Here is a 1153433-nt window from a genome sequence, read left to right as displayed (position 1 = left end):
GTGTGTTCTGACTGCTCCACTTCCTAGCCCTTTCCCCCATCTTTCTCTTTTTTCTCAGGCCTCCCTATTCCATGAGATGCAATATTGAAATTAGACCAACTAATAACCCATCATTGCCTCTAAGTGCTCAAGTGATAGGAAAAGTCACATCTCTCACTTTCAATCAAAAGCTAGAAATGATTAAGTTTATTGAGGAAGCCATGCCAAAAGCCAAGATAGGCCAAAATCTAGGCCTCTCGTGGCAAACAGATATCCAAGTTGTGAATGCAAAGGAAACGTTCTTGAAGGAAATTAAAAATGCTGCAAGAGTGATTATGCAAATGATGAGAAAGGGAAGCAGACTTGTTGCTGATACAGAGGAAGTTTTTGGTGGTCTAGAGAGAAGATCAAACCAGCCACAACATTATCTTAAACAAAAGCCTAATCCGGAACAAAGCCCTAACTCTCTTGAATTCTATGGAGGCTGAGACATGTGGGGAGCCTTCAGAAAAAAATACTGAAGTTAGGAGAGGTCGGTCCACAAGGGTTTAGGAAGGAAGCCATCTCTATAACATAAATGTGAAAGGGGAAGCAGCAAGCGGTGCTGTAGAAGCTGCAGCAATTTTTCCAGGAGATCTAGCTCAGATCATTAACAAAGGTAGCCAGTCTAAACAAGAGATTTTCAATGTAGACCAACAGACTTTTATGTAAAAAAAATTAAAAAAGAAAAAAAGATGCCATCCAGGACCGTCACAGCTAGAGAAGAGAAGTCATTGTCTGACTTCAAACTGTGAAGAGCAGGCCAACTCTCTTGTTAGGGTCCAATGCAGCTGGTGACTTGAAGTTGAAACCAATATTCAGTGACCATTCGGAAAATCCTAGGACTCTGAAGAATTGTGCTACTCTACTCTCGCTGTACTCTATAAATGGAACAACAAAGCCTGGATGACAGCACATCTGTTTAGAACATGGTTTACTAAATATTTAAAGCCCACTGCTGAGATCTACTGTTCAGGAAAAAAAGACTCCATTGAAACGTGACTGCTCATTGGCAATGCACCATGTCAATCAAGAGCTCTGATGGAGATGGACAATGGGAACTATGGTGTTTTCATGCCTGCTAATGCACTATCTACTCTGCAACCCATGGATCAAGAGTCATTTTGACTTTCAAGTTTTATTATTTAATAAATACATTTTTGTAAGACTATGGTTGCTATAGAAGCTGATCTGGGCAAAGTAAATTGAAAACCTTCTGGAATGAGTTACCATTCTAGATGCCATTGAGAACATTTGTGATTCAGGAGAAAAGGTAAAAATATCAACAATAACAAGAGCTTAGAAGTTTTCCCAACTCTTGGGGCACCTAAGTGGCTCAGTCGATTAAACGTCTGACTCTTGATCTTGGCTCAGGTCATGATCTCACAGTCCGTGAGTTCAATCCCATGTTGGGCTCTGTGCTGGCAGTGCAGCACCTGTTTGGAATTCTTTCTCCCTCTCTGCCCCTACCCCACTCATACTCCCTCTCGCTCTCTCAAAATAAATAAATAAAAACCTAAAAAAAAAAAGTTTTCCAACCCTCATGATTGACTTTGAGGGGTTCAAAGCTTCAGTAGAGGACAAAACTGCAGACGTGATGGAAACAGCAAGAGAATTAGAAATGGAGTCTGAAGACATCAACTGAATTGCTGTAAATGCATGATGAAAGTTGAAGAGATGAGAAGTTGCTCCTTAGGGATGAGCAAATAAAGCAGTTTCTTTGCTTGATGGAATCTACTCCTGGTGAAGATGTTTGTGAAGATCATGGAATCTGACAATAAAGGATTAAGAATATGACATAGACTTAGTTGATAAAGCAGCAGCAGAATTTGAAAGGACTGACTTCAATTTTGAAAGAAGTTCTACTGTGGGTAAAATGCTATCAAACAATATGGCATGCTACACAGAAATTGTGAGAGTAAGAGTCAACAGATGAGTCTGTCTTATTTTATGAAATTGCCACAGCCACCCCACCCTTTAGCAACCACACCCTGTTCAGTCAGCCATCAATGTGAGACCTTCCACAGTCCAAAAAAAAAAAAGACTCAAAGAAAGCTCAGATGATTAGCATTTTTAACAATATTTTTAAGATATGCACTTTTTTTTTTTTTTACAAATAATGCTATTGCACACTTAATAGATTACAGTAGAGTGTGAACATAACTTTTATACATATTGGGAAGCCAAAAAATTCATTTGATATACTTTATTGAAATATTCACTTTATTGCAGCAGTCTGGAACCAAATCTGCAGTATCTCAGAGGTGTACTTATATTTGTGATGAGGTGATAAACTTAGCTATTAGACAAATGTATCTGTCTGACCAAACAAATACATGAGTTAATGGTATCCTATTTTCCATCAAAGACCGATTTCACCTAGGAAATTTATAAGGTTTAATAATTTTCAAGCATCCTCAACTTTGTGTAAAAACTGGCTAACTTATGAAATAACTTCACTGGTTTTCATTTATATTTTAGCCTTCAGTAGCACTTTGGATAATGACAGTATTGTTTGCTACCTGCTGTAGTCTTATTTAGCTAATAACTACTTATTTCATTGTGAGCTTTTAGTTCTAGTATTCTGCACTGTGTTCATTAATTTGAAAATGATTTTTATGACTTTAAATGGAAAATATAACCTCCAAATATAAATTATTTTATATGTGGGATTTTACTACTTGTAGTCTATTTTCCTATTAATGTTTAAAATATAGATAAGAAAACATAGTTTGCAGTGAAGCATCACTACTGACACTTTGACATCCAGACATTAACTCTTTTCATTCCTGTTTCTAAGGAGTACACATGATAAAAAATCAAAAACTTAAAAAAAAAATCTCCTCCTAGTATCTAAATAGAAGTGTTTCATTATTTTTGGCAAAAGAACATGTCAAAAAGACGTTTTGAAATCCTAGATAATTAAATTTACAATAGAATTTTAGTTTCAGGTACACAACATATACAACAGCTCTATACATTATGTTATGCTCACCACAAATATTGTGTGATATATATACTTAATGTACTCAAATAAGAAAATTAAGAATTAAAAATAAGGGGCACCTGGGTGGCTCAGTCAGTCAAGTGTCCTACTTCAGCTCAGGTCATGATCTCAAGGCTCAAGGGTTCAAGCCCCGCCTCGGGCTCTGTGCTGACAGCTCAGAGCCTGGAGCCTGCTTCAGATTCTGTGTCTCCCTCTCTCTCTGCCCCTCCCTGTTCTCTCTCTCTTGCTCTCTCTCAAAATAAATAAAAACATTATATACATTAATTTTTTTAATAAAAGAATTAAAAATAATCAAAGAAGTATCACCAAAACCAAACCAAAAAATGCTTTATTTTTTTTTAAAGGTATGTCTAGGAAATGGTACATGATCTCCAAGAAAAGCCTATGCTAATGGTAAAGGCCAGAAGTTCATTCAGAAGACCTCTGTCCTTGATCTTAATGTCACCTGTTTTAACTAGGTATATGAACTTGAATAAAGCTACTCAGTCTTTTTTTTCCTTTTTTTTTTTTTTTTTTTTTTTTTTTTTTGAGAGAGAGAGAGAGAGACTACTCACACATGTGAGTGAGGGAGGGGCAGAGAGAGAGGGAGAGAAAGAACCTTAAGCAGACTCCATGCCCAGCATGGAGCTCCATGCGGGACTCAATCCCATGTCCCTGAGATCATGACCTGAGCCAAAATCAAGAGTCAGAAGCTTAACCAACTGAACCACTCAGACATCCCAAACCTACTCTTTAAAAATAAATAAAATAAAATACAATTTTAGTAAGGTTTATTTTTGCTTATAGAATTCAAGTTGTTTTTCAAAATGTAGAAAGATCTGTGATCCACTGTTTTTTATATCTTCTACTGGCTTGGGCACTAGAAAATCAAATTTCAACAACTGTGTTTGCAGATTGTCTTCTAGATGTCAGTCACATTGGCAGGCTTTTTGTACTCTAACACTGCAGTCTTTGCTCCAACAGGTAATTCATTTTGGCTAACAATTTCACAATTTCACCCTTCAGTTCTTTTAAAACTCTTAGGGAAATTCCATCTGATTCTGGGGATTTATATACATCCAGTTTCCAGACTTTTTTGTGATTGTATTACTTTTTAACTGTTTTTCCTGTTATATTTTCTTTAATACCTATTTATTGGGCAGCAATACTGAAAAACAGACAATAATGGCATCAAAATAATATTCAAAACCAATTTATTACAGCAGCAGGAAACATTCCCAATTTAAAGTATATTACTAGTATGTTTTCAAATTTTTGTATTTTTCAAATGGAAATGGAAAAATACATATATATTTTGGGAGGAAAAAGAAATTTTTCCCCTACATATAGACATGAGCACAGATAAATATACACAAATTCAAATCAGTTTTCTATAGAAAATGAATAGTATAGATAGCATATTTGAGAAAGATTAGCAAAAGATACTTGAGTATAACTCTTCAATTTTAAGTAATTTTTTATATATTCTATACTTCTAAACAAAGTGCACATAAAAATTCGCTTATGTATTAAATCTAGAAAATCATTTTTAAAATGAAAATTTTTTACCCTATAATTATTTCAAATATGGCAGTTAGGTAAGATTCTAAAGTAATAATCTTATACTTTATATAAAAAGGTATGAATTAAGTACTTAATGGTATTAACACTTTGATAATGTAATTTTCAAAACATTGACTTAGCATTTGTGTTAGACCATTTTATAAATGTTCTGATTAGATTATTTTCATTTTAATATCATTAAATTTAAGGTATGCGTTTAACTTTGACAACCCACTAATTCTGAGAGTTGTTGAATGTTAGTTCCATTTTACACATGAGGAAACTAAAGTTCATACATGATAATCATCGTACAGCCACAAAGATCCAGAGTGTAGATATGAACCCAGATGTGTCTGATTCCATACTCTCTCCATCATGATGCACTGCTTCCCTCAATTAACGTCACACTTCCTTTACAGCCATTCACTCCATTAGAGTCCCCTCACGTCCAGGTATACATGGAACATATGGATCAAGGGGCACCAAGAAAATTAAGAATTAGTTAAGATGGAACTTTTTTTTCCCATAAGTAGAGTTGGAAAAATCAAATTGCTTTTATATTGGGTGGGTGTGAATATGGTTTAGGGTGAACAGTGTAAGTACACCTGGAAGAAACACTGAAAGACCTCTATTACAGTGTGATTCTTTAGAAAGGGAGACAAATTGGTAACTAGGAAACACATCCAATCTTGTCATCCTTTTCACTTTTCAATATATTTCAAAATTTTTATTTCATGCATCATTTTCAATCCTGTGTTTCTGGTTCTCAGATTCCCTCCTCAGATTAGAGCCAAGCAAAAATGAAAGATTGACGGCTTGTGTCTAGAAAATTTATTTTAGTTATAGGATCCCCTTGAAATGTTAAACAAGAGGCTGTCATACAGAACCTGGTTAGATTATTCAACTCATCAGCTGTGAAATTAGTGTATTTAGTTTCCACCACTCAATTCTCCTAAGAGGCTCTCTCCTTCATTCATGGAGATTTCTATAAAGCAATGCATTACAAGTCCCTTACAGATATAAATTGATTGGCTCTATTGGATCTGTGTAATAAATATCAGAACAACATTTCAGAAAAAAATATAAGGCATCAAACTGGGAGTACTGGTTTGTTAGTAATTAAGGAAAATGTTCTGTTTTTGAGTCATTGCTTTTCCTCCTCTTGTATTTTCCATCTCCGTGAATCACAAAATCATTCAGCCCACAAAAAGAAAAATTATATTTATCTGATCTCATTTTGCCTATGGCTTGTCTTCCCACATTTAACCAGCAAATCCAGTCATTTAAATCTCAATATTCCTCAAATCTCTACCATTTCCCATGTTGTTTCCACTACTACTGACTTAATCTATTTCTTGCTTGGCTTTCTGCCGTGGTACACTGAGTATTTTGTCTTCCCTTAGAATCTAAACTATCTTTGACAGTCTGGCCAGCTAACCTTTAAATAATGTTACTGATAACATCGAATTTAAAATATGTTCATTGTTATACTCAAAAAAAACCAATATGTGCGTTTGTGTGTGTGTGTGTGTCTTTAGTACTTCTTAAGAGTTTTTGGATAAATTACAAAGTTCTAAACATTTCTTGTAAAGTATGACATGATCTGGTGCCATTATCTGGTGCATAGCCCCATAACTCAGAACTCTTTACTTTCCCTTCCACTTCCCTTCAACCTCTACCCCACTTCCCTTTAGACATACAGAACTTGCTGTTTCATGTATCTGTGACATGACAAGTCTTCCTGTTAATTAGTGATAGAAGATTATGAAACAAAACACTACCTTTTCAATTTAGAAGCCTCTCTAATGTACAACCCTGTTGCTGATTTTATCTGTACTTCCCGTGTCATTAATTTTTATTGGGATATCACATTTTATTTTTTATGTAAGATGCCCAGGAAAACAGCATGTATACTTTCTAAAATTAACTCTTATTCAAGTTTAATACACTTAAAGTATAAAATTCATAAGCATGTGGCTTAAATTATCACAAAATGTATACCACTGTGTTACTACCATATCAAGATATAGAAAATTATCAGCATATCAGTAGCTCCTTTCAAATCACTTCCTGTATTACCCCTAATCTGTTTCCAAAGGAAAACACTCTGCTAAATTGTAACACTACAGATTAGTTGTGACCTGATTTTGAACTATATTTAAATGGAATAATAATATATTTTCTTTACAAAAGAAAACACAAAACCTTCATATAATCTGCATTATGATGGTGAGGCTAATCCATGCTACTGCAAGTAGCTTTATTTACTGATTTTAGCTGATATATAATATCCCATTTTATATACCTAACACAATTTATTTTTTCATTCTACTATTAAAAGACATTTGAACTGTTTAAAGTTTGAGGCTGCTGTGACTAGTACTACTATGAATAACTTGACTATCTTCACCATGTTTTTGGAGAACATTGATACATGGATATAAATAGCACATTCATTTCCTTTTGTCTTTTATTGTTTACTGAGAAGGCCAAAGTCAGTTTTAGTGTTTCTCTTGAACATGTGCATACATATATATAGTACTAAACAGTTATGCAACCAAGAATAAATAATCCCAGATAATCCCAGATAGAAACACAAATATGAAGGATGAAATAAAAAACAGTAAATATGATAAAGATAATTATTTATGACACACTACAGGTATAATAATTATTTTTATGTATAAAATGAAGAAAGAGTTACTACATGCTAAAACCACATAAAAAGTGGGAGAACACGAATGAATCTTTTTTGAGAGATATCCCATTATATTTATATATAATATAAACATAATATATATATTATATATATAACATACTATATAATATATAATATATAGACATATAAATATATATGTGCATGTGTATATATATATGTGTGTATATATATATATTCATATATATACATATATGTATAAACCCAGTAAACACAAAACAACATTCAGAGGAAAACAGCATGTGTATTTTAAACATATACATAAATATGTAATTACATATATATATGAAATTTTCTCTAAGGTGTTAACACAGTTGTGTTAACCTTGTGATAATTAAACTATATGTTTCTGATTTTTATACTGTTCTGTATTTATAGCAAATTTGAATATATATAAATAAATAAACAAACAGTTCCACAACTATTACAACATATATTACTGATTTCTTAAAGTATAGTGAAAATTTTACTTTACCAATCCCAGTCAATATAAAGACTTTAAAATGTTTTAATTCATTCATATTCTCCCAATTTTTATGCAATTTTACCATGTAGTAATCTTCTATTTTTACAAAAAAATACTTTACCATACCCTCAACATGTCATAAATAATTATCCTTTATTTATCACATTTACCCTTTTCATTCCTTTCTTCATATTCTTGCGTCCATCTGGGATTATTTTCCTTTTGATGGCAGAAGAGTTTAGTATTTTCTTATTACTTATATGTTGCTGATTATCTCATTTTTATATCAAAATTTCCTAGTTTAAAACTAATTTTTATAGCAGAATTTTGCTGGAAATAGAATTCTAGATCTGTGGTTATTTTGTTTCACATCTTTGAAGATGGCCATATCATTCTTTCAGTTTTTTATTGTCCATTGAAAAGGCTGAGTCAGTTTTAGAGTTTCTCTGAACTTGTTTTTTCCTCTGTCTGCCTTTAAGGTTTTTATTGCTTTTGCTTTTCACAAGTTATATTTTCATTTGCTTGATGAAGTTTTGTTTTTTTTTATTTTAGTTTATTCTGGAGCTAGGGCTTAATATAATTTAGAAAATTTTTTATCAGTTATCTCTTCAGATATTACTTCCATCAAATTGTCTCTCTTCGCATTTCCACCATATATGTACAGATATATGCTAGGAACTTTCTTATACTCTATCTGTACTTTTCATTCTTTTTTCTCTCAGTATTATAGTTGGGATTTTCTTCTGTTTCATGTCCTAGCTAACTTCTTTTTCTTTAGATTTTTCTACCCTGTTACAAAATAAAGTTTCAATTCTTAATTTCATTCATGGTCATGGTATGGTTCAAGTCCTAGAATTGCCACTGGATACTTTTTTATATTTTCCAACTGCAATTGTCCCTGTTGTTATCTAAGTTCTTGAACTTATTACTCTCGTGTGTAAATTGTTGTTTGATAAATTCAAACCTATATATCCTGCATGTCTCTTTTATTATCTATTTTTATTATGGCTTATGTCATGACAACTTATCTCGTGACAGTTCTGCAAATTTTGGCTGATTGTCATACATTTTGAATGAAAAGTTATAGAGACAATTTGTGCCTCTGTTTGGTATTACATTCCTCCAAAGAAGATTTACTTTTGTTCACAAAACAAAAACACAAACAAAAATAAGCAAGCAAAACTTAATTTACTCAAAGAATGGGAAATTATCTCTGTTCCAGTCCTTTTTAGAAGATTGTTTATTTTCTCTTCATCTTATTTCTAGGATGTAGGCCTACACCTTTGTTGGAGGTCCCTAATAAAACCCTGGGGTATTATCACACAGATCCTCTCTTTCGTAGATCCCAAGGATTCTGTATTATTGCCTCCTGATCCTGTAAAATTGCCAGCAGATCTATTTTGTTTTAGCCCCCAATTCTTCTCATCCTCTCCTTGCAATTTTTAAGCCAACAAATATCTCAAAGAGGGGAAAGCTCTATATTTAGCTCATATCTCTTGAGAGAAGCATTTACTTTCCTTCTCTAAAAGACCATGGCCTTATAACATCTCATTGCCTTAGAAATTCTCTGATGTCTTAAAACTATTTCTTTGGTTGAGATTTTCATGAAGGCCTTTATAGGAAGGATTTTCTGCACAAAGTTTGCCTGTCACTACTAAAAGAAGTAGGAAAAAATATTTATGTATAAAACTATAATTTTCAATAGAAGTTATATTAATTTTGATTGTAATGACATGTATTTGTAATAAGTCAAAAAGGTATTTAGTTATTTATTATAAATACACTCATATAAATATAAATCTTCAACATTAGAATCTTTCTTGAATGTCTGTCCTCCTGCTCCTAAGTTGGTATTCGTAACTAGAGAAAAGATAGCTTTCAGTCCCCACAATTATGTTAGTGCAGAGATGATTTCTAAAAAGTAAATATATACTACTTACATAAGACAAATGCTACTTTAATCCAAGTTCTAACCATTCTTATTCCTATTTTTAACATCAACTATAGGACAAAAAGAACAACTAAATAATTTTTCTCAGGTCTGGAAGGCAGCCAATATTTCATTTCCTTCCTGATTATTCCTTGAAATAAACAATGAATACCTGACAAGGGCCATTTTGGGAGATATATTTCTGAGTCTGATTCAAAAAAGAAAGGCTAGAAAGTCCGTGGTCAAGGGTTACAGATCTGCATAGTAATTCACTAACCGAACACCAGCTTCTCCATTCCATTTCCTTCCTGAACTCAAGAGCCAGGATATAGAATCTTTGATGTTAGAGAAGCTATGAAGAGAGGTGTTTGAGACTCTTTGAAGTCTATAGAAATAGAGGTTTTGTTTCTTTTTTGTCAAACATAGCATTCCTTTTTCAACAAATGTCTTACTGGATTTGCAAACGATTGGAATTATTTTTGGTTCATACTGGCATATTGAAAAAAAAATAGCTCACATGGTCAAGTGGTGAGTAAGGGAGTATAAATCTAATATAAAGCCTGGGGTGTAATTCCCAAAATTTCAGCAAGAATTAGAAGACAGCATCCTTCTTTGTTTATAGAGTGCAGACTCTTCTAGAGGTGGTAATTAAATATAACAGATCATAATGGGTCAGCAGTTCCAGAGTGTAGAAGGTAGTCTCCTGATAGCACATGGAAGAGTTCGGTGCTCTTCACAAACTCTGTTTAGTGTGATAGAAAGTGACAGGTGCAAGACTATAGTATACAGCGATAGAATTAGTAGGAGTAATGTAATGGAAATAGTAGCCTCAGCTGCAGCTGCAGCAACTCCTGATGCTATTTATTGGATGACTGCTATGTGTATATATGTATAAATATACAAACACACACAAATATATGTGTATCTCAAACATTTTTCTCTAAGCGTATATAGCTGACACTATAAAGATGAGGAAACTGTCAGAGGTTAACTAGTTTCCCTAGGCCAATAGCCACCCATTAAACAGCTAAATATCAAAAGTGCCAAGATTTAAACCCATATTTTACTGCCCCAAGTCACTACTACTTCTATATTTAATATTTTACCTAGCATTTTACTTCTTACAATATTCACAAAAAATTGCTCTTTCCTACATATTATTTTTTTCTCATTCTAGCTTTTCCTGAATTATTAATTCCTCCAGACTTTTTCTGGAATCAGTTCAACCTTTTTCACTGTTGGCTTTATTTTAGGCATTGTTGAGCTCTGATGGCCAGGGTGATCCTCATGCAAGCAGAAAGCTGCCATTTCTCATTAGCCCCTGCTGTTTATCACAAAACTAGCTTCAAGGTTAAGCTGTGTATGCAGTGATCGCTAAGGTTTGTCCTTGCTTTTTGCATTTGATGGAACATCTATGAATATAGACCAAAGCTAGGCATTCACTATTATCTTACCATTCTAAACCAGAGAAGGAGGATAATTTAATGAAATCAATAAACTAATATATTGCAGGTATCTATACCATGATAATCACAATCATAGTTCACCAGTTGCTTCTAATTAGGAAATAAAGGACGCTCCAGCATCTTTACAAAGAAAATCAGATTTGTTAATGCATTTGTAACCCTGGTATATTGAACATGTTGCAGTTAAGCAGCCAGTTTAACCAAGTGTGACAAAATATGATAAGCCTCGGGAAATTAATATGATTGCCCCATAGGAAGGATGTTGATAATGAAAAATAGGAAAGAGCAATAAAGCTGGGATTTCCATTTTAAATGCATACAGAGACCAAGTGGCTATCGATCATAAAAAACCAAAGCCAGGTGGTTTAGGTCCACAACAGAGAGAAGTAGAGACTGTGGTGAACTGAGGAGCTCATGCCCTCCTTAGTGTGACAGTCACAGCTCATGATAAAATATTGCTAGTATTGGGGTGCCTGGGTGGCTCAGTCAGTTAAGCATCTGACTTCAGCTCAGGTCATGATTTCAGGGTTCATGAGTTCAAGCGCTGCATCGGGTTCTGTGCTGATAGCTCAGAGCCTGGACCATGCTTCAGATTCTATGTCTCCCTCTCTCACTGCCCCTCCCCCACTTGCACTCTGTCTCTCAAAAATAAATAAACATTAAAAATTTTTTTTAAAAATATTGCTAGTATTGTAAAAACTCTTAATTCTGCGGGAAAATCCAGAAATCCATACTTCTGTTAAGTCTTCTAATTTTTGAATGTTGTAAATAGATTTAATTTCTCTTAGAAAAATGGAGACAAGTCTGGCATTTGTGATCTTTGTACCACTGAAGTGTTTTGAAGGCAGCTAAAAAGTATAAATTATCGCCAGCTTCCTTTAAAAAATCCACAAATATCTACAGACACATTAGCAAGGCTTGTATATCATACAGAAGCTTGAAGTAAATTATAATGCAGAGAGTTACCTCTGATTTTCCTCACTGTAAAAGTTTGGGCAACAGGAGTTATAAACTGAAGTATTAATTATATACATAGTAGACATAATGGAATATATTTTTAATAGAGAAAATATTAGACATTTTTAAAGAGAATTTAAACATCCCACAATTAGAATTAAAATTAAATTAGATTAAAAGCAACTACAGCAACATGACCAAAAGAAAACCCAGAACAAAGGCAAAGATAAAAGATTCCCAGTATAAGAAACTTAGTCATCTGTATAAAACATGAAACTTCTATATTAATGAACTAGTGTCTTTAAAGTAATATTTTTGCAATACATGAAAATTAATCTGAAATTATATACACCAATCATTCAGAATTCACACATGTAGTGTTTGGTCTATGCATGTAATTATTTTTCTTATCTGTATTTATTATTTTTCCTAGCCTCATTTCTAAGATTCTTAAACTCTTAAGTTGCTTAGTTTTTTCCATTTTTATTCTGATTGTATATGTTTTAAAAGAGAGAGAAAAAGTTCTGAAATGATATTAAGTGCTTCCAAACTCTGAAACCAAACACTTAGAGACAAAAAGCAAACTTTCAGGAACTTGGGAGTTTTTTATTTTAAATAGAGTGAATTATATAAACTAAATGTTATGTCATATCACAAAAGACATCTCATAAATACTAAGGCAGAACTTAACATTCAGCATAACTGAATTAGAGTCATTCATATAAGGGCACCTGGGTGGCTCAATCGATTAAGCCTCTGACTTCAGCTCAGGTTATTATCTCATGCCTTGTGAGTTCAAGCCCAGTGTCAGGTCAGGTCTCTGAGCTGACAGCCCAGAACCTGGAGTCTGCTTCAGATTCTCCCTCTCTCTCTCTCTCTCTCTCTCTCTCTCTCTCTCTCTCTCTCTCTCTCTTCTCTGCACCTCCCCTGCTCACTCTCTCTCTCAAAAAATAAACATTTAAAAAAAATTTAATTCATGTATTTATAAAACAATGTATCAGAGCTTTCTCTCAGGGTACCAGAGATCACAGTAATCACAGAGAGTAATCACAGAGATCACAGAGATCATGTTCATAGCATGCTCAAAATCCACGGCCTTTTTATATTGGACGGATTTCAAAGCAAAGAGCTACCCAAAAGTACATTGGCTGGTAGATGATGTCAAAACACTGTAACCACTCAAGTAAACTATCTATGCTGAGTTTATCATGAATCTACAGAAAAGATCTTGAAATAACTAGCAGATTTTTTATGCAATCCAGGGACATCTTTCTTCCTTCCTTCCTTCCTTCCTTCCTTCCTTCCTTCCTTCCTTCCTTCCTTCCTGTTTGCTTGCATTTGAGGTTTATTGCAGAGTCCTAGACATAGAGCTGCAGGAAATTAGATGTGATGGGGTAAATAGGCCTTTAAATTTTCCATCCCTGGGGTGCCTGGGGGGCTCAGTTGGTTGAGTGTCCGACTTCGGCTCAGGTAATGATCTCACGGTTCATGGGTTCAAGCCCCAAGCTGGGGTCTGTGCTGACAGCTCAAAGCCTGGAGCCTGCTTCAGATTCTGTGTCTCCCTCTCTCTCTGCCCCTCTCCCACTCATGCTCTCTCTCTCTCTCTCTCTCAAAAATGAATAAACGTTAAAAAAAATTTTTTTAATGAAATTTTCCATCTCTCGGGGCACCTGGGTGGCTTAGTAGGTTCAGCATCTTACTCATGATTTTGGCTCAGGTCATGATCTCATGGTTGGTGAGATGAAGCCCTGCATAGGGCTCTGCACTGACAGCACAGGATTCTCTAAAATTCTCTCTCTCCTTCTGTCTCTGCCCCTCCCCTCTTTCTCTCTCAAAATAAAGAAACATTAAGATAAATTAAATTAATTAAATTAAATTGACCATCTTTAAACCTGTAGCTCCTAAATCTCTGCTGACAAGATTTATGTAAATTTTAATAAGAAATACCATTAAGTTCAAAAGTATTTATAGTAAAAAATAAATACAGTAAAATAAAATACTAACAAAAACAAAATCGATGGACAAAAACTAAAAGCTAAAAGTGAAAAGTTAAAAAAAAATACAGTGGTACCCAAAATAGGAAGAATTCACTTTTTTTTTTAATGTTTTTAATGTTTATTTTTAAGAGAGAGTGCAAGGAGGGAGGTGGGCGGTAGGCAGAGAAATAGGGAGACATAGAATCTGAAGCAGGCTCCAGGCTCTGAGCTGTCAGCACAGAGCCCAACACTGGGCCGAACCCATCAACCATGAGATCATGACTTGAGCTGAAGTTGGATGCTCAACCAACTTAGCCACCCAGGCACCCCAGGAAGAATTAAGTTTTAATACAAAATCATAAGAATTTTTAAAGGAAATGAGAAAAATTAAATGTTAATGTTATAGAAGAAATAGAAGAAAAAGTAAAGAAACTTGACTAAAATATTAAGAATTAAAACTAAAAAATTAAAACTAGAAATATTGGTTAAATAATTTTTGAAATGAATGAAGAATAAGGAAAAGTATAATAGCTTATAAACTTTGGACAAGTGCTAGGAAAAAATATTGCAAACTGAAAATCATGTGACCTTATAAACTAATGAGAAAGAATTTTTTTAAGTACCATAATATAAATAGTATGAGCTAACATTAATTGTTTGCTCATTTAGTGTCAGATGTATTTTATAGCTCCTGGCTAACAAAATCTAATGATATTAGAACTTTTACCTATATATTTTACATTTACCAGTAGACTCCTAGACTGTTACCTAAGGTCAAAAGTAAATACTCTTAGGTAGAGTTTAATCTCTCTTCCTCTAGAACATGGACTATTTCCACACAAGCATAATAAAGATAATAAAGAAAAATGAGGGAGGGCTTGGCTATAAAGGAAATACTGATAATTCATATCAAGCACTGTATGTACATTAGGATGGCATTGGTGATTAGCTATTTAAATGGGCTTAAGTTTATTAAAAAGTTTCATGTAAATCAACTTTCTTTAATTTGTAGTATTTTAAATTTCACTGTATGAACAAAGACATTATCATTGCAGACACTGTCTTAATGCCCTACTTTCTTCATGAGATTCTTTTTTTTTTTAATTTTTTTTTTTTTCAACGTTTTTTATTTATTTTTGGGACAGAGAGAGACAGAGCATGAACGGGGGAGGGGCAGAGAGAGAGGGAGACACAGAATCGGAAACAGGCTCCAGGCTCCGAGCCATCAGCCCAGAGCCTGACGCGTGGCTCGAACTCACGGACCGCGAGATCGTGACCTGGCTGAAGTCGGACGCTTAACCGACTGCGCCACCCAGGCGCCCCCTTCATGAGATTCTTAATTGGCCCTCTGGATTCTTAGTCCATTCTTACTTAACACACCTCATTTCAATTGCAAACTCTTAACGTTTTTAACAATTTTGCTTTATTCATATTTCTTACTCATCTGACAGTGAACTTGAGGCTTATTTCACCCTGTTAGCTGACTCCAAGTTTCATATTTTCTTCACATGTGTGTCTACGTGTATATGAGGGCCCCTATTCAGATTTATGCATGTGCATAAGGCAGCCATTGAATCCATCTGCGCCCATATTTCTAAAACTGTTTCAAATTAATTGGTGAGGAGAAAGAACTCTTCCTGTTCTGAGGAAGAAAAACGTAGCATCAGAGAGCACTACTCTTACACATGGCTTTACAATAAGAAATATTTAGGAAATATTTATTAGATAAGTTTTAAAGAGAGTTGTTATATTAATTACAGTGGTGGCAATATATTTGAAATATGACATGGCACTTTTCACCATGGATGGATTTGTTTTGGATCCCAAGTGAAGGAGTTTTTCCAATTATCCCACAGTAGAAATATCAGATATATGATCATTTTTTTCTTTTTTTTTTTAATTTTTTAATGTTTTTATTTATTTTTGAGACAAAGAGAGACAGAGCATGAGCAGGGGAAGGGCAGAGAGAGAGGGAGACACAGAATTCGAAGCAGGCTCCAGGCCCCGGCTGTCAGCCCAGAGCCCGACGCGGGGCTCGAACCCACAGACTATGAGATCATGACCTGAGCTGAGGTCGGACACTTAACCTACTGAGCCACCCAGGAGCCCCCAGATATATGATTATTTATTAACAGTTCTGTAGATCTGTTTGTATCCAAGTAAACCACAAGAAAATTTTGTGAAAGACCATATTCAACAATCCAGCAATCTTAACATCTCATGGCTCCTAGAAGAAAAGAAATCCAGTGAATCAGAGGAGACATCCTCACATGAGAAGAGTAAAACTAATACAGAGTCCAGAGATGAAAAAATGAAAATGTGTAGTTTCTGAATGCCATTGGGTCTCTGTATTGACCTTCTCTGCTTATCATGGAACAACAATATTGGCTTTCACATTAATGGCCACACATGTTCATGAACCATTTATTTTCACTTTTTTAAAACCAAAACTATTGTGTAGATTGTTTTTTTTTTTAATTTTTGACATACATTTATTATATCAGTGTTCAAACCCAAAGGTTACATTGCTGGCCTCTTTGATATTAGGATTATTCAATTATATTTTATTTTCTCTTATTATTTCAGTTTTATAAGAGAAGGAGGCAAGGTATTGGGACAATACCCTTTTTACAGGACTACCCTTTTTTACATTCAGCAGAAACTTTTTTCTATTTATTCCTCTAGCCTCTTTGCTGCACACAAACATCTTTTCTTTCCTTCTGAAGCACAAATCTCTTCGCGCTTCTGTTCATTAATTCATTATCCATTGAATTACACTGTGGGGAGCAATGTGTTGCTCCCCACGGTGCTTTTCAATAAATAATGAAAGCAACCAGATAACTGGGCCTCACCACCACCCCAGAGGAGTGAGGAGCTGAGAATTTGTGGAAGCCACGGGATTATTTTTTGAAAGGGATTTTTTTTTAATTTTTTCATTTGTGCAATGCTGCAGTCTCCGGTTTCCTTATTTCCCCTCCTGGGCTCTATAAGCTTTTAGCTCTAAAGTTTTATTGAGAAGCACAACTGGGGACTTCTCAGGGATCCACACTGATCTTTTCAACTGACTGGCTTATGCAATTGGTGACTGAGGAATGACAGGAAGGCTGTCAGCAGCCATGGTGTCAGCTGAAAACAAAGTGAAAAGACATGCTTGAATCATAAGAGTCATGTTCATGACTAATATAGCCTTAGACTGCTTTTTTTCTAATGTCTTACCCATAGAACTAAAGCAAGATATAGGTGTTTATGCTGACTGGGCTCCATTTGCAATTTGTTCAGCAGGATGTATGATTTGTTGGTGAGTGTTTCCGCACTGGTTGACACTCCCTAATCACATCATTCTACAATAATAAAATAAGATTGTAATTTGTACAGGCTTAATCAGAATATATTTTGTATTAAACTCAGTATATAAAATACATATTTACTGCATATTATATCTCTAAAATTTCATCAGAAATTAAATCAGAATTAATTAAATAAGTAACTTGATGGGAAATCAAAGAGGGAGCTTCTATATTTGCAAATTCCCATCACTATGCACAACACCTTCTCACCTTTTCATGTTTTATTTATCATGTTTTATTCATCAAGAGATAAAAGGAAAAACACAGCACAAAATTTTAACAATAAGGCTAAAGGAGTTGCTAATATGTACCTTTGTTTTGAAATAGGACTGCACTCAAAACTTATTGAGGTAAAAGATAGCTGCCCACTTTTGTTCTAAAAAATATGAAGCAAATTAAGGCACACCCATCATTTCATTTTGTGGCTTATCTTAGCATCTTGCAGACCTTAAAATCATGATTTGCTTCCTAAAACTAACAAGTAATCTAATGAGTTAAATAAAAGATCAACTTTTCTTGCCTTGGTTTTTGGCTGAATTAAAATAGCAACCAACACTCCATACTTAGGTTCCCATGTAAACTCCTATTATGTAAGTCCAGGTAAATCCTTCTGGGAACCTTGTCACTACTATTGCCATCACCTTCAACTCCTCACCTCTGTAACTTGCACCTTTAATTTTCCTTGAAAGAGATCTCATCAAGGATAGAAGTTACAATTCAGTATAACTTAGGGAGTTTAGAAAACCTTCTGGACATACAACGTCTTAAAATGTTGCCCTGAGAACTGTGCCCTAATTTCTGACTAAAACCCAGATACTCATGCTGGTAAAGATTTGATACATCCTAGTTTCAGAGGTCATTTTCCTAAGGTGATGTAGATGAGGAAAATATGGGAGAAAGGAAGAGAAAGGAGTGACTATTCTGTGTAACTCAGTTTTAAGGTCATCTGAGATTATGCAATGGTAAAGACATGGGCTTTTAAGAATGAGGACTTCAGTTGAAATTCAATTTTTCTGTGTCCCTTGGGTAAATTACTTAAATTCCAAGTTTAAATTCCCACAACTTAAATCAAGCTAACCCCATCATCTTGCGTGATTACTGGTGGTATTAGAAATAATCCATATCAAGTACCTAGCACGGATCTTGACATGTAGTAAATGTTCAATAAATTGTAGCTAAATTATTGTAATTCTTCATATCCCTTTAGAATTCACCTATTAACTCACCTAATTTCAGCTACCAATCTGAAACGTACGGAAGCTTTTCTTTTTAAATATGAGCTTGAAAATTCTGTATTATGTATGTAATTTTAGAAATTACTGAAACAGTGATTTCTTTATTCTTAAAACACCTGCTCCATTACTGATATTTTGCCAAATACCAACTCACAAGAACAGAAGTAAGATACTCCTGCCTTTTCTTCAAGCATTTATTACATTTGTCCTTTTCAACATTTAGCCATAAAAGTGATTTATGTGAGTTGAAAGTTAAAAGTGATAGCTTAATTTCTCAAAATTAAACAATCACTCAAATCTATGCAAATTGAAATGTCCAAATGTGATGGGAGATGTAAAATGCTAACTGCAAGTAATATTAAAAAGGCTATTATTTTAATAAATTAAAGACTGATGCTATCACATTGCTAACAAAAGGCATCTAAGAACAGATTCCTCCACACTTCATTTATCTAATGCTAGATAAGGTGTGGCAGTAAACAGCCCACCTTCAGGTCTCCCTACATTGCTTCAAATGGCAGTCACCGATATATTAAAGAGATCCTATAAGAAATAACAAACATTGCCATCATCTGTACATTATTTTTTAAATAGGATTTTTAATATACTTCCTCCAGTTCTCATCTGTTCATGTGTATAACATATTTTACACCATAGCATCATAACTACATTGTGCTAAAGACAAGTTTATCCATTTCAGTAGCTTATCCTGACACTCCTTTTAGGAAAAAAAAACAGCCATTTTGATGGCTAATGTTAAAAAAAACCCCACATATTGAATATGAACATATGAGCAGCTCAGAGCAACCTCTTTGTCATATTTGTCAGGAACTGAGAGCTGCAGTCAGAGAGCTCTTGGAGCTCAGGGCAGATGGAAATATGCAGTTTCTCAGTAAGAGAAGTCATTAATATTCAAACCTGTAATGGGTATCAGGAAACAATTCAATCCAAAATTTGAGCCATTTGTACCAGAATTAGTTTTGCTTTAGCCTTGTATCAAAGAAATGTAGAATATTTTTCTTCATAGAATCCTGAAGAAATTCATGGGGAGAGAATACTTGAAAAATAAGTTTGAATTGTATATATTTGTTTTTCCTTTTTCAAGGAAATTTTGTAGCAATTAATGATCAGACTTTTTAGAGTTGTCAATAGCCTGAGAGATAGGCACTGCGGAATGTTAGGAGAGACTTTCTATTTGAGCAGAGCTGTCACATTCTGCTTTTACAGACACTTTTCTTACAACCAGAATGTTCTAGTTTCTTGACTAACTTGAATACAATTTTCCATAGCTTGGTCTAATGCAGAAGTCAACCATGCTGGAAAATGATTTATATGACAACATACAAATACACATACAAATCTGTAGTGACTTAGGGCAATTTTTTCGGTGTGGTTTTTCTTAATTCCTATCGCCTACCTCAGTGAATGCACAGTCAAGTAGAATCTAGGAATTTTCCATTCTACGGTAAGTAATGCTTAAGACCAAAGTTTTCAAAGCTTTTCAGTGTGCATGTAGAAGAAAAACCACTGAAGTTCTTATGATATCACCAATGTGATGATAAAAGCAAACATTAGAATTCTTAATTTGTTTTAAAAAGTAACTTTTTTAAAAGGTCAAAATGATTGCAACAAAAATTAAAATAAAACTTGTGTAGGTGAAGGGCCATACAAAAAAATTCTAAATAGATAGAGGTCTTAATTTTCACAACCATCATTCTGAATTTGAACATATTTGGAAGAATGATTGCCTGAAAGACACAGGCATATGAAAGTTTTTCCAACCTACTGACAGAATACGGTAGCAGTCCCATTCATTCTCATAAAAAAACAATGCTTAGTCACAAGAAGACATGCCTCGAAGGGGCCAAAGGTATAATTTAGTACATTGCACAATGGGGTATATTTTTTAAACATGTTTTTATATTCAAGTTTTTAAATAATTAAGATCTAGTAATGAATTTCTGCTCACATTTAAGTTAACTGAAACTGCATTCCAAGTTCATATAACTATAACATAAAATGCTATATGTTATTCGAGGAAGTAATTTGGTGTGAGGGAAAAGGAAGGAAAGAAGAAAAAAGAAAAATGAACATTATCTCCTTACTAAGGACATATATGAATTAGAAAGCAAAAAGGGTATCAGGGAAAGAAAATGTTAGCTTTAGGCTTTACAAGATGATTAAAGTAAAAAAAAAAAAAAAAAAAAAGAGACCTTGAATTTTGAAAAGCTGCTCAACAAGATCTTGCCTTTATCCTTCTACTGTATGTTAAAAAAATACATGGGTACAAGAAAATAAACTTATTTTATAACATTCTTAAAAATAGATGCCTCCTCTATTATGAGTATCCTCCTCTAACCTGATTATCAATAATTAATATTAAAATCATGTATTTTAATATGAGTATCCTCCCCTAAACTGATTGTCAATAATTAATATTAAAATCATGTATTTCTTCCTATTTCCCCATAATTATCTACTGTTTCCATGAAATAAAACTAAAGATGCACACAAACCAGCTGTGCTCTCTTTGTTAATAGCCCATATATTATACAACTTGGAATTGATCCTGACAGGTTATTTATTGTTGGCTTTATTCCAAGGATGGAAAAGAGTATTACAGTGTGAAAAAATAATATACGGAGAAAAGAATAATAAAACAAAGGAAAAAATAGAAAAATAATTACAACTGTGCAATCTTTTTAAATGTGTATAGAACATGCTTTGCTAAAGTAAGTATAGCACATGTTACCAGACGTTTGTTGGAATTTATAATTTGAATTTCTTCTAAAAATTTAAAATTTGATTATAAGATAAATTATATTCTAATTGTTTGGTTTAAATCAAGAGAATATTAATATCTATATTTCAGTAAGTAGAATTATTTCTCATTGATTTAAATAAACAATTTCACATGTTTCTAGTTGAAATTTTGGGTTTTTTTTTTTAATCTTTTATTTATTTCGTGGGGGAGGGACAGAGGGAGAGTGGGGGAAAAAAGGATCCAAAGCCGGCTGTGCAGTGACAGCAGAGGGACCAATGCAGGGCTCTAGAACTCACAAACCCTGAGATCATGACCTAAGCCAAAGTCAGGCACTTAACTTACTGAGCCACCCAGGTGTCTCATCTAATTGAAATTTTAAAATAAATACCTTGCCTATTTATTTTGACCGCTCACAGTGAATGATGAATGGCGTAAATTATTTTTAATAATTCTGACCTTGCTTCTATAATCCATATTTTGTTTCTAACAGTTTAATCAAGTTGATTGTTTTCTAGAGTTTCCTGTAGCCTGATTTTTCAAACCCTCCTTAAACTTGGATTCCCATCTTCCCTATCTGTTAATGTGAAGAAAGATTGATATAATAGGAATCAAGAAGTTTATCAGATCATGCACATTCTTTTATCTTCTGCAGTTATTCTTCCCTAGTTGTACTTTTAGATGAACATAATATGAATTCTTCTGGGTCTTTTTTCTTCAAGAATTAAGTTTCAGAAATTCAGCTATACTTTAGCCTATACTTTACATTGCTTATTAATTTTTTGCGCTTTACTTTGCATTGAATGAATATATTTATTCATTGTATTTTTATTTATTTATATATTTATTGTATTAATCCATTTTACTAATGAAATATATGTGTGCTATTATCAAATCTAATTAAAAACACATAGGCAAAGAAAATTCTTCTTCATATATGCTGAGAAAAGTATATAGAAGATTTGCATTTATGCTTACGAGAAAAATTGCTAAATGACAGCGTGTCTGTGTCTTAAAATTGGTTAAATAATGCCAAACTGTTCCAAGGTGGTTAAAGCAATATGCATTCTTAGTAACTAGAATACGAAGATACTGTGTGTCTGTAACCTTGCCAATATGATCATCACATGTTTATGATTGGTGAGCAGTGGTAACATATTGTCTTTTTAATTAACTTTTTCCGTATTATCAAGCGTTGAAAACCTTTTCACGTTTTTGTCAGCCATTTGCATTTCCTCACATGTGAAGTACTTAATCGTAATACTGATTCCTTCTCTTTCTCTCATTGATGTAAGCATTCGTTATCCATTCTAGGGACTAGTTAATTCATGGTCTATTGTGTATGTAACAAATATCTTCTTCACTTGCAATCTTGCCTTTTCTTTCCGTAAAGTATCTTTTGGCATTTTGCACTTTTATTAAATTTTATTATTATTTTAATTTGTATTTGGTGTTTTTTACCCCTTGTTTCACAAGTCTCTCTTTACCATAAAATATTGGAGATTATTTTCTATAGTACATGCTAGAAATATGTACAGTTTGGGATTTCACATTCAAGTCTTTGATCTGGCTAGAAGTGACTTGTTTTGCATGAGATAGGGGTCCACTTTCACTTTTTTCTATATAGATATCACTTAGATCTGGTTTTGTTTTTTTATTGTTAAGATGCTATATTGGGTTCACTGCTTTACATTACCGCCTCATCATATTTCAATTGTCTGTGTATGTGTGGACCTATTTATGAGAAATCATATTATATCAGTCTATTTGTTCGCAAAGATATGTTGGTTTCATGACCACATATCTTTAGTGTCTGCATCTGATAATGTAAGTATTCTTTGTTCTTCTTTATGACTAACTTGGCATTTTTTGTCCATTGCATTTCCATATGAATTTTAGAATCCATTAGTCAATTCCACTGGGATTTTGAATAGTGCTGTAGTAAATCTAGAATTAAATTATGGAGAATTGGAATTTTTGAAGATTAAAAATTCATATATATATATATACATATATATATATATATGTATATATATATAATCTCTCCATTGATTTTGGTCTTCTTATGTTTCTCAATAATTTATTTTTTCTTACACATTTTCTTTCATTCCTATGTACTTTGTATATCTGATGCTATTAAAATGGTATTTCAAAAACTTAAACTAAAAGTTTATAAAATCTAAAATATCTAAAAATGGAGGTCAGATAAAAGGCAGATTTTTAACTAAGACCTTCTCTCTCTCTTTCACTCTCTCTGCATTTGAACTGATCTCCATAATAGAAAAGAAATTATTGTGTTATTCCAATTCTCTGAGTGAATTCTTTGGAATTTCTGGCTTAGTTTGAAAATTGAAGCTACAGTAATTCTGTGAGAAACTGATATCACCTAAAGGTAAAAATGGGTATTTTTTATTATAATGGGGTTGATGGGATAATTTTAATAGTTTCGGGAGCTGACAATTTACAGCAATAAATGTAGTCATCTTATATCAGTAACTTACAAACTTTCTCTTATTGTGTATTTCATTGTCTGTATAACTACATAACATAGATTTGATGCAGTTGTTTGGTTAATTCTGAGCATCTAATTGCTTAAAATCAATTTATAATCTCAGTGTGGCATTCTTTTAAACTCAATTATCTTTTATTTAATAAAAATACATTCTTTTATCGAAATAGAAATTTCAGACACACATCTAAAACAAACAAACAAAAAAAAAACTAAATATGTTAAACAATGGTTTTCAAGACATCGGGCAGCAGGCCACAAAGGACAGTAATCACTGAGACAAGGAACAAATGCGTTAACCCTAGGAATGCCCCAGCTTCCTGACCTGAAAAGTTTACAGGTCCTGACACAGAGAAGGGGAAGCAAAGTGGAGCCTTTAAGTTAAGAGGATTGAAATTAGAGTCTTTATAGACCAAGGTAGCCAGAATTATAAGACAGAGTATTAGAGATGAGAGAACTGATCAGTACATGAATGTGTAGAAATTACTTGAGGCCAAGGCACTGTCCAAAAGGATCAGTGGAAACAATACTCAGAGATCAAATAGGGACAAAATTAGTATCTATTACCCTCAGCCAGTGTAGAAAATCTAAAAATTTACAGTGTTGGGTAGAGTACTTAGAAGGGTGTTACCTCAGTGGTGGTGAATGTTTAACCTTAGACTAAATGCTCTTTTGGTACTGCCTAACAAATGTTAATAACATCACAGCTGTTTACAAATAACTAAACAAAAATATCATACTGTTTCTAAATACTAAATTGTGTCACAGAATAAAGCTCAAGAATGCTTCTGGAATACAAAAGTACCCAGCATACAACAAACAATGCAAGATTCAGAATGTATGGATCAAAGCAGATTACCAGGAATGCAAAAGAGTAGGATAATATATCCCAAAGTGAGGAGAAAGTCTACTGATGACATTGATGAGCACTGACACAAATACTAATTTATAAAACAAGGACATTTTAAAAGTTATTGGAACTAAATTCCATATGTTCAAAAAGTTAGGTAAAGCCATATACAAGACTCAAATCAAAATTTAGAGTTGAAACTACAGTGTCTGAAATAAAGAATATACTGGATGAGATTAATTACAATTAGATATTAATGAATAAAAGGTTAGTAACTTTAAAAGCACCAAAACAAACTAGCAAAAATTAAATGCCAAGAGAATTTAAAAAGTTAGATAAGCATTGGTGAATTGCGGATCAATTTTAAGCATCCTAAATCAATGAAAGGGGGAGAAAAATATTTAGAGACATTAAGGCAGAAAGGTATCCAAATTTCATGAAAACTATAAACTCAAGAAGCTAAACAAAAACCAATCATGAGACACATGAATCCTAGTGAAATTGCCCAAGCCATTTAAAACAAGAAAATCTGTAAGCAGCAAGAAACAGTCACGTTATTTACAAAGGAATAAAGATATGGATGACAGCAGATTTCTCATTTGAAAGAATGTAACTCAGAAGACACAGAACCCTATCTTTAAGTATTGCAAAGAAATTCAATTTGGGATTCCATATCCAGAGAAAATATCTTTCAAAAATTTGAGGCAAAATAGACTTTTTCAGACATACAAAAGTTGAAAGAGTTCATCACCTATAGACCAGCATTACAATAAAAGCTAGTCTTTCAGGCAGAATAAAATGAGAATAGATTGAAATATAAGAGCTGCACAATGAAATAAAAGCACAAAAAAGGACAAAGGATAACTATATGAGTAAATGTATAGGATATTCTTATTATGAATTAGGTCTTTTAAAAATATAATTGACTAAAAAATAACACCAAATGGAATTTATAACATATGTGTAAATAAAATATAAGACAACATCAATGCCAAAAATCCCTATGAAATAGGATTGTAAATACACTTTTTACCCTGCATATTTCCTGTAGTTAATAAACATGAGGAAACATTATTTCCTAAAATAATTTAGTATAAGGATATAATAAATTTATAATAAATAAATGCTAATAACAAACCAATATGAACAAATTCTTCATGAAAAATGTATCCTATGAAGTGTCTTAAATTGAAACTTAAAATGAAAACTCATTAATGAGGACTATTAAACCATGTTACTTATTCTAAATGTTTGTCAAACAAAGGTATAAATAAGTCAGAAGTTGACAGAAAAAAATGATAAACATTCATAACAATATATCTATTGTGATTTCTCTGTATGATGGGGAAGTTATTCTACTGTATTTAAATGCACATAAGCATAAGGTCCCAATGAAGATAGTAATGACAGTGTTATAAATGCAGGTGATAAAATATCTTGGTGATATAGTACAAATGTGTATCCTGTTAGCTGTTCTTTTAGAACAGCTTGAATTTATCAGTAAGATACTCGTGACCATTTATTCAACTAAAGAGGAATTGCCAGGAAAACGATGTTAACGGGCAAAAAAAAAAAAATGCTTTTTAAATTACTATTGTAGTGCTATTTTGTCCCTAAGGATCCTCTTGTTCCATCATTATCACGAGAGGCCCAACTCCAGTTTGATGACAATGGCAATAATAATGCTTCATCTTCAATATCTTTAAGCAATTGTAATAAACGCATACTGCATTAATATGTACAGGTACAATGTGGTTTGGATCCAGATATATTAAAAATTCTACTGAACATATCTCTTAAGAATAAGAGTTCTAGTATTTGAGGTTTATATTTATCCCATTATTTATCAATTTAGCAAAATATAAAATATGAATGAATATAAGACATACAATAGACTTTAATAATGTTAATAGTCATACTTTTTGCTGGGGAAATACTAATGTTTATCCATATAAACAGGTTGTTTATTAATACAATAGAGTGGTGCATAGACATTATTGAGAATATAATAAGCAAATATATACTCATTTCCGCTCGAAAAAATAAAGCGAATGGTAAAACCTAAAACATATCTGGCCTGAAAGATCTCAAATATGACACGAGGACTATAATTTCCCTCATATGGGTGAGATGGTCCATCCTCGGCTTTCACATTTTCTTCTACTCTCTGGAATAATACCTATACAAAAGAGGTTTTGTGTTCCCTAGGATTTTGGAATTCTTTATATGTAAGCATTTTGGAAGGTTCATTTTTTTACTAATGATACAATTTAATTATTGTAGATCTATAAAATTTCTTTGTTCTTCTGGAAATACTTATGGTAATTTAGAAATGCTAATAAAAATATTTATTCCATCTTTCTTGTTTTAACTTAAATACATAATGCTGTTCATAGTTTTGTCCTTTCTGCCCTTTCCCTGTCCTTCTGTGTTTCATTTCTTAGGGAAAATGCAGTCAAGTCCTTCCAATCAGACATACATTGTCTCTTCATTGTATCTTCCACATGTCTTCATCTTTCTTGAGGATATTTCATCCCTTTATCTCTGTTTTATTTTAAATAACTAATTTTCTCTTAAACAATGTTTAGGACTCTGACATTCATCTTAATGTCTATTTTCTCCAGAAATTCTGCCATTTTTCTCATTTACCTTTTACTCTTAATATACTTTCTTTTTTAATTTTTTTATATTTATTTATTTTTGTGAGACAGAGAGACAGAGCACAAGTGGGGCCAAGAGAGTGAGACACAGAATCCGAAGCAGGCTGCAGGGTCTGAGCTGTCAGCACAGAGCCCGATGCGGGGCTCCAACTCACAAACCGTGAGATCATGACCTGAGCCGAAGTCGGACACTTAACCAACTGAGCCGCCCAAGGGCCCCAATATACCTTCTTTATATAGGGAAAACCCGCAACATCCAACTGTAAAATTTACTTGCAATTCTGCCTTTATCAAGCCATATTACACTGAGTGTTGGTGTCAATCAATGTGATGGCATTTAACTAATTATCTTCTCAATAAAGGTGTTTGGTCATGGGGCATTTAGGATTTTACTTACTAGAAATAGTAAGTTTTTAGTCTTGTTGAAATCGGTTTATAGCTCTTCAAAAATGTCCACACACTTTGTACCTACAAATCTTGTTTTTCGGGACCGCTGTTTGCCAATCAGGTCCTTTTACATCTATAAAGTCATCACACAGACTACCCATATCTAAAATGTCCATCATTTTAAAATTCTTAGAAGCACATTAGATGTCATAAATTTAATCCTTCTTTCTCAGGAAAAAAAATGGCTTTAAAGCACAGAGTTACTTTGAACTTGTGAAATTGAAATTGGATTCCAAAAACATGTTATTTTTTTAATGGGTTCACTAAAGTGTCTTTTAGATTTAGGTTCTGTTATCTATATTCCTAATTATTTTGTTTGCTGTGACAGGTGACTTTTTTTTTCAGCATTTTAGTGATTTATTTCTTTTTATACATTATAATTCTCTTTTTAAGCTTATCTTCAGTATGGGATAAATATATATATTATATATTATATAATTATGTATTTAATATGTATTATATTATATAATATATATGTTATATATTATGTGTGTGTGTGTGTGTGTGTGTGTGTGTGTGTGTTAAGAAATGTACTCTTAGCTGTGAAAATCTCTTTCTTGAAAAGTTCTGCAATAGATTTTTCCAGAGTTGCACCAGACTACAAGGTCTTAGACCAGTTGTTATTTAATTTCTCAGTTGAGGGGCATCTGCGTGGTTCAGTCTGACTCTTGATTTTAGCTCAGGTCACTATCTCATGGTTGGTGAAATCAAGCCCAGTCTCGACCTCTACACTAATAGCATGGAGCCTGCTTGAGATTCTCTCTCTCTCTCTCTCTCTCTCTCTCTCTCTCTGCCCCCCCCCCACTCCTCCCTGGCTTGTGCATGTGTGTTCTCTCTCAAAATAAATAAACATTTAAGAAACTTCTCAAATTCCTATAGCACATGAACAATATAACTAGGGACTCTACACCTGCAGATGATGGGGGCTTAAGTTTTTTTGTTTTGTGTTTTTTGTTTTTTGGGGTTTTTTACAAGTGATTTTTAGTTTTCTTTCCACCCAAAGTTCAAGGAAGAAGGCAGCCTATATTATAATATACCTGAACAAGTGGGTGAGGATTTTCAACTTCTTTTCATAAATTCAATAGACTTTGAAGGTTCTTGGTTTATGTAAATTTCTAATTCTAGCCCTACTTTGAGTAGGTTCAAAGTCCTATCTTATTTTACTGTTCACCGTTAAAACTCTAGATTCCTGCTCTGGGATCTTATATACTAATCTTCTCCCTATGCCATCCTTAGCCAGCACTGTATTTATTTGTGCATAAAGCATATAAAAAAAACCCTCCCTTTTTGTGCATATAAGGATTTATTTATTTTTTCTTCTTTTGTTCACTTTGTAGCTACAGCCGCATTTCCTTCCAAAGGTTAATAGATCAGATTTCTGTGTATTGTCTATTGCTTAACTCTGAAACCATGACCCATTATGTTTCTAGGTTGTGTAAAATATTATTTAAGCATTTTGTGGTGGCCTAGAATACTGTCTTACCAAGCAGTCATATTCTTATTCTACCATACCATAAATTTTCAACTTCTGTTCTTAATGGGAAAATGTAAAGATTAAAGGGTGGGATCATAGGAATCTCCTTGAGATAGAATCATTTCTTCTCATTATTCTCTTTGTTCTATTGTATGCACAAATGATTTGGGCTGCTGTCCACTATGTAGCTACCACTGCCTACTCTAGTCCTTACAGATGTTTTTTTAAAGACTGGATACAAAATGGGACACAGGCTTTTTAACCTCATCTTTTCTCTGGTATAACTGAACACAAACGTATGAATCCTTTCATTTTAATAATTTTTGCATTAATTATTCACAGGGAAACAAACAGAAATAGCAATACAATAGATAGGAGAACTTGATAAAAGTTAATATACCCAAATGTTCTTACAATCATGGTCTCAGACCCTATTTTCTTCCAGAATTTCACTTCTATATTTATTTATGTATGTAGCACTAATAGTCTCCCAATCTTTGTGCATTCCGTGACATTCCCTCTTCTAAAGCCCCACACTTAAATTCATTTAAAATAGAAGTTTATCCCTTGTCTTTGTTGTATAATTTCTTACTTTTGGAATTTCAAAACTGGATCTAAAATTTTATCACATATTAGGAATTATTGTCTCTTGACACTGATTCAACAGTTAATAGGAAGACTGAAATATAAACCAGTTCTCAGGGACATTGCCTGTACTAGCAGAGAGACAGAGAGAGACAGAAAGAGAGAGGGAAAGAAAGAAAGAAAGAAAGAAAGAAAGAAAGAAAGAAAGAAAGAAAGAAAGAAGAAAAAGAAAAGAAAAAGAAAAAGAAAAAGAAAAAGAAAAAGAAAAAGAAAAAGAAAAAGAAAAAGAAAAGAAAAAGAAAAAGAAAAAGAAAAAGAAAAAGAAAAAGAAAAAAAAAAAAATCCTGCCAGTAAGGTGGTAGGTAAACCATTTCAAAAGGCAAGATCACTTTTTGGAGTAGGTTAAAGCCAATACCAGCATTTTTAAGAGAGATAAGTAAACCTATTATAAAACTCTTCCAAAATTCTGACCCACGATATAGTAATCTGCATAGCTCCCTATGATAACATTCCTGCCATTTCAAAAACTGTCAACAGTTAGTGATTACCTATCGCAGGCATCAAGGTTTTAGTCAATCATATCCCTAGTCAAGAGGCACTTAAGAAGTCCTGGATGTCAGTTGGGTAACTGCATTAGAATATTTCTGATCCTACTTTACCTTCATTATAACAGCTTAGTTTATTTTCTCTTTTCTTTCTTTTCTTTTCTTTTCTTTTCTTTTTTCTTTTCTTTCTCTTTTTTCACATCCCTGAGGTATACTGCATTCAGAAAAGCCTTTGTCTGGATTTTACTTTACCTTCCTTTTTCCATCAACATACCCATGTCAAACTGAGAATAACTGATACCATATCTTATTAAAGACCATGGTTTTGTCATGTTTTACTTAGTCTCAAACTTCAATCTCCATTATTGTTCACTTCTAGCTACAACCACATTTCCTGACATAGGCTGATTGATATATTGGGTTTCTGTGTATTGCTCTTGCTTGATTCTGAAACTACAGTCCCTTTATTTTAATATCTGGAAGCTGTCACCTGTCACTAGATATCACCATAATTACTTTTAAGTTTATTTATTTATTTTGAGGGGTGGAGGGGGAAGAGAGAGAGAGAATCCCAAGTAGGCTCTGTACTGTCAGTGCGGGGCCTGATGCAGGGCTCGATACCACAAACTGTGAGATCATGACCTGAGTCAAGATCAAGAGTCAGATGGTTAACTGACTGAGCCATCCAGGCACCCCATATCATCATAATTCTTATGTTGATAAAATAAAATATTATATTATTATAAAATAACTAATAACTGAATATATAATAATAACTAAAATGTACTCTGTCCATTATGTCCAGTAACCATGACAAGTACTTTGGATGCCTTATCTCATTTAACCCTCATATATATTATCCTCACTTTATATGAGGGAGCCAAATTTCAGATAACAAATAATTTAAACAAGGTCATACAGCTAATAATGTAGAAAATATTACTCAATCCCATTGTTGTGAACTCCAAATCTCAATCATATTAATCACTTTTAAACATTTTCTTGTCTGGATTTTCACCATAAGTGATTTTTATTTTTTTTTAACATTTGTTCATTTTTGAGAGACAGAGAGAGACAGAGTGTGAGTAGGGGAGTGGCAGAGAGAGGGAGACACAGAATCCGAAGCAGGCTCCAGGTTCTGAGCTGTCAACACAGAGACCATCCTGGGGCCTGAACTCACGAACCATGAAATCATGACCTGTGCTGAAGTCATCTGACTTCAACTATATTCAACTATATTAAACTAAATCAGCCACCCAACCCCCCCACCATAAGTGATTTTTAAAAAAAACCCTAGCCATTAATCCTGACTCAATATTTCATGATCTTGTTTCTGACAGGAGGTTGTGTATCAAATGTCTTATTTTTCCATTAGAGTTACCCTTGGCTTTTTTCAATTTTTATGACCAATAGCTGTCAATGAAATAGCAGGACCAGAATCATCATCTTGATTGCTTTAAAATGACTTCTCTTAGCTCAGCTAGCTACTGTTTCTGGGGAATAAATTTAGTGAACCTACGGTATAAGCTCAATTCCATTATTAAAAGTTGTGGATTCTTTGTACCAAAAACAGACCCCTGTATTTTCTGTGTGACTTGTTTTAATTTAAAATTTTTATTTTTTTTATTTAAAAATTTTTCATTTAAATTTTTCCTATGCCATTCTTAATCTGAGGTTCTCACTTGACTCCCGATCCCTGTCATTGGTCGGCATGTACATTGTCCCATTTACCCTTCTCTCTTCCTAATGCATCCGGAACTACCTCCTGCCCTCTCTGTCAAATCAAAGTATCTTTAAGAAGTTTCTTTCATCATTTATGTCAGTGGAGGCTCTACCAATCTTCATACTCCCAGATGGCTAAGAGATACTTTCATATCATTTTAATCATGTGCTTTTCATACCCCAAAGATTTTGACACTCATGAGATTATCTCTCACGCAGAGATTGGGTTAGATAAGAAACTGTTAAAATTACATTATTTCTTTCAACTGTTGTTATAACTGTGGCTGCATCAAGAGTAAAATGATTTGGCTTTCTAGAGTTTATGCATGAAACCAGGTTAGGGAAGAGAAGAGGTACAGTATTTCCCTTTGCAAAATGCTATGATAATAATATGGTCAAAATATGATCAATTCTTTGAGGCATGACTTCACTTCTATTGATTCAGTCATTAAGGCCATGGGTGAATGTGATCCATAGCATTTACCTCTCACTAAAACTCATAAACAAGGTTCCAATCTCAGATTTTATGTTCTATGATCTTAAATATGTAAATGGAATGGTTTTTGCTCACAGTTTATGTGATGAAATGACTAACTCAAGTATATAATATTACACAGAAGATCAAAAGTAAAGACACACTTAATTTCCAAATTAACCAAATTACTAAGATAATAGAGAACATCATGCTGCAACACATTTTTTTTTTTTTTTTGTAAGTTTTGGTAGTAAGAGGATAGGAGGATCAAAACACATTCAAAATAATGGATAGGATACTATTCCATAGTCTGCAACACTACTAAATAAGGTAATCAACAAAAAATTGGAAGAGAAAATTAATTTTATATACAGGTATCCTTGTTTTATTATACCTTGCTTTAACTGAAGGTTTGCAGCAAACTTGCATCAAACAAATTTATCAGTACCATCTCTCCAATAGCATTTGCTGACTTAGTGTCTCTTTGTCACTTGCAATATTTCAAACTGGTGATTCTTGCAATATTTCAAACTTTTTCATCATCATTATTACGTTTGTTGTGCTGATTAGTGATCATCGTTGTTACTATTGTAATTGTTTTGGTGTGCCACAAATCTCACCCATATGAGATGGTGCACTGAATCCAAAAATGTTATATATGTTCTGACATCTCCACTGACTGGCTACTTCCCCCCTCTTTCCCTCTCCTTGAACTTCTCTATGCCTGAGAAATAGCAGTATTGAATTGAGGCCAATTAATAATGCTACAATGGCCCCTAAGTGGTCGAGTGAAAGAGTCACATGTCTCTCATTTTAAATCCAAAGCTAGAAATGATTAAGCTCAGTGAGGAAAGGATGTTCAAAGCCAAAATAGGCTGAAATCTAGGCCCCCTGAGCCAAACACTTAGCCAAGTTGTAAATACAAAGTAAAGGTTCCCGAAGGAAATTAAAAACGCTACTCTAGTAAACACATGAATGATAAAAAAGTGAAATAGCCTTGTTACTGATATGGAGAAAGTTATAGAGGTCTGGGCAGATCAAACCAGCCACAACATTCCCTTACGCCAAAGACTTATCTCCAGAAAGGCCTTGGAAGAGCTGAGGAAGCTATAGAAGAAAAGTTCAAAGCTAGCAGAGGTTGGTTTTGGAGGCTTACGGAAGGAAGCCATCACAATAATATAAAACTGCAAGTGAGGCATTAAGTGCTGATGTGGAAGCTACAACAAATTTTTCAGAAGCTCTAGCTAAGAAAATTAATGAAGGTGGCTGCATTAAACAACAGATGTTTAATCTAGACAAACACCTCTCTATTGGAAGAAGATGCCATCTAGGACTTTCAGAGCTGAGAAGAGAAGTAAATACTTGGCTTCACAGCTTCAAAGAACAGGCTGACTCCCTTGCTAGAGGCTAATGCAACTGGTGACTTTAAGTTGAAGCCAATGCTCATTGATCATTCCATAAATCGTTCTAAAATCCTTAAAAACTATGCTAAATCTACTCTGCCTATGCTCCATCAATGGAATAACAAAGCCTGGATGACAGCACATCTGTTCACAACATGGTTTATTGAATATTTTAAGCCTAATGTTGAGACCTACTGATCTGAAAAAAACATTCTAACAAAATATTATTGCTAATTGACAATGCACCCTGTCACTCAAGAGCTCTGTTGCAGATGTACAATGTGATTAATGTTATTTTCAAGTCTATTAACACAATATTCTGCAACCCATGGGTCATGGAGTCATTTTGACTTTTAAGTCTTATTATTTAAAAAATACATTTTGTAAGGCTATAGCTGTCATAGATAGTGATTCTTCTGGAAGATCTGGGAAAAGTAAGGTAAAAAACTTCTGGAAAGGATTCACCAATGCCATTAAGAACATTTGTATTGAATAGGAAGAGGTCAACATGTCAATATTAAAGGAGTTTGGAAGAACTTGATTTCAGTCCTCCTGGATGACTTTGAGGAGTTCAAGACTTCAGTGAAAGTAGTAACCACAGATGTGGTAGAAATAGCAAGATAAGTAGAATTAGAAGCAGAGCCTGAAGATGGAACTAAATTGCTATATTCTCATGGTAAAACTTGAACAGGTGAAGACTTGATTCTTATGGATGAGTAAACAAAGTGATTTCTTGAAATGGAAACTACTCCTGTTTAAGATGCTGTGAAAATTGTAGAAATGACAACAAAGGATTTAGAATATTCCATAAACTTAGTTAACAAAGCAGTGACTGGGTTTGGCAGGAATGACTGCAATTTTGAAAGAAATTCTACTGAAGGTAAAATGCTATCAAACAGTATTGTGTGATTGCTCAGGTCATGATCTCACAGTCCTGAGATCAAGCCCTATGTCGGGCTGTGCACTGGGTGTGAAGCCTGCTTAAGATTCTCTTTCTCCCTCTCCCTCTGTCCCTCCCCCACTTGCATGCACTTTCTCTCAAAAAAAAAACCATAATAATAATTATAAAAATGTGTACACAATTTTTTACCTTAAAATTGGAGAAATATCTTCTCATGTAAAATCATATCTAGCATTTCCTGTATCAAGTTCCAATAAAATAGTTTTAAAGACACGGAAGAAATTAAGAAATTTAAAAATGTACTGAAAGTCATAGCTGGAGGAAATCATAAGAGCAAGAACGGTAGAATAGAATGAAAAAGTACAATCTAATAGCTGACATACTCTTGAATCTAAAATGCAATCTGCCAGAAAAAAAATGAAATACATTTTTCTTCCTTTCTCTGTTTGCACCTCGGTTCAGAGAACAAGTTACATAACAACCAAAAAGCTAGAAAGTAAACCTAAGAATGTAAATTTTGTATAAAAGTGATTTGTAAGGTGAGTCATCAATATTACCCTTTCTATAGACATTGTTAGACTGATATTGCTGGAAAACAACTGAACACGAAGTGTAAAGGGGTGCGGGATGACTGATGTAGAGGGCAGCTGGAGAGAAGGAGAATTACTATTACTAGCTTATTATATCTGGCATTTTTAGTTCACATAAATTAAGCACTCAATATAGGACAAAAACAGGAAGAACCTTGGCAACACTCATGCTAACAACTGTCATTTTTGTATGTCCTTCCAGTTTAGTGTCCTAGAATCAAGAATGAAGGTTAAGAAGAAAAAAAAACAAAAAACCAAAATGAAGGTTAAGGAATAGTCCACTTCAGCTCAGGTAAGCTATACCAGTGAACGCTTGCTAGGTATGAGACATCGAATGGAATGTTGAAATACCACTCTACACTCTAATTCTAGCTGTGATAAGGATTTTTATCTAAATTAAAAATGGAAAATAAGCAAGGCAAATCACCTGTCTATTGGCAAATTCCTGGTCTGGATAAATCTATTTTCAGTAGAGAATAATTGAGCAAAAGGAAAAAAAAAATAAAGATTTCATTACTGAAAACTTACTAAAGGGAATACAAAATGGAATGTTTCCTAATGTCTCAAAGGAAGATATTAACTGAGAAAAAACAATTAGCTAAAAAAAAAAAAAAAAAAAAACTTTTGAAACTCTTTGAAATTCTCAACATGGAGACAACATGAGGTTCTTGAAAGATAATCAAAATCATAGCAAAAGGTCAGCTGGGATTTAAATATGCATATATGCAGCAATTGAGTATTTCAAATTGAAAAATGTTTTAAGAAAATTAAATCCCAACTGCAAAATTCACTTTTTAGTAAAGTATGTTACTAGCACAGAAGAAAAGTTGAAAATTTTTTTTTCAAAATTCAAAATGAACAAACAGAAAAATGATTCTTTAAAAAGTAGAAGATAGATACAGGGGACATCTAACAGAAATTAAAAATTAAGCAATTCTGTCTAAAAACTAAGAAGCCAGAAATAAAAGTGATAGAAAAGCAAAAGTAAAAGCTTCTAAAACATTGGAAATTAGAGACCTGAATCTGTGTATTAAGATGATATTAGATTAGGGGCACCTGGGTGCCTCAGTTGGTTGAGTGTCTGGCTTAGGCTCAGGTCATGAACTCACAGCTTGTGGGTTCAAGTCCCGCGTTGGGCTCTGTGCTGACAGCTCAGAACTAGGAGCTAGAAGATAGGAGCTAGGATCCAGGATCCAGGGGCTAGGAGCTCAGAGGTCAGAGCCTGGAGCCTGCTTTGGATTCTGTGTCTCCCTCTCTCTGCCCCTCCCCCACTCATGTTCTGTCTCTCTCTTTCTGTCAAAAATAAGCATTAATTTTATTTGTTTGTTTTAAAAGATGATATTAAAGACTGTTAAGAAATAAAAACTAAAAACTTGTGAATTACAAAGATGGAAAAGTCTGCAAGAATCTAACTAGAAAATTCATCTTATTTTTGTGTGTAAAATTACTTTTTATAAGGCCATAGGGGAAGAAATTTGGGGCATAGGAGTTGCTAATCTAAAAACACTACCATTAAGATGTGATCAACCAATAACAACTATTTTATTTGTTTTCAAATAATAAGTGTAACATTTGCTTCCAGGTATGATGGAGTAGTTTGTGGCATACCAACGCTCCCTTTGAGAGCAAATATAATGAGAAAATATACAAATCTTGACAGGCATTGGAGATCTAATGAATCAGCCTGGAATAGAGAGGACAAAATTCCCCACAGAGAATTATGAAAGATGAACTGAGATTCTGTAGCCTTTTTCCTTGGGGTATTTTCTGGCTCTGGCCACAAGGCAACTGTTTGAGAATCTGGATTTTGCCTGGGCAAAACATTTTGCTCACTGTTGGCAAGTAGAGATGGAACAGAGTGTGGTCATTCCTAAGGCTAAAAAGTCTTGAGAGATGACAAAGCAAGGAATGAGAATTTAGTCTAATGAGAAGGAAGGAATGAGCACTGAGCCATCGCTGAGCCTATTTTCCCTTCAATATTTTGCTGGAAAGTAGAGATACATGGAGTATGAAGTTAAACAACTAAATAGCATCTGGAAAGCAAAGCAGAAAGTTTAGTAGTCTCATCAGGTTAAGATGAGGATTACAGTCTAGAATCTTCCATGTGAAAAGGCCCTGGTGAAATTAGATGGAATTCCTACCAGTTTGGGCTCATACGTGAAGACAGATCAAACAAGATGGTTGTAGGCACTATAATGAGCAGGAGGGGCAGAGTGGTATACAATAGTAAACTGGACATCAACTAACATTTTACTTAAACTGTAAATGCCAAAAAACGACAATGACAACAACAACAACCCTTTATAGGGGCATTTGTTTTATTTTGTTTTTCCAAAGTGAGGACTTAAATCACCACAAGAGGGAGTCATAGGAGGATGACTGCATTAGGAAAAGGAAAATTCCTGGACTTTTCAGAAATTACTGGACTTGGGAACTGACATTAATCCTTTGTAACCCAAAATGCCATTTTGGTTTGCCATTCCAAGGAAGAGCTAGTGGATTGAATTTATTAATAAAGTTTTGGCTTAGGTCCATCTCATGATAGGGTTAGTGAATTTCTAAGTACATCTGTGGTTATAGCCTCACTTCTGGAAGGCAGTATACATATTCAAAACTAGAAGAATCCCCTTACTGGCTCCATGATCTATGAATTAAGAGCTATTAAGATAAGATTGGCTAGGGGAAACCCACTATAATTGCTTCTCCCTGTAAAAAGTTTATAGGAACAGACAAAAGATCCTGAACAGCCAACACAATATTGAGAACAATATCAGAGAACTGACACTACCTGACTTCAAGACTTACTATAAAGCTACAGGAAGAAGTGGCAGTGAAGAAAGTGTGGTAAAAGTGAAAAAAAATCAATAAATAGATCAATGCAACAAAATAAAGAGCCTGGAAATAGACCACAATAAATAAAGACAACTGGTCATTGACAAAAAAGCAAAGACAATACAATGAGCAAAGATAGTCTCCTCAACAAATAGCGCCAGAACAATTGGATGTACATATGCAAGAAAAAAAAATTGAACATAGATTTTATATCCTTCATAAAAAGTAACCCAAAATGGATCACAGACCCATGTGTGCAAAACTATGAAAGTCACATAAGAGAAAATCTAAATGACTGGGTTTGACAATAACTTTTTAGATATAACACCAAAGGCATGATCCATGAAAGAAAGAACTGATAAGCTGGATTTCATTGAAATTAAAATTTTCTAAAAAATAAAATAGGGGTGCGTGGGTGGCTCAGTCAGTTAAGCATTTGACTTCTGTTCAGGACATGTTCTCACAGTCCATGAGTTCGAGCCCTGCGTCGGGCTCTGTGCTGACAGCTTGAAGCCTGGAGCCTGCTTTGATTCTGTGTCTCCCTTTCTATCTGCCTCTCCCTTGTTTGTGCACGCACTCTTTCTCTCTCTCTCTCTCTCTCTCTCTCTCTCTCTCTCTCTCTCTCTCTCTCATTCTCAATCTCAAAAATAAATAAACATTAAAAAATATTTTAAAAAATGAAAAATGAAATAAAAACTTCCTGCTCTGGAAAAGATTCTGTCAAGTGAATGAGACGACAAGCCCAAGACAGAGAAAAAATACTTGCAAAAGATGTACCTCATAAAGGACTCTTACCCAAAATACACAGAGAACTCTTAAAACTCAATAAGAAATCAAACAACCAGAATAAAAAATGGACCAAAAACCTTAATATACACCTCACCAAAAAAGATACACAGATGGCAAATAAGCATATGAAAAGATCCTCCACATTATATGTCATCAGGGAAATGTAATTTAAAACAATGGGATACCACCACACATCTATCTATATTAGGATTGCCAAAATCCACAACACTGACAACCGATGCTGCAAGAGATGAAGAGCAACAGCAAATCTCTTCCATTCCTGGTGGGAATCCAAACTGGTTTACCCACTCTGAAAGACAGGCTAGTGCATTTTTACAAAGTAAACATAGTTTTATCATATGATCCAGCAATCATACTCCATGGTATTTACCCAAAGGAGTTTAACATGTCCACACAAAAATTGGCATGTGGTATTTACACTAACTTTATTTATAATTACCAAAGCTTGGAAGCAACTAAGATGCCTTCAGTAGGTGGGTGAAAGGATAAATGAACTGTGGTACATCCAGACAATGGAACAGTATTCAATACTAAAAGGAAATGAGCTATCAAGCCATGAAAATACATAGAAGAATTTTAAATGTATATTACTACATGAAAGAAACCGATCTAAAAAAGCTACATACCATATGATTCCAACCATATAACATTCTGGAAATGACAAAACTATGGAGATGGAAAAGTGATCAGTGGTTGCCAGAGGTTGGGACAGGGGAGCTGTGGCAAGAGATGAATAGATGAAGTACAGACGATTTTAAAGGCAGTGAAAATACTCTGACACTATAACAGTGAATATATGGCATTATACATTTGTCCATACTCATAGAACATACAATACCAAGAGTGAATCCTAATGTAAACTATGGAGTTCAGATGATAATGATGTGTTAATGTAGGTTTATCAGTTGCAACAAATTATTACTCTGATGGAGGAGGCTAGACATGTGTGGACAGAAAGTATATGAAAAAAATCTGTACCTTCTGCTCAATATTGCTGTGTACCTAAAACTGCTGTAAAAAAGTCTTAAAATTCTTCAAAAAGCTACCACAGGTTGTGGGAAAAAATGTGCTTAGCCACAAAATAGACATCACGAGGTCAGAGCTAGTAGACATCTACATAGTCCTGCCCCCCCCCCCCCCCAATTAACATGATATGTAACTCATGGAGCAGCCTGTGAAGTCATCATGTCTAGATGAAGCCATTACATCTGTCAAAGTTTCCATGTCTGACAACCATAATCTCTTTAGAGTGGTGGCCTCCACTTAGTTCCTGCTTTCCAAATCATGAGAAACTTCCTTTTATTGGTGACTCTAACTTGGATCCATATAAGGAAGAGTATGCTCATGAATAATTCCAGTCTTTCACGTGGTGGTTATACCAAATAGGCAACAGACAATTCAGCCTAGCGCATGTCGCTGGAATCTCAACATCCATACACAGCCCTTCTAACCATATGAATCTAGGAAAAACAAAAAACAAACAACAACAAAAAAAACAGCTTCATGCTTCTGCCTAGCCTGACACAACTACCCCTTATACAATGTGCTAGAATTATGTAAACAAAAAAGAAATCCAAAATAATTTAAATAACACCTGAAATGGAAGCAGTGAAAGTAAATTTTCCTACTTTCACTCTAGGTTTCTTACTATATTTGATATTATTTCATGTCTGCTTTAGTCATCAAAATAAACCAATAAAATTTAAATAGCAACTGACCAAATGCCTTGTAAAAATTATTTTACTCTACTTGTTTATTTCTTTATAAATCTTTGTCAGCATGCTCACCTGAAAATATTTTTTGGTGTTTTTATTGTTATTTTGTTGTTTGAGTAATATGCCTTCTAAAACAAACAGATGGGATATTTTATAGTAGAAAATACAAATAAATATTTTATTGTAGGTGTTTTTCTCTGTCTTGTAGTGTAGGATCCATCACTCACACTGCACAGCCTTCTCTACATAAACATCTCCAAAGAAGAGCCATGCCTGCTTTTTACCTTGCCCAGTGCCTCATCCACAGTGGATACTCCATAATGGATAGCTGATGGGTAGATGGCTAGATGGATGAATCAAGTAATTGATAGACTGATGGATAATTTAAGATTGCTATATATTCTATTTATAATTTTCTTACCTCCTTTTGTTCCTTTAGGGCTTTACAATATCATCTCCTCCTCCTTTCAAATAACTCACAAGTGGATCAATTTCTCAATTATGAATTTATGTTAACGAATCTGCTTGCTAAAAGCGTAATGTTTATGACAATAAGACCCATAAAATTACAGATAGCATCTTTTGATGTAATATTACTATTACATTTAAGAAGAACCATTTTTAACAGTTTTTTGAAGAACAGAATATGGCTAATCCTGTTTAACTCTCTTCACTATTTTTTTTTTTTTTTGGTTACCTAATCTTTTAGTGTAATGAAAACACATTAAAAAGATAGTCACCACTATCCCATCAATCCTTCTCTCCTTACCCTGTGTTCTTGGCTCTGTGTATGTATAACTGCAATTAGAGAATATTTTTGGCAGGTATTGTGACTATTTGCTTGATACAGTTTACTTACACCATCCTACATTCTTCTACATTCTTCATTTTTCTTAATTAAAAATATGTTTATTTTTCCCTTTTTCTTTTTAGGTATCCTCCCCACCCTACATCTTGTTTTTTCTTTTTAGTAGCAGTGTTTCACTGTTTCACTTTCATGAAATAGTCTTTTATATATCTAGACTATCTTATATTTGCATTGTATACTATGTCATTTCAGTACTTACTTTTTTCTTATATATTATTGTTCTTAGATCATATATAAATATTGCACTTAAGTAACTTTTTCTCCAACCTAACCATCAATTGACTATTAATGCCTTCTGAAAAAAAATATAGTAGTTTTGGTTTTCTTTCTAAGTACCCTCACTACAGATTATTTGTAACAATTTTAAAGCTTTACAATTAAGAGTTTGGTGTCAGCTACTCTATAAAAATTAGTCTATCTTTTCATCAGAAACAACATTCTTTTCCTCTTAAACCATTTCCAAAAGTAGATGTTCTCTTTTTACCATATGTTATTACTATATTATAACAAATACAGGTCATATACTGAAATGCTATTTTCCTTTGTTGTATTTATAATTCAAAAGTATCTATATATGGTTCAATTCTCTAAATTCACACAGCCATTTACTCTTGTGTTTCTGTATTTAGCAATATACTAGGCTAAACTACTTCTCACTAGTTTAAAGGAATTAAGTATGTGAAATGGAATAACAAGTAATATATATCTAATGTCTCTATAGGATATCTAACATGAAATATGTGGATAAAAATATGACAGCATAAATTGTAAGAGGCAATGTGCTAAAGCAAACTTGGCTACTCATTGTCCTTTGCCAAGAACAAACATCTGAAACATTTCATTGGTAGAAGGCTTGGGGTGAGTAGGGTAGGAACTTCTTTTTCTTCTAATAAAAGTCCACTGAAACACCAACAAGTTCAACTAAATTGTTATTACTGGGAAAATATTTTAGTAATTAGAGCTTTCATAAACATACTCTATAATAAGATGTTACAAAACATTATAGGTGTTATTGTCTCTCTTCTTTATAAGGCGTCTTTCTTCTTTATTTTGGGCTGAGGGGTGACCTAAAAATCTGTTTCTGGGGAATCAATGCTGCTTTCCAGTTGACTTACTCTCCATTTTGACATATGGTTTTGAATTAACTCATTCAAATTCTACAAGCTCTTCTTAAGTACCTAACAGAATACACCAACAGATTTGCTTTAGTTGGAGTTACAAACTCTCATCCAAATACCTAGATGTATGTTCTCCCAAATCCTAGGTGACTTCTCAGATACCTCAAGTCTTCATTTCTTTCCCATAAATTCCAGCTTTCTGCTGCCCTCTCCTGGCCTACTATGGCATACAGACATTTATAATCCTGAGTTTTACATTAGGAGGAAATAAAACAATTATTCTAAAATTTTAATGTGTAACAAAATCTCCAGAGAGCTTGTGAATAAAATTTAAATTACAAAGCCTATATCACCCAGAGATTACAATTCTTTGTATCTGAGGTAGGGCTTATAAATGTTCACCTTTAATAATGTTATTCTGAATCATGTGAACTATAAACCATAGTAAAAAACTCTGGAATAGGCAAATTTGACCCAACATCTTGGCTACAACATTTTGATTGGAAGAACAAGACTTCATGTTATTAATTTAGCAAAGAAGTTATTTGCATGTTTTTCAATTATTTAATTTTTAATATAATAGCTAAACATAATCATCTTAGATTTATATATTTGATATTCAAAATAGAGCAAAATTTAAAGGAATATAAATACCTAGGGAAAATTAGATACAATGACTTCTAACTTTTATACATCGACTATATTTTATTCTAAAAGTTATCTCCTCTGCTCAATTTTGAATTTGGCTGGTCATTATGACCTATCAACTCTTTCTTGCTATAATCAAATAATTCTAATACATTTCACTGATCTTATCTGCACATATTGGGTCTTTAAAGATTGAATCTATCTAAAAAATTAAAAAAACATAAAAACTGTTCAAGTGAATAATAGGCACAATACCAAATTCATTTCTCACTGATGCCTATAACAACATTTTCTGCCTCAATCTCTAAATTTGTAAATCATAACCTGAGTCTCATATCAGAATTATCTGAGAGCTTTAAGAATATATCCATTTTGGGGAGGCAGTCTTGGGCACTCCCTATGCCTCACCTTCATTTACTGCCATTTCTATCTTGGAAGTACAGATAAAATGTGCGATTTCTAAACATATAGTAAAACTGACTGGAAGATATTTATAGTTTAGATATAGCTGGTTGGCTCAGGATTAAGAAAGACAAGATACCATTAAAGCAGTCTGCTATTATTTTATCATTAATCATTAGAAGTCTGATGTTTTCCAAAATATTGCTAGTCAAAGGATCCTTGAGCCCTTGTTTGTTTTTTTAATCTCCAAAGCAGTTGAGAAAATAAAAAGCATACTACAACTTTTTGTTTTCCTCTGTCCATTGCTTTTACTAATAACATATAGTTATCTTACTTTCCTACTTCTGATTCTGGAATTGAAATATACTTTTGGTTAGTCTTAACTTGGATAACATATCTGATATGCAGCCATACAGTACAAAGGATTGGAAACAAATACATCATCATATAAAAATGAAATTCTAAAATAATTATTATATAGTTAAAGTTTTGAATAAATTATCAATGGAAAGTAAAATGGCTTTATATCACAAATGAACAAAGAAGCTTTCTGAATTTGGGCTCATCAGTATGAATTTGTCTAAAATATGGATTTAATATCTTAAAATAAAATAGAAATCTAAATAGTCATCAGTTTCTAAAGCTAGAATAAGTTTACAGTTTATGAATTAAACAACTAGGTACATTTTTGGTAACTGTTGTCACTAAATAATAATAAACTGCAATGTATATTATAACGTAAAAGTAATGATTATCTAAATTTACAACTTGGAAGTATCATAAAAATGTTAAATTTCTGCCTTCATTCTTTAAATAATTTAGATTGTAAAAGAAAGAAGAAAACTCAGTCAGGTTTGCAGGTTTGTATTTAAGTCTTTATTTAATGCATATTTTTAACTGAAAGAGATAAACTTAAGTAAAAATTTGGACTGCCTTTTATATAAAGACAAAATCCTGCTGTGAGATGGCCCTAATCATAAATCCTGTGCCCAGTCCTTTCTAGAAATGAGTACACATACATGAGCTACAGAAGTCGTTATACCTAGTAGTTTGTACACCCTCTATCTTAGGGATAATAAACCCACATTTGTGGACAAAGTTCTCAAAAAGCATGCTTGTCTTGAGACCATTGGAAAAGTGGGCTTGTTACCCCCCAGAGTGTCAGGGAGTTTATGAAGAAAAAAAGGTAGTATATTTAGGCTGAATAAAGAGAGATAGTGGAAGGCCTTATTTCCAGAATACTATTACAATCACAAAGTTTTTGGTGCAAGGAATTTGTTATAGAAAATAGTGAAGTATCTGCTCATTTCCCACACGCCACTGTGGTGACAGACGACTACATAGGCATATTAACTATGTGCAATTTTCCAGAAATGACAGGGAGACCTTAAGATTCTCAAACGTTACAATCCATGTTTATCTAAATTTCTGGATCACTAAGGGGTGACAGCTTACAACTGGTTTAATAACAGATTAACATGATACTTTTAGATTTAGTAAAATTCATTTACTCATTTTATTATGCAACACCACCAATGGAAGTGTATATAGTCACTGAAAGAAATACTTCCCCATACACACATGTCCTAAAGAAGTGTATTCCTCAAATGGCCTAAACTCCCTAAAAATGGGGAGAGCCTTGAAACGAGAGGTTTGTTGAACCTTGGCATCTGCAGATGATACACCACCAAGCGCCAACGCCTCATGCTTAAACGAGTGAGCACAAAATGAAGTAGGGAACCTGAACTGGGGGATACAAGCATGTGACCATATAGAATCTCAATACAAATGAGGTGTCTGATTGTTCTTTCCATATCCACTTTATATCCACTTTCAGAAAACTCTTCCCTTCCCTTCCCAGGTATAGACTATCCTCTCTCCTCCACTTCCCATCTAATTTTCATAAAAAGTATTATCTGTACCTGGGTCCATTTCTCTCTTTTTTCTATTCTTTCCTCAACTCACCGCAATTTTTTTGTTCCCATTATACCTTTAAAATATATTTAGCAAGGTGATCAATGATTACCATGTGGCTAAATCTAATGGGATTTCTTTTAACTCATAAGTATTTTCTTTCTTTAGAATTTTCTTTTCCATCTACTTTTCTGACACAACCCTCAAGTAATTTTTTTTCTACCTCCTCTCGCTTCTTTTTTGGCTTTACCAATTCATTTTTGTTTACCTGATACAGTATTTCAACTCAGGATCCCAGTTCATGAGTCAGCAAACTATGTCTTATGAATCAAATCCAATTTACATTCTGATTTTGTAAATAAGGTGTTTGTGTGTAAATAAAGTGCTATTGGAACAAAGCCAGGTTAATTAATTTATGTATTGTCTGTGGCCAATTTTGTATAACATTGTCAAGATGTATAGTTGTGGCAGAGCTTATATAGCCTTCAAAGCCTAAAATATTTATTATATACATAGCCCTTCACAGAAAAAAACAAAAAAAACAAAACAAAACAAAACAAAAACCTTACCCCAGTCCTAGTTATTGTATTCGGGTATTTTCCTAATCATTTTTATAAGACATCACATTGACTCCCCTGCCTCAAAATCATATCTATACACAGGACGACTTTGAAATTTATATCTTCTGTCTAGACACACCTTAGAATTTCACATTTTGATATCTAGCTACATATTTGCTACTTTTAATGAAATGTCTCAGACTCAGACTCAAAACTGAATTTATAATCCCATACATACACACAAAGCTGACCTCATCAGTTCCCACTCTTAGTGAGTATCACCACCAATATTCAATTGCTTGAATCACAAAACTGCCATTTACAATAGTCCCTCTCTTTTCACCATGCCTAAGGTAACCAGTACAAAGTCTTAGCAGTTCTACTTTTTAATATCTCTCAAAGCTATCTAATTGTACCTATAAATCCATCTCCTTATAAGCACTCTAGACTCTTATAATAACCTCCTAATTCCTAGGGGTCCCTACCTCCAGTGAAATTTCTACTACTCTATCTTCTCATATTTTTTTTTCAAAATGTGAACCTGAGTGGGGTCCCTGGGTGGCTCAGTCAGTTAAGCATCCGACTTCAGCTCAGGTCATGGTCTCTAGTGGTTTGTGAGTTCGAGTCCTGCTTGGGCTCTGTGCTGACAGCTCAGAGCCTGGAGCCTGCTTTGGATTCTGTGTCTCCCTCTCTCTCTGCCCCTCCCCGCTCATGCTCTCTCTCTCTCTCTCTCGCTCTCTCTCTCTCAAAAATAAACAAAAGAAATTTTTTTAATGTGAACCTAAGTATTAACTACCCACAGCAAGATATAATTCTAGTTAACATACTTATGGTATGCCAGTTTGATGTTTTGTTTTGCTTCCACTATAGGGAGAATATATGGCTTATAGAACTCAGATATTTAGAAACTCTCTAAAATAATTGCACACTAATATTTAAACTTTTAAACTACTACCTAAATGGTCTAGTGGTATACAGCTACATATTCAATGGTAAGTTCTATATATAACTTACATAGCATTCGTGGTACAATGCTTTATTTATAAAGCCAAAGTACCACTGCAAACTCTTCTAGCAAGCATTATAAATTCCCCAAATTTAATCTTTCTGGATTATTCTTAGAAATCCTATGCTTTCCAACTTGTGTATTTCTAATAAGCTATTATATATCAAATATGAATGTAAAAGACAAAAAAAATCCCTGCCCAGCAGTAACAGGGCCACAGTAACAGGGCCAGTTTTACGCACATTAAATCTGGTACTTATCAAACCAGCCACCCCTTCATTTCCCCAGGATCCTGGCATATAACTTTATCTGTGTTAGCCCATTCCTGAATTTCCACATCATTTTCAGAAAATGGTGGGTTCTAAATTACACACTGAAATCTGGGTAAGTATCTCCAATAATGCCATGAGATAACATTCTATTCTATGTCTACAATGCAAAATAAGCAATTTGTCAATTATATAATGAGCTTAAACAGGCATTCTTGGTGACCCACTATGCAGGACCACCCAACACTATCTCCCTTTTCTCTTTGCTTCCAAATTTATCCTAGGTCTCACCAATCCCCTAGGGACAAATGCTACATGATTTAAATGGCACAAGCCTATTCCTACACCTCCAGGAATAAAGTCACCTGCTTCTCTCATTGCCTGAGTTAAAACATATGCCCAATGTTTGGGAAATTTATAGCAACTACAAAAAATGAGCTGAGACCAATTAAGCTTGCCATATCAATAGCGAATCTAAGCCTCTATATAACTTTAATTAATTACTCATTCACTCATTCAGTATGTGGAGTTCTATTATGTACCAAACTCTTCTAAATTTGAGGAATAGAACGAGAAACAGGAAATAAAGAGAGGGGGAAAATCCCTAATTTTATGGTGGAAGGAAACAGATAACATACACATGCCTAAGTCAGACATATAATATGCAAGCTGTTATAATTGTTTTGGAAAAAACATAAAACAGGAAGGAAGGGGTAAGGAGTGCTTACTCCTGAATGGTATGTGAAAAGCACAAGTGATGTTATTAAATGGGGGAAAAATGTCCTGGTCAATCAAACATTGGTGATGGGCACTTTAGTTGCTCAGAAATATCATGAAGACTAATAAGTCTAGAGCAGTTATAGCAATGGAGAGAATAATAAAAGGCATCATCAAAGGGAAATAGGATAGATTATGCAGGGCTTTGCAGGGCATTATGCAGCCATTGGCTTTTTTGGGGGGTGAGATGAGAAGTTAAGGGGATTTTAAACATAATATTTTTAATATGATATGTTTTTTTAAAGGACCACTCTAGATTCTGTGCCTATAGAAAGAAAAGGGTGGAATGAACAAAACCAGTTAAAAAGCTATGGCAAACTTCTGTTGAGAGATGATAGTGGCTTATATCATGTGCAATGGTGGAAATGAGGTAAAGTATTTAAAGTTTGGATAAATCCTGAAAGTTGGGTCAATAGGGCTTGCAACTAGAATAGATGTTAAATATAAAATGAAGAGAAATCAAAGATGTTGCTGACATGACGAATGGAAGGATGGATTTGACAATAACTGGGAATAGAAATATTGTGTGAGAGACAGATTTGGGGGGAAGGTGAAGAGTTTCATTTTGGACATGTTAATTTTGAGACGACTATTAAATCTCCACTAGATTTGTTGTATGTGCTTTTGGATATGAGAGTCTCAAATTCAGATGAGAGCATCTATATGGAGATATATATTCAAGAGTCCTTAGAGTACAGATGGTATTAGAGACCATAGACATAATGAAATTGGTGAGAGAATTAGTATAGAGTTGGAAGAGTTTGGAGGACTGAGCTCTGGGTCACTCATTCCTCGTGGTTGAGGAATGGGGAAAACCAGCAAAGGAGACTGAGAAGAGACAGCCAATGAGATATGAGGAAAACGTGGAGTCAAGAATACAAGTGAAGATCCTGTTTCAGAAAGGAAAGAGTGACCAGTTAATTCCTTCTGATAGGTCAAGTAAGATAAAGATTACCATCACCATTAGACTTAACAACATGGAAATCATTGGTGATTGTGAGAAGCATATTTTCCATAGAATGGTGAATTTTAAAAGCCTGATTTAAATCGTTTGTGAAAAAGAAAGTACCGGCAGCACTTCGGAGGAGTTTTTGCTGTAAAGTGGTAGATAATAATGAGTCAATAACTGAAGGGAAATGTGGGATGTTAAGAAGGATTTTCCCATAAAAAACTGAACCATGTTTGGTTGCAGATAAAAATGCTTTTGTAGAGAGGACACATTGATGATGTGGAGAGTAAAGAAAAAGACTATCTTTCGGTAGGTGAGATGGGGCTAGAGGCTCGTGAACTAGTAGAATGTTGCACCAGATAGGAAGACAGAAGCATCCATATTAATAGGAGGAAAATCAGAGTATAAGAATAAGCAAATGGATAATATGTGTTAATATACTTGGAGAGGGGTGTTACAAGTTCTCTTCTCAGTGAAAGAAGAAGAAAAATAATTGGGGATAACAATGGGGGATGTGTTAAAGACTCAAAGAGAAAGGATAGGATATAAAACAGTTTTCTAAAATTTTTAATGTTCATTTATATTTGAGAGAGAGAGCAGGGGAGAGGCTGAGAGAGACAGAGACAGAATCCCAAGCAGGTTCCAGGCTCTGAGTTGTCAGCACAGAGCCCAACACAGGGCTTGGGGGCTCAAATCCACAAGACCTGAGATCATCACCTGAGCCAGTCAGAAGCTTGACCAACTGAGCCGCCCAAAGGGCCCCTGAAATAGTTTTCTGAAAGGACAAGAGAATAAGGTACCAATATCAACTGGTGCCACTGAGAGCCCATTGGTAATTAGTATTTGGTTTTCTCTAAGGTGGTGATTCTGCCACATACATACAAAATGGGGGGAAAAGGGCAAGGAATTTCAATGATTGTGGAAGGAAGTGATTATAATGATGAACCATGGATGGGGATAATTTCTGCTCGGCTTTTATATCAAAGGTTAAGCTTAACAAATTTTATTTATTCAGGTGCTGTCAAGGTATTTATATGCTAGTAAGTTTCTAATAGAAGCAGGTATTAATAAAATAATCAAAGAAGAAAAAGGTAAAGTTCCTATGGTAATAAGTACTACAAAGGAAATGTGCATGTTCCTATGAAAGCATATAATAGCAGAATTTAAACATTTTGGAAGTCCAGGAAACTTTTGGAAATTAAGTTGTGGTTTGAAAAATAAGTAGAAACTGACTATAAAACAAACAAAAACAACAGAGTGGGGAGCGGAGCTCAGTGTTATGGAGTCTCAGAAATAGTAAACAGCACAGGCAAATACACTGTGGTAGGAGAGAGTATGGTATTTATCAAGGAATGAAAAAAAAATCTAGAGATATGAGAGTAAGAAGGATCAAGTTTCAGGATGAGGCTTAAGACATAGAAAGAGGTCAGATAATACAGAGCCTTATAATTAAGGTAAGCATATAATTTATTGTCTAAACCAGATACCCCTATAAATGAAAAGGCATGTGAATGAAACAATTATACTACCAGGATCACAGATAGGAATAGAACTGTGTTGGACCATGAGGCATGTAGTCAACTTACTGACATAGCATTAATAGGCCCTAATACTTTATACTAAGAGGAATAGGAAATAATTGAGCACTCTTAATGTAGAGAGGTGATATAAACACACTTGAATTTGCAAAGATCACTTTGGCCACAGTGTAGAGATTAAAATGGATAAACTGCAGATTGCTTTTTAAAAAGTACTTTAAGCAGATCACACAGGAAATAATGGAAGGGTGCTGATGGAAATGGAGAGAAAGGATCAATTCAAGATATATTTATGAGGCAAAATTGACCCAACTTTGGAAAAGTATAGCATTAGAAGGTGTTAAAACAGACTAGGACGTTTATGGCTTCAAAAATTGGATGAATTGTGGAAATATTTCCTGGAATACGGAATATTCAAGAAGAAAAAAAAAATAGGAGAAAGGTTATAAGCCCAATTTTGAAAATGTTGACTCGGGGGCATTCTTGAGACATCTAGAAATAGATATTTAGTAAACCATTGGATATATGTGTGCAGCAAATAAACTCAGATTTTATGCTATATTAATTTTATCTGCTTCTTACATCAAATTACTATCCAATTCTAAAGAGTAGAGATTTCCAAAATGCTAAGAAATTTAATCTCTAATATTTCTGCTATTTTCTTTGACTATCAGGTTTTACTGCCCTTTGCTTCACATATTCAACCACCTTTCCTCTCCACCCACACCCCCCATCATACACACACACTCTGAACTCCTGGCAACCAATGATCCCTTTTATGTCTCTACAGCTTTGCCTTTAACAGACTATCTCAGGAACAGAATTATAGAGTAGTTAGCCCTTTCAGACAGGCTTCTTATCTAAAAATATGCATTGAAATTTATCCATGTTTTTACATGGCTTAATACAGCTCATTCTTTTTATCACTAATTAGTGATATGTAATTACACTAATTACATCAGTGATAATGTAATATCACTATTACATTATGTGACATACATAATATATTGTGTGATATAGTATAGATACATCAAATGTTATTTGTTCACCTATTAAAGGGCATATTTTTTGCTTCCAATTTTTGGTTACTGTCAAAAAAGCTTCTACAAACATTAACATGTAGATTTTTGTGTAAACATACATTTTATGATCAGTTGGGTAAACTCCTAGGAGCATGATGGATGGATTGTATGATAAAACTATGTTTAATTTACCTTTGTAAGAAAATGACAAATAGTCTTCCAAAGTGGCTTACCATTTTGTATTCCTACCAGCAACGAAGGAATTTCTGTTGCTCTGTATCATCACCAATAACGAATTTGTCTGTTTAGGGGTTTTACCCTTTCTCATAGTTGGTTAGTTCTATCTCATTGTTTTAATATGCAATATCTTAATTTCAAATGATGTTGTGCATCCTTTCATATGCTTCTTTGATATATGTATATCTTCTTTGGTGAGGTGTCTGCTCAGATTTTTGTCCATTTTTAATTGGATTATTTGTTTTCTTATTATTGAATTTCAAGACATTTTTAAAAATATATTTTGGGTACATGTCCTTTATCAGTTATGTGTTTTGCAAGTATTTTTCTCTAAGTTTGTGTTTTGTCTTCTCATTCTCTTCACAGAGTCTTTCAGAACATACAGGTGTTTTGTTTTGTTTTGCTTTGTTTTAAGTCGAGTCTGATTTACCAAACTTTTCTTTTCTTTTTTCCCATGACCCATGTTTTTTGGTATTTCATCTAAAACCTCATCATCACACCCAAGGTCTCCTTCTAGAAGTTTTATTGTTTGCATTTTATACTTAGGTCTATACTCTATTTTGAGTTAAATTTTATGAAAGGTGTAAGATCTGTGTCTAGGTTCAATTTTTGCAAATGGATATTCATTTGTCCCAATACTGTTTGTTGAAAAGAATTTTATTTTTCTAACTTTGAAAGAAATTCCAATTTCCTTGAATTGAATTTATACTTTTTACAGACCAGTTGAATATATTTGTGTATGTCTGTTTCTGAGCTCTCTATTCTAGGGCATTGATGTATGCATTAATCACTTTGCCAATATCACACTGTTTTAAATACTATAACTTCAAAAGAAGTCTTGAAATCAGGTAGTGTGATTCCTCCAACTTTGTTTTTTTCAGTACTATGTTGAGTATTTCATGTCTCTTGCTTTCCATAAGAACCTGAAAATCAGCTCGTTATTATCTACAAAATAGTTTGCTAAGATTTTAATTAGAGTCCTACTGAATCTATAGATGAAATTGGAGGAAATATTAACAATAGTAATGATATTGAATCTTCTCAGTCATTGGAATTTTTTATCTGAATATTCTTTGATTTCTTTCATCAGTATTTTGTAGGTTTCCATATTTAGGTATTCAGGTCCTGCACATATTTTGTTAGATTTACACCCTAGTATTTCCCATTTATTTATTTATTTATTTATTTATTTATTTATTTAGTGCTATCATAAGTAGTATTGCTTTTTTAAATGTAATTTCAAAGTGTAATCAACCGGTGCTAGTATGCAGGAAAACAACAGACTCATCTATTATCTTCGTATCTTTCAAACTTGCTATCCTTACTAGTTCCAGGGGTTTTTTGTACATACTTTGATATTTCTAGATAGACAATGAATAAAGACAATTTTATTTCTCCCATTTCAATCTGCACATGTTTTATTTTCTTATCTTCGTGCACTAGCTGGGGCTTTCAGAGAGGTCATGCTGGCCTTATTCTTGATCTTTGGGGGAAAGCAGCCAGCCTCTCATCATTGAATATGATATTAGCTGTAGTTTTTTTTGGCATGTTCTTTTTCAATATGAGGAATTTCTCCTTTTTCTTAGTATGCTGAGAGGTTTTTTAAATCATGAATAGGTGTTAGATTTTATCAAATTATTTTTCACTGTCACTTGATATAACAATATTGTTTTCTTCTTTAGTCTATGTGTATGGTAAATTACGTTTTCAATTTAAAAATTCTAGACATCCATACATGAAATTAAACCCTTAATTACACACTTATTTGTGCTATATAATTTTTTAAAAATCATTGCTAGATTCAGTTTGGTAATATTTTGCTGAGGATTGTTGCATCTCTGGTTATGAGTGATGCTGGCCTGTAGTTTTCCTTTCTTGCAATGCCTTTATCTGGTTTTGACATCATAACACTGACCTCATAGAATGAGTTAGGAAGTGGTCCCCTAGCTTCTATTTTCTGAAAGAGATTGTGGAGAACTAGTATATTTTTCTTTAAATGTTTGGAAAGATACATAAGTAAAAGCATCCGGACCCAGAGCTTCCCTTTTTGGAAGGTTATTAATTGTTGATTCAATTTATTTAAAAATACTTGGGCAATTTATGTTATCTGTTTCTTCTGTGTCAGTTTTTATTCTTTGTTTCTGTCAAGGAATTGGTCTATTAAATCTAAGTTATCAATTTGTGGACACAGACGTGTCCATTCTATTCCTTTATTATCCCTTAATATCCATAGGATCACTAGTGATGACTTCTCTTTCATTTATGATATTGACAGTTCGTGTCACCTTTTTTATCTTAGTCTAGCTATAGGGCTATCAAGTTTATTGATCTTTTCAAACACTAACTATTGGTATTGGTTTTGTTGATGTTCTTATGTCTCTGTTGTAAATTTTAATTCTTGTTCAAATTTCTATTATTTCCTACCTCTGCTTGATATATGCTTCCATTTCTCTTCTTTTTCTAGTTTCCTAAGAAAGGTCAGTTTATTTTATATACCTCTCTAATATATTAATTTAATGTTATAAATTTCCCTCTAAACACTGCTTTGTTGCATTCCACAAGCTTTAATAAGATATATTTTTATCTTGATAGAGTCCAAAATATTTCTTTTAATTTCCTTTGAAACCCCTTCTTTGACCCACAGGCTGAATGTGTGTTATTAATTTCCACATATTTAAGGATTTTCCAGGTATCTTACTGTTACTGAATTTTAGTTTTGTAGTTAGAATATATTATGCTTTTTAAATTTTTTTTAATGTTTGTTTATTTTTGAGAGAGAGAGAGAGACAGAGCATGAGCAGGGGAGGGGCAGAGAGACAGGGAGACACAGAATCCAAAAGAGGCTCCAGGCTCTGAGCTGTCAGCACAGAGCCCGATGTGCGGCTCAAACCCACAAACCACAAGATCATGACCTGAGCCAAAGTCAGACACTCAACCAACTGAGCCACCCAGGTGCCCCAGTATGATTTTTATTATTTTAAATGTATCCTGATATTATAGCCCAGAATGTAGTCAGTCATAGTGAACCATTCAAGTGAGCTTAAAATAAAGCTTATTGTGTTCTTATTTGATGGAATATTCCATAAATGTCATTTAGATCATATTAATTGATAGTGCTGTTAATGCCATCTATATCCTTACTAATCTTCTTCCTGCCTGTTCTATCAATTACTGACAAGAATGTTGGAATCTCCAACTATAATTTGCCTATTTCTCCTTTCAGTTCTGTCAATTTTGCTTCATATATTTTGATGCATAGGTATTAAATTCATGCATATCAAGGGTTGTTATTCCTTTTTGGGGAATTGATCCCTTTATGATCATCCCTGATAATATCCCAAGTTCTTAAGTCTATATTGTTTGAAATTAATATAGCTAATCTAGCTTTCTTTCGAGTAGTGTTAGCATGCTATATCTTTTATCACCCATTTACTTTTAACTTATCTCTGTTTTATTATTTAAATTGGGTACCTTATAGACAACATATAATTGGGTCTTAGTCTAGTCTGACAATCTCTTTCAATTCATACATTTATACTATTCACATTTAAAATTATTGATGATATATATTTTTTAATTAATATATACCATATTTGTTACTGTTTTCGATTTTTTTCCATTTCAGGTTGGTTTTTTTTTTTTGCATCTTTCCCCCTCTTTTTCTGCTGTCTTTAGCTTTAAGAGTATTTAAATGATTGTATTTTATCTCCTATTTGACCTTATACTCCTTTTTGTAAATAACAGTGGCTTCCCTACAGTTTACAACATGTGCTCCTTCAAATCAATATTTTTGTATCCTTTGGATAAAAACCTAGTAGTATAATTGCTGGCTTATAGGGTAGTTCTATTTTTAACTTTTTGAGGAACCTCCATTCTGTTTTCCAGAGTGACTGCATTGGTTTGTACTCCCACCAACACTGTAAGAGGGTTCCCCTTTCTCTGAATCCTTGCCAACATCTGTTATTTCCTGTGTTGTTAATTTAGACTGTCTGACAGGTGTGAGGTGATATCTCCTCATAGCTTTGATTTCTATTTTCCTGATGATGAGTGATGTTGACCATCTTCCTTTGTGTCTGCTAGTCACCTATATGTCTTCTTTGAAAAAAATGTCTATTCATGTCTTCTGCCTATTTCTTAACTGGATTTTTATTTTAAGTTTATTTATTTATTTTGAGAGATAGTGAGTGGGGGAAAGGCAGGGAGAGAGAGGGAGAGAGAGAAAGAATCCCAAGCAGGTTGCATACTGTCAGTGCAGAGCCCAGTTCAGGGCTCGAACTCACAAACTGTGAGATCATGACCTGAGCCAAAGTCAAGAGTCAACCGCTTAACCAACAGAGCCACCCAGGCGGCCCTGGATTATTTGGTTTTGTGTGTTAAGTTAAAATGTCTTTAGTACCCAAAGCAATCTACACATTTAATGTAATTCCTATGAAAATACCACCAGCATTTTTTCACAGAGCTAGAACAAACAATCCCAAAATTTGTATGGAGTCACAAGAGACCCTGAATAACCAAAGCAATGTTGAAAAAGGAAAGGAAAGCTGGAATCATCACAATTCTGGGCTTCAACCTATATCACAAAGCTATAATCTTTAAGACAGTATGGTACTGGCACAAAAACAGACACATAGATCAATGGAACAGAATAGAAAACCCAGAAATGGACCCACAATTATATGGCAACTAATCTTTAACTAAGTAGGAAAGAATATCTAATAGAAAAATATCTGTTCAACAAACAGTGTTGGGAAAACTGGACAGCAACATTCAGAAGAATGAAATTGGACCACTTTCTTACATCATACACAAAAAATAAATTCAAAATAGATAAAAGATCTAAATGTGAGACAGGGAACCATCCAAATTCTAGAGGAGAACATAAGCAGTAACCTCTTTAAATTGACCACCACAGTTTTTTTCACTAGACATTTCTCTAGAGGGAAGGAAAACAAAAGCAAACATGCACTATTGGGACTTCATCAAGATAAAAACTTTCTGCACAGGGAAAGAAACAATCAACAAAATTAAATGGCAATGGGAGAAGATATTTGCAAATAGTATATCTGATAAAGGTTTAGTATCCAAAATCTATAAAGGACATTTCATTTTAATTATTTGTTAGAGTTACTATCTCTCTGCTCACATTACCCATTTTCTGGTACATTGTGTAGTCTTTCAATTAGAGCCCATTTGTTACATTCACAAATGTTTCTCCAGTGGTGTAGCCTTTTCATATCTGTCCATACTCTTCCCTGAATGTAGCATCCCTAATCTGTTTCTTTGAATCTCTGATATCTCTTGACTGTCTTCTCCCTGCCACCTATTAAGTGAGATAAAAAACCCACAGGAGGCAAAAGTTGGAGGAATTCCCTTCCTCCAGCTCAGATAAGGCTCTAGCAAAGCCTTTTCCACAGGTCAAAAGTTTTTTGTTAAGGAGAAGCCTCAAGGGTATTTAACAGTGATTTCTCCGTCCCTCTGTGATGGGATCTTTCTTGAATCTTCCTCATGAGTACCTGGTGAGGTTCTTTGAAAGAAAATCTGCAACAGGGCAGGGGTCACCCCAAAACTGAAGTCGACAGGAGTTTCTCACCCTCATTCTCATCAACATGCAGTCTCCAGCAAGTCATTAAAATTACCATTTAAGTGCTAACAGAAGTTTATGATACCAGTGGCTTTTGTTCCATGTAAACAGATCCTGAAGGTGATTTTCTAGATGTGCCTGTCTTTCCAGATTCTGGGATGGTAGTTTTATCAGAAAACCAAGTTCTCTTCTGCTTCAAAAAATCTATATTGCTTTTCAGTTGTCCAGCTTTCTGTTGTAAGAATGGGAATGATGACTTTCAAGCTGTTTACATGTCAGAACGGAGAACAAAATTTGTAAAATTTTATAATTAAATAATATTTATCAAAATACTAAGTAGTTCTTCAGTGGTAGACTTTATGGATTTTTATAGTTTGTTACTTACACGTTTTAATATATTTCCACTTTCTTCACTGAGCATCTAAAAGCATTACCAATAATGGGACACATATTACCAATTTGTCAAAATAATTTGATATGGAAGTATCTCTGAGAAAGTGTATTTAGAGCAAATTAACACATAAAAAATAACAGTAGGCCTTTTAAAGGCAGGATGTTTTAAACTTTTATTATCTCGTATAAAAATAATGGATTTTACACCTTAATTTCCCTCTAGTTTTTGATAAAAATGACTATTATCCATGTATCTTTAAAATAGTTTCTACCATTTAACACATCATTGCCCAATTAAAATGTTAGTCAGTTTTATGCATAGATTTTGTTTCTGTTTAATTACTTTTTTCCAGAATATAAAAAGTTATTGCATAACTGGTGTCAACGTTATTGCATATCCAATCAACACACATGGGAAAGTATAGAAGTACTGAGCAGAATGTAAAAATCTTATAAACTAATCTATATACATTTTGAAGTGTGACTGCAAAAATTTTCTTCTGATCATTCTTTTCCTTTACCATTGCCTTTGACTATATATATATCTGTAATCATAGCATTTCCATGTGAATATCTGATCCCAGACTTCACCAGCTGTTTGAGAATTCTTTACTAGATTAATGATAGTATTTACTTTCCACTGGTGATAATCTGATCATCATCACTCCCCAGTTACCAATTCTTTACAGGGGTTCTTTTGAATGAGAGTGGGAAAAAAAATATAAACAAATAATTAGTTTTTCTCACACTAAATGTCATGAGCAGAGTGAGCCTTCCAGGTGTATGTCTTGTCATGTGGCCTATAGTCCAGATTAACAAGCTGCTCAAAGGAGGGTTAGATTTAATATTGTAGAACAGATCATTTCCATGTCTCCAACACATATCCACAATTCTTAAAATAAAGCAATGACCTTAGATAAGTCCAACCAGACATTTTATTCTAAGTCTTAATAAGGCAAATGCAAGAGACTGCTGAGTCAAGCACCATTTTCTTACTCATCATTGCCTCAGCTAATCAGCGATACAAGATTTTGTGAAAGTGAAGATTGTTCAAAGATTTAAACCTTAACAGCAGTTTAACAAGGGTGTTGTTAAAGATATATACGCAACAATAGGCTTCATGGGTTTCATATTTGTCCTGATAATTGCTTTAAGGTAAAAACGTTACCACTTGTTCTTTCATTTAATAAATATTGATCCTCTAGTAAGTATCATGCAATATACATAAGGGACTTAGCACTTGTCAAAACCAATATAACCTCTTCTATCATATTTTATAGTCTTAGTTGAAAAAACATAAAAAAGAAATAAGCAATTAAAATATGGGCTAAGTGCTCTTAAATAAGAGATAAGAGCTCACCTACATATGCCTTTCATTTTATCAAATATCCCTAATGCTAAAGATTACATAGAAAATTCACACAAAACCCTAAGGAAAAATTTATTTTTCATTTTCAAAAGTGAAGACATATGTACTATATATTACACTGAAATGTAAATATATATCAGCAAGCCAATATAGATTAAAATTATGTGTTATCATTCTACTGTATCTTAATTACATAAAAATGTCTTAAAGTAGCAAGATAAAATAATTACATAAATACATAATTTAGATATATAAACAGTTTTGGGTCAGAATTTTGTTAGCTTAAGCCAAAAATAGGTTATATATTTTGTTATTAGAAAGATAAAACTTACCAATTCTACAGAAACAAAAATGCTCTTTTCTAGGGCTAAACATAATGCATAATATCTTTTTAAAGAGCCAAGTTGGTTTTTTTTTTTGCGGCAAACAATGCACTGAATTTTGTATGGTTAATGTTTGAACTCTCTTTAATGTACATTAATAAACTTTGGAAATAAACTTTAAAAATAGGAAATATTTGATATATTTTGTGCATACATAGGTAATATACGCACACACACATTTAAAAATTCGTATGTCTATATGATATAAAAATAGATTGTGATGACCTGATGGAAAGAAGTAAATATTGGCCCATAAACTGAGAATGATGGGAATATGTGGTTGCTTGAGGCTTCTCCACAGAAGTGAATTTTAAACAGAAATTTGAAGAATGAGGATAAACCTGTCACTGCGATTAAAGGACTTCCAACATTTCTGGGAACAAAAAAATGAAAGCAAATGGGAGAGTGATAGGAGATGAGGTTAGAAAAGTCCAAGAACTTCAGATCATGCACAGCAATGTAGAGTACAGCAAGCAGTTTAGAATTTATTCTGAATAATAAAGAATGGAATGGATTTAAACATAAGTATGGCATAATCGTGTTCATATACTGTAACAAATGAATGAAGAATGATGACAGTGGGGAGGTGGAGAGACTAATAGATGCAAGGAGAACAAGAATTCTTGGTAAGAGATGTTGGTTATTTAAAGGTGAATGGTGTCCATGGGGACTGAGAAATTGGTAAGAATTTTTAAATGCATGTGAGGAAACTCACTTGTTTTTTGCCTTAATAACTATATAGGAGATACTTCCATTAATCGTGTTATGGAATCTTGGAGAAAATCTAGGCTTGGAAGTGAGGAAAAAGAATATAAAGAGTTTCAGTCTGGGTATATAAGTTTATAATATATATAATATATATAAGATTAAAAGATTTATGAGAGATCAGGGTTCAAGGAGGCAAGTGTACATCAAGTCTGTAGTCTGTGGGAGACATCGAGCCTCAAGATATTAAGTTGAAGGACTTAGCATATATTTATTTAGCACTTAAATACATGGGAATGGATGGTAGTGCCTAGAAAAAGAGAGTTAAAGTAGAGAAGAGTACCCACAAGCAAGACTTGATATACTCCATTTAGAGGCTGTAGGGGATTAAAAAAGGATTAAAAAGAAGCAGTGAGCTAGAAGGAAAATTAGAATGAAGGGTGTTCCTGAAACTGAGAGAAGAAAATATTTCAAGCACAAAGAAGTGAACAAATGTGTCAAATGTTCCCTAAACATTGAATAAGATGAGACCAAAAGCAGCCATGGGATTTGATAACATGGAGACTTTGTATTCCTCAATGAAAGAAAAAAAAGAAGTTTTAATAGAGAATAGAATGTGTTGAAGTGGTCATGGAGATTGAAGTTCCTAGGAAGGCATTTGTGCATAACTAACTCTAAAATGTGTTTTGCCCTAAAGTTGACATTAGATGGAAGAGGATAAAGGACGAAGAAAATTTTAAAGTCTTGTAATAACTTTATTACAAGAGTTCTACTTCTTGTACTAACTCTTGTAATGCCTTGATTACACAAATGTCATCTTCCAATAGTATTTTTAGGGATAGATTGAGTTAAAGAAATTATAATCAAGGGGCACCTGGGTGGCTCAGTTAAGCCTCTGGGTCTTAGTTTTGGCTCCGGCCATGATCTTACAGTTCATGAGTTCAAACCCCACATGGGGCTCTGTGCTGACAGTGCAGAGACTGCATGGGATTCTCTTTCTCCCTATTTCTCTGCCTCTCTCTCTCTTTCTCTCGCTCTCTCTCTCTCAAAATAATTAAATAAACTCTTTTAAAAAAGACTATAATTGAAATTCTTACATGACAAAATTGCAAAAATGTTGAACTGCATTATCTCATAGTGGAGTATTTCCATTTCTACATGAACTTCTGTTTGTAAGAAGATTTATTCATTCACCCAACAAGTATTTATTGAACAACTAGTATGTGTGTGAGCACTGTTCTGGACAAAAGCAAATATACCACCAAAGAAACAAGCCAGATATCGTTTCTACCCTCAAAAAGTTATATGCTTTAATGTGTATATAGGCCTGAAGGGAGTGAGGTATGTGGTTATACTCAGTCTACTTTCCTAAATCACTAACACTCATAAATCCTTCAGTATTATAAAAACGATATAAATCTGCAATGATAAAGAGCTTATGAATGCTGTGCAATTGAGAAATCAAGGAGACAGAATATTTAAGCAATTAATAAAAATGATCAATAGAGCAGTATAAACATGGAATATACAATAAATAAAATACTTAAAAATAGGGCAAATGCCAAGTAGTAAACAAAGAATAATGAAAAATGAAAAAAGAGAATAATGTGTGGATGAGAAGTCCCACAGAGAAAGCTATTTGAATTGGGTGTTTAGAAAGCAATGTTTAAAACATTCTTTTTACCGACCTAATTAGAATATTACAATTTTATTTGCTATTGACCAAATTGGAATTTTACAAGTAGTTGAAAGCAAGCAATAATAATTACAACACATAACACTTACAAACATTTGTAAAAATGTTATATCTGTGCCCAATGGGAAGGGGGAACTTCCATCACTTCTCAGTAACATATGTAAAAAAGAATGAGAAGCAGAAGTTAAGCCCAAGTTTATTAGTGTTGACTTGTGATTACCCACAGAGCAAGTGCAACTGAAAGATGTTCTGATTAAGGTCCACAGAATAGATAAGAATGCCATATATAGGTTGGTGTTGGTTCTGCAACTCATAACTCAAATTTGGAAACAAGTTTTCAAAAATAATTTTTGAAAGGTCTGGGCATATTTTGTGTACTACTGCTCTCCAGTTCTCAACAGTTGTCAGCATCCTGTGTTCATAGAGTAATTGGATGTCTTGCTGGAATACACAAGGGGTTCAGTTTTTTCTACAATATGTCATAGATGTTTTAAAATCAGGACTTATAATTGCTGTTAAATGCCAATAAAGAGCTTAAAATATTTTACCTGAACAAGACAAAATGACCTAAAATAAACAACCAATGTAACAAAATTCGAATAAAATTTTTAAAAAGGCAAGCAAGGAAGCCATAAAAGTTAAAAATCCTTGAGTAATTGCGAGGCAACAGACATTGTGATGAGACAGCTTATTTAAACTATGACTTTATGTCTAATGTGCCAGGGACACTCCTGGCTTATGTGTGTTGCTAGTGCATAAGAATAATAGTACCCCCATCCACTGGCAAACTGTCACAGCTTAGATAACAAACTATATCACAATCAATATCTAATCTTTATCAGATAGGTACTACTATAATCATTTTTTTTTATTAGAAGTAACTGAGGCTTAGAGAAAACTTAAGCAATGTCCACATAAAAGGTAAAGCTAGCTTCAAACCTGTGTAGAAATAAATCTTCCCTGAGTTTCTCAATGCTTCTGTAAAAAGCCCTGGCCTACTGAGACACTGGGATGTATATGAATACAAAATGTTGGCCTACACTTCCTCTAGAAGTATTTTATTGTTTACACACTATGAGGATTAGATCTGTAGCCATTTGTTTAGTTAATTATGCTGATAAAAAATGTAGTAAAACTTCTATTATCTCCACAAGAAGGCCAAATGGTCACAGCCTAGGCTAGACCCTTAAATTAAGCTTTTAAGGGACCACAAATATGGGTCCTCCATTTCCTTACATGTTTACATTTCAAGGAAGAATGAGGTCCATGACCTTAGAAACATCACTACATCATAAAAGTCAGAGACACTGGAGCTTCTCAGGACCTTGGAAAGATGTATTTATATTCCAGAAGGTTAGGGTGGAAACCAAGGATCCTTCCCACCCTATCTCCAAAGACTTAAGGGGAGGAGGAAGCAAGGGTTTCTCTCCCCTGTACATTATATGTAAATAGAGAAAATCCATTTTTCTCCATCTTTCACCTGGAGTAACTCTCACTCATGTAGGGAATTATTCCATCTGGCTTTTATTATTTCACCCTAGTAGTAAGGATCAAAACAAGGGAAACCACCACAATTATTATTACTTATACAATTATAATATCTAATAGGTCTCTTATCCAGAATACCTCATGTGCACATTCAGGATAAAATTAATAAAAATTAATTTTAAAAACTCAACAAATCCAAGCAGTGCAATTTGAGAATCTGTCAAACCACATTTTTTTTACAAAACTCTAAAAATGTCATAAACCGACAATAAAAGAATTTGTGTAGAACTTTACAAAAAAGTAAGAGAAATTAATTGAACAAAACACATGAACAAGAAATAGATGTTGGTATAAGAGACTTTGTAAAGGAATAATCTATTTTAAATTGGCAAATGTTTTCATTAGTATCTTTGTATTAAGTAACATGTTTTAAAATATCAACTAGACATCCATATGTTAGATATTTTGTAATAGATTTATGCATTAAGCCATGGAGAAAAATTAAAGGCAACTGGATTAAATAGTCGTTAAATAGGAAGGATTAAGTTTAGGAAGGAAAAAATAAATTGTAGACCTAAAATGTTAAACTTTGTAGCAGCAAAAAAATAATATATATTAGAAAAATAAAGATATGTTAACATTTTACATTTTCCATGTAAATGTAATAGTAATATTAAATATTATCTATGCAAAATAATATAAAAAACATTTTAATAGATAAAAAATAATAAACTTTTGTTTATGGTAAATTGGAAAGTGGTAAATTGTACTAATCAAGTAATATGTGAATTAAAATAACAATGGAATAATATTATTGAGTATTGCATAGCAAAAAAAAATGATAGAATTAAATTTTTCAAAACTCACAGTAAAATTAGTACATTGATGCGGGGAATAAGTTTAAGAATTCTCTGGGCTTACACCAATGGGTTAACAAGGCATAAAGAAGTACAAAGCCATAGGATGCTCACACCCAAGTTTGGGTAAACAAGATTAGGGGAATGAGGATAGAGAAGGGGGGCTTAGGCCTCCAGAATAAAGTAGGGAGGTGCAAAGGCACCCAGAATAGGGAGGGGAAAAGGCACCCAGAATAGGGAGGGGAAAAGGCCCCAATATAGAACATAGGTATACAAAATAAACAATATTAGGTATTCAGGGTAGAAGTGCCCCCCCCCCCCCCAATTTAATGCTATAGCAGAAATCTGCTTTCACAGGAAGGAAGAACCAAGTTAGGTGAACAGGTAAATTGGGCTATGGACCACTGCTCTGTGCTGCAGGGCGAAGTTACATCTCCAGAGTGGAGACGATTAACAAAAGAAAGGTGCCTTGTTAACTCTGAGGTCACGTGTCCTACCTGTCTCATCCCCTAAGCTAGCTAAGATAAATAGAGGTGCGGCCTCATGTCTGCTGTAAACAACCTTCCTCCCAACTGCCCAGCACCTGGATTTTGTTTTGTATTAACCCAAACCCCAACCCCAAATATCTTCAAGACTCCCTTTACCTCATGTCCTCAAGTTAATGTTTGCAGATTCATTGTCTCTGTGTGAACGTCCATTGCCATGTTTGTAAGCTTTCTGATCATAATAAAAACGAGGCAAGGACCCTTATTCAGGGCTCTTGTCTTTTCCCAGATATCAGCCATCTCTCGCTTTTCATCCTGCATCCCACTCTTTTGCTGGCCAAAAGAGAACTTTAGACTTAGAATCTATGACACATTACTTGGTATATACAAAAGTATGATCAGAATATTCTTTTTAAGAACAAAAGATAATATTTAAAGCGGACTAAAATATTCATAAAATTTAAACTAGCAATTTCATTTTTGTTACTCTAACAGAACAATAGATCTAAAATATTAAAACTTGAATTCAAAATTATGTGACATATATTACTCAAGCATGCTTGGTACTTATTGATGTTAACTTTCTGATCTAACACATGGCCATTTTTTATAGCTTTTACATGTGCTTTTGAGAAAGGATGTACATTCTCTACATTTCTTCCACATATTAATTTTTTTGTCATTTTGATCTTGCAATTTCTGACATACATTAAATTTTTTTAGTATGATTCTTTTTTAAGTTCTCCTTATAGGAGAATTCCTATTCTATGTTTTTCTTCTTCTTTGGAGAATTCTTGTTCTCAATATACATTGTTATATCTATCTATCTATCTATCTATATCTATCTATCTATCTATCTATCTATATCTATCTATCTATCATCTATCTATAAGCATTTTAGATGTTCTCATCTAAACACCAAGGAGTCTTGGTGTTCTTTTTTTTTTTTTTTTTTAAGTTTATTTCTTTATCTTGAGAGAGATAGACACAGCACAAGATGGGGAGGGAGGGAGGGAGGGAGGGAGGAGGGGAGGGAGAGAGGGAGAGAGAGAGAGAGAGAGAGAGAGAGAGAGAGAGAGAGAATCCCAAGCAAACTCTGCGCCGCCAGGCAGAGCCCAATGTGAGGCTGGAACACATGAAGCCATGAGATCATGACCTGAGCCGAAACCAAGAGTTAAACACTCAACCAATTAGGCTACCCAGTTGCCCCTACTCCTTGGTATTCTGATATTTCACCCTAGAATGGATTAATTTTTAATATTACTTAATACATAGTACCATTCTTATAATTCAAGTGTGTGTCTTATTCAGTTTTAGGCACTTTCCCTCCATTATGTCCTTAAGTTTAAACCTTATCTTCATTTCCTTCTCTTTCTGTAAATTCTATTTACTAGATGTTGCCACTTCTAAAACAGCTTAGCCATCCTTAACTTTTCTTCCATGCTTTCTATTGTACTTTTCTTATTATTGAATTTTTCCTATCGGCATTACCATTGAATAATTTTTTCTTGATCTGTGCCAATTTTGTTACTGAGCTGTTACTGTTGTCGCTATTCAATTAAAGTAAATGTGAATCATGAGACAGACCTGATGAAGCCCCTGGAAGCAGTCGTGAGATCCCTATAATCCAACTCAGGAGAAAGACAATGGAGAATTCCCCAGGATAACAGCAGAAAAAATTCCCAGAATGAAAAATGTGCAATAAAGCTGAAAGAAAGTAATTCAGATAGAAAAAAAAAAAATTGAGATTTCAAATGGAAATGTTTCCAAAAGGGGAAAAGAAGATCCACTGTCATATGGGCTGAATTGCGACACCTCCCTCTCTAAAAATATTACATTAAAGTCCTAACCCCCAATACCTCAGAATATGACCTTATTTGGAAAGAGAGTTGTCTCAGTCATAATTAGTTAGGATGAGGTTATACAGATGTAGGATGGGCCCTTAATCCAATATGCCAGATGTCATTATAAGAACAGGGGTAGAAACACAGGAACACAGACACACCACAGGAGGTTGGGGAAGAAGGGCAGACGGAGGTGGGAAGGGAAAGCCATGCAAGGAAGGAGGTAGAGATTGAACCAAACTGATAAACCAAAGATTGCCAGCCAAACACCGAAAGCCAGGAAGAGGCAAGGAAGATTCTCCCCTACAGGTTTCAGAGGGGGCATGGCCCTGCTAACACCTTGATTTTGGACTTCTAGACACCGGAATTGTAAGAGAAGAAATTTGTGTCTTAAGCCATTCACTTTGTGATAAGTTGTTATGGCAGCTTTAGGAAACTAATACATCCATCAATTACATAATTGGAATAAACCAAGTAGAAGAATTATTTTAAGATGATATTGAAAGTTATTTTTTAAAAAAGTTAGTAGTGACTGCAAAGAAAATTGAATAAACTATAAAATAAGTCAATTATTAGCTAAACCAACAAGAAAGTAATAATTATATCACAGCACACTAAAATGTTTACCTATGAAAAATACTTGAATAGGCATAATAACATAAGCTTTCAACACTGATTTCACAAAAACAATATAATCACAGTATGATGAGGAGAAAATAAAAGCCAAAAGAATAACACTGCCAAAGATCTAAATACTCAACTACCATAATAGGAATTCAAGAGTATGGATGTCACTGTGTGTGTGTGTGTGTGTGTGTGTGTGTGTGTGTGTGTGTGCGTGCACGTATACATACACACACCACACCACATCTTCTCTATTCATTCATCTATGGATGGATACTGGGGTTGCTTCCATATCTTGGCTATTGTAAATAATACTGCAATGAATATTGGTGTTTTCATATTCTTTGGGTAAATACCCAGTTTTGGAATTACTAGATCACATGGTATTTCTAATTTTAATATGTTTTTATCTCACCTCTGATTTCTTCATTGACCCGTTGGTTGTTTTGGTTTATGTTGTTCAATCTCCACATATTTGTGATTTTGCCAATTTCCTTCTTGTAATTAATTTCTAGCCTCAAGCCACTGTGATTGGAAAAGATGACTGAAAAATTTCAGTTTTCTTAAATTTATTGAGACTTTTTTGTGGCCTAACATATACTCCAGCCTAGAGAATGCTCCATGTTACATTGCTGCACTTGTGACGAATGTGTATTCTGCTTCTTTGGCATAGGGATGTTTTGTATGTATCTTTTAAGTCCATCTGTTTTAATGTGTCATTTAAAGCTGACATTTCTTTATTGATTTGCCTTCCCCAGACTCTGTCCCCTGACAGTACCTCCATAGCTTCTGTATCTGGCACACCTAAAGTCTGCCCCTCAGGCTACAGCTCCAGGACAAGTGAACAGGCCTTTTTCGTAGAAGGACTGGTGGTGGATTTCAGTCTGCTTTCTGTGTAGTGCTCTGGGAATGATAGCCTGCCAAGAACTGCCTCTCCAGTTGTTCCAGTGCCGTGGGATCCAAGAACAAAATCTCCCCTGGCTACCAGCACCAGGTGAACAAGGAGCCCCCCTGTTCCCATTCACATCCCACCCTTATTGGCGTGATAGCTCTAGGCGCTGGGTCATCTATTCCTGATAGGCTCAATTTAATTGTATGAGGGGTGGCCTAAGGCCATACTTAGGTCTTTTGTCAAATTCCTGAGGGAAACCTGAGGGGGAGTAAGTGAGGTCTGTTTCATTCTTAAGAGGAACCTTATGACTGAGGGGGTTTGCTGTGGTCAGACACTCCCAGCATTGTTCCCAAATATGTGCTTTTCCCCACCCAGGGACCTCAGGTCCTCATCTTTCCTTTTTGCCTACTGAATCCTATCTTTTCCTATCTTAGTATCACATAAATGAATCACACTTAGAGCCTTATTCTTTGGAGTAAAATAATTTTTTAAAAATTTTCTTGTAATGTACATCAAAGTCATTTTTTTAATTATTCAAAGGCTGTACCAAATAACCTTAAAAATACATATAGAAAACATTATTATCTTTATAGCTAGCAATGATTAATATTTTTATATATATTAATTTCTTTGAACAAAAAGATATGTAACAAGAATCATGCTGTATTTTTGCCCTTCTGTCAAAGCTTTTTCAGTCTAATAAGTCAGATTTAAATTCAGCTCAAGTTCTTAGACTATCTGCTTGCCACCCAGGGAATGGTACCCCTAGGGATTCTGCAGACACACTGAGAGATTGATATACTGATAAAGTGTTCTGAGGATCTCAGAAAACTTTCTTACATGGAAATAAAAAGAAAAGGATAAACAAATTATACACTTTGGAAAAAAAACAACATTGAGAATGAATTTATGTCTAAGCACATAAAAATACCCAATTACCTAGCATTCTTTTGAATCACCTTTTGAAGATTTGAAAAATAACTCCAAACAATCTGAAAAGTCAGGAATCCCTTGATTTTTTTTTTTTTTTTTTTTAATAATTACCATTTCATTTACTTTAACACTTGGAAAGCTTGCTGCTCATGGTCGAAACTGGTCTTAACATTGACACAGCATTTGAGGAAAAAAAAAATGTTTCAGAAACTGAATATATTTTCAATGATTTCATTTTAAGATTATTTCTATCAGAGAAAAAACAAGAGTTTATTCAGTTTCTTAATAAATTAGCTTTCTATAGATTTATAAGTAATGATGATGAACTGGATTTACATATTTAAGAGTATTACCATGTAAATATTTTAGCTCATATTTTTAATATATTCAGGTGACACATTTGTTTCCAGGGTAAGACACACACATTCTACGCTCCTCATGATACGTTTTATCAATTATTAATACTTTTTGCTACAAAGAAAACTATACTTCCTCATTAGGCATAATAAACATGGTGGGCCACAATTAACAATGAGACCTTCTCCCAATTTAAATCGAAAAGTAGCAAATAATTTTACAAGCTACCTCTTTTAGGGAAATTCTGGCTAACACAAATCATGTTAAATCTTATATATTTTTATTTTTTTTAAATTTTTTTTTAACGTTTATTTATTTTTGAGACAGAGAGAGACAAAGCATGAACGGGGGAGGGTCAGAGAGAGGGAGACACAGAATCTGAAACAGGCTCCAGGCTCTGAGCTGTCAGCACAGAGCCTGACGCGGGGCTCGAACTCACGGACTGCGAGATCATGACCTGAGCCGAAGTCGGCCGCCTAACCAAATGAGCCACCCAGGCGCCCCACGAAATTGCAATTTAACAACAAACATTCAGCTTCCGTGTGCTTACCTCCCCCTTGTTAAAGGAACAGACCCTTGGCGGAGACTGGGGAGAAACACAGCACATGTTTCTGGGTGGCTAACTCCATCTCCAACTGAAGTGGTCTTGGAATGGAAATGTAGCCATTTAATATACATTTGGTTCTAGGCAGGGCTGTTCCTAGCTGGATCTCTGTTTCTTATACAGGGCCATGGGAGAAATGCCTTGGGAAATTGTTACCCCTAGAGAGTTAAAAAAAAAAAAAAACAAATGTTTTTTGTTTTTAATGTTTATTTATTTTTAAGAGAGAGAGAGACACAGAGAGTGAGCAGGGGAGGAGCAGAGAGAGAGGGAGACACAGAATCCGAAGCAGGCTCCAGGCTCTGAGCTGTCAGCACAGAGCCCGACGCAGGGCTGGAACTCACGGACCGCGAGATCATGACCTGAGCTGAAGTCGGCCGCTTAACAGACTGAGCCACCCAGGCGCCCCAAAATCTTATGTATTTTTAGATTAGAGGGGCCTATTACAGCTCTCTGCTACTGCCATATTTTATCTTATCATATTTTTTTAAAAGCATCACCAAAAAATCCAGATACTTACATGTGCCTCTAACTCTTGCACATTTATCTGAAAGGCAGTGCAAAGTACAAATTGACCACTTTAAATGAGCCACTTGGGAAAGCAAGAGGGACTAACTCCAAACAATGAGAGGTCAAATTCTGTCAAGGAAATGTGTCTTTCTTATGTTTTTAAAACTCTCTTTTGAGAAAAGCCTGTTAGGTTGGGGAGCAAGTTAAGTGACATGTCAGATGCAAAATGAGAGAGCTTCTGTCAGAGGCACAGTGGTGAACTGTAACTTCAACTAACTCCAGGTATAAGAGGGAACGCATTGCAACCTGTATCCTGTACCTTGACAAGATGCAACATTTTGAAAAACCTAAAAGGCCCAGTGCAGCATTTATATCGGTGAGAAATGGTGAACTTTTGGAAAACTCCATTTTCTTATTACTGTGGGAATTCCAATGAAATGTCTGTTAATTCTCAAAGTTTTTTGTTTACTATATTATTTTTTATTTAAAAAAAAAATTCAAAACTGAAACTCATGTTCACCCATATTAACTGGTTAATTAGTCTCCAGTTAGGATAATCTCATTTTCCTTTTTCAAAATAACTTATTGTCAAATTGGTTTCCATACAACATCAGGTGCTCATCCCAACAAGTGCCCTCCTCCCTGCCCTTCACTCTTTCCCCTCTCTCCCACCCCCCCATCTACCCTTAGTTTGTTCTCAGTCCTTAAGAGTCTCTTATGGTTTGCCTCCCTCCCACTCTGGAACGTTTTTTTTTTTTTTTTTTTTTTTTTTCCTTCCCCTCCCCTCCCCACCCCCTGGTCTTCTGTTAAGTTTCTCAAGATCCACATATGAGTGAAAACATTCAGTATCTGTCTTTCTCTGTCTGACTTACTTCACTTAGCGTAACACCCCCCAGTTCCATCCACATTGCTGCAGATGGTTTCAGGTGTACAACAGAGTGATGTAATTTTAAGACCGAAATCCACACTGCAGCCAGTTTTGCCCTTTTCTCCTCTTTTTGAACATTTATGTATGCAACATGCCTATGGGCTACATTTAGGATGACATTCACCGTGGATAGATTTTCAATATTATTTTGCTCTTTAGCCAGTTGTTTTATTGATATTGATATTAACCAGGTTTCATCAAAACATAAATGCCTTTAGCAAGAGACAATTGGCAAATAACTGAGCTGCGATTGTTTGTGTTTGTACTCTCAAGAACAACCCTTATTTAATAAAGGTTATCTATCGATCACACACACGAAAAATGGGAAAGTGCTGGTTGATCCTAGTTCTTTTCCTGCTATGAAATGCAGATCATGAATGGCCCAAATATTCAGGCCTCACCAACCTGTGAATAAACATAAAGTCATATTTCCATTTATAACAGCTCGTTCTGCTCTCATAATAGCGGCATTTCAAACTTCTCAGCAAAACCGGATACTCTCTCATTATTCCTGGGAGTCGACCAAGGAAAGTGTCACTTATTTTTATAGTGTAGTAAGTCCCCAGTGGCTGCAACTCACGGTCTCCCTTTGCCCAGCTCTCCCTTCCCCATTGCCCATTGGCCCTTCCATCACTCTAAGTGAATTGCCAATTTCCACCTGCCAATGGAGTTTCTTTGGACATACGTTGTGGGTCCACAGTGTAAAGGTGAACACTCTGGACTCTGAATCCAGATGTAAGTAACATCCTTGCCAGAGAGGTTTCTCGTGATACCTCAAAACTTCCCAGTCTGTGATGCAAAAGCAATGCCAGTTTCTGAGCAGAGAAAGAGAAGACGGCTCTCTCTTCAACTGGGAGCTAAAATTGTTTATATGTATTACAACCCACAATATTTCGACCCCAAATCTCAGAAATTGCTCATGAAAAGTGAGTTTTTCTGCCTCTTGTCTCGGCTTCTCATCTTCCGCAAGTAACTCTCCCAGTAAAACTCAACAATAAAAACCACTCATGAATAAAAATCAGGAACCAAAACTACCCACTCACTACAAAAATAAAGTCTCCATTCAACACACACAAAAATGCATTTCTCCTACTTTCTCACTCTACTCCACTACAAATAAAGCAAACATCCTGAGACATATAACTCCAGCACACCTACCCCTTCCTCTGGTATCCATATTAATTTCTGGTTAACTGTATCCCTAACAAGTGACTAACTCCAAAGTCTATTCAGGTAATTTGCCTTCAATGAGGACTGTGCCGTCCCAGATACAAATTGATGTATCCATCTCTAGGGACAAAAGAAAAAACAACTCTAAAATGCTTATTTTGTCTACCTGTATATCAAAAATAATAGGCTACAGCATCATCCAATGCCCCCATTGCAGGTGGAATTCAAATCATTTGGTCAATTGAAACAGTTTCATTGGATATAGCTACACCTTAACTCAAGAAGTCTGCCAAACACATGTTTACCATGATTTAATAAAACACTAGTTCAAATCATTCGTTGTAAATTATTGTATTGGAATACAATATATCTAACAACTTGATTATTTTCAGGAGGATTGTACTAAAAATATAAAATAGCATTCATCAAATATTTAAGCACATGTCAAACACTGTGCTAATGGCTTCACCATATTATGAAAAATATGTGAAAATTCTGAGCGTAATGGAAATGATAATTTGCAGAACTTGAAATTCAGAAGGTATGAGAAATTGAACCCTGTCAGCACACCAGAAGTGTGCTGACAACAGACATAGGAACAACAGACATAGGGTAGCCACAAAAACCAGCAGAAGAACAGCATGAATGTCAGCTTGTGATTACCGTTTCTAACTCAATTGTGTCATCAATGAAAATGCCAAGCCTAATATATGCTACAAAACTTTGGCGATTGTTTCCATTCAATAAAGTCCAGAGCACCTCTTTTCCTTCAAGTGCCCTCTCACAGCGCTTCACCTTGAAATACTGATTTCAGTTTGTCCCACAGCTCACTGATTTCTGTTCTTTTTTCAGTCTTGTTTCTCTGTGAGTTTCATGTTAGATTGGTTACGCTGCTGTTTCCAACTTCCCTAGCCTTTTCTTCTACAATGTCTAATTTCCCACTAATTGTATGCAGTATATATTTTATCTCACCCATAGTAGTTTTTATCTTTAAAAATTCAGTTTAATCTTCCATTTCTCTACTTAACATGTTCAATTACTCCTCAACCTTCCTGAACATATAAAATATAGTCATACTGTTTTAAAGACCTTTTCTTCTAATGCTATCATTGTTACGATTTTGGCAGATAGTTCTCCATGTGAGGATTATAATTTTTTGCTTTGTTTTTTGCATGCCTGTAACTTTTCATTGCATGATGGACACGGTAAATTTTGCTTTATTGGGCACTGGACATTTTTGTATACCTCCGAATATTTTTGAGATTTATTCTGGGATATAGTTAAGTTATTTGGAAACAATATAATCATTGGGGACCTAGTTTTTAAACTTTTTTTGGATGGGACCATGGCAGCATATATTTGAGAAATCATTTTTTCCTACTTCTAAGCACTCTATAGTAGGCCCAATGAATTATGAAATTACCCAACCTGACTTGTGAGGAAAAGCACTATTTTTGGGCACAAGTGAACTCTGAAGATCATTCTTTTTATTGATTATTGGCAATTATTCCCCAGCTTTCGGTGGTTTCCTCACATGCACACACTGATCAGTGCTCAAATACTCATGGGGTATTGGCATCTCTGAATTTCTCTGTCTGTGCGACTGTCCTTTTTGGTACTCTGTCCCGCAAACTCTAGCCATCTTGGCCTTCCCCAGATCCCAGGTCTATCTCCTATACTCAAGGAGACAAGCAACCTCCATCTTACTTACTTTTGCTGTGTCAACATCTGCTCTCTCTCTTTAAGCAGTAAACTAGAGAAAATGGCTAAAGGGCTGATCCTTACCTGTTTCCCATCTCCAAGAGATCGTGGTTTGTTGTTGCCTATGTTCAATGTCTTGAGAACCATTGTTTCATACATTTTTTTTGTTTTTTAGATTGTTTTAGACAGTTCTATAGACTGAATGTGCTGCTAAAATTCACATATTTAAGTCCTTAGTGTGGCTATATTGGGACCTGGGTCTCTAAGGAAGTAATTAAGGTTAAATGAGGCCCTGAGACTGGAGCTTTGGTCTGACAGGATTCATGTCCTTATAAGAAGAAACATCGGAGCACTCTCTCTCTCTCCCTCCTTCTGCAGAGGAGAAGGTGCACAGAAGAAAGGCAATGTGACGACACAGTGAAAAGGTGGCTGTCTACAAGTCAGAAAGAGAGCCCCCATCAGAAACCAAATCATAGACTTCTGGCATCCAGAATTATGAAAAAATAAGTTTCTGTTGCTTAAACCATGCAGATTGAGATATTTTGTTGTAGCAGCACAAGCAGACTAATACAGGCAGGTAGATAAACTTTGTCCCTGTTACCCTCTCTTGACTGAAAGAAGTCACAGTTAAGTAAATCTAATCACATACCCAAGACACAAAATACAGCAGCTATAAAGAGAACATGGAAGTGAAAGCATGGATCCTGTATCAGCAAAATTCAGTAATAGTAACACTAGTAACATTCATCAAGTATTGATTCATGTGTTCAACACAGTGATAAGTGTTTTGGCTTTCATTATATCATTTGTTTCTCCAAAAATCTATAGAGAAATCAAGAACTTCTATTCAGAATGAGACAAACTCTCCCTAGATATCAAAACTACCCTAAGCAGTAGTGAGGAGGGGGTCTTGAGACTTTTGTGTGCCCCCATCCCCTGCCAAGGTTCTTGGCATCTAAATACTGCCTTGAAACATACAAACTAGTCTCATTAAGCATCTAATTTCACCAACAAATTGCAATTAATAAAACACAGTCAAGTGAAAATGTTAGAACTAAAAATATTTTGAATTACGAACTCAGCAGATAGAACTAACAGCATTTAACTAGAGCAAAGTACAGTTGATCTTTGAATGACATAAGTTTGAACTGCATGGGTTTTCTTATATGTGGATTTCTTTTCAATAAATACAGTTTTGTATTATAGTGCATTTATACTGTAACTGATGTGTACTGTAAATCTCTTTTCTGTTCCTTACAATTTTCTTAATAGCATTTTTATTTCTTGAGCTTACCTTATTATAAGAATACAGAATATAATACACATAACATATAAAATATGCATTAATCAACTACTTATATTATCATTATGGCTTCTGGTCAATAGTGGGCTATTAGTTAAGTATTTGAGGTGTCAAAATTTACATGGGAACTTTTCAGTGCATAGAGGTCATCACCATTAGCCCACCAACATTGTTCAAGGGTCAACTGTAGTACATTTAAAAACAAGAAGTCAGAACAAGAGAATATATTGAAATAGCAGTAAAAAAAAGCAAAAAAGAATTAACAGAAAAGCTGTAAGAAATTTGTTGGCTATAATAAAAATTTTGTGTACATAGAAGTAGATCAAAATAAATTTATGAAGAAAATAAATGTTCCAGAAATCATGAAAGACATCAATCCACAGATTCAAGAAGCTCTGGAAGTCTCAAGAAGGATAAATACAAAGAAAACCATTCCAATATGCATCAGAGTATATGCTAAAACCAAAGGCAAACAGAAAATATCAAAGCACCAAGAAAAATCTATGCCCAAACACACCTTACAGATATCGCTGGCTCAGTTCCAGACCACTGCAATAAAGTGAATGTTACAATAAAGCTTGTCACGTGATGTTTTCTTTTTTAGTTTCCCAGTTAATATAAAGTTATGTTTATATTATACTGTAGTCTATTAAGTGTGCAATAACAATGTCTGAATAAGGAATGCATATAACTTAATTAAAGATACTTTATTGCTAAAAACAAAAATGCCAACCATCATCTGAGCTTTCAGTGAGCCCTAACCTTTCTGCTCATGGACAGCCGTGCCTCAGAGTTGATAGCTGCTGACTAATCAGTGGTGGTGGTTGCTGAAGGTTGGGGTGACGGTGGCAATTTCTTAAAACAAGACAATAAAGTTTGCCACATCCATTGACTTCCTTTCATAAATGATTTTTCTGTGGCATGTAATGCTGTTTGATAGCATTTCACCCACAATAGAACTTTTTCCAAAATTGGAGTCAATCTACTCAAACCCTGCTGCTGCTGCTTCATCAACTAAGTTTATGTCATATTCTAAATCCTCTGTTGTCATTTCCACAATCTTCACAGCGTCTTTACCAGTAGATTCCATCACAAGACACTAATGTCTTTGTTCATCTATATGAAGCAACACCTCATCTGTTCAACTTTTATCATGAGATTGCAGCAATTGTATCACATCTTTAGGCTCCACTTCCAATTCTAGTTCTCTCGCATTTCCACCACATCTGCAGTTACTTCCTCCACTGAAGTCTTAAACCCCTCAAAGTCATCCATGAGGCTTGGAGTTAACTGCTTCTAAACTCCTTTAATGTTCGTAATTTGACCTCTTCCAATGAATCATGAATGTTCTTGACAGCATCTAGAACGGTAAATCTTTTCCAGAAGGTTTTCAATATTCTTTGCTTAGTTTCATCAGAGGAATCATTTTATATAGAAGCTATAGACTAACATGTTTCATAAATAATCTGACTTGAAATCAAAATGATTCCTTGATCCATGGGCTACAAAATGGATGCTGTGTTAGTAGTTATGAAAACAACATTAATAATCTCATTGTGTATCTTCAGTGAGCTCTTGGGTGACCAGGTACATTGTCAATGAGCAGCATATGTTGAAAGGAATCTTTTTTCTGAGCAGTAGGTCTCAACAGTGCGCTTAAAACATTCAGCAAAATTAGACTGAAAATGTGTTTAGTGTAGCCACCTTTCTTAATTAGCTAGATCTTTTAAATAATTTGCTGCTGCTTCTACATAAACATGTGCTACTTTGCCCTGTTCTGTAATGTTATAGAGACAGCCTCTTAAACTTCATGAACCAACCTTTGCTAGATTCAAATTTGCCTTCTGCATCTTCCTCACTGCTTCAGCCTTCATAGAATTCAGGAGAGTTGGTGCCTTGGTGTACCTGAGCGGCTCAGTCAGTTGAGTGTCCTACTCTTGATTTTTGCTCAGATGATGATCCCAGGGTCATGGGATCAAGCCCCACGTTGGGCTCTGTGCTGAGCATGGAGTCTGTTTAAGATTCTCTCTTTCTCTCACTCTGTCCCTCTCCCTGTCTTTCTCTAAAATAGAGAGAGAGAGAGAGAGTTGGGGCCTTGCTCTGGATTAGGCTCTGACTTAATGTTGTGGCTAGTTTGATCTTCTATTCAGACACAATAACTTTATATCAGCAACAAGGCTATTTCACTTTTTTATCATGTGTGTGTTTACTGGAACTTTTAATTTCCCTCAAGAATTTTTCCTTTGCATTCACAGCTTGGCTAACTGTTTGGCACAAGAGGGCTAGCTGTTTACCTATCTTGGCTTTTGACATGCCTTCCTCACTAAGCTTAATCATTTCTAGCTTTTGATTGCAAGTGACAGATTTGCAAGTCTATTTCACTTAAACACTTACAGGCTATTGTAGGATTATTAATTGGCCTCATTTCAATATTGTTGTTTCTCAGGCAATAGGGAAGCCTGAGGAGACAGAGAGAGATGGAGAGAGGGCAGGTCAGTGGAGCTGTTAGAACACACACATTAATGATTAAGTTCACCATCTTAATGGTGGTATCCAAAACAATTACAATGGTAACATCAATGATCATTGATCATAGATCACCATAACAAATATAATAATAATAATGAAAGAGTTAGAATACTGTGAGAATTACCAAAACACTACAGAGACATGCAGTGAGAAAATGCTGTTGGAAAAGTGATTCTTATAGACTTGCTTAACACAGGATTGCCACAAACCTTATATGTGTAAAAAATACAATATCTGTGAAGTGGAATAAAGTGAAGCACAAAGAATGAAGAATGCCTGTATTATCGTCAAAGAAACAATAAGTTCAAATATAAAACACCTCATAGAAATTTCTTAATAGAAATATGACAGCCAAAAGATAATGGAATGGCACTTTATAATACAGAAAGAAAATAATTGCCAATCTAAAAAGTGCATGATCAGTGAAATAATCGTTAAAACTATAGGTGAATTAATACATTTATGACTAACTAAATAAAAGCAAAGATTTTTTTTTTTGCCAGAAAACTTCCACTAAAAGCTAACAAACAGACAAACAAAAACCCACTTGAGTGAATTCTGCAGGAAGGAAGAAATGGTCCAGAAGGAAAAAAAGGGAATGAAGGAAGGAATGAAAAGGATAAATAATGTTAAATGAATAGTACAAAACAAAAATCAATAGGCATGTATTGGTCATAAAATGTATATACGCAGGACCTCTCCTCCAATATGAATGCCCATGCATCAAACTTCTGTGTCAACATCTCCTTTTTTAAGTCTAATATAAATCTCAAACTTAATATGTGCACAAAAGAAATCATGGTCTTCCCTCCAAAATTATGCCTTCTTCCCTAGTTGTCAATATCTTGGTAAAAGGAAACTCCACCTTTCTAATTATTTAGGTAAAATACCTTGGAGTCAGCCATTACTCCTGTGATTTTTCTTTCACATATATATCCAAACTTTCAACAAATTCTATCGTCATACTATTGTCAGAATCAGATGACACAACTTCCACCTTTACTGTTCAGACACATTTTCTACTTATCCCAGTAGCATCCTATGTGGTATTTCTGCCTCTCCCTTTCCTCAGCACAGTCTATTCTCAAAACAACAGCTACAGACATTCTTTTCCAAACTTACATCAGACCTTGTCCCTGCTTAAAACACTCCAGTAAGTTTCCATTGCATTGAGAGAAGTAAAATTTTTTCAATGGTATAGAAAATTCTCCTAAATGTACTTATTATCCTATTACCTGTCTGTCTCTCTCTCTTGAGGCATCTCTCTTTTGCCAACTCTGCTCCATTCATAGTGTTCTCTAGCCACAATGTTTCCCTGCTTTTTCCTCAAAACTCCAAAATCTACCTTCCTCATCTCTTCCATCTCCTTCACGTGTCCTGACCACCCTTCTTTTAGGATACTAAGGTTTTGTTTTATTTTGTTTAGTTCTTAGGCATACTATTTGTCACCCTGAGAACTTCAGAAAACATGTGCATCAGAGCAAAATATGTTTTTAAATTACTGAACAATAATCTTAGTCATTATAAAGGACAATATATTCTTATTTTTGACCTGCTTATGAGTATATTATATGATTAAGTATATCCATCAATATAAAAAGGTAGACAGTAAAATGAACATTTTTTAAAATTTATTTTTAAGTAATCTCTACACCCAATATGGGACTTGAACCCAAGATCCTGAGAAGGAGAGTTGCATGCTCTTCTGACTGAGTCATCCAGGCACCCTGAACATGTTATTTTAAATAAGCCTCACACTAACAGTTATGCTATGCTTTCACAATAAATAGGCAAAAACTTAATGCTTATTAAAACTGTAAATTATTCAAAAATTAAGTAGTGACAGGCTTGTTTCTACATGTGGAATTTATGATAAATCTGTGTTTTCTTCCACTATAAAAAATCTGATTTCCCACTAATGCAGATATGAAAGTTTTTAAATGACAATTATAGAAGGAAATGGTAGTGAGTTACATATTTCCACATTTTTAGTACATATCTTACATGGTATTTTAAGAAAATGGAATATAGAGGTCCTTGGTGCCTCAATTGGTTAAACATCCAACTCTTGATTTCGGCTCAGCTCCTGATCTCATGATTCATGAGTTTGAGCCACGGGTCAGGCTCTGCACTGTGTCAGCATGGAGCCTGTTAGGAAGTCTCTCTCCCTCTCCCTCTGTCCCTACCCCATGTACTCTCTCTTTATAAATAAATAAATAAATAAATAAATAAATAAATAAATAAATAAATAAATAAATAAATAAATTTAAAAAAATAAAATAGAATATAGTGGAAATGTATATAAATACTTCCTTATTTGATAACAAGTATTTTCCATTTTGAATAGTATTTCTTATTGTTTACAAAGAATATCATATTACTAAGAAGGAATTGTTTTTTCTAGAAATAACAGGAAAGTATTACCTGAGTATATACTCAATAGTTAGATAACCAATCTATAGTACCAAATGGAATTTGACACATCTCCTCTATAGCTTATCTACACCTTTTCTTACTTTATACCATTGCCTAGCTATATTTTATTTTAAACAATGTAGAAGTATATTCCATATGATGAACAATTGATTCTTGGGTAATTCTTTCTTTCTTTTTCTTTCTTCTTTCTTTCTTTCTTTCTTTCTCTTTTACTTTCAAGGTATGTTTTTCTTTCTTTTATATCATTAATCATTAATTACTTGAACATTTAGTTTCCATTGGCATCACTTTCCAGACCATCAATAAAGCTAATGTTAAGAGTGATCCCTAGAAAGAAAGAAAGAAAGAAAGAAAGAAAGAAAGAAAGAAAGAAAGAAAAAGATTGATCCCTATATCAGTTTCCTTGAACTTGACAATCTGCTATTTTTTTACTCTTCTTTGTTTTCTGTTCTTCAGCGTATTGTCAATCTTGCTGACAATCCTCATAGGGTAGGTATTATGAATTAATTTTTCAAGCAAGATAAGATGAAAAATATGAAACTTTAAGTACCATATGATTTTTAAGTACCATATGGGTTTTCCTAAAGCAGAATTCTACCATTGCTTGTAAAAGTTGTGTATAGAATTAATCATTAATATTAGAAGGGGGTACAAATAATGATTCATGTGTTGTTAGTTTCCTCTGAAAATTTCAGGTTAGTCCTCAATCAGTATTTATTAGGCTTATCAATCATTAATATTAGAAGAGATCATAATAATTACTAACCTAACTATGCTAATGTTTTCTTCTCTAACAGACACATAATAAAAGTCAGAATATGATCCTAAATTGCATTAAGCCATTTAAACCATTTTATGAAAAATCTTTACTCTTACTCATGTACACTTATTTCTGAATACAAAGCTGGCTCCTTTTTGAGTTCGAATTATGAACCAGCACCAACTAGTTCAATATGATTGTTTAATTGATCCAAAATATTTGCCAATTTGCTAATTGTGTATTAAAAATTCTACAGTTCATTTCGTAGAAACACTCACAGATACAACACTCTAAACATAGGAGAGATCTCTCATCTCATTTAAAGAAGGGGGTATAAATAATGATTCATGCATTGTTAGTTTCCTCTGAAAATTTCAGGTTAGCCCCCAATCAGTATTTATTAGGTTTATCAATCAATTTTGTTTAATTTATGCATCTGCTAATATCTTCTTAGCCATCTGTCTTCTGAAAGATATGTGTTTTTTTAAATTATAAAAAAGTAGGTCTTTATTTTCTTCTTTTAGAGATAAGATTTGTATGAATTTCTATTTATTTTTTCCAGGTAGATGTTTCTACTTTAAATTACCAAAGAGAAGAAACACTGGTTATATTTGTTTTAACTGTATTTAAATAATGATGCATATAATCATATGATAATATTGATTTACAATTACATAATAACTGCTGAAATCCAAGTTAATGATGTTCATCCAGGTGTTGCAAAATATTTTTAAGACATAGAACACTTTTTTCAAATGAAATCATAGGAACACTCAAAATATTTAACAAATAAATGTAGAACATCTCTGTGTGAAACAGATTTAAGAGAATAGGAGTCTGGGAGTCTTTCTCTATCTGTGTCTCCAGAACTCCATGATTTACCTCACAAATCCTAAGAAATTTCCAGAGAAATTTATATGCTGAGATAATTGATTTTGTTTCTTGGGAAAATGGGCATGGAGATGTGTGGTTTAGAGATATACATTAGGAGGCAGATGACTGGCCTATGCCAAGTGTTAGTGGAATAGTGGTTAAACACACACACACATGCGCACGCACACACACACACACATGCACACACACTTATTCTGAAAGTCTGGCAATATTCTGCAGATATAGAGTTGCTCTCAAGAAAGATTATACTCTGCTATCTGTAATATGCTGAATGTACTTTTCTAATGGATCTGAAAATCTTTCATAAAGCCTATTTGTAATTAATTCCATATTGTGGTTTACACATTTGACATATGAATCATTTTTGTGCTATACTTATTTTTCAATTGAATTTAATATGCTCAACATGATAAAAGGTTTCATGTATCATTGGAATAAACTGTTATTCTAAGATACCTTTTGAACAAAATTTATTTTCCTCATTTTTCAAGCAGCTGTACAAGAAAATCTTAAACTACTACTTGAAGAGCTAATCCAGATAAAGAAATAAAGTACATAAGGAAAAGACATTTTTGAGAGAACTTATCTACTATCTCTTGAAACTAGAAACATGGAAAAGAAAATAACCTTTAATAATTTATTTTTTAAGTAATCTCTATACCCAAGTTCACAACCCTAAAATCAAGAGTTGTATGCTCTACTGACAAAGCCAGCCAGGTGCCCCAAAATAATTCTTTATCAATGTATAATTAAATCAGAAAATGTACTTATACAATGGGATTACATAAAAATATAATTCATTCTCACATATAAGTAAAATTACATGGTTAATAAATAGTGGTATATTAGGTACCTGTTTAGAAATAGGTCATCAATTTCTAGATCATGTAGCTTTGCAAACTTAGGTTGTTTGAAAAGTATATTACAATTTTCATTAAGAGTTAACTACCACATACTTGGTAAACTAAAAATGTCCTGTTACAACTTATGTCATTTTTTGTTTCCTTCCTGGATACTTGCTTATTATATTTGACACAGCTTTGAAATTAGATGTATTGTCTATGTTAATGCACATATTTAGCTAACGATTTTAATTATTCAGAATGAATGATAAAATTTTTTTCCTCTTAACTGTAGTCATAATTTGGAAGAACAAATATAATCACTAGATTGAAGGTGATTTGACAATATTGTTAAGTCTAAGGTATATTACAGTCTGGGCTTCCTTTAGGCCCAGGGAAGATGGGTGGCCAGCTGCCCTGGGGCCAGTGTTTTAGAAGGTCTGGATCTAGCTTTCCTTCATCCCTGACTCTTACCATGTCCCTCTCTATAGTATAAACAATCTTAAGTGTCAGGAGATGCTATTCCCACCTGAACCCCTGGTACCCTTCTTGACCCACGCAGGATGTCTAGAAACCTGGAATTTCCTCCCCAAGGACTGTTGCTGGGCACTCTGACTATTGCAAAGGCGTGCATACCTCTACACCTGAGGGTAGCTAGGAGGCAACTGCTGGTGGGCGGAGAGGAATTGAGCATGGGGGGTAAAGCCCTGGGACCATAACTGCCTGGTGGGGGCACAGTAGGAGGTCAGAGAAATTTGGAAGCTGTTCTTCCTTCACACTTTGGCGTAGAACTCTGAAGAGTCTAAGCAGTATAAATTCAAGTCAGCACTTCCCGGTTTTTATGAAGATATTCATCAAGTAGAAGGATAAAATATATTTTATATTACAAATTGCTGCTTTAATTTGTAACTTTCAAATATTTATAAATATAGTATGCAAACCTCTATCTGTATTCTGGCCATAGGCACCCCAATATTGGACATGGACGTGATAATGATGACAGTCTGCAAAGCAAGTAAAGGAAGGAAGACACTGAAAATAAACCATCTTGAAAACTAACTGGAATAATTTAGTTTCCAAATATTTATTTTTAGCTTGTTTCCCCCTTTTGGGTGAGCTGAATTAGCAGTCCACATGGTCAAATAAAATGATGAAAATGGGTATATAGTCCAATCTCTCATTCTATTTGAGAATTGACAAATAATACAAAATTATTTCCTATTCTTTTTAATTTTATAATAATATATAAATATATATGGATGTCAGATAATTAATATATTTGAGAAACTAGTATATTTTAGAAAGAATTTTTCATAAATTTTGTATTTTAAAATTCTGAATAAAATTATCTTGATCCAAATGGCAAATGACTGAGGAAAAATCACAATTTACATTGAAGTCTTATATACAAAAATAGAAGACATAATATGTGCCTCAGAAGATATTGAGTTACTCTTCAGAAAATAGGATTTTTAAAAATATTTTCTGAGAAATTATTCATGAGGTAACAATATTTTATTAACATAAGAATCCTGAATGATGATATAAACACTTCTAGTCTCAAAGTGTATACAATAATAGGATTTTGTTGAAACGTGAATCGTATATGATTATATCTTCATGGATATTGTCAGAGCACCAATTTCACGTATGATTGATTTTCAGAACGTGTTGAATGGAATACATTTTCAAGGTCCATTTATTCAAGATGAGGTTCAATTCACATAAAACATAATTTCTTATGAATTATAAAGACAAAGAGTCCCCTAAAACACCAGACTTCATATGGTTCCTATAGTAAAGTTCTTTTATTAAATGATACAATATTTTTAATCATTTCTTTTTACATAGGTTAATACACATTTTTGAAAAAATATACTCTATAATCTGATTATTCAACTTAGCTTTCTCAACCAGCATCCAAGAAAGGACATTTTTCCCCCCAGCTTTTCTACACTGAATGGATATGCCAAGTTCTCTCCTCTTCATTCATGCATTCATTCATTCATTCATTCATTCATGTATATATTTATTTTTGGAACAAATTGTTCATTGAGACCCATATTGTGGACACAATGCTAGCTAGTGGGATATAAACACATGTAAACACATGTATACACACATATATGCACACATGCCAGATTATTACATAAGTTAAGAATAAAGAAAGTAATTGGATTTAATATAGATTGCTAAACTTTGTAATAGAAGAAAACCTCTGTCTGCTAAAAGTAACCAAGGTAATCTCATCTTCTCTTCAACATGATCAATATGATGCCCTTTGAGTAATATTGAATTTACTTCATGGTTGTATATATCCTATACTTATATTCAGAACTTACATTCACACACCACATCCCCAAAATAAATGGATTAATTGAAATTATCCTACTCAGATTTAACATACATGTTAAAAATAAACAAAGCATATTAAAACAGTTATAATAATTATATTCTATATTTTCAGAAGTTTAGAAGAAATATGGAAGATGTTTTTAAAAACCAAGCTTATAAAGGTGAAAATTTCAATTCCTGTTTTAAAAAAAATACTAAATGGAATTAATAGATTAGACACTGCAGAGGAAAAGAAGAATTAACTTGGAGACATAGTAACCCAAAATAAAACACAGATATTAAAAAATACTGAAAAAAAAAATAAACCCAGCATTTGTGAGTTCTGGGACAAATTTAAATGGCCTAAAAATTGTGTAATTAGAGTCTCTTAGGGAGAAAGTATGAGGGAGGGGGATGTTAAAGAGAAAAATACGTGAACAATCTTTTAATGGGAAGAAAATTATAAATTTAGACATTTAAAGAATCAAGTAACCAAATTAGTCAAAACTGGTGATTTGGGGAAAATCTTAAGGCAGGAAGAAAGAAAAAATGCAAAGTACATAAAAACAAAGATAAGAATAGCAGAAGATTCTTTGTGGGAAACACAAAAGGAGATTATGAAGTAGCATTTTTAAAATACTGAAACAATTTCCATAAACCTGGAATTCTATATACAGTGAATCCTTCTAAAACAAAGCTGAGGGGTGCCTGGGTGGCTCAATCAGTTAAATGTCTCAATTTCTTAGCTCAGGTCATGATCTCAAGTTTCCTGATATTGAGCCCCAGGGAAGGCTTTGCACTGACAGCACAGAGCCTGGTTGGGAATATCTCTCTCTCCCTCTCTCTCTCTTTTTTTTTTTAATTTTTTTTTTTAACATTTATTCATTCCTGAGAGACAGAGAGAGACAGAGCATGAGCAGGGGAGGGGCAGAGAGAGAGAGGGAGACAGAATCCCAAGCAGGCTCCAGGCTCTGAGCTGTCAGCACAGAGCCCGATGCAGGGCTCAAACTCACAAACTGAGAGATCATGACCTGAGCTGAAGTCCGACGCTTAACCAACTGAGCCACCCAGGCACCCTCCACCCCTCTCACTTTCTATCTGCCCCTGCCCCACTTGTGTGCACATGCTCTCCCTCTCTCAAACACACACACACACACACACACACACACACACACACACACACACAGCTAAATTAAGGGACATTTTTGATATTCAAAAGCTAAAATAATTAATCTCTAGCAGGTCTGCACTATAAGAAATATTAAAGGAAGTTCTTTATGCAAAAAGAAAATTATACCAGATGAAAATATAGATCAAAACACAGGAATAAAGAGTATTGAAAATGGTAATGATATAAATAGAAATGGAAGGGGTTTTTTTACTAATATTTTTTAATGTTAAGATGATTAACAAAAACAGGCACCATGTATCATGGGACATAAACATATAAAAAACTAAAATGAATGACAATAAGAGCCAAAAACCCTAGGAGAGAAGGAAAAAAAGTTTCTAAGACTTCATAATATTTATAAAGTGGAATAATATAAATTGACGGTTGACTGCAATAAGTTAAAGATACATAGGGTATACCTTAAAACAACCACAAATATAACAAAACAGGAGTTATAGCTTATCATCCAACAGAGGTACATGCAATCATAAAAGGTATTCAATTGATCCAGAAAAATAAAAAAAGGAAACAAAGAATCTATAAGATGAACAGAGAACAAATAGTAAGATTATAGATTTCAGTATAATCATACTGATAGTTACTTTAAAGGGAAATAGTATCCAACCATCATATTTAAAAAGCAGATATGATCAGATCAGATAAAGTAAGAGCCATCCATATGCTGCCTGGGGGCGGGAGGGGAATGTTAAGTACACAATTGGGCAAAAAAGTAAAAGTGACATATATTGCTGGCTCCTCTGAAACTCAAATGTTTAATAAAACTTGCTCTGTTTTCTAACAGGAAAGATAGAACCTGCAGTTTGCCATTCCCAGTGGTGAATGTCAAGCACATAACTGGCAAATAGGTACTGGGCCTTTACCTTTTGTTCCAGGTGGACTTAAATGTATTGGTGCATATTCTGGGTTTGGCCCCAAATACCTAGTGACTGAAGCCAATGCTCCATACGCTATCAAGGACTGGAACCAAAAATATTGTACCAGTTGGAAGCTCTTAGGTACCTTTCAGCAGGTCCAGGCACTCACTTCACTGCCTGCTCAGTGCAACATGGGAGAAGAAAGATGAAATTCAATGGACTAAGCATATTCCTTATTGCCTTCAAAGGAATGGACTAACGGAATCAGAATAGACAAGTGAAAATCTGCTAGAAGGGTGGTGGGTGATGGTAAGGCGAGACAAAAATTAAAGAGCTGGCCTATAAACCTCTAGTGCTATTTACCATGAAAACAACTACGTGGTATAAATTATAAGATAGATGTACATTATATGATTTTGAGGCTCTTGTTGAAATCGGAGGACAGGGGATGAAAGATGATATAGGAACTTAGTAGAAATCTTCCTTACATTACCATAACTTTCTTTTTCAATGCAGAGCTAACAGTCCCTGGACCTGGCTACCATTAAGAATCCAACAGGCTAGCAATTTTTGAAAATAAGGTACTTTGTCCATTAAACTGAACTTCCAAATTTTTTTTTAATTCTACTTTTATCTTTATTGATAAAATAAGGCAATTTTTAAATTTTTTGAATCTAAGGATACACAACACAATAAAATAATTAATGCCAATTGAAGAAATAATAATCTATTCCACAAGAAGTGTGACAAAATCATACCACAAAAATTATATAGAAATAAGTCTGTGTGCATAACACAAATTAAGTATCTAATACAGTAGAAGCACATGGGCTTTGGAATGAAAAACAGCTCTGGTGGCGGTCGTAAGTCCATTGCTCAGTGGTTCTTTTCAGCATTTGTAACAATTAAAATCATGATATTTAGTCAATTTTACTTTCCAAATGTGGTTACAACAGAATCTCACAACACACGTGCTCTTTTGCAGTGTGACTTTGCCACTCCACCTTCAGGAGATTGATAGAGGTTCGTCCCCCTCCCCTTGAATATTGGCTGGCCCTAGTGACTTGCTTGTCACCAATATCATACAACAGAAGTGACACTATAAGACTCTGGAGACTGGATTAGAAAGAGGCTTATAGCTTCTGCCTGGGTCCCTTGGAATGCTGGTTCCATGCTCGCTGGAAGCCGGTCTCATGAAGAGGTCACACTCGGAATCTCCAGTAGATAGCCTCCAACTAGCCTAGACTTTGACTCACTGCAGCCCAGGAGTCACACATTTGAGTGAAGCCCCCAGGTGAGTTGCCCCAGCAGTTAAAATCACTCCTGCTATTCAACTAGAAAGGCACTGAGGCCTTAGACATCATAAAACAAAGAGAAGTCCACATCCATATCCTTCCTGAATTCTTGTTCCAGAGAACAATGGTTGTGGTTGTTTATCATTAAGTTTGGGGTGGTTTTGAGGATTGAAGAATTAAAGATAAGGTAAAAGATAGCTGACTTATTAAACAGCCCAACCATCAGCCTCACTAAGGGCTAGTTTCCTTCTTTTATTCCCCTTAGATCAAGAGCTCAGATGGCCAAATTAGAGTTGCTAATACATTAAAACTGTGAAAAGCTCAGAAAAGAAATGATGGCAAAATATACATCTTTAGATAAACCACTACACAGGTGAGCAAATAAATAAGAAAAAAAGAAAAAGAACAAAGAAAAACCTACCATTTTAATAGCAAAACCTGTTAAAGTACATAGAGTGAATGAAATAAAATTTCAATTTAATGTATACTGAATTTTCCTATGTAGCTCTGCTCCCCCCACCCCTTTTTTTTAAATAAAAGACTTTGTTTTCCTTTGAATGTTAGAACCCAGTGATAATGCTGACTTTATGAGTCACACAGTTCAGGGAGAGGGCCTTGATTCATAGGAACAGCCACAAGCTAAGTTGGGAGCCTGCAGTTTTCTCAGCATGGCTCTCTTGTAGTGAACTCTTCAGGACAACACGCTATTTCATTAAATCATTCCCCTTCTAACCAGCTTAACTACTATTTTCCCATGCAGCTTTCCCTAAAAATGCAATAATTCTGTTACTTTCTATTGTATATACTTCTCAATATACGATATTTTGAATTTTCCTAAAAAAAAAAAAAAAAAGACTAGGTGGCACCAATTCTGTTCAGGAGCAAGTACCAATTCTAAGACAAACATGAACTGTCCTTTCTGTAAAACAGGATATGACAGCCTGCACTTTCACCCACTTTTTATATTCTGGAGCCACAATTCAGTTTGTACTTCCCAGAAGAATGTTATACCAGATCTGAAATTATTGATGTTTATTGAATTTGAATATTAACATTTTTGCCTGTTGGAAAAGGCTTAATTTCCTTTACCTAATAAGTAAAAGGTAAAGGCTTAATTTCCTTTACCTAATAGGTAAAATGAAATGGTAAAAAAGATTAAAACTTGCATTGAGCAGTGCCTGGGTGGCTCAATCTGTTAAGTAGCTGACTTCTGCTCAGGTAATAAGTTCCTGGCTCAAAGGCTTGTCAGTTGGAGCCCAGGATCAGGCTCTGTGCTGACATCTCAGAGCCTAGAGTCTGGTTCAGATTCTGTGTCTCCTTCTCTCTCTGCTCCTGCCCTGCTCACACTGTCTTTCTCTCTTAAAAATAAACATTTAAAAAATTAAAAAAAGAAACTTGGATCAAAACGTGCAAAGATTGTTAATAAATATTCACCTAGGTTTCCCCAGCCCACATCGCCCGGGAATAAAAATCCCCACAATAATCATTTAAAAAGTGTATCTCAAATAATTGTAGGAACATTTAACCACTTTAAAATCCTTCCAAGTGATAGGAATGATACAAATTCTTCCTGGCTAAGATATGATATCTAAATTTTCTCTTTAATCATTTCAGCTGTTATTGTGACATTCAATGACACTTTTTTCTTGGGTCTAGATTCTTCATCAACATATTTTTCAACATATCTGAAACAGAATTTTTGTTGGGTGTACATTAAACTCCTCTGTTTGACAGTCAGAAAATTTATTTTTTCTTCAAAAATTGAAATAGATTTTTAGTTCTATTATATGCACACATAGTAGTTCATTTTAAAACAGCTTAAATTTGAATGAAATATTTTTATCAGGCTCAGGCTTACTTGGAGAATCTGAACTGATTCCTTAGAGTCTTCTGGTCCTTTCACATATCTGGTAAAGTTCACATATTTGCTTTCCCTGTGTCTGTGTAACGTCTGGAGAAAGTAAAATAATTTATGTCCAAGTTGTATTGGTTTATATTAAAAACTTTCAGGCCCTTCTAAATGGAAAAGCAGAAAGACTTCACTTGTGATAATTTATTTTGCCAGCTAAGAGGGCTAGTTGTCTGGGAGTAATAGGAATTAACTGCATTAGATGTTTCTTTTATGACTGAGGAAGGTATCCATATTTTGTTTGCTTGCTTGTTAGTTTTATTGTAGGCCCACATGACTTGAGGCCTTTGCTTCTCTGCACTTTGCAAAACTAACCCTGTTAAGAATCCCTGCATCAGTCAACTGCCTGCCACCTCACTCCCAAATACATACATAATAAATACAGTTAACTTATCCTGCAACCTCTGCCCTGTTGGAAATTGAGACTGAGTTCTTTGACCACTCACAGTGTCCCTGTTCTGAGTTTCAGGCTATTAGTGAGTTTCTGCTAGTAAGATTATACCTTCAAATGTTTATCGGATGAGAAGAAATGTCTAAAATCAAGTATCTAAACTCCCACTTGGTCTTAGTCAATTTGGGCTGCTATTCCAAACCACCAACATTTATTTCCCACAGTTCTAGAGGCTAGGAAGTCCACGATCAAGGCCCAGCAGATTCAGTTCTTGGGGAAAGCTTACTTCCTGGTTTGCCAACAGCCATCTTCTCCTTGTATCCTCACATGGTAGAGACAGCCGAGAGAGAGAAACAAGCTCTTATGTCTCTTATAAGGGTGCAAATCCCCTTCGTGGGGCTTCACTTCATGACCTAATCACTACCCCAAGACCCCACCTCATGATACCATCACAGTGTGGGAAGGGAGGCTAATATTTTAACCTATGAATTTGGCAGGGACACAAACATTCCATCCATAATACATCTTAAGCAACTATTTAACAACAGCAATACATGTAAGTGGAAATAAAAGTAATAAAGAGTGAAAATAAAAGAAATAGAAAACAAAAAGAATAGAGAAAATCCATTAAAACAAAAGCTGTTTCTTTTAAAAGACTAGTAAAATTGACAAATCACTAACAATACTAATAAAGGAAAACAGGGAAAAGACTTTAATATCAAGATTGAGAGTGGATACTGATACCTTACTATAGTTTCTACAGACATCAAGTCATAATTTCTTAGTATTATAAGCATCTTTTTGCCAATAAATCAAAATATTTGATGACTTGGACCAATTTCTTGGAAGACACAAATTAACTATGATGGTTCAAGAAAAATCCAAAAATCTGAATAGCTCTATATTAATTAAAAACTTTGGATTCATAATCAAAAACCTTCTCACAAACAAGGCATGAATGTCTGTTCACACTATTTCTATTCTGTTTTGTACTGGAGATGCCATTCAAAATAATAGAGGAAACAAAAGTCATGCAGAATAGAAAATAAATAGTTGAGTGTCTTATTCACAGATCACATGATTGACCCTCTCCCAAGGAATCTAAAAAAAAAAAAAATCCTCTACCACTAAGGCTTCAATTTGGGAAGGTCACAGTATACATGCTCACTGTGTTTTATACTAGTAGAAAACCTGAAATATGATATTTAAGGAAAAAATATATTTAGGGAAATATGATATTTAAGGAAAAAATCGCATGCACAGTAACATCAGAAAGAAACATTGGAATACTTTGCTCCTAGATTGGCAGACTCAGTCATTAATATGTAAATTCTCTGCAAATTGGTCTATAGTTTCAGTACAATCTCAATTAAAATATCAACAGGCATATCTACAGACAAACTGATTCTAAAATGTATATAGCTGTAAGAAGGATCTACAATAACCAAAATAATCTTACAAAATAAAAACGCTGAGAGATGTTTTAAAATTCAGTTAAAGCTACAATATTTAAGACAGTGTTATATTGATGTAAGGACAGATAAATAGATCAATTGAACAGAACATAGAATTCCTAAATGGACCTACACATATAAATTAAGTAGATTTTGACAGATTCCAAAGCAATGCAACAGGGAAAGAACCTCTTTTCCACAAATGTTGCTGAACCATATACATAAATGCAAGGTCATAAACTGTCCGTCACAAGTCAGCATTATAGAAATGACAAAAAAAAATTCATAGACTGAGAGAAATATTTACAATGCTAATAAATGACAAAATACATTTATTCAACATATGTAAAGAACTTCAACAAATCAATAAAAACTCCAAGTAAATTTGAGTAAAAAAATTTGAAAACTTTGTTCACAAAAAAAATTTTTACATGGAAAAGAAGTATATGAAAAAGAGTTCTATAACTTCAGTCATCAGTGAAAGGACATTAAAAGTGCAATGACATACCACTTCGCACCTACTAGAAGAGTTAAAATAGAATGTCAACACCCATATTGGCAAAAGTGTGGAGCACTTGGAGCATTCATACATTGCTGAAGCAATGCAAAATTCTAAAATCACTTTGGAAAACTGGTGTGTTTTTTTTTTTCAGTTAGGCTAAACATGTATTTACTCTATGACCCAGCAATTTCACTTGGGTTGACCTACCCCCCCCACCAAAAAACTAAGCATATATAAGTAAAATAAATGCATGTAAAATATTCTACTAGCTTTATTATTAATTGGCAAAAGAACGAATGTCAATCAACAAGAGAATGGATAAACAAATTCTGATATAAGATAATGAAATTTTAGAAAGAAATGATCTGCTGAATCATGCAGCAGGTATGAATCTCGACACTAGATTAACATTATGTTGAGTAGTAGAAGCTTAATACAAAAAAGTTCATAAAGTATGATCACACTGGCACAAATTTTGAGAATTGACAAAATTCATGTATTTTAATAGAACCAGAAGTGTAATTGCTCTACAAGTTGAGATTAATTAGGAGAGACAAAAGGGAACTTTCTGGGATGATAGAAATATTCTATATTGTAATATTTTCCAAATAGCATCAAATTATACAATTAATATGTATGAGTATGGGTTAATACTCAAAGTCATCACATAACGTTTCCCTCAAAAAGAAAACCATACAAAAAGTTCAAGTGTTGGTGAAGAAGGTAAATCACTTTACTCCCTAATGTGTTTTTGTTTGTTTGCTTTTTGTTTTTTGTTGTTTTTTTTTTTGAGAGAGCACTAGCAGGGGAGGGGCAGAGAGAGGGGGAGACACAGAATCCACCAAATCCAAAGCAGGTTCCACCCTCTGAGCTGTTAGTATAGAGCCCATCACAGGACTCAAACTCATGAGCCGTGATATCATGACCTGAGCCAAAGGTGGATGCTTAACCGACTGAGCCACCCAAGCACGCAGAATAACTTTACACCTATACATTGCTGATAGGAGTGTAAACAGGAACAACCACTTTGATGTACTCTTTGCCAGTATCTACTGAAACTGAACATACACATTCCCATACCTAATTACTTATGTAAGAAATATGAATGCATAGGTCTCCCAAAAGAGATCTAAAAAAGTCTTCAAACTACTTTATGTATAATTGACATAAACATGAAACGAGACAAATATCCACCAAAATAAGAATATTTCTCAAGAGTAGCAATATTTGCATTTTAGACCAAATAATTATATGTTGTGGAAACTATCTTGTGTCTTATAGGAAATTCAGCAGTATCCTTCCCCTTTATCCAAAAGGTGTCATTAGTAACCCCACTGTTAATGACAATCAAAAATATCTTCAGACATTGCCACACATACCCTGAGAGGGGGAAATTACCTCAGTTGAGAACCTCTAAAATAAACAAATATAGCATATTCACCCAGTGGAATATTACTCAGCAATATAAAGGAATGTTCTATTGATAAACACAACATGCATGAATATAAAACAAAGTAGTCAAAAAAATTAGTATGTTGGTAAAAGTTTAATTGCTCTCTAAGATGAGGTGAGGAGAGGTCGATATGTAGCATTTGCTAATTCTCCTGGTTTCCACTATATTGAAAGCTACCTTTTTAGTGTTATAAGACTTATGTTTTTAGGGAGAATATTTCTAATAATTAGGCTATCCCAAAATATTTGGAAAGGGGGCATACCTTCATTAGTAAGTTCACAGATACCGTGTGACAGTTTACTAAGGATATTACATAAAAACTTACGAATCCATAAACTTTGGGGTTTTTTCATTTTGAAAGTTTGTAATACTAATATTTGTCTTCAGTATCGACTACTCATTTCCTGTTTATGAAACCAAATGGACCGAAACTTTGAGTGATTTATATTTTTAAACAAGTTCTATTTATATTAATTTGTAAATTCAAAATGTATCTTTTTATCTCAGAATAAATTATGATATATTTTCAAAAAAGACATTTATTTAGATACCTATACGTGTGTAAAAGAGTCCTTTTATACTTCCAAGTAGAGGTCATAAAAGAAAAAAGGTCTCATTTAGAAGCCAAAGATAACATTGGGACCATGGTAATTTTTTCTTGAGGTTATGGTGCTGGGGTGCTGATAATAAGTATATAAAATGTGACACTGGATTCTACTACTTAAGAATACACTATTGAGATGCCTGGGTGGCTCAGTCAGTTAAGCATCTGACTTTTGCTGTCAGTTCAGGTCATGATCTCACGATTTGTGAGTTCAAGCCCCGTGTTGTGCTGACAGTGTGGAGCCTGCTTGGAATTCTCTCTCTCCTTCTCTCTCTGCCCTGCTCCCTTTCATCTCTCTCAAAATAAACAAACTTATAAAAATGCACTATCAATAGTAATAAGGATTCAAGAAAGGTAACAGCTTTTGACCCTAACATATTTGGCATCAATTTGTAGCTCAACTTGAAAGGCCAATAAGCCAACAGAAATTCTGTAATATGGATATCCAATTTAGATTTTAAGTAAATATCACATGTGAACTTTTGACATTTGAATTTCACTTTTCATATCCAGCTTACTATTTTTTTTTCTCTGCAGACTTAAGATGATTATGGATAACAAACTATGTTTTAATCACTAAAGAATTATTTAGCAGATTTGGGGATTTGAAAGGTTCCCAGATTGAGCCTTTAGTTCCTACCTCGAGAACCGTCATTGAAGCTACCAATATGAATTTGCAAACTGAGGATTATTTTGTTACACAATCCCACACCGATGTCATTCAGTAATTAGGGGGAAACTACTCTCTGTAAACGACATTCACTCCCATCACACCCGGTACAACTTCTTAGGAAACAAAGGAAAGTGAATACTGGGCTCCACCTTATTTTTCATATAAGTTGGAGAATATAAATTAAATCGATATTAGTAAAATAGACTTGTAATTGACATTTGCATATCTATGTTACATCCTTCAGCAGACTTCAAAAATATTTCATTTCAAAAGCATTTCACAAAAGTTCTTTAAATTTTCAATAACGGTTTAGGCAATGATTGTGTATCTATTTTTATAGACCTTAACCTTTAAATCCCAGCCTCTTGTGCACTAAATAACAATGCAAGATGTTTTTCTATTTTAAATTTTAAGTATATTTTTATAATTGAAAAATATTGAATACAGGAAAATATTTTTCATAATTCACCAGTAAGTCAAAACAAAATGAAAAATAAGAAAAAGTCTGATGATTCTGGTTGCACTGAAGTAAAGATAACTTCATTAGAGAGGACACTATTATCAGAATGAAAACTAGGAGAAAAAAATGCAAAGCAAAAAATTTCTCACAAATCTAATAGCAATTGGCCATAGCTGTTTCCAAATTGGCTTCCAATTCTAATTTTTCATTTTACACTCACCAATATTATGAGAATATGTGCTTAAGTCCTCACATTATTGAATATCATCAAGCTTTAAAATATTTGTCAATCCAGTAAATGTTCACACTTATTTTAAGAATGCATAAAATTAGATATCTCTTCCCTTTTTATTTGCCATCTGTCCTTTATGAACTATTTGTTCACTTTGAGGTTTTAATTTCATGATCTCTTCTGATGTACCTTTTGTTTCTAGATGAATGAAAAACTATAGTTTACAATGAAGTATACAAATGTAATTATAAACAAGATGCATAATTCAAGAAGTATATTACTGGGAAAAGTTTTATAAGTTGAATTAAGTATCTGAATTAAAAGTAAATGATGTATTTTTTACTATTCTTCAACTCATTTCTGTAACTTCGAAATGAATTTGAAATAAGTAGTTAAAAACGGAAAAGGAAAGCAACAATGCAAAATGCCTTTAAAAGGAAGGAAACTGACAGTGGTCTGGAAGGAACCCATAATATATGTGTATGTATATTCAAAGGTCTCAGTTACAGCAAAGCCAAGTTTGTTGTAAGAGCAAAGCGTCTGCCCCTTCCAAATAAGGGAACATAATTTATTATACTTGGTTATGGATGTAACAACATGCCCTTGATATGTGTTCAGAGTACCATACTATAGCTGTAGTGAGTAGATTGATTTCTTTGAAACACTTAGTGCCAGGTGGTAAGAAATCTTATTTCATGTAACTTACTATGCACTGTAAATATTAATTTGCACTTTTGCCATTGCATGCATAACACAATTATTCAGCATTTCTTAAAAGCTTGTGAAACTCACAATATTAAAATTATTTCAAAACATTCCCAAAGATATGAAATGCATTGAACTTTCTTAGAATTCAGACCTAAATGCAATTTGCTTTATTCGGGGTCTTTCTGCTTCTGTTCTTCGGAATATGGCCATAATCTCCTATAATTATGAAGTATTTCATACATTGAGCAAGTTTTACAGCCCACTAAAAAGCTAATTAATGTTGAGTTCAAATTGCTTCTCTTACACTGACATTGCTATGAGTAGTTGGCTTGGCTCAAATATAAAGCGCACTTTCCTTTTTGACCTTATCTAACTGAATGTGAGGGTAGCTCATTAAGAGAATTTTAGCACTCCTCTTGCATGGATATATTATTAATGCCTGGCTTTCAGAAGCAAAAAAGAAAGTGGGGGCAGGGATGCAAAATAATGAAAGTTCAGACAAGGTCAAATACCATATGCAGTTTAACATCTCTCTTAGTTTGCTCTTGACATTGGGCAGGAAGCATCTCTAGAAGTCAGATGTCACAAAGGGAAGTGCTTACGCTTTCTTCCCTGTACTAATCTTTCTAATTTTGGTCTCAGCAAATTCAACCTAAGGCTATTTAACCTCAGTGAGAATTTACACAAAGCAGTATTCTTGCTGTGTCTTCTAAAGAAATGTATTTAAGTATAGATATATAGATATATAGATTAGATATATAGATATATAGATATGATGCATCTTATGGCCACCTCAAATCCTCCTGGTTCCAGCCTTCCTCCAGCCTATTTCTGCTTACCATTTCTTTGTAGGCTCTGACCGGCTTTGTGAAGATATTCTGGAAAGAACCTTGCCTCATCCCATTGCCTTGTATTTCTCCTTGTATTCCTACTCTAGGAAGTATGGGTTCCCTGGAACTGTGAGCAGTTAACATTCATGAAACCACTCTACTTAATGAGGATAAATTATTCTCCTTTTCTTCCAGCTGCAGGGAGTTCTGAGCTAATTTCATAAGAGTCCTCAGGAGGTCCACCTGGATAGAGCTCACGTGGCCAGGAGCAAAAGCCCACCTAATATTGCATCCTTGGATGTTTTTCTCACTTCCCTGTTTTGTTTTGTTGTTTCCTTAACTTCCGCTCCCTGGGATAACTTGCCAAATAAACTATCTATGTGCTAAACTTTTCCTTGATCATGGCTTTCAGGAACTGTAGACAAGACATAAAGCAATGGACGTATGGAGAGATTTTATTAAATATAACTGTCTTGTGCTTTATTATGTGAGAAATATTCTGAAAGTAGTTTCTAAGTGTTTTCTTTTTCACTGAATGGTAATTTTTCAAGTAAAGGACTAATATAGCATTGTCAACATTGTTAAACAGGTATGAATACTTAAATATCTTCTTAACATCCTAGGTTCTAAAATTTTGCCCTACATGTGAATCTAAGAAATGTCATTTGCTAGAAGTATGACTTTCACAAGTTATTAATGTCTCTGAGCCTCTATTTCCTCATTTGTAAAATGGGGACAGTAATAGCATACTAGAAAGTTATACTAGTAGTCCTCCCTTAGCCACAGGGGGTATGCTCAAGACACCCAGTGGATGGCTGAAACTGCGGATCATACTGAATCCTATATATGTTTTTTTTTTCCTCTACAGCTATACCTATGATACGATTTAATTTATAAATTAGGCACAGTAAGAGATTAAGAAAACACCTAATAATAAAGTGGAACAATTATAACAATACACTTATTACAGTATAAAAACATTATAAATAATAATAATATATATAATAAAAAGTTATGTGAATATGCTCTTTCTCAGAATATCTCATTATACTGTACTCACCCTTCCTGTGATGTGAGATGATGAAATGCCCACATGATAAGACGAAGTGAGGGGAATTATATAGGCTGTGTGACGGAGCATTAGGCTACCACTGACCTTCTGATGATATAGCAGAGGGGGATCACCTGCTTCCAGACCCCTGTTGACCATAGGTAAATGAAACTGCAGAAAGCAAATCCACAATAAGGGAGAAGTGCTGTAGCAGCATAGTAAATAATGAAGTGTATTATATCACCCTTGTTGCATAACAAACCAATCCCAAACTAAGTGGCTTGAAATAGTAACCACTGAATTTACTCAGGATTCTGCAGACTGGGCTGGATTCAGCAAGGCATCGCTTCTGCTGCTGTCTCCTGGAATCATTCATGAAGTTCATTGTCATCCAGAGACTGCAAAGTTAGGTAGTTCAAGACGGCCATGCTCACAACTCCGGTGGTTTGCTGAAGTGCCTTAATCTTCTCCCTGTGCCCGGTTGCAGGAGCACTGGAGTTTCTTACATTGAGGTAAACAGAATTCCCAGTGAGAGTAGTGTGGGGAATAAGCTTAGGAATTCCCTGAGCTTGCACCAATGGGTTAACAAGGCATAAAGAATTAGAAAGCCATAGGATGTACACACCCAAGTTCGGGTAAACAAGATTAGGTTAGGCATAGGCCCCCAGTATAGGGCAAAGGTGTAGTTTAGGCCACAGTATAGGGCAAAGTTGCCCAGAGCAGAGCTAATTAGCAAAAGAAAGGCGCCTTGTTAACCCATTAGTGCAAGCTCAGGAAATTCCTAAGCTTATTCCCCACAAGTAGAATTTATAAAAGCACCCTGAGGATGAGGCTGAGAAGTAACAAAAATATTACTTCTGATGTTCCATTGGTCATAGCAAATCATGGGGATTGGAAAGAAAGAGAGTAAACTCCACATCTTAAAGAGAGAAGCAACAAATAATATGTGACCATTTTTAAGGTATGTGCACCTCAAGGGCAGTATTTATAAATAGCCAGGGGCGCCTAGGTGGCTCAGTGGTTGAGCATCTGAAGTAGGCTCAGGTCATGATCTCACAGCTCCAAGAGTTCAAGCTCCGCTTCAGACTGCTGCTGTCAGTGCAGAGCTCACTTCTGATCCTCTCTCTCTCTCTCTCTCTCTCTCTCTCCCAAAAATAAATAAACATTTAGGGGCACCTGGGTGGCTTAGTTGTTAAGCATGACTTTGGCTCAGGTCATGATTTCAGGGTTTGTGAGTTTGAGCCTCTCATCGGACTCTGCACTGTCCACGTGGAGCTTGCTTGGGATTCCCTCTCTGCCCCTCTGCCCTCTCTGCCCCTCCCCTGCACGTGAGCTCTCTCTTTCTCTCTCTCTCTCAGATAAATAAACTTTAAATAAATAAACGTTTTTTTAAAAAAAGGTTAGTTCTGCCACTTTCTATTGGTCATAGCAAATCACAGGGATTAGAAGAAAGAGTAAACTCCACCTCTTAGAGAAACAACAAATAATATGTGGCCATTTTTTAAGGCATGCACCTCAGGAGTAGTTTTTATAAATAACTAAATACAATGCCTGGCACATAGTCTGTACTAATAAAAAATTTTTAAAAAACGGCTATTTTCACTACTTAATTTTTTACTATTATTTTATAAAAGAGCAATTTATTTTTCTTAAAATATCTGAAACTCAATATCTAAAAATGAAAAATAATTCTTTACATTTAATAAATTTAGTCTAGTGAAAACTGAGCATATTTTCTTATCTTATTTCACATTTCACACAAAATATTAAGTACATATTTATAGATACATAAATACATATTATATGCCTATGCATACACACACACACACACACACACACACAACACTAAGACTAGTCCCAGCAGCAGCAGAGTTTAGTAATTATTGGTCAAATGCATCATTTTCTCTTTTAAAATCCAGTCATATAAGTCCAGTTTGCCTAGTTTTTGAACAATGGTTCTTATCGCAACATGGCCATTCCCAGGATTCCCATATAATTTTCCACCTCATCAGACCTAGAGCAGACAACTATAAGAAGAACACATCTATTCTGCTTAGGAATGGAAACAAATTACAGGGTTGGAATTGTGTGGTTTCCTGTTCCACAAATGTTCCTGAGCTTCCTGTGTGAGCTCAGGCATGAACTTAATTCTAGTAAAGAGCAGAAGACAAGTAAGCTTTTGCCTCAGAACACCCAGTCAAGTGTCAAGCTCCATTCTTGTTCTGACTTCTCGCTTTTGCCTTCAGCCTAAGAATAACATCTTCCTCGGATGGTTTTAAATAATGGATGGTAAAATTATCATGATGTGTGACGTCTTAAACACATTTCATTATATATAAAGTGAGATATAGAGAGATATAGATAGAAATGTAATTTATTTTTACTATACAATAATAATACACTCCATGCCCGGTTATTAATGGCTGAACGTTCAGACTGTGACATGAGCTTTATACTGAACAGGGGATGTTAGTTTACCTATGTTGTCCATGGGCATTTGGTTTCTGTATCACGTGGTTTACTGAATTTCGCACTCCATCCTGAGTGCCTGACCACACCTTCCCATTATGTAGAACTGATCTCTAGCTTAGATAATCTATTTTACCTGGTAGCTTCCCTTCAGTTAAGTTAAACACACCTTCCTGCCCTTTCCACTCCCACCAGATTACCTGTGTATAATTTGTGATGTATGGTGGGATGATTCGAGTGACTGTGTTACCAGGGTGGTTGCCTTCCTCTCTACTAATTATCTGTTGTATCTATTTTAGATGAATAGGATTGACTATGCAAAAGACTGTGTAAACAGCAGTAAAACTCTACCAAAAACTCTAATTCCTATCCTAACATCGTGTATATTGTGATCTTGGTAGGAATCAGTTAAAATCTTCTATAATCTAAAGAACCCACCTTTCAATTATTGACGATTCAGAATTTTTCCAGGGCACCTGGATTTGCCTTCCATAACTGATATAAAGCTGATAATGCAAAAATTCCAAATACTATGTGCCTAATCACCTGGTTCTTACAAAGAAAACTGGAAGAGTCATTTGACTACAACTCCAAATCAGCTACAATATTATGTAAGGTAGACTACACTTTTTGCTTTGAGTGCTTATTTAGCAAGACTTACTTGTCCAAAAAATTAGACTTTGTGAAAAGTGTTGAGAATTCCTACAGTTATTTAATTCTATTTATTTCATCTAGTATATATTTTCAAAATGTATAGAAAAGCATATGAATATGAATATGAAGCATATTTTTTCTTTTTAAAAATTTTTTTAATCTTTATTTTTGAGAGAGAGAGAGAGAGTCAGGGAGGGGCAGAAAGACAGGGAGACACAGAATCCGAAACAGGCTCCAGGCTCCAAGCTGGCCCTACGTAGCGCAGAGCCCCACGTGGGATTCAATTCGTGAACCATGAGATCATGACCTCAGCCAAAGTCAGATGCTCAACCAACTGAGCCACCCAAGTGCCCAGAGTCAGATTTTTCTAAGTATAATTTGTATTGATTAGGGAGGGAATTCTTTGATATATAGGGAATTTTTTATCAAACAATACCTATTTTTTGTGTCTTTGCAGAGACAACTGAGGGAAGAAAGACCTGTGGATTCAAACTTCATTTACTTTGAGAGAAAGAGAAAGAGGAAGAGAAAGAGAGAGAGAAAGAGGGAGAGAAAGAGAAAGAGAAGAAAAAGAGAGCACGCATGCATGCATTAACTCAGGAGGGACAGAGAGAGAGGGAGAGAGAGAATCCCAAGTAGACTCAATGCTCAGCACGGAGGCCATCACGTGGCTCAATTCCAGGACAGCAAGATCATGACCTGAGCTCATATCAAGAGTCAAATGCTTAGCTGAATGAGCCACCCAGGTGCCCTGAGAGACCTAGCAATTCAAATCATTCAAAAACTCAGGTTAAGAAATCTAGTGATCTACAAATTATTCTTGGTTATCACTAGTAAGGTCTTAAATGGGCTTTAGTTATTGAAAAAAATTGTTTAAAGCATTGTGTCATTTTTTTAAACATCATTACCAAGGTAAGACAAATAATTTATACCATGAATTATCACATAGTCTTATGCAAGAGAGGTGAACAGATGTAAATGCAGGTGGATAGCAGAGGATTAAAAAGAAAATTCACCATTCACCACATTGGCATTTCTGTCTAACAACCTTTCAACTACTTATGTAAATGTTCTTGGAACAGAAGGTGGTTTAAATTTGAGGAGGAAAAAAGCCACCTGAGAACAATTGCATTGTTTGTGAGAATTTGTTTTCTTCCTCGCAGGACTTACTCAGGAATAAAATGTTTCCTTCTAAATATTGAAGTTTTCAAAGGAACAGAAAAGATCCTCTACAAGATGGCTGGAAACAGAAAATAAAATACCACTACAAGAAGCAGAGTTAGTGTAGGGGCAGATGACTGCCCCTTGCAGATGTAAGAAAACCTTAGGAATGGTGGTGATAACAGGACAGTGAGATATTTGTGGAAGCAGCATTTAAGCCCTCTGAAACAAGCCGAGAGGAAAGACCACAGATAAATCAAGACAGTTCTTGAGGGACCATTACCACAGTCCCAGCAAGCAGCATTTGGAGGCCAAAATTTAACTCACCCCTGAGTACTTCTGTAATTGGATTTGGAATATTTGCCATGATAAATAGTCTACTAAAAATATTGATTGGAAGCATGGTCTGAAATGGAAAGCTCTAGGAATGTACAATATGACCCCAAACACTGTGGCTTAAATTCCCGCTCTAGCTCTTAATAACAATGTGACCCTGGGCAAATTATTTCAACTTTGTGCACCTCAATTTCCTTATCTGTGAAATGATATTTTCACTGTCTCATTCTGTTGTGAGTAAAATTATTAAGTCTAATAAATTGAAATAATTAGAGATGCACTATCTGGGCACTGCTTGGAGGAGAAATACTTACTCCTGAGGGAATATAATATTCCTTCAAATTAGTATTGTGTTGTCCATCATGGTAGATTTCATCTTCCCTCTGTTTCTTAAAATTAGGAAAGTTTAACTAAAAATGATGGAAATGACTGAATCTAATATCATTAACATCATTAGAGTATTTAAATTTGTAGAATGATTATTACAGAATTTAAAAGAGATTTTTAGTAATGCAAGGCAAAAAAACTACTAAAGTCTTTATTCCTTTTATAGTTTAGCCCATAGTACAGCAATTTGCTATTTTATTTTCTCTCTGTTTTATGCGGTATTCTTAGAAGACAAGTGAGCATAAAAATCTCCTATTAAATAGTTGCATAACTAATTTTTGAAGGTTATATCCCATTTTCTACTGTAAAACTTTTAGAATCATAGTGCCTTACAATAATTACAAAAAGACATGTTTTTCCAAATTCATAAACCAAAGGTTAACCTTATGAAGAGTTTCTTAGAGCTTCACTTTTCTTTTGAGTTATCAGTATAGGATAATCAAACAGCCCAGAGATTTTCCTCCAAGAGAAGGTACTTGCATTTTTCTTTCTCCCCACCCACTCCACAGCACTTCCAGTTAGGAAAATAAGAAACTTTAGAACAACTTCTTTACTATTTTATTCATCCATAATGAAATTTTGGTCATTCAGGAAAGGCACATGTGAAGATTATTGGGATGTGATATGATCAGCTCTATATTTAGGGACTGTAACTGTTGGCAGTCTTTGGGATAAATCATACTGGTATGAAGAAGGGTATGGCACAGTAGTCCAGGAGGGAGACTGACTAAATCATGAAATCATTCATAGCATAACCAGAATGTTACTCAGCCTTGTATACACTCACTATAATGGTTCTTGCATTAATGTCATGTAAGACTGGAGCTAATTGAGTGGTATTGCAAAGAATGTAAGAGATTTAAGAAACAGTGGAATGCTGACCAAGCAGCTTCTGAAAAAAATGGTTGGGTGTAGAGCCTCATCAAATGGGAAAGAGAGTTGACTATGAAGCTTCAGGAACATATGACTAGGAGAATCAAGTGAATTAAGAGACTGAGGTTAAAAAAAAATGGAAAAGTCAGAGCAAGTTTGGGAATGCAGAATGAACTATTTTTACAGGTTGAATATGGGACATCAGGACATTGAACAAAAGTGTCTAGAATGGAACTAGAAAAGGGTTAAGACTGCGGAAATGTCCTTACAAAGTTAATTTAACTAGAGCTAGTGACTTAAGCTGCTTTGATATTTTTCAATGCTCTTGAACAATCAAATGTCTTGGGATTAATTTCCCTGTTATCATGATTAGTTTCAGACTACTAGTTTTTAACAGAGAAGTTGAAAGGAAAATGAGAACTTATTCTCAAACAATGTAATGTGGCTGGCCCTAAACCACATAACTTTCCCATTTGTTTTCTTCTTGTACTACATACATCCAAAGGTAAACATGATGTTGTTTTCCTGTTTAGCACTTATAAATGTCTCACTCAAATATAAAATACCCAACTCTATTGTATATCCCATTAATGATTTTTAAGAACTCCAAAAGGTCCACTTTTTCCCAAGTTTCTAACACTTCTACTTCCTCAATCAATTATCCTTTATTAGTTAAAATAAATTATAGCAGCAATATCATTCTCATGACTTCCCCTGTTTCTAAGATAACTTTTCTCTGAAAGATGAGTCATTTGATTTCTGCTTTTGCTGAGTGTAAACTCCAGTAGACACCCACTATGCAACAGGGCATATTGTTTAAGACCATTGTCTCAGGAGCTAGATTGCCTGGGTTCTAACTTTGTACCTTTTATTTAGCGATTTGGTACTAGAAATTATGCAAACTTTCTGAGTCTCAGTGTTTTCATCTATACCCGAGTATAACAATAACTCCTATTCCATAAAGTATTGTGCTGTATATCTTATGTTTGCCCACTAGATTCCCCTCTTCACTTATCCCTAGCCCACTCTGTGCTTACAGAGTCCTATTCATATGAACCAAATCATTGAGCTCTCTTGCCTTCTACCTCAGACCAGAGATGGAGCTGATGGGGTGTGATATGGGGGCATTTATTCTCCTCTCTTCTTTCCAGGTTACTATAGACTGGCTGTAGCCACCTATCAAAGACCACAGCTTCTGGTTGGCAACACTCTTCATATAGTGACATGTACTAGGTCCAGTTAACTCGATTTGCCCCTTCTGGCCTGGAGCTGGTAAAGATCTCCTGCTATGCTAGTCCTGCAGTATCAATACCCTTCCATGAGGTAGATTCAACTATCCTTACATTATCTGTTTCAAATATGCCATTACATTCCTGTTGAAACCCAGGAAGTAACTGAATGGATTAAATACGTCAAGTGCCTGGCATAGAGTAAGTTCTACAAAAAGTGTTACATATTATTAGTGATCCTGGATATTTGAAGTGCTTCTGACATTTTTACAACTGTCATTTATATGGAAGGGATAAGTTCTCAATGTTTAACTAACATAAAATAAGTATTTTAAAACCATAACCCGATGCAGTGGCTTCTATTATTATGCTTTACCAACAAGGAAACTGAGGAAACAGAGATACTAAGTAACTTGCCAAAGAACATACTTCCAGTAAGTGGAAAAACCAGAATTTAACCTGTGGGCCAGGCTTCAAAATATTTTAACACTGCCTGTTTTGATACAACTATATCCTCTATGGAGCCAGTAATTCTGACAAGATCTGAGTGCTGGTTATAGCAACCTCCTTCCCCTTTCTCAGACACAATCAGATTCCTACTGGTCAAGCCCCAGAGATTCCTCAGTGATTCCTGAGGATGAGAGTGGGAAAGCTGGAAGTGTACCCTTGGCTCTCTTTTCCCACTGGCATACCTATAAGCTCAGAGACAAACTCAGCGTGGGGGAGGGGCAATGTGGTCAGGTGTGGCCACTGCTCTTACCTTTCTAATGTAGTCTCACCCCCATGTTCTAGGATTCTCTCAGTGTTGTCCATGAATAGTCGTTCCTTGTTCTCCACCTATAGGGGAGTCAATTCAAGAAAGAACTATGCCTCCCACCATCTTGATGATGTCACTGCCTTCTGAGCCAGTCATTCTGAAGTCTATTTTTCACTCAGAAGTGTCTTTAGTATCACTTTGTTCCTCTCTTCATGGAGCTCCACAAAAATGTTAATATATAATTTTTTGTTTCCATGTACTCTCATAGTTGATATTTGTGCTGATATAAAATTTCTTGACCAAAAATTACATTATCATGCCTTCTAAAAAAAAATCAGTTGACATGAATACATTCATACATGCACAGTGCACCAAAGAATAGAAGCAGAATTAAGAACTTTAAGCTCATGTTTTAGTGATGGAGCTTGAACACGAACAAAACAAAACTCGTATAACCTTAAATAATGCTAGTACAGAAAAGAAGAGATAGTTATTGGGTTAACTCAAGCATTTTAGAGAAAAATATTGAAAGAAATCTCCAAGCGGAGACCACTTCTTACTATTTCAAACTATTAAACACTATAACATAATTTTAGACATAATTCTAAAACTCAATTCTAATATCTTACTGTTTTGAAATAAGGGATATCATGTAATTTTCATTAGATTAAGTTTAAATAAGATATAATTATCAAATAATAGCATATGTTTATGGTGCATATTCAGTATGTTATTAAATCAAAATATAATTCTTTTGTTTCCTAGGTTGATTTATACTATATTTATCTTTCTTAATAATAGTGCCCTTTGTGTTTTTCTGAAGTGGAAACAACTTTACATTTTAGCTATGAAAGAATACTTGCTCTTATGAAATAACACTTTACTTAAAATGTAATTAATTATATTTATTTTAATTTAATATTTAATACACATATATATCATCATAATCTTCAATGAAATTAAATATCTATTAAAGACCTACTATGTGCCAGGTGTTTTGCTAATTAGCGTGATGAGAATTAAAAGTAAGATTCATGGGGTGCCTGGGTGGCTCAGTCGGTTAACTTGATTTTTTCTCAAGTTATGATCTAGGGTTCCTGAGTTGGAGCACTGCCTAGGGCTCTGTACTGACAATATGGAGCCTGCTTGGGATTCTCTCTCACTCTCTCTGCACTTTCCCTGCTTGTGCTCCCTCTCTTGCTCTCTCTCTTCCTCTCTCTCAAAATAAATAAACATTTAAAATTATAATAATAATAAAAATAAGATTCAAGATCAGCTCCACAAAGTAACATCTAGTAAGGGAGTTTAGATATAATAATAAAACATTTCAATAAAGGAAGAATGAAATATCCTGTGGGAAGCCCCAAAATGAGAAACTTGAGTAGTGACTGAAAATTATCCTGGGAAGTTTAAAGGAGAATTAGTTATTTGGGCTGTGTTTTAAAATTTTAAAAGATTTCAAAAGTAGAAAGCATGAGGATTAATAGTGAAGTATTATAGTAGAGAGAACAGCATAAGTACAAGGACAATGCCAGGGAAATTAAGGGCACATTCAGTGTAACCAAACTCACCCTCATCTGGGATTTATGGTGTACTAAGTAGAACAGTAGAAAGCAAGCCATGAACAACAGCATGGTGACAAACCATCTAGATTCTTGAATGCCAGCCAAGAAGTTTAGGTTTCCTTGTTGAAAAACTGAGTGTTTCAGCTTTAGAAAATGTGTAACACCATCACTGTGTGGAATAAATTGAGGGTAGGAGAAAATAATGGCAGAGAGACCAGTAAGAAAGCCATTGCAGTAGCTTGCAAAAGTCATTACAGTAAGCTCTTGAATTCTTATAATGTCTCTGTGAATTTAAAGTAGGGGAAATATGTAAGAAACATTGGTATGTCCGGTTCAAAATCACCCATAGAGACTATATGCAATAGACTAGCAAATTTCCTCTCAATAAAGAAGTTTATTATTTGACTAGATGACTTTCTACTTTTCACTTGAGAACCCTTACGAGTAAATAGTTTGTATTTACTCAGTCAAGGGTGGAGAAAACTGTGTAAGACGTAGAGAGCCACGTTTGGGGAATAAGAAACAGTTTTACGTAAAGAGGCAGGGATTACAAAGAATAACTATAATAGACTTTACCCAAGAACCAAAGAGCTCCCTGAAGTGAAGCAAAGATTATGCTATAGGAGGGCCTGTGCATTTATGAATACTAACTCACCCTCAGGCTCTAGAGCATGGCAGCTTGGATGTTGCCACTCAGACCTTCCGCATTTTTGTAGGACCAGACCCTTACGTCTTGACAACCGTTGTGACCTTGAGCTCATGTGCCCTGCATGTGCCCCCCTGGCTGGCTTCAGTACTGTATGCCTACTCTCAACAGCTATCTAGAGTTATTTTTCTGGACATCCATTATCTTCCAGCACTTAAGAAGATGAAATTCTCATGATATCAGCAGATAAGGAGGTGAATGTCTTGCTTTAAGTAAGTCTTATTAAGATACTCACAGCAGATAGGCACGTGGGTGGCTCAGTCCTTTAAGACACCGATTTCAGCTCAGGTTAGGATCTCATGATTCATCAGATGGAGTGCCATTCAGTCTCTGCACTGGCAGTGTGGAGCCTGCTTGATTCTCTCTCTCCCTCTCTTCTGCCTCTCTCTCTTTCTCTTTCTCAAAAATAAATTGATAAGCATTAAAAAAATGATACTCAAAAAAAAAAAAAAAATGATACTCAGAGCAGAGCAACCCCGCAACCCTTAAAACATTCAGAGCAGGGGCTCTTGGGTGGCTGAGTTGCTTAAGCTTCTGACACTTGATCTCAAGTCCGGATCTCAGGATCTTGAGTTCAAGCCCCGATTTGGGGCTCTGTGCTGGGCATGAAGCCTACTTAAAACAAAACAAACAAAAAACACAGAGAGCATATAAAAATAGTATTTAGTATGGTTAAAGAGCAAGTGCCTTCCTGGCATTCAGATAAGTTTTTATTTCTTAGCAAGGGAGTATGCTTTAGGAGTTTAAAGACCCACTTTAAGAAAACACCCACCAAGCTGTAATGCTATTGTTTACTTTCCTATGCAAATTTTAAAAATCACCCAGAATTTTAATGTTCATGGAATATTTGTTCTCACTTCTTTATATTCATAGTAATATGATGTATGCAGCTGTTTATTCATTAGGGACAGTTGGTTTATGATCAGTTTGGAAATAAATGTGAAAAACCATAGAGCTGCTTAACAACAGTAACAAAACAAAGAATATAACATATAAACTAAACTTATGATGAATGTATACTATGGCTTCTTTCTTAAATAACTCATTGTAATTAGTTATTCACAATGCAAGAGTATTTAACTTCCCTTTATTATGGAAATAGGTAATCAGAATATTTTCCATAATTTTGTAAATGTTTAACTTCATATTCCTTTTTCTTTCTCCAATTATTACTTTATTTTTTTATTTATTTTTAATGTATGGATTATTTTTTTACATACAATCTTTTATTAGTTTCATGTGCACAACATAGCGATTCTACAATTCTATACGTTACTTGGTGCTCACCACAAGTGTAGTCACCATCTTTCACCGTTCAATGTTATTATAATATTATTGACTATATTTCCTATACTGTACTTTTTGTCTCCATGACTTATTTATTTTATAACAGGAAGTTTGTACCTCTTAGTCCTCTTCACCTATTTTGCCCATTCCCCCCAGTCCCTTAACTTCTTATTCTTAAGGAAAATTCTGACTATTCCCAATTGAGTTATTGTTCTAATACAGTTTTGCATTCAAACACTCTAAAGGTGACTTTATTACTTAAAAATAGTTTAATAATATTTTATTATTATCACCATTATCAGAATTTAATTGCATATATTAAGACAGAGGAAAATAACATGTCTCAAAAGATCATTTGAGTCAAAAAGTAGTCCCTTATTTGAAATGAAAGATCAAAGCAAAGGTTTCTTCCCACCAAAAGGGATGTATTTGCTAACATGACAGAAATGAAAGAATAATAACTTTAACATTGAGTGTCTTTCATCATTGTCAAATTTATAGGAATTTGAGAGTAGAAAGTGGAAAACAGAAATTATATATAAACAATATAGATATCAGGGGTGCCTGGGTGGCTCAGTCTGTTGAGCATACTACTCTTGATTTCGGCTCAGGTCATGATCTCACAGTACCTGAGTTTGAGTCCCATGTCAGGCTCCACACTGACAGCATGAAGCCTGCTTGGGATTCATTCTCTCTCTCTCTCTCTCTCTCTCTCTCTCTCTCTCTCTCTGTCTCTCCCTCTCTCCTTGTCCCTCCCATGTTCTCTCTCTCTCAAGTAAATAAAATAAACTTTAAAAAAACAGTAAAAATAAAGTGATTCTTCAAGACCACTATACAAAAACATAAACATTTCATATTTTGTGTTCCTAATTCTCCAGTGATATATTTTAGGACACTGGGCTATATATAAAAAAATTTTATAAACATACATAATATAGTTACTAAAATTCTTTGAACATTTAAGGGAACCACATTATTACATAAAGGAAAGATTTTCAATATGGAATTTTCAGGTAAAAGAGTCTATTTCCCACATTCTAATATAAGCATTCTGGGAAAATCCATCTATTAATTTGATTTTTCAAAATGTCCTTGTGTGAGTTTGGCTAATGTCTGAGATTTATGTAATTTCACTTTCTAGAAATAAGCTAGAAAGGAAAGTAATATATGGCTTAATTTTTTAAGTGAAAAATTAGAAAAATAATTTATTTTGTATTTTTTAATTCTTTTTGATTTATTTTTGAGAGTGGGGAGGGGCAGAGAGAGAGGGAAACACAGAATCTGAAGCAGGCTCCAGGCTCTGAGCTGTCAGCACAGAGCCCGATGCAGGGCTTGAACCCACAAACGATGAGATCATGACCTGAGCTAAAGTCGGAGGCTTAACCAACTGAGCCACCCAGGCACCCCTAGGAAAATAATTTAATTAAGATGTTTGTAAATAGCATAATATAGTCACTAGTAGAATATCTTACAAATTATGAAAGGGTAGAGTAGAAAAGAAAGTTAATACGTATAGTCAGAGAAGAAATGCAAGAAAATAAAAAGTCAAATACTAGAAAAAAAATAACAGAAGAGCAACAACAGTCATAGCAATAAATGTAAATATGTCCTCATTTAAAAAGAAAAGCTCTCAGATTGATCTAACTACTAAATGCTACACATTATCTGAGGCAGACCCAAACAATACAGAATTATATCACTATGTAAGAAGAGAAAATGAAATATGTGATAAAAGATCTAATATGTAATAAAAAGGAACCCTTTAAATTCGTTATGATATCTCCACAAGATATACTCATTAAAATCATGTTATTGAAGAAGATGTAAGGTTATAGGAATATGCTCAAAATATGAATAAAAAAGATATTCTAATGTTATACATTTTATTATGTTATATATAGAAAGAGGTTTTAACTATAGTATAGGTCAATATATCTAGATACTACAGATAGCTCAACATGCAGATAGATATGGATATAAATATAATGTGTTTATATAACAAGGAAAATAACAAAGATACACACCAAAATATTAATGGTCATGATACCTGAATAATGTGACTGGCAGTAGTCTTCCTCAAAGTTTTGAAAGTTTCGAAATAATGCTTCCCACCCAATTTTATTTTTATAACATACCAAAGGGTGAGGAAGGTACAACTCAAGTGTGCTTTGTTACTTCTTAATAAAAAAAATAAACACCTAATCATTTAAAGAAAGAAGTATACAGTTCTCTTGGACTCAAAATTTATTGACATTACTTTGTTTTGTAGAAAAAGATTAGCTAATGCTTAAAACAATTAGAAAGATATAAATTACATGCTATTTGCTTCAAATTTTTATTTGTTAATATTCAGGAATGTTAGATTCCATAATAAAAGCTGCATTTTCTACTTGTGAGCTTAACACATCATAACAATTTTCTACCACTATTGGTCCCCATCTATACAAATAATTGCTTCTTTGTTTCAAATTTACTATTTATAACACTTAAAGTTTTTCTTGTGGAAGAACATAGTATTTAAGTCTAAACAGTTGAATTTAATTATGATATTTTGTTAAAATATATTTATTAAAGCACAATTTTGTAATGTATTATAGTTTAGATTACATTTTAGTTTGAGAATAAGTAGAGTTATTTCCATTTATAAATATAACTTTAAACAGAGTTCATCAATACTGACACTGCTGACATTTTGGACTGAATAATTGTGATCTGTTGAGTTAAGGCTAGAGTGGTAAGAAGTGGAAAGGATTTCTTAATACATAAAAGATGGTGAAAGGATTTGAGAGGCTAGTGATTCATGTCATTTACTGAACCGTGTTAAGTATTTCAAGGTCTCTAGAAATTTTACAACTATGGTAGGGTCAAATCTTGATTTAGTAAACTGAATTTGCTGTGAAGATTCCTTCTGACTCCAGACAGGGCTTCCATCTGAAAGATCACAAAGAAAGCCTAGTAATAATAGAGTATCAAATTCAAAGTGTATTTTAACATAGACCATCCCCTTCAGAATTGCCTACAAGCAAGTAACAGTCATAGGTAAACATTAATGCTTGAGGACTGTTACTTTAGATTTCCAAAGGTCTAAGCCTCTCTCTAGGCATGCCAAGGAGCTCCAATTTTATGTAACTGTCCTAAAATCATTTTAGAAGGCTTCAGAACACCTGACAGGACTGCCAAATAGATTGGAGATGAACCTCATGAAAATATATAGATCACAATAGTTCACGTATATTTATTTTACTGCCAACATCAGTCCTTTCAGTGATGTTTTGGTGTTATTTTGGAAGCTCTTCTAGGATTAAGAGCACCAATCAGTATATCAGTGATCCTGAATTTTTAACTATGCAAGTTTACCCCCAAAACAAAAAGTTCTCTATGCCTACTTACATCTACACAAGAGAACAATCGCTGTGAATGAAGACATTCTATGACACAGTATGGTAACAAGAGACTCTCCTAATAGGTCACTATCTCTCTATTCTCTGCCAAAAATAAAGTGTCTTGAGAATAGCACCATTACAAAGAGATAGGTAATATGCTATCTACTCCAGATAAGTTGGGAGGAATCACAACATATCTCTTGCATCTAAATTCCTTTTGAATCTTTATTTTTAGAGATTATGGAAAACTGATGTAGGCTTTTGGCTCCTTCCCCCAAATCAGTCCTAAATATACCATATAAATAAGAAGACATTGATAGATCAAAGAATAAAATGTTTTTCAGTGTGTGTAAAAATGGGCAGCACAGAAAAGCTGGTTATTTGTTCCAGATAAAGAATACTTGGGTGGAACTTTTAGTTGTCTTTTCCCTATATTTGCTAGGTAATTCACTGTCTTCTTTTAAAATGTGCAGGTGAGTATGATGGTTAATTTTATGTGTCAACTTGGCTAAGCTAACAGCACCCAATCATGTAATCAAACACTAATCTGTTACTTTAGAGTTTCCAAAGGTCTAAGCCTCTCTTTAGGCATGTCGAGGAGCTGTGAAGGCATTTCGTAGATGTGATTAGCATCTATAATCAGTCAACATTAGTAAAGATTATCCTCAATAACGTGAAAAAATCCTACCCAAACAGTCAAAAGCCTTAAAAGGAAAAATTGAGGTTTCCTTGAGAAGAGATATTTCCTCAATGCATAGTAGCCGCTCCTGCCTGAGTTTCCAGCCTGCTGGAATGCCCCTACATGTTGGCTTTGCCAGCCCCCACCACCTCACAACCCCACAATTATGTGAGCCAGTCCTCTCTCCCTCTGTGTTTGTTTCAGTGTCTGTGTCTGTGTCTCTGTGCATGTGTGCATTAACTCCTATTGATTCTGTATCTCTGGAGAACACTGACTGATACAGAACTTGATATTAAGAGTGGTGTTTCTAGAAGAACAGAATCTTGAGGATGAGTTTTCTTAATTGGTTGTGTGAATTCTGGAATTGGTTCTCATTCTTGTTAAATTTAAAGATACTAATGACTATATTTCCAGTGGTTACAAAAGGCATTGATTAGATAGAGGCAGAGTTACAGGGGTATATCCTATTCATTCTGTTTCTCCGGAGAACTCTGACTTGATACAGTGGCCTAATATCAAGATTGCAATCAAGATTTGTTGGGATGGAAAATGGATTAAATGGTACAGGCAGACCCAGTAGCCTTTGATATGCCCCACACAGCCTTCTCCAGACTCTACAATCTGTGACATTAAAACCCTGGGGGAAAAGTCTTACAGAGGAGTTTCAGAGAAGAGTGATGAGGAAATTACAGTAGAGACAGTGGTAACATGGAGCATCTTTCATTCAGTAAGTTATTTACTCACCACCCTAATATACTTTCCTCATTCACCATCTTCAACTCTAAACTTACACAGAGGTGTACCAACCAGAGATCAAATTTTAACTCATCTTTGCTCTTTTCCTCAAAGAAATATAATTTAACCAGAAAAACTAGTGAGATCTCTGAAGAATAAAACCTGTACAGAAGAAAGACAACAAACAGGTTAAAAATAAAAGATGAAGAAAATCAATGAACCAGTAAGAATATGAATTTAAAATAAGCAAAATAAATATCCTCAAAGAGATCAGAAAAGTTATAGTAACATGAATCAAGGTCAGATCTTTATAGAAAGGGATATATAAAATGCATAATAGCTGAAATAAAAATATCAAATATGAATTTAATAGCAGAAAAAGAAAGTTACTACATTAGAAGATCAGGTCAAGAAATTCTCCTATAAAATATCAGAAATGGATAAAGATAAATTATGTAAAAAAAAGGTTAAGGATATAAATGGTCGAAGTATAAGAAGAAAAACATAAAAGATAAAATCTTTTAAATAATAAAAAGTGATAATTTCTAAGAATTCAAGAAAGATTAAAGCTTCAAAAAGACTCATACACACTCAAATCTAGATAAATTATAGTGGAATTCAAAAATATGTAAAATAATATGACAATTCTCCAAGTTTGTAGAGAGAGTGGATGTGCCTTAAAGTAAGCATCAGATTGACATAGCAAATTATTGACACTGTAGGCAAGAAACCAGAGTTACATTATTTTCAGTTTACTGGAGACAACTCAAATAAATTAATGCTATAATTTTATACTAGGAAATTCTCATTTAAAGAAACACAAAATAAAAATGTTTTCTAATACACAAAGTCTCAAAAGCTTTAAAATGAAAGAAACTACTTGAAATTATACATGGAGGAAATAGCCATATAAGGGCAAAAGTAAATCCAAGAGGATACTAATGCATAAATAGTATGTAAGAGTGAGGAAATAACTTACTGAATTGACTACTATCTATATGCAATAAACAAAAAATATTCAAAAGAGCACATACATAAACTCAAAATATTACTGGATTACGGTGTTGGAGGTTGGGATAGAGAATGAGCAATCAGAAAATAAATTCATGGCAGGTATATAGATAAGGAAGAAAATGTTATGATGTCAAGAAAATGATAGAGAGAAAGATCCCCCCCCCCTTTTTTTTTTAAGACAGAAAGAGAGTATGAGCAGGGGAGAAGAAGGGCAAAAGGAAAATTCCAAGCAAGCTCCATGCTCAGCCCGGAACCTAATTTGGGGCTCAGTCCCATGACCCCAGGATCATGACCTGAGCTGAAATTAATAGTCTGACGCTCAACCACTGACTGAGCCCCCCAACGACCCAAGAGCAAGTTTTTAAATGACCTTGATTAATTAGACACCAAATGAAACACACAAAAAGAGGAATTTATAAATTCTGCATACCTGCAAAAGAAAATTCTATGTATTCACTTATACAAAATTAGAGGAGGGTGGTGGATTTAAAAAGCTTGATAGTAAAAGAATGTAGGAAGAAAACAAACTTAAAAAAAAAAATGGGGCACTTGGGTGGCTCAATCAGTTGAGTAGCGGACTCCTGATTTCAGCTCAGGTCAGGATCCCAGGGTCATGGGATTGCATGAGATGCAAGAGATACATTGTGATTCCTCCCAACTTATCTGGTTTGCGGGATAGAGCCCATACACAGCCTGCTTGGGATTCTTGCTCTCCCTCTCTCTCTCTGTCCCTCCCCCACTTTTGTGTGCATGCTCTCTCTCTCAAAAATAAATAAATAAACATTTTTAAAAAGGAATGGAGGAAGATATGCAAGGATAAATGAACCAAAGGAAGGCAAGTGTCAAATTTTTAACAGTAAACCATCATTAAAAACCAATAATATAAGTAATCCTTAAATATAAAGCTCTGTAAATAAACATGAGAAAAAATTCTGTGACTTTCATTTTGTAAACTGTAACAGTTTTCTTACAGGCCACAAAAATCACGAATCATTGTAGTAAAACTCCAGAGTATATAAAGAACCCTTGCAACTCACTAATAAAGAGACAAATCCAATTAAAATAAATGGGAAAAACCTTGGATGGACATTTCAAAAAGGAGTATATAAAAATAGCCAGTAAGAATTTGAAATATGCTGAACATCATTAGAAATCAGTTAAAACCGCAAGGAGATGGTACTTCAAATTCCAAAACGGCTAAAATTAAAAAGTCTGACCACACCAACTGTTGGCAAGAACTTGGAGCAACCAGACTCTTAAACCACTATACGCCATACAAACACTTCGCAAAACTCTTTGGCAGTGAAACATCTATTATTTGAACAAGCAGTTTCACTCCTAGATATTTATGCAACAGAAATGAAAGCATGTATCAGAAGAAGACCTCAAAGCTGCTGTTCACAACAGCTTGATTCATGTTGATTCAAATTGAAAATAACCCCAAATAATTGTCAACAGAAGAATGGATACACAAATTGCAGTATGTTCATTTAATAGAGCATCCTTCAGCAATAAAGGGGGCAAATTAATAACACATGCAACAATATAGATGATTCTCCAAAAATATTGCTTTGAATAAAAAGACACATGAAAGAACAAACTGTGTAAGATCTATTTGTAGACATCAGACAGGGAGGGGTTGTGTCTGCGAGCAAGAAAGGCTCTCTGGAATTTAGGCTGCAGGTACTAAGAAATATCTGAATCTACCAAAGTTACCCATTTCAATTCTTACAGTCATGCTCTTATTCAATAGACACATTAAATTTAAATAGATATTTAGGGAGGCTATGAATTCAACTTACTCTGGAATTCAGCAACCCAGAGAATTAGACTCTGTTTCTGGTTTTTGGTGTTAACACTATGACTTCAAGGATAAGATTCTATTGGGGGCGCATAGAAGATCTCTTATCTTCTGGCATTCAATGAGCAGACATTTTAAAGCTTTAAGCTTATAATTTTTTTCTGTCAGTCCTCTAAAGACGCTAAATATATCCAGCCCATCACACAGTCTTACTTAACAAGCTCTTCATTCTAGGTGATTCCAGCCAGAAATATAAGTAAATCGTTCACAGCTATGTACCTTAAACTACCATTGCATCACTCTGATCTTAAATTCTAGAATCTAGAAGGATATTCCACTATTTTAAAGCCCTGCCACATCAGTTTAGTTATTTCACCTTCGATTTTCTTGAGACTCTCTGACCCTCAACATCTCCAGGTAATATTTACTCTATCAGTCTGTATTTAGAACAAGAAGGAAGAATCCATTCTAAGCTATTTAAACAAAAAGGGATTTATTGCAGGGTGTTAAGTGGCTTAGAAAATTTTTGGAAGGGATGATGAGAACTGAGTCTGATCTGTTAGGAGTGAGCCAAAAGCCACCTCAAAGAATTAGACCTCCAACTGCTACTGTAGCCAAGATCAGGTGGCTGCCTGTCAAATTGGGAAGCTGCCGCAATGTACCCTCTGCTACAATGTGTTGTTTCCATTACACGAATTAGCTTACATATGAGTGTTAAATTAGGTAATAAGAAAAGTATGTATAAAAATTGCATTGGTTTATAAGAATTTTTCCCAGTTTGTTAGTCTTCCATAGCAAATAATATCTGAAGGCCAAGTACATGAATACAGTCTAGTGCAGCAAACACCAATAGGTGGCGCTCTGTCCCTGAACATACCATTCACCTTCACCTTCTTTCTCCTGGGCTCAGTTTGCCAGGTATTCTTGGAAGGGCTTAATGTGTAACTTTCTCCTGTCTCTGTGTAGTTGCCCTTACTTCGATAATGTAGCATAACACAAAGAATTTGAGGAACACATATGTCACCTTATATCAGAAAATCCTGTTCAGTAGCCTCTGTCGGAAGCTGTATTATTAAAATGGATGTCATTAGACCCACCATTCTATTCATTTTTTGTATGACACTTCTGATTGCTGGAACCTGAATCATATCCAGAGCATAAGAAGCAAGACAGCTGAGCCAAAGTAGTTTTAGCTAGTTTTTTTTTTTTTTAAGTCTTTGCATTCTAGAAAGCAGGGCAGTGAATTGTTGAATCAACCAACCTAAAATATCTATCAAAGAGGGGGCTGTTGGCAGCTGGAACCAAGGAAATATAAAGAAAGTCACAAGGAAACAACTCTTTAAAAAATCCACTAAGATCTTCACAATAAGAGGAGCAAGAAAATCTGCATTTGCCTCACAAAAGAATCTGATGCCACATTACTACTGCACGGGTTATTTTAAGATGTTTTCTGGCTTTTTCTCTACAACTTCTTTCAATCCTGAAAGAGCTCCCAACTCCACAGAAAGAAAGAAAAAAAGGAAGAAAGAAAGAAAGAAGAGAGCAAGTAAGAGAAAATGGACAAGAAAGAGAGAAAATGTCAAATATCAACTCTTCCTTGTATTGCAGACTTCTAAGTTAGGGTTTCCCTACGAGGGAAGGAGAAAGATTTCAATTATATAAAGGGTTAGTTTCCTGTGTTAGTATCTATTGTTGACCAAAATTAATATGGGATATATTTGATATTTCACCCAGAGCCAGGAAAAAAGGTTTCTACATTTGGAAATCATAAGACCTAAAGTGAGGGGAAAAAATCATTTGCTTGTATCCTTCTGTGTATATCTCATTCAACAGATCTCTTAACCTTACCTTAGATGATATTTATCTCAGATGACAGAGGGTTTTCAATTCTTCACTTTTCTATGATATAATTATTCAACTATGGCCATGGTATAGCTTCTTATGGGCAAAGTATACTTGCCTTTATCTTGACATTGGACTTCAGCATAAAATTCCTTTGGCCAATGGAATGTTAGTGGAAGATATATAAGTAGAGGCTTGCAATGTGGTTGTGGAGTTTGGCTTGCCTTCCTTAATCCTGGTGATGAACCATGAGAAGAAAAAGCCATTAGCAAGCCACTATATTTCAAGCTGGATCACAGAAGAAGATACATGGATTTAGCCACATGCATTGGGTACATGTTGGAGCCAGAAGATTGAGCATCATGAGCAACAGACTTGGACACAGTCTCTAGTCTGGAGTTGGGATCCTGAAGCCTAGTTTCTGGAATACAGCTTAAATCAGCCACAATGTTGTCACTCCATGACTCATTAGTATCTTTAAATTAAGTGGTTTGTTATACAGCATTATTGCAGCAAGAGCGGACTAATACACATCACTATTTCAATTAAATAATTTTGTTCCTTACCATAATACATTGTTATGACTCATCTAGTTTACAAACTTTACATAATGTCTTTGAGTAAGGAGCTGATGTTAAAACCACTATCAGAGAAATAATTAGAAAACAATAACTTTACATAATTCTGAGTAAGATTTTAGCACAACTGACAATATATTTTCTAACCCTGCACAAGTATTTCTTGCTTTTGCAGAGTGTCTCTTTTTTGTTGGTTTGAAGACTAGGTGAAAATGTCTTCACGGATAGAAAAAACTCTAAACTAATAGCAGTAAGTTTATAGGGGGATTTATGTTTGCTTGGATGAATTTTATCAAAAATAGTCTAGTCTTTAAAAAGAACTCATGCTAATTGTACCAATCATCAAAAATATTTATGAAACAAAAAGGTATGCAAATGTCACATATAAACTAGATTTCCTATATTATTTCTTTTGATCTTTCATTGCAATGCTGAGAAATTCCTATTTTAATAATCATTTCTTTCTTACAAATAGGAAGACTGAGGTTAACTTTTTTTGCATAAAATGTCAGTAAACAAAGTTTATCTGTTTACTACTTGAATATGTTCTCAGTATGTTTAATAGATATAATTGAAAATATTTTAAAGTTTTAAAACTGTTAATATTATTTTTCCCTCCCCACTTTAAAACCATCTATTTCAGCCACTTCCTAACCATCAGTACTCCACGTGTGGCACAGTGATGATGAGTAAAATGTACCCTAAAATTTCCATCAAAGAAGTTCATAGAAAAATCCTTCAGAGTAAGAATATAATGCCTATCTTTCAAAATAGAAACAACAACAAAGTAGCCTAGAAAAATTAGTTCCTTCAAAAACATGAGTGTCTACTAATGTAAAGAAAACATTTTAAGTAAATTAATACTGCTAACATCTTTACTTCTGCCAGTGCAAGCTGACTCAGGTGATCTAAAGAGGAAAAAAAAGCAAAAAACAAAAAACTTAGAAATATATGAGTAAGTTGTAAAGCCTAACAGGCAAATGTCTCCATGTACTAAGAGCAAAGTAACGGCAAATGGATACCAGAATGGCAAGTTATGTAGGACCAGTGTAACTTGTGTGTGTGTGATCTGAAAATAGTGAGGTCCTTCGCCTTTGAGACATAACGACAGCCCTGTCATGCTCTAATACTTCACAAGGCAGTAGAATGATTGGAGCCAATATTAACTTGGACAGTTCTCGGGAGTCTCTATTTAGCAACAGCTGTATGACTACACAACCTAATATTGTACAACCAGATAGTGAAACAACACATAATCTTTTGGTCGTGGGGCACTGTTACATAAATGCATCTATGTTGTTCATTTGAGTGCTGCCAGCAATGGTTTATTAGATTAAAAACAAAGGGCTCAAGTAGAAACTACACAACACGCAGTTGTAATAATCTTCCCTTCCACCCTCCACAGGTGTGTTAGTGTGGAACATCCACCCATCTGGTAAAAGCCCATTTCTATTTCCTTGTAAAGTGGTGTATCAGTGCTTAGATTAAAGATTTGGGTAATTGAAGGTGAGTGCGATCTTCAACTTAGCTATTTACTACTCATCTGACCTGAGGTAAATATCAAATTCCTCAGTTGTAAAATGAGGGAAACAATTGTAGTTTCTTCCAAGAGCGCTTCAAGCTATGTCAACTAATATATGCCAAGCCCTTAGCACAGTAACTCAGACATGGTAAGTACCAGAATATAGTTTTGCATTATCAATCATACCGTTAATCTGTTTTCATAGGCTTTTTCTCAGTACTTGACGTTTTCCCGCTCCATGTTTTAGACCACTTAATTAAAATACACATGTAGGTGATGTCCTTAGAAAAAATGTGAGATGGATGGAAATGATGACAAGAGGAGAGAGATCTAGAAGAATCGAATAAAGAATGTCAGTGGAATAGCTGTAAGGTTTTGCTGTGTTCAGAGTTGCGCTGATGTAGTAGTTTAACAAGTCTAGAAATCAATTGGTGCAATTCTCTCATTAAAACCCAATAAAACATGTCTTGTTCTTCCTGACACCCGCCAGTACACCAGTACTGTATTCATCTAGATCAGCGCTTCTAAACCATATAACAAGTATTTTCTAAAGTTCCTTTATTGCCGAAAGACATCTGTAGAAAACATAACCTAAAACCACTCATTAGAATAATTCAAAGTCACACATTATTGATGCAAAATCATGCATTAGATTGATTCAAGTGAATCAATCTAATGCCCTAACTGTAAAGGAAACATGATGTATAGTAAAATGATTGGCTACAATAAAAGACCTAACGAAGTACTTAGATTCTTGTACTTCCTTACAGTAAATTTGGACTTAAGAGAAAGAGTTTAATATAATAAGGGCAGGGAAATAGAAGAACAGGGATGTGCGTGGATACTAAAATAATAAGTGGTGTTAGGTGGACTAATAGTCGTTAATTGTTGGTAAGAAAATGAAAAATAGCAACAACTAAAACTACAGACCAGTGATGTCCAATATGGTAACCAACAGCCCTGAATGGCTATGGAGCCCTTGAAATATATGCCACTGAAGAACTGAATTTTTTTAATATATTTTTTAACATTTATTCACTTTTTGAGAGACAAAGACAGAGTGTGAGCAGGGCAGGGGCAGAGAGAGAGGGAGACACAGAATCTGAAGCAGGTTCCAGGTTCTGAGTCGTCAGCCCAGAGCCCGACATGGGGCTCGAACCCACGAATCGTGAGATTGTGACCTGATCCAAAGTTGGACACAACCGACTGAGCCACCCAGGCACCCCTGAAGAACTGAATTGTTAATGCTATTTAATTTTATTTAATTCAGGCTTATATTAACAACTAAATCAGGGTAAAATATCTCCCTAACACTTACATTGACTAATTATAGGTTGAAATAATAATTGGGAGATGTAGTGTGTTAAATATACTATATAATTAATATTAGATTCCCCTAGTTCTTTTTGCTTCTTATAATATGACTATTAAAACTTTTTAAATATATAGATAGCTCACATTTGCTGCTTGCACCATCTTTCTCTGGCATGGTGTTGTCAGAGTGGTAAACCTTTGAGGATGGTAGCAGGATAAAATTAACAATTAGGAATGTTTCTAGTTTGTTTCAGTATGTAATTTCTATAACCAAGATGTGTCATTTCAATATGTAAATGTATTTCTGCATTACAAAAATTACATATATATAATAGTAAAACTTTATTAATGAAATTCAGTGCAAATTCTGAATTTTATATATATACTATCGAAGTTCAGAGTATGTTAAAAGGAATCTCATGTCTCCTCTGCTTTGCATGCACGTTGGTGATGACACTTGCCAGAATTGCATCACCAGCCCTGATGACTGTTTCACCCAAATACGTTGTTGGAAATCTAGAGTAATTTGCTTCTTTCCAAAGAAGTGTGTAGAAGTTTTAGCCGCATCCAAAACCTTTCATAATTAGGTTGATTAAAGTGTGCTTTGGCCCCAACATTGGATTTCAGTTCAATTAAAATTTTCTGAAAATTTTGGCTAACATGTTCTTCATCTGCTTCAAAAGGATTAATTTGCCAATCCAATTTTGTAAATTAAACTAAATTTTTAAAAAATCGAATCGTCCTCTGTTTAGTAGCCATTCAAATGAAAGCAACTTATTTGCATTTATCTGACTTCTGTAAAGATAAAAGCTGTAAAAATGTTTGATGCAAAAAATAAACTTAAATAATACATGTTTGTTGGCAAATCCTATAATAATTCTGTTCACTATGAGATTCATCTTAATTTCTAGCATTTTATAAAAGATCCCATTTAACTTTGCAAATATATAAATATATCTGCAAGATATGTTATAACATTTTGAGATATTTGAATTGTGACGCTTATTTTTTTAATGAATCAGAAATTCTTTGATTATTTTAAATAATAAAAAATTAAAACTGCACACTGAAAATTCACCTTACTTCTTAATACACACTCTCTGTATTACCATTGCACAGTTCGCTCATAATTTTATTTGTAACACTGAAAACAACATTTGTTGATTTTGAAGTTATTTCTTTAACATCCCGGATGTCAGTGAAAATACGTACTGAATTACTAACACCCTACAGCTATTAATGTCAGCTATAAACGCACATCGTAGGTCCATCATAGCTGCTATTACAGCAATGAGAGTTGGAAAGCTGATGTTTTCACATGAAATATTTTTAAAGCCTTTGTTAGTTGATAAACTCCATGGATCTATTCTCAGTAGTTTTGAAAGTAACATTCTCTTCATGGTTTATTTATTTTTTTTTACTCTTTACAAACCCTACATATATATGAGCAGTAACAATTCATTTTCACATAGGATACTTTTACCCATTATGTGAAAATTTGCTTGACTGCAGTTCATTACACAGCTGATTTTCAACATTTTTCATAATCTCATCAAGGCTTCTTGACAAGATATCATTGCTTAGTGAAACACAAAAATCTTTCTCATTTGAACTTTTTTCTATAAATAAAAATAACAGCCTCTCAATCAGTTGTAAAGATTCATTTTCTTTAATATTTTTTTATTTTTCATATTGTGTAATATACTGTTCTATTCTGTAAAAAATAAGACCTTTATTTCTCTGATTAGGATTATTTAAAACAGTTTGGTTGCTGTAATACAATTTTAAAACTTTTCCTATGAATTTCAGCAGTATGATATATCCTTGTTAATTTCATCAATGTGTTTCTTTGTGAAATTTGCGTTAAATTTCACTAGTTTAAAGGATTTCTTTTAAAATGTGTTGTTAGATTAGGAATATGAGAAATTTCCACATGGAATCATTTTAAAGATCTTGATAGTTTCATAATTAGAACTGTGGGAAAATCCCATTTCTTTTTTTTTTTTTTTTTTTTGAATTCAAGTTAGTTAACATACAGTATAGTCTTGGCTTCAGGAGTAGAATCCAGTGATTCATCTTTTACATATGCCACCCAGTGCTCATCCCAAAAAGTGCCTTCCTTAATGCCCATCCTTCATTTAACTCATCCTCCCACCCACTACCCCTCCAACAGCCCTCAGTTTGTTCTCTGTGTTTAAGTCTTTTATGGTTTGCTTCTCCCTGTTTTTATCTTATTTTCCTTCCCTTCCCTTATGTTCATATGTTGAGTTTCTCAAATTCCACATATGAGTAAAATCATATGATATCTGTCTTTCTCTGACTAATTTCGCTTAGCATAATACCCTCTAGTTCCATCCATATTGTTGCAAATGGCAAGATTTCATTCTTTTACATAACCAAGTAGTATTCCATATGTATACACACACACACACACACACACACACACACATACACACCACATTTTCTTTATCATTCATCAGTCAATGGACATTTGGGCTCTTTCCATAATTTGGTTATTATTGATAGTGCTGCTATAAACATTGGGGTGCGTGTGCCCCTTTGAAACAGCATGCCTATATCCCTTGGATAAATACCTAGTAGCGCAATTGCTGGGTCATAGGGTAAATCTATTTTTAATTTTTTTGAGGAAACTCCATACTGTTTTCCAGAGAGGCTGCACCAGTCTGCATTCCAAACAACACTGCAAAGGTGTTCCCCTTTCCCACATCCTCACCAACAGCTGTTGTTTTGTGAGTTGTTTATTTTAGCTATTCTGACTAGTGCGAGGTGATATCTCACTGTGGTTTTGATTCATATTTCCCTGATGATGAGTGACATTGAGCATCTTTTCATGTGTCTGTTAGCCATCTGGATGTCTTCTTTGGAAAAGTGTCTATTCATGTCTTCTGCTCATTTCTTCACTGGAGTATTTGTTTCTTGGGTGTTGAGTTTGGCAAGTTCTTTATAGATTTTGGATACTAACCCTTCATCCGATATGTCATTTGCAAATATCTTCTCCTTTTCCATTGGTTGCCTTTTAGTTTTACTGATTGTTTCCTTAGCTGTACAGAAGCTTTGTACCTTGATGAAGTTCCAATAGTTCATTTTTGTTTTTATTTCCCTTGCCTCCAGAGACACGTCTAGTAAGAAGTTGCTGTAGCTGAGGTCAAAGAGGTTGTTGCCTGTTTTCTCATGTAGGAGTTTGATGGTTTCCTGTCTCACATTTAGGTCTTTCATCCATTTTGAACTTATTTTTGTGTGTGGTGTAAGAAAGTGGTTCAGTTTCATTCTTCTGCATGTCGCTTGTCCAGTTGGGAAAATCCCATTTCTGTAGGCTCGTCATAGCTATCAGTGTGAACTACATCTGTTTACATCTTTTTAGATTCTTGCTTTTCAGTATTTTATTCTCCTGAGATCCTGTCTATAGCCACAATTACTTTGGAATACCCATAAGTCATCTATTCCATTTGCATTAGTCTCACTGACAAGCACGTTTATGATGGGATAATTTGGAAGGCTATTTCTCATCTTCCTGTACTCACCCAGGCTTTTATCTCTCTTATACTTGTGGCCACATTTCTTCTCACCTTTACAGACACAGTTTCAGACCAACTAGGCTATTCATTAGTCCCTGTATATACTTAGGCTTTTAAGTACTTGCTTCTGTGAAGATTTATCCAACTTCTCTTGCAGTTTTACTTTGCTAATTGGTCCAGTCAGTGTTCCTTTCCACAGCTTCTTTCCCAATAACCTTCCCTTAAATTTCCCACCACAGAGTAATTTTCCAATGTTACAGAATAATAATCAAATCCTCCCTCTGATTCTGCTGTCGGTTCTCTAGTACCTAAAATACTCCACATTCTATTCTTAGGCAAAATTCTTATTCTTTAAAAAGATATGCCTAGATTTATTTTTGAAGAATCAAAAAAAACAAGATAAAATATTCTGGTGAGGGCAGGCTGGGGTAAGTTTCTGTTATCTGTCAAAATTTAAGATTGTCTTTAAGGAGAGCTTGGCTGGCTCTATTGGTGAACCATGTGACTCTCTCAACATTGTGAGTTTGAGACCCCTGTTGTGTGTAGAGATTACTTAAGAAAAAATAAAATATTAAAAAATGATTGTCTCCAAGATAACTGATTATCTTCATTATCACACTCTCTGGTTTATCATTTTCCTCCTCTCCACAAACACAACATTTCACCAGTCTCTCAAAACCATTGTGGGGGAGGAAACAAAAAAAGGTTCTTAATATTAAGAGGGGAAAGATGAGTAAATTTATCTTTTTTCCTCGTTCTTAGTATTGATATGATATGCTTTAAGATTCTATTTGTGCCTGTGAACATCATGAGGTTAGATAATTGCTTTTTGTTGGTTCTTTATATTTATAAAGTTCTTTCACTCAATGGAGAGTCCAAAATGTTTGATTTTTATTAAGAAATTAATTTGTAGAAAAAATACTAGTAAAATTTCAAAACAGCTTCTATTATATTCCGTCTTAAAAATACATACTTACAGGGGCTCCTGGGTAGTGTCCAACTTTGGTTCAGTTCATGATCCTGGGATTTGTGGGTTCGAGCCATGTGTCTGGCTCTGTGCTGATAGCTTGGAGCCTGGAGCCTGCTTCGGATTCTGTGTCTCCCTCTCTCTCTGCCTCTCTCCTGCTCACACTCTGTCTCTTTCTCTCAAAAATAAATAAACATTAAAAATTTTTTTTAAACAAATACTTACAAATTGGATGCTGTGTGTATATTTTGGTTTATGTGACACTGACTGACAAAAGAAGGAAAGTGACAGGTAGAAAGTATATGGGAAAAAGCAATACCTATGATTTTTAGAGATAAAAGGAGAAACTAATTAAGAAGGGAATTAATACAGCCTATTTTGGCCATAACACAAAGCAATTAGCTTGGCTAAAAAGGAGAAAAGAAGAAGAGGAGAATCTGATTACTGACCTTATAAACTAAGTATATTATCAAATTCTTTAATAGGATCAAAGAGTCTCATTTAAGATGTATAGTAGAAAGTAGGTATACAATTCTGAAAAATAAATGCACATTTATAATTAAAATCTAACGTAAGGAAACTAAAAGCAAGAATCAAGAAAATAACAAGTCATATACAATGTACAAGAGTAAAAAAATCCACACACACACACACACACACACAAAAAGACCTTAAATGTCAATTAACTGCAATTGCAAACAGGTACATTGGGGGTACTTGCTTTTGCATAATTAAAAATAATAACTGAAAGCAATTTTAAAACATTTTATACTGCAAAAAAAGGGGCTTTTTATAACAAGAGGACCCTAGGCAAACAAACATTCCAGAACAGATTCTTCACAAATATGCCTTTTACTAAGTCATTTCCAACCCTTGCATTCAAGTCCCCTGCAGTTTTTATTGATTGCTGTGGAACAGAGAAAACATACATCTGCCTGTTAAGGCACACCTCATTACAGTGACTTCTGGAAAGTAATGTGCTTGAACAACCAAACATATGCAATATATTCAAAATGTTTAATTTCGTTAAAAAGTAATAGCAGAAGTTTCAATATCACTAAAATAACAAGGATCTAAATGTTTAATATCCCCAATACATGCACATTAAAACAATGAGATAACCTCTTATCCTATAAAATTAACACAATTTGAGATGTAATTTATTCAGACTATTTAAATAATTTATTTTATACGTAACTCTAAATAGTGTTTGTAAAGTATTGTAGTACAACATTGCCATAAACATAAAATTTAAACTGCCTATATTGTCCAAGAAAAAAAATTTAAACTGTCTATATTATCTGAGAAAAAAAAAAAAAACTTTGTGTGAACCTACCAAATTGACCAGTAAAAATAAATAACTGAGTAACCCAGGAGACCATGCTCTCCTGATGGTCTCTGAGTGGCTGTGGAGCAGAGCCCCCTGATGATCCATTATGAACATGTATCCTCAGAGAAAATTAAATGTTGTATCCAGACACCGCAATCCTGGGGTTATTACCTATTATGACTCAGAGTCCTGAGATGAGAGTTTGAATGCATATGTGGATATGCACTACATCATGAGACTCTCCAACCAGAAGATCCTGCCTTCTCCTCTCAAACTGAAATGGCAGGGCTTTATCGAGATCATTGATATTGCCAAAGAGTCAAGTTTAGGATTAGACATAAGTTTAAGGTTTAAATTAAGTCTTAGTTTGAGATCCTCACTACTTAATAGGCCCTCAGAGAGCAACAGCCTTAGGGGTACATACTTCTCTGAGTTTGAAGATGACTTATGAGATTGAAGAAAAATATAGCTGAGTATATAGAAAAGTTTTGGAGTCAAGGAAATCTGGATTTAAACACTTGTCTCTCCATATATTGGCTGTGTGAACATAAACCAGTTATCAAACGTCTATAACCTCACTTTGCTTATCTGGAAAATAGGGATAACAAATCTGTTTCCATACAGCTGTTATTTGGATTGAGTAAAGTATAATATGTAAGTGCCTAAAACAGTATCTGGTATATAGTAAGAACTGGGAGATATCGTGTGTACTAAGTGCTCAATAAACAGGAAGTATTATTAACATACCTTGATTCCTCCACAAAAATGTTGTCCTATGGCTCATAATTTGTGTGTTGTAAAAAATCATTGTGTTATTCGGACACCTGAGTGGCTCAGTAGGTTAAGCATCTGACTGGATTTCAGCTCAGGTCATGATCTCAGTTCCTGAGATGGAGCCCTGCATTGGGTTCCCTCATACTCTCTCCTTCTCTCTCTGCCCCATGCACTCTCTCTCTCAAATATAAATAAGTAAATTAAAAAAAAATAATCATTGTGTTACTTCTGACTTTTCTATTGTCTTCTGCTTAAAAGTGTGTGAGAATATTTGTTTTTTCGTGTTTTTCTTATCAATACTTTTAAAGATTTCATACTTTTATAATAAGATTATTACATTATAGTTATTAAATATTTATTTTTAATGTTTATTTATTTATTTTGAAAGAGAGAAGATACGAGTATGAGCTGGGGAGGGGCAAAGAGAGGGAGAGAAAGAATCCCAAGCAGGATCCACACTGTTAGCACAGAGCCCAATGCAGGACTTGATCCCATGAACTGTGAGATCATGACCTGAGCCTAAATCAAGAGTTGGATGCTAACCAACTGAACCACCCAGGCACCACAGTGATTAAATATTCAAGTTGGTCAAAGGTTTTTACAAAAATTAAATATTATTTGGGTTATGAGTTTAATACAGTCCCTGGCCCATTGTAGGACACAAAAAAGGTAGCTTATCAATCAATATTTTAGTTGGCATGAAATTTTAACACATTAACTGGATAAATGGACATGAATCCTCTGGCTTTCATGATTCAGCATGAGCTCAAGATCTCAGTCAAGCAAGGTTGCCTGGGTGGCTCAGCTGGTGGAGCCTGCTTGGGATTCTCTCTCTCTCTCTCTCTCTCTCTGTCTCTCTCTCTCTCTCTGTCCCTCCCCCACTTGTTCTCTGTCTCTCTCTCTGCTTCTCTCTCTCTCAAAATAAATAAATAAACACACACAAAAAAGATCTCAGTCAAGCAAAACAATAACCCTCTGGACTTCATTCAGGTGGGTGAGAGGGTTAAGCCAAGCGGGAGTAATTTTTGAGAAATGAAAGATAGCTGAAAACATCCTAATTAGCACATCTGTAATCTTGAATCATCTTCCTGTTTTGCCCAACAGACTTGTCTCACCGCTTGTCGTTGAGCACTGAGTCCCACTCCTCTTCCGAGACATGCTTTACCATAAACTGAATGTGTCCCCGTCACTTGCGTCTTTCCCACACTCTTCCTGTTTATGACAATTTTTAATGACCTGTCACATATTCTATACTACTATACAGTATCTATGCATATGTATACATACTTTATATGTGACACACTAGCACCCTTTACCTACAAAGCTATTTAAATTCTCACATCGTTCTCAAGAGTCTTATTTGACTTCCACAAAACACTTCTCATATTTCAAATGGGGTCAACTGAGAGGAAAAAGAACACAGGTCGCAATTATTATTATTATTATTATTATTTTTACCATAAAAGTGTGTAGGTTCTAGATGACAGTGTGTTGTCTCTTGAAAATCTGCTCTGTATTGGAGGAGTTTAATGTCAAATCATTTTGTCGACAGAATCTGCCACCGCCCTGGGCTGTGTTGCATGTTTGTAGTGAAATACAGTTCCAAAACATTCCGGGGAAGCAATCACTTCTGCATTGTCTGGCCTGAGGAATCTACCCCCACTTGCTCGTCTAACTCACATCTCTCACCTGCTGGCTGTCATTTCAAGAAGGGCCTTGATTGCAAGTGGTCTTAGCTGCGGGATAGCTCTGGAGATACATATTTTTTGTCTTTAGACTATTTTTTCTATCTTCCAGTTTTTCTATCTGCTCTGGATTCCTGGGAATGACAAATTGTCATACGTATGAGATGTATGTTGTTAGGAATTTAAATTATCATATGTTTATATGATCACCAAAAAAGGTTTTACTTGGGTTTCCCCCACAATCTCATAAAAACCCATCTTTTATTTTGACTGACCCTCTTCAGCTTGAGTTATTTCACTTCTTTTTTAATGCATTTAGAAATCACAAGCTTCCCAAATCTCCCTTAATGTTTTTTTAAGACTCGTGTGTAGAAAACATACTTAACAACGTAGCATTGCAAGTAGGTCAAATAGAAATTCCCTGGAGGAAGTAGAAAATATATCTATCATTTTCATATGCTTATTACTAGGAGCCCATCTGAAATCTTATTAGCGCCGAGTATGGGGATTTTTTTTTTCTCTTTCCCTTTGGCTAATGACTTATTTACATATTGACTTGTCCCATGGGATTTGGGAGGTGGGGGGAACAATAAATGGGAATTTGTCTGGAGAATAAAACAGTATTCAAAAGTGTATTCTTCTTATGAAAATCCTTCTTTTGTTGCATTAACAACTTTGAAATGATCATTGTGTCATGAAATAATCGCTAAATGACATATGGCTCTTTAATCAGCATTGTTCACTGCTGGCAGGATCATAGAGTCATTGGACTTGCAAATAAGCAGGTTTTGACTTATGGTGGCTTAGTGTAATGTATGAAAATCGGTGATGGGGTGTTTCAAACCAAGAAAATTCAGCTCTGATTTTACATGCATGGATAGCACTGGCCTGCACAGGAAAATGAAATCCATTACCCATTTTATTGTTTTCTACTTTTGTGAAGTTTGCTTCAGATTTTTGTGTGAGATTTTACACAGAAGGAAAAATATGTGAAACTCTTTTATTAAATTCTGTGTATTTGAAGATAATCCTGCTAATGATGTAACTATCATCACCACAATGTTGATTCTACGTTCTACAGACATTCCTCATATGACTTATAGAAATGCACTCTCTCTAGGGAATACCAGCCTCCAATATTGGTCTAACGTGATCACAAATAGAAACACTGTTTTTGATTAAAGACATTATCTCCATACAATCAAATTTTTACCTAGATACAGGAAATATTAGAACATATTGAAATATTATCCGTTCCTAATAACTTGGTGCTAAATATAGGAGTGTTATAGTTTTGTTTTTAAATAGCAACTGTCTTATTGATATCAATAGCTTTTACAAATAGATATTATTTATATGAAAGACATAACAAAGATTATTTCAATAAAACAGTACTGCATATATATTTGTTACAGATGAATAGAAACTGCCAAGCGCAACACATATAAATTTTGTTTGCATTACAGATAGACAAAGCAAGACGATAACACAACCTTGAGGTAACCTCAGAGTCGCTTAAATTAAATTGCAGTCATGATACAGTTTTTTGAGATAGACTAGGCATTATGAACATATGCTTGTTTTCATGTGTTTATCTTATTTAAATTTTAGTTATAGCACCCTGAGATCGTTACTTTCTAATTTTTAGAAAAATAAACAAAGTCTCACTGAGGTTAAGTGACTTTCAGAAGTTCAAACAACTAGTCAGTGAAAGAGCAAACATTATAATCAGTCCTTCGGTCTTTTTTTCTAGCACATTTTCTGTGCATGTATTGCAAGTTGAAGAGGGTGAAATCAGTCCACAATAAAAGAATATATGAGCTATGTCTATAAAAAACAAAGCCTATATTTCCATTATAATCTCTAAGACAAATATCTTTGTGTAATGAGACAAATTTTAGCTTGCTGGCTTCCTGGATTACTTTGTTGGAAAGGATCTTAAGAATTCAGTTCATTGCCATGATTGAGAGTAAATGTCTGGATACATATTGCTGCCCCCTGGATTTGTTTCAGGGCCACAGTTTGGCAGTCTGACGTCTAGTTGGGATTGGTAACAAATCAGGAATCCCGTTATGGTAAGCTTCATTCCTAAGCTCAGGGAAGAGAACAAACTAAGAAGTCTGTGAATTGTTATTATTCTATTTATTTTTAACTAATAATCTCCCAGACACCATAGTTCAAACATATTTATCTTATGTCCTACAGTAGCAATTGTGCATACAAAGCAGGAAGAACTGATCATGTGTTACTTACAAAACGTCTCTTTTGATGTGTCTTCCTTCTCAGTTAGAATATGAGCTTTTTATTTTTTATTTTTTTAACGTTTATTTATTATTGAGAGACAGAGAGAGACAGAACATGAGTATGGGAGGGGCAGAGAGATGGGTAGACACAGAATCTGAAGCAGGCTCCAGGCTCTGAGCTGTCAGCACAGAGCCCAATACGGGGCTCAAACTCACAAGCTGTGAGATCATGACCTGAGCTGAAGTCGGACGCCCAACCAACTGAGCCACCCAGGCGCCCCATGAATGTGAGCTTTTTGATATCAGAGCAATATTTCATGCCCTTTGCCATTCATAGGACACCAAGACAAAGACTTTACATAGATTTTGATATATTTGTTGATTTAATTTTTGATTATTCGATTTATTGTATGACTTAACATTTGAAAATTTCCCAAAAATTTAGAAATATTGTTATTTTTTTCATGTATGTCCAGATAAAATTGTTTAAATCATACCGCCTATTTTTTCCAATGACAGTCCTCTCCATCTGAACTAATTTCAATAATTTTCTTTATACCTAATTTTGTTAATTTTAATAATAAAACTGTAATTTATCATTCTTCTGCTTAACTAGTACTTTATTCATGTAACAATTCTTCAACTCCTATCAGAAATGGATTCTGTTGGGGTGCCTGGGTGGCTCAGTCAGTTAAGCGTCCGACTTCGGCTCAGGCCATGATCTCACGGTCCGTGAGTTTGAGCCCCACATCGGGCTCTGTGCTGACCGCTCAGAGCCTGGAGCCTGTTTCAGATTCTGTGTCTCCCTCTCTCTCTGACCCTCCCCCATGCATGCTCTGTCTCTCTCTGTCTCAAAAACAAATAAACGTTAAAAAACAATTTAAAAAAAAAAGAAATGGATTCTGTTAATTAACCAACATTTTATACATATCTTCAGAGATTCAATTTTAAATAAACAAGTCACTGTTGACTTCTAAAATTATATTTTGGTGCATGCTTTTATATATTGTACATTTTAAAATCAGTTCTTATATTTTCTTTCACTAAATGGCTCCATGTTTATGTATAAACCATTTCCTACAACTGTATTTTAGGCACAGCTTTGAACAATTTATATCTTTTGGGATCTATTACCCTGGAAGGGCCTCTCTTCTATCTTGCTTCTATTTTATAAAACAAGGAGATATTTGATTTAAAATTTTTTTACTGTTTATTCATTTTTGAAAGACAGAAAGAAACAGAGCGCAAACAGGGGTTGGGCAGAGAGGGGGTGGGGCACAGAATCCAAAGCAGGCTCCGGGCTCTGAGATGTCAGCACAGGGACTAATGCGGGGCTGGAACCCTTGAGCCCTGAGATCATGACACGAGCCAAAGTCCGACGCTCAACCAAGTGAGCCATCCAGGTGCCCCAAGGAGATATTTGATTTAGGGCAGCAAAATATCCAGTGATGCTTTTGAGCTTCCACAAAAAAAAAAAATGTCATGAAGATATTCTTTTTTTTTTTTTTTTTTTTTTTTTTGCTCAGCAAGCTTTTATTTTTAGCTCTTATGTTAGTTATACGGTCTGTTACACAGTCTGTTATATGAATTCTATTAATTTGTGAGTGTGCAGTGAGGTAGAAGTCAAGGTTCTTTTTAAAATATATATATGGATATACAGTTGTTCTGGCACAATTTGTTGAAAAGAGTTTTTGTTTCCACAATGACTTGCTTTGGCTACTATTTTATTTGAAGAATAAGAAGTTTGTAGAAATAAGTAGTTGTAATTTGAAGAATATTTGAAGGTTTGTATAGGCTGTTTTTTTTTTTTTAATTTTTCTTCTGTTCTATTCATCTATGGTCTACTCTTTCACCAATATCAGACTATCAAGATTGGTGTAGTTTTATAGTTAATCCTGAAAGTAAGTTCTTCAATCTCTTTTTTTCTCAAAATTATTTCTCCTCTTTTCTATATAGATTTTGGAAACAGTGAGTCAATTTCTTCAAATATGCTTGCTAAGATATTGATTGAAATGATATCAAATCTACACCGTGATTTGGGGGAAATTGAAATGTTAAAATATAAAGTCCTCTCATCTTGTACGTGGTATATCTTTCCATTTTATTAAGTCATTTTTCATTTCTCTTCCACCCCTAAAATGCTCTCATTAGAATCTAAACAGTGAGTTTTCAGGGAGGAAGTCTTGCATATTTTTTCATTAAATTTGTAATTAAGTATTCCATGTTTTTAATGATACTGTAAAAAGGTACTTTTCAAATTTTTGTTTCTTAATTGATCATTACTAATATGTAGAAATTCAATTGATTTATGGATATTGATGCTGTGACCTGAATTGCTACTGATTTCATTTACTACTTCTAGTGGGTATTTTGGAGATTTCTTTCTTTTCCAATTAATTGATTGCATAAGAGAATTAACTTTTGTGTATGTGCACTGTGCCCTGAAACACTGGTAAATTCACTTTGAATTCTTGTAAGTATTTTTGCTATTGTTAGATTTCTCAGGATTTCCTACATATATAATAATAGGTTATGCAAGAAAGGCATTTACTCTTTCTCTCTGATCTCTAGGTCTCATTTCTTTTTCTTGCCTTATACTAGCTAGCATCTCCTTACAATGTAGAATTCAAAATTGAAAAAATATTCTTTGCTGTGTTTCCAATTTCAGGAGGAGAGCATTTACTGTTTCACATTAAGTATGATATTAGTTAGAGAGCTTTTAAATCACTTCATTTAAAGATATTTCCTCATATTTATAGTTTGCTGAGGTATTGTCCCATGAGCAGATACTGAATTTTGCCTTATTTTTTAAACAGTTAAAGTAACTACATGATGTTTCTCCTTTTTAAAATTAATGTGGTGGTTACATTAAATTATTTTTGAATACTGTTGTTCATTAGATAAATCTTAGATTCTTGAGATAAATCACATTTTCTAGTAATATATCTCATCATGTATAATGTATCTTATTGCATTCAATTTGCTAATTTTTCGAAGAATGTTTGCTTCTTATTCAGAAGGCCTTGTCTGTAATTTTCTCTCTTGAATATCCTTGTCTGGTTTTGGAATCAAAGATATACTTGCCTGACAATAAATTCAAAATATTCTTCCTCCTCTATTTTCTAAAATAATTTATATAATGTTACTATCATAATTTCCTTAAGTGCTAGGAATTTGCTGATGAAGCCTAATGGACCTAGAGTTACCTTTCTAGGGAGATTTCATAATTAAAAACTCAATAAATTCAGTATCTCTAATATATGTAATGCTATTGATATTTTCAGTTTTGGGTTGTAGCAATTATGTCTTTTAATAATTATTCCATTTTATACAAATTGCTGAATTTATTCACACAAAATTGTTTATTACATTCTTTTATTATCCTGTTAGTGTATGTAGAAATCTGTGTTGGTATCCATAGTTTCATTCCTTATCTTGGTAATTTATGGCTTCTTGCTCTCTGGAGAATTCCAAATTTTATTAATTTTTTTTAGAATCAGCTTTTCACTTTGATATTCCCTACTATTTATTCATTTTTAGTTTCTTTCCTTCTTTCTTTCTTCTTTTTTTTTTTTGAAAGAAAGAGAGCAGGGGAGGGGCAGAGAGAGAGAGACAGAGACAGACACAGAGACACAGAGACACAGAGAGAGAGAGAGACAGAAACCCAAGCAGGCTCCACATTGTCAGCACAGAGCCTGATACGGGGCTCGAGCCTACGATCCATGAGATCCTGACCTGAGCTGAAATCAAGTCAGACACTTAAGCAACTAAGCCACTCAGGTACCCCCATTTTTAGTTTCAATGACTTCTACTCTTAACTTTACTTTTTCCAGCTCATATGTTTTTCCCAGCTCATAAGTTTCCAACTCACAAGCACAGTTCATAAATTTTACATATTTTTAATTTTTAAACATAATGATTTAAAGTTTTAAATTACCCTGTGATGAATATTTTATCTGTGTTCCACAAATTTTAATGTTTGTGTTTTTACCATCATTCATATCTAAATATTTTCTAAGTTCTCTTGTGATTTTTTTCTTTTATATAACACATGGGTCATTTAGAGTGTTTCATCTAATTCCCAAATAGTTGAGTATTTCAAAATATCTTTCTGTTAAAGACTTCTATTTTAATTCCCATGTGGTCAGAGAACATATTATGTTATTTCTGTTCTTTAAAACTTATGCTAACGTATTTTGTTAGACTTACATCTGAGTGCCTCATTATTTGTACTTTTGTAAATGGTATTTCTTTTTCATTTCAAAATATATGATGGTATGCATTTGTCAAAACCCATAGAATATTACAGCACAAAAGTAAACTTGAATATATGTACATTTTTTTAAAAAAAATTAGCCAGAAGAACATATCAAATGCAATGAATACCCCAACAAAAGATTCTGACTACATTACAAATTTATGCATATCCTCACCAAAATGGGTAGGCAGAAAAAAGAGCTGATCTAAGTAACTTTGGAAATTGTGTCTGATTGGAAACTATAAGACTAAGATAAAAGAAGCTGTACATCAACACTGTACTCTGGTTGTTTCTCTCAGGGGCGTGGGTTAACAATTTCAAAAAAGTTGTGTCTGTATAGTAGTTTTCAACAAATAATAAACAGACGATGGATGCTGTGAGTCAGGTTTACCGTTATTAGAGAGGGAATTTACATATTAGCAAGGGGAAGGGTGATGAAAGTGAGCCATGTGGTAATGGATTGATTAGTCTGAGATTAATATGAACCCATGCTTAGCTTTATACAAATACAGAAGCATAGAGGAATAATTGTAGATATTTGTATATCCATGAGTACATATATAAATTTTCTAGTTGTCTCAGGTGAGAGGCCCTGGAAAGCAACAACACCCCAGAAAATTGAGCCTATCTGACTCCCAGGTCTTGCTTCCTAAAACCATTCTCCAAGAAAATGTATTCAGAGCTCCTCAGAGAAATGGCTTAATCTAGAGATGGGGCAGGAAATATATAAAATGAACCTGGAGCATCTTGTAGTGCTAAAATGTGAAGAAATAATCAAAAAGCCAAAAGCACTGGTACCTGCCAAAGGGACACAGATGCCAATCCGAAAGAGGTCCCAGTGGCCAAAGCTGAAATAATTTGCACAAAAAAATAATAACGTAGTACTTTAGTTACCTTTATTTTTTTTTAATTTTTTTTAATGTTTATTTATTTTTGAGACAGAGAGAGACAGAGCATGAACGGGGGAGGGGCGGAGAGAGAGACACACACAGAATCAAAAGCAGGCTCCAGGCTCTGAGCCATCAGCCCAGAGCCCGACGCGGGGCTCGAACTCAGGGACCGTGAGATCGTGACCTGAGCTGAAGTCGGACGCTTAACCGACTGAGCCACCCAGGCGCCCCGTTACCTTTCTGATTATAACACAAAATATAAAAGAAATATCCATGAGTTCATATTGATGTAAATAAGTAATTTAATGAATAAACAAATGGAGGATAAGAGACAAATCTACTCTACCTAAGAATTCCAAATAATTTATGTAAATATTCCTCTCTCAAGGAGCTGGACCTTAGCTGTCTCACACCCCTTAAATGTGGGTTGTACTAAACAATGACTTACTTTCAATAAAGCGGGGGCTTCTGGGTGATTCAGTCTATCAAGCGTCTAACTCTTGATTTCAGCTCAGGTCAGGATCTCACAATTGTGAGATTGAGCCCCATGTCAGACACTGTGCTGAACATGGAGCCTGCTTAAGATTCTCTCTCTCTGCCCCTCTCCCCCTTCATGCACTCGCTCTTTCTCTCTCTAAAATAAAATTAATTAATTAATTAATTAATTAATAAAACTTTAAAGTAGAGTGTAGAAAAGGAGGGAATACCTGTATAGAGGAAAAACCTGCCAAACACTACTTTAATGAAGGTCAATGTCATCAACAAGTCATGTTGCACTTGCCCTTGGTATGATGTGAAGTAAATGATACTTTACAATCTGAAGCTCTTTTTACCCAATTCATTTCCCTTTTATCTCTAGTTTTCCTGGTATTAAACATACATTGGCAACATGAAGGCTTTTCTTACTTATTCCTAATGACTCTCCCTTTTATTATTCACAGGTATTACCATGAGTAAATATTTTGAAGTTCTACCTCTGTCTTGGATAAATTTCCTGGAGGAACCAGATGACATTTACTTTTAATGTGATAATTGATATGTTTGTGTTTAAGTCTACTAAAATGGTATTTGTTTTCTATTTGCCTATCTGCTCTTTCTTACTCTGTTCATCTTTTCCTGCCATCTCTAGCGAATTGATATTTTTAGTATTCCAATTGATCTCCTCTGTTGACTTTTTAGTCATGTCTTTTTGTGTTATTCGTTTTGTAGTTTCTTTTATGCATTTTTAATTTTGCAAGTGTACCTTCAGATATAATCTAATACTTTATAAACAAAGCAAGAATCATACAACGGTATACTTCAAATCACCAGCCTCCTATCCTCTGTGGCTTCATCATATAAGTTACATATGTTACAGATCTCACAATCTTTTGTTATTTTACTTTCAAAAGTGGTGCTTAAAGATATTTAAAGAGATAAATATTGATATTAATATAAAGACATAGGACATAGGTGGACATAGGTGTAAATATTTAGATTATTTTTAAATATATGGTTTTTTTATATTTAATTATATATTTTCTTTTTCTAGTGTTTTCTATTACTTCATTTTCTATAGCCTGAAGGACTTCTATTAGCATTTCTTGTAGTGCAGGTTTGCAAGTGATAAATTCTTTGAGCTTTAGTTTATCTGAAAAAGTCTTCATTTTACCTTTATTTTGAGGGGATATTTTTGAATATAGAAATCCTTGTGCATGACATTAATTTTTCTGACACTGAAGGAATGCTATTCCAAAATCTGCCTCTAATCATTTCTAGTAAGAAATCAGCAATACTCTTAAATTTATTCCATTGTAATGTCTTTTTCTCTCTAGGGGTTTTCCTATTTTTTTCTTTTCCTTTGGTTTTCAGTAGTTTAAGTATTATATGCCTATGTGTAGTTTCATCATATATGTTATGCTTCACTTCTGAATTGATGTCATGTCAATTTTGCAAAAATTTTTGCCATTATTTCTTTAAATTGTTTTTTTGTTTGTTTTGTTTTGTTTTGTTTTTTTACTACATTCCTTTCTCCTGCTTGGGCTCCAAATGGAGATATTAAACCATTTTATATTGTCCCATAAACCTTGCAAGCTCTGTTCTCTTTTATTAACTCTTTTTACCTTTGGTATTTCAATTTGGACACTTTCTACTGGCCTATATTTAAGGACCTTGATTCACTGATTCTTTTCCCTGCTGTGTTCAGCTGAGTCTCTTGATCAGCTTATCAGATGAATTCTGTTTCTGTTACCATATTTTTCATTTCCAATTTTTAGTTCTTACTCTATTTGACAATATCTATCCCTCTGATAATATATCCCATTTTTTATGCTTGTCATCTGCCTTTTGCTCTAGATTCTTTAATATATTTATCACAATTACCTTAGGAGAGCTGGCCTTTTCCATGAAACCCAAACATTTTTATTATAGTTACTTTTAAATTGCTGATTGATCATCCCAACATCTCTTGACTGCTTCTTTGTTGGTTATGGGTTTTATTTTCTTTCTTGTTCACTTGTCTAATAAATATTTCTTAAATGCCAGACAATTTTTTAAAAGATATAGATGAATGATGTTTACGCCTACAGAAGAGCTCTTCACTCCTTCTGAGTCAATCTTATCTGTAGTCGAGCTTGGTCTAGAATCTGTTGTTGCTTTAGTTAGATTTAGTTGAGCGAGGTTTCAAATGATTTGAGGGTTAAGTTCAGAATCTTTCCTTTAATAGACTTGGGACTGTGGGATTGGAGTGCCTGACATTCTGTTTTCCTGTCCTCAGACTCAGCAGTCCCAATGTTCATGCACCTTGGGGAGGTTTTTATTTTTTATTTTCTAAGTTTATTTATTTATTTTTGAGAGAGAGACAGAGAGAGGCAGAGAGTGAGGGAGAGAGAGACTCCCAAGCAGGCTCCACAATGTCAGCACAGAGCCCAATGTAGGGCTCGAGCTCATGAACTGTGAAATCATGACCTACTAAACCCCCAGGCACTCCTTGCGTTTTATCTCATCTCTCTTTCCCACACTCAGCCACACAGGACTTGCCTCATGCTCATTTAAGACCCAGAGTGTCTGTAGAGATTCCCCCCATTCTTCTGCACGGTCCTCACACTTTAGAAATTTCTGTGCACCTGCACCTTAAGGTTACTCCAGCTCTCCTCCAGGCAGAGACAGACGCTGCCCTTGACTCAGTGTAAGGCATGGAGGGGCTGGAAGCTTTCCCTCAGTTACTCTTCTCCTGCCTTCACATGTTAGCTGGATCTTCATACCATTGCACAATGAGTACCCAAAGTGCTTAGGGATTTCGGGCAGTTCTATCGTCCTCCCCTAGACTTCAGCAGCATTTACACACCTGAATCTCCTGTGAAATGTGTCTCAGCTTCCCTGTGCTGCTCACAGTGTTTCTCATGAGTGCTCAGTGAAGCTTGTGCGAAAGAGTTGGCAGGTAGTTGCAGATTTTGTCTCTGCCTCCCTGGGATTCTAAATTGTCATACCAGCCATTAACAGTCTTTAACAACTTATTATAACCATTTTCCCTTTAGTCACAGGTATGATGGCTTCTTCCTCCCCCTTCTGTTTCACAAGGTGTAGAAGCAGCCATGGATCACTTCTCTTCTAGGTCAGGCTAACCACTCATATGTTTGATGAGCTTAAGAAACTATGACTTTAAGGTTCTTGTTGCTAGGGTGGAGGGACATTCTCTGGCAACTCTATGTATCCCACCTGGAAGCAGAAATCGTCATTTTTAATTTTTAATTAACTAGTTAGTTTCTACAATAATATCTTTGAAAAATGATAAATAAAAGATTTTTTAATGTTTATTTATTTTGGGGAGAGTGTGAGTGGGGGAGCAGAGAGAGGGGGGGACAGAGGATCCAAGCAGGCTCCACGGTGACAACAGAGAGCCCTACATAGGGCTCGACCTCATGAACTGTGAGATCGTCATCTGAGCTGAAGTCAAGAGCCAGATGCTTAACTGACTGAGCCACACAAGCACCCCAAAATGGTTTAAATTTTTTAAATATTTGCAATTAATGTATCTTACTCCTAAAAGTTTATTACATTTAATTTACCTAACAATATTATTTTTAATTTTTTTGAGAGAGAGTGTGCATGTGCACAAGCAGGGAAGGGGCAGAGGAAGAGGAAGAGAAAGAATCTTAAACTTTTTATAAAATAAACTTTGTTTAAACATAGCCCAAAGCAGGACTCAATCTCATGACTGTGAGATCATGACCTGAGCCAAAATCAAGAGTCTGTTGTTTAACTGACTGAGCCACCCAGACACCCCTCTAACAATATTATTGAGAGCCCACCATTATGATTTCTCAGAAAGATATACAATTTCTAGGCTTATGAAACCTCAAGTCACAAATCCAATATAGAGTAAATGAGTAGCACACATGGCTAACTGATAAGAGAATCTTCTACGAAGGGTATTTCCCTATATGCAAAACTAGAACACTATCGTTATAGAACTAAGAGAAGATTATGAATCCTGAAGTGTAAGTACAAAAGTCCAGGTGAGATTAAGGTAATTGTGGAGACATTAAAAGGCTTGTTGAATAAAAATATTTATTGTTTAAGTCTAATCCTAGGATAATAGAAAACTATTGCAGTTCGTTGAAATAATAAAGAGCCTATTTTTCAGACCTTATATGAAGCAATGTTAAAGCTTAAGGGAAGCAAAACAATATGCTTGACATAACCTGAATATAAAATATTGTCTGCATTTTCAGATACACTCACCTTGAATATGAGCTTGAAAACTTCAAGCTGATAAAAATACTAATAAATGGCTTGTCATCAAAATAAATATTAAATAAATTCCAAAATACATGTAATCATCCCAATATAATAACATTGATATTGCTGTATTTCAACACTCCATTTCTCATTTTAAAAATGCATAATTGCGGTGTCTGGGTGGCTCAGTCAGTTAGGCATCCGACTTCAGCTCAGGTCATGATCTCACGGCTTGAGGGTTCAAGCTTCATGTTGGGCTCTGTGCTGACAGCTCAGACCCTGGAACCTGTTTCGGATTCTGTGTCTCCCTCTCTCTCTGCCCCTCCCCCACTCATGCTCTCTTTCTCTCAAAATAAATAAACATAATAAATTTTTTTTCAAAAATTAAAGTGTGTAATTATCCAATTATTCAGGAAAGTTCTGAGTTACAAATTAACAACCGGGTAGTACAGAAACAAAGGGAAGAAACAAATACTTGATTAAATGTAAGTATAAATATACAATAAATGTTGACTGAAAATTACATTTGTCATTAAAAGTCCCTGATGAATTAGTCCTTCAATACAAAAGGGCTAATTATAACTGCAGTATGAGTAAAAGGGAAGTTTTAAAAAAATGCACTTTACTTAAAACCTTTACTATGTGCCTGGCACTATTACATCACATTTTGATGTACTTATCCTAATGCGCATTTTAGGAAACTTGTGGCTCAGAAGTCAGTATCCTGTTTTAAGTTAAATACAAATAGGCTTAGTTTCAAAGTCAGGTGTTACTGACTTTTAATTCCATGTTCTGAGAAAAAGAAAGTGGAAGGGATACTATCAGAAGGATACGTAGAGAAGGCCTAACTTCAGGGATTGGAAGTTTCTGTGAAACCACAGAAAGCAGACATCAGAATGAAGAGAACCATCACACAATACAATTCTCCCAGGAACCATTAAATCAATTTTGGGCCACAGAAAAAGGAATACAAATATTCTGGCAGCTCTACACACTGGTTATCCAATAGTGAAACAACTTAGGCAGGATTTAAAATATCACCAAATCACTGAGGGTTACGGCCAGAAGCATCAATCAAAGGAGGCATAAAAATGCCTCCTAGTTGAGTCTAGGGACTCTTTATAAAATAAAGTTTGGTTAAAACATAGCTAGAAATCAGCAAATAGCTTAAATATCCTCCAGCAATGCTCAAGGCAATGAAAGAGTTGACTATGTTCCTATACACAGCTCTAAGATATTTGAGTAGTAGTAAGGCTGGCAATTTAAAGACATAGAATGACCCTGAAATACAAATCAGCTGGAAAAGAAAACGACCTCTTACTTTTCTGAATCATTATCTTCCTCTTGCTACTTATTGCCACGCCCCCCAACATTCTTTATGAAACTAGGTACAAGTTAACTTTATACATATTAACTTTCTAAGCTCAGTTCACTAGCCATAATCTTTGTAATATGCAGAGACTCAAAAGGATGCTCTACATTTGGATCACAGATTTTATTTATGTCATTAAAATGTAGATGTTTGAGAAAAATTGGGGTTTTTTTATCAGGCATTAATATATGACTAAAGGCATGAATGACTGGGAATAGAATTTTGAATATTAGAATTCAAGCACGTATGGTCCTTATATGAAGCCAAGGACCAAATTGAAAGGACATTTTGCTAGGATGCTGAAAAATATGTAATATAGCTATGTAGGTTTATAACCCTCTCTGGGGCTTTCCTGTCCTGAAACTAGGCCCCATATGCACGGGCAAGGAGAGACTGAAGAAAGAGGCAGGTCACTCCACATTGGCCCCTGGCAGTTTTAATAATAACAAAGAGAACTTACACACAAGGCTTGTCCAGGGCTGTAGCAAGTTGACTAGATTTCCACACTTCTCCACACCGTAAAAGCTTATAAAAAGACCCTAACTGGGCTCAGTCACGTGTACCACGCAGGTGTTTCCAACACCACATCACCATCGGAAGGCTCTGTCCTTGGAGCAGCCTCTAGGAACAGGAAAGGCAAGCAGAACCAACATTCCAAGGATAGGAGAGCAGATGAAAAGACTCCGAGTGCCCAGGTCCAGCACATGGGTCAATCAACAGTCACGTTTTTTGTTGTTGTTGTTGTTGTTGTTGTTGTTTTGTTTTTTGTTTTTTTGTTTTTAGTCACATTCCCCAACAAGCTATGTAATTGCGAGTTTAAATACTGTCTCATAAATAGGGTTATTACCTTTAAAAGATTTGTCAATGAAAATCAGCAACATAAGTCAGTAAGTTTGTTTTCAAGTATGGTGTTATTTCAAAATGTATTCCAGTAGAATCAAACCTACTAAGTTAGGCACAGTTCTTTCTCTCACATAGAAAATTTGTCAATACAAATAACACTAATTATCAAAGTCTGTGGACATATCTGTGAAGTTTTTATTTTGAACCACGGTAAATGATTTGCCTGTAAATAACAGGCAATAAAATATTTATTTCACTTAGTGAAAAACTGTAGTTAAGTAGTTACTCTTTCCATGATGTGACTCAAAAGAATTAGAAATCTGATTTGGCATCAGTATTAATTAAGATTAGTTTGGATTTAAAGGACAGGGAACCCAAACTAAAAATGAGGGTAAAAATATGGAAGTTTACATCTATATTACATAAAAGTGCAGGTGTGCGGTCTCTGACCAGAAAAATGCTTATGGAATTGGAAATCTAGCCTCTTCCTGTTTTTTCACACCATTTTTATATGGCTTTCATTCCCAACTCACCTTATAGAAGGATTGTGTTGGCTGGAACCATATAATCTGCATTCTAGACAACAATCAAAGAAAAGAGGGAGAAAGAAAACAGTCAAAGGTTACAGATTTTTAGTCACAGCTCAATGGTGTGACAGTGACAAGCATCAAAAAAAGATGGCAAACACAGGATTTATTCCAAGTGGACATGAGCACAACTAAAATTCAGAAAGTCTGTTATAAAGAAAAGGCTGGGATAGCTGTTCCTATGACAATATTCCTGAATTTTTCATATTTTTCCCTGGGATATTAAATAATTGCTCAGCAGGTGCATATTCACAAGATTTCACTCAATGGGAGGAGGCAGGAGAGGCAAGAGCTATCTCCACATGCCTTCCCCTATTCTCTAAGAGGGGTGTTATCTATTATCCTTTCCCAGTGCTCCCTCAGCAGACCTCCAGTTGCAACCTAATTGGACAGAATGAAGTCACATGTTCACCTGTAACTGCAAGGACAGCTGGGAGAGCAAGGGTCTGTCCAGGAGAATGCAGTAGCTTTTTTGAGCAAAACCAGTGATAATCAATCCTCCTAGATTGGGAATACTGGAGTCCAAACAAAGTTAGAGGTTTGTTAGTAAGCAAGATTGGAGAACAGCTACTGAATAAGTAAACCACAGTGTTTGCCAATATAATCTGGTGTTTTGTGTGAGCTGCTAAAAATAAGGTGGAAGCTGGGGCTCCTGGGTGGCTCAGGTGGTTGAGCATGCGACTTGATTTTGGCTCATGTCATGATCTCAGGGTTGTGGGATCTGCACTGAGTGTGGAGTCTGCTAGAGAGTCTCTCTGTCTCCTGCCCCACTCCCCCACTTGTGCTCTATCTCTCTCTCTAAAAAAAATAATAATTGGAACTTGATACTAGATAAGGTGAATGTTCTCAGCTGCTATTAAAAATTCAGTGACATAATTAACCAAGAATAAAAATACTTAGGACACATTTTCAGTTTTGGAATGTTGTATTAGAAAACGGGAAGAAAAAGAAAGAAAACCGTTATTTTTTTAAGTTTCTAAATAATGCTTGGGCTAAATAGGAAATCAAACCATATTATAAACATTAGCATTAAACAAAACTGGGAATACAACACATAAAAATACTGCATGATGAAGCTGAAATTTTTCAGAAGAAAATTAAAAGTCTTAAATGTTATGAGAAAATAAGAAAAAATAAAAAATACACTAAACATTTCATTTTGGAAGTAATAATAACAATGTCTCAAGTCAATTTTTTTTTTTAAACGTTTATTTATTTTTGAGACAGAGAGAGACAGAGCATGAACGGGGGAGGGTCACAGAGAGAGGGAGACACAGAATCGGAAACAGGCTCCAGGCTCCGAGCCATCAGCCCAGAGCCGACGCGGGGCTCGAACTCACGGACCGCGAGATCGTGACCTGGCTGAAGTCGGACGCTTAACCGACTGCGCCACCCAGGCGCCCCTCAAGTCAATTTTTTAAAGAAAAGATATGCAAAGATGAAAGTGAAAATTAATTATTTAGGGGGTAAAATCGAAGAATTGTTTAGAATTAAACATCTATGAGGCTAATTTAATATATTAGTAGGTCAAAAGATAAAAATATTAAAGATATCTTTAGATGCTACCAGAGAATTTGAAACTATCAGTATGCATTCTTGAGTTTTAAAAAAACAATCCTATGACAAACTAAGAATAAAACACCTTTAACCTATGAAAAAGCATTATGAATCAATAGGATGCCCCTTAAGAGTGAACAAATAATGTCTCCAATTGTGAATTATTATTCACATTATTCTTCTAATAAATGTAGGATGAAAATTAGAGAATTTAGTCATCTAAATAATGGAAAGCTAATAAAAAATGATAATTGTTATTGTCATTAGTAATAAATAGAAAATATAGGTACATTATAGATTATAGTATCTTTGGGATGATACTTGCTTTTCTGGGTGTCTTTCTCACTATTTACAAAGGTACAAACTTTTGTACCACACACTCATGCTTCCAGAGATCTCTGGGAGTACAAGAACAGCAGAGAACATTCAGCTAGTCTGGTACTGAGTTCCACCTCAAGAACCTGAACCGTCAGTCAGTCCCGATTATAATCTTCTATGCAATCTGAATATCTCTAGGCCTCTGACTTTATTTTACACACCATTCTCAAAATTAAAATAAAATTCTAAACACTATAACAACAAAAATCGATTAGTATAGGGTAGTCAAGTTTATGAGAGAACTCAGAAAAATGCAAGACAAAATACACCATACTCTACACTATATCCTTGTTCTATACCATAGTTCTATAATATGAGAAATAACCGGTTTTTATAAAGGTAATGTGGAAGTATTTTACTCATAATACAAATAAATAAGAGTAAACCAAACTCAACACTTTTAAGCTACAACACTTTTATGAAGAAATAATAAACCTTTACTTAAAAACATAATACATGACCTTGAATAGAGACATAGCACATAATACTAGAAAAAAAGAATCAGTGTGGAAAATATTTCACTTCTTTTCAAATTTATATAAATATAGTACACTTAAGCTTTTATCACCTAATAAAACTTACATTTGTGGCTTTCCCTAAAATATAAACTTTACAGAATTCCTAAAATTTAATTTGGAAGTTCTGGGGAGATGTCAATAAAAGGCTGATTTGAAAAGCAACAAAAAAACTTTGCAAGACTGCCAATTTCAAAAATATGCATTAAAACATACATAGTTTTGATTACCACCACAACCACCCCCCAACACAGAGCACTGAAAACCACAAGTCCAAATCGTCCACATTCCATGTAATAATTTGAGATACAACTGCTGTTAGTAGTAGCTGGCTCCACGTTAAGAAGCCATGGAACTTATTTTCTTTTTTTTTTTTTTTTTTAATTTTTTTTTTTTTAACATTTTTATTTATTTTTGAGACAGGGAGAGACAGAGCATGAACAGGGGAGGGTCAGAGAGAGGGAGACACAGAATCCGAAACAGGCTCCAGGCTCTGAGCCGTCAGTACAGAGCCCGACGCGGGGCTCGAACTCACTCACCGTGAGATCATGACCTGAGCCGAAGTCGGCCGCTTAACCAACTGAGCCACCCATTCGCCCCGATGGAATTTATTTTCAAGAGTGATTGATAACTCCCCTGACACAAGCCAACTCATTAATAGTCAGTTTAACATAATGCCAATGGCAATCCCAAGGTAATTTTTTAAGTTGAAAAAATAATTCTTCAGGTAATCTGGAAGGAGTAAATATACAAATTTTGAAGAAAAATCATAATGGACTAGTTGCCCCACCTGTTAAATTTTAAAGTATTCTGTAAAGATTTGTAAATAATAAGTTCAATCACAACACCAGATAATGGAACAAGACAGCAAGTACAGAAACAAATTCATAAGGAAATATAGGATTTGATGAAGCATTGAAGGTAATGATAGTTGTTCATAAAATCATGCTGGAATAAATTTGGAATAAATAAAATCATTTATATCTGCTCCTCATACCATAACCAAACAATGTATTAAAGTACTAAACACTAAAAATTTCAGAAACACAAACAAAGAAAACATAGGTAAATTTTTAGAGAAAGCTATGCCAAATACTCTGATGGAAGTTTCTTCTAAGTATAGATGATCAGAGACAGCAAAGGGAATACAATGAAAGGATATAAATTACCATACCCTCAGCACTCTGTAAGAAAGTTCAGGATAAATCCTTACAGGAGACATCTTATATCTTTTTTATCCCTAGAGCATGGTAATTTGAAATGTTCATCAGCCATTTAAAATATATACCAAGGGGTGCCCAGGTGGCTCAGGAGGTTAAACGTCAGACTCTTGGTTTCAGCTCAGGTCATGATCTCACGTTTTTTGAGTTTGAACCCCATGTTGGGCTCTGGGCTGACAGCACAGAGCTTGCTTGGGATCCTCTCTCTCTTTCTCTCTCTGAATCCCCTGCTCACTCACTTGCTGTCTCTCTCTCAAAATAAATATAACAAACATTAAAATTTTTTGAATAAAATAAAATACTATCAATAAGCTCTTCTTTAACATTTTAAAATCATTTTTTTCACCTTGAAGTCATATTTCCATTTTACTTCTACCATTAAATTGTAAACTAATAAAATATCATTTTATGATTAAAAGCTTTTTTAACCCCCTTCTTAATTCTGTCACAAAACATGTATGTGCCCAAAATTTTACATTTTATTATAGAAACCTTTGTTAAGCTGTACTTCTTCTGGATTAGGTTGTGTTAAAATTGTTATTAGTACATAACTGATCTTAGTAAAAACATATTGCAAATTTAAAAGTAATTTTAACATGAAATTAAGTATTTTAGAATGCATATTTTAATGAGATTAATAAAGCAGTTTCTGTCAGTTACTGAACTTATCCATGGATAAGTAGGAATTATTGCTAGAATATGACAGTTTACAATCAATCCTACTGATTTTTCATTTTATTACTCAAAGTAATAAAGAAACATTTAAATGAAAAGGGTTTCAACATCACCAAATTCTCTGAACTCTTCAGAATTACATGCCAAAATAAAATAATAGTCTATGATCAAAATTATTATTAATTACAAATAATTTGGCAAGAGATTAGGTAATGCTTCTAATTTGTGGAAAGCAAAGAACATGAAACAACCTGAATTACATTTTTTTTTACCCAGTTATTAGTATCATTTGTTGTCTCAATTTGGGGAAGATATGATGGTTAATTTTAAGTATCAACTTGACTGAGTTGAGGGATGCTCAGATAGCTGATAAAACATTATTTCTGGGTGTCTGTGAAGTGTTTATAGAAGAGATTAACATTTGAGGGGCACCTGGGTGGCTCAGTTGGCTGAGCTGTGACTTCATCTCAGGTCATGATCACACAGTTAGTGAGTTCGAGCCCCATGACAGGCCCTGTGCTGACAGCTCAGAGCCTCAGCTTGCTTTGGATTCTGTCTCTGTCTCTCTCTCTGCCCCTCCCCTTCCCATATTCTGTCTCTGTCTCTGTCTCTCTCATATAAATAAACATAAAAAATTTTAATTAAAAAAAAAAGAGAAGAGCTTAGCCTTCGGTTGACAGCAGGGTACAGATTGCCCTCAACACTGCAGATGGGCAGCACCCAATTCTCTGAGGACCTGAATAGAGCAAAGAGCAGAGGAAGAGCAGGTTTGCTGTCTTTCCTTGAGCTAAAACATAACATCTCCTCCCCTCAGGTATCAGCTTTCTGGTTCTAGGGCTGTAAGACTTGAACTGGGATTTACACCACCAGCTTCCCTGGTTTTCAGGCCATTGGACTCCGACTGAATTACACCATAGGCTTCCCTGGTCCTCCAGCTTGCCAATGGCAGATCATGGGACCTCTCAGCCTTTACAATCATATAAGCCAATTTCTATGATTAATCTCCTTTTTACATATTTCTTTGTACAAATTATTGACTGTGTAACCCTGACTAATTCATCATTATAATAAACCTAGGTTTAAAATCATAAAATGATTATAATTTATGCATTTGGATAAACTCATTTGTTTGTGCACATTGGGTGAGTTAGGCAGGAGAATGACCAGTAGAAACAACATCAACAACCAGAAACAATAACACAAACAAACCTTTTCTTAAATTGGGAATGTGTATCCATTTGAAACCAACGCTCAATAGCATTTTGAACCATGAAACACTAAAGGCATTCCAGTTAAAATCTGAAACATGTCATCACTAACATTTCTCATTATAACAGAAGTTCCTGCCAATGGAATCTCACAACACAGAAGTGGAGACACATCACTACTATGAAGAAACAATCAAAATTATTATTATTAGTGAAGTATAGGATTGCTTACTTGCTGATAAAGTTGAGATAGCAAAAGAAGAAAATAAAAGATGACAAAATTAGACATAATAACTGAATTTTAGTTGGTTATTAAACAAAGTGATTAGCATTTGAATCCATAGACTGAGTAAAGAAGACTGCCTTCACCAATGCAGGTGGGCATCATCCAATCCATTGTGCACTTGAATAGAACCGAAGGTCAGAGTAAGGGTAAATTTGCTTTCTGCTCGAGCAGGGATATCTATCTTCTCCTGCCCTCATATTGGGTGCTCCTGGCTCTTAGGCCTCAGTCTTGGTCTGGGATTTATACCATTAGCTCCCCTGGTTTTCAGACTTCAAAATTTCGACTGGAAGTGCCTATCAGCTATTCTGGGCCTCCATCTTGCCAACCACAGAATCTGAGACTTCTCAGACTCCACAGTCATGTAAGCCAATTTCTCATCATAAATCTTTTTCCATCTATTTCTAAAAATACAGATTTCCTCTTGGTTGTTTCTGTGAAGAACCCTCACTAATACAGGAGGGATACCCAAAAATGCTTTATCCAGAATTTGCAAATGGCAATTTATTGTACCTGTTATTCTTTCTCTTAGATGCATCTTGCATACCTTGCTATACTAAAAAAGGCCTTCCTTATATAGGATAAGTTTCTGTGTGTCCCTCCAAATTTATTCTCTCTTTGCTCTTCTCTCTGTTCTGTTGTATCAAGTAGTCAATGGGCTTTCAGGCCTGCTAAATTCTCTCTGCTTCAGCTAATAAGAAGCTCTAGTAAATTATCTAAAAGAGAAGAGTAAAGTCCAGGGTGTTTATTCTCCAGAATCCTTCCCTTTCAAGGCTTCCCCAGACTGTCCCTAACCAAAAGTCAGTGCTCATCTCCCAGAAGCCTTGTCTACAAGATTAACTCTCCTTCCAGGTACGAATAAGCTCTCTCTTCTTTTGTCTCTTTGGCTTAGTGGTGGTGACAGCTTTACTGCTGCCTGGTCCTAGTTCCTGTTTTACTCCTGTGGTTCCTCAGTGCCACCACTCCTCTTTAATCAGTCCCTTTGTAAATAAACTATCATCATACGCTCTAATTTTTGTGTCATCTGTTGAGATCTCGAATGATACAGATTTGGAGTAATGAAGATATTTTAATTCTATTACAATGTTACTAATTTAGTATTTTAAAATGTTTTGAGCTTTAAAGATATTTTTGTCAAGACTTATTGGAGCTGCAGATTAAGCTCATTCAATCTGCGAAAAATACCCACAATACAATCCAATTAGCAAGGCCAATTCTTGTTTCCAAGCCAAATATCCAGTTCTTTGTCACATAAAGTCTGATTTCATTTATCAATTTGCATAAATGTGTTATATGTTTCAAGATATATTATTAAAACTATTAAGAAACTAATAATGGCTCACATCTTGAAACATAGATGCTGTGAAGTCAAGATTGAAATGTTATACCTCTGATAGAATGAGTTTATTCATTTCATTATAAATTATAAATGAAAATATATCAATATACTATCATATATAATATATACAATATATGTGACTTCATTTGTAATAAGACTATGCAATTTATATAGCCCAAATTAGTCATTTATGACACAAGGAACATGATTCCTTTTGATAAACTTGTATGGGTACACATATTTTTGGCTTTTATAATGACTAAATAAGAATCAAGAATAAAAAAAATAAGAGGGATGCCTGAGTGACTCAGTTGGTTAAGCATCTGATTTCAGCTCAGGTCATGATCTCATAGTTCGTGAATCTGAGTCCTGCACCAGGCTCTGTACTGACAGGTCAGAGCCTGGAGCCTGCTTCACATTCTGTGTGTGTCTCTCTCTGTCCCTCACCTGCTTGTGTTCTCTGTCTCTCTGTCTCTCTCTCAAAAATAAATAAACATTAAAAAATATTTAAAAGAATAAAAATCAGTAATAAATCCATTTAATTTCTTATAATCATGGTCAAATATTCTTATATATTTAATGAAAGAAACAATGATCTATTGCTAAAAACTAATAGATCTGATAGCCATGATACAATTTAATTATTGCAAATTATAGGTAAAAGAAATTAAATTGTTTATAAGTGTAAATAAGATAAGAGTTGACTGTGATTGGGGATATAGCTTTTGACATGATTTAATAAAATAGGTTTTATCTTTCTTATTAAATAAGCTGAAACTACAAATCAGAAATCTCTCTCTCTCTCTCTCTCTCTCTCTCTCTCTCACACACACACACACACACACACACATACACACACACACACGATTTTACACTAAGAGTTTTTACTTTGGAAAATTTTTTGTACAACATCCCAGATACATTTTAAAATATCTTTATTAGTACACTACATTGATTCTGCAGTTTGAAAGTGCTTTTATTATGAGGAAGAGTACTGATAATAACTTATAAAAATTGCTTATGTTTAAATACCAAGGGTCAGAGAGGATGGAAGATGTTGGTAGCATTCAATAATTTCTTTACGCTTTTTCTTGTGCTCACAGAACTCTCCCTTGTGTAATGCATTCCTTACTTAGAGCCAGGGATTGGAAGAGGTGATGTTATTAAAGGAAATTTATCATCATACATACCACCCCACTCTACCATATAGCAGATAGATTACATTTGTATAAGAGGTCAAGGGTTCCCTTGCAATGAGCATGTTTTCACATACTTCACTCTTAAAAGGCATATTTATGATAGAAGCAGACAGTAAGCCCTATGGGTTTGGGCTGCATTAATTAAATCATTTAAAGGAGTCACTTTTGTTTGATGTCCTGAAGATTGTCAAACAATACATTTTTGTTACGTAAATTCAAAGATCCAGAAGTTCATTTTCTGAAAATTCTCTTGCCAGATTACATTTGAAGTGTGTGTAACAAATGGTTTAACTTTAACCAAAGAGAGGTCTGGCCTCTATTAGGCCAGTAGAAGGTGATCTCCAGACCCTTAGAATATCCTCCCTGATAAAAGTATCTTCATTTACCTGGAGATCTTTACCAGCAGACTTCCAGCAATGTGAATTATGATGAGGACTTTGGGCTGTATCATATCCACTCTGACTCCAATTAGCTTGAGACTAAAGGTTAGCCATGTGGGAAGTCAAACATGGCGTTCCAGTAAAACTTTGGACACTACAGCTCAGATGAGCTTACTTGGTTGGTGACATTCTGCTTTTACTATTGCATGTTGATGCCAGGAGGGTAACATATCTTAAAGAAAATGAAAGCTCCATGTTTGGAACCCTCCCTGACTCTGCTCTGTCTCTTTCCTTGGCCGATTTTAATCTATATTGTTTCCCTGTGATAAACCATACTGTGCGTACAGCTTTCAGTAAGTTCTGTGGGTCCTCCTAGTGATTTAGCAAACCCAAGTTTGGAAATCCCAAACCTGTGATTGGTATTAGGAGTAAGGACAGTCTTGTGGACCATGCCTCTAGCTTCATAGAAAATACCTGACATATCCCTCCATTACAAGTACTCCCTTTGATGACATTGTGCTATAGGACATTAAATGCATGTAAAAATCATGCCTAAGATAGATTTTTAACATGCTGTTAAGAAAGTAGTAATGAGCTGTCTAGCTACCAGGAGATCATAGGAGGCAAAAAGATTTTCTTAGAGTATTGTTCTCAAAGGTACCAGTTACTGGAGGAAAGAGGAAACAGGGAGTCAGAGAGGATCCTGCTGGCAATTATTGCTATAACATGTGCTATTGGTATTTATTGACTGGAGTCCATTTATCCGCTGGGAGTACATCAAGCTACAGAGACATTATGGGCTGAAGGAGCTTGGTGGTGTCCATCATCCCAAGGTGTAAAACAATGAACATCTAGGGAAAAGGCTAAAGATGTTCTGCTTCACAGATGAAAACTTGACCCTCCAGAATGCCTGAGCTTGGAAGAATTGTAGAAAAATCATAGCAACTTGAGGTTGTAGCCTAACATTTAGGTTTTTAATAGAAGGTGTTGTCTACTAAAAGAGCTCTGTAGTCCTATTTTCTAATTGGATTTCCTATAAAATGAGAAATGCATTCATCTGGAAAGAATTGCCTCCTAAGAATTACAAAGTACTTAACACCTTATAATTAAGCTAAAGTTTAAAATGTGTGTGTGTGTATGTATGTGTGTGTCTGAATATATGAATGTTTTTAAATAATCTGAATATATTAGTAATAATATTTAAGTAACAATATGAGGTATAATTTACATTTGGCAGAGTGGCTTAAACGTCTAAGTAAATCAACACAAGCTTAACAAAATAAAAACAAAACTGAACTGAGTTCTCTTTGAATGACATCACTCGTGTGACAGAATGTGAACCTGTAGTCTTTGGTGGATCATCTTTAACTGTTTCTATGACTAGCTTTTTTTTTTTTTTTAATATTTATTTATTTTTGAGAGAGAGAGACAGAGCGTGAGTGGGGGAGGAGCAGAGCAAGAGGGAGACACAGAATCCAAAGCAGGGTCCAGGCTGGGAGCTGTCAGCACAGAACCTGACGCGGGGCCCGAACCCACGAACTGTGAGATCATGACCTGAGCCGAAGTTGGACACTTACCCGACTGAGGCACCCAGGCGCCCCTCTATGACTAGTTTTTATTAAGAAGCAGTTGACTTTGGGTTTTAAAGGGATCAAAATGCTGTATCAACAATGAAAGATAGGACTTTACTTCTGTAAGAGAAGTTAAGGAAATAAGGGAAGAAGCATTTAGTAAAGTCTGTGAATTTTAAATATGCAATATTAACTCATGTAATGTATATTTAATGAGTTAATTGTCTAAAAATCCCATGGCAATGTATTTCTGATTGTTTCCATATAGTCAGGTATATTTGTGCCCACTGTTCCCAACAAACAGCAAAAGTGTGGAAACATACAGATGAAAGTCATCTCTCAAGTTATGACCCAAGAATCCCCAGGACCTAAGCTGATGGTGAAAAAAGTTGGCCATTGAACACAGTATCCAAAGAACTGTCAGGAACATTCGGCAATAATTGATCACTGATTGTAAGCTGAGTGTATTCCATGTGCTTCACACACACACACACACACACACACACACACACACACACTGCTAATAATGATATTTGATCAAACTGGTAAATTATACACAGTACTATTTAGTGGCACAATCTCACTCTAGCACTCTCCAGTGGCAGGAAGAAGGATGAGGAGTTTGTATTTACAATTTGAGGAGCTTTCAGGGAAAATGATCTTTGTCTTTTTATAAAATTAAGAACTGTATAAATTCCTATGACACTAGAGATTGCAGCTATCTTTCTCTGACTTCTAGAAGTTGACATTTTAATTGCAAGGTCATAACCAGGCATAATGCATGTTTCTGAATAGGCGGAGTAGATTTTTGCAATGTTCTCATTCTTAGGGATATAATACCATGAATGACAGCAGAGTGACAAGGGTGGCTAAAGAATAGCTCACCAAAAACATTCAAGGCAATCAGCTAGTGAAGAAATGGGATCCAATATTTCCACTGGGCTCTTAAATCATTGCATTTCAGCAGGAGATCAAGGAGAGTAGGAAAGAAGGAAAGGAAAAAAAGGAGCAAAATAATGAAGCTATAGGCATTTAAAGTGACTTTAAAATAACTCCTTTTTATCAAATTTCACCTGTGTATGCAAGGCAGTGTTGTCTAACAAAACAGTTGAGAAGTAACTGTTTATTATTGATGGTTGTTCAGGCTCCTTCAGAGGAAGGCAAAGCTGAGCACTTCTCCAATGCAGCCTTATCTCGGTGAAGCAGCAGCCCTGGGAACATAGACACTCCATCTGTGTTACAGGCTCTGATCTTAGCAGCTGAAGAACAGCAGGTGATAGACTCCTAACCTCTGGGGAGCTGAAAAAAATCAGACAGCAAAGAAATAAATACTTGGCCCAAATGACTGATTGCATCATCACTGTTTACCTACCTACAGCTCCTTGGAAATTATGCATTATCGGTTTCAAATCACACACTTTACGTTGCCTGATGTTTGAAGCTGTTGTAGTGTTTGGCTGGTAGCCTGAATTTCAATGGTTGTCGATTCCAAGTGTTTTATGAGTCTTGTGCCTTTGATACTTGTTTCATTTCATTATAAGGGACAATGCTCATGTTATGTAATGCATTGCGTTTTACACAATGTGCCCCGTGTGGATAAGCATGATGTTTGGGTGAACAATCTTGTAAAAGTGAAAAGAAGAACTGAAAAAGAATTTTGGTTTTAAATTGCATATTATTATCTGTTCAGTTGTTATTGTGGCTTTAATGAGCTGTTTTGTTTTCTTCTTTGCTTTTCTCCTATTATTTTCTGTTTGATGAAAAGAGGAGCAGGTGTTTTTTTCTTCACATTTAAGTGGCCTGATAAAGCATGCAAGCTGGAACAGGGAGAGAATATAGAATCCCCCGGGATTGAGCAGTGGGTCTGTATAATTATTTTAGGTACTCATTCTACTGACATTGTGACATATATAAATATATTCAATACTTTTTAAAGGGATGCAGATTGCTATTTGTGATATAAAGGTTTTGCCTTCTCAGTCATGAAAAATAGATGAATTGAGAGAGAAGAATTGTTGACTATGAGTAAGTGTTGGTGAGTAAAGAATTTCAAAGTATGTCAGGACTGGTATGTCAAGCCTTTTCTCCAGCTGAGGATACATAAGCCTCTGGCTTCCCTCCACGTAGTAGTTCTGTGACCTTGGGAAAGTTCCATAATCTTTATGTTATCTCCCAGTTTCTTCATGTGAAAATTATGCAAAAAGAGATTAAACAGGACTTTCATGAGAAGTCAACGAGATAACCCACATTAACAGCCTAGAATCATGCCTGGGACATGGGGAGTGTTTTAAAAATGCTGGCTGTTATCTCCATCCAAATTCCCTTCCCCAAGTCACCAAGTAAGAAAGCGATTTAGCTAAATTATGAATCCAGTCATTCTAATTCCTGAGATTTAGTCACTGGAAAATGTCCATTTTCTTCACTAAAGTCTATTTGTTGTGCTGTTCATAAAATTTGCATATACTATCTAGCATTCTATGTTCCTTCTAGTTTTCAATGATAATCATTCAGGTTTCAGGGAATATAACATGACATTCAGGAGAGATAAATTTTGTATTCAAATTGAAAAACATCTGGCATGGAAAGAGAGTTTTGACGACTTTTGTAGTGTTGGCACACATTTCCTATTTCAGATTTAATTAAAACTTCAAAAATGTAGTTTTCTTAGAAGTAGTCTTCTTAATGTCCACTTCCAGATACATTATTTTTGTAAATAAAAGTCTTAGCTTTGTAGGGTAGCAGAAGATGGCACCCCAAAATATGCCACACCGACATAAGGATTATTTTGAATGGAAGGCAACTGAGAAGAAGCAGATACAAGTAAAGCTCTCTGCCTTCCCACTGTATGCCCAAAAGCAGGACATAAGTTTGCAAAGGTGTTCCCCTTCCTGTCTCCACCAGGAAAGACAGAAGCTAATTATCAGAGACAACTTTAGCATTTCTGGGGAAATCAGTTAACCAGAATTAATTTATTTCTTCCTTTCTTCCTTTCTTTCTTTCTTTCTTTCTTTCTTTCTTTCTTTCTTTCTTTCTTTCTTTCTTTCTTTCTTTCTTTCTTTCTCTTTCTTTTTTTAAAGTAATCTCTAGGCCCAAAACAGGGCTCAAACTCACAATCCGGAGATCAAGAGTTGCATGTTCTACTGACTGAGCCAGTCAGGCACCCCTATTAGAGACAACTTTAGACCTTTATCAACCTGCAGGCAGCACCAGAGGAGTCTCCATCACAAACCTTGCTAAAATTAGCCCTTATCTACCATTCATTTTCCTTTTTTATATATTTGCCTTCCTAGAATTTGCCACCCTAGACTGTAAGTCATTTTTCTTTGTCTTCTCACTTCTATAAAAATATACTATTGTTTTGCTAAAGTGCTATCAAGCCCAAGTTCTAGCCATCCCTTAGAGTTACTCATCTCTGGCTATTCTTATATGTATGCACGGTGCACATGCTAAGGGTTTTTCCCTTGTTAATCTGTCTGTGGTCAGTTCAGTTACAGGTCACTTGTTCAAAAACCTAGCTTGGCAGGAGGGAGAAGAATGTTTTCCTCCTCTACAGCCATTTGGGAAAAGTTATGTGTTTTTAGTTTGTTACATTCCCAAATTGACTTTATGTACAGTTCAAGAAGAGGTAACTGTCACAAAATGTTAAAGGGCTATAGGAAGGCTTTATTTGTTCACCCACTGGCTGATACTTCAGATTTAATATTTAGTGTTTGATTTTACTGGTAAAACATTTTTGATATTTGTAAAATAGAAACTCTTTCAGTACAGAGTATGTAAAGCCCATTCAGCTGATTTTGACCATATATACTTCAACGTGAATGAATTTATTCCACAAGTTCCTTCAATGTTTAAAGATGATAAAAGGGAAAAATATCATGAAAAAATGAACACCACTGAATAGGAAAAGGGCATAATTAGGAAGTAAAGTGATAGGAATCTGAAGTACTACAAAACATCTGTACCTAGTTCATAATTCCCTAGGGTCTGCTCTTCTGTACTTAGAAGGTTGGTGAAAGGAGACCCCAGAGGCTACTGCAGAGGAACAGTGTTAGGAGGGAATAAAGTCTCATAAACTTAGGTCACTGTGGTTTAAGAGAGGCCATGGACGTAGACCAGGGTTGGGAAAACCTAGGGACAATAAGAATATAACTCTTCATCAGTGCCATGCTGAGCCATGCCTGTGCTTGACATGCAAAGGGGAAAATGTGCTCCCCAAATGCACTTATCCAAAATATTAACAAATTCCATTTGTTGAACCAGTAAACAAAGTTAATGAAAGCTCCACAATAAAAAATTATAATTAGATACAAAGCCCTACACTGTCCAATGTGTTCCTATGTTTCTGTCAACCCTCATTAACCTACCTCACGTGATGTGACAGATCTGCAGCTCTGGTTGGAACTAGGAGCTCATTAAAAACAACTATTCTTCCCGTATAACACAGGGTCTTGAAACAAACAATAGCTTGTCTTTATAATGTGTTCACCATAGATTTTTTAAATTAAAATTATTTATAAAATAGTGCATTAATATATTTATCTAAATGCCAAAGTTTTTGGTGCTCTCTTACATTTTAGATCAAGCTGAGTGCCTCACCTGCCTCACTCTAATAATGACCCTGGCTGCTCATGCACAAGCTTCCAGATCAATAGGAGTAAGGGTAACAGAATAGGACTAAGTGATGATACAATTTGTGAGAATTATATAACAAATACACAGAGAAAATTTTATAATGTGTGATTCAAGTTTTCTTCCTCATCAAGACTTTTGTTGTTTATTTCTTTTTATTGTATTTCTGCAGTGATTAGGACTCCTATTACCATATCGATTTGAAGTAGACTTACTACATTTTTGTCATATTCATGGTATTAAAGAAATGATTCTAACACTTCACCATCAGGAATCATTATTACTATACAATATTGTTAGTTATTGTTTGTCAGGTTAAGGAAGTCTGCTCTTATTTGGCTAACAGTTTTGATCAGACATAAGCACCAAATTTTATCAATTGCTTTATATTTGGCTGCTGAGTGATATTTCTTTTTAATCTGTCCTATAATATAAATTATAATAATTGGCTTCTAATATTAAATTATCCTGTCATTGTTTTGAATTATACTGATTAAATTTCCCTTTATTTTACTTAGGATTTATCTTTCTAATCGGTTCGTTATTTTGTTTACTCATACTCTCATCTGATATTTATATCAAAGTACTGTACTCAATAGGAGCTGGTAATAATGGGGTTCGGGCCAGTTGCCCCAGAATGTGCCACTTTGGCATGCAGATCATTTCCAGCTGAAGACAATCAAGGCCCAACAGACTCAAGAAAAGGCTTTTACCTTCCCTTAATTGCCTAAAATAATTTAAATAGAAGGCCTGTACCAGAAAGAGAGCTATTAATGAAGATAACTTTTTTTTTTTTACATCAGAAAGACTTATCTCTACCATTTTTTCTTCATACCTTCCTGTGAGTTCTTTTCTTCCCCTTTGAAGTCCCAGATCACTGCCCTTACCCTTACTTAGCTCAGGGTGCCACATAAGCCTCATTTGCCTTCCTGGGGGTCTATAGGAAAGAAGGAAAAAGTTTTCCTCCCCTAGAGAAAGCATTGTTTCAGTTTCTATCCCCTGGAATTTGTATACAATTTAAATGATTTATTCCTTAACATTTTTGTAGAAATCACCATAAAACCATTGATGCTCTACAGACTGATTTTTGAAATTCTGGTTCTATTATGTAAAGTTATGTTTGTCAATGTATTTGCTCATTTTTCCCCCGTTTTCACATTTTTAGTGGAGTTCATTATGGTTCTATTTCTTATAACGTCTGTTTTGGTAAATTGTGCTCTTCAAGAAGTACATTCTTGTCAAAATTTAAAAGTTTATTGGGGCACAATTGTTCATAATTCCCTCTTATCATACTTCTAGCATTTTTTAGGCTCTATAGTGATGTCCCCTAATCATTTCCTGGTATTTTAAATTTGTTCTTTGGTATTTGTTGATCAGTCTTGCTATCACTTTGATCAATCATTTCAAAGAAAGAATTAGTTGCTTTGTTGATTCTCACTCTTGTGTGTCTGTTTTCACATTTTGATGTTGCTAGTCTTGCTCCATGGGAAGAAGACGCCAGGTGGAATTCGGCACAGAAGGTTGACTGGGTAGTGCTTGTACAATTACCAGCTGCAGGGGAAGGGAAAACATTCAAAGACAAAGAAGTCTTCACAACAAAGATTTCAGTCAATCCCACAGAGAGTTCTGGATGGCTTTTAGAGTTCTGAGTTGGTAAGACAGGGCCAGGACTTTACCTCCTGCTGTCTACAATTGTTGGATGCAGTGTGCTTCTGGGAAGGAGGAAGGACTTCCAGGGAGGCAGCCCTGCCAGGCAGCAGTGCTCCAACAGCTCACAAAGTAAATCGCTGGTTTGGGAGATGGGTGGGGAGGTACAACGTCCACCTTAGAATCTAGAATGTCCACTTTTAGGATGGATTCTGCCCTCATCCACCTCCACATGTATGTTGGAAGCAGAAGCTTTTCCACAATGCTGGTGTGCTTTTGTTTGGGTTTTTGTTTTTTTCTCTTGCAAATTCATGAGAGAAAGGAACCACAGCCACCAACTTTGTAGCAGAGCCAGAGGCTATGGACTGAATGACTGCGTCTCCCCAAAATTCATGGGTTGAAGCCCTAACCCCAATATGATAACATTTGGAGGTAGGGCCTTTGGGAGATAAATGGGTTTAGATGAGGTCATGACAGTAGGGCGCCCTTCATGGGGTTAGTTCTTTTTAAGAGGAGGAAAAGAGACCAGAGTTCACTGGCATTCTCTCTCTGCCTCCCTCTCTCCCTCTCTCCCTCTCTCTCTTTTTATATTTTGCTCATGCTCTCTTTCTTCCCCCATCATCTGAGAACATAGGAAGGCAGTTATCTGCAAACCAGGAAGAGGACCCTTACCAGGAACCAAATCAGCCAGAACCTTGACCTTGAACTACCCTTCTCCAGAACTGTGAGAAACAAATATCTGTTGTTTAAGCCACCCAAACTAGGGTATTTTGTGACAGCAGCCTGAACTGACAAAGATACTCAACTACCCATTTGCATTCCATTTAGTCTAAAATAGCAACTCTGTTGGTATAGATGGCCTAACTTTGGATGACTGGGACCTTCATCCATAAGCGTTCTGTACCACTGGTCACTGTGTCTTCTCAGGCCACAGCTGCTGTATTATTACATTACTCTCCTCTTGTACAGCAGTTCTATCTTTTCCTGAAATTCAGATCAATTAACCTTGCCAGTAAGGGAATTCTCATCTGCCCCTCAGGGGGAAAATGCCTAAGAAGAAGCCATAGCTTAAGTTCAATGGCATTCTTATAGGGTTGGTCAGTGCATTTTATCTTTGTCCATCAGATCTTCTACACCCTGTTTGACCTCTAGTGCTGTTCACCTTACAGCTCTCAACTTACTGAGTTTTTCCCATGCAAGTGCAACTTAGTGTTTAGCAACATACTCAAGAGGATGCTGTGTATGTTTCTGAAGCTCCTTCTTTAGACATGTTCCTTCCCTTTGGCTATCTGTCTTACACATTCCTCATTCCAGTATCTCAGCATTCCCTTACTCTGATCTCCATCTCTGCAACTCAGTGAGATCATGCTAAGGATTTTCCTCCTGCACCATGATTTGGAAAATGCTTCCAGGCAGATCATAGCATTCACCTTGTCTGTTTCCTTTTCCCTTGGACTACACTTCTATGTTTGCCTATTGCCTTGTTTCTGAAAGCACTTGACTAATACATTTTCCATGTTTCTAGATATTTATAATATTAGGAAAATTGTTATGTATCACAGCCAGAGCAGAATTCTGTATCTTCTTATTATCAATAGTTTGTGTAGTTTACTGATTTTGTGATTTCACCCATTGTTTGTGTAAACATTTTATATACAGTTATTTGATGTTCTGTTTGTGGTCATTCCAACATCTGAAACGCTTAGGAATCTAAATTAGGTGTTTGTTGTTTCTGCTTTTTCACTCACTTTGACTTGGCTTATTTAATCTCAATCTTTGAGTATTCTAGAATCAACTTTTTCTCTAGGAGTTTTTAGAAATGATTTCTTCTGGAAACCTGGGACCAGCTTACTAACATAATTTCAGGTGTTCAGGATCAGGTCCTTCAGGCTTAGACTCTGGAACACATTATTGATATCAACTTTTGTCTCAGGCTGGCTCTAATATTCCCTTTTGTGTCTTGAAGGCAGTTCACTGTTGATTCTTTCTCAGGATTCAGGTCATTTTTCGTATGTTTATTAGGTTATTTATTCAAGACATGTTTATTTTTTTTAATTTTTTTTCTAATTTAATGCTTTTTATTTATTTATTTATTTTTTAATATATGAAATTTATTGTCAAATTGGTTTCCATACAACACCCAGTGCTCATCCCAAAAGGTGTCCTCCTTAATACCCATCACCCACCCTCCCCGCCCTCCCACACCCCATCAACCTTCAGTTTGTTCTCAGTTTTTAACAGTCTCTTATGCTTTGGCTCTCTCCCACTCTAACCTCTTTTTTTTTTTTTCCTTCCCCTCCCCCATGGGTTTCTGTTAAGTTTCTCAGGATCCACATAAGAGTGAAACCATATGGTATCTGTCTTTCTCTGTATGGCTTATTTCACTTAGCATCACACTCTCCAGTTCCATCCACGTTGCTACAAAAGGCCATATTTCATTCTTTCTCATTGCCCTGTAGTACTCCATTGTGTATATAAACCACAATTTCTTTATCCATTCATCAGTTGATGGACATTAGGCTCTTTCCATACTTTGGCTATTGTTGAGAGTGCTGCTATAAACATTGGGGTACAAGTGCCCCTATGCATCAGTACTCCTGTATCCCTTGGATAAATTCCTAGCAGTGCTATTGCTGGGTCATAGGGTAGGTCTATTTTTAATTTTCTGAGGAACCTCCACACTGCTTTCCAGAGCGGCTGCACCAATTTGCATTCCCACCAACAGTGCAAGAGGGTTCCCGTTTCTCCACATCCTCGCCAGCATCTATAGTCTCCTGATTTGTTCATTTTGGCCACTCTGACTGGCATGAGGTGATATCTGAGTGTGGTTTTGATTTGTATTTCCCTGATAAGGAGCGACGTTGAACATCTTTTCATGTGCCTGTTGGCCATCCGGATGTCTTCTTTAGAGAAGTGTCTATTCATGTTTTCTGCCCATTTCTTCACTGGGTTATTTGTTTTTCGGGTGTGGAGTTTGATGAGCTCTTTATAGATTTTGGATACTAGCCCTTTGTCCGATATGTCATTTGCAAATATCTTTTCCCATTCCGTTGGTTGTCTTTTAGTTTTGTTGGTTGTTTCCTTTGCTGTGCAGAAGCTTTTTATCTTCATAAGGTCCCAGTAATTCACTTTTGCTTTTAATTCCCTTGCCTTTGGGGATGTGTCGAGTAAGAGATTGCTACGGCTGAGGTCAGAGAGGTCTTTTCCTGCTTTCTCCTCTAAGGTTTGGATGGTTTCCTGTCTCACATTCAGGTCCTTTATCCATTTTGAGTTTATTTTTGTGAATGGTGTGAGAAATTGGTCTAGTTTCAACCTTCTGCATGTTGCTGTCCAGTTCTCCCAGCACCATTTGTTAAAGAGACTGTCTTTTTTCCATTGGATGTTCTTTCCTGCTTTGTCAAAGATGAGTTGGCCATACGTTTGTGGGTCTAGTCCTGGGGTTTCTATTCTATTCCATTGGTCTATGTGTCTGTTTTTGTGCCAATACCATGCTGTCTTGATGATGACAGCTTTGTAGTAGAGGCTAAAGTCTGGGATTGTGATGCCTCCTGCTTTGGTCTTCTTCTTCAAAATTACTTTGGCTATTTGGGGCCTTTTGTGGTTCCATATGAATTTTAGGATGGCTTGTTCTAGTTTCAAGGAGAATGCTTGTGCAATTTTGATTGGGATTGCATTGAATGTGTAGATAGCTTTGGGTAGTATTGACATTTTGACAATATTTATTCTTCCAATCCATGAGCAGGGAATGTCTTTCCATTTCTTTATATCTTCTTCAATTACCTTCATAAGTTTTCTATAGTTTTCAGCATACAGATCTTTTACATCTTTGGTTAGATTTATTCCTAGGTATTTTATGCTTCTTGGTGCAATTGTGAATGGGATCAGTTTCTTTGTCTTTCTGTTGCTTCATTGTTAGTGTATAAGAATGCAACTGATTTCTGTACATTGATTTTGTATCCTGCAACTTTGCTGAATTCATGTATCAGTTCTAGCAGACTTTTGGTGGAGTCTATCGGATTTTCCATGTATAATATCATGTCATCTGCAAAAAGCGAAAGCTTGACTTCATCTTTGCCAATTTGGATACCTTTGATTTCCTTTTGTTGTCTGATTGCTGATGCTAGAACTTCCAGCACTATGTTAAACAACAGCGGTGAGAGTGGACATCCCTGTCGTGTTCCTGATCTCAGGGAAAAAGCTCTCAGTTTTTCCCCATTGAGGATAATGTTAGCTGTGGGCTTTTCATAAATGGCTTTTATGATCTTTAAGTATGTTCCTTCTATCCCGACTTTCTCAAGGGTTTTTATTAAGAAAGGGTGCTGGATTTTGTCAAAGGCCTTTTCTGCATCGATCGACAGGATCATATGGTTCTTCTCTTTTTTTTTTTTTTTTTGTTAATGTGATGTATCATGTTGATTGATTTGCGAATATTGAACCAGCCCTGCATCCCAGGAAGGAATCCCACTTGATCATGGTGAATAATTCTTTTTATATGCCGTTGAATTCGATTTGATAGTATCTTATTGAGAATTTTTGCATCCATATTCATCAGGGATATTGGCCTGTAGTTCTCTTTTTTTACTGGGTCTCTGTCTGGTTTAGGAATCAAAGTAATACTGGCTTCATAGAATGAGTCTGGAAGTTTTCCTTCCCTTTCTATTTCTTGGAATAGCTTGAGAAGGATAGGTATTATCTCTGCTTTAAACATCTGGTAGAACTCCCCTGGGAAGCCATCTGGTCCTGGACTCTTATTTGTTGGGAGATTTTTGATAACCGATTCAATTTCTTCGCTGGTTATGGGTCTGTTCAAGCTTTCTATTTCCTCCTGATTGAGTTTTGGAAGCGTGTGGGTGTTTAGGAATTTGTCCATTTCTTCCAGGTTGTCCAATTTGTTGGCATATAATTTTTCATAGTATTCCCTGATAATTGTTTGTATCTCTGAGGGATTGGTTGTAATAATTCCATTTTCATTCATGATTTGATCTATTTGGGTCATCTCCTTTTTCTTATTGAGAAGCCTGGCTAGAGGTTTGTCAATTTTGTTTATTTTTTCAAAAAACCAACTCTTGGTTTCGTTGATCTGCTCTACAGTTTTTTTAGATTCTATATTGTTTATTTCTGCTCTGATCTTTATGATTTCTCTTCTTCTGCTGGGTTTAGGCTGCCTTTGCTGTTCTGCTTCTATTTCCTTTAGGTGTGCTGTTAGATTTTGTATTTGGGATTTTTCTTGTTTCTTGAGATAGGCCTGGATTGCGATGTATTTTCCTCTCAGGACTGCCTTCGCTGCATCCCAAAGCGTTTGGATTGTTATATTTTCATTTTCATTTGTTTCCATATATTTTTTAATTTCTTCTCTAATTGCCTGGTTGACCCACTCATTCGTTAGTAGGGTGTTCTTTAACCTCCATGCTTTTGGAGGTTTTCCAGACTTTTTCCTGTGGTTGATTTCAAGCTTCATAGCATTGTGGTCTGAAAGTATGCATGGTATAATTTCAATTCTTGTAAACTTATTAAGGGCTGTTTTGTGACCCAGTATATGATCTATCTTGGAGAATGTTCCATGTGCACTCGAGGAGAAAGTATATTCTGTTGCTTTGGGATGCAGAGTTCTAAATATATCTGTCAAGTCCATCTGATCCAATGTATCATTCAGGGCCCTTGTTTCTTTACTGATCCTGTGTCTAGATGATCTATCCATTTCTGTAAGTGGGGTGTTAAAGTACCCTGCAATGACCACATTCTTATCAATAAGGTTGCTTATGTTTATGAGTAATTGTTTTATATATCTGGGGGCTCCGGTATTCGGCGCATAGACATTTATAATTGTTAGCTCTTCCTGATGGATAGACCCTGTAATTATTATATAATGCCCTTCTTCATCTCTTGTTACAGCCTTTAATTGAAAGTCTAGTTTGTCTGATATAAGTATGGCTACTCCAGCTTTCTTTTGACTTCCAGTAGCATGATAAATAGTTCTCCATCCCCTCACTCTCAATCTAAAGGTGTCCTCAGATCTAAAATGAGTCTCTTGTAGACAGCAAATAGATGGGTCTTGTTTTTTATCCATTCTGATACCCTATGTCTTTTGGTTGGCGCATTTAATCCATTTACATTCAGTGTTATTATAGAAAGATACGGGTTTAGAGTCATTGTGATGTCTGTATGTTTTATGCTTGTAGTGATGTCTCTGGTACTTTGTCTCACAGGATCCCCCTTAGGATCTCTAGTAGGGCTGGTTTAGTGGTGACAAATTCCTTCAGTTTTTGTTTGTTTGGGAAGACCTTTATCTCTCTTATTCTAAATGACAGACTTGCTGGATAAAGGATTCTTGGCTGCATATTTTTTTCTGTTTAGCACACTGAAGATATCCTGCCAATCCTTTCTGGCCTGCCAAGTTTCAAAAGAGAGATCAGTCACGAGTCTTATAGGTCTCCCTTTATATGTGAGGGCACGTTTATCCCTTGCTGCTTTCAGAATTTTCTCTTTATCCTTGTATTTTGCCAGTTTCACTATGATATGTCGTGCAGAAGATCGATTCAAGTTACGTCTGAAGGGAGTTCTCTGTGCCTCTTGGATTTCAATGCCTTTTTCCTTCCCCAGTTCAGGGAAGTTCTCAGCTATAATTTCTTCAAGTACCCCTTCAGCACCTTTCCCTCTCTCTTCCTCCTCTGGGATACCAATTATGCGTATATTTTTTCTTTTTAGTGTATCACTTAGTTGTCTAATTTTCCCCTCATACTCCTGGATTTTTTTATCTCTCTTTCTCTCAGCTTCCTCTTTTTCCATAACTTTATCTTCTAGTTCACCTATTCTCTCCTCTGCCTCTTCAATCTGAGCCGTCGTCGTTTCCATTTTGTTTTGCATTTTGTTTAAAGAGCTTTTCAGCTCCTCATGACTGTTCCTTAGTCCCTTGATCTCTGTAGCAAGAGATTCTCTGCTGTCCTGTATACTGTTTTCAAGCCCAGCGATTAATTTTATGACTATTATTCTAAATTCACTTTCTGTTATATTATTTAAATCCTTTTTGACCAGTTCATTAGCTGTTGTTATTTCCTGGAGATTCTTCTGAGGAGAATTCTTCCATTTGATCATTTTGGATATTCCCTGGAGTGGTAAGGACCTGCAGGGCACTTCCCCTGTGCTGTGGTGTATAACTGGAGTTGGTGGGCGGGGCCACAGTCCGACCTGATGTATGCCCCCAGCCCACCGCTGGGGCCACAGTCAGACTGGTGTGTGCCTTCTCTTCCCCTCTCCTAGGGGCGGGATTCACTGTGGGGTGGCGTGGCCCATCTGGGCTACTTGCACACTGCCAGGCTTGTGGTGCTGGGGATCTGGCGTAGTAGCTGGGGTGGGTAGGCAAGGTGCACGGGGGCAGGAGGGGCAGGCTTAGCTCGCTTCTCCTTAGGTGATCCACTTCAGGAGGGGCCCTGTGGCATCGGGAGGGAGTCAGATCCGCTGCCGGAGGTTTGGCTCCGCAGAAGCACAGAGTTGGGTGTTTGCTTGGAGCAAGCAAGTTCCCTGGGAGGAACTGGTTCCCTTTGGGATTTTGGCTGGGGGATGGGCTGGGGAGATGGCGCTGGCGCCTTTGTTCCCCACCAAACTGAGCTCTGTGGTCCGGGGGCTCAGCAACTCTCCCTCCCTTTGTCCTCCAGCCTTCCTGCTTTCCGAGCAGAGCTGTTAACTTATGACCTCCCAGACGCTAAGTCGCGCTTGCGGTCGGAACACAGTCTGTCCGGCCCCTCCGCTTTTGCCAGCCAGACTCGGGGGCTCTGCTTGGGGAGCGAGCCTTCCCTCCACCCCGGCTCCCTCCCACCAGTCCATGGAGCGCGCACCGCCTAGCCGCCCTTCCTACCCTCTTCCGTGGGCCTCTCATCTGCGCTTGGCTCCGGAGACTCCATTCTGCTAATCCTCTGGCGGTTTTCTGGGTTCTTTAGGCAGGTGTAGGTGGAATCTAAGTGATCAGCAGGACGCGCGGTGAGCCCAGCGTCCTCCTACGCCGCCATCTTCCCTCTCCTCCTCAAGACGTGTTTAGAGATTTGCTTATTTCCATGTAAGCACAGCAATGCGTTGAAATGTAGATTTTATGAAGAATAGCTAAATGCTGTAAAGAATCTAGCAGTTTTCCTCATGGGTTATTTATGTTGATTCTAAATATCTTCTCGATGGCTTATGTGTTCTGGTTTTTCTACAATATACCTATATGTAATTTTATTTATTTTATCTTGCTCCAGATTCAGTGTGCTTCTCAAACCTTAAGATTCATGTGACTTAATCAATCTTGAAAAAAATCAGTCTTTATGCTTTCCCCTCTTGCATTTATATTTTAATCTGTTTTTTTTTCTTGTCTTTTTTTCTCTCAGACTTGCTTTAGTCTATGCAAAATCCTCCACACTATTTGTTAATGATCTTTTATGAAGTACCTTATCTGCTTTTTAACCATTGTGTCAGAGACACAGTATTCACATTCCGATTTGTAATAATGCACTTTTTACATGAGTGATTGAACACCTTCCTTAAGACAACAACATTTCCCAGACTCCACTGCAAACACTTATGGCCAAATCAATGGGAAATAAGTAAAATTGATGTGCATAACTTCTGGATCACAGCCTTAAAACTTAAAAGGAAAGGGACAGACCTCCTATTTTTATTACCACTTAGGTGCAGTGAAGTGCAGATGTGATGGCAGGATGTGAAGCAGCCATGCTGGACACAGATATATAAGCTTAATGAGGATGTTATACAAAGAAATCTGGTTTGTTTGACATGTGGAAATTACTTATCAGCCACAGGAGCCTTGAATTGCTTACATTTATGAGAGAGGAATAAACATTGATCTTACCTGAACTACCATTTATTTGGAATTCTGTTATAGTTTCCTGTATCCTGTTCAGAGTGTATATCTAACTATTAAATCCATATATCGGAAGGCTTTTCTTTATTTAATATATCTTTCATTTTTATAACTTCTATTTGGCCTCTTTTCAAAGTATCTGCCTTTTTATGCCATCTTATCTTTTGCAGTAATTGATTTCTTCTTTCTTGCTTCATTCAATTTAAAGCTACTTATTTTATAGTCCCTGGGTCAGTTAGAGTTGGATCCGAAAAGCAGAACCACCAGATTTGGGTATAATAAGGGATTTATTATAGGGATTTGCCTTTATATATTTGTGGAGTTGTTTAAACAATCTTTGTGAAGCAATTATTTCTGTGTCTTGTGCTAAGCCTGAAGTCATCAGGACAAGCAGTGAGGAAGAAAACATGGGTATGAAATGAGGGAGCACAGACAGCCTAGTACCTGCAAGAATAAGCCAAAAATTCATCAAGACAGAACCAAGTTAGTCTTTCACTCCTTCCAAGTCTCCAGCCCCAAAGTTGGGGTGAACTGCAGGAGGCACTGATCCTAGTTAAAACACATCTCATTCTTTGGGCACCTGGGTGGCTCAGTCAGTTAAGCATCTAACTCTTGATTTCGACTCCAGTAGTGATCTCACAGTTGGTGAGTTCAAGCCCCATGTTGGGTTCCACACTGACAATCTGAAGCCTGCTCAGGAGTCTCTCTCCCTTTCCCTCTGCCCCTCTCCCCAACACACTCTCATTCTCTCTCTCAAAATAAATAAATAAACTTAAAAAGAAGTTAGAGAAGTTGAAAGGGGGAATCTGGCAGGTGTGGCACTACTGTAGGCCCAGCTACTATTCCGCTTCAACAAGGTGAGACAGCGGATAAATGACAACCTTGAGTGGCAACAGTGCCTCACTGATTTCTGAGAATAAGGGGAATATAGCTCATGCTTTACTTCATCCTTCCAAATCTCATGCCAAATATCTCTTATGGCCCTCGCTAACAGAGAACTATCCTAAAAGAGGGGTTCTGGGGAAAAGTTTGAGCTTAATTTGGCATAATACAAATATATCATAGTCTCTTTGGTAGCCAGCCCCCAGGATTTCCCCAATAATCATTGTCTTCTGGTATTCACACCCCTGTGAAATCCCTTTCTGCATTTAATAAGACTGACCTGTGTGACAAATAAGATAGGTCACTGCAGAAGTGACAGTGTGTGATTTATGAGGTTAGGTTATCAATTACATTACAGCCTCTTCCTTGGTCTCTTAGACTGATCCTTCTGGAGACAGCTAGGTACCACCTCATGAGAACAATCAAGCAGTCCTATAGAGAAGACCATATGGAGAAGAATTGAAGGTTTGTGCCAACAGGAGCACCAGTTGGCTAGCTATGTAACTTAGCCATCTTGGAAGCGGCTCCTATAGCCCCAGTCAAGTTGTTATAGTGTGAAAATCTGAGTTCTCCCAAAATTCTTATGTTAAAAACTTCATACCCAGAGTGATAACCTTAAGAGGTAGGCCCTTTGGGGAGGTGATTGGATAATGACAGTGGAATCCTCACAAATGGAAATAGTGCCTTTATAGGTGAGCCTCCCAGAGCCTCCTTGCCCCTTCTATCCAGTGAGGATATCAGGGAGAAAGTGCAGTGTAAGTAGGTCCATATCAAATACTGAATATGCCAGCACCATGGTTTTAGATGTTCAGCCCCCAGAACTGTGAAAAATAAATTCTGTTGTTTATAAGTCACTTAGTCTATGGTATTTTCTTGTAGCAGCCTGAACAGACTAACCAAGTCTTCAGGTAGTTCCAGTTTGTCAGTCCTCAAGTCTTCCAACGGATACCACAAACAACATGGAATCAGAGACAAACTATCCCCTGTTCACTGTGTTTATGACTTGTAGAAACTATGACATAAAATGATAGTGTTATTTAAGGCCACTAAGAAACAGTTAAATAATATAATTTTAGCTCTTCATATTGCTTTGAATAGATTATTTCTTCTCATGCTTCATAATTTTGTTTTTTGAACTCATTTTTGAGGGGCTTTATCTGAAACCACCCTAGGTGGCTTGGTTTAAGAGGGTTTAGCATTTGTTTCTGTCAGGTGAATGAGGAGATCCACTGATGTGAGTATAATTTGACATCAAAGTTTTAGCTTGAGGATTCCCAGATCATATGAGTTGCATAGATTTGAACCCAAAATTTACATGAAGTGAAAATCTATTGTTATTTTTGAAATTAAAAAAAATTGTTAATGTTTATTTATTTTGAGAAGTGGGGGGAGAGGGTGAGTGGAGGAGGTGCAGAGAGAGGGAGAGAGAATCCCAAGCAGGCTCCATGCTGTCAGTGCAGAGCCTGATGAAGGACTCAATCCCATGGACAATGAGATCATAACCTCAGCCAAAATCAAGAGTCAGATGCTCAACCGACTGAACCATCCAGATGTCCTGAAAATCTATTGTTTTAATATTTATTTCTCTGTAAGCATTACTTGATACAATGACTTGTGTATAGGTGTCATATTTGAGATGTGATCCCAGGAAGTCAGAATAAGGAAGTAAAAGCAGTAAGGCAGGGAAGGATGTAATACCAATAATGGACATGCTTTTGAGCTATAGTCATTCCTGGAGGCAAATTGGGCTCAGCCTTCCCAGGGATCTTCTGAAAAACAATGTGGGATGTTCCTCTGAACCTTCCTTTGGAAGGGAAGAAGTTGAGAAATGTTTTTCCTGGCTCTCATTTTCCATTGATTGAGGATTGTCCAACATGTGTTATGGGCTTCAGAGAAAAGCAGAGGGTAGGGGAACAGTAATTTGAGATGGGAAATTGGCTAAATGCATGCAAACTGGAAAACACAGCTGAAGCTGAAATTGAAGATGGGCCCAGTGCATGTGATATAGAGCCTCAATAGCATCTGCCGCATACATGATTTCAAGTTCTAGGGTGGATATTTTTTACTCTCCACCCAGAGACCAAGTCATAAATTTAAAAGTTAGGGGATTATCTTATTGTGCCAGTGGGAAGATTGTTTTTTAATTCCATCATTTCATTGAAGATTTAGCACTTTGTGTACCTCAGCTTTACCTAAGACTCAGCTGCAACTCCGCTAATACCATCCCTCCTTCATCTATTCTGTTGTGGACACTGGAACCAAGCTACTAAATAAAGTTCCTTTGTTCCTTGACAGTACAGCAGCAACATCAGCCTATAAATTTACCACTCTAATATTTCATCCCATCATCAATCTGAACCACAGAGATTTTCTTTACTGAAAGTTCAGCTCTACATGTGCGAGATTTGTTTTTCAGTACAGCATTTTTATCCAGTAGTTTAGGTGTTTCACAATAGGAAGATATTCAATACATCTAGTCCAATGCATTAGCTAAATGGAAACCCCTGGTCTCCTTGCTTGATGGTAGTATAGAAATTGTCCAAGGAAAGAGATACTAGTCTGTCTGTCATCAAATTCTAATCATCCTTCAGTCATGGGGAAGGCATTATGAATACAAAGATCCTAATACTATCCAGGAAATGAACTCTGGGTTGTTGGGGCGATGGAGGGTCATGAAGGACAAAGCTGTTTGTTTTGGCTGCAAAGTATTTCCCTAATGTTGAGCCTAAGATTGAAACCATACCATAGTTTCAAGCTATATGAAGTAGAGCATTCCAGTGATCATCTAAACAATTCATACCAAAGTAAGACATAAGTATGTTTTACATATATTATGTATTTATTGCAGAACACTATCAATTTTTAGGGAGTAATGACACCGGGAAAAATTGTCTCATCACCCTAAATTTCTACAATTATAGCCTATAGTTAAATTTTATATAGTTACAGTCTCTAGTTATATAGTTATAGTCTACATAGTCGTAGTCTATAGTCATATTTTGTTTCCTTCTATCAGGATATAAGCTAAAGAAGCCCTTAACTTTTTCTCCACTTCATTTTATACTTGCCCAGGGTTCTTAGCAAGTGTCTATCTCCCCCTGTTCCTTCTCTAGCTGAGGAAGCTTAGATCTCTTTACTATGTTTGAGAGGTTATCTTCTCTAAATTGTAAACTACAGTTGAGGCTTTCCTTTGAAGACATGCAGATCCTTGATCCTATAAGTTGATGCAAATCCACTTTTCAAGATTTTTCTAGTTCTTACTCATTGTTTCTAATGACGTCCTAAAGTTTGGAGATGACCAGTGGTCCCCAAGGCTGGCCATGCATTAAATACCAGCCCAGGAAAGCTTTTTAAAATTGAAAGATTCCCCACCCCTGAGAGGCATTAGCATTTACAAGGAAGTGGATCGAGTACTGATAATTTTAACAAACTTTTCGAGGTGATACATCTAATTTCTGTTTAGACCCAATCCTCAGATTAGCAGTGAGCATCACTGAATTAGAACAGGCAACCTATTGTCCTCAAGGATTTAGACTAAGTCAGTGAGGTATTCTAAAATTAGAGGTTTTCAATGGACTGAAAATGTCCTGGCAGAATGTATTTTTGAATGAACAAAGGAATTGTGGCTTAGAGGAAGGAATCAAAATTATTAGTGTCATAAAGGGTACAATCACTAAAGAAAATTGTGTAGAAAAAAAATGATTGTGGTCCTTTTCAGACAGAGTAGTTAATTTGCTGTTTTATTTATCTCTACAGTGATGAGACTTTAAGGGAATTCAGACTGGTTTTGTATGTGAGCACAACATATGCATTTTATGTTAAAATTTTAAAAAATTCAATTTTTCCTTCAATTTTAATTGAGGTATAAGTGATGTACAACAACTGCACATATTTATAGTTAAAATGTGATCTTTTTTAATTAAGATTTTATTTTAATTCCAGGACAGTTAACATACAGTATTGTATTAGTTTCAGGTGTAAAATTCAGTGATTCAACAATTCTATGCATTACTCAGTGCTCATCACAATAGGTGCACTCTTTAATACCCTTCACCTATTTCACCCATTGCCCCACCCACCTCCTGTCTGGTAACCATCAGTTTGCACTTTAGAGTTGTCTATTTTTTTGGTTTGTCTCTTTTTTTCTTTATTGGTTTGTTTTGTTTCTTAAATTCCACATATGAGTGCAATTATTTGATATCTGTCTCTCTCTGACTGACGTATTTTCCTTAGCATTATACTCTCTAGCTCCATCCATGCTCTTGCAAATGGCAAGATTTAATTGTCTTTTATGGCTGAATAATATTCCTGTGTGTGTGTGTGTGTGTGTGTCTAACCACTTCTTTCTCAATTCTCAATGTACACATTAGCTGCTTCCTTGGTTTGTTTGGCTGTTGTAAATAATGCTACATTAAACATAGGGATGCATGTGTCCCTTTGAATTAGTGTTTTTGTATTGGGGCGGGGGGTAAATACCCAGTAGTGAGATTACTGCATCATAGGATAGTTCTATTTGTAACTTTGTGAGGAACGTCCCTACTGTTTTCCAGAGTGGCTGCACCAGTTATTCCCACCAGCAATGCACAAAGGTTCTTTTTTCTCCACATTCTCACCAACAGCTGGTGTTTTTCTTGTTGTTGATTTTAGCCATTCTCACAGGTATGCGGTGATATCTCATTATAGTTTTGATTTGCATTTCCCTTATGATGAGTGATGTTGAGCATCTTTTCATGTGTCTTTTGGCCATCTGTATGTCTTCTTTGGAAAACTGTTTATTCATGCCTTCTGACCATTTGTAATTGGATTATTTGTTTTTGGGGTATTGATTTGTATAATTCTTCATATATATTTTGGATACTAACCCTTTATTGGATATATCATTTGTAAATATCTTCTCCCATTTAGGAGGTTGTCTTTTAGTTTGTGGATTGTTTCCTTCAGTGTGCAAAACTTTTTATTTAATGTAGTCCCAATAGTTTATTTTTTATTTTATTTCCAACACCTCAGGAGACATACCTGGAAAATTCTTGCTATGACTAATGTCAGAAAAATTACTGCCTGTACTCTCTTCTAGGCTTTCTATGGTTTTAGGTCTCACATTTAGGTCTTTCACCCATTTTGAATTTTGTATATGGTGTAAGAAAGCGGTTTGGTTTCATTCTTTTACATGTAGCCGTTTAGATTTCCCAACACCATTTGTTGAAAAGACTCTTTTTCCCATTGTATAATCTTTCCTCCATTGTTAAAGATTAATTGGCCATATAATTGTGGACTTACATCTGGGTTTTCTACTCTGTTTCATTGACCTCTGTGTCTATTTTTATACTAGTACCATACTGGTTTGATTATTATGGCTTTGTAATATAACTTGAAATCTGGAATTGTGATACCTCCAGTTTTGTTTTTCTTTTTCAAGATTAATTTGACTATTCAGGGTCTTTTGTGGCTCCATATAAATTTTAGGACTGTTTGTTCTAGTTCTATGAAAAATGCTGTTGGTATTTTGATAGGGATTGCATTAAATTTGTAGATTTCTTTGGGTAGTATAGACATTTTAAAAATATTTATTCTTCCAATCCACAAGTGTGAAATGCCTTTTCATTTCTTTGTATCATCTTCAATTTCTTCCATAAATGTTTTCACTTTGTTTTGTTTTGTTTTGTTTTAGAGTACAGGTCTTTCACCTCCTTGGTTAAGTTTACCCCTAGATATTTTATTGGTTTTGGTGCAGTTGTAAATGGAATTGTCTTCTTAATTTCACTTTTTGCTGCTTCATTATTAGTGAAATCTGTTGCATTTCTGTACATTGATTTTGTATACTACAGCTTTACTGAATAAATTTATCAGTTTTAGTAATTTTTTGGTGGAGTCTTTAGGATTTTCTATATATAGTAAAATTTGATTTTTTTAAAAATTGAGATATATGTGATGGACTTTATGTAAGTTTAAGGACATATAATTATTTATTTTATATTTATCTTGCAATATGATTCCTTAAAGAAGCTTTAGTAAATGAGGTTTAGACCACTATAAACCAGGAAATCTCACGTAAGCATGTGCCTTAAAAAATTTGAAAGGGGGACAGTAGAGAAAAGGCCAATATATTAGCACTATTAATGCCTCGGCAGTATTAATTTAATAACTGAGAAGAAATTGAGGAACATCCATGTTGGGTCAAGCTATGAGAAAATTTGGGGGAAATCAAGATAGGGAAAGGTGGAAGAGCTGACAGAAATGGATTTTAGAAGATTTAGAAAACATTTTAGAATTTTAAAGGAGTCAGTAAGATTTTCTCCTTTCCTAGTAAAGAGCTAAGAGAAAAAAAAAAAAAAAACAACAACAAAAAACCAGTGTAATTATCAGAAGTTCCTCACAGTTCGGTTGTTTAAACTATGTTATTTATAAAATTGCAGACTAGTTAAATTCCATTAGTAATTTACAAAATATTGTAACATTTCCTTACTGTATGTTTGGCATCATAAGATTATTTTGAGCTGGGAATATTCAAAATTACAAATATGGCATTAATTATAGGTTCACATAACCACTGATATTATGTTCAATCTCACTTACACACTTTAGAAAGAAAATATTAATTTCATTCAAACAAACTGAGTTGATTTGTTCATAGAAAAAAATCCATTCATCTGCTTAATTATCTGATAATCACTACAATTACTTCCTATTAAATGTTAAGAAAGCTCTATAATGTGATTGATACATTCTAACCAAACTTTCCATGTAGCAAATATTCAAACATATTTCATGCCATTAAATTTATTCTCTTTCATTTTTCTTTATATTCCTTTAAATCTTTTCAATTATATTCCTTTTCCCCAATATATTTTTCATTAAAAAATAGCCATATGGTAGTTCAAACAATATTGAAAAATATAAGGAAGAATGTTGAATACACAAATACAAGGAATAATGTTAAAACCACCCCAACTCTCACAAGACAAAAGCAAAGTTTTTAACAATGTCATTATGTGTGTATGTGTGGTCTGTGTACGTGTGTGTATATACACATACACATAAACTCTGTCCAGAGTCAAACTACTTTCAAATAACTTGGCCTTAGTACTATATCTAGCTAAAAATGTCATGTCTTCTTTCCAGTAATTTTCTCCTTAGAGCCTTTTGAATTTTCCTTCACATTTGGTAAAAATTCTAAATATCAAATACAATTTAGTATATTTAAACCTCTACTGAGATGCAAAGGAGTGTCCATTTTCCAGTCCAGAAGTCTTTTGACCTTCACAGATACAGAGACAGAAGAGGAGTGCCTCTGTACTTTCATTGGCAGGATCAAAGTCACCAACTCCACCTATATCAAAATTGTCTAAACCATGTCTGGGCAATGGCGGATCGGGGGGAGCATTGTGGGGAAGAGCAGGCAAAAGAATCAGCGCCTTCTTCTCCACTGCCCATCTCCCTCTACTCAACAGTCTCTGTGTTCTAGTATCTTGGAGCATCTTTAATGACTTTGAGAGCAAATACATTTGTAGGTTGCAAATTTGGATCTTAGAGTTAACAAGCATTTTCCTAAAAGACACCAGAATGGAACAATCTTCATTTTCTTTATCTATGAATGATAATTTTGAACATCAAAAAAATAAAATAAAAAAGGAAACTTTCTGTTTTGTTCTCTAATCATAACCTGAAGATTTGGCCAATTTTTCCCTAAGGATGTTTATTTTCTTAGGAAAATAAAATGAAGGGGTTTTTCTTTTTGGCTATACACATAAAATCTGTTTTTTAATTTATGTTGAATTTAATGAGGAATTAGCCAATGTGTTATAACACAGTCTGCGTTAATGGGGAATGGCAATTCTGTTTAATGATTATTACATAGCTTTATTGCCAAAATGCATCATTAATACACATTACTAAATTGGCATGGAATCTGAAACACAAACTGCATTAATCATTTCCTTTTCATCTTCCCCATATTTTCCCTCTGCACCATTGCAAACAAATGACACCTACAGAGAGCTCGTTGCAATGTCACTGACTTCTTTGAAGCAGAGGTCCACCACAGCTTGGTAAGCACAGTGTCACTCAGGTTCATTCACATATCATATCTCGGAAATGAATCACAGAGGACGGGAAAGGAGATTATGTGTTTTTTTTTTCCTCTCCGGAAAATTTAAGTTCAAAAAGAGAGCTCATGCCAACATCATGCATCACCCGCCCAAATGAGGGAAAGCTAATAACAAAATATAATTTAGAAGTGAGTTGATTCTGCCCTGCAGCATGACTGCTTCTAAGTTGCAGGAAACTATTTCCAAAATACGAGAATCAGGACAAAATGGAGCTGAAATACTAATTTCTTTCTTCTTTCTGTTGCATTATTGGTACTCTGTTAGAATTCTCAGTATTTTTTTCCCAGTGCTGTCATACTTCTGTAAAATGAAAGCAAATGTGATTCAATCATACTAGAATAAGCACAACCACAGAGAATAGTTAAAATGATATATCAGGGATGACATGATTTAGGGGAAAAATGACGTGATTTGAGGGGAAAAAAAACCCTTACTTGCTTTTAAGCAGTCATTGTAGAATGGATTAGCAAATAACAAGTTTCCCGTCCTTTCCATGGCTCCCATATAAACTTCATCTGAGCTCTCCAACTTTCCCAGCAGTTCTTTCCAGTTATTGTTGCTTAGTGTGTTTCTTTAATATGGGACTGAGGGTCGAAGATACACCACTGTCTATTTTTTTCAGATATAAAAATGCAATGATAAAGTTGTCTTATCACCCTTTTGAAGTAAATTATACACACACACACACACACACACACACACATACACACACGTTAAGAAACATTTTCTTTGAGGATCTGGACCTGAAGTCTCAGGTAAGACAAAAAAAAAAGCATTCTAAAATTGATCGCTAGACAATGCTAAATTATAAAATATTTCTTTCTCTCCTCTGTGTGTGTGTGTGTGTGTGTGTATGATGTATAAAATTGTTTATGACTTTGCTTTCTTTTCATTTCTATATCTCCATTAAAATGAAGTGGTATTTTCCCAGAAGACTCTATAGTTTGCTAGGAACTCATAAAATTAGAGACTAGAAGAACTAAAAAAGAAATAAGGAGAATCACATTTAGCTCCTCTTTATTGCCTATAACAGCATCACATAATGACAGTGATGAAACAGCAGTTCTCATTTTGATCTTTTGAAGTCCTGTACGTGTACCATATCTCAGCTTTAGCAATCATAGTTGTGTTTGCTAAGGATTCATTATGTGCTTTTGAGTAAATAAATACTATAATTTTACCTAAAATGTTACTTTACTTGTATTCAACACTTATTGTCTTCAGTGATATTCTATAGCCTAAATGGAAAGCAAATTTCTGGGTTTACTGATTCCCCAATGACAGTATAAAAAAATACTAGGCAGATTTGGACATGAGGTATAGCTCAGTGATTATTATTGTATTCCAGATTGCAGTACACCTTTGTGTACATGAGACAACTCATAAATGTTGGGAACATTTTTATACATAGGTAACTTGATTAATTGCCATGTGAGACCGCAGATACAGAGACACATTTCCATCTAAAAAAACTTAAACGTTGTCTCCTGAATGATAGCAACTAACTACTATAAAGTAAAGGAGAACAGTTAAAATATCCCTTAAGATTCATAAGATAGATAAATGAGTATGCGATGATAGATAGGTAGATGATAGATAGATAGTTAGATAGATATGAGTTTATAATTTAGTCTCTCAACTTGGTCACTCTACAATTGCTTTGTAACTTTCTACCCAGGGTTAAGTAATTGACCACTGTATTGAGATGAACTGCAGTCCGTGATCAGATATTTCTCACCTGCCCATGTCTATTTTGTTTCTAACTGGTACCAATAAATGAGATCTTGCCTTGGCCCCAGGAGCTACATACTGTCCTGGAAGTACAATTTCCATACTATTTTGAAAGTGCCTGCTGCAAATCTCTCTTGCCTTAACATAGGCCTTTCTGTTGTCAGGTCCTGCTCTACTTTTCTCTGTCCATTTTAGGGACATGCTTGTTGTCTACTGATTGATTTGACAAAATCTAACAGCTAAGATTTTACCTAGAGCTATGGTTCTCTTCCCTTAGAGAAAAGCTCTAGACTTCTGTGTAATATTCATATTACCTTTGCTAATTAACTGCCCTGGAGGTGGTAAAAGTTCTGTCTAGACTATTTTTTAATGACTTCTATTCCATATCTTTTACTTAGCTGCTGATTGAGCCTAAATTCTGAAGGAACGTTTGTTAGTTTAATTATGACTGTGCTTGTCATTGTAATCTTTTATCTTACAAAGATGTTTGCCGAAATAGACCAAATGATAATGAATGTTTATGTTAGCCCTTTTGTTTAAATTATAATTTATTATAGGAAAGGAGAAATTTCAGAAGTATAATCGCATTGTGGAAACCCTGTCCGTATTGTTGTATTTTGTCTCCACATTGTATTTCCCTAATTTAAATACAAGTTCCTTTAAGGAAGAGACCACAGTAGATGAACATGAAAAAGCACATGTATTTTGGATTGAGTCATATGGAAAGGCAGATTTCAGATCATATAAGAAGGCACTTTTTAATGGCTAGAGCTACTCTAAATGTAATGAGATAAGTCAAGAGCGAGTGGATGAACTTGAAGATATTAGAATACAGAGTAGCTAATCACTGAATGGTGATGCTTCTGTGAGTCTTAAAATACCAGAGCTAGAATAGTTTAGGATATGATCTCTAAGATAATTCTCAACTTGATGATTATATTATATTGTGCAACGGTAAAAATGTAACCAAGTTTACAAACCCAGCTCTTTCCACATGCCATGGTCCCTTGACTAATTTGCTAAGCTTTTACATCTTCCACTCTCTTATGTGCAAAAATAATGCTTTCTTTCAGGGCTGTGGTAAGGATGGAAGGGTTTGTAAACTTCTAGACGCTTTATTTGTAGGCAAAATTATAACTTTGTTATAATTTTTATTAAAATCATATCTGAAGGTGTTTAAGAGCCACCTAATTCAAATACTCCTTCAAGTGATTAAAGTTGCTTTATAGCATTACTGCCAGATGGTTATTTAATTCAGTGGTTGTAAAAATTTAAACCATAGATTTTTTCCCTTTTAATCTTACAAAATCTGGATGCATAAAACATATAAATTTGGAAATATTTTTATTGAGTTGGGGATGGAGGTCCCTTGTCCTAATTTGCCTCATTAGCTCTATAGTATGTTCTAAATTTAAAACTCACTATTAGTACATTTTTACAGAAGTATAACACTCACTACTTTTTAAGCTAGTTCTTTCCTTATTTGAAGAGCTACCAGCATTAAAAGATGTTTTATGTGTTGAAAAGATAATCTGCCTCTCAGGCTCTTCTTCATGGTGGTGATTCAGTAATGTGGGGCCAAACAGAACAAGTCTGCATGTTACTCCGATGAACATTCTCAAACATTTGTAAACAAAGGTTAGTTTTCCCCAAGTCTATTTTTCAAAGATAAAATTCCCCAATCTTAAGAGATATACTTCATAAACATTTGTAAATGTCTCTAAACCTATCAACTGTCTTTCACTTTGTTCAATTTATGTTATTGTTGTCATTTTAACACTCAGGTTATTCTGGGACAAAGTATACTAAGACTATGTCCTCTCTTATTCCCAATACATAATATAAATGTGTTTTATTTTTAGTAACCACACACCACTATTGAGTAATTTTGACGTTTCTGCCAACTAAAAGTCCTAAGACTTTTTTATACACTCTGGTGCTAAAATTCAGCTCTCTTATCCTGAATAGGCAAATTATTTTTTTTCCTTTGACCCAAATCTACTTGATTTTTTAAAAATCTGTATGAACATAATAAATATGACAAACTGTTAATCCTAATAATTGATTAAAAGTCTGAAGACAGATGTAAATGTAAAAGCTCATGGTGGAAACTTCTGTCCAGAGTGACAATGAATGATGTTCAATGTATAGTTTTTACACAGTATTTCAGCCATCCAGAGGTACCATGAGCATTCACCTTTTATTTATTCATCTTATGTATAAAGGACAAAAAAAAAAAACATGCTCACATGTTGATAGAAAAAAAGTTCATGTATTAAATTTATGCCTTCAACTGTTGGTGATGCCTTCAACTGTTTTGTTGGTGATGACAGAAACAAAAGGTCAGTCCAAATAAAATATACTAGCCATTTGTTAAATATTCATATCTTAGACTAGCACAGAGTCAGTATATGAGTAAAAAGTAGGGATGCTGAAGATTTGACATATACAGAATCTTCAGCAGGACAGTGGATGATGAAACAAATGCATACTTCATGTTACAGCACAACATTCAAGTTCACTCATTTATTCTTACATTAATAGTTATGATGAGAAAGGAATGTGTTTATCATATAAGGGAATAATTTTGCAGTTTGTATACCTATAATATTAAGCTTCATATGAGATAACTGACTTGTTAAAAAGGTGTTTATAAAATAATTTCAAAAATAAAAGTTTTTACCATCAATAAAGAATTAAAAATTATTGATGATGGTCAATAGGTGTACAAAACAACTTTCGAGTTAACTCTAGTACTGAGGACAAGACTGAAAATGTAGAATCTCTATTCCTTAGTAATAGAGATGTGTAATAATAGGCTGTGAGAACAACGGTCAATCATTTGACTTTAGATAAATAGACTGGTTCTGAAAATATCACAAACTTGTAGAATATTTCTACGGAACATCGTACTTCACACTTTAAGTGATAAACATTCATTTTGTTCTTCTAAGGGAAGTAAAGCAAAGCATTTTTAAGGAAAATAGTTGTCAGGTTGGAAATATAGGTGTCTGGGCTTATGCAAAAATATATGTCAAAATCCAAGAAGAAAAATTGAAGATGTCTGATACCCAAAAGGATATATGCTTTAAAATCACAAGTGAAGCCAATGGAGTTTATTTCCTCTGCATTAATGATGATCTTTATGCATAATTCATTTCAAAAGATCAAAATGTCAATCAAGCTTAGTATGTAGAAACTATTATTTCTAAATTCAGAATGATAAAACGTTACCATCTTTGAATCTGTTTTTTAAAAGAATATGTCACAGGTTCTAACATTTAAAATGGTTAGATCAACATCATTCTATAAATGTATTTATGTACAAATACATATATTTATTTTATTCTTGTTTCCTTCCCAAAAATCTTTAAATGCAGAAACAGCATATATTGAAGAAGTGAGTAATCCCTCAAAGTGCCTGATACCTTGAAAAACAGTTAGTTTTAATTATACAACCTCTGGAAAGTTTATTTTTTAAATTATTTGCATTATTTCCAAAAATTATATTAATTACTTTAAATACAATTTAGAAATAGTAAACACCATAGACAATTTTTTTGGTTGAATTAGTATGTATTTCCTCCTTTCTCTTATTATGTGCATTAATTTATATTGTCAGTAGTTTACTTGCTCTTATATTATTAGAAATTAGAAAAAGAGTTTATGCCATTTAAAAATTATGTGACTTCAATAACTGTTTATCTTCCTTTATTTAAATAATTCTTGAAATGAAATTAGCTATTTTAATGGGCTTCTGTAAAATTAGCTTTTAATAATCTATTTTTTAACTATAACTGAAAAGATTTTATTTTCCATTTTATTTTTTAATGACCCACAAAACAGACAAAAGTTTCAACCTAGTAATTATTCATGTGGCATTTCATTATATATTCCATTTTATAAGAACTGGCCATTTTATTCTGATGGGCTATTAACATTAGGGCAGATAAATTGAGTGTTATTAACAAATGTGTATATCTCCATGAAAATAGGGTGGATTAAGGAAAAAATGTTGACATGAATATTTGATATTTTTATGCAGTAGTTCCAAGAAAACTATTTTATAACCAAAGTGTTTTAAACTGCTTTACTTCATGGTCTGTATTTTTTAACCCTCTAAGTTACAGTATAATATAATGGGACATAGAAAAACATTTGAATATCAGAGTTCACTCGTCTTTAAATCATATATTATTGTGTTGTTTCTATTTAATAATCATGAAGACATATTTTTAATTCATTCAGCAAATCTTATCACTATCTGCTCTGTTTTAGCCAATGTTTTGGGATGTGGAGATACCTCAGTGAAAGAAACATTTGAAAACATTCCTGTTCTTTTTTTTTTTTAATTTTTTTTTAACGTTTTATTTATTTTTGAGACAGAGAGAGACAGAGCACAAATGGAGGAGGGGCAGAGAGAGAGGGAGACACAGAATCGGAAGCAGGCTCCAGGCTCTGAGCCATCAGCCCAGAGCCCAATGCGGGGCTCGAACTCATGGACCGCGAGATCGTGACCTGAGCTGAAGTCGGACGCTTAATCGACTGCACCACCCAGGTGCCCCAAAACGTTCCTGTTCTTAATCTTACATTCTAGTGTGAATGTTTGAATAAATAGGCAGGAAGTGGATGTTAGCTTCCTGTATACAATAAATGTTTTGATGTTGTTGATAACTTCACTTCTTGATATAGTCTCTCTTGGCTTTACTTCTACACCAAACCACATTCATGGTTCTTTTCTACCTACTTGATGTTAGTCTCCTTTGCCAGTCCTTCTTTCAGTACTCTATATATTGGTGGTTCTAAAATTATGTCCCTTGGTAACTTTGCCCCTTCATACTCTTGCCCCAAACGTTTCCATTTACTCCAAAGGCTTCATCTAACATATTTATGTCTGTGATATCCAATTCTAATCTCTGTTCTAACCCATGTTTTTTTAATCCCAGATCATTATTGTAACTGCTTCCTGATCATATTCCCTTATGTACTCCAAAGTAAAGTTCAAGGCCAAAGCATTGTGTGAGGCAATAGGGTAACTTTAACTGATAAATAGTGAATATAACCTTTGGTACCTAACAACATATGATATGTAAAATGCAAGAATTGGTAGAAATATATACATATATTAACAAACATGGCAGTAAAGATAAGCTTTAACATATCCCTCAATCTGTGAGAGGCTATATTGACAAATGATCAATACCATTTATCAAATACCAGAATGCATTAATTACTAGAAAGATACAGATTTGTCAAATATTGTAATAAAAAGAGTCGAGATTTTTTTAAAGAAATTGTAGTGCCTTGGGGAGCCTGGGTGGCTCAGTCAGTTAAGCGTCTGACTTCGGCTCAGGTCATGATCTCATGGTTCATGAGTTCCAGCCCTGTGTCGGGCTCTCTGCTGACAGCTCAGAGCCTGAAGGCTGCTTTGGATTCTGTGCCTCCCTCTCTCTCTGCCCAACTCCTGTTTGCACTCTGTCTCTCTCTGTCTCTCAAAAATGAATAAACGTTAAAAAAAAAAAAAGAACTTGCAGTGCCTTTACAAAACTTCAGTGTATGTGATGCCAAAGCGAGCACACCTTTACAAAATTTCAAATGTAGAAAGTGTGTTCAGGTAAAAATCTGTAACTACAACAACAAAAACAGCAATTATATGTGAAAATTAATAACAAGATTCTGCTATTAAGAAAGTTTGGAATATTCTCTAAAAAATATCTAAATCATGGTTAGAAAACAAAAGCCATTAATAATAGTTACAAGTTATGGGGCGCCTGGGTGGCTTGGTTGGTTAAGTGAGCGACTTCGGCTCAGGTCATGATCTCGCGGTCCGTGATTTCGAGCCCCGCGTCGGGCTCTGTGCTGACTGCTCAGAGCCTGGAGCCTGTTTCAGATTCTGTGTCTCCCTCTCTCTCTGCCCCTCCCCTGTTCATGCTCTGTCTCTCTCTGTCTCAAAAATAAATAAACGTTAAAAAAATTAAAAAAAAATATTTACAAGTTAATAACACATTTAACGCAACAATAACTTAAAATATTAAGGTAACGTTACTAATTAGTGTTCATTATTGAAGTCAAACAAATATTAATATTAATGGTCATATCCATAGTGAAAGTAGAATGCTTATATTTTTTATATTCTGTAATTAAATTTGATTAAATTTATCATCTAGTCCTTATAAAGCTCTTGACCAACTTGAAGTGGAAGGGTATTTCCACAATATGTTAAGGAATAACATATATTTTATAAAGTTTGTTTTATTTTGGTTTGTATTTGTGGGGTGTTTATTTTGGTGTTTTGGCTTTTTTGTTGTTGTTTTGGGGGTTTTTTGTTTTTTGTTTTGTTTGTTTTGACAGAGTGAGCACGCGCACACAAGTTGGGGAGGGGGCAGAGGAAGAAAGAGAAAGTGTGTGAGAGAAAGAATCTTAAGCAGGCTCCATACTCAGTATGGAGTCTGATGTGGGGCTTGATCCCACAACCCTGGGATCATGACCTGAGCTGAAATCAAGAGTCAGACATTCATTCTACTAAGCCACCCAGATGCCCCAGGAATAACATTTAAGACAAGCAATTAACATCATTTAGTGGCAAAAACTTTAAGACATTTTCATTAAAATTAAGAGAAAATAGAACTCCTGAAGTGCTACAATAAAAATTAAAAATGCATGTATAATAGAAAATAAAATTATAATACTTGAAAATAAACTTAAAAATTGGGCAAGATCTGTATGAAGAAAAATTTAAAGTTAATATGAAGAATATAAAATGAAGATCATGCAATAGGTTTATTAGGTAAAGATGTTGCTTGTCTCTTAGGATCACTCCATTCCTGGGACACCTTTAGCTCACACTCACCATGGGGCTATGCTATTTTCTCTAACTGGGCCACTTCATTCCTATCACCATTAGTAGCTTCATCTCGGAAATCAGGTCTGTCTTCAGTGTTACCTCTCTTGGTTGTTTTGACAATCTAATTTAACCTAGAAAATTCAAGTCTCACCTTTACCCCAAATTGCCACTAGTCATTATTACATTTTCATAGTAATTATCAATATCTATAATCATTGTGAGTCTAAAGTCATTTTCTAGTTTACTATTTGTTTGATGAATATTATGTTTATGTTTTTCCCAAAGAGAACGTAAGTTCTAAGAAAGCAGGCAACACACAGTCTTGTTTTTTCCTGTGTCCCTGAACCTAGAATAGTGCCCAACCCAAAATAGGTTTCTAATAAAAATCTACTGTTGTACTCATTGATCAATATGTCTAGACATATCTCATCTCAAAACTGGTTGGTACAGCCTCTTAGAATTGATTTGCAATTCGCTAGTTGAAGTGCTGTTTGTAATATCAAAGCCAGGGAATAAAAGGTAGAGACTGAAGAGGGGGGACTGTTTTAAAGACTGTCCTCCAGGCAGCCCTCCCCTCTGCAGGAACCTTAAGGACAGAGAATCTAAACGCTGCATCTGAGACCACTATGTCCTCAAGGGACTCTGAAACACAGGCTGAGGAATCAGTGCTTCAATATTGTGGGGAAAATGTGTGTGAGAGAATTAGAGAGAGAAGTTGTCCATGTGTATGCAAAAAGAAAAAAAAAATACCATGTGTCCTTGGCAGATTGAGAACTCTCAGTATTTGAATATTGCTTTAGTGTTTTACACTTTTAAATTTTGCAGGACATAATAGGCCACGTTCCTGGAGTGGCTGTCAATGTTATCAAAGCAGACTTTAGACAAAATAGGAATGAACACATGTAGCAGTTAATAGCCATCAACAGCTTCTAGTGAGGTAGATTTATGGCAAAGAATCTATGAAAGCTGAAAAACATTATGCGAAACATTTAAAAAGATAGGTGCAATTAACAAACTCCTAGAAAAAGTTCAATAAACCAACCACCTGAAAAAGAAATAGATAATTTGAATAGCCTATAACTACTAACAAAATTAATTCAGCAAGATAAAGTCTTCCCACAAAAATGCACCAGACTTGTCTGGCTTTACTGGTGAGTCTTACTAAATATTAAAAAATAGATGATGAACTTTCTTACAAAAAAGAAGAGGGGAAATATCAGACCATTTATGGGATTAGTGTAACATTAATACCGAATGAGATTGGGACAGTATGAGAGAAAATTTTCAGATCAATCTCATTTTTGAATATAGATACAGAAATCCAAAAGAAAAAACAGCAAACAATAGATAGCATGATGAAGAATTTCAGGTTAACCCAAAATTTCAAAGTTGGTTTGACATGAAAGAGTTTGTTAGTATAATTCACCACATTAAGAAACTAAAGGGAAAAAAATCTAAATAATCATTTGAATAAATTCAGAGAGAAAAATGTAAAATGCAAATCTATATTTTTTCATGTTAAGTCCTTTAACATAAAGAAGAAAAGGAAACTTTCAAAATATGATAAAGAATATTTACCCTAAACTAACAAATAAAATACATTATAATAATTTATTCCAGACATTATAAATCCAGATTATGTATGCCCAACTTTTACAGAAGGTTCTAGTCAGAGTAAGAAAAGATAAAGAAATAGTATGCAAGAATTTGAAAAGAAGATACAAATATTTCAAAAATGGCCACATTATGATACTTTCAATAAAAAAACAAAAATCTACAGATAAATAATTATAATTAATTTACAATTCAAGGTACAGTCAGGAGAGCAAAAATGAGAGAGAGGGATTTAATGTCAGTAATTAAGTTCCTAAAAATGCTGGGTGGACTAGAGAAGCAATGGGAGGTTACATGCTATCATGGAGACACCAGGGAGCATAGGGAAGGAGATTAGGATCTATAGGAAGTAATTACTACTCCAGAAGGAGATCAGACTATCTACCCCAATAGTGGGCACTCCTGCAGGAGACTCCAGCCCTTTGGTGGTTACCACCCTGCCAAAGCCCACATTCTTTCGAGCCCAAGTGCCTCTATTCCAAGCTACTACCTAGTCACCACACATCCGGAATTTACTTCCAGTTACCACCACCACCTTTGCTAGAATCCTCAGTTCCCTGAAGCCTGCAGTTGCCTATGGAAGCCTGTGGCTTCTACTTTACTCCAGCCTCCTCCTTTTTCCTTTCCTGAGAGTGTTGCCTTTGGCAGAACCTAATCAGGGCCCAGTTCTCACAGCATTCTGGGAAATGCAGTTTTCAAGCATCTAGCTCCAGCAGTAGAAATATATACTACAGAAAGGGGAGTGTGGGCCTAGAACCAGCAGAAAATGACAGTTGGAATTAATTAGAGAGATGAGGAAGTTTACTAGATACAGAACTAGGTTTAAAGTCACTATATAAAAATAAATCAACTTTTCACATAAATTAATCAGGAAATAAGCATTAAAAAAGCATTTATAATATTAATAGGGTAGCTGTGTATGATTCTAAAACATTTAAAATAATAGGACTAAAACTAAAATAATAAAACTTTATTATAAGACATTAAAGAATATCTAAATGAATTTCAAATATGGAAAAATTAGACTCAATACTACCAATATGTCAAATTTCTCCAAATTGATATGCAGAATCAATGCAAGTTTTAAAAAGTATTGATTCATTTTTGAGAGAGAGAGAGAAAACACGTATGGGGAAGGGGCAGAGAAAGAGGGGGACAGAGGATCCAAAGTGGCTCTGCACTGGCAACAGTGAGCCCAATAAGGTGCTTGAACTCACAAACCGTGAGATCATGACCTGAGTTGAGTCAGATGCTCAGTCGACTAAGCCACCCAGGAGCCCCAAAATCCATGTAATTTTAATCATTACTATATCAGCTATTTTGTCATGTTTTGTCTGTTTCAACACCTCAAAAATTTATATGGAAGATCTAGGTCCAAGTCATGCCTGGAAAGGAATCGGGAAATTGTTCTGCCATATGTTGAGGCTTCATATAAATGGATAGAAAGAATCCTACAGATATAGATATATAGTAAATATATAGATATAGATATAGATATAGATATAGATATAGATAGATAGATATATTAATTAAGATCAAGTTATAAATAAGAGGAACAGACCGAAGTGCCCAAACTTACACATGTATGCCAAACTGATATATTATAGAACTATCACTACCAATCAATAGGAAAGTTATGGACTATTAAAAAATATTCTAGGGGTGCCTGGGTGGCTCACTTGGTTGAGTATCTAACTCTTGATTTCGTCTCAGGTCATGATCTCATGGTTCATGAATTTGAGCCCCAAAGGTCTCTGTGCTGACAGTTCTATGCCTGCTTGAAATTCTCTCTTCCTCTCTCTCTGTCTCCTCTCTCTCAAAAATAAATACATACATTTTAAAAAATATTCTAGCAAAATTGGTTGACACTATTTTAATTTTTTTTAATGTTTATTTTTGACAGAGAGAGAGAGACAGACCATGAGTAGGGGAGGGGCCAAAAGAGAGGGAGACACAGAATCCGAAGCAGGCTCCAGGCTCTGAGCTGTCAGCACAGAGCCCGATGCGGGGCTCAAACTCACAGACCGCGAGATCATGACCTGAGCTGAAGTCGGACGCTCAACTGACTGAGCCACCCAGGCGCCCCAGTTGACATTATTTTAAAAACTAATTGGGATTCATATCTCACGTACTAGATAAAATCACTTCCATGAAGATCAGATATACAAACAGGAAAAGTAAAATTAAAAACCTTCTAAAAAGAAGCATGAAGTAGGGAATAATGATGTCTGTTAATCACAAGTTACTATCAGACAATATACAAGTTGAAAAACAAGTATTTTAACAATAATGGCTGGCAAATATTGGTAGCCAGAGACTACAGAGAATGTTTACATGTTAAATACAAGTAGTTAATTGAATAGAAAATGAAAAAAAAAAAAGCGTTTCATGAAAGAAAAAATACATCTGTTGAAATAAACATGAAAAGATACTCAACCTAATTAGTCTTTGCAAAATGCCTCATATAGCCACAATGTAATACAATTTCACACCCACCAGACAAAATATTTAAAGGTCTGACAATGTTAAGTGTTTGTGAGGATGCAGAACAAACGTTGGTAAGACGTAATTTAATAAAATAACTTTGGAAAACGAATTTACATTATCTGATAGAAGTCAAAGATATGCATATCCCATGACATCAATTTTGAACTCCGAGAAATAAAGCCTTGAGAAACTCTTGCACATATACATAAAAAGACATGATACAGATATCCATAAAGGTCTGGTTTGTCATAACAAAACCTGGAAACAACCAAAATGTTTACCAAAAGGAGAATCATTAAATAAATGTTTATATACTTAACATACTGGCTTATTATAAAGCATAAAAAGTTAATGATAAATAAATATTCCAGGAATCTAAGACATCCAAATGCAGGTTTAGAGAACATATTTTTCAGACATGTAGATTTTGTAGGCGCTCATGTGGTTAAAGAATAAACTTGAAATACCTTACCTAGTGGTCTAGCCATGCCAGAAAACTTAATCCCAACTCCATTTCCCACATATTTACATCCTGATCCCATCCCAAAATGTACTTTTTCACTTGTGGCAGAAACAAATTCCACCTCAGTTTGCAAAGGAAGACATTTGCCAGTCTCTCTTGCTGGAAAGCTAGTGGCCACCTGAATACATTCTTGTCATAACCCTTAAACTAGTTTTCAGGGCAGTTCATATTCTAACCTATTCTAACCACCATCTATCTCTTTGGCTCTGATTTCAACTCCAATTATTTCCTATTTTGCTTTTTCTGTTCTTTATTACTCCTCAAACCCAGTGGGCAAGCTGCCAGCTCAGAGCCTTTTAGCTGGCTATTCCTTGTGGGTTAAAAGCTTGCTCTCTCACTTTATTCAAGGATTTTCATCACTGCAATAATGCTTCCTTGATTACCTGATATAAAATTGCAATTTTATCCTTCATCCTTAGGAGTCCATATACCTCCATCTATGCTCTATTTTTTTCAGTAATGACAATCAGCTTCTAACTTACAATTTTGTTTGCCTTTTAACTTATTTATCCATTGTCTCTCTCCCCCAAATACAGTATATTCACCATAAAGTCAGGGATGCTTTTTTTTCTTTTTGTGTAGTGATGTATCCTTGATACATCAGTGTCTTAATGTTGAATGAATTACTTATCAAATAGATATGATTTCACTCTTATGAATTCCAGCTGTTACTGTCTACACCCTCTGTAAAATTCACCTGCAATGAAAAAATACAGCTATGTTATATGTATATTTAACATCAGCCTGTATTCTACAAATGTGCACTTAAATTATAAACTCTGTGAAGTTTTTACAACCAAAATATCTGTTTGCTTAAGTCTTACCATGAATCACAAACTCTTTATGTGTAAAATTGAGCCACAACATACTACCATTAGATGAACTTATGTACATGTTTGTTGAAACACACAATACTGGGTTACAATGCATACTGTTCATGCAAAGCATTTATTCCAATATAAGAAATAACTATTCTGCTTTAAAATTTTAAGATAACTAGATCATCACATATTGTCTACTTTTTCACGTACTAGAAAAAATCCTCACAGAAAAAAGTCCAATACAGTTTGCTCATAGCAGTGAAAAATATCCTTGGGTTTGCTTATTTTTTATAGATAAGAGAAACGAAACCTATCTAAGTTACCAAAAACAGAAATGCTGGAATGACAAGTTGAGAACAAAACTGTAATAAATCTGTGGCACAAGGTGGCCTTTATCTGAGAGTTCTGAGGTTTCTAAAGTACAAACCTCCCACTGAAGATAATTAATAGTAAAATAATAATTTTCCAGAAGTACTGGAACTTTTTCCTGAACTTTAAAGATGAGGGGATTATCGACAGTAGGACTCATGTTAGAACCCCCTTTTCTCTCAATAAAAATCACAAGGAAATGGAAAGAAAAAAATAAATCTAGTCATAAAATACATAAATGAGTGTAATTACCCAGGAGTTAACCATTATGTTTCCTATGAAGACAAAAAATGCTGGCCTCAGTAGGTGAAAGCTAACATGTAAGCCATCTCAAAACTGTAACATATATTTGGATGAGTTCAAAACAATAATGGATCAAAAAGGGAAGTTAGACTTTCAAAAAGTAATTTCATGATTTCTTAATCAAAAGATAAGAAAACAATCAACCATGCATTATAGAAAGTCATAGATTAAATACTAAGTGATGCCTAAAACACAAAACTAAAACAATCACCTAAACCCAAACTTAAAAAAAAAAGTAACGTAGGGGTCATAGTTTCTATCTTAGGGCTATAATTCTTAATATGATTTTAACAACTATTTTAAAGTGACAAGTTTAAATATTTCCTAAGTGTTTGCTATAGACAGGTGTGGTAAGCAGTCTTTTAAGATGGCTCCGAAAGATTCCTGCTTCTTGGTATTCAAATCCTTCTACAATCTCCCTCCTTGAGTATGGGCTGGACCTAGTGACTTGATTCCAACCAATGGAATACAGCATGGACCATGGGATGTCACCTCTATGATTGGGTTACAAAAGATTGTGACATATCTTGCTAAGGAGATATTCTTCTTGGCTTGTACAGCTTGATGAATAAGATGCCATGCTGGAGAGGTGCATGTGGCAACCCTAGCCCAAGAAGCAGCAATAAACAGAGACCTTCAGTCCATCAACACTTGAGGGGCTGATTCTTGCCAACAACCAGGTAAGTAACATTGGAAGTGGACCCTTTTCTAGTCAAGCCTGTGTTTAAGACCCCAGCCCTAGGTGACATCTTGATTGCAGCTTTGTGAGAAAAGCCAGTGACCAATTTAATCTCTGCTGAGAATCCTGACCCATAGAAACTGTGAGGTAATACATGAGTTTTAAGGCACTAAGCTTTGGGGTAAGTTTCTATGCTCCATTGATAAGTAATGCAATAAGAAATATTTATTTACCACTTATAATATGCCAAGCATTTTTCTAAGTGTTTAGCATCTACTAAATTAATTGAATCTTTTAAACTCCCCTGTAGGACAGAGGCAGTTACCATCCCAAACATATACTGAAACAAAGACACCTAGATGAAACATCCTCAAAGTAGCATCTTCCATGCAGAAGATACAGGATGCACACTCAGATAATCTCAGATAATCTGACCTTGTTCATTAAAATAAATAAATAAATACTCTTAACTGCTGTTCACTCTGATATCTGACATTTGTATATTTCTTCATGGAGGATTAAATTGTTTAGCTTATTTCATTCAATCCATGAAATAACTGAATATTTAAAAAATCCAGTTTAAAGAAAGATGGAAGAGCTATCCTACCTAATTTCAAAGTTTATTTTAAGTTAGGGTGATCAAGACAATGTGGTAATGCTGTAAAAAAAATAGATTAGAAAGAAAGAGTATAGAAAAGAATCCACAGGTATATGTTCAATTGATTTTTCACAAAGGCACCAAAGAAAGTCAATAGGTAAAGGAAAATCTTTTCCGCAAACACAAAAATGCTTGAATAGCTGGATAACATTATGGAAAAAATTCTAAATTCCTATTTCACGTCATACCATACCTAAATATAATTGTTAGATGGATCATTAACCTAACATAAATGTTAAAACTATAAATCTTCTAAGAAAAAAATAGTGAACAATGTCTTCACAACTTGAGCAGGTAATGATTCCTTAGGACACAAAGTGGTTACCACACAAACAAAAAGTAGTAAATTGGTAAATATTGGTAAATATCCAACATGAAATCTTCTGCTCATCAAGAGACATCACTAAGAAAACAAATAATAGAGCCACAAATTAAGAGGAAAATACAACACATATGTATGCCAAAGGAATTCAATCCCTGATATAACAAATATAACCTATAACCCCAAAAGGAAAAAAAAAACCCACTTAAAAGTGGGCAAAAGATTTTAGCAGAAACTTCACAATAAAAGATGAACAAATGACTAACAAGCACATGAAGAGATGCTCAGCATTGGGGAACTTGGGTGGCTCAGTGGGTTAAGAGTCTGGCTTGGTTTCTGCTCAGATGATCTCAAGATTCCTGACATTGAGACAGAGACTGCTTGGGATTCTCTCTCTCTCTCTCTCTCTCTCTCTCTCTGTCTCTCTCTCTCTCTCCCTCCCTCTCTCTCTCTCTCTGCCCCTCCCTGGCTCATGCTCGCACTATTAAAATAAAGAAGTCAACTTAAAAAAAAAGATGTTCAGCATCATCAATAGTCAAGAAAATGTAAATTAAAAAACATTGGATACCGTCTTATACATACCACATTGGTTAACTTTTTAAAAGATTGAAAATACCAAATATTTATGGGAATGTAAGTCACCTTAAATTCCCATGTGTTGTTGGTGAGAAAGTGCAATGGTATAACCACTTTCATAAAGTGTTTGGCAATTCCTTAGGTATTTCCTACACCTATCCTGTGATCCAGCCATTCTGTTCCTAGATATGTATCTGAGAGAAATGAGTGCAAATGCCTCCCAAAATAAAAAGGCTTGTGAAATAGTATTTGTAGCAGTTTTATTCGTAATATACCCAAACTGAAAACGTCCATCACTGCAAGATAATGAATTAACAAATTACGATATATTTATAAAATGAAAGGAAGAAAACAGACAACAAATCGCACAACATATATGAGTTCTAAGCACCTTAAGTTGAGTGAAAGAAGCCATATATAAACTATATAAATATTGTATGATTTCACTTATATACAATTTTTTAAAAAAGCAAACTAATCTATGCGATAGAGAGAGGTAGTGAGGAGGTGGGATTGGCAAAAACGTTTCATCAGGAAAATTATACGGTGATGAAAATATCAACATGGTAGTTGCATGATCTTCACTCTTGTCAAAACTTAATAAAGTATCAATTTAAGGTCTGTGCATTTTTATGTATGTTAATAACACAGAAACAAATTTAAAAAGCTCTTCATATATGAAAACTGTGAAACTCTGATAGATCAACTTATTTGCCCTGGGCCAGACTGCTAAAACATGGCTATGTCTGGCCTGGGTGCTAGGGTCTGCCAATTCTAGTTTATGGATATTTCTTAATTGTGCCTGATGTTTTCTAATATATTTGAGAATAATTACTCTTTTTTTTTCTCTAGTTTATGGATATTTCTTAATTGTGCCTGATGTTTTCTAATATATTTGAGAATAATTACTCTTTTTTTTCTTCAAATGAAATCTTATTTAACAGTTTGATAATATACAATGTTGGAAAGAAAAACACAGCTCTTATGTGTGTATATTTATGTGTGTGTATATGCAGTGTGTATATGCAGTATGACCTTTGGAGGGCATATCCACAATACCTATCAAACATGCATAAACACATTAACTAGAAATTCCACTATTAGAAATTTATTTCATATGAGATTATAAAAAAAGAGAAGTTATTGATTAGGACTTCCTTATAATAGCAAGAGTGGAAGTAACCTAAACGCTTATTAGTGGGGACTTAGAAAATAAATTGTGTAACATCATTATAATACAAACTAAGAAGTTTCTGAAAACAATGCTATAGCATTGAACTGTGTTTTTCTTTCCAACATTTCCAACATTTCTTTCCAACATTTCCAAACACACATACGAGCTGTGTTTTTCTTTCCAACATTATATATTATCAAAGACATAGAAAGATCCCTGAGACACAACAAAGGAGAAAGCAGAGTACCTAAGAATTGGTATATTGCAACTCTAGTCAACTGAAAATGTGAGCATACAGGTATATATAGGTGCACAGAATACTTCTTTTTTTAAAAAAAAAGAGTTTTATTTTTATTTTTGAGAAAGAGAGAGAGAGAGGGAGAGAGAGGGAGAGAGAGAAAGATCATGAATGGGGGAGAGGTACAGAGAGAGGGTGACAGAGGATCCCAAGATGGCTCTGGGCTGACAGCAGAGAGCCCCATGTGGGACTCACAAACTGTGAGGTCATGACCTGAGCCAAAGTCAGATGCTTAACCAACTGAACCATCCAGGTGCCCTGAGTCCAGAATACTTCTGGGAAGACACAGAAGTTATTAAGGGAAAAGGACGGTAAGTCAGGGATAGAAGGAAGACTCATTTCCTTTGGATGATTTTTGGTCTGCTAAATGTTTTTTAACCAACTGTGTGTATTTTTCTTTTGCAACAACTAAAAGAAAACCTGAAGTTTATGCCAACTCATAAAGAATGGTTTCTTCTCTGTAAGAGTGTGTTGAGATGAGTCAAGGGCATGATAGCAAAGGGGTCTATAACTTTAGCCATAATGGCGTATTCCTTTTGAAATAAATCAAAAAGAATGTTAAAAACAGTTTATTCTAAGTGATGAGAATAGAAGTGACTAGCATTTACCATCCTATTGTTCTACAGTTTTTGTCCAAACTCGGGAAAAGACAAGAAGGAATAAATAAGAGAAGAAAAGAAGAGAGAATAAGAGGGAGGTGAAAAAAGGAGTGCAGAAGGAATTAAAGAAGAAATGGGAAGGGGAAGAGGGGTACAGAGCAATGCAAGGGCATTGTGAAAGGGAGGAAGAGAGAAGTGGGAAAAGGATCTTATATGGAACTCCATGCCAAATGGGAGAGAGCAACACTAGTTGCTTCAACTCTAGTTGAAGCTGGAAGGGATCTAGATCCCCAGATGCTTTATCTGGTTCTATTACAGCCCCTGTGGTATCTTTCAGAATTTTAACACTCTTCAGAGCACAGTAAATAACCTCTGTTCTGTACCATAGCAGATCTCTGTATTTGCAGTTATCATTCGCTCCCTGGACATGCAAATATGTATAGCACTGGGCAATATCCAATGATAGCAAGACTTGTTTACAGGAAAATTCTGGCCTTGAGAGCCACACTGGAGTTGATTATCTCCTGCACATATTAATTTTTCTATTTTAAAGTGAATGAGGGTACACAAAGATATACACTCACCTCATAATACTGGGGCTGGGGTAGAGATGGAATAAATTATAAATTCTATAATATAACATCTATGGGAAAATTCCATAATGGAAAAAATGGTTGCCTTTAGTGGCGAGGGATATAAAACTTAGCATTTTATTCATCATGTGTAGTTTATAGGAGAAACTACAATCTGCTAAATTTTTAAACACTGGTTAGTTGTAGAAGAGTAAGGAGAAAGAGAAAATTTATCTCAAGTAAGTGAGTTAACTGCTGACTTAGCTGGATGATAACCTGAATAATTCTAGGATTCAGTCATTTTTAGAGAACTTATGAAGAAAGCTTTCCTGGATCCCATTTACATAAGAGTCTGGGAAGCTTCCCTGAATAGAAGTCATTCTGTGAGAACACAAATTCAATTTGTACCACATCCTACAAGGTAAGTAGTTGGCCAATATTGGGATGTTCTTGCTTGAGTCTTGGGGCAAAAAGTCTGCAATAAAAGCACAGGTAGAACTTTTTTAGTCTGATACTGAGAAAGCAAAGTATACAACAAAAAATGGTTTCAAGCATCTTCTGTGCAAGAAGTGGCAATACTGGTAGAATTTGCTTTAGAAGAATTGTATCCAAAGTAGCCAACAACAAGTCTCAGTTATGGACAAGCAGCAGGGGGTGGGGGTGGGGTCAGTGATGCCAGCATCTTTGATGGGCTTTGGCAAAAATAGTTGCTTTGTTGCATTACTGAAACAAAATGTATCACTACAGAATGTTGGCAGGAGAGAGGAATAAAATGGTAGCACTAAAGGGAAATTAAAAGTTCACATCTAGAAGATTTAAAGTCTTAAGCACCATTCCATGGAGAAGAGTAGATATATAGATATAGATATATTCCCTTATTTCACATAAATAAATGAAAACCAGAGGAAGACTAGTATACAATAGACAATAAATAATGTTAAAAATGACATGTTTGGATAATAATGTAAAATAAATATTAATTGGCAGCATATAGGAAAGAATTTGTTAAAGATTTGTAAACAATAAAGCATCATTGAGTGGTGGCATTTCTTGTATATCTGATATATTTCTCCAAAACAGACAAGCTTTTCACTTAATGTTAGAATTCCTGAGGCTTTTTTTTTCCTTTTTCCTCTTCACTCTTTCTGTCAGGAAATGCATCCATATCCTTGTCTCATTTTCCGTCTGTCTTATGACTTTAAAATGCATGTCTTTATTCCTGACTTCTCTTCTGGGCTCCAGACCCATATAGGTGAATATCTATATTTCAGATATCTAAAAAGTATCATAAGATGATATGTGGATAATTAAGATCTCTCCCATACCGTAAACATAGCCATCTTCTAATGTTTCTTCCTTCAGTTATCGATGTCACCATATTTCCTGTGGTTTATGTTATAAACCCACAAGTCACTTTTGGTGCCTCTATCACTTTCATCCATTGCAAACTCCCTCAGTACCTAATATTTAAAACCCATTAATAAGTTCATACCATTTTTTTGGATAAAGACTAAAATCTTTAATCCAGCATGCCAAGGCCTTGCACTGTCTGGCCCCTGACAAATTTTCAACACTTACCACCACCTGCTCATTATCTGCTTGCTCCAGACACTCTGGCTTTCTTTCAGAGCCTTAGATTCAATACTTTGCTCTCTACTCCAAGAACTCTGCTCAGGCTTCCTCTTCTGCTCAGAACACTCTCCCCTTCCCCAGACCCACCTTCGTCTCCTCCATGCTTCTATTCCCGATTCACTCTAACTTCTCTGTAAGTTCTTGGTATTAGAATAAATATTCCTTGAACCTCCCATTCTAAGCTAAATACTTTAACACACACTTTCAGGGGATAACATAACTTTCTTCTCAAATACTTACACGAGTGTGAATTATACATCTCTCAATGTGATTATTGGCTTAATATGTGTCTTCTCCATGAGACTGTATGCTCCACAAGGGCAGAGATGTCCTCTGGTCTTTATCTAAGCAGTGAACCCCCAGTATTGTCTAGAACTATTTTTTAATGTTTATTTGTTTATTTTGAGAGAAAAAGATAGAGATTTAGTGAAGGAGGGGCAGAGAGAGAGGGAGACAGAGAATCCCAAGCTAGGCTCCTCCGCTGTTAGCACAGAGCCTGATGTGGGGCTCAAACTCACAAACCATGAGATCATGACCTGAGCCGAAATCAAGAGTCAGATGTTTAACCAACTAAACCACCCAGGTGCCCACCTAAAACAATTTTATATGTAAGTTACAGACAGATATCACTGAAACGACTTTGTATTAGTCCTCACAGCAACTAGAGTAGTGTACAAATAGGAAATAGATGCTCTTTCTCTCTCTTTGAAACGGGGATGTACACATAGTAGAACTTTCAGCATAATCCATTCCCATAGAACATGGTGGCTTTCCTTTATTCCTCTCTGTGAACCAAACACATTGTTCTCTGCTTTGTAGATTTATAGATTTCTTGAGCCATTCAAATGAGATATGCACATATGGTGATTTGAACGGTTCTCAGAAATTCTTAAGATTCAGGCAAGTACTACTTCTGATGAGCAATCCATAAGCAAGACGCAGGCAGCTGTTGATGATGGCTGTCACTAGGCACAACCAGGACAGCTATCATGGCGCTTCAGAATAAGCTAAACGCAGTACCAGCTTCCATGACATTGGACAGTCTACAGAAGTCTTGCAGATATGGTAATTTTGCTCACTGTCCTAATACTGAGTGAAAATGCAGAGAAACCACTTATTGCTGACTTTGCCCACATTGTCACTCAAATTCAGTACCTTTATTGCCAGCCCCACTGACCACACAATCTTTCTTGTCCCCTCCTAGGCTAGATGATGCTTACCTACTCTTCCTGGGGTCAGTGTGGTATTCATCTTATTCTACACTACTTTCCAATCTATTCTGAGATTTTGACTTTTTAATTTTTTTTTTAGTTTTCTAATGTTTATTTGTATCCGAGAGAGAGAGAGAAAGACAGAGGGCAAGTGGGGGAGGGGCAGAAAGAGAGGGAGACACAGAATCTGAAGCAGGCTCCAGGCTCTGAGCCATCAGCACTGCAAGATCATGACCTGAGCCAAAGTTGGTCGCTCAACTGATTGAGCCACCCAGGTATCCCTGACTTTTTTTTTCCCCAAGGGCATTTTTCCCTATATTCAAATACTTGTTTTTTTTTTAAATGAAGAGTTTTGACTTTCAGAATGATTGTATTGATGTGGTTTTCAGAGCCTACTTTGGAATTCTATTTTATTTTTATTATATTTTATTTTTTTTAAATTTTTAAAACATGTTTATTCATGTATTTTGAGAGAGAATAGAGCAGAAGCAGGGGGGAGGGGGAGGAGCAGAGAGAGAGGGAGAGAGAGAATCCCAAGCAGGCTGTGCACTATCAGTGCATAGCCTGACGTGGGGCTGGGTTCTCAGGAACCATGAGATCACGACCTAAGCCGAAATCAAGAGTCCAATGCCTAACCAACTGAAGGCACCCAGGCATCCTTGCTTTGGAATTCTAAAACACAATATTGACTAGATCTTTCTCTTCACATTCCTGCCATACAAATTGTATTCTCCTGCAGATGATGTGTCTGTTATTGCACAGGGAAAGAAAAGTACATTCTTGAGTATTATAGTGTATAATCCCGCTACACATGCTAATAAAGCGCCTCCTGTATGCCAGGGGAATGGGACATGAATCTCAGTAATTCCCTCTCAATGAGTTTGTTCTCCTTCACTAACATGGTCAACAAGGAAATACTTGTGTGAATCACTGGAAAAGTGAAAGCAGCCAGCCACATGTGTCACTTACAGCATGAATAAATTGAATGTATTAAAAGAACATTCCTCCAAAGAGAATCTAAAGACCATTTAAGTTACCATAAACAGGAATAACTATAATCATCAAGAACATTACATTTAGATTATGGGGTGGCATGCTTTGTGATGTTTTTGTGTTAGCTTCATTTTAAGCTTCGTTTTATCTTCCTGGCTTTGTTGTTTCATATTGTTTCATGTCTCACCTATAGCCAATTAAGTATGTTCTGTATTATTATAATATATAGATTTCTTTTATATATATTTGGAACAAGATAACATATAAATAAATAGGCCTTTGATGCATAAGTAGGTCATTTAAGAAAAAGTTAAAGATATACACATTCATGCTATTGTAAGAATGGAAAAGCAGATCAATACCAAGTCTAATCCAACAAAGCTTGGCATATCTTAACCGAGTAATTATTGTCCCTGGAGGGTCTTTATATCTTTTCATAAAGTATATTCTCAACCCAAAGTTCTTGGTATGCATATAAAGCAGACATGGACTAATTCACATGGACACAGTTTCACTATTCACACATGAAATAAGTTGGTAAGAATGTCTCCACATTGGAAACACGGCAAGCATTGCAGCTATGAGAATAACTATTTGTATAGGAGCTGAGGTCATGGAGGTGAAACAGTTGTTGATATCAGATCATCAAGAAGAGAGACAACAATGTAGGGAATGTACAGAAATAATAAAATGATATGCCTAGACTGCTGGCCAGGAAGATGCATACCATGAGAAAAAGTACAAAGAAACAAGTAGAGAGAAGACTAGAATCTCTATTCCTATATATAGAATTAAATGGTGGGAGATATAGCACGGGGTTAAAAAATGGAAAATGAATAGTCATTGAAAATATCTAAAGCCTGTCTTGGCTCATACTGCTCTAACAAAATACTATAGACTGAGTGACCTAAATGACATCCATTTCTCACAGTTCTGGGAGCTGTGAAGTCCAAGATCAAGGTGCCGACAAATTTAGTTCCTGGTAAGGGTCCTCTTCTTGCTTACAGAAGGCTGCCTCCTCATGCATCCTCACATGGCAGAGAGAGGAGGCCCGGGTGTCTCTTTCTTTTCTTATAAGGGCACTAATCCCATGAGGGGGGCTCCACCTAAGGATCTCATCTAAACCTAATTACTCTCCAGAGGCCACACATCCTAATGCAATTACACTGGGGATTGGGGATTCAACAAAATCATTAGGGGCATGAGATTTCAGTTCCATAACAAAACATGTTGCAAGAAAATAAGGGGAAGATAATGCAATCAGAGGAGAACGCTTGAGACATTAACGGAAAAGAACATGGGAGAAATGCCAAAACTAGGTAACATGTAGGATACCGACAGTATGTGCTTTCAAAGGATCAAAGACCCGAGAACACAATGTAGTCTTTCAGTTTGCTGAGAGTTCAAGAATGAGAGCAATATTTTTGAACCTAGACTTGTAGAGGGCATCAAAGCTGACTTCAGCAACAGTAATTTCCCTGGAGTGATGCAGGAAGTAGCCAAACTGAACAAAATTTGTAACTGTGGAAGAAATTCAGCAACACAGAGAAGAAAGATAGAAAATGGAGAAAAGTGCTATTCACTGAGTGGCACCTACGTGACAAGTTCTGTGCTAGACACCCTGCTTGTGTGTTCTCATTCATGCCTCCAATATCGTAGCAATACTAAGGGGGTGGAATAAAACAAAAACATCTAGGGGTGCTTGGGTGGCTCAGTTGGTTAAGCTTTCAACTTCAGCTCAGGTCACGATCTCAGGGTTCATGAATTCGAGCCTGCCAGCCCAGAGCCAGTTTTGGATCCTGTCTCCCTCTCTCTCTGCCCCTCCTCTGCTCACACTCTCTCTCTCAAAAATAAATAAACATTTTTTAAAAAATCTATAAAGTAGGAGACATTAGGAATGTCCTCAATCAGGAAATGTTCTTATCATTTAAAAGAAATTATCGGACAAACCAGGCTGACAGTTTACAAAACAACTGATCTAGAATCTTTAAAAATGCTAAGGTTATAAAAGACAAAGATGGAGAAATGGTTCCAGAATAACAAAAATTTAAAAGGGACACAGAAGCTAATGGTATTAGAGTGTTATATGAAAGTTAAATAACAATACTGGTATTTTCCTAGATTATGTGATACCGTCTATGGGGCCCCTAAAAATGTGAGAGCTTCAATTCCCCTACCCCGAGACTTAACCTTCTCCTAGAAAAGGAATAAAATAATATAATAAAAGAAGAAATATGTTTATAGAATAGGCATGTGCTATAGTAAAGAAAAGGAATGGGGGTGTTCATCTAGAACATGCATTTATTCCTATTCCTATTCCTATTCCTATTCCTATTCCTATTCCTATTTTGGCTGAAGTGATTCTAGACCTTTATATGGGTATAATTGAACTCCAATCTTGAAGATCAATACACAATATTTACATGATTAGTTAATGTGTACAGGGAACTTGGACGTACAGAAAAAAATCACTTACCTGTATTATTGGAGAGTAGTTTTACAGAATGGTGTTTTTCACTTAAGCAGAAGGAATCATTAGGATTCTACTGAAATGTTTAAATTGTGACAGAAAAGAACTAATTTAAGGACTGAAGAAGTTAAAAAATGCACAACTTTAAAGCAGGATTACCCTAGATATTTGCATTTAATTTTCTAGGCTCCCTTTTCATCCTTTTCATCTGGTATTAGTCAATTCTGTGATGACAATGTGGGCTTGTATACCTATAGGCCCCAGGCAGAGATTTAGGTACACAATATTTAAAAAAAGAGAAGTTTTCATCAGTGGGTACAACTATTAGATTTCCTCTTTCATATAAGTAATCAAAAGAAGATTAGGCTTTCTTCTATTGTCAGCTGCTCTTTAAAAATCAGCACACATAGTTTTTAATCATTTTAGAGCTACTACTGCTCAGTCATTTTTTTGTCCATTTGGATTCTGGACTGATATTTTGGTGCTATTGTCGTAAAAACTAGGCAGTATTTATTATTCATTGACAGAATTATATATTACAGATTATATGAAAGTAGATATATAATAGATTTTATTCAATTATGTGTTTTATGTACACAGACTTCTGTGTTCTGCCCGAGTAAATGGATACTTTGAGTTTCAATAGCCACGTCAATGGTTTAGAATAACATGTGAGCCCCCAGAAGATACTATTACACAATATTGTGTCTTATTCACCTGCAGAAGTGTTGAAAAGATTTGAGCACAGTTTCTAAGTAACAGTCACTCATTCTCTTAAATACATGGGGCTAAACTTTAAATTCATCAGTTACTCCATGAATGTTGTCTTGTTTAAAGAATGTCTTGCTCCTGGCTTTTCCCCTGAGTAAATAAGATACCAACGGGGTATTAGTACATTTATTTGTGACATCAGCCATCAAACTCACCAACAAACTGTGACTATAAAGCAAGAGATGGGCCTTTCAAAAAGAGCATTAAAAGCCTGTCAAAATTCCATTAAGTACTGATTCCTCTGGGAGGGCTGCCTTCTTAGCATCCACTCTCTGACACTGATTAGAAGCATGGAATCCAAGGGCAGCTCACTGTTAGTTAGCCCCAAAATTGAACTCTGGAAAGGATACACAGCATCTGGCTGAATTCTGTCAGAAATTCTTTCATAGCAGGGCCAGAAAGAAAGATTCTGTACCTTATTTCTGTGGCCAACACACTGTTAATTTCTAATCTGGTACAAAGATCTGATTAGTCAATGAACATATTTTGTTGATAAAAGTTCCAGAAAACAATTAAAATGCAAACTACTTTGTTTTGGAAACTATTGATGCTGTCTAAAAGACTTGCATCTGGCACCCTAAACATTTCAGCTTTCATCAGACTCTGCATGTCCCAGTTTTGGCCATCCCAGTTCATGATTATTCTCAAAATTTTGGAAATAACCAAAAGACTAATTAGGTCATTTGTAGCTTGGCTTCAGTGCTAGGTCCAGGATCCCAGCTGGAAGTGAAGGCACTTAGGAGAGCAATCACCATGTCTAACACTGCTGCCTGGCTTTGGGGATGATTGACATTTCAAGAGCTGAACAAGCTTAACATTGAATGAAATGCATTGAGGCAGAGCTGATACTAGGAAATGAACACATTTGTTCTACAAATATTTGCCAGCCATTTGCTGTGCTTTCCATTGTTCTAGATGCTGGAGATAGAAAGGTAAAGATGAAATACCCCTGCCCCCCAAAACCATAGCCTATGGATTCAGACAAATATGAGATTTACAAGATAGTATGAAAAATGTCACAACTGAGGAAGAAGAAGAAGAAGAAGAAGAAGAAGAAGAAGAAGAAGAAGAAGAAGACTAGAATATAGAGTAGGAGCATAAAATTTGTTTTCAAGAGAAAAAAAAGAGGAAGGTTTTGTGGAGGGAGAAATATCATTAGGGGTAGGAGGTGGCTAGGAAGGAACAGTCCATTTAAGAAGCATAACAATGGAAAACATGGGAAACATGGAAAACTCTGGGAAATCAGAATGTTTAGAGTATGGTGCCCAAGCATCTTACCATGGCTCTTAATGCTCTGCATTATTCTCACATTTTTAGCATCCTTGAGCTGTTCACTGTTCTTGAGTTGCTCAGGCCTTTGTTCACATCCTCCAATACTTCATGCTCTTTCCTGGATCAGAGTCTTTGCCCACATGGTTCTGCCATGATTGAGTCGATCTTATCCTTCATCTTAGCTTATGGACTACCCCTGAAAAGACATATTTAAGTGGTAACATCTCCCTTACATTACTCTCCACCATGGCAACCTGGAGAATCGCTGTATTACTAGGCATCTCATTTTGTAATTGCTTTTTTGGGGGGATTTACTTGTTTATTGACCATTTAATGAAACTCTCTTTGAAACTTGGCCATTTTGCTTTCTTTCATACCTTTAACTTAGTAGTATTTAGATAAGTTTTGAAGACTGATTTAATGGTCCCAGATGAAAGTGATCTACTGTTTTATTAAGTCTGATATAGATGACACTCTGGTTGTATAGTTGACTTAATATTACGTGCATTTCATCATTCACTATAACAAATAAGAATGAGGGGTTCCCTGAAACTTATCAGTTTTTTAATATCTAGATAAGCATGAAGAGAAAGTTATAAGACTATTGGTTATTTTTAATTTCTTTTTAGGATACAATGTATATACCATGTAAGTGTGGCATGTGACCAGAATTCCATAACAAGTTAGCTATAGAGCTCTGGTTTGAAAGTAAAATACTTGTATGTAGACTTTGGTTTGACCTTAGACCAGGTTTGGTTTCTCTTTATCCCTCTTTGCTTAGTATCTCCCAGATTCGTCAGATACAAGGAAAATAAATGTGTTTCTTAAAGCCTTCCTAATTCAAAGAAGTTCTTTTTGCATTGCAAATCGTAAGTTCTTTGTATAACCATATAATACAAGCTGGTGCCTAAAGAGCTGTACAGAACTATGTATTTATAAATCTTATTGTCTCATAAAAATTCAGAAGTCCTTAAGTGTGATTCAAAAACAAGTAATCAAGAAAGAAACTTTAAGTCAATACTAAGAAAAAGTGACATAGCAAGTGACTAACAACAAAAAAAGGTAAAATTTGACCTACCACACTAAAATAAGATAAAATTGAGAACATCTGAAAGATGATAATACTCCTAATAGCTTTAGATTATTAGAAATCTTCCATTAACAAGGGATATTCACTCATTTTTTTTATTTGGGCTTATATGATCCATAAAATTGGAATCTGCTTTCTGTAAGCTAAAAAGAAGACATCATGGTATTAAAATGTTATGACTATGCACTTTTGATGTTCTATGACCTTATTATAATATTTTAATTCTGAAAGGTAATTTATTTTTATTTACTTCTATTATTTATACATTATTGATTTCACTTGTCAAGAGTAAGTTCATTTACAGAAATCTTTACAGGATGGCTGAGCACTTCCTAAAGAACACAACCTAAAGTTTATCCTACACTTCTAACACAGTGTACACACAGAGAAGATTGTACCTACATGTCTAAATGCCTTTTTTCAGGGACAAAATATCATAAGACAGTTTTATGTGGAGAGAAGAAAATGAGCTATTGAAGCAGTAAGCCAGCCACATCACCCTTCTCTACAAACAATCCACATTTTATTGTCTGTTCAAATATCTGTAGGAATAGTAACCTGATTTGGGGCTCATGATATATTTTCTTGTTGCGCTTACTTTCTGGCTTTTTATAGTGAAATATAAACTTGTAATTTCACTTACTGAATAACCACCTTCTAACTATTTTTAAGAAAAACATAATTTGCCAAAAATATTAAGCAAGAAAGTGGTTTTTATTGGATATTATTTCTAATCATTGATTATTATATTTAAAAGACATTAGGCAATCAACTAATAATATGGTTTGGGTGGGAGGTAAGAATCTCATGGTGTTTCTAAAGCCTGTATCATGAATTTATTCCCATGCCACAGTAAAATGTTACAGTTGCTGAATACTTACAACTGTTAGGAGTGGAATTTAAAGGGGCAGAATGCAACAGCTGGACAAAGGTCTTCTCTGTGAAGTCTAAACCCCACTCTTTTCCCTGAAAGTGAGGCAGAGTCAAACCACCGCAGTGTTTCATTTTGTAGACAGTCTCCCTTCATCCATGGGGGATGTGTTGCAAGATCCCCCTATGGATGCCTGGAACCACGGATAGTACTGAACCCTATGTATGTTATGCTTTCTCCTATACATATATACCTATGATAAAGTTTAACTCATAAGTTATAATCAGTAAGAGATGAACAATAATAACTAATAGTAAAATAGAAAAATTGTAACAATATACTGTAAGGGAAGTTATGTGAATGTGGTCTCTCTCTCTCTCTCTCTCTCTCTCTTTCTCTCTCCAAATATCTTATTGTACTGTACTCACCCTTGTTGTTATGATGTGAGATGATAAAATGCCTACATGAGTTGAAATAAGATAAATGATGTAGTCATTGTGATGTAGTGTTAAGCTGTTATTTACCTTGTGACAACATGTCAGAAGGAGGATCATCTGCCTCGGGACCCTCAAGTGCCTGAGAGTAATTGAAATTTCATGCAGAAAGCAAAACAGTAGATCAGAGGAAGGGCTGGGGACACCTGGGTGGCTCAGTCAGTTAAGCATCTGACTCTTGATTTTGACTCAGGTCAGGATCTTAGGATTCTTGAGATCCAGCCCTGCATCAGATCCTGCGTTGAGCTTAAGAGTCTCTCTCCCTCTTTCTCTGCCCCTCCTCTACTTGTGTTCTTGCTCTCTCTCTCAAAACAACAACAACAACAACAACAAAAGGTGGGGAGGGACGGAGGGAGGGCTATGTTCTGGGGTCACTTCACTTCTCAGCTTTCCAGCCAGCAGAATACAATCACACATCCACATGCATGCTGGCAAAGTCCTCTGAAGAAACAGCTGATACACTTCCACTGCTTTCACAACTGTTGGGTGTAGATGGTGGAGTGCTGAGATGGTATACTGGTGGAATACAAAACATCTTCCTTTTAAAACCAAAGGGAGCATTTAATACCAGTATTTATGTATTGCTTCATATGTATTCTTCTCTTACCTCCCTCAATTACCACTACCCCCAACACACAACACACACACAGACACACACACACACACACACACACACACACATACACTATTATTTTGTGATCCGTTTCAGGTTCCTTGAATCAGAATTTTAATAGGTTCAGCTGAAGGAATCTGACATTCTGACACTTTATTAAGGAAATAAAAGTTGGGAAATCCACTGCTCCAAGCTTTTAATAGACAATAGGCTATATGCCCATATCATTTTAAGAATCTTAATGATTCTTAAAGGCTTATTTACTAGCAGATACAGAAGGAAAGCATTATCTTACTTTCCAAGTTAAGCCCTGAGAATATTCTAAAATTTATATAATCAGTGAATAACTGCAACAATTTAAACCATGACAGAACCAAATTTATTATCTAATCTTAATAATAGTTCTACATATATTGACATTATGAAAGTTTTCCCAAAATAATAAGATGTTTAATCACATATTTTTTAAGTTGTCAGAAATGTGAATGATTATGTCTGTCCTAGCTACTAACATCTAATAACTGATAAGTGTATGCAATGTTTTATTTTGCACAATTAAATGTGATCCCATCCGTATGTATATCCACTATCCACCACCAATGCAATATTCCTAAATGAGCAACATTAAAATATCTTTTGAAAAATTTTAACATCACAAAGTTCATTCTATTTATGACTACACATGTTTTGAGTGAGTACAGAAATAGCCTCTAGCAGAGATTCGAGGTTTCATAAAACACAGAGCAAATGGGGAAATGGTTTTAAATTTACTTGCTTTGACTTGATTTAGATAAATAGAGTAGATTAAAAAATTAAAAAGGTGACTTTTATGTTTATGTGAATTGGCAGGAGAGGTGAAAGTTAACTGACCTGTTTAACCTCCTTTCTGAAATAGACTGATAACATGTTGTAGTTGAATTAATACTTGGCAACCACAAGAGGCTCAGAAACACAGGGTGAGTTGAGCTTTTAATTTCAAAAAAGCAACTCGTACTGCAAAAACAAACTCTTTTCAGCTTTTAAATTTAGAATATATAAAAGATTAAAAAATGAAAAATATACATTATATAGAAAGAGAGCTGAAGCCTTAAAGCAAACTGGGTAACCCTTCAAAAAAAAAAAAAAGAATTGTGATGAATCAAATAAGGTTTTTTATATTTTATGTATTTGTATAATGTGTTTTATATTTGTGTACTGCTACTTGATTATATACATTTCCTGTTAGTGAACTTGAGTGTTAAAAGAATTGTCATACTATATTCACCATTGTTCCTTGCTTGTTTTTGTTTTCTGTTTGTACAGCTGGGGAAGATGACAGAGCAAAATAAAGTCATTTAGAAATTCAGGAAAGCAGGGTGTCTGGGTGGCTCAATCGGTGAAGCGGCTGACTTCGGCTCAGGTTATGATCTCATGCTCCGTGAGTTCAAGCTCCGCGTTGGGCTCTGTGCTGACATCTCGGAGCCTGAAGCCTACTTCAGATTCTGTGTCCTCCCTCTCTCTCTGCCCTTCCCCTACTCATGCTCTGTCACTCTCAAAAATAAATAAACATTAAAAAAAAAAGAAAATCGGTAAAGACACTAACAATAGAATACTCTTTACTTTGAGGTTTTTGTTTTGTTTTGTTTTGCTTAGTAATCCCTAAAAGTAGTCAAATTTTGAAAAATACTCAATTTAATTAAAGTGTAAAAACTGATTTTTTTGCTCTGAATTCTAAAATATTAGGTATGACAAAGATTAGCTGTGATGCATGGATTTTCAAAGTCATGTGATAAAGCAATTATTGAGAAGCCCTAAATTACAGCAGAAAAAAAATGCCCAACTTGAGAATGATTTTGGCTTCATGCCCCAAGATTATGAAGATTTCTAGCAAAGTCTCTCAGTAGCCAATCTGATCAGCTCACTCTAGGTTTAGAGGATATATTTCGGTGCCATCAACTTTGATCCCAAGACCTCCTCCTTTGAATACAAAGTAAATCAGTCTCTCCATTGATCCCACATTTTGTACCTTTCCAGGAGACTCTCTCCTTCTAGAATTTGTAGAGCATTAGATTATATACCCAAGGAGTCATAGAAAAATCAAGACCAAGACCAGCTCCACTCAGAACTGCCCTTCATACTCTGCAGAGGCCATTCCTCTGTTTCCTTCTGTTTCCTACTTAGGATCACCATTCAGGCTAATGTTCAGGCTACCACTGAATTGCCCCAGATAATGGTGTCATCTCCGTTGTCTGAAAATGTCTCCTTTATTTTTATTTTGCTTCTGTACAGCAGAGCTTCAAATTAGCACAGACTTTCAGAATCTCACACACAATTTTATCCCCACAGCATATACCTACTTCCAGAAAGTTTAGGTGAAGATTGCCACACAATATCAGGAGCCTCAGGTCGAGTAATTAAAACTGCCTCATTGTGTAGTACCTCACATGTTCCAAGGTAGAATTTTCTCTACCTACACAATCTTGCCACCTACCTCCATTCTTTTTTTTTTAAACCTTCTTCAAAGTTTATTTATTTTGAGAGAGAGAGAGAGAGAGAAAGAGAGAGAGCACACGAGCGGGGGAGGAGCAGAGAGAGAGAGAGAGAGAGAGAGAGAGAGAGAGAGAGAGAGAGAGAAATCCCAAGCAGATTCCATGCTGTCTGCACAGAGCCAGTCGTGGGGCTACAGCCCACAAACCAAACTGTGAGATCATAACCTGAGCTGAAATCAAGAGTTGGATGCTTAACCAACTGAGTCACCCAGGTGCCCCCATTTTTCTATCTCAGTCTATTTGCCTTACAAGTCTACACATACACTTTTCTATGAGGCATTTCAATTTCCATGTAAATCAGAAGGTAAACATACTTGAGGTGTCAGGAGAATAGGGGAGAGCAAGGAATTACCTATTTCTATAAGCCATGGTTAACATTCAACTACCCCAGCACAAAAGAACTTAAAAAAGTTGCTACAATGTGCAGACAATTATTGACAAATGAGTGTTAGCAACTTAACTAGACCTGTGTTGTTGTATATACAATTTCATAATATCTTAGGAAAGAAAATAGTTATCTTTCCCAAAAATTCACCTGGAAATTATTTTCACGGTACAATGCCATGACCATGATTTTGATCATCTTCTCCAACAATGACCTCAATGAGAAAAACAAGCTCACAGGCTTTTCTTATAGACTGTTCTTTCCTCTATGGTACTAATATTTCACATGTATTTTAGGGTGCTCTGCTCTTTGCAGCATTCCACCTGGAGTAGAGTGGACATTTGCAGTAAATATTTGTGGAATAAATAAATAAACTCTGTCAGTTTGCTAGGTATATCACAACAAAATACCACATACTGGGATGCTTAAGCAACAGATGTTTATTTTCTCACAGTTCTGGAGGCTAGAAGTTCAAGATCAAGATGCTGGCAGGGTTAGTTTCTCTTGAAGACCTGTCTCCTTGGTTTGTAGCAGGCTGTTCACCATGTATTCAAGTGGTCTTTTCTCTGTGCAAATATCACTGGTGTTTCTTTGTGAATCAAAATTTTTTCTTCCGGTAACACCAGTCAGGTTGGAATAGAACCCACCCTAATAGACTCATTGTAACTTAATCACTTGTTTACAGGCCCTATCTCCAATTACAGTAACGTTCTGAGATACTGAGGGTTGGGGGTGCAACACAGGGGTTTTAGGAGGCCACAATTGAGCCCTTAACATGAACTACATACAATATGAGAAGCAAATGCTAACTCACGCATATAATTTCATGACTATCTGTTTAGTTGATATGCAGGCATATTTTACAAGAAATCTATTTCAACAGAAAAGAAATTCAGGAAATACAATAAATTTTAATGTGAAAAAGGCAAAAACTTAGTTCAAATGCCAATGTTCGGGCAAGGAAACTAGTTAACGGTATGCAGCAGTTCTCATAAGAACCCTTTACAAGTATATTAAGTGAGAAATCCTCAGAGAAATTGTGAAGAATGAAGAGTACCAGATAAAAGGGGAAAGTGAAAACAAAACTCTAGGGTGTCTAAACCCAAGGGCCACATTTATAGTTCAGCACTTAATTATATAGACGGGTTAAAAAAAAATTCACAAAAGCATTCTGAAAGAGAAGCAAAATCCTGCAGTGGTAAAAAGCCTACCTGTGCCTGAATCCTTGTCCTGCCATATCCTGGCTGTGATTTGGACAGATTATTTACTCTTTCTGAAACCATTCCTCTTCGGTAAAACAAATAATGATTGGAAATTAGGGGAAGAGGTTAAGGAAAGGGCCTGCACAGTGGCAAGAAAACAATGAATATTCAATGAATGACAAGGAAAAAGAAGGATGTAAATTAAACAGAATGGTAAATATTCAATTATCCCATGTTAACAGATGACTATGGACATGTGGTTCGTTTGGCACATATGTAGCAGTGATACAGAGATACAGCAGATTGAATCATCGTCATCTTCAGCAGCAGCAACAACCATTATGTAATTTATATGTATTGAAGATTTGTTCTGTACACAAAAATATGCTTGAAGTTTTATACGCATGATCTAATTTAATGCCCCCTCTACACACACACACACATACACACACACCTTATGAGGTCGTTACCACCGTTATCCACATATTAAAAATGAAGGAAAGCGATTTTCCCGGTGTCATGCACTGACCTGTAACTTAAGTCTTTATGATTCCACACGCTGAACTTTGGCCCAGCATAGTTACTGCAATAATATTCAGATTGAGTCAAGAGAAGTCAACTGCAAAGTATGTTAATGAGATTATTAAAAATGTCCAGGGTAGGGGCGCCTTGGTAGCTCAGTTGGTAAAGCGTCTGACTTCAGCTCAGGTCATGATGTCATAGTACGTGGGTTGGAGGCCCTTGTCAGGCTCTGTGCTGACAGCTCAGAGCCTGGAGGCTGCTTTGGATTCTGTGTGTCCCTCTCTCTCTGCCGCTCCCCCGCTTGTGCTCTGTCTCTCTCTGTCTCTCAAAAAAACAAATAAATGTTAAAAATTTTTAAAAAATAAAGAATCTTCAGATTAATAAAGAGATAGTTAATTGAAAAGAATCCATGTACTTTCTTCTTGCCTGCATTGGTCACTGACGTAGAAAGAAAAGATGCTTGGAACAGCATGAATGATCTTGTCAATTGTCACCATGACAGTAAAGCCAAGAGCTTCTCAGAGGCGTTGAATTCAACAACTCTGAAACAACAGGTGTTACCAGTTCTTGTTATAATTCTTGAATTAATAGTCTTTATTGTTTAAGCCATGTTTAATTGAGCTTTCTCTTACAGAGAGCTAAAAAACTTCCCTGAATGACCCAAGTTTGCTTCTATGTTCAAAGATCTTAACTAATCAAAAATGAAATAACTGTGATAACTCTTTGTATTGATTGATTTTTGTCTCCAGTTCACATACAGACTTTCTATCTTCCTTCCTGGGGAAAAGCATACTATAATTTTAGAATAGAGAATATGGAAAATTGTTCCAACACAAAAACTATTTTTATATAAGATTGAATTAGCAAAAAAGGCCCTAAGCAAAAATGAAAAATTTTAGCAAAAATAATTTCACACATGATGTGAAAATTTTCCATGCAGCTCTAATTATGAGTATATTGCCCATAAAACAATCATCATTTTCCGTTTTCAGATCAATACCATGCCAAAAACAAGAAGAAAGAACACCTCTTGCCATAATTTTACACAGTTTTACTAACAAGAAATTCATTTAGTTTTGTGTATAGTGTTTCATAATCATTAATATGAGAATTCACTTTATCTTTCTGCAGAAATTGTCATACAATGTATTCTCAGGGCAGACTATTCAGAATTTGAAGGCTTCGTTGCCTATGAACCGTGTGTAATGCTACTGCTGATACTCTCCCTGGTACTTATTATCCCTGAAACACTTTCTGAAGTTTCCAAGCTATCATCACAGAATGACTTGACACCATGGCCTCTGAATCATCATTGAAATTTCTTTTAAGGGCAATAAAAAGAACAAGAGAAAACATTCCGAAGACAAAAAAAAAAACCACTCCTTTTCCTCTAAGAGATTTAAAACTATCACAGATTCTCAAGCAGAACTGGGCATACACAAATATATAAGAGCAGAAATGCATCACGGATTTGAAGTGCACATGCACCCACAGCTAAACAAACATTTTTTTCATGTATATAGTTAATATACATTAGAGTATCTTCATAGCTTACCATTTTCAAAAATGGTAGACTTTCTTTTTCCCCTTAAACCCTTCACAAACCGTATGTATTATGGTATGCTATAATATCCCTAAAGATAGGTAATGTGTTGTAATACAAAATAAGATGTTACATGTTAACCTGTCTGCGACAGAGGTTTTAGATGTTTGGGATACAGTCTTTGATATCTCTTAAAGTTTGACAAGTCTTTATCAGGAGAGATTTTCCTATATTCTCTGATTATATTTTTCCTATTATATATTCAAAGGTAATTTCCTTCATGTTAATGATGGCAATACCAGCTGGCAGTTTGAGCAAATGGAGGCCGGAGGCCTGCCAATAACCACGTGAATGAGCTTGAAACCTGATCCTTCAGCCCTAGTCAAGTCTTGAGATGAATATAGAGCTAGTTGACAGCTTGACTATAACCTCATAAGAGACCCTGAATCAGAATCTCTCATCTAGGTTGCTCTAGGATCCTGGAACTTCATAAGATGTACAAGATAATAAATATATTAAGCTACTAAGTTCTGAGGAATTGGTTACTCGGCTATAAATAACTTATTCAGACCAAACAAGAACTATTTCTTTGGTCATCCTAGTTAACCATAAATAAAAAAGGACTTGATGACTGATAATCAGAATTTACTTTCTAGCATTCACAATTCATGGTGAATGGGTATTGGTAAAAAGTGCTTATTTTGGACTTTAGTTTTGATAAGTTTCAATATGTTCTTTTGTTTTTGCACAACAAAGTCCCAAGTTAACAAGGCCTTATATGTCTGCTTGTCCATCTCATTGATTTTCTGCCTATCTATCTATCTATCTATCACCTACCTATCATCTTTTTTATTTCTATCCATCCATCTATCCATCTGCCAATATTTTTCTATCTAGACATTTGGACCATGCAAATCCTACCTGACTATTAGTCAAGGTTATTGGGTCTAAAGAGGGAAACATCTTTTTGCATAACTGATTCTATCTTCAAGAGTTTAAATTATTAATGTGCTTTTCATGATATAATGATCCTTTAAGTGGCATTAAGTGGTAAAATCATAGCATACAATCTCAGGCAATGAAAATGAAAAAAAAAAAAAACAGTTAAAGGCAAAAATATCTAAGTAACAATAAAAATGTGGCAAATCCCTTATTGAGGGATGTATATTGTGGGATTTTTGTTAACATAGAAAGTTTGACTTTAACCAAACTACCTTTTATTAAAATTTTCCCTGTTTAGGCAATGTAAAATGATAACTTTAGATTCATTAATGTTAAAAGTGCAGACAATAAAACTCTGACATTAATTTTGTTTTACAGCTCACATTAACTCTTTCAATTCTGTATTGTAGCATAGAAAACCCACAGGAATTTAACAGCTTAAAATACTAGTAATGTATATATTATTTCTCATGATTCTGCAACTAAGGCTGGGTATATCTGGGTTTTTTATGTTTTTTGTTTGCTTGTTTGTTTTGTTTTGGTTCAGGTAGTCATAGTATCTGACTTCATCCAAGATGGCTTTATTGTTTAGGATTGACGCAACAGCTAGGAATTGATAAGGCTTCTCTCTTTTATCATACAGCCTTACTTCTTCACACAGCAATGGTCATCACAGAAGATTTTCTACATAAGGGCTGTCTTCCAAGAGAGAAGGAGAAGCTGTCAATCCTCTTACAGGCTAGATATGAAACTGACAGGTTCATTTTTGCTCAATTCTGTTGGTCAAAGAAAGCTACAAAGCCAGGCCAGATTCAAGGAGAAATGTGATAAACTCCACCTCCTGATGGGAGGAGCAGCATGGAGGGAGGGCAGGAATTGATGGTGACTGTCTTCAGAGGATACCTACTCCAGTTCATCCTGTGGCCAAACAATTCATGATTTTCCACATGCAAAATGCATTCTTTGTGTGTACATACAAATTACATTCTAAGATCTCCAAAACCTCAGCCCATTGTGGCATCAGGCTCAGATATTCAATCCAGTGTCTCATTATCCATGTCAGATACAGAGACACATGAATGCAGTTCCTCAGGATCAGAGACCTATGAAGTAAGACACTATCTTTCCTCTATACCCAACATACAGTAGTAAAACAGTATATTAGTTTCCAATATCTGCTATAACAAATTATCAGAAACTTATACTATCTCACCATTCTGGAGATCAGAAGTCCAAAATCAGTTTTATTAGTCTCATCATTTTCATAAAATCAAGGTGCTGGGTGGCCTGCCTTACTTCTTGGAGGCTGGAGGAAAGAATCTGCTCCCTTGTCTTTTCCAGCTTCAAGAGCAACTTGTATTTATTGTCTGCTTGCATTTATTGGCTAGTGGCTTTTCCTCCATCTTCAAGCAGGCAATGTGACATGTTAAAATCTCTCTCCTTCCACCCCCTTCTCTCTCTCATCTTTCACCAAAACCCCTGCTTCTGTTGTCACACACCCTTTCCTCTGACTCTGACCCTTTTTCCTCCCTTTTAGAGTTGGGCCCATCTGGTTAATTCAGAATAATCTTCACACCTTATGATCCTTAACTTAGTTACATCTGCTAAGCCCCTTTTGCCATGTAAAGGAACACAAGCTGCCATACAGTGAATAGTATAACTCCCTTTCAAGCAGGGGAAAGCAGAAGACCTTTATCAGCCAATAGTCCAGAGTAATTCTAAAATCCAGCAGGGAATATTTCCCAAGTCTGCCCTGCTCCAGAGACAAGGTACAAAGTATGTTCCTTGGCTAGGATATATGTGCTCTCTGGAAATGGTTCTACATGGCTCTTGAGTTCTTCCTGCACGCTCTTTGCCCTATCCTCTGAGTTAATTCTCTTTTTCTATAAGAAATGGTTTATGCTTTCAACTAAATAACTTTCTCAGTCTGCTTCCTGCCCATAGAAGTTTTCAGGCCCCAAAATCTTTTTAGCTTTTTTTTCTGTCTCTACCTCTTTAAGTCCACATTTGTGGCAATTGTTGCCAATAAAATTCTCTTGAAAACACTGTGGATCTTCTGAATCTTATTGGGTTTATTTCATTAGATCAAAACTACACTCACAGGTCTTTTTGAAGCAGGACCTGTTAATACTTCATTTTGTGAGATATGGTGCTGTGGGTCTATGCTCTTAAGGTTCATGATCTTAAGATGGTTAGAAATACCTTTCTCTAGGGGCATCTGGGTGGCTCAGTCAGTTGAATATCTGACTTCAGCTCAGGTCATAACCTCCTGGTTCGTGTGTACGAGCCCTGTGTTGGACTCTGTGCTGACAGCTCAGAGCCCAGAGCCTGCTTCCAATTTTGTGTCTCCCTCTCTCTCTGCTCCTCTCCCCCTCGCACTCTGTTTCTCTCGCTCTCAAAAATAAATAAACATTAAAAATTTTTAAATAATAAAGGGCGCCAGGGTGGCTCAGTCAGTTGGGTGGTCTGACTTTGGCTCTGGCCATGATCTTGCAGCTCATGAGTTCGAGCCCCATGTCGGGCTCTGTGCTGATGGCTTGGAACCTGGAGCCTGCTTCAGATTCTGTGTCTCCCTCTCTCTCCGCCCCTCCCTCTTCACACTCTGTCTCTCTCCCTCAAAAATAAACATTCAAAAAAAATTTTTAAATAAAAATAATAAAAACATTTTTAAATAATAATAAAAAAAGAAATACCTTTCGCTAGGTAAGAGGCTCTAATTTTAGGCACTGCCTTAAATTTTTCTGGAATCTTCTCTCTCAATTTGGAACTGATACTGGTTCCATGATTTATTACCAGCATCTTGGATTTGGTCTTTGTTCTCAGGTCATTTTTTCCTTGAAAATCTTTGGTTGTCTAGAGGAGTTGGTAACATAACTCAGAAAATTCTTGCTTAGTCTCCTTGACTGCTGAAGTATTCCTTCTTTTTTTTTTTATGTTTATTTTTTCTGAAGGAGAGAGAGACTGAGTGTGAGCGGGGGAGGGGCAGAGAGAGGGAGACAGAATCGGACGCAGGCTCTGGGCTCTGAGCTGTCAGCACAGAGACCAATGCAGGGCTCGAACCCACGAACTGTGAGATCATGACCTGAGCCGAAATCGGACGCTCAACCGACTGAGCCACCCAGGCGCCCCATGAAGTGTTCCTTCTTTATATCATTTTTCTCTTGCAATATGCTATCATAGGCAGCTAAATGAGGTCAAATTTAATTGCAAAATTCTGCCTAGAAATATATGCATCCAGATCCATGATTTCACCGAGTCCAGTTTTTATTTTCCATACCACTCAAGGTGACAGGTGTTGCAACTGGTTCCCTGCATTCCAGTAATGCCTTCCCTTCTGATCTCCAATCTCTTTGCTAGCTTTCATTTCAAAACTAATACCATATGTTTTAAGTTTTTGTCATGATAGTGTCCTACATTAGGTACCATTCCATCCCAGTTGTCTACTACTAGATAAGCACACACAGAACTTAGTTCATTTTTAAAAAACACCATTTATGGGGCATCTGTGTGGCTCTGTTGGTTAAGCACCAGACTCTAAACTCTTGATTTTGGCTCAGGTCATGATCTCATGATTTGTGGGATCCAGTTCCACGTCAGGCTCTGGGCAGACAGTGTGGAGATTCTCTGTCTGTCCCTCCCCTGTGCACTCTCTCTCTCTCTCTCTCTCTCAAAAATAAATAAAATAAACTTTTTTTTAAAAAAAAGGCTCTGTTTATTATTTATCATGATTCTTCAATCTGGGCTAAACTCACCTGTGCAGCTAGTCTGTTCCACATGATACCTCATGGGGCTGGATCACAAAAGGTGGCTTCTTCATGGAGGCTTCTTCTGAGCCTGGTGCCTCAGCTGGAAAGGATCACACAGTTCACAGCTGACCATTCACTTTTCTCTCCCCACTTGGACTATTCACATGGCTAGCTTAGGCTTCCTGACAGTATGGTCATATCGGACTTCTCACATGGTGGTTGACCAAGAGTGCAGAAGATGAAGCAGCCAATATTTTAAAAAGCTAGGCCCAGAGCTGACACAGTGTCACTCCCATCTCAGTTGATTCTTCAAACAAGTCAAGGAACAGCTTAGATTCAAGGGGCAGGGAAGTAGACTCATCATTTTGGTATGAGGTGAAGCATATACATTTATAGGCAAAGGAAGGAACTGATGATTGCCATCTTTGGAAACTAGCATATCGATTTCTATTTTGCTCATGAGCATTATAATTTTCTAATGGAAAATATTTTAAATCACCACAACTTCAAACCATAGCAGTAGTTTTTAATAGATTTTAATTTTAGAGCAGTTTTAGGTTCACAGAAATAGTAAGCAGAAGGTACAGATATTTCCCATTTGTGCCCCACCCACACATGCACAACCTCCCCCATTATCCATATCCTCCCAACACTGTGGGACATTTGCTATAATTGAGAAACCTACCTTGACAAATCAATATCACTGGAAGCTCATAGTTTACATTAGGGTTCATTCTTAGTGTTGTACATTCTATAGATTTGGACAAAGTTATAATAACATATATCCACCATTATAGTGTCATACAGTATAGTTTCACTGCCCTAAAAATCCTCTGCACTCTGAAATAGTAATTTCTTCAGGGTTTAACACTTTGAGGTTATAGTTTACTTCTAAAAACGATTTGACTCTAAAAGAGCTTCTATGATCTAGCTATTAGATTCTAAAATCATAGTAAACCATATAGACTTAAATAACATGAAAAATACATTTTATATTGTTTTAAATTCTTATTTTAATAAGCAAACTTTATTATAGTGGGACCTAGAATGAATGAATGAATGAATGAATAAATAAATAAATAAATAAATAAATAAATAAATAAATAAAATTAATCTTTAATTTCCATAGTTTCTAATTTGCTTAGAGATTAAGAGAAATATATGTGATGTATAAATAAAACTAAAAAGAAAACAAACCTCAAAATTCAATTCAATTCAACTCCCTTTTAAGGGAAGTCCTATTTGTCATCATGCTGTCTGTTTCACATAACTGCTTAAGATTATCACTTTAGTAGCTGGCCACTGGTATCTTTCATTTAACTAGAGTCCTGGAGTACACAGTCCACAGGTATTGAAAATAAATCTGAGGGGCATTTGGCTGTCTCAGTCACTAGAGCATGTGACTCTTGATCTAGGGGTTGTAAGGTCAAACCTCAAATTGGGGAAAAGCCCACTAAAAAAATAATAATAAATACATCTAAGAAGTTGCTTTATTTTTCTTGTAATGTGATTTTGTTGATTATTATTTTTTTTTTTTGATTATTATTTTTTTGAGTTAAGCAACATCTAGACACTCTATTTTATGTGAGACTTCATGAGAAGCAGGGACTATGACCAATCAGATGTTTCTACCTGGGAGTTTGAATCTTGAAATCGTGAACCAAAGTCTCAGGTTTGTAAAGATAAATTCTCACCTGGTAGCCATTTTGATGATAATTCAAGGGACAACATGAAGAGTTTAATGGTATAGTGTATTAACAATGTCCAAACCAAATTATTTCTGTATCAAGGCCTTAAGCATGACCTCTGCTACCAGTCTCCATTGGTTTTGACCTAATTTCTGAACTTCCAAAGTTTTTATCAGTTTTGCTGAACAACCCAATAATCTTCCAATAAACTGATTTTCTACTTCAGTTACTAAGGATACAGTTTTTTAGCTTGCAACCAAGAAGCCTCACTAATACACATGTTTAATCACAGTTTAACCCAATTTTATGTATTAATACAAAACCAGAGTACATCCAAGATGTTTCCTTTAATAGCTACATATTATTCTCCAAATAGTATTAATATGTTCTTTAACAGGTATCCTATTGTACAAGCAGAGCCATTGCTAAACTGTGGTGAAGTTTTTGTTTTGTTTTGTCTTGTTTTTACAATTCTCAATGATTTTATTTATTTTGTAGTGTCCTTAGATGAAAAGATCTCAACCATTATTATGAACTAGTGATCAAAAATAAGATTTTAAAAAGAAGCTCTCCTTGGGCAAGTCACATGAATTCAAAATCAATAATGAAAAACCCTTGTTTATTTAGATAGTCAGTAAATCAATTATTCAAATTAGTAGAAATTTCTGGAAAGCTGAGTATTCATCCTTTCAAAAGCCAAAATATTATTGTTTTTATTATCATTATTACTTACCATTTGTCTTCAAGTTTTTATTGAAAAGTACACCAGCCACAAATGTTTAAGTCAGTACATTTTCACAAGATGACCACATCGTATAAGTTCAAAATAAACAAGCAGGCTATCACAACCACTTAGTAACCTTCAAGTAATCTTTGGTTACTTCCATGTGCATGATTTTTTACTTCCATGGTCATTTATTCAATTTGTTTTATTTTCTTCTCTGCTTGACTATAATATATGTGAGAAAAAGTAACATTTTGCTTCTTCAAGTGTTCTTTTTTCCATTCTCTGTCAAATAAGTTGAGCTCAATAAATGATTAATGAATGAAATAATAAAGCAGTGAGTGGATGGAGGTTGCATAAATATTATATATTCCCTGTTATTGTTCAAATAATACTTCATTCCTGATTTTTACCTGAATTCCTAATAACTAGTTGCTATTTCAGGGTCTTATCTATCAGAAATCCTGTTTCCCTACTCATCATATAGTAACAGTTTTTATTCACAGGCAGACTTATGTAGTATATGAACCTTTTGTCTTGTGGTCAGCAGAGAGGACTTTCTCCCCCTCCAGCCCCCACTACGCTGTGCACAGTGGGTGTATTTCAGTTAGTGCTTCGAACCTTCCCACTGCAAGTCATATTTTGCTCAGGTTCCAAGGAATAGCTGTTTCCTCCAAGGCCTTTTTTGTTTTTTAATTCTTAAATTTTAAATTAAGTTGAGAAAAGCAGAATGTAAGTTAGAAAGCATGCTTCATAGGAAACATTCTCATTGCAATAAGTAAATAGCAGAATCTTTTATTACTATTGTGATGTTATTTTCTCTGATATCAATTTATCTCATGATTATTTCCAATACTAATATATTTCATTTTGGCAACAGCAGATAAATAGCCATGTACGTCAAAAATAAGATGAGTACAAGTCAGAATTTTATACTGTCTACAAAAAATAATACTGATTCACATTGATATCACTAAAAACAAAATGTATTAAAATATATACTACCTTAAATCATTCAGGATTACATTACTCAGTTGACTCCATCTAAATACTCCCTTTGGTAATCAGAACAGGTATACTGGAACCATATTTTGCAGTAATTAAGATACACTCATGTTAATAACAAGTGTGGCTAAAGATTTTTTCATACTTTGTTATTTTACTAATAAGCCCATACCTTAGAGATTTGAAGAGAATTTATTCAATATGTCTGTAAAATTTTTCCAAAATAAATATATTGTGTGTATAGCAGACATTTCAGTATTTGGGAAGCTGCTTTGTATCTGTGCCCTCTTCCTATCTTTTAGGGAATTCTCTATGAGTCTTGACTGGAAGTATCTATTGTTGGTTATATTAATTAATTCTCAAACTCATTCACAATCCTTTTGGTTTTCCCTTAAGGATTTATAAGCTGGATATCTAAATATCTATCTATCTATCTACATATCTATCTATCTACGTATATATTTTCTCCTTTTTCTCCTTATCATTCTATACAGGGTTGTTGAAGGTTAACTTTGTAAGTCTTTAAAATATAAATTATATATCATATGATTTCTGTAATTGGTCATGAAAAGGTACTATGACTTCTCTCTCCCAATACTATATTTTAAATTTCCTTTCTAAATTTTTTTTTTAATGTTTATTTATTTTTGAGACAGAGAGACAGAGCATGAACAGGGGAGGGGCAGAGAGAGAGGGAGACACAGAATCTGAAACGGGCTCCAGGCTCTGAGCTGTCAGCACAGAGCCCGACGCGGGGCTCGAACTCATAGACCGTGAGATCATGACCTGAGCCGAAGTCGGACGCCTAACCGACCGAGCCACCCAGGCGCCCCTTAAATTTCCTTTCTAAATTCAGGTGGTTTTGGCACTTTACCTAGTAAAGTACATCAAGCCATCATTTCTGAAGGATCCTTAATGTGTTTTACTTTTTAATATAGTCACTGCCCTCATTTTCCATTAGCATTTACCAGTGGTCATGGAAATATTGAAGGGCACCCTATTGTGTAATAGCAAACCAGTTTTCCTTAATAATTGGGATCAATCCAATCGTTCCATTCAGTGATCTGAGAAACCTTAAAATGTTCAGTCTTATCTTCAAAGTGAATGGAAGCATTACTGTGTTCCTTAGTGGAAATATTCTCTCTCTGGGAAGTAAGGTCTCTAGTCCAGAAGACCTCAAGGTTTTCAGGATAGAAAGAAAATATTCTGTAACTGGGTCACTAGGTAAAATAGTGAGAGGAGCCCCTTCATACCTTTGATTATTGAAGCCATGTATTCTGGCTATGGGTGGGGGGATATAACCATTTAATATTGTCTCTAAGTCAAAGTACATACTACATCGTATGAGACTACATCACTTTAAGCTGGCGTCTTACAGCTACCACCATACATGACTCTTCAGTAACCCATTTCATCCTTGTATTAGGTCAAATATGTCTGGGTGAGGGAGTAAGTAGTAAGACCAATTAATTCCACAAGACCATTGCAGCTCATGCTGAGAAATTAGTTTCTTGATCAGAATCAATGCTGTGTAAAATCTCATGACAGTGATTAAAATACTCTTTGAGCTGCACATGGTGGTGCTAGAAACATCATGGGCATTGAAGGTAAATCCATATTCAGAATATATTTATATTCTAATAAAGTTAAATCTTTACCTGCTTTCTCGTGGTGAGGGTACAATGTAATCAACCTGTTTCCAAGTGGTGGATTCTCTAGGTGAATGGTGCCATATAGAAAATTTTGGTCTATGTAACTGGTAGATTGGGCAACCAGCAGTAGCACTGTCAATGTTAACCTTGGTAATAGGTGGTCCATGTTGTTAAAGTCTTGTTAAAGGGATATGTAACAAAGTATTGTTAAAGGGATATTTCATCCCTACTGCCACGACTTCTTTGTTCATGGACCCATTGAATAAGCATTGGGATGGCTGGGAAAGAGGTTACTGACATTCATAGAGTGAGTTATTTGCCTACCTTATTATTTTGAGTGTCCTCCAAATTATATGCCTTTGGGTAGACATCCCCAAGTAAAATAAAATATCTTCACAGTCTATGTCCATCTACATACCTCTTGACTCAAGAGCTCCTTTATCACCAGTCTTCCATTCTCTTTTCTTTGAAGTTCATATTCATCCAACCTGACCATGAAGAACCATTAACAAGTATTACATCAATGATGTAATCCATACTTCTTCTTATCTTTCAGTCTGTCCAAATTAAAATATACTGTTTGGAATTCTGTCTAGTGGGATGTTACACTTCACTACTGTCTTCCAGGACCATGTGGGGACTGTAAAACTAAAGTGTTCACTTTTAGGTAACATTGAGCATATTGTCCAGAATTATCTACAAAACAGTATAAGGTTTTCTTTTTTCTTCTCCTTCCATGAACCATAAAGAACTCCCCATGAGGCAAGAAACGTGGATTGAGAGAATGGATTGCAGGAGGAGCTGGTTTCAAATAACCCCAAACCACCTACTCATACAACTCATTTATATCTTTGGGATCTACCTGAGCCCAGTCATGTATATACTATTTCCACTTGATAATGCATTGCTTTTGTTCATGCCCAAGCTTTAGTTTGGTAGATCAGAGAAAAACTAGTTCATGACTGAGAATTCAGACTTCATGGTCACCTGATACCCTATGGTTAGCATTAAGTCTTTACCAAAGCCAAGTAGCAAGTCAGAAGCTGTTTCTCATAAAGAGAATAGTTATCTGCTAAAGATGGCATAAGTATTTCCAAAATCCTTAAAGCTTGTATTGCAATTATCCTCTGATTTCTTGCCAGATTCTCCATACAGCATTCTTATTTGCCATAGATAATTTGAGTATCATTGGCTCTCCTGGATTATAAGGTTCAAGGGGAAAATCCAATTGCCCTGGAGTCTAGACTTGTTTCAGAGCCTTCTTTTGTGCTGAAAGAGCAAATTTTTAGGTAATTTGTAAATAGATTAAAGTAGAACACACAAATGTAGTATATGTTGTTTTCAAATCCTGAACATCATGCCTTTTGTGTGTGTGTGTCTGTGCTAGGTTGTGTGAAATAAAGTAAACTGTGTTTCACCTTGAATAATATATCTTATGCTCCAGATCATTGGACTTCCAGAAACTTCATTGAGGTGATAAGCTTCTGAAATTTTGTGGCATTTATCTATGATTCCTTGGCTCACATTTGTCTTAGTAAGGCAACTAAATTATCTACTATTTCCAGCTCATCCAAGCTGTGGTTCTTGTAACTTTTTGTATGGAGAAAAATGGATTGGCCAGGTCAATATTTACAAACCAAGTCCAAAAGTCTATGTTGATTTATTCCAGTCAAAATACTGTAGCTGTATTATTGTCTACAAATAGAGCCACCAAATTCATTCTCCGAGATCTATCCAACTTTTGCACAGGCCAAATAGTCAAGTTAAATGGGAATGTGATTAAATGTTACCTCTCTACATCTCTATAATCTTTGATGACAGTACAAATATTCACAATTCTTTAATATTTGAATAGGAAAGAAAAGGCCCAGTGACTTTCACTTAGATCTTGCTATCATCACGGCCTTTACCATGGGTCGCATAGCTAATGTACAGATTCTGCCAGTTGCGATGTGTATTTATTCTAATTATATATTCAAGAACTGGAAAAAATTGCTATGGAATCCACACACTAACCATCTAGGTGGCTACTGTGAGTTAAACTTGGGCTAAGACTTCAGGTTTCCCCTAATGACCATTAGATTCTGGTTTGACTGGGTGAACCATAGTTGTATTTAAGGTGGAGGAGAAATTTTCTGGAGAGTTCTGGTTTTAAAAAAGCAATGCAGATTGCCACTAAGAAATGGAGAAACTTCCCAGAAGCCATGGACTTCTAATCCATGAGAACTGGTGCTATAGTGAATAGTTTCAGGATCCTGCTTACCAATTCAGTGGCTGCCAAGTTGAACACAGCATACCAGTAAAGGAAAAGAAGTCACTTCCTCCTACTCTGATCTTGCAATGGGCTTCCAATACTCTCTATTGGCAAAGTCTAACATCAAGCCAACTGGCAAAGAGAAATGTCCTGAAGGTCCAGCTCCAGGATCACAAAGCAAGGCAAAGAAAAGGTAGATATAAAGCTGAGAAGTGATAAATAAATGACTGGCACAGATGACAAGGTTAATTGAAGGAAAAGTGTGTGAATAGATCTCTCAAAATAGATTTTAGAAAGGAAGAATAGTTATATCCCAGTAAGTAATAACCAAAAGACTCCCATTGCGGTAATTATCAACCACAGAAAGTAAGCTTCTATGTGGATATCATTTGACCTCTCTCCCCTGCCAACATGGTATTTTATGAAATTTTAAGTTCTTTTTTTTTTTTAAGGTCCACACAAATGGACTACCTTTTTCAATCCCTTAACTTTCAACTTATTTTGTGTCTGTATCTAAAGTGAGTCGCTTGTAGATAGCCTACAGTTGGATGGCTTTTTAAAAATCCATATCTGCTTTTACGGTGGCGAGTTTAAGAGACATTAATCTAATTACGGATAGAGTCTTATTTCTCCCTTTTGCTATTTGGTTTCTATAAGCCTTATATGTTTTGTTTTTTTCAATTTCTCTGTTCCTGCTTTCTTTTGGCTAAACTGAAATGATTATTACAATAAACATTAATAACAAAGGATTTTTTAAATTCACAAATATGTGGAAATCAAATAATATACCCTTAAAAACCAGTAGGTGAAAAAAATCAAAAGGAAAATTAGAAAATACTTTTATAGGAAAGAAAACAAAACACAACAAACCAAAACATGTGGGATTCTGTAAAAGAAGTACTCAGAAGGAAATTTATAGATGTAAATATGTGCATTGAAAAAGAAAATCTCAAATTGATACCCTAATCTTTTACTTTGAGAAACTAGAAAACCAAAAGCAAACTAAACTAAAACATGCAGAATGGAGAAGATAACAAATATTGAAGAATTTACACCAAACTTTCTCAAACTCTTCCAAAAAAATGTAAGAGAATACTTTCTAATTCATTCTATGAAGCTGTCTCACCGGATTAAGACAACACAAGAAAAAAACCACAGACCAATAACCCTTATGATGATAATCCAAAATCATCAATAAAATACTAGCTAACCAAATACAGCAATATAGTAAAAGCAGTGCACATCATGACCAAGCAGGATTTATTCCAGGAATGAAAGAGTGTTTCACATATATATGAAAATCAATCAATGTGAAAAACCATATTAATAGAATAAAGGACAAATCCACATGATTATCTCAATAGATGCAGAAAAAGTGCTTTACAAAATCTGCATCCTGTCATAATAAAAAACATTCAACAAACTAGGAACAGCAGGATACTTCTTTAATTGAATAAAAGGCATCCAAGAAGATATTATCAACATCACACCAGTGAAAAATTGAAAGTTTTCCTCCTAAAATGGGGACAAGAAAAGGATGTCTGCTCTTGCCACTTCTAGTATCATTGTACTAAAAATTCTAGCTAGAGAAATTAGGCAAGTAAATCAAATAGACATCCAGACAGAAAAGGAAGGAGAACAATCTCTATTTGAGATCTACATCATCTTATATATTGAAAATCTTTAAGAATACACACACACACACACACACACACACACACACACACACACACACTAGAGCTAATAAATAAGATCAGCCAAGTGGCAGGATACAAGATCTAAATACAAGTCAGTGTATATCTACACAATTTCATTGAAGAATCTGAAAATGAAATTAAGAAAACAGTTTCACCTCTTACACTGCAGGTGAGTACTGGTGCAGCCACTCTGGAAAACAGTATGGAGCTTCCTCAAAAAGTTAAAAATAGGACTCCCCTATAACCCAGCAATCATACTACTAGGTATTTAACCAAAGAAAACAAAAATACTAATTTGAAGTGATACATGCACCCCAATGTTTATAGCATCAGCACTATCAACAATAGCCAAATTATGGAAAGAGCCCAAATGTCCAATGTCCATCTACTAAGATGTGATATATATATATATATATATATATATATATATATATATACACACACACACACATATCACACATATATATAGTGATATAATTATAATTATTATAATATTATAAAATATGATGTAATATGATATATATGATCATATATATATGATATGATATATATAATATGATATATATGATCATACACACACACACACACACACACACACACACACACAGTATGTGGAATTGAAGAAACAAAACAAATGAACATAGTGGGGGGTAGGGAGAGATGAAAATCAAGATACAGACTCTTAACTATATAGAACAAAGTGATGGTTACTGGAGGGGAGGCAGTGGGGTGGGTGGATGGGTTGAACAGATGATGGCAATTAAGGAGGGCACTTGTGATGAGCAGCAGATGTTGTATGTAAGTGATGAATCACTAAATCCTACATGTGAAACTAATATTATACTGCTAACTAACTGAAGTTTAAATAAAAACTTGGGGAAAAAAAGAAAACACTTCCATTTACAATAGCATCAAAAGAATAAAATGCTTGAGAAAAGAATTAACAAAGGAAGTGCAAGGCTTATACACCAAAAACTATAAAACATTATTGGAAAAAATTAAGGAAGAAATAAGCAAATGGAAAAACATCCCACATTACTGCATTGGAAAATAATACTGTATGTTGACAGTATTCCCCTAAACTGATCTCCAGATTCAATGCAACACCTATTAAAATCCCAATTGCTTTTTTTTTGGAGAAGTGAACACACTGATCACTTTAATGCATGTGAAATTTCAAGGGATTTATTCCAGCTAAAACACACTTGAAAAAAAAACCCCACAAAGATTCATACTTAAAATTTCAAAATTTACAAAGCTACGATAATAAAAAGATGGTGATTCTGGCACAACAATAGATATATAGATAATGGAATAGAATTGAGTCTAGAAATAAATCTATACGTATTTGGTTAATTGACTTTCAATAAGAATGCTAAGACCACTCAATTTGGAAAGAATACTCTTTTTAGCAAATGACTCTTTTTAGACTCTTTTTAGACATCTACATGTGAAAGAATTAATATGGATCCCTATCTAACACCATATACAAAAATTAATTCAATATAAATATTTAAATAGAAGAGGCAAAACTATAAAAATGTTAGAAAGAAACTTAGGTGTAAATCTTCATGACCTTGGATTAGGCAATAGTTTCTTAAATATGAGACCAAAAGCATAAACAAGAGGGAAAAAAAAAAGATCAACTAGACTTCACTAAAAACTTTTGTGTATTAAAGGACATAATCAAGAAAATGAAAAGACAACCCACAGTGTGTGAGAAAGTATTTTTGAATCATACATGTGTTTATTATCCAGAATAAAGAATTCTTACAACTCTACAAAAGTTGAAGAACCCAATGAAAAGGTGGGCAAAGGATCTAAATAGACATTTCTCCAATATATACTAATGGTCAATAAGCCAATGAAAACATGCTCAACATCATTAGACATCAGTGAAATTCAAATCAAAATCATAATGGGAAGCCAATTTATACCCAGTAGGATAGCTATAATTTTTTGAAGAAAAACAACAAGTATTGGACCCTAAAACTTTGGTGATTGGGATGTAAAATGGCTCAGGTTCTGTAGAGAGCAGTTGGGAGAATTTTGACAGCTCTTCAATGAGTTATCACAGCACACAGAAATTCCATTCCTAGATATATACCAAGAGAGCTAGAAACATACATCTACACATAGACAAGTACATGGATGTTCATAAAGCATCTTTCATAATAGCCCCAAAGTGGAAACAACCAAAACATCCATCAACTGATAAATTTATGTTACAAATGTGGTGTAGTTGTACAACGGAATAGTATTCAGTCATTAAAAAGTAATGAAGTACTGTTGTGTGCTACAACACGGATAAGCCTTAAAACATTATTGCTAACTTGGGATGCCTGGGTGACTCAGTCGGCTGAGCTTCCAACTTCAGCTCAGGTCATGATCTCACTGTTGGTGGGTTCCAGCTTGGCGACTGGCCCTGTGCTGACAGCTCAGAGCCTGGAGCCTGCTTCATTCAGGTTCCTTGTCTCCTTCTCTCTCTCTGCCCCTCTCTACCTCCTGCTCTCTCTCTCTCTCTCTCTCAAAAAATAAACATTAAAAAGTTAAAAAAAAAACATTATGCTAACTTAAAATGAGATACAAAAGTACACATACTGTATGATGCAATTTACATGAAATGTCCAACCAAAATAGGCAAATCTAAAGACCAAAAGTATTACTGAGTTCCAGAGACTGGGGAGAGGGAGAAATAGAAATAGAGGGAGAATAGAAATAGAATGCCTGCTCAATGTGTATGGGATTTCTTTTTTGGGGGGACGAAAACATTATTTAATTAGGTAGTGATGATGGCTGCAGAACATTGTGAACATGCTTAAAATCAGTGCATTGTACACTTTAATATTGTGAATTTTGTTATGTGAATTTTACCTCAATAAAAAAGTGAAAAAAGCAATCAAGACAGTTTTTTTCTATATACACAATTATATCCACTTTATCAAGATAGTAATATTTCTTCTTTACATATCCTTATATAATTTTAAATAGACTTTTTAAAAACAGTTTTACATTTATAGAAAACAAGGAGATACTACACAGGGTTCCTGATTACCCTACACCTGTTTTCTCATATTACTGACATCCTACATTAATATAATACAATTGTTACAATTAATAATATTGATACTTTATTATTAACTTAAATCCATACTTTAGTCAGGTTTCCTCAGTATTTGCCTAATGTAACTTTTCTATTACATAATCCCATTTAGGATACCTTGTTACATTTAGTTGTCATGCTTCTGTAGACATCTCTTAGCTGTAACATTTTCAGACTTGCCTTATTTTTGATGAGCTTGACAGTTGTGAGGAGTACTAGTCAGTTATTTTGTAGGATGCCCCTCTATTAGAAATTTCTGTTTGTCTCATGATTAGATTGGAAATATTTCTGCTGTCATAAAAATTTTAAGAACTTTCTGTCTTGTGTGTATGTCAGAGGAATTAACTTCATTAGACAAGAGACTAATCAAGAGATTTTTTTCAGCTTTACTGAGGTATAGCTGACCAGTAAAATTGTAGGATATTTAAAGTACACAACCTGATGATTCGATACTTGTATAAATTGTGAAAGGATTCCTCCCAGAGATCTTACTTAAATAATCCCTTCTCAATTTCTGCTTGGGCCGATTTAGTTGAGGGACACTGCTCTCCTTTCCTAGAGGCCACGCTGTAATCCAGGGGATCTGTGAGTCATACTCCTTATCTCTCAGAGTCACATGGTGTGACAAAATATTCTGATCTCTGATGTTTCAGGAGAGGACTGTGGGGTCACATCCTCAGTATTTTCTCTACAGTACTTTCCTGATAGTGAATTTCGTAATTTTGACTTCCTTTGTTATCTGGAAGGACTGGTAATTTTTCAAATTATCACTTCTAGGTTTTACTTATTTAACAATTCTTTTCTCAATTTATGTCTTTCTCTCAAATTTTACTATAAGCAGCTAGAATAAACCAGGCCATATTTTCAACACTTAGCTTGAAACTATCCCCAGCTAAATATCACACCGTAGTTTATTCATACAGCCCCTGTTAGTGGATATGTAGTTTTATTCTATTCTTCTGCTATTATAAATACTACTGCAATAGAGTTTCTTGCGTATATGCCTTTTTATGTATTTTGTCAGTATGTATTTAGTATACATTTCTAGAAGAAGAATTTCTTGATATAGGAAAAATGCATATGTAGTTTTGCCAAATTACTTAATTTCCCTCCATGTTTTTGAGTGATTTTGTACTATCTGCTAGTACCTGTTCCCTAAGCCTTGGTAACGTAACATGTCAAACTTTAATCAATGTTTGGTATTCTGATAGATAAGAAATGACATTTTAGTGCAGTTTTATCTTGCATTTTATGTTATTGTAAGAATAAACATTTTTTCTATTACCAAAACCTCTTCACTTCATTTTTGAAGAATATTTTCTCTGTGTATAGAATGTTTAACTTCTTTAAATACTTTGAAGATATTATTTCATTCCAATATGGTTTTGGTTCTGTTCTTCTGTTTAAGGAATCTGGCTTCAACACTATTGTGACTCTTTTGGGTAATTTGTCTTTTTTTCCCTGGATGTTTTTATACTTTGTCTTTTTTCTTATTGTTTTTAGCACATTTACCTTGTTATGTGTAGGTACACTTTCTTCACTTGCTTCTTAACCTGGGACTTTTATATCATCATCAGGTTTTTAAGTTCTCAGCTATTATATCAAGCTTTTAATATTTCTTTTTTCCCCCTTGGATCCAGTAATATTGCATAGAACTTCTTTCTTTTACTCACTTATTTCATATGCTTTCTTCTATATATCCCATCTTTTTTACTTTTTCATGCCCTATTCTAGAATTTTTTTGAACTTTCTTTCATTTCAATATTCTGTCTTCATCTGTATCAAATACATTATTAAACTCATCTTTGAGTTCTTAATATCAGTTTCTGAATTTTTTCAGTTGTAGAAATTTCAGTTGTAGAGTCACCCAGGCTCTGCAAAGTGTAATCTTTTATTTTTTTTTAAGTCAGTGGTTGAATCTCTATTATCTAGACTCCCTGTAAATACTGTAGATATTTCTATTTTATGTTGTTTCTCTTGGACTTTGACCATTGTAAAAGTGAGCTAGGGCTGTCCCAAGAAAGTATCACAGGCTAGATGGCTTACAGAACAGAAATATATTATCTCATAGTCATACAGGCTAGAAGTCCAAGATCAAAGCGTTGGCATGTTTGGTTCTTTCTGAAGCCTCTTTCCTTGGTATGTGGATGGCCATCTTCCTCTGGCATCTTCACATGTTTTTTCCTTTGTATGTGTTTATGTCTTAATCTTCCTTTTCAGAAGGACATAAATTATACTGGATTCGGTCCTATCCATACAACTGCATTTTACCTTAATTATCTATTTATAGACCAGATCCTATCTATAAACAGTTAAATTCTGAGGAATCAGGGGTTAGGGCTTCAACATATGAATCTGCAGGGACACAATTTGGCCCATAATTACCACTTTGTCTTATTTCTTCATATCTTTGTAGGACTTATTTGAGACCTAAGATGATATTGCCTTTCTCTAGAGAGAATTTATAGTTGTCTCTGGCATGCAGCCTGTGCATCAGCAATTCCAGATCACCTTAATCCAATACGTGCTGGAGTTGATTCAAAGCTGTGATTCAGTGAGGGCTAGTCTATTTCAGTTTCATCCTTACTCCTCACTCATGGTCCTTTGGGGTTCCAATTCAAACACGGTATTTTATCAGACTCTGTTTTTTGGTGGCTCTAAATCACAAATTCTGCCCATCTTGGTCCTCGAGTTTGTTGAAAATTTTGCTTAGCTTTTCAGTTCCTCACTCACTTCTTCAGGAATATGCTAATTATTCTTCAGGAAAAGTGGATACAAATGCTGGACTTGCTGCATTGGGTTTTCCTCTTTACTCAGATCTTGGTCTTGAAATTCTCACTGCATTGCTAGTCCTCTGTCATCTACATAGACAGACAGATAGACAAATAGATGGATATAGATAAAGGTATAGATGTGCAGAAAGTCACATTTCAACTTTCTAATTACGCTGTCTGTGACAGTATTGACCGAAATTACTTAGACTGCCATTCCCAGGAACAAAATTCCACCCTAACCATCACTTAATAGGGTCAAACTGGATATGACAAAAATGATACTTAAGAAAGAACAAATTCATTTTAAAAATTGGTTTTGTTTTTTCATTTCTGTATAATTCCAGTGTTAGAATTATTATTTAAGAGCTAGAAGATTAATGCCACTTTTATTATATCACTTCTTTTGTTTGTTTGTTTTGCAACATCCCTATAAATACTATATATACTCTTAAATATCTTCTTCACTGGTTGATTTAGATGGATAGGTTGGATATCTTTGAGCAAATGAATTTGGTGGAGCAGTGTGTATATTTTAGGTGTTTGATAAAGTAACAAAATAAATGGCAAGTATATGTTATCTGTAGAATAAACAAGGTAAATGAAAGAATTTTCAGTTCTGCATTCTGGAAGTTTGTTTCTGAAAAAGAAGTCTTCCAATAGTTTGAAAATAAGGTCAAAGTAATAATCTCTATAAATTATTTTCAATACTTAAGAATCTTGTGTGTAATTTATTTTGTGTTTATTATTTTTAACAATGTGTAAGAAATCAATATTTTGTGTTATGTGAATATTCTATTAACTAAAAATGATAATGATATTATTTGAATAGTCGGGATATGTATTTGGTCCATACAATTAAAGGAGGAAAAACGTGAAAATTTTATTATGCACCTAGAATTTCTTAAATGATAATGATTAGTCAGATATGTTTTTATCAATTTCCTATTTACAATTTAATTTCCCTTTAGAAAATTAATAATTCAAAATGTAAAAGGAATATAAAAGCCAGGCATTATTCTGAAATGACAGTAAGTAGCTTGATGAAGTTTAGTATTAGTTCTTTATATCTGTATTAACAAGGCAACATTTTATCTGAAAAGATAGTACTGACTCAGATACTATAATACTTGGCTCCTTTTGACATTTGTCCATAAGGAAGTACCTGGTGAATATGGAAATATTCCGTATTGTAGAGAATCAGTACTCCAGAAATGCACTGCATTATGTCACTGTTAAAATTAATTACTTTGAGCACTTTATAAATTCAAAACTAGTTTTTTAACCAACAGATGTATCCTAATAAAAAGGAAATTATCATTCTGAAATGCCTCTAGTCATCCTAAAATAAAACTGTCAACATCGATTATGACTTAAATCCAAATAAAACAATTACTTGCAAACTTAGGTTAAAGTTGGAATGTAATACTTTGGTATTATAAATTATTAATGGAATTGTAAGGTTTTTTAGCAAAATAATCCAGTTCAAAGTGGGAGAGGGTAGCGACTCTCAACAAGTCAGTGCATTTCTTGTATGATCTTTGAGTGTAAGATACTAGTTCCCCCACTTAGTTCAAACTCATATAGTTAAAAAAATAACTATATTTTGAATTGAGGAAAGCATTTTACAACAAAATTTTATTATGTTGTATGTAAAATATGGTGGGGTTGGGAAGCGATTTGTCTTTAAATTAGACTTAATAATATACAATAAAGTAAAATGACAGGATATGTGCAATTCACTTAAAAGACTCATGCATGTTAGAATAGTGTTAATCTTTGTTAGCCTGAAAAGGAGTGTGTACATTGGGAGGGAGAAAAGGGGAGTGTTGGTAATATTCTATTTGTTTTATCTGGGCACTGGGTCTGCAAGTGTGTTCAGTTTGAGAAAATTCATTTTGCTATAGGTCTACAGTACCTGCAGTTTTCTGTATGTATATTGCATACAGAACATGAACATTCTATAAAACAAATAGAGTAAGATATGTAAATAAAGCAGGGTAAATATTGGTATTTATTGAAATTGGATGACAGTTGCAGCCTTATTCACAACAGCCAAGAAATGGAAACAATTTAAGTGGTTATCGGAAGATGAATGGATAAAATATTATATATATATATATATATATATATATATATGTATAAATGAAATATTATTTTGTCTTAACAAAAAGGAGATGCTAGTTTTTGCAACAATATGGATGAATCTGGAGGATATTATGCTAAGTGAAATATGCCAGACACAGAAAAAAAAACAAAAAAAACTGGATGGCCTCACTTGTATGTGGAAGCTAAAAAAATCAAATCTGTGAAAGCAGACAATAGAAAGAAGAGTGGTTAGCAGGGGCTGTGGGTGGGGAGAAGAGATGGGGAGATGCTTGTTAAAGGTTACAGAGTTTGTTATTTTGTAGGATGAACAATTCTAGAGATCTAGTGTACAGCATGATGACTATAGTTAATAAAACTGTATTGAATCATGTAAATTTACTAAGAGAGTATATTTTTGGTGCTCTTATCACCAAAAATAATAAGTATATGAGAGATAATGTGTTATCAGTTTGAATGTGGTAATTATTTCATTATGTAGATGTGTATGAAATCATCATGTCATACATCTTAAGTATATCTAACTGTTATTAAAGATAAGATATGGACTAAAAAAGGAGTTAGATGACAGAATATTTGGGTCATTTTAGAATTTTTTAGTAATTTAGAACTTTAAAGTATTTTAAAATTTTCAAAATAAAAAAAAGATTTTTTTTAAATGACACAAGGAAGATAGCTGAGTCATTAAGTATTGTTGGCTTCCTGGCATGAGGGTTTTACATGGAAAATTAGCACTGTTATAATTGTATAAAACAATGGCTTGGGGAAAAAATAAAACACTTAAAAAAAACAACAATGGTTTGGAACAAATATTTGGTGAAACACTATATGCCTTGACTGGATACCTCTTCCTAACATTTATTTGTTATCACTATGATTCTGGGACTTGCCTCTTTTCTTATATGGGGTTCCCCAAAAAGCAGAACTCGGTCCTAGGAAGCATTATTAGGAAAGTGAAATCATATAGGGAAGAAAATCAATAAAAGATGCGTTCATGAATGGGCACTGTTGTGGACAACTGGGGCTGAGACTTGCTGACTATTCTCAGAGAATTTCCCAACCAAGGAGTGAAGAAGTTATTCACGAACAAATGTCCCTTATTGTTTGAAGGTTGCTTCTGTGGGCATTAACTCCCTTACATCTCTGACCTGCTCCTTGGTCTCAGAACTATTGTGTTTCTACAGCTAGAGAAAGCCTTCAGGCTGAGGTGTTTGAGGTAGGAAGCCATTCATTCATTCAATGAATTCCTCATTAAAACTGCAGGTGACCTCCAGGTTGGACCAAGAAACTAAGGCCAGAGACTTCTACAAATGCTACACTTTCCTATATAAGGATTTAACAAATGTTTGGAATGAATTAATATCTCCACCCATCTAATAACTTTTAACTCATGTTTTGTGTTTTTGATTCCTTTTATTTTATGTGAAGTTGATAAAAAAGAAAATAGAAATTTGAAACATATTGAATCGGGGATTTTGTATTCCTTCATGGTTATGAGTATTTTCTCCAAGATTTGGAAATAAGAATTCTCCCACTTTCAAAGTTGATGATATGTGTTGAATCCACCTCCATTTCATCTCTTTTGCTCTAGAGTGAGATTTGTATTTTAAAAGATTTTAATGTGATTCCGTCATTATCTTTATAGGTCTCCTGTAAGTGATAAGGACAGTTTAATTAACAGAATTCAAAATAACATAAAGAATACAAATCAAGGAAATTTCTTTACGACTACCAAGAAACATTATGAAGAATGATACCAGTCATTCTGGGTTGCCTACAGAATGGAAGTAGAGAAAATAACCTAAAGTGAAATCAGTTTAGAAAATTAAATGTATTAATCCCCATTTAAATAACGTGTGGCTAACAGGCGCCAATGCAGCCTTCTCCCTATGGGAAAACATGCAGAAAAAGACAAGAGTTAATAAGTAAGTGAAAGAGACACAACCTTAGGCTAGAATCTGTGAGAAATTGGCATGCTTAAAATAGAAATCGAAATCTTTGAGGGCGAGAAGAAAGAAAAGGAAACAACTGTGGATTTAATTCTTGAGTGAAGTCAAGAGATTGACTGAAACACACACACACACACACACACACACACACACACACACAACTAAGAAAGGTGCTTTATCCATTCTCCAACTAAATGGCACATTTCAGGTACTATTTGCAGAGGAAGTACCATAATACATGTATTCTGGAAAGTATAGGTCCTATAAGTGAGCACTGAAGAGGGGACAGATATAAAAGAAATCCCATTCTGCAGGCTGGGAATTATAATCTTTACCTATTTTCTTTGTTTTGAATCAGAAAAGCAGATTATGCAAGTAGTAGAAAAATTCCCTGAAGTAATAGACAATTGTACACGGCCTGCTCCTTATTAAGGCTCCTGTTGTCTGCCCTTTGCTACGACCCTCCAAAGAGAATTTCAACATTACTCAAGTAGAAAGGGAGCAGGACCTAACCAATCCATATTTTCTGTAAGAAAATTACATCCTGATAGATCTAAATTCCCTTTAAGAAGAAAAATTGGCATTGGGCTAATAAAAAATTACTGCAGCAAAAGAGAAAGGGAATAGCACAAAGATGAGTGCATCCCTGACAATAATTTATTGCAAGATCTAGAAGAAAATTATGATTACTTATATGACAAGGCTTAGGGCCTCACCAGTATCAGGCAAAGACAGAAGAAAATGGGATGAAGAGAAGAAAGCAATAAATGAGTTATCAAAGGGCTTCTAGGACAATTATAAATTAATGATAAAGATAAAATTTCCATTTGAGCCTGATGTGGATATCCACTGCTGTGGAAAATCAAAGCAGCGATGTGGACCAGAAGCATGGGAAGTTTCCCAGAACACAGAGAAAAATGACAGATTTGATGAAAGAAAGTGAATACACACATAGTATATGTCAAAATGAATGTATATGGATAGAAAAAAAATAGTGAAGATAAAGAGTAGTTGTTCCCAAAGAGGATAACCAGACTAAACAGAGGAGACATAAATAAGAGAAAACATTTCAAGGGTAAGAAAGGACTAACTACACATAAGGTATAATTTCTGGGAAAAATCCTTATCCAGATACATCCTGATAAAATACATGAATCACAAGCATGAAGTAAAAACACTGAAACTGCCTAGGGAGGAAAAGCAAATATCTGTAGTAACTAAAAAATCAAGCTGGCCTCAGACCTCTCCTCTGCAATAATGAATCACAAAATACGTTTTGATGCAACAGGCAACAAAATATTATTAAAATATAGAACATATATATATATGTATATATATATATATATATATACATATATATATAATTAAGAAAATTGGTTTTATATATTTATATTTATATACAAGACTTTGTATCTTACATTTATTTATTTATTACGATCTACATTAAAACTAACAAAGGAGACAATATGGTATGTCAAAAATAGAATGAAACAGCAAATTCTATACTCAGTCCAAGAGGTATAAATCTAAATACTTTCATCAGTAAATAGGTAAGAATAAGCACAAATAAACTAATTACTCAGTATGAGAAGCTAAAACTGATATGCCAAAATTATCCCAAGTAGTCTAAGAGATAGGAATAAGGGAGACGTGAAAACTAACACAAAGACTTAATTAATTTGAAAGCATGAAATGGAATAATTGAAAAATCTGAAAGCTAGTAGATTGAAGAGACAAAAAAATGCAATCTTGAGAACTTACAAAACATATACACTGATCTATATACACACAAAGAAAATAAAAGTACACATTTTGAGAATGAAAAAAGTGAGGTAAGCATAAATTTATCAAATTTTAAGACTTTTTTACTCATAACATTGTATTTTAGTAAGCATTCAGAAATACATTACTTACTATAATTCCACTAATTGAATAGACCAGCAGGGACTGCCCTTCAAAAATATGCAGGTCCAGATAACTAGCAGGTAAGCTTTTTTGTGTAATAATTTCTATCATACTCTGGAATTCATAAAAATTATAAACTTCCCAGTTAATAAAAAAAAAATTCAGACTAGTTTCAAATAAGAGTATAAATGAGTTACCAAAGGGCTTCAAGGACAAGAAAATTCTAAATAAAATTATTAGTAACTTTGTATGGTACTTTATTAAAGTCTTATATATTATTACAAGTGTGGGTTTTTTACTGAAACACAAAGGTATTTCAACATAATAAGCCCTCTGTGTCTAAGTTTCCTCATCTATTGACTGGATAATGATAGGTTCCTACCTCATACTGTGATTTCAAAGACTGAGTGTATCAATTTTAAATGGCTTAGATGTCTTATTATATATATATTGTATTGGTTGTGTTTCTCAGGAGAACCCTAACTAAAAGATCACTACAAAAAACCCAAGTTTAAAATTATCATAAAATAATTGTAATTATACTAAAACCTACTACTAAAGCCAAAGGAAACAACAGAAGTTGGCGAAGATGCAGAGAAAGGGGAACCCTCTTACACTAGTGGTGGGAATGCAAACTAGTGCAGCCACTTTGGAAAATAGGATGGAGGTTCCTCTACAAATAGAACTACCCTATGCCTCAGCAATTGCACTACTAGGTATTTACCCAAAGGATACAAAAACACTGATTTGAAGGGACACATGCACCCTGATATTTATAGCAGCATTATCAGTAATAGCCAAATTATGGAAAGAGCCCAAATGTCCATTGATTGGTGAATGGAGAAAGAAGAGGTAGTACCTATATACAATGGAATATTACTCAGCCATAAAAAATAAATCTTGCGATATACAACGATGTGGATGGAGCTAGAGTGCATTATGCTAAGCAAAATAAGTCAGAGAGATATAAATACCATATGATTTCACTCATATGTGGAATTTAAGAAACAGAACAGATAAACATAGGGGAAGGAAAAAAAAAGCAGGGAAACAAACCTTAAGAGTCTCTTAACTAAAGAAAACAAACTGAGGGTTGAAGGAGGGGAGATGGGTGGGGAGATAGGTTAAATAGGTGATGAGCATTAAGGTGGAGACTTGTATTGAGCACTGGATGTTATATGTAAGTGATACATCACTAAATTCTGCTCCTGAAACCAAGATTATACTACATGTTAACTAACTAGAATTTAAATAAAAACTTGAAACATTAAAAAAACACCCTAAAATAAATAAATAAGTAAGCTCTGAAGTTGACTGTAAGTTTCATATGATCAGTGCCCAAACGGATTTAGTCATTCATACTCATGCCCAGTATACTTGTTGACTACTTTTCCCTCTTGGGATAGCCTCTCTCTCTCTCTCTCTCTCTCTCTCTCTCTCATTCTTTTTCTCTCTTTGTCTCTATTTTTCTTTCTATCACTCTGAGTTATCTAGAGGCTTACCCCTGCACTGAGAATAAAGCCTTTTTTTTTTTTTTTTTACACTGGCCACCAGAGTTCTTCATGAGTTGGTTCCTAACTACCAGACAGCTATCTTTCTGTTCCTTGAATGCATTAGACTCCAAGAACCCTTGTTTTCCCCTGTGTCTGTAGATCTCTCCTCACAACTTTATGAGGTGGGCTTTTTGTCTTCCAGGTCTATCTCAAAATCCATTTCCTGATGATATTATCTAACATAATCCCCAATCCTTTCGTATACTATTACATCACTTTTTTGAGGTACTTATTGCAATCTGCAATTATCCTTGTTTATTTGTTTGTTTATTGGTTATTATCTATCTCATCCCATTAGAATATAAGCTTTTAAAACAAGCCAAATGCCTAACAAAGGGAGCTTGATTAGATGATTCCACTGAATCCACCCAGTGGGATTGTTGTTCAGTCATTAAAAATGCTATTGAAGATGAGCATTTATTGTGCAAGAAAGATGTCACTATATATGGAATGAAACAAGAAAGGATACAAAACAAGTAAAGAAGTATATCATTTAAAATGTGTATCTTTAACAATTATCCCTTCTCCAAAGCCTATCCAAGACTTATTGTTTCAGGGCATGAAAGTTAAAGTGTATGCTCTTTTCAGAATTTTTAGATAGAGAATTTCTTTATCAACATTTTAAGCAACATTTCAGCATGTCAAAAGACAGGCATTTGTATTAAATATGATCAGTTACACACTAAGGAGGTATAGAATAAATTTAGTATGGTCAGACTATACTTTTTAAAAATAAAATAATATAGAAGAGAAAGGAATTGAATAGACTAGAAAAGAACATAACAAAATACTTTTGTGCAAAGGGTAATTGTATTATGAGAAATAAATGTGTTTTGGATATGTGTGTGTGTTCTGAGTCTGGACAGAAAATATATTTATTATTGTGAGTTGAGGTGAATAAATGGCAAGAAAAGAAAGTTTGAAAACTCCTCCTTGCTTTCGTGAAATAGAGGGGTGTTGTCAGATACATGCAGCACGGAGGACAGAACTACCTCCCTTCCATTCTTCTCCAGGAGATCCCAGGCTCCCCACCCATACTTGGGAGTAGCTGCATCAGAGTCAACTTGAGATGGGAGAACTTCAAATCGAGTTTTCCTGGTTCTTCCTAGTTTCCTGAGAAAGTACATGATCACCTACATTTTAACAAGCATAATTCCCTTTAGCTCTCATGAATATTATGTTGTGTATTGGAAATGCAGGGACTACTGAGGTTAGTTGATTTGTCCGAGCTAGAAAAGTGATTCCATAAAGATTTAGAAGAACACTTTCTAAAGGCAGGGATCTGAATAGCAGCCCCAGAGGTCTCAGCCAAATGGCTTTTGTGTATACTCTTGCACAAGAGACAAATGTGAGCTCGTGTATTTGTTTTCTGTGGCTGTTGTAACAAAGTCCCACAAACTGGGTGGCTTATAACAACAGAAATTTATTCTCTTAAAACTTCTTGAGGCTAGAAGGCCAAAATCAAGGTGTCAGCAGGGCCGTGCTCTCTCTGAAGGTGCCAGGAGAGAATGTGTCCTCACCTTTCTCTTAGCCCTTGGTGGCATCAGAAATCCCCTATTTTCCTTAAGTTGAAGATGCATCACTCCAGCCTCTGCCTCTGTTGTTGCATGGTATTCTCCTCTGTGTGTCTGTTTCTGTACTTTTTCTTCTAAGGACATCAGTGATATTGAATTAAGGGCTCACCCTATTCCATTATGGTCCCATTTTAGCTAATAAGATCTGCTAAAAACCTACCTCCAAATGAAGTTCTGACATTCTGAGAAGACAACAATGGCGGGGGGGGGGGGGCACTATTCAACCTGGTATGGTCCCTGTGGTTCTTCCTCCCTTCCCTCTTCTGTCTTGTTGTATTCTTCCTGGTTAACTTTCAAACTACTCAGCCACATGTTTGGCTGGTCTAATTTTCTTTGCCAGTTTTGTAGTACGCTGGAATACTTGACTGTTCAATCTCCTAGTTACTGCTTTCCTGCCCACAGGTTTTGTTTTTTTAGTTTTCCCTCCTTCAAGGCACCTCTCATGAATGCCCCCTAGAAACTTCCCACCCCCCAACCCTGCACTTCTTTGGATCTGCTCCAAAACTTTGAACTTGCATAATAATGTTTTCTTTCCTGAGCCACCATTAAGAGACAGGACATGGTCCTACCCCCTTACTAACCTAATTATACAAGGTTGGGGTGTGCAGCTATAACTAATATTTTGAAATATTATCTTATATTCAACTTCTTTCTCATTTCCTGTAATTCTTGCTGCTCTAAGGTTCCACATTTATCGAAGCTGAGCATACCTTCAGGGAAAGGGCAGAAACCAGGGAAAAAAGAAGTGTCAGGCATTCGAAAGAAAAAAGGTGTTTTTTTTTTTTTCTTTTTTTTTGGGAGGACCTAGGCTTTAAATTATTAAGCTTTAGCTTGGAGAAGTCAGACCACAGCAGTTTTTCTATAAAGCAGACAGTAAGAATGTAAGATTGAAATGCGTTTCGTATTTCCTTTGGAAGGATGGTCAACTTTCCTCTGGCCTGGTGAGAGGCTTATGGTCAGGGAGAGTAGAAGAGCCCAGGGAGAGGAAGGAAAAAGAGATGACAGATTTGGAAGATAGGGAAATGGATGTTCCTGAGGGGGACTTTCCTGTCCTGTCTTGTGATTGAAAGGGATTAGTGACCTTCATACACTTTAGGAATTCTATGGTGGAGAAAACTTATTTTTTGAATCTTGCCTTAACTCTTGAATGAAAACACCTCCTTGAGTGTAAATTAGGGAATCTACAAAGGAGGAGAAATGTCAACATGGTATACACAGGTAAAGAGAGAATGAAGAGTGATGCTATATAGTTTCCCAATATGAGTGGGGTGGAGGAGATCTAGATTTTCCTGGTGGCTCCAGAGGGGAATGAGAAAGTTCTTCCATGGCAGGAAGTCTGAAAGAAGCCTGAAGTTGGAATGAGCCAAGAGCTGAGTCCTTATCACTCAAAGCCAATGGGTGAAGATGAGAGCAATGGGTGTAGCAGGGTTAATGGTAAACACCTAAAGATGAAATGGAAGACAACAATAAAAGAAGATACCTATCCCGAATATAAGGACAAAACATGAACCAACAATCATGGAGTGAGGACAAGGAGAAGAGCATGTGAAAGAAACCCTGAAAAACTGGGTAATTAGATAAAAGATGGTAAATTTTAAACCTAAGAAGGCTTTGTGCTTCCTTGACTTTTTCCAACCACTGGTTGATAGGAGTAGCTTATTAGCAGGTCGAGTTTAACTACAGAGAATGTTTAAAGTTTATGTTATGTTATGTTATGTTATGTTATGTTATGTTATGGCATATTATATTATATTAATTGTATTAGTGATGTGATGTCAAAATGAGCCCAGCTCTGATACGACCCAAATTTCCTTTCCCTTATTTCCTATTACATGCACATCTATAAACTGCTCCAAATGTAGAATCTTGGGGAAATTTTTAGTTCAACTCTCTTCTAGTCCTTTATAACATATCTGTGGCTTAATCAAATCACTTCCTTGTCAGAAACAGTGGGTTTCTTTATACTTCCACCACAAAATTGCTAATCCAACTTTGATGTTGATCTTTAATCTAGACTACTGGTGACCTAGAAGTGTAAGCATTACTTCATACCAATCTGTTTTTAAAAGATAGTAACCCAAGCAAAAATGATAAGCAGAAACTTCTCTGTGTTAATATTTAAGCTATGGAGTTTTCCAAGGATACATCCAGGGATGTGGCACTTTCAAAAATAATCTTGAAGTAGAATTGTACTCTTAAATTTTCAAGTTTTCAGAAGATATTAAGCTATGCTGAAGTACTGAAATGCCAAACCATTACAGATAAACCGTAGAAAGACTTCAGAATTCAATGTGACTGGACAGAAATGGGACAGTTGGACTTTGAATGAAAGCAAGTGAAGTAATGCTTTTTGGAGAAAAGAACACTTCATCATACTTATAAAACCAAAGGTTCTGAGCTGTTAGCTAACCTCAAAGTGGAAGTGATTCAAGTTATTAGCCCCATCTAGTAATGCTCTTTAACAACTAACAATTATCAATAAAAATATTGAGTAATAATATATTATTTGAGCACTATATGCCAGGTGCTGAGCTATTTATTTCATGTGTATTACTTTACTTAAACTCTTAGTAACCTCTTGTTCTTTTTGTTTTATGAAATACGAGAAATGTGAAGGTCAGAGTGACATCAGTGATTCAAGCCCAAGGCAGTCTGATGTCAAAGCTCAGACCTTTACCTACTATGTTACACTGCCCTGAACTGAACATCTTCTACTCTGGAACAAATCTGCATCTTCTCTGTTCCTGAAATAGTGTCAGAATCGAGGGAGACGTGCCAGAATAAGAATAAATCTAGGGCAGGGCTACTAAAATTGTCAAGGCTATGGTATATGAGGGTACGCTTTTAAAAAATAATTGTGGGTTCAAGATACAAACTATAGAAAACATGAGTGGTTCACAAAATCCTGGAAGTTTAGATCTATTGACTAGCATATCTTTCTTAAAGAAGGAGGGCACATGAGGGAGAATGCTCTTGACCACATGAGTAAAAAAAATCTCAAAGATCTGCTATTTTTAAGGTGAAGATAGAATATCAAGACTATAAAGACCCTTGCCTCATGGTTTCTGCCTCTTCCTCTACTTTCCTGAGTCCTTCAGGTCCTCCTTACTGGCAGCCACAATATATCTGAGACCTTAGCCCCATCATCTGGTAACAAATTACCTTGGCATCCTCTCAAAACAGTATCGATATAATGAGCCTTTCCTAGGTACCTCTTTTTTTTTTTTTTTTTTTTTTTTTTTTTAATTTAGACCCTGGATTTACTACCTCTAGGGATTAACCTTCGGGTATTTTGTTGCTTCCTCAAGCCATATATCTCTCCTTGACTTCTCTCAGTCCATACAACGGGGATTTGCTGTGCTTCTTTATTTAGAATATTAGCAGTTACCGTTCTCATTTCCCTTTTTGTTCCCACTAAAGCCTTGCTAAGGGACAGTCCTGTTTCTCAAAATGAAATCCTTGTCTCATACTCAACACCAGTGTCTGTCTCAGTTCTGCTGTTTATGAACAAGTGTCCCCTACCTGCTTCCTGGAAATGACCAGACCTAGAATCCCCAATACTATGCTTTGTCTCTCAGAAGGTAAATCATGTCTTACTGTCTGAAACTGTCAATTCTAGGTGATGCTGCTTAGATTTCTAAGCTTGCATCCTGGAAGGTATTACTAAGTAGGAGAAAATAAAACTAGGTGGAAAGGCACTTGGCTAGAGGAAACTTACCAGGACAGAAGATTTTGTACCCTACAGGAATGGTTCCATTTTAGGGTTTAATCAGAGTGGATTAGCTTTCAAGAGCACTGGTCCATTGGACAGAGGTTGAGGGAGTGATAGTATGGGGTCTCAGGTGCATGTCTGAGCCACAGAACAATAGAGTTTGCCCTAACAGGTTTTGGAAATGTCAGAAATAGATTTAGCCTCAGGATAAAAGGATTAGGCCAGGGGTACATACACACAGACAAGAAAGGTATGATTCAGGGTGGGTTATAGTCCCAATAAGCTGTGATATAAACCAGGAATCTGTGACCAAGAAGACTACAGCAAGCACAAAGAAGTGTGGGGCAACAGATCAGGGTGTACAATTTCTGAGAGATTACCTATATACTCCTGATGATTTCTACATTCTTGTTTGGTTTTATAAACAGGACAGGGAGTAGTGTATATGTGATTTAAAAGGGCCAGTGGGGGGCGCCTGGGTGGCTCGGTCGGTTAAGCGTCTGACTTCGGCTCAGGTCATGATCTCACGGTCTGTGAGTTCGAGCCCCGCGTCGGGCTCTGGGCTGACAGCTCAGAGCCTGGAGCCTGTTTCAGATTCTGTGTCTCCCTCTCTCTCTGCTCCTCCCCTGTTCATGCTCTGTCTCTCTCTGTCTCAAAAATAAATAAACGTTAAAAAAAAAAAATTAAAAGGGCCAGTGGAGGAAACAGGGAGTAACCATAAATAACATACAAGGCCTTGTATTGGCTTTGTGGGAAGAAGCTAGATTAGAAAGAAAGGGCAGATTTGTCACTAATATTCCAATTTTTCCCTACCCAGCTGTATCTCCAGAGTTACTAGTTTTTCTTTTTTCTGTCCCACTACCTTGGTGTATCTTGTCCCGAGCCCTGACTCCCTCTATGACATTGCCTCTCTGATGCAACCTAGGTTGGAATGTCATGCTCATACTGGAAAATGGAGATAAAAATTAAACAGAAACCATAGTCAATAAAACTATAACACATTGTTAAGGTAATTAGGGTTGTCAGAGGGGAGCCCCTAAATTTTCATGGCCCTGTAATTGCAAATGATAAAGTGTTCATTGCTCTTCTTGTTAGAGACAGAATACTCTTGAGTGGGCCCTGGCAGTAATATAATGTGGGATTCCTTTGGGCTCAAAGCAACATCTATATCCACAATGCAACATCCAAGAAGCTAGTATTCCATAGGTTATTTATACTGCTCCTATAGGAAACTGCTCTAATTGGGCTACACAGAGTGTCCTGGGTCCGATTTCATTATAGCTCTTGGACCTGTCTTCTAGAGCTCCTCTCCTCTAATAAACCATCTCCCTTCCCATCCTCAAGCCTCAGCTCAGGCTCACCACCTGGAGGCCTTCAGTAGCTAGTGCTAGGTGTGGCTGAATACATCAGGCCTGTTTGGTCAGAGCAGATATAAAATGCTGAATATCAAAAATAAAAATAAATTTATAAAATAATACTTTGATTGGTTGAACTGGCCATTTTTTCCCATAAATTATCTATCCAGGATTTTCATAGGAACAAAAACCCCTATATTAAATCCAGTGCAACTTTTTATTTTTACTGTCATGTTAACTGAATTAATGGTTGCACATAGAGTTTGCCACCCTATGCCCTAGGACTTTGTTTACTTATATAAAAGTTATCGTGTCAACAGAGATAGTAGTGCATGTGTTGACCAACACACCCTGTCCACTAGATTGTCTGTTTCTTAAAGTAAGGGATTCTGTCTGACATATTTTTGAATGTCCAATATCCAGAATTAGGCCTGGCCCAGAGTAGATACACCTGGCTATTTCCTCAACTGAAATAAATTCCACAATGTCCAGGTTCTTTCCAAGCTCTGAATAGTTCATTCAGAAACTGCTGAGGGTTCCATGGGTGTAGGGTCCTTCCCTAGACAGAGGTGTGCACTACGTGGAAAATAGAGGCCCTGACTCCCTGAAGCTAACGTCCTAATGTTGAAAGTTAAGGAAAATAATCCCCATTAGGGATAGTCACTTAGACTGGATTCCTTTGCAAATGTGATACACTGACATTCTGGGATATTAAGATATTTCAGTCTAGAGTCCTGCAAACACTCAAAGAGCAAATGATTCAATATGAGTCCCCCACCCCTAAAAAAAAGGGGATAGTGCCAATATGCAGGTTAAATACTACTTCAGAACATGAGCAGCTAAAATCTGCAAGTGTCTCATGGACAATATACATTGTGAGCTGCTGTCTGAGAGTTGCAGTTTACTGCCCCTTGAAGCTGCTATGCTGTACTATGCAGGAATGATTTTTTTTTTTTTTAAAGACAGATCTTCAGAAACTTAAGACAATTCCCACCCCCATCCTCCCCATACAAGTGGCCAGTGAGTGAACGTCACTCATTCTTTTCAGAAGTGCCACACATTGAATTTTGCTTCTAAAGTGACACTTAATTCCATCCATGTGAAAGTGGCATTTCATAAGGAAGGGGTCCTCAACACTCAGTGAAGCGTCCATTGGGACGCTTTCACCATCCCATTCTTGGAACCCATTCTTGGTTCCTCCTATCTTGGAAATCCAGAGGGTAAGCAGTAGATCCCACCCTACAAAGATGATATACATAATTCACTTAAGTGAGATAAAGGACCTTGGTGGAAACAACGGGGACTATTCATTTTCTCTTGCTTGGAGTTCCCTCCCCACAGCAGAAGTAGCAGGGGGAGAGGGAACTGCAGCACTAATCTATTATGGGAGCAGATAAATGAATACTATGCTCCAGATTTTTCATAGCAATTACTTTTGTAACACACGTATAAATGCACGTTTGTAGCTATTTTTATCACTTCCCTATCCATATGCTGTTCGAATAGTGAAGAATATATTCAAGAAAGTGGATTGCACGCAGGAAGCATTAATTATTGTGGTTATAGAAGCAAATCACAAATCACTACTATATTCCCAGTTTTTCCCTATTAAAATTGGGCTAAGTATTTCTACACTTGCTCCAAAGTAAAGATGCCTCGAGTTTTCTAATCCTTTTGTAACTGAATTTCTTAAGCTCCCCAAATATCAGAGCTAGCTAGCTAGCTCTGCCCCTGTGAGACACTGTCTTTCACAAAAGAGAAAAGATTTTCAAAGCAGTTAACTTTAGTAGGAGACACTGCATGTTAAATAAACTAAGCTCTGAACTCCCAGTGTCTCCTCTCCTAGAGAGGAGAGGCATTTCATTGCCGCGCTGACCACAATTCCATTTGAAAAGGACGGAAATGGGGAAGAAACTGTGCCGTTTCTAAGTGCCCTGGCCTGTTCTGCCCTCTAGTCAAGTAGAACGGGTCCTGGAAGACCTTGGGCGACGGGGAGGAGACGGTGTGTGCTGTAATTACCCTGGTCTAGGGTGGCAGCCGGCCCTTCGGCGTGCAAGCGCAAACAGCGGCGTCGGGCATGATAACGGTGGTCCGCCGCCGCGGAGCTCCCAGGGAGTTGGGGGAGGGCCTCGGCGGGGAAAGCTGGAGGCCGGATGCCGCCGGCCTCGCGGAGCCTCTTGGCGCTGTCCATACTGATGAGCTCCTCGGCTGACACAGGCAGGCAGAGCGAAGGCGGAGCAGAGGAGGCAGAGGAGGCGCGGAGGCAGGCGGCAGAGCCGCGCACCCGGCTTTGACGTCGCCCAGCTGCGGCTAGCAGCTCGCGCTCTCAGCACGTAGCGCACAACGTGACCACACACAGCCTCCCTCTCTGGCAGCCCGGCAGCCCGTCCGCCCGCTCTCGGCTTCGCCTTCGCTCTCCTCCTCCTCCTCCTCCTCCTCCTCCTCCTCCTCTCGCCTCCGCGGCGCGCACCCCCGCGCACAGCCAGGGATTCCGGCCGGCGTCGAGCCCTGGGCGCTCCGCCGCCTGGCCCGACACCTCTGCCGCAGCTGGGGCCCGAGCGGCGGCCACGCAGCCGGGTGTCCTCTTCAGGCGGCCGCTCCCGCGTTCACCTCTGGATGCCAGCACTACGTTAGCCCAGGCGGGGAACCCCTTCTGCTGCTCCCTGCTCTAAACTCCCGCCTGTCCCGACCGCCCCCACCCCTCCACCTGGCGGGGGCGGCGCGGAAGCGAAGAGGACGCGCGCGGTGCCGGTGGGCACGCGTAGACGTGTGTGCGGATCCGGTCTCGGCTTGGCATTCTCCCTCCCTTGCAAGTGGCGGTGCCTGGACTCTGCTTTCGGCTCCCGGAATCTGTGCGGCCGCCCGAAGCCCTCTCTTCGCTGGCGGGGCACTAAAGGCTATTTTGGAGAACGGTGGTGGTGGCGGCGGCGGCGGCTGAGGCTGTTGCCCGAGAGAGCTCCAGACGCACACTCTGCTCCTCTTCGGTCCCTCTCCTCCTTCTCCCCCCCCCTCCCTTCCCTGCCTCCCCACCCCCGTCCCCCTGGCCCCACTCCTCCTCTTCCTCCTCCTCCTCTTCCTCCTCTCCCCGCTCGGAGATGCGAGCCTGTATCGTGTAACAGGATTGGCGTTGCAATGGCAACTGATGGAATGGGGGAAGGCAAGACAGCAGGGCTGGGGGCTCCGGACTGCGGGCGGGCGGGCCGCTGCCGCCGCTTGACGCTCCTCCGGGGACCTTCGCGAGTTACTTTGTAAAGGCGAATCCACGCGAGGAAGCCCCTGCTCCGAGCCGCGAGTCAGAGGCCACTTCCTGCTCCGTGGCTGTTCCTGCTCCGTGGCTGCCCGCGTCAGGCTTGCAGCGCTCGGCACCCCCGGCCCCTGGCCCGCGCCCGCCGCCAGCCCAGCGCGCCGCCGCCGCCGTCGCTGCGGAGACTCGAGCCCGCTACCCTGAAGAACACTTCGCCTCCCGGTCCCCTTCCCATCACGCCCCCTGCTCCTCCCCGGCGCCTGCGATTTTCCCAGGCGCCCGGTGTGAGTGCTGCGTGCGTGTGAGTGTGTGTCGGGGTATTGTGTTTTGGGAGTGTGTGTGTGCGTGTGTGTGTGCGTGTGTGTGTGTGTGTGTGTGTGTGTGTGTGTGTGTGTGTGTGCATGAGTGTGGGGTGTGCGGGGCTTCTGCGCTCCGCTCACGGCCGCCGCCGGAGAAGGACAGACGGACGGCGCTTCCTTCTTCGGCGAGCGGTTCCTGGGCACCTCGGCTCGGCCCGGGCGCGAGTGGAGCGCGCTCGGCTGGCCGCCGGCCTCCGGAAGGTCCCGCTGCATCCCCCCTGGGCTGGATATGTTCATGTTCACGTGAAGATGGATTTAGTGTACGGTCTCGTGTGGCTGCTGACAGTCCTCCTGGAAGGGATCTCTGGCCAAGGAGTATACGGTGAGTGCAATCGCGACGGTATCGTGACCTTGTGATTCTTAGGCAACATAGGCTGGCGAGCGAAAATGCACGACTCGCGCCGTTCCGGGGCCCCTCCCGGCGTGGTATTTGATTTACACTTCATCACGTTATTGGGAGCGGTGAGGAGGCAGCGAGCGCGCTGCGGGTTGGGTTGCGAGCCGCTCCCCCAGCGCCTCGGTTGGGGCTGGGAGTTGGGTCGAGCCGGCAACATTGCACTCTTGCGAACGAGTGGCTTTGCACTTGATTTATCCCCGCTGGGGAACAGAGCTCTAGCAGTCCTTGATTTAATAATGATTTGGCTCCTTGCATTGCCGCGGTGTCTGTGCCGTGGTTTCCCCCGAAGGGAAGCTCCGAATGTGACCCCAGTGAGCTCCCCATCCCTCTCCGTCTCCCGCCTCCTCCTTTTCTCCACCTTTTCCTTTTTTTTTTTTTTTTTTTCCTTCTTCTTCTTGGTGAATGCTTACATGACTTCGTTTTCCGGCTCAGGAAGTGGGGTGACAATTGAGTTGCGTTCTGCACCAGCGTTGCCATGAATACTGACTTGGGGAGGGGAAAATAGCAGGCAAGATTCTCGGTGCCAGACACAATTAAGGGACATGTTTATGTGAATGGATGAGCAAATGCATGAATGAACGGATGGCCAAGTCTGCGCGTCTTGGCTCCGGGGCAGGACACCAGCTCGCTGCAACAGGAACACAAGGACAGTTCTCTGGAAAACCCAGGTTTGGGCCGGTTAGGACCGAGAGAAGGGCGAGCTTGTTAATTTGGAGATTTTTAAGTCCTCAAGAGCAGATCTAGGTTCCTTTGCCTGTCAGCAGTTGGCACCCTTGGCTTTCGGGATTGAAAGATACACTCACTCACACACACACCCAGACTCTGGTTGAAATGTGCCTCGTTTCCTGGGACCAGCAGGCAGTGCCACAAAGGAAACATAACTTTTGTGATCTCAGAGGTATGGTAGGAAGGTTAAGAGAACAGCTATGGAGGGGACAGCAGCCACCACTCTGCTACAGCTCTCCTAGGGTCAGGGTGTGCTGGACACTCAACTGCTGCCTTTGGTATCACTCCAGGGTTTGGACCCCAGCGCTGCACTGCTAGGTCAATGGCTGTCCCTGGGCAAAGGGCATGAGTGTTTGTAGAGCTTTCCCTGCAGACCCTGGAACTTACTGCAGAGTGGGTGTGGGTGCAAGGGGACTTTGAATACTTAAACTCTCTGGGAACGTGGTGTGTGCCATGGGCAGGTGTGTGGGGAAGGAGGCAGGAGATCTGACCCAGCCTTTTTTTACTGTCTCTGCTGTGTTTTTCCTGGCTTGAGTGTTTGAGGTGGTGGTCAGGAGGGGGTTGGGAGGGGTGAGCTTTGGCCATCCAGCGCTCCATCTGCCACTTTTCTTTCTTGTCTTCCTAGTTCCCTTTTTGGCTCAGGCCAGAAAAGTTTCACTTTCTCCTACCTCTGTGCATCTTAATTTCTCCTCTCTACCCAGCCCCTCTTTCCCAAAGGAAAGAGAACCCGCTTGAGGTGGTGGTGGTGGTCATGATGGTGGTGTGTGTGTATGTTGAGAGAGATGTTGAAACTCCAGGCAGATCTTACTGCTTGGCTGACAGCAGGAGGTGGGGCCTTGAGGAGGGCAAGAATTCACTTATTGCTCTTTTGACTTCTGAACATCTTAGAGTGGCTGAGATGCTAGGGATAGAGGAATATTGGAGATAGAGCCTTATGAAGGAGCTGTTCCTTAACATGGGGGAGTCTGGATTCCTTTAATCCCATATCCAAGTCTTTATTTCTTTTTCATTTGTTCAGATCATTCCAGCTAAGAAGATTAAACAACAACTCTGTGTGTGTGTGTGTGTGTGTGTGTGTGTGTGTGTGTGTGTGTAGGAGATAATGAGAAGTTAGATTCGGGGATGGCAGGACATGCTGGAAGTGTCTGGATTAGAAAGGCATGGTACCATTTTCCTGTCACTTTTTGTCATTCGGATTATAAATCCTGGCACGGTTTCATTTTGGGCAGTGGAAGGGTAAGATCTAAGAGTGGAAACAAGTAGGAAACAGTTGCATTGAAATAATGCCCATGATGCTTAACAACAAAGGGGAATGCAGTTCTGCCACTGAGCTAATCACTGTGATGAAGGTAGTGGTCTTTTTTTTTTTTTTTTTTCTTCTGTTTTCTTTTAATATTGGTGTGGCTATTAGGCATCTGGCTTGGATTAGAATGGGGTTTTTGTGAAAATTAATCCACATCCCTGGTCCTTATAAATGTTACAGCTACTAGGTGGGTGAAAAAATTTATTTATGTATTAGTTTTTAAATATGTTCTAGCACAAGAGTTAGGTTCTCACAGTGGGAACTCCTAACCTTCAGCATCAGCCTCACCTGGAAACTTGTTAGAAATGCAAATGATCAGGCCCCTCCCAGACTTTCTAAATCAGAAATTCAGAGTGTGGGACCCAGCAATCTGTGTTCCTTACCTTAGGTGATAATTGTGATGTATGCTTAAGTCTGAGAAACACCGATAAGGACTTCAGATTTCATTGCTGTGACTGTGTAAATCATGACACCCTTCTTAACCTAAAGTAGTTTGAATTTTATTTGTCGAAATGTTTATAGTGAGTTTATGTAGGTATAAAATATTGATCAGTTGTGGAAAGGACATAGACATAAGAGTTAGTGTAAGGTTATAAATTGTGTTTTGAACATTTTATTTGAAGAACCATGAAAACGAATAAGTAAGAAAGCAGGGCAGTTGTAAACAGACTTTAAAGATCTACATTGGAATTTCGCTACCATAAAAATCTATGTCCCTTTATCCCTTTGTATTTGCTGATGTAAAACCATTCATGTTACACACAAAGTATTATTTCTTAATGTTTCCTTCTACTAGCTAAGTTAAAGGGGAAATAAAAATTGTCTTATAGTTAATTCAGACAAAATTATTTCATTGCAGCCTCAAGTTAACTTCATGATTTAGAAATACGTCATTGCAACTTTTCTTTGAAATAGCTAGTCAGTCCCTTCATTCTTCCACTTCTTGGCTGGAAAACTCTGAGCGTGAAATTCAGGTTTTTTTAAGTAATTGAGAATATTTTGTTTTAATGCACAGATTATATTGTTTTGAGTAACTATAATCTTATTCCTCTTGTGCACAATTAGCTTTGGCACCACGTTCAATACTTATGTTGTAAAAGTGTGTTCTGTAGACCCAGGAACTTACTGTTATTTATCTTGGAATATTGTTTAGGAAACTTACTGCACAATAGCTGAGATTTGTGTATGTGTGGCATTTAGGTAAGGGAAATTATCCATCAGTTTATATCTGTCTGTCTACCCCCCATCAATAATTCTGATGTCATTAAAAAAGACATTTAAAAACTGGCATTTTCCTGTATGTCTCTTAACTATCCCACACCAGAGATAGTATTACAGGGATATAAATTATTTGAAAACACTTCTGAAAGGAAAATTGGAAAAAAAAATAATTCTTTATAACAAAGCAGCATTAAAAAAACATTCATGTAGACTTCCTAAGACAGCTGTTAAATATTTTGATGGATAATACTCATTTGGAGATATCTATATTTGTGTAGTTTTTAAAATCCATTTTCTTGAGTTACAGATTTGACTTTCTTGAATTTTAAAAAGTTATTTGTATTCAAAGTTTTTTTCCTGAGAATACTCTTGGAATTTCAAAGTTTTGTTTTAGTTTAATTTTTACTTACACTGAAAACCAGAGTCCTTAAATGAACAGTGAAATGGTATCAACTTTTGGTATTATTTTGTTGGACTTCCTTTGTATTAGTTTTAGGATACCTGATTAAGCATAGCATCAAGGGTCACAATAAACCTCAGCTATATGTATACTTAACTGAAATACTTAGAGCCAAGCGATCAAAGCATTTTCCTAGTTTTGAAAGTTTTCTTTGTAAGTTTTTCTGTAGTTTGGGCTGTTTAACTGTGTTTTCTAGAGATCTTACATCTCTAGAATCATATATTGAGAATCCTATCTCCCATTGACTTCTCAGTTGTTTTGCTAAAAAAGAAAAAAAAAAAAACTACTGTATTGCCACACACTGTATTTTTACTTCTGGCCTATCATGCCCTTAATTTCCAAGGAGACTCATAAAAGATTATAACTGCATTACCACAAGACAAATCTACAAGCGAAAAACAAAATAAAAGTCCATGTCTGAATGGTTTTTAATGGGAGCCAATCGACCAGTGAGTAGGTATCCTGAAATGGTTAATGCACCATCTGTATAGTTCCCAGGATGTGCTGGAAATAATAAATAGAATAAGTTTATCAAACATATGTGTATGACAAATTAGCAAGCTATATTCACTCAATTCCAGTAATATCAATTAATATCATATAATTTAGCAATGACATTTAATGTGGATAGGAAGGATCTGGAAGATAGTTCAGCCTGTCAGTAGGTCGAATCTGAATGGACAGATTGATCCAAAGGATAAGAGGGCTCTAGAACATCAGTTGACCATTGCATCCAGTCCCAGGATGTTGCCATCCTCATGGCAAAGTTATCCTAAGTGCGTTGAATTGTGATTTTTGCCCATTTTGAGTTTGGAGAGGCCCTATGATGAGAGACTGCTTTTGGCTGAACACATATTTAGGGTGTCAGCCTATGGCAGGAGAGGGGGATATAACTTTAATAAATGTTGCTGAAAAAAATCAATCTAAAGCTCTACCACATACAGCCAGCTCTTTCTCTGTTCCCACTCTTCGCCCCACTGTTCCTATATGCAATACACGTACACATAAACAGACTCATATTGTCACCACCTTGGCCACCATCATATCACCATCACCAAGAGTGGGCTGTCCTTTGTATCTTGGGATTATTTTTGTCCATTCACGGTTGAGAATTTGCATGCAAAGTGGAGATTTATTTAAATAATATTACTTGCTCATGTCTTATAGATCCCTAGGAAGAAAGTCCTTATGTGGGCTATTAAGTATTTTAGATTGAGCAGGTTGTACATCAAGCCTAAGGAATCATTTTCTAGAGAATAAGTTAGAAAGGATGCCAGGGTGAAGATAATTAGGACTCCGATGTAAAAGTGCAGAGATGGAGTTCTGGTGAATAGAGATATCACTAAAGAAATCCAAGGAAAGCATTTTTCGTGGTCTTGATTTCTTGGATTAATTTTATTGTCTCTGATTCTGACTCTTCTTATTGATACTATACAATTATTTTTGTTTTTGTTTTATAAGGTGAACCGCCTTAAGTCTGTTTTGAGAAGTAGGCTACAAGCAAATTTTTCTGAAGGAATGTGCTCTGTATTCTTTCACAGCTTACTCTTTTAGTGTGATTGTGGTGGGACTTTCGGAGATAAGACCTACCAGCATGAGCCTTATGGGTTCAGTTTATGTCTTTTTAAGACAGTGTTAGGAACTGTGATCGTGGGTTGCTTTCTAGCTGTAGAGGTAATTCATCATTCACATTCTCTGACCTGGTCTTTATGCTTTGGGAAGAGTCTTGAAAGAGTTGGGTTTAAGGCTTACAAACCACAAAAGGCAAAGGCAGATAGATATACCAGCCTAGTCCTGGAACTGAGCTCTAGAGTGGTGCTTTCTGGCAGCTGCAGTAAACTAAGGGAATGTGCCATCAGTTCTGAGTTGAATTGGAGAATGTCGGGTACTCTTCCTTTTTGGCTATTTTGGAGGGACAAGCAAAGTATTATAATGAGGGCATTTCAGGTATGAATAGGGTGAGCGTTTCAGCTTCATTGTTATTGCTGTTAACTGAATAGTCCTACAAAATGAAATTTCATTTCTTTGTTTCAGTGACTGTCAGTGTAAATATACCACTTACATCAGACCGAATAAATGATTGCATTCATAGGAAACTGTGCCCTATTTTTATTTTCAAATCCAATTAATAAACTTTTGGGCCTATACAATTATAAAGTTTTGAGAAGAGACTATAAGATGTCATTAAATTTTCCCACTACTTTAAGACCCAATATGCCAGTCAAATGGCAGTCCTGTGTTGTTTGTGAGATTTCTTTACAGAAAGAAATTTCACAACTCTTTTTTCCAGAATGCAGGCACATCCATTGGATGGATTTTTTTCCCAACCTACTAATAAAATTTGTCATGTTGCATTATTGGGGCACACACTTATTTTCCATTTTATGCCAGTGCAATTCCATTTCTTTCTTTCTTCTGAAAAAAATGTTTTTTTATTTTGAAAGAGAGAGAGCACATGCAGGGGAGGGGCAGAGAGAGAGGGGGCAGAGGATGTGAAGTAGGCTGTGTGCTGACAGCGACAGCCCAATGCTGGGCTAGAACTCAACAACCATGAGATCATGACTTGAGCCAAAGTTGGATGCTTAACTGACTGAGCCACCCAGGTGCCCCTCCATTTCTTTCTTACTATACCTCCTTACATTGATCCCAGTTAAGCTTGTTTTATTTTGGTTTCTTACCACTTTTTCGAGATACTATACCTTTTCTAAGCTTGGTTTTACAACGCTTTATTTTCATTTCTGTTGATATCATTGATTGAATTCAGTAAGATGATGGTTTCCATTTCATAATCCAAATCACACATTCCCCAGAAATTATAATCACAGGAAATTTCAAATATTAGGAAAATATTTTTGGGCTATTACACATTTACTATAAATATATTAATTAAAGACATTGTTACGTAGCAACAAGGGTTTTAGAAATGATGAGGTAACTTATTCTTTGTATCTTTTAGTGTGCTACCTTTATAGTTTTTCATAAAAGTAGGAGACATCAGTTTCTTACTGTTCCACTCAACACTCAACTCAACACTCTACTGCTGTGTGGTTGACAGATGGGGTCAAGTATGTGACATGTTACCAGTATCTGCAAGCAGCCTATTTTTTGTTTTATTTCTTTGTAATGAGAATGGGAGGGATAAAAATCATTGAGTGATTCTGTGGAAAGGGAAACATGTCTGTCTGAAAGAGGAAAGGTTGATTCATAGCTAGGCCTCCCAGAGTCCTAAAGGACAGCAGAAAATGCAGCTCAGATCTGAAAGATGTAAGTAGGAAATAGGATGCTAGCCAGAAATGACTGTTAGAAAATGTATCCACCCTTTAAGTAATGGGGAAAAGCAAAATAATTTTTTTTCTGAAGTAATTAGAACTTTGTTCATGTGTGTCAAACAGAAGAAGTAAAATGTTTGCCATTTGCCTGAAAAACATCTTCAGGAAGATTTTTCTGGTCTCCTGAAAGGGAAAGATGAGGAACTCTTAAATAGAGGCTATGGTCCTGCAGACCACATTATCCTTCTTACTAATTAATTGTATGACTTGGGTACATAAGGACAGAGAGTCACAGATTAAGCATCAGGGCATTCTGTTATTTCTGAGTGGGCTGTGGATAACGTGTAGCTGTGTGGTGTAAAGGCTGTGAACTGAAAGAGTTTATAAGTTAATTGAAGAGACAAAACTAAATGGGGAAACAGACAAAGTAAGGCTGTAAGAAATATATAAGTTTGTGCCTAAAAAACAGAGAGCAGTTACCGTTGATATTATGGATGGAGGAAAGTTGAAAAAGCTGATACATCCTAAGTTGAGCCTTGAAAGTAGGTTGGCATAATACTGATAAAGAAGGTGGAAATGCACTGCCACCACACAGATCCCAGCTATAGGAATCATGGTGCATAAGGAAAAATAACCCTAGAATGCATATCTAAGAAAGCTTAAGCTATTTCTCCAAAGTATACCCAACTAGAAAGATATTATCTGCCATTTAGCCTCCACCTTCCCCTGCAAAAGTCTGTAAGTCTGGGAAATAAATTTCATTGTGTGATATTCTAGAATGTGCTCAGATATTTATGTCCACCAAGATTTTGGATTTGGTCAGTTTGAAGACAACTGACTGCTCATTAGAAGATAAGACAGTTATCAGAGCACCTTGTTGGCTCACTCATTGTGGAGCCTGCTTGCGTGCGCTCTCTTTGCCCCCCCCCCCCCACCTTGCGCGCAGCAGCGCACACGCGTGCTCTCTTTGCCCCTCCCCTGCCCACTATCTTTCTCTCTCTCTCTCTCTCCTCTCTCTCTATCTCTCTCTCTCTCTCTCTCTCTCAAAATAAATAAGGTTTTAAAAGAAACATTAAAAAAAGAAGTTAAGACAGTTGTGTTTAAAGTTCTGGCAACCTTGGGAAGCTTTGAACCTACACAGCAGTTCCTCTTGGACTTAAAGTCAAAGACTTTTCAAAGCCCTTTCAGAGTGTATACTACTTAGAAGCAGTGGACTGTGGGTCCAGAATGACTTGAAATGTCATGTTGATTTTTACAAATGTACAGCCACTGAGATGAATGCATTGTCGTTATGAAAAGTGAGGTATGTGCTTTCATTATTGTTTTTTACCCTTGTGCAAAGCAGCAAGATGTGGTTGAAAACTTGAGGAATTTAGGCTTGCTTCTGGTTCAGCTGTGTTGCTTTACTGGGTGACCATGGACAAAAATCTTAACGTCTGTATCCCTCCGTTTCCACATGCAGTCAACTGTTAGGAAAGTGGGCTGTTACATAAAGGGAAGCAAGAATAAAAATGTATGGTTGCTTTTTTATACCTGGGATAGAGGGAGAGTGCATGAAAAGTGTTCTCCATCTCCTTAAGAAAGTACACTCAGGTGTGCTAGCAATTGGACCTCATAATAGGCCTGCCATTTGGTTCTTAGAACAGAGTACAGAACTAGTAACAGAGAAGAAGTAATTTTTTTCTGGAAAAACATTCCAGTGTGTCAGTCTAGCAGAAAATAAGTGTTATATTTTAAACAGTATATCTAATATTAATATATGCATGAAAATGCTATTGATATTACATCTTGTGTGCACATATAATTGGTATTGCACCTCAAGCTAACCTCTTTCTCTCAATTTGCATAACCCTGGAATTTCTTCTACTGCTCCTTATTGGTGGGGGGGGGGGGGGGAGGGGTGGGGGGGTGGTGGCAGTGGGGAACTGCTAACCCCACTCTCTGCCTCATTTACGAGCTCCATTGAGGGGCACCTGGGTGGCTCAGTTGGTTAAGTGTCCAACTCTTGATTTCAGCTCAGGTCATGATCTCATGGTACGTGAGTTCAAGCCCCAGGTCGGGCTCTGCGCTGACAGCCCAGAGTCTGGTTGGGATTTCTGTCTTGGTCTGTCTCTGCTCTCTTTCTCTCTCAAAACTAAATAAATAAACATTAAAAAAAAAGAACTCCATTGAATATTAGTGTAACCTAAACTTTATGTGCATGAGTGTATTTACATGTGTGTGTTCAGATTATATATAAATCTTGCTTTTGTATCAAGGAGCAAGAATATTCTTCTATTTTTATTTTTTTAAATGTTTTATTTATTTTTGAGAGAGAGAGAGAGAGAGAGAGAGAGAGAGACAGAGTAAGAGCAGGGGAGGGGCAGAGAGAGGGAGACACAGAATCCGAAGCAGGCTCCAGGCTCCAAGCTGTCAGCACAGAACCCGATATAGGGCTTGAACCATGAACCACGAGACATGACCTGAGCCAAAGCTGGATGCTTAACCAACTGAGCCACCCAGGTGCCCCAAGGAGCAAGAATATTCTTAATGTCCTGCTCTTTGACACTAATTGAAAATTAGCTGTCTATAAATGTAAACTATTTGAATGGAAAAAAAGTAGGAATTACTTGTAAAAATATAAATATTTGATAGTATAAAAATAAAAACAGGGAAAATGAAAAATTATTAAATGAGGCTATTGCACATTTATTGTGTATAGCATCTAATTTTGGTCCAAAACTGACCAAAATTGCTATTTCTCACCTACTCAACTAATTGTTAAAAAAAATCTTTAGAATTAACCGAAAAGGTTGGAATTTTGTCAACATTAAACTGTGATGTATATATACATATATGTATATATATATGTGTATATATATATATATGTATATATATATGAAAACATTTTTGTACTAGTGAATTTTAATTATACTCGGCAAATACTATATTTTTTGTAGGTGAAAGTTAGTTCACATAAATAATCCCTATTCATATCACTAATTAGATGGGAAAAATTAGGCTGTCATTTGAGTATCAGGATATTAGTTAGATATTCGTTGGGAATATTGGTCAAGTAACAATATTGGTTCCGTAACAAAACCAAAGGGTCATATTTTCTTAGGACCTTAAGCAGACAAAAAATTATTAGTTGAGAATAATTTCCCCCATTATGTGGAATGAACAGTGTTGACTTAGTGAAGTAAATCACCATAAGGGCATACACAGGAGATTCTGTCATGTGCACAGATTCAACTGATGTTTTGTGTAGTTTTGGAGTTGTCAGTGTTACCTCAGTACCTCAGAATTAGTGAAGTTATTATCAACAAGCGATATAGTTAATATTTTTACCCTGCTTCTGAATTTGCTCCTTGTTTCATGGTTATTCTACACTGTTATTATGATTCTCCCCTTGTTCTTTTATTCACTTATATTTATCATTTGGTTCAATTTTCACACTGGACTATTCCACCTGTACTGTTCCCCTGTGTAGAGCTGCTATATTAGTTTTATTTTTTAAATTAACAAAATGTTTATTTTTGAGAGAGACAGAGTGCTAGCAGGGGGAGGGGCAGAGATGAGCTGTCAGCACAGAGCCCCATGCGGGGCTTGAACCTATGAACCATGAGATCGTGACCGGACACTTAACCGACTGAGCCACCCAGGCGTCCCTACTATATTAATTTTAAAATTTGCAGTCTTACTTCACAATCAGTGCTCAATCTTTGGGTGATTTTATTCTCACTTTCTCATGTATAGATTCATCTACGTATCATTGCATAAGGAGATGCAAGTCTGTTCTGTCATGACCACTCCCTGCAATATTTAAGCTACATGGTGACATCATCGCTGTGAAGATTAGGGTTTCTAAACTTCCCATTCTTTACCTAAGACAAGAATAACCCCAGGGGGCTGCAGCCTTTTACTCAGAGGCTACTTATTCTCTGATTATTTCCTGTGCTTCACTAACAAACATCTCTCCAGTTGCAGCAGCTGGGGTTGAAAGTCTCCTTTCTGCTCACTGTGACTTCATGATTTTACCATTGAACTCTATTCTAATTATATGTTATTTGGGTGAGCACTTCAAAAGCATCTAAGTTTTTAGTTTTCTATCATCATTAAAAACAAACTTGTTCATACCTCCACTCTAAACTTCCTTATGCGAAGGAAGTACTTTGAAACCTTTATGGCTTACCCACCTCTTCAGTTTCAGAGAAATATTAAAAGACTCTTATCTGTCTAGATATAAATAGATATGCACACACTATAAATGTATAGTTGTATATAGAGCATATATGTATATGCTCTAAAAATATAGTCACCTATATTAATTGTGTTTATGTATGTGTGTATGTGTGAGTGTGTTTGTGTATTCATAGAGTAGGTGTCCTGGATTAGTATACATTTTAGATTAAGCTGGAGGAATTGGATGGCTTTCCAGCTTCTCTTGCAGAGATGACTCTGATTCAGTGTTGTCAGCAGGGCATGCAATCTGTTAACTAACATTCGTTTTGTTTTTAAATATCCCTTTGTGATACTTTCATGTTCTTCTTGTTCACCAGTTTACATTACCTCTAGAAACTTACATTACTTGTCTTTCCTTCTGTTTTTTGCAGTTGACAGAAGAGAAGTTTTTCTTAGCTGCATAATAGCACTACATGGTCAGTTTATTTTGTTTGCAGTACAGTAATGAGTACACTTGAAGCCCAGTGTCACTGGTATTCTGAGAAGACCATCCCCCGTGTCTATTGGCCAGGTCTTTACAGTAGGTCTTTTCCCCTTTTTAGTGAGCTTTTAGAGCATCAGACATATCTGTATCCAAATGAGGATACTAAAATTCATCTATAAACTAAATTTAGGTAACTTGAATTATATGCCTTCTTTTTCTATTATTGAAAAAGAACTAAAAATAGGATCTAGTAATTTTTTTGATAAAATAACTGCTATTTATTAAGTGTCTGCTATTGCCACACCTTGTACTAGGTGCTTGTGCATATTATGCTATACTCTGATCTTTGGATGAGATGGATGAAAAATTAAATAACCACCATATAGTTACTTGTGCCTAAGTTTGGAATCATATATGAAGTATATGTAAAAATAAGTATTTGTGTATATTGTTATATGTATTATTAAGCTTTATTCATATATGTGTGTATATAACTTCCTATGATTAAAACATGCAAGTTAGCTCATGTGCCATACATGAAACTTACCTCAAACAGTATATATATGAAATGCAAATTGTGTGATAAATTCTAGCTTTTTGCCCGAGAAACATATATAGGCAGCTAAAGTCAGCATTTTATATCCTTCAGCCTTCTTTTTTAGGAAGATAGGATTTATAATTTTGTTTTTTTTTTCTTTTTTAGAATTGAAATGCCCATACTGAGGGCTCTCTCTGGTGTCATTTATTTTTGGACTGAAGGGATATTTTAAGCTTATTCATAATTAGTGACCTGTAAAAATGAAGACATGGCTCTACTAGATATTCTGCAGAAGTAGTTCTATTCTTCCATGTAAAATAGTAGGCATGTGCTTATAAAAAATAACCACTGTCAACTGTACTGCTTTATTTTCCCTCAGGCTGATTAGCAATCACTGGCCTTGGTAAGATTAATAGTTAAATGTCATATTTGGCCTCATTTTGCCTTGAGATCCCTCCAGGTACTGCTTGGGTTTTTTTTTTTTTTTTTTTTTTTTTTTTGCTCAGAGTTAATTGAGGGGACTATATCAGCGGGTTCCTTTTTCTTAAAAATCTTGTTGTGCTCAAGAGGACAGTTGATTGCAAGCTCTGTTCTTCTCTTAGCTGCCAGTGAGCTCCTGAAACCTCAAAGCTTACAAATTAGTGCAGTTTAGTGATTTGTTTTAGGCTTTTAGCTACGGCATTTGCTACCATAAAAGCCATTTTTCCTATGCCTTTTGAATGCAGTGATTGTGTCATATAGTATAACCCTGTACCATTCTGGCTATTGTGTGATTGATACAGAAACTGCTTCGATAGGAAACCATTTCAAGAGAGAACAGGAAAGGTATTATATTCGGCTGTAGTGCCATGCATTTCTAAGCAGCTGATGTTTTCTTTAACTGATAACCACCCCCCAAATTTTCAGAGGCTATTGAGCCTTTAGAACTTTAACTCTTAATTCAGTCTGGCTGCAAAGAGCAACGCCTGAAGTTCATTATACATTCACATTTCATTAATTCATTAATTCTGTAGGATGACTTTGTTGTTATTGTATTTTCAAGTCATACCTCTTTAAGAATGTGGAGAAATGTTAATTTAGTGAATTTTTCTCTAAGCAGTAATTTGCTCATACCTGAGCCAAATACTCAGAACTCTTGATATACGGCTTTTTGCACACTGAAAATTGTAATAATATTGTCAAATGGAGCAGGCCATCATATGTTTTGTAATCTTTTTTTTAAAGTTTTTTTTTTAAGTAAACTCTACCCACAACATGGGGCTCGAACTCACAACTCCAAGATCAAGAGTTACATGCTGTACGAACTGAGCTAGCCAGGTGCCCCATGTGTCTTGTAATCTAACAATCTCAAATTACACTGCAAGCCTTTGTAAAGGAATGGATTCAAGGATGAGTCAAATCAAAGTTCAAAATAGTTTAATCATAGATTTTATGTTTTTACTACCTCACACATTTAACACTATATTTGGGAGTACTTGCAGAAGAGAGTACACCCTATTTTTGTCTTTCTCTACTTCCAATTTTTGTATTTTGTGATACCTTAGATACATACTCTATTTTGGATGAAGGTGGATGGTGCCTTAAAGATTGAGGTATAAAATTATATACCTAAGATTTAAGTACATCTCTATGTTATGTTTTACCCTTTATTTCAGTAATATATAATGTTAGCAATTAATAGTCGTTCAATTAAATGTCTAAAAAAGCTGGAATAGATTCTTAAACAAAATAAAGAATGACTGTGATTTTCAAGTATCTTGTGAAACCTGAAAATGCCATTTAAATATCTGTAGTTGTGACAAAACTTAAAGTCTAGATATTTTCTAAGATTATTTTAAGATTGCTCTAAGAATATTTTCTGGTGGCTTAACTATTGACAGCTTCTTATTCATTGTACGTAGCTGTCATCCTCCCAACAATTATCTTGACATTGTAGAGATTTTCTCATTGTTAATGAAAGACTCACCATTTCTACAAATGGGAAGTTATTGACAAAGCAAATAAATGAAAACCATTAAAGCAAACTTCCAACATACTACTGTATGCTGCTCTGGGGGTTAGATTTTCAAATTACATAGGGAGAGGCAGGTATCTTAGCCTGGTTGTAATATTGGCCTGGAAACAGGCAGATCGCACTGGAATAGATTTATGTTTATTACAAGAAATAGTTGGGTGTAGGTCATGGGGACTGGTAGGATGGATCAAGGCAGAATGAGAGATGTCATCAGACGTTGGCTTCCTAGGAAATGAACACTGAGGTGAAGATTCACATGCCAGTCACTCATTAGGGAGTGCTCTCTGTACTCCCTGTAAGGGAAGGAGGGAGCCTAGATTGAGTAGAGGAAGAAGTTGAACCGTGATTCAGTTGCAGCAGAGTCCTAAGCTGAGGTGATGGGAACTGTGAAGCTGGGATGGACCTTCAGAGGTGTTCCAGATAGAGGAAAATTCCTTTCTACCTACTTTTCTACCAATTGCGAGATGTGTGCTGCCCCTGGGTAAGATGGCTCCCTTTAGTAGAAGGCAAATCCTGGGAGGAACTCAGCTGTAAGCAATCAGCAGGCAACACTCTTAGAAGCTGGGAGAATGAATGTCTTTATGTAGAAGGGATTCTGAATAAAACACATTTTCTACATGTCACTCTTTATGGTTTTCATATTTGGTTGCTTATGAGAGTTCATCCCATTGGAGAACTGGTCCTCTATAAGAAGAAAGTTAGTGGGATGAACGTCAGCCCCTGCTACTGTGCCTGAGCTCAGAACCACATCTGATATTTATCATCCCCCCTTTTCTACCACCCCTTCTAGGAGCCTCCTACCTGCAGCTGGCAGCTCTGAAGTGACCCTGAAGAGCCTGGGATCATGGTTATAATGCCCATCTCAGGCTGCTTCCACAGATACTGCATTAGTCAGTTTGCTGTCAGAATCAGTAGGGCAGCATAAACAGATACATAGACCAGGGTCCCTGGGTACTAGGTGTCATCTTCCCTTCACATCGTGTTACAGCAGTCTTTCCTTTTCTTAACAGTCAGACTTAGTTATCCCTCCCTGAAAGGCTACTCCTTTCTTGGCCTGTTTATCTTCAGCACATAGTGGCTGGGTGGAAGCTGTCACAAGAGTTCAGGGCTCTTGCTGTTGTCCCTGGGGAAAGTGTTCCCCTCTGGGGACCAGGACATCTTAGCCACACAGAATTTAGAACTCTAGGGACTGAGAGCACAGGGACCCCGTGTAGGTTACTAGCAATGAAGTTCAATGGGGTTCTTGGACTTGTGTATTCTACTTACTAGGGACACAGCTCCACATAATGGTCATTAATTTAGGGCTATATCAGGTCCTAGGCGTGTGGTGCCCAGTCCACTCAGGCCGTTGTCTCCAAGCTGCTACATCAGCTGCTCCTTCAAAATACTGTTCTATTATTCTGTCTGGCCAGCAGCTTTGGGACAGCACATGATATGATAGAACCAGTAGATTTTATGATCATAAAATATACTCATTGCTGTACCTTTTTTTCCTCTTCAGTGGATCCCTTTGTTTAGTACAATTTTATGAGGGCTCCCATTTGGGTGGATCATATATTCTGAAAGCCCTTGGATCGAGGTGCTTGCTGATTATAGGCAGTAGATTATAAATCCATACCCAGAATATCTGTCAGTTCTAATCAGGATGACTCTGCCCCTTCATGTATGAATGGGGTCCAGTGTAGTCAGTTACCACCATAACAGCTGGTTATTCTCTTTGAATGGTATATATCAGGGTCTCTCTTACTGGTCAGTTGGTCACTTAGCAGTAGCACTAGCTAGATAAGCCTTGATGATTGGGAGCCTGTCTATGCTGCTTGCTTTGTGCATGTTGCCTGTACTTTTCTCTGTGGCTGCTTCCTTCTTGCACCTGTTGAACCAACACTGTGGTAACTGATGGCAAGCTGACTGATGTCAGCTGGTCAAGTCATTCTATCTATTATGCTGTTTATTGCCTTACTCTATTTATTGCTTTACTCTAATTACTACTGCTCTGTAAAAAGCCATCCCAACGTAGTGGTATAAAATGGCCATTTTATTATATTCATGGATTCTGTGGTCCAGGAGTTCATACAAGGGACAATCATAATGGCTTATCTTTGTCCCATAACTTCTGAGCCCTTACCTGGGAAGACTTGAAAGCAGAAGATGAGTTGACATCTGGGGACTGGAATCATCTGGGGACATCTTCACTTACATGTGAGGTAGTTGATTCTGGCTGGCAGCTGGGACCTCAGCTGGGTTGGCAGATGGAAAGCCTATAAGTGACCTCTCCATATGGGCTCTCTCATAGTTTGGGGTTCATCACACCACAGTGGCTGAATTTTAAAAGCATGTGTCCCAAGAGGGTAGAAGTGGTCTTGATCTTACCCAAGAAGTCACATGCACTGATTCTAAAGTAATCTGTCCTTTGAGGCAGAGATACAGGTCCACCCAGGTTGAAGGGAAGGGACTATAGGTCTTACTGCTTGATGGGAATAGTGTCACGTTCACCTTAGAAGAAGGATTTCTGGGATTAGAGAGATTGTTGCAGGCTTCTTTAGAAAATGCAGTCTGTTACATGCCTCTTTCATGGTGGAAGCAAATACGTGTAAGACAAAGATCTGTCAACTTTATGCCCATTCCCATAGGTACATTTGCATGTCTCTTCCCCTGAGTTATTGTTGCTGATATTCTATTATTTCTCTTTCCAGTCCTCCAACCAACCACCCAGCCAGTCTATTCACTGCTGCCAATGAGTGTATATGTGTGTGTATTCTCCAGCAACTTTTCTTTCCACATGAAGTGTATGATTACCAAAGCTCAGCATATTGAGTGTATTTCCCCTCATTGCTGTCTTTGAAGGAGCTTCAGGGCAGGTGCAGTACCTCTTTAGTTTGTGACACATATCAAGCCAACCCATCTGTGGAACATTATTGGACATGGTGGTCCCGTATGGGACTTTTCATAAAGTCATGGGTATGAGTTGAGGGTAATGAGCCAGTGCTCTTTACCCAGGGTAGATGTAGGGGTCTGGACTGCCTTGCTTACTTGTGCATTCTCTTGTCAACTTGTGTTGGGTCTCAGATGTACTATTTTCACCTATTAATGGGTTGCTACTGGACCTGCTTGATCTTACATCACTTAACTGACACAATCTAGCCTATAGTAGGCATTTTTGCTTATATAGCCTCTTAATAGCCTATGGTCAGGTATTCTGCCTGAACAAGGCCCAGTAGTACATCATAAACTAATTTTCGAATGATTTATAATTCTCTGCTGCAAATGGCATGGGCTTGCTCAAAAACCTTAGGTGTCTATGTCGCGATTCTCTTTCTGGGACTTGCCTTAAACTCTGCATGGTGATTTCTCTCACCAAAGATACTTCTATCCTGACCCAAGCTTCAGGATTTCTTCAGTGCCACCTGTAACTTTTGCAAAGTCTTTGACTTTCCTGGGCCTCACTCCAACCCAGCATCTTTCTGTGGGACATGGTAAGTAGGTGACAGCAGTATTTCCAACATGGGGTATGTCCCTTCTGAATCAAAAGAGTCCTGTTAGGGATTTTGCTTCTTTCTTATTGATGAGCAGTGTGAGATGCAATAATTTGTTCTTTGGAAGAGTTGTCCTTGCATTCCTGAGGTCTTAGACACCTAAAACTTTCACTGATTAGGTGTTCTCTGTCCTCCGCACGTGTCTTACCAAAGCCTGTAAAGTACTTGCCACTTTTTGCTTATGTGGCCCACTTAATAAAATTTATCGATATAATGGATTAATGTAATATTTTACACAATGTTCAGTAAGTTCGGATACTTTCAGAATAGATTATGACAGAGAATGAAAAACTTACAGTCTTGAGTCAGCATGGTAGAAGTATACTGCTGTTTGCTCTATATGAATGAGAACTTCTTTTGGTTCTCCTTTTTATTAGAGATGGATAAGAATGTGTTTGCTAGGTCAGTTTGCCAAGTACCATAAAGTTGTATCAGTCTGTTATAGGAAAGATACCACAACTAGCCAAGCATCTACAATTGGGGATTCTGCTTGGTTGAATTTGTAGTGGTCCTCTCTCATCTTCTGGCATCAATCTGGTTGTATTGACCTGACTAGAGAATAAAATTAGGACGTAATGCCTCCTTTAGGGTTTTAAGCATGATGCTAATATCTTCCATTCCTCCCAATAAACAATGTATTTGTGATTTGCTGTCTTGATTTAGGGTTGGGATAATAGGCATTTTAGAGAACCCCCTCACCCTGGCTGCCACTCGGCTGTTCTTATGATTAATTGAGCCAACATTGCTTCTGATGCTTAAGTGCCTCAGACTGGCCTCTGTTATTTAGAGACCCTGTTGTTCCCACTGCCATCAGAGAATCAAGTTCCATATGACATCTCCTGGTGTTTGTAACCTCAGCAATGTGGAGACCCCCTCACCCTAGCACTCACACCACTCAGTTGGTGAATTTTCTGGCTTTAAGTAGCATAAGCACTCAAGCTTTACTACTTCTGTTAATCTTTTAAAGAGAGTCTTTGTTAGTCACTGCATGATAACAACACATTGTTTGGCTTGTCCCAGTTCTAGAAAGCCTGGAGATAATGAAACAATAATCATACCTCCTCTTCCCTCCCCCAAATAACCAGTAGTCTTGGTAAAATTTTAAAATGCTTCATTGTCTAACACTGCATTTCTACATCTGACCAATCATATATTTGATTTCCAAGGGGATTGTTATAGATCAAATTGTGGCCCCAATGCCATATGTTGAAATACTTACCCCCAATGTGACTATATTTGGACATAAGGCCTTTAAGGAGGTAATAAAAGTTAAATGAGGTCATAAGGGTGGGACCCTCATCCATTGGGCTGGTGTCCTTATAAAAAGAGGAAAAGACATTAGGAAAGTGTGCACTCAGAGGTGAGGGCACAGCAAGAAGTGGCCATCTGCAAGCCAAAGAGAGAGGCCTCTGGAGAAACCAACCCTGTCAGTACCTTAACCTTGGATTTCCAGCCTCCAGAACTGCAAGAAAATAACTTTATGAGACACCCAATCTGTGCTATGTTGTTATGGAAGCTTTTGTTTTATAATACAGGGGTCAGTAAAAGAAAGTGACTACAATAGCACAAGTCCATCCCCCTTATTAGGAATAAAATACACTCTTATGATCCCCTTTTCTATTATGTAGAAATTTTCTACTATGTGGACTTCTATTTCACCTAATAAGGGTGTTACTTGCAAGTCAGATTTGCAAGGCTTTCCTTCCAGTGTCATTGCATCATTTCCTGGGGTCCTCACAAGGATGTTAATAAATCCTTTATCCCAGGAAGATGCTCCCATATCAAAAAACTCTCCATTGTTCACCTTTATATGCTTTCCTATCTTATTCCAGCATCCTAAGGATTCATTTCTGTACATACTCTTTTAGCTCCTGCTAGTACCTATTGGCTAAATCCATTTCCTTCAGAGCATAGTGGCTTTTCTTCCTCGGAAATTTTAACATCTCCATGACTGGGTTATGTAGTAATTTAACCCTGGTTGTTGGATTAACTACCAGTAGGATGTTTAAGAGTAGATTCTAAGGGAGAAAAGTGTTGTCTTGCTAGGCAGAGGTCTCTGCATCAATGAACTCTGTTTTCCGACTTTATGTTCCATTCCCTGTTGACCCAGAATCCTCAGACTCAGTCCCAAAGTTACTCTACTGACTCTGCAGGCAATGTTCTATAGGTTCTGTGGCTCTTGTGGGTGTTGTCCTTTTCCTCTCTTTGTAGGCTCAGCATATCACCAGCCAGTTGTGATTTATTCCTGGTTTTTGACCCATTAGGCAAGAGAGAATGTGGTGGCAGGTCCTGAGTGGGGCTAGTGTCCTCTTGCAGAGAATTGTCATTGGAATTGTCTTCAAGGAGGAAGGAGGAAGCACTAGCTTTGGACAGGGAGGAGTGTGCCCCTCTGTAGGCACACAGAGTCCAGAGGGGCCTGATGATCAAGATTGGTGAGTGTATCAAACCTGATGTTCATTTCTTAGATTTCCAGGCTCCACATCTTCCCAGTTAAGCCCTTTACTTTGATGTAGCTGACTTTCCAGGTAGATTCAACTGTATCCAGAGCTCCTTACCTTATAATTAAGTTCTGGACATGATCCCCTCAGGATTCTTTTACCCTCTGTAGGAAATGGTATTGTTTTTGTTTACCGGCAAGGAGGCTCTCTTGCTTTCACAGTTCACTTTAAACAGATGATTGTATTAGTTTTCTATTGCAGTTTTCACAATGATGACAACTTAATACTTCCATATAATTTTTGTTACAGATCAGTAGGTCAGAAGTCTGCTCTGTGTCTCACCGGGCTAAAGTCGAGGGGTCAGCAGGGCTGTGTTGATTTCTAGAGGCTGTAAGGAAGAATCCACTTTCTTGTCCTTTTCACCTTCTAGAGACTGCCCTTATCTTTTGGCTCATGGCCTGTTTTTCCATTTCTAAAGGTCATACTGTTGCATCTCTTTGTTCCTTTCTTCCTTCCTAGTCACATCTCCCTCTCATTACTTTGGTCCAACCCTAAAAATCCAGGATATTCTCTGTTTTAAGGTCAGCTAGTTAGCAACCTTAATTACATCTGCAACCTTAATTTCTTTTTGTCATGCAACCTAGATATAGTCACAGTTTCAGGGAATTAGGAAGTGGACATCTTTGGGGAGAGGCAATTTTCTGCTAAACACAGTAAAAAAAAAATGATGTCTGCTTCCCATTAGCTTTCTCAAATGCGTGCGTAGTTCCCAAAAATAACCGTCTGATTCTATTAACTAGTTACTCCAAACTTTCAAGTATCTGAGACATTGTACACCTTCCTTTGGTAGATCATTTCAGTTTAACTAGGTAAGACATAGATAAAATTACATGGAGCTCAGGGACTCTCCATCATAGATCTCAGCCAATCTCCACAAAGAGCTATTGTTTCTACAGTATTCTCCCTGGGATAAATGAATTTTATTCTCCTGGGAGATTCATTAACTACTCTTGTTTAGGTTTTTTGTGTTTTATAGAAAATGAACTTTTTTATTCTGAAAGGCCCTAACTATGGCAATTTCAGTTCTTATGGTAATAATTTTTTTTGTCCATCTAAGATTCTTACTGGATAATAAGGATATTCCACTGTAGCACTCATAACTACCTATAGGTCCATGAATTGGCTGTTAGAAGTTAGGGGATGAAAATGGAAAGAAGATGGGTCAGACAATACCTTTCTTCTCAGCCTGAATTTGGCTCAGAATTTCAGCTACTCTCTGTGGTGTGGTAATGTCTTGGCCAAATGTGCCGGCTCTTTAGGGATTTTTGGCATCCTTATTTCTAAGTTTTAGGTATAGTCCTTATTCATTTAACTTTTTTGAAAAATTGAAAGTTATATATTTTCTTTCCACTATCAGTTATCAATTTCTGGAGAAGTATGTGTATGTGTGTGTGTGTGTGTGTGTGTGTGTGTGTGTGTGTGTATCTGTATGTGTGTGTGAGAGACAGAGAGAGAGAGAGAGAGAGAGAGAGAGGAATGAGAATGGTATCAGAAAGATCTTTGCAATTTTAAAAGTTATTACAGAATTATAAGATACTATCTCCTTATCCACCCTCTGTTTTCTTGGTTTGCTAGTATGTGACAGGACTTATTTTCCCTCAAGAAATAATTATATAAATTTGAAAAAAAATTATTTGAAACAATTTTAATGTCATCTTTATAAGCTTTAAACTTATAAATGAAAGTCTAATTCTGTTTAAGAACATAAAAATATTATAAATGTTGAATAAATTAATATTTGAAGATAAAGGAAAAGTACTTAGTGAATTTCCTACCATTGGAGTTTGTCTTCTTTATATATAATTTAAGAATATTTATGTGTCATCTGATACTTTTATTGGTTGTTATGTATATATAATGAAAGTTCAGGTTTCTCTGTGAATAATTTATTATGTCTAATAGAACTTTTGTTCTCAGGAATAATAGATGAGAAGAATATTGGCCATATTTAAGTTTTCTGTAAATAACTTACCTTGCTCCAAACGAATGTGAGATGTCCTAATAGTACTTTATAGGAAAGGAAAATAATGATACTTTCTAACAAAAAAATCTTACATATATAACGCTTCTCTGTATCCTTAGCTAGCGCTTCCTCTTCTTCTTAATTGTAAAATATCACAGATTCTCAGAGTTCTGTCCGTGTCCTCCTTTTTTTCCGTCACTCTGCACCCTGTTGCCTTAGGCAGCTTAAATATCATCTCTGTCTAATGACTTGCAAACTTGTACTCCGTATCAGATCTTTGTTCTGGGCTCCAGACAAATATAGGTAATTGCTACATTCACATTTCTATTTACGTTGCTTAAGGGCATCAAAATTAATATGTCAAAAGTTCGGCTCTTGATCTTTGCCTAAATGTTTCTCCTCAGCCCTCCCCCTCTCATTAAAGGTCGGTCACCCATGTCTACACATGTGTTTGTATCGTCCACCTGAAAAGTCATACTTTTGACTCTGGCCTCTCCTCTACACCCCTATAACTTGTCTATCACCTTTATTGTGAATCATGCCTGCAAAACAGATCTCACGCCTACTACTGCCACCATGCTGGTCTGTGCTATTTTTGTATTTCGTCTTTGTAGATGCAGTGGTTTCTCAACTGGTCTCCTCCAGCCTCTATAGACAACCTCTCTACCTACTTCATACACCTCCATACATCCATCCACACACAAAGCCTGCATGATTTTTGAAAACATAAATCAGATTATGTCACTTCTTTCCCTTAAAAAAACATTCTGTAGTTTTTCATTCCTCCGAAGATAAATTTCAAACTTGCCATCATCCTTGTACATTACAGATGTGCCCATCTCTAGCTTCATCTTGAATTGCTTCTTTCTTTATGCGTTTTGGTGGAGACACAGTTGTTTTTATTTCACCCCGTAAAAGTGCTAGACTCCTCCCTGCATTGTACATGCTTATCTCTTGCTCTGAAATTTTCTTGCCTGTATTAGTTAGGGTTCTTCAGAGAAGCAGTACCTATCGGATGTCTGTATCTATATCTATGTATATAGTGTAAGAGATTTATTATAAGAATTTGGCTCGTGTGATTATGGAGGCTGACAAGTCCTAAGATTTGCAGTTGGTAAGCTGGAAACCTAAGAGAGCAGATGATGTAGTTCCAGTCCAAAGACCAGTAGCCTTGAGACCCAGGAGCAACCAACATTTCAGTTTGTGTATGAAGACAGGAAAAAACTGATGTTTCAGCTCAAAGGCAGTAAGGTAAGAAGAGTCCCCTGGTATTTGGGGGAGAGTAGCCTTTTGTTTTATTTAAGCCTTCAACTGATTGGATGAGGCACACCAACATTAGAGACTGTCTGCTTTACTGTTTATCAATTTAAATGTAAATTCCACAGAAACACCAAATAACTGGGCACTCAATCACATTTACACATAAAATGAACCATCACATTCCCCTTCCCCCTCTCAGTTCTTTCTGCTTAATTCATCCTGATTTGTCAATTCTCAGAATAAAAAGAGAGCAGCCTTTCATGACCATCTACTTGATTTAAGTTCACTCTTAAGCCTGTCACAGCTTTGTCTGTCTTATCTCTGAGTGCTTTTTATGATTTATTATTCTATATTTATCTGTGAAATAATTTGTTTGATATGTGTCCTCCCCACTAAATTGGGTGACCCAGAAGGACAGGGACTGCTCTGACTTGTTCACCATTTATACTGTATAGAGCACTTTGTAGTTTGTCTGACAGAACAGTTATTTTCTTGGGGCTAGAGAATGAATGGGTAGATTCAGGAATGAACTCAATTTGTCATAGATGTAGTCATTGAAGTCTTAGGATAACAAACAGTAGGAAAGTTTTTCCTTTGTTAAGTTAACCATTTCCTCCCTCATTCCTTAAGAAGAACAAATTACCCCATAGGTCTTTTGGTGAAAATCCAAAGTTACTCTGAATCAAAAGGACTATAGAAATAATGATTAAATTATCAGATGAGTATAAAAATATTTTGTATAATTAATTTTAGAAATTTTCTAACATCTTGATATTTCTAAAGAATTAAGTGTTCTAGATAATAAGACATGAGGTTGGAAGACATATATAAACCATCATTGTTAACATGGTGTCTGGCTCTAGTACAATGATTGTTATTTGTATAATTTTAGGTAAAAATATATCATCTCTCCTCCATTTCTGTTGGTATTCCAAAGAAAATTTGTCTTAATATGTTTTAATGAAGAAGTATTGCACACATATGAAAAAAGCAAAAAATTAAGTAGCATATTTTATGAAAACTTCATTTATGTTGATATATACTTCTGAAATGTGTTCTGTGGAGAACATTGTGTCCAGTCTTACTCTGCCTGGAAAAGTTTCCACTTTCCAGTACTGGTCCTGTCTGCCATTGTTCTTTCCCTACGACACCAGGCCACTCCAATCTCATTCTTTGAAGCTGAGCTTTTCTTACACTTGTGTTTCAATGCCTTCGTTTAGTACTTAATTGTTCTCTTTTTTGTTGTTGTTGTTCTTTATTTACTGTTTGTTACAATTGTTCATTGAGCAGATCATCATTAGTCATTATACATATAGTATGTTACTTTCTAGACTTTCAGGGAAACAGTCCAAAATTACAAAAATGATCTTTGTCCTCAAAGAACTTATGCTCTTATTGAAGAGACAAAGAAGTTTATAATTATGTCTGTAATAATACCATTTATTGAAAATGAACTATGTAGTAGAAACCTTATTTTATAATTTCTCAAAATACTTCTTTAATAGTATCCCAGAATTCAGAGGTAGAAGCTGAGTCTCAGACAGATTGTATAATTTGTGAAAAGTTATGTAGCTAATAAGTGCCAAAGCCGAGATTAGAAGCTGGAATGTCTAACTCTACAATCTGCGTTTATGTCTCTTAACAGTGTGAAATAGCACATCATGACCTAGGCAGAGAATCGGAGGATTTACATGAAACACAGTTTGAAATTGTGTGGATGTGAGTGGGTGTTGAGGACACAATCTGATGTGATAGTCATAGTGTATTGTTTTCTACGCTTTTAAAAACGTGTCTGTATTAATCATGACTACTTTACCGAGGTGAAGAGAAGCTAAAAGGATGACAAAGATGCTGTGGTGCACACAGCTGATTTTCTGTCTCATTATATTTGATGTTTAATGTTCCAGAACTTTTAAAACCTCTAGAAATGATATATTTGGGACATGTGGATATTAAATTTCTGTGTTATTTTATGGTAGGAGAAAAGAGGCCCACGCCACCGTACCCTGCCAATAGTATTCTCTGCATAGAATAGTGTATTTGTCGAAATGGGTAATATGAATACTTTGGTCCACAAGAGGAGATCACGTTGTCTGCAGTGTTTATAAAAGATTAAAGTTTGTTTCCTCAGTTCCATTTAACTTATCCAGGGTGAGATATCTTATGACATCCAGTCCCTAAGTCAGATGATCAAGTGGAATTTAAAGGAATTGTGATTTTTTTTTTTACCTTATTAGCTTGTATCCGATGTTCTTACATCAACCTTACAAAGATGCATGCAGTGCCGTAAAACAAATAATTCCATGAAAAAAGTCCACATGTTATGGTTGATCATCCAATATAATGCACTGAAATTAATAAGAAACTTTTGAGACAAATTTCCTAAGGTGCAGCTTTAAAATATATGTGCAGACTCAAAATACACTTGAACAATTAAAAATAGACATTTTAATCTTCCTGGCTTGTGAGTGGCATGCAATTGGCAAATGAATGAAACATTTGTATATTCATTTAAGATATTGGAACACTGCATGTAATACTAGAGCTAGAGATTAATCCAAACATTTTCTATGGGCAGCCAAACTTCTTGTGAGAGGGCAATGCGTTTTATTAGTAAACCACTTCTGATTTAGATAGTCATGTAAATTGCAGTGCAGGAGAGTGCTCCTAGATAGTTGAGTTAAACTTAGTCCGACGGAAGTAGGGTATTCAAACATTATTCATCAGCTGTATACATGTTAGAGAATGTGGACTTAAGGAACCGGGAGACTCAAGCTTCAGATTTCAGATTCAGGAACAACTGATTTTTATATAACACTTCTCCGTGATGCAGAGTCACTCCTGAAATCAAACTGTCACCTACCTGATATTTGTTGAGCATGTGCCAGACTTTGTGGTAAGGGTTGTAAAACATAAGACAGTGTATAATAATAACTTAAAATAATTGAAATTGCTCTCATGGTAGGGCAGGTGCTTTTATATAAATATATACATGTTGTGCACCGTGATGAAGAATGTGCTGTTGTTATCCCCATTTTACTGACTATGATACCAAGCTTAGGGAAGATAAATGTTATATCCAAGTTCACCCAACAAGTAGGTGGCAGATGAGGGATTCAAACCCAAGTAGGATGACTCCAAAGCATGCATTGTCATCCACTTTGCTGTTCTTTCCATCTCAGATTAAAACCTGAAACTGAAAATCTGGAAAGAAGATTATATACAGCTTAAAGCTGGTTTTACATACATAAAAAGCTTAAAGAAGTGAATATATAGATTCCTAAAATATTTTTAAAACATTTTTTAAATGTTTATTATTTTTGAGAGAGAGAGAGAGAGAGAGAGACAGCATGAATAGGGGAGGGGGTAGAGAGAGAGGGAGACACAAACTCTGAAGCAGGCTCCAGGCTCTGAGCTGTCAGCACACAGCCCAACAAAGGGCTCAAACTCACCAACCATGAGTTCATAACCTGAGCCTAAGTCTGACGCCCAACTGACTGAGCCACTCAGGCACCCCATTTCCTGAAGTACTTTTTTTAAAGTTTATTTTAAGAGAGAGAGGGAGGAAAAGAGGGGAGAGGGAGGGAGGAAGGGGAAAGAGAGAGAGAGAGAGGGAGAGAATCCCAAGCAGGCTCCTCACTGCCAGCATGAATCCTGACTCAGGGCTGAACCCATGAACTGTGAGATCTGACCTGAGCTGAAATTAAGAGTTGAAGGCTTAACAGACTGAGCCACTCAGGCACCCCAAATTCCTGAAGTGTGTTTTAAGAAAAGTTGCTCCGTAACCTTTCCTAGATACGTTTTTAGCAAGTAAAAAAAAAAAAAAAAAAAAAAAAAAAAAAAGGTACATTGTATGTATCAAATATCTTGATATTTGACATTGACTCTGTTTCAGAAATGAAAGTTTCTGCCTTCAAGATGATAAAACTAAGGAAATTTTTCTCTTTTTGTGTTGTATGTTAATCTTTTTTGAAACAATTGGCAGTTATATTCTGATTAGATCTTGTTTTGATCAGTGAAGACTTTTGTTAGTGCTGGTACTAGATTTATGTGAATTTAAAAAATTGTAATAATAAAACAGACATGTCTACCTTAATTAAATCCTAGAAAGCAATTTTTTTTCTGTTTGGAATTTTCACTTGTAGGAGAAAATGAAGATGATCATGCAGAAACTCTTGCAGATAGAAAAGAGGCAAAATAGTTTTTCAAGAGTGATGTAGTTTTACGAAATACAGCTATTAGGATCGTTTGAGGGTGAAGGCTACTTTATTCTTGTAAAAACAGTGCATGAATTTCCTATTACTGCTAGAACAAATGACTATAAACATAGTGGCTTAAAGCAGCTCAGATTTGTTATCTTGTAGTTCTGGAGGTCAGAAATGTAAAATGGATGGATCTTACAGGGTTAAATTCCGTGGATCTGCAGGGTTGGGGCTGTGTTCTTTCTGAAGGCTCTGGGCATGAATCTGTTCCCTTGTGTTTTCCAGCTTTTTGCCTGCATTCCTAGGCTGAAGTCTCCTTCCTCCTTCTTCAAAGTGAGATTTAAAAAATCTTTCTCCTACTCTGACACTCCTGCCTAACTCTTACAGGAATTCTTGTGACTCCCTGGGATCCTTCCATTGGAAGATAATCCAGGATAATCTTCACATCTCAAGATATTTAATTGCATCTGCAAAGTCCCTTTTGCTACATGAACTACTAGGTTTCAGGTATCAGGGTGTAGACATCTTTGGGGGCCTTTAGTCTTTCTACCACAGCCAGATTCTACAATATAGACTACATGATTGTTTTCATATAAAAGTAAATCTTTATAATTCTTATTGCATGTGTATAGATGCTTTAATAAAGTAATTTAAAATTAGCCGTGAGAAAACTCACCTGCTCTATACTCTGATCTACTGAATGACCTTTTAATGGCTCATTTCCTCCTTTTCACTATGTAAATTATACCCAACAAGGAGAGTGCTTGGTAATGAGCTTTTAGTGATTACTGGATTAAAAAAAAGAAAAAGACCATTTAATCAGTTTCCCTCGCAATTTTTTTTTACTGTTTAAATAATGAAGAATGGAGAATCAACCATTTCATTTTTATTTTAGCACCGGATTTTCTTTTTGGGTAAAAGGAAAAAGTGAAAACATTTTTGTTATTCTAGTAAAAGATTATTATCATATAAAGAAACTGCCGGTCAAATTATGACTTCTTGATATTTTTATGTTTACAGCAGAGCTTTTAAGGGGGAGATTAAGAGCTTCCATCAAATATGTTAACAGTTGGTACCTGCTTACTTCCCATATTTTGAATGGCTTGTGATAAAAAGATGCAAGGTTTTATTCCAATAACTAAGATGCTATTCTCTTGCATATTAAACTACTTCTCAGAGATGAATGTTGAGGAATTATTGGGAGGAAATTGCCATTTCATATTTACATCATTAGCCTCCCTACAGTAAACCTGATGGGCTTGAAGAAATCAGTGATTTGCATATGCATATACAAAAATGGTGAATGTTAGTGATTTCTGCATCATTTTTATAATGATTGACAAGAAGTACCAGAAATGTTAAAATAGTCTGTTCATTAAATATCATTTCAACTCGATAGACATTTTATTAAAATGGTATAATGTAGTACTTTAAAATATTTTCCTTTTTTTCTTTTGCTTCATGAACAGAATTTAAAATAAATGAACATGCACAGAATCCATTATATATTTGACTGGCTTTTTTTTTACAAGTAAAATATGATTTCCTATCAGCAAAGGGAAGGAGTGTAGTCATTGTACTTTATCCGGAATAACAATAATAATCATAACAAAAGTTCATTTTGCATTTACTGTTTGGCGGGTACTATTCCAAGAGCTTTATATGCATACATACATACATACAATTGTTGTCATTCTCATTTTATATATAAGAAAATGAGGCAAAGGCAGGTTAAGTCCGAGTTCCTTAACCAGTAAATAACAGCTTGAGTTTGAACCCAATCTGTTTTAAGAGTCTGAACTCAAAACAAAATAAATCATTGTATTTTAAAAATATATTGTTAAACAGTAATTCTAATGAATATGTGAACAATTCCCTCACAGAGAAATTTTCTGTTGTTAGATTTACAAAGTTAACGTTTTCTTTAGTTAGCAGAGGCCGGAGTATGGAATTTACAACATTTATGGTATATAATGTAGGTATTTAAGAGCTGTGAGGAGCAGTGAGGGCTCTATTCTGTATGGTAAGGGTGTAGGAACACTGGAAGGAGGGAAGGAAGGAAGGAAGGAAGGAAGGAAGGAAGGAAGGAAGGAAGGAAGGAAGGATATGAAGTTGTGTTTGCTTAGCAATGTGTGTGAGGTTGAGAAGATGTTGATTTTGGAAACAGATATATCTGACGGATAATGAGAGGGAACTAAAGCTCTCTCCAAGCCCTCCTGGATGTAGGTTCTTGACTATTTTTTGTCTGTTGGAAAGTCATGTTTTTGAGCTTATTTTGTTATCTTAAAGTGCATACCTATTTATTTAGCACACATAGTTGTAGAGTGCTCATTATATATGGGGGTGCTCTAAGTGCCTTGAGAATATTGATTTATTTAATTCTCATAACAATCCAGTGATATACGTCCATAATAATCTCCATTTTCCTGGTATGGGGACTGAGAAGGGAGAAGTTAACAAATTGCCCAAGGTTGCCAAGATAGTAAGTGGCAGACCTAGGAGTGTAAGCAGTGTGTTTCCAGAGTCCATCCTGTTCATAAACAAATCTGTGAAAACAAGTTCCTGTTGGGAGGGGAGCCTTTTCCCTTCCTGATTTTAGCCCAGTTCACACTTTTTTCTACTTTCCTGTCACACCTGGAATAAGATAATTAAACACTGTGGCACCCTTCCCCCACTCTGCATCCCCTGGGTTCTAGCTTTTATTCTCATGTACAAATGTACTGATTCTTTTCTCTCTTCTCCCTTTGTTCCTATCCTTGCCTCTCCTTTCATCTTTCAGAAAAGTTGGAGAGAGTAATGGACACGTAGACGGATTTGTATACTGTACTTCTAAAGTGGGATTTCATGTAAAGTACCTGAGAAACTTAGCTAAAGTTGTCACATAAGAATGAAGTATTACAGTATAACTTTCTAATTATTTTGTATCAGGTTATAGGGTTTTCACAATACCAACCTAAATTGATTTGTAAGAGGATTAAATTCTTCTGGTGACAAATAACTAGTTAGAGGACAGCCAGCCGCTCATCAATCTTTCCATTGATTCCTTATTGAGTTTGATTTGGACTTTCCAACTCTTAGTCATCATTCAGCTCTCTATTCAAATACTACTTCCTTTTGGTATCACTTTCCTCCTCTGGAGTTTCTCTCTCACTCCCCCCTTTTCTCTAACACTTGACCCCTCATTATAGTATTTTCCTTAATTTACCTTTGTAGTCACATTCATACTCAGCATCAAGTAAGTAGAAATGGTGAGACATCCTTAGAAGCATTCACTGACTCAGGGATTACACTCCCAGAGCGGGCAGAATTGATGATATAAGTGAGGAAGCAATCGATCATGCTTTGGAATCAGACTTACATATACTTGACAAAGGGACCTGTTTCATTATTTGCACCAGGCATGGTAATATAGGCATCAAGATAGTGATCCGTATCCCTGATTGTACTATGGACTTCTTGGCTTGACTCTAAGTATATCAAGATTAGACACATTTAATTTGCATTAGATGCATGCATATGTATAGGTGCATTCATCTACATTTGCAATTTCTTAGTTGAATGAATAAAACTAAAAAATTGAATGCATGCTTGTTTCATTCACTGGGAATATTGAAATGAATAGCTTGCCTTGAGGAGCTACTTGAGTGGGAAAGACAGAAAAGTAAAGAAACAATTGCAAAATTTGTTTACTCAAGAAATGTTTGATGCATACTTTTGAGGTGCAAATCATACTAAGCTCTGTATATATAGTTGTAATCCAGGGAGGTGGTGCTCCTGCCTCTATTGTACATATGCTGTGATTTTATGTGATATGTGCAATGAAAGAAACACACAAAGGAATTGATGATAGCACAAGACAGGAAGGCTTCTTAGAAGAAATGATGTTTGAGTGGGTGTTCATAAAAGCATCTGTAGTATTGACTGATGAGAGTAGTATTGACTGGGGAGAGTTTATTTCAGGCCGAAGGACCAGCCTGTACAATAAGGTGGCCTTTGGAAGAGTGTAGATGGGAAAATTCCTGGAGAGTGGATGGATGCTGGTGGCTGAGAGAGCAGAAAAGAGGCACAGAAGATGGCGAAAGAAGAGGTAGGGCCCTTATGTGGAGCTTTATATGATATGCTAAAAATTGAACTATAAGCATTCTAGAAGGATGTAGCAACGTCTCCACAGATTTTTAACAAGTAATATGACATAGTTCTCCCTTAAACGACAGTAGCAACTACAACAACATGAAGGGCAGCCTCGTGAAAGACGATTAGGGTATAACTGGAGACAAGGAGGACACTTAGTCCTTGCAAGAAACCTGGTAAGAAGTGATAAGGCCATGAATTGACATATTTATGTTGATGTTAAATGAGGGAGGACTCAGTGAAGAGGTAATCAGAAGAAAGAGCCTCTATATAGAATTTGAAAACTGGACATGCATGGTTAGAGAGGATAAGTGATTCTCCAGTGCTTGGTGTGTGTGGACTTCATTTCTCAAGATGTAGAATGTAGAACAAGGGGCCATAAGGATGAAGGAAGAAGAGATGGGGAAATACATGATTTATTTTTGAATATGTTGTGTATTACATGTTTAAAGACACTCGAAGTGAGCATACCCAGTCGTTAGGGACTATGGCTCTAAAAGTCTAGGGAAGAAGTCTGGCTTTGGGTTATGTAGAATTAAGCTGAATAAATCTGAGGGTGAAATAGTTCGGGAGAACTGTGATTTCTGCCCCTTTCCCGAGAATTGGCGATTGCAGGCACCAGAGGGCCTCACACATCGTGGGCATTTGGTGAATGTTTGCCTTACACTCAGTTCCATCTTCAAGGAAGCACAGAAGAGAAAGTTCTGTTTAAGGTGCTGAGAATCACCTTAGGTACTGTTTGTTGCTAAATTCTCTCCTAGCAGAGCTGGATTTCTAAACGATCACCTTCCTGTGAATCCTCTCTGACCCTCACTCCTATTGCTCAGATTAAATTCATTTAGAATGATTTCAGCTTCAAAATGGATTTTACGTTGATATCTAAAGATGATGTCTGCACACACATCTGTCTGCACTCTGTGGATGTGCACAGAGTTATTGGCACTAATTTCCTCACTACTGAGTCTTTCTGCCTTGGATGTCAGGGGCTTCATCTAAATTCTTTGTGTTAGGCATCATTAGGCCAGCTTCTGTGACTCTGTTGTAGCTTTGAAGACCGTAATCACATGTTCAGAGCCTGGCAGGAGTTGATTGAGAATGATGATGACAAAGGAGACAGTAAGCAAAAGAATCAGAGTTGTGTCATTTCATCTCCTTGGGTAACCGCATAGACATTTAATCTGAGCGTGTTGCTGTTTGCTTTGCCAAAGGCAGTGTGGGAACAGAGCTATGCAATTAGCATGATAGTTCATTCAAGAAGAACAATGAAATGAGACCAGCTCGCATGTAGGATTATATATATCACATCTGAAATCTGACATTTGCCCTATCTAAAACTATCTTGCAGTCAAAATTTGAATAACATTTTCTATGGTGACTCTATACTGGTTTATATTTCATATAATACACTACATGAGAGCATTTTCATGAGGAGCTGCACATTTAAAATAACACTGTTTTGATTTCTTAGAGGTGGAATGGTGTGACCTTTCTTGGGAATTTTTTAACTTTTCAAAGTTCTTTCCTTGAAGTCTGTACAGGGAAATTATTCTTAGAAAACTATTTAAAATTACAATTTATACTATTTACTTTGACCATTTGGCTATGTTATTCTAGAAGGGACTAAGCCATAGAAAAGAGGTCATTTTCTCTCAAGATATTTTGATATTTCTCTCAAATCCATTTTCTTTTATTGACATTTATGCCGATCAGTTATTTTAAATAATTTAGTGCCAAAGTTAGTTTATCCTTAAAATAAATGGTCTATACCAAATTTTTAACTCTGGGCATCTTAACCACAGACAAACCAGCAGCACATAGTGGATAGAGTTAGAAATTCTGCGTTATTTTACTTGGATTTGAATCCTCTTTGTACCTTAATCCAGCTCGGTGATCTTGGGTAATATGTCATTTAACTGTCTGTATGTATAGGTATGTTTTATCAGACTCCATTCCCTTATGCGTAAAATGTGAATGTAATACTAGATTTTATAAAGTTGCCTTGTAGACTGAAATGAGAAAATACATACATAATACATAACACGATGCTTAGCACATTGTAGGTACTTATACATTTCTTCAGTTGTTTGAAGTTGTTGGGTTTACAGATGCACATGTTCATTTATTAATACTGGTTTGTGGACACTAATGTCTTCAAATTCTATGGCTGCCTCTAGCTTTACAATAATTTTAGCAGAGTTTGCTCTGATGTTTGATTCAAATCTAGAAATCAGCAAAAGCTCTCTCCTTCATTTGTCTTCAATGAAGGCAGATTGGGTTACATTGTGGTTTTGTACATTTTTTTTTTTTGCAGTTATACTTAGAAGTTGTTTCTTTTAATAGTAAGATTAATATTCTGTGTTATCTTTTTGTTTTAGTTCAAGTGATACCTTTAGGAAGATATCTTTGTTTTAGGAGATTTTAAATCTGGGGGAAACAAAGTACTTGAAAGTACTATATTACCATGAAAAGATCAGATGTAATAATAAGATATCTGTGTTATAAGAAATTGTTGTCTTTTACTGGCAAGACTTATTCCATCAGCAACTTTTTGAAAAGTGTTCCTGTTTATCATGCTTCCTCATAGTTGCTAATGGAGAATTTTAAAGTGGGCAACTTTTAGGGCACCTGGGTGGCTCAGTGGGTTGAGTGTCTGACTTCACCTCAGATGATGATCTGACGATTCACGGGTCATGGGTTCGAGCCCCACGTTGGGCTTTGTGCTGTCAGCTTGGAGCCTGGAGCCTGCTTTGGATTCTGTCTCCCTCTCTCTCTGCCCTTCCCCCAGTTGCGATCTGCCTCTCTCAAAAATAAATAAACTTTACAAATATTTAAACACTATAATATTCTTTAAAAAAGTAAAATAAAGTAGGCAAAATTTCAAATGAAGATTTGCTAGGGCCTATGCTTTTTTGTCAATAGGTTTAACCTCTGACCTCCATTCTTTTAGATTGTCTATTGCATAAGGTCTGTCTGCTTTTGCCTTCTCTAAATTGATTCCTTTCCCACAGTTTTCTTGGATGTCCCATACACTGCTTTGGATGAAGCATTCTCTGGAAGGTAACAACAAGGAATGGATATTTTTCTTGACAGAAAGTCAGCACTTAAGGCCCCTATTGTTTCTGAAAAATTTGAGTTGCCAGATTACAAAAATTAACACTAGTGATTTCAAGGACCATTGAATTTTGGGGGTTAATTGTCTTCTATGAAGATAGATTTAAATTAAATAATGACCATAGTCCTCTCTATCCATGCATTGATTTTTTTTTGTATTTGTACAGGGAAGATATTTGCACTCTGGTATCAGAGTACATTTAATATGTAAGGGACAATGACAACTTAAGACATTTGACCTGTTGAGGTTTTTTAAAAAATAAATTCATGTCTCCTTGATAAACTGTTTTTTGCAAAATTATGCCTCCTTTTAAAAATTTTTTGTAAGCCATCTGTTCTGCATTAGATACTGTGCCAGACCATATAAAAGTTAAGAACAAATAGATTGATTACATTGCATTGATTTCTGTCATGTGTCTTATTTAATCCTATCTAAAATTTACAATCTAGGTATTTATCTTTTTTATTTTATTTTATTATTTTATTTTATTTTTTATTTTAGAGAGAGAGAGAGCTTGTGCGAGAGAGGGGCAGAGGGAGAGGAAGAGAGAGAATCTTAAGCAGGCTCCAAGCTCGGTGCGTGGGACTCAAGACCCTGACCCCAACCCAAACCATGACCTAAGCTGAAATTGAGAGTAGGAGGCTCTGCTGACTGAGCCACCCAGTCTCCCCTTTCCTATTTTGTTAATGAGGAGACCGATTCTCAGAGAAGTAAGTGACCTGTCTAAGGTCAACTTTAAGATAAGTAGAAGTCTAGGACTTTCTCTTAGGAGAACAGCATAAAATTTATTTTTTGGCCATGGACTTTATAGAGTACTTTAAACAAGAAAAAATTGTGTAAAACCTGGCTCTGATTAAGATGGAGTGGGAATGGTATTAAGAACATTTATGTGTTACTCACTACGTGTCTGTTACTGTTCTAGGTGCTTCCCATCTATAAACTATTGGGTAGGCATTATAATTACCCATAATAATAATGTAAATGAGCAATTTGAAGCACAGAGATGTTAAGTGACTTGCCTAAGTTCACATAGTTTAATAAGTAAGAAGCTGTGATATGGTTTCAGAGTCTGTTCTTAAATTCAATTTACTTTCACATTAATGACTTCTTTTGAAAATGATTCAGTTAAAGGACCAGTACATAATAATGATTTTGATAGGAGAATCTATGAATGGTGTGTCTTTTACCTAACATCCTACATATTCTTCATTTTCACAAAATCAGAAAATAAAAATAGTTTTCATGCATTGTAAACTGTGGCTGAATAACTCACAAAGTTAAATAAACTGATATTGAAATAGTCTTTCTAGCTGAAGTCTATGGTTTAGACATGAAAAATAGAGGTGATCGTTTTATTTTACAAAAAATGAAGCCCAAAATAGGGTTTATAAAAGCTAAAAAAAAACACATTTTTTTTTATTTTGCTGGAGACCAGTCTTAAAAACAATTTTTTTTTCAGAATAATAAACTTCTGGGACTGATCTTTAAATTTGGGGAACTTTAAAAATGGACAGATATTATAACAAATATGCGCATTTCACAGAATTTATTAAAAATGACTATTCATGATTATACAGCTCTAAAATTATTGCTTATCCATATTCTCATCTGTTCCTCGATATGAATATATCATTTTCATAATTGAAATCAGTTTATATATAATATGCTTTTTATTTGATATTATATAGCAATGTAATGCTTATGATATAATTTTTATTTTAAGGGCTGCATATGATCTGTCATAATAATAATATGTTTCCTTGTTTTGTTTGAGTATAGTTAGTTTCCAGTTTTTTCCCCCTTTTGGGAAATACCAGAGTAAACTTCTTGATGCATTTGGCTTTTTTGTTGTTTCAGAGTATTTATTAATGTTAATTTCCGGAGGGATGAGTACTGGGTCAAACGATACAAAGTACCTTATTTTTTTTCTTAAAGGATCCATTTACTGGCTGGGTACACATTGCTCTGTATCTCATCTTAGAAAAGGACAAACAATCTCTTTTCAAACCTTTCACTTTCACAGTATGTATTTCAAGATACAGAATTTCTCATCTAAAACTTTTACCCAGTTAATATAGTTGGCATTATCCCTCAGATTACAAAAGCTCAGGGATCTTGTACCTAACCTACAAGATGCACTTTTCTAGGTGATTTGCGTAAGAAATAATCCAGGGAAAAGGGTCTGCTTTATGGTTAAGGTGGATTGCAAACTAAAAATTGCAGTGTCTTTATAGCAACATTATAATTCTGCAGCTTAAACTCAGTATTTGTAAAATCAAGTGTGCAGTATAGTTTACTGTGGAATTTACTGATATGACACCGGTATTTCAAAATGTATCAGAATTCTCTTCTCCAAATTAAAATGTCATTGTTTCTTCTCTATGCTTATTGAGTGTTTTGGCAAAGGTTTATCAATGAAATTTTTCTGATTTTACATTTGCTAAAATGTGTACACATAAACTAGCATCCCAAATTAAGGATACAATTTAAATTTAATATTTAAAGATTATTCCTGAGTGATTTAATTAGCACACAACAGACACACAGACACACACACAATGGGTATCATTCCTTCGGGAAGGAACATGGTGCTTTGAAAAGTGCACAGGTCATGCCATTGGAAAGGTTTCTTTTTCATTCTGAATCCCTTGTTCTTGTACTGAACTATGGTTTAATGGGTGCTATTGTAGGCTCAGCTGTGTGCCAGATGTCAAGAACTCAGTATTAAATAAAGTGGACATGGTCCTGACCCTGAAAGAGCTTCCATATGAGTGGGAGATGATGAGAAAGATAAAAAACTTTGTCATTCTGTATAATGGGGACAGTGACAGGAGCTGGAGAGGCCATGGTGAGAACACTTTGGATGCTGACCTTCAGTATTTCTGGGGGTCATTGAAGGCTTCCCAGGAGCATGTGAATAATAATATTCACTGACGATATGTGCCAGGCAGTGTGCCAGTCGCTTTAGCAGCATGTTTTCATTTCTCATTGCTCTGTCTCTCTCTCTCTCTCTCTCTCTCTCTCTCTGTCAAAAATAAATAAACTTAAAAGAGATTAAAAACTCTCTAGGAGGTTCCATTCTATAACCGGGGTTGAGAGCTATTAAGAGGATTTTTACATTTCTTTACAAAGTGCAATAGAGCTGTCTTGCTCTATGACCAAGAGCAGTTACTTAACTTTTCTGTTTCATTTGTTGAATGGGGATAATGGTATCGACTTGACATAGTTGCCTTGAGGAATGGTTGAGCAAACGGAGAAAGAAAGCTAGCACAATCTTTAGAACCTGCTAAATTCTTATAAATATTGGTTTTGTTCTTCTCTGTATCCAAATAGAAAAGAATCTTAGAAATGTATTTCATTTCTAGTATCTGGCTGTTCCATGTACTCAGGACATTAGGGACAGCTATATTGACTTCACTGGAATTAAGGGAACAAATTCTTGATGTCCCTGTTCCCTTTAGTACTATCACAATAATCCATTTTCAGAGTTACCACAACACAAATGTGTGTATGGCTTGTTTTGGTGTTTGGCTGGGTTTTTAATATTCAGACCCCTGAAAGTATAGGTTTCTTCCCAGAAAGTCTCTGATATTGTACAGATAATTCCATAAACACAGAAAAAGAGATTTTTACTAAAGAGTCATGAAACAAGAATAGTCAGTAATAAACTTGTATTATCTGTCATTGTATCCCATAAAATTTGACACATACATACACACACACACACACATACACACACACATGCATGCACACACACACACATGCATGCACACATACACACACACCATACATATATAACCACGCTTCATCCTGAAAGTGGTTTCTGCAGTATGAAAATAAACTTACGGAAGCTATTCATTTCCTCGTATAATTCATGCTTCTAAAAACAAAATTTTGAGGTTTACAGTAGAGAAGTGGTTTTTATTTGCTCCCCACTACTCATTAAGGTTGACTAGGCTTTTGCTGTACGCGTTTTATAAAGAACAGTTAAGTGGCTCCGGGACTTTTTTTTTTTTTTTTTACACATATGCTTGTTATATGTGTATGTGTAATTTTTTTCTTTCAAAAAATGGCGTATATCCTTTTTTCCCCTCTGAGCAATGTATCAGAAATATTGCCTTGTATCTAGATCACATTCTGTGATCCCTAGTCACATGTTCTTGTGGTTTTTAATATCCTCGTGTCTCAGATTATGGTCCAGAGACCAGCAGAATCAGGGTGATGTTAAAAATGCAGGCTCTCAGGTCTCATCACAGACCCCCCTGAATTTGAATCTGCATTTTAATGAGATCCTTTGGGTGATTTGTGTGCACAGTACAGTTTGAGAAGCCCACATACCTCAAGGGAAGCCTGTTCTTCCCAGGTAGATATTTTCTAATGAGCTGCAGAGGAATAAGGTGTATATTCTTTTAGAAAAGAGTTATGTCCCTAATTTTAATTGCTAAACTACAAAATATGCATAATTGAGATACAAAGCAAAAAGTAATGAGTTAAATTTTAGCTAGGTTGCTGAAAAACAACTGCCAAAGTCAGCTGGATAATTCTCTTATTATAATAATAAATATTTATATCTTATTTATATCTTCTTTTTGGTATAAAGGCATCTTTATACAAATTTCTTATTCTGAAAGTAGTTACATCTTTATCCCACAACATTTATGCCTTTAGAAGGGTGACCTTTTATTTTCTGGAAAGGTAAACAAATCACTGTGGTGTGGTACATATATGGTATATTTACTCTCTATCATTTCCTCCCTTGACATAAAACCATCTTCGAAAATGTATTTGTTCTCTTCTGGCAAATCCAAACCACGATACTTAATATTAAAGACACCTGGACAGTCCTGTCCATATATCTGTAAACCACTGCTCAGTTCAAATTAATCAGAATTGCTATTGATATAACGCTATTGAAAGAACCATAAGGTACCCTGCTAAGAGCTTTAAAATTCTTTTTTTTTAAATTATTAATTCATTTATTTATTTTAGAGAGAGAGAGTGTGTGAATGAGCAGGGGAGAGAGGCAGAGGGAGAGAGAAAGGGAATCTAAAGCAGACTCCACACTCAATGGATGGAACCCAACACAGGGCTCAATCCCATGACCCTGAGATCATGACCTGAGCTGAAATCAAGAATCAGACATTCAACCAACTGAGCCACCCAGGTGCCCCTAAAAATTATTTAATAATAGTATATACATATCCACAACACTGATATGCCACATGTGTTATCTATCATTTTAATCCATATGGAACGCTAATATTATTTCTTGTCACAGATGGGTTTGCTGTGAAGCAGACCCTGAGATGGAGTTCAGCGTGCAAGATGTTTGTTAGGACTGGCTCTGAGGATCAATCCTTAAGAAGTGAAGGGATAAAAAGCATGAGTGAGTAGACGGAGAAGCTGAATGATGATTCTGTCCTGTGTCAGCCTCTGTGGAACCCACGGAGAGCTCTGGATGTGGGATGACTTTTCAGTATTGTCTTAAGGTGAGGTGAAGGGGTTCAGCCTTTAGACAACCAAATGCAAAATGTCCCAGGAAGGAGGTCAGACCTTAAACAGTGGTTTTCTTCAGCTGTTGTAAACCCCCAAAGTGAGCTCACAAGGGAGGGTCTTCTTGCAACACTCCCACAAGTTTGGGGAATAAGTCTTCATTTCTGAAGAGGGGGGATGTGTGTGGTATATCAAAAGCATGATCATAATTCTCCTTAAGATGTAAGTCTAAAGTAATACAGGATCTGTCAGTATCCCTGGAGAATCAAAGAAAGGTTAATGCTGTTCTGCATAGTTTTAATATTAGGCTTTCTGATTCATCTTTGAAAATTGATGACTCATTAATATTTAGTGGGAATCCACTATAGGGCATTCTGCGGTGTTTAATTCTTGATTGTTCAAAGCCGGATAAAATCGTGATTCTCCACAATAGTGATGCTTAGTAAAAGAGTCTTTCAACTCTGAGCCCTGCCCTGTTCATCACTGAGTCTACAGTGATGAACAAAACCAACATTATCTTGGGCTGCATGGAACTTATGGAGGATGTAGAGACAGACATTAAACAAATAGTCATGTAAATAAGTAAAAATAGTTATAAATGTTGATAAGCACTGTCAAAGGAAAGCAACATATGTTATGAGAAGGGATGGGAGGTGAATTTAAAAAAAATTTTTTAACGTTTATTTTTGAGAGAGAGAGTGCAAGCAGGGGAGGGGCAGAGAGAGAGGGAGACACAGAATCTGAAGCAGGCTCCAGGCTCTGAGCTGTCAGCACAGAGCCTGATGTGGGACTCAAACCCACAAACTGTGAGATCATGACCTGATCTGAAGTCAGATGCTTAACTGACTGAGCCACCCAGGTGCCCAAGAGGTGAATTTTCTCAAAACTGGGTGAGGTAAATGACTCTCTGAGGAGTATCATAGAAGATGATAGCTGGGGATGAACAAAGGCACCGGTGGGGAGAAGAGCACTTGAGACAGAGAGAAGAGTATATGTTAAAGCTGAGAAAGAGTTCAGGTTTGCTTCCCCTCCCCCCACCAATGCAGGTGGCATAGTGGGAAGAAGAACAGTGTTACCAGGTAGGTAAGGCTGGAAAACTGGGCTGCGCAAGCCTGGGTAGGGCCAGTGGAGGCTATTGTCCAGAATTCAGGGGGCAGGTATAGACTGTTTTTAATAATGCAATTAGGTTTACATTTTTTTAAAACAACACCCTAATTGCCATGCAGACTCAATCAGCCCTCAGACTGAGAGGTAAAATATGCTTGAGCAAAACTTTAAATATTAATGAGTTCAGCGGTGCTGGTGAGGGGCAGGAAAGGATGCTAGAGTGAGGGAACAGTATATTGGAACTTAAAGAGACTTGAACCTGTCTCAGGTCCTGGGTTCCTGGGATTAGCTTTATAAGGCTAGTAGAGGAGCCTGGGGTTGAAGAAAGGGCAGAGGCTAAATCTTAGGGACTTAAAAGTAGAGGTTGAGGGATTTTTCCTTTATTTTGAAAATTATCAAGCACTAATGAATGCTATAAAGCAGAGAAATGACAGTCTAATGAACCTATTAGATAACTCTGATAGCATGTGGAGTATGATTAGAGAATGGTAAGATTAGAGAAAGAGAAATAGTTAGGGAGACATTTCAGTAATCCAGATAATAACTGAAGGAGGCTTATTTTAAGGCAGTGATACTGAAGAAGGAATGGAGCTTAGAATATTAAGTCTAAATATATGTGTGTGTGTGTGTGTGTGTGTGTGTGTGTGTGTGTGTGTAAGTATATATATTTTTACTCTTTTCAATTATCAATTTTATTTAAGAGCTTAAAGTCATTGAGCAGTTTTGATAGTTGGAAAACACAGTTACCCTAGTTAAGACCTGAAAATACAATATTAAATTGTGTGTAACATTGCTCATTGCTCTCAGGGATGTTATAAATATTGCCATTGGTATGTTATTAGGAGGTAAGTAAGTTTTAATGTAATGTCTAATGTAAGTGTTTTTTTATGCTTATTTATTTTTGAGAGAGAGGGAGACAGAATGCGAACAGGGGAGGGCAGAGAGGGAGGGAGACACAGAATCTGGGACAGGCTGCAGGCTATGAGCTGTCAGCACAGAGCCTGATGCGGTGCTCAAACTCATGAACCGCAAGATCATGACCCTTGCTGAAGTCGGATACTTAACCCACTGAGCCACCCAGGCCCCCCTAGTGTAAGTTTTTTTAAAAAATTTATTTATTTTGAGAAAGAGGGAAAGAGCCTGAGCAGGGGAGGGACAGAGAGAGAGGGAGACAGAGAGAGAATCCCACCACTGTCAGTGTGGAGCCCAGCTCAGGGTTTGAACCCACAAACCATGATATCATGACCTGAGCCGAAAGCAAGAGTTGACTGAGCCAGCCAGACGCCCTAATGTAAGTTTTAATAGGAGACTAAGTAAAACATTGTTGTACAAGTCTTTTATCTTTTAGTGCAGCAAAGAATCTTGCATTCTGAAGTTAAATGAATTTTTTTAAGTTCCACATTGTTTAGTATTATCTGTGTTCTTTGTCCTCTTGCTGTAAATATAAGAAGTTTGACCAAATTGTAATAAAGACTACCATGGAGCCTTAAAATAAATCATTCCAAGATGAACAAAAAGCGATCTCAGGAACAACTATACCATAACCTTTTTTTGAGAAAGTAGCCATAGATTTCAAGAGACATAGCTTTTAAAGTTTTTATCTGCCACTTATTAGGAGCAAAATCTTGGGAAAATCATTTAATTTGGGGGACTTATGAGTTGATCAGAGCAAGGAAATTGCACTCACTGCACAGGCAAGGAAACCAAAAAAATTGGAGTTTGAGTGATTTGTTTAATTTCACATGCCAAGGTAATAGTCGAAACAGGTCTAAATGAGGGTTCCATTTAATTATGATTCTAATAGAAATGTCTATTTGGGCAAAGGTAAAATCAATCTGTACAAAATCAACTTACCTTTGAAAACAGTAGTATATGGTGCCCGCCATATTGTCCACTTATTTCTATGTGGTACATTCTTTGGTTTATCTGAAAAGCATTTATTAGGTGTAAAGAGACTAAGCAGAAGTGTATATTTCCCAGTTTGAGATCAAAGGAACTAAATTGGGTTTGGCTTCCACCAGTTCAGTGTGACCTCAATTTTAATTTAAAATTAGAAGCACCTAGGAAAATTGTTTACCATCTATTTCATAGCCTGGAGCTTTATTCAACTGATTGGATGTAAGAATATTCATTTATTTTCAGGTCCTGGAACCAACCCTTTGGTTCTATTTATATCCTTAAAATTTGATAAAATGTATATATTTTTTCTTAAGGGTGAATAAAAAGATCTCTAAAGCAAAAGAAACGATCTTTATCTTTACTAGATTGTAGACATATTTTTTGAAGTTTACAGTGATTAAATTAAAACAATGTTTGTACCATATGGGTAGACGTTAAGGCAAAAGCAGTGCCTCAAAAAGGGATGTTAAAACTGACATAGATTAATAACTCCCTGGAGGTACAATGTGCATGAACACATTTCTCCCCTGAATGACCGACCAGAAGCCAGTCGTTGGACTGTGGTCTGGGAATCACACAGAAGAATGTGTTTGAGATGATGGGCAATTTCAGTGTATACTAAGGTTTGACATATGGGTAGTCCTCTGCATCTGTTTTCACCATAGATTTCTGCTGAAGAGGCACATATCAGAGTAGTAAGCTGGGTTCTACTTATAAGCCATCACAAACTCACCTTGGGACCTTAGGCAAGTTGTAAAATTTGCCTAAATCTCAATTTTTTCCAGTTAACAAAATGAGGGTATTAATACTGGTTTTCCGTTACTCAACAACATAGTAATGGCAGTCAAATGAGGTATTTTCAATGGATGTGAAAGCACTTGAAATAAAGGGAAGTGCTATGCAAATAAAGTAAAAATAGTCTCTTAGATCACTTAGGTCATGCCTGTGTTTGGTGGTTTCCAGAGAGCAGTGTTTAATATATCCTGTTGATACTGGTAGACAGCAACTCTTTCAGAGAGTATATGGAACCTGAATTAAAAAAAGAAAAGCCATGCTTCAGCTTCACTGAGACCTTCAGTCCCTTGAAACTCTTTTGCCATATCTAGGAGTAGAAGCGCTTTCTTTAGTTTCCTGACTTAAACGTCATGGTCCACGGCAGCAGCCACATCCTTGCCAGTGTCTGCATTTCCAATCCCTTGTTGGCTTCAATGCAACCATCTGGCATCAGCAGCTACTCTGGCACAAGCTACCTGCCTGCTTCTCTGTGACTAAAACCAGTCCGAGTGCCACTTTCAAAAATCATACCATTCTGTAGATCAATGTCACCCCAATTCTGTGCTTTCCAACAAATGAGCAACAGTGTCTAGAAAACATTCTCAGTCCCATCAGCTTCCGTACGGTTCTCTGTAATGAAGACATCAGGCCTTATGTAACTTCCTGAAGATCAGCTTTATTTCCTCCATCCCTTTTAGTGACAACAGATGGTTTTATCTGTTTCCTCTGGGAAATAATCATCATCAGCTGCTTGCTCTGCCTGAAACATTCTTTCCATACCCACATTTTCTCTCCTTCATCTACCTGTCTCCCATTCATTCTTGAGGCCACATCCTGAAGAAAACTTCCTAGACCCCTTCTGTGGGTTTCTAAGTCACTGGTTTTCCACATGAAGGACGCATATAATTGCTGCTTACTTTTCATTATTTCCCCATCTCCATGAAGGCACATTTGCCTCATTCACAGTTGTCCCCTTAATGCATATCACTGTTTGACTCGTAGTTAAGTGTTCAGTAAGTACTTACCGAATAAAAAAGTGATGTCATCATTTCTTTTTCCCTTCTCCCTCTGTACCTTGTTCTTCTTCCTACTGTGGCTCTCTTCAGGTTAACTTTTTGTTACTTTTTCCTTTGACTCTATTTAATAAGTATTTATTAAGCACCTGTCACTTTTCTAGATATATCAGGAATTACTATTGAGACAACACATAGTTCTCTAATTTGAAGACTGTGGGAAAATGAAACAGATGCATGTGGAAGGTTGCCAACTTGACAATAGCTCACATGTATTGAACATTTCCTGTGTTGCCAGCAGAATGCTTATCACCATTCACATTATCTCATTTAGTTATCACCATAAACTTATGTACTATGTATGATGTACTGGTTTTCTCTAAATTATGCTGCAGTAACAGGTATGCTGAAATCTCCAAATTTCAGCGGCTTACAACAACACAAGCTTATTTTTCACAATACGTGTTGGTTGTGGTTTGGTTGTGACTCTGCCCTACGTCGTCTTCATTTTGGAAACTAATCAGAAGAAGGAGCCCCTGTTTGGGACATGCTGTTCCTGTGCTCACAGTTCATTGGCTAAGGCAAGTCACATGGCCAAGTCTGATACCTATGTTTTGATGTGTTGTACCTATAAATAAATGCTGTTTGCTAAGGGGACAAGGTCAAGAAAATCACATGAAAAGAGGAAAGAATTTATGATTAATAAGGAGTAGGCAGGATCCTCTGAGTGTTTGAGTATTGAGAAAAGTAAGATGGAAGAATGGAGAAGAATAATTCCTAAGGACTAGAGCTTACATGTATTTAATAGTTTAGGGATTGGTGAAGGGTTAGGGACAGTGAAAACAGGAAAACAAAGTTCAGATAATGTGAGGGTCTGAGTGGTGGGAAAGGGGGTTGGGAGTTAATGAGAGTACTAAATAATGCGACATGTATGGATTCAGGCCTAAAGATCTTTGAATTTGGGAAGTAGTAGGAGGGTGACCATAATTTCAAATGATTTGCTCCATTTAACTAATCTTCAAATATTTGTTATATTAAAGTATGCTGGAAGTAAATGACTTAACCTGATCTTTAGCATTGGGGATGCTCAGTGATGACAGTTGTATTTAAACGTTAGGTGACAAATAGTGGGCAATTTTGCCTGCACGTAACTGTCATTTGTCTTGATTAGAGTGAAGGTGCACCTCAGCCAGCCTGATTCTGACAGAGTGAACACACATATCCAACCATGAACTGCTGGGGTGGGGGGGTTCATGTTTGCTGTTCCAAAAGACTTGAGAGCCACTGCTTTAGTTGTTTCATTCTGCCCTCAAGGCTTCATCCTGCATGCAAGTCATAAGGGGGCAATTGGCTTCTTATTGTCTTTAAAAATTTTTTGACACTCGAGGTGCCAAGTGTATATGATAATCTTCCCAATTTCAAATAAGTGTATACAAAAGTTTGCAGATGTAGTTTAAGGCACAGTTAGGCACAAAGCGTTTAGGTTCTTGTGCTCTCTCATTGTTATTTGAAGAAGGAGGAAAAGTGGTTATAAGCATGTAAAATCTACCTATGATTAATTGAAATGTATTACATGTAATCAAATCTTTATGATTTATGAACTTAGAAATCAAACTTAAGTAATTTTAAAAATTATTACTATTCATTTTAAATCAAGTAATGCTTTCCATTTCTTTTGGGAAAGAAGTATATATTGTATTGATTTAGTGTGATATACTGGAAAAATGAGAAATAAATGTGTTATATTTATTTATTTATTTAATTTTTTTTAACATTTATTTATTTTTGAGACACAGAGAGACAGAGCATGAACGGGGGAGGGTCAGAGAGAGAGAGAGAGAGAGACACAGAATCCGAAACAGGCTCCAGGCTCTGAGCTGTCAGCACAGAGCCTGATGTGGGGCTTGAACTCACAGACCTCGAGATCATGACCTGAGCTGAAGTCGGACACTTAACCGACTGAGCCACCCAGGCGCCCCTAAATGTGTTATATTTAAAATTTAGACACATGGGGCACCTGGGTGGCTCAGTCGGTTAAGCGTCCAACTTTGGCACAGGTCATGATCTCAGGGTTGGTGAGTTCGAGCCCCACGTCGGGCCCTCTGCTGACAGCTCAGAGCCTAAAGCCTGCTCCAGATTCTGTGTTTCCCTCTCTCTCTCCCCGTCCCCTGCTCCTTCTCTCTCTCTCTCTCAAAGATAAATAAACATTAAAAAATTTAAAAAAGTGCAGACTTTAACTTCATGGAGTAATTTAATTTGCATTTGCTTTTATGTGTGTTAACATCAACATGTAGTATACTATATATCATATTGTTCCACTTGTCCTTGAATATGCCACAGTATCTTAACTGCTGTTGTTCTAGTTCAAAAACACAGAGAAATTAATATTTACCTCTTGAATCAGAAACAGCGATTAATACATGAATACATTAATAATTAAACAGTGATGAAACATTGATATTAGCTTCTTGATAATTCATTTATTTCTAAAAGTTGGCATTTGTTTCGTGCCTTGGTTGTCTTGTCATAGGCACTGGTAGATCTTAATTCATTCCATTTTCAAGTATTTAACTCTATATCTCAAATATCAGCATTAAGTCAGGGATTATAGATACATCCATCCCAGAACGTCCTGAGAACCTTTTGTTGGGGCTTCTTCCATGGCCAAGATATGAAGCAGTGTTTGGGACAGCAGAATCAAGTAGATGGCTGTATGCTCTGATGAGGACAGCAACAGATCAGTCTGTGGATCAGTCATGTTCCACGGGGGAGAGTGAAGCATCTGTGGCTAACAAAGTAATAAGTGAAATTACAGTCACATTTAGTATCAGTGTTGAAAGCCTGTTCACATATTGACGATGTGGGGAAAAGTGTCCAATCAGATGCTGAATTTGTCAAAGGAAACAAAACATAAAATTGCAGCCTTTTTAAATGTCAGTACCTGGCTTGAAAAGGGCATTGTAGTTCCTTATGTTCGACCTGAGTACAGGGAAGTACCTACTCATCTGTGAGTCTTGCCATTGGTCTCTTGAGAGCCTTTCCAGTCATTCTGAGGTTCTATCTCTGCCAGCATAAAGCTTGAGCAATGTTTCACTGTGCTCTTTATCTACCTCCTCATACACACTCTGACTGAATGCACAGCCCTGATTCATGGCTACTTCTGCCCTTCACTTGATATGTGGTTTTAGAGAAGCCTTTGATTTGCCTATGAAATTGTTAATATTAGCTTTAATGTACTTCAAGCTCTTTGCTTACACATTCAAAAAAATCAATCAGCCTGTTCTCTATTACCACTTCTCAGAGTGATGATGACGCACCTGGTCACTGTTCCATGAAGAGTACGTTCTTTATTCATGTGACTTCTATTTTGAATATTATTATTATTGGCACTAAAATTATTAGGTATTATTTATGAGTGTCTAGTTAGGGTCTAACACAATGCTAGGTGTTTCACATCCATTTTTTCCAGCCATCTCAATGGGTTCACAGATAAAGTCTTGCTATGTGTATGTAAAATTCAGAAACTGAGGCTCCAAGATTATATTAATGGATCAAAAGCAGCATAACCCAGAGATTTCTATTCCTCAGTTGTGTGCCAAGATCTTGATTCTTTGAGCCTTTGAACATCCAAAGAGAGCCCCTGGATGGGTCTCATTCTGACCACCACGAAAGGGTTTTTTATTACTTTCAGTGTGCTTTACAGATGTGGTCCTTCACTATGAATGCCATCAATAGGAAGTTTGGAAAGCTTCAAAACGTACTCAGTTGTGGTACAAGAATTTCAACTCAAGCCTGTCTAAATTCAGAGCTGTATTATTTTGCCTTCTCATGGCTGATTTTGTTTTTTTTTTTTTTTTGTTTGTTTGTGTGTTTTGTTTTGTTTTAAAACTGAAGCTAAATTTATTCTCTGAGTTTAGGGTTTTTTAAATTTTATGGATACTTAAAATACTGGACAGGCAATTGTACCAAAGCAATGGAAAGAAGAAAGCCAGGGGTGCCTGGGTGGCTCAGTCGGTTAGGTGTCTGACTCTTGATTATGGTTCACATCATGATCTCACAGTTTGTGGGTTTGAGCCCCACATTGGGCTCTGAGCTGACAATGTGGAACCTCCTTGGGATTCTCTCTCTCCCCCTTTCTCTCTGCTCCTCCCCCACATGCTCTCTCTCCCTCTTCCCTCCCACCTCAAAAATAAAATTTAAAAAATTTAAAAAAAATCTTAAAAAAAACAGAAAGCAACCCAAAGTAGTAAGAATATGTAGTAGGCCTTCAGAAAGATTGCAAAGATGAGCATGCCACAGTGCTCACTTACAGCAGTCTTTACTGTGGCAGGCATTGCATCAAGAAAGGTATAAACGGAGCAATTGAGAGAGTATTAAGAAAGGATTCATCACTTTCAGGGAAGCGATTGATTGGTGGAAACATCCTGATCGATACCCAAGCATACATGCGTATCAGCCTATATTACAAATTATTTCACATTTAATGTTCCTTAGGCTCTTCCCAAATGCCAGCATTGTTCTGATATAAATCTTGCATTAATCCACTAATTTGTGTGCAATGAACATGAAATGACTTGCCACCCTCCAGTTATGTTGTTTTTTTTTTAAGATGCTTGTAACTCCATTTTTGTCCATGTATATAGTATTTGATGGGCGCATAACGTGTTGTATGCGAATACATAAATAATATGCATTTGACTTAAGAAACAATAACTACAAGTTATTTTGCACCAAGCAGTCCAGTAACATTTATATTTTTACAACTCACCCATAAAGAAATGGTCTTAGGAGAGAGTCAACAAAGAGTCCATCTCGCTCCCTTTTTCTTTTGCTCTTTCTTTTTCTCTTTATATATATAGTGGTTGTGGTGACTGTTGATACCAGCGTGCAAGTTTATCATTTCCTCCTTTATAATGGACTAATAAAATTTAAATTTGAAATGCTTTATTATTCACCTATCTCGTCAGATTATATCTACTCTTATCTGTATATACAAGAGTGTTAGATCATTTGGAGGCATAAGAGTTAAACTTCAAGTCTGTCATTTTTCAGTTAGGTCATTTCAACAGTGATGCTTTAAAATCAGTGCTGTCGAATAGAACTTTCTTTGATGATGAATATATTTTCTGTCCAGTAGGATAGTTGCTAACCACATTTAGCTTTTGAGCACTTTAAATGAGACTAGTGCAACTGAGCAAGTGATTTTTAATTGTTTACTTTTTATTAAATTTAAGAAGTCATATGTAATTAGTGACTAACTAGTGGACAGGGTAGCTTTAAGTGATACATCAGGTCATGTTAATAAGGCTTTGGACAAATGTGTGTACAAATAAGGAATCTTTCAGTCCATTTTAAAATGTCTGCGTTTTTATGTTAGGGTTACTTAGGGCAGATTTTAGAAAATCGGTGGGGTTTCAGTTACCCATTTGTGTGTGACAACCTTCAAAGTAACAGAAGTCACTGTGTGGCCCATTATATTGTGCTTAAAGCAGACCCAGTAATTAGCAGGAGAAACATGGAGAAGAGTGTTTGGAAATTCAAACATGCCTCAGGGAAAAAGGTTTCTGAGTTAAAGTGGTACCAGCCTCAAAGCTACACTGGCAGGTGGGGAAGAAAGGAACAAGAGTTTAACATTGTAAAATTAGATGTTTTTTGTCATGTTAGCCCAGTGTCTAGATAAGTAATAAATCGCCTGTGTCTCAGAAATTTTTATAAAGTAGCAAAAATGCATAAGCGGATACTATTAAAATAAACCCTCAAAATAGCTAATTCAGAGTTTACTGCCAGGAACAAAGGAATCTGGGAATTTTAGCAGTGCCTCAAAGGCAGAGCAGACAATGCACAGACATCACTTTGATTCTTCTGTCAAGTTTGACAGTAATGCCCCATTATATTTTACTGTCGACTTGAAAAGTCAGAATCAAATGTATTTTAGTGATAACATTGAAACACACAATGCTTGTTGGTCTTAGACTGAGGTTTTAGTGTCCTGATCACTTCTCCTTCCCTTTCACTCCTTCCAGGGGAGGTAGAGTGACTTTTCTTCTTGGTAAGATTGGAGGGAGAAACAAGGTTTACTCTTTAATGTTCCCAGGTCCCCCACTCTAATGCCAAAACCCAGCTCAAAGGGTGGAGGCTCAGATTGATCCACTGCTCTCAGTGTGGACATGGTTAATCCATTCAGTTCCCAGGTCAGCCTCAGGAAGCCCATTCACTGGCATATATGAGCCACATATTTCAATTTCAATTTTATCAACAGTAAAGGTGAGGTTTGGTCTTATTTCCCAGTTCATAACTCAGGCGAAGAAGAGAGGTGATATTAACGTATTAGACTCCTTTGAAATCTCATAGTTCTCACCTGTGCTGGGGAGGAATGCAGTTGAGGGCTGGAGATGGTCCATTAGAATCATTGGAGTTGCTTTCTCAAAGTGCACTTGTTTTCTTCTTTCTCTTCTCTCTCTAGATAACCTCTCACTTCACCTCAGCCCCTGAGAGTACCCCCATTGAGAATGGGCCTACATGTTGCAAAGACCCAGTTACGATTTTGCTTAGAGTATATTTTCACACCCCATAATTCATATTACACTGGGCTATTCTACCATGAAACATCCTGTCTGTTGACTTGGGCTAATCCCTCAATACTTAATGTAGCCATTGATCTGGGTAACTGGGATTGTTCTTAAAATGTTCATGAATTTCAAATGCTACATTGATTTTAAATAAGTATACATCATTATAGAGTGGTTAAAATCATTATTTTGGTAGGAATTAAAAGCACTAGTAAGTCAAATGTTATTTTTTAAATCATTTTATAGTATATATAAATTATATATTTATATAATTTTATATTAATTCATTATATTCCTAAGGAGGTCAAGACAAAAATAAATGAACTTGTCTTTTTGATGGCTTTAGATATAAAAGAAAATCTAAAAAATAAAACAACAACAACAAAAACAATACACCAGGAAGATGGATCAACCTTGCTATAGGGTATTTTTTTTTACATTTATATAAAATTTTCTTCCCAAATGAGTTATTAATAAGGTTTTAATCAGCCCACCAATTGGAGAGTGTACTTTGTGACTACCAAATAATTATGATGATGAAATTAATAATAATAATATTAAACTCATAGAATACCTACTGTGTACCAGATGTAGAGCTAAGCTCTTATAGGTATAGAGTTTTAAAAATCCAAACCCCACTTGAATTCAGTATGATTATTGGCACAGTTTTATGGAAGAGGAAGTTCTTCTTTATTACTTTATCACTACTTTATCACTACCAAGCCTTAGACACATGGATATTAACATCTTCTGAATGTTCTGACTGGATTAGTTGATATTTGAAATAAATAAAAAAAAACTTCTACCCTTATTATGTACCTGTTCCTTCTTCATTTACCTAGATAAAACTATGAGCCAGTAGAGCTTTGGTCTGACCAGGTAGTGTTTTAGATGCTTGCTCCAGTGGAGGGTTCTAAATCAGAAAGCTTGACATTTTTTTACTTGCAGACATTTCTAAGGATTGCTTAATGGTGGACCCTTCTAATCAACATGGATACATGAAAGAATAGTGTATTAGAATTAATCTGTAATTACTCTGTTAGTTATCACAATGAATATGAACATAAATAACATTAATATATAGAACAGAGCCAGTGTTGGCCTTAAGTATGCTTTCTGCTCTCTAAAATGGAGTGAAATGCATCTGAGGGAAAGCATTGGTTTAAAAAGTGAATAACTGATTTCTGGCCAAACTTAACCAGAATTTTATTATGGGGAAAAAGTTTTTGTGGACCAAAGTACATCAACTTTGTTTATATACTTTAAACAATATTGACAAGTTTGTGTGTGTGTGTGTGTGTGTGTGTGTGTGTGTGTGTATTTCCTCTAGAATGGCATACAAATTTCCTCTAAAATGGCATAAATTATGTTTTCAATTCCTTCAATAAAGTTATAGAAGCCATATTTAATATAACTCCAAATACAGCAAAGATGCTTTAAATGTGTCCATAGTTAATAAAAGAAATGTAAAATATTTCATATAAAAGTCTAAGTAAAATAATTCTAGTAAGTACATGAAGGTTTATTTTTAGTGTGATGTGAAAAGTTAACCATATGAGATTGAGATCTTTTACAAGTGAAGAAAATGATATATTCATCTTGTGTGATAAATGTTGACATGGCAGAAGTGTATTATTCACAAAGGAAATTAGGAAAGTTATGTATAAACAAATGTGTGTGCCAAAAGCATACACAGATGACCCATGAACAGTGTGGGGGTTAGGGGCACTAACCCCTTGTGGAGTAGAAAACTGGCATGTAACTTTTTGACTCCCCCAAAACTAAACTACTAACAGTCTACTATTGACCAGAAGTCTTACCAATAACATAAACAATTAATTAACATGTATTTTGTATATTGTATGTATTTTACACTATATCCTTACAATAAAGTAAACTAGAGAAAATAAAATGCCATTAAGAAAGTCATAAGAGAAAATACATTTTTAGTCCTATACTATATTTATTGAAAAATAATTCATATGTAGGTGGACCCATAGAGTTCAAACCCATGTTATTCAAAGGTCAACTGTAAGTCCATATTTTAGAATGCTTGGATGTTATTGGCCCTAACAGTATGAAGTGAATCCCTCTTTCATGATAAATAATACTATAGCAAATTCAGGATTTGCTTTTTTGTGTGTGTATATGTTTTATGTGTGTGCATGCATGCATTTTATGTAACAAATTAAGTAAAGTTGCCTGCAAAGTATGAATTCAGAAACTCTCTCCCAAAACATGTATTCTCTCTTGGTGAATGTTTGAAATTCCACCACACAGCTTACTTTATTTCTTTGTTTAGAATTTTGTTAATCGGCTAATATGCAAAACTCATTTGTCAACAGATGCTTTAGACAGTTTGCTGTCTAATGAAAACGGCCAGTAGGATCAGACAGAGCTGGGACTGACCCTTGACAGTGGCTGGCTGAGTGGCCATAGGCAAGTCATCTATTGTATAAGGCCTTCAATTTTCTCCTTAGGGAAATAAGTTAACAGTAATTATTTCAGAGTTGGAATGAAAAAGAAATGAAAAAAAAACCTATAGCAATTATCACTGTAGCTGGCATATGGATGGTGCTTAAAACTCATTGTGAACGATTCTGTGAAATTCTTCCCTGACGTGGATTCAAAACTAGGTAATTAAGGAAGGAAATCATGGTATCAATAGGTTTTCAGAGGACACTCAGAAAGAAATGTCAGCAAAGCCCAGGAAGGGGAAATCCTATAGTTAGACTGGGTCTCTTTTTAAATATGGTCAGACAGATTTTCAAGAGAACATTTGCTTAACAAGTCATGAACCAGCCCCATATTTTAAACTAGATGTGAATTTTATTTTATTTTTTTACCGGTGGAAATAGAGTATATTTAAAGTACACTTTACTTTCTGTATATGCTATTTCAACACTTCTTTTTGGGGAAGTGTTAACCTTAAAAATAAAACTCTCAGTTATGTTACCTGTAAAAATGGGCTTATTTGGGAATAGAGAATCGTAATTCTGGACAAGAAAGTATGGCAAAACCCTTGGCAAGTCCAACATAGAAAGGAGAGGAACGTTGTTATTTTATGGAGAAGGAGGATAAAGCTGAGAGGGGTTTGCTTTGAAGGAAAGTCCATTGGAGAAAAGGAAGCTTTCAGGGTGATGATGGAGGGTTGCAGGGTTCATTGATTTCTTGTAGGAGATGCAATGTACATCTTTTCCTGTCATGACTTGTAATTGATGACCCTCTCCTGTTGACCATTCTTCTCTTGGGTTTTGTAATTGACAGTTCTATTGTAATTGACATTGAGTTGTATGGCCCTTCTAGCCTTGGGACTCCACTGTAGTCAGGTTTCCCTTTATTAATTTTCACAGAAAAAAAAACAATATAGATAGTGCTTAAAGAGCACAAAGAGTGGCATATTATTTGGAGAAGATTTAACACTTTGTAAATAACACACTCAAATAGTTTTGCATACCCAATAGTGAAAAAAAATAAATAGTAAATCTTGTTTAAGGAGCTTAAAGACAATTCACTCTTCGGTGTTAATAAAATTGAAAATTCACATGCCAACAGTTATAACCTTGGACATCTGGAACTTTGGAAAGCTTACAGAAGTTATAGACCCTTTTTTTTTTGTTGTTAAACTTATTTTTGATAAACATTTCCATTTTAAAGTATTTTTAAAATAAACTTTTAAGGATTTTATGTATTTGTTTATTATTTATGAGACAATGCACGCGCAAGCACACATGCAAGTGGGAAAGGGACAAAGGAAGAGGGAGAGAGAGAATCGTAAGCAGACTCCATGCCCAGTGCAGAATCCCCCACAGGGCTTGAACTCAGGACTGTGAGATCATGACCTCAGCCAAAATCAAGAGTTGTGTGCTTAACCAACTGAGCCACCCAGCCACCTCCATTTTAAAGTATTTTTTAACATAAATTGTTCTTCTACATCTTTGGTCTTTTTGTAAGGGTGTGTAAACTTGTAAATTGTTTACATGAATTCTAGGCAATAAGCCTTTATCCTGCACTTACTAGATGTTACGCTCCATTCCAGAGATTAGTAATGAATAAAACACATAAAACAGGTACATAAACATATATTTAAAATACAAAATAGAATGTGGTTAGTGCAGTACAAAAACGGTATTAGGGTACAGATTAGAGGGACCATTATTTCTTGAATTAAGTATTCAACTTGGAAAGCATTTCCAAATAAGACAACCAGTGTTTTCCTTTCTAAATGCTATGAAACTAGCCAAATAATTTTTATATTATTGGTTCTATGCTACCAATGTCTGTGAAACATATGCTTCCACTCTTGGGAAGTGATAGGCTATGGTACATCTCTCCTGAATACAGGTGAATACAGGTGAGACACCGCTTGCTCCCCAAGATGCTGAGAGCTAGACTTTTTTATGTGCTATGTTAGATTTGTTGACCAAGACGAACAGGCTGTAAAACAACCAAAAATGTTTGTTTAGGGTTTTAGGGATTGCATTCTGGGAGATACAGAGTGGGTGAAAATTGAAAATATGTTCAAATGGCAAGTGGAGCCTGTGGGCTCATAGAGGCAAAAACCACGAAGTTACATAACTTGCTTTGAAGGAATTACGATTGGTGCTGACAGAGTTAAACTGACTCACACATGATTGGTTATTTAGCTAATAGATGTTACATTATCTCTATTTCAGTCCAAAGTAGAAAGAAGTGTTCCAGAAGCTGGGCAGAGGTGCAACTGACAAAAGTCAAAAGTTCATGATGTTACAGAAATTGAACCAGGAGATGTGCTTAGGTCCTCCTTCCTCAGATTCCTCCCAGTCCTGTTTTGAATGAATCTCTTAGCAATGCTTACTTCACTTTGGAATCTTCTTTTGCAGGTTGTTGGCCAAACAGCTTGAAATTAAATTGTTCTACTGTTCCTGTGCCAATTAAAATTTAGGACAATTTGGTCACACTACTGCATTTTGTTTTCTTTACTCAGTCTTCCTCGTGTTACAACCTTTCCCAGCACATGACATTCTTCTTACTTATTAAACTGCTAATAAAACTCTGAAAAACTGGTGAATTATTAAAAAACAAAGACAAAAACTAATTCTTTGTGGTTCGTGGAGCGAGGCATTTCAGATTTGCACAAGATGTGTGCCTTCTGATTCATTCACAGCAGCTCTCTTTGTCCTACAAACCGTTTCTTCCCAGTGGGGAACAAATCATATTATACATCTTTTAAGTATCCTGTGTGCTGTAGGGAAGGGTGGTGCCTATTCACAGTGCTGGGGGTGGATCTGCTGACACAAGGCAAATAGGACCTTTAGTATTTGGCCTCAGATGTAAGGTTTGAGCTGGAGGCGCTGATTCCGCGTTGATGTACACAGCTAGGTCTCAGTTACCTCTGCTAGTGGAGAGGAGAGGGTGTTTCATGCCCTGACACATTGTTTACTAAAACGTGCTTCCAACATACAGGATGTATATTTAGCTTTTGGATTAAATTATGTCTTTTTCAGTGGATAACATTTAAAAATGGATTCATGACCATATCAAAGCTTCGCTTTCTTTTCCGAATAGCGGTTTCGTAGAAAAGGGAAGTGACTCCAAATTGTGTTGTGTGTCAGAAACTACATGGGATTGATTTTAGCCTGGGTACGAAGCCAACTCTGTACTTCCTATCTAGTTCATTTACCCATTTATTCAACAGATTCATGTATTCTATGTGCTAAGGACATAGTAGTGAGCAAGAAAAGAAAGTTCCTTATTTCATAAACTATATCCTTTAGTTGAAAATAAAGAAATAGAATAAGATATAAAAATATAAGATAGTTTCAGTTAGTGATTTGCGCTATGTAAAATTTTATAACCAGATTAATATGTAAAACACTATCTGGGGCACCATTAGAGAGAGCAATTGGAGCCTGCCTCCCTGAGACAGCAGCGTGAGGAGGAGACTTGGATGGTCATCAGGAGACAGCAGTGAGAGTGAGAAGAGCATATCTGGGGCAGACCAAGGCCGTGAAAAGGAAGCAGAGAGTTGAAGGACAGGAGATATGGGGAAGGAGCTAGCTTCCTTAATGCATGACGTGGAGTACATATGTGCCGTCTAATCAAATAGCAATAGAGATGTGAGAACCTACTGTAAAATATATTTTTCTTTCTGTGGGGGATACTCACTCTTCAGTTTGTGAGAAGGAATTTCACAAACCTCCCTCAGAGCTCATGTTAAAGTTATTTTTGGGAATTCTGAAATTCATTTCTTTCATTGTAACCATTGTAAACCGTACAGGACTATGAGGATGTTACATATTACCTTAATTTTCTTTCTTTGGACATTTGCTGGGTTGATTTGATGTGACTTTCCTCATTCTTGTAAATGATGTTGTTCTATCTGTAATGTCTTATAGAAAAATAAGGATACAACAGTTTCTAATATCTCTTCTATCAGGTGACTCATACAACACTGTGGGTCCATATGCCCCTCCTATAATTATTCCCTTTTACATTTTACATAAATTCCTTGAAGTAATAATCAAAGGTGTTTGTGTGGGCATGTGCACACAGACTCAAACACATATGAATTGCCACTTACCTATTTTGCATCTTAACTTTTAAGTGGAAAAGTAGTGATTGCCTTCATTTTGTCTCCTTGAAGTTAAATAAATGGGTTTATGGTAAGTGCTGTGCTACTTATTAAAAGACTTACTTGTCAAATACGAAGAAATAAACCCAAGGATGCTCTTGTGACTAGACATATGTCAATAGCATTGGTATCACAAGACATTTTAAATCATAGAGAAAGAAAACAGAGAGAAAGAGTGAAAGAAAATGAGACAGAAATCAGGGTATAGTAGTTGTCTGTTCTTCTGTAACACACCATTCCCCAGTGCAGTGGCCTAAAAACAATTCATTATTACGAGTGACTTTGTGCATGGTGTGGCGCTTCTTCTGCTGGTCTTGTCTGCGCTCTGTCACGCACATGCTTCAGCAGGCAGGTCAGCTGGGGTGACTTGCCTCTCTGCATGTTGTCCTTCAGCCTCAAGGAAGCCAGGCCATCTTTTTAAAAGCATAATGATCTCTGGGTTGTGAGAGGATGAGAATGAGGCTTTCTTAGAAATTGCAGGGTATCATTTCTATGAAAATCACAAGGCTGGCCCAGATTCAGAAGGTGGGGTAACAGACTTCCCTTCTTGATTAAAAGATCTGCAGAGACTATGTGGCCACTTTTTAATCTGAGAGAATCAGAGTGAGATCATGATTAAAGAAGAAGGAACAGGGGGTGAGTGGTGCGGGGTAGGGAGAAAAGAGGGAAGTAAGAGATGGGAAGGAATTGAGAAAAGTGACATTTGAAATACCAACGCAAAAGTTGCAAGTATTCCTTCCATGTTTTATCCTGAGTTGGCTCAATTACATGTCTGTTCAAAGTCTTCCAAGGGTTTGGAGACAGTGGGCCCAGAGCAGAAAAAGGAAATGAGAAAGGGGAGAGTGGGCAGAGAGGGAGACAGATAGCATTACTGAGAGACGAGTAGGGGGTCCTGGAAATGAACCCGCAACTAATTTTAGCTCAGTCATTGGACAAAATCAAAGCATTGGTCAGGCAGCGTATTGCAGAATATAGATCTCTTGTGAGTTCAGAGGAGGAACCGGGCACAGGAACACTTTCCAGTGTGACATCAAGTAGTACCCCTTTTTGAAATAGCTCTTCGTTGAGCAGTGGTGATTTTATGTCTACTGTACCTAATTTGAGGGTGTATTCTCATGCTTTGGACTAATGTATCACTGCGTGGAACTGGTGCAGACTGATGTATTAGTTTAATAAAGCATTCAAATGAAATCTGATAGTTTCATTAATGTTTGGGAAAGGACTGTAAAAGCAAAATCAATTAGTAGTGAGACAGAGGGAAAATTAGGATCCCTTTATTTAAATCATTGAAGTGGAAAGAGTGAAAAATACTGCATATCTCTCTCTGCTTCTTGGCAGACAAACTGGATTGTTGCCTAGACAGCAGTGGTCCTGATTCTTGTTTGGGTAGATTAGGTAATAGACTCATTAATCCAAACCCTTAAATTGCCCAGATGAACTTGAGAAGATAAACAGGCTTCTATGGCTTTGTGTGGGCAATAATGGATGGAAGTTGTATGTAGATTCTACTTAACATATGACTTGTGGCCTATGTTTTTTTTTTCTTTCTCATTTCTTTTTCTTTAAGCTTTCACATTCATCAAGTACTTCAGTTGGTCTCCAGAAATAATATACAATGAGAACAAAGTTCAAAAGTGTTATTCAGTATTCAACCTAACTTTCTGCATTCTAGGACCACTTCTGTCCAGCACAACGTATTTCACAGTCTCTGAGCCCTGCACAAGGGGAAGCGTGGTGATGGGTCTGTTTCTTCCCCAAGGTGTATCTTTCATCAGTCCTTCAAACTGTTGGTTTGGCCATTGGAGGCCTTCAGGAGAAAAGTCCAAGAACTTTCTCTGTCACTTTTATCCCTCAAGGGGACAAAAAAAAAATCCTGTTCAAAGTCTTCTTTAATGGAAATAGTTTTCCATAGAGACATGGTAGGAAATTAAACATACACAAATTTCAACTTAGTAAGAGAGGGAACATAGGATGTCTCCTCTTCCTCCAGCTTTTAGAGGAATTGGAATTGTATTTTATAGTGCTTCGGAGCTCTGTAAACACCCTCAAAAAATGAAGTAGAATTATTCTGGTTTAATGAGTGGCTCATCTGATCAAAGGGAATGCTCATCCCTCTGGGCACTGTCTGATCTGAAAGCAGGCCATAATGAGTGCTTTCACTGCACTCACTCTGTACTGGGCCTCTTGGTCTCCACGGCCCTTTTGGATTTAGAATAGTTGGTACTCACAAGGCACCTTTGTGACTGGGCCTGGCAGTCTGTAGGTTAGTTGTTCAACATAGTCATTTCATGAAAACATTAAGTTGATGGTATAGGATAGAAGCAAAACATGTAGCCCTAATTTAAAAAATATTTTCTGGGGTGCCTGGGTGGCTGAGTCGGTTAAGTGGCCGACTTCGGCTCAGGTCATGATCTCACAGTCTGTGAGTTCGAGCCCTGCGTCGGGCTCTGTGCTGCCAGCTCAGAGCCTGGAGCCTGTTTCGGATTCTGTGTCTCCCTCTCTCTGACCCTCCCCTGTTCATGCTCTGTCTCTCCCTGTCTCAAAAATAAATAAAATGTTAAAAAAATTTAAAAAAAATAAAAAAAAATAAAAAATATTTTCTGCTTAGATATAAAATAGTCATAGGTTTCCATGGTCCTGAGAGGAGCTTTCTCAGATTAACTATGTAACGAAGATAGTGGTATTCCTGTTCTTTCCATATGGGTGAATTATCTATGGTGGTCAGACCTACAACAACATGGTGACTCCAGGAACATAAGCCTAAGCCAAAACTCCAAAGCCATAGGAGACAATATAATTTTTGTACTTGAATGTATTCAAGATACTTTACAAGTTCAAGTTTTATTAAAGGCGATATATTAGTATGGGCTCAGACATACACAAGCTTGCTTTTATTCCCACAACTATGTATACTCCGAGCGAACACATCCAAGCACTATTCACTGATGTAGCTGGATTGTGACCTTTGACCTTGCCTCAGATGCCACGGAAACTGGAACAAAAAAATCTTTTACCCGCACTTTTTAAGAAGAAAATTTGAGTCTCTTCTCAACTATGAATGTAATTCTGGTAGAGTCCTGTCTTTCTTATTTAAAAGAAAGATGTTTTTTATAAAACCATTTAGTTTCAATGTTAAATAATGGAAAAGGAAATGAATATAGCTATTTTATTCTGAACAAGTAGACTAGTACTAGAAAATAGGTTTATATGTAACAACCCTTTATAATTTAAGGGCTGTACCTTAAACCCTTGCTCTCTGACATTTTATAGTCTTCCAGAAAACAACTGTGCTGGATCGATACATTTATTTTTTTTCTTCTCTATCTGGGATATGGAGTATTGTTGGGAAAGTCCCAAGTGTTGATTTCTAGCACAGCATACATGTGGCCTTCACCTCGAGAGTCCTTGATCTTGCTCTGTAACCAGACCAAGCTGTTGTAAACAGTGGTGCCTAGCTACCCTCTGCAGTTAGTAGACACCTTCAGTATTTTCTCTGTGCCTTCTTCTGTTTGACTCCTCAGATCTAGCTGATGGCATCAACTACTCTGTAGAGTTAAACGGTGTTATCAATGTGCAACATATTTGGTGCTCAAAAATATATATTAAATTGAATTCTTAGTATTCCTGTTTGACTTGTATCAAATATCTGTCAGCCTGGATTCTCTCTGAAAATCTTGTGAAGGCAGACTTAAACTGTTATTCTATATGGCTATATAGTCTTATAGATGATAGGTATTTTGTGGAATGTATCTCTGCGTGTGTTAAGAAGGTTCTAGTAATAACAGCATGTCATTTTGCTATCACTAAATGAAAATTTCTTGTTAAGGTTACCCATTGTATCATGGAAAACTTACTGGCTAACATGACTTTTTTTCAGTACTCAAAAATGGCTTTGATTCAGCTATCAGAAAGACTCTTAATTTAAAGGCGTCTCTTAGCAGCAGTGATGGAATTATACCAGTTTAAGTGCAGTCTTTCCTGCTCTTTTCTGGGATCTGACATACAGATATGCATAGTTGATGTGGTTTACAAGGAGGGGGATGATGGAGGCTGTGCATCCCCACCTATAGGTGTTGATGCTTTTTTTTTTTTTTTTTTTTTGCCCTGACAGTCTGAGACTTTAAAGAGTCAGCACTACTGAGAGCCCTAGAGAAGGTGTGGACACAATTCCTATTACATCCAGAAGCAGCCATGCTTTAACTCAATAAGAGTTAACTCAATGAGCCATCATTAACTCAATAAGGGTTAGGTAAAGTATTAAACTATCCTCCTGGGACAATATATATATACTACATTAAAGGAGAAAAAAAGCCACCATAGTCATGTAGCATATATGGCCACAAATAAAATATATTTTATTTCCTTGTAAATTTGAATTATAGTTCTTTATTCTGTTGTGATATAAACTAAAAAAAATCAGTTATTATTTTCCCTCTGTGGTAATAACATTACTCGGGATATTCAGAACATGCTATCTATACTATACTATCTATACTGTAATCTATCCTATAGACTTAGGCCATCCACCTAAATCTGTATTAAATTTTTACTCTTATTTGAATATATTTTTTACATTTCAAACAGATTTATTCTTCGTTTCAAAACACAGTGAGGTGAGTTTATAATGACACAGAATAATTCCTCAGTAGACTTGATGCCCAGGCCTGGCTCTATACTTATTCAGCTAAGTGACTTTGAGTAGGCAATTAATCCTCTCCCGGCTTGAAATACTGTGAAAGGAGAGGGTGGGAGCAAGATTATCTTTAAAATCTGTTCCAATTGTAAATTAATACAATTTTAAAACACAAGCTTGCAAAGTGCATGAAGAAGGTATTGTATTTTCCAGATGGAGAAATTGAGGCAAACAAAATCAGTTACTTATTTAAAGCCAGTTTTTGTTTTGTTTTTTTGTTTTGGTATGGAGTAAAACTCATTGATGGAGTTAAATGAAAAACTCATGACTCCTTATTCTAAGCACATGCCACTTTCTACTACTTGGAAGAAATATTGAATGCAGTAAAATACTCAGCCTCAGCTGTGTGTTAAGTGCTTTGAGTTCCGTGTATTGGCTTTTCTTTCTGTGCCTAAGTATACATCAGTAATTATCTTAATTTGATTTGCTGCCATTTGAATAAAATGGAAGAAACCAGCACTTGTCTTAGTTTCTAACTGACTTCATTCTTTCCTGCTAGCAGATTTTCTGTCTAGTTCTGTTTCAGATGGGATGAGTTGACAGATTCCTTTTAAGTTAAAATCATTGACTCAATTATGGAATATCCTTCTTGTGCATAATGATGTTGTGTAGCATACTAGCGGAGGACAGACATGATGTTTTCCCCAAACGATCGAATTATCTAGTTTAGGAGATTAAATTAACTGATGGGGAGCAGAGGCTGACTCATTACTGGTGTAGCACCTCAGCTCTGTGATTTGACCTGGGATTCTTTCTACTAACTTGCATTCTGTCCGACTATTAAAAATAACCCTTTCGGGGTGCCTGAGTGGCTCAGTCAGTTGAGCGTCCGACTTCAGCTCAGGTCATGATCTCGCGGTTCATGAATTCAAGCCCAGCTCAGAGCCTGTAGCTTGCTTCATATTCTGTGTCCTCCTCTCTCTCCGCCCCACCCCTGCTTGTGCTCTGTCTCTCTCTGTCTTTCAAAAATGAATAAAACATAAAAAACAACAACAAAAACAAAAACAAAAAACCTTTCTTACATCTAGTGACAGAGAATTGTCTGAGTTAATTGTGTCTGTGGAGAAATTCCCTGAACCACATTTATATGGGGAAGAGTCTGGAGCTGATTGCAGCTTTCTTTTTTAAAATTATTATTATTGGGGTAAAATATACATAACATATTATTTATCATTTTAAGTATTCATAAGTGTACAAATACAGTAGCATTAAATACATTCTCAGTGTTGTATAACCATCACCACTATGTATACTAACAACTTGTCCCCAACATAAACTCCATAGCAATTAAACATTAACTCCCCACCTCTTCTTAACCTCTGGAAACCTGTTTTCTGTGTCTCTGATTGTCTATTTAGGTACTTTGTATAAGTAGGATCATACAGTATTTCCCCTCTTGTGTCTGGCTTATTTCACTAAGCATATTTTCAAGGTCCATTCATGCTATAGCATGTATTTTGGTGGATAAAATATACTCAACCGTATATAACGTACCACATTTTGATTACCCATTTATCTGTGGACAGACACTTGGGTTATTTCTACCTTTTTTTGGCATTTGTGAATAATGCTGCTATGAACATTAGTATACAAATATCTGAGTTCCTGCTTTCAGTTATTTTGGATATATACCTACGAGTTGAATTTCTGGGATATATAGTGGTTCTGTGTTCATCCTTTTGAGAAACCACCAAACTGTTTTCTACAGGGGCTGTACCACTGTACATTTCTACCGGGATGTAGATGTGAGGATGCAGTTTCTCAGCATCCTTGACAACACTTGAGACATATATGTATTTATGTGTACGTATATATATATATATATATATATGTATAAATATATGTATATTATATATGTATGTATATATAAATAGTTCTAGTAGATGTGAGGTGGTATCTCATTGTAGCTTTGATTTACATTTCCCTAATGACTAATGATATTGAGTGCCTTTTCATGTGCTTATCAAAGCTATCTTTTGCAGCATGTATAATAAAGAATGCTTTGCATTTATATCTTATAGATTTATTACTTGATAAACTTTATACACACTCTTGATATCTTATTCAATCAATATCTGTCCTTTCCCTGGGATTGGACAGTTCTATCTGGCAAGTCTAGACTCTGTGTTTTTTTTTTTTTTTCTTTTAAAGATATCTTTCATATATTTAACTTTGTAATTGACTCTGATCTACTATGTTTCCTTAAAGGAAGCCATTGTAGCAGCTATTGAAGCCAGTCGAAGACATGTGAAAGCATTTTAAAGTTTTTATAGTAATGATGGTTAGGGAGGGAAGTGTTGAACAAAGGTCATTTTTATTCAAATGACTGTTAACTTGCCACATTCAGGTTTATAAAATATTTCTTTGAAAGGGAGATGTTATAAAATTATTTTTCAAAGTTTTCAGTTTCTGAGATAGAAAAAATACAAGGTGAAGGCTAGTCATATTGTAGTTGGAATATTTTACCAACGTTATTTTTTATTTCATGTTGGAAAGTGTTGGTGAATTTATTAGATGAAGAAAAGAATGTGGGATAGTTTCATCTAGCATCTTTTTCCCTATTGATTTGAGTTTTACTGAAGAAAAAAAATAATTAAAATACTCATTTTGTTTAAAAAAATGGGCAGAAAATTACGTAGATATCATTTCTTGATTATGGAAAGAATCTTGGTAAATATATGAGACAGTCTTAGTGACTTATTTTGATAATTCTTTTAGTTTTTTTTTTTTTTTTTTAATTTTTTTTTTTTTAACATTTTATTTATTTTTGAGACAGAGACAGAGCATGAACGGGGGAGGGGCAGAGAGAGAGGGAGACACAGAATCGAAAGCAGGCTCCAGGCTCTGAGCCATCAGCCCAGAGCCCGACGCGGGGCTCGAACTCACGGACCGCGAGATCGTGACCTGAGCCGAAGTTGGAAGCCCAACCGACTGAGCCACCCAGGCGCCCCTAGTTTTTTTTTTTTTTAAATTAATGTTTATTTTTGAGACAGAGAGAGAGAGACAGAGTGAGAGTTGGGAAGTGCAGAGAGAGAGGGAGACGCACAACTCAAAGAAGGCTCCAGGCTCTGAGTTGTCAGCACAGAGCCCTACACGGGGCCCAAACTCACGGACCGCGAGATCATGACCTGAGCTGAAGTTGGCCGCCCAACCAACTAAGCCACCCAGGCGCCCCTCTTTTAGGTTTTTTTTTTTTAACTAAGTAGAAAATTTAACCTCAAAGGGAAAATTTTCATGACCTCAATTGATAGTGAAAGGGTCTCTTGACTGTTGAAGCACACCTGTCTCTCACAAAACATTTTCGTTTTCTATAAGAAGAGCTTGATGGGATTTTAAATGTGTGGCCTCAGTGTAGTAATACAATGAGAGACGAGCACATTAACATGAAGGCTTATTTGGTGAAGCTACCACTTAAGGCCGTGCAGAACTCTTATAGAAAGGGCTTAGGCACCGGAGCAAATTGGTTATGGAGATGGACTCTTGATTTGGACTTGAGTAAAGAGTCCCTAACTTACTAATTTTTAGAAATTAGACAAGTTGCCTAATCGCTACATGACTAGTTTCTTCATCTTTAAAAATGGGCATAGCAAAATACTGACACCAGAGAGAGATTTTGAAGATGAAATAAATGAATCCAAGTAGCAGAATGGCTGGGAAGTATTATGTGTTGAGGAAGTATTGGCTGTTAATTATACTACTCATAGTTTTTGGTAGCGGTGTAAAGAGAAGAAAAGAGACAAGTGTAACTGCTAGGTGCTTGCTATGGAGGGGGAACTGGATGGTGGGCAAAGGCCAACTTCACCTGCTTCATCATTTTACCATGGACCTGAACATATGAAACACAGAAAACCATAAATAAGGAAATACGCCACAGAAAATGACTTTCCGGAGTGAGTCAGAAATGCTTTCTGATGATGAAGAACAGAGTCCGTGTGTTTTTAGGTTTCAGTTCTTAGAGTAAAACAATTGCATTAATTTATTTTATTCTCTTCAAGTCCTACTTCTTGACTGTTGAATTACTAGCACAAAATTGGAGGCCTTTTGGGTTGTCTTTAACTTTTAGACAAATTTCATTGAAGTATAATTAACATACAATAAAATGCACGCCTCTTACATGTACATATGAGTGAGTATCAACAAATGTATACTGTGTAACCACTCCACAATCAAGATATAGAAGAATACTTCCATCACTCCCCCAAATGATCTGGTTTTCCTTTGTAGCCAATTCCCTGCACCATAGCCTCAGACAACACTTGATCTACTTTTTGGAATTATAGACTAGGGCTTGTTTTGTGTGTGTGTGGTTTTCTAGATTTTTATATATTTGTTTTTTAACATTTATTTATTTTTGAGAGACAGAGAGAACACGAGTTTTTCAGCACAGAGAGTGACACGGGGCTTGAACCCATGAACCATGAGATCATAACTTGAGCCGAAGTCAGAAGCTTAACTGGCTGAGCCACCCAGGTGCCCCTCTAGAATTTTATTTAAATGGAATCACATAGAATATACTCTTTTATATATAGTGGCTTATTCCATTCAGCATGGGGGTCCTATTAAAGTGAGATTTGTTCCTATAGAAATGGCACTGTACCTTACACAAACTCAACATTTTAGTCAGGGCTTTGAAAACTACCAAATTATGTAGGAAAATTGAGGTAAGGGACAGAGATTACTATATGCCTATATGCCTACATGGTTCTGTGTAGCGTGGGCACTGCCTTGGTGACTCATTCCAGGTGACAAACATTTAAGATGCATGGCTGAGGGTGGCTTCTTCAGAGAGTATAATTAATGCCTCTCACTCCATTATGCTGTCACATCTTTGAGTGAATTCTTCACTTGGATTCAACTGAAAACGTAGTAGGATGAGTTTTTGTGGGTTGCTTCTCTCTTTTTCTTTTCTTACAATATATCAGTTTTTATATTTTCCTTTAGTGCTAGGGATCAGCAAAGAAAATGTCTGGTGGAGCATCTTTTGAAATTCCCAATTATCATGTTGGGTTGTATCCAAAATAATGAGCACCCTATAGTATGCATAATTTTTTGTTAGGCACTTTCGGGTGTGAAAGACACTTAAGCTACAGGCTTTAGTCTAGAAGAGCATGTATACACTGGAGTGGGATTTGTGAAAAAAGTTAGGGATTTAGCTAGAGCTTGAAGGTTGAGAATATTTTAATTGTGAGGAGTGAGAAGACATTCTCAGATGAGGGAGAAGGCTAGAAGATTGGAATGATATGGAGGAAATTGGCAAGACAGGTAATAGATGATGTAAACCATATAATCTATTCTATCCATTGCACTGGAAGTCACTTGAGAACAGAGATGCTGCCTTCCTCCACTCTCTTTGCAACATTTAGCTTAGTGCTAGGTATGTTGTAGGTACTCAATATTGGTTGAAGAAATGAAGGGATGCATGAACCTTGGCAATCACTTGGGCCTGCTTGAGAGTAGCTCTGTCTCTACTGTGCCTACACAGTTAAGAACCAAGACCAAGTTTAAGTAATGAGCAGAATTGCATATGACTCCTGAGAATATGAAGCCCATGTAGGAGGCAGCACTGCCCCCTCTAAGCTCTGAGGAATCCTGAACCTAAAATTCTATTTCAAAAATATGTCAGAGACCCACTTTTGCTCAACCTGAAACTTAACGTTTCTATTAATACATACTTTTCAATTGAAATAACTTTCTATGCCCTTTAGAGGAATCCATAGAAGAATCTATCTTTTTATGGAAAAGTTGAATTTATTTGCAAGCTCTTAACACCTTTTATTTTCTAATACTTTAAGAAAAAATATCGGAATAAGATCAGTCATCAGAAACAGTAAGCTATTACAGAGGTATGAGGGAGAATAAGATAAAGAGAAGAATATCTATATCCGTGTCCTTACCATGTGTCATCAAACTGGCTCTTTAAAATAATTTAATGTTTATCCTAGACAAAAATCTTGGATTCCTTGAAAGGGAGCAAGTCTTAATTTAGGAGTTAATTATACTTTGTACAAGGACTATTATTTCCAATCCACACTGAATGTGAATTCCTTACTGAAGGACAAAAGTGCACTGATTAATTTATTTTGAAAAATTTGCAAGTTTCCTTCTAAAAGAAACTTCTGGCACTTCTATAATTTCATTACTGTTTTTAGTTTAATTGTATTTTAAATGCCATTTACAATGTGCATATTACTGATAAAATCTCTCCTCAGGAAACTATCTGGAGTTACTAAACACAAATAATCAAACAAGGTCTTAGCTAAACTTCTACCTTTACATGGGACTGAGTTTTTTTTTTAAATTGTTTGAATTGGTGCCAAACTTTACAAAATAAGTGTGAGAAAACATGAATGGAAGATGTTTCATCCCAGCAGTCAAACCTGGGAATTTTCATATCAGAGATTATAGGTTTTCTTTTGCCATAAGGATGAGCAGAGAAAGAAATTTTCTTTTGTAAAATTGGTACTAAAATTTTATAACATTCCATAGAAAAGAGTAATTTCTTATGATATATGAGAGTTCTATTCATTTAAGTATAAAGTTGAAATGTCCTATCTTGTTCCAAAATTAGTCTGTAATTGGGTTAAATTTTCTCCAACAGTTCATCATTATTTGTTGGTTAATCATCATATTTCAAAATATTACTTTATGAAGTCAATGGAAAAATTTCCTTGTCCTATCTGTGGGTGGTCAGTGAGCACATTATAAAACATCACTTAATGCAGTATTAGTATAGTTGTCCTAAGATACTGCATATGAAAATTTAACAAATTTGTATTATCTTCTTGGTATTTTTTTTAATGTTTATTTATTTTGAGAGTTGGGGGAGAGGACATGGGCAGGAGAGGGTCCGAGAGAGAGAGAGAGAGAGAGAGAGAGAGAGAGAGAGAGAATCCCAAGCAGCCTCTGGGCTGTCAGTGCAGAGCCCCATGCAGGGCTTGATTTCATGAACCATGAGATCATGACCTGAATTGATACCGATGAGTCATAGCTTAATCAATGGAGCCACCCAGGTATCCCTTTTTTTGGTATTTAATAACCAGATTTAAAATGATGAGGACATACCTTCCTTTTCTCTGTTCTATAAAAAATTTAGATATACCAAGTATTTTTCATAATCATGCCCCATACTTTTCTCCCTAAATATCTTTCCTTACACTTTTCCCTCTGCCTAGAATATATTTTATCTTGTCAAAATCCAACTCATCTTTCACGATCCATTCATATTCTTTCATTCTTACTAACGAGTGATAACTGCATCTATTGAAACATCAGTTATTTGTGTTTTCTTTTGACATCTTTCATATTCTACTTTTCATTTAAAATATTTGTGTTGAAAATTAACTGTTTACCATACCATGAACTAGGCCATTGCTGACTTTACATTGTAATGGGAAAGGCAGATAATTTAACATACTACTAAAGTAAAGGGTGATATCTGCTGTCACAATTTCTATTCAGTATTAGGGTTTAGTTGGAGCAACTAGGGAAAAAAAGGAAATAAAAAGCATCCAGGCTGGAAGTGAAGTGAAACTCTCTCTACTTGCAAATGACATGAGTTTCTTTATAGAAAACCCTAAAGAATAGATGCATTATAACTATTAGAACTAATAAATAAAATCAGCAAGGTTGTAAGATACAAGGCCAACATACAGAAATCAATTGCATTTCAAGAAACTGGCAATGAACAATCTGCAAATGAAATTAAGAAAGCAGTTTCTTTTACCATACAAATAAAAAGAATGAAGTATTTTGCAATAAATCTAACAAAAGAAAAACACACCTAACAACTGAAAATTACAAACCATTATTGAAATAAAGAAAACCTAAATATATGCCAAAATATTTCATGTTCGTGGATTAGAAGATTTACTATTAATATGATGATAATTTCCAAATTGATCCACAGATTCAAACACAATTCATATCAAAACCTGTAATTTCTGTCAAGCCTTTTTGCAGAAATTGACAAGCTGATTCAGAAACCCATATGGAAGTTTGAAGTTCCCAGAATAGCCAAAACAATCTTGAAAAAGGAGAACAAAATTGGATGATTCAAACTTCTTGATATGAGAACTCACTATAGAGCTATAATAATCAATACAATGTGGTACAGTGGAATAGAATCTGGGAATAAACCCATATATTTTTGGTAAATTTTTTTCTTTTTACTTTTTTTTTTTTTTGTAAATTGATTTTTGACAAAGGTGCTAAGACAATTTTTTGGGGGAAAAGAGTAGTCTTTTGAACAAATGGTTCTGGAACAATTGGATATCTACATGTGAAAGAATGATGCTGAGAGGCTCCTGGCTGGCTCAGTTAGAAGAGCAAGTGACTCTCGATCTTTGGGTCATGAATTCAAGTCCCATATGCCCAATTTAAATAAGTAAACTTAGAAAAATAATGATGTTGAACCACAGTCTTATACTGTATACAAAAATTAATGCCAAATGAATTATAGACTTAAATATAAGAGCTAAAATTAGAAAACTCTTAGCAGAAAATGTAGGCCTAAATTTTTGAGATCTTGGGTTAGGTAGGTAATGATTTCTTACAAATGATGCCAAAAGCCCAAGTGACAAAAGCAAATATAAATTGTGGTAGGGAGAATAAATTCTCCACAAAGATGTCAGTATTCTAATCCTCAATACCTTTGCAGATGTGATTAGATTAAGGACCTCAACATGGAGAGATTATTTTGGATTATCTGGGTGGACCCATTGTAAACACAAGGGTCCTTATAAAGGAAAAAAATATGAAGGAGAGTCAGAGTCAGAGGAGGAAATGTGAAGACAGAAGCAGAATTTGAGTGATGGGGGACCACGAGCCAATAAATGTAATAGTCTCTAGAAGTTGAAAGAGGCAAAGAAACAGATTCTCCCGGAGCCTTCGGAAGTAATGTAGCTCTGCCAGTACCCAGTGCAACCCATTTTGGACTTTTGGGGTCTACAATTGTAATACAATAATTTTGTGTTGGTTTGAGCCATTAAGTTTATGGTAATTTGTTATAGCAGCAGTAGAAACCTAATACTTAGATAAATTGGACTTCATTACAATTAAAATTTTTGTGCTACAAAGGACAACATCTGGTAAGCCAAAGACAGCTTCCAAACTGAGAGCAAGTATTTGCAAATCATATATCTGATGAGTTGTATCCAAAAAAATCGAAGGACATTTTAACAAAAAAGACAAATAACCCAATTACAAAATGAGCAAAGGATTTGAATATACATTTCTTTGAGGAAGATATAAAAATGGTCAATAAGCACATAAAAAAATTCTCAGCATCATTAGTCATTAAGGAAATGCAAAGGCAAACCACAATGAGATGCCACTTCATAACCACTATGATGGCTACAATAAAAAAGATGGACAGTAACAAGTGTTGGTAAAGATGTAAGAAATTAGAACCCTCATACATTGTTGGTGGAAATGTAAAATGAGTCAGCCATTTTGGAAAATGGTTGTTTGATCTTCAAAATATTAAACATACAATTACCTGTGATGCACCAGTTCTGTTCTTTTTTATATATCCAAGAAAATTTAAAACATATTTATACACAAAAACTTGTACATGCATAGTCACAACAGCTTTATTTTATAATACTCTGAAAGTAGAAGCAACCCAAAATATCTGTCATCTTGTCAGACGCCTGGGGGCTCAGTCTATAAAGTGCCCAACTCTTGGTTTTCACTTGAGTCATGATCTCACAGTCATGAGTGTTGGGCTCTGTGCTGACAGCAGAGCCTGCTTGGGATTCTCTCTCTCCCTCTCTCTCTGTTGCTCCCCCTGCTTTTTCTTTCTCCTTCTCAAAATGAATAAACATTTAAAAAATATCTATCAACTTGTGAATGCATAAATAAGATGTGGAATATCCTTACAATGGAATATTATTCAGTAATAAAACGTAGTAATGACATAAGCTGCAACATGGATGAACCTTGCAAGCAAGCTAAGTGAAAGAAACATGCTAAGCATAAAAGGCTACATATTTCATGATTCCATTTATAAGAGATGTCCAGAATAGACAAATTCATAGAAAGTAGACTAGTGGTGCCAGAGGTGGCGATTATGTGGCAGAAATAGAGAGTGGCTATTATTGAGTATGGGATTCCCCTCAGAAATGATGAAGATATTCTAGAATTAGTGATTATGGATGCCAAACTCTGTGAATATAGGGAAAACTACTGAATTGTATACAATAAAAGGTGAAATTTATGGTGTGTGAATTATATCTCAATAAAACTGTTATTAAAAATAGCATGAAATGGGGCGCCTGGGTGGCTCAGTTGGTTGGGCGTCCGACTTCGGCCCAGGTCATGATCTCGCGGTCCGTGAGTTTGAGCCCCGCGTCGGGCTCTGTGCTGACAGCTCAGAGCCTGGAGCCTGTTTCAGATTCTGTGTTTCCCTTTCTCTCTCTGACCCTCCCCTGGTCATGCACTGTCCCTCTCTGTCCCAAAAATAAATAAATGTTAAAAAAATAAAGAAAATAGCATGAAATAATATGAAAAATAAAATAAATTTAAGGGCAATAAGTGCTCTGAGAGAAAAAGTGTGAAGTGCTTTTCTTTTCAAAGAACCTCAGAGTGCCACCCCAACATGACTTGGAGTATTATGCTAGGCTTCTTTATTAGAGAGAAATCTAAGTTGGAACATAAAGTAATTTGTTTACTCATATTCTCCTGAAATCTGTGAACTCCCTCATGGTAAGGACTATATTTCTGTGAGATGTAGTATCAGATAAGGTAGCAGTTGAAGGGAATAGGAATGACACATGGTCAAGCCAACAGAACTAGCTAAATGTCATTTCTGCTGTAGGAGTAGATTCAGCTATATGGCTAGGATTGAGGAATCCAAGAATTGTAGCTCTCTATAACTGAGCTCTAGGAGAAAGAAAATGTAGTGTAGACAATGGCTATCAAGAAAGTTTGAACATGACTGGTGGTCAGGGACAGGATGTTCATTAAGAAAGGGTTATTGGACAGAGCAGAGGAGGTCTCAGTTCTAAAAGTTCATGGCAGGCCACTTACAGAAGACTCTTTGCAATGTTTAGCTCAGGTCCCCTTGGCACTCACTATTCTCATATTGATACCGTTCATAAGCTTCTATGACTTTTTGTTTGAAGAGTGTTCTTTCAGCCCTCATGGAAAAACAGGAAATGCTTGAGGATGAACATGCCCTGGAGCTGGCCTCAGCCACTAACGAATGGACATTGCATGATAAATATGCCAAATTCCTCATTCCTTGGGAGGGACAACTCTGAGAAGTCCCAGACCATCTTCTAGAGATGGCCAGCCTAGCTCTGTCCCTGATGCCTACAGAAATAACCTATTTTTTTTTAATGCATACCATATTGGTTTGCTGTTTCTTGCCTTGCCTTTTTTTCTATTTCTTAACTGATTCTTCCTAGGATTCTCTTACAGAAATCTCAGTTATACTCAAATCCTTACATTTGTGTCAGCATCTGGAAAAAATCATTTCAGATACCACTGAAGCTAGGGACTGAGAGTTAGGACATTGGAGAGCAGTAAGAGTGATAAACTAACTCCCATTGACTAATCTAAGTGGCTAGAGTAGAGAATGAAGGCATTGTGTTCTTAGGGTTGTGGCAAGAGTAGTACTAAGGACAGTCTGATGCCATTGGTTAATGCTGGACACCACTTTTTTAGGGAGTAGTCAATTGAAAGAAAAAATTAAAACAAGCTTAATTTAGCTAAGATCAAGTAGAAAATGGAAATATTATTAAGAAGGATAATATAACAGCTATGGTTTACATCTATCCAGTATTTCCCCTTCCCTGTTCTAGTAACAGACCTCTACTCTCTAATAACAGACCCCATTCTAATAGCAGACCATTCAGTAACTCAAGAGTGGTTGAGTTACTGGTTGGACCAGTTCTAGTAGCTTTCCCTCCTGTCTATAGCAGTTGGTTCCAGACTGCCTGTCTTAGTCCATTTTCTGTAACAATATACCATAAACTGGGATGGCTTATAAAAAAAAACGAGGTTTCTTTCTCACAGTTCTGGAGGCTGGGAAGTCCGAGACAAAAGTGCTGACAGATTGGGTGTATGATGAAGGTACTTCCTGGTTCATCGTTGGCTATCTTTTCATTGCGTCCTTACATGGCAGAAAAGGCAAAGGAGGTTTCTGGGTTTTCTTTTATAAATGGTGCTAATCTCATTTATGAAGGACCTGCTTTCATGTCATAATCACCTTTCAAAGACTCTACCCCCAAACACCATCATTTGGGGGATTTGGTTTTAATATATGGATTTTGGGGGTACATAGTCTATAGCACTGACCAATGAAAAACCTCACAGAGATTATATAAACTGAGGCTAAGGAAGTGAGTGTTTCTTGCCCCTTTTTTTTCTAAGTGGTTTGTCAAAGTTGAAGGATGTAATGTTGGAGCTCTGGGACTGGTGAAAGCCATATAAAATGGGAAAAAAAATGGAACAATGTACAAAGGGATATAATGAAGACAGAGATATGGAGAGGGCTAGGAAGAAGGAAATTGATTCTGAAAGTGAAAGGGAATTAATGAATTATGCAGCCTGTCAGACACTCTATACTTCCCAGTTCCCATGACTGGGAATTAAATTAAATTAATCACTTCTTTTTGGCTTTAGTTAGCTTACATTGGGTCTATGAATTGCAGCTGAAATCCCTAACTATCAAATAGCTATCTTTCCCAAGTCTGAAGCATTACTGCATACCAGACTCTGTTTTAAGTATTGTGTATATAGTCTCATTTAATCCTTATACCAGATTTGTGAGATATGAATCCTTATATTCTTCATTCTATTGATAAGAAGACGGAGGTTAAGAGATAAGTGGTTTGCTCAAGTTTAGATAGTTGTTAGTGGTGGAAGCAGGATCTTAAACATAAAGTACAATTCTTTCATAACCTTGCATTGTTCTGGGAGCTAAGTGGTGCTAATGCCTCAGAGAGGGTATTGGCAAACTTACATCTGGAGAGTTGGAGAAAAGGCAGCCATCACAGTTCAAACATATTTTTGTTTCCTATAGTTCCTTTATGCTGTCTTTCTTCAACATATTGTCATTGAATGCCAAAAAACTCATGTAGAAAAAAGATCCTAACTTCAACAGATCATAGTCAATCAGGAAGAAATACCTTTGTACACATATACATTTCTAAAAGTATGCTAGAGTCTGGGCATTGTGATTGTAGTTCATATTAATAGTTATAAAGGGCATTCAGGAGGAAGTACGATTTTACTGAACTAGGGGAATAGGATTCAGGAAAAGCTTTAGAGAATGAAGTCTTGATGTGAATAAATGTGTGCTATTCAGGGTGAAGAGGAAGACATTCCAAGGAGAGAGAGTAAATGACAAAGGCATGAAGCCATAAAACAGAATTCACATTATGGGAACGGTAGGAAGTCAGCTTGGCTGAGTTATGGGGTATTGATAGGATGTAGACAATGATTAATTCATGGAAGAACTTGTGTGTGATTTTAAGAAGTTTGAACTCTATCCAGTAGAAAAGAAGGAACCATTAAAAATGTGTATTCACACAGATAGACTTAAAAATGGAAGGTGATATTGACTTAAACAAGATGGAAGATGAGGAAGCCATTTATAGAAGATTGTGATAATACACACATGAGGCTCTAACTTTCTGAATCAAGGTTGTAGGAGAGAATAGAGAGGAGCGGATGGATGGTAAGAGAGAGGTAGAGGAATTTAAATGTGTGTTTTTATTTCTGAAATGTGGAATTTAGTTATCTGTACTGCAATAGAACAGCGCTTTCCTCTATATAAAACTTGTAAGTAAAGCTGTATCTCTAATTTGTGGTTCTGATCCTAAGATTATATCTACATAGCAAAGTATTATCAGTAAGCAAGTACTGATTGAACAACTATCATGTGCCAGGTTAAAGGTTAATCTGTAACAATTAGATGGTTACTCACAGGTGTGATTATGTTTTACATTGTGTAACATTACATTAAAAAAAATAAAAACAGTGATTGCCAGAAGAGACCACATTTGTTTCACATTTGTGTCCTCAGAGCTTACCACCATTTCAGGAGAATAGAAGGTGCGTGACAGATGCTTATTCAGTGAATGAGAGATGAACAAATTTCATGGAATTGCTGGATTTAAAAAAAATGGAAAGTTTTATACAAAATGGATGATTTTGTTATTTAAATAAACACCTGTATGTTTCTCAAATATTCAACCTCTTGTCAACAGGAAGATAACTGGCTAAGGTGGTTATTTTTTATTCAGACACTTTGAAACACTTTGAATACAGACCACAGGATAATCAGAAATAAGTAACTTAATTGCCCAGTGCCTCAGTTTGTTCACTAGAATAGTTTGGATAGGATTGTTTCCCCTTTACATTACTAAAATGTGTTGAGGATTATTTGGGTTTAAAGTAATTAAAAATAAGTCTAAATGGATGACTAAGCCCTTCAGAGAAATTGCTGTTTACACACAAGGTAATCATTTCAATTTAATAATGTCAGCTAATAAAGAATTTGTCTTAGAAAGTAATCACATCTTATCTGGGGATCATAGTTTGGCTTGAAGACAGATGCAGTTTTTTATTATTTTAATCCAAGATCTAAATATAGGGATTGAAATAAGAAATAGGTAGTGATTAATAAGTAGATATATTTAAAATCTACCATTTTCTCTGTTCTCCTGAGAATTAAGGGCAGATGATTTTGTTCTTGGGACCTAAAATTTTCATAGTTTTTCAAGGTAGAGAGATTCAACTTATGTTTTTGAAATACAGATATGAAATTTTTATTATTCAAGATTAGAATTTAATAAATTAGAAATCAACTACATAGTTTTAAAAAGAATTGTCAAGATGAATCAAAGGCTCTAGTTCACGTTTAAGCCAGTAGGTGTAAAGCTTTTTCTGTTCCCACTGGATAGCTGCTGCTTGTCATTCAGAGTGCAGTGTAAATCTTACCTCCTGAGAGAGATGTTTTCCTTGGCCATCTAATCTAATCTAGCCGCTCTCTCTCACAGCATTCTGTCTTAAGTCTGTACCTCACACTACATTTATTCATTTATTTACTTGTGCATTGTCTGTTTCCCCTTAAGCTCTGTGAGACTGGAGACCTTGTCTGTCTTGCTTTAGCTTTCTCTCTCCATTGCCCTACACATGCATTGTGGATTCTCAGTAAAGGCTTATTGAGTTAATGAGATATGAATAAAAATCACAATTCGGATATATTGTCTTTAGAATAAATCTCCTAAGCATTCACAAGATGGTGTTATTTGCCCATCAAAGATAGTGCTGTGGCAAGCACAATAAGATACACAGTAAGGTCCTTCAGTTTCCATGGTTAGAGGTTTATGAGAGACTGAGTTGAATATGACCAAGCAATTGAAGTGGTGACTAACTCTGATTTAGGAGAGTATTTTGAATAATGCTACGATATCAAAGGGTACTGGTAGAATATAATTTATTAAGAATATAAAAGAACTTCAAAGAAAACTGGTTTATCCTTTGATTTCCTTAATTTGTTTGGGTAGAACAATGGTCATGTTCTATGGTCATGACATATGGTCATGACAATGGTCATTACATATAAACACATGTATATGCAAGCCTATACATGCTGCACTCAACTTTCATTTAAAGTAAACAAAGGAAAAGGTGTTATATAGATTGCATTGAGGAATGTAAGTTCATTCAGCATTGATACCTCAAATTTATATTAAAAATATAAATTGTTATTATAATTGCTAAAAACAAATAAGAAACCAAGACAAAGAGTCATGCAAAATGGTTAAAAACTTGAAATCCATGTAAAGAGCGGAAAGGAGGTTAGCATATTATTTAGAAACATTTCCATCAAAAGGATTAAAAATTTCAGCATGGAAGAATTCATATTTGGTCACATGTAAAAGTCATTTGTTCTCAATGTCACATTTTAAAAGGTCAGATTTACTAAGACGCCCTTTTTGCTGTTGCATTGTTTATGGAAAAAAATGTATATATTCAAACAAAAGACATTTGTTCTCTCACGGTTCTGGAGACTAGAAGTCCAGTGTTTATGGAAAATCTTGAATGAAGTGTTGAGGTCCATTTTCATTGCACCATCACAGAAGTCTGGCTATTGGAAGGAAGCCCCAGCCCTTCCTTCCTCGTACCTCACTTCCCATTTCCTAGCCAGACCTTTTTGCAGCCTGTGTCATGTTAATGTGTCAATAATTAAAACACAAGTAATGAAAAAAACAATAATACCATATCTGAGATTTGGTGAATGCTTACTGTATACTGAGAACTATACTAAGGACTTTAAATCAATTATCTTACTTAATCTTCACAATAATAACAGTGTGGTTGCTACTGTTGTTATGCAGATTTTACAACTGAATAAGTAGGTTTGCAGAAGTTAGCTTACTGAAGGTCCATCTTATTTCAGAGCTTGCAGGCTTAGCTGCTTTTTTGCCTACTGTAATGAATGTAGCTTTAGGCAGAATGAGGGGAATGAATACGGAGAATAATTCTTGAAATACAGTGTGTATTTAAGTTTATGTAATAATGGGCCCTAACTAACAATGTCAAAATTCCGGAGATTTATGAAAGTAAACACATTTATTTTCCCTTTAGGGTCAAGTCACCCTACGTGTTTTCATTTTTGGAACCAGTAGCTGCTTGGTCATACTCTTCCCATGGAGGGGCAAAAGAGCAGAAAAATTTTGTGCTGACTATAGTCTGTGCTCTGAACAGGTACACTGTCACCTCTGTTCAGATTCCAGGGATCAACACAAGTCATGTGACCAATCCCAACATCAGTGAGCTAGGAAAGTGTACTTCCCTTTGAGTGAGAATTGTGAGTGAGACTATGTCCTGTATGTATTTAATATGGTGGAACCTTCTTTATTCTCCCCGTGTTTCCCAGCTCTGTGGATCTCATCAACCTTCTGGCTCTATTTGGATGTGTTATCATAAAAACTTGATTACTTCACAATCCTTAATTCCCATTTTTAGTAATCAAAATAGTCTCCTCAACCAGGGGCTGGGTTATTGGAAACTTAAAAATTGAACAAAGTTAGGCAGAAGTGGTGTGGAAATGCTGCCTCTACATCCTGTTCCTACCCCCAAATCTTGTTGAGAACTGCTTTTCTAAAAATATTTCTTTCCTCCAGTCAGGAAATAGGCCCCAGTGAAGAAAGTAACAAAGGACAGTTTGGAGAGAGAATTTTCTTTCCTGTATGTCCATGGAGATACATGGGTAGGGCTTTCATTAACTTGAAAGCTGAATTAAGTGACAAAGCTTTATAAAAAGCAAATTGCTGAGGAAATGTGAGGCATTATGATAACTTGCAAGTGCTTCCTGATTTCAGATGATTAAAATCTTGCTTTACCCAGTGATTGAGCCATCATGGCTTAAAATTTATTAGCAATCATTTTTGTTTTCTAAAACAGTATGAGTTAGAGAAGTCTGTTGATGTGCCCCTTTGATGTATGGCCTGTGAAGAGGGCCATTGTCACTAAGATGGCCAAGGGGCAACAGGCAGCATGTTATGTAGCAGAAGCATTGTTTCTCATAGTTGCAAACCATGGGGTAAGAAAACTAGTGCCTTGTTCTGACTTAAAACCTCAGGAAATATAAATACATATTGTTTCAAAGAAAAACAAATTACTTCCAAGGGACATGCTGGCATTTGTGTGTGTGTGTGTGTGTGTGTGAGTGTGCTTTCAAATATGTAGAAAACCCATATATTCTACTCTTTTCAGAGATTACTGGCAGGTGAATATTTTTCTGTTTACATTCCTTTTCCACAATTTCATATTTTAAAAAATTAATGTTTTTTTGGGGGCACCTGGGTGGCTCAGTCGGTTAAGCGACCAACTTCAGCTCAGGTCACGATCTCACAGTTGGTGGGTTCGAGCCCCATGTCGGGCTCTGTGCTGACAGCTCAGAGCTTGGAGCCTGCTTGGGATTCTGTGTCTCCCTCTCTCTCTGCCCCTTCCCTGCTCGTGCTCTGTCTCTCTCTCTCTCAAAAGTAAATAAACATTAAAAAACCTTTAAAAAAATTAATGTTTTTATTTATTTTTTAGAGACAGAGAGAGAGCACAATCAGGGGAGAGACAGAGAGAGAGGGAGACACAGAATTGAAAGCAGGCTCCAGGCTCTCAGTTGTCAGTCAGCACAGAGCCTGACGTGGGGCTCGAACTTACAAACTGTGAGATCATGACCTGAGCTGAAGTCAAATGCTTAACCTACTGAGACACCCAAGCACCCCTCATATTGTTTTTTGATATGGTTTATAATAGTGTATTGAGTAGAATCCTATTTATATGATTACATTTTGTGAAAACTAACTCACATGTAACACTTGAATTTTGGAGGGTAAAAGAAATAGAAAATAAGATGAATAAATATAATTATAAGATAGAGTAAAGTAAAATAAAGTATAAAATAGAGGAAAGTAAAATAAATATAAATAAAATAGAATAAAATAAATGTAAATACACTTAAAATAAAGATGTGTTCAAATAGTTGCTTTACCATTTAATTTTGATGTGACTTTAACTGAGAAAAGCAATAATTTTGGACCTACTTCCTCATTTATAATATGAGAATTATAATTTCTCCCTCTTGGAACTACCTTATAAATTAAATACTAGCACAATACCTTATGTTTAGTAATAGGTGTCCAGTAGATTTTGGTTAATTTCTGTTTCTTTAAGAAAACAAACAAATCTGTTTTAAGTAGAATATGACATGTAGACAGAACTGTCTAACCTCTGTATATCACCAAGGTCCATTGGATCCAACTTTAGATTTTAGTGTCTTTTGAGAGCAATTCTAACTCTTTATAAGGATTGATATATTATGACTTTTATAGTTTCTTAGAGGTCTTCCAAAGGAAGTAAAGAACACTTACATTAAAAATAAATAGGATAAAACGCATCCTATCTTGTAATTATCTTATGAATCCATTGAGCCCTCTAAGAGATTTTAGTGATGTTATTTTTCCCATATCTTGAAACATTTTTCTATTTCATAATCCCAGAATTATTTTGTTATTCCTCTTGTATTCTCAAAAAAATTCTAAAAAAGACTTAAAAAAAGGAAATAGAATTAAAATGAAAGATGTTTCACAATTATTGAATAAATCAGAAGATGAATGAAAAGAGACAGCACTATAGACTTTATGATGTTGCTGAAATTTTTTATGTAAGTGAAATCTCGGAGAATGAATCTTCAGATTATGATATTCTAGATGAATTTTCCCCAAATCAAAAATAAGTGGATGAATAATACATTTTTAAAGACAAAAGTAAATATGACATTCTCACCTCATTAGCCATTCAGCTGGAAGGATTTACTCATATAATACTTTACTACAAAAACTTGATCTATCCCCCTATTTATTTTATTTTTTTTTAGAGAGAGAGAGTGAACAAGTTGGGGAGAGGGGCAGAGGGGGACAGAGAGAGAGAGAGAAAGAGAGAGAGAAAGAGAGAGAGATTGATTGAGAATCTTAAGTAGGCTGCAGGCTCATTGCAGAGCATGAGGCAGGGCTTGATCCCATGACCCTGAGATCATGAACTGAGCTGAAATCAAGAGTTGGATGCTCAACCAGCTGAGAAACTCAGGTGTCCCTGATCCATCCCATTTTGATAAAAGTTTATCTTTTATAATATGTATATCCCAGAATTCACCTAAGAAAAGAGGTTGAAAAAAAAGAGGTTAGAGTGGGAGAGAGCCAAAGCATAAGAGACTGTTAAAAACTGAGAACAAACCAAGGGTTGATGGGGGGTGGGAGGGAGGATAGGGTGGGTGATGGGTATTGAGGAGGGCACCTTTTGGGATGAGCACTGGGTGTTGTATGGAAACCAATTTGACAGTAAATTTCATATATTAAAAAAATAAATAAATAAACATAAAAAAATAAAAAAAAATAAATAAAAAAAAAGAAAAAGAGGTTGATATGTTTAAGGTCTTAAAAATTATAATGAAGTTTTTCACTATTTCCTTACACTTCTGTAAATTATTCATAAAACTTAAAAAATATATATTAAAAAATTGGATGCAAATGGTGATAATTAATTTTCCTCATATGATGAGGATAAGATATTCATACTCTTTGACCTAATATTATACCCCCAGAAATCTGTCCTGAGAACATTTCAACACAAGCAAGAAGAAATTTACTGTAGCACAAAATGGAAACAAGCTAAATGTATAACATATAAAATTCTTTAATAAATTATGGTATACCAACAGGTTAGTATATCATGTAGCCTCCAAAAATTATAATTATGAAAATTTAGAAAATTTTAGAAATTTAGAAAAAGATTGACAATTTACAAAAATATTTATAATGCTAAATAAAAATAACAGCATGTTAATGGATGCATAATAATTACAGATGGACTAAAAAGAAAAACATTGACCACTAAGCTTAATTCTGCCCTTAATCATGTCTTACTATGATTGCTTGGTTGGTTGATGAAGTAGACCATCATGCTAATGGGATATTATGAAGTCATTTTGGTTAAATAGGTTATTTTTAGTCTCCATTTCTGTCTCCCATCTCATTTGACTTCCTTCTTCCCAGAGATATGCTCAATAGCATGAGTTACTTTGTAAACTTTCTTCTAGAATACTCTAGCTAGGCAGCAAAGTGGATGGACTTTCAAAGAAGGCCAACATATTCCAAATCTGAGAACCTAAAGAATTTCATTTGATGCTCAATTTTGTATTCTGGTCTATTTTTTCCTCTTTCTCATTAGGTGGTAAGCTTTTTGAAGGCAGAGATGTTTTCCCAGTTTATATGAGATATGGTGAAAGCCCACAAAAAGTATTGCTTATATTGACTGAATTTAAATGCTTTTGTGAGAATAAACCTGGTGCAATGAGAATAACACATCTTGAGACAAGGAGAAGTGTTTGAAGAAAATTGAGATTTCTTGAGTGTCTGAAATGTGTGAGTCATGAGGATGAAAGTTCTATGTCTATTCTTAGAGTAATTTTCACTAAAATTTGTAAAATACCTATTTTCATCTACATATTTTTTGGAATTTATTTATTTAATTTATTTTTTAAATATAATTTATTGTCAAGTTAGCTAACATACAGTGTATATAGTGGGCTCTTGGTTTTGGGGTAGATTCCTGTGATTCATCGCTTACATACAACACTCCGTGCTCGTCCCAACAAGTGCCCTCCTCAATGCCCATCACCCATTTTTTTTAAGATTTTTAAAAAAATATTTATTTATTTTTGAGAGAGAGAGCACAAGTGGGGAAGGGGCAGAGAGAGAGACACAAAATCTCAAGTAGGCTCCAGACTCTGAGCTGTCAGCACAGAGCCCGATGCGGGGCTTGAACTCACAAACTGCGAGATCATGACCTGAGCTGAAGTCAGATGCTCAACCAACTGAGCCACCCACGTGCCCCTCCATTACCCATTTTTAATAGAGGATAAAATTTAGGCTCAAAAATGTTATATGTTCAATATCACATGGCTGTTAACTTTCTGAGCCAAAATTCTAATACTAATCTACATGTTGCATCCATAGTATACATACAAGGCACTACTCCATACTGTGAAAAAGGAGAGAAACTGCAAAATATTGCTTACTGAATAGGCTGTTCTCTAATATTGAGGACACTTACACAATTAAATGTGAAGTTGGCTGCCATATTTTATAATAATGGTAAAACCTAGAAAATGTGCAATGAATTTGACTAGTCCAAGGTTGTGGAATTGGCCACTTTGTAAAAAGGAATGAAATTTGATTGGGTTTTTATTCCTAGTTTTGTGTTCTGTAAAATACTAGTCTGCTTGGCCTTACTAAACACACACAAATACGCGGGCACACGGGCACATACACACAGACACACACACATGCCAGTGTGATATCTTTACAGTGAACCACCTTGTTATTACTTGAAGCTGTTAAGCTGGATATAGCAGCTCTGTGGACATATGTCATTCTGTGATAAAGTTCAATAAGTGGAAATGAAAATAGTCTATAAATAGGTTACTACGCCAAATGTTTTGGGGCCTTTTTTTCCTTCTATTTTTATTTGGAAGAGGTGTAGCAGGTCACGGGTTTGTGTTAGCATTTTTACAGTCTGCGCTCCAAAGAAATCAATCACAAGTTTACAAAAGCACTGACCTTGCAGTGGAGTTGGGAAGTACATTTGTGGAATTTCATTTTTAAAGAGAGGGAAAACTATAAATGTGATTTTTTGAAACAAAGGAAGAGTGGGAAATATTTTCAAGTTAAATTAGTGTGCTCAGGTTTATTCCTGACCTTATTAAATCTTAATCTCCCTCTTCCTCTGGATTTAATAATGTTTCCCATCTCCATTTGCCATAGATAGAGCTTGTAGGTGGGGTAGAATCTCTGTGACTTGAGTACTCTTTTAAGACTACAAAGCTACAAGGAGGAAAGTTGAAACATAATGATGGAGAGACTAGAGTTAGCAAACACATTCTTTGGACTGGGCTGATATGAGGTTATCAGTTAAATGAGTATTTGACCCACAATAAGCTATTAATGCTCTTGTTAGCATTGTCAGTACTAATATTTTATTTTGTCCCCACAATATCCAACTAGCATATTTATGAAAGTCTGTGTCCTCATGTTTGCCCCTCACTGGCTCTTTTTGGTTTGTAGTCTTCCCATATTTCCAGGTTTACTTTGGGGTTTCACACACTGGAAATATGGCTCTTTGATTTTTATACTGATTCAAATGATTCTTGTACCATCAAGCATAAGTTGATTCTGTGAGAAGTATAAATAGAGAGATGAGGAGTCAGAGTTGCAAAGAAGAAGAATTCCTCTATTTTTAGTTGTTCTTAAGATAATAACAATTATGCACATTAAGGGTACATTATAACAGCAGTTTTTAAAATATTGATCTGTCCTCTAGAAAGATAGATTATTTTTAGGGTAAGCTTATTTTTGCATGTGTTTAGGTGTAGAGCCTACTGTTCATTGAAGCTTCAAGACTGGTTGAAAAAATAGGAATCTGTAATGAAATAGTAAAAGAGAAGTTGAATTAAAAAAAACTGTTTCAAATATAAAGATGCCAAATTAGAAGTGCACGGATATTCTCTGTGATTGACAGATTTGATTCTTAGCTTCCAGAAAGCTGGAGTTGGGGTTTAGGAAAAAGCAAACATGGAATAATTACGTAGTTTATGATTCTTCAGAGGAAACACAGATTTTTTTAGCACTGAATTCCAAAATGTAAGATGTGGGCTTTTATGTGCTTGGATAAGAATTTATATAATGGCCTCCTAAATTATATTTTTACATGATATTCAATATTAAATTTCATATATATTTTATATGCCACCCAAAAAACTATTAGGGGCACAATATTAAAATGTCTTTCAGGAAAGTTAATTCTGTGAGGGGCATAGCTGATGTAAGTCAAATACAAATCCTTATAGGAGCTGACTTTGATCTCTGATAAAATGTAAGAGCCTGGAGCCTGTTTCAGATTCTGTGTCTCCCTCTCTCTGACCCTCCCCTGTTCATGCTCTGTCTCTCTCTGTCTCAAAAATAAACGTTAAAAAAAAATGTAAAAAAAATGTAAAGTAGTGAGAAAAGGATGACTTTCCTTCAACATCACTTCTTGTCCTTGAAGGTTATTGGATGGCATATAACATCCAACGTTTTATTTTCAGATAATAACCTATGATGCTGGCATGACAGAAGTAATTTTTGCCTGGAAATACTTGTAAGTTTATATTAATAGTCACCATGTTCAGCCATTTGATCAGTGGTTCCAAGTGGCATAGTGCACATTCTCTGTGTGTCTGTGTAGTGTTTAACAGAGACCAAATGGGGTGTCTTGGTGGCTCAGTCAGTTAAGTGGCTGACTTTGGCTCAGGTCATGAGTTTGTGGTATGTGAGTTCAAGCCCTGCATTGGTTTCTGTGTGCGGATCCTGCTTGGGATTCTCTCTCTCACTCTCTCGTTTTCTCTGTCTCTCCTCCACTTGTGCTCCCCCCTCCTCTCTCTCTGTCTCTCAAAATAAATAAATAAACTAAAAAAAAAATCTGTCTGAAAAGTTGAAAAAAAGGCAAAATGATTTTAGGTATTTGCCAAAAATAATGCTTTTTGCTTTTGATGCAATTAATTTTGAGTTCTTGTTTCTTTGACTATTTTGATATTAGGACCAGATTGGTTTTTTGTTGTTGTTGTTGTTGTTTTTCTATTTTATTTGAAAGCTATCCATTATGATAATTAAAATCACAGCAGTATTCGAAAGGGTATTACTTTTCACTGTGACCATTTTTCCCTTTTTTTTTTCAGCTACCTAATAAAATGTTTTCTCTTATCTTTTCATATACTATAGTGGTGTCCTCTGCAGAGTGAATACATTGATTTCATTTTATAAAATGAACATGGTTCTCTTAATCTACTTATAAGAATAACTTGGAATGGAGAAGTCAGAAGCCACTCCTACTGAAATAAATAGTTAGGGGTGTTCTTTTTTTAACTTAAAAAAATGTTTATTTTGAGAGAGAGAGAGAAAGAGAGAGAGTGAGTGTGAGCAGGGGAGGGACAGAGAAAGAGGGAAAGAGAGAGAGAGAGCCCCAAGCAGGATCTGCGCTGCCTGCACAGAACCTGACAAGGGGCTCAAACTCAAGAAAGGTGAGATCATGACCTGAGCTGAAATCAAGAGTCAGATGCTTAACCAACTGAGCACGCAGGCCCACCAGCTAGGGGTGTTCTAACAAGAGAAAACTGTTAGCCTTGTGCTCATATACTCACTCACCTCCAACCTACAGTGACCGGGTATGGCCTCAGTTCCCGCTGCAATACTAGAAAAGATAGAGTGGGTAGCCCAGTACTACGTAGCAGCTGGAATGGAGTGGTGAAAAGTGCACACTCTGGGGCCAGACTTGCTGGGTTCAGATTCAGTTCTACTTAACAGCTGCAAGACTTTAGGCAGGTTATGTACTCTGCAGTGCCTCAGTTTCCTCTTCTGTAAGAGGAGCCATCAATAGCAACTACCTTAGACAATTGACATCCAGATTAAATATTTAGTACAGATTTTTAAACTGTTTAAAAACATTTGATCCATATCGTAAGCACTCAGTAATTGTTAGCAATTGTTTAGGTTAGTAGGAGTACTAGAAATGAAGGCAAGGAGTATTCCTTTTTTTAAGGGAAGAGTTTAGATATTACAATTGAGCTGTCATGGCTAGATTAACTAGAATTGGGTTACAATGCATGATTAAGGAAATCAAAGTACATTGTTTAGTAAAAATGGTAAGTATAAATTGTAATCAGGCCATCAAAATGGAATCATAAATACAAAGTTGGGCTATAGGGGTAGATGAAGTAGACTAAGAGGTCAGGGCAAAACAAATCAAAGTCCTGTTGCTGAGCCAAGGATAAGAACCCAGGGGAGCAGGCACTTCCCAGTCTGGTTTATGCGTGAGATTTGGGCATGGGGATATTATCTTAGCAAGGAACCTGGGAATAGGAAGGAGTAGGAAAGTGTCACAACTTAGGCTCATGATATCGGTAAGGTGACAGATGCTGGACTTTATAGCATCCTGAGTTCCCTAATATCTGCTTGTGTTTGATCTGCTTTCTTCATTGGTCTGATTTGCTAAAAAGCTGCAGTGCACAGAACCCATCTTCTTCCTCCATAAGAACTTACAGAGCATCTTTGCTTGTACCTGTATACACATCATCTGAATTTTATCAGCAGAACAGACAGAAAAGAGAACAGTGAAAAAAGGCACACCATGTCAGTTTGGCTTCAAAAGCACTTTTGGTGCAGTCCCTGGAATTCCGAATATTTTCTTCCTATCAATGTTAAAGGTTTACCTTCTATAAGGTGGTAAACTGTCACCTTTCTGGGAGTTTTAAAGATAGCAACATCCTACAATGAAATCACTTCTGAATTTTTAAAACAATGTTAACAAATTCACACGTCGTAAACACTCCTTCCATGCTATTTCCTCCAATCAGCTCTTCACATGCTTTTAGCTGAGTTCCTACTGCTTATTAAGATCAGCTGTGTTTAGGCAGCCAGTGCACAAGCTGGCCAGTAAATACATGCTATATAGATATTTAATACAACTTAGTGCTTTATCGGTCTTTACAACCTCTAATTAGTTAAACCACAGAACACCCGAGCACATTAGGTAATTATTACTTTACCCCCATTTCACAGATAAGGAATCTGAGCATGAGAAAGATTTGGTTCTTACTATTTTAATGGTAAAATGAAGATGCATGGTAAGCCGAACTTTGGGCTTGTGTAAAAATGTGGTGCCTGGTGAGATGTAAGTCCTTAGGGCTCTGGCAATGAGAAGTATAACATACTTCCTGCATTATGCAAGGATTATAATGTGATTAATAACATGCTACTTTTCCAGGGCTAGAAGTAGTCTATGTCCATTTTGCTGAATTCTCTACCCAACAGTTCATGCTTAACTGCTTGGAAAACACTCCCCAAAAGAATAACGCTCATTTCTTTAGTGTTGTTATCTTAATTAAGTCTCATAGTATTTCATATTTTCATTGATAATTTGGTGGAGTTGATGCCTATTAATGTTTCCAGAGGTATAAATAGGCAGAGAAGCATAATCCTTGGTGGATAGATTCAGTTACAGAATTATGTGCTAAATGAGAGAAATAATCAGTGGTAGAGGGATTGGTCATTGGTCATTGTTTCAAGGGACCTGTTCAAGGAAACATAAGAGTATTGTAAATGAATTAAATTTGTGATTCTTAGCACGACTTCTGCCTTTAATTATAACGTTGCACTGGAGACAATATGAAAATAATCATAAGATAAAGAGCATTTGTATCAAAATGCTAATCAAATTTGAGTGAATTTGTTTCTTATGTGAAATTTAAATGAGCCTGTGGTTCTGGTTGATTTATACTGTTGAGTGGTACTGGTGAGGCCAGAATGTCCCGTTCCAGTTTTAAATGAGCTGGTTAATTTTCACTGAGGAAAAAAAGAAAACTTTTCTCTGCATTCTGTATCTCCAACTCCAGCTGGTCATCTTCCTAGGAGGTAGTCTGGCTGTCCTGAGCATGGAGGTGGTGAGATCTCCCCACCAAGGGACTTAAAGAGATGATATGCTGCCTGTTAGAGGTTTTGGTGGAATCCAACCCGAAGGATGTGTTATTAGTCCGTTGTAATCTACCTGAGCAAAAAGCTGTTCATCAGGTGAACAATTTAGTGAATGAGTCTAATGTTTTGATCAAGTCAGAATTTTAAAAAATTGTCCAGCTAAATGATATTTAAGTGATGATTATAATTAATAACATGGTCACACATGTTCCTAATTCATGCACGATATTATATGGCTAGAAATTATGAGGATTTCAACGTATAAAATATGACTTGATTTATATAAAGTTTGTATGGGGATGTTAAAATTATATAAGTGATTTTTGTAAAGTAATGAGTGGCATATGGAGGTCAGAATAATTGCTTATGGTCACTGTCCATACACCTACCTTGTATTTTGTAGAGAAGGAAATTAGCAAAGCAGTGAATTATAACTATCAGATGCAGTGCAAGAATTTGGAGGAGCAAGGGATGGGATTGGCTAGCCTAGGATTCTCTTTGAAACCTCTTTCTAAAGTAGAACAAAAGTGAAAGGTGTGCTATGCAGAGGGAATAATGTAAGCGTAAAGGATGGGGGCCAAAACTCGGATTCTGTGTTAGTGCTCCATTACTTTTAGATTTGACACCTGAGTAAAGTGTGTGTTTGTACATAAGAAAGTACTGTGCTGGTGTGCATGTGTTGATGTATGCTATACGTTTTTAAGAGAACATGTGTTTTCATTTGAAAGTTTGAAACAGAAATGTGGAAAAATACATTTTGTCCCACAAAGTGTGATATATCATTTAATCTTCTAACAAAGCTCCATGAAAATGATGGTATGATCCTTGTTTTGCATGTGAGTTTGCTGAGCTGAGTGTTAAGGAACTTGCCTAAAGTGAGCATACATGTCTAACTCCAAAATCTGTGTTTACTTGAATTTCATTTTAGAGCTTATGTTTGGTAAAGTTTACATTTGGAGATAATATATTCAGAAGACTAAGTAGGTGCCAGTATTCAGTGTTTCCTTAACATAGAAAAGCATTCCTTTTTTTAATTTTAATTTTTGCATTAATTTTTCCATTCTAGGATATATTTGAGAAAGAAGACCAAATATGTAAGGTCATTATTTTAAAGCAACTTAATTGGGTACCTTCTAATAATGTAGGTAAATAAAACACTATTTTCATTAAATTTGGTTAGCATACAAAGTTAAACTTTTAATTCCATTTTAGACATTTTTCTATCTTTATCAACAATGTGATTTGTTTAGCCTAAAAATTTTATTCAATACTTAATTAGAAGTTCTTGCTTTGTGAATATAACCATGAATCTTTAAAGCACCTTTAGTTTCCTATGCTTAAAATGAATCGTTTCGAAATTAAGACATTAGAAAGTCTTACTTTTAAGACTTCTAAAAAGTCTGTACTTTTCCTTCTGTGGAATATGAGACCACAAAAGAGAGATAAGTATCTGAAATATACTTGTTTGAATTCTCAACTGGATGATTATTGAAGTATATTGAATTATTTATGATGCTGTGAACTGTAAATAATGGAAATTCTGGCAAAAATGGCCTAAGAAATAAGGGCATTTCTTATCTCCAGAATTTGTCAGTGCTCAAGAATTGATTGTTGACTGAACCATATCACTGGGCCTTTCAGCCTCTTTGCTCTGCCACCTTTGGTATATTAGCTTTTTCCTCAGGCTGTTTCCCATCCTGGTTGCAAGTGGACTGAGAGTGTGAACTAGGACCATGTTTATTTTTTGTTAATTTGGTTTTTTGTTCAGTGAGAGATAGAGAATGTATTCCCCAACTAAGAAGTGTCAATTCTCTGTGACTGGGACAGATTAAAAGGCAATTACCATGTTCATGTCATACATTGGATAGCTCAGAGTAATCAAGATTCATTTCCTGGAGGCAGTGATTGGGAAGGATACCTGAAAAAAAATGTAGGTTGAAAAGAGGAAAACAACTATTAGATTTTGGTCCTAAACACTACATATATGCATTAAAAAAATTTAGTATCAATGTTACTCTGGTTTTTTTTATAGGATATTTGATTACGAGAGAGAGTTATTTTGAAAGGCAAATACAGGCATTAACAACACAAGGAACACAAGGTTAGGTTTTATTTTTTATTTTAGTTATCAGCCAAGTTTACATCAAGAATGACAGTAGTTTTATGTTTTAATTAAATGTGAAAGAAGAAACTTATGTACCAAAAGGAAGTAATAATCTCCAAATAGTGGCTGAGTTTGTGATCATCAGCATTAATTTAAAAAGTATACGTTTTAGGGGTGCCTGGGCTGCTCAGTCTGTTAAGCATCCGACTTCAGCTCAGGGTATGATCTCACGGTTTGAAGGTTCGAGCCCCAGGTCAGGCTGTGTGCTGACAGCTCGGAGGCTGGAGCCTGCTTTGGATTCTGTGTCTCCCTCTCTCTCTGCCCCTCCCTGGCTCACACTCTGTCTCTCTCTAAAAAAATAAATAAACATTAAAATAAAAAAAACTATACATTTTATAACCAACAAAGTGCCACCTAAAATTGATCATATAAAACTTACGCATTTAAAAAAATTATTTTGACTCCAGCAACAATTTTTAATATGTGAAGCTTTTCTTATTACATACTGTATCCATTGACGGGAAGACAATTTTACCAGTCTACAATGATTTTTTAGCAGCAATTATCTATACGTTCTTCATCTTTATTCTCACCTGAGAAAATACGTTGAATAGTTTGGGGGGCAAGGAATAAATGACCATGTAAATAGATTTTCAGTGGCCTGAATCATCTATGTACCTTTTCCAAAGACATATTTTAGTTTTTCTTTACCATGAAGAGAATGTCCTTTTTTTCCTTAAAGAATATAAAAAAAATTTTTTTAGTGTTTATTTTTGAGAGAGAGAAAGTGTGAGTGAAGGAGAGTCAAAGACAGAGGCAGACACAGAACTTGAAGCAGGCTCCAGGCTCCATGTTATCAGCATGGAGCCTGACACAGGCTCAAACTCAGGATCTGTGAGATCATGATCTGAGCCGAAGTCGGATGCTTAACTAACTGAGCCACCCACGGATCCCAAGAATTTTTTTTTTTGCTAATATTGATTATTAATCTATATCTCATGCTGTCATATTCATTATTTAGATGTAGTTATCACAAAAAAGAATTCACATATAATTGCATTTATTAAATTGGAATGATCCATTCAGTTTTATATTTTGTTTTAAAATACAAAATATGAGGGATGGTGAATAGTTTAAGTGGATAGGAATCAAGGAAGCTGAACAGCCTTAACACTTTGACTTGTACAGGAGTAAAATTCCCCAGAACAGCAGTTGGTTGATGACTTTAGTCTATATAGACAGCATGAGGTCCATAAAATCCACATGTGATTTTAAAACTTTTAACGTTAATGACCTTCCTTGTGTCATAACTCAGGAAGGCTGGAACATAATCCATAGTGTTAGGGCCGCAGCAGGACTGACTAGTGAAGAAAAGCAAGGGAACAAGGGTCCTGTGGAAGCATGGGTGTGAGCCCAGGAAAACTGTAGGGCTGACTCTGTATAGGGAAAGCTAGTATGGGAGAAGCCAGGAAGGTCCATAGTATCAGGTCTTTGGTGCATGCCAGTAAGCAGAGGGTCAGGAGGTATTAGGAAATCTGATAAATTATAGCAGAATTGCAGGCAGTCATGGGAGTATAACAAATAAAATATACTTCACCAACAAAAGGGACATGATTTTATTTGTTTATATGTATATATCAATAAACATTAGGTATATTATATTTACATAATTAAATATGTTATATATTACATATAATATTTATAATCTGAATATATATGTATGTATAGACACACATATACATACACACATGCACACACACACACAACAAAAACAAAAGCAAAGATACAGTGTCAAGTTGAGGGGGCTATTTACTCTAGGATCAGGCCTCCTGGCCTGGCTAGAAACAGGGGTGTTAGGGAAGATGAAATCAGAAGCCTAGGCATTCTCTGGGTCAAGCAAATGATGGTAGCAGCTACCTCAAGCGTGTGTGTGGCACTCAACTCTCCCACCAATGCTAATGCTGTGAACACTGCATAAAGCAAGACTCTTAATTTCACCTTGTCCTCGAGTGTTGACCATAAAGGCACTCCCCTTTATGGTTGGGATGGGCTCAGAAAGTGGTTGAAATTTCCTTTCTTGATGAGGAGTACTGCTGCTTGGGCAGGCAAACATGGAGTGGTTGCTTGAGTTTATATTTCACCATTTGGTGCCTCTTTGGTAACATATGATAAGCATTTGTCCCTCTGCTAAGTGGACCTCATTGTAGCTAGTCATAAGTGAAACTTACCATCTCATTCTACTGCAGACACTGGTTTGGGACAGGTTCTAACATTAGAATACATTGCAAATACTTGTATGTGATGGATGTCTGAATTATCTTCTTAAATATTTTATAATAGTACTTTAGTTCAACCTTTTATCTATTATCTTATTCCTTAACGTTTAAAAATGCTTAATTATTTGTGACATCTGCATAAAAATGTGAACAATTTCATATAAAACTTTTTTTTTGCAATACCATATATATTTACACATATATGTACATATATATATAATTTTTAAGAAAATGAAGTAAAATTTACAGATTATAGCTGCCTAATTTACTCCCTTAAAATGATAATATCTCCAAGCAGGAATTCTCTAATCAGGGTTCTGTGAAAAGTTCTATTATTAAAAATAATCATTTATCAGCATAAATTCATCCCTAGGTTTTATTATAACTGTCATTATGTAATGTATATTCCCAGTCTGCCCTAAGGGAATGAGTAAATTTATACACACTTAAAAAAATGCCAGCATATTTTTGTAGGAAACATTTATTGTAACAGAGGCAGAAAACTCATCAAAATGGACAAAGCTGTGCATATATATGTTGTCTCTGAAGTTAGAGGCTAATTATAAAATTCACTGCTTAAGGGTGTACTTTCCTTTGTCGGTTCACATCATTTATTCCTGAAATACAGGGATGTTTACTCATTATTTTTGGAATCTTGACAGTTTTTCTTCATTTTGTTTAGGTACAAATAATGCATTCCCTCAGAAAACTGCATGGTGAGTCAGTCATTTTCAGTAAACATTACTTTTCTATTGAAAATATAACTTCCTCCAGATGCTGGGTTAAAATCAAAACTGGCATCATACCAGTGTAGACCTAAAATTTGAGGATATCAGAGCAGACTTATTTTTGCCTACCCCTGCCCACCCCTACTTCAGATCATTTTAAACCAGGATTGGAAGTTATTTGAAGATGATGTTATTTTTGAAAGCATTATACTTTTATCCTCAGGCATAGATGAGAATAGTCAGAGTCTTCACCGAATTATAAACCTTGTTTGTTAAGGATGCTGGAGTCATGGTCTTATTTATCTTATTTCTGACACTGCTCCCTACTTGCCTTGTTTTTCACTGTGAACTATGCCATACGATTCCATTATTTAAAAATTCATGATGACTCCTCTTTTTTAGCAGTTAGACTATTCTGACTGGTACCTTAATTATGTAACTGAAAAAATTTTAATGAAAATTTTGGACAATCCAGGAGCCAATTTACTTAGCTTACAGATCTGTTTGTAATGCTTTTGTGTGACAACGTGGTGAGGTGGGTTTTGTGTGTACAAACTAACAAAGTGAAGCTAAATCAAAATGGGTTAAGGATCATTCACCAAACACACACATACACACGCAACCAATTATAGACCCAGGGTAAAGCATATTGCTTCCTTTTTTTTTTTAAATGTTTATTTATTTTTGAAAGACAGAGAAAGAGCACGAGTGGGGAAGGAGCAGAGAGAGGGAGTCAAAGAACCCGAAGCAGACTCCAGGCTCTGAGCTGTCAGCACAGATCCCAACACGGGGCTTGAGCTCAGGAACTGCCAGTTCATGACCTGAACCGAAGTTGGTGCCTAACCAATTGAGCCACCCAGGTGCTCCAAGCATATTGCTTCCTAACAAACAGATCTTTGTTCACCATTGTAGATATTGAATATGACACCTAATAGGTACTTAGTGAAAGTCTGTTGAATGAATGAATAAATCAACAAATGGCTATAGTTGGAGACAATGGGACGTTTATGAAGAACTGTCTCTGATTTGAAATTTTAAAAGATGAGTCAAGCTTCTTAGCATTCTGTGTACCCCACCCTCTTCTGCTCCCCTACCCCAGCATGTCCAGGAGCTAGAAATATCACCTCTCATTCTCTAGTTCTGAAAGGCCTATTATACAAAGGTCTTTTCTCATAGTTGATTTGTGAGCCTGGACTATCAGGAAATTTTATAGACCTAAGACTCCAGATACGAGACACTAAAATCAAACCTGTATTTGATTTTTATTTTACAAATTATGTACTTTGTGTGAATTTTTCCCAGAGATAAGGTGAGAAACCAATATCTGAAATGTCCCTAATCGTATGAGGATGTTTATAATCAATTACATACTAAAATGTGTCCATCCTCAAATTTTTGTGAATTTGGCTTCCATTTGATATGTAAATCTTACCTTCATCATGATGCCCTTTTTGTTCCTATTTTATCATTCAATAATAATTCATGAAATGTGTATTATATACTTAGTTTGGACAAAACAATGAGTTATATGCTCTGGGGACAGGAAGATTCGGAAAACATGGGTTTGCCTCCCAAGGAAGCTGTGCCTTGGGGCAGAGATTGTGGAGAGTGGCATCACGACATGTAGCATTTACTAGGTATGTGTGTCTTTGCATCAGCCACTTGATCTCTTAGGATCTTAGTTTTGCTTATTGGTGAAATGGGATAATTTACAGATTGGAGTTATTGTATGGATAAGACTTAAATAATAATTTTTTAATGTTTGTTTATTTTTGAGAGACAGAGAGAACACTAATGGGGGAGGAGCAGAGAGAGAGGGAGACACAGAATCCAAAGCAGGCTCCAGCCTCCCAGCTGTCAGTACAGATCCTGACGTGGGGCTTGAACTCACAAACCATGAGATCATGACCTGAGCCAAAGTCGGACACTTAACTGCACCACCCAGGTGCCCCTGGATAAAACTTTTTTAAATGTGGAAATTCTAACAAATTATAAAAGACCACATGCAGATATTAAATGTCCTAGAAAAGCTTAGAAAAATAAAGAATTATTGTATAGACTGTTTTATTTTTCTTGTAGTAAAAATATCTTAGAGATGTAACACTAACAATAACAAGTATTTATTGGGCATGTATTGTTTGCTAGGCATTTTTCTTTTTAAACTCAGATTATCATTCCCCAATGGTGTTGTTACTATCTTTACTATGCAGATCAGAACAAAGAGGGTAAAAAAACGTAAATAACTTGACCAGTGTGCTCCAGCTGGTATTCCAGTGGAGAAGCAGGGATTCGAACATAGGCAGTCTAGTTCACTGCTGTTCAGCTGAAGGTGGTGAAGTTTTGCAATGAGCGTTTACTTCTGGCCGTACTCTGAAAATGGGGCCTTTTGCAATCCAGCCTTGAAAAATGTATAGAATGCTAACAGTGGAGATGGAACTCTGACAAAGGTTTTCTCAACTCGGAATTGTATGAGGGAAGCTTCAGGGTGGGACAGCCTTGACAGGGTTTAGAATCACTGATGCAGTTATCTGGTGAGAAGTGGGGAGAAAATGAGTTACAGGTTTTGATAGTTGGGTTACGTCAGATTGTAGAGTCTTAAATGTCAGTGAATTGAATTTGTGTTTGACTTAATGGGCAACATGGTCCTATACGCTGTGTTTTGTGGTACTTGCAAGGACAGAACCAAGTTCAGAGCCAGAGGTGGGGCACAGCCTCATGACCAATAGTGGGAAGCACAAGTGAGTGTACCCACTTACATGCAGCTGTGCTGGAAGTAGAACCAGGAGCCAGAAAGCAGGCATCTGGATGGAAGTCACTTAAGAAGAGTAATTGTAAGAACCTGAGCCCACGAGAGGCTTTACATACAGAAACGTCAAGATACAAAGCAAAGGAAATTTTCAAGCTCAAACAGAAATCTTACCAGGTTGCAGCCTGTTTGCAGAGCCACAGCTTTGCTCTCAGTGATGGGTGGGGGGAGGGAGAGCTTCTGGGGTTTAAAATTGGGCTGATGTGGAAAGGAGGGTAAATGATAGAGTTGTATTTGTGGAAAAATTACTGTGACCAGAGGTTATGAGATAGATAGAAGTCATTAAAGTTAGGAGGAGCAGTTTTAAAAAGAATCTAGCAAAGTTTTGGCCAACTGAGTTATTTCATTGTGGTAGGTGGAGAAGAGATAGTGACTCTCATTTTCATTGGCTCACTATGGCTCTATTTTCTTTTTGAGAATAAAAAAAAATGCCTTGCAATGGTAGAAATAATAATTTTTAAAACTTCTTAAAACATCACATTAATGAATTATTAAATGAAATAATAATTATTAAAAGAAATAATTTTAAAAACTTCTTAAAACATCACTTTAACGAATTACCTACACTCCTACTTCTGAGTCTCTCTCCTGAAGATGTACTCTCAAGTGTCCCTACCACACATATTGATCAGAATAAAAATGCTGTCCTTCCCAGAGTTAGGAGTATACTTTCTTAGCTCCATTTCACACCAGATTTCATCAGTCTTTCTTAAGTATAACTCACAAACTCTCCACATTCCCATTTCCCCAGTTTTCATGAGTATGAGACCCCAGTGCCTGAGAATATCGCACTGCTAACAAATGAAAAACAGTGGAATGTAAAGGATTCTGGATTCTAGTGCTGGCTAGCTGTATGACCTTGGTTAAAAATATTTGCCTTCGGCTTGCCAATTTAGGCCACAGAAGTCATTGGCAATCCTTTTTTCCCCCAGTCAGTGAGAACATACAAAATATTAAGCCTATCACTTATTGCCAGCCTGTATTTGGGCAAGGCCAACAGTCCTGCTCCCATAATATCTTTCCCGTAACACCTATAGGACATAAATCCGCATTCACAATACTGCTTTTGGCTGAGATGAACTTATTTATTTGTGTAGATTTGGCCTTGTTCTGTAATTCTACTAGCAGAAATTAGAAAAGCAAAATATGAGAAGAAAAAGAGAGGTAAAATAGTGCCATAGCAGCTTGTGGAAATAATTTTTGGCCTCAGTTTTGACATCAATAAAAGAAAGGAACCTAAAGAAGGGATTGCTGAAGGCCACTGCCAAGTGCAAACTTCTAAGATTCTGTATTTGAATATAACTAAAGTGTCCCAAGATAGTGGTTTAGAAAGAGTCCAAGTTCAGTTACTGACTCAGGTGAAATGGGAAATGAATTTCTTCATTTTTAAAATTAGAAAACCGGATGAGCTTATTATTAAAATACCTATCATTTAAAACATTCTTAATCATGAATACTGTTAGAGAAACAAAGATCTATTAAATGTACTAGTAATAAAAATAACCTGCTCCTTGTAAAGCTTTCCAAAGAATCATTATTTACTCCTCAGCCATCCAGTATGCTTGTATATATGCACATCTTTATCCATCTGGGATAGTTAAGTTCTAATGTTGCTGGGGTGGTCTATGAAGACAAGATGATTTTTCAAGGTTTTTTCCCCCCATTCATTTGAGCTTATGTTTCTGCCCTTACGTACAAACATAGTCAAAAACAAATACACATTTCAAACAATAAGGAGTCTTCAAAGCTATTTTTTCCCTAGCAGCAAAATTTCCATCCATATCTCTGTTTTCTGTGAAATAAAATACAGACAAACTACTAGGTGTGCGATATACTCATCAGACAGTCAGATGGCAAGTGTAGAGTCTGGCTCGGAGAAAGGAAGTCAGCCCGAATCAATAACACCTGTAATGGAACTCCCACGCTGAAACCCAGGACACAGGCATCCAGGGGATCAAATGCTCTTCCATAATGGAGAGTGATTTCAGCAACTGAACACTCCCCGAAAGTAAATGGATTTCTTAAATGATAACAGAAGAAAAGAAAAAAATAGGAAGAAGGGTTAAAACAGCAGGACCCAAGCTACAGTGTATAGAACTATATCCCCACATGAAAATCAACAGAATTCTTGACTTCATTTTATCTGTGACTTTGATATTAGGAAAATACAGGGTCTTCACATGTTATATTCAATACTAATACATATTTACTGAACACCTAATATGTAGAAAATACTAGGAAATTCTAGAGATGTAATAAAGTGTAAGAAAGCCTGTATCCTTATATGCCATGAGCAGGTAAAATGAATGATTCAGGGTGAGTACAGACAAGTGTAGAATGAGGTAGTTAGCAAAATTAGGTGGAAGATACTGGATTTGAACTGGTCTTTCAGATAACCTAAATTTTAATAATGTGAGATTGCTTAAATAAAGTATGTCCATTCAATAGTCTGCAGTGGCACTATTAAAATGTTTTTGACAAATAGTAAATGGTATGGTAAAATGTTTAAAATTCAGCAGATTTTCATTATTATATTATGGATTATATCTTTCACTATTGATCTATATCCACTTGTATGGGTATATATGTATATATACGTGTGTATGTATAAGAAAAATATCAGAAATATTTCAGAATATCAATTACAAGAGATGACATTATCTTTTTACCTTTTGGAATTTTCTAAAAACTTCCTAATGATCACATAATTGTTTGGAAAAATGAGCTATTTAAAAATTAAATAATAAAAGTTTTATACATTTCACATGCTACTTAATTTTTTTTGTTTTTTTGTTTTTTTAGAAAGAGTGCAAGCAGGGGAGAGGGGCAGAGGGAGAGAGAGAGAATCCTAAGCAGGCTCCACGTTCAGCACGGAGCCCAACATGGGGCTCAATCCCATGACCCTGGCATCCTGACCTGAGCCGAAATCAAGAGTCAGATGCTCAGCTAGCTGAACCACCCTACATATTACTTAGTTGATTATTTATGTCTATCACATAATGATACAAATTATTGAATATCTAGCAGTGGTTGCAAGTTGCTGACCGTAATATACATGTTGACTTCCAGATATCTCTATGCTTCATCACCATAGTTTCAAAATAATTTCTTGGGCATCTACTCTGTGTCAGCCACTTTCCTTTTTTCTAGGAGGCAACAATGTAACTAACAAAACAGACAAAATCCTTTGCCAACAAATGCTTCACATTCTAATTGGGAAAATTAGGTAATGATAATTAAACACACACACGCGCACACACACACACACACACACAAGATACATCAGATGATAAATAATATAGACAAAATAAAGTGATAAAGTGGCCTGGAGAGTTCCAGGGAAGAAGTCAGGGCTGCTTTTTAAAATAATGTGATAAAGGAAGGTCTCAATGAGAGGGTAATATTTGAACAAAGATCTGAATTGTTTGAGGGAGCCAGGCAGCCAGCAAATAGCTGAGGGAGAAGAAATCCTTAAGGAAGGAAAGTGCAAAGATTCTGAGGCAAGAGCTGGCTTAGTGTGTTCCAGCATAGAAAGGAGCCAAATGCAGAGTGAAAAAGGCAAGGTTGAGAGTGGTGAGCCTGTATAGCGTTTCATAAGCCACTGTAAAGAATTTGCCTGTTATTTTGAATATAATAAGCCATTGGTGGAATTTGACCAAAGAAGTGACATGATCTGCCTTTTTCTCCCCTTTTCCTTTTTTCTTTCTTTTTTTTTTTTTAAATGATAGCAAGGTAAAGACTAGTTAGGAGGCTACTGCAATAATGTGGTAGGGGATAGGGCGGTGGTTTTAGGGCTTGGACCAGTGTGGAAGGGGTGGGAATTATGGGTTGTGATCAGATTCTGACTGTTATTTTGGTGTAACCTATAGGATTTGCGGAAGGATTGGATACTGTGGTGTGAGAGAAAGAAAGGAGTCAGGGATTATCTCAATGTATGGTCAGAACAACAGAGATGATGTAGTTGTAATTTACAGAGGCCATTAAGACTGTGGGAAAGCTCCCTTCCTTCCTTCCTCCCTTCCTTTGTCTCCCTCTCTCTCTTTCCCTCTTTCTTCCATTTTTGTTGGGATATATCATGAACTCCATTTTAGACATACTGACTTGGAAATGCCTCTGTAACATCCAGGTGATATGAGTGAGTAGCTAGTTGGATAGTCAAGTCTGGAATTCAGGGGTGAGGTCCAGGCTAGAGAAATACATTTGGGAGCAGTTATTAAGCAATGATATTTAAGGCTTTGAATCTAGATAAGATTTCTGGTAGAGTGAGTGATTATCCAGTAGGAAAGAAGGTCAAGGGCTGGTTATGGAACCACTGTAATATATAGGGTCACTGAAATGAGACAAAAGCAAAGGAGACTAAAATGGAATGGCTAGGGAGGAAGGAGACAAACCAGAAGAGTTGAAATCTTGAACTATTATTTAAAATTTTTTTTAATGTTTATTTATTTTTGAGAGACAGAGCATGAGTGGGGGAGGAGCAGAGAGAGAGGGAGACATAGAATCCGGAACAGGCTTCAGGCTCTGAGCTGTCAGCACAGAGCCCGACGCAGGGTTTGAACTCACGAACAGTGAAATCATGACCTGAGCCAAAATCTGCTGCTTAACCAACTGAACTACCCAGGAGCCCCTTGAAATACTGTTTTTAGACTAATTTAAAAATAAACTGCAAATGACCATAAATATTTTAGTAATGAAGTATACTTTCTTATTGAAAAACAGACAAATAATTCGAGTCCTTTCGTAGTTACTATTGTGGCTGTTATTTCTACTGCTGCTTCTCCCTTTCCTCCTACATACACAATAATGTCCTCTTACTGCTTCCGTACTAATAAAGATAGACAAAGTGAGAGTTGATTTCTTACTCATAAAAATTCCATATAAACATAGACATTTTTAGAAATATGCTTTCAACTTCTTTTGAAGTGTTGTTTTCACTATGTCAAGGAAGTGATATGACCATGTTGTATGTAATATGAAGGTCTTGGGAGACTTGATGTTGTCTATTTCTATTCCTTTCCATTTTGTATTTTAATTCTTGAGGGATGCTAGATTGTAAATATAGAAAACATCTGATAATGCAGAAAACTCCTCATTGGAGATTAGTTAAAATCAGATTGGAGAACAGTTGGAATTATTTTAAAAAGGGTGCCAAGGATACCCTTTATTTCAGTAAAACATCATCAAGGAATTTCATGGAGACCCAGAGGAGCAATATGTGTGTACTGAGGTGGGGTGTGAAGAAGCAAGAACATCACAGTATTTAGCCTGAACTGTAGCTGCATGTAGTAGAACTGTTTTAATAGAACAGAAAAGCATAGAAAGCAAAAATGTATATCCCCAGGCAAAGAACAGGCTTAGTGATTTCTGAGCTGGTAATCAGAAGTCATCCTAGTAGATTAAAGGCTGGTCTGTGATAAAAAGCAAAATGAAAACTGCCTACCTGTCTGGAGGCAGAATTTAGAGGGATGTATATTTTGAAATATTTTTTTTAATTTTTAATGTTTATTTATTATTGAGAGACAGAGACAGACAGAGCCTGAGCATGGGAGGGACAGAGAGATGGGGAGACACAGAATCCGAAGCAGGTTCCAGGCTCTGAGCTGAAAGCACAGAGCCCGACGTGGGGCTCGAACTCACAAACTGTGAGGTCATGACCTGAGCCGAAGTTGGACAGTCAACTGACTGAGCCACCCAGGCGCCCCTTGAAATATTTTTTTAATCAAACACAAATAGTCTCCTCTGAATTATATTGAATAATTACAGTTTTAGTTTATTTAGTTTGGAAGATGTCATATTGTGCTTAATTTCTCTATAAGTTTGTTTTTTTATTTGTATCTTCAGCTAAAATTAAAATAGAATAAAATAGATATTTAATAACAGTATATTTTAATAATGTATAATTTAATAAAAATGCATGTTTTTCATTTCAAAAAATACTTCAGACTGTGGAAATACCCCAAAAGCAAAAAGGAATGACTCTGCTTTTAAAGGACTAAGTTGGCTTGCCTCCTTGATGCTTCCTAGGGATCTATTCACCTGGGTGGCCAAGACTTGGCTTGGAAAGGGGAAAGATGCTTAGTGAGAAAAACTCTACCACTCTCTCAATGTGCACCTTGAGCAAATATCTGGGCTTTACATTTAATGAGGGAATGTCTTGATATGTTACTGGGTATCAAAAATGAGATCACCCTAGGCAGAATTGGATGTAACTTGTAGCTGAGAAAAATCATCGTCCTTTCTGGAAATGCTTACATAATTCCAGGAATTCTGCTTTGCTGCTAAATGCAGGACAGTGTCTTTTTACAAAGACACAGTTTTTTGAAGACTATGGTGAGGCAGGAATTTGGTCATATTTATGTGTTTTCAGAACAGCGAGTTAAAAGGTGATAAAGAGAATCAGTGAATCAATCATGTTTGACTTATATAGCAACTAAGGATTGTTGTGATTTTGTTTATTCTTCGCCAGATTGTCAGTTTTACTAGTAAGTTGTTTGGAGGTGAATAGGTACATATTTAATATCAAGCCCACATTCCTTGTGATATCAGTGGCTATGATCGCAGTTTTTGCCTCTGTATGCTTGATGATACTGATTCTGAAGACAGCGATGGAAGTATTAAAATGTTGAGCTTGCTTGCCAAACACACCATACTGTATCTTATAGCCATAGCTACCAACATGGAGGAGAGTATGATCATTTTCTTTACTAAGAAGTCACAAGAGGGGTTCCTACGTGGCTCAAAGTGTCTGACTCTTGATTTCACCTCAGGTCATGATTGCAAGGTTCATGAGTTTGAACCCCTTGTTGGGCTGTACACTGACAGTGTGGAGCCTGGTTAGGATTCTGTCTCTCCCTTTCTCTCTCTCTCTCTCTCTCTCTCTCTCTCTCTCTCTCTCTCTCTCTCAAAAGATACATAAACAGAACAACAAAACAAGAAGTCACAAGAAAAAAAAAAGTGTTATGTACCCTTTATTTCCTTGTTTAGAAATGGTCACTAAATAGCTTTGGAAAACATTTTTATAAAATCACCTGTACTAGAATATGAGTCTGGTTAGTGGGGAATCATTAATAAAGTTGTGAAAGGCAAGAAGAATTGCTGATCTACAGCTATGAATTCTAGTTGGAACATACCGTGATTTATGTGACCAGAAGGACGCTAAGGAAGTAATACCTAACAAAAGTTAAAGAAATATGCTGATAATTTATAAGTGAGTTTAGGAGCTGAGAAATAGATTTAGGAGATAGTTATATTCATCAGGTTAGGCTGCCATAAAAAATACCACAATTTAGGTGGCTTATTTTCTCATAGTTCTGGAGGCTGGAAGTCTGACATCAGGGTGCTAACACGGTCAATTTCTGATGAGAACTCTCTTCCTAGCTTGTAGGTGGCTGCCTTCTCACTGTTGTACTCACATGGCCTTTCTTCCTGTGTGTGTGTGGAGAGAGCACTCTCTGGTGTTCCTTCTCATGAGGACACTAATCCTATTAGATCAGAGTCCACCCTTGTGTCCTCATTTAACCTTAGTTACATCCTTATAGGCCCTATCTCTTAATACAGTTACAACGGGAGTTAGGGCTTCAACATATGAGTCTGGAGGGAGTTCAATTCAGTCTGTAACAGTAGCCCAAGCCAGGGAGTAGGTGGAATCACTAATGCTTTATGTACAAAGAAGTAAGACCCAAAGGAAAAGTCTGGTAGTTGAGTATAATGAGGACTAAAGAAAGTCATTGACTCTAGATATTAAAGTCATCATGAAAGAAGCACTTCTGGAATGGCAAATAAGGACAACCCCCTCCCCCCCCCAAACAAAACAAAACAAAACAAAACAAAACAAAACAAAACAAAACATGATATTTTATTAAGAGAGAGAAAGAGACAAAGAAAGACAGAGGGAATGAATACTGGCAAAAACTGTCAACCTAAACTTTTTTAGAACTCTAGAAATCAAAGAATTGCAAGACCTTAAGGAACTCAAGGACAGCTCAAGAAGGATCATTGAATCTGTCTAAGAACAGAGAGTTTCGTGGCAATTTTTTTTTTACCTTCTCTATATTCATATCGCCCTCTCTAGCTCCATCGTGACTATGAAAACCATCAGCCTTCCAAATGCAGTAGGTATGAGAAAAGCAGCCAGTTAGCCACTGGAGGGGGGAAGACCATTTTGGAGCCCCTCAAATATCTCCACCCCTTAAAACAACAGTGAGATACTACTGTGTACCTATTAGAATGGCCAAAATCCTGATCACCGAGAACACCAAATGCTGGTGAAAATCTGGTGCAGTGGGAACTCTCATACATTGCTGGTGGGAATGCGAAATGGTACAGCTAGTTTGGAAAACATTTCGGTGACTTCCTACAATCCAGCATATGATCCAGCAATCATGCTTCTTGGCATTTACCCAAAGGAGTTTAAAACTTATGTTTACACACAAACCTTCACATCAGTATTTACAGTCACTTCATTCATAATTGGTAAAATTTGGAAGATTTTGTCCTTCAGTAGATGAATAGATAAATAACCTTTGGCACATCCAGACAATGGAATGTTATTCAGTACTAAAAAAAAAAAAAAAAGAGCTATCAAGTCATGAAAAACCACAAAAGAACCTTAAAAGAATATTGCTAGATTTTAAAAAGCCCATTTGAAAAGGTTACATACTGTATGATTCCAGCTATATGACATTCTGGAAAAGGCAAAACAATGGTGACAATAAAAATATCAGTGGTTGCCAAGGGTTGGGAAAGAGTGGGGAGAGGGGGATGAATAGATGGAGCCCAGAAGATTTGTAGGGAAGTGAAAATATTCTTCATTTTACTATAATACTGGTTACATGTCAGTATACCTTTGTCCAAACCTATAGAATGTATAATACCAAGAGTGAATCTTGGTAAGTAAGCTGTGGATTTTGGGTGATTGTATGTGTTAATGTTGGATCACCAGTTGTAACAAATATACCACTTTTGTGGGAGATGTTGATAGTAGGGGAGGGAATGAATGTGTGGGAGCAAGGGGTGTAAGAAAAATCCCTATACTTTCTTCTCAATTTTACTGTGAACTCAAAACTTCTCTAAAAAACAACATTTTTTATTAATTTAAAAAAAAAATGATTCTTATTTTTGAAATAGAGCATGCACACAAGCAGGGGAGGGGCAGAGAGAGGGTCAGACAGAGAATCCCATGCTGTCAGCATGGACCTCAGTGCAGGTCTTGAACCCACAAACTATGAGATCATGACCTGAGCCAAAACTAAGTCAGACACTCAACCGACTGAGCCACCTAGGTGCCCCAGTAATTTTGTTTTTAAAGATTCATCACTGATGAATTGTTACTATCTGACCTGTCTGGCATATTCCTGGAAAAAATTCCATTAACAGGGCCTGTGTTTGTTTGACCTGATTCAGAGTTTCCTCAGTGAGGAAACCCTATCACCAAGGAGTCAGCTGAAAAAAAAATTCAAGTTAAGTTATTAAAAATTGAGATGGTATTACCATTGGACAAAACAAGAGGCTAACCAAAATCTTAAAAAGAAAGTCTGAGGAATAAGAAATCTATAGGGTATATGAAAGTTTACAATATACTTCTGGGGATCTAGAAGCTCACAGCCATATGGCTGTGTACATGCCAAGAAAGTAGTTCTGAAGACCTTAATTTCTTACCTCTGGCTGACCTTTAGGCTTTGCACAAATAAGTGAAGTCCAAGACAGAGCTTAAAACTGCTGTAGTTTTAAAGTCATACTGCCAACATACATACAGATCTCCTCTTCAAAGGTTTAGAAACTTCATTGGGTCAAGGCATTTAAAGAAATCTCTGTCCAATCATTGACTGCTTACTAGGCTCACTATGCTGAAACATCAGTGGCTACAGGTGACAAAGAATATGGACTTTTCCAACATTAGTCCAGGAGATTCATTAAACAAATAGCAACAAAAAACTATGGGAGTGAAGGATCTGATTTCTTAAATTGTACAGTTTCAACAACAACAAAATATGACATACAGAAGGTAATGGGAAAGTGTGACCCATATACAGGTTAAAAAAATAAAAAGTTAAAAGACACAGTCCCTGGGGCTCCTGGGTGGCTCAGCTGAGCCAAGCTGAGCATCAAACTTTGCCTCAGGTCATGATCTCATGGATTTATGAGTTTGAGCCCCACTTCAGGCTCTGTGCTGACTGCTCAGAGCCTGGAGTCTGCTTCAGATTCTGTGTCTCCCTCTCTCTCTTCCCCTCCCCTGCTTGTGCTCTATCTCTCTTGCTCTCATAAAAAAAACATTAAAAAAAAAGGAAAAAAAAAAAAGACAGGGTCCCTGAGTCACTTGGAGGGCTCAGTCAGTAGAGCATGCAACTCTTGGTGTCGGGGCCATGAGTTCAAGCCCCATGTTGGGCTGAAGATAACTACAAAGAAAAAAAGAGAGAAAGAGAAAATAAAAGTAAGGAAAAGAAAAGAGTCCCTGAAGAAGCTCAAATGATGGGCTCACTACATAAAGACTTACCAGCTATTATGAATATGTTTACCAAACTAAAGGAAATTGTGTCTGATAAACTAAGTATGAGAAATATATTTCATTAAATATAAAATATCAACAAAGAGATCAAACTTAAATATATATATATATATATATATATATATATATATATATATATATATATAAAACTAATTAGAATTCTGGAGTTGAAAGTATAACCAACTAAAATGAAAAGTTTGAAAAATTTACTGGGCAGGGGTGTGGGGTTGGATCAAGAGTAGATTTGGGCTGGCAGAAGAAATAATTTGCAAACTCAAAATATAGGTGAAGTGAGATTATTCAGTCTGAGTGATAAAACGAAGAAAGAATAATGAACAGAGCCTCAGATACCTGAGACACTATCCAGTGTTCCAAGATACACGTAATGAGGAGTCCTATAAAGAGTGGAGAAAGGGGAAGAATATTTAAGAAATGACGGTCAAAACTCCCCATGTTTGATGAAAAACATTCATCTACACATCAGCTCCAAGTAGTATAAACTCAAAGAAATTCATACCTATGCACACTGTAATTAAACTGGCAAAAGCCAAATAAACAAAGAGAGAATCTTAAACACTCTGAGAGAAAGTACCTTATAACACATACAAGGGATTCTCAATAAGAACTACAGCTGCCTTAATCAGTAACCAGGAAGGCCAGGAGAAAATGGAATGACATATTTGAAGTGCTGAAAGAAACCAAGAATTCTATATCCAGCCAAACAAATAAGGTGAAAGTAAGAAACTTAACAGAGAAACAAATTGAGAGAATTTATCAATAGTAGACATCCCCTATAAGAAATACAGAATAAAGTTCTTTAGGTTGAAGTGAAAGAACACTAGACAATAACCAAAATCCACATGAAAAACTAAAGAGCACAGAATAAAAGTAACTACATACATGCATATTAAAGATAGTAAGTATGATTATATTTTTGTTTGTAACTCTTCTACTTAAAAGACAAATGTATAAAGCAATAGTTTTATTTTTTTATTTTTTTAAAGCAATAGTTTTAAAACTGTGTTGATGAATTTCTAATATATAAAGTTGTAATTTGTATGTCAATAATAGCACAAAACAGGGGAGGAAACAGCTATATTGGAGGAGAGTTTTTGCATACTGTAAAATTGAGTTGGCATTAATCTTGACTAGATGGCTTTAAGTTAAGACATTAATTGTAAACTACAAGGCAGCCACTGAGAAAATTATTCAAAAAATATAAAGAACATCAAGGGAATTAAAATAGTGTACTTGATGACATCTGTTTCACACAAAAGAAGGGGAAAATGGAAGAATTGAGGAAGAAAAAAAGATATAAGATGTGCAAAAATAAATAGCATGATGACAGGTGTAAGTTCACTCTTATTGGTAATTACATTGAATGTAAATTGATTAAGATACCAACCAAAATTAAAAATAAAAACATATCACATGGGAAATTAGAAGCTACTGCAAGATGAATGAAATTAAGATACAACATACCAATATATATGGGATGCTGCTACGGTAGTACTTATAGAGAAACTATATGTTTATAATTGTGAATACCTATATTAAAAAAAAGAAAATAGGGGCAACTGGGTGGCTCAGTCAGTTAAGCGTCCAACTTTAGCTCAGGTCATGATCTCATGGGTTCATGAGTTTGAGCCCCACTTCAGGCTCTGTGCTGACAGCTCAGAGCCTGGAGTCTGCTTCAGATTCTGTGTCTCCCTCTCTCTCTGCCCTTCCCCTACTTGCACTCTGTCTCTCTCTCGCAAAAATAAATAAGCATTAAAAAAATTAAAAAAAGAAAGAAAATAGTCTCAAGTCAATAACCTTTCACCTTAAGAAACCAAGAAAAGAAGAGCAGACTAAATGGAGAGTGAGAAGAAGGAAGGAAGGAAAAAAAGATCAAAATGGAAATAAATGAAGCAGAGAATGGAAAAACACTAGAGAACATCAAAAAAACCCAAAAGTTGTTTCTTTGAAAAATAAACATAATTGTCAAACCTTTAGCTAGACTGACTAAGGGCCGGGTGTGGGGGGAGGGTGGGAGAGGAAACTCGAATTACTAAAGCAAGGAATGAAGAAAAAGATATTATCAACTTTATAGAAATTAAAAGGATTATAAGGGAATACTATTGCATTAGGTATCTTTGGTTGCTATCTCAAATTATCACAAATTTAGTGGCCAAAACCAACATGGACTTATTATTTTACTGTTGTGAAGTCTTCAATGAGTGTTACTTGGTTAAATAAAAAAATGCAAGGCTGCATTTCTTTCTGGAGGCTTTAGGCGGGAACCAATTTCCTTGCTCTTTACGGATTCTACAGTATGCTAATATTTCTTTGCTTGTGGCCCTCTTCCTTCAAAACCAGCATCAGCAGGTAGAATTCTTAGATCACATCAGTTTGATCTCTTCTTTTACCTTTCTCTTCCACATTTGACTCTAGTGATTACATTGGGCTCACCCAGATAAAACCTTTCCCTATTTTAAGGTCAGCTGATTAGCAACCTTAATTCCATCTGCTACCTTAATCTTGCCCTGAAAGGTAAAATATTTATAGGTTCTAAGAATTAGGACATGAACACCTTTTAGAGGACGATTATTCTGCCTACAAAATTTATAAACATCTTTATGCCAACAAATTAGGTAACCTGGATGAAACTGACAAATCCTAGAAAGACAGAAACTACTGAAACTGACTTTAGAAGAAATAGAAAAACTTGAATAATTATATAACAAATAAAGAGATTTTCACTTGTGGGAAGAATTTAAAAAGTTGCCACAAAGAAAAGTCCAGGTACACATAGCTTCACTGGTGATCTCCAGACTTTTAAATGAGAATTAATTATATTCCCTCACAAATTTCCTCATCCCCACAAAAAGAGTACTAAATACTTAGCCACTCATTCTGTGATGTCAGTATTACATGTTACTAAAACCAGATAGATATCACAAGAGAACTAAAGGCCAATACATTTTATGAATATAGATGAAGAAACACCAACAAAATGCTAGCAAACCAAATCTAGAAACATTTATAAAAGATGCTAAAGAGACGCCTATGTGGCTCATAAGCATCTGACTCTTGATTTTGGCTCAGATCAAGCCCCACATTGGGCTCTGGGCTGACAGTGCTGAGCCTGCTTGGGATTCTCTCTCTCTCTCTCTCTCTCTCTCTCTCTCTCTCTCTCTCTCTCTCTCCCTCCCTCCCTCCCTCCCTCCCTCCCTCCCTGTCTCTTTCTGCCCCTACCCCACTCATACTGTCTCTAAATAAATAAATAAATAAATAAACAAACAAACAGCATGACCAAGTTGGATTATCACAGTTCAAGCTTGATTCAACATCTGAAAATCAATTAATATTAGTAAACAGCAAAAAATTTCATTACCATTTCAATAGATACATTCAACTAGCCAGGAGTAGACATGAATATCTTTAGTCTGGTAAAGAGGGTCTCCAAAAAATGAAACATAGAGCTAACATTATACTTAATCATCAAAGACTGAACACTTTTCTTCTATGATCAGAAATAAGAATGTCTGCTTTCACAACTTCTATTCAGCCTTGTACTTGCCCGTCACTCAGGCAAGAAAAAAAATAAAATACATTCATATTGGAAAGGAAGAAATAAACCTATCTCTGTTTGCAGACAACTAAACCTTATTTATGGAAAATCCTAAGGTATCCTAAAAAAGTTTAGAGGTAATAAATATATTTAGCAAGATTGGTGGGTACAAGATCAATGGAATATAGATTAGTAGACTAGTACTGAGAATTCAGAAGGTAACTCCTACCTTTATGGTCAGTTGCTTTTCAGCAAAGATGCCAAGACAATTCAATGGGGGAAAGAATAGTCTTTTCAAAAAATGGTGCTGGGGTATCTGGATATCCCCATGCTAAAGAATGAATTTGGACTCTTATGTGACACCGTATACAAAAATGATTGCAAAATGGATCATAGACTTAAACATGAAAGCTGAAACCACAAACCTCTTAAAGCAAAGAAGTAAAACTTCCCAACTTTGAGTTAGGCATTAGTTTCTTGTATATGGCACCAAAAGCATAAGCAACAAAAGAAAAAGTAGATACATTTGACATAATTAAATTGAAATTTTTTTGTGTTCTAAGGACACTGTCAAAAAGAAAAAAAAAACACAGAATGGGAGAAAATATTTGCAAATCATATAGTTTATAAGGTACTTTACCCAGAAAAAAATATATTCCTTGGAATTTATCAGTAAAAGAGAAATAATACAGTTTCTTTAATGGGAAAAGAATTTGAATAGATATTTCTCCAAGAAGATATATAAATAACAAATACATGAAAAGATGCTGAATAATTAAGCTATCAGGAAAATTCAAATGAAAATCATGATATTCCACCACTTCAGAACTTCTAGAATGGCTTAGAAGTTAAAAACAAAACCAAAAACATAGAAAATAAACAGTATTATTGAGAATGTGGAGGAACTCAGATCCTCAAAAATTATTGAGTGGGAATGTAAAATGTTGCAGCCACTATGGGAGACATTTTAAAATTTCTCAAAATAGTAATCATTTATTTACCACATGGCCTACAAATTCCACTACTAGAAATATACCCCAGAAAAGTTAAAATGCGTTTGTTAACTTACCCCAGCAAAAGCTAACATACCCCAGAAAAGTTAAAATGTAAGGGTTTTATGTTGCTATAAAACCTGTACACCAATGTTCATAGCACTATTATTCATAACAGTCAGAAATTTGGAACAGCCTAAATGACTATTAAGTGATGAGCTGGTAAATAATATATAGTCTATCCGTACAATGAAATACTATTCAGCAAAAAAGGGGATAAAGCACTGATACTTCCATAACATAGATGAATCTTGCTGAGGGAATGAAGGCAATCACAGAAAACAAGGTGTGATTCCATCAATGTGAAATGTTCTGAATACACAAATCCACAGAGAAATAAATTATATTAGTGATTTTTAGGAGCTGTAGGAAGGACAGAATGGAGAATGACTGTGAATGGATATGGGGTTTGTTTTGGGGGGGGTCATGAAATTATTCTAAAATTAGATTTTTATGATGGTTACACAGTTCTGTAAAAATACTAAACACTTAGTTGTACAATACAAAAGGGTGAATTTTATGGTATGTGAATTATATCTAAAAAGCTTTTAGTTAAAAATATCATCAGGCATTTTGCTAAAAGAGTGATAAAGAGAAAAGGAAAATTACAAAGAGGTTGAGATTGAACCGGGATAAAATCTAATACCCTTTTAAGAACTTTCTATGTACACAAAAGAAGAAAGAGGACAGTAAAGTTTAATGGAATAAAGGAATCATTGATATGTTCTGTGGAGACTGAAATGTTTGCAGACAGAAGGGAAGAAACTAAGAGAACAGTGGAAAATTTAAGTGAGGGAGCATGGTTTGATCACTTCATTGCATGTGAAAAAATCGAAACTTTCTCTAATACAGATCCATTGCTTCTAATTATAAATGATTGCTCTTGTTATCAAATTAAAATTATCTAATTATACAGTTTATGTCCATCAGTGCTTTTCTTCTCTGAAAATTTCCATGACATCTAACCAGAGCTAGATTGGTGAGTTAGGTCTGTGCTAATGCTGTGGTTAGGAAATTTCAAAACTGACTATTTTCAACCTTGACCCTCTGAGTCACGCGAGGTCGCTATGCCTGGCGAAAGTCTTCATGGTTTTCTTATTTGTTGGCACATGCTAGTTCTTCATGCTAGTTGAATGGTTAATACAGTTGTCAAAATGTTGAAACAGGAATTCTTGAATTTCGTTCATCTGCTTCAACAATTTGATTGCTGGCTTTAAAACTCCTTTCCCAAGGCTGTTATTTTTTGTCAATTCTAGAAAAAAATATATTAAATATTCTCTTATTAGAGCATCTCTCTTTTATATGTTCTGCCCCCTAGTATGTCCATAAAGCTAAAACTGCTTGAAATCCAAGAAAATATTATTTAGAGGTTCGTAGCTATATTTTCACTATATCAAAAGGACTAATGGAAGCTTACATGTACCTATAATAAGGCTTCAAAGAATACATACGGAATCAAGATCATTTGTTTAAATTGGAAATATATCCATGCAACGTGGAAATTCAATCTTGAGGTAACATCTTGCACAATAGAAACCCTGATTGTATGTGTAGCTGTCTTTCTATCTATATATTAAAAATGGGAAGTTAATAAGTTATTTCAAAGCCAAATAGGTTGATAAAAATTCTCTTTAAAAAGTCTCTTTTAAAAAGGCAATAGAGAAGTCCTAAATGAAAACTTTCAAATATTGTAGTGCTTACCTCTTTGGGATGGAGAAAATGTGGACAAGTATATCAATATGTAAATCAAATTTTATTTTTAACTATTTTATTTTATTTTATTTTATTTTATTTTATTTTATTTTGAGAGAGAGAGAGAGAGCGCATGAGGGTGTGTGCACATACTCATGAGCATGGGGAGGGGCAGAGGGTCAGGGAGAGGGAGAGAGAGAATCAAGCAGTATCCACGCCCAGCACGGAGAGAGATCATGACCTGAACTAAAATCAGGAGTTGGGAGCTTAACTGACTGAACCACCCAGGTGCCCTTGTCAAATTTTATTTTTAAAAGGATGATTGGCATATACTTTAAAAATTAGCACAAATATTTGACGTAAGGAATTTCGTAAATGTTTCTGGAGTGTCGTGACGAATTTATAAATGATACATTAAACCAATATTTTTGGTTTGCATGTGAAGATTTCCAGTCGCAGTGTAGTTTCTGTTTTGCCTATGCTTAATGATAATCAATAATTAGCAAAAATTGTTCCCCCCAAATCTAGAGAGATGATATCAATTAAAAAGAAAGTATCAGAGGCAGTGGGAGTTTACATATGAATGCCAGACAGCATTTTAAGCATTTTTCTTTCCTTGCTAACACAGAAAATCATTACAGCTACCCCATTATCAAATGAGACATGGAAGACCAGAGAGGTGAAGAGCATTGAGACTCATACAGTTAGTTAGTGGCTGAGCTGAGATTTAAATCCAGACAGCCAGGCTCCAGTGACTTCATTCCATAATCACTGTTATTCACCGCAATTGTTTTCTTTGCTTTCATTAAGACAAAGTATTTTTCTCAGTCATCTTTTCTCTCAACTTTACCAACATTCCCAACATAAATGCATTGAAAATAGGCTAACATTGTGTTCATATATTCTTTTCATTCTTTTAGGAAAAGTATATGTAGATTTTATGGCACTAAAATTGACAAGTTATTTACATGATTTCATTTTATTTCTTGTCCAGCATAGCACACACACACACACATATGTTTAATGTTTAAATTACTCAGATATATGAGCAAGTTCAGACATTTTTTTAGAAATACTGTATGAAAGTGAGACTCAAATGAGTAAGACTTATTTCTCATTCTGCCCATGAAAATCAATTTCACTAGTAGCATGGTTGTAGCAATAGTTGATTTTAAAGTTTATTTATTTATTTATTAGTAATCTTTACACGCAATGTGGGGCTCAAACCCACAACCCTGAAAGCAAAATCACATACTCCTCCAGCTGAATCAGCCAGGTGCCCCACAGCAGTTGATTTTAAAGGCATCACTGATATGGGTGCCTAGGTGGCTCAGTTGGTTAAGCATCCCACTTCAGCTCAGGTCATGATCTCACAGTTTGTGAGTTCAAGCCCTCCATTGGGCTCTGTACTGATAGCTTGGACCCTGCTTTAGGTTTTGTGTCTCCCTGTCTCACTGCTCCTACCCAGCTCATGCTCTGTCTCTCTCTCAAAAATAAATAAACATTAAAAAAAAATTTTAAGTACACCACTGATTATAGAAGTATCTTTACATTTAGCTGCTTTAAAGAATTGCATTTGACATAATTTAAAAGTATAAAATAATTTTATTCAAGATTACCTTCTCCTTTGAAACTCATAACATTGTTATTCATGGAAATGAGGACATAATGTTGGCACTATGTTATTATCTCATTTTAAGGACTGTGAGTGTGTGTATGTGTGTATTTTTTTAAATTTATATTTATTTCGGAATTAAATATTATGGTTAATAAGATATAAATTAGTATGTTACTAGTAAGATTCTAAATATGAAATATAGCTTTAGAAAATATACATTACTACTATTAACAGTTTTTATTCTGTATATTCAGAATGGGGATTAAACAATTTTCTAGAAAGAATTACCATTTTCGATTTTGAGAAGTATTGATGCCACTCATGTATGTACTGTAAAGTAAGTGAATTAAGGTTTTGTTTTGTTTGCTTGTTTGTTTTTAACTCCAGTGCTTTTGCTCTGGTCACATTTACTCTATGACAAAAATTTCGGAACTTGGACTGAGCAAAGAATACTGTTCCATCTACTTATTGAACTGGTTTTCTTATCATTTTTAAATGAATATATAACTATTTTTATTACGAAGCTGCCATGCATAAAATATTGTAATATGTAAGCTAAACTTTCAATCTCAGATATGAATCTTTATTTAATAATCTCCGAGTTACTGTGTTTTCTCATTTTAAGCCACAGTATGGTTATGTTTTTGTATGAATGGGCAATAACAGTAGCAATATGTAACACTTGGTGTTAGTGCATTGTCTCCTCAGTGCTAAGTATTTTAGATTAATCATATTTAGTAATAACAACCACGTTTAAAGTAAGGGGTGTAATTTATATCCATTTGCAAATAGTCAACTGATGCTGTTAGAATTTAAGTAACTTGCTTATAGTCATACCAGGAGGAAACAGGGCTAAATTTTAGATCAAAGACCTCTTACTCCAGAACCTCTGTGTTTGATCTATTTAAAAATAAATTGTTAATGTTTATTTATTTTTGAGAGACACAGAGAGACAGAGAATGAGCAGGAGTGGAACAGAGAGACAGGGAGACACAGAATCCAAAGCAGGCTCCAGGCTCTGACCTATCAGCACAGAGCCTGACGCAGGGCTTGAACCCATGAACCATGAGATCATGACCTGAGCCGAATTCAGTTGCTTAACTGACTGAGCCACCCAGACTCGCCAGTGTGTAATGTATTTTAAACTTTAAACTTTAAACTTTGAAAGAGTTAAATAAAGCATTAGCCAACTTTCATGCTTTCCCTTGGATAAACGGGAATGTCAAGTAGCTATGAAAATATCATTTCTCTATCAGCTACAGCCAATTTATCTTCTGTCACCCTTACTTGCTATCAGGATTCCCAACTCCTACTCTCCCCTCCTCATATCCTCTGTTGGCAAAATCCTGTTGGCAAAAATCCTAAGAACACCTGGGAAAAGAAAAGGGGAAGATGAAGAATTTGAGGAGATCAAATATTCCTGGGGTTTCCTCATTCACTTGTTAATTCTTTGAGTGCCAACAAAGTGATAAAAAGTGGGAGTACTGGGATGAAGAGACAAGGGGCCAGTGTTCAGAAGCTTCACGATCTGTAATTAACGCAAGCAGCAGTTGTGGACTAAGGTTCTGTCCGTGCTATTAGCATAGCCCTGCCCCTGTTCCATCCGGAAATGCCTAGAATATACCGAACCCAGTTTTTCTCTGAAATGTAGCTGAGTCTTTATTCATTCTCGAATGGTCAAAACCCACTACAAGAATTTATGTATTGTTTACCTTTCACTGTCTTATCGATAAAGAAAAAAAAAATAAGTTAAGTTAGGACTAAAATGGAGCTGTTTTATTCCAGAAACCCTTTTAGTAATTTGTGTGAGACACTCTCATGAAAAACCTAAGGACCTAAGCACTTGATTCTGGAAAATATGCCTTGGGGAGAATTTGTGAAAATAGCCTGTGCAGTCTCTTTTTGAGTTATGGAGGATAAATAATTTTGTTTGATATAAAAGTGAGACCTTTAATATTAATTCATTCAATTTACTTTTTGCCTGAAGTGAATTAGGTACCATTCCAGGCACCAGTCCTTAAAGTGAACAGATTAAAGTCTCTGACTTTATGGAGGTCTGCTGAGGAAAAGAAAGGAAATAAGCCGGGAACCAGAGAGACCAAGAAACACTTTTGAGGTTTTGAAGTAACAGAAGCCCCATACACTCAGCCCCAATCCTATAGGTCTCTGCCCCCCCTCTTTGGGGATGTCCAGAGGTGTTTGTCAAACCAGAGGTGTTTTTCTATGTCAAAACCTTGTCAAAACCAGAGGTGTTTTTCTATGTGCCTTACTTTAGGAGAGTTTCCATTTCTGATGTTCTTTAGGTAGAATTGGAGGCAGAGGAAAAGTTCTTCTAGAATAAATGCTTGATGGTCCACATAAGGGCCTTGAGTTTGTTTTCCTACAGACATCGGTGGTTCTCTTTCCTATAGATGGTTCTCTTCATATTCAATGTTCAGGGAATATGGCAGCCTACGTCAGCGATGCCATAACTTAAGTACAATTTCTGAGTAAACAGCTATGTGTGCGTGTATTTGTATGTATGTTAGCACACACATATAGAGACACAACCTCAAATGAGTGTATTTATATATCCATAAACTTGTATATATTCTTGGGATCATATATTCAGAAGCTAATATCACATAAAATCAGTCCGTGTTATTGGTAGATGAATAATTGGGTGTTCAATGCCTTCCTCACTGTGGCCACCTGACACTCTTTGGTGCTTTCTACCAGGACTTGTCCCCCGCTTACATGAACACATGCTGCTCTCAGACTGTGCCTTGTTAGTGTCCATTTCTTGCCTTTGCTGGATTGTCCTCCCTGTTACTTAAACTATGTCATTTTGCATGAACCATGTTTTCCAAGTTCATATTAAAAGGAACCTTCTACATAATGTATCGTCCCCCACCATCTGTAACCTCTTCTCTTCTAAGGATTCATAAAATTCTACTTGTATTTATTTCCGAGTGGTGCTCATACTCCGTTTGATTAATAGTTTCGTTGTTTTCTTGGACTCAGTACATTCTTCTCCATTTCATCATAATGCCAGTCATTTATAAGGCAGGGATTGTGTTTTAAACATCTAAAATTCCCTCAAAAATGCCTAGCACAGGATTGCATACTTAGGTGAACACTTGAAACACAGCCTTTTCATAAACTGGGCTACATTAATCCTAGAAAAACATCTTCCGTAAACTTACACTACTCTTAAATCATCCATAGTGCGCTTGATGGACATGGCTTTCAGGTCTCCCCCACATATACACCAGCTGTCTTCTTTATTTCTGTTTGTAGCACACTGTTGTACCTGAGACTCCTGCTGTATTTTCTTTTTCTCAGTTTTGAAGATTCATTGTAAGGATCCAAGCAAGTTTTTCCCCCCTTTGACCGTGACAGAGTTGTTAAATGTCATTGATTGACGCCACAGATGTTAAATGTATTTTAAGGAACAAAGCCTTGTTGGCAGAAAGTCACCGGTATAAATAATATATCATAAGTAGCACCCTGCATAGTTTTCATTGGCTTTTGCTGTGTACAGAACTTTAATCTATGGCTTTCATTCTTGTTTACAGTGTATACCAAATCATGAACCTATTCCTTTTTGAAAAATAAAGTGTTATCTAGCACAGGATCTCTGCCCCCTTTCTAATCTTTTCTAATCTATAAAAACATGAGATGTTTTCAAACCAAATATTGAGTTTAGCTGACCACAAAATGGAGATTTCCTCTTTAAATAAAAGTGTGTGTTGATGGATTTTATAGTGTGTAGTTTAAACTGCTTCCCAGCCATTAAATATGGACACTTAAATGCATTTAGAGCTTAGCCATCAGCTTTTTGTGGTATCAGACTTTTTATTTTGTTCTTTTATTTGCACAAATATTATTAAACACAGCCAGCAGTGACTTAGAATTAATTCGTGGATATGAAACTCATTTGTCACAGAATTTGACAGATTTTTACAATACCAACACAAGACCAGAATTTTTTATTTAAATATTGAACTTGGTGTTGCATAGTTGAAGAACAAAATGATTCTTTTCTGGAAAAAAATCTGTTTTAGTTGGCACAGATCATATAGATCATCATTTTGTACCCACCTCTCTTAGTATCATTTTGTTGGTGAATTAATTTAAATCTAGAAAAAGTTGGTTTATCTTTAAAAATAAACCTAGCCTGAACCTACAGATCTCTGGTGATATAAAGTAATTACAGGAATCAGTTCTTTCATATTGGTCCTGTGATAGGACTCTCATGTTATCTTTATTTCTCTATACAGGTTTGATTCCGTTAGATAATCTTTGTATTCTCCAATACAGATTGGCTGGAAGAACAGGTCTGATTAGTTTTGCTAATTAGTTTTTTCCCTCTGGTGGGAAGAAAGAGTCCTCACAGCCTAATACTTAGAGGTTATTAGCCTACTGATTCGGAATTCAGAACACACCTCTGGACCGATAGTTACCGTCCCTCTGTACAACAAACAGAGCAGCAAATTAACAACAAAGCAAACACGGGGACCTAGGTGGCTCAGTTAGTTAAGAGTCTGACTCTTGATTCCCGCTCAGGTCATGATCTCATGGTTTGTGAGTTCGAGGCCTGAATGGGGCTCTGCGCTGTAAACTTGGGATTCTCACTCTTCCTCTCTCTCTCTCTCTCTCTCTCTCTCTCTCTTTCTGCTTTTCTCTCAAAATAAAGAAGTAAAACATTAAAATAAAATAAACACAAAGAAACCAAAAGCTTAGCACTAGGTGTACAAGAGGCAACATAGCTGGTAGGAGATATTAGGCTTGGCAGCTGTATGATTGACATATTCATTGTACCCATTCATTCAGAATTGGATTTGAAATGGAATTGATTATTTCACATTAATTTCTTGGCAATGAAAAAAAAACATGGGCAACTCAGGAAGCATATATTTTATTATACTTGTTCGCCTATGACATGTTTGAAATTTGCAAATCATATTTCAAATTATCTGAAAAACACGTTAATAAAGACCACTCTAACCTTCTAAGGCTTTTGTAAAAATCAGAGGTGCCTGCCTAAAAACTTAGTCTTATAACTAGTTAAGCCTGAACACAATTAGATTTTTTTAAAATTTTTTTCTTTTCTTTAATGTTTATTTTTTAGAGAGATAGAGTGTGAGCAGGGAAGGGGCAGAGAACAAGGGAGACACAGAACGTGAAGCAGGCTCCAGGCTCTGAGCTATCAGCACAGAGCCCAACGTGGAGCTCGAACTCACAAATTGCGAGGTCAGGACCTGAGCCGAGCCCATCGCTCAATCGACTGAGCCACCCAGGCGCCCCACAATTAGATTTTTGATAACTGTTATTTTCGCGCTGGTGATATTAACCCCAGAATTTAGCCTATGACATATTTTCTGTAATCTTTATATTTTAAATGTGTGGACATTATCTTTAGTTTATTTGAATATACTTGTTATTAGAACTTTATATGAACCAATCTCAAACCTTCAGGATATTCTTGAGGTGTAATGAAAATGTTTGACTAAATGTTTCATGGTAAATATAATGGAAAAATACTGGATTAAATGAGGTTTATCACGTTTTCTCAGAGCCTTTATATGTTAATGTCCTTTGAAACTCTAGCAGAGAGGGCTAATAAGCTGCCCCCATCTCCCGCCTTTTTTGTTATTTTTCCTCAGAAAATCTCACTGAACTATTTTGCAGTATTCACTTTACCAAGTGGTATTTTAGTGCTTAATATCTTACAGAGCATCTTTCAAACACATCTCTCTTGATGATTTATAGATTTTTATGGAGTCTGGTAGCTGGATTAGATGATTTATTACTCTAACTCTAACAGACTGGATGAGAGAACTCAAGATATTTTTGAATTATCTGAGTAAATTCATTCGAAGTGGCAAGAATAAGGGTCATTAACTTATTAACCATGGGGAAAAACTGGAAAATTGATGATGTTACCTGCTCAGAAGTAATATTGCATTTGCTGTTTTGGACCATGCCTATGTCCTTAACTCTCTTAACTCAGAGTATTAACACCTTCACTAACGTTCTCCTTGTTTCGGGGTTAATGCTTGTTCTCTGCTTGACCATCTTAGGGCAATAAGTTTCAATTTTAATCACTCATGGCATAGTTTTGTTCCTGAGGGAATTTGTTACACTTTCGTAATTTCAAAATTAAATTATAAATTATATTACTTTCTGCATCTTTTTTATGTTTTTCTACTTCCTGTGCTTCTTGAAAGTATGCATGCATTGCTTTTTATAACATGAGATATAAAATGCTTCCATAAATCAATAATCTAATTCAACACAAAGCATAACACATTTTGAGTTAACCAGTTGTCAATATGCAGAAGTAAGTTGATAAAACAGTATGAGAACATTTTTTTTTTAACGTTTATTTATTTTTTGAGACAGAGAGAGACAGAGCATGAACGGGGGAGGGTCAGAGAGAGGGAGACACAGAATCCGAAACAAGCTCCAGGCTCCGAGCTGTCAGCACAGAGCCTGACGCGGGGCTCGAACTCACGGACCGCGAGATCGTGACCTGAGCCGAAGTCGGCCGCTCAACCAACTGAGCCACCCAGGCAGTATGAGAACATTTTTAATAGCAACATTTTAGAAATTTTGTCTCAAAAAATCTTTTTAATCTAATTTGTTTTATTTTTATGACTTATAGATAGATAACAACTTTTCTTAAACCTTTTGTGTCAACACAAATATACTATTGTTAAACAAAGCCTAAATGATATTATGTCTTCAGCCTAGGCATGATTTTACACCACGTCCCTCTTAAACTATACTAAAGTCAAAAGCCGTAATAAGTGGTGATTCTGAATTTAGCAGCAAGAACATGAAATCTCGCCAAGGTTAAAGGAAAGCTGAAAAAACATCAGCTAGACCTTTTGTAATCAACCTCTGACTTCCCTCGTGTGCTGGTAGTCTAATCAAATTTACTTCTCCGAGGTTTTTTTTTCAAAACCCATGGAGAATTTGCTACTTACACATCTTTTCAGAAATAAGCATGAGGTTTTCAATGTCTGCTAGAGGCCTAATAACAAAAGATATTGTGAACAGAATACCCTTCCATGGACTCTTAAGGGGAAACAACTACTTTGTTGAAAATAAATATTTTGGCCCTGTAAAATATTCTTTCCTCTCAATTAATTATTATAGAGTCACAGAACCTTGGAATACAAGTAGTAGTTCAAGACGATGGAGTCAATTCGTTTGCCTTTAAAAGGAGATACCTTGTAAGAAAATAATTACAGTTTCTTCTCCCCTGCCCCTTCTCTCTCTTGTCTGTCTCTCTCTGTTTAGTTCTTGTGTGTTAGGTGCTAAGGAAAGTAGATGATAATGAATTGAGAGAATAGTTCAATAAACCTCAATGTTGTGTGGTGGAATGGAGTTATAGTGCCAGGTATTTGACTTTTATAAGAGGACAAGCTTTCTGTGATTCTCCTTATTAAGGAAAAATTGGACTTAGGCTCCTCAGGGGGAAAGCAGCCAGTGGCTGGGGGCAACAACTAAAGGATTATATTGGAAAGTGATGGAAAGGCTTCAGAACAAAATGGCTGGGTTTCCATGGGAATTCAAATGCTGTGAGAAAATTAAAGATTGGAGAGGTAGAAATTTATCTAAGTTCTTATAGCAATCAAGAGGTAGAGCTATAACTCAATTCTTTTTTTTTTTTTTAATTCCAAATCAGACGTTTCTTCTGAAAATTTACTAGGTCTAGGCTACTGGCAGAAAATACTGAAAGAATCAAGGATAAAAAGAGGGCAGAGGGAGAGACAATGATGCCTTTATGGGGGTAAAACTTATTTGAAAAGAGAGAATTGATACATTAAGAGTTTGAGCATAAGTGCAGAAAGAGTGAATTTAGAGATCAAACATGGAATTTCCATAATGTATCAGTGGGGGGAAATCATGTGGTCTCCCAACTGCTATGGCTGCATTTTGCCACCAGGTATATTTTGCTTATCTTCAAAGTGTTTGGGTCTTATCTCTGGTTTCTTTTGTTCTTAAAATGAATTCTCACCTATATTTACAAACTAAGAGATTATGCCCCTTTTGTAAAGTCTGAAACTGGCAAGGCTGGTTCTGATTTTTGTGTGGCTACAGTTTCCAGTAGAGATGATGAATAGCTACTCCCTTCAGATGGGGTATACAGTCCTCACTTTGCCTCAGCTACTCACCTCAGCCAGCTTCAGTCATTTATATTACCTGCTTGACATATGTGTGCCCTTCAGGATTTTTTAACCTCTAAAGTAAGGAGCGAACAATCATCTGTGCTTACGTTGCAGAATAAAAGTCATTCATTCCACGTGTATTTATTGATCACCAGGCATGTGTTAGATATTAATCTGGTATTTATAATACAGTGCAGTGAAGACACCAGAAAAGTTCTTTCTTAGAGGTTCTATTCTAATGTGAGTGGCAGGCAATTACCAAAACAGTCAGCTAAAGTGTATAGTGTGTTGGTGGTAAATGCTAAGGAGAAAAATAAAGCAGGAAAGTAGACAAGAGGCATTAGTGGGTTGCTGTTTTAAGTAGGGTAGTTAAGGAAAGTCTTACTGAGAAGGTGACATTGCTAAGAACCTGAAGAAAGTGAGTGAACCACCCCTGTGGCTCTTTGCGAGAAAAGTGCTTCAGACAGAGGGAAGAACCAAGGGAAGTTGCCCTGAATGAATTTGTTAGTGTGTTAAAGGAACCTTGAAGAGGCTAGAGTGGGGGGCATGTAATGAACCACTGGGAGAGTAACAAGGATTTGGATCTGGAATGGTGTGATTGTTAGTATCCTGGCTTTCATTCTGAGTATGAACTATATGACCATAAATATTAGGCCCTAAAGGAAGTGAGTTTATGCTAGACCGGCTCTAAGGTACACCATGAAGCTGGATATGATTTACTTTGTCTAAATATCCCTCAATTCTCTCAAATATAAATAAGGGTAACGTATGCCCTTTCAACCACCTAAATATGCCATGCGGCAATAGATTGATTGGAAGAGAGGATGCAGATAAGTCCAAAACATAAAAGAATCAGAATGATATGAGGTTTTTGTTGAGAGTGAATTCCTCTTTTGTTGAGTGATGTTCCAGATAGTGATTCATTGCCTCAGAGTTCCAAACTTACCCTTAATTACCTGCTGTGCTATAGTGGAGTTAGACCCTATAAACGCTTTTTTCCTTTGCAGGAATCTCAACATTAAGCTTTGTCAGTAGAGGGCGCTAAAGCAAAATTGCAGAAGGAAGAGTGTTCCCTTTCTGGCTCTCCTGTGAATCTGTTTTGCTACTTCTTCTACAGCAAGAATGCCAGTTTAGGAATGTGCAGTGGCACTCTGCTTCAACCGTGTACCCAGAGCATGCAGTCTGATGTGACACTGCTGTGGCTTTCCTAGTGGGATACTATATACAGTGGGTTTCCTGCTGATCTGCTGGTGAGCAGGCTTCTAGTGCTTTGACACCATCTGTATACCTACCTGTCTGTACCCCAAGAGGTGTTTCCTGCTTCCCTATCAACTGTAGACCAACTCTTGTCTGGACAGCTCAGCAGACTTCACTATCCAGTGGGCTGTAATCATACCTTCTGTATTGATAATCTGAATTCTAGACATGGGGAGATCTCCCCACCTGTCCAAATTATAACTTCCTTGGGTATAGTCCCTCAGCTCTAGAGTTTTCTTTAGATATCTTGTGACACCTTTATAGTTAAGTTATATGTGATAATTTTTTGTTGATAATTTTAAAATGATTTAATTTTTCTTTGCTCTATTTAGTAATTCTCTTACACTTCGCCTGTTCAAATCACATGGTTTCTAACTCCTGATTAGACCCTGAATGGTACAGGTGGTAAGAGCAAAAAATTAATTCTGAAACTTACAGACACATGTTTCTTTTTTTCAGTATTCTCAAGGATGCATTAAGTTGAAAAACTCAGCCAAAGTGTTGTTTGAGTTGCATTTATCAGAGAAGTCAAGAGTGATACTAGCATGACAGGTGGAGTAAGAGAGGCAACTGACATAAATGCAAAGCACTCTCAACTAGCAAAGTGTTGTGCACTTAATAAGGGATAAACAGTGATGGTTTAATTCAGGGCCATGCACATTTATGGAGCAGTTTTTACATGCAAAGCAACTGTGCCACTTTCACTGAAACTTACAGTGATCGATTTATTCAATGTGCAGTTGACCCTTGAACTGCATGGATCCACTTGTATGTGGATTTTATTTTTTATTTATTTGAGAGAGAGAGAGAGAGAGAGACAGAGAGAGCATGGGTGGGGGAGGGATAGAGAGAAAGGGAGAGAGAATCCCAAGCAGGCTTTGCACTATCAGTGCGGAGCCCAATGCGGGGCTCAAACCCACAAACTGTGAGATCATGACCTGAGCTGAAACCAAGAGTTGGATGCCTAATTGACTGAGCCACCCAGGTGGCCCTGTATGTGAGTTTTTTATAGTACATACTATAAATGTGTTTTCTATTCCTTACGTTTTCATAGTAACATTTTTTTTCTCTATTGTGAGAGTGCAGTATGTAATACATATATCATACAAAGAGTATGTTAATTAACTGTTTATAGTATCAATAAGGCTTCTGGTCAGCAGTAGGCTATTAGTAAAGTTTTGGGGGATCAAAAGCTATATGTGGATTTTTGACTATGTGGGGATGCCAGTGTCCCTAACCCTTGCATTGTTCAAGGTCAACTGTATGTATTCATTGAGTGTCAGGTAAGTGCTGGCACTAGATAAATGCTGGGTAATTGCTGTGATAATCACACAGAGAGGAATGGGAATTTTTACCTTTCAGATAACTTAGAGTCCTATGGGGTTGGGGGGAGAGAGAGAGAGAGGGAGAAACACACACACACACACACACACACACACACACACACACACAATCACACATCACGATGTGATAAGGTGATGATGGAAGTGACAGAGTAGAAATGTAATAGAAAGGTCAAGTATGCCTGTGGCTGAGACTTAGAGATGTTTTGATGGCAAACAACCCTTCCATTAAGGATCTCAGTCTAGAGATACTGCATTGCTGTCTTTACATGTTATAACACTAAACCTTAATGAAAAAGGTAATATCTGAGACCACTTAGTTTTTTTTACAAGAATTAGACCCTTTGATTTACCACTTCCTGTTCTAGAACAATAATTTACTGAATCACCTGGCAGTTGAATAAGAAGTCAACTTCTTAGATGCTACTGAACACTTGTAGGATAGTTTACTGTCCAGATTCTGCTAATTGGAGAAAAAAATTAACTCACAAATTTAAAATATCATGCCAATCAAGCTGTCAAACTTTAATGAAACAGTGGAGAAGTGCCCAATAATTTTATTTCATCAATAAGCCATGTATATCCAGGGCATACATTTGCATATGGATAAAAGATGCTAGCACAGATTCAAAATATCCTACTTTTATTTAACTACTGCCTCTTTTAAGTAATTAGGACATGAAACAGTCTAACATTGTAATTTAAATTGCAAATATAAACACACAGAAGACCTATTTATCTGAATCTGTATTGTCTTAAACATCAGTGCTGGTAACAGTGTTTTTCATTTAATGGTATTTTTTCCTATCATATAAATAATGCATTAGGATATAAAACTGCCCACCTGTGCTGTACATGGTTATTATTCATTATGTTGTCCTTGGGAAGTCTGGTTCCTAAATATTTATTAGTATGAACTCATTGAGTTGTTTTAATCGTTAAGGATTATGTTGAAATCTTAATCCTGTTCTTTTGAGACTCAGCGAACCCTAGAATTAATGTGGTAGCCAAAATAGGGGGAAGTTTAAACCACAATTCTTTGGCACAGGATCAATGGATCTGTTCTGTTGTAAACAAGGTTGGTTTAGTCAAATCAGCCATCTGTCTCTGATGAATTTAGACAGTGATGTGACATATTTCAGTATTGTAACAAGCTTTTGCTTATTTTTAATTTTTTTTAAGAGACAAGGTATCAGCAGATAATAGGTCCCAGGTTTCCTCTTCAGATTAATTCTTGAATTGCATTGTGGCACCCCTCTTCATGTCAACAGCTGGTGCATTTTTTTTACAGTTACAGGTCTGAAGAAACTTCCATTTCTAGATTCTTCAGTCCTTAAATTATTCCAGTCACTTGACTTCTTTTCAGTCTTTTTTCTTTGAGGATTAACAAATTAAGTCTGCATTCTTTCATGAAGTGGTCTATAAGCTTTAATTACTTGCTTAGATTTAGTGCCATATTTAACTTTTAAATAAATAGCAAGAGCAGGAAAGTGTCTACTTCTTTTGCTATATGACTACCTTTGGGGCAAGATCATATACTTAGGGAAATTAGACTGCTGAAATACCATGATGGCCAAGCTATAGGGAATATCATACTTAACTGTCAGTATTGTTGGTGACTTAAAGGAAAGCCTTTTACTTCTTACAAAGAAGTTCTTAGTAGTTCTGATTTGTCTACTGGAAAATTTTCACTTTATTACAAACTTTCAGTTATGCCTCACAATGGAATAAATATATTCTGCTATTTCTTCTTCTCCACTGTTTCAACTGGTGTAATCATTGACTAGTGTGATTAACTAATCAATGGAATACTTGTGAACTCTCACTCTGAGTAATAGAACACTTGAAAACTCCCGTCTGCTCTAGCAATGTAAGACTCATGAGACCCTTCATACTTAACAATAAATGCATGTAAGACAATTATTACTTTGTGTGACTAATGTTTATAGCACATTGGTGCACATTAGCACCCAAGGTTACAGGTGTGCTCCATACACATTAGACTACCAGCTGGAGGGGAAATATATGTTTTAGTTCATTCTGGGCTACTATGACTAAATACTGTAGGTTGGGTGAATTTTGAACAACAGAAATTTATTTCTCACAGTTCTAGAGGCTAGGAGTACAAAAGCAAAGTGCCTGCTGATTTTGGCGTCTGGTGAAGGCCCACTTCCTGGTTTATAGGTGGCTGTCTTTTGGCTGTGTCCTCATATGGCAAAAAGGTCAACTGAGCTCTCTGGATGTCCTTTATCAGAACACTAAACCCACTTAGGAGACCTCCACCCTCATTACCTAATCATCTCCCAAAGGCCCCATCTCCAGATACTGTCACACTGGGGATTAGGCTTCAACATATGAATTTGGGGGTGGTGGAAACACATTTAGTCTATGGCAGCATTTAAGTTTGTTTTTAATAATGCGTCTTTCACTTGGTAATTTTCATTTGCTTGACTGTGTTTTTATGGTAGAAATAATTATTGGCCCTCATTCTTCAGCCGGTCCTATGTTGTCTGGTTCCTGGCCCAGGGAAGATTAAGGTGGAGGAATGATGCCTCCTGGGTGCAGTGGCCAGATAGAGGAGATATAGCTCTGGATGAGTTTGCATATGAAAGGCATGCTCTGGCTGAGCCTTTGCTGTCTCTAAGAAATGGCTAGCCCAGGGAGGGGCAGTCTCTCCTCAGCCATAAAGATTTTTAAAGATGTGAAAACACCATAGTATAGAGAGAGACGAGAGGAAAAAAAAGTACACACTCAAGATACACTAGTTGTCAAGTCTTCAGGAATAAAATGGTCTAGTTTTGGTGCATCCTGTTACATGAAAGAAACTGTGTCAGTGATATAAATGGAAGTTATATGACTGCTTTTTAAGTTTTTTTCACTTTGCTAGATAGGGCCTAAAATATAGCCTGAATCAATAGTCAACACCTGGCAATCCTGATGATGACAAATGGATTCTGTGGACACAGAACTGAAAAACATGTTGTCATATTAATATGGTTATCGGGCACATAACTTTTCACAACTCAGTTTCTAATTTTGAGACACAATCAGTGTTTCCCTAGGCCTTAACCTGAGTAGCTTCACAAAAGACCACAATAAGAGCAGGAATATCGTGTTGCTTGAGCTCTGTCCAAACTCATCTGTGAGACATCCAGGCTCTTCAGTTTCTCTCCAGATAGTTTGGGAGTTCCTGGGGAGATTCTACATTACATGCTCCAGTGCAGTCCTCTAATCTATCCTGTGTTGTCTGACATTTTCTGCCTTTCCTGCTGCTGATGTCCAGTACATTCTCTAAAAGTCCACAGACCTGGTTCAGAGAGCCAGTGTTCTCACCAAGACAACCTGTGCCCATGAAGCTGCTGTATTTGTTCTTGCCAAAGCTGTCAAACCCAAAGCCAGCCCTTTTCATTGTTACTTGTTTTTTTATTGAAGCCGCCAGCCTCCCAGTCACCTGCACCCGCACTTTGGGATTTATGTGTGAATTCGTGAAGAGTGGACTATAGATCAATCACAGCGACAGAATGTTTTTCCCAGTTTAAAGCACTCCGAACTCTTCAGCACTGTCTCACTGCCCTTGAACCTCTTTTGAGCCTCACATCTCACCCGTAAGATATTTTTTCCCAGTTTTCTCAGTTCTGTGAAGCTCCCTAGGCATATCCACATCCATTTGATTATTATGGTATAAGATTAAGGCTGCTTAAACTAGGACGTCCTAGGAGATACAAAGAATATCTCCCAGTGATCCAGATATTTGACCACTTCAGCTACATTTACTATGATTAATGCAATGTCAGATGGTACTCTTTGCTTTCTGTTTTTACTAATTAAAGAATACAATAATTACTGTTATTTAACAAATAGATATTTGGGACTGCCTCTGCACCATGGTCTTTTGCTGAACTCTGGAGCTAATAAAATAATAACACATGATTTACTCTTTGAAATATGTGTCCTGTCTACTAAGGACACATGCATTTATTTAAAATATATAGAAGGCATAAGGAGGAAATCAAGGCATAGACATAATGAGGTCATAATTCTCAAAGTTCCAAGCTACAATACAGGCATGGTAGTATATACTGTTTTCAAATTATATTCTAGATGTGCATTGTGTTGAGCATCCTCCCTCTATTTGTGGAGGTGGAAAAGATGGGTGGATCGACACACACTCTTCTATTACCTTGTTCCTCCAACTATCTAACTATGGTCCTAGATAGATTTACATAAACCATTTGATCCAAAATTGTCTGCAGGTTGGATATTGATCAATCCAGTAAATCCCAACCTATGTATCAGGAATTGACTAATGGATCTTCCGCAGCTTTGAATATTGTGGGAATGGAGGAGAAGTTTATAGAAAGGAAGATTAGGATTTGTACATGATCTGTGCTTGGAGTTTGCAATTGGATTGGAACATGTCTCAGACATGTGTTGTTCTCTTCCCAGCACCTATTTCCTTTTCTCTCAACATAGTAGCCTGATTTTCCTTTGAAGGATTTATGTGCTTCCATTCTGAGTCTTGTGCTGTGGGGAAACTTGAAACAACCTCTGACTTAGCAGACCCATCTTTGATTTCAGTGATTGATTTAGGGGTGTACATGTAACCTAAATCAGACCAAGAGAGATGTAATCCCAGGATTCATGCGAAGACTGTCAAAACAGATGCAAAATTCTGCTGTGGGGAGTGTGATGTGTGAATTGGGGACCTAGAGCTAATGCAGCCACATTGCTACCATGAGGACGGGTATGATGTTGTTTTAACAACCACATTATAGAGGGGCAGATGGAACTCATTCTGTGGAAGATAGAACAGGGAAGTAGAGTGAAATCAGATTCTTGGTAATGTGGCTTAAGGCACTGGATAAAACCTCAAATCAAATCAAAACTAAGTCTGGATTTTAATTTGCCTAACCCAATGAGTTCCCTTAATAAAATGAGTTTGGATTGGCTCTGTCGTTACTTGCAACGTAAAAAAAAAGTCTTAACTGACACAAAGAAAATATATTTGGAGGTACAAATTGTGGGGAAGAGCTCAATATCAGGGAAGTGGAAGAAAATACCTCTGGTATGAATTAATTGTAATAGAGAAGTGCATGTAGATGAGTATGATGTAATGGAAGCATACTAAAGTAGATTTTCTTCTGTCAGTCTCTGGAAACAGAACTGGAGTAGGGATGATGGTAGGGCTAGAGATAAGGATTTGTGTATAACAATTAAGATGATGCTTAAATTCATTAGAGATGAGTTCATAGGAAAGAAACATAGTAAAATACAGTGGACTTAGAGAGGAAACTTTAGTGCTAAGGCAAACTGGAGGATGAGAAGAACATGAAGGTGGTAAGAAAGAAGGAAAGAAGACAAGGTCAGGAGCTGTGAAGGTTGTAAAATCCAAGAGGGAAAGCTTTTATTTCTTGGTGAAACTGAGTATTTATTTATTTACTTATTTAAATGTTCACTTACTTTTTGAGAGAGACACAGAACATGAGTTGGGGAGGGGCAGAGAGAGAGGGAGACACAGAATCTGAAGCAGGCTCCAGGCTCTGAGCTGTCAGCACAGAGCCCTACACGAGGCTCTAACCAGTGAACCAGGAGATCATGACCTGGCTGAAGTTGGACGCTTAACCAACTGAGCCACCCAGGTGCCCCTAAAACTGAGCATTTATAATACCAGTCAAAAATACTGATTTGAAGGGGCACAGCACCCAGATATTTATAGCGGCACTATCAACAATAGCCAAATGATGGAAAGAGCCCAAATGTCCATTGACTGATGAGTGGATAAAGAAGATGTGGTATATACATACAATGGAATATTAGTCAGCCATCAAAAAGAATGAAATCTTGCCTTTTGGAAGAATGTGGATGGAACTAGAGTGTACTATGCTAAGCAAAATAAGACAAAGTCAAATGCCGTATAATTTCATTCATATATGGAATTTAAGAAACAAAACAGATGAACATAGGAGAAGGGAAGGAAAAATAAAATAAGATAAAAACAGAGGGGGAGGCAAACCATAAGAGACTCTTAACTATAGAGAATAAACTGAGAGCTGCTGGAGGGATCTTGGGTGGGGGGATGGGCTAAATGGGTGATGGGCATTAAAGGAGAGCACTTGTCATGAGCACTGGGTGTTATATGTAAGTGATGAATCACTAAATTCTACTCCTGAAATCAATACTACACTATATGTTAATTAACTTGAATTTAAATGAAATCTTCAGGAATAAAATAAAATAATTTTTTTCTTCCAAAAAAAGAAGTGTATAGAATTGCTTATTAATCCTTGTATGGTACACCTGAAATTAATGCTGTATGTTAATTATACACTACTTTTTAGAAGACAAAAAAAACTCTATCATCAAATTTCATATTAAATAAGGAATAAATGTCTTTATCACCTAAAAAAATAGACCTAATGCATTTCTTTAAAACTGTAACTATCTTGGGACGTTTAGGTGGCCCAGTTGGTTAAGCGCCGACTTTGGCTTAAATCACGATCTTGCAGTCTGTGAGTTAGAGCCCGGCATCAGGCTCCATTCTGACAGCTCATAGCCTGAAGCCTGCTTTGGATTCTGTCTCTCCTTCTCAAAATAAACATTAAAAAAAGTTAAAACTATAATATACTAGTAATTGACTTGTAGGATAAAAACGAGAAGATCTCTGCCTATAAATCAGTGCAGAGGGGCTTGTAATCAATCAAAAGCTACTGTTGGATGCACGGCTATATGCTTCTATAGCTCTTCTCCCGTTACTATGCCCTGTTAGCCTCAAATTATGTGGAAGGCTCCGCAGCCTTGAAAGCACCAGCCCTCATCCCCAACCCTCATGTGCTAGAGACCCTAGGAACAGTGATTTATATTGAATAACCCTTATCGTGGTCAGTTTTCTACATTTATTTTGATCATAGAAATATATGTGTTGGCCTTGTCTTCATTAAATCCTTTTCAGGATCTATCTCCCTTGATTTTTCAGATTTCTAAATTAAAAAAATCTTTTTAACATTTATTTTTGAGAGAGTGAGACAGAACATGAGTGGGGAGGGGCCGGGGGGGGGGGGCAGACCGCAAGATCTTGACCTGAGCTGAAGTTGGCTGCCCAACCAACTGATCCACCCAGGTGCCCCTGGATTTCTGAATATATATGCACACAATTCCCTGAACCATCTAGGGCATTTAATTTCAAACTTAGATGGTTTTTATCTAGGTACAGATGTGTACCTATTATTATTATTAAGGAAACTATTATTTCCTTAATTTCAAAGAGTAAATATGTTTAGTGTTGCCATCAACATTTGACAGATCTTTACCAACATGTCTTATGTTTAAGGAAGAGCTCCCCAGGGGCACCTGGATGGCTCAGTCAGTTAAGTGTCCGACTTTGGCTCAGGTCATGGTCTCATGGTTTGTGGGTTTGAGCTCTGCATCAGACTCTGTGCTGATAGCTCAGAGCCTGGAGCCTGCTTTGACTTCTGTGTCTCCTTCTGTGTCTGCCCCTCCCTCACTTGGGCTCTGTCTCTGTCTCTCTCAAAAATAAATTTAAAGAATTAAAAATAATTAAAAAAATTATTTAAAAAAATAAAAGGAGCTCCCCAGCAACCCAATAAGATGAAGTAATACTGCTTAGTTTAATGTCTTAGAATCTGTCCCCAGCGCTGTTGTAAATGCCTTCTATGCATTAATTCATTTAATCCTCATAACAATTCTGTGTGGTATATTGTAATCCACTTTTTATAAGCAAGGCGTTGAAGCTCAGATAGGTTAAGTCACATACCTCATTATATTGTATTTATCCAATGGTTGCCTAAAATAGTTCAAATACTTCCCTTCCCCTTTTAATATGGGTCTTTGTTAGTCCTGGCTTTGGAGGGGCAATGTAAAGTGCACATTTTGTGATTATACATCTTGCATCCTCATTTTGAAAGTGATCATATTTGAAGTTTTGGTGAAAGCGAGGTACCAAACTCCAGAGAGTCGCAGCTTCTACCCTGTAATTCAGTGTTAGTTTCCTGGGTATTTTTTTAACTGCCTTTGTAAAATTAATTTAGCCTGGGAACTTAATAGAATATAGATTACATGGGCTTAATTAACTTATAATTTGGATAAGGAAACATTTTTAGGTGAATGGTAGGAGAAAATTACTCTTTGTATTATTTTACCTATGATTTTGACTGCTGCTCCTGTCATGTTTCCAAGCGGCAAAAATTCAAACTAAGGAGAATATGATTCATGTAACATCCATGGCAAATGCTTGGAATTGTATAAATGTCATAGCCATACATACCCTGCTGCAACTTCTGTGCAACAGTACAATTGTTTTTAATGACAATATTTCCAAAATAGAAAAGTCTCCAGCTGTGACATGTATACCAACGTTTAGTTAAATATGTAGACTTACTTCTACCCACCAAAAAGACTGACCTCCTGAGTGTAGTTCTAGTTGACCATTCTCAATAATTTTCATGAAAGAAAAGAATTCAGAAACTCAGTTTAGGAGTTTATAATGCTTAAATAGAGCTCTCTGTTAGAGGTCACTAAGAGTATGGAAATAATGAAAAAGAGGAGTAGAATTTTCCATTTTACCCTTATAAAAATACTTTTTTTAAATTAATGGAATCTCTGTAAAAATGCCAATAATAAATGTTCATGGTAGATTTTAAAGAAGTAATGGGGTTAATATGTGTCTCTGATTTGTAATTTTTCTGAGATGGTTATCCCAAAAGGGACTCACTAAGGCTGTACAGTAACAGCTGTATTACAGATGTAGTCTGTTATCATCGATACTGGAGGAGATAATGATACCTGCCCCTCGCTCAGAATCTTCTAAAACTTCTTCATGGAACACATAGTTTGTCCCCAAGAGTGGATGTTTAGATAGATTGTTTCCTCTGTGTAGTACATAGGTTGTTTTACAAAATAAAATCTGTTGATAGTCCTTCTTCATGAGCTTCCTAATTAGATGAAAGAATAGCTTTCTATTTTAGGCTAAAATAATTGTTTGATTTGGTGAATTCAGTCTAAAAACTAATGTATTTGAGAGAAAATAAATATTAATCTAAGTGATAACTTGTATTACAGAGATCATTTTAAGCACCTGTAAATGTAACTGTTTAAACATTTATTTCACTAAATTTTGTTGGCACAATATATCTGTCACTTTAGTGAATGTTTATTTTCTAGTCTTATTACCTGAAAATCTGCTAGAAACCTATTCTCGGGCAATGGTAGAAGAGACCATGACTTCTTTCTTCATTGGAAGATGGAAAGTTGCCACAGGTTTCCACAGCTGTTGACTGAAGAGCTTCCATATTTTGGACCCTCATCTGAGGGTGGTCTGAGGGGAACATACACCATTCTGTAAGCATCTAGAGTATAAGCTCTAGGAGGGCAGGAATAGTGTCTATTTTGTTCACTACTATGTACTGCAATGCCAAGCATCATGCTTTGCCTACAGGAAGCACTGATTAAATAGTTCTTGAATGAAAGTACTAGATGGAAAAGATGGAATTTAATGGTGCTGTGTCTAAGTACAGGAGAAAGAATACAAGCCTACCTGGACATAGATAAGAAAAGGCCTGACTTAGTGGCAGTTCTTCTGAAAAGATGTGGTAATTTTATTTAGGGTTAAGTTTGATGTGCACCTGCAATGAAATGTGGCTACCAAAAAAAAATAATACATTAAAAATAAAGTCAGGGATAATTGTATTCTCAATGATAACATCCAAAGAAAGGATCTCATTGATGGGCTTTGTTTTCTGTCTCATGCATTTTCAGTTTCTGCCTTCCGATTGTTCCTTGTCTTCAGTCTTTAAACATGCTCAAGTCTCTCCCAGAGTTAGAAATAAAAAACTGTTTTGGCTTTTACCAACTGCTTTATCTCTTTCCTCCCATGTCCAGATATGACGGAGAATAATTGATGGTTGATGTCTTTCATTTCTGCTGTCTGATTTCCTCTTACCTCTCTCAAGTCTAGTTTGCCATCACTGCCCTGCTCAAAATATTTCCATTGAAGCCACCAATGCTGGTATTAACAAGGGTCAAATACAGGTGGTACTTATAAGTAGTCTTTGCTATACTCGAGTCTTCTGCTCATGTCCTCTTTCCTGAAATTCTGATGCTCATGGAGCATCTTGATAGTTTCTTCTTTTCTTTCTACTTCACCCTCACTTCTCCCCAGCTTTCCCAAGGTTCTTCCCTCAGTTTTCAGCCAACTGCATTTCTCATGCACCCATGCTTCGTAGATAATCCTTTCCACTGTTAGTATTTTTAACACATCGTAGGTGCTGATGGCTACCCTTTGTTTCTTTCATCCTCCTACCCTTTCTTTTTCTCTTCCTTCCATCCCTCCTTCTTTTTATCCATCTATCTGTAAGAGTCTTGATGCTTAGACAATAAAACAGGGCTACCTCCTAGTAGGAATCGAGAAGTAGTTTCTAGTTTTTTCTTCATAGTTTTATTCATTTTCTGATATTTAAAATACACAATGAATATGAATCACCCTTTTAATCAGAAGTAAAAACTAAAATTGTTTCTAATTAGAAACCTACAAAAAAGTGGATCTGTCAAGAATAAGTGCTTCCTTTGACTCATCAGCTATCATCTCACACACCTAACCTTACTCTCTATGTTAAATAAAAGCAAGAGTGGGAGGACACTGTATTGTAATCCTCTTTGTGGATTGTTTAGTGCAGAGCTTAGGATTTAGTAAATATTCAGTAAACATTTTTGAACTATGATAACCTCATGGCATGCTGCACAATTAAAGTAACATTAAAATGAAGACAAGGGTGAAAACCCAGAGCAGACAGGACTTGGGCCAACATCTGGAGGAAACAGACCACTGTGATGATCCCAACAATTGTTCTACTTTTCCGTCACAGAACCTGTCAATTTTCAGCAAAGAGAAGAGAGACCAAGGAGCAAGCCCCAGCCAGAGGCTTGTAACAGTTTTGCTGCACTCGAGAGAGAATTTAGCATTCAGGGCTACCACATAGATCAGGACTTGATGCAAGGAAGAAATCTTTGAGAACTGAACTGCAAATGATGTATGTTATTTCCTCTGAAAGCATTTTCCAGTTTCTAAGCTATACATGTGTAGGGTGAAACTCCTAGAAATCAAGTAGAAATCTGTTCCAGGAAGACCAGAGAGCTTAGTAAAGATATTGACAGTCTGGTGGTCTTGGGGAGAGAGCAGTTAGAGGTTAGGGCCCAAGAAAGTGGAGTAGTCTTTGTAAATTCCACAGGCTTGCAGTCTTGATCCCAGAAGTACTATGATCTAAGAATAAAGACAAACTGGAAACAAAATCAGCACTAACAAAACCCAAAACCTACGCTTAAATGGACATGCCAATACTCTACCTGCCTTCCAGAATAAAATAAAATTCTGCTTGGAAATCACATCAAACAGAGCAATATTTTATATATGATATCTAATAGTAATTTAAAATTACCCAGCATGTTCATGAAGTGCCTGGGTGGCTCAGTCAGTTAAGCCTCTGACTCTTGATCTTGGCTCAGGTCATGATCTCACAGTTTGTGGGGTTGAGCACCATGTGCTGATGGGCAGGGCCTACTTGGGATTCTCTCTGTCCCTCCCCCACTGATGCTCTCTCCCTCTCTCTCTCAAATAAATAAATATTTAAAAAAATTACCCAGCATGTGCAAAAAACAAATCCAGATGACTGAAAGTGAAAACAAAATTCTATAGACAGAAACCCAAAGGATGATTTAGGTATTGTGGTTATCAGGTGGGAACCTCTAAATAACGATGACAAATATTTTCAAGAAAATAGAGGGAAAATGTAGAATTTTCCCAGAGTCCCAGAATCCAAAAGATGTTGTGAGTGAGAATCGAAGATTCAGTGGATGAGTTAATAGCAGATTAGTTCTGTCAGAAGAGGGGATTAGTGAACTGGAAGATAAATGACTAAAAATATCTAGATAAAATCCCAGAGGGAAATGAAGAAGGATATAAAAAATATGTGATATGTGTCTAACATACATATAATTTAGGGTTCTAGAAAGTGAAGAGCAAGAGAAAGAGACAGATCTAGGAAAATTTTCAAAAACTGGTGATTTAAGACACAGATCCAAGAATCTTCAGACTCCTAGGAGGTAAATTACAATGAAAAACCACATCTAGGTGCATATCATCAAACTGAAAATGAAGAAGAGAAATTCTTAAAAGCAGTGAAACTACATTTTAATTTTATTCATTTTGAGTTCCACATTTATAGAAGGTGATTGAAAAACTAGAGCATATCCAGTGGCAAGTGGATATGGCAAGTGTCCAGAAATCATAAAAGACTTAGATACTGGACCTGGAAACCAGAAAATAATAAAAAGATGAGAGAGGTGGGAATGTTAAACCAGAAACGAGTAAGTAAGACAATTTTGGTAGTCTTAAAAAATTTGAGGTGTTGTCAGGACGAAAAGGCAATTTACTCGTGCTGTGTTATCCAAGGGACAGAGCTAGGATGCAGTTGAAATGAAGCAGCTTGTGACTCAACAGAAGAGAGTAATAAATAGACCTGAATGAAAATGGAACAGCAAACTCCCAATCGCTGGGATTTTTAAACTGAGATTTTAGATGAACAAGCTTCAGAGAAGAAGAAGGTATTCTTAAATTGAATGTGAGTTTAATGAGCTCTCCTGTACAATTCTTCATAACTCCAAGGTTAAATAATTCTATAATGTGCATTCCAGTGAATGATTGTTGTATTTTCATGACTGCAACTGATTTAAGAAGCCGTTCATTTAATCATTAACTCAGCCAAATGTTATTGAGTACCCACTTGGTGTAAGGCCCTGTTCACAGGCAGGAGAGATACCAAGAGACATAGACACAGTCCCTGGCATCATCTTGATCATGCACATGAGAAAAGCCAATTCTGGAGAGTTTATAACTTATTCAGGTCACTATAATATAACTTAGTACAAGGGAAGACAGGACATATATTATTAAAATGGAGCTGAATAGTGTAAAAGAATAATTCATCTCCACTAAATGGGTATTTTATTCCTTTTTACAGAGGAGATTACATGCTGTTTGTCAAATTGAACACAACTGTTATAAATATAACCCTTTTCAGGACAACCAGATGATCTTAGCATACTATTGCTTCAGTGCTCTAGAAGGCCATACTTGGAGCCTCAGTGTTGTTTAACCATCTTGTATTCCTTCAACAATCCCTAGTTTCTGTATTTGTTGTTAACATAATGGTTCTAGTTCTCTGTCATGAAGTGATCATATATGTCTTTATGTCATGGCAGAAGAAAGTTGTCATTAATAATAATTTTTAAATGCATTTTCTGTGCCATTAAATGAAGACACTGCAATTATTTTCTACCCCAATGTCTCCTAAATTTAATGGGATTGAGAATCTTTTTTTTTTTAATGTTTATTTATTTCAGAGAGAGAGAGAGAGAGAGAGAGAGAGAGGGAGAGAGAGAGAGAGAAAGAGACTGTTCAGGAGCAGGGGAGGGGCACACAGAGAGAGAGATAGAGAGAAAGTGAATCCCAAACAGGCTCTGCACTGTTAGCATGGGGAGAGAGAGAGAGAGAAAGAGAAAGAGAGAGAGAGAGAGAGAGAGAGAGGAGAGAGAGAGAGAGAGAGAGAGAGAGAGAGAGAGAGAGAGAAAGCAAATCCCAAGCAGGCTCTGCACTGTTGGCACGGAGCCTGACATGGGGCTCAAACTCATGAACCATGAGATTATGATCTGAGCTGAAATTAAGAAGCAGATTCTTGAGGTGCCTGGGTGGTTCAGTCGGTTAAGGATCTGACTTCAGATCAGGCCATGATCTCACAGTTCCTGAGTTCAAGACCCGCGTTGGGCTCTGTGCTGACAGCTCAGAGCCTGGAGCCTGCTTCGGATCCTGTCTGTCTGTCTGTCTGTCTCTCTCTCTCTCTGACCCTCCCCCACTTATGCTCTGTGTGTGTGTCTCTCTCTCTCAAGAATAAATAAACATTAAAAAAAAAAAAAAAAAAAAAAGAAGCCGATTCTTAACCAATTGAGCCACCCAGGTGCCCTGGGGATCTTTGATCCTATCATTTTAATAACCCAGGCTGAGGAGTTGGCTTACCCTGCAGTCTGCGAAGAGAACAACACATATCTTAAAACACTTACTTTTCATACCAAATTCTGTTTTAAAACAGTCTTCATAGTAGAAAATATATTTTACATTTTAAAAGCACCTTTTTGACTGGAGGGGAAAAAAGTTGGAAACACCGCATACTACAGGTTTTTTTTTTTTTTTTTTTAATCTGTCCTTGATTTGCCCTCAAGCATTAATGAAAAATATCGGTCAGTTCCACTGCCTGAAGATTGTTTTCTGGGGAAAATAAATGTTTCAACTGTGACATTGTGTTCCCATTTGATACACCTTTCAACTTGTAAGCTGCTGAAGAAAGAAATAGGGATATTTTGTTTCAGTCACAAGCTAAGTCAAAGGCAACTTCTAATATGATGGAGAGCAAAATAAAAATGGAGATGTCCCTTTGTTGGGATGATGTGCTGAAGGCTTAATGAACCTATGTGTAGTCCAGCTATAAGCCTGTGTATGGGGACTGGGGAATTCCTGTGGCACATAGCCCCACTGATAGAGTGTCTGGAGGTCAGAGCAAAGGGCCCTCCCTTTCCCTCCTTTCTGAATGGACCTTCCCTATAGTCTTCCCTCCAAATTCATGTGAACGTAGGTCCAGAGAATCTGACAATTTTGTAGAGATTACAGATACCACCTCTGTGTGCTCCCATTTTAATCTTTATCATCTGTTTTTTTTTTTTTTTTTTTTTTTTTTGCTTCAAAGAAGATTATATTAACAGTGGACTAACCTAAGGGCCTTCTCTAATACTTCAAATATTTAAAAAATTAAAAAGAAAACAATTAATAATTTAGGGTCAATATCGATTAAATCATACTACCCTCACTGTTTGCATTAACCCCTACTGTATGTCCACAACTATTTTGGTGATTCTGATTAATGTCGGTTTTACATTAATAAAATTGTATTCTTACGAAGTTCTTTGTCATTTTAAAACTCAATGAGCAAGATAAATGGACTTGATTGTATTTTCATCACTGTTTTCTTTTTCTGTCCTCCTTGGTCTTTGCTTAATTGGTATGCCCAGAGAGGGAGGATGGGCTGTTTCCTATTTCAGGAGCATGTTGTTAGTGTTTGATAACTATATAAATGTACACAACAATACTGATGAGCCAATGAAATTAAGCTTTTCAAAGGGCAGCTTTAATTTGTTGATTTGGAGCTTGAAAATGCGGGTTATTTTGTGATTGAATAACAGCCTTGAATGTTTAATGCATGGCTCCATTTACCTTGATTAGCTCAGCAATTCGCTACGCATTATTTCCAAAGATGCTAATCAATTTTAAATCAAAATAGATTGAATTGCCTCTGAAATTGTGAAGATTGCCCGAAAGTGTCAATCTCTTTGGGAAATTGAAATTCTGGCATCTTAATGAATAGAACCTAGTTATGGAAGTGCTGTATAAGAATAACGGTTTTGGAAATACTATAAGCCAGGGATAAATTTCTGAACATAATAAATTACAATAAGTATCGATTTTGTTCTACTTGGAAGAAATACCTGTGGTATCATTGTAGATTTTATTCCTTCTAATTGATAAAGTATGAAATTTAGAATTACCATTTCACTGATTATTTGTTACCTCATTCACTTCTTCTAGACTGTTTAAACTTGACAATTTTAAATATTCTCCCAGATCAAACATCAGTGACAATGCTCAAAGTTGCACATGTAAAATTAAAGCAAAAAGACAGTTTCTGTAGTGAACATATCCAACTGAATAGAGAATTTCTAGTTACATTTAATTGTGTATCTGTATATATATGCACACATACATGCACACATGTATATCCACACACATATATATCCACACATGAACATTTTAACATGTTTTAGATATTCAAATATGGGAAGACAGCATTACGCTTTTTAACAAACTATTTAACATATTAAAGACAAACATTTATACTGCAAAAGAAAATCATTTGTTTGTCTACAGAGAGAACTGAAATGCAAGGGCTTCTGACCATGACTTTATGTTAGTTCACGTGTTTATTTTAGTTCAGAAGAGTATTTAAAATTACAGGGGAATGATTGGAAAGGGAGAGTGTGTTCCCACTGAAGATTTATTTAGGGTCTACAGTATTAAGAAGTGGAAGGAGAAGTTTATCGATTTTTTTAAGATTTTATTTTAAAGTAATCTCTACACCCAACATGGGGCTCAAACTCATAACCTCCTAGATCAAGAATCACATGCTCCTCTGATTGAGCCAGCCAGGTGCCCCATCTATTTTTTTTTAATAGGAAGGTATTCTATAGAGTGGTTGTAGCATTTTAGAGTTCATAAAATCCTTTTTTAAAGTTGAGCTCCCCTCACTACTGTCTTTGTTGCTTTAGTCAAATTATCAAATTCTTGGAGCCTCATTTTTCTCATCTATGAAATAAGACTATAGCTGCTGCATAGTTTTGTTGCATTTTTTATTTTTTTGCATGTGTGGCTTTTCTTTTTCCTTTTTGTAAGAGAAAGGGTAGTGGTAAGATCAGTGTTCAATACAATATATGTAAAGAATGTAGCACTGTGCCTGGTAGATGTTCTTGTTCTAAGTGCCCTTAATGCATGTGTGAGGAGTCAGGGAACTTTGCATTGTACACTGAATAAGGCTGAAAAATCAACATTTGCGAGCATCTGAGAAATAATTCTCCAAACCCAGTTTCTACTATCTCATTCAATAATTGAATATTAAAAATAACAGTCATTGAACCAATCATTAAGATGCTCTGGAAGGAGGAAGCAAGTCTTTTCATGAGAAGATTGAGACGGGATTTGAGGGAAATGAGAAATCAATTTTAGTTTTTGTGTTATGTGTGTGCCTGCCGAGTAGAAGTTATTTTTGTTAGTTATCATATCCACGGCAGGTTTTACTATCCTCACGTTTAAGTCAGTGACAAAGTATCAATGCTTTTCAATAAACATTAGAAAAGAAAAAAATTCTGATGTGAATTAAAATTCATTCTGTATTCAAATTTTTTTGCAAATTATTTTCCTTATGTCTGGATGACACAACTCCTATACTTCAGGAATGGTTAATATTTTAATTTGGAGTTCTCTTTAAGTTGAGGGAAATTTATGTGTGCCTTTCATGTAATGAATCCAATAGTTTGGAATCGTATTTTAAGGAATGGTCACTGATTCCTTCAGTGTTCTGAAGTGAACATTTCCAATGTGTCAAGTGCTTAATTGAAAACATTTATCGATTCTTGATTTTTGCTTGGCTGTGAGCTCATTTATTTTAATGGAGTTGTTAATAAAATGTCAACTTTCTCCTGTTCTGTGTTCTGTATCTATTTTCTGACTCTACTTACTTGTGATCTGTCATAGAGAAAAATGATTAATGTAATTTCTTGGGGCTTGCAAACTACCTGCACTTTAATGTCCATCTCATAGATTTTTACATTAGAAAGTTCACACGGGTTCATAATATGCAGTTTTACTTGTCGTTGACATCAGCTGCTTCTGGGAAATTAATCCCATGAGTTGCTTCTAGTGTGCTAATAGCAGCCACTATGGTTTTGGACAATTATTTTCAGTGCTTTAAGTTTTTGGTTATTTATTTACTTATTTAGTTGGTTGGTTGGTTAGTTAGTTAGTTAGTTTTTCAGATACCCTGAGTGCATTGTGCTTAGTTGGTTTCTGGAGGGACAAACTCACCGAGTCCAAAACATACAATAACTTAAAAAAAGAAAGGAAAACATCACTAAAGAGAGAATAGTCCTCAGTGAATGCAAATCCTGAGGAAATTCTTAGTTACTCCTGAAAATAAGTGAAATAGGGTGATTTAATGGGGTGATGCTTCACAGAGAGCATGACTTAGCTATCAGTACCTCGTAGATCTGGACTCAGCCTATCTACCAAGCCAAGTTCATAGACATGTAGATTGCCTTTGCCAAATCAGAAATGAACTTCTAAAAATTATTATTTCTGGTATAGTTCTCTCTCTTTGTTCACAAGCAGAGGGCTCCATTATTTTAGTACCTGGCTTCATGGAGAGAGAGGTTTTATTATCAACAAGAGTAATGACCTTCCAACTCAGTGCAGTGATTTACCTGAAATAAAAATTAGAGAAATAGGAGGAAAGTTGTTGAACTCTTGTATTAGTTTAATTCCATAAAGGAGGAAAAAATAGTTCCTACTGAGTCGGAAATAATTATCTTACAAACTATATGGCTGATTAGATACCCAAATGTAAGAATGCCTATAGATGGTATAAATTAATGATTTGTTTCCAGCTGACAGGCTGGCTGGAGAAGAAGGCCCAGATAAAGGGACTTGGAAGGTAATCAAAAAGAGTAATGAGGGATAGAATACTTCCTCTGCTCCTCTGACAAAAAAGAAAAAAAAAATCAAATGAAATCTTGGGAGAACTTAACCTTTGTCATTTGTGTACATTCTTTTACCTGCCATTTTTCAAAGAAAACAATTATTTCAATAAGCATTGCATGTAAATTCAAATTCTTTCATTTAAGATGGAGTTGGGGGATGCCTGGGTGGCTCAGTTGGCTGAGCGTTGGGCTCTTGGTTTTGGCTCAGGTCATTATTTGCCACTTCATGGGTTCCAGCCCCACGTGGGTTCTGCACTGGCAGCGTGGAGCTTCTTGGGACACTCTCTCTCTCTCTCTCTCTCTCTCTCCCTCCCCCCACCCCCGTCTCTCTGCCTCTCCCTCACTCATGCTGTCTCTGTCTCAAAATAAATACACTTAAAAAAATTAAAATGGAGCTGGAATTTAATTGCTTAAATGACTGTTTTTCAGTCATATAGCATACATAAAATTGCAGTTTAAAAGAATTGCATGAATAGACAAAACAAAATAGGTGGCCTGAGGCATGTCCTTCTCCCATTCGATGAAAACCTACGGAGAAGACTGAATCAAAAAACTAAATCAGCTCCTTAAATTAGAATGTAGCCATGCATAAAATACAAAATAGGTTAAGAACTAAAAATAAAATGGAATAAAATGTTTTTAATTTGAAGGGGTTTTAAAACTACTCCAATAATTATATATTCTATGTTTTTGAACATTTTACGTAAAATAAAAATGAATCTTCCGTAAGGATACTCACCAGTACTTGCTAAAATATGAAGCGAAATAGCACTAACTCATTTGGGTCTAATAGCATATTTTTCAATAAACAAAGGACCTGTGGCCCCCAAAACAGGCAACAGAAAGTGAAAATAGTAAAAATGATGATGACTTAGCACTTCCTTAGTTCTGTGTGCCTCCTGAATGTGTGTTTGACAGCTTCCCATGTCACCAGACTTTCTATAAAGCAGACTGCTGCTGTAGATGGCTTAGGGGTTTTAAGTAACTGTCAAATTCCTTTAAGTGTTTTTAAACATGTTAGTTCTGTTTCTTTTTTTTTTTTAAAGAGACTTTCTTTATAGGGATATTTAATGTTACAGAATAGCAGATAGAAAAATCATAGAGGCAGTAGTAAAATAACAATTATGTTTTCTTGGCAAGTACACTGTTGCAAATTATGTACACAGTTCTATCAGTTTTAGTGTGTGATGTATAGATCAATAATAGAAACTCTAAATAGTGTTTTGTTTTGTACTAAACAATTAGTGTCATGTAACAGTTTGTACCAATTTTTATACTTACATAAACATATTTCTGTGCATATATATATATATATATATAACTTCACCATGTCTTTTCTCCAGAAATTATCATGTTATTTTGTTTTGTACTAAACAATTAGTGTCATGTAACAGTTTGTACCAATTTTTATACTTACATAAACATATTTCTGTGCATATATATATATATATATATATATATATATAACTTCAGCATGTCTTTTCTCCAAAAATTATCATGTAGATATGTTTAAAAATTGTTTCTATTGCTTTCTTCTTGTTCAGAGGAAATTTACTGAATCCTTTAGTATTTGTGAAGATTGTTGACCTTACCACCACATGCTCATCCCCCACTCCCACAAATTTAGTATGTTTTTGTGGGTAGACTATTCTGCTTCTAGGATTCTGCAGTACCATCAGTCAGTTCCTAGGGAAGATTTATTTCTTTGATCAAGCATTATTTCTTGATAATATACATATGTATGCTCATTTATATCAGCACACCAGAATTTCCTCACCTTTTACTGCTCTAGCCACCCTCAACATCATATTCTTAGTTGACCTATGTAATTCCTCCTCCCCTAACAGACATACCCACCCTTTTTACACATAGAAACATACATACACATATTCCTTGTCATTATGGGCATTCATCACCTTAATTTTCCATACTGTTGGATTTGAAAGATAACAAAAAAGAAAGAAAAAGAAAAAAAATGAGGAAATTTAGGGCACATATTATGTTGGGAATATCTTTTCTTTGTACCAAAATTTTCCAATTTTCTAGTTGGGAAGTAATAAATTAATAAATATGACTCAGTGAACTCATATAATTAGGTTATTTGGCATTTTTGTAATTTTTATACTTCCAAGTGTAAGTTACTCTTCACAATGTTTGAGTAATATGATTCTACTCACTAGGCATATGTACAAATGTGTGAGGTAACTGAACGTCAGAGGGTGTCTATGTACTACTTGAGCTCATTGAGCTGATTGCATGGCAGAATCTAAATTAGAGTTCATTACCTCTGTCTAATTTTATACTGAATCATCTAACATAATGTTTTGCATATAATATAAATTATTTGCATATAATATAAATTATTTGCATATAATATAAATTATTTGCATATAATATAAATTATTATATATATACATATATATATGTATATATATGATCTTTTTGATTCTCTCTGACTTGCACATTGCTTTTTAAAAATGAACTTAAGGAAAGTTAATATTTTTGGAATTTACAACCTACATTCTCAATATTTTTCTGTAGATATTCTGTTTTCTTCTCCCTCTTTGTACTCTAGGGACGAGTGTACACATGATGGCATACTAACACATCTGCATTAACTTTTGCTGAAGGATGTATTTTGACATCATAATTTCCCTTCAGAGTTCTAGGGTGTTTTAAACTTGACTTGTCTTGATTTTAGTCATTGAAAGACTCCCACTTACAGAGTTAAACTGTAAAAGTCAGGTGTAAGCATTTTTGGCAGGCATGATTTTTCCCCTATGCAGTCGTGAAAAAAATTCAATTTAAGATGCCTTTTATCTGACTGACATTTTTCAGTCTAAAAGGAGGCTAGTCATATGTGAAAACATTTGTTGTTTGTAAACTATTTGTTAATATCACAACTACTCTGAGTCTCAATCTGCAATTCCTTCTGATTCAACTTCTGATTGTTTCTCTGATGGATGTATTATATTAGACAATTATTTTGGTAAATAAAATGTTTATTATTCTTGTTCTTGTATGTAAGAATATGTTTTCTAATAATATTCTAGTTTGCTCTTCAACTAGGAATCTTTTGGTTGCATGTGATAGAAAACCTAATGCAAATTGGCTTAAAAAATTAAAAAAAAGTAATTCGACTTAGGTACCCACAAAATAAGAGATTTCACTGACTTTGAGGCACAGTTTGATTTAAATGTACACAGTATTCTCCAGACTTTGCCTTTTGCTTCTCTGCAATTCTCTAGCTGTGCACACCCTGTGTGTAGGCATAATACCCAGACGAGCTTCCCACATGGTGGCACAGAAGGGTCACCTTTGTAACTTCACACTATGAAGTCCAGAAAAGAGAAGTCTCCCCTAAAAAAAAAAAAAAAAAAGGAAATTGCTCTTTTGGAAGCCCCAGCAGATGCTTCCTTATGGTTCATTGGCTTAATAGTCATTCCTGAACCAAAGTTTGCAGCTCAGAGTATGGAATTTACTACCTGGTTTAAGCCATGTGACCTCTTGAACCTGTGACTCAAAAAAAGTCTGGGAACGAGTTCAAGGGGATTTGCCAAAGGAAAGTCTGGGTGTTATTGGTGAGAGAAGAGGGGATTAGATGTCCAGGAGGCAACCAACAAATGTCTGCTACAAGTCTATGTATAAAAGACTATTTTACAACACTTGTTGTGAAAAACAATCATTGGTTTGTTTTTAATTTCCTGTGTGCTAATGGAGGCCTACTACAGACATAAACATTGCCTACGAAAAGATATAAGCATCGCCTACTGGACAAGTCTCATTTCCGGTAAGCTATGCATAAACAGTGCATCGGAAAATGTACTGAGTATTTTGAACTGGGGTTGATGATTGAACCATGCTTATTTTCCATGGACTCTAGCAATGAGGGGTTTCTATCTGCATTTCAGAGAATTCCCTTTAAGTTGCTAACAGTGAAATTCATTGTCTTCAACTTACTAATTGGTTGTGAGAAACAAAATGTATTTAGAGGTTCAGAACGTGGAATGAGCACATGCAGTTATTGATTCTGTACTATTTTCAGATGAGAAGACTGAGGTCCAGAAAACTAGTGCAGTTTGTCGAGGGTTGGAGAGCTAGTAAGTGGCAGAAGCACTGTTCATACCTGTGCAGTCTGTACTCTGAGTCAGCTGCATACAGTATCCTTCAAACTCGGTGCACTGTCCTTCTAAAAAAAGTATGTGGCGCTTGATGATTCACATTTCCAGACTTGCCTGAGATGGCTTATTTATCTCTGCCTAGTGCTGAAGTATACCATTCTAAGACTTGAAATTAACCCCTCAAAATGGGAGACTCTCATATCTATGTTAGGTATTTGTTGATATTTGGCTTCCAGTGACTGAATATCCGTTCTGTTTTTGGTGTGTCTGTGTGGATTCCAAAGGAATCAGGAAGCAATGCCCCACTGACCTCTATGCCTCCGTGCAAGATCAGGACAGATATGTTCTCTCCCTGCTTTCCGTCTGCTGAAGTGCATCATGTGAAGCAGACTTGACTCATGCAGTGTGCATTGTGTATCTTGATGTGTTCGGGCTGTTTACAGGTTATCCCTGGCAGCGGTAACCAAATTGAGAGTCCAGCAGTACTGCTGAAAATTACTGTGATGGTCCTGGTGGCAGCATCCTAAGTGGTTCCCGTGGCCTCACATTTCTGTAAAATCAACTACGTAGCCCCTCATCCAGGCCCAATTCTTTAGTTTTCTGAGCAAGTCCATGAGCTACCCTAAATCCTAAGCTCCTTTTCTGCTTAAGCTCTTCCTCATTGCTTTCTAACTCTGTCAGAACTACTTCGTGTACTCCTGTTCCCCAACTAACCTGTTTATTCAAGAACTATGTATAAGTACAAAATGAACACATTTATAAGGGTAGATCTTTGCATATATGAAGAGATAAAGTATAGATAAAGTATAGTCAATCTGTATTTCAGAGATAACAACACTTGTGTTATCTAGAGCATTTCATCACAGGAGATGGAATGGGGGGTTGCCACTGGTTTCTTGGGGCAGGAAAGAAACTAGAGAGGTAAGAAAAAAGGAAGAACTTGGAGAGAATTTTTAACACTGTTTTGAGCCCTTGTAATCATGAGTTTTGGCTGATAAAAACTTTATCCAAGAGTTGCAGAAAATTAAATGGAGAGGAGAGATGAAAAAAAGAGGGAGATCAAAGAACCCTTCACTGACAGTGTTATTCATAGGTGGTCATTCATTTACAAGGGAGTATTTCCCTTAGGCAAGTATAAGTTAAGTACCAGCTGTATAAAATATGCTGCATGGCATGGGATAGAATGGAAGATTCTGAAGATAGAATTTCAAGATACTGTTTACGACCCAGTACTGGTGTTAATACATTAACGATTATGGAAGCATTCCTGAGTGAGTGGTCTCCTTTGTAATACCAAGCTTAGAGGTGCCCGTAGATTCCTTCTTCTCCAATCATCCTGGAAAACTCAGAAGAAAGACAGAATTCCAGAAGTTAGTTTTAGCTTGGGATGGCTGTTTGATCTAAATTGCTTGCTTTCTAAACCCACTAGGAGCTCACAAATGAAGGCTGGCTTGTACATATTACCTTCCCCCAAGAACTTTGGGGCATTACCTGTCTCTCTTTTAGGCTTTGGAGGAGAAGGCACATTGTGAAAAGGGGGAAAATGTGTCAGGTGGAGTTTGTTCTTACCCAGCAGATAGTCACTGTAACTCTTCCACTTCTTTGAAAATCAAAAACAACAAAATGTAAATTTAATAAAAGTCTGTTAAAGTGCCCTAGCTGAAATCAGAACTTTTTATTAAGTGTGCTGTTGGTGCTTTGTTCTTAGTTTCTGAGGTGCACATCCTGGCTTCAGTGTCACTACATTCTACGTGGTGATTAAACCTGGTAGGCAGTTCCTAGAAATCAACAAGATTTGTGGAGCATCTGCTGTAGTTCAGATATTACGCATTTTCTCAGTATATCCCAGTTGCATCTGGGTACTCAAAGAGGGGAAAACATAATAAATGTATGTTGAATTGATTTATGAATTTGTTTTAATTTGGACAAACCATATAATATTAATTTTTACACCATTAGAAACAGAGGTCAATTAATCCTTAACTGAGGACATAAAGAATGCTAATTTAATGTGCTTTTCAGTTCTTTGAATTTAAAATATTCTGTAGCTATCACTTATGTATGGTTATTAGCCTTAGGGACAATATGTATTAAAGCTTACATGCTAGGAAATGTTTGCATTGTAATTGATTCTGGTCTCTATTACTGATGAAATGCTCATTTACCCATTGATTTTTTTAGAACCCCATATTATCACTCTATTTCTCTTTGTGGATAGAAAAAGTATCACTAAAAACACTAAGTAAGAAAGGGTTTAATAATTCAGCATTTTTTATATCAGGAGCCGTAGAACAAAAATATTAAATTATCCTATGAGATAATTGTAATTAAATACAATATGTTAATATAAAACATAATATATTAATTATATAATATATAATTAAATTATAATAACTGTTTTACAATATTTTCTTCCTTGTAAGCTCCATTAGGACATAAACTATACTATTACTGTTTTGTTCATTGTTGTATTGGGCATATAGAAAGTTCTCAAAAAATATCTGAAGAATTTGGGAGACTAGTTCTCTTATACAATTTGTCGAATTTCCTACCTTCAATTAACTAGCACATTCTCTTATCATAGGTTTTACTTCAGTGACACAGCTATCTAAGATATACTATTTTTTTGTACAATTCTTGCAGTGTATTAGATTTGTTTGAAAGAAATGTGTGTATTACAAACATTGAATGAATGGATACAGCAGGACAAGATAATGCAGTTCTAACCAAATATACATGAAATAAATTATGTAATGATTAAGTTTGTGAATATATAGTATTATTTAAATTTTTCTTGAATGGCATTTCATTAAAATTTGTGTGCCATTGTATAAAAACAAAGCAGAGTTTCAAAGGTCAGCTCTGAATTGTGAGGAGATATAGAAAGAAAGTATGTTAAGTCAGTATGGTATCTTGGACCATATTTTCTCCCCATTCTTTCATCCAACTCAAAGATGGCTAACACCTTCACAGTGAGAGAAAGACATGGATTTTGAGTGGCTGTACGGGGAATCTGCTGTCTAAGAGACTGCCATCAATAATTTCAACATTATGCTGTCATCTCTTAAGAAAATCATTGAACTGTGGATTTAAATTAGCATTTCACACTTGAAGTACTGTTAACTATGGACCTTGGCATAGACAGCGATAGATTTATGATGTCGATAGAACAAGGCATCTCTTCATAAGTCATTCAAATCTTTGGCACTTGAAAGGTTGATACCATTTCAGTAAGTAAAGTGGATAATTTGATTTATGATTTTGTGGTCCTCTAATTTTGGGATCTATTTGAATCTTTATGAGCAGTTTTGAACTATAGCTGGATTGAGATCATATTAAATGTTGATATCCAGTGAGTTACTGTATATACCAAAAGTTTTAGTGATGTTTCAAATGTAGGAAAATCAGAAGAAAAAATTTACAAGGAGTAAATTTACAAATCCACCTTTCTTTTTGTTTCAATCTGACAATTCAATTTTGATTCATTGTTGGAGGTCAAAGTCAGATATAAACAGAAGATATGTTATACTTTAATATTTTTATGTGTCTAAGTATGTTACCTGAACTTAGAAGTAAATATTAAATTAAATGCTATGCTGTGCTTTTTAGTACTTCCCATAGTGTCCCACGAAACAGTAACACATACCAGCTCTATCCTTGGCCTGGACTTTCCTGAGCCCAAGTTTTATTATTTGTGGGTTGTTGCCCTTATGTATGCAAGGTGGCTAGAACTTCTGGGGTATGTAGGGCTGTAAGAATTCATTGTAAAAAACAAACAAATAATCAAACAAACAAAAAGACTCTGTTTCATTGAGAAGTAAATCTGATTATAGCAGCATAACTTGTTTAGCTGTAGACTTAGCCATAAGTCCTTTTTCACGATCTCCATACTTTTCATATACAGTAAAGGTAGACTTCCTTCTTGAACTGGCTGCTTCCTCAGTTGCATCATTTCTCATTTAGAAATATGTTTGTATGTCTGTGTATAGTCTGTGTTTCTTTCCTACCATTTCCCTCTCTTTTCCATGTGTGCAATATCCAACAGTTTTAAATAAAAAAATAAAACATTTTTATTTTCAGGAAAATATTTGTCATGATTAAATCCACTCAGCTTAAAACAGTCAAGAAAGGACAAACAAAAATAAAAACAAAACTCCTACATGTTAACTGCACATAAAATAAAATTTTAAAATATTTAGTAGGTAATTTCTGTATTGTATATTGTTATATTTTTCTTTAAACATACTTGATAGTCACTTTATGGTACAGCCTTTCAGAATTCAATTTCCTTTTCACCAGTAATGAGGTTTCCATTGGGTCACAGTATAAGTTGTCTTCATTTATTTTAAGTCGTCTAATGTGATTTATTTACAGAGGACGTTCTACCTGTTCAGTACTATTCCAAGATCTGGAAATATACCAATGAATAAAATGCAGTCCTTGATTTCATGGAGTTAACAGGTGTAGGTGGGTTGGTAGACACAAATAAAGCCAATAAAAATAAGAACACTGTAGATGATGATATCTACCATAAAGATATTAAGATGGGGCAGTGAAGTAGAGAGTGACAGCTTGTAGGGGAAGTCAGCTTTAGCTAAGATTGATTGTGCCAAAAAAAATCACATCTGAGCTGAGATCCAAACTATAGTACAGGTAGGTGTTCTTGTAGTGAGTGCTTTAGTAGAGCACTCATATTCCAGACTTGAATAAATGATACATGTAAAGTCCTTCAGGCAGGAATATGTTGGAGCATGCCAGGAACACAAGGAAAGCATATTTGATGGAAGGTAAAATGTGATGAGGTCAGAAAGGCAGGAGCCTGCTAATGTAAGGACTTACAGACAGCCACAAAAAGTTTAGATTTTATTGCAATAACAATTGGAAGTCATTGGAGAGCTTCCCATTTGTCCTTACATCACTTGGATGACATCAGTCTTTAGTTCCAAAAAGAAAAGGGGGGGGGGAGGAGTAACTAAGGGAAACAAGATTATTTGAGGTAATGCTGATTATGTCAGATTTTTAAAAGAGATATTGAGCTAGAAAATAAAAATAAATAAAATTGCCTAGAACTTTCAAGCTAATATCAGAAGGGCTGAAGACCAAAATAAGTGTTGTTTGTAAAGTTGCTAACAAAAAAAGTCTTCTTTTGAGCCTTATTAGAGCAACAAGTTAAACAAGGAGAACTCTGCCTCTTCTTTCTTACTATATGCCTCTTCCATATTCCATTGCCTTCCCACTTTTGAAATACAGGGACTCCCCAAACCTCCCTCTTCTGTGCAAAACACTGCTTCCCTTGAGTGATCTAATCAATCCACCCTCATGGATCACAACTGTGTTTGTAATCCCCAAAAAGATATCTTTAACTTGTTCTCTTTAGTTCCAGAAAAAGTATTCCAGTGGTTTTACTGGATATATACACACTGAACCCCATCCTGTCCCACAAAGCCTCTTCTAGCATTCTCTTCTCTGTGTGGCAGTCTACCCAATAATGCAATGTAGACTAAGTTCTTTCTAATCTAGACATTTCTATTTTTCTCAGTCCTTTTGTACAAATGACAGCTATTTTCTTACTTTTTTCATTGTTTTGTCTTGCCCTCAATAACTCAACCTTTCTCATATCTTGTATCTTTGCAAACATCTTAATTCCTTCCCTGTAGACTTGTAGGAAATTGTCTCCCTTTCTGCCCAACACTTACTTGTATCTGTGTGTGTTTATCTTATTTCCACTTACACTGTGCAAGCCAGAGTCTCTAAGCTATCTACCAGATGCCAAACCCATACACAATAATAACTACTAAAGGGCTAAATGGATGATGGACATTAAGGAGGGCACTTGTTGGTATGAACACTGAATGTTTATATGTAAATGATGAATCACTGAGTTCTACTCGTGAAACCAGTACTACTCTGTGTATTAACTAACTTGAATTTAAATAAATAAATTAAAAAAATAACTACTAAAAACAGTGAAGCATCAACAAAATAACTTTCTTCATGCTTAGAGATTTTTTATACCAATAATTAACAGAAGTGAAGATCTTTGTCTTTTATAAATTATTCTATTTCTCATTCATTCTGAAAAAAATCAGAAAAATTACAGGGAGAAAAGATAATCAAGGTAATTGACAAAGTAGGAAATACTTGGCTGGCACTAATGAACTCTACTCAGATGTTTTTAGGGTTGTTACTAAACTGTTGGAGATGCACACAAAATTTGTATTTATATTAAAAATACAAAAAATTATAGTCCAATAATAATGATACTTATGTTAGATACCAGCATTGATTTTTATGACTTATTAATTGTATGATTAATAGTACTTAAAAAGAGATTCAGCACCTAGAGCAGCATATATGCACTGAGGTTAAGTCATGCAACAATACCTAAATTTCTTACTTTGTTTCTGTTTCTTTATATTCTTGTACTAGACTTGAAAAGTTGAAGTTCTTTTTCCAGTAATGGTACTTGTGGTACATTTCCATTTAATCACATTATATAACAAAATGACTTTTGAAATAATTTGACTAATATGGAGAAATAATATCTGGATGACAAAATATATTAGGTTAATTTCATAAATAGGTTGAATGGCTGTGCATGAGATCTTATTAATGAATGTACATCAGCCTAGAGGGAGGTCTTCAGTGGCATTCTCCTGAGTTTAATTTTTAATTTTGTTGCTTAAAACATTCTTATTTATAGTTTTGAAAGGGAGTTTGCTAGCATAATGATAAAATCTTCAGATAAAGTAGTAATGAATAATCTAGGTACAAGATTGGGATGCACATATTTTTTGAATAGAGTGGAATCATTAGGATGAGTCAATCAAGGTGAAACTGAACAAGAATTAACATAAAATATTTCCTTTGATAAAAATTTAACTTCACACATACAAAACTAATAGCAGCATATTTTTAAAAGACCTGGTAATTTATTTATTTATTTATTTTTTATTTTTTATTTTTTTCAATATATGAAATTTATTGTCAAATTGGTTTCCATACAACACCCAGTGCTCATCCCAAAAGGTGCCCTCCTCAATACCCATCCCCCAACCTCCCCTCCCTCCCACCCCCCATCAACCCTCAGTTTGTTCTCAGTTTTTAAGAGTCTCTTATGCTTTGGCTCTCTCCCACTCTAACCTCTTTTTTTTTTTTCCTTCCCCTCCCCCATGGGTTTCTGTTAAGTTTCTCAGGATCCACATAAGAGTGAAAACACATGGCATCTGTCTTTCTCTGTATGGCTTATTTCACTTAGCATCACACTCTCCAGTTCCATCCACGTTGCTACAAAGGGCCATATTTCATTCTTTCTCATTGCCACGTAGTACTCCATTGTGTATATAAACCACAATTTCTTTATACATTCATCAGTTGATGGACATTTAGGCTCTTTCCATAATTTCGCTATTGTTGAAAGTGCTGCTATAAACATTAGGGTACATGAGCCCCTATGCATCAGTACTCCTGTATCCCTTGGGTAAATTCCTAGCGGTGCTACTGCTGGGTCATAGGGTAGGTCTATTTTTAATTTTCTGAGGAACCTCCACACTGCTTTCCAGAGTGGCTGCACCAATTTGCATTCCCACCAACAGTGCAAGAGAGTTCCCATTTCTCCACATCCTCTCCAGCATCTATAGTCTCCTAATTTGTTCATTTTGGCCTCTCCGACTGGCGTGAGGTGATATCTGAGTGTGGTTTTGATTTGTATTTCCCTGATGAGGAGCGACATTGAGCATCTTTTCATGTGCCTGTTGGCCATCCGGATGTCTTCTTTAGAGAAGTGTCTATTCATGTTTTCTGCCCATTTTTTCACTGGGTTATTTGTTTTTCGGGTGTGGAGTTTGTTGAGCTCTTTATAGATTTTGGATACTAGCCCTTTGTCCGATATGTCATTTGCAAATATCTTTTCCCATTCCGTTGGTTGCCTTTTAGTTTTGTTTGTTGTTTCCTTTGCTGTGCAGAAGCTTTTTATCTTCATAAGGTCCCAGTAATTCATTTTTGATTTTAATTCCCTTGCCTTTGGGGATGTGTCGAGTAAGAGATTGCTACGGCTGAGGTCAGAGAGGTCTTTTCCTGCTTTCTCCTCTAGGGTTTTGATGGTTTCCTGTCTCACATTCAGGTTCTTTATCCATTTTGAGTTTATTTTTGTGAATGGTGTGAGAAAGTGGTCTAGTTTCAACCTTCTGCATGTTGCTGTAAGACCTCGTAATTTAAAATTACTAATTTTCTTGTGCTGTTATTTGTTGTCATATAAGAAGAGACCATAGTAAGTTTTAAGGGTAGCAAAGTATTGAACTGGTTTTAGCCTAGTGGTTTGATCATAGTACATAAAGTAATGGTTCCTAACTGTTCTGCACTGGTCAAACTCTCTTCTAAGTTTGTTGTCTCTTCTAGAGGTATAAAGAATATGGTTATACAGATCCATGCTCCAAAATTAATGTTATAAAAGTAGCCCAAACAGCTGTACAAGAGATGGTTTAAGGATGGACATGTTTATTGTGAAAAGTAGACTTAACAGAGACATATCTGTCTTTGAATATTTGAATTGTAGTCCTGTTGAAAAAGAATTACTTTTAAGTTGGGAACCCACTATAGAGGATTGAAATGATTGCACCACTATATCAGGAAGACTTCCTAACAAATAGAGCCATTAAAAACTAGGATTCTCTTTCACTGGTGTCAGGAAGTATGTGGTGATATTTAAAGAGAGGCAAGACTTGTCAAGAGAGGCATAGAGGGATTCAAAATGCATGAGGATGAGTTGACAACATTAGATTTACAATCACTGTTTCAATCACTGCTCCACTTCTCAGATTCTGTGTTGGAATAGAGTAAAGAGCAACTTAGGCAATAAGCTTTAAGCCAAAAATTAATTTTGTCAGTAACCAACATAATCTCACAACCACAAAGTTTTGTCTGAATTATTTAGGCAGTTCTGACAATGAAGATAAGACACATGTTGAGTATTATCTGGAAAGAATCCTTTAGGTATAAGGAAGAACACTGAGAGAATAATGCATTTTATCACTAGGGAGAAGTTGAAATCACTATTCAGCACCTTTCTTCTTCTGTCTGATAATATAGCTAACATGTTTGAGCTACTTGAAAGGAACTTAAAGTGAGAGGTTTATCAGCTCCTTTTTATTTAATATCAGACATGGATAAGTGAAATCCTGTCCTCTTCCCTATTCAGGTCTGGCCTGGCTTGTACACTGTTTACATCTGGTATTATACTGGACTTATTTTCTCAGGTTATTTCTATGCACAGGGTTTCTAAACTGACTTTTCAGTCCTACTTTCTTGCTAGTTCCTCTTCTAGGTTTTTAGCTCACCACTGAATTTTTTTTCATAAACTATATTAATAATTCCCTCTTCCAAATCCTCTTCCTTATTCTGTGTTACCTAATGTGAGAGTAGCCCAGTCTCTGTTGTCTCCTAGGCTAGAATCATAGCTAGATTAATCTTGTTTTACAACCACAATTCTGAATTCTCTACTTTCCCTCTCTGTTCACTCTTTTATATTCTCATTTGTGATATTAACTGATTTGATCTTGTAATCTCTCCTTACATTACTTCATAAAATGTACAACTGTGAACAAATGTTTATCAAATTATAATGGGATACTTGAAAGAGCACAGTGATGGCACATGTGTGACAAAAAAAAAAAAAAAGTAAGTACTTTCTTATTTCTTCTTCTTCTACGTACTAGAGACTGGGAAAACACAAAAAGTCATCCAAGGCCATAACTGAAAGTCCAGATGTTGGAAGTCTAGCCAGGCATCTTGGTTCCATTCTTCTCATGACTCTGTATTTTAGAGCATTTTTCTCACATGTGTCCTTGAAACCTATTCAAATGCTAGAAACTTCCAGCCCATGAGAAAGAGAAAGTGAAAGAAACAAAATTTAGGTCAAGAATTTCATTTATTTTTATTAGTTTTTAATGTTTGTTTATTTTTGGGAGGGGGGAAGGGGGCAGAGAGAGAGAGAGAGAGAGAGAGAGAGAGAGAGGGAGACACAGAATAGGAAGCAGGCTCCAGGATCTGAGCTGTCAGCACAGAACCTGATGCAGGGCTCGAACTTGGGAACGGTGAGATCATTACCTAGGCTGATACCAGACGTTTAACCAACTCAGCCACCAAGGTGCCCCAAGAATTTCATTTAAAGCAACAAAAAAGGATTTGCACACAACATTGGCATTCATTTGCCATGACAAAAAGTTGGTCACGTGGCCACATCTGGCTGCAAGTCTGGAAATAGGGCCTCTAGATGGGTGGCCAAGGGAAATACAGATTTTTGGGAAGACAATTAACTGTGTTTGTGTCCTTATCAATTCTATTTTCCATATTTATTTTATTGTATATCTTATGCATCAGTCCCAGTTCTATGCCTTTGCTCATTGTGGTATGTCTACTTGAATGCTGTCTTTGACATCTGAACTACACTTGTCCAAGCACTTCAAACCGAATGCTACTTTCCCATGGAGAATATCCTGACCATTCCAGCCAATGGTAATCTGGTTCTTTATCTATACTTTCTCATCACTAAAACCTTTTATTAGTTATGTATGTGCATGTCTTACCTTTCCTACAAAGGTTCAAGATAACATAACCCTTGTCCTACTAATTTTATCCCATTCCACTGCGAAGCCTGTGCTTTGTGTTTCACTTCTCCTTAATATTCATTCAGTGAATACATGGTTAGGTGACTACTGTTTTTTATAAAACTTGGATTCAACAAAATGAAAATTTAGTAAACAAGGCACATAATGGAAATATACAGAGTAAATGAAAGCCTTGCTAGAGATTGGGTATCCCATAGATAAATGGCTCTGGATTCCAGTTTTAATTATTATTCTGACACTAATTTTGAATCAATGTCACTAAAGACTGTAATATAAGTTGAAATTTGGAGTTTAGTTGAAATAAGGGCAGAATTAGCCTTCACTTTGCAAATAATGGCATAAAAAACCCCTAACATTTTTTTTACTAGAATGGATTATAATAATCTATATTTTTCACTTACTATTTTGTTTACTCAACGAATAATTTTTGAGTGCTTAATGATGCAACAGACATTTTTCTAGGTGTGCAGATATAACATGAATAAGACAGATGCCATCCTTGCATATCCTTCTCATATTATAATATGACATGATGTAATAATTAAATAGAGGGAGGATAGAGAAGATGGGCATTGGATATATATATATATATATAATTTTTTTAGCGCCTTCTGTTGTGAATGTTATCAGAACCAGTGAGTGTAGCAGTTTCTTTGTTCACAATTCAGTACTCAAAAATGATTTCTATGTCCAAAGAATAACTTGGGGAGGATCTATTAAAAAGAGAATTTTCAGAATGAAATAGTGAAAAAATGAAATCACTAAACTAGTCTAAGCACAAAAGTCTTGAAAGAGTTAGTTTAGATTCTTTTAGAATACGCTTTTAAGAGAGGTCCTTGGCCTCCCTTAACCACGGATATATTGGTTTTATTATAGAATGACCATCAAATTGTGTCACTCAGCTGGATGAAGGTGCATCATAAAGTTGCCCTGCACACTAAGAACATCTGAGGGTTACACATTTTGTACATCTGTTTTTAGTGCCAGGCCCTATAGAGTATGAGAACCCTATTTGGAAACAACCTAGAACTAAGTATTCACAACTGGACACAGACTAACCACATTCTAAGAGACAGTCACAGGTAAATAATGAAAAAGAAGTTGATAAACAGGGCATCGAATATCAGTACTACTCAGACATTTCCCAGAAAAACATGTATTGATATTGGCAAGCCAGAGAGGGAAGGACCAAAAAAAAAAAAAAGAAAAGAAAAGGAAAAAAAGGGGGGGGGGCGGATAAGAACCTGTGATAGGGTTGAGATAGTAGAGGGTAGTGTAGTAAGAAAGTGATAAATCATTTAATTTTGCTAATCATATTCTTTGTATAAGACTTTTTACTAAGCTACCTAAATGTGGCTTTTTTAAAAAAAATGGTATCTAAGCAATTTTTTTTTTTATCTTTGACCCTTTGGTTTTTCCTGAAACTAATTCTGAACATGGAACTCACCTATCTACTGTTTTAATTCTCAATAAAATTTTAAAACAGCTTTATATTTCACATACATAAAGAGGGGACAGTCTGCCTCTTTTCACTGTAGCTCATAACCACAGTGGAGAATTGTTAGTATTTTTTTGGAGGTTGAACTTGAATTTCTATATTTTATAAAGGGCTTATGTTTTTAGTTTCTCTGAAGCATCCAGGAATGTTCTTCATAAAATAACATTTTTTAGAAAAGTGTCATTCATATTTAATATTTTGTAATGGATTCATAAAATATCTAAATTTGTTCATAGTATTTTAAAAAAACTTTTTCAGAATGTTAGTTACTAAAGTCAGCTTATCAACATTATAAAAGCATGGATTTGCATATAAATTGTCATCATAGAACTAATGAATGGCATTTTTCTGGCTAGATTCTTTGGTTTCATGCTTTGATCCTATATACAAGAATCCAAATGGAGTTCAGGAAAGCAGCCTTAATTTTAGCAGTATGTTCATGTTCTAAGCACTAATTTTATGCTTTTCTGTTCTCTTTTTTAAGTCTTTCTTATGGACCTTTTACTTTTATTAAAATTTTTTTTTTAATGTTTATTTTTGACAGAGAAACCGGTGTGAGCGGTGGGAGTGGCAGAGAGAAAGGGAGACACAGAATCCAAACGAGGCTCCAGGCTCTGAGCTGTCAGCACAGAGCCTGAAGTGGGACAGGTTCCCTGATGTGGGAACCCACAAACTGTGAGATCATGACCTGATGCTTAACCAACTGAGCCACCCAGGTGCCCCATTTATGGACCTTTTAAATAACACCAAATAAAGCAATCTAGTATAATTAACTCTATGTACCCATAACTCGGCTTCAATAGTTAAGGGTTTTCTACTCTTATTTCATTTCTTCTCTTAGCACACATTTGTCAGATTTTTAAGGGAAATCTCACACATCATGTCATTTCATAGGTAAATACTTCATAATGTATTTGCAACTAATAAGGAAATTTAAGTGGTATATTAGTTTAGTAGGACTGCCATAACAAAGTACAACAAACTGGTGACTTAACAGAAATTTAAGTCTGAAATCAAGATGTTAGCAGATTATGCTGCCTCTGAAGGCATCAGGGAAGGAACTGTTCGTGCCTTTCTCCTGGCTTGTTGATGGTTATCTTCTCTCTGTGTCTTTTTACATCCTCTTCTCTCTATGCGTATCAGTCTCTGTGTCCACTGTTTTTCCCTTCATGACATCATCTTATTGGATTAGGGCCTACCCTAATGACTTCATTTTAACTTGATTACCTTTGTGAAGACTGCCTCCAAATAAAATCAGTCTGAGGTATTGATTGGGGATTAGGACTCTAGCTTATCATTTGGTGGGGGTGGGGAGGCACAATTCAACCATAATAAGCAGTAATCCATTTCACACCATTATTACACTAACAAAATCCTTAATAATACACAATATCCGAGTTCCAATTCACGTTTTCTTGTTTAACTCTAAAGTAACTTTGTAGAATCAGCTTGTTCAAATCTGGAGCCAAACAGTGTTCACACATTACACATATTTGTGATTTCTTTTTATACTGTAATGGACTATATCCATCCTTTTTTTTTTTTTTTTTTTTTTTGTGAATGTCATTGATTTAATCAAAGTGATTCATTTGTCCCTAAGAATGTTCCATATTTTGGATTTGACTGAGTAATTTCTCATGGTGTCATGGAACTTATTCTACATCACCTATTACCTAGAAGCTGGTAGTTATAGCCAGAGGATTGATCCTATTCAAGTTCAGATTTTTTGATTTTGCATCCTATCAAAAAGCCCACTTTTTGGCAGTGGCTAAAATTTATCAGTGTTCCAAGGAGATCATTCATTGGGAGGATATGGGGAAATTTATGCCACACGGTTTTTGCCCTAAATTCAAAATGATATGATCCCCAGACTTAATGTGTCATCGTACATGTTTTCATGGGTGTTTTATCATGTTTTCTGACCATCTGCAAATGATTTTTCAGTAGACTAGACTTGCAGCTTAAAATAAAATAAATAAAAACTTTAAACACTTTTACTGTTGGTATATTTTCCAACACTGTCTACCACTAAAGTTCACATTTCTTTCACCTTCAAGTTGAATATAGGTGTGTATTTCTCTGTGGTTATCTGGGCAAAGATAAATGCCAAAACACAAAACCAGATAATGCACAATTTTCGTGGGCTAATTTAGATCTGATTGAAAAAGAAAAATCTATTTGTAAATTCTCATGCCTGGAATTGCAGTTCCCAAGAACTGTCTTTTCTCAGAAAGCAGTTCCTGGATATCCTGATTTAGTTAAGTAGGAAAACTCATCAAAGGATAAGTGTAGGTGCTACCATTGTGGCTTTTATTCCTCTCATTATCTTTGGAGTAGCCAGTCTACACTCCTACTTGTTGCTGGAAGCTATAGGAACATAGGCTGATAGTGGTGGGGAGCTGTGGTACAACTGTATGGTGAAGATCCTAGCAATGCACATTAAAATAGATTAATTACCTGCTCACAGTTTGTGAAACACTTTCTTGATCTAGAAGAATAGAGAGGAATACAGTTTATGTATATTGTGACTACAGGTAGAAGGGCATTAATCTGATTGGTTCTAATTCTGTGTAAAGAGACACAAAACTATCTTTGAGTATTAGACCATAAATATAAAATGATTTTTCAGTAACTTTTCCAACAATGAAAAATAGATATTGTAGGATCTGCATATAAAGAACAAAGCCCCCCTTGATATCTCCAATACTCTAGGATTTGCTCTGAGCCTAGAATATCTCAATCTAGCAAAGACCAATCAGTGGGAAGAGAGCCAGGCACATTTTATGCAACTTTATTCCATTACATTATGGACCAGCTCCAGCTGGAATGATTAGGAAGAAATATGCCTAAATAATGAACATACACCCTTTGGTTTTAAAAAATGGACTAGGATTAGTTATCCTGGAGAAATATGAACATATTAGCACGTGATACAATGAAAAGAAATTCTACACAAGAGAAAAAAGTGACAGATTGTTAAGTATTAAAATCCTGGTAAGTATTAAAATCCTGGATGACTGCTTCCCCTCTACATGATTTATAAACTATGGATTCATAAACTGTGAATGGTGATGTCATGGCAATGAATAAGAAAACTTTATCTTTTTTTTGTTGTTTCTTTGTTGTTTGTTGTTGTTGTTGTTGTTGTTGTTGTTGTTGTTTTGTTGTTTTTTCAGTTTTCAGACCAAACTGTGTAATAATACATAGGATATGTATATGCCAAAAACTGTTGGGCTGAAATCCTTCTCTATATAACAACATTTTTCCATCTTTTAATGCAAGTCTTGACATGTTTATTTTTTTAATATTTTAATTTTGCTAAGCATTGGGCACCTTTATTTCATATTTCATTTGCTACTGTGGCAATGCTAGTTACAGTGCATTTAATAATAATTTAAGTAATGCCATTTTTTTCTAACTTAAGAGTTTATCTTTTTTTTGTTTGTTTATTCATTTTGAGAGAGGGAGAGTGCATGCACTGGGGGCGGGGGGGGTGGCAGCAGGGTGGCAGGGTGTGGAGGAGAGAGTATCCCAAGCAGGCTCCCTGCTGTCAATGAAGAGCATGACATGGGACTCTATCTCATGAAACGTGAGATCATGACCTGAGCCTAAATCAAGAGTCAGACATTTAACCCACTGTGCCAGTCAGGTACCCCTTAAGAGTGTATTTTAAACAGATACTTTGTTGGTGAATTCCTGAAGTAAAGTTTTCCTGTGGTCACTTTATGAAACACTCTTTCACTTGTATCTACCATACTGGGAAAGACATTATGAGCACATGTATTTACTAACACTAGATTATAAGGATGAGAATTCCTTCATAATAGTACAAATGTGACTAAAGAAGTCAAGATTTTCTATATCTATCCTGTTCCAGTAACAGTTTCATGATAAAAGCTTTTGTTTGCCCTTTACTTAGCATTTCGTAGTAGGAATATTAGCTAAGTTAACAGGTTAGCAACACATATAGTTAGAATTGATAAGAAGGGGTAACTGCCTCCAAATACTCCATGGAAATGAAGAGATTTACATCTAGCAAAGGAAGGTACATGTAGGGGATGCCGGTGTCTGGATGTTAATAGAAAAGTCAGAGATTTACATTTACTCTATCAGTTATCCTGGTCCATGGTTCTGTTTTCATCTGTGTTCCTTCTGCCTTTTGTTCTTTTCTCCCAATGGAACTTTTTGGATAATTAATCTTTGGAAAGGGCACCCCAAAAAGAGTATTCTTAAGGGATTTAAGGGATTCTTAAGGGATTCTTAAGGGAATTTTTTAACAGAAAAATAATATACAAAATGCATTACTGTGAATTACTTATATTTTTCTATTGGTTCACAACAGTAATTCAGACTTATTACTTAGTATTTGTAATTTATTCTCAGGGTCAATAGCCTATGATGCTGTAATTTTTATAGCTTCCCCAGATTTGCAAACATCAGAAATTAGTGGTAACAGATAGTTCTTAGAGAGTAGATAATCAATTTAAAGAGAATGTTCTCATAAAGTAATCATAAAAGAAAAAAAATTCTAACACTAGTAATTTTACCCTAGTATATGTATTTTTAAATTTGAATTTTAATATCCTATTGTTTTAATTGGAGCATATCCTATTCACAGAATATAAAGTCAAATTTTAAGTCCTCTGTTAAGTTGAAGCACAAATAGATTCAATGAATTATCCAAAATCCTTCACCAAGCCAATGAGTGGTAATAAGTGGCTTGTTTTTCAACTGAATTTATGTATTAAGATACTTGATATTTAAAATTTTAAGATTAGTCAAATCTTATTCTCAGCGAACAGTTTATAGGGTTGCTAAATTTATGAAACAAAAATGACCTGTGGAAAAAAAAATGATGCAAACTTCAAGCTTTTCATATTATTGAGATTATTATACTTAATTAAAGAGGATATGTCAGTGTATTTATTTTCTAATTAGAATGCAAATCAGATGTCTTCCTTTTAAAGTGCCTTACATACATTTTCTATCTTCACTTTTTCAAAACTGCAAGTTAGAAGTTTTGTAAAAAATAAGTAGGTAATAAGGATACCACTTGTTCCAACTGCTTGTGATCCTAAAAATTCCTTACAGGCACTCATTCATTCATTTGAATCAAAACTGTTTGACTCAGGAAAGAAAAATGACACAGATTATTAATACACTTAGTATATAAATACTAAAAATATATCACAATTAACAAATGTACCAAGTACATGAAGAAACACTTTACCCCAAAATACATATATCGAATAAACCTTTGAAAAAATGTGACATGTCACTAATTTTCAGAAGGGTTAAAATTAAAATTTTAAGTAATTTTTCAACTGGCAAGTTAATAAATGTTTTAACAAATGATGTCACTCAGTGATTTTGAAAGAACAATGAAATGGATGTTTGTATACACTGTTACTGAGAGTACACATTTGTTTCCCCTTTTGGAAAGCAACCTGGAAATATTGGATCTGAAGCAATGATATGTTCTCTGCCCTTCTATTGAATGATCATTGTCCTCATCACATGTACTATAAGACTACTTGACTAGTTATTCAACTACATAGACATAAAATAGCATTTATTTATTTATTTATTTATTTTTAAATTTTTTTTCAACGTTTTTTATTTATTTTTGGGACAGAGAGAGACAGAGCATGAACGGGGGAGGGGCAGAGAGAGAGGGAGACACAGAATCGGAAACAGGCTCCAGGCTCCGAGCCATCAGCCCAGAGCCTGACGCGGGGCTCGAACTCACGGACCGCGAGATCGTGACCTGGCTGAAGTCGGACGCTTAACCGACTGCGCCACCCAGGCGCCCTAAAATAGCATTTAAACATCAAAATGCCATTCCATGACAATAGGGATAGTGGTTTTATTCCATTTTGGAGATAGAAAACTGGGGCCATGAGGAGTAAGTAAAATTGCTTAGAACCATGAAGATAATCAATAGAGCATACATGATTTGAAATTAGGGTTGTCTAATTCTAAATGTGGTTAATATGGGTTCTTAGGCCATTATCTTTGGAGGATTTATAGATAAAATCAAAACAGGGTGGTAAATCAAAATTTACCATAGCAATATTATCAAATGTCTTTCTAAAAGATTTGTTTGTGATCCTCTGAAATAATGTAGCACTGGCCATAAGCTATAGTTTCAAACTAGTAGGACAGCTATCCAACTATGGTCAATATGGAATGAATTTTAGGGAAACTAAGTTTATATAATACCCTTTATGTGGATTTCTATAACATATGTTTCACAGTTATCCATATCTATATCTTTATTTTGAATGACAGTTGATTTCTTCTTTCCAAAGCCTTGCAGATTATATGTAAAATTTTTAAGTCACAAGTTCCATTGGATATACCATATGCATTGGTAATAACAAAAAGAACCAGTAATTTAAGTATTATCATTAATTATCTATATGATAGGAAAATATTCCCAGATAGAATTTTAAAAATATTTGAGAGTTTGTTTCATAAATTTTGAGAGCTACTGTTTGAGATACAATTTTAAACAGATACTTAAAATCTATTTTAGATTATTTTAATGTATCCTAGTTCCAGATACATTTTAATGTAAAAATCTTGTACATATCTGTTGAAGTATTTCTGAGAGGGGGAAATAATTGGATAAGTTGTAAGTACTCTATATTTGGCTTCCTATTAAAAGTCTTACCTGAAAATATTGAGGTAATTATATTAAATGTTTTACAGATAGTTTAAAATATAGAATTAACAAATGTTAGGATGCCACATTCATGAGAACTATCACTATATTATCACGATTCTGGTGATAAAATATTAGAAAATGTATAGTGTTTTCAAAATTTGCTTTAAGCGTGTAAAATACAAATGGTTAAATGTCTGCAGTTTTGGAGAAATAAGAAAGTGAAACACAATTGTCTAGATTCATGTAAAGTAAGTATTATTCAAGTTTTCAGTGTGAGTTTTGTAAGATATAGCTGACTCACCTTGAATAATAAACTAAAAGAGACTTTATATATTGCATAAATCTAATATCATGGAAATAATGCTTGTGTTATTACTGACATAATTCAGTAGGGTTTTGGATGGGGTTCAGGACATTTTTTAAAGTTCCCATATGTTTTTTTATAACACCACTTATAGAAGGAATTGTATTCAATGCTTATTAAAAATAAGCCCAGATAATGTGGTCTGATATTGACCATATTTTAAATTACCTGCATTGGTGAAAAATCACTTAAAAGCTAACCTTTATTGAAATTAATGAATGAATCCAACCAGCCATAAAGGTACTTCCTTTGAAGTACCAGACATGTTCTCTGATCCCTTCTGTCACTTTTTCATTTTCTGTCCTGAATCACAGTTTTGTACATAAATATTATGATCACTCATACTGTAAGCTTGTTGAGGGCATGATCTCTGTCTGATTAATGCTTATATTGTCTGAATAACTGAGCTTGAACATTAAGGGGGTACCTTATTCTAATGTGTGGAAGTAGGTGAAGTTTCCCCTACAACCAAGCAAGCAATTCAACACCAGCTGTGTGTCCTACAATTTAACTCAATTCTGACACTCTCTAACTGGAGCCGGTGCTAGATTCCACAGCTTAAGATGTCAGTCCTGTAAGTCTACATCCTACCTTAAATGATAATTGCAACCCCAGGTTGTTACTGGTACTTCTGTACGATCACCTGGCTATAGATTGGAGGTTCCCATGAGCTGCTCTTTGGGCTTCAGATGTCAAACGTCCTGGTTGTTACTTGCACTTTGACCGTCTGGCTATAAATCAGAGATTCCCAGGACTCCTGCCTTGGGTTTGGTTAATTTGCTAGAGTAGCTGAAAGAACCCAGAGAAACATTTTAATTACTAGATAACTGGTTTATTATAAAAGAATATATAACTCAGGAACAGCCAGATGGAAGACATGCATAGGGCAAGTATGGGGAAAGTGCAAGGACCTTCTGTACTCTCTCTGAGCATACCATTCTCCCTTAAATCTCTACATGTTCACCAACAGGGAAGCTCTCCAGACCCCATCATTTTAGGCCTTTATGGAGCTTCATAACATAGGTATGATTGATTAACTCATTGGTCATTGGTAATTGATTCAACCATAGCCCCTCTCCCCATCCCAGAAATCAGGGCGTGGGACTGAAGATTCCAGCTCTTTATACATAGTTGGTTCTCCTGGAAACCAGCCCTTATCTGTAGGTGCTTTCCTAAAGTTACCTCATTAACATAAACCCAGATGTGGTGGGAAAGAGTCTTGTTGTGAATAGCAACTCAGTTATTTCATCTTTATGGCTGTGGAGCAGTTTTAGGAACTAAGGACAAGAGACCAAATACTCTAACAAAAGATGCTCCCATTGCTCTCACCACTCAGGAAATTCCAAGGGTATTTGGGATCTGTGAGCCAAGAACTATGGATTAAGACCAAATATATGTGAGAAATATGTTTTAGTCATTCAGATAATAAAAATATATTTCTAACTTTTTTTAACATTTAATTATTTTAGAGACAGAGAGAGAGAGAGAGAGAGAGTGAGAGAGAGAGAGAGAGAGAGAACAAGTGGGGGGGGGGGGGCAGAGAGAGAAGGAGACACAGAATCGGAAGCAGGCTCCAGGCTCCCTCCAAGATGTCAGCACAGAGCCCAGTGCGGGGCTTAAACTCACAAACCGTGAGATCATGACCCGTGCTGAAGTCGCACACTCAACTGACTGAGCCACCCAGGTGCCCCCAAAAATATATTTCTTAAAAACCATAATATTTCAGAGGCAAGTAATTAATAAAAATTTTTAAATAGATTAAAGAAGTTATTCCTCTCTACTGTGCTAGCTTTGAAACCAGAAACAATAGCACATTTGTTTGATGTCTTGGATTCATTATAATAAAATCAACATTATTAATATATCAATACAGCAAGATTAAATGAAAGTTGGAAACAAGTGTACAATTACTCAGAGTCATCTGCGGGTTCTTGGCATGAAACAGTATGGGAAGGAAAGAAGAATTTATATTTTTGTGGTACTTGGTTCAAAGAGGATAAATGTTTTTGAATGGTCACAGATTGCTGGAGACTCTGTAGACAAATCCACTTGCTGTTCTAATGTAACTTCTAAACAATGTCATCGCTGTAAGTGCAACAATTTATTTACTTGTTTACTGAATGAAAAATGGATATTACCAGCAATGTGTGAAAATATTATCATTCTGTGGTCAAATGTGATAACTTTTTGTTAGAAGATTTTGTTAGAAGATAGATTACTGTGTACTCTGAAAATAACAGCTTTAAGATCTTTCTCTTAAATCAGATGTGTTACATAGCAAGTATGGTATACACATAAAATAACAATTGTCCAAAGTTAGTATTTATTGACAATAGATATTTATCATCCTGGCAGTATTCCTAGGGAGAAAATAGATCATTGTTTCTTTTTTTGAAGTTTTTTTTTAAATTTATTTTTAGAGAGAGAGGGGGTGGGAGAATGGGCAGAGAAAGAAGAAGAGAGAGAATCCCAAGCAGGCTCAGCACTGTCAGCACAGAGCCTGATGTGGGGCTTGATCCCACAAACTTCAAGATCATGACCTGATCTGAAATCAAGAGTTGGACGCTTAACCAACTGAGCCACCCAGGCGCCCCGAGCTCATTGTTTCTTAGTCATGGCTTTACATCCAGGTCACCAGTTCAACTTATACACACACACACACACACACACACACACACACACACACACACACACACAACCACGCACACACACATGCACACACACATACAAACAACTATATCTTTTTAAGCCCTCATTTTGAATTGATTTCCATGTTTGTCATTATGAGGTCTGCTTATTTGGGCTAAGAAACAAGTCTGTTCCTTAAGCAGAGATTCTGGAAGATGAAGGGTTAGTCTCTCCTTTCTACAAGCACGCATAACCTTCATGATTGATATATTGTTACCCCTTCTCACTTAGCCTCATGTAGGAGAAAGTTCCTCTGTTTTTCTTCCTAGAATGAAAAGAGAATCTTTCTCATTGTGAAATTTGCATTCCTCACAAGACCTTTGAAGAAACTCTGGGAAATGTTGGTGCATTGCTGTTTAGTGGTCATAGGGCTAGCTGTGTCTCAGTAAATTCTGTAAACTCTGTATAGCACTTGGTTCTGTTTGAGTTCTTGCACATTTCTTTAGAATGTAGGCTAATTAGTGATTTCACTTTTAGCTAAAATTTCATTTTCAGTCATAATTCTAGGATAACAAAAAAAAATGTCATCAGTATCCTACTGTAATTATTTCCTAAAAATCAAGCTGTCTTTAGAATGTGCTTTGATTTGTTTATCTAGCTGTCCATCTATCTATGGATTTACCTACTGTCAAAATGTCAAGGGCCAGTTCTCCCAGTTTTTTAACAGACAAAAACAACAAACAGACATGTAACCAATAATTTCTAAACAAAGAGGACTTTCAACAGAAATCTCGTCACAGACCCTGTGAAATGTTCTTTTTTCTCACTGTGTAAATAAATGCTGCTTATCTTTGGAAGAGGCACCTGCACTAGGTCTAACCACCTGATTCCTATAAGAAGGTGAAACATTCTATCAGTAGCAGAGAATTCTCTCCCAGATCCCCTGTGACAAGGTGATATTTTGCTTATTACATCAAGTCTGACTTCTCTCATTACCCCTTAACGCATGTTTTTAGATTTTCAGTTTTTTCTTTTGTAAACTCTTACTCTATATTTCCTCTTGCTTAAAATTCCCATGTTGCTTCTATTTTTAGCACCTCTTCCTTGTTCCCCAAAATACATATAATGTTGTGACAATGAAATTTGGCAATTGTTGAGTTAATGGGATCTGCATAGAAGAGACTAAACTACACCATCTGATTTGGTTTCAAAATGAATCTTCATTTAGTCCTCAAAGAGGTATTATGTGATGTTGTCAGTCACCAGTTATTGAACAGCGGCTTATTTCTTGAAATGTATTCATAATAAGATGCTTTTTTGCAGCTCCTTGATTTCTGTAGCTTTCTTGATAGAATTTTCTTTAAATAAAATGTTTTCGAATCACCGAAGATGATTCCTCTCTCTATACATACACTATTGGTAGGGTACTCAGTAGAGTTCAACTTTTCTGCAATTCAGAAGTGATTTTGTGTAAATAACAGTAAGAAGCACAGAAAACTGAAATTCAAAACCATTTCATATTAGCTAACCCCAAGAGTTAAAATTTACACACAGTTTTTGGGAAAAGAAAAGAAAAGAAAAGAAAAGAAAAGAAAAGAAAAGCTCACTAGTCCCATTATTGTGGGCATTTGTTAGGAGAATAGATTTTATCCTGCTGTTGACAATACTACTCATTAAAGCAGCTGTCACTGTCTTATTTTCATTTTCCAAATTAAGAGTAGGTGCACATAGTCATTCTTTGTTAGAAGTCCTGTAGAAAAAAACCTTCTGCAAAAGTGTATAAGAATGTGAACACTGCTGAGTAATTTCTGATCTTGAAAGTTGCATAGTTTTCAGATAGTAACCCATGAAGTTATAAAAGAATACTGATGATTAGCTTGAGCTATGTAAAACCCACCCCAGTGATTAAAAGAAAGCTGAAGACATAGTGAAACTCGCTAAGATGTGCAGAGAACCAAGTGCTACCCAGATCTTGCACTGAGTGCTTGTCTGACTTTGGCAGATGGTAGGCTGCCTCAGTTTTCTGTTTATAAGATGGAAATAACTGTCCTGAATGCTTACAGAATTTTTAGTGGGATAAACAGCATAGAAAACTAGAAAATTTTAAATTGTATTATGCAGATATTACATATGCAAAATACTGCTTGGATTATCAGTCCAGTTTGCTTGTCTTCTTCTGATGTTTTGGACATTTCACTGACCACTGTGACCTACACCAAATAGATGGGGAGCAGAAAGTAAAAATAGTAACCAGAAAAGTAGCATGTACAAAATATCTTGCCTATTCTTGACAAGTAATTTAGCTGTCAGTTCTTTGGGTAAGATGCTCAGGGATGAAGCAAAAGTGAAATGCTTGTTCACTTTGTCTATAGGTGAATCCTTAAAGATTGACCCCCCAAAAATTATCATTAATTCAATGTAAAAACATAATTTAATGAAAACCATTTATAAATTTATAAAAAAACATTTAAAATATGATTTTGGTTTTCTGAATGATAGCTCTTGTCAGAGTCATCGTCATAAACTTTTCTAGTGTCACCGAAATGCTTGTTTCTCTTTATTTATATTGTTAAATCCCATAAGTCCTCAAAATTATTTTAACGAAATGAAGGACTTCAGTTGTCCATACCGCTAGATATAATTTTAGCTAAAACCTACATCAGAATAAATACCAGGACTGGTAAGCATAACAGAAACTACTCAGGAATAGTGCACAAGAGGAACCACATTTCCCAGCTGTATTGTTTGGTCAATTATCAGATCATAACTTTGTCCTGTCCTTTATATGGTAGACACCTCCCAATAGCGTAAGAAGAAATACTGCAGTCCTTTGTCTGTTTCAGCTGATTGTGATATGTGTTTCTCATGGCACATTTTTTTATTTTTCCTAGTCAACTTGTGTTTTGTGGAAGTGGATTAATTGTCATCCATGGCTTGTTACATGTTTTCAGTATTTGTCTATGCATGGCTTGTATTTACTTATTTATTATTTACTAGTTTTCTTGTTTACTTATAAATCTTTAAGAAATGCTTACTAACGATACTTCAGATGAAAGCTAGGACCTTGACCATGACCTGTTTGCAGTTATGTGTTCTTCCTTCATCCCATTCCTTCCGTATGTTTATTCTTCTCTTGTTCCTTTTCCTATAGTTTTAAGTTCATTAATATATATGCATTAAAAGTCTATTTATGTTAATTGCTTTTAACTTTATAAAAGGAATAGCATGCCTATTCATGGTACGTAATCACTAAGAAGTCTTCATACTCGCTGCAGAGCACACATAGAAAGTAATAGAACTATAAGAGGTAGAATGTCAAGATCATAATAATTTCTTTGAACTTGATCTATGAACAAAATGCACAGGCCAGATGCTTCATTGGGAGAAAGAGCGTCAATTTATATCTCATCCTTTGCAAAAGTTGGTTTTGCAAAGAGATTTTACTTACTCTAGTTGTGAAATTTAAGGGAATCTATTTCTTCTCTGGTCTAAATGCACTCTGTCTTGGCTTGAAATCTCACATGTCAACTCATGCATCTGACTGACAAGACAGCTCATAGGGTGACCTACCGGATTCACTAAAATATGCATTTATACTTAGAATATGCAAAGATGTAACTAGGATAGAGAATGAGTGGCCTGTAGCATGGAGACCTCCCAGAGAGCCCCCAGGGGTCTATAGCGTTAAATAATTCCTACTAGGTGTTATAGACAGCTACATTCAAACAGATGTTCCTAACCTATCAATTATTTTACTTTCCTACTATAGCAATGCTCCATGGATAAGAAAATCTTTGTATGATATATGAAAATAAGTGGTAATTGAAAATCTAATTCATTCTCCAAAAAGCAGTGCAAATTAGACTTTTATAATGGACATTTTTGAGGTATTGCCAAAACTAAGTAAAAGAAGAATTCTTAATAAAGCTGGGAAGAATGGTTAATTATCAATACAGATTTATTATTAAACAGCAAGTGAAGGGTTATGCATTTTCTATTTGTGGTACTGCTTCTAAATTTAGAAATAAGCCACTGATACATTTAAAAAGTAACATTAAGCAATATTAGGCTCAAATAATTATGTGAAGTTCTTTTCCATTCCTCCATTCTGTAAAGAGGGCATTTAGATGACATAATAATGGAGCCAAAGTGCTAGGAATATGTGAATATTACCAGCCATGAATATTTAATTAAGAGTGATAATAAAAGTTTTCATTTACTGTCAACCTTTTCTGTGCCACATGTCTTACTTAGCTTATTTCATTCAACCCATACAACTCTGTTGATTATGTTTTATAATTTTGGTGTCATATGTGAGGAAACTAAAGCTGACAAATATTTATAATCTACCCAAGTTGTAAGTTTTGATAATGTATTACCTGTATTCATTTTTATGGAAAAAATGCTAAATCTCTTAAAAGCCAGACCTATATGGGTCTAGCCTTGCATCTGATTGAATGTGATGTACTGTCTCTCTCTGACGATCATCCACAGTAATGTTGCTATGCCTGAACATCTATCAGGAAGATTCAAGTAAAGCACTGTTGCATAATGAACTTACGTCCCTTGTTTTGAACAGACTCTGTGATACTGTTTGTTTTCTCAAGATTTGCCTTAGGAACACATGATTGAGATGAAATTAGCAATCATTCAAACTGAACAGTTATTTTTCATAGCATATTGTAAACACAGAAATTTTTGTGTTTCTAATGCAGTGAATTGATGAGGAATGCATAAACTTTCTCAAACACAGTGATAAAAGGATAAAGTGATTAGGAGCGATAAAGCAAAAAAAAAAAAAAACAACAAAAACAAAACAAAAAACCAAAACATAACGTAGTGTTAATTTGGTATCCTCATGTCAGTCTTGAAGAGTTGTTTTGGATTGCAGAAATATCCATGAATTTAATACCAAGCAGGAAAGCAAACTTAGCAGATAGCAGGTAGTACTGCATCCATTGGCAATTGGAAGAAAACTTTGTTATTAAACCCTCCTTAAAATAAACAAACGTTTCTGCATGTTTTTGACAAATCTGCCTTCTTCTCATAAAGCATTCATTTATGAATCACTTCTTTTTATTAACCAGTTACCATCTGGTAAACTGCTCTATTGAATAGACTTGAAAGTTGTACTTTACTCTGCAGCCATATACACTATACCCCTATAAATGTATGAAAACTGAAAACCAGCATGCATTGCTTCACATCTAATTGTGTCTTTGGAAGTAAATCCTTTGGAAATATATAAATACCTGACCCATAATTTTTTAATCATAATTATGGTATGGCTTGGTACGATAAAGCCAAAACTTTGTTACAAACAATAGCTAACTCAAAAAATATTATATAGTGATAAGTTTAGGTACCCACATACTTACTCTTCATTTGAGGCTTCTCCCACTCATTTACCCATGAATTTATTTTATTAAAATAGTTAGACAAAAGTTATTTTTAAAAGCGTGAAATAAGGATGAGACAGCTGCTGGTTAGAAAGAATTTGTACTCAGAGGTTTTGACACCACACAACATGTACACTGAGCAGTTAAACAAAAAATTGCTGAGGAGTGGGGATGCTCAAATCCTTCTTGGGGGCTAGACTATGTCCTTGGCACTTGTCTTTATAATATCCCGCTGTTGAGAAAATGGAGACTCAAGAACTACTACACGATGAAAATAGATGCCAACCACTCACTGCCTGCTGAGCTCTGCTAGTGTGAGTGGAAAGTAAGGAGGAGTACTTGTGGGAAAATGAGGTAAATATGAATATGTTAGCAGATGGAAAGCCACTGTTATTTTGACTTTCGTGATGTACTCACGAGCTTTCAGCTTTGTCTGTCGCCATCTGTACTTTTTGGTACGTGCTTGGTAGACCTCGGTGCTCTGCGAGACACGATTTAGAGCAGCTCTGTGTTGCAAATGTTTGAAATGTGGTGTCTCAGGTAATTGGAATAATTCGTAAAATTGAAGCCTCTCAGAACTGAAGGTCGGTTTTGGACATGAGAATGATGGGGCAGGAAGAGTTAAAAGAAATGAACAAAGCAGCTGCGGTGATCATGATTATGATGATTGTGCGTGTCGGTTGGAGGCAGGCTCTTGCTCATCAGTGTTTCTGATTGAGAGTTTGACAGAGGCAGGAAAGTTCATGTAAAGGGAAGAGGGAGAAAAACAGAATGTATAGACTATTTGGTCATTGAAAGTAAATGTGATATGGAATATCAGTAATAACTTAGTAAGTTTAAAAAAAAACATGTGAGATGTGTTTTAGAATTGTGGGGAGGGAAAGACAGGGTCAGTAGAGGCCTTTAAAATGATGTCATCGTTGTGATTGCCATGATCTAAAAAAATGTCAGTGAAAAGCTTTTTAAAATGTGAATTTTTTTCTTTTCTAAAACTTGAAAGTATGCCATGAACGTCAATTCAGTATTGCAAAAAAATAATATCATCCATTTGTAAACTTGAAAAGGGAAAATAAATATGCCTGTAGAAAGGGAAGGGTTGGGATTGTAGAATGGGACATTGCAGTAATGTCCTCCCTTTTTTTTCCTTCTTTCATTACCCCACATTCAATCCTTCAGCACATCTTCTTGGTTGTACCTTCAATGTATGTCGACAAGCTGGCCACTTTCTCACCACCTCTGCTACTAATATCCTGGTACAAACCCAGAGTTTCACTGTATATGGCCTCCAAATAGTGTCCCTGATCCCATGGTGCTTCTTATGGTCTATCAACATAAAAGGTAGAATGATCACTAAAAGGTGGTCAATACTAATGAATGAATGAAAGGAGAATGAAGAGAATGGTATCATGATGTGATATCTTTGATATCTTTCTTTTGTTTCACAATCTAAAACTTAGAATCAAATTAAGTTAGTCAAATAAATTAGTATTACTTTACATTTAAAAATTACATTTAGGGGCACCTGGGTGGCTCAGTTGGTTGAGTGTCCGACTTTGGCTCTGGTCATGATCTCAACGGTTCATGGGTTCAAGCCCCGTGTCAGGCTCTGTGCTGACAGCTCAGAGCCTGGAGCCTGCTTCAGAGTCTGTGTCTACCTCTCCTTCTCTCTCTCTCTCTCTCTCTCTCTCCCTCCGTCCCCTCCCTCCCCTGCTTGCACTCTGTCTCTCTCTCTCTCTCTCAAAAATAAACATTAAAAAAAACTTTAAAAAATTACAATTAAAATTACATTAAACAATTAGACATATCTGGATTTTTCAGAGTTGGAATGAACTCTAGTCAATGCTCTCTATGCGAAATGAGGACACTGAAGCCCTGCGAAAGAGGTATAGGTAATATATTCTATGTCATACTTTTATTTACAAATGGAACTACTTTCCAGTCCTGTGTTCCTTCCAATATATAATGCCACTCCCAATGTGAAAATGAAAACTGATGGTTAAGGAATTTGTTGGTGTCCTGTGTCATGCAAAATGCTATTTTGTAAATGGTCCTATTGTAGAAATTTGTAATCCTTTTATTTAGCCCTTTTTATCTTAGGAAAACTTTTGTCTGTTTCTGTCTTCCTGAACGTCTGTCATTCCTGATACCATATAATTTTTTTTTATACAAAGCTTCCAGACCTTACGGCTCTCTTTTTGCTTTTCACCTAGAAATAATGCGTTAAGAACTAGCTCTGGAACTACACGTCACTCGCCATTATAAACCCATGATGAATTCTAGCTGGAAAATCTAGGTTCAATCTATAGGATCTGTTAATTAATTATAGTATTTTACTAAAATTATATCATATAAGACCTATTTCTATATTGCGGTTCATGCATATCTATAATATTATGAACATATAAGGTAATAATATTGTTGCTGTAAGTTTTTAAGTGCTTATTTGAGGCAATTTATGTACTTCTTCATATGCAGTACATATTGGGCATTTTCTCTTTTTATTTTAGAAATAATCTATAGTACTTCTAGTAAAAGTTCTGTATTTTTTGTGATGTTTAATTTTCATCAATGGAGAAATAAGCCTGATGCAAAATTTCCAAGTCAAATATAAATCATTTCTGAGCCATAAATGTTTCTCTGGCTTTGAGGGCCTTCTACTTAGCATGGGCAAAATAAGCAGATATTTAATTTGTCTGATAATAAAAAGGACTTAAGCCATTTGGCCTGATAAGTGATTATGTGACTTTAGGATAACTTGGTTACTTTTGTCTGTAGGTGAATACTGGTTATTTTTAAAGCATAAGTATTTTGTACTGTGTCAAGGCACAAAAGAAATATTATACTGCCAGTTCAGGATATTAGTTTGTTTGAACTCATTCCTCTTGGCTTTTAATATGTTGGACAAACCTTGCATCTATAAACCTTATTTTAATTGTGGTCAGCCATGTCATTTGTGTATTTCATTTCCTGTAAACTAGTGCATCATATAAACATTGTCAAACAAAACTCTGATCGTCTGCTCAGTTAGATCTTGTTTTTAAAGTTTCTAAGTTGAAAGTGTTTTCCGCACCCTGGAAATAGTACTGGTACTTTGCCAAGTCAGATTTCCTCCTACGCTTATCACTTTATATGTGGCAAAGGGAGTAAAAGAGTAGGAGGAATAAATAAGGCTGGTATCTTTTCTTAGCATCACATTAAGTTAGGCAAGGAATTGTGTCTACTTAACTCACATTTGCAGTGGCAGTGTCATTACTTATGTACCTTTTAGGGATATAACTAGTTCTCAAATGTGAAGATGTTCTTATGTAAAGACTTCTAATATCTTGGGTTTTATTTTTCCCTTCTTTATGCATTGCTACTCTCATATAATATGAGATTACCATTATAATAGTGAGATGATTATTGCTATCGGAACAATTCTCTACGGTGCTTCTCCCTATTAGTGTAAAAGTGAATCATATAATCATCCTATAGTTTGAGATTTTTTACAATAACAGGTTGTCCTAATCACTACAATAGTATTTACAATATCTCATTCTTCTTAAAAATTCCTATTTGAGCCAAAAAAAAAATCTTTCCTAGTTTATCTTAAAACTATGTTTCAGGGGGCGCCTGGGTGGCTCAGTCGGTTAAGCGTCCGACTTCGGCTCAGGTCACGATCTCGCAGTCCGTGAGTTCGAGCCCCGCGTCGGGCTCTGGGCTGATGGCTCAGAGCCTGGAGCCTGCTTCCGATTCCATGTCTCCCTCTCTCTCTGACCCTCCCCTGTTCATGCTCTGTCTCTCTCTGTCTCAAAAATAAATAAAAAAAAATTAAAAAAAAAAAAACAACTATGTTTCAGAAGGCACAGTGAGTGTTTGGGGTCCACTTTTGGTGGACTAAGTTTATCTATTCCTTCCTGTTTTGTGAATGATAGTTAAAAAATGAACTGTATCACTTTTGGAAAAAAAAAAAGTAAGAAAACAGTATTTTTTTCTTTTTCATAATATAAATATTATAGTGAACAATCCAAACTATTTTTTTATTTAAAAATGGATTATTAGTACTTGCTGCTCAAAATGTTAATTCTTACCATTATTTTTACCAACTGGTAAGAGAAACTGGGGACTAAACGTTAATGCTACTGACAAAAATCATTTATTGTAGATACGTTATAGGTATTACTCTCAGAACTATCGCTGCTTGGGCTTAAAAGATGTGTGCCAGGGGGGTGCCTGGGTGGCTCAGTCCATTAAGCGTCTGACTTCGGCTCAGGTCATGATCTCGAGGTTCCTGAGTTCGAGCCCTGCGTCGGGCTCTGTACTGACAGCTCGGAGCCTGGAGCCTACTTTGGATTCTGTTTCCCTCTCTCTCTGCCTCTCCCCGACTCATGCTGTGTCTCTCTCTCTCTCAAAAATGAACATTAAAAAAAAAAGATGTGTCCCAGGAACAATAATTATTTGCTATTTTAAAATAGTCATCCCATACTTAGGTTAAATACTACCGGAGACTATTTTACCTGAGTTCATGCAGTTCTTAGCTCAACTATAAACCCTAGAATGTTGGGTTCTTTTTTTCTAGCAATATTTGGTTTTGTGAATTAATTTTGAATTAATTATGTTTATGAATTAATTTTACATGTGCTAAAGTTTGGCTAATTTTTGAAGAGCTGTCTATTAGAAGTTTTTAAATAAATATGAAGGAGGGAAATGCATTGGAGATAATTTGTAAATAATTAAAATATTTAAGCCTTTTCTTAAATGGAACCACATTATTTACAATTTTTATGCCTTGTTGAACATAATTCAGTTTTAAAGGGATGCACCTGGGCAAAGAGAGAACAGAAAAGATGTTTTTGCATAACCTTTGGAAGGTGAAATGGGAACCTGAACAGTGGCAAGGGCAGTTGAAATGGAGCAGATGTGATCTGATTCGAGAGATCTCGTAGGAACTGGAAGGTATAGTGTAAGGATGGCTCTAACGTTTTTGTGTGGTTAGCTGGGGGTGTGTTACCATTACTGGGGGAAGGAATAGAGGACATGTTATCAATAATTACTACCTGGAATAACTTTTTTCTGAAGCTATATGAAATTTTTTCCTTACTTGTGAGATAGTGAATGTTTACCAGTGGTTATTTGGATAAACATTTCACCAAAGATAATGTTTATATCAGTAGATTTTTACATCGCATGTTTTGGACAATGATTGCTTCCAGGAAACACGCCTGTAATTAAAATTATATACCAAGAGAATCAGAGATCCTTCATTAGACTGGATAGTTTGCAGCTTTGGGTTTGTAGTCTTGTAGCATTAAAAGTGTTGTCAAAGTGTTTTACTTACCTAGAAAAAGCTAGACCTAGCTTTGAGTAGATTTGAGCTTCATTTGAAACTTTAACATTTAACATTACGGACTATCATTTAAATCATTGTCATTCCACTCTGTATCTCAAAGGGGACATTGTTATTAATTTTTAGCTATTTCTTTGTTTCTGTCAAGATCTGGTATTCATCCTTTTGATTAGCAATTAAAGGTAGAGAATTACTGTTTCTATGTGCAGAGCACCTTGTGATTCAGCTTCATTGGTTAAAAAGATGATCATGTGTATAGGATTGTTGCTAGGAAAAAGCTGCTACTGTTACTCTCAAAAAATCATTGTTTTAAAGTGAGCAGTGTGGATATATCCTTTTGATGAAGCAGGGTACAGGGAACTACTGTCAAATCTGCCTTGCCTATAAAGAGCCAAAGGTGAGGCTCTCTAGAAGTTAGCTGCCATTTCAAAGGCTTCAAGATGTCAAGAGATCTCCAGCACTTCAAAGCCATGTCTTTTCCTGATCTATTTAGCATGATCTGTTATCCATTGGTGAAATATTCTCCACCGGATCCTAATTCGTGAGAGATTTTTCTCAGTGTATTTTGGATCAGGAAAGTGTCATTTGAGTTGATTATTTCTAGAGAGGTACTGCTCTTGGATATGAAAACTTATAATGTTTGCAAATACAATTGGATTTCAGTAACAGTATCACTAAATACAATATTCTGTGTTGCATAACTGGTCATCAAGGTATCCATCTACAGTACAAGCAGTGTATCTACGATTTGAAAGGTGTGCTTCCCACGAGAACATTCAGCAATGAATTTTCGTTGATTTAGTATATGGAAGACAAGATTTCTACCAAGCTAACTGCAACTTTTTAAAGCTGAACCAAGTTTTATTTTCTTCAGAAAAAAAAAATGTAGGGTTTTGCCTCAGGCATTGTGAACTAGAATACCAGAAGTCTTGTCCATTTTAAAAACAAAAGCAATGAGTTTGAGCTGCATTGAGTTATTTTTAAATACCTTAAAAGCAGCAAGATATTGTGGAAAGGGCAGTGGCCTGGGAATAAGAAGGCCTGTCTCAGTTCTCTTACTAATTAGCTGTTTGACCATGGATAGGATGCCTTAACCTTCAGGGCCAAAGTTTACATTTCTGTAAAAGAAACAGATTGTGCTGAATGGTCTATTAGGGTTCTTAGCCCTACATGTGTATTTGAATATCTATGAAACATCATGGAATTTTTTTTTTCATTAGAGAAGGCAAGATCCTTCTAACACAAAGAGTTTATTAAGATTTCTCTTTTTACATGTAAATGAGTGAATGGCATTCTCATATCTAGAGGATTAGCACAAAAAAAGTTGCTATGATGGAGAGATATTAATCAAATATGTTATATAATTTAGCATACAAAAACAAAGTCCAAGATGGAAATCAAAGTGTAGAGCCACTAATTACTTAAATCAATATATCTGCTGCATTTTTAATTAATCCCTTATCAGAAAGCATTTATAATATCTTTAAGTTTTTCTAGTATTTAAAGTTCTAAGTATTACTTTTGTATTTAAACCTTCAGGAACATCCTTATTTTATTGGTTAGGATATTCTAGATAAAGTTTTATGGATACTTTTAAAAGCTTTGTTACATTTCATCAAGTTGTGTTAAATATAACTGCTTTTTTTCCTCTTGTCCAACACTAGATTTTATATACATGTGCATATTTATATATTCTTGATAATATGCAAGTTTTTATATTCATAGACCTTTGAGTATTACTCAGGTTGAACATTTTGTCAATGCTTTTTAGTTACTCAAAATTTAAAAAAAAATTATATTTTGAGAGAGGGAGGGAAGAAAGGAGGGAGGGAGGAAGGGAAGGAGAGAGAGAGAGAGAGAGACAGGGAGAGAGAGAGAGAGAGAGCAGGGGGAGAGGCAGAGAGAGAGAGAGAGAGGAGAGAGAGAAACCCAAGCAGGCTCTGCACTGTGAGCACAGGGCTGATGTGGGGTTTCATCCCATGAACCATGAGGTCATGACCTGAACCGATATCAAGAGTTGGACTCTTAAGCGACTAAGCCACCCAGGCACCCATAGTTACTGAAATTTTTAAAAAATTAATTTTATCCTTGAAGCTTGTCTAGTTTCATGTTGTTTCTTTTAAGTTTTTATTTGAATTTCAGTTAGTAACATACAGTGTAATATTATTTTCACATGTAGGATTTAGTGATTCATCTAGTTATGGTTTGCCTCTTCCCTTGCCCCCCCCACCATGTTCATGTGGAAACCTTTCAGTGAAATCATGTGGTGTTTGTCTTTCTCTGACTTAGTTTGCTTATCATAATACTCTCTAGCTCCATCCACATCATTGCAAATGCCAAGATTTCATTCTTTTTGATGGCTGAGTAATATTCTATTGTATATATATATACTACCTCTTCTTTAGCCATTCATAATTCAGTGAACCTTTGAGCTCTTTCCATTATTTGGCTGTTGTTGATAATGCTGCTCTAAACATTGGAGTGCACCTATCCTTTCAAATCAGTATTTTTGTATCCTTTGGGTAAATACCTAATAGTGCAATTGCTGGATCGTAGGGTATTTCTATTTGTAATAATTTGAGGAACCTCCATACTATTCTCCAATGTCTGTACCAGTTTGATTCCCACCAGCAGTGTAAGAGGTTTCCCCTTTCTCTGCAGCTTATCCATTTTTCTATTGGAGTATTCATTTCAGAATTTGCTTTGTAAGTCTTTTTACATATAATAGTATTAACCCTTTGACCATTTATGTTCCAGTCTCCCCCAGTTTATCTTTATGCCTTTTAATTATCCTAATGATGCTTTTTTTCAGATTTGAAGGAGGTTAGTATTAATGTCGTCAAGTCTATTGATGCTTTTCTTTTTCTTTTCAGAGAGGAGAGAGAGAGAGAGAGAGAGAGAGAGAGAGAGAGAGAGAGAGAGAGAGAGAGAGAGAAAGAATGCAAGTGGATGTAAAGGGCAGAGGGAGAGAGAGGGTGAATATTTAGCAAGCTCCACAGCTTAGTGTGGAACCTGATGTGGGGATAGATCCTACGACTCTGGATCATGACCTGAACTGAAATCAAGAGTCTGATGCTCAACTGATTGAGCCACCTAGGTGCCCTTATTGATGTTTTTTTGTTTTCAATTTATGCCTAGGTTTCAAAAAGTTTTACTTAAAATTTTTAATGTTTATTTATTGTTGAGAGAAAGAGAGAGAGAGAGAGAGAGAGGTACAGAGAGAGAGGGAGACACAGAATCCAAAGCATTCTCCAGGCTTTGAGCTGTCAGCATAGAGCCCGACGTGGGACTTAAACTCACAGACTGCGAGATCATGACCTGAGCTGAAGTTGGACACTCAACCAACTGAACCACCCAGGCACTCCTAAAAATTTTTATTTTAAAATATGAGAAGATTTGTTCTATCAAAAATTGTTGTAGACTATATGTATATTTTCTTTAGGCACTGGTAAAACTATTATAAATCCACCTCTTAAAAAAGTGTTGTCTACAAAACAAGGAAGAGTTGTTACATCCGTAGTTTATTGTTAGAACTGTCCCATTCCATGACTTGGAGACAGGCTCTGATGCACTAACTCAGAGTGAACAGAATTGGGAGTACACACAGGGACTTCCAACTGGCAGAGCTGATCCTTTCTCTGCTGTGACCTGTTCCTTGCTCTGATCAGTACCCCTCCCTGTTTGTAACTGCTTTGTCATATCCTTCTATTTATTCTGCTAAGCTCATGGTACACCTTACTTGGTACACGTGTCCTCTAATATGAGTGTCCCTTCCTTCCTTGGGGCATGCATTTGCTTCTTGTCACATTTCCCAAAAGGAACCTCCTGGTTTCTCATGCTCATACAACCCTAGATTTGGCTCTTAAATTGGCTGAAAAATAGTATCAACAACACAACAATGAATATTTTTATATTCTTTCTTAAAAATGTGCTAGAGACTGCAGTAGGCACCCTTCATGAATAAACTTGTTGAATATCACAACCATTCAATGAAGTAGGTATTTTAAAATTATTTCCATTCAGTAGTTGAAGAAGTGGAGGCTTAGGGATTTTAAAGTTGCCTAGCTGGTAAGAAAAGGAACATTTCCCCAGCTTCTTGGCTTGAACATCTGCACCCCCCCATACTTATCCTACATGAGGATTAGGTTCCCCAAACCTTGCCTTACCTTTTGTTGTCACTATTTCTAGGCGATGCCTGGATAACATACTAAATCCACTTTAACCATCCCATCCTTAACCACCACTGGCATTAACTCAACCTAGCCTACCTTGTTATGGCTGCAGAACTAATGGTCTACTCCCTTACTTTTGTGGAATCAATTACATATTGGTGTTGAAGAATTTTGCCTTACAAATTATTTTATCATCTACTGAATAGCACAGTAAGCCGTACAAAGTAAGCATTTCAGGGGTGCCTGGCTGGCTCAGTTGGTGGAGCATGCGACTCTTGATTTCAGAGTCATGAGTTCAAGCCCCATGTTGGGCATAGAGCTTACTTTAAAAAAAGGGAAAAAAAAGTAAGTACTTCATAACTGTATTACAGAAATGACAAATATACAGGGATAATAGTTAAGCATTCTTTGTTCCAAAAAATTAGCCTTATCTTTATTTCTTGGTAGGCATAAGGCATTGTTTAAACTCTGTGATTTTAGTGTTTCTAAAGTTAAGCAGGCATAGTATGAACATCAGGAAAAAGGATAGAAATCTGAGCATCTCTGAAAGCCACAAAAATGTGAATGACAACATACTATGATTTATAGTTACAAATTGTCAAAGAACAGTAATTGCATAAATACTGCACTAAATTATCATTCCACTTTTTTATTTTTACTTAAATTCAAGCTAGTTAACATATACTATAATAATGGTTTCAGGAGTAGAAATTAGTGGTTTATCACTTACAGAGAACACCCAGTGCTCATCCCAACAAATGCCCTCCTTAATGCCCATCACCCATTTAGCCCATCCCTCCACCCAGCATCCCACAGCAACCCTCGGTTTATTTTCTGTCTTTAAGAGTCTCTTGTGGTTTGCCTCCCTCTTTATTTTTATCTTATTTTTCCTTCCTTTACCTTGTGTCATCTGTTTTGTTTCTTAAATTGCACATATGAGTGAAATCATATGGTATTTGTCTTTCTCTGAGTGACTTACTTAGCTTAGCATAATACACTCTAGTTCCATCCACACTGTTGTAAATGGCAATATTTCATTCTTTTTGATTACCAAGTAATATTCCATTGTATATATTACCACATCTTCCTTATCCATTTGTTAGTCAATGGACATTTGGGCTCTTTCTGTAATTTGGCTATTGTTGATAGTGCCGCTGTAAACATTTGGGTGCATGTGCCCCTTCGGATCAGCACTTCTGTATCCTTTGGATAAATTCCTAATCATGCAATTGCTAGGTCATAGGGTGGCTCTATTTTTAATTTTTTGAGGACCCTCCATACTGTTTTTGAATGGCTTCAGCAGTTTGCATTTCCACCAGCAATGCAAAAGTGTTACCCATCCTCCACATCCTCACCAACATCTGTTGTTTCCTGAGTTGTTAATTTTAGCCATTCTGACAGGTGTGGGTAGTATCTTGTTGTGGTTTTGATTTGTGTTTTCCTAATGATGAATGATATTAAGCATGCCTCTATGAGCCAAGGGGATGTCTTCTTTGGAAAGTGTCTGTTCATGTCTTTTGCCTATTTCTTCACTGGATTATTTGGGGTTTTTTTGGGGTGGGGGTGTTGAGTTTGATACGTTCTTATATATATTTTGGGTATTAACCCTGTATCTGATATGTCATTTGTAAATATCTTCTCCCATTCCATCAGTTACCTTTTAGTTTGTTGATTGTTTCCTTTGCTGTCCAGAAACTTTTATCTTGTTGTGATTCCAATAGCTTATTTTTGCTTTTGTTTCTCTTGCCTCGGGAGACATGTCAAGTAAGAAGTTGCTGCGGCTGAGGTCAAAGAGGTTGTTGCCTGTTTTCTCCTTTGGGATTTTGATTGTTTCCTATCTTACATTTAAGTCTTTCATCCATTTTAAGTTTATTTTTTGGGTGGTGTAAGAAAGTGGTCCACGTTCATTCTGCTCTGCATGTTGCTGTCGTTTTCCCAACACCATTTGCTGAAGAGACTTTTTTTTTTTTCCATTGCATATTTTTTCTGCTTTGTTGAAGATTAGTTAGCCCTACATTTGTGGGTCCATTTCTGGGTCCTCTATTCTACTCCATTGATCTATGTGTCTGTTTTTGTGCCAGTATCATATTGTCTTGATGATTACAGCTTTGTAATATAGCTTAAAGTCTAGAATTGTGATGCTTCTAGCTTTGGTTTTCTTGTTCGGGATTGCTTTGGCTATTTGGGGTCTTTTCGGGTTCCATATGAATTTTAGAATTGTTTGCTGTAGATCTATGAAGAATGCTGGTGTTATTTTTATAGGGGTTGCATTGTATGTGTAGATTGCTTTGGGTAGTATTGAAATTTTAGCAATATTTGTTCTTCCAATCCATGAACATGGAGTGTTTTTCCATATCTTTGTGTCTTATTCAGTTTCATAAGATTTCTATAGTTTTCAGCATGTAGATCTTTTACCTCTTTGGTTAGGCTTCCACTTTTAAATAATCTCAGATATTATAGTTTAAAGGTTATAGACTAGTTGTTTCATAGAGTAGTAATTATTATTCACGACATTACAACATGGAGAAGCATATGAAATAAATGTTAAGTGAAAAAAAATACAAAAATCTAGAATTGTATATATACAGTTACTATGGCTACATATTTTGCAGCTAAAATATACATATAGTCATAACTCAAAACTAAATAAGCAATAATAAATCACCGTGCTGGGATAATGGGATTTTCCTACCTTTTTCTGGATTATCATTAGTTTGATACATTGCTTTTGCAAGTTAAGGGGAAAAAAAGAATCACTTTATTTTTTTTATTTACTGTTCCCCAATGTAGCTTCCTACATTACCTTGAATAAAAATAATAATCTTGAATTAAATATAATAACACCATAGACATTTGATTTGTAGAAGTCTGGACTTATGACAGGCTACATACAAGTTACTTGAAGAGAGACATAAATGATTTTTCAGCTATCATTTTTCAATTAGGTAAATTATTCTGATACAAAATTGCAACTCATGGAACACAAGAATTATTGTACTTGCCAAGCCTTAAATGTTTTCTGCATTCATAGAGTTTATTCCCAGGTTAGTTCCTAAAGAGTAAGTATGCCACTAAAAGAGTTGAAGCAGTTTTAAAATTTAGAGTTATATGAACATTAACTGAGCACAATTATCTAATATTAGCTATTTTATTTTGACATGAATAAATCAGTTTAACCAAGATTAGGTGTTTCTACTTAAATGAAAAGTAGAAAACATTTTGCCAGAGAAGATTAATTCTAAATGGGTGGGGAAGCTGCCATGATAAAGCTGTGTTTAAGTAAATAAGCATTTTGCTAAATTATATTTCTTAGACTTGCTCACACAATAATCTTCCCCCCTCATTTTGTGTTAGTTAATTTTAAAATATATTTAACTAGTTTAATCTAGAGTATCAATAAGGTAATACTTTTTTTTAAAGTTTATTTATTTTGAGAGAGAGAGAGAGATCCAGCAGGGAAGGGGGCAGAGAGAGAGGGAAAGAGAGAGAATCCCAAGCAGGCTCTGTGCTGTCAGCTCAGAGCCCAAAGCAGGGCCCAGTCCCATGAACTGTGGGATCATGACCTGATCTGAAACCACGAGTTAGACTCTCAACTGAGTCACCCAAGTGCCCTAAGGTAATACATTTTTCAATGTCAAGACAGTTTTATAACTTTCTGCGTTAGCACAGTCTGTATTAAAATAGTAATGTGACATCATCCAGAATCTATTACTAAAAAAAAAAAAAAATCAAAAGAAACAAACAAATAGCTCTCCCATTTAATGCTATTAGTCACAGGAAATAAAAGAATACTCAAGAATAATCTCTCTCCTTCCCTTGTAGATTCTTTTCTGAGAACCCTCTGGCTTTTACCTGTTAAGATAAGACAAACAAGCAAACAGAACAATAAAACACAACTCACTTATTTCTTGCACTATCCACCCATAATATTGTGGGATACTGAAACAGTGGTAAGAGTGATTTGGAACCTCCTCCCCAGCACCACCCCAAGTGGAGAAGAGCAGTGATATTCTCTTTCTGTCCCTCACCAACCTTGAAATGAGACCTATTATAAACAAATCCGCTATTGCTGGTAAATCATAGACATAGGAATTCACTCCTTAAAATTTTCTATTATAAACTTTTGGAAAAAAATGTTTTCTCCTTAGCTGAATATAAAATCAGCTTCATTTCCATGCTTTCATTAATTGATGCCAATTTAGCCACTAGAAATAGCTACTCCTGGGAAAATTTTTCATTTTTAATCTTGACACACATGGTGGGTAATCCTTTAGTGGATGTCCCAATAAACTGGAAAAATCAATCCCATGGGAAGCCTTATAAAATACGCCTGCTGACACTGTGATGGAGCTGAAACTTCACAGTGAGCCTGGCTGGGGTGTCACTGGCTGTTTTAATTTCATACAGGGGAGAGGCAAGGGGAGTAGGAGGAAAGGCCTTAACTGCCTTTATAGACATTAACTTTCAGGTTGCCCTTCGAATGCAAGAAGAAGTTGCTAATTTCTTCCCAAATATAATTCAAAATAATGTTAAATAATCCTGTTGAGGTAGCAGTTTTTGAGTATTTATATCATGCTATCATGTAGGCCATTGTATGTGATTTTCATATTTCTCTGGGGTATTTTATATATATAGCAATCAAATAGAATAGAATCATATTTATTTCCAGATCTCTCCTATGGATGTAAAACCTGAAAAAAATTCTTTTTTCAAATTTCTACTCCTCAGTGTGAAACAGATCTGACATTTCAAAGGCAATTTTAAGTGATTATTATTTGCATAGTAAATTCTCAAGATGCCCTATATGCTCAGACACTTTGCAGTGAGCTGAAGTCATTTGAAAAGCAGTGCACCTGGCATTTATATCCAAAAGAGGTGCCAAGTTTAACTAAAATATACTTTAAAAAATTTCCCCATTGGTTTCAGCTAGATTATGATATTTAAACTCCTTAGTTAAAGGAAAAATTAACCCTGAGAAATTCAATTTTTGAGGTCAGGAGAAGCTCTGCTGGGCATGGCTAAGGACTCCAGTCTACCTTTGTTTTAGCTGATTTATTAAGTATCATTCAGAATGGATTAATTTTGGCCTTAGCTGCCAGCCCTCATCACAATCAGAGTTGCTATCCACCTAAGTCTTTCCTTGAAGAGGCTTCAGAAAGAAAAACTGCTTATTCCACTCAGCTATGATTAAGTTTTTTAGCTTATAGGGACAAATAATTGGTGTCAAGCTTTTCAAGTTAGAGATAAGAGGAAGGGCAACAAAACCAATATGAGTGTCCATCTGCTCTGAACATGCCATAATAGCATTCAGTTGTAATTCCCATAGAGAACATATTTACTCCTCTCTTGTCTTCTTCCTTGAGACATTTTTTGAAGATCATGGATAAGCAAGGCCTTCACGAATTGAGCCAAATCTCATGAGGATGATTTGAGGCCATTCCAAGACTGCTTATGTCATTTTTACCACCGAGAAATGCTTGGATCTGGGGCTTTTGCACCGTTCTCTTGATGGCTCTCATTCCTCCGCTATTTGCTGTCCTGGACTTACCTGATAGCAATGCAGGACCAGCATTGCTTTCGCTGTGCCTCCGCTGGAATCTACCACCCCTCATGGATACCCTTTATTGTGGGGTCAGGTTCAGTTTCCTTAGCCTGTTACCCATTGTTTCCTACTTTCCGCTCCATCTTTACATGAACATTTCATTATGTGAAAGACACTGTGTTAATAGAATTTTCCCTTTAATCATCTTTGAAGCGTAGAGTTGAAGTGTATTTTATATGGATTTTTTTATAAGATGAGTTAATAAGGTCAAAATATTAAATAATATTAAGTGGTAGATACGGTTTTTGATAAGTGTTAGGGTCTGTTCTAAATAAACACACGCACACATTTATTTAGTCATTAAAACAACTTCATCTATTCCTCAATTTATATATAAGAAAACTGAGGCACACAGGGCCAAATGCCTAGCCCAAGGTCAAAACGTCTGGTAAGTGGGAGAGTGAGGGTTCATACCAGCAGTGTGGCTCTGAGAGACTATCCATTTACCAACTTCATTGTGCTTCCTCTTTAGCTGCTTCTGAATATTAAAAATTATGCCAAGGTATCAAAACCTTTAAGTACGCCCTCATTCATGCCATTGTAGGGCACACTGATGGAGGGAGGAAGATGGAAGGTGACATTCTTCTTCCCCAGAGCCCTTATCCAGAAACTTTATTGCATATCATGCTGCAAGATTCATGTCTTTCCACTCCTAGATTTCCTGTTGCTTGAAACTTTATTGTGTTACTTTTGCATTTCTGAAACACATGTATTTAGTATGTTATCGTTCAGCTGCCAATAGTCATTGATATATACAAAAGCTCATTAGTCTTTGAGGAGGGTAAAGGAAACCTTTCTCACATACTAAGAGGCTTTGTTTTTTTTTTTTTCCCCCTCTAACTGCCAGCCTTATTTTGGCTTCTCCTTTTTGCTGTTTTGGCAAGCATTTATAAATCTCCGTGGCTTTTTGTTGAGAAAGTAGTAATTTATGATCATGTTGCCATTTTAAAGAATAGAATGACTTCCTTAGTGGCACCTTCACTATCTGTCATTAGTTTAATTGCTCCAGTTTACACTCTCTGAGTTGCTGGTGTGTCCCAAACACTTGGCTTTGTTCCTTCTAGAAGTGATTCAATTGCCCTTCCTTCTCTGCAATTTCCTCTATTACTTACATTGTGCGCCGTAAAAACACAAGCTTTAGAACGTGAAACTGGAGATCTACAGAATGAAAGAATGCATATGTGTGCATATATATGCCTTTATATTGTCATTAATATATATTAGTAACATTATTAACATATCTAATATATCAGTAAACCATGTATATGTGGATGCATACACACACACACGTATTTCAGAGGAAGATTTTGAGGGTATCACTTTGAAATAACAGTCCTCTTGTAAGGTATCTCTATTATTCCAACAGGAACACACTCTTTCTAACATAAGTTGAAAGATGACAGCAAGTTATGTCATGGACATCCAAGTCCAGTAAATGAGGCACAGCCTTGTTGTTACAGGAAGACTGAAACTGAAATGGAAGATCAGGAAAGCAGAGTTCTCCCTCTACTTCTCAAGGATAACACCTTTCTCTTTCTTTCTCTTTCTCTTTCTCTTTCTCTTTCTCTTTCTCTTTCTCTTTCTCTTTCTCTTTCTCTTTCTCTTTCTCTCTCTCTCTCTCTCTCTCTCTTTCTCTTTCTCTTTCTCTTTCTTTCTCTTTCTCTCTTTCTCTTTCTCTCTCTCTCTCTTCTCTTTCTCTTTCTCTTTCTCTTTCTCTTTCTCTTTCTCTTTCTCTTTCCCTTTCCCTTTCCTTTTCCCTTTCTCTGGCATCTCCCTGTCTGTCTCATTTCTTTCTGTCCTTCAGTCTCTGCTTTCACATAGTCCCAAGTGACGACCTAAATCCCAGGCTGAGTAATCTAAGTATGTGAGTATCACTTAATTACAACACTTGCAAGAAAGAGAATTGGATTGATTTTTCCTAACCTGTGGGTTGTTTTCTCTTTGATGTCATACTCATCTGTGACCCATCGGTGGTCTAGTCAACTGTGATTCGTGTCTGCTGTCAACAGCAAAGCAACAGAGGCTATGTGTGGGTGCATATACCTAGTAAATTAGAAATTAGTTTTAAAACTAAACTACCCAGCTTATCTTATAGAAGTTATTCTAGGGAAAACTTGTAAGTATTGTTAGAAAATTCTTAGATTAGGCTCACTGGTGTCTGTCCTAAGTGCAGTCCTCTCTTCAGGCATTTGAGCTGTTAGGTATAATATTATACTTTAAGTCATACCCATTATAGACTAAAGGAATACCATTAAGTAAGGAGTAATCAGGAGAACACTAGAGTTTCCATGCTATTACAGAAAAGGAGTCAAAACTGTAATATGAGGATTAAATGAGACGAAAATTACTTAGCACAATGCATGCCATGTAACTGGTGACCCAGAAAGTATTGCCATTATTTTAACAATACTATATGTATATGTTCCTCTCCCTAGAAGTTTGCTTAGACATTAAGAACTCTTAATTCCAGAACATCCCTTTCATCTCTTTGTGTATATGAATTTCCCATTTTTAAAGTTCACTTCAATCACTGTTTCCTATGTGAAGATGTAGCCGATCAGTAAGGCTCACATACATGAAATCCTCTTCATTTTATTTTTCATTAGGTGCTTCATTTACATTAATACACAATGTTATATATTGGATCACATCTAATTATTTGGACTCTTACATATGTGACTGTTAGAGTTACTTTAGTTTTTGGATATCTGTGCCTCCTCTCTCCACCTAAATTATGAATACCCTGAAAACAAGATCTGAAGCTTCTAGCCCACATAACATCTACCATTACACCACATACGTTGGCAAGCATTTATGTGATTTTTTTCAGGAATTATACATAAATAATTCTCAAAATATCAGTAAAATGGGACAAGGAAATATGAAAGTAATTTTAGTAGACATTCAGTTTAAGATTTAAGTTTGTTGAAAACTGTTGTCTATGACATAATGTTTATTTTCGTGAGCTCTATATTTACCTTTTCAGAAATTGTAAGCTTAATGAATTATTCCTGTTCTTTTCCATGTCTTAGAGTTTATTTCTTACACACACACACGCACACACACACATGCACACACACACTCACACACAAATATATTAGTGATTTCTTTTCTAAAACCATCATGAACTTATCTAGAATTTTTTTTGCAAACCACAACTATTCATAAATGCTTTAATTTTGCTAGTACAGTCCAGTTTTGAAACTTTGCTATATGTGCTTTGAGCATCTGGTGATACGTTGCTAATATGTTCAGTCATTTTAGTATGAGAGGTGGGAAGGGGAGAATCCAAAATAGTTGTTTCATATTGAAATCTTCTAGGCCAAATTGTAGCTTACATTAGTCAATTATTTCAAATTTTAAAACACTCCATTATCGGTATCAAGTATTTCCAAACCTTCCATGTTGATGATAATCGCTTGGGGCATTGAGCATACGGCTTCCTGTCCCTTCTTGGAGGATTCTGAGTCAGTGTCTCACTTAGGTGGGAACTGAAATTTTAACAGGAATTTGTATTTTTAACCATAACTTCTATTCTGGCAGAATTTTATATTTTTAAAAATTACCTCAGGCAGTTCTTTTCCAGGAAGCTTAGAAAGCATCTATATGAAGCATTTATCCTTCTTGTCTGCTCCCTTCATTCCTAGTTACAAATCCTTATAGAAGTCACGGACCACAATCACTGGTTTTATTGGGAACATCTCTGGTGAGTTGGATTTACAGGTGGCAAAGTGATTAGAGTTTATTAAACTTCTTTTTATGGCAAAGACCCAAGAGTGTTGTTACCTGGTAAATTGTCTCATCACTTATAAGGTATTTCTGATTAGAACAATTTACTGTCCTCCATCAAATACATAGGGATCCCACAGATTTGAGTTTAGGGACTGTTACTGAAAGCACATTACTCATCTGTGAATTTCTTTTCTTCTTGCTGTTTCTGTCCTTTCAAAGCGTTCTTCTTTGAAATAACTTGAAATTGGGTTTCAAGAAAAGTGAATGGCTTTGAACTTCAGTAGTATCGTTCACTTCACAAGAAAATAAGAAAACCAGGATCGTATGTTATTCAAATCATTTTCATTAAGTATCTACCTTTGGTCTTTTTTTCTGTTTTCTTTTTTGATGCCTTATTGTGGTTCAGTCTGTAGTCTGCAATCATTATGGGTATTTGTGGGGCTTGAATATGTTTGAGCCTCTGAGCAGAGTCTGTGAAGGAGTGAATGCTCACAGTGGGAAGCCACTTTCCTGAGAAATAAATGTACCACAGAAAATTTAAATTGCTTCTATTTTTTTTACAGTGCTATTCTGTTTATAAAACTATGACATGCTCTCTGTTGTTATTTCCAGGTCTGAATTCCCTCTGTTCTAAGATTACAATTCTCTTTCTTATTTCTATTTTGAATAAGAGGTTTGACCAAATGTTCTTCCTGGCGCAGCTGCCTGGACCCCGCTGGTTTTGTGTTTCCATATCACAGTGTACATATTTTTTAACTTAAGCTTCAAGGAACTATGCAAGTACTTAATCTGACTCTTTTATGAAATAATTAAGACACTCTGGGGTTCTTCTGATTGGACTCCATGTTTCTCCTCCTCCCTCTATCCCCTGAGCTAGAAATCAGTGTAACACGGTCATCAATATAGGAAGAGCGCTTCAACCTGAGTTGTGATGGATAAACAGTTTTATGCTCGCATGACCAAGGCTTATTCCCTCATATTTGGAAAGTTTTCCCTTTTTTGTTTGTTTTTAAAATCACATTCAAGGCAGTTCCTTGGTAGAATGTGAAGCTGTGTTAAATGAATAACAGAGTACCCCCTTCTTATTTAAATGTTTATAATTAATGTTTAGACAAGTCTGTGTATAATGAATGTACACTCCCAGTCAAGTGAACAAAAATCACTTTGTTGGGCTGCGTGCATTTCTACTGAGGGCACTTGTGGGCCACGATAGTTCGGTTGGGAGGTGTTCCTAGGTGAGCAGATGTGGATCAAGAATACTCATGTGATCCTTTGTCCTAGTCTATTTGATAGTCCCCAGGTAGAACAAGGGGCTTCCTGGGTCTTGCTTTCAGTGCACCGTGACATGACATTGTCTAATATCTCATCTTCTAAAGGGATGAGATTTTAAGCATGGCAATCCAGTGTTTGTGTGTTTTTTACATATATTTTTTTTCAATTTTAACACATTTACTTTGTTCCTTTTTTATTTTTAAACTACTTCAAAGTCATTTCCAAGCCCCACATTTGTTTTTCTTTCCTTTTGAATTCATATTTGCAGGTAGAACAGTACAAGTGCTATTGCATATGATTCAAGATCACTTAGATAATCAATGGTTCTGACACCCAAAACAGGAATGAGATACCCTCAGAACATGTCCTGTTTAGGCATATCTAAAAAAGAATATTAAATCTCTTATGAGTCAACTTTAATGATGGATGAGAATGAAGAAAATGGTATTACCTTTTTTTTCATAAAAGATCAGAATCAGGTGAAAATATTTCATTTTGTAATTTTGAAGTTCAAAATAAGAGATTCAAATTCATGTACTCAGCTTCACTATATTGGAAAATCTACTCTGGATCATACAATAATAAATTATCTGGTTTGCAAATTATGAACATATTCTCCTTTCCTATCTCTTCCCACTACTCTGAAAATAATTCTGTTTCTTAGCATCCTTACCAGAACCTGGCAGAAGGAGCCATCATAAGACTTGAATTAATTCTTTTTGGTATTAACTAATTTTCATAAAATTTTTGATAAAAGCAATAGTGTTTGAGACTTACAAAATTGTGAAATAAAATACATTCAGATAACATGGCATTTTCCTTTCAATATATTATTTCAGTTTAAGAGTTTGATATAGCCTTTCTATAACTTTTTCCTATTGGGAAACACACGCATAAATACCTGAGATAAAGAAAGACAACAGGAAAGAAAGGAAAGGAAAGAAATAGGAAGGAAAGTGATTGAAAGATAGATGTATGTCATAATTCTGGGAAATAAAAGAACCTAACCACTTACAGACTTCCATAATCCAGGAGGAGTTCTTCACCTTTTAAAATGGTACAGCATAGCTACACTTACTCTTGGTGATGCATGACCTGTACTATAGAGAAAACCAGGCCACTGTCTTGCATCTCCAGCTCCCACCCTCTGCCACCCTTCTGTAGGTAATTCTTCCTGGGCAAGTCAGTGAAGTTTTCCCCTTCACTCACCACCAATCAGGGAACAAGTCAGAGATATTACAGAGAATAATAGAAGGGCAATTGATGGCATCACTTTGCCTTCTGGAGATACGTCTCCAGCACATAATGTTATGTGGAACAGTAGAAATAGACGGAACCATGATGATTTAGAGATTTTTCTGGTCAAAGAATGTAGACTTCCTCAAATTCACTAGGACATAAATATATCTCCTACTAGTTACAAAACCATTGGAGGACAGGAGAAAATATACCTTCATTCCACAAAACCACACTAGTTGTTGGCCATTACTGGGGATTGAACTGGAAACTTTGCATATCAACCCAAAAAGTAAAATTTTGCAGTCCCAGAGGACAATGCAATGGAAATGCAAAGATTGATTCACACATCCTCTTCTCCTCTTAGAAAATTTTCTGAATATGTATGTCAATAACTCAGGATGTCAGAGCAGGATGACAAAAGTAGAGTGGTAGGGTCTTAGGAAAAAGATAGAAAAATTTAAAAACTAACTGCATAAAAATGGGTGATATCCTCTTAACCACTTGGAAGAAAAATGAACTTGTGAAGAAAATTTACGATAGCAACAGCAGATGATTTTAGAAAATATCTGCAAGTGTCATTAAAAAATACAATAAAATTCAAATAAAAAAATAAAAACAAAAAAATGACCATGCGACCTAAGGATAGGTAGCTATGATAAAAGATTAAAATTATATTTAAAAAATGTAGCCTGACCAAAGCTAAGATTTAAAAAAAAGAAGAAGCAGCTAAATTTTTTAAATAGCAGCAAAATGAAAATAAAATAGCATAATAACTCCAAATATGGTGCAATGAACAGCAGAGTTAACAGTGCAGAAAATCAAGTAAGTAATATAGAATACCATTGGAAGCTTCTCAGCCTTCTTCAGAGAAAACCTCTTCCCCCTGTCCAATTTTTTCCCCCTAAATTACTGTTCATAGCATTCCCAAACTGCTTATCACATGGCAGCTTGCTTTGGGATTGCTTGTTTTCATGTGTTAATTCATTTCATGTGTACCTCAATTTATGGAGGTAATGAGTTTCCGTTAGTGTAGTCTTAACTGCATTTATCAGATGGTTGCAGAGAGCTTGCCTTCTGAAATGCATGCTGATAGCTAATATATGGTTAATGCTTTCTCTTCTGGAACACCACCTACCAACAAGGAATACTAAAATCGTTTTGGTCTAAACTGGTCAAATATATGTTAAAACATTTAGAATTAGTACAATTTATCTAACTTCACCAAGTAATCCAGTCCTTTTGACCATATACCTCTTTGTTAATCCATAGGCATTTTATCAGAATATTCCCTCATTCACCCCTCCAGCAACTGGATTCATCCAGTTGTTGCAATATGTCAGCTTTGTTCTAAATATCTCATTATACTGGCTAATCTAGAACATCTGTAGGGCTGACATATTTTTACCCAGAGTCTACGTATAGTATGGCATGTGTTAGTATGTCTTAAGCTTTTTCTTAAGTATACTTACTCAGTAAGGCTTGGTGCTGTTTTTAACCAGCACACATTCACAAGCTGAGAGTCATCATATTTCTACTGCTCCTGTCTAAAACATAAGCGAAAGAATGTCCTTGAAATTTTCAGACATCATATTTCTTTTCTAAAAGAGGTTACTCCATTTAATCATTTGCATTTATTTATCTCTCACATAGGGACATTCTAACTTGCCATTTGTCTTCTGATTCATCCCTCACCCTATGGTTTCACATCTCTCTAGCTCTTTAAAAATGTATACAACTTTCTTGCTAATGCTGACTCAATTGTCTATTTTAGTATGAGCGTTATGATCTGCTCTTGAAAACGTTTCCATCATCTCTTAATATTCTAAAATGTCATACCCTCTAAAACCTTATAAAAGACATTAGAGCTCGAAAGCTTCTCCTTCCCTCCTCACCTTCTTTTCAGTTTCAGTATTTGATACAAACTCGTTCAAGCAGCTTCACAATTTATTTACCACAGCCCATTCTTACTCAGGTTCTGATATTTAACCTGTGATCGGCTTTAATCAATAAAAGTAAAATACAGAGCCAAAAATACCGTTGTCTCTGTGGCTTATGTTCAAGATCCTAACTTTGTGCATTAAAGTTCTTCAATATGTCCTTTAGTATTGTTTATATTATACTTATATTATCTCCTTCCTCCCACTTTTTTAGTATAATGTATGCCTCTTTAGCATACTTCTGCTTTTATGAATTCTTAAAAGCTGGAGAATATGCATCCATAAACACCTGTATATTCATTTCAGTTTGTTATTTTATATAACAGAAGTGTGACCTCTTGCTCTGTCCTTTTTGTTTTTACATAGTGCCCATGCTTTACATAGTCTAATATTCATAGTTTTAAAAGGTGTTACATGATACTGTTTCCTCATCTTTTTAGATCATTGAATAAAGCTGGATGGAATGTGCGTATGCTTCTTCAATCGCATTATTTTATTCACTTCTCCACTGTCATTTTTAGTGTTCATTGTTAGCACTATCTCCCAACATTCTCCATTTCCAGGTATTAATGTCTCCTGATTCTTCACATGTTATCTTTTCTTGAAATCATCTTTGCTTGGAGTAGTATGAAATTATCTGACTCAGAAGAGCGAATTCCAGATCTGAAGAGACCCTGAAAGGTGCCGTTTTTTATCATTAATTACTTCAGGCAGTCATTCAACACTCTTTCAGGTCCCCTAATTCCAGACGTCATTGTAGGTGCCCACTGGCTAGCCTCTCCGTTGGAATCTTTTTATCTAGACACCACTACTGACTCGAGAAATGATTATATAGCTCAGACAACCAGGCATATATGTAAAATCTTATTCATACTGGGAGTGAAAACTATATACACAGTTAAAAAAATGGGAGAGTGAATAATAATTTTCACTGATCCATAAAGACATTAAGTATTACAGAGTTAGCTTTTGGATAGTTTTGGTACTACATTTTATATATTTAAAGTATTAAAGAAATACTGAGGCCATAAATATACCGGAGACCAGTCATTCCTCTTTCTAAAAAGCAGGATGTAAAACTTCGTGATTTATGATAAACAGGACTGCTTTTTTTTCACCCAACTTCCCCTTCATCATAAATAAATGTTGATGCACTTTGGAGGGTAAAATAAAGTCTGTCACATGAATTTCATTTGCTCTGTCAGACATCAAAAATTACAGAGTCTGCTGCCTACGACACTCTCCCACCTCCCTGGATGAAATAGAAGCTTCAATCAATCACATGGATCAGCAATCTGAGGAACAAAGCAACTACATTTATTAAGCCAAACCTCCCTATTGGGACCTATTTCGCAATTCTGGTAGCAGAGGGAGTGCATAGCCTATAATACGACAAATCAAAGATTTTCAAATACTGTATACTATCATTTCAGCGTGACATTTAGCATCTGTTACCTCATCTCTTAAATGTTCATCTATGTGACTTGAATTTTCCATGGGATTAAAAGGCTGGCAGAAGCAGATATGATCATCTTTCCTCTACCAGCAGCTAATAACACCAGTTTATGAGGCTCACTGTACCTGTTGGGTGTCAGCTCTCACCCACAGTCAGGTCTTGTCAGACTTTTCTAGCTCTCTCCAGCTCTTTAGCTCCTTTTATAAATTTGCTAGGGGTTAGACATTTATTTAGTGCTTACAGAAATGTCTCAAACATACTGTAATTCCATGACTAAAACAACTCTTACCAGAATGCTTCTAGAATTTAGTTAACTGTATTCCAAAGATCTTTACTCTTTTGGCTTGAAATTGTATGGGGTTTCAAACCTTGCTCTTTTTTTTTTTTAATTTGGCACATAGGTAAAAGTGAGAGTTAGATGAATCTCCAATAAGGAACAGAGTAGTATGTATAGTGAGAAATGAGTAAAAACAAAAACAAAAACAAAAACAAAGAACAAACTTCTAGAACATTCAAGGTTTAAATTAAATACCCAGTATTTACTATCTGAGGGAGATGCTGTGAAACTTGTTTCAGTTATTTTTTACTGAGTAACAAATCACCCCAAATTTAGCAGTTTACAATAACACAAATTTATTATTTTCCAGAATTCTGTGATTCAGATCTTGAGTTTGTTAAAAACAAAGGACCTCAATATGCATTGAAACTCCATTGCATTCCCTTGTAAGGGAAAAAAATTATATTTAAAAATAAGAAGTCAAAGACAAAGAAAGTGAAGACAAAAGAAAGCTGGAATAACCAAAAGCTACACCCTGGCCTGATCAACAGTTGGCCATACTGAAGAGGATAGGTGACTTTTACTTAAAATAACTCTTTCCATCACCATTATTGTGCACGGTAATAGAGCACCCAGTACGTTGCGATATTATTATAGAGCAAGACTGCGCAAAATGCTTTAAACTTTATTGAAGAAAGGGAAATTTTCATGATTTCTATTACGGTGGACTGTTACAACAAATTAACCTCAAAATGTGAGTGACATAACATAATAGAAATATATTTCTCATTAATGTAACGGTTGCTATGATGTGCTTGTAAAGTTGGTGGCCTTCCACAGTGTGATTCATGGACTGCTGTGCCTTCGATCTTATGTCTCTACCATCTCTCATGATGTTGGACGTTTTGCCTTGTAGCCAGAGGACAAGAAATGAGAGCATGATGAAGGCATACCGATTTCTTAGCCTTTCATCTTAGAACTGACATATGTCACTTCTGTTAACATCCTATTGAAGAGTATTGGTTATATGATCCCATGTAGATGCAGTGGGGCTGGGAAATACGCCCTTGGCTGGGCTGGTGCTTTGTAGCAACAGTTCTGTTTTTCTGGAGGGGAGCACAAATCTTTGAAAGACTACTGATCATCTGTATTGCAGTATGATGAAATCTGTTTTAGAAAGGATCCTGAAGTTCATCTGACGTAACTATACTTCTGATACTTGAGTCCTTGGTCGCCTAGCCCAGAAGTTCTCAGTGTAGCAGAATATACTGAGGTACACCTACCAGTTAGGAGACAAGTTGAAATCAGTGTTGTAAGTAAAAATAGTAAAGTACTGAAGTTTTCATAGAACTAATTCTGTTTTAAGTAGGTGGGTGGATTCATAGGTACCTTCACTCATATTTGTTTGTGTCTCTTTATTCAAATAAGATGGTGGAGAATCTACATGATTTATGGGCTGTCTAATCTGTGCTTTGATTCCCTTCATCACAGTCTGGGGAAGCTTATGAGCATTTTGCAAACATCGCCCATTTATGTGTGTGTGCTGGGGGAAAAACATTGAGAAACTTTTAACCTAACTGTGGATAAACACTACACATGGTAGCATACTTATTAGAAAAGTTTTGTTTTTTTTTTTTTTGTCTTAGTGACTTATTAGAAAAAAAAATTTAGGAAGACCTGTCTTCTTGGAAGTCATTGGTCCCTAAGCCTATATATCATGTAGAGCAAATCTAATACTCCTCCATGTCGACATTCTTCATATATTCTCAAATAAATTATATCTCCATGCTCCTTCAATCTTATATGATATATCCTCTCACTGCCCTCATCATTCTCCTCTGAACTTTGGCAGCCTTTCCAAGATCTTCTACTATTGCTGTATGTCTCCATTTGTTTAGTTTTGTGTCAGTATGAAAATAACAAACATTTTATTATAACATGTCACTCAGCCTTCATTTACATAGGGAAGGATAAATAAAATCTATTGGCTAGGACCAAAATCCCATTTCACTGAACAGTGAACTGCCTAATGTATCCACTGTCACCTCTGTGTAGTTAACAAAGGGTAGATGCACAGAGAAATCTGTGACTAAACTCTTTATTTCCCTAGGATTTTGGCCCATTATCTGGATCTATCTTCCTATCCTGCTACCCTGGTTGACATATATGTTAGCCTCACAGGTTCCTTTAGGTTAAGATTAGAAGGAGCTTTCAGTGGGAAGTTCCATGTTGCCATTTCCCAGAACCATATCTTGATATTTCTGTGGCTTCCAAAGATAGGGAAATACAGGTGGACATAATCTCAGTCTACGTTGTAACACCAGGTACATTTATAATGGCAATTAGCAGAGTGATTAGAAGAAAGAGCAGAAAGCAAACCAAGCCAAAGCAAACCAAAACTCACAAAAAGACAATATGTGTCCCAGTTTGGAATCATATGATCACTTTGTTCATCCCCAAAAAACCACTGCAGTTCCTTCCTTTATCACAATGGTCCCCTTTAGGTATTCTTAAAGAATTCTTGATGGGCTTGGTCCAAATCAGGGGACTTCATTCCTGGATAGGAGAGTTTGAGCTTAAGATTTTAAAGTGTGCTGTTCTAGCAAGTCTTGAGAATCTGTAGCTAGTAAGCATTATTGCAGTAATTATGGAAGGGGAGTTGGGGGTTTGGAGGGGTGTATTAGTGGAGAGATGTGGTGAAGAATCTCCTGAGGTACCTTCCTAGGTGGCTTCCTTTCTAGATCCCTTTATGTGAAACCACAGTTACTGACAGATGTGTGTCTCATATTCCTCTGATGAGTGAGGGTGTGAAAGAAGTTGTGAGCACTGCCCCATACAAATGTTAATTCAGTAGTGCCTCAGCTAACTAAGAATTTTGAATTTGAATTCTTAAGGTTATTTGAAAAGCAAGTCCTTCGGTTCTCTATTCCATTAACCTTTATTATAAATTCCAATAGCAATCACTTGAAAAAGAATTATGCTGTTCACAATTTTTTGTAACAATTGCGATTCCCTTCAGCTTGAAAATAAGCAGTCCTTATTCATATTCACTAATACATTTCTTCTATTGTCATAAAAGGTATATGTAACTGCTCTGAATATTCTAATGCATCACACTGGAGTCTGTTCTCAAAAATGTCTTAATAAGTGCTGGTAGATGAAATAAGAATAATCCTAAATGACAGGCAATAAAAAAAACCCAAAAACATCGCATTATTTGACATTGGTATTTTTTTTAAATTTTACCCTTACATTTATTTGTTCTGGAGATTCACTTCAGTGGCTTTAATGGTGACAAATGATGTCATTGTAACTGTAACACTGCTGGGAAATTATTTCCCAATTTCTAACCCAGCAGCTCCTCTCTGTAACTTTCTTTAGGCTGGAAATACATGATGTTCTCTTAAGTCTTATCTGTGAGATAAACCTTTTCTCTACTTCCCTTGGCTTGGAGGCACTTAGTATGTGATTCAAATGACTTTGCTTAGAGAAAGTAAAATGAGAAAAGTGACAGAGCCACAAAGCTGTGTTTAAACATATTGGGAATCTAATGTTTGCTACCAAATATTAAGAAGCTCATATTTAAGTAACGTGGGAGTTAGCCTCAAAAAAAAAAAAAATGAAGAGCTATGTATTTTCAGATCTTAACAGGAATATATGAGTTCAGAGGATGTTGGTTGTCTTTCTGTTTAGACTAATAGTTCTTCACATTTTTAGGCAGTAATTGTTTTTAAATCATCATTATTATTATGATTTTGCCTAAGAAAAAACACATTTAGGGGTGTCTGGGTGACTTAGTCAGTTAAGCATCCAACTTCATCTCAGGTTATGATCTTGCAGTTCATGGGTTCAAGCCCCACATTGGGCTTATTGCTGTCAGCACAGAGCCTGCTTTGGATCCTCTGTCCTCCTCTCTCTCTGCCCCTCCCCATCCCTCTCTCTCTGTCTGTCTTTCTCTCTGTCTCTTTCAAAAATAAGAAAAAATAAACATTACAAAAATTTAAAAAAAAAGAAAAAACACATTTAATAGAGAACAAAGTGGCGGTTCCCAGAGGGAGGTAGGTGGGGGATAGATGAAATAGATGAAGGGGATTAAGAGTACACTTAAGGTGATGAGCACTGACAAATGTATAGAATTGTGAATCACTATATTGTACACCTGAAACTAATACAACACTATATGTTAATTATACTTGAACTTAAATAAGGGGGGAAAAGCCCCTTTAAAAGGAAATTCTCACTGAGATCTTTTCACAAAGATTAAAGGAGTTGGTGTTAGTATTAGCCTAGGAGATTTGTTTCTGCTCTGCATCGTTATGTATATTTACAAATTCTGACACTAAAAAAACCAAAAACTATCCTTCTTACTATCTTTTGGCTGTGTGATTGTAAGTTACAAAATAATGTGAGTGCGTTTTCAAGTGTTTTCACTTTCTTAGCTAAATCTAAATTATTGAAGAAGGTAAACTAACTGGTTTCTAAGTTCACTTCTATTTTTAAACAAAAAGTTATGGTCCTTTGAGATAACACACCCATGATGGGTCCCTCCTCATCTGTCCCTACTATATGAAAAAAACTTTGCACGGCACAAAAAGTAGTTAAGAGCTTGACATAAACTAATTTATAATACGGATGAGATTGACTGTATTTCTGTAGCAAAGGTCTCATGTATTCGTGTTTAAGACCATACAATTTAAAATATGAAATACTCCTTCATTGGTGTAATAAACAGACTCTTTCGGATATAGATAGGAGTGTGGTTCCAAATGTAAAGAAGAAAATAAGTTTCAAGTACCTCCATGTTGTTAAGACTGTGTTGGGCTGCTCTCTCAGGACAGGCAGAGGCAGTGGCAAAATACCAGTTTCATGAGTCCTAGCTGGTTTTCTACTTCTGAGGTATATAACAAGTTGAAGAATGAAATAGAGTTAAGATTTATCTGGAGAGAATTAGGGAGACGTTTCCTTCTCACCCCAAGTCACATGAGAGGATTTTTAAGATCTCCTTTAGGGAGGAGCACTGGGTCACTCAGTTGGTTAAGCGTCAGACTCTTGATTTTGGCTTAGGTCATGATCTCACGGTTTGTGAGTTTGAGCCCTGTGTTGGGCTCTGCACTGACAATACGGAACCTGCTTGGGATTCTCTCTCTCCATCTCTGTCTGCCCCTCGACCTGCTCACTCTCTTTCTTTCATTATCTCAAAAAAAAAAAAAAAAAAAAAAAAAATATATATATATATATATATATATATATATATATATATATATATCTCCATCCTCTAGGGATCTTGCCCTGGGTCACCTGGAATTTAGAGGGGTCCTAAATTTCTGATAGTCTGTTTCTGCTTGTGCAATTTGTAGGCAATAGACTCTTACTGGAGCTGCTGGCTTGAGTGTCTACCAAAGAGGTTACTTATTGCATACGAATGAAATCATTTCCACTAATGGTGATAGCAAAACTCCTCATTTCCTATGACCCATAGTGGAATACAGGGGAGGAAGCCAGCCCCAGCTGAATTTATAAAGGAGATTTTTGTAAGAGTGCTGCTTGGAGGCACAGTTTCTGTGGAGTGAACTGTTTACCCTCATAGAGAAATGAGGATTGACATCAGAAATGGTCAGTTGGAGAAGTACGTTGCTGTATCAACCACAATAGTGGGAGATTTCCATGTGATCCACATAAGCATCCAACAAGATAAAGTATTAGTACTGAGAAACTAATACAGAGGGGAGTCCCATAGCCAGGTGGTATCTGAGGCAATCAAAGAAGGCCTCTACCCTGCCCTCCCTTAGCCTCCTCCTTCCCTTCATGTGATCCCTACATGGATTCCCTCCCTGGAGCAAAAGGAGGTAGTGGGGGTAGGCATGAGATAAGATTCTAACCTTCCCTTTGTTCTCAACAAAAAAAAGCTAAACAGTGCCCAGCTGAGCCAAGGTGGAGATTGGGGGGAAGCCTTAAATTCTAAACTCTAAATTCTATGAAATTAGGAGTTCCCTGTACTGGACCTTAGAAAAAAATGTTTTAGGCTCTTGTTGAAAGTGCTGCTATAAACTTTGGGGTACAAGTGCCCCTATGCATCTGCACTCCTGTATCCTTTGGGTAAATTCTTAGCAGTGCTATTGCTGGGTCATAGGGTAGATCTATTTTTAATTTTTTGAGGAACCTCCACGCTTTTTCAGAGTGGCTGTACCAGTTTGCATTCCCACCAATAGTGCAAGAGGCTTCACGTTTCTCCATATCCTCTCCAGCCTCTATAGTCTCCTGATTTGTTCATTTTAGCCACTGCTAGGAATTTACCCAAGGGATACAGGAGTGCTGATGCATAGGGGCACTTGTACCCCAATGTTTATAGCAGTACTTTCAACAATAGCCAAATTATGGAAAGAGCCTAAATGTCCATCACTGATGAATGGATAAAGAAATTGTGGTTTATATATAGAATGGAATACTACTTGACAATGAGAAAGAATGAAATATGGCCTTTTGTAGCAATGTGGATGGAACTGGAGAGTGTTATGCTAAGTGAAATAAGTCATACAGAGAAGGACAGATACCATATGTTTTCACTCTTATGTGGATCCTGAGAAACACAGAAGAGAGGGAGGAAGCCAAACCATAAGAGACTCTTAAAAACTGAGAATAAACTGAGGGTTGATGGGGGGTGGGAGGGAGGGGAGGGTGGGTGATGGGTATTGAGGAGGGCACCTGTTGGGATGAGCACTGGGTGTTGTATGCAAACCAATTTGACAATAAATTTCGTATCAAAGAAAGAAAATAAAAAAATGTTTTGTTTATTTTTGAGAGAGAGAGAGCTCACACGCACACACAAGGCAGGGAGGGGGAGAGATGGGGAGCAGAGGATCTGAAATGAACTTGGACGCTGACAGCAGAGAGCTAGATGTGAGGGCTCAAACTCCCAAACTATGAAATTAAGACTTGAGCTTAACTGATTGAGCCACCCCGGTGCCCCTCGACTGGACATTTTTAGTACTAAAATGGTGATATTTAGCATGTGAGAGCAACATGAAAGTATTTTATTATCTGGAAGTAAAAGGAAAATATTTCATCTAGGGGTTAGGGAACCATGAGTCCATGGGTCAGGTTTAAGAGAGTAATAACATGTTTGTGATCCATAACTTACACTGGTTCCATAAAACTTACAACAGACTTTAAGAAAGTAAATTTACTTTGAGAAAGTAAATTGTTTTCTGATTACAGTCCATGGAGTTCAGTCCATTCAATATGATTAAAGTCACTACAGAGATGCATGTAATTCATTCACAGTATGCAAATAGAATTCTGGTCTGCCACACTTCTGTCTATGATACAGGGGGATAAAATAAATGTGTTGGATATTAACACCATGTATTTAATTTGACTTTGGAAAGTGGCTCTTCTTCAGTCTGACACCCATCCTTTCTTTTTACTTCTCTGTTTTGTATACCCACATATCCTGGTTCAGGCTTTTTAATTTAACTTCATATCAGCACAAAACTAAGGAGATCCAAAACAAGAGAGTGAATGTGATCCATTGACAAGTGGGGAGAAACTACCTTGTGAATGTTACATAAATTACACTACAGGTTTTCAAGTCTTCATGAAGTGAGAATGTTCTCTTTCACTTTTTTTCCTAGCTCCTAACCACACTGTCTCTACTTTCCTTTTAACCAAGAATTATCATTTAGGAGAAATTCTGGTCAAAGTGTTTCTATTTCCTCTTCTTTCACAATGAGCCACACCCCAAAGGGAGGGCAAGTTCACAATATGTCTGTTGTAAGTTTGATGGAACCGGTGTAAATTATGGATCACAAACATATTTATTATTTCTGCCAATAGCAACTGACTGTGTAATTTTCCAGATTTCTTGTATAATCTGCTCACACATGATCACAACAAGTTTTTGCTTTGTTACAACAAACCAAGTGCTCATACATATCTTCATGTAAAGTTTCTGTGTTGGTAAACCATTTCTGTTAAAAATTCCACACTGGGTTAACTCTGTATACAAGCTGTTTCTTTATCTTTTTTTTCTTTTCTTTTCTTTTCTTTTCTTTTCTTTTCTTTTCTTTTCTTTTCTTTTCTTTTCTTTTCTTGCAAGAAGTATAAAATTATGGCCAGTGATTTTTATATATTACTACTAGTAAGTTTTTTTTTAAGTCTTAAATAATTACTTCCCCTTCTGTTGGCATATATAGATAAGCTCTAAGGGGGAGCAGGCAGCCTTGTGAGAGTTCCTTAAAAAAAAAAAACAAACAAAAAAAAACCACTACATGATTTTTCAGACTAAATCACAATGCTGTATGCACTTGTCACATGAACAAAGTATTGACCCACATTGCTTTCTATGTCCTTACGAGAGTTATGGAAGTAAATTATATTTTGTTCCATTGTGTTCCTTTCTCTTCTATTTGTGTTCCTTTCTTTTCTGTTTGTCAGCCATCATACCCTCTACTATTGTGGTACCAAGAAATTGAATTCCATTTGTGACACATTACTATGCTTTTCCAATTTGTGCTCCTCATTGTCCCAGACCATTTACAAAGGAATCACATAGCTTGCACTGAAGCCAGTGTGCAGCCATTTTGCTCTTTCCCCTCCCCTCCTTCTCATCTCCCAGTAACTTCTTCATTTTCTTATATTCTGTATTTCTTATTGCCATCTCCCTCTGGATTTTTTCTAATTTTGTCTTATTATGTTTTGTGATCTCAAAGGTTGAGAAAGGATGGGTAAGAATGCAAACTGAGAAATTAAAGTTCTGTTTTTTAATATTTTCCCATGAAGTCTTTCCTTGCCCTCTAATAAAAAAAGATGAAGTCAGTGAAAATGAACTCAACTAATTAAAAAGAAAGAGCACTTTTGTTACAGTGTAAATAGAATTAGAATACACTAGGTGTGATTTGCAACCCTAATAGTTGCACTTGTTATTCTCTCAAATTTGGGGGGGATATATGAGGTAAAAACATTTACTTTTAGAACACATAGACTCTTATTCCCTGATTGACATGAACAAATCACACAGGCAGCTACAGTCAAGCAAGGGAGGTGGCCAAAGGCAGATACTCTTTCATATGCTTCCTGCCCTCAGTTCTGCCCATCTGTACCCCAGATTCGGCACGTGCCATCTTTCCCACCTTCTTTCTCTATGCCTACCCTATAGAGCAGATACTCAATGTAGAGCAGATACTGGGAAGACTGTTTTATTCTTTGAAATGTTCACCTTCTGTCAGGCAAACTAGGTATTATGACGATACTCGATGGTGCTATATCATGCTTTTAATGTATAACTATTATGTTAAATCTGAGACAGGGAAGGTTTAGGCGAGAAATCCAGTCTTAGCCCTCCTACAGTGCAGGATTGGCCTATTGTTGCAAGCTAAGACTGTGGAACCTGCTGTCACCAAGTTTGCCTAACAAGTCTGGTAAATAACCAAAGCTCCAATATAAGGTGACTCTTTGGAAGACTCACATACGTGCTCTACAGGCAACGAGCCAAGAAGTTTTCATCTTCAGCAGGAAGCTTCCAGGAAGGGAAGCCACCATCAAAAGGAAGATGATCTCTCATTTAAACAGGTACTTCTTTGGTGTCTCTAATAATGTGCTAGATCCTGTGCTACGGGGTGAAAAAAAACCTGCCCTCAATGAGGTTGTGATCTAGTAGATATGTAATAGAAATGAAGCAAAAAGGGTAACCCTAGAATCTGTGTGTGATGGAAAAGTCAGGTTGCCAGGGAAGGTTTGGGATTGAAGAAGTGTCCCTAGGTGTTTCTACAGCACAGGGGCTTGGACCTTCTCTCTTACCATGTGGATATCTGAATTCCAACACTTAGGGTCTCCTTCCTGTGCTGGAGACCCCCTCATCAGGAGCACCTCTAATCAGTTGCACGTGAAAGGTGTCTTCCCTTGCTGGGGATAATTTACTTAGTTTTGACCCTGGATTTATTCTTCATTGAAACATTGTTGTAAAAGTTGGTAGTTTCTACAGAATTTCCAAACCATGAAATAGTGAAATTCAGAACAACGAATATTTATGTAATGCGTGTGTGTGTGTGTGTATGTGTGTAGAGAGGGAGAGAGGCAGAGACAGAGCGAGAGAGAGAGAAATGTAATTCTTTTCATTTTATGAGCCTGTTAATATTGTTTTCATTTCCCAGTCTATTTTGAAGCTAGAGATCTCCTCATGCTTTATACACAGATGTGACCTCTGCAAGGAGGTGGTGATTGCGGGAGTTAGGGCACACATTCTCCATGCCATTCGCTGTGCCCACATATTTAATGTCTTTAAGCTTTTGTTTGTCCAAATGGAAATAAGCGATATAATAACACCTACTGTGTAGAATCATTGTGAGGATAAATATGTTAATGCTCAGCGCCTGCCTTCTCTACCAACTCATGGGCCACTCTTTTTGCTCACAGCACCTCTGGGCACAGACCTCTAAGTTGGTCTCTGAGAGAGTCAAGTGTGTCCCTTATTCTTGGCTGTCTCCTTCCTGTTTCCTCTGTCAGGAATGCTGAGCCTCCACACAGTCTCCTCCCTGGCTCTCATTTAGGTCTCTCTTCAAATCATCAGAGTGGCCTTTCTTGGCTACCTTAGGTATGGATTGACTCATTACTCTTTTGTCTTGCTTGCTTTTACTTCATGTGCACTTTCCCTGGAATTAGATTACATTCTTCCTTTTTTAAGTACTTATTTATCACTGTCTCTCCACCACTAGAAAGTAAGCTCCAGAAGGACAGAAACTTTTGCTGTTTCTGCACCAGTATGTCTGAAGCATCTGTAACAGTGCCTGGCACTGTTCATTTCAATGAATAAAGGACTAAACGAATCAATGTATATGTATTCCCAAGAAGACTGCTTGTCATACAAAAAGAACACAAATTATGTTATGCATTACCTTTATTTAGCATGATTATTACGAATTGATGCCAACCTATGATAAATCAGAGTATGAATCCCGTGTCTGATTCTCAACAATTTCTACACCACAGTCCTGCTTCTCTTTTCTCTACTACACAGAGTTTCCCCACCCCACCCCCCCCCCCCAAGTGGGAACTGGAATCAATATATTTGACTGTTTTATCTGTTCTCTGAAATCAAATAGAAAAATGTTTGTTCTGCTGCACAGGATGTGTGCATCTGACACCGCGAGTCTATCCCAGGATATACTGTGATAGCTGTTTCCCATGATTCCCAACCTTGTACTTGTGGTACCATGTCACATTGATAAGTTTCATTTAAACTTCAGGCACCGGTTTATATTTCTGTTCATGCTATTCTGCCTATTGGCTTAATACCCTGTGTACAGTTCTATGGTTTATCCACCAATAACTTATTTTGCTACTCTGCTGGTTGTGATATGATGTACCCATCATTAACCTGATTTTTAGAAAACTGTAAATTCTGTGAGGAAGGGGAGTCTGTCTATTCAATGGTGCAACCCTAATGCTTATATTATAGGTGTTTAGTGTATATGTTTGTTGACAACGTGTTTATTTATATGCTTATTGTGGTAGTTAAAATTAGATATCCCTTAATCTTTCTAACAAGTCCTTCAGTATAGCCAGAAAGATGCCTTGCTTCAGTTGCTTATCTGACTTAAGAAATTTACGTTATCAAATGTTTTATGAGGTTTATGCAACTTTATTTTCCTAGATTAGCTACTAAATGCCTGTGGCATTATTTCTAGTTATAATTTCTCATCAAATTTTAATTGTTTAAAATTGCCACATTTTGTAACTGATAAATTAATTATTGTGTTAGATCCAAGAGTTTTTCAGTGTGAAAAAAATTGTTAATATGAATTGCTAATGTTTACTATTCCTCTTTCCTTCATGGTGAGGAGGAGTGTTTGATGTGTATGTTTTGCTATTCAGTTACGGTGTATGGCTATTGCAAATGCCTGGATGAAATTTTTTTTTTAATAATTAAAGAAAAATTTTAACATTTTTTAATGTTTTTATTTATTTTTGAGAGACAGAGAGAGAGAGAGCATGAATGGGGGAAGGGCAGAGAGAGAGGGAGACACAGAATCCTAAGCAGGCTCCAAGCTCTGAGCTGTCAGCACAGAGCCTGATGCAGGGCCCAAACTCAGGAATCAGGAGATCCTGACCTGAGGGGAAGTCTGACGTTTAACCGGTTTAACCGGTTGAGCCACCTAAGCATCCCTGGATGAAACTTTCAAAGTTTTAAGTATGCAAAGTGTGTTTTAGGTCTCTTTACTCTTTGCTGCCTCACTCTGGCCTAAGGAAGTAGTAACTTCATCGTACCTTCCTTCTATCAAAATCAGATGTGAATCAAAATATTTCAGAAATTATTCACTCTAAGATAAAAATCAGAGCTATACTAAAATTACCCTTCTCTGCAAATTTGCATTTGTAAAGACCTAAAGTCAAGGGAATTTCAGTCAAGGTGAAATTCAGCTGGTGAGATCTTTGGTGCATTTCTGAAAACTTACTACACCCCCACCCGGACTCCAGTCTTGCTTACACATTTTAAAACAATGCTGCCCACATCACCCATTCTGTCTCTGCTCTCCATATTTGCCTTCCCCCACCTCCTGCCTTAGTCCCCATGCATCTTGTCTTGTCATGTTGTTGTTACTGTGGAAGCCTTCCTCCTTGACTCAAATAGACCAAATCTCGTATATTAAAGGACTTCAGGAGCCATGTTGGCCAGGCTGCTTTGCCTGACTACCCCTTTCAGAGTTCATCCATCTCACTTTTCAGCTCCCAGAAGCCTTTATTTGTGTTTCTCTTTGAGGTGTATATTTTCTTTCTTGCTTTATGGTCGCTGTGCACAAATCTGTCTTTCCTATTATGCTGTAATACTGAAGGTAGGGAATGCTTTAGAATGTGAATGTGCAGTCCCCAAGTGGAATCAGGTCTTGTCATATATAATCAGTTATTAGCTGTGACCTTGAATTTAATTCTACCTTTGGAAGAGATAAGGAGCTGAGATAGGAGAAGCGATGAATTTCTCTAAAATAATGCCTTGGATTCCAGGGAAAACAATCATATCTTTCCCTCATTTATGCATAACTGTGGAGGCAAAGGGCACCCTCGGAGTGAGAAGTAGGTCTTTTTTTTTTTTTTTTTTTTTTAAGTTTTTTGGCCACTTCTCTTCCCAGGGAATCTCTGGGAGCCTACAGGAAGTGTAGAAGCATGCTGAGCAAAACCGTGGGGTTTATAATAGCTTTTCTTTTATGAACTTGGAGCTACCAAAATACAAACTAGAATAGTCTGGTTTTTTTGGTTCACTCTCCTCAGGAACAGAGGGGGATAGAATTGCCCAGTTCTCCATTCTTCGAGGTCTAGGTGTGACACTCGTGTGCCTAAGGTTGCCCTAACTCCCCTCAGAAGCAGACCCGAAGACAACGTTTAATGAAGAAGTGGTTCATTGGAAAGTATTCCCAGGAGTGAGAAACGGCCCAGGGAAAAGAAGGCCAGCGAGTAAAGATGTGAGAGCAAAGTCCCATGGAAAGTCCCTTGGACTCTGTCTCCCTCAGGAGAGAGTGGAGATCACACTTAAGAGCTGTCCTTTCAGGGCATGGTATCTATGTGTTCTCACTGACATCTGCCCCAGAGACTTCATCTCTTCCTGTTCAGGCAAAGCCAAGTCCAGGGTGAAGGGCAGCCCTTCTCCAGGGAGCCACAGGTGTTTGTTGTTGGGTGGAACCAGTGCACAGGACAGTGAAAGAACCCAGAGTGGTGTGGGTGGAGCAGTGGCATTGCCTGAAACACGCAGTCTGCATTCTTGCTGTAGGTTTCTGCAGAGAATCCTGGCCCAGCAGCTGACAGGAGCACTGCACAGCAATAAGGCAGTGCAGGCAATAAGGAGGTGCAAGGTCTATCAAGAATTTACAAACAAAAATGAAATGAAACTGGGCAACAGTCTGCTTTTTATTATCACCGTGCACCAGCAGTTCTGGATACTTTCACTGATAAACTGCTTCCAACCTCGCTCTCCCCATCACCCAGCCGTTCTCTTGGTGTGCCGCTGTCCTGGCCCACCGTTAGGTACTCAAGTGTATCAAATTTGAATCCCTGCCATGTTTAAAAAGCATTGGATCAGATGTATCTTTTTAAGAATGTCAGTTATCCCTGCAGTTATAAATAATTTGGTATTCTTTTAAACCACATAAAAAATATTCTTCTCTATCTATGAAGTAAAATATGTCTTCCCACTACTGAATCATCACAGGCATAGAGGGGTAGGGGCAGAAGAGGGGGAGGACCGATTGACTACGTGGGAATGTTAACCCGGCATTTCAATTCATCCATTTCACAACTGTTTCTTAAACAACTACTGGGTGATTGCGATGCACATTTTGTGTTAAATGGTTATGTAAGTATAAATTATTGTATACATATGTATAGGATACACACACACAACATATATATGTATACTAATTATGCACATTTCTATCTGAACTGTGGTTCATTTCCTTATTTGACTTAACGACTCACCGCTGTGTCTCTCAATATAGCCTGCTATATTTATCTCCATCATACCAAACTCTTCTAAAGAAAGACTCCTCTTGCCTTTGGAATAACTTTTCTCCCCCCCCCCCTTTTTTTTTTATTAACCAGAGCACTACCGCAGTTCATTTCAGCATCCTGAGGAAGACAAAAGGACCTAATTCACTACAGAAATCCAATGCATAGTTAAATTCTGCAGATTATTTGCTCGTGAGTCAGCCTATTTACCGAGATAATTCAACTTGCAAATTAGTCATGTAGAAAGATTTAGTTGGCGAAGATAGAGTAGGCACATTGGCCCTAAAAATAGACACACTATGCTTGTTCCTAAAGCAGTACAGTAGCACCACACATAAGAGACAGTGAGGCAGCGAGAGACTTTTTTTCTACTTATCCAAATGATCAATTCCTTTCCCTGATAGAGCTGGGAGCACATGGCCAGACCTTTGTGCCAGCTTTTCTCTACACTGGGAAATAAACCCTGGCCCATGCTCATGAATCAGGCTCTAGCAGTACCAATTGGTCTGGTTCTTCTTTTGCTTTTTGCATTGCTGACATTTCCTTCTTCCAGCTTGGGACTCGCAGCTGCAGGGATAGAGATGCAGCATATTTTTGACTCCTGTCTCTTGAAAAATGGCATCGTGGAGCTAGAGGAGTGGAGTGGCTGTGTGGGCTTACATATCTGAGGAGTGGGAGCTGTTTAGAGCCTGATTAGAAATATTTAAAATCGTTTGTAAAGATGGAATGTGCTGGGCTGTAAGGTCAGAACACAGTGTACCCCTGCTGAGTTACATCCAGTGATAATTCTTTCAGGGTTATGGGGTAACTCTGAAGCTTGATGGACTTGCGTGCCGACCCTTCTTTCTGGAGCAGGACATTTGCTCTTGGTATGCGCTTGGCTATCCTTCATTGCATCACTGCAAGATCTTACCTTCTTGGAGATGAGCAAAAATGTTTCCCTTTAGATTATTCTTTTAGGTTTTAGCTTTGCAAATGTAGTAGGAAGTTAAATCAATGCACAAAGAGCTAATAACAGAGTACAGTTAGTAAATGGATAGGCTGTGTGCATCCATCCACTGGTATGTCTGAAGCATGTCCTAATGTAGAATAGAACGTGGCAATTCAGTCTAAAGATACTTCAGAATGAGGTGTGATACATGGCCCCGTGTGCATTTGACAGGTTATCTGTAATAGGTAAAGATTCTTGACTAAAAAGTCTGGTATTTTATGGGGAAAGACACTGTATATAAGATATGACCTTATGTAGTACTCAGGAAAACGTTGCCTTTATTAGAGTATAGCACGACTGCTCAGAATAAACCAGTGCTGGAGCTCATTAATGAGGCTTCTTCAGTAAATTACTCCTACTGTGGATATGCTTGAATATTGCTGGACTGAAATACCAAAATTTGCATGTGTTTTTCCAGCTGTGCTTGTTTGTTTAATTTAAAAGATCAGCTGCAAAAGAAATTCTGATCATATTCTTAAATTATGAGAATGGTCCCAGTTCTCTGATCACATTTGAAGGCTGATTTGTTTCATTCAGTGCCTTCCTGTCATTTGTTGCCTCCACTCTGTCCTGTACTCCATTTGACATTTGCTGAACCCATTCTATGTACAAATTGTGGGTGGATTTGAGTACAAAGCATGAGGAAATACTATGGCCACTAAAGAAATGCAAGTATAATCATTGTCTTCTGGTAACTTGTAATAATTCTAGAGTAGCAACATTTTATATGTATCTTATGTATATTATGTATATGTAATTGGAAGCATGTCAAAGATATTGGAATACAAATAATAGCTGATACGTACTGAGATTTATTATGCTCCATACTAGGCTAAAATTGCATGCACTATCACGTTCAGTTCTCTCAGCCCAGTTGAGATATCTCAGGTACAAAAAAGTAAAATATCTTACTGTAAGATTCCAATATAGGTAGTCTTTAAATTTCTGTTATTCAATATGTTTATGCTCCTATTTAATTACTTTGGAATGGAGAAGATTACTTCTCCTAGAAATGAGTTTAGAGAAATTAGAAAAAGGCACAATTCTAGGCACTAAAGGTGGAAACATGATTAAGTAATGTGCTAACTCTCTCAGCAGCTTTCCACATGGTGGTAAAGACAGACAAATCAACTAACATTACAGAATGAGAAGTGTCATGGTCTGGGTATGTGCGTGTGACTCTGATGAACACACAGAGGAGCATGCAAAACCCAGAATAGGTCTTATTCTCTGTCCAGCAGATACGGAACCATGAGCTTGAATGGAAAACTCAGATCAGAGCCAGTGGTTTCTTTAAGAAATGATCTGGCTGCAGGATATTTTGTATGGTTTCCCTGGAAATGTGAGGTATTACAAGGAAATGTGGTGGGTTGACTCATAAAGTATAGTATACTATAGCAGATGAGTGTGTCCATTTTCCTGATTTTCTCCTTTCTACTCTACCTGTGAACTCCACTTGGGGTTCCTTTTTTATAGATATATATTTATAATATATCTATCTACCTATATTACTTACACATTTATATAGTTACATTATATAGTATTATTGTATGTAGTAATATATAGTATATTGTAAGTAATATTGTGTATGGCATATATAAAAAGAAAATGCCATCTTCTCTGTTTGTCTGGACTATAGAAATGGACTACAGTTCATATATAAGCATGAAGCATATATAACAACATTAGACCTATTTCTAACCCCCATTCTGCTAGAATGCATGAAAATTCATCCAGGACTAAAACCTCCAGCCATTTTTTTTTAAACCAGAATCTCTTGTCTTCCATTTATCTATTTGAGAAGAGCAACCTCTCAAGTAGAGAAAAGAGAAGGCCAATGATATTAGAGAAGTATTCATGAACACCTTTTCTGTGAGATGGCCCAGTGTGAAGAAAACCACAAGCTATATAGTCTTAAGTGTTGAAGTGTTGGGTGCACAGAACGCAGAGTTGAGCTTGAGGAAGTCTTTCCTGACCTTGATGGGCTGTCTGACAGTCACCAGCTTTAGGGAGAAAGAAGAAAGAAGAGAGTCCTAGATAAAGGCTGAAGGTTTTTAATAGGTCAGGTGGGAACAGTGTAAATTTTCTGGGAGAAACTGAATGATACAAATATTATGGGCTATGTTCTGCCAAGTTAATAAGAAATGAATTTGACAGAAGTGAGTCCAAAAGTATACAGCCCAGGGAGGTTTTTTTCAGTAACCTGGTCATGAGGGATTGTGGACCTTTATCACTGCACTGGTAGCAGGGACATAAAGTCATGTGCCCCCCAGTATAGGAAGGACTTGGGAGTCTTAAATAACCCTTTACTATTTGCCAGTTGTTACCATGAATGCAAATGGCAAATTTACAGAACAAGTTAAACATTATGAAGGCAATGGGAGCTGCACTTCATAGGTCATAGAAAATGGTAAGCCAGGTGGTTTAACGGTGAGTAAAGGGTTTTGTGTGTGGAAATAACTTGATTCTCAAGAAAGCTGATTTCCAGGCATGCTAAGCCATGCTGGTCTATACTTCAGAGCCTAAACTCTCACTAAATATGTGGGTCTTGTGAGGGGAAAAATGTGCGCAGTTCCCCATTTAAGAAATGGTGGAGAATCTGGGAGAAAACATACAGCAGCCAATACTTGCATTGCAGAAATGCATGAAAAAAAATGTCTGGCAATACACAAAGGAAATTAGGGGAATCTGATATTTTTAGGAAGGTCAGTAACTCATCTTTGTGTGTGACACTCTCACTAGAGCTAAGTGTTATAACTGGCTGCATTGCTGTCATAAAGCACAATTTTATATTGCTGAATTGGTTTTAATTAATGCATTGCATTCCCTTTCCTACTGGGTCTTGAAGTATTGGGGCCTAGAGTAACCATAACAAAATTTATATATCCCACACTCAGATGTTGGTCTTTAAATGCTTATCTGTGTGTGTGTGTGTCATAGACAAATAAATGATGAATAGATATATGGATAGATAGGTAGGTAGATTTTACCTGCAATTAATACCAGATGATTACCTTGTCTTCTCCCTACCACCCATAATTAAGTAGCTAGTCCTTTCTTTTATGTATGGGCAGTATACTTTTATGATTACGCAGTTCCTTTTCTACTGTTAAGATACATAGATACCTTTTGCTTTACATTTTTTTTCTTTCAAATGACTCCCACATGTGTAACACATACATTTAACTATATATGTTAAATAAATTTTATCCCCATTGATAGAACTATAGACTAAAATTGAAATTAATCATTTTTTCTATTTTTCTTTCTAAAATTTCTATTAATCATTTTTCTGTGGTGATTGGAAAAATCATTAGAAGTCAAAAGCATTAGCAAAATGCTTTAAATCCCAAGTGAGTCCTTTTCTTCCCTTCTCCACACTGATGTAAGTATTCCCCATACCTATCAGTAGTGACTGGGAAACTAACATGTATTAATGCTGGTATCCATGTACCAGCTAGGTTGCTAGGTCCTATATATGGATTGTTTAATTTAATTTAATAATCAGAGCAACTCATTTGGCAGGTGAGGAATGGGAAACTCAGAATTGTTAAGAGATTTGCCCAAGATAGCACAGCTATTGTCAGAGCCCTGATTGGAACAACTCTCTCTCTCTCTCTCTCTCTTCTTCCCCCCCCCCTCTGTTTTCCTCCTCCTCTTTCCTTCCTCACCATATATCTATATATCTATATCTGTGTCTATCTATCTATATCTATATCTATATCTATATCTATATCTATATCTATATCTATATCTATATCTATCTATCTCTCTATACTGTTCAGCTTTGATATGGTGATAACATGGAAACTGAAAAAATGTATTCATTGTGTATTAAGATGCTTTATTTTATAATGTAGTTTTTTAAAGAGTCATATGGTAGAACTGAATATATTATTTTCTACTGAATTTTTTCAGTGACTTAGATTGTTAAAACCAAAAGGTATGTGTATACATATATGTTTATATATGCACACTACACACACACACACACACACACACACACACATGCACAGTCTTCTGACAACACACAATTTATCTCCTTTCATCAATTTAATCCTTATTTAATTTTAAGAGAGAAGATAATTGAAGTCCAGAGAGATTATCCACTTTTCCGAAGATAGTTGAGTAAGTAATGGACATGGCGGGCATTTGAACCAAGGCTCTTGCCTTAAGTACTCTTTCTAATACCTATCTTCCCATGTGCACCAGGACTTTTATCATCACTTAAACAGTATGATGATGTACACTAGAAATTAGAAATACATCACTACTAATCCTTAAAATTATGATCATGGTAATTCCAATTATTACCTAAGCAAATGGTGAAATTCTAGATATTACAATAGACTCTACAATGCATGTGTAGTCAATGCAGCATGGACCTGGAGGTTATTACACAGGACCAATACATTATCTATGTGGCTTGGGCAACTGATTAATTCAATTAATTTCATGATTTCACAGACTAGCATCAAAGCTCACATCCTCCACCTGTCCTTCTATTATTGCCCAGCTATCAATAATCCAGAGCAAACAATAACAGTAACCTCATAATTTTGGTTTTTGTAACGTTAGAGGAAAGAGATGAGGAAAAGCATCGTATGTTGGTAAGTTGCAAGAGAAGGCAACCTGGAGCATGGAGAAAGAGGTGGGGTGTAAGAACATAGAGGGTTAGGGAATCTAGCAAAGAAGTAGCCCAAGTGTGATGGGAATTACAGCAGCTCCCAAGGTAGATCTTCAAACAGAAATTCTCATTTAAAGTTGTCAGATGATTCAAATTTAGCTTATCTGATAAGTCTCTTAATCCCTTGTGTATTTCTGTAAATTTGCAAAATCCTTGTCCTTGAAAAATATGGTTCAATATTAATGTCTTATTGGGAGAGGCTGTCCCAACACTGACATTCACATCACAAACTTCAGATTTTGGGATATCCTTTTTAGGGCTACCGATAAAACTGGTTTCAAATAATAGTGCACACACCCACCTAGAGAATAAAATGAAACTAGATAAGTAAGCCATCACTTAATATCAGTAGGAAATAAATGTAGAAAAAAATCACCTAAAAGGACAAAATAATAGGATTTATCATTGTCAATTCCTGAGAACACTTTGTAATGGAAACGGTTGTGAGCTAGTCAATATCATGTCAATAAAATGTCTAGGAGTAAAGGAAATACTAAACACACATGCACAGTAATACCACAGAGGCTAGAAACTCCCAGGAACATAAAGGAAAATTGTTTTCTGTATAAGGATGTTGAAGGGTATAAGATATTTTTCACTAAAGTGTAATTTAAAAGCCCACTTTGTTTAGAGAATTTATGAAAAAAATGTTCATTGTAGTTATGAGCCACTATGTATATATATGTGTGTGTGAATATGTGTGTATGTGTACATATATACATTTTGACTTGTTAGACTTGTAGAAGAATTGAAAAGTGGTGTAGTATTTCCATTTATTTACCCTCCAACAAGCTTCCCCTTATGTTAACGTTGTACATAACCACAGAACATTTATCAAAAGCAATGTGGATGGAACTGGAGAGTATTATGCTAAGTGAAATAAGTCATACAGAGAAAGACAGATATGATATGTTTTCACTCTTATGTGGATCCTGAGAAACTTAACAGAAGACCATGGGGGAGGGGAAGGTGGTAAAAAAAAGTTAGAGAGAGGGAAGGAGGCAAGCCATAAGAGACTCTTAAATACAGTGAACAAACTGAGGGTTGATGGGGGGTGGAAGGGAGAGGAAAATGGGTGATGGGCATTGAGGAGGGCAGCTGTTGGGATGAGCACTGAGTGTTGTATGGAAACCAATTTGACAATAAATTTCATTTAAAAAAAAACTAAAGAAATTAACTATTTTGTAATACCAATACTAAATTAACAAAAGTATAGTAGTACATTTAAAGATTTCACTTAAAAAAAAAAAATTATTGCCCTTTTTGCGTCCTAGGATACAATCCAGCATCCCACATTGAATTTAGTTGTCATGTCTCTGTCTCCTCCCATTCGTGATGGTTCCTTGTCTTTCATAGCCCTGATACTTTCAAAGAGTATTGTCATTTATTTTGTGAGTATCTATCATTTTGGGTGTGCCTGATGTTTTCTCATGATTAGACTTAAGGTTACACATTATTGGAAGAATACCACAGAGATGATGTGTCCTTCTCATCACCTCCTAACTGGGAGTGTGTGGTGGTGATGTTAATTGTGATCATAAAGCTAATTTGGCAGGATTCTCCACTATAAGCTTTCTTTTTGTAATTAATAAGTGTATCTTTTTTTTCTTTAAATCGCAGCCATAACAGATTACCACAAACAACTTAAAACAACACCCATTTATTATCTTACAATTTTGTGATTTTGTACTATTAGATGCAGGTCTCACTTGAATAAAATCAAGGTGTCAGTAGGTCTGTGTTCCTTCTCGGAGGCCCTAGGAAAGAATCTGTTTTCTTGCCTCTTCTAGCTTCTGTAGGTCACCCATATTTCCTGGCTTGTGGCTTCCTAACCTCTGTCTTCAAAGCCAGCGAGGGTGGATCAAGCCTTTTCACACTGCAATGCTGTGACCTTGCCTTCCATTTTTAAGAACACTTATGATCCCATTGGGGCACACCCAGAAAATTCAGTGTAACCTCCCTAGATTTAAGGTCAGCTGATTAGCAACTTTGATTTCATCTGCAGCCTTAATGCTCTCTTTCATGTAGAGAGAAACATCTTCACAGGTTTTGTGATTAGGATGTGGACATCACTGAGGGGACATTATTCTTCCCACTGCACACAATATTTTTTAGGAGAAATACTGTTTCTGCTCACTATATTTTTGCTCACTAATTTAACTTCCGTCAAAGGATCAGGGCTATGGCACATGTTATAGTAGCAATATAATGATGATTTTTAAATTCTCCCATTTCTTCTATATTTTAATAATGGAAATTGTAATTTAAGAAATAACTGTCTTTTCTCCCACTTATGTATTCCAACTTTTTATTGATACATATAGAGAATCATCGATATTTATTTTATTCTTTGGGTTATAATCTAATACTATCATTATATATTTTCTTGATCAAGTTGTTCCAAATTTGCCAATGGGATTTGTTTCAGGTTGGTTTTGGTGCCCTTTTGATATGCCTCCACTTTCTCTTTTCAGCACTTTTCCCCCCTTTGATCACTTTGTTACTTTGTGTCCCCCCTTTGTTCACTGTGTCCTGCACCACAGGATGATCTAGGTATAAAGTCCTTTTAAGAGAATTATAGTGACCCTTGGAACTGTAAAATTGCTAAAAACTGTAAGTTTCTAAAATTAAAAAAAGTAGAACCTAAAATGATTTTCTATAAAGGCAGTTTTGGAAAAATAATTCTTTGAAAAAGTTTCTCTCTCTTCATATAAATGTGAGCAATCTAAATGTGCAATAAAGGATTAACTAAATTATAGTATTTCATACATGTAGCCTTAAAGTATAATAAAGATTCGTATTTACAGAGGAGGAAGGATATTCATTATACACTGCGTGGGGAAGAATACCAAGCTCTGGAATTCTCTATAAATTGTTAAGTTATCATGAGTTACTTGTGTAACCTTAGGAAAAAAAAAAATGTCTGCAAGTAAACACAGCAAAGTAATAATAGTAGACCATGGCTGGTGAATGTCAGGTGCTTTTAAAACTGTATGGTAATCTAAATAAAAATATTACTGAATTTTATTGTTTTTAGGTTGGCAGTATTTAAGGAAATCTGCTCTTAACAAACAAACTTTCCATAAACTGCCATCACGCCACTATTTTCAATATGGTAAAAAGGTATGAAAAGCCATTACTTTTTTTTGTACTTTTAAAAAATGTCTCAAGGGGCGCCTGGGTGGCGCAGTCGGTTAAGCGTCCGACTTCAGCCAGGTCACGATCTCGCGGTCCGTGAGTTCGAGCCCCGCGTCAGGCTCTGGGCTGATAGCTCGGAGCCTGGAGCCTGTTTCCGATTCTGTGTCTCCCTCTCTCTCTGCCCCTCCCCGGTTCATGCTCTGTCTCTCTCTGTCCCAAAAATAAATAAAAAATGTTAAAAAAAATAAATAAATAAAAAAAATAAATAAATAAATAAAAAATGTCTCAATATGTTCTCTGAAGGCAAAAAGAAAATAATACCTACTATTCCCCTCCCACCCCCACCCCCCCCCAAAAAAAAGTCTGAAACTGATGGGAATATAGAGAAAGATTAAAAGAAAATGACATAACTTTTGGCCATGGAATTGCAAGAGAGAGGTGACTGGTGGTAGTTACAGGGAAGGGAGGATTACTGTGATTTCCAAGGTTTAGGGTTTGTGGATTTTGTAGATACTGTTTGCAACACTATTCTAAATACTCCTGCTACTCACTGATAAGGAAAAAGGAAGTCTTTGGGCCAGGTTCTCCATGTCACTTTGTTATTTCCATCCAGACATAAATTACAATCACACAATCTCCTCATTCTCTGAGGTCCTCTCCTCTTTTTGCAACATTCTCATTTGAAGCAACACTTAATTGCAAATGAGTAATTGTGTCTCTAAACTAGGTGGTGGGAGTCAAGAGACCAGGTCAGAAAAGTAGAGCCATTTTTCTCCCTCCTGGGACTTAATGTGATGCCAGATGCTTCTTTAAGTTGTGAATTTGTTTCAATTGTCTAGCAATTCTTTTCCTTAGAAAGTGCCAATGAGTGGTGAGTTAGGGGAAGCTTCACAAGGTCCTGCTGAGCATTTCATTCAGTGCAGATTGTGTGAGAGATGTTCTTCTCATTATTGAGAGATCTATCATTGGAACATGCCAAGATTAAAATTTATCATGCAGTTAGTCTGGATCTATGGATTAGCTGCACCTAAGAAAGAAATAAACTGGTTCTAAACTCCTAAGAAAGATAAATTATTCCTTGATTTCACTAAAGCACGCTTATTGATCTTGTAAGATCTTTCTTTCCTTTTTTTGAATTGCTATTTTAATTTGATGATCAGTTCACAGAGAAGCTTTTCCGGGGATACATTTCATTTAAAATATATTTTTCTATTTTGTGTGCCACTTCAAACTGAATACTTAAATGGAAACTGAGGAGAAAAAAATTTAAAGAACACTGTTTTCACTTTGTTTTTTGTTATTACTTAGGAGTTAGGATAAGCAATATAGAGAATGCCCCATTAGTATTATGCAGTTATTTTCATAATTGAAAAGACTAATGTGTAATTCTAAAGTTTATATTTTGCAGAAAGTGTTTCAATGAGGTATTTTCTCCTTATATTAGATAAGTACAGAAGTTTTCAATATGAGATACATTCATTCTCACCACAAAATAAGATAATTCTGGTTAGCCTATATAAAGACTAATTTTCAGAATCAAGTTTATATTTGATTCTTAATATTTGGAATGTGTTGCTATTTCAAAATGAAAAATGTCACCTTAAAAAAGAATATAGTTTGCAAGAATCTGTGTCCAGAGGGGCGCCTGGGTGGCTCAGCCAGTTAAGCATCCGACTTTGGATGGTCAGTGAGTTTGAGCCCCGCATGGGACTCTGTGCTGTCAGTTCAGAGCCTGGAGCCTGCTTCGGATTCCGTTGTCTCCCTCTCTCTCTGCCCGTCTCCCTTCACGCTCTGTCTCTCAAAAAATAAATGAACATTAAAAAATTGTTTGAAAACATAAAAAAATAATCTGTGTCCAGAACTTTCTTACACGTTTTGTATTCTGATATCTAATTATTATCATTCAAACCCAAATAATAGATCCTGATGGGGCAGGCTTCTCTAAGTGGCATCTTTCCCTGCATTCTTCTCTGTAAGGGGAACTAGATATATATGGAGCTGTTCTCTATATATGGAGCTTATTCCTATTGTGTTCTCTCTCACCACACACACACACACACACACACACACACACACACACACTCACACACCACTGTTATTGACCTTAGTAACATTTTTGTAAAGTGCTATATGAAATAATGATTAATACAAAATAATAGAGGCATTTTGAGCATAATTCAAATCAGAAACTGAGAATAGGACCATCCATATGTTATGGTACAATAAAATTGAGCAAATCATGTAAGTATAAAATATAAAGATAGATGTATATACATATTCATATATTTTTACATATATACCTATATGTATATATATACACACAAATCTCTTACTTATCTATATCTATCTATCTATCTATCATCTGTCTCTTTATTATCTATCTATCCATCTATCATCTATCTATATCTTTATTATGTATGTATTTATCTCAGATAATAGTGAAATAATATAAAAAGGTAATACTGAAGTTTTTGGTATTCAGTTCTAGTTCTTTCTTACTAAGGAAATTATAAGCATTCTTTGCAAATGTATGTCAGGTAATGGTCTTGCATCTTCTGGATTTCTCCTTAATTTTATTCATGTGCAGCAATCTTTTCTATGACATTTTTATTCTTTTGGTTCTGGAATGGTCTTACTCTTGTTATAAAGCATGCATCATCATCTGCATCTATGCATTATGGATTATCAAATGCTCAAAATTCACTTTAGGTACAATCTTTATAAATTAATTTGTGCAGACTTGCTTTTCCAGGCAAAATGATTAATGCCTGTTTCATTTATTACCCACAAAATGGTGTATTCATTCACTGTAGGAATTTTTATTGGGTTCCTCAGCATCCCAGGCACCATTCTTCATATTGAGGATAAATCGGTGAACAAGGGAAATGATATTTATATCCAGTGGGAAAGATGGAACATTAGCAAATAATTTCACGTAATGATGAATCCTAGAAAGAAAATAAAATAACGTGATAGAATGAGTATCTAAGTGGGAAATGAAGGCCTGGTGTACCACAGCATTATATAGTCTGAGGCTTGAAGATTGATTGGAAAGATGACCTGGATGTTAATGAGAAGAAAGAACATTCTAGAAGGAAAAGCAAGGGTCATGCCCCTGTGGTGGGAAAGCAATAAGATGATAGTATATCTAGAATGGAGTGAATAAGTGGAAAAATGAAGTAGAAGTCAGAGAGGTAGGCCAGGTACAGATCTTCTGCACTTTGTTGATTCTACTTAATGGTTTGGATTTGGTTCTAAAACTGTTGAGCATGTTTTACACACAGTAATGGCATGATCTATGATATATTTGTGAAAGACCATTGTACAGGGAGGAGCATGTAGGAGATTGTGTCAGTGATTTCGGAGATAATTCAGAGATACAGAGTGATTCAGAATATATTTGGAAGCAGAGCCATTAAAACATGCTGATTAATTGATAAGCATTCATAAACTAAGAAAAGAAAGACAACTGCTATTTTTTTTTTTTTTTTTTTTTTTTTGCTTAAGCAAATGAGTAGATGACATTGCCATTTATTGAGATGGTGAAGACAGTATCAAGCTCCCATCCTTGTCCTTAGCCAAGTAACATTCTAAGACCAGATTTATCTTATCTTGTATTATGACCTCTTTGCCATGATCTGTGTTCCTTATGCTAGACTGAAGAAAGTGCATATTTTGTTAATTTGAGTGAGTGGCAATGGCATTAGAAAGTTTAAAGAAAATTTCTCTATGGGGAAGAAAGTACAGAGAGTATCATTATATAATGGAATCATGATTAAAAATCCTATTCTGACCTATCCATAATAGAACTACTCAAAACTCATTTCTGTTTAAACATACAAGATCCTATATCAAATAAGCACTGTGAGTGACAGATATCCTTTATTGGTTTAGAGTCTTATTCAAACGATGGTATCCCATTCATTCAAATGATGGCCGTGCACAAGGTGATCAAATGTGAGGTTATCTAAATTCTAATCCTAGTACCACTATTCTAGCTGTTCAACCTTTGGCACATTATTTCATTCCATGTCACTGTCATCAACTGTGAAGTGTTATCTATCTCCTTGGGCTTATTTAAAGGTTGAATCAGCGCACACATGTACAGGCTTTATAATTATTCGTAGAGTAGGAACTCAGCAAGCATTTGCTGTTGCTTTTATTGTTTTTATATTATTACCTGTTTTGATTTGGAATTGTCTGTACTCTCTCTCTCTCTAGTGTTCATAGATAATCATAAAGCAGTTAACCAGAGATTACAGATACCACCATAGGCAGTGGAAACTCACTTATCCTTCGGTACTGTTTCACAGTGTAAGTTATTGTTTTTAATAGATTTTATTTTTTAAGAGCAATTTTAGGTTCACAGCAAAATTGAGCAGAAGGTACACTATGTAAGTTTTAATCACCTGGTTTAAGGAGGGGGAATAAAGTTTCATGTAACATTTTCAAATTTAGTAATAAAATTGTTTAAAGACATTTATATATATTTATCTTCTCAGTCACATAAACATAGAGTTATGGTACACAAATCATAGGAGTATTAGGAGAACTTTATGTGGTGATACATAAAATGTTGATCCTGGTGCCTAGCACATAGAAAGAATTCATTAAATATTATGTTTTTGTTGTTGTTATGATGGAAAAAGCATTAACACTAGAGGTGAGTCCAAGTCCTGGCTTTAGTACTAATTATCTCTTAAAGAAATCTGATCATGTTTCAAATATTGCCTGAGGTGCTGTTTTTTCTCTACACAACTGAACATTTCTGGAGTAATAATACATTATGACAAAAATAAGTCATACTTTACTATATACATTTTTAAAACTTAATGGTAAAAAATAAACTAAGAAAGTTAAAAATAAGTAGACAATTAGTAACTGAACATTTGGGACTAGTTTGCATTTTGTTTTTCAATGGCAATTGTTATGTACATCACTGAACTAAAGGATCCAAAAAATCCCTGAAGTGAAGAATCCTCTTTAAATTTGCCTAGCGCAGCTTTCCACAACCTACTTGACTAAATTCCTCTATTACAAATACCTTTGTTAATCTCCTGAGACATTACTACTTCAGGGAACAAAAATAGAGAGATACAGATGTAGCTAGTGCAGTATTTATATCAACTTTTTTATCTAGTGAAGATTAACTTAAACAACCAACTCTTGAAAGAGAATGTCCGTTCGGCCTATGTACTCTACATAATTTGGCTGGTCTATAGGTGTTTGTGCACATACCTGTCTCTGACTTTTTGAAAACGATTTTGTGGGATAATTGGGTTTTGTATGGACCTTTTTATCTCATGATTTTGTGGTAAAAGAAATATTTTCAAAATCTATTACTCAAAATAAAAGTCTAATGTTCAAAGTTAAACGTATACTTGAATTGAGTTCCATTTGTGATGCCTAAAGGAACCTCACCCCTTTATGTTAGGTCACAATTCTGCTTAAATTTTGTTCACCCGCTGAAATGTCTTGTATTATTTTGTCTCATGTCTATCTGCCAAATTAGATTTGTAAGCCCTTGGAATAAGAATATGTGTATTCAGGTGATTTTATGTGCACTTTCTGGCTCCTTCTATCTCCATTACAGGAGGAAGGGGTCTCTCCATAGTGTACCTGGCTGACATGCCAAAAGAGTGATAGGATCTCTGTCCACCAATGTGTTTCTATTTTCACTTCTGTGAACAAAGACCTTATGAACTACCTGATACTCTCTGTGTCTTTTTGGAGAAATAAATGCTGTCTCAAATAAGAGACGTGAAAAGAAAGAAAATTCTTAATGTGACTACTTATCATATTCTAAATAATGGATTTCGGAAGCTTTAGTTTAAAACTATAACCCGTATTGTATTTGGTCAGATGACCTGTAGGTGAATGCAGATAAGAATTTTGAAGATGAATGATTATTGTGGAGGCTGTTTGCAGATCAGAAACCAGTTATTAATAGAATTTCATTTATTCATTTCTTCCATATTTTTTGAGTACCTACCGTGTGCCAGGAGCTGGGCCAGATCCTGGGATACAGAGATGAAGAGGACTGGCCTATTTTCCATGCTCTCAGAGGACTGCCTTCATGGTTATGTGAGGAAGATGTGTACCAAGCCAGCGATTACAGATATAATTGCCTTTTCAAAAGAGAAAGGGCAGGGTATAAATAGGGCATAGGGGCTTGTAGAGCAAAAGTGTTTGAGGAGGTTAGGGCACCTGGGTGGCTCTGTTGGTCGAGTGTCTGACTCATGGTTTTGGCTCAGGTCATGATCTCATGGTTTGTGAGTTGGAGCCCAGGGACAGGCTCTGCACTGAGAGTGTTGCAAGGCCTGCTTGGGATTCATTTTCCCTCTCTCTCTGCCCCTCCTCCACATACATGTGTGCTCTCAAAAATAAATAAACATTAAAGAGTTTTAAAAAAGTGAGGAGAAGTATTAATTTAGGTAATTAAAAAGTGGTCACAACAACAATAAAAAGTTTTTCATTAAAAAGTACTCACGTAGTAAGTATTAGGCCTAGAAAGCTTAGAAGCAGCAGAGATGCCCTTTTGAGAAATGGAGGCACCTCTTCATACCAGTTGGTTTCTTAGCTAGGATTTTCTTCTGGAAACACTATGTACTGATTAAGAAAGCAAGCAACATTCCACCTGACAGAATTTCTCAGAGTTGGATTCTCCCAACAAAATGCATAAGAAATTTGAGAAGACGAGAGACCTAAAATATTTTATAATCGCTTTGACAAATATTTATAACCTACAAAATAATCAACATGACTATTGCCAGTTTTGAAGTAAGGAGCCTGATATCTTAGGGGAAATATTCCCTAAAGCTTTATAAAACCTAACTCAACACTGAAGAGACATTTGGAAAGCTACCCACAAAGGGAAATGAGAAAATCTGGATTCAAGACATCAGGGAATTGAAGTATTGGGGATTGGCCAATGCTGCCATTGTTATTCCATGAAAATGGCATAAAGCTGTAGACTTGAATTGTAAGCACACTGAGAAAAATGAAATCATCTTGTTGTTATTCAAAGCAGACATAGCATTCTCTGCTATTTAAGTATCTCATCTAGTTGTGCAGAAAACAAATGCATGTACTAATTCAGGGATGTGTTGAAGTTTCACAGAGCATTGCCTGAGATATGGTCAATGAAACAATTATCAGGCATTGCTGAGGTTTTGCACGTCTGAGAGTTACGGTGAACACATCTAAAATTAACATAAGTATCCATGATTATTATCCCCAAAGTAATTTTGTACCACTGCTAGATAAAGACAATGTAAGGTAAACGTGTCTCTTAAAAGATAAGTAAGAGGCCTTTGGTATCTGAAGAGGAATCATGATATTACAAAAGGCCCTTTGCTGGCAAAACATAAGACCTTTAGCTGTGAGATTAAGTTAATAAGTTCCTCTATTTTAGGAAATAATCATTTAACAACAGCATATCAATTATTGAATAGATGAAGTCTATTATTGCTGCCAAGTAGCTCCATTTTTCTGTGATATTTTCAATTTTGACCAAAGTTCAGCTGTCATAGTAGCACTCAGATGCAGACCCTCTTGCAAATGTTACCTAAATATCTCCAGTAGTTTTCTGCTTGTAGATGTCTGATGCTACTGGGACTGTTATTGTTACTCTTTTAATTTGCCTCAAAAACAGAATACAAACAGTACATTTTGTAGAACGGAGGTTATTTGTAGCTTTATGAAACTCTGTCTTTTGGATTCATAGCTTACCGATTGACTTTTCAGTTAGAATTTTAGCATATGGTTTAGGTGTTGATCAAATGTTTTCTCTTACTGATTTCAGCCTGTAACAGTTAGGTCAAAGAGAAGGTAACAAATATCCTGAATGTACCAATCTGGAGTTTCATATTTATTGTTTAAACAATATTTTTTGCCGGTAATGATAGGGTCCCTTAAGGATAACAGGTATGTTTATTCAGCACACCACAAAGATATGTGTGAGGCGGCAATGTATCCATTCATGTTGAATGAGCTGGTGTTGTTTCTACCTTCTAGATCCTTTCTCCCTGTCCATTGTAACTCAGTCCTTACAAATGGCCTGCCATGCAGAAGAGACATGTATTGTGGCTTTCATGATGGTGGCATCTGAAAGAAAGGATCAAACTTATTTTTCAGTAAAAATTTTAGCTAAAAGTATATGTGTTTGCTGAAGGGATACCTAGGAATATGAAAGGAGTAGAGACGGAGAGAGATGGCGAAAAGTAAACATCATAGAAGTCATAGTGTAAAAAGTTAGAAAACTTCAGACCTGATATTTGATGGATGGAAACAAAACTCCACTCAATGTACATATGCCTTTAATTTAAGCTACTTGTTTCACTGAGCCTTGCTTTTCAAAGTTCTTGAAATGAACTTCAGAAATATCCTGGCAGTTCTCACATTTTTGGGGGAGACATGTTTGACTAACTCATTTTACTTTCATTAACCTGGAACCTGGAGGACGGAAGTGGGGATGGAGGGGAGACAAGGAAGGTCTGCCACATTTGCCTTGCTAATCAAAACCAATAGAAAATCCAGGCTTCCCTAGGAAGAAATGTAATTGGAAGGTCAACATCAGCACTCATATCTCCTTTTTAGCCAACAGGGACTTTGCCCACAGTAAACTCAAATACTTAATTTATTGCTTTTGCCGAGAATGCTTATTGAAAGAGAGAGCAGAAAGTTTGAGTTTAGAGATACGTATCCGGAAAATGCAGGTCTGGAAATTTAATAAACAGAAGAGAGAGGTTAATGTCTATGCCATGGCACATGGAGGGCAACTCCTAGGCGTTACAAAGAGATGAATATTCTGTTTAGCGACATTACAACTTCAAAGGATAATGTAAAAGTTGTAAAATGCTTTATTACAGCCATCACACCTCCAAAATTGTCTGCTACATGATTTCTTTTAACTTGGAAAGATGAATTACAAAGTCAACACAATTTGCAGACGGTTTAACACCAAAGCAAACACAAAACAAAACACACCCTCTTAAATATTTGAAAAAGTTGAGAATGTTTAGGGCTAATCTGGCTTTTGCAATGGAAGTAATCAAAATGGTCTTCAGAGAAGATGCTCCGTGCATATTTCTTCGTCCTGACAGGAAACATAGAGTTTGTGCTATTGTGACTTTAAAATTGTTTGTTTGCAGACATTGCTTTTATATCTAAGGAAACTGGAAGTCCTTATAAAATTAGTGCCTGATATTAAAATTAAGGGCGGGGCGCCTGGGTGGCTCAGTCGGTTGGGTGTCCGACTTCGGCTCAGGTCATGATCTCGCGGTCTGTGAGTTCGAGCCCTGCGTTAGGCTCTGTGCTGACCGCTCAGAGCCTGGAGCCTGTTTCGGATTCTGTGTCTCCCCCTCTCTGACCCTCCCCCGTTCATGCTGTGCCTCTCTCTGTCTCAAAAATAAATAAACGTTAAAAAAAATTAAAAAATAATTAAGGGCTTTTTCACCTCTAAAGCCTATAATCCTCATGGCTTCATGAAATAAAATTACAATGAAAAAAGATTCTTACATGTTCATAGTCTTTGAGCCCTTTTGGCCAGATAGTTTACCTTTACACCTGCTGTAGTTTTAGTGTCTTGTGTTTTATGGCACCAAGAAAGAAATTCCATTACATATTCAGATGACTCTTTTCTATCCCCTCCCACCCCCTCCCACCCCCTCCCTTCCCATTTCTCCTCTTCCTGCTCCTACTCCTCCTCATCCTCCTTCTTTTCCTCTCTCTCTGTTTTTACTATCATGAGTTTGATTAAAGACCTAGAACACTTTTCATACTAATTCATTATGCAGTTTTTTCCAAAATTTAGAATTTCTTGGAATCACAATAGATATTGTCATGCTTAAAATAACATAGAATAGTAGGAACTATCTTAGACCTAATATGTTTCTTTCTTTTTGTATTTCAACTTTTTATCATTCATCTTTATTTTGTCGCATGGACATATTACTTTAACAGAATTATTTGTTGAAATGATTTATGTGAATGAATGACTTGTTAGTCATCAAACTTAAATTGTTTATGTGACTTTCAGTTTAAAATAACTATTCTGAAAATAATTTTTGAAAATTGGTTACAGATGTTGTTACCATACATACATGTTGTATGTCAGTGCTGTATACATGTATATGGGCAACCTTTGGATGATCTGACTACATGTCTGGTATCTGTTTTGTTCTTCTTTCTATCCAAACCCCACACTTATACAGTCTGCCCCATTATCTTCCTTATAATCAGAGCTCATCATCCTTTCTAATACTTAGATCATCCCTTATTACTAGCTTTCATTCACACTTGAAGGCTTATTTCTTATTACCTTTGTAATATTGTTTGGATTATCCTTCTTCATATTTGAATGTTCCATATGTTCCCTTGCAGAGATTTCAGGTGTCAGTAAGTATGCTTAACCCCATAGAAAGGGCTCTGCATCAGAAAGAAATGGTCCTTATGGAAAACTATTTCTTATCCCTTATTAAATTATTAAATCAATTTTATACCTATCAATTGAACATTTAAATTTGGATATTTGGTGTATTTTTCTGAATAATAGACTTGATCTTTCCTGTGCACACTGAGTGATATGGCATATTTTCTTTACATAATTAAAAAAATCTAATTCAACAAATGCACTTGATGCTAGAATTATATTAAGCACATGTAAATGAGCAGCTAACCTGTGTAAAGAAAGGCATGACTAGTGGATATGAGAATATAAGAATACTAGATCCAGTTAATGGGGTTCATTCTTCTGTACTCAGGAGTGTCATTTAGAAAAGGCAACTTTAGAGATACTTTATACATTTTTCCTATGATTACTGAAAACATAACCATCTTACTTTCTTTTCATCACATAGTGGCCTTTGACTTCTTATTTGTTATTTCACTATCTAAATCCTTGATAGGACCAAGAGAGAGCCCCATTTTGCTAAATTCTTCTCTCAAGTGAGAGATAACATAGGGGCAGTGGTATTTATTTATGGTCCCGTGCCTTTGCATTTAGTTCCACTTCAGCCTGGAATCCTCTTTGCCTTGCTGATATACCTTTGCCAATTCCAGTAGTCTTTCATAACACATGAGTATCAACATAAAAACCAATTCCAACACTGGCAGATGGATAAGTGATATACCTATATAAAGTGGACGACTTGCTTAAGTCTGTGCTTCTTAAAAATAAATTGGAATTACTTAGTTATGTGCCTGAATCCTTCTTTAATTTAGTTTCCCTTTAATATCTCTTTAATCCTTTATAAATCTACTATCTCTCTATAGGGCAGAAAAGGAATATTGCGCTATTTTTTTGTCATCAGAATTCATAGGGTGGTTAGAGTATAGTAGCATAATGTTTACTGGACAAATAGGCCCTCTCCAATGAACTGATTTCCTTGACAGCATTTCTGGCCTAATATTCTTCCTGTTTTCTCAGACCTAGTTTCTATTCCACTCATACCAGCTAAATATAATGCTTGGAAAGTGAAGTGAGAAAGTAAATTGCAGTATGATGTTAATAAATGATGTCTGAATATGTTTTTCTTATTAAAATTATGATGGCTTGTTTTAATGAGTCAGATAGAGTGGGGCTGTATAATTACAAGGGGGATAAATCTCTACTGGTGAAATTTCAGATATTTTGATAAACCGCCCATGAAGTTCGTTTGATTAAATGATGCTTTCAACCTGAAAGTTCTCTCATTTTTCCTCAAATTCAGCCATGATGGTGACGGCTTACTTCATTTGTGCATAGTACTTTTGGGACTTTGCAGTTTGTTTTGTACAGTGCCTTGAATGTATTCTGTCAAGATTTATAAATAATTCTTATGGGGTTAACAGGATTGGCACATCTACAATGAAAGAAGAGTCTTACGGGTTTAGAAGAAAAGTTGAAAATAAATCCTGAAGAAGGAATTATTTTAATTTACTATAATTGAGTATGAATATATGTATATGTGTAGTTATCTAAATTTTATATGATATATATATATGCATATACAGCATATTTAAGCTAAGTAGAATGACTAAAATTGACTAAATTACAGAATCTATGAAGGTGTTTACCTTGTGTGACTATGAGGCAAAAACAGATTACTGACTTTGTCACTCAGAAGACAGCTCTACTGATTAATCCAGATTTTTTCTTTGTATGCTAAAAACAAAATCGTATACACCCTGGAAATGTTATTGCTGTGTACATTGCTCTGCACTTGGATCCACTTGGGTTTTATCCAATCAAGAGTTTCCAAAATAGGTTTCATCATGTCAGAATTGTGCCATTAGTTCATTAGTTTTAAAGGGGATATGTGAACTAAACAAGTCATACTAGTAAAAAGACCCAATGTTATATGTAAATCTGTAAATTTACATTTTAATCAAAGGTTTTGAACAAAAATGAATTCTTCTTTTATGTTTTTTTTTCCATAGAATGAAATTTGAATCCTTGCAACCTTAGTAAAAATAATGATTGCAATAATCTTAATGATTATTCTTTTGACTGGCTTTTATCTCTTTTTCAATATCTGTTTTGTTGCATCTAAATTTTTGTTGGGTCCTTGGTTACATGGGATGAATTTAAATCAGGGCAGAACTTCATAAATCTTAATAACGGTCAAATGTTCAACATAGTAGTGATGCACGCAATGAAATATGAATCTGAAAAAGTAATTTTTAAAACCCAAAGCTCGGCAGGGTTTAATATGCACAAGCACAATGTGCATTAACGTTTTTGTAGAGCTCTAGCAACTTAATGCTATCTTTTTTAGTTTTTACTTGCATTAATGAATCAGCAACTATTTCATCTGGATCCATTTACTTCTATTTTCTTGTGTCTCTGTATGTATTTCAAGAAATTCATTCCTGGGCACTGATTTATAATTTGGCAAAGAACATTATTCTTGCTATTAGTAGCTAACATTGGTATATATAGGGATTATTTTTATGAATTATATAATTTAATTCTAAAAGCTAACCTATGGAGTATATGTCTTACTATCCACATACTATGTTGTAGTATTTAGTCTTAGAAAGGTTAGTTATATGGCCAAGGGCACAGAACTCATAAGGGATGGATCTTGAGTTACAACATGATGCTGTTTGTGTCTGGTTAGTGGTCTTGACTGCCATGTTCATAAAGCTAATGGAGATGAAGAAATTGGATTCAGGATAAGCAGCTGGGTATTACCCGAGGACTATAACTCCACCTCACAGCACAAGTCCGCACCACCTTATTCCACTGGGATTTCACTCTTAATTCCTGTAGAACACTTTATCATTTTCACTTTTTGGCCTTTAAGAAATGCTACTTATCGTTTTAAAAATGCCATTTCCTGAATACTTTCAAGTCCTAGAGAATCTGCTTCATTTCCTCTTCTCTCCTTGGAACTTAAAATTTTGAGTCTGGGACGTAAGCCCTGTGTATTATTAGTGACACTGACGACAGAACTGAAGCTTAACTTCTCTCTGTTTCACAAATTCTAATACATGTCTAAAGTTGCTGTTGCCACAATTGATTCACTTGCTTCCCACTCTGTTCCCTTGTTTGCTTAACATCCTTTAACAACATAGGTCTCTTTGAGCAAATAATTTTGTTTTTAGTTCAGTCCTAATGAATTGATAAGATTCTTTCTTTCTCAATTCTTATTTTTATTAACTATTGCTTGTAATGAATAGACTGTCAGACCGGGATGACCAGCCTGTGTTACATGCATTTGTGGGTTTCTTGTAAGTGTTTGAATGCTTCAGATTTTTTGGTAGGCATTTTGTAATCTTTATCTCATAGAATCATTGAGGATATAGCTTCCGTGATTTTTTCATTCCCTCTTTCCATGTAACTTCTATTGCTCCCACTACTCTTACCCTTAAAAGCAGAGATGAAGTCCTTTCCATCTTTAGAAAAGTAAGCACCTAATGCAATGCATAAAACAGTAGGAGCTTAATAATAATTTTCTGAGGTTAATTTTGTTACAGGACATGTTCACAACCTCAGAAATTTGGCAGGTACTGGTTCTAGCCTATGTACCAAGAGTTTAAGAATGTGCTTTCCTTAATGTTTCATGTTTACTTCCAGTCAAATATTTTGCAGTCTAGTGAAAACTTTGTGGTTTGATAGATGTTTAATATTGACAGGCCAGGTTTAATAGCACCTTACAACCCAGAAATATAGTTCAAATGTTTAATCAGTCTGATAGAATGATATTACTCACATGGAATAAAAAAGGTTTTGACACTACAACTTTCTGTATTACCACAAACCCGGTTCTGAAAAAAATCAAATGAAATTTTGATGAGATGTTGATAGTTTTCAAAAGCATGTTAATGAATCTTTGAGACATCAGTTTCCTTTATTTTTAATACATTCAGCTTTGAAAGAACACATGGATGAAAATCTTTGACCTGTGATTAAGGATGAATGCAAAACTGTCTAGTTCAAAAAGCATTTTTCCCAAATCTCTCCTTGAAATTGTGTGAGAAACATGTGGTTTGGTTTGTGTGTGTTTATCAGCAGCATCTGAAAACTTCTGGGCCTCTTTCCCAGGGAAATTCAGGAATCTGATGTTGATGACAGCCTACAGCACTACTTTCATTCCAGTCTGTCTCTCCCTAAGCAAATCTACCGTCAAAATAATTTATTTTACTGCATAATTTATACATTATCAGCAATCCACAACATTTCAGAAGTATTTTTGCACCTTGAAATATTTCCATTTCTATTTTGTTTTTCTTCTAGATAATTGTAGAGTTTCCTGTCTCAGGCTTTCCCTGCCTCACATTATTCATCCTTCTCCTTTCCCATGAAGATTGATAGACATGTTATATCAGACAAACTGAAGACAGTTCTGAGTGCTTTGATGGTTGCGTTTTCTTTCTCCCTTCCAGAAAATACTAGCAAACTAATGGAAACTAGACTGCCTTGGGTTACTCGCTGTGGGACTTTAGGGAAGCTTCTTTTTTTTTTTTTTAATATATTTTTTTAACGTTTACTTATTTTTGAGACAGGGAGAGACAGCATGAACGGGGGAGGGTCAGAGAGAGAGGGAGACATAGAATCTGAAACAGGCTCCAGGCTCTGAGCTGTCAGCACAGAGCCTGACGCGGGGCTCGAACTCACGGACCGCGAGATCATGACCTGAGCCGAAGTCGGATGCTTAACCGCCCCAGTCACCCAGGCGCCCCTAGGGAAGCTTCTTAATTTAGCTTTGAGTTTCAGTTTCCCAGTCTGTAAAATGGTGATACCACTAATAAGAATACCTACTCCTTAGTGTGATTGTCAGGAAGATTTAAAACGGGGAACAGTGCCTGACAACAGCCATATTCCATAGGCAACCTGCCAGACCTTTGGGGTTTTATCAAATGCCTTAAAGCAGTCAGGGCTCTGGTTCAAAGATAAGAACCTATGCCTGATGATCCATCCTAGAATATGCATTGGTAAGCAGAATGTATGAATTCAACAGAACAATAGAGCAGATGGCTGTGATCTTCCTGCTTTCCACATAGATTACTGTTGACATTTTTCTTATCTCCTCCTTCATGAGCCTACTGTCAGTTAACATTTTTCATTTTTACATGCTTTATTTTCCTGTCTTCTGGTCTTCTGTGAATTTCGGTTTTTTACATGCTGTTTCTTACTTCCTAAGACCAACTCTTATGGTCCCAGAGATGTAATGAAATTTAAATGATGGTGGTCAAAAGTTTGGATAAACTTATACTTAACCATTTTAGAGCATGTAAGATTGGGCTACAGTCTTCCTACCTAGACTTAGAAGTAAAAGACCTTAATTCTGTCCATGATTATTTTATCCAGAGTTCCAGAACATTCTAGAATGTTCCAATCCAATCACTCATGTCATTTTAATACATATTTTTGTGTCTCCTTCCCCCCCCCCCCCCAGCATTTTATTCTGTAGTGTACTTTCAAGGCTTAGGAGTATTTTTTTTGACCATCCCTCCCCAGTGAAGACAAAAAGGAAGAAAGAAGCTTATGCCATATTTCTATTACAATTACGCAGAGATCAATTCATATTAACTTACCTTTCTCTTTGCAGCTCACAATGTCCCTTTTCTGATTACTCCCACTCCTGGAAGAGATTTGCCTTTTCTTCCTCATAAACTGATATGTGTCTGTCTACAGGAAACAGATTGATCCCCCACATATGAGGGAGCCCTACACCGAGTTAGTCAATGATCTGACAAATGCATTATAGTGAGCCTTCAAGCTCAAAAAGACAGGATTTCACCTAGTGTTGAAAGCTTTTTTATAGACTAAAGCTTCATTAGAAAACTCTGTGAGATCATTGAAGGCAAGGACTACATCTTAAATATCTTTTATTTTTAATGACTGCATGGCTTGCTGAATGATAGCCATTGTATAAATACTTGTCAGTTCAGTGAAAAAATAAGTAAATTCAGTTAGACAAATTTTATCTAGCATAAAATATTATCAATTTTACTTTAGTGAGAACTTCTGGTAAAAGTAATGTTTATTACATACAAAAATCAGGAATGGGGACACTTCACAAATATTTTTAGAATAATATGCTTTTGAAAGTTCTTCCTCTCTAAATGCAATATTTTCTCTCTTCATCCATGCATACATTCATTTTCCTGTTCGATATATATGTATCTCAGATATATTTTATGCAGATGATTACAGTTGGTATTTCAATGTTGTCTGAAATCACTTCTTTTAAGTTTGGAAGGAAAGAAGGAGGTAAACTACAAATATATAAAAACAAAAGGAACATTAGTAAATTCTAGTATCAAATTAGTACAACACAAATAAAAGGAAAGTATATAAATGATCTCTTGGTCTCTTTGAATGGCTTTTAGCATTCTTGTTAGTAAAATTTCCAAAGTAGTGTTAATTTTCTCCTCTTTCTTTCCTTCTTTCCTTTTTTTCCTTCTTTCTTTTTCTCTCTCTTTCCCTTTCTTTCTTGCTCCCTCATTTCATCTTCCCCTTAAGTAGGCTATGAAAAAAAAAAAAAAAGGCTTGCTCCAGATTAATGCTTCTCTGGGTACTAGATGGTTAAAGCTATTAGTGCCAGACATTTATTTATAGGTGTATCTTCTAACCAGTGAGTAGAATACAAAACGGTCCTTGTTCACATCCTGACAAGCTTCCTGTTTGAAGATAACATAAGTTAGTTGCCTTTTGTTATTGTTAGAATATTGATAGAACAAAAAAGTTTTTAAAAGTCTATGAAATTCATAGACTATGTTCCTTATGATTGAGTAGAAATCACTTGTTTTACATACTTCAGACTTTGGATGTATTTTGTCCTTGACTCCTCAGCGATATGTAAACATTGTGCCACTGCCCATTTTTTCTTTCTTTTTTTTTTTTTTTTTTGGATTGTTCTACACTTTTTCTTCAGAATGCTGCAATCCAAGGAGAGAAAAATAGTGAATTACAATAAAAGAAGCAGTATTCCATTTGGAGTCTCTATTGATGATTATAGAAATCTTGAGGTTTTCTTTCTACTAAAAACAAATCAAAATAATATGAACCTAGTTTTGACATCTAGGTGCTAAGATGTTGAAATGATATAGCTTGTGAATGAAGAGAACTGGAGGCTCTCTGGTGTACCATAAAAGATAACTCTTCTCAGAAGACTGGACTGTACCTAGAGTATGGATTAGAAGCAGGGATGGCAGCATGCAGCTTTTTATTAAGCTCACCTGGAAAGATATAGTTGACTTTTTAAAGGTCTAGTGTGAAGTTTAGAAAGAGAGGAAGAGTAAACAGGTAATTTTAGACCAGTGTGATATGTGCTGTGATAACAGTGTGATGTGTTATGATAATTAAGTAAAGCTGTGTAGAGGTGTCATGGAAGCTTCCTAGAAAAAGAATCCCTTAAATGTCAGATGCAAATTTTAAAAATGATTTTCTGAATGGGATCCCTTCTCATCTCCATTTTTACTACTTTAGTTTAAGCCATTATCATCCTTTGTGTGGATTAGTGAAGTAACCTCTGAACAAATCTCCTGGCTTCTGTCCCTGCTCCCCTAACAGCCTCTTTCCTGTACAGCAGCCGGATTGTTCTAGAAACATTTACATTCGATTGTATCACTCATCCACTCAAAACCTTTCAGTGGCTTCCTTTTTCACTCAGAGTAAAAGCTGAAGTTTCCCAAGCCTGAGATGGCATACGATCCTGGTTCCCACACCTCTCTGGCCTCCTCTCCACCTACCCTGTCCAACCCTCACTCACTCTACTTCTGCCACCCAAGGCCCCTTCCAGTTTTTCAGAGACATCAGGTCTGCCTTAAAATCTTTTCTCTAGCATGTTCCTCTGCCTGGAAAGACTTCTCTCATATGTCCACTTGGCCAACATCCTTACCTCCTTTTCTCAAATCTTACCTTTTTGATGAGGCCCGATCTGGCCACCTGTTTAATGCTCCATCTGCCCAGTATCCTCACACAAGCATTCCTGATCCCTCTGACCCTGCATTAATTTTGATTTTTCCTAGAGAATTTAATGCCTTTGAATATATTATCTAATTTACTTATTTATTGTGCGTTTTGTATTAGTTTTCTCTTGCTGTCAGGAAAATTGCCACAGATGTAGCAGTGGCTTCAAACAATATAAATTTATTATCTTGCCATTTTGTAGGTAAGAAGTCCAGATTGGCATGCTGGTTTCTCTGCTCTGGATTTCACAAGGCTGAAGTCAAATTGTTCATCACCTGGGCTTTGCTCAGAAGGCTCTGGGACGAATAGCCTTCCAAGCTCATTCAGGGTCTTGGCAGAACCTGGTATCATGTGTTTGGCGGAACTGAGGTCTCACTGACCTTGCTGGCTGCCCACTTGGGGTCACCGTTGGCTCCTAGAATTCTTTCTCCAGTTCTTAGATGTGGTTCCCCCCATCTCAGAACCAGCCATTGCTTATCAAATACTTCTACGGCGGTCTGCCAGATAAATCGAGAGGAACTCTGTTTTAAGGTTCACAAGCTTAATGATATCTCCAAAGTCCGTCTTGCCATGTAAAGTATCATATTCACAGGTTTTTGGGATTAGGGTATGGGCATCTCTGTAAAGCTGTTATTCTGTCTATTGTTTGTGTTGCTTGTTATCTATCTCCCCCTACTAGAATTCTCCATACTAGAATTAAGCAAAAACTCACACAAACAAGAATCTCCATCTGTTTTATTTATTAATGTACTGAAAGTGCCTGGAAGGAAGTGAATCACCTAGTAGCTGCTCAGTAAATATTATTGAATGGGGGGCGCCTGGGTGGCTCAGTTGGTTGGGTGTCCCACTTCAGCTCAGGGCATGATCTCACAGCTCATGGGTTTGAGCCCCACATCGGGCTCAGTGCTGGCAGCTCAGAGCCTGGAGCCTGCTTCACATTCTGTGTCTCCCTCTCTCTCTGTCCCTTCCCCTCTTGTGCTCTGTCTCTCCCTCCCTCAAAAATAAATAAACACTAAATATTATTGAATGCATGCATGAATGAACAATAACTTTCATTTTCACTACAGTACTAATTATGCGGTTGCTTAATGGTGAATCAGATTAATGGTGAAAAGAAAATTTTAATTAGTGTATAGGACATCTAGCCTTACTTTGAATATATATTCTTGGTTATCTATTTATGATTACATAAATGCACTCTCATACTTTTCTCTAAGAAAGATTGATATAGGAAAATCTACTAAAGGCCAAAATACCTACCAGAAATCTAGTTTTTAGGGGTAAAAACTACTATTTTTTGTAACATTTGAAGATATCCCTGTAATCTATAAAGAATTCACAAAAATTACAGTTAATAAAGGCAACACGAGTAAATAAATAATTACAGAATGAAAAGATATTTGATAAAAAATAAATGATTAACTGCATTATTAATTAAGTGATTGAAATAAACAAAAGACTTCAAGTATCAAAAGTAGTGAACAACTTGTAAATGATTATATTAAATGTTGGTTAAAGTGCAGTGAAATGGATATCTACCAAGCAGGAGTATCAATTGCTACAGTCTAGAAAGAAAAAAGAAGAAAGAAAGAAAAAAAGGAAAAAATGAATGTGCCATGAACCTTCACATTGTTCCTAAGTGTGGCCTATAATGCACAATTGAGGAACCATACCTAATGGAAAGGAAACTTGAACCAAAGTTAGTATGCAGATCTATTCACTGCAATGTTCCAATAAATTAGAAGAAACCTACACAATGTCCTGAATAATGGCATATTAAAAATAATACAATAATTTTAAGTGACTTGAGTAAATGTTTACAATATAATGTTAAATGACAAAAAATAGAATTAAAAGTGTATATATAGTATAGTATATATTCCTATGCTTGTATATCATATGTAGCAAAGGAAAAACATCAAAATGTCGAACAGTGTATGACTGTCACCAGGGAGAAAGATTGTGCATTATATTTATGTTCTTTATACCATTATGAAACTTTGTAATTCTCTCCATTTGGTATGTATTTGCCTTAGTATTCAGGGGGAAATTATTTAAAATATTGAAGAAGAATATATATTATCTTCAACATAGGATAGAAGTCTTATTCATTTAACCACACTTGTTTCATCTGCTAAGTGCACAGAATAGATAGAAATGAAGAGGAAACAACCCAATTATTACTTGAAATATTTCATAGCTATTTCTATATCTTTTTGACTGATTTATGGAAGAAGAGAAAATAGAAATGTAACAAGATGCAAAGACTAGAAAATGTCATGTTTCTTTTTTCGTCCAACCTTTCCCAGGTAAATTCTGTTGCTCAGACTTTTCATTTTTTATGTTTCCATGCTTACTGCCATTTTAGTGATCACCTAATAAGGCATCCTAAATTTGTGCTGCAATTAATTAAACAGATACCATACTGTCAATCATTTGTGCTACACATAATAAACATTTGTCATAATTTCAGAAATTTATACTCTTTTCATAATTTTGCTATCTCAGAGGATTCAACAATGAATTATTTAATTTATATACGAGTTTCTGATTATTTCTCTAGGGCAGATTTCTTAACTGGGTAAGATTTATTAGGTTTATTGAAAATTACTTCCAGATTTCTCCAAAATGAAATACTGTTTTGCACTCTTCCAGCAGTGTGAGAATATAACTTTTTAGTGTTTGTGTTAATTCTTACAGTTACTATCAATTCCTTTCTTGCTCCTGGCCTTGTCTTGTGTTAAACTACGTGTATAGAATTCCCACATAAAGAGACTGATGCATTTCAGTTTCTGTGGACCATAACCCAGATTTGGAAATGTATACTTTATAGGAAACTATAAATTGTACTAAAAACTACTGAAAAGCTTATGTCCAAGTTTGAAGTTCTTAATTGTTTTTCTTTTATTCAAATATTGACTGTATCTGTGCTGTTAAAAGTTGAGTCATGCATGTTCGTAGGTAATTTTTTAGAAGGATTCTTTGTGATGGTAAATCTGTTGATTGAATTTATGTGATTGCTTCATGTGTCATTTATACTCCAGCAATTCAAGCATTTTAAATCTCTGTCTCATTGTCTTCATGCTTCAAGTGCTTGGGAGATTATGCAAAATGATGTGACAAAAGGCATAGATTCTAAAAATAGAATCTGTAACTGTCAGAGTGATTTTGCAGTTCATAATACAGGAAAGGTGCTTGGAAGAGACTCTGAAATTGGACAAACTATGGCACCTTCAAAGTCAAGTGTGTAGTTTTGTTTGGGGATTGATAGTTCCATTTTCTTCCACTGGTGAGGATAGCAATATTGCTTAACATTACTACTCTCCTTATCTTTGAAAAACATGCAAAGCATAAAAGACATGTCAGGAAAAGGAAATAAATGATTAATTCTCAAACATTTTTTTCAAAAACAGCATGTAGCCATCTTTTTCATGGCTTAAGACTTTGTGGAATTTACAGATATGACAGAATATTATGCTCTAGCTGTAATGCATCAGAGTTCATATTCATCAGGAGAGAGCCAAGTGGAAAACACAAGATGAGGATATGACTTAAATTTTATTTACGAATTCAGTTAAGAACTGTAAGATGAAGGATGTGTTATGGTTCCTTGATTGAAAAGACAGTTTAATTAATTACTTTTATACCCTTGACAAAGCTGCATCGAAGCACGCTTGTTATTAATCATTTTTATATAAACACACTACATGTATACATCAGAGAAGAAAAATATAGTATAAAATGTTTTTTGAGATATTGCCTAAAAGCACCGATTAATTAATGATTGCCATAAACATCATTTATTGCTTCAGATTCCAAAACCTAGGAATTATTTTTAATATGTACAGAAACTGACCTGAAGTTTTTTTCCATAATTGCTGTCTTAGTTAAAGGCTTTATTACACAAGCAGATAACCTAAGATTCACTTTTGGGGTAAGATAAGTTTGCTTAAAATCCTTGAAAGATATATGTCATAATTGCTTTGGCTAGAATTTATGGGGAAGTTAAATAAACCAATGATTCCATAATAGCTTATAAGTGGTAGGTATAGAAAACTAAAGGACCCAAAGTCAAATTCAATTTAGGAGGTCTTGGGAAAGCTTTGAAAAGGATATGATAGTTAAGCATGGGCCTCAAAGCAATGGAGAAGACATATCTAGGTAGAAGAAATGTTACCTCCGTAGAATCAAAGGCATGAGACACCAGCATGACCTCACAGAGGAACAAGACATTTGGGTGAGCTAGACTAAGAATCCATGTTGAAGATTAACAATGGAGAACACTAAAAAAAGAGAAAGGAGTAAGACTGAAGAAAATTTGCTTACTATCTTGAAGAGTTACATCTTGATTGCCATGTAAAGCTGGAAACTAATAATTTTATTTGGATCTGAATAGAGAATGAATGAGTGGTGGTGATTGTTGGTGGTGGTGTTCCTGGTGGTAGAGATGGTTGAGCAAAAGCAGGAAGAACTGTTAGCAAACCACATAGCGGTCCAAGTGATAGAAAGTGACCAGCTGAGCTGAGGCAATGGCAGTGGAAATAGAGGGGACAGAATGGAATTTGAAGTGATTACTGGTAGAATGGTAGTCCTTGGCGATCGGTTGATTGCAGTGGGGAAAAGGAGAGGGACAAATCCAGGGAGACTGTAGTATTGACCATGATGTGATTAATTAACATTGATCTAGGAAGCAGAGATTTGGGAGTTTGCAAAAGAGACTGATAAGGAATGTCCGTGGGGGAAAGGTGAATAGAGTGTGGTTTCCAGATTCCGGGATGGCAAATGGAAAGAGAAGGAAAGTCTTAACAGAAGCAGAACAATCAACTTGCATAAGGAATAAAAATGCAAAATTGAATTAGCAGTTAGGGAAGCTTTGGATTTAGCAAGAGTGCTTTTATGGCATTGAGAAGGATGAAACGAAGTTGCTGGTAAATATGCCCCAGCGTTGGAGGATGGTGACCGGAGGTGGATCACAGTCATGAAGGGAATAAGGAAGCACAGCATGGTAGCCGGAGAGAGATAGTGTTGACCGAATGGCTGCTGTTTTTTAGAAAAAGCTCCAGGATAATTTTGTGTTGAGAACAAAAAGCAAGTCAAGAGGGGAAAAAATACATATGGAAGAGAATTAAATGATGGTGCTGAATACCTAAGAAGATGAAAAGGTGAAAAATACTAACCTACAGGATTAGGAACTCCTTTTGAATAGAACAGAAGAGAATCATTTTTGAAATTAGCTCTCATTCTTAATGGATACATTTTTAACGCCCTTTGTATTTCATTCTCCTCATTGGTAATTTGCCTATCGCATACAGTTTTTAAGGCAAAATGAAATGTGTGTGTAATATTTTATAAAATACATAATGCTATACAAATGCAAAATACCATTGTTAAAGGGAAAAAAAAAAACAGTTCATACTCTTTATCCTAATTTGTTTGTTCTTTCTTTTTTTGCACTCTCCTCTGCCACTTTCTTTTCCCATATTGTTCCAGAAGTGTCAAGGAATAAACATGCTTTCTGGCCAAAAAGGGAGCTTCTGTATCATTTATAGAATTGCATTGTAGGGGTAATGTACTCCTTGGTGAGATGGAAATGTGGCACCTGAGGACAAGTTTACACCTCTGCTTGTAGCAAATAGAAAGGGTCAGTCATGGTAGCATACTTCTTTTTTTTCTTCTACTTTTGTCTGTAAGGCTTATGTCCTAGCATAAACCAGGCATTTGTTTTTGGGTTTGTAGAATTCTAAATTAGGTTTGTGGAAACATAGTGGGAACAGTACCAATTTGTTTGTGATTTAACTTTCTCCTGCCCTTGCAAGTATACTGGAAGCTCCTTGGGATCTGGAACTCTTGTTTTTTATGCCTTTTATGCATTTAAGTAGTATTGTGCTGATGCTACCTGGGGCAGTCTGTGAATCTGGGCATAGAAACAAAGTTTAATTGGCTGAATGAGAAACACACCATGAAAAAGTCTTAAGACTTCTCCTGGCCGGTATAAGATAGACATTGATAAAATATATGTTGTGATAACTTTTAACCACAAAGTAGAATGTGATGGCCATTGATTTTCGTACCTTTAGGCCATGTCCTAAAGTCAGACCTTCACTTGTTATGTGGCATTTGATTAATGTTTATGTATTGTCTCTCACCTGTCACTCCTTGGAGATTCGTTGCATTAAGTCTGCTTCACGGTAAAGGAATCTTACCTCACAGCAGACATCATAATTTATTGCTTAATTAAATCAGAGAAAGATATGCAATCAGTGGCCCAGCCAGACCTGACATTGGCTGTCATGGGTTTCCAGAAAAAGATGTCTCATGTGACTGTGCTGGAGACATGTCTCAGGAAGATGGACCTCAGACTTCTGAGTGAATTGGTCTGATTGAGTACATGGAGAGGGCCACTCAACCACTGTGGGTTATGGCCTGTGGGTTATAGTCATTTGTTGCCAGGCAGCCTGGTACCTAACATGATCATGACCCAAACTCACGATTTGATTCCATTTAATCATGTAATTTATTGGTAAAAATCCAAGCATTTTAGTAAGTGAGTACCTAATGCTAATATTAATCATGCTGGTTATAGATAATTAGGTTGCCTTAGTGTCTTTTTTGGCTTTCTCTGCCTTGCTCTCTCTCTCTCCTTAACTCCCATTTACCTTATGACTCTTAATATCATGGTACCCCAAGCTTTCAGGGTCTGTTTTAATTATACATATTCATGTTATCTTCATAACAGACTTTCACTGCTTCAAAGGCTAGAATTCAGTTCTGTCTTCTTATCCTAATAGTCCTGTTGGAAAAAATGGATATAACAATTAATGATTACCTGAATAGATGAAACCAAAAAATGAGGAACTGTTTTGTTATTGCATGCAGTAGTTTATTCATTTACTTGACATGTTTTTATTGAGGTTCTACTATTAATTAAGCAGGGAAGCACCTAGAACAGAACAGTACTGGGAACATAGAGGAAAAAATATTTGCCCTGCCATCCTAGATTTTACAATTGATGTGCTGTTTCTTTCCAATGTTCTGTCCATTGTTGGTGTCACCCATATAAATTCTGTAAAGTGTTTTTTATTATTGGCCAAACAAATATCACTGGTACATTTCCAATCAGAGTCAGATATAAATGTATACATAATGGGGGTAGACAAGGCAATCTAAAAGTCTATTCTTCATAAATGGCAAGTGAAGAAAGAGAAGTTGCAGAAAGTAATTTTTAAAATATAATCATGAAAAGAAGGGAACTAATCATTGACTATAAAGTTGGATGAGTTTGGGGGAGAATTCAGATTAAATGGTAACTCTGGTAACCTGGGATCAGGAGTATATATGCTGGAAAATAAGATTTTTAACATTAAATTGTAAAAGAAACAGAAAAAAGCATAACATAAGAATAGGATTACTTTAATAGATTTTTATCATGATAAATGTGCATTTTTAAATGCTCTAGACTTTGAATTTTTTCCTGTATATGACGGTTCTGTCAACAAAATTATTTTTACCAGAACATTATGCATTCAAACTAGCAGAACACTGTCAGGCAAAAAAAGGAAATAAATTGGAGATACATGCTATTCTTGTGCCATGGGTCAGGCTTTTAGGTGTCACAGCTTAATTATATATTCTTGGTACCACGCTGAGAGGCTTGGATGATGACCAGACCCACCTTCTTATGGATGCCTTCTTTGACCACATCAGCTGACCCCTGGTGATTTTCCTTTCCTCTGAAATCCTAAAGCTTGCTATTTTTACCTCCCTAATTCGATAGTTGCTGTGTATTGTTATATAGCATTGTTTTTCTTTTAAATCAGACATAATTTGTTTCCTGAGGTTTGTATAAACTCTTTGTGGAAGTACAGAGTCCTTTATATAACATCTAGGCTCTGTTGGGCAGTCCTGAATGTTACCTGCCACATCAGTGCGCCCCGGCACCTATTTAAAGTGCTCTGTATACTGTAGGGGAGAGAAAGGCATTTTCCCTAGAGCTGGACACTGTCTGGTGTCCAGCTGTGGTGTTCAAAATGTGGTGTTAGGATCAGACTCAATCACGTTAAGAGTTTTCTAAGGTCTCAAACAGGTGGAAATAGATCTACTTCTAAGATAATGGAGAAGTGGGTTACTTATTTTGAGAACAGAAAGGCAGATAATTGGACTATTTGTTATTCCCCATGCTCCCGCTTCTTGTTACGCAGATAGGCATTCCCAATCCCAAATTTACCTGAGTTTCCCGTTTGCAATCTGTCAGTCTTTTATTTTGTTATTTCCACGTGGTTGTGTACAATAAAACTCCATCTAATACCCGTTCCTCCTCCTGTCCCTCTGTCTCCCTGTCCTTGCTTCTCTCATTGTGGTCCTTCTTTATGTTGCTCTTTAAGATGGATGCTTCTTTCTCTCTTTTGTCTTATCTTTGACCTTTATCTTTGGCATGTCTGACTGTAAATTTTTCTTCCATGTTGCCCATGACATCATAACAGGATTCCTGGCGTACCCAGGTATTCCTTGTTGGCTGGAGAGGAAAAAAAAAAAATGTCTGGCGAGGCAGAGGGCCAATCAGATCAACTCAAGTAGACCCAAACTATTTGTTGAAAGAGTGAACTTTGTTCTATAATGAAAATAGTAAAGTTACTTGTTGAGTACACAGCTACCATTGTGTACAGACATCAGTTATTTTTCCCTCAGGGAGTTTGCAATTTTATTGCTGAAGCAGCACCAGACAAACCTAGAAATGCTTAAGTACTAGATTGTAACTTATAAACTATGTATTACATAAATCCTCAAGAAAAGGTGATGGGAAAATAACTCGGGGAGAGAATGGAAAAGATGAATTTTATGCTTTGCCCTAAAGGAATTTTTGAAGCAATATGTTGTCCTGCAAATTGCATGGAATATAGCACCAGAGAACCTGAGTTCCAGACTCACAACTTCTACTTAACAGCTGTGTGCTCTTAGGGAAATTCCTTCTACTCTCTGATGCTTGATTTTCTCATCTGTAAATGAGACTAATAATGATAGTTTAATAATAGCTATCATTGATACAGTACTTAGTTATGTGCCAGGAAATGTAGGTATAATTTCTCTAATCTCTATAACAGCCCTTCTAAGAATGCATTTTTTGCCAGTATAAAATAGTCAAGTGAAGCTGAAGAAGGTTAATACACTTAGTTGGACAAACACCCATGTCTGTCTTGTTTGATTCTGCTTCTTATAAGACACTCAGGAGAATTAATGCAGATGAAACTGCACCTCTCAGAATAACCTCAATTTCTATATACTTCAGTAGTTTCTGAGTTATAAGTAAACTGGACAGACTATATTTAAGCTCTAGGTCTGTATCACGGAAAATATGGATATAGACAGTTAATTGGGGGACAATATAGCCTAAGGGTGTAGAGCATGGACTCTTGAAACCAAACCACTTATGGGTTTGATTCCTGACTATAACACTTACCAAGGACCTCGGTCATGCTGTTTAAATTTATGGTGCCTCAATATTAGGATAATAGTGAATACTGTTCTCAAAAGGGTGCTATGAGATAAAATGAGAATATATAAAAGTGCTTAGAACAATGCCTGTTATATAGTGTTGGTTACTAGATATTGCTAATTGTTGAAGCATCTAAATAATTGAGACAAATCTATGTAACTGATAATAGGAACTCTACATTCTTTGTATTACACCTGTTTAACCTGGGTCTCTTTAACCAGCCTCCAATGCTACCTTGCTGCACCTAGGATAAAATTCTACAACATTGGTTTTTAAAAATATGCATGCATATATGTTTGCATTTACATAAAAACATTTGTCTATATTTACATGTACACATATCATACATATGTATATAGAGTATCTATATATAGAGATGTTTATATGTTGATGTATAGAAAAAAGAAACTCTTGGTTTAGCTATACTCTGTTTTATTTGGGCGTTTGAACATTTTCTACGTACTATTCCCTTGTAATTCAATGTTAGGTCTTAGTTTCATTACAGAGTACATATGAAGCTCTATGAGTACAAATTGGACTACAATAGTAAAAGCCTTCTGAAATACATAGAATACTAATAGGAAAAAAAAAACTTTTAAAACTACCTTAACTTTGAGTGCCAGAAAATGTTTTTAAATGTTTAAAAAAGATCTAAATAAATGACAAGATACAGCATTAAAAAAGTTTCTTAACTTTGGAAGTATGCTTATTAAGAAAATTTTCTGCATTCACCTAAAGTAATAGGCTATATTTTCTACTGGAAATTGATTTGTGCACTCTTCTTACGGATAATAACACACAGTTTACTATCTCACCTCAGTTTTATCCATCCCAACATTTATGAAATATGTAAGTTACCATATTAGTCATAAGATATTCAAACTTTAGTTTTTCCCCTCCCTGCTTATCATACACAAAAGTAAATAGGGCAACTGGTGACAGAAATTGTTAGTTACCTCCCAGTTAGGGGAAAAAGTCTTCTATTTATTTTCTAGGTAATATACAATTAAAAATTCTGATTATTATAATGAATTTAAAAATAACATGGTGACTATACTTTTTTTTATACATGAATGTGATTTAGAAGCTGTGATTGTGTGTAAACTAATTTTTAACTCTCACACTTAATCAAGAAAAATCTACTCAATGGGCATTGCTAACCCCATAATTTATAATAAGTGAATAATTAATGCACACATTGTTCATGATTTGGTCATTTTTATTGTTCTGTTATCATTATGTACATTTTTAAATTGTCCTACAGTCTTCTTTGTAGCTTCTAAGAATCATGTTCATATGGAATAACATCATTTTCTAATAACTTGTTATTTACTTTAGGCTAAGGCATTAAAAATTATTGCTTACCTACACATTTAATGTTATGTTTGGGAAATTCTATAAAATAAGAAATTTGTAATTTTTTAATGTTTATTTTTGAGAGAGAGAGAGAGAGACAGACAGACTGCAAGTGGAAGAGGGGCAGAGAGAGGGAAGCACAGAATGTGAAGTAGACTCCAGGCTCTGAGCTGTCAGCACAGAGCCTAATGTGGGGCTCAAACTAATGGACTGTGAGGTCATGACCTGAGCCAGAGTTGGATGCTTAACCAACTGAGCCACCCAGGCACCCCAAGAAATTTAAATGTATCACAGAAATAATGTTATATGTAGCTACATATTGTCATGTGACTTACAATATTTTTGGACTGTATGCAGAGAACTTCAGAGAAATACATGTACAATTCTACTTTGGGATAACTCCACTTTGAGAACTTATTTTCAAAACTAGTATAAGTAATTCTCATCACTCTTTTTCCTCTGCACCGAGATAATTTTGTTAGGGACCTTAGTTGTTTAAGTCTGAGATTTATGTGGTGATACATTAAGATCTAGGTATATCAAAATTTTTTTTCTTAAAGTCATTAATACATAACTTTACATTTGTAGTCAGTAATGTTTTATTTTAAACTTTTGATCAATTGTGGTATTGAGCATAATTCATGATAATATATCTTTGTTCTAATTGAGCGCTTTATATTTAATAATGTGAATAAATCCACACATTTTAATCGTTATGTGGTTATTAAATTGTCAAATTAAACTGTTATAATTTTAAATGTTTATTCATTTACTTTAAGAGAGAGAGAGAGAGAGCGAGAGGGGAGGGCTAGGGAGAGAATCCCAAGCAGGTTACTTGCTGTCAGTGCAGAGCGCAACATGGGGCTCAATCTCACAAACTGCAAGATCATGACCTGAGCAGAAATCAGGAGTTGGATGCTTAACTGACTGAGCCACTCAGGTGCTCCTAAACTGTTATAATTTTAAAGAGAACCACTGAATACAATTTTGAAAAGTGTGTGTGTGTTAGAATATATGAAGGGATATAATATATATTCTTTGCATTCTGTGTCAGATGTATCAACTCAAATACCAATATAGTAGCTTCTCTGGTTTGGGATTCATACATGTTTTCATGTATGTTTGTTTAATCAAGTAGTGAAATCACTTCTATGTGAGATGCTTTCTAGTTTGGTTAAATTGCTAACACATTTAAGATTAACTTCACAATGATTCCTGACGGGTAAGTATTTGGAGTTTGGGACATTACCCAAGATATATCAGATGCCTTATTGCTGATCAGTTGTGTTCAAGAAACTGTGATTCTGGTCCAGGCTCTAATAAAGTATCAGCCTTCAGTTGGTCATTCAAAGCCTCAGTAACTTAATTGCCTTAATATTAAAAACGAGTAAACTATATTGTTTCTACCTTGATAGATGGTTTAAAAGCTCAAATTAATGAACAGATGCAAAAGGTTTTAAAAAACAGTGTCAGATGCTAACAAATGTATAGCATGTTTATTACATATAAGTTTCCTTTTTCTTGTAAGGTTAATTATCTGTGCTATGGAAGAAGTTGTGAGCTTGCATTTTCATTTTCATGGGGGGGAAATAGAGGGCCAGAGAAAGCAGATTAACAGCAATTTTGTCTTTGAAGAACGTGGTTGAACAGACTTTAGTTTTCCTCCTTCTTCCGAAACCACTGACCAGCCCAACTGGTCTTGTTTTAGCACTGAATGCCTCTTTTCCCGAGAAAACTTTTAGTCCTTGAGACTTAGTATGATTAGTCAGGCTGTAGACACATTTGGTCCCGTTCTGTTCAGGCATAAATCACAGGATACTGTCACTATTGAAAGATGGACCAGTAGTTGAGGATCATATGGGTAGAATGTTAATTAATCATAAGTATCATATTCAGATTTTGTTGGTCCTTGAAGCTTACCCAATTGCGAGGTTGAGAGGGGAAAGCTCTTACAGAAATAGCATAAGGGCCTATACAAGTGATGGAGCTTAAACTTAAACTTCATGGGAAGTTTGCTTCTGGTATTTATAAATCTACCTTTTCTTCTCCCCCTGAACACCCAGAATTTAAAATAAATAGCTATTATTTGTGGGGTTTTAATTTTTAAATGGCAAACATATTTATGGATTAAATATGTAATTATATTTTATTAAAAAATCAAAGAACCATAATTTAAAAAAATATTTCAAAAATAAAAAAAAGAGGGGTGCCTGGGTGGCTCAGTTGGTTATGAGTCTGACTTCGGCTCAGGTCATGATCTCATGGTTTGTGAGTTTGAGCCCTGCATCAGGCTCTGCACTCTTCGTGCGGAGCCTACTTTGGATTCTGTCTCTCTCTCTCTCTCTCTCTCTCTCTCTCTCTCTCTCTCTCTCTGTGTCTCTCTGACTGCCCCTGCCCCCACTTAACACTTTCTTTCTCAAAATAAATAACTAAACTTAAGAAAAATTAAAGAAACTTATGAAACAGTAAAATAAATAGAGATTCTGGTATGGAGGTTATAGCGGTATATTACTTAGAAGTAGATTACGTTGCTAAAACACATACACAAGTTCTTAAGTATGTAAAAGGAATGGATGCTTTATATTTTGCAATTAAAGCAACTCAAAAGTAGCTTTTTTTCCTCAAGCCTGTCAGCCTTAGAAAACAAAGATCTTTGACACAGCTAGCTATTTGTATCTCTTGTTGCAATTCTTTTTTATTGTCTGGGCTATTTAGCTAGTAGCAACTTAAGGTTCATCTAACAAACACATTAGTTTTTAAGACTTTGGAAGACCAATTTCTTATTTGCAACAAAGGCTCCTCAGAAAACACTGGGCTGATCTGGTGTTTCTCTCCAGAATTTTCTTGGCTGCTGATGAAATAAGAGCAGTGAGACCCCCGAATTTACATTATTCCCATGCTCCTGAGACTTTTCATTTCTCTAATTTCATTCACACAGGAACAGACTTTTTGTCTAAATTCAGAAATCTTATTCAGCAGGTATTTTGTCTTAAATGATTTTTGTTTGTCAAAAAATATGCCTGCCTCTGGACAGCAAGTGTAAATGGAAATAATAAGCTATGCCAGGTCACCACACACGGCTGCTCCTTCCTCTATTCCCATGAGGTGCTCACAGAACTTTACTCTTCATCTTATGTCCAAGAGCAGTGGCAGGGTACGGACTGCTCAAAAGGCCTCTCTGGACTTTTCACCCTGAAAATCCACCTGCTTCTTGAAGGCAGGGTCTGTATTTATTTTGTTCATCAATATATCTTCCACTCAAAGATGTTTGTTGAAAAAACAAAGCTTTTTGTTGAAAGTTGGTCAGTATTCAAAGGCCTAGTTGCATGAATCTGTATTGTAATGAGCATTCTGTTGTGCCAGCATGAAGTATCAGCAGAAATTAGGTCTTGCATTATAATGTATATGACTAGAATTTCCCATTACTTTATTTTTTAACTTTTTAAAGTTTATTTATTTTGAGAGAGAGAGAGAGAACATGAGTGAGCAGAGGAGGGCAGAGAGAGGGAGAGAATCCCAAGCAGGTTCCACCCTGTGAGTTCAGAGCCCAACGTGGGGCTTGAACTCACAAACCATGGGATCATGACCTGAGCTGAAACCAAGAATTGGACGCCCAACTGACTGAGCCACCCAGGTGCCCCATAGAATTTCCCATTACTTTAATGCTGACTCACTTGCTTCATGAAATGATAACATTTAATTATTTCTAAGCTTCACTTTTTTTTGCCTTTGACTTTAATCAACTGTAATAAACTTTTTCCTGTCCTCCACCTTACCCTAAACTAATTATGTATTAGTTATTCATTTATTTACATACTTATACTTATCCATTCATTCACGCATTTTTACACATACCTTCTATTTAATTCTCTCCCTAGGAGATCTCAGGGTTAAGAGACTGACATTCTGGAAGTTTTATAAAATTGAGGAGAACTTAGTTTAAAGTCACCCTTCACAGGTGATTTGCACAGTTTTGGCTCACAAACATGCTGTGAGTCATCTTGTTAAGCTTCTAGACTTTTGGGAGATGCATATAAAAATGAGTATCAGAAAGGGAAGGAAGATTAGCAGAAAATAAGGAAATAAATACATTTTCATTTTTTTAATATTGAGAATGACCCCAGAAACTTTGCTTGGGAAAAATAACCTTACTCAGTGCTTCTCAGAAGCTTCTATCAGATCTGAGATGCCTCTGTTGAAGGGGCTTATAGTCACAGCAGCCCGCCAAGGAGAAAATTGAATGTCTGACACTAATCATGTATACCTGAGAGTTTCTATTGTTTACTGATATTGACATTGCAAATCATGTACTTTACTGTGGGAATGACTTTTAGAGATAATCAAGGTCACACCTGACATTTTATAATTGACAAAACCAAGATCAGAGAAATGACTTGTCTTGATTAGTGTGCTATATTTATATGCATAGCTGTGACTAGAAAAAGTGCAATTTAAATAGATGTTCAAAGTGCAGTGAGGTTGACCTATAACCAGGGAAGCCCCACTAGATGGCATCCACGGAGTCCCAAAGGCTGCCATTATCTTGGTGCTGACCTTCACAGCCTCAGAACTTCAGAAACACTCTGAATAGATCATTCTTCTTAGAAGCAGTTTCACACTCACCTACTCAAAGAAACTGATTCATAAAAAATTATGGCAAAACAATGCCAGCGAATTTTATAAGAGATCACTGTCATGTGAACAGGATTTCTGGAGCAGACTCCCTTCTGGTGCATTTTCTCCCTTCAGCAAATCTACGTTACATGTAGTTACAATCAGAAGATTGCTTGAAATCAGAGGAGAGTTTGCAGTGAAGGGAATAATTAACTATTTCCAGAGTCTGGTCAGGAAAAGTATAACAGAGGAAATCATACCAGAGGAGGAGATGATTCCAGCCAGAAAGAATAGCACCTTAAATAAGGATAGACTCAAACTAGCAGGCAATGTCTCTAGTAATACATTACATTATGAAGTCCACAAAGGCTGGCAGGGTGGGAGTTGGGAGGGCTAGCAATGGCAAGGACCAGGTTTAGAAAGGCAGAAAGGGACAAGGCTTTGGGGTTGCTTTATTTGGGAAAGCCTAGTTGGCTGTTTGTGACAGGCTGTTCTTAAATTTCATGTCTCAGATTCCTGGACATTGACTCTGGCTTAAGTTTTGGTTGCTAGTAAGGCATTAGAGCCACTTCAGTCTAATAAATTTTGTTTAATTACTTTGACATCACAAAGGTAGAAGGAAAAGAAAACAGTTTTAGTATTGAATAGACACTAAACCAGAATATGATGTCCATCACAGGCAATCTGCTAAGAGATTGCAAAGACAGAAAGAAATCACACACTTTTATATAGACCTTGTATCCACACTCTCAAGATAAATAATGACTAGCCCTTAAGTAAGAAGACTTGACAACCCCACTAGGCACACACAGTTCATCCTAAATTCACTTGGTAATTGGGATAACCATATGTTTAACTACTTGGCTTTATCCAAAGGAAAAATACATATATCTTTATGACAGAAGGGAGTTTTGGTGCTAAGCACCTGCCAAGGTTAGGCTTCTATCCATCCCCAGAAACTAGGAGATAGGGAGCTGTTTCCTTGATGATCACATTTCAGAGTTGATTCCCAGGTCCTTGAGAAAGACATTAACTAGGTTGTAAAGCTGGCAGTTGGCTTATCCAGCTTTAAAAAAGAGTTACATACATTTCAAAGAGACATAACTTAAAATACATGTTTTCTAAATAAAATGCTCTAAAAATAAGGAGTGAGAAGCAGTCTTTTCCCTGATACTCACTAGGGAAAGTAAACCTCTTGATTTGTATTTGCCCTTAAGGACAAGCAAGGGTGTTTAGTTGATCAGCTACCTTAAGCTGTTATACACGATTTTAAAAAGTGGGGAGGGACACTGGAGAGGGTCCAGAGAAAGTCCTTTTTTCACTTCAAAGTGGCAGCCCTCCACTTCTGTGAGTATTTTCTGAGCATATTGATGGAGCCAGACTGCAGAGTTTTCTCTTTAAGAGTCAAGAAATGAAATAAATGGCCTTTTCTTTTTGTTATCGTTTTAAAGTTATTTGGATTAATTCTTAAAATGTTGTTTGTATTTGAGGGAATTATGTTGGAATCCTCTACCCTTAGGCATTTTAAAGTACTTGACTGTGGCAACAATTTTTATTCACAGATCTCTGGGAAATTCCATCCCCCCCCCCCTTTTTCTTACCCTGAGGCCCAGGAACTGCAAAGTAGGGCAGTTTTGCCTTCTCATTTCTACAGCTGCAGGGGGTGAGTAAGGCTGCTTTGCTGTCTGAAGGCTTTTTTTTTTCTTCCCAAAAGGGAAATCCTCAAGTCCTTTGTAATTGTTCACACAGCATTTTATTTTTCATTTATTCCATTGTCTGAACATATTCCTAGACAGCAGTTTTGTAAAGCCCACATTACACTATAACAACAACAAAAATTGAAATAAGTATTTCCATATGCCTTTTAACATTACAAAAGTTAGTAAGATCAGCCTAAGAAACATAAGTAATGCATTATTAGATACTTTTTCAGTCATTACATGTTAGTTTGGGGACTTTAAAAAATATTTGCACAGTATCTCTTATATTTCAGGGGTCAACATATTTATGTGTTTACACATATATTTTCCATGCAAAATGCATATAACATTTATGTTTCCATTTCATCAGTCACAGTGTACACAGTGCTTATTAAAAACCATTATCAAACACCAACTGTTTGCTAATACCATGCCGTGTATCTTGGGAAATAGAGAAAAGTAAAGACTTGATGTTAGGTGCAAGAGTTTACAGTCTTGCTGGTAAAATGTGACTAATGGGTATGGCTATGGATAGCCCTGTATCATTAGGACAGAAATTGTGACTCTATGCCTCTTTTGCCATGGAATTTCCAAGACTCAGGAATCAATAAGAAACTCCACACATGGTAAACTATACCCAGTGACTGTGTTGGGACCCATGGTTATAACTAACAAGTCCACTCAGCCAGCTTCGGCAGAAAGCAGCCTGCATCGAGAGGAGGCAGACTAGATCATAGCGTGACCAGGAGTGATGAGTAGGCATCAAGATTAAGAACAGAAACAGCTTCGCTCTGTCCTCTTTTGCCCTGGGGCCACCTGTTCCTCTACCTGGACTTATCCTTCAGTTTCTCCTTTTCCTGGAATCAGTTTTGTTTACTTTTCTGCTCATGATGGAAGATTACAACTCACACCCCATCCTGAGTTTTTGTATCCTCAGTTTAAGTGCCTAGCACATGCCGGCTGGCATCTCAATATCCTAAGAAAATGAGGGTCTGATTTGACCAAGCAGGGTCAAAAGGGCAGCCAGGTTGGATGGATGTCACTAAAGCATTTCCTAGAAAGGACTGAGGTGGGCAGGAGACAGAGCATTCAGGTGGAGATGGACGTTGTGGAGTACATACAAGCAGGAGGTGCATTGATCGGTAGGTGAGAGGGAAAACGACATTGGAAAATCTGGTGTGCCTTTCTATGAAGGGTAAGTTTCTTTTACAGAAGAATATCTTATTAAAAGGCTGTTGAATCTGTCAGTGTTCCCAGTTGAGAGACAAATAACAAAGGCCATTAAGGAACACGGTGGTACAAGTCTTCTCTTTTATTGCCTCTCTTGAGGGCCTCTTAACACTGCCCCTTTGCCCCATTTAATAGCAGAAGATACTGGATTGTGTTGAGCCTGACTCTAGAGACCAGGCTCTGGTAGAGAATCGGGAATTCCTAAGTATGAAAACAAAACAGGGTCTAAGTCAAGGTTCCAAGCAGATTAAATAGACTTGAAAGATAGACTTGAACTCAATAAATCAGACCAGTTGGTGTGTGAAAATAATGGACTTCAAGTTACTAAGATCAGTAACCCACAGGAGGAGTTTCGTCCCTGAAGGAGAGAATCCAGGTCGGGATTGAGCAACCTCTTAAGTGGTCTCTGTTGAGAGCAAGAGACAATGGTTACGGCACGAAGGAATCGTTGGCTTGTGGTTTTCTTGGCTGGAGAAGGAGAAGTAAAGAGATGAAAAGCACAATACTTTCTGTCTGTTGATAGATCCTCATCATTCAATAGATTTGAGAGTCAGCAGCACAGAGAAGAGGGTTGAAATCATGAAGAGAAATAAATAAAATATGCACTATGAGTGAGAGCACGAGAGCAAGAGGAATAAAGGACCTAGGATCAGCCCTGAGGAGTGTGCATAGTTATAGGGAAAAGAGGACTCAAATCTTGTAACAAAAAAGGATTTGCCAAAATGTCAGTGGAGAATCAGGATTTGAAACACCACACAAATGGTGTGGGGAAGCAATTCAAGGAGGGGGAGAACATATGTCCAGTGCAGCAGAAAGATGAAGAAAATGAGATTGGCATGAAGGGCCTTGAATTTGGCAATAAGGAAGCTATCAGTGACCTTTGGGGGAGTCGAATCAGGAGATTGATTTGTTCAGAAACCAGATTTCAGGGGGTTAAAATATTGAGTGGATGTGAAAAATGAAGGCAGCAAGTATGGATCAGTTGTTTCAGATGTTTGTCAGTGAGAGGAAAGAAATAGGGAGTAACATAGTTTTTTGTTTTGTTTTTGGTTTTGTTTTTTTGAAGTTAGAGGAGAAATTTGAAATACTTGAAGTTTAAAAATTGTGTCCACCTACCTCCATTTTCTAGAGTCTTTTTTCTCATGTGTTCTAGATTTCTCTAATAAATTGTTAGTCTATTGGGTTTCCCACCCTCTTTGTAATAATTATTTGTGTGCTAATTTGTATAACCTCCATTTTCCAATTACTGATACAACTGCAAAATCAAATCACAAATGTATACATGTTTAGGAGGAAATGGAACAGAGTTTGAACCAGTTGATGTAGTGTTACTAAGGAATTATCTGAGGATTCAGTTTAATTTACTGTTCTTAACATGGAAAATAGTGGGCAGTATTTAATTTAAAACTAGGTTTAGAGAAGAAATGCTAACTAGGGAATCATTTGTACCACTACTTACTATGTGTATCTCTATATCCAGTATAACTGCAACTATCATTCTGGTAACATACCTAACAGAAGAAAGGTAACAAAAACCAAACAACAACAACAAAAACAAGAGACTCTCGGAGCATCTAGTGATGAGTTCTCAGGATGAGAAAGAAAAATACAGAAATAGGATTTGTTAGTACCTACTTTGGACATCGAGAATAGGGGACACAAGCAGAGTGGATATGGTGAATGTCCAAAGCATGGCTTATTGGGGGCACCTGGGTGGCTGGGTCAGTTAAGCCTCTCACTCTTGATTTAGGCTCAGGTCCTGATCTCATGGTTCCTGAGATTGAGTCCCGCTTTGGGTTCAGTGCCGACTGTACAGAGCCTGCTTGGGATTCTCTCTCCCTTTCTCTCTGCCACTTCTCCCTCTCTCTCAAAATAAATAAACACAGACAAAAAAAGTGTGACTTATTCACCAAAAGGCATGTCCCATCCACATGTTTATCTGTCATCTTCCCTGATACTAGAATCAGTACTGTGTCTGAGCCAATTCTAAATGCAGACTGGTTTGGAAATAGACAAGGGATCTGCTTGTATAAAAATATACCCTCAATCCAGAAGATAATAACATCAGCAACTGTCAGAGATGCCCTGTCCATTCTACAGAGGACCTGGAATATGCTAGATAAGAGTACAGGATGTGTTTAACCTGACACAAAGATATTTAAAGTACAAATATTATCAAAATTATGCCCACGTGATGACTTTTGAACAAAGACAAAAATTTTAAAACAATTGAGCATCTAGATTGACTTACTGAAAACAATTTAGAGCAACTTTTAATACTTTCTTTATTAAATTTTACCTGGCTGAAATAATGTCAAAAGAGTGTAAGAGGGAGTAGTAGAAGGGTTGGGTGAGCATAAGACATAACTGGTAGACAGTGATGAGAGATGGAGAGAAACAGTAAGCTTTTCTGCTGTATTGATTACAAATGAACAATAGAGTCAAAACATCCTTAGTTCCTGGGATGCCTGGGTGGCTCAGTCGATTAGCGTCTGACTTTGGTTCAGGTCATGTACTCACGGTTTGTGAGTTCAATCCCTTTGTAGGCCTCTGTGCTGACAGCTCAGAGCCTGGAGCCTGCTTAGGATTCTGTGTCTCCTTTTCCCTGTGCCCCTCCCCCGCGCATGTGCGTGGACTCTCTCTCTCTCTCTCTCTCTCTCTCTCTCTCTCTCTCTCTCTCTCTCCCCCTCCCCCGCTCATGTGCGTGGATGCTCTCTCTCTCTCTCTCTCTCTCTCTCACAAAAATAAATAAACATTTAAAAATTAAAAAAGAAAAAAAACATCCTTAGTTCTCACCTCCAACCTCCGGCCTTTCCCCCCAGATAGCAGCATGGAATGGGGAAAATGACATTGGGACCAAAGCAACCCACTATTCTGTCTTGGTCTCAAAGTATCTGTTCATAAATTGAAGAATGGAAGCCAACTGAAGAATCATTTTGGCCTATAAAATGTTGAAATGCCTGTTAGAAAAATCCTTAATGTTTCCTGAGGTGGTATAGTAACATGCTCCAAAAAAGGAATTCTAAAAATAGCATCAAAAATGACAGAGTCATGCTCTCTGAAGATGACTTTGAAGAATAGAATTTAAGGGGATGTATATATTTATGTTCATATTTGTTTTGCTGTTTTGAATTCAGTATATATTAAGAGATGTCATTTATTGAGTGCTTTTTATGTGTCATATATACTTTCTGTCATTTAATCCTCATTTAAAACCTAGTGAGGTAGGTATTCATACTCCTATTTTGCAGATGAGAAAAGTAAGACACTTTCCAAGGTCACACAGCTAGTGAATGGTGGAACAGGATTTGAAGCCAGGCAGACTTCCTTGTGGGTTCTTCCTTACCACCATTCCTTTCCACTGAGCCATTCCGTGGCTCCTGTATAATCCCTGAATGATCCAGAAGCCATAATTGTGGATAACCTCAACAGGTATTGATAATGTTGGTACCTGTCTCTTCATTTTTCTCTTTTCTCTTTACGTGTTTTCACTCTGCTTCTGTAGCTAATCAGTACCTTTCAGTAAGGTGCACATTTTATATTGTCATTTCCTTAAGGACTCTTTCACCTTGTAGTTGATACTTTTGTTGCTATTTTTTCTGAAATGATTACCATGTTCACATCTTTGAGGAATGGTGGCCATTGTATTGTGAAACTAATGGTGATGATTATCTCTTCATTAACTACATGTTATCAATCAATGGTTGTGTTTTTTTCCTTTGATAGAATCCACTATAATCAGTTCCTGTGAAATCAGAATAATTGAAAATATTATAAATGAAATGTATACTGTTTTAAATTTTTAAAAGTGACTCTGATGGATATAATATGGGAAACCTTGTTTCATTGTATTGTTCTGAATGGTAATCCACATGTATTTTTTTTCCCTCTGTCATGCATGTGAATGGCTACAGTCCTGGGATTTATTGACATTATAAAGATAAGATAGCTGCCTCAGTTGTTATCATCACTGACTTTCTTTAGAATCTCTTAGGAATAATTTTTTCATTGTAGTCACACAAAAGCTCTGTATTCCTTCCTTCTTCAAAACAAGCAAGTGTATATTTCTCTAGCATTTACAGAGTAAGAGTGAGGGCATTGCTAATGGATAAATGAGGAGGGAGTGGGAAGGAGGAGTCATTGGTGGTCACTTGCCTTTCTTTTGAACTATCTAAAACACTGGAAAGAAAAAATAAATATTTAATTATCATTGTCCATCTCTTAAATAACCATATTATAGCTCCATATTTGAAACAATGACTTATGGGCTGTTCTTGAAAAAAAATATATATTTTTAAAAATTTTTAAAGATTTTATTATTTATTTATTTAGTTAGTTTGAGAGAGAGAGAGAGAGAGAGAGAACGTGATTGGAGAAGAGGGGCGGGGGAGGGAGAGAGAGGGAAAGAGAGAGAAAATCTTAAGCAGGCTCCATCCTCAGCACCAAGCCCGACACAGAGCTTGATCCCACGACCCTGGCTAAAATCAAGAGTCAATTGCTCAACCAACTGAGCCACCCAGGCACTCCATAAAGATTTTATTTTTAAGTAATCTCTACACCCAATGTGGGGCTCAAACCCACAACCCCACAATCAAGAGTCACATGCTCCACTGATTGAGCCAGCCAGGCACCCCTCTTGAAAATATTTCTGATTGTGTTTCGACTTTTCATTTGATAAGTACTTTCATGTGGAAAATGTATGCTGTATAACATCTCTCAAAATAAATTATACTTTTCACTTATTTAGAAATTCCTTCTCAATTTTTAGTAAAAACATTTTATTCTAAGGGAATGAATGCCAATTCCTAATCTTGGAGTATGTGACCATACTCAGTGAATTTTGTTTGGATCCAGAAACTACTAGGGACACTATAGATATTTATATCTATACAGTTAAAATCTGTAGGTTTTAATGGGAGGTTTATTAACAATCTTAGAAATAAAAAAGTATAATTTTATACTCTAATTGGTTCCCACATATTATTAAATGTACATTAAGTATGTGAGATGGGTCAGTATTATCACCCACTGGGGCTCGGCAGACTGTTCAGTTGCTTTGTCCAAGATAACACAAATAGCAAATAATACAGCTAGGACTTTAAATCATGTCTGTTCACATCAAGAACAGTATTCGCTCCCTTTTAGGAAACCCTGGTAAGACAGCTTTGAAACAGCTGAAGGCATCAGAAGTGTTCATTGTACGGCTCCTCCATTGTTATGGGCTCGGCTTTCTTTGTGTTCCCAGGTTGCATAGTTTCTTGATTAGCCCTGCAGTGTTCTGTTCATCTGGTCCACCCCACTGGGCTTAACACCCCCATTTGTTCGGTGACTTTCAATTTGTTTTGCAATATTTTCTTCTGCACTGGGGAGTCTCTAAGTGGGTATATCAGGTGGGATGGAGCCACTCAGAGCTGTGTGGAATGACTGTGGCACCCACCCCAGCAATCAAGAGCAGTGATTTTGATGGCAGTAGGTGGTGAAGTTGCTCTCTCAGCCATACTGCAGAACATAAAAGTATGAAATATCCGAGATTGGAGAAGAGGGGTTGCAAATAATGGTAAACCTGATTAGTAGTTCCAAGTGGCATCACTACAATACCAGGGAGAAAACAGAAGGAACAGGGAAGGAGAAGAAGAGTAATAAATACGGTGTGACCATTCTATGAGAAATGGTCTTAGAAAGTTAACTTTGAAGAAAAATAAAATAGAATTTGTACATTTGATTTTTTTCTAGATTTAAGATGATGGAGTTTAAGACCAGTATGAGCTTGTAGGAAAGTATACGGAACTTATTCTTGGCACAGCCTAGCTTCAACACAACTTTGGAGTTGTCTGCACACTAGAGCCCGTCTCATGTCTTGGTAGCAACTCTCGTAATGTTCCATCCTCTTGACTTAGTCCCTCTGCCTCTGTCAGTGATATTAAGTATGAGACCTCTACTTTCTTCACTGCCTCCTGAACTTTGCTGTTATGTCTATATGGTTAGCTTAGTTTCTACTTTACAATACTTTCTAAGCCTCTGGATATGTTTCTCATATTCAAATATCTGAGAGACTGTTTGATGAACTAGTTACTAACCAATATACCATACCATTATCATAAATCTATCATTCTATGGAATACCATATACATAGAGGCTTTATGCTAGGCTACTGTTAAGCACTGGGCAATCCATAGATGGCAACATTTTTTGCTTGAGGCATGATCACAATCAGCTCATCTATCAGCTGACAATCTATCCAGTTCTTTATGTCATATTTCACCAACACTCTTAAAGATAAATTATTCATGACCGTGTTAAATACAGTAAGAAAGATTTTATTCAAGTGGCCTGCTACATGGAGTTTTGTATTGAGGACAGAGATTCAATTCAACTCCAAATGCAACAAGAAAAAGTGGGAATTTATAGCCGAAATGCAAGGTGGGGGTCAGTGGATGGAAAATCACTAAGAGGAAACATCAGGGGTAAGCGGTGGGATGGATTCTGGTGAAACAACCTAACAGAATTCTTGCAAAAAGCAGGCTGGCAAGATCAAACATCACCTGGGAGATGGTGGGGAATGAGGAACTTGGACAGATACCAAGGATGATCAGATATTACACATGGGGGATTCTCCTTAAAATGACTCAGCAGGATTCTTACTAAAATTGGACAATGCAGAGGCAAATACAGAAGCTGAAAAGTCAAGGTCTAGTTGAAAAAAGAATTCAGAGGAGCCTCCCTGGTTCAGCCAGGGAGAAACTGTACTTATTATTGTTACTCTAGATTGTAACATGTTGATGTTTTCAATTGATTTTAATTAATCAGGAAAGTTCATGTTTATTTATTTTTTCATTCCAGCTGAATTTGAAAACTCTTCAAGACTACATTTTTACTTTTTCTGCCTCCTTCTACATTGCCCAAGTCAGTTCCCTATAAAGAGTGACTGCTCAGTACTCTTGCTTTGGAACTAATTACATGTTTTGCTGGAATAGCATGATAATGTATGGCACGGCAACGTGGAAATCTAGTGCAAGAGCAGCTGCACAAAAACAAAGAGGCCAAATGAAGTCAGCAAGTATTTCCCAAATTTTAATATTCTCGTTAGAGGAAAAAGAAATTAAAGTCAGAGAAGATAGGATTTTTAAAGTTATCATTAAATACCCTCCAGTTCCATCCACATAGTTGCAAATGGCAAGATTTCATTCTTTTTGATTGCTGAGTAATACTCCATTGTGTGTGTGTGTGTGTGTCTGTGTGTGTGTGTGTATATGTGTGTGTGTGTGTGTGTATATATATATATATATATATATATATATATATATATACCACATCTTCTTTATCCATTCATCCATCAATGGACATTTGTTCTAGAAATTGTTCTAGAAAATAAATTTGTGCTTATAAGAAATTTGTGTTTATAATTTTTTTTAATTTGAAGAAGAGAACAAATTTAGGTTTGAGTTTGACCAATAATAGTTGGGTTACACAGCCATGATCTTTGGGTTTTCTTTTTATTATGTATGCTGGCCTTCATGTGCAATGGACATGTAAATATACAATAATGCTGTTTACCAGGAAAACAAGTGTGGAATGAGTATGTGTAAAATGTTTGGCCTATTTACAGGAGGTGGATACCAGCATCATTTGTACTTTTTTTTTTCTAAGTTACTCTTGGTAGTATGCACATAGGTTTTCAAAAACAAATAATGAAAACCCCAAAATATTTAGGGAGAACAAATCATTTCAATTAACATGCAATTAACATGAAATAAAATTGATGAACATGCTTTGAGATTGAGGCATTGGAATAAATTGCATTTTCTGTTTAAGTGAAATGTTACAACTGCCTCTTCATTGTTTTGAAGATATTTAACAGAATCTTTTCTGTCTTATAAAGTGAATGCAATGGAATTTTATTTTCTTGCTGATCAGAAACATGCATTACTTTGTATAGTCTTGTAAATATAGATAGAACTCAGCTGTCTGATTGAACCAAAAGGAAAAAGGCAAATGAAGAGCAAATCCAGTTTTCCAAATGGTTCTGGACTACCCACTGAGCACAATGTACTTTTTCTGTGTGCTTTGCTTTTTTTGTGTGAAAAGCACAAACAAGACACACAAAAATGAAGACAAATTATGGGGAATAACTTCAGAACACCTAATAAAAATACAAAAATAATTACCTTATAAATTCTAAAAACTATCATTTTAGAGGTTAGAGATGGGGATATGGTTTCTAGTTAGAATAAGTAGGAAGAGTTTTGCAAAGTGGGTAAAAATTGAGATCTGGATAATTGTGATGATTGGTAAGTAACTGTCATATTTAAGGGAAAATAAAATTATAAAACATCATCATAGAATCAGCGATAAACAAGTCAAAAGTTAATATTCTTTTTTTTTAAGATTGACATTAGAAAATGGCAGATTTAGGGAGAACAAATGATTTCAAATACAGATCAGTTTCACTGAAATGGAAGGAAGATGAAGCTAGATTAAGAAGCATCTTAAAGGTCAAGATAAAGCATTTTGAGTTTATTTGGCGAGATAATCCCATAACCTGGCATTGAAGATTTTGGGGCAGTGAAAATATGAAGTATATTTTGGAAAGATAAAACGAGCAGTCATATGTGGTATTGGGTAAAGATCAAGTGAAGTGTAAGAGCTTTGATTAAGATGGAAATTGTGGGCTAAGGAGTTAAGAAAAACAGAATGAACTACTTCTGTGTGATTAGTGACTTTTTGGGGGAAGAGGCAATGTATTAGACTTTTTTTATTAATGATGACTAATTTAGTTCCTTTGAAGAGGTACAAAGTAAATGCAGTAGTCCCGCCTTATCCAAAGGGGATATATTCCAAGATCCCCAGTGGATGCCTGAAACTGTTGATAATACCACACTATGTGTACACACACACACACACACACACACACTGTGGTTATTCCTACACATGCATACCTGTGATAAAGTTTAACTTACAGATTAAGCACAGTAATAATTAACAACAATAACCAATAATAAAATGCAATAGTTATAACTGTAGACTGTAATAAAAGTTATGTGAATGTGGTCTCACAAAGTCTTACTGTATTGTACTCACCCTTCCCATTGTGATGATGTGAGATGATAAAATGCTTACGTGATGAGATGAAGCAAGGTGAATGATGTAATAAGCATTGTGATATACTGTTAGGTTTCTATTGACCTGACAGTATGTCTGATGGAGGATCACCTACTTCTGGACCATAATTAACCACAGGTCACTGAAACCGAGGAAAGTCAAACCACGTGTGAGGAGGAAAGTCAAACCACTAGTGAGGAAGGACTATTGTACTGTCTTCGGCATTTTTATAAGTGAGGAAATACATTTGGAAACATTGTGACCAAGTAAATGTTTAGAAAACAACTGAGCTAGAATGCAAGATAAACTCTATTTGACTTTAAAATTCAAATCCTTAACCACTATAACTCACTGAAAAAAAAATCTTTGGAATTGTTTATAAATGATTAGTTATGGGATAACTAATTAAGGCCAGATTAAAGGAAATTGAATTGATGATAACTGTGCCTGAGAAGAGGCACGCTTGGACAAAGGTTTTATATATAACACATCTGATATCTAATAAGTATATAGGTATGTGTATAAATTTTGGAAGACATACCATTGCAAGTACAAAACTGAAACAGACAGGATAACATATAATTGAATTCTAAATAAAAACTTTCACAAGCTTGAGGAATAAATGTGCAGAAAATCATAGAAGCAAATCCAGTGTGTATTTTTCCAGCACCTGCAACTTCTTGCTTGTGTAGAACACCCCTAAATTGATCTGTCACAGATTTTGAAACTATTTTGATGTTTAGTTTGAAAATGTTAATGGCAGAATTCATTGCTGAAAACCATGTTTGAAAAACTGCAGTATGAAAGTAGATATCCATGCAGCAAGTTTAGTCCCTAATGGAATAAAAATAGATATGAGTATTTTAGTGATTTGAGTACCAGAGAATATCAGGAGCACTGCCCAGATTGAAAATCGGGATATTATATGCTGTTTATCTTACTGTCTGCAACCTTACTTGCACAGAACAGAGAAGAACCAAAAATTGAGGAACAGACATCTGAATAGTCAAAACTGATCTCACAATACAGTAAGCATTTAAGGTCAGGTACATTATTTGTGGAAACTCAGGCTTTCTCTTAAATGAGATTTATTCTTTTACTTTTTACTTAAATGTATATATATCTTTCTAAATATTATTATTTTTTTTATTTATATCCAAATTACTTAGCATATAGTGCAACAATGATTTCAGGAGTAGATTCCTTAATACCTCTTACCCATTACGCCATCCCCCCTCCCACAACTCCTCCAGTAACCCTTTGTTTGTTCTCCATATTTAAGAGTCTCTTATGTTTTATCCCCTCCCTGTTTTTATATTATTTTTCTTCCCTTCTGTTATGTTCATCTGTTCTGTGTCTATACATCCTCATATGAGTGAAGTCATATGATATTTGTCTTTCTCTGACTAATTTTGCTTAGCATAATACCCTCTAGTTCCATCCAGGTAGTTGCAAATGGCAAGATTTCATTCTTTTTGACTGCTGAATAATACCCAGCTTGTAATTGCTGGATTATTTGTTTTTTGGGGTGTTGCGTTTGGTAAGTTCTTTATAGATTTTGGATACTAACCCTTTATCTGATATGTCATTTGCAAGTATCTTATCCCATTCTATCAGTTGCCTTTTAGTTTTGCTGATTGTTGCTTTGCTGTGCAGAAGCTTTTTATTTTGATGAGGTCCCAATAGTTCTTTTTTGCTTTTGTTTTCCTTGCCTCCGGAGACATGTTGAATAAGAAGTTGCTGCAGCCAACATTGAAGATATTTCTGCTTGCTCTCTCCTCAAGGATTTTGATGGCTTCCTGTCTTCCATTTAGGTCTTTCATCCATTTTGAGTTTATTTTTGTATCTGGTGTAAGAAAGTGGTCCAGGTTCATTCTTCTGCATGTCGCTGTCCAGTTTTCCCAGCAACACTTGCTAAAGAGACTGTCTTTATTCCATTGGATATTCTTTCCTGCTTTGTCAAAGATTAGTTGGCCATACATTTGTGGGTCCATTTCTGGGATCTCTGTTCTGTTCCATTGATCTGAGTGTCTGTTTTGTGCCAGTACCATAATGTCTTGATGATTACAGCTTTGTAGTATAGCTTGAAGTCCGGGATTGTGATGCCTCCTGCTTTGGTTTTCGTTTTCAAGATGGCTTTGGCTATTCGGGGTCTTTTCTGGTTCCCTACAAATTTTAGGATTATTTGTTCTAGCTCTGTGAAGAATGCTGGTGTTATTTTGAGAAGGATTGCATTGAATATGTAGATTGCTTTGGGTACTATTGACATTTTAGCAATATTTGTTCTTCCTAGCCAGGTGCATGGAATCTTTTTCCATTTTTTTGTCTTCTTCAATTTCTTTCATAAGCTTTCTATAGTTTTTAATGTATAGATATTTCACCTCTTTGGTTAGATTTACTCCTAGGTATTTTATAGTTTTTGGTGCAATTGTAAATGGGATTGGTTCCTTGATTTCTCTTTCTGTTGCTTCATTGTTGGTGTATAGGAATGCAACCAATTTCTGTGCATTGATTTTATATCCTGTCACTTTGCTGAATTCATGGATCAGTTCTAGCAGTTTTTTGGTGGAACCTTGAGGGTTTTCCATATACAGTCTCATGTCATCTGCAAAGAGTGAAAGTTTGACCTCCTCCTGGCCGATTTGGATTCTTTTTGTGTCTTTGTGTTGTCTTATTGCAGAGGCTAAGACTTCCAATAGTGTGTTGAATAACAGTGGCGAGAGTGGACATCCCTGTCTTGTTCCTGACCTTAGGGGGAAAGCTCTCAGTTTTTCCCCATTGAGGATAGTATTAGCGTTGGATTATTCATATATGGCTTTTATGATCTTGAGGCATACTCCTTCTATCCCTACTTTCTTGAGGGTTTTTATCAAGAAAGGATGCTGTATTTTGTCAAATGCTTTCTCTGCATCCATTGAGAGGATCATATGGTTCTTGTCCTTTCTTTTATTGATGTGATGAATCACATTGGTTGTTTTGCAGATATTGAACCAGCCCTGCCTGCATCCAAGTATAAATCCCACTTGGTTGTGGTGAATAATTTTTTTAAGGTATTGTTGGATCTGGTTGGCTAATATCTTGTTGAGGATTTTTGCAGCTGTGTTCATCAGAGAAATTGGTCTATAGTTCTCCTTTTTAGTGGGGTCTCTGTCTGGTTTTGGAATGAAGGTAATGTTGGCCTCATAGAAAGAGTTTGGGAATTTCCTTCCATTTCTATTTTTTGGAAAAGCTTCGAGAGAATAGGTGTTAACTCTTTCTTAAATGTTTGGTAGAATTCCCCTGGAAAGCCATCTGGTCCTGGACTCTTGTTTTTTTGGCAGGTTTTTGATTACTAATTCGATTTCCTTCCTGGTTATGGGTGTTGCCAAATTTTCCTTTTCTTCCTGTTTCAGTTTTGGTAGTGTATATATTTCTAGGAATTTGTCCATTTCTTCCAGATTGCCCATTTTATTGGCATATAATTACACCTAATTTTCTCTTATTATATTTATTTCTGCTGTGTTTGTTGTGATCTCTCTTCTTTCAATCTTAATTTTATTTATTTGGGTCATTTCCTTTTTATTTTTGATCAAACTGGCTAGGGGTTTATCAGTTTTGTTAATTCTTTCAAAGAACCAGCTTCTGTTTTCATGGATCTGTTCTACTGGTTTTTTTTTGGTTTCCATAGCATTAATTTCTGCTCTAATCCTTATTATTTCCTGTCTTCTGATGGTTTTGGGTTTTATTTGCTCTTCCTTTTCCAGCTTCTTAAGGCATAGGTTAGGTTGTGTACCTGAGATCTTTCTTCCTTCTTTAGGAAGGCTTGGATTACGATATACTTTCCTTTTATGACCACCTTTCCTGTGTCCCAGAGGTTTTGGGTTGTGGTGTTATCATCTTCATTGAATTCCATTAACTTTTTAATTTCCTCTTTAACTTCTTGGTTAGACAATTCATTATTATGATGTTCTTTAGTCTCTAAGTATTTGTTACCTTTCCAAATTTTTAAATGTGGTTGATTTCAAGTTTGATAGCATTGTGGTCTGAAGATATGCATGGTATGATCTTGATCTTTTTGTACTTACTTAGGGCTGATTTGTGTCCCGGTATGTGATCTATCCTGGAGAATGTTTCACGTGCACTGGAGAAGAATGTATGTTCCACTGCTTTAGGATGAAATGTTTTTAATATATCTGTTAAGTCCATCTGGTCCAATGTATCATTCAAAGCCATTGTTTTCCTGTTGATTTTTTGATTAGATGATCTGTCCATTGCTGTGAGGGGGTGTTTAAGTCCCCTACCATGATAGTATTATTATCATGACTTTCTGTATGTTTGTGATTAATTGATTTATATATTTGGGTTCTTGCACATTCAGTGCATAAATGTTTACAATTGTTAGGTCTTCTTGGTGGATAGACCCCTTAAGTATGATATAATGGCCTTCTTCATCTCTTGATACAGTCTGTATTTTAAAGTCTAGATTGTCTGATATAAGTATGGCCACTCCGGCTTTCTTTTGTTGACTATTAGCATGATAGATGATTCTCCATCCCCTTACTTTCAGTCTGAAGGTGTCTTTAGGTCTAAAGTGGGTCTCTTATAAACAGCATATAGATGGATCTTGTTTTCTTATCCATTCTGTTACCCTGTGTCTTTGGATTTGAGTATTGAGTCCATTGACGTTTAGAGTGAGTACTGAAAGATATGAATTTGTTGCCATTATGTTACTTGTAGAGTTCGAGTTTCTGGTGGTGTTCTTTGGTCCTTTCTAGTCTTTGTTACTTTTGGCATTTATTTATTTATTTATTTATTTATTTATTTATTTATTTATTTATTTATGTTTTCATCTTTTCTCCCCTCAGAGAGTCCCCCTTAAAATTTTTTGCAGGGCTGGTTTAGTGGTCACAAACTTCTTTAGTTTTTGTCTGGGAAACTTTTTATCTCCCTTCTATTTTGAATGACAGCCTTGCTGGATAAAGAATTGTTGGTTGCATATTTTTCTGATTCAGCACATTGAATATATCCTGCCACTCCTTTCTGGCCTGCCAAATTTCTGTGGATAAGTCTGATGCAAACCTGATCTGTCTTCCCTTGTAGGTTAAGGGCTTTTTTCCCCTTGCTGCTTTTAATGATTCTCTCTTTGCCTGAGTATTTTGTGAATTTGACTATGATATGCCTTGTTGATGGTCGGTTTTTGTTGAATCTAGTGGGAGTTCTCTGTGCTTCCTGGATTTTGATGTCTGTGTCTTTTCCCAGGTTATGAAAGTCTTCCACTATGATTTGCTCACATAACCCTTTTACCCGTATTTCTCTCTCTTCTTCTTATGCAACCCCTATGATTCTGATGTTGTTCCTTTTAATGAGTCACTGATTTCTCTTATTCTTAAATTGTGCTCTTTTGCCTTCATCTCCTGCTTTTTTTTCTGCTTCATTATTCTCCATAAGTTTGTCCTGTATATCACTAATTCTCTGTTCTGCCTCATCCATCCTTGCTGCCATGGCCTTCATTCGAGATTGCAACTCTGTTATAGCATTTTTTATTTCATCCGGGCTAGCTTTTACACCTTTTCGCTCTGCAGAAAGGGATTCTAATCTATTTTCAACTCCAGCTAGTATTCTTATTGTCGTGATTCTAAATTCTGGTTCTAAATTCTGGTTCATGTTGCTTGTATCTGTGTTGGTGTAGTCCCTGGCTGTCGTTCCTTCCTGTTCTTTCATTTGGGCTGAATTCCTTCATTTCATCATTTTGAAGGGAAAAAAGGAATTAATGAGGTAAAAAAATTAAAATTAAAAAAAATTTAATAAAAAAATATTAAAATTAAAAAATTAAACACACACACACACACACACACACACACACACCCCAATTGAATAAATGATGCTAGATCCTAGGTGTGTTTTGGTCAGGGTGTTGAAAGGAGCTTAATACATTAGAGAACAAAGGGGAAAGAAAAAAAGAAAAAAAAGAAGGAATTGTTTGAAAATTTGAAAAAATGAATACACTGAAGTAGACTAAAATGAGATGATGGAAGTAAAATAGAATTTGACGAAATTTACACAAAAGTAAAAAATATAGTAGAAAAATTAAAAATATTTTTAATAAAAATTGAAAATAAAAGTGAATTTTTTCTTTCTGTATTCAAGAAAAAGAAAGGAAACAAAAAGAGAAAAAAGAAATAAGAAAAAAAAAGAAAGAAAATTGAATAGATATACTGGCTAAGAGACTTAAATATGACTGAAATTACTTTGTTTTCCCCTAGAACTCAAACTATGAAGCGCTTTATAGTCCCTAAAGTAAGCAGGTGGAGAAACTTGTGTTTCTGAAAAGCAAGGTTCGCCCAGTTGAGTGGGGTTTAGTGTAAAGGCTCCCTTCTCCACTAGATGGCGCTGCTTAGCTTAATGGTTTAGATTGTGTCTCTTGTAGGCGTGTGCACGCATACTGGGAGTGGTAAAAATGGCATTACTCAGCTACCCAGTCTCTAGTATTGGAACTCTGTTCTCCCTGATCAGCAATCGTGCACCCATCCTTTGTCTTTGGCTTTCATCCCCTCCCCGCTTTTACACTGTCTGTGACCAAGCCCCAGACAGAACCTCCCTCCTGAGTTTTATCTCAGATGCGGCAGGTTTTTCCAATCCGTTATTTCTGTGGGACTGTGGCTTTGACCCATTCTGTCCCTTTGCGGGAGGGTCTCAGTGAGCAATGGCCAAGTGCCAGTTGCACCCAGGAACGTTTGCAGGACTGTGCTGCTGCTGATGCCCAGAGACTGTGGCTGGGTGCCAGCCCACCCCGAAAAAGTTCAGGCGATAGTGTAACAGCAGCATTTCACGGATTATGGCATATCACAACACACATCTGGCACCATGCTTCACCCCCAGCGACCTTGTTCCAGCACCAGTGAATGTGGTTGTTCTCCCGGGTCCACTGGAGCCTTTGTCTTTGGGGGAGTCACATAGCCTCTACTAGGTGTCTCCCAGCAGGGGAACCGGCTCTCCGTGTTTGGCCCAAAGACCTCTGGACTTCACTCTGCTCCTGGAGGTTTGCCCTTCTTACCAGAGCACTGCCAGGTATTGACCTGCAGAGTTTCAGACTCTGTACTCCCCCTGTTTATAGAATCTTAATGGAATTTAAACCCTCTCCTTTCTCCTTTCTCCCCTTTTAATTCAGTCTCTGGGCTGTTTCCACTTTTCCACTTTCTCTCCAGCTGCTTTTGGCAGGCGGCGGGGGGGGGGGGTGCTTTTCCTGTATTCTTCCTCTCCACCCCGTCTCTGTCCTCTTTCCACATGCAAAAGCGACTCCCTGCCCTCCGTGACTTCTCTCTCCCCCACTTCACCTCTCCGCACTGAGGACCTGCTGAATTCTGTGGTTCAGGTTGTGCAGATTGTGTTAATTCTCAAGTCAGTTTTCTAGGTGTGCAGGATGGTTTAGTGTTGGTCTGGCTGTATTTCACGGACGCGAGACACACAAAAAACTTCCATGCTGTTTTCCCATCTTCGCTCCTCCCCCTTAAATGTATATTTAAATGAGCTCTACTATCAAAGAAAATTAGTGAGAAATCTTAGGGGAGCTTCTGTGTAAACTTTATTCACATTAATATTGCATTTAAACTATATATCATAACGTTAAAGGTGATGTTTGTATTATTGATTACAGTTTCAAGAAAAGGATATCTTTATTACACACTGTTTAAGGAGTCAAATAGGTTTATAACAAAGTTTACAAATTTTCCTAACTAAAATATCTAAAGTTGAAGAGAAAGTATTGCTATTTCAAGTGGAAATTTTCAGTCCACAGGAAATTTTACATTTTTGGAGTACTTTATTCTTGTTTAATGTCAGGTTATAGGGTATGCAGTTTAATGAGCATTAACATTTAAAAATTAATTTGTTAGAAGGCATTTTATGTGTTCAAAAATTGGTCATTATTTTTTTCAACTTTGTTGAGCTCTTTTTTCTATATCATATAATTCACCCATGAAAGTGTACATTTGAATGTTTTTTATATATTCACAAGGTTGTGCAACCATCACCATAATCTAACTTTAGAACATTTTTATCTTCATCAATAAAAGACCCTCTACGTATTAAGGAGGCACTCACTGCCCTCCTCTTGCTGGCCTCCTCAGCCCTAGCCTAACACTAATCTGCTTTCTGCCCTATAGACATCTTTTCTGGACAATTCACATAAAGGGGTGATATACTATGTGGATTTTTGTGACTGGTTTATCTCACTTAGCTTGGTGTTTTCAAGGTTCATCCATGTTGAAGCAGGTATCAGTACTTTATTCCTTTTTTTTTTTTTACTAAATAATATTCCATTGGATGGATACCATATCAATTTATCAAGTTGATGGAAATTTGGTTATTTCTATTTCTTGACTGTTATAGTTGTTATAAATGTTTACAAATTTTTGTATGAATGAATACTTTCATTTCCCTTGGATATATATACCCAAGGTCATAGATATTTTTGAACTGGTACACTGGGATTTATATGCTTTATCTCTTATCAGTCTTAATTTTAAAATGTGTCAAAATATTTTCAAAATTAATCACATGAATTAGTGTTGGTATATATAAAGAAAAAACAATAATCTCTGTTACTCTTTGTTCTTTTCATCAGACCCTCCAAATAAGCAAAGGTTATAGCCTATTGTATGTCATTCCATATCCCATACTGTTCTCACATGCTTACAAACATATAAAACATATATACAAACTTACAAAAATGCAAATTAATATATTCACACATATGAGGGTTTATTGTATGACTTTTTTAGAATGGGATAATACTGGTATATGAATTACTCTGTAATGCAGATTGTCTTTCTTATTTAAAAACATACCATAAGTATTCATCTAAGCCAAAACATGTCTTTCTAACTCGTTCTTTTTAATAATGACCCAATATGGGGCTTAGTTGGTTAAGTGTCTGAGAGTTGATTTTGACTCAGGTCATGATCTCATGATTCATGAGTTCGAGCCATGCTTCAGGCTATGTGCTGACTGCTCCTAGCCTGCTTGTGATTCTGTTTCCTGCTCTCTGCCCTTCCTCCAAGTGCATGTGCTCACGCCCTCTCTCTCAAAAATAAGCATTTAAAAAAGTAATGATACAGCATTCCACAAAATTGGTATAAAAAATTGCATAAACGTTTGCATCTTGTTTGATAATCAAATTTAGTTATTTTACTTCTTAATTTTTTGCGACTGTAAACAAAGCTACAACAATCATTTTTGTACATATGTTCTTTATAAGTAATATATTAATTTCTATAGTTTAGACTCCTGGTTTCTCACAATTGTAAACAAAGCTACAGTAATCATGCTTGTACATTTGGTCTTTATAAAATATATTAATTTCCGAGTGCCTGGATGGTTCAGTCGATTATGCATCTGACTCCTGATTTTGGCTCAGGTCACAATTTCATGGTTCTGCATGTCAGGCTCCCTGTCTCTCTTCCTCTGCCCCCACTCACTTTATCACCCTCAAAAATAAATAAATATTAAAAAAAGAATAATGTTAATATCTATCGGCTGGATTCCTTAGAGTAGGGTTATTGACTCAGTAGTCATCCTTACTTTTAATATATATTGTTAAATTGATTTTTGCAAAAGTATGAAACAATTCATATTTCCAGTTGATACTACCCATAGCTCATGAGAGTAACTCTTTCACAGAGTCTCTACCAACACTGGATATAGTAAATTTTTTTAAGTTTGCCTATTTCATATGTATTTCATTGTTGACTTAATTTGCATTTCTCTGACTACAAATGAGAGGGAACATCTTTTCATATGTTGATTAGCAATTTAAATGTCTTCTTTTGTGAATTGCTAATTCTTTTCCTTTGCCCTTTTTCTATCAAGTTTATTTGCTTTCTTCTTACAACTTACTGGAGCTTTTTATATATTAGGGATATTAACATTTGCTTATAATTCGTGTTACAAATATTTTATCATTTGTTTTTTGACTTTATTTTTGTTGTCTTTTGCCATATAAATCTTCTTAATGTCCTCAAATATATCTATTTTTCTTTTCCTTTCAGTCATTGTAGTTTGATCAGTTTCATTTACCCATTAATGATGGAAGTATTTTCATACTTTTTTTTCTTACATGCATTTCAGTTAATGTAATGTTTAAAGAAAGGATATAATGTTTCTAAGGTATTCAGTAACTAACCAGAATTAATGGAATATCCACCATTTACTTCATGATTCTTTTTCTAAATGTTGAATACTTTATAAAATCTTAGAATATTTTATAAGATGACATTATATTTTATGTATGTTTCCAAATGGATAATGAAAATTTGCAGTATATATTATAAATATTTAATTAAAAAAACACAGACTACTTAAAATGTTACCAGATATAAAATGAAAAAGTAAATGGTGGGCCGCATGGGTGGTTCAGTCGGTTAAGCAGTTGACTTTGGCTCAGGTCATGATCTCATGGTTCACGAGTTTGAGCTCCATTACGGGCTCTGTGCTGACAGCTCAGAGTTTGGAGCCTGCTTCAGATTCTGTGTTTTCCTCTCTCTCCCCTGCTCACGCTCTCTTTGTCAACCTCCCCAAAAAACAAAACAAAACAAGACAAAAAAAACATTAAGGAATAAAAAGAAATGGATACTTTATGCAAAAAAGAGAAATACAAGGGGTGCCTGGATGGCTCAGTGGCTTAAGCTTCTGACTTCAGCTTAGGTCATGATCTCATGGTTTGCGATTTTGAGCCCTGCTTTGGGCTCTGTGCTGACAGTTCGGAACCTAGAGCCTGCTACAGAGTCTGTGTCTCCCTGTCTCTCTGCTCCTTCCCCACTTGCACTCAGTCTCTCTCACTATCAAAAATAAATAAACATTAAAAAAGTAAATAAATAAACAAAAAAGAGAAATACTGACTCATATGATGCTAGAATATAAAATATCAAGTTATAGAACTAGAAATTACCTTGGTATGTATTATTTTCTGGTACCCTTTTGGTGAAAATGATAATCCATTATTCTTACAGTTGGAAAACCATTAAGGTTATGGAAAGTTTGAAATTCATATGAAACCACTTGATTAGCACATTTTTGGGATGCGGGAATTGCAGGAATATTACCATCTACGAAACGACTTTTTGCATTATTATCCTCAAGCTATTTATCTGGTTCTGTGCTTTTCTTGATTCTATTCAGAATATAAAAATGTGCCTGGAGTCAAAATGATTAATTACTATAATGTTAATATTTTATGAGAAAATATATTAAATCCTGCCTTGAATACGGTTCATGGTTGGAGAGAGTCAGTACATTAATTTAGATGACTAAGAGAGATTGATACTTCCAAATAAGGAACTTGGGTATGTACTTGAGACTTTATGTACTAACTTTAGATTTTATAATTTTATACTAAATTTGAGTAATTCTTACATTGAATTAGAAAGGTCAGTATTTGAAAATGGCTCATGCATAATTTTTAAAAGGTCATAATTGTTTCTCTAATAATATGATATCTTAAATTAAACTTCCTATAGGAAAAATCCAATGTAATATCACTGAATTTTGGCTTACAAAATCAGCCTCAAATATCTTACATACCCCAACTTCTTCTAAGCATAGTAACTAGTCATTTCTCCTTTTCTCCTTTTGCTCTGGCAATACCTGCTCTGTAAGCCTTCTTCCCAAGTTTATATCAAATTGTAAAATTATTTTTATTTTATGTAACTCCTTTTTCACTTCCTATTTTATTCTGCTGTCTTTTAAGAAATGTTTCAAGTCAAGTGGTATTTTTAAATTCCTTTTTTGCTGTCTACTAGGTATAGGTTATATCTCCAATTCTTGATGAATTTGTTACTAAGATTAGGGACATAAAATGTACACTCAGGAAGGTATTAACCAGAAAAACAGGAGACAAGATTTTGTAAGTGTTTAGATAATATAAAATCAACTTAGTAAAACGGAAATACAGAAAAGGATGTACCACTTGAGGTTTGAGGTTTAAGTTTCAAGTTTCAATGGAAACTTAAACCAAGTGTATGATTTTCACTAGTGTTTATTACATAAGGGGTGGCTTACACAGCAGATATTGCCAGAGCAAAAGGAGAAAAGGAGAAATGATTAGCTACTATGGTTGGAAGAAGTTAGGGCAGGTAGGATATTTGAGACTAATAGTTTGCAAAATTACTGATGGACTTTTATGAATTTAGCAAAAGTGAATATTTCAATGACTGGAATTAGTTTGAATAATACAATATAAATCAAAACTATTTTGGTGGATAGCACATTATTTAAATTAATGGGAATATTTCATATGGAATATGGTAGTTTGTATATAAATTTCTTTATAAATGTATGCAAAAACCTTACACACATTTATACATACACAAATAATAAATAGATCTACAAAATGTTCATTTAAATACAGATCACTGATCTAATCTAGATGGAAGAAATAGTTAATTTGTGAATGCATTTTGTTAAAAGTGTTTGCTATGTCTGTAGCATAATTTATTCATTTTAATTCCAGATTAATGTGGCATATCTTCCTTTTATTATTATTTTTTTAAGAGTGTGGCTAACATAGGGTAGTTTACTTTGATGCTCAGGGGAAAAATAATAAATCTTACATTTCAAGAACACTTTGCCTTTTCAAAGATATATATTTTACTTTCTCCGATAATAAGAATATCACCTTAGTAATGGACAGTCTTATTTAGAGTCACTTAACTTGAAGTCAGATTTGGAGAAATGCCTAAAGGAACATTGGCCAAGTAAGGGAATTAACTAAAACAAAAAAACTGAATTTCAGAAGGGGATTAAGAGGTCAAGATGCACATGCTTGTAATTGTTGCTCTTGTTTAAATTAGATTTGTTTTGAGGTTAACAAACTGTGGAAGAAGGAGAGGAATATAATTTTTAGAATGGTTCCCCCATAACAGTCTGATAGTTAGTTAATGATCTATCATTCTGTAGTTTTACTTTGCAAAGGTGTTACAACTACCAAATCAGCATTTGGTTACCTGGGGGAGGGTGTTCTTGGTAATACTGATGTGGAAATGCTGGGGTTTGGAGCAAAAGGTGAAGAGAGAATTCTTGAGACGTCTTCCGTACAAATAGGCGGTTTTATTAAAGCACAGGGACCGGGCCGTGGGCAGAAAGAGCTACACTGGGATTGTGAGAAGCAATTGATGATATTCTTTCAAGTTGGGAAGGAGTCAGGGATAGCGTTAAGTCTCTGAGGAATTTTGGAAGCAATGTTTCCAGGACCTTGAGAGGCTAGCTATTATTAGGAAAAAGTCATTTGTTACTGTCTAATAAAACCTTTGTCATGAGACTCTTCAGATGTATTTCAGGGAGCCATATCCTGAAGGATGATTGCTAACATATATCTCGGGAGGTAGAGATAAAAGAAGTTTCCAAAGGAATTTTTATACATTAAAAGGGACTTAACAGGATCCAGGAGGTTAGGATAATGTTAAGCTAAGATTGCCTTTTGTCCTTAGTAAAGTATTAACATGGAGGTAGTTGAGTTCCTAGAGGAAGGTCACTGTCTGAAGGACTTGTCATTGGACTGTAAGTTACAAGGAAATTTAATTTTTTTCTTTTGCTTTTGTTCCCCACATCAGTACTAGAATCAAATTAATTCTACATGAAAATAGTAACTAATTATAACTTTAATTTAAAGGTTTTCCTGGCTAGTGAAGAGTTTACTACACGTAAGTCCTTTATGAGCATTTTAATATCTATCTTCTAGGGTTTACTGGAAAAATGGTGCATTACGTGAAGATTTTTGTTTGCCTTTGTTTTGTCTCTTATCCTTAATTCAAAAGTAAGTCTGTTTTTCCAGAATGAGAAACGTAACACTTCTCTGCCCTTTCTGAATGTTGTTTAAGATTAAAGATATTTTAGGACTTTATATTGGGTGGTAACTACTTCTAGTCAAAAAAGTGAGATAAAAATTACTTCAGCAGTTGACATCTGTGTACCTAAATAAATGGGAGTCAAAAGCAGATGACTTATGATTCAGATCAGGTGGGTTGCAACTGAAGACCTTTTAAGAGACACACATCTCTAGGAAAGATTTAAATGATTTTGGAAACTCTAGGCTTTACCATACGCTGAAACAAGGATGGATGTGTGCTATTGCAAAGACACAAAATACAGGTTTCTGTGAAATTACTCATGAGAGTTAATGGGTGAATTAATCCCACTGTGTTTTATCTGCTTACTGTAAAGTGAAGAACAGCTAAGCTCAGTTATATTTGTTTTCCTCTGTGTGTGTTAGCAGTAATTAGCTAATAAACTCCACCTGAGTTCTTTGCAACTCTCAGTCTTTCATTTCATGACAGACGATTAGACTATGGAACTCCTCCATTTGTAACAGTTCTAACCATATAGATTAAGGTTTTTGTTCATCAGTTCTGTTTTTTTTTTAACATTTATTTATTTTTGAGAGAGAGTGAGAGAGAGAGAAAGAGAGAGACAGAGAGTGAGTGCAAGCAGGGGAGGGGCAGAGAGAGAGAAAGACAGAGGATCCCACACAGGCTCTGTTCTGACAGCAGAAAGCCTGATGCTAGGCTCGAACTCATGAACTGTGAGATCATGACCTGAGCTGAAGTTGGATACTTAACTGACTGAGCCACTCAGGTGCCCCTCTGTTCATCGGTTCTTGCTTTTACACATGAATTTGTTTTCTTTTCTTAATTTTTTTTCTTCTGGTAGAAGCAAAACTGGTGGACCAAAGTCAAACTGAAAGTGACTGTATGATGTCTAAATTTTGGTAAAAGACTGTATCACATATTTTTAAGGAGTTCAAGTCTGCTTAGAAGTACTATTATATGAAGTATATATAATTGTTATATTGAAGTATATATAACATTTTTATTATTTTTTATTATTTTTTTAATGTTTATTTATTTTTGAGGCAGAGAGAGACAGAGCATGAACGGGGGAGGGTCAGAGAGAGAGGGAGACACACAGAATCGGAAGCAGGCTCCAGGCTCCGAGCTGTCAGCACGGAGCCCAACTCGGGGCTCGAACTCAACGGACCGTGAGACCATGACCTGAGCCGAAGTCGGACGCTCAACCGACTGAGCCACCCAGGTGCCCCTATATAACATTTTTAAAAGCTCTGGTGAAATAATATGTTCATTTGTGCAATGGCAAATAATAACAAAACAACACATTGAAGAACTCAATCTGTACTGATTAATGAAAAATCATCTGGAAAGTAAAATTTAAGTAATTATAAATTTAAAAAATACATTACATATTAGTAAAATTTAAGTAATCATAGGGGCGCCTGGGTGGCTCAGTCGGTTAAGCGGCCGACTTCGGCTCAGGTCATGATCTCGTGGTCCGTGAGTTCAAGCCCCGTGTCGGGCTCTGTGCTGACAGCTCAGAGCCTGGAGCCTGTTTCGGATTCTGTGTCTCCCTCTCTCTGACCCTCCCCAGTTCATGCTCTGTCTCTCTCTGTCTCAAAAATAAATAAACGTTAAAAAAAATTAAAAAAAAAATTTAAGTAATCATATACTTAAAAATATATTAGGTATTATTTATAACAGACAAACATGTTTCATTGACCATTTTATTGGTTGATAAATTGAAGACTTACTACAGTATAACTTTCTGCTATATAAGTAACCAGGTGAAAGATGAAGAGAATTAGGAAGGAATATCTATTCGACTGTTATTTTCGACTTCACTAAGAGAGACCATGGGGAATGGGTTCATCCTGGCTAATCCCAGGATTAGAAGGAACCACTCTCTCCAGGGAAACTCTAGAACAGATCCCTTTTTTCTTGGATATATTGTGGACTAACAAATCAGACCTAGATATCCTTGGAGCATTCACATTTAACAATTCTCTCTACTCTTTATGCAGAAAAGGCACTCTTACCTAAGAGGGTTTGGTGATTGGGACTCTCCAATGCAGCATCATACCCTAGTTTTCCTGACCTCCCTCCTAAAGCCCCAAAGCCTTCAATGGGGGACGTTCTGGGCTATGTGAAGGGACCCTTGAATGCTACTTGTGCTGTAGGAAGAATAGGTTGTGTTGCAAGGATTGCAGTTACTGGAAGTATAAGAGTGGTTTGGAGCTGGGTTTTTTCCTCCCCTTTTCTTTTCCCCTGCATGCATGGTTATTGAGATTGCCTTTGTGATTGAGTTTTTGGCACCTCAGCTCTAAAAAAGATTTAGATAAATTAAAAGAGCTTCCGAGAACAGCCACAAAAATGATGAAAGAGTTGGAAGTATTGATTTATAAGGAGAGATTAAAAGAATGAATATGCTTTAGCTTGGCATCACATTAGGATGTGGTGGCATACTATAACTATAAATATTTGTAAACAGAAGGAGGAGGGACAATTCTTTACAGTGGTCCAGTGAAGCAATATGTTATGCAAGAAGGAGAAGGTTAAGACCATGTTTAATGCCCTTCCTTCTGGGTCTCCTCTCTACATATTCTGGTGGTATTTCTGCTTGGAAACAGAGTAAGTTACCATTTGCTATCTAGAATAACTACCTTATATTGCTTAATGTGGGAGAAAAAGGAGAATAAAAATGAAGAAGTTATCATTTGAGTAGAAATGCTGTGCAGTGTGTCTGAGCTTTCTTGACCTTCCCCAAGTTCCTGTCTGCCAGTACTGGTCATGGCATATAAGCAGCTTAGGAATGGCAAAGGGTCATGCTGTCAGCAGCATAGCTGTGGTGATTCTGCGCATTCCAGCACATACTGCTCTTTGTGTTCCACGGGGTGAAGAGCCTCACTCATTTATTATGGGCAAAGTTATCTCTCCCTCAGCAGCTGTGCCTACTGCTAGCTACAGCTTCCATGGGTAAACCTGAACAGACGGGAGAGGCAGGGGTGGGACACCAAGAGGCACATTTTCCAGCTGTGCTCAGAAAAGCATGTCTTTCTTCCAATCCAGAAGGAAAAGAGCGAGTTCTATCTGAAGTCTTTCAGAAATAATATACTATTGAGAAATGGATGGAGGTGAAGGAGTTGAATTTTATTTGATTTCTATGGTAATATACTAGAGCGCCTGTTTGGTTGAGATCCCATTCAGTAGTATAGAAAACAAACTATGGATGTCCCCAAAGGGACTTTATTGTGTTTACAGATGCGTTTTTGTTCAGATTTTCTTAGTTGTTTCTTAGAATTCATGCATATTATGTCATGAAAGCTGTGTTATACTTGCTAATTCAATTTTAGGTGAGACCATGAAATCCTATTTTACCTATGAACTACTAATAATTCTGTTTTCACTTTACGAGGTAGGCAACTCTTCTCACACTGTTTATATAAGAAAATGAACTCTAAGATCCAACTTACAATTCAAGGAGAACATGTCTTTGGAGAGCCAGTACCCTTAGTGAAGATTTGTGCAATGATGATTGGCATCAATCACATTTGCTTTAAGGAAGGACCTCATTTGGTTGTCGCTCAATAAGAGAATTGCACTCTTCTAATGTAATTAATGAATAGATTAGTGGACTCAGTATTGAAGAATTACATATATACCTACTCTTTAGAGATGATGCATATGTATTGTTGAAATAGAATTGATAAAACTCAGAGAGAATCACCACAGTCATTATGTAAAATAAAGATGACAAAGGCAGACACTTGGGAATGCCCACATTCTATTTGAGCCTCATCTTTAATCAGGTGATTCGGTATGGGTTATCTTTCTTTTTTTTTTTTTTTCTTTAACTCAGAATTTCCAAGGAGTTCATTTTTGTTCAGGCAGCTACTGTTTTGAAATACGTGAATGCATTTAGGTCCTTACTTCCTTTTTTCCTTTCTTCCTTCCCCTCCTCTTCAACCTGCTTCTCTTTCTTTGTCTCTTTCTTCTTCTGACCCCTGTTTATAAGATAATTTACATGTTTGCCAATTCATTTACCATGCTGTGTGAGTTTCTGTTATAATTTAATAAGCAGGGACTTTGAAACTTGGATCTTAGTCAATATTTGGTGAGCATACAAATTCGATAAAACCCAGATATTGAAACATTTTTAATAAAAGTGAACATCTGGAAGTGTATACAAAAGATATGAAAATAAAGTATATACACGTTGAAGAAGATATCCTTACACAGCTTACCCCATCACCAAGATGATAAACTCTAATATCTTCAGCTCCCACAGAGTTTTACCTAAGGGAGAAAAAAAGGAGGCTGTTTCTGTGAGCATATAGAGTTGTGCTACTCTGATCAGATTGTTAACTATTTTCAAAAGCTTTACTAATTGCTTTTATATCAGATGCGTACATTCAGTTCAAATTAAAACTATCAGGCAATTTTAGTCCTAAGTGCTCTTACAGAATGAGATTTTGTTAATAGTATTCAATCCATTTGATACATTTATTTTGAAGTAATTCAGGATAAGTGAAAAAAAATACCTATTTTCAAAAAATTTAGAAAAACACTTTTGAGAAAGCTTCCATCTTGAATATTACAATAACAAACAAGAATGTCATATTGGTAGGATATAGCAAAATATGAAAAATGGTTTTACTTAAATTTGTTGAATTACTGGGAAGACCTAGCGGCTAGTGACTTTTAACTTTACCGAATAATTTCATAATCTTACAGTCAGATAAATCTTTTTAGAAGAAAAAATACGAGGGAGGGAAAATCTATGTAGGCGGAACAAGAGACAAAAGTGAAAAGTAAAGGCAACTAATGCAGTAAGTAGCTAGATTATATTAAGTGTATTAAGAATATCAGTACTCAGGGGTGCCTGGGTGGCTCAGTCGGTTAAGCGGCCAACTTCGGCTCAGGTCATGATCTCGTGGTCCGTGAGTTCAAGCCCCGTGTCGGGCTCTGTGCTGACAGCTCAGAGCCTGGAGCCTGTTTCAGATTCTGTGTCTCCCTCTCTCTGACCCTCCCCAGTTCATGCTCTGTCTCTCTCTGTCTCAAAAATAAATAAACGTTAAAAAAAAATTAAAAAAAAAAAAAGAATATCAGTACTCAAATTGTCATTTCTTATAGTGTACTTAGTGTAGCTAATCCATGCACAGTAAAGATAATAAACACTATATAATCAATAATTATATTAATTGAACAAGGAATGAGTTAATGTGTCATTGTGTATATACACATTGAACATATTCAAAATTATTTTATTATTACTTTAAAAGTCTGCTTATTTATAATTTCACTCTAAGATGTATGTGGAAAGGAGTCTTGCTTGAAGGAAAGGAAAAGTAAATGAAGGATACTTCAAAATTCAAGGAGATGTTAGTATTCTCTTTATGAGACTCAATTTAATGATGCAAATGTATTTGAATGAGCATGCATTAAATCTAAGGCCACTTGGGACAGAAGGCCAAGCTAGGCTTCTAGTTCAGGTTTAAGGATTGTTGAAGACTATTGAATTCAATGGTAGAGTGATCAAATGCAGATATGTGTATTCTGTGTGATCTGAGGTTTCAGACTTTCTTTGCTAAGTATGATGTTAAAACAAAACAAAGCAAAACAAAACAAACAAACAAAAAACCCCAACTATCATATCCTTTCAAAGAAAGGACACATTTTATAAAAGAAAATTAAAAATATAGGGGCACCTGGCTGGTTCAATCAGTTAATTGTCCAGCTCTTGACTTCAGCTCAGGTCATGATCTAACAGTTCATGGGTTCAAGCCCTGCATTGGACTCTGCTTGGGATTCTTGGGATTCTTGGGCTCACTGCCAGCCTGCTTGGGATTCTCCCTCTCTCTCTGCCCCTCCGCTGCTCTTACGCTCTCTCTCTCTCTCTCTAAATAAATAAATAAACTTAAAAGAAAAAAAAATAAAAGGAAGTATAGTATCTCAGAATAAAGGAAAGTGCTTCAAACTATATAACTAGGTTTTAAAAAATACCTTGCAATATTCTTATTTTTGTCTAGTTTTCCTGTATTCTAGTGAAAGTCTTCCAAAAGATTGACCAGGAGTGCAGATTAGTGATCAGCCAAATTCTCAATTGTCTGGTTCAAAATCAAAGAATTAAAAAATGGGGGCTTGTGTAAACAGTCCAAAAGACTCAACTGGTCCACGGGGCACCTGGGTGGCCCAGTCGGTTGAGTGAGTGACTTCGGCTCAGGTCATGATCTCTCGGTTTGTGAGTTTGAGCCCCGCGTCGGGCTGTGTGCAGACAGCTTGGAGCCTGGAGGCTGCTTCAAATTCTGTGTCTCTCTCTCTCTCTCTGTGCCCCTCCCCCACTCATGCTCTGTCTTTCTCTCTCTCTCTCTCTCTCTCTCTCTCTCTCTCTTCCTCTCCCTCTCTGTCAAAAATAAATGTTAAAAAAAAAAAAAAAGACTCAACTGGTCCAGTCTCTCTTTTTTTTTTTAGAAAAATTTTTTAATATTTGTTTATTTTTTGAGAGAGAGAGAGAGCAAATAACGAAGAGGCAGAGAGAGAGGGAGACACAGAATCCCAAGCAGACTCCAGGCTCTGAGCTGTCAGCACAGAGCTCAACACAGGGCTTGAACTCACATACCATGAGATCATGACCTGAGCCGAAGTCAGATGTTTAACCGACTGAGCCATCCAGACACCCAAAAACTGGTCCAGTTTCTTATTTTTAAGAGTGAGGAAACCTATATTCTGAAGCTCATTTAGAAGGCACTAGATAATAGTTAAGCTTTAAATCTGAATGTGATGAATCACAGGTGTGGGAGGGCAATAGAATTAGTTATGTTTGAATAAGGTCAGCACACCTTTTTTTTTCTTCTTTGACCTGAAGTCAGAAACAACATTAAGAGTTTTAAATGACCCTACAACTTTTACTTCATTTGAACATGGTGTATTAGTTTTCTAGGGCTACAGTAACAAAATACCACATAGAGACTTAACAAAAATTTATTGTTTTACAATTCTAGAGGCTGAAGTCTAAGATGAAGGTGTTGGCAGAGTTGGTTTCTCTGAAGCCTCTCTTCTTAGCTTGCAGATGACCATCTTCTTGCTGCCTCTTCAAGTGCTTGTCTCTCAGTGTGCATTAGTCCTTGATATCTATTTGTGTATTCTAATTTCCTCTCTTACAAGAGTATCGGTGGGTTGGATTAGGATTCACCATAATGGCCTCATTTTAGCTTAATCACCTCTTTAAAGACCTTATCTCCAAATATGATTACATTCTAAGGTACTTGGAGCTAGGACTTTAACATATGAATTTGGGAGGGAAATAATACAGCCCATAATACATGGTTTATATGATTATTTGCTAAAACATTAAGCATTGTACAATAAAGTATTTATCGAAAAGGGCTTTGAAATATTCACCACTAAGTATTAAAGTTTAATGGGTGATACTAAAATATAGGGAATAATGCAGTTACTTTACTAAAAATGCTTATTAATATATCTTTAGTAAATTATAATTTACAAAGAGCTTTTATGTATATTTTCTCACCTATTCCTCACAGTAATTTTGTGGGATAGGTAAGCTAAGTTACAGTAAATATAAGAACATAAGACATTTATTTTTGGAAACCACCATGTGTCTGTCAGGCACTATGCTGGAAATTTTATAAGTGTTATCTCAATTAATTCTTTTAACTTCTTATCTCCATCCACATAAGAATAAACCAAGACTGGGGTGCCTGGTTGGCTCAGTCAGAAGAGCATATGATCATTGATCTGGACGTTTTGAGTTCGAGCCCCATGTTAGTGTAGACATTACTGAAAGAAAGAAAGAAAGAAAGAAAGAAGCCAACTTAAAAAAAAAACAAAAACAAAAACAAAAAACAAAAAATAAACCAAGACTCCCAAGAGGATAGGAAACAAATTTCCTTCCTAAAATGTTGACTTTGAACTGTTAAGTCCCATGGAAATACATATTCATTTTAAGGGCATATAATATTGATAAGTCCTATAATAAGATGTTTAGTGCAGACATGGTGAGGCTTTACTAGTTACTGTTGTCGTTTGTAGCTTCAGGTATTTTGGGAATGTCTTCTGGTTTCCCTAAAATCAGCTATGAAGTTATTTCCTTCCTAAGTCTGTTGGCAATTCATAATAATCAAAAGAATGCTCAACTTAATTTTCATAATATGACACCTATGATGAAATGACATAATCAATGCAGATCTTTTCAGAAATAAGATAGAGGTGCTGGATATACCAGAAATTCATCAATTTAAAGATTGTCTAAGAATCTAGGCAGGTGATATTCAGACCTTCGTGTCTCATTTAACAGCTGTTTTTGAGTATTAACCATGCAAGGTTATAATCTTAAAGATTTTGAATCCTTGCCCTTGAGAAGTTTACAGTTCACTAAGGGAGAAAGAATAAAAATCCAGTCATAATGATAGATGATTTTATGGCACCTGCCAGCTTGGTGCAGATTATGAAATTCAAGAATACCTAATCATATAATAGAAATCTACATGCACAAGACACCACTCTTCGTTCTCTGACTCTCATTTTCCCACTACACTCTGAGAATTCCCTTATCTTCTATTGAAACCTTTCATTGAAATTTCTTTCTGCTCCCTAGATCCAGTGACCAACTGAAACCACTTAGGAACTTGAGAGCTACTGAAATGGAAATTCACTGAAATGATAGGGTTATGTGTCCCTGCTTCAAAGACATATTCTCTCCGTGGGATTATGGAGTTTAGAAATTCTTTGAAAAGTTTTCTGAAGGAAAACTTTATTTACATCACTATTATAACATACATAAATCATTATATGTGTGTGAGTGTGTGTGTGTATATGTGCCGAGGAATGAGCCTTACAGAGATGACCAATGTATTTTGAAAACATGCTGTATTTTGTATATTTGGAATTTGATATATTACTATGTTTAAATATGTAACTTTGCATAATTCCAATATTCCATCAATGTTCTGGCTCCTACTTAGAGTCCTAATCTTTTCACCTGTTATTTCCAAATCCCTGCCCATCCTTCATCCTAACTAGACAGCTCTACTATCTTGAAAATGCCCTACATTCTTTGACTTTATTATTATTCTTGTCAGAGAAGGAGGGCCAGCAGATAGAAATCTCGCTTTTTTACTGGACCAGAAAATGCACTAGTGCCCTCGAGTGGATCTCCATATAAACAGGGTTGCAAATCATGGTTTAGAGGGGCAGTGACAAGTGACTGTTTAAAAGAAGGCAGATTCTGTCTTAGGGAAGTAATAAAGTTAACAAAAAACACTTCCAGAATGGTGTCAGAGCAGAAATAGAGAGTCTAAATTCAAGCACGTATTCCGGGATTCAAATGAACACACAGTTATCTCTGTGCTGACTTTAGGATATTAAGGTCTAAGTCCCATTTTCTAAAAAGAAGCTTAAATCAGGGCAGGTCCTGTCTTTGAGACATTGATATATCTAACATTATATCAAAGCAATCAGCAAACCGTAGGAATTGCTTAAACAACAATGGCCAAACAAAGTAACAGTGGTTTCAACAAGGTAGAAGTGTCTCCTGTGGTAAAGAAGCTAGAAGTTTTTTGAGAGTTAACATAGTTCTCCATGATGTCAGAGACCAATAATTATTTCTTCCATATTCTCAAAGCCATTTATGGTCCAAGTTGCTGTGGGAATGCCCATCATTATTGTCTGCTTTTTAGTCATCAGGGTGGAGAAAGTCATGAAGAAGAGCCTGCTTCCTCCCTTTAAAGACATTCTTGGATGCTATATATGTAACTGTTACTTACTTCCCTTTGGGCAAAACTTAGTTACATGACTGTAGTTAATCATCAGGGAGATAGCGAGATGGAGTCTTTTGTAATATGTAGTTCAGCATTTCTGTGTCAAGATAAAACAATAAATATAAAAACTGAAGAAAGAAGATAACAGATACTGAGATTAATTGGCAGTTGGTCACATGAAATCACCCTTCTAGAACTAAGATGAGGCTAACCTAAGGTCGAGTCATTTGGTTTACTGATTCAGGTTTTTAAAAATTTCCCAGGTAGGGGGGGTGCCTGGGTGGATCAGTTGGTTAAGCATCTAATTTTGACTTGGGTCATGATCACACAGTTTGTGAATTCGAGCCCCACATTAGCTCGCTGATGTCAGCACAGAGCCCACTTCAGATCCTCTCTCTCCCTCTCTGCCCCTATCCTGCTCATATGAGCTTTCTCTCTCTCTCTCTCTCTCTCTCTCTCTCTCTCTCTCTCTCTCTCTCTCTCCCCCCCCCTCTCTCTCCCCCCTCTCAAAAATAAACACACATTAAAAAAAAATTCCCACATAGGTAAGGACTAGTCTCAGAGCTTAAAACATACTGAATTTGTAATCAGAGATCAAATATCTACAACTGGACACTAGAGTTTTGTGGAAGCAGAAAGCCAAATAACTCACTTCCAAGATCTTCTGGGAGTGGGATGATTAGAAATAGGAAAAGCTTTTAGAAGAGGGATACTTAAGAGCCCTGCAAATTGGCATCTTTGGTAAATAAATCTTAATGAATTGTGTGCTCCATCCACATCTGTTGAATAGAATTTCTCATTAAGTTCTATTTTTTATGCACCAAAATAGCAAGTATAGGCTTTCTGCCAGAAAATGGTTAATGTTTAATAAGGTCTAGTTAAAAGGTCAGCATATTTTGCATACTTTTAGATGTGACCTAATGAGTTCCCTAAATCTAAATGGATAAAGCCAGCCTTATGCAATATAGACTCCTAGCAGAGTTTATTCTCTAAAGCCTGCCCCATCATTCAGTGTTTTTACAAGGTTCTGACAGTCTAGACTTCTCAGATCATAGCTCATAACTCAGTTATTCCATAATAAACTGTGTCACCTTTTTTTTGTTGATTATTTGCTACATCTAAAATACATAAGGAGTAGATGTTGATAAGAGTCCCAGCAAGAAAGATGGAGCGAACAGGGTAATTAAAAACAAAACACACACACACACAAAAAAACCTTTTAATCAAAAGGGTCAAAACAAAGGGCGATGAAAGACAGCTGGCCCTGAATGTACACTATGAAGAAGTGGTTCTGCAACTCCCTGAGTGCCATAGCTGGAAGGGAGTTCTACCCAACAGGAGTTCTGGGTTTTTGTAGAGAAACAGAGCCACTCCCAAACCTTTGCCTGGTACAGAGGAATCCAGGGGAATCCGTACCTACACTTGCCTCTTCTCCAACCCTCTTATCTCCTGCCAACACCTCCCATTGGCTGAGCAGGGCCAAAAGGCAGAGCCAGAGTGATGCATGACCTTTAAGCCTTCCAAGGATACAGCACAGCGTGAGGAGGAAAAATGGACATGGAGAGGTCAATAGGTAATTTGTAACTTAGGGAAAACTGCAAAGAACTGATTTTATTACTGGTTGTTTTCATCCCTAAACAGTTCGTAATTTATCTTTAAATTGTAAGACATTTCCCCACCTCTCCCCAAACAAATAACGATTAGTTACCTAAAATTGAATAATTCCTAATGTCATTAAAGTTAGTGATCAAATCTCCTGGATTGTCTCCTGGATTGCAGTTGGTACTTGTAAGAATCAGGATGTAAACAAAGCCCACATGTTAGTGGCAGTTGACATTTCACTTAAATCTTATGATATAAATGTATCTTCTCTGTCGTTCCTTTAAAAAAAAATTGTTGGAGGACTTTGGTAAGTTATCCTCTAGATTTCCCCTGTTCTAGGTTTTGCTAATTGCATGTGTGTGAAATTTAGCATGTTCCTCAATCCCCTATATTTCCTGTAAACAGATAGATAGGTCTATAACCATGAACGCATTTAGGTTTATAATTTGCTGAGAATACTTGAAGGAGTGTTGTGAACCAATGATTCCATCACAATAGCAGTGAGATAATATCTGATTAAGACTGAGCCTTTAATAGTAAGATTTCATATACTATTCCTGCTGAAAATGGGAAATGTCTGGAGATGGTGACATTCTCAGATCTCCTCAAATTATGCCTCATGGGTTACTTGGAAAGTTTTTTTGCATGAATCCTTCCTCAGAACTGGGTTCTTAAAACATTATTTGTTAAAAATTACTTCTTACTAGGTGGATAACATGTCAAAGGCCAGACTTGTACATTTTCCCAAGTTAAACTCATGCCTTTGTATAGACAAGTATCTCTTGCCAAAATCTTTTGTATAGATCATCTAATCTTCACAAGTAGCAGATAGAGTAAGAGAGGAGCTTCCTTTATTATTATTATTTTTAATGTTTATTTATTTTTGAAAGAGGGGAAAGGCAGAGAGATAGTGAGACACAGAATCTGAAGCAGGTTCCAGGCTCCAGGCTGTCAGCACAGAGCCCATGAACTGTAAGATCATAACCTGAACTGAAGTCGAACACTTAACCGACTGAACCACCCAGGCGCCCCAGAAAGGGGCTTACTTTGATGTTGATGAGGTTTGATACAGATCTGCTCACTTGCTTGAGTCTTTTTATATACCAAGTACCAGGTATGACATTTGTGTTTTTATTTTTTTATCAAGAGGGTTCTTGTATTTTGTAAACTTTTGGTACCACAAATCGTGGACTTGGTATGGTTGATGCGATCAAAGCTGAACATGCTTGGTTACTTTCTATAATCACTGGAAGTAAAAGAAGACTTCTTTACCTTGAGGTTTGCTGGGTCTGGAAAGCATCCCTTTGCAACTACTAGAAGACGGTCATTGAAAGAACTCTGCTTATGCTCTGAGAAAAATCTAATATTCTTCTCCAATAAAGCTATTTTCAAGAGAGGGCTACCCTCCATCCTTTACAACACCTGGTCTCCATCCCAGCCATTGTGGCCACAGCTAATTGGCTTTTCACAAATGCAGTGAAAAATGACAATTGTCCTCTTTCCCCAATTGGGATTGCTTTTGTAATTGTTAGACTACAATCCAGTCTGTAAGAACATGCTCATGCTGAATTTCTTCCCTTGCTCCCACCCTCTGGTATCACCAGTGATGAGAATGTGGCTTTTAGTGCATTTTCCTTTCTCTCAGAGTGAAGATATTGCAATTTCATCATTTGCTCTCACCGCTTACAATTAACTGAAGTCAGTATATTTTATTGTGCAATTTTTGTTATTTAAAAAAAAAATGTTTTTTTCAAAAGTAGCCCAACAACGGAGTCATGACATTCTTCTAAAATAATGTTGAAGCCAAGGCAAGAAAAGTTTATTATTTTGTGGAGATAATATAATTACACTGACTGGTTGCAAAAATTTTTCTAAGGAGGGAAGCTTATGTGTACTTAACTAGTTAGTATTTAAAGATGTTTATTATGTGATCTCTATTAAACACCTCCATTTAACTGCAAAATTTGTGATAGTATTGACCTTGTCAGTAGCAATAAGGATCGTTATCTTTTTTGAGTGTTTATTATATGTCGAGCACGTAACTCTTACGTAGCCCCTGTGTTGCAAAACTGTAGGAGCACTTTTCCTATAAATTACATACATTATCTCACTTAATCTCATAAGCAACTTGTTTGACAAGAATTAGAATCACATTTTTCAAATTAGAAAATACATAGAAGTATTAATCCACTCATTGCAGGTCAAACAATTGATGAGTTACAAGGAGGCTTTGAATTCAGGTCTAAGTCAGTCTTGTGCCAGTGTATTTTCCTGTGCTCTTACAGCCCTCTCCTGTTAGTACTTTCCTCCCTGTCATGTTTAGATTTCTTGGTCTGCCACTTCCAGTAGGCTCTTGGGAATACTTTCAACCCCATTTCCCATTGGAAACATTTAAGCATGTTAAGGATTCTGCTGTCACAGCTGCTTTTCAATACCTGAACCCTAGATCAATTCAAGAACTTATCTTTTTTACTCCTACATCTTGAATTTTGTGCACAACCACTGAATGTCTAATAAAACAAAACAAAACAAAACAAAACAAAACATAACAAATAATGTCAATATGAGTTTACTTTACCCTTTCAATCTCAACCAGATTCTCAATACATAGGAATTCTTCTATATTTCTAAGTAATTCTCTTTCTTCTTAGGAGATGTTTCAGACTTCCTCAATTTTACCCTGCTTGCAAACTAGCTTCCTCTTCTACCAATAAGGTCAGCAGATAACCTTGGCTCCAATTTTCATATAAATAGAAGCCATCAGATTAGACGTTCCTTAAGTTCTTGCCACCATATCTATAAAGATTTTTGCTTCTGCACTCATTTTTCCTTTCTTCCTCCTTCCCTTCATCATTCCCTCTCTGTTGGAGTTGAGGAGGTGTTTTGTTACTTTCTAAATCAAGTCGCTTCACTGTGCTAAGGATTTTATCCTTTCTCACCTTCTCTGGGAAACTCTCTCAAGTAATTGTCTTTGTACTTTCATTCTCTTTACTTCCCAAATTATCATTTAAACATGTTAAGAACAGTCCTATATATATTTTTTAATTAAAAAAATTAAAGTTTATTTTTGAGAGGGACATAGAGTACAGGCAGGAGAGGGGCAGAGAGAGAGGACGACACGGAATCTGAAGCAGGCTCCAGGCTCTGATCTGTCAGCACACAGCCTGACGTAGGGCTTGAACCCATGAACTGTGAGATCATGACCTGAGCCGAATTAGGATGCTTAACCGACTGAGCCACCCAGGGGCCCCAAAACAGTCCTATCTTAAACACACATACACACACAGCAATTAAATGGCTTCCTTTAATCTCAAACACTCCTATAACTATTACAACTGTAGTTTTATTTCTCCCTTCACTGCCAGACGTATTGAGAAAATGTTTATGTTCTAACTTGATTTCCTGATCTCTGAGTCACTTCTCCAGCCCTCATCAGTCCATCTCTTGACCACTCTTGCCTTCTTCCTAGGGGCCTTTCTCAATTCTGATTTTACTTTATCTCTTCCTAGCATTTGACAAACTGTTGACCATTTCCTTATGTCTTGGGTTCCATAACATCACATTTTCCCCATTATATGCCTCTGTATCAGACCATTTGTTCTCATTTTATGGACTCTTCCCTCTCCCCATTCTTTACATGTAGATGCTCTTCACAATGATGTCCTTAACACTTTACACCTCTGCTTCATATACTTTCAATGAGCCATCAGTTAAACTCCCATGACTAATTTTTACTGTATGCTGACTATTCTCAATCTTCATCTTCGCTCCATATCTCTATCTTGTGCTTCGTGTTGAGGTATTGTAAGCGTCATAATTGCAAAATGTTGAAATTTGAACACACAATCTTCATCAAACCTGTATTTCCTCTTGCATTCTCTAGCTCAGTGAATGAATGAGAAGACCATCCACCTAATAGTCTAAGCCAGACACCCTGGGATCATTTGTCCATTTGTCTCACAGTTATTCCCATCCCTTTATGCCTGTTTCCACTCACAATAAATAGTGTCAATTGTTTAATCCCATCACCATTTAACATTTGTTAACATTTAACATTTATCATGTTTATGAATTCTCACTGCCACTTTTTCTACTTTTTCTTTTTTCTCTCATAACTACCACCCTCTTCTTTCTTTCTTTCTTTCTTTCTTTCTTTCTTTCTTTCTTTCTTTCGAGAGATAACGTGCAAGTGGGGCAGGGTGGCAGAGGGAGGGAAAGAGAGGGAATCCCAACTAGACTCCACAGTGTCAGCATGAAGCCCATTGCAGGGCTCAAATTCACAAACCATGAGATCGTGACCTGAATTGAAATCAAGAGTCAGATACTTAACCAACTGAGCCACCCAGGTGCCCAGCCACCCTCATTTCTTATTGTAATTATTGCCACAGTGTCTTAAACAGTGTCCTGAACTTCACTTTTACTTGCTGAAGTTATTACCCACAATGGCTCTCAGAATGACTTTTAAAACCAAAAATATAACTATGTCACTTTTAAGCTTAAAATTCATTGGTCTTGAAACAAAATCCAAACTTTTTATTATGGCCACTGTGCTCTGTTTCAGTGGTTCCCTACTTATGTTTGATCATTCCCCATTCCTTTCTCTATGCACTTTGGAACCCGCCATGGAGAGGTTTCAGTTCCCCAAGCACACATACAGCCTTGTGCTGATTCTGCGCCTTCTACATGAGCTGTTCTCTCTGCATATGGTGCATTCCCCCAACCCACTTCTCCCTCCATGGTTCTTCTATTTCCCATTCTCAGACTGGGCACTTATTTCTTCTCAGCCTTCCTTGGGTTCTAAGACATAGAGAACTGCTCAAAGTCATAGCAATACTGCCTTATAATTACCTGGGTTTTTTTTGCCTTTATCTTATTTGAATTGTATTCTTTATGGTTTATAAGCCTTGTGAGGGTGGAAAATATGTCAATTTCATTCATCATTAAATTCCCAGCACTTAGAACAGTGCCAAGCACAATAAATGCTTAATAAATATTTCTTGAAAGAATTAATAAAATAAGCTATGTTCTGTAATAAAATTACAATTAAAAGGAACATTTAATCCCATTGGAGGATTAAAACATAAAGTGTTTTATATACATGATAACATGCATTCTTAGAAACAACTCTCTGAATAGGAGAGACTGTTGTTTTACACAAGAGGATTGAGACTTAAAAAATGTTCAGTGACTTGCCTAAGGTAAAAAAGAAAGGGATTAAAAAATAATAACTAGAACTCCTGATGTCTGGTTCAGTGTTACTTTTGCTGTATCACACTGGCTGAAATTCTGAAAGTACAAAATTTGCATACGTTGTTGTATTAAAGAAGTTTATATGATGCACAAAACTAGTACGGCCAACTAATCAGTAGTAACTAACATTAAGACAAGACTAATAGTTACCATTTATTGAATGTTTGCTATGTTACTTGCTAGTTGTCCTCTACTAGATGTTAGCTTAACTATTTGAACAGAATGACTATCTCAACTCACTAAGATTCCATATGCAAATGTATTTGTGTATAATCAGGAGAAAACAGACAACACACACTTTACTTCTGCAGAATATAAAACATCTAGTATTTGGGTTAGCTAATTTATGACTATTCTTTGAGCCTCATTGTAATTCATCTGTAGTCTTACGGTGGAAGAATGCTCATGCTGTGGAAATATTGCCAGATCTCTATGGTTTTATAGTTTAATCAAGTAACTCTCTTTGAGAGTTGGGAGGTGGTGGTGGATGGGTGGGATGGAGTTACATCTTCAAGTTGTAAAAGTACTATATAGTCGAGGGTTGTCACCCCGAATTACTAGAAGTGGAATTCAAACACATCTTTGAGATTTTTTTCATCTTTTATCCTTGCAGTACTTCACTTGGAAATGGATAATGTAAACTGTTGTTCAGGGAGATATTTATTTGCATAATGAATATTGATACAGTTCTTAAACTGATTGTCTTACAGACTGAGCTTGTAATTCTTACCTTCCTATTCATAGCATGTGTGGGAAGTACATTTTAATAGAAAAGGGACAGTCTGAAGACCATCTTTGTTTCCCATTGGGGCATTTCCAGATTGGATGAAATCTAAGGAGAGCCATCTGTTGAATATTTAGTATTCAGAACGGTAGAACTACTCCTGGCATCTGGTTTTGCCAAGTCCTAGCTAAAAATAAATATTAAATGGAACTTGCTTCCTTTTTCATTGATTTTGAACTCTTTTAGAAGAGGTTGTAAATTCCAAAGGGAAAGAAATGTAGGCATTTAATTTTCATTCTCGTTTTTCAAACATTAGGTTGAATTTTAAGATCAAAAATGCCAAGACATTTCTACTTTCATTTCTGTATTTCTGCACTGCATTTTTTATAAGTTCTTATGAAGTAATGGTTACTAATTCATTGATACTGTATATAGCACACCACTCCCCTCCCCCTCCCCGAACACACTCATCTTTTCCATAGTCATATATTAGGTTGCAGTTCTATGGTGATGTAATAAACTGTTTTGCTGGCTTTGGGGAAAGTATGTTTTCATATTTAACGTGTGACTATTAGTGCAGTGTCTTAGCTACCATCTAGCTTACACAGACCCCTTCAGATATTAAGTAGTGCCTTTATTAATAAAAGTATCCCACCAGATATGAGGTTATATACAAAAATAAGAGACAAACTGAATTAAGGCATTTTTATACAGGTTAACAGATATTACTTAAACTCCTACTGTACAGAATAATAATCCTATATGATGGAGAAAAATTAAGAAGTTTCCATAGAAATTATCTGCTCTTAAGGACCCAAAGGACCTATTTGTTAAAAAAAAAAATAGGGGTAGAGAACCACAAAATATTTGTATTTGCCTTTTTTAGAATCTACCCAAATACCAGACTATATATACCTTATTGTTATAACCTTGAAAAATGGTCTCTGATATTGACTAGGGCTTTGAAAGCACAAAATTAAAAGAGAGAGTGGCTCACTCTTCATTCATCTTTCTAGGATAGCAAACTAGTGTTTCAAGGAAGAATAAACTAGTTTCATAATTGGCTCTGGTTTTGCCTGGCAAAACATTGCATCAAGACTGTTTGTTCTTGTATTATTGAGGGGAGGTTCTTTACACAAAAGAATGTCATAGGCTGCATCCTGGCTAATCTTTAACAATAGGATGAGACGCAAAACACTTGTCCTGACAATATGGCATTGTGAAAAATACTTGGCTTATGTTTATGCCAAAACTAAAAATGCTTTCCTCTTTATGAAATAAAGAAATCTCTTATTCCTCAGAAGAAATGTTTTTGATAAATGCCAAGGATAAAGAAAGCAGAAGGAAATTGGGAAGAAAATGAGGGAAACAATTGTAGTTGAGCATGATTGTGTGGTAAACAATGATCAGCTGTTGGCACTCAGGGGGTCTGGCAATGGCAGTTTAGTTAATTCTAGAAGTGCAGAGGTATGCACTCTTCTGATTTCTCCAAGAGTCAGGGTAAATGAATAGGCTGTTAAGTGGTGAATTCCATTGTTGAATTGAATACTGAAAAAGTATGTTTAGGTTTTAGATACACATGGATATTTTATTCTAAATTATTGCATATTACCATAACTATTTTAAAATGCATGCAAGCCATATAATTGTGTAATGCTTGAATACACGGCGGGGGGGGGGGGGGGTGGGGACAAAAAATAGAGACACAAAGCACTAGAGAAAGTTTTAACAAATCAATTAGCAAAACAATGTGAAATTATTATAACCTAAATGCAAAACTTGTTTTTAGGAGCAGAAACAACTTTCCTGTTGTGTATTATATTTAGATAAGGAGTGAAAATGGTGTCTTTGTTCCTTGGGGTCTGCCTTCTTTGTTGGAGAAAATATTTTCATTCTGTGCAGTTAATTATAGTATATCAAGTCAAGATAAAACTGAAAAGAAACAATGGTGAAAACATTAGGGGGGAAAAATGGCACAAAGAAGGAAAGAACAGAAATGGCAGTATCCAGATGAAACTAATAAGTGAAATTCAGTGATTCTGCTAGAATAGACATATTTATTTGGGGTTCAGAGTTAGGCTTTTTCACTGTAGGTTATGTCCTCCTTTATGCTGTGGGAGCACATTCATTTCATCCCAAATTCATCACATGTCATTGCTACTTATACTTTAGGTGACATTGCCTTCCTGAGGTAATGCAATGTCTAGGATTCAATAATCTGTCTCTTAAAAATTAGACCATACCTCCTTTAAATAGTTTAAGACATTACCAAAAGGATTAGTAGAAATTAGTCCTTGTCAGAGTAACTTCAGCCATTTCATTAGTCCATCAACAGTGTCTTGAGCACCTATCCCTCAACATGTGGCCTTCCTGTTCAGGGAAGAATATCTTAGAATCTGTCCCCAGCCTCCTAGCCAAGCTGCCTGCTTTTCCCACTTGGTGGTGGACTCCCCTGAGGTAGTGTTCTGCCAAACAAATCTGGCTTTTCTTGCTCCCACTACTCTGACTTCAGAGGAAAGGATATGGTTTTTACTAATCTGTCTTAAGTATGGAATAAGCCCCCCTTCTTCTTCTTCTTCTCCCCCTCCTCTTCCTCCCCCCCTCCTCCTCCCTCTCCCTCTCCCTCTCCTCCCTCTCCCTCTCCCTCTCCTCTCTCTCCCTCTCCTTCTCCCTCTCCTCTCTCTCCCTCTCCCTCTCCTCTCTCTCCCCCTCCCCCCTCTCCGTCTCCATCTCCTTCTCCTTCTCCTTCTCCTTCTCCTTCTCCTTCTCCTTCTCCTTCTCCTTCTCCTTCTTCTTCCTCTTCTTCTTTTTCTCCGTGGAACCTACCCTTTAAAGTCTCTAAGAAAGCCTTTTATGGATAATAGAAGTACAATATGGAAAAGACCTTACTAGTACTATTATGAGTGGCTACTTTCTGGCCACCCAAAGCCAAACCCCTTTTCATAAAGTCTCTTACAGGCTGCCTTTTACTCTGCTCATAATCCACTTCATGCCTAAGTTTAGGAACATGTATCTCCTCTAAGGAGAACACCCTCAATCAAATGACCATTCTCCACATTGCAGGCCTTCCTGAAAAACATTCTTCCCTGTCCCCGTGTCAGCATCTTCAAAGGACTCTACATGCTCTGTCCTTTGCTGAAGTTCTTCCTAGTAAAATATATAACTGCTCTCTTGAGAGGAAACCCATCAGCAGCTTCATCCTCAGATAAAAGAAAACAGTAGTCTGGAAGGAGTACATCTCTCTAGTTCTGAATTATTCAGTATGAGGCAGTAGAGAATGTAAGAACTTGGGATGTTAAGTAAGAAATACAGATTTGAATTCATCTCCACTGCTCACTACCTATAAGCCTATGTTTCCTCATCTATAGAATGGTATTATTATTCATTCCATACAGGAATGAATATATATATATAAAACATTTTGTCTGAGCTAGGCATAAGTTTTCATTGACTGTTAGCAAATTTAGGTGAATAAAATCTCTGTGTATGAACTCACAGAACAGTTTATGAATCTCTAAATAAACCTGGTCCTGACCCTCATCACAGCCTCTCCTGGAGGGTCTTGCTGCTATTCTGTCCACTTCTGCTCTCCATTTTCTACAAATACCTGCCCAAAGAATAACTATACATGAATAGTCACTTACTTCTGGAGAAAGAGAAACAAGTTGACACTTTTCCCCAAGCAAACATCAAAGCTTGACAAGATAAAAATTTAAAACTCTTAAGGTAAGACTGATTTCTCAGATATATCCTTAGATAATGACGTGTGTTTTATCAAAACTAACCTTATTTGCATTGAGGTAACTTCCTTATTTGCAGACTTATTGGAGAACTCAGCATATTTGTTTTATCTTTGTGTTGCAAAAAGAAAAAAACAAAAATACCAACAAAACAAAACTAAAACTTGATGCAAAATTTACCCCAGAGTAGGGGAACCTGGGTGGCTCAGTCGGTTAAGCATCCAACTCTTGATTTCAGCTCAGGTCATGATCTCATGGCTTGTGAGCTCAAGCCCCATGTGTGGCTCTGCATTGACAGTGTGTGGAGCCTGCTTGGGATTCTCTCTCCCATTGCTCTCTGCCCTTCCTCCACTTGCACTCTCTCCCTCTCTCAAAATAAATAAACTTAAAAAAAAAAGAATTTATCCCAGTGTAAGAAATGGAATGCCAAGGAGCAAGTACTTTTTATACCTTTTATATGATTTATTTTCCATTTCATGACCATTAGTGTTGAAAAAAAAATAATATAGCATTAATCACTTCACTCTATGACATCTATCAAAAAGGTTTATTTGGCCATATACCATTGTATCAAAAAGCCCAGAAGCATTGGATTTTTATTATGGTAGATACTGTTAATTTCACTTGTATTTTTTTTTTTTTTTTTTTTTTTGAGAGAGAAAGAGAGAGAGCAGGGGAGGGGCAGAGGGAGAAGGAGAGAGAGAATCTTAAGCAGGCTCCATGCCCAATACAGAGCTCCACACTTGGCTACATATCATGACCTGAGATGAAATCAAAAGTTGGCCATTTAACCAGCTGAGCCACCTAGGTGCTCCTCAGTTGTATTTTCTAAAAATTAGTACTTCAATCCACACTATTATGCAGAATTCAGTTGTTCCTTTGCATATCATTAAATTGCAATGTTCCTTAAAAGGGAAATTTAGAATAAGATCACCGTGGGAGGAAGTGCAAGATTATGTGATAGCAGATGGGACTAAGTACATAGAAAGTAACAGTCAGCTGCCCCCCAAATTTGAAGATAAGACATTCATTGAAAATGAAGTTATAGAGTATTAAATATAGAAGGTAAGATCAGGATTCGTATAAGAAACCCACCTGAATCAATGTTCTGTGAATGATGGGTCTAAAATCACAGAAACAATATATCACAAGCAGGGAGAGTTCCATGGCATTAAATCTTGAATGTTTGAATACATAATGCATCTGAAACTTAATTCTAACACTAGGATGACAAATTTCATTGAAAATGGCAATTACAATTAAATGATAGTGACTGCCTCAGCTGCTTGCTGCTTTGACAGAGTCTAAGACTAAGTCCAGATTTATCAGAAAAGACTGTAATTAACATCCGATATGCTGTAGTGTCAAGGAATGGCAGCAGACCATTTGCTGATCCTTTTGGTACCCTGTCTTATAAAGGTTATGGTCACAAACTCTAGGAGAACAGTAAGATATTTTAAGGCAATTATAAAATGAAGTTTTGATTTGGTTCTACTGCTAAAAACTGAGAGTGCCATCACTGTCCCTGTGATTGAGATGGATTCTACACGATGGCATAACTAGATGGCACTACTACTGATGTGATCTAATTACCATGGGTCCTGAAATCTGATTTTAATACTGATTATAATCAGTATTCTGAATATTTTTTATTCCCCATATTGGTTTAGTCAGTGGGAAAGACCATACTGATCAAGTATGTATAAGTATTTCATTTGTTTGGTGCTTGTATTTCTCATTATAAATTAATAGGTAAGAGATCTATTATCAGTTGGCTTATGCATTAGTGTCTTGAGAGTTTGCTTAGCCAGAGTCCTTCCAATTGAGTAAACCATGCTGTTATATCTGGTTGTGTGACAAAATCATGATGGTCTAGGAAACTGAGGACCTAAACTGGGAGTGTCCAGTCTGAATCATCTCTGCAAGGCCTCCCCAAGTGTCCAGCCAGTGTCACTGCAATATAATATCTTTATAATATAATAGAATATCCTTATAAAATTCTAAAATCAAAAGAAGCTCATTAACTGTGTACCCATTTATAAAGCACATGTTTGATAAATTGTGTTATTACTATATAAGTCATGGTATTTGTTGAGAGTTCAGAATACTGGCATCAATAGGGGAAACATCTATGTGTATACAAACTCGTTATTATATGCATATGTACATATGATTATGTAAACATAAATTAATCTCATAATCTTGCTTTCTCAGGTATAAAAGTTTTAAGGTATACTTTTCCCAAACTTTTAGTAACGTAAATCCCCTCTTCATAAGAAACATGGGATCTACTTTAGTAATATTACGTAATATCTAATAAAAGAAATTACTAAAATAAAACTGTCCCCCAAATAGTGCTTCATTATCTTATTACTCATACCAGTTCTCTAAATCTGTTACAACCCCTAAGGATGCCATATATACCTGTGAACTTTGAAGACTGGTTGATGACAAATGAAGACATTATAGCCCATTTTAAATGGACTGGCCCTATAAAAGATACATGTTTACTGCCAGTGATTAATTTCAACCAGAATAAAGTAGACATGATCATGATTTTCTTTTTCTCCTGAAATGCTTAATAGGCTTACAGAAATTTTCAAAATGTGCAATTCCTAGGGAAGGTAATGGCTAATTGCACTGTGTTAATTAAATTACAATTTTGTGAACCAGTTAGAAAGGACTGCACATATTATGAACAATAGTACAGGACCTTACTATTGCCTAACACAAAGTTTCAGGAAAGAAAATGCTTACTTTTAGGCTTCATACATTTGTAAATATTGCAGACTTGAAATAAATCATAGTATATCATAGATAAAAAAAAAAGTATGTCTTTCAAATTACAGTGCTTCTGTGAAATACCCTTATTTGAGTCAATAGATACCTTTTATTTCTGCACAAAGAAACTATCCTTTTGTAGGTAGAATTTTGAGATATGCATAAACTTACAACTACACCTCTGATGCATTGATTAAAATGGCCACTTCTGTTTACCAACTGGTTTGAACAGCATTTTCCTAGAAGTGGTTCTTTGTTTAGGTGTCATGTGACCACTGCCTTAAGTTGTAATCGCAACATACAACTGGATTAATAATGTGTCTTCTGAAAAACAAAGACTCTCAGAAAACAAAGAACTGGGCCTTTGGCAGATAACATTACTGTAGAGCAAAGCCAATCTGGTAACACTAAGAGTTAGACATTTTCTCGTTTTCAGCTTTGAGCAGGAGTCAGTGGACTTCTGAATAATAGCTAACATGAGTAACAGAGGCTATAGATTTGCATAAGCCATTTAGGACGTAATCAAGATTTTTACTATTGTCTTTTAAAACCAAAATCTAATAAATATGTCAAATCCATCTCTCCTGCAGTGCTTGAAAGCTTTACAAGCTATGAAGCACTTCACAAACTTTATTCTTATTTAATTGCACTGTAAATTAGCATAAATCAATGAAGATGTGATTAGTCTTTTATGCTTAGGATTGAGTATCATGAACACACATACACAAAGATACCGTAGCCCACTTACATGTGTATTACTAGTGAGTCTATTCAGAGATACCTTTTGTCTTTTTAGCAATGTTCTCCTTCCTGTGATGCCATTTAGCTCTCGGTAGAGTTCTTCAGAAATTGCACATTTGATACATTCTATCTAGACAATAAAATGATTTCCATAAACTTAAACTTTTTAAAGCAGACCATATGAAATACAATAAAATCTCATTCACTTAAATCCTCATGATCTAGTTTGATGACATGCTAATTAAAAAGAACAAATACACAATTAGGATATGACACCTATTGAAAACCAGGCTTGTCTCTCCTAGATTATTTGAAAGAGTAAAGTAAATATACACATTATTTTAAGATACTTCGAGAACAAAATTATTGTGTTACACCATGCAATTATTTAAGCAACTCTCAAAGGAAAAATCAGACTATGTAATGGAGACTACAGTGTAGTGTTCTGGGTGTGTATGTAATTTTTAAAAACTGTATCATGGGATCTGAGGCATTGTAAAAATGTGTATTTAGAAGCCAGCTTATTCCAAATAAAGTGGGGAATATAGTGATATATAGTTTTTTCCTTGGTATCTCCCACAGTATAATCATACAATAATATGTGAAGTTTGATCATGTGCTATTAAATAATGTGCAATTCTAAATCTACATTGTTTAGTATCATAGATTATGACATTAGGGGGAAAATGATTGATAGCTCCTAAACAATGGCCACCATCTGAACAATTTATTTCCCCCTCTTCCCCCCTCCTTTTTTTTTCTTGCTATTTCCCAATGCTGCTTTTTTATTCTTTTTTTTCTTTAATTTTAATTCCAGTATAGTTAACATACAGTGATATATTTCAGGTGTACAATATAATATATTCAACAATTCTATACAACATCTGGTGCTAATCGCAAGAAGTAAGGTCCTTAATCCCATCACCTGTTTCATCCACCTCCACCCACATCCTCTCTGTTAACTTGATTTGTTCTCTGTAGTTAAGAGTCTGTTTTTTATACCCTTTGTTCATTTGTTTTGTTTCTTAAATTCCACATAGGAGTGAAATCATATGGTATTTGTCTTTCTCTGACTGATTCATTTTGCTCAACGTTACACTTTCGAGTTCCATCCATGTTGTCACAAATAACAAGATTTCATTCTTGTTTATGGCTGAATAACATTCCATTGTATATGTGTATCACATCTTCTTATCCATTCATCTATCGATGGATGTTTGGGCAGCTTCCATAGTTTGGCTATTGTAAATAATGCTACTATAAACATCAGGGTACATGTATCCCTTTGAATTAGTATTTTTGTATTCTTTTTCTTTAAATGTTTATTTTTGACAGAGAGAGAGACAGAGAGAGACAGAGCAAGAGAGAGCTAGTGGAGAAGGGGGACAGAGAGAGAAGGAGAGAGAGGATCCCAAGCAGGCTCCAAGCTGTCAGTGGGGAGCCCAGTGCAGGGCTCAAACTAATGAGTTGTGAGATCATGACCTAAGCCGAAACCGAGAGTCAGATGCTTAACCAACCAAGCCACCCGGGCACCTCAGTATTTTTGTATTCTTTAGGTAAATACCCAGTAATGCAATTACTGGATCATAGAGTAATTCTATTTTTAACTTTTTGAGGAGTCTCCGTACTGTTTTATATAGTGGCCTGCAGCAATTTGCATTCCTACCAGCAGTGCACAAGGATTCTTTTTTTCCACATTCTCATCAACACGTGTTGTTTCTTGCCCTTCTCTCTTTTTTTGAAATCTTAAATAGGCTTCATGCCCAGCCCAACATGGGCCTTAAGCTCACGGCTCTGAGATCAAGACTGATCAAGAGTTGGCAGACGCTTAACTGACTGAGCCACCCAAGTGCCCCTTGCCCCTTTCCTTTTTAATCATCATTTTCTCCTACTTCATCAAAGCTCTTTTTTATTTTTCTCATTTTATTTTTGCAACTCCTTCCCCAAGAAAACAATACTGTATTATTAGGTGCTAGTATCCATATATTGAGAAATTTAAAAGAACCTCTCTTCTTTCCCATTCTTTTCCTTATATCTTTTTTTTCTGTCTCTTTTCTTAATTTAGTTGGCATGAGAGCTCGTTGTTCTTGCCAACTTAGATGGGAGTTCCAATTTATAAGCAGATTTATGTCAACATTGATCAGAAGGAGAAAAAAAGGCTAATTAGGCAAGCTGGTACCTACTTTTATTTTCTTCCTTTTCTCATGAAATGAACCTGAGTTTTTTGATGTGTCAGTGGAACCAAAACCATGTTCTAAGTGAAGGCTCTCCATGTTGCAAATACTGTAGGTATAGAATGTGGGTAGGCAAGAGAATGCTGAACAGCAAATGAATTGTTTGGAACTAATAGATGCTTCCAGCAGATGCTTTAATAGTAATACCTGTGAATAATACTTATTGTGACTGATCTGTACTACAGTTTAAAGTGTTACCATTACTGAAGTTCTATAAAAATGAAGTAATTTCAGTGTCTACATTTCCTAACTTAACATACTCTATGGACATTTCATACATTTTATGTTTCTTTTATCTTTTTTTACTTTATTTCACTGGTTATTTTTTATGAGAAGCTGAGTGAATAATATAATTTATATAAAACGTCATCATAATTTAATATAATGTTGCATTCATAACTAGTACTAGTGCTTGAAATATAAGTGAATCAGGTTTTAGAAGAGAACTAATGATAATTTGTAATTTTGCTTCTGGTAAAGGAAGAATATCAAGAAGGTAGATACGTATTTCTTCTATGTTAGCATGACTGAGACTAGGGCAAATAAAGGAAAGGTAGTTATTCATTCAACAAACATTTCTTGAGCACATACTAGCATGAGCAGTGTGAAAAAAATTATGAGCAAGTCTGAAAAGATTCCTCAATTCATTTATATTTGGGTAACTAAATAAGCAAATAAGCAAAAAATAAAGAAGTGAAATAGCTGTACATTTTGTCAGGTATTATTACAGAAGCATACTGTATGGTGTGGCAGAAATCTTGAGGGGATCTACTCTTCCTTGAGACATTGAGGAGGAGACATTGAAGCTGAGATCTTAAGCACCTACATTTTTAAGCTACTGCAGTAACATTATCTCTCTCCTCAAATCCTGACATGCTAAGACCCTAAATAATTGAACTAAGCCAGTGATTCAAAGTGGCATTTTAATTTAAATAAAATAATTTGTGGTTACATACTATTGCAACTTACTGGTTTTATGATTTAGGACAAGTTACTTAAACTTTGTAAAATAGGAAAAATAATGCCAACTTCAGTGGATTTTTATAAGGATGCAATTATTTCTTCCTCTCAAAGATACTCCTTTTTTGCCATATTCTGTTTGTTCCCACTCTCCATTTTCTACTTCTCTACTCAGCTAAGGTCTTGAGCAGCTCTGTAATTGCTGATGTTAATTTCTCTCATTTCATCCTTTCTCAAAACCACTACAGCCAGGCTTCATCCCTCACCACTAACACTGTCCTGTTGAGGTTAGTTATGACTTCCACGTTAAATTCAAAGGTAAATTTGTAGTCATCATTGTATTGATCTATGAGTGTCACTTAACATCATCAAGTCATTTGCTTTTCTCTCTGGTTCCTGTCCACTTAGCTTCTAGACCCCATGAGTCTGTATTTCCTCAGTACTGTTCTTTATTACTATTTTTTCATTTATGCCTTCTTTATTTTTTTCTTTCTTTGCTCCTTTCCTCCTTCTTTCCTTCCTTCTTTTTCCTTCCCTCCCTCCCTCCCTCCCTCCCTTCCTTCCTTCCCTCCTTCCTTCCTTCCTTCCTTCCTTCCTTCCTTCCTTCCTTCCTTCCTTCTTATGCCTTTTTTAGTGGTGCCTCCTCAGTTACCCAGGACTGAGACCTCTTCCCTCTTCTGTCTGCATGCACTGCAGACCTAAAGAGAACTGATACATGAATAACAAACACCTAAACACATATGTTCAGCCCAGACTTCTCTTTGAACCTCCAAACCATATTCTACTACTTCCTTGGCATCCCAATGTGAAGTCTAAAAAGACATCACATGAATGATGGTATGCACAATTACTGACCTTTTCCCTGGCTGTGAACCTTCCTCTCCTACACTTTTTCATGTCAGTATTAATGGACCTTCCATCACTTCATTGCTCAAGTAGAAACCTTGGAGTCATCCTTGAAGTCTCTCCAGGACCAGCTTCTCAAGAGTGTAACCATTGCAGTCATGCAGGGTTCCACACTCAGAGAGGCTCTGTGCTTGGTTTGATGTTCTGCTATCTCTGTATTAAAATGCTTACTTTTTTTGTCAACAAAACCTTACAGTTTCATTTTTCTCTGAGCCCCACAATGGCTGTCCTGCTCCTCTCTCTTACACTCTATATTCAACCTGTACATCTGCTATCATCTCTTGCTGAGTTAACATATCTTGACAGCATCCTAACTGGTCTTCCTGCCTCAAGGTTTGTCCCCCCCTTTAGTCTGTTTTCCACACAGCAGCCAGAGTGATGTTGTGTGTGTATTACATGTATTTTATATTATAATATATGTATAATGTGTGTGCATTATATGACTGTGTATTACATGTGTGTATTATATCATTGTATTATATCATTCTCCTGTTTAAAATCATTTAATGACTGATAGTTTCCAATTTAATTCAGAGTAAATGCAGTTAGCAAAAAGCCCTACATGATCTGATCACCCATAACTGTTGACTTCATTTGCCATTACCCTACCCCCAGTCTACCCCATTCTATAAATTCTCCACCTCGGGGGTTTTGCATTGCTATTTCTGCATCCTGGAAGGGTCCCTACATACCCATATGGTGCACTCTGTCATCTACATAAAAACTTAGCTCAGATATCTTCAGGAAAGTCTTCCATGATCACTATATTTAAGTTGCAATCCCTGAACCCCTCAGAATCCTTTTTCACCCTGTACTTTTTTATCCTTTTGCACTATTGATCACCAAATAATATAACTTATTTATTTATTTATTTATTTATTTATTTATTTAAGATGTCTCTGTCTCTACTACTACATTGTAGGAGTTATGAGAGCAGGAACTTTGTCTGCTTTTTCACTGCTGATCCTCAGCATTGTAAAGTAAGGAGTTAGCACATAGTAGGTATCAGTAATAGCTTTAAATTAATGTCATTAAATGAGGCAATGTACATAAAGGGCATGCTATATAATACAATAATACATAATAATAAATAAGTATAATTTAATATATATGTTTTTTAATTTAATTTTTTTATTTTTTTAAATTTACATCCAAATTAGTCAGCTTATAGTACAAGAATAATTTCAGGAGTAGATTCCTTAATGCCCCTTACCCATTTAGCCCATTTCCCCCTCCCACAACCCCTCCAGTAATCCTCTGTTTGTTCTCCATATTTAAGAGTCTCTTCTGTTTTGTCCCCTTCCCTGTTTTTATATTATTTTTGTTTCCCTTCCCTTATGTTCACATCTGTTTTGTCTCTTCAAGTCCTCATATGAGTGAAGTCATATGATTTTTGTCTTTCTCTGACTGACTAATCTCACTTAGCAAAATACCCTCCAGTTCCATCCACATAGTTGCAAATGGCAAGATTTCATTCTTTTTGATTGCAGAGTAATACTCCATTGTATGTATATACCACATCTTCTTTATCCATTCATCCATCGATGGGCATTTGGGCTTTTTCCATACTTTGGCTATTGTTGATAGTGCTGCTGTAAACATGGGGGTGCATATGTCCCTTTGAAGCAGCACACTTGTATCCCTTGGATAAACACCTGGTAGTGCAATTGCTGGGTTGTAGGGTAGTTCTATTATTAGTTTTTGAGGAATTTTCATACTGTTTTCCAGACTGGCTGCAAGAGCTTGCATTCCCACCAACAATGCAAAAGAGATCCTCTTTCTCCACCTCCTCGCCTACATCTGTTGCCTGAGTTGTGAATGTTAGCCATTCTGACAGGTGTGAGGTGGTATCTCATTGTGGTTTTGATTAGTATTTTCCTGATGAGTGATGTTGAGCATTTTTTCATGTGTGGGTTGGCCATCTGGATGTCTTCTTTGAAGAAGTGTCTATTCATGTCTTTTGCCCATTTCTTCCCTGGATTATTTGTTTTAAGGGTGTTGTGTTTGGTAAGTTCTTTATAGATTTTGGATACTAACCCATTATCTGATATGTCATTTGCAAATATCTTCTCCCATTCTGTCAGTTGCCTTTTAGTTTTGCTGATTGTTTTCTTCGCTGTGCAGATTTTTATTTTGATGAGGTCCCAATAGTTCTTTTTTGCTTTTGTTTCCCTTGCCTCTGGAGATGTGTTGAGTAAGAGGGTGCTGTGGCCAAGATGAAAGAGGTTTTTGCCTGCTCACTCCTCGATTTTGATGGCTTCCTGTCTTCCATTTAGGTCTTTCATCCATTTTGAGTTTATTTTTGTATCTGGTGTAAGAAAGTGGTCCAGGTTCATTCTTCTGCATGTCGCTGTCCAGTTTTCCCAGCAACACTTGCTAAAGAGACTGTCTTTATTCCATTGGATATTCTTTCCTGCTTTGTCAAAGATTAGTTGGCCATACATTTGTGGGTCCATTTCTGGGTTCTCTGTTCTGTTCCATTGATCTGAGTGTCTGTTTTGTGCCAGTACCATAATGTTTTGATGATTACAGCTTTATAGTATAGCTTGAAGACTGGGACTGTGATGCCTCCTGCTTTGGTTTTCATTTTCAAGATGGCTTTGGCTATTCGGGGTCTTTTCTGGTTCTCTACAAACTTTAGGATTATTTGTTCTAGCTCTGTGAAGAATGCTGGTGTTATTTTGATAGGGGTTGCATTGAATATGTAGATTGCTTTGGGTAGTATTGACATTTTGGCAATATTTGTTCTTCCTAGCCAGGTGCATGGAATCTTTTTCCATTTTTGTGTGTCTTCAATTTCTTTCATAAGCTTTCTATAGTTTTCAATGTATAGATTTTTCACCTCTTTGGTTAGATTTATTCCTAGATATTTTATGGTTTTTGGTGCAATTGTAAATGGGATCGATTCCTTGATTTCTCTTTCTGTTGCTTCATTGTTGGCGTATAGGAATGCAACCGATTTCTGTGCATTGATTTTATATCCTGTCACTTTGCTGAATTCATGGATCAGTTCTAGCAGTTTTTTGGTGGAATCTTTGGGATTTTCCATATAGAGTATCATGTCATCTGTGAAGAGTGAAAGTTTGACCTCCTCCTGGCCGATTTGGATGCCGTTTATTTCTTTGTGTTGTCTGATTGCAGAGGCTAAGACTTCCAATACTATGTTGAATAACAGTGGAGACATTGGACATCCCTGTCTTGTTCCTGACCTTAGGAGGAAAACTCTCAGTTTTTCCCCATTGAGGATGATATTAGCGTTGGGTTTTGATATATGGCTTTTATGATCTCGAGGTATGCTCCTTCTATCCCTAATTTCTTGAGGGTTTTTATTAAGAAAGGATGCTGTATTTTGTCAAATGCTTTCTCTGCATCCATTGAGAGGATCGGATGGTTCTTGTCCTTTCTTTTATTGATGTGATGAATCACATTGATTGTTCTGCAGATATTGAACCAGCCCTGCCTGCATCCAAGTATAAATCCCACTTGGTTGTGGTGAATAATTTTTTTAAGGTATTGTTGGATCTGGTTGGCTAATATCTTGTTGAGGATTTTTGCAGCTGTGTTCATCAGAGAAATTGGTCTATAGTTCTCCTTTTTAGTGGGGTCTCTGTTCTGTTTTGAAATCAAGGTAACACTGGCTTCCTAGAAAGAGTTTGGAAGTTTTCCTTCCATTTCTATTTTTTGGAACACCTTCAAGAGAATAGGTGTTAACTCTTCCTTAAATGTTTGGTAGAATTCCTCTGGAAAGCCATCTGGCCCTGGGCCCTTGTTTTTTGGCAGATTTTTGATTACTAATTCGATTTCCTTCCTGGTTATGGGTGTTGTCAAATTTTCCTTTTCTTCCTGTTTCAGTTTTGGTAGTGTATATATTTCTAGCAATTTGTCCATTTTTCCAGATTGCCCATTTTATTGGCATATAATTTCCTCATAATATTCTCTTATCATTTTTTATTTCTGCTGTGTTGGTCGTGATCTCTCCTCTTGCATTTTGATTTTATATATTTGGGTCCTTTCCTTTTTCTTTTTGATCAAACTGGCTAGTGGTTTATGAATTTTGTTAATTCTTTCAAAGAACCAACCAGCTTCTGGTGTCATTGTTCTGTTCTGTTTTTTTTTTTTTTTTGGTTTTGATAGCATTAATTTTGGCTCTAGTCTTTATTATTTCCTGTCTTCTGTTCTTTTTGGGTTTCATTTGCTCTTCCTTTTCCACCTACTTAAGGCATAAGGTTAGGTGGTATATCTGAGATCTTTCTTCCTTCTTTTTTTTTCCTCAGAGTCTTTTTTTTAAATTTTTTATATGAAATTTTTTGACAAATTGGTTTCCATACAACACCCAGTGCTCATCCCAACAGATGCCCTCCTCAATGCCCATTACCCACTTTCCCCTCCCTCCCACCCCCATCAACCCTCAGTTTATTCTCAGTTTTTAAGAGTCTCTTATGGTTTGGCTCCCTCCCTTTCTAATTTTTTTTTCCCCTTCCCCTCTCCCATGGTCTTCTGTTAAGTGTCTAAGGATCCACGTAAGAGTGAAAACATATGGTATCTGTCTTTCTCTGTATGACTTATTTTACTTAGCATAACAGTCTCCAGTTCCATCCACGTTGCTACAAAAGGCCATATTTCATTCTTTCTCATTGCCAAGTAGCATTCCATTGTGTATATAAACCACAATTTCTTTATCCACTCATCAGTTGATGAACATTTAGGCTCTTTCCATAATTTGGCTACTGCTGAAAGTGCTGCTATAAACACTGGGGTACAAGTGCCCCTATGCATCAGCACTCCTGTATCCCTTGGGTAAATTCCCAGCAGTGCTGTTGCTGGGTCATAGGGTAGATCTATTTTCAGTTTTTTTGAGGAACCTCCACATTGTTTTCCAGAGTGGCTGCACCCGTTTGCATTCCCATCAACAGTGCAAAAGGGTTCCTGTTTCTCCTCATCCTCTCCACAGCATCTGTAGTCTCCTGATTTGTTCATTTTAGCCACTCCGACTGGCATGAGGTAGTATCTCAGTGTGGTTTTGATTTGTATTTCCCTGATGAGGAGTGACGTTGAGCATCTTTTCATGTGCCTGTTGGCCATCTGGATGTATTCTTTAGAGAAGTGTCTATTCATGTTTTCTGCCCATTTCTTCACCAGATTATTTGTTTTTCAGGTATGGAGTTTGGTGAGTTCTTTATAGATTTTGGATACTAGCCCTTTGTCTGAAATGTCTTTTGCAAATATCTTTTCCCATTCCTTCGGTTGCCTTTTTAGTTTCGTTGATGGTTTCCTTTGCAGTGCAGAAGCTTTTTATCTTCATGAGGTCCCAGTAGTTCATCTTTGCTTTTAATTCGCTTGCCTTTGGAGATGTGTCAAGTAAGAAATTTCTGCAGCTGAGGTCAGAGAGGTTTTTTCCTCCTTTCTCCTCTAGGGTTTTGATGGTTTCCTGTCTCACATTCAGATCCTTTATCCATTTTGAGTTTATTTTTGTGAATGGTGTGAGAAAGTGGTCTAGTTTCATTCTTCTGCATGTTGCTGTCCAGTTCTCCCAGCACCATTTGTTAAAGAGACTGTCTTTTATCCATTGGATATTCTTTCCTGCTTTGGAAAAGATTAGTTGGCCATACTTTTGTGGGTACAATTCTGGAGTCTCTATTCTATTCCATTGGTCTATGTGTCTGCTTTTGTGTCTTTCTTCCTTCTTTAGGAAGGCCTAGATTGCTATATACTTTCCTCTTATGATCGCCTTTGCTGTGTCCCAGAGGTTTGGGTTGTGTTGTTATCATCTTCATTGACTTCCATATACTTTTTAATTTCCTCTTTAACCTCTTTGTTAACCCATTCATTCTTTAGTAGAATGTTCTTCAGTCTCCAAGTATTTGTTACCTTTCCAAATTTTTTCTTGTGGTTGATTTCAAGTTTCACAGTGTTGTGGTCTGAAAATATGCATGGTATGATCTTGATCTTTTTGTACTTATTTAGGGCTGATTTGTGTCCCAGTATATGGTCTATTCTGGAGAACGTTCCATGTGCACTGGAGAAGGATGTATATTCTGCTGCTTTATGATTAAATGTTCTGAATACATCTGTTAAGTCCATCTGGTCCAGTGTGTCATTCAAAGCCATTGTTTCCCTGTTGATTTTTTGATTAGATGATCTGTCCATTGCTGTGAGTGGGGTGTTGAAGTCTCTTACCAGTATGGTATTATTATCGATGAGTTTCTTTATGTTTGTGATTAATTGATTTATATAATGGGTGCCGCCATATTTGGAACATAAATATGTACAATTGTTATGTCTTCTTGGTGGATAGACCCTTTATTAGGATATAATGCCCTTCTTGATCTCTTGGTACAGTCTTTATTTTAAAGTCTAGATTGTCTGATATAAGTATGGCTACTCCGGCTTTCTTTTGTTGACCATTAGCATGACAGATGGTTCTCCATCCCCTTATTTTCAATCTGAGGGTGTTTTTAGCTCTGAAGTGGGTCTCTTGCAAACAGCATATAGATGGATCTTGTTTTCCTATCCATTCTGTTACCCTATGTCTTTTGATTGGAGCATTGAGTCCATTGACATTTAGAGTGAGTACTGAAAGATATGAATTTATTGCCATTATAATGCTTGTAGTGTTGGTGTTTCTGGTGGTGTTCTCTGATCCTTTCTAGTCTTTGTTGCTTTTGGTCTTTTTTGTGTGTCTTTTCTCCCCTCACAGAGCCCCCCTTAAAACTTCTTGCAGGACTGGTTTAGTGGTCACGAACTCCTTTAATTTTTGTTTGTCTGGGAAACTTTTAATCTCTCCATCTATTTTGAATGACAGCCTTGCTAGATGAAGAATTCTTGGCTGTGTTTCTGATTCAGCAGGTTGAATATATCCTGCCACTCCTTTCTGGCCTGCCAAGTTTCTGTGGATAGGTCTGCTGCAAACCTGATCTGTCTTCCCTTGTAGGTTAGGGACTTCTTTTCCCTTGTTGCTTTCATGATTCTCTCCTTGCCTGAGTATTTTGTGAATTTGACTATGGTATGCCTTGTTGATGGTCAGTTTTGTTGAATCTAATGAGGGACCTCTGTGCTTCCTGGATTTTGATGTCTGTGTCTTTCCCCAGGTTAGGAAAGTTTTCCGCTATGATTTGTTCACATAACCCTTCTACCCCTATTTCTCTCTCTTCCTCTTCTGGGACCCCTATGATTCTGATGTTGTTCCATTTTAATGAGTCACTGATTTCTCTAATTCTTAAATTGTGCTCTTTTGCCTCAATCTCCCTCTTTTTTTCTGCTTCATTATTCTCCATAAGTTTGTCCTCTATATTGCTGATCCTGTGTTCTGCCTCATGCATCCTTGCCGCGTGGCATCCATCCGTGATTGCAGCTCAGTTATAGCAATTTTTATTTCATTCTCTTTTTTACTTCTTTTATCTCTGCAGAAAGGGATTCTAATCTATTTTCGACTCCAGCTAGTATTCTTTATTTTTTTAAATGTTTATTTATTTCTGAGACACAGAGAGACAGAACATGAATGGGGGAGGGGCAGAGAGAGAAGGAGACACAGAATCCGAAGCAGGCTCCAGGCTCTGAGCTGTCAGTACTGAGCCCAACGTGGGGCTTGAACTCACAGACCACGAGATTATGACCTGAGCCAAAGTCGGACCCTCAACCAACTGAGCCACCCAGGCGCCCCTCCAGCTAGTTTTCTTATTATTGTGATCCTAAATTCTGGTACAGACATCTTGCTTGTATCTGTGTTGGTTAAATCTCTGGCTGTCATTTCTTTGTTCTCTTTCCTTTGGGGTGAATTCCTTCGTTTTGTCATTTTGAAGGATGAAAGGAATTAATGAGGTAGAAAAATTAAAATTAAAAACAATTAAAATTATAAAAATAGTAAAATTAAACAAATACACACACACACACACACACACACACACAAAATCAAATAAATGGTGCTAGATCCTAGGTGTGTTTTGGTCTAGGTGTTGAAAGTGGTTTGACATATTACAGAAAAAAAGGGGAGGGGGAAGGAAATCATTTGAGAATTTGAAAAAAATGAATACACTGAAGTAGACTTAAAATTAGATGATGGGAGTAAAATAGAATTTGAAAAAAATTACACAAAAGTAAAGAATATAGTAGAAAAAACTGAAGAAAAATATTTTAATAAAAATTAAAAATAAAAATGAATTTTTCTCTTTCTGTACTCAAGAAAAAGAAACGAAAAAAAGAAAAAAAGGAAATCGTTTGAAAATTTGAAAAAGTGAATACACTGTAGTAGAGTTACATGCAATTATGGAAGTAAAATAGAATCTGAAACAATTTACATAAAAGCAAAAAATATGGCAAAAAATAATAAAAATATTTTCAATAGAAATTTAAAATAAAAAATGAAGTTTTTCTTTTAATTCATTCAAGAAAAAGAATAAAAAGGGAAAGAAAAAAAGGAAATCATTGAAAATTTGAAAAAGTGAATACACTGAAGTAGACTAAAATAAAATGATGGAAGTAAAATAGAATTTTAAAAAATTTACACAAAAATCAAAAATATACTAAAAAATTAATGAAAAATATTTTTTGTAAAAATTGAAAATAAAAATGAATTTTTCTTTCTGTATTCAAGAAAAAGAAGTGAAAAAGAGAAAAAAAAGGAAAGAAAATTGAATAGATGGAGCTGCTAACAGAGTTAAATAGGACTGAAATTACTTCGTTTTCCCTAGAAGTCAGACCATGAAGCACTTTATAGTCCATAAACTAAGCAGGCAGTGAGACTTGTGTTCCTGAAGAGTGAGCCAGTTGGGCGGGGCTCAGTGTAAAGGCTCTGTTCTCCACTAGATGGCGCTGCTAGCCTACTGTGGTGGATTGTTGTGGCATTCGTAGGTGCATATGCGCATGAGCGGGAGCAGTGAAAATGGTGTCACCCAGCTACCCAGTCTCTAGTATGGAATTCTGTTCTGTCCAATCAGTAATTGTCCACCCGTCCTCTGTCTTCAGCCTTCATCCACTTTCTGCTTCTTCACTGGCCGTGATCAAGCCCCAGGTAGTACCTCTCTCCCGAGTTTTGTCGCAGATGCGGCTGTTTTCCCTGGCCCCTTACTTCTGAAGGACTGTGGCTTTGACCCTTTCTGCCCCTCTGCGGGAGGGTCTCACTGAGCAATGGCTGGATGTGGGCTGCACCCAGGAAAGTTCGTGAGACCATGCTGCTGCAGGTGCCCCGAGATTGCATCCAGGTGCCAGCCCGCCCCAAAAAAGTTCCTGAGACAGTGTAGCAGCAGCATTTAAGGGATTATGGAAAATCACAACACACATCAGGCACCAGGCTTCACCCTTAATGACTTTGTTCCAGCACCAGCTAATGTGGCCTCTCTCTGGGATCTGCTGGGACCAGGTGGATTCAACAGTCTTTACCAAATGTCCTTCCGGCAGTGGAACTGTTTCTCCCTGTGTGGCCGAGAACCTCCCAGACCCCACTCTGTGCCTGGGGATTCACCCTTTCCACCAGAGCACTGCTAGGTATTGAGCTGCAGAGTTTCAGTCTCTGTACTCCTCTTGTTTACAGTCTTAATGGAATGTAAACCCTCTCCTTTCTCCTTTCTCAATTTTTAGTTTAGTCCCTATGGCTGTTTCCGATTTTCCACTTTCTTTCCAGCTGCTTTTGGGGAGGGGTGCTTTTCCCACATTGTCCCCCGTCTCCATCCTCTCTCTGCCCGCAAAAGCACCTCCCTTCCTGCAGCTTCTCGCTCCCCAAGTTCACTTCTCCATGCTGCGTACCTGCTGAATTCTGTGGTTCAGTTTGTGCAGATTGTTGCGTTAATCCGCCAATCAGTTTTGTAGGTGTGCAGGATGGTATAGTGTTGCTCTGGCTGCATTTCATGGACACGAGACACAGAAAAAACTTCCATGCTGTTCTCCATATCCACATTCTAAAAACCAGCTAATTTAATATATGTAAAAAATAAATCCAAGTTTAAAATTAAATGAGATCAATCTATTTTGGTAATTATGGAGTCTAGTGTCCATGACACTGCCCTATGTGGGAAAACCAAGTCTCAAAGATTTTAAGTGCTTATTTAACTGATATTGGTCATTCAATGCAGACAGATCTGTTCTTGACCTCTTCCCCCAGGGATCCTTTCAACATCAGATTAGCTTTCTGAGCATTCACAATCCCTTGCATCTGATTCTACTTCAATTGTTAATCATGCCACAGCTTGCATTTTTCTGACACTGGATTTGTGGCATGACACTAGTAAGATGTTTACATTGTTTACAGAATTGTCAGCAAAATATAAACAATTCAAATAACCTAATTTTAATTTGTTTTTAACACTGATATAACAAAAAATACTGTGTAAAGTATTTTAAATAACATTTTAAGTATAACCACTCTTTATGGTATGCCATTTGAGGGATTATCTCATTAATCCTCTTAGCGATTCTATAAGGTATAATTATCCCTCTACTAAAGGTAGGAAAGTGATACTTAGGCAGGTTCAGTGACTTTCCTGTGATTATTTAAATAGTAAATAAAATCTGAACTTACAACCATGCTACTTTACTCCTTGCATTTTAACACTAAACAAAATAGATCCCATCCACTTTAAGATGCATATTTCCTACTAAAAAGCTTTTTTAAATGTGTGCATGTATAATTTGTTTTAATCATGAATGAGCCGAATTTATGTGACCTAAAGTTTGAAAACAGGCTTGCTGTATCTCAAATCTCAATGATTTTTATGTATTTTTTTTTCCATTGAGTCTTTGCTATAGAGCTCTCACTCAAGAAACCAGGAAGATTTTGCTTTATTTTTATATGTCATTCCAAGATTTCAAACAGTTCTAGCTATCACCTTTTGAGTGTGATGAGTCACAATTCCATTATAGACTTATTTTTAGTTTGTCATTATCATTTCACTTGAGAGCTGTGATTCCCTCAAATTCTTGAACACCAGCATCTTGCTAGAGGGAATATCTTAACCATAAGTTAAAAATATATAGGGATCCAGAAATCTTACTTGTTTGTCACCTGGAACTGAGAAGTCCTTTCAAATACAAACTACTACAACTGACTTAATGAAAAGTTTTAAAGGTGGGCTCAGGATACTCTTGTTTCTCATTCATTTGCCAAGTCAAAACAGAATTGGACATTAACACATTTTGTTTCTCAAAATAGATTTAGAATAATTATATCTGTGGAATCATTTTCTTATTGTGTAAAATAGTGAATTATTGAATTTGTGCATGTGTAAGCATCAAGGCTGGGGGTGGAGATTGGGATAAATTAGGGGGGAAGACCCTTGTTTGGTCTATCATTGATAGAAAAACTACCGTGAAATCGAGTTACTCTTAAAAATTAATTCTGGAAGTGTTTTCTTACTAAGACAAAAATTTATATTGTTGAAAGAAATAAACATTGTTAGATCATTTGATTATGATGATGAAAACATCATAGCCAAAACAGAGGCTTTTGATATTTGCTGTAACTTGGGGATAAAGCATACATCTTATTCTGTTTAAGTTATCTGCTATGACTATATATTAGAACATAACTAAATTTAAAATAATTGCGAAAGTGAATTCTTTACTACTGCGATACTTTTTGAATTTTATCTTTTTAAATTGGTTTTTATTTAATTTTGACTTTTAAATTTAAAACTAGCAGTGTTTTTTTATTATTATTTTAAGTTTTCTTTCCTTGTCTTTTTAAAATAATCTTTACACCCAGCGTTGGGTTTGAACTCACAACTCCAAGATCAAGAGTTACATGCTCTACCGACCGAGCCAGTCAGGCACCCCAACAATGTTTTTTGAAAGAAATTTTACACTAGTATTGAACTTGGCTTTGCAGTCTTGAATTCTTTTAAAATAATTTTTCTTTGAATAGACTTGGTGAGGACCAAAGTTCCCATTCTGCTGCATTGGAAAATGGGTGCTTTTCTTTTTCCTGACAGGTTTATAGTTTCCTGTATTAACTGAAATTGGCTATTTACACTATCTTCGTTCTTGTTGTTTTGATGTTGTTTGTATTCAGAAGCATGTGTGAATTTTGCTAATGTGTGCTTATGTGCTATTGCTGAAACTGACTGTAGGAAGGCATGTGTGATTATTTGGGCAATTTCTGAATGCAAACCAATCACTGATGAACTGAATTTGAGAGTTTAAGGGAGACCTTAGAAGTGTCTGTACTTCAGTTTTCCAGATGAGAAAACTGAGGCTTCGTGAATGTAAGCAGTTTGCACCAGATCACACCGAGAGTTCATGGATGAGTTTTGACTTGACCCTAGGATTTATGGGATGAACTGAAGGGGCATGTAGTCAAACTTAATATTGTTATTATGTGTATAGACATACTCCAAATCACTTTGAAGATTTTATGACTAGGCATGAGAATAACTGAATTTTATTTCCTCTTATTCCATTTTCCGTGTCTCTTTAGTCAAATTGTTTGATTTCTTTATGCTGAAATATCCCTATGTACTAAATGAGAGTTGGAAATTAAAGTTCGCTAATAGATTTAATCTAGTTAAGTTACTAAGCATATACAAAATAAGGCAAATGATCTTTATTAATCCTATTACCAAATATTCTAAAAAACCTCCCCCTGCTATCATCCCAATAGGCTAATTTGTTAGCAAAAATCAGTGGTAAGTGGATTTCCAGAAAAGTATTAAAATAACACAGAGTAATATCAAGTGATTTGAGAAAAAAGAGAGGAAATATGTTTGCATGAGCTATGATATGAGAAAGTGAGTTTATAGGGCATTTTTTTATCAACAGGAACATTTTTGTGAAAGAGGACTTTTTAGATGTCTCTGTTTATAAAATAAACTGTATATGGGTAGATTAAATTCTACACTGTTTTTTACAGTGTAAATTTTGTTAGCACCTTTTTACTTCTTGGCACAATGACATACATAGTAATTTTTCTCTTGATTTTTCGTTCATGCTTCACCCCAAACTGCTCAGGGCTAAACACAGAAAATTACATTTTCTTTCTAATCTAAGCATTTGAATGAAGAATTATGTCATCTTATAAGAAGAGAGTTTTTTCATAAAATATGTTTTGCTCTAATGTTGAAAAGAGTTGCTTTTTAATTTTTTAAAGAATTTATATGTGTTATGCAGCTATATATGTTCATCTTAAAATAACATTTTTTCATCTTTAATGAAACTCTTCATGGACTCATACTGCAATTCACAAAATTTTCATTAAAAAAAAAACCTTTCTGATTAGTAAAATCATCTTGTATTAAGAAGAATTCGATTTTTAGACACTGATAAAAACAAAGTTGGCACATTTACTCACCCCCTAGACGCTGGCAACCGTCTACATGGTATGTACATGATATGTATTCTCTGTTTCTGTGCATTTGGCTGTTTTGAAACCCCATGATAGTGGAATCAAACTATATCTGCCCTTCTGTGGTTGCCTTATTTCATTCAGCATAATGTCCTCCAGGTATGTCCATGTTTGTTTTTTAAGGCTGAATAATATTTCGTTGTGGGTATATATCATGTTTTATTTATTCATTCACTTGTTGATGAACACTTTGGTTGTTTCCATATTTTGACTATTGGGAACATTGCTACAATGAACATGGGAATGAAGATATATCTTTGAGATCTTGATTTCAGTTCTTCTGGATGTATATCCAGAAGTGGGAATGACGGATCATATGGTATTGGGGGGTGGAATGGAGAGTCATTATTCAGTGTGCAAAATGTGTCACTTCTGCTATACAGATAAGTTCCAGTTCTTCTGTACAACATAGTGACTGTAGGCAACAATGCAGTATTGCATGCTTCATAATTTGTTACAAGGGGTGAAATGGTGTTACGACATGCACACAAAAAAACAAAGAAACACAAGGAAACTCTAGCATGTATCTATTCCCTGAATCATAGTGATATCATAGATATTTGCATATGTCCAGATTCATCTAATTGTACCCACTGAATATGTGCAGTTCTTTGTTTACCAATTATACCTCAGTGAAGCTGTTTAAACAAACAAACATACAAACAAACCTTAAAGTTAGTCCAGTCTGAAGGTCAGTAATAGTAGGTAAATTCTACAGCTCTAAGCCTCGCAAAAACATGCAGAGATTACATAGTCCAGAAATATGTAATTCTTTCATAAACTTACCTTTCTCTCTTTACTTTTTGAAAGTATGGGAATTTAGATAGGAAAGAAATCTGCAAAAGTAAAGAAATCTGAAAAATATTGTCTAGTAGAACTGTTTGAATTGTTTTCATATTTCACTCATACATATTTTAAGTGTCACAAAGGAAATATACTCTATGGGATTCTTTGAGAAATCATTTAGATAGGTTTTTGGATCTAAGCATCTTATATCTTTGATTCTTTTGTTTCGTTTTGTTTTTTTGCCGGTAGCTGCAGAGAAGTATGAATCATTATGATATAACAGTATTTTTTGTGGCTCTGTATCTAATGTCTTGACCAAAATTGACCTGGGCATTCACGTTACTTGGATCATACGCTGTCATAGATGAAGAACTAAGCATGGTACATTTAAGCCACTCTTTTCAAAGGCATAATTTCATTTCACTATCAGAGTTCTTTTCCAATTTAAAATTTACCAGATGTTTGTGGATTATTCCCTTTGATGTTGTGTCGAATTATGAAACATGTCATGTGAGTACTGTTTGAAAGATTTCTCTGCATTTCATTGTATATTCCAGTTATTTAAAGCATAGGCATATACTCCAAGCTATGGCAGTTAATGCCTCAAGTAGAAATTGTATTGTAGACTAAAGTATCACAAATGATAGGGGAATAAGAGTAATTCCCGCAGTGTATATCAATTTTAGATCTAGGTTTGTAAAAATAAATCAAGTTGACATATAAGATGCCTGATATAAATTAAAATTTTTATTAGATAACCTGTAATTCATAAAAATGAAAGAAATTGAACCCATTTAAAATTGCTATTAATGAAATATACATGTAGATGCAGGTACATTTTTTTTACTATTTTTCCTTTTAAATTGCTGTACCTTAATATTTCTAGCCCAAGTGGTTTCTTGGCAGCTATTTCAAGAAAATAAAATAGAAAAATGGCAGTTTGAATAATATTGAAACATTTGATTTATGAATTTAAATTATTTACTTTCTTTCTCTCATAAATACAGAGGAAGTTATCACCACCTATTTAGTGCTTTGAACTAACTTATAAATTCTATACTATAAAGTCCAAAGGAGTGACTTTGGGCAAATCACTTAATTTTTCTTTGCTTCAGTTTTCTCCTTATGAAATGATTACTAAATAGACTTCTGTGATTCTTGATTTTATGTCTGTTTCTGCTCTGTCTTGGTATCAGATTTTACATATTCACTAGCAACAATTGGTTCATAATAGTTGAGACCTAACATTTTTACTGTGACAATTTGTGAATTTACAACCCAGTGTTCATGACTTACATAGTTTTCAAAATGTCTTAGGGGTCACAAGACAAAGGAAAAAAGAGCCTATTAAGTGTTTATAAAACACCGCTCCTTTGTAACTGGAAGAAAAGGAACCACCCTTGAATCTTAAAGTACTATGTTTATTACTGGGACGTGAGTAACTTTTGAGGACCATCAATCTTGAGCAGCTCAGGCAGAAACACCTATTTTTCTATTCCAAGAACTATGTATGGAAGGTTCATTTGATGCATCCTCTAGTGGATTGACACCCTCTCCTATATTCTTGTTCTCTTTTCGTTCATCTCTCCCTCCCTCCCTTCTCTGTTTCTCTTCCTTCCTGCCTTTCTTCCTTCCTTCCTTTGAAAATAAGCCATATTTATGAAAATAACCCCTATGGCATACAACTACTAGTCTAACAAACTATGCTCTACAGTTTGGCTTGAGGTAAGTCTTAAACAGAATAAAGAGTACAAGAAATAATGATAACCGAGTCTGCTTGAATCCAACAACAACAGTACCATTTAACTTTGCTTAGCTGTAAATGACATGAAAACTGAATTGATCCAGTTAAATAATTTAATTCAGAGTGAAAACAAACCAAGCAACCCACAACAGATTGTGGGAGTTTGTTGCAGAATGATAATCTGAAACCGAGAAAAGTTACCTTACGAGTCAGCAAACAAAATCAGAACAACCGATGATAGAGAAAACAGTTGCATACATAAAAATGAGGTCTTTTATTTATACTTGAGGGCACAGATGGGGGCCTGTGGGCTAGTGCCCACCTGCACCTGTGTGTGGGTTAGAGTATAGAATGCTTGCATATACAATGGAGATTTCCCAAAAAATATGTATGCATCTTCCTTTTTTCTTAAAAAAAAAAAAATCTGTATTAACAATGGCGCCTATCAACTGAATTGGAATAAGGGCCCACCCCTCTCCCCTGCATTCATACTTCATTGGGTCTCTCCTTTCTGGTTCTCAGCAGAACCCACCTCTCTCCCTATTGTTTCTTTCCTTTTTTTTAATGTTTTATTTATTTTTGAAAGAGAGAGAGAGAGAAAGCAAGCATGGGAGGGACAGAGAGAGAGAGGGAGACACAGAATTAACAGACAGACCCCAGGCTCTGAGCTAGCTGTCAGCACAGAGCCTGATTCGGGGCTCAAACCCAGGAACCAGGAGATCATGACCTGAGCCAAAGTCGGACGCCCAACCGATTGAGCTACCCAAGCGCCCCTCTCCCTATCGTGTCTAACCCCTGGTCTCTTCCAGATGATGCCTGACATGTCCTCTTAGGCTTGTGAATTTTTCACCCTAGTTTAAGTCATATACACCGTTTTAAAAATATGGATTAGTTTAATGAGCTATCACAAATACGGTGTTTGCCAAGTAAGCAATTAAGATCAAAACCAAAAATAAAGTAAGACTTTTGTAACACCTCCTTTGTTCACTTTATCCAAAATGTGAGAGTTACCAAATGTTGCCCTAATTCTTATCTCTTTTTGGGGGGATGTAGCACCCTCTAAAACATTTCCATTCTTCACAGTCATAATCAATGAATTGGGCAGCAGACCCTAAAAGGAAACCACAGCTTCTATTTCAAAAACACTGGGGTTGTTTGCTCGTATTTTTGTTGTTGTTTGTTTTATATTTATAATGGGAACTATTCTGTGCAAAGCTTTTCTTTGAAGATTGCTTGTTAGCTATCACATCTGATACCTGGAAAAGTAAAAACTAAAATAAATTTAAAAAAAATCAAAGCCAGCAGGAGACATACGTATCAGGGACAGGGTTCTTTCAGACAGACCAATGAATTCACACTTGCCAATTTGTTCCAGGAAGATAGGCAGTGAGGATGTACAGTGTGAACACAGGCTCTTCTAGTAACACATAAAGTGTGCACATTCTAAAAATAGACTTGTATTACTTAAAATCTTTCAAATACAGCATGACATTAGCATATATTCTGGGGCCATGCTCTACGAGAAAAACAATAGATCCTCTAATATGTGGCTTTCATCTCTTCACACTTTTTTGTACTGCCCCAACTGATCATTAAAGTTTCCTCTGGTTGGTGGAAATATAGGATTTCACAGTGGGTGACAAACACTGTGTGGAGAAAAGCTTTCCTTTTATATTTCTTTAGGAATTCGTGTCTAAATGCATTTTGTCTTCCAGACAGTGAATTGGTGGATCCCCTTTGGTACTGTGGAGGACTTTAGACCAAAAAAATTCTATACATGTAATGTGAGCTTCAGTAATCACCAGGATCCTTTGATCATGAAGGAGCTTTAAAAAGAGATTGAATTTGTTTGTGTTATCGTAGGGGAAGCAGGATTTTTGTCGGTTTGTTGTCTCATAAACAAATGTGTAATAGTACATTACCCTATTTGATTCAGCAACTGTGGGTGAGGAAACGTTGGGACTTGGAGTGTAGTTCACATTAGATTCCTGTGGTTTGAACCCTAGCTTCCACCTTTTCCTGAACATGTGAACTTTTGTGTTTTACTTACCTGCTTCAAGCTTCAGGATTTTTCTATGCTATATGAAGATGATACACATTGTCCAGGGTTATGTGAACTTTAAATGAGTAATTTTATGTGAAATATGTACTAGAGAGCCAAGTATATTTAAAAGCATTAAAACCTTCATACACACAGAAATATGTGTGTATGGGTATATGTATGTGTATGTTGTATTTATATTTTATGTAGTAATTTACATTATGCATTGTAAGTATGTTATTATGGTAAGCAGTTCTAAGAGCCATGAGGGACACAGAAACTGATATTTCTGGAAGAGTCCACTAATCTGTTCTTGCTCTGCATTAGGATTTATTTGTTGGCAGTCAGCGTTTACACATGTCTCTGCCTGTCAGAAATCCTTGATTTATGTGGTAGGTGAGAGGCAAGACTAGTCTAGCAGTAAGGAAGTGGGAAATGGAAGCCCAGCAAGCCTTTCTTTTGATGAGTGTCAGATGATATGCTTGTTTCATATATTCAGATAGGCCTTAATTTACATAATTTCATGTCAAGAATAAGACTGCTGTATATCAAGGAAGCACATTGCTGTTTCTTCCCCATTTATGCTTCCATTTTCACTTTCCACCCTCATCTACCTTGCTGTATCCCTTGACAAGCCGATCTGTATGGACCGCTCCTGTGGGCTTCTAATTCCATTCGACCAGTGGGAGCAAGGAGCCGAGATTGGCTTGTGGGAGAAGAGATTGAGCATTTATTCCCCTAGCTTACTCTCTGAGAAGGACACAGTGTGTTAGTGGCTCTGTTTCTCTGCCTCATCAGTGGCTCCTATCTGGTGGCTCTTTCCGGCCACAGGTTTGACCAGGTCCAGACTACATGTCTCTTCAGACCCTGTTTGGGGAGTGGCCTCTAATTCTCACTAGTCCAGGGGTCTTTCACTTTCTTGTTCTTTCCTTATCTCTGCCTTTTCCTTAGTAAACAGTCCCTTCGTTAATCTCTCTTCAGTCACACTTTTTGAGAATGGTATATGATTCCTGACAGGACCTTGACTGATAAAAATCCCCTCAACGAAACAAAATTAATGATTTCTCTGCAGAGAGAAAGGAATAATATATTGTTCTACTCCAGAGATCAATAACACTTAATATCTCTATTTTTAAAACCAACACAAGCCATAACTGATTTGCTTGAATTTCTCTCTCTCTGTGATTAAGGGTTTACAAAAATGCTACAATTGTGTGTATGTGTATACTATTGTATTCGCCTAAGGGCAGATTAATGCTGTGGCTTGCATTTTAGAACAGCTGGTGTGACAGCATAATGGAGAGTGGCTTGAGAAGGGATAAAACTGAAGGCAGAAACAGTTACTCAGAGATTGTTGTGGAGTGTAGTTAAGAGATGAGGGCAATTTAGACTAGGTCAGCGGGAGGAAATTGTACTGGAAAGAAATAATCTAGAAATTATTGAGGGGACAGTATCGTACAGTGGTTAGCTTCTTACCTGCTCAGTGACCCTGGGCAAGGTCTTTTACCTTTATGAATCTCTATTTCTTATTTTTATGCAAAATGGGGAGAAGAGTCCCTATATCAGAAAATTATTGTGTTGAATCGATGTGTGTAAAGTACATAGACCATTTCCTGGGACACGGCAAGTATATAGTATCCTCTTTAAATATTACTAGTAGTAGCTTTGTGAATTTAGGATAGTAGTGACATGTCTGGAAAGACTTGCAGATATACAGTTTGGTAGAGTATGTGGTTTTTGGTGTCATTCCCTGAAATAAGTAATTTGACTAAAATTTCAGATCTTTAAGTTTTTCTTTTAATTCCATATAGATTTTTAATTTACATTGCTGCCATCTTAGACTACTGTCTGTTGCTGATATCCTTATGCTCAAAATATAGCTAAGTAAAATCCACATTATTTTGCTAGAATTCCAAGTGCATGCATTTTCTACTCGGCCTGTGTCTCAGTTGATCCCTTGATCCCCAGCAGAGTCCCCCATAGTGGCCAAGGGCATCTTTTTTCCAGTTCATCTCACCTAAACTGGCCTCCTCATAACTTAATCGGATTTAGTGTTATGTAGCCCCAGAAACATTCTGTGGCTCTCTCTTTTCACAGAGCATATGTTCTTAACTCCTGACTCTAGAATTCAGAGCCCTCACTAGTTTGGCCTACCTGTCATATTGTTTTGTTTTCTCATTCTGCTCCATTATTGGACTTTTACATATCCTTAAGAGTTTTTGTTTGTTTGTTTTTAATATTTATTCATTTATTTTGAGAGAGAGAGAGAGAGAAAGAAAGAGAGGGAGGGGCAGAGAGAGGGAGACAGAGAATCCCAAGCAGGCCCTGCACTGTCAGCATAGTGCCTGACTCAGGGCTCGATCTCATGAACTGCAAGATCATGACCTGCGCTGAAATCAAGAGTCAGATGCTTAACCAACCGAGCCACCCAGGTGCCTCAAGAGTGAGAATCTTAAGCGGGCTGCATGCTCAGTGCAGAGCCCAATGCGGGGCTTGACCCCACGACTCTGGGATCATGACCTGAGCTGAAATCAAGAGGTGGATGTTCAACTGAATGAGTCACCCAGTGCTTCTCTTTAAGAGTTCTGATTGATTTTTGCTCCGAATCTTTGTTATAGCTATTTCCTATACCTGGCATGTATCCTTCTTTTCTGCATGTGCCCAATAAAGTTCTGCTCATCCTGCAAAGGTCAGCTCAGTCTGTTTCTCAGATAACCTTCACAATCCCTCCTCCTGTTTCTAATGTGTCTCTCCCTCCCTCATTTCCTTATGCCATGCTAGTGTAGCACTTTTTCAAAGTATTCCTGTAGTAGAAAATATGTTCTCAGATTTTATTGTGGATGTCATGAATACAGCTTCTTGGGTCACTTGATCCAAAAGATTCCAATTCTTTTAGTCTGCAGGTTTTAATGCCAATGCTTATTTTAGGATGATAAACAGTCAAAGAGAAAAAGGATCGACCCTGCCTGTCAATCAGCCCTGCAGCTCCTGCCCTTGGCATGAAGCCACGATTCTTATGATTGAGATGTCTGCCCCCTGGGATGTGCGGTGGGGTGCAGTCATCCCAGTGACAGTTGATTTGTGACTGAGCATTGCTGAATTCTCAATTTCAGGTTCTTAGTTAAGGGTCATTTGGGAAATCATGTCAGAGCCTGAATGTCCAACCCCAAAATCAGAATTTGTCACCTCTCATATCTGTATCTTGCAGTCTTGACTTCTAAAATTGTGTTGCAACACAGTAGACATGCCCCATTATTCCCTTTTGTAATAGTACTGTTCTGCTTTTTGTTAAGATACGTCTGCCTATTTTTCCTTGCTTTATCTTCCCCAAGTTTGGTACGTCATATATGGAGCCTGCATATTTCTGAAGGTTGCCTAACTCTCCTCTCCCCTCTCTCTGTCTCCTTCTCCCTTCATACAATCCAGAACAATGTTTATAACACTTGGCATCCTTTCTTTTTTCACCAAGGTAAGATAATCATTGAGCAGAAATCAAGAAAATAAAACCTTCACATTTTAAAATTTTCAATCAATTTATAAAATATGATAATTTGAACAACTTACATTTCACTCTAAAATGTGAAGACAGAGGTTCATGATCAAAAGGAAATTATGAATAAATTTGTTTCCTTTGCATTCTCATCATATTTTTCAAGCAAACCAGAAAGGAAGAAGTCATGAAAAAATTGTGTTATGATAATTTTGATAAAACAATGATTTGGCTCAGTGGTTCCTGGCTAAAAAAGCCCACAGAGAATTCCAGAGTCTGGACTAATTTGCGCTAAAGAAAGAAAATGATCTGACTTTCTCTAGATGAAAGGTAACTTGGACATTTTCTGAGTGATTAATGGAATGTCATTTTTAACATGCGTTCCCAGTGATTCGGGTACAGCTGGTCCATGGACAACACTAATGCCTTTGACTCTTCCAATTGTACTTTGAGGTTCTGGGAGAAAGAAAGAATGTTTTATATACTTTTGTCTTGCAGATCTGTGATACACTTTGTATAAAGTATCTACACAACTAAATATTGGCTGAGTTGAATTATTTGAGATTTCGTTTTTCTTACACTGTTTCTTTCATGCTATATCATGCTTGTATTCTTACGATGTTCCTTTCTAGTTTATTTTACGTGTCTCCCCCCACTCCCATCTTGCTTCAGCCAACCTCCACTTTCAAGCTGCATTGCACACTAATACCAGTTGAGGACACCATTCCAGATTAAAGAGTTTAGTAGCTCTTTTATAGTTACAGGCAACTTTATTTTGTATTTTTTAAAAAATTTTTCTGCTGTTTGGTGCATGAACTGTTTATTTTATCACATCCATTAATCAAGTCTGGCCACAAATCATTTCAAGAATAATTGTGGTTGAGCCCTTTATTTTGAATCTTCCCATATAGCTACTCACAGTGTAATTTGGAAGTATACACTGTATACTATATGCATGACTTAACAAAGTTCATTCCACCCCAGTGGTTGAAGTTAATCTTTAAATGAAGGGAGGAGGGGCACCTGGGTGGCTCAGTCGGTTTAGCGTCTGACTTTAGCTCGGGTCATGATCTCATGGTTCGTGAGTTTGAGCCCCGTGTCGGGCTCTGTGCTGATAGCCCAGAGCCTGGAACTTGCTTCGGATTCTGTGTCTCCTTCTCTCTCTGCCCCTTCCCTGCTCACACTGTGTCTTTCAACAAAAAATAAATGTTAAAAAAAACTTAAATGAAGGGAGGGATTTTCTTCCACCCCAGAATTTGTCCCTCTGCTTCTATGACCCTGCCTTATGAACTTCTCCCATTTATTATTTGAGGCAACTGCAAGCTTCCTATTAATACTAAGCAGCTTCCAGAAAGAGAGAGAGAGAGAGAGAGAGAGAGAGAGAGAGAGAGAGAGAGAGAGAGAGAGATGTTTGTGAGAGCAGGTGGTGGTGGTGCTAGAAATCATGGTGGCAAGGAGGGGGGCAGTTATACATTAGCTGATGTAATCCAGTGCTGGTAAAATATTTTCTGTATTTGCATCATGACTCATGGTGCTGAAAAAAATATTCATTTTTTCAGTAAATAAACAGAATTTAAGAAATAATACTAGTCTACCCTTCACAGAATCTAGAATTACTGCTTTCTCTCGATCCAAATGGAGAATCTGAATACCCACAGATGATAAATACAATCCGAGATGTGGATATGCCATTGAAATTACTTTTTTTATATGCAAGTCATGTTTTCTGGGTAGTGTTGCATTAAAAGTCCTGCCTCCTCTATTCCATCCCTGTTCCTAAAGGATAAAATCAGATTGAATTTGGTTTCTCCAGCATCTGTATCTCCTTTTCAGGTTGCTTGACTTCATTAAATTTTAGCAGTAAGCTTCTTTTTTTTCAGCCTTCAATTTTCCTTCCAGAGATCACCAATAGTAAAATGATGATGATGATGATGATGATGATGATAGTAAAGCAATAAACAAATTACATGGCATATCTGTTTCTCAAGACTGCTGCCAGAAGGTACCCTGATTTTGACACTTTAAAACCTGTCAGCAGAATACCTATTAAGGGAGACAAAACATTATTTTACATGTAGGAACCCTTAACTTCCCCCCTTACAACTGTTTACTCTTCCATTTGTGACATTCTGCTGTATAAATTTTAAATACATATCCTCTGTGACATGTGGGCCCCTGTCTGGTCAGTCTGTGTCTCTGATGACAGGGACATCAGACAATCCAAATAGAATACTGTGAATAGAAATGCTTTTCCTTATTTAGAATATCTTGGAATCTCTCTACCTCTTTCTTAACTTAGTTTACTATTGCATTTGAAGTTCAGTGTTTTGAAAAATGTGACTTTTTAGCATTTTAACAATAAACAACCTAGATATTTCTGTCTAAATAGAATGCAGCATGCAGTTATAAAATCATAAGTTCTAAAACTGAAAGGCACCTTGTTAAATTATTATAAAACAAATTATTAAATAATTGCTGTTCTCTTTCTGAATATATGTGATCAATAGTCATTAATGGCAGAGAAGATGAACATAAGGACATATCAATTTTCCAGACAAAAAGATTATGGAAGTTTATTTTGGTAATGCAGTGTGACTACATCCTTATAAAGATCATTGTATCCTATTTTGTAAGCATCGTTAACTTGTATAGCTAAACTGTTAACTTATTAGAACAATATTGTAATTTTTCTTTTTTTCTCTGGCTCAGATAAAATTTACTAAGTTGAGTACCACAGGGTACTGGATGACTGTTAATTAGCTTTAATAGTTCTTTTTTTTTTCAATTTTTAAAAATATATTTTATTTATTGTTGAGAGAGAGAGAGAGAGAGAGAGGCAGAGCGTGAGTGAGGGAGGGGCAGAGAAAGAGCGGGACACAGAATCCGAAGCAGGCTCCAGGCTCCGAGCTGTCAGCACAGAGCCCAACGCAGGGCTCAAACTAACAAGCAGTAAGATCATGACCTAAGCCAAAGTCGGACGCTTAACCGACTGAGCCACCCAGGCGCCCCAAAGGTTTAGTAGTTCTTACAAGACCTATTTGTAGTACAGAAGGAAGCCACAAAAGAGGAAAAGGTAACCTCATTCCCAAGTTGAGGACAGCCGACATTGAACACTGGCAAATGTAGTAACTAGATGTTGGCTTTCAATTGACCATCTTTAAGGCAGCCAGTGCATATCAACTAGCACTATAATGTATCTTTTGGTCAATACTTTTCATTTGACAAATAAAATTTGCAGTAATTGTTATATGTAATCTTAATAATGCTGTGTTGAATGAGAGCTGTGTCAAAAAGCAGTTAATTGAAAGAGAAGTAAAAATACCAACAGACTTATTTCCTTACTGCAGTGACCTTGGTCACACAAGAGGGAACCGCAGCAGCTAATGTATAGGATTACCCAGAACTGATTGAAAAGTCACTTTGGGGTGTTTGTGTGTGTGTGTGTGTGTGTATGCACGTGTGTGTGTTGCCACTCTCAAGCTAAGAAAGAACAGCCAGTCAATCACTCAGCATGACAATCTGTCTGCCTTCTTTCACCTCCAGATATATCATTTTCAGGCATGTATATGTTTTATGTTTTTCCTGGAAAGGTGTTATCCTTTCCATAGTTTTCCAAAGGGTGTTCTTGGAACTCCTTAGCCATGAAGTTTGTGTTTATGTCCCCTTTGGCCATTAACTCTTAAAAGTTTTGGTTTTGTTTTATATGGTTCACAGTGTTTTATGGGTAAATGGCAGAGATAGATGGCTTTCTCTGAACTTCAGTGCACATACAGATACTCAAGATAGTCTTAAATCTCTTAAATCCAAGCTATTCCTTTCTAGGAAAATTAGAGGGGAGCTTATGTTTTGAATAAAAATTTTGGATTTTATTACCATCTCTCCTTTTCTCTTGCTGTATTTAAGTACAAAATAGTGGGCTTCTCCACTCAGGAAACTCAAGTTTCTTTTAAATAGTGTTCTTGGAGATTGCGACTGTGACTTACTCATCATGCTATCCAAAGGAAGGAAGTAAAGAAGGGAGAGAGGGCAGAGAGAAAAAAAAAATAATAAAGGAGGGAAGGGAGAGTGGAAGAGAAAGGAAGAAAAAGGGGACAGGAAGGAAGGAAAGATGTGTTGCTATTATCCCTACCTGCCTGTCTGTTTTGGGGGCTGTACATTAAGTCATCAGGGGAAATGCCAAGGTGTGGAACCCTCATCTTTCTCACTAATTGTTCAGTAGTGTATTACTTTCCTAGGGATGTTGTAACAGAGCACTGCAAATGGGTGGCTTAAACAATAAAAAATTTATTGTGTCACAGTTCTGAAGGCTGGAAGTTTGAGGTAAAGTATTGGCAGGATTGGTTCCTTCTGAGGGCTGTGAAAAAGAATCTGTTCCATGCTTCTCCCCCAGCTGCTGGTGGTTTGCTGGTGATCTTTGGTGTTTCCTGGCTTGGCTGGATGCATCATCCCATTCTCTGTCTTCAAATTCACATGGTGTTTTTGTTGTGTACATGCCTATGTCCAAATTTTACCTTTTTGTAAGGACATCAGTTACATGAGTTAGGGTGGACTCTAATGACTTCATTTCAACTTGATTACCCCTATTAATTTCCTTTCTCTAAATAAGGTCACATTCTGAGGTATTGGGTGTTAAGCACCCAACATTTTGGGGGAGGGTGACACGTTTAGTCTATAGCAAATAGCATATTTTTTGTTACAGTACAAAAACTTTTATTTCAAAAAAAATTTTTTAAATGTTTATTTTTGAGACAGAGGGAGACATAGCATGAGTGGGGGAGGGGCAGAGAGAGAGGGAGACACAGAATCTGAAACAGGCTCCAGGCTCTGAGCTGTCAGCACAGAGCCCGATGTGGGGCTTGAGCCCATGAACCGTGAGATCATCACCTGAGCCGAAGTTGGACGCTTAACTGACTGAGCCACCCAGGTGTCTCATACAGTACAAAACTTTTAAAGCATTTGAAGTATATTTCTCTTGCTTTTGTCATAAACAAAAATAATTTAAAGTAATAGCATTTAATGTTGCTCCCCAATCAGTTAGTGTTTAAGACAACTATCAGTGGCTGTTTCTATCATTGAAAATAAACCCCTGTAATTTTTTAGCAGGTCTACAGAAAATAAGAGATGAACCTGAGGGGGTGAAATATCCCTGACACCCTCTTTTTGAAGACTGGTGTTCAGTAGCATGTGGTGGTTGGAAATGGAGTGTGCTTTCAGTCTTTTAGTATATAAGGTATTGGTGTCCTAGAAGGAGGGACAGGTTTAACAGACCAATAAAGGTCTAACTATGGGTGGAAACAATTTCATTATTTGAAAAAAAAATAGAATTTTACAGATTATAATAGATGTTTTGCAGTTTTTCTGCAAGTCAGAAATGTACAGTGGCAAAAACTGGTTGGGAAAGATGGTTTGTTTGGATATTGTCAAACCCAAGGATATTGTTTGCAAATGTCGGTATCTGTGCTTTGCCTGCATAGAGCAGATAGTCTTTTGTTCCAGTCCAGAATAAGAGATGACTGAAGATCCACCACCCCATTAGAGGGATATTATGACACTTAGTGAAAAATACTGTATTATAAATCACAATATGCATTTTAAGCAGCATGTTCTCAGACATTTTATTTGTAGAAATTGCCACATAATAAACTGACTGTGGGGAGGAGCAAAAGGCTGTGTCCTCAGGCTAGGGAAAATTATGATGTAAATTATTTTACCACAAGAGATATAGGCCTAGATTAGTCCCATTTGCTGGAGTGACAATCAGTTAGGAAAAGGCAGAACTTTTGAAAACAGACATGTGAGTTATCTGTAAAATTACATTTCTAGTGTATGTGCATAGTCGAGAATTATGTGTACCTTTTTTTCTAAGGATTTCTTTCCTTCCATCCACCTCTCCCCCTCTTTTGTACTATGGATCTGTATAGGCTATTTCTTTTTTTAACTGCATCCATATATTTATTCTGTAAACATTTAATGAAGTACGTTATGTGCTGGACACAGTGCTAGGCACTTGAGATATAATGCTGAATAAAATAGGGCACAGTTTATTTCTAACTGGAGGAGACTGACTTTAATAACCACAGAAGTGTATGTAAAATTGTATTTGTGACAGGTGGTATGAAAAAGAGGCTCATGTTGCTCTGGGTGTCCATAAGTAAGGGATTTGATTTATTCAGAGGAACCAGGGAACGTGTTCCTGTAGTGAGAGCACTGAGTAAGGAATAACTAGGATAAGATGAGTAAAAAGGACTTTGGCACCAGAGAGAGCAACAGGTGCAAAAGCCTTGAGCCAGGATAAAATCCAGCAAGTTAGAGGGATTGGAAGAGACAATGAGGACAGTTTGAATGTGATGTGGAATCAGGGGAAGAATGTTCAGGGTTTTCAAAATTCAAATAATAACAATTTGATTTTGAAGCATTAGGGAGCCACTGAAGGTTCTTAAGTAAAGGGTTGATCTGGTTATTTCAAACTACCACTAGGGTGGTGTCTGGAGATTTATTTGGAAAGGGGTCATCGGTTAGAATGATTTTGTAGTAGTCTGACTGAGAGGTGATAGTGGCTTGGGATAGCATACTTGTGCTGAAGATGGAATGAGCCAATTAAGAGGGTAAAGTCAACAGCTCGGTAATGTGTTAAGGATGAGGTCTAGGTATCTGGTAGAGGCAGTTTTTCTGATGGTATTGCCATTCAATGACAGGAAAGGCTGAAAGAAGACATCTTTTTTGACGAGATAAAGGTGTTATGAGTTCAATTTTGGATATATTAGAATACTTTATGACATTCAAGAGAAACTATCAAGTAGAAAGTAGGATATAGGGGCCAGAAGGCGAGTACTAAGGTCTGTATTGGCAGTTTGAATTTGTGAGCCATCATATAGATGGTAGCCGGGCCATTTTATAGCTTAATGCTGGTGTACTCTAGAATAAGAATGGTGAGAAGAGGCTAGAGTAGTGCAGGGAACAGCCTCGCGGTTTTGGACACTTTTTCCTAGGTAACCAAATGGAGATGATCCATAGGCCTCCCTGCCCCCACCATGTAAATGACCTATGGAAAATGTGATCCTTCCAGGGGTAGACTTCTTCAGTGCTGACAAGCACTACAGGAACTTTTCTTGAGAAAATGTAGTTGGAAGCCTTAGGCAAAGTCTTCTAGAAAGTATAAATGCCCTTACCTCCACAGCATGCCATTTAGCAGTGCCCACTTCAAGAATGATACAGGGTCACATATTTTAACCTCTTACCTTATATAAGGGGGAAAAATAGGGACAAACATCATGTCAACATGAGTTACATGTTTTTTATTTGAGGTTCTCATGGGCCATATACATACATGTATTATGTCAAAGACTTTGTACTTAGATTTCTCAAAATTAAGTATGTCTTGTTTTATTTATTTAAACAGTAAATTTATTTCCAGAATTAAATTATGTAACCTCTGTACTAAATCCTAAATTAAAAAAAAAGGATTTTGAGTACCTATAAAGTTATTTATTGTTATATTCAACTTTTCTTTAGTGTCTAATCAAATAAAGTTGAAACAGAGGTATTCATGTTTCATTGATATTGAGGTGCTCTTCTAAATGTTTGGCTAGAGACTGTAATATGAATTATTAGTGTGTGAAGCCATTAATTTGCTGTCATATTTGATATACTAATGTAGGTCAGTGACAAAACACCACTTAAAGGTACTAGTAGCTAATAGGAACATATCAACATGAGAACCTGTCAAAAAGGCCTTTAATTGGAAATTAAGGAACATTTGATATATGTCAAAATAGCTCTGGATTTAGACCCTCAGGCCTCTTGTTCTCAGCCCTTAATTAAAATGGAGGCTTCAGCTGCATGATAACATTTTTGGCTTGTGACATTCCTCCACTATTCATTTTAGTTATTGAAACTTCAGTATTGAAAAGGTCCCTTTATAATTCTTTGGGTATGTCTTTGAAATTTCTACAAATATTTGTATTTTTTGAGATTATAGTAGAGAAGCAAGTATATGCTTCGTACTCTGAGTATTAACATGTGTTTCTTTTTTTTTAAGTTTTTATTTTTATTTATTTTGAGAGAGAAAGAGCACTGGCAGGAGCGAGGCAGAGAGAGAGCAGGAGAGAGAATCCCAAGCAGGATATGTGCTGCCAGCACAGAGCCCGACACAAGGCTCAGTCCCACAAACTGTGAGATCATGACCTGAGCTGAAACCAAGAGTCAGACACTTAACCATCTGAGCCACCCAGGTGCCCCTAAAATATATTTACAAGAATGCTGATTCTGTGATTAAGTAGACAAAAGCCTTTCTGAAATACTTCTCTGTAGATACACCCACTTGTTATTCTTTAAGCGTTTTCCTACTTTTATTTATTTAAAATGATTTGTAATATTAAGTAAATTTATTCTAGAAAAACACCAGCTTCAGTTGACATTTTCAGCAACAATTTTCATTTATTTACTTGATAAACTGGCCTCAAAAAGAGAAGCTTAGCTTTGTTGACAAATTTGATGGTTTCATTATGTGGACAATTTATATTAAGTTGGTGTAATTGTTACAGATATTTTTCATTTTTTTTCATGTAAATTATTGGGAAGATAATATAATGATTTCACTAATCAGTAATAATATCATTCCTCCAATGTTTGCTCTATACATGAGGATTTCAGGCTGCCAACAAAAACTAAAATTTTGAATGCTTACTGCTATGAGCCAGGCACTGATGTAAGCTTCAGATATGCATTATCTAATATGATCACTGCAGCAGTGTGAAGTAAAAAGTTTTATTATCTTCATTTTATACGTGAGGAAGTGAGACTATCCAAGATTATATGCTAGTATTTCCCAACCCAGGAAACCCAACTTCAAACCCAGTACTGTAAATTAGCAACATTAGAAAGATTCAACTTTCATCATTAAAGACTTTCTGTCTAGAGGTGTGTATATATATACACACACACACATACACACACGCATATATATATATATATATACACACATACACACATATGTACATACATACATACATATAATTCATTGTTCATTATTTACCAATAACATTAAGCAGGTGTGGGAGAAAATTTCTTGTGAAAAAAACTTATTATTGAAAGAATAAATTCCGTTTTTCTTTTCTTAAAATTTTGACTGTTTTAGGTATTGGCTTACATTATGTTGGTGATGTAAAATTGTAATGTTGGCATTGGTGATATAGATCTCTGGGACAGTGGGTCAGTAAAAGTGGGGGTGTAAGATGATACATGAGTGATGGTTCATTGTAGGGGACCTGGAAAGACGGACAGAGCTGGTGACTTGAATCATAATGGGCTTGGTCATTCACTGGATTTTCATATATCAGACAAACAGCAGTGCAAAGAAGAGGGTAGGATATTCAAAGTCCAGAAACATAGTTTAAGAAAAGTCAGAAGACTCTAAATCAATTTTTGAAAATGGACTGAAGTTCATGGGAAAAAACCTGGTGGGTCCAGACAGATAGGCAGGTGTTATCTTTACCATTGAGATTAAGACAATGAGTGCAAGTGTGACGTGGAAGCAGAGAAAGTATGTGTATGTTTGAAATTGTCAAAGCTTAATATTTAAAATAATTGGATGGTGGATGATAAGACTTACTAATAATTGCTTATGTGTCACATTACATGATTTAGACAGATGTTTTTACTTTGAGTCTTATGGCACCAAGTAATGTAATAAAAACACGTTTTACCTGTCAGTATATAAATGATTGATCATTTTCTTTCTGTTTTTGGTTCTTTCCCCTAAATTCCAAAGATATAAGGGAATGTTTGACCTTTTAAAAAGATGCAGCGCCGCAAAATGAAACACAACAAAATTTGTGTTTTTTTTAAGCTTTTTTTTTTTTTTTTTTGAGAGAGAGAGAGCACAAGCGAGCGAGCAGGGGAGAGGCAGAGAGACAGGGAAAGAGAGAATTCTAAGCAGGCTACCCACCGTCAGCACAGAGCCTGATGCAGGGCTTGAATTCACAAACTACGAGATCATGACTGCAGCCAAAATCAAGAGTTGAACGCTTCACTAACTGAACCACTCAGGCACCCTAACAAAATTTGTTTTTTAGGGTAAGGCAGAATTGTAGTTAAAAGTAAACGCTGACAATTTATTGAATTTCACTGAAGGTGTCTTGTTTTCTTCAATGGAAATTACAAATAAACATTTCAGGTTTTAGAGAGAACTAGAGATTGTCAGAATCACATTTGTTACACAGGTGCCTGGTGTTTGCTAAATTCTCAGTCCATGGAGTACATTATTGCCCTAGTGGATTCTGACTCATTTTTGCTTAGTGATAATCTCGTTTCTGCTCTGTTCAGTAGGGGATTTTGGGCGTGGCTCACTGCCACACTGATTCCTGCATTCTGGGGTCCAGAAGGCATTTTCCTGACATGTTGAGGAAGTTGTTCTCCTTGGGGTTAGTCACAGGCAGCGGCAGTGATTTCTCAGTGGAGAGAAACAATGGGGAAATTGGCAGGTCAGATTATCAACATTTTCTGCTTGCCATTGCCACTCTTGGAGAAGCAAATTGAAGTTTTCATTTTTGGCATATTCTGTAGTAAATCTCGTTTTTTTTGTTTTGTTTTGTTTTGTTTTGTTTTTGATGAGCTAGACTGGAAGAATGGCTCTCTGTAAATACCCAATTTGTGATTAAGGTTGCAGCACAATGATGAGACTAATTTCATTTTAGTTAGTATTTGCTGTAGCTTAAGTTCCTTCCAGAAGGCTGTAAAGCTCTTAATTTTTCTGAAGGATGAGTGTATTGAGGTATACATTTCAGTCCAGAGGGATAAAAAAAAATGATGTAATCAGTACCTGTGGCTTCAAGAGTCCTGATCTCATAAGATGTGGTAATAATTCATAAGGGGCAAGGAAGATGTGGTTCAAAGAACCTTGGATGGTTCACTGACCGCATGATACATAGCTTCTGACATTATTAGGAGGAAGCCATTTCACAAGTTTGATTTAGAGGGAGAAGACCTAATCAGAGGTTTTAAGGATTAAATGCTGCCCTCTCTTGCAGTGTTATAATAGGGTCTGTGTCTCCATTACCGTGCCCCCACACTGACTCAAAGCCCAAAAAGAACAGTGCCATAAAAGCAAGATAGTGTTTGTCTCAGCTTGTTGTTGAAGTTGATAGTCTACGGCCTAGGCTTCAAAGTTTCTGGAGTAGTTATTTTTTATTTTTCTAAAATTTATTAGAGACATGATTCAACTACTAGTTGCAAACAATTCAGAATGTGCTATAGCATCCAATAGAAAGCCAGGAACTTGTGTATAGGGTATCTCATTCCTACCCAGGAAGAGGAATGTGCAGTTCCCCATAATAATTACCTTCAAGTTGGGGTACCCAGCTTAGTCCACACGAATCCTTTGTGAGCAAAATACAAGATTAACAAAATATTTGATGGGCTTTCAAATATTTGCTAGGTGTAAGTCAGATATTTCCCCTGTAAAATACCAGGAAGAACATAGTCAAGGGTTTGGGCTAGGAATGTCCACATAGAGACAAGGATGTAGGGAACTGGAGGCCAACTAAGACTTGGAGGTCCACGGTTCCTCTATGGAACACACATAAGAGGTTGTCAAATGCTCTATTTGAAAAAAGGAATGTTAAAAACCTTAGATTCAGTGAAATGTGTTTTTCATCTATAAAACATATAAGAGTCTTTGAAGTTTTAGCTATAGATATTAATAGGTTATGCTTCTAGGTGAAAACAAAGAGATATTTTTGATGAAATCCGAATTTGCAAATATAGAAACCTCCATGTAATAAAATTTAAAATTTTTATACTGTTTCACTTAAGAAAAATAGGACACAAAATGTTATTTTGTGGAATATAGTTTAGATTATATTTTGCTGTTATGTGTTTAATTTTCTGCAAAGTTAGTACCCTGAATGGATAATATTAGAAAATGACATTACAAGGTAGTTCTTTTATACAAAAACATTATTGGTTTTATTCTTGTTTTAACATTACAACTTAAATTGCATTACTGATTTTTGTGTTTAACTTCAAAATTTCATGCACATAGTTGTATTATTATTGAAGGCCATTTTATTTTCTGTTCTTAGTGTTGTTTATGTATTTCACACTTGTCCTACACACCTCCCCTCTGGCACCCACCCACTAGTTTGTTCTCTATTTAAGAGTCTGGTTTTTTTGTCTCTTTTTGTTTGTTTGTTCATTTGTTTTGTTTCTTACATTCCACATATGAGTGAGATCGTATAGTATTTGTCTCTCTCTGACTGACTTATTTTGCTTAGCATAATATACTCTGGATCCATCCATGTTGTTACAAATGGCAAGATCTCCTTTTTATGGCAGAGTAGTATTCCAGCGTGTGTGTGTGTGTGTGTGTGTGTGTGTGTGTGTGTGTGTGTGTATACCACCTCTTCTTTATCCATTTATCTATAGATGAACACTTGGGCTGCTTCCTATCTTCACTATTGTAATAATTCTGCAATCAACAAAAGGATGCATGTATCTTTTCAGATTAGTGTTTTCATTTTCTTTGGGTTAATACCCAGTAGTCGAGTTAGTGGATCAAATGGTAATTCTAGTTTAAATTTTTGAAGAACCTCCATATTGTCCTCCACAGTGGCTGTACCAGTTTGCATTCCCATCAACAGAGCATGAGGGTTGCTTTTTCTCCATATCCTCGCCAACACATGGTATTTCTTGAGTTTTTGATTTTAGCCATTCTGACAGGTGTGAGGTGATATCTCATTGTGATTTTGATTTGCATTTCCCTGATGATGAGTGATATTGAACATCTTTTCATATTTCTGTGGGACATCTGTATATCCTTCTTGGAAAATATCTGTTCAGATCCTCTGCTTGTCTTTTAATTTGATTATTTGGGCTTTTTTGGTGTTGAGTTGTGTAAGTGCTTTACATATTTTGGATATTAATCCTGTATCAGGTATATCATTTGCAAATATCTTTTTCTTTTTAGTAGGTTATCTTGTTGTTTTGTTGGTTTCCTTTGCTCTGCAAAAGCATTTCATTTTGGTGTAGTCCCAATATTTTAATTTTGCTTTTCTTTCTCTTGCCTGAGGAGGCATACCTAGAAAAAATGTTTCTATGGCTGATGTTAAAGAAATTATTGCCTAGGGCTTATTCTAGGATTTTTATGGTTTCAGGTCTCACATTTAGGGCTTTAATCCATTTTGGATTTATTTTTGTGTAGAGTGTAGAAAAGTGGTCCAGTTTCATTCTTTCACATGTAGCTGTCAGTTTTCCCAGCACCATTTATTGAAGAGACTGTCATTTTTCCCATTGTATATTCTTGCCTTCTTTGTCATAGGTTGACTGACCATATAGACATGGGTTCATTCCTGTGCTCTTTATCCTGCTCCATTTATCTATGTGATTATTTTTGTGCTAATACTGTACTATTTAGATTAGCTTTGTAGTATATCTTGAAATCTTGGATTGTGATACCTCCAACTTTATTCTTCTTTTATAAGATTACTTTGGCAATTCATAGTCTTGTGGTTCAAGACAAATTTTAATAGTATTTTGTTTTAGTTCTGTGAAAAATGTTGGTATTTTGATAGAGATCACATTAAATCTGTGGATTACTTTGGGTAGCATGGACATTTTAGTAATATTGGCTTTTCAATCCAGGGACATGGAATATCTTTCCATTTATTTGTGTCATCTTCAATTTCTTTCATCAGTGTTTACTTGTACAGAGTACAGGTCTTTCACTTCCTTGGTTACGTTTATTTCTAGTTATTTTATTAGTTTTGGTGCATTTGTAAATAGGATTGTTTTCTTAATTTCGCTTTCTGCAAATTCATTATTAATATACAGAAATGCAACAGATCTGTGTATTAATTTTGTATTCTACAACTTCACTGAATTAATTTATCAGTTCTATTAGTTTGTTTGATGGAGTCTTTTGGGTTTTATATAGAGAATATCATGCCATTTGCAAATAGTCAAAGTTTTACTTCTTCTTTACCACTTTGGATGCCCCCTCCCCCCTTTTTTTTCTTGTCTGATTGCTGTGACTAGGACTTCCAAAACTATGTTGGATAAAAGTGTGAGAGTGAACATCCTTGTCTTGTTCCTCATCTTAGAAGGAAAGCTCTTCAGTTTTTTACCATTGAGTATGATGGTAGCAGTGATTTTTAATGTGTGGCCTTTATTATGTTGAGGTATGTTCCTTTAAACCTGGTTTGTTGAGGATTTTTTATCATGAATGGATGGTGCACTTTGTCAGATGTTTTTTATACATGTATTGAGATGATCATATGGTTTTTATCCTTTCTCTTGTTGACATAATATACCACATTGATTGGTTTGTGAGTATTGAACCACCCTTGGATCCCTGGAAAAAATCCTATTTGATCATGGTAAATGATTTTTTAACATATTTTTGGATTTGGTTTGCTTATATTTTGTTGATGAATTTTGTATCTGTATTCATCAGAGATATTTCATGTATATAATTACATTATTATTGTTACTTTCTTTTGATGACAGACTTTCTTCCATCTTAAATAGTATCTGTTGCATATAAACAGATAACTTGAGTTAAAATTTTTAACTTAAACACTTTTCTTTAAATACTTAGCTGACACTAACCTAAAAAATCATATTAACTTCTGTTATTTAGAAAACATTAACAGCTCCTTTCTAAAAGCAGAGGCTTCAGGGTTTAATTTTCTTACCTTACTTTTGGGCTTTGGAGAGTCTCTCAGGGGAGCTCAATTAACTTACAACAATGCTGCTCAACATGTACTGAAGAAATAATGCAAAATATTTAAAACTTTTCATATTAAGAGCCTTTTCTCAAAGTCATATGAGGTAGATATGGCCTTCTTTTGGTTAAATCCAGAATAATCAATAGGATCTTAGTACTTTTATTTTATTATATATAAAATATATTTTTATATTTTGTAAATATAAAAAGGTATTTCTCTGATGTGAATAGGAATATTGTGTTAATCAAATATATAGGTTGAGGGGAAAGGGGGAGGGAAATGAGTTCACACTGATGCTGAAATAGTAGTTAATTAAAAGAAATCAATGAATCAAAAAAGTCAAATGTCAGTTTCTAACTGATTTTTTTTTGGAACTAAAAATTGACTAAAATAATCTGTATGTTGTTTGTGTATCAGACTATTGCCCTATTTGGGATTACTTAGGGCAATGACAGAGGGATTTTAACTACATTTTAAGGAAATTATTAGAATAGACATACAAATTGAACATTTTGTTTATGGACATGTTTCCATATGTGTTTATATTCATGAGTGTAGTGAGTATATTAGTGGGATTTAATAAGTCTATGTTGTTTTAAAATGTAGAGTAAGGGTATAATTTCATAAGATCCTTATAGTCTCATGGAGGCAAAGGCAGATAAACTAAGACTGAAGGAGAGGTAGAAGACCAAAATAATGCCAAATCTAGCAGCTTACCATCTTCTATTTTCCTTTTATAAATACAAGCAATAGGCAGAAGCCAGGCTGCTGTGGTCTGAGGATAGCAAAGCAGACGCAGAAGGATGGCTTAGAGTGTGTACTGTTATTTCTAAGCACTAAACTGTAAAGGAAGGACAAGGAGAGGCCTTGATGGGAAGATAAATGCTCTTGGTTTGTCTCTGTTTTTCTTTTCTTTTTAAAATATGGGTTCATTTAAGTATATTTATGTGTTGTAGGGATTAACCTTGATTGTATTTTTTATAGAAGAAATTAGATAGTTTTGAGAGATTTCTGCATATGTGGTGCAGAAATTGACAAAAGTTAAACTTGTAAAAGAGTAAACAGAGGAAAAAAAAGAAGGAAAAGAAGAACAGGTAGGATTTTAGGAAAGTCAATTAAAAAATTTTTTTAACGTTTATTTATTTTTGAGACACTGAGAAAGACAGAGCACGAGCAGGGGAGGGGCAGAGAGAGAGGGAGACAATGAATCCGAAGCAGGCTCCAGGCTCTGAGCTGTCAGCACAGAGCCCGACGCAGGGCTGAACCCATGAACTATGAGATCATGACTTGAGCCGAAGTCAGACGCTCAACCCACTGAGCCACCCAGGCACCCCAGGGAAGTCAATTTTAAAAGAATGATGAAGAATTATAGAAAATAGTATAGTATTGCATAAAGTTGTTTATGTTGGAAACACAAACATTATGGTTTGTTTACTATATAATGTAAATAATCCGTCTTTGCAGGGCGCCTGGGTGGCTCAGTCAGTTAAGCATCCAACTTTGGCTCAGGTCATGATCTCCCGGTTTGTGAGTTTGAATCCTGCGTCTGGCTCTGTGCTGGCAGCTCAGAGCCTGGAGCCTGCTTTGGAGTCTGTGTATCCCTCCCTCTCTGCCCCTCCCTGACTTGCACTTTGTCCTCTCCCTCTCTCAAAAATAAACATTAAAAAAAATAAATAATTAGTCTTTGCAGTTCTGAGATGATGGTATGATATTGTTAAAGGATTCCATTTTATACTTACGTTCCTTTTCACTTATGGGCGAACCTGAATAGAAGTTTTACTTTTTGCCCTAAGTTGGTTTGACCTACTAAGACTTTTCTCTCTCCATTGAGTCTTACCTCATTCATCTTTTGACCCCATTACTCTAATACCATATCTCACTCAAAATTCACCAAATGCCATCCTAGCTCTCATAGGCAATGACCTTTTGTTTGTGATCCTCCTAACTGACAACCCTGTTGTAAGTAACATTTTGGACAGTTCCCCATGCTTGAGCATCTCTTTATGTAACTTAAAAAAATTTTTTAATGTTTATTTATTTTTGAGACAAAGAGAGACAGAGCACGAATGGGGGAGGGTCAGAGAGAGAAGGAGACACAGAATCTGAAGCAGGCTCCAGGCTCTGAGCTGTCAGCCCAGAGCCCGACGTGGGGCTCGAACTCACAGACCACGAGATCATGACCTTGAGCCCAAGTCGGACGCTTAACCAACTGAGCCACCCAGGCACCCCTCTTAATGTAACTTTTAAAGAACTACATTTTCTTTGTTTTCCTTCTAGTTCTCTGACTTTAGAAACGTATTAAAGTCTTTTTCTTAGCATCTCTGTATTAAGAATTCATACTCCTCTGTTTCTATCATTATCCTCTTCATTTCTCACTTTGCATTCTCTGTTTTCAAGGTTTCGCCTATTCTCTTGTTGTCAACCACCCACTACTCTGGAAGTTCTAAATCTTTATGTACAGCAGTGACTTTTCCGTTGTTGGTCAGCTCACCATTAGCATCTAAAACTGAATTCTTCACCTCATCGACGAAATCTTCCTATTCTCTTCTTCCCTGTGTTTGTTATATCGGAATATGTAATATAATGCGCCTAAGAAAAAAGATACTAAGCAAATTGTTGTAAACAACAAGAACGATAAATATGGACTCTGCCTAAAGACACAATACTTAATTTAAGTATTGAATTGGAAGATGATACTGAAAAAAGGAGGGAGGAGAAGACTCATCTTCTATCTTAAACCAGTCACTTGGGTGAGAGAGAGAAATTAAGAAAGGAAGACACCATTTTTAGAATTACTATTTAAATGTGCTGTATTGGAGATTGTGAGAAATAAGCAGAAGAGGCCAATTATTGACAGTGTCATTAGCTAAATGTAAGATGTTCAGCAAAACTGAGAAGCGTTTTATGGAAGCATGTGATCACTTAAATCAAAAATGGAGAATGGGAAGAAATTTGATTATTGTTATGTTTGCTTGAAAAGCGCAACTGAATGCTTGCTAAGAGAATGCTGTTAACTAACAATGTCAACTGTATTATCTCTAGCCATGTGAGAGCAGTGAGGTGTGAGATGTTCTATCTCTCTGTCTCTGTGTCTCTGTCTCTTGACAGAATGTGTGAGAGATGCTGGTGCTGGGTGGTTCCCTGATGTCTTTACCAGGGCTTCTGAGAGGGGGCCAATGAGCATCCCTCTCCACATTGCCTGTCCCAGGAAATCTGGGACCTGCATCAAGAACATAAGCTGTCTTGACCTGGTGTTGAAGAGTGTCAAGATTATATTGGCAACTGGATTTCCAAAGAGAGTAGTTGGATCAGGGATTTGAGGGATTTACCAAAGTACAAAGCTCTTATCTGGAGTTCTTAGACAAGAGAAAACTCCTAATACCAAACCTGTTTACTGGCTAATAGCTTGCCTGCTATTGGAAAATGACTTTTTTGAAAATGCTTTGCAGCTAAGTCTTTTCTCTAACAAAGTCCTCCCCTCCATGATTTGGGCTCAGAACGCCTGATCTCAAATCTTTTCCACCTATGAATAATGTGGAGTATGTAGTGATCAAGAGAGCATTTTATTTCTATTCTTTTTTTTTTTTTTTTTTGTAAAATAAGGTCTAGGCCCAACATGGAGATCAAACTCAGGACCGTGAGGTCAAGAGTTGTATTCTCTACTGACTGAGCTAGCCTGGTGCTCAACAGGCATTTTCTATTTAAACAGTCATCTCCCACCTAGTTAACTGAAGTGTAAAATTCTGTGTCATCTTAACTCCTCCTTCACCCCACCTGGAGTTAGTCTTCAACTCCTGCCTAACAAAACCCGCTGAAGTAGGTCTCTGCCCTCATTTCCATTCCTAGGACTGTACGGCGTCTCTGCTGTGTCTCGAGACATAATGGCAAGTTGAGAGAGTGGCGCCAGTGTCAACATTTAGAGTAAGTTATAAACTACGTGGGCCACATTTTAATGTAGTTATTTCCTAAACACTGCAGGCAGTCTCTTGCAGACGTGCCTTTGAATGCACTGCTTCCTCTTTCTGGAGTGTCCTCCTTTGTTCCCACCACATGGTTTCAGACCTAGGTTACATGTCACTGACTCATGTTAGAAACCTCCAGGCAGATTTAGGCATCTTCTGGGTTGTCCTCTTATAGTACTTTTCACTTTTTTCTGTTAGAGTACCACCCTTCTTTCCTTCCTTCCTTCCCTCCTTCCTAATTGGACAGACCCTATGAGCTGTAAGCCGCTAAAAGGTACAGCTCACAACATTAATTTTTATATCCCCGGGACATAGCTTTCTGCCTGATCTACAGCAGTTGTTCAGTAAATATATGCTTGAAAGTCTGTATATGAGAATGAAAGCCTAGAAATGCTCCTGATTGTTGCCATTGGAGCATAATTTCTTTGTGTCCTTTCTCCAACAGCATACAGAGAGAATTTGGTTTAACTTTCAAAAGTATACTCTAACAAGATAAAAGAATATCTCTCTTTTGCCCTTTCAGGCTGACCTTTTGAACCCAAAGCCAATTTACTCGAATTAAGGGAGTTGATGTGATTAGTGTTAGGAAAGATTTTATGTAATGGGATTTGGTTTACTTCAAACAAATTTGGATGAATATGAGTCTCATGCAATATTTTAACATTTTAATTTATTGCTGACTCTACAGGGCAAAGGGGATCATAACCCTTAGTCCAATTTCAGGATGATGAATTGAGGCTTTTTTCAACAAGGCAGAGGATAAAAGATGACGTGCTTCAGTTAGAGTACTGCAAATTGCATTTATATTTAGAGTTAAGTAAATTCAATGCCATAATAGTTGATATTTTGCTAAAATAGGATGTTGGTGTCATTATAGTGATATTTGCTAAAACATAAATTTGGAATTAATTATGAAATTAAAATAAATTATTAAATGTAAATCTACTCTGCATTCTGAATCATGTGATATGGAGCAGATGCCAAAAATGGTGCTCATCCTGGCAATGATATGCTTAATGTAAAATTAGAGTGTTAAGGAAAAGGAAAATCACTGGGCAGTACATATCTCCTGAAGAAAAGAAAGGAGAATCATTGCTAAATAATCCAAGAAGGTGTCAGGAACATTGGTCTAAATATCTGTCTGGGAATTCTAGATGGGAGGATATGTGAGCAAAGCCTCTCGTATCTGATGGATAGCAGTTGCTCAATAAATACATGCTTGAAGATCTGTATATGAGATCAAAGGCTTAAAATCTCAGTGCTCTTTACCTTACCCCTGGTGGGCTGATGTTACAGAGAAGTATGGTTTCAGATTGAATAGTCAGTATGAGGACCTTTACAGAACTCCTCGAGGCATTCCTCTGTGAAACGTTATGCAGAGACATCATGGATCCTTAGGCAGGAAGAGGACATGTTGAAAATAGAAATTTTCAGCATATTATTTTGGCAGTTGTGAGATTTCTTGGGTTGGGCACATACTGGAGGCAGGATGATGAAGTGGGACAATATTACTTTGGTTGTTTGTAGCAATTATAGTGTTTATGTTGTTGGTCTACTTGCAGTGCTCTACTTCGTGAACACTTAATCTTTTTCTTCCCTCTAGTGTAGTGTAAGTCTAGTTTAGGAGTTATTTAGAGCCCTTATTTAACTATGTCAGACATAGTTTTAATAGCATGAAGTAGTGAAAAGAACAAAGGACCAGTGGTTCTGATCTCATTTAGGCCACAACTAGCTACAGGCCTATGAGCAGGTCACTTGATGTCCCCAATTTGGAAATAAGAGTGTTGACCTGGATGAACTAAGACCTTTTCAGTTGAGCTTTCTGCAGACCAAAGAGTTAGTGAAAGCTTCCAAAATACTCCTCTTATCACTGAGCAATGAAAGTTACTAAGCACATATTTTAATGCATACTAGGAAAAATACATCTTCCACTCCTAAACTTTGGTAGAATATTCTGCCTTACCATAAGATAGACAGTAGGTTCATAATGATTACAATATATAGGCATTACCTTTTCTAAGAACGTGTTAAAATATAGAAGAAAGTAGAAAATTAAGCCTTGTACATGAACACAGTGTGCTTATTGTATAATTTTCATGTTTTAAATAAAGCTACTTATTTGCATAATGATGCTTTGGAAAGATATATCTTAAAATAACAATGCTATTCATTGATTTGAAATTAAAACAAAAATAATGTGTAAATTAATCTGGAAAAATTGTCATGTTACTCTATAATTAGATGTATTAGTAAATGTGTGCTATCACTTATTAAGATACATTTGGCATAGAATAATATTTCAAAGTAGTGAATCTGTATTTTCTATTTCTGTTTTGAAAATGTTTATTAATTGTCATCAGTTTGTTAACCTCTATCATACGTATACAGTTTTATTATGGATGCTTAAAAATAAGTAGCTCTCTGATTTTGCTTCTTTGAAGTTTAAGTTTGATCCTTATAGGAAATGATATGTCAGAAACATTGTGTGCAGTGTATCAGAACACCCAGAAAAACGCTGCAGATAAGGATTTCTAATGTCATAAAACTAAACAAATTATTACAGTGTCTAGACAGGGTCCAAAGACATGGTGAATTTTTTTTTTGATAAATTGATTTTATAGATCAAACAAAACATTTGATTTTTTTGAACATAATTTAATGTTCAAACCAATGAAATGATGCATGCATGAAATTTAGTTACTTGACAATATTAAAAGGAAAATGATATTTTATTCCTTGGAGTACTTTCCTTGAGTCAAGAAATACTTATAAGACTTAGAAAATTATTTTTGATCATCTGGCCTAAGTAGCACTGGCATCGTTATCATCTGGGTGCTCGGCAAAAATGCAGATTCTTGAGTTTTCTGCATCCATAACAGATCTCTGGCCATACCTCTGAAATCTGGATTTTAAACAGGTTTCTGGGGAATTGTTTTTGTGCATAGTGAATGTAAGAATTACTTTTCTAAATCTTCTTATCTTCCTGCTGGAAATCTTTACATGTCATTTGATGCTGGGTATTGGAAACTGAGATCCTGAATTTGAAAGTTGAAGAACAGGACTCAGCTTGGGGATCCAGAAAGAACTTGAAATACCCAATGATTTTATTATCTATAGACTTTTCTATCAGTTTCTGTTTGAAATTGAGAACGATAATAAAATATGTTTTTCGATTGTTAATGCTATATACATTAGTTTATATAAAACAAAGTATTAGATATTGGAAACTTTTTCTTTTGTATTACTTTCAGAACACAGATTTTTCCAGAAGAAATTTTCCCATAAGTTGGACTTATATTCATTTTATTTCCTCCATAGAATCACCAAGTTCAACCAAATTCTACGATATTCATGATCTTTTTAATGTTACATAAAGAATTCCAAGTGTGCTTTCATTAATTTTTAAGCAACCATAGCATCTACTGACAATACTGATGTTTAGGTTAAGATTGCTACAGGAAATTCTTGAGATTACTATCCTTTACCTGTAGATGTAGCCTTTCCACTTGCCTTTAATTAAAATAACCCTTTCTCCTCCATTCCCAAATGTGTTTATTACAAATAAAAATCCTGAATTCACAAATGAGAATGATCTCCAATTTGAAGCTAGTAACTGACATTTATCTCTTTGGTGACAGCAAACATATTTTATTATCTAAGTGTTTCTTATGACTGGAAGAGTTTTTGCATATAGTGGATTTTCAGTGATAAGTAAGTCATTTAATGCTAGTCAAGTTTTATTGGCCTGTGTGGTATTGAAAGAGGAGAAAATAACACTTAGGAATTTGGATAGCTTCATGAGAACTATGTCTCTCTTGAATCAGAATTTTATACTTGGGAATCAATGATTTATTGCCTTCTTCAATGGCTTAATTCAACGATCATCTTTTGCTCATATCAACACAAGAGTCTATAAATATTGAAAGCTAAGTTGATGTTCAATTCCTGACAACAAAATCTTCTCATTCATTAGCACTCTATTTGCACCACAAGGCTTACAAAATTAGTAGAAAAATGCCAGTGTTTTTCATTTAAATTCCTTTATTCTTTCTATTGGTCTCTGGAGGTTGCACTACTTAGATTTTGGGCAGCGTCCTTTTCTATATTAAATTTGGGGTTTCAGAAAAGGAAGGACCTCTCCCATTTTAGCATTCAGATCTCATCATGCAGTCTTGTAATGATGATGAGTTCCTAAGTCATGAGTTTTCTCCTACCATCATGTTCCCCTTTGCCATTTTCAGAATGTATTGGTGACTGTTAGAAAAGTTTAAAGCTTCCTGTCCAGCAATATCTTTAATCCCTTGGGGTTGCTCAAAGTGTTAAGACTGATGGATCTGACTGTGGTAAAGTCTAATAAGAATTGCTCTGACAACGAAGATGATTCATGGGAGGAGAGTTTACTTACTTTTTTTATATGTCTTGTCTCTCTTCTTCTTGACTCGACAGCTCCCCCAACAGTTCGTATTGTGCATTCAGGCTTGGCCTGTAACATTGAGGAGGAGCGCTACTCTGAAAGGGTCTATACTATACGGGAAGGAGAAACCCTAGAACTGACCTGTCTGGTCACAGGACATCCACGTCCACAGGTGAGTCCCGAACCGTGACAGTGAGGGAAACTCTCATTGACCTTTCTTGCAAGTCAAAAATGTACATATTTCAGGAGATTTAGCTAAAAAAATTGTGTGTGTGTGAGAGAGAGAGACATTGAAGTCACTGCGTGTCTGCAGTGCAGGATAAGGGTGGTGATTGCTGAACATTCACGCTTGAAGTATTCACTTGGATAAGATGAAGAATTTTTTTGTTTTGGTATTGTGAGAAATTTGGAAGACACTTCTAAGGAAGCTGTTAAAAAGACAACTACAAAAATATCTCAGTAAGATAACAATTCATATGGCAATGAGTTTATTTTAGAATGTGGAGCATGATTTCATGATGACATAATTGCAGCTGAGGAAGCATTTGTTCTGAAGAATGTGGTGCACGAGGTCACATGCACTTTCCTTACTCCTCATCATTATATTCATAGAAAACTTTGAAAAACAAATGTTTGCAGGTGTATGCATTCAGGCTTTCAGAGTCATCTGCTACAGCTTTCATAAGCTACTTTAATAGCAGGAACAGAAATTGAGACTTTCAAAGGGCACTAAAATTATAAATAATGAGCAAAGCAAAAGTTTGTAGGAGTGAAAGAAAGAGTTAGGCAGAAGGTAATATAGTTAGGCTGTGTATTCATGATGTAAAAATTTAATTCAGATTCAATACAGAATATTCAGGATGTTTTAGTAATTGCCGATTCTTATTGTCATATATTTAACCTGCCTGGTTCAAAATCTGCACTGGCAATCAATACGGACACTATGATGGAAGAGAGATCTCATTTGGTGGCAAAGCTGCATATTTTAAGTATTAGTGTTACAAGAAAAAAAAAATCCATCTAACACCACTACAGAGGAGAAAGTAAGGGGCAGTGTGGAGATTTTATGAACTCATCATTTTAACCTTCTCTTTTGCTCCTACCAACCATAACTCTTAATACGCAAAGATGTTTGACCTTACCATTGTGACCTGAAGAACAAATAAAAATAAGCAAATGAACTTCATAGAATGAAGCAATAGATGGATAAATAAGACCATGACTAAAACTAAAACGGTAAAATATAAAACTTAATGCTACTCTGTTGGTAAAATGAAAGACAGTAAAAAGTAATCTAGAAAATATGATTATTAAACCTAATTGTTATTAAATTTTAAAAATAATTATTAAAATTAAAATTCACAATGGCTAAAATGATAAATTATAATACTTGCTTTTAACTGAAAATTGATTAAAGAATAAAATTACATTAATAAATTTGAGTTCTATACAATTTGACCTATTACGATTAGACTTCATGGAAAACAATGGTTGCAAAACTATACATACAAGGACAAAAATGATAGTTATTAAAATTGGATATAGAATAACTTATATGTCAGACCTTTGTATTTTAAAATTCATATAGAAATAATGGACTTCAATAAAAATAATTTTGCTAAAATTTAAAAAATGATGACATTAACTCAAGAATATTATCTCACAGAAAATTTAGTGCTGTTATAATTTGATGATAGTTTTTGTATTTGTATACATAGAATAACAATTCCAAAATCAAAGAGTTGGGATCAAAATATGAATGTCCAAATCTAAAAGAAGCCACAAATTGCCAAATGAGAGGCAGTTTGTGGCAAGAGAAGACTCTTTAATCCTTCCATCATTCCCACACCGAACCCACCAAATTCAGCACCTTCTAAACTACAAATTACACTTAAAAATGCAACTTTCGGGGCGCCTGGGTGGCGCAGTCGGTTAAGCGTCCGACTTCAGCCAGGTCATGATCTCGCGGTCCGTGAGTTCGAGCCCCGCGTCAGGCTCTGGGCTGATGGCTCGGAGCCTGGAGCCTGTTTCCGATTCTGTGTCTCCCTCTCTCTCTGACCCTCCCCCGTTCATGCTCTGTCTCTCTCTGTCCCAAAAATAAATAAAAAACGTTGAAAAAAAATTAAAAAAAAAAATGCAACTTTCTATCTTTTTAAAAAGTCATCCCTGCTGTCTGCTCCCTCATCTCCATCCTTATGTTCCCTTAGTATTAGGAATTTCTTATTTTCTTCATGCATTTTGTCTGCAATGATTCACAATCTGGAGTATAATCTCTGATGTCTGGCCAATCCAAAATAATTCTGTAACAAAGAAGTAGATTATTGCCTTATGTGTGTGTGTGTGTGTGTGTGTGTGTGTGTGTGTGTGTGTGTGTGTGTGTGTGTTTGTGTGTTTTTTTTTTTTTTCTAAGCAGTTCCATTGCTGGAACCATTTCAGTGTTTTCTGACCCTAGGAAAAAGTTGTCTCAGTATTGTTATTTCTTCATTCCTAGAAGTAATTCAGGCATTCACAGGTGACACAGTTTCAGTTTATATCACCCGCTTGAAAAATTAACCAGGCCTCTTCTTTGTCAACAAACTGTATAAGGAAAGCTGACAGAACAGCTGGGCATCGACATCCTGGCCAAATGCTAAAGGGCATGCTGATAGCAGCTGGTCCTGAGGATGGTTTTTCTTGGCTGAGGCCATGAAGCTGGAACGACCTCCTGGCTGTCTTGGCTCATCTGAATGTGATAGGTTGGGAATGCACTGGAAGAGTGAGGTACTCCACTCTTCAGGAGATTCCTTAATCTGTTGTCTATTCCTGTTGGCAGTGAGAGTCATAAAAGTCCCCATTTCCAGAAGTGTTCAAAGGCAGCATTTTTTTCTAGATTAAAAAAAATTCTCTTCAAAAATATATCATCTGGCAATATGTAATGGCCTGAAGATATTATCGTATGCAAGGGAAATAAATAAAGGAGAGGAGGGTACAGTGCAGTAGTTAATAGTATGGCACTGGGACCAAACTACCTGGGTATGACCCTAGATCCACTGTGACTGCCCGCGTGAGTGTGGGAAAGTTCCTTGACCTCTCTTTTCTCTATGCCTCAGGTGTCTTATCTGTATACAAAGGATGATGGTAAACATCATACCTATATCATAGAATCCTTTTGAGAGTTAAATGGGTATTGTAAATATGTATGTACATATATATATATACACATACACATATATATGTAGTTGGCATGTAAATAAGCATTATATTGGTATGTAATAAGATATATGCTGGGTTTTTATTCATTGTTTTAAAGCAATTTATGATTAGACTTTAAAGTCTAGAGTTGAATATGTAAGTATGAAAATAAGTAGATTTATAAAGTGGTTCTTAGCATTCCTGTGGCCTACTTTAAATTAGACCCATTTAAATAAATTTCAATATTTTTTGTGTTTTAATACTCCACAGAGCTTTTACATTTCTGTTAATTACCTTTGCTTAGCTTGCAAGGACTAGGACTATGTTCAGACTACTTCATTTAATGAAGGTTTATTATAACATATATGAAGAGGTAAGAAAGCAGGGGGAGGCAACGATTTGTTAGTAAATCTCTAAACCTAATATTACCTCTACATGTCCATAATTTCAAGATTCAGCTACCCACTCTCTTTCTCTTTCTTCTTTTCTTTCTTCCTCCATCACTCCCTTTCTCTTTTCTTCCTTCTTTCCTTCCTCTCTTCTCTCTCAATATTATCACATCAATAACAAATGAATTCTTAATATAGCTCTCTTATATGTGATTTAAACAATGAGATATTTACAAAATGTTCCCTGTCACTGTCCCACTCACCTCCCAGAGGTTTATGTTAAATAGTTTGATGTATCATTTTGCAGTCCTTGTTAGGTGCATTACCATAAATCTGATTGTATATGTTAATGTTTTAGTTTCATTTTTTAAATTAGGTAATGAAAAGTATTATTCGGTGGCTAGAATTTTTCACCTGTCCACGTGTCCAAATCACCAACTATAGATCCAGCTTAGTGGTTCTCAAGGTGTGGTCCCTGAAGAGAATGTGTTAGAAAGGAAAGTTCTTGTGCCCATCACATCAGAAAATCCTGTGTTGGGGCCAGTGACCTGTCTTGTCACCAGTACTCTGGGTAATCCTGATGTACCCTGAAATTTGAGAACCACTGACTTAGATCACTATTTTCACAGAGGCTGAATTATACTTGGTATGGATGCACTAAATTCTACTGTACAGATGCACTAGGTACATGGAATTGCTGCTATTTTGTTTAAAATTGAATTACTTAGAGATTTTTACTATTACAAATAGTAACTTAGTGAGCGCTTCTGGTATTGTGTATGTGTTTATGCACGTCCTGATTACATGTCTGCCAGTGTCATTGTAGGATAGTTTCCTTCTTCAAAATGGCATTTATCCAAAGTTGAAAGTGACTTTACCTTAATTCCTTAGCACAAGTGAATCTTTAAAATTTTTGCTAATTTGATGTGAGGAAGTGAATTATACTATAGTGAAGTTTCAATTTGCATTTTCGTAATTACCAGTCAATTTGAACATTTTCCCACCCACGTATCAATCATTTGTTCATCTCCTTTGTCCGTTGATTGTTTTTATCTACCTTCTTTATTTTCTTATGGGTTAGCTGCTTGTCTTCCTACAGACCCGTAGGGACTTTTTACGTCCTATAAAAATAAATTCAGTATCTGAAAATTATGTTGCAAAATTTATCTACCAGGATGTGTCTTTTAATATTGCTTATGTGACTTTTACTTGGATAATTTTGTTTTTAAAAGATGAATCATTTTAATCTTTTCAATTTTGGCTTCTGAATTTTATACCTACTTTCATAAGATCCCTTTCATGTCCATGTATCTTACATTGTATACTTCTTTTCTAACAGCTTATATAGTTGCTAATGTAGTTAATGATTTAATCATTAGGGAATGTGTTGTCCATGGTACAAAGTATTAGTCTAGTGTTTTCTCTCTTTTTTTCTTCTTCTTTCCCTCTGCCTTAATCCAGACAGGAGAGTCAGCATTCCACCCTACAGCTTTAAAATGCTATTTTTTTATTTTTACAAAATTGAGGTATAATTGACATATAACATTATATTAGGTTCAGGTGTACAAGAGAAATAATCACCACAGTTAAGTCTAGTTAACATCTGTCACCGTACGTGGTTACAATTTTTTTCTCTCGTAATGAGAGCTGTTAACATTTTAATTATTATATAGTGTGTAACATTAAAGCATTTTTAAAAGTTCTTAAAAATGCTATTTTCACCACTAATAAAATTTAATTATTTTTTTAATGTTTATTCATTTTGATAGATAGAAAGTGCATGAGCAGGAGAGAGGCAGAAAGGGAAGGGAGAGACAGAATTCCAAGCAAGCTCTGTGCTGTCAGCCAGAGCTTGACGTGGGGCTTGATCTCACAAACTTTGAGATCACAACCTGAGTGAAAATCAAGAGGCAAATGCTTAACTGACTGAGCCATTCAGATGCCCCAAAATTGAATTATTCTGTTCTACCATTCTACTTATCCCTTCTCCTACCATGCCATGCTATTTTAATTTCAATGGCTTTATATTACACTTAGCTATATATAGCTTATATATAGCTATATAGCAAGTCACTCCTTTTTGTTGTGTTTCTGTATTTGCTTGGTTGGCCTCAGACATTTTTTCTTCTCTTTGATATTGGAAATGAGCTTTTTATATCCCCCACCCAAATAAATACTGGAACTTTAATTGCATTGCATTTTTCTTGCTATGGGACCGTGCAATAGAAAGTATGGAAAACTTTTACAAAGAACTTCTCAGTAAGACACTTTGAATATTTCAAACTTCTCAAACAGGAAGGCAGTTTTATTGTAATGAGTATAATGTGAAGGTCTTTGAATTTATTTTAATAACAAACCTGGCTATTTATATTTGAAAGGCTTTTCTTCTCTTTTCAAAAACAAAACAAAACAAAGATGAAATGTGCATCAACCAAAAAGCTCTACTTTTATACGTTGGCTTTCTGGGTAAGATTTCATTTGAATATTACTTTTCATCACTGTAATATTTTTGAAAGCGATTCCTTAAAATATGATTATGTATATCCCAAGCACCTACCTAAGAATAATTAATATTGTTTACTAGCTTATTACAGTTCATCCTAGGCATTGTTCATTTTATTGATTAAAAAAATAAGGGTAAGGCCATTCAATTTTACAATGGGATCATATTCAGTCATTTGATTGCTATATAAATGTATTCTTGACTGTCAAGACTGTTGCTGAGTTATTGATGTTTTTATCCTTGTTAATTCTGTATGCAGATTTTAAAGTGATAAATTTGCCATAATGAATATATTAGCAAGCCTTGGTAACAGGTTTTTCAGTTTTAAACCATTAGTGCTATCTGTGTGTTCTCCTTTGCAAATATTTTGTACATCTTGGTTCACATTTCCATATGTTTTTTCTTCTGATTCAGTCTGTTAAATTTCTTACAATAAAATTAATGCATGCACATGAACAATAGAGGTCTTAGATTGTTGGATTTATGTCCAATTAAATAGGCAGAATTGGAATCTGTTATCTAATCAGAGATCATCAAATGTTGCATCTCTTCCTTATCATGGTTTATAGAATTCCATACAATATTCTTTTATCATCTGTGATAAATCTATCTAGGCTGGATCTCTTTGCTTCATCATATAAGAGACTCTCCAACTAAAACAGCTAATATTTTTTCAATGAATATTTGGATAGGATTAGGAAAGACTTTAGTATATGTCATATTTAAAAATATATTAATCACAAATTCCATATCAATAGCTACCTTCACGGTCTGTCCTCCCTCACACATACATGCACACCTAGTGTCTTCTCTTGGATGTACTCCTTTAAGTTCATTTTTCCATGCGTAAATGCACTTACCACAGCTCATTTAGGAGGAAGGATTTACAGTCTTTCTGAAGGTTGATGTCATACCTTCAAATAGTTTTGTTTCTATTGATTTTTATACACAATGTGGAAACTACTTTTTGGTTCAACACTTTTCTCTAAAACTGCTGATACTTTTTACTCCCAGTATATCAGCATTGACCAAAGAGTTTTTTAAAAAAAACATTTAATGGATTCTCTATTTCATGAATAGAGAGTCTGTTTTGCTCCTGAGGAGATTTGAATGTGTTTATAGGTATTTCAGATTTCATCTTTTGTTTAATTCCATGGACAGTCTTTATGCTTATAAGAAACACTGATCATCCATTCCAGAAAACTGCTCAAAAAATGTTAATCTACTTAATGAAGGCTCAGGGAGGTGGAAATGTTAGCATAGATTTATTATGAAACTTGTTTTTAGAGAGTTCCCAAGGGATACTTCTGTTACTATGAGGAATGCACTGGTCAGATGGGCACTGGCATCTTTGCGAAGCTCATGGGTGACTGTCCTTGGGAGACCAGGGTTTCAGTAGGGGATGCTGCCATAGAAGTAGAATCTCTAAAATCAGCAGGATGATAGGATTCAAAAATGGCAGAGTTTGGGTTGTCACACTTAACCAACAGATTCAATGTGGATATAAATAGCATAATGAGCAGCAAGGTTGGAGTAGCAAGCATGTTGCCTTTATCTGTAGGGCTTTGTTGATGAATGATAGATTATAGTGTGTTTAGCGGTAATATATAGGGGTAGCTGACTAGAGTGGTTCTTGACTCATATAAACAGACAAACAGAGGTAACGAGGTAAGGAGGAGGTTGATTTCCACTCTACAAAAAATCACAGTCACCCAATTTCCAAATCTAAACTTGTTCACAGAGCCAACACTCATTGTTGGAAAAGGAAGCCAGATTTCTTTTTTTTTTTTTAATTTTTTTTATTAGTTTTCTTGGAAGCCAGATTTCTTTGAGGAAAGACCTACAAATATCACTACAAGCTCACACCAAAAATAGTAGCTGAATCCTTCCCCAAGGGGATTTGTGGCCATTTGTCATAGTAATTTACCTTGGAGAAAGAAAAATACCAAGCCTTTTTGAAGGCTCTTCAAGGTACAGAGATTGAGTTGACACAGAAATCAATGGATTTGTAATACTGACATAGAGTGGAGGTTTATGAAGCGAGATGATCAATGGGGTCCTGGCCCAGAGAAGTGGGTTTATGGTCATCTCTCCAGACTCCCAAAAGTGTAATTGGGAGGGACATACTTAGCAGCTGGCAGGATCCCCACATTTGTTACCTGACATGTGGAGTAAAGTTCAGAGTCATTATGGTAGGAAGGTGGAGTCCTGTAAAATTGCCTCTCCCAAACCAAAATATTAAATCAGAAGTAGTACTGCATCCCAGAAGAATTTTCAGAGATTAGGTACTACAGTCAAAGCTTGGACAGTAAAGGAGTTGTAGTCTCTATCATGTTCCGATTTATTTCACATACAAGATACCTAAAAAGCCAGGTAGATTATGGCAGATGATGATAGACTGTGGTAGACAATCAAATCAACACTGCTGCTGTGCTACATGTCATGTCTCCATTGGAGCAGATTTGCCAGTATACAGCTAGTCATCTGACAAATGGATGCTTTTCAATTGTCACCAAGAAGATTTTAAAGTTTCCTTTTATGTGGGATGGACAGCAATGCACATGTACTACTGTGCCCTGGGTCAGAATTCACTCTCTGACTCTCTATAACATTATAGTGCACAGGGAACTTGATTGTCTCAGTGATCTACAGAACATTATATTGATTACATCATGTCATCTTGAACTTCCGAAAAGGAAGTAACAGGTACCATGGATGCCATAGTAAGATAGAAATGTGGCAGAAGGTAAGAAATAAAGTACCCTGAATTTTACTGGTCTGTTCAAATGGTAAAGGCTTTTGGAGTCCAATGAGGCATGCTAGGGCTATTCCATCTAAGGTTATAAAAATGTTGTTGCTTATCACATCCATACCACGAAGAAAGAAGTCCAGTATATGGTAGGCTTTTTTGGATTTTAAAGCCTGCGTATATTACACTTAGAAATATTGCTTTATTGGAAAGCTTTAAAAATTCTCAGTTTTGGAGCAAGAGAGGGCTCTGCAGCAAGTCCAGTTGCAGTGAAAACTGCCTTACTGCTCAGGCAGTGCAATCCGGAAGGCTTGCTGTTGGTTGACTATGCTGCGTGGATTCTTTGTTAGTTCCTAAGAAGAGGGTCACAGCACAAAACTTGAGATTCTGGAACTAGACTAAACTTTGTCAGGCAGAGTACTAATTGCTGTTTGCAAAGAAGCTCTTTGGTCCACAGGGAGTAGATTCCAATTGGTACATGCCCCCTTGGTCAGGCAATTCTGCGACACATTCTACATGGCTCCTCAGAGGATCCCAGTAGAATGGAGCCCCAGTTACTCTCAGCAATGACAGCACAATAACAGTTTGTTGTATGGTTTTCCCTCTTTCTCTTTGTCATATTCACAATCTCCTGTTTCCCCAGGATTGGTTACAAAAAACATACTTATTTTTGTATCTCTTATCTCAGTCTTTCTTTCCCCATGGCAATTCTATAAGACAGTACCTATTTCCTGGACTCAAACATAATGAGGAGTATATTTACACAACTAACCCTAGATTCTTCTTCCTGGTTGCTGACCTTATGTTGCTTAATTGTGATTCAGAACTATCATACTACTTTTCCTGAAGACTTGTAAAAGGAAAGCCACAAGTCATTAGTAAAGGTATGATGTTCCGTCAAATTTTGTCTTAAGAGTTTTGTTAACATGAATAGCATGGGTGTCGACTATATTTTCAAATTTATTCTAATATTTAAAAAAAATATTTCTTCTATTTGAATTACTTCTAAGCAGTGAAAGTTTGCAAGTTAATGCACAAGGAATTGCATGTGATGGAGATTGACTGTAAATACAGACTAAGGATTTGTTTGGTTATGACAGCTTTACCTTTTGTGGCCAAAATTTGATCCTCAGAGAGATCAGAAAATGATTTCTCAGACAGAATCAAAATTTTAGGTATACAAATCATGTGGAAGTTTTAACTTAGAAATCTTACTTTGAGATCTATATATTTTAATGAAAAATATTATAAGTAGAAGTGATAATATCATAATCATTACTTTATTACAACAGTTGACATAAAGTAAGTATTTTAAAATTATTAGGGCATTTCCAGGAGATAGAAGGAAATCCATACTTCCTATTAACATGTAATTAAGAATCTATTGGTTGTGTTCATGGTTAAAATGTATAATTTAAAACATGTTTATTTATTTAGTTTGAAAAAGAGAGAGAGAGAGAGGGCATGAGCAGGGGAGAGGCAGAGGGAGAGAGAGAGAGAGAGAGAGAGAGAATCCCAAGCCAACTGTGCTCTGTCAGTGTGGAGCCCCACATTGGGGTTGATCCCACAAACCATGAGATCATGACTTGAGCCAAAATCAAGAGTTGGACACTCAACTGACGGAGCCATCCAGGTACCCCTAAAATGTATCATTTTAGGGTAGACAATTGCAGTTCTCTTAATACGGAAGTTATGAATAATTACATAGACATTGATGAATTGGATTCTGTATTTTTATTATTAGAATAATACTCCTATTGACATGTTTTCAGATATGTCTTACTTAACTGGGGCAATTTCCAAGTGGTAGATATCCCACAATAGTTTTTTCCCCTTCAGATTTAAAAATTTTTTTCATAGTAGTTATTGAGCTGTCAACAAATCTAAATTCAGTAACGTTAACGTAGTATGAAGTGAATTTTTTCATGGTGGAATGTCAATTGAATTAATTGATTTAGTTTTGAGTCTATATTACATATATGCTGCCATTTTGTATATACGTATAGACAAAAAATAGGTATATATACACACATACACACTTACTACATGTATGTATGTACTATATAAACAGATAAAGATAAATCCACAAAGTGTGAGTCATTTGGGCACATTCAACATGTCATAAATGATCATTTATAGTTATATCCATCCCTACTATTTATAAAAGGCAACATGAAAAATATAGTATTTGTCTACATGTGATCCTATTGAGTGAAATTTATTCTCTGCACTTATAGCTAGGACATCAAAGATACCAATTAAATGAATTGGATTTACTTAAATTTTTAAACTCCAATCTAATGGAACATTCCTTAAATTGACTTTAAAACATTGAGGTTTCAAATTTAGGTTTAATAATTTTAATTATAATAATAGAAAGTGCTACTGATGTACCTCTATGCTAAAGAATATCCTGTCAGTGGTAATTAATAATCTATATCAGTGCTGGTTGTAAACATGACATATTTATTCTGAATTAGACTCCTCATGGTCTTTTCCTGAAATGCTCAGAGATATTTCCAAAAACTCAATAAAGATTAAAAACCTTTCTGGGATCTACAAAAGTTAACTTAAACTACACCAAAGAAAGTGCTTGTAAAATGTGAGTATTTTCAGGACTGAAAAATGAGAAAACATTTATTAGGAATGACTGAATCAATTCTTTTTTGTTTGTTTGTTTGTTTATTTGTTTTTTTAGGAATTATCAATCTTTTATTCTGATTTTCTCTTAGTGCCAAAGTCTTAACAAAACCTAAAAATAACATTTATTTTCCTGACAGTTTTATCTTTTTCCATCAGCAAAAATTGATTTCTTCCTTTTTCTGCTTATTATGGTACATGAGGAAACATTATCCCATACAACCTGGCCTCCTCTTGTTTTCTTACTTGCTTTTGGCAGAAATCATTAAATGATGTTGGATAAGCTTGAGCAGAGCAAAATCCGTAGTTAATTAGTGTCTTTTCTGTTGGCTGTCATTGAAATTCTGTATGTTAAAATTAACTTTTAGGCATCCAGGTGTGGTATAGTACCAAATCTAAGTGATCCTTTGTATTGATACCATGTATAATTAGAACAACTGATCATTTTGAATAACTTTTCACCATGCCATCAACAAGATGGATTATAGCCAACCATTTGGCTGTGTTATATAAAATTCATGTAAACATTTTATGACATATATAAATTCTACATTGGCTAATGCCCAATATTAGCTTTAAAGGGTCCCTAATTCCAAAATTGTACAAATGCCTGAATTGCATGATTATAAATCTTATTAGATTTCTAGGGCTGCCATAACAAAGTACCACAAAGTAACTGAAACAACAGAAATGTATTGTCTCACAGTTTTGAAGGCTAGAATTCTAAAAGCAAAGTGTCAGCAAGGCCATACTCTCTCTGAGATGAGATTCTGGGTAGAATCCTTCCTTGCCTGTTTTAGCTTCTGGTGGTGGCCATCGTGTTCCTGGCCTTCACTTGCATCATTCCAACCTGTGCTTCTGTCAGTGTGTGTGTGTGTGTGTGTGTGTGTGTGTGTGTGTGTGTGTGTGTGTGTGTTTGTCTTCCAATGATATTTTCCCTCTTCTGATAAAAACACTAATCTCATTGGATCACGGGTCCACTCTAGTATAACCTTATCTTAACTAATCACATCTGCAACAACCCTATTTACAAATAAGGTTACATTCTGAGATACTGGGTGTTAAGAATTCCATTTATCTTTTTGTAGCACACAGTTCAACTCATAACATATATTATCTGTTCTTTTAAATGAGAGAGTTCATACCTTCACTGGACATGTTCTGGGGCTGCCGTTAAAGGGCACATCATGTGTGTGTGTGTGTGTGTGTGTGTGTGTGTGTATGTGTATATATATATATATACACATACATATATATATATATATATATAGAGAGAGAGAGAGAGAGAGAGAGAGAGTGAGTGACTGCTGTGTACCATTAATCTTGAAGGAAATTTCAGTGATTTGCCTACAGATTTTTTATTTGTTGTCCCTTCCATCCACTTGTCTGTACCTTTGCCCCTTGGTTAATTGAATAAATGGCTTATTTGTCAAATCATTTCGAAAGCCTCTCTTGGTCAAAGAGGCTTGCTTAAGTGCCATTTCTATGTGGTCCCAGAATACCTCGCCATTTCTTACTATAATAAATGTATCCTAGGATGTTGCTTTGGGGAGTGAGTGAGATTTTAGGCTCTGGAATCAAACTGCATGGTTTTAAATTGAATGCCACTCTCTCTACCTTCTAGCCATGTGAATGTAGACAATTTATTTAAACCCTCTTTCACTTACTTTCCTCATGTATAAAATGACAATGGTAGTAGTGATTATATAGTAAGCTTCTTTAAGGATCAAATAAAATAGCAGAAGGCAAGACTTAAAAAAATCTTGAATAGTGATAATGATGATAGAAATTAAAATGGAACAATCATATTGTTTTCCACTTAGTGGATTCCTAAAAATGAAGGAATGGGTCTTGCCTTCACATTTTCTATCACGTTAGAGTGAACCTATGTTACGATTTGCCTGGGATGCTGCTAGTTTATGGCTATTGTTTTGGTACAATTATTAACGTCATCCTCTCTCAGTCCCCAAAAGTGTCTTGTTGTGGAGAATAAAATATATGGGAAAATAAACATAAAAGCTTTACACATAGAGGGTCTCAATTATTTACCAAATGACTGAATGCAACAGGCATTTTCATTTTAGGGTAATTTTTCAATATTTTAATTAATTCCATTACCTTCAAAAAATACTAAGTTGTGTTGGCTTGTGCTTATGCCATTTACCTCTTAGAAGTAAGCATTTAAAAAAAATCTTCAGATTCACTTACATAGGCACTGTTGGAAGCCATATAACTCAGTTCCTGCAGAAATGCATTAAATGTTCCCTTGGTGGTCTCGAAGATTTAATGTGTGTTCTTATTTTACTATCCGGCAAGGATTTAAAGACACTTGGGAAGTGGGACTCAATAATATGAAGCCATTAAAGCCCTTCAGTCAGAGAAGATTCTAAACACTCCATGCCACTTTTGACAACGGTGTACATTTTTAATTATAGATGTTAACAGTTCAACATTGGGATCTCAGTGATGGGAGCATATTCACAAAGTATCAGATCAAAACCTGGTCATTCATTGTTGGAATTTGTTGCTTAAAATCAGAATACAAAGTTGTAATCCTATGTCTAAATAAGGTACAGATGATGAAATCTTGTTCTTACCTGAAAAGAGGGGGGAAAAACCAGTATCAAGAGAAAGTAGAACAGAGTTTGAAAAAGTATATGCCAAGACATGTTCATGTTGCCAACTAGTCATAGTTAATTTTGCTAGAAGCATTTGAAAGAATATAGCTTCTATTGTTCATGGGGGTCAAAACAGAAAGCCCAGGAGGAAAGTTAGTTACCTTATAAGCACAGGGAATTTCGATACATGAAATAAGATGAGTGATCTAGAGGTATTTTTTTTCTCATATATCTTTGGATCCCCTGCCTGGAGACCAGTTAACTTCCTTGGCCAATATGTTGGTTAACCAAAGTGGTCTAGTATTGTGATGATATCCTCTAACATTACGTTTATCAGTCTGAATATTGCTAAGTATTCTACACCAGCTCCTAGTGATATGTTTACAGATTAAACTGAAAACTACATTTAGTTTGTTATTAGACATACACATAATTTAAGTCTATAACTGCCCTCCTAACCATTTGTCTATTTGAGACTTTTATTCCTTCTGACTGTTCTTTTGACAGTCACAATGAGTCACACACTTGGCTTATGTCTACTTAATGGGGCTATCTAGTATAATTTACCAAAAAAAGTACAAACCAGAATTTTTATTGGTTTATATGATTTTATAATGAATTTGTGTGTGTGTGTGTGTGTGTGTGTGTGTGTGCGCGCGCACGGGCCCGTGTGCGTTTGTCTGTCCATGGACACACACTTCATACTTCTTGAACACATGGTTATAGTTCCTAGTGGGTTCTTATGTCATATGGTAATCACTCAGGGTTGGACAGGGAAAGTACAAACAATTCTGATTATTTAAAACTCTGAGTTTACAACTGAAGAAGTGTAATGTAGGAAATGAGTTACGCTGGGGATAGAAGAGGCTGAGAAGAGGGAGAAATACTTGGCTTTTCTTTTTCTTCTGTCATTTGGTCTCATGCCAGTCTCAGTCCATTGGTTGAAACCAGTGAGAGTCTGGGTAGCATAATCTACAAGTGTTTAGTCCCTCTCAATGATACAGAATAGAGCAGAGGAAGGTTTAAAAGTTTAAAACATGGATTTGTGATCATACTGGCTACAACCAGCCCTCATAGCAATGCAGAGAAGTACCACCTGGGAAATGCAAGCTTTCTTTCTAGGTAGTTATCCACAAAGGGACATTTTATCTTGGTAAATAAGGCCACTCAGTTTCTAATACTCATTTTGTAGGTTCATAAGCCTGGTTTTGTTAGTATAGTTAAAGCAGATTAGGGATGAGTATGCATTTTCTAAACTCATAAAGACTCATACATGTACAAACAATGCAAAAATCAAGTTAGGCATTTGTAATGAGAAATACAATTACAGATCATAGCACATCGTCCCACTTGTCAATCAGTGTATATAAGCTACAGATAAAGCCAAATTACGATCAAAGGCCCATTTTTAAACTTGCAGTGGCAAATTGATTGGACATTGCTCCTTCTATCAGGTTCACTCTCCCATTAGGCAAGCCAATCAACAAGATAAACAAAAACATGTTGGTAAGCAAGGACTTTCAACTGAGGTAGCTCAGGCCATCTCATCTATTATGGAGTATAAAACCATAAGGCTTGAATCCAATAGTAAAGATTTCCTTTTTTGGACAGTTCCTGAGTAGATAATACTTGCCAGTTTGTCTTCCTAAACGCTTATTTTTCCATTCCCGAGGCTGACCAATTGTTATTTTGATTGGCACATTCTTTTTTAGGTATATTAATATTAATACATTCAATCACATTATAGTCAATTCCCAGGGATGTGTTAACAATTTGCCTTCATTATGCTGACTTTGCATATCTCCTTTCTGAAATGCTATGCTTAATTAATTGTAACTGCATTCTCCAAGGACAGTCTTAGTTCCTATATTTCTAATTTCTTTAGAATGGGTGCACCTTATTGTATTAGAATCCTAAAACTCTGACAAAATTTGAATATATTTTTTCCTTTCTGCTACAGTTGACACGTGCAGGCTGAGTCTGGAGAAATTAAGTGACTAAGTCTAGGCCACCCAGATTTTTGGGGACAGAGACTAGATTATGAGGTGGCTGCCAGACTGCCAACTTCATACTCCTTACACTCTGCCTGTGTTTTGAAACATTTGTATTCATTCTCTCCCCTTTTCAGAAATTGCACACTTTTTAGCATGGTAGCCTGAAAATGATCTTACTTGATCATTACTTTGATCAGATTTTATTATTGGTACTCATTACAGGCATAGCCCATCGAACTTAAATTGTGAGTCCTGAAACAATAGCATCAACATCACCTGGGAACTTGTTAGAAACACAAATTCTTGGGTCCCAAAGCAGATTTACTGAATAAGAAACTCCTCGGGGTGGGGCACAGTAATATATATTTTAATAAGTCTTTGGATGATCTGATGCATTTTAAAGTTTGAAGGTCATTCATTTAGTGGATTTACATAGAATATCCCCAGAAATGCTCATATATGTTACCAAAATATCCCTTAGACTGCAGGTGTATGCAGGTCCTAGATATTTACTTACCTTGTAAGAGTCATAGGTCACTGCCTACATTTTTTTCGTTTACATAGACATAGCATTCTCCAGCAGTCAGGGACAGCCAGTCTGTTTTTGGACCAGCGCTTTCACAGAAGTCCTCCTACTCAGCACACTTACTGGTACTTTGGAGGCAATTCTCTTCCAGAGTACAGTTAATGCAGGATGTCACTTAATAGATTGTTTCAGACTACTTCCTTGGACGTAGCAGAATGTAGTGGTTCATTAGAGGCTGTAGAGAAAGATAGATTTAGGTTCTAGTTTTGACTTTGCCTCTTAAAAGGTTTATATGAAGATTAAAATGCATAATGTGTGTATAATGCCTGGCAAATGTGAGGCACTAATGTAGATGCTAATGGCATTACTCCCAGTATTACTAATCCTATACAGAGTGCATATTGCTACCTAAAATTACTACTATCTTTGATATCTATGCCCACTTTTCCAGCTGAATCACAGACATATTTTTTTTTCTCATGGTCCCCAATGATGCTGCCTCAAGAACCTATCCTCTTATACATTTATTATGATCTAAATAAAAATATCAATAAGATTATTTTTTAATTAGGCTTATTTTAAAATTTATGTGGAAATAAATAAGAAAGCAAAAATAACTAAACATTTTTTTAAAAAGAAAGTTAACTTGGGAGGATTTACCCTACCAAATTTTAAAACCATCTAGATAATTATGATTAAATACCATATAAATACCATGTAGAAGATAATAATTTAAATAACCTGGTATTGTTGCATGAATAGATAGGCCCATAAGCAGATAATGAAGCTCTGGGAAAGAACCATATATACTAACAAACAGTGCAAAATAAAGGTACTGTTTAAAATCATTAGAGAAAAGATACATTACTTAATAAGTAGTTTTGGCACAAAATGCTATCTTTCTGAAAGAAAATACATTGAATCTTTACCTCAAATTTCACACTATTGGATAAAATAGGATACATGCATTCAGTGGAACTCTAGGCATCTGTGAAAGAAATGAGGAAGATATCCTTATATTACAATAGAATGATCTCTGTGGTCGAGATACATCTGTTTATCAGCCATCTATCTGCATTTATGTTTATACAAGCTTTTTGATATTTTTAGAAATAAGTAATAGAAAAAAACTAAAGAAGATTGTTACTTTTAAGAAGTATAAGGGAACAAGAATGAAGGGACAGAGATTAAGCCAGATACCTTTAAATGTGTCTTTATTTTATTTTATTTTTAATTAAATTGTTATAATTTTATAAAACTATGAATTATTTATTTTATATTTAAATAAATTAATTATGGTTATATGATTAACATAGAGTGCTGTGTTAATTTTAGGTGTACAATATAATGATTTAACAGTTCTGTACATTAGTGTTCATCACCATAAGTGTATTCTTAACCCCCTTCACCTATTTCACCCACCTGCCCCCACCTCCCCTCTGGTAACCACTAGTTTGTTCTCTATAATTAAGAGTAGGTTTTCTGGTTTATCTCTTTTTGTTTTCTTTGTTCATTTGTTTTGTTTCTTAAATTACACATATGCATGAAATCATATGGTATTTGTCTTTCTCTGACTGACTTATTTCACCTAATACACTACCCTATAGATCCATCCATATTGTTGTAAGTGGCAAGATCTCATTCTTTTCTATGGCTGAGTAATAGTCTGTTGTGTATATATCTCTACACACCCACACACACACGCGCGCGCACACACACACGCACACACATATACACCACATCTTCATCTTCTTTATCCATTCATCTATAGAAGGGCACTTGGGTTGCTTCCATGTCTTGGCTGTTGTAAATAATGCTGCAATTAGTATTTTAATTTCTTTTCATTTCAAATTAATGTTTTAATTTTCTTTGGGTAGATACCTAGTAGTGGCATTACTGGATCATATGATAATTCTGTTTTTAATTTTTTGAGGAATTGCCATTCTGTTTTCCACAGTGGCTGCACCAGCTTGCATTTCGACCAACAGTGCACGAGGGTTCCTTTTTCTCCCTTTCCTTGCCAACACTTCTAAAAATACTTGTGTTTTTTTTTTTTTTATTTTAGCCATTCTGACAGGTGTGAGATGATGCCTCATTGTGGTTTTGATTTGCGTTTCCCTGATGATTAGTGATATTAACAGTGAAGGAAACCATCAACAAAACAAAGATAAACCACTGAATGGGAGAAGATTAATTTGCAAATGATGTATCAGATAAGGGGTTAATATCTAAAATATATAAAGAATTTATACAACTCAACCCCCAAAAAACAATAATCCAATTAAAAATGGGCAGGGGCACCTGGGTGGCTTAGTCAGTTAAGGGTCTGACACCTGATTTCAGCTCAGGTCATGATCTCACAGTTTATGAGATCCAGCCCCTAGTCGGGCTTTGTGCTGACAGCACAGAGCCTGCTTGGGGTTCTGTCTCTTTCTTCCCTGCTGGTGCACTCATGCTCTCTCTCTCTTAAATAAATAAACACTTAAAAAAATAAAAATGAGCAGAAGATGTGAGTTCACATTTTTTTCCAAAGAAGGTTTACAGATGGTCACAAACACATGAAAAGAAGCCCAACATCACTCATCATCAGACACACGCAAATTGAAACCACAATGAGTTATCGTATGTATATTTTTTGAGTTAAGTTACATTTTGATATTAAAACCATGTATATTTATGTAACTCCAAACAAAATAAATCATTTTTCAATTCCTAAAATTTGAACACAAATGGAAACAAATTAACCAAAGTCAGTATCAAGCTGATAGAATCAGAACACAAAGATCATCTCAAGTTATTTTAAAACATGGTCTTTTGGTTATATCCTAGAGGGATATATCCTAAATGGAGGCAATGAGGGAGAAGTGCAAAACAGACTAAACTGAATTTAGTAGTTTTTCTCTTTAATTATAATATTGTTGTTGTTATTTTTGTTATTTTTGCTTTGAAGCTATTATAATGTATTATATATATATATATATATATATATGGTAACATTGTGTAATAAATTATAATATATAATATAATATAATATAATATAATATAATATAATATAATATAATATATATAATAAGCATGGTATGCTGAATAATAGCCCCTAGGGACATCCAAGTTCTAATTTCTGGAAACTGTGAATGTTACTTCATATGGCAAAGGGAACTTTGCAGATGTGATTAGGTTAAGGGTCTTGGGATGGGAAATTACCCTGGATTATCTGGATGGGCTCTATGTAATCACAAGAGTCCTTAAAAGAGGAAAGCAGGAGGTCAGAAAATGTATGCAATTGACTTTGAAGATGGAGGAAGGTAGCCATAATCTAAACGAGGTAGGCAGTTGCAGGATGCTGGGAACAGCAACAAACAAAGAGACAAACAAAACACCAAATTCTCCTCTGTAAACTTCAAAAGAATTCAGCTTTGAGATCTCATTTTTCCCCCCTCCAGAACTGTAAGATAATAAATTTGTACGCTTTTTTAGCCTCCAAGTTTATGCCATTTTGTCATAGCAACAATAGGAAAGTAATACGGCAGGCTGACCCTCTCAGACAATTTAAATGAAAGTTTTGTGATTTTAATTTTAGTTGGCAATATCAATATGAACCCATAATTTATTTTTCACTTTCTTAAATATGATGTCCTAGTTAAGTCTACTGAAAAGTTCTAGAAATAATGTAGTAAAGATGCCCATAGTACCTGGATTTTGATCTCTAACTACAATTTTACAGTAAATGGAACCAGGTCTCCTTGGAAAAATGGTTGATTCCTGTCCTGGGGCAGGAAATATATAAGGTGAGCCTTAGATTTTTATTCTAGCCATAAAACAAGGAAGCAATCAAAGATGACTGAGGTTTATTTCCAAAGAACCCAGAAGCCAACTGGAAGAGGCTTCTACCAGCCAAATAAGAAATAATGTGAATTTTAGAATGACTGTATTCATGTCAAAGAAATAAAAATCTTTGAGTGTATAATGATACCAACACACTAAAACAACACAACCACAAAATGAAACAACTAAACTAACAAAAACATAATGGCCACATTTAGAATTTGATAAGACACACGTGCATTTTTCTGAATATTGATAATGTTTGAGCATTTTTCTTTTATATACGAACTGTATTTGAAATTAAGGAGATACTTGTTGAAGAAAATGTCTTTTTAGAGATGAATTTCAGTAATACACTCTGTAAAAATTATAGGGTTCAAAAATTACCATTTTGTATCCCCTTCAAAAATAATGGATATAGGTAAGGATCGTTTATGACTGCTAAAATCATTAGGTGTAATATGTTGAGGAAATTTAAAGTGGATGGCTCAGTATGACAACACCTGGACCCTCTGATCATTCTTAATCTAACTAAAAATAGGACAACCAGATATTATACTCCTCTTGCTGAGAAGTACTAGGAAGTACACAGTGCCATCCATCCATGAATTATTCTTGCTCTTTTCCAAATAAATTTAAAAATGAACTTATAAGGGCACCTGGGTGGCTCAATTGGTTAAGCATCCAACTTCCACGTAGGTCATGATCTCATGGTTTGTGAGTTGAAACCCTGTGCCAGGCTCTGCACTGGCAGTGTGGAGCCTGCTTGGAATTCTGTCTTCCCTCCCTCCCTCCCTCCCTCCCTCCCTCCCTCTCTCTCTCTCTCTCTCTCTCTCTGCCCCTCCCCACTCTCAAAATAAATAATAAATTAATTAAAAAAATAAAAATTAAAAACATGAACTTAACAAGAAGGAAGCTTCTAGAACTAAATAGCAGTTTCCAGAAAATACAGGGTTAGAGAACAATGCTAAATGGCACCAGGGTGCAATTACCTAAATACAGAATGTAGGAAAAAATGTACAGGACAAATCACCTAGTAGACAATATGAGGTGGAGGGAGAGGGGGAAATGTTACAGATTGAGATAACTAAGGGTCGTACCATTCTTTTTTTTTAAGTTTATTTATTTATTTTTGTGACAGAGAGCATGCATGTGCATGTGAGTGAGGTAGGGGTCAGGGGTGTGTGTGGAGAGATTGAGAATCCCACGAAACGTGAGATCATGACCTGAGCCAAAATCAAGAGTCAGATGCTTAACCTACTGAGCCACCCAGGCTCCTCAAGGGATCATATCATTCTTATGCAATGGGTAGACTTTTTCTAGACTCTGGCTGAAAAAATGTATTTTTAATATGATGTTTTGAGACAAAGAATATTGAATACAATATGGTTGTTTTATATCCTATTAAGGAATTTTTGCTAATATTACAAAGTGTAAGAAATGACAGTATGCTATGTTTTTTATGTGCTATCTGATGGGGATTATATGAAGTTTTTACAAAAGTTATGATACAATGGTCTGGAATTTGCTCAGATACTTTAAGAAAATAAAAATAAGTGATTTTTTTAAATAAATGGAATGATAGGAAAAACTGAGTGACAAACTACTGTTTGTTGTAGCTGTGTAATGGGTATATACAGTTAAGCCAGTCTCTTTACTTTTGTGGAGGCTTAAATTTTTCCAGGATATTATAAGTATCAAAAATAATATTGGTTTGGCTGTAGCACACACATGAGCAGAGACTGAGCCTGCAGAGTCCTCTAATTCAGAGTTTGGCAGTCAAAGTTTTAGCCTGGAAGACATTTTAAAGCAGATAATGCTAAATATCTAAGAGCACAGTGTGTTGATTTGACACATGTATATATTGCAATATGATTTCATCCACAGTGTTAGCCAACACCTGTATCATATCACATAGTTATCATTTGTGTGTGTGTGTGTGTGTGTGTGTGTGTGTGTGTGTGTGTGTGTGGTAAAAATACTGCAGATGTAGTTTCTTAGCAACTTTAAATATGTAATACAGTATTTTGACTGTAATCACTATGCTGTATATTAGATTTCCAGAACTTACTTTTCTTCTAGTTGCAGGTGTGTACCCTTTACCATCATCTCCCCAGTTACTCTACCTGCAGTCTCTGGTAACTGTTGTTCTCTGTTTCCATGAATTTGTTTTTTTTGTTTTTTGTGTTAGATTCCATGTGTTAGTGATATCATATAGTATTTGTCTTTCTCTGTCTAGTCTGTCTCGCTTAGCTTATTAATGCCTTCAGCATTCATCTGTGATGTAGCAAATGAGAGGATTTCTTTCTTTCTGATGGCTGAATAACATCTATCATCTATCTATCATCTATCTATCTAGTGTATTTACTCTTTTGTTAATAAACACTTACGTTGCTTCACTATCTTCCCTTTTGTGAGTAATGCTGCAATAAACATGGAAGTGCAGGTATCTTTTTTTATATCCTGTTTAGAAAATGTTATTTATAATCTCAGTAAAACACTTGTAAAAAATTTAACTTTAAACGTACTAACTTCCTGTTATATCTATCATAAAATGAATTATACAATATTTAATAACTTAGACACAAAAATTATTTTTTTTGTTTTGGTAACTAAGTGGATGAAAATATCTTTAAAAAAGAAATTAGGAGTTTAAATTTGGAAATAATTTGGGGCGTCTGGGTGGCTCAGTCGGTTGGGCGACCGACTTCGGCTCAGGTCATGATCTCGCCGTCTCTGAGTTCAAGCCCTGCGTTGGGCTCTGTGCTGACAGCTTGGAGCCTGAAGCCTGTTTCAGATTCTGTGTCTCCCTCTCTCTGACCCTCCCCCGTTCATGCTCTGTCTCTCTGTCTCAAAAATAAATAAACGTTAAAAAAAATTTTAAAAAAATTTGGAAATAATTATTCTCTAGTCCTTTTTATTACTAAACATTAAATAGCAGGAAGAGCTTTAGGGTAAAGCCATATCTGGGGTGAAAGATAAACTATTTCATCTCAATTTTTTTTTTAAAAAAAGAGTATGTGTGTGTGTGTTTGTGTGTCTGTGTCTGTGTGAGTATTTTGGAGGTATGTAAGAGTTAAATGTGAAAAAAGAAACAAAAATATTAGAGGAAACCATGAGTTACTTTTATCTCGGAATAGATTAAGTATTGATAATATTAAACCCTGAAGCCATAAATAAAAGACTAGTAGTATGTTTGAGTACACTAAATAATGAAGATGATGATGGTAACAGTAATAAAAAATAAGTTTTGGGGAAAATTCTAAATTAAACTGAAGGCAAATGTCAAACTGGAAAAGAATATTACAGTATTTACAATTTATATCCAAACAAATTAATGTTTTCAACAAAAGAAAGCATAGCATATGTAAGAAATAGTACTACAACTGAAGAGAACCATGGTCAAAGAATGTGAGCAGGCAGAAAAAGAAACACAAATGTCTCTTAAACAGACCAAAATTAGCTTAGTCTGTCACTTACATTATAAGGTTGATGAAAATTAAAACTAGAGACTTTAAAAAAATCCGTTAAATTGACAAAGGTAAAATGCAGTTAATAATATACTATTCAATATGTGAGGGAATGAACAGTCTGCTATATGGCTGGTGGGAGCATAAATTGTTAAATTTGTGGTCAGTTTGGAATTGTAAGTAAAAATAATGCACATAAGGATGCCTGGGTGGCTCAGTCAGTTGAGTGTCCAACTTTGGCTCAGGTCATGATCTCATGATTCCTAGGTTCGAGCTACACATCGGGCTGTCTGCTGTCAGCACGGAGCCCACTTTGGATCCTCTGTCCCCCTCTCTCTGCACCTCTCCCACTCATGCTCTGTCTCAAAAATAAACATTTAAAAAATAAAAAGTAAAACTGATGCACTTAGATATTGACAGCTATGTCATTTTAATGTATTTATCCTACAAACTCATATGTGTTTCTAATATTACATATTATATATATATATATGTCTTCAAAGATTTACATTGCAACATTTTTGTAGTAGCAAAAACATGGAAATTTAAGTGTGTAATAATAGAGAACTAGATAAATAAATCCATAACAAAAAACAAATATACAGTGGAATACCATGCAGTTACTAAAACGAATAATGTCCTTGTATATGTTTTGATTTCAAACTTCTCCAAGATATATTGTTAAATGGGTTGTTGGGGAGGAGGAGGATCATATGAGTGGAAAAAGAGCAAAAGCATTTGTTTGAAAATTTCATGACATAGCCCTGAAAGAACATACAACAACTAAAATAATGCATGATGCCTTAAGCAGAGAGCTGGGAGACAGAGGAGGTGGGGAAGATTATTTTTAACTGTATATATTTCTTGTTTCTTTTGAATTGTGTGCTTATAATAGCTATATTATAACTTAAAAAACAGATAGTATTCCCAAAGGGTTGGTGGGGATTAGAAAAAAAATCTTATTCTATTATGGCCTCCATCAGTAAGGTCACTACTTATAGTGCAGGACTTTAGGTGATGGGACCTGGTTTGGGGCTCAGTTTGAGATTTCACTGGGGATCTGGAATGCTTGGCAAGTCTGAGACTCGCACAGTTTTTGTCAATTTGTGAGGGAAACTTGTTTCTAGGGGGCAGTGTTTTCTAACACCACTACCAGGCTTACTGTATCAGTTCTGGCCTTATCCAAATATAGTATTATTTTACATATTAAATTCACTCCCTGTTGTTGCAGCTAATTTTCTAGTTTTCCGTGTTCATCCTTCTTGCTATGTAGATTTTAAACCTGAGATGGTTTTCTTTCCTTTCTCCATCCTTTAACGCCTTTCTATAGCTTTGTTTTCCTTCTCTATCTCTGCTTTCCCCCTTTGCTAGCTGCTGCCTGCATCTTCCTACCTCTTTTTCTTGCTCTTCACTTCATCTCTGGGCCAGTCCTGGGCAACTCCTTACTTTATCACACAGCAGCTGAACATAGAGAAATTACGTGACTAGGTCAAGGTTCATAGTTATCAGCATTTCCAGGAAAACTGGGGTAATAGGACAGTCAGCATGCTCAGGGCTATCTAATTCTTGATACCAAAATATTCAAGAATGATGCATGAACAATTTAGCCTTCTTGAGCTTTGAATTCATCTTAGTCCAGTTCCCACTGTGTTTCTTGCTCCTGTCATTTCTGTTGGAGGTACATTTCATAGTTCTGGCCAATTAGGTCCAAGTGATCTATATACTTTACCATAATTGATACATTTAATTTCCACTATTTAATATTAACCTGGTTCTCTGCCATTAAATAGAGTTCTTTGAAATCCCTCTCTAGTCAATATTGCCCAATCAAAGGCATTGGAATTAGTCATTGGGTATAAGTGTTTTATATTTGTTGGTTCATTTAATGGTTCATAGTTGTTCACCCCACACATATTTATGGAGCATTTATTAGTGTTGTGCTAGTCAAAGCAAGGTGAGAAAGATGGTTTAGCTGTGCAAATAGTTATCTAAATCTAGCTTCTTAGCTAGAAAAATGTAAATCCATCTGGTTCATTGTGTATCCTCACTGCATATCATTGTCATTGTGTTTCTTCTATCATAGGGTCTTAGATCAAGTTCCCCAAAGGCAATTCCTGAGGTGAGAATTGGTGTGTAAATGATTTGTTCAGGAAACACTCATAGGAGACACTGGTAAAGAAAGGAATGGGGCAGCAGGGTGGGGCAGAGGAGGAAGCAACACCAGCCTGTGATGTCGGGCAAAGGCCTTTTAGAGGGTGGCTTCTCCCTGACCCTAAAGAGGAGCCCTGCAGTGTAAGTTATAACTCAGCTTTCCTGGCCCTTGTGGTTTTAGGTCTGACCTTGTACCCCACACACAGTGACCTAGACCTGATAAATATTTGTTAGAGAAATGAATGGAAAATAGACACGCTAGAGAATATCAAAGAGCTTACACTCTAATGATAGGTTAAGATAAGGAGGGGTGTGATCAAAGCTATAAGAGGAGTGCAAATAAATTGCTAGTGTGTTCAGAGGAAGAGCAGATTGCTTACGTACCATTGTTTCATATAATGATAATATTTTTAAAAAGCTTTTAAGTTAAACTTGGCAGCCTCTTAGAGTATAGAATCCAGAATGAAAACGAGGATATGTAAACTGGACTTTGCCTCAGGACCTCCAAATTAGAGGACATGTTTTTAAAAATTATTTGAGGGAATGTAGATATTTTTAAAATGTTACATTATGGAAACATTCTTTTAGTACATATAATCCTTTAATTGAGCTTAACCTGCAGCCAGCAATAGGCTAATGTCAATAATGCTCTTCTAAGAGCTACATTGTGCATCCTAAGACTGGTATGATGGTATGCCAGGTTGCTAGGTATGGCTCTGTGGGAATCTCCCCTGTTCCAAACAAACAGAAGAGAATATCACAGTGGATCATGCTTCCATCCCATTGCTTCTTCTGTCATCTCCGCCTGGATTGAGCTTCTACTATTCTTAATTTGGTTCTGTCGTACTCATTATTCAAGGCCTAAGCTCAGATATTTTCTTGGATATGACACCCAAGAGCACAGGCAAGAATAACAACAGCAACAAAATAGATAAATGGGACTACCTGAAAAGTAGAAACATTTGTGCTGCAAATAAGCTCAAGAAAGTTAAATGACAACCCACAGAGTGGGAGAAAATATTTACAAATCATATATCTGATAAGGAACTTGTATACAGTGTATATATGTAACTCTTCCAACTCAATAATAAAAAGGCAAAAACAATTAACAAATGGACAAAGGATCTGAATAGACATTTCCTCAAAGAAGATATATGTATGGCCAATAAGCACATGAAATAGATATTCAACACATTTAGTCAATAGGGAATTTCAGATCAAAACTACAGCAATATACCACTTCTCAAGCCCTAAGCCATAAACAAAAGGAAGGATGTTAACAAGTGTTGGGGAGGATGTGGAGAAATTGGAACCCTCTTACATTGCCAGTGGGAATGTAAGATGGTGCAGCCACTTTGGAAAACAATTTGGCAATTCCTCAAAAAGTGAAATGTGGGGTTACCATTTGACCCAGCAATTTGACTCAGGTATATTCTTAAGAAATAAGATGTTCATACAAACTTGTACACACAGCTGTTCTTAATAAAGCATTACTTGTAATATCTCCAAAGTGAAAATAACGCAAATTCCATTAATTGATGCATGGTTACGTAAAATATGGTGTATCCATATGATGGAAAGTTATTCAGCAATAAAAGAGTAATAAAATACTACATACTACAACAGGGTAAACCTTAAAAACACTATGATAAGAACTCAGTCACAAAAGACCATGTAGTGTATACTTCCATTTATATGGCATGCATACTTCCATTTTTATGGCACAGCAGATTAGTGAGGTGCTTAGGGATGGTGGGGTGGAAGTGGAAGGTGTGGGGGGAAGATGATGAGTGACAGCTAATGGCTATTGGATTTCTTTTACAGGGACAAAAAAATGTTCTAAAATTTGAATTTGGTGGTGGTTGCATGGCCAAACATGAAATTGTTACTTTTAAATGAGTGGGTTGTATAGTATGTTAATTATACCTCAATGATTATCTTAATAAAGCTGTTTTTAAAAGCCCTGAACCTAAAGGTTATCTTATAGAAAAAATTTTCCTGAGGGGCTCCTGGTTGGCTTAGTCAATGGAGCATGGGACTGTGGATCTCAGAGTTCTGTCTTTGAGCCCCACATTGGGTGTAGAGATTACTTAAAAATAAAATATTAAAAAAAAAAAATAGAGCTACCCTATAATCCAGCAAATGCACTACTAGGTATTTACCCAAAGTATACAAAAATGCAAAATTGAAGGGGTATATGCACCCTGATGTTTATAGCCATAATATCAGCAATAGCCAAAGTACAGAAAGAGCCCAGACATCCATTGACTGAATGAATGAAGAGGAGGTGGTATATATACAGAATGGAACATTACTCACCCATCAAAAAGAATGCAATCTTGCCATTTTCAATGATGTGGATGGAGCTAGAGTGTATTATGCTAAGTGAAATAAATTAGAGCAAGACAAATATATGGTTTCACTCATGCATGGAATTTAAGAAACAGAACAGAACATATGGGAGGGGAATGTATGGGAAATAAACCATAAGAGACTCTTAACTATAGAGAACAAACTGAGGGTTTATGGAGGGAGGTGGTGGGGGATGGGCATTAAGGAGGGCACTTGTGATAAGCTCTGGGTATTGTATGTAAGCGATGAACCACTGAATTCTACTCTTGAAACCAATATTGCACTGTTAACTAGAATTGAAACAAAAATTTGAAGAAAAAAATAAAACCTTTTAAAAAAAGAAAAAGAAAACGATTTCCTGAAACCTCAGTTTGAGCTCAGTGCCCTTTTTTGGGTTGCTGGTGGATATACTATGTTCACAGCCATATTGCATGAAAATTCTTCATATAGCTGGCTCTATCACTAAACTAAAAGTTCCTCAGAAATGAATTCTTCTCCATCTCTTCCTCCTCCTCCTCCTCCTTTACTTCCTCCTCCTCTACTTCCTCCTCCTCTACTTCTTCCTCTCCCTCCTGCCTCTCTTCCTTCTCCTTCTCCTCCTCTTCCTCTTCCTCTTCCTCTTCCTCTTCCTCTTCCTCTTCCTCTTCCTCATCTTCTTCCTATCATTATGTTGCAGAGTCTAGGGTAGTTTCTTTTGTATAGGAAACAAACAGCTGAACTTAACTATATTATTCCTTTTTTTCAAAAAAATTTTAACCCTTACTCATTTTTCAGAGAAAGTGTGAGTGGGGGAGGGGCAGAGAGAGAGGGAGACACAGAATCTGAGGCAGACTCCAGGCTCTGAGCTGTCAGCACAGAGCCTAACACAGGGCTCGAACTTGCGATCATGACCGGAGTTGAAGTAGTACACTTAACCAACTGAACCACCCAGGCACCCCTTAACTATATTATTCCTTACATTCATACAGCCTTTTGAGGCTATTTCAAAATTTTATAATATTGACACCAATTTTAAAATGGTTAGAGACAAGAAAAATCCCTCCCAAAATGTTAGAAAATGCTATGTGCATTTTTTCTTTCTTTTTATTTTTTTTATGGGGGCATAAAATTTGCCTTAAAATTGTAGATGATAAAGACAAAATACAAGAGCATATAATCAATATTTGCATACAAAAAGCAAAGCGTGTACAGGGCCATTAACATGATTTTATGAAGGACAGATCAGATCTGACTCATTTTACTTTCTTCTCATAACATACACCTTATAAATTTAAAAACCTTATGATTATTGTATCTTTTGTTAAAGCACCATTAAGCTTTTCAAACACTGTTAATTTGCTCTGACTTTTCCTTGCCTCAGTGTACTTCAGCGAAAGAGGTGGATGGAACCACTAAAACCCTGCTACTCAAGTATTATTATATGGTTTTACTAAGAGACTTCATTGTCATTCTAGTTTCATTAATAACACCAGAATATAATTTGATGCAGGATTTGACGACAGCTTTAAGTAACAATTATTAATTGGTTTTATATTCAAAATTATGTTTGAAGAAAATTTAAGTCCCTTACCTCGGTGATTTTCAAGATTTTTTGAACTGAACTGTTTCTTGGCCAAAATCTTATTCAAAATCCAGTATATAAATCATGTAAGAACAGAGTCGCTCTGCTAATTAGAGATTGCAAAAGAGGGTCAAGAGACCCAACCTCTAGCCACAGTTGTCCCCTAGGGTGCCTCTAAAGATTGCTTAAGTTTCCTTAGAGTAAAAATTTCTGCCTTAGTTAGGTAGAAAGTAGGTCTATGCATCTCCCTGCAGCTGGGAATTATATTTTTTATAGTAACCAATTACCTTGAACCAAGTGAAGCTAATGGCATTTTGCAAACCGATTAGCAAACATTGGAAACCACCTCATATGCATATTGTTTTATATAGACATTTTAACAGAAAGGCATTATTAGGCTAACTCTGTGATAACACATTGGGGTGATGGAAATAGCTATGAAATGGGTTGCATGTAATGTTACTAGTAATATTTGAAGTGCCAATCTTTGCAAATGTTTTACTTGAAGAAAATTCAAGGTTATTTCTATTAAATCATTGCTATTCCTTTTGCTCTCCTTCACTAAAAGGCCTAATTGGAGAACAGAGAAGTCAAGAAACAGCTGGCATGGGGCTTGCTTATAACCCAGATAAGACTTCGGGAGTGGGGGAAAGGAGTGAACAGTGTCATCCACTTCTGATCTTCATCTCCCTCCCAACCTCTGTCTCTCTCTTTCCTCTTCTGGATCACATGCTTGGGTATCTGGGTATGTCTGCCATTCACCCACAATGGAAGGTCTTCCACAAGACCTTTAGTTTTCATCTCAGTTTTCATGTCTAAGCAATTTAAATTGTGTTGCCTTCCTTATGAGGTATGCATACAGTCCATGGAAAGCACTTAGCACAGTGTATAGCTTGTAGTTAGGGTTCATTGAATAGTAATGATTCATCTTTCACTTAACTGTTTTCTCTCCCTTCTTTCTCCCTTACTTCCTTAAACTTCACTTTAACATTCACTGTATTTATTTATACTTATTGAAGAAAAAAATGCAAGGAGTTTTTGTTTCACTTTTCAAAGTTTTGGTTTGGGTGTGTTTCAATTTATGAAGAGAAAAACGTACAATTGTGTATGTAACTTAGAAGAACAAAGCATTGTTACTCATGAATCTCTAGGCTATAAAGTCTGGGGATGCACAAAATAGCAAAAATATCCACACTAACAAACAGTGATTTTTCAGTTAACATTCAGGACACTGTGACTCACTAAGTGTGAAGTCCTAGATTAAGCAGTTTTTGTAAGACTCGGTCAGCCTTAATGGAGAAAGAAAATTATTTTAGAAACCCAGGGGAAAATAAGGAATGGATATTTGCTGGGGGGAATTATTTCTAAGGAAAACTTTATTAATAATTAAGTTATTTATAATTTTAATAAGTTTTTTTCCATTTTAACAGTTTTTATTTAAAGTCGTTTATAAGATTCCTTTATTCCTGCATCTTCTCAATTGTTTCTTCCTTCTATCTGCCCTTTTCCTTTGCTTCCTGATGAGATATGGCTTTATGTTATGGATATGTTAGTGGTCTTTGTCCAGTTTTAGCCTACTGATAACCACCTTGCTAGAGGGATGCCCAGGGATCAGTTGCGCCAGTGGCCTTCTCTTGCTGTATTCATTCAGTGTAGATAATGTATTTCTTCCTGTAAATGTGGGCTACTTTGCCAATTTGCTGACCTTGGTAATGTCCTCACACAACCTGTACTTCCTTATCCTTTTGGGTGGGCATGGATCAAATGTTGTACTTCCATCTCAGCTCTTTGTAAAGAGAAGATATAATCTTTACTGTGAGTGTGGGAAGGTACATTGGAATGCCTTTTATGATTCTTGTTCCAGTCGGAAGTCACAAAGGGATTGCACTTCATTTTGGCCACTGATGTCCAGCAATGGCTGCAACAGCGAAGAGAAATTTTAATGTTTTAAAGAATTATCTTCTGATGTTATTGGTGTTGCTCTTTCTAAAGGGAGAAGGTAACAGTCTCTTCAGCGTATGTGATTTATGTAAAATCAGGAGGTTGTGGAACCAGTCACAGGGCTGGGATGGGAATTCTGACTTGATCATTCGTACTGCTACTTGATGCCTCTTAACAGGGTCTTCTCAAAATTCTGTGTATTTTTCCAGGTTCTACTTATACTCACTTCTCATCCTCTTCCCTAGAGGGACCCTTTGCAAAAAGGCCTAGAACCACATCTTAGACTTTTAAGTTTCATCCATATTTCCCTGATTTTCTTTTCCAATCACATAAGCTTTTAGATAGTGAGCCCACAGACTTGCTCACACAATTTCCTGTGTTTTCGGAGCTATTTTCTTTTCAAAATTGGTCGGGGGAGGGCAGTGTGGGAAGGGGAACAGAATTACATTAGTTATTACTAAGCGTATTTAAATGATAAAAATAAAAGGAAGAAAGGGATTCAGAGGTGAAGACATTGCTACTATCAGTGGAGTGATGATTGGAAGGGGAGTTGAGCCAAGCCTTTGGGGGAAGGAGAATGTTAATGGTATGGATATTGAGATCTGGAACCATTTAAGCTCCTCTCTCTGATAGCGAGGATATCCACGCTTGCACTGGCTCCTGTCAGAGATATGCCTTCACTTCCAAAGTGAGGAATCCCACACAGGAAAGAAGATGGTAAATATGGAGTAACCTCTTTACCTCAAGAAACCTTTAATCTGGCTAAATATAGATTCTCTCCACATAATTATGGTAGCGGAAGCTATTTTGAGTAAAAAAAAATCTGCCTGGTTTCGAAAATAAAGTCAAGATATGTATCTTCCCTAGATATTTCTATTATTTGGGGTGTATATTTACACAAACTCACATAGACACATATATGCAATCTTTGCCAAGCGTAATTACATATATGCTAATGTACTAATTTGTAGTTTTAAATATATATAATTTGTAGTTTTCTCGCAGTGGTGAGCATCCCCCTGTAAAATATTTAAGTTGTTTGGTGTTTTTCCACCACTAGATTTTGTCCTTAAAACACGGTGAAAGGACTTCATCATGTCTCACTTCTCATCCTGGGCCATCTTGTCATTTGTGACACATAAAACAAGAATAGATATGAAATAGTATCATAATTCCCTTTCCCCATTAACAATAATCTATGTGCTTTGGATATATTTGACTTTTTAAAATTTTGTATTTCCTGGGCCTGTTAAATTATAGCAATGAAAGCTCTTTTCTCTCTGATTTTATAAATGGCGTATGCCCATGTTACCAACATGAATATTAATGCTTCTCTTCTCAGTTATGCCTCTTTAACATGATGGTACTCCCTAGTTTATGTAACCACTTAGTCTGTTCTATTAGGGAAAATCAGGATTGCCTATACACGTGATAGAAAATTCTCAACCTCTGGAAAGAGAGTAGAAAAAAAATCGCATGGCCTTTTTTTAGAGCACGACTAACCTCAATATAGTGTTTAAGTGTCTAATATTGCTTAATGGAAAAATCCATGGTACAGTTCAAACTAAATGAAATAATGATGTAAGTTAGGGTGCTCCTTCAAACAGCATCTTAAGTAGATACTTAATGTACTTCTGAGTTCAACCCCACAGCAGCCGTGCAGCCTGAGAGCTGGTTATGGGATTTCATATTCCTTTAATGGAGATGGCCCCATGCTGGGCTTTTACTTTTCCAACTGTGGCAGTAATAGTTAGTAATCAAGTCATAATGGAATAATCACAACTACAGGGAAATGCTGGCTGATGTAATAGGTTGCAAGGAGAAAAAATATTGGTGTTTTTCCAGACGTTATTCCATCTGCCTTTTTGTTGTGTGTTGAAAGAATCTAGGTTTATAGGTGAAAACAGCCCCTCAAAAGTGCCTGCACAGATAAATCTGTATCATTTGCTGAATCCTAGTGAATTTATTTTTTTCATGAGTGTACTCACAAAGAGTCACACACTTAGGAATGCTATGTTGAAATCTGAAAAGTGTGCTCTGAGCAAGAGCCAGGACATCTCTAATTCTAGAGGCCCTCACATATTTAACTTATATTTTAATGAAACAGACATCAATAGCACACTTTTGTTCTGTATCTTGTAGTTCTCTGACCTCTTCCAAAAACTGTTTCAATTTTCATTAAAGAAAATGCTACTTGCTGCTTAGAGAAAGTTCTTTCTACTGCTTATTAGGTTCTGGTCCCCAAAATAATCTCAGTGAAGGTACAGAGTCCTTTAACTTAGAAATGTAAATTATCCATTTATTTTGTAAAACCTATCTGGTCCATTCTTTTCATTTTTTGGATAAAGAAACTGGTCCCTGGGAAGTTAACTATCTGTGTGTTCTTTACTTGCAGAGTGATACAAATGAATATAGTTAATGATGATAATAGATCATTTCAAATGGCCTATAGCTTCTCTCTTACAAGAACAAATATATCACATAGCTTATCTGAAGAAAATGTTCATGCAAGAGTCTATGAAATCCTACTACATATAGTTGTAGGCACTAGAAATTTTAAGTTTACAGTTGTATAATTAATTGGAACTCAATGGGAGTGTCTGGCAAGAGTAGGAATGGAAGATTAGCTAGCCCCTTAGCCAGAAGAAAGTGCTTGTTCAAAAGCCAGTTGATAAGACCTTGGCAACTTCCGACAGTCAGAAGTTGGTCACTATGCAAGAGGAAGTTGCAAGACCAGAGCCTGAAGAGATTACAAATAATGATGGGCTTGGGGAATCCTTTTAAGGACTTTGGGCTTCACTGAAGCCCTCACTGAAATATATTAATGAAGATATTGACAGAATCAGACTTTACTTTTAGAAAGATCATTCTAACTTCATGCTAAAGAATAACATATATAAATATATTTGTTTCTGAAGGCAGGTCTGGGTGGGGATGGAGATAGGGACTTTTGGTGGGTGGGATGTGAGGGTGGCAAGAGTTCTTGAAACATAGATCTTGTTCTTGTTCTTGTTCTTTTCTATAGAGAGTAAGGGCTATTTGCTTTCAGAGCTAGAAGCCTGGCGTTAGTCTATGTAACCATTCTTGACTGAACAGGAGACCTGCTTTGTTAATGTACAAACCAACTTGTTAACTACAAAATATTTGTTCCTGTTGGACATTTACCCAATGTCTTGGTCACTGTGCCCATTCTGTAAATCTGGATAATGATGATGATAGAGCCTGGGGATACAGAGGATAGTTGCAAGATGGAAGGAGTGGAAACCAAGAAGGAGATTCTTAGAGTTTCCTAGGCCAAAGATGTTGGTGGCCTGGACTGGGGTAGTGGCAGTAGAGAGGAACAAAGTTGAGACTTCTTTCAGAAGTATAGCCTATTGATTTTAGTGATAAGTAACTGTAAATGGTTAAAGACCGCACAACATCAAATAAGTTTAGGGTTTTTGGTTGGAACACAGGGGGATGGAGTACAAGTGACATAGGGATCATAGGTGTAATAAACATAGTGGTATTGAGAAAGGGATTGGGAGTTAGGAAAACTTGGGTTTAAGTTTTAGCTTTATCCCCAGCATTATTTGGGCTAGTTATTTAGTCTATCTAAACTTCCTGTTGGCTCACCTTTAAAAATGATAACAGAAGTACCGTCCCCATGTGGTCATAAGGATTAAATGAGGTACTATGGATAGCAACCAGAACAGTGCCTTGGAACAGTGTTTGTTTGCTAATAGCGTTAGTTGCAATAATAATAGCAAAGGTTTTTGGAGGGTGAAGATTATGATTTCTGGAGACTTTATGTGGGAGGTATTATGATTTGTGGCTTTATTTTTGAAGGCTTGGAAAGTGCCCAACTAAAAAAATATTGAACTACTGTGCTGTTAGGAAGTTGGGCTCATCAGTTTAGTCCGTATTAACATGGAAGCCTTCTGACGTGAGAAAAGATTGTACTAACGTCACTGATCCTCACAGGAGTGTTGTGATTTTTCTAGGACTTTCAGAGATTTGCCCAGCCATTTTATTTTTTAAACAACGTATCATATCATAAATCAGCCAGTTTAAGAGAATGTAATTCCCCAAACAAAATCAAACACTGGTTTCCATAGTGATATCAAGTTGATGCCCTGCATTTAGGCTTTTCCTCCATGAACTTAACAAGAAGATAATAGCACATTCCAACTACCCTAAGTAGAAAATATAGCAAACAGTAAAAAAAAAAAAATGCACAATGTATTTAGATGGATGTTTAAATATGGATTTAACTTTTATGAAGAGAAGTATAAGCTTAAAGCTTGATTAACTGTCATAGTAGAGGCAATGGTGTATTGGAGCCAGCTCTTAATGGCTTGTAAAAGATGATTGTGAAATACACAGGTCATTAAAAATTAGATGTACTCTTATGATTGAATAAATTATACTAAAACCAAAGGTAATGCATCTTCAAAACTAATGACTTCTTAATTATTTTATCATGTCTTATTATCAATGCTCTTGACATTATTTATGTCTGTTGTATCTGTCTGGTGGAAATGTAACATAATGGTATATTGCATGTCTCTTCCTAGCTCTGTGTTCAGTGTCATTATATTAGTAATTTGAAATCCACTCTGTTGGAAGTATTTACACCATAGAAATTGGCAAATGTTATATACATCAAGGCTTCTTGTTTTACTTTGCTTTTATTTGGAGAACTGGTGGTCAAACATTTACTAGCTCACTGCTGGACAAAGGCACCTGCTTGAAGGAACATTTAAAAGAAAACAATCATAAAATATTGAAGGAAAAATCACAAGTATTTCTTAAAGTTAACCTGAAAGATATTGGCTAGGGGCAAGACAAGGAAAAACACTAATCACTAAGAAAAAATTTTAAATTCTTTGGAGTTTCTTTAGAAGACAGAACTCGGAATGTTAAAAACTTAGTTAAGTCCTATGCTGTAGATAAGATGGAGACTCTGTTGGACATCAGATATTTTTAAAAAGATACTCTTTCAGCAATGCCAGAGGAAGCCAATTTTAATGCATTCAAAATGCTTTACAAATGTTGAAAATTGCAGTTAACCCCTTTTTAAACCTATTTGTAAGAAAGAATTATGAATTTTAATAATAGTTGTTTTATTGGTTTTTGTTCACTACCTTTTTGATGGTGATGTCTAAAAAGACATGATAATTTGCAGTGATTTGAGCAGAGAAGTGAAGATTTCTTAGTGAAGTAGTTTTCAGTAAGACATGAGTTTTTATATAGAGATGTGACTCAGAAGTAAAAAAATATTGGGGAAGTATGCAGAAATAGGACCTCTCTGCTCCTTGAAAACAATTATGGTTATTAAATTATTCTCCAAGGACATCTTGACTTAAAGAGCTTGCTTCTCTGTTTTCTTCATGGGTTCAAGGGATGGTAATAATGTTAAATTCTTTGAAATAAACAGTATTTTGAGTCTCTCACTTTAGATAAATCTGTTACAAAATGACACATGACTTTGAGACCTTATGTGACTTCCACGAAGGCAGGCTGGCTTGGTCACAAGTTAGTGCTTCTTAGCGTTTTTTTAACTCAAGGTTGTATTGTTATTTTTCTTTATAAAGGAGAAAAAGAGACATCATGACCAATGGCAAATCATAAAACTCAGGATCAGGTGAATTCACTGTCAGTTGTAATTTAAAGAATGGCTTACAACACAGGCCATAAGTGGATATTCAAACAAATACAAGGTAAAAATTCAAACAAATACAATGTTTTTGCTGTACTGTGATCACTCCAATGACATGAGTCAGGGAGTTGGCCTAAGAGGGTATTGATACAGTTCTAGTGAATTTGTTGGAGCTTTCTAGCACCTTTGCCTGTGATGACAACCATAGCAATAGTCTTAAATATAGGGCATGGTCAGTCATTCCATCCGTAAGACTTTTTTAATGAGGACCTCACTGAAACACTAAAAACCAGTTGAGGATCAGAGATCTTTCTAATACAAATGAGGACCTCTCACAAGAAAGTATAAATCAATTATGCATTGAGAGGGGCTTGAAAAATATTGCTACATACCACTATTTAACTGTGCCTGCCTATTATTCTTTGGCAGTTACCCCGATGAGATTATGAGACTGGAGGAGGAAAAATAAACTTTGTAATTTGAATCAATGAACCTAAATAAATCTTGATTCTTTAAGTTCTAAATGTTAAGACTATGTAGTATCACTTCTTTATGATTCAATTTATAGGAATTTAAGTCAGTCATATCTGAGTACCTGGGATCTCACCAGGAGGATACATCCTGGCTAGCAGACAGGCAAGTGCCATATAGGGAGGGATTATACTGGTGAATTTGCCTCCATCCATTGTCTGCCCCATAGCCTGGTAGGCCAAACTCAAACTTTTCAGTGAACTTGGGAGGCTGACTCATGCCAAAAAAGACCGCAATAATTTTAAGTTTACAAGCAGAATTTGTTTGTTTATTATGAGAAACGTAACTACTAAGGAGGTAGTTCCATTCTTTGCCTAGAATATTCTTCCCTTGTTAGAAAGCTCTAAGGAAAGCCAAATTTTTAATCAAGCCAAATTCAATGTTAAATGATGTTAGGTTTCAAAAATCTGTCCTGTTCATGTGTGTGTGTGTGTGTGTGTGTGTGTGAAGTCCAAGATACCAGATACTGTCAGGACAAATATTAGTACCTTTTTGTCTTAGCTTTCCTGGTCATTGCTTGACCAGGGACTGTCATCTTCATCTTTTGACTGTACTTTGTGTAAAATTTCCCCTGTAAAACTTCTGTCCTCCAGACTGTTGGTCAAAGGTGTCATTGTGGAAGCAAATTCTTGGAGCAAGCAAGGAAAATATTAGAATTTCCATAAGTGCTTATCTTCATCATTCTCCTATTTATATATATTGTGTACATAATATATAATGATAATTTAAATGGTATATAATGAAAAGTTATGTATTGAAGGGCTTTAAATTCATTAGCTCATTTGATGTTTAGAATAGCCTTGTGAGACAACATACATATTATGCCCAGATAGTACCTAATTTGTCCAGAGTAGAGGAGCTGAGATTCAAACCCAGGTTGTCTGACTCCGCATTCTATGCTCTCAACCAGTATACCATGCCACTTTTCCAAAGTCTTCCCTAAGAGTAATTTATACATGAATGAATTCATATATGTTAGTGAATAATATTCATTGATAAGGCTGTACAAGTGAATCATTCTATAAATCTCAAACTGTTCTTTCTGACTTGGGAGGTTGTTTCACATGTCTTTGAATATACTGTGTTCTGATCTGCTTCTTGTGTGCTGGTTTTGTAATTGAAACGTCCGTGGGCAGTTATAGCTTACTGTTTATACCCATCCCCATGTGCGTCCATGTTCTTGAATTGATTTCCTGGCATCACCTTTAATAATATTCAGGTCATTCTGGCAACACTTACTGTCACAGATTTAATGAATGTTTCTTTCTTCGTAACTAATTCAAAGACCAGAGAACTCTCTACTCAGCTTGTTTAATGTGCAAAATAATTCTCTGTAAGAGTGTGCGGTATAGCACTTTTCTCATGAGTTTCTGGTTTAGTTTACTCTCATTTGTCTCCATCGCAGAGGTAGGCTCAGAAGGCAAGGAGGCATCCTTCAAGGAGAGAGGTTAGTTTCTTTCATCTGAACATGGCAAGCACCCAGATGCTTGAACATATGCAACAGACCAAGAGTAATTCAGAAAATAACATCGAGTGTAAGGGGGGAAAAACCTCTTTTTTGAAGTGAGATTCTTTCTAAAGGTATTTTTGCTACTGTACTTGGCAACTTGTTAATAAAAATATTACTTGGGCTATTTTAGTTCCTCTCCATACTTATGTGATGTAGCACTGTGACTTAGGCCATCTGTTTTAACATCTTATGTCATTCTTTGCTGCTTTTAGCAGATGACTCTTTCAAACAACAGTTCACGAAGCTTGATCCTCTCTTCCTTACTGCATCACACCTTTTTTTCTTTGTTAAAATCTTCTGGATATCCCCAAGGTGACTCTGTAAGACATACTTGACCATGTGTGTTGAGATTAAAACAGGAAATAGTTAATAAGATGGAGACCACGTGGTTGTAAAACATTTTGGCTAACTAGCAATTTTTACATTCCAATTTGATGTTTTTTGCTTCATTTTATTTAAATCCTGAACTTAGAATTTTAATGAGCCTGAGGAATATCGTAGGCAGAAGGCATCAATAATATGCTACAAATTTCGAGAGTGGCTGATTAATATGTCCTTTTAACTATGTTTCTCCAAACCCTCTTAAGCCTGCATGCTTTCACTGTCATTGCTATGTGATATGACATTAAAGTAATTTGCTTTTGCTTAACTTTTATGCCATTCTTGTCCATATTATTAACTCAGTGGGCTGGGATGCTAATAACTTTAAATAGCCCATTGGTTGTCATGGCAACTGATATTAAAGTTAAATATAAGTCTGTCTCTTAGATTTCACATTTAAACCATTGCTGGAATTTGCATTCTTTAGGAACTCTATGGACTGACCATAGGACTTTATACAAAGGGGACCTTGAAAATGTAGGTTTGAATTAGGATTTGATTCAGTGACATCTGTTTTCAGCTCTCAGCTTATGCTTTGTTCAGATTCAGCCCAGTTCCATCAGATATGTGTTCAGAGAACCCTAAGAAGGATGCTCATGTAAATATTACAGGGGTTATCTAACCAAAAGTTGTACTTTTCTATATTGTTGCTATTAATTGTGGGTATTTTCCATGCTGGTTTTTGTCTTTTACTTACCTGTGGGATGATTTCTATAAAGTTGCCAAATTGTTTTTAAAATTACACTCTGAGTAGAGAGAAGATAGAGGACACATCCAAGGAAGCCTTGTAGAGATGACTCCCGGATACAACCTATGCTCTGTCTTGAATGACTCGTGTCCCTCTTATCCAGGGGTTTAGTAAAGATTTCTCCTCCGGCTTAAAGCCTGACTGTCCTCTTTCACTTGTCTTGTGTCACTCTTTTTCCAAAAATATGTGCACAGCATTGAGCACACAAGATTTCATTATAGTTCTAGGCAATCTCTGAGGGAAAGCTGACTAGATATTAATTTATGTTGCATTAATTTAAATAACCCATTGCTCTCATCCAGACTGTGTAATCTTTCTTTCCAGGTAGTTCAGCTTTCCACAAAGCATTATATTTTAGGCTATGCTATCCTTTTTTTCCCCCTGAAATTAGCATTTTTTTTCTACCTAGCACCAGTTTGAGGCTGAATGAATTTTCTCCCTTGATCTCTGGAGATGCAGAGTTATTTTCTGTCTAGGCTCCCACCCCCAGCTTCCAGAAGAAAGAACACTCTGTTATCAGCAGCAGCTTATCTGTTGAATATGTATGAAACATCCTAGATGTTGGACAGTCTTGTCAGTCTGTTATATAATAATTTGGTAGTGACATTGAGTCTTCTCCCTTCCCCCATATTTCTTGAACTAGCCCCTTTTTTGTTCTGAATATGCAATATCCTGTTCTGCCCTTGGTTCCCTGTCTTCTCTCTCAGCTTCCTTATTTGCCAGACTTCACTTTCCAATGATAGCAAGGTCTTATTTTCTAAAACCACAGTTTTTAATCAAAGTTCCCACTTTACTCACACACACACACACACACACACACACACACACACACACACACACTTTTTTTCCCCATGCCTTTCAGTAGAAGCATCTAGCATAGTGTTAAACATGTATCAATAGAATATTAATTCTGTGGGCTGTCCAATAATGTTACAAGGGAAAGGGTTCTATGTTCAGATATGATTTAGAAAGGCAGAGTTAAACAAGGCAGCCAGGTTTCCTCACCAGAGAACAATAAATATTATGAATCTCTTAAGAGAATAACAAAAGCGTTTCTGAAACATGCCTATCTCATAAACATTTTAGGACCCTCATTTGTGAGATTTCAGTTTTTTCTTTCTCCCTTTCTTTCTTTTGTCCTTCCTTCTTTCCTCCCTCCTTTCCTTCCTTCTTCCTTTCTTATCTATTTTTTTTTTTCCACAGCAATCATCAAACAAGGGTCTGTGAGTAAAGGAAATAGTCTTAAGGGAATCAATCTTAATATTTTCAACTTCCCTAAAATGGATGTACTTGAGACAAGACTGGAGGGATTTGAGGTCTCCCCTCCACTTTCCATGATAATCACGCTTACCCTTTATACAAAAGAAGAAAACAGCACAACACCAATATTTAAATTTCACAGCCTTAATCTTTTAAGTGCCTTACCTCAGGGTCAAAAAAAATTCCAAGGGTCTCCCCTCCACTTTCCATGATAATCACTCTCACCCTTTATACAAAAGAAGAAAACAGCACAACACCAATATTTAAATTTCACAGCCTTAATCTTTTAAGTGCCTTACCTCAGGGTCAAAAAAATTCCAAGGCACCAAACAAATAGAAATTAGTCTTGGAGTAGAAAGGATGAATGATTTATGTTTGGGTAGCAGATTCTTTCACAACTAAGATAGTTTTCAGTTCTTTTTGCTTTAACAAAATTGGAGATGGGCTTAAAGAAATGGTCAGCAGACAAGTTACTGGAAATAATTTTCAGTGATGTAGTGTGGCACTATATATTATTTTTCCCAAAGCTAGAATTTCAAAGAATTAAAATTCTTATATTCATATTTATATGAGCATGTTTCTCCGATTTTAATTAGGAGAATGAAAAATAGAAATAAGAGTGATGTGAAACCCTTCACTTCATTTTAGCAATAAGTGATGATCATTTAGTATACATGAATTAATTTAGGGGGGAAAGTAGCCTTATTCATTTAAGAGATGCATTTTCAATAAATAATTTCAAAAAATGTAACATATTTATATTGTTAGATCAGTTATGTACTAATAGAATTTTAGTGATGACTCAAATAACTTTAATCTCAACCCCAAAAATATACTCCATTTCTCCCAAAGGTAATATGAAACATTAATTAGTAAATGACTTTCAAGCATATAAACATATTACCTCAAGATAAAATTCTCTGGAGAAAAGTGGAGTGACACATGATTTAAGGAGAACGAGAAATGATATAAAATGTCTGATTATTATGAAGACCATGTTTTCATATTTTAATACATGATATTGATCATCAAATGGTTGTATATTCCATGGATCCATTTTTTGTTTCAATAAGTCACAGCCTTTTATTAAGCAAAAAAGATCTTACAAAACTTTTTTCATCTCATCAGGAAGATAGATCTTGCTAAATGTATAATATCAAAAATGTTATTGTTAAAAGCAGTTGCTAGAAAAGGGAAATTAGTGAAAATATAAATGTTCTCTTTTAGTTATGGGTGAATTTATTTAATCTCAAAGTCAGAACTAGCTTTAATTTGGCAGATTTTAACTTTGGGGGGAAGGTCCAATGTGTACTTAATTTTTTTTTCTGTTTTTCTTTTTTATGTTAAAAAGTTTGAAATTAATATATAACTCACATGCCATAAAATTCACCCTTTTAACGTAGCAATTCAGGGGTTTTAATATCTTCACAATACATGAATCCCTTGAATTGAATGGTATATTCATTTTATTTTCAAATCTCAATAGTTACAATGCATCTTTGCAACTAAATGTATGAGAATAATGTTAGAAGTTAACCTGAAAATATGTGAGGGGTAACTGGATTTTAAAGTCTTTTAGGAGTTATGTGGACAAAACATGTTTGAAGGCCACAATTCTACTTCACATTCTTTAGGAAGCATTGATCGAAGACTCCAGGTTCTTGTTCTGGCTCTTAGGTTTCCATGTCCTGCCCCTGTTTTCAGGCTAATTGTCTGTTTCTTGGTAGAGCTCCTGAAGAACTATATAAGGGATTCATTATACAGTTTAGATAACAGGTAATGGATTTAAGTTCAACCATTACAAAAATTGTATTGAGCAACCCTTTGTACCAGGCACGGTTCCAGGCACTGGACAAACCAGCAGTGAATGAAATGACACAAATCCCTGTTCTTACAAATGCATCGATAAGAGGACACAGACAATGGACAAATATATAAGTAAAATATAAGAGCAGAAGTTATGGAGAGCTGGAAAAAGTCTATTTCAATTTGCAATAAAATGTTTAGGGGAAGCCTCAGTAAAAAGCTGATATTTGAGCAAATACTTGAAGGGGGTATCGGGATATGGCAAAACATTTTTGGAAGACGACCCAGCAAGGACAGCATCCCTGAGATGATATCACACCAGTTGTTAATGAGGAAAAGGTCAGAGTGGCTGGACTGGTGTGAGCTATAAGAGCAGAAGAGATGAGATCTGAGAGACAAGCAGGGCAAAAGCCCAGGGTCGTGTTGGCTGTTGAAAGGACGTTGCTTTTTATTCTCAGCTCAGAAGTTATTTGGAGTGTTTTCAGCAGAGGAGGGTACATGCTACAAGCCGCAGCCAAATAGTGTAAGTTATAACTAAATTTATTTTAAATCTGGGTTTTCTTAACCTGACACTATCCCTAAACAGGTCCTTTTCTCTCTCCGTCTGTACTTTTCTACCCCACTCCTATCTCCTTATTCTTCTATTTGTTCCCCCACCCTTTCTCTTCTCTTTTTTTCACAGCTCTATCAATATGTCACTAAATGATTTTTTAATTTGTTACATTTAATAAAAATTTTTGGCATTTTCTCCCAAATTAAACAGCCAATAACTTTGAACCCAATCAAATATAATAGAGAAAGAAAATAATCTATTTAAAATCACAATTATGGGGACACCTGGCTGGCTCAGTCGGTTAAGTGTCTCACTCTTGATTTCAGTTTAAGTTGTGATCTAATGGTTCCTGGGATTGCGCCCCTGCGTGGACTCTACACTGAGCATGGAACTTGCTTGGGATTCTGTCTCCCCCTCTCTCCCTCCACTCGCACTCACACGCACTTGTGTGCTCTCTGTCTCTCTCTCTGTCTCTCTGTCTCTCTCTCTCTCTCTCTGAAATAAATAAATAATAGAAAAACAAAATCACAATTAAGTAGAATCACTTCTTCCTTTAATGGAGTGTCAGAATTTCCTACTAGAGAAATGATCTTTATGTAGCGTAACATCTTTAAGTGTGTAAGGTGAGCTCTTGAATGCCTGGTTTGGTTGGAAGAAAGAAGCAAATAGGTTAACTGTTCTACCAGAGAAATACACTGAGATTTGCTAGTAAGGGAAACCAGAGAAAAGGAGGAGGAGAGTCAGGTGGACAGAGGGAGAGAGAAAATAGAGAAGGGTCATTGAGCATTATGGGAGGGAGGGCACTGTTGGTAACTGTTAGCTACTGATTAACTCTTGATTACAATGGAGGGAAAGTAGATGAAAGATTTTTGGAGGTATGAGGATTTAATATTTTATTTTCAGCTGTTTGCTTGTTAATTCTATGATGTCACCACTGTCTCTCTTCCCAGGTATTCTAAAAATTCAGTAGTCTCCTACACATACTCTAGGTGAATCATTTTAACATCCAGTTAAAGGGAATATATAACAGGTTGGTATGGGGCATGGAGAAGAAAATAGCTGTGGGAATGAGATATAAGTGATATCAGGAGTTCAGAAATACCTAAATTTTGAATTACAAAACCCAGAAAGCTAAAATAACCAAGCCTTGAATTTTTGGAAATCTGGAGGTGGACATCAAACTTCTCATTAAACATAGATGGTGGAGGGAGATGGCATGGTAAGGGTCAATTTAATTTTATGTATAACTCTCAGTGGGCAGAATGACCTCAGCTAGCATCTGGACTACATGTACAATATAGTATTTGCTTCCAATAACATGTGCTCTCCAATCTCATTTACCAGACAAGAAGGATTAACATGAGTATGATGCTCAGACACAAAGATAGTGTCCTGGGAACTTTATTTGTGTTAGAACTGCATTGAATGAAGCCAAGAAATGTGATTAATAAGAGATGGTATAACTAGCAGATGCCAAGACGAAAGCTATGCAACTATGAAAACGAATCACTATTTTTAAGTAACAAGGAAAAGATGAAAAATGACATCTCATCCTGTGACAATTGGAGACATCACCCAAAAGTGAGCATTAAAAAAAAAAAAAAAAAAAAAAGAGGAGAACGGGGATGGAGTATGGAAAAATTCCTGGAGGAGAATGTAGTGAATATATGCTTTGAGAAGTTCCTGTAGATGATTCAGGTATAGGTCAGATGCCTGGACCTACGCCAGTAGATACACTCAATAAATACACAAAGCCGCTCATGTTAGCCCCTTGCTTTAATGCACCTGTTGAGGCCCCTCCCCGTGGACACATGCTCTGGCCTTTGCTGACAGCTCTTCCTCCATCTCTCATGACTGTGTGTACTGTGCGCTCCAGTCAAACACACTGCTAGGCTTTTCTGTTGACAGGTGGTTTTCCTTCACACTGCCATATTTTGGCTAGGATTTACGATGTATTCTTTGGTAGTCTATAATATCTTTAGTACTTTAGGTGTTTCCACATTTGAAATCTTTGGATGTTTTAATAATTTGGAAACTTCAATAGCATCAATAATTTAATAATTTGGAAGGGTCACTATTTGAGTTAAACCTTTGCTCCATGTCTTATTAGCTGAAGACTTATATCAAGTTACTCAATCTCTATAAAAATCTGTCAGTTTGCCTATCTGTTGCCCACCCTGAAAATTCAGTTCTATATAGTGTTGAAATAATTAAATGAGGTAATACATTTGAGATCAGCTAGCACAGTGCTGAGAAAACAGTGCTTATTAAATAAATGTTTATTTTCTTAAACGTGCTTAAACTTGAACAGCCATTTTTCAGAGATGATGTACAAATGGCCAACAAGCATAGGAAAAAAGCCCTCATACCACTAATCATCAGAGAAAGTCAAACTACAATGAGATATCACCTCACGCCTATCAGAATGTCTAAAATGAATAACTCAGGAAACAACAGATGTTGGTGAGGTTGTGGAGAAAGGGGATCCCTCTTATACTCTTGGTGGGAAGGCAAACCAGTGCAGCCACTCTGAAAAACAGTATGGAGGTTCTTCAAAAAGTTAAAAATATAAGTACCCTACAGTCCAGCAATTACACTATTAGGTATTTACCGAAAGTACACAAAAATACTGATTTGGAGGGACACATGCACCCCGATGTTTATAGCAGCATTATAAGCAATAACCAAACTATGGATAGAGCCCAAATGTCCATCGAGTGATGAACTGATAAAGAGGATGTATATATGTGTACAATGGAATATTACTCAGCCATTAAAAAGAATGAAATCTTGCCATTTGCAACATTGTGGACGGAGCTAGTGGACAACATTGTGGACTTAAGGCTAAGTGAAGTAAGTCAGTCAGAGAAAGACAGATACCATATGATTTTATTCATATGTGAAAATTAAGAAACAAATGAACAAAGGGGAATAAAAAAGGAAAGATGCAAACCATAAAATAGGCTCTTAACTATAGAAAACAAACTGAAAGTTGCAGGAGGGGAGTTGGGCAGGGGGATGGGTTAAATGTCTGATGGGTATTAAGGAGGGCACTGGTTGGGATGGGCACTAGGTGTTTTAAGTGATGAATCACTCAATTGTACACCTGAAACTAGTATAACACTGTATGTTAACTAATTGGACTTTAAATAAGAACTTGAAGCTACAAAAACAAAACAAACGTCCATATATCCATTAGGACGACTGCTATCTAAAAAACAGAAAATAACAGGAATTTGCATGGATGTGGAGAAATTGGAACCCTTATGCACTGTTGATGGGAACGTAAAATGACGCAACCTCTATGGAAAACAGTTTGGAGAGTTAATCAAAAATTAAAAATCTCATTTCTGTGTGTGTATTCATAACAATGAAAGGAGGATCTCAAAGAGGATTTTGCACACCCATGTTCATAGCTGCAGTATTCACCATAGCCAAGAAGTGGAGGAACCCAAGTGTCCAGGAACAGATGAATGGATAAACAAAATGTGGTACATAGAGTGGAATACTATTCATCCCTATAAAACAAAGAAAAGCTCACCATATCCTACAACATGAATGAAATTGCAGGACATGATGCTAAGTGAAATAAGCCAGTCACATAAAGGTGAATACTATATGATTCCACTTATATGAGTAATCAAAATCCTAGAAACACAAAATAGAACAAAAGTTGCCAGGGGCTAGGAAGAGGAATGAATGGGGAGTTGTTGTTTAATGGGTAGGTAGCTTCTGTTTTGCAAGATGAAAATGTTCTGGAGATTGGTTGCACAGCAATGTGATCTTGCTTACCACCATTGAACTGTACAATTAAACATGTTTAAGAGGATTTAAAAAAAAAAAAAGGTCACCGAAGAAACAATTGTTTTTTTTTTTCCTTTTATTGAGACTTCACTGTTACTTTGTCCTTTTCCTAATCCCTTTGAGAATTCCTTCCAGTCTTGATTAGCAATTGTCTAATAAAGACCTGCTGTCTTTCTCGCAAGAATGTATGCTCCTTGAAGACAGAATCAAAGTCCTGTTTCCCCCTGCATGTGCACAGTTTGCAAATGAGTGACCTGTAACAGATGCCTAACATATCCTGATGATTATGTGAATGAGTAAAGAAGAAAATCATCAGCCATTTGCTGTATCGGCCATCAATTCAACCCAGTTTAAAAAAAAAAAAAAAAAAAAAGAGGTAAATCGGGAACAAAACACAACCCAGTGAAACTGCTTCAAGGTTCTGAGATATCATGTTCCTTGGACAGCAGGCCATACAGTGCCAGTATGAGTGTACTTTTCATTCATTGTTTTGTAAATAGGAGAGACTTTAACATTGATTTTCATGAGTGTTACTCACAGGTGGCTGAGCTCAAGTAGCAAGTTATTTTCTCAATTTCATAAAATAAAGAAAAGCTGCCAAGGAAGTATTGACTGGGATATTGTCCATATGTTAGAATTTTTCCTATTTCAGGCATTTGTTTTTCATAAGATATTCCTATTAGAAAGTGGTCTATTTTCTTGAAAATTGCAATATGTAACATGTCACACATAAATATTATTTTCTTCTTTTATTAAGACATCACCCTCACCTTGTCCTTCTTATCACCCTTTTGGTAACTGTTGCTGTATTCTAACATACAGATAAGTTTAGCATCTTGATAGACATCAAGCTTTGGATTAAAGTTGTCACTTCCAAACTGTGCTCCTGTTAACAGTCAAGGTTTATCACCAAAATGGAATAATGCTGTTGTGTCTCAATATGCCCCCAAAACACAATGTTAACAGGTTAATTTTTCTTAATTCTACACATTTCTTCCATAAATAATTTTAAACCTTTACTGCCTATCACTGGCTCACTCGATTAGGAAAACATGAATAGCTATCCCAAAATAATACAAATGTGCGAGATTATGGTTAAATATTTTCCTTGTCGCTTTTTGTAACAAGACCTGTGCATGTATGCTGTCATTGCATTTTATGTGAAAACACTGATGTCTTCCACATCTAAATATATCACAATCTTTTCTGTTCTGAAAGTGGTCTGCCTGAATAAGTTTGAAAATGTATTTATTGTAAGAATATCTTATTTTTAACAGTGTTTCTCTACTTCATGAGATTCTTATATTTAGGATTATAGATTGTCTAATCTTTCTCTTTTCTTTTCATCAATGCAAGTTCCCTTCTCCTCCTTCTTTTTCTGTGTAAAAGGGCCTGAACAAGTTAAAACTGATACCTTTACAGATCTGGATTGAGAAAGGGGGTCATGTGGGTCATGGAGATGGAGAAAGTAGATAGAATGACTGGGGTGAAGGAAAGGCAGTGCTGAGGGGTGGCTCTGGAGGGCTATACTCACTTCCCCTATTTCCAATAGCCCCTTCCCTTCCAACCACCATAAATTAAAATGATTAATAGTAACAATAATAGAAGTCTATAACAAGAGAAATCACCCTGTTATGAGTCAGGTATTACTATTTTTCCTGTTTTCTAGATGAAACTAACTCAAAGAAATGTTAAAGTACTTGTTTGGGGTCCTGTACTAACAAATGGAAATGACTGAAATTAAACCCAGGTAGCCTTTTTTTTATATTGATTGTTTGCCTGAAGTTGTGTGTGTGTGTGTGTGTGTGTGTTTTAAGTAAGTAAATATTATTTTGTCTTGAGTGATACTGCTTTATTTCCAAACATCTTCACACTAGTTTCTATGCAAATGCGGAAGTCTGAATGCATCACTGAGCACCTAAATATCTTGGTGTGCTTTGTGTGAAAACAATAAACAAATAATGTTTACTTATAGTCGCCATGTTTTTACTGACAGAAAATTACAGTGTGAGATTGACATGATGTTTTATTATCTTCAGAATAACAACACTGAGGTATGGCATATATGCTTCAGGGCTAGTGAGTCATAGTAGATAAAGCTCCGTATTCCTCTCATTCATGTAATCAGTATTATTGAATGGCTACAATGTAAGGAGAGGGAATCTCACAGTGCAAAAGACAGAAGCTTACACTGTAGTACAGGAGGCAATGGATAATGAGCACATAAAATGGATGAAGAGTTGTCATGGCTGTAAGTGGGAGGGAGTGAAGGATGAGGAAATGAGGTAGAGAGGGGTGGGTAGGGACCGTGGTACTCTTCCAACTGGGATGGTCAAAGGAGACTTTCAGAGATAGTGATACCTTGCTGAGACCTAAATGATGAGAAATTGCTGAGCCCTGTGAAGATCTTGGTGGCAAGAGGTTGAAGGGGAACTTTTCACATAGATGAGCAAGTAGGCAGAATGGCCCCCTGGCAGGGACCAGCATGAACAATTCTAAGAACAGAAAAGTATATATATATATGAAAACAGAAGGTGCTATTAGCGCTTTAAAGGTCCACAACAGGTAGGAGTAATGGGAAGAGAGTACTTAATATATCTTGATATGTGTTTAAATGTTATTTTTCTTTCTTGTTGTGTGGAGAATGGAGCATAGGAGAAGAAAGAAAGCAACACCATCTGTTAACAGGCAATTGATACATTTCAGATGAGGTAATAGTGGCAGCCTAGATGGTGGGGATATCAGCTGAGATGTTACAAAATGGTGAGATTGGGATATGTTTTGGAGGTTGAATGAGCAGCGATTGCTGAGAGGTTCAAGAAAATCATCAAAAAATGACTCCTATGATTTTGTAATTTAACTGGATATTTGGGCCATTAAATAAAATAGCCAGCAAGTTTGGGCACTTTTTGGAAGATCTTAGTTTTCAGCTCAGCCATTACTACTTAGTTTACTGTAACCTAGAAAAGGTCATTTAACCTTTTTCTGTCTCCCAACGTAGGGCTTGAACTCACAACTCCTAGATGAAGAGTCGCATGCTAATTTATTGCAATATTAGTTTCCCTAAGTACAAAGTGAGGAACTCCTAGTACACAGAATTGTAATAATGATGAAATGAGCTAATATTTATGAAAATACTTAGTACAGTTTGAAGCATATACTTGGTACTCAATAATATTAGTTTCCCTAAGTGCAAAGAGAGATAACTCCTAGTACACAAGATTGTATTAATGGTGAAATGAGCTAATATTTATGAAAATACTTAGGACAGTTTGAAGCATATACTTGGTGCTCAATAAATTTTAATGTACATGCAGCCCTCTCCATGTGCTACACATTAAATGTTAAGATTTGATTACCATTAATATTGTTATTGTTGCTGTTACTATCTTGTATTTCATAGCAAGGCAATGATACACTGCACAGTGGCCACCCAATAAGCATCTTAATCAACATTCATTATCATTATTAATCAACAGATAAATTAAAAGAATATAATAAAAATGATCAAAATATTTGAAAATTATAATATGAAGGAACTAATTTACTTTCTGTACATTCTTTTGGGTTGAGAGCCTGATCAAAAAATTTATTATATCTACCTCAGGCCAATCAGAGAACTCTTGTTGAAGATATAAATCCTTTTTGATCCTGATGGTCATGCATGAATATCTTACCAGTGATCCTCAAAATAATTTATAATCTTATCAATGGAGTAAAACACTGAGGTTTTATTTTTTTTTTTTTTATTAATTTATTTATTTTGAAAGAGAGAGAGAGAGAGAATGCACGGGAGGGGCAGAGAGAGAGAGAGAGAGGGAGAGAGAGAGAGAATCCCAAGAAGGTTCTGCACCATCAGTGCAGAGCCCAATGCAGGGCTCAAACCCATGAAATGCAAGATCATGACCTGAGCTGAAATCAAGAGTTGGACACTTAACTGACTAAGCCACCCAGGCACCTGACTTTGAGGTTTTAATTATTCATCCATCTGGGCATTAAAGCAAAATCAGAAATATTGGCCCTGTCCATAGATTTCTCTGTTTACTTTCTGGTAGAGGTGGTTTGCTCTTTCTTGAGACATGGACCTTGCTATACCCAATCATTTTCCTTAAAGAATGTCAAGCAATCTGTTGGCTTATGTTAAATGTTGAAGGATATATATTAAATAATACAGGATCATATTTAGTTTGCAACAATAAATACGTGTATATTGGACCTTTGGCAGGGAATAAAATTGAACTCACAGCTCCTTGTCTCAAAAGCTGCTGGAGAAAACTCTTTTTAAAGCCGTTTTTAAGGACTTACTTGTCTTCAGTCAATGCAGTCATTCTCTGAAAAAAGCATGTATTAAGCAGGTATTATGTGGAGACACTGTACTAAATGTTGATGATATAGTAGCAAGTAAGTTGGATGTGATTAGGACCCTCAAGGAACTTGGTACCAATCAGGGAATATAAAAATCAGACGATTGTTTGGAGATATTTCTACATGGGTCTCTCATATGTCTGTCTGCACGTATTAAAAGCGGAGGCACTGACCCCCTGACCCCTTTTTTCCAGACTATCTTTCCAAAGTTTTTAATACAGAAAACAGCCTTGAAAATTATAAATAGTGTCAGTCTGGAGCAGCAGGAATAAACTATTCAGTATAAAAATTCCTTAGGACAGGAAAATAATATAGATCAGGAGTTTCTCACCAAAACTTTCTGTGGCCCCTTGCTCACCATTTGGGTGAAATCTGGGGAAAATGTGATGTTTCTGCGTCAGAACATATATGTGTGTCCAGTCCACAAGCCCTCAGAGAGGCCTCCTCACCACCGTCAGCCACTCTATCAACTGCCCTTTCACCAGGACTCCTAACAGGCCCCAGAAGCACTGGATAAACCAATGGGTAGCCTCTCTGTGCCCGCTAGATAACTGATGGCATTTCTCTTGACACAGAAAATAAAAAGCATTTCATTCTGAACTGAGGAAAAAAAATCTCGGTTCCCTAATCTGGACCTCCTTGTGGTGCCCTGTGGGAATAGAGACTTGGGGAACCAGAGCAAATGTGGACACCCTGATGGCTGCTAATGCCATAATAACAATATTGGGTAATGAATTTCTTTGTCTCTCACCCAAGAGTAAAAAAGTCTTTTGTCTCTCTTCCAGGAGGCTTTTGTCTTCTACTAGTAATTTTTTCCTTTTTTAATGTGGCAGGCTAGTTTAGCTTGTCTGCTTACAAATAGAGTAAAATCGTAGCCCTTCACAGATTTTGATGGCCATTAAAAGTATTGGAGAGTTTGTGCTTACACAAGACAGCAGGAAGATCAACGTCCAGCAAAGGCACTATTGGGGGATACTGTTAAAGCTGAGACGTCAAGGCTGGGGAGCCTAAGAATGATTCTACGGAAAGCGTCTTGCTCACAGTAGTAGTTCCAGACAGAAGGAAGAAGTTGTGGGGCAACATAGAGAGAAAGCTTGACATTAAAAAGGAGCATAAGAGGTTTATGACCTATCCCACACCATTTATTTTTCTCTTCTGTCTTACCTCTAATATTATTTTATCCTACAATATTGTTTTTTAACAGATCTTTTATGTATTCTTGTTGTTTATCATGTTATAACAAACCAGCCCCAAAACGTAGTGACTTAAAGTAATCATTTTGTTGTAGCTCATTATTTTATGGGTCATGGATTCTGTTAGGGCTCAGCTGTGTGATTCTTCTGTTTCTGTGCTTTTGATGAAAGTTGCTTGGGGGTATTTATTAACAGGCTGTTCTAGATGAGCTAGTAAGGCTTAATTCACTTGGGTGTTGCCTCATCAGAAATGGCTGAAAGGCTGAGCAGAACTGGGAGGGATAGCCCCAGTCCTTACACATGGACTCTCTAGTGTAATGACGACAGGTGGCTGGCTGTACATCTTGTGAGGTGGCTCAGGGCTCCAAGAATGTGTATTTCAGAGGGCAAAGTGGAAGCTAAATTGCCTTTTATGATCTGCCCTAGGATGTGTCTTGGCATCACTTTTGCCCTTTTGTACTTATTCAAAGCAGTCACAAGTCTGCCCACATTCAAATGGTGAGGATGTAGATAGACCTTATCTTTCAATGGCAGGAGGGTCCAGGGACTCGTGACTATGTTGTAAAAGTGTCACATCTTAAATCCTAACTTTTTTTTTTACAATATACATATATATGTGTGTGGAAGGGTATGTTAATTGATTAAAAGCAGTTAAGTAGGAAATATAAATAAATAGTAAAATTTGAAAATACAGTGCCATCCACAATTCACCAGTAGAAGACCTGCTTCCAGAATCCTGCATGGCCTGCCCCATGTTATCTGAGATAGATTTTGACTATGCTGCTCCCTAAAAGCCCAAAGATTTGTTCTGGCCTCAGAAATAAAGTATTCAGGTGGAAGGTCCATGCTAGCTTTGCCTTCTTTGCCACATGCTAGGTAGAGATACATTGACTTGCTGTCTAATATAATATAAAGCATTGTATCATTGTGCAGTGATACATGTACAATGTATCATTTTGCTACAGATACAGTTAACAATGACTGAGACACTCCCCTTCCACCCCAGAATTTCGCTTCACAGTCCTGTATCTCTGACACATCTTCCAGAGGAGTTTAAAGACATTTCTTAGGCCCTTTGGATAGGACCATAATAGAGTGTGTGTGTTCTCTTACAGCTTTCACAGTGGGAAAGTCTGTTTCCCTTCCAGACAAGTGTCAGGTTATAGGTGAGCATCTTGCATTACCTTGTCTAGTTAGCAATTCTTCAGGAACAGGGTCTGCTACACAAAGGGAAATATAATGATAAGGTCTTTAAGGTTTTTTTTTGTTTTGTTTTTTTTTTTTTTTTTTTTTTTTAAATAAGTGAAGGTCTTACTCCTCAGCCCTTGAACTCATTCCTGGCCTACTTTTTACAGGAATATCTAAGTCTGTTTCTGAAAGAAAAAGAGAGAGAGAGAGAGCGCGCCTGTGTTTAATCTGTGTCTTGTCTTAACAAACGCTGAAGAAAGTAGAGTGACCATAAGAATTTTGATAGAAAAGATTAATTGAAACATAAATTAAATTTTGAGTTTCAGACAACGGTGTTAACATCAAATACACTAATTTTTCTGAGATCTTGTAGCAGTGTTAATTGTAATTATTCTAACGGTGTTAGTTGAAATGATTTACTAGCAATTAGAGAAATAAAAACAAGATTTTTCCTTTAATTTGATAAGCAAGATATTGTGTTGCTTTTAAGAAAACTATTTGGTTTTCTAGCCACTAAGACTTATGACTGTTCTGATGCTCGGGAATTATATATATATTTTTTTCTTTTTTTAGAAAAAACAAAGCAAAGCAAAACACAAAAATAAACAAAACCAAGACATTATAATTTTCCTGATGCCAACTGTTTGGCAATTTTAAGACTCTTTTTATTATCCTGAAACTATATAACTTCAACAAGACATTAGGGATTTATCATATATCTTTTTACATATAATGTTCTTTTGCCTGTGAATTGCATTCTCTCTGAATCATTTCCTTTTGGCTACTGTTAGTGATGATTTTCTGCAAATACACAGAACAAACTATCTTCTTTAGTTATTTTCCTAAACTTCTTATATATGATATTTTCTGTGTGTCTTCTGTGAAACTTATGTAAGATATGGCAAGAGGTGTATTTTTTACCTGCGTTTTTATTGCTATTTTTCTATCTAGTGATTCTTATGTTTTTTTTTAAGATGAATTCATCAGTTTGTTCTCTCCTACTCCTTACAGAATATTTAGTATTTCATGTATTCAGTCATACTTTCTCCTATTTAACAAATATGTATTGACTCTATCAATCTGACACTATACTAGGCACTACGGAATATACACACGTATTTAGTTCTACTCCCTCACTCCCCGAAGGGGTTCTACATCTGGCTTTTTTGCTTAAACGCTACCCTATTCCATCAGTCAAAGGTACACAGACTCAGAGCCTCTTGTCCTGCAAAGCTTTCATTTCCTTGTGACCAAGATGGCTGGGGTACCACAAACCATTTAAGATACTGCCTCAAGTATAGTCTCAATATTAGAAAGTAATTATAACAGAAAATACATCAACAACAACAAAATCTGCACTATGAGTCTGTGCTCTGTGGATCGCACACAATTACAATAATCTCTGTGAGGATTGCTCATGGGCATCAGAGAAGATGGGGAATCTTCTTGCTCCCCAAATCCAGGACTTGGCCCTGCCCTTTTCAGGAATTATACCATCAGGGATCCTCAGACTTCATTGATATTTTCAAGCGTGTGTATGTGTGTGTGTGTGTGTGTGTGTTTCCTTTATTTTTCTTCATCATCTGAGCCCAAAATTCACAAGTTTCTGATTCTTTTTATTTCTCTGGAAACCCTTCTTGACCTTGAAATTAAAAAATAAAATAGAATTAGAATAGAATAGAATAGAATAGAATAGAATAAAGGGAAAAGTTGTCCTGCTCGTGTCTCAGGTATTTTGCTTGCCACGTTACCAGGCTTCATTTCTGGGGAAAGTGCTGTTATTTTTAGGGCCAGAGATATTAAGTAGTTGCCTCATTTTGCAATTAGGAGGTTGAACCTTAGGAGTCATCTAGCTCAACCTTCCTTACCTGTCAGCAACTCCTAACACTTGACTATAGATAGGTATGTAGGACCTGTTCTAATGGTTGCAGGAAGGGAGCTTTGGAAATGGTGCCTTCTAGAGTATATTAAAATATGTGTCCCTTTATCTCCAGGTAGCCTTTGAATGCCTTTTTTTTTCTTTTATCAGTGATGATGACGACATTAGAAATAGGTGTGAAGTGACTGGATCAGGATTTTGAGGAGGACTGATAAATTTGGGACCAGCTCTTAAGGGGACGAGCTGATCAATTACTGGAAGCAGAGACTGTCAAGCAATGCTTTGTACATAATTGGTGCTCAGTGTATATTTGTAAAATAAATGGGCAGAAAGGTGACATAAAATCAAATTGCCAATCGGCCTAGGCATCAAGTTCATGTTTGGAATGAGCTGTAGAGTGGAGTGTGTATGGCAGCATAGTATAGTGGGTGAGCTTGGAGAGCACTGGCCTCTGAGCCTGAGTGCCTCCAGTTAAGGCCCACCTCCCCTCGGTGGAGATCTATGTGACCTTGAACAAGATACTTGATCTCCCCTTACCTCGATTTTGGCATCTGTGAAACAGAGGTGATAGTGACAACTACTCCCTAGTGTTGTTCTGAGTATTAAATGAGTTAATATTTGTAAATCTCCTTAAAAACACTCTTTCATAGAGATAAAGCTATATAAGTGAGTGCCATTGTTATTTTCTTTAGGGAATTATTGCATATAAGGGAAGGATGTTATAATATTTGATGGAAATGTTGACTAGAAATGAGCTATTTTAATGTTTCATAGAAGTATTTTCTTTTATATTGGAAGTAAGGATAGATTTAAAATCCTATGTATTTTCACAAAAAATACAACCCTTCAGTACCTACAGTTTTACAGCTTGTTTTTTTTTTTTTCACTTAAAATATATCTTTGACATTTTTCCATGTCAGTACATATAAAATTTTCTGTACTTTCATAGTAGTTTAGAGTTAGGAAGGAACTTTGAAATAATTTATTTTACCCTTGTCTCTCAGGGATTGATTGTACTTCTAGAAAGAACTGTAGTTTTTCAGATTTCTTATTGCAATATGCAGTTTGCAGTCCTATTCAGTGTGCCATTTGGTTATTTTGTTGTTGTTTAGGGTGACTCCCGGCCCCTCCCAAAGAAAAGAAAACAGCTATTGTTATTAATAATACTCTGAGTTCTTTGTAGGGGATAAAACCTAAGTCTGTGTAATCACCTGAAATACTGCACACAGAGCAGTGGCAGAAGTTAATGTGGAGTAACATAATCTTTTAAAACCCAGTTAAAAAATAATGGATTGAACACGTGCATTAAGACTGTTTTGTTATAAGGTTGTAAAAATGACAATCAGTGGGGAAGGAGATGTTAGGAAACAAGCCATTGGAATGTAAATAGCAGCTTATCAGCAGAAAGGGGAAAATAGAGCTGAATTCTGAAACACCACTGTGTAAACAGAGAAGTGCGACTTATGTTATGACATCCCTCCTTTACACCATCAAACACTTGTTAACTCACAGCACCAGGTACTTGTGGAAGGTGGGGAGATGGCAAGGCTATAGAACTGGGAGAGGGGCTGAAAATCTGTGTGAAAAGCAAGGGGGCCCAGATCCTCTCTCCTTGACTCTGCATATTTGAGTGATCATTCCTCTCACCCTCTGACAGTCTGATATTCTGGAAGGGGAAAAAGAGAGGATCCCTGCCTAGGTAAATGAGGGGGACACTAAATTAAAACAGGGTGAGTAAGTGACCATTGAGATGATAAAGTTGTGATGTCCAGTACCCTGCCCTATCCTCCTGTCACCTCACGCCCAGGAGACTGCAGACATGGTATATACATCCTCCATGTATGAAACTGGAAGATACTTTTCCCAGGAGTCTGGGGTAGGTAGGGAGAGAATCCTAAATATACTGACTGAAGTCCCCAAGCAAATGGCCCAGGAGATCATCATTTAATGAAGACTATAGTTAATAAATCCCACTTATGGGCATGGCATTTCCAATCAGCTTTTAAGTGTTCTGCTCTTAATATGAACAGACAACTGTGGATCACTACATATTTATGGAAGTCACCTGAGATGAAAAATGGAAGCAAAAGCAAAACAAAACAAAACAACCAAAAAAAAAATACCCCCCCAAAAAAACACAAACAAACAGAAAACCATGTGGAAAGACGCTACCAGAGAGTGAAGATATCCTCAAAATGTTTTGTTAGTAATCTTAGAGTGATAAAACCTATTATCGCATCCATGAAAACAGAATAGTTTACTATTAAAAAGAGTTATCAAACATAAATGAGTTCTTGGCAATTAAAGATCAGATAGTTGTGAGGGAAGTCTCAGTAGGAGATTGGAAAATTAAAGAAATCAGTCAGAAAGTAGGGCAGACGAAGAAATGGAAATTAGGAGACAAAAAAAAAATAGAGAATTTTTCCAAGAGGTCCATATTGTTTGAATAATATAAGTCTCAGGGAAAAAAAGTGAAGACAAAAATGATGAAGAAGTGATAATCAAAAAAATAAGAATCTTTCTAAGAACGTAAGTACAGAACACAGGAGAGAAGCCAGTTGAAGTTGGTTACAGGGAAGGAGTATCTGAGATGATAGCTGCTAAGCAGATTCAGAAAGCAGCCTGTCCAGATTGGAGACATAGAATCTCTTGAATGCAATATTTAATGTATTTGTATATACTGAAACAGATAAGTGCTCTGCTGAGAGATGACAGTGAAATCATGATATCAATATTTTAAAAAGGGGGATAGGACAAAACAAAATCACAATAATTTACTTCAAGGAAGACCAGACATGGTGCAAGAAAGAAAATTTTTCATAGTATACTGTATGGTGGTGAACAGCATCACCCAGTCCTAATACTATAAATTCGGAGTAATGATTAAAACTGTGATAGAACTACATTTGAGAATATAGGGGGATAAGAAGTGTGTTATGTGTTTATGCATCTGTATGTCTTTGTGGGTGAAGCTGGGCAGAAGAGCTAAGTCCTCATATTCCATAATAGAAGGCCAATACAGAATGCTCCACACAGGAGAACATAGAAGAAACAATATTGTTATTCAGATTTATGGAAGTAAATATAAAAATATACTGAAAGATTTGGAAGTTATTCCCTCTGGTAAGCAGGAAATGACCTTACACGACTTTGAATGGCATTTGTATAAAAACAAATATTATAAAAATCATTTGATGTTTATAATTTTGGTATGGCAAAAAAAAAAGGGGGGGGGGAAGTGGTTGGCTTTCTTTAAATTTATAGCACTTGCTGATTCCTTATAACTGGATTGTAAGAACCAAGTATGAGGAGGGCTCCTTCAAAAATTGTTTTCACTTAAAAAAAAGTCCTCATTTTCTGCTGTCCTATTCAGGAATTTAAAGAAAATTCCACAAGAAAGGATTTCAAGAATTCTGTATCATCTCCTTTCCCACTGTTTGTCCCAGAATTAATTTCTTTAGGAAGTGAAGGTGAAACTCAATATATTTTTATAATGCATGTGAGAAGTCCTGACATCAATGAGGTACTGGTCTACCTGTAAACCTAAGTTTAAATCTGAGACTGCCAATGATAAATCTCTATGTAAAATAGTGATTCACATCCTGCATTTGTCCTTTGTTGCCTATCCTCATCTTCTTGATGATGAGAAGACCACTTGTGCTTAGTCTGTTTTTATTATTACACAATATTATTTTTGAGAGACCAAGGGAACCAAAGACTGTTTGGGAAGTATATCAAAATATACAGAGACAGAGCCCACACATTTTCCATTGCCTTTTCATAGGATAGTGTTTTCTACACCTTTAATCAAAATATCATGTTTTTGAAGAATGCCAGTTGGTCTGTGTGCTACAAATTAGACAATACTTTTGCCACAAAGACTTGACTCTATTTTAGAGAAGCTTTGAAAATCAGTATTGGCATAGATGCAAGAATCAAATTCCAAGGATAGAAAGAAAATGATTTTAAATAATTATTGCAATTAGGGGCACCTGGGTGGCTCAGTCAGTTAAGCACCTAGTTCTTGATTTTGGCTCAGGTCATGATCTCATCATGAGATCCAGCCCTACATCAGGCTCTGCACTAACAACACAGAGACTGCTTGGGATTCTCTCTCTCTGCCTCTCTACCCCCCCCCCCCGCCCCCCCGCCGACCCAACTCTCTCTGTCTCTCTCAAAATAAATAAATAAATATTAAAAAAAAGAATTATTACAATTATATTTGTAAAGATGTTATATAAGGTTTTTTATTCAACATTTATTGAGTATTATAATATATGTGGCCCAAAACTATGTTAGACACTGAAGACCAGAGACAGGTCTTTGAAGAACTAAGAAAGTCTAGTAGAAAAGATTGATACATAAATTCCAAGAATATAACATCAAATACATATTCTTATTTAATTCCAGGAGGTACGTGGTTTCTACTGAAAATACATTGCATTAGGACAAGTAGGAAAAATAGCAACTTTGAAATTAGTAAACTTGTATTATCTTCTCTACTTTAATCTGTTGAGTGTTTATTCCTTCATTAGACTAATTTATTATAATTCCACAGGTATTTTTTTATGAGTTTATTTATTTTGAAAGAGACAGAGATAGCGCTAGTGGGGGAGGGGCAGAGGGAGAGGGAGAGAGCGAGAGTCTCAAACAGGCTCTGTGCTATCAGTACAGAGTGCGACATGGGGCTTGAACTCAAGAAATGCTGAGATCATGACCTGAGCCAAAACCAAGAGTCAGATGCTTAACCAACTAAGCCACTTAGGGGCCCCTCCACATATAGTTTGTGTCGGACAGTCTGCTAGCTGCTAAGGATAACATATAATTTTTTTTTAATTTTTAATGTTTATTTATTTCTGAGACAGAGAGAGACAGAGCATGAGTGGGGCAGGGGCAGAGAAAGAGGGGGACACAGAATCCGAAGCAGGCTCCAGGCTCTGAGCTGTCAGCACAGAGCCCGACGCAGGGCTCAAACTCACAGACTGCGAGATCATGACCTGAGCCGAAGCCTGACGCTCAACCGACTGAGCCACCCAGGTGCCCCAGGATAACATGTAATTAAGGAGAAAATGAAGTTTCCTTCCTCAAAGGAAGAATCACAAGGGGGAAACAGATAACTAAAGAAGCAGAATGTTATCAGAGTGTGGTTAAGTGTGGTAAATGCCAATAGGGGTAAGTCATCAGGATGCGAATGGATTCTTTATGGACCTTATGGTTTAGAATTATAGAATTGTAAAGGTTATAGAATTAGTGAATTAGTCTATAGAATTGTAGAATTATAAAGAGCTTCTGTGGTCATCTAATTTTTTACAGACTGGTAAAATGAAACCCAGAGGAAGCATAGGTACAGACAGAGGTAAAACAATCACATGCATGTTCACATACCACTGTGATGTGGTCCCCAGTTACCCGCTGGACTGGTTGGAATGTTTGGCTGCATGAGAGTTTAATATCCTCTATGCCTGGCAATATTTTATCAACCCATTCAGTAATTATCTAATTATTGAAAAACAACTGTAAATACGTGTGACACGGGATTATAGTTTGAATGAACAATTACTCTAAATGAAATATTAGCTATGGTAATAGATTATTAGATGAAAACGTGGGTTTTACTAAATGCCAGGAAAGCAGTGAAGATGCTAAAGTGAGCAAAAATATTCCTTACTCTTATTTTCCATACTGTTTCTCAGGTTTTTTGTTTGTTTGTTTTGTTTTGTTTTCACGATGGCCCTGTGAGTTGAATATAATTGTGTGTATTTTACTGGTGTGAATGTGAACTTCTGGAAAAAAAAAAAGTAACTTTCCTAGGATCACAAAGCAACAAAGAGATTTCAGTCTAGCATGTCACACTATTAGCAATGTTTTATTTTGTTTTGCTTGTTTGCCTGCTTAAAAAAATTTTGGTAGGTAAACATCAAACTTTGTTAATTTGGATACTATACATTGTGACTCCATTGGAAAAATCTTAGAATGTATGCTAGTGTTTTATGATACAATGAGATATTCTGGAAAGCAGGACAATTAGAGAAAAGGAGGCTGAAGGATGTAAGAGTTTGGGGAAGTCTGTATGTTTCCTCCCTGTAGGAATTCATAAAAATACTTTGGGCCACAAATAATTTGTAGGAAACCTAGTGTTTTGGTTCAAGGACTGATCAGGGTCTGATCTTCAGCAAAAGGAAACAGCCTTGCTGTTTACAAGCAACTAAGACCTGACCTTCTCCATCATTAACAAAAATTAATATTAAAAAATTCAGTTTTGTTTCCTTTTGACCTCAGCAGGAATTGACATTTTAATCAAGAAGATAAGATTTTTCTGGAGCTAGGTGGGAGTATCCCTGAAAAGATAGCCTGAGACAGGATGAAGATGTGATGCGTATGAAAAAGAGACATGGGAAGTAGTAGAATGTGAACAATGGCTTCACTGTTTTGCCTGTTGTAAGCCCAACAAATTTGGTTTTTGTTATAATTAGTTAACGCACTACCCCTTCCCCAAGCCATGAGAAGGTTCCTAACAGTCGAGTTACACCTGTTTTAAGGAAGCATTAAAGGATGCCATTTTTTAAATGCTTAACTTTGAACATCAAATGACTCTGAATGTCTGTCCCCTGGATTGGGCATCCAGTCAGAAGGGTTATGTAAATAGAATTTGAAAACCTTCAATGATTTCAGCAAATGTAGCTCAAATATAGCTAGGCCAAGCTTCCTCCAAAGAAGTCATTTTCCAAAATCATACACACGCACACACGCACACACTCACACACACCCCTCCCCCTTGTGTGCCTAAAATTACCTAAAATCAGCTGATTCAGTGAACGTTCTGAAGGAAGTATCTGATTAAAGCAGTTGGCAATAAGGTATGAATAATTCACAAATACCACCCTCCTTAGGGGCATTTGCTTCCTAGAGGTTTGGCTAAGCGCTCACTGATTGGTGGATCCTAAGCAAGAGCCCTTTAGCTGACGGCTCCCTGCCCTTTCTGGGTCATGTGTTTTTAGCTAAGACATCTCAGTTGTGTATGATCTGAAACATGTCCTACCTCCATAGCGATAATTGCTCATTCATTCCTGTCTGATTTGCACAATGTCTTTTCAAATATTTCTCTTCTTTTTCTCCACTGCCACACTATGCTCTTTCTCAATTTCAATTTGTACCTTCCTCCACATGGGGTGTTCACAGAGACAAACACGTGTGATGGCTCTTTCCTTGACAATACCAATGCAGTGTCTTAACTCCTTCTAATTATCTAGTTACTCTTTATTATGGTGGTGGTTATTTTTTTTTTTAATTTTTTTTAACGTTTATTTATTTTTGAGACAGAGAGAGACACAGCATGAATGGGGGAGGGGCAGAGAGAGAGGGAAACACAGAATCGGAAGCAGGCTCCAGGCTCTGAGCCATCAGCCCAGAGCCCGACACGGGGCTCGAACCCGCGGACCGCAAGATCGTGACCTGAGCCGAAGTCGGACGCTTAACCGACTGAGCCACCCAGGCACCCCTATGTGGTGGTTATTTTATTGAATGTTCACTAAACTGAACACGCTCCTCTCCTATGACCTGATTTGAGAAACAGAACATTGTCAGCACAACATTCTTCCTCCTGAAAAAAAATGTTTCTTGTTGAGAATAGTGTCCATGCTTCCATATGTGCGGTGAGATCACTTTGTGTTTAGGCTGATATTTGAGTGACAAGGTTATAACAACTGTATGTGCTGAAGCTGTTTCAAGGACTGAAATATTTAGAAAAAAAGATTGCTGTTACACTTCACACAAAAAAATGTACACCATTAAAAAGGTGATATAAAATTTGTATATAAAACCCACGGTTTCAAAAAGTGAGGATGAAATAGCAATTGTGAATGTGGAGGGAAAAAAAACACAATAAAATGTTTATTAAAATAGTGAACTTTTAGGCAGATAATTTAGAATGATCTGATTTGTCAAGAATTGAAGTTGTTTTTGTTTTTGTTTTTGTTTTTCCTTTCCTAAGGAAGATACATTTTCATTATTGCAAAGGTAGTAATAAAATAGCCATTTGACTTACAGCCCATTTTGGTGTGTGTTCCCTTGAAATGTTAAAAATTAACAAAAATTGTTCTCAATTTAAATTGTATGCCTGGTACCCGTTTAGTATGAAAGAAGACTTTAATGTTTCACATCAAATTGATCAAAGCATATTGCCTGCCTTTTTCTAAGTAAACACATCATTTTGAGAAAGGATTTTCTCATCTATATGAAATTTATAAATCATTTTTTATGATGAAAGTAATTTACATTAGACATATTAGAGTAGAAGCCTATACTGAAATAATTATGATTAAAATAAAGGATTACTAGTCCATGAACTTAATGCTGTATATATGACAGAATTTGCCCATAACTTAATCAAGCGCTTAAGCCATTTCATCATAGATTTGAGCTTTCTTATAGATTATGGTCCTCAGGATCACAGAGGATGTTTGTTTCTCCAGGCCAAAGTGAAGCTCATATTAGGTTGTCAGTAAAACTTTGAGTGATAGCAGAAGAACACTCAAGTTTGTGGCAGATAATTTTTTGGTAGTGTTCTAGGAATAGCCCAACCCTGCCCCATAAATATTGATAATGGAATCTTTGGTACAGAATAAATAGATTGCAGAGCTCATCAAATAAATTTACATTGAACATTTTTAGATATCCCTTCCTATTTTGGACTAAGAAGTGAACTTCTTAGCTCATCTTTTTATTTATTTTTTTTTTAATTTAAAGCTATTCTTCTAATTTATTCTGTGTTATTTGGGGTCCCCTGGGTTGGTCATGTTTGACTAAAAAATGTTGTTGCTGCTGTTTTGGTTTTGTTAAGTTTTATTTTGTTTTTACATCATTAGATGTGGAGAGCTTACTGGAATACATTTCTTTTTTGTTACTGAGCTTTCACTTTATTTTCTTCCTAAACTGCTGAGCTTTAAAGCCTTTTCATAAAACTTCTGTGAATAAAATGCTCTTCTGGGAACACGGTGTTTCTGCATTTATTCGGAGAGGTCTATAGGGTAACTTAAACATTCTAATTAATAATGTTGGTGCTTTTATTATTGCTGAATGGGTAACCCCTTTTTTGTGAACATTTACAAAGTTGAATTTCTTAAATAGCATGCACATTTCCCTCAGAATTACACTAGGCGTTAATGAGGTCATTGTAGTTTCTAATGCTTACCCAGGGAGTTGTAAAGAAAGGCCACTATATGCCATATGTAAGGAGGTGAGCATTAAGCATCTACTAAGTGTGAGGCACTATTTTGGTTTGGGGATACAACAATGAACAAAACCTACCAAATCCCAGCCCTCATGGAGGTTATATTTTCTAGGGCAAAATGGGCAATAAATAGATTTACATGTCTCCTGATCGCTGGTATTGATTAATATCCTGAAGAAAATTAAACTATATAAGGTGGTTGAGATTTTATATAGGATGGTCAGGGAAGCCTACAGTGATGAAAAGGCATTTAAGCACAGCCTTGGGGAAAGAGAATAACAAAGGCAAAGGCCCTAAAGGAAGAGGTATATGGATGTGTTTGAATAGGAAGTTCCCTAAGGCTGCAGGGCAGTGACTGTGAGGCCTCTGGAGGTGAAAAAGGATTTCTGATGAAAAGGGCCTGATGAAAATGTCCCTCTTAGTTGCACCCAGTTTGGGAAGGCAAAGAAGGGTTTAAGCAGGAGGTGATACTTTGTGACTTATGTTTTAACAGGATCAATTTGCCAGCAACTTGGGGAATAGATTAGAGGGATTGAGAATGGAAGATGGGTACTCTGTTCAGAGAGAGATGATGGTGATGTTGGCTATGGGGTTCGTGTTGGGGGTGGTGAAAGAGAGTAGATCAAATATATTCTGAGTGAAGGTTTTGTGGATAGATTGGATATGAGGGTGGGAGGAGAGTAGTCAGGGATGATTCAAGAATTTTAGTCTGAATGGTTACGTGCCATACATACAGACAAGGAGTTTTGATTTACTATATTTATTTATTTATTTATTTAGAGACAGAAAGAGCGAATGGGGGTGGGGTGGATCAGAGAGAAAGAGGGAGACAGAGAATCCCAAGCAGGCTCTGCACTGTCTGATGCAGGGCTTGAACTCATGAACTGTGAGATCAGGACGTGAGCCAAAACAAGAGTCTAATGCTTAACTGACTAAGCCATCCAGGAGCCTTGATATACTAATTTTTTGACAGTAAACTTCAAGGGCATCTACGTCCAGTCCATTATCAACAGGGATATTTGCATTGCAAATCTTAGGTTTCTAACACTTTTGTGCTATAAGGTAATAACGGTGACTCATTCCGGAAAGATTATTTTGGCTTTTGTTTTCGTTTTACCCCAAGTTTTAAAGATGGAGGAGATATAGATAATTTTTACCTATAAAATCAAGTCTATAAGACCTACTGTTCATTCAGAGTCTTTTCTACTACACTGTCTCAGGTGAGCTTGGAGGTGTAAAGAACACCTTGCATTAAAGGTAAGGCATGAGAGATCTGGGTATGAAATGTATATAGTTGATAATATCAAACTGGTTGATAATATCAGAAATTAGATTTCTTAAATTTGCTTAAGGTGACGTTAACTTTTTTTTATCAGGGAATTAAGGTGTTTTAGATGTCAGGAACTTACTTTACTGGATCGGGCCCAAGAAGTAAGTGACTTCTCTCTTTGCAAAGCTCTCCTTTTTATGCACCAGATTCTCTGGCATTCTGAATTAATAATAAGTGTGTCTAAATTAGATTTAGGTTGTGGGAAAGGGAAAGCTTGCCTTACTCTAGGGGAGGCAATAGCTATTTTTACAGGAACCTGAATATTGTAAGTACTACATATTTAGGGTGTTTGCACTAGTAAGTTATATTAATAGGTAACTTGATAACAAATTTCTAAGAACTGGGTCAGAGAGAAATATTAAATTGGTGCCATGTAAGTTTTTTCTAACAGCTTGGCTTATTTTGCAAACAAAGTTAAAGAGTTCATTTTCATGGAGGCTCTCCTTTATATTTTATGGCCTGGCTCAGGAAAAAGTTTCTTGAGATATTGGGTTTCCCTTCCTTCCTCTCTCCCTCCCTTCCTCCCTCCCTCCTTCCTTCCTTCCTTCCTTCCTTTCAATATTACATTAACTTGTTTTAAATACCTTTAACTACTAGATTTCACTAATGTGAAAAAAGTCACCAAAGCCTTTGGTCCCCTCCCTGAAGTCACTGAAGAGGCCATTCATTCATTTAACCATTACTGAAGGGTGCTATAAGATGCCAGCAATCACTGCATCATCAGTCCCACCCAGCAACTAGGGAAGCATTTGGGAAGACATTGTTACTGAAGTACTCACTGTGTTTTCAGGAACCTGTGGGAAAAAGCATCTTGACTACTTAGCATTCCTTTATCCCAGAAATAGCATGTGACTCTCAGTCTCCTTCACCGGTATTATCCACTTGTGACTTTCCTCAAACACTGACTGTTTCTAAACATTTCCTACTGAAGTTAATTGTATCATTCAGCTTTGTTCTTTGGAACACCATTCACATAATAAAACCACTGTCTCCCCACAATGGAGTCTTCTCTTGTAACCCTATTTTCTCTGGTTATACCATTGATTCTGCATTCTTTTTTTTTTTTTTTTTTAACTCTTGGGCCCAGGCATTGGCAGTGATGAAGTCCTTGATTTCCAAGGCCATTTCTAGGTCTTTTGAGCTGGCTTCCTGAGGAGTCATGGGGGCCAGGTGTTGAAGCTCACACTTGTTAGTTTTTCTTGGCATGACTCTAGACAAATAAGAAGCAAGCAACAGGATATAATAAGACAGATTGAATTTCTCTTAATTTCTCCCCTCAGGGACTTTCACTGAAAGTATGTTCCCTCTTTGTAAATCATCCAGATTATCCTACATGCAGAAAAAAAGGCACACCATGAGCAACATATCTTTAGCATTGCCTCCTACCTCTCCTTGCCTCAGTCACCCCCCTCCTTTCCCCCTTATCTTTATTTCACTGGACTCACATCTCCCAAAGGAACTGTCAACACTGCAATCCCTGCCTAAGGCTCTGATCTTTTTAAAAGGTCCAGGCTAATATAGAGGGTAGTATTAATCTACATTGAGCAAACATTGTGGGGAATAGAAAGGATTGTAAGATCCGCTTCTGCTTATACATTTTGAGTTGCTGTCAGTTGATCACCTTATTCTTTCTGTAATTAGTTCTGGAAAACAAAAACTTCGTCAGAGGCATAGAAACCTTTTTTATGTTTCTATTATTCTGGAATTTTTTTTTTTTTAATTTCTCCCTAGTCCAAACTTAGGATACAAATAATAAATGTATGATGAGTGAATACAATGAATGCCTGAATCAGGGCATGGTGAGAGCTCACTAATAAACATTTTGGCATGTTGTAGTACGTAATAATGCAAAAATTATCCTGTGGCCTATTTTATATACATAAGATTTATATCTTTACCTTCTTTTTCTTTCCCTGTTAAAACTTAAGTTAACCTTGGAAAGTAAGCAGTTTTAAAAACAGTATTGCAAGTAAAGTATGAACCTTTTCTCTTTCAGGTTTTTAATAAATAACATGCATTCTTTTAAAATCAATAAGAGGAAGATTTTGATCATTTCAATATACTCTATAATTATAAAATTAGATATTATAATTACATGTTCAAATGATTACACATATGAACACTGATTTCTTAATTAGAGATAATGAAGCTAGCTGTGTAAATGTACAGTAATTGACTGAAGTGAAAAATCAAATAAATACTTCCATCAAAAGAATGTTAAGGAAAAAATAAAAATACGTTCCTATTGAAAATACCGTTCAGTGGACTCTGTTTATTGGAAGTTTGATGTGAATTGTATTCATTTAGCAGTGAGACTTGTTATAGGATAGCATCATAACTGAAATTGTGAATGTGTAAATTTATGACAAGAGGCAAAAATGTTTTTCATGAAGTGTCATGGTAACATCTTGGAATGTCTGCCATCTTCTGTTACCTGGTAAGTTCAGCATACGTTTGTCTCCTTTTGGTCATGTATCCTCAACGTGAGCTCTTGCTAGAATAGCAACATTCTATTCCTATCACCATCAGGCACAGAAATAACACTGGTAGATGTACATTTGAATAAAGAGATCTTAAATATTTATAATTTATACGGTGTATGAAAACCACTGATGATGAAACTAAAGTTTCAGAGGGCTGCCTGGGTGGCTCAGTTGGTTGAGCATTCGACTCTTGATTTTAGTTCAGGTCATGATCTTGCAATTTGTGGGTTCGAGCCCTGCATTGGGCTCCACGCTGGTGATGGAGAGCCTGCTTTGGATTCTCTGTCACCCTCTCTCTGCCTCTACCCTGCTTCTTCTCTCTCTCTGTCTCTCTCTCTCAAAATAAATATACAAAACTTAAAAAAATATTAAAAAACCTAGTTTCAGATGTGTTCAAACCTTTATTGATAGTTGAGAAATACTCTTTAATTTATCTCATATTATTTTATATGTTTTCACTATTGTACTCAAGAACCTATGATTATAGTTTTATATGTATGAATATATGTATGCCTCCATATGTGTGTATATATAACATGAAATATAGATACATATTTTTATATTGAATATATGTTTATACATATGTATATTATTGGGGCAACATTCATTAATTATGGGGAGGCTGGTTATTGTCACTTCCTATGTGATTTTAGTTTTGTGATCTAAATGTATAAAATGAAGTTAATAAAAAGATATTTACATAAGGTATTTTATGGTGCTGTGTGTGCTGGTTTTAATTTGAACTGGCAGGTTAGAAGGAAAACATTTTAGGAGTTACCCTTAATAGCTCAGGAGGCAATACGCTGAACTGGTTTCATCTGTGTCACCCATTTTCCTAAAAGACCTGAATTCAAAGTAGGGGCTATAGGTGACATTCTCTGGTAGGAGCTTTCCTTCATGATTTCAAAAAGCTCTGAATTCTCCCCAACCGCAAGGGTGGAAGTGAAATGTTCTCAGAAATGTCTCATTTTGAGTCTGAATTAAAAGCCATGGATGCTGTTAGGTCAGGATTCTGCCTTTTAGTTAAGGCACATTGTGCGGCTCCTTAATAAACTTTGAAGAAGTATAGTTTTCCAGTGCTTTGTGTCACGTCTGCTAGAGCAGCCTCATGTTTCTATGATCAGCAATCCCTTATTAGTTTTCTCCACCCGCCATCCTTTCTGTAATGCCTCCCTTCACATCCTGCACCCACATGCACTCCTATCACATCATGTGAGGAGTATTCAAACTAGGAGGCAGACTTCACAGAGTGGCAAATGAGGCCTGAAAGTACAGCATCTGATGTTATTTCTTTAAGGACAGGGGCACCTGGGTGGCTCAGTCGGTTGAGTATCTCCTGATTTCAGTTCAGTCTTGATCTCAGGGTTGTAGGTTCCAGCCCTGTGTTGGGCTACACGCTGGGCATGGTGCCTACTTTAAAAACTAACAGACTAAATAAATAAAATTAAGGACAGTACACTTATATGAGTGAAATATATTTCCTCACATTTGCTGGCTTGAAAACTAAGTTTGTTGGGGGGAACGGATGAACAAATCTTTATTTTAAGCATTGTATTTGTGACATACCATGTGATATATTAACTTTGTAATACATATTTTATTTATATTTTACCTGAAATATAGTTTAGTTTTTCATGTGCAACTGATTCCAAATACTGTGAAATAAATCTTCATTTATGTCAGGATGGAACTAAGTATTCATGAGTTTTTGTGTAGTTATTGGTGTTAAATTTCTATGGGTTGAAGAACTGGTGACATTATTTACTATCAAACAGCAAATGTTTATTTTTAAACTTCATAAAATAATTTATTGAAATATAAATGCACTGGTACTTTAAATGCTGATAATGACGCTCTTTTATAATAGTGCTTACCTTCAGCTGAAGACACACTAAAGTCTTTATGAATCCTGAAAAGTAGCGTCTGTATATTTCATGAAACCCCAGTACTGTTTTTTTTTATGTTTGTTTGTTTGTTTGTTTGTTTTGAGAGAAAGAGAGCACAATCCAAGGAGGGGCAAAGAGAGAGAGGGAGAGAGGATCCCAAGCAGGCACTGTGCTGTCAGCACAGAGCCTGATGCGAGGCTTGAACTCACGAGCTGTGGAACTGTGAGATCATGACCTGAGCTGAAACCAAGAATAGGATACTTAACCGACTGAGCCCTCCAGGTATCCCTGGTACTGTTTCTCTTTCACAGAATACAAATTCTGTTTACACTCTATTGCAGATGCCACTTTTCCCTTCAGTGACCAGTGCTGACCTATTCTCCATCATTCTTCTTTCAGTCATTAAAATTAGAGGATAGAAAAACATCATTTAAATTTGCAAATTGATAATACTTATGCAGCCAAGAGTTTGTGTCAATATATTAATTCCACTGGGTAGTTAGCTTTTATGGTGCTTATGGTACTTGAGAAATGTTGTAGCCTATAGTGGATACTGACCCAGGTAATTCCAAAGAGGAGCATTCTTTTTGAGGATCAAGGTCCCGGAGAAGACAGAGTGCTAACATTATGCTTTCACTCTGCTGGGCCTGGCTTTGAAGGTGAACCTGATCAAAGGCAGGTGACAGTGAGGAGAAAAGGTTTGCATCAGCCAGGGTTCAGTTGCAGGTAACAGAATCTATTCTAACTAGTTTAAGTATAAATGTTAAATTGATCTAGATAAATAATTCCTTACAAAACTAATTCTAAGAACTACAAGTGCAGGCTATTAGGCTGGACCTGTAGAAATGATTCCCAGGATAACACCATAGCATTTGCCCACCAACAGAATGGCTTCCTCGATTAGAATCACAGAGTAGTTCTCTCTCCCAGCCATTAGCTTCAAGAGAAACATACGTTATTGAGAAGTCAGCTCCATAGCTGGTGACTGTTTCATAACCATGCTTACTGTGATTCATACCTGCAAAAATTGATTTTCACAAAATACCTCTCTTCACACTTAATTTGGTTTTCAGAATTTTTATTGATAAAATCCAAATTCTGTCCACAACTTTAATGCAAGAGAATCTGGTAAATGTATTTAGTTTTCTGGCCTTTGAATTATAAGAAGGCATTTTGGTCAAAAGTTGGGACAGGTGTTAAGTGACCAATGAACTACATCCCGTGGTCATATGGGATAATCATGTGGCACAGTTTCCCAACCATCTATTTCCATAACCCATTTGATTTTTACTATATTTGGACAAAAGTCAAAATCTCTAACTTGCTATTGAAAACCTACCTTGAAGATATTAAAAAAAAAAAATGTTTATTTTTGAGAGACAGAGATACAGAGCACAAGCAAGGGAGGGGCAGAGAGAGAGGGAGACACAGAATCTGAAGCAGGCTCCAGGCTCTGAGCTGTCAGCACAGAGCCCAAAGTGGGGCTCGAACTCATGGACTGCAAGATCAGGACTTGAGCCTAAGCCAGATGCTTAACCCACTGAGCCACCCAGGTACCCCTTTTAATGTTTATTTATTTTTGAGAGAGAGGAAAACCTACCTGGAAGCTTTTAAGTGTTGAAGATATATCCTTTCAATTCCTTGTTATTTGTGGAAACCACTCTTAGGACAAGATTCTTTGTAGACCTTTCTAACTTTAAAATTCCTGATTTTTTTTTTTCCTTCTTTGCTCAGCATTTAGTGTCAAGTTCCTTTTCTTATGTCTTTTCCTGTCCCAGAAACACTCAGTCCCAAAAATCCCAGGTAATTTTGTGCTTTATCCTTCATCTCCATTTCAATTAGGAAACATATTCTGGTAGAAATATAAATATGTGCAGGAAGTGTTACAGTGGGTCAATAAAGTCAAATACTGTGTGCTCTTTTTACTAAGTTAAAGCAGCCATCTAGTTTCACTTGCACTAGAGAAAAGTTTTCAATAGGAGTTGAATTAAAGCCACCAAACTTGTTTACTATCAATACATCAGAGCGAGACTAAAAACAGACTCCAATTTCAGAAAGAGGGGGACCCCCATCCTCACTCTCCCATATATTAGCTGTAGGATCTTGGACAAATCATTGTATTATCTTCAGCATAAGTTGTCTCATCTATAAAATGGAGACTGTACCTAATTGATATGATTGCTGTGAAGATTAAAGGATATACCTCGATAAAGCATTTGCCTGAGTGAACCTGAGTGAACAGATATTGATGATTTTTAGTAGAAATAAAGCCCTACAGATGCTTGCTAAAATCCTGGAACTATGATTTACTAATTGGATGGCCTTAGGAAAGTTAGTTAACCTTTTTGAATCTCAGTTATATGCAAATTTAGGATAATAGTATTTATTTGTAGGGTTGTTATAAAGATAATAATGTAGCCTATTATGGAATCCAAAGCAACTTAGTTTCCATTTCTTCCTTTTCTAATCTTTATTCAAAATTGAAACAAGTTACACATAAATTCTTGTAGTATTTAACCCCAGCACTAATCTAGTGGACTGAAATACTTCAAATGTGTACAAGATAAATATATTTCTGGATCCTGAGATGGGGCCACTTGCATGAAAGTTTAAAATAGTCCTCTTTCATAGGTATTATTTTTGATGCCTCAGTTTAGTTTTGCAGGCCTTCATGTTGATAGCTTCCCACCACCTGGCTGTTTCTTGAGTTCAAGTTCCAAAATTGCAACTATGACTAAAGGTCATTTACACCTTTGAATGTTGCAAAGTGTCTATAAAATGTGTTCTTGTTCTTAGGTTTTCTAAAAGTTGCTCAATTAGTTTAGGGAAAAAGTGTGAGATAGGATTTTTACATAAAATTGAAAGTGTACCCATAGGGATTAGAGGTATTAATTTCTCTTCCCAGTGCTGGTGCCTAGAAAAATGCAGAGGGACAGATAATTCACTCTAAAATATTTTCTTGGCCCAATTAAATGTAATTGGGGGGGGGTATTTTAGTTGAATTATTGGAAAATATGAAATGGAATCACACTGAATTATTTATTTGGTACACCTGTCTGAATTTAACTGTTAGGAGAATACTAGAATACCATAATTACAAACATCCTTGTCAAGTCTATATGCCAAAAGACATTCTCATGTTTCTGTAAGTGTGCTGGTATTTTTTTAATGCCTTAAATGGCAAAGTTCATTTGGTTATGTTATGAATAAATTTAGCTACAGCTTTAGTAGAGCACTGTTTTGGAGTGAGTAGCACACAGCAATTTATTTTTTATTACATTTCTAATACTCTGCAGTGTCTGCAATACTGTTAATTTAGATTATATTTTATTATAAAAAACCATTAAGGAAATTACTGCTTCAATTTCAACAAGATTGAGAGTGATAGTAAGAAAAAAATCCCATAAGAAACCCGTAAGGAAGATGAGAAGCTATTCAGTGGCAACAGTTTAAAAAAAATGCTTAATTAGTAAAATTTGTGGTAAAATAAATATTGATTATTAAGTATAAATGTGCTAAATTTAAATCAGGGAGCTCTTTGAAAGTTCTGGAAGAAACATAGGGAAACTTAACTAGCCTCCTCTATTTATTCACTTAGATTACAAAAAGCAAATGTTTTGGGGATATATTGTATGTCATTACCTCATCACCCCCACTTCATAAAAATGATGTATGGATGGATGATCAAGTTGTAAAGGCCCAGTTTAATGATTTACTTATTTTTTAACCAATAGTCTGTTCTTTCTCTCATGAGCTGGCACTCAAATCTTTTAGATGCTTTAAATATGGCATTTCCAATGCAGGCAATTTATTTCTTTGGGTACTTCTGGTTGTTTCTTCAATGGTATTACCTTCATTTTTCATTTGATAAACAGAGATCTTGGGGTGCCTGGGTGGCTCAGTTGGTTAAGTGTCCAACTTCAGCTTGGGTCATGATCTCATGGTTCTTGAGTTCAAGTGCTACTTTGAGCTCTGTGCTGACAGCTCACAGCCTGCGTTGGATTTAGTGTCTCCCTCTCTCTCTACCCCTCTCCTGCTCATGCTCTGTCTCTGTCTCTGTCTCTTTCTCAAAAATAAATAAATTTTTAAAAAGTTTAAAAAAAGGAAAAAGAAAAACAGATCTTTTATTTATAGCGTTTACAGATGTTAAAAATGGATTTCTTATATTTTGCTTGATTTAAGTTTTTCATGACAAACATGTTTGGCTTCTAATTTCTGAATGCAGAAGTAATAGCTTAAACAAGATAAGTGTCAATTCTGTATAGAAAATAAATGTAGATGTTGAGAACGTTGAAATGGTATGATGGTGGTATGATGGGTTCATGATGTCCATAGGGACCCATCCTTAGCACAGGACTTCTAAGGAGGTGGCTCACAATCTAAGATGGATCCTGGAGGCTCAGCTATCACATTTGAATCTGAATTAACAAGGAAGAAAAGCAAACAAGATAAGTGGGCCCATACCCTTGACTTTCAAGGAGCTTCTTTGGAAGGCCCACACAATGCTTCTGCTACAAGGTGTATATTTGTACAGAAAGACTTGACCCAGCAGGCCTGAGGACACCATCCTCAGGTCTACTAGCAAGGTTGGCCCTTAGTTGGCATCCGGGAACTGGGATTTCAGGAAGAGTCCACCATTCTCTGATTAGAGTGGCTTACTTACTATGCCTAAATTGTTTTCCAAACAATAACGTGGATGCTGAACACTTGCTTTACTTTTGGGAGTCTAGATTTTTGTGTATGCTAGGCAGAGGGTGCCTGTATGACCAGCCTTCAGTAAAAACTGAGACTCTGATGCACTTTCCCAGTAGACATTTCACACGTGTTGTCGTAATTGAATGCTGGGAGAATTAAGTGCCTCTCGTGTGACTCCACGGAGAGGGGACTCTTGGAAGCTTGTGCCTGTTTTTCTCTGAACTTCTCCCCATCCACCTTCCCTTTTGTTAGTTTTGCTTTGTGTCCTTTTTCTTCAACATATTATAGTCATGACTAGGACTATGCCATGAGTCTTGTAAGTCGCCTGTGGTCTTAGGGACTCCTGACAAAATGTGAAAATTCATTGAATGATTGTTTTACAACCTCTCCAGGTAGAAATCAAATTTGATAGTCGATCACAGACCTGGTATGATTCTTTTGGGAACTAAAATTAATAATATGATTTTGCATTTCTATTCACAATCTGTTTTCATCAAGGTAGCTGTGAAGCTTGGGTCTGAATGACAGAAAGGATGAAGTTGCTGTTGCCTGAGATGGAAAAGATTTAGGGAGCTGGTTTAGAGGGGAGACCAAGAGCTCATTTTGGATACATTACATTGGAGATAGCAGGCAGATGGTGGGGCCAGGAGACTGGCCTGAACTACTAACACTAACTTAGGAGTTATCATCGTGTAAATGGCATTTAGAGAATTGGAGAGGATGGCCTAAACTCAGTATAAATAGAAAAAGACCATGTTTTAGGGCTTTTAACCGTTCAGAGGTCACAAACAGGAGGCGGGACCTCCAAAAAAGCCTTAAAGCAGTGGCTGGTGAGGAAGCAGCTAAACAAATCTCTTTCCCTTCACCTTTTGGAAAACATGGAGAGTATCTTCTACAGCTTATATGAAATGTTGTAATCTTTCAAAATTTAGATGATGGTAAAAAATGAAGTCAAAACTTTACATTTCAGTCATAGTTGGGTATACTTAGCAAAGTGATTACTTTTTTTTCTACCAGCTATATTGTACTGCTGATCCATTTAGTAGTCTGTGTCCATTCTAAAACTTGGGTGGTCTATTGATAAACTACTTCATAATAGTTTTTATTTTTATATTATTTTTTCCAATATTGTTGGTTCTCTTGAATGAATTTATCTTTATGAATTCTTTTTTCCATTTATCAAAGTTGACTCATGTCCCCTTTAATATTGCTAATTGGTAATTAAATGATGGTTCAAACACTAATTTGACACTGATAAGGTATCATTTAATATTTTCCTCTAACATCAACCCCCATGTTTATTTTATTATTATTATTGTTGTTGTTATTATAATTTTTATAGTTTATTTTTTTTGAGAGAGAGACAAAGAACAAGCGGGGAAGGGGCAGAGAGGGGGAGACACAGAATCTGAAGCAGGCTCCAGGCTCTGAGCTGTCAACACAGAGCCCAATGAGGGTCTCGAACTCACAAACCATGAAGTCATGACCTGAGCCAAAGTCCGAAGCTCAACCGACTGAGCCACCCAGGTGACCGTATTTTTTTAAATTATTTTTTAATATGAAATTTAGTGTTAAATTGGTTTCCATACAACACCCAGTACTCATCCCAACAGGTGCCCTCCTCAATGCCCATTACCCATTTTCCCCTCCCTCCCACCCCCCATCAACCCTCAGTTTATTCTCATTTTTTAAGAGACTCTTATGGTTTGCCTCCTTCCCTCTCTAACTTTTTTTCCCCTTCTAAAGCCTCCCCTATGGTCTTCTGTTAAGTTTCTCAGGATCCATGTAAGAGTGAAAACATGGTATTCTGTCTTTCTCTGTATGACTTATTTCACTTAGCATAACACTCTCCACTTCCATCCACATTGCTACAAAAGGCCAGATTTCTTTCTCTCTCATTGCCAAGTAGTATTCCATTGTATATATAAACCACAACTTCTTTATCCATTCATCAGTTGATGGACATTTAGGCTCTTCCCATAATTTGGCTATTGTTGAAAGTGCTGCTGTAAACATTGGGGTACAAATGTCCCTATGCATCAGCACTCCTGTATCCCTTGGGTAAATTCCTAGCAGTGCTATTGCTGGGTCATAGGGTAGATCTATTTTTAATTTTTTGAGGAACCTCCACACTGTTTTCCAGAGTGGCTGCACCAATTTGCATTCCCACCAATAGTGCAAGAGGGTTCCTGTTTCTCCACCTCCTCTCCAGCATCTATAGTCTCCTGATTTGTTCATTTTAGCCACTCTGACTGGCATGAGGTGATATCTCAATGTGGTTTTGATTTGTATTTCCCTGATGAGGAGTGACGTTGAGCATCTTTTCATGTGCCTGTTGGCCATCCGGATGTCTTCTTTAGAGAAGTGTCTATTCATGTCTTCTGCGCATTTCTTCACTGGATTATTTGTATATCGGGTGTGGAGTTTGGTGAGTTCTTTGTAGATTTTGGATACTAGCCCTTTGTTTGATATGTCATTTGCAAATATCCTTTCTCATTCCATGGTTGCCTTTTAGTTTTGTTGATTGTTTCCTTTGCAGTGCAGAAGCTTTTTATCTTCATGAGGTCCCAATAGTTCATTTTTTCTTTTATTTCCCTTGCCGTTGGAGATGTGTCAAGTAAGAGATTTCTGTGGCTGAGGTCAGAGAGGTTTTTTTCCTGCCTTCTCCTCTAGGGTTTTGATAGTGTCCTGTCTCACGTTCAGATCCTTCATCCATTTTGAGTTTATTTTTGTGAATGGTGTAATAAAGTGGTCTAGTTTCATTCTCCTTCTGCCTGTTGCTGTCCAGTTCTCCCAGCACCATTTGTTAAAGAGACTGTCTTTTATCCATTGGATATTCTTTCCTGCTTTGTCAAAGATTAGTTGGCCATACTTTTGTGGGTCTAATTCTGGGGTTTCTATACTATTCCATTGGTCTATGTGTCTGGTTTTGTGCCAATACCATGCTGTCTTGATGATTACAGCTTTGTAGTAGAGACTAAAGTCTGGGATTCTGATGCCTCCCACTTTAGTCTTCAAAATTACTTTGGCTATTCAGGGACTTTTGTGGTTCTATACAAATTTTAGGATTGCTTGTTCTAGCTTTGAGAAGAATGAGGATACAATTTGACTGAGATTGCATTGAATGTGTAGATTGCTTTGGGTAGCACTGACATTTTAGCAATATTTATTCATCCAGTCATTGAGCATGGAATGTTTTTCCATTTCTTTGTATCTTCTTCAATTTTCTTCATAAGCTTTCTGTAGTTTTCAGCATACAGATCTTTTACATCTTTGGTTAGGTTTATTCCTAGGTATTTTATGCTTCTTGGTGCAATTGTGAATGGGATCATTTTCTTTATTTGTCTTTCTGTTGCTTCATTATTAGTATATAAGAATGCAACTGATTTTCTGTACATTGATTTTGTATCCTGTGACTTTGCTGAATTCATGTATCAGTTTAGCAGACTTTGGTGGAGTCTATTGGGTTTTCCATGTATAATACCATGTCATCTTTAAAAAGTGAAACTTGACTTCATCTTTGCCAATTTTGATGCCTTTGATTTCCTTTTGTTGTCTGATTGCTGATGCTAGAACTTCCAACACTATGTTACACCACAACGATGAGAATGGACATCCCTGTAATGTTCCTGATCTCAGGGGGAAAGCTGTCAGTTTTTCCCCATTGAGGATGATATAAGCTGTGGGATTTTCATAAATGGCTTTTATGATGTTTAAGTATGTTCCTTCTATTCTGACTTTCTCAAGTGTTTTTATTAAGAACGGGTGCTGAATTTTGCCAAATGCTTTTTCTGCAGCAATTGACAGGATCATATGGTTCTTATCTTTCCTTTTATTAATGTGATGTATCACATTGATTGATTTGCGAATGTTGAACCAGCCCTGCAGCCCAGGAATGAATCCCACTTGATCATGGTGAATAATTCTTTTTATATGCTGTTGAATTCAATTTGCTAGTATCTTATTGAGAATTTTTGCATCCATATTCATCAGGGATATTGGCCTGTATTTCTCTTTTTTTGCTGGGTCTCTGTCTGGTTTGGGAATCAAAGGAATGCTGGCTTCATAGAATGAGTCTGGAAGTTTTCCTTCCCTTTCTATTTTTTGGAACAGCTTGAGAAGGATAGGTATTATCTCTGCTTTATATGTCTGGTAGAATTCCCCAGTGAAGCCATCTGGTCCTGGACTCTTATTTGTTGGAATATTTTTGATAACTGAATAAATTTCTTCACTGGTTATGGGTGTGTTCAAATTTTCTATTTATACCTGTTTGAGTTTTGGAAGTGTGTGGGTGCCTTGGATTTTGTCCATTTCTTCCAAGTTGTCCAGTTTGTTGGGATATAATTTTTCATAGTGTTCCCTGATAATTGCTTGTATTCTGAGGGATTGGTTGTAATAATTCCATTTTCATTCATGATTTTATCTATTTGGGCCATCTCCCTTTTCTTTTTGAGAAGCCTGGCTAGGGGTTTATCAATTTTGATTATTTTTTCCAAAATCCAACTCTTGGTTTCATTGATCTTCTCTACTGTTTTTTTAGGTTCTATATTTATATCAGCTCTGGTTTTTATTATTTCTCTTCTTCTGTTAGGTTTGGGGTGTCTTTGCTGTTCTGCTTCTAGTTCCTTTGGGTGTGCTGTTAGATTTTGTATTTGGGACTTTTCTTTTTCTTGAGATAATCCTGGATTGCAATGTATTTTCATCTCAGGGCTGCCTTCGCTGCATCCCAAAGCATTTGGATTGTTGTATTTTCATTTTCATTTGTTTCCATATATTTTTAAATTTCTTCTCTAATTGCCTGGTGGACCCATTCATTCTTCAGTAGGGTGTTCTTTAACCTCCATGCTTTTGAAGGTTTTCCAGACTTTTTCTTGTGGATGATTTCAATTTTCGTAGCATTGTGGTCTGAAAGTGTGCATGGTATGATCTCAATTCTTTTATAGTTATTAAGGTCTGTTTTGTGACCCAGTATGTGATCTGTCTTGGGGAATGTTCCATGTGCATTCAAGGAGAAAGTATATTCTGTTGCTTTGGGATGCAGAGTTCTAAATATATCTGTCAAGTCCATCTGATCCAATGTATAATTCAGGGCCCTTGTTTCTTTATTGATCCTGTACCTAGGTGATATATTCATTGCTGCAAGTGGGGTATTAAAGTCCCCTGCAATGACCACATTCTTATCAATAGGTTGCTTATGTTTGTGATTATTTTATATATTTGGGGGCTCCCATATTTGGCACATAGGCATTGATAATTGTTAGCTCTTCCTGGTGGATAGATGCTGTAATTAGTATACAATGCCCTTCTTCATCTCTTGTTATAACCTTTAATTTAAAGTTTAGTTTGTCTGATATAAGTTTGGCTACTCCAGCTTTCTTTGGCTTCTACTAGCATGATAGATAGTTCTTCATCCCCTCACTTTCAATCTGAAGGTGTCCTCAGGTCTAAAATGAGTCTCTTGGGGGCGCCTGGGTGGCTCAGTCGGTTAAGTGGCCGACCTCGGCTCAGGTCATGATCTCACGGTCTGTGAGTTCGAGCCCCGTGTTGGGCTCTGTGCTGACAGCTCAGAGCCTGGAGCCTGCTTCGGATTCTGTGTGTCCCTCTTTCTCTGACCCTCCCCTGTTCATGCTCTGTCTCTCTCTGTCTCAAAAATAAATAAACATTAAAAAAATAAAAATAAAAATAAAACGAGTCTCTTGTAGACAGCATATAGATCGGTCTTATTTTTTTTTTTTTTTAATCCATTCTGGTATCCTATGTCTTTTGGTTGGAGCATTTAGCCCATTTACATTCAGTGTTATTATGGAAAGATATGGGTTTAGATTCATTATGATGTCTGTAGGTTTCATGCTTGTAGTGATGTCTCTGGTACTTTGTGGTGCTTACAACATTTCACTCACAGAATCCCCCTTAGGATCTCTTATAGGGCTGGTTTAGTGGTGAGGAATTCCTTCAGTTTTTGTTTGGGAAAACCTTTATCTCTCCTTGTATTCTGAATGACAGACTTCCTCGATAAAGGATTCTCGGCTGCATATTTTTTTCTGTTTATCACATTGAAGATTTCCTGCCATTCCTTTCTGGCCTGCCAAGTTCCAGTAGATAGGTTTGCTACTACTTTATGTGTCTACCTTTGTAAGTTAGAACCTGTTTATCCCTAGCTGATTTGAGAATTCTCTCTTTATCCTTGTATTTTGCTGGGTTCACTATGATATGTCGTGAAGAAGATCGATTCAAGTTACGTCTGAAGGGAGTTCTCTGTGCCTCTTGGATTTCAATGCCTCTTTCCTTCCTCAGATTGGGGAAGTTCTCAGCTATGATTTGCTCAAGTACACCTTCAGCCCCTTTCTCTCTATGTTCTTCTTCTGGAATTCCTATGATATGAATATTGTTCTGTTTTATTGCATCATTTAGTTCTCTAATTCTCCCCTCATACTCCTGGATTTTTTTTATCTCTCTTTTTCTCAGCTTCATCTTTTTCCGTAATTTTATCTTCTAATTCACCTATTCTTTCCTCTGCCTCTTCAATCCATGCTATGGCCACCTCCATTTTATTTTGCACCTCATTTATATCATTTTTTAGTTCCTCATAATTATTTCTTAGTCCCTTGATCTCTGTAGCAATAGATTCTCTGCTGTCCTCTATGCTTTTTTCAGTCTCACCGATTAATTTTATGACTATTTTTCTAAATTCTTCTTCCATTATATTGCTTAAATTGGTTTTGATCCATTCATTAGCTGTCGCCACTTCCTGGAATTTCTTTTGAGGAGAATTTTTCTGTTTCATCATTTTGTCTAGTCCCTGCGGTAGCTCCAAACTGCAGGGCACTTCCCTTGTGCTGTCTAGAGAAACTTTTGTTGGTGGGCGGGTCCACAGTGAGACCGGATATCTGCCCCCAGCCCACCGCTGGGGCCACAGTCAGACTGGTGTGTACCTTATCTTCCCCTCTCCCAGGGGCAGGACTCACTGTGGAGTGGTGTGGCCCCTGTCTGGGCTGCTTGCACACTGGTAAGCTTGTGGTGCTGCTTTGATGGGATCTTGCCAAGGGCGTATTAGCCAAGGTGGATCCGCAAGGTGCACAGAGGTGGGAGGGGCAAGCTTAGGTCGCTTTGCTGTCAGTGGTCCCCCATGGGAGGGGCCCTGCAGTACTGGGAGGGAGGCACACCCATCGGAAGGATGGATCCCCAGAAACACAGTGTTGGGCGTTTGTGCAGTGCAAGCAAGTTTGGTGATGGGAACTGGTTCCCTTGGAATTTTGGCTGGGGGATGGGAGAGGGAAATGGTGTTTGCCAGCACCTTTGTTACCCCCTGCCAAGCTGAGCTCTGTCTCCTGGGGCTCAACAACTCTCCCTTCAGGTGTCCTCTCGCCCTCCCTGCTCTGCTCTCCGAGAGCAGAGCTGTTGACTTTTAACATTCCAGAAGTACTGCTGGCTATCAGAGCTCTCGCAGCCCAGCCCCTCCACTTTTGCAAGCCAGACTTAGGAGGCTCTACCTTGCTGGGAGGGCTGCCCCTCCACTGCCCGGCTCCCTCCTGCCAGTCTGTGAAGCACGCACTGCCTCTCTGTCTTTCCTACCCTCTTCCGTGGGCCTCTTGTCTATGCTTTTCTCTAGAGAGTCTGTTCTGTTAGTCTTCCCGTGGTTTTCTAGGTTATTTAGGCCAGTGTGGGTGGAATCTAAGCCATCAGCAGGATGACGTGAGCCCAGCATCCTTCTTCACTGCCATCTTCCTCACTCGGATATCTAGCCACCCATGTTTAAAATAAAGTCCTATGCTTATAAAGAGTAATGGGTAGAAATATTTAGATGAATTAATATAAACATATTAAAAATTATAAAATTTAAATATAATCCTTTTGTGCATATTTCAAAATGAAAGTGGATGAGTAGACTCAACTCACATTTGAAGTATGTGTTAAAAGATCAACATCTTGGGGCGCCTGGGTGGCTCAGTCGGTTAAGCCGCTGACTTCAGCTCAGGTCACAATCTCGCGGTCCGTGAGTTTGAGCCCCGCGTCCGGCTCTGGGCTGATGGCTCAGAGCCTGGAGCCTGCTTCCGATTCTGTGTCTCCCTCTCTCTCTGCCCCTCCCCCGTTCATGCTCTGTCTCTCTCTGTCTCAAAAATAAATAAAAAGTTAAAAAAATTTAAAAGATCAACATCTTGGGGTACCTGGGTGGCTCAGTCGATTGAGTGTCTGACTTCGACTCAGGTCATGATCACACTGTTTGTGAGTTTGAACCCCACATTGGGCTGTGTGCTGACTGCTCAGAGCCTGGAGCCTGCTTTGGATTCTGTTTCTCTCCCTCTCTGCCCTTCCCATGCTCATGCGCTCTCTCTCTCTCTCTCTCTCTCAAAAATAAATAAACATTAAAAAAAAGATCAACATCTCAGTTAACTGATACTTAGTATATTGTGAGTGCCTTGTGCAGTGGGACTTTGCCTAATTTAAGTTTGCCTTGTCAGCAGAATTATAGTGCTAGGAATTCATTCAACCAACAATGGTTTTGTTAATGAGTACTATGTCCCAAGCTCTTAGGTCTGGTTCTTTGGATATAGAGCTTCAGATGAGCATTCATTTGCAAGTAATTTATTAAGGAAATGCTGTCATGAGAAACTGCTAATGGGGAAGAAAGCGTGAGTGGAAAAGGAAGAAGGAGGGCTTAGGTGTGATTTTAGGAGATTAGACTCAGCTTGATCCTGCAAAGAAAGTCTGGAGGACATATTATGCTTCTGAATCTATCCTGTCTGGAGGCTGGGGCTCTCGGCTTTCATATCCACTCTACTATTTCATTGCTAAGAGCCCTGGGGTGAAGGTAAACCCCAAAGCATTTCCAAGACTGCCTCTAAGAGCAAAGTGGCTCCACAGCCCAAGGACCTTCTTCCATGACAAACAGAGACTTCTAGGGAGGCATATATGGGAGGATAAAGGGGCTCTGAGAGAATCAAGCAGAACACCAGTTGCTAATTTGTGTGTGTGTGTAATCATATATACATGTGTATGTATGTATATATATATTTATATGTATATATATACACACACATATATATATAAATTAGGCTTTCTAGTAAAATGATTTCTGAGTGATCAGAAGGAGTTACTGAGATTAATAAGAATAGAAAAAAGAGCTTTCAGGTCAAAAGGAGCCCAGTGTATAAAGTTAAAGAGTCACATGGTCCTGGAAGGACTGGAGCTGTGAAATGGGGGGGAAACATTTTCCTACTTTTTCAAGTCTGTTGTGGTATTAAAATCAGATGATGGAATAGAAAAGCATTTTGTAAATTTTTGAAGAAGTAAACTTTTGTTAATGGTTGTTCGGAGGTGATGATTAATGTCTTGGTTATGCTACAAAATAAAACCCTTAAATGAAGCAATCTACATTAACCCCCAGCCTTTTGTATTTATGAGCGTGTATTTATTTGCACCAAGATCTGCTCCCCTCTTCTATCTCCTTTGGTTTGAAATAACGCCGACAGGTCCTATTGTAGTGTTCATATACATTTAGGAAGCCTGGCATTGTCACAGGTAAGCACTACATTTATGTAGTTTCTCCCACAGGTTAGTCACATAGGAGTATGTTCTTGAAAGTTTAAGTCCAAAGAAAAGCCACAGCCCAAAAGAAGATTAGAACATAAGTCTTCTTTGCTTGAAGGCATATCTAGTGTTCAGAAACACCCACGTCCTTATCCCATGCTTTTCTTCCATTTCCAGTGCAGTTGGCCATGATGATCCCCTCCCCACCATTCTGTTCTCTGGCTGGTGAGAAGATCCCTCATTGGTGTTCAAACTCACCTTTCCTTACTGTTTCTCTGAGCATATTTGCACTACATACACTGAGAAATTCTTTCCTATTTCACTGAGCACATATATCACATAGTAATTCTAACTTATAGAAATCTTAAAGGTGTCTGTTACATTGTTATTGTTATTGTTATTATTATTATTATTGGTGATGATAGTCATGTTGGTAGTAGTAGTGATCTCTAATATTTTGAGCATACTAGAAAAATGTGATGTTTTATGCATAGCGTATAGAAGTTTTTGGGTTAAATTTTTGTTGCTTTGTCAGACAATTGTAGTTCTTTTTATAAAATTAGATTTAGAAGCAAGTGTGGCATTTTGCTATAATTTATGGTAGGCGAATATGCCTTATTGAAAATTGGACCTGTATGATCTGGAGTCTGTGCCACTCAGAATTCTATTTATTGTATTTAGTAATTCAAAGAGAGCATATTCCCTCTGTAATTTTCCCTGATACTGATGCAAGATAAGAGGATAACCTTTATTTTCAAAACTGTAATGAACACTGTCTACTCATACTCACCTATCATAGATGTTCCTTTATATTCTTCTAGGCTGCTGCTCTGTAGCCAGCTTTATTTAGCTCCCAAAGCTCTGGTGGCAAGTCACCTGATAATTATAGCAGATCGGACGATCTTTATCGTACTTTTTCTCTGGCTTACTTTTTTATTGATGAGGTAACTTTTTTCAGAGTACAACCAAGGCAGGGACAAGGCTCAGGTTTGTCTCTACAGGTTGATCTGAGTATGTATGCCCTAACTCCTTGACAACTGATAGAAAGTAGCTTCACGTCACAAATCCTCCCATTCACTAGACATTAATTAAAGGGGAGCATCCTACAAATCTGAGCATTGTCAAGGTCTAAGTCCTTATTGGGTTCATAGCATCTATGTATTACACTAGTTTAGATTTATCCAGGTCTGTCTTCGATCTGTGCCTCAGGTTTTTAACATTTTCTTGAGTTATCTCAGTTCACATTGATTTTATTTAAGGTTACATAATGCTATGATGTTTCATTATATCAAAAAACAAAGTAGAGAATTCTTTACTGGGAGTCGGATAACCCTAGGCTAAGTGTTAGGTTCTGCAACCAAAGAGGATCTCCATGTCATTTCTTCGGATTAGGTAGAGTTACCATAGATGTATTTCCTAATTTCTAGTATCTTTCTTTTTCTATTCATGTTATTTTATGGAAATGATTGTTTGATGTCATTGTAGCAGGATTTAAGTGCAATTGTATTTAATAATGTGGCCGATCTGAAAATTGGATATATTTTATTCCCAGTCTCAAATATCCTCTCTCCTATTTTCCAGAGTTATTGAACCATCAGATTTTAGCAGCGGGTTGGGAGGAAGGTACTATGCAGTGTAAAGAATACACTGCCCAGCCTTTCTCGTAACTAAGGATGGAATATAATTATATGATGTTAACACAAGTGTCATGAGGCAGTGACCTAGCACTTCTTGTGGAAGACAACTGGCAGGCACTTTTGTCCTATCCTTTTTCCTTCTGCTAAAAATGGGATGTGAAAACTAGATCTGTAGCTACTATTTTGGACTTAAGTTCAAGTGACACACGGTGTGGAGGGCACCTCTAAAGAGCCTGAGTCCCTGATGGAGCCATTTTGTCCGCAGTGGCCTGCCTCCTTCCAGATTTCTTTTACATGATAGAATTTAACTTTCATCAAATATAAATCACCGTTAATTTGTCTATTTTACACCCAAACCTAATCCTTATCATTCTATCCACCAACCTCTCAAGGTACAACTCAAGTCCCATATTTCCGTTCAACATATTTGTGTTAGTAGTAGTACTATGAGTAGTCATGATAGTAGTGACTTATGTAGATTCTCTACTGAACTAATTGCTAGCGATGCAGAGTTGAAATATCCAGAAAGTCTTCCTGAGGTACTTCCTATTTTATTGTGTCCGCAGTGACATTCTGTACATCTCTGCCAAGCTAGCTCACAAAAATCTCTGGGAGAAGGAACTGAAAATGAAGATGAATTGGTTCTACTTGCATGGCTAAATAGTATGTTAGAGTAGAGCTCAGTAACCTATATTAAATTAAAATAAATTAGATGAGTACCTGTTTTATTTATTTATTATTCATTCATGCTTCCATTCATTCATTCATCCCTTAATATAGAAGGTACTTACACTTTATATTTTCCTCTGTGCATCCCTTTCACTGAATTAACAGATTTTGGTGTGAGATGATTTCTATTCATTGACTTCTAGATCACTAGCAATTTTCCTTTTAATTTTCTCTTTGACAATGTAGTAGTAGTCATCTTTTGATAACTTATTTACAACTATTTAATTAAGTCTAGATAACATTGCCTGTACTATATCTGCTTTTTTAATTAAGATATTTTTCTAATTCCAACTACATGATCAATTTTTATAAATGTTCAATGAACATAAGAAAATGTTTATTCTATGTATGAAAGATTTTTAAAAATATTTTATTCGTCATATGTGTTGATTTTATTTTTCAGCTCCTCCTCGTCTTGGTTATTTTTTAAGTTAATAGAAAAAAACTGAACTATCTAGAACTTCCTAGTTCTCAAAGAGATGGATTGGAATTTCCTACTGCAACTGCATTTTTTTCAAATTTTTTCATTTCTAATTTTGTTTACATTATGTCTTTAACTGCCCTGTACTTTACTGCATACCAATTAATGACAATATATTTTTGCTATCAGTTATGACTTTTGTTATGTAAAGTAATGACTTTCTTTTCCCATTAGTGTTTATATGTATGTATACATATATATACACACATTCTATATATATGTTACATATATTGTATGTGGACAATATATATATTATATATGTACATGTATGTGTATATATAATATATATTACATATTATATATTATATAGTTATATATATGTATTGTATATTGTATATGTATATATACGTACATATATAATAGCATAAAAACTTGTTACCTTTAATTCCAGTCTAACAAACTTTTTAATGGGAAAATTCAGTCTGTTCATATTTACTTTATGACTGATGCAGGTTGTTTCTATCTTACTCTATGGTTTTTATTTATTTAGAATTATATATTTCTCTTTCCCTTTTGGTCTCTTCTTGCCCATTTTATCAAATTTCTATTTATCCAATTTCTTTTCTTTCCACTCTCTCCTTTTTCTCATTTTCCCTGCCATTAATGGAGTTGTGCATTTTTCTATTATTTTAATCAGACATTTATGATTTTATTATTATTTATAAACAGAATACCTACAGTTTCTTCCATAAAGAGATTTCTTCCAACTCTCCTAAAGTTTAAGGCTTTAGTATAATTTTTCTCTTCCCTTTTCCTTTTTTTTTTTTTTTTTTTTTAATTTTTTTTTTTAATGTTTATTTATTTTTGAGAGAGAGAGACAGCGTGTGAGCAGGGGAGGGGTGGAGAGAGCGGGAGACACAGAATCGGAAGCAGGCTCCAGGCTCCGAGCCGTCAGCGCGGAGCCCGACGCGGGGCTCGAACTCACAGACTGTGAGGTCATGACCTGAGCTGAAGTCGGACGCTTAACCGACTGAGCCACCCAGGCGCCCCTCTTCCCTTTTCCTTCCATTCCCATGAATCATTAAGTTTTATTTCCCCTTTGTGTCCTGCGCTCGCTCACCCCAAACTCCAAGATTTTGCTAAGATATTACAGATCCCTTTATTCTATGACTTTTAGGTTTTAAGAAACTTTACTTAGTACTTAAGTTGTATGTTACCCAGGAAAACTTTACTTACCCATTAAAGAACGGACACATATTAACTGCTCACCAATGTATGCTTTTCTCTGTCTTCTCTAAAACCAACCCTCAGATCCAGTTATTTTGTTGGGTGATTACTGTCTAAAATATTTTTGTCAGGTGGGTATTAGAACCCTGAGATCACTGTATGTTTTCATATCACTGAATATTTTCTTTTCACACTACATGAAAGAGATCTTGATTGTTTAATATGGAGATAGAGACCCTGCCCCTACCTTTTTCAGTAAATTCTGGTGCTATTTACACTGTTTTCAAGCAGTCAGTGTTGGGAGATGGGTTTCCTGACGTCAAGCTGACCTTCTGTACCACCCCAGACTTATCAGTTAAAGTAAAATTTGGCTGTTAGTCACAGAAAATCCCCCCGTAAGTATGATGGAAACAAGATAGAATTTTATTTCTCTCCCATGTAGAAGCCCAGTGTTATAAAGAGTTCAGGACAGGTAGGTACAACTCCATGATGTCAGAAATTCAGATTCTTCTGTTTTATTGCTTCTCTGTGCTGGACCTTGTTCCAAATCAGCTCATGGTCCAAGATAGGGGTCAGCAGAAATGTGCAGAAATGAGCAAAATGTAGATTGCTGCTTCCCTCTGAGGACACTTTTGCTCTAAGCACACTGGTAAGAATGTGGATGAATAGATAGCTAGGAAATATCATTTTTGTCTTGGGCAGCCATGTGCCTGCTGAATATTTGGGGCTCAGTTACTACAGAAGGAGAACATTGGGGCATGAGAAGGCTCTGCAAATTATAACAGTTCGTTCCTTCTGCTGGAACTCTACACAATTTTCTCTGGAGACTTTGAAGTCACAATCTTAATGTTAGTGTATCTGGAGGTTTCTTCTCTCATCATTAGAATGTCTTTTTGTGGCTCAGTAATATTTCCATTTAGTATTTTTTTTTGAAATAGAGAAGAAGAAAAGTTTTTTCCTAATTGATTATTTTCATTTTTCTCTATTCTCTTTTAGTTTCTCTATTTTCTATATTTCACTATAGAATTGTATTATTTTTTTAAAACTTATTTATAATAAACAGTATTTGTTTATGGTAAAATAAATTTTGTAAATAAGAATTCTAAATTAAAATCTTAAAAAAGGAAACATTTTAACTATTCTCTTCTTTTTTCTAGTCCCACTCATTGAGTTAATCAGTGTTAAATTTTGTGTATTTCTGTGTGTATTTCTAACAAACATATTAGTATATATGCACATGCATACATACACATGTGCTCGCTTTATATGAGAATATTCTTTTGTTCCTTTTTTATTTAATAAAACATTTTATATCTTAATCCTTTAATGCCCACATTCAGTTTAATTTTAGAATCAGTTAGTTTATAACCACTTCCCTATCATTTGATATTCAGTTGTTCCCAGTGTTCTATTACTATATATACATTTTTCTGCATTCTTATTCATGCAAATGTTAGGAAGGTAAATTTTAACCAGATAATTGCTAAGTCAAAGTGTGAATATGTTTCAATTTTTTGACATAATTTACAAAGTTTCCTTTCCAAAAGAAAGCTTCTACCAATTTGTCCTTTCAGTCTCAACTATGAAACCCCAACAATACAAAGATATTATCAGCATTTGTGACTGTTGCATCTAGAATTTATTTCAGTGTGAAGGGTGTGTTGGAGAGTCAGCTATTATTAATTATTATTATTATTATTATTATTATTATTATTATGGATATATAGTCAGTTGCCCTAACACTATTGATTAAATAATAAATGGCTGGATGTAGACATAGATATAGTTATGGCTGTTTCTCTATCCTTAAAAATCAGTGTTTCTTGAAGTGTGGTTGCTAGATCTCTAGGGGGACCCTGCGATCTTTACTGGAAGCTTATGTAGAAAATAGTATTTTTTTTACTGTTGCACTTGCAGTGATGGTGCAAAGCAATGGTGGATAAAACAGGCAGCATCTTAGCACAAAACAAAGCTGTGACATTAAATTGTACTATCAGTCTGTATTCTTCTCTACTTGCTTCACTAACATGTACCCAACAGTGAGAAACAAACAAAAAAAGCAATGTCACTAAGAGTATCGTCAGTAAATCAGTAAAAATGATCAAATTTTAAGATCGTCAAAGTTGAGTACTGTATTTTTAATATTCTGTTGACAAAATAAAGAAATCCCATAAAGCATTTCTGCTGCTTCCTATAATACAGAGTTTTTCTCAAAGTAAAGGACTTGCGTGATTGAGTCTTGTACTGAACTTGCCACTTTTTTCATGGAATATAAAAAGCATGACTGTTAATACAAACTCTGGTAATTCAGACTTGGGTATTTGGCAAACATTTTCTTAAAAAATCAGGGAAGTTGAACCTCCCATTCTAAAGAAAATACCTTTGCCATATTTGTTACTAATTATAAAATTAAATTTTAAGAGGAAAATGAGAATTTTGGAAAATCTTCTCACATTAACCATGATGGCTTCCCAACACTTAAAGACTCTTCTGAAGAGATTGGCAGTGAAATTATTAAATATGCTCTTTTTTTTGGTATTGTGTGATGAAAAGCATGAATATTTAGAAGATCTGCATAAGTCAGTGAATTCATATTTTCAAATGACTGATGTGCCATATTACACAATCATGTATGAGTGAGAGATCCATTCAAAGTGCAAGATAAACCAATGGATTTTAATGTAACAGAATAGAAAAGTTCACTGGAATGGTTTTAGAATTCTCTCTGAAAACATTAGGAAACTACCATTGTAGAGTTTTAGTGTAGTATCAAAGGAGACTATCCTCAGTGATCTGAAAAGGCTACTGAAGTACTCCTCCCTTTCCAAATAAATATTGGTGTGAGGCCAGATTTTCTTCATATATTTGAAACAAAACATTTTGTAGCAACAGATTTCATGTAGAAGCTAATATGATTATCTAGTTGGCTCTTTTTCACTAAACTGGATATTAAAGAGATTTGCAGAACTATGAAACAGTTCCATTCTTGTGGCTCCTGGGTGGCTCAGTCGGTTGAGCCTCTGGCTGTTAATATCAGCTCAGGTCTTGATCCCAAGGTAGTGGGATCCTGCCCTGTTGGACTCTATGCTGAGCATAGAGCCTGCTTAGGATTCTCTCTCTCTCTCTCTCTCTCTCTCTCTCTCTCTCTTTCTCTCTTTCTCTCTTTCTCTCCCTCTGCCCTTCTCCCCAGCTCACATGCTCTCTCATTCTCTCTCATAAGTAAATAAATAAGATTAAAATAAAATAAAATAAAATAAAATATAAAACGGTTCCATTCTTTTTACTCAATTATTTTTGGTTGTGGAAAATATAGTCTTCTGACTAAAAATATTCCTTGTGTTAATATGTCATCAATTTATTAATATAATTTGAAATGAGTTAATAATACATAGTTTAATATTACCTCAGTTTTAATTTGTAATACAGTAATTATGAATGGATAGAATCAATCTAAATGAACAAAAGTTATTTAAGGTCTTCAACAGCTTTTAAGAAAATAAGGTCATTTTAAGACAAACAAGGTTATAACTGCTGGTATTCCTCATAGTTTTTTCTCTCCCTGTTTTTCTCTCTTTTCTGTCTGATTCTGTCACACACACACGCACACACACACACAGAGGCACACACAGGCACACACACACTCACACACACTCTTGCGTACTTTCTGTCTCCCCTATTGCTGAATGATTTCTAGTATTATAACAGTACAATGCAACTTAATCATTGTATCTTAAATTTTTTTTTAACGTTTTTATTTATTTTTGGGACAGAGAGAGACAGAGAATGAACGGGGGAGGGGCAGAGAGAGAGGGAGACACAGAATCGGAAGCATGCTCCAGGCTCTGAGACATCAGCCCAGAGCCCGACGCGGGGCTCGAACTCACGGACCACGAGATCGTGTCCTGAGCTGAAGTCGGACGCTTAACCGACTGAGCTACCCAGGCTCCCCTCTTAATAACATTTTTAATTTCTGAAAGTGCTAGGCCATTTCCAAAATTGATTTATACTGAACTTTTTATAATATGAAATATATATTATTCAAAATCAATTTTAGTATTATGATAGCCAAATAAATTTGGCATCTTAATTGGAATTAAAATTTTTTTTTTACATTTATTTATTTTTGAGAGACAGAAAAAGGCAGACTGCAATGGGGGAGGGGCAGAGAGAGAAGGAGATACACAATCCAAAGCAGGCTCCAGGCTCTGAGTTGTCAGCACAGAGCCCAGAGGTGGGGCTGCAACTCACAACCCATGAGATCATGACCTGAGCTGAAGTTGGACACAACTGACTGAGCCACCCAGACGCCTCTTAATTGGAATGTTTTATTTATCTTAGATTACATCTTAGAGATATCGATTATCTTAGAATTGGCATCTGTTTATGCAAGAACAAAACTATGTAATTTGTTTATTTAATCTTCTTTTTTTGTTTACTTGTAGACTCTGAAATTTGAATGAAAACATAACCCTAGATATTTCCTTGGAAATACTACTTGTCAAACCAGTGTCCTTGTTACATCTTGTCTTTTTACGAGCATATTAGTAATCAGCTTATAAATTGCTTAAAGTCAGGAGTCTTGCCATTGACTTTTGTCTATATTCCATACACACAGAACATGTTGAATAAGAACTTGATACTTATGTTTGTGAATGACTCAGTTTTTATAAATCTCTAAGTAACATTTTCATTTCATTCACTATTAAGGACAAACATGATTATATTCATATTGATACTTTAATGATGTGGAAAACTTTTTAAAAATACTTTTAACATCATTAGATTATAAATTTTAATTAATATATAAACATAGTATAGCTAATGGGAGTATTATAGGATTTCAATTTTGAAGACAGTCTTTAGTTACATTTTCATTTCTTCTTCTATGTTTAACCAAGGATTTCTGTCAACCACTTCTCAACCTAAAAGTAAAAACAAATGAACAAAAATATTGTATACAGCAGGGGCAAGGAGAGAAATAAAACCAAGTTGTTTTTATTTCCTATTTTTTATCACTTTACATTACCATCATGTGGCTTTTTTTCAGGTTTTATAAACTAAAATACACAAAATTTGAGTTGAATGCCAGTCTTTATTGCTAGCCAAAACTAAGTCTGTTATACACAGCTGTGTTTAAAAGAATGCTTTTGTTTATAATGGAGTGTTTTATATATTCAAAGTGTTTTGGCACTTTAGTAAAAATGCTGTCTTTGAAAAAGTTTGCACATTTTTTGAAAATAATTATTGGTATAAAATAAATTCTTTTTATCAAAACAGATATGTAATTTATGGACTTATTAAAGCAAAGCCATTAGAAAAAAACCCCAGAACTTTTAACAACCAGTATGTGTGTGTGTGTGTGTGTGTATGTGTATGTATATATATATATATATATATATATATATATATATATATATGTATATACATATGTATATGTATATACATATATATATACGTATATATGTATATACATATACATATATACATGTATATATGTATATACATGTATATATGTATATACATGTATATATGTATATACATGTATATATACATATACATATATGTATATACATATACATACATATATATACATATATATGTGTGTATATACATACATACACACACACACACACACACGCACACACACACACAGTCTCAATAAGCCATGAGAGTCACATGCTTAAATTATCCAAATCAAAGAGGAAATTTAAAGTAAAATAATGAAGCCTGTCCGAAAAGAAATTGAGAGCCTTCCTGTATTAAATAAATAAAAAGTACCTTAGAGCGTTTGAAAAATATGGAAGTTTAAATTCTCAACAAAGAGAGAAACTAATCCATATCTCCAACATATTACCTATGTTTAACTCCTTTTATGTTATATTTATATTGCCTTACACACTGATTAAGCTATGCATGAATTCTATGCAATTGAATAAGAATTGTATACACTACATTTACTATACAATAATGGAATTGCTATCAAATTTTTATAATTCAGTTGTGCACATAAACTTAAAATTTTTTCCCAGCAATTTGCCAGGAATGGCATATAGCATCTCTGAAAGCAAACTTCAAATGAGTAATGGCTATTTGATTTTTCTTTGAGAAAACCAACCTAAAGTAACAATCTTTGTTGATGCTTGCTCAGATCAGGTGGACCAAAACAGCAGGAAGTGCCTCTGACAGATTCCAAGACTCAAGTGTCTTCAATGAGACTTTGAGGATTACAAATATTCAGCGGCACCAAGGAGGCCGGTATTACTGTAAAGCAGAGAATGGCTTGGGGTCCCCGGCGATAAAGTCAATCAGAGTGGATGTGTACTGTAAGTAACTTACCCAGAAAACTATGATTAAGTCTATATGGGTTTTTGTCTGACAACTTGAGATATATTTTCTTTTCATCTTTATGTCTTTCGGAAAAATTATGGTTTGTTCCCCCCCAAATAGCCTTCTGTTTAGTTGAGGATAAGAGTGTATAAGATAATTATAGCTCATTTAATATATTTCCTGAAGAAAGAATCTGTTTTAGAAACTTTCATAATTTTTTGTGATAAAGTAATACATGTTAATCATTTAAGAACCAGAATAACAAGAAGACAATAAATGTTATTGATCATCCCACCCATGATTGTTAGAGTTTGAGTGTATATACCTCCTATCTTTATGTGTATGTATATAAATACATTTGTAATTACATAAAGAAAATATTATGCGATACATACTGTAACTTGTTTTGTTAACTTTCCCTCTGTGTGAAGTCAGCTGTTCTTGTGTTTGGAAAGGCACATCATGTAAGTGGTATTTGGATTGGCTTGTGAATGACCAAAATCTCTAGGTAGAGTCTGCTTTCAGTCCACCTCTGTGGAAAGTAACCAGTACCTTGGGCAATGCTGTGCCATCAGTAAAGTGTTTGTTGATTTATTTTGGTTGTTAGTCTCGTTTTTCCACTTTTTGCTGTTAGCAAATTGTTCTTAGGCTCATTTTTTCACATATTGCTTTTAGCAAATATACTTAAAATGTTCTTGGTCTCCTTATCTTCTCCACCAAAACAAATCAAGGGCCTACTTTCATTTCATCCTTTTGCACAGGTTGATCCATCATTCCGTTGTCTTTTTATGAGAACTTGCGTTTTTTTAACTCTCTACTAATTAGAATAAAAAGGGTTTTTTCTCCTCCAAGTAATTCAGACATAGTAACAAGTGAGGAGTTCCTGTTTCTCTGCCTTTCACTGTGTCCCTTACGATGTGTAACAAGAGATACATTGTTAGGAAGGTGACTGGAGTTATACATGATTTCTTTATTGCACCATTTGCTGAATCTTATTTAGTTATTCAGGTGACTGGGAGGTGCGTAACAGGGCTGCATTTGTGATTCATCTTCCACTCTTGGGTGCTTGTTCCCTTCCTGGAAAAGAGGAGAGAGAAGTCCTGTCCCATTCTGTCTAGCATCTCTAGCCCCTTAGGCATCCCCTGGCATAATTTAGGCATCTGCACCCTGTGTGCATCCATGTGCATCTAGGGCACACAGGTTGGCCTTACTCATTTACCACCTAACCACAGTATAGCCTCTGGCCCTTCTCCTAATCACATATTTCCATTTAGTTTCCTTAAAAACAAAACAAAACACTATTTTTACTAGTTTTGTTCACATACAATCTTTTAAAGTTTTTATTTAAATTACAGTTAGTGTAACATACAGTCAATACTAGTTTCAGGTGTACAGTTTAGTGATTCAACACTTAATGTACATCACCTGTTGCTTGTCACAAGTGCCCTCCCAAATTCCCAGCACCTGTTTTACCCATCCCCCCCCCCCACCTCCCTTCTGGTAACCACCACTTTGTTCTCTAAAGTTAAGAGTCTGTTTCTTGGTTTGCCTCTCTTTATTTCTCTCTCTCTCTCTCTCTCTCTCTCTCTCTCTCTCACTCCTTCTCTCTTTTGCTTGTTTCTTTTGTTTCTTAAATTCCACATATGAGTGAAATCATATGGTATTTGTCTTACTTTGACCTATTTGACTGAGCATAATACTCTCTTATCTCTATCCGTGTCATTGCAAATGGCAAGATTTCATTAGAAATTACATATGAACAGCCACTCTGGAAAACAGCATGGATGTTCATATATTTTGTAATTAAACTAAATTTAATCTAGTTTACCTAATTACATAATTACGTACTTCTATTATTTAACATTCTGTAGTACATTCCTGTGCTTTTTTGTTCTTATAATTTTGGTCGTGACATTTTAAAACACACAACTTCAATACCTTAAACACGATTCTAAAATCTAAAAAGTTCTGTAAATTAAATGAGCGTATTTTGTTTTGCTTTGTTGGGCATTATTGGTAATTTTTTTCAGTGAAACCTGATGTGAACTTGTTTGATGGCAACCACTGCTCTAAAATTACTCAACTAGAAAAACAGAAAAGACTTTATGCTCTTTATTTACCCTACTTTGTATGAATAATCATATGTTTTACTCAGGAAATTATATATTTGATTACACAGTATTGCCACAGAGCCTGCTGGATGTATTATGTAATACATGGTATATGTACTGTATTATCTTCTGAAAAGCTGAAATATTCTGAAAAACATTCCCCAAAGGTTTTGAATATGAGATTGTGACTTTCATTGCCACCACAATAGGTTTAGTAATAATTTAAACAATTACATTGCTGGGTTAAAAATCAAAGATAGGGGCACCTGGGTGGCTCAGTTGGTTGAGCGTCTGACTTCGGCTCAGGTCGTGATCTCGGGGTCTGTGGGTTCGAGCCCCGCGTTGGGCTCTGTGCTGACAGCTCAGAGCCTGGAGCCTGCTTCAGATTCTATGTCTCCCTCTCTCTCTGACCCTCCGCCGTTCATGCTCTGTCTCTCTCTGTCTCAAAAGTAAATAAACGTTAAAAAAAATTTTTTTAAATAAAAAAAAAAATCAAAGATAAAGGGGGAACTGACATTGTTAGGACTTAAATATTCTTTTTCTCCTCCTTTTACTACAAAGCCATCTCAGTACTATTCTGCATTATACCCACCCTTTTCCATATGTTCACATCTCTTGCTGTCCAGACTCAGTTGCACATTTTGGTAGAAATGATAGCACTGTTCCTTGCAGCACTCCAAAGCCCCGTTGGTCTTTTAAGACTTGGGTCACCTTCAAGACAGCCAGGAATGAAAGCACTGGCTTGTTTCCTTTTTCTTTGCCTTCCTTTGGGATTTTTCCCGTACAACCAGGACCTGACAAACATCTTACTCTGTCACTGAAGGGAGATGTCACTGTGATACATATCAGAGTGAAGTACTTCCAGTACTTTTCTTTGTGCCCAAGATTTATTAGAAAGCTGCCTAAAATTATTTTATTGGAGAAAATAACGTGTATTAAATTGTGGACCATATGAATAAATGTGACATTGCTGAAATATAAATTTTCCAGATAATGCCTTACCTTCAGGAAAGATCTTTGTTTGTGGAATCTAGACATGTGTTTTAAGTGATTATACCTATTCTTAAAGGTCTGGATAAATAAATTCCTCCAGATAGTAAATTGTTAAGCGTTTTAACTCATGAGAATACTTTACAGTAGAGACAGCTAAGCCTACTTGAGGAATCCATGTGTTCCAAATATAACCTTGACTGAAGACTAGTTTTTAGGCTTAAGTATGTGTTCTCTGCATGAATCTTTATAATTTAAAACCTGTTCTGTCATTGTTAATAAGAATATGACTAGCATAGAAATTCTGCATGCATTTAAATTGGGCAACCTTGTTAAAAAATTGGATTATAGTCTTAAGATTCATCTGTGCTTGGATTTTGATTTGATGTTGGACTATTTGATTGAATAGATACTCATTTTGATAAACCATAAATGAGAAAGCAACTTTATTTCAGATACTTTTGCTCTATTTTAAGAAATGCTAAAATAACAGCACTGATTTTTCTGTTTGGATCCATGGTTTTAGACCATCACCTAAACTGTAGATTTCTATATCTTTTCACAACTGGTTCTCTGAGTGGAACTGTCATCAGTATCGACAGAACTTGGAACACAGGATGGGCCTACAATACAAAATATAGAAACATCTGCAGATAAGGACTATATTTGCAGTAACAAACTGAGGCCATAATGGCTTGAATTTAACAAAAATTCTAATAAATACTATTATAATTTAGCCTTGAATCCCCTGTAATAGATGATCTCTAAAATGTGCCCAACAAAGTATTAATTTTAAGGCCACCATTTTTATGGAGAGTTTTCCTAACAGTGAAAATGTACATCTCTCATTAAGCCCTGTATTCTAATAATAAATTTCTAGCGTTTAAAGCTAATACCAACCTAAAATAAAATTTCGTTATAGCTCATCATTATTTTGATGAGGAAATTTAGTTTTAGAAAAGGAACCTGCTACAATGCTGATTGATATATATGGTTTTTATTAGATAGATATTTTTAAATATTTGTGACTCTGTATTAATGTTCTGATCAATTTGGGCAGATTTATTAATCTGAATTAGCAATTTGGTCCCACAAAATTTTCTGAAGTTTCTTGTAGTAGAAAAATTGGACTGTATAGGTTTTATAAAGCAACTACCAAATGTTCTTTTATCTATTTATTTACTTTTTACTATTTCAACCAAGAATACTGTTTTCTCTGTGTTACTATTTTGACAAAATATAACTATATTCCTTAACTTATATGACGTATCACTTGTTTTCCTAAGAATTATAAAAGTATCCAAGCGTTCTGTGAGCTATAATTTCTTAATAAAAGTATATTTTATAACTAGGGAGATTTCATAGCCATGTAATGATTTAATTGTTTTTTTCTAAAATCTGCCCTAGTCATTTATTTAATATTTCTGATTAAAAGCTAATCAATGCAATCCTTCTTTTGCTGGGATATATCTTCTGAGAGTTTGATAACTAATAGTTATATGCTTGAAAGACACATGTAGAATTAGTTCTACTTAAAGTTGCTGCCTTAATCATATGCATTCTTTATGTCTTCTCTCTAGAACCATGCTAAAGCAATAGTAAGGGAATAAAACAACAACAAATACATACAGGATAGAGAGAATGGGAGAGGAGATGAAGGAAAAACAATTTTGAAGGAACAGAATCAGATCAGGAAATGGCCACTGCTTATTTAGCATACTAAAGAAAGCTTAAATCAGAGCCATCAGTTTAAAGGACAGAACTGGCATACTCATGCAGTCGAATCCTTCAAAAGCTCAGCAATTGGAGACACCACTTAGCTCCTGAGTGTGAATGTAATTTAGTGTAAAAGCAGAATTGGCTGAAAGTCTATACCAGAAGAGTTACACACCCTGATCTCCTTCCACGTTTCACACAATTCTATGCCTCCTTTCCACCAGCTTCCCAGTCAACTCCTACAGAAGACTAGTATTTATTTATTTATTTAGTTAGTTAGTTTGTTTGTTATGTGAGGTGTTGAAACTGAGAGACTTTGAACTAAGAAACCTGGAATCATCAAAAACAGGAGGTAACGTACTGCACTTAAATCAGGGTTATTAGGTCAAAGTTTACATATTCGACACAATCCGTTCTCATATTTAGTTCTGAAAATGCCTTCCTGGAAGAATATTGAAGAATTCCTGTGTAGGAAATCTGATTAACTCTGGAGGAAAGGCTACAGGTCCTGACAAGTAAGGGACTTGATGACAACAGTCTAGCTAATACACTTACAATGAAGCTACTATTGATCACAGAACTACCAATAAGCCCTTTCATAACTGATTCTTAAATGGGATTATACCCTATACCCCAAAACTTGAGATAGTCTTTTAACAAAAAAAGAAATAAACCAAGAAAAAGAAATAGGAAAAAGAATTCAGGAAGCAAGGAGAATTCAGGGACCAAATACAAAATAAAACAAAATTATTGATTATTTTAATTAGTATTCTCAAAAAAAAAAAAAAAAGAAATATTGCACGTATGTAACAAGAACAGGAAAAATAAAAACGAGGAATTTTCAGAGAATATCAAAGAATTCTTGGAATATTAAAAATGATAACATAGGGGTGCCTGGGTGGCTCAGTCAATTAAGTGTCCAACTTTGGCTCGGGTTGTGATCACGTGGTTGGTGAGTTTGTGTCCCGCGTCAGGCTATGGGCTGACAGCTCGGATTCTGTTTCCCTCTCTCTCTGCCCTTGCTCTGTCTCTGTCTCTCTCTCTCTCTCAATAATAAATAAACATTAATTTTTTTAATTCAAAAAATTACATAAGTTATAAAAGATAAGTTTGAAATCTTAAGGACAGTAAAACAAAATTTAATAATCAAAGGGATGGAACAGGAAAAATAAGATAAGAACATGACAGAATTAGTCCAGCTGATCTAACATTTGAATGGAAATTCCAAACAGAAAATACAGGTGAATAAATTATTTTTTAAAAATGTTAGGAAAATTTCCCATCATATTTGGGCATGCATTTTTCATTACTTAGGTGTCTAGTACAATGCAGTAAACTAGATCTACACAGAAACACATCAATATGCAATTCAGAACACTAAGAGAAAAATAAAGATCTTAAAAGTTTTTAGAGAGTTTTGTGTTTTTTTCCGAAATGGTCACATGTAATGAATTAGGATTTAATATGGCACATGTCTTAATAGACTCAAGAAGCCAGAAAACAACTGAGTAAAGCTTTTGAAATTTGGAAGGAAAATTATTTCCAAACTAGAATTTCCCACACAGCCATTGCTTTTTTTCATGTGTCAAAGAAGGTCCTTTTTAGAAGAAGACATTTTTAGACGTATAAAATTTCCAATTTTTTTCTGCCTTGTTCCCTTTCTCAGGACACTACTTTTATGTATGTAGCACCAAAACCAGAAATTAAATCAAGAAATAAGAAGAGAAATAATAATATTATTGTTGTTATTATTATTATTATTATTATTATTATTATTATTGCCCAGGAATTGCTCCTGTCTTCCTCAGGAGCAAAGATTAAGCAGATTTGCTAGAGGACCCTTTAAGTTTGGAAGTTTTCTAAGCTCACAATTCCTTAGCTATGAGCTAAGGAAACTTCGTGTGCTGCATTCACCTGGGTGGGAATTATTATTCTATATATTATTAATTATTATCCTATATACAAGAGTCTTGTATATAGGAGAATATAGAGCGGAATCTTCCCAGGATGGTAAATGATAGTTGTGCATTGGGTCTCAAGGGAAACCAAGACAAACTGAAGCTGGAAGAAAGAGGCTCCATGAAGGACGTTTTCATGGAACAGATGCAAATGGTGGGTTGCGTGGCTTTAGAGAGTAATTTTACACTTTTCGTAGAAAGCTTAATAATATGGTGATGATAGGTGCCTACACAATTGAGCAAACAAAATATGGGCATTATTAACAGACGACAGAGAAAAAGTTTTATGAAATGAAATGTAATTGAAATATATTACAAGGTTCAACTGTGAAGAATACTTAGCATAGTCATTAGTAACAGCAGCATTTGACTTAATCAAAAGTATGATAGACGGAGGATGGGAGACTTAGTACAAAAGGGTGAGTATAGTTAGTAAGGGCTTCTCTAGAACAGGAAAAAAGTAAGACAATAGGAAAATGAAAAAAAAGCTATAAATGGCAGTTAAACATTTAGAAATATTGAAGGCAAAACCAAGACTGGTTAAGAGATGAATTAGATAGATAACGTTGCCTCTGGGTATTAGAAATGCTTGAGGTGGTGTTTTGTATAATTATTTGGCTTTCTAAACTATGTGCATGTATAATTTGTTATTTTTTTAACTTCATAAAATATAGATTTGAAGATTTTGCCTTGGAGCTCCTGGGTATCAAGCTCCTATAAGTCAAAACTAATTTCATTCCAAATTGTATCAGAAGACTGTTTTTTTCTAAAACTTAAGGCCAGATTTCTTTCACATTTTTCTTGAATTCTTCATAAAAATCCATATCCCTTGATATTGGACACCAAATAAAATTGGCTGAAAAGATATCTTACAAGTAAAAGATGGGCAATAACAAGGGACATTGGTGCCACATTCTAACTGATTTTTCTCCAAACTTAATAAGCTAAAACTCAGGTTAATACACTGTCATTTATTGGCATGTCGTTTAGGATGAAGCTTAAAAAATAAGTTTTGACTCTTCATGCATTCAACAAATATTAGGTGGCTATTCAATATATAATTGAGGCTAAATTATTACATAATTTGTATTTTCATTGAGTTTAAACTGCTTAAAGGGACAACATGGAATATATAGTTAATTTAAATGGAATACAAACATTAAGCAATAAGATAAATAACATAAATTATACTACACAACATGAATGATGTGTCAAATGACACACAAAATGTAGTGCTGGGAGTGAGAGGGTCTTGTGGACTCTGCTCATTAAAGAAGTAGGGTTTAGGGACTCCTGGGTGACTCAGTTAAGCATCTGACTTGGGCTCAGGTCATGATCTCACAGTTGGTGGTTTCCACCTCCACGTCTGGTTCTGTGCTGACAGCTCAGAGCCTGGACCCTCCTTTGGATTCTGTGTCTCCCTCTCTCTCTGCCCTTTCCCCCACTTGTGCTCTGGTCTCAATCTCTCTCTCTCAAAAATAAATAAGCATTTAAAAAAATTAAAGAAAAAAAAAGAAGTAGGGTTTACATTGTAGTTTGAAGGATGAGATTTGAGAGAAAATTCCTCATGACATTTCTACATGTCTTGTGGCAGCTTTCATTCTGAAGCTTTTGCTCTGTTTGTGTAGCAAACAGCCTCTGATATTAGAGATGGTGTTTGCTTCCAGGGCAGAGGGAAAATTTGTTTCCTGACCAGGGTAATAAAGGTAATGTCTCCTTCAGGAGCAATGATTGAACAGATTTGCTAGAGGACCCTTTAAGTTTGGAGGTTTCCTAAGCTTCAGTTCCTTAGCTGTGAGCTAAGGAAACTTCGTGTGCTGCATTCACCTGGGCTGCCCCCATTTGCTCCCCTGGAAACTGAGGGAGGAGGAGAACCCATGAAAACATGAGGCTCATATATCCATCAGAGACATGAATAATAAAGTCCTTTGTCTCTGACCCAGGAGTCTCATGTCTTCAGTGAGCATCCATGAAACTGTGACAGGCTAACATGTTAGCCAGAAAAATAGCGGAAATACCAGACTGTTAAGAGTCTTATTTAAAAAAAAATTTTTTTACATGTTTATTTATTTTTGACAGGGCGGGGAGGGGCAGAGAGAGAGAGAGAGACACAGAGTCTGAAGCAGGCTCCTGGCTCTGAGCTGTCAGCACAGAGCCAAACACGGGGCTCTAACTCACAAACTATGAGATCATGACCTGAGCCAAAGTCGGACATTTAACCAACTGAGCCACCCAGGTGCCCGTAGACTCTTAAGAGTCTTGACACAGAGTTTAAATAATTAGAGGGGAAGTCCAGGGGCCCCTGGGTGGCTCAGTCGGTTGGGTGTTCAACTTTGGCTCAGGTCATGATCTCATGGTTTGTGAGTTTGAGCCCCATGTCAGACTCTGTGCTGACAGCTTAGAGGCTGGAGCCTGCTTCGGATTCTGTGTCTCATTCTGTCTCTGCCCTTCCTCCACTTGTGCTCTGTCTCTCTGTGTCCCTCAAAAATAAATAAATGTAAATTTTTTTAAAAAAAATAAAAAAATAAAGAAAACAAAAATTAGAGGGCAAGGCCAAAGGTATTGCATAATGAGTGAGCATTTTGACTAAAGGCACAGAAGAGAGATTATGAGAACTGTATTTGGGGGAATACTGACTATAATGGGGGATTAGAGGAGGAATGAGAGCTTAATTTGAAAGATGAGCTGTCAGATTGTGTTGAAATCTTTCTGCCAGTGTTTTCAAACCAATTGAATGATTCTCTGCCATATATGTAACATCTTAAGAAATTATAACTTTAGGATTTAGGACTTCATAATTACTGATGAGAGTCAACATTCTCCTAATATGAACACTGCTTCATTTGCCCTCTCTAAGAAGCAACAACCACTCATTGGGAGCCCCAAGATCCATTTTTGGAGGAATAGAGTATTATAAATATGCGAGATATATATAATATATAATGTATATATATACACACATACTGATGCAGATATATATATATATATATATATATATATATATATATATATATATATATATATGTGTGTGTGTAAAGCAGGTTCATTGAATTTTGAAGTTCTCCTCCTCAAATGTATTTGTTGCCTTGAGATTCTGGAGGGCACTTAAAAATTTTTCTAAGAATGTGTTCCCCTAATTCTTTCACTTATTCTTAGCCATGACTATATTGCTCACAGGGTAATAGAGGTCATACAACTTTAAAGGTTAGGGTTTGATTAAAGATGATTTTTAATTCAAAAAGAAATTAGATTCAGAGGCATTAGCTTAATAAGTTTTCATGTGTGCAGACACTGTTCACACATGAGACAAATCTTTTTCAATATCCATTAAACATTTTGTAAGCCTTCTTATTTCTGAAACATATCCCCCACTTTAATTTCACTTAGGTATATTGCTGCATTTCATTATATTCAGAGCAAGCAGTGATTTTTTTTTGTCCTTGTCTGTTAGATTAATTTATTACATTTCTACCTGAGAAATTAGTTGGAAATTAGAATGACATGTTACCAATTTATTCCCCAAATACAATTTACCTGTGTTAGAAAGAAAAATTATAAACTCCACAGTTAAAAATTATTGACAGTGAGTTGTTTGAGTTTATTTTTACTGGACCCATCAACATGACTTCTGGATAACAAAGTTTAGAAAAAGGGCTGGAATGACAAATGATACCAAGGTAAGCTCTGGAAGAAAACAAATACCTTAAGTCAGTCTTATTAAGCATGATTTTCTCATTCACCATTTCTCCTCCTAAGACATTCACCTTGGGTTTGGAAGGGCTTAATAATGTTTGATGTAGTAATTACAATGCTTATTAAAAATGGGTTACAGTCATGGTAATTACCCTATTAATAAATTTCAAGACAGAATTTTGTAATATTGTGTATACTACAGATGAAGAATACTTGCTTCTCAGAGTTATTTACTCATGGGACACATGGCCAATCTCATCCCATACGGTATTAGAGTTACTAACATCCTTCATTGAAAATAAGAGGTGGGCATATAGAGACATCTGCCAAGTCAAGGACTGTGTCAATCTCATGCTGATAAGGCTTCATTTTCTATGGTCTTAGATATGAACAGGCAGATAAAAACATATTACATTCCTCTAAATCCACCTCATTTCTTCTGTTCAATTCTTATATAAAGTGTAGTTAGATTTTGTTAATATATTTTTACTGACAAGACTTTTGCTATTTTTTAAGTGCATCTCCAATTGTTTGTGCAATGTTTGTAGATTTTTTTTAAATTGCGCTGACTTTCCTATAACTTTCAGTATGCAAACATGTCTCTCTTTCTTTCTTGTGACCATTTTAAATGGTCATTCTGATGCCCTGCACCTTTTTCATAGATTCATTGTCTCCACTTTATTTATTATCCTTTGTATGAGGCATTTCTAAATTTATTATCTTCTAGTGGACTCTCTTAACATGCTAAATTTTGTCAGTATTTTTTCTAAAAACTTTAGTAAATCTGATTCACAGTTTTACTGTATTTATGAGATGATCCACATAGACCAAATTAGAAGCATTATCCTTATAATCAAAAATTTGAATTCTTACTAATAAAATTGTTTGCTTTGGCTTCTTAAAAAATTAGTTATATTTTACTTTCTTGACTATATTTATCTTGTGGTCAAATCTTAGTTAAACAGACATTTGAAAATTAACATTCTATTAACATGATTTGTGCAACTGATCATATTGCAAACCTAAAGGCATAAGTATATGCCTTTTTTACTTCTGTTCCTGTGTATTTCATTTTATTTTCATCTCTCTACAGATATTTTAAGATTTTTAAATGTATTTGTTTTAGAATTTCATTTCCTTTTTATTCATTTAATTTTTTTGTATTTTATGTTTTACTTAAAAATATTATTACTTCGTATATTTCATCTAATTCATTGCTAAAAATATTCCCTGGGGACAAGACCAAGATCAAACCACTTTAATATGCTACAAACACATTTCTAAATTTCAGGCTATTTCATGACCTGTAGTAGACTCTTTCATCCAATATTTATTTGCTTAATACACATTTAAACTCTGTTTTCTCAGTTTTGGTTCATCTGGGTATGGTCATGAGACAAGTTTCAGCCAGTGGCATGTGAGAAGAAGTGATATATGTCACACTCAGGTTGAGTGCCTGAAACATCTCACATAATTCATAATTATCTTGATTTGTGTACTGTATCTTTGCATACAGACGGCTCCAGTAAAGTGTGTAAGGATCCTGTGGTTTTTGGAGTGACGTGATAGAAGGATATTGAATCTCAGAGTTACCGTTTAGAGGAGAGCTACACAGGAGATTAATTAGTGTAGGAACAATTGAACTGGATTTTTCTTTTTTTTGAGAGAAAGAGACCACATGAGCATTACCACATGCATGCACACATGAGCAGAGAGGTGGGTTGTGCAGAGGGAGGGTGGGTGGGAGGGAGAGAAAGAGAGAGAGACAAGAGACAGAGAGAGAGAATGAGAATCTTAAACAGGCTCCACACCATCATGGAAATGCTAGCCGAAATCAAGAGTTGGATGCTTGGAGGACCTTAGTGGCTCAGATGGTTAAGCATCGGACTTTGGCTCAGGTCATGATCTCACAGTTCATGAGTTCAAGTCCTGCATGGGGTGAGCTTGAGTCCCCCTTTCTCTCTCTCTCTCTCTCTCTCTCTCTCTCTGCTCCTTATGGGATTCTCTCTCTTTCCCTCCCTCCCTCCCTCCCTGTCTGTCTCTGCCCCTCACTCAGGCCCTCTCTCTCTCTCTCTCTCTCAAAAAAAAAAAAAAAAAGGTAAAATAAAGACTATCAGAACTAGATTTAAAGAAAGAGAGAGAGAGAGATGGATGCTTAACCAACTGAGCCACCAAGGCACCCCTGAATTGGAATATTCATAAGAGGAAATTGTTTTGTTTTGTTTTAAGCCATTGAGGATTTAGAGATATTTGTTAGACTTATCCTAACTGCTGTCTTCTTGGTTCCTCTTTTCATCTATTCTCCATTTCCACACTGTACTCATGAAGTTATAGAGTATCTTAAAAAACATATGGGTCATTTTGTTCTCTTTAGCATATCTGAATGATTTAGAAGTAAGTACACTTTAACAAAACAAACTCACAGAAAAGCAGAAACCTATTTATTGATTCACAAAATGGGTACCCACAAAATGGGTACAGTAGGGAAATTACTGATTTCTCAGATTTTAATTATACTGTTCCTGATCCCAGGGTAGAAGATAGTCTTGATCTGAGACATCTCCCCCTCAGAACGCTCTGTTAATGTCTTCTGAAGCTGAAGCATTTTTTAGATTCTCAGTTCTTCCATAAGTTTTTAAACAAGGGGTAATACTTTGTCTCAGTGGAAGAATATAACACCAGTATGCTAATTTAATCGACAAATTCCCAGTGTTTATAATATCTCACTCAAATTCTGTCCATGAAAAAAGTATACAATTTTTATTTGTCTAAAGTTGCTACAACTGAAGTATAAAGAAGTGTACTTATTGCTTACTTAAGAAGGCTAGTTTAGTAATTTGTGTCAGTCCAACAGTTTAACATTCTGTCTTACAATATATTTTAGACAAACAAGATTATTTTAAAGCTAAATATTAGCATAGCCTTTTTTTTAATGAGAAAAGAGGGGTGCCTGCATGGCTCAGTTGGTTAAATGTCTGACTCTTGATTTTAGCTCAGGTCATGATCCCAGGGTCGTAGGATCTAGTCCCCTGTCAGACTCTGCACTGACCGTGCTTAGGATTTTCTCTCTCTCTTCCCCTTCTGCCCCTCTCCTGCCTCACTTTCTCTAAAGTAAAATTAAAAATTAAAAAAGGAAATGTTTAAAATAAATAATAAATAAATAAGAGAAGAATACTCACCTGTGAAGGATGATTTCTAGAGACTGAAATCTGGTTTTCTTTTTTATTCTAACCCCAAGATTAGATAATAACAGAGATAATATTTAAAAAAATTTCCTTCATATATAAAAATGGAGAATGTAAAAGACCTCAATAAGTCGGGATACCCAAACTAAAGACTCTACCTGATCAACACAATAGATGTTGGTACCCTTCCAATAACTTTTTTTTTTTACTCTATATATATACAGGAATAATTTCCAAAAGTGTGTGCCTGACTGAAATGCCTTCCTTTAGGTTTTCTTTGGTTTCCAGAGTCTAATCTGCCCATATTCTCAGCAGGCAGAAGTTCTGAGAAATTAATGCCCTTCACATATTCTTCAAAATATTGTTAGCAATAGTTGGTATATAAATACCCCAGCTCACTTGCTCCTTGGATAGGATGACTCAGGCTGTTTCACTATCCCACAGTTCCTCAGGAAACTCTGAATTCTAATTGCTTACAGTTGTCACTAGCTTAATAATGTTCTCTATGTTTATTTCCTCACTTTCCAAATAACCTACTGGTGTTTATGGGAATACTTTCAGATGCACTGTTTGCCCTTGAATCTTTGTCTCAAGAGTTTGCCTCCGGGGAAACTCAGAAGGCACAATAAATATTGAAAAAACATTTAACTTGGTATAATGATACATTGTTTGGAATGGTAACAAGTAGATTTTGGTTGGGTTTTTTTTGGCATTTTTTAAAGTTTTTATTTATTTATTTTGAGAGAGAGAGAGAAAGAGTGGGCAGGCCTGGGAGAAGAGAGAGAGAGAGGGAGAAATAGAAGCCTAAGCAGGCTCCATGCTATGCATGGAGCCCGATGAGGGGTTCAAACGTAGAGCCTGATGAGGGGCTCAAACCCATGAACTGTGAGTTCATGACCTAAGCCAAAATCAAGAGTTGGATGCTCAGCCAACTGAGCCACCCTGGCTCCCTGGTAGATTTTAGTTTTAAGAGCGAACGACACATTTGATTTATTTGTATTTTTATAATTTTTATCAGAAGTTATTTTGTACAAAATAAGTATTAAAATATTGATTACCACATATTTTGACTTATCTAATTCTCAATATAATTTTTTATATAATCACAAAGCATCCTTTTAACAATAATTTCAACATCAATTTCAAAGTATAGTTTTTTGTTTATTTATTTTGAGAGAAAGAGAAAGAGAGCACAGGAAAGGGGCAGAGAGACAGGGAAAGAGAATCCCAAGCAGGCTCCATGCTGTGAGTGTGAATTCCCACGTGGGGCTGAAACTCGCCAACTGTGAGATCATGACCTGGGCAGAAATCAAGAATCAGATACTTAACCAGCTGAGCCACTCAGCTGCCCCACCCCCAAAATATAATTTTTTATTTCATCTCTGGAGAAGGGGAAGTCTTGAATTCATCTTGTATTCTCTTCTAACAGTGAGTTTCATGTACAGTTGTCAGATTTAATGGAACAAATTCTGTAACATGTCCTTGGGTCTCTAGAAGACCTACCTGGCCTGCCTATTTCATACTTGGTCACTGATACTTGTTCAGAGAACATAATGGAAGAATTGCTTTTAAATCAATGTAATCCTATCTTTATCAAGCTGATTATTATCCATTCACTCCTGGACAAACATGTCCTTTTAAGAGATATTCAATGAGGACCTACTGAAATCCTTCCCTCATTCCACAGGCACACAATTTGAATAGCTATCAGCAGCTTTCTCTCAGTTGCTCTGCACCTGTTCTTACTGCCTGTAGGTTGTGACTATTCAACCTGATTCTGAAAATCCCAAATGTTCTGTTAGCCTTCTGGATTAGAGGTCCCAGAAGGCCATTTCCAATTAGAGTCTGTCAGTTTGCAATGTTAATTGAGGATTCACTATTGGAAAACATTCTACTAGAAACTATGCCGAGAAATAAAACGAAAATACAAGGCCTTTGCCCTAAAGAAGTTCATAATTAGTTGGAGATTTGAAAAAAAAACGACCTAGAAAAGAACTTGGTTAAAAAATAAACTGATGAGTAAAAGTAGTATGCATATTAAAAGTACTAAAAGAAAAGTGATACATAATATGACATTCATTAGAAAGTCCTCCACTAAATATATTGAAGAATTCAAGAAAACAGATGTAATTATTGTATCAATGTAATTTAGTTTCTAGGCTGTTAGTTTTATAAAAGCTATCAATTTTTGAGCAAACTTATTAACTGAAAAGTAGCAGTTTTTCACAAAAGTTGATGACTGTTTAGAGAAAAAAAAAGTTTGCATCTAAATTCGATAGTTTCTCCCTCATATCTAAAAATTACATATATTTTTTATCTATCATAATAAAGTGGTAAATTCATTGATTAAACCAAGTAAAAGTCCCTTAAAAAAAAACAGACCATTGGCTATGTGAGATTGTTCAGCCAAAGTTCAATGGCAGGCTGACTCTGCTGAGTCAGCCAGGGAATTGGAGTCGGCATTCAGTGTTGTGATTAGTAGTCCGTTCATGAAGTGTCTGAATTTAGTTTCTTCCCTGAGAGCAAAGTCTGCTACTCTCAATTCTGTATTGCATACATATTTCATTTAAAAAAAAGAAGAAAAAGATAGGAGGAATGATATAATTTGTACAAATAAAGTGAGTTAATAAAATGATTTGAATCTGAAAAATATGTAAGACGATGTTTAGTTAGATTTACTTCACATGTTTTTAAATCTAGTGTCAGAGGATAAAGTAGAAGTTTGAAGAGTAAATTATTGCTCACCTCTATATTTAACACTCGAGGCCATTATATGACTAATACTTCCTCTGAATTTATTCAGAATATATTATACTATCTAATTTAAATTTATAACAGGCCCAAGAAAGCCTAGTAAACTTCACTTCTGCATTTTTGTTTAGATCATGAATAAGATGAAATAATGTAAAATAACAATTCTTGACTAGCTTTGTAAAAACAATGCGGAAAGAATCTCATAGAGAGTAAAAAAATCCATTAGATTTTATACAAGATGAAAGCTCTTTAAAATTAAAATGATTTCTACCTCCAACTTTCAGCAAGAGTTTATTATTTTTTCCCTTTGACAATTGAAGGCAATAGTTCTTGTCATTCTGACCAAGGATATTGGAGAAGACATCTGGCCTTGTCTTGATACTTTACATTTTCAAAATCTTAGCTCTTTTCTTTTACTAGAGAGAGAAATTCAAATAACAGTTTTTAGCATCTGAACTGTACTTGTATGACCGAATACCAAATATTGAAGTATCTGAAAAGTAGCCTACTTTCAAGGCACTTTGAAGTTCTTAGGTTGAAAGTGAAATGAAAACATCTAAACTATCATAGGGAACAGTACAGTGTTTTTTTTGTTGTCGTTACTGTTTGTTTTTAATTTTTTTTTTGTTCATGGCCACTTGAGTCTGTCTTCAGGCTTAGAATATAAAAATCCATGTGTCACAAGATAACTATGATGTGCATTCAGGACATCCAGATGGCTGTGAATAAAGTAAATGAAGGGTTTGTTCATTTTCAAACATTTTCAGGTGTCCATCCCTAAGAGTTATATTCAAAATGTGGAGTGAGCATGTAAAGAGAGGCTTTTAGAAATCTATTCTAATTTTCAGAATGAGTTAAATTAGCGATAGAGTAACAGATGCCATTTTGTAATCCCACCTCCACTATGTTATCCCAGTACCTCATCACCTCACACCTGGTTCTTGCAAAAAGCCTCCCGGCAGACCTCTCCTTCAGTATTAGTACTCTCCTGGAATTTATTCTGCAGATCATTGCCAGATCAATCTCTTAAATTCCGGGCTCATCATAGTACTTGTCACTAAAAATTCTACATTCATTCTGTACTTTTTTACAAATTCAAATCAAATTCCCTGTGCTTTCCGCCCCCCCCCCCCCCCCGTTTTGTTGAAATTTAATCCCTTACACCCCAAACCAATGTTCTCCTCCTCCCCTGTGCCCTCTTCCTCATGCCCCCATATTCTAGCTGGCCCAGCCCTCCCTCTCCTGCTGCCATAAGAGCCTGAGCTTACGTCCGCCCCCACACTATGTTCCTGTTGTGTCTTGTCCTGTGTCCTCAACTCTTCTGTTGTCTCCAGGTACCCATTCTTGCCTACCTTTCAAGGTTCCTTGCTGATTGCTTGAGCTCCTTCTTCATCTCCTCTCCTGGGAATTGTAACTTTAAAAAAAAATTATGCCTCAAAAATGTAGTGTGATAATCTGCCTCTTTATTTTACATTTCTACAATATATTTTGTGAAGGTTCAAGGCCATTTTAAGACTCAGGGTTTTTCAGATTTTAGAAAGTTTTTGGGAACATACAATATTTTTTGTAACATTACCAGTGAGACCTGGGGTACTGCTTCACGATGAAAAACATTAATATTCTGCAGTTCTCTCCATGCTCTGAGTCATGTCAATCATGGAGTGGGATAAATGAACTTCATAAATAGCCTCAAATCCTTTGAAGACAGTGTTTGTCACCTAAAGAGCTCAGGTCATGTCAAATTTTGCTTTCAAATGGCTTATGGAAAAAAGCTCCCTATTGAGAGCTTTATGTACTTTAGAATTGTGTAGAAGAAATTATGGACTTGTATATGAGGTACTGTGTACCTATATTAATAATTATTGTGTATATTGACAGGTATTATATCATGATTTATGCCTATAAATTTTGTTTTTCTGAAGGTCTTGTACACTTCTGGAAAGCAAGGATCACCTTATGTCATTATTTAATACAGCCTGTCCAAATGACCAGCTCTGTGCCAAATTTATGGTAGGGTATAAGAAACAGGTGTTTGTAGTGGGGCGGATTAATTACCGAAGGGCATCTGGAGGTAGAATCAAACTGCTTGATCTTAATTCTTTCAGAATGTGTATCTGGATTCATTCTTCCTTCCACTTGCAGCCTCTCTTTTATGACCTCTGCATTCTTAGAAATAGCCTATAAATTTCCTCAAAGCAAAGATTCAGGCAAAGAAATGATGGCATGTGTCCGTATTTCTACTGGGAAAAGATAAATGACTGGTGATCTTAATGGCAATTTACTGAGAAGGCAGTGTGCTGTAGTTGGGAAACTCTGAGTTAGAATGTAGTATTTCTTTCCTTTTTTTCTGAGTATGGAGCAGTGTTTTCAAGAAGAAGCTGACATCTGGAAAACAATGCTTTTGAATAGTGCCCTGCGTGGGAGTTAAATTCTTCTTCATATGACTGACAAACAAACTGAGGGTTGATGGGGTTGGGGGGGAGGGGAGGGTAGGTGATGGGTATTGAAGAGGACATCTTTTGGGATGAGCACTGGGTGTTGTATGGAAACCAGTTTTACAATAAATTTGATATATTAAAAAATTTTTCAAAAAAACAATTCTTCTTCATATGGTGTTGTATATAGGGAACCATTCAGTATTCACTCAACAAACAATTCTGAAATGACTTCTGTGTGGCAGATTCTGTGTGACTCAGTGTTGAGAATAGAGTGCTAAAACAGAACCAACACAGTTCATATCATCAGAGAGAGTATGACCCAGCATAGCGGAGTTAAGATGCTTGCCGTAGTATCTGAAATCTGAGCTAAGATTGAGGAGTCATAGTTCCAGTTCTTCTTCTACTAGCCCTGAGACTTGCTAAATTATGACTTCAATAAAGAGACGACATTTCTGGGTCTCAGTTTGTTTTTTTTTTTTCTTTCTAAATGAATAGATTGAACTAAAGCATCCTTAATTACCATAACAATTTTTGGATTCTTTGATTCTAAATTTCTTCTTTATTGAAAGGATGCTTTCTATTAAACCAAAAAATATCTAGAGGGAGTATTTTGAGTGTGTGCTGGGGCATGGAAGAGAAAAAAATAAAATCTCTTATACACAAATACTTTCATTTTCTAAGAACTGTTCTGAAAAAAATGTGATCTATCAGTAAACATTTTCTGAGCACCTATTTGGCTTGGGGATATTTAAAATATATAAAGCATATTATCCACCCATTAATAAGTTATAGCCTCTTTTGGAAGTAAGAATAGATGTAAAATCATAAGTACAAAGGTGTATTATAGAAGTTCAGGGGAATAAATAGTCTGTAAAGATTGGCACGATTTATTTTTTATTTTTTTTTAATTTTTTTTAACGTTTATTTATTTTTGAGACAGAGAGAGACAGAGCATGAACGGGGGAGGGTCAGAGAGAGAGAGGGAGACACAGAATCCAAAGCAGGCTCCAGACTCTGAGCTGTCAGCACAGAGCCTGACGCGGGGCTTGAACTCACGGGCTGTGAGATCATGACCTGAGCCGAAGTCGGATGTTTAACTGACCAAGCCACCCAGGCGCCCCAGGATTGGCACGATTGGAGGAATGGCTTGAAGCTATAAAGAAAGAGTGGACTCCGGCAAGTCAAGATGAGGGAGACGAAGTATTTCTGATTGGGAGAGGCACTCACTAGGTGTGGGCACATTCCTAGGGGAACATGACTCTATTATGTTGACAGAACAGATTGATTTGAGTAAGGGTTACAGGGCAAATGTTCTCTAAATATTTAGGCAGTTTCTGGGAATACCAAGTTAAATAGTTTGTATATCATTGTGTGGGAATAAGGAGCCATCATAGAATTGCTAAAGCAAGGGTATATATACAGTTTTTAATGTGGGGGGGGGGGCGAGGTTTGGTAGAAATGTGAAGAATGAAGAGAGAAAGCATTAAGACAGAAGGTTTTTGTTTTGTTTTATCCTGGTGACTTGGGTCACTCCTATTTTAAATAGTTTATTTAAGTCTTCACAGTATATTGGTGGTATAGTAGGAATTAGAAACGAAATCTTTTAACTGTGTGCCCATGGTATCACAGTGAAATTGTGTTAGCATCAAATAATGTTGGTAGTGAAGAAAGTGCTAAGTTTTCCTTGTTAGCATGCTTCTTTTCACGAACTCAGCCTAACACTGTGGGCCTGAGTTGTTTGAACTATTGTCAATCATCTTGTTCTGTTCCTTACAGAACTAATACTAAGTGAAGGAGGGTGTTGCAACTAATAGGAATTAGAAAGAAGAATAAGAGAGTGTATTTGAAAGGATAAAAATATAGTCTTCACAGCAGTTTGGAAGAGAATGCAAAACTTACCTGAAATGAAGTAACAGATGATTATGAGGAATGTCAGTGGATTAGTGGGTTTTTTGTTTGTTTCTGTTTCATGATTTCCTTTCCCATTGAGTTTGTGTTTTATTTTATTTGAAGGCCATGTGGGCACACACTACACATCATTTGCATAACTTTATGATGAAGATAAATTTTAATTAATTACATGGCTGCTGAATTTTCTCACTCATAACCATTTACCTTTGTCTTCTATACACTTTCTTCTTGCAAGGTCAGCATGAGATGCTGTACTAAAACAGGAGTGAATCACTATAATTGGTAGTTTTGACTACAATTGATAGAAAAAATGAGGTGGAATGACCACAGTCAATATGCATAAAAAGTTATTAATTAGTAAGCTTTTCAATAAAGATTGTATAGTCCTTTGAAAATGTTCACCATGTATGTGCTCATTTCTAGTTCTCACTTTTTTTAAATATCCTCATACTTTTCTTTTGTACATATTATGTTGTGCCAACTCTTGATTTTTCCTGTTGGTACCTCTTGGGAACTCATCCTCTCTCTAACCTTGCTTTAAAAGCCCCAAATCTATATAATTAAAAAAAAAAAAAAAAAAGAAAGCCCCAAATATATTTATCTGCTCATTTGCAACCAGAGTGTGTGCTCAGGAAGTGTTGTAGAAGCTTCCTACTCACAGCCCTAAAGCCACATTACCATTCTTATCTGTCGTTATGTATCTTTATCTCTTGTGGATACTTAACAAATTAGAGATCCTTAGTCCAAGTCCAAGACCTTGCTCCTGGTTCAAAACGAGGTGCATGCCACAAAGTCGTGCCATTTTCATACTCTCTCAATGTCCAAATCTCTCCTTCAGGGTTTCTGAAAATTGCTGTGTTTTATAAAGCCCACTGCCTCCTAGGCTCCTGGGCTTCTCTTTCTCTGTCTCTGTCACTGTGCAGTCATGTTCTGCCTAATTAGGAAGCATGGTCCATTGGATTTCACACAAAACTGCAACTACCAGCACTCCAGGAGCACGGTACTCTTTACTGAAACTCGTCCAAATGTGATGGAAGCCAATTTGCATCCGGCAATACAAACAGCCTTACCTGGCTTAGCTGGCTGTTTCCACCCAGTAGAATGACCGATCCTAGTTTTTCATGCACTCTCAGTGTATCCAGATGTTCTGTATCTTCCTGGTGCTTTCTCTACTTTGTTCACTGTCCTTCCTCCTTTCAGAAATAGTACAACAGTCTCCCATGTACCACCAGGTCCTCTATCATGAACAACAACATCACCCTCCCCTGAAGCTTACTAGGATTTCCCTCTAGCCCTTCCAGTTTCACCTTCACCTTGAACACTTCTTTTTTTTTTTTTCTTTTTCTTTTTTAACGTTTATTTATTTTCGAGACAGAGACAGAGCATGAACGGGGGAGGGTCAGAGAGTGAGGGAGACACAGAATTGGAAGCAGGCTCCAGGCTCTGAGCCATCAGCCCAGAGCCCGATGCGGGGCTCAAACTCATGGACCGTGAGATAGTGACCTGAAGCTGAAGTCGGATGCTTAAACGACTGAGCCACCCAGGCACCCCATGAACACTTCTAAGTATATTTTTAAAAGAGTGATCTTCTAAGTATATTTTTAAAAGAGTCAAAAAGATTTGACTGTTGTCAAATATTAAATTAATAAAATGTCTCTACTTCATTATAGTTATATAAGGAGGATCTGGATCTTTGTAACTGCACAGTGCCTAGGCAGTATCCATGATTGATTCTGTTTGCTTATACCTTTTTAAAATTTTAATTTAATTTTATTTTTTAAAAATTTTTTTCTTAATGTTTTTTATTTATTTTTGAGACAGAGAGAGACAGAGCATGAGTGGGGAAGGGGCAGAGAGAGAGAAGGGGCAGACACAGAATCTGAAGCAGGCTCCAGGCTCTGAGCCGTCAGCACAGAGCCCGATGCGGGGCTCGAACTCACAGACTGTGAGATCATGACGTGAGCCGAAGTCGGATGCTCAACCCTGAGCCACCCAGGCACCCCTTAAATTTTAATTTTAATTAATTTAATGTTTTTTGTTTTAGAGAAAGAGTATGAGCAGGGGAGAGGGGCAAAGGGAAAGAGAGAGAGAGAGAGAGAGAGAGAGAGAATCCTAAGCAGGCTTCATGCTCAGTACAGAGCCCAATGTAGGGCTTGATCCCATGACTCTGAGATCATGACCTGAGCTGAAATCAGGAGTTGGATGCTCAACCAGCTGAGCCACACAGGCACCCCTACATCTTTTATTCTTTATTCCAAAAGTTGATTTCTTTTGAGAGAAAGAGAGAGCGTGTACACACACATAAGTGGGATAAGGGCAGAGAGAGAGAATCCCAAGCAGGCTCTGCACTGTCAGCACAGAGTCTGACGTGGGGCTTGATGAACTCATGACCTGAATGCTAATCAAAAGTCAGATGCTCAACCAACTGAGCCAATCAGGTATCCTCACCTTTTTTTAAAAATAGGCATAGGTATATGTTAAGACTATAAAGACAAAGCTTTTGCTGCAGATTAAAACATGACAACTGAGAACTCTTTTCATATATTTACCACACCAGAACTGAAAAGAAAATTTATTTCCCAGTATTTCATAACTTTATTTTTATTTATGTATTGTTATAGTAATTTTAGCACAGGCATTCATTCAACCAGCATATTGGGCATCAGTTATGTGCCACTAATCTGGACACTAAGAGGTGTCATTCTTATGAGTGCACACAGTGAGCCAAGCTACTGGGTTCCAGTATTGGATCCCACATTATCAATTCTATAGCTTCTGTAACTCTATAATCAATACATTTTTACTCTCTGAATTTCATGCAACTAATTTTGCTCATTTTAAAAATGGAGATGATAATACCAGAATCATACAGTTATTGTAAGGATAAAATTAGTTGAGTCTTGTAAATTTTCTCGTTCAATGGCTGACACAAGTCAGAATTCAGAAGGTCATCTCATTGCTATAGACAGGCAGTATGCTGGTGATATGGGCAGGTAGTAGTTTCAAGAAGGATGGTAATCATTGTCAGGATTGTAAATTTTATATGGATGGATGCCTGAAATGAGACAATTAAAAAAAAAAATCAGATTAGCCTACTGCTTCCAAGGGTACAGATCAAGTGAACTAGAGTCAAAGAGTTAATGTAATCACAAGTGGCCATCTCCACCATTACTAGCCTCATGGCCTTGGGCAAATTGCTTAGCTACTTTTTAAAGGGCTAATAGTGATATCTAAGGATATCTAATCCATATCAGTGTTGTCATTGTCTAATCATCACAACTACATTTACTAATGTTAGTCAAGTGCCTGCTATTCACTTGGCAAAGTAGTAAGCCATTGTAAATATTTTGTTATTTAATTCTTACACCTATAAAGGTTTAGAATAGTGAATGACATGTTAAGAACTCAATAAAGGATGACTGTAAGAAAAATTTGGGGACAAAAAGAGGCAGTGGAATGTATCCTACTGCTTTTATTTCTCTATGCGTAGGTACAAAACACTGCATCGGGCATGTAAAAATAATTGTGTAACTATTAATACTATCACAACTCAACTAACAATAATAAACTATAAGATTTCATAACACTTCATATGTACTGCGCATTATGTCAGCTACTTCACAAGTATTAATTCATTAAATATGCAAATGGAATATAAGGAAAGCCAAGTGATATAAGACAGCAGGGATATTTGATGGCAGTGAGATTCTGAGGGAATAAAATCAAGAGCTCAGATAGATCATTTGAGGAAAAATGAACTTTCTTCCTTTGTATTACCAAGGCAGGCAAGAAGGCAATAGAAAAAAAGAAACAGATGAAGTAGGTGAAAAGTGGCTGGGAAGCTGAAGGAGTGAGATCTGTTGGCCATTTTGGTCTACTAAAATACAAGGTAACATTTGGTGAGAATGTGCGCGGAGGGCGAGTTAGAGGTCTGAAGAAAATTCTGCATATTCGGAGCTGTTGTGCAGAATGGGAAATTTCACTTACGTGGAGGAGAGAGGCTTGGGAAATAATACAAAAGGTTCAGTTAGTCTGAGCTGCAGGTACACAGGCAAGGGGGAGAGAAAAGAACAGGAATCTCATGGAGAAGAGGAAACCTCCACATGTACCATGTTCTCGTCTTCGTATGATTTCATGATCCAGATAATCTTGTGAGAGGGTGACTGAGCTGGGGTGAAAGTTATTGTCTTTTCAGTAGAAGGTACTTGGGAGTTTTGAGGTAGTGAAGATGTATCCGGTATTGATGTGGATATTGAAACCCCTGGCTTTGATGGCAGGAGTCTTGATCGAGGGTGAGGTTGTAAACTAGGTGTAAAAAAGTTCCTCAAAAAGTTGATGGAGTGGACGGGTTAGCAGATGATGGAGTAAGAATAGGAAGAGAGGAAAAACTAACTGTATATGAGTTATTAGAAACCAATCTGGTGCATGAATTATGGTATTAAATTATTACTTTCATACTCTCAGTAAGCCAAATCTATTCTATAGAAGTTGTAGAAATGCAGTATCTTTTTTTCTTTTCTCTTTTCTTTTCTTTTCTTTTTAAGTTTATTTATTTTGAGAAAGACAGAGACCTCACAAGCAGGGGAGAGGCAAAGAGAGGGAGGCAGAGAGAGAGAAAAAGAAAGGGAGGGAGGAAGGAAGGAAGGAAAGAAAGAAGAGAAGAAAGAAGGAAGGAAGAAGGAAGGAAAGAAAGAAAGAAGCAAAGCAAGAAGGGAGGATGGGAAAGAGTAAGTTTGAAAATAAAGAAAAAAAGATTGATTTATTTTAGGGATTTGGATACCACAACTGAGGAACTGGCAAGTCTGAAATTTGTAGGACAGGCCAGCAGACTAGAAATTTAGGTAAAAATGGATGTTTCAGCCTGAGTCCAAACTTCCCAGGGTAGCAGGCTGGAAACTGAAGCAGGGTTTCTGTGCTGCAATCTTTAGCAAAATTCCTTCTTCCTTGGAACCTCAGCCTTTGCTCTGAAGGCCTTCAAACTGATTTGGTGAGACCCACCCATACTATGGAGGATTAATCTGCTTTACTCAAACTGTACTAATTTGATTATTAGTCACATCTAAAAATAGCTTGTAGGGAATATCTAGACTAATGTTTGACCAAACAACTGGGTATTATAACCTAGCCAAGATGATACATAAAATTAACCATCAAGAGTTTTTTCAGTTATTTTGACATTTTATTTATCTTTCATTCAGATGTCTCATTAACTTTTTTTAACTCTTAAAATAAAAGCAGATAAAATAAAAATTTAAAAACATTACTAAATAAAGTAAATCAATGAGATGGATTGATTGATTGACAACACTATATTAACGTAGCTTCTTATAAACGTTTCTTCATAATTGTATTAATATGGGGCTAGTAATCATCCTATCATTTACAACTTTTAAAAAATAGGATGAAGTAGACATCACTAACTGAAGTTTATTTATTTTTAAAACACTAACCATTTGATCTATTTAAAAAAAATTTTTTAACGTTTATTTATTTTTGAGAGATAGAGACAGAGCACAAGTGGGGGAGGGGCAGACAGAGAGGGAGACAGGGAGCCTGAAGCAGGCTCCAGGCTCAGCGCTGTCAGCACAGAGCCAGATGTGGGGCCCAAACCCACAAACTGTGAGATCATGACCTGAGCCGAAGTCACAGCCTCATACGACTGAGCCACCCAGGTGCCCCCAATTGATCTATTTTAAACAAATTTCTGTTTCAATATAGTTAGTTTTGGATTAAGTCACATACACATTCTATGTATAATGTGAAGTGTCATTAAGACAATGCACATACTGTACATAGGAACATATCTGTAGCTAAAGATAAAATTATTAGTTATGAGTAGGTTTTTTTTAAGAACAGAATTGCAGCATAAGTGCATACCTGTTGATTTCATGACTAATGGTTTTATCTTATAAGAAAATTAAGGACAGATGTGTTATCCTAATTAAATAATATTAAAATCACATCATCTCTGCTGGAAATTTTCTCTTGTTGTTTCAGAATCATCAACAAGATCATTTCTGAAAGACATGCCTGTATTGAAAAAAATAATTCTTGTTGTTTTATCAACAACATCATGGACAACACATTATTCTGTGATTTTTTTAATGTTTATTTAATTTTGAGAGGGGTGGGGTGCAGAAGTGGGGGAGGAGCAGAGATTCTGTGCTGACTGCTCAGAGCCTGGAGCCTGCTTTGGATTCTGTGTCTCCCTCTCTCTCTGCCCCTCCCCTGCTCATGCTCTGTCTGTCTCTGTCTCAAAAAATAAATAAAAACATTTTAAAATTTTTAAATTAAAAAAATTAAAAAAATAAATGGGAATAATGATTTCTTAATCTCAAGTATCTCATGAGAATTAAATAACAAAATGCAAATCAAGTCTTGACCTGATGTGTTAAGACATAGCAAGTGATCATTTAATGATCTGCTACAGTATTAAGATAGGGTTATCTCTTTCTGTGTTGACTACATTAAAAAAAAAAACTATTATTGCTGTTTCTTCTTATATTATTATACTATTACTACTACAACTACTTATTACATCTCTTGTAATATATAATGAGTAGTGAATGTTTCACATGATGTACTTAGTGTTTTACATAAATTTCTCTATCCAAGAGAAAAGTTTTTAGTTTAGCAGTTTTTCCCTGAAAAGCATTAATGAAAAGCAGAACATATATTTTTATGAATACAGTATTCTTAGAAATTAAATAGTTCACAAAGTCATTATGTAAATATTTTCTTATTTTGAAAATATATCTTATAAGCATATATATAGCATCATATATATGATTATATTACTATAAATATAAAACTATATATAAACTAATTATAGTTATAAAGTCTGAATGTCTGGTATGTAGCAAAATAGGATGTATAAGAAACTGTCGTTAAATTAAAATTAGTCGTGATATTAGAATGTTCAAAAATCATAATTTGCTGAGGTTTCTATTTGTGTAAGTTTTACCTTTGTTTTTAAATTTTTTTTTAATGTTTATTTATTTTTGAGACAGAGAGAGACAGAGCATGAATGAGGGAGGGTCAGAGAGAGAGGGAGACACAGAATCCGAAACAGGTTCCAGGCTCTGAGCTGTCAGCACAGAGCCTGATGTGGGGCTCGAACTCACGGACTGTGAGATCATGACCTGAGCCGAAGTCGGCCGCTTAACCAACTGAGCCACCCAGGCGCCCCTACCTTTGTTTTAAATGCAGTTTTTAACTTATTATTTTCCTTTGGTAGGCATAATTTTTAGATGACTTCTTATGGCTATTTTCTACAGGTCTCATGCACTTATGATGTCATCCACAGATTGAAGAGAAAATATAATTTACTTACAAGTTCCTTGGCTGTCTTCTTGACTCAGTTGTCAGTTACAGACTGCAGCAAACTTTGAGTTCTTGTTGCAATAGCATTTAAATTCCTATCGGAGATATATATAACAAAAGTCAATGAACTCTTTGAACTTCTCATTCTTATATACTTTTACTTTTTAAATTAGCAGTTTACTTTCTGATCTGAATATCAAATGAAACCTTAATATGAGGATAATTAAACTTTGTAGATGTAAGTTCCTGTTAATCATTTTCATGTAGTGCAATAAAACCAGTTTATCAAATACACCCTGCAGTGAGATCTAGTATAGATTCCGGGCCTTAATGTCTTCACATTTTGTTAATAGGTGTTTTCAGAGACTGAAATTTTAAATTAATTTTAAGATTTTAAATATGTTCCTAGGGGACATAAGAATATTTCTTCTGTCCCCTATTTAAATGGTGATATTAATTATCTTTGAACTATTAGGCCATAATTTTGTTGATAATTTTGTTGCTTTTCATGGTAGTTCAATAAATGTAGGAACTATTGCCAACACTGAAGGAAATCTGAAGAATTAAATACAATCACTGAAACTCAAATTATAAGTAATGTATGTGTGAAAAAAATGCACTTTGAAGGTGAGAGAATGAAAACTTTCACACTGCTTGTTTTAAATAGAATGTGTACTGTCTTTGTTTGACCAATATACTGAAGTCTGTGCTGAAATGCAGGGATCCATACTTTAATGAACAGGAGAGAAAAAGTGAGAGCTTGTGTCTTATATCAGACACATTCATATCACAATCATTCCAGACTACATAAAATAAGTCAGAAAGGGATATGTTGTACTAGAAAACACAAGCAGTGCATTTGTTCATCCTGTCTCAATGTTTAACAGATAAATGGCTCTGGGAAAGTGTCTTTAAACTTGGGATTTTATTGCTAAAAAAAAGAATAGTATTTATAACCTGTAGAGTTGTTGCAGAGAGAGACACAGAGACAGAGAGACAGCGATGCATCTAATTACCAAATTGCAACCCTAGATAACTTAAAACCATCTTTACATGTTGTCCCTTTATCTGAATCTTCAGTTCAGTGCTACAGAGTCTGTGTGTGTGTGTGTGTGTGTGTGTGTGTGTGTGTGTGTGTGTGTGGTTTCCTGGTTTATTGTGGGCTGATTGCTTTGTTTCATCATAACCAAGTGCTTATCTTGAAACTGCTTCCTAGAGAAGGCTTAAGGGGCCTGTTAACCTAGTCTAATGAGAACTCTATAGTACTCCCTCTTAGACAAAGGAATGATCCTAAGATAAGTATTTTTAAAAGGCACAAAAACTTTCATGCTTGAATACTGTAAAAGGCAAAAAAAAAAAAAAAAAAAAAAAACCAAATTGGATAAACTAACTGAAATCCCTCATCAGAAACACAACTGAATAAATTTTCTGTATGCAATATATACATAGTAAAGTAGTAAAGCTATTTTAAAAACACTTGTTGTAAAATCCTTTATTTCTGGTTATGCAGCCAAAGAAAAATGGAAAATTAATTAATAATACACATTCTTCTGAATGAACTTGAACATGGACCTTCTGAAATTGTTACTTTATTAAATCAGTCTTGTACTTCCAAAAACTTAGAAACATTGTTACTGTGTCTAGGGATTCTCTTTCAGTTATATTTTCAGCTCTCTTACCAGAATATAATTTTATTGTCCAAGATATCATATAAAAATGGAAATACAAATATGATAATTACCTAGAAAAATTTCTTGTACATTCCTTTGTGGTACACTGTGCTGGCTGGGCAAGATACCTATTCTGAAGAGACTTAAATTTTTCTGATCTTTATGTCAGTGGCTAATCTGAAAAGTATTGCATCCAGTTAGTCTAACTAAAATGACCGTTTGATGAATATACCCCAACTAAATTAATGGAAGTCTTCTATTGAGAAGCCTGTCTTCTAACTCAAGTCTCCTATTTTTATAATATGGTTAAAGCAATTTTATAAAAAATTGTGACAAGGTATTAAAATGCCATTTTCAGGAACTATCTGAAGGAGCCACCAAGATGTATCAAAAGAAAAGTAGGCAGTTTTATCACTCCCTGAATACATACATACTCCCACACATACATGGGGAGAATACATATTTGGGCACATAATTCATTCTGTCATTCATTGTTTCCTAGCACATAGCAATAGCTTTCTGTATGCTTATATTGGAGATGTACTACCCTAACTAAACCCTTCCCATGTATTATCTCATGTAATACAGCTCCCCATGAAGTGGGGACCATGACAACCACTACTTTCTAATTTGCCCTGCACATTGAGAGATCAAAGACGAGCAGGGAGATACATTCTACATCCTCAAAAAGCTAATAGGATGCTGAAAAAAAGATCAGAATAATGAGGATGGATATGGAGTCATATGGTTAATATCTCTGACTCTAGACAGATGAGTCCAAGTCTGAATTTCACCCTAACTAGCTGTAGGACAATAGTTAAGATTCCAAATATTAAGATAGTTGTTAGTGGTATGGTACTTAGCAAACAGAGTGGTTATAGGTTAGAATCTATATGATAATATGATAAAAAGTTATATTAAGTGTCCAATAATATGGATTATTTCTGCTGTTAGTGTTGCTACTATGTGACTACTGCCACTGTTCTAGTTGTCACAGAATATAAACAAGGGTACATTAGGACTGAAATTTAACTCTGTCAGAGGTGGCTGGGGAGCTTTCTAAGAAGGATACTACTTGAGCTAAGTCTTAGTGTATGATTAAGAATGTCACCAAATAATTTAAGAGTCACAGGAGTTGGGATTTTAAACCGTGTGATGATAGGCTTCAGATAGCTCTAACAGGAGATTTACATGTAAACTGTATTGATGGTACCTACATTTGAACCCACAGGACTGCTGGTGAGTCCAGAGGAAAGTGTTGATGCGCAACAGTGATTGATTACCAATCTGTTTTTGCAGGTGGCTAGTTGGAGGACACCATTGCCAGAGTCAGTAATACATGGTTCGATCTTTAACTGAAACCTTTAATAGTTAACTGAAAATAATTGAACATATCTTTTGAAATAATTAGTATACACTTCTTTTCTATAGCTAGAATAAATGTAGTTTTATACAGTGAACTCTGAACAATATATACTGGAAATCTAATAGTAATTTCTATACCCCTTCCCAAAGAATTAGCAAAGTAAATGTTTCTCTTCTGTTCTGGCACAAATCTCTCCTAGTCACACTTACCTGCACTGGTATTGTCATTGCCTTGCCTTATTGTTAACAGCTAATTGCAGAAAGTTCTCAGTGTTTGTATTTGTGCAGCTTAGATTTTAAATGAAGAGATCTCATTTATTGCATAGCCATCGTGGTTGCTTTCTCCAGTATGCTCCATAAGATGCAGTTACTTATTTTCTAAGGTGGCTTTTTTTCATTTACATGAGCTGTAGTAATCTGTACCTTTGATTAGCATCTAGGTTTCTCTGCTTTCCCACTCACTCACCAAGTGCTCCATGGGTAGGTATTTTACTGTGTTCTGACTTTGAGAAGGAAAGCTAACTGAATATGTGAAATTATTAAGTATTTCTTGGTTGCGGTACATCAGATCTACCATTTAACTAAAATGCGTTAACAAATTACACAGATTGACCAGCAGATAAAAAAAACAAGTGGAGAAGTAGCAATTCATTATTAATGGGAAAATTCAGAAAGAATTGCTACTCTTAGTTTGGTAATCTGTTGTTTTCATGGACGTAGAATCATTTTCTAGTGAAGAGTTTTGGATGAAATAGAAGCAGCTAATAGATACTTTAATCAAATGAAGATGTTAAATTGCATATGTGACAACCAAACCTGAAAACATAAAGATGGTGCTAAGATAGCCTTTTCTAATAATAGATACTGTAGAATTGGTGGATAAACTTTCTAACATTTTCTCAAAAACCACTTTTTTTAAGATTCAGAAAGTAATGATTATGTTTATATAGGGAGCAGTTTTTGTTCCCTTGTAATAAAATAAGTGGGATTAGTTTATCTTTTGAGTAGTCTGTAAAGGATACTTTAAACTACTTTCATAAAAGAAATATAAGAAAGAACATTATTGTAGATTTTTAGGGTCTTCATATTGTCTTCAAATTTGTGAAGTGCTAATATACATAAAACTCAAGTCCTGAGGGGAAACACAAACACACACACACACACACACACACACACACACACACACACACACACAACTAAATTAGCTAAATACATTAGCTAAATTCAGTTACTACAAATAAATTCGGGTGCTACAAATATTTCAGAAACTGTAAGTAATTTTAAACTTTTAAAAATTCAGTCAAAAAACTGTCCACATTCCCTAAATCTCATGTAACAGCTTGTGGGGCAAATCTCAACCTGATTGATGCATTTTAAAACAGTTGCTTGAATGAGTGCCTCCTGGAAAACTAAGGTTGTAATGGGGAAAAAAAAATACTAACTGACCCCCTAACTATATTGTTTCAAACCAGGTAGTGTAATAAGATTTAAAACTCCAGTGCACATACAAGTCTCCTACATTGGATTTTCCACTATATTACTCTAGCGAATCATAGCTATATTCTGCTGTGAATGTGGAGAGAAAATTGATTTAGATAGTTCTGTACTCAGACATTCCCCCCCCCCCCGCCCCATTGGAAACATTTCTGTTGATAAAATTCTTTTTGTTAAGGAGAGAAAGTGAAAAATACTCAATAGTTTCTATGCCGTCATGATCCTCGGAACCTTACAAGACTGTTACATAATGTCATACAGATATGGCAATCTTGTGGAGATGCATTCATTTTTTTTTATATAGCCAAAGATAATATTTTAAGGATTGTGTCATTTCTGAGAACTTTGACCTTACATTCAAGTTGATGTGTGAAGCAATTTATTGCATTTGCTGATATTTATGTATTTCCACCAGAGGGTATGAGAAAAATTCCAAAGAACACACACCTTGAAAACAGATGTGTTAATACAGTACAACATGTCTTGACTGCCTAATATTTCAGCCCAGAGGGACAGGCAGGCCTTCCCACCCATGTAATTGATTTGGACCTGGCTCGCTGTCCTGGGAGGCTGTGTATATTGCTGTCAGTGAGACTCATTACACATTCATGCTATTTTGCCACAGCAGCGTTGCAGAGGGGCATTAGGTTCTGACTCCTAGATCAGCAAAGTGGTCATTTTCCAGACATTACATGAAAACAAAAAGAAGATGCCGTGCTTTTCAATTTGTGCAGGATCAACTCTAGCCTCATTTTAGATGTTTTGATAGGTCAAACTGATTTGAATTTATCAGGGCCTTAGTAAAAACAGAAGCCAGAAATCCAAGCACTTCTGTAAGATGTTGCCACTACCCTACAGCAAAAGCAACAGATAAATGAGAGGAACAATGGGACTTGGCAGACAAGTGAAATTCCAGAGAAGCAATCGAAAGAGTGACATTTTACTAGGGTGTTAGAACACAGCCTCATTATCTCTTTTTATTTGCTACGTTGAGATGGGTTTTCAGTGTTAATTATCACCAGATCAGTGGGAAAGACCACCAGAAATGATTCCAGACATATTAAGTCCATCTCCTACCTGACAAGGTGATTGAAAGCTTGTCTGTACTCTTCAGAAACCGTGTGTCTGAACTCTGCCTCTCGCATTAAGGGCTTAAATATAAATTGAAATGTGGTAGCTATTTTTATGATTTAGGAAAATAATTCTAGGCTTAAAATTAAATGATACTTGTTTGCCTAATGGCACTGGCATGTTTTCAATCATTAAACCTGCAAATCATTTATTGGCATTTTTTGTTAAAGAGTTGATTAGGAGGAGGAAATGTGAATGGATTCAGACTATCTTTATGTTATTCTAGGAGGAATAGAAATGACTGCTGACTCAATATCAGCAGCTATGGTTGCCAGAAATAGTATTTTTGCCAATTCTTGTGATTCTGGACAGCCATAAGGAGAGCCAGCTATATTGCGTGACTCTGGGAGGCAATAATATCCAATGCTTTCTTGATAAGTCATTCTTAGGGGAATATTTTTATAAAGGAGCAATACGATGGCTTAAACTGCCCCTGTTCCTTGAGGGGCTATAGTAGCAGCAACTGATAATCCATTGTTGATAAATTTTAATATGTATTTGTGAAAGCGTGTGTGTGTATGTGTGTGTGTGACAGAGAGAGAGAGAGAGAGACCGATCAGAGAGAGAGACAGAGACAGAGAGGCAGACAGACAGACACAGAGAGATGCAGAGACATATAAAGACAGAGAATGTGTGCCACAGGAGGATAGGATGAAATCAGGGTTGCAAACTCAGGATACCAGAGCTTCTGGTGCTCCTGTGTGCTTGCCTTTAACTGAAAACACCTCAGTCAGGTGAACTGTCTCTGGCAACAGTCGTGCAATGTGTTTCCAAGGCTTGCTTAGACTTCCATGAAGATAGAGCCTGGTTGGGGTAGGGGAGTAGCCACAAGCATCAACACCACAGATTTATGCTATTTTTGTCTGAAGTTCAGTATTTTTTGTGAATAAATGTTTCTTAGTTTGTGGTATAGCCTAGATCAATTTTGGAATTGGAGTTTTATAATGTTTGTTGCTTTCTGGGGAGAGGATTTGAGAACTTGTTGATCTCCTCACTCTGTCATGCTAGAAATTATCTTTGCTAATCATCTTTTTGAATATATTAAGAAATTTCATTTTTATTCTTTTTTACTTTCCTGATAGAAATATTTTTACATTTCATAGTCCAGCTTATGTTCTTTTCCTAAGAATAGGGTGTTATTTATTACTGACTAACAAATTACCCTCAAACCTAGTGGCTTAAAATAACATTTATTATTTCACAGTTTTATGTTTGTCAGGAATCCCATCGTGGCTCAGCTAGGTGGTCATGCTCAGGGGCTCTCAGAACGCTGTCACCAAGTAGTCATCCAGGACTGCAGTCATCTCCAGGTATAAGTGAGAGAAAGAGATTCTCTTCAAAGCTTACTCATGATTTTTGGCAACTTCACAACCTCCCTGGCTGGTCCCTAGAGACAAAAGTTCCTTGCCACATGGCGGCACAACATGATAACCAGCTTCCCTTAGAGCAAGCCAGCAAGAGCACATGAGTGAGCACCCAAGAAGAAAGTCATAGAATCTTTAGAACATAATCTTTGATGTGAAATCCTATTATTTTTGCTATATTCTGGTTATTAGAAGTGAGTTACTAGGTCTAGCCCACACTCAAAGGGAGAAGCTTACCTGAGGACCTGAATGCCAGAAGGAGAGAATCATGGCGGGGGGGGGGGGGGGGGGTCATTTCAGAAGCTACTTACCACAAATGGTGACATGTAACCAACAGCTTTGGTGAAAAAAGAAATAACAGTTTACCAAATCATTTTTATGAAATCTCAAGAGGGAAAAAAATTTTACCTTCATATTTTTTTTTTTTTTACCTTTACATGTTCACCTAAAGGCATCAACTTTTTGTAATTTGATGGAGTATTTGGGAATATAAAAAATGTTGAGATAATAGGAGAACAGACACACACATATCTATATCCTCTTTTTTTAAATTTTTTTTAATGTTTATTTATTTTTGAGACAGAGAGAGACAGAGCATGAATGGGGGAGAGTCAGAGAGAGAGGGAGACACAGAATCTGAAGCAGGCTCCAGGCTCTGAGCTGTCAGCACAGAGCCCGACGCGGGGCTCGAACTCACGGACTGTGAGATCATGTCCTGAGCCGAAGTCGGACGCTCAACTAACTGAGCCACCCAGGTGCCCCCTATATCCTCTTTTACTAACAAAACAAGGCAGTGTAGTTAAAATCCTCTATGAACGCTTTCTTTCCTTGGGATTATTGCTGCCCTGACTTTGGGGTTTTATTTTCTTCATTTTTTTGACTTTGGTGTTTTAATTTTCAATATTTTTGTATATTTTCTATATTATATATATTTATACTTTATATATTTTATTCAATATTTATAGTTTTACTATATACATGCATTATTTAATAATATATTCTTGTTTTGCTTGTTTTAAAACTTCATGTAAATGGTGCCCCTATTCTGTATATTCATATGATCCCAAGAATATATGTTAAAAGTTCTTGGAAAGAGCATTATTCATAAAAAACAAGAAAATTAAAGGAAGCACCTATGTATCCATTAACAGTAGAATGGACATACAAATGGTAGTATATTCATAAAGTTGAATATTATACACACTGAAAATGGATGAACTAGAGTCATAAATTAACATGGATCCATTTCCCAAGTCTTAAATTGAAGATAGAATATTTTTAATCATACGTATTTTCGGTCAACTAACTTTTTAAGTCATTCAATGTTATTCTAAGTTACCTGTTTAAAATGTGTTTAAATGACTTTTTTATTAGATAACTAAAGAAATTATGTTATTGTTCTTCAGCTTACTAACTGGTTGGGTGGGGTAATTCAGTAGAACATTTCTAAAAAATCCCATGCAAGTGTCAACTTTAAAAAAAAATGTGAATTACAAGCCTATCTTATGATTATGCTTATCGTGTATGTCAGGTATTGATAGAATTTATGTAGTTTGGTGCCACGGAAGCAAATTATTGTTACTTGGTCTCTTTTCATATTTTATTTTGAATGCCTAGAGAGCTGATAGATGTATTTGTGCCCTCATCTCCCTGCCTCATTTTTCTCTCATACAATTGGGAAAATTGCAGCAGCTGTGGCTAACTATTTACATTGAAAATAATAACATGCGTGAATAGGATCTTTCTAACTCTTCGTTATTGGCAGCAGAAATAAGTGGGAATATTGGCCCAGCCTCATCCTAGAAACAGAGCCACATCCAGAGTGACATAAAACAAATAATTATAAACTCATAGCAAAACAAGAGAACAAATTAACAAAAGAAGGCAGTAATAATGATAATCAACAATACATAATAATCTGAGAAATTCCAAGTGGTCCAGTAGATAATATTTCTTTTGAGAGGGTTGGTTTCCATTTGTTGAATTACAAATTCTGAGTTATTTGAGTTACTAGAGGTCCCAATGACAAGTAAAAGTCAACTTGTGTTTGAGGCACATTGAGATTCAGTAGAGTATATAGTTAATAGCATAGCTAGACTGTCTGGATTTGAAATTCAGCTCAGTCACTTAATAGTTATGCAACCTTGAAAAATTTCCTAAATGCTTCCGGTCTTTTCTCTCACTTGTAATCTTCATATGCCTCATGGTATTTCTCTCCGTATTAAGTGAGTTAGTATTTATAAAGCCTGTAGAAAAGTAAGTAGCCTATAGCAAGCATCCTATAAATGTTAGCTTTTATTAGTTAGAAGTCAAGAATGTATGATTTTCCCATTAGTTGAAGGTAGCTTATATATTGCTTTTAATGAAAATAGTTATATTTCTGTAATAATCCATTCCCTACACCTCCTGGATATTAATACCTATGTATCTATAATATCTAGTGCTATTATAATTAAATTTGTAATTAATAATTATAATTAAACAATTTTATAAAAATTTATTGCATTGGACAAATGGCATTTGATAGACTGTCAATGAGAGAAAATTTTTGTTATCCACATTTTGGTGCATTTGTTACTTGTTTTCATATGCACAAATCATATATAGTATTTTTGTATTTTAATAATTACAGAAATAGTATGAAACTCTATCTTCTTGCAACTTTACTTATTTTTTTATTCCACATAAAGTTTTTAAAGTTGTCTAAGTTAGTACATGAAGATTTATTTTACTTATTCAACTGCAGTATAATATTCTAGTGAATGAATATTGATACCAAAACTTTTTTTCTAATTTTCTACCAGGAAATAATGAATATATATGTACATGTCTGTGTGTACACCTGTAATATTTTTCTTAATGTATTCATTTAGAAGTGGAATTGGGGTGTCTGGTGGCTCAGTTGGTTAAGCATCCCGCTTTGGCTCAGGTCGTGATCTCACGGTTCAGGGGTTTGAGCCCTGTGTCAGGCTTTGTGCTGACAGCTCAGAGCCTGGAGCCTGCTTTGGATTCTGTGTCTCCTTCTCTGCCCCTCTGCTGTTCACACTCTCTCTCTCTCTCTCAAAAATAAATAAACATTAATTAAAAAAAAATAAGTGGAATTACTCAGTCTCACTCTTGAAGTGCTTCTTCAGCTTTACTCAGTATTGCCAAAATGCTCTTCACAGTGGTTGTGTCAAATTTTACTCTAATAAGCGTATTAGTTTTTGTTTCCCATGTCTTTGTCAACAGTTGGTATTTTTGCCAATCAGAAGGATCTAATGTTTTTTTGTCAATTATCTTCTTTTTGCCAGTTAAAAGGATCAAAAGATCTATAATGGCATAATTTTTATTTGTTATTTTTAATTGCTAGTAAGGATACAGATATTTTTCATACTTATTAGCATTCAGGCCTCCTTTTTCTGGAAATCAGCCTTCCATACAATTTCCTAATTATTTTTTAGGCTGTTTTTTTTGTTCTTGTTATTGTTGTTCATTTCAAGAAGCATCTAATAATCTCTTGATATTACTTATTTTATATATGTCACAAGTATCTTTGCTCACTCTGTGACCTTTACTTTTTTGTCTTTGGATTTGTAGAGTTAAAATATAATTCCTAAAATTAACCAATCTTTTTTTCAGAGTTTTGAACTTTGTTAAAGGATATTTTAAAAGATATTAAAAGTTAAAAAAGATATTTTTAGTTAAAAGGTGTTTTAAAAGATATTTTTCTCTACCCTGACCTCATAAGGTGTTATTCTGGATGTTTTCTAAAGGCTTTAAATTATTTTTTTTTGTTTTTGTTTTTAGGAATTTAGTATTAAGAATCTATATTTTGAATGATGTCTGGTGAAGAATCGTAGTGATTATTTAGGGTTGCATAATTAAAGAGACACAAGATTACTCAGTATTGAGTAATATACAATGTATATTCACATAAAGTTTTAATGATTGTAGAAAATATGACACAGTAAGATAAAGCATGCACAGCCTGCATGGAAAACATTTCAGTGCATCCCCTCAAGGTAGTTCCTTGATTGCACAGGACGAACTTCTCTTCCGGTTACGAGCCAGCCAAGGTGTGGGCATGGTATCTTAGTCAAATGGTGTGACCAGTCAGACCAGATGAAAATCATCACTTTACATAATCCTGAACAAGGTAGACAAGCTCATTAATAGTGCTTCAAGGAGAATTTCAAACTTTATCTATTTTATTTTATGGTGGTAAGAGCACTTATCATGGGCTCTAGGCCCTTAATTTGTTAGGTGTGCAATACAGTATTCTTAACTGTAGGGACAGTGTTGTATAGCATGTCTCTAATTGATTTGATTAGAAACTCCCATTTTCTCTCACTCTCATCCCCTAGTGGCTGCCATTTTCCTCTTTGATACTGTGATTTGATTATCCGACATACCTCACCGAAGTGAAATTATGCAGTATTTGTCGTTCTGTGACTGGCTTGTTTCACTTACGTGAAATGTGTATGTCCTCCGTGTTCATCCACATTGTCACATGGCAAGATTTTCTTCTGTTTTCATGGCTGAATAATATTCAGTTATATGTATGTACCATGTTTTCTTTATTCATCTGTTGATAGAATTTCAGTTCTATCCACATAATTCTGCACTGAACACTAAAGGGCTAATATTTTTTGAAATCCTGATTTCAATTCCTTAGATAAATATTGGGGGAGAGTGAGAGACTCTCCATCACACAGTGGTGTGTAACCATAGTTTAACCTTTCTGTCCTTCAGCCTCATTATGTATAAAATGGGAGTATTAATAATATCCAAATCATAGAGTATTTTTTGGATTAGTTAGGATAATGCATGTAATGTACTTAAGAACACTAACTGGCATATAAATCTTCCTTGTTTTCCTAAAAAAAAATTATTCTGTATTATAAAGTAATGACAAACTTTATTAATACTTTTGCCTTATTTTACTGATATTAATAGAGCTTCCATAATATTACTCTGGTTAATACTTATATTTTCTTATCACATTTTCTACTCAAATACTTTGTAATATTATGTTAACATTATGTTTATGTATATCTTGTGTAAAGATCATATCATTAGGTATTTTGAAAGACATATTCTTGTCTTACTCTCAAGTTACGTGTGATTAACATATTTGACAAATATCTAGAATAGTATTCATTAATTTTATTTTATAGAGTTTTTGTTTCTCTTTATTTTTTTATACCTTTCTTTGATTGTTATAGTTTTACTTTCTTTTAATGTAGTTTAAATCACAATTCTATTTTTATATTTTAATGGTAAAACCTAACTTTTGGCATGCATATTCAGCTTTCTACATTAAACATTAATTGGTATCTCTGTTATTTTCATAATGTATGGGCTTTAGATAGCTTTTACCCTGCAGTTCAATCTTCTTTGTGCTACAGGTCAATTGATATAATTTAAACAATTTATATAGTGTTGTTAGTCCTGAGAATTAAACAGAGAGCATCATGTTCTAATTTTTATAAAACATGTGTTTTACTCTATGGTCTAATTAATGGTATTAAAAAAAATTAATGTTTATTTCTGAGAGAGAGAGAACGTTGGAACATAAGTGGGGAAAGGGCAAAGAGAGGGAGAGGGAGACACAGAATCTGAAGCAGGCTTCAGGCTCTGAGCTGTCAGTACAGAGCCTGATGAGGGGCTCAAACTCGTGAACCCAAAGTTATGAACTGTGAGATCAGGACCTGAGCTGAAGTCAGACGCTCAACCGACTGAGCCACTTAGGCGCCCCTAATTAATGGTATTTTTTAAGAACTAGAAGGATACTTTCATAGAGTGATATTTGTTCTGCAAAGCTCTTACCAATATTAAGTAAACTTCCTTTGAAAATGCAAATTTTCTAGCCTATGTATTAGAAAATATTGCAGCAACTTGGGAGGGAGAGAGAGAACCAGAGGGAAAGGCAGAAGCAGAGGCAAAGGGAAAGAGCCAAAAGGAGAGAAAATGAATAGAGAGCTACATCTGCACCACATGGCTGTTTAGTAAAGTAACCCAAATTTATACCATTATATGGGCTGATTTCTAATTAACCACATGGACAAAAAATGTGCTAAAATATCCCAATAGAGGTCTAATTTGCAGCTGTTTGATTGTTTCCCCCTACTATTATCTGCAAAGCAATTATGCATGAATAAAGACTTCTTGACTAGCTTTCAAGGAAATATTGACCACTAATACATTTTAATTAAGGAATATTGAAGCAGGAGAATTTAAATTAACAAAATAAACAATGTTAAAACAGGGTGAAGTTTCAACAGTAAGCAATTCTAAAACCTACTACAAATGTTTCTGTTTCACATTTATAAATATACATGCATGTCTGTGTAAACACATGCTTGTATATACATGCATATAATTTAAAATGTATTTCTATAGGATATGTGTAACAAATGTATAATAAATATAGTGTCTTTGCCTAATATCAAATAGGGGGGGTTAAGTCATCATTTGTTGGGAAGGGGCATTATCTTGGAAGGTTTGATCATAGAATTGATGTCTGAAACCTTAAAAAAGTAAGAGTGAAGGATGCAAAAAGGGGATGAAGATTTGTGGGTAGAGAGAACCATATAAAGCATAGAGGCAAAAGAATGCATGGAAGTCAGTATAGCCTCATACATCAGTGTCCAGTAGACTTAGGTTAGAATTCTAATGATGAACTGTTTTGGAGAGGTCATTTAAGATTGAAGACTCTGGTAAATTCCAATGATAATGTTTTTTATATCAAAATTACATTTTGGAGATTTGATATGCTTGTGTATATATGTTTTTGTGCATTACTAGCCAAAAGGAAGTGGTCCAAAAATATGCTTTCATCTATTATTACTATCATTATTATTACAGAGTTTGCTATAATTATTACTGTTGCCCATTTAAGACATTAGAATTATTATTAAGTTTTTAAGACACTTTATTTATTTATTTATTTATTTATGATTTATTTATTTGGAGAGAAAGAGAGAGATTGAGCAGGAGAGAGGCAGAGAGAGGGAGGAAAAGAGAGAATCCCAAGCAGGCTTCACACTGTCAGCGCAGAGCCCAATGTGGGGCTCAAACTCATGAACTGGGAGATCATGATCTGAGCTGAAATCAAAAGTAGGAAGCTTAACCAACTGAGCCACCCAGGTGCCCCTAGACACAAGAATTATGTAAATATAAGTTGAACATGACTAAAAAAATAGAGTAGTAAGAATTGGGATAAGAGACAGAGGTAGTAATCTGAGGCAGATTATGACGCATTTTCTAAACTTCATCAAAACATTTAAACATTATTTTGGGGCATCAGGGAGCTGTTGAAGTAAGTGAGCAATTTGGAACGTAGAAAGCTCTCCGGTGAGGAATGGATGCAGGGACATGAGGAGTGAAACTGGAGGGAGAAATACTTAGAAATTAGAGATAATGTTTGCCTAAATGTGGTACGTGCAGTAAAGATTGAGAAGATAAAATTCGAGATATGCTTAGGGCATAGACCTTACTGAACTTAGAAATTTATTAAATTCAGCAGTTGGAGATGAATCAAGGATGGTGAAGATATCTTGAATGTGATACATTAGATATATAATGATTTTATTCCCAGGAATGATAAACACAGAAGGATTAGCTCATGTGAAGGGGGATAGTGAGTCCACTTTTGCATATGTGTAGATACACATGCTTAGAGAACAGAAAAACGTATGTGTCTAGCATGTGTTTTACTGAACTGGCTTTCAGTTCTGGAGATACATCAGCAGATGATAAATAGAAATTATCAGCATTTAGATTAAAATTAAACTCGTAGAGTAAATTAAATTGAGATACTATAATGTTTATTTCTGAGAGAGAGAGAGAGAGAGAGAATGAGACAGCATGAGACAGCATGAGTGGAGGAGGGACAGAGACACAGAATCTGAAGCAGGCTCCAGGCTCTGAGCTGTTAGCACAGAGCGCAACACAGGGCTCAAACCCACAACCGTGAGGTGGTGACCTGAGCCTAAGTCAGATGCTTAACTGACTGAGCCACCCAGGTGCCCCTGAATTAAGATACTATAAAAGAGTCAGAACATACCTGAGGAACATCCACCCACATTTAAATATCAAATGAAATTAAAAGAGCTCATTAAAATGTCCAAAAAAAGCAGTCTCATTTGTTTGAGAAGTACAGACTTTTTGTGAATTTCAGTAGGAAAAGAGGAGTCTATAACCTGTGTAAGTTATAGCTCTTGTAATGTATTGGTGTCATTTTCAACTAATTGGAAAAACCTACTCTGATTAAAATCATTCTCTTAATTTTACATTAAAGTGTATATCTCCTGTTACTATCTTAGTCTCCCTGAGTTGTCATAACAGAATACCACAGACTAGGTGACTTATACAACATAATCTTATTATCTCACAGTTCTGGAGGCTGGAATTCTAAGAATCAAGGTGCTGGCAAGGTTGGTTGCTGGTGAGGCCTCTCTTCCTGGCCTGAAGATGGCCCGCTTTTTCACTCTGTCCTCACATGGACTTTCCTCTGTGTGTGCACTCAGATTTTCTCTTCCTCTGCTTGTAAGAACATTAGTCCTATTGGATTAGGGCCCCACTCTTAGAACCTCAGTTAAACTTAATCACTTCCTTAAAGGCTCTAACTCCAAATACAGTCACATTGGAGATTAGGGTTTCATCATATGAATTTTGGGGGAACATACTTCAGTTCATACTAGTTACAGTATCAAAATAACTTGAAAATTCAAATAAGCTGTATGATGAAAACTGCGTCAATCAAAAAAATAATCATAAGAAAATAATCTATTTTAAGAGAGCTCTATTTAAAGAGATAAGAGCTATCTTGATGTCACAAATAAACAGAAGAATCAAAATATGCAGAGTGCCTCTCCCCCCATGACATATACTTGGTATAATTCCTGGCATAGATTAAGGTGTTAAATTAGTGTTTTGAATGAATGTTGAATGAAAAAGTGACTAATTGATCAGTTCACCAAAAATGTATAAACAGACAATTAGAGGTTTATATAAGGGAACTAAAAAATCGGTTGTAATATATTAATATAAATATAATGAAATTAGAATTCAGACAGGCTAGATGGTTTTTACAGTGTCATTCAATTACTTAATAGAGAAAAAAATGGGTCTGGATCTTAGTCCTTCTAATTACCACACAAAGGGAAGAAGCCAAGGGAAGTGATATTCACTTATTAAATAAAAAGAAAATTAAATAATTGAAAATAAAAAATTTAAATTGAGTCTCAACTGAAATGGATTTTGATGTATAAATCTGAAATGAGAAGTAGTAAACTACTGTTTAGGAAAACCACAAGTCAGGGGTGCCTGGGTGGCTTAGTTGGTTAAGCATCCAACTTTGGCTCTGTTCATGATCTTTCATTTTGTGAGTTCAAGCCCTGTGTCCGGCTCTGTGCTGACAGCTCAGAGCCCAGAGCCTGCTTCGGATTCTGTGTCTCCCTCTCTCTCTGCCCCTCCTCTGCTCTCACTCTGTCTCTCTCTCTCTCAAAAATAAATAAACATTAAAAAATTAAAAAAAAACAAGTCAGGATTATCTTAATATGTTTATGACTTAGTAAAAAGCCAAGTGAAGTTAATTTCAGGAATGAAGAGTAGATAATCACATTCATAAAGAGATATGACTGTTTTTATTGAAATAAATGTTTAAAATATTTTGAGGACAACTAAACTTTTTTTCGTAACTCTTAGTTTAAAATCCTTCACCTGCCTTGATGTTCCCATAGAACCTACAGTGCTGTACTTTGTGTTTTAAATTAGAGATGTTATATATCAGCAGCAGCCTGTTAGAACATAAAATTAAAAAAAAAAAACCACATGTAATTTTATTAAGAAAATCGCAAACCTTTAATGATGTGTAAATGAGACTTGAATTAATGTAGATATGTATTATGAATATGGTTTAGGTGTCTGAATAGTATGGAGGTCCGCTCTTCCCAAATAGACAATAGTTTATTGGCATAATAAACAGGTTAAAAAAACCCAAAACATTATGAAAACAAAATGGGAATAGTTGGCCTCAGTTATTATTAAGCTATAGTGCAGAGGTAAGTAGAGGAAAAATAGTAAAAATTTCAATTGATGGTAACCCGTAAAATAAAACATAAATGAAAATATTGATGTTTTAAATTAGATATTAAAACCTTATGACTTCTCTTGATTTGGCTACCCCACATAACATTGTACACCTGAAATTATTACTTATTTATTTTTTTTGTTTAAGATTTATCTTCCTCATGAGAACAGTCATTGTGCTAGGTCATAATTATTTCTCCATGGTCTAACAAAAGGCCAGGCACAGTAGATGCTCAATTAAAATTGTTGATAAAGCAAATTAGCATTATAATATATAGACTTGACTTGTATTCATCATTTACCAAAGGCCTTGTTGGATCTTCATTGCTTATAAGACCAGTGAACATCTTGCAGTTTCCTGAATGTACTACATTCTCTTATACCTCCAAATGCTTGCTGTTAACTATGCCTGGAACATGTTAGTCTCTATTCACTTTCCCAACCTCAGCTCAAGCTTTTACTTCGTGTTCCTTCTTCAGGCAGGATTTGTTGCTATTTTCACCTAGGTCCCTGAATAAATTTGGATAGGTTGTGTAATTACATATCTATAATATAGCTGTTCTTGATAGTTCCCATAGCACTTGCCACATGAAAATGTTTATTTTTAATATATTCTGCTTCATTGGATTGTGAAGTCTCCCAAGACAGAAATTTTCTTAGTTGTTTTATATTTCTGTACGTAGCTCAACACTGGGTATACAGATGGCAGGCATGAAACACTTTTATAGAAGAAATGAATCAACTGAACAATGCATTTTGTAAAATTTCTTTGAGAATAGAGAAAAGATATTCTTTAAGTTTCCAGAGTTAGAAACAGAAGACAATATAATCAAAGCTTTACTGCCATAGTCCAAGACTTTCACTATGAATAGTGAAAAAAGTTTGATGTCAGTCTGGTTGGCTTTTGACCAAGTAGAAATGCTTTTGAATGGTCTTTATTTATGAAAGGAAATAATAGCTCTAAAGAAGGCCTGGAAATTTGATGGGTTGCCAAATGTACATTTCCTATGTTAAAGCAGCAAATAATACTACCCTGTTAGTTACTTTAAAATGACATAGTGGTTTTGTAATGAACTTTAACACTATTTAATATATTTTAAAATCTTTTTTCAATCAAAATGGAGATGTTGTGGGCTGTTTTTGGATTACAAAGTCTGTAACACCCACTCCCTTCAATGTGTGTTTCTTAAGCAATGTATTTCTGAGATCCATTCCAAGGGGAATCTTCTCTGTGACACTATTGCCATGGAGAAGAACTGGTTATGATAAAATTACTTATGATGATGTGCTAAGCATTTATGTTAATTCTTCTTCCTAAACAATTCACAAACAGAAAATTAGTAAAGCAGGTTTTAAAAATGTATTCATGTATTATTATAAGTTGACATAAAATTTCTGAAAGAAAATGGATTCTGATATAATTAGAGCACCTATCTGAAATAAATATTGTCACTGAAGAAATAATATCCCTTTGAACAATAGGAGATCACCTATTTTACTCCGTATCATTTGCCAGTAATGAACACTGGAAGAGAATCCTAGAAAGGTGGTAATAACTTTTCATGTAAACCAACGTTTGCCTTAGACCAAGAACATAAGATAACTACTTAATTTTTTTCCATTTAAACCCAAGGATAGCCTCAGTTTCAATAAAAAGAATTTAATGTTATTTGATATACTTTATTATTTTCATTTTTTTCTAGTGTATTAAATTAAAAGGATTTATGACATATCCATTATGCTTTGGGCCATAGTATTATTGAAGTGAAGAAAAAAGAAAGTAAGGAACTCTTATAGTTCTTTTTTGCACATTTCATATTTAAACCTCTAGTATTTCTTTCACGATCTCTTAAGAGATTATGAGCTTAAGGTTATGAAAACCATATTTTTTATAATGAGAAATTCCCTAATAAGTTATGATTTTTAAGAAATTGTTTTAATTAACTATGCAAGGGTTTTGAGCCAGTGGGTTATGAAAAGTATATGACTTTCGATTTCTATATGAAGATTTAAATTAAACTATAAATATTAAACCAATATGTTATGTGTCAAATATCACATCTTTTGATATTTCAATTTAAATATACATGAATAGTCTGAAAGCAAAACATTTTTATGGTCGTTACAGTTTAAAACTCACATCCTTTCATTCTCCTTTCATCTAGAAGGATAAAAATCAACAGAACAAAAATTATTATGAAATTAATCTATAGAAATATGGATCTTATATACACTTGTCAGAAATTTTTATAAGAAACTTTATAGAATGTTTTATCCATTTGCCATCTTAAACAACGTGATAACTGTATCTAAATGTATTATGCAAATTCATAATGCGTTGAGGTCCTAATGAAGTAAAAAGTATGTAGGATTTTCCCCTCTAAACAAAGTATCCAGAGTGCTCCAGTTTTTCATTCTCACAGAAAGAGCTTTGAAGTTCAGTAGACTTGTTCTTGAATCATTGTTCTGCCATCTTTGTCAAACCATTCAACATCTCTGAGAAACTGTGAGTAGTTTACCACCTGTAAACTGGCAATGATTGTGCCTCCCTTGAAGCACTCTTGTAAAAGTTGGATGAAATATCAAATGCCTCTACCGTGCCTGGCACATGGTAGGTTCTGATAAATGATAGCAAATTTAGTATTTAGTATTTATTTAGTATTTAGTATTTAGTATTTAGTATTATTTGTTATGGTTAAAGATTTCTTTCCTCACTGTCAGTCTTTTTAAATACCATTTCTTACTGCTGTTGCTGTAATTTTTCCTCTTCCAATTTACTTTTGGTTAACTGAGGATTTAGCAATAAACCAGGAAGCAGTTATTATTGTATCTAAGACCTTGGAGTTGAGTTCAAGGACAAAGTAAAGTTGCTGCACCCTATGAGTGAAGGGTATGCATTTCCTTCTGTTTGGTCGAACACCCTTTGCCTTTATGTGTATGTACATTAGGGTTTGTTCTGGTGGTTGACAGTATAGAAAGGTCAACTTAGGATAATTGAATTATTATTATATTTATCTAACATTTGATATTTATTTAATAATACACTGTATTGCTTTGACCTGACAGGAATGCTGTGAATGTGGAGAAGAGGGGAGGGTAGTTCTGTAACAATATACATAATTTATTTATTTTATTTTCTCGATGTCTTTATTATTTAATATATTTAATTTATAATTATTAATATTTCATATCAATACTTCATTTAAAAGTCATTCAATCAAGAAAGAATCCACTTAGGTTGAGATCCAAAGTTATAGAAATGTTCAGATTCAGTAAGCTATAGAAAATCTTGACTATTATAATTATTGCCATAGCATCCTATCAAGTAGAAAGACTCATGTTTTAGTAGTAAATATAAGGTATATTAGTTCTTAAAATAATATTATGTTTACTTTTTTTCCTAATTTGATCCATAGGTTCACATCTTAGTAATAAACTTTGTGTTCATGTATTGAAGTAATAGTTTATTTCAATGTTAGTAACCTTTGGAACTCCTTAGTATAAACTGTTGGCTACCAATGAGTATGAATCTTTCTATGAACATTTATAGGCAAATGAAAGTAATAGAATAAATTTTAAAAATTCTAGATGCACTTTGATTGTAGCTATATAAATATCTGTACGTGTTTTAGGAGCAAAGAATGGAAGAAAATATTCTGAAAGGAAACTAGTTATTAAATTTAAGTTGTGAGTTATTCTTGGTCATATTGTTGAACTCGTAGGCTGAGTTTCAATATACGTAGCATGGCTATTTTGAAATATGTAAATAAAGCAAACCAGATTTTAAGTTGTTTCCTGTCACCCAACTATGCCCATTTGGAAGAATTTTAATACCCAAAACAGGCTGACTACATAAATACATAAAATTAATTAATTAGCTAATTAATTAATGCTCCTTTCATGTTTTTGAAGGAGCCAAAAATCAGACTTATTAATTTTCTAACTAATAAGACAGTAAAAGACTAGTGTTAAGTCTCATCTTATTTTACTTATATCCATAAACATCAGTCGGGTCCTAATGTTGCTAAGGTTTAAGAACCCGAAATACTTCAGGGGAATCAGTTCTCAGTCAAAGGGATACTGTTCTTAGGTACATATAACTTTCATTGAATTAGTGTCTTGAAGGCAGAATTTCTTCCATTAGCTTTATTAGCGTTTTATTACTTTGCTATGAAATTCCAGCTGCTTGAATTTAGTGTATAAATATAATTTAAGGTGAATTAATTTGAGTTTGAGGCAGTTTCTTAAAATTGAACTTGGTTGATAGCTTAATATCAGACTATAAAATTTAGCACACACATTTATTAAACTTACATTCTTTTCTAGAACTGAGTACGTGCTACTTAGTTGCAGTATATTCTGAACTATATAACATAAAACCCTTTTTTATGTAATAATTTTAAATAATTTCTTATCAGCTACCACGTGAGAAGTCAGCATGTAGTTTTGGGACAAGAGGTCAAGCAAAAGAAAAACAGAGCTTATACTAGTTGAGTGGAATACTAAACTTAAAAGACTCTAAAAACTTGTGTATTAATTTGTCAGCATTTTACCCAAATTATGATAAGGAAAGGATGAAAAATTATACAGAGTAGAGAAGTTATTAAATATTAAATGGAAACTTAATTATAGGCAAGACGTTAAGCTTTTGTGATGGGATTTTTCTCTAGTGAAAATAATGGGTGGACTACAAGACTTTCTTTATATACCTGGAATTTCCCCCACAACATGGGTGCATAGATAAGCTTAACAGTGTCATTCTCAGGCTCTTTCCTTTGTCCACTTTACCTTTGTAAGCAGAATCATGGCCCTGATTTCTACTCCAAAGAAATATTATGAAATAGTCTTAAAAAGGCAAGAAAAGAAATGTGATTGTTTTCCTTAGATAAACAAATGAAAAATAAAACCCTCTATTTTTGGTAACTTGAGGCCTTCCCTTCTATATCTGATGATGTCACTCAGTGTTGAAAGTGAAAATTTTAATTTTCAGATTTTTCCCAGAAAATTATAAAAACCAATTAATTTTCTTGAAGTCCTACCAATAGCTGACTTTGTTATTGTCTCTTTGCTAGGAATTATTTATAATCTAGTGTGGAGAGATCCCACCCCATTCTTACTAATTCATAAATAAGTGGCCATCAGTCATTTTGATTGACAGCCTCTGGTTCTGCAGAAACAATAAATCTGACCACATCAATTATTTGAGTCCTCATGATCACCAAACTTAGATTCTTTTATCATTTCTAACAGGAGAACATAAATTCCTGACTTCATTTTCTTGTATGTTTTGGGAAATTCCAATAGTTCATCCATAGACAACTGTACAGCAGATAAAAGAGGGGGATGGCATGAGGCAGGACACTGATTGACATTGTGAAATCACCTCCAATGTGGTTACATCTCTGATATTTATAATATTCTTGTTGAAATCTCCATTATTTTGATGGAGATTACTGTATCTCTCTTGTTTAAGTGGCAAGGGGTTGCTATTAAACTGTTTAAAAAAAAAACAAAAAAACAGTTTTCTTAGAAATCCCATGAAAGGAAAAGCAAACTGACGGCAAAAAAGGACGGCAATTGTCAGTTGAAGGAAGAGCTGATCCCATAGCATCTAGGCAAGTTACAGATGCACAGATTTTGCAGATGTCTAATATATTAAGAATGGTCAGCTGACAATAGAGAAACAGTAGAGATACTTTTCTGTAAACAACACACATGGCTAAATGCACTGGAGTTGTACATTTTGTCTAATTGAAATATGCATGAAAAATAGATACAACCATGCTGGAAATGCAATTAAGTTATTCCCTTGGGACATTACGAAGGCAGAAGTCACCCATTGTTTTAAAACTGGTCTACCATTATAAGGTTTTACTGGATTTTAAATATAAATAAAATACTTGCATTTAGAGTAACTCCCATTTTGTCCGTCTGTGCCACTCAATTAAGCAGGAAATCTAAATCTTATTCTAGGATGCATCTTACAAAGTATTTTTAATAACTCCCTGAAATGTGTACGTGTGTGGTTAAAAAATGTTTTAGCACCTCTAATCTGAGGTGCCAGAGATGTATGACTTAATCACAGCACTGCCTGTAGTTTATAAATCCCTCAGTTCTGCTAATCTTGCCACCTTTTGGTTTCTACTATTTTGTCTCTTGTGGGAAGAAATTCCCACTGCTATGGATTTTCTGGTCCCTGACAACTTCCAGTCCTCTTCTTCCTCTCTTTTCAGCCAAAAAGTCTTCCCTGCCTTTCACAAGCTCTGGCTAAAAGGTGCTTCCCACAGCAGAGCACATATAAAGAGAAGATTTAGGTGCAGACAGAGGTTAAGTAACTCGCCTCAAATTATAATAATAGTAAAGGCAAAAACAGAGATATGGGTGATTACCCAGTTCTCTTTGTAACCAGTAAGTTAAACTGATTCTTATTCAACTTTAATTAGAATTGGTTTCATGCAGTTACTTTTCAAATAGGTATCAGCTTCAGAAATAATGGTGGATTCTCACAAGTGGAGCATGCCGGTGGTGACTGGTCAGGGTCTACATTTGAGAGTATTGCTAATTTTCCCCAATTTTCAAAAAGCTAAGTCCATACTGTTAGGTGATGGCAGCTAAAAGCAGAATCCAGTGTACTGGGTACTTGCTAGAATGCCTGATACATTCTAGACACAAATTGTCTTTTCTGCGTGTGTGGAGCCCCTGTGGATTAGTTTTTAAATTAATAATTAGAAAGAGGACCATTTGGTATCAGTGGGAGAAACAAAGCTGGTTTTTTTGGTTAGTTAGTTTGTTTTTGTACCATCAGGTCAGCCCTGGACTTGTGTGTAAAACATTCTTTACCTCAGGTGAGGTTTTTCTCAAGCTGGTTCATAATTTTGCTTTTTTTTTTTTTTTTTTTAATAATGACTTGATTCCAGTTTTTTTGTCCTTCAAGCTTTGTTGGCTAGACCAGGAGATAATGGTTCCTTTCAGTTGTTTCTTGTGTTGAGGTTTCTTTATTCTATTCTAATGACCCATTGTTATACAATATCCTACTAAAGATATCTTGCCGTACGGGAAGATGCTGATGCTTGTATTATGGATGAAATGACTGATATTGTTAAAAGAAGGAAATACACATTGTATTTCTGATAAGAAGATGAATAAATGAATAGATATCTAGAAATACATGTTTTTGGAATAATGAAATAAGTATACTACATATGTATTAGCTATTACTATTACATCTTTCTGAAAGGTTTCTAAAGATGGATTAAAAAGGTAAACAGGGCTGCTTATGAAACTAAAGAAATGAAAACTTAGAGCAGAAGGTGTGTATTGACCTATAAAAATGGAGCTGTCTTGGGATACCTGGGTGGCTCAGTTGGTTAAGTGTTGGACTCTTGATTTCGCCTCATGTCATGATCTCAAAGTTCGTGAGATTAAGCCCTACATTGGGCTCTTCATAGACAGTGAAGAGCCTGCTTGGGATTCTGTCTCTTTCTCTTTGCCCCTCCTCCCTGTACATATATATATATATACATATATATGTACATGTATATATATATATGTACATGTACATATATATGTATATATATATACGTATTTTTTAGTGAAGTTGTCTTGATATTAACCACCAATGCTATTGTTATATATGAAATCAAGTAGAACAAAAATGTATGTTTTTAGTCTGCCTTATCAGTAAATCAGAGGCTAAGGTTAGGTAAAAAAAAGTTTATTAGAAGGCCAGAAAGCTCTGTGTCAGAGCTCATAGTTGCAAGAGTAACGGAATGCTACTTTGCACTGTGTCTCTATCACTTTGGGCAGAGACCTAAAGGCTTATAGCAATTTAGAAGTTGCCAAAAACATCTGGCAAAGTGAACTACCAGACCATGCATGATGACACTGGAAACTGCTCTCTACCTCCCTTTTAAGAGGAGTTGAATTTGGAACCTAGGGATGGAAGACAGGGATTTTATTTTATTTTATTTTATTTTATTTTATTTTATTTTATTTTATTTTTTTATTGTGAGTGCTTCATTGTTTATCCAGGTGGATAAGAAGGTTATGCTTCTTTCTCTTCTCCATCCAAGTGAGGAAGACTTCAAGCATTCTGTCCTAAGATCTGCAGACTTTCTCGATCTATACAAGACAGGATCCCATTTTTCTTCTCCACTCCTCCTTTAGTCATCATCATGTCTATCACCCTGAAAGAACTAGCCCCTGTGGCTATGAGAGTGGAAGGGAAGAGTCAAAGAACAAAGTATACAAAGGAAGAAACGGGGCTAAGTCAGCCCCCCACTATCTGTTATTCCATCCTAGGCTTTCAGGATATCAGGCCTGAACTAGTACACAACTGGAGGGAATGGAGAAAGCATTAAGAGCATTCATAATTTTTTTTCAATTATTGAACTGGACATTTTCATTACAGAAATGGGGCTGTTCCTGGGAATTACTACAGGGAACTGGAAAAGCTGTGAAATGTGCCCCAAATTTCATCCAATAGCAGGAAAAGAAATAGCCTATCACATAGGCTTTAAGGGCCAGTGGAAGAAAGAATAAAGTTGATTTATGGCTCCTTCCTGTTAAGCACTGCTAATTCAATAGTCCATTGCATATAAGCAAGAGAGTTCAACTCTGACTAACTTTAACTAAATGAATGAATGAATACATAAATAAAATTAAATTTTGTAGGTTTGTTTTCAGTCTTCAGAAAGATTGACTGAAACACAGAGGAGCCCATCCCCCAATCCCTCCACGAACCAGGGCTGCCATTTCTGTGGCTACGGTGCACTGAATTTCACATGTCCTGCTGTTGCCCATTCAACACGGGATGCAGTCTCTAGCACAGTTACCCCTACTGCCCAGGAAACTCAACATTGTTGCTGCTACCTCTGTCATATGACACTGAAATGGATCCTCTGTGGTTTCTACTTCTTTGTATTAATAACACCCAATTTAAAGCTTATAGTAGATGCATTCTACTCTGGCTACAAAGAGATTGGGAGATAAATTATCTAGGATTGCATTGTGGGGGGGGGGGGCGGGGGGAGAAGGGGGAAATACCAAAATGTAAGGATGGAGTTCAAATGTTAGACCCTGTGTTTGGTGAGATCCAGTAATTTACCCATTAAAAAAAAAATATTTAAAGATCCCAAATCTGAGAACCACAATATAAGAAATTCAATTTCTGAGGTCTTTAACTTAACCAGTAGAATAAAAGTACAATATTACCAAAAAAGGTCTATTAAAGGAATACAAAACTGCCTTCTTATCTGAAAATGTATAAGCACATTACCAGTAGATGTTTAAAAAGCATTTAATACATTTTAACATCTCTTCCTATTTTTAAAACAAATCTCTAAATAAGAAGTAGAAAAGAAACTACTCAAATCAATAATATTCAATTTAAATTTTGCCTAAATGACAAAAAGAGAAAACTAGAATAATTTCAGTTAAAATTAGGATCTAAATATGGATGCTCTTTGTAGTTTTTTTTTTTTTAATTTTTATTTAATGTTTATTTTTGAGAGAGAGAAACAGAGATAGAGCATGAACAGGGGATGCGCAGAGAGAGAGAGAGGGAGACACAAAATCTGAAGCAGGCTCCATTTCTGAGCTGTTGGCACAGAACCTAATGCAGACCTTGAACTCATGAACTCAACTCAACTCATGACCTAGCTAAAGTCAAATGCTTAACCAACTGAGCCACGCAGGTGCCCCTTTTTGCAGCTTGTTTTAGATTGTCTTTGATTTCTAGCAAATGTTCTCAGAAAATAAGATAAAATAATTTATATAAACGTAAAAAAGAAAAAACAAATTTGCTGATAAATTATACAATATAAAATACTTTAAAATATAAGTAAATATATCCATATAAATATATATTTACAATATAAATATAAAATATTTTATAAAGACTATATCTATATATCTATATCTATCTATATATATAGATAGATAGATATAGATATATATATAATATATATCTTCCAAATATGATATGGAAGAGTATGAAAGTAATTGGATATGAGTTAATTATAAAAAATTGATAGCTATGTTTTAGGAATAAATGATGGTAATGAAAAAATATTTCATTGATAACTTAAAAATAAAATGTTTTGGAAAAAAAATCTTCAAAAATGGTGTAGAATCTAAATAAAGAATGTATGAATTCATATCTAAAACTGCAGTATGTGTTCTGAATTAATGGAAAAACATGCCATGTTTTTGAATGAATCCATCTAATATAAAATATCCCAAATTAATAAGCAAATTTAATATAATCCCAAATAATTCCCAGAGTTCTGTTTATATGATTTCTTAAATTGAGTTAAATAAAATAATCTAGACATTAAATAAAAGACAAAAGCCTGAAAATAACCAAAGAAGTATAAAATAGAATAGCAGTGAAGGGCTGGTACAGAGTGAAGTTGTCTTTATAAAATTCAGAAGGTAAAAATATATTGTATTACATATAATAGTTTTGCATGTGAATGGAAAAATTAATACAACAGAGGAGATAAACCATAAATAGATCCTAGACATGAGAATTTAATATAATAAATTTGCTGTTCAATTATTGTGATAGAATGAAATATTAAATGGTGCTGCTGTTACTGTATCTCCATCAGAAAGAAAAAAACAATTAGACCTCTAAATTACATGATATTCAAAATTCAATTCTTTTATTTTTTTTTAAATTTTGATTTTAGAGAAAGAGAGCAAGTGAGGGAGAGGGGCGGGCAGAGGATAAGAGAGAGAGAGAGAGAAAGAGAGAGAATATCAGGCAGGCTCCACTCTCAGTGTGATCCTTCAACCCTGGGATCATGACCTCAGCCAAAATCAAGAGTCAGATGCTCAACCCACTGAGCCACCCAGGCACTGCCAAAATATGATTCTTAATGGAGTAAAGACTTCATGTGCAATTTAGGGGAAAAGTGGGCATAATTTGCCATACTTTAACAACCAAAAATCCAAAAAAAAAAGATAATAATTTATGTTATATAAAAATTATGTTGTTTAGGAAAAGATATCAAACAAAATTCATAGAAAAATAATAGTCAAAAGGTTATAATATATAATATATAAAGACATTTTAATGTTTTTGAAGTACAACTAATGGAAAGAAAAATAGACAAAGGATATGAATTGGTAGTTGATGAAAGAAAAAGTCTATGTAACCATTTACCAAATTAAAAGACTCAGAATAAGATGTAGTCATGGAAGTGCAACATAAAGTGATAATGAACTACTACCTAATACAATCATAGTGCATAAAAATTCAGAACAAAAAAAAATCTATCATAGCTGAGAGGTAGGAAAAATGATACTCACATGCGTGTCATGAAACATACATTTCTTTTTGGAAAGAAACAGGACAAAATTTCAGTTAAAACTACTTACAAGTCAGTTTCATGTTTATAAGAATTATTCCCATCAAATAAAGCCATCAGTTTGAAAATACATATTCAGAGACCATTACTATGGAATTGTTCAGAGAGACAAAAAACTGGAAATAAGATCAATGTGCACAATAGGGAAATACTTGAATAAATTACATGAATTCATGGCCAGGGATATAGTATAACTAAGATAGATAGATAGATAGATAGATAGATAGATAGATAGATAGATAGATAAGAGCTCTACTTTGGAAGGATTTCCATGAGTTATTTTGCATGAGAAAAATATTTTTTTAAATGTGTTATATGATTAATTTTCCTGGAAAGACAAATGAAACTACACACCCAAATATGTGTGTGTGTCTTTGCATATATGTGCATATTTTTATATATATGAATATATGAGTCTGAACAAAAAATGTAGAATACCATGATATTAACATGCAGTATGTGGGGAGGTGAGGGTATGAAAGAAGAGAGTGGAGTGAGAGGCAAGCATTTAGAAGAAAAAGATTGAAACAAATATATATATATACATATGTGTATATATATATATATATATATATATATATATATCATAGTAATATACCTATAAATATTATATAATGTATATAACATGCTTATAATATGTTATTTATAATGAGTATATAAATGTATATATTGTAAACACATAAATTACCATTGTGTGTGTATAAAATTTTAAAACTTCAGATTCTTTATTTTTCTCATTTTTCATGTGTCTCTTAGAAAATGGGCAAGGAGGAAATAAAAAGAAAATCCTGAAATAATTTTTAGAACATCTGAAAGTTCAAAACTGTTTCTGCAGGATGATATGTAAGATCATCAGATATAATATCATCAAGCTATAAAGCATGTGGTTACTTTTTTTTTTTTTAATAGTAGAAGATGAGGACCTATCTACCAATGAAAGCTCATCAGTGGACAACACAGGGAAAACTCCCAAACGTTTGCTGGTACTGTGATACTGATTCTCTGGAAAACACCTGGTCTGACTAAAATCAAGCCCTAGACATCCTCAGACTGGCCCACTAACACCACAGGAACTAAACACTACCCACAACAGGCAAACAAACAAACAAAAAATCCACTGCGGGTGACTGGACTAAAGGAAAAAAGCAACTTACCCACAACAGCAGGGCACACATATCACCCATAGGAGACACCCCTGAAGTGCCAGATTCTGGTAAATAGGGGACACTGCAATGCAGGGTAATACAGGACTTCTTCTTCATAAAGCCATTATTTTCTAATGCAGGAGATGTAGCTGTCTTTCCTAACATACAGAAACAGACACAGAGAGTTAGACAAAACGAGGAGACAAAGGAATATGTCTCAAATGTAAGAACGGGACAAAATCACAGTAAGAGACCTAAGTGAAATGGAGATAAATAATATGCCTGATAAAGAATTCAAAGTAATGTTCATAAATATGCTCATTAGATTTAGGAAAAGAGTGGAGGACATCAGTGAGATCTTTCAATGAGATTTAAAAAAGAATCAGAGATAAGAACACAATAAATGAAATTTAAAATACACTTGTTGGAATAAATAGTAGAGTAGAGGAAGCAGAAGAATAAATCAGGGACCTAAAGGACAGAGTAATGGAAGATAATCAAGCTGAGCAAGTGAGAGAAAAAAAAAATGGCAAAATGAGAACAGATTTAGGGAACTCAATGCCACCATAAAATTTAATAACATTCACATTATGGGGATCTCAGAAGAAGAAGAGGAAGAAAAGGGGGAAGAAAATTTATTTGAAGAAATAATAACTGAAAACTTCCTTAATCTGGAGAAGGAAACAAATCTGCATCCAGGCACAGAGATCCCCCAATAAAATTAATTCAATTAGGTCCATATTATGACAGATAGTAATGAAGACAGCAAAAAGTAATGATAAAGAGAGCATTTTAAAGGTAGAGAAAGTAAAAGCATTACATACAAGGGAAACCCTGTAAAGCTATCAGCTAATTTTTCAGCAGAAACTTTTCAGGCTAGAGGGAGTGGCATGATACATTCAAAGTGCTGAAAGGAAAAAATCTGCAACCAAGAATATTCTATCCAGCAAGGCTGTCATTCAGAATAGAAGGATAAGGAGTTCTGCAGATAAAAGTGAAAGGAATCCATGACCACCAAACCAGCCCTGCAAAAAATGTTAAAGAGGACTCTTTGAGTGGAAAGAAAAGACCATAAGCAAGATAGGAAAAGTAAGAAGCAGAAAAGCAGTAAAAATAAGTATATCTGTAAAAATCAGTCAAGAGACTCACAACATAAAAGGATATAAAGTATGACACCATATACCTAAAATGTAGGGGAGAGAGGAGTAATGAATGAGTTCAAACTTAAGTGACCATCAACTTCATATAGACTGTTGTATACATAAGATGTTACATGCACACCGAATGGTAATCACAAACGTTGTAATAGATATGCAAAAAGTAAAGGAATCCAAGTGTATCATTAAAGAAAGCCAACTATTTTTAAGAGAACATATCAAGAGAAGAAAGAAATAGAGAAAAACCAAAAAGAATCATAAAACAAGTAACAAAATAGCAATAAATAAATACCTATCAATAATTACTTTGAATGTAAATGGACTAAACACTCCAATCAAAAGACATAGGGTGACAAAATGGATAAAAAAGCAAGACCCATGTATCTACTACCTTCAAGAGACTCATTTCAGAGCAAAAGACACATTCACATTGATATTGAAAGGATAGTAAAGCATTTATCATGGAAATGGATGTGAAAAGAAAGCCAGGGTAGTAATATTTATATGGCACAAAATGGACTTTGAAAGAAAGATTGTTACAAGAGATAAAGAAGGACACAATATAATCATTAGGGGAGCAAGCAAGCAAGAAGATATAACAATTATAAACGTTTTTACACCCAATATGAAGGCACCCAAACATTTAAAGCAGTTAATAACAAACATAAAGAAAGTGATCCATAATACAATTGTAAGGGACTTTAATACCCCACTTACATCATTGTATAGATGTCCAGTAGAAAATCAGAAAGGAAATAGTGTCCTTGAATGACACATTGGACCGGATGACTTTTAACAGTTACATGTAGAACATTCCATCCTAAAACAGCAGAATACACATTCTTTTCAGGTAAACAGTGAACATTGTCCTGAATAGATCACATATTAGGCCACAAAACAAGTCTTAACAAATTCAAAAAGATCAAAGTCACTCCATGCATCTGTTCTGATGACAATACTATGGAGCTAGAAATTAACTTGAAAATCTGGAAGGAGCACAAATACAGAGGCTAAATAATATGCTACTAAACAGTGAATGGGTCAACTAAGAAATCTAAAAAGAAACAAAAATACATGGAAATAAGTGAAAGTAAAAATACAATAGTCCAAAATCTTTGGTATGCATGCTATAAATTTCTCTTAGAATTTTCTTCCAGAAAATATAAATTTATAGCAATACAAGCCTACCCCAAGAAACAAGAAAAATCTCAAATAAACAACCTAACCTTATACCTAACAGAGCTAGAGAAAGAACAAACAAAACACAAAACCAGTAGAAGGAAGCCATTAATAAATATTAGAGCAGAAAAAAATGATAAGAAACTAAAAACAAAACAAAACAAATAAAACAGTTTTACTTAAAAAGTAAAACAGATCAGTGAAACCAGGAGCTGGTTCTTTGAAAATATCAACAAAATCAATAACATTTAGCCAGACCTGGGGTGGGGGGGAGGGTTGGAAAGGACTCAAATTAAATGAAATCAGGAATAAAAGGGGAGAGTTAAGTCAGTTAAGTGTCTGAGTCTTGATTTCAGATCTGGTCATAATCTCCTGGTTTTGTGAGTTCGAGCTCCACATTGGGCTCTGTGCGGACAGATTCTCTCTCTGCTTGGGATTCTCTCCCTCTTTCTCTCTCTCTGTGCCCCACTCATACTCACACCGTCTCTGTATCTCTCAAAATAAATAAGGTTAAAATTTTTTTAAACATTAATGTATTTTAAAAAAGAAATGAAAAGAAAACTGACAAGAAATAAAAAGGAATGGGGCACCTGGGTGGCTCAGTCAGTTGAGCGTCCGACTTCGGCTCAGGTCATGATCTCACAGTCTGTGAGTTCAAGCCCCGCGTTGGGCTCTGTGCTGACAGCTCAGAGCCTGGAGCCTGCCTCGGATTCTGTGTCTCCCTCTCTCTCTGACCCTCCCCCATTCACACTCTGTCTCTCTCTCTCAAAAAGTAAACATTAAAAAAACTTTTTTAAAAAGAAACTTATGATCATATCAATAAATGCCAAAAAATTTTTGACAAGGTACAACATCCATTAATGATAAAAACCCTCAACAAATTTGGTTTAGAGGGAACATACTTCAACATAATAAAGGCCATATATGAAAAACCTACAGCTAACATTGTACCCAATGGTGAAAAACTTAGTACTTTCTCTTAAGATCACAAACAAAACAAAGTAGTCCAATCTCACTAGTTTTTTTTTTTAATGTTTATTCATTTATTTTGAAAGAAAGATACGGAGAAGAGGAGAGCCAGAGATAGAGGGGGAGAGAGAGAGAGAGAGAGAGAGAGAGAGAGAGAGAGAGAATCCTAAGCAGGCTCCACACTGTCAGTGCAGAACCCAAAACAGCTCAAACTCACGAACTGTGAGATCATTACCTGAGCTGAAATAAACAGTCATGAGTCAGACACTTAACCGACTGAGCCACCCAGGTACCCCCCAGTCTCACCAGTTTTATTCACTATAGTACTGGAAATCCTAGCCACAGCATTTAGATAAGAAAAAGTAATAAAAGACATCCAAATTTCAAGGAAGAAGTAAAACTTCCACTATTTGCAGATGACATGTTACTCTCTATACAAAACCCTAAAGGGTCCACAAAAAAAAAAAAAAGAATAATAAAATAAATAAATAAATAAATAAATAAATAAAACAATTGATAAATGAACTCAGTAAGGTCACAGGATAAAAAATTAGTGTATAGAAATCCATTGAATATTTTATACACTAATAATGAATCAACAGCAAGAGATATTAAGAAGCAAAAATGTTTATAATTACACCAAAAGTAATAAAATAGCTGGGAATAAATGTAACCAAGGAAATGAAAGATCTATATTCTGAAAACTATATAGCAATGATGAAAAAAATTGAAAATGACACAAATGAAAGGTGTCCCATGCTCATGGCTTAGAAGAACAAATATTGTTAAAATGTCTGTCCTACTCAAAGCAATCTACAGATTTAATGCAATCTTTATCAGTATACCAACAGCATTTTTCATAGAACTAGAACAAATAATCCTAAAATTTGTATGGTATCACAAAACACCCTGAACAGCCAAAACAGTCTTGAAAAAGGAAAACAAAGCTGGAGGTATAAAAATTCCATATTTCAAGTTATATAAAGTTGTAGTAATCAAAAGAGTATGGTACTGGCACAAAAATAGACATATAGATCAAATAAAACAGGATAGAAAGCCTAGAAATGAACCCACAATTATATGGTCAATTAATCTTTGACAAAGGAGGCAAGAATATGTAATGGGAAAAAGACTCTCTCTTCCACAAATGGTGTTCAGAAAACTGGACAGCTACATGCAAAAGAATGAAGAAGCTGGACCACTTTCTTACACCATAAAAAAATAAACTCAAAGTGGACTAAAGATCTAAATGTGAGACCTAAAGCCATCAAAATCCTAGGAGAGAGCTCAGGCAGTAATTTCTCTGACACTGACAGTAGTAACATTTTTTTTTTTTTACATATATGTCTCCTGAGGTAAGGGAGAGAAAAGCAAAAATAAACTTAGTACAACATCAAAATAAAAAGCTTCTGCACAGTGAAGGAAACAATCAACAAAACTGTAAGACAACCTGCTGAATGTGAAGAAGATATTTGCAAATGACATATTTAATAAAGGGTAAGTTTCTAAAATATATAAAGAAGTGATACAACTCAACACACCAAAAAACAAATATTCCACTTAAAAATGAGAATACATGAGCAGACATTTCTCCAAAGAAGAAATACAGATGGTCAAAAGACACATGAAAAAATGCTTAACATCACTCATCATCAGGGAAATGCAAATCAAAACTACAGTGAGATATCACCTCACACCCATCAGAGTAGCCAAAATAAAAACACAAGAAACAACAAGTGTTGGCAAGGATGTGGAGAAAAAAGAACCATTGTGCACTGCTGGTAGGAATGCAAAGTGGTGCAGCTACTCTGGAAAACAGTATGAAGAGTCCTCAAAAATTTAAAAATAGACCTACCTTACAGTCCAGTAATTATACTGCTGGGTATTACCCAAAAAATACAGAAACACTAATTCAAGGGGATACATACATCTCTGTGTTTATTGCAGCATTGTTTGCAATAGCCAAATTATGGAAGCAACTAACATGTCCATCAATAGATGAATGAATAAAGAATATGTTATTATATAATGTTCACACAATGTATATTCTATACACATAATGGAATATTAGCCATTAAAAAATCATGAAATTGTGCTATTTGAAACAACATAGATGCAGCTACAGAGTGTAATGCTAAGTGAAATTAAGTCAGCCAAAGAAAGATGGTTTCATTCATATGTGGAATTTAAGAAACAAAGCACATTAACAAAGGACAAAGAGAGGGAGACAAACCAAAAAACAGACTTTTAAACTATAGAGAGCAAACTGGTGGTTACCAGAGGGGAGCTAGAGGGGGAGATGGGTGAAATAGATGATTAAATAGTACACTTAATCCTGATGAACATTGAGCAATGTCTAGAATTGTTGAATCACTATATTTTAAAACTGAAACTAATGTAGCACTGTATGTTAACTATACTGGAATTAAAATGAAAAAACTTAACAAAAGTTAAAAACTTTAGAAGATGCAATTTATGTGTAAGTAGATCTGTAAGAACAAAATTTCAGATAACGAGTCTAAATCTTATAGATAGCTTCACTCTTATAAATGTGCCATTTTGAGAACTTGGTGTCAATTACTCATTTTTTGTCCTTTTTTTTTTAATGGGGTATCAGATAAAATTAGTCATTAGACAGAAAAAAATATGTAGGGAAAGATTTGAAACTTTTCTTGTCCTCAGTACTTGCACATAATTTCTCATTGATTTATCAAATGGTGCTTTTTTATTGATACCTACAGAAAGTGCTACAAATCTTTGACATTGATGCTTTATTTATACTAAGGTAACTTGTGCTTGATTGTTGGTATATCTAACAATTATTTAGTAAGTTTTTCTTTTTTGTAACTTCAAGGCAACCTAATTTTATTCAGGTTAGTTAGCATTATTTATTGTTATGTATATTCATCCTATAGCTATACTAGTAACATAAATTCTTACCCATTAAATGAGAAATAATATACTTGACTAGCTTTAGTGCCTCCAAGAGTATTGAGTGGTTATTTTCCTTGAGAAAACACAGTCAGATTTTTTTTATGCATAGGATTTTTAAGATTTCTAGCACTTCCCAGAGGGGAAGATGACATCCAGTGCGGTATTTAGTATGTCTGCCATCTGGGTTTTTAGATTCATTTGGTTTAATTCAAAGATTAAAGACAGAAAAATTGGACCAAATGGTGGAATAAAGCCCTGTGGAAAACATGCCTCTGCTGTGATTATTTTTGAGATTAATTGATTCTTTAACTTGTAACTATATCCCGTGACTTCAGTGGCAGTTAATAACTGATTAACCATGAATATGTAGATTAATTGTGCCAGTGCATGCTGGGAGATGAGTTAACTCTTTTATGTAACTAGAGTACCCCAGTTTAAGTGGAGAGTAGACTAAACAAATGCTCCCATGCTTTAGTGAATCTTATTTCAAACAGGACTATCTAATATATAAGCAATAATTTTGAATTTTTTAAGGAGAAAATCTATGCCTTCATTAAAAAAATAGGGAGGGTGTAAAAAACACTTCCAAGTTTTCTAATCTAAAAGATTGGAAGCTTGAATAAATACTTCTTAAAAACAAGGATGCACTACACTTGATCTTAGCCAAAAGGCCAAGAAAGGATAAAAAACAAGGATGCACTATTGATAAATCTTAAATGATGTTGATTTGTAAAAATCTATATAATTATACCATTAAAATAGTTCACATATTGACCATTTTTATAAAGCTCCCTATTCTTATTTTTTTCCTTATAAATCCCTAGCTCTTTTCTATTGGGACTTAAATATATATCTTTTGGCTTCAAGGAAAACAAAACAACGAAAACAGAGCAGGACTCCTATGATCAAGTGCTGTCTTATAGCTACTCCTCTAACTCGTCGTGAAAGCCAAGTTCCTTGAAGATTCATATCTATGAATCTTTCCATATTTTTACTGGCTTTCAGTGCTTGAAGGCACAGGAAAATGACTATCAGTTCTATTACTCCTCTGACACAACTATGATGAAGGCTACCAGTAACCTATTTCTTGCCAAATTTCAAGTCACTTTTCAGTTCTATTTTTACTTTGATTCTTTTCACCATTTATTCTGGTTTCTAACTCTTCCGTGGGAGTGGATTGACCTTTTAAATTTATTTTGTTTCCCATTGATTTGTTTTGTCTCTACCCTCCTCATCACTTTTTCAGGTTTTTTTTCCTAATTCTTTCCTTCTTTTTTCCTCAATTTGGTGTTGCCCATGCTCTATCCTTGAACCTTCCCTGCCTTCCTTCTGCACACTTCTTGAATGGTCTCATCCCTCACGTAGCATATTGATGACTCACAAATCTGTATCTGCAACCCAGACTTCTTATTCTTCTTAATGTATAGTCTATGTGCCTTATAACTAGTAGAGCAGTAGGTGCTTGACATTCAACATGATTTAAACAAAACAGGTTCTTCATCTTCCATAATCTCCTGCCTTGTCTCCTCTGGCCAGGAACAGGTTTACTTTATATTTTATTTCTGTTACTGTACCTTCTACCCAACTGCCCAAGCCAAGTCCTTGTCTCACTCTCTTCTTTCTGTCAGCTCTCTATTTAATCAGTCACCCAGTTCAGTTCATGCAAGTTTCTAGGATTAAGAAAGGTAACTTCTATCACTGTATATATTTTTGTTTCTTTTTTTTTCTAACCAGTTAAAATATTTATTATAAAAATTTAAAGAGGGGTGCCTGTCTGGCTCAATTGGAAGAGTGTGCGACTCTTTCAGGGTTGTGAGTTTGAGTCCCACATCGGGTGTAGAGATTACTTAAATGAATACAACTTAAAAAAAAAGATAAAAATTTAAGCAATACTAATTGTAGAAAGTGAAAATTCATTTGGTTCTGTGTTATCAGAGATAAATCTAGGTTACTTCTTTCCTTCCTTTTCTTCCTTCCTCCAGATACTGAGTTCACAACTTAGAGTATCTATTTCCTGACTTTTCCCCTTAACATGCATGAAATTAACTTGTAGTATTATGTCCAGGGCCTGATTCAAGTTCTTTTTTTTTTTAATATATGAAATTTACTGTCAAATTGGTTTCCATACAACACCCAGTGCTCATCCCAAAAGGTGCCCTCCTCAATACCCATCACCCACCCTCCCTTCCCTCCCACCCCCCATCAACCCTCAGTTTGTTCTCAGTTTTTAACACTCTCTTATGCTTTGGCTCTCTCCCACTCTAACCTCCTTTTTTTTTTTTTTTTCCTTCCCCTCCCCCATGGGTTTCTGTTACGTTTCTCAGGATCCACATAAGAGTGAAACCAAGAACTGCCAAATTGAAGTCATTTTAAGAAACAAAAATACTCTATTTTTGTTTCTTAAAATGACTTCAATTTGGCAGTTCCTGGCATGTTTATTTAGCCAAAGAGAAAATCTCTAGAAAATTATTTCAGCTAGACAGCAGTAGCTATTCTGTTTATGGGGAAAAAACTAATTTCCCTTAGATTATTTTATGTATGGGTAGCCTTGCTAAAGATTGACATTGATCATATTAACTACAGATTAATCTTCTTTGTGTTAATACATTAGATCATTATAGAATACTTATGTCCATTATGTCAGGTTGAAGGAATACAAACATGACTAAGATATGGATCTTATATGTACATAGAGATATATATATTTTATAGAAATCCAAATTAGTTATGTCATTAAAATATATTTGAAGCAAGTATTCATATATCAAATCATATATCAGTTATTTATATTATTTCATAAATGAGAAGAATTTTGTCCTCTCTTAGATAATAAAAATCATTTTCTCTTTACTTAAAAGAATATTTTGCATTTGTCAATGAATACTATTTTTACATGCTTTAATTTCACATACTCAACCTATAAATTTAAAAGAAATTTATTTTAAAGAGAATAAATAAGTGTAGATAAAATATGTTCCATAACAGAAAATAGTACAGTGTGTTTTTGTAATATCATCAAAGCCACTTAGTATGAAAACTGAATATTAAATAAATATAGAGAGAGATCTTATGTCACTTAAACTATGTATAAAGATTGAAGAAAATTAGAAATGATAACTTAAAGGTCCTTGGATAAAACGTATAGCAAGTACTCCTTCTAAATCCTGGGTGTGAAAGTTGTTGACTTTCAAGTTAATCTCTCTCATGAAATTATCCTCAAATGGAAAGAGCTACATAACCCAAGGTCAAGTCTTCTCTCTAGGGAAGCCCTAACCCAGTGACTAATCAGTGTCCTTTATAAAACAACTTTTTTGGGACAACTTAAAGTCCATTGCAACTCTAGAGCTCCTTCTGGATCATCTTGAGACTTTGTAGTGATGCATCACAGTTTAACTCCTCCCACTGCCTAATCTTTCCTACCTTTAATTTTTTTTCAAGCCACCATAAAAATTGTTCCTAGGGGCACTCCTCAAAAGTTTCCTGAGTGCATGTCTTCATCAAAGACTCGTATTTTCAAGGAGTCATTCTAGATGGTCTGAGGAAATAGACTCTAAAATAGAATGGTACAAACATCACCCATCAGCCCACTAACTTACTGACAATGAGGACCCCATTGCTGGTAGTAGATGGACAACTGATAGCTCTTGAATGCTGTAGTGGTGAAATTGTTAAAACCCCTGATGTTGAACAAGGATAGGTACCAGTGGAATGTAATGCACTGTGAATACACTATCTCTGGCTTTTGTAGAATTCAGGGGAAAGTTATTATAAGCATGATGGAATCTGTTTCTCATGGATTCTATTTATCCAGTGGAGAAAAAGAATGCAAGGCTGAATGTAAATAATCATGAATTGGAGGTGATGTGTGAGAATAAGAAGGCTTTCTTCCCAAAATATAAAGAAATGTTCATCTTCTTTAGCCAAAGGTCATAAAGGCTGAAAAAAAAGGCTTAGGATTTACTTAAATATATAGCTGAGCTTTACAGAAACTTGAATCCTTAGCCCTGACAAGTCAGCTAAACCAGTGTCTGAGCCCTGCTTGAGAACAAGTGGTACTCTGATTTGCAGGGGTGGGGGGAGGGTTGGAGTAAATTTGGGTTAATGATCTCAGAAACCTTGAAACCTAGTTCTCCATAAGCATTCTGGGCCTACAGAAATGGTCTATTCCTCCTAATTAAGGGCTTTTATGTCAATCTTGCTTAAAGATGGTTCAGAAACTTCTTCCCACTGAGGATATACCCTCACCTCCATTCCTGGCCTCCAGATCAATACATAGGGTCAGCAGATGACATCATGTGGCCACAGAAGTATGTTTACTGGTAGGCGTTGGGAGAGCATGTATGGAATTGGATTCTGAGGCTGCGGGATCAAGTGGGATGGAGAATAAGATTGAATAAGTTTGGGGATAGAGAATACATAAGATCAAATGGGGATAGAGAATAACAGTTTATTGATATGATAGTATTCTCCCATGATATAAAATTTAGCATCTTAGCAAGGATAGCAAGAGAGAGTTGCTGCTGCCAGATAGCTGTTGGAAACTTGAGGAAAGCAAGCATTCCCACTAAAAGAAGTATAAATACCAGAGCTGCTGTGCATACAGTAGAAAAAGGTGTCAAAAGACTCAGATATGTGAACATACTAAAGTGAATATACCAGTTAGAGTCCAGAAAAATCATTCACTCACTATCATCTGTATAAAGGCTTCAAGGACACCCCTAAAGCAATAAGAATGTGCTGATGACTGAGAGGCAAGCATCATTGAGAAGTTCCTAGGTGTCTGTTCTCTGTAGGCAAATGTTGATAGTAAGAGATGCTAGTATAGAACCGAACTGCCTGATAGGAATGGAAATGTCAAGATCTCAAAATAATAGAATCTAAGTGGCAGTGCTTAGTTGTCACAAGCAAGGTGGACACACAGTTATTTTAATGAGGAGCTAGTTAAAATGCACCCAGGGCTCTAGACTCACAGGGGTCCTGGAGACCAACAATAAAATATAGCATTGCATAGAGCAAAATAAGTGGACACTCAACAAAGGTATTATCCAGTCTATGCTATTAAAGAAATCAGGGGTGCCTGGGTGGATCAGTGGGTTGAGCGTCTGACTCTTGGTCTCAGCTCAGGTCGTGATCTCATGGTTCGTGTGATTGAGCCCCATGTTGGGCTCCACACTGACAGCACTAGGGATTCTCTCTCTCTCTCTCTCTCTCAGCATCTCCCCTGTTTGCTCTCTCTCTCTCTCTCTCTCTTTCAAAATAAATAAACATTTTAAAAAAATCAGAGGGATGACCAGGAGGCTGAATATGGTCACATAATAAACAAATGATGATTCCTTGCCTAATTGTTGCAACTGAGGTAATTTTCAGACTTTGAACTCTTTGAAGGGGAGACTAAGTCACTAGAAAGAACACTACAACACCACAAGAAGTGTATAATGATTCTCAAAATTCTTTGTTTAAAGAACCTATATCCACTTCCTTAAATAACCATTTTCTAGGAAAAGGGGACTTGTGAAACATTTTGAGGAGTGTGTTACACAGGATCTAAGTTGACTTTGATACCTGATATTCTACAGAATTATCATGCTCTTATATCATTGGAGTTGGGCGTACAGGTACCAGGTAATAAATGCAGTTGTGGCCCATGGCTAGCTCACATTGGGTCAAACAATCCACAGATCCCCCTTGTTATCATTTATCTCATCTCTAATTGTGTACTTGGGATGGACATATTTTCTAGTTGGTAGAGCCTCCATATTGATTCCTTGGCTTTGGGGATAAGAGCTGTCCTAGTGAGAAGGCCAAGTTGAAGCCTCTGAAACTTCCCCATTTTTCAGGTGAGATTTATCAAATGTAATCATATATCCCAGAGGAAATACCACAGATTGATGCCATCTTTAAAATCCTAAAAGATATGCTGGTGATGGTCCACCTCACATTCTACTTACTGACAATGTTGTCTCCTGATGAAACCAGAGAGATCCCAGAGAAAGATAATGGACTACCACAAACTCATCTAAGCAGTGCCCTTATTGCAGCTTATGCCAGATAAGTTCGTTTTGCTAGAGTAGAATAACATGGACTCAGATACATACTGTGTGCCAGTAATATACTTAATGCGGTCTTTTTCATTTCTGTTAGGAAAGATAATCATAAATAATTTGCATTCACTTGAGACAGACAATAGCATATATTGGCAGTCTTGCCCTAAAACTAAATTAACTCTCACACTCCTTTTCATAAGGAGTCATCCAAAGAGATATAAGCATCTGGACATTCTGTTGAACTTGTTATTGTTCCACTATATCGATGGGATTATGTTGATTAGTCCAGATAAACAAGAATTGCTAAGTACATTGGATATCTTGGTAAAACATGCATAATCCAGAGGATTGAAATAAGCCTATGAAGATTCAGGGGCACACAGTATTAATAAAATTTTAGAGATCCAGTTGTTGTATCTTACCAGGATGTTGCCTCCAAAGTAAGGCACAAATTATTGCATCTCACAATTCCCATCCTTCAGAAGTAAACACAATGCTTGCTAAGTCTCTTTGGGTTCTGAAGCATATTTCACACTTGTAAATATAATTTAAATCCATTTATCCGGTGATTTGGAAGGCTTCAACTATAGACTTCAACTGTGTCTCAAAGTAGGAAACGGTTCTGTAGTATTCCCATGCTGTGATGTAAGTGACCCTGGTGCCTGAGTCACATAACCCAGGAAAATCGATGATATTAGATATATCAGTGCTAGAAAAGATGTGTGGTTTACAGCAATACTAATAGGAGGATTATAAATTCAATTTCTAGGATTGTTAGTAAGATCATCCTTTCTTCAGTTAAGAATTATGCCCCTATCATAAAAATAGCTCTTAGTATGCTACTGGGCATTGGTAGAGATGGAGTGTCTGAATATGGAATATCAAATGACCATGTGGTCTGAAATTCCAATCATACGTTGGCTTTTGTCTGATCTACCAACATTAAGCCATAAAATAGTTGAGACCCATCAGTAGTTCATCATAAAATGGAAGTAATAAATTCAGGAGGAGGCAAGGCCAGGGCAAAGGGCCCAAGTAAGCTGTACAAGGATGTGCCCCCATGGCATCTATCAGTTTTACTGGCTCCTCTTTGTCAGTCTATATCTGGCCACATAGAGGGTCACTTATATGTTGATGGTGGAGAAAAAAGGCTAAGCTTTTGTGATAGGTCAGCTCAGTATATGTATGCAAGTCAAACACTGGACTGCTACTTCACTAGAGCCCCAACTCTGGGATGTCCCTGATAGACAGGAATGAGGAAAAATATTCTTAATGGGTAGAACTTTGGTTTGGGTAGTGTACCTGGTCAACCACTTTGTGTGGAAAGAGATCTGTTTGAGTAGGTTGTTGGACATATTATTATTGTGGATAATTATTGAATGGATATTATCGAGGACCAAAAGTTACCCATCACAGAAGAAACACAAAACGATGAAGCAGACAGAGTTGTGAAGACAGTTGTTAACAGCCAGCTTCTGTCACTGGCCACTCATAGGTAGCACAACAGGCTCATGAATAGGATTCCCATAATGGTAGGGATAGAGGTTATGCATAAGCTTGAAACATAGGTCCTCATCCATGAAGGCCGATCTATCTACTGCCACTATTGATTATCTAACCTGGCAGCAACAGGGACCAACACTTGACACAGTAAAAGTACTGCCCTTCAAAATTCCAACCAGTCCCTTGGTGGCAAGTTGGTTACATTAGACCTGATTACCCAAAAGTAACAGTGCATCATTTTGACTGAACTTAACATGTAATCTGGGTGTGGATGTTTATGTTGACCTTTGTCAGCAGCAACCTTACCCAAGGACTTTTAGAATGTTGTATTCACAACACAGGGTCCTACCTAACCACTCATGGGACTAGAAGCACATTTTGCAGCAGTGAAGATATAGCAGTGAGAACATTGCCATGGGATTCCTTGGTCATATATTCTTTATTACCTAAAAATACCAACCTACTAGAGTGATAGAATGGTCTTTGGAGCGGGCATCTGAGTCTCAGAGTGATAATGGCTGCTAAGAAAGGGGTGCTATTCTCCAAGATACAGTACACATTCTAAATCAATGATCATTATTATCTAATGCTTTTTTTTTCTATAGAATACATAGGTTCAAAACCAAAGAGTGACCCCACTTACTAACATCACATTCAGTGTCTCACTTGGGGAATCCATGTTTCCCTTCCAACTCTGGGTTCTGCCAGTTTAGAAGTCCTAAGTTCTCAGAAGAGGAAAAGCTTTTATTAAGTGATATATCAAGAGCCCCATTAATCTTTAAGCCATAGCTGCTACTCATTTACTTTAGGTTTCCTATGTTAGGAAACAGGGAATAAGAGGAGTCACCATCCTGGAAGGAGTAACTGACCCTTATGGTCAGCTGGAGGTAGGGATGTTGTTACACAGTGAGACAGTAAATAATATGTTTGATACCCAGTTGATCCACTTAATCATTTCTTGGTCTTCTCTTGACCAATTTTGGTGGTAAACATCAGTAATGTGCATCAGTAATGGCTTGAGAAGGACATGGTGACCTGGTGCACAAAATCCTCAGTGAGGAAGGGCTGGTAACCTCAGTAAGGGAATCTACTTATACCAAAAGTTGTACTAGCCTAGGATGAGAGCAATTTAGAATGATAATAGTAGAAAGAGATGACGAATATCATCTCACCACAGTTTCTTTTGACAGTTTTCCCCAGAAAGGTGACTAACCAGCATCCTGGAGTAGCTTTTCCCAGATAGAGTGAATTATCATAACTAGAAAGTGGATGTGAGCAGATGCTGTATGCAGCAGCCAGATCCCTTCCTTGATACTGAAGGACTCATTCCTCCAACTGCTGAGAGTTTTAGCAGCTGATGGCTATCAGCTAAATCTTTCTTTAGAAACCACCCTGGGTGCAGTTGATTTTGACTCTTGATTTTGGCTCAGGTCATGATCTTTAAGTCCTGAGATCAAGCCCTGAGCCCTGCCCCTGGCTCTGTGCTGAGGATGGAGCCTATTTAGGATTCTCTCTCTCCCTCTCTCTCTGCCCTTTCCCTGCTTCAAGCCACTCTCCATCTCTCTCTCTCTCTCTCTCTCTCTCTCTCTCTCTCTCTCTCAAAATAAATAAACTAAAAAAAATTTTTTTTAAAAAGAAATTATCCTAAACCTAATAGAGCTATCCCTCCCAAGGTCATGCCTTCTAGGTGGGAGTAGCACAGAGGGAAGGACTGATTGAGGAGGAGGGGGTGGGTATATAAAGCTTAGCTCCCTTGCCTTAGGGCAGGACAACTGTGAGAAGACCTCACCTCTCCATCACTTCTATAGAGCTATTGAGACCTTTGTTATAACTGTGCTGTAGCTCAACTCTCCTCCCCAACAATCCTAAGTCTGTCAATCAAGTGTTGATCTAGAAGGTACTTCTCAATATACTTCCTGCACACATACCTCTCTTTTAGAGTCTTTTCCAAGAAACCTGACCTACAACAAATACTCATATTCAGTATACATTCACTAAGACTATGTAGAGTTTAGGTTAAACATATGTACTGTTTTAAGTGATTTATATGTATATGGTAAAATTATATATCATGTAAGTATATTTATATGTGTATAAATATAAACATACCCCTCCACACATATAAAATATATTTTTTTAGGAATGTCATTGTTTGACTTTCTAGAACATGACTTGTCTTTGTTATGTTTGTTTTTAAATAAAATATATATATATATGTAATGTAATATATATTATATTATAATACCTTATATTATAATATAATAATATATATTATATAAGTATATATATATATCATATATGTAATATATATATGATATATATATATATATCATTTAGGAGCTTTGTGAAGTAGAAGTTCCTAAACATGGGTGAATCCAACAGATAATTCTGCCAATACAATGTTCAGTGCACATTGTCACAGGATTGGATTCTCAGAAGGCCAGTGACCTGAAACTTACATAGATCAGAGAAGAGCATGTTTAAATGTTTGTTCAGGTTTGGTCTATTGACACCATCACCTAACAAGAAAAGAGCTAGGGATATGTCAATAAATGCATGTTGGAGAGTAAAATATTGTTAACTACTTGGAGGCCTGGGACTATCATCGTTGTTGCATTGATTACCATCCACTTGTTTTGTCCCTAAACTTTCTGGCTTCAGAATTTTGTTTTTACAACATAACCCAGATCATATCTCCTAAAAATGAGATAGGACTAAAAGAAATTATGTTTTGTCTAAGAAAAAAAAAAATGAGTTGTTTACAATCCATTCACAATACTTTTTTTTTCAAGTCACTAAGGCTGAATTCATATAATCAATCTCCTCTAAGGATTTGATTTGTATGTGAAGGACTAATCACCAAGTAAGCGAATATTTGACAGATTCTCAAGACCTTTAAACATTTCATAATAATGATGCTGGTATCCCTAAGTACACTGACTATTAAAACCAGATGGCATGTATCCTTGCACAGCTAATAGAATGAATTTAAACTGAAAGTTCCTTCAATTTTACCAAAAAGCAGCAGTTGTTCTGTAAATTTATACTACTAAAATTAGAAGCCTTTGAGGTAGCTGTGAAAAGATTCTAATGTTGGAAAAAAAAAACTCAGAATGTTGCAAAACTAGAAATTTAAGTAGGGCTGTCAAGCAGTTCACATTTGGAAAAACCTTTTTTAAAACTGGGGAAATTTGAGAATTCTGTTCTTTGATTCCTTAGGGCTGCTATTACTTCATGACTTTTGTTGACTTTTTATTATTTTAATGCATCACAAAGAATCTTTTTAAAGAACACTGCATTTTAACTATTCTGGGTGGCATATGCTCACACACCTTACTATTCTTATGTTTATTTAATGTATATAATATATAACAATAATATATAATATGTATATAAATATATAATATTTATAAATATAATAGCTTCTCTTCAGTGTTCACATGAAAGTATTTGTCTTATAGAAAAAATTGGTAGTCTGAACAAATGGCAAAATGGCATTTTTATCTATTTAAAATGAGAGTTTTGTGCATTGTGAATTGAGGTAAAGGTAAGAAAAGTATGTGGAATTAATGGAAGTCTAAATGAAACCCAATAATGATAATAGTAGTAATAATAGCTAATTTTTATTGAGCTTCTACTATGTGCCCAAGGCTGTGAGGAGTAACTCATTTAATTCTCCAACAACTTTAATTATATAGTACCATTATTATTCCCATTTTATTGGTAAGGCAATTTAAGACCACAAAGATTAAGTAATCTTTCGGGTACAAAGCCAAAAAGGGCAAAGCTGGGTGAAATTAATATTTAAATACAGCGAAAGTTTGCATCATACTTAGTAAGTATATACTACGTTAATATTATTAGCATTTGGAACCAAGAGCATGTTGTTGTTGTTGGTTTTTTTTTTTTTCCCTCTTTTTTGTTGTTGAGATATAATCGACATATAGCATTATATCAGTTTCAGGTATACCACACAATGATTTGATATTTGTGCATATTGCAAAATGATCACCAAAATAAGTTTAGTTAGCATCTATCACCATGCACGAGGTACAGATACTTTTGTGTGTGTGATGACAACTTTTAAGATCTATTTTCTTATTGACTTTCAAATATATAATACAGAAAAAAAAACAAAAAAACAAATATATAATACAGTTGTTATTTTAAAGCAAGTTTACTTTCTAATTTCTTCTTCTCTTAATTAAAGAAACTGGGATATGGCAGATCAGGGGTTGACAATCTATGGCAAGCTGTGGCCCATGAGCCAAATCTGTCTAGGCACCTACATTTGTAAATAGTTTTACTGGGACTCGGCAATGTTAATCAACCATTCATTTAATTAGCTGTCTTTGACTGCCTTCACACTATGATGGTAGGGTTGGGTAGTTGAGAGAAAGACTCTATGAACCCAGGTTCATACGAAGATTGTATGAACCCATGTTCATACAAAGCCCAAGATATTTATGTATTTTTTTTCCAGAAACTGTTTACTAAACACTGTGGTATATATCCCTTCTTTAAGATGCATGTAAGATGGCAAAAATTTAATCTCAGTATCCTGTAGTAGAAATATTAGTGCCTTTTAACAGTACCTTCTGTTAGCACATTTCAAATTAGCAAATGTAATCTGGGAAATAAAATCTGAGATGAAGAAAGAACTTAACCTAGTTTAAGATCATATTTTCTCGGGGCGCCTGGGTGGCTCAGTCGGTTGGATGTCTGACTTCGGCTCAGGTCATGGTCTCACTGTCCGTGAGTTGGAGCTCCACGTTGGGCTCTGTGCCTAGAGCCTGCTTCAGATTCTGTGTCTCCCTCTCTCTCTTGTCCTTCACCCACTCATGCTCTGTCCCTCTCTGTGTCTCTCAAAAGTACATGAACATTAAAAAAAATTAAAAGATCATATTTTCTCACTATAAAGATGATAATAGTTTATAAACATAATTTTTTTTATTTAAATATATCTGCTATAAATGTTTAGAAAAGATGTTAAGGGATTAAGGGAAAGAGTCGTTGAGCCACTTGATATTTCCCTGTCCCTGTGTCGTTGTTTTGGCTAATCTCTTGAATTGAAGGGTCTTGGATTCTGATCTCTCATGGAGCTCTGTTCTATGCAGCTGTTAGAAAGTGTTGGAAATATGCAAAGTCCTGTGTACTGTCTCAACAAGTAGAAATCTTAAAAAATATCTCTATTTGTTTTTACAGCCTATCATTGGAATTTTCTCTAAACAATTTCAATAAACTAAATGAAAAAAACGAGTCTAGAGATAAGCAGTAAAACTGATTATGAAAATGAACCTTTGGTTAGGTTTCTTATGTGTAATACTTATAAAAGCCATGTAACTCATAACATTGTCACTTGGTTTATTTTATTTTTTGTTTTTTAGATTTGGATGACCCAGTAGTAACTGTTCATCAAAGTATAGGTGAAGCTAAAGAACAATTTTACTATGAGAGAACGGTGTTCCTCCGGTGTGTTGCCAGTTCCAATCCACCTGTACGGTACAGCTGGAGACGTGGTCAGGAGGTGTTACTACAAGGATCTGATAAAGGAGTTGAGATTTACGAACCCTTCTTTACCCAGGTAGGAATTACTAATAATGTTAAAATGCTTTCCTAATTCAGGTAGCTTGTAGTATTATGTTTATTTGAAAAGAGTGTCTCCAAATCTGGCCTTGTAAAAAACACGTTCTTGGGCGCCTGGGTGGCTCAATTGGTTAAGTGTCCAACTTTAGCTCAGTCATGGTCTCATGGTGTGTGGGTTCGATTTCCATGTTGGGCTCTGTGCTGACAGCTCAGAGCTTGGAGCCTGCTTTGGATTCTGTGTTTCCTTCTCTCTCTGCCCCTCCCCTGCTTGAGCTCTGATTCTTTCTCTCAAAAATGAATAAATGTTAAAAAAATAAAAAAAACCCAATATGTTCTTGACTGAAAGCTAAGGTAACTCAAATAATAAAATTTGTTAATTTTTATGTGATAGCTAAATTTAAAATGTTAACATTTGAAAAAAAAATCAAGTATCCTAACTTGTATTCCTTTATCCATAGGTTTACCTAGGTTTCATTATAAAGTACATAATTGTACATTTGATGACTGCTTTGTTTTTTGTGGAAAATATTTCTTAAAGGGAGAAATTTTGATTTTTCTCTTTTCAATGGTAAATACTTTTAAAGGAATAAAGAAGTGTACTTGAAATTCACTTAACTTTGGTTGTAGGAAAAAATTTCTAATTTCTTTTGTTCATTTTGGGTTTTGAATTAGGTTAATAATAGAGCATTAATTATGTAAAAACTGAAATTTCTAATGGGTCCTCAACTTATTTAATAAAAAGAAAAATCGAATTAATTTCACATAGAGTTAATGTAATGTGAAATATTCTTCTATAATATATCGAGTGGAGAATTAGTAATTCTTGAGGAAGACACTAAAATTTGAAAGAATATTTGAGTGCTGTTATTATAGAGCTTTTCTGGTTACTAGAAAGGAATACAAACCTAATTAACAAAGAAAAATAATTTTTAATTAAAAAATGTCTATGAAAATATTCAAAATAATTGTGACCCTGAATAATAAAGAGGGATTTGACCATTTTATATGAAGCTTTGAGATATTTTGTGATCATAATTAGGTCAATATACAACTAAATTTTATATATTATAAATATTCTACTTCTAAATATTAAAGATAAATACATGTTTCACCTCTTAACTCCCTATAATAACAAAAGGTCATCCTGAGTTTGTAAATTTCCCAGCATCTCATTTTTCATCATTAAATATATTTCCCTATTAAACCGTTTCCTTGGTAAACCATTTACCTGTAACATCTGAGTTCTGACCTCTTTCAATTAATATAATTGCCAATGTTTAGATATTAACTGTGGAAGAATGCATAATTGTACAAAAACATCTGAACACACTATGTATACTTACATATTGCTACTTGGAGGTATAGAACAGCTGGGACTTACCAAGATACAAACTTCTGAAAATCATTGTTGCACATGTGTTACTACCATGACACATTGTTGAAGCCTGTTTTAATTTGACCCTCTCCTGACTCAGGCTATTACAATATCAGTTGCTTTCTGCCAAAAAGGAAGACCACAATCTCTCCATTCATTCAGCACTACTGTAATTCATTGTTCAGTTTTTACTTAAATCATTTTTTTTCTTAGTTAGAAAATTAACAAAATATTTGTTAGCAGTATTTAGTTGCTTGGGTGGCCCTAAGGTTTAGAAATCAGATAAATGATCATCTACCATTTTTATTTTTATTTTTCTATTGTCAATGTTTTTTTAGAATATGTACGTTGTCTTTTTTTAAATTTTTATGCTAATTCTAGTTAGTTAACATACAGTGTAATATTAGTTTTAGATGTACAATATAGTGATTCAACACTTCCATGCATCACCCTGTGCTCATCACAAGTGCCCTCCTTAATCCCCATCACCTATTCCCCCATCCTCCCACCCACCTCTCCTCTGGTAACCATCTGTTTGTTCTTTATAATTAAGAGTCTGTTTCTTGATTTCTCTCTCTCTCTCTCTCTCTCTCTCTCTCTCTCTGTCTCTCTTCGTTTTGTTCCAATTGCTCATTTGTTTTGTTTCTTAAATTCCACAGATGAGTGCAGTCATATGATATTTGTCTTTCTTGGACTGACTTATTTCGCTTAGCATTATACTCTCTAGCTCCATCCACGTCATTGCAAATGGAAAGATTTCATTATTTTTTATTCTTTTATTATTTATTCTGCATATATCACATTATATATATTCCATTGTGTACATTAATATATATGTATACAATGGAATATATATAATATGTATACAATTCAATTGTATACATATATATTAATGTACACAATGGAATATTATATATTGGGCTGCTTCCATATCTTGGATATTTTAAATAATGCCGCTATTAACATAGGGATATCCCTTTGAATTACTGTTATTATATTCTTTGGGTAAATACCCACTGGTGTGATTGCTGGGACATAAAGTTGTTCTGTTTTTAACTTTCTAAGGAAACTCCATACTGATTTTCACAGTGGCTGTGTCAGTTTTCATTCCTACTAACAGTGCATGAGTGTTCCTTTTTCTTCACATGCTCACCAACACCTGCTGTTTTTTGTGTTTTTGGTTTTAGCCATTCTGATGGGTGTGAGATGATTATGGTTTTGATTTGCATTTCCCTAATGATAAGTTATGATGAGTATCTTTTCGTGTGTCTGTTGGCCATCTCTATGTCTTCTTTGGAGAAATGCCTGTTTCTGTTTTCTGCCCATTTTTTAATTGGATTGTTTTTTGGGTGTTGAGTTTTATAAGTTCTTTATATATTTTGGATACTAACCCTTTATTAGTTAGGTCATTTCCAAATATCTTCTCCTATTCCGTAGGTTGCCTAGAATGTGTACATTGTTAAGAATGAAAAAAACAACATGTTTTCCTCTAGAATCTTGTGAAAAATGATAACATTTACAGATACAAGGGTGATACTGTATAGCTATTTCTTGCCTGTAGGTGGGTCTGATCTCTTGGACATGAACACATGGGCCATGTTCACCTTTTGGAAAAATATGTATACTTCCAAAATAATTAGGAATTTGTTTTAAAGTTATTAAGCAAGCACAAACTTTTCATTCTTTTGAATCCGTTGCTAGTTTCTGTTACCAGCTGTAAAAAAACATCTTATAAGAGTTCTCAGACTCATAACTAGTGATTCTTCCTTTTAATAATAACTTTTATTTTCTCTTCTTTATTTTCCTTCCTCCATTCACTTAGGAGAAAACAACTTTTTAATTTGAACATTTCACTACTGATACTTTCTTGGATATGAATATCAGCCTTTACTATGTAACACAGGCTTTCTCTAAGGTGGCTGTGCTCATAACTCTGCTGTTTAAACCATCTGAATCAGTTCTCTTAAAAAGTATTTAAGACACAAACAAACTTTTCTTGCAAATTCTGTGTTGTGGATTCACCTGCTGTAGTTGATAATTACCAATAACATACAGTTTAGCTCCTATTTAAAGATACCCTTCCTGGGGTGCCTGGGTGGCTCAGTCAGTTAAGAATCCGACTTCAGCTCAGGTCATAATCTCACGGTTCGTGGGTTCAAGGCCTGTGTTGTGCTCTGTGCTGACAGCTCAGAGTCTGGAGCCTGCTTCAGATTATGTGTCTCTGCCCCTCCCCCACTCGTGCTCTGTCTCTATCTCTCAAAAATAAACATTAAAAAAATTTTTAAAAAATGAAGATGTCCTTCCTGCCTTTGCTTATTTGACTGTGTTGCTTATCTCTCCTTCTGAAATAGCTAATATGTATTTGTATGTGTCCAAAAAATTCATGTTGGAGCACAAGGAGTACTTCAATATTTTTGTGTTTTGTATGTACTTAACCTGTTAATATCAAACATTTTTTGTAGGCCAAAAACTCTGTTTGATAGAAACTCTCAAACAGCAGCATATGGAAATTTTAGTTCTTACAGCCATAGAGAGTGTGGGATTTTTCATAGATAAAATGCTATCAGTGGTTTTACTCTATACTCCATGGTATATACTGTACATAGGCCTAATATACACAAGTCCAACTATATCACACAACTTCTATGATCTCTCCATAGAATATTGGAATAGCAGAATAACTGGCTGCCATGGTTTATTACTCCAGACATCTGACTGATTGTTTAAAAATGTAAATCTGATCAAATATGTTTTTCTTCTTAATCCCTCCAGTGGCTTCCAAATATTTCAAATAAATCCAAATAATATATTGCGGTCTAGATCCTATTTGACTTTGCTCTGTCTTCTTCTCTCTTACCTAATCTATACTTCACGCATTGTTCTGGTTACACCATCCCTAGGTGCTAACCTTGTCTATCCCTGGGGTCTCCATTCTCCATGTTATCAATTCTTCCTCCTATTTACTTAGATAACATGGCAGGGGTCTTAACACTGAAGACTTAATCACCTCAGAAAGTCTTCCCTGGCAGACCTTTGTGAAATAACATGTCTCCCTTCCACAGTTACACTTTTCCAATACCCAGTTTTATTTTATTTTATTTTTCTCATAGCACTGAATCCATCAAATTATCCCATTTGTGTGTTTGGACATAAACTCACTAATTATAGAGTCTTTATCTTTTCAACAGCTCAAACACTGCCTGATGCATGGAAGATTCTCAATAAATATGTGTTAAATGTTGAGCCAGCACTTCCATGGAGATGTCTGGATTTCTAGCTATGGTGTAAATAAAACTGAGTCCAAGTTACTAGTAACTCTTGAGTCACTCTCTGTAATTCCATCCCTCTTTACCCATTAAAGAAGGCTTAGTGAAATGTGAATGAGAAAGATGTTATAATTGAATCCATCTTAATGTATTTAGTTTCCAAAGTGTTCATGATTTTCTACTTAGTTTTTAATTGATTTCTTGTCTGATTTCGTTATATCAGAAACCATACTCTGACCCATTTTAACCTTTAGAAATTAACCTAGACTTGCATTATGCTAAGCCTGTGGTCTACTTTCATAAATGGTATATGTGCGCCCACACACAAGAATGTGCACTTCGCAATTACTGTGTTTCAAATTGGTCACATTTGTTAATTGTGTGTTCAGATTTCCTTTATATTTTCCAATTTTTCTGTCTGTTCTTTTAAAAACTATTTAGAGAGGCTAATGTCTGTTAATATGGCTGTAGAGTTGTCTGTTTTCAATATTTGCATTATATATATTTTGAAGGTATATTATTAGTACAGATATAGAATTTTTATAACTTCCTAGTGGATTATCTTAGTATATTATTTTCCTGGTAGATTATTGTTAAGAATGTCCATTTTTACCTCTAAAAATGCTTCTTGACTTAAAGCCTCTTGTGTCTGTCATTAATTTAACTACACTAGCTTTTTAAAAAACTTTTTATTTAAATTCCAGTTAGTTAACATAGAGTGTAATGTTAGTTTCAGGTGTACAATATGGTGATCCAATACGTCCATACATCACCTGGTGCTCATCACAGCAAGTGCACTCCTTTATCACCATCACCTATTTCACCCCCTCCCCCCCCCCACACACACACACTCACCTCCCCTCTGGTAGTCATCTATTCTCTCTAGTTAGGAGTGTGTTTCTTGGTTTGTCTCCTTTTTGGTTAGTGTTTGGTTTATTTGGGGAGTGGAGGGAAAATGGTAATTATCCACCTTTTTTACTTGCATATTTTATGTGTTGTTATGTCACTTGTAATCAGTATATAGGTTTCATTGTGTTAAGCTGGTGAGACAAATCTTAGTTTTTACTATATTTAATCCTTTTTTTCTACATGACCCACCTATTATCTTTTATTTATCTCTTTTCTTGTCTTCTTTTAAATTTGTCATACATTTACTCCTTTATTCAACTAGGAGTTTTAAATTATCTTAATATCTTGTTTTGGTTACCTTAAAAGTTACACCTTGCATCTTTGATTATTACTTTATCACTTCCTCAGTAGTGAAAAAAACTTAGAATACTTTAACAATATTTACCCTTTTGTATTTCATGTCATTTTCATCTAGTATTTTAATTCTATGTATATTTTTAAATCAACAAGATATCAGTATTTTCTTCTTTGGAGCAATCATTATTCATTTATATTTACCAGCTTTTTTTCCCATTTTGAGTTAATTTTTGTTTATGGTATGAGGGAATGTTTGAGGTTCATTTTTTGTGGATGGTTATACATGGGTTCTAGCACCATTTATTAAAAAAAATCATTCACCACTGAATTTCTTTGACACTTAAATTGAAAATCAATTGGCCCTGTGTATTAGGGTCTATTTCTGACCTATTAATTCTGTTTTATCGATTTATATGTCTGTCTTTATGCCAATACCACACTGTCTTAATTACTGTGACTTTATAATAACTCTGGAAATCAGAAAGAATAAATCTAACAACTGTGTCCATCTTTTTCAAAACTGATTCTGATGTTTTGGCTTTGCATTTCCACTTAAATTTTGGGATCATCCTGTCAATTTTTACAAAAAGTCTGATAAGATTTTGAATAAAGTTGTGGTGAATCTGTAGATCAGTTTGAGGAGACTGCTATTCAACGATGGGTGACTGATATTGGCAATATGTTATAATCAAGCAAAGAAAAACTCGATCTGCCTCATGTAAAAAAAATTTCATTTTTGAGAGAGGGACAGAGAGAAGGGGAGTGGGGAGGGGCAGAGAGAGAAGGAGACAGAATCCAAAGCAGGTTCCAGGCTCTGAGCTGTCAGCACTGCAGGGCTTGAACCCAATGGTGAAATCATTACCTGAGACAAGTCATATTCTTAATGGACTGAACCACGTAGGCACCCCAATCTGCCTCATTTTGATTTTAGTGCTTTGTCATGTGTAAATTTGCTTTATAAATAATATGAGATTATATGTAAAGTTTTTCAGCCAATTTTATTTAGATACATCAACTTTTGAGAAACAGCTTTTGAGTTTATATATATGTATATATATACACACGCATATATACATCATAAATGCATAAGAAGTTGGCCATTTATTTAATAAATTCTGGAGAGTTTCCTACAAAAAAAAATTATGTTTCAGGGGCCAGGTGTAGATAGCCACCTTGAAATTCCAGTGTTTCTTTTTTAACGAGCATAGTAAGTTTACTTTTAGGCAGGAATCACAAATGCAAATGTTCACTGAGACTAATCTGGTAACATATATAAGTAAATCTTCCTGGTAGTATGAAAATAAAAAATGGCGAAGCTTGCTATGTGTGCATACATTGTAAAAAAAAATGCACTGCCTATTGCCAGAGTTCTGTATTTGGGCCTCTGGGCTGCCATTTTGAAGCTCAGGCTCAAGTTCAAGTTACTTCAGGAGGGATGTGGTGGTGTATATGATATTATTACTAGTATTATATAGCTACAGAGTAACCAGGATTTCTCTAAAAGTTTTGTTGAATGAAAAAAGTAGAATTGATATGTTGAGGATTACAGGGCTGGGATTTTTATAATACAGATGAACATGATATAAGGCACATTTTTGCCTATGAATCTCCTTGATGGTAGACAGTGTCCTCATTTGTATTTTCTAACCTCCTTGGAAATTTGGAAGGACTGTGAATTATGGTTGACCAGCAGTAGAAAGCAGCAAAATAAACTTAGCTTGTGTTCTTCATTTTTATAATGATAAAATATGATTTTTTTGTAAGTTCTAACTTACAGAATTATCATTATCTAGTTGTTTTTCTGTACATTAGAAGATCAAACCATACATTTCTAAGTAATTATCCAGAATTGTGTTATTGAATTAAAGGCATCACTTGTTTTGGTACGTATCAAATTTTCTCTAGATTTAAAATTAATTTTGTGTTGTGTCCTTGAAATATTTCCCAAGATATATTTGCCTTCCTATAATGGCTTTGGTATTTTTAATGAGATAGGAATAGTGTTTAATTTTCCTGTTGCTTATTGTGCTAGTTTTTATGTGTGCATTTGTGTGTATGTGTGTGTGCGTATATATATAATTTTGTAAATTTAATATATATAATATATGTATATTCATTTAATAAATATATGAATTTAATAAATTATATATATATAGATATAAATATAGATATAATTCTTTGGTGTTATTCATTTCTTGGATGGTTGTTTCCCATCACCTACCATGTGTACTTTATGATGAAAAAATTTTCCACATTAACATTGTTTGTATTGGAATAATTCAATAATATTTTAATTTATTTTCATAGATTCTGTAGCCTTGTGGCTTTATAATGTAAATAAGATCCAGTTATTTTTTTCAAATTTTTTAGTGTTTATTCATTTTTGAGAGAGAGAGCATGAACAGGGGAGGGGCAGAGAGATAGGGAGACACAGAATGCTAATAAGCAGGCTCCAGGCTCTGAACTGTCATCACAGAGCCCAATGTGGGGCTTGAACCCACAAACCATGAGATCAAGACCTGAGCCAAAGTTGGAAGGTTAACTGACTGAACCATCCAGGTGCCCCAAGATCCTGAATTTACTTTACTTTACTTTACTTTAATTTACTTTAACCAAGATCTACTATGTGCAAGGTTTGGGGAACTCTCTTCTAGAGATATAGAGGTTACTAGGCATGGCTCCTCCTCTTCTTACTTTGTTGATATGTGTGGGAAGAACGTAAGGTAAATAATGGTTATGATACAAAGTAAACATCATTCTTAAAATAGAGGCAAGCAATAATGCCACAGAGAGAACATTCAAGATGGAAAACAGTAGTACCTATAGTAATAGAGAAGGATGACAATATCTCCAAGATTGACTGGAACAATAATTGGTAAAGGTGGGGAATAGGTGGACTGTAAAGCTGGAACACTATACTGGGACCATATTGTGGAAGAATTCACATTACAGATCATAGTCTGCTTATTTTTTAACATTAGAAAATCATTTTTTTAGGATATTTATGTTTTGCTATTCAGTAATGATTTCTTCTTCTTATTAAATTGAATTTCCCCATTAATATTAAGTTAATAACTATATCAATTTGAATAAAATATTTACTTCGCCATCCTATTGAGAGAGAAAAATCTTATTTACACCTTTTTATATAACTCATGCTACTGAGGTGAAATTGGTCCGAGTTTCTAAGTCTGATAGAATTCATAAGAATGTAATGTAATAAGTTTAAGAGGAATAATTATACATTTATACTTACACTCATTACTGAAGGTGTAAGCTAACATATTGTTGTCAATTCATAAGTTCATAATAAATTAGTCATTAGACATGGAAAAAATGAGTGTGAATAAAAAGATTTTAATTTTTTACTGATACCTGAAAATAAGTATTTTTAAAATTTCCAATTTCTTTTAAAAGAAAATGTGTTTCTTTTACTAGAAATGGTGCTTGATGCCAGGGGTATTATTTCATTACTCAATGTCAACTTTGGTAATGGCCACGGACTAATGTATAGAATGCCTTCCCTTTTTTATTTTATTTACAAAAAGTAGTTTTAAAAGCTTAAATATAGATATCACAGATAATTTGGTCAATGTTAAAGGAACATGTACTTAAATTTTATCAACTACACATACTTTTGCTATTTTTCTAGAACTTTAATAAAGATGTTGATGACATCATCTTGTGTATTGTAATTACACCATCTAATTATAAGACTGAACATATTTACATCAATTACATAATTAGTTATAATTAGGCTAATTAGACTAATTATACAATTACACAATAATCAACTGAAAATTCCTTTTTACAAATCATGGAAATTCACATGCAAATAGCCTTCTATCAGCACAGAATATTAAATTTATATGAGCAACAAAATAAAATTAATGTTATGTGATAAAACCAGTTATAAGTAGTAAAGTCTATACCATTCTAAATATATACCTTCAAATGTATATATACATGCTATTTGATAGCAATATATATGCACACATTTGTTGGTATCCTGTTTTTTTATATATTATGCTATATATATTTTTTAAGTATTATGGAAGCTCTTTATTGAGGGGAACAGGGTCATCCTGAATGCCTTCATCATTTCCTGAATGTAGTGAATTAATTAAGTAGTTAAGGTTCAAATTTTCCCATAACTCTGTTCTTTTCTATATTCATTCAATAGGATTTGTCTGTATTAGCCCTTCTCACTCCTTGCCATGCTGCATAATTTTATGTATTAGCCTAGATGGCTGTCCTGTAGGTTCACATATCTTGGGACCTTGTTTTCCGACTATTAGAAATAAATTATCTTAGCTCACCCAGAATAATTCTCCAGTCCCAAGAGAGCTGAATCCTTGGGATATTATGAATCTAGAGTTCACAGTAAAAGTTATTCTTTTGTTTTTTGTTTTTTGTCTTCTGTACCTATTTTGCTGCTCTGTTCTGCGTTTAAGAATTAACTAGAATATGCTTTGTGCAAACCATTATAGTTACTGGGCCATACTTGGTCTTTAAATGGTGGGAATCATCTCAAAGGGAAAAATGAATTCTCTTTTTAAGCCTTAACAATATTACCTCCCAATTTATATTCTTACCTTTGGATAATATAAGCAGCAGGCACATTCCTTCCACAAAAACTTAGGTATACAAAATATTTCAAGAATACATCCAGTACAGTAGTGACTTCTATATTTTAATGGCCAGAGCTTCATTGCTGTTGGCCCAGATGTATCTGATTTTTTTTTGCATATTTCCTTCCCTTGTGACTTATTTTCCATTTACATTTTCTTATTTATAACTGACTGTACAATTCTGTCAATGGCCCCTAACTCAGCTTCATAAATCTACCTTTCAGACTTCCGTAATGTTAAGAATTTTTTTAATTACTAGTACTAAAAAGCTAATATGGTTAAAAAAATGTTTACTGGAAATATGCAAGAGAGTGAGTTGGCTTTATTTTTTTTCTAGTCAGCAGTCTTCACTGAATTGACAACATGAACTGCACAAATGGCAGAGGTGGAACTTAACAGTGAAGTTATCTCATATAATGGAAAACGAAGATCCATACAAATATATAATGCAAAAAAAAAAAAAAAAACAAGCAGAAAACATATACAATGCAAATGACAGAAAACATATACAGACAGTCCCCAACTTATAATGACTCAATTTATGCTTTTTTGACTTTATAATGATGTGAAAGTGGTACACATTTAATAGAAACCATTCTTTGAATTTTGAATGTTGATCTTTTAAGGACTGGTGATACGCAGTTAGATATTCTCTTTCTGATGCTGGGCAGCATCAGGCGAGCCAGAGCTCCTAATCCACCATGTGATCAGGAGGTAAACGGCTGATACCCAAATAGCCATTGTGTTTTTCACTTTCAGTACAATATTCACTAGATTACCTGAGATATTAGGCATTTTATTATAAAATACGCTTTGTGTGAGATGACTTTGCCCAACTGTAGGCTCATGTAAGAGTTCTGAACACGGTTAAGGTAGATTAGGCTAAGCCATGATGTTTGGTATATTAGGTGCATTAAATACATTTTTAACTTCTGATATTTTCAATTTACAATGAGTTTATTGTTCCTCCCACAGCAGTGTAGGATCAAGAAACTGAATTTCCAACCAGGTCATTCCCTCTATGGTTGTAGTAAATTTTAAGTCAAGAAACTAGCTATTTCTTAATATTTAATAGACAGGAAGTGCTGTATATCTATTCTAGTAGTCCAGGTGTAAATACTTAAATGTAGAAAAGTTACAGAGAAAGAATCAGCATCTAGTTGATTATTTAATGTTTATTTACTTTTGAGAGAGAGAAAGACAGAGAACTAGGAAAAGAAGGGCAGAGAGAGGGAGACCCAGAATGTGAAACAGACTCCAGCCTCTGAGCTGTCAGCACAGAGCCCTATGAGGGGTACCGACTCACAGATCATGAGATCATGACCTGAGCTGAAGTTGGATGTTTAACTAACTGAGCCATCCAGTGCCCCCAATTGATTATTAATATGACAAGTTTTATAGAAAGGGTAGAGAAATGAGAAAGTAATAAAGATGATGCAAGAAATGCAGCGACATAAGCAAAGGACCATGTGCCTAGTGAAGAAAAATGAAATCTAATTTGTCTAGATTTTATATTTTTGCCCTCTATTTTAAAAGTCATTATTATTTGGGGTGCCTAAGTGGCTCAGTCTGTTAAGCATCAGACTCTTTATTTCAGCTCACATCAGGACACCAGGGTCATGAGATGGAGCCTGGTGTCAAGCCTTGTATTGGGTTCCATGCTGAACATGGAGCCTGCTTAGGATTGTTTCTCTCTCTCTCCTTCCCTCCCTCTGTGTCTCTCTGTGTCTCTCTGTCTCTCTGTCTCTCTCTTTCTCTCCTTTTGCCCCTCCTCTGCTTGTGCTCATACATGTGCACACATACTCTCTCAAAATAAACAATATTAAAAACTCATTATGATTGTATGTTATGACTACATTTCTTCCTAAAGGATATGATGGTTGGAAAAGACCAAACTTTAAGTACATTCTATTAATGAACAAGTTTTTATTAAGCAGTACATGAAAGGTTTCTAACTAGTATTGTGAGAGAAACAGGATGATCCTGTCCCAAGGGCCTTACGATTCAGTTAAAGAATAGAAGTAATGATAACTAATAAGGAAACACGAAACAGTGATTTATAAATAGGTGTCTTAGTATAAAAATGCAATAAAAGATCCAAAGGAAGAGAATTTAACTGAGAAGTTCAGAAAGACCATAGGGTATGTACACATTTTTTTGAACTGCACTTCAGTTAAGATGGGAGCAGAAAAAGATGCATATCAGGGGGTGGGGGTGTCTTTTTAAAAGATGGCAGAGTTGGGGGGTGCCTGGGTGGTTCAGTTGGTTGAGCATCCTGACTTCAGCTCAGGTCATGATGTCGTGATTCATTGGTTTGAGTCCCAGGTTGGGCTCTGTGCTGACATCTTGGAACCTGCTTTGGATTCTGTGTCTCCCTCTCTCTCTCTCTCTCCCCTTCCTTTCTTGTGCTCTGTCTCTGTCTCTCAAAAATAAATAAACATCAAAAAAACATGGCAGAGTTGGATATTACAAAGAGTTCAAAATCATGATGAAAGTAATTGGGAATATGGAATTTGAAGAATAAGGAAAATAATTTTGTGTAGACTGCATGGGGCCTCAAATAAGAAACTAAAGAATTTTGAAATGATGTTTCAGAGGAGAGCTGGCTAGGATATTTTAGCATGGACATGGCATGATGAAGACAGGTCTGATGGCAGCTACAGAATGACTGGAATAAAGGAGAGCTGCAGTTCTCCATAGTAGATGGTACATACATTACCTTAGCCAAAATGAGCACTCAAGCAATATTTGTTAAATCAATGATAAATAAGGATATAAAGCAAATATTATGCCAATAGGATTGGAAAGGAAAGGTCATTTTGTGAAAGGAAAATTAAAGAATAATCTAAAGCTCTTGATGTCATTTAATCTGGAGTAATGAGAAACAGTAAAAAGTAAATGACGACATGACTTCTGAGTCTGGATTATGGGAGAATGATGGTGGCTTGCATTAAAAATAACATCAGAAGAGAAAATTCATATGAGGCAGTGCAGCCAGTATAATGGAGTGTACTAGTAAACTAACTTTAATATGACATCGTGTGCCTTACTGATGAAAATCTCCATCAAGCAGTTATCAGAGAACAAGAGACGAGGCTAGAAGTCAGAGGTGTCAAGACATGTACAAAGAGGCCAAAAGCAACCAAGAGGGAAAAAAATACATTGGGAAAGTATGAGATGCTTTCTTTTTGAAGGGAGGTGAGTAATGCAGGAAAAATAGAAGTCAGCAGGTGACATAAATAAACAAATAAATAACATTGATCAAAGAGAATTAGAAAGCCATGATAGATTATTTTAAGAGGTTCAGAGGGAGCAAAATTCAAGTGTACGGTCATTGTTGCTAACAAACATTGCAGGTAAAAGGACAGGAAAAAAATAAGAAAAGTTAGATTTTATTAGTTACAATACTATTGATAATTTATTTCAAATACATTTTTTTCTGTTGTTGTTTAGCTTAGAGATTTGTCAGGAATCTATACATCGATACTAATTGAAGCAATGTTTCTAATTAGTACACTAGAAGATTGCAGAATAAAATTTGCACAACAGATAGAAAATGGAAAACAACCAAGAAGTGACTGAAGTATGATATTCTAATTACCTACACTGAGGGGCTGTCAAAGTAGCAAAGATAATCTAAAGTGTTAGAAAAAAGCAGAGAAATATAGAAGCATTTAAAAAAAAGAAAGATGTATTGAATTGTAACAAAAGAGCATTATTAATGACATTAATAGGTATGGTTTCATTGGGGTGTTGAAATATTTTTTTAAATATGTATTAAAAATAATTTGTCAGTGGAAACAGAAACAAGTTGTGGCAGAATATAATTAACTCCATGTGAATAGACAGACTTTATCACTAAATATACACCTAAATGACACTGTTTCTCCTTTGTATATATTTGAGAATCTTTGTTACTGAAAAATTGCCTTTAGAATTACTTTTAGAAATTGTCTATATTTATTAACATCTATTGAATTCATATTGGGTTCCAAGGAGATAATAAATCCTGGGGAAATAAATACGTGCAAAGCAAAGCCTTGAGTGGTGAAATACAGGTAGTTATAGCACTTTTAATTGAAAAAGTATTCATTTATGAAGTGTCTCTAGCTGAGTCCTGTCCTAGGTGCTTGAAACATAATGCTGAGAGCAGGACAGACACAATCCCTTCCCCCTAGGTACTTACTGGCAAAGGGATGAGTCTGGCAGAAAATCAAGCCATTATTGAAATAAAAGGAAAGATGAGACTGTATTATGAATATAATGATATAAACAGACCTCACAAAAAGGGATTTCTCCTCTTCCAGAGGTGAGGAAAGGCTTACCTGTGGAAGTGAGGAGTATTGGTACCTAAGAATGAGATGAAATTGATTAAGCATAGAGAGATAAAGAGCCAACTATGTGAAAAGGTTCTGTGATAGAAGGAAGGATGTGTACAGGGCACTAAGAGAATGATATGAGACTGGAGAGGAAAGGAGAATGCAGACCATATAGGGTTGACCATCATGTTGATAGCTATTGTGTTAACTTTAAGAATGATAGTTAAGCCATTGATGTGATTTAAACAGAGAAATGACATGACCAGATTTTCATATTTAAAAAAATTATGGAGGCACCTGGCTCTATTAGCAGGGGAGCCCAGCATCAGAAATTCTGCAGCTCAATACTCTGATTTGAGCAAGGAAATGATGTGATAAGATTTTCATATTTAAAAAAATCCTGGGGGTGCGTGTCTGGCTCAGTCAATAGAGCATCCAATTCTTGATCTCAGGGTCATGAGTTCAAGCCCCACGTTGGGCATTCAGCCTATTTAAAAAACAAACAAACAAATAATTCCTGGTTATAGATAATTATGCTTGCTTGTGTTCTTAAACTATACTAAGCATAATTAGGAATTTCTTAGCAGAATGTAGGGTTTATAACATTACATTTAAAAATAAATAAGAAGAATGGCCAAGATTGAACATGTTTCAAAGTCAATAAAAGGATCTGAGAAGGAGATACTGAATATATGATTAAGAAGTAACTGAAAGTCTATGATTCTTGTTTTTTTTTTAATTTTTTTTAACGTTTATTTATTTTTGAGACAGAGAGAGACAGAGCATGAACGGGGGAGGGTCAGAGAGAGAGGGAGACACAGAATCTGAAACAGGCTCCAGGCTCTGAGCTGTCAGCACAGAGCCCGATGCGGGGCTAGAACTCATGGACCGCGAGATCATGACCTGAGCCGAAGTCGGCCGCTCAACCGACTGAGCCACCCAGGCGCCCCTGATTCTTGTTTTTAAAGAAGGAAGAGTAAATTCAGAGGAATAGAGCTGAAGTTCAGTTTAGGATATGTTAAGTTTTAGGTGTCTATGAGACATCAAAATGGACATATTAAAGTAAAATATTGGTCTCTGTGTATGAAACTTAAGGGAGAATTCTGGAATAGAGATATAGAATTGAGGAGAGGAGCAGGAAGATAGGGCTTGTAGTGGCAAGGAGTAGTGGGTCACCAGGGGAATTTTGTAACTCAAAATCAACTGTGAAACAGAGTTCCAGGGAATCTAAATAGTTAAGTGTTGAGAAGAGAAAGAAAAGTGGAAAAAGCTAAGGAATAGCAGTCACAGAGGTAAAAGGAGTAAAATATGTCATGTTATTCAAAAATTATCTGAGGAGGGGCCAAGTTGACAGAGCAGCATGGAAGTTCTCTGCTTCTGTCATTCCTGAAATGCAGCTAGATCAGCACCAAATCTTTTTGCACACATAGAAAATTGATCCAAGGACAAACACAACAATTTGCATAACATGAGCCACAGAACTCGGCAGGTATGTGGTGTGAAGAAGTGAGCTGGGGGGGAGAGAAGCCGCAGAGGGTAGGAAGCTGTATTTGCAGAGAGAGGAGAGAGATTGTGGGAGGGAGGAGTACAGGAAAAGCCCTCCCCCTGAAAGTAGCTAGAGAGAAAGACAAAGAATGGAAATGCCTATAAGTGACTGAATAAAAGGGAGAGAGGAGAAATGAGAGGATTTCAATGCCATTAAGACTCTATTAGGAGGGGAGCCCAACATCAGAAATTCTGCAGCTCAATACCTGGTAGTGCTCTAGTGGGAAGGGAGAATCCCCAGGAGCAGGCAGCAAGGTCTGCAAGGTCTGCAAGGTCTGTGGGCCACATGGGGAGAAGCAGTTCCCATGCTAGGAGGGCATTGGATAGAGGCCATATGGCCTCCCCACAGGCAAAGATCCTAGTGGACCCCAGAGAAAATGATTGCTGGCACTGGAACAAAGAGGCCAGTGTGCAGTGCAATCTCACACCAGTTGTATGTTGTAATTTGCCATAATCTCTGAATCTCTGTCGCTATGTGATCACACAAACTTATTCTGGGCCAAGTTGGTACCCAACACAGTCTCTGAGCCTCTGCAGCAGCACAATTGCAAGTACGTTACTGGGGACAAGACAGTGCCCAGCCATTGCTCAGCAAGACTCTCCCGAGAGAGTCTGAGCAGATACAAGCCACAGGGCCCTCAGAAGTGAGGGGTTTGGAAACACAGCCCCATCTGAGATAAAATTTGGGAGGGAGGTGCTGCCTGGCAGGCTGACAGGTTGGATGCGAACACTAGAGGAGAGGATTGGACAGAAGCTATAGACAAAGGAGGGGCGCTCGATTGCCAGTTGGTGAGAGCACAGAGTTCTGGTGGGAGAGACTGAAAAGTTGGGTGATGCCATTGTTACCTTTCCTGTGCATCCGCATACACACTCACAGGTGCCACACCAATCCACCCCAGTAAGATAAGCAGTGCCACCTGGTGGAGAACAGAGCCATTACACCAGCCCTGTCCAACTGTGCAAACCAAGCTCTAGAGGACCACCACAAGTCTCTCTGTCTGCTTAATTTACTGACTATAAAGTGCTTCATAGTTTACTTCTAGGAGAAACTGGATGTAATTTCATTTGGATTTCATTCTGTTCACTGCTCCATATATTCGGGTTTTTTTTCTTTTCTTATTCTTGGATACAGAAAGATTTTTTTTCCCATTTTTATAAAAAATATCTTTTAATTTTTATGCTATATTTTTTATTACTTTTTTGTAAATTTTCTTACTCTATTTTACTTTCATTTTATATTATTGTATACTTTTTAAATTTTTCAAACATTTTCTTACATTGTTTTCCTTTTTAAAAATTTTCTTTTCTTTCCCTTTTTCTTTATTCTATCAAGTTTCTTTCATTTATTTGATTTTTGTGTCGTTTTGATTTTTTTAATTTTTAATTTTTATTTTATTAATTCTTATTTTTCATCCAAAATGATGACATGAAGGAATTCACCCCAAATGAACAGGAAGAAATGACAGCCAAGGACTTAATCACCACATATGTGTAGGCAGATGTCTGAACAAGAATTTAGAATCACGATAATAAGAACTAGCTGATGTTGAAAAAAGGATAGAATCCCTTCTGCAGAAATAAAAGAAGTAAAATCTAGTCAGGATGAAATTAAAAATGCTATAACTGAGACTCAGCCTTGAATGGATGCCATGGTGTCAAGGATGGATAAAGCAGAGCAATGAATCAGTGATATGGAAGACAAACTTGTGGAGAATAATGAAGCAGAAAAAAAGAGGGAAATTAAGGCAAAAGAACACAATATAAGAATTAGAGAACTCAGTGACTCATTAAAAAGGAATAACATCCAAATTATAGGAGTCTCAGAAGATCAAGAGAGAAAAAGGGGTAGAAGGTTTGTGTGGAAAATCATAGTGGAAAACTTTCCTAACCTAGGGAAAGACACAGACATCAAAATCCAGGAAGCACAGAGAACTTCCATTAGATTCAACAAAAAAGCGACCATCAACAATGGTAGACAAACTCACAAAATACACAGACAAGGAGAGAATTATGAAAGCAGCAAGGGAAAAAAAAGTCCTTAACCTATAAGGGAGGATGGGTTCACACAAACCTATCCACAGAAATTTGGCAGGCAAGAAAGGAGTGGCAGGATATATTCAATGTGCTGAATCAGAAAAACCATGCAGCCAAGAATTCTTTATCCAGCAAGGCTGTCATTCAAAATAGAAGGAGAGGTGAAGAGTTTCCCAGACAAAAACTAATGGAGTTTGTGACCATCAAGTCATCCCTGTAAGAAATTTTAAGGGAGACTCTCTGAGGGCAGAAAAGACAAAACAAAACAAAAAAGATCAAAAGCAACGAAGACTAGAAAGGACCAGTGAACACCACCAGACACTACAACTCTGCAGGCAACACAATGGCAATAAGTTTATATCTTTCAGTACTTACTCTAAACGTCAATGGATTAAATGCTCCAATCAAAAGACATAGGGTACCAGAATGGATAAGAAAACAAGATCCATCTATCTGCTGTTTACAAGAGACCCACTTTAGACCTAAAGACACCTTCAAATTGAAGGTAAGGGGATGGAGAACCATCTATCATGCTAATGGTCAACAAAAGAAAGACGGAGTGGCCATCCTTATATCAGACAATCTAGACTTTAAAATAAAGACTGCGTCAAGAGATGAAGAAGAGCATTATATCATAATTAAGGGGTCCGTCCACCAAGATCTAACTATTGTAAAAATTTATGCTCCCAACACAGAGAACCCAAATGTATAAATCAATTAGTCACAAAAATAAAGAAACTCGTTGACAATAATACCATAATAGTAGGTGAATTCAACACCCCACTAACAGCAATGGACAGATAAATAGAAAATCAACAGGTAACAATGGCTTTGAATGACACACTGGACCAGATGGACATAACAGATATATTCAGAATATTTCATCCTAAAACATCAGAATACATATTCTTCTCGAGTGCACGTGGAACATTCTCCAGAATAGATCACATACTGGGACGCAAATCAGCCCTCAACTAGTACAAAAAAGATCAAGATCATACTGTTCATATATTCACACCACAACGCTATGAAACTCGAAATCAACCACAAGAAAAAATTTGGAAAAACAACAGATACTTGGAGACTAAAGAACATCCTATTAAAAAGTGAATGTGTTCACCAAGAAATTAAAGAGGAAATTAAAAAGTACATGGAAGCCAATGGAAATGATAGCACCACAGACTAAAACCTCTGGGATGCAACAAAGGTTGTCATAAGAGGGAAGTATATAATATGCAGGCCTTCCTAAAGAAGGAAGAAATGTCTCAGCTATACAACCTAACCTTGCACCTAGAAGAAATGGGAAAAGAGCAGCAAATAAAATCCAAAACGAGCAGAAGATGGTAAATGATAAATATGAGAGCAGAAATCAATACTATCAAATTCAACAAAACAGCACAGGTCATTGAAACCAGGAGCTGGTTCTTTGACAGAATTAACAAAATTGATAATCCCCTAGCTAGTTTGATCAAAAAGAAAAAGGAAAGGACACAAATAAATGAAATCAAGAAGGGAAGAGGAGAGATCACAACCAACACTGCAGAAATACAAACAATAATAAGAGAATATTATTAGCAATTATATGCCAATAAATTGGGAAATCTGGAAGAAATGGACAAATTCCTAGAAACATGTACACTACCAAAACTGAAAGAGGAAGAAATAGAAAATTTGAACAAGACCTATAACCAGGAAAGAAATGGAATTAGTAATCAAAAATCTCCCAAAAAACAAGAGTCTGGGGCCAGATGGCTTTCCAGGGGAATTCTACAAAACATTTAAAGAAGAGTTAACACCTATTCTCTTGAAGCTGTTCAAAAAAAATAGAAATGGAAGGAAAACTTCCAATCTCATTCTATGAGGCCAGCATTACCTGATTCCAAAACCAGACAAAGACCCTACTAAAAAGGAGTACTATAGACCAATTTCCCTGATGAACATGGACACAAAAATTCTTAACAAGATCCTAGCCAACTGGATCCAACAATACGTTACAAGAATTATTCACCATGATCAAGTGGGATTTATACCTGGGATGCAGGGCTGGTTCAATATCCACAAGTCAGTCAGTGTGATACATCACATTCATAAATGAAAGAACAAGACTCACATGGTCCTCTCAATAGGTGTAGAGAAAGCATTTGACAAAATACAGCATCCTTTCTTGATAAACACACTCAAAATTGGGATAGAAGGATCATACCTCAAGATCATAAAAACCATATATTAAAGACCCACTGCTAATATCGTTCTCAATGGGGAAAAACTGAAAGCTTTCCCCCTAAGGTCAGGAACATGACAGGGATGTCCACTCTTGTCACTGTTATTCAACATAATATTGGAAGTCCTAGCCTCAGCAATCAGACAACACAAAAGAATAAAAGGGATCCACATCAGCAAGAAGGAAGTCAAACTTTCACTCTTCACAAACAACATGATACTCTATATGGAAAACCCAGAAGATTCCACCAAAAAACCGCTAGAACTGATCCGTGAATTCAGCAGAGTCACAGGATATAAAATCAATGCACAGAAATCGGTTGCATTTCTATACACCAATAATGAGGCAACAGAAAGAGAAATCAAGGAATCAGCCCCATTTACAATTGCACCAAAACCATAAAATACCTAGGAGGTATAACCAAAGAGGTGAAAAATCTATATGCTGAAAAGTATAGAAAGCTTATGAAAAAACTGAAGAGGACACAAAAAAATTGGCAAAATTTTCCATGCTCATGGATTGGAAGAACAAATATTATTAAAATGTTGATATTATCCAAAGCAATCTACATATTTAATACAATACCTATCAAAATAACACCAGCATTCTTTACAGAGCTAGGACAAACAACCCTAAAATTTATATGGAACCAGAAAAGACCCTGAATAGCCAAGGCAATCCAGAAAAAGAAAACCAATGCTGGAGGCACCATAATCCTGGACAGTATGGTACTGGCACAAAAATTGACACTTAGATCAATGGAACAGAATAGAGAACCCAGAAGTGGACCCAGAAACATATGGTTAACTAATCTTTGACAGAGCACGAAAGAATATCCAATGGAATAAAGACAGTGTCTTCAGCAAATGGTGTTTGGAAACCTGGACAACAATATGCAGTAGAATGAACCTGGTCCACTTCCTTACATCATATGCAAAAATAAATTCAAAATGGATGAAGGACCTAAATGTAAGATAGGAAGCCATCAAAATCCTAGAGGAGAAAGTAGACAAAAACCTCTTTGATCATGGCTGCAGCTACTTCTTACTCAACATGTCTCCAGAGGCAAAGGAAACAAAAGCAAAAATGAACTATTGGGACCTCATCAAGATAAAAAGCTACTGCTCAGCAAAGGAAATAATCAGCAAAACAAAAAGACAACCAATGGAATGGGAGAAGATATTTGCAAATGACATATCAGATAAAGGGTTAGTATCCAAAATCTATAAAGAACTTAATCAAACTCAACACCCAAAAAAACAAATAATCCAGTGAAGAAATGGGCAGATGACATGAATAGACAGTTTTCCAAAAAAGACATCTATATTGCCAACAGACACATGAAAAAATGCTCAACATCATTCATCTTCAAGGAAATACAAATCAAAACCACAATGAGATACCATCTCAAACCAGTCAGAATGGCTAAAATTAGTAATTCTGGCAATGACACATATTGGTTAGGATATGGAGAAAGAGAAACACTTTTGCACTCCTGGTGGAAATGCAAACTTATGCAACCACTCTGGAAAACAGTATGAAGGGTCCTCAAATAATAAAAAATAGAACTACCCTACAATTCAGCAATTGCGCTACTAGGTATTTATCCAAATATACAGGTGTGCTGTTTCGAAGGGGCATATGTGCCCCAGTGTTTACAGCAGCACTATTGATAATAGCTGAAGTATGGAAAGAGCCCAAATGTTCAACAACAGATGAATGGATAAAAAAGATGTGACATATGTGTATATATACACAGACACACACACACACACTCGCACGCGCACATGCGTGCATACATACACACACAATGGTGTATTACTCGGGAATCAAAAAGAATGAAATCTTGCCATTTCCAACAACAAGGATGTAATTAGAGTGTATTATGGTAAGCACAATTAGAGAAAGGCAAATATCATGACTTTACTCATATGTAGAATTTAAGATACAAAACAGATGAACATAAGGGAAGGAAAACAATATGAAAACAGGAAGGGGGACAAAACATAACAGATTCTTAGATATGGGAACAAACTGAGGGTTGCTGAGGGTTTTGGGTGGGGGGATTGCTAAATAGGCAAGGGACATTAAGGAAGACACTTGTTGGGAGGAGCACTGGGTATTATATGTCAGGGATGAGTCACTGGATTCTACTCCTGAAATCATTATTGCACTATATGCTGACTCACTTGGATGTAAAGTAAAAAACTGAAAAAAAAAAAATCTTAGTCAACTGGTTCTAGAGTAACATTTTCTTTCAACTATACTTTCTAGCTAAGCACACACTTTTCTAGGCATTGTGTTTAGTTAGTATAAGTGAGAACTCTGTAATACACTGAGAATATATTTTAAATATAAGTTCTAGAAACACACGCACTATGTATATTCATGTGGGATGAATTTGCAATTGTTTGTACAGAAAAATTACAGTGTCTTTCCTAAAGAAAAATTAAAGATAGGACATTGTTTCTAAGCCCCCTGAGGAAAGTGGACTGATTTAAGACTGAATTTTGACAGTGAATGAGTGGAATTATAGCCACAGTGCCCCTGCATACTGAAGGAGAGATTCATTTGACACATTTGCAAAACTAGGTGTGAATGTCCATGTGTGAGCAAGCTTTTTTTTTTGTTGCAAATGAGCAGGTAGTGCTTATATGTCTTCTCACTATGTATTCTGACCCTTTTGAAGAGTATATGAAAGTATTACAATTTTTAGGATTTGAGTGATGTTATACATTGTTACCTGTAGATATTATCTGGAAAAAACATTTTGAAAATTACTATACCAAATATGATTTCATTGGGATACTGTTTATCATTTCCATAATTCATTTACTTATGAGAAGAACTATTTGGAGAAGATGCATTAATGACCTTAAAGTAACAAAATCTCAAGAGACCTATTTTAAATTGCGCAGTAGGGGTTTTTTTTTCTTTAATTTTTTATTGTTGTTGTTTGTTTGCTCTTTTACCCTTTGAATAATTTCATTGTTTTACATGGTCTTTCCTGGATTATCAAGAGTTTGTGCAGCTTGCCTGATTTGAGTGTATGATTTTGCAGATTTACCTGGAAGATCTAGGTCTTGAACTCCTGAATATAAGATAGCAAGAGCAGTAATTATTTAGAAACATTCATGAATGCTTCTTTAAGACAGTTCTGTATCTGTCATCTATCATTGATACATATACACAAAATATTTATGTTTATAAATTTAATTGCCTGTTATTAGATTGATTTCAATAACTGTTCTACCAACAGTTTTTCGTTTATTAGCTCTTCTTCAGAATCCTTTTCTCTCAAAACATTTCATGTTGAAGTCTATATAGATTGCAGCATTTGTTAAATAAACTCCATTATTAAGTACACTGTTCTGATCTTTGCATAATAATTGGCATAACCACCACCAGAAATAGATTTCTCCCTTTATGAAGCTAATTTGCAAAGAAAATGTTGAGTTTTCATTGTAGACTGTTAGTTTTTATCTCCAGGCATATTGCGGTATTATTTTTAAATGCATGTGGTGTTTTTGTTGTTTGTTTGTTTTTGTTTTATTTAAAGACATTTTCCTTCAAAATAAGACAATCTGCTAGATTTTGATAATAATATGATTTAATACACTATAATGCCATGATTCATTCATTCATTCATTTTGGTTACTGTTGACTTTTTCTAACGACCTTTTCTACGTTTTCAGGGTGAAACCAAGATCTTAAAACTAAAGAATCTTCGACCTCAGGACTATGCTAATTATAGCTGCATTGCTTCAGTGAGGAATGTATGTAATATTCCTGATAAGATGGTGTCATTTAGACTTTCCAACAAAACAGGTATGGAGCTATCTCTCAGTGTCTTATGTCTTTTATCCATTGTTAATGTTTAAAAAGGCTCTAACTTTCTTGTAGACCAAATTATTTCTTTAGTATAAGTAGGTACAAGGCATCTTTATTTTTCCCCCAGAAAAGTCTGTGATATCTGGAAAGCTTTTAGTAAATGCACACTTTACAATGCAATATATTCCCATGTTAGGTTTGTTTATATTGCATACAAAATTGTGCTTCCTTAAGATATTGTATTCATAAATGTCACAAGCATGCCCATGTCCTGTTCAAAACATTCTGAGAAATATTAGATTCTTCATATAAAAATTTATGGTCTAAATTGCTAAAAGTGTTTTGTAATTCCAAAGCTAAGTAACAGAATCCCTCTCTTACTCTGTTTCAAGTCAAGATAGTTAATTGGTAATTTCAGGTAGGTGTTTTCTGGAAAGCATTTTTGTAGAAAATGTCAAAACATTAGCAAGATTGCAACTTAAGTCAGCCTGTGTTTAGTACTATAGACCTCAGAATAACTGCAAACATATTAAAAGGGAATTGCTAAATGAAAGAACAAAGAGAGAGCATGGGAATGGACTGTCTTTTCTATGATTGTGTCTAGTCACCCCAATCAAATAGAATTTGAACTGGTGTTGAGAAACTTGCAGTGGCAATTAATATAAATTGTTACTTTTAAATAATGCTATTAAAATATGGAGTTTTAAAAGGACTTTTCTCATTAACAGAAACCTGGAAAGGTGTGTGTTGGGTGTGCATGGGTATAGGTTTTGATTCTGCCACTTATTAGCACTTGGATTTTGTTGAACAAATCACTTCACACTTCTTTGCCTCAGTTTCCTCATAAATTCTTAACGTTGTAGAGAAGAATTCATGAGTTAATATACATAAAGCACTTGGAACACTTTGTCAGTTTTTTTCAACAAAGAACTAGTCAGCATCCCCATCCAGCTCATTTGGTAAGAAGATTAAACCTGGGACTTTATTGGAAGGTGGAAAAAACATGTGCTCAAACATTGACCCATCAACATATGTTCCATTGAGTTGTTAAAATTTTGAAAGTCATTTTAAAAATGTATTCATTCATTTATTTGTCAGAAGTGTATTGGGTTCCTATTATGGGTCAGCAATGATAGGCACAGGAATATTGGATAAGATGTAAATTGCCTTAAACTGGAGAAATGATTTCTTAAGCAGCAGGTAAAAGTCATTTGTGGAAGGTAGAAGAAGAAAGTGGGAGATGAAAATAAACTTTATCAAGAAGGATGAGAAAGACTTGAGGGAAACTACGTTGAATAAAAAAAAATAGAAATATAAAATTTTAGGAGACCTAAGACTTATAGAAGTTAATAATCTCATTTCACTTAAAAAAGAAGAAATATGATATTGAGAAATAATTCTCAGAGATTAACATGTAAGAACTGGGTGTGATGATGCTATTGTTCTTGGCATGAAATACTTTGTGAATTATTATAACTGATTTTGTTTTTCTTAGTTTCTTTAATTTATTTTTAAAATACACATGATCCAGAGAGAAAAATTAGAAATAAAATGTAAGTAGGTTCTATGGGATGGGGAAACATTGTGACATAATATGGACAAAGTAGTAGGTATTATTACATATGTCACAGCTTTGCCCTTGACAATGTTTTATTACTTTTAAAAGTATTTCTTGTTTATTGTCTCAGTTTATCTTTATAACTACTGGGATGTAAGCAGTTAGATGTTTTGTTTTCTTTTTATCACGTCTTTATCATTTGACACATAACATACTATCCCATAGTGATTAAAGTATCCTCATTGGGTTGTTTTGAGAATGAACTAAATCAACATAAACAAAAATTCTTTGAAGTCTAAGAGGTACAACAAAATTATAGTTAACATTTTTTTTCTGCTTCAGGAATGTATACTTTATTATTTCTCAATGTTCTATGGCTACTAATAACAGGGGACAAAATCTAACCCAATGTTGGAGGAGTTGTTTTAAATAGGAGACTGACTAGCTATTCAAAATTTTTTGTAGAGCTAGAGAAAATGAACTTAAATTTCAACCGGAGTTTTATTAGGAAAAAAAAATCACGTATTATCCTAAAGCTGAATGGAGAAGATTACCATGAGAGGTGATAGACTTTCCCTGCCTGAGGTCTTAGAAAGCAGTTGGGTGACTTTATTTCTGAGGTGATTTTTAACATTTGCAGCTGAGAAAGCAAAGATTTGACTCCCTGTCTTACAGAGAGCACAGGAACTCTGTAATATAGATGTTTTGTTTAACTGTTCAGTTTTCTGTTCCATTCTTTATTTTTCAGACTGCAGTGTTGCATATGTAGACTGAGGTAACAAAATAACCTATTTTTCTCTTTTATAAATTATCTCACAAAAATCTTAAATTGATGTTCACTGAAAAATGAGCATCAGAGTCATGGTAAATAATTGGGTTTAAAAATACAAGTTAGTGCCTTGTTTGACTCTTCACTAACTATAATTGGGCACGTCCTGCAGCCTGGTGCTTTACATATTCAGTCCAGGTTTCTTCTGCATTTTCACCATCTGGTTGTACTCTAAGTTGAAAGAGTTGGTGCATTTCAAATAGGTGGAATCTTGAGGTGGCTCTCAAATTACACCAGGAATAAATTAAGCTTTCAGCATCTTCATGCAAACAGGTCAATAAACTGACAAGTGCATACAGGCTATTTCATTGCTAACACTGGAAGATCAGGAGTCACCATGGCCATAATCGATGTGAGAGACAGGTGCTCTTTATCGTTTCACTCTTGTGAATCTTTAGATGACATAAAGTTCCCATATTTTTAACTCTTGGTTTGCAAAATGTCAAGGAAAATATTTAAAGTATTGAGGGGGAGAATATTCTATTACAAATATTGTAATATCTGTGATTGCTCTTGTTTGTTAATTAATTTGACGAAAGGATAACTTTGGAAATAATTTTTGTAATGGAGATCAAATAATTGACTATTAAATGTATTTTTGGTATAATTTTATTCTAACATCTCAGGGAAACTTTTTAATTGTAATCAGGGTATTGATCTGCTTTGCACAATGCCCAAATGACGTAGCATATGAAGATGGAGACAGTCCTCTGTGAATAACGTTTTCAAAAAGTTTTTGCAGCAGAACAGTTGCATCATGGAGTATCGTTCTCTGGGCCCTTCCTATACCTGCTGAATTACACTTCTTGCAATGTATACACTTTAACCAAGTATAAATGATTGCTTTGGAAAACAAAAACTGTCTGTATCATTAGAGTGTTTTCCATGAACCAGTCTATTTTGTGAATAGGAACTTTTGTTAATAAGAGTCTGTTTTTTTATAGAACTGCTTAGAAAAGCCATGTTTAGGTGTCATTTTAAAAGGCAGCATCATTTGTAGATTTACCAACATATTTCCTTAAATTTTCTGCTATGAATTGGCATCTAGTAGAGCTTATAATTGAATATCATTGGACCATGGAGTGTCCAATCATTTGTTGGCCCCTGTTGGTTACTTGGCATGCTATGGAAAATCTCCTATCATAGAAATGTCATTATTTATCATACCTGATCTAGCTGTCTTAGAACTTATCATGACAGTTCATAGAATTTTATAAAATATGAAGATTTTAGGTGTATTAACTTCTTATCATAATGTTGTAGCAGAGACCAAAGTTGTTTCCTACTCCTGTTTGGAAGACAAAGATTAGCTCTTGATTGGTAAATTCCCAATGTAGCTGTATTTTTCTTAGTTCATTAAAACAAACCTGTTAAAATTTGTAAATTTAGAATATTAATAAATATAGGTATATATTTTAAATTATCATAATTATGGTAACTTGGAATATTAAATACTAAAATTTCTCAGATAATTTATACTTCTAACATGAGGGCACATAGGAATTATGATAAAGCAAATTTAATTTATTTTAATTTATTTCTAGCACTTATATATTGATGTGTCATGATTTGAAAGGCAAGTAAGAATTAAGTAGGTTACTTATATTAGGATGAAAAACATATTTTGTACCTGCTTGAGAGGTTATGATGTAGTCTATAAAGAAATGGGACAGGTGGGGCTAATTTTACTTAATTATATAGTCTTTTGATTTAGTCTGCTCACATTTAGCATTTATAAAAATTACCTAATTAAGATGTCTTCCTGAAATGTGCATCACATTTAGGAACCAATTCATCATAAAAGTTATTGCTGGCTAAATAAATAGGGCAAACCTATACCCCTTTCTCCTCTTCCTCTCTCTCTCCCTTCTATCTCTTTTTCATCTTCTTTCTCTTCTTCCCCCCTCGCCCCCTTTAATCTGTCTCAATAAGAGAGGTTAGGAGAAATCTCTGTTTCTTATGCTAGGTAACTGTTGCCTTTTCTGTTAGATAACCCACCTGGTAGGTATAATATAAATTCCCAGAAATTACAATAAACTTCAATGTAAGATTTTTTGTACATTGTGATTTATGGTTGTTTTATGTTTATGGGAATTTAATAGGTGTTATGAGAAATAAAATAATATTTCAGTTATAGGAGTAGTATAGGAATAGCTGTAGATATGAAATAAAAATACATAAACACTTTCTCTTGTAAAATGGTATGCCCTTTTTCATAGATAGCCCATTTAAGTGCAAAGAAAGGGGCAGTAGACATTTTGCTGTACATGTGGGTTCTGACCTCAGGCATTTTTCTTAGCTATATGGATATTTGAGTGTCTTGCCTTTTGGTGGTCTCTCCTGCATCTATACAATCAGTAGTATCATTTATTAGGACTTAAATATGGTGTTTCAGGGACACCTGGGTGGCTCAGTTAGTGAAGAGTCCATCTTCAGCTCAGGTCATGATCTCACAGTTGGTGGGTTTGAGCCCCACGTTGGGCTCTGTGCTGACAGCTCTGTGCCTGGAGCCTACTTCAGATTCTTTGTCTCCCTCTCTCTGCTCCTCCCCTGCTCACAATCTGATTCTCACTCAAAAATAAATAAACCTTAAAAAAATTTAAAAAAAATATGGCATTTCACCAACAATAACTCTTTAAAAAAAGACTACATTTGTGAGAAGTACATAGTGCAAATACAATGACTTCCTTGTACTAGTTTTGCTGCCATAACAGAATGCCATAGATGGGTGGCCTAACAACAGAAACTTATGTTTTCACAGTCTAGAGGCTGGAAGTCTAAGATTAAGATGCTGTTCGAGTTGAGTTTTGGTGAGGCCTCTCTTTCTTGGCTTGTAGATAGCTGCCTTCCCAGCTGTGGTCTTTCCTCTGTGGTTCACAGAGGGAGGGCATGAATGAGCTAGAGTTCTTGTGTCTCTTCCTCCTCTCATAAAGACACAGCAGATTACAGTCCCACCTTTATGACCTCATTTAACCTTAATTATGTCCTAAAGGCCCTATCTCCAATACAGTCACACCGGGGGTTAGGGCTTGAACATATTGAATTTAGGGGCACACATTTCAGTCCATAACACTTTGAAATGACTGAAAGGTAGCCTTTGCATTTAGGATTCCTTTTCTTTTAAAATTTCAGATATAAGTTTATAATATATGTAAAATCCATGTAAGAAAATGAATCTAACATTTAAAGAAAAAAAAAAAAAACCTTTCTTCATTAGTATCACAAAGTATTTCAACTCTAGTGAGAGTGTTTGTGGCCCTGTAATTTTAGGTTTGGAGATAAAGTAAGGAAGCAACTGTAGAAGGTGAATGAAAACCTAGTGAGGGCAGAAATCACTATTGTAATAGTATTAGCATGAAATTTTAAGAGCATGATCAAAATATTGAAATAAGATCACAGATAATATACAGACAACCCATACGTTATTTTTCTGATTTCCTTTTTGGTGAAGTTAGTATGTGCAACAGAAAATAAAACAGAAGGAAAAAAACAGAAAAAAGCCGAAAATCACCATTTCACACACTGAAATATTGGGAACATGAGTGCCTTAATGGAGATTTTTTATCATAGATAATTCACATTTTCTAAAACTGGTATTTACTACTAGATCCACCAACAGAACACACATAATGTTGATATGCTATCATTAGAGAATGAGATGTTTCCTATAACTCTTTTGCATGAATTTGGAAATTCAAAAATCTTAGATTCAAATTCTGGTTTTCTGAACTTGTAGATGTTACTTAGTTTCTTTAAACTTATTTTCCCCCCACATAAAATGGGGATAATACAAAGTTCCACGTTATTTAGTTTTGTAGGCTCTAAATGCTATTAAATGAAAAACTTAAAAAAAATATCTGGCATATAACAAATATAATATATAGTAGCTATAATTGGGTTGTTAACCTAGGTAATAGAAAGAAGGAATAAAATGACACCATTAGTAATAATGATGAGATGGTGATAAGAATCTTAGGGTTTTTGCTAGGATATGGTTTACAGCTTCAACCACTGATGACTAATCTTGAAAAAAAGTTCATAATCGTTTTGTGAATTACTGTTATCAGTGGGTGAATTAAATAATAATTTCTCAGAAAAATCTATAGAAATGCGTACATAGTCTGGTCTACTATATAAAGTATTATTGACAAAAATGTTTAACAGAAATCAAAGTATTATTTTGCGAAATTAATAATGGTATGTAAGGTAAATTGAAAAAGCTTTCAATTGTGTTGATATGCAGCAGATTCTTAATATGAGTGCTCATCTTTTCCTAAGGTAATTGAACTTATATATGACCTATTCTCACTAATGTCTCTTCAGAAATGTGAAAATACAGGTGATGAGTAAGCAGTGAATCTGGAGATAGAAGCAGTGTCATTATGGGGTTTCAACTTTGGTCTTCCTGAGACTGTTTCCAGAGCAACAAGGTGACCCAGATTTCCCAAAATCCTATTTCTATAGTAACAAGAAGTTTGCATGTTGCTGAGATCTCCCTACACCTGTGCATTTTGTTGTCCTAGCAGTGCATTTTTCAAGTTTGTTATATCCAAAGTTATTCTTGGATTATGAATTCTTATATAAAATATTCCTCAGAAGCCATCAGCTCTCCCAGAAGGTATCAGAACCTAGACACAGTAGATATCTAAACATGGAACAAGATTAAAAAACACTGTTAATGAGGGGTGCCTGGATGGCTCAGTTGGTTAAGCATCCAACTCTTCATTTCGGTTCAGGTCATGATCTTGCAGTTCGTGGGTTCGAACCCTGCTGTCAGCATAGAGCCTGCTTGGGATTCTCTCTCTCTCCCTCTCTCCCTGCCTCTACCCCACTCATGCTCGCTCTCTCTCTCTCTCTCTCTCAAAAATAAATAAACATTAAAAAAACACTGTTAGTCAAATGAAACACTTATCATTCATTGACAAGGCTGTAAACTATTGACATTCTGTCTCACAAATTACCACAAATAGTTTGGAGCATATCAAATAGTTTGTGATTTAGCAAACATCTAGAATAATTCATTGGTAAGATTTTTCTAATTTTAAGTAGTTACTATTCTTCTTATGCTGTTAGACTATAATTAAATTGAATAATTTAAAAATTACTCATGAGAATAGAAAGTTCAAACCATGTATTTTATAATATTTCTTTCAGCAAGTTGAGTGAAGATAAGCTAAAATAAAATAAGGATTTTTATATCCCTGAGAATAATTCATTTTTTAAATTTTAAATTGCTTCTAGATTATGGATTTATAGGCCACAGCTTAGTACTTTTCAAGATTCTATTGTTCTAGTGAAACTGCTTGAAATTATGCTATTATAGGTACTAATTAAATTGGTAGAAATGCATTTTAGACTTCTTTCATGGTTTTTGAATTTGCCACTCATAACTTGTGATACAGAATAACTCCACGATCATTTGTCGAAAAATTTGCATTTGTATATTATTGGCTGTCAAGATGAAGGTAAAATAATTTCCGTTAGTTCATGTACCTAATCCCATTATTTATTCACCCTAATCCTAGAATTGATTACAGCAAATGATCATCTTTAAGGTTACCAACGATCCCAGTTTGTCCTAGACTCAGTGAAAGTCCCAATTCTGGAAAACTCTTTAATCCCAGGCAAACCAGTATGTTTAATTACCCAGTGATCTAATTCCACATGCAGCCTCTTTCCATATAGGATACTAGTCTTAATGACAATTGTTAATACTGCTGCATATACAGCTTTAAGCCACTCTTTTGTAAAGAAGCATCAGTGAGAATACCTGGGTATGGATCCTGGCTCTCCCCACGCCATTGGTGCTATGACCAATTCTGTCAACTCTTTGAACTTGCTTTTCTGTCAAGTCATATTGATAATTTGCTCTGAGGTTGGTTTCAGATTGATGACAAGACAACATTCACTCTAAAATTTCATTTTTATTTAGCAAGGTAACATCAACAACAATAAAAACCTACATGAATGAGGTGGCTGGTTGCAAAGAAGTGGATGAAACCTATACATACTCAGGTACTCTTGAGCCCCAAGGTCCATCAAGAAAGGTTCAGGCTCACACAGTTTAGGAATATTAATACCTCATTGTGCTTGTTGCCCTTTTATATATGGGATTTACATTACTATCCAGGAAAAAGTGAAGCTACTAAATAATCTATGAACCGAATGCACCAATTCTAGAGAATCTTTGCAAATATTGTACTTTCATTATTTCTTATACAAAATTTAAAGAATTCAGCGGCAGGAAGGCTTTAATGTCCTTCAAGAGAGGATGCATCCCTGGCTACTGTTCTCCCTCAAGCTCTAAGGCATTTCAAAGTATCAAGTTTATTTTTACCTCATCATACATACTGGAAAGATTAAATGAGATTAGCCACATTACTCATAGGATTTAAGTCACCGTGGTGGGCTAAGTTGTAGCCTTGTGGTCACTGTTACTATCATAAAGTCATGTGAGCCACAGTAGCCATAATTTAAAAGATTCATATTGGTTCATGCAGACTTTTAATTAAAATCAGGGAGAGACAGAGAGAGAGAGACCCTGTAGTAGTTGATACATAGGGTATGTAGTATATTGTTACAGGGACTGGAAGCTGAGAGATTGGTACATGGGAAATAACAGACAAGCTGAGTATCAGAAATGCATTAACATCAATCTTTTGATTATAAGTCCAGACATCACATGCACTTTTGGTTTGCTATTGTGGCAGTTATTTCCAAAGCCTCACAAAGATTTCAGCTATTCCCTCAATTTCCATTTTCTGCAAAGTCTGTTTTAAGAAACATTTTTTTCCCCACTAGCAACATACTCCTGTTGATTTACTTGCTACTATTCTATTCCCATGGAAAATAGGCATGTCCAATTGTTTAATAATATGCTTTAGTTTATGTTTTGAACAGCATTTCTTTCTGTCAGCTGCTTTGAGTCACTCTGCTTTAGTTGCTTATTGAACTACTTGAGCATTTTATTGATGGCAACTTTCAATCACATACTACCTAGTGAATGTGCAGTAAAGTCAGCAGTTTTATTTTCTGATAGACACATTGTGTAATAGGAATTCATTGATGATAGCCGTGGCCTCTTGTTTTATGAATGGCACCTTGTATCCCGATTTGATAAGAATGAATATTATCAAGAATCCAGGTATATAGTTTTAGCATAAAAAGATGTGTCACTTTTATGAAGCTACTCTTTTTAAGTTGTTACTTTGGTTTGGCAATGCAACATTGTACTCAACCAAGCAAGAGGGAGGATTTTAAGTCAGCCAGGGAAAGCAAAATCCAGCAACCATAGTTTGCTTTGTTTTACTGAAAAGGCTTTAGTTCCAAATATATTTCCAAAGTGAAGAGAAAACAAATTAGGGACAACAGGAAATAGATGAACAAACCTTTTGGGAAAATAGGCAGTGTAATATGGGTTTCTTGTTAAATTTCTCCAGGATTAATCTACTAAGGCACTTGCTTAAAGGAAACAAAAAGGGGAATAGGAGGATAAACCCCTATTTTTATATCTTTCTAATTTTCTTGATGTGGATCAGAAGTGTGTAATAACTCAAGTCCTGCCTTGTTGCATGTTGTCTTTCAACTTTAAATTTAGCTCAATCTGATAAAAAATTGTAATTTTCATGTCTTTTTCATTTTAGAACCATAAGTAAAAAGCAATTTGATATGATATCATAAAGTATTATGACACTATGGGCTATACAAAAAATATGATACTACATTTCAAAGAATCTGAAAATTCTCTGAATATGCAGTGGTCTGCATGCTAAATATCATTTTGTGTGTTTAAGCTAGGTGTTAAATATGAATATAGGTTTAAAAAGCATTATTATATGTACGCAGATCCACATTCAGTGTAAAATGGATTTAATTCTCAAGTTGCTGAAGAGTTAAATAGGCAAATCAATTTATTAAGAACTTGAAGAAAAACAAAAAATAATTCGACACTTAAAACAAATGGTCTTCACATCCTCCGTAAAGATATTTCTGCAGCTCATACTAAAATGGGAACATGTAGATTTACTGAAATCTATAGTGAAAATATCAGAAGTAAAATGTAAAATCTATATTTGCAGTGGCTTTGAGAAATAAAATATTGGCAGGACATTTTATACATGCATTTCTTATGTGTAGAGAGGAATTGAATTCAGAGGTGATTCAGTCAATGTTTTATCTCTCATATTAAAATCGTATTAAAAAGGTTTTATTGGCTTTTAATCTTTCCTTAAGCAGTATTCCATTTTTTGCAGCTTATTTAGTTCTTCTACATACTATATTACATTATTTCTTATTCAAAAAATAAATACCTCCCTTATCATGTAGCAGCATTGTCCTAGAACATGGCAGCAATATATTTAAATATTCTCTGAATGTCTGAAATCCCAAGATAAGAAGTGTAGCTAGTTAAATGGTTAGACTTGAATTGACTCTTGTTGGAATTAGATCTGTAATGACAGTGTTAAGCAGCAGCTACTATTTACAGAATGTCAACATGATACACCTGCAGTGTATCTACTGCAGTGACACCTACTACAAGGTCTATAGTTTAAAATTGTCATTCTCTCCAGTGTAAACCACAATGTGCATGGCTTTGCAATTCAGTCCAAATGGTTCCTCATCACACACAACACTTGAAATCGAATTCCTCTATTTCAGCGCATTTATTTTTTACAAATTATGCTCTGATTCTTTTTCTTCCTTCCTTTTTCCTTTTTTTATTTAATTAATATGGGGAAGGAATATCAATATACACATCATAGTAAGAAAAATACTTAATTCTATCTGTATTTGAAAGGAAACATCTCCTAAAACCACATTTATTCCTTTACGTAACAAAATCGACACAATAGTAGGCTTTCCCAGGACAGGTCTTAATTTATTAAGGCACCCTCACCTACTAGAATTAGATTCCAAATGCACACATGTCCATGGAGACTAGAGCAGAAATCCCAGCTGAGAGGTTGGTAACAGATATGTGCTCAGTGCTGAGGAACTCATGACACTACACTTATCTGGGTTGTGACCCAGTTCAGGCAATCAAGATTATATTCTATTTTGTAAAACCGCTTCCAAAATCCACAGTAAATAACCATTTATAAGGCTCAAGTGTGTTCAATGTGAATGTATGTATGATTTGTATGATTTGATTTTTTTATCAAGCTTTGGTCTACTACTGTATTCAGCAAAATATGACCACTTTTGTCTTTCACAAAGTAGTGTTTTATAGCAAAATTTAGAAGCATCAGCAAAAATGTTTCTTTCTCTCTGCATCTAATTACTAACATCTAAATATGTGGATATATTACTTCTTTTCTTGCTTTTCAAAATTATGCCTTCGTAATCTGGCATTTTGGGGACGATAGTTGAAATAACTTAGTTTATCTTTGTGACCACACTTACTGTTCTATGTGATGTTTCTCTTTCTCTTTTCTTGCTGGCACATTGTCACCTACCACTGTTGTTCTCCATTTTCCTGTCTCAAGAAGACTTTAAGTTCCTCCTCCTTACCTCTTGAAATCTGAGAATTGAAATAACTGATTCCACTGTAGCTATGTATAAGTTAGGAGTAAACATCCTCTGGGCATGGCCTAGAGAGCCAAAGACACTTCAGAATTAAGTCCTTTTAATTCTGACTTAGGTGGTTCACAAGTCCTTTTTGCCTTGTATTCTGAATGGTAGATGTTTCCGAAAGTCTGACTAGCAACCCACATTTGTTTTTGCCCTTCCTAGGTTTCTATAACGTAATAATGGACTAGTATTCTGAATGGTAGATGTTTCTGGAAGTATGACTAGCAACCCACATTTGTTTTTGCCCTCCCTAGGTTTTTATAATGTAATAATGGACTTGTATTCTGAATGGTAGATGTTTCTGGAAGTCTGACTAGCAACCCACATTTATTTTTGCCCTTCCTAGGTTTTTATAACGTAATAGTGGATGACACGAATGCTACCTCTTCTTTCTGTCAGAGAGGCAGCACTAAGTCCTCCTCTGGCATAAATACCAAGAATTCTGTTAGAGCTTGGAAATTACCAACTTTGTTTATTTCACTTTGGAATTTATCTACAATGACTTATATTCATCTCACATCAGACTGCCTAAATTAGAATCCCAGTTCCAGCCGTCACTATCTATGTGACCTTGGGCCATTTATCTGAACTATTTCTCAGATTGATAATAACTAAGATGAGTAATAATAGTACCTATCTCATGCAATTAAATGAGTCAGTATATGTAAAGGCTTTTGAAGAGTGTCTGGCACATATTAAAGGTTATAGTTTTCTCCATCTAATCTTTGCTAGATCTTGGACCCAATTTAGGAACTGGAATAACCTCAATAATATGTGTCATATGATTAGAAGACTATATGCCCAGGTGTTTTCCTAACCAAAATAGAAATCTGGCCTAAGTAGTCCCTTGGGAATTATTTAACAGAATTCCCTGGATATTTAGGGGGCAAATAGAGGCCCAGCAGAGTTAAATCTATTCAAAATTATTCTTTTAAGATTAGCTTTGCACCAATCTTAGCCAAAATGGCTATAGAATAAAGTTATAGAACCATAAAAGGATTCAAAATAGAACACTATAATACAGTGTCCCCAGGCTGGGTTATAGAAAGAGAAAGTAATCTTTGTTAGTTCAATAAGAGAGTAACCAGTAAGAGAGTACCTTTTTGCATGGATCTCTCTGTGTTATCATACTGGTTATAGAAATACCAGCTGCCTCTATTTCAGCAGCTGTGGTAGCCAGAACAGAATTATTGTTTTGTTTGCTTCGATGCTCTGGTACGGCTTCAATAGTATAGCTGTGAGATCTGCACCAGATGGTCTTAGAGGTGATGTCTTTATCTCTTCTGCTGCTGCACTATCTCATTCTCATAGAAAAGTCTTAAGTCCTGACTGATTTTTTTAAGGCCATATTGAATTATCTACATACTGTCCTCTTAGGATAAAGGCCATGCTCCCTTTATTTTGGTTTCCAGGATATAATTTAGCTTAATCACATAGTTTATTAATAGTAATGTGTATGTCATAACTGAGCAAAGGGTTAAGCACAAAGACGTGTAAATAAGATACTATATAAAAGTGGTGTACTAAATTTTGATAGAGAAATTCGTTGTTGTCACCTTGTTAGTAATATAAACCAGGTTAAGTTTAGATGGATCGAGCAGTGAAAGAACTGGCAGGTCTTTATAACTACTATTTTTCAATGAATGGCTCATGAAATTATAAGTCATATGTCACATTTTTTCATTTTATTTTTTTGGGTTAAGTTTATAATAATGAGTAGTTGGGGATTAAGTGGAGTTTCTGTTCTCTCATCTTTATTTTTTATTGTTAATTTTACTGAGTATAGTTGACACACAGTGTTACATTAGTTTTGGGAGTACACCAATATGATTTGAGCGTATACATTATGCTATGTTCACCACTAATCTAGCTACCGTCTGTCGTCATCCATCACTATTACAATATCATTAACTATATTCCTTGTTCTGTGCGTTTTATTCCTGTGACCTAGTCATTCCATAGCTGGAATTCTGTATGTTCTACTTCCCTTCACCCATTTTGCCCACTTACACCCACTTCTCTGGCAACCATCAGTTTTCTCTCTGTATTTTGGGTCTGATTCTTCCCCGTGTTTGTTTATTTGTTTGTTTTTTGTTTTGTTTTTAGATTCCACATGGTATTTGTCTTTCTTAATCTGACTTAATTAGCATAATACCCTTTAGGTGCATCCATGTTGTCTCAAATGGTATAATCTCATCCTTTTTTATGATGTGTAATATTCCGTTCATACCACATCTTCCTTATCAGTTTGTCTCTTGATGGGCACTTAGGTTGCTTCCATATCTTGGCTATTGTAAATAATGGGGCAGTCAACATAGGAGTGCATATGTATTTTCATATTAGTGTTTTCACATTCTTTGGGTAAGTACCCAATAGTGGAATTATTGGATTGTATGATATTTCTGTTTTTAATTTTTTGAGGAACATCCATACTGTTTTCCATAATGACTGTACTAGTTTATAATCCCACTAACAGTAATATTAGAGTTCCTTTTTCCTCCACATCCTCACCAACACTGTTATTTCTTGTCTTTTTTATTTTAGCCATCCTTACAGGTGTGATATCATATTTCATTGTGGTTTTGATTTGCATTTCCCTGAAAGATAATTATGTTAAGCATATTGTTCTCTGATCTTTAAATTCAACATTGTTTTATTTAATGAGACGTTATTGAGCACTTAATTCTTTATGACATCATTTTCTAGGTGCTGTTGGTACAAATATGAAAAACATCATCCTTTTCACCCTGATATCCTATTCCTAAATATCTCACAGTACAAGGGTAGGAGTAAATGTAATGTTGTAGTGGGGCATGAAAGGTGGTTACTAAAAGTAGCTATTGCCATACAAAGGAGGAAGTAACTCAGTTGGCTTGGACAGAAAACTAGGAATCCAGTGAAGAATTGATATTGATAGTTGAGCATGGTAAAGTGTTGACTACCTGTTTACCAAGTGTATAAACACTGAAAGAAAATTTCAGGCAACAAGTATAGCAAATTCATGCTCTATTGATCTTGTGAAGAGGACATTGTTACAAAGTGGCACTCTTCCTAAACAACTGGTACCTTCTGTAAAGAACAGGAAAGTTCTGTGTACAACAAATTCCTTAGTCGGAAGTGCTTAGCTTGGATTACTCTCCATGAGTGATGACCCCCTGGGATTCGGCTGCAATAGCAAATTAATGCTTGGTTTCTTGTAAACTCGAATGAGACCCAATTTAGCCAAGATTTTACATTTTGGCAAGAATAGTTAGGGATTGTTGACCAAGGGAGAGAGGTGTATGTGGTTTTACTGTTATTTTCCATCATGTTTCCCAAAGTATATGAGGGCATTTCAGGCCACTAAGTATTTAATCATCCCAACTATTGGCATTGCTTACTGACTGAAATAAGCTTTTGCTCACCTTAAAACACAAGTTCCATTTCTAATTTTTCCATTTATCTTGTCCACTTATTAGATTCAAATGTAAATGACACTTGTTCTATTTTGTAAAGCTTCATTTTATTGAATAATATCTTGTGGCAAATTTCCTTACTCATTTTGTTCATGTGGCATAAGCATCTTGGTCAGGGATCAGAAATGCACATAACTTCAGAGAACAGGCAGGTGATGTAAATATATGAAGTCACCTAAGAAAATGGGAATCGTGGGGAAAGGGCTAGCTCTGTTCCTGCTAGGATGTAAGCTTCTGAGTGCAGAGGATCTTTGGCTGTTTTTCTTTTCACCGGTAAATTTCAAGTGTCCATCACAGGGACTAAATATATAGTAGGTTGTCAATAAATACCCATTGAGTGAATGGATGAATGGATGTGTTGAAATTCGTTGTACTAGGGAAAATAAGCAACACATCTAAAAACATTCCTTCCTAATAACAGCAACAGCAACAATAATAATAACAAAAGAGGCTGTGCCAACCTGGTTTGGACGCTGGTATTATTATTAACTAGGTCTCTTCTAGGAGACTTTTATGTAATTTTCTGTGCAGAAACACACTTACTCTGCCTTCTCAATCATTTCCAGAAGTATTCTGTCTGTGAATATTAATGTAATAAAAATGCATGTTGGTTTCAATATCTGTACCAAAGCCTCACTCTTGAATTAGAGACTATTTATGAATACTGTTTTGAATATTGCCATATCCTGGAGCATTGTTTTAAACAGAATTGCTTAATATGATATCATTTCTGGATTTCATGGGAATCAATTAATATGTCAACAATGATAATATTTGAATAGTAACCCTAGTAAATGGATAGGTTATTTTCAGTCTTCAACTTCTAAAATATTCTCTCATTTTTACTACGTGAAATGTTCACTGCAACCTGTATTTCAGTGAAATGTGTGTTGAAAATGGATTTCAAGGAAAGGCATGAAAAAAATAGTGATTCTTGCATCTCGGTGAAGTAAGTAGTTCTTCTGGGAGAAACTTTTTTCTATTCCTTGAGTCTGTAAGCATACCTTATGCTATGCCTCTCCACATAGAAGCTGGGCTTGGTTTGCTTATCATCTGTATATGTTTTAGTTTAGAAAATGTAGGGCCATAGAACAGAAGCAGGAAGTTAATCATATATACTTTTATCCCCCTTCCTTCAATTTACGCCGTGTTCTTATTCATTTTGTTTTGTGCCTGTATCCTTATGGATAAAGGTGCCTCTACTCACCACCCATTCATTTGTTATTCTTTCTTTCTCTATTTCTTTCATATTATCTCTGCATAGCCAGGTATTTATCACTGATACATGGAAGGATATCCTAGCAGATACTGTGAAAGCCCTGCCTTCTCTTCTTAGCATGTTGTGGAGGTTGCTGAAATTTCTTTCGACAGGTTCCACATTCAGTACTCTTCTCTCTAAGCAGTTTCTCTGGACTCAGCAATGTGTTCAGCCAAAGCATGAGGTTGGAAGGTTAAGAACCACAGAATAATCCTCAACTAATGAGGGATGGGAGGTAGTAGACAACACCCCACAAAGCCTTCTTGCTCTTCACAAGGAGAGCTTTGAGGTCTGTTCTCCGTAGTCTCTCCCAGGGTTCCAATCAGCAGGGACCCAGGCTTCCCACAAAGATGACCAGCTCGTTAGTGCTCCTTTACTGGCTTTTTCCCCTTTCCTTTCCCCCTTTTCTGCTCCTTCAGTATGATTCCTTGCATCTGCACTCAAGTTAACTACATATATCAGGACCTATTTTTAGAAAGACTCAAACTGAGACAAAGACCATGCTAGTTGAGGTGTCTCTGTTCTTCCATTCCACCATCGTGGGGCTGAAGACCACTCCCCTGAGGCATGGAGCCTTTCCCATGAGATTCACTGTGTCCTCGTTTATCTAGCTGGTCACACTCAGTGACCTCAAACCAAGAAGGGATACACAGATACTCTGCTCGTGAATATCCAGCTGTTTGGGATTTGGTGTGTGAACCAAGAGGCCAGTCCTCTCTCTGTCTGGAACCCACTGAAGTGTCTGTTGCTCAGCCCAAGAAAACTCTTCTTTTTGTTTACCAGAAGAGGAACTGAAGGGAATATGGCCAGAATTCCCTTTCTCAAAGATATTTCCTAAAATATATTTTCCATACTGCAGTTATTGAAACTCTATTAAATGTTTAGGATTTTGGAAAATAGAGACAACAGACTGGTTTTTCCTCTCTTCCTCTTCGTTCCCTTCTCTCTCTCTCTCTCTTTCTCTCTCTTTTTGTTATCCTACTTCATCACATTTCTCCCAGGACCAATAATTTATCTATCAATCGATCAGTCAGTCAGATTCCTACCGCAGAGCACATCAGTCATGCTAGAATGTTGGCATACTGATGTTGAAGAGGACAGTCACATCTCTGTGACAATTCCTATGGTAACCCATGCTTGCCATGATTAAGTGCTGGCAAGATTATCTTTCTGAAAACCTGAATGGCACCACAGTGATTTGTAAGCCCTGCATATACACAGAATTTTTATAGCAGGTGGTATCTATGTGTGTGCTATGTTAAAAGCTGACTTAGTTGGAATTATTTTTATGTAATTTGAGTCAGGTGTTGGTAATAACTAAAAACATGTTTCAAATACTCTATTAAATTTCACTTCATTTGGAAAATTTCCTTTGTTTATTGTATGTATTTCATTTTTTCTACTTTTTGCTTTGGTTTCATGAACATCCCAAATAAAACTTATATTGTCCATTCAGTGTTTCTCTTGTCCCTTTTTCAATCTTCATGTTTAATTTCTTTATTACTTAACAATGAGCTGAAAATGGTAATCTGTCTCTCAGATGTTGCTGTGAAGAATGTATGGATGTCTAGATCTTGCAATATGTTTTAGGACACTGCAGTTTTGTCATAGTAAGAAGGAGACTGATGACCTCTGTGGCCTTCCATGTTTGTATTGATATAGTGATGCAGTAATTTGACCAACACATGCTATAGTCATTTACTGAACACTCAGCTACTTACATGATTTAGTGTAATAAGATTTATCTTTCTCATTTCCTGTCTACCTATATAAGTGCTAAAGAAGAATCTTATAATGCACAGACTCAGGATGGTTGGACAATTTAAGGACACTGTGAAACAAATAGCATTCACTCACAAGGTGGATGATGAAATACGTATAATAATTTTTGCTCATAAGCTTTGAAAAGTCCTGTGAAAATGTTGAATTTTGAAAAATAATAAGCTTATAATGCACAGACTCAGGATGGTTGGACAATTTAAGGACACTGTGAAACAAATAGCATTCACTCACAAGGTGGATGATGAAATACATATAATAATTTTTGCTCATAAGCTTTGAAAATTCCTGTGAAAATGTTGAATTTTGAAAAATAGTAGTTTCAAATTATAAATTGAAAATTATTTAAAATATTAATAAATGCTTAATCATGTTTGCTTAAAATGTGTATGTCTTTAAATGTGTTTTATATGACATGGTATAAAACCTCCAAAAGTCAAAATGATCCTAAAATATCTCAGCCATATGCATCAGAATAAAATAGAACAGTTGAATTTTATAGTGACTAAATTTTTCACACCAGTCACTCATTTATTAATTTGCTCTCTTATTGATTTGCCTTTCTAGTACTTATTAAGTACCTATTATGTGCTAAGTGTTGGACCTGGCTATGATAGTGGTAACAAAAATAGTAACAGAGGGTATCACTTTTTCAGTGGATATTTTTTCCTAGACATTATTGTAAACACTTTAGACATGTTAAAGCATCTCAAAGCTATAAGCTTGTTAGCAATTGCTTTCCTCCATCTCAACAATGAGAAATTGAGTCACCAAGAAGTAAAAGAACTTGTCCAAGGTCAAACAGCTATTAAATAATAGCACAGTCAAGATTTTAACCCACGTGTCTCTTACCACTCAAACACCCCACCACTTAATGGATAATTGAATCACTCAGATAATAGAACCACCACACTACATCTGGCTCAAGAGCAGTTCTAATAGCCTGGCTAATATTATACAATGTAATATGAAAGGGAAAAATATGGGGACTATGGAAACCTATAAAAAGGGAGTAAATAGCCCAGGATATATTGCATTACTCTTTTATAAACCTCCAAATTAGCAAAGGATCCTTCCAATAAGAAGTCTCCTCTAAAAATACATTTGATAATAGAAAAAAATATTTTTAAGTCTTCCCATTTTAATTTTTTTTCTCTAAGACATGCTTTACACTTAAGCCTAGTGAATTCTAATGCCTCTGAGGTTCTTAAGCAAAACCTCATAGTTTAAAAAAACTGATACTTATAAAATCAAAAGTAAGACACTAAAACAAAATGGCAGCAATTTCACCTTTTATCTTTTCAGTATTTAAAGCTAGAAAATTTTGATTTTAACATATATATGAATATTCTTTTTTTTATTTTTTTTAATTTTTTTTTAACGTTTATTTTATTTTTTTTGAGACAGAGAGAGACAGAGTATGAACAGGGGAGGGGCAGAGAGAGAGGGAGACACAGAATCTGAAATGGGCTCCAGGCTCTGAGCTGTCAGCACAGAGCCCGACACGGGGCTCGAACTCACGGACCGTGAGATCATGACCTGAGCCGAAGTCGGACGCTTAACCAACTGAGCCATCCAGGCGCCCCTGTATATGAATATTCTTAAAGTCTTGAAATCATTTGCCATTATTGTGTTCTTCTTGGGGTGTTTTTAATATCAGGGATAATCAGAAAAATGAATGCCATCTTCAACAAATCTAAGTTGGACGATATTCTTTTTTCAATTCAGATTTGGGAAAGAGAGGATTTTTTAAAAAATAAGACAGTGGATATAGTTCTATATAGTGCTTTATAGGTACGACAGTGGTCTTGTTATATATGTATTATTTTTCTGAACTTTGGAATTTTCTTGAGCTTTTTTCTTTAATAGAAACTAATAGAAGCTCATCTTTATACAAGTCGATTTCAGGGGCAAATATTTCTTGAGTTAATGTCACCATTGTATATTTCCATATTCCAAACGTATGCTGTTAATGGCCGTTAAGCCTTGGGACTTTAAATTTTACTAAAATATGATGTAAAACAAATGAACTGTGTTAGCATGATATAAAAGTTGGAATCTCTAGAATTATACTTTAACTAAATACCCTTGTGAGATTATGCTATTTACCTCACATTCGGCTATGGGGATTTCTTTTACTTTTTCATGGCAACATATTGATAATTAGACATAATATCTATTTCTAAAATATTTAAATAGTAATATTAAATAGCTCTTTGACAGAACTTTCTTTTGTACTAAACTGCAGCGCCTTTTGCATATTATTTTCACTATGTGAGTTTTCCAGTTTTAATCATAAATCTTTATAATTTCAAGTAAACACCTCACATGGGCTATTAAGACACTTTGAAAAACGTCCATATTACTTAAAATGATGTTAGAAGGACCAACATGCAAAAAATCATGTTTAAAAACGTTATCCAGGCAATTTGTGCCCATCCCACAGAATCATAATAATAACATGGAATTGTTTTCTTGTTCATGTCTGTTTTTTGGCTTTATTTTGTTTTAACAAGGAAAGACAATATTGGACCACACAAGTTTGCCTTTTATTCTGAGAAAATCACTCTCTACTCTAAGTTGAAGTTAATAGTTAAAAAAAAATTATACTGTACAATTGAATATTTCATGTGTTTTTGATGTGGATTTACAATACAGTTTTAACTTTGGTATAAAATATTTCTGCATATGTAAGATCAGACACCAGCATACTGCATTCCCCCGTCTTCATTTAGGGATGCGTTGTGTAGGCCAGCACTTCATTGTAAGCAGAAAAAAGTGCTGCATGTGAACACAGATAGTTTTTGTGCTGTTTCTATTTTGAGTGTTTGGTGAAAAGTCTAACACAGCATTTTTTTGAATGGATATTTATCTTTATATTTTTTAACCTGAAAGTTTGCAAGGGAATTATTTTCACTGGGGAGATTATTATATAACCTAAACATTAGGGTGGCAGGAGTCACAGTTTGGCGACTATGTTTGAGCTCTCATTTGTTTGTTTTAAAGCAGTTATGCAAACTCACTGTCTTAGACCTTTTGTGAATGGAGAGGTTAGAGATGAAGTATGGGGACTGCATTAGAATTAGATGATTTGTTATTCCTTTCAAGATCAAAAACCAGGCCCACTGCTTGGTGAAAGACTGGAATGATCTATGCCTTTATCTCTTATTCAGTTGGGTTCAGGCACAAAAATATATCATAGCACCTCAGAATGATCCACAAATTAAATAATTGATGATCTTCCTTATGAAAATACAAGGACTAAACAGCTGCAATATTTGTACCTGGCAGAACAAAAACAAATAATGGTTTTCAGTATTAAAAGAGAAAGGGATTTTTACTTAAAAACCTTAATCTTTCTTGTCATTCTAATTTTGGAACAATAATCCAGGAGTACATAAATTTTAATTCCTCTGACTCTGTGTAAGATTCTTAGTGCACTTCTACAGGTTTATGCCATGCAATTAAAATATGTAACCATTATATCTGGTTTAAACTTGATGATGCAGTAAGATTTTGGCAAAAGAAAAGACTATGCCATTTTAATTGTTTGAATAAATATAAAGCATGCTGTTGAATTCCAGTTGTAGGAGATCTAAATAGTGCATGTTTTTTTTTTGTTTGTTTGTTTATGTCTTTTAGCATCTCCGTCAATTAAACTCTTGGTGGATGACCCTATAGTTGTAAATCCTGGAGAGGCCATAACATTAGTATGTGTTACGACAGGAGGAGAGCCTGTGCCCACTCTCACCTGGGTCAGGTCCTTTGGGACTCTGCCTGAAAAGACAGTTTTGAATGGAGGAACGTTGACCATACCTGCCATCACCTCAGAAGATGCCGGTACTTACAGCTGCATCGCCAATAATAATGTGGGAAACCCTGCAAAAAAGTCCACCAACATCATTGTGAGAGGTAAGTTGGCCTAGAGAATGTTGCCACATAGATTTCTGTGTTAGCGAAACTATCACAAAGCAAATAACGTTTGGTATGAAAACATTTCCTCAAATATTGCATGTATGTGTCATATACATAGATATACATAGAAAATTATTTACAGTTGATGAATGATGTCTAATTCTAAATGGCAACTAAAATTTCTGAATCTTAATAACCATGATATCTTTATATTTGCATCGAATGGTTTTCATAACATAGTCTTAGTGATACTATGAAACTATTCCACTGAATAGTTTTTATAATATGTTTTTAGAAAAAAAAAATCATTAAAACACAAATGTGGCATAGAGAGTTAATCATTATTTTAAAGATTGCATATCAGTTTAGAAGTTTAATACATGTATCAATTTAATGTTTAATAAACATTTATTGAATCCCTATTACAAGCGGGGCTCTAAATTGTAAATTGTAGGATTATATAGAGATCTACAAAACATTACCTTGAACTCAAGGATTATACTGTCAGTGAAAATAAAATATCTCACTTAATAGCCCTGTGATCCAGCGTTGGGGAGGCATAAGCAAAAGCTATAGACATATAAAAAAATTGTAGTAACTGCTGGCTGAGGTTGTTAGGAAATATCTAATCACGTTTACATCAGTTTGTAGAGGCTGGGAAGTTTTAACAGATAGAGATTAGAGAAAGACATGGAAAAGTCTGACAAATTTATTTGAGGAATTGACATAAAAGGTGGATCATGAAGTTGACATTAGCGTTGATGTTCTCGTGTGGCTGCTGCCAGCTGGTGTGTTGGTACTATATGTAAAGGAGATGCTATCCCTGCAGGTTGGAGGATGTTAAGTTACTGTGCAAGGAGATTGTGTTTCTTCATGTCTCATCTGGCATGGTACTGGGTTGGGATGGAGGATGGACACCAATGCCTCTAAATTTAAAATAGATATTCACATGCCTAAGAGGACTTGCCTCACAGGCAAATGAAAGTTTCTCATGATGGAGGATTGTAATGGAAGCAAAACATAATTGAATGTATTGATATTAACATTTGTAATTTTGTGAACGTAGGTTGCAGGGGCTTCAGGGACCGTAGCTATCTGTTCTTATCCAATTCTCAGAAAAATGGCACTTGACCAAAAGTACACTCTATTCAAAATATTGCAAGGTGTTAGATGTAAATGAAGCACTATGAAAAATGCACTATCTGCTACCAAACTGTAGGCTGTACAATGTTTAGTAATTGCAAGATGGACCTTTATTTTATGTATCACTACAAAGTAAAGTGTAATGTCAATTAAGGTACCACAGTGTTTTCTTATTAGATACAATGTTACTGAAAGCAGTGTTTCAGATCTGTATATACTTAGGTTTTCTTTTAAGCCATGTATCAACCATTTACTATGTATAAAAAGGAAAGTAAAAGAAAAACAAGTTGATTAAATTATTCCTAAAATTTCACACTCAGAACCAAGCCAACTGTTTCAATCCCAGTCTTTGTTGACTATGGTTTTCCATACATCTTTCTTTATCATTAAGGACATTTATAATCCAGAATTACAGAGAAATATGGTCTCTGATTTTCTCTCAAGTTAGATCATCACTGCTTTGCCGTGTTGATAGCAATCATAAGAGAATACTGAATGTGAGATACATTCTGATTTTAGAAGTGTTTGAAGGTGAACATAATAGGGATTTTAAAACAAATGAAATGTGATCTTTACTTCAGCTGTTTGATTTCAGAAACTTCTACTGGATGACTACCATATGCTAACAACTCAGCAAATTTGTAAGGGATGCATGGGGGTAACTACAAAAATCAGTGACTACCCTCACAGGGGTTCACAATTCTGTAAGAAAGATAAGAATACAAAGGAATAACACATGGAAATGGATAAAAAGACAGGGTCCATGAATGGAAGTATCCTAACCTTCCTAACTTGGATATCAATATTGCTGGCATGGACTTCTCTAAGCCTGGTCTCACTGAGTAACCAGATTCTCCGGCCACTCCAAATTTCAAGGAAGGAAGGAAGGAAGGAAGGAAGGAAGGAAGGAAGGAAGGAAGGAAGGAAGGAAGGAAGGAAGGAAAGAAAAGAAAGAGAGAGAGAGAAGGAAGGAAAGAAAGAAAGAAAGAAAGAAAGAAAGAAAGAAAGAAAGAAAGAAAGAATAAAAGAAAGAAACTGTACAAATAATCATGTTTATTATTCCCATTTTTATTTGTTTGCTTTTAAGCACATGCTTTCCCAAATAGTCATGAAATAATGTTATCAAATATTGCTATAAAAATTTGACACTCATTAAATTATTGCAGAACTATCCTTAAGACTCATGGATGCAATGTAGAATCTTTCATTCCACTATTTTTTCAAGGATGGGAATTCACTAGAGAAAAATAATGCATTAAATATAGTTTGACCAGAGGATCATCTGCAAGTGCATTGAATTCCTATACAACTGGCAAAATATCTGGCATAAAATATTTGTGTTTCTCAGGCCCCCTCTGTGAGGGACTACAATCCACAGCACATAGATGTTCAGAGAGTGATCTGCTCTTCCCCATTCCATCTAGCAGTTTTAATCCATGTTCTTACAAAAGACAATTTCCAACTTTGATGGGAGTGACCTAAACATGTATATCCCGAATTCATACATTTTAAATTTTTAATTTATCTGAAGTGTATGTGTGCAGAGCCACAATGTATTGCCAGTGGAGCCTCTCAGCAATGGCATTCACATAATTCATAAAGTCGATTTGACGAGATTTGTCTAAAATCATATTGAGTAGAGAAATAGCCTTTGTTAATGGGTCCTAGATTACATGTGGGGAGAAAACTGCTATAGTAATGTGAGGCATCTGATTCCTGCCACCATGGCCAAGAAATACAGTTAAAGAAAATGGTTTTCTTTTTATTATATCAAAGAAATTATTTTCGAGTCTTCTGAATTTGTAGACCTCTGCAGTGTCTCAGATTAACTGTGTTATGGATACAGTAAACACGAAGCTCTAGGTTCCCCCCCCACACACACACATTCTTATCTGTAATGAAATCAAGATCCATAGACCAGAATTTTGAGCAAGCACAGGGATATTTTGTGTGTAGAATTCCCATTACCATTGGAAAATATTCATGGAACAAATAAGAGCATGGGGTGAAGACAGGAATAAAACTCTAGAAACATTTCTGAATTGTCATTTGTTGTGTTTCTTTATTTTAATAGAAAACACTTTAAATAATGTAGACAGAACTTCTTGTAGATAACATGCTCAAAACTGAAGAGGAACGTCATATGCTTTAATCTTTTGTTAGATATTTATAAATATAGCTGCAATGCCTTTTCTTATTCTTTAAGAAGTTGTCATGATGGAGCCACATTTTTCCTGAGTCAGAAGAGAAGCAGGATGGCCTGGGCCCACTGCTTTCCAAGCTCCTTTTCAATATGTCATTTCCATGATTTTCATATGTCATGAATTGAACCACCGTGTTGAACAAGCATGGTTCATAACACGATCAAGACATTATTGTATTTTAGTTTCCTGTGGTCTCTTTAAATGTTATTCAGTGGCTTAATCTTCCCACTTCAAGAAGAAAAGTCAGCATATCTCCTGACCCTTATCCTCATTATTAGAAATGGAGAGAGTCTTACAGTTCATTCAAACCACAAGCACACATTTAGTTCAGGGTTTCTGGATGCATTATCCAAAATACTAGTAAAATTCTAAGCCTTATTTAATGCAAAAATTTCTCTCCTGCTCAGCTTGGGTCCACATTAGGTTGGAGACTTGCAGTGGGAAAGCAGAAGGGATGTATATTGACTTCTTCATCTTTGTCTGTTTATCTGCCACCCTCCTGACTACCCACTCCACCACTGACCTGATCGCCAGATTCTGACCTCCCTGGCTTGTGGTGGGGTAGAGAGGTCTTCTCTATATAAAACATTTGTCTTTCTTATGTGGCACATTAAGGGACTCTTGGGAGATTCCTCTATCTAGAAGACATGTATATTTATGTGGATTAAGGATTGAGCTCTAGTGATGGAATCTCCCAAGAGCCCCTTAATGTGCCATATTCCCTGAGCACAACCTCTTATGCTGTGTCCTTTCCTCCTTTCTGCTGAAGGCTTCTCGCTTTCCTTTGGGCAGCCAACTAAAGAGAGCCCAAGACAAGTCTGTGCTATTTCTCTTTGTCTGTGACTCACATCCATTTAGTGGAAATGTTCACCAGTGATCTCTGGGAAAGCACACAAATTCCAGTGTAGCTACCCTATTGCCCACACAAGTTTTGGCTTCCTCAGATGTATCAGGTACCTTTTCAGGGAAAGTACTTCAGAGCTCCATCTGTTCCAATGAAAAGCCTCCTCAGTAGGATTGAGATGAAATAGACAGGTCGTTTGTCTGCTATGTTGGTCCATATTGGCTCTATCTTCAAACTGTACTCTGAATCTGGGCATATGTTACCAAGTTCACCATTACTACCCTTGTGTAAACTATCAATGTATCTCCCCTAGTTTATTAAAATAGTCTTTTCTTTCATCTTGACACTCCAGCTTTGCTTTTAGAAGCCCCTCTTTTATCTACTGTATTAAATAAAGTAGACTAGGCTTTTAACACATAGACCTATAAATGTATTTACTGAAAACAGAAACACTATAGATGTTTCTCATGAAAGAGTTCAGGCATTTCCTAGTCGATAATGTTGGTGAGAGTGTTGTGTGTGTAATTGGTATGTGTGTGTATGGGGTGGGGGTGGGTGGGTACAGGTAGAAATGGAGAGTCTGATCCATGCAGTCCTTCAGGCACCTAGGTTGATGATGTCTCTGTCATCTTCAATCTGTGGCTCCTAAGGCTTCTCTGAGTAATACCTCCATCCCTCTTAGCTGGGAGTGGGAAGGAGTTTGAATGAGCACACATGGGAGATTTTTATGGAGTAGGTCTGCATTAGTTCCACTCACATTCTATTGGCTAGATCTTAGGTGCATAGTCACGCCCAGTGACATGCAATGACATGAAGGCTGGGATATGTCTTCTTACTGTGTGCTCAGGAATAAGAGGGCATGGGTGTTTGTCAACAGCCACCCATTCATACAAGAGACAGAGTGATTGGCATTATCTCATTCTACTATTGGAAACTCCTCCCATGACTTTCCCTAAAATGGAATTTCACCTAAAATGGAATTCAGATTCCTCCTCATCATTTCTTGCCCCTCTTTACCCACTATACTTTATTTTTTTTTTTTAATTTTTTTTTCAACGTTTTTTATTTATTTTTGGGACAGAGAGAGACAGAGCATGAACGGGGGAGGGTCAGAGAGAGAGGGAGACACAGAATCGGAAACAGGCTCCAGGCTCCGAGCCATCAGCCCAGAGCCTGACGCGGGGCTCGAACTCACGGACCGCGAGATCGTGACCTGGCTGAACTCGGACGCTTAACCGACTGCGCCACCCAGGCGCCCCTACTATACTTTATACTCATTATTCTTCTTTTTCTTTTCCACAACTCGGGACTTGAACATTTACTGTTCGTTTGGCCTAAAATGTTAATTTTCAAATGCTATCTTCTGGGAAGTCTTTGACTACCCTCTCTGAGATAACCTACCCCTAATCCCCTTGCATGATTTGTTGTTTCTTCTTATTACATAACTACCTGGAGTTGTCTTATACATATCTTTATTTATTTGATGAGATTTGATGAGTTTGATGAGACTATGGGGACAAAGAATTTATCTGTTGTCTTATTCAGTAATGTATCCCTAGAACCTAGAAAATTACCCAGCATATCATAGATGCTCAATAAATATATGTTGAGTAAATAGATCTCTTTTATAAGTTTAATGGCTTATATTAAACATTTCTTCAGATATCTGTCTCCCTTTGATATCCTAATTATGTACTAAATGTTATTAATGTAAGTTAGGAACTTTATATACATGTTAAATCCTACTAAACATCTGTGTGATATGACTAGCTCATTTAAAAGGCCACATTGTTCCGATGATTTATTGCAGTGTAATAAGCCACCCCCAAACAGTAGCTTGAAACAGTAGCTGACATTTGCTTTGCTCACAACTCTGGGGTTTGAAAAGCTTGGCTAAACAATTTAGGGTCTCCTATGATTGCATTTTGAAAGCGGCTAGTGCTGGGATCATCTTCAAGGCTTTTTATTCAAATATCTGTTGCCTAGACTAAAAAATTTAAACAGCTGAGTTCTTTAGCTCAGTCTCTGTCCTTCACTCTCAACAGTCTCTTTGCATGCTTTCTCCACATCGAGGGCTCATAGTAGCCAGAATTCTACCGGATCCCAGGACAAAAGTCCCGAGTGCTGTGTGGATACTTTTAACCTGGGTTCCAAAGTCATGTGGTGTCATTACTGCATTCTATTCAAGGCAGTGATAAAGGCTGGCCTGTTTCCAGAGGGGATGAAAGGGAGGAGTGTCAAATAATCTGCAGACATGGTTTTAAATAGGCACCCCAATATGTGGCATACTCCACAAACCATATTCTTCACATCATACTCCCATGCTGTCTCAAAGCTCACTTATGCCTCTTATTTTTTTTTTCCCAATTTCTCCTTAATTTTATCAGCCCCTATCTTGAACCCTGGCCTCTGCTAAGTGATATTGTAAACAGTTTTTTTTTAATTTTAGAAATATCCCAGCCTCTTTTTGTTGGCTATGATCTCAGATTTCTAATATGGAAAGAGAAAAAATAGGTTGTCAATATTGAAATAGATTTAACCTTTATGGAGGAAGTCAATATGTATTCAGTGAGGCGTGAATTTACAGTTTCCTAACTGTACAGAAATATACTGTAACCTCCAGGAACATCATAACCTTCTATACTGAAATGTGTTGATTTACCTAACTAGTGTATCCACATGAAATGACTGAGTTCTCTCTAAAACTCTGAATTGTAACATTAAGCACATTTAGTGGAAATACATCAAATATTAGTGCTCGTAACACTTAAAAATGATCTTTAGGCTTATTACAAAAAATGTTATAGTTCTAAAATTCTATGAGGAAAAAAATTGCGAGCAGTTGAGTTTATCAGTTCCATTTAGGTAATAGTAATAGTTATGTTCCAAGCTACCAGGCGTACTGTATACATTAACTTTTTAATAATTCCAAAATACTCATGAGGTAAAAAATATTATTTCCATTTTAAAGAAAAGTAAAACTGAAGAGGGAACAGTTAAGTAACTTCCACCAAACAAGCCTTATTTAAGCAGCAAAGCTGAGATTCAAAACCCATACAATGTGGTTCCAGGGCCACTGTCTTAACCAAGGTACCATTGTGCCTTTCAAAATTTAGCCAAATTTAATATATATATATATATATATATATATATATATATATATATATATGTATATATATATATATATATATGTATATATTAATTAATATGTAATATAGTAATTATATAAATATAATTATTTATAAAATATATTATATTTATATATAATATAATTTATATATTTATATATAATATAATTAATAAATATATATTAATTATATAAGTTAAATATATATATATACACACACACATATACATATATATTCCATTCCCCAGCCCCCAAATTTAACTGACTAATATCCTTTATTGTTTCCTGTATTCTTGTCTTGCCAGAGAGTTACTAGGTATTCTTTCTGGGTTGTGAATTGAATATATGTTTGTATTTATGGAAAAAAAATTCCCAACACTATATAGAGTTCTTCCTAATTGCACTGTTTTCTTCCCAGATATATAATTGTTTTTGATTGGAGAAAATTGTTTTTGTTAGCACTTTTTCTCTGTGGTGATGGTAGGCATACTTCAAATTCTAACCAACACAGTGTTTATAGTTTATGATTTTCTAAGTAATACTGAATTGTGAAGGACTTAACATGTCTCGTTTACTTCTAATGGCTCTTTTAAAAATTACTGTACAAGAATTTTGAAGAATTTCTATTCATTTTAAAAGACCAATTGAATCATAGAAGATACAAAATAATTGCACAAATAAAGCATGCAGTATAAATGAGGAACAAAACAAGTTACCTAGACTTAAAACAAGTGTGTTCATTGTTTTTACTGAAAGTTATCTATCTCAAGCTCTTGACCAGAGAGTCAGTCAGAATTGACAATGTTCCATAAATAATTGATTCAGTTTAGGTTTCTATGTGTTTCTAAAAATAAAGTATTTCTGAATTTCCAATAATAAGGTCATTGCACTTCCCAAGCATTGAGATTAATCAAATTAAATTTTCAGTTGTCAGTAGTTCTCTTTCGTGATCTGTCATCAATAAAAACTATAATGATAAAAGCTGAAATTGTAGAAAAACAGTCTTTAACATTCTTCAAGAGCAAAGCTGTCTGCCGTGTGCAGGTGTTCTAATTATTCATGTAGATTAAATGCTCTATTTCTGTTTTCCCAATTTAATATTCTGTAGTAATTACATCTCCCCAAAACACCAGAGAGGATTTTATTATATTATGTTTTATAGCTCTGAAATGGTTTCATTATTATTTTTTAAAAAATTAATCTGGGCTACACAAAATATGAAAATTACCACATCCAGTAGTTCTCATCTGAATATAGATGATAGCTCAGTTTCTTTTCATAAATAGGATATATCTCACTTATCTTTGTTCATTGAAATAACATATGAGGAATTATCATAAAATATAAATTCAAGTGAAAAAAGTTTGTCTAGATATTGCATAGTCTTATTATGTTTACATAATGATGTACAGACAGCTTAGTTATACATGTTCACTTCATTAAAAACTTACAATGTCCTCCGTAGTAGATGGAGTCTCTCATATTTATCCAAAAAGAGACTTGCCAATTGGTAGTAGTGTCTTAAAAGTCGATACATGCTGGGGCGCCTGCGTGGTTCAGCCGGTTGAGCTTCTGACTTTGGATCGGGTTTTGGCCCATGGTTTGGAGTTTGAGCCCTGCACGGGGCCCTGTACTGACAGCTCGGAGCCTGGAGCCTGCTACGGATTCTGTGTTTCCTTTTCTGTCTCTGCCCCTCCCCAGCTTGTGCTCTACCTTTCTCTCTTTCTCAAAAATAAATAAACGTTAAAAATAAATAAATAGAGGTGCCTGCTGGCTCAGGCGGTTAGGTGTCCAACTTGGGCTCAGGTCATTACCTCGTGGTTATTGAGTATGAGCCCTGCGTAGGGCTCTGTGCTGACAGCTCAGAACCTGGAGCCTTCTCCAGATTCTCTGTCTTCCTCTCTCTCTGCCCCTCCCCCACTTATGCTCCAACATACTCTCTCTCAAAAATAAATGAACATTTAAAAATTAAAAATAAAATAAATTTTAAAAATAAAAATAAATACATAAAAGTTAATACCTGCTAATAGAAAAGAAGAATCTCATTCAAATAACATTATTTAAAAAATTTTTTAATCAGTTTCTTTGAAGGCATTTTATATATTGTTTTGTTTTTGGTTTAAGTTTTTGGTTTTTGGTTTGTTTCAGCCATGATACAGTGGATGATGGGAACCCAATGCAAAAAAAGAGAGAGAGAGGTGGCATTTTACTTATCGGCTTAGGTCAGTGGTTCTCAGTTGGAGGCAGTATTTCCTTTTAGGGGTCATTTGGCAGTTTACTGAGACATTCTTGATTGTCATGGCCAGGAGTGGTAGTGTGCTATTGGTATCTAAAAGGTAGAGGCCAGGAATGCTGCTGAACCTACAATGCCCTGGACAGCCTCGACAAAAAATAATTATCCTAAGGGTCAATAGCAATGCTGTTCATAAACTCTGACCTTAATTGGTTTCCCTTAAAACCAATCTGAAAAGTGCATAAAACTATATACATGCACACACAACAAAAGCAAAGAAAAAACAGAATTAATTCCAAAAAACACTGTGCATTTTGATACAGTATTAATATCAGATTGTAACGACTTTTGACATATCTCTTAGAGCTGCAGATGTCAGTACTCCTTAGCCTGACAGTCCTGTTTCTCTGTAGAGTCATCTTGGGAAGAAGCTGTCATCTGGCCCACATGGGAAGTGCTTACTGGGAACTTAGAGCAGTACCTTTTCTCTTTGTCCCATGGTCATCAGCTCCTATCTCCTGGGTTATAATGATCTCTCTCAGTCTCAATTACTCACCTAGTCCATGTCTTCAGACTCTTTCCTCTGAAGCTCTATACTCCATTCACTAACATTTCTCACCTCATTTGTTGAAGTTTTTTATGTGATTTCTAATTTTTGAAACCTACTTTTTACTGTAAGAGTAAGAACTATTATAGGCTATTTTTTAGGCTTCTAAAATGTGCTTCCTCCCCCTTGTCATTCATTGAGCCCATGGAGTCCATGAACCCAATATTGTCATTTATGGGCAGTCCAAATACTGTAAAATCTGTGTGCTTCCCGTAGCACTAGAAGATATCCTGTCAGGTTATCCAAGACTTGAAACCAACATAATGGAAAATGAAATAATGGATATTTATGTTGCCTTTATCAGTTTCCTTCCTAAACATTCCCCTGATTATTCTGGTGTGGTGTGGTGTGTGTGTGTGTGTGTGTGTGTGTGTGTGATATAAAGACGATGTAAAATGTCATAATATGGCTCCTTCTTACAGTACAAGTTAAATGCTAACTTTATTTACAGAAGTTTGTTTTTGAAGGATTGTTCCTAGTGTAATTCATTTCATTTCACACTGGCTGTTAATTTCCTTTGACAGATGTAGAAAAACTCAAAAGGGAGGCATGTAACAGATTGTAGTTGGCCTATTAATTTGGGAGTTTATTTAGTGTGAGCGCTCAGAGAAATAAATGAAGATATTCACTTAGATAGAAAGGTTATGGTTCAGTAATTCTTTTCCTCTCATAGTATTGGAATTCTAGACTCAGGGTCCCTGTGATTTTATTAGTTTTAATACTTTATTATCATATAATACCCCCCTGCTTGCTGATGATATAATCTGAATATATTAAAGCTCTATCTTAAAAATGAGGTCTAAGATATTACTTTATTTTTACTTTTTATTAAATATAACAGAAACGGTGGAAGTTATAAGTATATAGCTTAATGGACTTTCACAGAGTGAGAATATGTATGTCACCAGCCCTCAGACTGAGAAACAGAGAATTAATAGCCATCAAGAAGCTTTCCTCTTGGTCCTCTTTCACAACCTCTATTTTGACTTTGAACTTCTTAGATTAGTTTTGCTCTTTTAAACTTAAAAAGAACTATAAAATGCAATTTGTATATAGATTTCTATCCCAATATTATGTTTGTAAGATTCATATGCTTCTGTGTGTGGCAAGAGCCTTTTTATTTTCATCATAATATAATGTTCCCTTGTATGCATATAATGAGATTATTTGAATATTTATGAACTTTTATTTCTAGTTGGACACCTTTGTATGCATAGTTATGCTCGGAATATTTTTGTACCAATCTTTTGGTAAACATATGAATATTTATTTAAATTTATTTTTATTTTTTATTTTTTAATTGTTTTTAAAGTTTATTTACTTTGAGAGAGAGAGCGTCTGGGGAGAAACAGAAAAAGGGAGAGAGAGAGAGAGGGAGAGAGAGAGAATCTCAAGCAGACTCCACACTGCCAGTGTGGAGCCTGACATGGGGCTTGAACTCATGAACTATGAGATCATGACCTGAGATGAAATCCAGAGTTGGATGCTTAACCAGCTGAGCCACCCAGGTGCCCCTAAATTTATCTTTAAAGTTTATTTATTTGAGAGAGAGAGCTAGCACATGTTTGTGCATGAGTGGGGGTAGAGGTAGAGAGTGAGGGAGAGAAAATCTCAAGCTGGCTGTACACCATCAGTGCAGAGCCCCATGCATGGCTCGATCCCACTAACAGTGGGATCATTACCTGAGCAGAAATCCAGAGTTGGTCGCTCAACTGACTGAGCCAACCAAGCACTCCTGAATACATTTCTTTAATAGATATACCTAAGAATTGTAGGATAAGAGAATATTAATATCTAATACCAGATTCTCCAATTTACACTTGTACAAGCATTCTGTTTGTACCACACCTTATCAACACTTGATATTGTCTATATTTTTGGTGCTATGGAGTCATACCGTGGTTTTAAGTTACATTTATCTAATGATGGACAAGTCAAACAACTCTTCAAATGGTTTTGACCATTGGATTAACTTTTTGACAATCACTTTTTCCAGTCTTTTGCCCTCCCCCATGTGGGCCTGATGACAATATGTCCAGAGATTGCAGAGCATCATTGGACCCCATGCCCCTACCTAGAGATTGAATGATTGGGCATTTTCCAAATGCATACCCCTGATTTCAGAATTTTTTTCCTACCTGAGAGTTTCCATACAAGTGGGAAGCCTGTGTAGAACTCCTAATTTAGCTGATGGTTCTTCAGTCAGGAATTGAGATAGTTCTGCCATTAAAGGCTCTCCCCATGGGTATCAGCAGTAGCATCCTCACTGGCAACCCTGCATGTCTTGTCCTTGGTGTTAGACCAGTCCTCCTTATACGGGTAACTGGACACAGGGTCTTGTCTCAGTGGGGAAGGTCTCTGATTAATGTGGTCATGCACCAGTCCCCAAGGCTCCCCCTCCCACACCTTCTGGGTTGTATTTTTCCTTTTTTATTTGTAGAGTTCTTTGTGTATTTTGATATGTCATTTATTGAATATATTTATTGAAAAATAGTTCCTCTTACTTAATGCTTGCCTTTTCACAATCTTAATGTTGTCCTATCATGCATAAGTCTTAATTTTGACAGTCTAAACTATCAAAAACATTTTTTAAGGATAATGCATTTTGTGTCCTACTTAAGAAATCTTTTCCAAACCTCATATAATAAAAATATACTCTCCTATGTTTTCTGCTAGAAGTTTCATTATGTTACCTACAGCTTTAATCCTTAGTTCATTTCAAATTGACTTTTATATGTAGTTTGAGGTAGGAATAAGGTAATTTTTTTTCAATTTCAATTCCTGGTTAACTCATTACCACCTGTGTAATTGACCATTCCTTCCATTATACTGCAGGGTCACCTTTGTCATACATAAAAGTAACAGATACATGTGGATGTGTTTCTTGGACCTATGTCTTTTCTATTGGTTTTTGTTTATACCTGTGCTAATACTATCGTATCTCAATTAGTATAACATGATATTGATCTTTAAAATCTAGTAGTGTAAGTATTCTGGATTTTTTTTTTCTTTTTTTCAAGATTGCCTTGGCTATTCTTGGCCCTGTGTGTTTCCATATACATTTTATAGGCAGCTTAATTTTTACTTCACTCCCCCTCCATAAATAACTCTGAAAATTTTATTTGGATTGAGTTGAATATACAAATATTACAATCTATCAACATTGTCTACTACTTCATTACTGGTTTTTAATTTCTTTCAAAAAAGTTTGTAATGTTCAGAGGAATGGTCTTAAACATCTGTTAGATTTATTTTTAGTAAATAAATTTATTTATTTATTTATTTATTTACCAATTTATTTCATGTTGGTATATAGCCATGCAAATTATTTTGTATATTGACTTTGCATTACTCAACCTTACTATAGTCACCTACTGATTATAATAATTTGTCTTAGATTCTTTAAATTTTCTATGTATACAATCATGTTCACTTCAAATAATGAAAGGTATATTTCTTCCTTTAATGCTTACATATTTTATATCTGTTTGTTGACTTGGTTTATTGCCAAAGATATCCAAATTACATGTGCAATAGAAGTAGAATATCACACATCATTCTCTTTTTTCCAATCCCCAGGGGAAAGTTTTAAGTACTACACCATTAAATGCAATGTTTACTGCTGACATTTTCATTATATTCTTCTATGCATAATTAGCTAAGAACTTTTAATGAGTGCTAAATGCTATGAAATAATTGAATCATGCTGATAAAACAAGAAAAGAGGACTAGGGGAACAAAGAATATGTGAGACATACAGAAATCAAACCCAAAGGAGAAGAAAGAAAATAATTTAAAAAGAGTATATTTCAATAAAATATAGAAAAATGACAAAGAAAAAAGCTGAAAATATGTTCTTGGATAACATTAACAAAGTTGATAAATTCCAAAAGGACTGATCAAAAAAATAATAGATAAAATACAAGTTACTATCATCAGGAATGAAAGAAGTAGCATTACTACAGAATTTACAAACTTAAAAAGACAATGAAGGAGTTTTATGAACAACTTTATGCCAATATAGGTTTATTGAAAAGCACAATTCATCAAATTTAACATAAGAAATATTTTCAAATTTATTTGCATTATTCATGTTCTAAATATTAATTAAAGAAACTGAATTCATTATTTCAAAATTCCAAAAGAGAAAACATGGCCAGTTGACTTCACTAATGACCTCCATTAAACATATAGGAATAAATAATAGCAGTCCTATACCCATTCAAACAATTCATAAGGTCAAAGAGGACGAAACGGTTTCCAACTCATATTATAAGGCCCCCATATCCCTGGTAGTGAAAAAAGGCAGTACTTTATTATAAGAAATGAAAATTAAATACCACTAGACTTCATAACCACAGACATAAAAATTCCATAAATATATTATCAAATCAATTTCACCAATATATAAACAGGATAATACAGAATTATCAAGTATTGTATACAAGAAATGCATGTTGGTTTAACTTTCAGGTAGCATTTAATGGGGGCCCCTGGTGGCTCAGTTGTATGAGTGTCCAACTCTTGATATTGGCTAGGTCATGATCTCATGTTTGTGAGATTCAGCCCTGCATCAGGCTCCACACTGAGCATAGAGCCTGCTTGGGATACTCTCTCTTTCTCTCTCTTTCCTCTCTCTCTCTCTCACTCTCTCTGTCCCTCCCCCACTCTTGTACTCTCTCTCTCAAAATAAATAAATAAACATTTAAAACCCAAACAAATAGCAATTAATGCAAATACTGCATTACAAATTAAAGTGAAAACTAATAGTTCAATTGATACAGAAAAACTTTTGGTAAAGTTTAACATCAATTTTATAAATACAAGGCGACAGTTAAACCTAATCAAACACAACTACAAAACCCTGCAGCTAAGGTAATACATAATAGTAAAATACCGAATACTTCCCTTCCTAAGACTGCCAAGAGAATGATGTCCATTGTTGCCACATCTATTCAAAATTATACCTTCTGCAGTTTCCACCAGTGAAATAAGACAAGAAAAAGAAATAAAACCCTATGGATTATAAATGAAATGAAACTGTCATTATTCTCTGATGACATATTCTTAATACATTTTTAAAGAACAAAACTTACCATAAAAAATTGGTTTTATGAAATGCTAAAAACTTCTATTTATAAAACAACAACAACAACAACAAAACACTTATTAAAGGGTGCCTGAGTGCCTCAATCCATTAAGCATCTGACTTCTGGTTTCAGCTTGGGTCATGATCTCACAGCTTCGTGAGATCCAGCCCCACGTCAGTCTCTGTGCTCATTGTGCAGAGCTTGCTAGGGATTCTCTCTCCCTCTCTCTCTGCCCCTCCCCAACTCATACTGTATCTGTATCTGTCTCTCTCAAAATTAAATAAATAAATAAACTTAAAAAAATACACTAAGAAAATAAGCCAGAAATTGGGAGAAATTACTCTCCCCACATAAGCATGCAAATAACTTGTATCCTGATTATAGAAATAACTCTTACAACTCAGTAATAAAACAACAAACAAGCCAATATTTAAAAATGGGGAGGGATTTTCAGTACCAAAAAAGATATTAAAAAAAACAAGTCAGAAAACATTTTTTTTCTTTTTAGCCATCTTAAGTTTATGTAAAATCAGTGTTATTTTCTCCTTAATTATTTAGAAAAGAATTTTCGGGAGAAGCCTTCAGGGCTCATAGATTCTTTGTACAGAGATTTTCAATTATAGATTAAGTTACTGTGATAAATATGAGACTATTAAAATGTCTATTTCTTTTTCAAGATTTTTTTCCCTATGAAACTATGTTTTTTAAATTGTGAATTTTATTCGTGTAACATTGCTATAATTAAATATATATATATATATATATACGTATATATTTATACATATACACACACACACACACACACACACACACACACATATACATATATTCTTTTTTTTTGTCAGTGCTGTGCTAGTAACCCAGCTTCGGGGGGAAAAAAAAAAGTTTGATTTATAAGATTTACCAGTTTCCATGCTGTGTGTAATCAGACCATGGCCAGTTTCAAGTTGTATCATTGGGAAGATATGCACGTACTTTGTTGTCTTGAGTAGATATGAGGTAGTTACAACATGCTACTGTTGTAATTTGTAATGAAACCATCATATTGGTAATTTATGTCTTACTTGGTTTTCCCTGCTTAGTTGTGTTTGAGGTCATTCAATGTCATTAGTTACTTTAAAGATTCAATTTTCACTTTTTTTTTTTTTTTTTAGTTTTCTCTGCTGTGCAGACACTGTCTGTTATAATAATTTCTACCCTTGATTATTTCTTTCCTTCTATATCTTTAGTTTTGCAATGTTAGTTTCCAGCCTCTTATAGTATTGATTATATTATTGGTTTTTAACCTTCTCTATTTTGCCTGATACAGGTGTAGGCTGTAAATCTCCCTATAAACATAGTATTAACTACATCTGGTGAGTCTTGATTTGTAATGTTTTTATTATCATTCAGATTGAAATACTTTATAATTTCCACTATGATTTTTTTTTCTTTGATGCAAGGGTTATTTAGAATTATATACTTACACATATACGTATATATAAGTATATATTATATACTTATACTTATTTATATGTAAGTATATATGTATATATAGGTATTATATATTTATATATCAATTATATATTTATACATAATTTAAATATTTATATGTCAATTATACATTTATATGTCAATTTATATGTCAATTATATATTTATAATATATTTATATATTATATAAATTTATATGTATATGTAAATTATATATTTATATATTTACTTATATATTATATACTTGTATAAGTTCCAAACACATGAGATTTTTAAATTATATTTTTTTTATTTATTATAAATCAATCATTATTATCAGAGTTCATATTCTTTTATTTTTATTTTATGACTCAGCATGTTGGATTATATTTGTTCTTTTTTTGTTATTTGTCTTCTTTTTTTTGGAGTTCTTGAGATGGGAGCATACATAATTTACTTGAGACTTTATCTTTTCTATTGTATGCATTTGATGGAAATAAAGTTCCCTCTCAGCACTTCTCTGGCTGTGTCCCACACATTTTGAAATGTTTTATTTTTATTTTCATTCAGTTCAATGTTTTTTTCATTTCCCTTGATACTTCCTCCTTGACCCATAAGTTATTTAGAAGTATGTTGTTCAGTTTCCAGGAGTTTGGAGATTTTCCTATTATCTTTCTGTTTTTGATTTCTAGTTTGATTCTGTCTGGTTGGTGAGCTCACTTTGGATGACTTCAGTTCTTTTAAATACATTAAGATTTGTTTTAGAAGTAGGATATGTCTTCTTTGATATGTTCCATGAGCACTTGAGAAAAATGTCTATTCTGCTATTTGGTATAATGTTCTGTAGGTGTCAGTTTGATCTTCTTGGTTGATGGAGTCCTTCAGTATCCTTGATGATTTGCTATCTAATAGTTCTATCAGTTTTAAGGAAGGGGTGTCAGAGTCTCTAAACACAGTTGTTGATTTGCCTATTTCCTCTTTCAGTCTTATCAGTTTTTTACTTCACAAATTTAGGTGCTCCTATTTTGTTTGTTTGTGAGTTTTGTTTTGTTTTGTTTTGGTGTATACACATTTAGAACTGCCACATCTTCTTAGTGGTTTAATCCATAGGCAATGCATACTGTCCCTGACTGAGTTCTGCAGTTTTCTTTGCTGTGAAGTCTACTTTATCTAATGTTGTTATATACACATGTGTGTGTATTTACTTTTACTCTACCTATATCATTATATTCAAGTGACCTTCTTATAGACAATAGATAAATGAGTCACTTTTTTAAATTCACTGTGCCAATCCGTGTTTTAATGGATGTATTTACGCCATTCATATTGGATGCAATTATTGAAATGTCAGAGCTTAAGTCTGTCACTTATCTATTGTTTTCTGTTTGTTCTGTTTTTCTTTCTTATCTATTTTTTTCCTGCTTCCCTGTGGATTATTTGAACATGAGGAGCTTCTACTTCCTGGAATATGTAGTAGAAGTACTTTCCCTTCTTCTTTCCACTAAATATAACTTTTTTTGTAAAATTTCCATTTTTATTTAGTTAAATCTGTAGGGTTTTTATTATTACATCTCTTTGTGTAGTTTTGTTTTGTGTCCCTGGCTGATTTTCTAAGAGTTGGGTTGTTTTGTTCATTTGTTAATATTTGGATGTTTTAATAGTTTTCATACTCTGTGCTTACATGTGTTTTTTCTATGTTTATCATGCTTCAGTTTTTCTGAGTGCTCTGAATTTATTGGTTTTAGTCTGTTTTCTTTATCGCTTTCCTTTTCTCCTCTCTTTCACTGATTTTATTTACACTTAAGATTAGGCCTTTCAATGAGTTTCATTCATATATCAATATTAATATATATATATTTGTGTATGTATATATATATATATATTTTATATTTATATCCAAATATCCAAGTTAGCATATAGTGCAATAATGATTTCAGGAGTAGATTCTAGTAATCATCCCCTATATATAATACCTAGTCCTCATCCCAACAAGGGTCTTCCTTAATGCCTCTTGCCGATTTAGCCCATCCCTCTACCTAAATTCCAGCCACCCTCAGTTTGTTCTCTATGTTTAAGAGTATGTTATGTTTTGTCCCTGTTTCTATATTATTTTTGCTTTTCTTCCCATATGTTCATCTGTCTTGTATCTTAAATTCCACATAAAAGTGAAGTCATATGATATTTGTCTTTTGCTGACTAATTTAGCTTAGCAAAATACCTTCTAGTTCCATTCATGTTGTTGCAAATGGCAAGATTTCATTTTCTTTGATTGCTGAATAATACTCCTTGTATACATATACAGTATCTTCTTTATCCATTCTTCTGTTGATGGACATTTGGGCTCTTTCCATACTTTGGCTATTGTCATTAACACTACTGTATATATTGAGGTGCATGTGTCCCTTTAAAACATCACACCTAGATACTTTGGATAAATACCTAGGAGCATAATTTCTGGGTCATAGGGTAGTTCTATTTTTAATTTTTTGAGGAACTTCCATACTGTTTTCCAGAGTAGCTGCACCAGTTTGCATTCCCACCAGCAGTACAAAAGGGTTTGTCTTTCTCTGCATCCTCACAAACGTCTGTCCTTGCCTGAATTGTTAATTTTAGCCATTCTGACTGGTGTGGGGTGATATGTCATTGTGGTTTTGATTTGTATTTCCCTGGCGATGAGTGGTGGTGAGCATTTTTTCATGTGTCTGTAAGCCATCTGGATGTCTTCTTTGGAAAAGTATCTATTCATGTCCTTTGCCTATATCTTCAGTGGATTATTTTTGGGGGGTGTTGAGTTTGATAAGTTCTTTATAGATTTTGGACACCAACCCTTTATATGATATGTCATTTGCAAATATCTTCTCCCATTGCATAAGTTGCCTTTTAGTTTTGCTGATTGTTTCCTTCTCTGTACAGAAGCTTTTTATTTTGATGAGTTCCCAATAGTTAATTTCTGCTTTTGTTTCCCTTGCCTCTGGAGACATGTTGGGTAAGAAGTTGCTGTGGCCACGGTCAAAGAGGTTTTGCCTACTTTCTCCTCTAGGATTATGATGGCTTTCTGTCTTACATTAAGGCTTTTTATCCATGTTAAGTTTATGTTTGGGTACGGTGTAAAAAAGTGGACCAGGTTCATTATTCTGCATGTCGCTGTCTAGATTTCCAAAACCATTTGCTAAAGAGACTGTCTTTATTACATTGGATATTCTTTCCTGCTTTGTCAGAAATTAGTTGGCCATAAATTTGTGGGTCTGTATCTGGCTCACTTTTCTGTTCCATTGATCTAAGTGTTGGTTTTTGTGCCAGTACCATACTGTCTTGATGATTATAGCTTTGTAATACAGCTTGAAGTCTGGGATTATGATGCATCCAGCTTTGGTTTTCTTTTTCAGGATTGCTTTAGCTATTCGGGGTCTTTTCTGGCTCCATACAAATTTTAGGATTGTTTGTTCTAGTTCTGTGAAGAATGCTGGTGTTATTTTGATTGGGATTGCATCGAATATGTAGATTGCTTTGTATAGTATTGACATTTTAATAATATTTGTTCTTCCAAATCCATGAGCATGGAATATTTTCCTTTTTTGTGTGTGTTGGTCCTCTTCAATTTCCTTCATAAGCCTTCTATGATTTTCATCATATAGATTTTTTACCTCTTTGGTTAGGTTTATTCATAATTATTTTATGGTTTTTGGTATAATTATCAAGTGGGATCAATTCATTCATTTCTCTTTTTTTTAATTTATTGTGGTATATAGAAATGCAACTAGGGGCGCCTGGGTGGCTCAGTCGGTTAGGTGTCTGGCTTCAGCTCAGGTCATGATCTCGTGGTCCGTGAGTTCGAGCTCCGCGTTGGGCTCTGTGCTGACAGCTCAGAGCCTGGGGCCTGTTTCAGATTCTGTGTCTCCCTCTCTCTCTGACCTTCCCCCATTCATGCTCTGTCTCTCTCTGTCTCAAAAATGAATAAACGTTAAAAATTTTTTTAAATAAAAAAATAAAATAAAATAAATGCAACTAATTTCTGTGCATTTATTTTTATATCCTGCAACTTTGCTGAATTCATGGGTCAGTTCTAGCTGTTTTTTGGTGGAATCTTTTGGATTTTCCATATAGAGTATCATGTCATCTGCAGAGTGATACTTTGACTTCCTCCTTGCTGGATCCCTTTTATTTCTTTGTGTTATCTGATTGCTGAGGCTAGGATTTCCAACACTATGTTCACTAACAGTGGCGAGAATGGTGAGAACAGTGCTGAGAACAGTGGTGAGAATCCGTGTTGTGTTCCTGACCTGAGGGAAAAAGCTCTCGGTTTTTCCCCATTGAGGAGGATATTGGAAGTGGGTCTCTCATGTATGGGTTTTATGACTTAGGTATGATCCTTCTATCCTTACATTGTTGAGGGTTTTTATCAAGAAAGGATTCTGTATTTTGTCAAATGCTTTCTCTGCATCTTTTCAGAGGATCATGTGGTTCTTGTCCTTTCATTTATGAATGTGATGTATCACATTGACTGATTTGTGGATATTGAACTGACCCTACATCCAGGGTAAAAATCCCACTTGCTCATGGTGAATAATTCTTTTAATGTATTGTTGGATCCAGTTGGCTAGTATCTTGTTGAGGATATTTGTATCCATGTTCATCAGGGAAATTGGTATATGGTACTCCTTTTTTGGTTTTGGAATCAAGGTGATGCTCACCTCATAGAATGAGTTTGGAAATTTTCCTTCCATTTCTATTTTTTGGAACACCTTCAAAAGAATAGGTCTTAACTCTTATTTAAATGTTTGGAGGAATTCCCCTAGAAAGCCATCTGGCCCTGGACTCTTATTTTTTGGGAGATGTTTGATTACTAATTCAGTTTCTTTATTGGTTATGGATCTGTTCAAATGTTGTATTTCTTCCTGTTTTAGTTTTGGTAGCTTATATATTTCTAGGAATTTTTCATTTCTTCCAGATTTCTCAATTTACTGGTACATAATTGCTCATAATACTTTCTTTTGATTGTTTGTATTTCTGCAATGTTGGTTGTGATCTCTCCTCTTTCCTTTTCGATTTCATTTATTTGGGTCCTTTCCTTTTCCTTTTTCATCACACTGGTTAGGGGTTTATCAATTTTGTTAATTCTGTCAAAGAACCAGCTCCTTGTTTCTTTGACCTATTGTACTGTTTTGTTGATTTTTATAACTTTGATTTCCACCTTAATCTAACCTTTATTATTTCCCATATTCTGCTGTTTGGGGTTTTATTTGATGTTCTTTTTCCAGCTCTTTAAGGTGTAAGGTTAGGTTGTGTATTTTAGACCTTCCTTTTTAGGAAGACCTGGCTTGCTATATACTTGCCTCTTATGACCACCTTGGTTGCATCCCAGAGATTTTGGGCCGTGGTATTATCATTTTCATTGGTTTTCATGTACTTTTTAATTTCCTCTTTAACATCTTGGTTAACCCATTCATTCTTTAGTAGGATGTTCTTTAGCCTTCAAGTATTTCTTGTCTTTCCGAATTTTTTCTTATGGTTGATTTCTAGTTTCATAGTTTTGTGTCTGAAAATATGCAAAGTATTAACTTGATTTTTTGTACATGTTGTGGAGTGATTTGTGTCCTAGTATGTGATATATTCTGGAGAATGTTCCATGTGCACTTGAGAAGAATGTGTATTCTGTTGTTTTAGGATGAAATATTCTGAATATATCTGTTAAGTCCATCTGGTCCAGTGTGACATACAAAGCCATTGTTTTCTTGTTGCTTTTCTGCTTAGATGATCTTTCCATTGTTGTAAGTGGAGTGTTGAAGTCCCCTACTATTGTGGTACTATTGTCAGTGAGTTTCTTTATGGTTGTGATTATTGATTTATATTTGAGTGCTTTCATGATGGGGGCATAAATGTTTACAATTGTTAGAACTTCTTGGTGGATAGACCCCTTAATTATGATATAATGCCCTTCTTCATCTCTTGATACAGTCTTTATATTAAAATCTAGATTGTTTGATACAAGTATGGCTACTCTGGCTTTCTTTTGGTGACTATTAGCATGGTAGACAGTTCTCCATCCCCTTACTTCCAGTCTGAAGGTGTCTTTAGTTTTAAAATGGGTCTCTTGTAAACAGCATATAAATGAATCTTGTTTTCTTATCCATTCTGGAACCCTATGTCTTTTGAAGGGAGCAGTTAGTCCATTGACCTTTAGAATGAGTACTGAAAGATATGAACTTATTGTCATTGTGTTGTCTGTAGAGTTGGAGTTTCTGGTGGTGTTCTCTGGTCCTTTCTACTCTGTTGCTTTTGGTATTTTTTTGTTTTGTTTTGTCTTCTGCCCTCACAGAGTCCCCCTTAAAATTTCTTGCAGGGCTGGTTTAGTGGTCACAAACCCCTTTAGTTTTGTCTAGCACTCTTTTAATCTCTCCTTCTGTTTTGAATGACAGCCTTGCTGGATAAAGAATTCTTGGCTGCATATTTTTCCAATTCAGTACATTGAATATATCCTGCTACTCCTTTCTCTCCCGCCAAGTTTCTGTAGATACATCTGCTGTGAACCTGATCTGTCTTTGATTATATGTTAAGGACTTTTTGTTTTTGTCCCTTTGCTTTGATAATTCTTTCCTTGTCTGTGTATTTTGTGAATTTAACTATGATATGTCTTGTTGATGGTCACTTTTTTGTTGAATATAATGGAAGTTCTCTGTGCTTCCTGGATTTTTGATGTCTGTGCCTTCCCCAGGTTAGCAAAGTTTTTCACTATGATTTGCTCACATAAACCTTGTACCCCTTTTTCTCTCTCTTCATCTTCTGGGACCCCTATGATTTGGATGTTATTCCTTTTTAATGATTTACTGAGTTCTCTAATGCTTATATCATGCTCTTCTGCCTAAGTTTCCCTCATTTTTGCAGCTTCATTATTCTCCATTAGTCTATCTTTATATCTCTGATTCACTACTCTGTTTCATCCATCCTTGCCACCATGGCATCTATTCAAGATTGCATCTCAGTTATAATATTTTTGATTTCATCCTGACTAGATTTTACTTCTTGTATATCTCCAGAAAAGGATTCTATACTTTTTTTAACTCCAGCTGGTATTCTTATTATCGTGATTCTAAATTCTGGTTCAGACATCTGTCTTATAACTGTGTTGATTAAGTCCCTGTCTGTCATTTCTTCCTGTTCTTTCATTTGGGGTGAATTCCTTCATTTTATCATTTTGGAGAAAGAAAAGTAATTAATAAAATAAACATTACATTTAAAAGTTAAAAATAACACAAAAAATCAAATAAAAGAAATGGATCCTAGATGTGTTTTGTTCTGGTTGCTGAATTGTTGATAGAATAGAGAAAAAGGGAAAGAAAAGAAAATTTTTAAAAGGAAAAAGAGGAAAACGTTTAAAAAATTTAAGTGTATACAATAACATTGAATACAATTAAATGAAAAAGTAAAGTAGACAAAGAAATTTACAAAAAAATAAAAAATTAAGGAGAAATCATTTTTATAAAACGGAAAATAAAAATGAGTTTTTTTCTTTCTGTATCCAAGAATAAGAAAAATAAATGAATAGATGGCCCAGTGAACAAAATGATATCCAAATGAAATTACATCTAGTTTCCCCTAGAAATCAAACTATGAAGTTCTTTGTAGTCTGTGCACTAGGCAGGTGGAGAGACTTGTGGTGATCCTCTAAGGTTTGATTTGCACATTTGGACCGGCTTGGTGTAATGGCTTCATTCTCCACTAGGTGGTGCTGCTTAGCTTACTGGGGTGGATTGATGTGGCACACGTATGAGTGGTGCTCATGGGCAGGAGACGTGCAAATGGCATCCAGCTTCCCAGTCTCTAGCATCAGAACTCTGTGCTCTCGCCAACTGGCATTCAAGCACCCCTACTTTTTCTATGGCTTCTGTCCTCTCTCCACTTCTACTCTGTCCATGGCCAAGCCATCATCCTGCCAAATGGCACTTCCTTCCAGAGTTTTGTCTCAGATGGGGCTGTGTTTCCAAACCCCTCACTTCTGAGGGCCCTGCATCTAGAATGCACTCAGACCCATCCAAGGATCTTGAACCCAGGGGAAAGTCTTGCCAAGGAATGGCTAGCTGCCGGCTCACCCTCAAGAATGCTTGCACACTGCTGCAGAGGCCCAGAGACTGTGGCTGGGTGCCAAACTACCCCAGAAAAAGTTTGCAGGATTGTGTAGCAGCAGCGTTCAGGGACTATGGTAAATCACAACACACATCTGATGCCACGTTTCACTGCACCCTAGTGTTCTTGTTCCAATACCCACAAACATGGCTGTAATCTGCAGTCCACTAGGACCTTTGCCTGCAAAAAGGCTTCATGGCCCTTACCAAATTTCCTCCCAGCAGGGGAACCACCTCTCTCTATGTGGCCTGAGGACCCATCAGAACTCACTGTCTGCTCCTGGGGATTCACCCTTCCCACCAGAGCACCACTAGGTATTGAGCTGCAGATTTTCCAACTCTGTGCTCCTCTGTTTGTAGAGTCCTAATGGTATTGAAATTCTCTCTTTTCTCCTTTCTCCTTTCTCCCTTTCTTGTTCAGTTCCTTGTGGGTATTTCCACTCTTTCTCTTTCTCTCCAGCAGCTTTTGGGGGGAGTGCTTTTCCTGTACTCTCCCCCCCCATCTCTGTCCTCTCTCCAAAAACAAAAACAGCTCCCTACCCCACCCCCCTGCGGCTTCTCTCTCTCCCAGTTCACCTCTCTGTGCCACATACCTGCTGAGTTCTGTGACTCAAGTCATGCAGATTGTTGTGTTAGGCCTCACACAAATGCGGGTTCAGTGCTGTTCTAGCTGCATTTCAGGGATGAGAGAAGCAGAGAACTTCCATGCTGTTCTGCCATCTTGGCCCCTCCCAGATTTTCATATATATTTTAGGCTTTTTCCATCTTCTTTTTCTCCTTTGTGTTTCAAAATTTATTATTGCCCTATCTTTTAGTTCACCAAGCATGTAGTCTGTTGTTTTGAACTATTATTAAACACACTTAATGTGTTCTTAATTTCATTTATTGCATTTCTCTTGGTAAAATTTACATCTTATTTAGTTTTATAGATTACAGTCATTTGGTAAAATTTTCCGTCTTTTTATTTAGCTTTCCCAAGGGTTTTATTTCATTTTATTGAGCATTTCAATCATATTTATTTTAGTATTTTTATCTAAGAACTCCAGTGTCTTGACCAACTGTGATATATTTTTTTTTTATTTTAACTTTGTCCTGTCTCATGACAAGCCTTATTTTCTTATTGGTTCCCAAGTATTCTACATTAAAAATTAGCTTAAGATTATGTTTCTTCAGAAATGTTTCTTCCTTTTTTTTTTAAATTTCTTTTAGTTTTCTTGTCTCAATTCAGTCAGATATTGATCAGATTGAAGGTTGAGTTGGTAATGCTCTGTCCCCTATTTGCCCCACTCCTAGGGCAGGGATTTGCAGAGCTTCCAAATGAGTACTGTGGAATATTCACTGGAGTTTTTTGCCTGGATCTTCAGCCTCCAGCTACAGGCAAATGCCTTGAAAGAAAAGTGGCTATAATATGTTAACTCATCTTTTTGTTTTCCTTTTCTCTGGGATTTTAACCCATCATGTTTGTGAGAGCTGATGTCTGATGCTTTTAAGAAATCTTATTGGCTTTTCTAATTTTTTCTTTATGGGAGTGATGATGGTCATCTGTAAGTGACTCGAGCAAAGTCAGAAACAGAAGTCTGATTCAATACAGTTTTAACATTAATGTATTTATAGTAATAAGTACTAACTTTGTATTTGAGAATTTGATGTATAATGATGATCAAAATGCAGAAAACTCAGACATCATGGGCAAGTGAAATAGAAAATAGCCAAGTAGCTTAGATTTTTCTACCATAAAGTTGAAACTCTTTAAGTTCCTACAGTTAAAGGAAGTGTCTGTTACCTCTTTATTTTTAAGGAGCAAAAATTGTAATAGAATACAATAGGATTTGCAATCCAATGTTTTTACAAGTAAAGATGATAACAGGAGCATAATTTTACAATATAAGATCAACAGCACAGAAACAATAATTGACAAATGGCTCAATCAGCAAATAATGAAAAATTTAAATTAGGCATTAAATTCAGTTTTTTTCTTTCTTAATTGGATATGTCTTAATTGCTGGCACTGTGCACTGAAAATAATAAATATGTTAATAGATACATATATTTTCAGTGATAATTTAGGAACTGTTCATAATTACAAGTTAATACGGTATAGCATTGTGTGTAATTCGACCACTTTAAGGAACACCTCATTCCCCAAAATAAGCCCACAATGATATCTCCTTGCTGAAAAGACGCTAATGTTTTAGGGTTTTGGTGGGTACTTTTCATTGTTTCCTAAAAGTACTTTGTGTCTAAATTTTCTATCTGATTTTCCTGACATGGCAGAAAAATCCCAAGTGCACAAATGATATTAAGCTTAGAGATTTCATTAATGCTTGAATAATATATTCTTTTATAAGCTTTTGCAAAATAATACTTGAAATATTACTTGACTTGATATTATTATTTTTATCAGTTTAATACTTACAGATATCTTTTCATTAAGTTGTTCTGTGCTTCTATTTCATCCTCTATAGATAAAAGCAGTATAGTATACACAACCCAGAAACAGACCTTTGGAAACATATACATTTGAGGGATGCAGCAATTTGTAAAAATTTGTAAAAATTGAGGTAAAATGAGAACCAGAAACAAATATTGTTTCAAAAGTAATACAAAAAAAATGAAACAGACTTCACAAATGATGGCATGGTCACAACAGCATAAGTGCATTATGCCAGAAGTTCAACAAGGATTGAAACTGCACAATGATGCCACTGGTGTGCTATGACACATAAGAGGTGGATCAGAAGCCAGATGTCAGCAGATTATGGGAGCAACTGGGATTTGCAAAATAAAGGTTGTGAAGATGGACTACCTGGAGAAGTTGAGAGTGAATAAGATGAGTAGGAATGAAATCTTTTTAAGATGACAGAGATGAGCATTTGTGAAGGCTTGACTAAGGTAATCAGTGGCAAAGGGAAGGTTGAAAACTGAAGAGAGAGATGGACAGAGGGAGTAGTGGAACAGAATAGATGCAGGCACAATCATGGTCGAACATAGAAGGGATCATCTTCAGACACAAGGGAAAGGATAAGAAGAGGTAGAACCATAGATAAGCTTTGTTTTGGACTGGAGTCTATATATGGGCATTTATTCCTAACGCCATTTATTTTTCTCATTGAAATCAGAGGCCATAGCTTTTGCTGAAACTGAGAGATGAACTTAGGTGGAAGTTTGAGGCTGATGATGGCAGATAATGGAGAATGGTTAAGAGCATGGAAAAGGGAGGCTGCATAAAGCATTGCTGAGCAACAGAGATTGTAGCATCTTATATAACCATGATCTTAGTTAATATTCATTAATAATAAACACAATATCACTCAAAACTAACCCTTAACTATTCATTATAACATGGCAGTGCTTTAATGATTCTACCTATTTTTCTAGAATAATTGAATTTAACCAAAGTATTGTTATTATAATTCTTACAGTGTAATGATAAGATATGTTTGGTGACTACAATTCAAAATGGAGCAATCTCTCTACCTTTTAACTAATGGGTTTGTATCCTTTTCTTTCCAAAAAAAAAAATCAAGTCAAATTACAATAATATCTATTCAGTGAGGCTTGGGAGAAAATAAATAATAATATGAAAATAAGCTATGTCTCTGTCAAGATTTCCTTTATAGAAAAATATTTTTAAACTGATAGTCGCAAGTGGTTTTCTTATTGAAGAAATAGTCTTCCAATGTTTCTGTGGAAGAAAAATAAAATGATTCTGTGTCCCCAAATAAACTAGTGGCTGTATAAATAGAACAGACATCTCTTCAACCAGAAATCATCGAATTAAACATAAGTGCAATATAAATCAAGCTATTTTTACTACTCTCACTCTATTTACATATTCAGCTTTGTTTTAGAATCATGTTTTCTTCCCTGTATATGATGACAGACCAGGTCATTCTAATGACTGAATTATGTAGCTGATATTCGGTAAGTATGTGTTTAATTGAATTAGACAAAATGTTAACCTGCACCTTTCTGTAGTTCTTTTATTCTGTTTTATTGAATTCCAGGAGGACTGCAAATAGAAATTATGATAAAATCAACTGACCCAAATAACACAGTACATTTGACAGCATTCATTTTTTGTCAACACAACCTAAAACTACTTACTGTCAACATTATTGTGGACATTTGGATACAGTAAAACTGAGTGCAAAGGGGCAATTAACTTGACTGTCCTTGTCACTAAACTTTATTATTAAACTAGTGCTATAAGAAATTATCTGTATTTTTCATATATGATTTGCTTGCACTCCAATATTACTTTCTGCCAACTTCTATCTCAAGTGATGTTGAGAATGAAGCTATACTTAATAAAAGCAGAATTCCACATTGATCTACTCTGCTGTCTAAAATATTTAAGTAATGAAATTTCATCACTGCTTAGATTCTTCTCAATTTAGCAAACAGAAACTTAGTTCCTTGGAGCTATTAATAGCTTGTTCATCTCTCAGCCTATTAATGACACCTTATCAAACGGTTTTTCAATCATATACAATCCTTACTTGTGCCTTCTCTAAATGGCTAAAAAAAATCACCCAAACAACCTACAAATTTTGGAGGGTCTTTCATTAAGGAAATTTTATGTCAAATGAAGATTAAGTAACTGTCAGAAAGGCCTGTTCAAGCATGCCAAATGCCCATCAAATATTAGTGACTGCCTATAGAACTATGTCCCAAATGGTTTCAAAGTGTTATCCAGACTGGATAGGAAAGATGGTTAGTATTAATATATGATAATGGTCATCTGTATATGAAGAAGTAGGAGTGCAAATGTCACATAATTGCCATACTAAGTAATCAACTTAATTTTTTTTTCAAAAATTTAATTTTGAGGGGCGCCTGGATGGCTCAGTCTGTTAAGCAGTTGACTCTTGAGTTGGCTTTGGTCATGATCTTGTGGTTCATGAGAACAAGCTCTGTTTCTGGCTCTGCGCTGACAGCATGGAACTTTCTTGGGATTCTTTTTCCCTCTCTCTCTGTCTCTTTCTCAAAAAATAAATAAATATTTAAAAAAAATTACTTTTGAGGGGTTCTTGAGTGGCTCAGTTGGTTAAGCATCCAACTGATCAAAGCATCGGCTCTGATCATGATCTCACAGTTCGTGAGTTTGAGCCCCATGTCGGGCTCTGTACTAACAGTTCAGAGCCTGGAGCCTGTTTCAGATTCTGTCTCTCTGTCTCTCTGTCTCTCTCTGTGCACTTCCCCTGCCCGTGCTCGCTCGCTCTCTCTCTCTCTCTCTCTCTCTCTCTCAAAAATAAATAACCATTAATATTTTTTTTGAAAAATTTACTTTTAAGAGAATATTTTATTCCCCTCAGGAAAAAATACGTGAGTGAAGTTATCTACGGTTTTATCTTAATAATTTCCCCTCAAATTTGAGAAGGACTGAACAGGTATAGGTTGTGGGTTGTGCTGTACTAAAATCTAAATTGGATTTATATTTTAAATATTTGATGTGATGTTTTATTTTAGATGTTGTTATTATAAGGAGTTTGTGTCCTCAACACTTAGGCTTATTGAGGGTAAGCCTCAATAATAACACTTAGCTTATTTAGGGTAAGCTACTTAGCAGGGAGTTTCAAACCACACAGTTTTTGTGGGATGCTGCCTTGGTTTGTCAGACTGTTGAAGCATAGGACTCTGTGGTTAACTGTCAGTAGAGACTGTGGTTGATTTGCCAGGGATTTTGATCTCAAAGTTATTGCTGCTCAATACTTTTCAGAATCTTAATCCAGAAAATCAAATATATGGAGGGTTTCATGTAGGAAATGTTTTTCAACTCTTTATTTAGGTCAGTAATTTCTCATCTTGAGGCATGAATCAGAATCATTAGTTGTAGCCTAAAAATGCACGTTCCCAAACTGCACCTTAACGTAATTTACTTGGAATCACAGGTGGATGTGCTCAGACATTGTGACTCTGTTTACTTTTGGTTAGGAACTAGTGGCCTCAATGCATGAAAATCTATCCCTAGATTTTGATATATTGAAATTGATATATCACATGTCTCCTCATCCATCCTTCACATATTAAATCTCCTTTGCTAAATTCCCCTTAGCCTAATGTTTTAAGCCTGAAGTGAGCAGTTTTTTATAAATAGCCTTCTAAAATTGTTCCCTGGTTTTTTTTCAAGAAAATGTTCAAAGTTATTGTTCATCCCTCTAGCCTGTACCCTCCTAAGGTGACCATTCTAAGAAATGCTCGTATTTCTCTTGTGCAGCTATTTTGTTTTTACTCTACATACACTATAAATTCTACAACTGGTCAAGTTTTACTCCTTGTTTTTGGCTGCTACAGTGTTTAGTATATAATCTCTGGCTTGCCTCTATAGCAAATAAATATATAGAAGCTTATTATATTTATTTTTCCCTTCAGCTTCACTTCTGCCTTTGTCTTGTTTTCCTAACTTGATTTTATCATTTCTTCTTTGTTGTTGTTGTCATTGTTGTTGCTGTTGTTTTTACTTCAAGGTACAGTAAATTAGCAATAAATGTTGAAAGTCTTTTAAATCCTTCTTAGAACATGGCAGGATATAAATAAATGAGCAGTAGTCTCAGGACCTTGACACTATAAAGTAACATCACACATATATAGCAATCATACAGAGCCCCCTGAAAAAATGAGTAAAAAGTGAGAAAAAAAACTAAAGAAAACCAAAAAATAAGAAAAATATGACTGTGGAAAGAGAGCACACAACTGTGTATGATAAAGCCCATGTGCATCTTTGATAAAAGAGGTAGAGTAGAAAATTGGGAAGGGAGTGAAGTTGTTAAACTAAGTCTAGAACTGTAGTGAGAGTAAGAGCTGACACTTATCAACAAAGAAACTGGGAAAACCAAAAAGAACCTGACACAAACTAAGAATACACTCTTGTCTATAGCTATTTAGAGAAGAAAAAAAGTCACTTTGTCATAATCAGAAGACACCTGGTGCCATTCTATGCAGTTGAGTAAATTGGTGATGATAGGTTCTCAAATTTTTTTTTATTTTTTTTTATTTTTTTTATTTTTTTATTTTTGGGACAGAGAGAGACAGAGCATGAACGGGGGAGGGGCAGAGAGAGAGGGAGACATAGAATCTGAAACAGGCTCCAGGCTCCGAGCCATCAGCCCAGAGCCTGACGCGGGGCTCGAACTCACGGACCGCGAGATCGTGACCTGGCTGAAGTCGGACGCTTAACCGACTGCGCCACCCAGGCGCCCCATCAAATTTTTATGAAAATGCAAAACTATGTCCCAATTCCTTTTCTTGAAAAAGCAGAGACATAGATTTAGTCACGTCATATGATGACAGATGATACTTGTGGTGATCATAACATGATATATAAAGATGTGAATCACTATGTTGTACACCTGAAACTAATGTAACATTGTGTGTCAACTATACTTAAAAAAAATTTAAAAAGCAGGGACATATGTAATACATTTTAGAGTAAACATTTTTAAAAGCTTAATCTTTTATTTGTTATTATTTTTGAGTGTTTATTTATTTAAGAGAGAGCACGAGTGGGGGAAGGGCAGAAAGAGAGGGAGAGAGAATCCCAAGCAAGCTCTGAGCTGTCAGTGCAGAGCCCCATGGGAGCTCGAACTCACCAACACTGAGATCTTGACCTGACCTGAAACCAAGAGTGAAAAGCTTAACTGAATGAGCCACCCAGGTGCCCCAAAGCTTAATCTTTTAAAGTTGTGGGCTTAAAATGATGTATTTTAAATTATACAGAAAAAAAAAAACTTTTTATAAATCCAAATTGTGTTCTTTGAGTTTCCAACTGAATGAGCTTTGACTCTGCTCCAAGCAAACAATATTTATCTGTTTAAAAAAAAGTGAGTAGAATTGCACAAGATTTTCTGGTAGGAAAATGTTTTCCAGATAGCTAAATTTCAGCAAATACTCTATTTTGTTACCATGTAATGAAACAAAACACTATAGTGTTGCACTATCACCCAATGGTGATAAGGAATGGATTAAGGAGAATTAATTTTGAGACAGTCTTTGGAAAAATAGCTTCATAAAATTCTCATTGATTTGTTCCCAAGCTTCATTTGACCTCCAAATAAAGGTGCCTGGTCCATATAGTATGCTCTTAAATATGTATTTCTCTTATTATATTATATTTAGTAAAATAAGAGGAAAATGGGGGAAGACAGAGTAATTAAAGATGTTTTTAAAATAGTGCTTGTTGGTTAGCATATGTATATTTACACATATGCATATATACATATACACATATACATATGTATGTTGAAATATGTCCTACCTTTTTTTTCATGTTTACTTATCTATTTTGAGAGAGGATGAGAGAACACGCAAGCTGGAGAGACACAGACAGAGTGGGAGGGAGAGAGAATCCTAGCTCATGAGGAGTCAAACACAGGCCTCAGTCTCACGAGGCCTGTAAGATTATAACCTGAGTCAAAATCAAGAGTTGGTTGCTTGATCCACTGAGCCACACAGGCACCCCAAAATTTGTCCTACTTTGATAAATCATGGCACTCTATTTCCACCGGCCACATTTATACATTTTCATCTGCCCTGAGATTTCAGCATCATACAGAGCCATGTATATGTGGGAAATTTAAGAAGAAAAAAAAGTATCATTTTAATTTCCAATTGCAGGGAATTATAGATATTAATGAAAAATGTTGCATGTGTTATATGTTAGATGGTCACACATTTTTAGATTGTTTATATTTTTTTCCAAAATATCTGGAGGATTACCAACACAGAGAATTAAAAGTTTTATTTCTTTCCCCTATTAAGTGTTTTTCAGAATGACAGATCATTTGTTATAATTCGGTTAAGAAAAATATTCTGCAACAAGATTCTGCAATATGCTGAGGAGTAGTTCACAAAAGACATATATTTATCAGGCACTATCACTAAATGATACCCACTGTGTGAGGAAGATTAATTTATTTCCTGAACAAATACTTTATTGAGTATAAGTTAATTTCCTCACCTAGTTTTATTTGGTAGCTATTTTTTTGTATTTTATATTGATATTTGATAATTATTTTTCTATGTTTGATGATTTTCAAGAGGTTGTAATAATTCAGTATGGTTTACTATGAAAATAATCCAGAGTTGTAAAGCACAAAGTCCGTTATTGTCACTGGGACTGCTTGTGGGTATAAATAACAATAAATTAGTGTCTTTTTATTTTTTATTTTTAATGTTTTTTTAATGTTTATTTCTGAGACAGAGAGAGACAGAGCATGAGTGGAGGAGGGGCAGAGAGAGAGGGGGAGACACAGAATCCAAAGCAGGCTCCAGGCTCTGAGCTGTCAGAACAGAGCTGATGCGGGGCTTGAACTCACAAACCATGGGATCATGACCTGAGCCAAAGTCGGTTGCTCAACTGAGCCACCCAGGCGCCCCAAATTAGTGTCTTTTTAAATTCATTTCTCAAACAACTTCTTAAAATAAGAAAAAAATAATTGATACACAAGTGCATTTGTTTAGGTTAATATCAGGTGACAACAATCAATACGATAACTACTTGGAAATAGCTCCAGATATGTCTCCAGTGGATGTAACGTTTTATATTTTTGTTTATCCTATTTACTCTTCCATATCACCAACCACAATGTAAGACATGTGGAAGACAAAATGCCCAGGAAGTCAGCAATATAAAGTACCTCTCTTTTCTGGAAGCTTGTAAGTCCAGAAAATACAAAGTATTTTGAAAACAGCTATGTGGGAGAGGGTTTTCTGACAGAGAATAGTGGCAATTCGGTCTTAATTGTGTGAATCGGGGAAAGTATTATGAAAGCAATAACATTGGATCTGGGATTTTGGTGACTGGGGAGGACTTGGACACACGGCTTAGAGAAGATGCCCATACCAGGTATATGTAATGGCAATGGCAAATTCTGGGAGCCTGCAAGCAGCAAAGGGGAAAAGATAGTTTCTATAGAAGAAGGTGTCATTAATGGCAGGAGAGAGGCGTGCTGGGGAGGGAAATCTAGATACTCCTTAAAGCAGTAGTACAAGTAGTTTTAAGGCACACAGGCTCTGAAGTGCTTCATCACATAGAAACCTAGCTGGTGACTGGAAGTAAACAACTGTAACTCAGAGAGGTAGAGTCAGAAGCTTTTGCCTAAGATGGCATCTGTGCTGAGCCTGAAACGATGGATGTAAAAAGCAAATTGTGAAGTAATAGGGTAGACAGAGAAGAGAAAAGTGGAGCCCAGATTCAGGACGGAGGAAATGGGGATAGAGTTATCTGGGAGCTGGAAACAAAAGGTCAGGACATAGCAAATGCTGCAGGGAGAGAAGGGGGAACAGCAGGTCCTGGAATTTGTCTTCACTGGCAATTGTTACAACTCTGGTCCTGGTGAGAATCAGAACTAATTTGAAAGAGGTTAAGGGTGAGTGGTTTCTGTGTTCATGTTTTGACAAGGAGAAAGGGAAAGAACGTAAATAAGAAGTATCTCCAGGCTATAAAGTTGAGAGAGGGCTTTCTGTATTATTTAGTTGTTGTTGCTTTATTGTAATTAATGAGGAGATTATGATCTTGTTTATAGATACATGGGAAAGACCTTGTTGTGTTTGAGAGAGAATGTAAGAGAAAAACAGGAGAAAATGGAAGATGTGTGATACTCCATGCAGGGCTGGAGCTGAGATCAGGAGGACAGTTTAAGATTTTAACTTGGAAAGGAGAACCAAACTTGCAACCCGAGTGACTGGAGGGGAATGGAAATGAATGGTTGAAATCGCAGAAAAATACATTTCATAGAATGGTGAGGCTATTTGCTAGAATTAGTGAAAGATGAATTAGAAACAAACACTGGTACCATAAAAATCTCTGTTCCACATACTCATGGTGGAATCCACTCTGTGGAATGATTTGTCAGCATCTACAACCCTTCTCTTTTCCCCTGATTCTCAGACCTTCCCTGCCTTCTCCACAGTAACTAGTTGTTTTTGTTTATGTGTTTTAAAGTATTCCCTTGTGTAATAGCTAGTACTCTGTGTCTTTGTCTTTATTGCACTGTAAATAAAATTTATTTCTATGCTTTTCTCCACCATTAGGCTTTTCCATCTTTGCAGCTTTGGTGGGAAGCATAGCAATAGATACATTGTGAGTCAGGAAACACTGAATAGAAAGCAGTTGGCATCTACTATTTGCTTACTCTGTGTGGGCATCAACATTTTCAGAGCTTCATGGTTCAATTTTATGATCTCCACTTTTCAGAATTGGGAGACTGAGTTAATTACCCAAGGTCACATTTAATAAATGATGAATTCAGACTAGAACCCAGATAATCTGACCCCAGAATATTTACTCTTCAAATTTACTTATTCTCTATATTGACTCTCCAAGAAGTCACTGGCATTCAGATGAAAGCTGATGTGCTATGCATTTCTCAATCCCAAATTCTGAACAGATTGATTTTTTTTTAAGATTTTGCCTAAATGGAGGTTAGTTAGACTCATAATACTTTGAGAGTTAGAATTTCTTAGGTAAAGAATGGTGACCTTAAGGTACTTAATATTGATCACTCTTAATATCTTTATTAGCTTGTGAAGACATCTAGAAACCACTGGTTTTCTGAAACTTTCTTCAAGCCTGAGCTATGTTGAAAGGAAGTTACATGTTAAGTTGTATGAGGTCAATTTAAATAATTTTGTTATTGATACATTTAGGAGCTGTTCCTTAATAACGTTTGAAGTAATATAATCAGGATAAACACTCCCTTGAGGGTCAGGTAAAGTAAAGAATGATACGCTGTGGTCACTTTTAAGCATGTCCTCTAATAACTCAGTCCTTCCGGATAAGCTGATGACCGGCCTCATTCTTTTCTGGCTCTGCATTTCTGGAGGGTGGAAGGATAACTAACTGTTTCCTAAGACAGCAGTTCTCAAACTTGAACATACATCAGAATCACACAGTTGGACTTGTTGCAATGCAGATAGCTGTGTCCTACCTGAATAATTATAGATTTAGTGTGAGGTGGGGCTTTATCCCAGGAATTGCCAATTGAGTGTGAGGTAGTACCCAAGACTTGCATTTCTAACAGGTTCTCAGGTTGTGCTCTTGTTGCTTATCTAGGATCCACACTTGGAAAACTACTGTTCTAAACTATAGATGTAATAGTTTTCATTTGCAATAGTAGTAATAACTTTAACAGACTACTGGCCTTATCATCTCATAATTTCCTTTGAGAATGAGTACAGATCAACTTTTTCAATACAAAAGTCATTGTGTCTGATAAATATGTTCTAACATTGCACGGGCATATATCCAACAACTCTCTAAGTAATGCAACAGTTGATTTAACATGAGGATATTGTGGAACAATTTTTTTTTCTTAAAGCACTCAGCATGTGTCACTTCTTAAAGTATTTTCACTGGATGCTGGCACATGTAGACCTCCCTATCTTGTCCCTATCCATAGGTATCCCATTATCTACCTGTTCACAGAGACTGCCTCCTAAGTCAGCTTTTCTCCTTTCTAAGACTATGTGAATCTTACTTCCATGTCAGTTAACACTTAAAGTATATATTTTCATATAACCCTGAACATATAGCATCATCCCCCAACAATGACCAGCGGTGACAACCTCCCTGGGTCATTGTCATAGAATGTAAACTTGTATTCATTCTTGCTGAATAGTTACCAAGACAAATCTTTGGATTTATCTTTGACTTGAACTTGAACACCTGTGCATCTAGACCGTACTCCTTAGGTTCCTATGTAAAATTGGTATAATTAACTCACCTTGAGGGACACATTGACAACTAGTCATTGAATTATACTGTTATGATCATCATGGGATGTGGTTCCAAATGCTGCTTATTGTGGGTCTCATTTATACAAGTTCAGAAGATAAATTCCATTCAGATCTTGAATCAGGAATAGTTTTTTGTTTGTTTGTTTGTTAATGTAAGCAGTTGGAGTATTTTTAACTCACAGAAACTGAAATATGAAATTAGTATTTCCCTCTTTGCCTTTGGTCCTGTAAAGATCAGAGCCAATTTATAACCCAACTACCAACTGTATGGGATGTAAAAACATTTCTATGCCACCATCGTTTGACCTTACTTGCTTATATGCCACAATTTTCTCATTAAAAAGAGAGAATGAACTATAATATGTATAATATGTATTTCTAAAATATGCTTTAAAAACTTCTAAAGCAAGTAGGATGTACTTTTTTAAAGTAAATGTTACACATTTCTCTTTATAACACATATATGAAAGTTATTTAGTTTTGGAGCCTGTCTTTTCACACCTCATTTTAGCAGCCCTGTCATCTGTTAGTTAACCCACAAATCCAGGCACTTGTCCTATGGTCTATTATCAGAATTAGGTGGTCTCATCAATGGTATTGACTCTTCAGATTCTTACGGTAGTTAAGGTCATTTATAGAAATTCCTAAGGAATACAGATTTTTTTCATTTGGTCATTTAATATATCTAGGTTATTTTTCTTGCTCTTTAACATTAAAATGAAAGAATATATATCAAGGGTTTAGCGGTTGTTTTAAATTGAAATGTGCATAGATCCAGTCACAATCTTTTGTTTATCAAGAAACAAAAACAAACAAACAATGATCTCATGTTCCCAAACATGGGCAGCAAAATGGATTAAGGATAATATCCGTGGTCTACAATTATGGCAAAATAATTTATAAAAATTCTTTCCTTCCCAACAAAGACTGACTTTACAACTATATATGGATGATAAAATACATATGAACTAAGGAACTAGAGAACATAGCATGACAGTGGTGATGCAGATGAGCAAAGCCAACTGATTTATTTATTTTCATAAATATGATCTCATATTTTACTAGCCATAGACACCAGTAGAAAAGAGATTTTCAAGAAGGAGAAATCAATAATGTAAAAAGATAGGGAGTACAAATATAAGTGGTATATAAAAATGGAGAAGACCTGGAGAAAAAAATCATCGAGTTAATTTGTTAAGAGGCTATTGCTAACCTTTGAGTCTTCAATGCCATAATAGCACCAGTGAAAACCAGTGTGTGAAATGCCCAGGTAGATCAGTACATGATGGAATAGTGGGGGTAACTGGGGTTTCACTGTGTTTTTTTTTTTTTTTTTTTTTTTTTTTTTAAGAAATATGCCATGAATACTTTCAAGGATTTTCAGGTTTAAGAAAAAAAAGTGTTTTAAGTTTTGATGTGACCGAAATAATTTTCTATGCTAAGAGTAAATAGCTTATGGAAAAGAAAATATTGAAATTTCAAAAGGAAGTGGATACCCAAAAGAATGCGAGGCATCAGGGTTCAGTGCGAGAGGCTGCCAGATGGGCAGAATGAGTTTGGAAAGGAAAAAGGCCATAACTTTGAGACAGAAAACAAAGAAAACAAGAAAAGTAAAGAGAGATTTTTAGTTTCATTTAGTTTCATTATTTTCCTCCAGTTTTCACTGCTACGTGATCGATTCCATAAATATTAAGGATGTACTGTTTTCAAAAGGACTTCAAAAGAACTATATTTAGCACAGGCCCTTCAAAGCTGCAGTTGATGTTATAGCTGTTTCTAGTCCTGGGTCCTTACAAACTAACCAAAAATATAATTTACTGTGGGCACGTTCTTATTTCTCATAGTGAAGGGGTATTCTTTTTTTTTTTTTTTTAATTTTTTTTAGTTTTTTTTTAATGTTTATTTATTTTTGAGAGAGAGAGAGAGAGAGAGAGAGAGAGAGAGAGAGAGTGTGAGTGCAAGTGAGGGAGGGGTGGAGAGAGAGAGGGAGACACAGAATCCGAAGCAGGCTCCAGGCTCCGAGCTGTCAGCACAGAGCCCGACGCGGGGCCCGAACCCACGAACTGCGAGATCATGACCTGAGCCGAAGCCGGACACCCAACCAACTGAGCCACCCAGGCGCCCCTGAAGGGGTATTCTTAAATTTGATAGGAAAGGTGAACTCAGACTAGCTGCTAATTTGTGACATTAGAGGGCAGGAAGTTGTGCTGATTAACATTCTCCTATTCAGATAAGTGGTGCGAACATGTCGTGCTGTGTCAAATACCATTTATGTAGTAGCTGTGGTATGAAAATATTTGTCTTTATTTATGACATTATAAAGGCACTTTGATAATTTATGGACAATATACATTTTCTCCTTGAGATAGAGCTGAAATGATATCAATGGCAAAATAATAATGATAATGATATCATTTTAGTCCATTTCTTTTCCCATTTCTCAAAGAAGGGTTTAAACCAAAAAGGAAAATTTGTGCCCATCTAAAAGATCCTTTCTTACTTTAATTACTACTCAAAATACTTACCTGCAATTATTTTATTGAGCAAGGACATTTAAAAGACAATTAAAATTCAACCATACTTTGCTTCAACAACTTGAATGATTAACTACAGTAATTAGCTTTGAGAAAATTCACAAAATAAATAAAGCCTTGATACTTCATAATTGAATAGAACCCCAACTTCCTTCCAGCATCTAATTCTGCATTCAGATTATCAGGGGTGCTATTTTAAAGTACTTTCAGGAAATGGATGTAATGATTTTTTTTTCATTCTTGCATTATTCACACTACAGATTGGCAATTGGAGTTGTTAGATAAAGGGAAGGAAATGTACAAATACCTAATAATATATACAAAAAAAGTACCTCCCTACTTATATCCATCTTCTAGAAGCTTTACCGCTTCGTTTTTTTTCTCTAAATGTTTATTCATTTTTGAAGGAGAGAGAGACAGAGCACAAGTCGGGGAGGGGCAGAGAGAGAGGGAGACACAGAATTCAAAGCAGGCTCCATCCAGGCTCTGAGCTGTCAGCACAGAGCCAGACGCGGGGCTTGAACCCACAAACCGCAAGATCATGACTGGAGTTGAAGTCGGACACTTAACTGACTGAGCTTCCAGGCACCTCTTACTGCTTCTTATAATAACACTTTACATGCTTTTTTCGTAACAACATAATGTATAAATAAGTAAATATTATTATTTCTGCAAGTATCTGAGCTAGATTGAGTCTTACTAGTTTATATCAATTGCACATTGTACAGAAGCTAATACACTTAATCCCTTTTTAATGCTATTTGCATATTCCAAAGTGTGCATTCCCAAGATAGGAACAAACTGATAAATTAAATTTTTAAAAATGCTGGTTAATTGGGAAAGGAAAGAGACACACCTTTGTTGGTGCAGATAAGTTTATGTCATGGCTCTGAAATATGTTTTATAACTTTGATGTGCCAGTAGGTACATCTGAGTTTAAAAATATTTCCCTTTCCTTTAGTTTTTTAATCTTAAATTTTATTTTTACTAAGGAGTTGTATCTTCTCATTACTTTTGTGATTGCATAATGGAAATTCCTGAAACATCAAGAATGAAATCTAATTTTAGAGTCTTTTCAGTGATTCTCATCAATTGATAGATTCTCTTTATTCTGTAAGATACTGATCCTGAAAGATGTTCCACAAATAAAGGTTTTTTAAAAATACCATAAGCCCCTCTAGGAGTATTGCAAAGTGTGTGTTAACATGTTCAAAGTTCTGGGAAGTTCTGCAGGAAAGCAAACTTATTCATATAGTCAATCTCCCAACACTATTTGTTCTGCTTCCTTTTAACATGATCCCTAATGACTTTTTTCTAAAACAAGTTTTGGCAAATACTGTTTCAGTTAATATAACTGTGCTTAGATGTCAGTTTTCTTAATTCTTTCATCTTTCCTTAGAAATGATTATCAACTGAGCTCTAAAGCATGTAAACAAACCCTTTTGCATGAAATTCAGGCTCCTTACAAAGAAAGGATGAGTAACAGATGTTAATTTGATGGCGCATGTCCCTGACACATTATATGACTAGGATACATAACTAGCTAGTCATTGGCCATGATGGAATGAGGTCTCCTGAGTTTTTCTGTACAGAATCCTCTTCTTTACATATATTCCTATATTAATACTGTTTATTCACCAAGTATTATTCTGCTCCTATAACAAAACCCCTGGACCTTAGAGGACATCAAATCTCTTCTCCTTTCTCTATCTTATTCCCTCTTCCATGATTTATCTCAGAACACAAGACTACCAAACAAAAAGAGTTAACATAGATATCAGACTGAATGGAAATGATTGGCATTTGTAAAGTTAATGCTTTGAAATGTCACACTTAATTAAATTTGACAAAACCTCTTAAATACCAATTCTACCAAGGAAACAGCTTCAAAATTTGGAGACCATAAAGAAGGATGAGGCATGGCCCCACTCCCTAGGTTTTCACACTCTCATTGAAGAGGACTGACATCTAATTATAATAGGACAGATTATATACACTATCATTTACTATTTCTTAAGTTGCTCTGCTGATGTAATTTATCTCCAACTGTTTATTCAATTGACATCATGTGAAACTGGCAGTACTTCTTTTTCCACTTAAATATTTTTATTGTCTTTAATAGAAGATAAATAAATATAAAATCAATTTTTGTTTATCTGACTACACTATTAATGATTTCTAGATCCATTTCTCCCAGCAACATTTTGCCAGTTTTCCTGCAGTCCAGAACCCTACTGATAGTATAAGAATTGGTACACTTTGTGATTTTTAAAGTAATTTAACTACTTAGAATAGTGGGTGGTGATCACTCTGTGTCTCATCATCCTTGTGAAATAGCTATGTTCTCAGCAGAGGTTGAAAGACTGACACCTGATATTTCATATCTGCAAAGAGGTGCTTCCTCATTAAAATTTGACTTTAAAAAATTTTTAAAACAAATTTTTTAAATGTTTATTTCTGAGAAAGAGAGAGGGAGTGAGCAAGAGAGAGAGAGAGAGGAGGGGAGGGGCAGAGAGAGAGGGAGACACAGAATCAGAAGGAGGCTCCAGGCCCTGAGCTTTCAGCACAGAACCCGACACGGGGCTTGAACTTGTGAACTGCCAGATCATGACCTGAGCCAAAGTTGGACACCCAACCGATTGAGCCACCCAGGCACTCCAAAATTTAAAACATTTTGAGTATCACTTCATTTAGTGTCATTTTTGCTGTATCTACAAATTATATTTTCTTTTGGAACTACTATATGCTGTATACTTGTGGAACAGTTGACAATCAGTACATTTTATAATTTTAAGTTTATAGTTACAGGCAAAATACAACCTCATAGCCTCCTCTTTGTCTTTATCTGCATTGAGCCTGTATTCCTGGAAGCCACAGGCATAGACTTCTCCAAAGCCAGTGGTTTCTCGTTCAAAAATAAACTCAAGAAGTAATCTAATTTTATATAATGGAAATATTCTTCATAGCTGTAGTCATCATAGGCAAAAATATACTTTAACTCTAGGGAAAGGCAAGCAGCAAGCCCACCTAGATCTTTGCAGTGGCCTTGCTATAACACACTGGTTTCACTCTACTCGCAGGGCACCTTTTTAAATTTCAGAGTAGAGGGACTTCAGTGAATGCATCTAGAATATACTCACAAGTAACTTGTCAGAAGTGAATGTGGGCCAAGTTTGTATTCAGTTCTCACAATATTAAAAAAAAAAACAAAAAACAAAAATGGGGGCTATGGGTTATATGGCAGTGTTTCTAAACTGATTATCCTAAACAGAGACTCAGCTTGATGCCAATTCTTTACATGAACTGCCAGACTAAACAAGTACCTTTTGAGGTTCATCCATCACAATTTATGATACATTAAGCTAAATCTAATGTTCTCTCAGGCTGGTGTTAGGGGATTTTCAATAGTCAGACTAAGAAATTGCATTTGGGGAAAGGGATTTCTCCTTTCTTTTTCTGTAGAATTTCTTTAGTTCTATAGAGTCTTGTTATGTCTGTTGGATCCTTGTTATACTTTGGTACTAATCGCAGATTGATTTTAAGCATTTAAATCTTAACTGGTTAGCAGGAAATGACTTTAAATTAACATTGCATGAACTACTGTAAATTGTTCACTGAAAAAGAGAGTGTTTAATTATAAATGAAGGAACCTGCTTCCCAGTTGATTAACTATATTAAACACTTTATATTTTCAAAGCTCTACACTATTGCTAATAAGCTATTTCTCACAATGGGTCTCAGAGGAAGCCTACTACTATCACCTCCTATTTTTATAAATGATGCACTTGACCCATAAAAATTAGATTGCCCATATTGGACTATATATAAATGAAAAGCTAGAATTAGGTTTCAAGATCTTAATGTACCTGTGCCTAGTTTACAGAGGCATGCTTTTAGTTTTCTGAGGAGCTAAGGTTAGAAAATCAAATAAATTTAACTGGCCACTGGTCCAAGAGATGTTTGTGCGTGGATTCACACATATGCACGCATACACATACACATTATAGTCCATTATTTCTTTTCCCTTAGACATACACATAATAATACACATTATTTCTTTTCCCTTAGAACATTTCTGTTCTGTGTGCAAAACTAGGTATTTTGTTATGAGGTAACATAAGACAAACTCAATGAGATGGCTCTCCAGTCAAATGATCCATGCTACTTATTCTGATATTCCTTAACTTTAGCGCACTTGCCAGACTGACTTGTCCCTCTTTTCCTTTTTAGAATCTGTCATTCAGAAGACTAATGTGATTGACATTGATCAAGTCACAGAGTGGCCTGATACTGAGAACAACAAATATTTGTGGCAAGGAGTTCATTTTAAAAGCCCACTTGATTATTTTGCTTTTTATCAAAAAATATAGTTGCAAATCATATTGAATTTTTTAATTAATTGATTATTAGAGTTATAATCTTTAATATTTTTTATACTTCAGATTTGAAAAGTTATTTTCCATGAATAAAACAGTTTGGAACACATACTATAAATATTTTATGTTTTTTAAAAAATCAGTGGCTTTGAATTGTTTTGTTGTTTAAATCTAACTAATCTGATGAACTTGCAGCTCTCTCAGTGGTGGTATCCATTTACTATGTCACTAGGCAGAGAGCAGACCTAACAGTAAGTGCCTAGTAGTAAATAAATATTAATCACCAAAACATCAGAAGTTTTTGTTGTGTTTATATATGGCCACCCTAATAATTTTGGAATGAAATTTATTCTCAATGTACGTCCATACGAAGCTATTAATAAATTAATATATATATTTAAACTTTTAAAATTAAGAATTGTCTGTTTAAAAATTTTATTTAGGTTTATCATTTTTTCTATAGAAACAGAATCAGGAAAATTCTTACCAAATGAAAGTAAACTCATTTAAATATTATGGTGCTGACAAAAGTAAATGCTCCTTGACATACTAATTTTTGGGGACTCTTAAAAAAAGAAAAACTATTGTAGGATACAATTTACTTTGTGCTATAGAACTTTAATTATATTTGAAATATATGTGCACAAGTTATATACCAAATATAGGCATTTTCAGCACATTTTCCTTTTTAGCCACAAAGCTGTATTTCAGTGCCTGTTAAAATATAATCGTATACACACACACACACACACACACACACACACAAGTACACACACACACTCTGGGTAATAGAATGACATAATTTTTCTTAATTTCATCCTACAGTCATATACTGATAAAGACATTGTTAGCAATAAATAAATAATTGTTAGCATTTTATTTCTGGAAAAATGTAACAAACAACAGTATGAGAATGTGATTTAAATATTTGTTTTTTGGTGTTTTCTTTAAGAATGAAGATTTGTGCCTTTTCTGAACAATATTTTAAAGGATACTCTGAGATTCAGATTTCTTCAAAGTTATAACATTTAATATCTATGTAGAGTGTGGTTTTTCTAGACAGGAGTATCCTAGGTGTCAGGTGGATAAATTGGACTATAATCTATGAGTACAAAATATGCTGTACCAGTACATGAGGGTAAGGATTATGTCTGCTTTGTTCATCTCATGTAATAAGAGCCTCATCTAGCACCTAGTCCTGAAAAGGAGCCCTATAAATTTTTCTTGAATAAAAAGGAATATATAAACATTGTTTTTGGTATTCATTTATCTCTCCTCACTCAGTTGCAAACAAAAAAGCATATGAAAATATATGGGGCTGACTAGTAAATAAAATTAAAAGCAAATTTTTTTTTAATTTCTAGTGCATTCTTATATAGTTCTAAGATTTCCATGGTATTTTCTTGCTTTTATGGGATGAACTAAGAAAAATCAGGTTAAACTCAAGAAAGGTCACCCACAATGCAATGAGAAGGCCTCCATTATCTGCAGGTCTTTCAAATTCACATCATTTTTGCCAGTGTCATTTATATATGGTTAATGGTAACAGTGAACGGACAATATTTTATTCTGATTATTAATGTTTCAGTGCATATGCCACATTTTATCATATAGGGATATTAAGTGATATTAAGGGGGAGGGAAATGAGTAGGATGTTAGTAAAGAGAAGAATGTATGTCTGTGAATCACTGCCATAAATAAATGTGCAAACCCTATTCTATATTGAGTCCCATGGTATCATTCAAAGTTTAGAACTGGGGCCCTTGGGAGGCCAGTAGATGCTCCCCCAAAAGTCTCTGGTAGTTATCACTGCTGACACATGTTAAGAGAACAGTACTGCCCTTAGACCCAGAAAGCACTGCTGTTAGGATACAAACACAGCATGTTTTCCAAACCATCTGCCAAGAGGTTCTTCTGGCCATCTGCATGAGCCAGCACACAGATTCAACTGGAAACATCTATGTATGGTGAAATAGAACAGTCATAGCAAATGTGGTTTTTTTTTAATTCTCTTTAGTGCAGGTTATTTAAATATATGAAAATGCCTTATGAATATGAACTGACTCAATTCTTACCAAACTAGTTTTGGTCAGCATGTAGATAAAATCTTAGAAGAATTTTCTTTAATCTGACATTTGTGCAATATTCTCTGTGAAATTGCACCATAATTAAAGGGTGGCACAGGTATTGAATTGGGCTTATGATCCATATTGTTATTTTTAAGTCTAATACCTAAATGATTTTATACAAAACAAGTTACATCATGTGTTCAAAATTCATTGGCAACAATTTTTAAGTATCATATATAGACAAAGCATCTTTTATATCACTGGAAAATATTATCCAATTTATAAAAATCAGTGTTTAGAATCTCTAAGTGACTTAGATCTTCAGACTGTTTCCAGGTTTCCTAAATGAGGTTTTTGACATGCACACAACAAAGAAACATATATACACTTTGTTTTATTTTGTTTTACTTTATTTCAGCCCAGAGATGATTACCTAGAGTGAATGAATCCTTAATATTATGGAAGTAACACTAACTACTTATGGAATTTTTATGTTTTAGCATTAAAAAAAGGACGATTTTGGATCACACCAGATCCTTATCACAAAGATGACAACATCCAGATTGGGCGTGAGGTGAAAATATCTTGCCAAGTAGAAGCTGTTCCTTCTGAGGAGTTAACATTTAGTTGGTTTAAAAATGGTCGTCCATTGAGAAGTTCTGAGCGGATGGTTATTACACAGACTGATCCGGATGTCTCCCCGGGAACGACAAACTTGGACATCATTGATTTAAAATTCACGGATTTTGGGACATACACATGTGTAGCATCTCTGAAGGGAGGAGGAATATCTGATATCAGTATTGATGTTAATATATCCAGCAGCACAGGTAAGAAGCATATTTGTGATGCAAAAGATGTTTGCATTGAAAATCATTTCTTTATGTTTAGCAGACAAAATAGTTTTCAGTCAAGCTAAGAACATTCTTATTTCCATTTCCTAAAACCACAGTCCTAACATTCTGAATGTCTAATAAATATCACGTTAAAAGACATTGTTACTTCTGTTTTGATTTAGGTTTATAGGAGGCTTTACAGAAGTAGTGTGAGTAACAGTAATAGCATTGGCTATGATAGACATAGGCTTCCAGATTAAATAGTAACAGGTGTTTTTTGTTTTTTTTTAAGTTAACTAGGAGCCCTCTGTAGAGCCTAAAATTATATTAATTAATAAAGTTAACAAATTCCTAAAGAGTTAAGACAAATTTTGGGAATTTTAAACAAACAAAATATTTAGTCCTAAGAAGCAAATACTAAGAGATCATTTGAAAGTATTCAAATACAAGATTTATAAAAAATGCATTTTCCACCAATTCAAACCAATGATAAAAGTGTTAAACGTGTAATCCGATGTGGCTTTTTGAAGAACGTTATGATAGAATCTCTTCACAGTGGGAACGATTTAATATAAAAATATACTGGAGTGAAATTCCTTCTTTTAAAGTTAAAAATGAAAGTGTTATCAATTTTCTCTCGACTAAACATACATCTGTAGATGAGGTAAATTATAGGACTTTGGTATGGGAGGACATGCTAGCTTACCTCTTAGGATGTTTTTAAAAAGCCTTGTGATTCTGTGAACTGCAATCAGTATGCATGGGGACGACACCAACGTAGCTTTGTTTTGCCAGCTTGTTACCAGACTGAATTTCAATTTAGGATTTTTGTATAATTCTAGGGTGAATAATACGTGTTGAAAACATAGAGCACAGATGTCGCCAGCAGACATACTCTGTTTTGAGAACATTTAAACGGCTTTTCCTTTCCAGTCAGGCAGCATTTTGACTCTCGTGTGGTAACAGATTGACTTGTGATTTTGTGTCTTCTCATGATTTAAATTTCGGTGGACACTGGATTGATTTTACTCCTTAAGGGACATAGGTCCATCTTCAGGCTGACCACATGTGCTTACTTTTCACCATTCCACATTATTTCTAAGAGATATTTCATTTTTATCAGCCACAGTTAATGTGAAAGGAGGTTAGAGGGATGAAAGTTACTTGTGTTTGGCAGAAGTCACTTTCTAGGCAAAATGATAATAATAGCTATTTTGATAGTAACTATTATCTGAACTTTATTTCCAAGTTGGTGCTAGCACCATTTTAGGATATCTCATAGAAAGCTGTTGATATGCTTAGTCATCATTGTTTATGTTTTCATTCAGTCAACAGACATCCATTGATTGCCTACATCAGTGTGCTAGGTGACATCCCACAATGTCATTTCCTGTAAGAGTGAGAACAATTTTGTAAGACCCAGAATTATCTGTCCTTATTTTTGAGGGACGATTTTCCAGAATTGGTCTACACTAAATTGTGAACACTGCTTTTTTTGTTTGCTTGTTTGTGTGGTTTTGTTTGCTTCTTGTTTTTTTTTTTTTTTTTTTTTTTCGGAACCAGTGACATAACCCAGATCCAAACAATCAATACTGCTATCGAAACAGACTTGTCGGATGGTAGCATAGTTCATTCAACATTAAACTTAGACAAAAGAGGGAACATAGAATGGACAGAAGAAAGGAGTATTATATAATATCTACAAAATTAGTTCTGACATTCATTTTCTTTTTCTCTTTTTTTATGTTTACTTATTTTTGAGAGAGAGAGAGTGTGCCTGAGTGAGTAAGCAGGGGAGGGGCAGAGAGAGAATGAGAGAGTGAGAATCCCAAGCAGAGAGAGAGAGAGAGAGAGAAGGAGAGACAGTACCATGCAGGCTACACACTGTCAGTGCAGAGCCTGATGCAGGGCTTGAACCTATGAATTGTCCAGTCATGACCTGAGCCAAAATCAAGAGTCAGATGCTTAACTGACTGAACCACCCTGGTGGCTCCTGACACTCATTTTCAAATATACTACTTATATTACCCATTTCAAACTATGGGCTATAAGAGAAAAGGAGAAAAGGTAACTAGCATTGATTCATGACATTTCTAAAAATCCTAAGTGAAAAGAAATGTCAGAAAAGCAGAAAATATTCTAGAAATGCCTCTTAGGAATAAAAGTTTAGTTATAATAAGTAAAGTTTCTTAAACTGTTATCATCTGGTCTGGTTACCAAATGTAACAATGCTAGAGATAAAAGGAGATATATGAAGTCCTCTTTTTTTCTTTTTTTTTCCAAAAATTTTTAACGTTTATTTATTTTTGAGACAGAGAGAGACAGACCATGAACAGGGGAGGGGCAGAGAGAGAGGGAGACACAGAATCCGAAGCAGGCTCCAGGCTCTGAGCTGTCAGCACAGAGCCCGACGCGGGGCTCGAACTCACGGACCGCGAGATCATGACCTGAGCCGAAGTTGGATGCTCAACTGACCGAGCCACCCAGGCGGCCCTATTAAGTCCTCTTTTAAAACACTCCCCTTTGCTGTCCCCCACCCATCACAGACAGACCTGGTTATTGTCTGTCTCCTCCTTAGAGTGGAAGCTCCATGTAGTCTAGGCCTTTGTCTGTACTGCTTGTTATTATAATATCAGCATCTGGAGCAATATATAGTACTTCGTAGGTACTCAAAAAGTAATTTTATTTATTTATTATTTATTTATTTACTTATTTGTTTACTTATTTACTTATTTATATTGAGCAGGGGAAAGGAGCAAAAGGAGAGAGAAAAAGAATCTTAATCGTAAGCAGGCTCCATACTCAGTCTGAAACCTGATGCACGGCTTGATCCCATGACCCTGGGTTCCTGACCTGAGCTGAAATCCAGAGTCAGACCCTCAACCAACTGAGCCATCCAGGGCCCCCCCAAAATAATTACTAGATAAAGACATGAGCTAATTTGTGCCCATAGCTTTCCTTTTTAGGTTTTCTTTTCTCTTATTACTCTGAGTTAGGCATTTTTGTGTCTGTCTCCCTGCTCTTATAATTTCCTACTGTCTTTAAGAAACATTATTCAGTACACCAATGTATACTGTGATTTGAGGTGTTATCACTATTAAGGGCAGGAATGGCTCCGTAATTTATGGTGTCCTGTGGAAATATAAAGCAGATCCCTTGTTCAGAACCTGCTGAGAATTTCACGGTAACAACATCGAATCGTTAATTTAAGCACAGGATCCTTGTGAGTGTGGGTGGCATGGTACTGACATGCACAGGGGATTGAACTTTGATAGAAAGGCCTGAAGAAGATGAAGTTTAATCTAAAGCATGAGTCACTCACTGGAGGCAATTGCATATTCTGTCTTTATGCCAAAACTTGTTTTCATGCTCTTTTTTGATTACAATAGAATGGAATACCAGATTACATTATAAAGATCTGCAGATCTGAGATTATGTGATTCAATGGGTACTGAAAATATTATTTTTATCCTCACATAGTAGAAGACTCCACTTAAAGCAATGCTTTAGGATGAAATATAGAGGTATTCCTGGGGGTAGAATTTGAACAGTGAGAATGAACAAGCTGTAACATGGAGGAAAATCTTGGACTACATTAATTCTATGAACCACACGGGAGGATTCAAAGGAAATTTCCACAGTCAGGCGAGTGAAGTCAAAGAGGAGGAAATTGCTGTTAATATTTAAGTAAATATGTGGGGACCTCTTCGGTTCTGGATTTTGCTATATTATTACTATTTCAGGGAATTTAGGATTGACCAAGTGGTCGTGATTTTCTTATGTGCTAGATGTTTTCTATATGTTAAATGTAAGCTATTTAGGGTGACATCTTAAACTTAAAAAAAAGCCTCTAAATCTTTTGTTTTTCATAAAAATCTTGCATTTAGGCCTGAGTTATCACTTACTGTGTTTAAGAGACATATATGAACTTTACTAAGCTGAGGATGAGGTACCATAAGGCAATTCTGCCTAATATAGTTAGAAAAGCATTTTTTTTTAATGAAAGCCACATCTCTAGATATGCTTTTGAGGACTTTTAAAACTGAAATATAAAATATCTCAGGAAGGTAAATCCTAGTTTACAGAATTATTAATATTTTAAAAAGATAATGATTTGATTTTTAAAAAAAATTGAAGAGAAAGGCTACATGTATTTATTTTGGAGTTTGTCTCATGCATTTGAATAATAAAAACTGTGATATATGATGATAGATTATGTCTTACTTTCACATTAATTCATTATTAGTAGCTACTTTCATTCTGACTCTGCAAGCATTCAGATTGTTTTATTGTAAGCATTTGTTTTGTCTATTTAAAATTCATGTTTCTGGGGCACCTGGGTGGCTCAGTTGGTTGAATGTCCAATTCTTGATTTCGGCTCAAGTCATGATCCCATGATCATGTGATTGGGCCCTGTGATGGGCTCTGTGCTGAGCATGGAACCTGATAAAGATTCTCTCTCTCTCCTTTTGCCCCTTTCCCCCACTCATGCTTTCTCTCTCATTCTAATAATAATAGTAATAATAATAATAATAATAATAATAATTCCATGTTTCTTGCAGATTCTTCTGTTATTGTTCTGTATCTGGCTCCATGTCATATGGTGATGGACAAATGGGCCTTTCCCTTAGGGACCTTACAATCTAAGTTTTCATATTACTTAGTTATCAGGTGACTTAGAAATTAGGCACAGTTTATAGTGGGAAGGAAGCTGTACTTAAATTTGATCATATTTCTGTAGGAACTGTGAATGCTTTCTTTAATATTAGCCCAGGAAAGTTTCAGAGGAAAATGACATTTGAGTTAAATCTTGATAGAAATGGCATTGTGTTAGGAATAGTGGAGGGAGGAGGGTACAGCTGGCAAAATATACAGGATGAAGAAAATCCTGGAAATATTACATGATTCTCATGTTCTGCTTTTACTATAGGATTGATAGTAATTGATATTAAGATAAGTTGTATTGGTTTATTTCAATTTTATTGCTATCATTATGGAAGCTATATTTTATCTAGTAGATAGCTTTAAAAAACACATTGTACTAATTATAAATTTATCAGTTAAAAGTAAATATACTGAAATTTTCATTGTTACAGTTCAGTTTTGTAAAATGAAGATCTTCCCCATACTTGCTGAAAAAAGCATGTGAATTTTAGCCTAAAATCCCAGCAATAGTTAAAACCAACTCTTAAAATCTTTTCACCTGATTGTTAATTCATTTTAAAATATAATTGTTACCGTAACTATTTAATTTTCAGAAGGCTTGCTGAGAATTACTCTATTGCTTCCTCCAGGGTCGTTCTGAGGTAAAGTCCTTAGGTACTTACTAGTTTGCATGTACTTCTTTGCATGACCTGACAAACGTGTAGGTTTATAGGAAACTCAGAAGCATCTGCATCATGCTAGAAAATATAAGCAGTGAGACTGGCGATCTGTGGAATTCCCGTGGTGAGACATCTGGTGGGCAAATAGAGCAGAAGACTCAAAACAGATTTGATGATTTTCTCCTCCCTTGTTAGAATACATGAGCATTTTGTATAGCAGAAAATTGAGCAAGATTTAGAGGATTAAACCATAAGCATAGACACACTGCTGACCAACTGAGAAAATAATTTTGAAATTTTAGCTTCGCTGCTGACTACCTGACTGGTTACTATAAATATGATGGTTAACAAATGTTTGTACAAGCATTCACACCTGTGAAATTAAACGCTCTTGATAACACGGGGATATAATACACAACTAATAAGAATAGCTAATGAGCTGGAAGGCAAAAGAAAAATGATTAAGCCCTGTTCATTAATTTGCTTCTTTGCCCTTTTTCAGTTAAAGAATAATAGAAACGCATGAAATTCTGCTGATTAAAACTGAAGTTCTATAGAATGACTGTAGTGAAAGATAGACCCTTTCATGTAAGAGGAAATTATAAATAAAACCAATGCATGTAAGATCTGACAATGCTTTGATAAGAGGAAACTTCCATGCAGTGAAAAGTTATGTAATCACTTACTCAGTTACTAGACCCAGAAAAATTCATTTTCTTCCTTGACTCCAAAATTATGAAGTTCAGTCCATGACCTACAAATTAATGGTGAAGAACAGAGGTCAGCAATATTTTTCTAGAAAGGTCCAAATAGTAAATATTTTCAGCTTTGTAGGCTATGAGGTTTCTGTTGCAACTATCTTAGTCTGCTGTTGTAGTAGGAAAGCTTCCACATACAGTGGGCATGACTGTGTCCTAATAAAACTTTATTTATAAAAACAGGTTGTGGGCCATATTTTGCCTCAGGCCATGTTGTGCTAAAATCTAACCTAGATTGTTGGAACTCTATTAAGAATTAAAATAGTAACAAAGCTGAATTCTTATGGACTTACTAGGAAACTAAGTTAAACCCACAAATAACTGCTATTTGTCTATACAAATACTAATATATTTTCTATAGACTGAGGTGAAATCTCAGCCTTTCTCTATTTCTTATTCATCTGTATATCTTATTGGGTTCCTGGTTAAGCTGATAATTGTCTGCTAGGATGGTCCAAGTTCTAGAATTAATGCATTAAGATCTTCTGAGATTACTTGAGATAGCTCAAATCTCCTTCCTAACACACAAGATTTTCTGCTGCCATCCCTATTCTGCTTGTGACCTCTTAGAGCTATCTTTTATCTGTTTCTACATTTAAAAAATTGTTTTGAATAGCTGAGGAGACAATGAAAAAAAACAACTTTAAAAAATTTTGATACACTGAATTTTGGAGTCTCCTGATTATGGGGTCAGTGTGCTTTTTTCTGAAAGGCTGATTGGCTACTATTCACACTGGCCTCAGGCAGGACTGGTTCTTACAGACTGAATTTACTCTCAATGCTGAAGCTTCTTCTCTCAGTTGACTCTTGTGCTTATTGGAAGGGGTATTATATCTGTCCTTGATACGGGTCAAGAAGAAGCATTGCGTTTTGAGCAGTGTGTCAGTAAAGAGACTGTCACTCTAAAAACTGGTGAATTATCTCTTGTACAGACTTGCCCACTTTCTCTTCATAGGCTTTCCTCTTCATTTACAGCACTGGGACTGGAACTAAATGTAGCTAGCATATATCTTTACTGTGGTACTTAGAGCCTTAAATTGCTATTGTACTTAGTGAATTTCCCAGAGAGACACTGAACTGCAAAATACCGTGTTTAATCACCACATACCCAGAACATTCCTTAGGAAATATTGGGCTATGCATACTCAGAGAGATACCTAATTCTTTTCATTTGTGCTTTCAGTAAAGGATGGTATTTCTGATGGCCTGTATGGTAGGAGTGGCTATATAAATTCATATTTAGGTATATTAAAGTTTACCAAGAATATTTTATGCTTAACCTTGCCTATTTGAAAATAAGTGTTACTCCTTATATTAAATGTTTTAACTTTAAAATTATTTAATAATTTGGAATTATTTCTTCTGCTCATTTATGTAAATCTTGTATTGCTCAGTGGCTGATGCAGATTTTCTACAAAGGAGACCTATAAATGCAACAATTCGGAAGTGTTGGAGTGGCCAGGCAACTTGTCTGGAATCTGTGTTTGGATAGCTAATATGGCTTTAATTCAGATTGTATGTTTGCAATAATAAAAGAAAAATAGCAGAAATAGCAAAGTTTTCTAAAGATGTCTATACTCACTCTTAAGTAGGTTTGAGAAAATATCAGTTGTCCATATCAAATATTATTGTTTGCATTATTCTTATAGTTATCATTTAATTTCAGGTAGCTTAATGGGGATTGTGGTGTTTGGAGCTTATGACCAATTCTGTGATGTCTTTGATAACAACCATTCAAATAGTCAAAACCCCATACTTGAATGTTTTTAAGGTAAAGATACTTTCAGAAGTCTTACCAAGTGCCATATTAAAATGTGCCGAATGACCTAAGAGAAAAATTGTTAAATTACACAAAAATAAGGCAAAGTTCTTTACAAAAAGACTCCTGAAACTTCTGAAGTCATCTTAATGGAGACAGGAAACCCTCCACAAGAAATGTACACACTATTGATAGCTCACAATATTGGTATTTTTTCCTTCCATCTGGTATATAAGACCTTTATTTCACAGTCTGTCAGCCCTAAAGAAACTGCCCTTAGTGGAGGAATATTGAGGCTTGGAAATTTAAATTTGAGAGGCAAAGCTAATTTACAGTGCAAGAAGGAATAAAGCCAAGTGTTCTAATATAGCAGAGAGAAATTAAGTATAGTTGTCACCTGCAATTCTGGAATTAATTCATGAAACATAGTGCATATTCAATCCAAAAAAAAAAGTTTTATTCAACAACCACTGTAGGAAAGGAGGTATGGAAGAAATAAAAACAAATAGGGTATAATTCATAATTGATTGTATATCATAGTGAGAATACACTTGAAAACTTTAATAACAGATGAAGTCTAGAGTTGCTTCACAAGCTATCAGAGAAATATAGAAACATATAGCATGAAATGATTGAATCTGGTCAGCAAGAGTTCTATGGAACAGGTGGCATCTGAACTGGATTAAGAATAAGGATTGTATGTCCCTAGATCTTAGAAGAAAATGCATATAATTAGATCTCATTCACTCAAGCAAGAATGACCAAAGAACTTTATCAAGGGGTGAGTATGATCAGATTGGCATTTGGGAGGGGGGGAGGCTATTCATTGGATGAATCTTCAGAGTTCCAAAAAGAGACAATTAGAGGAAGAACGGTGGAGATATAAAATAGTTTCATTTAGAGATAATGTGAGAGAGAAAACAAAATTTTTATTAAGAAGCAAAAAGGCAGTGGGGCTAGGCAGTCCTTCATGGATGTGAATATTAATGTCACTCATGAATGTCATCTGAGAAGTCAATAAAACCTCTTTGCATCTTAGATTCCTTATCTCTCCACTATATCTTTGGAATATTTTTAAGGAAGAGATTAAAGAAATAGAGTGGGGAAAAAAACATTAAAACAAAACAAAACACCCTCATTTTGGAGTGGGGGAGGGGAGGAGCTATTTCTTCAGCCGAAGAAATTAATAAGAATCAGATGAGGCACTGGGGAGCACTTATAACCTCTCCTGTTAAGGGACAATTTAGTCAGTGACCAATACTCTCAAGTCAGCTTAAGAGAGAGTCTGACTGGCATCAGGAAATAAGATAAAAACAGAGAGAGAGAGACAAACCATAAGGGATTCTTAAATACAGAGAGCAAACTGAGAGTTGCTGGTGGGGTTTTGGATAGGGGGATGGGCTAAATGGGTGATAGACATTAAGGAGGGCACTTGTTGGGATGAGCACTGGGTGGTATATGCAAGTGATAAATCACTAATTCTACTCCTGAAACCAGTACTACACTGTATATTAACTAATTTGAATTTAAATAAATAAATTTTTAAAAGACAGAGAGAGGTAAAAAAAAAAATTAAGAGAGAGAGAGAGAGGGGGAGAAAGCCTGACTGACATTAGAACAAAGCTATGGACTTGGTCCAGGCCCATATTTACCACTTAATAGCTTTATGACCTTGGGTCTGTCTGGACCTCAAGATTTTTCATCTGTAGAATAAAGGAATCAAGTGGGTAACTGGTTTTAAATGGTGTTCTAATGATAACTAGGGATTTGGGGGAAATATTTTCAAGGGCTACTGAACTGGAGAGAGACAGTAAATAACCAGCTGGAAGTTTTATAATCCCCCCCCTTTCTTTTCAGTTTCAATCAGAGATAAGCATATATCTCTCTTATATTAGGACTTCTATGTAAGATGATATTTGGGCAACAATTCTGATCCAAATTCATGCACAGATGGTATTAACAACACATAGTTGTCAACTGTTTGCTTAGATAAATTCTTTAGTCCCTTCCAAAGTATATTGTTCATTTATGCTTCCAAAATGTTATACTCCAGCTGCTTAGAACATGGCAATGCCACCTTCTGAGTGAGAGACTTTAGGTTGTGGGAGACGTTTGAGAGGACAAACTGATTTAGGATCATTTATAGCTGAAGGGTTGGACAACATCCTTGAGTTTCTGGTTACCAATTAGAGAATCATGTTTGATGACCAAAAGAAAGGTCACAAGTAGAGCATGGATTTCACAAGCAGTTGCATTAATTAGAAGTGGATGAACTTGTCCACGAAGAGAATACGAAACAAAGGTAAAATATATCCAAGGAAATGGTGGAAAAAAGCAAAAATTATAAAGAAAATTAAAAAAAAATGGACATAAGGAAAAAGAGCTCCTCAATTTGTGTGGAAGAAGGAATACCCCGGGGAAAACTTATGTATTTATAGCATCTGTAGGACCTTTAATATCTCTTCATCAGCATGAAGAGGCATGTGAAAGATTTTGTTTGTCCCAGGTACTTTAATATTGATGAATGAATTTTGACAATGGAAGCAGCTCTTACCTTTCTTCTAATGAAAGGATTGTGAATTAAGGGAGAGAGGGTGAGTGGAATAGAGGGGAAGAGAGAGAGAGAAAGAGAGATTTACAAAAAGTAACAATTACACTAATTCTCTTTGCAATGAGATCAGTTGCAATGAGATACGGAATATTTAAAATGCTTTTAGTTAGCCTTATCAGTAAGTTACAAGTTGTTTTGAAAAGCATGAATTGTATCAATGTTTTTGCTACTTATATTTTGGGAGGGCATAAATGCAAAAATTCTGTATTTTCTATAATAGTTCAATAAACTTTAATCATGTTTGTAATTAGAATTATCTCACATAAACTTGAATATCTGTAATTATGGAAGTAACATTGGATTTATAGGTTTCCCTGTTATTCATCTTAAAATATGCTTTCCCCCCCAACCCCACAAATACCAAAACAAAGTTTCTACCTTACAGGTTATAGTTTAACAATGGCTAATTTAGCTATTGTAAAATTACCATGTCTTGTGTTGAATATTTTCTTCACTTGGCAGAGTTAAACACTTTTTGAAATTCCTGGATTGCATTAAGATAAGAACAAGTAAGATAAGAACAGATCAATGGGAAATAGGAAAGAATACCCAATTTATGCTTCCTATACTCTTCATCCTTTTATAAATGCAAGCAATGAGGGCATAAGAACTATTTGAATTTTAAATGACTAAATATAGGTTTATCTAATCTTATGAGGACTAAACACTATTAGTTTCATAATTTGCATTTAAAATTATACTATCAATAATTTAGTTACTAGAGTTAAAGATGACAGTCTATCCATTAATTGATGAACAATAAATTTCTCCATTAAATTTGTACTTAAGAATAGAATATAGGCTAGGGTATATTATTTAAAGCTATGATATAAAAACTTACTCTGGATCTTTTGCCTAGAGAAGAGGATAGAGTTATGGGAAATAACATTATATTTACTATTTATGTGATTATGACCACACTTCATAATTTTGTGTTTGTAGGTGACACTATCAATCTACCATTATCAGGTGAGGAACAGAGAGATGAATAGAAGTAGCCGTGGAGACTAGATCCATAGACTAATAGTTTGATCATCATTTTGCTCTTGTGGAAGCAGGTACTCTAGAATCCTAGATCTTCTAGCATCCGCTAGAACAATTAGTATAGTGAGTTAACTTGTGTGTAGCATGTAGGTTTCATTTTACATATTAGAATGTCTTAAATCAAAGCTATTTCTTTTAAGAGCTCCAAAATAGAAATTAGAGCTACCATTAATGCAAAGAACTTTCCCCAAAGAATATGCTTACAAATGAATACATTTTTTTAGTAAAAGGACCTTATTAATTTTCCGTCTTAATTTTTCATCCTTCATTGTGGCATATCAGTGAGGTTAGGAAAGAGATTAAATACATTTAGAAAATCACTACAACTGGAATTTTGGTGATATGATTTTGGAAAATTTATAAATTTTGAATATCTAGTTTTAAAATAAAAGATGATTGGGGCAGGTCCTCAGACACCTACTTTGTAAAACATTTTTAAAAGATTTCTAAATGTCTCATTTATTGGCATAGTTTTTAAATATTGAGGCCGTTTATAGATTACCTAATACGTTTTATTTTATAGAGAGGGAAATGGACCCCAAAGCTTAGGTACTTTCTTAGTTCCTATAGCCACATTATGAATTAAGCTTACAATCTCAGATTGTATAAGTCCAGTATAAGAGTTTGCAGCATGCTATAAAATGTCACATCACCTTACATTAAATGGCTATTTCCCTTCACCATCTCAGTGATTCTGAATTTGACAAGGGCCTTGCATGAAAGGGTCACTAAAGGAGGTCTTAAAATATTCCAAAAGAGATTCAGGTAACCTGGTTGGATCATATGCCATGCCCTCTGTTGATGATGGAACACACCTTTCTCTCCTGCTCTGAGAGTGGTAGGATGTTAGGTTCCATTTACCAGTCTTATATTCCACTCACAAAAGCAGAGTAAGGCCTTACCTTATTCTAACCAAGGTACACAGCTTGAACAGTATTCATGTCACCAAAGAAGACCACTTTCAATGCTATGCTAGGTTAAAAATCCTCTAGTGCAGCTCAACATCGTTATACTTATCCTAGCTTCCTGAGAAGAGTGAACCCAGGGTTTGGGTATTTAAAATACTACTTTAACCACACCTGGGGTCTGAGTGGCATAGTTTAAATAACCATAACCCTAGAATATACATTAAAAGTTACAGCATATAAACATAGGTCACATTGTTTACAGTGAAGCATTTTTTTAAAAAAAATTATATCACAGCTTAATAAAAACAGAAAAATGCATGAAATGCAAGCATGCAGCTTAGAGACTGAACACATATATATAACTACACAAAATACACAAAACATTACCATATGTGGAAGATTAAAAGTAAATTATAGACCACATAACATAGAATACCTACTTACAAGAAGTGATAATCTATGAAGTTTGGAGCTTTTATTATATTCTAGTTGCTGGGCTAAATAATTTAAAATGAGTACTTCATTGAATCCTTGGAAAACCCCTTGAAGTACGTACTGCTGTGATTATATCCATTTTACAGATGAGAAACTTGAGCTTTAGAAAGCATAAGTAATTTTACTAGGCCTCAGAGTTTCTAAGTAGCACAGTAAGGTGTTGAACAGAGGTCACTTGTGGCTGCCTTTTATATAAAACACATACCCTCTGAATTGAATGAGCTCACGAAATGAGATTTGAGACTCCAGAGATAAACTGTGAGAAATGTATTTTCAATGAGTGAATTCATTTCAGAATTCTCAAATCATAATGTGTTTGCCTTTCATACATCTTTGACTAAACAATTGGAGCCTAAGAAGACCTGTTGGCGAAAGTCAACCTAAGAGGCCGTTTAGAACCAGGACTGAAAGCTTTAGAAAAGGGGACATGGCAGTGATTTGCAGGGAAACTGAAGAATTGAGAATGCTGGACTCCCCTCAAGTATATGACAGGTAAATAAGTCAGAATTTCCCCAAGTTTAGAGATCTTCCATCAGTGATGACTAGATTAAAAAGATGTGAAATGTGAAGCATATCATTGCACTTTAAAGAAGGCTGTTGTGCACAATATGAAATATACTGGTAATTTAAATATGTGAAGTAGAAAAAATAAAATGACAGGCAGTTCAAATGTCTGCATCTAAAATGGATTTCGTGTGAATTACAGTCCACTATAAATGAAACATAAGTAGTCCACTTTTACCGAGTCTGTCTAAACAATACTTGTAAACAAAATGTATTTAGTTGACATTTAAGCAGAAATATCCTTGCTTAGGAATAAAATGCAATGTAAAACCATATTAATAAAATGGTACTCTATTCACACTCACATATGAGCTCAGAATGAGTTATGTCTCATTCCAATCAATGGCATTATATGAGTTTTTATTTGGTTTTAAAATTGGGCTCATATTTTTATTGTATCATTCTACACTTCTGCAGACTGGCAGAAGGGACCATAAAGTGCAATCATTCATTGGGAGAATATTTGTTAATAAAGTGTTCATGTGTAATAAAAAAGAAACCTATTTTTTAATTGACCAGTTAGTTACCTACTAACAGATCTGTTAATTAAGCCTCATTTGCTGTAAAGAACATGTGGCCTTGATCTGTTGATGGAACATTGTGTTCACTGGTTGTTTCATCTTGCTCTTGACAAAGCGTGAAAGAGCCAGCTTCATTTTATGTCAAAATGTTTATTAAAATGGTAGTAGTGTCTATTTCCACAGGATAAGGCATATTCAATGATACACAATCAGTGGTGTAATTAGGGAATTTGTAAACCACAGGCATTGTGCAGTGTGGTCATTTACAAGGGGCCTAACAATGTCACATGGATTCTACAAGTAGACAAATGGCCTTTTTATTATAGAAGCAAATTGATTTTTCTAGCCATTCCACGTTGAAGAGTTTACCACTGTGAGCAACAGTTGCTCTAGAAAATAAAATAAATTGTGGATTGCTTTAAAGCATCTTTCTTTTGCTATGCTTTCATAAGATGCATTTGATATATAATTTATAGTTATCATCCTTTTAATTTAGAATTCCTTCATCCACAGAAAAGCAATCACATAATTAACATGATCAGACAGCTCCTTTTTACTTACTGGTCCCTGGTTTTCATGGCAACACCCTGACCTTTGTGAAAATGGACAGCACTGACATTTTGTCATCCTCATAAGGGAGGAACAGATGTATTAGGAATGTCCAAGCCCCTTTACTTCATAGAAACAGAATGAGAGCTGGGATATCTGTATTATGTGCCATTTTAGGATAATATCCAAACTCATTGATCAAATTATTGTGTCTAATGAAAGAAATCTGCAACCTTCTTTCCTTGGTTGGCAGTGGGGGATGCCTCTGTTCGGATTTTTAAAAAGTTTATTGCTGTCCATTTCCAAAATGTTATCTTCTTCAAACAGTGTTTTCATCTGAAATGCATATGTATCTCCAATAGAACTGACAATGGCAATGTATATATATATACATATATATACATATATATGTATATATATATGGTTTTAAAAATATTTCTTTGATTCTGTGTGTACCCATGTTCAATACTTGAGACATCATGGGTATGAATAAAGCAAGATCTTTGCCCTCAATATAGAAATATATGTATAACAATAAAATACAGTCATTGATACCACACCAGTAAAAGGCACTGATAAGAAAACATAATAACATATAAACATACATGGAGTGTTTACTATATGCTGGACGTTGTGCTCAAGATTTTGTATGTATTATATTGTTTAGTCCAAAAAAAATGTAGTTGGTACTATTATGCTACTTTATTTAGAGTAAACGAGACAGTGGTTGGAGGACTTTCCCAAGGTCATGCACCTAGTAGGTGGTAGAGTAAGGATCTGAAATTAGGCTGCCAGCCCTGAGCCTTGCTCTTCACAAGTGTACAACTCAAAGTACTTCACAGTTCAGGGATACTCCAGTGTGCATTGTGCCATTGTATCTTTAAATTATCATTAAATTCTCAAAATGACCTAAAATTGGACAGCTGGAAAGTGGGCTGGGTTAAGCCCAAGTCACATTTCTAATTTTGTACCTTAAATCTCTCCCAAACTCTCCACATCTACTAAAAAAAGCCATCAGGTTTAAAAATAATTATGAGCAATTACCAGTTACAAAGAATCCTCTCTATTTATCATTTTCTGTAATGCATAGTGCATTTTTGAAGGTAGGGAATGGCCTAATTTATCTCTCTTGCCCTCAGTTTTAAGCATATTTATCTTTTGAAGGAGCTCTAAAATGTGTGTTAAAATGAATTGGTGTTAGCTCTAAAATAACACATAAGTTTTCATACATGCTGTTCTGCTTTTGTTATTCCCAGGATGTTTTGCTATTGATTTAAGGGATAGTGCATTTATGCACACATAAAAATGTATTTGGATAAACTGTTTTAAGAGCGAGTAGGCAAGGACACAAATATGTTACAGAACAGAAGAATTTCAGGAATTTGGGAATCTCTGAGTTAACTTTAAACTATAACACTCTCTCTCTCCTCCTTGTTATTTTTAGTTTCTGTAACAAATGTTTAGAGTGAAGTATTCAACTTTTAAAGGTAAAAATCTAAATTGATTTCTTACGCCAAATAACCGTTTTCCAGTTTTACTCTACATTATTTTTAAAAAGACATACAAAAATGAAATGGAATTTACATAATAACACAGAGTTAAGTTAAAGAATTGATCCCGTTTCCCAGAAATGATGTTATAGATTATTATTTTTTATCAAATAACCTAGTCATATTTTAGTAAAGATCTTAGTACTCTATTTGATGGTTTGACTCTTGTAATTCTTTCTTATTACAGCAAAAAAGAAAGTGCTTCTTTTGCAGTCCTTATTTCTTCCAACATTCTCAAATCTAGCCCAGATTCCTACCTTGTTGAAATTTTATCATAATTTGAGTCACTAGGAAGCAGAACTATCTTGCTCCTAGTTTTTTAGTTTTTTTTTAAGTTTTTTTACATGTGAGACTTTACATACTTAATCAGTAACCATCAGCTATTTCTATATTTCACTGCTTGAGTAACACATACAGTAAGTCAGGGGAAGGGAAGTTAAACACAGAAACAAGGGAAACTTTCATATCTTTTTCCAAAGAGGTGAGTAGAAAATTCTCTTTTTGATACAGATTTATCTTAATGATTCTTAGAAGATTAGAATCAGGTTAGAATCAGGTTAGAAAACCAAATTGCATGAAGATCAGAACAATGCAAGATACTCGAAAACTACATTTAACCAAATGCTACATGAGCAACCTTAGGTTAAGTTCCCATTCACTTATGTATTTATGAGGCAGCAAGAACGGAACCCATGTTTCTTTGCAACTGGACTTGTAGCTTGTGTAGCAGGGAAAATATGAATGCCACTTAGAGAATGATTTTCTATTTTATTCTTTCATCTTACACTTTGTGTTCTGTTGAATCCCTCAGAGACTATTCTTGTGCCATAGCAACACCTGCTGGGAGAGTGAAGTTGGAACAGCCACACTGTTGCCTGCCAAAGTTGTTTTCCTGATTGAGTGGCACGGCATGTCCTCCATCTTCCAATACTAAACCCTCCAGAGTTGCTACCCTCCAAGATCCTGCCTCTCCCCATATATTCCAAATAGCTAACAATACCATTGTAATAAGATTTTCTAAAAGTCTTTCAGAAGTAAGCAATGTATATGTATGTGTGCTTGCAGGTACATTTCCCCTTAGAATTTCCAAATGCGAATGCCGGGGTACTGCAACCTCATGTTTGTTTTTCACACGTTCTTTCTTCTGGTTTTATTGCTAGACTTGCAAAATCTTGTCAATTCTGTTTTGTTTGCATCTCATAACTTATTGTAGGTGAGTGAGTAAAAAAAATGTGTGTCAGTGCAAAATTTTTTAAAAAGGCAATTTTTTATTTACAGAGTGTGATAAGACAAGTATTTATGTGTATTCATATCATGGACAAAAACAGTAGGCTTACCATCTGGCATAAGGAAACGTTTAAAAATAAGTGCACGTTTCATATATGATTTACCCACGAGGCTATAAGTAATACAAGTCTTAGAATATGGGTCCCCGTGGACATTCTATTGTAGAGCCAAATAGCCTCTTCTTTACTGCTAATAGAAGAAAGCCATAGCATGGACAAATTACTCAATACTATCAAATGCTTCTGATATTTTACCTCCCTATATCATTACTGTGACCAAATTAAAATCTAGTAGAATTGCTAACTTTATAAAAACCAATTGGATTGTTGTGTTTTTTTTTAATTAAAAATTGAAATTGTTAGTTCATGTGTGAAAAATGATCTTGAAATTCATACACTTTATAATTAAGCCTTGGATCATCAAGAGGTAATTATTCATCAATAGTTTTCTTACTTTGGTTACTTAGTAACTGTCATTGGTGCTCTATGAATCACTTAAGAATTTATCAAGCACCTCTGAAATACTTATTTTTTTTCCTCTGAAATACTTTAAAATGTCACATGGTGTGGGAGCTCCTGAGGAAGTAGATAAAACCTGGTGCTGACCCCAGGACATCTGAGCTACTTTGTAAGGGAGAGAGACATTTTGTTCTGGCATATGTAGAATGAATTGGATATGCTGTAATTCGGAGACATGGAGAATGAATAAAAGACACAGAATTCAAAAAGACTTAAGGGAACAAGAAACTTAAATTGGTCCTTAATACAATGGGGGATGATTGGATGGGTATTATGAGGGTAACATCATTTCTGTAGAGAAGGAAGGAAGAGAATGAGCCAAGTATATTAAAAGAACCCAAAGACCTGGCTAAATTGAATAGAGGACTTTTCACAGAAAAATTGCAGCTTAATAAAGTTTGGCAGGTAAGGGGCAAAACAAGCAATGGGATTTAGACCTCTATCCTAGAAAACAAGTAACTACTGAAGATATTTGAATGGTGGATGACATGTTTTACTAAAGACTATTCAGAAATGGTAAGAACTTTTAAGGAGGGGAAACATTAATCAATGAGATTTTAGTAATTCATTTGTAAGGGGGAAAAAATCCAGAAGGAAGTGCAGCATTCAATATATTTGTATTATATGACATTGCATTAAATTATATTAAAATGTTGCTCAGAGAAGTTCTGCATATTTTAAAACAAACTACAAAAACATTCTATGTGCTACATATCCTATAATTCACATATTGTCTATCTCTGTGATTTAACAAAACAGGAATTGTTTCCAATAAGTATCCATTGGTGATTTCTATTCCTTTCATGGGAAATGAACTATAGAATGTTGCTGTCTTTCATCAAAAATTATGTTCCCGGTCATGGTCTCTTAAAGGAGGCCAGTATCAGCAGGTTCATTCATAAGTGAGAAGTCTTTAGAATGCTGGATTTCTTTATCACCTTGAAAATCTTTTAAGCACATTACTTAAGCACTTACTAAATATTTAGTAATTGACACATATTAATTAAGCTTATTAGTTTAAAAGTATTTTGGTGGCTTGGATTGGAATTACTTTTAAATGAAGAGAATTCTCGAAATTCCCTTATATAGTCATATGAATATTCCCCAATGGCCATAGACCTCACTTTCTTATATGTTTCATGTATTAAAGCAGTTACTCCTACTTTCAGTTGTGTGTTCATATCAGCTGTGAGGTTTATATTACATTAGATTAGAAAATTTCCAATATTAGGGTATGGAAGTTTTAAAATATAGATTATAATAATTATATTATTCTCACTTATATTGGGTATACTTTTTTGAGTGGAAGAGAAATGAGACATGCTGACAATTTCACTTAACTAATAGTTTATCTTGCTTTTCCTTAGTCCATTGTGAGAAGTCATTACTGATGTGCCATCAGTAAGTGTTGCAACTGCAAGCTATTTAGTTCTGTATGTCCATGTAAAATTATTTTGTGATTTCTCATAACTTCACATTTTGAATATATCTATGTGCCCGTCTCGTACTTATAAAGCTAATCTGTAATATGTTAGCAAAAATGAGATTGAGGACTGCTGATGTGGACGCTGAGAAAGCACTGAAGTGTGACAGAATATCTTTACTTTAAAATTATGTGGTCTGAAATAAGGATGTTACTAACCTTGGCGTCTCAATCAGTAGATCACCAAGGATGAAACTCACATCCAGTTTATAGTAAATTTTTAAAATTCACATGTTGTTTTTGAAGGTTACCAAAACAAAAACAAAAAACAAACAAACAAAACAGAGTTGATTCATTTGAATTAGTTATATCTACAAATTCAGTATTTACTTGAGTCTTTCTTATATTCCTTTATATACATCCAGTCAACTTGAGAATTCCTGAAGTGTGACCTCTAGGGGTCACTTTTATAAACACATTTTTCTGATTTTTTTTTAATGTTTCAAATACAGATTATACATATTACTTTAAAACATACATAGGTGTTATAAACGATTTCTCCCTAAAATTCAAGTATAATTAAATAATGACATACCTATTTTAGGATTCTTGAAAAATGGGAGTCTGGTTGTCCTTCTGGAGAAAACTCTACTTACTACTTAGTTAATTATGTTTTTTATGTTAAAAGAAATATATGTTTTCTTTTAATATCTCTTATTAAAACACACTATAAATAGTTATGTGTTTTAAACCATTGTCTGTAATTAGCATATTCTGATGTCTTTGTTTCAGATCACATGATATTTTCTCATACAGTTCAGATGAACTAACCTTCCCCTGCATTCTTGTGAGTGAGAAAATAGGACAGTCATTTTCTGAGTAATGACTAAAGATTAAATTTCGTCAGCTTCCTTCCTACCGAAGAAATAAAATCATTTGAATTTTCGATATTTGTTTTATTTTACGGTCTGTGATACTATGGAAATGTTGACAGAAAACTAGTTTGAATTACTTGTCACATATTTATTGTTTAGAATGAGAAACTTTGGTGTCATATCATGCTTTTCAAGTTTCTCTGATTATAGCATCTTCCACAGTAGCATTTCAGATAGCACAAATCAAAATAGGGGCATGTATAATCTATATGTCATAGAAGGTAGCTTTGTGTTTTTACCAGGAGGAAATTTTTTTCTACTGAGTACATTATGGATAAATGTGGATCTCAGAGGGGCAGACATTTCCATTTTTTCTACTTAGTTTGATGCTTTCACTGGAGACAATGTTTCAAGAAAAAATAATTCAGTTGATTAGCAAAAGGATGGAAAAAACATCATGACATAATTAAATGGCATGTCCTCAAGCTAGCTCTTTCTGTTGTATTTGTTTTGTTTCGTTTTGTTTTGTTTTAATTTACAGCTTATCTATTTGAATTTTTAAATGAAAGGTGAAAGAAAAGATAAACTGGTGGGTCCTTTTTTTGACTCTCAACTTTCTCACACACCCACACACTTCTCAAGATATACGGCATCTGAAATCCATGCTAACAATATATTTTGCAGAAGATTCTGCTACTTGTATGGGCTACTAGTTATAGAAGTAATACTACATTTCATGATTTATCACTTTTATAATGTTCATGATTTGTCTCTATTATGTTTATGTCTATTATACTCATAGCCTTTTATCTTCTTATCTTTTACCCTTTTTGCCCTCTCTCCCTCCCTTCCTTCTTCAATGTCATGACTTCCTGATCTCTGCCAAGCAGGAAAGCAGGGCACTTTAGAGATAGAATAAGATACTCTGTCTTTGAGGAGCTTGTCTTTTCAGGGGCATAGAAGTGGGAGAAAATGTAAGGCAAAGCCACAAGTACAGGTCAAACAAATATACAGTGTAATATGTGTTCAGGAAGAGTGAGCAATCAACCCAGCCTTAGTGGTAGGCAGTTATCACAAAAATGATAATATTTGAACTAAATCTCAACACATGAGGCAAGCAGGAGCCACTAGAATTCAGCAAGGGCCAGACATGCTGAACATAGAAAAGAAGTGCTTGTTCAAGGCCACTGAAGTTCACCAGTCAGTGAAACTGCAAGAGAATGAGTGTTAAAGGAGTAAGCGTTTCTCAGACTGTGTTGAACAGAATGCTATGTCCAGGTGATACATTTGTGTTATTAAAAAATGGAGTTTTTATCAAATGAGCTTTGGAAAATTGGTTGCATTAACATTTTAGATTTCTCTGAGCTTCTTGGAACCTATGATGTACTAATATGCATTGTCCATATTGTAGAAGAATGAAAGATGATGGGAAATATACAAAGAAAGTAAAATTCATCAATAATCCCACACTCAGAGGGAACCACTGTTAGTGTTTTGGTATAGTTCCTCCTGGATTTTCTTTTCCTCTAGATTTTTCCTGTATAAGCCTCCTATTCTCCTCTAAATCAGTGCAAAATTACCTCCCTTTCTTAATTTGTACATTCAGTCTAACATGTTTTACTGAGTTCTTACTATGTGTGAAATAGAGTGCTGTATACTAACAATGTAAAGATATATTTTCTTCCTTTCAAGAAGCTCCTTGCTAACATTCGCCAGCATATGTCTTTTTGATATAAAATTTTGATACTACTGTTTATAGTGCTCAGTAACATCTTTTACTCAATCATAGTGATAATAGCTATTCATACTATTCACTAGAATGCTTTTTCTTAGCAATCTCAGCATCTTTATCAATAAATGTAGGTGTATTACATCATCATCTAAAAGGCTGCATCATATTTTATAATGTGACTGTACCACCATTTATTTAATGGATCCGTCAGGCTGTTTTCAATCTTTTTTTAAAAAATTAAAACAGTATTATGAGCACTCTCAATGAGTACTGTAGTTTTCATAGTGACATGAACAAAATTGTATTTAAAATGATAAAGCTTATAGCAGGGTAGTAGGAAGCCTGGAAGAATTAGACTGGTGACAGAGACCACTTATTGTAGTGTCACAAGAAGAGAAAATGATGAATTCTACTGAGAAGTCTGCCTCTAGCCAAGAAAAGAAATAGGCAGATATGAGAGACATTTTTGATAGAGGAAACAACGCAGCTGATTAGAAGTGGTGAGCAAGAGGAAATGGTAAAACAAAATTCTGTAGCTTTCAGTTAGCAGATGAGGTGTGTTGATAACTACCAACTAAGTCAAGAAATAAACAGTGCTTTGGTTTGGGGATTTGAAAGACTTTGGGGATATAGAAGTAGGCTATAATCATAGACTGAAAGAGCCTTGGGATAAAGATAGAATTTGTGTTATCAACATATAAAAGAGAGAAATTCATGAGAAAAAATGAGATCTCGTAACAAGAAAATGTATAGTAATAATAAGAGAGTTGACTGAAGAATTCTAAAGAATGGAGAATTTAATGTGGAGAGAGAAGACAAGCCTATGAAAACTGTGGGAAGTTGTAAGGTCTTCCTGGCCAAGAAAGTTGCAAAGAAAGATTCACTCTGATTTCAAGATTTAAAAGCCTCATGGAAGAGATGGAAACAATGTTTTAGTTGAGTGTTGCTGTTTAGCAAAAATTGGGCTAATTTATTTTAAAAATCTGTTTTTAAGTCATCTGGATTAAAATTGAGTCTTGCATTTATGTAATTTTGATTTTGTAGGGAGGAAAGTTTACCTAAATAAATAACATAAATAAATTTATAAAGGGAGTTTTTGAACTATGTAGCATGATAAACAACAACAAAAAGTTATATAGCTAGTCCATTATGTATTTTGTATTAGAATGGCCTAATGTAATAAAGTCTCTGAATATTCTTCTTACTAATTCATGAAATACACTTTCATTTAGCACCACTTCTTTTCTTAACGTTTTACTATTTGTTTTTAGGGTCATAACATTAATAACCTTGGAGCTTATAAAGTACAAATTCTTATTTTCAAAAATGAAGAAATTAATACTCAGAGTGATTAAGGTTGGCCAAGGTCATGTGACTTATTTTTGGAAGAGATGGGAGGAATATTTCAAAAACTAATACTCCATTGAATAATCTTTTAATTTATAATTTATTTTCTTTTATTTCATGTAGATTTATCAGAATTTGGAGATATGTTTGGATAGCTATATTTTATAAGCAGTTTTGACTTATACATATGAAGTATTCCAATATAGACAGAGATTTTGAAGATAACTATAGATCTGTAAGATATAAGATAGATAAGGTCATTTGCAAAGGGTGTGTAATTTACCATTTTAAATTCTACCTTGGCTCTTTTTATTGTCCCTGAGACAGTGACCAAGAGATGGGCAGGGAAAATTGGTCCATTTTGTCCCTAGGAGCAGAGAGGCCATGAGCAGGAGGAGTGGGGTCCAGTGTTAGCTCAAGTTATTCATTCCAGACACCATAGTTTACTGGAGGCTCAACATTGGCCAACTGCTCTAAATTAGCCTCAATTTGAATTTTGATCAAATCAGAGTGTTTTTCCTCTCTTATTCTCAATGTTCTCATTTGTTAAATTTTAATATTAAATATTTAATCCTTAGGATTATCAAGGAAGTAAAATGTCAAACCTCTAATTATGCCTGGCACATAGTAGGAGCACAATTAATGTTAAGTGCAGATATTGTTGCTGTTATTCCGTATGCTTTCTCATGGAGGGTGAATAAATATTACATCTTCCCGATCCTTTTGTAAGATGCCGCTTAGAATTGCATCATTCCCTTGTGGTTCATTTCAAAAAGAACAAATTATTGGGGCGCCTGGGTGGCTCAGTCAGTTGAGCGTCTGACTCCGGCTCAGGTCATGATCTCGCAGTTGGTGAGTTCGAGCCCCCTGTCAGGCTCTGTGCTGATAGCTCGGAGCCTGGAGCCTGCTTTGGATTCTGTGTCTCCCTCTCTCTCTGCCCCTCCCCCGCTTATGCTCTGTCTCTGTCTCTCAAAAATGAATGAATGTTAAAAAAAATTTAAAAAACTAATTATTTAACTAAGTAATTTAATTTTTTAATATTTACAGAAGTTAATCAAATAATTGATCATGTAAGTTTTAAAAATGTAGGCATTTTAAAATATATTTTATTGCCAAATTCTAGAATGTATATATCTACTTCAAGAAAGTGGTGGTTAATGAAGTCATATGATTTTTGTCTTTCTCTGACTGACTAATTTCACTTAGCATAATACCCTCTAGTTCCGTCCACATAGTTGCAAATAGCAAGATTTCATTCTTTTTGATTGCTGAGTAATACTCCATCTTCTTTATCCATTCATCCATTAATTCATATGAGGACTTTAAGAGACAAAACAGATGAACATAAGGGAAGGGACACAAAAATAATATAAAAACAGTGAGGGGGACAAAACAGAAGAGCCTCATAAATATGGAGAACAAACTGAGGGTTACAGGAGGGGTTGTGGGAGGGGGGATGGGCTAAACGAGTAAGGGGCACTAAGGAATCTACTCCTGAAATCATTGTTGCACTATATACTAACCAATTTGGATGTAAATTAAAAAAAAATAAAAATAAAATTAAAAAAAAATTAAATGCAAGGAAGTGGTGGTTAATATTTCATATTTTTTTCTAATTTCTAAGATGTATGCATTATTTAAGTAACTTTTTTAAAAATAAGAAGCAAATGAAGGAATTAAATGAAAGGAAAAAAACCTGAAGATACTTAAATAGCAAGATAATTAACTTCCCTATCACTTTGGACTCAAATTTATTTTCCTCTATGTGTAACAAGAGCGGTAACAGTTCAACGTTAAGTTGAAAAATAATTTAAAAACTATGTTTGTTTTGTTCTCGGGCACTGGAACACAGTAATGCCAAAAGGAAGAATAAAATCTTTGCCTTTTTATCCATATATGCAGTGATACCTCTAAAGGAAGCATATGATGTTTCCCAGAAGGGTAGAATTATTCCTATATTTCTGGTTATTCCTATTCTGGCATTCTAAGTTAGCCTTTGTTTTTTGATAGACATTTTAATTGCCCAAATACAATGGATTTCATATATATTTGTGTAAGAAATAAAAGTCTTCAGCGGAATAGGTAATGTTTCTGAAACAACACACTGAACAGTATTTGCCTCTTACTGGTTGATACTTTTCACTAAACCCTAACATAAATATATTCCAGCACAGTAAATTTCATGTAAAATGAATGTCTCATAAATGTCTTCAGTAAACTAAAAAATTAGCTTTACTTGAAAAAATTACAATTATTTTATTTTTGTAATATGTTCTCGAAAATTCACTTAAAATTAATTCCACAGAAATAGGGGCAAATTGTGACAAACTACTTATACTTATCTCAAAATGTCTTAAAAGGAAATTATGTGAAATTAAAATGTTAAAAATATTAAAAGTCCAAAAGAGAAGAATATAGTGGATTGTCAGAGTGTGGCATTCTAAGTCTGTTGTTGCATTCCATTTCCATCAGGGAGAAAACAAACCCTAAATGTTAGCAATTTGGCAACATTTTGTACACCAGAGTCAAAACTTCTGATTTTCTATCAGAGGTCCTTTGTTTTCCTTTTCCTATTACTTGCGTTTACTGTGCCTGCTAAGTCGAAAATGTCTCTTATCCCTTTCTTAGAGCATCTTTGGGTAAGAGATAACAACATAGGAAACAAGACTGAAAAGCTGGATCCTACCCTCAGCAAGCAGGATCACTCTTCTATGAAATGCAGATGTTAAAAACCCAGCTAATGACTGATCATGACAAGTCATTGAGTAGATTGTTCTTATGTTGACCTTTCATGTTCCAATTTAATGCTTTCTTTATTTTGCTAATGTTGTTTAAATACCTCATCTGTGAGAGTCATAGGAAAACAATTCAGAATTCTTTTAAGTGAGAGTATGTGCCACTTACTCCCAAGGTCTCTATTATTTTTGTCATCTGAATTGTCACACTTCTTCAACCAGCAGAAATTGTTTCCTTATGATTTTCTGTGTTTGGATATGCTTTACCAGTTTATACTAACCTTGAAAAATTTTCTTTTTCCCATTTCAAGTTCCACCCAATCTGACTGTTCCACAGGAAAAATCACCTCTGGTCACCAGAGAAGGGGACACAATAGAACTGCAGTGTCAAGTAACTGGAAAACCTAAACCCATCATCCTCTGGTCTAGAGCGGATAAAGAAGTTGCAATGCCTGATGGGTCAATGCAAATGGAGAGTTATGATGGAACACTGAGGATTGTGAATGTATCTAGAGAAATGTCAGGAATGTACAGGTGTCAGACCAGCCAATACAATGGATTTAACGTGAAACCAAGAGAAGCCTTGGTGCAGCTCATCGTGCAATGTAAGTAATGTTTTTGTCTGTTTCTACTGGGGACAAAAGGAAAGAAAAGATGTGATAATTCAGCTAGTAAAATGAGGTGAATTTTGGTGTTGGATTAGGGTAAAATATTTCTATATCGTCACTACCCGATTTAAATTATAGTTTTCCCTTAAATCTGCTTATTGCTTGAGTTAGAAGTAATAGAAAAGAACAGTATCAGTGTGTGGTGTGTGTGTGTGTGTGTGTGTGTGTGTGTGTGTGTGTGTGTGTGTTGTGATTATGATGGTATTATGTGGTTGGTTAATGCCAAAGCGTCAACAAATCTAATGGTGAAAAACTGGCTGTGTGCAATGAAGCAGAGTGGAGACGGCAAGTAATTGCTAATTCAGATTACAATACTCTTGTCTTCACAATTCTTGTTTCTACTTCAGGCTATTGCTTGCCCTTTGCCCAAATTATCCACCTACTCCAGTGCACCCCTCTGCTTAAATTGTGGAAACCTCATCATTAAACTGCTATGTTTGCATATCTGAAGCTGTAAGAGTAGATTACACAATTTTCTAGTCATATTGAGATAATTCACATATTAGGTACTGAATTTTTGCTTGATTTTGGTAACAGATAATTGTTTCACTGTGAGAGTTAAATATAATAGATTTTTAACTATTTTTATTGAAATCACTGTTACACTTCTAACAAAAAACTGGAGACATTGTGTGCTTTGAATTTGCTTTTAATGTTAAAAGTACCTAAATTCATAAAGGTAAGAAAAAATTTAATGATGTCCTGATGTTGGGATATTAGAGGATGCCCTGGTAAATTGGATGGCAGGTGGTACAGATAGGGCCAAAAGAGAAGAAGCAAACTAAACACAATCTTTTCAAACTCTGGTAATGCTGCTGTAAATTTTAATTGATGTGGATTTTGTTAAATACATGTTGGCAAAGTCTTTAAGAATATGAATGAATTAGATGAAAGTACACACTTCAATAAGAAATGATGTTGTTTTCTTTCTATGGTTCTGTAACTCAGAAAATGGAAAACAGAATTTAGTCCAAAAATGTCTCTTTTTATATTAGATTTAAGGATGTCAGCAAATTGGATTAACTGACTTTAAATTTGAAAGAATAGTTGAGATATGGAAAGATTATGTTTGGGACTAATAAAAAGTTCATTTATGTCTGAGGTGTGTGAGTGAGGTTGGGAGGAACAAGGTTCTGGGTGCTGTTTATCGATTCCCTCTCTCCATTCTGTAGAAACTCAGATTCTAGTGTGCTGTTTGCCCTAAAAATATGCAAACTGATATTTGCATAGGATAAAATATTTAGTCAAATACCTTGGCTGATTTCCAGTTGATTATTACTTTGTCTGGGTTTCTTTTTCCCCAATAATAAAGCATTTAGATAGCAAGTTCTATTCAACAGTTTAGTATTGCTTTTTCCTTACTGGTCTTTGTACTCATGACAAGCTCATGGGTAGGAGGTTCATGTGAAAATAGGTTCCAGAAAGAAAAAGAGAAAAGAATAAAAAAAAAGGAAAAAAAAAAGATACTTTCAAGTGACCATAGAGGAAACTGCAGTTTGGAATACTTCATTTTGTTGGTAATCCCAGAATTCTGTGCTTCCTCTAGAGTTAGGCACAAAGCCTGTGTTCGTAAAGGCTAGTTTCAGGGAAACTAGTGTCATGCTGCTCACACCTCTCTGGGGAATCTGTGATACAAATAAAAGCCATAGAACCCATTGATTATAAGGAATTTTGAAATAAAGTTTTAAGAACCAGGATCTCTAATCTCCATAGAATATACTAACCTTCAGAATTCTATTGGCGAGCTTTTTTTTTTCTTTGCTTCTTAAAAAGTCCCATAGGAAACATTAAGTTCAGCACAAGGTTTAAAAATTCAATCTCATAATAGTGAATGAAAATAAATACTGGCACGGTTCTCTCTAGTGTCACAGGATGTAATTGACTAAAAGACACAGATAGACATAGGCAGAGTCTAGTTCATTTAATGTAAATAAAAAGATCTACATCCCAAGGTGACTTCCCAGAGCAGGGGATAGCATCTAACAGCACTTCCTCTTGGAGGCAAGCTTCCCTGGCCTACTGGGGAAGTCTTTCCAGTTCCAGGTGAGGATGCCATCATGTCTTTCAAGAAGCTTCCTTTCATGTATTCCCACTTCTTGTGAAGAATCTAATTCTGTGTCTGAGCATTTGCCAAGTACAAGTAACTGGTAACAACTCCAGATTATTCCTGAGTGAATCAAACGTTGATCTTCCAGGCACATAATACCTGCTAGCAAGTCCAACCTGCATGCCTACGTAAGGCTTATTCCTGCAAAACTAATGTGTGTGTATATATATATATAAAGCTCATACTCCTTGCTTCCTACATGACTGGTTTTTATTATTTAGGTTTCAGGAGTATCTGAGAACTTGTTGCATAGAGTTTGAGACCTGAAAGTGTTCAAGTATACGAAGAAGATGCCAAATTATTCTAACACTAATAAAACACCTCTTTCAGGACTTGAACTCTACACTTTAGTTTATGATTTCTTTTCTTAGAATTCTATTTATTACATTGGAAACTTCTGGGGCAAATCTGTTTTTCACACACATGCACACATAATATACACATTTATATATAATTTTATGTCTGAAGTGTAAAAGAATGAAAAAGAGATTGTCATAGTAAATTGGAAACCAACAAAAATCTAGTATCTCTAAGGCACATTTTTCCCCTTGTTTACTTTTACTGTGTCCAATTAAACAGTCACCAGTCAAAAGGACTAAAGGAGCACAGAAGTAATTGTTGAGATTGTACGTGCCTAAATATAAATAGTATATATATTTCCATATTATATAGATAATGGACTACTTTGTGGGTTTAATGTTCTAAATTGCCAAATGAGATTTAATTTTAGCTAATGTTGAATTAAAATTATGAAGCAATCATCTTATTAAAACCTTTTGAATTATTTGCTATCTCAAGTTAATTTGCATACTCTTAAAGAACGATTTAACAAGTGACAGAAGCCTCAAGGTATTTTATACCATTCTATAGCCTGTTACGAGAAGCTACATCACCAAAATGAAATAGTTTAAATTACTAAATTCTTGTGTACATTGCTTGATCCTGGAAAACAAACAAACAAAACTATTTTATCATAATATTTTTAACTTTTACATTTGCCAATTATCATACATGATATGGGCCAGAATAAGTAGCTGCAAATATAATTATAAAAGTTTGAAAAATAATGATTTAAAGTTAATCTAAACTTTTAAAAATTTGCTAGGTAAAACTACAAAGTGCAATATGAAGTTTTAATGATCTTCAAATTTTTGGCCATTACTTAATTTCATCTCCGGGTATTTGGAACTGTATAATTCTTTTGTTAAGTTTCCAGCTCATTTTTATTTGAAACTGATTTATTCTCCTACAATAGAATCTTTGAAAAGAGTTATATGTGTTAACTGATCCATATCATTTAAAAATCATAGTGTGTATAGAGCTTATTGAACAAAACTAGAACAATTTCCTAACAAAGTTATAGTAATAAAATGATAAAAATTAAATGATTTAATTGACCCATTAGAGTAGTGATTGTTTGAATCTTGATTAAATAAAAGTCCCATTGGATGAATAAATTCAAATATATTTGAAAGAAGGAACTAAGATATGCCTATTGTCCCCCTAAAGGAAATTGTTGGTTTTCTTATATATGTATTATATAAGTATACTTATATGATGTATACTTATGTACTTACGTACTCTGAACATTATGTACTCTGAATTTAATTTCATAAACTGTAACATTTTATTTTAATAAAAGCTATCCTTTAAATAGTTTCATCTCAGAGCACTGGTAATATCTTTCAGTTAAGTGAGTATATTTTGAAATACAATTTTCTTGAAAATCAGTTGGAGAAGATATATACTGCATTGAATGTTACTTTTATTATCAAAGCTTCATTATATATATGCACATTTGTTGCACCTACCATACAAATAGGAGAAAATCAAATTTAATTTCATATACAGGGAATCTACTCAGACTTGGAAATTCCAAAGACAGTCTGGCAAAGTGAGGTCCCTTATCATTTGGAATGAAGGCAGAGGCAGGTAGTAGTCTGGGACTTCAAAGGGAAAGAATGCAATTCACAGGAAAATCAAAAAGAGTAAATGTTTGGTAAGCAAATATTTGTTGCGTTATTGGGAAACAGTGGGACACAGAAGATTTTGATCAAACAGGCCTTGCTAGGTTCCTCCCAGTCTATCATACCCTAGTTTATAGCATAATGTAATTATCTATGGTGATAGCTCTCTTTCTGGAACAGGTTCTCTTTCTAAATTCTCTGTAGGCAGTTGAGGGGGGGAAGTAAAGAGGTTTTCCTGAATCTGCTGGGCCTAGATTGCTTTTTAACTCAAAATAATCTTCCTGCCAAAGTGGCCCATCTTGGGGTGGCCTACCCTTGGTCCCTACAAGAAGATCATGGAACTTATACAGGAAAAGAAACTTAAATACAGATTAGAATGTAATGCTCACTATTGTTAAGTTATTGAGTAATTTTGTGTAACGTTGAGATGTATAGAATTACTATTGCGTGAATAGAACTACTTTTTGGATTTTTTTAAACAGCAAAATTGCCCTGAAAATGATAGTGGGGCTAGAGATTAATCTAAAGTTAATACAAGAGACAAAGTAACTATTGATAAAAGAGGATGCAAGCAATTTGCCTTCACACAGGAAGATGTTAAAGCTATCCAAAGGAATTTATAATTAAATGGACAAGAATTTTAACTTATTAGCAGAACAATAAAAGGGCTTCCAGCTCAGTAGCCTACTTACCCAGATGCTTTTCCTATTTTCCATATTAATTCAGTCTATCCCTTCTCAACCTTCTAGACAAGATTATTTGGTGTTGACTCATTAGCTAGGCTCCTTTATTCCCTTCTCCTGTTTCCACCAATTTGTCAACTGCTTTTCATTATTCAAGTCCTGGCTAAATCCCCTCCCTTTAGAAAGCCTCTTGGTACTGGAGAAGGGTACTGATTGTGACCCATTTCTAGAGTCTCAATACTTAGGAAAAGTTCATCACTTTTTAAAAGTCTGCCTGGTAAGAAATTATTAACTTCATTATTAACTTCATTAACCCACTAGAATATAGGTTGGGAAAAGCTTTTAAGTTTACTAACAATATGATATTTTAAGCATTCATTTTTCATATTTTATGTTTAAGGATTATTGCATAGAATTTAGCATTTATTATACAGAGTTCTTTTATTTGAATTAAATGGCTATGTTGTTGTTTGCAGCAGTTATTATAAACATTAATCAACTGAACCCTAAGGTAATGTTAATATTATAAAAACAATATTTATGCTATTTTCTCTGATCCTACCTTTCCTGTCCCCCAGATAGTTAAGATCTTCTCTTTGGAAAGAAGAAGCAATACTCTTATAAGTTGGTGTACAATTTAAACTGTATAAAATAAAACTCTCGAATTTCTACTTCAACTCAATATGTCATATAAATATATCTTACCTCATTTCCCAGTGGATTTAATGAGGAATTATAATGGAGCTGCCTTGAAAACAGATGTGTTTTGGGGCGCCTGGGTGGCTCAGTCGGTTGAGCGCCGACTTCGGCTCAGGTCACTATCTCGTGGTCCGTGAGTTCGAGCCCCGCATTGGGCCCCTGTGCTGACAGCTCAGAGCCCGGAGCCTGTTTCAGATTCTGTGTCTCCCTCTCTCTGACCCTCCCCCATTCATGCTCTGTCTCTCTCTGTCTCAAAAATGAATAAAAACGTTAAAAAAATTAAAAAAAAAAGAAAACAGGTGTGTTTAAACATTTTATTTTTGTATTACTCCTGAACATTTGAAAATTGAACTTCCCAAGTGGATATGTTTTTCTGCAGAAAGTATTTAGGATGAATTTACTTGAGCTGAGCTGCTCCTGCCCTCCCAGGTAATCAGTCTCTTTGCTCCCTGTTTTCTCCCTCTTCCAGAGAGGATAGCATGGTAGATAACCATCTAAGGGAGTTATCAGAGACAACAGAAAATCTCTCTCTTTTTTAAATTTTTTTTAATGTTTTTTTTTTTGAAAGAGAGAGAGCACAAGCAGGGGAGGAGCAGAGAGAGGGTGACAGAGGATATGAAGCAGGCTCTGTGCTGAGAGCAGAGAGCCTGACGCGGGGCTCAAACCCATAAGCCATGAGATCATGACCTGAGCTGAAGTAGGATGCCCAACTCAGTGAGCCACCCAGGGGCCCTAAAACTCTCTTTCTAAAGAGCTTCTCAATGTAGAATACAGATGTGCTGTCTTTATTGAACAGTCAAGTACAGATTATCTGGAAAGAGGATAGGTTTATTCAGAATAAAGATCATGTAAAGAAACTATATCCATAATTTATTTCATTGTTGCTATTTTAATGTAGATACAAGCATGGTTTGATATTTAGAAAGCCTTAAACATTAAAAGTTTTGTTTTCAGTGTCCATATAAAGAGGTGGAATGGGCGGGGGGCAGCCAGTTTTAGAAGGATGATTAAAAGTAGTCCAATTTAAACAGTCAAGTCTTGTGTTTATTGATATTGTCAAGTTAAGTACTTAGGCCCACCCCGGTAGTGCAGAAAAAAAAATTAAGTGTAAATAACAGCATTTCCATAATACTGAAAAGATATTTTCCCTGAAATAGATCTGTGATTAAATTAAATGTGCTTTGAATGAGGAAAGTTTATACTGTCTCCTTTCCCAGTGTCTTTTCCTCACCTCCTCCCATCCTCATTTTATGGAAGTATATTCTCTAAGAGAGGTGAAATAAACACATATATCAATAAATGTGTGACTATAAAATTTTTGTAACTTTTTTCATTGTAGTTAAAAAGGGATTTACCTCTCATCGAAAAATAAATGTATTCTTCCCAAATATAGAATTTAGACATCTTCTAAATACCATGTTCTTCCCCCATGAAAATAAAAATATAATAATCCTAATCCATTAAAATAAATCATACATAGAATTTTATAATAATATACTCCATGGACATGCCTGTGACTTTATCAATTTATTTTAAATAATATACCACCAATAAAATGCTTTGTGTATGGGAAAATATAAAGTAGGCAGAAGACATGGCTCTGTCGTTAAGAAAAAAATCCATAATCATTTCAGAAGTTAGGTAACAATGTAAGAAATTGAATATCAAAAAAGCAGTTAGTCATATACATAAAAGCAATCAGGAAGTGAGAAATCATAGGCCAGTGTTGTGAGAGAAAGGCATGACTTATACTATCCCTCTAAGCAGAAGACACACATTTAATCAGTGTTTAATCCACCTGCAAGCAAATAGAATTCATAAAGAATTTTAGCTTATGTTTTGTTAGTAATTTTGTCTTTCTTTATTTATTATCAATTGTTTGATTATCTTAGTTTGATATTTAATACTAGCCCCATATTTTTTTTGTCTTTGCATGTATTATATTGTTTTGGGTTATATTATATTCTGTTTTGTTAATAATTTTTAAACTAGTAGTAAACTCCTTTACTGTGTAAGCTACAGGAGGGTCTTCTTAGGTGCAATTATTTCCAAACCCATGGGACTACCATAGACACATATGGCATCAAATTCAGTTTATAGATATAAGGTTGGAAGCACAGCTTGCTGGCATGCCCTCTCACTCCCCACTCCTGGGGACACTTGAGAATTCTGGAAGCACGTTTGCCTGTCAGGACTGAAAAAGGAGTTATGCTACTGGCGTCTAGGGCTCAGCGGGCAGGAATGCTGTTAGATGTCCCAAATGCATAGGCCAAACTCCAGAGAAAGAATTATTCTGCGTAAAATGTAATAATTTGTTTTATGTGGGGGTTGTCCTATTAATTTAAGGGAATTTAGAGGCATTCTTGGCCTCTAATCTTGAGATGTCAGTAGCAAGCCTCTCCTCACGTCATGACAAAAAAAAAAAAAAAAAATGTCTTCAAACATTGCCATATATCCCCTGATGGTCAAACTTACCCAGGTTAAGGCCCACGACCTATAGAATGGCTCATATGTACAAGAGAAGAGCTACATAATTTGGGGATGGGAACTCTGGCAGAAGCTTCTGCCCCACAGGAACCAATGTTTCTTATACCAAACTTATACGTACAACTGCGAAAATCCCTGAAGTTACAGTCACTACACCAGTAGCTCAAAGCTATAGCATCCTATTAACTATTATTCCTCTATTTCTATTCCTCTCATTCTAGAAGCAATTTAATACAAAAATGTTACCTAAAATCAAAGTTGACATTCTTCCCTTGTCAAGTTACCAGGGCAGCAGAGCAGAACTTTAAAAGAAGGTCAGATTCTCATGCAGCAGGGAAAAGGCTTTTGTCATCGCTTCAAATGTATCTACTCTTCATCTGCCATGCTAAACTTTCTTAGTAATTCTTTTGCGTTAGTATTCTTTGTTTGATCATAATAATTACAGTTGTGGATATCAAGCAAGTATGTTTCCAACATACTTCACTTATTTTTTTTTTTTTTTTTTTTTTGGACTCCTGTAAACTGCTGTGCCTGTATTCTTTCTTTGTAAGACTTTTGGCTTTGTATCTGGGTTTGGGAGGGAGTAGCTGTATTTCATGCTGTTCCATCGGATCATTTGATCTCTTATGAATTCCTTTCTTCTGGCAAATGAGTATTTCCTTGAAGCCTTAAAGATTCTAGTAGGAAAAAAGCAAAAATTCTTCAAAAGGAAACTTTGAGACTTAAGCTGACCATGCATTGTGAAACTGAAAGAAATTCTCCCTTGATTTCACACATATTAGATTTATTTTAAACGTGGAAATTACTTTTTTCTTCTTAATTCCAAACTATTTTCAAAGAGAAAGAAGTGAAATACTTTTTGGAAAATTAGTGAATGTGTGGATTTTGTTCTTTAATATTGTTTCTCAGTGAATGAAATAAAATGTTTTCCTTCAGATTGTTATGTAGCTTGGGTAGCATTTTTTTTTTCTTTTTTCAATTAAAGAGGGGTTTAACTTTAAAAAAATAATCAATGCTGGATAATACTAAAAATTAAGCAGAAATTAAAAAATCTTTAAGAAAAGTGACATATATTTTCTTAGTATGTTAACTATTTGCATTGAACTGTATGAAATGGCAGAATTAATCTGATGTTCCTTCAGTTATTCTCAGTTTCACTCTGTCAGCATCAACATTTTTTCCAGTGATTCTACTATTTGAAGATATATGTTCTTAAGCACAAGCTAACTGCTTTGTGTACAACATAGAATGATAAATATAATATTTTATTGCTGAGTTAAAAGACACAAGTAATCTGAGTATGTGAAGTTTTCACTGTAATTACTGACTTAAAACCTGAAGCTACAAATGTATGCAAATATTTAGAGAGATATAAATGTGTATGATAGATGTCTGTCTGCCCATCTATCTACCTTTCCATCCATCCAGCCATCAATCCATCTGCCTCTCTCAATGTTATTAGCTTCATGCATTTTGCATCTTTACTGAGTGAACACTCATTAATGCGTTTTTCTTCTTTGCCTTTTATAATTCCATATGTGCTAGTTCTGTTTGAACTTTCCACTTACGTCTTTATTTCTGTTTATTCTTCCTTTCTCCAAATCAGGTTTTGTTTCTATTTTTCTTTTACTCTACACTCCCTTGCTTGGCAATTTAAGGACTTAAACTATGACTATGCAGATCTTCCCTGCATTTGTATCTGGGACAGTCAGGCAGCTTCTGTGAATTTCAACTTAGTTTCCTGATTTATTATAAAATCTAATATGACTATAATTAAACTTATAGTGATTCCTTAATTATTTTTTCTCCTCTTGAGTTCCCTGCTCCACCTAAAAAGACCTCGCTCCTCTCTGTTATGAAAGTCATCATTCTATCTTCCTTCTTTCCCAATATGCAACTGAAAATCAGGATATTGGATTCTGAAATTTGAGATATGGTTTAAATTCCAGCTTTGCTACTTTAACTGTAATTTCTCTCAGTGTTCATTCTCCATATCTGTCATCTCTGAGGACCAAATTAAACGATGCCAGAACAGTGTTTATCCAATGTTTGGCACATAGATAGTACTTCCTAATCATTAGCTCTTAGTTCTCAAAACCTTCTCAGTATCTATTCAGTCCTCTCCAGTCCTACTGTCATTTTCAAAGCTAGGACCTTTATCTCCTGCAAGAAATTCCTATTTTTCCCCACCTCTGATCTTCTCTTTCCCCCTCAGAACATCAGTGTCAGATGAACATTCCTTTATGAGCAGGAACACTTTCAGTTGCAAATAACAGAAAATTCTTATCTAAATCCTCTTTTTTTTTTTTTTTTTTTTGCCTCTCCTCCAAGAATTAACTCCAGTGGGATCTGATTCCCTTGGCTTAGGTAGCCATTCTGTATAGCAAAGGCATGGCTGCAAGCGTTCGTTATTCCCTCTTTAGAAATTCTGTATTGCTGCTCACTACCCATGATTCAAAGTTCAGACTGCTAGACTTGGCAAACAGGATCCTCCACCGTTCTGTGAGATCATATGCCATATTCCAGTCAAGGTGAACATTTCATTATCCGGTGCACTTTTGAATTTGGTGCTTTTTATAATTTCATTTTTTTCCTAATGAATATGCTTAAAGTCACCTCTCCTGAACCTACTCTTTACCATTTTTAAAGCAACAGTTGAATGCCATTTGTCGCATAAAATTTCTCTCTGAAACCTCCAGCTGTATCTAATCTTTTTATTCTCTAAATTGACACTTTTTTTTCTGGACTTACCAATTTCAACATTCTATTCCTAAATTATATATATAAGATATATATAATAGATATAGATAGAGATCTTCTTTTCTCTCTTTTTTTCTCTCTCATAAGAACATAAGTTCTTTTTTTCATGAATCATGATTGTGTCTTCAAAAAGGACCTAGATCAGAAAATGCATAAACTAATAAATTATTTGAAATAGGTACTTATGGCTTTGGTCATGTTTTTCAGCTGCTGTTTTGTTCATGAAGATATAACATTACATGTACAGTTTTTACTATAACTATGAATATGAGTACATTTCTAGGGGAGAAATAGGTTATAAATTGTAGGATAGGTTCCGATTCTGGCACTGGTTCTAATCCTAGATTTTTTAAATTATTTTTTATTGTTTATTAATTTTTGAGAGAGAGACAGAGTGCAAGTGGGAGACAACAGAAAGAGAGGAGACACAGAATCTGAAGCAGTCTACAGGCTCTGAGCTGTCAGCACAGAGCCCAACGTGGGGCTGGAACCCACGAACCATGAGATCATGACCTGGGCCAAAGTCAGACGCTTTACCAACTGAGCCACCCAGGCACCCCTAATTCTAACTGTTTTTAATGTGTGACTAACTCTGTCTCTACAACCAATTTCCTTATGCAAATTAAGAATTTAGTAGGATGATCTCTAAGTCATGGTCAGGTTTGAAATTGTTGCCAGTAAGTGTCTGATGTATAATTTATGCATATATCACAGTGAACCCATATTTTAGTAGCCATTTCAGGAATCTCCTAGAAACTGTATGTTTGAATCAAAAAGATGCATGATGAGGGGCATCTGGGTGGCTCAGTCAGTTAAGCGTTTCCACTCAGGTCATGATCTCATGGCTTCCTGGGTTTGAGCCCCACATCAGGCTCTGTGCTGACAGTGCAGAGCCTGCTTGGGATTCTCTATCTCCCTCTCTCTCTCTGCCGCTCCCCCTCTTCTGCTGTCTCTGTCTCTCTCAAAATAAATACATAAACTTTTTTCTAAAAAAAGATGCATGATGACAACATTTCATTGGAAGAAGTTCCCAGTGTTAAAATGTCTGTTCTGTGTTAAAGATGGGTAAAAAAATTAAAAAAGATAACCTGAAGACAAGTAGAACATTAATTATATCTGCTTTACATCTATTGCATCTAGAGAAAATACATTTGAAGTAATGGAAAAAGCATTCTTGGTATAGATAATGACAAGAATTTAGTGTCTGTGAATTAAAATTTCAGAAGTTTATTAAACATATCATCCTTGTGAATTTTACTTGAGTCTTTTCCTTTGTTTGGTTTATGATTAACTTCACTGTAGAGTAGGACTGATCACTAGGTACAGTACTGAATCCATAAACTATTACAAATATCATGCATACAAATATGTGTTATTTTGCAGTTACTTTTAAAGACTGTGGGTCTGCTATCTTATTAAGGATACTACTGTCTGGTTTCTTCTTTAGAAAAAAGAAGCAACTTTTTTAAAGCAACTTAAATTATTAAAGTTAAAGCAACTTAAATTATTTTATTTTTGTGTGTATGTATGTCTGTTTCTATGTAGATATCCTTTGCAGCTTATCTATAAAGAAAATGTACAAAGCAATGGAAAGATATGGTAGCTTGGAAATTAGTACTTTTCTCTCAAACACCATTTTATCTCACATGCCTAATTTAAAAATTAGATTGCCTGTTTGCTTTAGCAAGAAGCTTTTTCCAAAAAGTTTCTGAGTCTCTTTTTCTTCAGAGCAATCTGTTAAAAATTTCTGCTTCCAATGTTTAAACATATTGTGTCAGCTCATTTGAGTAAGAAAACCTAATTTGTTCAGCATACACATTAGTATTTATCTGGAGTTGAGTAAGATTTTACGTGAAATGGCCATTTTGACCTTGGATAATAATAACAGTAGTATTTGATAAACCATGTGACAGTCCAGAGTATGTTTTGGTTCCCTTCAGAGGTCTTGGGAAAGCATGATTATTTTCTGAGGCAGCTTTTGAATGTTCTTACTTTCAGAAACTCTCTTTCTTTACCTCCCGCCGTCTTTGTCTTCTCTCTCCCTCTCTATACACAAATATACACATACATATGTACATACACACATACATGCATGCACACACATACATATACACATGCACACATACATGCATACACACATACAAAATATGTACATACATATATACACACATACACATGTACCTACACACATACATATACCCATACATACACACATATATACACACATACACACATACACATGCAAACATACACACATACATACATACTTTTAGGGAGTTTTAATTTGAATATATCACTCCTTCTTTGAAGATGGAACATACTTTTCACTTGTCTGTTTTCAGATTCAGACTGGTTTTCTCTAGAAATGTACATGAGAAATTCTGGATTTTTTCCCTTCTTCCTTGTCCTGAAGATGAACTCCATGCCATCCCATGCTGTGTAGTACACTTGGTCCCAAATTGCAGCTTAAGTGTAATTATTGTTGTTGTTGTTTTTTTTTTTTTTTTTAACATTGATGACAAAATAAACCAGTGTTTCCTAAGACTCATATCTGACCTGGGGCACCTGGGTGGCTCAGGCAGTTGGGTGTCCAATTCTTGATTTCAGTTCAGGTCATGATCTCACAGTTTGTGGGATCGAGACCCACATCAGGCTCTGTGCTGACAGTGTGGAGCCTGCTTGGGATTCGCTCTCCCTCTCTCTCTCTCTGCCCCTCCTCCCACCCCTCTCTCAAAATAAATAATCTTAAAAAAAAAAAAAGACTCATATCTGACCTTATTACCCCCAACTCTGGGCTCCAGTCATCTAATGTTTTCATATTTTCATTAATTCATTTGTAGAACTACTTAACACTGTTGTGTTTATATGTATGATTGTTAGAGAGGTTTCCACAAACAAAAAACTAAATTTGGTAATCTGCATATGTATATTCTTTTGTTGACACTTGATCTCAAGCTAATGCCTTGAAATTTCATGTTTCAGCTTGAATGGGGTCCTGAAGAGCTGGGCTCAATAATGTCCATAAAATTCCAATAAAGTTTCTATATTCGTCTATATATACTTAAATTAATAGGAATGCAAATGCGTACTATTTCCCTTTTATTAATAGTAATGCTACATAAGTTTAGTTTAGATATCATACTGGTTTTCTATTGGGTTTCATTTCTTTTACCACGCAAATAATAATTTTACTTAATTTTTCCATAAAAATGTTGATTGTTCCAAATGCCTTTCCACATTGTTAAAATAACATTAACAACATAACAACAACAAACAGTGGACTGACTTAAAAAGTAAAGCCAAATTACAAGAGAACATCTATTTGTAGTGTAACTTCTATGCCTCACCATGGTTGTTTTGTATACTTCCTTATTTTTTTCTAATTTTGTCAAAATGATGACTATTTTTCCTACATTGTAGACTCAAAACATTGGCATTATTTTTATTCTTCACATAATTATGTTTAATTTATCACTAAATGCTTCATTCTTTTCCAAGATAATGGAACTGTTTCCCTGTCTTTCTCTCTCCTTTCCATCTCTCTCTCTTAACATGTGAATCTGGCTGTTCCACCTGAAAATAGTGTTTATAATCTGTCTTTTATTTCTCTGCATTTCCAGTCTTTGCTTTATTCCCTTGCTTCACACTAGTTTCTGCATTAGCATCTTGGTTATGAAGCCATAGCTCCAAAAGATCTCGTAGTTTGACCTAGCTCCTCACACTGCTATGGTCTCCTGTGTTGCCACCTTGTGATGCTGGTTGATTAACCTTTGTCCTTTCTTCCCACTTTTTACTAATGAGAAGTCAGTTGTCCAATAGAACCTTTCTTTTCTCTCTCTCTTTGTTTTCCCCACAAGTGCACTATATTCAAGTGTGAGTATATTTTAGTTTCTGCAGTATTACTAAGCCTATAAAATTGCTGAAAGTAAATGTGCATGTGTTTTTAGAAAACTGTTTTGAACAAAAAGACACAGACAAAGATAAAGTGCAGGACTCAATGTTGGTATAGCATTATAATTGATGAGATAATGGTCTATTCATGAAATTTGACTACACTGCATAAGACCTTCTGGGCTTTTGCATTGCAAGTACTTTTTTTCTTTTTTCTTTTTTTAATTTTTTTTTTAGTTTCAACCTTTCACTTAAAGTCTAGTTAGTTAACATATTGTGTAGCAAATATTTTTTTCTTAAACAATCGCTTTTTGTTCTTGCTGCTCAGTAGTGTGCCACATTTATTTACTTATTTTCACTTTAATCTGTATTCAAATGGGAAAGCTTTAATTAATTTTGTCAATAACTACTTACTGTTTTCTACCCATTTTTGTGCTAGCATAAGGGAAATTCAAATAGGAAAGAAAGAGAATCTGTATGCTAGATATGATGTAGAGCCAGACAAAAACTTTTAACGCTAGTGACAGAACACATACTATGTGAGCACAGAAGAGAGGATGCTGGTAGCTAATTATGCTTTGTCCTGACAGTGTATATGTTTGGTACATGGTTTTACATTTGATTTCACCAGTACTGACAGATGTGGATATGACTGTGTAAAAAGATTCTCCCTAATCCTCTTACTTCCTTTTAATTCTCTCAACTTAAACATTTTTGCAAAATGGCTTGAGCCCCTACAACTTTGGGGACTTTCTAGCCTGTCTCCCTAATATTTCTGGGGGGCCTTGATCCTCCTGTGAATCCCTCACTCTGAATTTTTCCTGTGTGCTCAATATGCACTCCACCAGCATCCCTCCCTTAGTGAGTTTTAATTTTCCTCACACATAATTTCATTTATTGGACACACTCTCTTTTCATTATTTCCCCAAAGCAGTATTAATCTAAGTCTGAGAGGCAAGACAGATGACTGAAGATTTCCAGAAACTGGGGGAAGGGGTAGATTAGAGAAGGAGATACTTAGAAAGAATTATCAGTGTCCCCAGATAGCCATCATTAACATTTCTGTCTGTTAGGTCTAGATCTTAATTCCCATCTAAGTGAGATCTTCACTTCCTAACCCTCAGCCACTAATAGAAAACACAACTCCTATATATAATACTATGGAGAGTAATTTACTTCTTTTCATGGTAAATATCCCTTATTTATACTGCCTTGTCACAATTGAAAAGACTAGTAAAAGTATTTCTTTTAAAGGAGGAAAAAAGCCAATTACCCCAGGAGAAACTTATGACATTTCCCAGGATCTATCAATCTAAGACTTCAGAATTGCATTTTTTACTTTCCTTCTCTGTGTGCTGTGTAAGTACCTGTTTCTGTGTATATTGGTGTGTGTTAGTCTGCATATATGTGTGTGTGTGTGTGTGTGTGTGTGTGTGTGTGTGTGTGTATATATATATGTATATATATATATATATATATATATATATATAGTGTGTGTGTGTGTGTGCGCGCGTGCGTGTCTGGAGGGGTAAATATCAAAGATAAGGCAGGCAGAGTGCATGGGGTGGAGAGGAACGGAGAGTAACAAATGCCACAAATATTGAGTCTAAAATTCAACATAGTAATAAAAAGGGTAATACCAAAGCAAAGGCGACATTTTCTTGGGTGTCCTCTTAAACTGCTTGACGTCATGTAGGTCCTATTTCATACAATGTTTTAAAGGTCATTAGGGGCAATATTTAAATCTAAAGGAAAACAAAATGGTAATGTTAATTCATTTATGTAGAGTCCTTCCCTTAAACTTTGAGAGCCTCTACTTCCCACATTCCGGAATAAGCAGGCAGGGAATGCCTCTCCAATACATAAGAACAAAAGAGATTTTTAATAGTTTTATTTTTCAACTTTATGTGGAATTTTAAAACCGTTTTCTTAAGAGCTCATTTAAATATTTTCTCCTGTTTTCTTTTTTTCCCTGAATGTGGAAGATTGCATGTATGTATATAAATGTTTAGGCTCTGATTTTAGGGTCTGGTTAAATCCTGAGACTATGTCATATTTCTTTCTGTGGTTTCTTCACTTCTCTTTGTGTTGGTATTTCTTTCATATATAGTTGGACATAATATAGAATTAGAATTATTGTACTACTCATTATATATTTTCCTACTTGATTTAAAATATTGATTACTATAATATTTTACATTTCTTACTCAAAAACAAACATATATAGCTGTTTCTAAATTTTATTCCCTTTTTTTAATAGATGAATTCTTTCTGACCCTTTGGGTAAAGTTCTTTCATGGAACTACATTTCCCTAACTAGATCTAAAATAAAACCTGTCTCTATTGGCAACAAGAGAGCATGAAGTCAGGATATGTTTTCCTTTGATAAGCTTGAAAAGTCAATTTCAAGGATAAAGTACCTTGGTAAAAGTGAATCAGACTAGATAAACACAAATGGAAAACAGAAAAAATAGAGACATAAATAGATATGTGGTATATTCTACTTTTCCTAAATAAGAAAGGCAGTTACATGGAAAATACAGGTGTTTTACAAGAAGAAAACATTAAAAAAGGGAGAGACCAAATTAAAAAAAAAGATAGAATGTGGAAGAAAATAATAAAAACTTCTACAAATGAGAAAAATGGAAATACTTTAAGCAAGTGTTTCAAAGGCATTTATCTGTGAGTTATGTAAAATTTCAATAATTGTCTACTAATTTCAAATCTATCCTAGGTGTATTAACAAAGATGTCAGAAGTTTAGACACTTAATTTTCCCTTCTTTATTTTTTTTCAATTAGAACTGTATAATTACAAGAAAATTAATTATGACTAAACTTTATTTAAAAAGTCCATGGGATACCTGAGTGGCTTAGTCAGTTAAGCATCCGACTCTTGATCTGGGCTCAGGTCATGATCTCATGGTTAAGTTCATGAATTCAAGCCCAGCATCTGGCTCTGTGCTGACAGCCAGGAGCCTACTTGGCATCCTCCCCATCTCTCTCTCCCTCTCTCTCTGCCGCTCCCCCCACTCATGCACACATGCTGTCTCTCTTTCTCTCTCTCAAAATAAATAAACACTTAAATATGAATAAATACAAAGTCCTCATATTAGTAATAGTCTGTGTGAATTTATGTGCTAAGACATTTTTTGAAGCTCCAGAAGTCTAGTTCAAGTTGCATCATTGCAGGCTCCAAATTGATAGAGTAATAAAATAAGAGTTGCAGGCTTTTTCTTTTTCCAATGGAAAATTTAAAATATATTCAGAGTGAGTTATTGAAATACATATAATCACAACTTCCCTGGTGCATTTATCTTAATTTCGTATTTAGAAATTATTTTGTATAAAATGATAAATCTGTGTTGAATGTACAAAGGGAAATGTCAAGAATGAGTTTTGAATGAGAGAGAAATTAACTCACCTACTGTGCTTCATGAGCCCTGAAAATCTGACAGATTTAAGGATAATGTATAATGACAGATTCTGTATTATTTGGGAAAATATTTGAGATATTATTAATGATATAATTTGGATTGTATGTTTATAAAAAGACTTTCTATTGTTTTTCAGAGAAATCTGGTGAGGAACATACACCTGATTCTTTTTTTTTTAATGTTTGTTTGTTTATTTATTTATTTATGAGGGAGAGAGCAAAAGAGAGTCAGAGAGGGAGGGAGAGAGAGAGAGAGAGAGAGAGAGAATGAATCCCAAGCGGGCTCTGCACTGCTGGCAGCACAGGGCTGGACATGGGGCTTGAACCCATGAACTGTGACATCATGACCTGAGCTGAAATCACGAATCAGAGACTTAACCATCTGAGCCACCCAAGCACCCTGAGAAAGTAAATGTTTGAACTGAATTGATGAATGTAGCAATTTAAAGACAAGGGATCCAAAGGATAATCTTCAGACTCTTTCCACTATTTCCCCTGCTGACTACTTTTAAAATACGTAATTAAAGTTATGAAAATTTTAACAAGTTTTAAATGGAAGTCTGTTGATATCCTACTAGCAATGTTATACCTCTCCAAATAAACAAGTCCACAGGGCAATTTAATGCTTTCCTGGTGCCACCTTAGTGGTTAGTCTGGGAGACTCTTCCCAAGTTGTTGACCCTTTTCTCATTATTTTTCTGTGCTACTTAATTTTCATAAAAATCCTGGTTCCCTAGATTTCTGCAGTTCTGCATTTTGGGAATTCATTTTTTTCCCTGTCTAATTTTATCAGTATCTTCTCAGACACCTCATCTCTGAAGCACATGTTACATTCTTTTTTCACTTCCAAAGTCTGAAGTTCAGACCCTTCTTGTCTCTTGCCTACCCTTTCATTAGTCCTGCCTCCAATTTCTGGCATTCCAAATTGTTGGAGTCCCATACTTCTCCTTGACTCATAAATTAATTACAAACCCTTTAACCTGGGGGTTTTGGCCCCACCTTGTTTGCCTCAGGCTTCTAAGCTATTACTTTTCTACAGATACTTCCCATTGTGGACTACTCTGTTTTCATGGCTCTTGTCTTCATGCTTACACCACTTTCTCTTGTTAGTCCTTGTTGGCTTTATATCTCTCCTTTGCTCTTTTACCTAATAAAATATCTGATGGAATACATGCCAACTGCTTTAAGATACCTGTACCAATCCTCCATGCTGAAGTATGATTTCCTGGGTCTAAACCCAAATTTACAATGAAAACATCAGTAAGCGCAGAAACCAGCTTTTGTGGAACACTCACTTTATGCTAAACACTGTAGTAACTAATCTTTTTGCATTATTTGATTTAATCTTTAAGTAACTCTCCAACTGTACGTCATGTATTTTTGTATTTGGTTATGTGGTTGAGTCCATTATGTTCCTTTTCTAATCTAGAGACTGTAAGTTTATTAAAGCTTGTAAAAGGTAAAGTCATGATTGATTCATCTTTGTACTTTCTGCTCTAGACAGTTCAGTGATAGGCACTAAAATGGTATTTGAAAAAATTATATAAAATGATTAAATGATATAATAAATCAATGGATAATACCCACCCTGAGAATTCAGGCTCTGAAGTGTGTGTTTGAACTGGTTTATCATTTGTATCATGAATGTTGACTCAGTTGATCATTTTAATGACAAGTCAATTAATTTACGTAGTTCCCTTTTCTTACAAACAGCTATACACAGCTTATGGACAAGGGATTTTCAGGAGATTTTTTAATCAATCTGTTCTCTATACAAATCTTTGGTTTTTCACTACTTTACTTTTATATTTTTTTCTCTGACCTTATCATTCTACACAATTAATTTAACACAATCATGTATACATGAAGACTAGAGAAAACATCAGTATCTTAATGTAAAAAACAAACATGCAAAATCTAATGATACTATAATTCAAGAAAGTGCTGATGAAAATAGCATATAGTCAACCAAGAAAGTTGTCAAAGACGGAACTGAGAAAAAGTTTGTTATTTCATTGCTTCTACTTTTAAATGATCTGCAAAATATATCCCATCGATAAAAGCAGCAAATTATAATTAATTGCAATAAACCTCAGGGTTAAATTGTCATTGTTAAAACTAGTAAATGTTATTATTATCTTAATATCTTAATAATTTTATGATACTGATATTTACTCCTCTTCACAGCTCTGATGTCAATTGTTATAATTGTTATATAATATTAGAAATACACTGGTAAAACACTACTTGCATATAGCAGAAGTAACTTATTTTAAATTTCATGCATTTTCAAACTGACCATTATTGTCAACATGACATTAAAGAAATTTTGTAAAATGTGCTGGTGTAGAACTAATGGACTCTGCATATGTAGCTAGTGAATCCTGGGAAAAATTTATCTCTAGAACTCCCAATACATTGCTTTGAAATATGTTTTGATATAATAGTCTATTAGTCAGATATAAGATATAGGTTCAGTAGAACCACCCAAAGAAAATTGCTACTCCCTCCTCAACATAGAAAAGTACACAGATTTATTAAGTTACCTTCTAAAAGTTCATTTATAAGGCAACTATTTAAATTTCAGAATATATGTCCTCACAGATATAATGCGATGAATGGTATTTACATTCTTAGGGAAGTTTACAGGTATACATAATGCTCATGAATCATAGCAAGGACAGTGTTAGTTCAAGGTCATAGTTCTCACTTTATGTTATGTGGAAAGTAAATGCTATTTGTTTCCCCAGAGCACCAATTCTGTAGTAAGGTAAGCTTTTTTCCTTCCTTTTTTTATGACATGTTTCCATCTTCTTTCTGATTACCTTTGTCTAGCTTCAAATTCCTTTATTCCTTATGATACTAAGAAATTATCTACTACCTTTTTTCTCCAAAATAAATTTCCAGTCAGCAACTTCTAGAAATAAACAAAATGTAAATTATAAATTAGTAAAATAAAATCTACCTCTCTTAGTGAAAATGGATATCAGTAAGAAATAAACCTGATCAAATTAACTCATGTCATGACTTATATTCATTTAATTGTAAAGAAAACACTTGTATTTCAATACATGAAGCTTAATTAACACAATATTTAGTTGGTGAACAAAAAGAAGTTAGACATCTAAGCACTGAGTGATCTAACGAAGACATTTCTGTATCATTCTTTACATTCAATGACTAGAAAAATTTAAATTTTGCATTATGCTTATGCCATAAGGAATATACCCCTACTCATCCTCACCTAATAGTCAAAGTACTATAGGAGGCAAAACTAGATTATCAAGGTGTAGTTATGAATTAAGGTAATTAACTACATAATATGCATATTTAAAGAAAAAATTTGATTTGTTTGCTGGAATATGTCAGAAAGGTGAATTCTGCCCTGATTTTAACTAAATAGGTGTTTCAAATATTCTGCCTTAGAGTGTATATATCCAGCTTTAATGTGCTAGAAATTTATATTATTTTTAATATCTAATTTAATTTCCTTCCTAAGATTTCAAAAGCTTATTTCATTAATCTATCTCTTTAGATCTCTTCAAAAAGCATATGTTGAGCATTTTCATGTCAGCAATTGGACTAAGGTGCTGAGAATACAAAGGTTATCATCGTCTATTCCTAACCTTGAGAATTTCCAGTCTGACTGGGTAATCAGAAATAGTCATGGATCATTTGCATGCTAGTTAGTAAGGGGAAGGATTCTACAGGGACTTGGTTGTTAATGGAGAACTTTAATAAGAGATTCAATCTTGCCTAGTGGAGGGTGGGAGGGAATCAGAAATCTTCCTTAAGGTGAAGTCTAAGTTGGATTTTGAAGGATGTCCAGGACTTGGTTGGGAAAGGTGTGAAGGGCAGAGAAACCAGCATGACCAAAGGCTCAGAGAGTTAGACCCAGCAATGCTGTATATGAGTGAAAAGAGGTAGATTTAGTATTGCCAGAGTGAAAATTGAAGGCACAGCAGTGGCTGGAGACACATGAGGGGATCAAGTCATGGTATGCTCCCTCTTGTGGCTCAGCTAAAGAGTTGACTGTCTCTTACTATTTCTGTTTTCCCTGGGAAACTGAATTCAGAATTCTCACTCACACCTGATGGGATTTAGTAAGTATGTCCAGTAGGGAAAAGTAAATGCACAACTTACCAGGAAAAAATGGACCCACAATTTAATGTTGTACAAATAATGCTTGTTCATTGTATCACATATATCATAGCAAAATAATTCTGAAGTCCTAGTCACCATATATTTTTCTTTTTTCCTCACTTTGGTACTACTGATGGAACTTAAAATGTCTGCTCATATGTACTTAGCTAGAGAAAGGTATATATTGATTAGATTTTGAAGATTGAGAAGCAACAGGCCAGGACAGTTAACAAATCAAAACATCCCATAATTACCAAAGGAGGCAGAAAAGTTTCAGGTAATGTGATCCAAAAGGCACATGTGTAAAGAGTGATCAAATTGAAATCAACTGTATTTATGTTTTTTTCTCATAAGAGTGACCTTAAGAAAAACCACAGCATATTAAAGTAACCTACTATCACAACATGTAATCATTCTATTTGAACATTTCCATAATATGTTATTGCTCCAGTACTAATTCAAGAGAAGAGAATAATCCTACATATAAGTTAAAAAAATGGTTTTAATGCCAGCTCAGTTTATTTATTTACGGTGACGTAAACTTATCTGTAGGACTATTTGAGTTCTATACTATTCTAATTTATTTATCTGTTAAATGCATGTTACATTAAATTATATTACCAGATAAAATAAACTTAACCTGGTGATATTTGCTAGGAAATTTGATTTATGGTTGGGTAAATATGGGAATATTTTCTTATAATTACATGTTATTATGTTAAAAATAGAAGTAGATATTAGCTTAATTTGCTGAGTAAGATTAAATGATTAAAGAGCTAAAATGTGCTGAGTGAGAAATAAACCTTTGAATTAGTTCTTAATAAGGACCTTAGATGTTTTTAAGTAATATAAATATTATTGCAAAAAAGAATAAAGACACTTTATTGAGGGCACTGTGAGATCTAATAGAATGATATACAATTATAGTTATGGAGTGTTTTAATTTTTAAAAACTCCTTCAAGTATATTATTTTATTTTATCCATACTTCCAGAGAAGATATTTTATAGATAATGACATTGTAGCTTGAGAGGTTAAGTGACTTAACTAAATCACACACCTGATTAGTGGCAGAACTGGGGCCAGAATTTCTAGTCTAGTGTCCTTTTTTACTTCATGCTGCCAAATTCTGTATAAGATTTAAATATTTAAATCTGTACTAGACATAAATATAAAATACACCATGCTTTTTAACTCATTTTATAATCAAATGAGTACACTCAAATCAGTTCTAGGAATTGGAGACTGATTTGCAAGGTGGCCCAGGGTCTACTTGATATCAAAATCTTACTTCCACATGCCAGATATAGAGTTATTATTATTTAGCTACTTGCATGAGCCAACACAAGAAAAATAACAATTAGACATTGGCAAATTTCTCCAACACTACCTGTTAGGAATCTTTTGATCCTCCATATTTATGCTGTGTTTTTGTATATGAATATGTCTTATAATCACTGTCCTTCAACTATATCCAGAGGACCTCTGAATATTTTTTTTCCTCTAATATACACATGTCTAAAACCTAGGTCCCCTGCCTTTATAATGTATGTTTAGAATGAGACCTCAGTACATTTTATCTATTATGGAATATTCAAAGGCATGTTTATACAGTAGTTGTTTAACATATGCCATTTTATGCTAAGTAAACTTGAAATTTGAATTGTAGACACAGATAAAGGTCCCAAATAAAACAAACACATTTGAAAATTGGATGCTTTCCAAAATAATTTTCATCATGTACAATTCACCCTGTGCTTATTTTATTTCCTTAGATTATAATTGGAAATGAATATAATTGAATATTTTTACAATTTGATTCACCCAAACTTAATATAATATCATTCCAGCAGAGAAAACAACTCACAGTGTTAAAATCAGCATCACTTATACAATAGACAAAACAATCTGGTACATATTTAGATCAGTAGAAGTTTATACCCAATCAACAAGATAATTGAGGAGCAATTGGCAAGATGTGGAAATCATTGAAAAGTATCAGTGCATTTACTCTGTATTCCATTTATCTCCCTATCTTCTTTCATTGTCTAATCTTAGAGGGGAAACAAATAGACTTTCTACAGTCATGATGGTAACATTCTGAACCATCCATGTAACATTCTGAACTGTCTATGTAGTTTTATTCTTTACTCTCAGAATAGCAAGATGCTGTTCACTGTATCTCTAGTAAGAGATCTATATTGCTCTCATGTGTAATAAGACACCAGGTAATCTTAATGTTGACTGAAACAACCTGTATGTGTAGGTGTATGGCAAGCACTTTCCAACTGCTAGATTCATTCCTACCACCTTCACTTAACCAAATCCTACAGCAACTACATCATAACAAAATGAAAACAACATAATGAAAATCTCAACTTCTGATTAATTAGGGATTGACCTGAAAAATAGTAGAGCCAGCACTAATTTTTGACTCGGTTTTTTTTCTTAAAGCATTTTTGTTATACATTTATAATTCTGCTCGATCAACATACGTTGTTCTCCATCGTAAGACACCTCTGTGCATATATAAGTCCATCCTTTCCGTAACAATCTTGACTTAGGAGTTGGATTGGACTCACAAGACCAAAATTACCATTCCCACATGATACAAATCCTATAGGAAGTTCTCACTGGTCTTTCAGTCTGTTCCCTTAATGGATGTTTACCTCAGTCCATCAGTTATCCAAAATGCTGAACTTTTTAAAAGAAATGTTGCTTCCTGAAAATTTCTTCATATCAGTGTAGATCTGTGGAGGCAGACAGTTGCATTTTTATAGGACATTGCTTAAATTGTACCCCCTGCCCCCACGAAAACTTATCTAACTCTCCAGCCTGTTCCACTCCAAATAATATTATTTTGCTGTTCTCCTAAAATACTGTATACTTTCCTCCTTTATATGTACATAGCTAAAATGAGCCACCCAGGTGATTAGGAACTCTGCTTAAAGATGAGTTTGCATATTTCTTTTTAAAGAAGGAAAAAAATAGCAGATTTTAAATAACTGTCTTCTAGTTTAAAAAAGAACAGAAAATAAAAATTCCCATTCCCTGTTCTTCACTAGGTGATACTCTAAGTAATTTCTGGGACAGAGGTAAATATTAGATAGCATCAGCTTCCCTGACAGTGGGGGAATTAAAACATTTCTATTTTCCTTTTCTATACTTAAATCATTTAAATTCTCTGATGTGATAGATCAGTTGAATGAATATTCAGAAATTCACATTTTGTATCAAAATTTGAGTAATGTTCACTTTTAATGTTATTGATGATATTGTATGTTTATAAGCATTTATATCATTTTTTAAATCTTTATTATATGTTGTGGTGAATCATTTTTACACCATCATTCTATGTGGTGTGTGTGTGTGTGTGTGAAATGGAGATGGGGGATTTATTTCAAATTTAACTATTATAAACATTAATACTCAAATATCATGAAAATAATCTGAGCTGAAATGAATTACATCCTGATAACTGAAATATGCCTGAGATTTACTGACTGGAATAGATCTGTCAGTGCAAGCTCAACCTGTAAGGATATAATTATTACTAATAAAATACTATTTTTAGAGGAGTTACTAATCTTCTATTTAAAATTCATCAACATAACTGATAAATTTGGATTTGCTCCTATTTCCCAGAAACAGTCATACTTACTAATGAACACTTCATAGGACTTTGGATAATCTAGCAATTCTCAGAAAACATGTTGAAAGCATGGTCTTATAGCAATCAGCATAAGTTCTGACAGATCCATTTAATTAATTACAGAATATAATTTTACAGTTTTTAAAAATACCTTATACTGTTATAAAACATACAATCAATGCATAAATATGTAAAAATGTAAACAAATCACCCTAATCCCTATACCCAGCAATTAGCATCATTATCATTAGATTGGTATATATGTATATATATTGAGAGATGAAAAAGAGATAAATGAATAAAGAGAAATTTTTATCAAAATTACATTATATTATATACAAGGTCTTTTGGAAAACTTAAGAGTAGGGAATAATTCCCAACTCATTTTACATCCTAATATTACTCTGCTACAAAAAAATAATAATAACAGTACAAAAAGACTATAGAGTGATATCACTCATGAACACAAAAATTATAAACAAAATTTTAGTAATTTAATACAACTATATATGAAACATGATAACACATTATGATGATGAGTGGTTTATCCTAAAAATGCATAGCCACTTTATTTTTTTATTTTTATTATTTTTTTAAATTTTTTATTTATTTTTGACAGAGAGAGACAGAGCATGAGCAGGGGAGGGGCAGAGAGAGAAGGAGACACAGAATCTGAAACAGGCTCCAGGCTCCAAGCTGTCAGCACAGAGCCTGACGCGGGGCTCGAACTCACCAACTGTGAGATCATGACCTGAGCCGAAGTTGGATGCTCAGCCGACTGAGCCACCCAGGCACCCCAATGCATAGCCACTTTAACACTCAATTATCAAACAATATAATTTGCCACCTTAACAAACTTAAAAAAGAAAGCTCTTATGCATCTTTCATTAAATGAAGAAAAAGCATTTGTTGAATTCTAACAACTTTTCAAAGCAAACAAACAAAAAATAGATGAACAAAAGACCTTTAAAAACTAACAATGGAAGGGAACTTTCTAAACCTGATAAAATTGCCTACTCGAAAAACCTACAGCTAGCATCATGCTTATAAGGAATACACTAAATCATTTCTAAGACAGGAAAAAGACAAAGATGTCTTTCTTACCAGGTCTATTCATTATCATACTGGAGCTTTTAGCTAGTACAAGGCAGCAAAGCTAGGAAAATAAGTAAATGGCATCTATTTTGGAAAGAAAGAAACCAAACTGTCTGTTTCACAGATGATGTGATTGTCTATGTAAAGACTCTAATGGAATTTACAAAAGGTAAGAATTAATAATTTAGCAAGGTTATAGGATAAGATACCAATATACAAATTAATTGTGATTCTATATAGATCAACAAATAAGCAGAAGATGAAATTAGAAAAGAATCTTTTTCACAGTAACATTTAAAAATGTGATGCTAGGAGTGCCTGAGTGGCTGTCTGTTAAGCGTCCAATTCTGGGGTTTTTTTTTAATTTTTTTTTTTTTACATTTATTTATTTTTGAGAGAGCACTAGTGTGTGTGTGGGGAGAGAGAGAGAGAGAGAGAGAGAGAGCAAGAGAGCGAGAGACAGAATCCAAAACATGCTTCAGGCTCTGAGCTGTCAGCACAGAGCCCGAGGTGGGGCTCGAACTCACAAACTGTGAGATCATGACCTGAGTCGAAGTCGGATAAGTGTCCAATTCTTGATTTCTGCTCAGGTCATTATCTAATGGTTGTGAGATCGAGCCCCATGTCGGGCTCCATTCTCCATGGAGCCTGCTTGGGATTCTCTCTTTCCCTCTCCGTCTGCCCCTCACCCCACGCCATTTGCACTCTATCTCTCCCTCTCGCAAAACAAAAAAATAATAAAATAAAATAAAATGTGATGCTATATGATTATATGGAGGAAAATTTGACAAAGATGTGAAAGACCTTCATTATAAAACATTGCTGAGAGAAATTAAAGACCTAAATAAATGGAAAGATATATGGTGTTCATAGATGATGAAATTCGTTATTGTTAAGATTTCAATTTTCCCAGTTGATCTATAGATGTGAACAAGGTCATTTGAAATTCTAGAGTTTATTTATGTTTTAGTAAAAATCAACAAGCTTATTCTAAAATTTATGTGGAAATACAAAATAACTAGAATAGCCAGAACAACTGTGAAAAGGAAGAACAAAGTTAGATGACTAATCCTACTTGATCTTAAGGTTTATCATAAGGACAGAGTATGGCTTCATGTGAACATAGACTAATAGATTAGTGGGAAAAAATTAGGTAAGTCCCCATGTATATGGGACACCTTCTTACTGCCAAATGTGCAAAGGCAATTTAGTGGAGAAAGGTAATCTTTTCAATAAATTATATGTAACAACTGGATTTCCGTACACTACAAAGTAAACTCCATTCCACCCTTTGCTCCAGACATAAAAATTCACTCAACATTTATGATTAATTTGCATTTTCTTCATGAGTAATGATGTTGAGTTCTTTTCATATGATTATTTGCTATCCGTGTATCTCCTTTGCTGAAATGTCTATTCATATGTTGTCCATTTTTTATTAAGTTGTGTTTTCATTATTGACTCCTGAAAATTCTTTACATATTCTGGATATACATCTTTTATCAAATATATGATCTTAAAATGTTTTATCTCAGCTGGATTGTCTTTTCATTCTTTTTTTAAATTTTATTTTAGAGAGAGAGAGAGAGAGAGCACGTGAGTCAGGGAGAGGGGCAGAGGGAGAGAGAGAGAGAGAAAATCTTCCGCAGGCTTCACACTCAGTACAGGGCCTGATGCACAGCTGCGTCCTATAAGCCTGGAATCTTGACCTGAACCAAAATCAAGAGTCGGCTGCTCAACCAACTAAGCCACCCAGACACCCCATTTTCATTTATTAAATGTCTTTTGACAGAAGTTTTGTTTGATTTAATATTGATAATGTCTAATTTATCATTTCTTTCTTTTATGGATTGTGTATCGGGAATTGTATTTGAAAAATCCTTGCCTAACACAAGGTTACAACAGTTTTCTTCTGTCTTCTTCTACAAGTTTTATAGTTCTGTGATTTCGTAGATATAGTGACCGAAACACAGTCCATAAGAAAAAGAAGTAATAAATTGTATATTATATAGAAGAAAACTTGTGTTTTTTGAAAGACACTTATAAAATAATGAAAAGACAAGCCGAAGACCAGAAGAAAATATTTTAAAATCCAGAATATGTGAAAATTCTCAACTCAATAATGAGAAAACAATAAAATATGGGCAAGATTTGAAGAGACACCTCACCAAAACATTTTGTGGATGGCAAATAATCACACAAGTGTTCGCTCAATATTATTACTCATCAGCAAAATACAAATTAAAACCACAATGAGGTAACAGTACACTGTTATTATTAATGGCTAATGTTAAAATGACTGACTTTACAAAATGTGGAGAAATGTGACTAGGTGATAGAACTCACATACCCTGCTGGGAATATAGAGGAGCACAACAACTGTGGCACACAGTTTGGTAGATTTCTTTTTTAAATACTGAACATTCACCTATAATTATGGTCAGGTCACTCCACCTAGAGGTGTTAACCAATGAGAAAAGAAGCCATAAGTCTACTCAAAGACTTATACACAAATACAGCACCTTTGGTTATAATAGCCAAACACTGGAAACAAGCTGAGTGCCCATGTATAGGTTAATGAACAAATATTGTGGTATGTCCATACAAGGAATGAACTACACACACACAGCAGGTATGAACCTCACATAATTATTCTTAGTGAAAAAAACAGACAAAAAAGAGTAAATAATGTTTGATTCCATTTATATTGAACTCTAGAAAATGCAAAGTAATTTACAGTAACAGAGAGCAGATAATTTCTGTGGGGATGAGATAGGGGAGGAGGAGGATGGACAGAAGGAATTACCAAGGAGCACAAAGAAACACACAGGTGTTGAACATGTTCTCTACCTTGACTGTGGTGATGGTTTCACAGGTTTATCAAAAATATATGTCAACACATATCAAGTTACATAATTTAAATATGTGCAGTTTATTTTTGTCAGTTATACCTCCATAAAGCTGGTAAGATAGATTAAAACAAATAATGCATATATTCATCTCAGAAAAGATCATAATAAATATAGCTACACCAAATACTTAGCTTCTCCATTCCCAGTGTCTTCATTTTGGACCATCCCTCAAATGACTATCAATTAGAACCATTCTACAATATGAAACTAACGGTTATTACATATCCTGACTTGATATATATATTTGACGATATTTTGCTTTCATAGTTTCATGACATTTCTACTGGATATATATTTTCCATATGCAGATATTACTTCATTGATGATACTGTGAAAATATGTAGAATATATTTACCAGCATTGTCACTGCCAACATTCCCCCAAGAGTGGAAATTTATTCAGTTTTCCTGGTTTGCCCAAGAGCTATATCTATTTTTTTTTATTTCCAGTATAATTAACATAAGGTGTTATATTAGTTTCATGTGTACAACATAATGATTCAACAATTCTGTACATTATTTGGTGCTCATCATGATAAGTGTGCTCTTAATCCCCTTCACCTATCTCACCCATTACCCAACCCACCTCCCCTCTGCTTATATTTTGTACTTCTAATGTGATTGTAGTTTTAAATTTTTTTCCATCTTGTTCCTGATTTGGTATTTTAGAATAGGCAGTTTGTTTGCTCTGATATAAAGTGTTTGGCTTCCCGACCAAATATACACTATCTCCACCCATAGGCTGCATTTTGAAACTTGAGTAATGTTCTGTCCACATTATGAACAGTGGATAAGAAGGTATTTTGTTCTCACTTAAAATACTTTGAAAAGTTAACCTATTTTCTTTAGATGTCACATGGAAATAATATGTAGTGTGCTTAGTTTTAGAAACAAACTATGCTTAGTTTAATAATCAAAGGATTATTTAAGGTTTAAGTGTTATGATCTTTTTCTACCTGTTGATACTTGAAAGGAGATTTTCCATGAAAAATCAGATATTCAGAGTGCAGCTTACTTTAGGATGCTAAGAAAACATGGAATTAGAAATCTAAGAACTTCATTTCTCTTCCAGGATCTGCAGCTACCCATTGCATGAAGTCAGTCAATTCATTTAAGTACTTTTTTGTCTTATTTTTGAACTTATGGAATACAGAGATGATCTTGAAGACTTCTGTATTATTTCTGATTCAAAACACTGTAATTATTCTACACTACTTCTTCATGAATTTAGGGGTTACAGTAACTGCTCTTGCTTTGAAAAGTTTGTATTTAAATTCCAGGCTATAATAGCTAACACCTCACAGTTAGCTATTTAATTTGCAAAGTTCCGGCACACTTTTTATTTAATTACATATTCACAACTGCCTAGAATGTAGCCAAAAATGGCATTATTATCCTTAAGAGCAGTTACGTGCTTTGAAGTTAGGCTTTCTACCCTTCAACTTTCTTGTGTAGCATATAGATGTCACAATACCTACGTCAGTGTTGTGAGATTTAAATATGTCTGACATACAGTATCATATAAATGACAGCCATTAATATTAGTATAACATTTTAGCTCTAATAATTTTGCTATTCTTTTACATATAATTGCAGTTGTTTTTAGGTGGGGAAACTAAAAGTTGCAAAGGATAAATAACTTGTAAAATGGGTACACCTAACAAAGGGCAATGCTAACATTCCAACCCAGGTATTTCACTTCAAACCACATTGTTATTAAATCCTATACATTGTGTCTAATGACTATATATCATTCTTATGAAACCCAACTACCTAGAATTGTTTGCAGATAGATAATATAGTATGTCCTAATTTGTTAGATTTGCGTTCCCTTCTAGGCAATCTCTTCACCAATTTAAACTGGCATGGTGGTTCACATTTCAAAAGAGGAGTTTAATATCCACCAATAATCCAAGCGGAGGGAGCAAGGTGATTGCCATCTTTTGTGGTTTTCAAGCTGGCAGAAGAGGCAAGATATGACTTTATTTCCTTCAAAACCCTCTCCCTTCTCCTAGAGCCAAAATTTTAAATATTTAAATAATGTTGGATTTAATATCAATAAATCATTTTTATGAGAATAGGTTTACCTCATTGTAAATACATCTATCAGTAGTTAACAAAGTGAGATAGCAAGAACAAAAGTTTTTATACAGACCAATTATACTGCAGAAAACATACTTTTTTTTTTTTTTGAGATGTTGCACCAGCTTTAGAATCAGGTAATTTTATACCTGTTTGGACTATTAATGATAAGTCTGTAATTTGAAAAACCTTTCTAAACACTTGATAATTATGTTTTTTTTTAAGAAATCAGTCTGTTATATAACTACCTATAGGTACTGATGTTCCATTAATGCTTATGATTTCAGTTACCAAAAAAAAAATTATACTGAAAATACTGGCTATTACCTTTATTAGTACTATCAGGTAATAGGTGGACTGCTGTGATACTTTTTTTTTTCTGGCTGTGGTAATGATAGAATTTTGGTCCTCTGATTCTGCAGTTTATATTCAATTTCAATCATATTTCAATTTGCCATGTTTAAAATTAAGCAAAAAAATTCAAGAGTTTTATTCAAGCTAGGGAATAAAAATAGTGATAATTAGCTTATGCCTGAGATAGTACTTTTCATTCATTACATTTCACTATATACTTCTATTCCACTTATTATTTTAACAGGTAATTTAGTAAACAGTAGACTGTTTCCTATGGGGAAGATTAAGTTCCTAAAATGTTCTGCCCATGATAGAACAATTTATAGTCAAAAAACTTAAAACTGTATGGGAAAAACAGGACAAGGGAGATCAAGGTTATAAATGAAAGTATTAAACCGTTGGTCCATTTTAAAAGCCTTAAAATAATATAAAGTCAGCCCACTAGTTTAAAATCATAGAAATATCATATACAGATTTAATTAGTAATGGTGGTTAGTGGATAATTAGTGTCCATTTATTATTCACAATTGATAAAATAAATTCCAGACTCTTATCAGAAGTTTGAAACACTACTTGACTTTATTTTATTTTGCAGAGAATAATTTTTATTTTGCAGAGAATACTATGAGGAATTTTATAGGAGTATCTTATCTATGAGCCTTTCTCATTTTATAATTCACTGCTCTTGGTTTCCACCTTTGGTTCTCTTATTGGATTCAGAAATGCAGAAAAGCCCGATCTTGCAGTTTTAAGAGTGAATAGGGTTTATGTAACCTTTATTTAAGGTTACTCAGCTACTCGGCTTTATTAAACTTGCCGGGCAATCTATTTCTAACCCTTTCTTTAATACATATGTTTATATAACCCCAGGTCTCCCAAGATAGCTTCATGAGTTCTACCCTTCTTACAAGTGGCTTAGATTCCTTACTCTTTATACACAGAGAAATTCTCTTCTAAGCCTCATGTTATTTCACTTCATTACCCCCCTACCCCCACCCCCACCGAAAGCTCTTTTAAAATAGCTCTTTTTCGGGGCGCCTGGGTGGCTCAGTCGGTTAAGCTGCCGACTTCAGCTCGGGTCATGATCTCGCGGTCCGTGACTTCGAGCCCCGCGACGGGGTCTGTGCTGACAGCTCAAAGCCTGGAGCCTGTTTCAGATTCTGTGTCTCCCTCTCTCTGACCCTCCCCCGTTCATGCTCTGTCTCTCTCTGTCTCAAAAATAAATAAACGTTAAAAAAAATAGCTCTTTTTCTTCTCTGCCTTCTATTTCTCTTTGTCTAAACTTCTCTCTTGGTTCTAGTTTTTTTATGATGATGTTCAATAGGGATTATTCACAATCTTCAAATAACAAAACCATGATTTTTCTGATAAAGAGATATACTCAAAATATTTGCTTTCACAGACCTTTGAATTTGGATTGTTCACAGCAGGATTGACTTTTTATGATATTGATATTTGCCACACCTAGAAGTAATCCACCCTACTTCCTTCCCATTATCATGAATTTCACAAAGTAACACTTGTGAATACAGCAAATATTTTGAATTCCCTTTGCATTTCAAGTATGAGTAGTGTTGAGCGCATAGAGATTGAAAACAATAATCTGAGAATGGAATAAAATTTTCTATAAGCATATAGTTGGTATTAGTTTGAAAGCAATGGCAGAACTTAGAGAATAAGGAGCTTTTACTAAAACTTATGAAAATAGTACTACACTCTATCACTCTTAACGATACCACTTAAGGACTTTACCAGCTATTTACCCACTCCCTTGACTAATGGCACATATGGTTAAGACACTGACTACTGGTTTTGAAGTGAATAGATGTGGAGCCTATACCAGTTTTTTCTCGTGAAAAAATTAAATGACATTCATTTTTTCCAGGAAACTGAATTAAATGCTTCACTTTAATAAGAAACATGTTAGAATTCAAGAAACTTGCTCTTTAACTTGCTCTCTAATCCCAAATTCTTATTTCAGAAAATAATTAGTATTAACATATGAATAATGTGAGGGATAGTTTTATATTAATGAAACAACTATAAATGTTTATTGTTACATTCAAAATGTTTTATGACAGCTTCCTTATATCTTCGTTTAAGATAAAATTTTCATATTCATAAAATTATGTTGAAGACGTTTATGCTGAAAAACACTGATTTAAAAGTATTAAATGAGGGGCAGCTGGGTGGCTCAGTCAGTTAAGTGTCTGACTTTGGCTCAGGTCATGATCTCACGGCCCATGAGTTCGAGCCCCACACCAGGCTGTGGGTTGGCACCTCAGAGCCTGGAGCCTGCTTCTGATTCTGTCTCTGTCTCTCTTTGCCCCTCCCCCGCTCGTGCTCTGTCTGACTTTCTCTCTCTCTCAAATATAAATAAATATTTAAAAAATTTAAATAAAAAAATATCAAATGAAACATTGAAACATTCAGAACCACTAGTGAGAGAGTTCATTTCTGAAAATTAATTCAGCAAAAGATGCTGTCAAACAAAGCAATTGCCACAGAAATAATTTAAACCCATATATTACCTGACAAAAATCACAAAAATTAATTAAACTGTCATCATTAATTAAGTGGTATAGTGTTGAATATTTTAATTCCTAGAAAGCAACTAATTTAAACTTCACATTTCAAAGCAATGTGCTAGGTCCAGCCCTCAAGAAAATTTTAATTTATTGATCAGTAGTTTTTCGACTTTGGTATTCAACAGAATCATTTAGAGAGCTTGTTAAAATGTAGAAATACAAGATACCATCGATACTACCAATTCAGATTATTTTAGTTTAGGATCTGGGTACCAAGAAATTCCCTCACTGATTCTGATAGACGCTGATTGGATCAGTCACTATAGGAGTTGGTGATGCAGTAGAATATAAATAGAAGCAGAGTAAATAGATTTTTTTTTAAATTTTACTTTAAAATTTCAATTGTAATTCATCTGTTTTTTTTTAATTTTTAATTTTATTATTTTTGAGAGAGATAGACAAAGTGCGAGGGGGAGGGGCAGAGAGAGAGGGAGACACAGAATCCAAAGCAGGCTCCAGGCTGTGAACCATCAGCACACAGCCCGATGCAGGGCTCAAACCCATGAACTATGAGATCATGACCTATGCCAAAGTTCAATACTTAACCAGCTGAGCCACCCAGGCACCCCCATAATTCATCTGTTTCAATGCTGCCCCAGATTCTTCTCATAAAATGATTATCATTATCATATAATGGTCTACCATCTGTTTGACCAGAGAAATATTCTACTCTGATGAAATTTCAGAAATACTGTTTTGCTCTGTACTGTATAAGCTAAATTTGGAATTAGGAATTCCAAATACTTTTAATATTGGTGTTAACAAATGTGGATACACCCACAAGAATGATACTGTAATGAGGTACAGTTTGAAAGTGATATCTTAAGTGAACTGATTAAAAGAACTACACTTTGTGTTTAAAAAAATGGGAAAGTGTGCAGGAACTTAACACATGCATATTTTTAAATGTTTATTTATTTGTGAGATAGAGCAAGTGGGGAAGAGGTGGTGGTGGGGGGTGACAGCTGATCTGATCTGAAGCAATCTCTGTACTGACAGCAGAGAGCCATTGTGGGGCTTGAACTCACCAACTATGAGATCATGACCTGAGCCAAACAGATGCCCCTACAGGGACTTATATTGAATTGTATTTTCCTACTATGCCATGCGCTTATCTCTTTTGTATCAAGACATGAAATTTACATCTTAATACTTTCAGTTCTAGAGACTTTGTATTTAAGGATATTGTGCTTTTATATATAAGGTTGTTTTGCACCAACATCTGAATTAACTATTAAAATCCATTTATAGTGCAAGAGGCATGAGAAGAAGCACATATGATACTGATGGTAAGTTACTGAAATATATTTGTTGATCTATAATTTGGTCTGTCGATGTCCATATATATGTTTGGACTGGGTTTCTGTGTTACATATTTTAGTGCTGTGTGTGTGTGTGTGTTTGCCTTTTAATGTATCATAAGTATTTCTTCCTGGGAGTTAGCCAAATTGTGAAGTTTGAGGACACAGATCTGTGCAACCTGTGCTTGCTTTTGACATCTACTACAATGGTTGGTTCAAGGGGTCTCCAAAACCACTCTTAAATTTGGATAATTTTCTGGAAGCATTCATAGAAATGATTGAAAGCAACTGTATTCAAAATTCCAGTTTATTAAAGGGAAAAGAGACAGATTAAAATCAGCCAGAGAAAGAGACACATGGGGCTCCAAACGTGAAGCTTCTACTGTCTTCCCTAAGGAACCAGTATGTGTTATCCTCCCAGCATTGATGTGTGACGATATGCGTGAGGTATTGCCAAACAGGGAAACAAACATCCAAGCTTCAGTGTTGAGAGATTTTATGAGGCTCCATTGGGTCAGCACCATTGGTTGATTGATTGATTGCCCACGTGGTGGAAATCAGTCTCCAGGTCAACTATTACTGTGTGACTCAAAGACCTCATTCTACATCACACACTTTCTGGTGTGACCAACCCAATGCTGTCTGATGTGACCAACTTCCACTGTGAACAAAGACATTTCTGTGAGATATGGCATAGCTTACCTTCCAGAGGTTGAAAATGAAGGCCAACCCTCTCCTTGGGCAGAGATAAATTCTTCACTTTTACCACACAACTTCTTAAAGCAGAAATATAAAAATTTTGAATTAATTAGAGATAATCAACATGGACCCAACATATAAGAACAATTTAGGGAAAAAGAGTAAGAAATGTGTAAAATTCTTTATAAATCCTATTTATTAACAGTGATTTAAGTGCATAGGATTTGGAACTGATTATTCAATATGAAGTATTTGAGGATAAGAACCTAACTAGAGGGACACCTGGGTGGATCAGTGGGTTAAGCGTCTGACTCTTGATTTTGGCTCAGGTCATGATCTTGCGGTTTGTGAATTCGAGCCCTGCACTGGGCTCTGCACTGACAGAGTTTGAGCTTCTCTTTCTCCTTCTCTCTGCCTCTCTCTCTCTTTCTCTCTGTCTCATAAATAAATAAACTTAGGAAAAAAAAGAAGCCAACTAGGTAGGGAAGGAAACTTCTGCAAATAAACATTGATAGAGGGAGTAAACGTGTTTTCAGGTGTTTTGTTTTTAATAATTCATATTCATTTATAAATAAATGGGATAAATTGAAAAATATGCTTAACAAACACTGTGATTTTATTAAAAGTATACATCACATCATCATACCACCAGAGAAATAAAGAAATGTTTATATTTTCCTAATAACCAGTTAACATCCTTTTCATCACAAGGGACTTTCCTAGTGTATGAGAAGAAATTTATATATATATGTGTGTGTGTGTGTGTGTGTGTGTGTGTGTGTATACACACACACACACAGGGTTGAGTAATTCAGTTATTGGGGCACGAGGCATATAATTTCAGGATATTTGGTTGAAAATGTTTTCATATAATTCATTTCCCCTTGTCAGTATTAAATACATAAGTGATTAGGTTAGTCAAGACATACTGCCCTGTCATTGATAAACTTCATGCATGGCTCAGAAATCATCAGGACAATTCTGGAAGCTATTTGTGTCTCACAATTCATTTTTTTAGAACTGAACTCAAAATTTAATTTCTCTGGCATATAAAAGTGACACAATTTACACAGCTATGCTATCTAGTAGCTTTTAGCAAAGTACTAATGAGTATTAAGATTGCTGGAGAACTTGGGTCTGTAGCTACTATGAGAAATGTACCAGTAAATGATCAGAAAGATATGACAGAATATCCTCCTCAAGAGTGAAAAACATTGTACAAATTAAAATTGTTATACTGCACGATTGTGAATGTGTGATAAATTTAAGGAATAAGTTGTTGCTGCCAACTATTATGGTATATATATTATTAGTAAATTTTCCTGTAGCACTTCATTGTAACAAACATAGATTTGTAAGTAATTATCCCCCGCAGGAAGAAAATGATTGTGAGATTTAAATTTTTTTTATTTAAAATTCTTGGCTAATTGTTTAAATAGGAAATTGTCATGCATTTGTTCTGATAACTTAGGTAGAATTTATCTGTTATCTTTTATCTATTTCTTTTGAATAAAAATATATTTAATTTCACAGTGGAAATTTAAATAAATTTAAGCCACCTCCAAATATGAACTTCCAAGTTATATTTGCCATGGAATATCATTCTCCATTTCTTTCTCTGCTCATGCTAACCCCAGGGATTTGAACTGTCTGAGAATTTTTAAGTCACTGTCACTGGTTGGGTTTTGTTGTCATAGTGTGTACCTCAACTGCTAATTGCAACCGTTGGTTTTACTTTTTACACAAGGAAAAAAAAATATTTAGGACTAGCTTTTCTCACCACATCATGGAGTCATGAGTTGGAACCAATTATTATCCTATTTAGATCACACATTACGCAATTATGCATTTTTTTGAAGTCCATGGCAAAAAGCCAGTGTATAACAAGGTGTTTCTGTATTTCAACCTTTGGATGGAGTATAAGAGAGTCTGGTACTGAACTAACTCTATGGTATGAGGGATAGTGATCTAGCAAAGTTACAATGTATTGAATGAACAAAGATATTTGAAAATTCACTTTAAAGAGTTTATTCTAAATTAGAGTTGCATTAACTATTTTGTGTTTCTTGCAATCACAAGGGGAAATAACTGACTTTTAGTTTCAGTGGATAAAGGAAGTTCACTTTTGTTTTTTTTGTTGTTGTTGTTGTTAGAAACATTCAAGCCTGAGGAGAAAAATTGTTCAGATATTGATGTAAGCTATATGTTTGGAATTGCCCTCACAAACATCATTAAAATATTTTATGATAAAATATTATTGCTATTTTTGTTTATACCATTTAGTGGATATAAAATTGTTGAATAACTTAAATATTAAAGGCTTAAATTATTAACCTTTGCTGACTTGAATCTTAGGACATATATTGGGGGGAAAAAGAGGTATTGGGGACTATTAAGTCCCTAAATTATTGAGTAACTGCTGGTGTTGCCATTTGACACGAGTTCTGTTTGATAAATTGTATAAACAATCAACACTTAACAAAAAAATTTGTGTTTTAACTATCAAAATGAGAATACCACTTCTTTTCTTTCTGAAAACTGTAAGATCTTCTTTACATTTCATTAAGGGTTTAAAGAATCCTCAAGAGATGACCTTTCTAAAGAGGATGTCTTCCCTATTACTATTCTGTATCCTGAAGTTTCTATTAAAGTGTGTGACATTTCCACAGAACTTTAAATAGACATGTTAAAGGACAGAACAGGGAGTACATTCATTATAATAAAAAAAATGTCTGCCTATATGACCCCAATAAGACAAGTTAAATATATTAACACTACTTATTTTATATCGAAGGGCCAGATGATAGCCGGAAAAAATCAGTGAGCACAAAGCCTGATTCAGTATGTGTGCTCTGACACTTGTAGTCATAATCCCCTAATCCTTTACAGAAGTGATCAACAGCCTTTTGCTCCTGTATTTTCTGCCTCTGTCTTAATGTGTGTTTGAGTCCATGTATGAAGACAAGTCAATAACTAGAATCCTGATTTTCTGTATCTTCTCTAGCACTTAAATCGTTAAACATATTTCTATATATGACAAAGTAAAACTTGATGTAGTCTACAAATAAAATGTATATTTCATTATCTATCTATATCTGGTATCCTTACTAGAAATTATTTTAAATCTTTGATTTTTTTATATATTTACTTTTTTATATAACATTTTTCATAGACACCATTTTCCAATGTGCATTGCATGCAACTCTAGACATTAGCAGAAACTCAAAAATAAAAGGAATGGTTAACATTTTTGGAAAATGTTTAACAAATATAGACAAGTTTTGTTATCTATACCTGTTTATAGTACTTCTCAATAGCTTATATTTGTTAAAGCATATCATAGATTCCTAAAAAGACAAGAGAACCTGCAGCATTTTCTAAACAAAGCTTACCATGAAACTTTATTTCTTTTTATTTATTCCAGAAATATTTAATTAGTATTTGAATAACCATAGTAAACCAATCTGATCAAGTTCCTACTCTTATGCAGTTTATGTTCTAGTAAGCTAGTCTCTCAGGACCAGTGGTCAATAGAACCTTTACAAACTAGCAAAGAGGGGGCAAGGGAATATATTAAATGTCTCATATATGCTATCTCATTTAATTTTTAGGACAAATCTATGCGTTAAGCACCGTAATCATCCTCATTTTACAGGCATGAAAATTGAAGCCCAAGAGAAATTCAGTTCATGTATTTTAAGGTCATATGTATAGCAAGTGGTAGAATCTGGATTTGAACCTGAGAGCTCTTAAGCACACTGTATTCTATTGAGGACTGATCCTTTATAATAGCCTGCCCTCCAAGAGACATGACATGGCAAATATTTTATCATATATATAAAATTTGGAGCTCTAATTTTAGTTTCATAATATGGATACATTGAATAGGAGGACAGAGTAGCAGGATTTGGGCACTAAGTGAACTATTGTTGAACTACTTACATTTAATATTTCTACCAGCTCTGAGAATTCTGTGATTTTTTGAAATAATCATGATCCACTTGATGAGTCACACTTTGTGTGTGGTCTCTGCTACCTGGTTTGCTCTCAGGTAGCTAATCATATAGAGTATGTATAAGTGCCTGGGTATAGTTCTCTCTCTGATAAAAATCGGAGCTTCCGTAAATGGAAGCTATGATAAAAAAAAAAAAAAAAAAAAAAAAAAAGCAATCCGTATTATCTGTATTTTTCACTGTCCCATTGGCACAGTCACTCAGGAGTTAACTGGATGTGTTTTGAGTAGCTATTGCCAACAGACTGTTTAAGCTGATGTTATATTTAGTCGCTCTCATTAGTACTAACATTATGTAATTCTAGCCATGATGAAAAAAGATTAGTCACATACTGTCAACTGCCAAGATTAAAAATATAAGCTTTCCATCTTGTATTTTTATTTACCTTTAGTTTATTCTCCAGTAAGAAATATTTTTTTCTAGGCCTGTCTATTCTATTTTCTTCACAAGTAAGCTTTTATTTCACTGCAACTTTCCTGTCCTTATGTTTCAGGGAAGTTCCGTTTTTCCCATCACTTTCATGTACATATTCCTAACACATAGAGATGTAACAAGCCATTAAGATGTACCATTTAGCTGGTGGTACAATTAGGGCAAACTATGTAGTCACAGAACCTAGACAGTTTGTGATGAGATTGGAAATTAGAGAGCTACATTGACAGGTACAAAGAAAATTAAAAACTGGGCAGAGAATTATGGGTGCATGTGATGAATAATTTCCTATTAGTATAAGGCACTAAAATTTGTGACTTGGATTGCATTTTTAAATGTAAAAGAAATTAGAGAAACTTTGAAGTTATGCTTTGGATACGTTTTCTTTACAATGAAGGGTAGTGTTAGCGAGAGCAGTCCAGGAACTGCATGTATTATGTAGCGTTTTTTAATTCTTGTCCCTAAGCTGATACTACATGGGATTGTGTTGTGCACGAAGAGTTTTATCCAAGTGTCATGGTAGAGAAACAGTTGAAAATCATTCTTCTATAAGGATCTGTTCTGAAATGGATCTTACTTCCTCCTACTAGCAAAATTATTATGGAACATGAGTTTCAGTTCTACCTGAGAGGAGACAAGTAAATCAGATCTTCCTAGATTTCTTAAAGCTCTGCTCCATCCACCCCTCTTTCCAGTTTAGGTCTGATATCCTTGATAGTACATATGAAGGCAGTACCTGCCTGTTGTCTTCACTATTATTCCATTTTCTATGAGTCCTTCTGCTACTCATTAGCTGTTTCCTGTCCAAAGTATGCCTGCTCCTGTGTCAAACTGCTACACTGGATCTTCTGAGAGCTGAAATACTATTGTCAGCACACACAGCATCAGCAGCCTTTCTGTCAGCCAACATGTCAGAATCTAACCTTTGCTTTTCCAGTGTCTCAGTTTCTATTAAGTTGCTTATGTTCAAATTAGACTTCATGACAACAGCTGTCTGAATTGTGGGGTTAGAATTATGCTACTTTACTTGATTTTTTCCATCAGTTATTTTTTTTTCCTGTCTTGTAAGGTAAATATAAATCCTCAATTATGTTGCTTTTTATTTGACCCTAGTTTCTCATTCCTATTTTTCATCATTTATGGGATAATCAGCACAACTCTCCCACTATGAACGTGAGGACACATTTATCAGCTCTACAGAAAGACAAGCCGTCTTCAACACTGCTATATGGTTTCGCTAACTAGTGCCATCTTCAGAAGCCATCTTCACAACGACAGTAGTGAGAATATGTCATAAGAATTTGAAGTGTACCCTTTCTTGAAGAGAAAGTTCATTGGAGCTACAGTAAATCAATATATGTGCCTTATAATGAAATAATAACTTGCTTATGGAATTTTTAAGAATTATATTTACTCTCTGTAAGCCTATTTGAAACTGTGCCTTCACATTACTTTTTCCTCCTATGCTAATACTGCCTTTATGCTGAAACTAAATTTCATTGAGAGATTGGGAGGTAGGCGTTGTGAACAACAACAAAAAATGAGTAAAGGAGAAGGAAACCCATAGAAGAATAGGAAGTAAGAGTAGGAGGAGTGGGTATGAAGAAATTCAAGGTGGTGAACAGATGGAGGAGTATAGGTTGGCATGAATGGGGAGGGTGTGGTGGTCAATCTGGAAAGCAGAATGCCTTACTGGAAGTGAGCTCTTTAGTTTTTCTCTTTCATATTCCTCCCTGCCTTTCTATCTTCATGATTATGGTCAGAGGAAGGGAGATGAAAGAACACGTGTTTAGAATAAGTGATGACAAAGACAGGAGACAGAGAGTGTTTGAGCTTATTGATTTGAAGTATTGGGATTTCCAGCTTGCATCCCTTGAGTGCTTGATATCCCTTTGATGCCAATTTATGTTATAATTCTTTTCTAAAAATTTATATTTGTGAATACACAGCGTTATGTTAGTTTCAGGTATACAATGTAGTGATTCAATAAGTTTATATATTATGCTGTAAACACCACAAATGTAGCTACCATCAGTCTCCATACAATGCTATTACAATACCATTGGCTATATTTTTTGCTATGCCTTTTATTCCTATGATTCATTCATTCCATGACTGGAAGCCTATATTTCCCACTCCCCTACACCCGTTTCGCTCATCTCACCACCCTCTGGTACCTACCCTTTGGCAATCATTAGTTTGTTCTCCGTGTTTATAGGTCTCGTTCTGCTTTTTGTTAGTTTATTCATTGTTTTTTTTTTCTCATTATTGTTTTTTTAGATGCCACATGTAAGTGAAATCTTATTTTGAAACTTTTAATAATCTGGGTTTTTTTCAAAATTTGTTTTGACAAATTTGATTTGTTTTTGTGGTTATTACAACCTCTCTGCTGTTCTGTTTTAAACTCTTGATAATTCTCTTCCTATTGGCTATAATGCTGTGTTGACAGCATTTTCTCTGAAGGGCTATGAAGTATATTCTTAGATTTTTTTTCTAGAGAGTTGGTTGGAATGTTATGAGAATCTTTAAGAAGTCCAGTGCGTGCCTTATTGAACTAATTCAGTCTGATTTCTACCTTTAAAGTGAAGACTTTCCTCTCAGGCTTTTTCTTCTATTCATCTGCATCTCCATGACTTGTGCTCATATCCCACATAATACCACATTTAAAACTTTTGAGTTTCTGTCTTCTCTGGTCTTTATTTAGCCCCTTCTCAATAATATTCTCCACTTTTTATTACTATTATTATTATATATGTCATGATAATATATTAATGATATTAATTTAAGTACTATAATTTATATTTCCTTTCACCACCACATACTGTAGTCTGTGCCATAAAGAGCTAGCATACTTCTACAGTAAATTATCACACACACACACACACACACACACCACACACCAGAGCATTGTATCTCAACACACTTTGCTATACATATTTCCCTTACCTTGCAAGACACAATAATATCAATATGGAGGATGCCTTCTTTTGAGGCCCAAATGGTGTTATATTACTGTATTTGACTTCATCCAGTCCTCGTTAAAATGCCAAGTACATGGTTGAAACTTGGTCGTTGGCACTCATTTCCCTTGATTATGAAGGACGTATTGTCCTAACTGTGAATTTTATGCATGTTTAGGAGATTAAACAAGAACTTTCACATATGCTAGTGTTGCTCTTTCAAATTATTTTCTTTTTTCAGATCAAAGTAAGTTCATTTTCAGTTTATCAGTGTGAGGAGTGTCATGTTGCTGCATTCTTATTCTGGAAGGCTCAGAAATAAGTCTTAATGCGTGTCTGCATAGAGGAGAGAATCTCTTTTTTAAGATTTTCTATTCCTTTAATTTATAGAATTCAGTAATTCCTCAATAATCACTGATTCACAATGTTTTTATTGAAATATGGTTAAAACACAAAGTTACATTAGTTTCAGGTAAGTAACAGTGATTCAGCAAGTCTATATATGTTATGTTATGCTATGCTCACCACAAGTGTAAACTATATCTCACCACACAACACTATTAAAGTACCACTGACTGTATTCCTTATTCATACCTTTTATCCCCATGATTTATTCATTTCGTACCTGGAATCCTGTACCTCCCACTCATCACACGGACTTATAACTTAGCACTGACAATTCTAGCCTTGTTTGCTTTGTTAGCCCTTTACCAAATATTCACCCTGAGCATGTTAATACTTTTTTTTTGTTATTGGATTTTATTTTGAGAGAGAGAGAGACCATGTGAGCTGGGGAGAGCAGCTGGGGAGAGGGATAGTGAGAGAGAATCTTAAGCAGGCTCCATGCTCAGCACAGAACCTGATGTGGGACTTGATCCCACAACCCTGGGATCATGACCTGAGCCAATGTCATGAGTCGGCAGCTCAATTGACTGAGCTGCTCAGGCACCCCAGCATGTTAATACTTCAATTAGTTACTTGAGAGAACTGTCATTTGAGAATAGCAGATAAGCTTTCTGTGAATAAATTTCTTAAAATAAGTTGAGGTAAATGCATATCCCATGTCAGGTATTTTATTATTTCACTATCATGAGCTATGATAGATAGATAGATAGATAGATAGATAGATAGATAGATAACTAGGACAGAATTATGAGCATCACTGTAATGGCTTGAAATCAGACTAAGTCCAGTTTGAGTAAATGTGAGCCGTTGCCTTTAAGACTCTTAAAGCCCTTCTTCCAGAATGCTCCTAGATCAGAACGCATTCTTAACCAAGGCTTCTAAATAATTGCTGATAGAAAAATCAGACACTCTTGACAGGTTATGCTGAAGAGTATAAAATAAGTTACTCATTTCTACTGACTTCAATAATTAAATGGGTCCTAGGCAATCAGATATAACTTACCACTGATGATACGGAACGAACAATCTGCCAGTGTGTTAGTAAGAAAACAAAGATAGTATGCTAAACATCTCATTGTGTCTTTGGTTAGATGATGTCCATTAACTCTAATTTCCTTAAGAAGTTTCTCTTTTGGAAATTTCCTCAGTACCGTATTTAAGACTTTCTGGTATCTAGCAAAATTAAACATGGATTTAATCAGCCTGTAGATGAGAATCAGAAAGAAAATCTTACATCAGTATTTTCAGGGAAGGTCGTTGGTATATTCTGGGATCAGTGTTGGCAGATGCTTAGGTTGTCAGCCTTCAATATTGTTCTTCCATTTTATGTGGTCATTAGTGTTGAGCAAAGCACCCCAGTGCTTTATAATTAAAGGGAGTTGCTTAACCTCAGAAAGAATCCCTGAAGAGGTTTTGTTGATACAAATAATAAAGACACAGATGTAGAGGTAGCTGATAAAACTTCTTGTGCAAAGGGCTTCTGTATCCATTTCTGCATAATTGAGTTCTGTATGTGACACTGTTCTTGAATGGAAAACAATTGATATCTCTGTACCATCTGTTATTTTGTGTCTGTGCCAAGCGCCAACACCATAAGGTAAAAACAATAGTTTGTGAGCACTGCAGTGTGTTAATATTCACTGGGAACCTGATATTCCAGGAATCTTCCTCAGGCTGTCAAAGCTATCAAAATATAGTGATGATTTTTAGTAGGCAAAGATAGTGTTCATATTGTTATCTCTTGACAAATTACATCTATGGAGCAATCTGTGAAACCCAAGAAAACCTGAAGTTATATATTTTCCTAGAAAAATGTCCCAACTGCAGGTAGCTAATGGTTACTTGGTAAGGTGTAAATAGCAGTGTTAATGCAGTAGGATAAGTTGATAAGATCTGTGATTCTTATATCAACTATCTCCCATTTTTAAAAAAAATTATTTTAATGTTTATTTTTGAGATAGAGGGAGAGAGAGAGAGCAAGTGTGAATGGGGGAGGGGCAGAGAGAAGGACACACAGGATCTGAAGCAGGCTCCATACTGTAAGCACAGAGCCCAGTGTGGGGCCCGAACTCACAACCTTGAGACCATGACCTAAGCCAAAATCAAGAGTCAGCTGCTTAACTGACTGGCCACATAGGAGCCCTCCCATTTCACTTGAATACTTGATTGTTGAAATTATGTAAAGTTCATGGAGGTGTTCCTTGACTTCATCCTGTGTTATTTCATGATCTGTAGATGGTAGCACCACAGAAAAATTGAAAGCAGATTTACTGATGCCCAATTCTTTATTAGCTCCGGGGTGAACCATTCAACTAGAGATTTGCTCAATTATCAGGAGAGATGCCATGTTCCACTTGCTTAACATTAAGAGTGGATTTACTCACTGTGGTCTATTTTGAGGATTTTTTGTTTGGTTGTTTTGTTTTGTTTTGTTTTGTTTTGTTTTTGGGTTATTTTGTTTTTGTTTTTGTTTTTGTTTTTGTTTCTGTTTTGTAAGTGTATAGTATCCTTGTTGCCTGCACATGTTATTTGGGGTAGCTATAGTCAGGGGAGATGAGTGTGACCCCCTGAAAGCCACCCTTTCTCCAAAAAATTATCTGGCCTACCATACTATAAATTCCTATCACCTATACCTACCAAGATTAAAACAAAGTAAACATGAGGAGGAACTTACACAAGATAATGCAAAGTACGGATTTATCAATTTAACATTCCATGGGACCCAAAACTTAAATGTATAATTACATGTAAATGTATACTCCTCTAGCGTCAGTTCAGTTCTTGTCAACAAATTTCTAGAAGAAACACTTGTATTCAAGGAACAGTACTGTATTTCTCAAACCAATCAAATAATCAGTAGAAATGATGTTGATAAATAATTTCCTGTCGTTATATTATTTATATTTTTTGTTACTTCTTTTTAGTCACTTTCACATCTTAATTCATTTAATGTTCAGAGAACTCCTTGATAAATACAGGAAAGGTCCACACTTAAAATTCACAAAATAAAGGCTAGGAAAGCAAATCTAATGGAAGGTCTGTGGCTTGGTCCCAGTCATCTAACCGGTCAGGTTCAGCAATAGGAAAAAAAATTCTGGTTCCTTGTCAGCAGCAATTTCTACTCTATTCTTCCCTAATTCCTTTGTAATTATCCTCCGAAGGCCTCAAAGGGGAAATGAATGAGAAAAGAAAAGAAAATACACTGCTGAGTATTAAAGAACAATTCCTACTTAAAATTTGAAGGGAAGTTCAGCAAATACCTACTTAGAGATGTTAACATTAACTGTAATTTAGAATGACTGTTATTAAATCTGCTCAAGTTTGCCAGTGACTTGGGTATAAGGGATGAAAAAAGCAAAATAGCAACTTCAGTTAAGTGTTAGTGATGTATTTTTGTCAACAGAAGATTGGAACATGCAAATAATTTTTAATTTTTTGGAAGCTGGCAATCAGAACCATTTACTATTGCAGTATTTAGATGTTGTTGCAGAGCTCATCTAGTTCAATAGTTAAGGAGAAATTGTAGCATAAATCAGCTGTGTAAGATTTCAGCTGGTGAATTGATGGACTATGTAGAGATTCTTGAAGAATGTGATGGGGATCATTGGGTACAACTGTCCACTGGAAACCACTGTCCTGATTTGGACTTATAATGGCATTGATATGCTGGTTATGGATATGTGGGCAGGAATCATTTATTTTCTATGTTGAAATAATTATGGGTGATTTGATTATATTTTATATATCTGTTTGATATGTAAGAGCATTTTTACTCAATAATCTTAAAGGAGAGAACACATATGTAGAAAAGGGAGCGTAAACAGCAGATGATATATTCCATCTTGCATCAAAAAGGTTCAGTGAGACATTTCCTTATAGTGTAGTCCAAACCCTGGGCCAAAGTTATTTTAGGAAGATCATTGTTAGATAAAGGTGACCAAAGAATCTTGAGGAAACCATGTAAAATGATTTATAAAGCAAGTTAAAAGTGGAGATACGACTGTTAACACTTCCCTATATACAATCATTTGTGACTTTTCTTTCTTTACTATAGTTTGAGGAATTGGAAGTGCATGTACATACTTATTTTTATACCAGGAAAGTTAAATACAGGGTATAGTTTGTTGTTTTTGGTAACATAAGTAAAGAAGCAAGGCTGAGGATGTAGAGGCTAGTTAGCAGGACTTTCATGAGTTGGAAATCTGATTTGAGATGTTTAGTGGAATCATGAAAAATACCTTGATGTGTCTGATTATTTATTACAATAATATACCTGTATTGTTACTAATATATTTATAGCCTTATATTTACTCTTGTTAATAATAGTGATACTAATAATTTTGTACTAGTAATAAATTAAAATTCAGACTAGTTTTATTGAACATCACAGTGTGTATTGTGAAGGTAGCATTTTGCTGGTTGAAGAAGAGAATTAATCAAAATTCTCATACTCTCTTCTCTGTTTTGAATGGCATGCATAACAAATTTAATGTTAGTGTCAGCTGTAGCTGAAACTAATTCTTTTCCATGTGTGGGGTGCCAAAAAAACGTCAGCATTTGAACTTTGTGAACTTTTGAACTTTTGAACTTTTCAGCACATTGATGTTACTGAAAATAAGGCCTGCAACCAGGAAAATATTGAAATTCATCCCTAAACAGCAAAGGGAGACTGAACAAATTAAAGGAGCACTCAGATGTATGACTTAATTTTTAAATCTCCACTGACACTTTGGGATATCTCAACTCTTGGTAGGAATATTTTTCTAAGTTTATTTTGAGAGAGAGAGAGAGAGAGAGAGAGAGAGGAAGAGAGGGAGAGAGAGAAAACAAGTGGGGGAAGCGCAGAGAGAAAGGGGGACAAAGGAACCAAAGAGAACTTGGTACTGATAGCAGAGAGCCCTGGGGTGGGGGTGGGGGAGGCTTGAACTCAAGAACCCAGAGATCATGACCTGAGCCAAAGTCACATGCTCAACTGACTGAGCCACCCAGGCACCCCTGGTAGGAATATTTTGATGGTGCTCCCCTGGAAGCACATTTAAAGAGATTAATATTATTTTCTTAATGTTTATTTATTTCGGAGAGAGAGAATGAGCTGTTAGCACAGAGCCCCATGCAGGGCTCAAACTTGTGAATTGCGAGATCATGACCTGAGCCAAAGTTGGAAGCTTAACTGACTGAGCCACCCAGGTGCCCCATAAAGAAATAATTTTCTTAATAGAAATTCTTGTTGATAGAAAAAAGTCAATTTAATATTACCTTAATTCAAATTTATTAATCATAAAATACAACTGTGAAATAAATTATTGGAAACTTCGTGGAAAATTCAAAATAATATCATTTGGGAAAATACATTCATTAGATAAATATTAATGACAGATATTCTGTAAAGAAATTGAATAAGGTACATGATTATATACTCAAAATAGTTATTCTACTTATTTTAATATTCCTTTAATATAATTTTACAATATTTCTTTATGAATGTATAAGGATATGTGCTGTATTTTTAAAAAAATAGTTTGGGGAAGGAGAGCCTGGGTGGCTCAGTCAGTTGAGCATCTGATTTTGGCTTAGGTCATGATCTCGCAGTTTGTGAGTTTGAGCCCCGCATCAGGCTCTGTGGTGACAGCTCAGAGCTTGGAGCCTGCTTTGGATTCTGTGTCTCCCTCTCTCTGCCCCTTTCCCACTCATGTTCTGTCTCTCTTTGTCTCTCAAAAAATGAATAAATGTTAAAAAATTAAAAAAAGTTTTGGGGCACCTGGGTGGTTCAGTTGGTTAAGTATTCAACTTCAACTCAGGTCATGATGTCACAGTTTGTGTGTTCAAGCCCCGCATCGGGCTCTGTGCTGACAGGTCAGAGCCTGGAGCCTGCTTCAGATTCTGTGTCTCCCTTTCTCTCTGCCCCTCCCTCACACACACTCTGTCTCTCTCTCTCAAAAATAAATAAACATTTTTAAAAAATTTAATAATCATTTTGAATTAGTGTTTTAAAGAAATGAATTTTTAATTCTATCAATATATTAAAACTAATTTGTAAGCCCATAAATAAATATTCCAAAAATCATATACACTTAATAAATTGTGGAGCTCTTGCACAAGATTTGGAAGATTAATTGCATGGTTCTTGAGAGTCTGACATAACTGGAATACAGTGTCCAAAAGGACATTTAATTTTTAGGTGATGTTCAAATACTTTTGAATGAATGAATGCATGGATCTAGTTTGATACCTATCAAATATTACTCAATTTCTGACACCAGGCTGCACTGAAAAATCATACCCTCCTATTCATCACTGTTGTCGACATACTTTTGGGTTTGCCACCTCTTTGATTTTGTTGACAGAATTGTTCACTTCTGTGTCAGTCCAAATCTTTGAGTTAACGGAGGCCCAGGTACTTTACGTGAAAGTTCAAGAAGGGGACAATGCCCAGGTGTTCAGTCTTAGCATCTTCCCACAGTAAATGATACTTTCCTGCAATTTTTGTGGCTCCTTTCTCTCTGTGCACTCAGAAGATTGTTTAAAAACCAGCTAATGAAAACTTAAATGACTTTATCCTCCAGCGATGCTCTTCTCCTGTGACAACTTAGAGCCTTAAGTCTTTAGGCCATTCATTTCACACCCACCACTTGACATTTTTTAAGCTCTAGTAAACTTATCCATTGTATTTAAATATTCACATATTTATAACTTGTCTTTCCCAACTACATCACAAGCTCTGGGAGGACAGGGACTTTGTTTTATTTCCCACAGTGCCGAACACACTGATTTGCATATAGCAGTTTTAAAGGGCATACATACTTATATTTCTCATTTCTTATCTTCTAGTTAAGACTCCAAGTTTCTTAAAAGAAAAAAAAAATGTCTTTCATGGTGCTCCCGATAATTCCTCATCTCAATAGATATTTATTTATTCACAAAAATATGTGGGTTTTTTTCAAGGAGAAACTATAAAGGCTTTTAAAACCAGAGATGGTCAGAACTTTTCAGAATCTGAGATACAGACATTTTACAAAGTCAAACATGGTGTCTGAGTTAAATGTGTTTACATTCCAGTCAATGCATCTATGTACAGAAAGTCTAGGAAAGGGCCTATTTTGCAAACTCAGTATTTAATATAAATGTACAAATACCAAAAGACATCCCAAAATGTATGAATGGAGATATAAATACTGTCTTACAGCTCTGAATCATTCTTAAGGAAAGATTTAGCACTTTTTAATAGGGCTTCTGTAACATTTCTCTGTGTTTGCAAATGCAGCAACTATGACTTGGCAGAAGCAATGAAAGCATTTCTTCCTCTGTTACCAACAATAATCCCAGAAGTTGAAGCTTCATATTTACAGTTCCTTGATATACAAGAATTTACACCATATTAAAAAGTGCTCTGCTTCTTCTGTCATTACTGCTATGTGAAATATAGTGAAACAATGTGTTTTTTTTTAGGTTGTTATTAACTATTTTGAAGTATATATTGAAAGCATCCACTATAGAGCCCTGAAATTAATGTCAGGAGTGTAACACGTGGCTGTCTAAATCACTACCTATAGCCCCTATGGCTACATAAATGATATTTAATGTACTTCTTGACAGGCATCTACAACAGTCTTCACTTATCCACAGGGGATACATTGCAAGACCCCCAGTGAATGCCTGAAACCATGGATGGTACCACGATGCTCTTTCCTCATCATAGTTACCTATGATGAGGTTTACTTTATAAAATGTAAAAAAAAAAATAGTGACTAATAATAAAATAAAACAATCGTAACAATATACTGAAATAAAAGCTACATGAATGTGATCTCTCCCTCCTCTCTTTCTCTCTCTGTCCCTCTTTCTTTCTCTCAAAAAAGTATCTTGTTATACTGCACTCACCCTTCTTCTTGTGATGATGTGAAATAATAAAATGTCAGTGTGGTGAGATGAAGTGAGGTGAGTGACACAGGCCTTGTGATTTAACCTTAGGCCACTATCATTCTTTTGTGTGATTTTGTGTCGGAAGGAGGATCATATCCTTCAGAATGGTGGTTGACTGCAAGTAACAGAAACTGTAGAAAGTAAAAACCACAGACAAGAGGTGCCTGCTGTATGCTAAATGTTTTCATCAAATGCTAGTAAATTAAGAAGCCATTTTTGATGCCCAAATTAGAATGATATATTAATTTAAGTATATTCTGGACATGAGTGGTTCTTAACAATCTTTTTCATCAGAGTGTTTTATCTTTGTTATGATAAAGGAGACAAGTCAATTAAAACGGTGTATCTTATTTGCATATTGAAACTACAACTATATTTGATGATACAGTTTTTAGCCACTGGAATTATAATCATTTTGGTTTTATTTTCTTACTTTGTTTTGTTGTTTTTTGTTGAAAATATTTTATGTATAAATACATAGTACGTGAAGAATGTCTTCAACCTTCAAAGAAGGTAAGATAACTAAAGTATCTACTAAATGTAAAAACACTGAAGGAAATCATAAGCCAAGAGCAAAACTAAAAACAGTGCAACTTCTCCTCACTAATATTTTTGGTGTTGGAGACCATTTTTTATAACTCTTTACTACCAAGACTAAAGCATCACATCATCTGCTTTTGGCCTAAGATTAGGCTTCATTATTTCATATCAATTTTCAAGGATAATTCTTTTGCTGAGTCCCCCTCTATTTTTGAAGTTTTCTCTATATACTAAGTTCACTATCATGTTAATGATTTATATTATTTAAATATCTAATTTGTAAAAGGTGAATGAACTCACAGTTCATTTGTCAAAGTAGGTGTCAATTTCCTTAAGTAAAATCCTATGATTTAAGGAGAGCAATCAACATATGAAATGGCTAGGTATAATGGACTTCCAGATAGAAAATGCAATGTTCTAAATATATTTTTATTAGACTAACTTGTTTCATGTTTTACCTAATTGGGGCTTTAAAGAGTTAACCATTTCTTCTTCCTTAAAAATGCAGAATTTCCACTCTGGAGTACCTTCACTCTTTCTTTGTTTCCTTCATTTTTGCCAAAATCTGTTTGCATAAGCTGTGCTCTTACTTTGCTTACTTCACTTTCTCATCCCCAATGCCGCATCTTCTTTACTAACACATGTGCCAGAGCGACACATAGGTCATAGCTACAAATGAATCCCAAGCAGGCTCCTCATATCCACTATTCTCCTCAGCTACAAATCCACATCTCTTATTCTTGTACCATATTTTCGTACCAGATCCACAACAATATTTAACAATTTTCAATTTTAATTTATTCAAAGTTTCATTTTCTGTGTCAGAGCCATTGTTTTATAGATCTCGCAATTTACCTATAATCCCGTCAGAAACTGAGCATTCTCTTGGGAAATTAAGTTATCCCCTCCTGAACTTGTAACTAAATATAAAATATAAGCTCTTGCCCAGAATGTTGGGGAATTGTCTTTGTGGAATGATTGCTTATTTTCAGTTTTATTTTAAACTAAATTAATTATGCAACAGGGCTTTTATAGCATGTATCAATTTTTAAAACATGAGGACAGTTATATGACATCATAGCCTATAGTCTAGATTCGAAACGTCAAATTTAGTCACTTGTTCCTCATTTACTATGCATTGTAAATCAGACATCGGCACAAATTGTGGGTATTGCAATTTCATTTTCTGAGAAGGTTGTTCTGCTTAATTGGACTTCCTGGTTGACTTAGAATTAATTAAAAGGTTAGTTTTATTGAGATGATCCTTACTGTGTATGTTTCTGAAATCCTGCTTGCATTAATGAACACAAAGGACAGAAAGGGTTGAGGTATTGAGGATTTAGTGTCTTACAGTTCTTCTGCTTCTTATCTCAAATATTGTTTGACTTTGTTACTATGAGTCAATTTTCCAGCTTTTATGGAAGTATTTTAGTTTTCAAACCAGTTTGTTGAGTTATATGGACACATAATTAAGCTCAAAGAAGCTGTAAAGGAAAGTCAGAATAGATTTGAGGGCTGATGTCATCAATGAAAACATCCAAATGATTAAATCAAATGTATTATTAAAAAGTTCCTTGGATTATCCAGAGTTGGTTTATTCTTCACTTTCTTTTAGGTCTAGAAACAGTATGGCTAAATGATAAATAGTGTCTATTAATCTTACAAGGCAAAGCTCCCATAAAACAGTTATGAGTACAGACTACTATACTTTTGTTATGAGAAAGGAATTGCAGTGGTTCTATACATTATCCAGTATGTGTCTTATATCAATAATACAAATACGCAAGTATTTTCAATAGTATGACAATTTAATAATTCACTATAACTCCAAAATTGTATCTTGCACACAAAACTCATAGAGATGTGAAGTAATGGTTACCAACAATCTCAAAATGTTTGTGGAGAAAAGTGAACACTAATTTTATAAAGTGTTTCACCCAATCTTTAGTGTAGCTTTGCTGCTAATTGTTTACAAATGATATAGACAATTTAGTTTTTAAATTACATTTCCCTATATTGACAACTTCTGAAGTAGATGATCATTATGCTAGAGACTGATTTATAATTTGCTTTTGACACTGCTTCCTCAAGTTACTATGTTGGAAAGAACATGGACTTTGAAGTAGGTGGTTTTGGATCTGATGTCTGTCACCTGGAATGTGTGGGATGCTCGAGAATGTAACTTCCCAGATGTATTATATGTAAAATGGAGACAATAATATATACTATAAAAGATTGTCATAAGGAGGGGTGCCTGGGTGGCTCAGTCAGGTAAGCATCCAGGTCTTGACTTTGGCTCACGTCACGATCTCACAGTTTGTGGGATCACACCCTGCATCCGGCTCTGTGATAACAGTGAGGAGCCTGCTTGGGATTCTCTCTCTTTCTTCCTCTGTCTCTTCCCCCCCGCACATCACATGTGTTCACTCTTGTGCGTGCGCTCTCTCTCTCTCTCTCTCTCAAAATAAAAAAGTTAAAAAAGAAAGATTATTGTAAGGATTGAATTAAGTCTTAAGTATGTGTAATGTGCTTGCTCATCCATACAGAGTAGATTAATCTTAAAAGTGTTTCATTCCCCACGTTTAATATACACTTAGCCAGAACCTACAAACTTCTCAATATCTTTTTCTCAGTTTATCCTTTTTCGTATCCTCACTGCTGAATACATTTGGCCTATTTTAAGACTTGGTTGGCAATTGTCTTTTTCTTTCTGACACCAAATAACTAGTGTGTTTTCCAACACCAATTCTCTGATTCCTCAAAACCTTCAGGTGTCCAAAGTTGAATTCAATTCCAGCACTAACTGCCTGGAGTTAGTGAAGATACCACAAGTCAAAGGGCTCAGTCTTGCAAGATTACCTGCACTTCAGACACCAGTAATAATTCCACGTTGCCACCTGTACTTCTAACCAACCAGCTGTAAATTTTAGAGTTCCCATGACCTCCTCCCTCCCAATTTAGATAATTTGCTATAATGACTCATAGAACTCAGGAAAACGCTTTCCTTAAATTTACCAGTGTATTATGAAGGCTGTATCTCAGATACAGCCAAGTGTAAGAGATACATAGGGCAAGATTAGGGGTGCAAGTGTAGGGTAATAATGGAAAGGTTTCCTTGCTCTGTGCAAGTGCACCACTGTCCCAGCACTCAATATGTTTCCCTACCTGGAAGCTCTCCAAACACCATTGTTGAGGTTTGTTATTTTTTTTTAATTTTATTTTTTATTGTTTAATTTATATCCAAATTAGTTAGCATATACTGCAACAATGATTTCAGGAGTAGACTCCTTAGTGCCCCTTACCCATTTAGCTCATCCCTCCTCCCACAACCCCTCCGGTAAACCTCAGTTTGTTCTCCATATTTATGAGTCTCTTCTGTTTTGTTCCGCTCCCGTTTTTATATTATTTTGTTTCCCTTCCCTTATGCTCATCTGTTTTGTCTCTTAAGTCTTCATATGAGTGAAGTCATATGATTTTTGTCTTTCTCTGACTAATTTCACTCAGCATAATACCCTCCGGTTCCATCCACGTTGTTGCAAATGGCAAGATTTCATTCTTTTTGATTGCCGAGTAATACTCCATTATGTATATATACCACTTCTTCTTTATCCATTCATCCATCGATGGACATTTGGGCTCTTTCCATACTTTGGCTAGTACTTTCCATACTTTGATAGTGCTGCTATAAACATGGGGGTGCATGTGTCTCATTGAAACAGCACACCTATATCCCTTGAATAAATGCCTAGTAGTACAATTGCTGGGTTGTAGAGTAGTTCTATTTTTAGTTTTTTGAGGAACCTCCATCCTGTTTTCCAGAGTGGTTGCACCAGCTTCCATTCCCACCAACAATGCAAAAGAGATCATCTTTCTCTGCATCCTTGCCAACATCTATTGTTGCCTGAGTTGTTAATGTTAGCCATTCTGACACGTGTGAGGTGGTATCTCATTGTGGTTTTCATTCCTATTTCCCTGATGGTGAGTGATGTTGAGCATTTTTTTTCATGTGTCGGTTGGCCATCTGGATGTCTTCTTTGGAGAAGTGTCTATTCGTGTCTTCTTGTTGCGGCCAAGGTCAAAGAGGTTTTTGCCTGGTTTGTCCTCGAGGATTTTGATGGCTTCCTGTCTTACATTGAGGTCTTTCATGCATTTTGAGTTTATTTTTGTGTGTGGTGTAAGAAAGTGGTCCAGGTTCATTCTTTTGCATGTCGCTGTCCAGTTTTACCAGCACTACTCGCTGAAGAGACTGTCTTTATTCCATTGGATATTCTTTCCTGCTTTGTCAAAGATTAGTTGGCCATACGTTTGTGGGTCCATTTCTGGGTTCTCTGTTCTGTTCCATTGATCTGAGTGTCTGTTCTTGTGTCAGTACCATACTGTCTTGATGATTACAGCTTTGTAGTACAGCTTGAAGTTTAGGATTGTGATGCCTCCTGCTTTGGTTTTCTTTTTCAAAATCGCTTTGGCTATTTGGGGTCTTTTCTGGTTCCATACACATTTTAGGATTATTTATTCTAGCTTGGTGAAGAATGATGGTGTTATTTTGATAAGGATTCCATTGAATATGTAGATTGCTTTGGGTAGTACTGACATTTTAACAATATTTGTTCCTCCTATCCAGGAGCATGGAATCTTTTTCCATTTTTTTGTGACTTCTTCAATTCCTTTCATAAGCTTTCTATAGTTTCAGTGTATGGATTTTTCACCTCTTTGGTTAGATTTATTCCTGGGTATTTTATGATTTTTGGTGCAACTGTAATTGGATCGATTCCTTGATTTCTCTTTCTGTCACTTCATTGTTGGTATATAGGAATGCATTCTGTGCATTGATTTTATATCCTACAACTTTTCTGAATTCATGAATCAGTTCTAGCAGTTTGTTGGTGGAATCTTTTGGGTTTTCCATATACAGTATCATGTCATCTGTGAAGAGTCAAAGTTTGACCTCCTCCTTGGCCGATTTGGATGCCATTTATTTCTTTGTGTCGTCTGATTGCAGAGGTTAAGACTTCCAATACTGTGTTGAATAACAGTGGTGAGAGTGGACATCCCTGTCTTATTCCTGACCTTAGGGGGAAAGTTCTCAGTTTTTCCCCATTGAGGATTATATTAGCGTTGGGTCATTCATATATGGCTTTTATGAACTCGAGTTATGCTCCTTCATTCCCTACCTTCTTGAGGGTTTTTATCAAGAAAGGAAGTTGTATTTTGCCAAATGCTTTCTCTGCATCTTTTGAGAGGATCCTATGGTTCTTGTCCTTTCTTTTATTGATGTGATGAATCACGTTAATTGTTTTGCGGATATTGAACCAGCCCTGCATCCCGGGTATAAATCCCACTTGGTCGTGGTGAATAATTTTTTTAATGTATTGTTGGATCCAGTTGGCTAATATGTTGTTGAGGATTTTTGCATCCATGTTCATCAGGGAAATTGGTCTATAGTTCTCCTATATAGTGGGGTCTCTGTCTGGTTTTGGAATCAAGGCTTCCTACAAAGAGTTTGGCAGTTTTCTTTCCATTTCTATTTTTTGGAACACCTTCAAGAGAATAGGTATTAACTCTTTCTTAAATGTTTGGTAGAATTCCCCTGGAAAGCTATCTGTCCCTGGACTCTTGTTTTTTGGCAGGTTTTTGCTCACTAAGTCAATTTCCTTCCTGGTTATGGGTCTGTACAAATTTTCTATTTCTTCCTGTTTCAGTTTTGGTAGTGTGTATGTTTCTAGGAATTTGTCCATTTCTTCCAGATTGCCCATTTTATTGGCATATAATTTCTCATAATATTCTCTTTTTATTTTTTTTTAATTTTGCTGTGTTGGTTGTGATCTCTCCTCTTTCAATCTTGATTTTATTTTTATTTTTCTTTTTCTGGGTCCTTTCCTTTTTCTTTTTGATCAAACTAGCTAGGGGTTTATCAGTTTTGTTAATTCTTTCAAAGAACCAGCTTCTGGTTTCATTGATCTGTTCTACTGTTTTTTTGGCTTCTATTGCATTAATTTCAGCTCTAGTCTTTATTATTTCCTGCCTTCAGCTGGCTTTGAGTTTTATTTGCTGTTCTTTTTCCACCTCCTTGAGGCATAAGGTTAGGTTGTGTATCTGAGATCTTTCTTCCTTCTTCAGGAAGGCCTGGATTGCTATATACTTTCCTTTTATGACCATTTTGCTGCCTCCCAGAGGTTTTGGGTTGTGGTGTTATCATTTTCATGGACTTCCATATACTTTTTAATTTCCTCTTTAACTTCTTGGTTAGCCCATTCATTCTTTAGTAGAATATTCTTCAGTCTCCAAGTATTTGTTACCTTTCCAAATTCTTTCTTGTGGTTGATTTCGAGTTTCATAGCGTTGTGGTCTGAAAATATGCATGGTATGACCTCGATCTTTTTGTACTTACTTAGGGCTGATTTGTGTCTCAGTATATGGTCTATTCTGGAGAATGTTCCATGTGCACTGGAGAAGAATGTATATTCTGCTGCTTTAGGATAAAAGTTCTGAATATATCTGTTAAGTCCATCTGGTCCAGTGTGTCATTCAAAGCCATTGTCTCCTGGGACACCTGGGTGGCTCAGTTGGTTAAGCAGCCTACTTCACCTCGGGTCATGATCTCGCGGTCCGTGAGTTCGAGCCCCGCGTCGGGCTCTGTGCTGACAGCTCAGAGCCTGGAGCCTGTTTCAGATTCTGTGTCTCCCTCTCTCTGACCCTCCCCCATTCATGCTCTGTCTCTCTGTCTCAAAAATAAATAAACGTTAAAAAAATAATTATAAAAAAAAGCCATTGTCTCCTTGTTGATTTTTTGATTAGATGATGTGTCCATTGCTGTGAGTGGGGTGTTGAAGTCTCCTACTATTATGATATTACTATCAATGAGTTTTTTTATGTTTTTGATTAATTGTTTTATATATTTGGGTTCTTCCACATCGGCGCATAAATGTTTACAATTTTTAAGTCTTCTTGGTCTATAGTCCCCTTGATTAGGATATAATACCCTTCTGCATCTCTTGATACAGTCTTTATTTTAAAGTCTAGATTGTCTGACATAAGTATGGCTACTCCAGCTTTCTTTTGTTGACCATTAGCATGATAGATGGTTCTCCATCCCCTTATTTTCAATGAAGGTATCTTTAGGGCTAAAGTGGGTCTCTTGTAAACAGCATATAGATGGATCCTGTTTTCTAATCCATTCTGTTACCCTATGTCTTTGACTGGAGCTTTGGGTCCATTGACCTTTAGAGTGAGTACTGAAAGATATGAATTTATTGCCATTATGATGCTTTTTGAGTTGGAGTTTCTGGTGGTGTTCTCTGGTCCTTTCTAATCTTTTTTACTTTTGGTATTTATATATATATTTTATATATATATATATATATATAATATATATATATAATAAATATAAATATATATTTAAATGTATAAATAATATATAAATATTTATATTTTTTCATCTTCTCTCCCCTCAGAGTCCCCTTAAAATTTATTGCAGAGCTGGTTTAGTGGTCACAAACTCATTTAGCTTTTGTTTAGGAAAATTTTTATCTCTCCTTCTATTTTGAATGACAGCTTTGCTGGATAAAGAATTCTTGGCTGCATATTTTTCTGATTCAGCACACTGAATATATCCCGCCACTCCTTTCTGGCCTGCCAAGTTTCTGTGGATAGGTCTGCTGCGAACCTGATCTGTCTTCTCTTGTAGGTTAGGGACTTTTTTTCACTTGCTGCATTCATGATTCTCTCCTTGCCTGAGTATTTTGTGAATTTGACTATGATATGCCTCGTTGATGGTCGTTTTTTTTATTGAATCTAATGGAAGTCCTCTGTGCTGCCTGGATTTTGATGTCTGTGTCTTTCTCCAGGTTAGGAGTTTTCTGCTATGATTTGCTCACATAACCCTTCTACCCCTATTTCTCTCTCTTCCTCTTCTGGGACCTCTATGCTTCTGATGTTGTTCCTTTTTAATGAGTCACTGATTTCTTTAATTCTTAAATCTTAAATTCTCTTTTGCCTTCGTCTCCTTCTTTTTTTCTGCTTCATTATTCTGTATAAGTTTGTCCTCTATATCGCCGATTCTCTGTTCTGCCTCATCCATCCTTACTGCATCCATCTGTGATTGCAGCTCAGTTATAGCATTTTTAATTTCATTCTGGCTACTTTTTACTTCTTTTATCTATGCAGAGAGGGATTCTAATCTATTTTCAACTGCAGCTAGTATTCTTATTATTGTCTAAATTCTGGTACAGACATCTTGCTTATATCTGTGTTGGTTAAATCCCTGGCTGTCGTTTCTTCGTGCTCTTTCTTTTAGAGTGAATTCCTTCATTTTGTCATTTTGAGGGTGAAAAGGAATTAATGAGGTAGAAAAATTAAAATAAAAAATTAAGATTAAAAAATATTAAAATCAAAAGACTAAAAACACACCCCCACACACAAATCGAATAGTGGTGCTAGATCCTAGGTGTGTTTTGGTCTGGGTGTTGAAAGTGGTTTGACAGATTAGAGAAAAAAAAGGTGGGGGGGAAGAAAAAAAAAATCTTTTGAGAATTTGAAAAAATGAATACACTGAAGTAGACTAAAATGAGATGGTGGGAGTAAAATAGAATTTGAAAAAGTGTAAATAAAAGCAAAAATATAGTAAAAAAATAAAATATTTTTAATAAAAATTAAAAATAAAAATTATTTTTTCTTTTTTTGTATTCAAGATTAAGAAAAGAAACAAAAAAGAGAAAAAGAGAAAAAGAGAAAAAAGGCAAAAAAAGGAAATCATTTGAAATTTTGAAAAAGTGAATACACTGTAGTAGACTAAAATAAAATGATTGAAGTAAAATAGAATTTGAAAAAATTTACATAAAAGCAAAAAAATGTAGTAAAAACATTAAAGAAAAATATTTTAATAGAAATTGAAAGTAAAAATGAAGTTTTTCTCCTTCTGCATTCAAGAATAAGAAAAGAAACAGAAAATAGAAAAAAGGGGAAAAAAAGGAAATCGTTTGAAAATTTGAAAAGGCGAATACACTAAAGTAGACTAAACATGATGGAAGTAAAATAGAATTTGAAACAATTTACACAAAAGTAAAAAATATAGTAAAAAATTAAAGAAAAATATTTTTAATAAAAAGTGAAAATAAAAATTAATTTTTTCTCTTTCTGTATTCAAGAAAAAGAAGTGTAAAAGAGAAAAAAAAATAAAGAAAATTGAATAGATGGACCTGCTAACAGATTGAAGTAGGACTGAAATTACTTCGTTTTCTCCTAGAAGTAAGACTATGTAGTGCTTTATAGTCTATAAACTAAGTAGGTGGTGAGACTTGTGTTCTTGAAGAGCCAGGTTGGCCCAGCTGGGCGGGGCTCAGTGTAAGTGCTCCGTTCTCCACTAGATGGCGCTGCTAGCCAACTGGGGTGGAGCATTGTGGTGCTGAAAGATGCGTATGCGCATGTGCGGGAGCAGTGAAAAATGGCGTCACACAGGTACTCAGCCTCTGGTTTCAGAATTCTCTTCTCCCGGATCAGCAATCGCGCACCCGTCCTCTGTCTTCAGCTTTCATCCATTCCCCCACTTTTTCACTTTCCATGACCAGGCCCCAGGCAGTACCTCTCTCCAGAGTTTTGTCTCAGATGCGGCTGTTTTCCCTGGCCCCTTACTTCTGAGGGACTGCGGCTTTGACCCGTTCTGCCCTTTTGCGGGAGAGTCTCACTGAGCAGTGGCCGAATGAGCAATGGCCGAAGGCCGGCTGCACCCAGGAACGCTTGCTGGACCCTGCTGCTGCCGGTGCCCTGAGACTGCGTCCAGGTGCCAGCCTGCCCCCAAAAAGTTCGCGAGATAGTGTAGCAGCAGCTTTTCAGTGATTATGGAAAATCACAACACACATCTGGCACCAGGCTTCACTTTTAATGACCTTGTTCTAGCACCAACAAATGTGGCCGTTTTCTGCGGTCTGCTGGGACTGGGTGGCTTCAACAGTCTCTACCAAATGCCCTTCCAGCAGTGGAACCGCTTCTCTCCGTGTGGCCTGAGAACCTCCCGGACCCCACTCTGCTCCTGGGGATTCGCCCTTCCCACCAGAGCACCACCAGGTATTGAGCTGCAGAGTTGCAGCCTTTGCGCTCCCCTTGTTTACAGTCTTAATGGAATGTAAACCCTCTCCTTTCTCCTTTCTCCCTTTTTAGTTAAGTCCCTGCGGCTGTTTCCAATTTTCCACTTTCTCTCCAGCTGCTTTTGGGGACGAGTGCTTTTCCCGTGTTCTTCCCTCCCCCCCACCATCTCTGTCCTCTCTCTGCCCGCAAAACACCTCCCTTCCTGCAGATTTTTGCTCCCAAGTTCACTTGTCCGTGCTGCGTACCTGCTGAATTCTGTGGTTCAGGTTGTGCAGATTGTTGTGTTAATCCTCCAATCAGTTTTCTAGGTGTGTAGGATGGTTAATGTTGGTCTGGCTGTATTTCATGGACGGGAGACACACAAAAAACTTCCATGCTGTTTTGCCATCTTCTGTTTTCCCATTGTTGATGTATTTTTATTGGAACTTTCATTACATAGGCATGATTGATTAAATCATTGGCCAGTGGTACTTGAACTGAATCTCTAAACTCCATCCTCTCTTCCTTCCCTGGAGATTAGGGGGTGGAATGAAATGTTCCAAACTTAAAATCAAGGCTTGATCTTTCTGGAAATATCATATCCCAAAGCTCTAGGGGCCAGCCAGAATCACTTCATTAGCATAAGTTTCCTGTGGTTGAAAGGGGCTTGTCATAAATAACAAAAGGCATTCTTATCACTCAGGAAATTCCAAGAGTTTTAGGAGCCCTGTTCTAGGAATCAAGAACTAAGATGAAATCTATATTTCCCATTACACTATAGCAATTAATAAGTTATTGCCTTATAAAAACTAATATATTACTTGCTCATTTTAAATTGTGCTTACTTACATATATTAAGATATTATTTTTATACTGAGATTGTAACTTGCATGTTAACAGGAGCCATTTTTTATTCATTTTTGTTTAATCCCCTAGTATATCATCTTGTACCCAGCAGTATCTATGAATTCTCTAAGTATTTATGTGTTTGATTGATGCAAATAATATAGGGATCTTTTGAATACATATCCTTATAGGAACATAATGCTTAGAGAAATCACATGGTAATGTCTAAACGGCTGACATTTTGAAGGTAAATTGGCTTTGGTTCAAATATGCTTAGTGTTTCTCAGTGCATAAAGAGGTTACTCACAGTCATCTCTGAATTTCAAAGTCCTCACCAGTAAGATGGGTATAATTGCAAGACCATGAAAAGGTTTGAGAGAAAGGCACACACACACACACACACACACACACACACACACACACAGTTTGTCGTACACTAAAAGTAGCAATTTCACTATTTTGATTGAACAATAGAAGAATATATTTCACTGACTTAACATTCAAACTCCTGGATTTTCCCATCTAAGTATTGGATTTATTATTATTATTATTATTATTATTATTATTATTGACAGCACAGTTTCCCCATATCTCTTTTAACAAAGAATAGCAAAGAACAGACAGGTGTTTCATTGGACAGATATTTGACTTGAGAAGAAATTACTTGAGAAGAAATCATCCTAATGTGTACATGTTTAGTAGTGACCTAAGAGTTACATAATTAGGATCATACCTACACTGAAGTTCACCAAACAGGTGACTATTTTCCTCTTTTAACTATAGATAAACTATGCATATTTAACATTCATAGTCTGATACTCCCTTAAAGACTTAAAAAGGGCTATATCAACATTTTTTAATACTAGCTTGAAATTTTTTGTTATATATTTAAAGGTCTTTTATTATTTCTGTAAATTAAAAGTATTACTTTTTTTACAGTTCTGGTGTTCATGAGAACCTGGAAATTTTTTAAGAAATAGAGGCAAAGTTTTATTTATACACAATATTGCAAGAAATCATGGACTTATCTCTGATTCCCTTACTAAGAAATAGATACTAATACACATTTCTCTATAATTGAGTGTTTTCACAGGTTCACAGGTTACTCTTTCCAAATAAGTTAGACACTTGTATTTTGATGTAAATATTTAGAACCATTCCTACTCAGAACACTTCCCAGACATCTGGAACCAGTAGGTACAAGAATAGTAAATGCTAAAAACCTAATTAATTGCGAGCACTTTCTCCTTAACAACTTTATTCCAATCAAAATCCTTAATAACTTTAAAAGGTTATACCTTTACCTCCAGACAGCTAATATTCTACCTGCACTCATCATATCTATTAATACATGGGTAGTACAGAAATTTGTTTACATGATGTACTTTGTTATATACGCTACAATTTCAGTCTGGTTTGAAATCTATCATTAACATTTTTTCTTTAACCTACCAGTTTTGTTGTAATACTTTTATGCTTTCCACAAAACATGGTTTCCATTTTTGACTTACACAAATTTGTACATGTGAATAGGCCAACGTCTGTTTTAATTGATAACTTCGATAACCAATATTTCCGAGGGAAATTCTGAGAGAGAGAGACCCAAATCATGATAAATTGGTAGTATTTGTAGTTGGAAAGAATGAAGCAGACGTTGTAGTTATGAGCCTACTCTCTGGAGTCAGAGTGCTTTGTTTGAATACTTATTCTGCTAATTTTTAGCTGGGTGACTTTACTTAAGTTTTCTGTACCTCACTGTCTTCTATAAAAATGAGTACTACTATAAAAAGATAAACCATGTGAATATATTAACACAGTACCTAGAATTTAGTAAATATGCAATATCAACATATATAATTATTATTTTTATTATCATCATCCTTTAGTATATATGTAGGGAGATGGTTTTACAAGTAAACTTTTTAAATTTTTTTAACGTTTTATTTATTTTTGAGAGAGACAGAGACAGAGTGCGAGTGGGGGAGGGGCAGAGAGAGAGGGAGTCACAGAATCTGAAGCAGGCTCCAGGCTCCAAGCTGTCAGCACAGAGCCGGATGTGGAGTTCGAACTCACGGACTGTGAGATCATGACCTGAGCCGAAGTCGGACACTCAACCGACTGAGCCACCCAGGTGCCCCTGAGAAGTAAACTTTTGAACCAGATAATATAATAGTGTATTTTTAGACTTTAATGGTATAATTTTAGAATCATTTGTTCAGTTGGAAAAAAAACACAATTACCTATTTATTTCTCCTAAGGAATCTTCCTTAAGTGGATTTTTTTCCTCACAATATCTTTTTATTTCAGTTTCTTAAAATTAAATACTTCATAATAAAGCATACTGAATAACTCTTACACCATGAAATGCTGATTTTATCAGAATAGTGAACTTTAACTTTTTGACACCTGAAGCTTTCTTTCATCATATTTAAAGTTTTCACACAACACCATTTAATCCTAACTGTGAAGGTCTGTTCTTCTCACTGGTTATTCCAAGGAATGAAATGCTGAGTTCATTAATAGCCAGTGGGCTTAAAGTGAACCTTATATCACAGAAGTTTTCCACAGGCAAACGTGACTTATAATGAGTTTGCTTAGTTTCACATTTTATCACTTATTTTGAGGTTAGGGAATCACCCTGGAACCCAAGATGTTTGGGCAGTCTATTAAATAGCAGTAATGATTACTTTCATTTAGGGATGCTTTCCAACTCGGACTCTACTGAACTCTATGAAAACACACTGTTTGAAGAGATTTAACCCAACACTATCAGGTGTTTTTATAGGCTGTTAATAAATGAGTTGACTGAATTTTCTAGGTTTGGATGAATGACTCATTCACATAGAGTGAAAGTCTAAAAAATCCATTATTTGAAATAATCTAATAGGTCAGATATAGTCAAAGAAGTCCCACAGAAAATCATTCATAGGAAAAGTAAATATATATTTTAGGATATTGGCCTGGTAAGTATAATTAATTACATTTTGACCTTTGCCATTTAAAAACAAATTTATAAGAAGAAAGATAAGCAGTTGCAAACACTGTTAGATACAAATACAATGAGAGTAAATGTGTATTCACTTAACATAATTGCATTTGACTCTAGTATCATTAATCTCTACTTCACTTCAGCATTTCATTCCAATGAACATAATGCTGAGCCTCTAATCACTCCAAATTTTCAACAAATTCTGTTTATTGACTACAGCTTTCTCGTTTCCTCATTCCATTGTTCTCAGTGTACTTGTTTTTAAGGTTTTCAAGTGTCCTAGTAATTCAGCCTATTGATTGACTTCCCCTATTAGTTTCCTTCTGAATCATTTCCTTCTGGAACCAACTTGGATCCCAGGAACTGTTGCTTAAACTGTGTTCTCACCATTGCCCTGTCCACTTGTCCTTTTGCCTCACTCTACCAGGTCTCCACTCATAATATCAAACTGCTTAATTTTGAAGGCTCAGAGACTTTTGTATCAGTTATCTGTTATTGTGAAGCAAATACTTAGGAGCTCAAAATAATCATATTTTATTATATCTATTTAATATCTGGCAAGTCAAGAATTTGAAGAGAGCTTGCCTGGGCTATTCCTCTGTTTCATGTGGATTGTGGTATTATCTGGGTCATCTGATGGTATTTTGCAGGTGGCTGGGCTGGTCTGGAAGGTACAAGATGACCTCCCATATCTGGAACCTTGGTGGGGATGGCTGGAAGTCTGAGCTTAATTCTACCCTTTCCTCCTTTGTATAATCTCAGGACCTCTTGAGATGATCTCTTTAGTAGGGTAGTTGGACTTATTTCATGGGTCAGGGCTCCCAGAATAAGTATTTTAAGAGATAAAAAGTGAAATTCCCAGTCTCCTGTGGTCCAGGCCTAGAAAATGATGTAGCATTACTTTTGCTCTATTCTATTGGCCAAAGTAAGCACAGAATCTACACAGATTTAACAGAGTAGACATAGAACCCATGCTGAATAAATATTGAAGACTTCGTGAACATCTTTACTCTTTTACATCATTTATTCATTCATTCTTTTATGTATTCAGTAATGATCTGGCACTAGCTATAATGCTGAGTACTTGATGGATACAGAGAAGATACAATGATGGGGATTTTTGAGTCCCATTATAATGGAACTTATATGAACTAGATATGAACAAATAGTGTTACTATGCAGGAAATAAATACAATGATTGCTAACCATGTATTGGTAACAGTAGGAGAAATATTTTACTAATTGGTAGCCCAGGATAGGCTTTCTAAAGAAGTAAAATATAAACAATGATCATCAGAGAGCAATAGAAAGAGTGAAGGAAAGAACATCTTCAGAAGAAAGAATAAAGCCCAGAATCCAGAAAGTGCTTGTCATGCAGGAACAGGAAGGAAACCTGTTTCTGAACACAATGATTAAGATAAGAATGATTGAGAATATTGTCAGAGCCAGAACTTGCAGGACTTTGTAAGCCTGATTGACAAGTAGGGGCAAATCAATAAAGTGTTCTAAGGAGGAGAATAACAAGAGCTGATTTCTCTTGTAAAAGAACATCTGGCCAGTATCAGAGAAATAGTAGAAGGTCAAAATCGGAAGCACAATGGCCTTTTAGAAGGCTATTGGAGGACATTTGCAGTAGTCTATGTAAGAGGTAATAGTAGTGGTAGTAAAGATTGGGAGAAATGTATAACCTCTGGATACATTTTGAAAGTAGAATGAATAGATAATTATGTTTTCTAATCATAGACAACACTATTGAACAAACAGATGTCATTCCTGATGTCTACTATTTAACCATGAAAACTGAAACACACATTATATATACTCCACAGAAAATGCTTTTGCTATAATCATTTATGACATCAGACTTGTCAAAAACAATATATTCAATCTAAACTCATATATTGCTAACATTTGGCACATTTTTTTACTTTATGTTCTTTGAATGTCCAAAGCCTTTAATTTTTTGTAACACAACTCTCTGGATCCATATATCTCTTTGCTTATTTATATTTATTCTCCTCTAGGAGCTTTTACTTTTCTCTAACCCCAGAAGTGATTATATTCAGGATTAAATCCAAATTTGGCTTTTTATTTGTCTTTGTTTAAGCTTATTCTGAATTATCTCAATAAAACCAGAGCTTTCAGTCAAGTCAGCATTTTGAGCTTTAGATCTGTATTTCCATTTGACTAATAGAGACATGTGATTCTGGGCATATAATAGACAAAATATTCCTCAAAATCCTTCCAGTGTAGGGACCCCTGGGTAGCTCAGTCGGTTGAGTATCCAACCTTGATTTTGGCTCTGGTCCTGTTCCCACAGTTGTGAGATTGAGCCCGGCATCCAGTTCTGTGCTGGGCGTGGAGTCTGCTTAAGATTTTCTCTGTCCCTCTCCCTCTGTCCTTCTTCCACTTGCTCTCTCTCTCTTAAAAAAAAAAAAAAAAAAAAAAAAAAAAAAATTCTTCCAATGCAAACAATCAAAAAACGCTGCAAATTTTCTAAAAAATATTATTGAAAGTATTAAAATGTTTATTTTAAAAATACAATGTCAAATTTATAAGAAAGCAGGACAATGAGGCTAATCTTGCCCCAAGGGCATTTGCTGATGTGGGAGAATTTAAGCTTCAGTTTTGATGACATTTCGAGTCGATTACAGTCTAACCAGAGTATTTCCTGGAGAAAAGTTCTACCCATAGAAGTTGGAACTCGAAGGACTATATCCATAGGGTAAGAGTAAAGTAGGTGTAAACCCAGTCTACATATTCCTATTCCCGAGTGAGTGCAAAGAAACTTGTCTTTGAAGTGAGCAGGGTAAGGGTGATGTGGGATCACATTATAATCACAAGTTGCCTCTTTGGAGGATTTTTAATGAAAATTCATATCACTTGGGTGATTAAAATAAAACCTCCAGCCATGAACCTAGATTAATGTGATCCTAGACATTGATATCAGTAGTTGCCTATAGACACATATCTCTCTAGAGGAAGAAATCATCATCTTAGATATTTAAAAATTCCCATATTTTTACAGGACATTGAATAGCACAGAGTCAAAATTAACCGAGAATACACAGCAACAAAATACCATCAGAGAAAACAAACAAAAAACATCTTTAAAGCCATATAGAGATATCAGACAGTATAAAATAATTACTTTGTTTAAAGAAATAAGAGACAAATCTTACTACATTTGTAAGTAATGGAAAAGTATAAAAGTAGTGGCATAACAGGTATACAAAAAAACTATGCAGAACGTTTATAAATGAAAGCTACATTATTTTAAATAAAAAAAAAAAACAAATTAACAACTCAGGCAATAACAGATGTTGGCAAGGATGCAGAGAAAGCATGCCAGTGGGAAAGAAACTGATGCAGCCACTCTGGAAAACAGTATGGAGGTTCCTCAAAAAATTGAAAATAGAACTACCCTATGACCCAGCAATTGCATTACTAGGTATTTATCCAAAAGATATAAAACTGCTGATTCTAAGGGGCACATGCACCCCATTGTTTATAGCAGCAGTATTGTCAATAGCCAAAGTATGGAAATAACTCAAATCTCCATTGACTGATGAATGGGTAAAGAAGATATGGTATATAGAAACAATGTAATATTACTTGGCTATAAAAATAATGAAATCTTGCCATTTTAACAATGGGGATAGAACTAGAGTGTATCATGCTAAGCAGAATAATTTATTCAAAGAAAGGCAGGTATCATGTGATTTCATTCATATGTTGAATTTTTTTTTTAATTTTTTTTTTTAACATTTATTTATTTTTGAGACAGAGAGAGACGGCATGAACGGGGGAGGGGCAGAGAGAGAGGGAGGCACAGAATTGGAAGCAGGCTCCCGGCTCTGAGCCATCAGCCCAGAGCCCGACGCAGGGCTCGAACTCACAGACCGTGAGATCGTGACCTGAGCCGAAGTCAGACGCTTAACCAACTGAGCCACCCAGGCGCCCCTTATATGTTGAATTTAAGAAACAAAACATGACCATAGGGGAAAGGAAGCAAAAATAAAAACAGAGACAAACCATAAGATACTCTTAAATACAGAAAACGAACTGAGGGTTGTTGGTGGGGTGTTGGGTAAGGTGATGGGCTAAATGAGCAATGGTCATTAGGGAAAGCACTTGCTGGGATAAGCACTGGGTGTTGTATGTAAGTAATGAATTACTAAATTCTACTCCTGAAATCATTATCACACTATATGTTAACTAACTTGGATATAAATAAATAAACAAACAAATATTAAAATAATAATAAAAACATAATGGATGGGTTTAGCAGATTAAGTAGAACTGAAGAAAGAATTAGTGCTCAGAAGAATTTATTCAAAATGCAATGCAGAAAAAGCAAGAAATAGAAAAGTTGGAAGAGGGATTAAAGACATGGAAGACAGAATGAATGAAAAAGACCTTCACGTGAGGATAGAAATTAAAAAAAAAAAAGGTATTATTTAAGAAATGACAATTTTCCAGAAATTTCTTAGGTGAAATATACCAAACTGAAATCAACAGATTTAAAAATCCCAGCAGGTCCCAAACTTTTAGGTACAAAGAATATCCACTTAAAATCATTATATTGAAGCTATCAAATATCAAAGGTAAAAACATTTTGAATGTACCTGGAGGAAACAAAAACAAGAACTTTAAAGTGTGAGACTTTAAGCTTACTTGTCTATAGCAGTAAAAGCCATCTGAAGACAGTAGAACTATATCCTAATATGCTAAAAGAAAATCAATGCCACCCTCTAATCCTATTATGTAAAAGGAAAATATCTTTTAAGAATAAGGCTAAAAATATATTTTCAGAAAATCAAGACCAGAAAGGTCATTAAAGATAATTCTAAATGATGTACTTGAGGCAAAATTTGGAAAATGATCATGGAATTTTAAGGTATATAGAGAAAGAATGAATTAAAGGCAAATGAGCCAGCATATATCTGAATAATTCTAAAAATTAGTGCAGATATAAAATTATAATGTTCAATTGTTTTTTTTTAAAAAGAGAGAATTAAAATTAGTAGCAGCAAAAGGGTTGGAATAATCATGTAGTCCATAAATCTAAAATAAGACAAAGAAAAAAGACCACAAAACAAATAGGAAGTACAAAACAGTTACATTTGTTGAGTACATTTGTACTCAAATGTATCAGTGGTCAGTAAATATAAACAAAGTGTTAATTGCTGTGGGTAAAATTTAAATATTGCCAAGGTTTCTTGAAAAAATAGAATATAACTGCATGCTGTTTAAAGGAGACACTTGTAAAATATAAGGATAATGGAACTCTAAAAGTATGGAAAAGACAGCTTACAACTACTAACTAAGCAATGTCAGAGTAAGTATTAATTGAGACAAAATAGTTTTAAATAATACAACCTTAATAGAGATAAAGGAGGTTGTTTCAAAATGATAAAACCTTCAGTTTACCAATAAAATAAAGCAATTTTAAATTTGTATGTACTTAATAGCGTGGCCTCAAAATATGTAAAGCAGGGGCGCCTGGGGAGCTCGGTTGAGCCTCCAACTTTGGCTTAGGTCATGATTTCATGGTTCTTGAGTTAAACCCCAAGTCGGGCTCTGTGCTGACAACTCAGAGCCTGGAGTCCACTTCAGGTTCTGTGTCTCCCTGTCTCTCTGCCCCTCCCCCCCTCATGTTCTCTCTGTCTCCCAAAAAAATAAATGAATAAACAAATAAACATTAAAAAATATGTAGAGGAAAATGTAGAGAAAACTATAAGAAAAAATTTTAAACTATTGCCATTTTAGAAGAGCTTAATACTTTTCTAAATTAATCCAAGTAGAATAAATAGGGTAAAAGCCCAATAACTATGTAGATGATTTGGATAACTCATTTGTCAGACTTGACCCAACAAACAGTTCCACACCACACTCCTAAACTTCAGACTATTCATTCTTTGCAGGCATACACAGAACAAAAATTAGTTGTATATTGGGCTATAAATCAGGCTTCAACAAATTTCAGAAGATTGAAAACACATGGACTATTTTCTCTGACCGTGATCCAATTACGCAAAAATCAGAACAAAGAGATAATAAAACATAACCCATATATATTTGGAAATGAAGAAACAGTTGCCTACTTGGTATCCCTACTGTCTGACTAGCAGGTGCACAAGTTCAACATGTCCACCGTACCCTAAACTACCCCTCCTGTTTTCTCTGTCTTCGTCACTGACACCGTATCCACCTCATTGTCTAAGGCATCATTTGTGGTTTCACTGACATTGCCTTAGTTCAGACTTTTAGCAATGATGTTCTCATTTTCTCTGTAACTAGACTCTTTCCTTTGAGTATGCTCCTCCTGTCTGCCCAAACATTCTTTCTAAAAGATCAGTTTACTCATATAAAACCTTCATTTAAAAAATTTTAAATGGACCTTGAGGATTTATGCTAAGTGAAATAAGTCAAACAGAGAAAAGCAGATACCATATGATTCCAGTTATATGTGAAATCTAACAAAAGAAACAAATGAACAAAACAGAAACAGACTCCTCATAGATAACAGAAAACAATCTGGTGTTTGCCACAGGAAAAGGTGGTGGGGATTGGATGAAATAGATGAAAGGGATTAACAGGTACAATAGAAAAAAAAAAAAAATTAATGAGCCTCACTACTAACGAAATGAAATCCAAACTCCATAACATGATATTCAGAAATTCTTGACTAGAGTCCCTTCCTTTCTTTCCATCTTTATTTCCTCTGAAGCACTCATGCACCTTTTGTTCACCAGCTATGCCAATTCATTTATACTTCTATGAACACCACCTCCTCTCTACCTTCTCTTTACCTTTTGCACATATTAATCTCCTTACCTGGGATGATTGATTACCGACCTCACCATTTCCTATATATCCTGGAAGACACAGCTCGAGTATCACATTCCTTGAGATGCCTTGCCTGGTCAATCCTCATAGTGTTATTCACTTCTTTACTTTCTACCCTAGAATTGTTTTTTGTACTTCAGTTTTGTAAATCAGCTATTTAAATAGCTGCCTGTTGTGTTAAATCATAAATTTCATGCAGACAGGAATTTTTTTCATTCATTAAAAAAAATTAGCACTTATGTAGGAAGAGCTCAAAAATTGAATTTATGAATAAAATTAGAACAGTAAGATAGTTTAAATATATTTGTTGAGAGAAGCAAGAAGGATGAGTCAACAGATTGGCAGCAAGAAGGGACAGCGATAGTACAAAAAAGTATTGGAATAACATGTAAAGAATATTGGAGGGTGAACTTAGTGCATTTAGGCAGTCCTAAAACCTTTTAGTGTCTTGAAGGAAAGGATGCCAGAAAGAGTTGTATGGCTTCTATACTACACAAGAGAGTATGTACGGCTCTATACTACTCAGGAGAGTATCATATACATCTAGTCAAGTATGTGATAGTGCTGTGCAGTGCAATCCTGAGTGGTCACAGTTTATTTGATTAAATGAATCCTGTCCTTAGTGCCTAGGAAGTAATTGTTATTTATTATAACCATCAGGAGTCATGAGGTAAAGGATTATAATTTGCATACTCTATATAATGAGAAATGTATGTATGAAAAACTTTTCAGAAATCTTTCCATCAAAAACAAAAAAGTTAGGTATCTAATGTAGCAAGTTTTAATTATATGGAAAAAATCACAATTAAGGCGGATAAATGCATCACTGCAGTGAGTTAGAAACCTCATCCACCTGTGTTATAATTTGCAAAGTTTGCTTAAGGTTTACCCATGAATATTATGAATTTTAGTCAAATGTGTTCAGACCAAATAATTTAGAACACAAATTTATAAACTTAGGTTACCTACTTTATTAAATAATAGGTAGTTCAGAAGCTAAACTGGGAATAATTAGAATTCACTGACTTGAACCAATGACTTCGTCTGTTTCAAAGTCTCATGCTAATTTGGAGACTGCATTTTACACCTACAACATCATTTGGTTGCTGGCAGTATAAACATAGTCATGATGGTTTGTTCTGGGAAGTAGCTAAAAAAAAAAAAAATGAACTCTGCTACTTTCACCTGCAAATGATATTTCAAGGCAGTGAATCTCATTCACTGCCCACAGTCAGTAAATGATGTTTCCCATTTCCCATCCCAAGCTAAAATTCCTGGTGTTGCTCTCCACCCACCTCTTACTCCTTACTTGTTGCTAGATGTGTTCTTAAAAATAGCTTCTTAGAATAAGAATAGCCTTTGGCTCATTGCAGACCACATGTTTTATCTGTTTTAACATCTCTTCTGCAGATCCTCCTGCTGTGGAACCAGCGTTCCTGGAAATTCGGCAAGGACAAGACCGAAGTGTTACTATGAGCTGCCGGGTCCTGAGAGCCTATCCAATACGGGTGCTGACCTATGAGTGGCGCTTGGGCAATAAATTATTACGGACGGGTCAGTTTGACTCTCAAGAGTATACAGAATACCCGGTGAAGAGTCTTTCCAATGAAAACTATGGGGTTTATAATTGTAGCATCATTAATGAAGCTGGAGCTGGGAGATGCAGCTTTCTTGTTACAGGTAAGATTCACAATATTTTTCCCTTTCATATATTTTTGACCAAGGGATTGTAGGCTTTGTCACTATACGAATTTAAAGCATTTTTCAAATCCATGAAGCATACTATGAGCAGTTTGACTACCATAGTTAGAGCTACTCATTTCAAGCTGTTTGTTTTAGTAGTTAAGACAGTTTATATGCCTATAAAATTAGAAGTTTATGTGAATTCAAGTAGATTTGGTGAGGAGTTTGGTTATTTTGAGTGTTTAAGTAATAAAGTGACAAATCTTAACAAGGTTTTTTTAGATCACATTGCAAATATTAATACCAATACATATTTTCTTCTGCAAGTCTAAAATTGCTTGTTAACCAAGACTTGCTTTGGTTTTCTTAATAGTAGAGTGTTTTCTTCCTATTATTATTTATTTAATAACACTGAATCTTAATTTTGGTGAATCTTAATTTTGTCCTTGGCTTACCATTGGTTCACAGATATTCAGAGGGAAAGCAATAAAGTTGTATCTGGCATTTAATAAATTTTTAGAAAGACATATCAATCAAAACTTTTTTGTGCCGTTATCTTTCAATGTATTAAAAGAAATATTAACTCTATTAAATCTTATGTAAATATTTAAATTATTTTATAACCTATATACTAAGTAAATTTGTATAATTTTTGAGCTATGGGTTAGGCATACATTAAAAGGATATATTCCTTTTATTCTTTTTCAGTATTATTTAATTCTAGGGAAAGTTAGTCATAATAGTTGGAATGTTTATGCTAGTAAAAAATGAAACAGTAAATTGTTTATTACCTGAAAATCAATTGTAAATGTTTCAAACTTAGTGAAATCTTGTTCATTGGTAATGTAAATTTTTATTCATAAGTTCTTACCGATAAGAAAATTTTCTAGACATGAATCACCTTGACATATTTTTGGTTCCTGAAATATGACATTAGGTAGATAAAATGCAATGAACTAACCAAAGAATATGAAGATGTCCTCTCTTCTGGCTCTTGCCACTCTTGGTTTTACAGTCCTTTTATCAACATTCAGTTAGACTTAAAAGATTTCTACTTTTTTAAAGTGAACTATTAAAACACGGCTCCTGGGTGGCTCAGTCACCTAAGCATCTGACTCTCCATTTCAGCTCAAGTCATGATCTCACAGTTTGTGAGATGGAGCCCTGAGTTGGGCTCAGTGCTAATAGCACAGAGCCTGCTTAAGATTCTCTCTTCCTCTCACTCCCTCTCTCTCTTTCTCTCCCCCTCTGCCCCTCCCCAGTGTTGACTTTAAATAAATAAATAAATAAATAAACAAACAAACAAACTTTTTTTTTTGTTTAAGTGAACTATTAAAACAAAACCAGAAATCCCTAGGACAATGCTACTTACATGATGATCTCACTCCTAATTTTTATTCCTAGGCATATTTATAAGGGAAAGAGAATGGAGTCTGTTAGTCTATGGAGTAATTTAAGTGGCACAGTGTACTTTCACTCTTAATTTACATATTATTACCCTAAATCAATAAGAATCTTTCAAAGGTTGTTGTTTTCCACATATCGGTAGAAATAGGACACCTTTTTTTCATTAACTCTCCAAAATAAAAACACTCCATAAAATTAACTACATACCTTTCTTCAAATTTTTGGACTTACATTCATTCTAATTTGTTTTCGACACTTCAGGCTAGTTTAGACAATGATGCCTGTGTAAGATTTTCATTTGTTCTCTATCATGTGACCCAAATCCTATTTTCTGAACTGGAAGACAAGCTGAGACCAGAAGGGAATACTTTTCCTAGCAGAAACCATTTCCCATTCAAGATCCATGGGATGTAGTAAATAGATTTTGATAGCTCCAGGAAGGAATAAGCCTGTTATGGGTTGCCCCCACAAGCGAATGAATAGCTCCATGAACTAATTTATTTCCAGTGTGTATTTTTTATATCTTCAAGTCAACCTCATTGTTTCAAGATTCCAATAGTTTTGAAGAAAAAAGGAAATAATTGAAATCCAAATATTGTATAATCCAGAAAAATATACATTTGACCCTTGAACAACAGAGGAGTTAGGTGCACCAACCCCCAACATGCTCAAAAATTTGCATACAGTTTTTGACTCCCCCAAAACCTAACTACTTATAGCCTACTGTTGACCAGAAGCCTGAGTATATAATCTACTGACACATATTTTGTACTATATATATATATATATATATATATTATATACTATATTTTTAAAGTAAGCTGGAGAAAAGAAAATGTTATTGGGGAGCCTGGATGATTCAGTCAGTTGAATGTTTGACTTCGACTCAGGTAATTATCTCTCAGTTTGTGAGTTTGAGCCCCATGTTGGACTCTGTGCTAACAGCTCAAAGCCTGGAGCCTGCTTTGGATTCTGTGTCTCCCTCTCTCAATCTCTGCCCTTCCCCTGCTCTCTCTCTCTCTCTCTCTTAAAAATAAATAAACATTAAAAATTTTTAAAAAGAAAATGTTATCAGGAAAATCATAAGAGAAAATACATTTACCGTACTTCACTATATTTATTTTTTAAAAATCTCCACGTAAAAGTGGACCCACAAAGTTCAAACCTGTGTTGTTAATGGTCAATTATATAAAGAAATCAATGATTCCTTAGAATTAGAGGTCTGGAAGGAACAATGAAAAGGCATTTGTTTCTTCTATTAAAACATATCACAATTAGTAATCCTTATGAATTTGCCACAATTCAGAACCCTTTGAAGCTATACAGAAAGGAGCTCAGGAATAGAATATACAAGGGTATGTATAATCTTTCTGCATATATTCTTTATCCACAAAGATCTTTGAAGACAATTCTGTTTACGTCCTGATAGCCAAATTAAATTAATTTTGTTATTACAACTATTTTACCAAATTCAAGATCACTCTTCTACTAGTTTTGAATGTTATACAGTCACCCGAAAGTGAACTTGATCTCACTACACATCAAAATATACAGAATTGTACTAATAGTGAATGGCAGTCCTCATATTTATAGTTACTTTAGCTCCTAGGAAAGCTAAAAATTTCACACCTCCTTTTCCCAGTTATATCATGTGTGTGTGATGTGTGTGGGAGTATAGAGGTTGAGTGGGGTTGTGTTTGCTGAGAAGTCAGGGTGTGAGAAAGTAAGTAAAGATATTTTGGGAACAGTGAATAGCTTAGCTTGAATTGCACTGTCCATGTTAGAAAATATTAATGACAATACCACAAAATACTGTGTATTTTCATCTATTTACTAATATTATTATGGTAAAGGTAAGCATAGAGTTGTTTATTGTTTGTTTTGTGGGTTAAGTTAGCTTTGTGAACAATGGTAGGAAACTAAACACCATTTATCATGTTTTTCTGTGAAGGAATTTTTACAAGTTCCAGGAAGTATATATATACAGTTATATAAATTTAGATTTGTAAACCACTTAAGAATTGGATCAATGGAGACAATTTTAAACTCTTTTAAATGAAAACTATTAAAGGAGTAGTGTCTTTTTCAATGGGTAACAGTGGATATTTATTCTATGAGAATTTTTATTGCATAACTACAAGTTATAATTGAGCATAAAACAGCCAGTGTGTATTCTCTCTACTGATGAAAATTTTGCAATCTGGAAAATATTTAACGCTTATTTGCTGTGTACCTACTAATTTGCCAGGTATCAGAGATGACACCAGAAATAGAATAATACTCTGTCCAAGAAATCTTCCACTCTCATGTCAGTTTCTAAGTCTTCTCGGTTTTATATTTGCTTGGTATTTTGAATATATCATTTTAACAATTTTTATTCCTATTACATTTGTAAAGCCATATATTCTTTTATCTGAGATAGTATAGTTGCCTTTTATCTGATACCTGACTTTTCAGCCTCTTTCCCTTTCAATCCATTTTTCATACTGCAGGGCTTTATTTTCCTAGAAAATATATCTTACTTTTAGTGGGAAGTATCTGTGCTCTTCATTGCCTTATAGAGGTGATACATTAATTCAATGTCATGAATTTTCAAACCATTCATTAATATACCAAATGGAATATATAGAAATACATCTCTTTGAGTCCTACCAATTATTCCACACTCTAGTCAAATTAGGTCATTCTGCTTCCCACCAAATAATTACACATTTCCAAGACTTTATGCCTTTGTTCACATATTACTTTATTTTGAAATACTTGCCCTTTGTATATTCCTCTACCAGAGTAATGGCGGCCCTTGTATAAGCCTTTACCAGGGTCATTTTGACTTTTGCTCCTCAGCCAAATAGAGATGTGTAGGTTGTAATAGTGTATTATTTTACAATTCACAAATTAATTATGTATGTTACTATTTGTTAAGTATCTGAAAATATCCATAAAACTCCCAAGTAACCATGATTTGAACAAGATAGAAAATTATTACACTCAGGTTAAACCTTAAAGTATCATTGCAGGAACTAACATAATGGCTTTTCCACAAAGTCTTCAGAAATTCAGGTTTCTACCATCTTATTGCTCAATCATCATCAATAATTGGCACTTATAGCCCTAATGGCTGTTGAAGTCCCAGCTATTACCTCTACATTTCAGTGTGTTACCTCTTTTTAAGGATATTTCCTTAAAAAGTGGTAGTTTTAGATACCCTTTCTACTTGAATTTTTTTGGAAACAACTTAATTCTATTGATGTATCTGCAATAAAGGCTGTGGGTATTGATTTTATTTTAGTAAGATTAAATCACAGGATTAAATCTAGGAATTAAATCTAGGAAAATTAAATTGCCTTAATTGAAAAAAATACAATGAAATTAAATGGAGATTTTCAAGGAAAACCTGGAATCTAGGTTTTATTTCTGTAATACTTAACACTGTTACTGATAGTCAACTTTTCAGGAGCCATGGCCACTGAGCCCTTAGTATAATTTAAAAAGACAAGAATAGGTTTAATCGTAGAGCTTGCAAGATATTATATTGACGAGCAATGGAATTGAGGGTACTCTGTTACTTAATGCTCCATAACCAATTACTACAAACTGAACATCTTTTGAAACAGCACATGTGTATTATCTCACAACTTCCGTGTGTTAGGAGTTCAGGTATGGTTTAGCCAGATCCTCTGTTCTGGATCTCACAAAGCTGCAATCAGAGGGTTGGCTGGAATGTTCTTATCTGAATGCTTAATTTCAGAGAGGAAGTTGAATCATGTCCAAACTTATTAAGGTTTTTGAGAGAATTAATTTCCTAATGGTTGTATGATAGAAGGCCCAAGTGTTTTGCTCCTTGTTGGCTGAGGCCAATTTCATGTCCTAGAAGATGCCTGCACATCCTAGAGACCACCCATAATTCTTTGTCATGCGGGTTTTTCCAAAATGGCTATCTACTTCATCAAGCCAGCAAGAGGAATCCCTAGCTCTAGTCAGCTAAGATGGAATCTTGTATGTCATAACAATTACTGAACTGATACCCCATCATAGTTTCTCCCCACTTTCAATGGGAAAGAATTATACACAAAGACATGAAAACCAGGGTTAAGAATCATTGGAAGTCAACTTAGGGTTTCCCTGCCACAAATACCCATTTCCTGCCACAAGGAGTATTTTTTAATTTTTTTTAATGTTTATTTATTTTTGAGGGATGGGGGAGGGGCAGAGAAAGGGAGACACAGAATCTGAAGCAGGCTCCAGGCTCCAAGCTGTCAACACAGAGCCCTATGCAGGGCTCCAACTCACGAACCGTGAGATCATGACCTAAGCCAAAGCTGGATGCTCAACCGACAGTACTGAGCCAACCAGGCACCCCAAGGAATATTTTTTAAATATAGCCTACATATGAAGGAGACTATTGTATCTAAGGCAATATTGAAAAAATCCTTCATAGTTTACCTTCTTCAGTAAACATGGCAAATAGGGTTCAACCAAGCAAAAATTTGCCTGTGATTGTTTCTTTTGCCTCTAGTTTAGAAATATTTGTGCTAGGATTCTGCACAATTTTCCTGTGATATAGTACAATATTTAGATTTACGTATTAGAACTGCTGTTTTCTCCATGTCCAGCAACAGCAGATAAGACACATAACTATAATTACATTCTAGAGGACAAATAAGGCAAAGGTGACAGTTTTTTGAAAAGGAGTACATGTTATCATTCAGTAAATGTAAAGAAATTCAGATTGACTAAGAGCTGTAATATTACCCAAAACAATATGTTGGAGGACTCTAGCATTGCTTAGTTTTGAATACGAAAGAGGAAGAAATGATAACCAAATCGCTCCAAATCAAAATATCAAAATATTTTATTCTTGTTTTCTAATGTCTGATTGAACTATATAGTAACTATATGGAAAATATATTTTATTCTACGGTAATGCATATGTTTGTTCTATTCAGCCAAATACTTGTTTATTATGAATATCTAAAAACAGGCAACATAAGATTATGGATATATCATTAACAACTACCAGGAGTAAAACAAATGAAATGATGGAAAAAATAATACCTACTAAAATTTCCTGGTGATAACTCTAAAAGGCAAGAAACTTCTATGTGAAATCAAATATTTTTCAGGGGCAGAATTCTATTAAACTTTTTAAAATTTTATTTATCATAATAGATAAACTAGTGGCCAATGTTTCAGCCAGATTATGAATTATAGTTATTTTTTAAAATATGGAGTAAGAGTGCTCCTGGGTGGCTCAGTTGGTTAAGCATCCGACTCCTGATTTCACCTCAGGTCATCATCTCATGGTTCATGAGTCCAATCCCCACATTGCGCTCTGTGCTGACAGTGCAGAGCCTGCTTGGGATTCTCTCTCTCTCCTCTCTCTGCCCCTCCCACACATTCTTCCTCTCTCTCTCTCTGTCTCAAAAATAAAGAAATAAAATTTAAAAATTTAAAAATATGGAGTAGAAAATACATAATATATTCTAACAACTCTTAATGTGTACCATTCTATAGTGTATAAGCTGATTCCGCTTGTATCTTTTTCATTTCATTCTTGTGTGTGAATTTACTCTTCAGAGTAAAAAAAGTGATAGAATTCAAGCAATGCTGAAGGAAGCTAGGATTTTTAGCTCAGCAAAATGATGTATACCTCCCCTTAAAATTTCTGACATCCTGGTAATATATCAAAATGATTAAACCTTAGAAAATAAGGGTCATGTATGAGAGTAAGGGTCTATTCTAGATACTTCCTAACCAAGGCTAACACCAAGCCGTCATAACATGGGCAGGCAGAATTTCGAAGTTGACTCCCACCAAGTTGGAAGAGCTTGGGAAATGCCCTAAGTTCTCCATTGTTTTCACTCCAATAAAATGTACAAAGCTAGCATATAAAAGCATCAGGTGGTCAGCTGATAACTGAACTACCTATTAGAATAAACACAACAAAATATTACTCTTAGTTATGAATAACAGTGGTCTATTAAAAAGGAACCCTACGATAGCTCAGATGTTGGATATAGCAAAACCTAGCTATTATAAATAATTTCAAACTATTCAAGGAGAATACATAGTAAGATTTAAAGATAAATGTAGTATTTATGAGCAAATGGATAAGAAATTTCATTCAAAGGGGAAAAAAACTGTAAGAAAGAACTAAATGCAAATTCTGCAACTAAAACTCTGCAATAACTGAAATGGAAAATTACCTGGATGGGCTTAACAGTATATTGGAAAAGTTAGAACGGTCAGTGAAATTGAAGACAAATTGAAAGAACTGATACAATCTGATAGAAAAAGAAATGGAGACTAAAGAAAAGAGGCTTAAGACATGGGAGATGATACAAAATGGTCTGAAATGAGTAGAATTGAAGGTTTAAAAGACAAGAATGAGATTGGAAGAAAAAAAAGTTATTCAAACCCACAGATCCAAGCATGAATCTTGGTATAGAAAGCAAGAAGAGTACAGAAAAAAACCACACTTACGTACACCATAATCGTGGAAAACCAAAGAAGGGGAAATTTTTCAAAGCAGCCACAATAAAAATGATATTCTGATGATATGCATGACAATTACCTTCTCATGAGAAACAATATGGATTAGAAGACAATAGAGCATCTCTAAATCTTTAAAAAATTCTTTAAAGTATTGTCAATTTATAATTTGATATGCTATTTAAAAAATAGCATCAAATGAATGTTTCTGAACAATGAAATCTAGAGAGTTAGTAGTCAGCAAAACTGTACCACAAAATATACCAAAGGATACTTTTCTTATTACAGGGAAGGTTATCAATGGAAACCAAAATCTATAAAAATAAATAGTCTTTTCTTTATGGTTTCAGACCTTACATTTAAATCTTTCATCCATTTTGAGTTTGTTTTTATGTATGGTAAAAGACAGGGTTCAATTTCATTCTTTTGGATGTGGATATACAGTTTTCTCAACACCATTTCTCATAATGTACTTGTGGCATCCTTGAAAAGATCCGGTGACCATGTATGAGTGAGTTTATTTCCAGACTCTTAACATGTACACACACACACACACACACACACACACACACTCATACGAGGAAACTTTTAGAGGTGATGGGTGTTTATTACCTGGATTGTGGTGATGCTAACATAAGGTATACACACGTCCAAATGTACCAATTTGTATACATTAATTATGTGCAGATTTTGTATACCAATTATATCTCAATGAAGCTGGGGGGGGAATGAAATGAAGAGGATCAGATACAGTAAATAAGTGGGTAAAGATAAAAGACTATCTTTCTTCTTTTTTTTCTTGTAATTTCCATAATATACAGCTATATAAACAATGGTCAGCAAATTATAGCTTGGGAACCAGCCAACTGTTTTTTTGTAGATAAAGGTTAATTGGAACATAGCCTCACTTGTTTAAGTACTGTCTATGGCTGTTTTCATGCTACAACAGAAGAGGTGAGTAGTTGTAACAACAATCATATAGCCTATAAGCCTAAAGTATTTACTGTCTAGTTCTTTAAGGAAAAGTTGCCCATCTTTGGTTTGAAACAAAATACTAACTTTATTAAATTAAGATTTAACATATTAGAACTAAAATATCACAGTAGCATAAAGGATGGGATTAATTTGAATTATATGGTTTTAAATTTATAACAATTGTAAGGTGGGAAGTGAGAAGTAAATAGGGACTTCAGATAATCATGAAATATGAAGTGTGATATATAAAGTGATCTTATATTAACTCTAAACAGAATCAGTAAGTTAAACTTGCATAGTTTTAGTCATACAGAAACTTCTAAAACATCTTCAAAAAGTGGTGCATCAAAGGAATTAAAATATACTTGAATTTCCTCGAACTATCACAGGAAAAGAGCAATAATACATGAACAATAAAATCATTGAAGGGACAAAGAAAATAAAGAGCAGGATAGTAGACATTAGCTCAATTATACCAATAATTACATTAAATGTAAATGAACTGACCACTCTAGTTAGTTGTCAGAAATCATGGGACTGGATTTTTTTTTTCTAAAAAGCAAGCTGTTTACAAGGTACACCCTCCTGTCTACAGGAAAAAAAAAAAAAAAAAAAAAAAAAAACATTAAATACAAAGACACAGAGGCAGAAAGTTAAAGAATGGAGGAACACACAACATGCAAACAGCAGACATAGGAAACATGACAAAGGTGTATTATTATTATCAGACACAGTAGACTTAAAGACATAGAACAATTTTGGGTTAAAGAGGGACATTTAAAAATAATAAAAGAAGAATTTATAGGGAAGACATAGCAGTTCTAGATATGTGTATGTCTCTAATAATAGAGCTGTAAAATTCATAAATACAAAAGTGCCAGGAGAAATAGACTATTCCATAATTATAGCTGAAGATTTTAACATCTATCCATGAATAATTGATAGAATATGTACCCAGAAAATCACTGATGTTTTAGAAGATCTAAGCTATATTATCAAGCAATTTAAACTAATTGATATTTATAGATCATTATACCCAAAGTTGTAAAAGATACATTATTTCATGTACACAGGGAATGCTCAGTAAGCTAGATAATACGCTGACCAAACATTTTCCTTCTAAAATTGGGAGTAAGACAAAAATATACACTTGTACCCTCCACAAATATTATACTGCAGGTCCTTACCATTGCATTAACACAACAAGGGAAGTAAATAAAATGCGTAAAAATAAGAAAGGAAGAAATAAAAATACTTCTTTTTTTTAAAGAGTTCTCTTCCTTTTTTTTTTTTTAAGTTTATCTATTTTGAGAGAGAGAGAGAGAGAGAGAGAGAGAGCTGGGAGAGGCAGAGAAAGAAGGAGAGACAGAATCCCATGCAGGCTCAGTGCTGTCAGTGTGGAGCCCAACACCGCACTTGATCTCACAAACCTTGAGATCATGATCTGAGCCAAAATCCAGGGTCAGGTGCTTAACCGACTGAGCCACCCAGGTGCCCCAGAAGTAAAAATAATTCTATTCTCAAATCATATGGTTGTTTATGTAGATATTCCTACTTGAATTAATAAGATAATTTAGCAATAGCAAAGGACACAAAATCAATCATATTTATGTATAAAATAAAACATGTAAAATCAATCATTTATGTATAACAGCTACAAAAATTTGAAATTGAAATGTAAAAAATACCATTTCCAATTTAAATTACCATTTCAAAATATGAATAAATTTAATAAAATATGAACAATATATACATTTGAACAATCAAAAAAATTGCTCAGGAAACTAAACAAGACTTAAACAAATGGAGAAGTATACACTCATGGATTGGGAGAATGAATATTGTTTTGATGCTTATTTTCTCCAAATTGATCTATAGATTCAATTCACTCCCAACAATATTTCCAGCTTGCTTGCTTTCGTTCTTTCTTTCTTTCTTTCTTTCTTTCTTTCTTTCTTTCTTTCTTTTTATTTCGATGGGTCTTGAAATGTTTGAGTTTTTATTTGGAAAACTAAGGTTCAACAATATTTAGGCCTCTGTTGGAGAAAAAGAATAAAGTTGGAAGCCTCGTACTACCTGATTTCAAGGCTTACTCTAAAACACAGTAATCGAGATAGTGTAGTTTTTGTATAAAACTATACACGAGGAAGGATCAATCAGACAAAATAGAGAATGAAGAAAAAGACATCTATGGTTATATAGAAGATATGGTCAATTGAATTTTTCAAAGTCACCAGCATAATCCATTGCAGAAATCGTAGTTTACTGAGTAAGTTGTGTTAGTTCTGGATACATCCATATTGAAAAAAATAAATCTTAATACCTTACACTGCTCACAAGATTAAGATCAACTGTAGATATAAATATGAGAAACTAAAACTGTAAGGGCACCAGGAGGGCTTAGTCGGTTAAGCATCCAACTCTTTGATTTCCACTCAGGTCATTATCATGGTTCATGGGATTGAGCCCCAGGCGGGGCTCAGCACCAACAGCTTGGAGCCTACCTGGGATCCTCTCACTCCCTCTCGCTCTGTCCCTCCCCTGCTTGTGCTCTCACTCTTTCTCTCTCTCAAAATAAATAAACTTATTAAAAAAAATAAACTAAAGCTATAAAATTCTAGAAGAAAACATAGAAGAAAATCTATGCAAATTTGGGATAGGCAAATATTTCTTAGAAAGTAAACAAACAAAAGCCCCATTCATTAAAGAATTATGCATCAGAGGTCATTAAAACTTTTTGCTCTTCAAAATACATCATTAAAAAATAAAACGGCAAGACATGGGCTAGAAGAAAATATGTTGCAAAGGTTTGTATCCAGAGTATGTAAATAATTTTTAAAACTCAATAGTAAAACAAATAGTCCAATTAAAAATTGACAAAAACCTTCAATAGACACTGCAGAAAAGAGCATACTGTTGACCAATAATTGTATAAAGGCCTGTCACTATCATTAGTTATTGTAGAAATGAAATTTAAACCACAATGAGATGACACTACACACACATTATAATGGCCAAAGTTAAAAAGACACAATACCAAGTGTTGCCGAGGGTGTGGAGTAACTGAAGTTATCACACACTGCTCCTGAGAATGTAGAATGAGATTACTTTTGTGAAAATGGATTGTCTCTTGTAAATGTAAACATGCACTTACCAAGTAATCTGGCAATTCAATTGCTAGATGATTACCCTATAGAAATAAAAGCAATGTCTATGTAAAGATTATGTACAAACTTTAATAGCAGCTTTATTTGTAATAGCCTCTAACGAGAAACATTCCAAATATCCATCAACAAGTGAATGGATAAACAGCTTACTCATGAAATGGAATTATACTCATAAAAATGGAAAAAAATGTGAAAAATTACTGGTAGACACAGTATATGGATGAATGGCTTTCAGAAACAGTATGTTGAGTGAATACAACCTGACACACAAAAAGTGCACTATTTATGGTTCCTTTTATACAAATTTCATGAATAGACCAAACTAACCTTTAATAATAGAAACTAGTACATTTTACTGTATGGGAATCATATCTCAATTACGTATTACCAGATAAATGATATTTGCCAACTAAAGTAGTATTGGGAATAGGAGGTATTTTATAATATAAAGATGCTTGTTCTATTTAATGTTATAATATACTTATTCTAGTGCATATTTTGTTACTACATTCAGGGTAATTCAAAAAAATTGGTTGTTCCTCAAAAATCTTTGTTACTTTTTCCTCCACTAACCTCTAAACTCCTTTCCTTCAGATGGACACACTAAACTGGTTGTCTTCATGGTATTTCCCCCCACCATGATAACCACTATGATCTTTCCTCAATTATATCCCTTACTTTAAGAGATAGTGACTATTACATTAAGAATATAGAATGACCTAATATGTTGGTAACAAAACTTATACATACAAGTGAAATCAGAGAGATATGAATCAGGTTTTGGAGGGTTACCATTTTGTAAGGAAGACTGTCACTACGGGGTACAATGAAGGGAAAATAGAGATACAAGTCTAGCAAGATAGCCTGCCTGTCAGATTCCAAAACTATTTCTCATGGCTTCCTGATATTATTTTGGGCATTAGATCCAATTTACAGATGGTAAGAAACAGCCTGTAATCACAAATAGTTTCCCCTGAGAGAAAAGAATCCTCATATTCACTTAACAACCAGAGAAGAATAAAACAAAGAAACTCAAATGTAGAAAAGCACATATATGTATATGAATGTTATATGTTTAGTATTTCTATTATTTTCTTAAGGGTCTGTTTACCACTTAGTACAGTTGGATTTTCAGGAGATATTGGGTGGTAATAAAACCAGTCTTTGAAAGAATCAAAGGGCTTTTTAGTTCAATGGCATCTTAGCCAACTGCCAAACTTCCAAGTGTCTGTTTAAGCACCTGGCTTCTGTTTATCACCCTGAAGGGATGATTAATGGATGAGAACAGTGGAAAACTTGTTCCAAAGGCATGCCAAAAACCAGATTCAAAGTGGTCAGCAGAGAGATTATACAAATGATGGCTCAAAACCTGATCCATCGTTTTTTCTTAAGGGAGGTTTTGCGACGGACGTTAAATTGCAGAAGTCAAGAGAGGTGTTCTTTTTATAAATTCTTTTGAGGTTTTAGACCAGAGGATAAAACCACAGTCTGAAATTTTTGTATTACTTAGGTAAGCACAACTTAAGAAATCCACTTGTTTCATCATATTAATGAACTTAGTTTCAAAAAAACTCATCAATATGACAGTTCCTAGAAGCCTCAGGATCTGACTGCAGAGAGATAACCGCTTTGTGGTCAGATCCAGACCAGTGCTTCTTAGCCATATGATAAGAACAGTTATTTATCCTCTAATCTTTTTCTTGTGCCAGGAGTCATATTCACAGATCTTTTAGTTATTCTTAGAGAGTATCAGTGATTCAGTTTCAATAACTAGTTTCCTTTATTCATATCTAAATCCACTTTATTAATTCAAGTTATATGTTTTGAAGAAAATAAATGTTCCTAGAAGATAAACAGCATAGCTTCTGGGCTTTCCTCCAGCTCACTTGAACACCTCTCGCTCCCTGCCTAAATGATATTCAGTGCATTCATATTCAGCAATGGACCACCCACATGTGCAGCAACAGCTCTTGCCAAGAAGTTAATGTGGTCTATAAGTACACCATTGAACATTCAGCTCTCTCAGCCCAAGAGCCACTGGGTCAACACATCCATCTGTTCCCCTTCCATGCACACACCTCAACCAGTGGTCCTTTAAATGAACACAAGCATTAAGATATTTGGAGTTGTTACGTTTTTAGGGAATGTATAACTTTAGGAAAGAATGAATACACTTATCTGAAGCTTATTGTATATTCATTATTCCTGAGTTAAATATTTAGTTAAATACATGTATGTGTCATTCAAGAGATTTAGTCAACCCTTATCTATATGAAGTCCTGAGTTGATAATACTTTCTGATAACAATATAACGTGGCAAATCTGGTTTAGTGCCAGGGGTAAATTGTAGTTTCAGTTTCTGTACTCACAACAGACAAAGTAGGGAAGCAGAGATACTTTTTAGATTAGTGGAAGTGACATTTTATCAGCAAATCCATCTGTACAGTATTTGTGTGTGAATTAGGGAAAAAGTCCCCATTATTGAAGCAGATATGGCTCCTATACCAGGGTAGAAGCAGTTGCAAGACGAATAGAGCCTGAATTTCAGCCCAACTCACCCCTTCAGCCAGACACACTTGGTAGTGACCAACCATTTCCAAAGATGTTGGATGTTAGAACAAAAAAGGACTTTGGACAGTGTGGGTTCAGAATGTAGCTTTGTTACTGGATGGTTGCTTACTATAGGGCAAGCTGTTTAAGACCGCTAATCTTCACTTTAATCTTTTGTGGAAAGAAAATGATAAGAATATTCTCATCCTGCAGGGGATTGCACATATTAAAAAAACATAATGTGTGCAAGTTGATTAGCATGGTGCCTGACAAATAGCAAACACAACACCAAAAGTGCCTTAAAAATATTTTTTTGTCTAGGAGAGATCAAGCATCAATTCTTCCTTAAGCCTAGAAAGAACTGTTTTATTCCCTAGATTAAACTTTCTACTAATGCTTTAGAAGCCACAATTAGAATATTTTCTGTGATCAGGAAGAACAACACTAGAAGCAGGTTTACAAAGTTATTAATAGGAAGATCCCAATGGAAGTGTTTATCCAGATGTATTTGTAGTATATAAAGAGAACACAAAATCCTTCAGTGTCAGAAATTACAAGACTGAACAACAAAAAAAATCGAATCTCTAATATTACACCGTCTGTAGGATTTTTTTCCCTTTTACACATATTCCATTGAAAATTTTGTACATTAGAGGGTTTTTTTACACATAGTTCTGGTTACATAATTCAGATTCAGATAAAATTTCCCCACACTGTACACAACCTTAAGGGAACTGACTGTGTCTTTGATAGAGGTTGGAATAAGAAAGAAAGGGCAGGAAAACCTGAAATGACTGGCTTTTGGATTACATGTGAGAAGCCTTTTGGGGGGGTTCCAGAAAAAGCAAGGGAAACGTTTTGGAAGGTTATATTAATGAAATATCTTTTAATATAAAATGAAACAATAGTTTTGTATTCTTTCTGCCTTGTATTTCCTGCAATGTTTCTAGAAAGAAAGATTTCTAAAAATTTCATTTTATCGTACCATTCTTGGAAATAATATACATTGAGGAAGATGGGGATCAGATCCTCTATTTGAAAGCCAGCTTTCTTTGAATCCTTAGGTGAATGGTGTAACCTTGCCTTCTCAGAAAATGTTCATTTGGATCTTTTTGAGGGATGATTTGCAAACCAGGCAAGGAAACTAGTCTGCATTAGTTCAGCAATTATGATGTTCTTAGTAATTTTCAAGATTCGCAGCTCAACCCAAGTAATATGCTTTTGCATATTGGCCCTTCTCAGCCTCTGTGAGACTAAAATAAGTTAATATTTGGGAAAGTAATTTGTAAACCGTAAATTCCTATATAAATTTGAGATACAGTTTTTATCCCTTAACATTTTCTTACTCCCTGAGTCCATGGTTGTAGTGGTAAATTATAACAGAATAACTTTAAAATGCCAGCTCCAGATGTATAATTTTCATAATGTCTCAAATACTGGACAGGGTAGTGGTAAGCAAAGGCTTTGGGCAAGCTCTATGGCATACAAAGTGGGTAATGGAAGTACAGAGTCTTTTGCCCTTTTTCTTCATGCGTGTCTCTATCAATAAGCAGTCATCTTTATTTCAGGAGGATCTCTCCACATTAGTTTTCTTTAGAACAGGTGGTTTTTATGCACATAACATTTACTTAGATATTTCCTTATAAAATATCACTGGATTTATAAGTTTCATTTCAAAACTTTCTCTAAACCCTTAGCAGTTTCCTATTTACATGCCAAATGTGAAAGCTAACTGTTTCATCAAATCCAAATTGTTTCATCTTTTAAATTTTTTGAACCAGATCCTAGTCTAAACCTATTTTGGAAAAAAAAAAAAATCAAATTATTCATATCCAGAAATGCATCATTTCTGGCAAAGTCCATTCAGAGTTTTAGAGTTAGGGGGTTATTTATTTAAGTTGAAATGTTTGCTATCCAGCAAGTGTGTGTATTTTATATTACCCAATACAATATATTTTTGATGTGCAAGTCGATAACTACTTTGTATAAATATTTTGTTTTCTAGGTCAGAGGTGACTCAATTGTATTGAAGTATTGCTTCATTAAAGTTTAAATAAAATAAATAGGCATTCATTTAAATTTGTCCAGTTTAGTATTAAAACTTCAGGGGCTTCAGGGGCTCCTGGGTGGCTCAGTCGCTTATGCCTCAGACTCTTGATTTTTGGCTCTTGGATCGGTGAGTTTGAGCCCCATGTTGAACTGAGCTGAGAGTGCAGTGCTTGCTTGGGATTCTCTCTCTCTCTCCCTCTGTCTCTGCTCCTCTCCCTCTCTTATTCTCTCTCTCTCTCTCAAAATAAATAAATAAACTTAAAAAAAAAAAACCTACTAAAATTGCTTTAATTTCCTGTGCTTCTAAACCATAACAATGAAACCAAGTGTGGACCTCCTCCTAGAGAATTTTAGTTTACTTTCTTTTTTTCTTTCCTCTTTTTTTTTTTTTTTGTGAGAGGTGATACAGCAAGAGATTAATATTTATTTAATATTATTTGTCAGTTGTATGATAGGTATTTTATAGATTCTATCAAATATAAATAGAATAAACTGTATATGCTAATCCATTTGAATCTCCAGAGACAGGTTTTTCACCCAGTTATCTTCATAAAATAATTATTTTTGACAACCAGAAAACCTAAGTGAAAGAGTCCATAGCAGTAACTAAATGGATCTATCATTAGTAATATTTGCTAAGTATACAATCTTTATTAATAATTTTTATTGTATTAATAAACAATTTTAACTTTATATTGCAGATCCTTGCTCAAATGAAATTATGAACTCCTCCAAAAAGTGTCTTACATTGGGGGAGAATTTTTACAGTGGAAAACATATCATATTAGCTTCCAATTGATGTGGATATGTGTGGCTTGAGCACACATATGTGTTTTGGTAAAACAGACCCTTTTTTTCCAAGAAGTGATTTCTAAGCCATGTTCCTTCTGCAACCCTATCTGGTTGCCTATTTCAGTAGCAGTGATTTCTTTCCTAATAATCAATCACAGGATTCTTGGTAAATAATAGCTTTTGCATCTGATCATCATTTTCTGTTTTAGGAAATAGGCCTAGAGGCTGTTTTCTTGGGCCATCATTTTAATGTCCTTCCTAGAGATTAAGAGAAAAGCTAAAGTATCAACACTGAAAGATGATTTTTAGAAGAATTTATATAATTTAGTCTTGGGTTCATTCTGCATTTCAAACATTAAAGTGAAATATTTTAATTTAGACAATTTGAAGTCATTATAGTTAAATAATTTTCCAAGTAGAAATTTCTGTAAACATACTTCCTCTAAATATCTGACCTAAAAACTATCTGTAGAAGAAAATTGAACTGGTAGGATATTATATTCAAGTGAACTTACATTATTGAAGCAAACTATAAAAAGACTAAAAGTTTACACATAAGTCTGAGTATTTTCTTTCATTGGCTTTTTGTTAATTAAGAAAAGAGCAGGGGCGCCTGGGTGGCGCAGTCGGTTAAGCGTCCGACTTCAGCCAGGTCACGATCTCGCGGTCCGTGAGTTCGAGCCCCGCGTCAGGCTCTGGGCTGATGGCTCGAAGCCTGGAGCCTGTTTCCGATTCTGTGTCTCCCTCTCTCTCTGACCCTCCCCGTTCATGCTCTGTCTCTCTCTGTCCCAAAAATAAATAAAAAACGTTGAAAAAAAAATAAAAAAAAAAAAAAAGAAAAGAGCATTGAAATAATACTTTTAATTAAGTATTATACTTTCTGCTAACACATTTTGATAAAGGATATGAATTGTATGAAGCCATTTCATGAGCATATCATAAGAATCCTGCTATATGGCATTTTCTCCACGTGCATCTTTTAAGATTATGCTAATAACCCTTATCAACTTCACAGGTATGTGGATCAAGCAAGAAAAGTTAATGCTTAATAGTTGAGATTTGTCAACTTCTAGGTGATGTTCACACACATTATTCCCTTTGATCTATGTCAGTTTTTATTATATTAGTAATATTCTTTGATGATCTATCAAAGATGACTTGATTATGCCAGCAGTGTTTATTTATTTAAATTTGAAATAAGTCAAAGACAGACAAATACCATACCGTTTCACTTCTATGTAGAATCTGAAAAACAAAACAAATGAACAAACTAAAAAAATTGAAACAGACCCATAAATACAGAGAACTGATGATTGCCAGAGGGAAGGTGGGTAAGGGGGTGAGCAAAACAAGTGATCCAGATTGTGAGATACAGGCTTATTGTTATGTAATGGATATGTTGCAGGGAGAAAAGGTACAGCATAGGAAATACAGTTAATGGTATTGTAATAGGTTTGTATGGTGACAGATGGTAGCTACACTTGCGAGCACAGCATAATGTATAGACTTGTGGAATCACTACATTGTACACCAGAAACTAATGTAACATTGTGTGTCAGCTGTGCTTCAATTAAAAAAAATACTCATTAATTCAAGTCTAAAAAAGGTTATTGAAAAAAATGTCATAACAATGACTGGTCATTTGAAAACATATTGACTCTCTCAAACAGTAAGCCAAAGTATGGATGAACATTTCTCTGTCTCAAGTACAAAGGCATTTCACTTTAATGATTTGGTTGGATAATAAATTGCTACATGTCTTGTAATTTTTTTTCACACTCTAAACAATCATTAACTGAAAGATGTTGTCATTGACTTCACAGCTGTATAATTTAGTTATGCTTTTGTTTCCTGAACACATATTGACAAGTTATCACTGTTGAAAAAACTCTTGGCATTCAGTTTATTGCTGCTGTGACATTCACTGTAATTCTAAGATAAATTGTTTTTTTATCAGATACAAGTTTCTTTTGTCAGTGTTACTTAGATATTTTCCATGTTTCCATTCTTCATCTTTCTAGTGAAATGAGAATATGCAGGATTCATCAATTCATTAGTAATTCCTTTATTACATTCTTTTAATGAGATAAGGCCTAATATTAAATATCATATAACTACCAAATATAGGTAACAAAGATGAGTATATTGATTCTTTAAAAAAAAAAATTTCCCTTTGACTTCATAGAATTAAACTTTTTGGTCCTCTTATGCCTCCATTTTCAAGATACTAACTTTTACATAGTTTTGAATCAAAACAATAAGCTTTCAGAAGGATAGGATACCAAGAGGTAATGTATCTCTTCACTCTTCTTCCAGGATGAGATGCATACAGTCATTTTCCATCTCAGTTGTAGACTCTAGTGTCCAGTCCAGTCCAGTGCACATTGAAAATTTAGGAGTTTACCCTTCGTATCCAGTCAGAGGACAAATGTTAATTGGGTGTTTATCTGTAATGAGTTTTGACTTCATCCACCTTTCTTCATTTCTCAAATCATGTTTTTGGGTTTTTTGTTTGTTTTTTAACAGCGTCTTCTTGCTGGTTTCCTACTCAGGGCTTTTCACTTATCTACTCCACTCTCTTCTTTCCTACCAATTATAATTAAAAACTATAAAGTGGATTTGTATCCTATTCCTGATTTAAAACTTAGAAAAATCTCCATTTCTTTTTTAATTTTTTAAGTTTATTTTACATATTTTGAGAGAGAGCGAGAAAGAGCGAGCGAGAGCATCCCAAGAAGGTTCCACACTGTCAGTGCAGAGCCTGACACTAGGCTGGATCTCACACCATGAGATCATAACCTGAGCAGAAACCAAGAGTTGGACATTTAACTGACTGAGCCTCACAGGCACCCCAGAAAAATCTCCATTTCTATAGAATCATTTCTTTTTCTTTTCTTTTCTTTTTTCTTTTCTTTCCTTTTTAATATGGCTCAAGATTCACTAATTTGAAGACAAGACATGGTTCCAACAATTGCATGTTCTTTCTTCTATCCTGTGGAGGAATGACAGAGCTACATAGATTTTTGCTGTCTGTCTAATAAACTGGCCTCAGTCTTAGCCGGCCTGAGTCTGAACACAATGTGATTTGACTGTGTTTGTTAGCTTCTACTAAAAATGCATACAGGCACAGAGCTGTGATTCTTCTGATATTTAGAAGTCTTGTTTGTTTAAATCAGTACATCATCAGTGTTTTAAGTTTCCCACGAATCTCTGTAGCCACTTTTCTTATAATAAATACACATTTAAAACATATTAATATTTTTATTATTTTTGATACTTTGCTAGTGTATCTTTTATGAAATTCCTTGATTATTATCATTTTGATTATTAATTTAGTTTTCATTCAATTCATTGATTTCACTGAGTTCTTTTCACTCTGGGAAGTGAAAATCAGTAGATACATATAAAATCTTTTCTCCTACTTAAGTGAGTACTGATTAAAATAATTAGAGAATAATTGGGCTATATGGTAAGTATCAAACATCTTATTATATCAACAAGGCACTTCATAAGTTAGCACTGACCTATTCTTCCTGTCTTATTCGAGTACATGAGTGTGTCAGCTGTTATATGACAGCTGATGATATCATCCCTATTCATCAAAAGTGCAGAGTTTGTAGGAAAGGCGGGCATTGCATGCTCGTTATACCAGATCCTGTGATAGTTCTAAAATATTATCTATAATATAGTCCTTTTTTGCTGCCAAGGGCCATGCTTTATTTCTTCTCTTCTTTATCCCTTCATAAGCCACCCTTGTCTGTCCAAACAATTTCTTCTGTAAGATCTGTAAAGGTGTCAAATATGCCCCCTGTGAAGCCTACCTTTGTTCCCAGTAGGGAATATTAGTTATTCTTTCATAGAAGGTCCCATAGTATTGGTTTATCATCCTCTATTGTAATTCTTCAATGCTCTTGGGCATACTTACTTATAAATTCTATTATGTGTTTCTATTTATCTATAGACTAATTCAGCTGTTTATTGGCTTTCTTAGTCATTCATAGTTGAACGTTTTCTTGTTAGTAATGTTGCATTCAGAATTCATATCCATTGAGGTTTAATTAGGATAAATTCTCTGTAGTCTAAATTGAGAATATGTCTTCCAAAAATAACTTGGTATTGGATTTACTCAAGCACTCCAGTGGTATCACTGGCCAACGATGATTTAATATATATATTTAATGATTATGGGGCGCTTGGGTGGCTGTCGGTTAAGCGTCCGACTTCGGCTCAGGTCATGATCTCACAGTTTGTGAGTTCAAGCCCCGTGTCGGGCTCTGTGCGGATGGCTCAGAGCCTGGAGCCTCCTTCAGATTCTGTGTCTCCTCTTCTCTCTGCCCAGCTCATGTGCACTCGCTCTCTCTCTCTCACAATAATAAAATAAAAGTTAAAAATTAATATATATATTTAAAGATTAAATGATGATTTAACATAATTTTTTTGTCATCTTCCTTTGCTGGTGAAGGGAAACTATTTTCTAGTAATCCTATGTCTGAGATAACTGTCTTTACTGCTATGGAAAGTGACATGTTATAGCTTCTTACTAGATCTTCAACTTTTAGCTTATGCATAAAATCATATTTTGAAATACCAATTTAATCACTTTTCAAAAGTTATTTGCCAGAGAGTAAATGTATTTTATACAAATTCTATTTAAAATTGTGAACAATTAAATATTTTATCTATGTATATTTTAAGAATATTTTAAAATTTATGATCTATGAACATAATATATCTAAAAAGTATCTGCTATTTTAGATAATGAACTAGGTCATTTAGTCTAAAAAGATTTAAACTGGGACAACATTGCATAAAAATAAAACTAGAATATAAAAGAGAAAGGAAATTTCTTGGCATGCTTGCTAGAAGGAGAAAAAAAAATGCCCACAGAATAAAAAAGAAAAAAAAATATGTTATGAATTCTTTCTGTGTTCAACCAGCAGATGTCATGCTTGGTTGTCAGAGTCTAGGATTATTATAAGGGTATTTCTTTAGTATTATGGTGAGCTTCTTACAAGTGACTGTATAAATATTTAATATGATTAGCTCTGAAATCAGAGAAGAAATGTGTGTGTATGTCACTTTAAAAAATTATTTCTCTAAATGAAATAGAAAGCATTTTATTCAATAAAATTTATACAAAAGAGATTTAGTACAAAATATGTTCTGAAACATAAGCATAATATCTATATTTAACTGTAACTCGTCAAGATTTCTTGTCAGTAATTATTTATTACTATTCAATATTGTGCACCATCTAAAAACTTTTTCATCATTTTTAATGTTTATTTACTTTTAAGAGAGAGAGAGAGGGAGAGGGAGGGGCAGAGAGAGAGAGGGAGACACAGAATCTGAAGCAGGCTCCAGGCTCTGAGCTGTCAGCACAGAGCCCAACGCGGGGCTCAAACTCACGAACTGTGAGACCGTGACCTGAGCCTAAGTCAGACGCTCATCCAGCTGAGCCACCCAGGCACCCCGAAAACCTTTTTCATCTTTAATTCTAAGGTTGTGCAGTTCAACTAAAATTAAAAAAAGTAAAAACACAAAACTTCTAATTAAAATAAAACTTTCTCTGTTTTTTTAATTTCACAAATCAAAGTCAAAATTTGTAATGGAGCCTTTTTTATCTGATTTTTTATTTATATCAAGTTTCATACATCATCACCATTTCTTTGTTCCTAAATCTCTTTATTGTCATAGGAGATATTGGAACAGATCATTTCTAAATTATTTTCTAATCTGATTGTCCATGAAAGATTACTGCATATTATGTTACTCACAATAATACAGATATATCAATGAAAATAAAATATTTTTGAAAATATTCTGGAAAGCCTTTATAATATTCTGCAATTAAATATACAGATGATGGAATTTTACACTGAAATTTGGATCTATTTGGAGTGTTAGATGATCTTGAAAATAGATCTTGATTAATTCATATTATTCATAGGATCATGAGGATTTTCTTAATTTCAAGGTCTAACTGCTTCAATAACCTTAAAAGTATTTATTTAGGTAAACAATGAGTTCTAGAATTATGGCTATTTGCATTTATGACAGACAGCCTATTACCCTACTGGCACTAAACAAAAAACAGGATTATATTACAGGCAATAGAAACATGCAATGGAATCTGTAAATTACTATGATTTCTACAGTTAAAGTAATACAGTAAACAGCAGGCACATGTTTCATAGCACCCAATAGATCTGCGACTCAGTGGTACTTTAAGGGCCACCTTGTGGCTATTCACCATCTCAGACCTGCTAAATGATTAGTAGGTATTGATTAAATACCTCTAGCAAAGAGAAAATAAATCAATGATGTAGATCATTCCATATTCAGAAAGGATTGGGAGAACATTTCTACATCAAAATGTGTTCCCTTCTAATAGCTACCTGCTGGTATTCATCTTATTTCATAGGTCTGTTAAAATTTGTCTGATCTTCTTTCTCTGTGATAGAATTTCAACTCTTAGAAAACTGCATTTGCCCTTTTTTGAGAGATTTTTTTTTTTGTCCTTTTCTATGCTAAACAGCCACAGGTTGTGACTCTACTCTGTGTACTCATTCCATTTGAATGTGTCCTTCATTTTATAAACAGTAATGCTTAGGACTAAATTTAGTACCGCTGCATTTCCCCCTTGGTTAAAAAACAAAAGCACCCCCCTCCAAAAAAAAACCCTACTGAGACTATTACTTCATTAATTAAATCATCACTAGTCTCTAATGAAAACCCTCCAGGTTTGCATTACTTACTTAAGCAGCTCACTTGCTTCATTTTTACGTTTTGGATGCTTACTTTTAATCAAAACCCCTAGCTCTTTAAGCTACTACTAAATGCACGTCCTCAATAACATTTTGAGAAATTTGGTCTCAAATAAAAGTTGCCAGTGACATTTTGGGTATTGATTTCTTCATTCAGAGCATTATTTTCCACCTAGATTTTGCCCTTCAGTCTTGCGAACAATAAATTTGTGCTATCACTTAGTAATAGGTAAAAATACCATAAAAAGATAAAAGAGGCAATAAAGTGAATGTGATGGCTCTTTTCTAGAGAGTTCCTTCTATGCAGGAGACCTCCTTTTTAATTCATTTCCAATTCAACTGAATGAATATTCACGGAACATTTTTTTAAGTCACAGAATATTGATGTGGGAGGCTTTTCCAAATGTTATCAAAGTTCAGATATTTGATTCCATGTAATTTTGCTGGTAAAAGTATCAAAAATCTAATTCAGCTCACCCGATGCTATTTTTTCCTGGTGAACATCTCTGGGTAATAGAGCTATCACTTCTCTTCTTAGTGGGCAAAACCCATTTTTTAACTATCCTTTAGAAATGTTTATGGGCCAGAGAGCCTGGGTGGCTCAGTCAGTTAAGTGTCGTCCAACTTCGGCTTAGGTCATGATCTCAAAGTTTGTGAGTTTGAGCCCTGCGACGGACTCTGTTGCTGACAGCTCAGAGCCTGGAGCCTGCTTCATATTCTGTGTCTCCCTCTCTCTCTTTGCCCCTTCTCCAATCACTCACTATCTCTCTCTCTCAAAAATAAATAAACATTAAAAAAAATTTTTTTACAGGCCAGCTCTTCTGCAACGATTAGATGATAGATGAGTAGTGATGAAGAAATATGAAAAACCAGGTAATAGAAGTTCCCACAGAAAGAAACCCAGGAGGAAAAACCCAGGAGGCCATTTAATGTTTAATTTTTATAAAATAAAAAAAAGAAAAGATGTTGAATGAGGGATGATAAATGTACAACTTATTAACTCATCATTCAGTAGGAATTGCAAAGTTATTTGAAAAGTCTAAGAAAATGTTAGTATTTTCTATGAGGACAGAGGCCATACTTCGTTCATTGTGTCCCTAATGCTTAGTATACTACATGGCATTTAATAGGCTCCCCTTTAATGTTGTTGATGTAATAAATAAATACATTATTGGTAAAAAAAAATGAAGTATGAAAAAATCTGTTTTTCAGAATATCAGGAGTTGGATCTATCGTTCCAAGTGGTCTGTACATTTTTCAACTTGGAACTTGGAAAAAAAAAAACGAGATGGTTTATATATGTTATATACACTATATGCACTTCAGATATTCTTAAAATCTAAATAAAGCCTCTTTGTTATTGGCCCAAGTTCTTATGTCACTGTGTTGTTTGGGCAATTTCAAATTTACTGACCAAACACAATATAAACACAGATTTTCATTTTTACTAATTTGTTTTTACAGAATTGATCATTCACTTGCTGAAATACTACTTTTGACTTCTTGGATGCCACAATTTTTATTTTCCTCCTGTTGACTGGTTTATTCCTTCTCACACTTTGTCAGGGTTATCTTCTCTCACCATTCTTAATGCTGGATTGCTTCAGGGTTAGGCCTTAGTCGTCTTCTCTATCTATTCACAACCCCTTGGTGACCTCATCAATCTCATGGCTTTCAATTTAAAATCTATTTATATGCGTATGGTTAGCAAGAGTATATAGCTCTAATCCTGGCCCCTTCCTGAATTCGAGACTAGTATATCCCACTTGATGACTCCATTTGTATCATTTAAACTGTTCAAAAGTAACTTTCTGAAGTTCTGCCCCCAAATTTGATCCTCCCATGGGCTTTCATCTCAGTTGATGGAAACTCCATTCTTTCTTGGACAAAAAACTTATAGTTGTCCTTGATTCTTCTCTTCCTCTCACGCTCTTCATCTAATCAGCCAGGAAATCTTCCTGTATCTATGCTCAGAATTCTCCAGAAAGTTGATTAGATTTTAATAATATGACTTTTCAAGTAGAAGAATTACTCATGGCACACATGGTAGAATGTGGTAAGAGGGTCAAAAAGAATATGCATGTTTAATGTGTCATCATTAAATTTAAGCACTCTTTCTATTTTTAGGAAAGGCCTATGCTCCAGAATTCTATTATGATACCTACAATCCTGTGTGGCAGAACAGACACCGTGTTTATTCTTACAGTCTACAGTGGACACAAATGAATCCTGATGCAGTAGATCGGATTGTTGCATACCGGTTGGGTATTAGGCAGGTGAGAAAGAAATTTATTCAGTGACTTTTTTTTTTCTCTCTTTGTGGTTCTCTGTGAAGACCTTGTTATTATGATTTATTCCTCTAAATTTTTAATCATTTTGCATAAATTCCAGAATATATTTTTCCATATGAAAGATAATTGTGCTTTACACAGAATTGTTTGGAATTATTTACGAATGTTTGGATTAACTTTTGCATTTTCTGCTGTGACAGCAGACATTCTAAAGTGATATCCTTTGAGCCTTCTGAAATCCTTCATCACTAGATATGCTATAGAAATTACACTGTTTTACTGCTATGAAAGAAACTTATTTAAGATGTGCTTACACTTACCTATAATGCGTAATTCTTTGTCTTGTTTCCTAAGGAGTTAGAAGTCTTAGTTATTTTTACTCTAAAGGTTTCAAAGTACATAGAGAGGTTGTTTTAAGAATGAATTTAATATATTGGAAGAATAGAAATATTTTAGTAAAATGAGCAAAAACAATCAAGTATGTTTTCCTAAAGTAGCTAAAGATTATGGGTTATGTGAAAATAAATATTTTCAAGTGAACCATCGTTAAACCAAATTATCCCTTGTTGGTGTAAATGATATTTTTTAAATTTAAATGTGGGTCTTTACATTGATTCCTGTTACATAGTATATTATCTGGAGTGACTGTTTCAACATAACAAAACATTTTTGAAGAGTTATTTGATGACTATATAATCTATTAGCTTTCCCTCAAAACTTTATATTATCCCCAGACTTGTAAAGTGTTATTCCACTTCCTTGATGAAATAACAGAATAGCATTTTGAGTTTCCACAACAGAAAGGACAAAGTTTGCTTGGAGAAGATTGATCAACCATCATTAATCCCCTCAGTTGTATTATCATAAAACCAGTGTTTTTCTACCTTGTTCACAAAGTTATAATAAAAGACTATGTAAGATACATTATTCAAATTAAGATATATTGTGAGTTGAATATTCATGTCTTTCCTGTCTAATCTAATCTAAATGAAAAAATAAAAATCTTTTTTCTAGTAAATACATCCTGGCGTTTGAAAATTGCCACTTTCTTGTCTAAGTATTCATAGGTCGCTGATAGAGCAGACAGCAGGGTATCATTGAGAAACTTTATTATTCCCCTTTTGCTTCAGTCACTAAGGAAATCTGAGTAAATCCCAAACCTGTATCGAAATTGTTTGTTCTACTCATTCTAATGTGATGACAATTTTCCCTAATAAAGAAAATATAAACAAGAAAGGTTAGCAGTTCTTTTTCCTTCAGCTGGTGGACTTTTTTTCTTTTTTTTCTTCTTAAGCTAACATTTTTAGATCTTTCATATTTACAGCATCTTAGGGCATTCTTGACTTTAGACATGTCAACTCATTTTCTGAGTCCTTACCACTTGATTTGGTCATTCACATTCATCTTTCATTATCTGTATTTTGAGATCTCTAAGAACCGAATACCAAATTGTTATTTGTAAAATTGTTATTTTCCTTAGGTGTCTTTTCCTTTTTTTCTGGTTATAACTTTATTTGCAATGATAAAGTCAGAATTTCATCTTTAGCTTCTCACTTTCTTCTTCAGATGCACTTTCTTACAGTATCTGGGTAATGGCCCATTGCTCCTGTAAACTGAAGGGCTGCCTATTTTGGGTCTGCAGAATTTACCCAACTCTGCTCATCATTACCTTGCTTTACTCTCCTGTCTCTCAAAACCTCCATTCCCATTGTCTCCACTGTGTATGCAGCTACCTTCTCTCTAAGTCAGATTTAGCAGAAAAGCAGTTGCCATTAGAGCCGTTCCTCCCAAATTAATTTGAGCAGAATCAGATTTCCTTCTAAGAGGGATCCAACTAATTGAAGCCCTTCCTTCTGTCCACATCTTGTACTCATTATTAATAAACTACTTTCTGTATTATGTTTCACAATGATCACTACCCTATTTTCCAATGGCAGTTTCTCTTCAGATTTTCCTCTCCTACATTAGCATCTCCTATAAATTCTTATTTTTACATATCTGGATCATAGAACTAGTATATAACTCTCTGATATGCACTGATGCACATTTCCTAGTCACTGTGGTGTTCCTTGTGAACAAATTAGACAATTTCCCTCTACTCTGCTACTCTAGAATAAATTATATATGAGTGTATATGTGTGTATAAATTTCCTCTATGTTTTTTTTCAAATTATGCATTCCAGACATATCTGGCTTCCAATTCTAGCCAATCTAGCCTCATCATTTTTTAACTATATAACCTGGAGCAGATTTCTGAACATACCTATACCTAGATTCCTACCCTGTAAATTGAATATAATGATACCTTTTGGGCAATTGGATGTGGAGTGGAATGCATTCCACACTTGCCCCACAGGCCAGCTTCCCTTGTGCAGGGCATTCCTTACATAAACATCTGTTGGAGTTCTCATATTCAGTTACCAGAATTGTGTAAGGAGTTAAAAAAAAAAAAAAAGGACATTTTATGATCTTAACATGTCTACTATTTTTTAGTTGCATTCGGTATACTGTATATCCTAGGCCTAAGTATTATTCCAAACCATGATTTTCACGAAGTAGTTTCTAGACAATTTTGTCCCTTTGTCTTATTTTCATTTCAAACTTGTCTTCCATAATATCCATTTTACTGATTCACATTTTTCTCTTCCACCTTGAGTCTTAGTTTAAAGCCTTCTTGATCAGATCAGTAAGTCTGCTGCTAATACTATTCTTTCCAAGTTTGTGAGATTCATGCCATCCACTAGAGGAAAATGTATTTCTGATGTTATGAGCCATAGTCTGGAAAACCGTTCCCGTCTCTGACACGATTTTGAAGCTAACTCTTTCCTTGCCAAACATTCTCTCTGGACTTCTTTATTATTTGGATTTTCTTTTATATTTAGAAATAAGTATAATTTTATCTTAGGGTGCTTTTTTACAATGTTCCATTTTAGTTCGTAATTTTACTTGCATTATGTCTTGCCACAGAAGAGGAACTCTGTTATGTTTTGGGTAGTGTCTCAATAAAGAGTAATGGCCGCATGCTGTTCTGCCAACGTGAGTAGGAAAACAAGGTTTGTAGAACAGAGAGAATAGGTTTATCTGCTTCTATTTTCCCCACTACCATGTCCTTTATACCTTACCTTTACACGAAAAATCTTTACATGCAAAATAGCCTCAAAAGGCAAAATTTCTTTTGAAGATCTCCTTATACATCAAAGCTTAGGATGGTAGGGCAAAGGCATTCTGGATATAATGAAAGTGATACAGTACTTTTAAGAATATCCCCTGCTTAATAAAAGGAAACAAAGATATTAATGTAAAATATGGTTTTTTTTATATATTGTCTTAGAAAATTTAGATTTCTTCTTTCATTGGCATGTACATTTAGGTATTAACATTTTTAAAGACACAATACCAGCATTTTTAACAGAAATCACTCTTGCATTCTGATCTGATGATCACTGTAATAAAGATTTTATATTACATACAAATGGCCTTTTTCATCCCCCAAGCTATCACAGAATCTTGAATCAAGAGCTTTTGAATATAATCAATATAACTTGCATGATTTTGAAATAAACACTGCTAGGAATGTAACCTCAACCAAATGGATTTTATAAATGGATTAAATGGCTTAAAAATTTTTTTTTTTCCCTAATAACTAACATTTATACCTTTGATTATGAGACCAGTTTTTCCTTGAGGGATTATTAATAATTTATGTCACATATTTCCTGTTTTTTAAGACTTATTTCTTTGGGGGCTCCTGGGTGGCTCAGTCGGTTAAGCATCCGACTTTGGCTCAGGTCATGATCTCACAGTCCCTGAGTTCAAGCCCCGTGTCAGGCTCTGTGCTGACAGCTCAGAGCCTGGAGCCTGCTTCGGATTCTGTCGCTCCCTCTCTCTTTGCCCCTCCCCTGCTCATGCTCTGTCTCTCTCTTTCTCAAAAATAAATTTCAAAAATTTAAAAAAAGACTTATTTATTTGGCCAGTATTTTTATTTTGAGCATATATATCTAAATAATTTCTTCTACCCACAAAATATGTAGGTTATCTAGTGCAGAGCACCTCCCCTTTTATGTCAAACATATTACGTAATACATTTCTGTATTAGATGAAGTCTGTAAAACAAATCTGATTCTTAAAAATTAATGGCAAATTCAATTCTAGAGAGCCCTACTTTGTTTTTAAGCCAGAAACTGTTAGAAACCTTGTTACCTATTATTAAATTCAGGTGATAAAATTACTGCTGTGTTATTAAACCCACAACTGGATAGAGTTGGTGAGCTGAACCTGGCATTTCTGTAGCTTTCTGGTAAATGGATAATTACTTCAATTAAATTATTTAGTCTATATTTAAATATGATGAAAATTCCCTTCGAATTTGAGTATTGGCTTATATACTTTTCTTAGAAGTTGCTGCAGTGTATTTGAGAAAAAAAGAACACTGGTGTTCTGGAATCACTGCTTTAAGAGACTTGAAAAGAGAACAGATACATCATATGAAGTTAAAAAATGTAATATGTGGGAAAAAAGTTTTCTCAAAATCTTAATATCTTTAATTTATACTTTTTAGGCTCAGCTAAGCAATTGTTTAATCTCCTTAGACAGCTACTAGCCCCACAATTATTTGCTTCATTTGTTGCTTAACAGGAAAGAGAAAAGGTTATTTGAATGTCTGCTTTCCTTGGTATCTAAGGAATTAAGGAACAAGCAAAACTGTTTCTAAGTTATCTGAAGGTACCATAAACATCGTTTGGCCGCATTTGAAACACACACAGCTATAGTTTTAATAATAAAGGATTGTGAAGTTTTATACAGTTTCTTTTTTATACTCTGTCATAGAGATGCGCAATGAATGTGGCTTTTTGACTGTCATCCTTGGAAAGTAGGATGTTTTATTGAATAAGATGAAATGCCTCTGTTCTTGTCTTCTTGTCTTTTTAAGTTATGATATATTAGGGGCACCTGGGTGGCTCAGTCGGTGGAGTTTCTGACTTTGGCTCGGGTCATGATCTCACGCTCTGTGAGTTCGAGCCCCGCATTGGGCTCTGTGCTGACAGCTCAGAGCCTGGAGCCTGCTTCCAATTCTATGTCTCCCTCTCTCTCTGACCCTCCCCTGTTCATGCTCTGTCTTAAAAATAAATAACCGTTAATTTTTTTTTAAGTTATGATATATTATAATGCTTAGAATTATCATCTTCATTTGACCACTCAGTCAATAAAACTTTAAGTAAGTTAACCCTATGGCGATTACCAGGAGTTCAAAAAAGAAGCATTGCCCTCAGTGTCTTGTTAAAGTGAGCTATAATAGGACTATGTACAAAATGCCATAGAAACAACTATAAAAGCAATAAGTACTGCAAAGTAGGATGGGTAAGAGATGTGATCACCAAGTTAGTGACTTGTTTATTAGTTTTTATAGATTTATACTCAATTTTTTTCATAAATGGTAATCACTAATATAGACTGATCAAGAAATCACTAATTATGAATATACTTTTTTGCATAATTATTACATGAATTTATTATAAATTTAATTTTACTCTTTATACATGTGACTATAAAACTGAGCTATAGTTTATTTTTCCTTACATTTAAAACATTTTTGTTATTTTATTAAATAATTTATTGCTTATTGTTGTTTACTTACGTTTTACTATTATACTATATCATAGCAGTTAAAAAGTTTTAATGTATGGGGGCACCTGGATGGCTCAGTTAGTTGGGCATCTGACTTCTCAGGTCATAATCTCATGGCTTGTGGTTCAAGCCCCACATCGGGCTCTGTGCTGACAGCTCAAAGCCTGGAGCCTGCTTTGGATTCTCTGTCTCCCTCTCTCTCTGCCCCACTCCTTCACTCATGTTCTCTCTCTCAAAAATAAATATTATTTTTTTTAATTTATAAATGTATTATATACACAAATGACCATATGTATGACCATTGTGGTTATTAATATTGCTAAGTACCTCATTTAATGTATTGATAGAAACAAAAATTTAAGGAGCATGGAGTATAATTGATCATGGGGAATGACTTTTTGTACTTTAGCAACTCGTGTAAAGAAGTACTGGCAGTCTACAGATGCTGAAGTAAAATGATAGAATAAGACAGAATGAGATTAATGTATATGATTGGCTTAAGCCAATTGGACAGATTTCACTGAGAGAGATGTTTGGAGGAACCATTTGACATAGGTTGACATTTCATACTGGCCCAGGGAAATCTGTGGAGAATTGATAGATAATGTGGATTCACTGTATAGTCTTAATTCATGAATAAAATGACATGTTCTGTAGATTCATCTGATCATATCACACATAGTATATTAAATTATATTATAATAGAGGCAGAGAAGAAAATTAGGAACGTTTGAAGTAAGGTTGAGTAAGATTTACATTAGAGTAGTGAAAGGGGAGAGAGAAAAATTGAATTAAGAAAATGTTGAAATGGGCAGAACTTGAATATTGATTTGATTTGTGAGAAACAGTTTTTAAAAGTACAATGACCTTTGTTTTCTGCCATTTACTTCAATCTCTTTAGTGAATGTTCTGGAAATCATCAAGTATATAGATGAAGAAGAGAGCAGGCAATGGAGAGAAAGGTAGAGAAGCCATTTTGTTAATGGTCTCTTTGGCTCTGGAAAAGAAATAAGCCATATGCCAGTTCATAAAAAGTGGCTATCTCCATCTTCCAAATGAAAGACACCACACATATATACTTCATTCATTCCATAAATACTAACTTCACAATTTATTTTTTAGGAGGAATAAATAGGATACATTTGAAAGACCTGGACAAGTCAAGGGCCTTTCTGTGAAAGCCTTTGCAAAATAGGGTTATGTTGTCTTGGAAAATTCCAACTATTTCCTGAAGAGTTTTTCTGAGTCTGTGGCCCTTTGTACATATTTCATTTTATGTAGTAATACTACTCAGAAAAATTAATGAAAATTTTCCTTTTACTTGACCCTGAGTGAGATAGAAAATGAGCAACCTTGAAGAACTTTGGAGTGAAAGATTGTTAAATTATTGATAAAAATAAGATATTGAATCAAAGTTTGCAAGAATGCTCAGATTTTTAAGTTGAACTTGTTAAATTTGAGTGATAGTAAACATAAAACAAAAAAAGGTAGCCTGGACAGGAATGTGCTACTAGAATTTGAGTGAACAATTCTCCTTGAAAATATAAATTTATAGACCAGAAGCATTAGACCTGAGAACTGAAGATAGCAAAAATGTAGAGACATAAATTTACTGCATTAAGACAGTGAGGATAGAAGTTCCAGTGAAAAAAGAAATAACTAAGAGGTAGAAAAATCTATATCATGTAAACTAAGGGAAAGGTATGTGAATACATGCCTGAAAAGGGGGGCGGGGGGGTTGTATTCATACATTTAAATAAATTTTAAAAGTTTAAAAAGGCCTGCAGTTTAAAAATACCAGATACTGACAAACCAGTGTTGCTTTTTTATTTAAGGTGAACAATTAAGAGGGGAATGGAAAAAATAAATGTAGATAGGTTTAATATTATTTCAAGGTCAAGTGTTAAAAAATCTAACTGAGCTGAACCTATCTTGGCTGTCCATTTGAATCAGTATTTTGTTAAGAGGAAAACAGAAGACTCATATATTTCTTTGGATAAGAGAACACTTCTCACACGTCTAAGTTGTATCTTTTGTAGTCTGTAAATAAGTGTTTTATGGGTTCCAAGAATTTGCTCCCAAAGAAACTGTCCAGAAGACCTATTTATGTTATATTCTGTGCTATTATATATTATAACATTATATAATATATAATATACTATATATTCATGGTCTTAAATGACTAGGACTGTAGAGTTCACCGGAAAACATTCATTCATTCAAATACTTTTAAGGGAAAAAAATATCAAAACTTAAAATGGAGAATGAAGTTTGGATTAAGAATCCGTTTTTAAATTAAGCTTTTATTTTAATTACAGTATAGTCAACATACAGTATTAGTTTAGTTTTAGGTGTATAATGTAGTGATTCAACACTTCTGTGCATTACTTAATGCTCTACTCTTAATCCCATCACATATTTCACCCATTCCCCACCAACCTCCCCTCTGATAACCATCAGTTTCATGAGCTTGTTCTCTACAGTTAAGAATCTGTTTCTTGGTTTATCTCTCTCTCTCTTTTTTTTCTTTGTTCATTTGTTTTTTTCCCTTAAATTGCACAAATGAGTGAAATCATATAGTATTTTTCTTTCTCTGACTTATTTTGCTTAGCATTATGCTCTCTAGCTCCATCCATGTTGTTGCAAATGGCAAGATTTCATTCTTTTTTATGGCCAAGTAATATTCTATTGCACATATATCCACTTCTTTTTTATCCACTCATCTATTGGTAGACACTTGGATTCATGTTCCTTTTTTCAGGCTTCAACACTATGCAAGTTGTTTGTTTCAATGTAGATTTACTTATTGATGTATAGTTTATATTTGTAGTCTATGTACTATGTCTATTAATAAACTGATCATCCTGGTTTCTTTGTGTTATAGCAGTTGCTCTCAAATTTGAGTGTACATCAGAATCACCTATAGTGCTTCATAAAACAGTTGCTGCACCCCACTTCGACAGGTTCTAGTTTAGTGAGTCTGGGGTATGGCCCAAGTATTTGTATTTTTAACAACTTCCTGTGTGAACTTGATAAAGCTATATCAGGGCCATACTTTGGAACCATTCTGTATTGAAGGGACTAAGATCAGATTCCATTTTCATCTTTTGACATTTTCTCATAATAGCATTCCTATATGATCTCAGTATTTAAAAAGTGTATAAATGCTGTTTAAGCACAGTGCTTGGCATATGCTGCTCAACACCATTTTTGGAATTAATGATTTTGAAATTTACATGTTATAATGAGTAAATTATAAGGGGTACAATGACTTCCAACCAGAGAGGTATCCTTTTGTTATGCCTGAATTGATGCATTTCCAAGACCAGTGATTATTAACATATTCTCAGTCTACCATTAATCTTCAAGATGTATCTGGTATACTGAGAACTTAAATGCAAATATTTTCCTTAGTTCTTCTGGGCAAGATATGCACAGTTCCTTAGGCTTATATTTGTATATACTTTTAAAGATTTTTTACAAGAAACCTATAAATGGAGTGTTAAAAGTTAACTTACTTATGGTATGTGTAAACTAAAATTTGCATTTGGTAGTTTTCTAATGACTGACTCGGTGCCTCATCAAGGAATGTTACTACTTCAAAACACTATTATAACTTCTAAGTGATCATTCCCTCAAGTTTCAAAAATGAATGATTGTCAGAGTGCTCTTCAATTGACAACCACTTTCTATTGCTTCTTTTCATTTTTAATTATAAATTACCATCAATTTATCTTTATCATTTTCACTTTAATTCTTCACATTTCATAAGTTGTCTGAAAATGTGGATCGTATATATTTTTACACTTACTTTCATGACATAAAACTTAACTAAAGTAGCTGGAAGAATATTTACCTTTGAGTGATGAATGCTGAACATGAAAGATTTCAAAAAAATTACATTAACTACAATCGTACAGTTGCTTGATACTGGATTGTCAGATACTCCAAGTTTCTGTTCTGTGTTTTAAAAAGTTCAAACAAGAAATGAAAACAATCATAACGTGTTTAGTGGACTCCAAGTTCTGAAAACCATTTATGAAAAGATGGAGCAAGAAGTTGAGAAAAATTTGAAGGCAATAGTTTGAATAGAACAGGAATGACTTATTCTTACCAGTTCTTTTTTTTCAATTTTTTAAAATTTACATCCAAATGAGTTAGCATATAGTGCAACAATGATTTCAGGAGTAGGTTCCTTAGTGTCCCTTACCCATTTAACCCATCACCCCTCCCACAGCCCCTCCAGTAACCCTCTGTTTGTTCTCTATATTTAAGAGCCTCTTCTGTTTTGTCCCTCTCCCTGTTTTATATTATTTTTGTTTCCCTTCCCGTATCCTCATCTGTTTTGTCTCTTAAAGTCCTCATATGAGTGAAGTCATATTATTTTTGCTTTTCTCTGACTGACTAATTTCACTTAGCTTAATACCCTCCAGTTCCATCCATGTAGTCGCAAATGGCAAGATATCATTCTTTTTGATTTTCGAGTAATACTCCATTGTGTGTGTGTGTGTGTGTGTGTGTGTGTGTGTGTGTATATATATATATCACTTCTTCTTTATTCATTCATCCATCAATGGATATTTGGACTCTTTCCATACTTTGGCTATTGTTGATAGTGCTGCTATAAACATGGGGTGCATGTGTCCCTTCAAAACAGGACACCTGTATCCCTTGAATAAATGCCTAGTAGTGCAATTGTTGGGTCGTAGGGTAGTTCTATTTTGAGGGTTTTTTTTTGAGGAAGCTCCATACTGTTTTCCAGAGGGGCTGCACCAGCTTGCATTCCCACCAACAACGCAAAAGAGATCCTCTTTCTCCATATCCTCGCCAAAATCTGTTGTTGCCTGTGTTGTTAATGTTAGCTATTTTGACAGGAGTAAGGTGGTATCTCATTGTGGTTTTGATTTCTATTTCCCTGATGATGAGTGATGTTGAGCATTTTTTCATGTGTCGGTTGGCCATCTGGATGTCTTCTTTGGAGAAGTGTCTATCCGTGTCTTTTGCCCATTTCTTCACTGGATTATTTGTTTGTTGGGTGTTGAGTTTGATAAGTTCTTTATAGATTTTGGATACTAACCCTTTATCTGACATGTTGTTTGCAAATATCTTCTCCCATTCTGTCGGTTGCCTTTTAGTTTTGCTGATTGTTTCCTTTGCTGCGCACGAGCTTTTTATTTTGATGAGGTCCCAATAGTTCATTTTTTGTTTTTGTTTCCCTTGTCTCTGGAGGTGTTGAGTAAGAAGTTGCTGTGGCCAGTATCAAAGAGGTGTTTGCCTACCTTCTCCTCAAGGATTTTGATGGCTTCCTGTCTTACACTGAGGTCTTTCATGCATTTTGAGTTTATTTTTGTATATGGTGTAAGAAAGTGGTCCAGGTTCATTCTTCTGCATGTCGCTGTCCAGTTTTCCCAGCACCACTTGCTGAAGAGACTGTCTTCATTGCATTGGATATTCTTTCCTGCTTTGTCAAAGATTAGTTGGCCATACATTTGTGGGTCCATTTCTGGGTTCTCTGTTCTGTTCCATTGATCTGAGTGTCTGTTTTTGTGCCAGTAACATACTTTTTTTTTTTCATACTCTCTTGATGATTACAGCTTTGTAGTATAGCTTAAAGTCTAGGATTGTGATGCCTCCTGCTTTAGTTTTCTTTTTCAAGAATGCTTTGGCTATTCGGGGTCTTTTCTGGTTCCATAAAAATTTTAGGATTATTTGTTCTACTTCTGTGAAGAATGCTGGTGTTATTTTGGTAGGGATTGTATTGAATATGTAGATCGCTTTGTGTAGTATCGACGTTTTAACAATATTTGTTCTTCCTATCCAGGAGCATGGAATCTTTTTTCCTTTGTGTGTGTGTGTGTGTGTGTGTGTGTGTGTCTTCTTCAATTTCTTTCATAAGGTTTCTATAATTTTCAGTGTATGGATTTATCACCTCTTCGTTTAGATTTATTCCTAGGTATTTTATGGGTTTTGGTGCAACTGTAAATAGGATCGATTCCTTGATTTTCTTTCTGTCACTTCATTGTTGGTGAATAGGAATGCAACCAAATGCTGTGTGTTGGTTCTATATCCTGCAACTTTGCTGAATTCATGAATTAGTTCTAGCAGTTTTTTGGTGGAATCTTTTGGGTTTTTCATATAGAGTATCATGTCATCTGCAAAGAGTGAAAGTTTGACCTCCTCCTGGCCGATTTGGATGCCTTTATTTCTTTGTGTTGTCTGACTGCAGAGGTTAAGACTTCCAATACTGTGTTGTATAACAGTGGTGAGAGTGGACATCCCTGTCTTGGTCCTGACCTTAGGGGGAAAGTTCTCAGTTTTTCCCCATTGAGGATTATATTATCATTGGGTCATTCATATATGGCTTTTATGAACTCGAGTTATGCTCCTTCATTCCCTACCTTCTTGAGGGTTTTTATCAAGAAAGGAAGTTGTATTTTGCCAAATGCTTTCTCTGCATCTTTTGAGAGGATCCTATGGTTCTTGTCCTTTCTTTTATTGATGTGATGAATCACGTTAATTGTTTTGCGGATATTGAACCAGCCCTGCATCCCGGGTATAAATCCCACTTGGTCGTGGTGAATAATTTTTTTAATGTATTGTTGGATCCAGTTGGCTAATATGTTCTTGATTATTTTTGCATCCATGTTCATCAGGGAAATTGGTCTATAGTTCTCCTATATAGTGGGGTCTCTGTCTGGTTTTGGAATCAAGGTAATGCTGGCTTCCTAGAAAGAGTTTGGCAGTTTTCTTTCCATTTCTAGTTTTTGGAACACCTTCAAGAGAATAGGTGTTAACTCTTCCATAAATGTTTGGTAGAATTCCCCTGGAAAGCTATCTGTCCCTGTACTTTTGTTTTTTGGCAGGTTTTTGATTACTAGGTCAATTTCCTTCCTGGTTATGGGTCTGTACAAATTTTCTATTTCTTCCTGTTTCAGTTTTGGTAGTGTATATGTTTCTAGGAATTTGTCCATTTCTTCCAGATTGCCCATTTTATTGGCATGTAATTTCTCATAATATTCTCTTTTTATTGTTTTTATTTTTGCTGTGTTGGTTGTGATCTCTCCTCTTTCATTCTTGATTTTATTTATCTGGGTCCTTTCCTTTTTCTTTTGATCAAACTGGCTAGGGGTTTATCAATTTTGTTAATTCTTCCAAAGAACCGGCTTCTGGTTTCATTGATCTGTTCTACTGGTTTTTTGGTTTTAATAACATTAATTTTGGCTCTAGTCTTTGTTATTTCCTGCCTTCAGCTGGCTTTGGGTTTTATTTGCTGTTCTTTTTCCACCTCCTTAAGGCATAATGTTAGGTTGTATATATGAGATCTTTCTTCCTTCTTCAGGAAGGCCTGGATTGCTATATACTTTCCTTTTATGACCATTTTGCTGCCTCCCAGAGGTTTTGGGTTGTGGTGTTATCATTTTCATTGACTTCCATATACTTGTTAATTTCCTCTTTAACTTCTTGGTTAGTCCAATCATTCTTTAGTAGGATGTTCTTCAGTCTCCAAGTATTTGTTACCTTTTCAAATTCTTTCTTGTGGTTGATTTCGAGTTTCATAGTGTTGTGGTCTGAAAATATGCACGGTATGATCTCATTCTTTTTGTATTTACTTAGGGCTGATTTGTGTCCCAGTATATGGTCTATTCTGGAGAATGTTCCATGTGCACTGGAGAAGAATGTATATTCTGCTTTAGGATGAAATATTCTGAATATATCTGTTAAGTCCATCTGGTCCAGTTTGTCATTCAAAGCCATTGTCTTCCTGTTGATTTTTTAATTAGATGATCTGTCCATTGCTGTGAGTGGGGTGTTGAAATCACCTACTATTATGGTGTTACTATCGATGAGTTTTTTTATGTTTGTGATTAATTGATTTATATATTTGGGTTCTTCCACATTTGGCTCATAAAAGGTTACAATTGTTAGGTCTTCTTGGTGGATATACCCCTTGATTAGGATATAATGTCCTTCTGCATCTCTTGATACAGTCTTTATTTAAAAATTTTTTAATATATATTTATCTTTGAGACAGAGAGAGACAGCGTATGAGCAGAGGAGGGGAGAGAGAGAGAGAGTGAGAGAGAGAGAGACAGAAGCTGAAGCAGGCTTCAGGCTCTGAGCTTTCTGCACAGAGCCTGACACGAGGCTCAAACTCACGAGCTGTGAGATCATGACCTGAGCTGAAGTTGGACACTGAAAGGACTGAGCCACCCAGGTGCCCCTGATACAGTCTTTATTTTAAAGTCTAGATTTTCTGATATAAGTGTGGCTACTCTGGCTTTCTTTTGTCAACCATTAGCATGATAGATGGTTCTCCATCACCTTATTTTTAATATGAAGGGGTCTTTAGTTCTAAAGTGGGTCTCTTGTAATCAGCATATAGATGGATCTTGTTTTCCTATGTTACCCTTTGTCTTTCGATTGGAGCATTGAGTCCATTGACATGTAGAGTGAGTACTGAAAGATATGAATTTATTGCCATTATGATGCTTGTAGAGTTGCAGTTTCTCAGGTCTTTTCTAATCTTTTTGCTTTTGGTATTTATTCATTCATTCATTCATTCATTCATTCATTCTTTTCTCCCCTCAGAGAGTCCCCTTGAAAATTTATTGCAGGGCTCGTTTAGTGGTCACAAATCGCTTTAATTTTTTTTTTTTTTTTTTTTTTTTTTTTGTCTGGGAAACTTTTTATCTCTCCTATTTTGAATGACAGCTTGGCTGGATAAATAATTCTTGGCTGCATATTTTTCTGATTCAGCACATTGAATATACCCTGCCACTCCTTTCTGGCCTGCCAAGTTTCTGTGGATAGGTCTGCTGCAAACCTGATCTTTCTTCCCTTGTAGGTTAGGGACTTTTTTTCCCTTGCTGCTTTCATGATTCTCTCCTTGCCTGAGTATTTTGTGAATTTACTGTGATATGCCTGTTGATGGTCGGTTTTTATTGAATCTAATGGGGGTCCTCTGTGCTTGCTGGATTTTGATGTCTGTGTCTTTCCCTAGGTTAGGAAAGTTTTCCGCTATGATTTGCTCGCATAACGCTTCTATCCCTATTTCTCTGTCTTCCTCTTCTGGGACCCCTATGATTCTGATGTTGTTCCTTTCTAATGAGTTACTGATTTCTCTAATTCTTAAATCATGCTCTTTTGCCTTAATCTCCCTCTTTTTTTCTGCTTCATTATTCTCTATAAGTTTGTCCTCTATATTGGTGATTCTCTGTTCTGCCTCATGCATCCTTGCCGCGTGGCATCCATCCGTGATTGCAGCTCGGTTATAGCATTTTTAACTTCTTTCTGTCTATTTTTTACTTCTTTTATCTCTGCAGAAAGGGATGCTAATCTATTTTCGACTCCAGCTAGTATTCTTATTATTATCGTGATTCTAAATTCTGGTTCAGACATCTTGCTTATATCTGTGTTGGTTAAATCCCTGGCTGTTGTTTCTTCGTGCTCTTTCTTTTGGAGTGATTTCCTTCATTTTGTCATTTTGAAGGGAGAAAGGGAATTAATGATGTAGAAAATTAAAAATTAAAAAGTTAAAATTAAAAATATTAAAATTAATAATTAATACACACACACACAAACATAAATCAAATAAATGATGCTAGATCCTGGGTGTGTTTTGGTCTGGGTGTTGAAAGTGGTTTCACAGATTAGAAAAAAAAAGCGGGGGTGAAGGAATCGTTTCAGAATTTGAAAAAATGAATACACTGAAGTAGACTAAAATGAGATGATGGGAGTAACATACAATTTGAAAAAATATACACAAAAGTAAAGAATATAGTAGAAAAATGTTAAAGAAATATTTTTAATAAAAATTAATAAAGATGAATTTTTTTCTTTCTCTATTCAAGAAAAAGAAATGAAAAATAGAAAAAAGAGAAAGAAAAAAAGGAAATCATTTGAAATTTTTAAAAAGTGAATACACTGTAGTAGAGTAAAATAAAATGAATGAAGTAAAATAGAATTTGAAAAAATTTACATAAAATACAATAAAAAATTAAAAAAAATTTAATAGAAATTGAAAGTTTAAAATGAAGTTTTTGTCTTTCTGCATTCAAGAAAAAGAAAGGAAACAGAAAAGAGGAAACAAAAAGAAAAAAAAGGAAATCATTTGAAAATTTGAAAAAGTGAATACACTGAAGTAGACTAAAATAAAATGATGGATGTAAAATATAATTTGAAAAAAAATTACACAAAAGCAAAAAATATAGTAAAAAATTTAAAGAAAAATATTTTTAATAAAAATTGAAAATAAAAATGATTTTTTTCTCTTTCTGTATTCAAGAAAAAGAAAAGAATTGAAAAAGAGAAAAAGAGGGGAAAAAAAGAAGGAAAATTGAATAGATGGAGCTGCTAACAGTTTGAAATAGGACTCAAACTACTTCATTTCCCCTAGAAGTCAGACTATGAAGCACTGTGTAGTCCATGTACTAAGTAGGTGGTGAGACTTGTGTTCTTGAAGAGCCAGGTTGGCTAGTTTGGGTGGAGCTCAGTGTAAGGGCTCCATTCTCCACTAGATGGCGCTGCTAGCCTACTGGTGTGGAGTGTTGTGGTGCTCGTAGGTGCATATGCGCAAGCACGGGAGCAGTGAAAATGGCATCATGCAGCTACCCAGTCTCTAGTATCAGAACTCTGTTCTCGTGGATCCGCAATCGCCAACCCATCCTCTGTCTTCAGCTTTTGTCCATTCCCTGCTTTTTCACTGTCTGTGACCAGGCCCCAGGCAGTACCTCTCTCCCGAGTTTTATCTCAGATGCGGCTGTTTTCCCTGGTTCCTTACTTCTGAAGGACTGCGGCTTTGACCCGTTCTGCCCCTCTGTGGGAGAGTCTTACCGAGCAATGGCCGAATGAGCAATGGCCGAATGTCGCTGAACCCAGGAACACTTGCTGGAACCTGCTGCTGCCAGTACCCCGAGACTGCGGCAAGATGACAGCCCACCACAGAAAAAGTTCACGAGATAGTGTAGCAGCAGCTTTTCAGGGATTATGGAAAATCACAACACACATCTGACACCAGGCTTCACCTTTAAAGACCTTGTTCTAGCACCAGCAAATGTGCCCATTCTCTGGGGTCTGCTGGGACCAGATGGCTTCAACAGTCTCTACCACATGTCTTCCAGCAGTGGAATTGCTTTTCCCCGTGTGGCCTGAGAACCTCCCGAACCCCACTCTGCCCCTGGGGATTCGCCCTTCCCACCAGAGCACCTCCAGGTATCGAGCTGTGGATTTGCAGACTTTGTGCTCCCCTTGTTTACAGTCTTAATGGAATTTAAACCTTCTCCTTTCGCATTTCTCCCTTTGTACTTTAGTCCCTATGGCTGTTTCCAATTTTCCACTTTCTTTCAAGCTCCTTTTGGGGAGGAGTGCTTTTCCCATATTCTCCCCCCAGCGACCCCCCCCCCCCCCGCCAACTCTGTCCTCTCTCCACCTGCCCTCCTTGTCCTTCGTGGCTTCTCGCTCCCCAAGTTCACTTCTCCGTGCTGTGTACCTGCTTTATTCTGTGGTTCAGGTTGTGCAGATTGTTGTGTTAATCCTCCAATCAGTTTTCTAGGTGTGTAGGATGGTTTAGTGTTGGTCTGGCTGTATTTTATGGATGTGAGACACAAAAAAAACTTCCATGCTATTCTTGGCTACTCCTCAACTTAGGAGTTCTTATAGATTCCACCAGCTGCTCTTGAAGTATGCATGCTGCACAGTCAGGTACTTTGCTTTACATATACTACCATATTTTATTTTTTAATCAACACAGTGAGATAGATATTCCTGTTTTTCTGTGTTAATGACAATTAAGTCATGGGGTTAAGTAATACACCCAAGATCAAAGGCGAAACTGGGATTTGAACCCAAGACATGTGGGTTGGAGTCTGACAAGTGTAATTCAGCTGAATATCATTTGAGCTTTGTGTCTTTATCTTCTATCTCATCTTTCCTCTCCTTCCTCTTTCTTCTTCTTCATTTTTTAAATTTTTTTAAGTTCATTTATTTCAAGAGAGAGAGAGAGCGAGCAAGCATAAGCAGGGGAGGGATAGAGAGAAGGAGAGGAAGAGTCCTAGGCAGGCTCTATGCTGTCATAAGGGGCTCATGACCTGAGTTGAGACCAACAGTTGGGCGCTTCATTGACTGAGCCTTCCAAGTGCCCCTCTTATTTTTCATTTTTTAATGGTAGATTTTCATCTTGTTTTCTCACTTCCCTTATACTGATTTCTTATTGACAATTTCTACCTCTTTTTGTATTAACTTTAGTTGCTATTCATATTTTAATTAGAATTATATATATCTATACCCACATAGTTGAACATTATATTTTTCTTCCTTTAATTTCTTCTGTATTTGAGGATACATCCACTTTTCTACTTACATTTTCTATATTTTATACAAACCTTTCTGATTTTGGAAATCTTTTCCTCAATTTGTTATTTTATAGTTTACTTAATTATGGCATGATATGAATACCCGTTTTTGCTTTTTTATTGGTAAATGAGGAAAACAAAACAACTGTTTGATTTCAGAATAATAATATAAATTAGAAAAATATGCCAATATAATACTAAAAACCAAAAATTCCTGTGAAATTGGTATTATCAATCTTGTTTAGATGCAGAAATAATCTTCTGAAAGTTAAGCTTTGTAATCATGTTCTGCAGAGAGAGGGGTCCTTGGGGAACTATAATATTAACCTTGTTTGTCTAATTCTAAAAGCTCTTTTCTTCTATATTTCACTGCTGTGAAATTCTGTATGCTTCTCTGAATCATTAGAATGTAATATTTCATCGGAAAGGATATTGGATAGGCATCCCAGAGCTCTATCATGAAAAGGTATATATGTCTGCTCACCTCTTGTTGCTTCTACAGCCAAATACAAAAAGTTTATAAATCAAAATACCAATACAAGAATAGCATGTTTGCTGTGCCTTATAAATGAGGCTAGACAAAAGGGGGTTAGGGTCTATTGTAAATGAATGCTTAAATCTGCCTTCTATATTTCATGTCAATTTATAAAGAGGTCAGTCATAAGAAAGAAGGATCCTTTCATGTAATCAGTGAAGCATGTACTAAGCTCTGATTAAATATGAAGGACTCAAATGCCAAGCATTTGAGATGCCAAGGAGGTGGGAATGGGTGGGTGGGAGGATGGTCTTATATCTTCATGGATGGATAACCAAGAGGCAATTACAGTACCGTTTGATAGGTATGATAATAGGTGTGGATATAAGGTATTGTGGGAAAACATTGGAGGAGAACCTAAGATAACTTTGGGAGGTGAGGAATGCTGACACAGTAATAGCAAACTTACATGGGAAGAGTGAATAGAAGTTACCCCAGATCAGGGGACATGGAGGGAATTACCATGTACCTGATACAAAACCAGCATGGTAAGTTCAGAGACCTGAGAATAAAGCAGTGTATCTGACCATGTACTGCATGAGGGGCAGGATCTAGCTGGAGATATGATAGACCAAGGACACAAAGGGCCAAATGAAATATTCCAAACAAGTTAGACTTCACCTTGAGAGAAGTGGGAGACCCAGAAAAGGCCAAAACCGAGGAATCAAATGATTGCTATTGTGGCACAAAATTAAGAAGGGATGAGCATAGAGTGAAAGCTGTTTTTTTTTTTTAAATTTCAAATGATATATAACAATAGGAATCAGTGCTGCTGCCTTGGTGATTGGAGAGAAATTGATTTGGCCAAATGAGGATGATTTGACAATTAAATTTAGATTATGGAAAAGAAGGGAGCAAGAAGGCAGAGTTGAAAAAATAAGTTCACTACTTATGTGCTTGTTGTCAAAAATCTTATGTCAAAACATATGAATATCTGTTACTCTTTTCGATAGGTTAAGAAAATATTTTTAAATATGATTTTTTATAGTTCTAGGAAAATGAATTGCTATTGAGATGAATGGTAGACACATATTTAATGGAATGTTTTCAAGCAAATATACAATGGTAAAATTTAAAAACAAAATCTGAAGGAAGTTTCATGTGATAATATAAAAGAACCTTAATGTATCCCTGCAACTTTTTTTAATGTTCTAAGATTTATTCTCAGAAACTCATGTCTTCAGAAAATGAAACAATAAAAAATTCATAGGAATTTTTCTTATATTTAATAGGCACCTCCCTCAAAAATGGGAAGCTAATTTTGAACATATGTGTGTCTATACTTATAGTACAAGGTGCTACAATGATAGGTCCTAAAATGAGAAAAAATTTTTGGAAGAATAGTTACTCTTAACACACACATGCGCATGTGCGCGCGCGCACGTGTGTGTGTGTGTGTGTATGTGTATATTTTATACTATATCCTCTATAATTTTATATTATTCTTTCTTTAGAAAGTATCTTGGTGCCCCACAGTATTGGTATACTAGGTTAAGTACTCCTGTATATTAATACAAAATTACTTTTACAACATTAATTATTTTTTGGAAAGAAAAATGTTAAGGCTTGTACCAGTTCTTAAATCTTACTCTTGGAAGGGACCCATATCACTTCCATTCCTATTTCCTTGACCAAAGCAAGCCCAATGACTTTAAGTGAGATAAACAAGGCAAACAAGTGGTATCCTCATGTACCTGCAAATATAAAAGAAAATATTTACGAAGAGCATGAGTTACCACCCAGAGTTGCCTTTCTAGTCAGCAGTGTTTGATTGAATATATTAATAATATCATTTGACTTTCTGATGAAACTGTAACCTCAGAAAGATCTGCTTCTTAAGTTTACTTCTAAAATATTAAAAGAATGAGTACAAATTTTATTTTGAAATTATAGCATTTAGTTCAAATAATGAAAGCATAAAGAATTCAAAGGGGCTCAAAAATTGTCTTTTGAATGCCTGAGTCAATAAATAAATGATGAAATAAATGCCCCTGTATGCATGCTATCTATGTAAAAGAACAATACATGCCCCTGTGTATAATTTGTCAAAGCCTTAATATTCCTTGATTCTTCTTTTGTAATTAGATGTTACACACTGTTTTATGTAGGATAAGAAGTGAAACAGACAGAAAAAGTCCATGAACTCATGAAGCTCATTTTCTTTTAGACAGCAGACCAACACACACACACACACACACACACACACACACACACACACACACACAGATAGAATAATTTCAGAAGCTGATTAATCTTACCTGACAAATAAAGCAGAGATAGAGGAAAAACTGATATCACTAAAATTCACTCTGTATTCAGAGAATCTCATGAAAATATGAGAAGGTAACAAAAATCTCATCTTTACTTTTCCCACATGACATCATTTTGAGACAGTTTTCAACTCATGTTCATAGGAAGTGGACTTATAGTTCAATCTGGGGAAAAGAATCTAATTTTAAATAATCAAGTACATTAACTAAAATGAAGCAATAATAATCTCTTCATTCAACTGCCATTTTAGATTTTCTTAAAAACTAAATGAGGTAAGGCAAATGACCCAAAATTCACTGGCTACATTCATAACTCTTAACCATATTCAAGGATATGAAATAAATTTGAGTTGGATATAGTTTAAATCTATATATTTTAGGGGTGCCTGGGTGGCTCAGTCGGTTGAGCATTCGACTTTGGCTCAGGTCATGATCTCATGGTCTGCGAGTTCAAGCCCCATATGGGGCTCTGTGCTGACAGCTCAGAGCCTGGAGCCTGCTTCAGATTCTGTGTGTCCCTGTCTCTCTGCCCCTCCCCCGCTGATGCTCTGTTTCTCTCTGCCTCTGTCAAAAATAAATACACATTAAAAATAAATAAATAAATAAATAAATAAATAAATAAATAAAACCTATGTATTTTGAGGACATATTATGACTAGTCAGTATGTAAAAACCTGTTCACAATTTGAAGACAGGTAGGTCACTTACATAAGAATAAATTGCCACCTGAGGAACATCTGAAATTCTAAAAGACATGTCTGAAGCATTGATACTCCTAATGCTTTTATTGTAACTGCATTATCTTTCTTATTTAAAAACTTATTTTGAATTCCAATAATCACAATTTTTAATGTTTATTTATTTTTTATGTATTTATTTTATTAGAACACAAGCGAGAGGGGGAGACACAGAATCCAAAGCAGGCTCCAAACTCCGAGCTGTCAGCACAGAGCCTGACGCGGGGCTTGAACTCACAAACTGTGAGATCATGACTTGAGCTGAAGTCAGATGCTCAACTGAGCCACCAGGCGACCCCAAATAGTCGCAATTTTTGAATTGGGATAGAATTTTCCTAAGTAGCTCAAAAAAACTGCTTAGAGTGTTTAGATGCTAAGAGACAGGTGACAAAACATTAAGAAGGGAAGAGTTACCCAGGGCAGCATGCTTAACACTAAGAAATCTAGAACTAGAGCCTTAGGTGTTTGGCCCTTCCAGATTGCTCTATATTACAAATAGCTTTTTTTTTAACCTTTAGTTTCTGAATTATGGATGATGTTTTTAGTGCTCTAAATTTCTATCCCCTATATTTTAATAAGCACCAGGAATGGTAATGTTAAGGATCATTCTGGTTTTATTGCTAATAATTGGTTAGATGATATGTACGGTTTTATTTCATACTTTGTTTTATTGCTAAGAGTGATATGATTGTGGGGGTGTTTGTGGGATCTTCTGTCAGTGTTATATGATATTGCCTGGAACTCTTTCTGTTCCCCTTTAATTGGTTCTCAATACCCTACAGCTGAGGACAAAGATGTACCTCCCACCCTAAGGTAATGAGAAGACAGAAACAATCCTAAAATATACTCAGGGAAAGTTCCTTACCTTGTTAAACTTTCTTTTTATTTAGGAAGAAATCCTGTACAGAAATAAACAGCTATTATGATTTCAGGTAGTAAAAAAATTGGGATGAGCAGTGGAATGCAGTGAGATAATGAAACAGTGAACCTGGTGCTTTAAGAAATAATGTGATCAGGGAACTTCTTTCTTAGGAATTGACATATCTGTACAGATGTGAATGAAGTCAAGAAATAGGAGCTACAAGGTAATTGAGCTAAGAGATCAAAACGCCACATATCAAAGAAAAATAAAAACATGTATAAAATATATATATTACATTTAGTTTTTGTGGGCACCAGATCTTCAAATGTCTATTGAAAAAACAGAGCACTCTATTACAAGAAACCATGGAGATCCAAATTAAAAATTTTTAGTGTCAATCTGTTGATATAATAACACAAAGGCCAGTAGAAAAGAATTGGGTATTTTGCTAATTAGAAGTGTAATTAGCATGTGTTTTCATATTGTTAGGATAAGAGAACTGATAAGACACTGGTTATGTGGGACAGAACAATGCAGAGCCCACAGTGGATTTGCTAGAAATTAAGACAAGAAAAGAATGAAACTCTGTAATTGGGACTGCTCGATGAGTGACACTTGGTAATTAATCTAGGTGTTGGGCTTGAGTTTTTATTAGCTACCTGTCAGTAAATTTAAGTAATGGCACAACATTTTGTCAGTATGGGCAAAATGCCTTTCTCTGATCCAGAAAGTAAGACACACCTTCCCACTGAGTAACCAACTCAATAATGTTTATGCATCAATTCAATAAATAAAATTCTAGACTGCGGGAATATTATAGTGACTCCAAAAAAAAAATTCCTTCCCTTTATGGACTTGCATTATAAAGAATAAATTAACCCATTGTCAGACACTTGTAAAGAACAATGAGTTCTAGCTAACAAATAGACAGCAAGTAAATATATACTGAAACATCAAACCTAGAATAGTGAAATCATACTGATCCTGAGCAGAACGTGTATTCACAGTGTAATAATCTTTTGTCATCCATTTACCAAAAAAGGACCATGATAGGTTTTATTTTACAAAACATGGTAATAGCAAGGCCCAACTTATCTGTAAATATCCAGATATAAATATCATCTAGCAATTATCAAGCATTTGCTTTATCTCTCACAAAATAAAAGAGTAACTTTCGTCCCAATTATTACTTCATTTTTGAAATATCCAGAGGATTATAAATTTATTAAGTAATATTAGTTCTTATTATTTTAAAGAAAAACTCATCTAATTTTAAGATAAGTGAATTTAAGCAGTCATTCTGGGGAACAAATTGTCTTGCAGATTAAATGAATGAGATTTTCTCAAAGGCAAGAAAATGTTCTTTTCTGAACTCCATCTCCCCTTTCACCTGCTATTCTGTACTACAGTATGTAGCTCAGAGTGGCCCATACTAAATGCCCAATATTAGTCAATTACTGATACCCCTCATAGAATGGCCTTAATGTGCCATTATTTTAAAATGGGAAAAGTTTAAGGGTGCCTGAGTGGCTCAGTTAAGTGTCCAACTTCAGCTCAGGTCATGATCTCGTGGTTCATGAGTTTGAGCCCCGCATCAAGCTCTGTGTTGACAGCTCAGAGCCTGGAGCCTGCTCTGGATTCTGTGTCTCCCTCTCTCTCTCTCTGCCCCTTCCGTGCTCATGCTCGCTCTCTCTCTCTCTCTCTCTCTCTGTCTCAAAAATAAATAAACCTTTAAAAAATTAAAATAGGAAAAGTTGAATGAATTACAGTATTAATGTAACATAATGTTTTTTAACTTTTCAACAATTTTATTTATATAACTATATATACTTTCAGTGCTCATTGAATAACTGTTGACTGTCGGGGATTTACATCTACTTCATTTATTTCTATAATCACTAGCTAAATTTAACTATTGCTCCTGGCTAAAGAGGAGCTTTCATTTTGTTTTAGTTATATAATTTTCAAAGAACTTAGCAAACATGTTTTTTTTTTCCTGTTGTCATGATGAATTGAATTGCATGCTTATGATTTTCATTTTTTTTCTATCAATGGCTGATCAGTTTTATTGTTAATAGCAACTATCAATAAAGGGATTGTAGTTTTACTATATTTTAATCCCATTTTGTATAACAGATAATAACTTGATAAATTTTAATGTTTCAGAAGTATTACATATTCCTCTATTTCAATATACTCTCGTTTGCTTATATTCCAATTTGTGTGTGGTTTAGTGTCCTTATGCATAATGATACAAACTAGTGTCATTAATCATGAATGAGATAGTTTTCTTGCAACCTCAAAAGAATATAAATAAAAGTGTAAAATGGAATTTGGAAACATAAGCATGTTTGCCAAGTGAAAAAAACCTGGTTTTATTTGCACTCATGCAAATATTAGTACTAAGTATTTTGACATGGAATTTTAGAAGTCCCACCTTCTCAAAAACAGCTTTCTCAATTTGAGACTGCACTGCTGGGAATTGCTTTGAATATCTAAAATATTTTCTGTCATTATTAGTCTTTTGTGTAATGTGAGTCCTCCAGAGAAGGTGAAATTTTGGACTTTTCATCTGAGTTAAAGACTTAGCAACTTATAATAATGAAATAGGAAATGGTCTTATGAGAATGAAATGAGATGAAGGATAATCATCTAGGTGTAGAGTATTCTGGGAGATTAAAAATGTGTCTGATTGTCTGTTTTACATAAAGCTGTCCTGCATTTTCATTAGTTTTGTTTTATTAAAGCTGTGACTTCTAAATTCCTTCTCATAGCTTCAGAGATTCACATTTATTTCCAAAGGTCCCATGTAGATTACCCTAGTAATACCACTTCAAAGACTAGGAGATCGTCTTCTACAGGTGCAAATGAGAAATTTTTAAGCAAGGATTCTGAGACTCTGAAGTGGGATGTATTGAAGGAGAACTTACTTGAGTCCAGGTTTCTAGTCATTTCACCTTATGAGTTCAAGAATTTTTCAAGAAGTATATATGTTATTCTTTATTTATGTACCCCTAATTCTTTAAAAGAAAACATGCTGATGTCAACACTAAAGCATATTAGGTTGTATATTAGTGACATCAAAAATATTTGATGAAAATAAATGGCTCAGACAAGAATTTTCTCAAATATCCTTAGTATGTATTAATATTTCCATTTTGGGTTGCTTTTCTGAGAAATGTAATAGGCTCAGAAAAGTACTTAGTCTGCCTCACTGATGCTCTGGATGTCTATTCCCTTATAGATAGACCCAATTTTTTAAATTAGTGGTTTTAGTAATAATGCAATTGTCAATAACAATAGCAATGCTGTGATTTTAAATAAAATATTTCAAATTTTGTAAGTTTTTATACAAACTCCTCTTTTTAACAAATGTACATTTTGAAACCACTGTTGTTTATAAAGTGATTCTAATTGATTCAACATTGCTTAAAAAATTATTCTTCCTTTTAAGTTAACATAACATTCCTTATAAGTTAATGTAAAATTATTTTATAATGTGGTCTACATTTGACAATTCTAATTAGATGAACACAAAAAAATAGTCATCAAGAAATTGCTATATACAAAGGTATTTGATGTAATTTCTACTTCAGAAAACTGTTACTTGGAAACCAGACCATCATAATAAATAATCAAGTAATGCTCAGTTAGTGAGCAAATGCACAACCCAAAATAAAGTAGGAACCTTCTGTGGTGGAGTGAGAAGAGCATTCTAATATGACATATAGTACAAATACTACAAAGGGCACATATTAGGCTAACAACAAGTTCAACTAGGTTTTGTTGGAAAATAAGTAAATTATATTGGTTATCTTGCACAGTGCCTCTATAATGGAGGTGAGGAAAAGAAATGCTTTCTTTGATTGAAAGCAGAAATATGTTTCCTCAGGTCAGGTATAGAAATGGACATTTTGGTGAAGATTAGAAAATAAAACTTTTGAAGTGTCGAAATAAAAGTTATTGTTTTGGAGTAGCAAAAAGTCAAAGTAGCAAAACCAACTGGCAATTTTATCTGTAAAAGCTACACTAGGCTAACTGTTCTAATGCTAAAATTAAGAGTGTGTTTCTCAACATTAAAAACATAGTTTTCATTTCCTAGTGAAATCTATTACAACGGGGAAATAAGGTTGTGCAAACAAAAAGATAAACACTGATTAATCTGTATGTTTAAGTAGATCTGTGGATTCTCAGTGTCTTAGAGATTGCAGCAAATGAAGTATTACGGTACAAAGCAGTGTATATCTTGAGAAAATGCATATTTCCTCTCCTATAAAATGGTACATAACATTACCTTGAACATAAAGCAGATACTTAGTCATTATTAATTGATAGTATGAGGATATTATGGCTATATATGAAGCAATAAAGACAGTGAAATAATGAAAAGAAACCCTTCTTGTAGCTTTTATATTATATATTTTCTATGTCAGTACAGTGCATTGCCCACTTTAGTGCAGTCGTTTTGGAATAAAAAAAAAGAAACAAAACAAAGCTCAGTTATAGAAAAATTACTTTTAGTGTAGCAAACATGCTAGTATTTTGGAAGATAGTTTTGGTTTTTTTGTTTCCCAACCAATATAACTTCTATGTACTCAAACATGTGTTGGAAAAAGGTAAAAGTGTATTTGGGAAGAGATAAAAAAGTACATCCTGTATATAGTTCTTGCAGATTGAGGAAGGAGAGAAATATTCTATAAAGAGGTAGAATGTGGGGTTCCATAAATCTGTAAACTTTCATCTCTTTTTAAAAGAGTTCTGAGCAAAAATAATAAAATATTCAATTCATCTTATCACGAATTACAGGGGTATTTTTTTGCATATTCTGTGTAAGTTTTATCAATTTAACATTTTTCATAGTTTTAAAATTCTTTAAATTTAAATGTTTCTGTGGTCCAGATGTTTGGTTTTGTTGTAACATATTCTAATTAGTGACTTTCATGAATATACAGCAAATGTTCAGCCAGCTCAATTATTAAAAAAATGGAAAAGCTAATAGTGGATTATGATACAGTATTAATCAGGCATCTCATTGTCAGAATTAGATATTCCCAATGTTCAAATACTTATCATTTTTAGTGCTACAGTGGATTATAAAGATCATCCTTATATTATTGCTGAGGAAACTGCAGCCCTCAATTTCTTAATGCATCCACATACAAATAGCTAATAGGTATAAAAATAGAAATAGAAACAAATAACCAGATTTAGGTATTCAGTCCTCAACCATGCTGGAGCTTTTTGTTTTTAAGACATTCACCTCAATTGGATGCCTTTTCTCTGCTAAATTTCTGATTAACATTTTTTGTTAAGTAATGTCCTTAATTTTTACCGTAAAATTCTAGTAGTAGGCGTGTGAGCTACATATAACTTCAAAAACTACTATTTTAAATAGCTGTAAAATAGAACAAATGCAACAAAAAGTTCTACTTGAAATAGAAGGAAAAATATAAAAAAGGACTTCATTTCCCCACAAGTCTAGGAGATTCATGTGGGGTCATGAGTATATTCCTTAGTATTGCAAAATCCAGCTGATGTGCTAGCAAACTGCATTTTAAACATTTTTTTAAGTTTAATTTGTTTAGTTTGAGAGATAGGGTGTGGGGCAGGGGCAGAGAGAAAGATGGAGAGAGAGAATCTCAAGCAGGCTCCACACTGGCAGTGCAGAGCCTGATGTGGGGCTTAAATTCACTAACCATGAGTTAATGACCTGAGCCAAAATCAAGAGTCAGGCACCTAACTGACTGAGCTACCCAGGTGCCCCTTAAACTTTTTTTTTTTTTTAAGAAAGAATGAAAGGGAGAGAGAGAGAGAGAGGGAGGGAGGGAGGGAGAGAGAGAGAGAGAGAGAGAAGGAGAGAAGGAACAAGCTGGGGAGGGACAGAGAGAAAGAGGGAGAGAAAGAATCTCATACAGGCTCCATGCCTAGCACAGAACCTGACATGGGGCTCAGTCTCACAGCTGTGAAATCATGACTCAGACACTTAACCAACTGAGCCACCCAGGTATCCAACTGCATTTTAAGTAATGTAGAATTTCTCTTTCACGGTAATTTTTGTAAGATCATTTGTTCATTATCTGACTTTCCTGATTTATTTGTCTAATCATACTTATTACTCTAATATGTTATTAGTTAATTATTATTATCATTTAGCATTGTTTCCCACACCAAAATGTTAGCTTTGTGAAAGCTGGGCAGTTTTCTTTTATTATTATTCCTATTATTGTTGTGGTGTTTTTTTATTGTGCATTCATGGTGTCTATGGGATACTATATATCTTAGTTTACTTAAGTGCCTGACATATAGTATGTGTTCAGTAATTTTTTTTAGTAAATTATTGCTGCATATGATAAAAATATCACTAATTATCACTTTTGTGGATATTGAAAATAAAAAGAAAAAGTAATAATTACAATATTAAAACTTTTTCAAAATTGAAATCTGGGTGACACTGTTTAAAAAATAAACTAAAACTAATTTAGAAACAGAAATGGCTATATGAAGACATTATACCACTCTACATTTGCATATGGTTTACATAAAACCCTTTCTTGTAAAGCAAGGGACAAGTGGGAGCAAATAAGTCGCACTTATGTATACCATGAAAAGGGGGATGAAAGAATGAAGTTCATCAGTGAGTCTGGAGTTAGACCCTAGTAGCAACTGTTTGCCTTAAAAAGTTACTGCTGAAAACTCCACAAGCCCGAGTAAAATTGTCGTTGGTGATGAATGATGAAGATCTTTGCACAAGCCACAGTATCTCTCTTTAAGTTTTACTTCTAGGCTTAGCCATAGCTCTTCAATTAAGATTGCCTTAACCAAGATGGTCCAGGGAAGCTCCAGCCTTGGCCACAGGCTTAGTTCTTATTTAAACTCTAGTAGTGAGCCTGGGTCCTGAAAGGAAAGCAAAGGTGTAAACATGGATTTCTGAAGTGGTTGGGAAAGCTAGAGGCCATTATGGATTGTTGAAATAGCATTTACAATGATATAGAAGCATGGAATAAAAGATTTTTGGTCTGTTTTTACTCATTGTGTTATCCCCAGTGCCCAGAACTATGGCGCATAGTTGTGGTAGAGTAAATATATGCTGAATAAATGAATGAATCCAAGTACAATAATATAGCTGGACATCAATTCTAGGTTTGATTTTTCTTTCCTTATAGTTTAAAAATATTGCTTCATTGTCTTTTGTATGCACTAGTGCTACTGAGAAGCATGATGCCAATGTGATATTTCATCTTGATTGTTGAATAACCCCTGCTTGCTAGAATCTTCCAATATTTTCTTTCTCTTTGATATTTTTTAAGTTTTACTATAACAAGTTAAACTGTGTTTGAGTGTCTTTTTCTCACCCTTATGTATATGTTTCAGTAATTACAAAGTCTTTCAGTATGAAGTCATTTTAAATTAAAAAAAAAAACACTTTTATTTTGAAATAATTATGGATTCATGAGAGATTACACAGAAATAACAGGGAAGTTCCATGAACTACTCCTCCTGCCCATTCCGAAGCCATAATAAAGTATATTGTCAAAACCAAGAAATTAACATTGATGTAATCCACAGAGTTTAATGAGAATTCACCAGTTATGCGGGCACTCATTTGCCTCTCTGGGAAACTTATTTTACTCTTACTTTGGAAATGCTTTGTCACGTGTAATTATTTTCTCAGAGAAAGATGAATAGGAAGGAAAGAAAATACTCAGGTTACCAATCTTGCTGCAACTATTGTTATCCATTCCCAACCTGTTATACCTGGTGTGATTAATTTTTGGCTTCTCAGGGGAAAAAGCCTGAATAGTGATCAAGCCATAACAATGATGAGAGTAGGGAGAGGAAAAAAAAAAAAACACAATTATATGCTAACCTATATCCTCTTTGTGATGTGACCCTTTTTCCATTAGGGTCTCTAATTTTCCCCTCAGGTCATTAATCAACCCCTTGCTTTTAAGAAGTCTTGGGGTTGGGTTTTGAAACAGGCAAAAATCCTATAAATTTCCTTTTTTATGGACAACCGCATCATTGACTATTAAATACTACCTTTCCTTAATCTGACCTAAAATCTATATCATGTTCCAATATTTTTTTGATGCTATCTGTCTAATTAAAATGATTGATGTTCTTTGTCTGAATTGCTTGGGCGACCTTGATGTAAAATTTCAGCATCCTGCCAAACCCCTACTCCCCATCCAGTCTTGCAGTCTTACCCTAGAATATTTTGCTTTTAATCTCTTTTTTTCCCAACTTCCATATATTTTCTTTAAAGGAGCCATTAAACCATATGTGGATATCATTACCTTACATTATTCATAAAGTACCATAGAACATGTCAATGAATAATGTTCTCTTTGCCTCTCAAACATACCATGTCTAAATCCTGACATATTCTGTCTGAAGCCTGGTCTTCCTTCAGTCTCCCCATTACACTGAATAGTCTCATCATCCATACCCTTACTCAAGCCAGAGAGAACTGGGAATAATTCTTGACTCTTACCTTTATTCCATATCCAAGCCATCCAATTTCCACCAATTTTCTCTCTTGAATATTCCTAAAATTCTTTTACCTTTATCCAACTCTTCTATGATCATCAAGTCCAATTTCTTGCCAGACAAATTACCAGAGACTTTTGCTGAATAAACTCTTGCCTCCTCCAAATTGTTTCCATAATTAGCCATATATTTTTAATTGCTATTATTTTTGTTTTTTTATTATCTGATCTTGTGAATATATTAAGAATTCTAGCATATGTTATGGAAATATTCTTCCATATACTTATCTTCTCATTTTAATGTTATTTTTACTGTGCCTATTTTTAAAATTTTTATACAATTGAATTTTTCCATCTTATGGTTTCTGAATTTGAAGTCTTTTGGAAAAGCCTAGCACACTCAAAGATCTAAACAAAACCTTAAATTTTTACTTCTAATACTTTTGTGGTTTCATTTTTTTTTTTACTTTAAAATTAGGATCTAAATTCCACATATGAGTGGAATTCCACATATGAGTGGAAATCATATGGTAGTTGTCTTTCTCTGACTGACTTATTTCGCTTAGCATAATACTCTCTAGCTCCATCCACATCATTGCATATTAAAAAACAAAACAGGGAAAAAAGAAAAAAAGAGAGAGGCAAACCATGAAAGAGACTCTTAATGATAGAGAAAAAACTGAGGGTTGCTGTGGGGGAGATGGTGGGGGAAGGGTTAAATGGATGGTAGATATTAATGAGGGCACTTGTGATGAGCACTGGGTGTTATGTTGTATGTAAGTGATGAATCACTGAATTCTACACTTGAAAGTAATATTATACTGTATGTTAACTAAATGCAATTTAAATAAAAATATGAAACAAAAAGAAAAGACAATATCTAGCTATAATTTATGTAAGTAAATTTTCAAATTAAAGAAAATAGATAAAGATGATTACAATCCCCAAACTAGCCAGATCCTATGTTAATCATGTTATGCATCCCCAGCTTATAATTACACATTTTTCTGTGATAATTAAATTAATCTCTTTCTTACTGCACCCTTTCCACCTATGTACCGTTTGCTTCTCAGTAACAGTAACACTAGTAGGGGGGCTAGCAGATGTAATTATTATTGTATTAGCTAACATATGTAATGCTCGCTTTGTGTTAAACATTGTTTTGAGTGCTTTACATGTATTAATTCTTTTAATCCCTGCAACATCTCAGTAAGGCAGTTACTAGGTTAGCATTTAAGTTCTAGAAGAAAAAGGATTCTGTCTCAGTTGTTTCAGTAATAGGCTCTCAGTAGATGGCTTTGAATGAGACTCAATCAATGATACTGTGCAACATTTTTCATTGAAATAAAATATAATTGATACTTGTTCTTAAAATTGCAGTTTCAAAATGTTAAATGGCCACAATATACATAACATAGTGATTGACTCTGTTTTCAAAAACAATCTTTTAAGAAAAAATTTTTACATTTATTTATTTATTTTGAGAGAGAGAGACAGAGCACAAGATGGGGAGGGTCAGAGAGAGAGAGATTGGAAGAGAGAGAATTCCAAGCAGGCTCTGCACTATCAGGACAGAGCCCTATGAGGGGTTCGATTCCATAAACTTCAAGATCATGACCTGCGCTGAGATCAAGAGTCAGACCGTTAACTGACTGAGCCACCCAGGCAACCCCCAATATTTTAAGAACACTTTGATGATTAAGACATTTTTGTAGAAATTCACAGGAATGCAGGGCAGATATGAGGATGATATCAAGTTCAGCAGAGAGTGATGTTAGACTATATGTTTAGTAAATAGAAATATATTAATAAGGAGTAATAAGTCTGGATTTCATGTGTAGATAAATGGAGATATTACGAGTTTTCTGGAAAAGCATTTAAAAATACTTATTATGTAATAAGACTTATTATGTAAAAAATACTTATTATGTAATTGCTTCATTTATCAATTATTTTGTGTCATTTTAGGGGGCATGTAAACAGTATTTCATTAAATAAAAGACTGTTGGTATACTGCTGTTCCCATATTTACTAAGGACAACTGTAGAATGATTTCAGTAATTGTCTTTTTCCTAATATTGGAATCAGTTTTGTGTTATAGAAAACGCATATATCTAGCTAACCATCTATAGTTGATGGCATTTTTTTAGAATGAGGTACATTCTGGCTTCTAAAAATGTTCCTCTTAAGTGTGATATATAAAAAGAAGTATGAAAATGTGATTATACAGCAGTATGACACATCTTTAGTTTAAATTCTAACAACTTATATATTTTGATACTTTTCCTTTAATAAGAAAACTTTGCTGGAACTGTGTGATACATTCAGAGTTCTAGTACAGCATTATAGTGTATCAGATTATTGTTCATTAAAAGTTTACTTCTCTGCAGTTCTGGTCTTTGGGAAGAGTATATCCTATATTCACAGATGTGAAACTTGGTTATGTGATTTGCCTTTGTCATCATGGAATATGTGTAGAAACGATAGATGCTAGTTCTAAGAACAGTCATTAAAAGCCTGGCATAATTCTACTCATCCTCCAAAACCATCTGACTTCATCAGTGATAAAACCTGCTTTAGGTAGTATGGTGGCCCAAGAAGGATAATAGACTGGAGCCAAGCCCAACTGGGCAAAGCTTAAATAATCTGAAACCCAACCAACCTATTGATGTACAAGCAAGAAATAAACGCTTATTGTTTTATGCCATTAAGAATTTCTGGTTATTTGCTACACAAATTATTGTTGTGTCATAACTAGATGAAACTAACATACTTTTATTATTTTTGACCTTGATATATCTTATATTGCAATTTTGCAAAGTGAATCTTTGATAGAAAACAGCGCTAACAAAGCCATACTCTTATTTATTAGAAATGTCCAGAAAATTGTATTTTACAGTTTTACATTGAGTAAATTCAACAGTCTGGTTTTTTTCCCCTTAATATATATGGAAAAAGAAACAATTTGTTGGTATCTATAGTAATTAAGATTACGTATAAACATATGAAACTGAAAAGAGCAAAATAATAGGAGCTTAAGTGAGATATATGTTTATTTCTTTCTCACAAAGAATCAGTTCAGACTTCAGCAGGCCAATGTTGATGTGTGCTCCACAGTATCATTAGAGATCTAAGTTTATAGCTTTCTTTTTCACTACCAGAGGACATGACTTTCATGCTTGAGGTTACCTGATGACCTAAGGTTGCTGTTAGAACTTGACACATCACAGGTGAATCACTGACTATAACTGAGTAAAGGCAAAGATCAAACAAACAAAAACTTAAAAAACAACAAATGATTAAAAGGCTTTCTAATTGATTAGGCTGTCTTCCCTAGCCTTCCCAAAAACACCAAGCAGCATTTCTACTTCAATCTCATTGGCCAGGATTAGGTCACATGCCCACATCTTGTTTAAAGGGAAGCCCAGAAATTAGCAGCCCTAAAAGCTGAGTTCTCTTCCTAAAGAGCAAGGGGACTGGAAATGGGTTAGAAAGTAGCATTTCCTGTGACATCGCTTTATATTTTCACCAAGAAAATTGTATCCCATTGGTCATAAAATCTCTAAAAAATAAAACTTTATATTTTAGAAAATTCAAAACTAAACTTCCTAGACTCAAAAACTGTGCATAGAGTTTATATTTAAACTGTGCTTTAATATGTCTTATATAAAATTTCAGTATTGTTGTCCACTCACCTTCCACTCTCAATTTAACACTGCTACAATATAAAAATAAATTACTCTGTGTGGTTCCTCATTGTTATTGTTTTCTTGTGCCAACCTAGTTGGGTGAATTTGAATTAATAAATACATGTATCAGTCCAGGAACTTGTGTAATGTTTCCCATGAAAAGAGAATATTATTGACATTTTTATACAAAATACAGTAAGAGATGCTAATTTCTATTTATATATATGTATAACAATTGCTTGTTTTTCTTACTGTTTTTTGTCTAAGCCTATAATGTGAGAACATTTTGATGATTAAGGCTTTTTATCATTGCCAGTAATTGAATTACAGCATTAGTACATAAATACATTTAAATTTTTATGTCATTATTTTCTATTATATAAAGTTTATGAAGACATATTAACCTGAGGCTTCTCCCTATGAGCGTTAAAATTGATTGCCCAAGTAGATACATATTTAAGTCATATCAAGCTGAAATAGTCTAACAAAACTTAGAGAATATTCATGGGGACATTATAGATTTCAACTAAGTTAAACTGAGTAATTTGTCAACGTACATACTGAGTGCTCAATAAAGTTAGCTATTATTTTAAATAATATTAGAAAAGAGTAATCACTCGGCTCGTTTAAGCAGGAAAATAAGTTACTTCAGTGGCAATATGTAGGATGGGTAGGAATTGGAATTCACTAGAAGCAAAGAATTCAGTTGAAAGACTATTAGAAGTTGTTGATGAGACATGGAAAGTCAGCATTTACAGCATTAAGATATAAAACTATTAGTAATAAACTCAGAACATAGCAGAAGTAAAATATCACACCAGGTTATTCGTAAAAATAATTGAAGGAAGTGATGATGATCCCTTATATCAAAGAAATGCCAAAATTAAATGACAAATCAAAACCCTAAAGACTGATCTATTTGTAAATTCTGGAAACAGTAACTTATGAAGAAAACTGCTGACTAAGCTGCTTAATTCATCAATTAGTCTTTAGGCTGAGGTGTCCTTTCACCTGCTGATCCAAGCATGACAAAAAAATTATTACACTATGTTATTTCCAAACTTGATAGGAAACCAGTTTTTCTTCCATAGTAATTTATCATTATCTGCTAAAGAATGATTATTTTTACTGTTATATATGGTCTTTTGGGTGGTTTTCAATGTTATGTTTTGTCTTAAGAGATGAAAATAATAAATTCATGGTGGAGAGGATTTGCCAGTAATACACACAAATTCTTTCCCGAGGCAATATGAAATACCCCGTCACTTAATGATTTACATAACAGTTATGATCACAGAACTCAGCACAACCAGAGCATACATTCACTGGAGTCTCAAAATAAAATTCAAAAAGCAGAATGTGAATTCTCTTAAACTGTCAGGACTCACAAAATCAAAAGCTTTTTGTGTGACTAAACTCTCTTCCTAAAGAAAGAATCGTTATCTTATATCTGTCATGCACTGCTGTGTAGTTTGGTTCAACATAATTAGGCCCTCGCTAGTGTAAAAGTCCTTTATCACTTTTCTAAGGGAATGTGAATAAAATGCACATTGGTCAGAAAAAAAATTGTGAAAGCAATACATTGAATATAATGATAAGAAGTGGAGAATAGTGATTAAGATTAGGAAAGTTGCCTTGAAATTGGACAGTATTGGGTTTCTGTATCAACTCTTGCTACTTACCAGCTATGTGTCCTGAGAAAGTTTATCAGTTCTGTAAGTTTTAGTTGTCTTGACTGAGGAAATAAGGATAAAATACTAATCTCATTGGATTTTATAAAAATTAAATTAGGGGCACCTAGGTGACTCAGTTGGTTGAGCATGCTTGATTTTATCTCAGGTCTATTTCATTGTCTCTGGTCATGATCTCATTGTTTGTGAGTTCAAGCCCTGTGCTAGGCTTTGTGCTGTCAGTGTGGAGACTGCTTGGGATTTTCTTTCTCCCTCTCTCTTCCTATCCTGGCTTGCACACTCTCTCTCTCAAAATAAATAAATTAACATTAAAAAGAAAAAACAATTCTACGTATTTTACTAGAATAGGTGAAAATATGAGAATATGGATACGATTTAAAGTTAATTATTTAACTACCTCACTGAATTGTTTGAGATTAAATTAAATAATAACTACAATGTTTAGAACAGATAGTAGTCACTCAATACATATTAGCTGTTTAATAACATTCTCATGTAATTCTTCTAATATATTTGTAAATGTTATATTGGGAATGTAAGTTAAGTCACATAAAAATATATATACTAAGCAGTTAGACTATGTAAAATGCTAGTCTTTGTTCTCAACCCCTTCTCTTAGTGGTTAGCTGTCACTGAAACTAAATTTTTTTTCAGGGAGCTAAAAGGCCTCCTTTTATTCAAAATTCTGTTCTATAGTTGTCTTAATTTTTCTGGAACTGCGTTTTTTACTTTAAGTCATAAAACCGTTAATATATCTAGAAAGTTTTCGGCTCTATTTTTCTTTTGTTTCTTCCTTTTCTATGGTCATTAAGAAATGTTTCATTTGGTTGTAGCTGAAGACTTTGTTGTAGGTACCTAATGTTTCATTCTCATTTTTTAAAAATCATCCTTGGAATATATTTATAAGGCCTTTCATTTATATACCAGTGATATTTACCAGAGACTCTGCCTCTGTCTCAGTTCACATCCCCACAGACAGCACTGTTTCCTTAGGTAGACAAGGAAAGAAAACTTAGCAAAACAGCATGAAAGACTGATATTCAATGAAGCTGTAGATCCATTCATTGTTGTCTTTACCTGAAGGTTGTTTTGTTCTTTTCTTTCATTTGCAATCAAGCAACTATTATGATAAGGAATGTAAATTAGAAAAACTTTCAACACAGTCAAAGCTAAATGCAGTAGCTCTGTAAAAGTCTTTCTTGACATTAGTTCACTATGTAAGTTAAAAACTTTGATTGCAAAAGGGCAGTTGGGAGTTTGAAATATTAACAAATGCATGTTTTTAAATTATTGCAATTTTTTTTGTCCACTGCTAGATTGTTATTTAAACTTACAACAGAGGACACTGAGGTTTATGGTCCAAGGATATGAAGACACATTCCAGGAATGTGAAGGCAAACCTACAAACAATATACTACCACAAAATCAAAAAAATGGCAAATGAGCTTTGAGTAGATTTTATAAAATCTAAGCAAAAACAGTAGCCTTGGAAGCCTAAGCTTCAAGTCAGATGGAGGTTTGTGGTAGTGGAAGTGGGCAGGGGGTAGTTGAAGGAGAAAAAGTACTGAGTTCCAAAGCCTTTGTGTCAGGAATAAAAACACTGGGAAAAATTCCAGTGCAAGTACGCAGAATCTCCAGGCATGAGGAATATTTTATAAAAGTGAAAGAAGAACAATAGAATAATTCTTAAACATTCCCTGAGAAAGGCACCTATAACCCACATGAGTAGGAAGGCTGTGGGCTCACCTCCTAATGATAGGAAGAATGCAAGACTGGCCTGGAAGCTTGGGATGCTGCCTGAGTGAGCCCTCACCTGGCACAACAGCCCAGACTGAGCCAAATTTTCAGGTACTGGGGCCTGCTAGTCTTTTGCTTCATGCAAAAGGGGGTGCAGTCAGAATTTACTAAACCTCTGAAAAAGGGGGAGAGACAGTGCTGTTAGACCCAAAGAACCCGAGATTTGCCAAAGCTGTAGGCTGAATAGAAATAACTTATTTATTTTTTTTTTTAAGAGAGCATGAATAGGGGAGGGGCAGAGAGAGAGGAGGACAGAGGATCCGAGAAGGGGCTTGATACTGATAGCAGCAAGCCCAGCATGGGGCTGGAAAGTAGCCCTGGAACCTGAGCCGAAGTTGAACACTCAGCTGAGCCACGTGGGTGCCTAAAAGGCTGAATAGAAATATTGACCCAGAGCCCAAGGCAGTTCCAAAGTTATGAGCCAGTATAGGACAAGAAAGACCATATGAAATTGACTAATTCTGAGAGATTACCTACCCGTAAGAAACAGGATAATCTAAGCAATAGGCATCCTCTCTAATACCATGCCAAGAGCTTTTAAACTAGGGAATGGGTTTAATTTCCCAGGTAGTACCCAGTACTAAATGATTGTTGTTGTTGTTGTTTTTTTAGTTTTTTTTTTTAAATGTTTATTTATTTTTGAGAGAAAGAGACATGGAGCATGAGCTGTGGAGGGTCAGAGAGAGAGAGGGAGGGAGACACAGAATCTGAAGCAGGCTCCAAGCTCTAAACTGTCAGCACAGAGCCAGATGTGGGGCTCAAACTCAGGAACCATGAAATCATGACCTGAGCCTAAGTCGGATGCTTAACCAACTGAACCACCCACGGGCCCCAAACTGATTGGTTTTAAAACCTGAGTTTAGGGGCGCCTGGGTGGCTCAGTCCGTTAAGCGTCCGACTTCAGCTCAGGTCACCATCTCGTAGTCCGCGAGTTTGAGCCCCGCGTCGGGCTCTGGGCTGATGGCTCAGAGCCTGGGGCTTGCTTCCAATTCTGTGTCTTCCTCTCTCTCTGCCCCTCCCCTGTTCATGCTGTGTCTCTTTCTGTCTCAAAAATAAATAAACGTTAAAAAAAAATTAAAAAAAAAAAAAACCTGAGTTTATCAAGTTCAAATCTTAAACATTGAGTTTAACTTGAATTGTCAAGAATTAGTTGTTTTTTTAAATTACTTTTTCATCATCAGAATGAGGAAAGCAAAATCCAATTTTAGAAAAATAAAGAATATTCAGTTTCTAGGAGAAGCAAATGACGAATCCCACACTTTGTCTGATTGCTACTGAATGTAGCTTTCCAATACCCCTCAGTTTCATACAGTAACATTATTTTGAACCTCACCCTTTGGAATCAGATTTACCAGATATTGTATGGTAGTTAGTTGTACCTACTACTATTTAATATAACATCAAAGGAGTTTTTAATCATGCAGAATCTCATCACCTTTAAAACAGATGTTCTTATTTTGCATAACCTTTCCATGGACTTATGTATTTTATGGAGCCACACTCGTATTGTTTACATTTTGCACTCTGCTACTTTAACTGTACATGATATCTTAGACATTTCCACATTTCTTCATTGTCTTCAAAATTATAACATTCATCACAGTGGTAAACCATAATTCCTTAAATAACTTTCCCAAAAGAAGTTATCAACCACTTATTAACTGAGATCACTATTATGTAGCATCTATTATTTTGTTTATGGATAAATCTGAAATTAAAATATACATGGAAACATGCATTACTTACATTAAATTATGAGAATGTGTTTTTAAGTCAAACGATTTTAGTGTCACTATGGCTGTTATTGAATTTTACAAATAAGATTACAACAGAGTACTAGGTCATTTGTCCTGAAAGCACTGCTATCATTCCTCAATTCTGTCTCTCCACCCCACCTTTCTAGTGTTCCATATTTGGATCCATCATATGGTATTTATTAAAATGAATTTGCCAGCATTTAGGCAATAGAGTAAATTACTTAGCAGACATTATTGTCTAATCAGATACATATTTTCCTCTGTATAGATCTCTATCAATTTGATGGTTACCCTCGCTTGCATTATTTACATTATTTTAACTCTGATTTAAACACAGATCCCTACATGCTTTCTAAAAAACCTTTAATACGGCAATGTGATATACACTGAGACAAAAGGCACTGTTTACTTGGCAATGACCTTGGCCATGTCACATTTGGAAATGCAATTGTTGCCCACATACCTCAGAAGGTAACACAAAATCTTCAGTTGTAGATGAAGCAGTCTGTTGAAGGACTAGTTACAAATCAGTCTGCCAAAAGCTTCAGGCTAGCTTTCAACTAAAGCTACATAGCTTTCACTAAACACGATTCAATTAAGAACAATAATACTAGCTTCCAAAGAAGAATGGCAGATGAAAACTATTAAACATCTGTATATTTAAAAATATGTACTGTCACTTCCAAAGGCATTAATTGTTTATGATATTAAGCAAAGCCTGAAAAAAACAAACATTTCAAGGGTGTTGAAAAAATGACTCTAATTCAGAAGAATTCATACCAAGTGTGAAAAGAGTAAGACACAAATTTGTAGTAACAACGGAAGAAAGGGTATGTAATTAAAGGTTAAATGTATACTATTAGTAGTAGAAAATAGAAATAAGGTACCTTTAATGCTATGTTATTATTCCTTTATCCTCTCAGGTGTTATTAAAGTAATAGTGCATCTTGGGGCGCCTGGGTGGCGCAGTCGGTCAAGCGTCCGACTTCAGCCAGGTCACGATCTCGCGATCCGTGAGTTCGAGCCCTGCGTCAGGCTCTGGGCTGATGGCTCGGAGCCTAGAGCCTGTTTCCGATTCTGTGTCTCCCTCTCTCTCTGCCCCTCCCCCGTTCATGCTCTGTCTCTCTCTGTCCCAAAAATAAATAAAAAAAATAAAAAAATAAATTAAAAAAAAAAGTAATAGTGCATCTTAAAGCCTATGTCACCTTTATTTGAGGCTATAAGACATCTGGATTTTAACCCACTGAAATGTTATCTTAGCTAGTTTATATTCTATGGGGTAATTATATGAGTGTATGATTTAGGGTCTGCAATACCTGGATTTTTAACATCAGCTGTTATTTTTATTAGCAACGTACCTGGTAAACAAACATGAATGGAAGTTTCCTATAATATGGGTATATCAATATTTTTCTTTCATTTTACAGCAAAATCGTATAAACCATGTATATGTCTTGTATTCAGTTGGTGGACTCTCTCTTCTCCTTTAGGGTCCTCATTTAGACAGTATCTTTCATTGGAGTTCATTATCAGGCTGAAAAAGGTTTATAGGCTGAAAAAGGACTTCCTCCCCCAACCTCATTTCAGAGTCCACTGCAGACTTCTACTTAAAGGAGCTAATTTTGTTCCTTTTAAAACTAAAAAAATTAAATTAATATTTCCCCCCTGAAACCTTTTCAACAATGGCCTTTTAGTTATCATCTGTGGTTAAAAACAGGAAACTGCAGCTTTTAATAAAATGATTCATTGTAGGGGATTTTTAGGTTTTGAGGTCATCCCCTAAATCATTTGAAAAGAATGTATCTCCTAGGAAAAGTAAGTTAAATGGAAATTTTTTTAACACCTGAAATGATAAGAATTTTTTAACACATTGCTTTCATATGAACATGTTTATGGGGTATGCTCTGGGACTGTCATTTGTAGTTATGATGTGGGTCCTGTGTTCTCTGAAGGTTTTGTGGTATTACCTCCAAACATTGTGCTAATGTTGCATTTTCTTCTGTAGTGTGCAAACACTACATTTAGTTTTGCATTTTTACGTTTTACACAGCTCACTGAGATACAATATAAAATATTTAGTTGCTTATTCCTCAACTGCAGAAGTGTATACTTTCATTACAGCTTTAAATTAAAGAATTGGGATCAAAATTATTGCTTTTTTAATACACATATGAAGTTATGTACTCTAGAGTTTGCGATAAGTAACAACATCAATGTATCTGCCAACTAAAATTACTTGAGTAGAACATCCCATTATAACCACAGAATACCTACAATCTTCCCTTGGGATGTACTACAAATATTGAGTGGTTTTGAACTTATATTAACATCCAGAAGAGTATACCTTGATTAAACTTGTTTGTCGTTAGATAGCGGTTAAATGTCAAATTATTCTGTATGTATTTTTGTGAGTTTGAACTTCTTTTACTATTTTCTGAAATAATTGTACTTTGCCTTTTTTTAAGACCTAAAAACAGTGAAAGAAATTGGCATTTATATTATATTACTTTATAGAATACTTAACCTCCAGAACTAATAGGAACCTTGTAGTATCTAGTATCAACTATGCATGAGTAAAATAGTTTCTGGGCAATTAGGTTTTATGTTCCATTTTTACCCCTGTATATGAATTCAGTGATTGTATGTGGTTATCAGTAACTACATTGGATTTCCTGCTGCACTCCTTGGGGGCCAGTTAAATACACTCTGCATGTTAGAATTTAATCTTATCACATCTTTATCAAGCTAATGGCCAGACACTGCAGGTTTAAAAATAATTAAGAAATTGTTTCTGGATTATAATCTATATGCAAGAAAAAGTACAATAAGTGTGTAATAACTAAATAAATAAGGCTCTGTTATAAACAAAAGGAAGGAAGAAATTCTAGGGAAGCAGGAAAAAGTGATGAGTGTTGAGGTTATTTTTGGTGCAACCAAATTTTGCAGTTGCTACTCTCTGGCTATACGACCTTAGAAGCATTACCTTAACTTCTCTCTGCCTCAGATTCCTCATTTGCAAACTAAGGCCAGTATTAGATCCTACTTACTAGGAGTTGTGGTAGATTAAATATAACAAGTATAATACAGTTAACATAGTGCTTGGTACATAGTAAGGACTAATAGATATAGTGGGTGGGGGGTTGTTTCTGTTTTTGTTGTTTTGTTTTGTTTTGTTCTGTTTTGTTTTAACTTGACCTAACCATACAAGTTAGGCACTATCAATGAGGTGGTCTAGCAAGACTGAGCTGTGCCTCATCCAATGTAGCCCGGGATCATATGCACCTAAACTGCCTTGTGAAGGAAGAGGTGGTTTTTAAAAATTACATTTCTAAACTCATTGGAAAATTGTATTTCTAGACCTTATTAAAGAAGAAACACTGGTGCTTAAGACTTAGAGTTTTGGTTTTTAACAAGATTGCGCCATGATACTCATGCATGCCAAAATGTGAGAACCACTGATACAGAGTATCAAAAATACAGCATATAAAACTCTGGAGACCATCAACACTTAGAACTCAGGAAAAGGAGAAGCTGCCCATCAAGGAAAGGGGAGTAGCCACAGATGTAGATGTAGGAAGCAATACAAGGCCCCACTGCCTCAGAGTCTAAGAAAATTCACAATTGCCTGTCTCTAACTTTTATTCTACAGCTCTCTCTTTGAAAAACAAAGAGAAATATTTCAGGCATATACACAAATAATACCATCATAATTTGTATATCTGTCACCAATCTGAAGAAACAACAATAACAAAAAAAATCACCAAATGGAGTGAAGTCCTTTGTTTACTGCTCACAATTAAATCTTCTCTTGGTGCTCTCCTAACCCACCTGACCAGTATCTTGAACTTGTATTTACTTTTTTCTGCATTTCTTTATACCCAATACATATCTATGCATCCTTCAAAATGCATACTTTGAACTTAATTTTTATAACATGCCTGTTTCAAAATTAAGTTTGCTCAATATGACTTTCGTGAAATTTGTCCATGGTAATACGTGTTGCTTAGGTTCATTTTTCGTGCTATATTTTGTATTATATTTTATGAAGAGTCTATAATTTTATTATTTTATCTCTTATTGAGGTTCAGATCATTTTCTGTGATTACTATGCCATGGATATTTCTGTTTCCTTGTGTACAAATACAAGAGTTTGTCTGTTTTCAATGTAATATTGTTTTTATTGCCAAATGGCTCTTCAGTTTACATACTCATCAAGACTGTATTTTTAGAAGACCATTTTCCATGGATGTCTCGCCTTTTTGAATATCTTGTGTGCAAAAGCACTGTCTTTTTTTTTTCCAGCCTATCTTTTCAAGGTCATTTGCATAGCAAACATCCTTAGAAAATAGAGATATTGTCTCCCTCTAGGGCAGAGGGAGCAGAGATCTGTTTCACATCCAGTATAATAATTAATTTCCCTTTTCTGTAATGGTTGAGCAGGTTTTGTTACTGTCAGTTTTAAAATACTAAGGTTTTTTTTAAAGTTTTTATTTACATTCCAGTTAGTTAACATACAGTATAATATTAGTTTCAGGTGTACAATTTGGTGAGTCAGCAGTGCCATACACCGTCCGTTGCCCATCACATGTGCCCTCCTTACTCCCCATCACCTATTTAACCTATCCCCCCATGCTTCTTCCCTCTAGTAACCATCAGTCTGTTCTCCATAGTTTAAGAGTGATGCCAGGGTGGCTCAATTGGTTAAGTGTCTGACTCTTGGTTTCAGATCAGGTCATGATCTCACAATTCTTGAGTTCCAGCCCCACATTGGGCTCTGCACTGACAGTACCCTCTTTCTCTCTCTCTGCTCCTCGCCCACTCATGCTGTCTCTCTCTCAGAATAAATAAAGTTTAGGAAAAAACGAGTTGGTGGGGCGCCTGGGAGGCTCAGTTGGGTAAATGTACGACTCTTGACTTTGACTCAGGTCATGATCTCATGGTTCATGAGTTTGAGCCCCGCATCGGGCTCTGTGCTGACAGTGTGGAGCCTGCTTGGGATTCTGTCTCCCTCTCTCTCTGCCCTTCCTCTGCTTTCTCTCTGTCTCTCTCTAAAAATAAATAAAATTAAATTTAAAGAAAAGATCTGTTTCTTGGTTTGAAGCTCAAGAGTATTATGCTAAGCCAAATGAGTCAGAGAAAGACAAATAACATGATTTCTTTCATATGTAGAATTTCAGAAACAAAACAAATGAGCAAAGGTGGGGGAGATACTAAGGATTTTTAAGCTAAGGATCCCCCAGATGTGATACAAACCGTAGGCATGTGCACTTCAACCTGGCCACTTCTGCGTCACCACTGTGGGGCTTAGGAGACAAGGGGAACTGATCTGAATGTAACGTTCATGCTGTCTGCTGTATTCTGAGTCCTTTTCATTGACCTGGTTGTCTCCAGTCTTCTGCTAGTATCTGTAATACTGTTGACGGCTAACTTCTTGGTTGGTTTGTTTGTTTGTTTGTTTGTTTGTTTGTTTTTTAAGTTGATTTATTCATTTTGAGAGAGAGAGAAAGATAGCAGAGGAGCACAGAGAGAGAGGGAAAGAGAAAGTCCCAAGCAGGCTCCATGCTGTCAGCACAGAGCTGGATCCTGAGATCATGACCTGAGCTGAGATCAAGAGCCAGAGGCTTAATCGACTGAGCCACCCAGGTGCCCCCAATGTCTTAGCTTGTTAAGTGGAGTAAATTCTTGCCCATCCCTCTACTCCTCCCACCCTGCTGGTTCTTGACAGGAAATTCTCATTGCTTTATATCTACATCAAACTTTAATATTGTTATTTTATAAGTTTTTGTTTATCTGATGGTGGGAAATAGTATTATGATTTTAATTTCCATTTTCTTGATTCATGATGAGACTGAGCCTTTTCTTTAGTTATTCAGGTTTCCACATCTATGAAATACCTGTTCCTATCAGTCTGATTTTGCTATTGAATTATTTTTCTTAAGTTAGAAGACTGTTAGCTGTACTATTCTAAATATCTTCTTCAAACCTTTGCCTTTATTTTGGCTGCTTAATGGGGAGCATTGATGAGAAGAACTTTGTATATCAAAATTTTAAATTTAATATTAACTTCAAATTTAAGTTTGCCTAATTTATCAGTATTTTCCTTTACTAATTGTGCTTTTCTATTCTGTTTCAGAAAGAAATGTCTTACTTGAAGTCATAATGACATTCTTCTGTATTTTTTTTCTAAATGGTTAAACTTTTGCCTTTTAAATTTAAGTCTTATTTGATTTCCAGAGACTGTTTCTATATAAGATGTGAGGTAGACATCAAATTCATGTTTTTTCCATATACATACCAATTGGATGATATATCTTTTTCTGTCTTCTATGTGAAAATCCCCACAAGTATATATATAAAAGCTTTCTGTTTTATTCCATAATTTTATTTGTCACTTTTCTATCCTGCTATAATGGCATATTTGAGATTTACATTTCCAGAAACATAGCAGATTAGGCTATATAATTAAAACTAACCCACACTCAGAAAACAAATATATAAATATATGCAAAATATCTATATGTACATTTAATTATATATGTATATGTATGTATATATATTACTAGACACAAATGTAAGGGAAAATGGAAAATCAAAGTATTTTAATTGGTATGTCCCACTCAAATGCTTTTGCCTTCAGCTGCTCACCAAGCCAGATAAACTTGAACTTTGAGTCTTATAATTTGGCATGGTGAAGCAGGCAGGATTCAAAACACAAGGCCTTCCCAAAGCAAGGGATCACCTCCACTTTAATCTGTGAAAATAAAAGTGAACCATACTGTTGATGTGCGTAGGATTGTGTCAGAAACAAAGGCATATCCCTAAAGGAATATATCTGTATTTTAGACTGCAAAGAACCCCCATAAATAATGTTTTTAGTCACATGGTCAACATACAGTTAAAAATAAGCAAGATAATACAAAGAGAAAAGTGCCAAGAACAAGGATACTATAGACTTCAGATATAAAAATATCAGGTACATGTTTATAAGGTAACTATATTTACGCTACTTATATGAATTTAAAAAACTGAAAATGTATGCAAAGAAAAAATTATGAAGTGACACAACAGATTTTTTTTAAAGACTTTATTCCTTTAGAGTAGTTTTAAGTTCATTGTAATACTGAGCAGAAGATTCAATGATTCTCCTCCATATACCCCCTGCCCCAGGACAGGCATAGCCTCCACCAGTAACAACATCCCGCAACAGAGTAGTACATTTGTTACAATTGGTTAACTTATACGGATCCACTGTTATCAGCCAAAGTCCATAATTTACATTGGGGTTCACATTTTGTGGGTTTATAATTACATGTATCCACCATTATATCATCAAGCAGAGTAGTTTCACTGCCCGCCCGCCCCCCCCCCCCCAAATTCTCTGTGCTCAGCTTATGTATCTCTTCCTTCCCCGAACTCCTGGTAACCACTGATCTTTTTACTGTCTCCATAATTTTACCTTTTCCAGAGTGTCATACAGTTGGAATCACTCAGTATGTAGCCTTTTCAGATTGGTTTCTTCCATTTAGTGTATGCATTTAAGTTTCCTCTATGTATTTTCATGTCTTAATTGCTCATTTCTTTTTAGCACTGGTAATATCCATTGTCTGGTTGTAGCACAGTGTATTTGTCCTTTCATCTACTAAAGGACATCTTGGTATCTTCCAAGTTTTGCCCATTGTGAATAAAACTGCTATAGACATCCATGGAAAGAGTTTTGTGCAGACATATTTTCAGCCCCTTTGAGTAAATACCAAGGGGCATAATTGCTTGATTATATGGTAAGGGTATGTTTAGTTTTGTAAATAAAACAAACAAACAGACAGACAGACAAACCAAAACTATCCTCCAAATTGGTTATATCATTTTGCATTCCCACCAGCAATGAATAAGAGTTACTTTTGATCCACAGCCTCACCAATATTTGCTGTTGTCAGTGTTCTGGAATTTGACTCTTTTGATAGGTTTGCAGAGGCATCTCATTGTTTTGGTTTGCATTTCTATGATAACATACAGTGTGGAACATCTTTTCTGTTAAGATCCATGGACCATTTTTTAATTGGGTTATTTGTTTTCTTATTGTTGAATTTTGAGAGATCTTTATATATTTTGGATGTGCCTTTTGCAAATATATTCTCCTAGTCTGTTCTTGTCTTTCAATAGTCTTGGTAATATCTTTTGTAGGGTAGAAATTTCTAATTCAAAGAAGTCCAGCTTATCAGTTATTTCTTTCCTAGATTGTACTTTTGGTATTATATCTAAAAAGTTGTTGCCAAACCCATGGTCATTTAGATTTTCTCCTATTTTACCTTCTAGTAGCTTTGTAGTTTTATGTTTTACATGTATGTGATACATTTTTAGTTAAATATCATGAAAAGTATAAAGTTGGTATTTAGATTTAGTATTTTGCATATGGATGCCCAACATTACATCGCCGTTTGCTGAAAAGGTTGTTTTTGCTCCACATGTATTGTCTTTGCTTGTTTGTCAAAGAAGATCAGTTGATGTTAGGAAGATTTGGTGTATATACTCAATGAGATATTACTCAGCCATAAAAAGAATGAAATCTTGCCATTTGCAGTGACATACATGGAGCTAGAGAATATTATGCTAAGTGAAATGAGTCAGTCAGAGAAAGACAAATACCGTATGATTTCACTCATATGTAGAATTTAAGAGTCAAAACAAACAAGCAAAAGGGAAAAAAGAGAGGCAAACCATGAAACAGACTCTTAACTATAGAGAAGAAACCGATGGTTACCATGGGGGAGGTGGGTGGGGGGAAGGGTGAAATGGGTGCTGGGGGTTAAGGAGGGCACATGTGATGAGCACTGGGTGATGTATGGAAGAGTTGAATCACTATATTGTACACCTGAAACTAATATTACACTGTATGTTAACTAACTGGAATTTTAAAACTTTAATAAAGAAAAAAAAGTAGTTAAACTTGTATCTCTCTAAGCTTCAGATTGAGACAGCAATAGACACTATTGTTTTATCTTCTGACTCTTAATAAGATGGCATATTAAATCTGTTTAATCAGCCAAAGTATTCTGTGATAATTTGGTAATTATCTGCAAACATCTGTGTGGAAATATCTACCAAATTCGTTGCTTATTCTAGAAACTTGAATATAATATAATGTACAATATAATGTAAATATAAAGGTACAATATAATACACTTTTTTTATTTAGTAAAATTTTAGAAAGCTTTCTTGAACATAGTAAATATCTCTGAAGAAAATATTGGGAACATTATTACCTAATTCCTTTGATTTCAGGCTGGACAGCAGCGTTGGTGGGAACAGGAGATTAAAATAAATGGAAATATTCAAAAGGGAGAACTAATTACATATAACTTGACTGAGCTAATTAAACCAGAGGCTTATGAAGTCCGACTAACTCCTCTCACCAAATTTGGTGAAGGAGATTCAACAATCCGTGTCATCAAATACAGCGGTAAGTAGTACTTTATAAGTATTTTTTGCATATTAAAGTGTCTGGAATATGTACAATGCAACTATCTACTAAATTTGGACATAAACTAAAATTTAGCATATTGACCTTCTGGGTCATCAGCCAAGTGACAAAAAGAGAAAACAGAAAACTAAATCATCATGTATTGTAATATTTGTTTTAAATGTAGAGATGTTGAATAATATTTTAGTTAACATTGAATCTCTGTGATAAAGCCAACAGTGTCCTTTTATTTTCTATCCCATAAGTTATGATGCAATAATTTTGCATATTTTTTTCAAATTCTTAATGGCTCTAAAATTTGTCATTAAGAAATTAGCAAATATTATCAATGCTTGGTTTTTAATTGATGGACTTGATTTTTTAGAGAATTTCTAGATTCACAAACAATTGAACAGGAAGTATAGAGAGCTTCCATGTATGTCCTTTTCCCCCAACACAGTTTCCCCTATTATTAACATCTTTCTTTAGCATGGTACACTTTGTACAATTGATTAAAGAACATAGATGTATTGTTAAAGTGACAAATAGTTTGCATTAGGGTTTAAAATTATTTGTGTTGGACAATTACATTAATTGTGATAAGTAGATAATATTATTTATTCATCATCACAGTATGATACAGAAGAGGTTCACTGCTCTGTGGGTCCCCTGTGCTCCCCTTGTTTATCCATCCCCACCCACGCCCTCCAATCCTGACAACCAGTGATCTTTTTATTGTCCATAGTTTTGCTTTTTCTAGAATGTTGCATAGTTGGAATAATGCAGCATATAGCTTTTTCAAGCTAACTTATTTCATTTAGCAATATGCCTTTAAGGTTTTTCCACGTCTGAGGCTCGATGGTGCATTTCTTTTTATTGCTTAATATCCCATTGTACAGCCATATTGCAGTCTGTTGATCCATTCATCTGTTGAAGTACATCCTAGGTTATTTTTTTGGTCATTTTTTTCTTTTAGATTGCTAATGTTAAAAATAGCTAAATGTATGTGAGTGTTTTTGTGTGTATGTTGGTGAAACAGATTAATATTTTATTGACTGAAGTTTATGTGAATTTTTCAGTTGAAATTTATAATGTTCAGTGGCTACCTCTAGAACTGTCAATGTTTTTCAGGGTTGAATGATTCATATTTCATATTTACTTTATTACTTTAGTGAAATATTATTCTTTTTATCATTGATTACCAGGGCTTGAATTAAAAACTAATAGAATGTAGTTTTTTGTGGTTGAAGTTCTCCATTCAGTTTAGCATTAGGCAGATTTTTTCCTACTTAAGAGGGAAACAGTGAATACTATCAAAAGTAAAAAATACAGTGAAATTATTTAAAAAAAACTCATTGGATTTGGGGCACCTGGGTGGCTCAGTCAGTTAAGCATCCAATTCTTGATTTCAGCTCAGGTGATGGTCTCCTGGTTCGTGAGATCCAGCACTGTGTTGGGGGCTCTGTGCTGACAGCATGGAGCCTGCTTGGGATTCTATCTCTCCCTCTCTGTTGGCCCCTCCACTGCTTGCACATGTGTGAGCACTCTCTCACTGTCTCTCTCTTTCTCTCAAAAGAAATTAACTTAAAAAAAAAACTCACTAGAATTGCTTTTCACATGAAATCACTTTTCTTCACTCTTTTTTCATCAATTAGATATATTCAGTTTTCACTGAAAAAGATATACAATATAAAATAGAATATTAACAGGATAATAATAATAATATCATGGTGTCGCAGTTCGTGAGATGCAGCCCCGCGTCAGGTTCGCTGTCAGCACAGAGCCTGATTGGAATTCTCTCTCTCTCTCTCTCTCTCTCTCTCTCTCTCTCTCTCTCTCTCTTTCTCTCTCTCTGCCCCTCTCCCATTCATGCATCCTCCCTCTCTCACTCTCTCTCAAATAAATTAAAAATAAATAAATTTTAGTGGCTATAACAATTGTTATTCTGTAATAACCTCCATGATCCCATTGGACACACAATTAGATAGCATCTCAATATATTTTTTCTAAAATTTTAATTTTATATGTCTTATAAATTATGAATTATTATCTCCTTTTTACTAATTTTATGTTCCCTGTCCCTAAGTTATAAAACTATAGACTACTTAATATGGTCATTAGAAACAATGCATTAATATCCATTCATGTAAAAAATGAAGATATTAGGACCCAGAAAGTTTCAGTTAAACAGAGTTAAACAACCACAGAGTTAAACAACTATGAAATGACAAATTCTGAATAGAACTGGGGTTAGTTCACCCTTTCATGACAGAGGATCCATGTTGCTTTGCTATATTTAGAAATTATATGACTTTCTTTAAAGCGATATAGAGAAAAAACATCTTTAAAATCTCAGTAGTTTTATTGAAAACTCTAAGGCAACAGACTAAAATGGAAAATAAATCTGGAGAATAGATATTATTGTAGTTTCAACTTTAATTATTTTTACATTCTTAGGCATACTTATTAAAATCTTAAACATTTTAATTAAAATTTATTTTATATAATATAGATTTGGGTAAAGTTTACTTAAATGGTATCTAGACATTTATAAAAAATCACACATGAAAGTACAATTGAAAAGAGAAGCAAAATGGACTGACTGCAATATTTAGAATTGAGAATGGCAAATTTTCACAAGGTTAAATCTGCTACTTACAGTAAATTTGGTGACTAATAATATTGTAGCAGAAGACTCAATTAAAACTCAGTCTGTTCATAGGTTAACTGTAGATGTAACATAGTTTTTAGAACGAAATTATAATTCAAAGATATTTACTTCTTTGTGAGATAATACATAGACAAATTAAACTTTTATATTATTAATTATGAAATAATTTTAATTTTTTACTAATTAATTTTTGGAAGATAATATATTGATATCTTGCAAGAAAAAGAATTATTTTTCTTCACTTCAGTGCAACTAGTAGATATATAGTCCCTTCTCTATATTGTGTATTTCATATTTGCAATGGGCAAAACAATGAGAAAAGTAAAGTTAATAGAAATAATCTGTCTTCTGTAAGAAATAGTAAAAATACTTGAGAAACTAACTCACTTTGTTAAAACTGATGTCAGTGTACTCATGTAACAATTATCATGAGCACACTTTGTGTATGTGTGTGCCTTTTTCACTATCATACTTTACCTGTAATGTCCAAGTTTAACAAAAGTGGTTAATGGCAAACACTAGGAATTAACAACAGACAAATTTCACAAGTTAGAGTAACTCCCTCTTGTAATCCTGGTAGACTACGGTAATGCTTTACTTTATCCAGAATGAAATTTGCTCTCGAAGTGATAAATGACTAATGATTTTACACAGATAACATTTTAACTGTTGGATTAGATATATTTTTGTTGTTTCAGTAAAATGTAAAGTACTCATTCCTCTTCAGGTAGATATCAGTTGTCACTTCTATGGTAAGCACAATTAGTTTTTTGAAATAAATAGGTCTTCTGGTGCACAAAAATGCAAATGTATTGGTTTTTATTTGAAAACCGTGTGTGTGTGTGTGTGTGTGTGTGTGTGTGTGTGTGTGTGTGTGATTAGACAAAACAGCACTGGTACAGCAGTTTGTTTTAGGGTGTGTAATAACATGATATAAGGAATGTCTTATTTTCATATATACCATGTTATTTTCACCAGAAGTAGATAACTGCAAAAAAAAAAAAAAAAAACAAAAAACCCTAAAATGTAATCTTTGTTGGATAATTGCTTTCATTGTTAAACCATCTAGATTATAGGTTGGCCTACTGTCAGCCTGAGTTTTGATTTCTGGGGATTTTTGCACTGGTTAAGATATAAAAGATCAGCAACTCCATTCCTTGGAAAAATGAACAAATCCCACATGCTATTTAGCATTGATCTTTTGGGTACTTTGAGACTGTTATTGCTGAGCTCCAAAGTAGATTCTATTCAATCCTCTAGAACAAAATGGATTGCAGACACAATTCTCCATGGTCACAGTGGGGGAGATCATTAAGTTTTGATAAGGAACTATGAGACACTGATTAGACCTTTATTTATAAAAGACATTCAAGCAATGCTAACATTAGTTTTTTGCTTTTCTTGTAGCTCCTGTTAATCCTCATTTGAGTAAGTATATTTTTTTTACTTTAATAATTGTACAGCATTTCACAGTTAAGAAAAATAAAAAAATTCATAGGCATACAAGGATTATTTAGCAACTGTTCATATTTTGTTTAAAATGGAATGGCTTAGAAACAATAAAACTGGCGTTAAATGTGAATTGTAAATTTTTATGGACATGGGTATAAAGACAAATTATTTAACATTGGTTATTGATTTTCATAATTTTTCCTAAATAGGGAGCCATTTCCAACAACTTAACATTTGTTATATGTTTAACTGGGGGATTTTTTTTTATCTTTTGTAGCAGTGCATATCATTTATATTGCTATTATTTGTTTCTTTAATTTTCTTTTTAAATTTCTACATTCCAGTTGTAAAAGGTTATAGTTACTTAGAAAGTTGGTATTCAAATAGTTGAATCAATATTTTTCTTGGATCACTAATCTTTATCCTCATTTTTAATGAAGAAGATAGTCTCTTCACCATCCTGTTGATAATATTTCACATTAAAGATTGACTTGTGTTTTTTTATTTTGTGCCTAGGAATATATTGTTCTTGGCTAATAAAAGAATGGAGAGTCACTTTACATTCTTACTCCCATCCATCCAATATTCTCCATTACCTATACTTACTGAAGAAAATGTGCAGGTCTTTTTTCTCATCTTACTATGTTTCCTTTTCTACCATGGCCTTTCAAGGATTATATCACCAATACCATACTACACAACATGCTTCTACCTTATTTTCTACTAAAGATCCTCTTTTACTCCATTTCCACATATCCAAATCATAACACTGAATACATTTATGGGTCTTTACTATTTTCATATTTCTTTCATGCACACTTCATTTTGTTCTCACCAATGACCCTTTAATGTGGATATCCTCAAGTCTTTGAGGTTCACTTATAAGGTTTAGCACAAATGCTTCTTTCTGCACTAAGTATTCTCTCCATTTGATTTTCTGTAACAATTTATCTTCATCTATGTGGTCAGCTATTTTTTATTTTGTCATATTCCCCAGTAGATTAAGAGCTAAATATGTTTCTAATTTCTCGCTATTATCTCACTATCTTTTTGTCTATCACAGCATCTTATATTTAGCAGGTGTTCAATGATCATTTGTAAAAAGAACAACACGACAGTTTCAAGATGAATTAATTGCATAAATCAGGTTCTCCCTGGCTTCCACCCAGGGTACTATTGCTATTTAATTACTATATTGATTATAATTCTTTTGAAGGTAAATTCTCTGACTATAATTTCAGTAGAAGTGTTTAAAAAGAGTTATCATGGGAAGATTAGATACAGGAAAAATCGACAAATATTTCAGTTCAGGAAATATTTGTGAGAAGCTTCAATTTACTGGAAAAAATGCATACATAAATAAACAGTAGAGCTTTGTTTGCTAACAGGTTACTTCCATACAATGTAATAAGTACCATTAATTTTTTGGCAAGTGAAGTTTTACAGAAGACATGATGCTATTTTAATTGGGTCCTGAACATTGAGTAAAGGTCCCTTTGGTGAAGAAGGTGAGGAAAGGCAAGCCTGTCATCAGAACGAAGGTCATGTTCAGATAATTACTGAGCAAAGCTCAGTGTGTCTGGAGTATGATGTTCAAACATTACAGAAGCCAGAAATGTGCCCTGAAGATGAACAATATTAATTAGAATTTGAGTGTTTCTTTTAAAAGCTTGTATCCTTTAGGTGATAGTTACCAACTTCTTCCTCATAAGCATTTTTTTTATAGTCAAACAATGAGTTGGATTTTCTATTTTTAAAATAATTTCCAGTATAACTCTCTATGCCAAAGATTTCCACTGACTGTACTTTTTTTTTTTAATTTTTAACATTTATTTATCTTTGAGACAGAGACAGAGCATGACGAGGGAGGGTCAGAGAGAGAGGGAGACACAGAATCTGAAACAGGCTCCAGGCTCTGAGCTGTCAGCACAGAGCTGGATGCGGGGCTAGAACTCACAGACCACCAGATCATGACCTGAGCCGAAGTCGGATGCCTAACCGACTGAGCCACCCAGGCGCCCCAACTACTGTACTTTTTAAAAATTTTACCAAGTTTCAATACGGTAAAAGAATTGTTTAGAACAAAGACTTTTTAGTAAACATCATACGATGATTTCCATAATTTATGAGGGTATTTTTTTAAAAAGGGTAATTATTTTTATGTTTTTGACATAAAAATACATACAATATGAGACCTATATTGACAACAAATCAAACTAACCTTAAGTGCTCTTTTGCGTATAACAACTTATATAGTCTTCAGGTGAATCTATTTATCCTAGGTATCTACTTCCAAAATATCTATATAGAGTAAGTCCATAAATTTTATCATAGTAGGATTCTTCATTAGACTAAAAAAAACTGACTTTTTAAATTTAAAAGAGAAAGGCCTTCTATTTATAGTGTCTTTTAAAAACTCTTTTGGTTAGTCTTTTGAACTGAAAGGAAGGATGATTAGTTGTCAGAGAACTGCAGTCCTCTGGTAGAGCAGCAGCAGTGCTCATTTGCCCTTCTCATACATGTCTTGTTCCTCAGGAAGGGCACCCTTGGACCAAACCTGAAGTTTAGTCCATGATTGGACTGTGTCAATTGAAAAGAAAACAGGAAAAAGTTGAATTTCAATTGAAATGAATTCTGAGATCTCACAAGTACCTCACCAATGGAGTTGAAATTTCCCACTGTAAAGAGGTTTTAAATTTTTTGAAAAGCAAATTGTTAAAATTCAGAACTTTGTTTTTGGATTTCAGAAAGTTTGTTTTTGGATTTCATTTGCTTTATGTTAGAGATTATAAGTACAAGACGGTATGTGTATATATATGAAATTCATATAACCATAAATATGCATTATAATACAAAAATGCATATCCATGAAAATTCACTACCTCAAGAAAACAGCTTAAAACTAAAAAGAAAATTTATTGTAATAACCCACTCTAAAATATCAATCCCAAGTTAGAACTAATGGACAAATTAAGTAAAGTGATGTGATATAAAATCAGCATACAAAAACCTGTGACATCTCTGTATATTCACAATGAACTTTCTGAAGATGAAATTAAGAAAACAATCCCACTCAAAAACAAAAGAATAAAATATTTAGAAATAAAAATAATTTAGAAATAAACTTAACCAAAAAAGTAAAAGACTTCTACATTAAAAATTACAACACATTGTTGAAGGAAATTAGAGAAGACAGGTAAATGGAAAGACATCCCACGTTCATGGATTAGAAGAATATTGTTAAAATATCCATATTTTCCCAAACAATCTACAGATTTAGTGAAATCCCTACCAAAATGTCAATGACATTCTTTACATAAATACAAAAAACAATCTTAAAATGCATCCAGAACCATTAAAGATCCCAAATAGCTAATGTAATGTTGAGCAAGAAAAATAAAGCTGAACGCATTGTACTTCCTGATTTTAAAATACATCACAAAGCTACAGTAATCAAAGGAGAATGGTACTGGCATAAAAACTGTCATTTAGACCTATAGAACAAAGTAGAGAACTCACAAATAAATGTGTGAATTTCCAGTCAACTTATTTTTGACAAGAGTACCAAGAACATACAATAGGGAAGGGACAGTTTCTTTAACCATTTACATTGTTGGTGGGTATGTAAATTGCTACAGCCTCTATAGAAAACAGTGTAGGGCCTCCTGGATGGCTCAGTCAGTTAAGTGTCTGACTTCGGCTCAGGTCATGATATGCAGTTCTTGAGTTTGAGCCCTGCATCCAGCTCTGTGGTGACAACTCAGAGCCTGGAGCCTACTTCAGATTCTGTCTTTTCTCTCTCTTCCCCTCCCCCTCTCATTCTCTCCCTCTCCCTGTCTCTCTGTCTCTCTGTCTCAAAAATAAACATTAAATTTTTTTTTAAAGAAAACAGTATAGAGGTTCCCCAAAAATTAAAGATAGAATTACCAAATGATCCAGCAATCTCACTTCTAGGTAAATATCCAAAGGAAATAAAATGTCTGTCTTGATGAAATATCTGCAATGCAAAGTTCATGGTAGCATTATTCACAATAACCACAAAATGGAAATGATCTAAGTGTCTATCAATGGATTAATGGATAAAGAAAATGGAGAATATTAAACAGCTTTTAAAAAGAATGTTATTCTGCCACTTGAGACAACACCAATGAATTCATTTTATTATGCTAAATAAAATAAGCCAGACACAGAAGGACAAATGCTGCATAATATCATTTACATGGAATCTAAAATAGTTAAACGCAGAAGCGGAGTGTAGAATGGTGGCTGCCAGGAGCAAAAGGGAAGGAGAAATGGGGAGATGTTGGTCAAAGGGTATATAATCTTTCAGTTATGTTAGATGAGTGAGTTCTGGAGATCTAATGTACAGCATGGTGACTATGCTTAGCAATACTGTATTATATCCTTGAAATCTGCTAAGAGAGTAGATCTTAAGCATTCTCAACTCCAAAAGAAAGGAAGAAAAACAATGGTAACTTGTGATACGTGAAGTGATGAATATATTAATATGTTTCACTGTGGTGATCATTTCAGAATGTATATCAAAACATCACATTGTATATCTTAAATGTATATAATATTTTTTGTCAATTATATTTCAGTAAAGCTAAAAAAAATAAAGTTAAAAATAAAGAAATGGTTGGGGTGGGTGCAAGAGGGTCATTGGGCTAGAGGACTACAGGGCATCAGGGTGCTTATCCCCAAGTTTTAATCTGTCTTTATCATGTTGAGAAGAATTTGAAAAGTAAAGCACAATTTTGGAAACCTTGTAATGTAGAATATCTCAAATATATTAATTTATTTCTATGGAGCCCCTGAAACCACCAAAATTATGTTGTAGTTAGAAATCTCGTGAAACTTTCAAGATTAGATCAGTTTTTAGGTCTGTATTACTTTCTTAATTTTTTAAAGGTTTTTTTAAATGTTTTATTTATTTTTGAGAGAGAGAGAGTATGAGCTGTGCAGGGGCAGAGAGAGAGGGAGACAGAATCCACAAAGCAGACTTCAGGCTCTGAGCTGTCAGCACAGAGCCCAACGCGGGGCTCGAACCCATGAACCATGAGATCATGACCCAAGCCAACGTCGGACACCCGACTTGACAGAGCCACCCAGGCACCCCATATTACTTTCTTATTTTATGATATCTTTTAATATTTAATATAATACTGACTTTTGATAAATTTTTACAGACTGAGGCTTTTTCATTATCTATCAAGATATTCCTTATTCCAATAAACTTTTTAATGAATAGCTTTTTACATAATTACTTAACATATAATGACAGGATAATCATAGGATTATTATAGTCCAAAATGGTGTCTTTTTTCCACTTTTTCTATTTTTTTATAAAATCTCTCCAGTAATAGGTTTCTTCACTGTAGATGTATGTCTACAGAAGTAATGAAGAACTATTAAGATTACTTATGTATCTTTGTCCAATATGAATTATTGTAGTCTTAAATCGTACTGTGAACAACTTGTGATATCTATAAAATAAGCCTTTTAGGTGTATCTAAAATTATAGACATGTTTTAGGTTCTTATAAGCTGTATTTTTGCTTAATTTTCCTATGAGAGACTTAAATTTTCAGGTTTTAAAAACTTTTGTTTTTGTAGGCAAGTTTTCTTTTTTTTTTTTGAAACAAGGCTAAATTACACAAAAGATATGTTTAAATGTCCTTATAAAAATTCATTATATATAATTTTAAATAACATAAAAAGATTTGGCACCAGATTTATAAACAAATCCTGAAGTTTTACTTTTGTTTTTGGACATTTTCTTTGTATGTATACAATATGTAGTTAAACAACTGAAAACATTTAAAATCAGGGATTGCTTTATTACAACTCCAGAATAGTAGCTAAAGGAATCCCCTGTCGTGCCTAAAAAACATTTAAAGAAACGAATCCACGCATATAGCTACCCTGCTGTCACCAACATTAGATCTCAATTGTTAGACTCAGGCAGTCCTGTCTTCTTTAGTACAAGATCCATGGTGTAAAGACGTGCTAGAAAATATTTTATATGGGATATTGTTTATCCAGAAATGTACTGATTTAGAATTCACTAAATGCTTATGCTCCCTATCAATATTCCTATTCATAATATGGAATATAAATAAACACAAAGAAGTACAGCAAGTCTTGAATCTGAAAACAAAAACAAAATAAAACAAAAACTTATTCCTTAAATTCAAAGGGAGAGTTTCTGTTTACTTTTTAAATGTGTATGCCAATGGTTTTCTTTCTACTTCTCCTTCCTTCCTTCCTTCCTTCCTTCCTTCCTTCCTTCCTTCTACCTACCTACCTACCTACCTACCTACCTACCTACCTACCGGTTTCCAGCCTTCCTCCCTCCCTTCTGTCTTTGCTTTTCTCTTTCTTTTTTAAATTGTGATTAGAACACTTAACCTGAGATCCACCTTCCTAATAATGTTTGAATATACAATATAATATTGTTATATACAGGCATAATGTTGTACAGCAGATCTCTAGAACTGACTCATCTTGCAAAACTGAAAATTTATATCTTTTGACCACTATCTCCCCAATTTCATCTTCCTCCAGCCCCTGAAAACCACCATTCTACTCTCTGCTTCTATGCATTTGGATCTTTTAGATTCCTCATAAGTGTAATCATGCAGTATTTGTTCTTCTAGGATTTGCTTAATTCACTTAGTATAATGTCCTCCAGGTTCATTAGAGTTGTCACATATGGGAAGTTTTTCTTCTTTAAGGCTGAATAATATTCCATCGTACATATATACCACATCTCCTTTACCCATTTATCTATTGATGGGCACTTAGGTTACTTCTATATTTTGGCTATTGTGAAATGTGCTGTAATGGACATGGGAGTACAATTCTCTCCTTGAGATAATGGTTGCAATTTTGGGGGAATCTGGGTAGCTCAGTCGATTAAGCATCCATCTTTCGCTCAGGTCATGATCTCACATTTGTGAGCTCGAGCCCCATGTCAGGTTCTTTGCTGCCAACTGAGCCTGGAGTCTGCTTTGGATTATGTCTCTCTCTGCCCCTCCTCCTGCTTTCACTCTGTCTCTCTCAAAAATAAACATTAAAAAAAAAATGGTTGCAATTTTTTTGATAGAGACCCAGAAATAAGATTGCTGAATTATATGGTACTTTCATTTTTAATTTTTGAGGAAACTCCTTACTGTTTTCCTTACTGCCTGTACCATTTTACATTCCCATAACAGTGAACAAGGGTTCCAATTTTTCCACATGCTTGGCAATGCTTGTTATTTTTTTAATTGCCATCCTAACAGGTGTGAAGTGATACCTCACTGGGATTTTGATTTGCATTTTCTTGATAATTAGTAATGTTGAGCTCCTTGTGTACTTATTGGCCCCATCTATATATCTTTTGGGAGCAATGTTTATCCAAGTTTTTTCCTTATTTTTTAATTAGGTTTTTTTTTTGCTATTGAGTTCTAAGATTTCCTTATATAAAAAGGTGGCCTTTTTCACTCTGTTGTTTCTTTTGCTGTGCAGAAGCTTTCTAGTTTGATGTATTTCTATTTGCTTATTTTTGCTTTTGTAGCTTGTGTTTTTTGCTGTCATATCCAAAATATCATTACCAAGACTAATGTCATGAAAGTTTTTCCCTATGTTTTCTTCTAGGAGTTTAACAATATTAGGTCTTACATTAAAGTATTTAATCCCTTTTGAATTTATTTTTATGTATTGTGTGAGATTAGGGCCCACTTTCATTCTTTTGCATATGGATGTCCAGTTTTCCAGCAACATTTTTTGAAAAGTCTTTTCTCTCCCCGTTGTGTGTTCCTGGCTCTTTCGTCAAGATAATTTGGCTGCATATACATAGAATTCTTTCTTGGCTCTCGATTCTGTCCCATTTGTCTGTTATGTTTTTATGGCAGTACCATACTCTTTTTTTATTTTATTATTTTTTATAAATAAAAATTGCATATATTTAAGTTGTAAAATATAATATAATATATATATATATACATACACACACATATATATATACTTTATATATATATGTAAATGTATACTACCCTCAAATAGCACAGGTTTAAACTATGCAAGTCCACTTATTATATGGATTTTTTAAAAATCCACATTGTAGATGCATTTTCTCTTGAGATTTTCTTAATTTTCTTTTCTCTAACTTACTTTATTGGAAGGCTACAGTACATAAAACATATAACATATAAAACATGTATTAATTGACTGTTTATGTTATTGGTAAGGCTTCCAGTCAACTACTTAACTAGTTAAGTTTCTGGGAAGTCAAAAGTTATATATGAATTTTCGACTGTGTAAGGAATTGGTGTCCCTATTCAGGGGTGCACGGTACATGGTAAAATGACCACTACAGTCAAGTTAATTAACATATCATCTTGACACATAGTTACATTTGTGTGTGTGTAATGACCTCTACTCTCTTAGTGCATTTCTAGTATATGATACAATATTATTATCTGTAGTCATCATGCTGTACAGTCATCATATCTAGAGTTATTCATCCTACATGCCTGCAACTTTGTACTCTTTAGCCAGTGTCTTTTCATTTTCCCCCTACCTGCCCCTGATAAAGACCACTATTACTTTCTGCTTCTCTGTATTTTGACTTTTTTTAGATTCCGCATGCAAGTGATATTATGTAGGGTCTTTTTTTTCTATGTCTGACTTATTTTACATAGCATGTCTTCCAGTTTCATCCATATTGTTGCAACTGGCAGGATAACTTTCTTTTTTTTAAGATTTGGAGGCATCACACTGAATAATTTTAAATAACGAAATGTATATAATATATAAAAATATATCTGTATGCTTTATTTAAATATATATATATATATATATATAATATTTTATTATTTAAAATTATTCAGTGTGATGCCTCCAGCTCTGTTCCTGCTCACGGCTCTATGGGCAGTCCAAGGTCTTTCATGGTTCCATATGGATTTTAAAAATTGTTTTCTACTTTAATAAAAAAAGTGCCATTGGTATTTTCATAAGGATTGCATTGAATCTATAGACCACCTTAGTAATATGGATATTTTAACATTAAATCTTCTAATCTATGAACACAGGATATTTCCATTTATTTTGTCTTCTTTAATTTCTTTTATCAATGTATTATAGTTTTCAATGCATATGTCTTTCATCCCTCGTTCAGTTAAGTTGGTCCCTAAGTATTTTATTCTTTTTGATACTGTAAATGGGATGGTTTTCTTCGTATTTTTTTTTTCAGATACTTCATTGTTAGTGTATAGAAACACACAGATTAATTCAGGGGCATGATTCCAACTTCAAGGGCTCCACTTCCAGGGATAGCTGTCGGATAAGTCTAACTCACTGATGCGGGAAAAACAAGAATCTCTGTTTTTTAGATTCTTATATCTTTATGAATTCCAGGGAATCTGAACTGGGTTTTGACTTCATCATTTACTATCGCAACTTAGTCAAAGTTTTCTCTTCTGTGAGCCTCATGAGTTAGTATTCCTGTGATTTCATAGAGGTTTTATGGGTTTGAATGAAATATATAAACTATGTTTAATATTTCTCTATTTAGATAATTTTAGTTTTGTGTCTAGTTGACATTATCATCTCCTTTATTGTCTCCTATATTTCAAGCAGGGTACATCTCAGTAAGAAAAACCTTGATACCTAGAAAGTTTACTCCTGCCTACCCTCATTACAGGAAGAAAACTCTCTCCGAACTTTTTGTTGGGTCTGAACTTAGCATGTGGCAGGCATCCAGGAAATCCCAGGCCTTCCACAGTCTTCATAAATTCTTTTCATTTTTTTTTGTATTTCTAGTGAATTTCAACCATCTGCCAAATTCACATTTAAAAAAAACATAAAAGATAACTACTTTTTAAAATATTTTGCTATTATCTTCCCCTAAGTAAACTTCCATTTCTGCAAGTGCTTATATGTGAAAGCATCTCCAGAGATGGTGTGAAAAATTTTAACTTCAAGGTATACAGCTTTAAAGTGTTGTCAGGTAAATTAATAAAGATAATTTTATAATTGACAATTTTGTTTGTGTTGTTCTTATACTTGAAAAATGAAAGTTGAGAAATGTCATGGAGAGCCTGGATGGCTTAGTTGCTTAGGTGTCCGACTTTGGCTCGGGTCATGATCTCGTGGCTCATGGGTTCGAGCCCCACACACATCAGGGTAAATGCTGACAGCTCAGAGGCCTGGAGCCTGCTTCAGATTCTGTGTCTCCCTCTCTCTGCCCCTCCCTCTCTTGCGCTCTCACTCTCTCTCTCTCTTAAGAATAAATAAACATTAAAATAATTTTTTAAAAAGTTGGGAAAAGTCTTCAGCCATAGTTAAATTTTAGTTAGTTAGATATTTCAGAGGAAAATGACTTGGGTTTAAGATATTACTGGCTTATATACATCAAGATTATTTTTCTCTTTATTAAAATTGAAATAGTTTCATGTTTAGTCATACTCTTTTGCACTATCATGGCCCTGGTGCCATTATTGAAATCTTGCATTATTATTGTTGTATGATGTTCTAAAATTTTTATAAGAATATTGTGTTTATATTAATTTAATTAATATTAATTTAACTAAAATTTGTTAACAGGAGAATTTCACTGTGGATTTGAAGATGGTAACATTTGTTTATTCACCCAAGATGATACAGATAATTTTGACTGGACAAAGCAAAGTACTGCAACGAGAAATACAAAATACACTCCAAACACAGGACCGAATGCTGATCGTAGTGGCTCTAAAGAAGGTATGAGGGTATGAAATGTACTCCCGTCTTGGACTTCTAAAAATGCCATTAATATGACATGCACAGAATGCTTTGCTATAGATTTGAAGATTATGGGATAAAACCTTAAATTTTTAATGCATAGACTCAATAATTCAGATATTTCCAAAGCTTGTAGACATTAATTTTCTCTCAGACCTCACAGACACATATAGTTGAGAGATTAGATGTTTTTGATAATTCAAGTCTAAAATTCCTATTTTGTTTAACATTTTTGTACATTCAAGCAATTTTATCTTTCATTATGTAGATCATTTATTCTTGATGTTATATATAAAAAGATTTCACAAATGATATCAAAATTCTCCTGTGCATCTAGAATGCACTTCTTATAAAAACTCTAAATCTCCTTAATGATTAAATTTCATGTCTCCTAATAATAATTTGTCTAAACATTTATGTTGTCTTTTTAAAGGTTTTTATATGTACATTGAGACATCTCGACCCAGACTGGAAGGTGAAAAGGCCCGACTTCTCAGCCCTGTTTTCAGCATAGCTCCTAAAAACCCTTATGGCCCCACGAACACTGCATATTGTTTCAGCTTCTTTTATCACATGTATGGACAACATATAGGTGAGATGGCAAGAATTATTGTTTCTTCTAAAGTAAATCATAAGAAAAAAATGTTTACCAAGACACAGCATGAAATCAGTTTTAGTCAAAGAATATCATCATTGACTTTTTTTTTAAATGTCTGTTTATTTTTGGGAGAGAGAGAGACAGAATGTGAGCAGGGGAGGGGCAGAGAGAGAAGGAGACACAGAATCCGAAGCAGGCTCCAGGCTCTGAGCTGTCAACACAGAGCCTGACATGGGGCTTGAACTCACAAACCATGATACCATGACCTGACCCAAAGTCAGACGCTTAATTGACTGAGCCACTCAGGCACCCCTGTTATCACTGACTTTTAAATTAAATACCTTCAAATTGCAAATTAAGAGGCTAAGAATGTTCCCCTATCGTGTCCTAATTTTCAAATTTTAGATTCAAATTTGAACTTTTGGAGCATTACCTACCTCTTCTAGAATCCTAATTCACACAGACCAGAGTTAAATTCTTGATGCGATCTTATTGTGGAATTAATAGCAGTATAATTTAAGCAGCTTCTTTTCAAAGAAATATGCTCAAATAATGACCCAGTGTATATTAATGATCATGAAAAGAGGTATTGCCATATTTGGAAGATAAATACCTTTAGCACTGTCTTTGCATTTGGAATACTGGGATAATATTTTCTTGTTTATAAAGTATGCCTAACATACCTAGTAGGATCTAAGAATGTCCTCATACCACATAGCCTTACAGACAACATAGCAAAACTGCTGCAGGAGGTGGGGAGAGATCATACGGGTCTACATGTCTGTATGCACAATTCTAAAATCAAACTGATCACAAAATTTTTTAATTTCATTATTTGGCATCACATGCTATCTGATCTCCATGTGTTGGAATATATGACCCGAAATAATCTGAGCTTGTTTATAATCTTTATTTATCTAAATAAGTGTGAACATTTATATTATTTGAAGCAAAAATATGACTATGTTTGATTATAAGATTCTGTTCCAGATTCTTCCAGAGACTATCATGTAATCCATAAGACAGGCATTCTTTCACCTTTCTAAAATAAGACAAAATTCTGAATGGTGAAGCATCTATCACCACAGAGCTTGGACAAGGGGTTTGTGGGTCTGTATCTAGCAGAAGAATAAGGCATTGCTTCGGGACAAAGGAAAACATCTCTCTATGAAAGAAGGTTACATTTTCAATGGACAGAAATGAGCACAGGGAAGATTAAGGCACTGATAGTGAGGAAATAAAATGTGGAAAGCTAGGATGACATTAAATGTTTTGATGTAAATGAACAAAACTAAAACTATAAATATATAATTACATAAACTAACACAATCGTGCACATGATAGATGCCAGTTACTGTACTATTTAAGTGAAGTAATCCTCTTGATCAGTTTAAAAATATGAGCATAACATCACTGTCCATTTTTTACAGCAGAAAAAAACTGAGTCCCAGAGAGTTTGTTTGAATTGCAAGGAACTGGTTATGCTGGGTCGTAAACTCATTGCCAGCACTATTAAGCAGTATTTTTCACAGTGGAGCACTAGGTAATATACCAGGAAGGCCAAACTTGTGCAATGAAAAGTCCTCTGAAGATGAAGTCAAGAAATCTGGGCTGGAACTTGGCTGTAGCTTACTTTAAGAATGCAGAGAATTCACTTAAAACATCTGGATCATGATCTCCTCGTGTGTAAAATGGAAATATTAATTCCTATTTCAGAAATTTGTAGTTCATGCTAAATAGGATAATATATATGAAATCTCAGATGGTAGACACTCTTAACCTTAGGTTACTTTGAATCTCAAATAGCAATAATAAAGTAATAGCTAATGTCAGTCACTATTCCTAACACGTCATGGATTATTTATTTTAATTATTATAATAAACATTTGTACTCATTAAAATCATTATCCTCTATCATAGATAAGGAGACTGATACAGAGAATTTTACTTTACTTTACTTGCCATAATGTCACAGCTGATAAATAACGAACCATGATACCAATCTGGGAAGCTGGACAGGATTTGCTTGCTTTGCCGTTCTGTGGAGAGACTCACTGGAATGTCATAAATGTTTAACTAATGTAGTAGTTAGGAGAAGACATACACATTTTGGGTAGACCACAAAAGCATGATGAGATTTCTGATTTGGGAAAATAAATCTTACAGGAGTGGGTAAAATTGTGGAGAAACAGAATACAGTTTGGAAAAGCAGTTAGAAAGTTACAACAGTAGTCATGGGTTCACTACAGCCTAACCTATGAAGGGAAATAAATCTCCATACAATTGCCAAACCATCTTATTTACTATGAGATTATGATCTTATTAGAAAGGTAGGATAAGCTCAACTCTCATTTTCCCATTAGTTGGTGATGTATTCTTCACTTTGAAGATATTCCTTAGACTCTCTTTCTCTTCTCCCAATTTCCCTTGGAACAGGCTTGTTTTAAAATGGTTTTTAAATAAATAATTCCAAGATCAATATTTTGAATTACTTAAATGAGTGAAATGTGCATGTACTGTTTTTATGAGGCTGGCCCCCTCTCAAATTTTCTCCATATTTATACTGAGGTTCAAGATAATTGTAATATACTTCTAACTTCACAATTTTTATACTTATCATTCTTTATTGACAACAAATGTCCAGTTGACTTCTGCCAGTTTTATTCTGATTGTTTCAGGAAGAAGGCAGTTCTCCATTTCTTCCATGTTCTCAAACACTTAACTATTTTGATATCTGTGCCATTTCTCTGCTTCATCAGATGGTTGAAGGTTGCAGGTATCAGATCTGTCATTAGAGTCCCTCCCAGCAAGGCACGATCATGCTGCTTACTAAAATGTAGACAAAAATGTCTATTCCAGACGTGCACTAATCAGGACCAGATGAGTGACCTCATTAGGGAGAGGTTGCCTGTAGCTGAAACCTTCCCTCTTTGTAAATATTATTCTAAGACACTCATTTATCTGTAAACCTGGGGGCATTTATAGTCACTGGTTTTACAAATTACATTCTCAGTTTTATTCATTTTTTTGCAAGTCCAAATTCGAAAATGATTTGCGTGGATTTCTAATAGCCTAATTGCGATTATTATTTCCTGACTAACCATACATAATCTTTGCTGTTTAAACTTTGACTAATGCTCAGTATATCATTGAGGAGAGTTGTAACTTTTAATGATACAAAAATGGGCAATCAGTTATGCATTACTTAGAAAAGATATTCCTCTTTGATGTAAAGTCAAATATGTTGTATTATTTAATGCTACATAAAAAGTTTCCCCAAAATTTTGTGGCTCGAAACACAAACATTCATCTCTCAGTTTCTGTGGGTCAGGAATTTAGGTGAGGCTTAGCTGAGTGTCTGTAGTTCAAGGTCTCTCAAGGTTGCAGACAAGCTATCAGGCATGACGACTGTCTAACTTGAATACTTGACTTAGCGATGATATTACTTCTTCTAAGCCCACTAGTGCACTTGGTGTTTGGCAGGCCTCACTCCCTCATAGGTATTGGACTAAGGACATTGATATCTTGCTGGCTGTTGAATTCCTCTCAATTCTCTCAAGTTCCTTGTCATAGGAATATCTCTACAGGACTGTCTCATGGCATGCCAGCAGGCTTTCTCCAAAGCAAGCACTGACAGAGAGCAAATACATGCCCAAGACTTTTTATAACCTAATCTCTGAAGTGACATTCCATAATGTCTGCCTTATGCTATTTATTATAACTGAGCTGATATTTCCACCCCACATTCAATGGGGGGGGGGGGGAGAATACACAAGGGTGTTAATGCTAGGAGGCTGAAATCATTGGGAGGCATCTTAGCATTTATTTGCCACACAGGTACAATTTATTGTTAGCTAAATGTTTCATCAAAATTGATTGAAGAGAAAACAAATGAAAACTACAACATGTCACCCTTAAACTGTTGATTTATAAGTACTGATACAATAGATATTGACAATAGCATAAGATTATTTCAACAATCCTGTAGGTACAAGAAGGCATTTTGATTCTTGATTAATCATCTGAATTTCTAATATTCTTGCATTGAAACTGAACTTCATATGAGGTCACCTGATGTGAAAAAAAGCTTATTAAAAAATAAGTAAAATATGTACTTCATTTATTTCTAGGAAGAATGTAAGATATAAGCATACCAGGAAATTAAAGATAAAAATACAAAAGGCACTTACGAATACATTCATTGAGCTTGATGAGAATGGTTCAATAAAGTTGTGGCTCTAGAAAGCTAATTTCACTGTGGAACAAATGGGAAACAAAGAAAAGGAGTCCAGTCATGGGATCTGTTCTTTCTTTCTTTCTTTTTTTTTTTTTTTTAAATAGAGTAATGCTATTCTCACAATGCTTCTTTTTTTTTTTTCAATATATGAAATTTATTGTCAAATTGGTTTCCATACAACACCCAGCTCATCCCAAAAGGTGCCCTCCTCAATACCCATCACCCACCCTCCCCTCCCTCCCACCCCCCATCAACCCTCAGTTTGTTCTCAGTTTTTAACAGTCTCTTATGCTTTGGCTCTCTCCCACTCTAACCTCTTTTTTTTTTTTTTTCCTTCCCCTCCCCCATGGGTTTCTGTTAAGTTTCTCAGGATCCACATAAGAGTGAAACCATATGGTATCTGTCTTTCTCTGTATGGCTTATTTCACTTAGCATCACACTCTCCAGTTCCATCCACGTTGCTACAAAGGGCCATATTTCATTCTTTCTCATTGCCATGTAGTATTCCATTGTGTATATAAACCACAATTTTTTTATCCATTCATCAGTTGATGGACATTTAGGCTCTTTCCATAATTTGGCTATTGTTGAGAGTGCTGCTATAAACATTGGGGTACAAGTGCCCCTGTGCATCAGTACTCCTGTATCCCTTGGGTAAATTCCTAGCAGTGCTATTGCTGGGTCATAGGGTAGGTCTATTTTTAATTTTCTGAGGAACCTCCACACTGCTTTCCAGAGCGGCTGCACCACTTTGCATTCCCACAAACAGTGCAAGAGGGTTCCCGTTTCTCCACATCCTCTCCAGCATCTATAGTCTCCTTATTTGTCCATTTTGGCCACTCTGACTGGTGTGAGGTGATATCTGAGTGTGGTTTTGATTTGTATTTCCCTAATAAGGAGCGATGTTGAACATCTTTTCATGTGTCTGTTGGCCATCCGCATGTCTTCTTTAGAGAAGTGTCTATTCATGTTTTCTGCCCATTTCTTCACTGGGTTATTTGTTTTTCGGGTGTGGAGTTTGGTGAGCTCTTTATAGATTTTGGATACTAGCCCTTTGTCCGATATGTCATTTGCAAATATCTTTTCCCATTCCGTTGGTTGCCTTTTAGTTTTGTTGGTTGTTTCCTTTGCTGTACAGAAGCTTTTTATCTTCATAAGGTCCCAGTAATTCATTTTTGCTTTTAATTCCCTTGCCTTTGGGGATGTGTCAAGTAAGAGATTGCTATGGCTGAGGTCAGAGAGGTCTTTTCCTGCTTTCTCCTCTAGGGTTTTGATGGCTTCCTGTCTCACATTCAGGTCCTTTATCCATTTTGAGTTTCTTTTTGTGAATGGTGTGAGAAAGTGGTCTGGTTTCAACCTTCTGCATGTTGCTGTCCAGTTCTCCCAGCACCATTTGTTAAAGAGACTGTCTTTTTTCCATTGGATGTTCTTTCCTGCTTTGTCAAAGATGAGTTGGCCATATGTTTGTGGGTCTAGTTCTGGGTTTCTATTCTATTCCATTGGTCTATGTGTCTGTTTTTGTGCCAATACCATGCCGTCTTGATGATGACAGCTTTGTAGTAGAGGCTAAAGTCTGGGATTGTGATGCCTCCTGCTTTGGTCTTCTTCTTCAAAATTACTTTGGCTATTCGGGGCCTTTTGTGGTTCCATATGAATTTTAGAATTGCTTGTTCTAGTTTTGAGAAGAATGCTGGTGCAATTTTGATCGGGATTGCATTGAATGTGTAGATAGCTTTGGGTAGTATTGACATTTTGACAATATTTATTCTTCCAATCCATGAGCAGGGAATGTCTTTCCATTTCTTTATATCTTCTTCAATTACCTTCATAAGCTTTCTATAGTTTTCAGCATACAGATCTTTTACATCTTTGGTTAGATTTATTCCTAGGTATTTTATGCTTCTTGGTGCAATTGTGAATGGGATCAGTTTATTTGTCTTTCTGTTGCTTCATTGTTAGTGTATAAGAATGCAACTGATTTCTGTACATTGATTTTGTATCCTGCAACTTTGCTGAATTCATGTATCAGTTCTAGCAGACTTTTGGTGGAGTCTATCGGATTTTCCATGTATAATATCATGTCATCTGCAAAAAGCGAAAGCTTGACTTCATCTTTGCCAATTTGGATGCCTTTGATTTCCTTTTGTTGTCTGATTGCTGATGCTAGAACTTCCAACACTATGTTAAACAACAGTGGTGAGAGTGGGCATCCCTGTCGTGTTCCTGATCTCAGGGAAAAAGCTCTCAGTTTTTCCCCATTGAGGATGATGTTAGCTGTGGGCTTTTCATAAATGGCTTTTATGATGTTTAAGTATGTTCCTTCTATCCCGACTTTCTCGAGGGTTTTTATTAAGAAAGGGTGCTGGATTTTGTCAAAGGCCTTTTCTGCATCGATTGACAGGATCATATGGTTCTTCTCTCTTTTTTTTTTTATTAATGTGATGTATCACGTTGATTGATTTGCGAATATTGAACCAGCCCTGCATCCCAGGAATGAATCCCACTTGATCATGGTGAATAATTCTTTTTATATGCTGTTGAATTCGATTTGCTAGTATCTTATTGAGAATTTTTGCATCCATATTCATCAGGATATTGGCCTGTAGTTCTCTTTTTTTACTGGGTCTCTGTCTGGTTTAGGAATCAAAGTAATACTGGCTTCATAGAATGAGTCTGGAAGTTTTTCTTCCCTTTCTATTTCTTGGAATAGCTTGAGAAGGATAGGTATTATCTCTGCTTTAAACGTCTGGTAGAACTCCCCTGGGAAGCCATCTGGTCCTGGACTCTTATTTGTTGGGAGATTTTTGATAACCGATTCAATTTCTTCGCTGGTTATGGGTCTGTTCAAGCTTTCTATTTCCTCCTGATTGAATTTTGGAAGCGTGGGGGTGTTTAGGAATTTGTCCATTTCTTCCAGGTTGTCCAATTTGTTGGCATATAATTTTTCATAGTATTCCCTGATAATTGTTTGTATCTCTGAGGGATTGGTTGTAATAATTCCATTTTCATTCATGATTTTATCTATTTGGGTCATCTCCCTTTTCTTTTTGAGAAGCCTGGCTAGAGGTTTGTCAATTTTGTTCATTTTTTCAAAAAAACAACTCTTGGTTTCGTTGATCTGCTCTACAGTTTTTTTAGATTCTATATTGTTTATTTCTGCTCTGATCTTTATTATTTCTCTTCTTCTGCTGGCTTTAGGCTGCCTTTGCTGTTCTGCTTCTATTTCCTTTAGTGTGCTGTTAGATTTTGTATTTGGGATTTTTCTTGTTTCTTGAGATAGGCCTGGATTGCGATGTATTTTCCTCTCAGGACTGCCTTCGCTGCGTCCCAAAGCGTTTGGATTGTTGTATTTTCATTTTCGTTTGTTTCCATATATTTTTTAATTTCTTCTCTAATTGCCTGGTTGACCCACTCATTCGTTAGTAGGGTGTTCTTTAACCTCCATGCTTTTGGAGGTTTTCCAGACTTTTTCCTGTGGTTGATTTCAAGCTTCATAGCATTGTGGTCTGAAAGTATGCATGGTATAATTTCAATTCTTGTAAACTTATGAAGGGCTGTTTTGTGACCCAGTATATGATCTGTCTTGGAGAATGTTCCATGTGCACTCGAGAAGAAAGTATATTCTGTTGCTTTGGGATGCAGAGTTCTAAATATATCTGTCAAGTCCATCTGATCCAATGTATCATTCAGGGCCCTTGTTTCTTTATTGACTGTGTGTCTAGATGGTCTATCCATTTCTGTAAGTGGGGTGTTAAAGTCCCCCGCAATGACCACATTCTTATCAATAAGGTTGCTTATGTTTATGAGTAATTGTTTTATATATTTGGGGGCTCCGGTATTCGGCGCATAGACATTTATAATTGTTAGCTCTTCCTGATGGATAGACCCTGTAATTATTATATAATGCCCTTCTTCGTCTCTTGTTACAGCCTTTAATTTAAAGTCTAGTTTGTCTGATATAAGTATGGCTACTCCAGCTTTCTTTTGGCTTCCAGTAGCATGATAGATAGTTCTCCATCCCCTCACTCTCAATCTAAAGGTGTCCTCAGATCTAAAATGAGTCTCTTGTAGACAGCAAATAGATGGGTCTTGTTTTTTTATCCATTCTGATAGCCTATGTCTTTTGGTTGGCTCATTTAATCCATTTACATTCAGTGTTATTATAGAAAGATACGGGTTTAGAGTCATTGTGATGTCTGTATGTTTTATGCTTGTAGTGATGTCTCTGGTACTTTGTCTCACAGGATTCCCCCTTAGGATCTCTTGTAGGGCTTGTTTAGTGGTGACAAATTCCTTCAGTTTTTGTTTGTTTGGGAAGACCTTTATCTCTCCTTCTATTCTAAATGACAGACTTGCTGGATAAAGGATTCTCGGCTGCATATTTTTCCTGTTTAGCACACTGAAGATCTCGTGCCAATCCTTTCTGGCCTGCCAAGTTTCAAAAGAGAGATCAGTCACGAGTCTTATAGGTCTCCCTTTATATGTGAGGGCACGTTTATCCCTTGCTGCTTTCAGAATTTTCTCTTTATCCTTGTATTTTGCCAGTTTCACTATGATATGTCATGCAGAAGATCGATTCAAGTTACGTCTGAAGGGAGTTCTCTGTGCCTCTTGGATTTCAATGCCTTTTTCCTTCCCCAGTTCAGGGAAGTTCTCAGCTATTATTTCTTCAAGTACCCCTTCAGCACCTTTCCCTCTCTCTCCCTCCTCTGGGATACCAATTATGCGTATATTATTTTAGTGTATCACTTAGTTCTCTAATTTTCCCCTCATACTCCTGGATTTTTTTATCTCTCTTTCTCTCAGCTTCCTCTTTTTCCATAACTTTATCTTCTAGTTCACCTATTCTCTCCTCTGCCTCTTCAAGCCGAGCCGTCGTCGTTTCCATTTTGTTTTGCATTTCGTTTAAAGCGTTTTTCAGCTCCTCATGACTGTTCCTTAGTCCCTTGATCTCTGTAGCAAGAGATTCTCTGCTGTCCTCTATACTGTTTTCAAGCTCAGCGATTAATTTTATGACTATTATTCTAAATTCACTTTCTGTTATATTATTTAAATCCTTTTTGATCAGTCCATTGGCTGTTGTTATTTCCTGGAGATTCTTCTGAGGGGAATTCTTCCGTTTGGTCATTTTGGAGAGTCCCTGGAGTGGTGAGGACCTGCAGGGCACTTCCCCTGTGCTGTGGTGTATAACTGGAGTTGGTGGGCGGGGCCGCAGTCAGACCTGATGTCTGCCCCCAGCCCACGGCTTGGGCTGCAGTCAGACTGGTGTGTGCCTTCTCTTCCCCTCTCCTAGGGGCGGGATTCACTGTGGGGTGGCGTGGCCCGTCTGGGCTACTTGCACACTGCCAGGCTTGTGGTGCTGGGGATGTGGTGTATTAGCTGGGGTGGGTTTGCAAGGTGCACGGGGGCAGGAGGGGCAGGCTTAGCTCGCTTCTCCTTAGGTGATCCACTTCAGGAGGGGCCCTGTGGCAGCGGGAGGGAGTCAGATCCGCTGCCGGAGGTTTGGCTCCACAGAAGCACAGAGTTGGGTGTTTGCGTGGAGCTAGCAAGTTCCCTGGCAGGGACTGGTTCCCTTTGGGATTTTGGCTGGGGGGTGGGCGAGGGAGATGGCGCTGGTGAGCGCCTTTGTTCCCCGCCAAGCTGAGCTCTGCCGTCTGGGGGCTCAGCAACTCTCCCTCCCTTTGTTCTCCAGCCTTCCCGCTTTCCGAGCAGAGCTGTTAACTTATGACCTCCCAGACGCTAAGTCGCGCTTGCTGTCGGAACACACTCCGTCCGGCCCCTCCGCTTTTGCCAGCCAGACTCGGGGGCTCTGCTTCGCCGGCCGGCTGCCCCTCTGCCCCGGCTCCCTCCCGCCAGTCCGTGGAGCGCGCACCGCCTTGCCGCCCTTCCTACCCTCTTCGTGGGCCTCGCGTCTGCGCTTGGCTCCGGAGACTCCTTTCTGCTAATCCTCTGGCGGTTTTCTGGGTTCTTTAGGCAGGTGTAGGTGGAATCTAAGTGATCAGCAGGATGCGCAGTGAGCCCAGCGTCCTCCTACGCCGCCCTCTTCCAACCCTATAGGGATCTGTTCTTTCATGAATCTTGAGGGTGGGGAAGAAGTGATAAAATAGAGAAATGTGGGGTTATTGATGTGCTTATTTTTAAGAGGAAAAACATTAATGGAAAGGTAAGTTTATAGATACTAAAGTTGGAGGGAAGCAAATTTCTTGAAGAGATGGGAATTGAGAGTTATGATTCCCCTACTAGACTTCAAGGGGAAAGAATGTCACTTCCACTGAGGTGGGAAGAAAAGAATTAAGTGGGAATTGTAGCTTTTGATACATTCCGAGATGCAAGCGCAGCAAGTGGACTTAGAAGTTGCCTTTTTAACAGTATCTAACAATACCTATTTTTTTCTGTAAAATAAATACAGCTTTTGCATGTTCAAAGAGTAGACCATTGTAGGCAAATGGAAACAGACTAATGAGTGATAGAGAGTTGAAGCAGTTGGAGACCAGGATATCAGTCCTCAGTGTTTTGGAATATGTTTTAGGATATAATGCTCAATTTCAATGCCAATCACTTCTTGTGTGTATTACTGAATTCCCCTGATAACTGATTTCTTTGCTATCTCTTGGGCCTATAGTTTCTGGGGTAAATATAATTTTCTCAAACCAGTATCATAAGGACCTTAAGGATATATGCCCCTCTGGCTTCTTAGGGCAGCAGCATGGTCTATATCAGCCATACAGGAAGTTCCCCAAATTGAGCTATCTTCTATCTGGAGCCTTTTTCTAGGCTCTATCTTTGTTCTACTGAACTATATACTTGGGGGGAGCAGAAACAATCTCTCTCCCCATCACATGGTGCCCTGCAAATATAAATATTTATTTGTCCACTACATAAATATTTATTAAGCAAATGAATATTTTTAAATCACATGATAGAATAAGTACTTTTTCCCTTCCTTAAATCATCTAGGTAACTCATATTCTTCCTTTAAAATCTAAATCAAGGACATGTGAAATTTTTCCCCATCCTCCTTCTCTTTTTGTTCCTGTAACACCTGGTATACATCTCTATCATAATGTTTGTCACCTTGACCTCTGATAGACTCTAAGCTCCTTGAGAGCAGCAATCATAATTGATATATATTTGTTCCTCTGAAACAAAAATGCTTAATAGATTTTATAAAATAATAATCTAAACTAGATATTTAAGCTTCTGAGTGTGTTAGAAGAATAACAAAGCAAATTACTTAAAAGTATTTGTGTAGGTTGGAAACAGGTCATTTCACTAAGACTTTATAGAATAGGTTGGGGGAAAAAATAGAAGTTAATCATTGACTTAATGTGCTCTGGCAGCTAAAGCATAGAGGAATATCACATATTTCTTAGCAACTAATTCAAAGAGAAATTTATGTTTATAAAAGCACCCTTAAAATATAATGGAAAATGTCTTCACTTAGTACTTTTAGAAAGATCTAAAACTTGTTCAAATAGGAAGTTTATATACTATACTAATGGACCATAATACATTACAATTTGTGTTTTGAGCTGAAGTGTCATGGTCCACGTATGTCACCTTGTGATTAACTAACAAAGTGCAGAAATAGAATTAACCTCTAATTAAATTTCTCTTAATAAGCTATCTCAGGTTATCCTTTAGTGAGAGTGGAGTAAAACTTTCTCAGTGCTGGCATTCAAAAGTTTTAAAATGGAGACTTCAGTGTTTTTATACAACATATAGAAAAGGTGATGGTGACAACGTTCTACGTGGTTTTAGGAGTCTGATTTTTATTCTTACTTTGGTCAAAGACCATATTTCTTGTGATTGAGTTAAGAAACTAGAGATTCTTGCTTATATGTCAAATATTTTCCTCAAATAAGAAATCTCTCATATTTTACTTCTTAGATTTAGACGTTATAGGAAAGACAGTTTGAGCCTGTTTTCAGTAGTCTTGTATGTATTTAATACTGATAATGCCAATGTCATCAGTGTGAAAATAATGCTGCAGGTGGGACATTCATTGAGGAAACTGCTTTGTTGAATTAAGATGTATTTCTTAAGGGGAGGGTGAATAGAACCTAGCCATGATTTATGACCACTTATAATTAAAATGTGTTATTACAGACACCTGTCACAGATCCTCTACTAAGGCCATAAATAATATCTAGTGCACTTACCTTTTAAATCTGTGTTTTGAACTACCACTACCCCTAAATTTATTCTCCTCCTATTTATTTATTATTCAGATAATGTAAAGTAGAAGCTGAGATTTTTAAATAAAATTAATTCTATGATCAAGAGAGCCTGATATTTCAAAATATACTAATCTAATTCTTAGTATAATTAATACAAAATATCTCATCAGTTGAATTGATGGTAAGCAAATGGGTTGACTTGCTTTTGTTGCTCACCCAGTGAAAAACTTTTTAAACTGAAAATATAGGTTTATTGTGATGAGTATTTTTACCCTTAGGTCTTGAATTCACTCATTTTTGTTCAATAGAATTAATTGCATATGCTATGTGCCTAGTGGTATATAGGGTTCTACAGAAAATAAGAATTGTGGTGAAAGGTTTTTATCCATCAAATAATTTGTCATCATATTTGAGATAATAAATTACTGAATAAAATAAAAGTCATATTCACCAAAGTAATATTCATTAAAATGCTTTACAACCCTGTGCAATGGGTGAATAAAGGATAGAACACTGAGAACAGCAAAGTTAAAATAAAATGTCTATGGACAAGAACAAAGTGTAAACCATCCAAATAAGTATTAAGCAGAAAGCAAAGGTTACAGAATGTGAGAAACAGAAGGAGCCACATGAAAAAATGGAGAATATTGCTCTTACAGCACAGTAGGGACTGTGGTATAGTCAAAGAGTGACTGGGTCTAAGAAAGGGATCTGACATAGTTCAGAGAAATAGAAAGCATGATGAAGGTTATGTTTAAGGAAAATTTATTGGACACTAATGGAGAGATTCAACAGGATGCAAGAAGGCATGGTAATGACTGGAGAAAATGAACTGACATTTTTTATTTAAGATATAATTGCAATTATATATTGAAAAAATAATAACAGTGGATGCATGCAGTCATTTCTATTCAAGCAGAAAATAATGATTTTATAATTTCCCATGTTTGTCTGTGTATATAAAACAAATGATGCCAACAATTACCTATCAATATACATGGCTCTTGCCTGAAGCTAGATGATTTTGGCACATCTTCATGTTCCATGAAATGTGAAACACAAATTAATGGCTGTATTCCTGATTAGAATAAAAATGTGATTTATATGCAAGTGATCCCTAGGCCTCGGAGTACACCAAACTACAAATTAGTTTATACGAACTTGGTAATTTCAAGTATCTGTAGGATGTATGTATGCACATTTTAGGACATATATTTCAGTTATTTATATAAAATATATAAAATACGTATTTATAGTAAATAGTTAAAAGTAAAATTATGTTAATGATTTAATGAAAGAACTAGGTATTAATAATTATAAATAATATTTATGAAAATTATATTTATACAGTAATGTATGTGAAATATCAAAATAAGAACCATCCTATTTCATAATGCCATAAATAACTTTAAAACATTGGTCACTGCTCTTGAGGTCATTTAGCCTTTCTGACTGTGGTCCGTAACATGAGGTCAGTTTTCTTGAGCTCTCACACCTGATCGAGAAGGGGTGGTGATCAAAATATAAGAATTAGGAAACCAAAGTGAAGAAAAATACAGTTAAGTTTTGCTTAGCAATGTCAAACTTGTATCTTGGAACTATGCAGCATTTGAAATCCTTGGGGATGATTAAATTCATACCTATTGATACGTGGTGCCTACTCAAGCATAAACACAGTGCCTCCAAGGACTTAAAATTACTTTTAAAGAGTATTAATACAATCCATCATTTTCACTTTGGAATTTTCTTACTATAATACTATAATAATGTGCTGAATCAGCTTTGCTGAATCTAACTTTTCTTGAATTGCTTTATTCTGTTTCACAAGTTCTAATTTCATCGACCTAGATGACCTGAACATAAGTTTATATAACTGTTGTCATTGAATTCTCTTTATAAACTTAAAAAACTGGAAACTAGAGAACTTGTCATCCCTGATGGCTTCATAAAAAAAACAAACAAACAAAAACAAACAAACAAACTGGAAACTTTCTGGAAAAAACATGCTAAAGTTATTTGTTAATACTGCTTTTCTCGTAAAATAGAACAGCAAATCAATAGTTTTGGATTCATTGATTTGGATTACAGAGTATAATTAATGAGACATATAAATTATAACATAGTTTAAAGAATTTATTTCAGTCAGTTACTCTTCTGGTGTCTTTTTTCATAAGTAATGCTTGCGTTTTAAAATAAAATCTGGTAATGGGCAGAAAACATGAATAGACACTTCTCTAAAGAAGACATCCAGATGGCCAACAGGCACATGAAAAGATGCTCAACGTCGCTCCTCATCAGGGAAATACAAATCAAAACCACACTCAGATATCACCTCACGCCAGTCAGAGTGGCCAAAATGGACAAATCAGGAGACTATAGATGCTGGAGAGGAGGTGGAGAAACAGGAACCCTTTTGCACTGTTGGTGGGAATGCAAATTGGTGCAGCCACTCTGGAAAGCAGTGTGGAGGTTACTCAAAAAATTAAAAATAGACCTGCCCTATGACCCAGCAATAGCACTGCTAGGAATCTACCCAAGGGATACAGGAGTACTGATGCATAGGGGCACTTGTACCCAATGTTTATAGCAGCACTTTCAACAATAGCCAAATTATGGAAAGAGCCTAAATGTCCATCAAGTGATGAATGGATAAAAAAATTGTGGTTTATATACACAATGGAGTACTACGTGGCAATGAGAAAGAATGAAATATGGCCCTTTGTAGCAACATGGATGGAACTAGAGAGTGTTCTGCTAAGTGAAATAAGCCATACAGAGAAAGACAGATACCATATGGTTTCACTCTTATGTGGATCCTGAGAAACTTAACAGAAACCCATGGGGGAGGGGAAGGAAAAAAAAAAAGAGGTTAGAGTGGAAGAGAGCCAAAGCGGAAGAGACTCCTAAAAACTGAGAACTGAGGGTTGATGGGGGGTGGGAGGGAGGAGAGGGTGGGTGATGGGTATTGAGGAGGGCACCTTTTGGGATGAGCACTGGGTGTTGTATGGAAACCAATTTGACAATAAACTTCATATATTGAAAAAAATAAAATAAAATCTGGTCAAAATTGACTCTAGCTCAAATAATGTATTCAAAAGCAAATTCAAATCTGGGATAAAACAAACCTGGCTTCTTTAGACCTGGGACAAATATTTTTCACATAGTATATATTCAGTAAACATAAATTGGAATAATTCAAGTTTGAATTTATATTACATATGTAAATATGGTCCTTTTAAAGAACAGAACAACTTGAACTGCCTTAATAGCTTAGAGATAACATCCATCATTCTTTACATGCAAAGTATCATAGGACTTCTACTAGGTAGAGAAACTAAGGTGTCACATTTAAGAAAAAAAAAGACAACTGATAATTTGCTTTCTGAAAAAGCAGTACAGTTAGACAAGAAATCAGTAGAGAACATCACAGGTCAACCCAATCAGTTACCATTAATACAGCCATAGGCTATAGCAGACACAAGCCATAGAAGAGATGAGGAGCCCCTTTTCTATCTAATGCACATACAGACTGTTTCTTCAAATAATTTGAAAGGTTTATGCTACATATCAATTTGTTAGTCCAATGACAACTAATGGATTCAAAAGTATTATAACTATATTTAATGTTTAATGTATTATTTATTTAGGCTTGATTTCCTTGGAATCCCTCCCTATTGTGGATTCATGTTCAAAAATAGAATGCAGTTATATCACACAGAAATATGTCCTGAAAGAGCTCTTCCTTTTGGCACAGGTTGCCTTTCTAAATACAAGGTGCCAATACCAATGAGCAAGAAAATTGGAGCCACATTGAGTATCTAAAATGGAAAATAGAAGGATTCAGAACAGCTACTTCTTACTACGATGGATCAATGAGCACAGTCTACTGAAATAAAACTGCCTTCTGAGAAAGATTATAAATCTAAAGTCTCTGTGTCCACAATGCCCATTTTTCAATGAAAATCACTAGACATACAGAGAAACAGGAAATGGGGTCCAAAGTCAATGAAAAAGTAAAAATCAATCCATTGAAATAAAGCTGAAGCAGGAAGATAAGGGCAAATAAAACTAAAGAGGGCAGATCTATCTATGTATCTATATAGATAGATCTCCAATTATATATATACATATATATATATATATATAGAGAGAGAGAGAGAGAGAGAGAGCATATATATATATAGAGAGAGAGAGGGAGGGAGAGAGGGAGAGAGAGGGAGAGGGAGAGGAAAAAGTAGAAAAGGAGAGGAAAAAGATGAGGCATAAATAAAGGGAAAACCAAAAGACCTTCAGCAAACTCTACACCAAGATGAATATAAGGAGAATCATATTTAGGTACATTGTAATCAAACTACTGCAGATCAAAACTAAGGAAAAATTCTCAAAAGTAGCCAGAGGGAGAAATAAAAACATATTCAAGGGAACAAAGATAAAATGATGGTTGATTTCACATTAGAAACAGTGACATACAGAAAAAATAGAACAACTTTAAACTGCTTGAGGAAAAAAATGGCAGAATTTTAAATCTCACAAAAACATGAATGAAGTGAAGTTATTTTTATATAAACAAATCTGAGAAACTTTGTCTCCAGCAGATCACCACTACAAAAAGTACTAATGGATATTCTTCAGGCCAAAGGGAAATGGTGCTAGATTGCAACTCAGATCTACAGGTAGAAAGGAAGTCCATCAGAAATGGTAAATAAGTAGAAAATTTTAAAACTATATTTTCTTCTTATAATTTACATAAAATATATCTGTTTACTGTAAGGTGAGATTTACAATTTAGGAAAAAGTAAAAAATACTATTAAAAATGGAAAAAGGATAGATCAATGAATTATACTGTGGTAAGATTATTGCATGTGTGTAGTGAGATAAAGAACGTGAAGTATCAGCTTTGAAATGAAAGAAGGGAGATAATAGTAAAACCCGAAAAGAGAGTATGATGATGTAAAGTTGTGAGCATGAAGAATAAACTACTGCCTATAATTAGACTATGAAGAGTTATGAATCCTGTTAGCCCTGGAACAACCACTAAAACACAATTAGAGATTTAAAAATCAGTACAAGAAATAAATTAAAATCATATATATCAACTGAAAAGAAGAAAGAGAAGGAGCCACAAAAGAATAAAAACAAAGTACAAGTGGAGAATAAATAAGATGGTCTTAATTCCAAACATACCAAAAACTACAGTAACTATAAATGAACTAAATATTAAAATTAAAAATGATAGAATAACATAGATGAATATAACAGAAACTATACTGTGGAAAAGTAGCCAGAGACACAAAAAATAATTAGTGCATAATTTCATTAACATCAAATTCTAGAAAAGGCCAAAACCATCAGTTCGTCAGGAGAGTCATATCAGTAATTGCCTGGCATAGGAGCAAGGGCTGTGAAGATAACTGCAGAGGAAAGAAAGTAAGGAAGCTTTCTGGGAAGAGGAAGTGTCCTGTATCTTGGTTGAGCAGCACTTACACTGTAGTATATATCAATCAAAGGTTATTGACCTGTACATTTAAAATGAGAGAATTTTGGGGCACCTGGGTGGCTCAGTCGGTTGAGCGGCCGACTTCAGCTCAGGTCACGATCTCGCGGTCCGTGAGTTCGAGCCCCGCGTCGGGCTCTGTGCTGACAGCTTGGAGCCTGGAGCCTGTTTCGTATTCTGTGTCTCCCTCTCTCCCTGACCCTCCCCCGTTCATGCTCTGTCTCGCTCTGTCTCGAAAATAAATAAACGTTAAAAAAAAATGAGAGAATTTTATTGCGTGTAAGTTATATCTCAATAAAGTTGTTTTTTTAAGTGTATCAAAATACTGATTGCTTAGTGATCAGTATATCAGACTTTATGGGTTCAAATATTGCCTCTGCTATTTTCTTACTGTATGAATTGGGCAAATTACTTAACCATCCTAAGTTTTGTCTATAATTGGGAATAATAGTAGTTTATAGCACTGGTGAGAGGATTAATTCCTTATCTGGAGCAGGTGTTCACTATATATCAATACCATATTGTAATAATATCATTAGCATCACTACTATTTTTACGAGGTTCAGAATGTGAAACTGTTGAAAGAGATATATCAAATCATGAGACAAAGTTATTCTCATGTTCAAATAATTCTTTTAAAAGGGAAATGAGACTTGGATAAAAAGTAAACTCAAAGAGATGCTATTTGGTAATGTAAGATAGGGCAATTAGAGTCAAGTCACTCAATACATACAAAAAACATTAGTTTCCTATTAATGCTGTAACAGGTTACCATAAGTGTTGTGGCTTAAAAGAACAAAAATGTATTATCTTACAGTTCTAGAAGACAGAAATCCAAAATGAGTAAAATAGGGCTAAAATCAAGGTGTCAGCAGGCCTACTTCCTTCTGAAGGCTCTAGGGAAGAATATATTGCTTTGCCTTTAGTAGCTTCTAAAGGCTGCTTATATTTGGCTTGTGGCTTTTTTCTTCACCTTCAAAACAAGCCACATAGCATCCTCTCTTTCTTTCACATGACCTTCTTCTCTCCTATATCAACTCTCTTGCCTCCATCTTATAAAGATACATGGGGTTACATTTAAGATCCACCAAGATAATCCCGAATAATTCTCACCTGGAGATCCTTAATTTGACCACATCTGCAAAGCCCCTTTGGTCATATAAAATAACACTCAAAGATTCTAGGGATTAGTACACAGTTGTCTTTGGAGGCCTGCCAAATGCCATACGAGCAAGATTGGAAATGAGAGGGGAGGAAAGGAGGAGACACTAGTGCCCTGAGAAATTCTATTTTTAAAAGTTTACAAGTGTTTGGTCAAGCAGAAACAAATGTGAAACAAAAACAAATATATGAAATAAAATGTCATTGTTATTTTTAGGTGTCCTAAATGTTTATCTGCGTTTGAAAGGGCAGACAACCATAGAGAATCCACTGTGGTCTTCAAGTGGGAATAAAGGACAACGGTGGAATGAGGCTCATGTTAATATATATCCAATTACTTCGTTTCAGGTAAGAAAAGAACAATCACTTCTGTAAATAGATTGCTACACATGAGCATAATGTTAAAAGGCAGACCTTAAGCAAACATTAGAATATGAACATTCAGAAATGCTGTGATACAAGCATCACAAAATGACAGTATTAAGTTTTTCTTTAGTTCTTGAAGCTGTTTTATAAAGAGAAAATGACCCTTTTTCTTATTAATACCTATCAAGTATTATGTTTGAATAATTACCTTTCAGAATCTAAATGATTTGCCTAGTGGAAATGTAATCCATTTCTACAAATTCACATGTGTATATTTTGTTATCTGAAGTTAAATAACACAGGTTCTTATGATAATGGAAGCTGGGTAGTCTGTTCTCAATCTGTTTGAATTTTAGTTGATGAAATTGTATATATTTTAGCAAAATGTGTCTCTTTTAGCTAATGTCATTTTAGTAATTTATCACTTTGATTACCAAAGCCAGAGAACTTAACAAAGCTATTTTTCTTTATTTTGACATAAAAAGGTAGGCTTAGATTGAAAGCTACAAATATATAATATAAATTTTAATGACTATAAAAATGGCCACTATGGCTTGAGACAATACTTAATGAAAATATATCAGTGGAGAAAATAATGTAGTTGTATTGATTTTAGTAACTATATACAGTATGTGTATTTTATAGACTCAAGTGTTTTTTTCCTATCTGTGATTTCCTCAATATATTGAAACATATTTTTGCTTCCTATGTAACTGCCTCACCAACACATTATTAAATCAAATATATATACAATAAGTTGTTAAGAGAATAGTTATATTAATTAATTATTAGTTATTGCCATAGACATCAATTTAGTAAATATTTATTAGGCACATTCAGAATAATCATTTATTCTCCTAACGAACAATTCAATAAATACTTTTTGAGCTACTACCATGTGCCAGGAACATATACAGTTTGAAGATCTAAAAATGATTGCTTGGGGTGCCTGGGTGGCTCAGTCAGTTGAGCATCCAACTTTGACTCAGATGATGATCTCATGGTTCGTGAGTTCAAGCCCCACGTCGGGCTCTGTACTGACAGCTCAGAGTTTGGAGACTGCTTCGGATTCTGTGTCTCCCTCTCTCTCTGCCCCTCCCCCACTTGTGCTCTGTCTCTCTCTCAAACATAAATAAACATTAAATATTTTTAAATGATTGCTTACCTCAGATTGGTAGAAATATACATCTAAACACTGACATCACATACTGTAAAAATTGCAGTAAGAGAGGTATGCACAAGGTTCTGTGAGCACACCCAAACAACAAGAACAGTATGGAGGAAAGTCAAGAGACACTTGAGGTATAAGGTGAAACCTGAACCAAGGAGAGGGATTGCAAAGCCGAGCAAGAGCTAACAATATTGCAGCAGAGTTCAGAGTAAACAGACATCGACATCATATACCATAGGATTTGCCTGAGAAACAGAAAAACTTTTATCTAGAATTTGGTACCTAAAGATACATCAGACTGGGGTGATCTGAGGTTAAGGTTTAGATAATGGGGAGTCATTGGAAGATTTTAGTTGGGGAATGACCTGGTACAGTGGTCACGTTGGGGTTCAAGTGGGTAAAATTGGGCTGGCAAACAACTTAGCACTTGCAAAATTCACATAAAAGATGTTGAAGGAATAAACTCAGAAAGTGGTATAAAAAGAAGTGGATGATTTCAAGATCTACTTAGGTGTGAAAACTAGCACAGCATTTTTATGTTGGGAATTTGGGAAGCAGCCATAAATGACTAACAGGTTTCTAACCAGGGAATCTTGGGTAATGCCTGTGCTACACATTACCTTAAAAAAAAAGGAAGGAAGGAAGGAAGGAAGGAAGGAAGGAAGGAAGGAAGGAAGGAAGGAAAGAGAAAAGTTTCAGGGTTGAGTACGGCTACTTCTTTCTTGGACATGTAAATACAAAATGCCTATAGAGTATCCTTTTAAAGCTGTGCAGGTTGCTGTGTGTGTTTATGTGAAACTTTGGAGACATACACATTTATGAGTCATCAGGTTGTATGTACTACTTAGAAATGTGGGAATGGTTGATATTTCCAAGGGAAAGTGTACATAGGTGAATAGTGATTAAATGATGGAACCATGCAGAAAGCTAACCAATAACAACCGTGGGAGAAGAGCTCAATCCTAAGTAGTATTTTTTAAAGTTAAAATGAAGGAGATCCAGGAAAGTTGGGTGCCCACAGAATTTAAAGACAGTGGTATTCAAATAGAAAAGCAAGTTGAGTCCAGTGCACTGGTCATTACACAGAGTGTCCAATCTTGGTAAAGATTGGACATCTTCACCATCTTGGTAAAGAACCACCATCGTAACTAAAATTATTTACTCCTCAGAGTTAATAAATGACCTATAGGCAGATATTAAATTTGTTATATTTATTCAGTTATTTTATTCTGTAATTTTTCACATTAGTAAAGTATGAATTTTGTTTTGTTTTGTTATGATCTTACAAGGGGATGTTGCTTTAGTCAGGTTGTTACAACAGGGAGAATCCACAAGGGAATGTCCCCCTGGATATAAGCAATGAAGGGAGTTCATAGAGGAAAGAAATGAGAGGCAGAGTATCAGTTCCAAACTTGAGGTTCCAATCTTATAGAAAGGAATTGCTTTCCTTTGTGATTTGGTCCATCTTACTCCATTGGAACTGTCGATTTAAAGAAGGGATTTCAAGATGTGTATTAGTCTTTTGTTACCAGCAAGGATGTGGTCAGTATAAATTCAGAGTAGAACATTTTTACAACTCACTACAAATGACACATTTTCTGCAGCCTCAGAGATTTCCATATTAAATTCACAAAACGAGATTGATTAGAATGTTTAAAGCAGATGTTCAATAAAGTGTTATTCACAAAACTCCAAACCTTGGAGAACTCTTCACTACAGTCAACTCTTCGCCTCATTCCAATTGAGAAGTCAGCCTGGGTTTGCATAGTTGGTGCTCACAGTATTTGTCATTTCTGGTGCTTTTTGTTCTTTTGTAGATGCATATTTCCATCTGGTATCAATTTTATTTTGCTTGAAGGACTTCTTTTAACATTTATTTATTATAGTGTGGGTCTGGTAAACATGAATTCTTTTCACCTTTTGTACTTCTGAAAAAGTCTATTTCATCTTCATATTTTGAAAGATCTTTCCTCTGAGTATAGGATTCTAGTTTTTCCTTTTGGAACATTAAAGATATTCTGCTGTCTTTTTGTTTGCATTGTTTCCAAGAATAAATCTGTTGAAACTCCTATTTATCCTTCTGTGTGTAATATGACTGGCTGCTTTTAAGATTTTCTCTTTACCACTGGTTTTGAGCAATTTAACTGTGACATGTTTTTATGTCATTTTCTTCATTTTCCATGTGCTTGTGGTTCATTGATTTTGAATCTGTGAGTTTATAGTTTTTATAAAATTTAAGCATTGTCTGGCTAATATTTCTTCAAATATTTTTGTTCCTCCTCCTCTCCTTTGAAGACTCCAATATCTTATATATGTATATAAGACCCCTTATTTATGTGCACGTATATAAGGTGTTACAGTTCACTGATGATTTTTAAATGCTTTTTGATTTTTGTGTTTCATTTTGCATAGTTTTCTGGTGTGTCTTCACATTCATGAATCATTTCTTCTGCAATGGCTAATCTGCCTTCAATAATATTCAGTGTATTTTGCATCTCAGACATTGTCATTTTTGTCTCTATAAGTTCAACTTGAGTGTCTTAAAAAATATTTCCACATCTCTAGTGAATGTTTTGAGTATATGAAACCAAGTTATACTAGATTTCTTTATGTCATTGTCTGCTAATGCTAATACCTCTGTCAGTTCTTGGTTGGTTTTGACTGATTTTATTTTCCTCCTCATTACAAGCCATTATTTATCTGCTTCTGTGCATGTCTGGTAGTCTGATTGGGTGTCAGACACTGTGAATTTTATTCTGAGAGGTAAAATTCTTAAAATTTTATAAAATGCAAATTTTTTGTGTATTTTTTTGTATTTCTGTAACTATTCTTGAGCTTGTTTGGTAGTTATTTGGAAGCTGTTTGATTATCTTGGTCTTGTTTTTAAGATTTGTTGGAAGATGCTGAAGCAGTGTTTAGTATAGGGCTATTCTCACTACCAATGCAAGAGTCTTCTGAGCACTCTGTCCAATGAATTATGAGGTTTTCATGTCTTGCGTGAGTTAAGTACCGTTACCTTAAATGCATCACTCTGGTTCTTTCCCAGTTCTTGTGTAGTTACCGGACATTCACGCCCTGATGAGTACATTACTAAATACTCAAGGGGGACTTTCTGCAGATCTCTGTAACTCTGTCTTTGCTTATATTCTGTCTTGCACAGTCTAGCTGCTTTGGACTCCTTAGACTCTCAGCTCTATCTCCTCAACCCAGATTTTCTACCAGGTTCTGTCTTTCTTCTGCTTGCACCATAATCTATAAATTCTATAGATTCTATAGATAGATTCTATAGATTCTATAGATCTATAGGACAGTCATAGGATTCACCTTGTTTGATTCCTTCACTCATTGATCATTGTTCTTCATTACCTAATGCTCATTGTTTCCTATATTTTGTCTAGTTATTTGGTTGTTTCTGATGAGAGGATAGGTCTGGTTCCTGTTAATCTGCCTTGCTGGAAGCAAATCAAAAGGTAGCAGTTTTTAATGAAGCATTGCTACACTATGTAAGTTATCAAAAATAAAATAAATAAAATCATTTTTATTTTGTATTTCTATGTTATTTTATTCTCTGACATATTTTTAGGTCTGTTGACTAAAGACTGTCTTTAATTTCATAAATCTTGATTTTTGAAGGAAACATGAAACACAGCTACATCATCCTACCACATATATTGTTTGTATTTTGGTTTTGAGTTTGTTGTTATTTTGAACTCTTTTCAGACAAAGTGATTTTATACTCAAAAATAATTTATGACCTATTGAGCTTTTCAAAAATACTTGCTTTGGTATGTAATGCCTACCAGGAAAACATGGTAAAAACTGTACAGAATATATTAGCATATAAATTAAGTTATGAGAAGTTTTAATATTACTCAGATGTAGATTTGTGGCATTGTAGAATGTCTTTAATTCAAGTGGAAAGGATATCTCCTACCTCTTGGAATTTTAAATGAGATATAAGTAGTGTTGAGCTTCTGCTGCACTGACACTTAGGTTGTTTTGTTTGGAGTTGCATGCATTTAAATTATTTTGATTTATAAACCCTTTAAAAAACAGCCACTTGCAAAGTCCTTTGTTTGAGTGTGTCCAGTTAGTTTGCTTAGCTGAAAATAAAATTGTTTAGTATTTCTCAGGGTTAGTAGAAGTTTTAGCCTTCTGAAATTCCTTTTGAGGTTCTTTTTCAAGAATTAATTTAACATTATCAGTGCTTATGATGAAAAGATATTTTATTGCTAGATTTGGAAGGAATACAGCAAAAATTCCAAAAAAGGTAAAAATGATGCAGTGTTAGAATGCTACTTATCATTTATATCACACACCAAAAAAAAAAAATCCTTTTTAATGCTTTACTTCTTTTCATAGTATATTCCAAATGCTTTCCAGGGGGGAAATATGGAGACATCCTGAGACATAAAAGATGCTCTTTATATTTTCTTTATTACAGTTGAAAGGAATTCTGGAGATCTTCTTTTATATCCTCATTTAAAGATTTCAAAGTGATTTCAAGACAGTTTATCTTAAATAACATACATCCTTAACATGAAATAGGGTGGGAAAAGATTTTAGCTCTCTTTGCATCATGCTCCCTTCATGCTTATCTAGGTAATAATAATAATAATAATAATAATAATAGTAATCTGGAATATATTGTCACATGGTCAAGTAGATGTATATTTGGCATTCTAAGCCAAATTCCAGGGCCATTATATAGACACAACTATGGCTCCTAAAGTAACTATTGTAAACATTTTCCAATGATGGGGCACCTAGATGGCTCAGTGGTTAAGCTTCTGACTGGATCACAGGTCAGGTCTTCATCTCAGGTTGTAAGTTCACCTGCACTAGGGATCCACACTTGGTATGAAGCCTACCTAAAAAGAAAAAAGAAAACAAAATTTTTCCAATGTTAAAGCTATTTTAAATTTTATTTGTATCTTAATTTTTTCCAAGTGATGTACACTGTCAGTTTTCAGACTGCATTCTTAGACTTTGTGGTTGCCTTAGCAGTAATAATCAGAAGTGATGTATCTCTTGTCTTGAAGAATATGCTATGAACATTTGCAGAAGGCATCATTAATTATTGAAGTCAAATCATCAAAAGTGTGTTGTATCCTTAGACTCCCCCATCTATTTGTATTCATTAGTGTTGCATGGAGCTCTTTCTTCCTTACTAAGAAATTATATTTGAACACAAGTTTTAATAGCATCATCTATATCTCTCTATTGACATCTGTATCGATAAGCTTTAATGCACTATACTGTACGTAAGAAATTGTCAATCAGTGAATTAAAATAATTTTGTTTAGTGTCATTCTAATAACAGAAGCCAACATACATTTTATTAACTTCCCACTTGAATATACCCACCAACAGTTAATTTTATGATCATGCAGTATTTATCACATATTAGGTTTGATGCATTGCATGTGCACACTGTAAAAATATATAAAATTTTAAACTTGTCATTTCAGTTAAGGGAAATCATTTAAATAATATCAGTATGATTGTGTGTAAAGACCATGTTTTACATAAATTGAGGCTTCTTTTAGGAAACCTAAACTTTAACATTTTATCCCTAAGTATATAGATGTCATTAATTCCTTCTTTGTGGCAATTAAAGCAAATGCATTTCAGAAGTATTGAAGAGGAAAGGAACATAATTTTACCCCTGTAATGTAATAGCATTCAGAATCATGATGGTCCTTCATAAAAATATGACAAAATTTAACCTGTTAAACTAGAGAACATTTCTTTTATAAATGAATAAAATTCATTTTTATCATTGTATACAGATTATAGCTTCCAGTTTGAGATACATCATAAGGAATGGTTATAGTTTCTTCTTTTTTATACCTGGGAAAAAACTGTCACCAAGGATTTATTTTTGTAAACACTTGAAAGTTTGGCCAAGGTACACTGTTTGAATTGAATCTGTATGCATTTTATTTCTGTTATCTACTTCACAATCAAAAACAATATAAAGGAAAAAGGTATCCCTCTAGGTCTTAGTCTAGAAGCCACTTACGAGTATATTAGAATCCATAAAATTTTGTTATAATAATTAAATATGTAGTTGGAGTTGGAGTTCAGAACATAAAAAGAACAATGCAATAAATATCTCTTGTGAGAATCTGTAGGGGTTAAAAAAAAACAATCTATATCTTCTTAGGAGCAAAACTCTTACGGGAATTTAAAGGAAACAAACAAACATGTGGCATAGGATCTTTTTCTCCCTGTTCAAATAGGAGGCTGAGGAAGGCTACAGTATTTCTCTGGAATATTGGATTGGATTCCCTATCATTGCACGATTACAAATAAATATTACAAACACTAATTATATAACTGTACCAAGAGATATTGTCAGAAATTATTTTTATCATCTACTGCTGTATTTACACTATCTATGCTACTACTATATTTCTGATTTATTTCCACACACAATACATAGAACACCTGTTATGCTTACACACGAAGTAAAGTTGCTTTACTCAGTGACAAACTGTATTATTGATAGTTGTACAGATAAATGTAATAATTTATAAATCAGCCAGCTTTTATTTCTATAACACTTAACTCATTCAGGATCAAAAAGGGATGAAGTATTCATATAAGAAAATGTGCTAGTATAGGCAGTCCTGACGACACATGACAGTTCAACTGGTGTTGATTTGTATTTTTGCTGTTCAGCCAACTACACACATACAGTCAACTCACTGCAGGGAGGCAACACGCACATTAAATTACATCAATCTACTCTGATGCTTACCGAAAAAGGCTCTCCCAACGCTTCCTCTCAGTCCTATCACAAAAGTAGTGTGACAGCATCCTTCACAACCTCTCTGCTTCACGGCTCTGTCTTTAACCCAAACGTAGGTCTGACCATACGTTTAAGCATGAACCTAGGTAACCTGAATGGGAAGAAGAAGGAAGGGAGGATAAAGACAGCTAATGGGAAAATTAGGAGTGATTGATACTTTATGGTCCCTAAAAGACATTTTGAAATGCTTTGAGCAATGGCAGCATCATTCAAGGGCCAGCAGCTTTGAAAAGATGTTGATTTACACATTTTAGTTCTCACTTTTTTTTTTAAATAGTCTCATCTTTTTTATATTGACACCTACCTCCGGGTGACTAGAACTTGCTAAGTAAAAATAATTGTGTACTTTAAATAAATGAGAAAAATTGTGGATGATTGTCTTACCTATTTCCCTCTACATAACTAAGATGGAAAAATCTATGTATTCCTAAACCTGTTTCTCCAGCATCCTTCCCAATGAAAAGACTATGACTTCAGCTTCATCTGTTTAAATTTCAAGTGCGAGCAGGTGCAGAACATTCTAACCTACCCTATCAGCCTTCTCATGGACACTTCACTTCCCACACAAAGCACATGAGAATGCAGTCCCCTTCTTTGCCATGGCTACAGCATAAAGCCTGTACTCCACTATACAAGCTGGGTTTGCTTCCTTTCCCTTCCCACACCATCTTTTAAAATTAAAACTATTGGTTACTGAGGAGGTTTCCTCTTTACCAAAGTAAATTTTCCTGATTAATGCATCCTTATTCCTGCTGCAGTCCAGAATTAAAACCTTATTGGGAGCCAGAAATCTGTACTTTATTCCATTTGATCCTTTATAATAGCTGCAAGAAAGAAAGAATTGTGATGACAGTACTCCACTTTTATTCAGTCAACTATTAGCCATGTGGCCAAAGTGGAACATGTTGGATTTTATGGAATAAGACTCATAGCAGCATGAATCTGTGGGTTCTAACTTTCTCCAAGATAACACTCCATTCATGTTGTTATCTTCAGGAGAGAAGACTCAGCATCACATGACTGAAACTAAGAAGGGGGTGGGAATAACCATTGATTTACTCTAACAATGATTCTCTACCAGGTAAGCAGCACATTTTAAAATAAGGAAAAATACCCAATGACTTAAAAACCCATAATTAGGAAACAGGCAGTAGTACTGATAGGGGCAATTTAGGATGACCTTAAAGAGCCATGTGCTCTATAAAAGGTGTGCATATTAATTTTTTAAAATGCATTCACCTCAGCCTTGTTCAGAATAGCTGAAAATAACTTTAATGTCTAACAATATCAATAGGGCCACTGGTTACATAACTTACGTGATATCCATAAGGTGGGGAATTCCACAGTCATTAAAATTATTTCCCCTTTTCTGATTTCAGTGCTCTTGGATTTTAATACCATTGATTTTTTTTTTTTAATTCAGGTTGTAGGACCTTGTGATTTAAACAGCCCTCTGAGGGTTTTGTTTTTTTTTTTTTTAGCTATTTCCCAGATTACTTTCCAAATGCCACCTTAAGACAAAATTAAGTCATTATTCTAGGCAAAGTAATATTTCATTTCTTATTCTGAGGACTGAGAATCCATATACTGCTAGCTGGGTTCTATATTATATTTTAACTCTGGTCTGCCATTTTATTCTGGCTTCAGTGATAACATGACATTTTGGATGTTTTTCAAAGAAATGGCTTTGGGAAATCTTTATTAACTTATTTATCTCAACATAGGTAAGCAGAAAACTCTTTCTACACAAATTAAATATAGTAATAAAATTTTCTCAAACTTTTCTCTCCTATCAGATCTTGAAAATTATTCTTACGCTATGGATTCATATGGACTATGAGCAGGGAAAAGGAACTCAGTGCAAAAGTTGATAACTAATGCTTCTGCTTACTAAAAGATTTCAATTAATAAAATTATGACAGTATGTCAGAGAACAATAGATAAATCTTTCAAAGGTAGCATAAGTATTCTGAAAATCACCACAAATTTGCCTTTAAGGAGCCATATTAAGATACTTTCAAAGACAAAAACAGAACCAAAAATTTTGACATTGATAAAAATAGACTTTCGCTCAATTTGTTGCAATGAAATAAGGCTAAAAATTGTATTAAAATGCATACATCAGCTTGATGTTGAAACAGCTCTTTATTAAGCTAATTTTTCTTTGAAAAGACCAAACTAGATACTTCATTTTGGCATGTAGAAATTTTTGTGATTATAATCACTAAATGCATAGGTTACCTTTTTGTATCAAAAGGATTAAAAAGGTTTTGCTAGAAGCAAGGAATGACTGTGGGGTTATAGAGAAAATTTTATAACAGTCTTATTTCTGCAAAAATGAAGTAATAAAAATTTGCTAATTGTCCCTATATTGTTACTGTATTCAGAATTTAGCAATAAAAGGAGACTGATTTCATTCATCTATACTTTCACCTGTCATGTATCAAGTCTCAGTGCCAATCACTGTTGTAGATACTGGAAGTTCAAAGGTCTGACACTAAACACTCAAGTAAACCCATAAATATCTTCAGGTGTTTAAAAATAGAATGTCAAAAGTGAAATTATAGAGGTATATCATAACATAGGGGAATGTGAGAAACTTATTCACTGTATTTGCAAGAGAGCAAACAATTTCCTAGTGATGGTAAACCCTTGTTCTTGGCTTCAATAAACATAAATACTGCTGTAAAGAACCGTGAACTGATTTATCCCATAAAATATTTCTAGAAAACCAGTGTTAGATGTTTAGAGAAAACTGGAGGGAATCTATCTCAGAGAAATACTGTTCAAATAAACATTTTTCCCCTGAAAACTAACATTGGTAGGATTTGTAGCAGTGGTAGTTTTTATTGTATTATTCAATTAAGTGTAGTTTTGTTTTAAAACCAACACAGAGCTTTTGATGTGAAAACTAATATTAGCCAAGGAAGATCCTATGATTGGTTTTGTTAAGAACATTCATGTTTTTTTTAAGCAACAACTCTGAAGACTGTGAATAATAAATGATGCCAGAATTACTGTTGATTTTAGGTTTGGCTCCTTGGTTTCTCAGTAAAAATCCATCTACAAATCAAAGCTCTACATTTAGGTTTGTTTCATTCATATTTGTAGCTCATTTTTGAAGGTATTCGAGGTCCTGGCATAGAAGGTGACATTGCCATTGATGATGTATCAATTGCAGAAGGAGAATGTGCAAAACAAGACCTAACGACTAAGAGTAAGTGTCTACTCTTGGATTGGTTCGATGTAATGTTAAAGTAACATATTAACTGTTAAAACTGTCTAATTTTTAAAACTCATTTATTTTTTAGTTTGTAAGTTTAGAAATTCCTTATATGTGAGACCCTAAAATTGTGAAGATATTTTGAAAACAAAGTATTAAATTTGAGGGTAGGCATATTAGACCCAAGATCAAAGTAATTTTGATTTAGGTCTATGTAAGGCAAGCACACCTTGATTTTTTAATGAAGATTTTTAAAAATATTTAATTCATATTATTAATTTCAGAGGATTCTTTAACTTTTAATAAAACATTGGCTAATCTATATACTCAGCACACTTTACATAGCAATAGCTATTTTTATTGCCCCAGTTTATGAATGTATTTTCCAAGTCTGACTTTTGCAACCATTTTAACAGATTCACTACTGTGAAGAGCCTAAGTGTATACAATAAGTAACAGATCAGCCCATTTTTTCCTGCTATAATTAACCTATGTGCATCACAATCTTAGTAATTTGGTTTCATTTTTTCACACATGAATATTTTAGTTTAATGATATATTCAAATTTTATTTTCTTGTTTTTGAATATATGTTTTTGAATATAGGAGATATAATGTAAAATATTAATATGTGTAATAAAAGATATAAATGTAAAAATTACAAATAATGCAGAGAGCATCAGAATTATGTGTTAGGCAGCTTCTTAAAATCCTCATCTCCATATTATCCATGTGAATCTGAGAAAACTAAAACCATTTCTTTTAAAAATTCCTCCACTTGAAAAATTTTCATAGGGTCATCTGATCTTTAATTTCGTGATTATATAAAGGGGTATATCGATCAAGCTAAATTTAAACAAATAACTCATCAATTATTTAGTACACATAAAAGAAGCATGAAAGTCCATTTTGTAACATGTAGAGAAAATAGGAGTCTTTGTTAATTGCATATAGTTATTGAGAAATTGCATTAGTCTAGATGTTGAAAGTCAAATTTGTGCAACTACCCAGTGATTGCTCATATGAACTGAACTGACTCCATTTTTAAGCATTGTAAAGAGACAAAAACTAAGATTGTATACAACAATGAGCCACTTTGCTCATAGTTTTCACCTTCTTGTCATTATACTTAGTATTTCAAGTAATAAATTTAGTAAAAATTTTTTCCCATGTCTGGCTAATTTCACTTTAAAAAACCAGTAGCAGTACCCAAATGAAGTAGGTTTGTCAAATATGCATTCTCCTTAGAGGAGAAGAATGGGATTTCTTTTGCATTTCATAACATGAGCCAGTCATAGTAACATCATATTAACTGAAGATAGTTACCATATTACATAGGAATCTTACAGTTAGATAATTTAATCCCTGAAACCTATTACAAATTAAATTCAAGAAATCGAATTAAAGTCTCCAAATGAGGAAAGCAAGAGAACTCCCTCATGGAGAAAACACAAGTGGTGAGAGTTGCCACAGTAAAATGACTAGGATAACCCATAGGGACTTTATTGTTACATATTAGTATACTTTCATAATCAGTTTTCTTCTCCTCTAAATTGAGAGAAATGTGTGTCTGTTTTAAATAAAATCTGTCTGTACTGGAGGTATTTCTATTTAGACTCTGGAAATCAGAGGAAATAGCCCCAATGAACAAAAACATTCTCTTTAGTATGAGAAAGTATTCTGTTACACTAGTATACATTTAACTATCATTTATTAAGCTCATTTTGACAAGTAGTATTTGGTGAATATTGTTAATTTCTTAGTACACACCAGTTTGACGGCCCAAAGCTTCTTCCTAACTGCTCAAGTTCCCAACCCTTCTCAGTCAGTATATGGTACCACAATATCAAAAGCTGAGGTTGTGTCTTATCTTCAAAACCCAGGTCTCTCCTAGGTGAGATCCATGTTATAACTTAAGCTAGGTTCATGAATTACCAGGCTTGCCTATGTTAGCCCTCCTAGGTAAGGCATACATTCTGAGAGGTATCACCTGGACATGGAATTCTACTTGAAACTCCAATTATGGTAGCAGTCTTACAGCAGATTGTTGGGAAATTTTTTTTTCAGTTAGAATGTGCTTCATAGTGCTTCTAAAACTCACGCTAAACAGAAAATTATTTACCCAATTTATAGATATTGGGCTGATCTAAGCACATATAATCCAGTTTGCCGTAGTTAAATTTCTACCCATAAAAACCCCTTCTTAGTTTTCATAAAAAGTACTTTTTCTCTGTCTTTAATCATAACCATTTCTGGAAGCTTGGGGTGGGGGGGAGAATGAAAACTGACCTCTTAGGATTTCCTAGAATTTTCTCTGTGCACAGGCTTTCACGTGGCTAGCAAAACGCTGAGGTTGAGCCCAACCACACACTTACACAAATATCTTCTGAACAAATTTTCATAGCATAGCGTATCAACTTCAAACGTTTTTCTTTTATCAAATTTCTAATCACATATTTATTTTCTCATTTTCTTGTCTTGGAAACTGATCAATAAAACAAACCAAAAAGAGTATTTTGTAAAAATGTTTTCCATATGCTAATATTGCTTATTAGTTCACCACAGTTGTATTGATAGCTACGTGGAGTATTTATTCTCTATTTTTGTTTGTTTCTTGGCATTATCTCTCTTGTCTTTAGATTCTGTTGATGGTGCTGTTGGAATTTTAGTACATCTATGGCTTTTCCCGGTCATCGTCCTCATCTCTATCTTAAGTCCTCGAAGGTGACCTTATCCTGGCAGAGGCTATAAAAGATTCACCAGGCACTGGCATGAAGAAAGAGTCTTTGTAAATGGACATTGAAAAAACAAACTACCAAAGATTCCTCCACTGACTACTGACTCAAACATAAAATAATAAAAACGAATTTTTTAAAGCACTGGGGATAAAAAAGACATCATGGAAGTATAACTTATTCCAAACTACATATAAAAGATAATTTTGACCTGAGTAGAGAAGAGACCTTCAGGTGCTTTTGTGGCTAAAAAGATTACAGCATCATCTGGTCATCTGGTTGAACTCTGGAAAAAAAAAAAAAAAAAAAAAAAAAGCTATAGAAATCCTTGTCAAAGCACAAAGTCATGGCTGGTTTTGTTTCAAATGAATAGTTTGCTTGTTACCATGGAAACCTAATGGCCTGCCAACAAAAACCTCACTGTAAACAGGGTACGTGAAAAGCTGGCATTTATTTTCCTTTCAAGAAGGTTTTACATAGAGAATTAAATAAATGTAGGCCCTTGTACCTTTGGTTGTTACCCTTCCTTGAAAATAACCCGAACTCAGAATTATTTAAAACATTCATGCTCCTCCCCACCTGTCCCCATCCCACCTTTCTTGTTATTATTTGTTTTCCTCCCATGGCTAAGCTAGATAACTGTATGCTGTCTCTTTTTGCATGCATTACTATCCAGGATGGTAAACCTGGGCTTACATATTACACAGGCTTATCGGAGTTTGCTCGCGGCCACTTGAACACCCAAACTAAGTCATCTGTTCCAATGAAGAAACCAAACCACCATCTTTTATAAATTGCCATGGAAACCAAGTGCCTTCAATGAAACAAGCCTGAATAATTTTCAACTCAGAAGCTTGCACAGCTAAGAGTGGTTTGTGTAAAACTATTTTGTAAACAAACTACAGAGCCTAAACGTGCAAATTATAGGCGAGACAACAAAAGCCGCTTCTGAAGAAGAAAGGACCGAAGCTACTGCGTAAGCCCATGCAGACGAAATACTTGTTGTTGGACCTCCTAGACAGCCATGGCCATTCGGCTTAATTGTCCATCAGAAAATAACTTCCATTGAGACCAGACATGGGAGCAACACTTTTTTCTTCCAGGTTATTAAATGGGTCAACCAGAGCAAAAGGTTGTTAAAATAATACTTAGCGCAGAAGGTGGTAAAACACAAGAGTGATTTTTTTACTCTAACCTCCATTTGAAATGAAATTGGCCCTAGCTTTAGAGGGAGCAAAGAAAATGTTTGTGATTGCAGTGCGTACAAACTCTACAGCGGAACTGGGCCTGAAAAATCTGGCTTTATTCTAAACACTGAGGGTAATATGCCTCTGCCCTTTAGTCAGACTCTGTGCAAATTGTGAAATATTATTTTATTATTTTACCGAGATTAAAAACACTTTTACAAAAAAACAAAAACCTGTAAAAATGATTTTGAGCTACCTGAGGACAAATCATACCTTTAACCAGCCAGTTTTCCAATGCATTGTAAATTTCACTTAAACCTGTTGGTTATGAAAATTTGAAGATCTTTTTCCTTAAATTATCTCAGCTTTTAACTTCATTTAAAAAGACTTTTGTCTAAAGAAGAATATTATTATTATTATATGTTCTTTCAACACCCCAGGATTAAAAAAAACTGATTATGCAAGTAATTGGAAAATAAGTATTAAATTATAACATTTGCAAATATTAATATAAAAAGCACAACAAAATGTAGTGGAAAAATGATAAAGCTTGGTTTTTAAAAGAAAAAATTCTGTAGAAATGTTTGTGCAAATTCAGTAATTCAACTTAAAAGATAATTTTACAGCTATGTTCAATAAAGCCTCTTTCCAGGTAAGGTATGCAAAGCGGTATGTGTGTTTGTTGAGCAATGTTTACTTGTCACCAAAATGAGACTAGCTATATATACAAGTTATGATACCATGGGGTAAACCTTCAGAGCTTCAGACACCTTAATGTTGGCAGGAAAGCATTTAATAGGAACCCTTGATGCACTCTTCCATATTTTTCATACATGTAAAATAAAAGTCAAACTTATGAAAGTAAAATACGAACTTGGAATTTAATGTGTATTTTCATAGTGAAAGAGAGGACCAGTCAGAGCTAGGTGGTGATAGAATCAAGCTAAAACTAAGTCCTTTAAATTAAACAGAATTAACTAAGAAGCTTTATAACTTACTTGAACAAATCAGGCATATTGAAAATTTTCACAATTACAGTCAACCATCTGTTTTATCAAACCAAAGAGATTAAAGTAAACAATATTTGGGGCATGTTTTACTAACTCTCCTCACCTTGACTTCCATTTTGTGTGGCAACTCACCACTTCTTTCCACTATCCCATATTAGTGGATCATCCTTTCTAATTGATGTTTTGCACACCCATTGCTGATACTATTAAAAAATTGTTTTACATCTAAAGACAGGCTTAGCTCATTGCTGCCTTCTTCCTTTATCTTGAATTTGATTTGAGTGAGACTTTTGAAAAAAACTAAAAAAAAAAATCTATATTCAGAATATTTGGATATACATGTGTCCTTTCCAGGAAAACAATCAAGTCTACTTTTCTCCTATTAACTGCACAAAGAAATTGCTGTAAGTGCAAGTTTTCAGTCCTTTTACAACGCACTCATAAAATACTAAAGTCTTTTTATAACCTTTCGCATAGCTTCAGAAGTCCATGAGAACTGGCTGGTACTTCAAAAATTAATTTTGATTAATTTTTTGAGAAAATGCAGATGAGTGCCAGGAACAAAGGGGCAAGCAGAAGAACTGCAAAACAATCAGATTTATTGATATGGTAATAAATCAGAATATACATCGCAAGTGGGTTCTGGATCATTTCTGTAAAACACCAAACTTAGAATTCGAATCAATGTTTTTCACTCCCCATCAAATGTTCAGTTGAAAGAAAATGAATAAAAATGCAGGAAATTTTAAAAGGCTGGGATAAGTGAAGTGTAAATTGCTTTAAGTAATTTCTTGTTTAACATCAGTAATAATAATGATGACTTTAAACCACTTACCTGTTTATCAACTGCCTATCTTTTCCTAAAATTTTTTTGTATTTATGATGAGTTAAACTCACCAATATATTTCCCCTTTTCCTTTTTGATAACATATTTGAAGTGTAATTTATGTCAATTTTTTTGTTGTCGTACTTTATAGGAAGGCATCAGGCAATAGAGCTTTTAATTTTCTGGAAGAAAGATTACACCACGTAATGTCCAGGTCATTAATAGATCCGATTAATTAGGAGCTAACTCTGTTTCCTTAGTTCAAAAATGCTTGTTCCTCCACATTTAACATGTCTGCAACTGGGCCTATTTTAGTTACAATTGGTAGTATTTCTGTGTAGTGATATATAAAATAAAAGTGCATATTAAAACTGATAACATCTTAGATATGTTGAGATTCACCAAATTCACTAAATCTTCCAGAAGTGCCAAATCATGCCCAATATTTATTCCTTTCCAACAAACCCAAAAGTGAGAAAAAGATACCCTGTCATATCTGTAGGGTTTATATTAAATACTCATTGCCTATGCATTAAAAATTTCATAACTTTTATTTTGTGCTTTAAAAAATTCTGAGTCTTCTCTTACCTCTAGTATACACATATACTGTGCTGTGTTTTTCTTTTTTCCTGCTACCTATTTTTGTTAGTTCCATGATGAATTATAACATGCTGTGTATCCCTGGTTTGAAATGTTTTCTTGTTTTGTGTGATTCATAGTACTTAGTAAGTTAGAAGTTTGGCCTGCCATTAAATTTTCTTTTAGAGACCTGAAAGATGCATGGTGCACTACAATGTCATACAATAGGCTAAACTAATGGGACTTCATTTTACATATATCACAGAATTGACTTTGGCAATGAATTATGATAACTACAATAATCAGAATTACAAACCAGCTAGTCAGTCAGTTACATTATATTACAAATAATAAAATCCCACTCTTTTATATTTCAAAATATGGCAAAATATGAATGACAACTGTACTAACTTTTCACCAAACATGCATTTTTATTTTAAGACTTTATAATAAACTTACCTGTCAAAATGCATCATTGGAAAACAATTAATTAAGTTCTATGCTTAAGACTGTATGAAACTGGTTGTGATATTTTTCATGACCTATTTTGTTTTGATTAGGGATTTGAAAGATGGTGACCAACTAATATGATTTTGATAGAGTGATTTTCAAAGGATTCTTTTGAATGCAGTTTCTTTAACAAAACAAAAAAACTTTTTTTTTTTTTTAATGTGCCTTTCAAAGATCAGGGCCTCACAACAGCATTTAAACTGGAAAAAAATTTACTGAAAACTCATTTCCTTTTTGGTTGATGACTACTTCTTACAAATTGCCTCACCTGTGTCTCAACAAAGCAGAAGGTTTATACTCTTCTTGCAACTGGGTAGTTGGTATCAATGAGGAGTTATTGCATTTTCTGTGAAAACAATAAAATCATAGGGTTCAATCCCAAGCTATTTCCTTTCCTCCAGTGTTCCTTTTGTGTCTAACCAGTTTAATCAGTTTTCTTAGCGCTTATTTTTTAAAAGCAGTCTCTGGCACTTTTTACTTCAACGTAGGAGAAAAGCTACCACGAACGGACAGAACTTTTTTCAAATCTGGTATAAAAAGCTCTTTGCTGAGTATCCATAATATTTATAAATATATGTTATTACATAGCAAAAGTAGGACTCAAAGACTTGAGATTGTAATGGGAAATATGTCCATTCAGAATCAGTCCGTCACATGTGGATGTCTGCTTAGAAACAGAACTGAAGAATTAGGGAGAGAGAACTATTCCACATATTTCCATATGGATCACTTTATTGCCATTTTAGAATAAAGTTTAATAAAATATGAGTCGTGATTTTACTATCCTGAACCCACATTAAGTATATTGAAATTAAGGAATTGGAATTCAAAATTTTGAGTAGGGTAGAAGTTAAACTCGGGGTAAAAAATGAAATCGTTTTCTCAAGGGAATATTTACAATTGATTGAATTTAATTTCAATTGTTCTAATTTTCCATGGGTTGAGCTAAAAAATATTCTTATTTTTCAATCAAATGATGGTAAATTCTGTGAATTAGGGATTAGCTTGTTAGTTTCCGTTTGTTTTCATATGGCTCTTGTTATCCTGGATTTCTAGGATATCACTTTTATTTCTTGGATCTCATCAGTATATTTAAATGTATAAGTTTAATTAAGTATACGTTGTGTTGAATTTATATTGAATATTAGTTACATTTTAGATCTCAAATTTAGATTTAACTTACTTTTTCTTTTGATATTTTACTTCTGCTAGTTTCAGATAGCTGTATGTTATTTTCCCTTGGATTTTCTTTCAATAAATGCAATTATGTTAAATACTCTATTAGTGTTTGGGGGAAATTTCTGCTGTCAATAAGCACTTAAGTTAGAAAAAAAGCTATTTAGAATGGCAATTATATTTTCAAATTAAGGTGAAAATGCCATCATTTCTCTCACTATTAAAAATCTTTTATAGACTCAACACTGCAATGAAGCACAATTAGCCCATTAAAGATATGTGTTGATTTTTACATACTTTGTGAAAGATCCTTTATAAGATTGTGTTAAACAAGCAGGCACTAAAAAATACTCCTGAATGAACTGTGATTTAAGAATTATGGCTAAATTTAGTAACTCTGGGCTTGTGTATGATATGTAAAATACTGATTGAAGATTATAGCATGGATGTTATCCAAGTAGATAGTTTCAGTCACATATTTCATGGGGGGCACTGTAGGCTAAATGTGGGTCTTCTGAGGGAAAAAAATAATAGTGCTTGACAATGATTTGAGTGAACCAAAGTATAAATGGAATCCTAACAATTAGCTTGCATAGCTTAACTTCCTGTCTATCTTTGGTATTATATTTCTAAGAATATCTGTGAAATTATAGAAAAGTGAATACAATTATTATTAACAGACACACTAATTGTGTTTAAAAACCAACCCTTAACTATGTATTAAAATACTGTTTATTCTTTATAGCTATTTAGTTTAATAGTCAAATTAAGGGCCTTATCTATCTTTTGACTTCCTATAGTACCTACATTCCTTTAAAGTATTCTTTAGTTATCTGAATATCTGCTCCCCAACTGAAACTGTAACCTACCCCAGGGCAAAGACTGTGTCTTTTAACAAGAGTAAGTACTTTCAACTTATCTAGGTTCTGTAGAGGTTATTGAATTAATGGTTATTGAATTAATCTGTGATTTAGAGCTATATTTAAAATAGAACTTATTCAATGAACCTAGGAAATAAGCAGCAATGTCACCTTTCAGTGATAAAATCAATGAAATTTCACGGACAGAAGATGCCTCCTGCATGTGAGAAAAATGAGAAGTCAAGGCAACTGAAATAACAGCATAAGCGTTTGCAACACAATTTCCTGGCACTTCTTAGTTTAACAGAAAGTGATTATATCTCTTCATAAAAGGGCATATGTTGTCAATGTTTTTGCAAACAAAATTACTATGTCGTTAAACTGAAGAAAATGAGATGAATTCTGCATGTTTTGTGTCAGATGCCATCGTTATACATGAGACTAATACTACATGTATGTCTTCTTTCAACCAAAATGTATTAATTATAGAACATTATGCTTCATTTTCTATTACAGAGATCATGAGCTCTAGCTAAATTCAATCTTAGCTGCTTTCTGGAATTTATGGTGGTAGATATTGCTTGAGATCCAATTATCCACTAAACTTGAAATAAAGTATATTTAAACATGGAAATATTTTTAAGAATTACACAATAATTGAATTATAAAAATTACTAAAATAGGAATATATTTATTTAGTTCTGGGAATACTTTATGTGGAATAAACTAGATTCTTTTGTATATGGAACAAAAAATGTAAACATTAATTTTCAAATTTGGAAATTGTGTTGAACAGAGAGAACTACTAATTTTGTTATTTTCATTGTTTCTGTTTTGAAGTCTATGTTTTAATTTCCCAAATTAACACAATTCAACAGGCCAATAAGCCCAAAATAAAAGATGGTACAGTGTTAGTACATGGCAACTACACACACATTGTTAAGTGAAACCATAAGTAGTATAGAGTCTGTTAATACTAGAGTTCTCTAAAATTTGCAGAGAACATTCTTATTAGCTCACATTTTTCAAATATCTAACCAAATAGGCTGAGAATACGTTGACCTACCAGATGAGGCTAAGGGACAACAAGGGGAGGCATGCAAAGAGGAGAGGTAGGGGGTTTCAAAGACTATATTCACTTCACAATTTTCCTGAGGACAGGTCCAAATTACATACCCAGTACATAAAATACAGACAGAATGAAAGGAATGTCAGTCTGTCAGTTACACACGAAGGCTCAAAGAACAGAATGATAAAGCTTCTAGGACAGAAGTATAAAGAAGTCACTTAAGAGGGGTACAATGTGAATAGATCAGGAGAATGCATTGAAAAATGAATCTAATCAGAGCATTCACATTAACATAAAGGAAATAAAAATAAGATGACATAACCAAATGCATCTGGTAGAGAGACAATCTAAAAAATGAAAATAAAATATTTTGATGAGGTAAATTTGAAAAGGAACTGCAATAAATATATATGCAAATATTTTACCACACACTCTTCTTGCTTTGTCTTTTTTATTTTGCAGTGACTATGGTTACAACTTGGCTCCTCTGTCCAATTTCTCCTTCCTGGTTATGTGGATTCACAGTATGTAGATTAGTCTAGAGTTGAGAATCATAATGCCTACTGCACATGCGTCAGATTGGTGATGAGCATTTTCAAATTATGTCCACTTTTTGTAATAATCTTACTTCAAGCCCATACATCCACATTCATAAATATACAGTGGTGGTAGAATGATTTATAATTTTCAAAGTGTTTTCATTTCATCCGTTCTAGCCCATAATTGTTAGTGACTCACCATGGTATACATGAATCTTTGTATGATGGATGCCTTCCGGTCTTCTTTCCATCACCCTGTCTTTCATTGCATGTGGATGGTCACCCTTGCATAGTGTGACCCAGGACTGAAAAGAACAATTTTTAATAAGCAATGTCTTTTGTATTTTATTAGCAATGAACGTCCATACTTTATCAAGTCTAAAATAATATTATTTTACATACCACTAGGAAGAAAAAACATTTTTATTGTGATTATAAGACACCATCATTTCTAACAGAAAGTCCTATTTCAGAGATGTTAAATTGCAAATCAACAAAAAATTAACCTTAAGATTGATGAAATATGGCATCATTTATAATTATACTAGATATTTCATGTGACCTTCACAGGAAATCTGCTCTGCGTCTTGTAATGCAGTTGGACTCTGACTTTAATGTGAATCAAAATCTCCTAGAATCATTGTTGAAAATACAGATTCTAGAATCTTGGCACCAGTGGTTTTGTTTCAAAAGACTTTGAGGGAAGGGAGAAGGCATAGGTTTTTAAGAAGCCACTTAAATAATGCTGATCTATTGATCGAAATAACCACAATTTGTTAAAGATCGGTGCATTGGAAAGTAACCAAGTTCAAAGTCTGTTTTTTACCACTAGTAGCTGTGTGACCTTGCACAGATAGTTTAAAATCTCTGTGCCTGAGTGACCCTGAAGATAACATAGAAAGGTGTGGCATCAGATTGCCAGGGTTTTTCATTGCATAATCTCCCTCAGTTCTCTTAGCTTTAAAAGGGAGTACTGTGTTTTCTAATTAGTGAGCTAATATCTTTACAAAATGTGGAACATTACTAAGCACCACGTAAGTCTTTGCTCACCTATAAAAATGGGATGGTAATATAGTACCTACCTCATAATGCTGTAATGATTCAATGAGGCAATGCAAATTAAGTATTTAGCAAAGAGAGAAAATTTTGTTTTGTTTTTTTAATGTCCTCGTTTAATAAAGTAATAGATCTTTTAAAATAGGTTCTTTAAAAACTCTTTGAATAGCTAACCCTTATTTCCTTTTCCTTGTTTCATCTTAAAACAGACAAGGAAGAATTCTCTATAATATTTTAATTACTTAAATATTCTAATATTATTTATCTGATATGAAATGAAATAGCCCCCAAATGAAATAAGCTCTCTGGCATTACTTTAATATTGTAAATTATTTTTGGGATAATCATGCTTATATTAGGATATAAAAAATTAAGTTAGAAACATTATACAAATGCTAGTGAGTAAGCACAAGGTTGACATTCTTCAAAAGTTACCACTGAGATTCATACATGTGTTTACATTCTAGACAGGAACGATGTGTGTTTTTTAAAAATAAACTTTTATTTTGAGATCATTATAAATTCACATGCAGTTGCAAGAGATAATATAGAGAGATTCTATATACCCTTGACCCAGTTTCCCTCACTAATTACATCTTATAGTTATATATGTGTGTGTATTTAGTTCTATATATGTATTTAATGTTTATTTACTTTTGAGAGAGAGAGAGAGAGAAAGAGAGAAAGAAAGCCGGCAAAGGGCAGAGAGAGGGAGACACAGAATCCAAGCAGACTCTAGGCTCTGACCTATCCGCACAGAGCCTGAAGGGGGGCTCAAACTCACACACCATGGGATCATAACCTTAGCTGAAGTTGGACATGTCACAGACTGAGTCACCCAGGCGCCCCAGTTCTATGTATTTTTATCATACCTGTCGGTTCATGTATCCACCACCAAAGTCAGAACACACAGTCCAATCACCGTAAGAACACCTTTAGTGCTGTCTTCTATTTTACACATTTCATTCACTCCTGCCTCCCTTCTTCTAACCCATCCTGTACTCCTGGCAACAACTAACCTGTTCTCCGTTTCTACAATTTTGTCATTTCAAGAATGTTATATAATGATATCATATGCTATATCAATTTAGGGACTGACTTTTTACACTCAGCATAATTCCCTGGAGATTGATTCAAGTTATGTCATGTAACCAGTAGTTTGTAACTTTTTATTGCAGAGTACAGTATTGTGGTGTATGGATGTACTACATTTCGTGTAACCATTCACCCACTGAAGGACATCTGAGCTGTTTCCAGTGTGGGGCCATTACAAATAAAGCTGCTATGAATGTTCATGTATGCACTGTTGTGTGAACATAAATTTCCATTTCCAAGATAAGTGTTAAATATTGTAAAAAAAAAAAAAAAAAAAAAAAAAGACTGCCAAATTGTTTTCCAGAGTGGGTATATCATTTTTCACTCCCACCAGCAGTGCATGAATGACCCAGTTTCTATGCATTCCCACCAACATTTGGTATTGTCACTATTTGTTTTTATCTTAACTATTCTGATAGGTGTGTAAAACCTCATGAATTTAATTTTCATTTTCCTAATGACTAATGAAGTTGAATACCTTTTCATTTGCTATCTGAATATCTTCATCTGTGAAATGTCTAGCCATGCCTTTTGCTTGTTTTCTAATTGTATCTTGTGTTTTGTTTTGAGTTTAAAGAACTCTTTTTATATTTTACACATTAAATCATTTGCTGGATATATGGCTTTTAAGTAGCTTCTCTCAGTCTGTACTTGGACTTGTCACCCTCTTCACATGGTATTTTGCAGAGAAAAAGTTTTTAGTTTTGATGAGGTAGGTCTAATTTATTATTTTTCCCTTGTAAGGATTATGCTTGTGATGTCAAGTTAAGAACTCTTTGTCTATCTAGCCCAAGTTACTAAAGCTTTTCTTTGATTCTTTTGTATTCTTTTATAATCAATGTTGTCTTTAAGATGGAAAATTGGACAAATTTTAAGTCCTATTATAAATTTTAGGTATATTTATTTTAGTTCAAAATACTGACATTTTCTCATAGCAATGAGAAGGTATAAAAAATAAATTAATGGTGCTAGCAATTTAACTGTTCTAGATGTTAAATCTAAATTTAGAATGTTACATTTAAAGTTAGATATATGATGTATGACAAGTCCATAAAAACTTTCATATAAGAAGTTGCCTCTCTTCATTGCAAACAAACCCAAAGATTGCTGTCCTTAATTGTCATAATTGTCTTTAATTCCACTTATAGGAATTGTCATGCAAAATTGGACAACCATGCAAATAATCATGTATAAGAATATTATGGCAGTTTATAATGGTGAAAAAAATTGGAAACAATCTAAATGTCCACCAGTAAAGGAATGGTTGATGAAAGTATGGTTGTGCTCTTCCCATATCCACTCTAGCTTGACCACCACACTGCAGCCTGAAGACTGCCGATTGTGTGAGATTACCTCAGGACCTACCCATGCACTATAGCTCAAAAGTGCCAGCAATTAACATCCACCACAACCATCCTCCTGTCCTGCTGCACCAGCAGCCTTCAATGTATAATGCCCTGGGTTTCTGGCCTTGAAAAAGACTAACACTGAGATATCTGTTGTACAGACTCCCAGAGTTCCCCAAATAGGATCGAGTCAATCATTCACTGGGGTCCTTGGATTAAGAGCATATCCTTATTAGTTACCTTTCCTTCCCTTTATAACTTCCTTATATCTCCACTAGAATTTTCCAGTAATCATCATCCAGATAAGATTTTGTCCTAAAACTTTGTCTCAAAGATAAGGTTCTCTTTTCTGAGAGAACAAAACTAACACAATAGTTTAGTTATGGAAGAGAGTATCAAAAATATATTTTTTAAATGGGCTTGAACTTTAAAACATATAAATATATCTACTACATACTGTTAGGTTAAATATTACATGTAGTCTGATATATTTATAAAAATATGTATATATGTATAAAAATATGTATAACATTCTCCATGTCTGGTAGATATGATTTAGCAAAGTTTCCTTTTATACCTTATTCTTTTGATCCTTAATTTTTTGGGCATTAAATGTATATAAACATTGTACACTGAAGAAAAAAACTCCTCGAAGAGAAAAGAAATGGCTCAGTGTAGGGAAATTTTGAGATTTTATTGTTTAAAAGTGATCTTGTCTACATTTGGGTGGCCTAGAAATTAGAGCTTTAAGCATTTTAGATGGAGGCATAAGACAGCAAGGAGAACCCTATCTGCTGATGAGTCCTCAAAGAGGTGCAGTGAAAACAGGATAATTGTCAAGGGCAAAATATCATTTAATGTTACCCATAGTCAGAGGTAACCAGATAAAGTTGTAGAATTAAAATAAGCTCTACTTAGCAAAGTAAACTTAACTCAAAGTTCAGATTGGATATATTAATTGGAAACAGCAAAAATCCTGTTTCTAAGTTAATGAAAATAACTCATTAATGATTCTTTAATTATGAATAACAATGAAAAGTCTACTTTTCAGAAGAAATATGCAGAATTTCTGTTTTATGATATAATGGAGATGATATAATGGACTGTTTTTCCACTTTTATCTCTTCCTTCCTATACACTAATTATTTGTTGATCTCAATTGTAGTCTCTCAACTGTATTTATTTATTCTGGAAAATAGTACACAGCACATGAGAGTAATCTCCATCAAAATGAATGCATTTCTTTTCATCTCTTCTGGCCTGGTTAGCTTTGTTGATTTGGGTATGTGCTAATGAGGCAGGTCCTGAAGATTCAAACTCCATCCCAATTAGCTGTTCACAGAGAAGTAAATTCCATGGACACACACTGAGAGTATCAACCAAGCATCTGATTAAGGCTTGTTAGTGGTCAGAAATAGGACTACAATTGTGTGACAAACTTGATGGTTTTCATTATCACAATTGAATAAAAATTTCAAAACCTCCTTTTACATTGGTGCATTAATAGCTGCTTCTCCAGTATTCCTGATATCTGTGATGGCAGCAACAATCAAAATAGAAGCCAGAAACCTGAGAATCAACCTTAATGCCTCCTTCAGTCTTTGTCCCTTATGTCCAATCCATCACCATATCTTGCTGATTTTTGTCTCTTGAGTATATCTGGAAACTATGTACTTGCCACCAGCCCTTATGTGACTACCCTAGAAAAAGTTACCATGAACTCTTGCTAGGATACTGCCTTAGCTGTTCACTGTAGACTTATACTTTCAATACTGCCATCCCCATTTTCCACCTGTGGCTTATATAATTATCTTAAAAAACATATACAAATATAAACTTACTCTCCTTCTTAAAGACTTTTAATGGCTTCTCACTGCTTGCCAAATGAAGACTGAATTCCTTAAAGTCACATAAGAAAACCTTCATGATCTGGCTTCTCTTACCAATCCAGCCTTATCTTGCTCACCAGGTAATGACACTCCCCAGTACCTATCATATTACATAATCTGACACTTACCAAATTACGGTGAAGAATAAACAAGTCTCCTGCCACTCTCACTCTTGCTCATGTTGTTTCAGACACAGAGATTTTCTTCACTTTTTCCAATGCTGCTCCATACTTAGGGCCTGGGTGTCTGCTGTTCCTTGTCTCAAATAATCTAAGCCTTCCTTTCCTGTTGCCCGGTTCATTCATGATCTTAGCTTATGCAGATGTTCCTCCGAGAAACTTTTCATCATTTAGATCAAATTGGTGTCTTCTATTATATGTTCTAATTTCCTTGAGAACATTTCTCAAATTTTTAAGTATTTACATATTTGGTTATTATGAATTTCCCTTACTGCACTGTAAGCTCTATGAAACCAGAGGAAACACTGACTTTGCTTACCAATTTTTTTAAGTTTTTTTTTTTAATTCTCTTTTAGTTCTCTCATTTTTAAGAGAGAGATGGACAGAGTGCAAGCAGGGGAGGGTCAGAGAGAGGGACACATAGAATCTGAAGCAGGATCCAGGCTCTGAGCTGTCAGCACAGAGCCTGAGCAGGGTTCCAGCTCACGAACTGTGAGATCATGACCTGAGCCAAAGTTGGATGTATAACCGAGCCACCGAGGCGCCCCACCAGTTGTTTTTTTCTTAATTCAGAGTAATGTGTCAAATATTTTGTTAAACAACAGTGAATGACTATATTCCCTCCACTTTGATCATGTAAAAGCCAATCCAAAGACTTTCCCAAAGATTCATTCTCTTCAATTTATTATTTTTCATACTATCACATTTTTTTGAAATTGCCAACTCCTTGAAATTACCAACATCGGTAAATGTTATCATATTCACTGTTTTTTTCTCATTGTTTTGGATACTATCTATTACTTCACATGCCACCTATACTTCTGTCTTTAACTTTTTCCAGTAGTCTAAGTTTTTTCTTCTTAGTTCCATCCCATCCACTACAAGAACTACCCTCTCATGGATGATGTTCAAATCGACCTCATTCTCCAGGCCTGCATCTTTTATATAGATTAAAGATTTCTGCTGAATATTAGTCTTTACACCCTAAATCAGTAATCAACTTGCTCTTCATCCCTAAAAACCAAATTCTTCTCCTGGATTCTTTATCTTGTTAATTTCACCACCATTATGCTACCATTTTTCTAGTGAACTATTTCAACTATGTTCAAACCTGTTGAACTATCTTTGCCTCCATTTCCCTTGTGTTCTAAATGTAATCAGTTTTGCCTCCTCATTTCTGTCATTTTTAACCTTTTTTAAATTCCATTCTGCTTCACAGAAATTAATATAAATTTTCTACTGTCCATACAATGTAATAGCATCCTAACTCATGCTTCCCTTATGCCCTATTCCCAAATTTGCCCCTGCCAAATTGGTCTTCCTAAATAGGGTCCCACCCTCTTACAAGAATGTGGAGCTTTAAACATATTAGTCCCCTTCTCAGGGATTGTTAGTGTCTACCTTTTACATACTGACTGAGGTACAAATGCCTAGCTAATACCCACAACTTTTCTTAAATATGTCTAATATACCTTGCCAGATCTCTGTACATTTCAATTTTACTGGAAAGCATAACTTGCCTAGAACATACTCACCTTTCTAAATTCTTTGAGCTTTACCTTACTATTTCACTTTGCTAAAGTGAATTATGGTCTAGGGGCAGGGGGTGAGAAAGGGGGAGTCCTACCCATTCTTGAACATTCATGTCGAATGCCATCTTTTTACCTGATACGCTTCTTGAAATTCATAACACCTTTTCACATCTCTTTTATGGAACAGATATTTTGCTTTATACTATAACCACTGGGTCCTTGTCTTGTTTCCTTAATAGAGACTGTAAGCTCCTTAAGAGCAGGCATTATGTCTTATTAATTTTATGTTCCCTGCAATGCCAATTTCAGAGATTGGCATATACTAGGTGCTCAATTAATATTTGTTGAATTAAACTAAATATGTAGGAAACCAAACTAATAAAAATGTATATATAGAGAAAAATATTCAAGAAATCACTGAAATTTGTACATCAGAATGTATAGAATAAAGAATTTATTGTTTCTGCTGTATCATTCGTTTTATTATAACATTTAATAATAATAATATTTATGTTTTTAGGACTTAATTATCTTCAAATTTTCTAATAAAAAAATTAATGTGATGTTCCCAAATGCTTTGTGAGATAGAATAGTCATATGCTCATTCTATACATCCAAAAACTGCTGCATAGAGATTTTATAACTAACCTGTTGAAGATTACATGACTGACAACACAACCAGAATTAAAATCAGGGTCTTTTGACCTTTGTCATCCTAACGTATTGTCTTCTAATCTCAGTATTATTTTTCTGCATATATAAAGTGAATTAATATATTAATGGAACTTAAGGTACAAGTCCTATTTTATTTAAAGTTTAAATATGTATAGCATATATTTTTCTGGATATTCTGAAAGATGATGGGAAGTTTGAAAAACTCTTTAATACAAAAAGAAGGAATGCCAATAATTCGAATGTATTCATTATTTGCAAGTATGTATACATGCACACAATCGGATGTTTATGTGTATACATGTGTATATCAGCATATATACATAACCATATCTGATTGAAAATGCTAGGCACGTTATTATCTCTCCCAACCTCATGATTTTAGAATAAGGATTTTACTGACTGTCTCTCAGAGGCCACACTCATCTCTTGACAAGGAATCATTAATATTATATCATACATTATTTCAAAAGAGACAAAATTGGGAATGATTCTCATCAAAATATAATCATATTCATTTTTGTTGAAATTATCTCTAAGAGACCAGCATAAAATAAGGCTCATACACTGCAACCAGTTCTATTATTTTACTTGTGTATTATTTTATTTGTGTATGGGTACCTGAACATGAATAAAGCAGGTTCAGATCCTTTGTGACACTCTGAAATTCTGGATCTAGACTCCACTGGCAATTGTACAGGAACACGTTTAAACTTCAGTTGTCATCTTCATTCATCCTTAGCACTAATGTAGTCTCAACAGAGGAATTGGAAATGCCATGGTAGTAACATGAAATGTTCTGATATCAAAATATACATAAAATATTTTTTTCTGACACATTCACACTGAGAACCTGGTGTGACTAAGAGGTTTAAGTGCTTGCAAGTGCACTGATGTTGCAGAAGAAATGGCATGACTTAGTACAAAGAAAGTCTATTTTTGTAATTTCTCCCCTAGAAAAGAGCTTGAAAGTACCATGGCTATTTCCACCGAGCTATATCTAAAAGAGATTTCTAGAATGTTAAATCTATGCTGACAGTGAACAAAAATCAATTTCCTAAAGGTGAAATTTAAATAAGTCAAAGGTTTAAGGGAGATAAATGTTTATATTTATCATTAATCTAAGAAGAATGTCTTGTGTCTTCATAAAGGGTTTTCTAATATTGCTACACCTATTCCTTCAAATGAATGTATTTCTATCTTTAAGAAGAAGATTAAAAAAATATTGATTTTTGCAACTCGATAGGACAAGAGCAGTACCCTATATGAAATGCAATCTCTTCCTTTAGAGAGGAAAATGTGGTTCTAATGAATGCTGACAAGGGCAACATTTCAGCCTTTTTAAGTAGTTTTAATAATAAAATTTGATTTGTTACATTTCTCAGAAAAAAACTTTACATTTGGATTCCTTTTTTGTACATTGTGAGTTGGTTGGGTCTATTATTGAGGGGGAGGGGGAGGCAGGTGGACTGCCTTTATTAACTAAAGTGTACACTTTACAGCTTACTCATGTTGAGCTTGTAACTATTCTTATGCTTCCTTTTCACTTGCGATTCATTCCTTCAAGCATGCATTAATTCAACAGATCTATGGAACATGCTACGATGAGCCAGGCACGGTATTTTTTTTTTTAATTTTTTTTAATGTTTATTTATTTTTGAGACAGGGAGAGATAGAGCATGAACGGGAGAGGGTCAGAGAGAGAGGGAGACACAGAATCTGAAACAGGCTCCAGGCTCTGAGCTGTCAGCCCAGAGCCCGACATGGGGCTCGAACTCACGGACCGCGAGATCATGACCTGAGCCGAAGTCGGACGCTTAACCGACTGAGCCACCCAGGCGCCCCCAGGCACGGTATTAAGGACTGGGAATGCAGTGTGAACAACACGGATGACACTGCCTCTTCTCAAGTTAATATCATTAATTTAAGTGGACCTTTCTTTTCTTTTTTTTAAAGGTTATCTAGTCTCAATCATCTGAGTGGGAAAAAGCACTAAACCTGAGTAAAAGATTTATATAAATGCTTACACTAGCTCTATTCAATTCTCAGTAAATATCTTTTAAATATATCCCAACCACCTGGTATTTCTTCATATTGATTCCACTCTTGTTTCGCACTGCAAAACTTGTAGGGATAACATTGAAATACAGGATAACTCTCTATTTCCACAGACAATAGTTAGAAAAGCTCAAAGGACCTAGCTCATTAACCCAACATACCATTAGGCTATGGAGCTGTAGTGGCCAAAATGGGGTCATCACAAAAGGAAGGAAGTATGTAGCTCTGAAGAAACATGCTGGAGCCTCTGTGAAGGTCAGATACTCAAAGAGCCCTCTCTTCTCTCAGTCTTGATATTTTGCAAACTTATTAGGAAAAATTATAAAGTAAATGTATTAAAAATTCTAAAGATGTAGTGACGTAAGCAAACTATCTTTTTGTAAAGTTAGTTCTGAATTGAAACATATTTTTTTTTTTTAAAAAGGGGGATATACTTACCAGGGACTTAATGAAATCTGCAATGCTGTGCAGTCAATTGAAAAAGACACTATATTGAAAGCCTTTGGTTAAATATGCCAGTTTCTAAAGAAGCTATTACTAGTCTGACTTTCCTTATCCTTAAGTAAAGTAATACTTATCTGATTAGCTATTGCAAGCCAACCCTCCAGGATTGAGTTGGAAGTATAAAGAAAGAATAACCTAGAAATTAAATCATTGGATTTGTAGGACATCCTATATTTTATTTCAAGTACTTCCGTGCCAAACTCTAAAAATTGCAATCAATTTCAATGACCGTGAAGCGATAGTTTTCATAGAGACATTATAGTCAAGGCTATTTAATTTCCATTTAATCAATGATTAAATTGTAAAAAAAAATGTTTCTGTTCAGAAATAATATGAAAGCCTTCTTTAGGATGATGGATGCATGTATGCATTTATCCATCATTTGTTTCACAACCACAACAAAATGAGTCATTTCAATGAGCCAGGCATTCATGAATGGGACAGACAAAAAGATCTACTCTTAGGGAGCTCCTAATATAGTGGAGTAGACACACACTCATAACCCTGCCATCACAAACAACAACATACCAACAACAAAATAACTATATTATATGTTAAACAGGACAAGTATTACAGAAAAAGTAAATACAACAGTGGAGAAGAAAGAGTTGGAACTTTAGAATGTTGTGATATCATTTTTTAATAGGTTTGACATTGATTTAAGAAATTGATAATGATTCATGACAAAGCAACAAAGAGAAAAAAAATCCATTCTCTATCAAATCACCAAACAATGAAAATTACCTGAAAATTGATTTTTTTTCTCTTTTCCCCCACAGTGGGTGGTAAGCAAAAGAAACCAAGAACTTCACGTGCCTAAAACTGACTAGAAATTAAATACTTTTCTCAGGGCACTTGCGTGGCTCAGTTGCTTAAGCACCTGACACTGGATTTGAGCTCAGGTCATGATCTCATGGTTAGTGAGATCAAGCCCAGCACTGGGTTCTGTGCTGATAGTGCAGAGCCTGCTTGGGATTCTCTCTCTCCTTTTCTTTCTGCCTCTCTCTCTCTCTCTCTCAAAAATAAATAGACTTAAAAAAAGAAATTAAATAGTTCTCAAATGACTTGAAAAAGCTAGAACTTATTTTTAATAGAATTTTAAAAATATAAAATCTTGATATTAAAAAATCTTACATGCACCTATGAGTGTTGTACACATCTCCCTTCTGCTGTGTCACATTTTGTTTTAGAAGACGTATGAAAAGGGGCCATTTTCAGGTAAGCTCTCACTTTTCGGCCATAGAAAATTCAGAGATACATTTAAGCCATATGAAACTTCTGACGTGTTAAACCACATTTACAGAGAAGAAAGAAAGCAAAACAAAAATGAAATTACTGACTACTTATGATAAGTAGTGTAAACATTACATTTAATGTTTAAGTCACTAGCTTACACGTAGAGTGTTTGTACCTTGATAAATCTGCATTAGTTACTTGGAAATATAGCTCAACTAGTTGTCTTAACAACATATTGCATACCGGGGTGCCTGGGTGGCTCAGTCGGCTGGCCAGCCGTCTGACTTCAGCTCAGGTCATGAACTTACAGTCAGTGAGTTGGAGTCCCGCATCAGGCTCTGTTGAAAGCTCGGAGCCTGGAGCCTGCTTCACATTCTGTGTCTCCCTCTCTCTCTGCTCCTTCCCCTCTTGTGCTCTCTCAAAAGTGAATAAATGTTAAAAGAAATTTAAAAACAAAAAAAACACACAACATATTGCATACCAATTTGAAACTGGGTTTCTTAATGACTTTAAACTATCCTATAGTGAGCAGGACACACATTATAATTTTTCATATTGGTAGAATGAATATGCATTTAGGTACGCAATTTTTTTACAATCATTATGCAAATGCATACATTTTTCTCATTTTGAATATAGTAATCATGTTTAAAATTAGATTTCATTCAGGGCACTGATTTGCACAGAGGATGACTTAACAAATATTTTTAATAAATGATAATAAATATTTAGGAAATAACTTGCAGGTAATGAAGATTTTACATACTTTACTTAATATGCAATTTAATAATTATTATTATTAAATAATAACATTGTGAATTAGATATTATTGCTATGTCCACTTTAAAATAAATTTGTTATATATTATGTCAGGTCACATAGTCTGGGCATGAAACTCACCTCTGCTATTAGTAGCTGTCTGATCCATTTTTTACTTCTATATGCCTTAATTTTCCCATCTGTATAGTGGGGATAATAATAGTATCTATCTCATGACTAATATGAGAATTAAATAAATTAAAAGATGTGAAATTCTCTGAACAACGTATTTGCATACTAAGCACTCACTATATGTAACTTCTATGGTGGTGGTGGTTAGTGTCATAGGTAAGAACCTGAAGCTTAAAGAAAATAAGATGGCATAACTAGAAACCAGCTGAACAAAGACACAAAATCAACTCTCTTACCTTCAAATCTTTTACCTTTCCAAAGTTCTGTGTGACCCATTACAATTTGGATGATTGAAAAGTTGAGCTTGTCCAGATGTAGAAAAAATGTTTACAGGTGTATGTGTGTCATTGGGAAACTCTGTAAAATTAAAAGTCTATTTCAGGGGCACCTGGGTGGCTCAATCAGTAAAGTGTCCAACTTCAGCTCAGGTCATGATCTCATGGCTTGTGAGTTTGAGACCCGTGTCGGACTCTGTGCTGACAGCTCAGAGGCTGGAGCCTGCTTCAGATTCTGTGTCTCCTTCCCTCTCTGCCCCTCCTCTGCTTGTGCTCTCTCTCAAAGATAAATAAACATTAAAAAAATAACAATTTAAATTTAACAGTTAATTAAAAATAAAAGTCTATTTCAAAATGTAATTTTACTTGGGGCACCTGGGTGGCTCAGTTGATTGAGCATCTGACTCTTGGTTTCAGCTCAGGTCATAGTCTTGCAGTTTGTAGGTTCGAGTTCCGTGTTGGGCTGTGTTGACAGTGTAGGGCCTGACTGGAATTCCCTCTCCCTCTCTTTCTATCCCTCCCCCACTTGTGCTCTCTCTCGCCTTTCTCTCAAAATAAACTATAAAAAAGCATTTAAATGTAAATTTTACTTGAAATTTTTCTCATCTTTTGAGAAATGATTCTTTATCAATTTAATTTGCCTGTGCCTTTATTATATCATTGTTCCATCACATCTGGTAAATTGGATTCAAGTATGTAATATTTTAATAGAACAGAATAAACAAAGAAACACCACTATATATTAAATTAGTCTTACATATTTTCTTCATTTGGGTAAATTAGAAATGAACTCTGAGACCTAGAAGTGGCTTGACATGAGTGTAATATACACTTTCCTTTGTGTACTTCTCTTTGATTTAATTTTGGCACTATTTTGTGATGAGACGTATCCAAACAGAAGACAATACCAAGAACTCACCATTACTGACAAGCATTCTGACCTTCAAAGGGTGTGAGTGGAGTAAAGGAACACAGGACAACACACAACTCTATTTCCACTTTCCCATCTTTCTCTTCCACAAACTGACGGCATGACAAACCAGCTCCGATTCCTTCTTTGTGAATCTTCCTGACCACTTTTATTAACCTGGGTTATACTGAGTTCTGGTTCACAAAAGTACACGATACACAACAGTTCTAGAAAAACAGTGGTCTAAATGCACAATGCCCACCCTGGGAAGGTACATGAACTTCTGAAGGCTTTACATTTCTTTTCACTAGTGATATCTGACAGATGTCTACCTGTAAGATTACCCTGCAAAGTCTCACAAATTTATCTGATAGCTAAGGCTTCTACCTGAGTGCTCTTAAATGTGTAAAGTTTTGACTCTAAGTCTCTCTATCTTGTGAGGCCAATTTTTATTATACAGAAGCAATAGTATTTTATTAAAGTGTGGAGCATCAACTATGATTTATAAAAGTCACTACTTGAGGGGCACCTGGGTGGCTCAGTGAGTTATGACTCATGATCTCCTATTTCTTGAGCCTGAACCCCATCTCAGGCTCCTCACTGCCAGTGTGGGATTCTCTCTCTCCCTCTCTCTTTGCCCCTCCTTTGTGTGCTCCCTCTCTCAAAATAAACTTAAAAAAATAAAAAATAAAAGTCATTACGTGAAGATTTTAGTAAAATCTTCAAATGTAAATTAGATTTTATTATTTAATTTAATCTGACCAGTGTCTTTCGTTGTTGCCCCTACTGAAGGGCATGTTCTCTCACCACTCACAAGCACAGTTTATATTATGTTGTCTTGTTCTAACTTGATCTTGCTTTTAATTGATTTGAAGGTTGGCAAATTCTGGGCATGTCGTGGCTTACTACAGTGGGCAAACGAAGCCTTAGAATTCTTTCTACACATCCTCTGATGTGAGTGGGCAGTGGCGAGGCTGATATTCTTGCTGAAATCCAATCTAGCAACTCAAAATTAACCACTCTGTAAAGCCCAAGTCATGTTTCCCTCTCCTGTGATACATCTCCTCAGCTAAGTTTCAACTTCCTTAGGGATCCCAAACTATAATGTGTATGAATGTAAACTGTTTTATAAATATCTCTTTTGATATCTTTTTTTCCCTCTTGAATGTAGACTCCTTTTTTAAATTCAGCCCCCAAAGCTTAAACAGCATCAGGTATATGTTGTTTAACAGTTGGTTGGCTGTTGGACTATAAAGTCTGTGGAATTAAAGCACAAATAAAGATCCCTCTGGCAATAATATTAACTTGGTGACAAGCCCCAAAATCCTGAGTCAGAGTTCCTTGAGTTCTTCTGCCTAATACCAGTCTGAGATCGGGCTGAGTTTAGAATTAGCTGTTCCCCTTTCTACGGGAAAAACACTATAGAGCAGTTCTCCTAAAACATATGAGAAAAAAAAACGAAAAAGGCTACAAATTTGGGAAATAATGAGAACAAAGGAAAGGAAAAGAAAAAGTAGTCTATAGCATCCCAGAGAGAGGAACACACATGGAGAGATGCTTAGTCACATGGATGATAAAGCCTTGCAGATGCTGCTGAGCTATCCTGGAACCCCAAATGTGGTAAAAAGCTCAGGAAGCCTGGCTGCAAGGCAGTCTCTGTGTTTCCATCAGGTCTTTATTGCCCTATTACAGCTCATATCCTTACAATAAACCATCCTTTATTTTTTTTTAATTTTTTTAACGTTTATTTATTTTTGAGACAGAGAGAGACAGAGCATGAACAGGGGAGGAGCAGAGAGAGAGGGAGACACAGAATCTGAAACAGGCTCCAGGCTCTGAGCTGTCAGCACAGAGCCCGACATGGGGCTCGAACTCACGGACTGTGAGATCATGACCTGAGCTGAAGTCGGACGCTTAACTGACCAAGCCACCCAGGCGCCCAACCATCCTTTAATTAAGGCATCCTTAGAGAATTTCAACCGCTCACCAGGCTGAGAAAAGTGTTAATTTATTTAATCATTTAATAAATAGAACTACATATTGTGTTGGGTTATGTAACGGTTGCTATAATGTGCATGATGTATTTCTAATACCTGCCAGTTAGGCCATAATTACAATTTTATTCTCCTTGTTCAAAAATATAGTATCTAATGTTATATAGGCAGAGGATTAGTAAATGTTATATAGGCAGAGGATTAGTAAGTTCTTTTTCAGTAAATTATGAGAGAGCCATTGATTTACTATTTTTATAACCCTCTTTCTCCAAATATGACTTGAAGACCCTCTTTCTCCAAATGTGGTTTCTGATGGCAGCAACCATTTTTATTTATTACTGATTTCCTCATTTAAGCAATTCTCAAAGTATTATTCAAAGATACCTTCATCAGAATCACATGGAGTGCTTGAAAAGATATGTATTTTGAGACTCTGTGCTGAACGAATCAGAAATTTAGGAAAATGTAACCTAGGAATTGCATTTAACAGACTCCCCAAGTGAAACTTACACATATCACATTTTGCAAACTCTTACCTGAAGATATTGCCCACAATACTTTAAAAAGAGACAAGCAGAGTGACGCCTGGGTGGCTCAGTCAGTTTGAGCATCTGACTCTTGATTTTGGCTCAGGTCATGATCTGAGGGTCGTGGGATGCAGCCTCATGTCAGGCTTCATAGTGAGCATGGAGTCTGCTTAAGATTCTCTCTCTCTTTCTCTCTCTCTCTCTCTCCCCTTCTGCCTGTCTCTCTCACTCTGTAAAATAAATAAATAAATAAATAAATAAATAAATAAATAAATAAATAAATAAAAGACAAGCAGGGAAGCACTCAGTGGCTGGGCTGTACAGTACCATTTCAAACAAGATCACTTACTAACAAACACTGAGACACATGACTGCCTGAGACTGTCTCTCCAGTTTAGGTCACAAAAGGTAGGGAAGTTAGATCTCTGCTATTTCAAAGGCACCAGATTTGGGATATAAAAAGTAGATTATATTTCCAGAGCAGATTTACCTCACTCGACTCTAATGGGGCAAAGAGTGCCCACATAGTAGAACGCGATGTAGAGCCCCCGATAGGAGTTAGTTGAATGATGTATCCCAAGCCAAAAGTAATCACCAATGGGAGACTATTTATAAATGAATGTCTTCCCAGTAAGGTTTTTGCTTTTCTTATTGACTCTGTAAACCACAAGATAGATGAGAGATGATGACCATCTTAAAAAAGACCACGACCTCACCACCCCCAATGTGTGTCTGGCTGCCCATGTTATAAGTCAAGGAATCAGCTAAATTGCCATGGACACTCAAAATCAAACAGTCTCCTTTCCCTCTTCTTTCTTGTCCCATCTTCCCCTTGGAGTAAACACATATGAGAGAGACAGTTAAGAGAAGCAAACCAAATTCACCTATCCCATGATATGAGCTACTGGGGCCTCACTGAAACTACAAAGGTAGAAAGGCAAGAGCTCTAAGTCCACTACAGAGCCTTGTTTTATGACACTAATGCTCTGCCCACTGTGCTAACAAGGTACCTTAGATCTGTGTTTCAAAATGTGTAGAATAGATTCTCACTAACTGAATCAAACTGTCTTAATAACCCAAGGTGAAAAGGAACATCTGGAAATAGAGTAAGATATCAAACAATAATCTTGATGCCCAGTAAAAATGGTAGTAATAAAACAAAGTGGAAAGCAACTATAAATAAAACCATTTTCTGTTTATACCTTAGATGAAACTCTTTACAGAGCACAGCAAAAAATTTACAGAAGCATACCATAAATGAAATGGTTTCATTATAAGGCTTAAAAGCTGACTCATGATCCATATAGGCTACCCTTAATGACAGCAGTATGATAGACACCATATCTCTAAGGGTAACAGCAGTTTCCAAGCAGTTCTAAGTCACCAATTAAACACAGCCCTCACCTCAATTCCCCTCAGGATTACAGAGGCTGGTTTACTTCTCACTGGCTAATTAAGAAGTGAATACCAGGAAATTAGGATGCCTGAAAACACATCCTGAATTCTGCTGATCTTTTAGAATTGGGATGTGGAGGGTGAACTGGATCTTGTGTAACATTTGCTTACGCTTGGGAAAGTGCATGTCTTAAAGATGCTTCTTCTCAAGATTGTTACATTGACAAAGGCGAATCACAACTGTAGTGAGAGATAATGGGTGGCTTTAAATGAGCCATAAAGCCAGTCTATTGACTAAAACTAATTACTTGGCACCAGTGGTTGCCTATGATAACAGAGTATTCATTGAATACAACATAGAAAATTAGAATTATGTGATTACGTCTTCAAATCAGGTAAGAAACTAACCATTGTTTTTCTATTAGAAAAACTGATACCCACTTTAACACTGTGGATTGAATAATAACTTATTAACCCCTTGCCAACCAAACTGTTAAGTTCTTTATTGTGCCTGTGCTCCAGAAGACTACATGAGGCTTTTAAAGTAGTAATTTGGTTAAACATGAGAAGGACATGAAAATACAGCAATGAAATTCTAGAGTATACATATGTGGTTTCTCTTAATGCAGGGAAGAATAAACTTTTAATTTTGAGAAGAACCAAAATCTTTGGCAGCACCTTGTGAAATATTCATTACTTAGTATTGGATGACAAAAGGGTTTATTATAAATTTAAGAGAGCCTATATAATTCTAATGGCTAACCAGGTAATTCTTTGGGCACAAATTCTTTCTTTATAATCATTACTATGAGAATCTGAAAGCAAATGTACTACTACCTCACTGGCAATTACAAGTGCCAAATTATTAAGTGCATTAACGATTTTAGGCAATTGGAGCCCCACTTAATGCACTGGAGTAGCAATTTACTAAATGGACTTGAGTGGCCTGACAAATCTAATGCACCCCACAAGGGTAAGCACTCAATCACTTTATTTCCATTTAGATCATCTCTATATTCAAGAAGAGCAGTATTTTGGGAGTTAAAAATTATCATTGAGAAATGAAAAAGAGAAAAATATACCATAACATGAGCAATTTAGGAGTTGCATTTTCTTGAGAAGTCAGAGATTTTAAAAGGCTCTTTTTAGAATATTAAAAATTTTTAAGTCAGTTGTGACAAATTATAGTCAACAAAGCAAAGATTCAGAGTAAAAACTATCTTGAAATCTTATCTGCAAATGATAAACACTGGAATGTGAAGTTGCTCAAAGGGGGAAAAAAGTCTCTCATAAGTAAATAGCTAAACATTCAAGGTCATTCAATTAACAAGCAAACAAAACATTTGACCTTATGAACCTAACACAACAGTTAACTTTTGTAAAAACATGCAAAACACAAGACTGTAAATATAGTCTATGTATTGACTATTTAAGAAAGTTTTTTTCATTAATTTGGTTGGTTTTAATTTGTATTTCAGTTCAGACTTCAAAGAGAACACTGCATACAATCTCCCCTGAGTTGCTTTTCTAAGTGAAAGTAAGTTTACTCTAAGAATTCTTGATACAGAATCTTGCAACTAGCTATATTTATGCAAATATTTTTTGAAATGCAGTTATAATTGATGAATGCCAATGGATACATTTAATAATCAAGTCTCTTGTATGAGTATTCCATAGTTATGGTTGCACAAGTTCACCATATGTTAAGTGAGGTCCAAAATTATTTCAAAAGTAGATTTTATCAATGCTTCATTTCATAGTGTGGAAAGTTTCTTGTGTTTTTGCTACACAATGTTGATCATAGGAAATAAGGACTCACATGGGATATTTCAGGTAGTGAAGGATAAGATTAAGGACATACATGGGTACAAGAGATCCTGAATTTCACATACATCTAAGAGGAACTTCCATGTGACTGAAAACTAGAATTCTTTTTGCATCCAAGGCTTTGGCAAGCCCCTGGCCAGCAGGACTTCAAGGTGTGCATAATAATGCTCCCCACTTACAGTGGCTCAACTCTTCTGTATGTTTCTATATGAACCTATCTGTGTCTCCTTCTGTTACCAGTTGGCTCCCTTATTCATGCAACAAATACTTATGAAGTGTCTACTATATACCAGAATCTGTTCTTGGCATGTAGAAACATCAGTATAAAAGTATAAGAACATCAGTGAACCCAACAAATAAATACCTAGACTTTCTGGAATGTCTATGTAGTTGCAGAAACACTGAGAATAAACAATAATTTTTAAAATTAAATTATATAGCATATTAGAAGATGATACACATTATGGAAAAAGAAGAAAAATACTATACATTTGGGCAAACTATTAAGAAAGCTTGGTGCTCATTCTTTTGGCATGGACGGGTAGTTCAAGCCACATAATCCCTGGCCTACATAAAGGAATCTTTGCCTTGGCTCTATCCTTTAACCCCAATAAAAGCCAAGACTAGTCACCCCTTCTTGCTAACTCAAGCAATTTTTAGACATATTTGAGAGCCTCGTTTTGTCAGCAATCAAACTCTTTGTATCCTTTTAGTGTGTGTGTGTGTGTGTGTGTGTGTGTGTGTGTTGCCATCAGTCTTGACATCCTACCAATTTTGGATGGAGTTCCATCTCTCCTCAGAGGAGTGAGCATGACACCATATGATCAACCAGGGACATGCTCAAATGTCTTACATTTATGACTCACTTTCCTGTTCACTTCAGGCAAATTAGGCATTCTATGTCCTTATAAATATCTGTGATGTTTCTTCTAGGCTAGTAAACATGATCAGGACATTGCTTTGATTATATTTATAACTTAAATATATCCTATTAGACGTTATCTTCTACTCTTAAAACCATCTCAGATTATACTCGGTAAAGTTATCAAACCAATTTATTTAGAGAAGACTACAGAATGTGCTAAAGAATGGAATACTTGCAATGGAAACTGTGCCCAAATACACACCCTTCTCTTAATAACTGCTAACATTTCAATGCCTTGCTTCCAAAGAAATATGAAAATTACCAGATATTTGTAAAGTCATTTTCTTTTCCACTTTTTTCTCAATCCCCTGACAGAGCAGACAAAACAAGAGGGATTTCTCAGATGCCTGACTAGAATCAAAGTTTTGTTTTGTTTTGTTGTTTGCTTTCTCTTCCCAGTGGTTGAGGGATGACACAACTTCCAAGAGAACTAATGCTATCTCTTCAACATCCACCAAGCTAGAACAATCGGTCTTAAATTATCCCATGCATTTCAACATTCCAGATTGCCAAGGAGAAAACAGCATGCATAAGAATATTATATCAATCCAACATTCACAACTTTAAAATATCACAACCATATATGCAAGTCAATACCACTCAGAACACTACTAATGGAAAAATTTCATAGCAATATACAAACATAAATTATTATGAGTAGTAATTTTTGTTATTAATAAATGTTATTAATAATTAGCTATCTGGAGATTTAAAAAGAAAGAAGCTGAAGTGTCTATTCTTCCAAAGACTCGAATGAGCAAAAATAAGTTAAATTAAGCAAGCTGAAGTCATATATTTCAAAATACACTTTAGGGGGTGCCTGACTGGCGACTCTTGGGGTCATGAGGTCAAGCCTTACATTGGGCAGAGAGATTACTTTAAAAAATACCACTTGAAAAAAAATACCACTTAGCAATCATTTTAGAAGTTATCCTATTTCCAGCATATATAATATTTGACATATTTTGAGGAACTGAGTCAGCTCTGTTTTAGGAAATACTGGATTTTCTTTCTTTCTTTTTTTTTCATTGCTTCCCCAAACTGATAAGTTGAATTCTTAAAGACAAGCACATTATTCAAACTGTTTCTCATTTTTGACACGATGATACAATAAAAAAAAAAATCTTCCCTATCATTTATGATAAACGATCCTAACCACTTTTTTTTTTATCCATGCCTATGGTGAAATAGAAAATACACATTTGGGGGCTGCCTGGATGACTCAGTTAAGCACCCAACTCTTGATTTTGGCTCGGGTCATGATCTCATAGTTCCATGGGATCAAGCCCTCTGTCAGGCTCTAAGCTACCAACCCAGAGCCTGCTTGGGATTCTCTCTCTCCCTTTCTCTCTACCCTTCCTCCACTTATACTCACAACAGAAAGAAAAGAAAAGAAAAGAAAAGAAAAGAAAAGAAAAGAAAAGAAAAGAAAAGAAAAGAAAAGAAAAGAAAAGAAAAGAGAAAAAAAGAAAAGAGAAAAAAAGAAAAGAAACAAAAGAAGGAAGGAAGGAAAGAAGGAAGGATGGAAAGAAGGAAAGAAGGAAGAAAATACATTTGGTCTTTGTCCCTGGCACACAGCTCCTAAAACTCCTGAAATATCCTGAGTAATAAGACTGGCTTTGGTATGCTAATGAGATAAACTTAGTTGAGGGACTATCAGTAAACTGGGAATTCCTCAACCTGATGAAGGATATCTATAAAAAACAAAAACAAAAAAAACCTCTACAGCTAACATTATATATAATAATGAAAGTCTATTCTAAAATAGTGAATAAGGAAGGGATGTCCAATCTCACCACTCCTATTCAACATTGTGCTAGAGATCCTAGCCTGTGCAACAAAGCAAGAAAAAGCAATAAAAGGCATAAGTTTGGAAGGGAAGATGTAAAAACTGTTTTTATTCACAGCAATATGATTGTCTACATAGAGAAACCCCCCCAAAATACACAAAAAGAGTTGTTAGAAATATATAATAATTCAATTATGTTTCTATATAATAACAATGAAAAAATGGAAATTGACATTTAAGAAACAATAAGATTTATAATAGTAAGAAATTTGAAATTTAGCTATAAATTTCACAGAAGATATCTATTTGCTGAAAAGTTCAAAACACTGGTGAAAAAATTCCAAAGAGCTGAAGTAAATGGAAAGATTTTTAAGTTCAAGGATTGGAAGACAATATTTTATAGATTTAAAAGTCCCAAAATTGATCCGTGGATTTAATGCATCCCAATAACAATCCCATAGGGATTTTTTTTTGGTTGACAAGCATTTCTATAAATTACATGAAAAATACAAAAGAACTATAATTTTCAACACAATTTGAAAAATGAAGAGTAAAATTGGATAATACAGATCTTTCTTGACTTGTGATAGGGTTACAACCCAATAAACCCATCACAAATTAACGAGAGTGTAAGTCTAAAATGTATGTAATACATCTAACCTACCAAACATCGTAACTTAGCCTAGCCAAAGTTAAATCTGCTCAGACACTTAAATTAGCCCATAGTTGGGCAAAACCATCTACTAAAAATTGTTTTGCAATAAAATGGTTGAATATTTCATATATTTTACTGAATACTATACTGAAAATGAAAGTCAGAATGGTTGTCTGGGTACAGAATGGTTGTAAGTATATTGCTTGTTTACCCTGTGTTCACATGGCTGACTGATGGCTGTGACTGCCACTGCCCAGCATTACCTGAGTACAGTATCACATATTGCTAGTCTGGGAAAAGATCAAAATTCAAAATTCAAAGTACAGTTTCTACTAAATGCATATCACTTTCACACCACTGTAAAGTTGAGAAATCATAAGTTGAACCATCACAGGCTGAGGACCATCTGTACACAGTATTTGATTTCAAGGCCATGTTAATTAAAAGAGTGTAGTATGGTGAAAGCATGGGTACAGGGATCATTGTAACAGAATAGAGTATTCAGATATATACCTACACATCTAAGGTCAATTAATTTTTGACAAAAATGACAAGGTAATTTAATAAAAAAAAGACAAATCTGTTTAGCATATGGTGCTGTTGCCTGATCATAAGTTATTTATAATACTATGGCATGCAAAATATTTCTTCCCCTTCTAAGTTTGCCAAAAGTCTCATCCCATAATATAGCCAGCAAAAAAATCCATAATCTTGCTTTCTGTATCAAATCCAGATGGACAGGACTCTCTCTATAATTAAGTTACTTAGATACAGCTACTAAAGTGTAACCTAAGATATAAAGAGATGTGCTGGCTCTCTACCCACACTCAACATACAGTTGTAGGACAGTTGTAGGACAGTTGTAGGACAAGGTTACTACTAAAAACATTGTCTATCCATACTAATTCTGAAATCCATGTAAATAAATGTTAGAAGTTCCTCAATACCCATAAGCTTCTTTAAAACTCTACAGTTTGATTCAGAAGATCCATCAGATGATCCATTAAATTCTTCAGAGGGCCTTGTGTGTGAAGCACCACAATTGATATTTCTGAGGCCCTAAAAAAGGCATTTTGCATTTATATTCGTGGTTTCATATGTAGACAATGATTTCCTTACAGTGCCCTACATTTTGTCTTTCCTTGGAAGCTTTTGCTTAATTTTACCATTGTTTGTCTTCTAGAAAGCCTGAGAATTCTCAATGCTATACTCCTGATCATTCACGGGGAACAGTCCCTCCATTGTTTCTTTCACATTTTACTGTAAGCAGCAAGACACCACCTAGGCTGCATGTCCATCATGTCAGCTAGCAACTTCCTTAGCAAGACCATTCAGTGCATTAAGTATATTTTATGATGCTCTCACCCATTACAAGTATCTGCTTCCCTTTGATTTTTAATAAGATTTTCCTCACTTTCTTTTAAGTCCTCACCTATAGCCTCCTCAAAAGCCATGATACTTCTACAAAGGATAATCGACTATGATAGTTTTTTAAAATGTCTACAAAATTTTTGACTGTCCTGCAACAAATCTAATTACTCTTTCCTTGAACAAAAACTTTTTTTTAATGAATAGGAGGCAGTACAATGGATACGGCATGGTTTCTTGGGCCAGGTTTTAAAGATCAGTGCAGTTTCTGCGCAGCTCTGTCTCAGGACTATCAACACTGAAATTTACTCACTGGTGTAGGGAAGCCCAAATCCCATGGAGAAGTTTCCAGTGGGTGTTTTAGTTTCCAGTCTCTGCTAAAGATGCTCCTGATAACCAACATCAACTGCCTTGCATGTGAATGAGAAAGACTTTGAGGAGACTCCAGCCCTGGCCACCATCTGACTGCAACCTATGAGAGGCTGTGAGCAAAAAACATCCACCTGTGTCATCATCCCCTTGAACCATAGAAATAGAAATGGAGGATTTTTATTATAGCAAATCTAAGTCTAGGATGGTTTGTTATGCAACAACGGATTAGAAAATCATTTAGTTCAAAAAATCAATTACTCCTATGCATGACATTAATAGAATAAAGGACTATGTTCATTTGAGTAGACAAAATGGTTCAAGATACAAACGTACCTAAAGCCAAAGAAAGAAGCTTATTTTCATGGTTTTTTTTTTTCAATGGTATCTGGGAGAAAAGAGGCCTTTTATCATTGATCACAAAGCTGTGAGTATGTGATCCTAGAGTTGCAAAACTGAATGCATGTAGTTTTTGAAGAAATACAGTTAAAGAGAATACAGCCAGAATACAGATGGGTACAGAAATAAGAGCTAGAGAGACAGCTCTGAATATATTTTAATCTGAAGTTCTGATCACCAGTGCTTTTCCTTTAATTTTCTTATGTGTACCAATAAACTATTTCCTTAATGTTTTTCCACCAAAGATAGCTCAGGTTGAGTCCTTGCACTTGCAAACAAACTTCATTCTTTCTCATGATCCTTTCTAATTTTAATGTCCTGTTTTATTTATAAATATATTCTATATAAGGACAGAGCAGAATATTTAAAAAAATGACAGCATTTGATCGCGATAATGTAATCTAATATTGTTGTAGAAGAAAAAGACATTATCAGAGGATTAAATAAATTTTGCACAGAAAAAAAGGAACACAAAACTGGTACACATTCTCTGTTTTGTTTTGTTTACTGATTTGAAGAAGGCAAGCCAGAGAAGGGCTGGGCCCTTGAAAACATACAATGCTTAAGACTGCTTTTTTTCAGACATTAAAAAAAATCCTATGTAAGAATTTTAGACATATTGGGGGGCCTGGCATAACCTTTTACTTCTTTTCCCCCAAAGAGCAGCAAACATAGATGAAAAAATAATTTTGTGAAAGCAACAATAGAAGGGGAGGCATGGTGAAGACAACACAGAAACAGAGGAAGAAATGGTGCCAAGGCTTTAAGAGTCTCACAAACGTGCTGTGGTAAAACTTAGTGGAAGGTTCACAAACAGGTGAAGAAGCCAGAGACTTCAAATGGACAGGATTCACACTCTAGAAGCAGGAAGACTTGACGAAGAATAGCATAAGTGTGAGGGATCTATAAAGTCTATAAAATGAATTCCTTGTATATTGAAAGATGGGCTTTCATATTTGTTCTTGTTTGTTGCAGTTTTTCTGAAATGTCACTTAAAAATACACACACACACACACACGTATTTATATAACAATGCCATTGATCCATTCAAAAAAAATAAAAGTTTACAATGTAATATTCACCTTCTCCCTGGACCAACCTCCTGAGTATGGATTATGGCTCTTTAGTACTGGTTCCCCTCTGTGTTCAAGGTTAACTCTTATCAATGATTTCTCCTGGAAATAAGATTTTAAAATGTGCTTTTTCACTCAGGGTAGAATAGCAATCCATCGCTGTGTCCTGTTATTGTGCCAATGTTTAAGAAGAGGCACACTATGTGGGAGCTATGAGTCCATTAGTTCTTCATAGTTAATTTATGCAACAAAAAAGTGACAACGCCAGCAGTGACAGGCACTACAAAGAAGATGTGTGTCCAACGGCCCCTATAGAGATGCAGTCATGAGGTTGTGGGAACCAGAGACAGCTGTGTCTTATATAAAATCGCGAAACTCTTTAACATAACAAACAGTTAGATCTCAGTTGAAAGCACTTCAGATTGACCTGATTTTGCCTCCTTTATGCAAGGGATTGAATGGACCCCCATGGCATGCTCGGTAGCCTATACAGCTGACTATGACAGCAGAGGGTGCCTTTCTCTGGAATCTGTTGTGCAAGTTATCTGCTTCAGAATGGAGTCTAGAACCCTTGATGGGAAGGAACTCAGCTGTCTGTGCTTGAGACCCATCATTATCCTTGATGAACTTTTCTGAATACTGCCTTCCCTACTACTGTCATATCATGCTTAGTGCTTTTCTTTGGACTCCCTTTTTATAACTGAAATGAATATATTTTAAAGCAATATGTTACTATATCCAAACTTAAAAAAAAAGATTTATTTATTTTTGGGAGAGTACAAGCAGGAGAGGGGTAGAGAGAGGGGGACTGAGGATATGAAGTAGGCTCTGCACTGGCAGTCTGACAGCAGTGAGTCCAATGTGGGGCTCAAACTTAGGAACCGCGAGATCATGACCTGAGCCAAAGTCAGGCGCTCAACTCACTGCGCCATCCAGGTGCCCCCAATTTTTTAAAAAATTCCCTAACACCCTCCAATGTAAAGTTGAACAGCACTCCTTATATTTACTCACACTTTTATCTTTTACTTGTCATATTGCTTTGCAATTAATTTTACATTCTACTGTATCTGACTGTGAGCAGCTTATGGAACAGAATTTTGTCTCCTCTCTTTCTTTCCCTCTCTCTTTCTCTCTCTTTTAATCTTTGCAACTTCAGTGCCTGTTGGAACTTAATAGGTGCTTAATAACTATCAAAAATTACTCAGAAAATATTAATTAATAAGACTAAAGACTCAATTTATTCTGTCAAAAAATGGGTAAAGACAATACCTGGTATCCTAACAATGAAGTGTTAGCTGTTGGATTGCAGATCTTTCTGAGGAATATCTGATTGGATAAGATTATGCATCTTTCATTTTTTTGACTAGGCTATTTTATATCCTGAGGTTAAGATAAAGCAGCTTAGATTGTAGAAAATTGATGGCAATGGAAATGCTTCTGATATGTAACAGTCTTTTTCTTATATGTAATGTTATGTCCAATAGAGAATATATATATATCCATATATGTGTTAAATTTTTATTTGAACTCATACTGGTTCTCCCAATAATTAAGGAGACAAAATTTTTGACATGCATTAACTTTACAGGACTACTTTTATCATTTTGAAAATAATACCATATCAACTCATATATATGGGGGAAATCATTCTCAATAAAGGTCCCAACTCCAAAAAGAGGCAAAGGTGAATCTCATTAAGGGAAAGCTCAAAACGTTTTTTCAACAAAAAGTAATTGCTCTGTTTAGCCAAGTTTGTGGCTGACAGGATTAGTGACTTCCGGAGAGTGCTATGGTGGCTGATTGCTGACTTGTCAACTCTTAAGGGATGATTTCCCCAAGTACACTTTGTAGCAAGAGCAAACCAGAATAGTCAACCAAACAAAGGGGGAGTTCATTAGGGTGGTTAAATACGCACCTCTTAATTTTTTTCTAATATGAGTTATCATAGTATATCTCTCCTGTCATGATAGAAAACCATTGTAAGAGCAAAGAGTGTAGCTAGAACTGAAATTTTGAAATTTCAGCATAAACAATACAGAAAAATAAGTATATATTCTTCTGTATTAACTACAGGGAGTTTGGGAATCCAGAGGATAATCAGCCCTTATATTGTCAGGCAAGATTTTATGCAAAAGGTAGTGCTTAATTGAGTCTACAAAAATGGGATAGACAAGTACAGGAGGTGGTATTTTATGGAAAGAAATATAAGTAGGATCACAGCGACAAAGGATGAGTTAGCCTAGAATAGCAGACTGTGAAGCCAGAAGCCTGAGTATTCTTATCAGACTTTCTGGGATGAAAGAAAACCTGAGGGGTGGAAAACGGATAGTTTCATCAGAAAAACAATGGAAAGTAGCTAAGTGTGTAGGCATAAGGCAAAGAAGTAAAGGAGATGTTGGGAAAAGCAGCCTGGACTGATGACTAGAAAGATAACATTTAAAAAGCGCAGGAGGTTTCTTTTTGGGAGCAGAGCATGGAGTTTTTACACTAAAAATCTCTGCAGACATGTGAGAGTAGAGAATCAAAATGAGTTGATGCATAGTAGAGGGAAACAGTTTGCTAGGAAAACAGCAACCATAAGAATGATCTGAGAATGGCACATTATTTTTTTCATATTATTTGAAATCTAGAATGAGCTTTTGAGAGTAGGAATAGTATCTAGTCAATGGGCATAGAGTTTTGAATTTCTTAATGCTTATTATTTAGATGGTAATGTCTGTGAATAAATTTTCAAATTTAAGTTAAATTAAGTCAAGTTTCTTCCAAAAATTTCAAAATGACTGTGAAGATGACTTGCTACATTTTTGTTGAAATAAGTTACTAACAATGTTGATGCAACTTTTTCTATTAAATTCTTTATTTTTGGAAGTGTGTGTATATGACTTCTTCTCATTTAAAGAATCGGTATAATATAGTATATCTTTTTGTTTTAAATATGTATACATATATAGAGTGACAGAATGTATTTATCTGAAACCAAAGATTCTAAACACAGGAAGGAAAGCAAAGACTTCTTAAAATAACATCTGGGTGAGAAAAATGAAAACTTCAAAGTGTTCTTTGATGTCCAAATATTATATTTGCAGCAATGAACACAAGCTAGGGCTTCCAGAAGCTGTTAGCTGAGTATCCCTGCTTGTAACTGCCTCCCTTTATCTCTCATCAAAATACCCATAAAAATGTTAGAAAACTTAAATGACAGATAAACAAATGTGGAGGCCCTTTTCTTACAGATGCCTGTTATAATTCTGAAAGCACTTGGAGAGTCAGGCCACTTGACCTGCAGGTCTGTTCTGCAGAGGGAACAACTTTCCTTTAAGTGAGTTGGTAAAAGTCACCATCAGTTCTGGAACAAAATGGACACTCTGGCAGCTATTAGTTGAATGATACAAAATTGCATTAGTGAATGGTTGCAGGTTGAAGAATACAAGCTATGGCATTGAAGACTCAGGATTTTATATTAAGGTCTTCCATTGGCTAACTAAAAGCCCAGACTGGAAAATTTAGGTAAAATATCTGATTCTCAGTTTCATCAATTGAAAGGTGAGTATAACAATACCAATTTTGTAGGGTTCTTTTAACATTGTAATAAAGTAATATAAATAGATTAGTTGGCACTAGTACTCAGTGGTTTACTACATCCAGTTTCTAATGAATAGCAAGATAATTGCAAGCTAACATTAGCAAAGTAAAAAAATGTATGAACCCCAATAAAAATACCTATAGTATTTTTAAAAATAAAGAAAAGAATGCAGAAAAATTTCAGCCCTTGATGAGAACTCCCACAGGTAATGCATGAATACTGAGGGAAAAAAACAGAAACAAACTTTTGTTTATTCATAAGCAAATATAGGAATATATGAGTCATCAGTTTGAAAGAAGAATGTGTTGAATTTTGTGGCAAAACAATTAAAATAACCAATGCAACAAATAAGTAAAAGAATCGAAGCTGTATACAGTTTCATTTATAAACAAGCATATTTTCTGATTGTGAAAGGCATTAGTAAAGGAGTGAAAAATCAGTTAGAACATGACACACTAAAAGCACACAAGACAAAGCATATAGATATAATAGTAAACAACAGAAGAGCTTTAAAAATATATATCTAAACAAACAAACAAACAAACAAACAGAATGCTAAGTCAGGAAATCACTGCAGTGTCTACAGAAGCTCAGGAACTGAGACTAGAATTAGAAAGGGTTAATTGCCTTGGGGAAAATTAATTATGAGAAAACAATACTGGGACATCATCTAGATTAAAGTCAATTCGCTTTGGCAAACCTTTGTGAAGCACTAACTACATGGAAAATATTGTCAGTCTTCTGCCCAAGACATCAGAAATGCAGGCAGTTTCAAATGGGTCAGTTTCACATTTGGTCACAAATGCAGTTAGGGGTGTTTTTCTCCCAAGTTATATGCAGTTTTATAGCAATTCCAACACCTCACAGCCGCCCTTCATGCCACTTCCCTATAGACGCAGGCATCATGACAATGAACTTCACTCATTCCTGCATGTTATCAACTTCGCTAGTCCTAAAGAACATCATATCTGTTAGTCATGCCTTCAAATTCATCTGGAATAAAATAATTCCTTAAGCAAAAATAAGATGTATTATAAAAACTGTTCCTGCAAAATAGTCACAAGTTAAAATCAACATATTTTAGGGGCTCCTGGGTGGCTCAGTTGGTTAAGTATCTGACTCTTGATTTGGCTCAGGTCCTGATCTCACAGTTCATCAGTGCTGACAACATGGGGCCTGCTTGGGGTTCTCTCTCTCTCTCCCTCTTTCTCTGCCCCTCCCCTGATCATCTGCGGGCTTTGCAGTCTCTCTCTTTCTCAAAATTAATAAACTATAAAACATCAACATATTTTATAGGATTGACTACAAAACACCACAAGGACCATATTCTGTTATGGATTGCATTATTCCTCTAAATAGGCTTCTATTTAAAAGCCTGCATGTTGAATGCTTGCTTTAACTGTTCTCATTATTCTTTTGATAAGTAATTAGAAATCAGAGTGAGTGCTAAAAAAAAGAAAAAAAATCTATGCTTCATGTATGTTTTATGCATCTCTGGCCATTCTTAGAACAAGTTTTAATAATATTTGTAAAATTTGGTTTAATAATGAAATATGTAAATATAAGACATTGATTTCAAAATAATTATAAAGTATAAAAGAAAACATATCTACTACATAAAAATCAAAACACAAAATGAACAAAAACTTAAAATTAAGCCTAAAATGATACATCGTAAAACTGTGTAACAATGTATAGGTACTCAATATTAGTATTATAAAACATTTATTGTGCACTTGTATATGTGGGAAATTATATCAAGATCATATATTCACTTACTTCTCACTAGTATTTGATGTAGGGACTGGTAGCAACTATCTACAAACTTGGGAGTACACAAACACTTTATTTGAAAAGTTTCATTTTGGAGCCGCCTGGGTGGCTCAGTCGGTTAAGCATCCGACTTCAACTCAGGTCATGATCTCACAGTTTGTGAGTTCGAGCCCTCCGTCGGGCTCTGTGCTGACAGCTCAGAGCTAGGAACCTTCTACAGATTCTGTGTCTCCCTCTCTCTGCCCTTCTCCCACTCATGCTCTCTCTCTGTCTCTCTGTCTCAAAAGTAAATAAACATTAAAAATTAAAAAAAAATAAAACATATAAAGTTTCAATTTGAGCTAATTTTAGAATTACAGAGTTGCCAAAGTAGTACAAAGATTTCCATTATATTTCTCACTCTGCTTTTTCTAGTGTTAATGTCTTTCAAGACAATAGTACAGTTATCAACAGAGTACCTAAAAGTGAAAGAAAAAGTAAGTCCCAGACATGGATACAACAGAATTTTTTTTTCACAATTTTCTCCTGAGAAGAAATTAGTAGTCCTGTTGAAATCCTTAAATATTTTGTGGATAGTTTTCACAGAAGTAAGACATGTTCAGAGGAGGAGCCAAGATGGCGGAACAGCATGGAAGTTTTTTGTGTGTCTCACATCCATGAAATGCAGCCAGACCAATAGTAAACCATCCTATACACCTAGAAAACTGACTGGAAGATTAACACAACAATCTGCACAACCTGAACCACAGAATTCAGCAGGTACCAGCAGGTACGTGGCACGGAGAGGTGATGTGGAGGGTAGGGAGATGCTTTTTTGGGTGGAGAGAGGATAGAGATGACAGGGTGGGGAGAGAATACAGGAAAAGCATCCCTCCTCCCCAAAAGCAGCTGGAAAAAAGTGGAAAATTGGAAACAGCTGCAGGGACTAAACTAAAAAGGGAGAAAGGAGAAAGGAGAGGGTTTATATTCCATTAAGACTGTAAAGAAGGGAAGCACAAAGTCTGCAACTGGGCAGCTTGATACCTGGCGGTGCTCTGGTGGGAAGGGTGAATCCCCGGGAACAAAGTGGGGTCTGGAAGGTTCTTGGGCCACATGGAGAAAAGCGGTTCCACTGCTAGAAGGGCATTTGGTAGAGACTGTTGAAGCCACTTGGTCCCAGCAGACCCCAGAAGGCGGCCACATTTGCTGGTGCTGGAACAAAGTCGTTAAGGGTGAAGCCTGGTGCCAGATGTGTGTTGTGATTTTCCATAATCCCTGAAAAGCTCCTGCTACACTGTCTCAGGAACTTTTTCTGGGACAGGCTGGCACCTGGCTGCAGTCTCAGGGCAGCAGGGTCCAGCAAGCATTCCTGGATGCAGCCAGCATTCGGCCATTGCTCATTCGGCCATTGCTCAGTGAGACTCTCCTGCAGAGGGGTGGAGCGGGTCAAAGCCGCAGTCCCTCAGAAGTAAGGGGCCGCATGTGAGACAAAACTCGGGAGAGAGGTACTGCCTGGGGCCTGGTCACAGACAGTGAAAAAGCAGGGAATGCACGAAAGCTGAAGACAGAGGACGGGTTGGCAATTGCTGATCCAGGAGAACAGAGTTCCAATACTAGAGACTGGGTGGCTGCGTGGCATCATTTTCACTGCTCCTGCACATGTGAACATGCACCTAAAAGCACCACAACAATCCACCCCAGTAGACTAGCAGTGCCATCTAGTGGAGAATGGAGCTGTTATACTGAGCCCCGCCCAAGTGGGCCAACCTGGCTCTTCAAGAACAGAAGTCTCACCGTCTACTTAGTTTATGGACTATAAAGTGCTACAAAGTCTGACTTCTAGGGGAAAATGAAGTAATTTCAGTCCTACTTCAATCTGTTAGCAAGTCCATCTGTTCAATTTTCTTTCTTTTTTTTTCTCTTTTTCTCTTTTCCAATTCTTTTTCTTGAATACAGAAAGAGAAAAAATTCATTATTATTTTCAATTATTATTAAACATATTTTTCTTTAACTTTTTTACTATATATTTTACTTTTGTGTATATTTTTTCTAATTCTATTTTAACTCCATTATTTTATTTTAGTCTACTTCAGTGTATTCAATTTTTCAAATTTTCAAACAATTTTCTTTTTTCTTTTTCTCTTTTTCATTTCTTTTTCTTGAATGCAGAAAGAGAAAAACTTCATTTTTACTTTCAATTTCTATTAAAATATATTTCTTTAATTTTTTTACTATATTTTTTGCTTTTATGTAAATTTTTTCAAATTCTATTTTGTGTCCGTCATTTTATTTTAGTCTACTAGTGTATTCACTTTTTCAAATTTTCAAACGATTTCCTTCTTTCCTTCCTTCTATGTCTCTAATTCTGTCACCTAGACACATTTAATTTGAATCTAGAATTGGTCATTTACATTTCTTTTTTATGAATTTACTGTACACATATGTATATCCAACCTTACATTATGGTGACAGTTTTCAAACATAGAAGACTGAAATTATTTAAAAGATAGTATCCATATACCCTACCTGAGTTTCTGTCATTAACACTTTACTGTATTTGCTTTCTCAAAAAATCTACCCCGTGTCTATTCATCCTTCATTTCATTAGTATACCTTCTGCTAAATACTTCAACATGCATATCAACTTTTATTCAATATTTGTTTATATATTTCTATTGTGAGATCACATTTACATAAACGAAAAGCACAAATCCTAAGTGTACTTTTCCCTCATGCATGCATTAAAAAATTCATACACTGCTGTAATATAGAAACCCATCAACATATAGAACTTCACCATAACACTAGAAAATTCTCTGCTACCCTTCCCAATAAAACCTTGCCCTGCTTTCGATGAAATATTCATGTTTTCATATTTTACCACAGATTGTTTCTCTTTTGTTACAAATCTTGATGTAAAGGATATTATATCAATATTTATATTTGCCGCAGCTAATAGATTGATGATGATAAATAGATGATAGATAAATAGATAAAGAGCTCTATCTGTGTTGTTGTAGGTAGCAAGATTGTGGATGATGTGCCACAGTATGTTTTTTCATTCTCTTAATGATAGGCAACTAGTCTACTTCCAGTTTTTGCCTATTGAGAACAAGGCTGCTATAAACATCGTGTTACAAGTTTCTTAGAACATTTGTTTACATTTCTTTTGGGTAAACACCTATAAATAGAATCCCTGGGCTATAGGGGATGCATATGCTGAAGGACATTTAGTGGTATCTGTTTTACTCTACATTTTGTATAATATACGCTAAAATTAAAAATTTCATAAAATATAAGTACATAGAAAAAAGTTAAATTATATACAATAGTGATAACCACAGTTATCTTTTTGACATACATCTTCCAGAATTTCTTCTCTAAGTATATAAACTTCTCTAAATTTATAAATATATATAAATTTATACTGGGATTAACTTAATTAATTAAAATAAATTAACAATCATCCAAAAATATTATTAAGAACCAATTATATGCAGGGATACAGTAGAGAATAAGACAGGGGCGCCTGGGTGGCTCATTCAGTTAAGCATCCGACTTCAGCTCAGATCATGATCTCATGTTTCGTGGGTTCAAGCCCACCCTCAGGCTCTGTGCTGACAGCTCAGAGCTGGAGACTGCTTCGGATTCTGTCTCTCTCTCTCCCCCTCCCCCTTTCATGCTCTCTCTCTCTCAAAAATAAATAAACATTAAAAAAATAAAAATAAAAAGTAAAACAGAATTTGCATGGGGCTTGAATAAAAATAATAGTTAACTCTTATACATATGGGTGTCAAGCACAAAATTTGATGTGCATTTGCTTGAGTTAGTCATCTAATTGCCACATCGACTCCATCAGGTAAAAAATAGCTTGCTTAAGTTTGTACAACTCAGATATGGAGACAAGTAATATTTCATTAGAAAATAAATGAACCCAGGAAGTCTAGACCCAGAGCCCTTGCCCTTAACCCTGTACTACAGATGTGCACCAGGATGCCATTCACATTATATTGTATGTAAATGGTGCTTCTGGATTATGCAAAGCAGTGACCCTTACTGCCATTCATACTAAGAATAGTGAACATATGTGTAATCTGCTCCTCCCCCCAATAATACATAATAAATATAATCCTGATGACTTTTCATAATTTTAAAGAATGTCACTCTAATATAATTTATTTTAAAAATAACCTTTTAACAAAAAAGTCCCTCTGTTAGGAATCGTGCTTACTATACCTATTAGAACACATATCTTTTTACTCATGTTCTATTGCTTTCTTAGCATAAATTTTTACGAGCAGAAATGCTGTGGGAAGGATATTCATATTGAAAGATGTCATAAATGTTTTCATTTTCTCCTCCAAAAATATGTCAGTATACATTAGTTAACAGAATGTTATAAACCCCTTACAATATCAATATTATTAGTACCTTTAATCTTTGTGAATAAAATATTTGAAATTTAATTTTACTTAACATACATTTCTTAAATTTCTGCCAGAAGGCTAATATCTTTTTTTGTAAAGCAAGTATTTGGTTCTGGGCCCATTTTTAAATATAAGTATATATACATGATTATCATTATTTAGTAAGTTACAAGCATGAAACAATGATTTTAACACTTTGTTCATAAGTACAAAATTTTTTCATTGAAAAATGAACAGATCTGAAATATTTTTATTATCTTTTTTAATGTCTATAGGATTTGTAGTAATGACTCCATTCTGTTATTACTTTTATACTGGTTATTGACATGCATATCATTTTAGTAACAGGTACATTTTGCCCCCCATTGACATCAGTTACACCAAACCTATCACCTACAGTCTTGAGACTTAAGAGGCAAAAATTAGAACTTAATTACCATGAATTACTCTAACTTCTGTTTATTGGACTCATTCAGTCACTTATATTTACTGAATGCTAGTAGGGACCTGGCAGTGTTCTCATTGTTTTCAGTGCTGGGCATATATCAACTAAAATAAAAGAAATTAACAAATCCCTGTCCAAGGACCTTACACTTTAGTGAGAGAAGATGGAGACTGAAGATGCTAAATAAATAGATTATTTAATAGCTTATAAGGTGACAAGTGCTCCCAAAACAGGAAAGAAAGAACAGAGTAAGAAGAATAAGGATATTTGATGGGAGATGAAAAGGTGGTAGGGTTGCAATTTTAAGTAAGGAAGATCAGGAAGGGACCCACTAAGACTGGTTTTCTAACAAAATTTGAAGGAAGTACATTATGGGGAATGTTTATCCAGTAGTGGTTTGAGTTATTAAATTAAGTTAACTGTCCAAGTCTTTTTATCTCCTTGGTGTTTATGTGGGAGACAGGTATGTCTCTAAGAGATAGCTTTTTAAAATTCATTTTACAATTTATTTTTTGCAATTTGTTAAGCTTTTTATAAAACTCTGCATCTAGACCAGAGTATAACACCTTTTAGATGCTCTAAGATTCACAGAGAAAATGAAAGAAATACATATTTGTGGATAATATGCTCTAAAAATAGCATAAATTCTA

The 1153433-nt window shown here is 35.4% G+C and overlaps 1 protein-coding gene and 2 pseudogenes across 2 annotated transcripts; 1 reads left to right on the top strand and 2 right to left on the bottom strand.

The window, feature by feature from the left end:
• Positions 1-255638: 255638 nt before the first annotated feature.
• Positions 255639-1113294, top strand: MDGA2 (MAM domain containing glycosylphosphatidylinositol anchor 2). 2 transcript variants are annotated; one of them, XR_002080692.2, is made up of 17 exons: positions 255639-256236; positions 614512-614651; positions 710542-710716; positions 787594-787790; positions 812085-812217; positions 834312-834581; positions 881622-881951; positions 908269-908562; positions 983904-984173; positions 1010503-1010651; positions 1059748-1059925; positions 1064004-1064024; positions 1074638-1074793; positions 1075248-1075406; positions 1094703-1094833; positions 1103836-1103920; positions 1105951-1106056. XR_002080692.2 is itself a non-coding variant. In XM_019451903.2 (17 exons), exons 1-17 carry the CDS (start codon positions 255957-255959, stop codon positions 1108787-1108789), a joined length of 3078 nt encoding a protein of 1025 aa, XP_019307448.1. In that variant the 5' UTR covers positions 255639-255956; the 3' UTR covers positions 1108790-1113294. The 2 variants fall into 2 exon arrangements, 1 of the variants encoding a protein (XP_019307448.1); XM_019451903.2 differs by lacking the exon at positions 1103836-1103920 and adding an exon at positions 1108701-1113294.
• Positions 645889-646321, bottom strand: LOC109268526 (60S ribosomal protein L26-like; annotated as a pseudogene).
• LOC128773374 (U2 spliceosomal RNA) lies at positions 775198-775342 on the bottom strand (annotated as a pseudogene).
• Positions 1113295-1153433: the final 40139 nt, after the last annotated feature.

This window comes from Panthera pardus, unplaced genomic scaffold, assembly GCF_024362965.1.
Source record: "Panthera pardus isolate Hobbes unplaced genomic scaffold, ASM2436296v1 HiC_scaffold_24, whole genome shotgun sequence".
Classification (NCBI taxonomy): domain Eukaryota; kingdom Metazoa; phylum Chordata; class Mammalia; order Carnivora; family Felidae; genus Panthera; species Panthera pardus.
Note: the sequence above shows the minus strand (reverse complement) of the source record. Positions and strands in the feature narration are given on the sequence as shown.

Excerpts from the sequence above, each read along its gene's own strand:
- MDGA2 (XM_019451903.2), top strand. The coding sequence starts at position 255,957 with ATGAGTGTGGGGTGTGCGGGGCTTCTGCGCTCCGCTCACGGCCGCCGC. Across the intron at positions 1,059,926-1,064,003 it reads CCGTGTCATCAAATACAGCG|CTCCTGTTAATCCTCATTTG; the intron begins GTAAGTAGTACT and ends CTTTTCTTGTAG. Across the intron at positions 1,106,057-1,108,700 it reads ACAAGACCTAACGACTAAGA|ATTCTGTTGATGGTGCTGTT; the intron begins GTAAGTGTCTAC and ends TCTTGTCTTTAG.